At 37.8% G+C, this 1,008,285-nt stretch overlaps 29 protein-coding genes, 7 long non-coding RNA genes and 1 other non-coding gene across 121 annotated transcripts in view; 17 read left to right on the top strand and 20 right to left on the bottom strand.

The window, feature by feature from the left end:
• The window catches only part of Vinc (vinculin), a 9,756-nt gene extending 1,881 nt beyond the window's left edge, over positions 1-7,875 (top strand). Inside the window, exons 3-19 of one of the 7 annotated variants that reach the window (XM_076308148.1) lie at positions 1-124; positions 209-409; positions 474-714; positions 809-1,038; positions 1,317-1,683; positions 1,771-2,199; positions 2,278-2,369; positions 2,455-2,548; positions 2,942-2,986; positions 3,278-3,397; positions 3,562-3,633; positions 4,298-4,327; positions 4,488-4,612; positions 4,686-4,925; positions 5,017-5,107; positions 5,279-5,314; positions 6,358-7,875. The exon at positions 1-124 is cut by the window's left edge and continues 299 nt beyond it. In XM_076308148.1, coding sequence (XP_076164263.1) covers positions 1-124; positions 209-409; positions 474-714; positions 809-1,038; positions 1,317-1,683; positions 1,771-2,199; positions 2,278-2,369; positions 2,455-2,548; positions 2,942-2,986; positions 3,278-3,397; positions 3,562-3,633; positions 4,298-4,327; positions 4,488-4,612; positions 4,686-4,925; positions 5,017-5,107; positions 5,279-5,314; positions 6,358-6,527 — 2,707 coding nt within the window. In that variant the 3' untranslated portion in view covers positions 6,528-7,875. The remainder of the gene's footprint in view (positions 125-208; positions 410-473; positions 715-808; positions 1,039-1,316; positions 1,684-1,770; positions 2,200-2,277; positions 2,370-2,454; positions 2,549-2,941; positions 2,987-3,277; positions 3,398-3,561; positions 3,634-4,297; positions 4,328-4,487; positions 4,613-4,685; positions 4,926-5,016; positions 5,108-5,278; positions 5,315-6,357) is intronic. The other 6 variants (XM_076308150.1, XM_076308149.1, XM_076308151.1 and 3 more) reach the window with 6 other exon arrangements.
• Positions 4,922-9,651, bottom strand: Taf8 (TBP-associated factor 8). Its single transcript, XM_076308159.1, has 5 exons — positions 9,261-9,651; positions 8,752-9,038; positions 8,452-8,602; positions 8,226-8,369; positions 4,922-8,148 (listed from the first exon to the last, which is right to left on the bottom strand). The coding sequence occupies exons 1-5, from the start codon at positions 9,388-9,390 to the stop codon at positions 7,982-7,984; spliced, it is 879 nt and encodes a 292-aa protein (XP_076164274.1). The 5' UTR covers positions 9,391-9,651; the 3' UTR covers positions 4,922-7,981.
• A 158-nt stretch (positions 9,652-9,809) lies between these two features.
• On the top strand, positions 9,810-11,519 carry LOC143145622 (U6 snRNA-associated Sm-like protein LSm8). 2 transcript variants are annotated; one of them, XM_076309169.1, is made up of 4 exons: positions 9,810-10,250; positions 10,344-10,378; positions 10,545-10,672; positions 11,212-11,519. In XM_076309169.1, exons 1-4 carry the CDS (start codon positions 10,220-10,222, stop codon positions 11,300-11,302), a joined length of 285 nt encoding a protein of 94 aa, XP_076165284.1. In that variant the 5' UTR covers positions 9,810-10,219; the 3' UTR covers positions 11,303-11,519. The 2 variants fall into 2 exon arrangements, with proteins under 2 accessions (XP_076165284.1, XP_076165283.1); XM_076309168.1 differs by having other exon boundaries at positions 9,816-10,250; positions 10,338-10,378.
• Positions 11,520-11,704: 185 nt separating this feature from the next.
• Positions 11,705-20,662, bottom strand: Su(sable) (suppressor of sable). 2 transcript variants are annotated; one of them, XM_076310577.1, is made up of 8 exons: positions 19,460-20,662; positions 16,761-17,133; positions 16,429-16,649; positions 15,934-16,288; positions 15,639-15,861; positions 15,189-15,514; positions 14,885-15,116; positions 11,705-14,731 (listed from the first exon to the last, which is right to left on the bottom strand). In XM_076310577.1, the coding sequence occupies exons 1-8, from the start codon at positions 19,501-19,503 to the stop codon at positions 12,813-12,815; spliced, it is 3,693 nt and encodes a 1,230-aa protein (XP_076166692.1). In that variant the 5' UTR covers positions 19,504-20,662; the 3' UTR covers positions 11,705-12,812. The 2 variants fall into 2 exon arrangements, with proteins under 2 accessions (XP_076166692.1, XP_076166691.1); XM_076310576.1 differs by lacking the exons at positions 16,429-16,649; positions 16,761-17,133; positions 19,460-20,662 and having other exon boundaries at positions 15,189-15,517; positions 15,934-16,276.
• A 461-nt stretch (positions 20,663-21,123) lies between these two features.
• On the bottom strand, positions 21,124-26,975 carry Okr (DNA repair and recombination protein RAD54-like okr). 3 transcript variants are annotated; one of them, XM_076310580.1, is made up of 14 exons: positions 26,904-26,975; positions 26,116-26,367; positions 25,830-26,027; positions 25,650-25,764; positions 24,197-24,406; positions 23,934-24,124; positions 23,660-23,862; positions 23,139-23,581; positions 22,804-23,065; positions 22,560-22,725; positions 22,084-22,489; positions 21,848-22,011; positions 21,592-21,775; positions 21,124-21,282 (listed from the first exon to the last, which is right to left on the bottom strand). In XM_076310580.1, the coding sequence occupies exons 2-14, from the start codon at positions 26,190-26,192 to the stop codon at positions 21,175-21,177; spliced, it is 2,727 nt and encodes a 908-aa protein (XP_076166695.1). In that variant the 5' UTR covers positions 26,193-26,367; positions 26,904-26,975; the 3' UTR covers positions 21,124-21,174. The 3 variants fall into 3 exon arrangements, with proteins under 3 accessions (XP_076166695.1, XP_076166693.1, XP_076166694.1); XM_076310578.1 differs by lacking the exons at positions 25,650-25,764; positions 25,830-26,027; positions 26,116-26,367; positions 26,904-26,975 and adding an exon at positions 24,624-24,907 and having other exon boundaries at positions 21,125-21,282; XM_076310579.1 differs by lacking the exons at positions 21,124-21,282; positions 25,650-25,764; positions 25,830-26,027; positions 26,116-26,367; positions 26,904-26,975 and adding an exon at positions 24,624-24,900 and having other exon boundaries at positions 21,301-21,775.
• On the top strand, positions 26,396-29,362 carry LOC143146360 (glutathione hydrolase 7). Its single transcript, XM_076310581.1, has 10 exons — positions 26,396-26,458; positions 26,560-26,744; positions 27,188-27,354; positions 27,423-27,580; positions 27,638-27,717; positions 27,825-28,097; positions 28,194-28,484; positions 28,566-28,632; positions 28,695-28,928; positions 29,015-29,362. The coding sequence occupies exons 2-10, from the start codon at positions 26,723-26,725 to the stop codon at positions 29,223-29,225; spliced, it is 1,503 nt and encodes a 500-aa protein (XP_076166696.1). The 5' UTR covers positions 26,396-26,458; positions 26,560-26,722; the 3' UTR covers positions 29,226-29,362.
• On the bottom strand, positions 29,292-32,002 carry Nac (GDP-fucose transporter nac). 2 transcript variants are annotated; one of them, XM_076310587.1, is made up of 5 exons: positions 31,624-32,002; positions 30,654-30,906; positions 30,342-30,546; positions 30,140-30,278; positions 29,292-30,080 (listed from the first exon to the last, which is right to left on the bottom strand). In XM_076310587.1, the coding sequence occupies exons 2-5, from the start codon at positions 30,719-30,721 to the stop codon at positions 29,521-29,523; spliced, it is 972 nt and encodes a 323-aa protein (XP_076166702.1). In that variant the 5' UTR covers positions 30,722-30,906; positions 31,624-32,002; the 3' UTR covers positions 29,292-29,520. The 2 variants fall into 2 exon arrangements, with proteins under 2 accessions (XP_076166702.1, XP_076166703.1); XM_076310588.1 differs by lacking the exon at positions 31,624-32,002 and adding an exon at positions 30,983-31,192.
• Positions 31,667-35,029, top strand: Adipor (adiponectin receptor). 4 transcript variants are annotated; one of them, XM_076310583.1, is made up of 8 exons: positions 31,667-31,742; positions 31,805-31,836; positions 32,417-32,694; positions 32,819-32,917; positions 33,076-33,247; positions 33,434-33,831; positions 33,928-34,092; positions 34,166-35,019. In XM_076310583.1, the coding sequence occupies exons 3-8, from the start codon at positions 32,449-32,451 to the stop codon at positions 34,298-34,300; spliced, it is 1,215 nt and encodes a 404-aa protein (XP_076166698.1). In that variant the 5' UTR covers positions 31,667-31,742; positions 31,805-31,836; positions 32,417-32,448; the 3' UTR covers positions 34,301-35,019. The 4 variants fall into 4 exon arrangements, with proteins under 4 accessions (XP_076166698.1, XP_076166697.1, XP_076166699.1 ...); XM_076310582.1 differs by having other exon boundaries at positions 31,683-31,836; positions 34,166-35,018; XM_076310584.1 differs by lacking the exons at positions 31,667-31,742; positions 31,805-31,836 and adding an exon at positions 32,127-32,273.
• A 946-nt stretch (positions 35,030-35,975) lies between these two features.
• On the top strand, positions 35,976-38,218 carry LOC143145451 (uncharacterized). 4 transcript variants are annotated; one of them, XM_076308839.1, is made up of 4 exons: positions 35,976-36,422; positions 36,969-37,339; positions 37,648-37,791; positions 37,860-38,218. In XM_076308839.1, the coding sequence occupies exons 2-4, from the start codon at positions 36,986-36,988 to the stop codon at positions 37,914-37,916; spliced, it is 555 nt and encodes a 184-aa protein (XP_076164954.1). In that variant the 5' UTR covers positions 35,976-36,422; positions 36,969-36,985; the 3' UTR covers positions 37,917-38,218. The 4 variants fall into 4 exon arrangements, with proteins under 4 accessions (XP_076164954.1, XP_076164953.1, XP_076164956.1 ...); XM_076308840.1 differs by having other exon boundaries at positions 35,979-36,122; XM_076308838.1 differs by having other exon boundaries at positions 35,976-37,339; positions 37,860-38,217.
• Positions 38,219-38,642: 424 nt separating this feature from the next.
• On the bottom strand, positions 38,643-41,993 carry D1 (D1 chromosomal protein). Of its 4 annotated transcripts, none has more exons than XM_076309167.1 (3): positions 41,718-41,993; positions 39,951-40,185; positions 38,643-39,685 (listed from the first exon to the last, which is right to left on the bottom strand). In XM_076309167.1, the coding sequence occupies exons 2-3, from the start codon at positions 40,173-40,175 to the stop codon at positions 39,557-39,559; spliced, it is 354 nt and encodes a 117-aa protein (XP_076165282.1). In that variant the 5' UTR covers positions 40,176-40,185; positions 41,718-41,993; the 3' UTR covers positions 38,643-39,556. The 4 variants fall into 4 exon arrangements, with proteins under 4 accessions (XP_076165282.1, XP_076165281.1, XP_076165280.1 ...); XM_076309166.1 differs by lacking the exon at positions 41,718-41,993 and adding an exon at positions 40,691-40,805 and having other exon boundaries at positions 38,643-39,688; XM_076309165.1 differs by lacking the exon at positions 41,718-41,993 and adding an exon at positions 40,865-41,105 and having other exon boundaries at positions 38,644-39,688.
• Positions 41,994-43,515: 1,522 nt separating this feature from the next.
• Snf (U1 small nuclear ribonucleoprotein A snf) lies at positions 43,516-44,844 on the bottom strand. Its single transcript, XM_076308443.1, has 3 exons — positions 44,760-44,844; positions 44,366-44,607; positions 43,516-44,263 (listed from the first exon to the last, which is right to left on the bottom strand). The coding sequence occupies exons 2-3, from the start codon at positions 44,600-44,602 to the stop codon at positions 43,805-43,807; spliced, it is 696 nt and encodes a 231-aa protein (XP_076164558.1). The 5' UTR covers positions 44,603-44,607; positions 44,760-44,844; the 3' UTR covers positions 43,516-43,804.
• A 342-nt stretch (positions 44,845-45,186) lies between these two features.
• LOC143145252 (swi5-dependent recombination DNA repair protein 1 homolog) lies at positions 45,187-46,657 on the top strand. 3 transcript variants are annotated; one of them, XM_076308444.1, is made up of 4 exons: positions 45,187-45,451; positions 45,596-45,779; positions 45,876-46,080; positions 46,159-46,657. In XM_076308444.1, the coding sequence occupies exons 1-4, from the start codon at positions 45,409-45,411 to the stop codon at positions 46,345-46,347; spliced, it is 621 nt and encodes a 206-aa protein (XP_076164559.1). In that variant the 5' UTR covers positions 45,187-45,408; the 3' UTR covers positions 46,348-46,657. The 3 variants fall into 3 exon arrangements, with proteins under 3 accessions (XP_076164559.1, XP_076164560.1, XP_076164561.1); XM_076308445.1 differs by having other exon boundaries at positions 45,193-45,337; XM_076308446.1 differs by having other exon boundaries at positions 45,235-45,281.
• On the bottom strand, positions 46,389-47,407 carry Mrps18c (mitochondrial ribosomal protein S18C). The gene is made up of 4 exons (XM_076308447.1): positions 47,316-47,407; positions 47,036-47,242; positions 46,659-46,866; positions 46,389-46,584 (listed from the first exon to the last, which is right to left on the bottom strand). The coding sequence occupies exons 2-4, from the start codon at positions 47,168-47,170 to the stop codon at positions 46,493-46,495; spliced, it is 435 nt and encodes a 144-aa protein (XP_076164562.1). The 5' UTR covers positions 47,171-47,242; positions 47,316-47,407; the 3' UTR covers positions 46,389-46,492.
• A 557-nt stretch (positions 47,408-47,964) lies between these two features.
• Mpcp1 (Mitochondrial phosphate carrier protein 1) lies at positions 47,965-51,257 on the top strand. Its single transcript, XM_076308957.1, has 6 exons — positions 47,965-48,043; positions 48,115-48,275; positions 49,457-49,617; positions 49,695-49,931; positions 50,276-50,572; positions 50,661-51,257. The coding sequence occupies exons 2-6, from the start codon at positions 48,134-48,136 to the stop codon at positions 50,886-50,888; spliced, it is 1,065 nt and encodes a 354-aa protein (XP_076165072.1). The 5' UTR covers positions 47,965-48,043; positions 48,115-48,133; the 3' UTR covers positions 50,889-51,257.
• LOC143145505 (prestin) lies at positions 49,353-55,303 on the bottom strand. Of its 4 annotated transcripts, none has more exons than XM_076308954.1 (11): positions 55,062-55,303; positions 54,500-54,671; positions 54,148-54,420; positions 53,743-53,924; positions 53,512-53,676; positions 53,328-53,432; positions 53,133-53,266; positions 52,891-53,053; positions 52,607-52,807; positions 52,282-52,530; positions 49,353-52,194 (listed from the first exon to the last, which is right to left on the bottom strand). In XM_076308954.1, the coding sequence occupies exons 2-11, from the start codon at positions 54,600-54,602 to the stop codon at positions 51,757-51,759; spliced, it is 2,013 nt and encodes a 670-aa protein (XP_076165069.1). In that variant the 5' UTR covers positions 54,603-54,671; positions 55,062-55,303; the 3' UTR covers positions 49,353-51,756. The 4 variants fall into 4 exon arrangements, with proteins under 4 accessions (XP_076165069.1, XP_076165068.1, XP_076165070.1 ...); XM_076308953.1 differs by having other exon boundaries at positions 54,500-54,675; XM_076308955.1 differs by lacking the exon at positions 55,062-55,303 and having other exon boundaries at positions 54,507-54,636.
• Positions 55,304-55,908: 605 nt separating this feature from the next.
• LOC143145356 (uncharacterized) lies at positions 55,909-60,151 on the bottom strand. Of its 4 annotated transcripts, none has more exons than XM_076308668.1 (7): positions 60,042-60,151; positions 57,987-58,820; positions 57,703-57,906; positions 57,390-57,623; positions 57,069-57,319; positions 56,745-56,991; positions 55,909-56,385 (listed from the first exon to the last, which is right to left on the bottom strand). In XM_076308668.1, the coding sequence occupies exons 2-7, from the start codon at positions 58,782-58,784 to the stop codon at positions 56,113-56,115; spliced, it is 2,007 nt and encodes a 668-aa protein (XP_076164783.1). In that variant the 5' UTR covers positions 58,785-58,820; positions 60,042-60,151; the 3' UTR covers positions 55,909-56,112. The 4 variants fall into 4 exon arrangements, with proteins under 4 accessions (XP_076164783.1, XP_076164782.1, XP_076164780.1 ...); XM_076308667.1 differs by having other exon boundaries at positions 56,661-56,991; XM_076308665.1 differs by having other exon boundaries at positions 56,598-56,991.
• A 409-nt stretch (positions 60,152-60,560) lies between these two features.
• Positions 60,561-62,976, top strand: LOC143145647 (uncharacterized). 2 transcript variants are annotated; one of them, XR_012991746.1, is made up of 4 exons: positions 60,561-60,761; positions 61,245-61,462; positions 61,858-62,017; positions 62,961-62,976. It is a non-coding gene; the product is annotated as an uncharacterized LOC143145647 (long non-coding RNA). The 2 variants fall into 2 exon arrangements; XR_012991745.1 differs by lacking the exon at positions 62,961-62,976 and having other exon boundaries at positions 60,575-60,761; positions 61,858-62,131.
• A 1,869-nt stretch (positions 62,977-64,845) lies between these two features.
• Positions 64,846-81,591, bottom strand: Wnk (Wnk kinase). Of its 10 annotated transcripts, XM_076308522.1 has the most exons (22): positions 80,945-81,581; positions 79,092-79,633; positions 78,815-78,957; positions 76,588-76,849; positions 76,243-76,516; positions 74,984-76,155; positions 74,728-74,900; positions 74,283-74,661; positions 72,305-74,181; positions 72,006-72,231; positions 71,700-71,897; positions 71,226-71,300; positions 70,270-70,534; positions 68,286-70,179; positions 67,779-68,199; positions 67,577-67,705; positions 67,100-67,477; positions 66,875-67,016; positions 66,711-66,796; positions 66,562-66,629; positions 66,317-66,489; positions 64,846-66,210 (listed from the first exon to the last, which is right to left on the bottom strand). In XM_076308522.1, exons 2-22 carry the CDS (start codon positions 79,323-79,325, stop codon positions 65,540-65,542), a joined length of 9,240 nt encoding a protein of 3,079 aa, XP_076164637.1. In that variant the 5' UTR covers positions 79,326-79,633; positions 80,945-81,581; the 3' UTR covers positions 64,846-65,539. The 10 variants fall into 10 exon arrangements, with proteins under 10 accessions (XP_076164637.1, XP_076164632.1, XP_076164631.1 ...); XM_076308517.1 differs by having other exon boundaries at positions 68,286-70,534; positions 81,542-81,591; XM_076308516.1 differs by having other exon boundaries at positions 68,286-70,534; positions 81,461-81,584.
• A 1,013-nt stretch (positions 81,592-82,604) lies between these two features.
• On the top strand, positions 82,605-89,385 carry LOC143145700 (hippocampus abundant transcript 1 protein). Of its 7 annotated transcripts, none has more exons than XM_076309325.1 (8): positions 82,605-82,918; positions 85,949-86,173; positions 86,376-86,777; positions 86,856-87,077; positions 87,288-87,571; positions 87,691-87,988; positions 88,114-88,249; positions 88,575-89,385. In XM_076309325.1, the coding sequence occupies exons 2-8, from the start codon at positions 86,039-86,041 to the stop codon at positions 88,679-88,681; spliced, it is 1,584 nt and encodes a 527-aa protein (XP_076165440.1). In that variant the 5' UTR covers positions 82,605-82,918; positions 85,949-86,038; the 3' UTR covers positions 88,682-89,385. The 7 variants fall into 7 exon arrangements, with proteins under 7 accessions (XP_076165440.1, XP_076165437.1, XP_076165436.1 ...); XM_076309322.1 differs by having other exon boundaries at positions 82,624-83,004; positions 88,114-88,270; XM_076309321.1 differs by having other exon boundaries at positions 82,624-83,004; positions 86,034-86,173; positions 88,114-88,270.
• On the bottom strand, positions 87,503-92,583 carry Tbc1d7 (TBC1 domain family member 7). 3 transcript variants are annotated; one of them, XR_012991754.1, is made up of 7 exons: positions 92,179-92,583; positions 91,728-92,077; positions 91,363-91,647; positions 91,145-91,274; positions 90,872-91,020; positions 88,057-88,336; positions 87,503-87,905 (listed from the first exon to the last, which is right to left on the bottom strand). XR_012991754.1 is itself a non-coding variant. In XM_076309327.1 (5 exons), exons 1-5 carry the CDS (start codon positions 92,218-92,220, stop codon positions 90,925-90,927), a joined length of 903 nt encoding a protein of 300 aa, XP_076165442.1. In that variant the 5' UTR covers positions 92,221-92,582; the 3' UTR covers positions 90,777-90,924. The 3 variants fall into 3 exon arrangements, 1 of the variants encoding a protein (XP_076165442.1); XR_012991753.1 differs by lacking the exons at positions 87,503-87,905; positions 88,057-88,336 and adding an exon at positions 88,370-89,330 and having other exon boundaries at positions 90,847-91,020; positions 92,179-92,582; XM_076309327.1 differs by lacking the exons at positions 87,503-87,905; positions 88,057-88,336 and having other exon boundaries at positions 90,777-91,020; positions 92,179-92,582.
• Positions 92,584-110,106: 17,523 nt separating this feature from the next.
• Positions 110,107-199,279, bottom strand: LOC143145818 (tachykinin-like peptides receptor 99D). 4 transcript variants are annotated; one of them, XR_012991772.1, is made up of 7 exons: positions 199,148-199,279; positions 142,234-145,242; positions 125,808-126,026; positions 123,651-123,801; positions 113,998-114,194; positions 112,606-113,093; positions 110,107-111,178 (listed from the first exon to the last, which is right to left on the bottom strand). XR_012991772.1 is itself a non-coding variant. In XM_076309573.1 (7 exons), exons 2-7 carry the CDS (start codon positions 142,668-142,670, stop codon positions 111,060-111,062), a joined length of 1,269 nt encoding a protein of 422 aa, XP_076165688.1. In that variant the 5' UTR covers positions 142,671-145,242; positions 199,148-199,279; the 3' UTR covers positions 110,116-111,059. The 4 variants fall into 4 exon arrangements, 3 of the variants coding, with proteins under 3 accessions (XP_076165688.1, XP_076165686.1, XP_076165687.1); XM_076309573.1 differs by having other exon boundaries at positions 110,116-111,178; positions 112,948-113,093; XM_076309571.1 differs by lacking the exon at positions 110,107-111,178 and having other exon boundaries at positions 111,720-113,093.
• On the top strand, positions 152,657-160,502 carry LOC143145817 (lysosomal acid glucosylceramidase-like). Of its 2 annotated transcripts, none has more exons than XM_076309569.1 (8): positions 152,657-152,885; positions 153,003-153,333; positions 154,331-154,596; positions 154,787-155,221; positions 155,660-155,739; positions 155,829-156,103; positions 156,230-156,332; positions 159,979-160,502. In XM_076309569.1, exons 1-7 carry the CDS (start codon positions 152,843-152,845, stop codon positions 156,330-156,332), a joined length of 1,533 nt encoding a protein of 510 aa, XP_076165684.1. In that variant the 5' UTR covers positions 152,657-152,842; the 3' UTR covers positions 159,979-160,502. The 2 variants fall into 2 exon arrangements, with proteins under 2 accessions (XP_076165684.1, XP_076165685.1); XM_076309570.1 differs by lacking the exon at positions 159,979-160,502 and adding an exon at positions 156,435-156,568.
• LOC143145819 (uncharacterized) lies at positions 166,510-224,238 on the top strand. Its single transcript, XR_012991773.1, has 9 exons — positions 166,510-167,090; positions 167,607-167,793; positions 203,633-203,836; positions 212,884-213,711; positions 218,660-218,869; positions 218,956-219,347; positions 219,469-219,526; positions 219,648-219,795; positions 219,893-224,238. It is a non-coding gene; the product is annotated as an uncharacterized LOC143145819 (long non-coding RNA).
• On the bottom strand, positions 208,775-211,886 carry Sply (Sphingosine-1-phosphate lyase). Its single transcript, XM_076309568.1, has 9 exons — positions 211,728-211,886; positions 211,208-211,358; positions 210,912-211,127; positions 210,626-210,834; positions 210,320-210,556; positions 209,994-210,203; positions 209,694-209,932; positions 209,353-209,620; positions 208,775-209,290 (listed from the first exon to the last, which is right to left on the bottom strand). The coding sequence occupies exons 2-9, from the start codon at positions 211,350-211,352 to the stop codon at positions 209,165-209,167; spliced, it is 1,650 nt and encodes a 549-aa protein (XP_076165683.1). The 5' UTR covers positions 211,353-211,358; positions 211,728-211,886; the 3' UTR covers positions 208,775-209,164.
• Tusp (WD40 superfamily protein Tusp) lies at positions 212,233-289,577 on the bottom strand. Of its 2 annotated transcripts, none has more exons than XM_076309567.1 (16): positions 288,801-289,577; positions 264,305-264,472; positions 235,399-235,581; positions 234,060-234,167; positions 232,557-232,722; positions 231,136-231,404; positions 230,951-231,039; positions 223,521-223,655; positions 222,175-222,574; positions 221,399-221,576; positions 219,750-221,328; positions 219,207-219,320; positions 218,920-219,142; positions 218,242-218,421; positions 218,018-218,165; positions 212,233-217,220 (listed from the first exon to the last, which is right to left on the bottom strand). In XM_076309567.1, the coding sequence occupies exons 1-15, from the start codon at positions 288,894-288,896 to the stop codon at positions 218,049-218,051; spliced, it is 4,005 nt and encodes a 1,334-aa protein (XP_076165682.1). In that variant the 5' UTR covers positions 288,897-289,577; the 3' UTR covers positions 212,233-217,220; positions 218,018-218,048. The 2 variants fall into 2 exon arrangements, with proteins under 2 accessions (XP_076165682.1, XP_076165680.1); XM_076309565.1 differs by having other exon boundaries at positions 218,920-219,154.
• Positions 289,578-292,686: 3,109 nt separating this feature from the next.
• Positions 292,687-294,945, top strand: LOC143145287 (RWD domain-containing protein 1). Its single transcript, XM_076308514.1, has 4 exons — positions 292,687-292,897; positions 293,063-293,412; positions 293,492-293,678; positions 293,768-294,945. Exons 1-4 carry the CDS (start codon positions 292,828-292,830, stop codon positions 293,872-293,874), a joined length of 714 nt encoding a protein of 237 aa, XP_076164629.1. The 5' UTR covers positions 292,687-292,827; the 3' UTR covers positions 293,875-294,945.
• On the bottom strand, positions 294,533-311,712 carry LOC143145286 (NADP-dependent malic enzyme). Of its 3 annotated transcripts, XR_012991646.1 has the most exons (12): positions 311,397-311,712; positions 302,845-303,013; positions 302,125-302,283; positions 301,829-302,010; positions 300,752-301,061; positions 300,060-300,242; positions 299,737-299,962; positions 299,532-299,674; positions 298,949-299,243; positions 298,640-298,784; positions 297,645-297,822; positions 294,533-295,689 (listed from the first exon to the last, which is right to left on the bottom strand). XR_012991646.1 is itself a non-coding variant. In XM_076308513.1 (11 exons), exons 1-11 carry the CDS (start codon positions 311,420-311,422, stop codon positions 295,683-295,685), a joined length of 1,845 nt encoding a protein of 614 aa, XP_076164628.1. In that variant the 5' UTR covers positions 311,423-311,712; the 3' UTR covers positions 294,533-295,682. The 3 variants fall into 3 exon arrangements, 2 of the variants coding, with proteins under 2 accessions (XP_076164628.1, XP_076164627.1); XM_076308513.1 differs by lacking the exon at positions 297,645-297,822; XM_076308512.1 differs by having other exon boundaries at positions 294,533-297,822.
• Positions 311,713-312,294: 582 nt separating this feature from the next.
• Positions 312,295-424,485, top strand: LOC143145447 (uncharacterized). 10 transcript variants are annotated; one of them, XR_012991687.1, is made up of 7 exons: positions 312,295-312,580; positions 341,516-341,607; positions 341,702-341,873; positions 341,970-342,104; positions 406,172-406,234; positions 407,284-407,421; positions 411,929-412,102. It is a non-coding gene; the product is annotated as an uncharacterized LOC143145447 (long non-coding RNA). The 10 variants fall into 10 exon arrangements; XR_012991680.1 differs by lacking the exon at positions 411,929-412,102 and adding an exon at positions 422,981-424,485 and having other exon boundaries at positions 341,516-341,873; XR_012991679.1 differs by lacking the exon at positions 411,929-412,102 and adding an exon at positions 422,981-424,485 and having other exon boundaries at positions 341,516-341,873; positions 341,970-342,078.
• Sol1 lies at positions 320,947-957,147 on the bottom strand. Of its 3 annotated transcripts, none has more exons than XM_076308829.1 (13): positions 956,996-957,147; positions 848,248-848,314; positions 806,607-806,787; positions 733,499-733,713; positions 678,398-678,554; positions 673,108-673,167; positions 659,107-659,318; positions 657,455-657,532; positions 390,372-390,558; positions 369,940-370,130; positions 338,983-339,190; positions 331,771-332,018; positions 320,947-321,082 (listed from the first exon to the last, which is right to left on the bottom strand). In XM_076308829.1, the coding sequence occupies exons 1-13, from the start codon at positions 956,996-956,998 to the stop codon at positions 321,021-321,023; spliced, it is 1,869 nt and encodes a 622-aa protein (XP_076164944.1). In that variant the 5' UTR covers positions 956,999-957,147; the 3' UTR covers positions 320,947-321,020. The 3 variants fall into 3 exon arrangements, with proteins under 3 accessions (XP_076164944.1, XP_076164946.1, XP_076164945.1); XM_076308831.1 differs by lacking the exon at positions 956,996-957,147 and adding an exon at positions 856,817-856,939; XM_076308830.1 differs by lacking the exon at positions 956,996-957,147 and adding an exon at positions 854,222-854,337.
• LOC143145877 (uncharacterized) lies at positions 458,105-472,420 on the bottom strand. Of its 8 annotated transcripts, XR_012991796.1 has the most exons (5): positions 469,985-470,598; positions 465,861-466,079; positions 462,260-462,346; positions 461,401-461,759; positions 458,105-460,471 (listed from the first exon to the last, which is right to left on the bottom strand). It is a non-coding gene; the product is annotated as an uncharacterized LOC143145877 (long non-coding RNA). The 8 variants fall into 8 exon arrangements; XR_012991793.1 differs by lacking the exons at positions 462,260-462,346; positions 469,985-470,598 and adding an exon at positions 472,314-472,420; XR_012991791.1 differs by lacking the exon at positions 462,260-462,346.
• Positions 486,854-495,164, top strand: LOC143145589 (uncharacterized). 2 transcript variants are annotated; one of them, XR_012991734.1, is made up of 3 exons: positions 486,854-486,942; positions 487,523-488,233; positions 491,872-495,164. It is a non-coding gene; the product is annotated as an uncharacterized LOC143145589 (long non-coding RNA). The 2 variants fall into 2 exon arrangements; XR_012991733.1 differs by lacking the exon at positions 486,854-486,942 and having other exon boundaries at positions 487,293-488,233.
• Positions 662,057-662,174, bottom strand: LOC143146486 (5S ribosomal RNA). The gene has a single exon (XR_012991974.1). It is a non-coding gene; the product is annotated as a 5S ribosomal RNA (ribosomal RNA).
• Positions 862,420-863,288, top strand: LOC143146222 (uncharacterized). Of its 2 annotated transcripts, XR_012991856.1 has the most exons (4): positions 862,420-862,547; positions 862,716-862,932; positions 863,007-863,180; positions 863,235-863,288. It is a non-coding gene; the product is annotated as an uncharacterized LOC143146222 (long non-coding RNA). The 2 variants fall into 2 exon arrangements; XR_012991857.1 differs by lacking the exons at positions 862,420-862,547; positions 863,235-863,288 and having other exon boundaries at positions 862,743-862,936; positions 863,007-863,085.
• Positions 864,963-889,246, top strand: LOC143145348 (uncharacterized). Of its 12 annotated transcripts, none has more exons than XR_012991653.1 (17): positions 864,963-865,190; positions 865,265-865,356; positions 866,147-866,276; positions 866,445-866,583; positions 867,773-867,957; positions 868,984-869,841; positions 869,918-870,150; positions 870,860-871,078; positions 871,252-871,349; positions 881,252-881,812; positions 883,278-883,564; positions 883,660-886,061; positions 886,174-886,323; positions 887,239-887,591; positions 887,676-887,866; positions 888,179-888,450; positions 888,645-889,246. XR_012991653.1 is itself a non-coding variant. In XM_076308652.1 (5 exons), exons 4-5 carry the CDS (start codon positions 866,484-866,486, stop codon positions 867,859-867,861), a joined length of 189 nt encoding a protein of 62 aa, XP_076164767.1. In that variant the 5' UTR covers positions 864,963-865,190; positions 865,265-865,356; positions 866,147-866,276; positions 866,445-866,483; the 3' UTR covers positions 867,862-867,985. The 12 variants fall into 10 exon arrangements, 1 of the variants encoding a protein (XP_076164767.1); XR_012991654.1 differs by lacking the exon at positions 866,445-866,583 and having other exon boundaries at positions 883,660-885,349; positions 885,860-886,061; XR_012991660.1 differs by lacking the exon at positions 866,445-866,583 and having other exon boundaries at positions 868,984-869,173; positions 869,804-869,841.
• LOC143145915 (uncharacterized) lies at positions 889,310-890,784 on the top strand. The gene is made up of 2 exons (XR_012991805.1): positions 889,310-890,378; positions 890,491-890,784. It is a non-coding gene; the product is annotated as an uncharacterized LOC143145915 (long non-coding RNA).
• Positions 957,148-963,364: 6,217 nt separating the features above from the next.
• On the bottom strand, positions 963,365-964,859 carry LOC143146092 (uncharacterized). The gene is made up of 2 exons (XM_076310101.1): positions 963,548-964,859; positions 963,365-963,447 (listed from the first exon to the last, which is right to left on the bottom strand). The coding sequence occupies exons 1-2, from the start codon at positions 964,857-964,859 to the stop codon at positions 963,365-963,367; spliced, it is 1,395 nt and encodes a 464-aa protein (XP_076166216.1).
• Positions 964,860-980,013: 15,154 nt separating this feature from the next.
• On the bottom strand, positions 980,014-981,854 carry LOC143146093 (uncharacterized). The gene is made up of 2 exons (XM_076310102.1): positions 981,768-981,854; positions 980,014-980,358 (listed from the first exon to the last, which is right to left on the bottom strand). The coding sequence occupies exons 1-2, from the start codon at positions 981,852-981,854 to the stop codon at positions 980,014-980,016; spliced, it is 432 nt and encodes a 143-aa protein (XP_076166217.1).
• Positions 981,855-1,008,285: the final 26,431 nt, after the last annotated feature.

Below are 1,008,285 nucleotides of genomic sequence, written 5' to 3' on the forward strand. Positions count from 1 at the left end.
TTTAGTTCACTTTCTTAAGAATTTAAGTCCTTGTCTTAGTAAAGTATCGAAAGAAGTAAGCGCTCGTGAAAAAGAGTTGACTCATCAGGTACATAGAGAAATTCTTGTACGCTGTTTGGAGCAGGTAACAGTAGAATAAAATTATACATATTTAATATTTATTGTTAGTAATGAATACTATATACATTGGAACTTATTTATGTAACAGGTGAAAACACTTGCACCAATTCTTATTTGCTCTATGAAAATTTTTATTCATATTATTTCTCAAGGAGGTAAGGGAGCAGAAGAAGCAGCTGAAAATAGAAACTATTTGTCTGGTAGAATGTCAGATGAATTAAATGAAATTATTAGAGTGTTACAATTGACAACGTATGACGAAGAAGAGTGGGATGCTGACCAGTTAACAGTAAGTATCTTTTTAAAAAACTCCAATAATAGCTAATAAATTTAATTTTTGAATCTCTTTTTAGGTTTTGAAAAAGGCACAGAGTGCTATAGAATCTAGAATACCAGCTGCTTATGATTGGTTAGATGATGGACTTGCTTTGCGTGGTGGAATAGGAGAAAAAAGTCTTCGTCAAATAGTTGAACAAGCAGAACGCTTGGCTGAAAGATATCTTCCTCCCTCGCAAGCAGAGCCATTGAATAAATTAACTTCACAAATTGTTACTATGACCAATGCTCTATGTGAACTGCGACAGAATGAAAGAGGTTTTATTAATTAGAAAACTAATATGTACACAAAATATTTACACACTCTGGGCATATCTTTGTTAATTTCTTTTCAATACCTTTATGTTTAAAGGAAGTACACAAGCAGAATCGTTAGCACGTGGTATTAAAGAGAAAATGAACGAGCTTCGTAGTTCTATTGCTTCTGCTATAGTAGCAGCTGATAAATCAGGAACTACACAAACTGCTCATACAGTTGCAGGCCGTTTAGAACAAGCTAACAAGTGGCTCCTCAATCCTCAACATGATGACAAAGGACTTGGCCAGAGGGCTATAGCTTTAATTATACACGAGGGAAAGAAGGTATGATATTATATGTAATATTTCAAATCCTCTTGTATCAAATATCTAGATACAGTCTAGTTATCAGTACAGAGGTTTATCATTCAATTTTAATAATTTAAATGCCGCAAACGGAAAGAATCAGCAACACGTAGCAAGCGTAAGTTACGTGTAACATATCGAATATTTGTTATAAAATGCATTGCAATCAAGTTACAACAATGATATCATGATTCTTATGTGCAACGCACTTCTAATCTCTCTCATGTTTATTAGTTGGTTTATATTCTAAAAATTAGGTTGCCGAAGGTTTGCCAGGCATACATAAAGCAGAAATCCTACAACTATGCGACGAAGTCGACAATCTTTCTCATCAGCTTGGAGACTTATGTGCCCATGGTCAAGGGAATACACCTCGCGCTCAAGATATTGCTCGTCAATTGTCATACAAACTGTACGAATTGAAGAATAGAATACAACAAGCCGTTGTATCCAGAGTAGTTGAAGATTTTATTGACATAACAACGCCTTTGAAGCAATTTACGGATGCTGTATTAGCTCCAGAAGGAACCCCAGGACGCGATCAAAACTTCAACGATAAAACACATGCCCTTCAAACATTTTCTAATAGAGCAGCAAAAACAGCTAGAATGGTGGCTGCTGGTGGTACATAAAAATATTAATATTGTTTTAATAAATTATATAATTTTAAGTGATTTATATTACATTAATTTTGTTCCAATTAAATTGTAGGAAGCGGAGGAAACAAAAAATTGGCAGAAGCATTAACCGCTAGTGCTTCGCAAGTTGAATCCTTAACGCCGCAATTAATTAATGCTGGACGAATTCGTATGACGTATCCAGATAGTAAAGCAGCGGATGAACATTTCGATAATTTACGACAACAGTATGCAGAAACGATGCAGAGAGCACGAGCATTATGTGATGAAGCAACTGATAGTGGAGATTTTATTAGAACCTCCGAAGAACAAATGCAGAAACATTCGTTCCTCTGTGAAGAGGCTATTGCTAAGAGTCATCCACAAAAAATGGTTGACAATACAGCCGCTATTGCCAGATTGGCTAACCGAGTGATACTTGTAGCGAAACAAGAAAGCGATAACAGTGAAGACCCTGCATTTATTCAAAGGGTAAACCAAGCTACAGATATTCTTCAAAACAGTGAGCAACATGATTATATAATAATATTCATGTGGATCATACATGTACCTAAAATTCATAAGAATTATTTTTGTATAGGTGTTGCTCCAATGGTTCAAGATGCAAAATTGGTTGCAATTAATATCAATGATAGTAATGCAGTTTCTCGATGGAGAGAAAGCAATCGTGCAGTAAGTAGCATAGAATATATAACCCAAGTTTCGGTTATGATAATTGTATTGTTTTATTTAATATACTTATTATTGTATCTTCTAGCTTTTGGCTAATGTTGGACAAGTTCGTAAGGCTATTGTAGTTCAACCTGATGTTATACCGCCGCCAGAAGTATCACAGTTGCATCTCAATGACGGTAAGTGCATAAAATGCGTTTTTACATAACTTAAATTCCTTTTATTATGTACAAAATTACAAACTAAATATAGGTTCTTCTGGAGATAGGTATTTAGTGCTTCAAGTGTAGAAATAGTCAACAAATTTATATTTATATCATTATGGTGCATTCTTTCACACTTCAAAGTACTTAAAAGATAATTTATTTGAAATCATTTACTTACTGGCTTATGTTTCATGAATATAGATAATCATATAATTCTCAATCTCACTCACTACAGCTGTGTTTAATAATTCAAAGAAATAGATAACATCTATCTATTGCAAAATAAATATCACAATACGTTTTTTTATGCAAAAAAAACATTTTACTCCTTTATAAAGTAAAACCCCCTTAACATATTTCTTCCAGACGAACAATTGCCAAGCCGTCAATATAATTACTTCACAGACAAAGGTATAATATATATGCATGAAGATGAACTATGCATGATTAATCATCATATTGTATTATTAAGATACCATTTTTATCAGTCTATTAAATATACGCAAATGAGAAATAATGATAATGTTTTAAGTAAGAAAATATTATATGTAGCAATAAAACACATTTCGAACATAAAAACATGTAATAAAATATGGTATCTACTCTTGATTAAGTAAAAAAGAATATTTTAATATAACGTTATTATATTTTCTAATTTTAACTAAAAATTTGAATATTTGTAACGATTTCTTTAAATACTAGTTGGTGAGCCTTTAAGAAATCAACCATCACCAAGCAATTTATGTGTCATCAGTCCTAGTCTGAACACAAATAAACCTCAACGTCGCTCTATCAGTCCATTACCAAAGTGGGCACGTGAAGGTATTTACTATTCTTCAAAAGAAAATGAGCCAAATTTTATTATATTTTGCTTTTAATGACTTCTGTAACAAATTAAGCCTCAAATTGAAAATGAATATACAATATTCAGAGGCAATTAATTTTTTTATGTCAGGTTACGAAGTTAATTACTTTTTTTTTATCAGGAGATAACCCTGATCTCCTATATCAAGAACTGGCTTCTGACAACGAGTTAGAAAAATCAGTTCACGATGGAGGTAATTTAAAATTAGTACTTTTGGGGTCTGAAAACTGCAAGTTTTCAATGCTTAAAACTCTTTTCATTTGTGGGAAAGAAGCATGTGTTATTTAAAATTAAATGTATATCAGTTCAATTACTACTTTTTCATACTAGGAATCAGAGGACTGAAACATTATATATAATTACATTATATTATATTAAATTAAAAATGTTATGTTACCCAAAGAGATAGTAGTACATTACACTTATTTTTCTTAAATCTCACAAATATACATCGATAATTAAAATTATGTAAATATGTATAAAATAGAAAAACGTATTATTCTGAAAAACTAAACATTAATCTAACAGTAAAAATTCATTACTTTGTGCAATTCATATACAAGTTTTTTATTTAATACAATCTCGAAATAGTCATGTTGCATTTAATTTTATCATTTTATTATATAACAATATACAAATTATAAATCTTTATTTTCCATGCTAACAACATTTTTATTATACATAGTTAACTTTGAATGATTGTATCAAATCGTTTAATTTAATTAATATACTACTCACATATCATGTGTGTCATATTCTGTCACTGCATGTATACTAAGATACTTTTTGTATTGATATGCAATCCAAATCTTCTAATGATGTGTTTGTACTTTTAATTTTGCTGCGTGGAATGATAGACTATTATTACAATTACGATAATAATGATGGTAATTATGATGAAATTTCTGCATTTTTATTCATGTATATGGTGTATTAAATTTTACTATATAAAAGTAATGTCTGTATTAAACAGAGGTCTCTTATTTGGACAACAGATTCATGTTTTATTAAACACTTACTATAAGCAATTTTAATTATTTTATACAGATATCGCACCACCGCGTCCACCGTTACCTGGTGGCGATATTCCACCTCCACGACCTCCGCCCCCAGAAACAGATGATGAAGATGAAATGTTTATGCATGCACCACAACCTAATCAACCCATAATGGTAAATTAAATGTACCTTTTAATTATTTATTTAATAAAATATAATTCTAAAAATTAGTTTGATAAAATTTCAGATGGCCGCCCATGGATTACATCAAGAAGTACGACAATGGTCAAGCAAAGATAATGAGATCATTGCTGCTGCAAAAAAGATGGCTATTTTAATGGGAAGATTGTCAGGCTTAGTTAGAGGAGAAGGCGGTAACAAAAGAGATCTAATTGCTTGCGCCAAAGCCATTGCAGAAGCTTCTCAAGAAGTGACTCGCTTAGCAAAGGAACTTGCTAGGGAATGCACTGACAAACGTATTCGTACAGTATGTACATCGTTTATTTTTATTCCATAATATTCTACGTAATATTTGCTGTATGTGCTTTATATTTATAATTCATGTATTTATTCTCTAGAACCTTCTTCAAGTTTGTGAACGTATACCTACTATAGGCACACAATTAAAGATATTATCAACCGTGAAAGCTACAATGCTGGGTGCACAAGGTATAGTATATGCATACTTTTATAAATTACAATTATTATCTATTTTTCCTTATAATAATCTACTCTTCACACAGTGAAATATAGTAAAAATTAACGAATGTTAGGGAGTATAGTTATATCTTAAAAGAACTGTTCAAGTAAACAATTATTAATAACAATTTTTATACATAGAGACGCTCCCCACCTGGGAAGAGTTGATGCTTTATGGTAAAAAAAAGTTAATAGATTATGCTTGATGTCTTTATCGTTCTCTTTAGCATTTATTTTGTTTAATTTTGGAAATACTTTACAGTTTTGCACTTGCATTACAACGCATGTATATTTTAGTCTTCCCCATAAGGGATAAGAAACAATTGAATAAATAAGATTTGTTTTACTTGAAACTCATCTACATTTGTTTTGATTTAAGAAAAACGGAGTTTAAAAAATAATGTAGAAAGAATTATAGTATTCTGAATAAATTAAACGTTTTCAAACAGTCATTTATAAAAATCATAATCTGGAAATTGTTTTTTAATCTCTTAAATTTCAAACTATTGCTTATTGATATGTTATTTAAACTTTAAATGGTTTGCGGTTGATATGCCTCTGCTCATCACGGTGTAGACGAATTGATCGGGTGCAGTAAGTTTACTATGAAATAAATATAAGTTAGAATAGAAAATATGGTTGACAATATTAGACAATATGTGAAAATTAACGTTGTGTACACTTAAGAATGTTTATCATGAAATTAGTTTATAATGAAACAAACTGAATCATTTTGCCATTATTAAAATTACTTGTATCATTTATCTTATCATTGTTAGTTTACGTATTTTAAGTTTATCCTTTATGCATGAGTTTTTAATTAATACATTTCCATTTCTCTCTTTTGAAATGAACATACAAATTGTGTTTTCAAAATTAGAAGACTATTAGCAGTCATGTATTGCATGCAATACATCACGGTAGTAGTGTTGTTCCCTTTGCAAGTATGTAATAGATTTATTAGATAGTTCATTCTTTAATACACTTGTAAAAAGAATATTCACTTTTACAACACATGTATATATTTAAAAACGTATTGTTTATTACATTGAGATCGTTTGTTTTGATTTAGTTCCTCTTTTATTGTGCTACTATTTGTTATTAATATACTATGAATATTATAAAATTTAATAATAGAAATGAATACTTTCATTTTTAATATTTTTTAAATTTCAAATTTTAAATATACTTAATATTTAATTTGTGTTCTGAACATGTAGGTACAGAAGAAGATCAAGAAGCAACAGATATGCTCGTCGGAAATGCTCAGAATCTCATGCAAAGTGTAAAGGAAACCGTTCGTGCAGCTGAGTGTGCAAGTATAAAAATACGCACTGCCTCTGGTATGAAGTTACGTTGGGTACGACGTCAACCTTGGTACCAATACTGAGTAAAATATTGCAATAATGAAAATAAATTAGAACAGATAGGTAAGATTTTCTAATACCAGAATATAACCGATTCCACATGATATATTTCAAAAAAATGTTTTGTTAAGGAACAACATTCAGGTGTTAGAATTAACTGACTTCATCTTAATCTTTTTACAGATGAATTATAACATTTATATCTACTTTTTTTACTTTCCTTCATAAACATCATATATATGAATCAGATATTTTTGCTCTTCGATTTTTGCATTCCATGTATATCAAGAAAATTAAATTTGTTCTACACACCTGAGTTTTGGTTCTTACGAGTAATAGCCGAAACATAAACATAATCGTACGATAATTTATATTTATACACGTACTGATAAATAATATATTCATTGCATAAAATTTATAATTTATAACTTGAAAAGCTAGTGATTAGTATTAGAAAAATACTTTACATAAATTGAGAAACATATCTCAGTCATTGAAATGTAATCTAAAAGTATTTTCAAACAACGTATTTAAAAGCCTATCTCTCTGTCTCATTGAAAGATAAAAATTAAGTAGAGATGATAGAGTTTATGCCTTATACAAATTACCAATTTGCTATATATTTGTATGTATATTCACAGTAAGTGTACTTCGCATCTCTATCGACCTAAGATTGGCACAATTAATAGAACAAAAAATTTTTATCTATATTTATTAAAAATGCAATTGACCCAGGATAGTATGATGTATTTTTGCAAAGTGAAAATGCGCGAATATAATTTTAATAGGTGCTATTACCGCAATATACACATAGAGAATCTTAATATGCAATACTATGATAAGGAAATCTATTTTTATAAGTTTTATCTAATTGTCCCTTTTAAAAAATTTATATAGCTGTCTTTATAATCTTAATTGTTTTCAAACTGGTGCTATATATGTGCAATAGAAATACGAAATATTGCAAGATAACACAGAGTGAGCAATGATAAACCAAATATGTGGAATCAATATCATAATGTACTGTTACAAATCGTAAATTAGATATTAATATGAACAGTAATCTATAAACACGAAGTTGGAATGTTTATAACATGTAATATTAACTCTTAAATTGCTATTGGCGCTTGTTCGCACTCGACAAAATTGGTCACCGATTAGTGTACTGCGTGCGGTAAACGCCTAAGCGTTCGACGAATGTATATGCTCAACGCGTGAAAGTCTTTCGCACTCAGCGCCAACTACTGCTATAAGTTCGACGTACACTACATATGCTTTGCATCGAAGTCCCCCGTAGTTAAAGGAGTAATTTCGATAATACAACCTACATGTGTAAAACTATTTACAATAAAGATTAATTTTTATATGTTATAGATATAAAAATTTATAAACTATGATTTTGTATTATAATAGTGTTATGTACATGATCTTAGCCTAAGAATTAATAAAATTAAAAACCAATACTGTGTCCATTGAATCAACATTCAAGAGAATCCCGCTTCATTGTATGTAAACCAGGCACTGTTGCTCCTGGCATTTTATTCTTTGGTATTTTTCCAGGCCGTAAGTAGGGATTATCTATAGCATCCTGTTGTGTTGTTGTCTCTCCATTATGTTCAGTATCTTCAGGTTGTCCTTTCATACCTATAATTATGCCAAATTTTACGAACTAACTTTTTTTAAATTTAATTGGTTCAAATTTATTTGTTATAATATCGGACCTTCCTCTTTCTCTTCTTTTTCTTGTTCCTTTTTCTTTTTAACCGGACTTGGTTCAAATTGAAATTCTTGGTCAGTTTCAAACACTTGATCTTGTGGAAGAAGTGCAGAGAGATAGCTGGGAAATTGTGGTTTACATGATATTACTGAAAATACAAAGCATTTAATTCTTGTTATTCACATATAATACATAAATTTACAATAATTACATGTATTCAAATGACTTACATGGAAACATACTATTATCTTCTGTTAAAAACAGACTATGTGTTTCACCCGTTTTTGCAATAAACCTTGTTAAAGCTCTTTCAATATCGCGCTTTTGTGTTGCTGCTTTTTCTCTTATTGCTTCATATTCCGTCACTGGCTGTTTATGTGTCTGTTTGTATGTAAGTTTTTATAAGTAAATAATGTAATTCACAATTCTTTTATATACTCTCAATTTTTAAAAGAAATTAAAAATATTAATAAATATAAATGGTTTCATTTATTGAATTACCTAAATTATTATTAATAATTATTCATTACCGGTGTTCTAATATATGCATGTGGATCAGGAAAAGCTGGTAAGTAACTTGGTATATGAGACGGATGACCTTGTTTCACTCCAGCCTGTAAAATGTTTAATTGCTTTGATTGAGTTTGTTGCTGAAGTGGTGGTAAAATCGTCCTGTTTGATCTCTTTCCATAAGTTTCTATATTATCCAATTTTATGCCCATATTTATCAATGCTACTATAACATCTGCGATGAGTGGTTCTGTTCTACCAGAAAGTTCACAATAATTCCTGGCAGACTCTCCAACCTCTACAATGACTGTAAACAGACATGGTCTAAATATTGAATATTTAAGATTCAAACAATTGAATAACTGCATCATAAACACATCTCGTCTTATAAAAAATGAACAAGTGTAAATGTTTATTTAAACACATGAAGACAAATAAGAAATAACGCATTAAGGAAGGATATAAACCATTAATTTGAACTGTTTAATACAAAGAGGTTAAAGATACGGAATTTGATTTAAATTCTTACAAGACTGTAGCATCTCAGTAAGAGTTTCCAATGCTTGTTTATCACAAGTATCATAACCACATTCTACCAGAATACTACAAATTACATGATTTAATATTTTTCTTCGTGTATTTGTGGTTTGAATATCCATGTCGTATCGTGTGAATGTCAAGTAAAATACATCATGACAGGCAGCACAGAACCGTACTATTTAGCACGTCATCGTGTATTTGTTCTGTCTTGGAAATGGATATAAACAAACTAATATATGCAAGGTCTCATAAGTTAATGCAAAAACTTGCTCAATGTTCAATTCTTCTTAATTTATAAATTCAAACGTGATAGTATAACAGATTCAGATGAACAGAATTACTATAGATTACAAGGACACAAAATTAAAAAAATATGCGTTATCCCCATATAACACCCTATATATGCTATGACATGTAAGTATTCCTAAATCCATTCAAACTTTACTAATAAGTACATTTTTGATGAGTTGTGTATTTCATAAATAAATAATAACTATTGTTGAATTTGTATGTATGTAATATAATAGCTTTTAATTCATTACAATACTTTTCTGAAAATACTTTATACTATTAATTTTTAAATTTTAAAAGATTTTGAAAAATAAACAATAATCATATTTCTATTATACACAACACTACCCCACCAATCATTTTTGTATTGAAAGTCTGATAGTGAATAGCTAACAGTGAATTTGTTGATCCCTGTCTCAATTTACCGATGTGCGGTCAAATAAATATCTAATATCAAATTTAAAACAATTTAAATTTACATTGTTACAATTCGTGTATTCTTGGTATAATTCTTATTTAAAAAGCTGTAATGTATATACGAGTGAAACAATAATTAATTGATATACTTTTATTACAACAAACGTTAAGTGTAGGCAGACAATCGTGTTAATACTTGTATGTAAAAATTATCTTAATGTATAATTAGTAATTAATATTATGGCGTCAGGTTTAGAAAGTTACGTGAATCGTATCCTTTTTTAATTAAATTTTATGGTTATAATAAAATACCATTATAATTTACAATAATAATTTTTGCAACCTTAACAATTCACAGATACAGTTTCAATTATCACTTCTGATGGCAGAAATTTTATTGTAAGTAATATTATTCGTGGTGTGTATGATTTTTCTTTTACTTACATCACATATTAAAGTTTAGGAAATAAATTAATTTTTATTAAATAATATCTTCCAATCTCTCGTAATATTAAATGTAATTTTGTACAGTTAAATTTTCATAGTCGAATGTTTATACTTTTAGGGTACACTGAAAGGTTTTGATCAAACTATTAATATAATATTGGATGAATCACACGAGCGAGTATATAGTACAACACAAGGTGTAGAACAAGTTGTATTAGGTTTACATATCATTAGAGGTGACAATGTGTAAGTAGTTCAATTTAACTTACTGTCCATTGATTGTATACTACAAAATTTTTCCAAGTGCTTTTTTGTTATTACCATTATTATTTTATTTTCTTAAAGAGCTATTATTATTACATTTTACAAAATACTTTCATTTTGTACGTATTTCTTAACTATGTGCATTATAATGTAACACATCACCTTCTTCTCTTTGAATTTGTAGATTAAATGTTTTATATTTAAGTTATATATAATACAATAAGTACAAACACATTGAGATATATAAATAATCAATAATATTAATTTCTCTTATTCTACGTAGAAAAATATGTGACTGTATAATTGTAACATCATCATTAATATACATTTTAAATAACGTAGATATATTTGTTATTATATTAAAAGTATTTCCATCTTTCAAAAAATTTAAGTAAAAGTGTATTATAGAGATTAAATGTCCATGATTAAAATGGTGAAAAATTTATTAATATTATGTAACTAATTGATTATAAAGCAAACATATAAGAAATGCTTTAAGCATTTTCTTTCCTTTCTTATAGGGCAATTGTAGGAGAATTGGATGACGAGATGGATGCACGTTTGGATCTATCAAGTATAAGAGCTGATCCTCTAAGTTCTATTGTACATTGATGGAATATGGTTATAATTATAATTATTATCACAAAAATAATAATGATAATTTAATAAGAATCTGTAACAGTGAAGTATAGTTGAATGAAAGTACATCTTATACAGGTTATATATTGTATAAAACTTGTCGTTTTTTATATCCATAAGTACTTACATTTTAAAAAGTGCATTGACAAAATACAGCATTATTTATCATATGAAAAGAAACAATAAAAAATCGTATTAGAATCAATAATTAAACTATACAAAAAGTTTCACTATATGATAGTAAACTTTATTTTTTTACAAATGTAATTTTACTTTATAGTATAATAATAATAATAATAATAATAATAATAATGATAATAATAATGATAATAATAATAATAATAATAATAATAATAGTAGTAGTAGTAGTGATAATAATAATAAAGAAAAATATTATAATTAGTGGGTTAACACTGGATAATGACTGAACAATTCATTAAATTTAAATATAATCTGTTTCTAATATTATTTCTCAAAGAGGAAGTATTCTTAATCCACATTTTAGCAGATAATTGTGTTTAACATTAATGTGGCATGTACAGTTGTACCACGAAACAGATAAATGTAATTACTGGATATAAGTTTTACTAGCAGTGTAAAACCTAGAATATTACAGAATTCGCATCTATTCAAAAGTTTTTAATTGTAACTTCTACAAAAATTGAAAAGAAAGATTTTATATACCCATTTATATCTCTTGAATACTTATGCAAGTAAAAAAGTATGTCCATGTACAACTGTTTTCAAAATTCTTATAAATACATTAATTTTTACAAAATATTGCAATGTCGTACTAATTGGCGTACTGTCATTTCATTGGTGTTTCAATTTCTGATAATGTGCCTTAGGCCATTTAACGGTTGAATAATTTACATCATACTATTTGAACACAATTTGATAAAATCTATATGCATTCTAGAAGCCAAGACTACAGTGTGCACATGAATCATATATGATGCATTGATGTTATATACTATACATGGAAGACATAAAAAAAAAAATAAATCAAACGATTTTCATTCGTCATACCTTATATATTAAATGTCTTTTTAAATGGATGATGTTATTCAATATATACAGATATGCCTTCTCAATTAAATAATTTCCTTTATCTGCAACCTAATGGATGTATTCTGTATATATTTTCATTGTAGAATATGATTTATATTTTTAAATAAAATATAGAACGTCACGTGATTATGAGCATTGTTCACACCATTTATGGTATGTATAATTTTTAACAAATGCTTGAATGTATGTTCATTTACAATTTTTAATATTTTCGATTCCTTAAATTTCTATTCTGCTATTTAATCACTAGCGAGCATTTGACACCATGTACAATTGACACGATCAAAACAATTAATCTGGACCTCATAAATGAATGCATTATATCAACAATGCATGCTGTACAAATTTAAATTAGAATGAGAATTATCACCAGGTACTTCGCTTATGTACCTACTCAAAATTGCTTATTGCTTTAATTATTAGTCACGATATTGGTCCTGTTTCGATTCCGCCGCCTAATTCGTCCACCGCGTCTATTTTGATTTGTTCCATTCCACTCTGGTCCATCCATTCCAAAATTTGGATTAAACCCCAAATCCGGAGGTACTGGGCCAGGACCAGGGCCGAAGTTACTAAAGTTACCACCAGTATAATTGGGTGCACTATCGTACGAAGAATTAACATCTGGTGGTCCAAAACCTACACCAGGTGCTGCACCTAAAAGTCCGGCTCCATTGTTACGTTGAACATTAAAATGTGGATCAAAGTTTATTTGACTCTGAGGCACAACTGGTGGTCTATTAAGAGGTATACCTGGTGGCATACTAGACATTCCGGTCATTCCCATCGGTGACATATTTTGAGGGCCCATTGGTGCATTTATCATAGGTCCCATTGGACCCATATTTCCAAGCATTGGATTTGGACCCATAGGCATCATACCTTGTGCTCCTTGCATAACTTGTGGTCCGGGAATACCTTGAGGAACGGACATTCCACCAGGGCCCATTCCTATGTTTGATATTTCCATTTGTGACTGCTGTACAGTTTTCATCATGGAAGCATTTACATTTTGAGAAGATAAGTTGGAAGCCTCGAGAGCTTTTCGACGTGGATCAGAACGAACTTGTGGGGGTGATTTTGGAGTATCTGGTTTTACTGGAGGTGGAGACATAGGAGAATCAGCTAGTTCAACTTTACCAATTCTAAATATCTTCCTTAAGCGTGGATCATATTTCACCTGTGCATCATTCTTAGTAAGTTTGAGACCTGTATAATCAGGTCTGGGTATATCAACAACATACACTTTGTACGTCATTGGAGGATGTGAAGAAATACTTGAATCTATTTCCGTGCAAGGTATGTGCGACGGTGCTGGTTTAAATGGTAAACTTAACATTTGTCGTAAATCAACATCGGATTTAGTGGATGCATCTGTAAAGCCTGCACCGACTACTCGAAGATCTGTATCTCCAAAACCAGTTTGAAATCGTTGTCTGAAATCCATATCTTTTCTCCTAAGATCCTGATCTGTTTTAGTACGAAGATCTGTGTCCATATTAGTGTCAACTGCAGTAATACCAGAACTATAGATGCTTGTCTCCAATCTGAGATGCTTAGATTCCTTTTTACATTCTGTTCTATTGGGACTACTTGACTTTTGTTCATCTCTACGTTGCCTTGGATCCCGAGACATGCGAGGATCTCTGGATACAGGCACAGAGCTTGTTCCAGGTGAAGAACGTGGACTTGATGTTTCGTTCTCAATTTTCGTCAACTGATTGGATGTACTGAATGTCGTGACAATGCCCATTTTATTTTGGGTATTGGATTCGTCTGATGATATTCTGTCTGGTGAAGATTTAATTTTTGAAAGATAATCCTGCCCATTAGTAGACTGTTGACCAGATTTACCAGTCGTTGAACTATGGGCTTTAAGTGAAGATAATAATTTCGACACTTCAGCACTGATATCAATTTTACTCAAATCACCAAGTTTATCTACGATAGCTGCGGGTTGTGGTATGGCAGGTGTCGAAGTTTGAGGCTGAAATTCTTCTTTAATGACGATATTCTGAGTCTTTTCCGCAAATTCATTTTCTTCTTTCGAAGTGTCCTTATTAGAAAGTACTATTGTCAGATTGCCGCCTTCGTCATCGTCATCATCATCTTCATCATCTGAGTACCAGTCTTCTAAAATTTGATCTGTATTTCGCGAAGAGCACTCATTTTCCATATTCTTAAAGCTATCTTGGGCTGCTCGTTGTTGTTGTTGAATACGCATAAACAATTCCTGTGCCTTTTTTGGTAAGTGAGTCGGTACTTCTTGCTCTTCCGTATGTGGTGAAGAAACATTAAGATTATTGATTTGTTCATTTGTAGTACATGTTTCTGTAATAAATTAAATAATTCTTAATTACTATATTACTTATTTTATTTGTTACTTTATATATTTTACTTAAACGTTTTACATTTTTTGATTGTTATATAAACATGATGATAAAGTAGTATATAACAATTTGCAATAAATGAAAAATATTCTACCTTCTTGATTGGTACTTTTATCTTTTTGTTTATCATCATCCTCGGTTGGTACTTCTATAACAAGGTCCGTTTCTTCGTCCTGATCACTCTCTTCATCAAACTTAGATTTGGTAAGATTTGCTACTTCATCAGCTATACTAACAACAGGTGGTGATTTTTTCGAGGTTTTTAATAATTGTCTTAAATCTATGTCTTTTGAATTTTCGAGTATAGAAGTATCCTTCTTTTTTGCCTGAAAATAATATTATGAATAATTTTAATTTTAAAAGAAATGTCATGTATAATAGAATTGTAATTAGTATACCTGTTCTAGAATTTCATCCTCCTCTACATCCTTCGTAAAATCTTCTCTGTCTCGTATTTTACTTAAAACAGTTTTGTTCAATTCAGAATTAGCTTCAGTATAAAAATCCATGTTTGGTATAGATTGTGGTATTAATGTTTTTTGATGTAGCTGCTGTTGAGTTGCTAAACCAAGTGCAGCATTTGGAAGTTGTAAACCAAACTCATTGGCTGATTGCAACAGCATAATTTGTTCGTATGGAACTCTATCCTCATCTGAACCCCATCGAGTTTTTTTACCAGATGGTTTTCTTTCCCTCACATTTTTCTGTTGAGGTGTGTGTTCTTCTGCTTTAAAAATTAATATATATTAATAATATTACAATAATATCTTCAACTTTACCTCTATTATAAATATTATAAGTTTAGTTTTATCTCCATTAAAAAAATTAATCAAAATGTTATTAAATACCTTTTTCTTCCTTTTCATTAGTTTTCTCTGTGGCATTAATTGGTGCAGTCACATTTAAATCAAAAAGACTTGGAATTTTTTGATTTGTTGCTTCCTGACCTTGTGCTAGTGTTCTTGCTGTGTTATTGATCATTAACATTGCTCCTTCCCTACTTAGACGTGGAAAATCACCAAGAATTTCCTTTGGTGCTGTTTCTAAATGTTTCAGTAAAATTCCTTTTACCTAAAAAACAGAAATTTTGATTTTTAATATGATTTTTTAAATAAAACATATAAAAATGTTAATAATCAGTACCTGTTCATTCAAAGGCTGATGAGAAAATTTACAATTTTCTCCTTGATTACATTTTAATCCTGTATGGAAAAATTTACATGGAAAATCATGATGCATGTAAAGACATTTATCTCTCTTTGCACAACAGTCCATAAGATAAAATTTACATAGTTCCATTTTTCTAGGTGGCAATGCATTATGTGAAAAAGGGCAATCATCTCCTCTATGACATTTTCCTTGCATATAGTAAACGCATATAGCATCGGGATCTTGATTATGATCATTATTTTGATTTCTCCGCCCATTTCTATCATTTCGCATTTGCCCACGAGTTTTATTTTTACCGCCGCGTTCATTTTTACCACCTCTCCGTCCTATTAAAATACAAATATTTTTATAAAACTTACACAACAAAATTTAAAAAAAATATAGGCATATATTAACTGGTATATCGTTATACCTCCTCCTCCTCCTCCTCCTCCTCCTCCTCCTCCTCCTCCTCCTGCTCCTCCTCCTCCTCCCCCCCTAGTATTGCCACGTTTAGTATCATTATCCCTATGTCGATTTACATTAGGCCTCTCATCATAATCCGAGTTACTATCAAAATTTTCATGCTCATTAGTATGTCTTGGAGAAGTATTTTCCTGTGAATCTTTTCTAATAGGTGAAGCACCTCTCACAAATAACATTTCATCCTCATCTTCATTAACATTTTCATCATCGCTCACCTTCCGTCTCTGTAACCGATTTATATACAGTAAAACTATTTATCATTCTAATATACTACTGTATAATATACTAATCAAAGTTTTTTTTAGAACTACTAGAAATGTTATTTATTTTAAAACCTTCTGATCCTTGCTACGGTCTTCTTCTCTTTCATCACGTAGCCTTTTCCTACTTTTGTTTCTATTATTTTTACTCTTAGATTTAGATTCTTGATTTCTAACACTATCTTCTTCTAAAGCTGCCCTAATAGCTTTCTCAACATCTCCAGCCCAATCTTCTGTTGGACTTTTGTACTTTAAAAATCTGTCATGTTTACTACCTCCTTGAACATTTGGTTTTTTATTTTTACTAAACTTAGAATCAAAGTTTTTATTCTTTGATGTATCTGCCTTCGATGCATTTTTAACAGTATCATCAATTACTGGTGGTGGTACAGGTTCATCGTCTTCATCGGACGGAATTTCTCCATCTTCCAAGTCATTGTCATTATTACTATGCATATATTAAAAATATAACATTAGTTAAAAATGCTTAAAACATTTGAAATGTTTATGTTTTATAAATTACATAACTCTATTAAAATTTTACAAAGTGTGTAGAATATCTTTGTTCATACTGTCATATAATTGTGCTTTGAAATCTGCTAAGATGTAAGATTCAATGCTTATAACAATGACATACATTTATATAAATTTTTCTGTTCTTTTAAACATGTTAAAATGTTTTGGCCAATTTTATTTAATTTTTTAATTCTGTATAATTGTAAACTAATTGTATAATAGTATAACATTAATGTACTATTTTAAAGAAACTTGAATAATTGAGATGTTGTATATGTATCAATGAAATTGCTATAAGTATTACTATTAATTCTTTTCCAATATTTGTAAATAAAAATTGCATATGTAAATAATTTTGTGCAAAAGGACAAGATTGTAAAATTAGTTTCTAAACTTAATTAAAACAGATACTAAACTCTATTGCATAAAAATAATTGTTTTAAATATTTTCCCACATATCTTTAAATATCTAGCATTCTAATATACCTAATAATTCAGCAAATTCTTTGTGGGTAAGGTTTTTCATGAGCAAATTAATTTAATGGGTCATAAAAATTTAAATACGAAATTGAAAATGTTTCTTTTTATCTCTATCACATCATAGCCATCATCATTATTATTATTTATAAATTATCAAAGAAGAAACGCAAAATGCAAATCTACGATTAAGTGAAACAAAAAGTTTTCGTGAAGAAATTGGATCGTACTCATAATAGCTGTCAAGGATATTATCAGCAATGGTCATTAGATACATTATAGGTTTATACGTTGTGGATAAAGGAACATCGAAAACTTTGGTTGAGCGGAGTATACCCGAAAGGAGCTTCTGCTACTAGTTGAGCTGAAAACATTAGCTTGTCTTTGGAGCACGACTAACGGACATGTTGTGTAGCACAGCAGGCACCGATCGATGCAACTCAGAAATATAGTCAACATTACATATGTATATGCTTGAAAAATGATCGTCTCTCAGTGACTAATATAATATCTTTTTCGACTAGTTTAGCTGCAAGACGATGTTTACCGGAAACGTATAACGACGTTTGTATATTGCGTCGCATTATGTGAAAGCAAAAAATTATAATGCAAAGAAGAAACACCCATATAAAATTAAGCATATAACCATTTCCACGTTTAAAACGAATATAAAAGTAATTGGCAAATTACAGGCGCTAGAAGTTGTTAAATACAGCACAATTAAACGCGTCGTCTGCATGTCATGTAGAAAAATAATAGATTGAAGTTACCTTACCCACGAATCACGTTCATCATTAGCATCATTATTATCATACTATCATAATTCATCATCATCGATGCAATAGCATAAACATTGGATCGATATACAACATCACATTATTTGCAGCATATCTCATTGTCATCATTATAGCATTGCCAACAGTGCATGTAACATTTTTTAAAGTTGACGTCGCACCGTCAGAATTTCTTCGCGTGTAGACCCGTTTGTCTCGTTCATCAGCTTGCATATACATACATATGTACGTAAATTGTGTATACATGTATGTATGTACATTACGTACTCGCTACATGTGTGATACGTATAGATAGCTGTGTCTGTGTAAATATGTAATATACGAAGTCCGGAAATGTAATAAGGAATATCTTACTCCCCGAAGATCCCGTGCATATTTTCATTTATAAACAAAATTTTATCGATATGTCGATATGTCGATATGTAAGTTCTTCAATGCTCGTCGAGAAATCATAAAATGAAAGTTTTATGTAAGCATGAAAATGTTACGCGTAGGTATAAACGTTTACATATCTATACGTAACAAAAATTTCTATAATTACTTTGAATTTCATTCGAATAATTTAATAGTATGTTTAAACTCGAATACTTCAGCAAATTTTGAAACAAAGGAGATCTATTTATTTGTATCGCTTACACTCGTAAATGCACAAAAGATTGTCTTCATTACGAAAATGACCTTGACCTTATGAACGATGTCAAGGCATTATTTGTACATATAAAACGAAGTCGTAATTTTAGAACAGTTGGCTAGCTTAATTTCTGAGCAATGAAGAATCGTAAAGTACATAAGAAAAAAAAAATGAGTTACGTGTACCCGAACAGCGTAATGGGTTCGTTTTCCCCGCAGTGCCAATGGTGTATGCCGAACGAAAGCGGGGGACAGCACGGAGCCTCCGGAGAGGGGGTCAACGTGTGACGTGGTGGTAGCAACAGTCATAGAAAATTTCGACTGTTTTGTTGGTGAATAAAAAATGTGGAGGCAAACCTTTGGATTAGAGTCTCAGCCGCGGAAACACTCTCTAATGCCATTGTTTTGTCCCGATCGATCGTGTTTTGTACCGTATGATATAGCACTGTGGCCCGACGATGATCATTCGATCGATTGACGCGACCACACTCGATGGCTCTTTGTTTGAGAGATAATCGCGTGCCTGAATTCTAGCATTTGAAATTTTGAAAATACTTGTTATAGGACACAAATTAGCCTACAGAATATGTTTCGTGTGCTTTCCGTTTCTCTTTCTCTCTTGTTCTTAACGTAAGCGCGCGTGCGCGCACCAACAACCGAATATATCAGTTTTGTTAACGTTTTCTGCCTCTTTTCTCAACTCGGTTACGCCCCTGTTTCTTTTTCTCTCGAATATTCTTCACGCCTGAACACAGGCTATTTCGTACTAAATACTCTCTTTATCCTCCGTTTTATCTGGAATACTTATTATTGCACTTTAGATTCGGTGAAGTATGTATTTCACTGTGTCTCCTTTCTTCGCTATTAAATTTCGTTAAATGGCGCGATCTCGCCACTGCAACGTCATTCTGGCTTGACGTGGCATATGGCGGCTCGACGATAAGTTTGTAGGCGTCTTAGATATTATCTCTTTTCCGTATGGACGTAAATATACTTAGTAAAGCGTGGAAAAAACGGGGCGATGCTCGGAAGGAAATGCGCGTGCGTATTATTTTTTGCAACTTGTATCGAGACAAAAAGGAAAAAATCCAATGTTTCTCCAAAACTACGACTGAAGCCTCGAAGAATATGTGAAGCGTAGCTTCCACTTTGACGATTCCCGTCGTAATTTGATAACGGCGCTCTCTTTTTTTATTTAAAATCTTTGGGAGAGAGAGAGAAAGGGAACGACGAATTGATCTGGCCTTGCCGTAGAAACAACTGCGAATTTAATCAGACGCGCGTCTGTTATTGGCGATAAAATTATCGAAAAGAATATCCACGGACTCGACGCGATTCGTGTCTCGCGATGGATTTACAGCGTTTACGTCTCTCGTGTACTTCCGCGTTAGAGATTTATCTCAGCAAAAGAAGAACATATGTATTATGAACGAGACTAGCCGCAGGCAGGCGAAAAATACGATGGTCGGACAGACCGTATTACTGTGTCAGCAGATAGTATAAAAATGTATCAGTTATGAGACGATGAGCGAAAACTTCAAAGATCAAACTAAACATGGCCACATCTGGAACTATTCTGAGCGGGCAGCTGCACAGAACCTCGGAAGAAGGGCGAGCGAACGGCAACGGGTCAGGAGGGAAAGCAGCGTTCATCACTCTCCGCCAATCAGGGACAGAGTTGACTGGTCACGTGCTGCCGCTTCCATTATTTGCATTCCCCCACTCTAACTTCCTCTCATTTCCCCACTTTTTTCTCTGTTCCGCTGTTTATGTGGAACAAATTCCTGAAGCCTGTGTTGACCCTTGATTTTCTACGCACAACTCATTCGAGAGCGAGCTTATAAATGTATTGCTCATATTAAAAACATTGTTTCAAAATTTACTTTCATGATGGAACTTGCTTTGTTCAAACATTTTCTCGATTTTACATTTCTACACACTATGTGCAAATTTGTTAAAAAGGAAATATAAAAATTTTGTTGAAACATTGTAACTTGACATTTTAATTTATTTAATTATGTATTCATTATAATAAAATAAAATAAGTATCTTTTATATTGTGAAGTTAATAATTAACTATAACAAGGCTTGTTTTTATAGTATTTTTGAAAGTAATAAATTACAAAGCAGTATCTGTCTATATAAAAATTTGTAATGCACATAATATGATCCCAAAATTTCTGTAAATGAGAATTTATTTCATGTATGTATGTATATAATCTTAGATTTGTGCAAATTTTATACTGTTCAACCTTTTTTATAACTACATAATGCTTATAATAACTTATAATTACATATTTTTATAAAATAATATCCATTAAAGCTTTAATATTAACATTGTTTTCATTATTAAAAAATATACTTTTCTTCTATTTCAGACCTGTTCGTAAACAATCCATATTCTAAAGAGACTTTTTTTATTAACTTTTGCGTAGAAATATGTAGCAGTATAAAAAAGGAAAATCACCAGAATTGTAATTTTAATTTACTTGTTCGTGTGAACGATGATGAAAAACAAAAGAAATCCCACTTGACCAGCACTGTCGTAACGATAAATCTGGCAAATTTCGCGGATTATAGGTGTGCCTCCAATCTGACAGATCAGAATTGCAATCCGATTGTTCAGATGGTCCTTTTACTTCTATACCATTAATGCACCTTTTACATTTGAATCTAAAGTATAAAAATGTATTTAAATATGTTATACATGCAGATGTTCATAATTTCATATTATTTCCTACGTACTTTGCATGAGTGTCTGATATCGTATTTTCCTCTAGTTTAAATAAATCTCGGAGATCATTTAATGTAAAATGCCTTGCAACGTCTTCTTCTTGATCAATGACTGTTGAACTTAAAGCCTTTTTATGTGCTTGTCTTTGAAAAATCTTTTCTTCAATAGTACCAGTCTATAAAATATTTAAGTACAAATTTCAATGACGTGAAATTAAAAGAAATTGTTGTAAAATCGTATTACATACGCAAAGGAAACGATATACAAAACATGGTTTCTTCTGACCATCCCTCCAAACTCTAGCCATAGCTTGATCATCATTTGCAGGATTCCAATCAGGATCAAACATGACGAGACGATTTGCACCAATAAGATTTAATCCACAACCACCAGCTTTAGAACTAAGCATGAAAATAAAATCGTCGCTGTCTTGGTTATTGAACTTATCTACTACTTTTGATCTTTTTTTAATAGTCATTGTACCATCAAGTCTAACGTAATTATAACATCGTTTATGACACAGTTTTTCGAACAAGTCCAGAGTTTGTGTATAATTTGATACCAATACGATTTTATCATTTGTTGTAGTTTTAATGGATGCCAAAAGACAATCCAATACCATAAACTTTCCTGATAATTCTGGTAAAATGTCTCTGAAAGCAAAATTGGAAAGATAAAAACAATGGTACTTTCATTGTGTTAATACATATTAGTAATACATACTTAGTATTATAATTTGATGGCATTAACTTTGCAGCATTCTCGAATCCCACAGATTTTTGTAATATTTTATCATAAACTAAATCAGGATGATTGCACAGTTTTTTTAAAAGTGTGATTGCAGAAAGTGCAGAAGGACTTTTTCCTTTCTTAGAACCTTCAGAATTCTCTGTAAATAAAAGACGAAAATACACTAATAAAACTTAAAAATAATTTATAGTAGGATATGTACTCAATAATAACAAACCTTCCATTGATTTTTTTATACTATCACTTTGTACAAAACTTTTATAAAGATCAGTCTGCAATTTCCCCATTTTTATACAAACTACAAGCTCGTATTTTAATGGTAAATATTTAGAAAGTAAAGCGCTAGTACGTCTAATGAGACATTTATTAACGATAGTTATTAATTCTGTTAAACGTTCTTGAGCAAGCTTGCGTTCAGTATCTGTTGCAGCTGCATCTTGTCCTCGTAAAATTGGTATTTCAAATTTTTTTCGAAATTCCTAAAGAATTAAATCATAATATGACTTACTGAACAAAATACTTTAAACTTTCAAAGAACATTAATTAATATACCTGTGCAGTTCCTAACAATCCTTGATTGACAAAATGTACAAGAGAAAAATATTCTAAAAGATCATTTTGAATAGGTGTTCCACTAAGTAATACTCTTCTTTTAGCTTTTAAATTTATAAGTGCTTGATATGTTTGATTTTCAAAATTTTTTAAACGATGACCTTCATCACATAGGACAAGTCCTACTTCATTCTGGTGAAGCACATGGGCATGTAAACGAAAAGTTTCATAACTAATTATTAAAATGGGATTGGCACATCTACGACCATAAGTTTTCATGAAACCTGTAAGTTTTATATCAATATCTGCTTTATTTCCACCATCAATTGCCAATGGTTGTACTCTATTTTTCAACCATTTAAAAATCTCATTATACCAATTTTTAACTAGAGAACTTGGAGCAACAATTATAGCCTTCTCTATAAGTGGTTTAGTTTCAGGTCCTTTAAAATATTGTTATTCATTAATTTAAAATTCGCAGGTTAATATTACAGTTTGTATATAAGGGAATGATAATTTACCTTGTTTTAATAGAGTCCACAAAAGAGTTATGCATTGCAAAGTTTTTCCAAGACCCATTTCATCCGCCATAATGCATCCATAAGCATCTTCTATGCGTTTTCCTGTTACACATTCGTACATAAACTTAACACCTTCTCTTTGATGAGGTCTTAAAATATTACATAACAAAGGATCTACCACAACATGTACAAGCTGTTTAGATCTAAAACATATATATATACATATAATTATAAAAATATCAGAAAAGTTTAAGGTAAGCTATTTCATACTCACTGATCTAATTTTAGTTTATTATGTTCAGATAATTCTGGTGGTGAATAAACGATAAGTGCATTAGCTTCATCAGGATCATGTAATGATGTACGAGGACCAGATAAACGTGTACCCAAAGCACGGCCTGATAGTTGATAACCAGGAATTGGTATTTTGAATGGTTTACTAAGAAGCTTTTTCATCTTTTCTTCCTATTAACTCAATGTTATTTTCTTATAAACAACATATATACAAAGGGTTTTTAAATTGATCAAAATACCTACATGTTCAGAAATTACTTCTTGAGTTGCTTGTATATCATCAGCTGTAAGAGTAATTGCCTTATATTCTGGTATTTGTACATCTCTGATATTATGGCAAATCTTTTTCTTTGCCTGATGTACTTGTGGCACGATTGAAAACAAAGATGCATTATTCGATATATCAGAGAGTAATGGACGCTTTCCTCTTTGACTGGGAGCAAAAGATCGAATCTTACATGTAATAATAAATATGAAATTAAAATTTGTTCACGTAATATAATAATGCTATAATTAATTAGAGATATGTATCAGTTGTTAAAACAAAAATAGTTTGGTCACTTAATACGAATGTTACTGGAATTTTATAATAGTATAGTATTTAATTTTTCAGTAAGGATGTAGATTCGTTAAAGTTATAAAATTTGAAACAAATTATACGAAATATTACCATTTTGTGTTACAATCCAAAAGTCATATGATCTTAATTCAAGATTCTTCATATCGTTACAGCAAAATTACTAGATATTGCTCTTTACATTTCATTTATTAAATACATTTTTTAATTTTCTTCAATTATTATTGAGTAATACAAAATTTCTGAAGTTTCAGAAATTTCGCGGTTATAAAGTGATACATTTTACACATCGTACTTGAATTCCAGCGCCCCTAGCGTTCATAATTAGAAACTATTTAGTACTGCCTCATTTAAATTATTTAGATATGTAGAAGTAATTTAATTTTACTAAACGTCAGTATTTATCTATCACTATTAAGTATTTTATATAAATATATAAATCACAAATAAATAAACTTATAATTCTGCAAATATATTTCCCAAAAAATTGGTACATAAATCATCTTCATCCTTTGCATTATACTTATTACTATACTTTATATTTGGAACATTAAAAGTACATTTAATAGGTTTGGATAATTTATGATTTACATTTGGTTTTATATTGTAATAGTGTTCTAGAAATTCTAATACTGCTGACTTAGTTTGTAAATTATTGAAATACATTCTATTTTTTTTTGGAAGTAATTTTTCTAACATAAACACAAGATGATGATGAAAACATAAAAATTGTGTTGGTGTAGTTGATGTTATATCTAGCCAGTCTTGTACACAACTTAAAGGAGTGACTGAATGTCCAGAAAAGAAGGCTGGATTTGTTAAAATTCCCCGTGCAGACATCACTGCTTCACAATTACTTTCTATGAAAAGTTTTTCTGCACTTTCTAAGTTTTTTACATCTCCATTAGCAATCAGAGGCAACTTCACACTATCCCTTACTAATTTTAAATTATCTATATCAATTGGTTCATTCCTCATTTCTGGAGTTCTAGCATGAATAGTAAGAAAAGAAGCTCCTGCTTTTTCAAGAATTCGACAGAATTCAATAGTTTTATGAATATCTTTTAACAACCGTATTTTTACAGATACAGTGAAGGGATTTGGTATTCGATTTCTAACTTGATATATTAGATCTTTTACAAGATCTGGTTTCTTAAGCATATCAGCTCCATAGCCTTCTTTTATTGCCCAACGTTGAGGACAACCACAGTTTAGATCAACACCATTACAATACCTATTAATATAATTAATCATTAGATATTAATCATATAAAAGTACAATATTTTGATAAGAACTTACGGAGCAACCATTTCTGTTGCATTAACAAAATCATTCACAGATTTTGCAGCAAATTGTACAATTAGTGGTTTATCTTCATTATTAGTTGAAAATTCATTATCCCTGGCTTTATTAGATTGTACAAATGAATCGGCTAAGATCATAGGAGTAAAGCATATGTCACAATCATAGTGTCTTACTAGAGTTCTAAATTGTAATCTGTAAAAAAGTTATATTTCATTAAATCAAATTTATTTTATCAAACATATATAAAAGGAATTTATAAGTAATATTTGCTATTACTCACCTGCTGTATCTAACCATTGGTGCACATACTTTTATCATTCTTGGTTCTTTTAACATTTCTAACATATCAATTGACATTTTAATTTACTTTTATATACTATATCAAGCAAAAGGACAAAAATGTATTTTACTACCAACATGTATCTTTCAAACAATAAATATACTTTCCTTTATATAATACCTTCACCTCTTTTATAGAAACATTTCTGTTTATAAACTTGTATTTATTAAACAAGAAGGTTTATACAATTACCTGTATTTTATAATTTTAGAAATACTATTAAATACTTTGTCTTCATATACAATTCTAACAATTTTGAATTATTAGTTATTAATAATATAAAGTAAATATTATTTATATTACATACTATATAATATTAAATCATGTTCTATAATGTTAAATTGGTATAACATCATAACATTAAATTCGATTGTTTTACTTCAGGTTTTTTAATTTCATAAAATATATTCTATTAATGTTCTGTAAGTATTACAACCCACAAAACAGGTCAAATTTACAGTTAGGTAAATACGATGCATGTTTTGTCAACGCTAAAACGTAACACTATCGACATTTAGTTGTTTCATTCAAATCAATTTATGTACTCATGATGCGTTATAATAACTCTCGTAAGTACTATTTAATTTGACCTTTTTATAAACAATTCAAATTAATTGTTTGAACATAACCTCGTTAATTTTAATATTTACTTACAATTATTTAATACCTATAACTATTGTATAATAATTTTAAAAAATGTATCAAATGCAATAAATACTTATTATTACCGTTGTCACTACTGTTTTATATATGTAAGCTTTAATATAAACAAAAATTAAAACTGTCGATAAATATTTGTCAGTCTTAAGATCATTCATTTTTAACCTAAATCTTTTATCAATAACTTACAAAAATAAAGAAAATTATTATAAATTTTTGTATAAAACATATAACAATAACGGTAGTTTTACATTAAGAAGGAAATTATGATAATTTATTTTTATTGTCACTTTAATCATATGAAATTCATTATAAAATAACATATTGAATTAAACTACTTTACTTTTAAAAGGTCCAACAGAAGAATGTCCTTTGACAAAAAATAGAAGTTATAAACATAAATTAAGTATGTACTGTGGAGATGGTTTAAAATTTATTATAAGTTGTTTTACAATTTTGACCATTTCTATTACAACAACATTAATTTTACAAATATTATATGCAGAAAAAAATCCTCAGGTTTGTAAAATATTATAACATAAATGTAATGAAATTGTAAATGCCATATTTAATATTCCTTTGGCTAGGATAAGGCTGGAATTCATGGTGCAGTTGCAACTGATTATACAAATTGTTCACAAATTGGAACTAAAATATTAAGAAAAGGTGGTAATGCAATAGATGCAGCTATAGCAGCTACTATTTGTATGACAGTGGTAGCACCGCATAAAACTGGTCTTGGTGGGTAAGTAATATACAAAGATTCATTAATATTTGTTATACCTTATAATTATAATTTCAGGGGTGGATATATTATGATATATAATCATAAAGAACAAAAAAATCCAGTTATTATTGATTTTGCCAATAATACAATCGAGGGTACATATATATATGTATATATATATATATTTGAATAACAGTTTTAAAATAAATTATTAAAATCTATTTACAAATGTCTCATAGCATCTGTATAATTTATGTGTCAGGTACCTTTGCACAAAGTAGAATGCGTGTACCATCTGTACTACAAGGATTAGAATATGCACATACCTTAGAAGGTAAATTAGCATGGAGTGAAATTATCAAGCCTTCTGTAACATTAGCTAAAGAAGGATTTGTTGTATCAAAGGAATTAGCAAGTGAAGTATCAAAAAATATTAATTATGAAATTTTATATGGACACCTTAGTGCAGGGGATATATTAAAGTTACATAATCTCAGTGAGATGTTAAATGCTGTAGCTCAACATGGCACTAATGGTAGGTCATATATTTTTACTGTATTAATAGTAATGAAATAGTATTTTTATATTCAATACTTTGTAATTCATAATCGCTTATTTCTTTTTGTTTCAGTATTATACAATGGAACATTCTCACAAAAACTTTTACATGGTAAAGATCAACTTTCAAAATTGTTTATACAATTAGAAAATTATAAACCTCATGTATATTTAGCAAAGAAATCTAGTTTTTATAAGCATGCTGTATATTATCCTCCACATATGTCACTGTTACAATCAATGATTGCATCATTGAAAAATCTTAAAATATCCACTGAAAATGCATCTACAACAGAAACACAAACTCGTGTAGCTGAAGCATTAATACGTTCAATTTCAATTCCATCACAAGTAAAACAAAATGGTTTGTAATGTTTGTCATATCATATTTATTCTACAATATTCATTTTACAGAAGTATAAATTTTATAAAATAATAATTATAGCTGAAGAAGAAAAATATACTGGAGTCATGGCAATGGATTGGGAAGACACTTATGTTTGTATCATAACGTTAGTATTAGAAATTATTTATATACTCCGTAAAACATATTAGTAATTCAAATATATTATAGTGGACTTAGTGCTCCATTTGGTCTTGGATACATGTCAAATGCAGGGTTTCTGATAGATAAGACTGATACCAACAGTAGGTTATCTATGCTTGCTCCAATCATTTTTCATAATGAGAAAGCAGTATGTGGCTTACGAGGAGTATTTGGAACAGATGATACACTAATTATTGGACAATTATTATATAATATTATAATACGCGAATTAAATGTTTCTGAAGCTATTGAATACCCAAGGTACAAAATCTGTTCTACACTTTATATTATGATGCTGATGCTGATGGAAACATTATTTGTTGAAAGGATTTTTTTATTGCCTTTAGATACTATTTCTTATCAGATGGATTTGCTGTAGAAAACGATCAAAAACATTCTGTAAGTATTCTGTTGCGAAATCAATTAAACTCAATGGTACCAGCATTGTACATGGATACTGATCTAGTATTAAAAAGTGTAAATGCAATCATAAAAAGAAAAGATTTAATGTCAAGTCATTCGGATAGCCGAGGAGGTGGTCTTGCATCAAGATTTTAAAAATTTATTTTTTATTTTTTCTACTGAAAATAATATATTCAATTATTTTTATTACTTTATAAAAATAGTTAATTTTTCATTATTTTTATTTACTTACATTTATACAAATATTTTATACAATAAAACTTAAAATCCTATTTATGCTAGTCATATTACTATAGATTTCTATATATTATATGTAAAATATATATTTTTATTTAGGTAAGTATACATTTAGAATAATTAAATTGTACAGTTTAGTTTTACATTATTTCATTCATATTTTGTTTTATTTTCAAATTACTTTTTCCATGCTCTATTTTTTACTTAAACTAAGTTGTCTTAATCTAGCATACATTGCACTAGCACCAAGTACAATTACATTACTTACCCACCACATAAATGATTTTTCTTCATTGAAGAAATAAGTTGCCAGAACTGTTTGTGCACAAGCTTTAGCAGTTCCACTAATGTTATGTGTCAAAGGAGAGGTTACTTTTATTTGAAATGCAGTAACATAACCAATAGCAAACCCACAAACACCACTGATAATTACAGCAGACCAAAAAAATGAAGATCCAATTTTATCATAATTATATACTGTGACATGTTCTCCATTTGCTATCATTAATGGAAGAAATATAATAACACTATATGCATTGTTGTAATATGAAAGTAACCAAATATCTTGGTTTAATTTAGGAAGAATTTGTTTCATATGGATGGAATATAAAGAAAGTGTTAGTGATCCAAGTACACCAAAAATTGTTCCTAGAATAGATAAAGATCCTGCAATTTGTTCTTGATCCACACCAAGCAAAAATCCAATCACAATAAATCCACAACATGCAATACATTTTGCAGAAGTCTTTTGACCTGTGAAATTATAATAATTCACAATATTTATTGATATTTTTACTTTTAATAATTCTTACCAAGTATAAGATATGTGAAAATAACATTAAATACAGTTGTTAATGAACGTCCCACATAATAAAATGTAATGCCAGCGTATTTTAAACATAAATTGTTAGTTGCAATCATCCCAGTAAATAAAAGGGACAATGGTAATACCTATGAATATGACAATAGTAAATATACTCTTCTTATTAATATTTTTTACATTATAATTATTACCTTTCTAACAGTTTCCTTAGTATATGGATTGCCATTGGGAAATTTAATATATGTTGGAAACCATTTTGATAAATTACTAAGAGTTGCATAAATAATTAAACTTATTATACACTGACACCATGTTACAAAAAGAGGTGCATCTAAATTTATAATATTGCTGGATAAAAGAGCTTTGTTTATAAATACTGTTAATATAGAAATTATCCTGCAAAAATATTAAATTAGGTAAATAATATTAGCATCTTAAAATTATAATTTTTCTTACACTAAATAAATAATGTTACAATTAATGTAGTTTGTTTCTCAACTTACCAATATATTGCAACCACAATTGTAATGTATATGAATTTTGAAAACATTCCATTTTCTAATTCTCTCATTATTAATATTTTATTTATTCAGTCATTATTAATTACTTAAATTAATTTGGCAGCGTTCTTCTTTGTTTTAAAAATTAATATACATATGCTGAGTATAAAGTTTTCATTATTTTTATACCATCTTTTTGGAGGTTAGAAAAGCATTTGACAAAGTCTGGCACGATATATAACCCATTATAATTTATCTATAATTTTTAATTGAATGAGTTTCAATTAATAAATAAAACGTTCCATACAATTTTTAAAAGTCAATAATTTTACAATTTCTGTTTAGGTTATGCACGCAAAAATCGTAGTATGTTATGTGGTTATGTTCTAACCATGTTAAATGTAGTCACTGGTGTAAATTTATGATTATATATTTCACGAAATATATAAATTGTTTAATAAACGTTTTAATTTTCATGAGTTACAAATTTCTAATACGTTTCTATTTAACAATAATTATATTTATACATAAGCTTATGCACTTTTTTCACATTGTATATTTTGTTCTGACGAATTCAATTTAATCCCACTTTTAAAACACAATATTATATAATGTATGTAAATATTTACATATACACCTACTTACATTTAACATTTTAGTTATGTTATATTATTATAATTCCATATTTAAGAACCATAATTAGAGATAAAAGTTATCTAAATTTATAAATAATAGTTTCCTTAGCATATTTAAGTGAACTTCTGTGTTTTGCTTTGAATAACATGTAAGTCTTATAAAAATGAAATTATTGTAATAATATTTTCAAACGTCATTATATTAGAAAAATAAAATTTAGTTTAATTACAATACGACGAAATTAAAATTCACATTCTTACATTTTAATAACTTTGTTTATAAATAGTCATATTAATGCAACATGTAATAAATTATTATAGCAAAATAACTACAGTACCTGTAACTGGCATATAAATGTTGACACGTGGTATCTAGTATTCGGCTATTTTCGACTTCTGTCGTAGCGATGAACAACTGAAAATTAGTAGTCACGTAAAATAATTGTACTCACTGAAAGTATGTTTTGAACTATTTATGTTTATTTATTACTATTAAACTTTAAATTTTTTTTAACGTAGATGAAAAATTTTGAAAAATTGTCGAGCGACAGGTACGTATTAAATATACTTGTATTCGATCGGTCAATCGAGCACTGTATTTATTGAACTATTATTCTAATTCTGTTTTTTGTTTACTATAAATTTCATCTTTTGAAAAATCGTATAAATTGTTGATGCAATTTATCATTTCATTGTAAACAATTATCTATAGTCTGCTTATATTAACGTATTACTGTCAATGTTCTCTTTTTCGTAATTGTTGAGATGTCTATGTATATTTATCGCAATTTATTATATAAGAAGTCATGACCTTTTTAAGTTTTTATTATTTCTTAAAACTCATTTAACATCTCGTTAATTAATTGATTTTGATATCATTCTAGCTTTGTAAACCTATCTTTATATGAGTGTATAATTTGATATCCTTTTTATTTTGAATTGATTCTTATCATTGCATTTAGATAAAGACAGAATTAATTGATTTATGGTAAAATGAATAATTGTTGATAATAAAATCTCTATTTACCATTATATTTTAGATGTATCTATATTAATATACAAAATTGATTATCATTTCATATTCATGTAACATTTATGTTAATATTTAAATTGTAAAAATTTATTTTTTAGAAATTTGAAACTGGTTATTACAATCCCAAAACATGTCGCATTATGAGGATGTCATTGTAGAAGACAAAGGAAGTGATGAAAATAATACAACAGAATTAGGAATTCGTCATAGAATTCCGTGGAGTGATCGTGTTTCATTGAATAGTGAAGTACCGGGCTTACATGAAGTTAAAGAACTATTGGATGACGATGATGCAAGTTGTTTAGCAGAAGAAGAAGATGGAGTTGGTTGTCCTTTACCTTCAACTCCAGAAGATGATCATCTTTTGGATTGTGAGGTATGTAATTGTAAGTTTATATTTGTAAATTTGAAATTTAAATATTTCATCAATTGTTAATAGCATTAAATTAAAATTATTTTTGCTATTTTTGGAAGTTTCTTTAAATACTTTTATATTATAGATGACGGAAGTATTAAAAGCTGGTGTATTAAGTGATGAAATTGATCTTGGTGCATTGGCACATAATGCTGCAGAGCAGGCGGAAGAATTTGTTCGTAAGGTAAATATTGTATGTACATGTGTTTATTATATCAACTGTGTTGAAATTTAATCAAACCACAAGTTGAAATTTATACATAATAAAATATTATATAAGTCTTCCATATCTACAGTATTAGATAAATTTTAAAACATAAATTTCATGATCATCTTTTAAAGGTATGGGAAGCATCATGGAAACAATGTCACTTTAGGAATCTCCCCAGATGGTTACAAGATAATGATTTCTTACATGCAGGTCATAGACCACCTTTACCATCATTTTATGCTTGTTTTAAAAGTATATTTCGAGTTCATACAGAAACTGGAAATATTTGGACACATTTACTAGGTAAGATTTATTATGTATCTTTAAAAAGTTTAATAATTATGATTAAATATTTTATGTATCATTCATTAGTTGTCATGTTTATTTGCACATATTGTTCTAATAATCAATCTGATTAACTACATGTGCAAACAAAAGTTTTATTTTACATGTTCACTAATTTCTAACAAATTAATATATATTATTTAGGATGCGTGGCATTTATTGGCATAGCTATATTTTTCATAACACAGCCTCCTATTGAAATACAACTGGAAGAGAAATTAGTATTCGGTACATTCTTTGCCGGTGCTATTATATGTCTAGGAATGTCATTCGCCTTTCATACAGTACACTGCCACAGTGAATGCGTTGGAAAGTTGTTTTCAAAACTAGATTATTGTGGAATAGCTATGCTAATTATGGGCAGTTTTGTACCATGGTTGTATTATGGTTTTTATTGTGATTATCAACCTAAACTTATTTACTTATCTGTGGTCGTAATACTTGGTGTAACAAGTATTGTTGTATCATTATGGGAACGATTTGGTGAACCAAGTTACAGACCATTAAGAGCAGGTGTTTTTATGGGATTTGGCCTTAGTGGGGTAAGGCATATGCATTGTATATGTAATGTTTAACAATAAATTATCAATTGATATTGTGTAGCATACTGTCATATCAAGAAAATATAATTGTTTTAGGTGATACCAGCTGTGCATTATGCCATTGCAGAGGGTTGGTTTAAAGCAATTAGTCAAGCATCCCTTGGATGGTTAATATTAATGGGCTGTTTATATATCTTAGGTGCAATGTTTTATGCACTAAGAGTACCTGAACGATTTTTCCCTGGCAAGTTTGATATTTGGGTAAATATACATATTTTTCTAAAACATTTTGCAATAAACGATTTACTGTATTATTACATATTATACTATTTAGTTTCAGAGCCATCAAATTTTCCATGTGTTAGTAATTGTTGCTGCTTTTGTTCATTATCACGGAATAACTGAGATGGCTATGTATAGAATGACAATAGGAGACTGTACAAATCCATCACAGGTGATAGCTTTTTAACTATGCAATGGGCATATGAATGTGTTGTTGGATTTCATTTTATGTAATTTTATGGAGACTTGAAAGATTCCTAAATCTTTGTATGTCAGTAAATCTGTACTATCAAAGAACTGCTGGAAACAATATTATAAAAAATGAATGATACAAGACTTCTTATACGTTATTACGATTAAAAAATTTAAAGTAAAGTTTACAAAGATTCTATATATGATAATGAAGATTTCCTAGATGAATTTATAAGATTTAATTAGTATGTTTTTACGTCTTTATAAATCTGCATTTATGAAAACAAAGTCAGCTTTGCAATAATGAACAATAATACTTATAACTTCTTTAGTAATTGCAAATATGTTATACAGGAAACAGATATAACATTTAAGAAACTTCATTTTATTAATCAATGATGATTGACTTCTTGTTTCGTGCAGTTCTCTTGTTACAAACAAGTTAACAAAAATTATGAATTATGAAACAAAGTACAGAGATATGTGGCAACGAACAAAATTTAATTATATTAAGATTTAGAAACAAATTGTATCTACAAATGATTTTATAGCGTAAGCACTATAAAAGTTGTAATACATCTTGAACACAAACATTGTTAAGCAATGAAAACTATTTCTTATAATGATTATGGGAACTATAAAAATTTAACTTCTTTTGGATCACATTTGTAAGAAAAAGTAACACTGATTTTTCGAGCATGTATATATTCCAAAATTTATGTATGATAATTTTGCACTCTTGTTACTTCAAATGATGATTTCAGTTTACATTTTTCGGTATTAGTAAAATAATTTCCATTAATAGAGTTGTTAAATATTTTTAATTTTATGTTATTTTATGTAAACCTGTATTTATTATGGAATACAAATTTCATTGCAATTCTGTTGATTTTTAATATAAAAAAATATTTAATATTTCTGTTATTATTGTAGGGTCTAATACTTATAAAGAGATACTGTTGAACTTTTTACATAAATAATTCTGAATACTGGTAAATTAATAAAGAAGGGAATTATGCATTTCACATGTAAAAACACAATTATCCTACTTTATGTAATTTTCCAAATATATTTTTCTAAACAAATATTGTAGTATCATTTCTGGAGTACATAAATGTGGTAGATAGATCTTCATCTAATATAATAAAGGACATTCTAAATATTTAGAAATGAAAATAAGTTTTTAAAGTACTTTCTCATATGGTTTAAAAAAAAAGTTTAATAAATTAAAAGCTATTAATTTTTTTAAAATTGTTTGCTAAGAGTATAAAATATAACAAAGTTTGACTTTGTCGTTAAAAAGGATAAATTATCGTCTATGTTCATGTGTAAGTAATATATCATTTACATTTGTCATCAGATTAAATACTTTTATCGAATGATAAAAATAATAACTTTTTTTTTATTCGTTTTTAATAAGAATCAAATCATTTATAACTTCTATTCGTAAATTAATACTTGGTTTAATTTGAGAAATAATTTTGATGGTTATACATATTTTTTATAAATAAATTTTTATATGAAATATCTAAATATGTAAGTTATTGAAAGCTTTTTTTTAAATATGGTTTAATAAAAGATTTGTGTGTGTGTGCGCGCGCACGCGCACGCGCATGTATGTATAGTACACGTATATTTTACGAATCCAACAATAATGGTAGTAACAGTTTAACCAATAACACGAAAACTATCGTCTATATATAAAATCCTATTTTAATTAAATGTTTTTAATTATTTCATTCCTATATTACAATTGCAATTAAAGATGTTAAAATCGATACAACGGAAAAAATATCTCGATGAAACATCGATAGATAGTATGTTTCGGTTAAGGAACAGTTCGATAGTTTGCTTCATGTATTTCGTGTAAAGTGCATGTGCATCTTGCAAGTGATTGCAAGTAAAACAAAGCCACATTACAATATTTTAGAAATGAAATGTTAAACTGCACAAGAAAATGTTGTCTATATTTTATTTGTGGAAAAAATGAATATCATACTTCAAAAAGAACTACGATCTATTTTCCGCAATGATTAATTAAAGAAGAAATAGTTATTTATTTTAAAAATTTATAAATCAAGAAATGAAAACATGTAATTTCATTTGTCAACTACTTGGTATCCTTGCTATAAGAAACTGATAACTCTCAAGTGGAAAGAGAGTATAATCAAGGTTTTAAAAATAAGCATACAAAAACCAAATTATGATATTTTCAATGATGTAAAATTTTCATCGTATTTTTCTATTGTTAGTGTAGCATGAAAACGTATCAAGATGTATAGTTATTTAATCGTTTATGAATCCAAATCAACAAATGTGATCTCTATTCCATTCGAGTTACATTTTATAACTATAAAAGTGTGATAAAGTAATACATTAACATATTATGTATATCAGAGCGCACAAAAATAACATAGTGTCTGATATAATGTATTAATATTTTAATATTTTAATATTATTAATGCATTGGTAACAAAGTATTTAATGTCATGCTTTTTGCATATTATGTTTACTGTTTTTTTGTAGAACAAGGTAAACAAGTGGCAAAAAAGTTACATTATACAATGTAAAAAGCTTCAATTTCTATAGCATAAATAATGCAATTGTCAAAAGATTTATTTATAACATTTTTAAAATTATGTTTTTCATAAAATCAAATGCAGTTTCCTGATTAATAACAATGAATGAAATGAATATGACAAGCACCATGAATTCTGTAACGTCTGTGATGTTACTTGATAATGTCAAAAATTATACCAACACTGTGGCAAATAATACATCAGACGAACCATCTGAAGCATATGTGTATTCTACAGAAGAAAGTGGAACTAGTCAACAGTTATGGAATATTTCTAAAGCCACAGCATCATTGCCTAATAGCACAGTACTTTCCTTTGATACTTCAAGCACCAGTATATATATGTCTACAACAACAGAAGCTTTCGATGAATTTGGTCCACCAGATGGAATAGAATACATTTTTGTACCACTTGGTGTAGTGGTCTTTGTTATTGTATTATCAGCTGTGGTATGGGTAGCGATATCACTTTTGTATTTAAATCATAATCTTTTTCTGATATTCATTTGCAGAAACAAAAGCATAAAATAAAATTATGATCAAATTATAATGCTTGGATAAATATTTCTACATTAGGTATTATTACCTTTTTGCAATATAGTCTAGGTTCATTTAATCAGTTTGTATTGCAGTATTCTATTTAAAATTTTATTAATCCATAGCATTTGTTTGGAGAAAGCATATTCTTTTTATTAGCAAGTTATAGATGTTTTCATAATGCTTTGCATTATACATTTTATTAATAATATGTCATACTTTTGAAGGTGATTATTATATCGAGAAAAAGAAAATTAGAGCGCTTAAGGCACAGACTTATGCCAATGTATAATTTTGATCCTGGGGAAGAAGAAGAAGATGACTGGGAAACTGAATTATTAGAAGAATGTTACAATAATCATCAAAGACGTGTATGTGTGATAAATGTTTTTCCAATATTAATTAATGTGTTATTAGTATAAAATAATTTGTTTTATAGCAAGGATATCAATCTATGGATACTGAAGAAAATGCTGAACTCTTTGGAAACCATTAATAAAAACGAAAATAGTCGTTTAAAAACATATTGTCTAGAATTTAACATAGATTAAAAATTACAGTATTTATTAGATTTATACATTTACTTAATGCTTGATCAGGTTGTATATATCTCAATTCAAAACAATATCGAACTCCACAAGTTTTGTATAAACTAAGATTTTTTGAAATATTAGAATGATAAGTTTTATTAAACATTCTGTAGTACTACAGTAGAATTTACTTCATTTGTTATGCTGTGACAACTACATAGTGATACAAAATAATTCCATAATAGAAAAATATGAAGAAACAAAAATGACAAACTTTATTTTATCATTCAGTGTTCATTATACACTGTATATAACATTTTTTTTTATAAATGTAAAATTTTTCCTACATGTTTGGAAATTAATTATATATATTTTTATAGTTTTCATACCCTTTCTTTTAAAGACATTAGTGAAACGAAATTTTCAAAAGTTTATATACAGAATATAAAATTTTTGTTTGATTCACACGAAATATTATAGTTCTAAACACAAAAGATAAAAAACAATAGATAATCTACTTACAATAAGGAAGAAATAAGTACTATTTAAAATATTATCAAAAACTTGTCCAACAAAATTATTTCAAATAAATGATTAAAAAATATTTATTGTTGCATTTCATTTGTTAAATGTAATGAATAATAAAAATTCTTTTGTGCTTAAATTAAGGGGTCTCTAATCATAAAGGATTATTTATTATTTACAATGCATTAAAATTGATTATGTAATAAGAATTAAAAATTGATTAAATAATATTACATGTCTAACATATAATTTTTAAGGATCAGATTAAAATACATTAGAGGAGTCTTTCACCGGAAATTAGTTATAAAAATCACAACTAGAATATGATATAAGTAAACAAAATTGTATGTATACAATATAGGAATTAAGAGAGTCACCTTATAAGTTTATTTACTTTAATACAAATTTGACATTCACACATATGCTTGCTTCAAGAACAACGTTAATGTTTACATATTCAAGTCAATTAAAAAAGGATATTCTTTGCACATGGTACATACAAGTATTTTAATTTTTTTCTATTTCTTACAGCATTAGATCTGTAGGAAGTTTTTTGCTTTACGAATTATGATACACGTACAGATGAGCAAAGGAGTTAACAAATATGTGATTTTATCATGGACTATATATATTAAAAAAAAAAAAGTTTGCCTTATTCATTTAGCTAGTATATGAGATCTGAATTTTCAAAGTTTTTTTCACTAAAATATTTATACATTTCCTTTTGACATTTAAAACAACAATAATAAGAATAATAATAATAATAATAATAAAAAATAATAATAAAAATAAAAATAATAATAATAATAATAATAAAAACACGAAGTAAATACTAGAAAGGAGCATATTACAGATTCTTAATGCATTTCATTCATTTTTCACAGATATAGTCATTACTAATTACGCTTTTTTAGCATTTCATTCGAACTTGAGCAGCAGTTTTAAAAATAATATGGTACCGATTTACTATTTCAATCTGCAGATTATGATATAAAAAGCAAACTTAAAAACTTTAAATTTACCAGTTTTTTTAAAAACTTTTAAAGAATCAATGTGATACATTGAAATTATTTGTTTGTATTTAATTCTCTTCTTCCTCCTCTTCCTCCTCCTCTTGCTCTTCCTCTTCTTCGCCAGTACTTTCTGGTTTTTCTTCTTTCTTCTTTGGTCTACCACGACCACGTCCTGAAGAAGTTCCTTTAGATAGTGCCTGCTAAAATTTAATACATATTCTCAATTAATACAATATATTTATTGATATTATTTAAATTCAATAATTCATCAGCAACACACAATAAAAGGTATGTTACTTTTATTATTTATCAGATAATATAAGTTTCAATTAGGTAACAAAATAATAATAACTTCTAAGATGTAACAAGATATACATTTAGTATTTTTATTAAATTTTACCAAAGTTTTTTATGGTTGTTTAGGTAATAATTACGGAAAATAAAAGATTAATTAATGCACACCTTCTTTTTATGAGAACCTTTTGGTCGACCTCTACCCTTTTTGACAGGTATAGGTGAGCCGTCATCTTCATTATCAGATTTTGCAGCACGGAGTGCATTATTTTTCTCTAAACTAGGTCTTCCTCTTTTTTTGGGTTCTTTAACAACATTTTTTTCCACTTTTGATGGTCTCCCTCGTTTTTTCTTTTGTTCATCAACAATAGGTGATGAATTATCGTCTGACATTTTTGATCCTCTGTATGATCACAAATTTTAAAGGCATAATTTTTAAACATTACAAAAGAACTTACAATATCTATAGAGCTATACCTATACCTATACCTAATAAACTATACAATTTGATCAATTATTTCCACTGTTAGTCAGTTAAAATTTGTATGCTTGGATAATTTGGTTAAAACAAATTTGATATATGCAGTTGTCTCAATTTTCAGGGACATCCTTATTTTTTGTATAAAATCTTATAATTTTTTCATTTATCTGTAGTAGATATGGAAACAAATTTGGTAAATACTATAAAATACCTTTTTTATAAAAAAAAAAATGTAGAATACTTTCATTAAGAATAGAAATAATGAAGGTGATTGAGTTATATGGTTTAGATTAAATAATGACTTTGTAATTATTAATTCTTAATGTAAAATGTCAATTTTGTTTCCAAGGAATTGTGTGCAAAAATTATGAAAAATACAAATAAATTCCTTTTCATTATAAAACTAATTGAATTAAAAATATCATACTCGTAAATAATTAAAGATATTTATTCCTTTTGAACAGAAATGTAAAAATCTCATTTACAGAGTAAACAAAAAAAAGATGTGCAATGCTTAGATAGATAAGCATTGTATATCTATAGGTAGGGATAAAGATAACACAATTACAATATTTTGGAGTTACATGGAGAATATGCATACCCGTAAAGAGAATATAGAAAGTATTGTATATTTATCGATCTTCAAACCTCGTCATAAAAACCAATTAATTTCAATTTTCAGTTGTAATTTAATAATAATAAAAAAAAAGAACGCGTATAGTTTGTGATAAACTCGTGGAAAAATAAATTGTAAACTAGTAATTGCTTTCCACAAAGAATGAGTTACGCGCCCAGAGCATGCATTTGTATCGAATATCATTAAACAGTAGTTTCATGACCGGCTATCTTTGTTACAATCCAACCACGATAATCATTCATAATTAATTACAACAAGCGATATAATAGTTTATGTACCAAAAAACAAAATGTCACTATTGTTTGCAAAACAATAAAATTATAGAAAGTATTCTTATTAATTTACTTAGATTGCTTGTAGCAATAAGCGAATGCTTTCTAAAATTTCCGCGCCCGCCATTTTCAAAAATATTCACCACACTACACGGAAGTAGTATTTTTGTACGAATAACCATAAATAAAAATACACAATTGTGTAAAGTGATCAATAGTTTTAACATTCATTTATAACAGAAAAATAATAACATAGAGTAGAATCGCTATTAAAACCAAATGTAAAAGCGATCCTTAACTGAAAGGGACGCCATGATCGACAATCATGGCAACGTCGGAGTCGTGGTAGCGTCCATCAACGATCTCGCGTTGTATAAGTAAATGAATAAGTATGCTGTAAGTAATAATCGGCTTGAATCGAAAAACCCATCAAAAAATTATTGCAAACATCATTTGCAAGTTCTTCAATCTTTTAACCCCATGAATGTGTACATTCGTTGATAGAGTATAATATTTACAGCAGCAAAAGACTGATAGCCACTCACCTCAAATTTCTCGTGTATACGGAGACAAAGCAATCGTTCGTCCGGCGCGCGCGTCGTTCCGCGAGAAAGCCGGGCTATACCTCTACCCTGTATAGTATACTAAAATGCTCCGTATTTCTTTGTGTATTGCTTATACAGAAACGTTCAAGTCTTCCTCTTTTTAGCGTTTCTTTTAATACTATCTTTCGCGTCCACTACACGAAACTATGACACGAACACAATTTACTGCACGGATACCCAGACGCGACTGATCTGCTAGAGACGCACTGTATGCTGTACACCGATCGCTTGCTGCCCTAAGAAGCAGATCCCCACTCCCCATGTAACCCGTCAACTGTTCCCGCCAGAAAGTCATGATATTAATGGAAAGTTGAAATTACCTATAACTTTTTAAAAAATATAAGTAAATATATATAATTGGTCTAATTTGTAATGAAGCAAACTGTTTAAAAACATTGACAATTGGTACAATTTTAGAAAAGATTTCTTAATAATAATTTAATATTCATGTGTATTGAAGCGAGGATAATTTGGCGGGAAAACACTAAACTAGTTAACAATAAGTGGCAGGCAAATGTTATCGAACATTTTAATTTATAGTTCGGTTTTGGAGAAAAAAAATGAAGATGAATTTTTAGGCAAATAGAATTAAAATATGATAAAATGGAAAGTTTATACAGAAACATTTGTTTCATTTATAGATTTTTTTTTTTATTTATAAGATATTTACAAACTTTTATGTATGAAATTTCACAATTATAATCAGAAAACATAGTGAAATGAATTTAATAATTTAGACCATTTTCTCCATAAAGGCGTCGGTAATGTAAATTGATATTATAAATTTAATGACTTGAATATATATGTATTCAAATAAAGTTCAATTATTTCAATGTTTAAAATAAAAATACAGTATTATTTCAAGTAAGTTTATTAATTGATTGATCAAATCAGTAGCTTGATATTATATTGTTATTAATATTGCAAGAAGAATGACAAAATATTAACTTATTAGAATCTTACTTGTTAATTAAATTATATTTGTTGTAATTTATTTGTTTTTTTTTCCCAATTTGATATGTAAATAAAAGACTTTTCTGAAACTAATGCATATAGCAAGTATACATTTGCATTCGTAAATATACTTGCGATTAAAAAAAATATTTCTCGAGCATACTTTTGCCTTCTTTCTCCAACATACTTTGATTATATGTTATTTAAACTCATTTTGGCTTCCTTCCTCCAACACAAAACTTAAGAAAAGCAATCAAATTCTACTAAAACACTCTAACTTTGAACTAATAAATTATCTTTAAATTTTAAATATGTTTTAAAGAAACAATTATTTCAGGATTATTTGTTATGCAAAAATTATAACAATCGCTAAATAAAATATAAGATGATGACCAAGAACGAATCAGAATTGTTTAATTATATAAAATCGTTATAATTAAATCCTTTCTTAATGAAAGCTAGTATAATGAAATTTATGTTTTATGTTTTAGCAATATATCTGCATAATAGCTTATAATTCTGTCAGTTTCTCTTCCTAGATTAAAAAAATTGTTTACAATCCTGCTTGTAATTTAATGTGCAGTTTGCAATATTATTTAATAAACTTATATTAATTTGGAAGAAATACATAAAATTATGATTTTGTAGATATTTAAGAAAAGTTTGAATAGATATAAATTGAATAAATAAATATGTTATATAAGTGTGTTTGTAATTATTATTAGACTTTACTTATTGTTGCACTATTTTAGTCTAACTGTTCTAGAACTAAGTAAAAAATAATTTCATATGATTGATGTATTTTTGAAAAATGTTATATACCTTTTAATTTCTATTTACAATGTGAAATTTTATATATATGTATACATTACATAAAATTTTGTACATGTATTGTTCTTGAATCTTTATAGTATGCTTCAATTTATATTCATAAATCTTCATTCAAGAAGTCTTTTAATACCCTCGACTGTGTCTGTATAAATTTCTAGATAGATCTATTACAACACACACACACACACACATTTGTTTCTTTCTCTGATAATATTTCCATACAAACTATAATATTATATATTTTATTTTTTCGCAAAAGATATTTTCATTGCATGGGAAGGTGTAATTTTAAAACCTTGGAGAGCATCTTTTGCAGCCCCTGATTGCACTTCATTTTCAAACTCAACAAATGCAATATCATGCCTGTTTGGTACCAAACGTACTTCTTTGAAACCAGGAAATTGATTAAAGAGCATTGATAACATCATTTCACTAGTCTCATCTGGTAAGTTTGTAAGGAATAAAATTTGGTTTGGTGGTTGTTCTGGTACAGCAGTATTGACTAAACCTGGATGTTGTGGCACACCAGCATGATAACCAATCTGTTGGGAATGTTTGGCTTGTTCTTTAGCTCGCTTCTTAGCACGTTTGGCTTCTTCATCTGCTGCAGGGACAACTCGTTTTGGTTTCTTGGGTCTTTCTGCATACGTGCCTTTCATTTTTGCAATTATATCACTATCCGTCTTTGCATATTGTATCCTCTAAAATGCAGATAATTACAAAAATGAAACATTTATTTATTTGAGAACTGAAATGATTAATTATATAGTAATTATATCTATTGATAGGTGATTGACAATTACCATTGGTTTATCATAAAAAGGAAAACCTTGCATTGACCTCAAAGCATTTGTGGCACTAGCAATTTCTTTAAAAATAACAAATGCTTGTCCACGCATTTTTAAAATTTTTAATGCTACAATATCTAATATTTGACCAAATTGGGAAAAAATTGCATACAAGGATTTCTTTAATTCATCCTTCTTTATTTTTTCATTCAAATTATTAATATAGATTGTATTATTTGGTCTAATATCCATTGCCCCTAAAAACAAAAAAGTAATTTGTCATAAAAACTATTTTAATAGTTAAAAATAAAAATGTTTGATGTTAATAAATAGTAAAACAATCATAATGATATAAAATTGATAAAACATAGTACAAATAGAATAAAAGAATTAAATGTATAATATTTACACGTTAATTAATGATACTTTTTCTATACTGTAACAATTACGTTCAATCGGCGTCAGTGTCTCATAGAGGTTAAGGCACACTTATGTATAATAACAAACTACATATAAATATAGAGTGGAAACTTCACGTTAAAAACCTTGGCAAATTATCGTTACAATGAATTGCGGCCCTAACTTCAAACTATTTAATGAGAAAAATATCAATACTTTTTAATTATGTATAAATATTACGAAATTATTTTTCTACTGTTACAACTTTATTGCATTTAATTAGAAAATAATAATATATATGTTACAATTAAAGTATGAATTAGAGGTCCGTTTTCATGTGACATATAATCACGATTTGCAACGCGACATAGGCGATCGAAGTTTAGTTGTGTTAAATTAGATTCTGGTTAGTTTTTACTAAAATCCCTAATAAAATATATACCTGCTTGCACAAATTCTTACTCTTCAAGGAAAAAACTATTAACTTCGCACCAACCAAGTATCTATCGAGAAGAAAAACGAATAACAATTGGTACGGAACCGATAATTAACTTGAAGCAGAAATGAATTAATAGTCAAAACAATGAGGTTAGACATAAACAGAGCTTGTTGAACAAAATTTCATTGGTGGTCTTGTCAATACAACGATTTAACCAGGGATGTCCAACATATTGCACTTCTTGTATTCACTTCTTTCACAAAGTATACACAGAATTAAAAATACTATGATTATATAGTATATTATTCTTTAAACACTAAATAATTTTTATTTAATTATAGTATACACTCATCTAGTATTATTTTTAATTATATTTTTCATTTTAAATTTTTTATGTATTTTCATAGACTGTAATATTAAGGAAATATTTGTAATTCCTATATTGTTCCATTTCAAAAATATGAGTGCCAAGCCATTTAGAAATAGTGAAGGTGTAAATAGACCATTTCGTTCTCCATTTAGTAGTTCTCGAAATAACAATACAGAAAATAATGTTAGTACTCCCGAATCAAATATTCACAAATCACTATTGTAAGTATGTACTTATAAAGCAATAATGTGCTTTTAAAATTTCATTCTACAGTATATATGTCCTTTATTAATTTTTGTTATCACATTGTAAAACAGAAGGGTTTCTGTATCACAAAGATTACTTTTTCAAACACCTCCTACTAAAAAATTTCGTTTGACTGAAGGAAATGAAGAAACCAAAATAGATGTTGAAAGAAATATAAAATTATGTCAAGATGACTTGGCATTGTTAAAAAAGCAAATACAGAAGAAACAAGAGTCAATTAATAATTTAAAAACAACATTGCTCTACAAGAAAAAGGTAAAAAAAAGTATTACAAGTTACGTATACAATCCATTACAGTTACTGAATTCTTAAGTGAAATACTTATAATTTTAGAATAAAGCTGAAGATTTAGAAACTGCCATTAAAAAATGGACAGATGCTTGCCAAAATGCCCTTAAAGATTATGAAAATGATTTGCAAAATAGAAATGGCCAGTCCGTAAACATGACCGAAATTTTATCTTCATTTGGTATAAAACCTAATACAGTTCGGTTTTGTACTAACGATGATACATTTTATTAAAAACTATGTTTGAATATGAAAGAGAAACAAACAATTTCAAGTACAAACTATAATATTATATTTATTTATTACATATCTACATATTTTTAATAAAATTTTTATATAAATAATCAAATTTATAATACCTTGATGTCCAGTTTCTTGTTTAATATGGATGTGGTTTAAATGGAAAATTTGGATCAAATAATTGTGGATCATCGACATAATTAGGGTCTTTTGTCATATAGCCCATTAAACCTAAAATATAAACAAATTAATAATAATATAAAGTATACAGAATGTAACTTTTAATAAACTTTATATAAACAAACCAGAATTTTGTGCTTTTATTATTTCTTGTTCCACCTGTGTTTGTTTATAACTGCATAATCCAGTTATGTGTTTTCCATAAACTCTACCTGTGTGACGACTTTGAAATTGTGATAACAATCGTACATTTTTATAATCTGGTTCTATCTTGAATTTACACAAAATACAACATTTTGACACTCTTTTAAATGGATTTTCAGTTATTGTTGGCTGTAAAAGAAATAGGCACTTTCAATTTAGTTGGTTTATAATGACAACTGAATGAAAAAAGAATAGTTTTTAATTTATCAAAGAAAATATTTTTCGTTTAATTTAAATAATTTTAGTATTTCATTCATAAACATTTAATATTACATTAGTATTTATAATGAAATATTACCAAATCTGTATCAGTTTCGTCCGTTGTTTGCTCATTTGAAATAAATGCTGTAGTGCTTTTATTACGATATATAAATGTTAAAGCTCTGTTTGAAATATTTCGTACAGTTTGTGCTGTAATAAACGTAGAAATCATTTTGCACTATTGAAAACGTGCATACAAAAACAGGTATACAACTCACAAACAAAGCATAGAAAATGTATTCGACTAGAAACGACGTTTCAAAAATAGTTTCAAGTAGTAACTTACAAATAAACATATTAGTTCAGAATGTACATACTTCTACCAATTCGTATAGTGTAAGATAAGGAGTTTTATTGAAAGTTCTTATGTAAAAAAAATTTGGCATTTAAAAATGAAAAGATTCTTCCATTTTAAGGAATCTATACTTCGTTCACCAAAAGCGTGGACGATGCAAAATAAAACTATATTATTGCGATCAATTATTCTTGGCCTATTATAATCTAGTCAGTAATATATCTGATGTAGGTTTGATGCATGTGTCGAACATAATTTTAGGGATCTGTATATACTTCTAATGCCTACTTTTCTTATATTAACCCTTACACTTTAAAACAGTATTATAAATTGTAACTTGTATAAATTCTATTGCATTTATACCTATTTAGGGTATAGCCCTTTTTGGTTTCAGTCCTGTCTTAAGTATAGTAACAAATTAAATTTAAAAGAACAAAAGAGGAAAGAAATTGTTATATTCTACAAAAAATTTGCAAGCTAAATTAATCAATAAAGTTTACTAATAGATGTGAGGATGTTTAAACGTAGAATAATCTTGCTGCTTGACGAATTTATTACTATTGAAGAACTTCTGAGATTGGTTGCGATTTGTAGCCCTCTGTTGTTCAATTCTGGAAGTATTGCGAGAGTTGGTTTGATACGTTATCTACAAAATAATAATTAATGGACCATGTCATTAAACGGATTCCGTTATTGAAGTCTCTGCCACTCTTTTTCCATCACGCGGAGGGGAGAGTCGTGCCTTTGAAGGTTTCGTAGCCCATAGTTTAATTTAATATAATTATTAGACAGAAATTGTTATCGATTGGTGGTGTGTACAGGTGAAAGTGATAGAACAAGATGTGGACTTCAATATTGGATGCAGTCAAAATGAATCCGTTTGGAACACCTTTCGTGACAGCTAAATGTCAGGGGCAAAACGAGCTTTCACAGTCACTTATTAAAAACAGTCGTATTGCTGCTGCCTCTACTGCTTCAGGCGGTCAGTAGTTTGCAAATAATTTTTCTAGTAAACGATAGTTTGATTGATATTAAATAAATTTATATAACTTAATGGTTCTATCTTAACTATGTACGTCAAAAGAACAATTCCTCGTTGACATTTGTTACTCAGAAGCAATTTGTGATTATTAGATAAATCGATTTTATTCTCGCAAAGTTTCAGTCACATGAACGTTGTTACATAATCTAAAATATTGATAGATATTTAACACTTCTTATGTTAAGATCAAACCTTAAATTCACTAACAAATCTGAAAACTGTTTATGTTCGCATTATTTAATTGGTTGGTGTTTTATCGTAATTTGTTATAAATTTGTAATTTTAGTTTAATAAAATTATGTAATGAATACAGTTTTCGTCACATGGCTAGTAATATCGTTATAAGTTTTATATTTCAATTTCATTTTTTTTTTCAATATTTTATCACTTTCATAGATACATTGTTTTAAAATCTAACGTATAGTTTGACGAATAGGAAAAAATTAGTCGCGAAAAAGTATTTTTACATAATTTAGCCGAAAATTCTGTTACAGTCGATCGTTCTTAAGTTAAGGGTTGCATAAGGAGCAGCCATTTTGTAGAAAATGCGTGTATGAATACCGTTCCCATAACCTTGGTTGAGATTTGATTAAAAATAATAGCATGTTGGTATAGTGGTCGCGACCGAGAAACTAATTAAAGATATCCTCGTGTTCTTGAAAGATTTATTATTGGATTAGAACAAGGTAGTAAGGTCATTCGTGTCGATTTTGAAATTTTGCCAGATTCGAATTCCGCACGTTGCTTCGAATGAACAGCTGATCAATGGCAGTTTTCTCATGAATTAATTGATTTACAATTAATTTTTTTTTTCTTCTAAATTTATGATTTTAAATACAATTTTCGGATGAAATTTAACTTCATTTTATGATTACATATAGCAGTTTTTTTTCTGTAAATTAAATGCATCATAATAGTTAAAATACTTTTCCAGTAAAAAAATCAGTGCCACATATATTTATAAATTTCATTTTTTTAATAACTTAAAATATATAGTTTGCACTAGTAGGGTTTATTTGTAAATATTAATATATTTAGTAAATTATAATATAAATAATTATATGTTTATATTATAATGTTCTATTAAACAAATGTAAATTATATTTTCTTTTGATATATAGACAGTTGTGAATTTGGATCAAATAAATATTTTATGCTATGTGGTTTGGGAGGTATCTTGTCATGTGGTATTACTCATACGATGATCACACCCTTGGATTTAGTAAAATGTCGAATTCAAGTAGATTCTGCAAAATATAAATCAGTTTTTAATGGATTTCGAGTGAGTAACAAATTATTTTTAGTGATATTTTATTATGGATACAAAATAAGTGTTATAACTATGTGTCTTTTGATTAGGTGACAGTGGCTGAGGATGGAGTACGAGGTTTGGTAAAAGGTTGGGCCCCAACGTTCTATGGTTATTCTATGCAAGGAATGTTTAAATTTGGTCTTTATGAAGTCTTCAAAGTATATTACTCAGCATTTATTGGGGAAGAACTATCATATGAATATAGAACAAGTTTATATCTTGTTTCTTCAGCATCTGCAGAATTCTTTGCTGATATTGGTTTAGCTCCATTTGAAGCTGCTAAAGTAATTATTAATTATTTGTCCACATATGTATGCAAATAACATTTTTAACACTAAAAAAAAAAAACAACGGTTAGATCAATACTGCCCCTGTTATGGTTTTAAAAATTAGATGATACTATTTTTGTATTATCTGTGCATTTTCGTGACAACTCCTATACCCTAGATAAAACAGAATTGTCCTTTTGTTCCTCTGCATTATTCTTGTCAATTCTCATGTTTGCTTCATCATGTCCAATCTTATATATATTGTAAATTTCTTTACATAATTATTAATGTACATACTGTTGAGTATATGATAAACTGTATAAATTAAAATGTATAAAGCATATTCTTTACTTGCACAGGTCAGGATTCAAACCATGCCAGGGTTTGCAAATACATTAAGACAAGCATTGCCCAAGATGTATGCTGATGAGGGCTTTGGTGGCTTTTACAAAGGGCTGGTACCTTTGTGGCTTCGTCAAATTCCATACACAATGATGAAATTTGCTTGTTTCGAGCGAACCCTTGAGCTCTTATACAAGTATGTAGTTCCTAAGCCACGATTAGAGTGTACAAAGGGTGAACAATTGGTTGTCACCTTTGCAGCAGGATATATTGCTGGCGTATTCTGTGCAATTGTATCTCATCCTGCAGATTCTGTAAGTGAATTTTTTATACAATTATATTTATATATTTGTTTTCATTCATTTTCTTAATATAATATTGCTATACATTTTGTTAACACAGGTTGTATCAAAACTGAATCAAGAAAAGGGAGCATCAGCGGGCGATGTTCTCAGAAAACTTGGTTTCAAAGGTGTATGGAAGGGTCTTGGTCCTCGTATTATTATGATTGGTACATTAACAGGAGCACAGTGGTTTATTTATGATGCTGTGAAGGTATGGCTTCGTATGCCCCGCCCACCACCACCAGAAATGCCAGAATCACTTAAAAAGAAGTATGGATTGGCTTAATTATCACACACTAATAATATGTTTAATTGAATTGTGAAGCAATTGCAGTTAGAAAGAAAAGAGCATAGATGAATTACATTACTTCCTCGCAATGCATTGTCGAACAATGTTTTGCCATACATTTTGAATATTTATTCTGTAATACAAACATCAGTGCAGGTGCCACTGCCTTGAAACTAGAAGTATTAATGTGCTGCAGATGCGAATCATTGTATATCGCTAACAGTTCTATAATTGTAAAAGAAGTAGCACATTTATAAACACTTAATAGTGACAGTGAGTTACCTATTGTAACCAGAAACTGTTATTTTGTACATAGAGTGATCACTGTAAATAAATGGTCTGTGATTGCTCGATTAAATCTAAAAATTTGGTTTTTCTTTCTTATACACCTGACCAACAAAATATGTTACATATGTATTGATTTCTATTAAGTTTTTTTATAATATTTTGAATATAATCTATGCATTTAATAATTTCCATATAATCTTTGTATAAGTATGAATACATATATTAAGAAAAATATAGTATACATGTATTTACAGTGTCACAAGTCAATAAGTTCTATTCGCAACTGTACACGTGTTACTTTACATACATGTGTCTAAAAAATTTATTTCAACATATTACAATTTTAAAGTCATGTTCAACTAATCGTCTGTTATGTTACCTCATAACTAGTTGCAAATATCAAGACTTCATTATATTATTCTTTAGTTCATTAGGAGTTTAAATTTGTTTTAATACTATACATTTAAAGATGTCATCAAATAATTCATAGCAATATTACAAATAATAGTATAGAAATAAAAATGTGCTTCTACGCACACTTACATTGTTGTCAATAGACTACAACAATTTTTATATATTATCTAGAATAAAGTTCTTTTTCTAAGTACATCTTAGCATCTTGTATTGTTGCAAACATTTTAAATGTGAATTCTCCATGTAAATATAAGTCACATTTTTGTACCATTTCAAAAACTGGACTTGTACAACGTACAAGATAAAAATGTATATCAATTTGATTAAATTCTGTTATCATTGAATGTAACATGATTACGCCACTAGAGTCAATATAACTTAATGCACTCATATCCATTATGACACACTGTAATTCTTGTTTGTCTTCTGAATCTCCTGTATCCATGTAAATACCTCTTTCTTTCAATTTTATTCTGTGTTCTATAACTTTTTGTGGATTTATTCCTACTAGTTTATACAATTTTGATTTAAAATGATTACAGTTTGCAAAATTTAGAGTTCCACAATAATGGAAAATTTTCAGTCCAGGAATTTCCATTGCCTAAAAATTATGTAGAAGTGCATATTAAGATCGTAAATGTATTGATTTACTAATAAAAAATATAGTTAATTTAAAAAAATGACATACTGCTTTATATCTACTCAGATCTAAGTATAAATCTGTATTTGGTATATGTCCCAATAAACAAGTGTAAGGTCTAATGCTTTGTAATAAAATAATTACTAGTGACATCATTATTCCAAGCAGTAAACCAATATCAATATTTACTATTACAACTATTAAGAATGTTACAATCCAAATTAACGCATCATATTTATTTAACTTCCAAAATTTTATAAGTTGTTTAGCTTGTTGAAACATTCCTTTCAAAGCTACCTAAAAAAAATTAAATCGGTATATAGTTAACGTATATTTCAATAGTTGTTTATATTTTTAAAAAATATGCACTTACAACAATAATTGATGCAAGGACACATCTTGGTAAGGGTTCAAAAAATGGACCAATCCATAAAAGGATAGTAAGTAATATTAAACAAGATACAATACTTGCTATTTGTGTTCGACCACCGACAGTTTGCTGGATTAACGATCTACTTAATGATGCTGACACTGGCATACATGAGAAGAATGATCCAAATATATTACTCATACCCTAAAATCATATTTTTAAAATATACAATGGTTTTGCACATATATGTTTTTGGAATCATAGTATTCCAAAAATTGTTTTCATACCATTGCAAGAAGTTCTTGATTCGAATTAATTTTGTAATTAAGCTTTTGTGAAAATATTAAAGCCATTGATATAGTTATAGTATAAGAAACCATGGTTATAGCAATACTATCTATTGCTACGAGGTGTAATAAATTAAATGTTGGTATCTCTGGTGCTGGAAGTCTATCAGTTTTTTAATTTTACAAAATAAGAATATCAAGTTATATTATTCGTAAAAAACAAACAAGAAATTTTTACATACCCCGTAGGGATATCACCCACATCTTGAATATTATATTTATCGGACAAATGAAAATACTTTGAAATTAAAGTACCACTTACAACTGCGATTAGCTCAATTGGTATTGGGATACTGCATCTTTTGCTTGCCCATGGCTAGTATCAAAACAGAATAATTATTTTTATATTTCTATAATAAAAACATTATAATGTTTACCTTCAAAAGTTCGTTGTTACAAACAAGACTAGTAATTGTTATTGATGACACAACCACAGCAGCTAAATTTGTATTTTGTATTTCCTTAAAAACATCAATCAATGTCTGTAAAAATTTTTTCAATTAGTTTACTACCATTAAAATGGTACATTTAAATAAATTATATTTAATACTGTGAACTTACAAAAATAAGTTTAAAATATCCTTTTTGCTTTGGTAATTTCAGACCTAAGAGATCTTTAATTTGGGATATTAAAACATAAACTGCTGCACCGGTTGTAAAACTATTTACTAAAGGTTCACTAAGTAATGTGCTTATGATACCCAAATGAAATATGTACATTACAATCTAAAAAAAACATAAAATACAATTATTAATTTTATCTAAACATAAAATAAATTGATGAAATATTACCTGATATATTCCAACCATCAATGTGACAGCTGTTGCTACTTCCATGGGTGTATATTTATACAAATGTTCCCTAGTGTAGTTGAACATTACCTCCGAAGTATTTGAACTTGTAAACTCATTGTGCGGTATTGAATAAGTCATCACTGTTTTCCCAGTCATCAAGCAAACCACAGCAAAAGTTCCTGATGGGTGCCAATAATGTTTGATTGTTCTAGCTTGTCTAATAAGTTCTTATTAAAAGGAGCTATGTGTAATTCTTCTGTAATAGAAGTAGCATTTTACTAATTGTACAAACACGAAGTGTGGAACACTAAGTCAATATTGGCAATTGATTTTCGTGGTGTATTGAAAATCTTTCCCATTTTCTGTTTTAGTATCAAATATTTAACATGAATTTTTTCTTACCCATCGACACATGTTTAGATGTGCCGAAAAAAAAATATACTAAAACAGGAAAGAATGCCATGTATATGCCAACTACTGGTGGTACATTTCCTAAAAGTGCATAAGCCATGCCCTGAGGAATATGCATAACTGCTACAGTTAAACCAGAAATTATATCTGACATTATACTTTCTTTCCAATTGTAGTTTCTCAGCCAATTTATTGAAGGAAATATAGATGTCATGCATGATTTCCAATTTTTAGATTTCATGGCATGTAGAGCATTTTTAAAAACTGTAACAAACAATCATTATTAGTTCCAAGTCAATTATTATATAGATGGTACAAAAATACTCTTTTCTTTTTCAAATACCAGATACATTTGGCATTTCATAATGACAATCTTCATTTAACGTTTCTTGTTCATAAATTGGCCTTTCTAAATGTATTTGTAACAATGCATCATGCTTCTCCATGTTGATAATAATTGATAAAATTATGGATTTTGTTCAAATGAAAATATTAAAATTTTATTAATCAGCTACCTATCTGTAATAAATAAGTATTTTGAGGTGTGTGATATTTAATTTTAAACAATACGTATTTAAAATTTTAAGTTAAGAAGCTAAAATATTTGTAAAAGCCATGATACTATTAAATTGTGTTTTAAATTTAGAAAAGTAGATAAAAATTGGTTTCTGTTTCTATTTCTGTTACGTTTAGAAAGAAAAATTGTTATATAATAAATTTGAACGTGTTAGTTTATTCTAACATCTATTATAATAAAATGTATATTTTATGAAATGGAAATAGCGCTTTAAATCATACAGAATTATTAACAATTTTTAACACTTTATTTTGAAAATTTTGCCTTTTAAATTAACAGTATTATTAATGTATATTATTATTCATGCAATTAAATAAAATGAATTAACCTTTAAATATTTTCATAAGTATTTTTTTTTTCAATGATTCTGTTCAGTGTTTAACATATTTATTATCTTATCATTTCACTTAGATGTCTTTTTATTACAATTCTCTTGACCACTAGTTAATTACAAAAAATGTTGTTGAATAAACTTGTGTTTTAGAAAAATTAGTTTTTATCTCATTGTAAAACAGAGGTACTCGACTAATCAGGACTGCCACTCGCTTACACGTTTATAGATTTTATATGTATGTACAGATATATACACGCATTCACAGATCACTACCACATGTATCTTATTTACGTTTGTCATGTGACAAATATATGTGTTAATAATCAAATATATTAGCAACAACTGCTAGATCCATTACAGCTATTTGCCTGGAATCGCACTGTTAAAAAAGGATCATGTTCATTTATTAGTGTTATAATGTTTAATTAAAATTTACACCATATTGTTATGTTTGTATTTACATATTTTTTGTATACTTTTTTTTATATAAGCGGAAAACAATTAAAAACAGTAAAATGTATTATATAAAAAGAAAAATTATATTTTCTTGTTTAAATATTAAAAAGTTCTTATGCAAATATTTGACACATACATTTTGTTTTCTTACTCTTGAACTATTTTGTACTTACCTTTATTATTACATAACTGTAATCATATGATAATTATAATAAAATATGTATATATTAAAACATTAACTATAATAGTTATATCTATTATTCCTAGTACACAATGAAAATAAAGTATATTTATATATACATATCTTATTTGAAATACACATATGTGAATTATCCTTTATGAATTTTTATGAAGATATATAGGTACATGAACATTTAAGATAATACACTGTTTATATATTTATTAAATTAAATGCACATCTATTGTCGCTATAGCAGAAAATGATATACAAATATCACTACATCACGCGCAGACGTATCATACTGTTTCTTTCTTTCTGTTTTCATCGCCCTTTCTTCTTTTTCTTTGAAAATCATGGTTTTATCATGGTACTTTTCTCGATAGTCGAATGACTGTTAGAAAATGCAAATCAGGCCGCTTCTTCATTACTTCCACTGAGTAAACGCGTATGTTGATAATTGCGTTTTGTACTATATCCCCCTGAATGTTGTGTTTCGTACATTTTTCGATTTTCTAGATAACGTCGATAATTATTTTCTCGTTTCCTTCGTTGCTCCGCTGCTTGCTGTCTCAGTTTTTCCGGATTCATGTGCGTCGTCACCATATGCCTCGTCAACGAACTCATGAATTTGTATGTGATGCCACATACGTCGCAAGAAAGTATTTCCTCGTTTGCCCCTTGCTGAAGTTCATAAATTAGAAAAATATATTATAACATTCAAGTATTACATTAAAAAAAATTTTCGAAATGGAAAATCTTTTTCTAGAAATATATTAATTTTACGTGATGCGTACAAATTGCAGAAAATATGAGAAATGTCAAATTATATTGAACCTTCCTCTCGTACGAGACCCGAAAGATTTAAACACTAAGATCGTATTTATCATACGTACTTGTTGATGTACCATCATATGTCTCTGCAAATTGTTCAATCGGTTGAACTCTCGACCACAAACCTCACAGTCAAATTTCTTATCGGGATCATGATACTTTTTATGTAGACTCAGATCAGTTGCATGTAAGAATGACTTATGACATACATCGCATGTGTGGGTCCGCTGATCATCAGCCAAATGTGACTGCTCGTGTTTGACCAGACTAGCTTTCTCTACGAAGCGGCGACCGCAGTAAATGCACGGAAGAGGTCGAGATTGTGAATTATGAAGCGTTAAGTGACGTCGTAGAGCGGTAGATGTTGGAAAGTTTTTATGACACTCGAGGCATTGAAACGGTCGATCACCAGTGTGAGTCTTTCTATGACGAGCTAACGAATTTTGGTCTGGATACCTAAAATATAAGTAAGAGAAATTAATTATTTTCACAACCATGAAATAGTGAAAAATATAGTATTCACAAAAAATCACCTTTTAGGGCATAAATCACATGGAAAATTTCTTGTTGTAATATCTTCTTCACGGGCGTGTTTTAGCCTATTGTGTCGAAGTAATTGAAAAGATGTTTTAAAACTTTTATTACAAATGTCGCATTTTAGATTATCTGTTGTCGGTATAATGACTTGTGTTCTTTTTTGACCATGTTCATCCTCAGATATTATTAAGGATATGGTCACTGTATTATCTTCATTTTCAAGATCAGCAGCAGACACTGCAGAACTCTAAAGAATAATCCAAATGAAAATCAAAATTCGGTCATACAGATTTCTGGAAAGAAATGATTGAAAATACCTGTTTGTTATTATGAGTAGATTTGAGTTCATTATCTGGCAGAGAATAAGATTCCTCTTCAATTTGTCTAACAGTTTGCTGAGATTTAGCTTGCGATTCTTTGCTGTCAGGATGTTCACCGTTTTCTGCAATTGCGTAATGTCCATCTTCAGTTAAATATACTGGCTGTAAGGTTCCAGTATCATCCTTGAAATATAATTGACCCTCTTCATCTTCATGTAAAAATATTTGGTCCTGAAATTAAATTTAGTGAAAGTTTTATATTAGATATTAAGAAAATTAGGATTTGAATATTTCATTTAAAATATAATACCTGAGAATTTTCTTTTTCCTGATTTTGATTGGTATCTGAGTTTGCTGGTTCCCATACTTGTTCTTCTTGTTCCATTGCTACAGCATCATATGGATACTGTTCATTATCATCTACAGATTGTGCAACATATAAAGTTTCTATGTTGTCTCCTTCATAATAAATTGTTCCTTCAACTGGTATAGTATTTTCATCAAGTTGCTCCATCTAAAAATAAGAATTTTATTTTCAGTAGTAATATCAACAATTATAATTTTTACTTTAACTAATATAAAAACTGTACAAACCTTAATATAATGACCGTCTGAAAGTTTGTCCATGTGTAATGTTTTTACAGAATTTTGTTTTTTTGTACCAAGGACAGTATACAACAGATTATTTTCAACATTCTTCACAATTTCGTGACTTATGCTATTATCAACATTTTCTTCATTATTTACATTATTTTTAAAATCTTGACCTAATCTAGACTTCTCTGCTCTCTCTGGCAAATCCACATTATCTCTAGATTCTGATCTATTTGTTTGTAAAGGATAAGTAATCATTTGGTTATTTACAGATTTTCTATCTCCATGGAGTATTCGCTGTTCTTGTAAAGATTCATTCATATCCATTGTGTCTGAGTCCTGTTCAAATTCCTCCTCTTCATCCATATCTTCATCTTGCCAATCTTCATCTACATCGTACGTTATAACATGCTTATTACTGCTTGTATGGGACTGATGTTTTTCTTCATTTTCATTTTTAGAATGTGGTTTTACAACTAAATTATTTTCCTTAAAAGCATAAACTTCCATTTCAGAATTTTTATCAAAATGATCATTTTGTAGCCTTTTTGTACTTCTTTCATCTTCTTTATCTTTAATTTCTTTAAAAGAATCATCAATTTCTGACAATTCTTCACTGTCTTCTTCCACTTCTTCTATTATTTCTATAATTTCTTCTATTTCTGTTTCTACAGAGTCTTCTGTAGCTTCTGACTCAACTATAATGTTTTCTTCTGAAATTGCTTGTTTTAATAATTCCATCATGTTTTTATCATTACTATTGTCTATCGTATCCAATATTTCGTGAGACTGTTCCATGATAGCTTTGAACTAAATATTATTGTCCAAGTGGCGCTTAAAAAAAATTTTACTTTATACATTTATGATACAAATTATTACTTAAAGTAATTTTAAACGATAATGTATAATATTGTGCAATGTTATTTAGTTAGATAAAATAATTGTATTGTTCTTGTAAATTGTAATACACTAATATTTATTATTAGTCTTGCATTAGTTTAACAACACTATTATATTTCCAATAATAATTTTAATTGTTTCTCAATTCTACTGTGAGCACCGACAATCACTCAAGAACTATTAAAATCATAGTATTACAAACAATTTTATAAAAATATGTACATACTTCATTTAAATAAAAATACTATGGAATTTATTACTGAAAACTTTAATCAAAATATGTGTAATATATATCTGTATAATTTACATTGTATAGTTCTGAAATAACATACGTGCATAAAATTGTGTATTATCATAGAAAAACTAATATTATAATTTCATATTCATTAAGATATTATATAAGCAAATGATAATTGTGATTAAGTAATAATAGAATAAGTAGCTTTTTATACAAATTTTGTAGTCTATATTCTGTACATAGGGTATATATATTAAGCGTTTAAAATAATTCTAGTTCAATTCATACTTTTTAAAAAATAGAATATACCTTTATAAAGAGTATAATATATGCAGTTTTGTACAGCATTAAATTTTATATTTGCTACAAAAGTACATATCACTTCGGTTCATAAATTTCTATATAGTAAATGATTGTACATCAATTGAATTTACAGTTAGCAACACAAAAGTTTTTATAAAGTAAATACCTCTTTAATCCTATAATTAAAGAAAACAAAGTGAACGAAATATTAATAAAAGAAAAATATTTTGTAATACGTTCGTCCTTCAGGTTCATCCATACTTCTTTTTAAATTGATTTATACAGGCATTCGACAATTCTGCATTATGCGCGCATTACGCACATATTCTTTATAGATACAAAATCCTTTAGCACGGTATTTCAGCTTCGAAGGAATGATTCCTATATTAAAAACATTGTTTGAAGCATCGGGATAGGCGTTAGGATTTTATATATGACAAGAAGTACGCGGTTCACCTGTCGGTACGAAAATGTCTTGCATTTATCAACGGATAGCAAAATGGCTACAAAACGGCAATGATTATCTCTTTGAAAAGGTACATGCCAATATATTAAGATGGAAAAAACTTCCACCAAGAAACGAACAAATGTATACACAATTCTGTTCACTGTACCTGTCTTAAATAGTTGAAATATGTAAGCAACGATGGAAAAAATTGTTTTTGCTCGGTCGATACGCGCCAGTATATCTCTCTATATACTTCCCCAGTAAGCAAGTGACGCCACCTTAAACATCGCGAAGCTACACCTTGAACGTCACTATATAAATCAGGTTGCGTCGCTGCATTCGTAAATAGTCCATCTAAACTCTACGGTATGCAATCATATATTTGCTTTTTGATTGGCTAACGACTTTTAAAATGCAGCACTGAAGTTGATCAAACATTTGAACTTACCAAATATTTCAAAAGTTTTAAACTTTGTGAAGTTTTAATTCAATTTTTTAAGTATTTATGTTATGAATGTGTAGTATTAAATAATTGTGTTTTATATCAAATATCATATATTTTCGTATTAGTAATATACTCCAGTAATAAAAATTGAAAATTGAAAAACTTAAAAAAATTCTTGGTTTTAAGAAAAATATATATAGCAGCATTTATTTTATATGAAGTAATGAAAAATAAATAAAGAAATAATTATCGATTTATAGATTATTTTACGTAGAAAGTAACCTTGTGTTCCAAAATCAGACACATGTGAATGTTTAGACTGAGATAGTCGTGTTTACAAAAAGGTTATATGTGTCAAAATCTATATTATCGTGATTCTATTAAATTTTACTTCAATCTTCTATTCTATTTTCCAATATATAGAATTGATTTCTATCCATAGTAAGTTTATTAAACTCTATAACAATTTCATATTGATTATATCTTGATAATTTTAAACAGCTTATGGAGACAGAGTTGGGTAAACTATAGTAAAATATATTTTCCAAGTAGTAGGTAACAAATAGGTTATTTTATTTTAATGTTTAATCCATCGCAGTTGAATCGAAATACTCTTTTACTTCGATAAAACTTCCAAAATAGCATTTGAGAAATTTTTAATATAACTAAAAAATAGATATTTAGTATTATCATTTTCGTTTCATTCTAAAATTGAACTATGATTTTGTTATAAATGTTCTGCTAATCATCCTTCGCGTAGTGTATATATGGTATAAAAGCGGAAGAAGTAACAAGAGCATTGTAGTGATCTGCAAAATTAATGAATATATGAAATCTGTAATCATTGTATAAAAATGCCATATTTATTTAAACATGACATTATATAGGTTGTTTACATAGTTTAAGTACACTTATTTTTCATAGTAAAAGATGTGGATTTATTCTATGCTCGCTATTTTTGCGATGTTTGATCTTGTGGTGGCTTCATCCAGCTTTGATTTTGGTGATACATTAGCACTGATTCTCGGATTGATTATTGCTATTCTTGGATTTTTTGCTTGCATGGGTGCATTTGCACGATATCGACATCGACACCGTTTGAAATGATTATGATTGCATACGACTCCAGAATTTGTCACATAGTAAGTATATTTGTGACTTGCTGCTTAATTGTTCTATTTTAAAGTGTGAACAATGATTTGAAAGGTGTCTTAATATATAATTTATCATGTATAACTTCAGAAAAGTCTACAGTAATGATTAGAATGTGTGTAGACCAATAATTTTGTAATTTTTACAATAAAGGAAGAAATAGAGAGTAAAATTTTCTTTTTTGTACTCAATATAATGAAATTGAGTTGTTAGCTATTATAAAACATAATTTATATAATTTTTTAAAATTATAAATAGTTCAATAAAAAGAACTATTTTTACGTCTTGTTTTATCTAAAAAGGTTAACCAATTTATTTGTTTCAACATGTTTTATCTGAAATGTTCTGTTTAATTTTTGAGTAACTTGTTTTATTTGAATTACAGGATATCAGATACATTTAAAATTAAGGAAGAAAATACCTCAAATAACTGGAGCCAAGTAATTTGAATAATCACCTTACAATATTTTTATAAAAATTGCTTTGAAAATAAAAAATATCTGTTCAAAAGAGTGATTTCTATTGCTTTAAATTATATTTGCAAGGTATAATAAACTATTTTTATATACGAATGGTATTATTTAGTTGCATTATTAGTGTAACATAATTGGCAAATAAGGTTGGACAAAGATGGGAATGAAAGATAAATTTTTATGAGTGTATCATATGTGTTAAATTAATTTTCAATATAAATTTTTATATTGTTTAATTTAAATTATAGCAACTTCCAATGTAAGAGTTTGATTTATTTAATTGAACTCACACAGTAGGATTTGGATGTCTATATTTTTGCACATTTAAAAATAACTATGTAACATAAAAACTATTGATTGAAGATATATTACTTACTATACCAATTAAACAGTTGTATATTGTTGTCTACGTAATATATTCATAAATTTTCACAAATATACAATGCATTAATTAACATCATAAGCTACATTTTAATGCAATTATTTTTTCAATAAGGAATGGAAGATAATATTATTCTGAGCACAATCACATAAATCATTCCAAGTTTCTCTGCATTAATTGACTAAAATTACGAGAAAGTTTTGTGTCAATGAAATTCATATATGCCTCTGTTAATTATAATTTCTTTTCACATAAGTAAAGGATTTAAATTAATTTTATGTCAATTTGCAACTTGTTGAATGTTGATGCATTTTTTATCTAATCAGTCTTTATAAAACTTCTCATGGAATTCCACGCAACACAGCTTACACAAATCTTAAAGCATCTATGAACTTATGTACTAGTTAGCACGGGAAAGCTCTTCGATTATTTTTATCTAAACAATTTTCATATTTTTCATTTTTATTATAAGCAAGATAACTAAATACTAATACAAGAAATTTAAGAATTTAAGTCAATATGTTTCATAATAATTAAATACATTTCTTTTTTAATCGCTGAATTTTAATCTTTGTTCAAAGTAATTTTTCAGGAATACAATCTTTAGATAAATTTAATTATTTTGTTTTTTAGAGACAAGATTTTTACATTCGAGTGTGAAAGAGCAAAAAGTTTGGTATGATTTAAAAGAGGTCTTTAGTAATTCATACTCTCATAATGTGAGAAATATCTGTTTTTCACATTGCATTTTTAAAATATGCAACATATTTATAAGCTTAAAATAGTATACTTATACGATACATACAATATATATAAATCAACAAATTGTCTACATTTGATTATATATATATTGCAATTAATTATGTGAATCTGTGAAATAAATAATTTGAATAAATTAGTTCATAAAATTCTGATCCATCAATATGTACTAAGATGTGTATGAATTTTAAAATGTAGCAAAATATGTTTTACTTGTCTTTTTTGTCATATTTTCTGAAAAATATATTGTAATATCTAAGTTTGAATGTACTAAGTTCAATTCCATCAAGTTAGATGCCATATTGGTAGAAAAGAATTATGATGAATTCATATTGAATTGTTCCTTCATATGTAACAGTGCTGTTTGGTATTCTTTGGTAAAACAAAAATGTTTTACAAAAAAAAGTTACTCCAATCATACCATTGTTATAATACTAGATACAGTTAAAATCATATCATACAAAATATATTTAGAAGGAAATAGTTCGTTACAATATTGTTAATGAAATAATTTTCATTCTATTGTCTGTTCATATTTCATCACATTCAATGAATATGCTTGTAAAATTAAAAAAAAAAAAAGTATAATTTTTACCAAACTATATCACTGTAAATTATTACACTAAACACAGTTTATATAAAAAAAAAATTAAATAGCTTTTATTAACGATTGAACATAGAAACTGTATCTTCATTAAAAGCCAATCCACCTAACAGTAAATGAATGTATGTACAAATAAGTATTACAAGTTACACATTCTCTTTGAGTATTATCTAATAAATTTATTTAAAAGTAACTATATAAGAATAATTGCAATGTATTTCCATAAGAAATACATACAATTATCTATTATAGTATTTCGTTCAACAGCCACATGAATTTATTACCAGGTGGATCAACTGGTTATTCGGATTGGTGAATATATTTATTGTTTTTTTTTTTTTTTTGAAAAAAATTTAAAAACGCAATAAAATTATAATATATAAATGTATACAAGTAATATGTGTAAGACAGAACTTCTGGAAATTTATGAACTTGATCTGTACATGATCATGATCTGTATAATAGTTACTGGAGATCGTAAGAAAAAATTCATATTCAGCTTGAAAATAGTCTTCGTAACTGTAATACTGACAATAATAAATTCATGCCAGAAGCAGTAGTAACTCACAACATTAAAAGCGGCGCGGACTGCAATTATTTGAACGAAATAAAGATAACATTATAATCATTAATAAACAGTAGTAATATTTGTAGTAATGCAAACAAGCTATTCTTAACTATATTGCAAAATGCAATATGTGATAGCACAGATGAAACTTCAAAATATATTTCCTAGGATGTAATCCAAACATTAAATTATTTTATGTTTTGATATTATTTAAACTAATACGAATTTGATACCTATGCCATGTTTCCATTGAGTTTTTTTTTCAGTAGACTCTCAATACCTAGGATAATTACCACTAAATTTTCAGATATGATTTAATTATTGGAAATGAGAGTGTTAAATAATAAAATTCCTCTAAGATTCAAAGGAATGGATTATGCAAATATTTTCCAACATATTATAAACAAAATGCCAATTTTTGTGAAATAACTTGAAACTTCGATAAATTAAATATGTGATAATAAAAATATTGATAATTGTGTCTAAAAAAGGTAGTAGTCGATATAATATTAGATAAGATACATGGGACTGCTAACTAGTAACACATGACTTTTTTAATAGAAGTAGGTAAAATCGCTAGAAATACATTAAAGCATAACAGTGACTATATTAATCATATTTTTTCTCCATCTGACTCTTGCAGTCACATACATGCACACATGAACATACATTCTTTCTTCAAAGCATCCAGTATACATTAACAGTTATACATATACATCGAGCAGAATGACTGTACGTCATTTCGATCGTAAGACTAGCTGAGGCCTGTACTAATGTAAACTGTGCTATTAAAGAATTCAGAGCAGAAAAGGTCTTTCAATAAGCATTTTCACTAAACAAGAATATTCACTATATAAGCACAGTACACGTAAAGGCCTCTATTCTCAATTTGAATCTTTCATTCTTTCTTTTCTTTTTTCGTCCAGAAACTTAATTCGTTCGTTCAAAATATTGTCCGCATATGAATCGAGCTCTTGTTGCGAGGCACATATCAAATGTTAATATAATGCTCGCACGTAGACAGCGAAAATATTTTAGCGATTACGCATGGATGTTACAATACCGAATATACATCTTAAATACTTTCATTCGTGCCTCCTCTGCATACACACCCACGAGGACGAGGGTAGCAATACGTATTAGCAAAACTATATTAGAATAACAATCGTAATGATAATGCATGATCTCATACTAATGGATAAGGACAACAAGTTAAATTAAGAATGTATTACGAGAACGAATAAATTGAAAAATGTAGAATATAGCTTGCTGAGAGTTACGTTATTGATCGGTATGGGAAGGAGGAGCAGTTGAATTGTCAGTATTCGCATGTAACGGTTCTGCCGGAGGTGTACCGTCATGAGAATTTCCTATGTGCGGAGTAGCTGGCGTAGCTGGTTGAGACTGAGACGCTCCAGGTGGAGCGTATATTAGTCGATAGCCAGCTGGTAAAAAGAAACCGCCATGTGGTGTACAGCTAAAAGTTTGAAAGTTTGGTAATGTTTGGTTTTCATGATACTGGATGTAACCCCCACTTCCAGTTGAACTCGATATTGGAATAGGCGTGACTAACGATCCAGTGGAGGACACCGCAATATTCGTCCCATCCGGTAATATAGGTGTGAACTGATATTGGGCTGAATTTATAATTGCCGGATTATGCGTCGAATCAAACAATTCTGCTATTTCACTTGTATAACTACTAGATTGTTGTGAGGACATATTTTGCATACTTTCAGAAGGCACTACTGGAATTGGAATAACGTAAGCGTGTGGTATTCCAGCTGTGGCCTGCTGCGGTTGTAGTTGCAAAGGAGTTTGCTTTAATTTTTGCATAGCTAATCGTAATGTTTCATCGGTGTCTGGGTAATTATTTGAAGCTTTTTGCAATGGAGTTTGAGGCGTGGTATTAAACATTAAATAGTCTTCTGTACCTGGAAGTCTAGTTTGTCCTGTATTAAATAAAAAACTATATCATTACAACAGGCGATAGAAATCTAACGAAAACGAAATAATGAAACATTGATTTATGTTCTTAAGTGACAAATAATTACTCACCTGCCAGACTAGTTGCGACCGTGTGATAAAGTACTGGATGATGTTGATGGTGATGCTGATGAAGTGCACTTGCTTGTTGTTGTTGTTGAATCAATAATTGTAATTGATGTTGCTGAAAACGTTCCAATTCTTCCCTGTGTCTTCTCTGCAATGTCTCTAATTCCATAGTTTGCCTATATAAGACCCAAATTAGTTTGTAATTATCATGAGACGTTTTTATTCAATCATTAAAAAAATAAACCTACTTTTTTATAAGCAATTGATATTCTTCACTTGGTGTTAATGTCCAAAATCTTTCATCTTTTTCTGTTTGCTAAAAATAATACATCAATGTTTTAATTAAAATGTTATTAATATGTTTTATAGTAAATACATTTACAATTACGATACATACTTCTAGAGTAGGAGCATTAATAGATTGATTAGGTTGTGTGGGTGGAATAGAACCTTCGCGACTATGAATTACTTGTACTGGTGTACCTATAATTAAAAAATTACTTAAAGTAAATACTGAGAACTCATACATTAGTTCTCTGAAAGTTGATATTGGATGTTTACCTTGTGTGTCTTCCGCATGATAAATCTTTGGATCCTCTGTGTGCTGTTGTTGATTTGGTGTAGCAGCATTACTAGGAGGACCTGCGACCTTGGAAACCATGAATCTTGATATTTTTCTAACAGGTTGAGTTGTACTAACCTTCTATTAAAATCGCACAGTTATTTAATTTTTCGGAAAACTTATATCGTACACATGGAAGTTTAATTATACAAATATATACATACCTCAGAAACATTTTCTTGAGATTCTGTTAGCACTGGAGTGTTTGTGTCAGAACGACATGTAACGACACTGGGAGTAACAGTAGCAACAAGAACAGTCGTCACAGGTGGAACAGTAGTTAATAAATTTTGAGTAGACTGCAACGGTGGCTGCATTTGAATAGAAGTAACAGCAGAAACTGGTGGCGTTAAAGGTTGTGGAGAAGCTGTCGAAAGAATTGAACCTCTGTGATGAATTTTTGCTAATTCTTGTTCCAATTCTTGAAGGCGAGATCCGGGCCTCTGCGTTCGAATTTTTATACTCTCTTTACTAGGACTCATTGTTTCTGATCCTGTAGGACCCCCTCCTGGCGTTGGACTATCAAGGGAGCAATCTACATGCTAAATACATAAAACAATTTCTTGTAATATGATGTCAAGGTACATATTATTATTATTTTTTACTAGACATATTTATAATTTTGTTAATATAAAACTTACGGTTTGCGATAGCGCAAGTTGATGAATGGAGGTTTCTTGAGCTAAAACGGAATTTTCAACGTTTGTTGTAACATTTGAATCAGCCAGGGATGTAGAAGATTGTATTGTTGTCTGGGGTGATAAAGGGCCCTACAATAAATTATTCGTATTAGTAATGTATACTTACCTTGTTATGTATTTTTAAAAAACAATTTATACTTACTATACCATGTGCAGTTGAGATTGGCATACCAATATTAACAAGTTTTTGCTGTAAAGAATGCATATATGCATCATATCCTCCTATTATTTGATGATTATGAGGAGTGGCTGGGTAACTTATAGGTGGTGTGCCTACATTGAGTGCTTCGGATGGCTGACTTGTTAGCTGCACAAGTTTTTGGTGGAGATCTGCTATTGTTTGTGGACCTGTTCCACCCGGACCACTTGTTCCAATGGTTGCATCTGAGACTTTATCTAAAGAATTCTGTTGACTGAGTTTCCGATGTTGTTGTTGCTGTTGTAATATCTGGTTTTGCGTAAACAACGCTGAATCTCCAGATTCAACAATTGTATGTTCAGGAGTTACATCGTGGCTGGAATTCTCGGTCTCCGATAGTAGATGATATTCAGTACTAACACGTCTAATGTTTAAACAAAATAAATATATAAAATATAAGATTGAGTAAAAATATACAATAATCAAATTCTTTAACTACAATGTACGTACCCGGTAAAAGTAGTTGTATCTTGGTTTTCAGTTTCTGATGTTTTTCCTAAGAGTTGTTGATCTGGGAGTTTTAAATGTAATTGAGACTGATCAGGTATAGGAAAGCCTTCTAAATGCTGCATGTCTTGCATAATTTGTTGTTGTGTAGGGATAATTTGTTGTAATTGTGGTAGAGTTTGTTGAGTATGTCTTGGAACAGTCTGCTGTATAATAGTTTGGTTTGTAGCAGTAATCCATTTCCCTTGTGAGGATAGTGTTTGAACTGACATCCCTTGGAAATTTTGTTGTGACATTTGCAATTGAGGATCCATTTGTTGAGCTGTATTTAATTGCATTGCTTGTTGCAAAGGTATTTGAGTTTGATGAGATTGTTGAGTAATTTGAAATGATTGTGAAATTCCTTGCTGTGCTATATTTGCTTGATAATTATGTTGTAACTGTGTTGGCATTTGCATTTGACTTGCTTCAGGTTGAATAGGTTGAAAATACTGTTCAGATTGAAGAGTAGGTTTATATTCAATTATTGTAGCTGCTCCAACGTTTGCAGTTGGATTTGGCTCGTGACTAGTCAAGCAATGAGGTGTTGTAGATTTCGATTTTGGATTTGACAATATATTTGCCAAATTTTGTGCTAAGTCTGGAAGTGTTGACGACACTTCCTTCGTTTTGAGTATAACTTTGGGAGTAATATCTGCAGTAACAACTTGATGAACAGGAACTGAAACAGGAACCGATGTATTTGTTGAAACATTTACGAGATTTTGAGGAGCTGTTTGAAGTTGTTGAACTGGTTCTAAAACAGTCTGTGATAAAGGTGTAATATGTGAACCCTCTTGTTGGGGAATAAGTTGAACATGTTGTACATGATGCATAGATGCACTAGGTACAACTACTGATTGTTTTTTATCATCTATAAGATTAACTATTTCTGACATCTGTGAATCTGTAGACATATTAGATGTTGTAGAAATATTTGAAATTCTACGATTTCTTTCATCTACAATTGCGGTTGGCTGCAATTGTTGTATTGGCCCAGAAAGTATTACATATTGTTGATGCTGTTGCGGTATTTGTTGTGAATGGAATTGCTGTAACGGTCGCTGAGTTTGCATTTGTCCTTGATGCTGATGTTCAGATTGAATATGCATTTGCGCTAAATTGTGTTGCACAGTAATTTGTTGCTGTTGCAGTAAAACATTAGACTGCATAGGTTGATTTTGGTATTGTCCTTGTAAATTAACAGTATTTTGAGTTTGCAGATCTTTTTGCGATGCAACCCCGATATTTTGAGAAGCAGATTGTATTTGTTGAGGTGCTTGATGTGTCATTGCAGATGTTGGTATAATTACATTATGCGGACTAGACTGCATAGCACTGATATTTTGTTGAATTTGTGACATAGATGCCATTGTTTGCCCTTGCACAGTACTTTGAATACCAATTGTTTGCTGTCCCGATTGCAATGGTTGAACATTATCCACTTGTTCCGTAACATATTGAATATTTTGTATAGCCGCTTCAACGTTAGACTTTTCAGAAATGGTTGTCGCTTGAAGTTCTAAAATGTTTACTTCCAAATCATCATGCTTCAGTTGTCCTTCATCAGTTATATTAGGTTGCAATAGTAAACTCGATTGCATTGTCGAAACATTAAATTTATCTGTACTTTCTGCAGCAGTAGTAGGTCCTTCTTCTTCGTTTGCAAGAATCTTCTGTTCGACTACAGGACTAACTAGAAAACGAGAGATTTTTCGAGCTGGAGGTGGTGCAGTTAATGCAGTCACTTCTGTAGCTCCAATATCAGATTGTATTTCTTTATTTATTTCCTTTTCTTGAAGTTCTGTTGCATCTTGAACTATAGGTTCCTTTGATACTTCACTTGCTTGGATTCCAGCTGTGTCATGTATTTGATTTTGAGTATATGATGTTGAGCACTGATAGGACTTAGAAATATCATCTTTAAGCATATGATGTGCTTCCAAACCTGCATCTGCATTTGTTATAGCGACTATGGTTTCTTGAGTGTCCGTTGGATCGCTTGGTAAATTAGTCGGTGTTAATGTGTCTGTATTTTGTGTGGATGTAGATGATCGTCTGGATGCTTCTGCTGATGTATTTTCAGGACCCACTTGGCTGTCAGGTGTTTGCACATTTTGTTGTTTTTCCGTGGAGGCACTCGTAATATGAGAAATAATTTGGTCAATCGGCAATAATTTTGTTGGAGTAGAAGTGTTGGAGGTTTCGTCTCTCTGAAAACATATAATATATAATTGTTCAGATGAAAATATTATGTTTAATCGCAAAATAAATGCAATGCACATGAACAAAACAAGACTATATTATAAATTAAATAATCCATTACAAAGTATACTTAAATAGAATCACAATAAATATCACGTTTAAAAGAAAACACAAGTAAGTGTATCTAATGAACATCTATTTCAAAGTGATATTTCATATAATAAAATCTGTTTAAATAAATGATATTTTTTTTACATTTAAGGAAAATAAAATTGTTCGTCTCTATTAATGTAGTATTTTGCCTTATTTAGGGTTTGTATACACAGAATTCTCTGAAACAGTAGTCCATACAAATTTTATATGAATTAGTACTTCTAATAAGGATTATACTTTCATGAAAGAATAAAATCTTCCTGAAACGCTTTCTGAGTAAAAATTAAACATGAGGATTAACAGCAATAAAAAACAAAAACATGAAACGCCTTATTTAGGTATTCCAAACATTGCATTATGAATTGCCTACATGATGAACTTATAAAACACAGGAAATGTCGTCATATGATATTGCTGTGCCTTAAAAAGATACACAAACGTCCGAACACAATGTATCGTCAATCAAAAGGATGCACAAACGTCCACGACTGTATGACGAAATATAGGAAGAAACAGGAAGGAGTACGGCGGGGACGATGAACTCACCGAACGGTGTCTACGATGGACTTTGTACGACGATCGGTGGCTGCTTTGACGAGTTAGCGAGCCATGTCTCACCTGCTGCGTCCAAAACGATACACACCAATTATATGCACACCCTTGTTTATTTGTGAGGTCATGAAATACACATTTTGAGCACAAAACCACTAAGCTATTCTGACACGAAATTTATAAAATATATAGTTCCATTATGGAAAACAGACTTCAAAAATATGACGACAATTACTTCATTTTAAAATAGTTTTTTCTAGAAATAAAACAGTCCTGGGATACGTATTATGGACTTTTGTGTATCGAATCCTTAAATAGCAATTAATAACACTATTAACAATACTCATTTTTGAAAACATTTCAGAATTTATTTGTTTTTGGTTTTCGATGTAATGATCAGATGATCAATTTCATATGTAGCAATTTATTAATACTCATAAAATGAAATGATGAAAAGAAAACTGTTACCTTAGCTGTATCAAGACTGTGGTCACGATCTCTAGGTCGACGGCTTGTAACTGGACTACCACCGGCTGATTGATCTGGTGGACCATGTGCCACTAAAGGTAAAGCCCGTGTGGGATCCAGACGCAATTGTCTAACGATATCCTCTATTAATTCTATGAATGTTTCACACTGCGATTGAGGCAATAAATTTTCGGCAACCTGGAAAAAAATAAGACAACAGTAACATGAATTTCTGTTGTCATTTGCTGGTTTTAAATAATAATATTTGCTATAATAGTACTGTTTGTAGTTATATCACTTACTTACCAAATTGTTAGCAATATCAGTAGGTACCATATCATCTCTATCAAATTTGAATGTCACAGTTTTTTGTTTGCTTGTATCTAGCTGACATTCAACCGTCACTGATTGTCCTTCACCACTGCTTACAGACAAAACTGTTAACTTAATACCAGGTTTTTTGCGCTTTGTACCAGATCTTTTTACTCTACATCTTTCAGAGGTAACGTTTTCAGAATTTTCTTGAGTTATTCTGTAAAAGCAAACATTCAATTAGATTTTTATACAAGATCCATTTTCATAATAACTAAAATTTCGTAATTTACCCTTCGCTTGGTACTGTAGCTTGAGATGTAACATTTGCATTAGTCAAATTAGAAGCATTTGTTAGATCTTGAATATTAGAAGGTAAATCTGCTGGTAAAGATTGTATGGAATCCATCGTATCCTGCTTAGGCAAAGATGATCTGTCTGTGGTAGAACACTGATCTGTAGTTGAAACAAAATGTTGTTGGTTCTGTGATGTTGTTGACTGCACAGGAACACTCATTCCAGACGACATAGGGACAGAAGTGGGCACATTGGAATTTTGTGGATATTGCATTTGAACTAAGACGTTTTGTTGAGGTTGCGATTGATGACCGCTGCTTGGAAGAATTGTAGATGCATTCTGCATGTTTGAAATAGTGGAAGTTGTTGCACTTTGTATAAGAGCTGCTGCTGATGAACTTTGAATATTTATGCTGGATGGTACGGAAGTTTGAACCTGTCCTGTTTGTTGCTGTATATAAGGTTGTGAAGTTGTAGGTGCTGAACTTCCAGAAATACTTGCATGAGGATAAATTTGAGTTGTAGGTTGACTGGATGATAACATTTCAACGTGTCCAGTAGGATTAGAACTAGTGTATGAATGATATATTTGTTGAGATATATTTTGTTGGTATATAGGTTGTGTATTATACCCTGAAGTTCCTGAGGTATTTTGCTGGTAGAATTGTTGATTTTGAACAGATGGAGAACCAACTGTATGTTGATGTACTTGTTGAACATGCTGTACTTGAGGTTGAGGATATTGCACTTGTTGAGGTTGTTGAATCTGTTGATGCACGTGCTGTTGTTGCGATAAAATTTGTATCTGAGGTTGCATTTGTGATTGTATTTGATGGCTTATCTGTTGTGGTACATTCATCTGATTCAGCTGTATATACTGCTGTTGTTGGTGCATGTGTTGCTGCTGTTGTATTTGTTGAGTTACTTGAGGAAATTGTGGTTGAGTTTGTACAGTCTGAGGAGTAGAACATTGTGAAGAAGTAGCTGTTAAATTTTGCGAAACATGCTGTGGATACTGTTGCTGCTGTTGCTGCTGCTGTTGATACTGCTGCTGTAATTGCTGTTGATATTGCTGTTGTTGATACTGAACTTGCTGTTGCGAAACTTGTGGTACTTGTTGCATTTGCTGTGCTTGCTGGGGTTGAACGACTGATGTTTGTTGCTGTATTAATGGTTGTTGTTGAACTAATTGAACTTGTTGAGGTTGTAGATTATGTTGCTGAGATTGTTGTGCAGAAGGTTGCATTTGTTGTTGTGATTGAAGAGATATTTGATTCTGTTGTAATTGCATTTGTACTTGGCCCTGCATTTGAATGCCCATATTTGATTGCATTTGTTGTTGCTGTTGTTGTAATTGCATTTGTTGGAGTAACAATTGTTGTTGTAATAGATTCTCATTGGCCGTATTAGTGGTGTCTGCTTCTCTATCTAGACGTTCTTTTTCTTCTTTGGCTTTTCGTTCTTCCCTTTCTCGTAACAAAGTAGTAATTTGCGATTTTAACATTTTTGCTACAGCTTTAACATCTTCCTCAAGAATGAGGCTAGATTTAGCCATTTCCGAAGCTACCTCTTCCGCGTTGTCAGCTTGGATGTCAAAATCGAATTGTATTGCTTCGTTTTCTTTGTGCTTGTTAGTACGTTTCTTGGGATCTAATACTCGAAGTCTAAATTCGACACGAGATAGTTCTGCATCCGCTACGGCAGAATCTCGTGAAACCATTTCTAATTTTAATCCAACATCATCCGCAAAAAATTCGTGATTTAAAAGATCTTTGACTAACGGGCGTTCTTCTTTCTTTAATCGAATACACATTTCTATGATTTCACGTACTTCTGGATTTTCCACTTTGTCGTAGCTCTGTGGTTTTACACCCTACATATTGTAAACATTAATTAATAACGTTTAATGTATGAAACTAAATAAAAACTAATATTAAGTATAGATTGATATTAATCAAAACGAATATTATTTACCGATACTACTCGCTTATATATTTGCGCTGGTCCAGTACATTCAGAGTACGGATATTCACTAGTAGCCATTTCAAGCATACACATTCCAAATGCATAAACATCAACAGATTCATCATAATGTTCTTCATACATTTCAGGTGCCATGAATTCGGGTGTACCAATAACGCTTTTTGCAAAACTCCGATTTTTAAGAGTTGCAAGACCTAAATCGCCAATTTTTACACTCCCTGTTGTACCAGTAATAAAAATATTGTCGCACTTCAGATCACGGTGAATAATTGGCGGTGATCTAGAGTGTAAAAAGCTAAGGCCCTTTAAAATTTGTCGGCACCAAGATTTTACTACTTTTGGATTAATTTTTTTAAAACGTCGTAGGTACCTGTATAGAATTGTATAATAAAGTAGGATTGTAATAATGACGATCAAATACCTTAGTGCAACTTACGTTTTTAATGTTCCTGAAGTCATAAGTTCAGTGACTAGTACAATATATTTTCTACGTGTTAGTGTAACTTCCCAATAGTCATAAAACCTAACAATATTTGGATGTTGTAATCCTTTCAACATTTCTGCTTCCTCTCGAAACCTCAGTCTTTCTGTTTTATTTAATTTTTTCTCCTAAAACGAAAAATATGCATTCGAAAACAAGCGACACAACTATATTGATCTTATGTAAAAATACATGATTTTATTTTCCTTGCCTGTAATTCACACCAAGCTACAGCCACACCAGTCTGAGTATCTAAACCTCTGTATACAGTTTTAAAGCTGCCTCTACCGATTTCTTCTTCAAATTTCAAAAATCTGCCATCTGGTGATATACCTATAGCTTTCTCTTCATCATCGTCATCTTCAACATTCTGAATTTTAACTTTCAATAATAGATTTCGAACTTCTTCCATAGCCATTGTTTTCTGTGTTAATTTTTCATCTGCTTTAAAATTTTCATCGAGTAAAGGACCAATAAAGCCCTCTACTGCTTCTTCCTGCGCGACTACTTCTTTTTGAGGATCTTTTACCATTTTTGTTTCATCCTGCGCATTTGTGTCTTTAACATCCTCCATTTCTGTATCTAAAGGTGGTACTTTTCCTAATTTACTCAGAGATTCATGAAGCGCTTGTGCAGCAACAATATCACTGATACTGGTGCCATTGTCATCTTCGTCATATATCGTCACTTCTCCTTCTTCTTCTTCTCTTTGTGCCTCCATATCCTTGCTTTCAGTATCCACTATCTCTTCCGATACTTTCGACGTCACAAACCTTGAACTTTTTACCACTTCTTCATGTTGTTTTGGGTCTTTTTTATCTTCAATCACGTCTTCTTCAGAATCTTTAGTTAAATCTTCCTTTTCCGTGATATTGGTAGTCTTTGAAGAATCGGTAGACACTTTCCGTTTTGTTTTATCACTATTTTTACTATTAGTTGTTGAACTCGTGGACGTTTCTGTGAACGTTGCAGTCGTATCTATATTTTTTTCCATACTTGTCTCTTTCAAATTTTTACTATTTTGCTGCTCAATTATTTTTTCTGTAACATATTTATTTTTAGATCTTGTGTTTTTATTCTCACTGTTGCTACATTTCGTATTTATGGAAGATGTAGAGAATACTTTTTGTTTGTTTTGTGTAGCTGTTTCTTCATCAATATTATTTGCCGATATTTTTCTTGCAATATTTGAAATTTTAGAAGATTCAGAACATTCTGTAGCTTTTTGTTCAGTGGTATCTACAGTTGATCCTTTTTTATCTGATACATTCTGAGACAACTTAGCACCTTCTTCACTGATACTACATTCCATGCTCGTCTCATCTTCATCCGATTTTTTCGACTTCACTCGATTAATTGGTGTCGAAGGTGTAGAACTAGATCCTATAAATGGAAATAAGATTTGTAATATAAATCATGACATTTTCAAATTTATACAAAAACTATAAAATTAATATAAGTATATAGTACCTGGTATATTGAACACATTTTCTGTTGCTGTAATAGCTTCCTCGGCATCACTAAAACTGCGTTCATTTTCATGATCTAAAGATGGTGAATTAAGATTCCGAGAAGACGATTTTTCTGGTATACGCAGTACAGACAAAACTTTTTTTTTAGAAGAAGGTGAGCTACTCGCAACTCCGTTCGTTGTTATAGATAATGAGTCCACGCTATGATCAGTCCTCTGCGTTCGTATTTGTTTTTTGCAGATTGTTGTAGAGGAACGACTTATATTTGATGTCTAAATAAAATATATATAATAATTATTCACTTACAAAGATAATTACTAGTACAATTAATGTAAAAATGTACCTTTCGGTCCCCAGAATTATGAGCACTAGTGCCAGCTTGTGAAACAATAGACAATTTTCTTTGGCGTTTGTGATTATGTGTGTGGTTATGAATTCTCTGAGTGGTAACAACTGAACATGGGCCTCCACTTTCCTGAGAGGCTAAGTGTCCGACTGCCAAACTAATCCCACCCTGACTGCTACCACCTCCACTGGCCACCAGCTTTGGGCATAAACTTGACAGGCCACTCCCACCTGAAGAACGTTGCCTATTTGTCTCATACCTAAAACATCATTGAAGATGCTACATAATTTTTACGTTATATACCCTTGGAAAAACTATACTCTTTATTTCTTAAAATGTAGTAAAATATCTTTTAAATATTATTTTGTTTTATACTGATTGCTGTTAACTTAGGATGGCTAAAACATTTATTTTACTTATTTAACAGTTTAACTAAGTTATGTTACATGATCCTTCTATAATTTTTGGAAGTGCATTAATAAAGTAATCAACCTATATGTTTACAATATAGCTACTATTTTAAAAGAGAGGTAGGTTTACTTTAATATTATAGAATAAAACTATTTTTGATCTTTGCAAAACAATACAGCTATTGAAAAAGCAAATTAAAACTATATTTAATACCTTAAAGCAATATTAATGTTTTATGAGTGTAAAAGGATAACAGGAAAATGTTACACACATACACACATGTGTTTTGCATTCAAACGCATTTTCTTAAATGAGTATGGATAGTGGTAAATATAAATTGAGATGTTAATTAAGTTTTTAGTCTCATCAGTACTAAATGTACATGTGGGGATTGAAATTATGTTATATTACATAATGCCAAAATGTTATGAATGATGTCTTGAATTACTGCTGAATCTCACAAGAAGATAAGACATATAAAACATTTAGATATTATTTATACAAATGAAAAATTAAATTAGGAACATAATGTATAATGTTTATGAAAATAATGCAATTTTTAAAAGTTAAAAGCCAAACGTAATGTAAATGATATAACTCTATTAATGAAGTATTATCTTTTCTTTTGTGTTTCAATGGTGATAAGTGCTAACTGAATAATCTTATACTGCAGCATAACAATAATCTGAATCATATAACCACTAACCTTTGAATATTTACAAAATTTCATACTTCAAGTTGAGGCTCAGTAATTCTGAAAATATATTTGAATTTACATTTTTATTTTTTGAATTAAATTTTTCAACTTTACAAAATGAAAGGTATTTTCATTACTATAATAGTTTTTGGCCTTATGTACAAATTTTCAACATAAATTTCTTTGTAATATACATTGATCTTAATGTGTTAAATGCAGTAATAAAAATCTATAGCTTTGAAAAATATTTTTAATGTTTTAAAAACTACAATACTTTTGATACGTACATCTAGAGTACAGATGAGATGCATAGAAGTTTCTGTGCATGTATAGTTTTATTAATTGAAATATTATTATACTTTATACAGTAATGTGTCAAAATAGTATCCAATAACTTAAAAACCTAAAATTAAGAAAGTTCATGTACTTTTGTCCTTAGTTGTATGTTTCGAAACACAATATTTTAATAAAAGAATTTTTCAGAGAATTAAAATTGTAAAACAATACAATATATCAAGAAATAGCCTTAGCAAAATGCATTTCAAACTAATGAGACAAACAGAGTGTTCTGCAATGAGTGATATAATCGAAAAGCAAGTGGTTTTATGTCCAAAATTAAATCCAAAATATAAAATTAATTTCATCATATGTAGCTTTCTTCTTAAGAAAATTGTCAAAGATATATAAGATATATATATGGTTGACTGAGTTTATACATTGAGTTTATACACAAGGTATACACAATTAGTTATAGGAAAACAGTAATTTTGGTTATAAATAACAATACGTACACATTATCATGTATAAACATAATAGACACCTTGTAGTAAAACCAAATTTCAATTGATATATAAAATAGTGTAAAAATAAATTATTTTGAAAATAAAGCTTTACATAAAAAATTTTATTACACGTTTTCGATTTACTTTTGAAAATAGAATCATCTACTTTTGGGTTGCACCATTCATTGTAGGACATTCTATACATGTATTGATTCTATCAAATGTATCACACTTAAATAAGAAGCAAAAAATGAACCACAGCAAAAAAATTAAATGACAGAAGGTAAAAAATGACAATGTAAGAAGCATGATTTTGATACAGACATCATTATACCTGTCCTGCCTGCTGTGGCCAGATGAGAAAAGTCCACGCACTGTATTGCCTATAGCTGCTCTCTTTTTAGCTTCTTTCTCCCGTTCTCTGTACCCACCAGATCCAGTGTTCACCGGATGATCTTGACGAGTGTTTCTATCTCCCTACAATCAGTACATTAATGTTACAACCACTAATACAGAAATAATTACTATTAAAGATGTTTATTTATACATTAATAAATTTAAAGATTTATTTTAAAAAATAAAAAATTGAAAGTAATTTATTATACATTTACCTTAATGCTTAAAAGTTTTATATTCAAATTAGTATTCGTGTTTGTTGGAACTGGACTTAGATCACACCGCACTCTTCTGTGTGACTTTTCAACAATTGGTGGATCGTCGTCTACCTCTAGTTGATTTCCAATAGAAAAAGCACGAGTTTGTGTTAACAAAATATCCTCTGTACTGTGTTTCTGACTGGTGCTCACCGAACTCACTGTCTTGCTTTCATTGCAGCATCTCGGCATTGCACATAACCAACTTATAAATGAGCTCACTTTATAAAATTTGTTTGTCAACTATATAGATTTCCCCTTAAATTGACTTATGTAGAAATTTAATGCAAACTTTTACAGTCATATTATTTTTTAGGGAAGTAACTCATATTTTTAATTAGGATTGTTCCTCTAACTATAAAATACTGAACGTATTTATATTGTATAGAGTTTATGATTCTTATGTTCATCACAGATTTTTTTCTTCTTTGTTTATTGTATATAAATTGCTATCTCAAATTTTCAATAAATATTTAATACCAAATAAGTTGAATGTGATTCTGAAATCAGAAAAAATGTTCCTATAACAAGTGTAAAAATATTAATAAGAAAATGTTAAATATACTATTAGTGCACAAAATAATGAAGTCGTATAAATAAATATGTTTTAGAAAACTCCAATGTATAGTGTACAAAAAATGAATAAGATAGCTACCTTATACTCTTAACATACTTATAAAGTAATTAATAATATCATGTTTAAGTTTATTATCTTATTTAAATTTTAGAAATTTGTTTATCACATTCTTTATATTCTTATTTGTTTCAAAATTTCAAAGATTTTATGGTTTTATCCTTAAGATTAAAATAAATAATTGTCTTATTTCAAATAACAAAATATTATATTATTATGAAACGGTTTATATTTTACATCAAAGAAACTTTCACTTATTTTACAGAAAATAAAATAAGCATTTACCAATTTTATGTACTATAAATATAATAATTAGTAGTTAAATATTGCATCAAAGGTTTACTGATTTAAGAATTGATTCAAAATTAATTTTATCTCACATATGAAGAACAAGAAGAAATTATTAATTAAATAGAACTAAATATTTCATTTAAATTTTGCACATGAAATACTTTTGACATTTATCAAAATAACATTCCTTTGTTTTATTATACATTTTAAGTCACATACCATCTTAAATAATATTAATAATTTTTATGAAAGTTTGCATTAAATGTGTGCTAATCTTGCGCGCGCGCGTGGTGCGCGCGCGCGCATATGCATGTATGTATGTATAATGGAGGAAGGGGGAGGGAAAGGGAGGTAGGGAGGGAGAGAGAGAGAGAGAGAGAGAGAGAGAGAGAGAGAGAGAGCCTAACATACCATATGGTAAATACATGTATGAATAATTTACAATTTGCATAGTAATTATATTAAAAATCAAACTGAATCACCAACTTATTTTCTACGAATAAAAAATCAAAATCAGAGGCACAAGAACATTGTGATTGAAATAAAATTCTATCAATAAACCTTGAATTAATCTATTTTACACCGAGCAGAATTGTATGTGTATGGTCTTTCTTGTAGCACTATGTAATTCCTGTTTTACAAACGTTTATATGCTGTATGGATTGTATAAATTTAGCAACATCAATAACATAATGTTGATCACGTCGACTGCCAATAAATGTGAGGGCAACTAATCTCAGAATTAGTGCTTTAGATATATATCTAACGTTACATACAAATATTTCGTTATTTGTCAACAAGGTGAAATTTGTATTTTTCTAATTATAATGAAGCGACCGCGGGACTAGATGTCTAAACGAAGAAAATGAACGGGAAAAAAATTTACTTCGTCAATAACGCAGTATGTTGTCAAGCATCATGGAACAGTCACTTGAAAAATGTTGACAGTATATAGCAAGTAGCAGGTCTTACGTATATACTGTGATATACGTATCTCACGGACACACCATTGCACTGCATGCTGTACACAGGAACGACTGCGTATTACGGGGTGAAGAGGAAGTACCACACACATATACCGTAAATCAAATAAATGCACACATTCGTACGCGCGCATATAGTCAGACACTAAGATAATGTGACATCTATCCCAAAAATATCGCGTCAGTGCATATTTTACACATTGTCCCACGGCAAGAGGCTTCCAGGCATATGAATAGATTCAAATCTTTTCATCCTCTAAGAACGTCACGAGCCTATCCCAGATTTTTTACTGATAAAATGCATTGAGAAGACCGCAAGTACTTGTCATGCGGAGATGCGTGAACAACAATACCTACATAGTGTCGCAGTTTCGTGCGTATATACAAAATATTTGTTCGGTTATCAACAGTTTCATTACCTCCGATATAAACACAATCATATTAGCTTCGCGATGCACTGACAAACAGCACTCGTAATTCTTTAGTCAGCCGGTACTCACATTTGTGTTGCAGAAAATCGTCCGACTACACCCAAATAACCACCATTTTTTTCACTGAATAATGCGCACTCTCGCGGTGCTATGCGTTAACAATGATCAAGTTATAAATTCATGCAGCGTACACACGAAACACGATACGTTATCAGACAAAGTTGATCGTAGTTTATTGAAAACCACTACAATGGTTTTATTTTTTGATAATACATATCAATTGATTTTTTTAAATCAAAGTTTAAAACTAAAATTATTTCAATATTAGTTATTTCTTTTATTATAAAATACTGATATTTTTTAATTTAGACAAATATGATAATCAAAAGAAAAGGTATGTATATATGTTATATATATCTATGACTTATTTCAAAATATCCTTACCATTAGAGTCAGAGGAAATATTGACCGGTTAAGGTCACTTTCTTGACTATGAATCATCTCATTGATTCCATGCTTGATCGCTACTTTTACACTATGCTAGTTTGTTTCTCTGTTTGAGACACAGGGATATGAAACGGCTTGGAATAACGGCTTAATTATCTTAACAGCCTAATATTTTTTTCTGGAGAAAACTTTTTTTGACTACTTTCTTAGAAAAATTCTTACCTACATTCAAATGTTTTCGCGTCTAAAGTAGAATTTGTTAAATAGGTATGTTTAGTTTTACTATGAATTCAAGTTGCAGATACCGGATTCTGGTTCAGTATGTGATTTAAATCGCTGCAAAATCTATATGTACTTGTAATATAACTTAAAAGAAAGTAGAAATAATTATTTAAATTCAGAATTTCAAGTTTTAAGATATAAATTTGTATTAGTAGCGATGGAACATTTTATTAGAATCATAAAAATAATTAATTCTCTGTTAATTATTTATAATTTCTATAAATATATTAATATATTTCTAAAAAATTTGGTTTAACTTTATTAGCACATTTTGCTAATTGTTTGACGAAAAAGCATCGCACCTACAGATAAGAAGTGATGAGGTAACAAGTTTCGTCATATTACCGCTTAGTGGCGTTTGCTTCGCATGAGAATTCTATGACCGCTATACTTTCTATTCTATGTTCTCTATAAAATATATTACACTTACTTGGTAGTCTGTAGTAGTCTACGGACATGGTTAAATGTGGATTGTTTCAGTATGTAGATACGAATATAAGAGCGATTTAAAACTGGAATTGCCTTTTGTGTTTGCGTGAGGGGTATCACTGAAAAATGATTCGCACAGTGTCATCAAATTTTTAGGAATTAATGAAACTGAAAAAGCGGAAGAGTCTGTGCGCGCAGTGCGTGAATATGCCCGCCAAGGTCTCAAAGAAGGTCGTGGGCATGATCGTACGAAGCCGAAAATTCATTATTAAGGATGGGGTCATTACGGTACTGAATAATTCAGTTTAATATCTATTAGATTTTTAAGTTACATCTTGATCCTTTTATGTGTTACCTCTGATTTCGCATTGAAAGTAAGTACGATTTTTCGTTCAATGCATGACGTGTATAACGATACATTCTGTGTTTATCTTCTGTCAAGTAGCACATAAAATAGTAAATAACAACGAAAAGTTTTCCGTGTTAAATGCTTTTTCATATATAATTATCAAATTTATGAAACTTTGTGTGAGTTTTAGCGTGATTACATTGTAATTATATAGCATTGACACATGGCTGAATCTTTGTTCATATTCATACATACATATCTATTAGAACAATTCATTTTCATGTAGATGACTGTTGTGAAATGCAATTTGCACATTTCATGTAAAAAGTTCAAAATTTTCAATGATATTTTATTCAACTTGATATACATTTATTTAAAGTTTCTACTTTTTGTTATTGTTTCTAATATAAAATACTAATTATAATATGTGACAATAAAGTAACAATATTATTAACATTGAAATATAATATAAGTTCTTTATAATTAACTTCAACTTTAACATTCCTAATATTTTATAATTGCTGAAGTATGACCTGCAACCAGCTTCTTTGTTTCGCTTTTATCTTTAAAAACAGCTTAAGATTGTTTTGAATCTATACAAAATGATCTTTAGAAAACATTAGGTCTTGTTTAAGATAATATTTGGTAAGATTATCACTAAAAAAACTTAAGAATAGTATAATGTTGCCTTAGACTATATCATTTTCTTCTTTTCAATTCTTTTTGCTTCATGGATTACATTTTTATTATTCAATTACATTTTTACCTTTACTTTTATACTTTTTAAATTATTATTTATCATACAAAAATTATAAATAATTCTTTATAATAATTATGGGAAAGTACATTTATTTGTCTAACTTTTTAACATTATCAACTATGAATTCTGTGAAAAATGTTTTTAATATTAACGAAATTGAAAACAAACAATTAAATATTTAATTTTAATTAAATTAACTAATGCATAAAGAATAAACGTATTTTTGGGAACAATATGGTAACCTTTAAGTTCACCTTGATCAACTTTATTGAAAGTAGAAAATATATACATATATGCATATGTATGTTTCAATTACAAATATGGAAAAATGTTTTTACAATTAACATATTATAACAATGATCATAACTATGAAAAAATTCAAATTCTGAAAACAAGGAACTTAAAATTATTATCATTATGGTTTATCTACGAAACCGTAAATAGAATGTTTATGACTATAAATACATTTACCTTTCCATTAAAATATATATTTAGTTTTTATTAAAATGATATTAAATTATTAATTTCTTTTTAATTAAAGTATTATTATATATGTACAACTCTTTCAAGTAATACCGTTCTTGCGCATATTGATCAGCTGCCAACAATGTGTCGGTTGACAAGTAATCTTCTCGAATACTTAGTAAATGATACAAATGTATTTATTTAAAATTACTAAAGAGGAAACAATTTTTTGTTTGAACATGTTGTTATATATGCATGACCAACAGAATATTATATTCTGTTCATAGATTTTTAGGTTAGATGCAGTGTAAAGGTACGACGAAAGAACTATAGAGTGTATCGCGAAAAGTGGGGGGGCTTTCGGTGTCGTGTTAGAGTTGCAATGCAGTGGTCCAGGGTTTCTATAGTTAAAATTGTTGATAGTTGGACCGAAAGAGGTAAAAGTGTGAACTATAAAAGCTGAAGAACCGTTAATTAAATATGTGATCTTGAAAATCTCGACGACGAAGTGCTGACAATAAGTTATGACATCGAAAGACGTTAAATCCGAAAAGGATTACTCCACCCGATGGATCAGTTGATATCCATTACCGATCATACCATTCTTTTGACATGTTTGTAACGTAATGTTTCACGGTACGATTTTCACAGAAAATTTAAATGTCAAAGACTATTTCACGTGAATATATCTTTCCGGAATAATGAAAAACCGCGTAATGTCGCACCAAACAATATTTAATTATCGAATTATTAACAAACAACGAATGGAATAATGCTTGACAAAAACATGACAATTATTTTTAACAAAGAGAAATGTTTAAGACAGAAATGCTTGAATGGCACTATGTAAAGAAAAAGAATTCCTGAATTTTTCTAAACTGTAACCTGTTAACAATGTAGTGCTTTATAAATAAGCTGCCCTTGAAAGTTGCTAAGACTATAATATGTGATAAGAACTTAAAATTTTTCAATAAGTCTGTATACACAACATAAAAGGTATACTTTTGAGATGGTCATGCCTGGATATTTTATTCAATAATAATGGTTTTGATACAACATTTTGTGTCAGTATAAGACTCTTTGATTTTGTGTTGAGAAATGTAAAAAGAAAACAGAAATGGGCAGTATGCTTTATTTAAATGAAAAGAGAATTTAAAGTGTGACTAAAACATGTCACAATAAAGACAATTCATAGAATTATTTGAACAAAGAAATTCAAGCTGTTACAATAAACAATGATAGCAGACTTTATTTACTTTATCAAATTAATTAGATTGTTTTACAATAATATTGAACATGCACAATATTGTTCATTTAATAAGTGATATTCTATATTTTTAATCTAGTTGTTTAACTTTTGTTAATAACAACTTATGATAATAAGAACTTAGTATCATGGAAACAAGAAAGAAGCTTGTTGCAATTACTAATTCAATTATTTTATACATACATTACTAAATTAATACAATCTATATAAGCCATACAAATAAATAAATAGATTATATTTCATTAGACAAAATGGTATATGTGATACAATAAAAACTTGTATAAAAGCAAATGTAAAGTTTAAATGTACTGCAAGAAATTTAAAAAAAAGAAATACAGACATAAAGCTTTGAATTGGAATTATGCATAAACATAATTAAAAAAGCACAGTGTTAATAAATAATTTTTAACGAAGATTAGGTTGAACATTTGAAAATGCGAAATTGATATGGTGCTAAGACAAGGTTATTCATTACAGTATTATATGGATCTGAACAACTGATAAATGAAAAATTGATAGAATCATAAATATGGAAAGAAATATATATAGTAACACTTCTTAGGGGTCATGCCCCCTGGGGCAAAAGGCGAAGCAGAGGGCTTGGGCCCTTCCTGTTCTGAAATTCACAACAGCCAAGAACATGCTATTGCTAAACTCACACCTCCTCTTACATTTACTCAGCAATGCTACAGGCATCTTAAGGTCAGCTGTCACAATTTGCAAAGTGCTTATAGTTTTGATAAATCCAAAGAAGATTATGATATTATGTTGTATAAAATTATCTTTTTACTGTTCCATATTCACTGGGTACAGCAAATAGATATCATGGCTGCTTATGAATTGTGTATTTATTATCTAATTTAGAGGGGATAAATTTATATGATTTATTGTTTTTGTTTTTCAGAGTTCTGGTATTGGAGAGGCAAGTGTGTACCATGCTCTGGTTGTAATATTTTTGGAATTTTTTGCATGGGGTTTATTAACCATGCCTGTTATCTCTGTATTAAATATCACATTTCCAAATCATACGTTCCTGATGAATGGCTTGATAATGGGCATTAAAGGAATCTTGTCATTTCTTTCTGCACCATTAATCGGTGCTTTGTCTGATGTGTGGGGTCGAAAATTCTTTCTACTCATCACAGTAGCCTTCACATGTGCGCCGATTCCTCTAATGAGCATTAACACATGGTGGTTCTTTGCTATGATCTCCATCAGTGGTGTCTTTGCTTGCACATTTTCAGTGGTATTTGCATATGTTGCTGATGTTACAGAAGAACATCAAAGATCCCCAGCATATGGTATGGTAAGTATTATATTACTAACTTTTTGTTTAAAAAAATGTGAATGAAGAAATATTTGTTTCATCAATATATTTCATTAGGTATCAGCAACTTTTGCTGCAAGTATGGTAATAAGTCCAGCATTAGGAGATTATATTATGAAAGAATATGGAGAAAATCTTGTGGTTGCATTAGCAACTGCTATTGCGGTATTGGATGTGTTTTTTATATTAGTGGCTGTACCTGAAAGTTTGCCTGAAAAAGCTCGTCCACCAGCACCTATATCTTGGGAGCAGGCAGATCCTTTTGCTTACCTTGGAAAGGCAAGTAATTAATTATAACATATATAAAGGAAATGTACTTGAAGTCAATCCAAATTAGCGAGTTTGAGTGTAAAAATAGATGTATTTTTGCAATTGCGAATTCTTGTGTTCTATTTTAAATGAATTATGTAAGTTAAGATTATATAAAAAACACATTTTTGTGTTATATGAGAAATTTTGAGTATAGAAATGTTATTTATAATGTTTTAGGTTGGTAAAGATCACACAATCTTAATGTTGTGTATTACTGTGTTCCTGAGCTATCTTCCTGAAGCGGGACAATATAGTTGTATATTTGTCTATTTGACTAAGGTTATGGGATTTACTGCTTTGATGGTAGCAATTTTTATTGCTGTGGTGGGAGTCTTAAGCGTTGGTGCGCAGATTGTCTTGGGTTCTTTAATAAGGATCCTTGGCAGTAAACATACTATAATGTTAGGCCTTTTATTCGAGATGTTACAACTTATGTGGTTTGGCTTTGGTTCCCAAACATGGTAATGTAATATTTTTTATTTATATTCATAAAACAATTTTTATATAGAATCTAAATAGAATATTACATAACAAAAAACAGAAATACTTGAATTCTATGAAATACTTTTGCAACTTCAAGGATGATGTGGGCTGCTGGAGTGCTTGCCTCTGTGTCAAGTATTACATATCCTGCAATTTCTGCATTCATATCCATGCATTCTGATGCTGATAAGCAGGGTTTGGTACAAGGCATGGTAACTGGAATGCGTGGATTATGCAATGGTCTTGGGCCAGCAATGTTTGGAGTCATCTTTTACTTGTTTCGCGTTGATCTCAACGATAATTCTCCCCTTCCTGCAAAACCATCTCCTTTAGATGAAAATAATAAAACAGGAACTGCCACACATCTTGATATTATGCCACAGCTAGTGACCCAGGTAAGGTTTATTATAAATGAAATATTCTTGATGTAAATTTTGTATAAAAATAATTATTTGGTAATAACTTTGTTCACACGAAACACTTTATGCAAATGTTTTAAACAGAGAAATGACACTTTCAGCTTGTACCAGGACCACCATTTGTGTTTGGTGCATTACTTGTGATATGCGCATTACTGGTAGCTGCATTTATACCCGAATCAAACACAATGCCAACAGGACCGTTGCACCATCCATCCACCTCCCGGAGGCCCTCCGGTAAATACGCATATCAGAAATGTACGTTAAAGGTTGACAGTTATGTTAAAAGTCAGATGTATTGTTGGTGGTGGTTTTTGTTTGAATCTGTTGATTGAGTAAGAAGAGAATTACCATTGAATATTAATGTTGCTATAAAATACAGAGATCATTAACATATAAAATAATATATTTATATATTAATCGTCAAAATAATCAAAATACATCTATATTTTATATAACATATATGTACGTTCTTTTAAAGTTGACATGCACTACGTATAGCTATATTGTATGTATTTGCCAAAACATTTGTACACTATATTACACATTTTTATAATTTAAGGTTTGTCCTTGGACGTACACTATGAGGCAGACAAATTGGGAAGCGGGAAAGGGAAAATAGGACCGTTGTCACCTCTAGTCGACAATTGCAACTCTGCTGCTCTATAGCTATTGTCAAAATTAAGACAAGACACAGTAAAGAAGAGGGATATCTATCCATGCCCAGTGACAAAACTCTGTGTTTAGAGAAGCGGTCGTTACTATCAAGTGCATCTACTTTACGAGGACTTTGAGAGAGCTGTCTATATTGTATTATACTACATCTTTAAGTCAATAACTGAGTTTGATTTTAGGATTATCAATCTTCTTAATGTTTAGGTTATGAAAGATTTTTACGAGCAGTGCTTGTTTTATGAACATGTACGTTGAAATGAAAACAGAATTCAATCTGTTTAGGTGTTTTGTTATATAAAAAATTAAATTTGCTTTTTTAAAAAAGAAAGTGATTGTAATATCAACTTGTATTAAGTCAAGCACTGGATACCTTGATTTGTTTATCAGTGACTCCTAGTTTATGTAGTTTGCCGATAGCATAAAACTGTGACATGAATGAAAGTTGTAATCAGTATTTTTTACTAGACTTATAACACAAATTATAGAACTTTTTATGTAAATTCCTTTTTTTTTTTTAATCATACACGTTACTCATTGCTGACAGTTTTTTTTAAATTTAAGGTAGAAGCACCTGTTAGTTTGATCACACATATCATGCAACTCGAATTTAGGATAGTTTCCATAATATTTTTGTGAATCGTGTCTGAAAAACAAAATTTTATTTATTTGCGAATATATTTTGTTTCATTTTTCATGCATTCCTTTGTTTTAAGCATACCTTTTAAATTTGAAAGTTAAGTGCAATACAAGAAAGAATCAACAGACATTGTAAATGAATTCTATATAGCTAAAATAGAGAATAAGTTTTCAGTTACATATAATACCTAGTTGGAGTTAGCTGATGTTTGTAAAGTACGTTAATTATTTTCTTTGCATAAAATATTTATTTTAATAATTAGACGTCAGCAGAATGAATGCAATGGCCTTAATCAGAAAGAACAACAATTTATATGAAATTATACTTTGCCATTCAAAGGCAGTGGTACATTTTAATTAAGAATGTTGCAAACAATATTCATTAAACGCTTGCAGCGTTTCCCTAATGTTAAAATGTGCATGTTATAAATTGGAGTCATTGATGTTAAGGAAATACAACAATAGTGTAGTGTATTTGTGCATTTCACTTGTATTTTATGAGAGAATTAGTGTCTGCAGAATTATATGTGCATTGCCATAGTATAACTTTTTGAATTAAAAATCTGCCAACATTGTTTAGTATCGATTTATGACGATGAAGTTTAATCATGTATTAAAATCTCTGCACATTGCTAACATGATTTTAAAGCATAAAAATTTCTTCAAAATGCTTGAAGTAAATCTAGCTTCGTTACTATAATTTTTCAACATACACGAAGTTATTACCGCCATTTGTTACAAGGTAATTAAGAAGTAAAAGAGGATACTCAAATTCCTTTAAAAACCAAAGAATGAATAGTAGCAGAAGATTTACTCAAAAGTTGTAATGTTAAGAAGCAATAGGAATCCATGAAATATGGTGCAATGCGTGAGCAAGAAATAAAATTTGGTATGATCTCACTTTTCTCCAAGAATCCTTCTATTTTCTAAATTAGAAAGAATGTATATAAATCACAATATATTATTTCTTTTGTAAAAGTTCAAAAGAAAGTTTAATCGATCTTTGGACGTTTTAATCTATCAGTGCTATTCCATTGCTTGGAATTATTCTGATATTAAAAAGTGCTATGCATATCGAAATTTAATATTGTTTTTATATTATCATTAAGGTAAACTGTGGAATAAAATTCCATTGTAATTGCACAAGTTAAAAACACGCGACAGAATTACTTTAATGATCACGATAAAGAACATTATACAAATTCATGAAAGCGCATAATATATTATGTGATAAATTTCTTGGAGAATACAAGCATAAAATGCAACAATTTTATGTTTTTGCCTGATTTAGAAATTTAATAACTTGCCGTTATACACTGGAATACATTATCACTGTTGTAACATAACATTGCAAAAAAGAAAACGAAGGAATCACGATATTAGTAATAAAATCCAGTTTAAGACTTAACACCTCAATAAATTAAGTAATTGTATATGTAAAATGTATGACGAATGCATTAATAAAAATAATTATTTTTAAGATACAAGGACCCAATATTATACAAACAGAAATTTTCACGTACACTAAAAACCTTTTTACATATTTACATTTTGTATATTTCATTGTTCTTTAAAAGGTGTTTTTACTGTCTGAAATCTTTTTAATTGGTTTGCGAAATAGTTATTACTGTCGAACCACTTTGCTGCCAAGATTCAATTGCTTTATTGACAATTAATTCCGAACTTTCTTCCGTTATCTGAAAAAGAGTATTTTCAGAGAATCAATTGCTTATTCTACTTTATACATTCATACGTATGTACATACGTGCGCGCGCGCATGTGTGTGTAAAAAAATATATATATATATAATAAGCATCATACATTGCTAATAGTATCTAATACATTGTCCATATTTTCACATCTGAGTAAAAGTCGCCTTAAAGTAGTTAGTGTGACAACAGTGACGAAAATTAATATTCTGTATGCACCTACAGCTATTTTATCCCAAATTCTGTAATAATTAGATATAAGTTTCTTATAATTATATTTATTAAATTTTTAAAATTCTTTTTTCAATCGTATTGAAATACAATACATACTTTGCTATAGAACCATCAGATATTGTTCCGGCAAAACATGAACAAAACCAAACATCGTACGGAATACCATGAAGTGCTTCAATTTTAATAAGGTGTTTATACAATTCTGAATCTTCTCTTTCTAATAGAGTACAAGTACATTCTTGTAATCTGCTTACTTCCTTATGAAATTTCTGAACTTGATCTAAGAGGCCACATAATATCCAATATGTGTCTACAAGTTTTTCTTCATGGGTGTCATTATCGACAATATGCCACAATGTTTCAGCCATTCGACTCATAGCTCTATAATGAAAATACATATTGGTAAGTACATTTCAACACATTATAATTACAATGAACATAATTTTAAAATAAAGATAGACCTGTGCAAAGGAATTTCTAATTGGGCATTCATATCAAGTTTTGCTCTTCTTGTACGTAATAACCACATTGTAAGAACGATTAAATGAGGTTTTGTATAATTGTCCAAAATCTTAGTAACTTTTAATGCTTTTTGTAGATCTTGAAATTCTATTCTTCTTTGATTCATTATAAATTTATGACTATCTACATAAACTGGTATAATATCCAATAAAATTTTCCAGAGAAAAGTTCTGTGTATAGTAGGAACTGTAAACCGCAAGCAAAACTGTTTTAGTTTTGCTTTATCAAAAGGTCGTTCTTTAAGTAATATTTCCAAAGATCTTTTTTCTTCAACGCTACGAAATCCCACCTATATTTCAACATACACACGATTAATGAGTTATTTTAATAAATTTTGTATATTGGTTATGTTACATGGATTGAAATAACATCTTGCTCAAAAGTGTTTACCTTCTCGTAATAAGATGAACGAAAATTTCGTTCATCTGTCATTTTTTTATTAACGAGTTTCTGAAAGTTACTTATAATTATTTAATGGTTTCAAAACAATTAACGCATTCAAAATAAGAAACAACAGTCATTGGTCATAACTTCACAATACACTTCTCCTCTTGAATTTTATACAAAAGAGTAGACCGTGATACTGATCGATACCATTTGTCTAGATATTATATTTTGTCTAGTTATCGTCACAGATGAGTTATAAAATAGACATTGCGGGCAATATTTTTTGTGGTTCTCGGACTGAAGGATTGCGGTAAAAACGAGATATAGACCAATATTATACCAATAACAATATTTGAAATATTGGCCTTACAAAAGGTGATCTGATGACCGCGTAAGCATTAATACAATTTAGAACGTTTGACAACAAAGAAATTTCCGATTTCAGCGGCTTTGCACTTTGTTATGGTTGTTTGTGTTGACATGTTTTTTAAGTAAGTAATACACTAATTTAACATTGGTCTAATTCTTATAATTTTTTAAATACGCATATAGATTATATTTTTCATATAAAAAAGCCAATATTTAATTTATAATTTTTTTAGAGAGAAAAATTACTGTCAAAGACAACTCATAGGTATCGACTATGATTCATATTTGTCCGTGTCAATTATTTTTCTCTCGATAAAATTAAACATTTCCTTTGATTACAATTTAGGATCAGGTTAAGGAAATCAAGGAAGATTTGAAAAATAAGACAAACTACTTGTGTTACACCAAATGAATTTATTGAAATATATGATATACATTCATGTTCGTTCGTTTCATGACATACTCAAACTTTCATACGTGTTACAAAAATGTTCTATGTTACAATATTATACTTATTCGTATATCCTATAAAATTAATTTAAATTTACAACCGATTAGCTCGGTGTTAATAAATTATGAACAAAAGAACATACACGTTTATTATACAGCGACGTTTACACATTCAAATAGTATATAGCATAATAATAAACATAAATTCTAAACATATGGTACACATACGTTTTAAATGTTACTCATTGGAAAACTGCAATTACTTTCCTGATAATCTATTATAACTTGCTCAAAAAAGGATTGATATTTTACATGGTCGGTATTTTATTATATCAAAGGCTTTGCTACCTCACCTATCACATTTGATTTCAATTCTTATAACTAGTAGCGCTGGTAGTTCATTCCAGTTGAATAGATAACGTTGCAAGCGACACAGGAATGGTAACGGGGTTCACAAGTCTTTGAATTATGTAACGTAGAAAAGTATTGCTTGCAACATCTATTTGTCTCTGTAAATCATTTGTGCCTATCACCATACAAAATAGACGTCACTAAAAATGTAAATTAGTAATATGTGAATGTAAATTTAAACGTTGCTTGATATTTTTGTGTTTTCATTTGATAACTTTTCAAATTAAGTTACTCTACCCGCCGAAGGTAATATCAATGTGAACTACGTATTTGATTGGGTGGTTGGATCTACCCCACTCACTGCGTAGTCAGAGACTCGACAACTTACTGTGTAAGATCCTCTTTCCTCCCGTGAATGTCGAAGAGGTGACATGTATCGATAAATCTGCGAGTATAGAGGTGTGTATACCTTAGATGATGCTTTCAATCATTATTATTACTCTCGTTTTCTTTCCACCGGTTCCTTATCTAATAGTAATATACTGTTGATTATAAATTCAAACAGCACGATGAAGAAATTTAATTTCTTTTCGCGTTTGTTTCTCATTTTTTACCGTATCAATTGATACGTATATGGTTCATCCCTCTGAATGAAATTACAATTTTAATAAAAATACTTAGACTTAACTTATTGGATAATTCTGATGCGACTATTTATTACGATAAGTATTTTTAAATTTATTAATCTTTCTGTAATAGATCGCCAATTGTAACTGTAGCGCATGAGTCGTAGCCGTGGCGCCATGACATTCCACGATCACATCGAACGATTTTAACGGATAAACGAGGTAGATAACATGAATAAGGATATTCATCTTTTACTGTTTATAATTTGAATGTTGTTACATCTAAACTTGATATAGTAGTCGGTCAGTGCAAAGATTAAATAAGCAATGATTAGTCAAAACTTTGTTTGATAATTACAAATCTAATAATGAAAGACATTAACGTAAAATTTTTAAATTCAACCATTATTTTCTAATAATTACAATTATTCACGTTTCCCGAAAGTATTTCACGAACATGAAATGTAATTGAGAGTGTGCAAATATTAAAGGAAAGCTGTGTTTTTTACGAACACTCGATGAAACAATTTCCCCTTATTCAATTTTCTTTTAATTACATTTTTGTACAATACGGTGTTCCATTTTGAATTTATTTCCACTTTGAATTGAATTTACTTTGAAGTGATTTCATTTTGAACTGGCTTCTTCCGGGCAGATTCTTCTAAAAACCCACACTTTTGTTAATTCATCGAAAAACGATCTAAACACGAGCGTTTTTTCATCGTATGTTAGGAAAATGGTATGGGTTTTTTTTTTAAAGCTGGGAGTTCTACCTAAAGTATCCTTTTGATCGACAATGTCATGATCGAAATACATAGTTCTACGCATCCAACCAGTTCCTCGCATATGTATGGACATATATGTACATTTTGGCGCGAAGGGAACCGTCCGCCATTATCATTCCCATCCCCCACTTCAATGGTTAATTGCGCGGGACAATATGCGCCGGGGTCATCATTCGTTCCGTGGAAGTTGACCTGTCAAGACCTGTATGGACCTGTCTGGATCTCTTTCAATTAGTTTCGACATTAACAAGGTGCGTATTGGAACCTAATTACATCTAATTGCTTCTAATCTGCTCGATTGCCACATTTGTTCAATATTCTTATACTTTTCATTATAAATTTAATCGGTATCGCGGAAAAAGTTGAATCAGATTTTCGCGAACACTTTTTCTTCGATCTCCAACCGACGCCAATCGTGTCAATACCTCTTTTCAATGTATTTCGGCTTTAATTGTTCTCCAATTGCAATAGAAATATATTTCCTGTATACATTTGCTTTAAATATGTCTCTTTTTTCTGCTACAGTTGCTGATTTGAATTTGAAAGGAGAGGACGCGTACCAGCGGCGCGGAATGGACGCTATGACGCATGTCGTTCAATTCAAACGAATATCAGTTGCAGAATCGGTAAAATCCAATTTATTATAACTACATATACACATAGTTACATATTTTTATCGTTTATCGTGTTACCATTTGTCGGGAATATGATACATAGTATAATAATTGTGCGGTGTTAAGATTAAATAAGAATTGATTTCATCGAACTTTCTATCGATTTCGATTCTTAACGGTATTTTAGCGACGAACATTCGAGATGGAAAAAAATAGGATGGCAACAGGCAGGAGGTCACCGCTTACATCGAATATTGTTTATCTGTCTCTTTCCCTTTCCAGAAAATATAAAGACCGAGCGCAATGCGGTCGTCGAGTCAGTGTTTGATGTATCTAGCTTGTTTTTTTAAGGTTTTTCGGTGCTCAGCGGCATCGTGTAGAGTTTCGTTTCCATCTTAGGGACACGCGAAATAGAGTCAGTGTTTTTTTACGTATTATAATTTCTTTCCAGAGCATCGCAGCTCTCTTTGCTTTTTGATTCGCGACAGTAGAGTCACTTGTTCGCCGATTACATTTAATTCGTAACATTTTGGAAAACTTTAATATTCAAAAAAATTTTTCTTAAAAGTGAATAAAAATCACTCGTTATCGGTATTAGAGTCAGTGCATCACTGAAGAGGAGTGTTGGGCGATGATTCGCAAGCGATTAATGTATCTTCCTAGTCTATTCTGTATATGCTCAAACACAAATTTACATTGAAACTAAGATCTCGTGAATTGTAAAAAAAAATTGTAATCTTCTCTGTTTCTTTACAGATTTCTCATAACTGCATATACTGGCCCAGCAGAACTTCTTCCTTGACATCTTCGACGACTTCCTCGATGACTTCGTATGATGACTTCGCTGATGACTTTCGTTGGACAACAGTAACGTCGCAAATTCGTCGCCAAGTAAATACCACTCGATCACAGCTCTATCGTCGGTGAGTCGCATGTTTATTTATTCCTCCCGTCCCCAAGCATGTCGTAGGACGAAAGGTTCGAAACGACACGGGTGACTGATTGTATACTTGGTATTTTTGACGAGTACAGTGACCTTGGGTATACTCACCGTATACTCAAGAACAATAACACTGCTTGTTTTATTTCTTAGTTAGATAATAGGGTCTTCTTGTGCATCGCGTTTTTTAATACAATAAATGATTCTTCATACGAATATTTACCGTTGAGAATATTTATTAAATACTTGCAAAATTAATACGTGTATAGTTATACACATGTAATACAGTAGATGTAAAAATTCGTATGTCAATGTATTTTATTGAATTTTTGGCCATTATATACTATTTCACGGTTAACTACTTTTACGTTGAAAATAATTTGATATTAAAAATATTGTACGTTTTCGGTATTGAATTTTGGCCTAACGCGCTAAGTATGATGCAATATTTTGTGTACAAGAAGACACTTCGCGACGGGCAGATTCCGAAGTCAAAGTGACACGCTTAACGCACTGTTTTCACATAATAATAAATTCACTTTGACGACGGAATCACCCTAGGGTGATTCAATATTTAATTAGTTACATATTTTAATCAATAATTTAATGAATATCAATGAATAATGTATCTTAGAGTATTTTCTTTTGATAAATGTAACTTCTATTAAAGTAATTTCTTTTAATAATACAATTTCTTAATATTGACACGTATATTATATTTTTTCTGATAATTTTTCGAAGAATAAACAGTCGAGTTATTTGAATGGTAATACGAAATGAGAAAGAAAAAAAGAGATAGTAGCTCGTTAAAAAGAATATTTACTAATCACTCTTTCTAGTTCAGGATTTTCAGAATGATTTTCCGTGTTCGTTGCCCGAACTCGTTCAAGTGCCCAGGTGCTACTTGCTCGAGCGAAGGCAATGGGCACGATATCTTCTTAGTCAGTAAGATAAACAATAATATTATATATGAGTGTCTGACAATGCGCTGGGGTATCGTGCACGACGCAATTTCCACATGTGTGTGTGTGGTTAGGCTGTGGAATTGCGTTGGTTTGCAAAAATATATCAAAGAGACTATGAATTAACGAATACTCTTTAACATCGTATTATCAATGATATATTAACTTAACTTGTGCCATTACATTCACGTGACAATTGGTCTCCTTAAAGAGCCACGCAATAAATTTTTATGCTCGTTACAAGTACATGTACGCAATGGTCGCCAGCCATTGTCAGACAATTTCAGGAACTTGGTACGTACCCTTAGAGTGTGCATGTGTTTGATAAGCTCGGGTGTCGGAGGCGTCCCGGGGACGCCTTCCTAGGTTAGGCTCATCGCACCCGGGCGATATGAATGAGAACCGTAGAGTGGTTGTGTTTGAGAGAATGTGTTTTGCCATTTTTTAAATATAGGTTTAGGTAGGTCAGGTAACTTACCTTCTGGTATGTGTGCTAAGAACGGTTAGGTAGGGCCAGGGCAGGTCGTCACATTCTCAATTCGGGTAGGCGCGTTTTCGCGTGACGTACCTGTACCTGTAGAACAATTCGAAGAATGGATGGCGAAGCTAGTGCAAACGAAGATTGTCATTTGCATCTGGCGTTGCTTTCTATTTTTCGGATTTCTCTGCTGTAATTGTTCGCGTACGCGGTCGCGTCGATTAGGGTCTCGAAACGAACGTGCGCTCGAATTCCTTTTCACGCGTGCATTGCACGACCAACGGTTTTCAGAATCGTTCGCACGGTCGCACGCGTGATGTACGTGGATTTCGCGAAACGTAGGGTTTCAGATCGGGCAATGCCGCTCGAAGAAAGAAGAGGCTGGTATGCCGAAGAGGCTATAAGCCGAAGAGGCCTAGACAAACTGTCTCAAGAAAGGGCTGCAACAAATGGCTCTCCATCTTCGGATATATTTATCCGAGAAAGGAAGGTCATTACCATTACTATTTTGTCACTGTACTCGTCAGTAGTTATGTAGTTAGTATGTAGTTAGTATGTAGTTAGAATGTAGTTAGTATCTATGCTGACTGGCACGATACATTGGCATGTACCTGTAGCTACACATGTATCACTCGTGCCCCTCACCCAATAATGCCCTGGTATCACCCAATAATTTACCGTTTGAATTGATGTTGCGAATTGATCGCAATTGAAACTAGTATTGCGGACAATGAAAGCCCATCCGCGATTTTTACTGAGAATATTTTTATTTCATATTTAATAAATTAGTGTTGCGAATAATGAAGCACCATTCGCGATTCATATTTCATATTTAATATTTAAAGTCACGTGGCAAATAAGGGTGTGGGCCCCCCCTCTTTCCCCCGGCCCCGTGGTTGTTCTCAGAAAAATCATTTCTTGATTTTCCACTTGCGGTTTGGTTTTCATTGACTAATTATGGATGCCGATTTTGTTTCAGGTCCACCGGAACTGTCTCGGAACTGCCACAGCACTGACGTTATTGTCAATCGACCAAATTATTTTGTTGCAAATCGAATGTTCGTCACTGGCGATACAGTTACAACGTAGAGTCATATCTGATGAAAGATATGTTACAGTTTTCCAAATATTAATGACACAGAGTGCACTTTTTATAAACCATATATTTTTGCTACACTGTGGACCCATAAATTTAATGAAAGTGTAAAAAATTTGCACCAGAATTACTTCTTTTCTTCTTTTATCTTACACCGCCGCTCAATTTGTTGCTTGTTCAAATCCATTTAAATTGTATATACTAATATGCATGGTTGTAGTACTATATTCAATTTTACAGTATCCATTTTTGCGATAGTCGTTTTTATGGTATTTTTCTTTACTATATTCGTATACTGTAATTTTCATTTTTATATATGGGAGGGGAGGAATATCTGTACTTTTTTTGTATGTCTACTAATGTATTTTCATTACAGCTTTATCAAATAGATGTTTGAACGAGTTTTTGTTGTAGAATCCATCTTCACAATCATATTGAAACTATAGGTTTCCAGGAATGGAAAATAAAAAATCCTATAGAAGAACTAAAGAGTATAAAAAGTATTTGGAAAACTAGCATTTATAAAATGAATTTAATATTTTTGAATTTGTGTTTCAGGAAAAGCATTACGGCATCAACGATCTCAACAAAAAGGAAACACATTTGATATTTCCTTGTATTTTTCTATATACTTCTATAGGCAGAATGCAATTGAATTATGTTTATAGTTAGACTCTTGTACAGGGCCACGTAGGCAGGTAATTTATAAGAGAATAGAACACTGCAGTGTTTAGTTATGTATATTATGTAGGGAGAGTATTATTATTATTCTTAAGTTGCTTTAACGCTCGTTTAGGTAGGAATACTTAATATTTTATAATTACTATTTATGTAAGTAAGTTTCGCATGTCTTTCTGCAATATTTCCATGAAAATTTTGTGTAACATTTCATCTTGAATTGACTTCCATTTTGAATTAAATTCAATTGTAAGTGGCTTCAATTTGAAATGGCTTCTTCGAAGCAGCAGATTCTTCTGAAAGTCCCCTCTTTTGTTAGTCCTTCGAAAAGCGATCCAAACACGAGTGTTTTTCCATAGTATGTTAGGAAAATAGTTTAGGTTTGTTTGTAGTATTTTATTTTTTACAGCCGGAAGTTCTGTACATGTATGGATGGATATGTACATTTTGGCGCGAAGGGAACCGTCCGCCATTATCATTACTTTCCTGCACTTCAATGGCTAATAGCACGGGACAGCATGCGCCGGGATCGTCATTCGTTCCTTGGCAATCGAGCTGTCAAGATCTGTCTGTACCTGTCTGGATCTCTTTGGACTAGTTTCGACATTAATCAGGTGTGTATTGTAACCTAATTAATTCTAGTTGCTTCTAATCTGTTCTATCGGCACCTCGTTCAATGTACGTTCAATATACTTTTGATTATAAATTCTATCGGTATCGCGAGAAAAGTTGAATCAGATTTTATGGTTCATTTTTTTTTTTTATCTTTGACCGGCGCTAATCGTCTCAATTTTTGTTTTTCAATGTATTCCGGCTTTAGTTGTTTCTCGATTGTAATAGAAATATATTTCATTTGTACATTTCCTTTAAATGTGTCTCTTATTTCTGTTACAGTTGCTGATTTCAATTTGAAAGGAGTTCGTAGCAGTTGACAGGATAAGACGTGTCGAGAGACGCGCGAGCGTGGAAGTAGGTGAGTATTAGTTTTCTAATATTTAATCGTGCTAATCATTCTGAATACTCTCGTCACTTCCTATTGGTGTTTCATTTAATATTAATGCACTTTTAATTGTAAATTTAACCAAAAAGAATAAAGCAATTAAATCTTTTTCGTGCATTTTCCCTTGTTCAAAGTTTAAGTGGAATTCAGTTACTTACAGTAGGTCAAGCATTCAGTTTGAAGTAGTAATACATTTAGTTATCTAATAGTAATACACTTTTAATTATAAATTTAATCCATTGGAGAGAAACAATTGATTCGTTTTCGTGTGTTTTCTCTTTCTTATAAAGTGCTTATCTATTATATGTCAATTCGTATCTACCAATTAAATTGTAATGTTGGGCAAGATATTTCTAGTTTATTTATTGCTTAATTATAATACGATAGTGTTTATTTCGATAAATAAACTCTTGGATTTTAAATTTACAAATTTTTCACCTGAGATATTCTCGATCCCTACAACTAAATACCAACAATGTTATTGTGTATAAAGGCTTAACGATACCGCGGATCCCTCGTTCTTCGAAACATTAGTTTCGGTGAAAATTCAAACCGTCCTCACTCGAAGTTCAACAACAATCCAATGACTTACAGAGGTAGGTCGTGATTCAGTCCGTGGTAGTCGACAGCTAAAGACGTATAGAGAGACTTGCGAGTATCGAAGTACGTGAGCACTTCTCTTTAACATTTAATCGTATCTAATCGTTCCTAATGCTTTCGTTACTAACTATCGGTGTTTCGTCTAATATTCATTCACTTTTAAGTATAAATTCAATCAATACGAGTGAAACAATTAACTCGTTTTTGTGCTCCTTCTATTTATCACAAAGTGCGGATCTATACAAATTAAATCGTATCTCGAATTAAATTGTAATTTTCGGTAAAATATTTTACTTATTGCTTAATTACGATACAACAATATTTATTTTGATAAATGTGTTTTACATGTATAGTTTCTTTTGTTGCAGATTACCAATTGTAGCGAAGGCGTCCTACTACCGATGGACGCTGTGATATTTAAGGATCAGCTAGAGTGGAATTCATGGATTATTGGTAAAATTTTCCAAGTAGTAAGAATAACAGATTATATTTCTTTTTATTCATTGCATATTTATAGTATGTATATGTATATTTGATATCAATTGTCTGTCACTTGAGTGTCATTTATCGCGAGCATATGTAATTTGCAAAAATCAAATAAGAATAGATTAATTCGAATCTAATTTCGATAGTTGTATCTATTTGATAATTGGAATAACTCGTATATTATTGGATTTCGGTCGTGGTTTAATATTTTTCTTTTGTACGTAATGTAATCGATGTTCCATAAAATTATCTCTACGGACCCATTGCAATTGCGTTTGCGTACGCGTTACGGATGTGAGTTTTTCCACGCGTGGCCGCGTATCAACGTGTCTTTGGAACACGAGTAGCAACCGATCGACTTTGATCTTTGCAACGAGTTTTTCAATATTTATGAAAATCGCGATATATATTTCTCGACGAGAATGAACATGTTCGCAACTCTAATAACGAAAACCCTCTATTGAATAATTAAAAATTGAACGCGTACATTGTAATAATTACAATTATTAACGTACATATATCATTAAGTACAAGCAGTATTTTCTTTACAAACACTCGATAAACAATCCCTCCCTTCCTCCCGTATTTTCTTTCAGCAATTTTGTCGGTCGCGCGCAATGTGGCCAGTAGAGTCAGTGTTTATTTAAACACGTAGGTTTGTAAAGTTTTTCGGAGCAAAGTGGCTCCGAGTAGAGTCTCGTACAGACTTTAGGTCCACGCGATGTAGACTCAGTGTTTCTCGCGTATTGTAAATTCTCTCGAGAGCACCGTGGCTCTCTTTGCTCTTTCAATCCCGTCAATAGAATCACTTTTGTTCGCCGGCTTTGATACTTGGTCGCGTTGCATATTTAGTTTATTTATTTTTTTTTTTGTAGTATCTAAAATTAATCGTCACCGGTATTAGAGTCAGTGCATCATTGACTCAGGAGGGGTCTCGTGCCGTCCTCCACGAGCAACCAACGTAAGTATCTACCACCACTGTTTTTAAATGCATGCATATCAGTCCTTGTAGTTTATTATATCTGTTTTCTGATTTTTTTAGTTCTAGGGTCCAGAGACTTCTACGACGACATCTGGCTGGGACATCGGGCGGGGCTCCACCAGCGAACAACGTAAGTATTTATCTGTCAGTACTAAAAATGAAACCATTTTGAAACTTTAGAAATAGATCGTCACGTTTTCTGATTTTTTTTGTTACAGCCTCTCCACCTTGGGTCTTCTACGATGACATCCGGTTCTTGCCGAGGTTCTTGTCATCTGTTCGTGTTCTACGATCGGTGAGTCGCATGCAATTTTTTATTCCTCTGGTCCCTGAGCATGTCGTAGGACGAAAGGTCCGAATCGACACGGGTGACCGGTTGTATAATATTTATATTTCTTGATTTTTGCGAGTACAGTGACCGCGAGTATATTAACCATATAATCGCGAGCAATGATATTTTTCGTTTTACTTGTACGTATTTCTTAGTTGAGGTTATAGGGCCTTCTTGTATACCGCGTTTTTTATACTGCGATATAATCATTTAGCGAAGAAATCGGATACCCTCCGACTTCGCAATTCTAACGATTAGTATTACGCAAAAACTATATTATTGAATATTTTATTAGTTTCTATATTGTTCTATATTGTTCGAGTCTCGCGTTAAAATATTATTCAGGTATTAACGTTTACCCGTAGATTTTATGTTACATATCATATACAAGAACGCATATCGCGATTGGTTAGATTTCCGAGTCAAAGTAACAGATTTGTACACAATTTTCCAACTTTTGAAAAATTTACTTTGACGACGAAATCGACCAAGGGTTATCCAAAATTTTCAATAATTAAATAACTTATCTTAGATTTTCTTGATCAATTTTTTCTTACGAATAATTCTCTTACGAGTAACTTCTTTGCATAGTACATTTTTTCAATTTTCTCTTAATTTTTCACAAATAAAAAGTCGAGTTATTTTAACAGAAAGAAAGAATACTATCTCGTTAGATACTACATATATTAACCACACATTTCTAGTTGAGGATTTTCAGCATGATTTTTCCGTGTTCGTTGCCCGAACTCGTTCAAGTGCCCAGGTGCTACTTGCTCGAGCGAGGGCAACGGGCACGATGACCTCTTAGTTCGTAAGATTAAAAATAATAATATATATGTGTGTCTGACAATGCGCTGGCGTATCGTGCACGACGTAATTTCCACATATGTATGTGTGGTTAGGCTGTGGAATTGCGTCGGTTCGCGAAAATATATCAAAGAGACTATGAATTAACGAATACTCTTTAACATCGTATTATCAATGATATATTAACTTAACTTGTGCCATTACATTCACGTGACAATTGGTCTCCTTAAAGAGCCACGCAATAAATTCTTATGCTCGTTACAAGTACATGTACGCAATGGTCGCCAGCCATTGTCAGACAATTTCAGGAACTTGGTACGTACCTTAGAGTGTGCATGTTGCGATAAGCTCGGGTGTCGGAGGCGTCCCGGGGACGCCTCCCTAGGTTAGGCTTATTGCACCCGGACGTTATGCATGAGAACCGTGGAGTGGTTGTGTTTGAGAGAATGTGTTTTGCCATTTTTTAAATATAGGTCTAGGTAGGTTAGGTAACTTTCCTTCTGGTATGTGTGCTAAGAACGGTTAGGTAGGGCCAGGGCAGGTCCGTCACATTCTCAATCCGGGTAGGCGCGTTTTCGCGTGACGTACCTGCATCTGTAGGACAATTCGAAGAATTGATGGCGAAGCCAGTGCAAACGAAGAATGTCGTTTGCATCTGGCATTGCTTTCTATTCTTCGGATTTCTCTGCTTTAATTTTCGCGGACGCGGTCGCGTCGACTAGGGTTTCGAAACGAACGTTACGCTCGAAATTCTTTTTCACGCGTGAATTGCACGACCAACGGTTTTCAGAATCGTTTGCACGGTCGCACGCGTGTTGCACGTGGTTTTCGCGAAACGTAGGGTTTCAGATCGGGCAATGCCGCCCGAAGAACGAAGAGGCTGTGAGCCGAAGAGGCCTAGACAAACTGTCTCAAGAGAGGGCTGCAACAAATGGCTATCCATCTTCGGATATACTTATCCGAGGATGGAAAGTTATTACTATTACTATTTTGTCACTGTACTCGCACGTAGTTTGTGTAGTAGTTAGTTTGTTTGGCACGTGTACACATGCGTGTACCACGCGTGCTGTGGCACGTCATCCCCAATGATATTGGGCAATTCGCGGTTTGAATTAGCGTTGCGAACAAGAAACGATCACGGTTTGAATTAGCGTTGCGAATGGGATAGAATCGCGATTGCAATTAGACATATGGATGAGAAATCGTCACGATTTGAATTAGGGTTGTGAACAAGTAATGATCGCGATTTGAGTTAGTGTTGCGAATGAGAAACGATCGCGTTTGAATTAGTGCTGCGAACAAATACCAATCGCGATTGCAATTAGCTGATCGAACGATAAATCGTCACGATTTGAATTAGTGTTGCGAACAAATACTAATCGCGATTGCGATTAGCTGTACAAGTAGTATCTATAGTTTGAATTAGTGTTGCAAATTGATTTTGCAAGATCTGAATGCAGAATGCATTTATTTTCAGAATAACGTTGTGTTCGATAAGTATTTACCGATCGCGATTGCCTTTAGTGTTGCGAACGATGAATATTGAACGTGGTTGCATTTGTATTTTCAATTAGCGTTGCGATATCGATTAATCGCGTTGCTTTGAATTAACGACGAGACGCGAACGGTTCGCGGCTTTTTTTCAATTAGTGTTGCGACTGGAATCGCTGTTGGAATCATGAAACAACTGAATCAGCTGTCCAACATGTTGGGAATCAGCTGATTCCACGCAGTCTGAAATGACTGCACTCGACTATTAAAGTTAGCGTTGCGTATTATTTAATACACATAGGTGCACGGTATACAATTAGCGTTGCGAGCTATCTATAAAGCGCCCTAACGTGGTTGCTTTCGGGAGTCTTTTCATTTTGCATTTTATTATATATATATTAGTGTTGCGAATAACGAAGCACCTCGCACGATTTTTATTGAGAATTTTGTTCATATTTTGATCTGTTAACTTCACGAATATGAAAGCAACCTGTTTGGCTGCTCGGGAGTATTTTTTTATTATTATTATTATTATTATTATTATTATATATTTAATGAAGTAGCGTTACGAAAAAAGAATAGTCCACTCACGGGTTTGTTTGCATATTTGACAAGTGGGCTATATTGCAAAGGAATTGCAATTGTCGCGTTGCAAGTCGAGCGTTTGTAAATGAAAATACTGCTGAAACGTAGAATCGTATCTGAAATGTAATTTTTACGAATTATACATATTTATTACACATTTGACGTGTTTGTATAATAATTCTGGTACGGTGCCAGTAAAACGATAATGATGATAAATTTAATAAATTATTGTAGCTTCCACAATAGAGGGTATTCGTTATTAGATTTGCTACGGGATATATTATTTTTGCAAGCGCAGTTGATTTACAGAAAAATTGGTATAATATAGTATTGTATTTATTTTATAAATATTCGCAGTTTTTTGCATCGATCAAAGTTGACTCGCGATCGTTGCGTAATTTAATGAAAAATTAAAAGACTCGCATTGAAAAAGTACGCAAGCTGCAATTCGATAGTTTGTATGGATAATAAATTTTCAAGTAGAGTCTATATTATCGCGTCGTTACCGTTTACTTTTGGATGCAAAAATAATTTAGATTAAATCCAGTAAAATATGATTATTCCAATGTCAATGACGTTAAGAATATTTTTAAATTGGTATATTCTCGTTAAATAATAAATAAAATAAAATTGAAGGAATGAAAATAAAATGTACATTGTTCGGTTGTAAATAGTACGCTCAATGAAATTTGTAGTAACTTTCATTTATGTAATATTTATGTTGTGCACCTCGTAAATTCAATTTTTATATAACAAGGAAAAAATTATAATTTTATTTTTCCGGTGTTAGTGTTACCATGATTGATATGAAATACCTATTTTGATTGTGCATAATTTTTGTTGTTGTCTACTAACAAATTTTATTTTAAGCTATTTTATTTTATGTCTATGTCTACTAATCCATGAAATAAGTTTTGTTTTAGAGTAGGTGTGTGCATATTTTGAATTGGAACTATAGATAAGCGCAGAGAAAAATGACAAATCTAAAGGAATCGCAAATGGAATGTAAGAAGTTCAAAATGGAACTTAATATATAGTAGTCAACAGAAATAGTGGCGAAACTTATGACATTGTGATTAATATCTTTCAGTTTTTGTTTCAGGGCAATCTTCACGACACCGGTGATCAAAACAAAAAGGAAATGCAGCTTTTTCATTTTTCGAGATATTTTTATTAGGTAGGATGCCAATAAAATTAGATGTTTAGTTAGGTAGGATGTGAATGAAATTAGATGTTTAGTTAAGTAGGCTCTTGTGGTAATTTACCATTAGCTTTTATGTAGGGAGGATATTACTATTAAGTGCAATCGTACGTTTAGGTAGGAATATTTAGAATTTAAATAGGTAGGTTTCATATGGACAATCGTGCATTTTTATTTCATTCTTGTGCTGTATTTTGCATCGACTTGTACTCCATTTTGCATCGACTTGTACTCCATTTTGCATCGACTTGTATTCCATTTTGCATCGACTTGTATTCCATTTTGCATCGACTTGTACTCCATTTTGCATCGACTTGTGTCATAGTTTGCTTTTTCAAGGCAGATTCTTCTGAAAATTCTAATGTTTGTTGGTTCTTCGAACAACGATCTAAACACGATCGTTGCTGAATCGTATATTAGCAAAGAAGTAAATCAAAATTCTGTGTAAATGGAGGGTGGTTGGGCAGGGTTAGGGCGGGTCTCCAAAAGCAGCAACCTCCACGTGGTGAGACCTGGGCAATCGATATTGTTTTTTATGTAACTAATCATCGCATTATGAGTAACATTGTGATGCAATAATTAATTACATGGCAAATAATATTAGCAAATAGGCTGCTATCGTTTTCTTGTATTGTTTATCGTCTGATGAATCCGTTTGTAGCGTATGTAGTGTAGGCTACGGTTTATTCATTATTTTTTTAGTTTACGAATGTATTTGTATGTGCATAGGTTTCGTTCAATGTCTAATGTGGAATTTTAAAATGCCCGTTGAATCTAAATTGATTTCAAGTTGAATTATTTTCGGATAAGTCATAATTAACGTACATAGTATCAATTCTTATCTCCTGTGCCGCTTAAGTTTCATTCGTTTCTCTATCGATAACGATAGTTTCGATGGTAAGGGAATACCAGAGCTCCGTGGGAAAGCATTGACTGCAGTGTCTAATCTATGTCTTGTGTCTAGAACACATTTCTGAACGCAGAGTGCGCTACAATTCTCTGATACCGTTTGAGGTCGGTATAACAGGCTGGGTAACCTGAATTCCCGTTGGATAAGTCGTGTATTTTCTGTCCGTGTATATTTTGCCTATATACAGGCCATTTCGTTGTAACTTTTAACGTTGGCGATATTGAGTGAAACGTTTTACCATAGACGTATTGGGTGTACGAATTGAAAGAAAATGTCTAAGATAATTAATTGTTTTGCTAGCAATTAGAAATTCAGATAAAATGTAGGGAGGACCGTGAGAAAGAATACTGATCTCGTAAAATTCTAATGATGTGGTATGACCTCTTCGTCTATGAGTGGTGATTCTAGGAACTATATTCGATCGAATGACAAAAGTCGGTAAAGCTCGTTTCTGTATATTATTGTGGTTCTGTTTAGCTAAAGAGTCATTGGTCAGTAGTGGTTACCTAGAGTTCGGTTAGGGATGTCCAAAATAACCAGGTGCCAGATCTGAAGTCGAACGTCCATCCTCTTTGGAGATTTCTCGAAGAAGAAAATTTTTTACTTAGGGGTAGAGCGTCTATTGATACTGTCAAATGAATGTGACGTCACAAAATTTACAATTGTTGGTTTTGCACTTTAATACGACCATTATTCGCTAAAGTTAGTCTTGTTATATTTAAAGACCGAATTCAATTTTTCAATTTGGCTGGTCCAAGTCTATTCACAGGGTGTCTGTTTTCTTCGTTTGAGTCTGTCCAATTGTTTGTCCCAACCTCAAGATATCCAAACATCTGAGACGTTATAGCCTATCGAAAATTGTTAATTGCATTAAAGGATTACTCAAGTTTGGTACGATTGAAAGAAACTACCAACCTTTGAATTCATCCTAACTTCTTTGTGTAGCATACCCATTTCTGTTAAAGCTTTCATGAGCGCCCACATACAACGTGTTTTTCCAGATCCTGTTGGTCCCAGCACCATCAAACCATGTCGAACAAGAGAGGTTTTATGCAACTGAAAACACAAAATATATTATCATTATAATTTTATAAGATGTACGGTGGATATATTAATGATTTGCAATCAAAACATACTTGAACTGTTTTCAAGCTTCATTATAAATGATTCATTATATCAAGGGCAACAGTTGCATTTGCTATTGCCTGTTGCAATCACTTGTACGTTTAAATTTTGAGTTTCAATCCCGGAAATATGTCTTTCTACTAACTTAGATTCATATTTCTTCAAGATTGTAATAAAAAGGGACTCAATATCATTTAAATATCTTTCTTACCTTAAAACTCTCATCAGGGTAGTTTCTTCAGAATCAGTAACATTTGCTCGTTCTTTCACACCAAAAGTTGTTCCTCAAACCAAAATCACAATGTACTTGTTTGTTGTCATTTGTTCTAAATATTTGAGCAACTATGAAATTAGGAGATATTGGGAAAAACGTAAAAAGTTACGTGGAAACCATTTCGATTAAGTATATGAAATTTTTTAAAAGTAACGTGTCTTCGAAATTTCATGAAGAGAATGACGTTGTTGTACTCCAATGTAATTGTTTTTACTTATATCAGAAGCACCATATTGCACCAATTAAACTCTGGATATATTTGTATATAAACAAAAACAGTAGTTTCTTACATTAATGCTAACATACTTTTGTACATATCGAACAACATAATCATTTTTTTATCTTATTAATAATTATCTTCATTACATTCAATAGAGTGATGCCTATATATACACTTAACTAGTATATTAAAAAGCGTTTGTTTTTCCCAGAGTATTTTTGCTCCGTATTATATTATAATTGATGATCTACACAGAAATTGGTACCAAAGATATTACCTTTCTGAATATTGTGAATAAGCATAAATTTCATTTCCATAAACTTAGTCAGTTTCATGATTAAATGTTGATAAAGAAGTCAGTATTTAGTTTTTCACTTTATATACCTTTCTTAAGTGGAAAAAAAAAAAAAAAAAAAAAAATAGATTATAAACTCTTTTTAGATTAATTTCTTCCAAATGCAATGTAGTTGATGCTTTATGATATTAATAAAAACACAATAAAGTACATGATAGGTTATTAAGAAATTGGAAGTATAGTCTAGCAATATATATGTACACATATAAGAATTAACTACAAATTTTCTTGAGGTATTCCACTCTTATTAAATATTGTCACTGATATGCAAATTTATATACTTTCTTATTGAAAAAGTAAAATGTAAGTATAGATATTAATTTTGTCTAGTTCTTGAAGTTATAACAAATCTCACAATCAAATGAAATGATCAGGATGCAATTGCATGAGAGTAACAATGTACTGTTCAGAATATAGCAGTACAGTTTCGTTTTTTAAAAAACGGTAGTTTGAAGTAGGAAATATCTTTGTCCAATGAAAATTAATGTTCTTCGATATATGGATTCTTACGATTATTCATACACATAATAGGAACACGGGTATTAATTAATTAAGCACCTTATGTTCCACAAACAAAATAATAATATTAAATCTCTATATCGTAGTATATAGTACATTCTCAATATCAATTGTTTATGATGTCTCTCAACCCTCGTTCATTAGGGAAGAAACAATGTTTATAAGTAGATTATTGGTCCGTTATTGTTTATGTATAGATTAAACGAATAAGAATTGATGATTTAACGTTAATAATAGCAAAATTACTTTCTAATTCTGTGCATTGTAATAATGTAGAAAATGCAGATTCAAAATTTACGTTTGTATCGCGTGTTTCTACTAAATAAACATTGGAATATTTGCAGCCGTGGAGTAACTTTAGCGCGATTATCCGTCGTCATCACACCGCTTTGAAGCTCGATTCAATGATATTTACATCCGAACAGAAATTCTAATTAGTCTTTAGCCGATAGTTAACGTTCATATCGCGCGAAGTCAACAATATTTGAGCTTTCTTTCTGGTTAATAATGGGTCTCGAGTAGTGAAGGAGAATCAGCGTTTTCTCCTCTGAACCTCTTGCATCAGTTGAGTCTTGAGGCAGGTGGTTGCTTAGGATATGTACTTTTATATCCAGGTATGTACTCGTTGTTGAGGATTTACCTCCTCCTGTCATGATACGTGCCCTCTAGCTTGCGAGGTATCTTTCCATTTTCTTCCTCGATGATGAGCCAGAAAACGATCATTTCCTCCTCTAGATGATTGCAGGTACAAAGGTATTCGTGCTGTGCCTATTGAAATTAGAAATAGCTCTTGTTTGCAACGGTATATCGATTCATGCATATCGATTTTTACTGCACCATACTTTATTTTAACAAGGAACATTTGCGAGGTGTCCGACCCCGATTTTAACGAAAGCTTGCTGCTTTTTAGCGACAACTGAGGTGCAAGGGATGAAGTTACGCTTCAATGTTGCAAGTGTTTGATGTTCAATGGTAAATAATTCGAGATACAAGAAAGTTTAAAGAAAAATTCTTTTTAATAAAAATATACCTTGATGTATTTCATACATATGAATGTATTTGAATATTTTTGAATTGTTAATTTGATTGAAAAATATTTTCTCGTTTAATTATTCCTGCATTATTTAAATCGACGTCAGGTATCGTGTAAAAATCAACGTCAGGTACATTGCGAATGTTCCTTGTAAAATGAAATATTAATGTACAGGAATGTGCGCGAAAGTCGATTCATTAATTGTATACGGGAGATCAGAGTTGGAAGTATAAACAAAAATATATATGTTTACACATACTTTCCATCTACTTTTACTAGTGCGATATTTGAATTTTTTATTAATATTGTAGTTAATATGTTTTACATTTACTTTGTTAAGATGAGGTGGAGTAACAGACTCCAAAGTAGTCGATACGACTTTTAACTAACAAATGGGTTAAAGTTATTGTCGGTTATGACTAGGATATTTGAATGTAAAAAATGATTTTAAGACTCTATTATTAATATTACACCGTTTCCTATTTCACGTGGCTTAGGAAGTTGGGAAGTTTTATCGAAATTTGAATTGATCCGAGACAGGAATATCATATTCTAATGTCTGCGATTTTCATATTGCACTTTGTTGTCTATAACGAAGATTTATTTACACCACCTCTTTTTTGTCAAACACAAAGTAACTTCAAGCTCCCATATGTTATTCGTGGATTTTGAATATTGTTCAATGAAAATAGAACCAGGGCCTAAAATATGTAGAACTCGTGGTAAACAGTTTTATATTTAATTTAAATAATATAGACAATTTATTATCGATTATTATTACATTACTTTTGTCAGTACGAATGTATATTCCGATTAAATGGCATAGGGAAAATACAAGTAGTATCAATGGTATTAAATGTTATCTTTACTTTCCAATATTTTTCACCTAGTAATATTAATAAAAAAATAATTTAAATAATTTATTATTATTGTATCGTTGTTAATTGTATAAGTATAACTTTGGTAGTAACTTTTTTCGACGAAGGCACTTTTTCATCTAAAATATTACTACATTTGTATTTTAGGCCCTGAATAATGGTACTTCTGTATTTAAAGTAAAATGGAATGGTCCTTTATTCTATTCGTTCGAGATAAATTCGATGGTTCTCGTAGTTCAATCTTGAACCGTTTGTGTAATAATATAAATAGAATCAAATCGTACGATCTTTCGTTTTGTTTCCCTTTTCAGGATCGTTGTTCCGGTTCCGTTACTGAAGGTGTTGACTAGCAAATTATATTCAAGATTACTCGTTAATCGATTAATTATTGTCGTAGTCACGATTACTTTTATTAATCGATTATTGCCAAATTCTGCGTTAGTGGGTATCGCGGTTCACGTCGACATTGGTATCACCAATGGCGACGTTGCTCGAGAGGTCGTGCAAATCTATGTAAAAGTTTCGTTTGTCCGTTTGGGCGGCGTCGTGCTCGAAGCGTGATTGGCTCGTGGGTGTCGTGGACGATGTAGTGCAAGGACGTTCCGAGGACGTACAGGAGGACGTACCGTTCCGTGACATCCTGGTGTGCGTTTGCGGACTTCCGGTGCAGCTATACCGAGACGTTACGGCTTCTGATCGCGATAACGCTGGTTCTGCGGGAATGCGTATCCACGGACACCAAGAAAAGAAGTGAGCGAATCCACGCCGAAATCTGAAAGATAAAAGTCCGCTTTCAGTATCGATTAAACCGTTTTGATCGAAAATGAAAGATTAGAGCAGCGAGGTTGTTTGTTTCGAGAAACTTTGTCTTTTCCGAATCTAGACGGAAAATAAAAGGGTACGAGTGTGTAAGGATATTTGAATTGTATTTGAAGTATATTTAATTGTACATTTTTGATAAATTTATAGCGGATTTTCAAGGTGAGAGATAGAACTGTTCAGGTTGATTCGAAGAAAGGGGTTTAAAAGTGTATTTTGTCGTAAATGTTGTTCATAAGTTCACTATACATATTTCAGTTTACTAAATTATTAATATTTTTATATACAAATGTATGTATATAGCTAAGAGTGTTACGGAGCTACCGTGACAAAATTGTTCGTTACTGCTAGTCGTTGTATTCCAGTTATTCGATATGAAACGATGACACCGGTGTATGGTAAATTGCACGGAAACAATTCCTGTGAATGACGTGTAAAGCGGTTCCGGAAAATGGTTATTTTCGAATCAATCTTCTGGCACCCGTTACATTCAGTATGTTGACGAACCAATGTTATACACATTTCTCTTCGACGGTTCATGCGGTTCTTCGAAGTATGTTACGTAACAAATTTTAATCGTATTGTATGTACATATAATAACTATATTTCATTATACGTTATATGTATACAATACAATATAATTGTGCATATATATTTATAAAAGTATATATAACTTACATTATGATATAATTTACAACGTGGAAAGTGGTAAACGAAAATTAGAAGAAAGAAAGTAAATTAAATATACCTATGTCGAGAACCTTTGAGATCTTCGAGGCATTAAATGAACTTACATGGTTTTTGAATCATGAAAAGAATGAAATTCCATGTGGTGCTGTTTCAGAATAATATTTTACCTGGAATTCATCCAGCAGTAGATTATGGGATTGTACATGCTGTTAGACATCGCCAACCAATAGATCCCTAAGAAAACTTCTTGGATGTACGGTTTGTTTGTGATCTCGGGTAGATAGGATGCAATGATGAAATACACGTGAAAAGGTAGCCAGCAAACTGCGAATATTACCACCACAACGATCATCATTTTTACCACCTGAAACAAGTTCACATTTCCAATTAAATGTGCAGATTTCCAATTAGTATTTTTTTCGACACGCTTGCCAAGCTTTGCTTTTCACATTTGTAACGAATACCGTGTAATATTTATAGGATTGCAGATATCATTATTATAATGGAAAAAAAATAGGTAACGTTGAAAATGCTCTATGAGACAGATTATTTTTATTTAAACAATTTATTATTTGTAAGATAATGTAGGGTTTTACGTCGAAACATGGTGAACCTAGGGGAAGTTTGATAAAATAATCGTTGCACAGTTATTTTTATAGCACACTCTTTTAAAATTTATGTATGAAAATTTTCAATATAATTTTTTTGGATTTAGGTTGAAAACTGATTCAAATTTCCACAATCGAGCATTGAAAAAACATTAAATAGGTTCGGTATCAGTTGTGTTTTATTGTATTTCTTGCATTTCACATCTTATCCATTAGTCATTTTGTATTTAAATGTCTAATTATAATATATGCTGTTTGTGATGTACGGCCAGTAAGTGAACATCTCAAGTTCGAAATTCGAATTGAAAATAGATTTTGTATGATTTAAAGTATGAAGTGCACTCATCTTTTGTGCATGTTCAATAGAAGAGACAGAAATAAAAAATTTCAATAGTTAATAAAACTATAGTTCGAGTGGACCGTTTTTGACTAATGTGAAAGTGTTTTAGTCGCATTCAGTTTAACGTTCTTGAAAAATTGCCAATAAAATTTCCGTATCTCAGAGCAGTGATCCTTGCATTTATCCGAACGTAAAATGAATTCAAGCGGTGCTGAATTGAGGACCAATTAAGCGGCGTAACAAGAAGTGAATGTTATTACATCGCATATTCGAGATATTTCCTATTTCTTCTCTGGTTTAGAATTCTCTTATCTTTTACCGATTTTTAAAATTCTCCTTTCTGATGCGGATTCTTCAGTCGATGAAATTCTGTCTGGAGTGGTAATCGAAAATTTTTAAAGATTGTACCGATATATTAAAAACGAATAATAGAGTTCCAAAAATAGTACCTAAAAATGATCAAAGTACACGAAAGAATGAGTAAAAATAAATAATTTGAAAATATAGACACGAGTTGTATCGGTTGAATATTAAAATATTGTTTTATTAAAATTGTATTTGATTTACTGTTTTTATTTGATGGTACTCAAATCTCTTTATGTATATTTTTTATCGTACTAGTTACTACTTTCGAGTACTTTACGTTTCGTTAAACAAGTCTCTACTTGAAGTTCTAGAACAAGTTTTGAATTGGTTGTGAAACATTTCTTCCACTTGTAGGGCGTTACGAATTAAAGGGGAACTACTAACCAACGGACGATTTCGCTCCTAACCGAGTTTATCACTCGAATACGCTTATAAACTTTTTGTTCGCGAGCGATTAGTTTTCTATCTGTAAATTGCATAAATTCAATTAATTATTATTTAAAAAAAGCTTTCTGTCAGATTTGGAAAGTTTGATGGCATAAAAAATGTTGCAGGATAGTACATATCACTTTTTATATATTATATTTGCCAGTATCATTCACGCCATAGACATGAATAACATGGAACGATGTAAAGATTGAAAATCTTCTAAAGATTGAAAAAAGAATAATCTACTGGTTTAAAAAAATTGGTTAAACTTTTAATTTTCGTTAAAAATCTTCAAAAAAGTTTTAATAGTAGTTTTACTGTTTTATTGTTTTATAGAATTGAATGTGAAGGTTTAAAAAGATTGTATTATTGTTTGGCCACCATTTAAGTACGAGAGCTTGTTCAAAGTGTTTGTATTTTTCTGTACGATCAATTATGGAAATAATAATTTCTTCTAATCATATTCCTAACATTCTCGCGTGCCTGACTTTGGTCTATAAATGCCAGTTAATCCAGAAAACTGTGCCATGTTGTTCATTTTAAATCGTTCGAAGTTATTGTACATTTTAGAAAACGGTTTTTCAATTCATCGATGAAAGCATACCGTCTTCATTTCGAATACATTTTTTCGCGACAGTTAAATAATTATCAGTCAAAGGAATTGATTTCCATATTATTCTATTATTATTTTTTTCTTTTTCTTTCTGTGCATAGATTATTACAAATATTTTGCTTTACTCCCAATTATTTCCGATAATCGGTGTTCTACTGTATTATCATTGCCCAATTCGATTTTACGCGCTCGTAAGTGTTCTAAAGCTGTACGCTTTTAAGGCCAGGTACGAATCGGTGTACTATAATGCAACGTGTAAAGATGTACTTACATTCAACAAATGGGTTCGTTCGTTTTCGATAAAGTTGAGTGTTCGTGCTGAGGGTTAACTGCAGTCTTCGTTCATGGTTTAACACTGAATGCGTGCAACGGTGTTTTAATAAAAATTTCAAGAGTAAAGATAAAGCAACAATATCACCACTTTCATTGTATCTGATTGTATAAAAGAAAGACTTTCACCGTGAGGTTAAAATAACAAAAATTATAATCCCAAATCCCCAGAGAACGATGATTTAAATGACGTTCTCAACATTCTCTGTACTTTGACAATTGAGCATTCGTGCAAAAACTTTTATTTGTCTCTGGCGTATTTTCACGTGTGTTCTAACCGAACGATAATTTCGAAACTGTTTTTTTTATTCGAAATTTTTAAATATTGCATTTTACAAGTATTTAAATATTGCCATCACAAACGGTTATCGTTAAACCGCTTTCTCGTTGTCCCTGTAAATTTTTATTAAAAAATATTCCAGAATTATGAATTCATGTGAACTGAAAATTGTGATTAACTTGTGCGAGTTTCCATCAACGAACTAAACATTGTTTCTGAAGTTGTAACACCGAGCAATTTCAAATTAACGACTTTGAGCAGCTTTTTTGGAACGATGTATAAATACCAACGATCTATAAAGACCAAAAGCATACGATGGTTCTAGGTATATTATTAAATGGAACTTAAATAAATTCGACAAGTTAAATGGTTGGCGGCACGGATGTCACGTATATGTGACAATGGCCGACGAAACAAAAATAGATTCTTTGTTAGCACAAACTGAAGATTTATAACAGAGGCTTAGATTGAATTCTTCGAGAAAACTTTTGAGATTAAATCAAGTTATTTGAAAATGATTTTACTCTACATAATTTTGCAATTGAGCCAATGAGTTGTGTATTATTCTGAGAGTATCTCAAAGTTGTCCAAACGACGTCATGTTTGTACAAATTTGTATCGGAAAAATCTCACCTATCCATTGGCAATACTTCCACGCAGATATTACTACATCGATACACATTTCAATGATTCGTAGCATGATACGTGAACGCGTGCAGTTTACGTTGCATTATGCGTTGCATTAGATTTATTTGTACCTGGCCTGGGACTAAACACCCGCCGGAATTACTTGTACGTTCGAGATGTTCGTAGCAACAGACAGCATACCACAGATTCCAATGATTTCCAGTTGAGCTCGTGAAACATTCGTGACATGTCTGTAGAATTCGTGTAGTATTACACATTGCATTTCAACTGTCTGTATCTAAGCCTATGCAGTTGAATGCAGCTTTCAGGATTGAGCGTTCACGTATTTTCGAAATACGAAAATGATTCGTTTTACATATAAAGAAAAAATAATCTGAAATTAGGCCGTGTTTGGACTCATTTTAATCGGGAAAACCTTATCAAATTATTATTAATGCTCTTACGAATGTAACAAATCGTACGAATTTCAATTTTTATTAGTGGATGAAATTCATTTTCCCATTTTCGAAATTCGACTCCTCCACGTTGCATAAATGTAAACGGTGGTAAACGATGATCACCATGTTCGAATTCCGTGATCAATATTGTCACTTGAAAATGGGAATTGATAGATCTTGGTATTGAACCAGCGCTTACTACGTAAGTAGTTTAAACTGTGTCCAATAGTTAATGGGACTCTGAGGCGATCACCTCGAAGTTAGAGTTCCGTGCCTTGAGAAGTTCAGTTTAAACTTCTTCATCGCGAACATCGCTCATCACTGTCTAGCTATAAGAACTACATGATCGTGTTATTACGTACACACAGTGGTTTAAACGTACTGTTTCCCAATAATACCGGGTGAAAATCTCGGCCATCTCCGGTTGTACTTACTCGTGTAACTAGACTTCCGGGGCGCATTCGCGCTCTGCAAGGCCGTCAATACCCTAGGGTCGTTTCCACACTGATGACTTCAGTTTCTTAGTTTTCGCCCATGGGGTTTCTCGTCAGAAATTGCAAAACTATCCGGTAGTTTCGTTGCTCGACCATCATCCCTTACAGTATACTCGCGCGCGACGGGTAATGGTATTTGTTTACCCAATTTACTCCTGGACGTTTTATCCAATTGAGATAAGTCGGTCGCGTTGTGAACAAGATTTGATCGCGACCAAGAAGCAGAGTGCACACTTTTTCTGAACAGTAGTTTCGTGAATTGTGACTTGTAAATTCGACGGCACGTTGTACCGATAAGGAATAAATTTCGTTGCTGCGCGTACAAGTCGGTTCAAACCCAATTGAACCAATTGGTCGTTGAAGGCTACCACGAATCATGACAGATGTGTCTTCTACGTATGCACGCTCATAGATTTGCTCGAAGAAGCGAGACGTGGAATGGTGGGGATTGGCAAACGGTTTCGAGAAATTAGTGGCCTTGAGTGGTCAATTGATTTCGTCGCGAGTCAATTTAGACCCGACACTTTGAAAGAACGGTGTGGGTGGGCTATTTTGATTCCATTCGACCAATTGAGGTTAAAGTTTTACGGCTTCTCGTTTATACAGAGCGAGTCCGAAGAGCGACATACATTGCATTTTAAAATTGAGAACAATTTCTAAGCTGCGAATAAAATTATTGCTCCAAACAAAATTATCGTCGCGATGGAACGGAGACGCGCGTATTGTATTTACATAGAAATTTTTTCTGTCCCCTTTGTTACGGGGTTATAGAGAAATATTTTATTTATGGGGAACTATAAAAAGATTTATCGTGTAAAGGTGACTTTGCACGAAGAACCAGTTCAGTAACCAGTTATCGAGACTTAACAAAATTCTCAGGAGCTCTGTAGTGAAACTTCGTAGTAGACGATAAAAAACATATAACTACGCAGGTTAAATAAAAATATTTCTATCGATACTGTTCAAGTTTAAAATATTCTTAGATACGTTTTTATTACGAGTAAATTATTGAAATCGTTCAAGGGTACGATTATATCGGTAAATAAAACTAAATTTTTGTTGCACCGGATGCACGATCAAATATTTTTTAAAAGTAGTACGGATGTGAAAAGAAATTTATTTACAAAAAGATCGAAGATTGTTGCTCCAATATTATGCTCAGCAGTGTATATCTATGTATGCGATCCTTTAAAAACATTAGAGTCTTTCTACGGATACCTGGAAAAACATTGACCAGAAGAACACGGTATCGAGACTTGCATGCCAAGGTAGACCAACGATCTCATATATAAAGGAAAACACAAGCTCTTTACTGTTTAATCGTAATCCAATAGAACCACTTGGCTACTCGGCGAGAATTGTAAATTTCCTCGTACTCGTGCGCGGAATACTCGCTTAACCTTTTTCCTGCTTTCATCGCATTCATTCAATTACATCCCCGACCAGATCTGGCGTCAATCTCTTCGATTTGTAAAAAAATTAGCTACCACTGGTTCTCGCGTTCCACAAGTACTATTTTTAGCAACGAATATCGCAGTGTACACGATTTCTATCGTTTCTACAATTTTATGAATCTTCTTCTGTGTTCTGATTTCTTTCTTAGCCATTGGGAGGATTCTTTTTGGAATTTTTAGTGTGGAGTAATTTTACAGACCGTAGACAATTAATATTAAATAATTAACCAAAGATACTAATTTTTGTAGTCAAACATTCAAACAAGTAATCTTTTCACAAGTAACATCATTTGTCTACTTAAAGACCGTATAATTTTTTATTTGATATCGGTCACATTTGGCACTGAACATTTTCCGTTTAAATGAACGAGTCTGCTCGGCGCTGTCGCCAGTTAAATGCTAACACAAGTGATTAATGGCTTACTGTAAAATTTCTCAATTCATTGCATGGAAAATAATTCACAATTGGTGGAGTGAACATGGATCGATAGTGACGCGATGAGAGATAAAACAATTGGCTAGCCAAGTATAGTGGTGATAGTAGTTTCGTGACATTGATCAGGCAATACTTTCTGCTCCAAGTAAGTAGTAAACTCAGTAGTTACAGTCTTCAAAGTATAGCAATAACAATTAGAAGAGAAGAACGATCTTCTTATCTATCTTTACATTCATAACAAGTGTCTGTGAAGAAAATACAAAAGGTCTGATTAATAATTAATAATAAATTAGAGAATTTCATAGAATTAGATATAGTTGGTCACATGTAAATTACATATAGTAGATGTATTAGGATGATATTGCACCCTGAGATTGAAATTTCAATTTTTCAACCGTTCAAACCATATGGTACATGGAACTGGAGAATTATAGAATATATATATATATATATATATATATATATATATATATATATATATATATATGTAATCGACTATTAGCAAGAGAATGGCTATAATATCGCGAGGGTATAATACTATTTGGTACCGTACAGTTATCTAAGAGGATGCACTTTATATTGTATACGTTGTGGAATATAATGTAAAAAGAGCTTAAGCTTCTGAAAGAAACTTCCTATTTCGATACTACGTGCTGTCGTATTAAACTAATAGAGCTTTTACTTGAAACGGGCGTGCTTACGGTGGTAGCATTCAATTTCCTACTTAAAGCTTTCTGTTCGAAGCGTTATGATTGAATCGTGCGAGAAAGATTTTGTCCCGTTATTCTCTGAACGAGCGACTGAAAACACCAAAATAAACATAAACATGGCTCTGTAGGATAATTCAGTTGTGGACGCTATGTTGTAAGTTGAAAACGGTGATTAAATTTGATGTTTGATGCCAATATTCAATATTTGGCGAATGATTGATCAAACGTGTATTTTGAAACGAGGAAGATGAGTATTGTGTGTAGCTCGATTGACACAATTATTTACAGAAGACAAGATACGATATACCACGTAATATTCGTTATTATATCTTTAGGTAAATAGTTTTCGTTTTGTTTTAGGTCATTTTACTTCTTCAGAAAATTTTCCCTTCTAATTTATATATTACGTATCCTTATATTGTAGCGTGAAATAATAATAACGAATTCAAATATGCGATATTTACCGTGTGATGTGTAATATTACCGTTTGAATTATTTTCAATTTTTAATCGCATAGAATTGCAATTACATAAACGGGTTAATACTGTTCAAAACAGTGGAAAAAGTTGTTTCAAAATTTAAACTTTGCTTGTTCATGGTTCTTTTTGATCTAAGAATCTTGGTCGAGCCTTGTGGGAAAATTGTACAGACGAGTCAGCAGGCAAGTCTATTCGGAGTGGTATACCATAAGTTAAACCCGAAGTTTGGGAGATGATACCTAATCCCCGTAAAGAAGGGACAACTGGTAGATCTTCTAATTACGACTTATAGCGTGGCTTAACGTTCAAACTGCCAACCGGTGTTCTACTTACGCGTCAGATATACTATAATACCATTTCGCTGGTTTGTGGTTGCGTTTGGACACTAAGCTTAGACATTGTTGCGACTCACGTTTGAAATTAATCATTGATGTGACTTTTTTCCACCACGATGGTATCCTTGCAATCGATATTACTTTATCCGCTCACAAATCGTTTAAAAGCAGATTGGAAAAATCCGCTGGAGAGTACTGGTACATTACAATTGCCACGGTAATAATGGAACTTGATATTACTGTGAGTAAACTATTTAGAAAGAGAGACGTAACTTTATATTTTATTCGATTTATTTATTAAAAGAGCAACGGTGTAATATTGCCCGATGATAAATTATAAATCCAAGGTGAATTAAAGCTCCAGAAAAATTTAGAAACAGAGATATGTGAGGAGAGAATAAATTAAATTATCGAATTATCGTGTATACGATAATTTCTGGCGAATCTATGCTAAGATTGCATTTAAAGGAAGAAATACCTATCTTTTTTTCTTCATTCGTTATTATCCTCCTTTTCGTATATGATAAAATAATATTTTTTCTTATTCACTGTTTGCTTCTCCCACCTCTCTTTGTTTTCCTTTGCAATGTTCCATAAGGCTCTTTGTTCTGTTTATTATTCTCCAAAAACAATAGGTTGTTTGATTATTTATCACTTAACCCACAACTTTAGTATATAAAAAATTGTCCATCTTAATTATACAAATTATTATCGCGATGACAAACGTAAGTAAGAAGTTTTTCAGTGAAATGAGGACTTTAACTAAAAGTTAAACAGGGAACGATTCAATGCCTGGCAATGAGTTAACTTTCTGTTGTTACTCGATACTTATTGCGGTATTTAAAAATCCTTGGAGTTATTAACAAGGAGAGAAAACGGTGAAACCTGGAAATTCTTACCAGATAATGAAACAGTAAAATATTAAACATTAGTTTTAATTACAATTAGATGAGTATACGTGCGATTTAGTGACTCGACTAACATGTCTGACAAATTACTTATTATTTTTACTTGTGTTAGGTTTATGCACATTGACAGTGATTAAGTTTTATCTATTTTAATCTGTATCAGTTAGTTGAACAAAGGAAAAATTATATAATGCCATCCTCTTAATCATCAATGACGATCAGTAACATTAAAACAAGTAGAAATAACGAGTAATGGTCAGACGCGCTAGAAATACACGCTCATAGAATTTTCAAAATCGATTTTCTCAGGAACAAAGCCGCGTATGAAAATATTTTATTCAACATTTTCAATTTATTTTATACTTGAAAAATTACTCTATTATCGACTGTATCACGAATTTTTCCTTATCCTGTATGTATAAGGTATTCAATTTCACAAGGTAAAGATAGACTCTTTAATATTTTTCTTGCATCCGCAGATACAGAAAACGTTCACCAGTTAAATGGTTCCACATGATGAACGGGAACAACATTATTTTTCTTGTTTCAAGTTCTTTCTGATCAGAGTTAACAAATCAGTAATGTTTAGTTTTAATAGAACCACATATTTTCATTCTTTGATAAAAATTAATTCTATTTCTAGTCTGAGGTTCTCTAACATTTTGGAATCTACCTCTATCACAAAGGTATCGCTATTTGTTGGGATATTAGCTTTCATTTATATTTCCTTGTTGACATTGCGTTATTTCTAATTTTAACCCTTTTAAGGCTGCTTCCTTTTCATAGATACTGAACGTACAGCAACAAATACGTTTGCTCTTAAGGGAAATTCATCGTTTATTTCATCTTCATTCTTATCTTCCAGTTGTGTAAATGGCTTAATTAATTTCCCACGACAATTACTGAATCTTTTCATCGAAATCTATGAAATTGTTAATGAAATTGCCACATACCCTCCGTTTGCTTCGTATACTCTCCAATTGGCCTGCTGTGTTCTCACCAATGCTTTGCGAACCCCATAATTCTAAACCAATTCTGGCATATGTGAATGTCATCGATCCAATCGGCAAAAAGTACGTTAGTATCATAAAAATCACATTGTATCTGCGAACAGAGAACATCGAAGTGAATTAACATTACATTATTAATTTTAGTAACAATGTACATCTACAAAAAGAATTCTCGGAGAAATACGGCAATTTCTCGTTAAAAGTCTAGATTTTTATCTTAATAAGTTTTTTATCGCAATATTTTCTCCTCTATACAGATTGGTCTTCCAGAAAAAAATGACTATCTTAAAAATTATGAACAAATATCATAGATATTGAATTATTTTGAATAACAGATATAGTGCATAGGGGAAATTTTTCCCCCAAGTTACAATTTCCAACTGATATAGTACAATTGATAAACAAAGTTGTATTTATTATTATCGATGTTACACAAAGCGTGAATATTGTGTATGTACTGGTTCGTTGCATCAATTATTATTATTACTAGAAAATGACCAATGTTTGTCATTGTTTGCTAGTAAATACATGCAATACGCTTGATTAATTCCAATATAGACTCGGCAGAAAATTTGGAAGCATTTAAGCGAAGAAGCAGCATGATTGCCTTTAAATCGGCTGAATGTCCTGCTAATGAGTGCGGAAAAGATGATCAAAACTATGGCTTGTTAAAACCACAACGTTACGGAGAATGCAATTTGAGATGAGAAATGTCTAGCGGTTTAATCAAAGCAGAGAGGCGAGCAATACCGTAGGTATTACATCCAGTGCGTTGTTAAACGTGATTCATTATTTCGTTCGTTAATCGTAACAACGAAGATACGTGAAACGAGAGGGTGAAATTCCAAAATTAATGGCGATTATAATTTTTGATATATATTTCGATATTCGAATCAATTTTATACGGAACACTCGACGTAAACGAGATACGGATTCTTAATTTGTCGCTTGTTCTTGCAAAATAAATCAATATGACGTGGAACGTATTGTACAGTTTGATTTTTCTATACGTTGAAGTAACAAATTTTGACGAAGCAGGTGGCCTCAGTTTGTGATCGATTCTCATATTATAACCCAAGTAGACAAACGTACGAAGTATACGAGAAGATGGGTTTTAACATGGAACCGTTTTAGAACTGCTTAAACGATTTCGGTTCGAAGGAGTTTTGCGACCGAGTTAAAAGGATGCTTAGAGCTTTGTGCGATAGCACGATGAGACTCCAAAGCACACTTTTATCAGTTCCGCTCTGTAATTAAAGGTAACGGCGCAGAACGCCAATGAGACTTCATGCTGAGTATCCGGTCGGAACCATTAAATCGAGAAATTGTAGATCGTTTCGTTACCTTTGAGGGTTAGTAGCCTCATTAAAAGATAATTTTTGCTCGTTGCAAATCTCGGTTAATATTTTTAGCTTGCCTCGAATATCGACGTAACCATTTCCCGTTCCGGGTCCGTACACGATAATGCTTTAGTATCAAACAGTTACGAGAAGAAAGATTTATCAGTTATGAACATTGATCAAATTATTATTTATTAAGGACACGTGCAATACACATGTTTTTGTTTTTTCTTTCTGTTTGGAGAAATACGAATCATATCCGATCGATGTTTATTTTCATATCAAGTCTACAAATATTTCAAATTTATTCGAAAGGCAAAAATTTTATCGACATCGGTGGTCTTTAAAATAGCAAATGCTTTTATTGGAAATGACAGGACGAAAAGAATAATTTTGTTAAAACTCGATCTGTCACCGACAGTTTGACGCGAAAATTCTGTTATAAAATTCATGTATTATTAATTGTAATATAATTATTTCGGACTATTTTTAATTATACATGATACATTTTACAAGTTTTGTAAAAATTATTCAAGTAATTTAAATTTAAAATTGTCCAAAGGGGATAAGTGTTTAGATTTATTTTCATCTGGAAGACTTCGGCAATTCATCGATAATATCTCGTAAAGATATAATAAAATACACGGTGCAAATAAATGATTAAAAGTGAATGTATTCGATTTTTTCTTCGACATGATTATAGTTAATATGTACAATAGTAAGGATAAAACTTTCTTTACAGTAATTAAGATAAACTCACAGATATTCGTCGTAGCTAAGTCCATTGTCGTCTCTGTTGGGAAAATCGCTGTAGCAGATCACTCGCACTTCGCCATTCGCGAAATTCTGTGTATAGGTCGTGTAGAATAGCAACATCGGTAATGATAGTATAGCCCCTACGAACCAAATGACGACTGCTACACACAGTGTGGTTCTTCTGCCCATACGAGGTCTCAGCGGGTTCACTATGGCCATGTATCTGCATTGAAACACGAGTCAGCAATTAAAACTTGTTTCTGGGTTATAAGAAACTGTTAGGAGCAAATCCATATGTGAAAAATATCAGAATAAAAGAAATTTATAGAATTGACTAAACGTATAATGTCTTTTAGATGTTGTATCACTACCTTGTATTGTTGATATAAAATTATCTATTTATTACCACTGGTGTCAATATCGAGCTGATATTTTAAAGGATTCTTAGTGTTAATATCTAAATATAGTCAAATTTTGATAGTGCAGGGAAGCAAGATTGAAAATTCCTGTAAGGAATTCTATAAAAATTTTCAAAATTGTAATCTTTCATAGATTTATACGATTTAATTAAGTATTGAAGTAAATATATTCTTGATCCAATACATTATTCATTTGTAATTGTAACGCAACGAGGTGTAACGCCCATTTGTGAGTTTATAATATTTTTATAAATATTTTAATCCAGAATACACCTACAGTGTATCTTCGAAGTCCCGTACAAAAGTATGGGTAACACCCTAACAGCAGATTAAATTCAACCCCAGAAAATGGAAAATTAATCTTTAGCAGGTGATTCATAAAAAATAGCTGGCAATAAAATAAAGAAACTTGACTATCCATAGGGAGAAGGTTGGATTCCTTGAAACTTTACGTCTCCGAAAGCCGGTAATACAATTTTCCGAAGTCAACCATTCTCTTTGTCGAAAGATTTACAAGTTTTTTCTTTTTCTGTCATAGAAACTTTTCCCATCAAGTGGGATCCCTCGCGAAGTGTCCTCGTTTCTTTTCTCATGTATAAATACACCTTAAAATCGAAGATCGGTTTAATCTGTGCCTGTAAAATTCGACGAAGTATGCAAAATTATCGGAGACTAGTTTCTTTTTTCTACGCGCTAAGCAGTATCACGGTGTAATTATAATACTACACTCAATTTCATTGAAATTCTTCACACGCCGTGGTTCTAGGTGGGCGTTACCGAGATGAGATTTTGCGCGGGGCAGACTTTGCCGCAAATTTTCCAGGCGATGATCATCTTGCATCGCGGTAATAAATCAGCTTCAAACGTATCAGCTTTTTTCTCTCCAACGATAGCGAAGCAACGGTCTGAGAATTCACCGACTCGTTCGAAAAGTTCTTTTGAGAGATGAAGTTCTGGCAAATTTTTACAAAGGTTAGGTGTACCAGGTTGGAAAATGGTTTGTACCTCGTATTGAGGAAAATCAGTGGAAACTTTTATAGCGTCCGTCCGCCATTCGACAAATAGGGAATTGGCGAGGGTTGGCCCGAAGAAGGATGGTCGAGCAGTAAAGCGGATAAAGTAGTTTGCGAAATTTATTTTCTAATATCCAGGTGACCCCTCCATTTACTTGGTGGCACGAATTTTGGATCTGGCTTCTTTTTTCGATCAGTTTTGTTCACCATTTGGATTTCATTCGACGGCAACTCGATGGTGTCTCGTTCAAAAACATGGTCGACGCTTTTATCGAATATTACCATGATCCTGAGAATTGTATGGAAGAAGGGTTTTGCGCAATCATAGGTAGTTCGCGCGATATCGCGATAGTAGTTGCTCGTGCACTTTTATTCGAATATTGGCGAAATAAGCATAACAGAGAAGCGATCGATCATGCATGACAGAAATTCGATTCTCCTGTAACTAGCGTTACGTATAAGGTGCCACGGTTAGCTATAAAAGTCTACGTACACTCTATAAGTGTTTTGTATTGTAAGAAATATGATTAAAGTCCACGATAATCTTACAGATATTGTATTACTTGATAGTCAAGTTTAAAAATGAATAAGAATTATCGTTGAGCTCGTATTTGAAGAAAATACTAAAAAATATGAAATATTGAATTTATACCATATATTATTTGTCAGATATAATCGCTACTACAAAATTTTGTACAGACGAAATGTCAGTAAAATGATTTTAACCGAACAATTTAAGTTTCGTGTATATATTTATTGTTCCATTTCTTGTAAAATCAAATTTAAAAACAGTAGATATATATATATATATATATATATATATATATATATATATATATCAGACTTCGAAAAGTTGTTACAACAGTTTTCAAATTTCAAAGTTTCTTCTCCTGTCATTTTATGTTTGCTTCCTCGTTGCTTGTTTATCTTTTCCTTTATAGTTTTTCTCTGGTACCCTCTTTCTTCTTTAACGTCTTCTCTTTTTCTGTATCTCTATATACTCCCCCTATTACTCTTTCTATCACTTCTTCTGCCTGGCCTCATCTTTTCAGACTGTTTACTCATCTATTTTCTTGTATTTCTGCATACAACCTTCTTACCGCCCTTTTCTTTAAACTCACTCTTTTATTTTTTGTCCGTCTAAATATTTATATCCTTTCTTCTCGTATTTAATATTTCTCTACCTCCTACATACAAAGGATTCTATTTGTACCTAAGTTACATATAAACAGTTTTTCAGACCAGAGTAGATATTGTAAAATTGATACAGATATTTCGAATAGATATTCACAACAAAATAATTCGTATATGGTTACCGTCGTTACTATTCAACGATTCTTAAGCAGCGTTTAGAATGCAGGTCAAAAAGTTTCACGACAAAAGGTTTATGTCGGTCGAATGTCGGATCTATCGTAAGCAGAATCGTGTTTAGGATGTACACGGGTTGACCATATCCGTGCTTCTGACATGAATGTGAATCTTTGGGGGCCACAAATCGTCCACGTCCCTTCTGTAACGATCTGCGGTAAAATTAGGACAACAATCCTTCGCAAAGAAAATTCGATGTCTCTTTTACAAACCGTTCCTGACAATCCAATACGAATGTGCATTTAAATCGATAGGATTCAATCAGAAGTTACACAGCGTCGAGCATTTGATAAACAATAACGATAGAGTTTCAGTTTGCTATGTGAACACGAGACATACGAGTATCTGTACGACGCGTAATTTATCTTCAGCTAACTATATTGCAATTCCCAGCTGTCGTTTACCGAACGGTATATGGATCTTTAATCTCATTGTAGCATTATGTGCACCGAATCGGCTGTATGTCACATTCGTTGATGTATGTTAACGTTTATCCAATTAATTCGAATACCATGGATAAAAAGACAGCTCGAGCCTTGAAGATAAATCGAATTCCATCTCGAGACACTCTCTTCAAGTGTCGCCAATCTTCTCGGCACTTTACAGTTACGAGTTTGGAATTTAGCGCGCAAGGCGAGAAATAATTTTAGCAATATATTAGATACATCTTCGTGTAAATAATTTGAAAGATGGTAGCGCGATGTTGTTATAATTCTGTCAGGTGCAGAACCGGCTAGTAATACACTCTTTAAGATAAATGATTCTATTCTATTCTCTCTGTCAAGAACACGGCTTCGGCGAGCTCTCGAGCAAGTAAAATTAATTAATCGTCTGCATTAATAACTCCGCGGGACTAATAACTCTCTTCGCGATCGTTGGACGCATATTTTCACGTCGCGTGTAGAGCGAGTTGCCGTAATTGTTCATTCATCGTTTAATATTGCAAGGTGACTCGTGGACGTAAACAGTGGGAATTCGATAGCGCGCGCTACCAATCCGTGAAAGTTTCACGAACGACAGCTTTTCGCAACTCGTTACATCGTGTAGGTGATATCTTGACCTGAAATTTCTGCAAACTTTCTGATGTCTTCTGGACGACAACCCAAGGACGCGCATACACGCTGGTACTTAGTAACTCTGTGCAAGCCATGCCCTAGAAACAAGGTATCCGATCAATTCAGACCAGCTGAATGTTTCTTAAAGAGGCGCCCTTGGTACGCGATGCACTCCGCCTTTTGTTCTATTTTCGTTTTGGTTCCCTCGTTAATTTATCTACGAATATTTTCACGAGGTCTGGTCGTCAAAATTTCGAATTTTACAAATGCGTCGTTCTTGCGCGTAATTTTCTCTCACGTTAAATTTCCTTCTCGATAAAGGATAAAAGTGTTTATACCCTCTGTTCCACGATTACGGTAAAACGTCGATTTTGGATCAAAGGGTTTCTATTCCTGTTAGTAGTATTGTCAACGTTGGCATTGCGATTATAATTTGTGTTTCAATCCGTGCTCAAATTTAGTTGTGGTGCGTTGGTCTGTTGACGGATTCGAATAGCTGCGGTGAAACACTTTGTGCCGCAGAAACAAACTATTCATGGTATTAGGTAAACTACGAATGTCCAACGATTCAATTTATTTTCAAGATTCAGTTGTACGTTACTGAATTTACTAGAATCTTTGTTTTACACATTATATTCAAATTATCTTCTTCTTCTTCTTCTTCTTCTTCTTCTTCTTCTTCTTACTATTATTATTATTATTATATTTTGTGTCTCTTCAGCGCGAGAACTTTGAGCTAAGAGTTACATTTGTCATTGTAGATTTACAAGAATATTACCAATGGATTGACGAGGCTTTTCCGATAAAAATGAGCCCCGAACACGACTCCATTCTAATTTTGTTTAATTATACAATATTATACAATTTTTCAAAAATTATTCGAGTAGTAATTAAAAATAGTTCGAAATAGGTCGTATTTGTATTCATTTTCTTTGAAAAACACTTTACCAAGCCAGTGGTGATATACTCGTGAAGATATATCAGAAAATTGTATCAAGTTTTTAGTTTTCATTAGTCGGTGATGACTTATCACATGTACATGTCTTATCGTTCTCAATTGCGAGCTATCGGATGCTGTCAATTCGATACTCATTCGCTGTTGCTCCATCTTACTCATTTTCGATGAATGAACTATTCACTTTGCTTGTCAGACGACACGAGACTTAACTTCTATTCAAAGTGAAAAAGGGCGATTCGTCCGCAATAATTACGTACTCGTTGTCAACCAAAGTTAAGATTCACGTATTGGTTTCTCTTCGGTATCGGAATATTTTCTCGAATCGAACGGACTGCTGGCACTGACAGTGGCATCGGAATTTTAATCGGTTCTCCAATTGTCGGGAAATAGCGCCATAGGTATTTTGATTAAAATTCGCGTTGTGGTTTATGTTTGCGTTCGAATTTCGATTTCCACAGATCGTCATACTCTGTTTATTTATGTGTTCGGCTTGTACGAGGATAAAAACCATTCAACGACCGAATACCTGGGAAATAAGTTTCCGAATATTTTTAAATTGCTGCACTTTTTAACAGTTGCATCGATGCACTTCTTTTTCAATCTTATATAATATATAACATACTCACACATACACTAGCATAATAAATACGTTAAATAAGATAAATAATTATTTGAATTCTCTACGAGTGACATTACTGAAAATAACATTTACATTGTCACAGTTTACTTAATGCAGGCAATAGATTGATATCAACAGGTTCTTGCTACGATGGCCACGAGCTCCAAGTTAAGTGTTTGTCGTACTGGAACCTGGATCTTTAATTGAATTCTGGGGTTCAAGGAATTAAACCCGATTTAATTTTCATTCCCTAACAGAGAGAGCCATTCGAACGTTACATTTTACTCCTTTTGAGTTTCGTACGATAAATTCGTTCAATATCGTTCTTCGATTACGGGTGTCGCTGCCAAATTCTATTTACGTTCCAAAAACGTTATTCATGGTATCGCGTGCTGTTTAACACATTTTAAGCAACAATGTCAATGTATCGATTTTCGATCGGCATCGACAAGTTCATCGACGGCAAAGATGATTTGATTGACATCGCACTTCGCGCCACGGTTATTCAGGTTACACTTGACACTTTGAATCATATTATGACCGATCTGCCTCGGTGATTTATCTGCTTTAACGGCGAAACCGTCGGATGCGCTACTTTCAGAAGAATGACTGACGTAAAGGATGATTGCGCGTACAATAGATACCACTAATCGATATTTTAGTATTTTGAAGCTAGAGTACAATAATGCATCCATTTCGTCACGTTTTTCGTGGAATTGGTTTTTCATCATTTTTTTACAACCAAAAAGTTACGAAGTCTTCAAACAAGATATGCTTTATTAACGTCATTTTCGAACATCATAGGATCATTTGTTCTTTGATACGTGCATATATCGGAGCTACATGTATTGAGTAATTTTTTATTTCATTTATTTGAATTAATTTCAATGTAATTTTAACGTCTAACTATTTAATCTAAGCATAGACGAGGCTCGGTCGTTCGTGTATTTGATAGAAATTCATTGCGACGAAAAGGAAGGAAAAACTTGTCGACACATAAGTTTATTGTAATGGATAAATACTTCTTAGAAGCGAAATTTGAATTTATGTTATTACCTTGCGGTTTATATCATTGTTCGGTAGTTTCCGTCTCTATCTTATTAAATTAATTACCCTTTCGCTTTAAAGTGTCGAATAAATCAAATAAAACAGAAAACGAATTATTTCGATCGTTAGTAATTTAAAAGTTTTGCAATTCCTTCCGATTCATTTAACAATTGTTAACCATTTGTGTGGAGCAACTGTCAGCGATGATAGTAAAGTTCTCTCGCTACAATTCGGACCATTAAGTATTTTCGTTACACTCAAAAAAGTTGAAAAATCGTTATTTTTTTTTAAATTTTTAAATTTTTGATCTTTAAAATTTTGTTCCCAATATACGTTTCTTTAACTATTTTCTTTTCAGCAGCAATGGGTAATAATTAATTACTTTTTTGTACTACGGTTTATTTTTGACCGAATAACCAAATTCATACAATATTATTCGATATTCAAAATCATCGATTGAATACCTTGAATTTTTTACAGTCGCTGTGTATTCGTAAGTTCCCTCTCTGTTTGAAAAATTGAGATATAAAGGCCATCGTAGCGTCAACTTTTGGACAAGTAAACAACCGGGTTATTAAACTCTGCCTTGTTATTGCTTGTACGGTAACTATATATCGGAGCTCAGGTTTCGTGTCTCTATCGCGTGTACACGTGCAATCTGCAACCTAAACTAGCACCTTCGGGAAAGTTAAACAAATGTTTTTTTTTAGCAACACTTTTCGGACATAGATAAGCTTTAACAGGTAGTTAAGTGACTATGCAAGATCGAATTCCGAAACGTGATTACGAACAGTAATTACCGAGATTAAACAAATGCAGGGTGTGTTGCGTATAAAGAAAACGGATATAGCTGTTTGTGTTCTACAAATTCGAATTTTTCGTTTACAGCTCAGTGTCATAAAGGCTATTAATCAGATAGTAATTTGTGCATTCCGCCCATACGCTTTCCATATATAAACACTTCGTGCATGACCAGTTATTGAAGGATGCGGAATTTACCAACCGGAAACAGTTAAAAATCAATCAATATATAATACGACGATTAAATAATAATATTCAATACGATAGAACACACAATACCCGTTAAAATATGTGGAATAAAATTAGCAGAATAGGAAACAATTAATATTATTGTACACTCTCTGATATACATATAATATGAATCAATCGTTTAAATAAAATGTCCGAAATGACTGAATGTTTCAGTTCCATTCATTCGTACGTGTCACAGATTTGTTGCGTTATAATATTAAATTTAATTTTACATCTTGATTATTCAAAATTCGAAGAACAAACCTTCGTTGCAAGGTAATACCAGGTTTCGCGAAAGTGAGATCGTCGCAAGTGAAAGTTCAAAGGCCGGTAGATAGAATTAACGTTTCATCAATCTTCCTTTAGATACGTACGTACATTACAATTCGGATCGCTCGAGAGAATCGAAGCTCTTTCCATCTTCTTGTTTAGTTCTGCTAAGCATTATCAGAGAAAACGAGACAAAATTGAGAAAGATGCAATGCCGTGGAGTTGACTCTAGAACCAGTTCTGTGTACTTTCGGTGAGCACGACCGAAGAGAGAAAAAGTGATCGACGCCACCGAAACAGGCGCCCCATTTCTCTCTGAATCTCGCCCCGAGCTATTCAAGCGTGAACATGACTTTGGACGTTTGACAATAGAGCAGATTCTGCCGAGTCAGACAGGTGTTCCCACTGTGGCAAAAACATCTTTTCCTAAAAGCGGACATACCAGAGGACAGCGACTAAACGTTCGAATTAGCTGTACGGGTCAGTCAGTTGCTTGTACAGTGATAGTCTTATCGCTGATGAAATCGAGTTAAATTCCAGCAGCAAAAACGATCGAAGAATAAACTTTTTTTTACAATTGCTAGAGATTAGAGTTAAGGTCCTCTGTATCTGTTCTCGATGATTCGACTACAATGAGAGGATTAATTAATCAAACCTAATTGCCAATTATGGTCGAGATGGCTGCTGGGCGGAATGAAAAAATATCTAATTTCCACCGGAATATTCAATTAATTAAGAATTTCATTCCATTTATGATGCGCAGAGTTTTCGGTCAAAAAAAAAAAAACCATTTTTAAAGATAATTATAATCGATTACCGGTTGATCGATTTCTTTTCTTCTAAATCGAATGTTTGATCAATGTAGAATTTACTTATCGTGCGATACGAATTGTATTATTTAATACGAGGCAACTTTTAATTTTCTCGTGGAATATTTAATAATTTTCTAATTAATTTTTTGTAGGATATAAAAAATAAAATATCCCTTGTATAATCCTTCGGCGTGGTACGAATTGCCTTTGAACGATGATTGTTAACTGGGTTTAACATCGAATTGTTAATCTGTGACGCCACTCCACCTTGGAAGTAAGTACATATATCCTATATATAGGCCTCCCATGATTGAAATTGTTCTCTTTGTCTAGAACCTCCGAGGTCGACGGAGGTCTCGACTTTAGGATCTATCTCCCGTCTTCCTTGGATATGTCTTTCCCAGTGGACCACCCTGAGTGCAAACCGATTCCTGGTGACCGGTGCTGACAACTGATAACCGATGGTCAGCATTGGTGGGTACTCTCCAATTTTGAATTGTATCCACTCTCCTCTGTTTACTTCATTTGACTATTTACTCTTACGTAATTGTTGATTTAATCGATAAAGAATTCTATTTTTTCCTCGATATAAATGGTTTTCTTACTCCTCAGTGAGGTATTATGTCGAACAATTCTTCTACTATTCGTAGTCATTATTCTTAAAAACGGAGAGCTTTCGACACTTATCAGTTATCACTTCTAATCGAACGTTATTTCTGACTTCGTTCTTAATTGTTAATTTAGCACCTTAATGATAGCCACGATTAAAACTGAACTTTCTAATCGAGGGAATTTGATCGTCTTCGGTATCTCTGAAGCTTTCATCTCTGTTACCATTTGAACTTCTGTAATTGCCCCTCTACCCGTTCAACGATGCAGGTGGAAAAAGGTTGTCCCGAATGTTCCGGAGAAAATTGAATTCCCGTTGGTGGTTTGTTTTCAGTAAGTGAAACTTATTGATCGACGATACGCACTTCTGTCAGATTGCATTCGTTCGTCAAGGAACTTCCACGCGAACTTTCTCGCCTGTCTTTTCACACTTTTGACGTAAAACCGTCTATTCGTTTTTAAGTTCTTCGCAGGAAAGTATTCCGTTCGAGATTTTACGCTCGGTGTTCCGTGGCGAACTGTATCAATTTTATTGATCGTTGTCAAACTTCAAAATTGCATTCGTGTAGTCTCGAGAACATATCCTGAATATTTTACTCCATTCTGTGATGTACGGGGTGGCTTTTTGGGAATATTTATTTCCTTGTTGCCGGTAATTTGATGTTACCTCTATCTTCTCGTTGATACTTTTGAATTTTTTTTGTTTTGTGTTTAATAAACACTGACGATAAAACTCTGTGTATAAGTGTAAAAGTAGCAATTGCGTTCGAAGCAATTCATAGTCGGTGAAGTGGATCTGAGCGAGTAGTTAGAGATTAATCTTTTTAATTCCAACTGGCTGATCTATCGGTCCACACCCTATGTGTGGAAACTGCCAGGGGTGAATTTATCGGCCGTGTTTTTCTTCTCAGAAATAAATCTATCAGTTATATTATTTTTACTTCGACTCTCGGGAACTGTTGATGCAAAAATATAACGAAATAAAGTCGAGAAACGATTATTCGAAGTCAATAAATCTAATCAAATATTATCTCTATTTTCACTGGAAATTATCAACAATTTTTAATAAACTCTACGCTACATTGGTCGACAGAAATAAAGTCAAATCAACTATAAAAAATACCGCTCCGTTACTTGGGTCGAGGCATCGTTAGCACATCGCGTTTAGACAGTACGATGTAAGGCTATTTGCCAACCGAGGCAAACTCTATTAATACCAGTTGCTTTAATAAGGGATATAACTTGTAAGTAGGCTTGAGATTTTACGACACCCTCAGGATGGATCGACCCCTATGATTACACATGTCGTTCACACTTAAACGAAACTGATAGTACCTTCCAAATACACGAAAGACACCATATATCGTAGCCAAACGAGAATACAACATTTATCTCAAATGGTACTCTTGAAATTCCATAAATCATGAAAATTAATTACTTCTTCCATTATGTTTCGCTTCTTTCCCGCTCGTTATTGATAATTTTAATATTTTATTTCTTTCATTGCGTCGGAAGGTGGACGTACGATGAGTTCGGATCATGATAAGCCACTAGCAATCAATTTTTTTTTTTTTTTTTTTTTTTTTTTTTTTTTTTGTAAAAAGATATTCTTTGGGTACTCGATATGGGAAATTTCCAATGGAGAGTGATATCTCATTCGTGCCAACCGCATACACAGAGGAACTGTTAATTAATCTAAAATGAAATTAATTACCGCGACGTTTGAGGGAAAAAATGTATTTAAAATGCATCGTAAGCTCGTAGCGAAATGCATAGCCCGATGAAGAGTGCACCGAGCGCGACGAGTGATGAACGGGACAAATGACGTGGTCGCTTTTCGCAAAGAGCTCTCAACTTTTGTACAGGGAAAGTTATTTACCGCTATGGCCGATGTCACGATTTCCCAATCACCTTTGCCTCGCTGAAACTCGATTTATCCACGGGACAATTGTACCGGTGGAGTTGCATCTGACCTGTCCGCCTCTCGCGTGTGGAGATGCACCAAACGCTTGGATGCACCATAATGAGCTTCAACGTACTTTACCGAGAGACGAACTTCTTTCTGAATGCAGCAAAAAGGCCAAGCAATTATTCAGTTGATCTCTCGTCCGTTAATGCGACCTGTTAACGGTTACGTTTATCTCGATGGGAATCGTTTTCCATTTTCCATACGGATGTACATTACCGCAGGAACCAATTTTCATTTGTTATACGATCGTTATGCTCAAAGTTAAGGAACTGATTCTCCTTACTTATTCGCTGATTCGTGCTCTCTTCTCCCCTGTATATATCACGTTTAACTGCTGATTCGAAAACTTTGACTTTACCTCTCAGTTCGTGGAAAACATTATTCTTTTATCGATGGCTGCCTCGGCAAGGGCATTGTTCTATTATGAAAAAACGTAGGACGATTTAGTTATGGTTCTTCTGTGGAGTACCTTCCTTGGTCAATGACAGATGACTTCGAAGAGGATAGGAATAGAGAAAAAATATGCTGTTGGAATTGAGTATTATCTTCTGATGAAAAATTTGATCGAAACGTACATAGAGAAAAACATTGATCAGAGTCCTAAGTTTGTGTTATTCTAGAGCTAGTTACGAGCGTTTCATTACAGGACTGAACACCAACAATTTTCATTGCACATTTTCATTTTGTACTAAACGATATAACGTCTAAAATAGTCGAACGTGAAAAATTGAAAAAAGTGTAATTATTATTTTTTCTTTAATTTCATACCTATGGGATTATCGTACAGTTTAGAATATTACGATTTACGCAGAGTTCTGCAATAAAAAACGTTACAAAATACAGTTCTTATTGTTAAAATTACGGTGTCAATTGTTATCGTTCAATATTTAAACCACCATATGGTTACCGCTACATCCATTCGCGGATTGAAATGGGTTTCTTCGATACGTATCCCCGTACAACGAACACACGAGCAAATTCTTTTACGATCGAAACCTAGATCTCCGCAACGGAAATTCTCGGTTCTGAGATTCTGTCGAAGACTCGATAACGCACATTATCATTTATCGGGAGTGTCACAGGCAGCGGGTGCGACGCGCTATTCACGTTCTTCCCATCAAGTCGTTGAAGCATAATTCTTCGATAAATTGTAGTTTCGGTATTATCGGGCTATTCAGAATCATCGGTCGACTTGACGTTACTAGGTAAAACGTGTCTCGTCGCGGTCAGGGTGTGACGCGGCCCGAAAAATAAATTCACGTGATCAACATGCGCGAGCGGCACGCTAAAACGGAAAATCGAAAGTATGGTAGGTAAATGACAAACGAAAAATGAAAAAGGGTCGGTCCTATAGTTTCACTCTACCGTGACAATGGATTCCGAATTTATAACGTAAGTACCTTCCAGTATCCAGCCTGTTGCCGGATGGCGGACGCGTCGCGAGCAGAATTTTGATTACGCGGATGCAACGATTCGAATATACGTTTCTGCAGACGTTTAACTACCAAACGGATCGTGAAACGTTATCTTTTTTTATATAATCGCGTCCGACGATATTTAAAATATTCATATCGCGCGAAAATATACATTTTAAACGGTATTCGTTCGTTTTGCGCAAACTCGTTTCGTGCTTAAAAATGTTTTAAGTAGTATGAATTTCTTCCAGTGCGAGTATCTTGTTGAATGATTTATTTTATAATTATAAATGTACGTATTATGGTAGTCTCGAGTACACGTGAAAAACCAGTAGCGTATATTCGCATATGGTTGAGTTTGGTCTACTAACTCATTCCAGAAATCGACTTTTTTTTTTATCTTGAGTCGAGACCCAACCACGCGAAAATTATTCGACGAGGAATTTCGTATTACAGGCATTTGCCCGTTGAGCTGCAAAGCGATGTTGCATGCATATAGCTATAACTTATATTAAAAGCTTTTGTATCTCCTATTGTATCTTCGCAGGAATATCGTCAATAAATTGGCAAGATCGTCCCGATGAAAATGAAATCAAACACAACCGTATTTGGACTATTTTTTCTTACATGTATATTTATTACATGTATCTAAAAATTTGTATTTCCATTACTATCGAAAGGTCGTTTGAGTTAAAAATCCAACGGAGGGATGATTATTTGGCACACAATCGGAATGCACTACTGTAAAGTTGACTTAAACGATATTTAATGAAAACTGTAGTAGAATTTTGTCCAAATTTGACACAAAAATGTTAAGAACTAATGTTACTTAATTTTTGTTACAATTCGTGGATCAAAATTGAAAGAAATGGTATAAATCGTACCGATAAAATTAATTAAATGTTATTTTTGTTAAATTCCGGATTAAAGATTGTATTCTTTTGTGAGTACGTATTTATGTTCAGACAATATTGAGAAAATAAGTCAGCACGTATCTGATTGTTCGTTTACCAGCTGAACTAAACTTCGTGCTTGAAATCAAGATTTTCATCTCTTGTTTCGTGCTCAGCTTGAGCGTTATTTATTTGTCAGGGGTGAATTGTCAAGGTGGTGTTTCCTTCTGCGCAGTCTGGTAACTGTATATATGTCCGTTAACTATATATTCGTTCAATATAGGGACGTGCAGCCCCACGTATATGACGGTTTCCATTTTGCAGCTTCATCCCCACAATCTTTCATCACGATCCATGAATGTAAGTATTTAGGCGAGTAACCAGGTACTCGGTTGAATTTAATCGGCTTTCGATCGAGTAGCTTTGCACGAAACTTAGTTGAGTGTTGAGCCGTAATCCTTTATAGGTCAAATTTACGGAAACTTACGGGAAGTAATACACGAATACTGGTTGCGTCATACTTGAATTGGTCTGCGAGGAAGCTTCGAGAGGAATGGTCAACAATTTGATAGTATCGTTTATTGTACGAAAGGAAATTAATAATAGAATTTTGCGATAAAAATTATTTATCAAAATGAAGCCGAGTTTGAGTATGCACGAAGGTAAAGAGATTCTTCGTAAATGTTTAAAAATTCAACCTCAGTATCGATGCACTTTGCAGTTTCGGAATAGAGTTGCTTGAGGAACTTCTGCAATGTGTCTCACGTATCCGACTATCCACATGTGTTTTATAAACTTTGCTTTTTATCCATTCCCATAAACATAAATTCAGCTTAGCATAGTGCCTTAAAAGGAAAAAGGACGAACATTTTGTGCTCAGGAAACACGATGTGTTACTACGAGTTTCGAAAATAGATATTAAGTGACTACCACAGAAACTTGAAAATTAGAGGAACGAAACTTAATAATAATAATTGCACAAAACTTAGATAGAATACAATGTCTTCCAATTACAATTAAACATGGTTCGTTAAATTTTCTGTGGCGATAAACACAGCCTATCGAGTCATTCAGTTATGTATTTTCTCGTAAAACAAATTTCCAATGTTACAAACGACACATGTTTATTTCCGAAAAAAATATAATACTTTTCACGTAATTCAAAAAAATAAAAAAGCATGCGTTTTCTGCATTGCGTGTTTTTTAATTACACGTGAAAGTCTTTATGAATTTTTGTTTATCGAGTCGTGAAAATACTGTTGTGTATTTCGCAAAAAAAAAAAAAAGAAAAATGTTTCAGTGTAATGCATTTTTAATTGCACAATTTCTACTTCTCGTATGCAATCTACCGTTTCTCATATCAAAGTAACGATGAAATTTTAATTTTTGACATGATAATTAAAAATTTTACGCGATTCACGGACTGTTATTAAGTAAGTTACAGTTTTGGAATTTTACATCTACAATTTTATGCTCGTTTAAAATTTGCAACTGAAATTATTTCATTAAAAATATATCTTTCTCGTTACATTGGAAATGTATATATATACATATCGTATAAATGAAAAAAATAATCAACAAAGTAATTTTTCATTAATCATTCGAACTACATACGTTTATTATTTTCCATTTCATACGTTTTGATTCGATTGATTTCAATTATCAGACCATAACCCTCGAGCTTTCCTTAAGGAAGCTTCCTGTCTACGTATCTACATACGTGGTAGAAAGAGAAGAAAAAAGAAAAGGCAAGTGGTCGAACGTCCCAAGAATTTCTCTTTCAAGAAACCATTTTCTTCCCGCCACATTATCGCTAGAAGTGTGTCAACTTGAAACACAGAACGCTGGCATCACTATTGTATAATTAGTTCTTTGTAACACGTAAGTAGGACAAGAAACAGTTCTTAAAGCTTCTCGTATGTGAGGATACTCTTTCCAGAAAATCAGAAAACCAGTTATACTCGATATTGATTGTGTGCTGTTTCAGACAAGCTAAATGTGTACCTTTAATAGCCATTATAGCGTACATTTAATAGGTATTACCCGTATGCATTTAATAGCTATTATCCTGTTAATGAAAATACATCTAGAGAGGTGGCTGAAATTATTTTCAACTCTTTGCAAACGTTTTTAAACAACGTTTATTTTCACTCAATTATTTGCGAGAAAAATAAATTTGCATCTATATATATATATATATATATATATATATATATATATATGAACAGACGTATTTTCAAGATCATTTATTGACTATCGAATAAATTTCTTTCGATTTTGGATTTTAAATTTACATTTATACAGCTCTGGCAAGGATAAAGGTATCTCATTAATATTATATAATTCTGATTCGTTCCAATGCATGTTCGTCAATGCGATGTATTACAATTATTACCAATTCCACTTAAAAATACATTTTCTCAGAATGAATGAAACACCTGGCTGTTCCACGCTGATTCTATTCTTAATAATTTTCCAGGTCAGCGAATTACTCAAATGCTTAAATAAATGGTAATCTATGCGCAATAAAGCCAGTGAATGTGTAGAAATAGAGAAATATTAATTGTCCATCGTGTTCAATTTTTGTAAAATCGTTCTTTCAATGGGAAGTTGGGCATTGTTGAACAGAACACTGGCACAATATTGATTAACGCCACTTGTTAAATTCAATAAATTCAATTGTTTACGACTGCAAACGTATACAGCAAGACCTATATAAAAGAGAGATATTTCTCTGCGATGTGAAATTTCATTTGATAAAATTGAAATATACAAACATTCGGTAGGAACCAAATATTATACTTTTTTAATTATGCTTATACAAAATTTAGGTTAAATTCTTACTTGGTATTATAGATTGGATTATTGAATAACCGCATTAGACCGAACTCGATCAGAGCAACACTCATCTGGGGAATTTCGTATTAGGATTTATCGAACGTGAGGCTTACCTGTCGATAGAAATCGCCATTAACGTGAAGACGCTGGCACATATAGTGAGCACCGCGATGAATTGACAGATCTTGCAATAGAGGGTGCCAAAAGGCCAGTGGCTATTCAACATGTAGATGTAATTGAACGTAACGTTTAGAGTGGACACCATCGCGTCCGCGATACTAAGGTTCACCAAGAAGTAATTGGTAACCGTGCGCATTCTCTTGTGTGCCAATACGATCCAAATTACGATGAGATTGCCACCGGTGGCAACGATGATCATACCCGCGAACAATAACGTCCAGATCATTTGTCTCCACCATGGTAGTATGAATTGGTTCCTCGGTTGTAGATCCGTGGTATTCGTGGTATTGTAGTAAGTGTAATTATCCATCCATAATGTGGTGTTCCAAGGATCGGGCGTCGAGTTGACGAATACTTCTAGGGCCTGCATTTTTCCGATCGGGTTTCCAATCAATTGTTATACAGGAACAAATGTATCCTTTTACTTATAACTCGGTATTAAATAGATTTTATATCTATTTACATTTACTTATGTATTTTTTACATTTACTTTATACGTATATATGTATATTGTACACCAAAGACAATGAGGTCTGTATATTTTTCGTAATATATTTCTCTGATCAGGAATGTTGCAATAACTCGAGGAGAATGTTTCTCTTTCAGTCACATTATCGGAGCAATGTAGTTGAAAGTTTAAGGAGATTATCGTCGTATTTAAATATTTTTACGCTTTCCACTGATTTCGAACCATTTGAAAAATTCACCCTAGTACACCGACACTTTAATAAGTTCTGTCACATCACCGTTGCACGCACATGGACAATTTCATCGAACTCCCCTTTAATTTCGTAGTTTATTTCGCGATTGGATAAGGTTAATCCTCGCGTTAAGAATTTCTAACGAGACTCCTTGGCTCTCACTGATAATATCCACTCTGCGATCGCGTAATTGCCAGTTTCGATTCCATTTCCCCTTGTGTTGATCCGACTGTAACAATCGCAGTAGCAAATAGCCTTTGAGAAAACGTTCCATTGAACATAACGAAGCTGGGTGACGTTTGTCGTCACGCTACGCGAAGGAAACGAGAGAAACTAAGCTGACGATGCCCGTTTCCACTTCCGTTTCGTGAACAGACTCCTATAACAGATTACTTCTCGATTATTTAACCGTTGATCAGCTGTATCAATCCTTAATGCTGGTACAGGTTCTCCTCGAAGTCGAATGAAAATTTTTGTTCCCAATACCGAAACTCCCGATACGATGATATCGTTGACGACATCCTGCTCGGGTTGTTATCCTATCGTCACCATTCCAAAGCTACGTTGATCATCGATGAGAACTCTTTACATTTTCACACTCACATTTACACTTACAAATTTATCCTTTACAAATTTATCCTTTACAAATTTATCTTTTACAAATTTATCCTTTACAAATTTATGCTTTACAAATTTATCCTTTACAAGTTATCCTTGCAACGTTTCTCGAGTCTCGAGTATGTATTCCTCAAGCCGTGCACACAGTCATTTCACGATAGTTAACTCTGTTATCCCTAGATTTCGAACCGTCGACATTCCAAATTCTCTTATTTGTCGTTTTAGTTTACCTTTCCCGGTACTTTCCTTCTTTGCCAGATTAGCCGTTCCAAGTTTTCTCCCACGCCACGAAATCCGGCTAACTATCCGTATTTTTCTATCGCGTTTTTCTGCGATGAAAGCCGCATCCTCCCCATTGTGTTCACCCTTTTTAAGTTCTCGGATTCCATGGGTAATTACCTCGGAAAGTTTCACGCGGTATTGTTAAAGAAATCCTCCGTGGAATTCTCGGTAAGTTCCGGCCGACTTGGTTGCGTTTGATCGACAGTGTTAGCGAGAAGTTCAGTATACCTAGGCGGGTTCTTTTGTTCGAGTGCATTTGAATATACTTAGCGGGTGGTGACGAAGACGGAGGCGAGGACTGTTGTCCTGACGAGCTTCTGTTCCTCCTCACCTCTTGTACTTTTTGCCCTCCCCTTTCCTCTTTCACCGTCTTCGCTCGGGGCTAGCACTTCGTGGCGGTTTCCATTTCCTCGAGGCGACCCTATCTATGTAGAATTTTAATGCGCGTTCTTCCGGGCTTGCCTACCTTCCCTTGAGAACGATAATCTCATTTAGGTCTCTTTTATTTTCGGTCGAGGCAAAGGGACCTCGTTACGATAAATCTTCGTAAAGTTGACCGTGTGACCTTGCGTGCCTACCTCGGAAAATCTTCCATCGATTTAGGAACTACTTGGAGGATCTTTCTTTGCGTTGCAAATCAATGAAACTTCTCTGGAATTCGAGGATCACGTAAAATACTCTTCTCGCGTTCGAGTTGCGAACGATACCAAAGTCTGTTTTCAGAACACTAACCTCATTCAGATTTCTTTCCTTTTTGGTCAAAGTGAGACTTGTGAAGTTGACTTTGTACCTTGTGTACCTACTTCGGGAAATTTTACGTCGATTTAGGAACTATCGTGTCTTCTTGGTACGAATCTTCTTCAAGGATTCCATAGTTCTTTTTTCTTTTTAAACACGATCCAGGATCAAGTTGACGAAACTTTCCGCGTTTCTTCTTCCTTTGGAGTTACAAACGATTTCTGAATCTGTTTCGTGACATGCGACCGTAGATTCGGCTCTGTCAACAGAACACGGATGATCCAAGGGACATTTGTATTAATGGTAAACCAGGAATCGCCGGCTCGCAGAAGGTATCACTCGAGTGAGCCACTTCTCTGGATCTTGGCGTTCGGTTGACAAGCAGAAAATTGTTTTCAGATATTCGCCAGTTGGAACGGGGACAAGAATGCTTTTGTTCGCAGTTGCAGCCGTTCCCCCCGACAATCCTCATTGGAATCGGCGTCCCAGAATCGTTGCAGGATACTTTTTCTTTTCTTTCGACTCGAACTACATCCTTCAGAGCGTTTCGTCACGTTCGCGATTCCTTCGAAAACGTACGGCCGTCCACAGAATCGACCAGCCCTGTAACATAAAAAGAAAAAAAGAAAAACGATGGTAGCTTAAATTCGTGTAAATTTTTCGCCTGCCCGAGACTGCTCGATTTATCGTCGTTCGTGTTTTGTGCAACGTGATGTTAAGTCGGGTAATTCGGTAACATTATGCTTTCGTAACATTTCGTGGATACGAAATGACAAAATTATCGACTAGTGTAAAAGTATCTATGCTATTGTAAATTTTATTTCTATATCTGTTTCTCTTTTTCGTAAGTGAAACGGTGCAGCGGTGAAGTGCAATTGCATTTTTATTACAAATAAAGTCACCGGTTGTTTTATGTGTGTGTGTATATATATATACACGATCTTTTTGTTTTTATGATTCTTTACGTAATAGTATTAGGGAAGGTGTTCGAGAAACGAATCTCTGTGTGATACGAGAAATTAAGGCAAAAGTGTAGTATAACGATTCAAATAAGTCTAGTTAAGGAAAGTAGTTAAAGCGAGGTGTGGATAGACGTGACGTTGAGAGTTACAGTGTGATAATTTGAACCTGGAAAAGGATATAAAGATCGTGAAATAAAGATTACGAGTTACTTTAAAAGCAGAGCTTTTATAATGATTTATTCAAGCAAGATTAACAAAGAATAACACAACATAAAGATTGTGGGATAAAACTGTTTCAGGATAAAATAGAATATTTTATAAGAGAGTATAAAGTAACTTCAGAAAATTATTCGAAGGACCTGGTGAACGAATTGCAGGAAACATTTATTCAAAAAAAAAAAAAAAAAAAAAAAAGCTATATACGGTGTTTGTGGAAATTCTAGCCAGCATTTTTCTCGGAAATGGTACGTGTATTGAATAAATAAGGTAAACATGTTAAGAAGAAATGATCTGCACATCGTTTCAAACTGACCAATGTCAGATAAATTATTGGTATACATATAGATAAACGGTATCCATTAATTGTAGACAAATAGATCTTGTGATGTAAATTTCTTGCTGGTGACTCTCGATGACGCGATGTTACCAAACATTGGTGGCGCCAATAAAATAAACATTTAATCGCAATATTTGTCCGTGAAGTGATTACTCCAATGCGACACGTTCGGTCTACAAACTTGGCCTGGTCCTTTACATCACATGCCAATGCGGATAACTCATGTGACGAGATCAATTATTCAGGCACTTAGATACATGGCTCAACTGACAAATATTATCTTCCTAACTACGTACGTATTCCACGGATTAATCACGTAGTGAGGTAAATGCTAATACCTGTTGATATTGCTCTTTGTTATATTTATCATACAGAAATCATACCACGGATTACATTGTGATCGAGTGGACAATTCTCAAATTATTTTAAACAGTACATTGACACGTGAAATACAGTTGTGTCCAAAAATAAATAACTTGAACATTGTTATCAGTTTCAATAAGTCTTATATTATTTTCAATAATCGTTATTATTTTCCGTGTATCGTTGCAATAACAGTGAAGAATAACGAGTTTGCGATCCAAGTCATTTAATTTTCATGCCGTCTATTGTGTGTACACTTTACTAACCTCTTTTATACTTTAAATTGCTAAATTATAAAAGATGCACGGCAAATGTAGCGTTTTACTGCCCTCGAACGAAGTTAATAGCACACAGACGTTATTGTAGCCAAGAATGGTGTCAATTGAATTGTAGAATAATGCAAATGCCTCTAACCACGTTTCCGTCAAGTTCTATGCTGTGATTAATCTACAAGAAGGTTTTTTTATTTCACTTCTTATAGGTTTGAAGTTACTTTCCGAAATACATTTAAAAATTTGTATATCTTCACGCCATAAGTTACACATTATCTATTTCGTGCCTCCTATCTTTATTTTTTTATGTTTCTTTCTTTTTTTTTTATTTTTATCTCCGTGTGTTTCGACTTCGACACGTGTTATTATGTTCTGCATATCTTTCTGTCGCATTCAACGCACATAGCTCGAAACGATTAAAGAATTGCGCCTCTAGGAAATTCTGGGGAATAAACCACATGTTATTTTGTTGATAAACCACATGGGATGAAGAAAATGCTGTGGATCGAATGGGGGCATTTTTGTGTTCCATGCTTCACTTGTTGAACAAGTTTCAGCTTTTAAGGGATTAAGTCTTTGCGGTCCTACAGGATGGACTTGATAATGTACAGAATTTTCTCTTCTATTAATCGAATAGCCAAACCGAAATTGTTTCTACTACTAGTATTGTTTATTCAGCGCGAGAATAGGTGAAATTTTTTTATGAAGTTTTCCCGATAAAAATGAGTCCAAACACAACTTCGTTCAGACCATTTTTATTTCTATACAATTGTAATATTAATAATTTAAATACTAATACATGGTGATATTTATTTGAAAATTGTTTACGTGTAATCCATGTGTCAACAAGACATATTATAAACAGCTAACAATAAAGTTATTGTTTTTACAAAACATAAATTGTACATTCAATCTTAAATTATGCAATCTCGAATCTAAATGGTCCATTTTACATTAGCTGCGTGTTATTGGAAAACGTAAAACTGGAGCAGCTGATTAACTACAATTTATCATTTCACAAAAGGAAGGGGATCTTGTAACATTTATGGACCTCATTTGTGGGTTGATCTCAAATCGATGCAATAATTTTATTGTTCTGGACAGTAATTCATAAGCAAAGTAATCATACGTACATTGTAATTAGTCGAATTAAATTCGTAGTATCGAGTTCTATTTGCTAATATTAAAAGAATATTTTACATAAAATACCTTTCACATCAAATAGTATAGAAACAGATATTGTTTTCCATGTTAAGAAAATTTAATTTCTTTCTACGTAGTGAAGTGCGTTCTCACGTATCTTGATAACAAATAAAGAGTGCTCCGTGTTCGACGCGTTATTCAATTTGCAATGAAAAGGATGAGTATCTTCACAAAGCTTCGGTGATATTTTATACATAGAAAAGGAAGTAAATGTGAAAGATGTAAAATATCGCGTTTGAATACATTACTGCGTAAAAGAAGGTCCTCTTCCTATATTTGAATCATCGACAACGAGTAACATCGATCGATAGAACATTCATATTTATTGTACACCTCAATATCTTCCTACAGAAACCGGTATAATTCTTATCTATTTTTATGCGGTACTTGTTCAATGAAAATCACCAATCTAAATTATACGATCCAATTATACTTCACATTGGACTAGGTTAAAAGCTTATTCGAGTAATTAATATTCGAACAAATCTTTCAAATCCATTCCAATAAAATTGTTCCACTATTGGACAAATTTCTATCATAATTTTGTTAAAAAAATTCTCATTTCCATTGCGCTGTAAGATTAATTCGTAAGCTTGTGGAACTAGAGGGAATGCTTTGGTTCGCATGAAACAATCCCACGAAGAATTGAATCACGGAAACTGATAGGCAGAAAATTGACTGACTGGTGAAACACGATTTAGTATAATCACGGTACGTATTATGGGGATAAGACAGTAATAACGCAAGATTGTGTAATATTGAAATTTGTTGTGTAATCCATCATGCATTAAGGGAAACTGTATTACACTGACTTCTACCGCTCGTAATTACGCGTCTCGTTCGCCAAACATCTTCACCATATTCGCATGCAGAGAAACTTCAGCGGTGCGTCGATTAAAACTTATCTCCCCTTGCTGGAAATTCGCTTTAAAGCGGTTCACTCTTTGATAGAGGACTTTTACTCTTCAGCGAGCAAAAACCTGTCGGTGTAATGGAATCAGGATGAAAAAGGTATGCCATCGGAGATGGTCGACGAAAGGCGACCCGTCGAAGCTGAAAAATGAGAAGTCTCGCGGGATCCAAAATGAAATTGTTGTTAACTAAAACAGGTTAATGGTCGAACCAACTGACTAGGAATCGGACGGGTGCAGCTTTGAATTATTTTTTTTTGGAAATAAAACGATCGAACCGTGGCGAGGTTGGTTAATAGACGCAGCTGGAATTATTTACAATAAATTTTTTTATCGAAGTTCGTATTGTTGGATAAATTATAGGTGTAATATAATTATTTAAAAAATTACGTCAACGTTTATCTTAATTATTGTTGCTCTACCATTGCAAAAGTGTGGTCCGATACAAACATAAGTTTAAATGTATAGATATTTTGTTCTCTTCGGTAACAAGTAATAAAGGAAAAAAGAAAAAGAAAAATAATTTACTCTAAAATAAAAAGAATTTATTTTAATTAATTCAATTTAAAATTGCTGCCAAAAATTGCTTCCATGTAAAAATGATGCAATATTTTTAAAGCAGCAGTATACTTACAATGAAAATATATCAAGTGTTTCACTTAAATTTTTTCTTATCTATGAGGAAATTAAAGGCAGGTTTAATTACTGGTTGAAGGGTACTATGTAGTGTATGTATACCGAGTATGTATACCGGCATTGTTTTTTGTATTTTTTATATTCTCGTTAAATTATGTAATATATTTTACGATGGTAGAGCAATAATAATTAAGATAAATGTCGATGTGATTATTTAAATAATTTTATTACACCTATAATTCATCCAACACTGCTCCAAAAACATGATTAATTACCTAAAATAATTCGTTCGAAAGCGTCATCGGGTCTGAAAGGATTAAAGAAATATTCCATCTGGTGGAATCGAAATGGTTATGTAAACATTTCATGAAATGATGATATTTTATTCTATCAATGAAATGCCAGTAATAGTACCGGACTGGATTAACGATAAGCTCTGCGAGATCGCGTAACGGTTTATATAACTGGAAGGGTGAGAATAGTTGTACTGCTCGCCTGGAAAATTTCACATAGATATCGCGGGGGCAAACATTATATAAACACGTGATTGTTTATCGGCATTGAAAACATATTACAAGCGTTTGGTTTATCTTACTCGTGTCGGGAGTTTCGCGCGGATTAATTTCACAATAGTCTCTATTGTGATATTAATGAACTAAAATTTATGCAAAGACTACGGACTAATGGTGGCTCAGAATCTGGTTAGATTGTACATCCAGGTCATCCTCGCACCATCGCACCTAGAATCTACGGATGCATAAGAAGAAGTATAATTGTGGAATATTTTTCAACAATTCATACCGACGCGTGTACAAAATGTCAAAAGATATTTAAAAGAAAATAGAACAGTGTCTTCTCGATCTTTGACATTACACTCGTTCGAGATAGACGATTCTCGATATCTAATAAAAGGTAAAGTGAAATAATGTTTACAATGATTTTTAGTCAGCCAACCTCTTTAGAAGGAGGATGATCCGTGAAAAATATATAATCCTGGCGCGAACGAACAAGATTGGAAGCGTTTTCCTTACCGCGACGTGAGTCCCTGTTGGCTTTCTTCGTGATTTCTCACTATCTAGCATTTCTTCGGCTTTTCTCACTTCTTCTCAACCGCACCCTCATTGTTTTTCCGTCTAGGACGTCGGTAAAATTTATTCCGAGCATAGGTAGCTCGCGGGAGAGATTCTTCGATTCAACGAAAACGTACTAGTGTGATGATACTACCCCCGTTGTCGAGACTATACCGAACACCTAACACAGAGACCAAATAACCCGCCAGCTGTCTCAACCTTTGCATTCAAACCCAAACACACGCCTCTGCCTTTTATGCTTCTCCTTTCACGGAATTTTATAGCCCCAGCCCTCGGTTATTTCACAAGTTTGATCCAAGGACATTATCCGGAACGCCTCTTGTGAACTACCCTTTATCTTCTTTGCAAGATTTATGTGCACGTTACTTGCTGCTATTGCTTCTACATCGAGTTGGAAATATTTTGCATACCATTATCCTCTTGCCGCTAGGAAATCACTTTTTGACGTGTGACAAGAGATTGTATATCATCAAACGTGACAAATGGTTATTTACAAGTTTTGTCGTAATCTCCTAAAAGTAAACGTACACTTTCTACTTATCGGTACGTAAGTTACTGTTCTTTCTATCATTCGTAACGATACTGGTCGTGAAATTTAAATAATTTCTGTTGAATATTTTCCACGGTAGAACTTTCGAAGAATATATAAATTTTAATCGTTTGAAATTAAATTTAGCGATCGAAGCACGTTGTCGAATTTTCGCAGTTTTTGTGCGGTTCGCTTATTTTAAAAAATTATACTTTTCCTTTTATAATCTCAACAGATCGTCTGCAACTGCAATCTCAATTTATTATTCGAGGTCTTCGGTTACTCTGTCTTACCGTTTATATATTCCTTTTCACTGGTATAAATTTTATTACCAGAACGAACGATCGAAATCGATTTTTTCATTTTTCGTTAGTTTTTATACCCAGAAGGATAGCTAGATGATTCTAGAAAATGAACGAGAGTGTTATCTGGGTGCACGTGTTAGTACAGGAAGGACAGTATTTTGCTGCACTTAACATATTCAGAACTATTTTGTGTCTCTGATATGCTATATTTTCGAAAAATAAATATTTATATTTCGAAAAAATATTGTCTACTTCGTATATTTGTATTCCGAATTATCACGAACCGACAATTTCTAGTGAATATCACAAAACCAAAATAGCGAACACTGTACAAGAATAATACAAAATGTGTCTGCAACGGTACCAGACTTTCGTTTTAAAGAAACTACGAAATTGTTTGTCGAGTCTTTTCCACATTCGATACCACTTGCACTTGTATACCCTTCCGACCTTCCTTACTCTTTCCAATCTCTTTTAGTTGTTCGATATTCGCCGTCTTTATTGCTTCTAGACTAGCTTGTCGCCAGACAGAACGTTATATTTCCCTTCAAATACCCCAACAACACCTCGCTATAATAGGAATTTCTTGTATCTAAAATTTCTATCCCTTGAACAATTTCATATTGTGTTCTGAAATTCTACGTTCCACCGCGGCGTGTATTAAATCATCTTAAAAGTAATATTGTCTTCAATCTTGCGAGTGAAATTCATCGTCACTTACACTGAGTGCAAGCAAACTTTTCCAGAAAATCCCTTGGAATAGTGTAACTTCGTTCTAAGAAATGTTTTTATACAACAATAAGTAAGGCACTTATTTAAATCATCCTCTTTTGATTCAGAGATAACTGTTATTTGTAAAATTTTGTGAAAATGTTTCCAATCGATTCTAAATAGAATGAAATCTTCTATAAAACAATTGAATAAACTTTTCTCTAACTTTTCTAATAAAAAAATAATTAAACGAATTGTCATAATATATGCATAACAAAAGATAACACCAAACATGTACTTTCGTACTGTACACAAGATTATCTTTGTTTATGACGGATTGATTGGCAGCGAGGCATAGTTTGAACCTTGAATATTTGTATATGATTAGCAAATTCCTGAGTTAAAAGTTTCCTATATAGTTATTAACTGTGAAATTTCCATTTTTACAAAATAAACCACAAAATAACATTTGACACGGAGGACATAACGATTGTTATCTTAAACTAAGGCATAGTTTTGCGCGGTAGTACAATAGTATGGGATTCACCGCGAGTAAGCGAGGTAATATAACAATAAGCTGGCCTCATATTGTGCACAGTGGCTGAAATCAGTGAATAAAATTTTTGTACATTATTCATTGTACCTTTATGAGAGCACATCAAATATGTGGATCACTCTTGCAGTCACTATCGTTTTCTCCGTCGAAGGTAAAGTTGTGTAATTTTCTTTTTATTAAAATTATGTCACTCTCAGTGGGATCCAGTGTCGATTTTCAAGGGTTTTCACGCAATCCGCGAGCATTACGAAAATTTTTATAATTACAGTCTACGCTAAGAGCTGTGTGCCCTACACCGTTGGCAATGCTGTGGTCGCGTGTATTTGCAATGCAACGTATTGCGACGATACTACAGATAATGTTCCGAAAATCCCCAAGAAAGGAAGCTGGTATTGGTATGTGACAAACAAGGGAGGTCTTCGGATGGAAATGTCAGAGGAGAAGTTTGGTACCAATCGGGACTGTTCCCCTAATGTCACCCTAATCATAAACACCAAGAAGAGATATCAAACAATGCTCGGGTTTGGTGGTGCGTTCACCGATTCTACTGGTTTGAACATAAAGTCGCTCAGTCCAGCCACGCAAGATCAAATAATGCGGTAAATATTAACATCTGGTCAATTTAGGGGCGAAAGGATTATTACATTGTTGCGTTCAGAACTTAGGGATACTCGAAAACCAAATTTTAAGAGTTACGATTTCAGGTGGTTTGCTGGAGGCGAAGGGGTGTGTTTTGAAAGAATTTTCGAACGAAGAAAAGAGAAAAGTTACATGTACATACAGAACGCGTTCGGTAACTACGAATTTACAGTAGAATAATGATTTTTTTTTAAACAGTCGATAGTGTTTGAGACGGTCGAGTGCAAGCAGTGATCTATTGAAAGTGTGTTTCGACGTTTCGCCAGCGTTGCAAATGGCTTCCTTGGAGTCTGATGACGGGCTGATACGGTATCGTGCTGTAACGCTGGCGAAACGTCGAAAGAGGCTTCTAAAAGAACATGGCTCACGCCCAGAAGCCTCAATCATTGTTAACTCGATAGATCGTGAAACCTTCGAACGTCTTAACGATTTCTTCGTACGCACAGCTACCACCTTAGAAAAGAGGTTCACATTTATTTATTTTCTTTTTTTTTTATACAACTGTATATATTTTATTTCCGATCTGTCTCGAACTTGGCTATGCACAGAATATGTGGGCGTAAAACTTCCGAGACGAGTTAAATGCATACCTGCCATTTCTGAATTTATGTAGTCCGACATAGAAAGTACATAGAACTGTACCGAATTAGGCACTGTTCTTGTCGAAAATATACACCGAAGAGAATGTTACGAAAGTGTCTGTAAACAGTCGGCAAGATCAAATACGAATAATTAAAAGTATGAAGCAACAAATGAGATATAAAGCATTGGTAATAATCAGCTGTCATGACACAAATATTTGTACAAAATTTTTTCGTTGTTACTTTTGTTCGTTGCATTGATTCCTGAATTATTTCGACACGCATTCTACAACACAATTCACAGCTAACCGCGCAAAATTGTTCCAATGCGATTCGAATCTACTGTAAACAATTAAGTGGATTTTGTTATTTGTAGAACATATTACTCTCCGACGTCAGGTAGCGCGTACAACTTAGGTCGCGTACCAATAGCTGGTACCGATTTTTCGACAAGAGTTTACACGTACGATGACGTCAAGGACGACATTACGTTGAAACATTTCGCACTTGCCCAAGAGGATTACGATTATAAAATACCATACTTGAAAAAGGCCCGTGAATTGAATCCTGAAACGAAATTTTTTGCCACTGCGTGGACAGCTCCAGGATGGATGAAAACAAACGGTGTCACAGATGGTTTTGGTAAATATAATACTTAATTTTACCAAAGAGATTGGTTCATTCATCCACTTTCAAGTGAAAAGGTTAATTCGATTTTTTATTGATTATTGATGCACACACTTTCAAATGAATTGATTGATTTTGTCGTTTGAAAGCGGAAACTACTTTACTCGTACAGAGAACAATCATTACATTTTTGATAATTGTTTAGGTTTCTTAAAGAAGGAATACTATCAGCTCTTTGTCGATTACATAATGAAGTTTTTCGACCAATATAAAGAAAATGGCCTCGATATGTGGGCCGTTACGACTGGTAACGAACCATCAATTGGTTTGATAACCAATATTCTAAACTTTCCTTCTATGGGATGGACACCGGAAAGCATGGCTAATTGGGTTGCTAATTTCTTGGCCCCCACTCTGGCATCATCGACGAACAAGGACACGAAGATTATAGCTCTCGATGACGATAAATTTTTATTACCTTGGTTCGTCAAGCCATTGTTTGAGAATGAAATTGCGTCCAATTACACCAGAGGAATAGGTGTGCATTGGTATTTTGAAAACAAAGCATCTATATCCGTATTGAGTGAAACACACAACGAATTTCCAGACAAATTCATACTTGCTACCGAATCATCGATAAGTGAGTGTTTAAAGGTGAAATAATAATATATATATATATATATATATATACAATAACCTTTCGATAGAACACACAATATCGGGTTCGTGTAGATCTTTTTAAGGAGAGATGGTAGCGAATTTGTTTCTGGAGTCGACCTTTCGTATACTTGAAAGCGACCCACTCACGTGCGAACCGTTCAAAGAGGAGAGTGAACGATACGTTTTATGGAGTCAAAGATACAGGTTTTTATCGAGGGGTTACTGTATCGGTACATACATACGTCACGAGTAGACGAAAAATAAATGAAAACTTGGTACGAATAAATATTGTAGCTTTATAAATTTTTGACTGTCGAGTCTTTTTCACGATATATGACACTTGCAATTACAAGTAACATGTTTCAAACGTACCCATTCCTCCAAAAGATTGTACTAATTTTATTCTGTATTTGTATAGGAGAACGCATATGGGGAACTCCAAATGTCGTGACAAAATCGTGGACTCACGCAGAACGGTATATTTTAAGCTTGATAGATGTAAGCAAATGTATCCAAGTTATTACAATTAAAAGTAATTTTTCGTAGTCGCGCAATTTAAGGAACCAATCTTTAACATTTGTTTTCAGTACATAAATCATTGGTCGGTCGGTTGGGTGGACTTTAATTTAGCTGTTGACGAAAAGGGTGGACCAACCTGGCTTAAAAACTACCTCGATGCAACTATTATTGTTAATTCAGAAAAGGATGAATTTTATAAAATGCCCTCGTTTTACGCTATCAAACATTTTAGCAGATTTGTAAAAAGAGGTTCGGTCAGAGTTTCTATCACCGATACTGACACCATCAAATCGGTCGTTTTTGTGACACCCGCGGAAGAAGTTGTTGTTGTACTGTATAACCGGTAATAGAAATTACTTTTATTGTCATCTTTTACAGAAGTTTATTTTTCTGCAAACTAAAAAATTATGTGTCTTCTTGAAATTTCCAAAAATGATGTGTCTTCTTGAAATTTCACTTTGCGTTTCAGTGACTCTTCGTCGAATTTCGTGGCTCTGAAAGATGTGAACAAGGACGAGCTTCAATTGGAATTATCTCCATATTCTATGAACACCATAATCTATAAACAATAGGTACGTTTCATAGTGAAATTAAATTGTAACGTTATCTGAAATAATAAACGATTATTATACACTTTGATGCTAAATTTACAGAAACTTATTTTTCATATCTAGAAAAAACCATTGGTAAAATATAAAAACGTGTTTGCAAAAAGAGTGTCATTAATGTTTATCTACGTAGAGGAATGTAGATCCCCGAAAATTTTTGCAATAAATATTCTTTGTAGCATTTATTCCAGTAACTGGCAAAAAGAAAAACTGAGTTTATGCTTAATTTATTTCATTTTGTTTTATGAAATTGACATTGTAAATATATTTAGCTACATCGATTCACAAGAAGGTGATGTACCCTCCGAAATGGAACTGATAGACCTTAGAAATGATTTTACGTTGAAAGGTACCGTTGCTGGAAGTATACCTTCAGAACGCAACATTTGATCTCTTATCCCTAAAGATACATCTCCGATCTTGCTTCGTGCTGCGCTAGATGTAAATGCATTCTTTTGCTTTACGTACCTGCATGTGTAGTCATTTTGAACTAGGAAAATAGTAACACAGATAGCCATCTCAATAATTCTATCTCAATAATTCTGTTAAATAATGATAGGAGGTATGTAGTAGAAGAAAGAGATTGTTAATTTTCTCATTGAATAAGTTCTTTTCAATACGTACATGTAAAGTGAAATTTTTATATTTAAAAAAACTTCCCTTTTCCTCTATCATTTTGTCATATTTATATTACAGCCCCTACATATTTCAAGATTAATAATCACTGCTTTACACTCCGAAGGAAAAAAACCTTTTTTCTACCTATACTATTTTTCATTTTTTTGAGAAAATAGTCTGCAATATTTCAAAGTTGACCCTCTATATAAAACACCCTGAATTTTTACGACATAGTATAGATTAAGCACAAACTGTTTTAATATATGTTCTTTTGTATAAGTTATTCTTATCATTGTTAATAGAGTAGGAAAAGAGAACAGAAATATGGAAATTCATAAGACTTTACAAAAAAGAAAGAAAGTAAAGCTATAATAAAATGAGGGAAATAGGAGAAATATCTGACAATTGTAATCTTGGGGAATGAGGTGAGTTCTACAGTAAAACCTTTCCTTATGGGAGGGGATGCAATCTAATGCAGTGGTGGTGCATTCTCTCTGTGACAACATAGTTTCGTTGTTTTCCTCTTCGAATATTCGTTGTATAACATATTCGTCCACGATTTTCTCTTTCTGTAATATTAAATCTGGTAGATTTTCAAACTCCATGCATAGTAATAGTATCGTGTTTCTTTAAATATTATACAATTTTCAATCGTAAAATGCAAACTTCCATTTACATTTTATTATTATTACAGTTTAATTAATTTCACCTTTGTTTTGTTGCTGTATCTACAAGATTTAAATTTTGGTAGATTTCTCAATCGAAGCCTACATTTGTCCTATGAATGATCCTGATAATTTTACAAATAGCCCAAAGTAGAAAAAATAAATGATAAGTGATAAATCAATTTTTATTTTTCTGCACACACATCAGCTACAGTATCCCGCTCTTCCACACAAGATATTGGCAACATTTTAATCCTATCTTATAAAAGTCAGGACTCTTCAATGGGAATCACTGTACTTTCACTCTACTCTCTACAGATCCTCTGAGCGAACTCCTTTGAGATCCTTTTTTAAATTTTGTGAAAGGAAGAAGTCAGAAGGGGCTAGACCTGAGCTGTGTACGGCAGATGTAGCAAAAGCTTCCGTCGGAATTCTCGCAAAACATCCTGCACAACTCTTGACAAATGGACAGAAGCATTATCATGATGAAACATGACTCTCTCGTGCTGTTTTACGAGCCGCTTTTTTTAATCAACGCTGCGTGCAATTTTCTCAACATCGATTCGCAATAGACAGCTGTGATTGTTCCTCTACATTCAAGAAATTCTACCACCACCACGTTATCAGCATCCCAGAAAACAGCTGCTGCTACTTTTAAAGCAGACCCTTCAGTTTTGGGTTTGATCAAGCAACTTGGATCAATTAGAAGTCATTGTTTTGAAGCTTATTTCTTTCGGGTCATACACGATCCACGTTACAATTTCATCTCCACTTATAATTCGTCCTAAAAATTAATCGATCCGGCGATAAAACTTGTTTAAAAACTGAATTGCCTGGTCATCTTCTTAACAATCTGCACATTTACAGTGGTTGTTATTGCCTTTCGTACAAGACAGTTCGAATTTTATGGTCTATATTAATAAATATTATAATATTCTATTAATAGTAATAGAAGTGGATTAAAATTTTTTGATTTACCTTAAATACCAGACTTTTAAAAGAATACCAAGTGACCAAAGAGTGACAGTGTTGGTGGCTTTACGCAAAGGAATAATCCACTTCTCTGATGCAAATGGGTTAATTCCTATCCGTCCTTGGAAAAAAGGATTTATTCATTCATAAATGATAGTTTTCTGTGCGGCTCTATCCCCATGAACTTTAGTCACAGCATCACTTATTTCTCTCCGCATCCAACCAGGTTTCATCAGAGACTTTATGTTTGTGCGAATTTCGAGTTTGACAAGATCCGTGTTATCTCCCACATAGTATTATACATTTATACCGTTATAATATTTGTCTTTTATTATAACGAATGGTACAATGTTACAAAAGTGGTGAAATTTTTGTGGTATTAATCGGAATAGCTTCGATTTTATTTTTTGTATTGTAACAATTTATCGACAAATCTCTGTAAAGTTTGCTAAAGAAATTTTAGAGAATTTGCACACGATATTTTCTTTTCACAGATTAATAATTTATAGTTTTCGTAAACTTTCCAGTTCGTACGAGCAAATACTAGGAATTCATAGGAAAGATTTGTATTTTCATAGTAGGATAGTAAATTACTCGAAATTGACTATTTATCTATATTTTAAATTGAATGCTCACTGTCTATGAAATACATAGTTGGAAATATACTGAATGCAATCGTCTGATATGCCATTCAGATTTCAATTTCGATGACATAGGCGACGATAATTTAACTATTTAACATATAAATTGATATTAATCTGTGGAGAATCGGTAGCTATCGCATGTAAAATGCATTCGATTGCCATCCATTATCCCTGTTGATTAGATTACCAGATGTTCAGGTTTCCGGACCAATGATGAACTTCTTTCAAGGTTCATCACCGGACGTGTAAATTTTCAAGATAATAGTTTTTTCATTCTGTAACTTCCTGCATAAATACATCAAACGTTTATTATCTATGATTTGTCGAGTACTTGAAATAAATTTTAATATTAGACTATAATACCATGCATTTAAGAGTCTATAAATTTCAACGTCTTGGTAACAAGTTTACGTAATTCCCTTCAGGAATGGAATATATTTTAAATAATATACATTAAATAGAGAACCATAAAAATATCAAAAAATTATATACATGTATTACAGAAATGAGCTGCTAGCGTTCGAATAACGCGTACTCGACAAGTGAAAAATTTATATTATTTATGAAAAATTCTGATCGTTTCTTGTACAAGTGTAGAGCGCTCTAAAGGTGGCTGGTGTAAGTATTATAGAAGCGAATGGAAAAGGTGAAGGGTTGACACGTGTGTCGAAAACTAAACACTGTTAATGTTAATACGTTTAATGTTTTTAGAGACGGACGCATCGGTTACACCCACGCTTGTGTATCTACACGTACGTTAATTCTAAACGGGATGCGACAAATGCGGCACGCGCTAACATGATTAAGCTCCTAGTAATGGAGCACGCGAAGACCGGTGCCTGTTGATAGTGCAAGGTCTGATTGTGTTATCAAGACATTGCCAATACTTCCAGAAGCGGCTGAAGTACAACACAGGCAATATTTCAAAGAGACGAGACGCCATAGTCCTTCCAAAACCTGGCATATGTATACATGGAACGTTCATGGTATCTACGACAGCAACTTTTGTATAATTTTAATATTCGGAACAAATAGAGGAATCTTGTTTCTTGGTAAACAACAAAGACAAAACAAATGCAGTAATATCTTTACCGTGTGTAATATTATGTTATGTAACATTATGTTCTGCAAAATTATGTAATATGTATATGTAATACATAATATGTAATACATAACATATAATGTTATGTATAATGTAACATTATTTATATACATGTAGGGATTATTCAGCTGTCGTTCATTCGTCTTTCTTACTTCACCTTGTTGTTACGCAAAGGGTATAGATGTCATTTTATATTTGATATTTTCGAACCGTGTTAACTTTACAATGGTTGCTGGCACACTTGTCAAGGAGCGTCGGAAGAAAGGGCGAAATTAGGGCGAGAAGTGCTTAGAAGTGGTGGAAAACTGTAAAAGTAGATATATTACTGTTGAAAACGAGAAATATGCAGGGTTTTCAGCGAATATTCATAACGGCATATTAACCAGTCCCGTGGAAGCTGACGTAACAATGGCATAAATCCCAAGAATGTGCAATTTTTCATGCGGAATGTGCTGTATGTTAGTTGGGGAAAACTAGGGGAAGTAGCTACACACATTAAGAAAATACCAAAGAATCCAGGACAAATGTATATGTATGTTCCTTCTTTTTCTCTTTCTAAACGTGACCAAAATATTACTAACGAGGGGTGTTTAATATACAAAACTGTTGTAACGGATAGAATTATAAAAATTACACTAGGGGAAAATTTTGACAAAAATTACTTTCAATTACTACAATTGATTAAATAAAATCTCAAACCGAAACTGTATCGATAATCTGGTTAACGATAAGTTTAAGAATTTTTGAGGTAGAAATGAAAAGATCATATTTGGTATTGTGTTTGTTATCCTATTTGAGCTGAGAATATGGAGTGAGGTCCAAGGATTTTGGAAATAGAAAAGGAGTTAGGTCGTGATTGCGTTTAGTACACTTTTTGTGCTGAAGGAACGAAGTGGGTTTTAAAGGTTCTATAAATAACAGGAGATGTCAGACCTAAGTTAGCTGTATGTTAGGATTAGTACCCTATTTGAACTGAGAACGTGTAGTGGGTTTTATGGATTTCGAAAGTAGGAGAGTGAATGGCAGGATAGGACAAGATTTAAGACTTTTCGTTAAGGGCTAGGATGATGCAGAGTTTATAGGATAATACGAAGTTTTTAGTCCACGAATGACACAGTTTTTTTTTATAGAAGCGGGTGTGTAAACCCTGATTTAGACATGCATAGATTTTGCAATTGATTCCTGTGCGAACTAACGCAAAATTTCAAATTTATTTGTAAAAAATATCCACAGAGTGGAGACATTAGTCTTCAGGGAACTTTTCTTATCTATATTGTTCTGACGTTGACGACAGATTTTTTCAAACGTGATTACATCGTCGATGGGCTGCCGATACGCAAATCTAACTCTTGAAAGAGTGCCTTTAATGTGTTTTAAAAGCATGGGAAAGCTTGTACTGTCGCCGCGAAACGTAAGATGCAGAAATGATATTACCGCGATCCGTGGGTTGCTGTCGTAAGACGAACAAATTTTGTTACGACTTATTATTTTATAAAAGGTCACGATCGAAAGATTACAGTGCTGGAAATACATTTCCCTTACACTGTAACTTCGATAAAGTCAATCGTATATAATTGAACAAATTCTTGCGGCTTGTCGAAGCACAAGTAAATGTATCTATAAAGTTTGAAATTGATGTACGTAATAATTTTTTCTAAAAAAAATCATTCAATTTTTAAAATTGCGATGCAGACCTCTTAAAATAATATATTTTTCGTATATTAATAAATTATTAAAAAAATGATCACGATCGATAATAAATTGCAAAAATGAGCTCTCAGTTCGTCTCCTAACCATGGTGTATTATCTTTCTTGAAAGGGTAAAGTAGCTTATATAATGTATTTCGGTTCTGGTGACAGAAAGGTTACAAATTACAAAGGAATGAACATTCTTCGTGAGCTTTGTGCTACGGATAACCAGCTTGTTTTAGTAGCTTCTGTTTTCTTTGTTTGAAGTATCTCGAGGTCTATTTAGCGACGAACTTTCGAGCAATGCGATGAAAATGCATGGGTCTGGCTTAAGAACTAGATATTACATGCAACGCTATTGTTCACGGCGCATTGTTCCGGTCAGTGCATTGCGGCTTCTCTGATGAAGCTATTAGGAAATTGCAGCTTAGATAAAAATCTGCCCTCCCAATATTAAACACAACGTTGGCTATTAACACGCTTCAAAGCGGATCTGTACGTAAAGAGGATCAACTCGAATGTACAATAGGATCCGATAAGTAGAAAATTCTTAAATATTAATGGCTACGTCTGTTTAGTTCTCATCTCTGAAAATTGGTTTTGGAAATTTTTTTAAAGAGAAAACTGTTGCACGTATCGTTTAGGACACTTTATGAAAGGGTAAAGGTTAATTTCGGTGGAGGGGAATTTATATTCTCGTAAATAATTTAAATAAGACACGTATCTAATTTGCTCTCGAGACCATCAAGGGGTTGCGTCGTATTTATAATACTGTTGTGTTGTTTAGTAAGTTAAAGTTTGAAAATGACACCAACACAGTATACGTTGTAACAGTGTATACTATTTACGTCCATATTTCGAGACTCTTCACCGTTAGAAACTATAACACAATCGATGTGTAAACTCATTCGGAATTTCGGCATACCTTGCAGATACACTCGCAGCGGAGGGCTAGATATTGCTGGCGCCTGGAGGCCATGCCTAAAGTGCAAAGTGTTAATACTCAATTTGAACGAAATCAGGTTTACTATGCCGTGAAAACATGCATAATGCGCAATAACACTTTTAACCTCGCGAATGAATAATCCTGCAATTAACTTGCTCGTTACTATTTATCGATTGTTGTTCTGTTACAAATATTGGCGCAATAATGTGTTTACAAAGAGATTTATTGCAGCACGGTGCTTACGGAAAATACATCGGTAACGGTTTTCCAACGGTTCTGCCTGTAAACATTGTTAATTAATTATTATGTAAAACATTTTGGTAAATTCCCGAATCTCGTGGTTAAATTGCACAACATACTGTAACGACAGCTTACAATCGCTCGAACAGTCGTGGTTAATGTAGCTCATACTTTTCCAACTCCCTAAATTACAATTCCAACGTCGTTCAACACGTTGCGCTCGCCGTTGTAACTGTTTCCAGTTTTGTGTTTCTTTCCGTTGTAATTTATGTTCTCGTAGTGCTTATACCATGAATCACAGGTGCACGGAATTGCCGGTTGCATACTAGATTAAATGTTGAGATGGTTTACGATCATTAGTTACCGATACTTGGATCCGTCGAGTCATCCTGATCCAAGACAGGTGATTAATTACTGTATCTCTAGTTTGATGCGAATATCTCGTTGAAGATGATCCATGCATGGGTAGTTTGTGTTATGATTTGAATCTAAATAATGGAGTAGAGGGCAACAATCTGTTTTCGATGAACAGGGTATCGGATCAAAGACTTTGAATGTATTTTATTTTATTTTCCAAGTTTTAGAAGTGGATCAAGTGTTTCGAAACAGTTCCAAACCGGAAGAAAAAGTTTTTATGGAATACGGAGTTAAATATTGGATCGTAAACTTCGATACAATTGATCCTCTCTTACTTTAAATTAATAAAGTATCATCTCACATCGTTGTTTCGGAAGCGTGTTCAATTTCCTGTATTTAATTAAAAAAGTTTTTTCTAACACAATGATTTGCGAATAGGTTGGTGCAATTTGTGCTCTGTTTGACCCTGTTTCCAAGTTACAGCGAGTATTACAGTAACTCTTTGGACAATCTAACCTAACATAATCCATGGGAATTTTTACGAAAAATGTTCAAATGGTCAGACAAGTAGTATTACCCCCGTTCATGGTCAGGCAAGTAGCATTACCCATGCCTATGATCAGGCACGTAGTATTACTCCCGTACATGGTCAGACAAGTAGAATTACCCCCATGTATATGATCAGACAAGCAGTATTGCCCCCTTCCATGATCAGACAAGTAGTATTACGCTCGTCCATGGTCAGACAAGTAGAATTACCCCATGCCTATGATTAGGCAAGTAGCATTACCTCCGTCCGTGGACAGACGAGTGGCATTACCCCCGTCCATGACCAGACAAGTAGGATTACCCCCGTCTATGATCAGACAAGTAGTATTGCCCCGTCAATGATCAGACAAGCAGTATTACCCCCTGTATATGACCAGACAAGTAGTATTACTTTACAAACGCAAATCCGTATTATAATATCGTTATTCTCTGTCATTATTTAAACAGTTAGTGCTCGCTCCCATGCGTGACAAATGTTTCTTCTTTTTGGCCCTTAATTCTTCGACCGTTTTTTTTCGAGGGACGAGCTAGTTTTCTGTGCCGGGATTTAGCAAGTTCCAGCAATAAACGAGGGGAACGTAGAGGAGACGAATTTGCCGGGGAAAAATATACGACGATTAGGTGATTAAACGAGCCTTGACCTGGAAATCGAAAGAATATCTAATTCGAAAGGTAGTGCCGTGTTTACAACGGTTAACTGTTTAATTTACATAGAAACAAACAGGTTTATATCTCATGCCCTATTAATGGTATCAACGTGAGTTCTCCAGACCTAGAATATTCCAGTTTATTAAAAACAATGCATCTAAATATGAATAATGTACGTAATAAACGGAAAACTTTAAGTACCGTTCCATGGCCGCATTATGAATTTTATCTTTGTTTCGTAACATCGGGTCTTTACAGTCGATTTAACAATGAAGAGAGAAGTACAGGGTGTCCTACTAAAAGCAGGACACTTAATTATCTCCTTCAGTTGTGACAAAACGAAAAAGATGCTTCGAGCATCGTTTGAATTATTCCAGAAGGCAGGTGTCTCAAGAGAGAAATTTTCTTTTCAAGTTTTTTTTTTTTTTTTCATCAGACTTTTCATGGTTTCCGATTTTCTTTTATCGTAGCTGTCATTAGTATAATTTCCAAACGACCATTAACCGCAAAATGTTAAAATTAAACACGATCCGTATTTCAGTGATTATCGTACCAGATATCACACGCTTCACTCTTCGAATAAAAATTCTCCCTCAAATTATTTAAAAAAAATTTATATTCACAACAAATGCTCCGTCGATGATTTTTCGCGTTCGTTTAAATAATATTTCACTCTCTGTTTCGTACTGTCCCGGTTAATGCAGACAGATGGTATTCTTTTATGTTTTCTTATAGACCGTTTTATAGAACTTTTGGCAGGATTAGATACGTTCTCCTTAACTTGAGAATCATCTTTCCAACTCCCAGCTGTATGCACTTTCAGCACACAGGAGAAAGAAACTGCTTTGTTCTCAAGTATGTGGCTTTGCAGCGCGGTAGCAAGAAGAATCTACAGAATTTGGTCGGACAGTTCGTCTGGTGAGTGCAGCTGACTGTTTGCAACTTCTCTGCTATGATTGGAATTTACTTGATCTATAATGTTGCTGCACAATCGTTCCAGAGAAACGAACAAGCCGTATACTTTCCGTGTAATAAATACGGAACTTCAAAGACCGTGTAACAACGAATACACTTTCTCACGCGACAAAGCAGTCGACTCTGATTACGTGAATAATTTCAACGTTTAACGCCTCTCCGGTAGGAAGGGTTCAGAACGCGCTGCATAATGCATCATTGATGTATCAACGGTCTTTGACGGTCTATTTGGTATATATTTTTAGACCGCCCGGTACTCCAGAACGCACCTTCTGCCGGTATTCGATAACAGAACAAAAGAAGAGGCTTTTTAGCCGGAAATTTGATATCACGCTAGAGGAGGCAGAGCTTTACGTGCCTTTGAACCGAGAAACGGGATATTTTTCGGCTTCTTCGCGATATCTGTGCCAACGAAAATTAACCGTTAATGACGGTGGATTCGAAATGCTAATTTTTCGCCAGATTTCATAATCGAGAATAATTATTCCATAATTTACACTGATCTCGAGTTAAAGGTGAACATATAGTACTCTGCACGAGTATTAATCGTGGCAATCGAGGATTTTTAACATTTTGAATAAACAATTTGAAGTGTTCGTTAGGATTGGATTTCTAATCTTGGAACAAGGAAAGTTAATAAACGTGTGTTTTTTAACATTTTTATTCGATAATTCTCTCAATAATAACAACAGTAAAACCCCTGTGGGTCCGGGGAATAGAATAGGCCCAACGTATTCCCTGCGTGGCGTAAGAGGCCCCTAAAAGGGAACTTTTTTGTTATCGAAAGTTTTTTTGTGGATAACAAACACGACAGCCCAAAACAATTGAAGATATTCGAAACGTGAACATTGAAAAACACGAACCATTAGCAGCGGAAAGAAAAATAAGTACAATGATATTAAATCGATCAAAATACATCCAAACACGTTAAGAAAACACATAAAAGAACTACAGTTACAGGCAAAAAATCATAAACAAAGTGCAACACAACGTTACACTGCAAACATATAGAATCACCCGTGAATTTCTCCAGTACCCATAAATACCTCTGCTGTACAAGCTTGGTGTATACCCGCATGTACAATAAATGGTACTTGTGAACTGGTGTTCAGGGAAAAAACGAATAATAATAATAATTCTAAATAGTTTAAAATTTTAGCGATTCGTATTTTTCGCAACGAAAATGTTTTCTCCTTCCACTTACACTTATCGACAGACGAAGAAAGCGAGGTCTGTGATCGTTAGATTGGAGATGACAGTGTTCGGTAAAGCGAGATAGGACTCTGGAGACACGTAACGTCCAAGAAACAGTAGTTTGTGAGCAGATTATTTTTCACGTTCTTGCTAGTTCAACATAGCCCCCTGGTCCGTGAACGAAAAATATCTTTCCTTCGAAGTAAGAAGTTATTCGAGATATTTTTCATCCGCGCTCATCCATCGTGTTAATATTTTCGGAATTATGTATAGAACACGAGAGAATCAATTTTTCGATTACCGAGAAGAAATTTTTAACTTCACCTGACTTTAATAACACACCAACGCAGCGATAATGAAATCAAAATTATTATTTGTGACGTTGATGCAGTAAATGTAATGAAACCCATAAAATTTTTAAAATCACTTTGCAGTGTAAACTATAGACGAAACAATTATACTATTTTACACTGAATGGTTCATATTTTATGTTATTCTTCGTGCTTCAAAATTTTACTGCACAATTAATTTGCTTTCCCTTAATGTCGTCTTTCTGTCTAAATTTTTTGTAAATTTTCTTACGAAACTGCGCATATCGGTTAACATTCCATTGTCTACTATATGTGTCATAAATCATAGTTACAGTGTTAGATTCGAACAAGAAATCGGACGGGGAGAAATGTCCATCGAAATGAACCAGAAAGATTTCCTTCCCGTACAAAACAGCTCGTCGGACGTAAAAGGGCAAGAAATAAGGAACGGACTGGCCGAAGGAGTTAAGTCGATCGATCTTAAACTTCTATCCACACTGGAGTTCAGGAGAAATGTAAGTTTTTTTTTTTTTTACTTTTCATCAAAGTGCTGCTTCACGATTACTTGGAAATTGCTGTAGTTTACTCTTTTGATACAAGTGTACGGAAACAGACTCAAAAGAAAAAAAAACAAAATTTAAACGCAAGGTAATGTAAATATGTATAGTGTTATCTCGAGACAAGGGGGGAAAGTAGTGGACATCCCTTAGTTTTACGATGAAACTTTTTTTAAATATTGGAGAAGTAATCTATAAAATTACAAAGTAGACTTTTGTTGTTCTTTTGAAGGGTATATTTGATTTCTAAAAATTTCTCTACGATCTACTCTGAGTGTTTATTGTATATTTTAATACGAAAGGTCTCAGAGTGAGTTTATTTTCAGTTTTTTCAACATCAAGAATTTACCCTTTTCAAAGTCACGCTCCGCCAATCGTAAGTTACCCCTGTCTCACCGTGTATCGTAAACACCGTCGAACGATCTACAATGACCGAAATAAGAAAACAATTAAGAGACAGATTAATTTGACAGACGTTAATCATTTCACAAACGATCCGTGAAATAATATTTTCACAGGTTGTTATCGCCAATAATGATTCCAACCGCAGAAAAGTAATTGGACACTATCGACGGATCAAACATGCATTAACGAAATTAACAATCCATTACGCGTACAAAGGCGCTTTATATTGCCGATCGAAAGCTAACGAACCGGCGCGAGCGTGAATATTTGTTTTCAAAACGTATTACATATCATTTGTAGAGTGTTATGACGTAATAACGTATACGTAATTCAGTCACATATCGCGTGTTTAAGAATAAATTAATACTGAGGTCACTGTTCGATCGACTGATGATTTAATACCGTTAAAACCCCCGCGATTAACCCAGCTCCACCCCTGATCAAAGCATCGCGATCTATGTCACTTAGAGGACGGTTTTAATGTCGCAGGATTGTCGTCTGTAGATTAGCATGTTCCTATTACACAATCGTCACATGATGCTGGTGTCCTCGACTACCCTTTCACCCCTATTATTATTACGACCCCCGTACATCCATTGAACAAATATTGAACTATTAAATTTGCGTGCACGCACGAACACAACACTCGCGACACGAGACACGTCCACCTGTAAAATGGTATTATAATAGGTCCTCTCGTCCTTTTCGTTCGGTCTGTTTCGCGCTCATTTGCATTAGAGTGCAATTAAACGACGATTCGATCGACTCCCCTTTTTGTTTATAAAGTTTGCTACAGGCAGAGGGAACGGAATCGTGCACCGGCGTTCAATCTTCCATGGAATACATTTAAAGTTTCGGCGCGTTTCAAGAGGTTTACAATCGTAACTGTCGTCATCGCATCGCTCACGAGTATTGTTAAAACAGTTTGTCATTTTTCTCGAACCGTTTTATCACGGAGAGATACCGGCCCCGATGCAAAGCAGCAATATTTCGCATCTGACGTTTTTTTTTGCGTTGAAATTGAAACACGGTCACCGTAACTAATTTCTCTGGGAAAACAGCAATATCCACGGGAAACGTTAGCTGATCGCCAATAAGAACTGTTGGGCTTGTTCTGGTAAATAATCGAATACTTGTACACTTTATTATATTCTGCTTACTATTATCGAGAGCAAGAGAGTCAGAGCAACAGTAAAATTATAGCGCGCGATAATAATGCATTAATTGTACGGTAAAATAAAAATTTTCCTAACAATATAATTTTCGTTTGGCAAGGTTTTCGAGATTCAAAATAGTCGAAACAGAACTTCGTTCGAACTTGTAGTTACACTAAATTCAATTGCATAGTTTAATCTATTTACATTGATTACGTGAAAGTTTTTTTAGAATTTTCCAAATTTTATAAAACGTAACTCGTGTATGAACTTGCAGATCGATTACGTGTAAATATTGCAATAGCTTCCTGTCATTGACATTCAATTAATTCTAATTTCGTATCAGTTAGTTAATTACTCTTTTGAAATATATTTTTAGCACGTGTATTTTAATATATAAATGATGCGCTTACTTATTATACGTGCATTTCAAAGGTAATATATGAGTTATGCATTTAGATGCATCTTGCGTTTTATTACGAATGAACCGAAGGGGATTGAACTGCACTCATATTTAATTTCTACCCATCAATGATCCTATCGACGAATTTATCGGTTTATATTCTCTTTCTATTCGATGTGGCCCCAGCAACGGGAGTTTTAACGCCCCAACGAGCCCATTGCGAAATACATCTGGTAAATCAAATAAAAAAGGAAAGACGCTAGCATGATTCCTGACCCGATTTGTGAGCGCCCTGATATTTGATTCATAAGTCCTTCTCGATGGGAAATCAATTTCTACTTTGTCATATAAGTCCTTTATTAGGGTCTCGTAAGAAAGTAAAGCTAAGCCCGAATAATACTTGTATAACGTTTTCAATAACCGTAATATTCTGTAGAGATCGCTCAAAACCTTCATTTTAAGTATAATACCAAACTTTTTTCTATCAAAATACCACTCTTCTTTTTTAAATTACACGTGAAAATTGAACTTGGAATTAATAAAATTCCATTCGTCGAATCTGACTGTAATGTCAATTACAATTTGTACAACGGATCTGAAAGTAATATTTTACAAGCAAAAATAATATTTTCCTTCTTTGTTTTTCAGAATACATCGTATATATTTTTCTTTCCCCTCGTCACTTGGTATTTGGCGGTGTCACTATAAATATCGAATGGTTAGAAGTAAATCGATTCTGTCTAAATAAAGTCTCGCTCGATAATAAGTTGAGATTGCATCGAAACGGACTAGTTTAGGTCATCTTGAAATAGGTGGGCCGGTAAAAAGTTTTTAATAAAAATTGAGATATTACTATAATCCGACGAACGGGCCGAGTGTACGATCAGGTTCATTTTTCTGAACGAGAATTCCAGTTATTTGAACGAAAAATAACGAGCAATGGAGATAATCGGTGAACTCGTGTAATATATGAACCCACTCGGTCATATGGGGGAGAAATAACGAGTTATTCCGGTGACCTTTGTTAGACACCCAAACTCGTGTAGACCCCCATTAACGGTTCCAAATCTACCATCGTGTGCGTTTTCGAAATGAGCCGATATCATCCCGCAGGCGTTTGTGCATTCCTTCGAATGCTATCCTATTTGGCAAACGTCTATTAGCAAAACGTTCCGTGTACACGTGTCTCCCAAACGTAGCGTTGCAATCAAGAAGATCCTGCATCGAATGCATGCCAGTCATTTCTGAATTCGTGTAATCTACCGCTATCGCTTCGAACGAGAAACTATCGGACAACTCTGTTGAAAATGTTGATCGTCCAACCAGTTTTATCCAGAAAATAGCTCTCTGTTGATTCACGGAACATTGTAAAAGTATTTGCGAACGCTCTGGAGTGAAATCAGTTACGTATAGTACAGTTAGCACAAAGAATCGTAGTAATATAAAAATTCTTGTAACTTGGAGCCAACGTCAAACGAACTTTACGATACTTGCGCGAACTTTCCTCATTATTTTTGTCGTCGAATTCATTTCTGGAGTTCGATTCACACTGTATTTTTGTCTATCGATTTCATTGTGCTGGTCTTCTTTAATATATAGTGCTCCTCTTTTGAGAGCACTACTCATCGACAGTTCATGACAGGTACACAAAGCGTCGCAAATGATTTTTCCGGAAACTAATATCTGTAGTACTGCACGTGTTCTACGCGGAGGACCCTCTATGCACTCAATTCTCATTTGTCTCGAGCAAATATTGTTATTCCGATAACAGTTTTATTCTTTGACTCCGTTCCTTGTATTTTTTTATATTTTCCTCGCTGTCGTGCTTTTTCCGAATTTCGAAATGTTTTATACATCGGGATCGGTGTCAATGATCTTGTAGTATCCAAAAATAGACAAAATTGTTAATACGATCGAGGATAGATAAATTTGAAAGAAACGTGGAAGTTTGCAGGTAACTGCAACGAAAGAAATCGTCAGAGGGCTATAATTGAGCCTGTTGGTTAAATTTTTGATGGTTTATAACAAAAAACGAGACATATGTACAAAGATACACCGAAATGGAGCGATACACCACATACTTAAATAATATAAATGGTTTATGTTACGCTGGGCACCCTTCTCACCGCCCATGCGTACAATAATATTAATTCTTAATGTTGAAGTTGCACTCAAACCTTTTGTATTATTAGATTGACAGTACACGAACATATTTGAATGATACCATACGGTGGTTGGTGCTGGTCTGTTTGAATAACTTAGAGAATCGTACGCTCGTAATTAAGCAAGGGAAAAGTATTATTCAGTTGATCCAATTTGAATATTCACTGTGTAATCAAACGCTTAATTTAGCCAAATAATGTCCGCTGTTGATTTTCACGTATGAGAAATCTTTTCAGAGTATTATTTCTTCACCATAATTCAATACTCGTACAACAGTCAAATACCCGGGACAAGTTACGAGAGACCCAGCTACGAGTTATCGTAGAATCTACGGGAGAACTGGTAGAACTTTTAACATTGAAAAGTGTATCCTAAAGTCTGGCGCGCGATATGTCCACCTTTCATTGAAATAATAAAACTTTGCCTTGGTGGATGATGAGCGATAGGTTTTACGCAACTTCCACGGATGTTTCTCGACAAGATCAGATCCACGGATTTATTCCCATACTCGATCCAGCCTTTTTATGCCGATTGCTTTTCTATGTATTCTATGTGCACCCTTCACATCCATAAAATCGGACTCTCGGGAAACGCGTAAGAAGAGAGTCGGACATATTTCTCGAAAGGAGCACTTTGCGAGTCCCGGGCATCCCTCTTCTCAATCGATTGATTATAATCCGGATACCGAATGTGTGCTGGAACCGTTCGTATCGGTGCGTGCACGATCGAGGACTCGTGGTTTCGTTGCTTTGAACTCGCTCGCGTGATTAGCGCGCTCTATTAAATGCTTTTGTGCATTTTAAATCGCGCGTTCTGCAGCCCGCACGAACGTGGCAAATCTTGCAGCAAATCTTGGTTAACCCCTCCGTCATTTCGTGATTACGCATGAAATTTTCACCATTCTCCGGTCGAAGGCAATTAAATCGGCAATGGAAATATTTTTGAGAGAGTGAGAACGAAATATCTACGTATTCACAATGTTACAATTTGAGATGAGAATTGGGTAAGAGTGTACAAACTGCGGAGAATATTTAGAGAGAATAAGATCTCAGTTCTGGGAAAATTTGTAAACCGTAAAAGTAAACGATTTCTTTCGTTATTAGATTTCGTTTAATTGTAGTCTTGTTTTTATGCATTTTGAAAGAAATGTTTCAATTTTGTCTTCAGTGTACGTAGTAGCGATACTTTAATATCGAATAATTGAATCTCCGCGGGCAGAAATATTGTAGATATTTGCAAATATGCGCAGAGTTCCAATTCCATAAGCTGAATTCGTTTATAGAGTGGAGTTGAATTTCCGATGAGTTCACATACACGTTTCACGCACACACGCTTGTATATGCGTTTCGATTTTTGTTAGGCACAACACGAAGGATTATGCAGCTGAACTGCAATACACGTATGTATCTTGCATAATGCAGTATAATGCAGCATAAATAAATCAGCTCGATACTGCGATTAATTAATACCTAAATTGAATGAACGTTAAGTCTGCCTAGAGTTTTCGAATATTTTTTATTATTTTCATGGAAGATATCCGCGTTGCTCAAGACACAATTTCTCGTTTTCTCCTGTTTTTCCATTCCATTTTAAATCGTCTTTACGCGAAGCCAAACGCAAATTATGAATTTTTGAAATTTAAATTTGATTTTATCCGTAAGAGCACGATAAGACATAAGTTTATTTAAATAAGCATTCAACTTTTCGACCACGTACATATGGTCCTCTTCGAAAACAGAAGTCATAATATAGAACCTATGGTATAAATACATAACACTTAGGGAGAGCTAGTTGTTTCTTATTGATCGTTCTGAGCAAGAACAAATTCTAGAAACACATGTGAAGTAATTTTATCGAGTAATCTCTGTACGAGTTCTTTTCAAATATATGCACACTACGATATAAACACAATTGTCACAAAATTAACTATAAGACAAAGTATGTAAATATAACGATGTTAGGAGAAAAATCAATACGAAGATAAAACTTGTGTCGAATAAAAAAACATATAAAAGTCAAACAATTAATTCCTTCGATTAGTAATATAAATTTATAACGATGTGCAATGGAAAACTATTCCATTCGGATAGTTATGTACACTGTGTAAGAATAGCTAAAAAGTTATCTATTTAATACGATCTTTTTACCTTTTCTTGCAAAAATGATAATCTAAGACAAAGCTTAAGAAAAGTTAGAGGCATGCTCAGAAGGGATTCTTCTTCTTTATACGGGCAAAAAGGGAAAAGGTAAGATGGATGTTAGATAATATGGGATTAAATCGTGATAAGGAAAGAACAAGCGTCAAGAAGTATTTTTTTTACTTAGAGTCATGTCTGGAAACCTAAATCTCTAATATTGATACGTGTAAAAATTCCTGAGCAGTATTTTATCTGTGTAATAAACTGCAAAATAATAATGACAACACATCTTTATCGCATCATAGTCGTACTGAATAAAAAAATTATATATAAAGGTTAAAGTAAGTATACATTAACAGCTGTATGCTAACCTAATAAAAAAACAACATGACTACACCGTAAAATGGTGATAGCCCCCCCCACCAGTATATTTAAATAATAACGTTAATTAATATACGAACAATGTTGAAATATATCATTATGGGTATATCGTCCATAATATCAATAATTAGGATCAACAGATCGATGCTTTGCGGACTATAATCTTCTTCTCACTGCGTGTAACGTACACACAGTATTGCAAACACAAAAGCTTGTAAATAGCCCTATACGTAGTAAGAATGTCATTCGATCGTATTTTATCTGCTCTTTTTACCGTGTAATTTCGTATTATCCAAAGTTCACCCTCATCTTTCTCCCTCAAAGATATAGCTGATTGAATCTATCACCGAAAAGGTTTGATTGTAACGAAAATATACTTCATTTCTTTTATTGTCATCGTCCAGCTACCATTGAGACAACCGAAATACAATGAAACTGTTATCTGTAAATTTCCTTAACATTCCAGAAGGAACAAGACTACACTATATTTGAATATATACAAAAGATTCAAATAATGATATTCGAATACTTACATATTCAAATTGTGATATTTCAATACTCATCTATTCGAACAATGATATTCGAATACTCATATTCAAATTGTGACATTTCAATACTCATATATTCGAATATTCATATATAGTACTCGAATACTCGTGCATTCAAATCATGATATTTCACTATTCGTGTATTCGAATAATGATATTCTGCTACTTAAACGAATGAAGTTTATACGAATATTAAATTTTTCAAGTAGTTCCAACCCTAATTTCGTCTTGTCAGAAGTTTCGTTCTCCGAAGTCTTCGAACGGCATTCGTACATCCAGAGATTAAAGGAGGGCGATAAAAGCCACGATATAACGGGTCGAGGATCTACGTAAAACTGTCTGGCAGAAAGCAGGATTAGACGGCGAAAGGGATCGCTTCGTGGAAATTAGCGTTAGACCATCGTACGGGCCGAAAAAGGGATCCTCAATTACAACAGATATAATCTTGCGCTTTCTACTCGAATTGTCGGCGCAGCCGCCCAGTCTTTTCTTCATCTTCGAGGGTTATAGCCCCAGAAAGCTCAAGGTCCAATTATATATAAGTACCCATCGACCGTTCGTTGTGCAACTTGCTCATAATCCGTTTCTTCTTTCAACGCTAGCTCTAAATATTTATTCTTGAAAATTGCAAAATATTTTCGGACATAGGACCATCTTCAGGAACGTGTTTCAAATATTTTTTGGTGCTCGTGCTACATAATTATTCTTCCTCCATAGAAACAGTTCTGTTTTCTTCGTGTTGCTGGACCTTTCGTAGATTTTCTATACATCTTTTGGAAACGAACCACCGTATGAAAGAGACGAATACGAAATACCTTAATTAGTTGAGTTGCGCGTACTCGTTACGATACTCTGAAATTTATGTGTGTTTATTACCACTTGAATAAATATTGTTCCCCGGTTCCTTAGAATGCACACCTGCATCTAAAAATATTTCTTTTTCTAACTTTTTTTAAACGCTTCCTAAAATAAATCAGCTTGTTACAATTCTGATAAAAGATCGAAGTTTAATGTTTGAAAACGATCGCATGCCAGATACAATTTTCGAACGTAATTTTCCCGAGCAATCTAGATGGGAATTCGAGAGAACTGGGATCCCAGATGACGTGTAAACACAAGACGTGTCAAGATAAGTGTCGAATGAAATAGTTTCCTAAAGATAAGAGATACAATCCAACGGGGCCTTTTACTGTCGCGTTTTATTTAAAATCCGATATAGGAGAGAACAATTTGTTTTCGAGCTATTTTAAAATCATTCCTCCACGTTTGCTACAATATAATACTATCGGTCGTATTCGTGCGAGAATTTTTATAAACGCACATTTCGATACTTTTATCGATCTATTCGTCCTTTGTATTTTATATACAAGATGAGTTAGTACGAATTGCTATCCGAAGTGTCTCGTTAATTATAAATGACTCGATAAAAAAAATAGTTTCGTACAAAGTCTGTCGAATATATCGTATTAAAAAAGTATACACATTTGTTCAAGATCAAATAAAGGTCATCTTATTATTGCTCAATGGATTCGTCCTTTTCGGTATCGAATTCAATGTCGTTTGAAGTAATCAACTCGAGAGAAAAATCTCTAAGAGCTGACCCTACCAATTCTGTGAAAGGTGTAAATTACCGCGGTATTCTTCCCTATTAACATGTCAACGAACACCCATTGAACGCACGAGTGACGTACGTGTTTTCGCTGTGGTAACAATCCGTGCAAACGCGCCCCGAACATTTCACCGCAAACGTCTGTTTGGTGTCACGACACGTGTGTGTGTCAATATTGTCAACTTTTTACTAGCTCATTTCGAATGCAGTACTCGTTGGTTTGTTTACGCCGCAAATAAAACCGTGCATCGCGCATATATTGTTACTCGCGCAGCGTCTCGTTCGAAATCAGTAGCAGCGATATAAAGCGATCGAAACACCGTGGAATATCTAGCTTTCGTTATTCGAACGCCGGTAGCGCGTGTAAATATCGCGATTCGTTGGCCGAACACGATAAATAAAAGCGAAACACCGGCCATTCGTCTTCTACGGTTTCCTACGCTTTTTACGGACGATTTGAGCAACGTAAATACAGCTTACGATCCTCAGATCACGCCACCAAACGTGTTATCCCTTCGGCTACGTTTCTCGGTGGTCTTTCAATTAGACGTCGATGCTTCTTCATTTGCCGACAAATTAAGATCCACGCGGGCATATTATTCGATTCATCAATTAGGTTGGCCCGACTACCGCTCTCCAGCCATTTTGCGATATCACTTTTGTAAATTTATATTATTTCGCGATGTTTAATAAAATTTCATAAAATATTATACTCGAAATATTTCGATGAAAATGTAATTTCATGTAGTTTAGGAATACTTTGTTCCCGTCATAGATATTGTAGTTTCTATACGGTAGGAATAATATTTGTAGCAGATACAACGTAAATGTACAGTTGAAAATGTGTCTTCTAAATTTTATAGATGAATGCAAAAAAAAGATACCGAAACGATAATACTTTAAAAGAAACGACGTGTTAACGGAACAACTCTTAAAGCTTTAAAGGGGATGACCACCGTGCAGGATTGCAAAAATAAAATAATTTTCCTGGGATTTTATATCGGAATTCGAACAAATAACAAAGTCATACAATATTTTTGGAAACGTGTCGGATTACTCGAATCTATTGCTCGTCAAAGTTTCATAATACCTCGAGGATTACTAATTCGATAAATTTGAAATTTTATCTGCAGGTGAAATATATAGATGTCCGTTTGTATTTCATTCTTTCGATCCTTTCAAACGCAAAAATATTACAGTAACATTAAAATCGTTTTTAAAAAATGTCATCGTTCTCTGAAATCACAATTTCTTGTCTCGTATTTCAGCAAGAGCTACGGCCAATCCTCGTATACCTTAATAATTTATTCGTTTCATCCGTTCTGCATTAGTGGAACGATGCCAATGGTACCTACCAGTAAAGACACCTTTCCTCGACCAGCACATGCATTACAGTTTCTAACGTCTGAAATATTTACTGCAGCGCGTGAACAAAAAATTCAATCTCTACGCTTTTGAAACGTTGCAAAATCTCTCACCCTCTTTCCACGGTTCATAAAAAAAAAAGTCCCGATAATCTTAACGGAAATCCACTCTTTGCTCGAAAGATTCTCAGCTTATCCACAAACCCTTTCGAGAAATTCGTCTCTGGCAAGAGAATTACCATCGACAACGGATCACCGGGTATAGGAACCGTACCCCGATCGTGTCTGACCATTTGCAAATTATTCCCGAATCTGGCGGTGACGTCTTCTCTAATCACGCGTAAATTCTCGTTGCCCGATCCGATCGTTCGATTCTCCCCGATATTTCGAACCGTTTCGGAATTTGTGCGTGACAACTGAGTTATGGCCGTCCCGGGGATCTGCTCGTCGCGGGCCCAATCGTTGAATTGTTACGTAACGTGCGTTGTCCCGCCGCGAATTTCGAGGCTCGTGACATCGAATTTTCTCCTCGCGTGGACACCGTGGGGTGCGCGCGCAACTCCTTTGCCCCCCGCGCCGCTCACCTCCCCTCATCCGCGCCCGAGAAATTATTTATAGCCGCGGAGAACGTACCCGCTGGCCGTTACGGGTTTTTTTCACCGTGTGATATCGCCAAACAAAAGGTACGTAGATTTTATACATATTCCTCTCTCTCTCTCTCTCTCGATCTCGTTGGGTATACGGGAATTCTCGTCGGCCGTTTCGTGTAACCAGAGGGGTCGTAGTATTTGCATGGACGCGTACGGAAGCTCCCAATTTCGGGTGCATTTTTTAAATTGCGCGATGTAACCGGCCGCTAAAAGTCTGACGAGTCGAAGGGTTGGGGAAAAAATGACGATCGGAACGAAATGTAACAATTCGCGTGAAGGGAACGGGGGAAACGGTGAGATCAATAGTTCCGGGGAAAAGGGGGAACTGAAAATTGTATCCGTGGAACGAACGCGTGGTAATGGAAAAGCTACGCGGGTGATTAGGTTACCGGTCGATCTGTTTACAAATCGGTACCTTTCTGATCTTTCGAGATGAAAGATGCTTTTACCCCGGGGCGTGTTTTCCTTGATGATTCCAACATTTGCGATTCCATAGGCTGGTGTTTGTTTGGTTTATTTTACGATCAAAGGCCCAATGGTATATAGTGTATTTTTATATTATGTACACTGAAATCTTTAACGTACCTAATGGATTTTCGTTGTTGTTAAATGTATGGCACGTTTGAATAGTTACTTGGAATACCAGCTGATAACTTTAAAGTGAAATATAAAATTGCGTAATATATTCTTTGCACTTGAGGTGTTTGAGGAATTCTGCCGAATTTATATCGATCTCGATTATGGGATTTTCTAAATGTTGTCTTCCTTCGTTTAGTCGCGATTAAAGCGTCATAACCTCCAAGTATGATGCAAGAACACGCAAGAGCGACCATAAGGGTCCCAACATTAGCACGGTGGTTTCCTTTAATTAGGATCCTTTAAAGCCTTATTCACACGATCGCTCGAGGAAACTGGACCTTAAGGGACACGTTCAATCTGATACGGAGAATTTAATATTCCTTCGTTATTGAAATTTAATAATTTCAAGATAATTTGTTGGGCGAGTCTGAGCTCTCGTTTATTATTGCAACCTCTGCACACTGTCGACGATTTAGGATTAAAGAAGTTTAGGAGCAAAGGTAGAAATTTGGAACGTTACAAATCTTTGTACTATGAGACCAAGCCAGGACAATGTGAAGGTTAAGTAGGCTGTTCAAGAATTGAGCGGAGCGACAGTTCCAAGAGGTGGGGGATAATTACGTGGCAACCTGAAGATAAGAAGTAAATAGTAAGAACGAGCACAGTACCGTAGAGAGAATATTTAAATCTTCTTTTACGTACTGTTTGAGAGATAACGAACGAATGTGTTTATAAATTTCTGGATTTGATTATTTTTTCGGAAAATTTCCTTGAAAATAACGTACAAATATAACTTCAGATTTCTTTTTCATCCATTAAATGTCGAAAAATGCCTAAAAATACGGATTAACGAAATTATATCTGAAAAACTATTGACGGTTAAATTTCGCGCCACTGTTCTCCTTTAGAGCGCACGAGAGATTAAACAAATTATTGTACAACGAATATTGTCGCCGTATAATTTATTAAATGCGGATATGGCTTCCGTTCTAATAATTTCATCGTTTAATGGCGTTCCAATAACCGTAAGAATAATAAATAATTTCAGTTTCGCAAGTGCGTGTCACGTTTCGTAAGTGAATGTGAAATAACACGTTATTTACACGGAGAATAGCAAAATACAAGCGCGTTTACATGTATTGTTTCACGGACGATTGTTCCTCGTAATACAGCGCTCTCCATGGAGATAATAAATCCATTGAAAACTTACCCGGTGCACGATTTAATTTGTGCAAAATCGAAAATAATTCTACGTGAATACGACTTCGACCTTTACGTCGTGAACACTGTCTCCTCTGGGAGATGGAAATCTCTGGGGTGAAAATATCTGTAAATTATTTATAAGTTTTTCTCGCATTGCTGCTCAATTATTCGACGTAACGTGTTACACGAAACCAACCCGATGAGAATATCATATTGTAATTGGCATTCTGTCAATATCAGTCATAGAAATTCTATCTGCACAAAGCTGTCCAGTATTTTGATGTAGATTTCTATTATTAGTGATAATCGACTAACAGATTGTACAAGGAAAATGAAATCCCGGGCCAGTTTGATATAGATAACTTTGTTCGTCGAAGAATCTCGTTTATAGTCGGTTATGCCCTACCAGAGTGAGTCACAAACTTGCTTTACTTTCGAAAATTAAAATTTTTAATTAAGAGAAACAGTTCGATATTTGATTCTCGATTTTCAAGATTTTACACCACGTGTAGTTTTATCCGGAAGGAATGATTAATTTACTAATTGTTGGGAAAATATGGATACCAGAAATCTTTTGTTTTCGTATTTGTAGAATTCGATTGTGTGTCACTTTTAGAGTACACAACCACACGGTATCTTATCGCAATAAAGAAACTTAATCCCCGCTGTGTTTGCTGAAGTTTTTCTTAAAATCTTTTCAGCATTTTCTCACCTCGCTGTCAGTACGGGTTTCCAGTAAATGTTTACTTCAGTAATACGTAATGCATTTCGTTTAATGTTACCCCAACAAACTGTGGGTAAATTCTTCTTGACGTGCAGATTTAAATAGATCGAGGCTAGGTCAGAAATAGTTCACAGTTGTATACATTAATTCTTTTTTCCTCTTTCTTTTTATTTTTCCACTCGACACTTAATTTCCTTTCTTTTGCATACAATCTTGATGCAATAAAAACGTATTATTATTGTTTGGTTTCGGTTTAAAACCTAACCCTTTACTCTTAAAAAAAAAAGAAATTAATGAAAATATGATATATCATACACACTTGTATTTATAATTATATTATTTTCGCGTTCTTTTAATTTTTATTTCCGTGGTACGTGAAAATCTAAAAATATTCCAGAACTCGGTTAGAATAATGCAACACAGTACGCAAGTAAAAATATTGTCCATTTGCAAGTTTATAAAAAATTGCAAGCGTTCGAAACTGTACTGAAATGAGTAAAAAACGTTTCGAGTGCTGCTTAATATAATATTTTCGCATAGAAATAAACGAACTTTAAATCTTTTCTTTTCGCTTCGGTCTATCGCGATGTTTAATCCATTAGATACGAGTCTCCGAAGAATATGTTGAAAACGTGCGAAAGCTTGCATCGTTGAACTTAATTTCTCGATAGAACTTCGCGAAGAACCTGTCGATAAGACTGCCGAAACTTTCAAGCCGTTCTGTGTTCGTTACAGTATTAACGGATAATAATACTTTATTAACAGCCGTTTAATAATAACACCACCCTTGGGCGCAATTTCGTCAGAGTATTTAATATAAAGCTGTAACACCGTTTTCTACTCGAAAATAATTAAAGAAAAAATTAACCAACCCTCGAAATGTTATAATATAATTTTAACAAATGTTCACCGGTTAAAAGATTCCAACAATGCCCGAGAGCATTAAAATATACGAACGTGACAGTTTAAATTAATTGTGCATTATCCTTAAACTTTCGAAAAAATAATGAAATCTACTTATTGCTTTAAACCTCTTAATGGTCTTGAAATAAAGACTAACGCTGGTAAAGTTAGCCTTTGACAATTCGGGATGTTGGAAGATCGCGTTTAGAGTCATAACGACACTCAACCCGGATGAATATTATATGTGCGCATCCTTTTCTCACTCGAGGAGACGATCTCCGAATTTCGTAATTCTATCGATAATTTCATCGTAATTTCACGCGAAATATAGTCGCGCGCGTACCGTACATACGCACTGATTAATTACACGTTCGATATTGCTCTTCGTATCGGTTTCTCCCCGTTATTCCACTGTACGCAGTAGTTCTGGTGACCGAGAAAACGGTCCAGCCGGTTCTACTTGAAATTTCAGAAGAAATTCAATCCTCCAAGAACTGTGCAGGATGCTCGGGAAACGTAAATCGTCGGAAATGCAATAAATCAATGCCTCGTGTCGTGAAGTCGCCGACAAGAGTTTCCGGTATTTCTCTTGGATAATAAGATTTATTATCCGTTCATGGTATTATACCGAACAGAGATGTTTAAGGAAATTCGATCGTCCGACGGCACCGTACTTTAACGCTTATCGAATCATTTGCTCTCGATCCCAATCGAAAAGAAGGAAGGTTTATTATATTGGGTTCTTCGGAAAGTAGATTCGTTTTTTTTTTGGTGAAAATAATACACGATTTTTTTTAGAGTGTATAAACATTTTTCGTTTTCCAAAATGGAGAATATAGAATTTAATGAAATGTTTATACGCTCTAAAAATATCGTGTTTCATTTTCACAGAAAAAAAAAGAAACGAAATGACTTTCCAAACAATCCAATAGAATGTACGAATTGCAACGCGAGTTTTCCCGTTTTCCGGTTTCAGATTCTGTAATTAATCTATCAGAGTGTATTTCATTGTAACGTCTGAACTTTCTTCCAGAGACAGACAAACTGTTTAATTTCCATTCGTTCGCCAGATATTGTAAGCGTACAATAGTCGTTTCATCACTTTTTGCATACGTTTTCGTATTACGTTTATCCTAATTATTATTCAATACGTTTTTGTCTCTTTATGGATACACTAAATGTATCCGTAAGATCGATGCTTGGTGTCTTGAGATGCTTTTACTCGAAGTCTTTGTCTTTTAATCAGAAAAGTAAGCTGGTCTGGTGCAAATATTGCCGTTGTGTTTGATGTGTTCCGTAATAAAAGAAGTGATCGTGAACGACCAATTGAATTTGTTTCAACTGTGTCCCGGTCGGTGGAAGTAAAGAAGAGACAAAATGTGCAGGTTTTGTTTGCAAAGAATACCCTAGGTACGCGGAAGAGAACAATAAAATTTCGAAAGAAATTAAATTAGATTGGAGAGGCAGAGCTCTACTTTTTTTTTTTATCCGATGGGATTCGTTTAATTTTGTTCAAGTTTTAAAGTGCACCAAATGTTTAGATTCTTATTAGATAGGAAGTACCTCTCGTTTGTTCGTAACAATTTATTTTTTCCCGCATAGCTGAACCGACAATGATCTGTCAACACGAGATTTAAACTACGACTTATTAAATATGTATCATTGCACTTTAAGCACGAATTACAATGCGTGTAATCTACACACGAATGTTCATTGCGTAAAATATATATTTTATCAAAATCATTTCTGCCATATTTCAAGTTTGCAAAGTGACAGAGTACTGTTCGTGTATCATACTTTAACAAGTAGTATTTTCCTCCTTGGATTAACAACCTGTAGTAAACTTTCATAGAACGTGAACCTGTTGACCGTGTATTGTTATTACAAAGTGATTCGTGCAATTCATCGTGTATGGATTAGCACGATCGAGGCTAGAACAATTAGATTAGATGCTTTGGAATGTTTCAGTTACCGAGCCATGCAATCGGTGGCATAATGTTCTTCGTGCCTGTGTGTATACATGCAAATTCATTCATTTTCAAACCTCATTCCAACAGGTGGTAATTATGTTTGTGACACGCTTAGAGAGACTAATCGAATTTTCAAGGGACACAGAGGAAGGACTGGAGAACTTTTGCACCTTCGTTTGTCTACTCTTTTGTTATACTTGGCCTCGTAAGTATAGTCACGCCATCTAGTTTCTTAACAACGTGACAATTAGAAGTGTACAGTGTAAGAGAGACAAGCTTCACGTTCCGTAGTTGAAACGCTAGATGGTGTTATTTAAACCTTGTACAGTAATGCCCGGATAATTAAAATAATTTTACCTTGGATGACTGAAACAGAATCATCCTCGACGTTGTACCGTGTTTTTTTTTTTTTCAAACGTTAAGAATCAATACACATTCGCGAACGAGAGCTAACGAGAATTCACCCAAACGAGACTCAAATTTCACGATCAGAAATTTTTGAAAGTTATTTCATCGTTGGTTAAAATTTCATATCGCGTCGACCAGTAATCGGTAGCATTGTTATCGTAAAAATGTAATTTATGGACAAAAAAACATTGCAAAAATCACTGAGCACCAGTGGAGAGAGTCTTTGTAACTCCTTTGCAGTGTATATGAATCTCGGTATCAGCACGTGATAAAAAAGCTCGATACTGGAAAAATATCGCTTTTCCGGTACGCGTGCAATTTAGGATGCAGTTCCTTGCAAACAGGTGTATACTGTGCTGTTGGGTGGAACGGATGGAAGAACTGGCAACTATTGCTTAACATTCGTCTCAACCAAATGCAGATTCAATGCTCGGGAGTCAAATTTATATTCAATTCGGTATGGAACTCGGGGGTAGCCTAGGTACGTGCTCATAAATATGTGCCGATGCAATACACAAGTAGTCGCTGCTGCAACCACGAGCAAAGTTGGCGACACGAACTCCGCGATGTATTAGCCCGTATTCGTTTAGATAGTAAGATTTATTGCCAACGGACACCCAACCATCGTCAAACTTCCTCCACTTGTCCCGACAAGACCCCTTTACCCTTACAAGGCTAGAATACTTATACCGCTTTCTATCCTTTCGACCATTCGTCTCTATCTTAACCTCGCGACTCGATCGCCAATCGTGTAGCACGAAAACTCTCTTGAATGTCGTTTATTTGTTACGAGACGTTCGGATTGCTATTTCTATTTACACGGGCGAGTATTCAATTCGTACGTTTACTCAGTGCACAAAATATTGCAATTATCGATGTCTGTTATGAATAGTTAACTTGTGAGAGTAGAGGGAATATTGTGCTCGTGAGGAGAGCTTTAAAGTTTCTTTGCAGTAAAATTTTTGGTGGGATAAAAAGTATTCCTACGAGTGAAAATTGTTGGTGGGATAACAAAAAAATCGCTACGAGTGAAAAGAATATTTACAACGCGATATAAATATCACCCCAAGAAGAAGAAACATTTTAATTTCACGCGATTTCTCCCTATCTCGATCCCCCGAACGTTTACGAAGTATTAAATCAACGAGATTATATTCATCTCTGGAATACACTACATCACCGTTCATAATTTTCTTTAAAAGTATCTCGTGCACATACTATATATCTCGTGTAATGTGTGTTCTTGGGGTCGTCCTGCATAGCACAACACAATTAAATCGTTTTAATCGCCACCACCGGTATTATAATCTGTGACGAGAAATGTGCAAATTAAGAAAATTAACACCAACGATTAATAATACTCCACGGCTCGGTTGAAATATAGGAAACACGTGTAAACAAAGCATCTCGCTCTGTTACAGGAGCGCGAACTTCATCGATCGGTTCAGTAAGCCACAATAATTGTACAGGAAATTAATAAATAATTGCAAGATGTTGTTTCTCCTATCATCGATCTAGCCGGAGACAATTAGTTCGGTGTTTATTGGTACAATTACAATCAGTTTGTAGTATTGAGTCAAGCGATAATTGTTCGAAGCAAGTTACTAATATTTAGACAAATAAGAAATATTGTTTCAATCGTGTCCTACGAGAGTATCATTTATCAGTAAAATAGAGCTCGACCAAAAATTTAAAATACTATTTCTTATTCATCTTTTAACTTCGATTCACAGTGTTAACAAATATTAACGAACAGGTTAGGTATATCGTACTACTACCAATCATTGCAAGTGGAATTTTTTCTTTCAACTCAATCATCCTTCGTTGTTATCCAAACTTTAGGTTTATCCTAATTTCTACGTCATTGATCATGCTTCTACTTCAGCTCCGAATCACTTTCACTTCCAACACCAGCTTATCGCTCTCGTTTTATCCCAACTTATCACTTTTACTGCTGCTTGAAAATCCTTAAAAACTAATTCTGCAGAAGCGAGGTTCAAGCTCTAAATCAATACCAGTTCTTATCTATATCGATATTCAATCGTGCTCTCGGCGACAGTTCATTTCCAGGTCAACGCTGTACAGTGCGATCGCTGTGTATTTTTCAACCCCCGTATCCTTGTTAATTCCACTTCCGAATTCTTGTCGGTGAAAATGCAACCATTATCTTTGCGCGTACCTTCGTAATTTTCCAGAGTTTACGCTTCCTTAAGAGTCCACTCCGAGCATTTCATTTCGCGACCGTAACAACGGTACAGAGACAATGTAATTCACGATATTCGAAACTATGGAGAACCTCAGAACCGCAAAATCGGTCTGTATTTTGAACCAGGTACTTTCTAGAAATGCAGCAGCAAGTGGATGTACCGATGATGGTGCACCACGACCCTGTTATTAAGTAACCACGTATGTACAGTCATGCATGACCTCTTCACTGCTCAATTAGTAAAACTATTGAACCCCGACCAAGCGAGTGTAGCAAAAGTTCTATTTGCAAACATTTCTGCGAGCACAGAAATGCAGTGGATGAGTGCAGTAAATGCATGTGTGTAGGTTTGGTATTCTTGAAGAGATTAAATGTACCACTCGTTTCATTTAATAATTGTCCATGTTCGTAACTTTTCTTTTCAAACGGTAAGGAATGAAATTAATATAAAAAAAGAGTCCAATTTTAATTAAATAAAATAAACATAGAAAATATTCTTCTTTACAAATCTCAAGCGCGGAATTCCTCTCTTTCAATTGATCTGAAAAGGATAGTTGGAAAATTTGTATTTTCTGATGATCAGTTCCTAATTTGCAATACCAATAGTTTTGCCACAACATATTATTGCGTTCCAAGCCAAATTCGCTACTCAGATTCATCAATAAACCTCATCTACTATGTAGATCTTGCCTTGGGCACGACGCTATTAAACGTTTGAATAATCTGTTCAAACTAATTATGTGCTAATAATTTACCGAGTAATTGGATACTGTTTAAACGATTAATAACGCTACGTCCGAGGTAGCATTTGCTAGATAAGCTTAATTGTTGCCAAATGTGTTACTTATTATGCAAAATGGAATATTTTCTCTAACATGCTGGAAGTCCTGTTGGTTAAAATATCGCGTATATTATTGTGCAATATTTTTAACGAACCACCGAATGTGTAACCATACATAATGAAAAAGATTAAAAAAGCAATGGTGGACGAATTTGAACGCGAACCACTATGTGTGCAAACAGTTGCACCTGCCACTCCGTAGAATAGTCGAAGATCGTTTTTAACGCCAATCGTTAGGTGCAGAACAATGCAATTGCATACAATGGGAATTCTTAGCCCGTGTGCAGTTCACCGTGACAAAAGCATGCTGTAGGCTTCAAAAATTGATCAGTCGTTTGTTTGACAACATAATCCTACCGTGCCAAGAATTCTCGGGATGTTGAGCGTTTACACTGACGACAAAAAACATTCTTTCCCGGTATAGAAGCATCGAGGTCTCTTTGATACTCTAGAGTCTCCCGGGTCAGACCCTGCATTGTTTATTTTTATGATGGATAGCCTACGATCGAATTACCCTTTCTGATACTGTTATTCGCGCTTCCTGCTCATCTACCGATGCATTTACGTTTCATGCAAGTACCTTTCCCTTTTACACTTTATTCCGTTTCTCTGCACCGTGGAATTTATTTCAACTTAACCATAACATTAAATATACACTCGACGATACAAAACGGAAGATTTATTTAATTATTCCAATTTTCTTGATTCGCATCGCTCCACTTTCGAAAGTGTCGAATAAAAAAAAATAAAAAAATGAAAAAGTTTTCTCGCTCGAATACAGTCGCAATGAAAGAAAGAGCGACGGAGCTATATATTCTTTTATAAACTTAATCTCGGTTAAGTACCGACGTAAAAAAAAACATCGAGATCCATCACGCAAAGTTTACCGATGTGAGCATAAAATTTACTATTCTGGTCAGAACGAACACCGAAAACGCTGTATAAAAATTATTTAATTTTACGAGAGAAGACTTCACGTGGCAACAAGAAGAATTATTCGATCGTTGTATGATCAATCCGTCGTTTTATCGTACCTTCTAATAGCGAGCGATTGTCCGTTTTCAGTATTACGTTCGATCGATGGAGGACCGTGGAATGCTCGTTGCAACAGTGCTCCACGGTCGAGAATCGTGGATAATAATCGGTGAACCATTAGATTTGAACTGGTTTTGATTAGAAATGTCGTCGAACGGGCGACCGTGCGTTTCACTGTTATTCGACAATGGCAGTGATCGATGCTCTCGCGAGGACAGCCATCTAAGCACGTAATCTTCTCACTGCAGCTTTGACACGGTCGCTGATATAATTGCGAAGCAATATACCGTGGTGGACATTCGCCTAACACAACGGCCGGCCACAAATGTGGATTACGAGGAATCTAAGGGGCTTGATGAAACTTTGCAAATTTCCAAAGAAATTCATTAACATGGATTCGTTTTCGGCGGTAGAAGTTTAAATTCGAGGGATGAAACTACCAAAGTTTCATCTGATGCTATCTTGAAAGTTGTATGAGATACAGCTACCTTTGTCAACAAATTCTCGGTGGTTTTTGTCGACACATCGGTGAGAAGAAGTTAATTAGGGTGTAAGAAAGTTATTTTCTGACTGACAAGCTCCGATCGATTCGTTAATTACGATTCCATTCACGAAAACGTAAACGATCATTCGAAGGCCATCTGACGAATAATATCCTTGAAATTTCACACGTTCGTTTCGATGGAATGTGATCGTTTTGCAGAGCAGCCAAAAATAAAACGTACATACACACACACACACACACACACACACACACACACAGAGAGACTTGTGTTCTTATAACGCGGTTTAAGTTTAATGAACGCAATTACTCTCGAAAGTTTCGTCTCACCGATGCTACTTTGAAAACTATGGACGATAGAAGGGAAGTTCTTAGATAAATTTACTACGTTCTATTTTGACTGAAAATAGCATGGCCTAGGTAAAGATATTTAGAAAGTAAATAACGGATACTTATAAAAAAAAAGTACTCTAATTATTTACAGTGACGCCAGCTACGACTTGGTGAAATTTGTATTGGCATTTGAAAATTCCTCATCGATGGAAAAACCGAACATTTTCGAATTTAATATATTTTTCTATCTCTATTGGTTTTTCAGATATCTGACCAAATATTTATCTCGCGTGCGCATCATTGAGTGTAGTTTCCACCCTTTGAGCACGAACATCGGCCAAGAAAAATAAAATATCCGATAAATATTTCATCAATGCTCCATCTGCACGACGAAATTTGATCGAAGTCGTGGATTGTCAATTGTAAGATATTACTTATTAATATAATAATATTCAACGTGTCTGTGTCTGATCAAATCCATGATAAATCAGGGTCGAATATGATCGAATAGGATATTTTTCCAAACGAATCCAACGCTCGTATATTCGTCGTTGTGTCGTTCATTATTATTCCACGTTAAACATTTTGTTTGCCTTACCCGCATTACATGAAGCATCTAGTTTATGTCGAGCGCTCCAACCCAGTAACTAAATCCATAATGCTTCCCTATCTGCACGTCGACTCACAATTTTACTTTACAAAGGCTCTTTGGAGTATCCGTATCAAGTTGTTTTAACGTTTCATTTGTGTAATTCGCAAATAAGTTTGCCCTCCCATATATGTCTAGTTATTGTTAAAACACTATGCTTACATATATTCGTATACCTTCCTTTCGTCTGTTTCCACACAGAACGCTGCTATTTAAGTTTACACAGTGTTTGTATGCTGAAAGGGTTGCACTCACGGTAAAGTATTTTCTGTTTCCATTTCTCTTCAATGTCTGAAAATGCTAATACGGATCACATCACGAACGTTGCTCGTTTACATATTCCATTGCTTCCCCCGTAGTACAAATACTTAATCGTACATTTGTATAAACGTATGACCGATGTTTACAAACGCTTAGATAGCATACAAAGCATCGAACACGGTTACTTTTTCGTTGCTCTTAGTATCGTTCGACGTTGTAATTAAATTCCTTTCTTTTTTTTTTTTCTAATTTATCCTCGGAAGTTTTTCGAAACTTCGCGTTAAATATGAATTACTGTTGTTTCACATAACACCACGTGTAACACTTTCACAGTGCACGATATTTGCGAAATAATTTTCCACTCGAACGTTTTCATATCGTGTTCCACATTCCCTGAATTCTAAACATTTGAGCTAATAGCACATATTTTATCTCCACGTAACGACACGAACATCGATTACAACGGTCCGAGTAAGTCTGTATAGTTACCGTTGATATTGTCCATGCCCTGAAACGTTTGAGGTAAACTCTGAAGAAGAATTTATGCACGCAATCATTGTTTACTGAATTACCATGTTCAGAAGACGTATGCTTGCCCAAACAGTGAAACAGTAGCAAGTATTCTTTCTTTGTTATTTTTTCTTTTTCTTTTATATTCATCAAGATTTTGTTTAAATTTGATCGTAATGTTCTCCATTCACGAGTAAAGTCATCTTCAGTAACTTACTTTAGTAGAAGATTGAACAAAAATTTATTTCTTTATTTATAATATATATATATATATATTCTAAATTTCGTTTTACCAAGTACGACTGTTTCCAATAAATTCTACAAAGAATAGTCAAAATAAATTCGATGCAATAACATGGCAAATAGTCTCCACTACATTGACTGTATAGAAAATTCGGAGCATCTATATTAAAACGAATTGGTATGTATAATATAATACGGTGTAGATATTATTACACCAGTGAGAGATTCTAAAGCAGAAGAGCTTACCAAATAATCATGTGCTGGATTGAATGGATTCTCTGCAATTTGTACATTAACGTACTGGTTTAGATCTATCACGAGATTTAATAATCTTATAACGAGAAGATTCTGATTAATCGCTCGAGATGGAGATTGCTAGATCTTACACTGTCATTTGTGATTGAGACCATGATGGATTATTTCGATAGTGATGTACTAAGGCCCATTACGAGTATAAGAGATTTGGATTGATATCATCCTAGAATTTGAATATTTAAATCGTCAGTTGATCCCTATAGCAATACCCCCTGTACCTGTATTAGTTTTAGATCAGATTTATAGAGAAATAGTACCTTTATTTACAAGTTTTTACTTATAGTGTTCTGTACCAGATCAGTGGACACTTAAAATTTTTTATTCGGGTTGACTTTTTATTCTTGGTTTCAAATTTGCGATTTTTGTACATCAGAACTCCTAGTTTGTAACATACGCAAACATTTTGTCGTTTCGTTCCAAGAAATTTCAATATTGCTTTATTTAACGGGAGAACATGTTGCAAACCAAATTTGTGGGTAAACAGGAATTACAAAACAGCGGCAGAGAACGGATAAATAAACCAAATTCAGAATACTAATAATACTCGATGTTTTTTAGACAGGCCTTTGGATAAATATATAACGTATGCAAACAAATGGATGTTGATATTTACTGGGAAAAAAAAAACCGTAACTGTAGAACGCATCCTCGTTTGTATTTAATTAAATATTTTAACGAAAATGTCGAACGAACTTCTGAAGTAACATTATTAGAAATACGAATATTCAAATGTTGTTCGTACGTGAAGATTAAAAAAAAAAAAAAAAGCTTTCGGGGTATTTAAATAACGTATTTCAATTTCTGGAAATACTACGCTTAAAACAATAACAAACGTATAATTTAGATTCCGAAATTGTAGTATAACTCGTCGTAACATATTACAAGCAATAATTTCACATTTACATCATATTTCACTAAAATTAACGGTATTCTCGAGTGGCATGAAACAAATGTGCCCACTAAATCATTTCGAATTACAATGGAAGTAAGAAATATTCTTCGTTTCAATAGAAATTTTCCATAATTTCATTAACGAATAAATTTTCGCCGAACAAACAATTTCCATATATTTTTAAATATTTCTATATTTAATTCCACGAAAAGATATTCATTGTCTTTGCAGCGTGGGTTGGTAAAATTCTATTAATAATATTACAGTGAAATGCAGGTAAATTTCTTGGGGCACAATACACTGTTAAGACATCTCTTTGTCATACGTTGCTTTTGTAAAGCGATTCGTTTCAAGCGCTTACAGATGGAGGAACACAGCCCTAAAAGATAAACGTCGTACACGAGAGTGAAGATAAATGCTTCTCGAATAAAAAGGCTATCTTTATCCGTCGAGTTCACTCCGAATAAATCTAACCCTTGTTCGCTGAATAAAGGTAACCCCACTTGTCTTAAATTTCTGTTTACCATTTTTCCGCTATTCGAACTTTTCATCCAAATAAAGTCTGGCTAATCATTTTTCTCATCTACCGGTCTGCATCACGGACATCGGTTTATTGCCTGCAAAAAACATCGTAAACTGAGATTCTTGGACGTCTGTACGTTTCGTGTCCTGAGGTATGACAGTTTCAATAGTCATTCCGCAGGTTGACTTGTAGTAATCCTAGAACAATATTTGTCAGAAGGGAAAGTTAGACATCTCCACCCTCTTAAGAAATGCACTACGTGGTTTATTGCACTTACGAAACTGCACATCTATCAATGACGTAGAAACGTATCCGTCTCGATTTATAAAACGACCAACAGAAAATAGTTTCGACTTAAATCTTCTCTTACAACTCTAATTTCCTCTCCCAAAGATGAAGTTTTCCCTGTTTCGATCACTGCCACACAACCCTTGGGTCATGATGGAATCACCCTTGTGTTTTATAGCCGGTCGCAAATTTCATTCACTCGTTCTCTTTATCAACTTTCCATTTAGGAAGTTATCCACTGTTATTTTGCTGCTTAAAACTTGGTACACTTTCTTCAAAAAAAAAAATAGAAATTTGTGATTTGAAAACAATCGATTAAAATACTATGCAAACTCTTACAGAAAACTTACAATAATTATTTATTTTCGACCAAAAAAAAGACGAATAGTATATTATTTTTTTTGTAATCAAACCTACTGTAATAGATGCAACTGTACCGTATTTCCATACTCCTTTTATTGCGTTTTAAAGTTAAAAACACGGGTTCATTTTCCAAACCCAAAGACTTCGTTGGTACAATCGAACGTAACAATGTTTTAATGTTGTAACGAAAGACTCGTGAAACGAATCGACACGTCGTCGTAATTGCTCTGACACCGTGACGGTAACAGAAAACGATCGTTAGAAAATCATTCTTAAACGTTAAACCGAGCGCGCGTTAAATAATGAACGTTCTTAAGCGGTAAACCGAGCGCGTGAACCGCGTTAAATAATGAATGTTGTTCTTCGTCGGTACGGTGGTTAATTTCAACGCAAATTCGACACTTGGAGCCAAACCCCCGTCAGAGTGGGAATTTGTGAAATTTAATCGCGATTACGGGGAATTGAATACGTTATTAAATACTTGTAACAGTGGCGCGCTGGGCGCTCGTTCATAAATTTCATAATACGCGAATCGCATCGGTGCGACTGTCAAAATTCACGGTACGTCGCGCGACTGTCAATTTTCATTAACGAATCGAATCGCGTGTACCGGGTTTTCTCGCATGCACCACCACCGAAAATGCTTTTCGTCCAAAAGCGATTCGAGTCGCCGTATTTATTTCCATAGATTATCGGAAGGTCGTGGAACACATCACCGTGGACCTGCCGATAATTCGACGATTAATCGTCCAGCGAAACGACACGGTGAAATTCCAGAAGAAATAACGAAGAAGCTGCGGGTACCACTCGAGAAAGATTTGCAATGGTGCAATCGCGACGAAACACTCACCATGGTCGTATGTTCAAGAGGGAACACCACCTTGGTATTGATTTTTTGCGGATTTTTTCTCCCGTTGTACAAAGAATCTTTGTCACAAATGTTTCTCTCGTACGTTAATGTTCGAATAATATTTCTGGCGAAAATTTTCGTAAGAAAATGTTAACATGTGTATCAAAAATATGTGTCCTTATTCTACACTGCTTTTTTTAATCACTGTGTAAACTAGAAAATATTGATTCTTTGGAGGACAGAAAAGTTTTCAAGAACGGGATGAATCTTTATTAAAATTTTTGTAATTTATCGCGAATGTGCGGTTCAAGTTTCAAATCGGTCGTACGAGTTAGTTTCTGAGAAAAAGTTACTACCCCTCACAGTTTGAAAGAGCTGCGAGAAAAACGCGTTCGAAATTTAAGCTCGAGAACTGAGAAGCGGTCGAAGTTTTTCGAACTCCACTTTGGTGTTTTAGCAAAGTATTCTTAAAACGTTGTACACTAAGAAAATGCGAAACGAAGAAGGTACGGACTTTTTGAAATTGGAAAGGTAACGGCCACTCTTAATAGAACGGTCTGTTCTATCTGCTGGAATCGCGTCACGGAATTTTTATAATCGAGATCGCGTCGACTACGATATTTCGAGCGACAGGCAACGCCAAGTTTAAAACTGACTGGATATTAACGATTGAAAAGAGAACAGGTTGTTGTAGTTTCGACCATTTGTAAAAGGATTGAAATTAAATTACTATTGCGAGGGGAGAAGCTTTCTAATTATCACAAATGTGAATTAATCTTTCAAAAACGACACGTTAAAAGTAGAAAATGTTAGATTAAATTTTCGGAGAAAACAAGCGGTATGAATTACTCTGATGAACACTGTGATAAACGAAAAGGTAGGGTAATTACGAGTAGCTATTATTTTCAACCACCTTACGTATTGTCAGCAACTCACCAATATTAAATTGACAGGAGCAATTTCGAGCAGATATGTATTCTGCTGAAATACTAACAGTAAATTGGATTACACAGAAAGGTAGGGCCATTATATGCGATACCCGATTAGACTTTTTTCAAAAGCAGATACTGTTCCAGAGAATACAGACAAATTGTATAACCACGACAAGTGAGAGCGAGTTTGTTTCGAAATAATTCCAAATATCTACTAAACAAGTTTACGAAAGTTAATATTTTCATGTAGAAAATTAATATAGACTTTATATCGTAGCGGTAATTACCCCTATGAAAAAATAATTCCGACTTAACTGCACTTTATGAAGATTCTTCTCAACGCGACTAAACAGTGTAATTTTCCTACAGAAATTTTCTTTATAACAAACTTTATAAAATTAGAGAGGTAAACTATAAAAAGAGATTCTTAAAGAGAAAAGGTTTTTAATTGCTTTTACCAAACATTTACTATACTCGTTATTAGAGGATAAGAAGAAGTTCTGCCGATATAATTTTAATTGCTCGATTTTTTAACACTCTGTGCTTTCTTGCATAAGTGTTTGTTTATTGTCTACGATCTGAGTAATTGGTTCAGAACGTTTAGGTATATATAGTACGCGTGCGAATAGATTGCATCTGGACTTGTGACTGTTTTTATTTATTTAGGCGTCATTTCCCCCGAACAAATAAGATACGTGAACCGTACGTGCTTTTTAAACAATGTTCGATCAAATAATAAAATTAATCGACAAAAATTTTACAAACTCTAGAATAAAACTTAAACCTCGAGATAACATCACTGGAGTTCTGTTTGGTTAAAATAATCCCATGAATTTTTCAATTACCATTAATATTATTCCATTCTGATTAAATTGAAGAAAAAAAAAAATTACAATCGATCCATAATCATAATTACAAGACGTACCGTGGAAAATCACGATATAATTTTTAATCCACTACTCGTAAAATGAATTAAATTACTAAATCAATCATTCCGAATACGCGTTTATAATTGTATCGGGTAACAGAAGGATTTATCGTCTATACCGGGTAATAGTCTTGTTAGAAACAAGTGTCGCGAAATTTTCGAGCTCCCGTGCACGTATTTGCCCGATAATTGTCGAATATACCATTACTTTTCGTACCATCTCTCCACCACGATCGTCGAAAATGTCTATTCAGTTCGACGACAAAAGCGCACAGCTTTAGCTGACATTCGCGTTTCACAGAACCATTTTACGTCCGCAAGTCACAATCATCGGAAGTACTTGAAGGAGTACTCTCTTTGCAACTTTCTGACGACCGGAATTAAAGCCTCGTAACCCCCTTTGAATCTCGGGGGTACGCGGCGATCTGACAAGAAATTCCAAAAACGTCGATGCAAAGACGTTAATAAATCTCATCGACGGGAAGCTTTATCCAAGCTAATTAAGGGAAAGGAGCGCGGATTTCCTGTCTCGAAGACTCGGTTTAAGCGGGATAATCAATGGCGTGGTATCGAAAAAAATCGAAAGAAACTTTTTTGTTTTACGTTCTTCGAGAAATTCATCCAATTAAAGAGCGTATTCTCGGCGTGTGTACAAGTTCTCGTAGATTTCCGTCGAATTTCCATCGTGACTCTCATTTTTGCATTTACCTTCGTTTTACACCGTGAAAAGAAACTTTGTACGAAAAACGAAATTTTTCATTTTAAACGGTAGAAATTCTGTCACAAATTTCACCCGAGCTAGAACAGAACGATATTAGAAATTAGTAACACCACTTATATTTGTTCTCTCTTTGATACTTTAAGAATGAATTTGGGAATTTAATTCGCTTTGAGCGTGATTAAAAATTTGACCACCGTGGGAATATTTTAAGTATTCGTAATTCCGAGCGAAAGAGATATCATCCAAGTGAAAGATAAATTGTAAAAATGACCCAAGTTTTCAACCTGGTTCGCTGGTTTCCTTGCTTGATAAACGAGACTCTTTCTTAAGATCTTCTCGACAACATTTTTCATTGTTACGAAGCATTTGATTAATACGAAATTAGTAAATACCGAGAGGCATTCGTCGCGTGACTGACAATTCCAAGACAGAAGCAAAGTTTATTATTTATCTTGTTCGTCCTCTGGCTCGGAAAACAGCTTGGCGATTTTTCGTCGTGTTTCAATTTCACGAGCGCTTTGCTTTAAGCGTAATCTAACGCTACCGTTTATCCGACGCCCTATTCGTTACTTCTGAAACACAAAATCTGCGATCTCGTTTCGTGAACACTCGTGCACTGAACATCAAAGAGTGAAGCATCTTTGATTTTTTCAAATTGTAGGGCCAACTCGGTCAATTTTGCGATGTCAATCGCGTGCAATCGAGGCAAGATTTGTTCACTGCACTACTGTTTAGATTTCAAAAAAAAAAAAAAAAGAACACTGTTTCTGTGTACTAGTATAGCGAATGTCGTCCTCTCCGGTAAATCACATTTTACAAATTAATAAATATAATGCGATTGAATAATAAATGAAGCTTACGTAACTTACGACAGAAAATAGCATGTGTTTAATTTGAAAATTGCACCGTGGAATATAATTTCTACTTTTCAAACATGTGGTGAATAGGACGATAAACATTCGTAAGAAAGTGTTTTCTTTGGATGTTATCTCACGTAAAAATAGAACAAGCGTATTGAGCTAATGTCCCGTTTAAATACTTTTCTTGCAATTAAGCGAATGTTCGTTTTAAAGTGGATTAATAGTGCATAAAATTTTGTGAAATCGTGTGACATAGGAAGAACATTAATGAATCTTGAGGTAACTCGGAATGGACCCTTTGGCAAACGAAAGTGGAATAATTGATTTTTTATTCATTCACGGATCATTTAAATAGTGGCATTAATTTCAGTCCAGTCTCGAAATAAAATATTTAAATATCACTTTGCACACTCAGATTCTGCAACCAGAGTATCTATTGTTCACGCCTACCGGAAGTAGATATTTTTTCTAGCTCCCTCACAATACTGTCTACAAATACAGTAAGCAATCTTTAGTAACAGTGTAACATAATCTGTTATTCTTTTAATTAATATCTCTATTATTTCTTTTTATCGTCCATAGAGGACTTTTTTTCAATTTTTAATGTCAATCATAATACGCAAGTAAATAGTTTCGATGTATAATATAGTCTACAGATATTCGTAGGGATTCCAACAATAGTTGAATACTTATCGGAGCAAAGAAAAAGTTTTCAACAAATTTGTCGCAGCAATTACTATCGTTAAAAATCACAAGACGGTATCTAGTTATATAGTTCTTTTTTAAATTCGTACACGTTTCGATCAAGTTTTAATTATTCTCCGATACGAGATTTAATTAATTTTTCTCTCCGTTGAACAAGACTTGAACACGTCGAAACGTTCGTGAATACAAAAAATGAACCACATACTTCGTTGCAAATCTTCTCGCGATTGTACTTCCACACCGAGCGACAATATTAACGATTACTTATTATTGTTCCCACAGAACGCATCCGTGGCACGAAATAATCCATGTTACCATACCGATACAAATGATCCCTCGTGATACCGTACTGCACCCGCGGATCCACTTGGTCGAGAATGATTTTCGATCGCACTTTCTTCGGAATTAACGTCACCACCTCGAGTATCGAGAAAGAAAATCGTCCCGCTAGCCACGAGATAGCGGTGAACGTCCACAGGAATAAATTCATAAATTAGTTCATAAATTGAACGGATACCCCACATGAAACAGCAAAGTGCAACTTGGAAAACTAAGTCTAGCTCGACGTCGACGTTAATGGATGCTAATGTGACTAGTCGTCTCTTCGGAGCTTGTTGCACTGTTTTTCACCGAGGTCTCGTATCTTTTCTTTTCTCGATCAAAGATCCTCTAACCTGACCTTTTCTTTCTTTTTTTTTATTTATTCTTTTTTTTTTTTTTTTTTATTTTCAAAAAGAATTTGTAAAGACTCACCGGGACGTTAGGATCGAAGAGTGCTCGGATCAATCGGATATATTCGCGCTCGTCGAGGCTCGAGCGAGTCGTCACGCGAGTTTCAAGGGTTGCACGATCGGAACGGGACGCGCGCCTCCACGATACTGCCCGCTGTCTCGCGGTACTCGCGTCGCGACGCTTGAACGCAGAGCGCGTACTCGAGACGCCGACCTATCCTAGCCTATCGGGAGCACGGTCCACGGTTTCACCATCGTTGTCCATCAGAAAGCACAGACAGTGTACGCTGGTTAGCCCGAACCACTGTTTCCCTCTGTGCCTTTGGGTTCGTTCGTCTTTTGATTGATTTTGGTAACGCCTTACTCGGGTAACGCGGTATATAGATACACGTGGCAATGGGCCGGGATTTTTTGTTTTATTTTTTTTTATTTTTAGCGTCCTTCGTGCAAAAATTGGGCGCAAATGGCCAGCCACGTAGTTAGCATTAAGGGCCGAGGATCGATGCGATGATGGAAGATAAGTGATTTATCGACACTTGCACACACCCTCTTTGAGAAAATTGACACGTTTTTGCGGTGGAGAGTAACGAAAGTTACGAGGATTCCTCGTAGTTTTCGATAGCTTGATAGTTATTATGACTTTGGTACCTTTTTGGGCGAATTGTACGATAACACGATGGTGCGCAATTGTATCAGGATGTCGCACTATGCTAATGTCGCAATGTGGCGATATCGCAATATCACAAGATGACTGTATAACGTATGACAATAATATAATGACACGATAATACGATAATAAGGTAACGCGATAATACGATAATGTGATAATGTAATGCTATACCGTAATACCACTTTGACACTACGAAACTACAAAATTATGATACTACGATACTACGATACTACGATACTACGATACTACGATACTACGAAACTACGAGACTACGAAACTACGAAACTACGATACTACGATACTACGATACTACGATACTACGATATTACGATATTACGATACTACGATACTACGATACTACGATATTACGATATTACGATACTATGAAACTACAAAACTACGATACTACGACAGATATAATCAAAAATATGCCATTGTTTTCAAGTTATGAAAGTTTTACGTAGTAAACTATCATAACTGATTCACTATCGACGGCTTGTAATTCGTGTGTGTCTATACCCACTATTTACAGACACTTCCATAGTATTCTATGAATCTCTTGCATTTCCTGAACAAGGCTGATACATGTCTAACACTTCTAAACTAAATTCTCTGGTAGTTCCTGTTCGAAGTGGCAAACTATACAAATGCAGAAGTAGCAGATATGCACTTAATGTATGGTCTTGCTGATTGCAACTCTGTTCCGATAAGACATCTGCACGCGGAATGTTTTTCTAATGGAAGTTTGCCAAATATGAAAACATTCGAAATAATAGTACAGAAACATCTATTGGATATTGGCTCATTTCGATAATGGTACCTCTAATAAAGGAACGTCGGTGCTTCGAGAATTCTGATGTTTTTTAAGTATTTATCAGGAATCAATTCGTTTTTACTATTTTTTTTTTTATTTTTAAATTATCAGGAAGAAAATACTCCTTAAATCTTGACACACGTGTCCCTATTCTCTACGTATACATCCCTTGAAAATTGTGATAAATATACAAAAATGTTTACTTTAAAAGCGTCCTGTTCTTTCACGTTTCGTGAAAGTGAAAATTGAAACAAAATGACATTTCGTGCGCATCGACTTGGTACTTTTTTCGTAATGTCGAGCATGTATTGGAACATGTAGGTCGACAATGGAAACAGAGTCGATTATAAAGTCATTTAATCGAGACAGTGTTGTTCAAAAGCTTCCGGTCTCGAACAACTCTTTATGATTTCCCCCGTCGTTTCGTTATTATCAAACAAAAGGATATTTTTAGAGAGAAATGAGGTTTTAGACACGCGAACAATTTTCGATAGACTCTCAGAGAAATTTGCACCAGTCAGAGGGTAAAACGTTGCGTTGTGTTTTTGTAGCCACGGCTTTTTGTTGTTTTTTTTTGTTCCACGGTAACAGGGGAAGATTTTTCCCGCGAAATAATTCCACCCCGACAGCCGTTTCGTACAATTCTTTGATTGCTTACGTCATTTCCATTCACACTCGTCAAGTACTGATTGCACGTTCGATCGACTTTTTTGTCTTCCATTCGCATCTCTTTCACCTGCAATTCCTACAATCTTTTGATACACCTGAACGTTTTTACAACGCTCCGAACGAGTAAAATTTTTTTCTATAAATTTAACGACACTTTTCAGTGGTGTTGAACACACTGGCACAAATTTGTACATTTATTCGAGTCGTTTTTACGTTAGAAAAATTACAATCGAGGAGAAAGATAATACATCGAGGACAATTTCGTTGATTTACTCGCATCGTTAATGTATTGATAAAATTTGATCAAATTTCGTGGAAACGATGTATACAAAGTATGGTCGAACCACTATTACATAGCTGGTGCAACGTTAAACGTCATTTAAACAAAATACAAAATACATGTCTCGTACTATTTTTAGTATTACGAGATAAAAGTTTATAGAAATATTTTCGAAACATGTACATCCGTGTCCAAATACAGTAAAAAATGATTCGATAACGGGAATTAAAAACAACGGGTTTGAATAAATGTCAAGTGCAATTCTTTTGTCAACAATTCCATACGAGAGAAAAATGGAAAATTACATATGAAAGATAAAATCATATTTTTGACTTACAAGTGACTGTTCAAATTTGAGAGATTATTTTTGTAAGGCTTGCTTATCTATATAAAAATTGGAATTACAAATAAAAATGATTTATAACTATTGCTGGTATAATGTAGATCCATAAATGAAAGTAGAATGCCATTCAATGGAACTTTTTCATTATTCTAATATATAAAGTGTATTTTAAAGAAAATTGTTTATATCTAATAACAGCAGTTGCGATAACAACGTTTTCGTTAGCTATTTTTAAGAAGGAATTAAAACTGTTAAAGAATTGCCTTTACGTAAAAGTAACTAAAAATTGTCCAATAATTGTGACAATTGGTAGCATCGCAAATAAAATGATTTTCAAGCACAGTTCTTGGTACAAGGTACGGGCGAACTAGAATGTTTTTATATCGCTTCTTTTCACTGACTGATTTAATTCCGCAATTGCTGTTACCTTTTCCAATCTACTTTCGAGCGTTAGAAAAACATTCGTGGAAATAGAAACTAATTCTACCATTGTCTGGTCAACACTGGTTTTCTCACAGGATGTTTTAATTTTATTTTCACGGAACTAGTTCGTCCATGAATAAATTTTCAAACAGAGCTTTCCTCTTTCAGAAAGTTATTAGTAATGAAACGTAGTTATGCTAAATTTTAACCGTTATTTTAAATCTACATATTTGTCGAAAAATAAAAAGACATGGAACGGTGGACGTTACTGTAATAACTTGTCGAGATCATTTTTACAATCGCATTGTTCGTTTTTGTTATTGGAACGGGTTGTAAAGTTATTCTTGCATGTGTGGTACAGTTTAATGTGTTTCCCTCGTTCGGTGTAATGGATGCAATAGTTTACATCGAGAAAGACCGAGGATGGCAATTAAAAAGTCTCTTTGTAAAGTAAATACCCGTGCAATTACGCGACGGCCATAATGTGTGACATTAAAGAGAGGATTCGAAATGACAACGCAACGTGTCGCGATTTCAGAAACATCAACAAATGGTAGCCACGTAAACGTAACGGGTGTGTCTCAGTTGCTTGGAGACTTCGCGATGTCTGTACCATGGAGTAAAGCGTACGACTGTATGGTATTTATTGATCTATTATCTAATAGAAACAATAGGGAGAACGATATACGTATCACTGTTTCATACAGCTATTTACTCGTGTAATTTCGTTCGACCCTTTAATTTTGCTTCGTGTATCTAAGAGACACCGTATTTACATATAAATTTGCTGCCATAATTTGCTTACGTGAAATTTACTTTCTATCTAAACTTCTTTCGAAACGTGTCTTTGGATCGATACGGAACACGATACTTTTATTAATAGCTTGAAATGTTTTTGTTAAAAGATAGCAAAGAAATAAGATTTATTTTTATGAATTGACAAAAGTATCTTTGTATTTAATATATCTTTAAATATGATTACACATTAAATTCTCGACAGTGCGTGGAGATTTAATAAATTGATAACAAAATTAATTAAACGTACGAAGGTTTTCATTCAAAATTAATCTGAAATAGGTTAGTGCAACGATACGGTAATCGATTGACATGAATTTCGAAATGAAAAGGAACTGGTATCAACGATACAAAAACTGAAAAAGATACACAGTGCAAAATTCGATAAAAAAATTAGTTAATATTACATTTACAGGAAGTATGATACTTATATAAAGTATAATTTCTGTACCTGTTGCTTGTTTCTTTAAATGAAAATTCTCTTATTATGACGTAAATCCAATATGATTTCAGGGTCATTTAAGAAATGAACAGATACTGAAAATGTAAGTTAGAACTTTACAAAGGACGTATGACACGGTGTCTACAGGCAAGAATGATGTAACGTTCGTAGTCGAAGAGTGACCGCCAGACGAGTATATTCCATCTGATAAATAATCTATTTGAGATATCTCGAAATGAAGAAACCTATACCATTTAGTTCCAGCGAACGTACAGGTAATTGAATGTCTTTTACTGATCCAACGACCAAGATAATTTCTATCGAGGTCTCCTATTTGTTTCTATGTACATAGTTACAATTACAGTGTTCATGTTCATCGCACAAGTGGCATGACTTTCATTTGTAACCTCATAATATTCAAATTTCTTCTTATACTTGCAGTTCAGGTTCGTAAAATTAACCACCGAACTTCGATACACTATATTTTACTATCATATACGATTATTATACATATTGCTTCCTTGCACTTCACAATCATTGGAATGCACAAGGTGCACGTGAGATCGACCAGAAAATACAAATCACAGTTTGAAAGTTATATTTCATATCCCGTGTCGCGCATGCGCACACGAGTTCAGTGAACTTCCACGCTCCTGAACACAATCTGCTTTCGTTCTACGTGAGAGCCATACCGTATTCAACGAAACAAAGCCTCTTAAATTAAAAATACCATTTATTCTCTTTACCAAGTGCAACTGAAATGCACAGTACATTATCACCGAACGAAACCGTAAACCTCTGCTTCGCGTTTCAGATTAATTTCACACTCACCGTTTTCTATTTCACATCGATGCACTTCCAAATGTTATTCTCTAAATATTGCCTCTTCGAGCGACTCGTCGACGTCTTTTCTTTCCCCTTGACTTATCGGTACATTATAAATTCTTATTCGTTATTCGCGTCAGCCACACCGTTGACAATTTCTGCCCGCGGCAACGGCCTTCTGTTGCAAAATAATTAACTTAATCGAAAGGTCGTACGTGACAGGAAAACTCGTCGTGAGCTGCTAATGTTGAATCAACAGAGGAATCTCTCGTCTTCGAGCCGGATGGCGCGATTATAACGATAACCGAATTGCCAGGAGGAAGTTCCAATCAGGAATTATCGGGCTTTTGACCGGTCGATACGCTATAATCGGAATATTTTCAATTACTTGTGCACACAGCTGCAAGTCGCGACTGTTGCAATTCGCGTTTCGCTCATCGCGGGCGCGTGCAATCCGTGCAGTTACCGAACTATCGAAGTCGTGCAAAACAATGCACCTTGTTACTCGTGCATAAATTCGAGGACCCCTCGCTGACGGCCCGCGGACGCTCTATGAATATATACTTTACCAAAATTGTGTCAATCGATCAGACTTTAATCGACGACAATATAAAGATTGAGTCTCTTTTTTTTTCTTTTCGCTCTCGCGATGAGGCGAGAAACATTAATCGTAAATAATCGAAGAAAGAATTATAAAAAGTACAACCAAACAGGACCGTGATACATTACGATTAGTGTCTCTTCAGGAACAATAATTTGTTCAAAGTAAATAAAAATTCAACCGAATATCACCTCGTAACATCTTTCGATCTTTCAATTGCTGTATCGTGTTACTGGGAAATTTTATTTGAAACGTTCCCTCGTAATTTGGTAGCATTATCTCTACGGTGCAATATTAAAAAAAAAACAAAAACAAAAAAACTTGGAAACTAAATGCCCACGTATGTGCCAACGTTCTCGAAGAAGTTAATAGCGGGAAATCGCTTTACTGGCATTAGACCAAAACGCGAAGAGTCTCGTTACAGCCGATAAAGGGTGGAAGAAGTGTTTTGTCAGCCATTACTGCCCTACTTTTAATTCCTCGGTTCGATTCGAACGCGTCTCTGGAACTCCCCGGTCTATTTGACTAATTGTAAGCAGTGATAATATTAGGCGTTTGGTTTACAGAGGTATGGAGAATTTCGTTCTCACTCTTGCTTACCGCTGGTATTTTTAAATGGTGTGTTTGTGCGTGTCTGGCGGTAACGTAAGTTTTTGGTTGAAAAGGGAAGTATTCAACAGCTCACGATAATGGAATCTTTGCAAACAATCGTGAGTCTAATCTTACTTTTTCCTTCGGGATTCATTGATCCGAAATGGAGTAATTTCAATTTGTTTATCGATGCAAACGTTTAGAGAAATTTCATCAAGTTTCAACTCCTTAGATTTACGTTAGAAATATTAACGAACTTCGTAGAGATGGTAATTTCTTCGTTTTTATTACGTGAAAAATCATACAAAAATATGTGTGTCTGTACAAATACATTGTTATTGGGTTTTTGAAAATATTTTTTTCGTTGAATGATTCTTCTACGTAGTTTGAAAATTTTCTAAATTCGCTGAACGTATTAATCGGACAAGAAACATCTCGATGGAATTTAATGAAACTTCGTGGGTTTGTAGATCGACTAAAAATAGAAGATCCATATTTTTTTTAGCCGCAGGAACCGAAGGTTAGAGGGAAAAGTTCTCTTTCAAAGTTTCACCTTTTAATTCTACCTTTACCACTGTTTGGAATAAAGGGAATTGTTTTAAACTGGTCATTCACGATTGGTAGCAAGTAATATGGTATATACATCGATAAATTAAAATTATCGATACGAAGACATCTTCAAAGTTACAATTTTCACCAAATTGATATAACGTTTAAAAAAATATTACAACCATGTCGTTGCAAAAATAAACCTACGAAGGTGGTAGATCATTTTCACTACGACTATAATAATACGACATCGTATAATAATACGAATACGTAGACGTTGGTCCGTTATCGTCCGTGTGTTCCACCATTGAATGGATGAAATTCTCAAAGCGGTTGGCCCTCACCGACAATTGCATTCGAGGTGTAAAATAAGGCGACGCGAATTTACGGACTGACCTAATAATTCGAGCCACATTGTGTCCACGTAAACGGGGTCGGTGACACTGGCGAGTGTCGCGATGTTTGAATTTTTGCCCAGTGTTCAAGTAACTGGCGTCGTGCCAGAATGAACATTCGCGATAGAGCGGACCGTGGATTTCACCGTGCTATCACATATCCACGGGATCTTCGGAAACATGCCCGTGCTCGTCGTTTGTAGCAAGCTATACGTAACTGGTTGAACTCCGTTTAGCACTCGTGCCTCCCTAAATTTATGTAGACCGAAACTGCGCGTAAAACTGTGCCAAAGCAGTTCCCAACCTTTCGGGTACACGCGATTACTCGCTCGTCATTAATTCAAGGGCTGTTCAATATTCGAGGAACGTTTCGCAATACTAAACGTTCTTGTGGCAGTCATGTCAACTCCCATGGTGAAGGACGACTCGATATCACTTCGCATGCGACTGTGATAGACCGTGGTTCGGTTTAACGCGGCCGGTGTAACGTATTGTAACACTCTAATTACCTGGGTAAGAAAAATTACATAAATCCGGAAATAGAAATTTTACGGGGTGGGGTGGGGAGGAGAAGAAAATTGTTACCCGAGTGATCGAAATGAGAGATTACTTTGGGGAGTATGAACGTGTTACTAGATACTCGAGGGTTGAAGATTTTAACTTCATTGAATTAAAACTGTCACACATTTTTATTTATTTTTAAAATTATCTGTGTAGATATTTAATGCGTTGAAAGTCTCCTTAGTGTCGTCGAAATTGTCGTTTAATAACGAGGGTTGAAGATTTTAACTTCATTGAATTAAAACTGTCACTTACACTTTTTTATTCATTTTGGAAATTATCTGTATAGATATTTAATGCATTGAAAGTCTTCTCAGTATCATCGAAATGGTCGTTTAATAATGTTGTCGTATGGTGATAACGATGCTTTGTAAGCGTAACTGCTTCTAACGAATCATTGTTATTTTAAATCAAATGCTACTTTTCTGTACTTACCATCTGACAACAGTTGTTAAGACGAATACAAAGATTCATAAATATTAATACGAATGTTTCATCTTAATGTAAGTAGCAAGAAGATGTTACATTATTTATCAAGTATTTCTCTTTTCACATTATCACCGCGCCACTTAAACCTTGTCACTTCTATGAATTTATTATCCTTTAATGATCAAAAGAAAAACCGTATTCTTAACTATTAATATTCATTAGAGTTAGACATGATAGGGATAAATTCGGTGTAAGATCGATATAATGCTGTAGAGAGGCTTTTGAAATAACAAAATCCGGAGTAATTCAATGGTTTGTGCATCATATTTTTATTAGATACGTAAACTACTGAAAATGATACGTTAGTAAAAGGTTAAACTTTCGTCTTTAATTTTAAAAGAGGTTCGAGCAATATATTTGAATACCTTTTCAAATATAACTTTTAATCTTTATCATTCAATTATCTGTACATAGGGCCAGCAAAGAAATAATAAATCTTATTTATAGAATATAAGAGATTTAAAGATACTAGACACGATACCTTATAATTTTGTTTAAAAGAGCCATAGACGAATCGTGAAAAAAAAAACGAGTGAAAATGTCGGTCATATTCACGAGATCGTGTTGGCATTTGCCCTCATAACTAGTTCCCAAGTTCGATAAAATTTTCCTCATGCCATGGCATATATTAATACCCTTCAGCTATGAACGTGATGTGGTAGGTAGACTGTCCATTTTCCCAATTTTCGCTAACCACAAACGTGCGACAAATTTGACTATAAATTGCTCTCCGTTGCAAATATTGTACATACATCGAATGTACGAACTCAATATTTCAAATCGATACATGTGTATACGTAGATTGACGTAGTCAACCTTAATTTCAAGGCTACTTGTTTTCCTCTATATCTACTAAAGGAAATAGGTAAAAAGAAAAAATCAAAACGAACTTTCTAAGATAAAACTAGACCTTGAGAAAATAAAACTAATATTCACATGAGATAAAGTTTATGAATAAATGCACAACAATTATGCTTGTGTTAAATAAATATATTTCAGGCAATTCAAATTCGTGTATTCTTTATAAAAGGGATATAATTATTTTAGTATCATTTTTAAGTACTTTGAATATTCATGCCATTTTGTGTAAAAATGATTAATAATTTCTGAATAAAACATTACGATATTGTTATTTTACAAATATTATTTACATAAATGAAAGTGATAGACAAAATGTATAAAATACATAGTAGATATAAATATATAAATATAAATGTTACTTTATACGATGTATTGGCATAAACCTGTTTTTGTGGATACATTACAAAATTTATTGTTACACGTGATTATGCGTTATCTGTTAGTAGTTTTCGTGAAATTTTATACGAAAGTACCTTCTTGACTAGAACAAGTTTTTGTACCTTCAAACTATTTTCATTAAGAGGTAAAAATTCTATTATATAAAATATATGTTACATGTTTGACTTTGTACATATAATTTGAGCAACTGAGAATTTACTCTCTATTTGACAAACGAAATCGTTATAAAAATTTCAGACTCGTAGTAGGACTTCGTAATTTTTGTGACAATATTGAATATTAAAAGTCATGAAAATAACAATTTTTGTTAAACGTTACAGTTACTTGCATTATTATGGGCCGTTACTGATTATTGTTTCATTTTTGGGCGTATAATACATGGAATCTAAGAAACATTTTGTAAAGTCACCAACAATGCTTCTATCGGGTAGACTTTGACTCATTCCATAAATTGCAAGCTGAAAAAATGTATTATTTTTACATTACATTTTTATCAAATGTACTTATCAATTATATTTACCTTTCCTTCGAGCGTATTTTCGGAATTTTTCAAAATTATGCTCAATTCAGTTTCAACATCTTTCAGAAATTGATCTGCCACACCAGGTTGAGTATGAACATATGTAACACAAAGATGTATACCAGGAGGAAATTGAAGTGTATTCAAATTCCATCCTTTTGTATTTAAATGTTCAGAAAGTTTATAAATATGGAAATCATTTGATCCCAGTGCAATAACTGAAGTAGCTGGAGTACCAAAAATGAAAATTCCTTGTATTTTTCTTAATCTGTTAACAATTGAATTTATATACAGTCATATAAAATAAATAAAAACGACCAGATTTAAATTCAAATGCATACCCTTGTTCAATGTATTTAGCAGTTTCTATAATTTGTTTTGTTGCTTCTAAATATCCATTATGACCAAAATACATAAATGTAGCCCAACATGATGCTATAACTCCACCAGCCCTTGAACCATTTACTGTTGGAGAACCATAAATGCCACCAGGCCAATCAGTTGATATAGTATATTGGTGATGTCTGTATGTTTTATTCCTATAAAGAATAAGGGAGGAACCTTTCGGGGCAAATCCATACTAAAAAAAGAATTCAATTATATATTTCACACCAAAATTAATTATAATATTATTTATTTACCTTGTGAGTATCAGCCGATATACTTGTAACTCCAGGTAGCTTAAAATCAAATAATGGCACAGTAAAACCTGCATCTGGCATGAAACAAAGTAAAAATCCACCAAGACAGGCATCAACATGGACTGGAATGTCATACTTTAACCCTAATTCAGAAATAGCTTGAATATTATCCATTGTTCCATATGGGAAGTTTGGAGTTGATCCTACTAACTATTATAGATTATTAGTATAATGTTTATCGTTATATATATATATATATATATATATATATATATATATATATATATATATATTTTTACAAACATTAAAGAAACATAATTTCGTACCATTATTGTATTTCTTGTTATAGCTCTTTTCATTTGTTTAATAGAAACTGTATAACTGTGTGGATTAACAGGTACCAAACGTACTTTAATTTTCAAGTACTGAGCAGCCTTATCAAAAGCAGAATGTGCTGTTACAGGCATTACCATTTCTGGATTTTTAATACCTTTCATATATCTTGCATAGTCCCTGTATGTTTTGCATGCTAACAGAATTGACTCTGTACCACCAGTAGTCATCTAAGAAAAACCTTGTTATAGCTAAACTGTTTGCTTATTTTGTATTATTCGTAGCTGAAAACAATTTACCGTGCCACAGGTACTTTCGTCACCATGAAACAAATCACAAGCCATTCTAACTACTTCTGCTTCCATTTTGCACACACCAGGAAATACATCAGGATGTAAGGGATTTGTATATGATGCAATTCCATAAATATTTCCCATTAAATGCGACAATTTAGTGTTGATTGTATACACAGCACCGGATACTTTCCCATTCGACCAGTCGTAATCACCTGAACAAAAATACATATAGTACATTTCTCTATCAGTGTCATACTAAGTAACATATTCTTTATTTTAATTTTTCTACCTAACTGAATGCTCTGCTGTACTTGTTTTAATATTTCATCCGGTTCCATGCCATCATCTGGAAGCTTTACAACAAATGGAATATTCTGTAGCCTTTGCAAAGCATCTTTTTCAAACGATGAATTAATATTATTTAATTCTCGATTAATTCTATCTCTAATGGATGGTATGTAATTCCTTAAATTAAAAAATTGTCTTTTTCCTCGTTGTATCAAGCCTATAAAACAAATTACCGTAGATTTCACTTAATCTAACTAAATATTAACCGTGTAAATTTATGTTAAATGAAAATCATACTTTCATCTTGAAAGACAAAGTTCCACAACCAAACTGTGGCAAGAACAGTTGTACTTGTTATAGTTACTATCTGCCATGGTTCTTTGCCTTGGAACCAATTATTTATAAATCCCTGTATAGGAGTTGCAGGACAGGAAATGTACATATTTATCTGAAAAAAATTCTGCCTAGATGATTCATCGTTTCTTTTCCCTCATTATATAAATATAAATCCTATTATTCAAGTGTATTATATAGATTAATACACATTATTGTCAGAAAAACTTTTATCTGTACGAAACAGGTGTCTGCATTCGTTTCTTCTTGCTCCCTCGCTTATTTTTTCGCTTACACGCATACTCTCTCTTTCGATACATTTTACTTTCTCGTACTCGATTTTCTGTACTCTGTACTTTTCTTTGTTCTCCTAAGCTACTCATTCTAATGTAACGTCTAAGTGCTTTAATATTTCACTTACGAAAATTATATATATATTATAATGTATACATTTGAAGGAATATTTTAATTCCTGTGTACGTACCAAACTTCCGAAATGGTGCACTAAAATATAATACCGATGTGAATTTCCAAAGTTTTACACGGGAACGTGGGAAACACTATTAATGTTTCAAAAGAAGAATTACTACTGCGATGGAATGAACCGATGTGCTGCATTCCAAAAGAGACCTTGTGTGTATTGTGTTGCTAACAAAATGATTTCTATGTGAAAGTGTCTACTAACAGATGGCAGCTCACAACCATTCCTTATATAAATACCTTAAACAGTCTCAAGGGCAACGAGCATTTTACCATCACGCATTCTGATAAATATTTCAGCTCGCAGCGTTAAATATAGCGCTATCTGTTGAATTCTGGTTATCTTATCTACCTAATAATTCTGCTTCGTTTGTGTTAATTTCGATGAACCTTACGATGATAAATATATTGTCCTCTGCACAAGTAGGATTGCGATATTCAATGGACACGAGTTACGTGAAAAGATTGCTAATAAACAGGGAAACGGAGGAGTAAAATTACGATTGCCGTGTAGAATTTCTTTCTTTATTTACAAATGTCTGATAATCATCAATGTACTCGGTAACAAAATTTGCATTGCACATGTACAGAATGACTGTTCAGCACTAAGACGACAAATCAACAATCTCCATCGTAAGAGAGAAAACAATACTGATATGATTTGCACACTATGTATAATCGTGTTGTTATCATATAATACTCAGTCGCAAAATTTCACACGTGACATAGCGTTTTTATAGAAGCATAATCTTAATATTACGCCCATAAACGAAAACAATAATATATTAACGAAAAGAGAGACTACCATCTATGGATCAACGTACGTATAGTCTGACTTGAGCTAGGCCGAACATTTTGGAACTCAGTCACGATTGGCTACGAGTGTCTCCCACGATTTAATAATACGTTCAAGTAACAATTGCTGTACAACAATACGATCGAACAACTTTCGACGGCAATGCCTAACAGTTTCCCACGCTATTGTGGATCGTTTCAATTTACACACGTACAGGCACTCTATCATTGAAAAAAGCATTCTGCGATGATTCAGAAAATACAATAGACGAAATAAATTCAAGTGATCGCTCAAGGACACTTCAATTTGCAAATCACATCGGACAGAACAATTTTTACGGTATGCTGGTGTGCCTCTGTTACAGAGAACGTGGTAGCTTGTGCGGAGAGATGAAAATTGAGCAGTGGGGTAACCGAGTACTATGGTGGGGATGCATCGGTGGCCTTGAGCGGCCAATTGACTTTCACCCGAGTGCAACAGTGAATGCACCGGAGTCCCTTGCGCGGACTTCGTTTACGCGATCGTCGATGATTGCAGCCGTCGATCGCTCAACTTTAACAGAGTTCCGGGATAAATAACGTTACGCGAAGAACAATTGCTTGCGATTGACGTAACCGTTAACCTATCGCGTGACTTGAGCCCGTCATGTTCGGCAGATGCAATAAGGACGTATACATATTAAAAATAAGTGGGTCACATTAATGCGGATCTTTTCATATCAAAATTTCGTGCAAGTATGTAAAGTTAACCATCGGTGGAACTTTCATTATAACGTGATTCTTTATTTCTTTTCTTCTTTTTTGTCGCTTTTTAATTATAGTTTTTTTTTTCTTCTTTTTTTTCCTTTTTTTTTCCCTTTTTTTTCTTCTTTTTCTTCCCCTTAAAATGACTCCTCGGACATCGTCTCGTTCTCGTAAAATGAAAGAAACACTGTAATATGGTCGCACACAAAATGTTTTCTCGGTAAACGTACGAACTCACGGCGAACTTCAAACGGACTCTCGAAAGGATGTCGAGTCTGGATCAATCCATGGTGGTACTCTGAAGATGTGCGTCGTTCTCTTTCCAGGTGTTCGTTGATTTTTGAAACTAAGGCTTCCTCGTACCGAGTGCTTCGTAATACGTGGCGCAAACCGTACGAGAAGGATTCTCGTCAAGCAAAGAAATTGGAAGTACGGGATAATATCTCGAGGTAATCGATTTTAGAAACTACGATTGACAATTTTATAAATTTTTAAATCTCGACTTCGCGACGATTCAATCCTGTTTATGTACAAAGTTCGTAAAGTGTAAGATCATCGGTATCGTTTAGTAAAAATGTAAGTTAACGTTCAATTTCTTTCGTTCGGGGTAATTAAGAACACGAAAGCGTTTGTTCGCGTACAGTAGAACCTCGATACACGCAACCTCGATAATTGTACAAGAATTGTTCATCGTTGCACCGTGTTGACGAGTGGAAGGAAAAAACAGGCAGTAGTGAACGTAAACGAAAGAAATGGTACTGCGTAAGTGGGTGATTCCTTTTATTGGATTATTTCTCGATTCGATTCGTCTCCAATTATCGAGGTTTTACTACACTTGGGTTTCGTAAACCTCCGAAACGCTCGAACGTTTCAATCGTTCAATTACGAAACGTTCGAGGTTATTTCTTTACTCAATACTCGTGTTTCGAGTACAAGTTTCGCGTTAGAAATCGCCACTTCCGTATATTTTACAAAAATATAATAGACGATGTTTTCGTGACAAGTATCACGTTAATTACGTACATTCCGTACGCTTTTAATTTATTTTTTAACGATGAACCGTCACTTTGCTCGTACCGCGTATTACGAGGCACTCGATGCAATACTTTTCCCATGAGCTTGCGGTTCGTTTAATTTCGCGTTTGTAAATGCAACAGTGTGCAAACCAAAAATTGATTCGTCATCGATGATACATATGGGTACGTGCTTCCGGCTACTGGTGATAATAGATGATTTAGGATACAACGGTGTCTAGAAACCAAATTCAAACGTACAGTCTAGCGGATTTATATACTGACACGATTACTGTCGATGCGTGGTTATAAATATTTATCGATTATCGCTAACTCGCGAGTATGGGGCAGCCTGAACGTTAACTGTGAACATCGTCGTCGGAAATTGGTTCTAAAACGTCGAGCATCCCGATGTGAACATTGTATTCGGAAAAAAGTACGGTTTCAAGCTCGTATAAAATGATCCGTTGCTTATAATAAAGTAACTTCTATGCAAAGTGACCAGAAAAATATACCGAATTCCGTATACAAGCAATAAGAAAGCATAGTGTACTTGTTGCATCGTACTTGGATGAACTGCTATACTTTATACAATAAGTACACTCATTATTCTTCCATTTTCTCACACGGTGCTCTTCCACGAGTTACACACAGGATTCAGTTTATTTTTCTCGCTACGTTGGTTCTATAGTCTGATCGAGGAAAGAATCGACTTCAAAGATCAATGGTTGGGATCCAGTGTGTTGCGAGTAGTGTCGAAACTTGACCAAACAACATTTATTCCAATGTCGATTCAAGATATAAGACTCTTCGAGAGCAAAGAGGTACTTTTGGATAAGAGTTTTTCAAACACCGGTTGTTTCAAGGAACGAGAGAAACGAAAACAATGTATGATACAACAATTTTCCATTTTTTCGCGTGAAACACTCTCCGCCAAGTAAATCCATTCTTTCTTCGACCGAACTGTACAATAATTTTCTTGGTACGAAGTCCAAGTTTTAACAAACGTCACGACTCGAAGATTGCTGTTGCGTTCAGGAATGCGAGAATGCTATTGGTCTGTGCGTACCTGCACGGCCATGAAACTTGAAATCGCGTTCCTGGCGCAGTCGCGAGATTCAATTGGCCGCTCAAGGTCATCCCCTCTCCTTCGCATAATCGCCACGTGTTCCCGTATAGGAGAGCGGTCACTTTCACCGAATGATATCCTCTCTCGATAAGCGATCGCTCGAATTCGTTTCGATTTCTCCTATTGGAACGTTCCAGGCGCCCCACTCTCGAAATTTTGATTCAACGAAAAAGTATCCCTTTAAGCACTTTCTCGCGTAGGCCTGACGTTGGATCTTCCGCGTTACTTACAATTAGGCGAATGAAGTACAACGATCATGGGTTAAGTACAGACGACAGTTAGTTTGATGCGTGCACACATTGGCGTACAAACGAATACTCTTCTCCACTTCCGCTCCTGCTAATCCCTCTCCCTTAACCCTTTCCACTCGAGAGTCGATCCTCGATTCAATTCGGTGTACCTTCTCCGATTCGGAAAACCATCGTGGTTTGAAATTGAAATTAAAATTGAATTACTCCTTTCTTCAATCTCCTTTCTAAACATTAAAAATTTCTTTTTCTGATATTTCTACTCTAGAATTATCGGTTTTACTTGCTCTGTAAACTCTTACAAAGAAATATCTCGATTTGCGAAGAAAGCAAACGACGATTGGATTATTTTGCGTACTAATTCGGTGTACTTTCTCCAATTCGGAGAACCATCGTGGTTTGGAATTGAAATTAAAATTGAATCACTCCTTTCTTGTAAGACGTAAACATACGTGTACGAAACGTTGAAACGAAAATGCTCCGTTTGAAATTAATTGCACGATTTCGTCGAGGTGGTGGTTTCTGGTAGCAGAAAAGCTTCGAGTGCAAAGGGTTAAAAACCATCCCCCGTTACCCACCCAACCTACTGCTATTTTCACTCCTCCTTCGTCCCATTTGTCTGCCCTGCTTCGACGAGGACGAACACAGGCCGGACGTTAAAAGTTACCATTTAGCGTTATCGTTAATTTTATAGTATGCGTTAAGAAACATTTAAATCGAACAACATGAAACGCTCGCGCGGATATGCGAGTCCGTCAATTATATATATGTATATAAAATTCGAATACATCCCGGCGGACCGCAAAAATGAACGAGGTGAACTTTCAACAGCATTACTAGACTCCAACGTGTCGCATAAACTATACAAAAATGAGCACTCTGAAGAGTTGGGAGAAACGAAATACTTTGGACGGTACGGCGAAGAAGCATTCAACGAAACTCTTATTCACTACACGGTTTCCCATTTGCCACGGAATCCATTTCTGTCCTGCTCCGGATTCAAATCGCTTCGCAAACTGTCCTCGCTAAGATCCGCGAATTTTTTAGTTAGTTGTGTGTCGAGTTTACTTTAGCTTAAAGGCGTTGGTTCGAGAGGCTCGCGTAAGGCCTCAAGAAGGTTTTGTGGTTTGTTTTTTTTTTTTTCCTTTTTTTCTTCTTTTTCTTTTCGTTTACGCGCTACACACAAGGCCATGTGCTTTTCGGCTCGAGATTTCGGTGCAAAAATCCCTCTATCGTGGCGATGGCTGGTTGATGCTCGCTTGTTTACTTAAAGAACTTATTTCTAGCCCGTCACTAGCTTCAATAATCGAAAGACATACGGCTCTATTACACGCTTAAAAGCTGTACTTAAAGATGTCTTTCATTCTTTGTAATTCTAGGCGTAACGTAGTGTTACAGCTTTAACTCCTCTACGACTTGCTAGGTTTTTTTTTCTTTTTCTTCCCCTTCTTGCTCTTCTTCTTCGTTTATCTTCTTCTTTTTTCATTTTTGGACGAATATTTCGATTTAATTACAGCATACGGTCCAGCTAGCGTTTCTGGTACGTGTGTTCCAGATGTCACATGAACCTGGAAATCAAGTTTAGGTAATTTAAAACGAACGAAAATCAATATGGAAGATCTGTGATAATGTGGCAAGATCGTCTATAATAATGTCTACTGTTCAAGATAGAGGATCAGGATTTTAGTCATCGTTGGCGAGGAATGTATTTGCTAGGATCGAAGCTTCCCAGTATTTTTTAAAGATTTAATCGTAATTTTTCACTGTACTGTTATTTGCTTTAATTATACGTATCTTCAACAGTCAAATGTAAAACACAATTTATCGTTTGCACTTTAATCGATCGTACACGTATAAATAAATCGAAATGATAAATCGTATAGCAACGCGCGACTAGAATACAAACTCCAAATGCCTAACGAGATAACGTTTCGTCAATTATATCCATTGTAAATACAAGTATTTTTCCACGTATCGAGAAAGTAAGCTTAACGATATCGTAAACCGAAATGTGTTTAACGATACGGTAAGCTAACAGAGCCTTATTTAGGCTCTCAAGTGTTAAAATAATTTCAAATTTTTCAGCGCGATACATGGATCAATAACTAAGCGATAAATTGTGTGTAGACGCAACATAGAGTCAAGGTACTTTAATTTATGGCTTTGAAAGTAATATTTTGGCTGTTCGTACATATTATTACATTTTTATTTATTCGTTGCAAAATGTCTCATTTTACAATTTAAATACCAATGTTCGTTCAACGAGTAAATACAAATATTGCCCGTCTCTGATATCACATAATTTTTTTTATCATTTTCGAAGACAAAAGAAAGCACCTCGACTCGATCGAAAATCTTCCCGTACTTGTGTCAAACGATGTGCCGCCGACTAACAGTTACTTGAGCCGTTGTGTAACGTTGGCCAAGGCAACGGCAAACGCTTGTAAAGCACTGAAAGGATATTGGAAATCCAACGTGTAGGCGTTCCCATCTATTCTTCCAAATTGCATCACCTAGTGGAAAATAGAGACAGATGCGGTTACCCAATTAGACGGAACATGGTTATAGATTAGACGGTCATTTTTCTACCTGTCGGCCCTTGAATTCTATCTGAAAGTTCTTCGCGCTCTCTTGAGTCACTCTACCGCCGAAATCAAGTTGATACACTTGGCTGGTCTCGTTCCACATAGGCGCCTTATTGTGCATCACAAGTTCCCGCCTTACCGCCTCTGGCTTGTGAGCAGATATCCCTCCTCCTTTTTGCTTCAACTACAGACCATAATTACAAATGTATTATTATTCCACCTTTACCGTGTGAGCGAATTTTTCAACGAATCACTCGAACGATAATCGATCGAGTTTAATATTTCTCGCAATGAAAAAAAAAAAAAAATACGCGGAAGAAACGTACTAGGTTGTTCGATAAGTTTTATCGTTCGATAAAGCATATCGAACAATTTATTATATATGTAAATATGTGCTGATAAAGTTTTCTTTCGTTTTTCAGAATAACCTGTGACACAGCCTAAATCTTGGATTTCTCGACCAGAACGCAAAAGGACTACATAGTATTGAATATTTCGTAAATCCAAAAGGAAAGATCTTTGAATCCAAGTATTTTATTCCTTTCGGCGAATAACAAGTATCTCTGAAGTTTGATCCCCAATTTGTCCAACGTACCGCATATTTTCTCAACGTTTGCGTCATCAACATTGAGGTACGTTTGTCGACACGGTTTGTACATTTATATTTACAACTTTTACCAACCTTTTGGCGCAATTGAGCCTTTTGGAAAGTTTCCAGGTCTCTGTAGCTTCCGGACGAGTCGTCTTGAAGCAGTCCCTCCTCGTCGGAACTCTCGCCTCGACTCTTTCGTGTTTTTCTGCTCAGTAATGGACTGGACAGGAGCCTCCTTCTGATCGGCGAGGCCGATGCCGGTCTTTTACCTTTCTTCGACGGAGCTGGACTACTGGGCGAACTCCTAGGCAATCTGAAAAAAGATCTGCATGAAAAGTGGATTTGTCGAGCAACCTGTACGAATTAATCGATGTTACCTGGACGATGGACGTGGTGACGGCGGTGGCAGAGAATGGCTTTCGTCGAAATCTCGAAGTCGAGCTGCGAGACCGTCCAAGGATGATGCCAATGAACCGCTTGGACTGGATAGTCTACGAAATGCATCGAAAACATTTTAGGTACGTATAAAAATATATAATTTCCATATTACCACCCCTAGCATGCCCGAATACTCGCTTTAGGTAAAGCTTCAATTAAATTCTATACAAAAAGTGTGCTACCAAATGTATTAAATTTTAGGTCAGGGCATTTCAAGAACACTCGTTTCTATTTATGTCACTAGGGGTACGTATTTTAGGTACGTATAAAAATAAATAATTTCCATATTCCTACCCCTAGCATGCCCGAATACTCGCTTTAAGTAAAGCTTCAATTAAATTCTATACAAAAAGAGTGCTATCAAATGTATTAAATTTTAGATCAGGGCATTTCAAGAACACTCGTTTCTGTTTATGTCACTGGGGGTACGTGTACTTCCAGTTAGGTAAACCTATCTGCCTACGACTTCGGTTGCACGTTACCTAGCGGGCGAGTTACAGCTTCCAATCGGACTAGGGTTTGCGACAGGTAAACGACAGGTGTGCTTCGTGTATTGTACAGGCGGCTCGGTCGCTTCTGGCGATTCCTCCAATGATTCGTTACTCTTGTCTTCCGTTACTTCTAGACTGGTAGCACCGGCTGCCTCCTCGACATGTTCCGGCAGCTGGGGTGGCGAAGCGACGTGCTCGTTGGCCGGGAATATGTCGCTGGAGTCCAAGCTCTTGGACTTGCCGCAGTTACGAAGCCTCGGCGACTTGGACGTTTGCTGGCCAATCTCGTGCTGGGCCTTGTTCTTTTTTCTCCTCTTGGTCTTCCTCGACACCAGTACCAGCCTCTTGTTGGGTGCCTCCTTTCTCAGCATGTTCAACGCCACGTCGCACGGTACCAATTGGGCGTCCACCATGTCCAAGTAACCCACGCTGCAACTTCTCGGTATGGAATCGTTCACGCAGAGAGGACCGATACTGACGACCGTCAATGTTCTGTGAACGCCACGGGACTGTTCCAACGATGCAGCCTCTCCGTGTGCCTCGTCGTCGATGAACCTCATCTCGTCCGCTCTGCTGGCCGAACCGCAGGCGCTGAAATAACTGCTGCCCGTTTTCCCGCAGGATTCGTGCGACTTGAGGTCCTTGAACTTCGAGCTGCAATGCGAGCACGATTGTCCCACGCACTGGTCGATGTTCTCCGGGAACTGATACGAACACGCTGGCGAATGGTTACTGGCCAGGTGTATACCGTTCTTGTTATAAAGGCTCTGCCCGTGTTGGGAATACGAGCCTAACGATGAAGCTTGATTCACGCTCGCGGAACTACCGCCACTGTTGTTGTGGTTGTTTTTACCCTGAACTCCGTTAAGGAATATCCCCTGAGTTTGCGAACAACCGTTGTTATCCAAACCGTTGACGATCGAGCCTTGGGAACAACCACGGCTGCTCGATGCTTCTGTGCTGGATGTCTGACCGTTGTGTATGGACATCATGGGTATGATGGTCGTGGGGGGACAGGTTGTGAGCAGAGTTTTGTCTTCCTGAGCGATCTGATTGAACTTGTTGTTCTCCAATTCCTTCTTCGCGACTATGCCGACCTGTTGATCGGCGAGAACAGTTTTCATCCGTTGAATGTTGTTGGAATAATCGGTCCCCGTGTTCGAAGTAGCGATTATGGTCTGGGTAGGGGCGACCGCGTTCTTTGGCGATTGGAGAGCCGGTACGTCGCAACACCTAGGCGGATAGTGTCTCAGTTGTGTTCGATAGGTGGTCGTCGAGGTGGTTCGCAAGTTCTCGTAGAGATTCCCCATTTCCTGTAGGTCCACGTAGGGTAGCTCGTTCTCGTAGTTCTCGACCCTAGAGAGGGCGGTGGGTAAGGCTTCGCTGGTCATGAACTGATTGGATATCTGAGATTTCGGACGATTGGAGTTCAGTCGCGCGTTACGGGGCGTCATCGGTGCGATCGGGGGTGGTTGAGCTTCAGGGGTGCTTCGCGAGGCACTTTGGAGCTCCTGGAACGATTCCTCCTCGTCTTCGGAGAACAGATTCGGATTGAACGTGGGGTCTGGACCTGCCGAGAGACGTATCGCGGTTAACGATCAATCGATTCTCATTCTGACGATTTCGGATGACGCGTATACCTGCCGGCACGTCGTCGCGCAATTCCGTCATCACCAGAGTCATCTGTCGTGGTTGTAAATGCAGCAACGAGGTTCGATAAGTAACCTGGCCCAAGTTGGCGGGCACCGACTCCGCCAAACCGTGAAACTTGAATTTCGTGCCCCAGATATTGGACGTTACTTCGACCAGCCTTGCGTGCTGCAAAGAGATACGTTTTGTGACACCGTCACGTGGTCACGCGAACGGTTATAATATCCCGAGACTCGAGCCGACCGTTAAACCCTTCGAGATTGTTAAATCCCTCGTATCTTGAACTCTTCGAGTAGTCTGACCGCGTAACAATTTCGAACCACGAAGATCGGGCCGTATACGCTAAAAATAGTTGAGTAGGAAACCTAAACGATTGCCGTAGTAGACAAGTTAAAGAAGAACTCGTTGCCAATCACAATTGTAGTTTATGACCTATGGTCATAATTCTTCTGATCTACGTTACAAGGAAAAGGTGCTGTTTTCTATTGAAGTATTGTACGAGATACCTATTACGAAGGATTTATATTCGAATGTATTGATTGTTCATGTGTTCTTTGATCCAGTATTTAATAGAACGCGTAAACAATCAATACTTTGGATATAAAGTATGCGACTCGTGACCTTCTCCCACTCCAATGCGCAAAAGAGAGACGGTTCCAAGCTTATTACCTTCCCCCCAGTTAGTGATTCAGGGAATAAACTTTGACCACGCTACTCTTGAAACCGAGCATACCGATACGAAAGTTTTCAATCGGTGATACATTACCTCGGGTAATGTGTCTACGTATGCGAGGTCGTCACTCTCCTCGTTCAACCTCTCGTCACGTTTCCTTCTATTTTTTCTTTTGTTTCTAGGTGATCCGCACAGGTCAGCCGTGTCCCTCTCCGTGTCCGAGCCATCGCTGAACGACGGACATTGCGACGTGTCTTCGAAAACGTGGAGACTGTCCTGACTCTGTGGATCGAATATCACGAACTCCGGCCTGATCTTGCTCGTCCTCCTGCCCTTCAGGAGAGGCACCAGTCCACCCAGGTACTCTAAATACAACGTGTAACAGGGCACAGGTTCCACGGAGTGCCGAAGCATGGTGCAGTGCAACCTTTCTCCACCCGGAGGCGGACGCGACACGAAACGCCTAAGCTCCCTTGGCTCCGGTACCGAACATCTGGAAACAAAATGCGATTTTATAATACGATAAATATAGCGTGGTATCTGCGACCGAGAATCGTGCCACAAACGATTACTCGTAACCCTAGAATTTACCCAATTATTGTTACTCCCTATACGTCTTGTAAAAAAATTCTTTACCGAAACCTGTAAGAGGATATTAATATCTATTGTAAAAGTATTTAATGGTATTGTAATATTCGTACTAGGTGGTCACTGAAAGGTTGAATTATGTAAAACAAAAATAACTTTTACAAACACATGTGTTTCTTAAATTTTGTATTATTTTATTTGGAAATATAATTAATGGATTTTTTTTTTTTGCTCTTTTTTTATTTTGTTTTGTGAAATAACCACTAAATAAATTGAAAATGAACAGGTTATGACCTTTTCGAATCTTTCAGACTTTCAGTGACCACTCTGTACATCGTACAACGCGAAACAACGAACCACAGCGTCTGTAAGCGATCGATAGATTTTGTTTAGAGATACAGTGGCTCGCGAAGGTATTTGTACGCTATGTTATTAGAAAATTCCCCTAATCTATATGTCTGATTTCAACGAAAGTTTGTGCGCGTGTAAAGCATTCTGGCCTGCATATCGCACAATTTTCTTATCGACGAGAAATGTTCTTTTCCAAGACATTTTTCACAGTAGATCGATAGAGTACTAAAAACTTTAAAAAGAAAACGAAAATTGCAAGCTTTCTAATCGTTCGAAATCGATTGAAGTCAGCCTGTAGAGTAGAATGTGCATAAGTATGTAAGTAATATCGTAAGTAATGTAGATAAGTAGATTGAGGTATATCATATATAAGCTATATATAAGTAAATTTATACGCGTTTGTACAGCACTGAATTGGTATATACAAATTTATGAAACATACGAATTTGTATATACAATATCTACGTTCCTTGTTTACAAAAAGAATTGAGTTGCCTCACCTCATTGTACTGGCAAAGAGTGCAGCGACAGATGCCCTTAATCTTGGTGGCAATGGAAGTTGTTGAACACAGGACTCCTTAGACAGAGATGCTCTCACAGCCAACCGAGATAACAATTGTAGCGAACCTACTCGTCTGTAAAATTAATACATTGTGTCTCAGACTGTTCGGCGATGTAGAGAGGCATACGTATATGTAATTAGTCTAGGCTTAACAAACTTGTAATATAAAATTGTAATATAAAAGTATGGTGTATGTAATTAGTCTAGGTTTAACAAACTTCTAATATAAAATTGTAATATAAAAGTATGGTATATGTGATTAGTCTAGCCTTAACAAACTTGCAATATAAAAGTATGGTATATGTAATTAGTCTAGCCTTAACAAACTTGTAATATAAAATTGTAATATGAAAGTATGGTATATGTAATTAGTCTAGGCTTAACAAACTTGTAATATAAAATTGTAATATGAAAGTATGGTATATGTAATTAGTCTAGGCTTAACAAACTGGTAATATAAAATTGTAATATACAAGTATGGTATAATTTGATGCGTGGCCCACGTTTAAGGGCGTATTCGACCCTTCTCCCAACTGTACATACATAAGAAGTAAAATAGCAACTCCGTATGTGTGTGTGTGTCTGCCTCGAGCTGTGTGCGAACATTTATTGTATATATTTGTATAACGTACATTTATTTAATAAACCTATGTGAATTCAGAATAATTAAGTGTTTTTCAATTAGATTCTGCCCTCCATTTCCTCCCATTACTAGTTAAACATTTGCTACGTATTGTGATTAAAAATTGTCCTCTAATGACGGCGAAGAATCGAAAATATATCGTTTGTATCGAACACTGCTTCCAAACAGCCAGAGAAATTCTAAGAATTGACGTCATTTCCTAGAATTTCTCGAGCTGCTTGGGTCGGTCGTCATTTCTTAGAATTTTCGGGAGTTCTTGGAACTGATGTCATTTCCGAGAATTATCGGGACTTTTCGGGATTTCTTGGAACTGACGCCATTTCCGAGAATTTTCGAAATTTCCTGGAAATGACGTCATTTCTGAGAATTTACGGAAGTTTCGAAATTTCCTAGAAGTGACATGATTTCTCAGAATTTTCGGGAATTCCTGGAAATGACGTCATTTCCCGGAAGTGGCACGAAGGAATACCTCCTCGCACATCATGTTCTCCTGATACCAAAGTCCGAATTTCCGGCAAAAATTTTAGAAAATTTCAGCTTTTTGGGACTTCGGTATCGGGAGAACATGATATGCGAGGAGGTATTCCAATCGTGCCACTTCTTGGAAATGACGTCATTTCCAGGAATTTCCTCGAGGCGCGAATTTTAAACGAATTTCTGCGAACTTTTGCTAAAATTTTTCGCTGATTTTAAGCATTTCGAATAGGAAGCGCATGCTGGCCAAGATGGTGTTCTTTTTACGGGGTATTCTTGGAAATATCACCATTTACAACATATTCCTTCGCTGTTCAGCCTCCGCAAAATGCTGCTAACTAATTTATATTGTTACAATTTATTGTACAAGTCCTTTTGGAATATTGCTACCAAATTTCAACTAGTCTATGAGGGTCCAAATTGTTCAATATTCGTGACGGAAATTTAGAAAAATATTGCTTTTTTCATTCACCACAAGCGTCGGCGATACAACAATTTCCTTGAAGGGTGCGTAACTAATTAATGTTGTCAAAAATCAATACAAAAGTAATATCAGAATTTTGGTACGAATCTCTGTTATACAATGCGTGTGGAAATTGTACAGAAATCGGACCGGATGTCGAGATAAATATTGATTATCTCGATCACCGTAATCGTCGGCAATACAACACTTACCTTGGAATGTGCGTAACTAATTAATGTTGTTAAAAATCGGTACAAAAGTAAAACCAGAATCTTGGTACGAATCTCTGTTACGCAATGCATGTGGAAATTGTACAAAAATTGGGACAGAAGTCGAAATAAATATCGATTCTCCCGATCACCGCAAGCGTCGACGATACAACGATTTTCTTGAAGTATGCGTAACTAATTAATGTTGTTAAAAATCAATGCAAAAACGATACTTGAATCTTGCTACGAATCTCTGTTATGCAATACGTTAGGAAATTGTATAGAAATAGGACCGGAAGACGAGAAAAATATCGATTATCTCGATCACTGCAAGCGTCGGTAATACAAGAGCTGCGGAGAAATGTTTATTACCAATTAATTACGAGGAAAATCTTTGCCAATTCGGTCCTTGAATATATCCACTAGTCCCTGCTGTACAATGCAACTCTAAAAGTTCACATTTTTTATGTGCAAATTAGTTAAATTAACATTGTTTCCTTTCGGCGTGAATTATTCCCTCTCCACGTCGCAAAAGGCTCCCCCCACCCCTTCGCTATTTTCGATAGACGACCTCCATTAACATTCTGTGATCCTGCTACCAAAGCTTGATTTTTGGACTACAGAAATCAAAATTAGCAGTACCGGGAATAGTTTATTTTTTTGTCACCAGAGGGCGACACCTGACGGTGAGAGAATAGGGCTACTAACCCTGTATTATTTGGAAGCACCAGCACGAACACAATTATCACCTCCGGAAATTGTTGATAACTCATTTGTACTGCAAAAATCGTTACAAAAATTGTTCTTAAATGTTGGCAAGAGTTTCTGCTAAACAATGCAAGTCCAAATTATGCGGTTGTTAGTGCAAAGAATCGAAATAAATATCGATTCTCTCGATCACCGCAAGCGTCGGCCATACAACAATTTCCTCGAAATGTGCGTAACTAATTAATGTTGTTAAAAATCAGTACAAAAACGATACTTGAATCTTGGTACGAATCTCTGTTACGCAATGCGTGTGAAAATTGTAGAGAAATCGGGACGGAAGTGGAGATAAATATCGATTATCTCCATCACCGCAAACGTCGGTAATACAACGGCCCCGGAAAAATGTTTATTGCTAATTAGTTTCAATAAAAATCCATGCAAAAGTGGTCCTTCAATTTTGCTACGAACCTCTGTAACCTAGTAGATATTTAAATTGTGCAATAAATAACGCGACGGTCGAGATAAATATTGATTATCTCGATTACTCCAAACGTCGGTTATGCAACAGCTCCGGAAAATTGTTTATAACTAATTAATTTCGATGAAAATCTTTGCCAATTCTATCCTTGAATGTAGCCAGGAGTCTCTGCTGTATTATGCAACTCTAAAAGTTCACATTTTTGCTGTGTAATTTGTTAAATTAACATTTTTTCCTTTTGGCGCGAATTATTCCCCCACCCTCTCACTATTTTTAATAGACGACCTCCGTTAACATTCTGTGATCCTGCTACAAGAGCCTGATTTTTGGACTACGGAAATCAAAATTACCACCTTCACAAGTAGTTCAGTTTTCTGATACCAGAGGGCGACACCTGACGGGGAGAAAATCGGGCTATTAACCCTATATTATTTCGAAACACAAGTACTAAAAAAATTATTTTCTCCGGAAATTGTTGATAACTCATTCATACGGCAAAAGTCATAGTTAAAATTGTTCTTGAATGTTGGGAAGGGTTTCTGCTAAACAATGCAAGTCCAAATTATGCAGATTTTAGTGTGAAAAATCGAGATAAATATCGATTATCTCGATCACCGCAACCGTCAGTAATACCATAGCTCCGGAAAAATGTTTATTACTAATTAGTTTCAATAAAAATCTATGTAAAAATGATCCTTGAATCTTGCTAGAAATCTCATCAACCTAGTAAATATTTAAATTATGCAATAAATAGCGCGACGATCGAGATAAATATCGATTAGCTCGATCACTACAAACGTCGAGAATGCAACAGCTCCGGAGAATTGTTTATAACTAATAAATTTCGATGGAAATCTTTGCCAATTCGATCCTTGAATGTAGCCAGGAGTCCCTGCTGTATTATGCAACTCTAAAAGTTCACATTTTTGCTGTGTAATTTGTTGAATTAAAATTTTTTCCTTTCGGCGCGAATTATTTTCCCTCCACGACGCAAAATGCTTCCCCCACCCTCTCGCTGTTTTCAATAGACGACCTCTGTTAACATTCTGTGATCCTGCTACAAGAGCCTGATATTTGGACTACGGAAATCAAAATTAGCAGTACCGAGAATAGTTTAATTATCTGCCACCAGAGGGCGACACCTGGCGGGGAGCAAATAGGGCTACTAACCCTGTATTATTTCGAAGCACAAGCACGAAAACAGTTATCACCTCCAGGAATTGTTGATAACTTATTCATACTGTATAAGTCATTGTTAAAATTGTTCTTAAATGTTGGGAAGAGTTTTTGACAAACAATACAGGTCCAAATTATGCAGATTTTAATGCAAATAACAGGCAAAAATATCGATTCTCTCGATCACCGTAAGCGTCGGGGATACAACAATTTCCTTGAAATGTGCGTAACTAATTAATGTCTTTAGAAATCAGTGCAAAATTGTTACTTGAATCTTGATACGAGTCTCTGTTACGCAGTGCGTGTGGAAATTGTAGAGAAATCGGGACGAAAGTCGAGATAAATATCGATTATCTCGATCACTGAAAGCGTCGGTATATTAACAGTTGCGGAAAATCGTTTATAACTAATTAATTCCGCCGAAAATCTTTGCCATTTCGATCCTTGAATGTAGCCAGGAGTCTCTGCTATATTATGCAACTTTAAAAGTTCACATTTTTGCTGTGTAATTTGTTAAATTAACATTTTTTCCTTTTGGCGCGAATTATTCCCCCACCCTCTCACTATTTTTAATAGACGACCTCCGTTAACATTCTGTGATCCTGCTACCAAAGCTTGATTTTCGGACTACGGAAATCAAAATTACCACGCTCACAAGTAGTTCAGTTTTCTGATACCAGAGGGCGACACCTGACGGGGAGAAAATCGGGCTATTAACCCTATATTATTTCGAAACACAAGCGCCAAAAGAATTATTACCTCCGGAAATTGTTGATAACTCATTTATACTGCAAAAGTCATTGTTAAAATTGTTCTTGAATGTTGGGAAGGGTTTCTGCTAAACAATGCAAGTCTAAATTATGCAAATTTTAGTGCGAAGAATCGAGTTAAATATCGATTAGCGCGATCACTACAAACGTCGAGAATGCAACAGCTCCGGAGAATTGTTTATAACTAATAAATTTCGATGGAAATCTTTGCCAATTCAGTCCTTGAATGTAGCCAGGAGTCCATGCTATATTATGCAACTCTAAAAGTTCACATTTTTGATGTGTAATTTGTTAAATTAACATTTTTTTCTTTCGGCGCGAGTTATTCCCCCTCCACGTCGCAAAATGTTCCCCCCACTCTCTCACTATTTTCAATAGACGACCTCCGTTAAAATTCTGTGATCCTGCTAACAAATTCTGATATCGGTAATGCTGACATAAGAGTTACCGACCCTAAATTATATCGAAACACAGGTTGTGTAAATACAAAAAAAATCCTTACCACGAAAAATTGATGATAACTAATTGATCACGTAAGAAATCAGTGTTGAAATTGTTTTTGAGTATTACCAGCAATTTCTTCTGATGAATATAAGTACAAATTATTCAATAATAAAGGCGGTAGGTCGATAAAGGGATCGATTATCTCGATCACCACAAGGGTCGGTAATACAAAAGCATCGGAAAAATGTTAATAACTAATTAATCTCGATAAAGATTTATTTAAAAATCGGTCTGAAATCTTGCTACGAATCTCTATTGCACCATGCGTGTCCAAATCATCCAATAATCGATGTGGAAATTCGAAAAAAATATCGATAACCTCGAAGACAACACGCGTCGGCTACTCAACAGATCCTGAAAATTGTTCATAACTATTTAGTCTCAACAAATATGTATACCAAATTGAATCTGGAATGTTGCTATTAACCTTTGTTACTCGGTCCATGTCCAAATTATGCACTTATAACGACGGAAAGACGAGAAAAATATTGATAATCTCCATTACTACAGACGGCGTAATTACGTCGGTTGCAGAAAAATGTTTACAACTAATTAATCTCGATGAAAATCCTTGCCAAAAGTATCCTTTAATGCAGCCACTGTCCTCTGCTACGTAATGCAACTCTAAATGTTCACATTTTTGCTCCGTAAATGTGTTAAATTAACGTTTTTTCCCTTTTGCGGCATTTTGGCGGGAATAAATTACCCCCCACGTGGTTTTTGTCAATAGACGACCTCCTTCAACATTCTGTGATCCTGCTACCAAAATCTAATATTTTCACTACAGCAGAAATTTTAGTTTCACTACAGCAGAAAGCACGACATCGACAACACAAAACCTCCGTCGAATTGCTCGTAGTTAATTAATGCCGTTAAAAATCATTGCAAAAGAAATCTTATCTCCACAGAAAGAGTATGTATTAAATAGAGGTCAATTGAATGTGTATACTATAATACTTAAGCCATACAAATTGAATCTTAAGTATGTTAACATCCCTTAAATTGAAATTTTGCGACCGATTGTTATTCTACAGCTGTTTATGACGATTTTTTTTTGCACTCGAAATGTAATTAGTTGAGTTTCGACTGTTCTATGTAAAAATGCAATTTTTACGGATATCGTGTAAATTGGTAAGGATGAAATAAATATATATAATGAACAATTATTTCTTTCCATGTATGGAAACTTTATGTATATAAGAAACATGTCGAAATTAATTTCTGAAGTTAGTTATTAATTTGTAATGAATAAGTGAGATACATAAAGACACATTAACATTCGAAATACGCTGGAATATTAATAACAGCCCTCACAAATTTCGCAATATCTCAATTTTTATCTATTGCAGCTATCAACACTCGTCATTGGACAATGATTGAAACAATTATTAGTAATGTTTTTGTTTAGAAAATGCCTGAAGATTCCATTTCGTTGAAATATTCAGCTCTATCCAACCTTTCCAAGGCTACACATATCGATTATCAATTCACAAATGTTCATCACGATGGCTTTTCAATCTAGAAAAGCGACAAGAAAAGTAAAAAATACAACTTCTACGCGTATTGCGTACATCATAAAAATTAAACAAACGTTAAATCAACGTACCAAATAGACAATTACTACTTTCCATGCTTTAAAACATTAAGAAACACGTTCGTACCTCGAATCTCGATCAAAATCAATTTCCATAAGTTGCTCAATTCTTTCAAATGCACAAATAAGATGCACTCCGTTCGATCGATATCGAGAACACGCGTAGACGTTAATAAAGATCGCAAAAATTCTGAAAAATCGATTCTTTCGGTTCTTGACACCCCCGGTGGTAGATTTGGTATCGCGCGAATTGTATTACTGTCGCGTAAACGTAATTTCTGACGAAACGATCGTCACGAGATTCGCATCGGAAGCGTTCTTTGTAGTTGATATAAATCACGTTCAATACCTTGATACCCATGCTGCGTGGACACGTGCACCGGTCGCGACGAAGAGTCGTCTGTCGTTGTGGCCCCACGTGAGCGCCGATACAGCACACTGGACATTTCACAATGTGGTGTAAAAGAAGAAGATTGTTTCAATTTTAGAAGAACGTTACTAACGGATAAATCTACGCCCGGAAAGGATACGTACTTGCGTGTATGGTATCGCAGTGGTGTAGACGAGGGCGCCGCTGACCAAATAAAATTTCAAAAGGTTCGTGTACTCGTGGGCGCCGCTCTGCGGGCTATCGAGATCCCTCGTTCCGGCGATCGCTAACAGTTTTCGAGAATTACTCCATTCGGCGTGTAACGGTGCTTTCAGATTCGTACGTATCGTGATGGGCGACACGTCGTCGAACGAACGTAGCATCACGATACTACCGTCGGCTAGACAGACTGCCAGCACGTAATTTCGCTCGTCTGCAAATACGTGTACCCGTAATTGGGTAATTTCGGTTTTAACCACCGCCCAACACCACCACTACCCCCACACCCGCCGATAATAACGAATCGCGTGAGGGACGAACTTCGCGAGAGAGAATTATTGACAAAGTAAACGGACGTAGCGAAGTGGTTGCGTTTGGTAACGTTTTACTGACTTGGCTCTTTGATTGATCGTTGCTGAAATTTAAGGTGTTTGGGCGGTAAAATTGCTTGGAAATAGAGTAATTTTGAAATTAATTCAAAGGAAATGAACGTAGGACTTGTTCCTTTTTTTTTTATTTATTTATATATGTGTGTGTGTGTGTGTGTGATTAAAGGGCCATTTTTTAATTCCGTTGACTTTACAGTAATCTGAGATTTGAAAATAAAGATATCAAAATCTTCTAGCTGTAAAATAGTAAAATGTATCTTTTCTTTGGAGTATGAATTATTTTTATTTGTGTCTTTTTAAATGTATCGAAGCAACGAACGAAGTACATGAAACTATGCTTATGTATTTGAATATTAAAATCGATTTATGGAGATAAAAAAAGCAACTGTAACATCATGCATAAATAACGTATAATAAGCAGACGATCCTGAGTCTGACGAATTAGCTGTAAAATTTTAAAAAGCTTGTTATACACACGACTTTGTACGAGACAAGATAAGGTCAAAGGAACTTAAAAATTCTTCTTCGAGAAAATGTGAAAAGAAAATAAAAAAAATATTCCATCCAAGACTTAGTGGATAGCTCGAAAATATCCATTTAATAATTTTACGTTCCTTTTATTCTCTATCGCTGGCTTCAGGCTTACAAGAAGAGACAACAAGAACAGTCGATCGATATCACGAACATAACAACATTTTAATGGCCTTTACTGACCACTCGATTTTGTTTCAACTATAAAACAAACTATCTCACGTACACCTTTCGGTTTATCGTCAATTGCTTCGAGAACCAGCCGTTAAAATTATTTAACTACCGTTTCAACCAGTAGTATACCGACAGATGCGTTTCCATTTAAATATTTATAAAAGTACGCGTTTCAAGATCGTCGTGCGACTCGAGTGCATCGATTTTCGCGCGTGAAACGCGTGAAACCGTTCAAGCATGCCATTTTACAGGAAATTAGATGAGATCAGTACCTCGATGAGTTCTGTCATTCGATAAATCGTCATCTCCTTCTTCCATCGTAAATTTCTCAGCGCTCCAAGCCATCGAAGTGACACCAGCCGCTAGTTGCACCTCCGACACCATCGCTCCGTGAACATCCATTACGATTAATTGTCCAGCTGTTGTTCCAAAATACACCTGTTGATCGATATCAATATTTCATGGTCAAAAAGTGACGAACACGATCGGTAATTCTATCTGCCAGGACCCAACAAACCCACTAATACACGATAAGTGTATTTGTCTAAGTCTGGTACACTCTTTCCAAGCTTTGTCTATTTTTATACTTTTTTGTGATTCCTTTTAAATTTGTAAAAACGAATTACGACACATAGAAATTTGTTAATCGTTATACATCTCTAATTTGATACAAATGATACGATAGGCTCGTCTATCTGTACCGAGAAAGTTTTCCACGTTGAAACGGGACTCTGACACGTATGATGGAGTGTAATACTACGCTATAATAACGTGGGTGTTTCAAGGTTCGAAGCAGACATCGGTCTATCGTATTTCGATTATGACATACCATTTCGCAGAAGGAATTCGTATAAAAACTTTCGTATCGAGTATCACAAGGTGGAATCTTTTTGTTTCCAGATTGGAAACGCGAAGGACATTTTGAGATCAAGATTTGTTTTTTTTCAAATGGAAGGGTACGAGGTTTATGTGTCTTGCTGTAGAGATTATGATAAGCTGTGAATTACTTTGACAGAACAATTCGAATTAATCGTGGATGAACTTTGTTTTTCACTGAATTGGTAGTAAATACAGTATTGTACGAGTTAATCGTGGATGAACTTTGTTTTTCACTCAATTAGTAGTAAATACAGTATTGTACGAATTAATCGTGGATGAACTTTGTTTTTCATTGAATTGTTAGTAAATACAGTATTGTACGAATTAATCGTGGATGAACTTTCTTTTTGACTCAATTAGTAGTAAATACAGTATTGTACGAATTAATCGTGGATGAACTTTATTTTTGACTCAATTAGTAACAAATACAGTATTGTCGATGTATAACAAATTGAAAGACAGAATTGGTGACAACTGGAGAGTATAGTAGTGTATTAAGATATATTAGAGTTTTACTTTCAGAACGTTTTAAATATTGAAGAGATCTAAAGGTTAATTTTGTGCTTTCAAGTAGTGCATTACAGTATGCACTCTGAAATGATAATTTCCAATTGTGAGATAAACTCGGTTACTGTCCAAGTCACTATAACCCAATGCAATTGAAAGCACATCTTGAAAGTACATTGAACGATATTCAATTTTTGTACCATTGCTTTTCCAAAATGTAGCAAAAAAATGATCCCTTGATACAAACATTTCACTATGAAGTTTCTTTAACCAAAGAAGCTACACGTTCCAATTATTTTTCATTTCTATTGTCGAGAGTGAATAAAAAAAAAATAAGCGACTATTTCTAATTTTATTTCTAATTTTATTGATATAATTTTTTGATTTACCTGCTGATCGTCAGGTGTCCAAATACCACAGGTAATCGTAGCCTTGTCGTTCAACATCGATGACCAGTACCTTTGACCAGCAACGCTGCCAACTAGCACAAAACCGTCCTGCAAGGAAAAACAATTTGTCTATTCCGTTTGTCCTAAACTGGTAGTAAAGTGAAGGAAAACACGAACGTAAATCTGTTCCACTGTCCGAACACAATCAAGTAACCGCTCAAGGCCACCTAAGGGCTATCCCCACCACCATTCTTTGATCATTCCATAGCTCTTTCCGTTTCCGCGCGTTTGCAATCCGCAAACGTGCACCCTTTGTTTCTCCAGTAGAGAAATAAACTGGTATTGCATCAAAATGGTGGACGAGTAAATTTACAAAAAAAAAAGAAAATAACTTTGAGCGGTCAATCGAGTCCGAAATGTAAAAATAATAATAGTAATTCTTTACTGCACGAATACGAAAATGAAATTCAATCTACTAAACGAAGAACGAAAGTAAAAAATAAGAAGAACGTAAAGTAACGTATAAAGGTGAGAATAAGTGTAAAAATTATCTTCTTATCGGTTCAATGAAACTTGGTTACAAATTCCAAGGTTTGTACTTTACGCGACGTTCGGTGCGCGATTTTATATTCCTTTATTTCAATTTACCAATATCGAAACTTATTCAACGAAACAATAGCTCCGATTTTAAATCCCGAGCACACACGTACACAACGGTTTACATTTTATTTGCAATCTAAATTGTATCGCTACGTGTCCACATATTCTCCAAGAATGAATAATCGCTTTGCATACATCCGACACGATGTATTTTCATTCGATCATTCTCGGTTAGAAATCCAATACTTATTTCACGATGCTGTCGCGCGACACTTCCATAAGTACACCATCGAATCAATTTTATGTCCGTTAGCCCTCGATTCCGATCGCCACGTGCATTGTTTTCGCTGAAGTCTTTTCTAATTTTTACACAGACCCAACCCCAACAATTGAAGTCGATCCAGATATCATCGTAAATTGATCGGCTCGATTCGGTGTCGAGAGGGTGTTAGGCACCCTAACGTTCCAGTCGTCGTCTGGAAATGAAACATTCATCCAGAATCTTTCAGAGTGTCCCCCAAGGAACAAAAAGTTTCCTTACCGCTTTCCTGAGAAACCATGGGAAAGTTGTTAAAAACGCGTTCAAAGTACGAGTACGACAACAATCGACTTGCGTGTATTTTACATTTCCAGACGATGTCAAAAATGAAAATTTGTCAACACCATTCGTTCCTTCGATATACGAGCTCACTGATCAAACTTTCCCACTAGAAACAACCAAAGTTCTCCGAGAACTTACCCTGTAGCATATGAGAGCCATCCGACCGTCGTGGGACCAAGAGAAATGCGTGACTGGAGTTTTCCTGTCGTTGATCAATTCTATCGTCCATTTTCCTTCGTACTTGATCCATACAAAGATGATACCTGAGCTGTCGCACGATGCCAGCTTCTGGTAAGGCTCGTTCCACTTCACGAGTATCACCTGCGAACCGAAATACACACTCGTGTACCGATGGGAGACCGTTGAAGCTAGGTACGTGAAAGTTGACGATGACTCGGGGTCAGAATCGTTAGAAGCTTCTGTAGTAAAGCACGGTTTATAACTATGGAGAGTATCTACGAGAAGATACCCCCAGGTACCAGGTACGGTAGCCACGATAGCGAGCAAGTTTCCAGCTGCTCCTTGAGGAACAAATTATTCTATTACGAGGAAAAGATAAGCCACCGATTCGAGGAGTCTCTACATAACCCGGATTATGTTCTCGGCGGAGTGGTGTTAAACTTCAGCAGCAAAAATGACCCAAGAGGAAACATCTTTGTATCTGCTGGAGGCTAGAGTGTAGGGTCTTCCATGCCCTCAACGATTCAATTACTATGAGAGGTCTAGTTATTCTAAGTCACACCCCAGGTGGAGATGGTTACCAGGGGGTAGTTATAACGATGTATTTTCTTCTACCAATGTTCCACTGGGTGTGTCGATAAATGAAGACAGCTGTTAGTTGGGGACAAGACAACTAACGAGCTTGTTGGGAGTTGCTCTTGAGATTTCAACGAGAGACACCGAACAGAGATTTCGTGTTCTATTGGTTTTGACACTGGTTTATATACATGATTAAATACATTCAGTTCGTGATTTTCGATCAATGAAATTAAAGGTTGAGTAAAGACACTTCAAATTCTTCTTTCGTCCCTACGCAAGACATTTCGTTTTCCAAAATCGAGAATATATAATTTAATAAAATGTTAATACACTCTAAAGAATCGTGTTTAATTTTCACCAAAAAAAAGAAAAAAGGAATGACTTTTCGAACAACCCAATATTATATTTAGCCTACTAGTGAAACATTAGGGCAATTGGGCAGTCCTTGGAAAATTTAGAACCGCATAATTCTCTCGTTTTGTTAGGGGATGACGTTAAAGTGAAAGTTTCTCCGCACCAATAAGGTTCACGAAAACTCCCACTTGACGATGCTGGTGACTTTCGTATAAAAGATTGACCGTGTTCTATTATAATTTATATACTATACTTATTTATTTAATTGTATTATATAAATTATTTGTATATTATATATAATATTATATAAATAATTTATATACTATATATTATATAAATAATTTATACAGTATATTTATTTATTTAATAAAAGGAGCAGGAATACGCAAACACTGCCATGACAGGTGTATCATACACGTGTATGTGTATTATTAGCATTGTATGATATAATACACGATACATACGACATACTGAGGTAATGGTTACGTTACACTTGCAAGTGGGAATCATATTTACATTTTGTATCGCAATTAGCTTCGTTAGGGACCTAACGAACGATCTACGCTAAATAATATTAAATATTTCTAATCGATAGACGTTGAAGACGCACTGACACTCTTTCCAATGATACTGGAACCGATACCATAATCGGATCAAAATCAACTGACCGTTTATCCTCGCCTCGCAAAGAGACGAACTGATATAGCGTAAAATCGGAGATTAATACTATTCATGGTAGAATACGTGTTATTTTATCAGTGACTATCTACTTGTGGAATTTTTCTCTATTCGAAATATTCGAACACTAACAAATACCATTCGAGTACTTGCTCAAAATAATCATAATAATATTCGAACAACAATATCACCAATAATATAATAATATTCAAAAGACGATATTGAATACTCGAATATTCAAAGTTCAGCATTCGAGTACCTATACTCGAATATTCAAATATTCTAATAATATTTCGATACTCGAATACTCAAGTATTAGAACAATGATACTTGAATACTCAACGATAACGGTCAACTACTCAAATATTCAAATGGTACGTACTCGTGGCGTGCAGCTACCTATAAAATATTAAATTATTCGAGTAGTTCCCTAATTTGATCCGAGTATAGCCCTTAGACCTTTAGTGCAGCTGCCTGCGATGTTGGCAATTGAGTTTCAGAAGGGCAGGTCTTACACCTGAAAGCCTCTAAATGGTGTTAACTTCAAGGATTCGAGCTGAGACAATCTCAATGATCTTGACAATAGATCGTGTTGTCTTTTGCCCCGTGAGAGACGTTTTGTCCACATCCTTCGCACCGAATTAACAACCTCGTGGGAGTTGTCTTTCCAGTCGGTGTATTCCGAGCCTAAACCCTTAATCCGGATAAAGTTCTGGGTCAGTTCGCTAAACGCAGTCTGAAAGCATCAAGGTCTCGGCCAACACGGTACGTTATTCATAGCACAATTTGCCTTAAGCAACGAGCTTCAGACATCAGGTGCTCTGGTACGATGGGAAACAAATCTACAGAGACTTCTTTCTTCTCTTGTTCGGAGCACATACACAGGGTGTTCCCGAATAACACGTAGAAACGAGCTACAGGCGATTCCTTATAAAAAAAATAAGAAAAATAAACGGAATGAAATTTTGTCGATTTCGACTTCCTTTTCGAGAGAATCGAGTTTGAAAATTCACTTCGTCTTGTTCGCACTCACGACTGAGATACGATTCGATGTGTAGTGTGTATCGTGTTCGTAAACAATGTTTCACGACTGTTGGTGTGCTTATGGAATCGTCAGTGCTTTATTGACACTCAGTTTTCGATAATTTACCACAATGGCTGACACGAAGAACGATGAAAAGAATAGAAAAAATTTTTATGAAAAATGATTCTTTTCAACCGCAGCGACGAGATTGTGGTCCTGTTCGTGAAGTTCGAACACGAGATGAATCTTCGAATTTAATTATCTGGAAAACCAAGTGGAAATCGAGAAAATTTTATTCTTTTTCTTTTTTTCGAGTGGAACACCCTGTATCTCGTGGGAAATGCGTCGAGTGAGTATTCTGGGGGAGAAACTCTTTGGAAGAAACAATATGAAATTTCGAAACATTACAGTATGCTAATTCGTGGTTCCAAGCGAAGCAAATTTTCCCGCGATGACTAAGCGAAAAGAGTGTTGACGATGTTTGAATATTTATCCGTGGAAGACCGAGGAGTAGGGTCCAAGTGTTTGTGTATTCTACAGCACTCGGAGCAAACTTTGTTTTATTGGATTCGTAATATTCTGGAATGTGTCTGCATTTGCATCCAGTAAGCCGATGTACAAAACGATGTGTATAAACATTTTAGTGTCACAGTGGCGCGCGGCGAATGTACAGAGTGAAATAAATAAAAAATGTAAACACAAGACGTGGAGAATAACGGTCTCCGGACTTGTGGAAAATTCAAGAAAAATGCTCGAAGAATATTGTACCTTTGAGTATCTAAACTTTGAGCTTCGTAAGATTCACGTGAACGTATTCGAACCACTAACGACTTCGACTATGTTACAATGTACACCGCAACTTTGTTAATTGTGTCACGCTAAACCTATTAGTTTGTAAATTACTCCTGAAAGGTAGAGATTAATATTGTTTTCGGTAAAATTTGCTTTCCACCGACCGAAAAGTACACATTATTTCGATGTATCGTATATTTGCATTATATTTACCCACTCCGCGATCGCAAAAGCGTAAAATTATATCGAATGTTTATCAGTTTAACGAATTACCGTGAACGCTATTAAATTTTGCAATATCGTCGCGATAAAGTAGGACAGCGTCACGTGTAATTTCACCAGCACGGTATTATCCACTATCGTTACAATAATTATTTAATATTTATCGTCGTTTATCGTAGTAATTCGGTTCGAGGCACGATGATTTTCGCGAGTAGAACGAAATCTATCTTTTGATCTCACCGAGTCCCTTATGAACAGCACCCTTTGTTACCTTTGCACGCTCGTCTGCTCGTCTTATCACCGCAGAAGTATATCACACTCGTAAGATCAAAGACAATTCGAGTCCTTAGCGAACTGGTAAAAGATACGAACTCGAAGACTCGTAAAAAGGATACTTTTTTCCCGAATACTACATTTATACTATCGATACGACTGTGACACACTTTTCTTGTAGAAAATGCGTCTGGGGTAGAAAATTTATTTTTTTCTTTTTAAACAAAGATTTTGGAAAAAAATATTGAGAAAAGTGTGCTCTTGGGTTTTGAGTACACGGTGAAAAAGAGACACGTGAAAAATTTTCTTGTAGAAAATGCGTCTGGGGTAGAACATTTTTTTTTTTTAACAAAGAGTTTGGAAAAAAATATTGAGAAAAGTGTGCTCTTGGGTCTTGAGTACACGGTGAAAAAGAGACGCGTAAAAAAATGTAACGTTACAATTAACTTTTCCATATGCAAACATACCACTAGAAAACGAAGAGCAGATATTTGTCGCGAACAATAAATCCGGGACTATGCTTAGGCTATCTTTAGTAACGTTCATTGCTCTATCATGAAAGCTGTATGGCTGTCCATCGATCGACGAGTGTCGCCCGTGCAGTGGCTGCTCGCATGCTCGCGTACAATTTTGTGTCGTGTGTCTGCCGCGTTTTAACGAACGAACGAACGTTTCCGATACACGTACGTCGAGGCCTATCGTACCAAGGAAGACCGATATCTAAATTCGTGCCTTAGTGCGCATTCTGCCCTTTTAATTTTTATTATTGGGACCGTTAACGTTCGACTACTTAAGTGCCCTCTATCACGCTACGTCAGAAGTCACGTAGCATGAAGTCCGAAAGGGAAACCAGCCGATGTGTACAGCTCTTTCGTGGAAGATAGCGATTACGCACGAGAGTATCTCGTTGCTGTTGAAAAATTGATCGGTCCACGTTACCGGGAGCGAACCTTTGCGTTAAATAGTCTAAGCAAAAATACTTTGTTGGAAATCGAACGGCTTGGATGGATATAAATCCTCAATTACCATTTTAACAACGTTCGGTCACGAAACTGCATTCCTTTCCAGGTCAAGTGTTATGGATCGAGTTTGCGATACGAGTGCAACTTCTTTGATTATTTTCTGACTGATAGTTCGTATGTTTTTTTTTTAATTTCTTGAGAATCTTTTAAAATGATCGAAGAAGGAACAAATTTGGAAGCGAGGATAAAAAAAGGAACGAATCTTCTCAATTTTTGCGTTTAATTCGATTTAGAAGAAAGAAACCAATTCTTTCGAATTCGAAGAAATTCATCGTTCCTTTTTTTTTTTGTACAATGAATCATTTAGCTAAGCGCCACGGGTAAACCAAGATCTCCGCGCAGAAAATGATTAACGTTACGTTGCCGTTTCACGTGAAGACGTTGCTGCAAATAAACGGACACTTCAGATTAATTGCTTTCCACGTGCTTGTCCGATCGATCTTCGGCCATATGCTGCAAAGAATCGACGAAAGCATGGAGAAAGACTCTAGGAGGGTCGCAACACCCGTTGCGAAAAAGTAAGGAAGAGGACCCCGTACGTGATCCGACTAGCAAGAGGATATTTCGATTTACGCAAACCATGGCGAGTTCAACAGTATACAGGGTGGACAAAGAATAATATTATAACCAGAGGAGGGTGATTCTTCGTGGAAAAATAAACCGAAAATATTTTGTAAAATTCTTTTCTATGAAATCCCATCGAGAAAAACGATCTTGGAAATTCTTGGGGCAAGTGGGAGATTGAACAAAATTTTGTCGATTATTACTCGGTACTATTGGTGCATGTAAATATCGATAACGACACAGTTTGGTTCAACTTGTTTCGAATAATTATAAATTGATAAGATCGACTCGAATAATATCGTATCGCGAAGTGTTTGGAACGCGGTGCAAGTAGAAATGGCCAGTAATGGTCAGTCACGACAATAGTCAGACAATTCCAAATCGTACACACGCCTTTGGAATTTTCAAAATGGATTTCCTCGCGTACGAAGCCCCGTTGACATAATTTTACTCCCTACTTATGATTTTTTTTACGCACTGACAATTTTCTTAAAATTAAATTTGTTCGTTTAACGATACTTGGAATCTTTATCTCTTAATTTCTTAATTCATTACTTAAAGTTTACGTATTCTCGAAGGAGCTCTACATTCTGATGGTTGAAACATTGTGTTAATAAATAATTAATTTAAGAATAAGATTGATTTAAGTTTAGTTTTGAAAATTTAAACAGATAGTTTGGATATAAATAATTGGAAAAATTACGAGTTTTTCGGTTGTATCGGTACTTTCGGCCACCCTGTACAGTGCTGTGAGTTTGCGCCTGGTTGTGCAAAGAGCACAAGGAGGGAGTTATTGATGGTTTCGTGGAACGTTTTTCATTGTACGGAAATTTTCCATCCCCGTTGGCTTGATACTTCGTGAACATCACCCCTCTTTTAGGTTTATATCTATGTAGTCGCGATAGTTAACCAAATTATTGTACATTGTGTGTAGTATTACAAGTTAATATTCTTAAAAGTATGAAAGATCTTATTCTTGACTCTCATTTTAATTTAATAATAAGGTAATTTTAATTTCATTGCTCTTATATGTATTGAAGATATACGGGATCAAGAAGTGTATTTTTTTTTTTTTTGTTATATCAAGAAATAATAGAAACATACAGTTAATTATTTATGAAATAATCTTTATCCAAAGATAACCAATAATCACGAAGAGTATGAATATTATTTTCATTTGTTCAAGTTTATCGTAGAAGTTCAATGTGCCTTTTTATTTCATATATATTTTTAAATAATTTAAAACCTTAAAGGAGAAAACGAATAAAGTGAAAATGAGGAAGAACTTTACAAAGCGTTGTAATTTTTTCAAAAAAGAAACTCGAAATCTAAAATTGGATTCAGTGATGGTGTAACTAAACCTGGGAATGATTACTATACGTGTGTGAACTGTCACTATTAAAATCCACTATTCGAATAATCTGCTACTGCCCCCTAAGCGGCTTTATGCATTCGGGATTGCATCGCGTTGCATCGAATTTCCCGATCGGATTTTCTCGCTTTTAGAGTCATTATTCGTCATCGCACGTGTCAGAACCTAAGTCATCGTTAATGGTCGTTCGGGACAGTTTGTAACATTCTTTCCATAGCTTTTGCATAACTATAAAATAACGACAGTACGCAATTTTTGCAAGATAAGAAATTGCAAGAGACGAGTGAACGTAAAACAGAAATACATTGGTAACATACTGGTAATACAATTTGAAATTTCAATCGTTATTTCGAAATTTAATTTAAATAGAAACACTATTCGAACACTATTCCCCGGTAAAAAAAAATATACAATATCGAAATTCCGCGTAACACGAGAATTATTCTGACGTATCGCCAACGAGAATTGGCGATCGAAACAGTGTCTTCTAACTGAGCCGTGAATGTTCGAGGAATGATCGAAGGTGTAACAGCGACGAGCATAATAAAATCTGGTAAATCATGAAAGATGAAAAGTATGATATAAATTATCAGAATACGACTGGCCGAGAAAGTCGTGGAACGGTGGAGATAGAATAAAGGGGCTGATCGATAAGAAGCTATGGTTGCCTGAAATTCTCGCGCGGCAACGAAACTGTGCAGAATGCGAGATTGTGGCAACGTCTGGAGCGACCAATATATTCGAAAGCTTCGCGAATACCTTCTTCGAGGAAATATCGTTCTCCCTACGAATCAGATTTCCACGAATTATTCTTCCCGGGACGCTATCACGTTACACGGAATTCCGTGTAAACACGGAGCAAAAATTAAACGACCGATTTAACGACAAGTAATTTTGTGCTCGTTTAATGGAACATTCATTGCCCAGCGTGCAACAGAAGTTCGAAACGATTTCGATTCACCGATTCTTGCGCTGCTTCGATCATTTGGGCAAAATCAACTGTATTATTTTCATTTTCATTAATAAATAAATGAATAAATTTTTGATTAATTAAATAAATAATTTTGTAGAAGTATGTATATATATATAGTTATAAATAATAGAAGTATTTACAAAGTTAAAGATGTTAAAATATTTCTTTAGGAATAATAGATTAATTTGTATTGATATTATAGTAAAAGAATTTTTTTAAATAAGAAGAATTAAATAGTTGCTTTATCTTTTGTATCAGGGTTTATTTAAATAAATTTACAAAATTGTAATTATCTCGAAAATAAAGTAATATCTCCGTTACCAGAATATTTTTTATCGACAGATTCGTTAAATTTTTGATAAATACAGAGAGAATTAAAAATTTTCATCAAACTTCGGAGTAAGTTGACAGATTTCGAAAACGTTGGGAAGAAGCAAAGACGTTTTAAATCGTACGTCATCGACACAGCGTACTTATTAAGGTTGAGTCATTATTTATAGTATAGTCTCCATCCACCGATAAACCGTTTATATTCTTTATCCGACAAGATCCGGCTCTTTGAAGTGAAGATATCTCGATCCGGCCGATGCTGACGAGGGATAACCTTGATCCGGTACTAATCAATATCTGGTACGCTACCGGTTTGTGGAAATTTCTACGTACAAGTTTCATGTTTTCGGGTACTGATTGTTTCGTGATTGAGTGGTCGGTATGGTGCATTCGAGATTTGAGAAACGACGAGAAAGCCGAGTGTCTCCTCGACATAAGTGTGTCATCGTTAGGTGGTGGTTGTACTCGTGGATTTATACCTCCACCATTGCGCGCATCGACCACCAATCAGGTTCAAGCGGTGGTTTCTACGCGTTACGTCTATCTGGCGTTTCTATTGCCACGATCTGTAGTAATTCCCCGCTTTCGAGTAAAAAATTTTTACACCGGATTCGAGTAACGCAATCGTCTCCATTGTTTCGCGTAGTCTCGGTGAACTATCGGCTTTCGTGATTGGTGTCCGCAGGCGACACGTTTATTGACCCTGACTGGAGATAAGTATCGCTACCTACCCCGATTTCAAGCAAGCGGATGATCCTTTGTCGCGCGAAAAGGGGAATTATCGTAATTATATCGATCCAGTTTGTAACGATACTCGCAGTCGAGTAAAAATCCAAGTGAGTATCTGTCTTTTTGTTCTTGGCGTCTGACACTGTTGACGACACTGGTTGTAACATTGGCCGTGAACGATGCTCGTTTTCGCAAGACTTAGCGGTGCTCATCTTAAGTGAGATTTCACGAACCGTGTTGTTCCTTGGTCTGTGCCAAGTGTGATGCGATGTTCGACAGAATTGTGATACGGTGCGTTTACCATGAACAGTTGGAACAGAACGAAGTTTTCTTTGTGGTCTTCGCTCGATCCGGAGCCTATGGAGACTCTTTGAATTTTTCAACAGGATACGATATTACATTTGCATGTTGAACACCCTGGGGTTCTCGATACGATAGGATTCACATAGTCTGGGTTTCGAGGAACGACCTGCGGACATCTGAACATTTTTAAGATACCTAACTAGCTTTCCAAGTTAGGTCAATCGTCAGATTTCAATGTATCTTCCATTAGTGACCTTGTTCAATCGATGTTGTTACATTTCTACGATCTTAAACACCCTAGGGTTCTCGAGGAACGACTTGCAGACATCTGAAAATTTTTAAGATACTTAACTAGCTTTCCAAGTTAGGTCAATCGTCAGATTTCAATGTATCTTCCATTAGTGTCCTTGTTCAATCGATGTTGTTACATTTCTACGATCTTGAACACCCTAGGGTTCTCGAGGAACGACTTGCAAACATCTGAAAATTTTTAAGATACTTAATGAGCTTTCCAAGTTAGGTTAATCGTCAGATTTCAATGTATCTTCCATTAGTGTCCTTATTCGATCGATGTTCTAAGATTTCTACGATCAGAATGCCCTAAAACAGGTTCTTTCAATAATTTCAGAAACTTCGTTTGTCCACGTGCATATATGATTGCCAAAGTGTCGCAACAATTCGACCGAGATTCTGTTTGCTGTGACGATGACTTCTCGCAGTGACGTCTTATAGTAAAATATTTATTCGTATTGTTGGCATTGCGCAATCCTTCGACCTTGACATCCAATTTCGGTAATTCAAGATTTGGCAGTGCTACCCTACCCACGTTGTCAACCGAAAGCGATGGATGCATCTTGGCATCTTCCGTGCGTTCGTTTCTGTTTATCTTTGGCCAACAGTTTCTCAGCGATTGTTTGTCCGCTTCCACTGCGGACCATTCTTGGATTTGTATTTCTCTCTCTCTCTTTTGCGACACTCCCAGTTTTCTTCGAATATCTTCGAATTCGGCGAGGACGTCACACAAACGCGTTGCAATTTTAGAATTAGCTCGCTTGCAATCAGCAGAGAATCTTTATCGTATCATTGGGTTGTTCGTTTCGTTTTCCAAAACGGAGAATATGTAATTTAATAAAATGTTTGTACGCTCTAAAAAAATCACCGAAAAAAAACGAAATGCAATGACTTTCCGAAACCAATATTTCACTGTCCAGTAATAACTTAGCGGTGTTAATTTCTCTGAAATAATTTCGGGAAATACGATCAAACATTTTTCATCGATTCGCGATTCTTTAAAATCTGAGAAACATTCTATGCTTTCAAACTCTTTCGTTTCTCCTCGAGTGATTAAAGTTTTCCTTTTGAAAAGGAACTCCTCGAATTTCCAGGTGATTATCTTTTACAGCATAACGAGACAATTAACTGTTTCTGAAGAAACGAACCGAAAAGCAGTTAATTAAAAGTTCCCTTCCATCGTAATTGTTCCTTAAATAATCTCACTAAAAATTCAATTTCCGTAGTAATTCCTGCTTTTAGACGACACAAACTGTCGATTCGCTTGAAATCGAGATAGACAGCGATTTTTATCTCAAATTAAAACCCAGTCATAGAGAAAGTGTACAGAATTTGTATACTTGATGTCCAAAGCATAACAGCGACGTATATCGATGCGTCAACTATACAAAGAAACAAATTTTTATATTTTTCATTACATCCCCACGAAAGTATTACCAATAGTGTGACGAGTTCCCCGACGAAAATAAATTCAAACGCGACCTTATTCGGACTATTTTTAATTATACACAATCGAAAGCTTCTGCAAAACTTACAATCACCAGACTTCATTTTCGTCGAGAGAACCAATCCATTAGTAATAACAGTTACGAAGACGTAACGAGAAATATACAAAATTTTAATTTTCATTAATGGATCAAATTCGATCCGAATCGTTCTCTTCCGCTCTACGATTTTCGTTTACAGTATTTTCTTACTCGAACGAGGGATTCTAAAACGAGGTATAGTAAAAATTATTCCAAAATTACCGTACACGATACTGACGGTATCGAATTTTCGTCACTATCGCTGGCTCGTGTCACCTTGCAAAAGTCCTAAACGAAAGTAACGTATCGTTACTCCGATCGAAAAAAAAAGGAAAAAAGAACGCGTTTAAAGTTCGGTTCTTCGAACGGAACTCTGTAAAGTTCCCGTGCGTTAAAAGAGACCGATGCACACCGGGAGTGAAGTATTATTTAGAAGTTCGCAGCGAGCAACAGCGGAAGAACTTAATGGTTCAAAGAAACGGAAACATCGGGCGCTAATTCTCTCGCTGTGAGAACAGGTACGCTCGCGAAACCGTTCAGAGACGTTGAACAATGCCCGGGTTCACGATCATTATTTGCTTTTTATCGGATTCCTCGATCTGGGGCGCAGGTACAATTATCGGCTTTCATTTTCCGGTATTGCGTTTCGTCGTTGCATCCAGCTCGCCCAGCATTGTGTTCGAACATCAGCGGGAGGCCATCTTGTTCAACGGGATATATATTTTCTCATTGAACAGGTGGACGTGAAAAGTACTCCGCGCAGAAAAGTTCTCCGTGTCCTTTGTTCATACGTTTCCACTCGTTCTCTTTTTCCTTTCGTTCGTTCTTCCGTTTCCCCTTTCTTTCGTTCCCCCCTTTCTTTCGTTTTCACGTATTCTCCTTTCTCTCGTTTTCATGTTTTTTTTGTCCCCCGCCCCCACCCCCTCCTTTTCTCTCGTGTCTACCGTTTCGTTACACACGTGACACGTACACGTTCCACGGCGGATTCACAATGGCCCCGGCCGGATTATTCGACGTAAAGTTGTATTTTCGTGTCATGCGCGGACCAAGTGAAATATTTTTAATAAAAGACTACCCTGGGAGGGACGCGGTGTGATCTTCTCGCGACGAGTCGTTGTCTGAACCCGAGAAATGAATTTTCGAAAAACTCGAGTTTGCGAGGAATGTATTTTTGCGCGAAGGCGTTACGCGATGACAAAATTTGCAGGGTTGCGATCGATGGTGCGATTGTGATGAAATTTGAACTATTGTTCTTCTAATGTTTGACCAACTGCACGAAATAAGAGCTAATTGTAAAAAGCGAAGGATACTTGAACAATGGTATTGGTAAAATTGTAAAGTATACGATGATGACGGATTAGTCACGGAATTATTCGGAATTACACGGAAATATTTCAAATAGTGAAAACAATATACATTAGATGTATATGGGAAATTTGGAAAAGTGTGTAAGATTAGACGGAACGGATTAGCTATAAATATTTAGTGAGATTTATGTGCAACGTACTGTCAATTATAAAAAATGGAAGTATCGTATGATAGAGTTGTCTGGAAAGTATTGTGAATAGTTAGAAAATTATTAATGTTTGACTAAATTGTTATATAATAAAATGTCCATTTTTAGATATTATTTATTTTCATCTTTGTTCGAAATCTTTCAGGATTTTGCTACTTTTGTACAAAACTGTAGGTAGATTCAACTGTGGATTACCGATTCACAGCTCATGACAGATCATTATATATGTTTATCGTAAATAATTTTCTAACAGATAAGTAATTATTTCTTTCGATCAATGATAATTTAATTTAACGTAAAATCAACGCAAAGCGTGATACTTTTCCATTAAGAATATACGAAAATAAGTATTACACCTATCGCAGAGATACGAACGAAAAAATTCCAGATCTTCGTAAAATACGAAAACAATACAATGTATGAAAAACTTCGTTACAAAAAAAAAAAAAAAAAAACAAAAAACAAAAAAAAGAGGGAAAATAAATTTCACGTTCACCGAAAAAATATAGGTGGAAACCAGGTCCTTGTGAAGTAGACAAACAACAACGCAAAATATGATACACTCCATCTGTCAAAAACGAAAATAAAAATAGCGATGACGTCTCTTGGAAAAAGAGGTGAAAAATAAAAGCTCTCGTACACCACGTAGATCGTAAAATGATCGAACTTTCGTTCGAGACAAATGTTTATAAATACAAAAGAGAGCTAGCTCTGTTGTTTCGTGGCTTCGTCTTAATATTCTATCGATTCTCTTCTTCATTGTTCTTTTTCTTTTACAGGATCGATAATATTTTTATTTTTCTTCGATGCTTTATATGGATAGCTGATTGTAGCTCAGACCACAATGGATCCTCCTCCTATTTGTCGACGATCAATAATCTGACCGCGAAATTGAGTTTTGCTTTTACGTCCGAAGATACGTTTCCCCATTTCTTTCCTGAGTTTCTAATCCGATCGTTTTCGTCGTAATTGAGTGTAATTCTTTAAAAAATATTCTTCATTTTTCACACAACGAACGGTCCTAGCGACTACATAATTTTGCTTCGCTGTATTAAACGAATTTAATATTTTTTCCAAAGTTTTTACAACCCCTCGACCCTATGACATTGGTCATCTTCCACTGCAATGTGCATTCTTCTATAATTATTGAAAAAAAGATGAGAAAAAATTTTATTTTAAAAATATGTACAATTCGGTCGATATTGTTCGTAACCTCGTATTGTCAAATTAAAACTTCTAACGACCGAAACATAAATAGCCCCGCGTTTCAATTGCCTGAAGCTCTTTTAGTCTGAAATAAAATTCAGACAATATGGATCGGCGAGGTTTTTCGAACTGTTTTTAATTGTACACGATTGGGAGTTTAAAAAAAACAGCTTGAATAATTTCTAATATTCCAACGACTGCCATTTCCGAACAGAAATCAACAGACACGCAACAGTGACAACGAAATTTTTTATCAAGCCTCTGGGCACGCAATCGCGTTTATTATTAATTTACGGAATGCGAGTTCAGATTAGATCGTGATACGCGCGATCACGGTAAATAATTACACGTGTATCCAGAAATTCCATTTCGGAATATTTTTGAATATTTGAAAGTAGAACCAAGAACTTCCTTTCACTTCTCAGTACTCTAAAACAAGTTATAATTTTCTCTGATGAGCACGAGCGTATGTATATTCATTTATTGTAAAACGTTTGCGCGATGCAAATATCCAGCTTTAATTTTTACGTTCGCGTCCCTTGGCGCTTTCGTACGAATGCCGAGGATTTCGCATAATCCTTTGAGCACACTCTGAGGGTGGTTATCTTCATTTCTTCCTCTCCGATGTAGACCCCCCCTCGTCATATCACCCGCCATTCCGAGCGTGTAATTACCGACACTTCTTTACGTTTTTCGTCCGAAATTAGTTAACTAGATGCGCGTCGAATCGTCAATTAACAGTCGAGACGTTTCTTTATGCCGTTGCAAGACGAAAAAGTGCGAGTTCCGTGAATCGTTACGCGTTTCTTTAACCGAGGTACTTCACGCTTTAAGGTTGATTTCCACCGGCACGATTCTCAATGAACGCGATACTCACGTGACCATTACACCACATTGACACTAGTAGGACTTGTATACGGGGGAATGTGTAATGTATTTAAATTCTGATAAAAGTATCGTGATTGGATACCCCATAATAGAGATAAAGTAGCTGTAATTGTAGCGATATTGAATAATTATGAGAATAAGTCACATCGACCCTAGTAGGACTTGTATACGGGGTAATGTGTAATGTATTTAAATTCTATTAAAAGTATCGTGATTGGATACCCCATAATAGAGATAAAGTAGTTGTAATTGTAGCGATATTGAATAATTATGAGAATAAGTCACATCGACCCTAGTAGGACTTGTATACGGGGGAATGTGTAATGTATTTAAATCCTGTTAAAAGTATCGTGATTGGATACCCCATAATAGAGATAAAGTAGCTGTAATTGTAGCGATATTGAATAATTATGAGAAGAAGTCACATCGACCCTAGTAGGACTTGTATACGGGGTAATGTGTAATGTATTTAAATTCTGTTAAAAGTATCGTGATTGGATACTCCATAATAAAGATAAAGTAGCTGCAATTATAACGATATTAAATAATTATGAGAATAGGTGAATTTGTAATTTAAAGAAAGTATTCGAAATATTGGTCGTATTTCAAATAAATTTTTCAATTGGATCGATCGCTTGTTTCAAAGTTAAAATATGTATTCAATGTACTCGTTTAAAAAATAAAATGCATTCTCAAGTTGCAATGGTTATTAAGTAACGGATAATAATTTACTTAAATTGAGACGTTGCGGTAGATTGGTTAGATGTATCGGAATTTATCTTCTCTCTTTAGTTAATAATACTTTAAACCTTGGGTTCATAATATATTGTAAACTTTAAATGTCACGAAACTGTCAATAAAGTACTGGTCTTATTTTATAAATATTCGTGTCAGGTTCTATGCATTTCATTCTCAAAAGACAATAACGTACGCCATCTAGCGTTCAGCCACACGACAGCTAGAAATTTGTCGAGGAGAGGGAAATGTACTATACTCACCCTCAAACGGCAAGAATTAATGGATCCATGTGCACAGTTGTAAATGGAACTACGTATTGGGCGAGAATAATGATTTCCGACAATATAGTATTGGTCTTTACGAACAACATACCGAACGTTGAATTCAGATTCTCTTCTGTGTGTATCCATTTTAAGCTTCGAAATCAATAATCGAATAGTTTATCGCGAGGACAGTTTCAGGATAAGAAATTCCTGAAGTTCCACTCAAGAAATGTATTTCATTCTGTTACAAAAACAAAAATAACATCTCGTTCTCGACGTGCTGTTAATCTTTGCTTTTACGGCGAAATATAAATAGTTCTCTTTAGATAAAATGCATATTACGATAACTCCATTGATTCTGAATCTGATAAAAATATCTATACTTCTTTAAAAGATCATTAATTGATATAATACGAGACTTGAACTATAGGTACGTGCCAGTTCTAGAAAAGACTGGAAAATAGTTTCATTTAACTTAATTTACAGGTATCTATAATCAATATTTAAATAAATTACAAATTTTCTAAACTTACGATACTTCAAAATCTACACGTGCTTAGTGTAATTTTCTCCCGGGCTTCGTAAAATGAAATTCGTTCTTAGATTCGAATCTCCGCGACTCGTAAAAGCGAAACGAATCGAACGTATATTCGATGGACGATATTTCCGAATATTGAAAAATACAAAGAAGCTCCTTTGACGTCTCGGCACTCGTGCCCGAAACAAGGTTATTTTCCCTGATAAGCATGAGCATCTCTCGAGTGTCACGTTTCTTCGGTGCTACCGAGAATCAACCTTTAGCGGCGGAATACTTTTATCCTTTCTTCTTTTTCCTTTTTTATTTTGTTCCCGCTGACAAAAGGTGTCTGTCACGTAACGTGTTTGAACGACTAATGCATTGCAGTGAAAGTTGCGGCAAGTGCTGTAATGTTTCCCACTGAACTTGTTTCGTAAATCAATGACGTTCCTTTCTACACAGCCGGGCTTTTTCAGTGTCAAGGTGAGTCTATGCGCCATGTATTCGCAAGAAGAGATCCGCTTCCCTTCTTGGCTCGATTTGCGCGTTGCGTGATATATCCTGTCCCGGCATTTACGTCTCCATTGGTCCTGGTATAACCTTGCACCGGGTCAAGTTGCATCGTTGCATCGGACGAGATTTACAAGCGATCGACGAACGTTCGCGCTCCGTTATCGAGTCTTCTTTTAAAATAAATCCTCCTCCCCCCTACATCCCTTAAAATATAAGTTTCCTCGCCAAGCTCAGTTTCGAAAAATAAAAATTCCGAACTCTCGGAAGAAACGAGCACCGAAATTGCTTCGTTACCGAAAACAGAAACGATTTTTCATTCGATACCGAAACGTTGGAAAGTTCGCCAAGTAGGACGATAAATTTGGGGATCTTCGGAAATAAATTTGGTACACGATAGTAGCTAGACGAGTTCCTCGAGAAATTGACGTAGCTGTCGTAAATTTACATTTATTTATCGATTTGTAAATTTGAGAAATGGATCGATCCAAAGTAACGTTGAATCTGGGGACCTATTTGGAAGTATTGTTCGCGATCGAGAGTAGAGATTTTTTACAGAAAATTATGTTTCTTTTTTTTCCGTCACGGTGATACCGTAGGGGTGCTTAACCGATAAACACCATCGTTATCGAGGTGCGTACTTTTCAACGCAAATAAATTCATAACCCCTGGGCAATTATTCACCCATGTTTAGGGCAGCCCCTACCCGCAATCAATTACTTAAGAACGATGTATTTCTAATTGAATTCGTCAGTCGATTTATTCGCTTCCGGAGTAATTGCACTGTTCGTTTCATATTCCGCGTAGTTACCATTTTAAATGAATACTTGGGGTTACCGAGTACACGACAGAGACTCGCTTATTTCCATATTTAGTCCCAAAGGATTTGTGCCATTTAACGTTGTCATTTAACGTTTAACGGAGCAACGTTAGTGGAACGTAGCAACGAAAACACGAAATATGTGAACTATGAAATAGGAACCAACATATAGAAAACAAATAATTGGGCGACAATGTGTACCAATGTCCTTTTGTGTACAATGCTGAATTGAAAAGGGTTCGAATTGAAATATACTCGAAGAAAAATTAATTTGTTACAAAACGTAAAAAAATATAGACTCTCTGTGGAAAGTAAACTATCTGATCGTGATCTAGGTAACATTCTTTATTTACAACAATACCGAAAAACATTTCGAATATAATTTGAATACAGTATAGAAAAAGTTCTCTCCAAGGTTACTTTTATTACGAAGTTTACATTTTTCAAATCACTTTTTGCGTAATAAATTTCAAGTTTCGATAAGAGTGATTTATTAATGTTTTTATATTATGAGAAGTAAAATTGAGTGAATTTTCTGTAACCAATGTATTCGAGTTACACTCGGTAAGCTCATACGTGATGTATGTTGGTCATTTCTCACCGAAAGAAACTCACCATTATTGTTTCGAATAAAAAGAACCAGAAAGCCCTGACACATAATGCTCTTATCTTAAGGAACGAATTGAAATGACCCGCAGACTGCTATCGGACATTTAAACGATGAAAAATGAGTATATTTATCGCTCTTGAAAGCAGAGTTACTTATTTCCATATAAAGTTGCTTTTATTATTTACCTCGACTTTTCGACCCTATACGATGGTTTTCTTAAGGAGAAAATATTGTGCAAGTGTCGAAATAAATGTGTATTTTCCAGCTTTCGACTACCAAGATGTAGATATATATTCACTCTAGATCGTTGGCTGAATATCGAGTCTGTACGAAGCAATCGAGATACGTGTGGGACGTAGATGGACCACAAAACGGAACAGAAGTTGTAATTTCAACGTAATTAAGGCACTGGAAGAAAAACACTGATCTCGTTCACACGGTGGAACACGCACTCGTTAATTTCGATTACTTTCTCTATATCGAACGATACGCATCCATACTCGACGCGAGTTTCACATTCACTGCTCTTCTTCGTTTGTATACCATTCCACTGTTACGCATTTCGTCAGGTTCGACAGCCAAGTGGCTGATTCGGGATCACGTGATTCAACCGACTCGTGATTCATTCGCGAAAATACGATTCTAGAATATATTCTCAAAATTCTTCTAAAATAATCAATTCCTAAAATAATAAAGAAATTTTACATTCCTAAAATAATAAAGAAATTTTACATTCCTAAAATAATAAAGAAATTTTACATTCCTAAAATAATAAAGAAATTTTACATTCCTAAAATAATAAATTCCTAAAATAACAAAGAAATTTTACATTCCTAAAATAATAAAAAAAGAAGATAAATAAGAATAAGATAATAGGATAAGAAGATAACCAGGCAAGTTGTAAGAGGAACAATTAACGAATGAAAAGGAAGAATGAAAGTACCAAGTATAGCAATTATAATGTACGGATGTATAATAGATACTAACGAAGATAAATTCGAGAATTTATTATAATACCATATGTTTTAAGAGGAAACAGTGTTCCAAGAGTTATAAATTTCAATAATTAATTCGCAATTATATTATCAACCTAGCATTTTCTTTTGCTATAAAATTTCCACTCCAAGATCGTCAAAACACCTAGATCAATCACCTCGTAATAAATCCTTGCTCTGTTCTACGATTGAGCTCTATACGAGTAGCAGTCTAAATCAATAATCTAAAATTGATTCTCCACTCAACAACACGTTTTCTCCTGATGAAATTCTAAAACAATTAAATTTCGTCGTAATTGAATCATCAACCTAGCATTTTCTTTTACTTGAAAATTTCCACTCCAAAATCGTCAAACACACCTAGATCAATCACCTCGTAATAAATCCTTGCTCTGTTGTACGAATGAGCTCTACACGAGTAACAGTCTAAATCAATAATCTAAAATTGTTTCTCCGCTCAACGACGCGTTTCTTCCCGATGAAATTCCGAAAATTCAACGTCGAAACGATCGAACGAGCGATAAATCGTACATTACGCTTAACCCGGTATCTTTCCTCTTACCAAGAAACACGATGAACGCGGGCGCGTCTTTCCCTCGGTCGAACCGCACGAAAGAGCAAGCAAAAGACTTTTACAAACGCGCCGCGACTCGCTGTTTACAAAACACTCGACAAGGTCGCGCGTAAAAAACCGAGCATTGTTTTGTAAACAGTTGAACGGGATCGGTTGCAGCGTGCACCGCGTATTGTGTCGAGCGAGTTATGGCGGGCTGAGGGGACGCGCGGGAGATCTCTAAAACTCGCGGAAACAAGGTCAAACGGAACGCGCGTTTCTTACGAACTTATTTTCGGTTCGTTTCGTGCCCGCTCGAGTTACGTTTACCGAAACCAGCGCGTATTACGGGACACCCTGTGTACAATCGCGTGTATCGATTCGTAAATGTTCCGAGCGTACGTTCTTGGTACGGCCTAGAACAGAAATAACTGAAAATACGGGGAGAGGTTCCGTCTACGATCGTACGGAACCACGCGGGAGCGATACGATACCACGTTCGGCTTTCTTCGTTCCGGCCGGTGTTAAAATTTGATTTTCCCGCGATCGATCGACCGTTTCGTACGAGCAACGGTGTCGCGGTAACCACGCTGACCCTTATAACGATTACGTGTCCCAGAATTGGCCTTGCGCCTCGCATCGATAGGGCGGTGTTTCCAAACCCGTTGTTACCAGCTAAAACTTCGTTACCTGCCTACGGGACAACGACTGACGACTGCTCGATGTAACACGATGCAGTTTTGAGAAACGTGTCAACATGGTGAACGGGGACACCCGGTTAACTGATTCGGTTGTCTGCGAGATCGTGAACCGAGTTCGAGTTCGAAACGAACGACGAAGGACGGATCCTGCCGGAATTCTACCCGCGAGGAAAGCAAACGGAGAGTTTCGACCCTTAACTCTTGTGTCAACAACCGAAATATTCACGGATGTTCAATAACCAAGGTGCCTTGGGTACCTCGAGCGTACTGTTTGGGTTAATCAGACCGTACGGCTACAATTTCGTTCTTGTGATATGGCTCTGAAATTGTTAAATTATTCGGAAAGTCATTTCCTTTTCCAAAATGGAGAATATATAATTTAATAAAATTTTATAAAATTTTATACACTCTAAAAAAATCGTGATTCATTTTCACCAAAAAAAAAAAGAAAATGAAATGACTTTCCGAACAACCTAATATTTGCAAACCCTTCTGGTGCACGTATGTGTACTTTGGAGATTTTAACGAAAGGAAAATCTGTCAAGGATGAAATAAGGAATTGCGAAAATTATCTTAGAGTTGCATGGTATGTCCACGAACGAAGACATTTGTTGTCGGTATAGGTATAGAATTAATACTGGGCTGTGATAACCTGAGAAGCAGGTAGATAAAATTAGACCGTTTTCTGGATCGCTTGACCTTGCGTACATTGGGGAGGAGAGTGAGATATATTTAATAGCGACGGAGACAGCTCTGTGACAACCTGGGAGACTGCACTTAAAGTCAAGCGTGTTGGAGACAGATAAAATTGCTTCGTTCCTGGAATACTTAACTATTCATTACGTTGCTGCGACAACTTGAATGCTAACACTGTGCACAATCGAATACTATTGGATTCGAATACTTGACTGAACGACTTTAGATTCTAAATACTACGTATTTGAATATTTTGTGCATCAATTGAGTATCTGGATATAAGAATACTGCTTTGTATCAATAATAATATTCGAAGTAGCACTCGAATACCTACAAAATATTAAATTTCATTTGGGTAGTCTCAACCCCAGTTTCTAATACTGTGAAGTTTACATGGAAGAATACTAGTTTGTTTCAATAATAATATTCGAAGTTTATTCGTAGTACTCGAATACCTACAAAATATTAAATTTCACTTGAATAGTCTCAACCCCAGTTTCTAATACTGTGAAATTTACATGGAAGAATACTATTTTTCTTCAATAATAGTATTCGAAGTAGCACTCGAATACCTACAAAATATTAAATTTCATTTGAATAGTCTCAACGCCAGTTTCTAATATTGTGAGATCTACATGGGAACATATTTTTCATTGATCATTTAATCATTATTTATTGCACGATGTGCAACTTCTTCGGCTCTGTCAATCTATTAGGTTTTTGGAGATAGCAAGTGCTTTCGGTTAACGTCAACATTTTCGAAATACCACGGCTCAGTTAACCTACCGAGGTCCGTGCAATTGTATCCTGGGTTGGGCGTTCGTGTCAAAACGAAGATTAAGGCGATTCTCCGCGAATTCCGCTCGCGGGCGATGCAAACGGTAGCCTTTCTGTGCTTAAACACTTCGACAACAAAAATGCGCCACAAATGAAGCTGAAATCCATTGTGCACGGACCAGAATGGATAGCTATCCCACAAAAGTCACCAACGGTGAATAGTCGCACAAAGACGGACTTTTATTTCGTAGACATGAAATGGTGAAATATAGTGCAGCAGTATTCGCGAATTAAGAAGAAAAGTATTATCGAACGCCAACCATTGAGATTTTCTACAAACGTTTACTCGTATTTCAACTAACTCTGAGGAAAATTGCAAATATTTATCTTCGATATCCTACGAGCTAGCGACCGTGATGAAGTTTCTAACCAATCGACATCGATCGAGGCTCCTATCAATTATCCGAATCAACTAATACGAGTTTCGATCGTATAGATCGCGATAAATAATTTAGAGCAATGTTCTTTACAGATGGTTGAGCTTTAAAAGTGTAACATTCGATTTTCAACAGCAATTTTGTAACAAAAAGAACGTTACAACATAATTTGTGCGACAAAAACAAATTTACATTATGTTCGTATCGACGAGTCTACTAGTTTCTGAAATATTGGATATTTATTTTTTTTTTCTTTTTTTTTAGAATTAAATTTTCATCATTTTTAAATGAACGAAGTCTTTATTTAAAAAGTTACTTAAGTGCGCTGTACAATGCAGCGAAGTAACTTGAAACTATAATTGAATGTCGCATAGTGTCTACAATGAAGCCTGCCGTCACATAAATTAATAAATCATTATTGAAAGCATTAAACGTCAACATTGTAACTTAAGTAGCGCTTTATACATTCAATTATACAGTGAACTAAATATAGTTACAACCGCGGCCTATGAACATGAAACTATGACAATTCTACAGAATTATATATAATTTACGAGGTTACCTACTCCATTTGTCTTTATTTACCTAGAAATGGCCATCAAATGATCATAGAATATAGAATAATTTTAAATATTTTTGTACAGCGTACAGTTATCTCCGAATAATTTTAAATATTATTAATTGCACGTGAAAAACAATCTCTATCTTTTTAAAGGAATCCCTATTGAAGTCGAAACATTAATAATAATATAAATAATACTTGATTCGATTCACATATAAGTCAAATATTTTAAATATTTCAAATATTTCAAATATTTCAAATATTCTAAATATTCTAAATATTTCAAATATTCTAAATATTCTAAATATTCTAAATATTCTAAATATTTTAAATATTTTAAATATTTTAGATATTTTAAATATTTAAAAATTCTTCATAATTTAATTTGTACAAGTGAAACAAACCAGTGGAGTTAAATGTGTACGGTAACACGGTCAAATTTACACTGGAGAGACTATTCGTGCGCAACGAAAGAGAAAATCATGCTAAATGATACATGCTGAGTCACCACAGGATGCACGGTGGAAGCTACTTCGATCAAAAGAGCTCGAAATTGGAATACCTCTGAAGATGGAGTTGAGAGTCACTGTCTTAAAACAGCACTGCGTACCAGATCGATACCACGTCGGCTACCCTTAAACTCTGAAATGTGAACCGAAGTGAACGCAAAAGACACGTTTCACTCTTTACCAGTGTTCAGAGAAAAAAAACGCGTGACTGAAATTCGACCAAATAATGGCGGTGTTATTGTACGAAGGTCCTCAAGCTTGTCTGAAAACCGTGCATTGATTCGTATTGCGTTGAAATTCCGTTCGCTCGTCTTCGGAATAATTAAAATCGAGATCAGGTATCGAGGATTATGTCGTCACAGAAACTTCTCTCATTAGACTTTAATGATAATACTCCGGAGAAAATTTAACTACATTCTTGAAGAATTTAGGTACTTATTTACGACAGGGAATAATCCTTATACACAACGGAGCATCGAACGTTGGAATTAAAAGTTTCCTTTGATAACAGTGGCAATTGATATCGTTGCTGCAACTGTCACTGGGGTGAGAAATAAGGGTTAGATATATTGAAATGCATATTACAATAATTCCATTGATTCTAAATCCGATAAAAATGTCTGTACTTCTTTAAAAGGTCATTAATTGATTCTAACACGAAACTTGAATTATAGGTGCGTGCTAGCTCTAGAAAAGACTGGAAAATAGTTTCCTTTAACTTAATTTATAGGTATATATAATCAATTTTGTCATACGAGTTGCAAGCAAATTAGAGGGTGATCTGCGCAGCAGGACTGATCCAGATTATACAGGCAGGAGTATTCAGTACAGCAGTAATTATATATATTGTTGCATTTGGTGACTTTTAAGAATTTATAGGCAACATATAATTAACAACGGTGCAGATAATTCTGTGAGATAGTGCTACACTCAAAGGCGAATACTACTTGAATATTTGAGCGTTCGAATATTAATCGAATAGTATTTGAATACTCGAATGTTCGAATCTTTTATGCAAGACTATTTGTCCCGAATCACACTATTCAAATACTACTTGAATATTTGAACTTTCGAATATTACTCGAATACTATTTGAATACTCGAATGTTCGAATCTTTTATGCAAGACTACTTGTCCCAAATCACACTATTCGAATACTACTTGAATATTTGAACTTTCGAATATTACTCGAATACTATTTGGATAGTCGAATGTTCGAATCTTTTATGCAACGATCGAGTATTTTAATACGAATAGTGTAATTCGGGACAAGTAGTCTTGACACTCGAGAAAAATTAAATTATTCGAATAATCTCAGCCGTACCATTCAATACAGTGAGATATAAATTGAACAACACTCTCACAAACTTCGCGAATTATTTAATCGTCTCTATTTATTGCGTGATGTATTACTTCCTTTGCTCTATCAATCTATCGGGTCTTTGAAGATGGTGAACGATCATGGGTGCAACGAAGTTAACGATTAAACACACTACCGGCACGCAACTCGCGCACGAACACGCATCGCAATACCGTACGTTGGACTGAAGTTTGATGTCGATTTAATTAACAACAGCAAGAGTTCTAAACTCTAATTCGTAACGGCGTCAACTAACTTCCACATACAAACTGTTCCATTCGTGAAAAGCACAAACTGTTGATAAAACAATTTCGGATACATCGGTGCTATCGATTAAATTCGAAAAATTCTATGCCCAATAAATATACTCGTACACCATAATTTAAAAATAATTTTACATTTCGAATAATTTGTTTCAAAAATCGAACGAATCAACAATTCTTACATCGAGGTAAAATAATAGAACATTGCTTGAAAAATTCTTCTTGGTTCTACGATATAAAGAATTCTTTTCGCTGTAATATTTCATCGCTATTTGCATAAATTGGTCTTAAATAGTAATTTTTCATTTAGAAATGATTCTCGTTTGGTCGAAGTTTCACTTCTGTTCTCTGTATATCTTTTAAATAGGATAATAAATTGTTGAAACGTAATTAAACAGTTTCAGTTGATCTCATTATCGCGGAACAAAATTTGAAAGTGCATTGGTCTTAACGATCGAACTGTTGAGTCGCTAGCACCCTGGGGCGAACTTCTGCTATTTATGAAACCTTTCAAGAAACGGAGAACGTTTCCACGATTTATAAAGGAACGTTTCCGAAATTTATAAGTTAATTACACCCGACATTTTTATCGTCAAAGCTTAACGTTCTCTGGAAACTTATCGTACAGATTTTTCCAATACGTTTCCACCAATCTTGATACTCACGGATTACAGTAAGTTTCTTGAATCTAATATCGAAAACTTTGTTAAATAATTATTGCTGATATAGAAAAAAAATTGTAAATATATTTCATCTTCTCGTACGAGAACTTTTTCGTGTCTGTACTATTGAAAAAGCTCGTTCGTTCTTAACGGATAACTTTCAAACAAATGATACAAACCTTGATCTTTGAACAGGGTTTTCTAAAATTCTACACGAAGTTGGCGGAAAATTGTTTAGAACGTACGAATGGAATAGGTTGTGGAGCAACGCTGAAGGTATCCTCGTTTTTTATATACACGTTAATAACTTGATAACCACGGCGAATGCTTTTAAAAATGACGGAATACTTCAGTGCGTTAACAGTGCCGCGTTTAGCCGCCGGAAACTTCACCAGACCAAAGCTCCAATTGTCCACTCCCTCAAAGAGTAAATCTGCGAGACAGTTACGGTCCCTTTTCTCCGAATCTATAGAGCGGAGTGTCGAAGTTTTAAACGAGAAAGGCGTGTCCGTATGAAAGACGACGAGGAAAATGAAAACGGAGTGCGTGCGCGAGCGTGTGCGCGTTAATGCTCGCGTCACGTAAGCTGCTCCGTTTTATTAACGACACAAACCGGAAACAGGTGATTCTTCGCGAATAAATCGAAACTATCGTATAAAACCTTTTTGTAAATTTGCCCTTCGTTTCGAAAAACAAAAAAATATTGAACATCCATCGAATACGTCGTAGTATTGCTATGAAACAGGTGATTCTTCGCGAGTAAATCGAAAGTATCGTACAAAACCTTTTTGTAAATCTGCCTTTCGTTTCGAAAAAAAAAATAATATTGAAAATCCGTCAAATACGTCATAGTATTGAAATTTGAAATAACTTGTTATTTATCTACTACTACTTACTATTGTACTTTATCACCTCTATTAAAAGAAACCCACTAGGTTTCTCCTATTCGTTTATTTGGTCCAACGATTGCAAACAACTATACATAATTGTAAAAACGATCAAACACCTAGAAAAACGATCACGAACCGGTGTATTTCCGTGGAAACATTCTTCTTATTTTTAGGTGATGTTACAAGTTAGCGAAGTTCGTCCGTTAAAACCGGAAACACTCTGTGGATAGAGGATTTTTGCTTGGAAGAAGATGGAAGGAGAGAAGAGGTGAAATATGAAGTAATAATGTGTGAAAGTGGGGATGCACGGAAACCTTCCGATTTCAAGCCCGCGATATTAATATTGGCAATGCGAGCGGGAGCAACATTTGCGTATTTGTTCAGAGTTATGGATCTTGTGAAATATTTTGCAAAGTTGCACGACGCCCAGTCGAAGCAGTCGCGGTTCGTTACAACAGCCCGCGGCTCAATATCGATTGACACCCTCGACAAAGGATCCCGCGCTGTTTGCACCCAGTTTACCCTCAATGAAAACTTACACGAAAGTGTGTGAAATAGACCCCGGGTATACAGACACCTGTCGAATTTTTACTAAAGTCTACGTTGGTACGGTGCACGCGACGTACGGGGTGTGAAAGAAATATTGGCTTGCTCGGAAAGTCATTTCGTTTTCCAAAATCGGGAATATATAATTTAATCAAATGTTTGTACACTCTAAAAAAGAGTGTTTGAACACTCTTAAGAGTGAATAATTTTTTAATATTAAAAAAATCGTGTTTCATTTTCAGAAAAAAAGAAAAGGGAATGACTATTACCTTATACGTAATTGTCACGTTGAACAGTGTTGATTTATTTCTTAAGAATTCATGTATGTATTCGAGTAGAAAAAGAATAATACTCAGATATTTTCTATTATCATTCGAAGTGACGATTACCATATACATTTTTACAGTGTAACGTTTGCATAAAATATATATTATACAAAAATATTATTCAATCTAGCAAATACAGCTTTGCGAATAATACCGGTTATCTTTCTCCAAAAATGAATAGTCTCGCGTTCTCTTAACATTGAATTCAGCCTGGAGAATTAATTTCCCATTGAAAAGACACCCGGGTACGAATTCCAGGGGCCCCAGAATTCCCGTCTACGTCACTGGTGTCTCCGCGTTACGTCGTATGACACAGATTCGACTGGAATATCGCCGGGTAGGTGAAAAAATGTTCCCGAAAGCGACCGGAAATATTATCCGACGAGTTTTATCGGTGATTCGCATCCGTTCAATTTCTTTCTCGATTTAACGCGGCCCGCGTCATGTAATAGGCTGTCATGGACTGGCTTCGGCCAGATAGGGCGTGTATGCCAGGCACAATGTTCTCTGCACGTGTTCGATAACTTCTCGTGGGCTTCGTTCCGCAAAATGGGTCACCGATTGAAAATTTTCAGGGTACCGGTATCAACGGTGCACCTGTCAACAGGCGCCGCACCGATCACTCCGGTATCGAAATCTATCGAGAGTGAGCCGTAAAATTAGGCCCCCGGGGGTGGCTGGGAAACTCCGATACGATGTCCCATCCGTGCACTCCCACCAACGTTACAAATTTATTACCCGAGTTATGATGTATTCCAAGGCCTCGAATTGACCAATTTCGATCGACGGATATCGATAACGATCGCAGCCATTTCGGAGCAGCGATTCTCGAAGCGGGAGAATTCGAATCCTGTAACGTGTTATTGTTACTCGAAACGAACAAATTCTTAAGTCGAATCTGTCGCAGAATGTATTGGAAAGTTCGTAAAGTCACTTAGTTTCCCAAAATGGAGAATATATGTAATTTAATCAAAATTACATTACGTTTGTACACTCTGAAAGAAATCGTGTTTCATTTTTTCCGAACCACCTAATAGATAATCAATGAATCGGATAATCGAAGTGAAAAAGTGTTCCAGTGATACAGAGTAACGCGTGATTTAAGTACAGGATCGTTTATTACCCTCGATTCGAGAATATCGTTTATTTTTTCATTCAGAACCTTACCGCTGAAATCGATCGTGGTTGCGCAGGAGTTTTTCCATGACTTGGAGTGTGTTCTTGTTCGAGGAGATACGATTCACGAGGATGATTCGCGGCTGTATTACTTTTGAATCATTCTAGTCAACATTCACGATGTCGAAGAACGTAGAGGTGTCAGAAATAAAAACGATCGACGCTATTAGCCGTCGTACACTGGTTCGAAAAAGTGGTGAAGGGGGAGGGGGTAGAAAATTAAACGACAGTTTGCCGTGTCTCTCGTTTACCGGGATCGCGCGAAGAAGAAACGTGGCAAAAGTGTACAGGCTAAGAAAAATAGAACTCACCTCGCTGCGATGTCCCCGAAGGTTGTAATTTGCTCTCAGCGGAAGTTCCGTGGTCCTTGTTCGACAGTGGGACGTGGTAAAAGTCACTCCCACGAGGCCACGAGCGTTACCAGTGGCCAGCCATCCCTCCTGATAGTAATTTGTACGGTCTAGTTTCCATCCTTCGTCCTGTTAAATAACAGAGAAACGATCCTCGTGTTTATCGAAGAGCTCGGTGTTGATTATTTACGGTGACTTTCAGCCAGCGACGAATTTAATACAATACACTCATTGGACGATGTATCGAAACGTTACTCGTTACCCTCGAAATAGTACAATTATTAAAACAATATCACTGGTGCGACATACAGAGTATCGATACCATTCAAGCGCGATTAAGCGTTCTCGACAAGCGCCACGTTCCAGTTGGCGATAAATTATCGATAAATATTTCATTATTCGGATCAACGATCGAAATCTGTGTTTAGTTACTCGAAGATGTACAGAGAGAGTAATCGTAGCTTGGGGCTGAATCGAATGTGTGTATTGACTACTTTATTTTTGACATTACGAAAGAATGTGTAAAGAAACAATACGGTGCTTCCACCGTAGCGTGAATAATAATTGTTGTGAACGCGTGAACTTTGAAAGTTGGTCTTTCGTACTTGACGTCGTGTCAATGACTAATGTAATATCATAAATATTAATGAAATTTATACGCGTGTAATTATTAAATATTTAATATTGTGAAACAAGTTTTATTACGTTTGACATTGTAATATCGTCTTGAATTTCTCGAACCGAGTATGTATACTTATGCAATGTAAATAATATTTTTTTTAAATATGGAGTTTAGCGACTTCTCTATCGTAACCTTGAAACGATCTTGTATACGAACATTTGCAACGAATCCTTGATTCTCGTGTAAATGGGTAAATTCTTGATAATATTATCTCTAATATCGAACAGGAATTCCATCCAACGCAAACAAACACAACGTGGGTGTGATATTATCGGTAATATAGTATGTAGACACCTGTCGATCAGTTTATGCCACTTGACGGTCGATTTGTATCAGACACGAAAACGCAGTAAACCGACACGGAAGTGTGCGATACACTATTAGATTATAATGAATAGTTTAGTTTCAGGATCCTGTCAAGGTCATTATATTATAGGTCACATTTAGATCCACATTAGTAACGAGACTGTGCGGTGTAAAATACTATGTTCCATTTCATAAAGTAAAGATGATTTTTCAAACGATGAATAATATCAAAATTTAAAGTAATTATTTACCTAAGACCCTCAGCCATCGTTTTAATTATCCGGAGACTGTTTTACTTCTCTTTGCAATAAAAAATTTTGTATACTGATGGATAACGTGTAAATTTACATCGATTGTAATAATTACTGTACAGAAATTTGCAACGTTAAGATTCGAGTGAAATTTTCCAACTCTCAGTCGTTCGAAATCTCTTTGCAATGAAAAATGTTGTATACTGATGGATAACGTGTAAATTTACATCGATTGTAATAATTACTGTACAGAAATTTGCAACGTTAAGATTCGAGTGAAATTTTCCAACTCTCAGTCGTTCGAAATCTCTTTGCAATGAAAAATGTTGTGTACTGATGGACAACGTGTAAATTTAAATCGATTGTAATAATTACCGTACAGAAATTTGCAACGTTAAGATTCGAGTGAAATTTTCCAACTCTCAGTCGTCCAAAATGATAGATCTATTAAAGAAACGAACTTGTTTCTTTAAAAATTGACTCGTAGCGTACACGATATTTTTCCAAGTAACCATGGAAAACCTGCTGGAAAACATTATCAGTCGTCTCGCGACAGCACCCTGTACTCCAGCACGATAAGTGACGTTCATCGTGTATTATTTCAACATTGAGAATTTAACGAATTTCGTGACATACATTTACTTCGGCTTTGAATGCATAAACCATCCGTTAATAAGAATTTGAAAGTCAAATTGCACCCGTGGAATGCACCGACGAATCTTTTCACGCACCAGAAAGTCGAGTTGCAGTTCATTTAATTAAAGTTTCGTACGTATTTGCGAACAAGGGAGTGAAACAGAACAGAGACTCCCATACGGATTATTATTACGCGACTATACCATTGTGGATGCATAAAGATTCAAAGTTTAATTTGCACGAAGAGAATTTCACGAAGAGTACCCGATGTTGTGCTTCCCACGTTGTTTCGCTCATTCGTGTTTCGAACTTACGAAAGAATATTCTCCATTTTTCCTTCTTCTCAAGCAGTATTGAATTCTTTGTTCATACAAGCTACACGAGTACGTGTGAACTTTAAAAGTAGGTCGTACTTGACGTCGTGTCAATGAAACATCAATGAAATTTATACGCGTGCGATTATTAAATGTTTAATATCACCGAGGTGCAAAATTTTCTGCAACTTTCACACGATGCACGACTACACGCACTTGTACATTTCGTCACGCGTATGGCATCCAAACAAAGAAAACACTTGACTGCGCATTAATTTTCACACCCCTCGTCATCAGAGTTAGGGTTGCGAAGTGCTATGAGTGCTGTGCACCTGCGCTGCGTCCTCCAAGTACAAATACATTACCATTTCTTTTTCTTCGTGTTATTTACAGTACGGTTAAATTTTACATAATATTACATCAAAATTACATCATTATACTGATTTATATTAATATATTCTTCCATTCGAATCTTGTTCAACCTCTGTTGCATTTGTTATTTCGTGCAAGCTACGTTTTCTACATAATCTTCTCACAATTCGTACTTCGCCCAATTTGTTTAACAGTTTTCATCAAATTCTCTATTTACTTCTAAAATTGTCTTAATTTAAAAATTCTTAAGACCTCGAGCTCCTAGTTTTATACAAACAACATTGATTTTATTCTTTTTACCTAACCGTTAATTCTTTCACAAACGAACGATTAAATTTACCATAGATTGAACGACATCGTGTTACGAATTTAATTCATACACTGAGCCGGTGGTACGTGCACGACAAACCTTTAAATTATCCATTCTCTGATACACGCGTCTTTAAATTATCCTCCCTTTAACATACACACATATCTCGTTGTGTCAGCCGAGTAATAAATTACAAATCACTCTCGTTAATTAGAAACCTTGGTATCGTATATCGCGTGGATACAGAATCGAAATAACCATCCGTTAGAAATTGATAGGAAAATAATTTCATTTTGCACGAGGTACGAAATGAAGTACCGTTTACGTGTAACGCATTGGAATCGTTTAGATTTTATGCACAATTTACATTGCACTCCATTCAATATCGAATAATGTCGCGTATCGTTTTCCTTTCGGCGAGCTGGGCCTTCCCCGAATAGAAACGGTGGTAATAATTTTCAACGATCGATCGACCACGTGATACCAGCCGATAACGATTCACCCCAGCCGAATCTTATGTGTATTCGGTCTTTTCCAAAATTAGGCGGAATCCTCTCGTGTGTGTAGACGAGTACTCTTTCTAAAACAGAACGGTTGGTATTACTATTCGTCGGCACGTAACTCTTCCACTTAGGCGCGGAGGCGTCAGGTGGCGGGGGCTTCAATGTTGGAAGGGTTTCACCCTCAGACCTGTCATACATATGTAGGCGTAATTACTCGAGCCGGTACGAACCCTTAGAAAAATAAGCGACAAGGTAGAAGGTGGGAGGAGGCAGATTTTGACTATCCGTTGTAGCCGCGCAACCTTCTTCCTCTACAATGCAAAAGGTCCGGGCAGTTTTTCAAAGAATTTTCACATTTACAGTGTTACGAGGGTAACAGTGACAGAGAATTTTCACATTTACAGTGTTACGAGGGTAACAGTAACAGAGAACTTGTTCTCTGTTTATTGAACACGTTGACGTATCACGAGTTTACACGAAAGTCTATACAAGAACAAATCGTGAAACGGTAGGAATTTTTATGGGTCTTCCTTTTTATTTTATTCGTTCGACGCGATGTTGTTTGTACGTTGGACACCAGAGTGTTGTGCCACGATATCGAGAAACACGGTAATTTTGATGCGACAATTTTCACGTTGAATTCTATTGGCTTGTTCGGAAAGTCGTTTCGTTTTTTTTTTGGTGATTTTTTTTAGAGTGTATGAACATTTTATCAAATTATATATACTCCATTTTGGAAAAGGAAACGTTTTTGGGTTGTTCGGAAAGTGATTTCGTTTTCCAAAATGAGGAATATAGAATTTAATAAAATGTTTATACACTTTAAAAGAATCACCAATAGTAACAGGATCATCCTAGTTACTCCTTTCTCTTTTTTACCACAGTTTATGTTCACAACGAGTCATCGGTTTGAAGACTCGGTTCGAAGACTCGGTTCGAAGACTCGGTTCGAAGACTCGGTTCGAAGATTCGGTTCGAAGACTCGGTTCCAAGTAAAAATCGGTGGCTACCTCGTTTTCAAGCGAGCAGACGCTTACGATCTAGTCACTGGAAAGCGGAAGTTCGTGTAGTGTGCTCGCGAAGAGATGCGGAGCAGCATAGCGTTGCATACTTTGCCTACATCACTGACGAGTATGCCTGATGGAGTGTGCTAAGATAATTAATATTTTCACGGGTCGTTAAACTGAAAAGAGATTCGTGGAAAGTGGATTCACGAATTTCTTACAATCCATACGATATCTGCGATACGTCTGTTTCTATTTAAGTTGTCAAAACACATGGTTAGCGAATAGATATTGTACAGTCTCTGTACGTGTTTCACGCGAAAATAGTATCCTGTTTTAATTACGAAAATAAAAAGAATGCGTCACGAACCGAAAGTGAAGGAACGCAACTATCGACCACCGGGGCAAGGTTACTGGAGATACGATAAAAAACTTAATGTTTGGTATTTCAGTTACGAGTAACTGCTACAAAAACACAGAAACATTCCGTGGAGATTGTTTCGGTGAACTTCGTTTACATTTCTTTTGTTACAACGCGATACACCGACGGTGTGTCTTATTAATTACAACTTGTTTAAACTGTTTAGACTATACGTTTCGTGTGTTACCTTTTGTTCCTGTTAATCACATTTACGAGGGTAACAGTGGCAGAGAATTTTCACATTTACAGTGTTACGAGGGTAACAGTGACAGAGAATGTTCACATTAACAGTGTTACGAGAGTGACAGTGACAGAGAACTTGTTCTCTGTTTATTCAACACGTTGAGTTATCACGAGTTTACACGAAAGTCTATACAAGAACAATAAACAAGGAGGAAGAAAGAAAAGAGCAATTTGATGTTGAAAATTTAACACAGTTTCGGAATAGGAACAATGTACCGATTCTAAGAAAAATTACAAAGTTCGAAAGTACTCGCAATAATCGTGCGAATCACAAATGTGATTACAATGAGCGATAAAATCGAAATGGTAAATTATCGAACCCTCGAAATAGCGATGTAATTAATCACAAAATTCTCGACTACGATAAAGACAACACAGCATCGTCTACGATAAAGATTACTTTTCCCAATGACAGTTTGACTCGTAACTTTTGCTAATTCTGAAACAGAATGTTATTGCCTTTGGTACGCGTCCATGAATGAATCAAAATGTTATAGGCGCGAGACAAGCTACTCGCTGGGCACGTTTACACTGCGGCGACAAGCCGTGCAACGTGCACGGAGGGTTTCAACATTCACTCCGCTTCAACAAGCGGCGCGTAGAAGACACTTGAAGCACTTGAAATGAAAAGGAACCGCATTCGAGGTTGCGCGCGTGATGTTTTTCTACCAGCCGTGAGAAACATCGCCTACATTGCAAACACCGAACTATAGATACACGAGGGTTTCATTATCGGTGAGAATTGCTTTAACAATAGATTCAGGACTCGAAAACAACGAACGAGACCCGTGCAAACACGTGAACGATTTGACCGTGTTTCCGAGTTGGAATTTTTTTCTTTCGCGTTCCAAGAATTATTGCTAGAAACCGAACTTACGAAACTAATCCCCGTGTTGATGAATAAAGCTTCAAATTGGTCTGATTGATTGTAGACTTTGAATTTTTTAGTCCTTCGTAGGTAGGGACACTTAAAAGCGATTATTTACAGTACGATGTTGATAAATAAAGCTTCAAATTGGTCTGATTGATTGTAGACTTTGACATTTTCTAGATCTTTGTACGTAGGGACACTTAAAAGTGATTATTTACAGCACAATGTTGATAAATAAAGCTTCAAATGGTTCTGATAGATTGTAGACTTTGAATTTTCTTGACCTTTGTACGCAGAGACACTTAAAAGCGATTATTTACAGCACGATGTTGATAAATAAAGCTTCAAATTGGTCTGATAGATTGTTGACTTTGAATTTTCTAGATCTTTGTAAGTAGAGACACTTAAAAGCAATTATTTATAGCACGATAACGTTCGAATATTTCGACAACGCACGGATCGTGAAAATATTCTTATTTACATAAACACTGCGAAATAAGTTCGGAGTTTGTTCAGAAACGAATTGTTTCTCATTATTAAATCATTCATTATTCATTATTAAAAATTTTTATCATTTTTATCACTCCAACTCGAAGAGAACGAATCCAACGAATCTAAAAGTACATTTCTTTTTTATTTCGAATTTTATAAATAAGCAATCGACATCATTCTCTTAATTTCACTATTTCTCATTCGTTCGCTTCTTCATGGAAATGTAGTCACCGTACATGTAAATATATTAAAATACAATCGTAGAACGTGCAATTCACTTCTGTAATGTAAATCGCAGATCGAGAATAAATCATAATAGGGACACGAGTCTGTTGTTTCGATTGAAACATCGTGTAATACATTTTAAGGACGTTAAACAGTGCTTCTTTCCGTGCATTGAATTGCAACTATAGTAGTTGGCATCCTTCCCACTGATTGACTGAACGTTTCAACCTCAATGTATTCTGTCTCCTGCACAATATATCTTATTCGAGAGGAATAAGTTGACTCGGCAATTAACTGTGTGCTCTTGACGTGAGGATCGCGTGACACGAACAATGAATTTTTTACCCCCTACAAAGTATCGGGGAGAAAAGCCGCTTTCCTAAGGACTGCAGTAAAATAGTGATGACTTTTGCAAATGTCCAAGGTATAATTCCAAATATTGCCACTTTCCAATATACACGAAGTGTGTTCCAAGTGAAATATTACGAGCTTCGTATCTGGTTTACCGTCAAGGACAATACGTGGAAATTCCATTTTCAAATTTTCAATCTTTGAGCATCTTTTTTTATAAATTGAGTACATTTGTCTCGTTCGAACGACACGTGTCGAATATATTATTTGGTGCACATAAATGACAGTCAAACGAAACATTCTGCTTGGACAACTTACGAAAAACTCGTATTGCTTTGACAAGTACTCCGAATCGTGTCATCTGTGATAAAAAAATTATATTGCACTACTTTATATTGTGCATATCAATGGTTTACTAACAGTAACAATAATACGAGTGAACAAGATATATATGTATATATACAGTTCACTCAGTATAAATATATTATCATAATTTTAATGTAAATATTGTATTGTATTATGCGAAAGTACTTTTTCGTATTCGCTATTACTTGGGAAATACAGCACTGTCTTACACGATGCCGCAGGCACTGGACATTTCGAGAGGGAAAGAGGTGAAATCTGATCTCTGTTATCTCTCCAGTTCGCTCCACTTTGTATACATTTGAGGTAAGAGTGAGAAATAGTGAGAACAGTGAGATAAAGTTTCGAAGATCCAAGAAGGCTAGATATTGATCTCGAAACGTCGATTTTTACCAAACGGTTATTTTATTTCCCTCAAAATGTATATTCAACAATTTAACAACTCGAGAGGAAACGAAACTAGAATTTATCGAATAGATATCACAAGTTTTGATCTCTCTATAAGTTTCAAAGATAAATTATTTTGTGTCGCAAAATGAAATAATAAAATGATTTATTCGTAATATACTTTCTCAATGTGCGTTACGTCACAAAGAAACCAGTATACAAAATCCCGATTAGTATGTAGAAAATATAAAGATTAGATATACAGCACGATGATGCTACATAAAGAAAACAATCGAGCGTGTACTTAAATTTGTATAATTATGTCCTGTAACTCCAATTAGCGAAGCCCTCCACTTAACGCGCGAACCATACGTAGCTCCATTCCGAGATATAATTATTAAACGCCAATAAACATCGCAAATGTTCCACGTTTCCGCGTAGATGGAATTCACACCTTCCATTATTTCCACGTTCTTCTTCCACGCGTGAGTGCCGCTGCAAGCACGAATAAAGCAGCGCTCGCGATATCCTCCTCCATTTCGTGGAAGCACGCTTAAATAAAATTGCACAATTTCCTGAAGGCCCGTTAACACTTTTCTTCCTGCAATCGAGGAATCTCGTTGGTCTCAGGGGGGGGGGGGCGAATTGAGAACCGTACCGGATATTTGATATCCCTTTAATTGCCAGGATGAACTAAAGCCGCGTGAACGGTCGCGATAGTTTCCCGAATGCACGATCTCGTGATAAGTCTCGCGATAAGATTCGCGAGAAGAGAATCGCGCGTTTAAAACACCGCGTATAAAATTCGCTATCTCTGAAACCGCGTTCGAGAAGTATAACCATCTGTTTACGAGTTAAACAACGGCCGATATCGTTTTATTAAAGTTCGATACCGACGACGATGAGATTGGAATCGATCTACGGTGAGTCACACACCAAATCGTCCGCCACCTTTCTATTTTCGTTCGTAAAATGCGGTATGCTCGGTACGATTGCGGATATGTTATAAATACACATTTATATCGGTCAGCTGTAGACGATTTTACATATTTACAAAATGTCTGCAAATTCTGTTGTATCTGTATATTAGATTTCGTGGACGAATATAGAAAGACGAAGGTTGGCGGACGATTTCGTATACGAATCGAGCGCGAGGGTACTGGGCCAGACGATGGTCAGACGTTATGGTCAGACGTTCGCATTCTACTTAAGTGAAGCATCGGGTTGTACGTACGCGTAATACCATATTCCCCTTAATACGAAACTTGGTTTCTTTCTTTCTACCAGGTGTCAATGTAGCGTTTGTAACGTTGCAAATATAATAAAATACTTGCAAAATGCTTAATAATATTTGATATAATATCAAGGATATATCAATGTATGTAACAATGGTAAAAAAAGTATCCGGCACTGAAAGTCTTGTATAATATTAGAAAAGAGTATTTTATTTTTAAGGAAAAGTAGCAAAGAAAATTTCTAAATATCTACGTTACATCGTCGATGTAAAACGCAACTATAACGGTCCATTTTATAATATTTTATATAATATCAAGGATATATCAATGTATGTAACAATGGTAAAAAAAGTATCCGGTACTGAAAGTTTTGTATAATATTAGAAAAGAGTTTTTCATTTTCAAGGAAAAGTAGCAAAGAAAATTTCTAAATTTCTACGTTACATCGTCGATGTAAAACGCAACTATAACGGTCCATTTTATAATATTTGATATAATATCAAGGATATGTCAATGTATGTAACAATGGTAAAAAAAGTATCTGGCACTGAAAGTCTTGTATAATATTAGAAAAGAATTTTTCATTTTTAAGGAAAAGTAGCAAAGAAAATTTCTATGTTACATCGTCGATGTAACTATATATCACGGTTGATACGCATTGAAGTTAATAAAGCAATACGGTCCATTTTATTGCTATCGTAATTCAATTTATCATTTCATTTACGACATGCTCAATAGTTATTAAACGCTTTACAATCTCGACCGCTCGTTCTGCCGAAGCGAATTGAATATTCTAGACTACTGACATTTTCAAGCAACGATTGCGCATAATTGACGAAATACTGTGCGTTATTGAATTTACATAAATCGTTTCTGTTCCTCGATCGAAGTCGGTATCTTCGTCACAATCTACACGTCAAAATTAGTTTATACCGATATCGCGAACAGAACGTTACAATTTGATTCGTTGGAGCTTGAACAGGAGGCTTTAAAAATTATTCATATTTAAACCGCGTAATCTTATAACCGACTCAATGGTTCCTCTGTAAATTTATGCAATCTTCTGGACGATTAATATCGTATAACCGGATCAGTAGCTTAACAAATGTTTCAAATGTTCTACTTGTGAAAAATAATTAGACACAGTTTATCGTACCTTAATTTTCAAACGTTACAAGGTTAATGAGGATTTAAACAACGTCAAAAATAACTGGAAGACAAAATTAATTATATATAGACATTACCTACATGTATACTTGCAAAGTTTCCTGATCCTTTTAATCTCTTGGTTAAAGAACCTAACCTTGCTGATACTGTAAAATTGCTTCACCCTACAGTCAGAATGAGAAGTTCCATTAATCTTGAGGAACAAAGGTATGGAGAACAATGGAGACGTCTTGTCGTGATGGATCCTCGAAACGAATCGAATTGACAAACGTTCGATAGATTTAAGTACGATACATGGTTTTATGTTTGCATTTCGTTGGAAATCAAAACCTGCCCCGAACGAAACATCTTAAAGGAGTTTGATGAAATTGTTTAATTACGGAAGATAGCAACGACGCAGGATCGAAAGGATTGAAAATCTCTTTCTTTTAGATTATTCGAAAGTATGAATATTTATGAATATATTTCTAAAGTTCGATTTAAAAATTAAAAAAAGAAAGGAAGTTATAGAATATTTTCTATAGAACTCGTAAAAAAAAATTTTTTTCTCTGGTGACCAATACTGTCGACAAGTAACTTACAATGGAATTGATATTTTTTAATTTCTCTTTTTCTATTCTACATCTAGAAGAATAATTTTTTACTAGTAAATTAGAATTGTAGAAAACAATGATCGAGGTGAAAGATAAATTACAACGAAAACCCAACTTTCCGATCTTGATTATTCCCATTGAACGGTTTCATAATTTTTTACAAATTCTTTTCGAACGCTAGTTGCATTTTCACTTGGCCCTATTTTCTCGTATTTTACTCGGTGAAAACTCGGCGACATTCGTAAGTTAGGAAGGTGAATTATTCAACGGTTCGGAGTTAGAGATCGATTTAATTTTCTTGGATTTCTTTGCACGTTGTTCGAAAAGTAGAATTTCCTTGGTAAAAGTTTCCAAGAAAAACCATCCGTTTACATAACGTGCTTTATCGTGTATAAAGTCACGAAGTTGGCTCGAGTATCTTCTGCTTGGTTTAAGATAGCAGAAAGCGTTAAAAAGTTGAAGATTAATTAAAAATAGTCCTAATGAGGTCGTGCTCGGACTTATTTTTATCAAGTAAACCTTGTGGTCGAAGGATGGCTCGTGTTGAGTAAACAAAAATGGACAACTGGATAACACCGCATCGTAACGCGTACGTTCAATCAAATATTTTGTAGTGTTTGCACAAATCGTTGAATTCTCTTCTTTTATCAAATTTCTTGTCAGATTCAACTTGTACATCCCATTTTCGAACTGTCATCTATCAACTATATTTTCCAAATAATAAAATTTCAAAATTTCTGATATCGAAAGTTCCATAATTCTCCCCAAATGGAATTCGAAACGAAGCACTTCGATTCAAACGGTATACTGTCTTTGTTTCGAAGAAATTGTTTCGACGAGGAAAATATTTTCATTCGAAGAAAATTCATCGTTCGTTCGACCGTCTTTGATTAGAGTTCAATTGCGTATAAAATTTCTCGAGTCTCGGTAATTTCGATCGCTCGGTATGCGATTAAAAAGAAGTTCCAAGTGTTCGGAACGGATTACGGGAAGCAATTTTGGCGCATCAGTTTCTGCGCGCTTGCGATTTCCTACACGCGGATACTAGTAGAGTCAGCAGCGAAGGACCATGTACTCGCTTATGTATCCAAGCGTCTGAGCATAGTTACATTACGGCTTATAGGGTAGTTTTGCTCAGTAGCGGAACAGAGGAGAAATAGCCGAAACTGCAATCAAAATGCACCAGTGTCTCTGATGGTGCATTATTCAATATTGAACAACGAACCGTCGATGATCGGTACAATTCGATAAATGACTCGTTTGCTTTACACAGTGGAAGGACAATATTAGATCGTAATATAAATAAATAAAATTTGTATTCCGTTGCTCCGATTTGGTACCACATTGTGCTCAGTTGCGTATCAACGGATGCTTCGTGCAGTGTATACTACACTTTACGATATTTTCTTCTAAATCGAGCAAGTAGTTTCTAAAACGTACTTGTTTTTCTGTTATTTCTGCTCACGTGAGATCAAAACATGTCATTGTAACGTAAGAAGATCGATAGGAGTATCAAGGACGTTTAAAGGTCGTTTGCAATCTCTCAAAGGGATCTATATATATTTCTTTTTAATCCTAACTTTGACAACGTTCCTTGGCAAATCTGGAACTAACGCGACGAAGACCATCTAATTTAATGATCGAAGCTCTTCTTCTACGAAGTCCATCTAGAATATCTAGCATATATAGCATATATAGAATAAACAATAATTTGAGAATAATTTAATAATCGAAGCTCTTCTTCTACGAAGACCATCTAGAATATCTAAAATATCTAGAATAACCAATAATTTGAGAATAATTTAATAATCAAAGCTCTTCTTCTACGAAGACCATCTAGAATATCTAGAATATCTAGAATAACAAATTATTTGAGAATAATTTAATAATCAAAGCTCTTCTTCTACGAAGACCATCCAAAATATCTAGAATATCTCGAACAACCAATTTACAAAAGTTCGAAATTGATATTACCTTTCTCTCGCATCTCCGATCGTTATTTCAAACCAGCGCGTATCCTATCGCCCCGATCTCCCCGATAAGTAAGATTTCGGTTTTGTAATAAACTTTATTTCCGTTTTATCGCTTCGTGTCACAATCTCAGGACACCGAGAGTGACGAGCACAAAGCCCGAGCCGCTTGGCCCACACCGCGAGGCAATTCCAGGGCACTTGGTTGTCTATCTTCTATTAATACAAGCTCTCGTCGCTTATCACGGTAGCAGGGCACGTTCCACATTCGAAATCGTTAATGCACTCTCGTATCAACACGTGGGCACATTAACATCGTAGGGGGTTACATTTCCACCGTACACCGGCACTCATTTACAACGAGGGCTCCACTAACGCGCCGAGTATCGCATCGAGTGCTCGGATACGTTTCCCAGGGGTTGTGATTGATGACCCTGCGTGCCTTTCTTCGCGAACCGGGCCAAGAAGACACCGAGAAGTCCAGAGATTCGAACAGGAACAAGGAATCGGTGTAAATTTCTTCCTTGGCAAACACAGAGAAGCCAATGGAACGAAACGAATTTGGAAACGAAGCGTATTTTGTCATGTTTAAAAATTAAGGTAGAATTGCTTCTTCTGTACAAGTTTCTTCCCCAAGGAATTATTCCTAAGAGAATATTCATCGCGTTTTATTATTCCTTAGATATTAAAGCGTCTGCAAAACTATCATAATGGTAATTTTATTTATCTGCGAACAAAATTCTCAGCGAAGCTCGAAACAGATCACCAATAATGACGGTATCGATTCAAGTACGATCCGTGGTATGAGCAGGGTATATCATTTGATCTGGAAAATCGCGTTCGCTCATCCGTGTATCACCTATAGTGCAAACACCAAAGTTACGTGTGTTTTCAGTGTGTATCTATACTGACACGCGGTATTCGACGACAGAAGAAATTCTGGGAAACAAAACCCAATGAATCATACACAACCCCAATGTAGAAAATTCGGTAATAATAAATTGCTCGTGGATCCGATAAAGGGATAGTTTTCGTACGAAATGAGAGAGGTGAATATTCTTTTTTGAATAAAATTTTCTAGAAGTTGTGCATAAATTTGCGAACTCGTTGATAAGTTTTTGTTTTTTTTTCTTGTTCAATTTAGAAGCAGTGTTGACGACGTTGGGACAAGTGCAATCTCTTTCGAATAAATTCCACTTCTTGCGGTGTGCTGTTTCTCAAAAGCCACAAGAAACTTGCTTCTAAAGTTTAACAAAGTTTTTGATTTATTAACAGTGTTACATCTGTCTACGATGCCTGCGAGCAGGATGGAAAAATTAAAGTATGGGCTTAAAAAGAAAGTTTCTTTTATCCGCTTGAGCATTATTGTTCCTTTTCCTTTTTTGTACTACTTTTATACGATTTGACAAAATCGTGGTAAAACCTTGACTGTCTTGGAATCATTAGCCTCGGTCGTTCACGAGTTACCGAGTTAGAATTTCGGATTTTTCTGAGAGAAGCTAACCTCGTTCACGAACTTTTTTTACGATGGAATGAACCGTTTGCGCGTACGCAACAACAAAATTCCTAGCTAACCTTAGCGTAAACTAAAGATGGCTGTTTACTCCCTACTCCCTATAATGGGTCACCATTCATTCTGAAGAGGTCTTTGAAGGGGAGCAGAGGCGTCGTAATTTTCTACTCGTCCTAATGGCATTTAAACATTTCAAGAGAGTGCCTAAGTTACATTGTGCTCACGAAACGTACGTTTAAAGTATGCAAAATAACATCGATTGGTTACAGTAACCTAGATGCGGTTATGATTTAAGGTTAGGTTTGATAACTTGCTTTGAAGTTAGGTTCGTCAACAGCAGCTTAATCTCACCTTGATTTAAATATTCTTCGATGCTATAAATCGCACAAAGTAAACAAGAAAAAAAAAGGACATAAAAATAAAATTGATTTTCATCGGTGTCACGATCTTAAGTAGAGAACGATTGCAAACACTGAAATTCGAGGGGATTCTGTTTTAAAATAAAATTGATTTTCATCGGTGTCACAATCTTAGGTAAAGAATGATTACAAACATTGAAATTCAAGGGAAATCTGCGAATATTCGGATTGATTCGAACGTCCAGCTCTAACTGAATTATTTTTCCAGTAATACAGCCAGCTGGACGCGATGCCTTTTCATCGTCGCTCGAATCGTTAAACGACGATTACTTCCTGAAAGTGAACTAGTCGTCGAACGAGGTGAATTCGTCGATCAAGGAACACAGGAAGCGTAATGAATTCTAATCGATTGCGTTCTGCCGTGCACCGAACTTTGCTGATCGAATTAATCCTACTTAGGCACGAACGCGTGAACTCGAAGCTGGTCTGGTCGGTTATATGTAAAATGATACAACTACACGTGTGTACGTCATTCGCGTAAAAGTACACAGTGTGCTTCGTATGTCTCTTACGTATTGTTCACGTGTCTCTCAGATATTTTTCTAATTATTTTTGTAACGTTTTGCTAATTTTTTTCTTACCGAAAATACACACCAAGTTATTTTACATGAAAGCTGATAAAGAATTCAAAACGAGACAATTTTCTTGGACGACTTTGCTGATCGAATTAATCCTACTTAGACACGAACGCGTGAACTCCAAGCTGGTCTGGTCGGTTATATGTAAAACGATACAACTACACGTGTGTACGTCATTCGCGTAAAAGAAAAGTACACAGTGTGCTTCGTATGTCTCTCACGTATTGTTCACGTGTCTCTCAGATATTTTTCTAATTATTTTTGTAACGTTTTGCTAATTTTTTTCTTACCGAAAATATGCACCAAGTTATTTTACATGAAAACTGATAAAGAATTCAAAACGAGACAATTTCCTAGGACGACCTATTTATTTATTCGGGAGGTTTCGACTTGTCAGTTTGGTCACTGTATATCGAATGCAATCAAATGGTACAAATTAGCAAAAAATCAGAGGAGAAATTAACGCTTTGAGCGCCCCGGGTAAAATTAGGTTAAGTCATCTGTATACTGGTATCTGCCATCGGTGACGCAAGCCGCATTCGATAGGATAAATGTAATATTAAGACAATACTACGATAAATTAATCTGTTTCGTTTCTAAGTACCTAATTATATTAGGATATTGTTTATCCTTATTATAAAAAACAGTTGTCATCGAATCCTACTAGATAATCGCAAAATTATGCTAGCTTATTCGATACAACGGGAAGATAATTACAGAACATAATTATTCTAATACTTGAAAACCAGAAACGATCGGTCGTGAACACGATATCGCGAAAGTATTGGGTTGTTCGGAAAGTCGCTCTAAAAAAATCGTGTTTCATTTTCACCAAAAAAAAAAACGAAACGAAACGACTTTCCGAACAACCCGATAGTTTATTCGTCACGAGTGAAAAACAGATCACTCGCGCTTCGAAAGCCGCTTGGCCTACGAAATTGATACCCAAACGAAATTGATAATCGACGAAATTCGCACGAATGTCCCGAGATGATAATACAACGATCGTGATTCTCCTAGTCGGCCCAAATATCACAATTATCGCGAACCGTGGCCCAAGTATCACAATTATCGCGAACCGTGCCCCAAGTATCACAATTATCGCGAACCGTGCCCCAAGGTCCCGTTTCCCAACCGATCCAAGGTTACCTTTTCGAAACGAAACAACTCGGTCCGGCGTCGAGCGTCATAGCTGACGTCGATGCGAATTCGACGATCCGTGACCCCCGCGACCTTCGATTCACCTTTGACACGGAAATCTCTTTCGAAATTTGGCGCGCTTCCCACAAGCGTGGCACCATCGACGTGGTGCCATTGGGAATCAATAAATGTTGCATTCCCACCACACCGAGCGGAATCCTGCCCCGTTGTCCTCGTGGGTCCAAAACCAAGAGAGGACGGGTAGGTAGGTGGGGTTTGGAGGCTACTCCAACGTCGTTTCGCGCCACTCGTGCGACGCCCTGAGCACCGAGCTCGACAAAGCTCATCCGCTGCTCAGACCGTGAAACGATCTAATCGAGACACCGGGCACGAACTTCATCTTCACCGTCGGCCCTGCCCACGTACACGTACGTAGACGTTCTCCTCTGAGAACCCCCCTCCTCTGCCCCCTCTACTGAATTTCTAGCCGCCCCTCGGCGCGTTGAGCCGCTTCCGCGCGACGTTTCCCGCTTCATCCTGACGGATTCCAATCTCCACCCCGCTTTGATGCGGTCTCGAAACTCTCCGCGGTATTATTAACCGGGTTCGCGAAGCGTCGAAATCACGGGGGAGTCGCGCGAGGAACGTCTCTTTCACGCTCTCGTAAAACCGAGAGAAAGACTCGGTTTCGCCCCGGTGGCGGCGTTACCGCTTTTGTTTAGGAGGCGACGTCTTTCGATCAACGTTTCTCGTTTTCAAATATTCCACGCTCTCTACCGTTCGACGACTGCGTCGAATTAACGATGCAACTTCGATAATTAATCCCCGGGCGGCTACAGAGAGAGAGAGAGAGATATAGATCGCGTCTTCCAGTTTCTCGATACGGAGTCGACGACTCTTCAACTGGGGGACCGCATCGTGTACGATACGGTGGATCCATCCTCTCTTGAAACTCAATTTCTTGAAACGTATCGAGTCGTTTCAGGAGTCTTCTCTACGACCTTCGAATACTTTGGTACACGATTTTTCTTGAAACGCATCCGGTTGTTTCGTGGGTCTGAGTATCTTTGTTTAACGTTCCTCTTGAACTGGTATCGAGACGGTTAATGTTCAAACGAAAACGTATTGGGTTGTTGGGAAAGTGATTTCGTTTTTCAAAGTGGAAAATGTATGAGTTAATAAGATGTTTACGCACTCTGAAAAAATCGTGTTTCATTTTCACCGAAAGAAACGAAACGACTTTTCGAACAACCCAATATTAACCTGGAATTGATCTTTTTCCCTGGAATACACCACGTTTGTACAATTCTTAAATTTATGAAGAAAAGTGTGAAAGTTTTACTTATTGCGACAAATATTATGAAAAGTTTATACGCTTTAAAAAAGTCGTGTTTCATTTTCATGAAAAAATTACTTTCCGAACAACCCAATATATTTTCGTTCAAACGTTAACTGACTTGGAAAATCATTTCGTTTCCCAAAATGGAGAATATATGATTTGATAAAATGTTTATACGCCATAAAAAAAATCGTGTTTCATTTTCACCAACAAAAAAAAAAACGAAACGATTTTCCGAGCAACTCAATATTTTCTTTTCTTTCGTGGTTTTCGATGTTCTGTTTACGTAACTGTGAAATACTTTCTAATGAAAATTTGTAATGTAATGTATGTGTGATGATGTTTTGTAGTAACGACGTAGCGGAGAAAAATTCGTACAAGTGTAAAGGAAATATTGATCATACCACCGTGGTGGCCATCTTGTGCGACTATTTCGTATCAATTTTAACACGACTGCGTCGTGAAGGATTTGAAGAGATGTCCTGCAGCTTCGAGATAAATGTTACTATAAATTTTGTTAATACCCACGGCAGCTCGAGGGTAGCATGTTCTTCTCTATTAAATTTTAAAAATGGAGTATTACACAGTACGAATTTTCCAAACGTTCATTTTCAACGGAAATATGTTAACTATTTTGTTTGATCGTATTTCGACAACTGGTGGAGGACTGAACGTGAAGCAGTGAAGCTTTGTGATTTGGACTGATAGGACACAAACAATTATGATTAGAGGAATTATGAAGGCTACATAAGGATATTTGTGTTGCCTTAACAATAAAAATGATACTATTAATCCACTAATGTAACTTATAGTCTCAATTAACAGATATTAATATCTGTATTAACTTTTTTTTCACCTAGCTTTTACCAAGTCTTAATATCCTAGAGAATCGTTATTCAAGCACCTAAATGGTAGACATACATTTCATAAAGAAGGGAAGGGTATAATAGAGAAGCTCAGCATCTTTATCGACAAACTTTAGCACGGCATTGACCAGCCAAAGCCACATTTGCAGCAATTCATAAGCGTCTTGCGAAGAATGGACCTTTTTCACCTGTTACCAGCAATACAATTCGAGCCAGCTTTGTCCAAACACTTGAAGTAGAAGAATAAAACACAACGGAGCTTATTTCAACCGGATTGTTCGAAACTACCGTAACGAAAATTATTCCGATCTTTGAGGGAACAACAATTACACAGTGAGCACGTAAAATTCTTATTTATTCTACGCAAAACGCGACAATAGACTTTTCTGATTTAACGAATGCATTAAAAACAGCTGAACACGTAAGTAGATAATTAAAGACACGTTTACAGTTATATGGTATTAGTTTAAACGAGGTTAGGTTATATAATAATATTTTAAGCTGCACCTCGCTTCTTGAAAACTTACATATTCCGGTTATATTTTAGTTTTATATACATACACACTTGTGTATGCATAATAAAGGTGTTCGATAATAACGGTAAAGTTTCGGTGTCCAAATGACGTACCTTGCCCGCAACAACAATTTATCATTACGAAACGATTAATTAAACAGTGATTTTCAGAAACTGGTACGATTAATTCACTTATGTGAACCATAAATAGTCACCGTACATTACTCGATGACAGTTCACCGAATAGATAACATTGAATACATTTCTGCTCATGCCAGAGGCATCTAAGAAAATACAGGGTGATTTATATAAAGTGATCGATTGAGTTATTTTAGTAGCTCGAAGACTACAAACAAATATTATTAAGACATGTGTGTTCCGTTCGAAGGAAGTAGCGGTCACGATAAATCTGTGGATGGTGCTGCCAAGGGATCTGCTACACCGGATGTGTTTGTTTCTATTCAAAGGAATGGCATTGACCTTCAAATGTCCTTAGAGCCACCACTCACGAGCCAATTCTCTTTCCTGGATGCCTCTCCCCAAACAGAACACTCTTCGTCTGAATGGTACCTTAGTATCCCCAAATTTCGAAAATAACTTAATTGGTCACTTTACGTGAATCATTCTCAACTAGGGTCAAATTGCAAATCAGAAATTCCCCGATTCACGTGCCAGTATCTTGTTTTCTTCGTTACTGTAGGTAAATTTGAACACATTCTTTCCTCTTTATCACGGCGATTAAAATCGTTAAATAATTACACTTTAATCGATACAACCCCTTGTTTCGTGGTATTCAATTGCGAGTGAAAAGCTGTGTTAAACAAGCTTCTCCATTTAACTTGTGTTCGAGGCATCCATCGGAAAACGTGATATAAAATTATATAACCTGTCGAACAAAACAATAAAAATGATAATCCCTATCGTTTCTCTTTTTCGTATCAGAGTTCAATGGGTTGCAGAGTTACGTTTCATGAAGACGTATACGTTTCAATATTCATTCATAAATCGTTGATACGAATAAAGTTAAATACAGAGTATAAAACACAATAAAAATAATACTGGTCACGAACTCTGTTATTCAATTTCCTTTCACACTTTGTATTTAAATTAGTATTCGTTTATCGTTACTATCCACAAGCATACTTTTTAATTTTCCTTGATCCGAATAAAGTTAAATACAGAGTATAAAACACAATAAAAATAATACTGGTCACGACCTCTATTATTCAATTTCGTTTCACACTTCGTATTTGTATCGATGTTCGCTCATCGTCACTACCCACGAGCACACGTTTTAATCCACTTTGCGTTCGTTTAAATTGTCACAAATTTCCCCGAAAACCCCGACAAACTACCCCATTCTTCTCCAACGAGAGCGGTGATTGTTAAATTGAAAACGAGTGACGATTTTACAAAGAAGCACAATCGTGTTCGCTCAGATGCTTTTTGGAAGACACTTCGTTGAAAAGCATAACGCTCGACTAACAACCGAGTACGTGACAATTTGCACGTGTGTGCCAAACCGTATCGAATGCCGGATGAACGCATCGAAGTGTCGTTAATTTCATACCGTGCATTCGATGCCAGCCGTGGCTCAAAATGACGAGTCGACCTGTTCACACGGAACACGGCTAATTGATTCGACGTTTCCACGGACAGCGCATCTTCTCGGCTGACGCTCGAGCATTATTCTAGCGCGTGTCGCAGAGCGTCATGCGTCATAATTAAGCGGGTAGTCTAGAGAATTTAAGTTGGTTTCGCGTACGATATATACATCCTGTTACACATTTCATCGATTAACAACTGCACACTCTCGAGCTACGATTTATCGTATTCGAGGAAATAAAAAAAAAAACAAAAAAGCTATTCGATAGTGTGCACGATTCGAGCAGATACGGTTTTTTGAAGTAAAGAAATCTTCGAAGGAAAGTGGAAAGCCTTGGAAGCAACACGTTGGACTTCTTTTTACCGATTTTACGCTTTTATTGTGCGATAACTGTATAAGTTTGTAATGTAGAAGAATAATCGTACGATAGGTAGGTATATGCTTCGTGTGTGTGCAAAGTTTGAAGCCAATCGGTTAAGTACATTTCGAGATATCGTGGCCGCCAGTTTGAAAAATGTTACTTCGAAAGAAACGGCTTTAAAGCTTCGACGAACTGCATTAAAGCACAGACATCGGGTCAAAGCTCTGTAACTTTGTTCAGTTTTACGAATTTTCGACAATTTTTCGAACAGCAGTTCTTCGAACATTCCTTGTTCCTGAAACTTTGAGAAGATTGAAAAAAAAGAACTAAAAAAAACTTCAAATTTCTATACTTAGAAAACACTCGTAAAGGAGTATTCTCGTGTTTGACGTCGTTTCACGGACAATTGTTAAGACTCGACACAACTTGAGTCCTGTTCGCACAGGTACAATTACGTTTCAAGAGAACGTACAAAAATTTTTGTTCAATTATCTCGTGATTGGATTTTCAATCGTCCCCAAAAAGACACACCCCAAAATTTGTGCACTGTACGTACAAACGAGACAAGTGCATCGTCCGTACAAACAAGACAATAAACAACATTTGAGAAAACGATGGTCCTCAAATGCAAAACGTTCGATCTCGAACGTAAATTTCCACTAGCCCCCCCGTACGTAGTTTTCAGGTCACTTTTCTCATCAGGTGTAGATAGTGCATAATGCACGGCCGGTATCAACTGCTCCAGTTGCATTCGACGAGCACGTTCGACGCTCCAGGACTGCATTGTCTACGGTTTCTATGACGCGCACCGTGGCGTGGAGCGACACTTTCGATCCTGCTCGCCGTCGGTGTTTCTAAAATAACCGACTCTCGTCTCGACGATCTAAAAATTAACCGAAAAAAGAACCGGGGAAAGAAACGAGCGAGTGGCACCCTCCTGTGTTACACCGTCCCCCCGTGTCTCACCATCCCCCACGTTGGCGATCACGTCAGTCGACGTTTCGTGATTTACCTCTAACGCGACTTTATCGCGTCGCGCAAGTATTATTGGCTCGGTTATGCCATTGTGCATGTGCCCAACGTTTGAGAACGTCGATGAGGTAATGTGCCACAGCCGGTAGGAAAGCTTATCTTTACGATCGATCGAATTTCCAAACAAGGAACCTGAATCGATCGCGATGCATTCTCGCTACTCGGTATACGACTGCAACAGCTACAAGAATGCCCCTAACCTTTCAACGACCGCACTCGTGTAAGTATACACGCGTAACATCTCGATATTGGATCATTCTTTGAATCCAATTCTTACAAATATTATTTTTCAAAAGTTTTTCGAGAAAATTTTCACGTTTTTGCGATACGTTACGAACATGCATCACGCTCGCGAAGGTTGCATATGCACCGAACGATTCCACCGGGGGAGAAATGAGTCGAGCGAGTTAGGTGGATCCGTCTTTTCGTTGATAAAATGCGTTTTCGTTGTAGTAACGCTATTGGTCGCTTTTACGCGATATGAAATCGTGATCAATGGCGACGTAACCTTTGTCGGAAATTCTGATCGTTGAATCTGAATTCTATTCAGAGGCACTCTCCTCGACTCTACGGTTATACTTGGAAAATTACGATGCTACTGCACGGAGCTGTAAAGAATGCCCCTGAGTAATGTTCACGGTACGAGATATTCGTCCCTTTGCTGTATAATGCGTTTCCACGATAGCAATGCCATTAGTCACTTTTACTACGCGATATGAAATCCCGATCAATAGCGAAGTAACCTTCGTCAAAAATTCTGATCGTTGAATTTCAATTCCATTCACAGACATTCTCTCTCTCTCTCTCTCTCTCTCTCTCTCTCTCTCTCTTTCTCTCTTTTTTTTCGATATGATTGAGAAATTACTGTGCTACTGTACGGAGCTTCGAAGAATGTCCCTGTGAACGATCGAGAGGAATTAATCTCTTCGCTTACACGTTGCACTTTCCTGCAAGAGGCGTAGAAATTGTACCCAGTAATAAAACAACTAGAAACTTTTCGAGATCGAGAGGAATCAATCTCTTCGCTTACACGTTGAATTTTTCCTGCAAGAGGCGTAGAAATTGTACCCAATAATAAAACAACTTTAACTAGAAACTTTTCGAGATCGAGAGGAATCAATCTCTTCGCTTACACGTTGAATTTTTCCTGCAAGAGGTATAGAAATTGTACCCAATAAGAAAACAACTTTAACTAAAAACTTTGAGTCCCATTCAAGGGCGTTCCTTGTAGCTCCATGGTGTATTTAAAAAATTGAAGATGCAAAGAATACCCTTGCCTGAGTGTCTTCACAATGAGAGAGAGAGAGAGATCTGTCTACATGCCCATGAACTTGCAAGGATACTAGAAATTGCGAGTAATAGCTACAGTAAACAGTAAATAGTAAACAAATGTAACTAAAAAATCTAAATTACTTTCAAGAGTATTCTTTTCAAGTCTGCGGTGTACATGGAAAATTGCGACTAAATACCTCTGCATTATCACGATAAGAGAATCAATCTCTCCACCCATAAATTGAGTACTCGTGCAAGAACCCTAGGAATTTTAACTAATATCTAAACAATCTTAACCGAAACCTCTGAACCCTATCCAAGAGAAACAAATATAACTGAAAAATCTAAATCCCTTTTAAGAGTTTTTCTTTATTCTTATTTATTCTTATAACATTCTTAATTACTATTTATTCTCTTTAAGTCTATGGTGTACATAGAAGAGTATAGGGAGCTTATAAAGAATACCTCCGAGTTATCACGATAAGAGAATCAATCTCTCCGCCCATAAATTGAGTACTCGTGCAAGAACTCTAGGAATTTTAACTAATATCTAAACAATCTTAACCGAAAACTCTGAACCCTATCCAAGAGAAACAAATATAACTGAAAAATCTAAATCCCTTTCAAGAGTTTCTCTTTATTCTTATTTATTCTTATAATATTCTTAATTACTATTTATTAGTAATTAAGTATACATAGAAGACTATACAGAGCTTATAAAGAATACCTCCGAGTTATCACGATAAGAGAATCAATCTCTCCGCCCACAAATTGAGTTCTCGTGCAAGAACCCTAGGAATTTTAACTAATATCTAAACAATCTTAACCCAAAACTCGGAACCCTGTCCAAGAGCATTACCTCCGGTCCTCCGACATTGAAAATTACACTACAAGTATTTACGAGGAATGTCCCCGAGTGTGTGTCCACATCGATAGAAATCCCTCTCGAAGGATCGTATTTTCGTGTAACGGCGCGAAAAAAGTTCAACCATGATAAAAAAGAACACCTGGACACCATCCAGGGACATTCTCCTCGTCTCTCCAGGTACAAATCTAATAGCATGCTGTTCCGTGAATGACGTGCTCCGTGGCTAACCTCTCGAAAGAGCGTGATCACCTACCTCCGGCGACTCGTCCGGTACCTTGCCCATCCAGCTGAGCGAGAGGATGTTGCAGTCGCACTTGGCATTGTTGTTCTTTTCGAAATGCAAATGCATGGTAACTCGGATCGCGGCAGCCGTTTGGGATGTTCGTCAAGCCATCGAAACCGGAAGGCGACCGATCGCGATCGTCATTCAGCTAAGAAGCGTGTAACCGCACCGTGGCCTCGAGTACCATTAGCCTAGTGGTCGCGGCCAGTCGTGGATCGCCGGTCGACGATCGAACGAAAAATCTTGAAAATCTTCTTCTTCCTCTTCTTCTTCCCCGTAATCCTAGGTCCGCGTTGAGTCACGCGACCATGGTGTTTCGATCGTCGGGACGAGTTATTTCGCGCGACGTTTTACCCGGTCGGTCGCGCGTCACCGCTCCTTGCGTTATCGCGAGATACACCTCTCGCGGTCGCGAATGCGTGACAAGAGCGGCGACCCAGTGTCCTAGATGCGGGCCGCGTACACGCATCCGAGGTATCAACGGTTCCCGTTGAACTGAGACGTTCACGGATAACCGGTCGAGAACACCGCGCCGTGTCCACGTCGGTGCGTTTCGTATCACCGGGGCGAGCTTGCGGCCGAGCTTTTTTTTTTTATCACACGGAGGTCATTTGTTTGGTATCGCGGTCGCCATTTTGTCGCCCAGCTACTACGGTACCTCTTCACCACCCCCGGAGCAGCCTCGCGACGATAACGGTTGCGATGCGGCAGGACGCGCGCGAACGAGTGAGCCTCGGATGAGCTTTCGTCGCGACCGTACGTCCGACTGAAAGCTCGGCCGGAGCTGCCACGCACGAGGCACCGTTCCTCGCGTTCTGCGAGCGATATTGATTGCGTTTCGCGCTTGCTTGCTCTACCGGCCACCTGACGGCCCCGGCTCGTGTTAAATCCCCGAGTTTCACGAGTTCTCGCGCGTTTTCGCTCCTACGTACGAATTACGGACGGGGAACTGTACGCGAAATTTTTTATTTAAATATTTAGCAGCAGCAGCAGCAACGGACCCGTTACGGTCCAGTGTTCGGATATCGTACGAGCGTCACTGCTACGATATTGTCGCGCGAATATCACTGCTCGAATATTATCTACTGTTCGATCGAACGTTAGCAGAGTATTACTATTCTGGTATCGTTCTTGAAACGTTATCTACTGTTCGAGTATCATTCTTTCAATATTACCTACCGAAGATTACTATTCGATTATTAGGTACTTACTACTCGAATATTGTTCTGGGGGTATTACCACTTGAATATTATTCTGAGGGTATTGCTACTCGAATATTATTCTGGGAGTATTGCTACTCCAATATTATTCTGGGGGTATTGCTACTCAAATGTTATTCTGAGGGTATTACTACTCGAATATTATTCTGGGGTATTACTACTCGAATATTATTCTGGGGGTATTACTATTCAAATATTATTCTGGGAGTATTGCCACTCGAATATTATTCTAGGAGTATTGCTACTCGAATGTTATTCTGGGGGTATTGCTACTCGAATATTATTCTGGGGGTATTGCTACTCGAATATTATTCTGGAGTATTACTACTCGAATATTACTCTTCAGATATTACTATTCAAATGTCAAATGTAATACTATTTCTTATTCAAAAAGTATTATTCGAATATAAGCTTTAAAATATTTTTGACTCTACGGTGAAGTACAACTGTGACCTGTGATATGGTAAGAAAGTGAAAATTGATCAAAATTGATTTATCGTGCGTGTGTTAAACACTCGTATTGGTCATCACGTTACCTCTACAAAATGAATATTCAACCCGGAAGTTTCCAGTAACCCAAATCATTGTCACGAAAGGACCAAGTAGACGATCTTGATAAAACATTCGAAAAAGGAATGTATTTCTATAACTACAAATTTTAAATTACATTCTGCGTTTCGATAAGAATAGAATTCAGATTGATGTACACTTTTTTATTATGAGAGTAATTATTAGTAATTATTTTTATTTCAATTTTTCCGCAATTTATTCATACCGTTATATTATTATAAATTCGAACGGGAATGTTCAACGATCGTGTATTCTACATTTTTATTTGCTATTTCAGATAGTAATACATAAAAATGTTTTTCGAATCGCGGAGGAATTACTAAATCGACGGTAGTTTTATACTTTTTTTTTTTGTAGTTTATTTTTAACATGTTCCACGTGAGGCAAATAACGATAGCAAACTAATATTTATTCAGACCAATATTTCGAAAATTTAATTTAAGAATTTAATATTTTCAAAATAAAACATCATTTTTGAATTGAGGAATTGAAGGTGACCTTATAATCTTTAAAAATTGACTTCTTTTTTTTCATGTCGTGTCTCCATAAATATTCCTGTTATCAGATCTAAATTGACAAGTCAATTAAGGTATGTTCTATTTCAGGATTCACTCTCTTCGTGCACAAAGAGAGTAACATGTTCTCATCGTAACAAAATGTCAAAATGCACCGCAATTAATAAATTGCAACCTATAATTTCATGTTCTAACAAACTGCATTTTGATGTTTGCTCATTTTTGATTGTTTAAAATTGCTGCAGCCTCTTCCGTGAACACTTTACAATGCATACATAAATAATGAAAGTCGTACATAAATTTGTAGAATATTAAAATGATACTTTACTGTTTGTAATTCGGATTTTATATTACCGTAAAAAATCTGTCCAATAAGATCTAATTAATGAAACACGAATATAACTGGATAATTAACAATAATGGCTTCTGTTATAACTTCTATATAACTTCGTTACTTATTTCAGGTCATTAACAAAGGTAACGATCATTCGTTCAAAGAAATATAATATGAAAATATTAATACAAAAGAAGTTTTCAAATTTATTTCGCAAATTAGATAATCAGACAATGTTGTCCAATTTTTTAAAAGTAGAACAAGGAACAAGAGCAACCAAAAAGAACCACCTATTTTCTTTGTTTTTGACCCACATATAAATTTCTTCTCGGCGGATTCCGTAACTGCGCGTAGTTTCGTTGTGAAGTCAATGTTTGATAAATAGTAAAAATTTATTGCCACCATTGTGTCCGATTATTGTTCTTTAGCCATACGCAAGAATAGAAGTTCTATATTTTTGAAGAATTCAAGCTGTAGTGCCTTTTAAACAAAAATAGAATTATTTCTGTTTCTACTCGAAATATTTGATCAGTTTTCAATATAATGAAATTTTTCCTAATATAATTTTTAAGATCATTTCTTAATAGAAAAATACAATTATCGGCAATTTCGGTAGACATTCAAATGTTAATTTATATAAAAACTGTACACACTGAAAGGGAGTGGACATACAAAATTGTAATAATGAAATGTAATTTTTAATAAATAAATAATTTACTAAAGAAAGGAAAAAAGAGATCAGTTTTTCTTATATTTAGACTATATTATATTTGGTCAATATAGCATTGACCATACCTGTACATATGGAAATAATAATTATACAGTTTTTATCTTAACATTACGATTGTAAGTTTTAACGTTTCTCTTTAAGATGTAAATACGAGTACGTAATTAATAAATTTATTTTTCCTATTATACAAGTATTTACACTTTATGCGATACAATGTCTTCGTTAATCCATCTCCCTTTTTGTTCGTTCGAAATATTTGATAAACTTTTATCAGCACCGTAATAAATAAAAAGGATATTACATCTGTTCACAAACATACATTTACACAATGATTATTCTTATCGATTGATTGAAAAATCCTAAAAATTTGTTCATTTTGAAATACAAGATGTGATTGGTGATTAAAATACAAAGATTGCAATATCACATGATATTGCTTGCAAGTGACAACGGCTTTAGATCTAAATTTATGAACATTTTATGCGCGTGTGCAATATACCGCATTACTTTCAACACTGGTCGCCGCTGCAGTCAGGGTTATAACATGATTTCCTGTAATTTGTTCAAAGTTATAAATTAGATCTGTAACGTAAGAAACTTTTAACATATTAGTTTTATTCCAAACACAATGGATTATAAAGACGAACAATACATTGAGATCGCGGCTTTGGAATCGATCTACTGTGGAGAATTGGAAAGTATGCATTAGCATCTAACCTATAAATTTGTTTTTTCAATATAAACATATTACTATCTTCTCAATAATCGCGTTCAAATTGTTCGTATAGTAAAGTAACAAATTTGTGTTAATTATCGTTATTAATTTCAATTCTACAAATATTTTAATCAAAAATTTCTTATAGTTTTAGTTACGGAACCATTTTATATATTTGCAATACCTATTAAGACAGAAGAGTACGAGCCAGAAACTGGGAATGGTCTTAGTTGTCGTTTAGAATTTACATACACTGCAAAGTATCCAGATGAGCCACTTCTTATATCGATTGAAGAAGAAGAAAATTTCGAAAATGGAAGTGCCGAAAAGTTAAAGGAACATTTGATATATGAAATGAATAAAAATCTTGGAATGGTTATGGTATTCACATTAGTTAGTGCTGCTCAAGAGTGGCTTAATGTAGAATGGGATGAAATTAAATTAAATAGACAAGAATCAGCAGCAAAGAAACGTGAGGAAGAAGAAGAAGCAGAAAGGGTAAGATGATAAGTTTAACGTACAATTTAACCTTTGAGAGCACATAGAAATAAAATTGACATTGCTTTTGTTACCTTAGAAAAAGTTTGAAGGAACTCGAGTCACGGTAGAAACATTTTTAAGTTGGAAAGAAAAATTTGATGAAGAAATGGGATACACAAAACGAAGAGAAATAGCTGAACGCGAAGGAAAAAAATTAACAGGCAGAGAATTATTTATGACAGATAGAACATTGGATCAGTCTGACCTTAAATTCTTAGATGATGGTATCACTTTGAATATATAATTTATTTACTTTAAGTCAAGGTATTGAAGCTAAGTAAGAAAAATATATTGTGGATTTTTTAATTCTTAGGAGATGCTGTTAAGGTAGATGAGAGTCTATTTCAAAATCTTGATGATTTGGACTTGGAGGATGACGATGATGATGATGATTATGAACCAAACGTTTCTGACAATTAGTGCCTAAAATAAATATAGCATATTTTCAATGGAAGAGATGCAGTGGTCTTCATAAATGTAGCAAGATGTTAAGACAGTAGCACGCTTGAGTGTCAGGTCTTTGGAAGGGTTGAATTTCGTATACTTGTACTTTGGCACATTTAGGTCCTGATTAGGGATCTGGATTAAAAGTAACCAACTAAATTTCACCCTCTAATGAGCAATGAAAAACACATTTGGCAACGTTTATCTACAATGTGTCTCTTTCATGGACAATACATTTCACGCTATTATTCATAAGATGATTCCAACTCGTATAGAAAGAAATAGTACTTGAAAATCTACTTTAAGTACTGCAACTCAGATGGCAGATTGATGTGTTCGGGACAAATTACAGCAGTACAAAATGAATTCATCAAAATTCATTGGTGCTATTTGCATTTTATATCACGGCTGAAACTTGTTGAGATCTGTTAAGCAGATAAATTTTACACGTGTAAATGGGATAAAGGATGAAAACAATAACGAAAATACTTTTTATAAGTATGTATATAGTTGAATCACTTTCATAAAGTTTTGTTAAATAAACCTAATATTATAATTCTTTTCGCGCTTCATTGAAGTCTCTTCGTAAAAATCGTAGTACGAAAGGAGTATAATGAAATAAATGAAGACAGTAACAATCCTGACTTAACATTTATTCATAGCCTTAATGTATAATTTATACGCCCAGTAACAAATTCTAATGAATGAACGCTTATGTTTGAATAACAACCCACGTTCTTTCCTCACTCGTACATCCGTGACACGGTTTGTATGCAAGTAGACATAGATAATGTGAATTCAAACAGTTCATAAAATGGATGTTTTTTTACATCCATGGTGCCGCAATAATTATAATCTAATCGATGTTGTCGATCAAAGTTTCTATTTCACGTAACATATAGGAACCTTCTGACACAATTTTCATTTTGTATATTTACTTAACGTAAGAGTGACAATTACAATATGGTACAAAATATATGGCTTTTACAATGTTGTACTGCTTTTCCTGATCATTATATTTACTGGTACGTTAATAAATTGAACAAATGGTGCGATAACTTGCGTGGCCTTACCTAATACATCTAATGGGATATATTTCTGTGATGAGAACATTTTCAATTTGAATGTTCATCTTCTTTCGACATAATTATTTAATACGTACGTTTAATGACCTGTCATACGTAACTGCGACATGATTATCGAGCTAGTGTTGTTCGCAGGTGGAGATTTTAGACGGTTTTATCTCCTCTATGCGCCATATTGTATTTGTATAGGGTGCACACAACAACGTGACAATAGTTAATATACCCGTAGACAATACTGCTATAAGTAATAAACTATTTGCTAATTTCTCTTTATAGGGGTTCACGAAAACTCCTTGATTTCGTGATATATCTCGTTTCCTGTGCAGCAATAATACTTGTCCAACTTAAAATGGCACGTAAGAGTACAGTTGATAAATAAATAAAATAAATAGTTACCATGGAAACGGATTACGAGCTTTGAATCTCGGAATTAACGAATGGACTACGTACCGAATACGTTGTCACAAAATACAATTACGACATTAAATTATCAATAAATAAGTACCGAATATCAACGAGCAAAGAATTTGAAATTAAAACCGTCAATTCCCTCACACGTTTCACGATAACATTTCTGTTTCCTAAAGTTATGGATGTGACCACGTTACAAGACATTTAGCTTCGCAATTCGATACAATTAACTTAAAACGAGTGTGTATACGTCAGAGTAGTCGTCTTGTATTTAGACTCGCCAACACGTCATAATCTGTTGGGAGAAGAACACGGTTAGTAATAACATAATACTTCACTAGTTTTCTCGTTCAACCAAGCGACTTTCGTGAAGGTATACTGAGGTCTACGTGCACGTACATCCATGAAATAAAATCAGCATGAGAGTACATCAGTTTTCATTACCGCCGAACGTCCATCTATCGGGAACTAATGATACTAATACTCTGATTTGCGTCGCTTGGTTAAACTGGCCATTGTTTTAACGTCTACGTAATCAAAGTAAACAACCAAGTTCGTGGCATCAAACATCCTTATGTATATGTGTATAATCCAGATTCAATAACCGGCATTCTTACTAATTAATGATTAATTACATTGCGACACACAACAAGCACATTGGATACGTGTACCAGTTTTCTAAGGTTTCTCAGAATTAGTTATTAGACAGCATGCGAGACATCAGAGTACATTGTTTATATTAATCTAGATTGAAATATTAACAGCCAAGGAAGGGGAGACGGGGTGTTTTCGACACTCACTCCCGCGAAATATAGACACTTTTCAGGTCGATAAAAATAGTTCGTGTCGTTTTATTTCTATAGAATTGTTCGACAATGTCCTCTAATCGTTCGATGAACACGAAGACAGGGAACATTTTAGGAACAAACACGTAATCGTATTAATATTTATGAAGATAAAATATTTTATGATACATCGGTATCTTTTACGGAATTGAGGTACTTTTCACACATGATTTTACGCATGTTCAGTCGCAAAAGTTTCATAAACAAATTTGAAAACAGTTTTTATGTAACCGATCACTCGATCGATATTCACAGGATATCTCGAAACTCGATACATAATCGAAAGGTGGGTAATTCTTCGTATAAAGGTAAGTCAAAAGCGAAGAACATTTTGTTTTTATACAAGATTTAGTTTTGAAAAAACAATTTAATATAACGTATTTATGAATACTAAAATTTTGATTAATCGTATGAGTTTAAATTTCGTAGTCTTTATATCGATTTCTCAACGAAGATCTTGTATAAAGAAATTTTATTTCGCAACTTATTTCTATACAAGGAACTAATCACCTTTTAATTGCATCAAGAATTACGAGATATTCTGTATACGAAAAAAGGTAAAATAAGTAAGACAGTACTGACTGAAAGTGAATGCCAATTATTAAAATAATAAGATATATTTGTAACAAATTGCAAAAAGACAGTCGTTTCGCGCAACTTCTTTGTTACGAATAGTTTTTAACAATCTTTATTCCAGTTCTTAAAAAAATATGTATTCAGAAATAGTGTATATAGATATAAAACATCGCAAAGTAAAAGCATGATAGAGGTTATGACTGGTAGAATTACACGAAGCGATCTTGGAGGGTAGGATTAGGTGCTTCAGGTTTCAATAGAGGTCATCCAGATAGGGAAATCTTAAACGTACAATGAGGAGTTTATTTTTATATAAGAAGGGCGTTACTTTTGCAAAGCAAAATTTCAAAGAAAAATGTGTTCCAAGAAACAAAATAAATGTAAAAAAGTAAAATGTGCTTTCGTACGTGATATTTCTGATTGTTTAGGAAAATTCTCATTAGAACTTCATTAGAACATTTTCTAGTATTAAATTATTCATACAATGTAAAATTATTAAGTGTTTCAATCCACAAAGGAACGTTACAGTTTCTTCTACCTGTTTGGTAAAACATAATTGTAGAGTGTAAGTGGACAACAATTCTATAAACTTTCTTTAAATACTTTCAATGGTTAATTACCAGTCTGAGCGATAAACTAGCAATCCTAATACTGTATTGCGTATAGGGATGGAAAGGAGGACATTAAAATACTGCAATGTTAGCTTACTGCGACATACGATGCTGTAGTAATAGTACTACTTCATCGTTTTGTTTCGTGCTTTAACACTTCGTGCAAGTTACATCGTAAAAGCACTGGCATTAATCACTGACAGAGTAATAATCCTTACAGCTAAAACTGTGTAAAACAGTACTGTTGTCTGTATTTGCCACGACCTGTCTTAAACTTTCAATTCAGGACACAGCGATATTTTTTATCGATAATGGTAATAATGATAGCCTTTGAATATCCCGCTCGACGAAATCCGCTACAGATGTTTTAAATCGTGGCGGATTTCTACAGTCTCTCTGAAAAAAATTAATTAAAGCTTCAGCTACCTGCACCGAAGTCAATCACCGAAAAGAAACAAACCGATGATAAAACTAGTAAATAATGATGCTGTTACTGGTAAATAATGGTACTACAGTCTTTAAAGCAAACAGTTATTCTATAAGAGTCTCAATCTGCAGAGAAAAAATATTTTATCTTTTTATCGATTCTTGTATTATATTTTTATTGATTAATTTTTTTATCTCAATGAATAATTGAAATTTTGTTCTCTGTAGAGGAAGACAATATCGATATACAAACAATACTAGAGCAGAATATAGCATTCAAGGATAGATGCGTTGCGTTACAGCTGCTGCAGAAATTTACTTTACAAGTGCTATTATTATTTTGTAAGGAATACCAATAGTCTTCCTAAAAAAATTAAGCAATGTAGAACTGCGTGCTTGTGTCACTGCAAAAGAAACGAGAGAGAAAGAAAGAGAGAGAGAGAGAGAGAGAGAGAGAGAGAGAGAGAGAGAGAGAGAGAGAAATAAAAATAAAGAAGCTATGTGCAATGTTAAAATATTCACGGAAGCTATAACTATTGTCGATTGTGGTATCACCGCAATTTGATTTGCCTCTAAACTCACTATTCCATTTATAAATTATTGCTTTTCTAAGTGGATTCTAAAACAGGTTGCTGTTACTCTCTATCTGACTACATGTCACTTGTTCAATTCTGTAAATTGTTGCTAAAACGCTTTCTTCTATTTAGGGATGTTTCTATGGCGAAGTCATAAATGCTATGGGGAACTTTGGTCATTTATTGGTTTGTGGAAATGTTGAAATACTTACTCCGCTGGTAGCACACGAGGTTTAGCATAATCGCCCGGCCAGTCATATATTTTAGGCAGTGGACTGTCATAGTTTGCATCATACATTTTACTCACAATAAATTTCCGTTTGTCTTTCGGCTCCGGATATTCACTTGCCAATCCAGCTGAAAATTAGAACGTTTTAGACACATTTTCCAAGACGAACTGCAATCTTTTCTCCTGCATTGTTAAAGTGCAATTATTTCTTCTGTATCCCACACCGGGATCGTGCAAACGATACAAGGATTATAGTATTTCATTCGTGAAGTAAAATTGTTCAAGAACCTACTTTTCGCGTATGCGTAATCGGCAATTCGGATAGCGATATCTATCGAACATTCACGAATGGTACGCAATGGTGGGTACAGGCTACCCATCTCAAGATGTTCGTCTTTCACGTGATCGGCAACTACTTGGGCAGAAATCAGGAACAAATCTTCGGTGATGTGATGACACCCAGTCGCGATGACCCCCAATGCAATTCCAGGGAATATGTACGCGTTGTTCCCTTGTCCTGGCTTGTAGGTTTTGCCTTTGTATTTCACCTCGCCGAACGGAGATCCCGACGAGAAGATGCATCTTCCCTGAAGAAAATAAATCTTTTTTGTTTTAACGCTGTCAGTAACTCACCAAATTTCGTTTTACTCTAGAATCTAATCCCTGCCACAATTTTCAATCACGCAACTGATAGCTATCGTTCGTTATTTACGAAGAACTAAAATAATATTAGAATACCAAACGAAGCTCGAGAGTTAAATTTATTCGATAAATTTCCTAAATATTAATTACGATCGGAGGTATAACCGGAGTGTAACTAGAGTTTTTCCAAGACCAAAAGAAATCTATAATATGTATATAAATAATTTTTGTACATCCGTGTAGTCGTAAGCCTGCTGAGCCGTACACTCGGCTTTGCTGGTCGGATTGCTTAGCGCAAAGATCAGCGGTCTTTCGTTGTTCTTGGCCATTTCTTTCAAGACTTCAGGAGTAAATGCTCCCGCTGCCGCCGACGCACCTATTTGAACATTTCTACTTTAGACAGAATCGATGGTTGTCAATGAATAAAGGATTACGCACCAATTAAAACAGAGGGTTTCACTTCTTTCACAACATCGATCAACGATTTCATCACCTTGTGGTCCTTCGCGTACCAGATCTTGTGACCGTCCAAGTTACCCTCTGGTCGACTTTTAACCAGCAGCCCGTCAATATCCATCATCCAGATATTGTTACGAGCCTCAGCTTCGGTACAACCGTCAGCCTCTAATGCTTTCACACAGAGATCGGCTATTCCAATAGCCGCCTGTAATCGAATAAAGAAATTTAAAAAGAGATTCGACGATGAACAAGATAGAACACTGCTAGCTTTGTAATTTTCTGTTACGAAAGATGCCACGTACCTCCCCAGCACCTAAGAAGACGAACTTATTATCGGACATCGATTTCTTCGTAATCCTCTTCGAAGCTAATATTCCAGCGACCGCGACCGCAGCGGTGCCTTGTATATCGTCGTTAAATGTACAATACTTGTCACGGTATTTGTCCAAGAATCGGAAAGCATTGTGGTTTCCAAAGTCCTCGAACTGTAATTATTCGCAGACGCAAAGTGTTTATTCGAAAGAATCAAATCTCAGGCAACAAAATTCTCTTAATTAGTTCTCGAGAGCAGTGTCCTGATAGTCTTTGGTAACGAATGAAAATATAATCTAAAATAGTAGTTTACGTCCATGGACAGAAGTATTTTCCACGTTTTTATCGATAGGAATAATAATACAGTGCTTACCAGATGTTGAATGATATTGGGATTCTCGGAGAGTCCCAGATTCTTCCAATATCGTTGAACACCTGATAAGCACCATACTATTATTTTTATTAATGAAAACATGGAAAATACTTTACAGTGAACAAGTACTGTATTATAGTTTTTATCAATAATAGAAAAAAAATAATAATTTTCTTTGCGCGAAGAATAATTAATTTCTATCCCATCTGAAGTTACATTTTCAAGCTTCAATAAAGGCGTGCTCGTTGAAAGTAACCAAGAGTTGAAATTCTAAGGCAAGGAAGAGTCTAGCCTCCTTTACGAACGTACTTGTATAAGAACGTTTTGACCGTATTTCTTCACGCAAGCAGCCATAAACTCATCGATCAATTCATCGTATTCTCCGCCTTGGCTCCTTGGTTTGTTCAAACCGATATAATGCGGATCGTTTCTGAGCTGTTCGTTATTCGTGCCTACGTCAATGGTAATTGGTAGGCATTGGTGCGGCTTAATACCAGCCAGAGCTGTATAAAGAGCCAATTTTCCTACTGGAATTCCCATTCCGCATGCTCCCAGATCGCCGAGACCAAGAATCCTCTCTCCGTCCGTCACGCAGATCGCGCGAACCGCTTGCTCGGGCCTAGAATTGAAAACAAACCTCCACGTTAATCGTGTAAATTGTTTCTTTTTTTTTTCTTTGCATTCTATGCAACTCGTCCGAGAAACCCGAGCTTTTAACGCGTGTTTCTTTTACGATCTCGAGAATGCAACATCGAAGAATTTTATCTTAACATTACACGGCACATTCGCTGCGTTGTAATCTCACGCTACGAGCTCAAACCTAAGAAAAGAACACGTTTATCTGAATTGTTGATCTACAATAAACAGCTGTTGTATTCCTCGTATTTTTCTTCTCGAGGATTATTCGTATCTAGAAGATCGAAGTGTTTCTTTGGTTGTTGTTGGAAAAATTGAACGAGACGTTCTTTTTAATTCGAATAAAATCAGTTTATATTTGTTGAACAGGGTTTAAAACGTTTCAAAGATTTCCCTTCAACACTGATACAGTATATAAAATACAGTTATTCAAAGTTTGTCCGTTGAATTTTTATACGACAGCTGCTTTTTTATCTCGGCTCGTGATACCGGAAATTGTGTTAAGAGTACATGTGTCAGCACATGTGTCCTACTTTTCACAAATATTTAGACTGTGTAGTTACAGTGAGATCTTGCTTGTACAGAGTTAGACGTAATGTTTTACACGTTTTCTAACGATCGTTCGACAACTACATACGACGATTTGACAATGAATATTTCAAAGTCGCTTAACTCTATTGACGAACTTGCCGAATAAATTTCGAGTAAAATCGAGGGGAGAAATTTAATTGGGATTTTTTAAATACGAACCAGTTATTCAGGATCTCGTAAATGTGACCTTTGTCGTATATCGTAATAAATAATCCACGAGGTCTACGATAAATAACGCCGAACTTCTGACAGGCCAATCCAACGGTAGGAGTATAAACAATCGGCATCATTTGCTCGATATTCTCGCTCAGTAGACGAAAAAATAATCTCTCGTTTCTTTCCTGTAATAGACAAGCGGTTTTTTTTTACAATTAACACGATAACGTTTCTCAGCAATATACTTTTGCAATTTTGTATTTTATCACGATCATCTGAACAGGTTTACGCCACTTTACCTGCAATTCCACGAGGTAAAGATACCGATTTAAATCCTCGGTGTATTTCATAACCGAAGCCTTACACAGAGCCAGCTGTTCGTCCTGAGTTTTAAATCTCGGAGGCTGCAGACCGTGTATACCCAAGGATATCCTTTCTTGAAGAGTGAACGCCAAACCCTGTACAAAAGTGTCCAACACTGAATGTTTTTCATACTAAGCGCGTATCAGACTCCAGTACAATGTATCTGAGATTTCTCGTTTGAAAAATTGGTAGGTTTGAAAATCTTGGCAAAACTATGACAGAAATGCACCAAAATGATTTTAATTTGGATGCAAGTGTTCATTTTTTTAACGTCTACCATTTATTTCTTTTGTTCTTTAAATGTATCTTCTGACCAAGTTATTGAGAATTGGAAAAAAAGAATAGTAGAGTCTCTCTATTATTTCTTTTGTTCTTTAAATGTATCTTCTGACCAAGTTATTGAGAATTAAAAAAAGAAAAAATAGTATACTCTTCCTATTATTTCTTTTGTTCTTCGAATGTATCTTTCGACCAAGTTATTGAGTACTAAAAAAAAAAAAAAATAGTATACTTTAACCCATCACTGATACAGTGAGTAATACTTCTAACGAGGACATTTCGTTGGCCCCCTGGTGCTCCTTACAATCAATTTCGGCCATACTTACACCTTGTACAATTTAACGCGTTGCAACAAGGAAGATTTAATTAGTACGTACCTTGTTAAGTCGGGGATCCCTTAAATGACCAATACCTTTCACCATATTGATCGGTATGATGTCCCCGGTCACCTCGTGGATGTCTCTCTGCTGAACATCCTTCACAGCAGGGTGCGAGGCTGGGAGGATCCGCGTCCATGATCCTGCACAATTCCTGCTGCTGGTTGATCTAACGTGCACAGTAAAAAAAATGAATTATTCGTTCAAGTCGTTAATTCATCGTTTTCCATAAATCGAATAATGCTACGAAAATACATTGTTTTGTCGTACACGAATAACGAATAAAAAGAAGTGAATAATTTTTGACGACGTGAATGTTAAATTTATCGGACCATCGAGAACGTATGTATATTTTTATCATCGACGTTTCGACTCTCATGATTCTGGGCCCTTGTTAGGACATTTTATTACTTGCATTTTGAGAAACGTCGAAGATTCAAATATGTATTCTAGGTAGTTGAATAAACGTACAACCAGGTAGTTGAATAAACATACAACTAGGTGGTTTATTGCCTCCCAGATAATATTCGTATTTGTTTCGAATAGGTGAAATTTTTCACTTAGGAAGCATGTATAGCGAATAGAGCAAATATTATGTAACGGTGCACTTGAGACACACCAGAGTAGTTTGTTAAGCGATACTTTTCCTGGGTGCCCGCAAATGTATTTTTTTTTTTCTTCGTACCGAAAAGTTATCTACCGACTAGAGGACAATATCACTCGGATCACCAAAGTATTTTTGCGAAATTAATTTTGCTAACGATACATTTTCTCTAGACGCGTTAAAGTCTTCCGAGACCGGTCGACATTATCTATATTTAGCCACGAGAGGAAACTTTGCACTATTTAAAATATTATACGCTAACGTTAGATACTTCAAGGTCATTGAAATCGACGAAGTCATCGTTACTATAAATAATTACCGATTTCATTGTATAAAATTCTATCTATGGTTGTTTGCATTCTCAACGAAATTATTAACAGCGTACGATAATCCGAGTCTCGATAGAATTTCACGCGACTGAGTATCGGTTGCGAAAGATAAACTGCAACCTCCTCTAGTATTTGCCCTTGTGACGTATTTATAGCGACTCTAAATGCCCCTTTAACGGGAATTGTCTCTCGGTTAGTTCAAAGGAGAATTGGTCTACGGTTAGATCCATATATTTCAATAAAATTCCAGATACGAGCACGTGTTGGTCTTCAAGAAAGCATGTAATGATCTTGACATATGTATATTAAATTCGACAACAAGCTGCTAGATGGCAGATGCGTGTCAGAAGTGAACATTATCTCGTCGCATTTCTTCGTTGCGAGACATTTTTTCAGATTTTTTCGATCTGGACGAAGACGGATGAGAAACTTGCTCTTTGAGACGGAGCAAACTTTGATTGTTAGAATTTGATCGTTTTCTCGAAAAAGGGGAGCATCGTGCGAAAGCTTTTACTGTAATATAAGAACGATTATCGTAGATCTACGAGTACGTGCTCCAGTTTCTAACTAAGTTGCAAAATTGTATTCAACGTCCAAATATTTACCAGTTTACAGACCCTCAACCGAGATACATGCCAATTAGTGCATTCAACCGAGTGAGTCATTTGTGGAAAGTTTAATAAGAGACACTCCGCGTGAGAAACGGTCGAAACTCATTTCAGTGAAATTGCGATTAACGGTATCTACGAAACATGACTCACTCGTCACTGATCTTGACGTATCGTGAACGACAATCTCTTTCGTAGAAACACTTGTTGCAGGTGTATACGTTTCTAGATACGCGGAAATCAATGAAACGTTGACGAACGATGACGTTGAATATTTTACAACAGTGATGTCAAAACTCGTTCAAGGATGCCCACGCTCCAAAAAATTGAAAAGAAAATATACTACGTACATTTGTACATAGACCGGAGCAGATAATTCGTACATGAAAAATCTGCTCATTGTGGCAATGTGTTATTAATTATAATTTTTGTCGTTTTTATCTTTCGTAAAGTAAATTGTTATTTTGGAGAACCTTATTCGTAAGTGAAGAGGTCTTAAACATTAACGGTCTGAAATATCTATTTATTTGTAGCGATATGCGAGTTCTGTGATATAAAAATTAGTAGAAAATCGTTTTCTTATTCAATAGAACCGCGAAGCAACAAATTGCAACGGTGGTAATTTTGTTGGCATGCTATTTCGTGAAAACTCAGAATGTATTATTGAGGAAATGAAATCTTTCCTTGTAAGAAATTTAAATAACACACGAGTAAACACAACGAGGATCGCATTACTATACTCGTGGTAATAGAATATAAAAACAAAGTTTTATCGTTACGACCTTCAATTACAATTCGTATTTTTCCTTGTTCTTTCTCCACCTTCTAATTACTTTGCGATATATATCGTAATCGAAGTTTCTTTTATTTATATTTTTAAATCAAATTTTATAAATTACACGAAATTGTTCAGAGAGTCTTCGTACCAGGCCCGAAACATTGATTTAAATAATACGTTCATTGACGTATTTAAGAAACGAAAGTAAATATTGTGAACAACATGTTTCGACGTACTCTTTACAAGAAATCTGTTCAAATTATCTCATCTCGAAAGTAATAATTACCTGTCGATCTGAAAGTATTTAATTAGTTCCCTTGAAAGATAAAACAATCATTACAATGTTGAGTAATCGGAATATCTCTGAGATAAGATTTATAAATAAAGGAAGGCGTGTTGGTGATCTTGTACGAATAAAAAGTAATACGAGTCATCTATAAGATCGGTAAACAAGGTGCATCGGTATGTTTTCCATGTATCGTTTTGTATGCAAAATTGAATGCAATTACTCGCCCAAGATTAGTATTCAGATTATGATTAATCTTAAGCTGTACTTTCACTTTTATGTTACGTTGGTTTGCTTTCTTCTTTGAAAGGCAGAAAGTGTATTACTGCATATTTGCACGATATAGGTAGCTAAACACTGGTAGGGATAAATAGTCTTACAATAACCTTGAATGCTCAGTTAGTATAATGCTAATAAAGTAATAGAGATAATAAATGAATAGAGTCTCGAAATAAAGAACTACTCTTCTTCTACTGTTATTTTACTAATCACACGAGCAAGTTTCGTTATTTAAATTCTCAGCTGCATAATCATTTTAATTCGTTGTGATATTCATATTTAAAGAAAACTCTAAAAAGTTAATTCATTGCATTATTCTTAGACAATTTATTCGACGTGTTGCCCTACGAGAACAAAAGCGTCGTGGCATTGAGAACTTGAAGAGAGGGTTCGTATCGATTAAAGATATTTCGAAGGTAATGCAACAAGAGAAGTTTAGCACGTCGATAACTCGATACCTGCCACACGATAATTATATATTCGTTGTAAGCGTACGTTGCATCTTGGTGTGCGAAAGTCGTAAAATAAAAGTGAACGAAGAACGTAACGAAATAGATACGATATTTTCGAGTGGACGTGTTTATAAATTACATTTCTCATTATACAGGTATTTAGTAACAGATACAGGTTACGTAAAAGGAATAAAAATGATGCAAGTGCATTTGGCGCTCTAAATATTTTCATTTGGCATACTTCATTCGCGTTTCGGCTTCATTTGAGGTATAGGGAAGGACGTGAATGTTTCAAAAGTTCATCGCTATTATTTACCCCCAACTTGTTCACCTCTGCCAAGAAGATTATACGAAGCGTTATTAACGATCCTCTTTGGACTATTTTTAATTATACTTAATTGAAAGTGCTCAGCAAGCAATTTCAATAATGTATCGTAAAAGATATTTTAAAAGAGAAAAGTTCGTCAATCCATTGACAATGATCTGAAAAATGTATAACGAAATACATGAAAAAAATTTTCTTTGATAAAATTCATGCAATGCAAGACTTGGTCGCTTGGTTGTTCTATCTTTCCATCTTTTTTCGTTGAACCTCAGTTCGAGATAAAAATCGCTACTTACCCCGTTTCGGAGTAAACTGGCCCGATTTTATCCCTCGAAAACCGAGTTTTACTTTACAATGTTAAAGACTTCTGTTTCAAATTGTACAGAATGTGCAAAATGGTCGCTGAATGGCACACATTTGTCGCTCATCGAACCTGTATTAGACTGTATTTTATGACGGCGCTGTATTGTTATCTAACACAATTGTTCCGTGCGACAAGTTGTACAACAACCTCGTGTATTTGACAAATATCATTCAAACACTCGTATTGACCCCAGTTGTATAACTTATCCTACTACAAATTGTTTCGTCTATGGCCTCTATTACGCACCGGGTTTAATGAAACATCGTAGGTAGATAGCAAACCGGACAATATTTGACTCACGTTTGAGCATTTGAATCAACATTAACTAGTTTATGAGGTATTAATCAATGAAGATCGTGTTTGTACTGTTGGTTTCTCAAATACCTGTGATATTAAAATTATTTCAATTGAGATGGTTTAGCGGTTAAACTAGGCTCGGGTTTCGGTTCACCTAATACGTTCAACCTTTAATTGTCGATTGTAAATTAATTTTACACGATTTCCTGATATCCGGAGAACATCGTTCAAAACGTTGCATTGAACGTTATTTTTAGAAAAAAATACTTCTTCTTTATGATCCACGTCTTCGAATGTCTGTTCGAGTACTAGGAAATATTTATACAAACAAAAATGCAATTGCGTCTGTACGGTTGTTATCGCGATGCGTGAAAACGAGTCTTGCGATTGCAATGCAGTGCAATCAAACTGCATTTAAAATGTGACCTACACCACGTTGCAGAATTATTGTCTGGAGGGAGACTATGGGGGACATATAAACCTGTTCACGTCACCTCACTTACACTTGCTTCAATGTATGAAATATTTTTAATAAATAAAAATTAATCTACGCAACGAAGTTACACGAATTAACAATGTGTATATTATAGTACCGCCAATCGTCTTTAAGACCACTGGTGCTTGTTAAGAGCCATTAGTCTTTGTTTATTTATTATTTATTTGGCGGTAGTAAAATATATTACTAAGTAAAAGAATTACTATCAACTGAAACTGTCAACTATCAAACTGAATTATCGTTAAAATGTAACGACGATACTCCAAAAGAGTTGGTACTCTTTTGGAGTATCGTCGTTACATTTTAACGATAATTTTCCATGTTGAATTTGATTTCGGTGACCGATAATCTCGCAAATACCAATAAAGTGCATTACACTTTTATCGAGTGTTTTTTATCAGACCCTCGAATTAAACAGGATTTGTCAATTACTCGTCACGTTGGATAGTATGGTAGCTTGATAACGTCGAACAGATGACTATCGGTTTGATCTGGTTCTAACTAGAGACGAGAAATAAATGCTTGACTGCAATTGATTGTGTTTGATGACGTGTTTCTGTCTGATAATATCAGGGAATCTGTTCGATCCGCTTCCGGTTCATAAATGGCAATTCCATTCAACAATAACAAATTTCACGACACGCGTAACATCTAGAAAACAAAGGTATTTCAAAGACATCTAGATGTGATAACAATATGTACATATGTACTTCATTTCTGAATGAGAACGGGGTAATCTATTATTATTTCGGTGGCATGTGGCCAAATTTAAAGAAATAACTCCGAAAAACATCCTCGTATGAATAATTTTGTTCGAAAAAAAAAATATATATATATATATATATATATTGTCACGTCATTGGTCAATTTTGGTGAATTATTGTTGCATTTAAGTGTGATGCAACTCCGTTGCACCGAAGGAGACCTATATGTATTTTCGTACATTATTTCTAAATAATGTTCCGCAATTTTCTACTTGGAATGGTTATTAAATCTGGTTCGAAGTTGTCGCTTTCGTGGGGATCGAATAGGACGTCCCTTTACGCAACTAATTCGTTCGATTAGGTGTGCCACCTATCATATGGTGGCCTTGATCATTACGGTTTTCTCGTCGAATAGGTAGTGCTACGTGACGACAAATTACGTCACCTTCCCATACGGAAGCACGTATTGTATGAACCAGTTATTGTAGAAACACGAATTCTCGTTATTTAAGAACAATTTTATCCATCATCTGTTTCACAATATATTTATGCAAACGAGATTCGCAAACTGAATAGTAAATGCTACGATACTGTTCTTGTCGTTGTCGATTCACGAATTGTTCACTAGTTGTACTATTTGCGAGGCAAACGTAAAATGTCGACTATATTATCAATATAAATTTTACATTAAAATAACCACTTTCTCTTCGATGTGGTTTAATAACTTTTTCGTTGAAGAAGATCTAAAGACCTATTCTATTTGAACTCGTGTGGTTCGAACGAACTTATTTTTTTGCAAACTCTTTAAGGCAATAAATCATTTGTCCGAAAGACACAAATAAGTAATAACTTTGATCTTTGAATGGGTTCGTGAATATCGTGACTTAATTGAAGCAAAAAGCAGTAGTAAACACCGTTTTCTTGTACCACTTCTTCAACTTGACTTCGTTTCGTGCTAATCGGCGTAACTTACATTGTAACTATTAGAAAATTTCTTTCCTTCGTTCGAACTAACAAATCCATGCTTAGAGTGCATTATGTAAGTTACTCGATTTAACGTGTTACGTAAAGCACCGATAGAACTTTACCGACATGAAATGACAGGAGACGTGACGAATGCTATTAATTTTATAGATTTTTTTTCACGATGGATGAAAAAAGGATTTGGCATGTTACGCGCGCGTTATTGAACAAGCTTCTATTATTAATCACTGACAATGTAAAATTGCATCGAACGGTGCACGTAACAACAAAGAAACCGTGCATTACGATTGAAGATGAATCACGTTACCTACCGCGTATCTGGAAATGAATTTTTCATCCAACAATTGCTAAACGGTAAATAATTTTTCAATTTCAATTTCGAGACGAATGAAACATCGAAATTTAAAGAAGTAAAATTATAATCGCGATGAAATATTTAGTTTCGCTCGATTCGAAGTATTTGAGTAATAAATTTAATTGGAATTGGAGTTGGTTATTTTTAAACATTTAAGTCGAGACCGTAATGTTTGAGTTTTTTCCCTATATTTACGAGACATCTTGCGAACGATCACACTTTTCGTCTTAAATTTGAATACCTTCTATTTTCAAGCAACCTTGCATCGTTTAAAGAACCGTACAAGTTCATCGAACTTATTTCCTCTGTACTTTTCTTCTGGTAAAAAAGAATTTAACATTGACGTAACTTTGACGAAATCGGACGAAAATCTCTAATTTTTTTCTTTCTTTTTTTTTTTTTTTTAACATCGTACTCTAAATGTAAATGACAACGAAAGCTCAAGTACGTCTCCTTCGTTCGGTTAGTGTGTACCAATGATTCATGTCACTTATTTCAAGACAGTGTGTACACGGTAATTTGATCGTGTAATGTACACGCATCATAAAATTAGCGTACTGTATAAAGGTTTGTTTTGCACGGCGTATTTGCCAAACCGGCAATTAGTAAACGTGTATGGTAATGGAGCCGTAATACAATGTAAACAGTGGGCGTTATTAATACGGTAATAAGAGTATTCTGTAAAACGATGTTAAAGGGAAGAGGCAACAATCCAACGTTTCGAATATAGATTGCACAAGTGAATTGGAAAATACAGACTGCGCTTTTTATTTCTTGGAAGATCGCTTCGAGAAATCCTACTTAGTCGATGGAAACGAGTCGAGGGTAAAATTAAACGAATTCTCCGACTTGGTTTGTTGTTACGCGAGGAACGCAACATTGTCAATTTCCAAGAATCTTTTCAAAAACCCTCGACACCGTGTGCTTACAAAAATAGACCCGATGTGTTTCACACATGTGTACGCGTGTTCGTGTAAGAAAATATAACTACACCGGTGGAAACGGTGACTGAAAAACATACTTTGTAACGTGGCTTCGTGCAGCTCCCACGATCAATAAAAAATCTCGTTACGACGATAGGCGCGCCGAATGGGAATCAATAACGTGGTTTCGTATCGTCGTAAACCGCGACAGGAAAGTTCCAACGAAGACCCGATCGTCTTTTTCCTCGAATTTTTTCGACCGTAGAGAATCAATGGGCGCGTTTGTAAAGGTCGACGCCCTGCGAGACAGGACGAAACAGGACGATATCGGGGAGGGGAGGGATGAAACGGAACGGTCACGACACTTTTCTCACGGCGGTGCGGGGATCGGGTGGCCCGTGTACCACGGAGAAGACCGATGGAAAAAGGAACGTACCGGAAGAGGGAAATTTTGCAATGCACCTGAACGTGAGCGCGATACGATCGAGTTTGGCACTGTCCCACTGATGTAGAGTAACGTGGCCTCATATCGATCGGCGGGTTCTCAGCGCGTTCCTATTTTCAGCACTGCATTGCGGCAAAAGCTAGGTTACTACGGCCCTTCTCGTGCGATTCCCACTGGCCTTCTCCGCTTCACCCGTTGATCGTAATCGGCGCGCACGTGCGTGCCCTTATATTGCACCGATGGAACGACGAGTCGCGGTGTCTACCGATCGGGTCCCCCTTTTTACTCGTACCCGGTTTTGCGTAAAAATTTCTGGTACTCACAATATAGACCTCTGCAGGACGAACATTTCGCTCCTCGCGTGCTCACAGCTGATCACCTCCCACCCGACAGGATCGACGCGCGACTGCGCGTTTTCGGCTAATCGTACTTGCCAATGCCGAGCCGCTTGCCCGCGCTCAACGCCGCCGTTCTGTCTACACTCGCGCGCTCTTCTCGCTCTTTCGGCTTTAAGTTCGACTACACACCGCGGCCACGCATACGCACGACTGATCCCCTGCACTGCACTGCACACGCGCGTACAACCACCACACCGTGGTCACCGTCGTACGTGTCGATCGCGCACCTCTCTTCCTTACCAATCTCTCCTCGCGCAAAGATGCTAAACCGAATGAGCGGACCAGTGTGAGTGAATGGGAACCGCGGAGACGTTTGGACCGACGAGCCGACCACGAGGACACCCGAACTCTTCCGACGTGGGAACCGACGTACACTTGCTTCCCTGATAATGCGTTCCGAAGCGGAGCGTCGCGACGCGGGGCGTCCAACGCGTTAACCATTCGCGTATGTCGAATTAATTGGCGATCACGAAGCCTACGGACGTGGGTGATTCGTTCAGTTGGAAAGAACGACCATGGAATCGATACGGTTCTCCATAGGTTAGAACGGTCTTGGCGTTCTCGATGAATTCCCTTCGAGGTATTTTTCGTCAGATTTTTGCCACCAAGTGTCGCACGGAACTCGAACACCACGATAAAACGAAACTGTTATTTGATAGGAACGATTCTTATATTTTATTTTCCCTTGTCCTTCTCTTATTCACGAGATAATATTTCGACAGAGTTTGAAATCCAGGTAACAACTTCCGAGCACGTGGTATGAATATCGAAGTACCAACGCTTACCGTCATGTGCCGCTACGTGTCCGAGGAAGAATCAAACGTCTCTTTTTGCGTTTGTTTCTAACAGTGCTAATTGTCCAATAAAGGAATCTAATGGTTTCACAATTGGTTAAAGTTCGATACATTTTTTCAATAGATTCACTCCGGTTGTGCTGGAAGCTATTAAATATTCTAGAAAATCCGTGATGGAGTATACGTAACGAAAGTGTAACAGGAAGTACGAGGTCTTCGAATGTCATCTATCTATCGCCCTATCTATTGCGCACATCGAGACGTTTGAACATCTTGAACGAACATGCTTATATTAAAGGATTCGAAGCAGCTCCCGTGAGTATTTGTTTCATTTAACACCTACCAATATTTGTACACGCATCGAGTAACGAGAATGATAAATCTAATCGTTTAAAAAACAATATGCAATTCTGGTAACACTTACGAAAAAAAGTGGGGTTAGAAGAGGCGTATTTTTCTCTCGATTCGAGCTATACAATAAACAAACCCGAACAATTTCAAAAATCTTATAAATTTTCATCCAAGCGTTCAATTACTATTTCCCGCCAAATCGATTACTAATACGATCATTCTTTCCTGTTGCACATTGATCCCAAGTTGCTCCATTCGGAGCAATAGTTTCTCCAGTAAATTTTCTCCCATTTGTATCTTCGTGCACCTGGCTACTAACCAAACTTGTTCAGGCAACGAACGCCCTTTATCCTTCCCAGTAGCGAGGTTCTCACGTTTCATTGTTAGAAAAATAATTTGGCTGAAACGGAGTAACGTTTCAACCGTCGTGGGAGCGATTACCGCGCTTCGTTCTGACATTCGTCTTGGTTCTAATTGCCGCGGATAATTATCCCAAACAGTTACAAACCGTTTGTACGATGCGTGGTAGGAGTGTTCTCGTTTGGTAGCTACTCAAGTCGGAGGATCTTTCTTTGCTTAACGATCCAGCGGAGTTATGGTGGAATTTCACCGGTATCGTGGCTTGTTTTCCCGCGAAAAGAACCACGGGAGGGGAGAGAACGTAAGACGCGAAATTGATGAACAGGTTTTCGTGGTAAATCCACAAAGTGGTTCTCGAGCGGTGAACTTCCGCGGAAGTTTCTGCCTATTCGATATTCTGGTCGGTCTGCGTTTTCGAGTTAAACGGCTGACGCGATGGCCGGTTCAAGTAACGCTACGCCACTGCAAAATTGCCCGAATATAATGCTCCAGTGGTTTTCAAACTTTCCGGTCCTTGGAGCCCTTTGCGCTTTTGAAAATTCTAGTCGCGAAAAAAAAAAAGAAACTTTCACGTAGCTTTCATACCCGACGACGTTTACTGAAAAAAAAGTTGAAACTTCGAGGAATTTTGCATCGATACGTTTCGTTTTATTTATCGATAAGATAGCGAATGCTTAATTGCGACGAATTCGTTGAACGTATCGCTTTTCGTTTACCTTTGAAGTTTAGCTATATTTTATTCACGTATTACCTGTTTTATCGCGTATTTTATTACGCATTTTATTACGTATTTTATTACGTATTTTAAATGTACGTAACGTTGTGTCTCGTTTTACTTTATTTATCGATAAGGTGGCGAACGTTTAATTGTAATTTATTATTTGTATTGTTTTTTTTTTTCAATTTTAAACGAGCGGGGCGGGATTTCTGGTAAGAATGATCGAGTGGTTGTATGCTTCTTTCTCATTTGCATTTATTAAATCATTTCTGACTTCTCTTAAATAATGTTCTGATAATTTATTATATTTGTATTGCACGTAATCGAGTACCTCTTATTACTAAACTTAACAAAAACTATTCAGTTCTATTTGGATTAGGATCTAGTGAAATGAAATGTATGAAAAATAGAAGAAATATCTGAGAGTGTCGGTTGATAAAAGTTAGGAGTATTACATGATAATGTTAAATTTAGTTGCGGGGAGATTTCGATGATTCTGGTTACATTTGAAAATTGATAGTACTAAGCTTAGAAATTGTGTCTAGAAATCCTAATAAAAAAATATATCCAGAAACTAATAACTTTAGAAATATTCGGCCGTTTAATTTGTAAGTCAATAGCTGCACGATTGTACATGATACAGATGTTGACGAAATTTTTGTTCAACAAATGCTAATGAAACAAAATAAAGTAATAAAACAGATACACGTATTAAAAAGTCTCTGTTAATTGTCAACACAGTGATATCCCGAGATATTATTCATCCTACACCATTTGTAATCGTACACCGAGCTATTAACTTACAAACGAAAAAGCTGAGTATCTCCGAAACAACTTGTTTTTGAACGAATGTTCGACACGATTTGATTGTTTCTTGCAACGAGGTTTATCAGTTACAAATTATAAATTTATATTACTTCAATGGTTTCCTTCAATTTCCAACTCAGTGTAATTCTATCAAATTAGCCTCTAATCACTGTGGTTAAATACATCTTCTCAATAATAATCTGCAAACTTTGACTAGGTAATTTGCTTTTCAAATAAACTCAGAGTTTAAATACAATAATAAAAACACCAACAAAAAGACCTTTCGATTACAATTAAATAAATTTATATTACTTCAATGGTTTCCTTCAATTTTCAACTCGGTGTAATTCTATTAAATTGGCCTCTAATCACTGTGGTTAGATACATCTTCTCAATTATAATTTGCAAACTTTGACCAGTTGATTTGCTTTTCTTTACGCTCCAAATAAACTCAGAGTTTAAATACAATGATAAAAACACCAACAAAGATACCTTTAGCTTACAATTAACATTTTCTATTAATCAATTATCCTTAATCGATCTTGAATGCTTTCGATCCGAAAGAAAAAGGAACAATTCACTCCGATCTGAAACGATCGAGAATACTTCAGATTCGAAACGATCGAAATCCCCCCGTGGTCGCATTAAGAAAAAGATCATCACGTGTTTCGTATGGATTCGTATGCTAAGATTTATTAGGACAGTAACGATGATTGCATTACAGTTCAGTAACTTATGCGTGAGATGATTTTGGCAAGAGCCTCAAAACAGAATAAGAAAATACATCCGCCACCAGCGGATACCGTAGTCGTTGCTCCGATCAACGTCCGCGCCTTGTTCGGAGCAAGACTACGATGCTTTTGAGTAGTTTGAACCGCGGGACAAAGTGTGTGGAGCGCCCCAGGCGCGACTTCGTGAACTCGCAGATATCTGAGCGACACGCGGCGTGTAAGGATAAAAGTTTCTTCTTCCTCCTCTTCCTCGTCTTCGTTTTCTTTTTTCTCCCACGTTTGAATTTCTTTCGTTCTTTACATCGTTCACCCCCCTCCTCTTTGGTTTGTTTTTTTTCGTTTATGGGCTCAGGAACTTGCTGCTAGGCCGCCCCTGAACGTTCTGCCTAATTACGGAGCGCTCGTTGAGTCGTCGATCGCGAGTGGTTCGAAGTGTTAATTATTTTTTTTTTAATAACTATTCAGCTAGGTTTCGAGTCGTTCTTGTACACATAGATCCTTCATAAACGCATAGATGTCCGCACTAATCGTCGCGAACTCGACGCCGGTTACCTCGTCGTGGCAAATGAATTCCACATAGAACGACAATAAAGTATTCTGCCTATAGTTTCTCTCTCTTTTTTTTTTCTTTTTTTTTCTCATCCCCGAAAGCGGTCGCGTACCACCGAATCTCATCCGTCGTTCATTTTTTCTCTCTTTCCGCTCGACGTTTAAACGAGGGATCGTTAATTACGTTCGATCTTCGATCACGACGCGAAACGAACGAATTTACCGGTGTATCGCCTTAAATAAATACAGATACGAAATAGAGCGTGGAACGAAAGGGTACAATCAGTTGGAGATGGGCAATATTTTCATCTGGATAAAAGTTTCGAGCACGGAATAGAGAGATACAATTCTTTTTTTTTCAAAGTCTTGCTGCGTTGAATGGGGGGAAAAAAAAACAATTGAACATTTAAATCGAAACGAAGCACGTCTCGCGACGAACGAATGAAAATTTTAATCAACCTTGCGTTGGTTCTGAAACTTCATTTTTTATTCGAATAAAATTTTCCCCATCTCTGGACTCGGGGTGGGAACGAGCGAAAAGCTACGACTTACCGTTTCCTTTTCTTTTCTTTTTTTTTTTCTTTCTTTCTCTCAGTTAACTCCGTTACATCTGAGCACCTCGGTACGGAATAAAACGGTACGGCAATGTATTTAGTAGACAGCAGCTCGAACGGATTAAATGTAACAGTATTTACAACGTGGTACTTACATACAAGCATTTCATAGTGCCGATTATGTGTACAACTGTCTAATAGTGTTTCCGCCATCTTCATCTCTTATAGACAACATAGAAATAACAACGAACGGAAGTTTCTTTAACTCGCTCATATACATCGTACGCGTCTTGTATTCTCGTTCTTCTTTCGCTCTGTTTCTCTCTTTCTCGCATACACACACACACACACACACATACACACACGAACACGCGCGCGCTCGGGTGCATTCGAATCTTAATGGCGCAGTCACGCTATTTTTCATATATTTTTTTCTTCACTTTTTTTTTTTATAAATCAATCGGAAACTCGGGAGAAGTAGTCAACGTATTATAAACCTATTAAAAAATATTCACAGTGGTCTAACATACACAATGACAGTATTGCTCTACCTATTTCTTACGTATCACCGGATACGTAAGTTTGATATTGAATTCGTGAGAGTTCAATCTTCGTTAAACGGTGTGTCGCTGGATCGTTTAAATTCTTCGAACGATGACCATCGATGACGGTCGGGTTTTTTTTAATTTTTTTTTTAACCTTTTTCTGTTTTTTTTTTTCTCTCTCTCTCTCTCTCTCTCTCTCTCGGTTCTCCGCTCGCTAGCGGTGACGTTTCACGTTTGTTAACGTGGTTTCGTTTTAACGACGTTACTCCCGACTGACGGCGATCGTAATTGTAAAAATCCACCCGCCTTTTTGTTAGTGTTGTTATACTCGTCGCGATAAGCTCAGGGAAGCGAGCGATGGCTTGTTGTTCGCGAGTTTCCAGTTTGAAATAATTTTCTGGAAAAGTGGCGGATCTCTGCGCGATAAAGTTCTGGGGAACTGTCGTTAACTCTGAAGTTAATGACTTTCTGCCTCGCTGATGCAATGCCGATGCATTTCTCCGCGCGGCTCCACGGTCGCTTACATCGATCGTTAAACATTTATCTTTATTGATTGCTTGTTACGCGGGCGAAGTTTGAACGTTGAAATTTGTGTATCATATTTCATCCGTCAGCCTCTCCTCCACTACAGCTTGTTATTTTTGTTTGGTTTTTTATTAAGCTCTAGCAGCTCGCAGGTTTCGTTAACGGTTCAGTTTTCTTTCGATTGAGAGTTATGTTCGTCGCGGTAATTGTCGCCGATCTGCTCGATGGTACGTTGGATCGTGAAAGCAATTCGTGTACTTTGAATTCTTTTTTTTTTTTAATCTCGAACGATTTATGCGACACAGCGGAAAATTCGAGGAGAAGGTAGTTTGTTATCTGAGCTTTCGATCGGTACCGATTTTATTAAGAAATAAATAGTACAAGGTATCGTAATTGCAACTTTGAGAATAACGAGGGAACAACGATTCTGAACAACGAGAGAGCTTAGTTTTTCGTATTTTCGAAACATTTTTGAACATATTATTTTTTAGGGTTCCGAGTTATTGTAAAATAAAATGGTAGATTAATAAGGAACAGGATTCGTAATTGTAAGAGGTTACATGGATGGTGAACAAGTTGGAAATTTAGTATTCGTCGATTGTATTTTGAACGAAAATAAAAGACTTAAATAATAATTCCAAGTGGTCCGTATTTTAAAATAATTGCTTCCGTACGTACGGGATGACTCTGAATAAATGGGAAATATTTTTCATGTTAATGCTGCGCATAAAGATAAAGAAAAAAGTTTATATAAATATATATGTCCTGTGTTATTTTATTTTGTGACGTACAGCGAGTTTTTTTTCCCCGTAAATAATAATACTCCCAGCAAACAAAGCTGGTACTATTTATTCTGTTCAACTGTTTGCAAACAATGTCTGATTCTTTCACATGATTCATATCCTTTCGTAGTACTCTACGAATTGCATAGTTTAATTTGCCTTTCCGACAAGATCAATACCTGCCAAATTGCTATGTTGTCATTTATTGAAACATTGTGTGCGCAACGTCCATTGAAAGTGTTGACACTTTCCAATACAGTATTGAATAAACTTTTCGATGAATTCGTGAAAAACAAGGAAGAGTAATTACATGGATGACAAGGCATCTTCACGCATGGTAAAATAGAACATATATTTACATAACCTTTTGTCGTTATCCTTAGGCGCCGTATCGGTAAATAAAATACTTCCCATTTTTTCAGAGACACTCTGTACAATATTAAAAAAGAGAAATATAATAAGAATATTGAAGAGGAAACATTAAAGCGACAACTTTGAAAAGTTCGAAGCAATATTTAATGAAAATACCCGTTAAATTTAATTCAAAGATTTTTGAGAATACTCCCTGTAGTTTGTCCATGCACCTGTGCATTAAAAATATGCCCTTAATCGAAACGTTCCACGCATGCGCGTAGAAAGAAAGAAGGAATCCCTGGGTGGTTGGTTGTAGACCCCGATTTTGGGTTGTAGTGTGTTGTATGAACGCACGTGCAACAGAATAAATACCATCATAAAGTGTCGTGTATTGTAAAGTTATTTTACATTATATTTTTGTCACAAAGTGTATCAGATTGTTTTTTACATTGTTATTACAGATAGCCAAGATCCTACGAAATCTTTATTAACACCGATTACATATCAAACGTTACGGATACTTTTGTGACATGTTCTGTGTACCGATTCTATCGTACAATTTTATTGTTTAAAATTTCAATCACGATTATATCGTATTATTTCACATGTTTGAAAAATATGTCACGATTGAAAACTCAGATAACGAAGTATCTCATTCACACTTCCTCTATACTATTCTTTTTTTGCGATATACAAATCGTTTCGAATGAAAAGTTCACGCGACACGAACACCTGTGCGAATCGCTGTGCACGTAAATCGAACTACTGTGCAAAAAATGAGGCGGTTATCGAAGCATAACCGACTTGGACTAATTAAAATAAATAAAGAAAGAAATTCGTCGACGAGACATCGAAGATTTGGTAATTATTTGAAAACGAACACCGCGCAAGATTATACAGAACGTGCGTCCCAATTCTCTGAAGCATTTTTGCGCGATCAGAAAATTATTTCAAACCGTTTTTCAATATCCATTGGAACTGTAATCGTTCCGTTCGATCGTTAACGTTATTGCTTTTTCTTCGAATATTTTAATGTCGAACATCTCCCCGATTCAATGATCACTCTTAATAATATAATAGATACTCGTTCCAATTATCGAACACACACATATTTTATTAAATCCGACTAATTAAGCTTCCAACGTTGGTTTCGGATTGTTACCGTGTTTCTCTGTACCTCTTCGACATTTTAATCGCATCGAAAATCTCGATTGTAAACCGTTAACCGTAAATCCTCTTCTTTCTGGCACGTTTGAACGGCAATTCGTAACCGTTCGGCCAAACTATTCATGGTTCCACGAATAACTATATTTTTCTCGCGTATAATCAGACTTGTATACGTTTCCTAGTTAAACTAAGAAGGAATGGAAACATCACAGTCGTATAGAGGATGTAATAATAAATATGTCCGTAGTGTATCGTGTATTTAGGAAGGCGAATTCTTTTTTTCTTTTTTCTTTCTTTTCGTGTCTCTTTGTTCACTGTACGTATAACTTTCGAGTTATTCGTCGGACAGATAGTTCATAGCGATTTAATAAATTCGTTTACGTACGAGGAGGAAAAACATTAACAATTCAGCACTTCTGAATACGTCGCGCTACAACGAATCATAGACATATCCCATTACTTGTACAACTCCCCTAATATCCTCTCTGCGTACGTGTTCATTAAATTAAGTACACTAACAGGGAACTCCTCGAGCCGAAAATGAAAAGGTTACGAACGTGCACGAGATTGTTTGGTTAGATTGTACTGTGTTTGTTGGTCGTACTGGTCGCTCGAGTGGCGCGAGATTAATTTTAAAAGAAATGGTGAGAATATTTCATTTCTACGTTAAGTGTACCCTCTAATAATACTCGGTACACTCGTGGTACGTTTAAAGTATCGTAACACGGGAGTAACCGTTAAAATGCTGGATAAATATTCACGATACAATTCGTAATAAAAATCGTAAGACTGTTGGTCAACGTTCTTTTCGATTCTAGTTTATCGCGAAGAAAATAAGGATAAATCGTATCGTTAACGAGTCACGAAACAGAATCGATCCGAAAATTTCCAGCACAATTTTCCACTCTTCAAGTCATTTTCCAAGAAATGATCTTTCGTTCGGGTACCTGTGCACAGGTACCGAAATGTTCGTAATCTTTCGAATTTTCTCATCGAGAGTTCCCCCATGGTAAGTTCGAATACTTTATTGCCAGTAGAGTACGTTTCTCCGTGGTGGTCGTCGTAAAATGATGGAGAATGATCGTCATCGGGTTAGCGCGGTGATGAACCTAATAAATGAATTACGATGTCCCCGTGTGTCTTCTCGGGGGATCGGTTTTCCTATCCTTTTGGCAATATCAATGACGCAAACAATGTAGCCACTTTCCTTGGTACGCCGAATATAATGGAGGATTTTCGATGGCTCCTGTCCTCGAAGTTATAGTTCGTTGTAAATTGAGCCAAGACCCGTCCAAGTAGTTACCGATGGTGATTAAAGCGAAACTCGACCAAAGAGAAGGAGGCTCGTGAGCACCAGCGCCAGCAGTGTTGCACCTTTAACAAAAAATAAAGCAGACAGACTCGTGATTACCTTGACGCGATCGAGATAACGACGTTATAAAAATCTTTTTACGCTCTGCACCGGGTTGGCCGACATCGATCGGTGCCTCGACGTAAGGAAGAGCAGATACGCATCCGTGATAACGGTTACTAGCGATAAGAGAAATAATTTCTGATACGCGATATCCGGCTTCCTTACGTCCGAGTGTATGTGGTCGTTTACTGGAACGATTGCAACGGAACAAGGAGAAGCGGTCGAGGGAACAAGCTTAACGTGTATTGTACAATCGTCTGTCAACAAATTGTAAATCGATTCGAGGTTCGTTTCGTTACGATCGTACGAATGGTAACCGCAGGATCGAATATTTCGTTCGATGTATAGTTCGACCCTTTGAAAAAGATCCTCGCGGTGGGGGAACGCTAGCCCCGCCTCCTATCGGGCGATCCTACTCAATGATACTATTTTTTCTTTTAATTTATGATAATTGTTATAGATGTCAACTTTCTAGTTGGAAGAATTTTCAAGATAGTATGTATAGTGAAATTTATTCCCTAATTATATAGTATATGAAAGTATGTAATTGAAAAGGAATATAAAATTGTAGAAGAGAATTTATCATATTGGTTCATCCAGATTTATCCATAGAAATATTTGATATCAATTAACGGAAATTGAATGTTTAACACATTTCAATTCAATACTTATGTATGATTGATTTTTATTTTCTTACTATTGATATACTTACTATTAATTATATTTCATAGTAAGTATCAAAGTGTACGAATACTTGCTATTTATTAGTAATACGACGCTCGGTTCTTGTTATCCTTTAATAATTTCACTGGTTTTAAACAGTATCAGATAACACCCGAGAATGACAACGTTCGTCTCATCGTCCAGTCTCAGCCCTACCACTCAGACAACTCCCTCAGGGATTTTATCTAATACGAAGTAATGTAGTTATATCTACGAAATATAGTATCACACGGATGACTAAACGTGAACTGAATTCTCCCTAGTTTAGTTATCCCGGAAATATAACAATTTTATCAAAAATTCGATCTCTTTTACAACACGACACGTTTGCTTCGATATGCTTTAACTTTATCTTAAAATTTTTCCAACGAAGTATATTCTTTACCATATTTTTTTTTCAAATTTTTCCAACGAAGTACATTCTTCACTATATTTTGTTTAAACTCTCGGTGTGGAATTAAAATTGTGCAAATTGTTTTAAACAACAGACGAGGTAAAGTCAATTTAAATGGCAAAAACTTTACAGGTAATTACGTACCGTTGGCTCGATAAAGTCAATGTTAGCAGGGTTAGGTCATAAATCGAATTTAATCGATTTTTACACAGTATACGTACGTAGTGATCGACGAAACTCGGCTAACGCAACGAGGGAGTTAACTATATAAAATATAAAAATACATGGAATAAATACGAAAAGCGTTCATGCTCGTGTTATTAAAACGTATTGATAAATCATTAGTCGTATCACGCGATTTATTGCAATGCAATTAATACAATATTATTTATTGTCTGAAGTTGCCAATAAATAATATTGCATCGAAAATAACTCAAAAAAGTAATGTCGAAAACTTGTTATTATGATTAATTGATTGCATCGATTAACCATTTATCAATGTCTCGAATAAATGTTGTTTATTTTATAGTTGGAAATATTCACCGAGATTAGAAATCTAATGAACTTAAATAATCGATGGTATTGAACCTTCCAATGAATTGGTTACCAAGTTATCGGTAAACTTAGACCGATTAAAACGATCAGTATTAACACGCGATAAAATTAAAAATTTAAATGCAACGCGATCAAGGCTGAAACACCTCCGAAACATCGTTTTTCGCTTATTTAAATTTCAAATTTTATTGCGCATTAATGTCGATCGTTTTATCAGGCCGAGCAAGTTCACAAACAACTTGCAGTAATTTTAGATAATTAGACGATCCACTACGCCCATATTATCGAAGGCTAGCGATTAGTTAACTCAATACAATCGCACGTAAACGGGACAATTACGTTACAAAATTAATAGAAATGTTCTCTCGGTCACCGACAGTCGCTCCAAAATAAAAAATATTTTTCATCGTGCGTTCGATAATGTTCCATAACGAATTTCTCTTTAAAAATCACACTATCAAGTCGATATAATTAAATGATCATTTCAACGGTATCAAATAATTTTTCAAAAACCGAGTGACTTTTTCTCCGAGCATTTAGTTTCAAACCAGACGTTCGTATGAGTTTACAAGCGCCGAACGAACATTTATATCCTCGTAACAACGTACAGTGTGGTACGCTTTTACGACGAGGGGCCATCGCCGCGTTTCTCGCGTTGATCTGCATCGCAAACGACCTGCAGGGATTTTCGTTTTGTCGTGGCGCAGACCATTGGAAAAATCCAGCAACAAGGCACGACCAAACGTATAGTATACCTTGCAAGTAATTGCATTCGAAAGCACGCAGGGGGGGGGGGGTGAGGCTTGACGCGATGGTTTCTGTTTCATAATGAATCGCTACGTTACGAGATCCAACGCGATCGCGTCGTGGTAAATATTAGACGTTGATGACGTAATCAAAATACTGGATGCACACGAATGCAGTCGCATCGCGAACGAAGCGTCGAAGAGATCGCGATGGTAACCTCGTTTAGAAATACATCGAAATAGTCGCGTGAAAATCAATTGTGTTAGACTTGTGTTAGTTCGGAATGAGAAACAATCGTATTTTCAACCGATAGCGACTATCTGTAGATAGTTTAGAAATGTTTTCGAAATTTGAAAATTCGCAAAGTGGAATCGTTTTGGCAGCGAAACTAGTGGAAAAGAAACTCTCGTTTATTTATTAACAATTGAAAAATAATGCTCAGATATTGTTCAGGGTATCGTTCAATAGTCCTCTTGGTATCCTCGTAACATTGTCAATTTTTCGAATTTTTGTTTCAAATTTTACCGAGGTGTTCTCAAGATTGTACACGGTACGAAAATTAGAACTTACAACTCGCTTAAAAATAAATCGATTTTTTGGTCACGTAAAATACTGGACTGTAAATACGTCACGGCAATGTTCGGTTTGCAGCATGTTCGGAAACAATGTTGTCCAATTCAATTTTGTCAGCTGCATTCGGGACTCGGCGCGACTAATAATTGCCTTTGTTTGGTTTTCCCGAATTTTTTTTTTTGTTTTTTGCAGCAGCGAGGAAGGGGTTCAATTGCCGGCCCGGATTCTGTACAGGAGAATTGAGGCGAACACATTAATTACTTTCATGATCGACTAAATTGCAGGAGTTGATGCCAGAGAATCGTATTGTTTGCTCCGTTGTTTACGCCACTGCGACCGTTACATCCGTGCAATTTTCTTTTTTAATTTAACTTGCAATTTCCTTCGCAATTTTTCCACCGATTCTTCTCGCGTTTGGAAAATTTCGTTTCACTGGGGAGTAATCGCGAAGCGAGAAACGGCACTGATTGCTGCGAATTAGTCTTAATTATTTTTTTCAACGATGTGTACGTCGTGTGTAAATACAATGAATTTCTTTTGTTTAAATCCCTTGTAATTCCCAATACATTTATAAATTATTCTGAACATCGAAAAGATCATAGAAAGGAGGTGGAGGTGGCTACGAATTAGTCTTAATTATTTTTTTTCAACGATGTGTACGTCGTGTGTAAATACAATGAATTTCTTTTGTTTAAATCCCTTGTAATTCCCAATAGATTTCTAAATTATTCCGAACATCGAAAAGATCATAGAAAGGAGGTGGAGGTGGCTACGAATTAGTCTTAATTATTTTTTTCAACGATATGTACGTCGTGTAAGAAACACAATGAATTTTTTTCGTTTAAATCCCTTATATCTCCAATAGATTTTCAAATTATTATGAACATTGAAATGATCACAGAAAGTAGGTGGAGATGGCTACGAATTAGTCTTAATTATTTTTTTTCACCGATGTATACATTGTGTAAGAAACACAATAAATTTCTTTCGTTTAAATACCTTATATATCCAATAGATTTTCAAATTATTCTGAACATCGAAAAGGTCACGGAGAGTAGGTGGAGGTATAAATGTGAAATAAAATGACGCGGGTGATACACGATACGTGGGAAAAATCAAGTGTTATTCTACCCTCGATGGAATATTAAGTTTAGCGAACAAAGCGGAACTGTGTATTCCGTGCCGTGTAAACGGGCTCAATTTAAATTAATGTAAATGTTACCAACACACTATCGACATAATGCCTATCGCTGTTTGTACAGCGGATTGCAACTCGTATTTAATATGTCATTATATAAATTAAATTCATTAAATTAATGTACGGTTACGTTGTATTCACCCTCCACCCCACCATTCTCTGCTCACTTTGAACAACTACACTATTACCGACCACCTATACGTTATTAATTGCTCATATTCTCGCGGTCGATCGAAAAACCATCCACGATCCATTTGTTAGGTTCAACTTGTTGATCGTCCTAATATCTCCCGATTTTTTTCCTATCCCACGTTCCTCTGTTTTCTCGTCTCTTCGCGCCGCATCGTTTTTATATGCAAATGTAATTAGTTTTCACGTACGATCGCCGCGACAATTTCGAATATTATACCGCAATCCTATTACGGTAATTTCGATTCCATTTAACTTTCACGAGATTTAATCGAACAACCTATTTCGATTTCTTCCCTGGATTAATCTCTTCATCAATTTATTCATAAATTATGAAACACGAGCGTTCGACTGCGGATTACCGCGTACAGTAATGAATAGCGTTTATTAATCGTATCGATTACGCGGGTCAATCTAGATCCGAGGGCTGCGTGGCGAATTATTTAGTCGAGGAAATTGTTCAAAGAAGGATTTCACCTCGTGTAACCAACGATTCGGGAGATGTTATTTGGTAAATGATTAAAAGTTTACTACTGGGAGATTAATGTCACTGTTTAACTGTAACGAGAGTTTTAATTAACGAATAAAGACACTATTGTATCGTGATCAACCGTGATCGTATACTCATTTGCTTAGCTGCTCGAGATAAACAGTAGTCAGATCAACAAGGAGGATTGTATCGATTGCAACGACAAGAGGATTAGATTGATTGCAATGACACATGTCCAATTTCAAGATTTCCACGATTGTTCGCGATCTGTACGAAGATTTCTCGATTCGAGGTGCGAACGAAGTTTCGCGAAGTGTTCCCAGTAATGTTTACGCGTCTGTCTGCAAAAAAAAGCTTTCATGAAGAATTTGATTGGGGGACAAAAATGCTTCTATTCACTGAGGATTGTGCTTTCACTGGAAGGTATTTTGTGAGATCGTGTCAAAGAAAGAATCGACTTGGGAGACCTCACACCATTTGCCCTGTTGAGAAGAACTACTTTCACCTTTTAACACCTTGGTGGCTCGAATGCAAGGAGTCCGCTAGTATTCAATGGAAGTAGCGAAGTGTTCGAGCGTATCGCACGAATTTTTGTTCCTGTATCGCAACACTGCTTCAACGAAACGAAATTTTGGCATTCAATTCGTTAATATGATTTAGGACACACTGGACACGAGGTAGATACTAAATGAAAGCTTTACAAATTTTTAAGTTTTCACAAAACTTTACAAATTTTTATAAAATCATCGAAGTACAATATTGTGTATTGTTTGTTATTCTGCACTTGTTAGAAGCAATCAAGAGTGTAAGATTTAGGTCGATTCTTTGGTAATTTGATGCAACGATTATTAATGGTGGAGATAGTGAATTTAACGTGCAGAAAATATTTGCAGCGATGTTTGAATACAGTGTTGTGTATTGTTTGTTATTCTACACTTGTTAGAAGTGATCGAGAGTGTAAGATTTAGGTCGATTCTTTGGTAATTTGATGCAACGGTTACTAGTGGTGGAGATAGTGAAGTTAACGCGCAGAAAATATTTGCAGCGATGTTTGAATCGATAACATCGTTTGTGTTATCGAGCACTGGTTCACTTATCGAGGGAAAATTACGATCATTTAACGAGGGAATCCTGAACGAACATAAAATAATCGCAAGGCTCTAAAGAACGATTTTCAATCGTCACTATTTGCAAATGACACAGAGAGTAAAGTAGATATTCGTTGAGAGGGAAATTTTTTGCAATTCGAAACTAAATTGGGAGTTGGAACAGTCGTAGAACTTTTTTCATACGTTGAAATTAAATCGTCTAAATGGAACTTTTTTTTTCTCTAAAAAGTTCTCACTTTACAAGTTCGAATGGGAGCAGATAAATAAAAGTTCTTGTAAACAAAAGGTTTTCAACGAATAGAATTTATGGAATATAAGAATTGTTTTACAACGTTCGAATATTGTCGAACAAAATTCGTACGTACGGACGGTAAATATTTTATTTCACGAAACTTCTTCTTTATTGAAATTACGGTTTCCAAACTACTTTCATTAACTTTTTCGGCAAATAATCCTTCAAATAAACGTTTCCAAACGAACGAATTCCATTTCTCTCAAAATCGTAAAATCGTAACGAGAATTAACGACGGTAAATATATTACAACCAACAATATCCATTTGTTTTTTGATTCATTTCGTCGAACACAATGCTTCGAGCTGTAAAAAGAACGATTAAAAATTATTCATACATCGATGAAAAACATATCGATTCGATTCTAAGTAACCTTTGGAAACTCGTCCCAAAAAAACTCTAATTATTCCGTTTGCAAATGTTTACGACCGCGAGCAGAACGCAGTCGTGTTCCACGAGTTTCCAAATTCGATTTTTTTCGAAAAAAAAACGAAGCTCTGCGCGGAAAAGAATGTTACACCGGTACCTTCGATGTTATTTCCACGAGGAATTGTCCGCTCTTCGATTGTGCCTCGAATTACAACCCCCCGAACACCCCCGGAACCCGCCTCGCCAACCAGTATAAGAGACAATTCGCATCATTTATGGGATTACCTGATATTAAAGATATTGGATTGCGTTGCCAATTGAAGACGCGAAGGTAGATAACTATTAAGCGTCCAATAATGTCGAAAAAGTAACAAAAGCGGCTTGAATCTCGGGCATTCGGGCACGATCGCCGTTGAAAACGAATAACGGTTTCCTTTCGCGATTTAATTTGACAGGAGGGGGCGTGGATCGGTGGTAGGGGGGGGGGGGGCGATCGATATTAATTGATTTCACTCGACAGAGTGCGCGGGTCAGGTGTATCAATTTATGTTCGTGTACACGCGAAGACTCCATCGTGGGCGTGTCTGAGAGAATCGAAGGGAAAAGAAACAAGGACGACTGGTACAATTTAAAGTATATCGTCCAAAAAGGTTTCTGTAAGTTTGTTCGGCTTCCCTTTATGCCCGGAAAACTTGATTCTTGTCTTTACGATTGGTTTGTATACCGCCGTTTTTACATTGCATCCAAACGGCGTAAAAAGAATTGTCCGATGCGCGAAACGTGCTTTCTTTTTTTTTTATTATTTCTTATCTTCCTTTTTTTTTCTTCTACGTATCGCACACACGTTCACGGTACACGCGTAATATCGCGAAACACGAAAGAGATCGTACGGGATACTTTTAAAATAAAAATCTCACGATGTGCATACGAAGCACGTTCACCGTGTAAGTGCTTTTTTCTCGAAACCATTGTTCCGTTCATACTCCGGATGCAGTCTACGCGAACTGCTAGGGTTGCGATATTGTATCGATAGTAATTATTAAGAAATCGATGCAGCGAACTCTTAAATTCATTTAGAGTTTACTTGATAGAGTTTGTTACTTAATATTATATTTCAAAAAAAAAAAAGGTAAGCGTACTCACGCGGACGTTTATGTTCTCTTTCCTTCGATTTTTCTTCTCAGAGAAATGCACGCGTGGATCTGACTTCAATATTTCCAACGCAGAGTAAATGTAGTATTAAGAAGTCGATACAGTGAACTCTTAAATTTATTTAGAGTTTACTTGATAGAGTTTGTTTCTTAATATTGTATTTGAAAAAAAAGTAAGCGTACTCACGCGGACGTTTATGTTCTCTTTCCTTCGATTTTTCTTAGAGAAATGCACGCGTGGATTTGACTTCAATATTTCCAACGCAGAGTAAATGTAGTGTATGGAGAAAGAAAGATTACTTCTGGCAGGAATTGTTAATCGTATCAGATTAAACGTCTTGGTAAATCTTTGAGAGGGTTGCAATTAAGCGAATATCACTTGTTATTGTCCACAATCCCTTTATCGACGATCTTACGTTATTGTTTATCCGACCTTCGTTTTTTTCCTTTCTCCTACAATACACTATATTTATAAAATTCGACTAGCGTGGTATTCGACCACTATCATTATTTCAACGTAATAACAAAACATTCATCGACACTATTCACAATTTCCTTCCTCGGTACATACTTCTCATCGTAGAAGTGATCTTCCATTCTCCCTACAATACATCGTGTTTATACAATTCGACTCGAGTGAAAATCTTAGGAACGAACGAAAGTACTCGCTGTATTCAACACGAACAATTTTATCCACAGTACAATACGCGAACATTGTCAGTTTGGTATCTGAGAGTCACCTGTTCCACAATTTTACAAACTTACGAGGGTCGTACGCCAAGTAACAAGGGAATTTAAAGAGAAAGAGAGATCAGGGAATAAAGCTTTCGGGGAAACAACTGTTAGATCTAGGTGATCAGCTTAACTGGGTGATTCACGGCGGCTAGAAACTGGCCATTCGATACCCACTTGTCAGGTCTGGGTTAGGTTTGTCTCGTGTACCTACATCGGGGTTACCCACGATCCGGGCAGATGAGATTTCCACGGTGTTTAAATAACTTTTACAACTTCAATTCGCGATTCATTAACTCCGTAAACGCTCTACGCTCCGTTCATATTCGCGTCTGGTTACAATCCGTACCAAGCAGAGCTTAAAATTGCAAAAGTTACCACCGTAGCCGTCACCAGGTGGGCTTCGATGCACATGGATTCGGTATGCGTTTCCTGTACGGTGCAGGGCTCTCGATTCCTACGATTTACGTACGATTAAGCAAACGAATCCGTTTCCCGAGTGATTTAATAATGGAAGAATGTACACAAAAATTCGATTTCCTCTATCAATATCTGCAGGGAGGAGCCCTGCCGGAACCGTCTATTGCAAATCCTATTATAAATCGCGTACAATCTTTTTTACAGCGATGCGAGCTTCCGCTGTTTCGGATGTAAACTGTCTATTATTCATGGGATTTCCAGATAAACCGGTCGAATCCGATGAGGGGGGTACGGGGGTTTGATTTTTTAAAGCTGCGTACGGGGGTTGCGCGGCTCTGTTCGGTAAAAAAAAATAGAAAAAAAGAAAAAAGAAATTGGAGAACTTTTGCGTTCACGGGGTATAAACTTCTTCTTCCCCGGGAATATTATAAATGCATACATCGCGCGTTTCGCAACGCAGAATTGTAACGGTGTTTGCATTGCAAACTATGTCTCGTGAGCCCAGCCAGCTCGGTCTCGCGTTTCTAAGGACTGGCATAAGCTGCACGACATCGATTCGTTCATTAGAATATGCATACCAATAAGTGGTTGCTGTTTAGGAAGTTTGTAAGCAAATCTTCCACCTCGGGTGTCAATTTTATAGTAACGGTTGGGTCAATTGGTTGCATTAGAACGAAACAATGGAAAATCTTCACGATTAATTATCAGTCTACGAGTATCTGTTTTTATTAAGTCATTTGCAGAGTTATCTTTGGAATAAGTATTATTGTGTAATACTATATTTCGTTGCAAAAATGTATCCGTGTATCCACATATTATTGGGTTGTTCAGAAAGTCATTTCGTTTTTTTTTTTTGGTGAAAATGGAACACGATTTTTTTCGACATTTGGAAAACGAAATCACTTTTCGAACAATCCAATATTATTATGTAATACTATGTTTCGTTGCAAACATGTATCCATGTATCCACATATTAGTATTTTTCGTAAATTATTCAAGTTATATAGTGTATTCCATCGATGATTCTAGTAATTGTGTTAGTATCTAAGGGTATGTATTTTCTAAGCTAGTATATATTGTTAGAGACTGTTGAATTTGTCTATTTATTCTCTATAAGGGTAGAGAACAAAATATTGTTCTATTTGAAAAAAGAATATCTACTATATATCGATCAACGAACCTCGTTATAATTTGTTGACGATTCTTCGATAACTTAGTATCGATGGAGCTTGGGTTTGTGATTAGATGGTTGGAGAGGAATTGTCTAAAACCTTGTCTAATAATCGTTGTATAATGTATTTTGTAATATACGATTAACCGATACTAATTCTTCTTATACAATTTAATTCCAAATATATTTCTAGGTGTAAACAATATAGAATTTATTTAAAACAAACTATAAATGCTTCGATATATATTCGTCATAACTAGTATGTTATCATAGTGTATTTTATTAAAAAAAAAAAAAAAAAGAAAATACAAAGGCATGCTCTTATGCTTTGAAGTGGTCACATTTTGCAGAATAAATGCAACGAATTTACACTAGTATTTTAGAAATTCCATTTCAGTTTCTCCGTACACGGAAATTAACCCGAAGGGGATAAAAAAAGGAAAAGAAAAAAAACAACAGGCATTGTGTGTAGGAAATGTAAAAATTCAAGTGTGAAAGGGAACGAAAGTCGGTGGTAAGAGAAGTTTAGTTTTACCTTTTAACGTTGACGCATTACTCGTTGGCGGCTTTGTTGTAAAATTTCCTTCCTCGTCTACAAACACGTAGCTGGCATTAAATCCCGTTCCGTCGTATCTGTCGTTGCTCTTGAAAGTCACGCGAAAGAACTTTCTGTCACTGGCGACATCGAATTCCTTCAGTTGACCACAATGCCTCTGGTACTTCCGGTCCCTGGACATGTAATTCGAGAATTCGACGAAGTCACTGGCGGATACGGAACCGCATCTGTGAAATCAACATTGCGCTCGTATTATAATTCGTAATTGGTTCGTCAAATTCGTTTCATTGGTACAGTAAACTAGGGTTATAAATACACCAGAGTGTCTCACCTAATTATCTTTTCTGCTTGTCCCTTCCAAACCTAATTATCTTTTCTAGTTATCTCTTCCTAATTACCTTCTCGTTTTAAGTGCACGATAAAAAAAGAATATCTTGAAATTATTCAAATAGGAAACATTTTTCGTGTCACAATTAGTGAACGTATTTCATATGCCATAAGGTGGTTTGTTTTAGGTTGAAACGATTCTGTATTTCGAACAATGTTTGCTTTTAGATTAAGCTTCGTTGAATGTCGGGTTAGGGGATACGAAACGGTTTTGCAATCACATTTTCTGTACGTATATAGATACGTGTGTAATTCTCATTTTCATCAACGAGCGAAACTTACGAAGCCTCGAATGTTTTGCTATTCCAACCACTGAACGTCGATTTATACTTAAATTAAAATGTGAATAAAGAAATAGTTAAATTAACGACAAGAACAGGCGGATCATCCGTACGAAACACAAATCGTGTTCTTGATGAATAACTATAAACAAACTGAAGACGAATGAATTAAGAGAACCTTAAAACGAAAACGATAAGAGAACAAAACAATACGAGTCGCTTACATTTTTTACTAATCGTTATTCACCGTAATGTTGACGAAATAATAATTACAGTAGTAACGACCTCGCATTAGGAGCGATTTCAATGACCATAAATTGTACTAAAGTGGAATGGTTTTTGAGTGTTCCGGAGCTAAAAGTAATAGTCCAGGTTAGGTTTCGGTAAGGTCTGTGGCCGGCCCTTAATCGTGGATTGAGGATGCTCGGTACCTTTCCCTTCCAACACGTTTCAAACACATTGAAATCTTTCAGTTGTTACACGTTTGTGTTAATCACTTTTTAATTTCAATTTACAAGATTTGCCCCGTAGATTATTGTCCAAAATGGAAGTGTCACCGAAATATCTGCCACGTAAAATCGGTGAAACTGAAAATTGAAAATGCATCGAAAAGTGAGTGTGTGTGTGTGTGTGTGTGTGTAAACGTTGGTGCATCGATGTTCGTGCACCGCATTTAATTTTGAACAAGTTCATACACTTCGATACGGTTGGCCCGGTCGATTCTTCGACATAATATTGAATGCACTGCTCCACTAGGATTGTATTACTATCCAATGCATAAGATCACGTCGGCCTATGTAGAGTACGTTTCAAGGGGATAAGATGTTTTGCAGGTCAACGGTTTTCAAACAATGGAGGAGCGTAAAGGAATTCCAACGACGGAGTAACGTACCGATATTGTCGTAGCAGAGCAAATCAGTTATTCATTGGGAATATTTATTTGTAAATTCCTTCGTTATTAAACGTCCTGTTCCAGGGGTCGAGAATTTGTTCTCCTCTGTCAGCTTGGAGACGACAGAGGACGTTAAAAAATTTACTGGAATATTTCAGAGGTATCTGAACGCAACAAACTTCAAATATTGTTCGAATATGTATATTTATATCCAAACAACCTTCTACATATTCCGATATTATATTATATAACAATCATAACCGATATTAAACCGAAAAACAACAGTTGCAGAAGCATATTATATATGTATACAATATCGGTTTTGAAGAACCGTAATCGAAGTATCCAGAATCGATATATCCACAACAGTGGATAACATTGTTTCAATTCTCGTAGGAGGTTTCGAGACTCGTGATCGATATTATAAACGTTTCCAACCGCTGCTCGAGACGGTTCGAACGTCCCATCATCGGTGATTATCGTTGCAAGTTATTATATTATATATACCCGTAGTTTTATTTATCCGTTCGTTACCGAAACGTTGATACGAGAACGTTTATCCGTTAACACGCGGCACTCCACCACGAACGAAACTTACCCATATTTCTTCGATACAGCGTTTCCGGGAGGATGGAGCACGCATTTAGAACCCTCTTAAATGTTTATGATACCGCCCGTTTCAGCGCGGAAGACAAGCCTCCGTGCAACACCACCCTATCATCCAACCCTCTCCTTTACCTTCTATCCTTTACCTTCTCTCCGCAACCCCGCCCGTTCCCCGTGTATAAAATACAATCGGTTATGTATTATTCAGTAGCATCTAAGTTCGTCGAGCCGTCCGGTGAATTTATATTTTCGACAAAGTTGTGCATCGCGCAATCTCCGCGTTAAATTGATATACACACGGTGGACGAAGTGTCCGTGAAACGGGACGCTCCTGAAATATTCACCCGTCACGGGGGAATATCGAGAAGGTTTCGAATGCTTTTTCTCGACCGTGTACACACACCTAGGACCCCCGCGCCTGCGCATGCGCCGCCCCCGCGCTTCTCGTAAATTGCTTTCATAGCCGTGGACCGGCAATTCCATAAGTAATTCAATCTTGGCTCTTCCCGCGCATAACTTTAATATACATGTGTAACCAGGCCGCCCACGGCTTTACAATCAGAATCCTTCTGGATGTACCATCCGCGGCGCGGATTTTATTCCCGGTTTCTCGCTCTCCATAAATATTTCCCGACTCGTTTCGCCCAGTTCCATCCCTATTACCACCCTTGAAGTCCCCCATTGGTGCCCCGTGGGAGCGAACGGATCCTCCGATTACGTAATCCGTCGATTAAAGTTTCGAAAAGGGGGAAGGAAAGGAAGGAAGGTGGGTGGGCCCACGGCGTCAGAAATAACGCTTTATTTCCCCGGGAATGTGCCAAGTTCGACTTTTTTCCTCGGTTCGAAGATAACTTTAACCGAGGCGACCGAATCGCTACAGTCACGTACGATTCGGCCGGGCAATCGTCCGCTCGTTGAAATAACAGAAATATTACGAATCCATGGATACGTAGACGGGGGGTGGGGACTGTTACGAGCGGTGTTCTGGTAATTAAAGGCAAAAAGGAAGTGGCGATCCGCCAAATAAATGGAACTGATAACGACGATTTATAACCTCGTTCGCCGACCGTGGAACGCATTCGCCTCGCTGCAAATAACGTACAGCGTACGTAAGAAACAGCGATACCTGAGCGATGGTGCTATTATCGCGAGAGTGAGACAGTGATACGGGGAAAGGGTGCGAGGTTACATATATCCACATCGAGATATTTGCGAAACACGATGACATAAGCGTCTATTCGACTGATAGATCATCGCCGCCTTCGATCCTCTCGTCTACGGTGCATATATTTTACACTGTTTACCCCAAACGAGTAAACGGATTTACGAGTAGGAATACGGATTTTTGAACGAAACGAGACCAACACCGACTACACGGAGAGGTGTACAGATTGCACTTCGTTTAATTGAACTTCTATTCGGATTGTGGTATTTACGGGGCTTACGAAGAGAAATAGGGGGGTGAAGATCTTTGGTAACCCGTAGAGACGGTGGTTTCTACTGGTAAGTGACTATGATGGAGACTATGCACCGTTTATTCTACGCTGATTGCATTCTATTCACGACGAAACATTCTTTCTCGACTCAAGATCTCCATTTCTTTTGAGCTTCTCGAGGTTTGTAGAAATACGGGACGTTTCAGGTTTTTTAAAGCTTTCGAGATTTGTTCAAGGGTTTTGAACCGTTCGAGGCTTTTAAGAGGTTCGAGAAATCGAAATATTCGTGTTCGTAAACTAGGTTTTTCGTAAAGGCGTTTCGTTTACCAAATGAAGAGTATATAATTTAATAAAATGTTTGTTTATACGCTCTAAAAAAATCGTGTTTCATTCTCACCAAAAATAACGAAATTACTTTCCGAACAAACTAATATTAACCCTTTGGACTCGAGAGGAGATCCTCGGTCGTCACCTAATTCAATGTACTTTATTTTCGATCCGGGAAAACTTGGTGGTTTGGAATTTAAATATTACGTTCTTGTGGAGTGTAAACGCATGTATGAGAAAGTATATAAAAATATTCAATTTCAGATTAATTTTACGACTTACAGGATTTTCTCGAGGCGTTGATTTCTGGTATCTTAGAAGTCTCGAGTGCAAAGGGTTAAATAGGAAAACACATCGAGTGCAAAGGGTTGAATAGGAAAACACGGGTTTAAGTACGAATAATCGACGTGTTCGAAAGTTCAGATCGAGTGTACAATAACCGTACCTGAAGAAATTGAAAGTAAGAGTACAGTCGATGTATATGTAAGAAAATGTAGCGTACGATAATTTAGTTTAGATTTTTCATTTTTAATCCAGATTTGAGGGAGGGAGGAGATTGTAACCTCGACGACTACGATGAAAATCCAACGTTTGTAACGGTATAGTGTACAATAATTTATTTAGAGTGCAAAGGGTTAAGTCTTTCGAGTCTTTCCAGCCATTTGAAACTTTCAAAATATTCCAAGCACGGACAAGTCACTCTCGAGGTTTCCAAGTGGTTTAACAGGTTCGAAACGTTCAAGGTTTCCAAGAATTTCAGAGCTTTTCCAAACGCGCGACACTTTCAACTATTTAAATACACGAGACGTTCAAGACTTTCGCGAGCCACTCGAGGCTTTCAAGAATTTCACGAATTTCGAGGCGTTCTTCCGTTTCTTTTGTGTTTTTCAAACCGTTCGAAACGTACGAGGACTTTCGTATACACGTGAGATTCAATACTCACGAAACGATTTAAATGATTTCTCAAATATTCACGACTTTCAGGACGTTTAAGACCTTCGAGAATTTCAAGTCGCTTCAGTCTTTCAAGCCTTTCAAGCCTATTTTACTTTCAAGACGTTCAAGACCGCCAAGACTCTCAAGACGTTTAAGTCTTGAAAGACTTTTAAGCCCATTTTACTTTCAAGACAGTTTCAAAGCGACTCAAACCTTCATACGCTTAGCTCGCTGAGAAATATGCCGGGAAGAGTGTCGAAGACCCACCGCTATCGCACGGCCGACTTCGAAATATTAAATTCAGGCCGTATTTCGGGGCAACTCGAATCGATGAAGTTCCGAGACCTACTTTGCGCTTCCTACTCCGCGCGATTGTTTAAAAGTTTGGCTAGGAATCGACGAAACACGTCTAATTAGCGGCTTCCAGTAATGAACGAAACGCCGCGGAACGACACGGTTATTGATGGCGAATTTAATAAGGCCCAATTAGGTCATTATGTGACCAAGACTGCTTCTTCTTCTTCTTCTTCTTCTTCTCTCTTTTTTTTTTTTCTGTCGCGATAGTAATTTCGATTTCGTTCGTCCTAATATCGTTTCGTGGATTACGTTACGCTTCCGTAACGCTAATTAACGTGCTCGTTAATCAGTTGTGCACGTTAATTAGCCAGACCTGCCGCAAACACTCCATGTTTCGATGGACTTTCGGGCTATCGATTACAAGACACCTTTGGACGTAGCGTCTTCGTCCCCAATAAGCAGCTTGGAACTTTGTTTGACGCAGTTTGATTTAGTAGAACGTCGAGCTATATCAGGATTGGTTAATCGAACTAGTATCGATTCCCTTCTAGTAGACTTCTGGTTGACTAAGGGTGCTCACTCTGTCTCACCTCGTTGAGTTGAGTTTACGAAAAGGTAGTCGAGGTGGATCGATATGTGGAATTCCGGTAACTATGGCTCGGTTCGTCGGTTCATCTTTCGCGTTCGATGGCTCTGTTTCTTTGTACCTGTATCGTTTCGAAGTTCCTTCTATATTTTTTGCATTGCTTCACGGCCGGTTTGCAAAATTATTTGGAATTTTTTTAAAAACGGAACGTCTGACTCTTTGCAACGCAGTTCGAAAATAACGATAAATATTCCACGAAGGGAATATTAAGGTTCATCCGTCCTAAATTTAACAATTATTGGGTTGTTTGGAAAGTTATTTAGTATTTTTTTGGTGAAAATGAAACACGTTTTTTTTTAGAGTGTATGAAGAAACATTTTATTAAATTATATATTCTCCATTTTGGAAAACTTTCGAAATGACTTTACGAATCAATCCAACATTAGGGTTCATCCGTCCTAAATTTAACAATTATTTACCAAGGGGTTGTCGATCTTTGTTAATTACTTTATCGCAATTAAACGTTTCCCTTATATCGTTAAGTGTCCCTTTATATCAGTGCCGCGACACAATCTATTCGTTAACGACGAAACAGCAAATTCAATCACTTTGAATGAAAATGCAAAAGGGTTGCAACGTTTCTTTCTTTCTCGTCGTTCGCTGTTACCGACGGTACGAAGAATTCGAGTTCTTATTGTATCGTCCACGAGAAGAGAGCGTGTTCACCTTTTTACCGTTACTGTATTTCATTTTGATGTTTCTGAATCATGGAAATGAATGAAACGTTAAAGAGTATCGTATACATTCTTCGTGCGACAACTCTACTATCCTAATGTGCCTCAAGAAGAGAAATGTAACAACTCAATTTTATATTGGGTTGTTCGGAAAGTAATTTCGTTTTCCAAAATGGAGAATATATAATTTAATAAAATGTTTATACACTCTGAAAAAAATCGTGTTTCATTTTCACCAAAAAAAAAGAAACGACTTTCCGAACAACCCAATAGATTATAAATCCATTTTACAACCTGGAGAACTTGTTCAAATTTAACTATTTCATCCCTATTTTTTCTAACACTCCAGAAAAGACGATAAAGTTGATATTCAGTACGAAGTTAAACAACCGCCGTTTGTTAAATTTTCTTTTTCTCTTTGGTTCGTGCCATAGCCACATTCGTACCACTCAAGATCCTAGGTATTCACGTTTCGTATAAACACCACTTGAGATGAATTTTTCAAAACACAAGCAGTACACAACTCCTGCAATTACTCTCATTTATAAAAACTCGTGAATCTAACGTAAACTAGACGAGCTAGATGAACTAACTAGATATACTAAACTAGATAAACTAGACAAATAACTAGATAAACTACATAACGTAAACTAATGAATACACTCGAGTGAACTTCCCATAGAAAATAGTTACGGTTCGTCGAACTTACGGTTGCACTCCCTCGATGTCGAAGAAGTGGAAATGAAGATGGACTCTTTCGTTCATCTGACCGTTGAAGAAATAGTGACATTCGGTGTTCCTCGGGTACAAGCCTGGATAGTTTGGGGATGCGAACGTGCCGTTTCGTGTCTCGTTGCTGTTATAAACAAAAGCGCAGGGATATTGCGCCTCTTGTCGACCCGTGGTTATGCCGAAGTCTGAAACAGGGAAACGATACCACGATAATTTCCTTTAAATCTCGACTCTTATAAGCTTCATGGGGATCGTGGTCAACCGTACCGCGTTTCACCGAATAAATATGACGTTTCACGAGCTCGTTAATTAAATCGTGCCTATTCCAAGTATTTAATTGCGGAAAGAAGAAAGTCGCTAACTTCGAATCGACTGTACAGTCACCTTTGCTCGACTTCTCTCTCTCTCTCTTTCTTTCTTTCTTTCTTTCTTTCTCTTTCTGTCTCTCTTCGCTTTTATTCGTGTAATGAAATGTAGCTCAAAGGATTGAGCACCGGATGGGAAACAGTCAGAGCGAAGTAGTTGGAAAGAAGGTGTTTCAAACCTCGAGGAAGCACTCGGAGTTTCGAAGTTTATATTAAATTATTTTTATATTGTTTAACGGGATATTGGAGGACAGAAGACTTTATTTGGACTTTTCGCGCGTACCGTGATCTCCGTTGCTCGAATTTGTACTCTTGTTGCTTCGAATCAATTTTTAGTCACTTTGTCGTGTAATTTTTCGAATAACAATATCCACGTGTGTGATCCAAAAATGGCCGAGAACAGATTTCCAATGTAAGTAATTTTTTGTTCTGGTGATTCACGAGCCTCCGGAAGCAGTAGTTTTGTTTGAAGTATATTTATACAGATACAAATAATACGAGAGATTTTAATACAAGAGGTTGTTTCTTTTTTTTGAAAAGCGAAAGGTAAAGTTTAATTGCAATTGATAGCTGTAGGTTTATGTCGATCAGTTGTAAGAACAAGGAGTGTATTTCTTCGCAACAAATGAGTATTTAAGGAAATTAAGTAACTTCGTGAGACTCTGATTATTCTAATAGGTTCGACCTGCTATTATTGTTCCATTTAGGTTTGTGTTAGGTCTGTAGGTTTATATCGATCAGTTATAAGAATAAGGAATGTATTTTTTCGCAACAAAAACGTATTTAAGGAAATTAAGTAACTTCGTGAGACTCTGATTATTCTAATAGGTTCGATCTGCTATTATTGTTCCGTTTAGGTCTGTATTAGTCGAATTTACACGTTACTCGATTATTTCGAGATGTTTGTGATTGTCCCGCGTGGCATTGCGATCCAGGTTGGGTGTGCTTAATAAATATTGACGTTCGCTAATGAACAGCCACACGTCGAAATATAAAGGATCACCGTGATAATCGCTATATTGTGACACGATGGGCATCAATAAACAACCGGCGCATAATAGCTTACGTATTATTAACTAGATGTTCGAAAACCAAACGGGGGAGCAACTGCCACAATTTGCCAATGAATATACATCCCATTGGTGATCCCGTGTACGTTCGAATGCGATATACGATCAAGTTTCGACCGATATGTTCCTACTTTAACGCATAAATCATACCGGACAATTTAATATTCCGCGGTAAACATTGACGGACGCTTTCATTGTTAACCTATTTAATCAGAATTTTTTAATCGCGAGCATCGTCGAATTTACCCAACGATATTCCCCCGGGAAATTGTGCGTCCGTTGTAGGCGACAGTTTAGCAGCGTGAAGGTGTTCGGTGAATAAAATTTTTTCTTTTTTTTTGGAAAATATTCAATTTGCACACCGTACGTTTGGGAGTTGATAAAATTCCCAATTCGGTACGGTGGAACGTCGAAATAACCGAAGGGTCGGAATTACCCTAACAAATGATCTTATTTGTCATAAATCTGCATTGATCGATCGGAGAGAAAGATAAAATTGTAAATATTATTTGTTATTTGCATCGTTTGCTCTCAATCGTGCTTAATATTCGTGTATTCGAACACTCGCGAGACACCCTCGTGTATCTCTGAAATATTTACTTCTCCTTGTACTGGTTGTTCGATAAATTATTATCGTTATCATCGAAGTTCGCGCTTTCGACGCAATTCGAGATTACTGGAACTTCGTCGTAGTAACTTGCACGTAATTAGGCAAAGTTTACAAATCTCGAACTCGTTTCGAGCACCAAAACAATAAACAGTTCTCGATCGTGGTAACCGACGCGGCGCCAGTGTTGCCTAACACGCAGTCGCCGAATCTCGGGCTCGAAAACTGAATATTAAAGCGTCAAAGCGAAATGGGTTAATTATAAGATCACGGGGGGTCGTCAGCACTCGTTTGAAATTGTTCGGTGTGGTCGTCGTTGGAGTCGCTACGGAACTTCTCTGTCTAGTTTCTAAAGTGTGATTCCCCGTAGCGCGGGACGGCCAAGTTTCTTCGCGGTTGTAAACATCGAGTAATAAGCTTTCACGGACGCCACGCACTTTTGCGCTTAGTTAACCGTATTTGTTACAGGAACGATGCGCAACAAACCACTCGCCTTATTCATTAAGAGGAAGGAGGGAGACGACTGCGTGATAAAGTAGTCGGCGAGTGTTCCGAGCGAGGTAACTTCCCTCGAAATGAACGTGATTCGGTACCTTTGTTCCTCGAGAAATCGCATCTTCTCGGTTATTGAATTAATGTTTACGTAATCGTTAGAGGAATTGGGGATACCAGGTTGCGAAACGAAGGAATAGAATAATCTTCGATTCGATCGTTGATTTATTTCGACGAGAGTTCAAAGAGGAAAATGAGAGCGAGAAAGAGCAAAGAAAAGAAAAATTTCGTATTACGTGCGTTCGATGGTCGAAATTTTTATAAAATATCATAGGTATATGGTTAATTATCGATAAAAATTGAAAATTTGGATATTTCCATTATTAGTTTCTATTTTATTTCGTTTAATGTCGTTATTGCGTGTCTGTAGGTTTGTATTTTCGCGGGCAGACTGCCGAATCGCGGAGTTCCGAACCAGCCAATCAGCGCCCGGCTCGGTGAGTCGTACGTGACGCAGTGCGCAGGACTTCGAGACGAAGGTCAGTGAGATCGAGACCAGTGACAGGTAAAGTGTGCGTTGTTCGTTATCAAGAAAGAAACAAAGAAAGAAAGTTATTGTTTTCCCTCCACTGTCTTTATTATATTAAAATTACAACGTTTGTTTCCTTTTGTGTTCCATCTACGTCGCGTACGTGTCCCGATTTCTTCGTTAAGATGTAGTTTTTAGTCGACGATCGAGAGGGAATTTATATCTACATTTAAGAAGCCGGAAGTAGCAGTATATTCATTTTTGGCATTCCATATTTATTTAGAAGTGTACATATAAGATAAACGAATAACTAATGTCGATAATTGTGCAAGACGTGGTACAAGTTCAAGTACCGTTGCAAACCTAACCTCTAACTAATTATACCATTCTAAAAGTATTACCAATGTATTGGCGTTTCTCCCGAGGAAAGTGAGTCCAAACACGATCCCGTTTCGAGTATTTTTATACGTATGTGTACGCGAACGAAAGTTCTAGAAAAATTTAAACCGTGTACAATTGAAAGCAACTGAAATACGGTCGTCTTTAGACTTACTTTTTCTCAGAAGAGCCTTACTAATTCGTGGACAATATTTCACCGAATGTATCGTGGTGAATATAAAAATTTATTGGGTTTTGGAAAACGAAATAACTTTCCGAACAACCCAATAATTTTCGTTAGAAAATCAAACGCGATTTCGCGTATGCAAAAGAATCGAAATGGTAAGTTTCACGTTAAAGGGAATCCGGGACGACGAATAAGGGAAACGTGGACAGTGTCTAGTTATTTTAACTTAGGCACGAGCTTTGGGAAGGCTTACTAAAATGTCTGACCCAATACGACTCGCAATTCCTTCCGAGCAGATCTTTCGAGCCCCCACCTATATTTTATCGTCCTCGCCTGGGACCGTGGCACTGAATAAATAATAACAATGGCGGATATAACTCCTTACTTTTACGCAGAGTTACGGTACAGGCATCAACGCACAATATAATATACTGTTATACAAATTTGTGTTAATATTTCACGAGGCTTGGTAACATAGGTTATTACCAAAGTAATCGACACAAAATTTACAAACATTATTTCGGTAACAGTTAATGCATTTTTTCAATGTCATTCTACCCAGAATTTATTATTTACTCATTCCATTACAATTATAATTTGTTTTTTGTATATACAACCATTATTTTGGTAACAGTCAATGTATTTTTTCAATGTCATTGTACACAGAATTTATTATTTACTCATTGCATTACGTATAATTTTTTTTTGTATATACAATCATTATTTTGGTAACAGTCAATGTATTTTTTCAATGTCATTGTACACAGAATTTATTATTTGCTCATCGCATTGCATATAATTTTTTTTTTATATACTATAACGAATGTACCGAGTAGGTCCCTAAATATTTTGATTGTTGCAATTGATTATTGCAGACTATTTTAATTCTTGTAACGATCACGAGTCTTGCATTCATCTAGCTTCATTTACGTCTAGGAACAATGTTTGTAGCATTACTACATTTTGTAACTTTCGTAAGTCATTTTAGTTCGTTCTTTGATAGGTGTATAGTGTCAGACTTGTGTAGTACTTTGTGTTTGAAACGAAATTGTCCTAATTTGGATTTTCACCGTTCCTTGTTTACAAAATGTCTACTGACAATATTATATTAAATACTTTGAAAGAGAATTGAATAAGATTTCTAGAAATCTCGAGTAACGTTAGAATACCTTGGAAGGATAAGAAAATCAATGATAAGAAGTTCACAGGCTTGCATTAAGATGCAAGTTAGCTCTCTAGAAGGTAAGCAGATGCATAAGTGATACTAAACAGAATGTAAAACACGTTGTAACTCGAAAACAAAGTCAAACAGGACACGAGCGTATAGACGAGCTCGTATTATTGTTTGTAATCTCTGGATTCGTTCCTGAAGTGGATTTTATACACAACAGGAGTTCGTACGTTTAATAAGTAAATTCGAAATTATGATCAACAGTTTCTTTCTGTTTCAAATCAAATTCATCGACTCGACTCCCAATACATTTCCAAGATGTACATTCAGCTACCCGACACCAAAAATATAGAAAAATTTCCTTAGATAATTTCAAAGGAATAAACCATTCCAAAAGAAAGTTAAATTTATTTTACAAAGGTCCAGAATGAATTCGTACACAATATTTAAGAAAGAACGATATCCCAAACTCGAGTTGCTCGATGAAGTGATAATCCGGTCGGGTTCGTTTCGCGGAGCCACCGTTCGAGGATTCTTTGCAATTAAATGCAAAGAATTGCGCCCCGTATCGCGATTTTCACGACCGTGGGTACTCCTGGTGAGACTTTCAACGTCGAATTGAGCGTCGCGGAGCGCCGGGACCATTGCGAGCATTTAGCATCCGGCGTAATGTCGGTATACGAGTCAAGCCCAGGCCCTGGATACGCGCACGAGTGCTTACTGTTTCTCATACTTCCGTTTCTACCGTTGCGCTTGTGTACTTTCGGAAACAACGAACTTCGCCTCTCGTTGCATTGTGCATTTTCGCCCCTGCGCTCCCCCCACCACCGCCACCGCCACCGCCACCACTACCGTGTACGCGCTACCCCCGTGTCGCGTATCTCTTTCCTGCACGCTGGTAAGTAATACCTTGATTTACCTACGGCGTTGCAATCACGGTGTTTATTTCGCCATCTGATGGGAATTTTAATCCGAGAAACGGAGTCCCAAGACGAAACGGCGCGCAGAAATTGATGCAACGCGTGTGAATCGTACGATGCATTCGTTAACCCTTTCCATTCGAGAGACGATCCTCGATCGCTACTCAATTCGGTGTACCTTGTACGATTTGGAAGACCATTCTGGTGTTTGGAATCGAAATTAAAATTGAATTACTCCTTTCTTGTAAGGTGTGAACGTATGTGTATGAAACGTTGAAATGAAAATGTACCATTTTCAATTAATTATACGATTTGAAGGATTTCATCGAGGTTTGGATTAAGATGCTAGTTTCTCGTAGCAGAAAAGCTTCGATTTAACATAGATTTAACGTAGTTGTTCATCGTCTTATTGGATCAAGGAAAAATCGAGATCCGAATTGTATCTTGTAAAATTTATAGATAAGTGAGATATTGAAATGAAAATATTTTATCGAAAGTTGTATGGTATTTTTATTTCTCCTTTGAGAAATTTTACGAGCTACTTATAACAGTCCTGGTAACTATTGTACATTAGTTAATTATGGTTAGTTGAAGGTAGAAAGATATCTGAATAGTGCAACAAAGTTTTATCTGATTTTTAATAGGAAAACTAGGTATGTAGGATTCTACTAAGTATAAAAGTATCAAAAACTGACAATCGAATGAAAAATACGGTTTGGAAAATAATTGTCCAATGAGAGGATATTTGAAGATTTTGAATAAAGTGTTTCTTATCTCGTGAGTTCAGAGATGGAAAAGATCTGATCCAAAGTAATAGCGACAATTGAAATACTTTCACGATATATTTCCTTTGGTAACTAGTTTCCAGGCACCATAAGTAGATGGCGTGACAGTTCATATATTTCAACGAGATAATACCTATTGTAAAATATTATTTCCATTACTATCTTTCGAGTACGTGCTGTTGTTTACTATCTTCACTTAGATCCGATGCAAATGAAATATCTACTACGTGAAACAACGAATGCATAGCTGTCGTAAAGAAATATTTCTCATTTCTTATTCCCCATTCACTATTTTCTATCCATTATACGTTACGGAAAGACCGTCATCTGTTATTTACAACGTAGATTTATCGACAGTGTATTTCAATTATTTGTTTCATAGATTGTCATCCTGTTCTTCGATCGTTGGGTTCATTTTTTGATAACCCAATCTTATACTCCAGTAGCACCTTTATTTTTTCTTATTGTCTCTTATGCTTCCTAATACTTCTGTCCTTGTTATTTTAAACATTATTTTTTCTTATTGTCTCTTATCGCTTCCTCATACTTCTTTTCTTGAAATTTTGAACATTTTTCAAACAGATTCCTTTCGTACGAAATAATATTTACGTGAATTACAAAGTCAAATAGTAATTATTTGAAGTCAAATATTAATTATTTGAAGTATTATTTATTTCGATAGCAACTACTTCGAAGAAATATTTAATTTACGACATCCTTTGTCGGTTGATGAAATAGAAATATTTACTTACAATTTCTACTGCATGTAACTCTTTCCCCAGTTCTGCGTAAATGCAACGATGCATATGTAGAATGCGATTGCACTTTTTTTTTTAAATGGAACTGTATCAGTTTTTGTTCCATATATCGATTCCAGTCAATCTGCGTACAAAGGTACAGTGATATTCTGAACAAAGCGGAAGAGTTTTGAAAAACATTTTCAAAGACGGTCCTTCAAATAAATTTATACGTAGAACGAAAAAAATAAATTTATCCATCTAAAGAAATGTTATATGTGATTTCATGTGAGAAGCAAGTGTAATTGCACTTTGGGGATGCATTGTGTTGCACTTACAAGAAAAATGAGACTATGGGAAGATAAATCTTGTTACACCATTTAACTTTTTTCCGTTTTTTGTACCTTTAGCGAAATAGGAGGTACGACCTACCCCAATCGCATGTTATAACCTCTAAAGTGACTTCGTCCCATGGGCATCGTTGAAACTAAAGTATGTGTCGCTTGATCTACAAAGGGTTCTTAGACGTAGAATAAAAGTATGTTACTATCACAAAAAATTGCTACAAGTAATGATCTTGAAGATGGGAAAATCAATGACAATTTTTTAAAACTCGCTTTTCGAATACTACTTTTCTTTACGTTACAATAAATATTAACTTTCTTCAATATTTTTACAATTCTAACTTCTTTTTGGCAAGAAATTACAATTCGTAATATGAAGTTCCCAAATGAAATTGTTGAAATTCCAAACAGAACTGAAAAGAAACTTGGAGCTCAACATTTTATATGAAATTCAAAATGAGTACAAATATTGTGCGACAGTTCCACGGCTCGCTGCCTCATTGATTTTCATCATGCCTTTGGTGTAGTATAACATGGCTCTCTACGAAAACCAATTTCTGCATAAATAATAAAAAAGAGACGAGACGATCGATAATTATTTTTCTTTCCAATGTATCGGAATCGTTTCGCTTCCGCTGTTTCGCTCGTAACGAACGTTAATTTCCATTTTGACAAGAACGAAATTTCTGTAGCACGATAAAAATGAAATTTCAGAATTTTTACCTATCTTGCGTATTACACACGAGTTCGAAACGAAAGCTTTAATTAGCAGAGACTATAGTTGAAGGTAAAATGTGTCAAAAAAGGAACCTATAAAATTTCTCGAACCAATTCTTTTAATATTAAATGATAAAACTACGCAGTTTCGTTTTGACATTTAAAAAAAAAAAAAAAAAGAAAATTTGTTTCATTATTTTGTCACAGTGATTCTCATTTCGAGCCTTAACCATCTTTATCTTTTCTTTCTTGTATAAAAATATCTTCTTTTAGTATTTGTTCGTTTACGTGTGAATAATTCAAGCAGCAAACAATATTAATGGTCTGATCGATTATTAACGTTGACGTAGAATCCTTTGCTTAATAATTCAGAATTGGTAAAATGATTTTCACTTCCTCTGTCGAGTTTTAATTTTTTGTTTAATTTGTTTGATTCTGTTTCTCGTTTAATTACTTCCTCTCCTTCGCATTGCAATCAAGTATTATTAAAAATTCCTAATGGAACGATTTTAAAAATATTGCACATAATTTTTCAATATGCACGTACAGTGTATCCGTTGATTAGTGCACCCGTGCGAATTGAATGACCGTGGACACGTTGATAGTTCACACGCAACGGAACAAGGCATGATCATATTTCAGAAATTGAGACAAATTCGTGGAGCCTAGTTTAATTTAAAAATACAGCAGAGAGATTCGTCTCAATTCGGGTAAATAATACGGCAGCGTAGTTTGCAATATTTTTTATTTATTTTGTCGAAAAAAGAAAAAAAAAAGAAAAAAAAAAACAGTCACGTTGTATTAGAACGACGACAAGATGACAAAACACGGAAATTTGTCACGATTTTGTTACTCGTATAGTTTCATTTTCAGTATTTAAATTTAATTTTTCAAATAGAAAATATATTAAATCGTACAGATGATACAGAATCGTTTCGCGACGTTTATAAGTTGGTTGCAATAATATTTGAAATTAATCTTCTGAAATTATGCGGCGCAATTCTTCTGATTTTTAAGCTTTCGCGTATACGTATGTATCACTATGACGAACGCAGGAATATGGCTCATTATAATGACCAACGAAGCAAATCGGCCGCAAAGCACGTGTATCATCGCATCTGCTTTTAGTAAATTCTGTTGTCGCTGATGATTGGGTCGAGCTTAAATATTTGTGTACGATATATACTCCACGTCCTGGTCGTGGAATATAGCGCGGAGTAACTGTGGATACTGTAGAAACAGCTGATTGTTTCTGATCAGAATACTGATAATGTGTAAAGTCATTTCCATTACGGTTTCGTGTTCTACGGTGATACCAAACTCTCGATAATAGCTTGGAAAAATTCTGTTGCGAATCAATTTTAGCCAAAAAATATTCCAACGTTAAATAATCGTTTAAACGTTCCATGCGAAATATTATACAAACAAATCATATATTTAGTCTTTCGGGCTAAAAAATACTCGTATATAAATTGGAACAATAGAAAGAGTGTCGTTATAATATTTGACATTTTAAATCAGTGGAAAAAGCAAAACTTGCAGATGTATGACTTTGAGACAAATTTAGCATGTTGTTAGTGTTTGGTTTCGTGTTTTCGACGATTCGTTTTCCAAAAGACTGATGTAAAATTAAAGATTGCCCTCTTCTAATAAAACAACCGAAAATTTAAAGGTAAAAGTACACAATTTGAAAGCAAATGTACAGTAATTCCCAGTTCCGAGCAAACTAGCCTGATTTTATCACTTGAAAGCAGGAATTACAATGTTGTGCTACGTCTGTCCTAAAATTAATAGTTCCCGAGATACTCAGTACCTGAAGCAACATTCAAACTTCGTACATTATTTACATCCGAGGCAATAATTATACGCGACACAACACTCCCAAGATTAAGATACTTTAACTTCTAAGGATACCGATGCATGTATTTGGTTTTCAAATTTATTTTAAATATCGCATTTCTGCAAGATTCACAAATGTTGTTGCTCTCGTTTAATCATATATAATTGCTCGATACTGGTTGAAATTTTTCTTTTCGTTTCAAACGTAATAATTCGTTCCCGAGGAGTGATCAGTCACCGGACGAATATTTCGAAAATCTATTATTTTTCATCCTTCGTGATTAGAAATTTTAAATCGTTTTCTACGACGCCGACGGAAATAATAGCCGAGATAAAATATCTACGATTTCTTGCGACGGTGCTTTACGAGGACGTCGATAACGACAAATTAATTTTCGCGTAGCCCTGTATAATCACTTTTATAAAGTCCGTTAGTTGCGTGTCATTCGAAAGAAATAAACAGTTCCCTCGACGCAGACATGGTGAACTAGGATCGTTTCGGTTTATATCTTCCGAGGTGTATTATCGTCAATTAAAGGCTTGTTTTCTCACCGTGTTTCCGTTTACCAGAATAGACATCACACGCGATGCTTTACGACTTCCAGACATTTTACGAGCGCGCCACTTTCGCCGGTGAATCGATTTCGTTCGTTTACAAAGGACACGCGAATCTTCGTCGGGTGTCGGTGTGATCGTCGAACCGTCTGCGCGAACGAATTAATTGCCACGTACGTTGACGAATGCGTCGTTTGAACGTTACACTTTTACCGAAAATTGTGCACCATCGGTCTCGATTCGTCGAACGTGGCGAATCGTTGAATTTTGAGATTCCGAATCGAACGTTTGTGACAGAGTCGTGCTCGATTTTATGAGGTTTATCGATTGCTCGTGGAAGATAACGCACGATTGAAGGTATAACGTCGGATAACGGATGTACATATACGCCGGCTCCTATATAGGAGCAATCGGATATTCATTTGCGGCGAACCAAACGCGAGAGCCTCGAATGCACGCGCGTGTGCATGCAGGACCGTGTAATGCATTCTCTCGTTTCGTTTCGCTGTCTCCCTCGCTCCTCGCTATCCACCATCGTTGTTTTTCTCCCTTCCACGCTCCGTCACTTCCGACGATCCGTCCCGCTCCTTTGCACGAGATCCCGCGATCTCTGTTTCCTTTGTGCAACCACCCCCCACCCACGAATTTCTCCATCCACTGCACCGAGTGCATCGTTACACGTTCCAGCGGGTGAGACTCCTACGGATCGCTCGTACGTCGCGCGATGCAATAAAAGGAATTACAGGCATTTTGGAATCGCGAGTTCGGAAGCTCTGAATTATTGCCGCGCGAACGGCGCCGTTGTTAAGATAATTGGGATCGTTATTATTTAACAGACGGGGACCGCCGAGCGTGTCTCGCGCTAGGTGAGCGCGATTCGGTGCGTAAGTGCTTTATTATTCCACGGGGTGGATTATTAGTTTGTTTTCGCGCCCTCGGGGCGCGTAACGACGTGTAAATAAAGCCGACCGGGGGGACCGAATCGCCCTTCAAAGGTCTGAAAACGATCAGGCCGAGGGTACGACGAATAAATATTGATACGCGGACGGATGGACGCAATTTTGCTTTATTTGCGGGGAAAAAAGTGCTTCGGGAGCGGATTCTGACGAACGTTCGCGAGACACGGTTCGAAGGGAAGATAATTTATCGTTTAATACCGATTGCGAACAATCGGTGGTTTTTCGGGGATATTTACGACTCGATGATGATACTGGCCTTGAGCAGGGTGAATTTCTGAACGACTTCGCTACGCTTGTGTACTTTGGGGAGGGAAACGTACTTGGTCGCCGAGACACGTCGCTTTGAAGTTCTCGATTTCTTTAACGCGATACGTAGCACAGACCTTACGCTCGTAACGGTCCTGGGTTGGTTCGGTTTAATGTACAAGGCAGTGATGACGTATAAATAATTCTAAATTGAAATTAAATCAGAATCGTCTACTTGTGCTTATTGTGGAAACTAGAAATCTACGAGAAACTTGGAATAATTGTGTATAAATGATAGCTGTGTCAAGAATCATATTTCTGATTATCCTAATCATACTTCTCATTATCCTAATCATATTTCTCATTATCCTAATCATATTCCTGAAAGATTACTCAGGATTCCACTCCTTATAATATATTCAAATATCGTAATAATCCACGAGGTATGAGTTTTCGTGTAGAATGCTAAAGTTTATATTTTAGAATTATCCAAAAGGGAGATTACACTCTGAAGAGCGCCAAGATCAGAAGTTCGAACCGTATTCGATATTTGCAATCGATTTAGAGGAAAAATTCAGCGCTGATGCGAGTTATTTATTTAATTTTCTCGTTAATTCCTCGTTATCGAAACGTACCCGATACAATCTCCGTTAAAAGGGAATATCGATTTAAATGGTATTCAGATTAAGCGAAACACGGATTATCGGGGCTCAACTGCAAGTGTAATTTTATCTTGGATCTCTCTCTTTTTTATCCGCCTCGAAAACGGAAGGTTTCACGTACATATTGCAACTGCGAAAGGAAACAGTGCTTACGGTCGCGCTGTGTACGAGGGGGTGTTTTCCTTCTGCCTGTTTTCATTTCTATCGATATCACCAGAAAGGCAATGCGGATAGCTGCCGCAGTTTCCTTCTGGTAATGATACGCTTTATATGCACCCCTTTAGCAGCTCGTTCAATTCAAGTGTGTCCATGAAAAAGAAAACGATGCGACTGCTTATCTAAGCGTAGCTCTCTCGTTAGGAGTTAGTTAGCAAGATGCAATATGAAAAATTTAAAATTACTCCGGGTTCGGTACATGAATATATATATATATATATGTATACCATAGTCGGTGAAAGCAACGCTAATAAACAGAGCCAATAGAACTTGAGAGTGACGTGAAAGAAATATGGAGTAGACTGGAAGGGCCAGTATTCACTGGAAGCACAGCAGGCATAATTAATATCGGAACGACCAATTCAAGCAAACAGGATCAACAGTTTTCTATCTTTGCAATGTAAACACAGGGAAAATAGGAGGAGCATGGTGTTTTTATATTTTCCTTCGTGTTTTCCGTATCTTCGTAATTTTAAATAAATGTGAGAGTTACGACTTCGTTTGAAAAAAAAAATGACGATTCCCGGGGTAAAAAGTTTCATCCTTTTTGCATAATTTTTTTTAAGAGAAACGTTCTTCCGTGTAATATTTTTCAGACGTTTTTTCTGCTTTTTTTCCCCACAATATTTCCCCTTAATTAATTAACTGTTCGTACTTTGTTCGATGTGTTTGATAAGTTCGTAGAATTTGTACGACAATAATAACGGAATATTTTCTGAATAACGGCTAATTACGATGGCCGCGCATGTTCATTTCTATGTACATGAATCGAGATTATAATGGAACGAATGGCTTTCAGTTGGTAATGAACGATACGGTACTACTAGTTTATCTGTCGTTTTACGCTAAAGCAAACGTTAAACGAATCGATGAGATTACACATTAATTTAATATTTTTATCCGCTCTTCGTATCTGTGTTATTAGCCCCTTAAATCTGATTCACTGTTTGGAATATCCGCTTCATAGATCCTCTGAATACATTACTATCAGATCTCCATTGTAGCATAAAATGGAATAAACGTAATACACATCTGTGAATCGTGTTTTACAAACGTTTTCCTACTTTGATGCGAACTGCAATCGTATCTTTTCACTTATTCAAATTTCATTTGAAAGTGGATTATACTTAATCACTGGTAGCACGATTTTAATATCATTAAAAATGTTAGATAGAAATGTATCTCGTATACGAAGATTTATTGTAGATCCGCAGACGTTTAAATATTAAAGAAAATAAGGTTAGCGATTCTGTGCTTGGTAACCTTTTACACTCGGTGTTACTAGAAAGGAAAAAGTACAGAAAATTCCTTTAACGTGAAAATATTCTTATTTTCCGTACTGTACGCATTAAGGAAAACTAACAAAGCATTTAATGCCTTAGGGAATAGCTAGCTGAAAACTACAGAAACCTAAAACAAAATATAGAAGTAAGAGAAGCTTTTGTTACCTTTACGGAAAACTCCGAAACTTGGAGAAACCACCTAAAGCAAAATATTAAAGTACGATAAGCTTTTCTTACTTTCTTATAATTGCTTTATTTTGGAAGCACGACAATGGGAATAAGAAATGGAATGATAATGAAGATTTGAATATGCAATGGTAGCTCCATTTTCTGTGTCTCGGTCACACCAATGTTCTACTCCTCAAACCTTTTATTATTCGAGGGGAATATGTCATAAAATATTTTTCCTTTATTAAAACATTTATATATAGAACGGACAGTGTATTTACATACGTATTAAATATTTTCTTTTCTGGCAATTTCCTTTTCATAAAGAAATACTGGTACTACATACGACATTGTTTATTCATCTCAGTGTGCAGATTCATCCTCAGAAATACAAACATGTATTTCTGAATCACTCTGTTAAGTTTCCAGTATGAAAATATCTAATCTCGTACTGTTATTCCATTCAAGCACTTAATGGTACGCTCTTTCGCAACATGCTAGCAAAACAATCTCCCTAAGTCATCTTCCTCGTATACAATATTTTTCTTACAAAATTTTTATTTCTTCCCTACTGTTCTTGACCCCAACGTATAATTCTATAAAATTTTACCCACAATCTCGAGTATTAATAACATTAGTTATTTTTCTCCTCCTAAATAACATTCAAGCATTTTATTCTACCCTCTTTTGCAACATGCTAGCAAAACGATCTTCCTAGTATCAATCCTCCCTAATTCATTTGTATACAATACTTTTTCCACAAAATTTTTACTTCTCTCCCACTGTTCTTGATCCCACCGCACAATTCTACAAAACTGTCCCCACGATCTCGATTAGAAAGCTAACAAATGTTATTTTTCTCCTCATAAATTCATCCTTAACCACCTTCTCCTTGATACCAATCACCCTCCTGACTTACAAAACCGTTTAACCTCCCGTACGTATATCGTACACGGTCGATGCTTTACATCACCGCGTCCCGAACGCGAATTGTCGCAGCAAAACGACCGTGGGATGTATCAATCGTCGAAGAACGACATAGGCTTGCAAATTGCGTCGTCGTTGACTAAGTGCCATTTCGGCCCTGCATTTCTCGCTCGATCTCGCTCGATCTCGTCACAGGTGGGGAGCAGGAGAAGTGCAGCGGTGCACGTCACGCGCGGTGGCTTCTGGCATGCATCGAACACGCTGTGTGCGTTCTAAATTAGAGTCTCATATTGCGGGCTCCGAGGCCAGACGGTTTTGATGTTCCAGCGTTTTTGCCCGGGTTTCCCCTCCGTCCCCCCTCCACCGCTCCATCGGCCGGGATCCCCAGACCGCCGTGGTGGGTTTTCATTTTGAAATGACCCTATTTGCATTGCCACCGCCCGCTGTTTTTTTCGTGGGCCGTGACGGTTGTTTTGCGTGCAAGAAACACAACGTCCTCGATTACGCTGACAGTACGTTGGTTTAAAGTAACGAGATCGCCACGTTTCCCGACGCTTTGTGCATTTTTACGGAAATTACCAGGAGGTTGTTTGCACGCCGCAGCATGGTTTTCCATAGGGCCAACGACCAGCCCCTCCCCCCAACCACCGAGCGTCTCCTGGCCGCGTTAACAAAGTTTCGGGGGCTTTGATGCCGCGTGTGTTCGCACATTTATGGAATCGCGAAAAAAGAAAGGCGAGAGAAAAATGAAAAAAAAAGAAAAGAAAAAAAAGAAACGAACCATCGTTCGCGTTCTTTAACCAGAAAACAACTCGGTTTCGATGCTAGCGGAATAACCGAGGCGCCACAGGATCGCGAACGTACGTTTCGAACGTTTTCCCTTGCGATTTCGAAATTCTTTCGTTTTTCCGTGACACTTGTTTCACGTTTTTCGTGCCACTTGTTCGCCGAGCGAATTGGCAATGGATTATTTTTGACAGGGGACGTTATCCACGAGTGAAATTTTCCGTGGAAGATTTTTATCCGGAATTTTGCCCGTAGAAGAATTTTTATCCGTCAGTTTTCGATCGATCCTGATGCAAGTGTGCATCGATGCATTTTTTGGCAATCTTCGCTTTCTCGTCTGTATCGTAACGCGGGACGCGATTAAACAGGTAACGATTTTTAGTCTATTCGGTGATACAGTCATCGACCATTCGAAGAATAATTTATCTACTTAGGTAACTCGAATGTTTAATATCCAAAGTTGCCCGGAGTTAGTTGCGAAACGTTTAGAATTATTCTTTCCCGTACAGGAAGTTTCGAGGGAGCATTATTTTCGTACTTATTCCAATATATTTAACATTCGCTCTCGAATGAAATCAGAACCATTGAAATTTTCCCCTCTGTGAATAAATAATGATCCCTTACCGCCGTTGATCATGGCCGCGCTCGTTTCTTCGATCGAAATTTCCAATTTCTTGTTCCGTGAATAAATAAAAATAACGGAAACGGGTCCGCTCTCGCGGCAAATAATTTCCTCGAATGTGCCACACGGTGTCTAAAAATCAGAATCGTTGTTCGGACGACGATCACCTCTTTTCCCACACACAATTCACTCCGCGCAATGAGACTCCTGTTTCGCCATGGTTCGGTCTCGCAATCGAGATTTGTAAAACGTGGCCGCGTCTAGTATTTGCAGCGCGGACGATCCAATAAAATGGCACGTTTAATAGCCCGTTACGCCGATAAAACCGAGCCGGGACGAGCGATAGCATCAATTTTTTAAGATCCCCGCGCTGAGAAAATTTCACCCCGCTGCGATACCTGTTTTCCCACGCGGTCACGTAACCGACGCTCGGATGCATACACACACACACGAGGAACGTCAATTTTGCCCTAACACCCGTGCCCCGGTATCGGTATGCCAGACGAACAGTGACATTCCCCCGTGCTTTTAAAATATTTATCGTAACCAGCACGCGAAACGCATCACGTGCCATTTTTACGTTATTGCCCGGCTCGCATCTGTGCACACGTTGTCGTTTCCCTTTGTCTCTACCGTACACTTGCGATACTTTGCCGACTTTTTCGGCGAGAAGTGCCGTACCGAGAGATTTCCACGAGAGAAGATTGTTCCCTTGTTCGTACGATACAGTTGATAAACTTTTCCAGCCATCGAAACTGATTCGTTGCATCGTTAAGGTGCTGCGTACCTTTGTATCGGTGAGGGAAACTTTGAGAAAATATTCGAGAGAAACTGTTCCTGTGAATTGATTTCATTTTTGTTTCGTCGGAAGGGAGATTTATTGTGGATTATTTAAAAAAATTGTTAGCCCGATTTGAGTATTTTCGATGATCCAGTTTGAAAATGGATGGAATTTTAATCAATTCTATTGCGTTGAAGTCGGAGGCCACCTTGAAAATTTAAAAATCCCAAGAAAATTATATTACTTATAATAGACTGATTTTCCATATACTGTGGACAAAATAATCCTGTGAATTAATTTCATTTTTCTTTCGTCGGAAGGGAGATTTATTGTAAATTTTGAATTTTTTCAATGTTCCAGTTTGAAAATGGATGGAATTTTATTAAAGTCTATTCCATTCACTGCGAACCTATAGAAGGCCACTTGAAAAATTGAAAAACCCCAAGAAAATTACGTTACTTGTAATAGACTGATTTTCCATATACTGTGGATGAAATAATCCTATGAATTAATTTCATTTTTGTTTCGTCAGAAGGGAGATTTATTCTAGATTATTTTAAACAATTATGGATACGATTCATTGTCCGCACGATTTGAGTTTTTTCAATAATCTAGTTTGAAAATGGATGGAATTTTACTAAATTTTATTGCGTTGAAGTCGGAGGCCACTTTAAAAATTTAAAAACTCCAAGAAAATTCCGTTACTTACAATAGACCGATTTTCCATACACTGTGGATAAAATAATTCTCCTTTAAAGAAGTAAACCTAATCGTACCGTAACATAAGAGGTAACAAATCTTACATTTACCAATTATTCCACTCCCCGATACCCTAAAGAGACTCCACACGATAACAACGAGTCGAATAAATTCAATTCTTCGTGTTGATACGTAAACGGAAATTTTCGCCCGTGTTTGTCCACTTCGCGTCGATAGGTAACTGAACAACCATAACGTTATTCAACATTCACAGACGTGCCAATCCTGAATATGCTAAACTCGGGGATAACAAATGTATCAAAGACCCGGATTGCTCGATTGTGATTCAACAATCCGACTCACCGTTGCTTTTCCTCCCTCGAGCATCAAGGATTCGTATCGTAGTAACCACCGAGAGGCTTGAACCACTTCCAGTGGTGAATCTCTCTCGAAACATTCAACAAGAACAATAAGCTTTGCGTCACCTAGGTAGTATCTCCTCCCGCGTCAAACGCCCGTGAAAACACTGATTTTCATAATCACTCGAATCACAGACGCCTGTTTTTCTTACTTCCACAATCCCGAAACTCATCCAGCGTGCTTCCAACTTCTCCAGAAACGCTACCAATCGGTTAGTACCGGTGCAGGTTACTGGAAAAGAGTAATTGAAACCGTAGGAAGTCAACGATCCCGAAACTCATCCGGCGTGTTTCCAAGTTCTCCAGAAACGCTACCAATCGGTTAGTACCGGTACAGGTTACTGGAAATGTGTAATCGAAGCCGTAGGAAGTCAACGATCCCCAAATTCATCCAGCGTGCTTCCAAGTTCTCCAGAAACACTACCAATCGGTTAGTACCGGTGCAGGTTACTGGAAAAGAGTAATTGAAACCGTAGAAAGTCAACGATCCCGAAACTCATCCAGCGTGCTTCCAAGTTCTCCAGAAACGCTAGCAATCGGTTAGTACCGGTGCAGGTTACTGGAAAAGAATAATTGAAGCCGTAGGAAGTCAACGGCGAAGCAGGCGCGGTTTCTCTTCCTCCTTTCCTTTTTCTTTCTTTTTTTTTTCTTCTCTTGCGCTCTGATACACGTGGCGAATCCGTTAAATTGATAAAGTTTCACAAGAACTTTCATAATACCCGGGCCGTTGAAGAATGTTCAAGTATATACGAGTTGGCAATTTATGTTCTCCCTGGGCCAGGGCGGCCACCTTCGAATCCCGATTAGGTGGTGCGCTACCCGTAGTTTCGACCATCTCAAGTTCCGCGTCTATGAGGGTCGGTGCGGGCTGTTTATCACACTTTCGAGGAGCATAACTGTCGTAAAATCGCGCTGCGATCTACATTACAAAAGATTCTAAGAGGGGAGGTAGGTGGAGACTCAGCCCCCTCGGTTTGGCAGTGTGTATAACCGAGTAGTCCCTGTCGAGAACCCGCATTCCGTTTCCTTCCTTCCTTCCTTCCTGCTTGGCCTGACTACCTGTCCGCCTGCTTACCAACTTTGCAATTGTAATCAACGATAACGATTCCAGCGCCCCGTTCACGCGATTCGCGCGGAATAATTCGCGAATTGGCCATTCGAACGTTCCTGGGTTTAAATTGACCCTCTCCGAGTCGCTCCGTACCATCATTGGCTCCCTTCCACCTTTGCGGATTTCGAGTATCACATTTTTCAGGACATCGACGCGGGGTGGATGACACGCTCGTTCGTTGCACCAGCACCACCAGCACCAGCAGTAGCAGCGTCACGAATAACCGAAACCACGAATTGATTTCTCTCGTTATCGTCGTTCAACGCGCTCGTCGATACTCATAATTGCGAATTAATTAATTTCCACGGTTCGGAGTCGGTATGATTTTATAAACACCGATTCTCTACACCCATCCCCCCCACCCCCCCACCCGTCCTCGAAATCGTCACGCTACAATTCCGCTCGAAAGCGACGCGCGTTCGGTTGAGCCGATTACGAAATTCTTCAACGGGGATTACATTTATGATGCCGTTGCGTTCGAGAGCGGCTTTTCGGTTGCTCGTCGATGCGTTTGTACCGATTTCCTCGTGTAAATTACAGTAGGAGTTATTTACATTGATCCGAGCGTCGCACCGATACGTGTACTCGCGTTGCTTTAAATTACGTCATTAGTGGATGGTGATATCTTGATTGGAAATCAACATTCTGACTCGCAATGTTACAAGGTTACGTTCAGGATTTAGGAACTAGGATCGATGTCGTCGATACTCGTTACGTTGTGTATTTTTTTACAAAAAATATCTAATCAATTGTTTCTACATTTTCTTAAAAGAATTAAATTAAATATATTAAACAAATTTTTAGATAAGTTTTTATTTATGAATTATGCTTATGTAAAAATTTTGTTTACGTTAAGGATATATTTCTAAAATTAATGTAGTTTTACAGGTGGTCTCAACTAGTATATGGACAATGGTAGCTAACGATTGAAATTATTTAAGTCTCATTGTGATTTGTTAATGTGATCCGTGTCATCGCGCTGCTCTAAATTAGCGGATGGTGATATCTTGATTGGAAATGAACATTCTGACTCGCAAAGTTCTAAAGTTACCTTCAGGATTTTGGAACTAGGATCGATGTCGTTAATACGAGTTATGTTTGCGATTTCTTAGCGACTTGTCGACGTCATCTTGGTACCAGCTATCGGTGTATAGTTAATATCTTCTTCTCGTCTACAAAAGAAGATCGTGATCGGAACTGTTAGAGTTCGATGTTATCGATAACAGTTACAAACTTTAAAAAAATAATTTTCATTGCAGTCGTCCAGGCTACAATTCTTCCTCTCCCTCGAATCTAGATTAAAAATTAAAAGTCTAAATTATTGTAAATTATTGTACACTATATTCTTCTACGTATACATCGACGGTACTCTTACTTTGAATTTCTTCAGGTACGATCACTGTCCACTCAATCTGAACTATCGAGCACGTCGATTATTCGTACTTAAACCCGTGTTTTCCTATTTAACCCTTTGCACTCGAGGCTTTTTTGCTACCAGAAACCAACGCCTCGAGAAAATCCTCCAAATCGTAAAATTCATCTATAATGGAACATTTCCATATATAATACTTTCTCATACATGCGTTTACACTCTACAACAACGTAATATTTAAATTCCAATTTGAATTCCAAATCACGAAGTTTTTAGATCGAAAATAGTACACTGAATCATCCAGCGAGCGAGTATCTCCTCTCGAGTCCAAATGGTTAAGAAATCGTCCTTTTTCCTCGAAACGTCCCACGTTAACCAAAACCTAACCCTACGTTAACCCAGAGCTAACCCAGACCTGCCCCTGGTTTTCGAAATCCGTCCCATTGGGACCGAATGGATTGCGAAATTCCTTAAAATCCCGATTTCCGGTTTCCACGTGAATATTAGAGCCGGCTGGCGAAGATGCACGCGCTCGTACACATAGACGCGTATCGATTCCGTCGAGTACGCCGGAAATATTGCATCTGAACTCCGATCGAACTTCGGAAGCGAAATACGCCAGGTTACATTAAAACGTTACCGCGGATACGGGCGCAAGTTTTCAGCGTTTGACACAGCCCCGCGTTATACATTCAGATACACGCGCGCAGCTACCCCCACCATCTGGCCGTGAAACGTGCACGGGTGGGGGGATCGATAAGCACGCGTGTATCGGGTCCCGCGACGAATGCACGGATCGGGGTAAGCGGGGAGACGTGGTACTCCCGTTGTTTTCGAAACTCTTGGAACGCGTCTCGTTCCTACGGGGGTTCGTAAATCCGTCAGAGTCCTTCCAAGGAGTTTTCGAAAACCGTCAGGAAAAATATGTCGCCGTGTATCCTGCGTCGAGACCACCCTCCCCCTTTCACGCTACTTTTCATCCCCCCGCCACCGTTACCCTTGCCGCTGTTGCTATTGATGGTATCTAACTCGTTCGACCGAATTCGGAAAGTTTCGCATCGATTTCGTCCCGGCGTCCGTCGCCGCCATCGCCGTCATCGTCGTCGTATTCGGTCTCGTCCCTACTCAGGATTCAACGGGTGTGAACCGGCATACCGACGACTTTCACCCCCTTACCCGCCCACACCACCCCTCTTGCCCTGAAAATGAGTCATTCCTGTCTCGACACGGCGACGTCCGCGTCGACAGGAATTCGGAATATATCGTCGATCAGATAGGTGGTAAAATGGAGTTTGGCGTTGACGAGAACACAGGAACACGCCTCGATTTCGACGATTTCAAACCATAGAGTGGGGTGGAGGGTGACCGGGTGGGTGGGTGGGTGGGTTATGCCGTACGATTTGCACGAGAAAACTGTTTTGGGTAAAAACGCTCGTACCATTCCGGGAGACGCGTTCCTTTTCGCGTCTCTGGGTTCTGGGCTTCGAATCGACCGGTAATAAATGTCCTGATAGGTTATGGGGAATGGCTGCGAGGATCACGGGGACAATGGTAACTCGTCGCATCGTCGGTTCGGCGCGTTAAATCGCGCGATGAGAAATCCTGCCGGTTCGAGGCTGAAATTAAACTGTTTTCGCGGAAACGATCCGATTTCCGAATAAATAAGATAATTTACGAAAACTCGGTTGTATCTCGATATGGGTGAACTTTCTTTCGACCGATTCAATATTAATCGTAATCCAACTTCTCTTTCCAAAATAACTTTGGAAGATTGGAAGATTTAATCGATCGAGAATTGGTGGTTGACCTACGAGGCTGAAATATCGCATAGTTTCAATTATAAAAGAAAAAATGTACAAGATTGTAAGATTGTGAGATTTGAACTGGAATAGTGCTAGACTTTCCGGTTTCTACGAGCGGAGAGCAAGTTTCGGGTTTGAACGTTATTAAATACAGTTTGTATGCTAAGTACCGTTACCAGGTATATCCGGAGGATCACAGAATGGTCACAGTCCGTATTGGATCGTGGAAGCGAGCACTTGTACCGTTGTACAGCTGCAGAGGTGAAACGTACCAGAAGTGAGAGAGCTTATTGTTAACAATCGGTGTTTGAGGTCATCGGTAGCACGATTGTGTTTTGTATACGCTTCTTGGGGACTTGGTTAGCGAATGGAAGTTATCGGCCAGCTCTAGGAAAATGCAATTGCTGCATCCAAAGGTTCACGATAAAGAGGACTTTTGGGAAATGCCACAGGGTGGTCTGTAGGTGTTGCACGAATGGAACGTCGCCCGTATATTTTCATCGGTATTTTTCTACCGCCACACCAATCTTCCAAAGTTATTTTGGAAAGAGAAGTTGGATTAGGATTAATATTGAATCAGTCGAAAGAGATAGAATTTTTATTCACCCGATACACATCCACACGGACTCGTATCTTCCGTTAGTTTTTTGGTGACATCTTCCTGGTATTCCAGTTCAAATCTCATAATCTTACAATCTTACAATCTTGTATATTTTTTCTTTTATAATTGGAACTATGCGATATTTCAGCCTCGTAGGTCAACCACCAATTCTCGATCGATTAAATCTTCCAATCTTCCAAAGTTATTTTGAAAAGAGAAGTTAGATCAGGATTAATATTGACTCAGTCGAAAGAGATAGAATTTTTATTCACCCAATGGATTCGTACCTTTCGTTAGTATCCCAGTTCAAATTCCACAATCTTACAACCTTGTATATTTTTTCTTTTATAATTGGAACTATGCGATATTTCAACCTGGTAGGTCATCCACCAATTCTAGATCGATTGAATATTAATCCAATCGTATTTATTTTGGGTTCTCGTTTCATTTGTCTTAATCATCGCAGACCGAGAGTACTCCATTAGGGTTATCGTTTCAGTCGTCGAACTGTACGTCTTCGTTGTTATTCTGTATAGTAATCTTCCACGTGAAGCCAGGTATTTTATTGAACGAATTCAGTATATGTCTTACCCATCACTGGCCAGATTCACTGGAGGAACAGTGGCAGGGACTCTTGGACGGAACTAGACACAAAGAAGCTTCTGTTCTGTTAGAGAAATGGAAGCATTAGCCGGGGCAAACGCAGCAGAGGGGCTTCCAGTGGAAACCCTCCGGACGGTAGAGGTTCCCCAGGAATATGACAACTGTTAGTCATCCTATAAGACACTGGTCTAAACAAGCTAACAAAAGCTGTAGACTGGTGTGGTAATTAACCACGCTCCACGGGGTCGTGGAAGAAAGCCTTGGTTGCCGGTAGACGTAACCTTACAGCGGCTGTCACAACAGATTAGCGAACTAGCTAAGTCCTTCTTCGTTGGATCCCAGAACAAGAAGCTGCTCCACCTATTCTGACCAATTCCCACGTTCTCACAGTGGCAGGTGCAATCAATGCATCGATGTGCGAATGTCCTACGATGAATGTTTCGATCCACAAGCTAGCTCTTGGGTGTACAGGAAGATTCACAGGGATTAGAGAACTGTTACGATCGTTTGCACGTTGGAGATTTCTCCTAGGGACAATCGACCTGCTGGACAATCGATTCCCCTTACGTGTATTGATAATGAACGTGGAATTTCTCGTAGACGTTGGATCGTACGTATCACGGTTTAAAAGAGTCCAGAGTTCAGAGTCTAGTTTTCTTTTGTGCACACGTGACAGGTACCCAATGCGAATCTTTTGTGAATCTAGGTTCCTCGACACGAATCCGGGGTAGAGAAATTACCAAAACGGTACACTTCGCCTCGGTATCTCGGTATTCTAGGTGCTGACCTACAACGCGGTATTATAGAATCCCAGTAGATACTCAGGAATGATCTTTATTAGACCAGCGCATGGGAATTGTAACGGCAGGGATTATGTGGCAAGCAGCTCACATTGCCGTATCGACTATACGTCCAGGTACGATATATCATCGAATATTAACTGAATCTCTCAGTCTCGCATAGCTGATTAGAGACCCGCAATAGGTAGAGGAGATACAGGCGATGAATATCGTCGATAGAAAGTTATAACAATGATTTAACTACGACTTGACATTCGTCGGATCGGTGTTCGTTGGTTAGAATACTTCTCGTCCGTTCTTGCGAATATTTTGACACTTTTTAGATTATTTTTTTGTAACTTTTATTCATCGTTCCTCGTTGATATTCTTTCGTCGCTGGCTGAATACTTCTCTGTTCTTGTGAATACTACTCTGACACTTTTTAGATAATTTTTTTCTAACTTTCATTCATCGTTCCTCGCAGAGATTCCTTCGTCGCTTAGATCATTTCTCGTTTAGATAGTGGAGCGTTCGATTATCTTTCCTTGACGGTTGACTCTTGACAATTTGCGCAATACGCTTGCAAATTTGTACGAGCTTTCCCGAACGACTTGGGACCACTGAACGAGGTAACTTCAGTCACTTGGAGCATCGATGATTAAGTTTCTTGGAGAATTCGTGTTTCGGTGTTTGCATTTGCGTTTCGAGCCCAAGGTACGTTGCAAACAATCGATATACTAAATCGAGTGGTTCACATGTCATCGGAATGATTCCACGTAATTTATAATAATTTTTCCCATTATGTTACGTCACATCATTCCCTTACGTTGTCAAATCGGAACCGGAAGAGTTAAATTTGATTTAAAAAAGAAGCAAAAAACGACACTAGGCTCGTCGATAAACGCGACAAATAAATGAATAAATTCCCGAACGGTTTCAGATTCTATTTGCCCGCGGAACGTTGTTTTTCCCCCCCGTGCGCAAGAAACGCGGGATCAGTTACAACGTATACACATCCGGTGCGTCAGCGAAAAACAGAAAAACGGGGCGAAGTGTGCCTCCACGGTACTTTTTGGAACATTTTCACATTTTGTAAATACCATTCGTGGAAACGGCTCGCTGTATATCTTCCCCGCGGAAAGCTTTATCCGGGCGTTCTTTCACCTCGGATGGAGATAAACATTCCCTTCCGCGCAAATGCATATTTCGGGTAACGTTACGGAATTACAACCGAAGCGATAAACAAGCTTACAATGTTGGGAAGAAAGGTTCCACCGTGTCGCGAGTTTCGATCCGGTTACACGGGGAGAAACGATCGACTAACGAGTTTTCATCTACGGGGAGATCGGTCCGTGACGAGATCGGTGTCGACGAGGAATGCGTGAGTCCGTATGAAAAATTTACCTACCACTCGGATAACCGTGGACCGCTTTGAGGCACGCATCGGGACGCTCGCGCATCCGCACGCCTCGGATATTTTAATGGCTTTTGATTTCAAAGACGCGGTGTCTTGGAAACAACTTCGAAATCCAGTTATGAACGCTTTGAGCCAGCGATGAGAAATCCGGCTTTTTCACGAACGATATCCAGCTTTGAAGTTCCCGCGGCTGGTCGGGGATACCCTCCACCATAGCAATTAAAGCGAAACTTTTTATCGTTAGTCGTGCTTCGTTTCCCTAGCGGCACGGGGCGGTGGATGACGGCGATGGTGAGGGCACGGGGGTTTTACTACGGGTTCAAACGAGGAACTTCGGCGCCGCGGAATCTCTTTTCCGCCGTTGTGAATAGGACCGAATCCGTTTGTTCGCGTTTCAATTACGCGATAATAGGTGCCTCGTTTACTTCGCGGAACTTGGGAGAACAACACTCGCGCCGGGCGAAAGATAGCCGCGTCACAGCCAACATGGCGAACTTCTCTCTTAAAATTAACACGGACTCGATATATATATATGTATGTATGTATGTATGTATGTATGTATGTATGTATGTATGTATGTATGTACGTGGTCCTCTGCTTGGTTTTTGCGCGCTTTTAATCTGCGCGACCTTTCGACGCTCACCAACGACGAACTTCGAACGTGCTGGAAAACTTGTCCAATCAAGCGATGAGCGGATTCGGTAAATAATCGTGCCGCAAAATGGCCAGAACTTTGTAAGATCTTGGGAGGTATTTTCATGGTCTTTAACCGGCCGATTAAATTTAATATTTTTGGGTCTCCGGACTCTTTGGTTTTCTCTCTCTTTTCTCTCTTTTCTCTTTTCTCTCTCTTTAATACTTTACTAATTTCTAATTGGAGGAACAACTTAGGTTAGCTACAACACGTTACAAGTGTTGTACTCGTAGATGCTCTATAAAAAATTCCAAGTCTTTGATTTTCTTTCTTTTCGATATCATAGAAGCGTTTCAAGAAAAAATTCTTTCTTATCTCCAATACTTTACCAATTTCTAATTGGAGGAACAACTTAGGTTCGCTACAACACGTTACAAGTGTTGTACTCGTAGATGCTCTATAAACAATTCCAAGTGTACACAATTGGCCCCTCTCTTCCTCCCTCCCTCTCCATCGCGTTCCATGTTCGCTCTCTCCCCGCTCCAGGGCCCCGGCTCGGTAAATTCAGATATTGTCAGTGCCATAAATCGGTTCGATGTGCTCGACTAAAGATAGACGATACGCATCATTGAGAATAAGTTATTGGTATAGGACGTGTTCGGGACGTAACATCGGAACATGACGTACGGTCTTATATACGCACGGGCGGCGTCTGCCGCAGTCCGGCCCTTTCTCCTGCGTGCCTACGTCCCGTCAAAATTTCAATTTCCGTTGAGCATTCTATCGTGATAGCAATGTGTCTCTCTTCGTACGGCCGTTTATCATCCACAGCCGAGGTTCAGATTGCACCGTACACGCTGGAATGCCCGGGCTGCGGAACAAATGGATCGCGAAGTGTGTTTGTCTTTATACCCCGGGAAGATTCCGTGGCGCGGATCCTGGGGGGCGGGGAACGGGTACGGGGACGGGGGTGGGTTCAACGGGGCGCGACGTACGCTTTCGAAACTCAAAATTCGTTTCTTTCGAACCGAATCACCCCCTGTTCCCTCTCCACTTCACCGGGATACTGGACGTTATACGAAACGCGCATGGATGGCTAGAGGGTGGCCCGGTGGGGGTTGGAAAGCGATAGATAACGCGCCGGGGTCGAATTTAAAAGCACACGGCGAAATCGAACGGGATTAAGCTACGGGTTACAAGTTCCCTCCATTGCGAATATTCCGCCCGACTGCGGAACCGTTTTCATCCCGAAACTTTCTTCCCATTTGGTGAAAAACATTCCAAGATCGCAGTGTTTAGAACTCGAACAGGAAGGGAACCGAACCAACGAGAACGGAGGAGAGACGTTGCGACCTCTGCCCACAGAATTTACCGCCCTGAATTTCTTATTAACCGAACGAAAAGCCAACCGGCGACCATTGTGCGATATTTTTCGCGTACACTGTGCACTCGATGGTTCACGAACCTGGCTTTGGTCGATACTTGGATAAATTTCTACCAAACGGTGGATATTTTAATTAATTTTTACCAGAGGTACGACGTAAGGGACAGATTCCATTCTTCAAGAATTTTCATTTATATATGTAGCGATTCGGGTTGGTATTTAAAGATTTTTTTTGTACGGTGAACGCGAGATTAAATTGAAGAGTTTTTCAAGAGTTTCGACTTGGACCACTTTCGCAATTGTTGTCGATAAATTGATTTTCAAAGTGATCGCGAGGCAGAGCGGAGAGTTAAAGTTTGTATCCGTCGAGGTGAAGTGTAGCGTTTCTTTTTAAGAATGGAATTTAAACGAGGGAGCGTGAGAAAGGGAGAAAGCTTTTATTATTCATAGAAGGGGGAATCCCATGTTAATTCCACTCAAATTTCTGGGTAACAGTGTTACGAAAAAATCCCTCCGCACCAGACCACATTTATTAAGTCCTGTTCTATGGAAACCCTGTTCCAGAAGTACTGTATTATAGAAAGATTTGCAGCAAGGATTTTTCTAAAGTACTGCAAACATAGAAATGTGATTTTCCACGGAGCTGCGAAAAAGTTTACCTATCGTTTTTATCGAGCTTCGTGTTTCGAAGCTCTACATATTTCATGGGGATTTTGTTCTTCGTCACTTGTCCAAACATTAGACACGATACTTCCGGACGTGCATGAATTTCAATGGTGAATTTAAATAAATACTTTGATCGATCGCACTCCCTTATTCGTCGAATTTTATGGCCGATGGGACTCGTATGGGTCTCTGTTAATCTTCTCTGAAAGCTTTACTTACTTCTCTGGCCCTGATTCATTAAAGTGTATTTTTAAATCATTTTTAACGGAAACAAATCCAATGTAAACGTTTCTGATTTTTAGGATAGTAATAGTCTTTCATTTGGTAATTAAAGGCAAACGTTTTACACTCTCGAAGGGGAACAAATATCACGGTTAAAAGATAAATGAATATATCGAAAATCGAAAACTCTGCTCTTAATGAGCAAATATGGGAGTCCCTTTTGTACATTTTTCCACGGAATAAAATTGAAAATTCACACAACAATAAACTTTGTCGTGCAGGAATATTTATTCAACGAAACTTGTTCGTTCGTTAAAGAAGATCGTTCGTAATACTGCTGCTGTGAGGTGCTATTATAAGTTTCACAAGAGGTATTACCCGAGCGTCCGGTATCGATTTAGTTCTCCTTGAAGTGTGTTGCTCGGCACAAAAGTTTCACGAATAAGTACCTTTTGTTTTTTGGTGTTAGCGTGAAATTAAAAGGGTGAAACTGCCTCTTCGAAATTAAAAACTGTAATTTTATAAACGACAAATTTCACATTGGGAGATTCTATGCATCTCGCGTACCGAGTACACTTTAAGGAATAATTCCGATTACAGGATGATCCAATTATTATTAATTTTACGAACGAACGAAGGAAATGAGAACGAGAGAAGCTATTGAAGGGATGGAAGCAGATATTTTGTTATGTCACCGTTTTCATTTCTTCGTTTTACGTGCTCGAGCTTGTTTATTTTTTATAAATGAAAAGGAACAGTCATAGAAATATCTTATTCGTAATATTCGTTGCGAAAAGTTTCCAACCGGAATGTTCTTCAATCAAAGGTACTTTCTGCGCAAATTGTTGCATAAAATCGTTATTTCAACGAATGGAATAAGAAATGGTTAAAATCAATGATATCTGAAAAACGGAACGTAATGGAACATTAGAAAAATTATTTAGAGACGATAACTCGGAACATTTTTCGAAACATTGCGGAAAGTTCTTGCATCGTAAGGAAAAAGATAGAATATTAAAAAATATGATTCTATCTTTACAATCGCTATAATCCCGTACAACTTTTACGGGATAAGATGACGCGGAGGGTCAGATACATTGTCCAACATCTAAAGAACGTCTATGGAAGTTATTAAAAGAAGCCTGGAAGGTCATATTCACGAGATAAAAATTGAAAAAAAATTAATAACCTGTTATACCAAAAATCTGTGAGATAGTCACGAGTCGGAAATCTTGACGAAAAGAATTCAAAGCAGTGTAAAAGTTGTTCTTACGAAATTAACGATACGTGCGAATTTCATCGTTTTTATGCGAGTAAATATTCGAAATGAAAAAAGTTACGCGAGTTCCAAAGGTGTTGTTGCATTCTCTGTAAAGCAAAAATAAATTTTTGCCGCGTACATTCATCGAACCTTAACAAGAGTTCACTGCACCCGCTGCACTAATCGATCGAGCGCCTGTAACCCCCCAATTGCAATTTAAGGATTAATTCGAATGAGTTTCACGTATCGGTTCACAATCGAATTTAGTATTGTTCGTTATTTGTGTAGATAGTTTGATCTAATGAATACGGTGATCATTGTGCTGTAATTATTGACAAGTCTAATTCAATTTGTACGGTGGTTAGGGTTTTCAAGTGGCACGATCGAGATCGTCGCTCGAAAACGAGATCGGTAGCGAATCTCGAACCATAATTGAAAATAGTTCGTACGAGCTCGTGTTTCGATTCATTTTCATCGGGAAGATCTCGTTGGCGATATCGTTACGACGTTGGCGATTAATTTGTTTCGATTTGAAATCGCGAACTCGCTCGATGCACTCTTTATCGTTAATGCGTCGATTAGGTGGCGGTTAGATTCAAATTGATCGAGATTACTCACTTTCTGTGAAGGAATAGACCGCTTTGAAGCCACGCGAGTGACGTGACGACGTGACACCGTGAAATTCCAAGGAAAGTCGTGGCCCGTTGCTCATGATGGGTCGTGACCGCATTTCGCCGCAGAATGAATCAATTTTCTCCTTCTTTCCGTCTATGTGCACGTACGCCACTAACGAGTCCACGTTCTCGCATCTGAAATTGCAAGAAATTCACAATTAATCATTGTACTTGTTGCGTTTCGTTCAGTGTCGCGCAAAGTAACTATACTCGACGTTAGATCGATTTCGATAATTTTGTCACAGATAAATAATACGAAAACTGTACCGAGAAGTAATCGCAACGATTGTAATTGTCTTTCCATTTGAAACGACTGTAGTGAATTAATTATCTATAAACAAAAGTGACGACACACGCGCGAATTTCACTATTTTAAATAATCTACGGTTTCCTGGTACGAAACGGTAACGATACGTGTCCAAATTTACCGTGAAATAATTGTAACAAGTAAACACTGCAAATTGCATTTCCAGATTATATCGACGATACATGCAAGGATTTCGTTTGTGATAATTTGATAGATCTTCCGATTTGATTCCGATCAAATTACTAGTGATAATTGTTTCTATGCATGATAGTATTTGAAAGGGAGGTGGGGTCCGTATCACTTCTATGAACGATTATATATTTTATTTTTTCTATAAATGTAACAACTTGAAGAGTGCATTTGCAATCTCTGTTACGATTTATACACTTTAGGAACTATTTAATTGTTCGACAGAGATTGATTCTTCTCATAATATTGTGAGTAAAAATTTCGTTTCGTAGAAATAAAAATTTTCATTAGATTCATTATTATTGTATGCACATATCATGCAGGACGTTTCGCCCAACTTGAGAATATAGAATGTCATCGTTCCTTTTGATGATACGGATAAAAAAGTTTTATTCGCGGTTAAATTTCATCAAATTTCAAGATCGGACGTATTTTATTTAATACAGTGAAATATACCTCTTAAAAGAAAAAAAGGAAACATAAATCAACTACACGAAGTGTACTGATATTCAAATGACATCGAACAGTAAAAATGCAGTATATATTTTTTCTTCTAAAACGTGTCCTCTAAAAAACACTTTTAAATCGGATATATTGCCAAAGGTATGCTTGAAGATATTCTGTAAATAAATTTCGTTTCTTTCAAGAGCCAATTTTCAACAGTTCCTTTTCTTTGAATACTCAGTGTCGCTTTGTAAAATTTCGTGACGCGTAATCTCCGTTTCTTTTAAGAAAGAAATTTAAGAGATTTTCGAAAGACCTTCTAAATTCTCTTTCCTTGTTTATCTCGCACGATACGTGTACATCTGTATCGCAACGAGGTATTGTCAGCCAGGCACCAGATTCCTCGAGTCGAGGACCTCGTAGTTCTATCGATATTTCATTTCGTCGAGGTGTCGCACAATCGTGGACCATTTTACCATTTTATCCCACAGCCACGGTTCTAATTTATTTATTCACAGACCGGGAGAACTCGAAATTCTAATTAGAATTTGGTGTCTTAGCAGAGTATCGCAAACTCTCGTGTACACCGAATTCGAACACATCCTGATCAGTAATGGGTTTTAGGTCTTGCGGACCGGGTTCCCTGAAATTAGGAACATGTACGAGTATTCCAAATTGCATACTTGCATTTCCCACGTAATAGTGGTCCGATGGAAGCGTAGCACTGTTTGTAATTAGAATTCGGCAAGTTACCGAAAAATTACTCAGTGTCTCTATTCCTTCGTAACTATTGTATCTTCGAGATCTAGGGGGAAGGTAAACTTTGTTCGACTTTGTTAAGCCTTTGGTAGTAAAATCGGAACACGCGCGAACTTCGATAGAACAGATCCGTATACTACTGGAACGTGCCTGGATTTCATTACAACATCGAATCGTGAATATTTCGAGCGTTGAACGCTTCGTGATACTTCGAACAGAACTTATCGGGCTTGTTATGTACTGTTTAAAGTAAACGAACTGTCGCGGTGCGATGATTTTCAAGTTAAGATTTTGTGTATTCTCGCATCTTCGGTCGATGTACAGTTTTTTCACTTGACGCTAACGCGGGACGTGACGTTTAATTTTCCAGAATATTAATATTATTATCGAACGGCTTTATCACGCGTTTGTGTGAGTATATAAATACACGAATACGTATGCGTAACGCGTGAGGTGCAGCTAAATATGCTGTTACAAAAACTAACCTCAATATTCAACCGCAACTGTGCGGAAGTAAAAATTTAATTTCACGAAAATTAAAACGGACAAGCCCGGAGAAACGTAATTTCTAGAACGTATGCGTAGTAACGGTGTATCTATTAAATTTATAAAATTGAAGAGAAATATTTGTCTACTTTCCCTGGGGTAACAAGGAAATTTTTATTTATTCTGGTACATGCGTGCAATAATTTATCTCTTTTGAAACGTTTAAAGAGAATTGGTAACACGTGTTCACCTCCTCCCAAACTGCTCGTCGTCGGTCTCGAATCGAGCATATTTAGAGGCCTCTTGGAATATTAAAATCCCAAAAATATTAATTTAAACATTTATCTTAATTTCCTTCCAGTTCCTTAAATTATCAATTAAACTACACACGAGAATACATATACGAAATTTTTACTGGATCGAAATACAATCTTAGAATATTGTACATTATTTTTATTGAATCGAAATCTGATCTTTGAATATTATACATTATTTTTCAAAACTCGTTCCACATAAATACAGAAAGTACGTGAAGCTACTACTAGAATAAAATTTACTAGAAAGATGTTACCAATGTGTTCAAGTAGCGTTTTATATCACTCATTGTGATCAATCGTTTCTCTTAAGCAAAGAGTAAAATTCGGAGTACAATCGTAATTAAGTTGCTTGCATTTATCCGTAACGCAGAGTTCCGCCTGTATTATTTCCACGTATCCTTCAATTACGAGCGAAGTTAACGATGCCAATTTCCAAACTGTTAAAACTCCGCCAGGAGGGTGAACATACGGAGTTTAATTAATAAACTTCGACGTGTATTTTTTTTTTCTTCTTTTTTTTTCACCGGTACAGGATACGGTTCGTACGTGCCGCGAAACTTTTGATTTTTAGGAGAAATACACCCTCCGCGAGTTGGCGTCAAAGCAAGCGTAAATCGGCGTAATATTCTGAAATACTACGGCAGAGCTCGATATACAAATTACTTTTCGATACGCCGGCGAAACAGGCCACTGGCGTTGTTTGATCGACCTTATTCATATGCATTCGCGATATCGCGTTTCGATGGTAGGTACGTTGGCCCCGTATATTCGCATAAATACAGGATTCGTTGAAAAGTGTTGATACCACTGCGGGGTTGTGTTCGGTGCGCGAGAACAACGAAACAAGTTTCTATAAACGTAGGAAGAATAATGGATACGAAGTCGCGCGCACGATACGGGATGAAGCATATTCATTCATTTATGCGGAAAGTAAACATATTTTCGAAACAATCATTTTTTCCTACATTATGTATGCCACGAACGATTTGTTACGAAAAGAATCGTTGGTTAGATTTTCCAGAGGAAATATTCATTGTTCGAATAGAAACGGTGGGTAATAATTATTCGAATTTAATGCATTCTTTTAACAAAGCACGCGAGTATTATTCTGATCGTCGAAAGTTAGGTTTCTTCGTTTTAGGCGTATGTCGTGGTCAAAGCGTGCACTTAACGAATGCATGCATTCACCGGTAAGTTAGATCTACGTAGATTATGTTACCTTCTGGTTAGTTTTTACTACTTGACAAAATCTCTGGTACGATGCAATCATACTGTGCAATCGCTCGTGAGCGTATAAGTACATTCGCTGTAGTTCACGTCTTAATTGTAACGTACACAACTTTCCACATGTGCATACACGAATTCTATGCACTCATCTATTATGCATTTTCAGTTTCGTACTTAGTAATCCGTTATTGGATACCAATTGTGAATATTATTTTTTAAAGTGAGGCTCCGAAGTACAGGTTCTGAAGTACGGAGGAATTGTCGAATAATAAATAATCATGTCCTATGTATTATTATGTGAAAAAAAAAAAAAACGAAAGAGAAAAATGTAGCGATCGTACATTGAAGTGGCGATTAATACGAGAAACATTAAATTTGACGTATTTCGTTCACGAAATTGCATACATTGAGTGTACTTTTACCGGTGGATGAATGATTGAACAAATTATTCAGAATTCGCCGACAGTGAAAAGGATGCAGCTGAAAAAGCTGCAACCCTCTTAATCCGTACTCCACTTCTTTTTCTACCAAATTACGAGGCCGACTTGTGGCTACCGATAATAAAATACGTGTCCGAAAATAAAAAGATTTTCAATTTGACGATCTACGGCACAGGGGGTGGTAGCCTACTTGAAAAGAAAGAATTTATTCACGGCTCGGATAGCTCAATTGGTAGAAGGGTCGTCTGTAAGGGAAGATTCCGGTCTAAATCCTGATTTAGTCTTACGGAAGTAAAACAGGGTCGTGTGTCTTCGCATTGCATTTTTTTTTGTTTGCGTTGCTGAATTTATTTGCGAAGCTGCTTGTACTGTGGCCAACAGTTTTGAAATATGTAACTTAAAACCGATGAAGAAACAATTTACTACACGAATGGTCCAAGCGATGGAAAACTCCAAGTTTGAACACAGATTCGCGAATGGTAATAAAAACCATCCTTGTTGAAATATAATATAAAAAATTTCCAGCTGGTGAAGAAAACTTTGCGAATTTTTAACAATTTGGTAACTTACGTTCCTTTCTCCCACTTCAAACTATGTATTCTAACTATGTAGTACGAGAATGCATTTTTCATTGATTTTATGGTAGGAATATTTTATTAAATAAAATTAGGAATTTCCAATCGCATTGCGAATAGTCGTTTTCGTGAAGAAATATGAGGGAATGTGTGAAATGATAAAACAGATTAAAAATATTCTTCAATTATATCGTTGGAATGAAAAATACGAATTTGTCAATATTCTAGAACGCATTTGTCAGAATCGATCATACCCAGAGAACGATGCATCAGATTCTTTGGAGGCAGGCGGTTAGTTTAAGGCAGAACTTGCTCTCAGGATTTAAATAACGGAACAGATTCTTAATCAAGCTTCAGATGCTCTGTAAAGAAGGGATCAAGATCAACAAATCTAAAGTAGGAGATCTTGAGAAGCTGTTCCCTTATTTAAAACCTGAGAGGCAGGAGGAGTTTCTGCTCCAAACTGATCGCCACCGAAGAAACTGATGGGTTTTACTTGGACATGATTGACTCTGATAACAATAGATCAGAAATTTTCATACTGGTTTAACTTTCATTACTTTTATTACAATCTTTTAAACTTTATATTTGCATAACTTGACACAGAAATTACAATACATTACATTGCCTAGTTCTCTTATGACTGGTTAAACATTCGTACAACTTGTCAAGTTTTAACACAAAGTAGGAGAAAGGTCGAAACAATTGCACAAATTATGAATACACTGTTGTTTGAATAACGATATTCGAGGACTCGAAGATTCGAATAGTGAAATTTCGGTACTCGAATCTACTTAAATATTCGAATTTTTCTCACCCCATTCGAATACCAAATTATTCAAGTATTCTCAGCTGTATTTTTTAAATAACGATATTCGAGGACTCGAAGATTCGAATAGTGAAATTTCGATATTCAAACATTTGAATAGCGATACTCAAATCTACTTAAATATTAAAATTTTTCTCACCTCCATTCGAATACCAAATTATTCGAATTAATCTACGTCGTAGTTACCGGGAGTGTTTTTAACGTTAACATATGCGTAGCAATCGGCGAGTTCGTTAAGACGAAACGGTTCAGCGCGCAACAACGAAACAGTGAGATCCGCGAACATACCGAGGAGCCATACTAAATTCTCGCGCGCCCCTCGGGACCGCCGAACCGACTATAATAAGTACGAATGTTGCGTAAAGCTGAGCTCGGGCAAAAACGACGATACAAAAGATCTATAACTTCTTTCGTGCCCGGTGGATTTATCATCCCTCTAAAGGAAGTGCGTTCAAAGATATATCGCGGTGCCTTGAATTATTTCAAGTTTTTTTTTTACCCGGTTTAACGACACGATTTGTATGCACGAATCGGACACTAAGGGTGCATTAATGGCTGGGCGTTAAATTAAAGATAACGAATCGAACTAATTCCACGGTCGACCGGTTCACCCGTCCCGGTTCCCCTCCCCAATATTTTTTTTTCCCTCTCACCCCGCGTACATGTCTCTCCGTCGATTTCGCTGAATCCCCTTAATTCGAATCGATTTAATTTCGAAATCTGAATAACGTCGGCGACGATGACACCATCGCGTGCAACCAGAGACTACTGGCAAGTTGAACGAACACTCTTGGTGAAAATTCGCGATAATAACGCGCCGATGAATTCCAGGTTAAAGAGTCACGCGCTCGCGTTCGCACGTCTCTCTCTTGACGAACAACCCTGCTCGCGACGTTCATCGATAATATCTTCCGTAAATTACGGCCAGCCTTCGATCCAATTTATTCGCAGCGCGGCGCAATGTATTAACATATTCGTGGAAGTTTGCGACTTAGGCGGTACGGTGTCGAGTGAAGGCATAGGAGGAAGTTCGCTCCAGTTTGCGCGAGAAGCTTCGATGAAATACCATGTATGCGATGTGGGTCGTTTAAAATCGACAGTGTGAGTAATCTCGAGAATGAAATTTTATTTAAGATCAAGATCAACACTCGTGTTATTATTCTAGAATCATTGTACGTGATTCGGTACACACGAGTGCCTCGCTTATCGATCTAGACTGCGTTAGGGATACTCGATCAGGAATCGTTTTGTTTCTTGTGTTTCTTTACCTCGAATGATAGATAAGTTAACGACATCACTATTAACACGGTTGACCCGAGCGATCTTTAATCGTGAACTCAAAATACGGTTGGAGTAACTTTAAAGCGATGTCACGCGCATGTTCTCTCTCCACGTTTCAATGTCGAGAACAAAGTCATCGAAGAAGTTGCGTTTTTAGATTTCTTTTGCACGTGTCGTTCACGAAACAAAAGATGTACTAGTTTTTCTCGTTCTTTCGAAGACGTACGCATTCAGCACCCATTTTATGGCGCGTCATCAGTCGGCGTTTTGGTACCATGGTAACGAGAGGGAGTGGGGGAAGGTGCCTAAGCCCTGGAGCTTAGTTTGGACATGCCTGCTCTAAAGTGATTCGACGTGGACAATACTGTACATTGTGCGTATCGCCAAATCTGGTACGAACAGGATATCTTTCAACGTACAAACTCACCGCTTAACTTACTGGCCACATTCGCCGGAAATGAAAAGCAAGAAAATTGAAAAACAGCGGAAACTTATTCTCGAAAATTTTGTTCACTCGATGGAAAAGAACTACCGGTCCAGAAAATAGAAAATTGGCAGAAATTTTTGCAATTAGTTCCCAAATACACAGCAGACTTTTCTCTTTCTGTAATTTTGTTACATTTATGAGAAATGTTAAACGAAAGTCAATTAATCTTCATTTTTCTGATATTACTAGCTATTGAATTGTTTCTTGAACATTGAAGCTACAATGTAAATAAACGAAAAGAGTCCAAAGAGTACAGTTCGTTTAATACAGTGACTGGTATGCAAATTACCGAATTGGTGGTAAGTTATTTCGATATCGAGCGTTCGAGTCTTGCCTCGAAGAGGATGTCGCGCCAAAGATACACGTAGTGCAATTAATTATCGACTCGGAGATACTGGAAGATCAATGGAATCAATTGGGGGTGAAATAGACACACCTGCAATTGTGGAGCAAGCGATTAGACAAGTCAAAGAAGATTCCAGACTCAGCACGAGACAGATTGCGGTAAGCATATAAAACGTTTTGTAGACGATTCTACAGAGAGAATCTTTTGTATCCCTACCACGTACGAGGACAGGTCTTCTTGCCAGCGGATTATCCATACTTTTCATAAAAGGAGCAAAATTTACACAGGAATGTTGCGGCACAGTACCGTAATAATCCCTAATACTTCCTCGCTTAATGTGAACAAAAATTGAGACCGTCGGCAAACTTTAACCGAGCGTCGGTCGATAATTTGCTCTTGGAAGTGGTCGAACTGAAATGGATCCCCCGAAGAGGACAGTGAATGGTTTAGAACACCGAGAACAAGCGAGATACTAATACCTAGAAATTCAATCCACCATGGTCGAAACTTCAAAGCGTATCGGTGGAGCCGAGAACACCAAAGTGAATTTACATATTTTACACTTTTCAATACGTCCTTGTAAGAGCAATACTGATCGTTTCGCGAGTTTTCCCCGATGAAAACGAGTCCAAACAAGACAACATTTCAACTATTTTTTATCACACTTTGCTCTAATAATTGCCAAAAAAATTTCAACCACCCCCAATCAAGAATAATTAGAACGAAATTGTATCAGGATTTATTTCCAGCGGGAAAGTCAATTCGTTGATAATATACTCGTGAAGGCAAAACGAGAGATATAAATGTTTAACCTTCGAGACAAAAATGTCTCGAATGTACAAATTTATTGTTTCGATTGTACAACACGAGATGGCTAAAAAAATACCGGAGCATTTGTATCTATCACACTATCTTTAACTCGAGAAAAATGTAAAAAATGCTCCAGAATCGATACCCGTTACACCGATACGCGAGTAACATCGGTTTGAAGTTCAATCAGTTATTTTCTTAAATCCACACCTACCACTCGATCGAAACAGGTCTCTCGAGCCGAAGAAACGCAAACGATAGATAATTCCCGATCGAGTATCCTCAACGCAGATTTTTACAATAACCGAGGCACCCACCGTCTGATCGGAGTTTCTTATTGGTCCAATTATTCGTTAAAAGCAACACGGTCGTTCTCGGTCCGTTTCGTCGAATCGTTCTTCGCGCGTCGAGTACGCGCGTCACCGGCGTAAAACATATTCAATGGGAAAACTTTTCATTTCCCCGACAAAAGATGCTTCACCTGGGGGAGACACTGTCGCGCATTTCCATTCGCTACTGATTTCACGTCCCGTTAGAAACACAGAAATCAAGATGCATTTTTCCCGGTACAACGGCCATGCGCGTTGCCAACAACCGACCCCACCTACGCGTATTGTCCAATTTCATATTCAACACTCGCGACACTGGCACATAACTTTCGAGCAATAACTCGACGCGCCGGCCAGACATTCTTCAATCGTGACCTTCGTTTTTACGTCGGAACTTCTCGCGCTGAAATTCCGCCGCGCGCCTCTCTCCTTCCGCTTCGCGTTACCGCTCCGCTCCTATCCGCGGCCTCGTTACTGACATTTTTCTTCTTTTTTTCTCTCACCCCGTTCGCTTTATTTCCTCTCTCCCCCGTTACTCGTTACTTGGTGCGAGAAATATTGCGCTCCCGATTCCGGAGGCCCGTTCAAAACCAGCAGGAAGAATTAAGTCGCGCGACCGATCGGGAGTTGTCAGTACGTTTTGGAACGATGCCATTGAAGTTGTTAAGGAAACTAATTTTAAACGAAGATATCCCGAACGGCAGTTTTCTTTATCGTCGGGTGCGAGTGGAAAATTTAAATATCCCGTGGCCGTACGAAATCGTATCTTGATGAAAATAACGAACGATTTAATATCGGGCTCGGGACCAGGGATCGCCGATTCGAGCAATTTAACGCCGAGAGGACTCGCGGACTACTTTCTTACTCGGTTTTAACGGAATATTATTTATTGGAGAGCTGAAATACAATGCACGATGATCGAATTATTAATGATAGGGGAAAGTAGCGAATGAAAATGTATCTTTGATTAAATAAGAATTCATTGGGAAGGGAGTGGGTTACAATCCTTTTCTTACGTTTCGTGGATAAAAGAATCGTCGTACTATTTACATTTTGTTGAATTAAAATGAAAAAAATTCGTAACGAATCTTCGCGTATTTCTGGAGCTCTCGTTGAACCTGTGTATCTTCGGGGAACGTAAAGAAATTTGTTTATTTATTCTGTCTTAGAAATGGTAAAAAAGATACGGTTACGTACAGTGCAGATGCACTCGTTCGGTGCATCGCGTCTGACCACAGACTGGCTTCTTTCCCTTGCACTTCTTCGCTCGAACTTGGATAGTACGGGACAGTCGTACGATAGTTTGTTACAACGTTTTGCATCCGTGAAATCGTTTCGAGTCAAATTCGTTGTAATTAACAACAATTTCGAAAATATGTACAAATTTGTCAATATTGTTCGAGACTCGCGAGGTTTTATCCATTGGTTATCCTATCAAAGAGGATTTGAAGTTTCTGTCTGTATCTCGTGTGGATGTCTTGGTACGATAGAGTTCGATAGAAAATAAAATCATTCCAATATCATGAATATATTCATGAAAAGTCCCAGTAACTAGAGCTGGGACTACTTGCCGAAGACCTCTTCGTTCGGTGCAGTTTCAAACAAAACAAAATCATTCCAATATCATGCATTTATTCATGAAAAGTCCCTGTAACTAGAGCTGGGACTACTTTGTACGGTGCAGTTTCGAAGAAAAAAACATTATTTCAATATCATGAATACATTCACGGAAAGTCCCTGTAACTAGGGCATGAACTACTTGTCGAATTTTTCTCTACTCGAATATTCGATCGCTTCGGAGAATCAAACACTCGGTGAATATAATTTAAATACTGGTTTAATACTCGAGTATTCGAATATTTCGTTACCTGGGTTAATCATAGTATTTAATGTAATCATAGTCTGTTCAATGAGTTATTATTCGAATAATGCTATTCGAATACTGGTACTCGAACAGTAAAGTATTGGAAAATTTAAATAACAATATTCTGATACTAAAATATTCAAATAACGATATTCTAATATTCGAATATTCAAGTAACGATATTCTAATATTCGAATATTCAAGTAACGATAATCTAGTATTCGAATATTCAAGTAATATTCTATAAATCTAATATTCGAATATTTAAACGAAGATATTCCAGTACTCGATCACGAATAATCGATACTCGGATACTTAAATATTCAAAGTACATTCCGAGCGTTGAATTAGCTAAAAAATATTCGAGTAGCTCGGATCTTACTTGTAATTCGAAGTGATACACCCTCTGTAATACGTGTAACGCGTGCAACGAATACAATTTCGTTTGAATAACGAACTAGGTAAAACCCTTGCCAACTCTGCAACGAATTGTCCCTTTCCATACTATCCTGACATTTCTACTCTATCGTGTATCTGTTCTTGTCCGATGAGGCGCGCGGTTACAATCTACGTTCCATAAGCATGCGAGGCTACGCGAAAATGTGTGTGTATATTTTCGTTTTAACGTTCGTGTCCGCGTTGCATTGTTCAACCGACAGCTACCCTCGTAACCTAACACTTCGTGGTCTAACTTTAACAAGCGAATGTACAATTTTCGACCCGTGGCGTAGCGTAGTGGTTGAACGAATGGTGCTGCTGTATAAAGAATATTATTGCGTGCGCATTCGTGTAACGTGACGTGCACGAGTGGCTGTGTGCAACGCTGCACACGGAATGAATGCACACCGAGCGTATGAACGTTGGGGCGTGTGTGACGCTCAAGGAAAATTTCGACCAATCCATTCGGATGATTGGAAGGAAACTGGCCAGGAAAATCAGATGTTGGTCGCGACCTCTCTGCGTTCTATTCACTGAAATCCCCTCCTGCATTTGAATGCACCGACGCTACGCGCGCTGTGTGCATACTCGACAGATGTAAACCGAAAGCACTTGAGACACTTTTCTAATGAAAAACTTTTCCTCTTCGAACGAACGATTCGTAATGTGCGTCGTGACACGCGGATACTGGGTCGATCCGAATAACGCACGAGTTCTAATTCTTTTGTTCTCGTTGCGAGGATATCTCCTTTGAAATGGAAACGGAGATACGGGACTTTGAATAATAAACGATGGAAACGTGACGAACGAAAAAGGGGAAATTTATTTTATTTACCGGGAAGCGTTATCGGTTTTAGTATCGATCAACTTTCGCTCGGTCCGGCACCGCATTAAATATTCCCAAGCGCAAAATATTTGATCAACGCTAGAACCGCGCCGGGGAATCGCGTAATTGAAATACTTTGAAAATTATTTCTTCGGTGCATCACCATTGAATCTAGAACAGGTATTAATTGAACGGAAAAAATAGATGGGGAAGGCAACCAGAACGTTTGCGATTGAAAGAAAATATCGTAGGATCGATCGATAAGGAACATGTTCTTTTTCTGATAGTGAATCAAATTTAGGACAATTCAACGATACTAAAAGATACGTGGATATATTACAGATACTTGTTACATTCTCCTCGAGCGAGTCGTTTTTAATTTTCAGAAATAATATCGGTCAATGTAACAGGGTTAAATACGAGTTGAAATTATGCCAGTCGAGACTTACAAAAAATATTAGTTAAATATTAGTTAAATTTTTTTACATTTTTACTTTTTATCTAACTGCAACGGTCAAGGATAAACGTTCGGATAAACTTCAACTATATTTTCAGAGATAGAGCTGCGAAAGGGTTGAAAATAACTATTTTATTTGGGCATTATGGTTTACAAAAAATGGATATAAAAATATTTTACTTTCTTTAAAAATTATTCAGAAGAGAAATATTTAAATTAAATTGATTTCTAGCGTCAAGAGCATCGTCCAGCCGCTATTTCATTATAACTTTCGACAGGCAAATTTCTCTTGAATTCTTTTCAAAACTGAATTCCATTGGATTTTCAAACTCTCCTAATATTTCGTTAACACATTCACTTTTAAACCACGAATATTTAATTCCCTCAAATGATATTCCTTCGTTACTTCAAATCAATACTATCAAATGTCTATAGATTCTTTTTAAACATTTTAGAAAATTATTCTTCCATTCAGTATCCGTTACAATATCTACAAATATTTATCAGCGAATTCTCATCTCTATGATGCTAGTTTTTCACAAAGTAGAACAGGTATGAAGTCAATTTCGTGGGAATTTTTTCATCTCTGCGGGGTGTTAACAAAAATGTTGGGTCATTTTCCAGGATCAAAATTCGCGATAATAAATCAAAAAGTCCTTTACCATTTTGCAATCTGGAGCTTCGTTACCGAGATAAAAGCAGTTAAAATTTATTGATGCGACTCCCGGTGCGCACTATTTATATCCCGGTCAGCTGATCTCGCAGCGGCGCACGCGTGCATTCGTGACTGCTTATGTTTCGATAACGAAGCCTCGGATTTTCAAATAACAAACGACTTTTCGATTCTTTCTCGCACGAGGGATTGACACTGGAAACAAATACAACATTTTCATTAATACGAACAGTTCGAACGAACGACGATCGCTTGGCAACTCGTCCATCGAGGCATCGTTGCATCGTTGCATCGTTGCATCGTTGCATCGTTAACACAGTGGCGTGGAATCGCTGGGAGAACTGCGTTAAAAATCTTTCGATTCGCACCTCGTAGACGATATACGATAAAAAATTTGTTAAAAATCTACTTTACGTTCGAACCAGCCACTTGTTTAACAAATTTCCCGATTCGATTTCCTTTCGAGCCTTCTCGAACAATTTCAATCACGCGTCATCGATTTATTCCCGCGCTCGAGCGGAAGACGAACGAAAATCACCACCTTTACCGTTGTTAATATCGTCAATTATTTCCTAGCCGTGTATAATTCCTCGCGTACAGTTTACGAACTATACCGATCAGAAAATTATAACGTCGTGTTGCAACTTCTCGCGTAACGTCCTTCGATAAATTACGCCACGGTAATAAGAAACATTTCGTCTTAAGTTGTGATATAATTTTCGCGATATTATATTACAGGTAATGGCGTCTACCAACCGGGCTTACGCAAAATTAACGAGTTCGTAACAGCTGCCTCGATTATTAACAGGCCGGTAACTATATAAACGAAGTTGATATTAAAAGGAATTACGGATCGGGAACGGTTAACGACGATGCTTCCCTTATTTTCTTTTTCTTTTTTTTTTCTTCCCCATATTCCACATCCCTGTACTGTCTCGTCGATCGATCCACGTGCTTGGTTAAAGTTCACGTCGTTATTTATCGTTGTCAGTTGCACGGAAACGACGTTGTTACGCGTGATTATTTCGATTTTCCTGAAACGCGGCACGGAACAATTACCCGACCATGGAAACACCACTGGAGTGACCGCACGATGAAACGTACCAGCGGCAATTAAACAGCGTTTAAGGCCAAGCACGTGGAAAATGAACGAGGAGATGACCGATCGCAATTGCTGTTGTCAGGGAAGCGTTGTGTTATAGGCAGATTCCTGGAATACCGTTTAGAAGTTTCCCTTCGATCGACGTCGCTTCCCTTTCTTGTACCTATCGAACCAACGCTTCGTCGATTCTTGACACACAATTCGTGGAAATGTTCGAGAGGTCAAGACGTCCTACTCGACAACCCTTTCGTTAAATTTCAACAGTTCCGCTCACCTTCGTTTTATATCTATTCGAAGTAGCGATCGTGGAACGACCATGTCGAATTTTGATAGAATTTTGAAAATCTATCGGATTGTCCGGAGAGTCGTTTCGTTTTCCAGAATGGAGAATGTATAATTTAATAAAATGTTTATATATTTAAAAAAAATCGTGTTTCATTTTCAGCGAAAAATAACGAAATAACTTTCCGAACAACCCAATAGTATCTAAATTTAGACTGGGGTCGTATATACCAAAATAAGGGTGTACTTATTTTCAATGTACTCCAAAATAAGAGGTACTGTAAAACCTTCGAATCTGTGGATATACAAAACTGTTGGTGATAATTTTATAACTGTATATGCTATACTGTCATAAAATATTATACAAGGAGGTAACTAATGATTTTTAATAATAATACTGATGAAATATATTTAGTAGTAATTATTATTATTATAGAATAATATATTTAATAATAATTATTACTATAGAATAATATACATATAGTATGTAATGTTAATCGAATGTAGGTTCTCTCTTGGAGATATTCGTTGCACTTTAATCGTTAGAAGAGTCGTTTACACCGAGTGATCCCGGCTTATCGAACGACCAGAACGTCGATAGTAGATTATTCTTTCACAGGAATCTCTTGTGCAAACATTGCGATTGAAGGCTGCGTTGTTTCCTCCGTTTAACGGGTTACAATGCCATTGTGAAGATTCTAATCTCTAACTGTCAATATTTAAACGTACCGTCGAGTCTGTCAACGGTCACCTTTGATGTCACTATAATATTACAATCAGCTAGATAGCGGCTAGTGCTTTTGAAGCTTCTAGCGAGAGAATGATATTCGATCGAAATCGTGAATACGCGAAACCGTGGTTACGAAAACGAAGCGCACACTGTGCGGATAAAATTGTAGACAGTCTCGAGCCGAGAATTTTCGTTTAATTTCATCCTCGTTAGAGAATATAGGGAAAAATTTCACGTCGAAGAAAATCAAAAGCTTAGAAGAGGTAACTATTAGCTTGTTCGAAAAGTCATTTCGTTTTTTTTTTTTTTAGTGAAAATGAAACACGATTTTTTTTAGAGTGTATAAACATTTGATTAAATTATATATTCTCCATTTTGGAAATGACTTTCCGAACAACCCGATACAATTATTAATGAATCGTATCTTGAGACGAGGATACGAAACTTGGACATAAAGTTTCATATTTTGAAACCTGTGAGTGTATTTTGACTGTGAGTGTATTAAAACGTGTTTTTAATTAAAAGAAACTTTTTAGAAAATTCGTCACAATTGACAATTCCGAAAGAATGGTAAAGTTGTTGAACACGGTTGCAATTTACGTCAAAAAGAAAGCACAATTTTGCAAGGCGAATTTTCTTCCCGAACCGAGTATAATTTCCCCGATACTGAACAGAAAATGTTTTCAAACCACACGATGCACTTCGAAGCAGGAGTTACCCTCTATCATCGTCGAGAAAACGTGTCGTTCGTAGTCAACGTGACACTCAACACGAGCGAGAAACAAAAGTAATATCTTCTCTGGTAGACTGTGACTCTCCACGTTGAATCTACCATTCTCTATTGCCTCTTTATTTACTTCTCTCTTTCTATCGGTAAAAAACACAAAAAATCTGTAAGTTTTCAAGGTCGGAGCCGGCCACGATCCAAACTATCCCCATCGTTGATTCGACTAAATTGAGTTTCACGCGTTACGATAACGTTGGTAATTGAATCGGTTACCGGTGTTGTTTATATCCGTCAATTACGTTCGGCTGCAATTCCCGTTGCAATTGAAACTCCCATCGATCGATCATAAACGAGCCCCGAAGGTATTCATTTCGCGACAATTTGATACGCAACGATCCCAAAATAAGGGGAAATATCATTTGTGGGGATGCGTGTACGGGCACGCAATTTCGTTATTTTTCCCACATATTCGATTGCTTTCGTTCGAGTTAGTGTCCAGGTGACGAGTACCTACGAGCGGTACGGTGCACGCCATTGTCACGATACGTGGCCAGCCCTTTAGAAACATTACACACGCGTAGGTGAAATCGATCGCAACTGTCCGTTCCCGTGTGCTTTTCACAAGGACAAGCAGAATTCCAGGAACGTCCGATCCTCGTCATCGCACAACGTGAACGAACTCGTCGATCAATCGGCACACTAATGGTGGAATTTGGGCACACCACTCGATGCACTCTGTGCAAATTGTATTTGAAGGTACGTCAAGCAGAACTCAGGATCGCGGTTGCCAAATTCTACATTGCCTTTTGATTGCATGCCGAACGCTTGGAAATGACGCTCGCACGGGCCATCGGGTTCTTTCTGGCATTAACGGTGCAACGTTGTTAAATTAACGTTCAAGGGACGTCGGTGGGGATTGTACACGATTTCGGGCCCTTTTTCCGCCCTATGTGACCAAAAAGGCAGGAGAGAGAGAGGGAGAGCAGGCGGAGAAAGAGATCGGTTCGTTGCAACGGAATCTGGATCGTTTGTTTATTTGTTACGCGACTGGTTCGACGTTCAAGCTACGATTAAATAACGAACTTTGATTTTATGTATAATTCACGACAATGTGGGTGGAATATTCATTTTTTGGGGGAAACGAAGTTAACAGAGTGTTAACGTCACAACTCGTCGAGGCATCGTTGCATCGTTACTACAGAAGTAGATCGCTGGGATAATATACGTAGATAATATACGATTAAAAATTTGTTAAAAATCTACTTTACATTCGAACCATCCACTTGTTTAATAAATTTCCCGATTCGGGAATTTATTACTATAATTTTGTCGTGAACAAAATTTGTCCCTAAAATGATTAATTGTGCACAGATTCTGAGAGACCATATCTCTCCAATATATATGTCTCATTCTATATTTTACAATTAGCAAAAACTTGCTTGTGCGTTTGCGTACTTTAGTTTTTGTGCAAACTTTGTTGAAGTTTTTTTTTCACTCTTCATAGATGCAGTTACACTAAAACATTAAAATCATTTGATACTTTAATCTTTCATTACCTTTATGTACTCACATAAATATACTAGATGTACTTACTTATGTACTTACATAAATATAGTTTAAAAACACGTTATTTATTTATTTAAATTGAGTGCAATAAATTTGAGATACGTGCTTGAAAATCAAAATAATTTTTATAAATGCTTTTAGTGGAACGTTTATAATCGAACTAGTACTAAATTTGTTAAATATTATTCTATTAATTGCAATTAATTCACTAAGTAGTTTGGAAACACTTTCACCTCGTTATTGTTATCCCAACAATTTATATTACGTTTTAAAAGTATGTATATTTGAATTTGGCGGTTTGTATATGAGTCGCCATCTGTAGAACGTCTTGCTTGAACGAAAAAGAAAACAATATGGCGGAAAGTGTGTAGCAGAGTTAATCCATGTGTTTGACATTTAAGGGAATATTTCTTTTAAATTAGATATTAAATATGTAATAATTCCTTTGCGTACTAATAGGACGTTCCTTATTTAATTTTCTACATGGTAACAGAGGTCTGTGGTTTGTGTGTGCAGTAACCTAGAAAATTTAATCTAGAAAATTTAACCTAGAAAATTTAACCTAGAAAAGTTTGAGGGACAGCATTTGAGGATATTCGAAATGAACAAAAGAGGAAAGAGTGTGCAGAATGGCATAGTAATTGAAGGCCCCTATAATTTTTACAGTTGAAGAAATGCAAATGCACAGTTAAAAGAAATACCCTACCAATGGTAAGGTAGTGGAAGAAGATGGACACAATGGCGGTTAAGTATATTTATAGTGCAATAATAAACAGACAATTAGAGTAGATATAGTTTGGAGAATATAAAACTTGAAACTTATATCGAAGTAACAACTTTTTTCAATGTATTTGAAAAAATAATAATGACCTGACGGCAAAGGTCTCGAAATAGGAGAAATTAAATTACACGATCAAAGCCCTACTTTAATCCTATACCTATATATAGGAGCATTTGAAATGCAAAATAAAGTTTAAGGCTTTGGAAGATACGAATGAAGATGAAACAAGTGATGAATTGCCCTCAAGATCAAACGCATTTATTGCTGTAGATTCAATATCTGTGGAAAGAAAACAAAGAAAATGTTACAATTATGGAAAAATTAAACATATAATGAAGATGAGCAGCTACATCATTAAACATAATTGATTATATGCAAATGTAATTAATGACAATGAGGAATGTAAAACTCTATCTAGGATTGAAAAATATTACGTTCAATTATTTGAACACCTTGTGCTAAGAGGAATTATTGGATGGTATACTCGATAGAAACTTTGCTGTATATTAGCTCAGGAACTCGACCAAATTTCTCATTTAACATGAATTATTTTAGTAGATTTTAGAATAGGTAGAATGAAACCTTATAAATACAAATTAGGGATACTAAAATATTTATATCAAAGAGTCTATAGTTTATAACCGGCTGTAACAGAAATTAATAGAATTAGAGAAATATTAAATACTTTTAAATGAAGCACTAAAATCCGATATATGAAGACACTGTAGGTACCTTTAATCATAGCTAAACAGGGAAACTTCATTTACTCGTCAAAACGAGTTATAAATTTACTATTTGACTTATCAATTATATAAAAAGAAGAACCGTAGAGTTATTAAGAAATAAATGTAATTATGTCCATTGCGACAACGGTATCGCAGCAGCGTTGAAAAAGAAAAAAAAAAAACTTTCTGCATTCCGAATCGTGGTATTGCTGTTTAACTTTTTTGCGCTAGGAAGGGATGTTGTTTAAAGAAGTCGCGCGAATGGAAACTGGGACAGAGGGAAGAATTACCGCAATACTGCCGTATTACTCTGCACGATGAGTGCAGTGTATATCATGCCAAGAATTAATTACAAGAAACTAAATACAGGTTGTAGTTTCTTTTATATTGTTTTTCTTAATTTACCTTGTTGCAAAGAGCACGACGTGTGGTTCTGACACGTAGCATGCATACAACTTTTTTTATAGGTATACACACGCGCGAATATATATCTTTCCGTATGGTTTCTGTAATTTAATCGCGAGATATGAGCTTTAATTGAATTTAGGAATGTTGTTAGTCGAATTTTCTTTTTTTTTTCTCGTTAAAACGTAAAAAAGTTCGTTTATATTTGCCAGTTATTATTTTTTATCCAGTTGCATTTAAATTTATTTTCTCTAACAGTGGTAATTATACAAGAATTGGGTGTAGAGCTTTTTAGTCTGTATCAAATTTACACATTAAAAATTTAAGTGTAACGACGACAGATGTTTCTTTCTGTATGATTTAGTATACAAAATATTGTCTCGATTTTATATCAAACATTGCCATTAATGGTACCCTTATATTTTATGAAATATTAATTAAGGATATCTTGATTTTATATAAAATATTAATTATTATATAACGAAAATAGCAAATAATTGCAAAGTCGAGACACGTCGGAAATTTGGAATATTTTATAATCGTGAAGTATTTTAAATTCGAAACATCTCACGCGCATTTTTCGGAATATTTTATGTGTTTTCAAAGTCCATGTAAACTTGATTTCATTCATTTGATATATGATACGCGTTCCCATATTTCATCGCCGCCTTTAATTCTGGCACAAATGTATATCTCTTTTGTTTTTTCCGGTTTATTTTCAGATTTGCGCGTGACGTTCGTTTATTTCGCTTCTACTGTCTCAATCGGAATTTATTCTCTTTTGTTGCCGAATACAATACCGGAAAGCGCATCGAATTATTTTTCCACGTTTCGCGAAAGAACTGATTAATTTTAATTCGATTAATTCTCGTTTTTTTTCCTTCTCCCATCCCCGAGAAAGAAAATTACAGTCGGCGTGAAATGAAAATGGCAAAGCTCAGAAAAATAGAAATAATAATTTATAATCGACTCACTCGTTCACCCCGTTCGACGTATGATACAAATTCAAATCCTGGAATATCACTTGGACCCGTTCCTTGCCTCGTCCCTGGAAGTCGTATGTGCAGTGCGTCCTAGACGGATAAGGATTCGGGTATCCTGGCGACGTGACCACTCCTGTTTTCGTCGAGTCACTATTGAAAACCATGTCGCACAGTGACGCTGCAAGAAAAGGATAATAAAGTAGAACGGGGACAATAAAGAGACGTGTACACACGATAAATAGAAAAAAGGTTTAACAAGGATAATTAATTGACGCTCGAACGTCGAAAAAAGTGTGGCCAATTAAATTGCAGCAGACGACCCCTTCGTTAGCACGTACACTTTTTGGGGCCAGAGACAAATCGTTTCGATTCTTTCGGTTTCTGCACGCGGCTACGCGTTGTTGTATTCGGAACAATTTGGAAACGTTCAAACGAGACTACCCTGTGTTAAAAATCGTAATATTTTTAACTCGATATTAGAGATATCTAGATGAAAAAAAAAAAAAGAAAAATAAAAACAGATCGAGAAGAGGATCTGAGAAGATACTTGCAAGCCTGACAATGTTGTTATCTTTCCTTCTATTTTTTAATTTACACGTTGGATCATTGGATTAGGTGTGCAAAAAGTTGTCAATTTTTGCAGTTCTTGTTCACGTGTATTATTGATATTTGTTTCAAACATGACATATTTATCGATCAACAAGTGTAAAAAAGAAAAAAAAACCATTATTTTTAATCCGAAAATATTTATTTATGGAAGAAACATATTGACCAGAGTGTTTCGTTAAAAACACACATATTTTGATATTTATGAGTCGACGAACATTTTTTATCCGAAATAATAAGCGATATTTCTTTAAATAACATCACTTGAGAGAAAAGTAAAAAATTTACTGGTATTGTTGAAACCTATTCGGACAATTTTTTGTACGAAATAAGAACCGAGTATAATTTTTTCGTCGAATCGTTGCTTTCCAACTTTGTTTGAAACTCGCTCCCGTAAGAAGTTCAAAGAAAATTTGAACGGATGGTAGGTTCGAAACGACACATTTATTATTGTCAAAGCAAAGAGATATTCGCGTTATCCACAATTTTTTACACTAAACATGTCTTTCACTCTTTTTAATTCTAAAAGAATCTCCCTTCTTTCCCTAGGGTTTACTCTCTCCGCTTTGGAAAATACTGTACTGTACAGTCGATCATTGTTAATGTACATAGCAATTACATATCCCACGAGCATTGCTGTAGCATCATCGTCGCTTGAATATACAATCCCTTGAGCCTTAGTGGGAATTGGCCTTAATAGATTGGAGACAGTTTAGCGATATTGAATAACAATTCTAACGAATATCTCGCAGAAAATCTGGATGAAACGTATCCTAGGAAAATATTAATATTTTTTTTAATATTTCGAACGTTCTCTCGTAACAAGTGTGCCAAGAGTATCGTGAAGAATTCACGTACCGGTTCATGGATAGATGATGTTGTGTAATTACTGCTAGACGAATACCGATTGAGGATCAGACTAGGGCCACTAGGGCTAACAAGTTTGGTAATACAACTCGCGAGTATTTTGGGCGTCCAACATCGATATATTCCAGCAAATCCAGTTTCTATCATCGCATTCATAATCCTGACAGAGTCCCTGATTGCGAGTCTAGCACTGATAATTACGGTAACCAGGAGAAGCAGCCACCGACTGTCCATCCACGAATCCTGAGGATAATCCTAATCCAAATAAACCCGTAATTTACATGTTTCTACTGATACCTAAATCCTGTGGATCTTTTGCTCGTGCTTCCACACCCTCCTGGTACGGACTTGAAACTTTTTTTCACGATAGACAGAATATTGAAAATGCCAATGGGTAAATAAAAATATTTATTCACAGTATCGTGTCAATTGTGATTTCTTGAAATACTCGTTCTTACAACTTTTATCCTTAATTTAACCTCTGCAGGTATAGTGTTTATGGAAATTGTGTTCATAGCTTTAGAGAATCTTTTGCAAGGATAGTATCACACGTACGTAATTATTCGTTAGGTCTTGACTTGTTTAAACAACTACAGTAGGCCCTCGATTGTCGGATTTAATAGAGGCAAAAGGTTGGTTGGATAATTGAAGGGATCTGAAAATTGGGAGATCTATTTCCTTAGGACAATCAATAGGTGCATATAATTACACCATTGTAATACACAGCATTTTTATGGTATAATATACGACAGTGACAGTGAATGACAGTTCACTGGATGAATGGCAGTTCGAATTTCTCAATAATTCGGAGAAGTTAATAAGAGGATACCGTCTGTGGAATAATTTCTCGTTCGTGATTAGTCTATGAAATATTTCGTGTATTCGCGACACACCTTATCTAGACACATTGTTCGTTACGTTTGCGCGCACGTAGCGTGGAAAATATACGCATTTTTACCACCAGGGTAAAATATGCCAGGCAGATAAAGAAACGACTATTTGCGGGTTCCAGGAGCTCAACAGCTCGAAATAAATGCTAAATTCAAGGTTATCACCTCGCAGAGGAGATTTCCCAGCCAAAATATCAGCCTTTGACCGATCGTCGGCGAGTAATTGGAGAAAATGGCGCGATTTCGCGTAAGACGAACTCCCGAGGGTTGTTTACACGAGATTGTTGTCGGTGGATTGTCTTGAGTTATCAAGCGTTGTTTTAATTAATCGAGTCACCGTTCATTACCGAACACAAAGAGTATTAATTTACTGTTCGACGGTTCATTGGGTTGTTCGCGTAATTGATTGGCTGTCACGTAACGCGTAAAATATACGCAAACATTCAAAGGCGAGCGCGCAACGCGGGAAGTGTAACATTGAAGAAAAAAAAAAAAGAACTCGGCTGCATTTAATAACGCAAACCGGGAAAAATTGCACGCCGCGTTTCAGGCACCGAAATGGTGTTTTGATAAAGTGGGCGTGTCCTGGGATTGTTCACGGTGGAATTAATAAAAAGAAAATTTTTGGAACAGAATATGCTTGTACGAGGCTTTGTTATCGAGGAAATCAATTTTAAAAATTTCGTCGACCGCGCGTGCGAATTAATTCGATTTTACTCGCGTGTCTGACCAATGCTCGTTATTGCTACTTAAGAATGTTACCACCGATTTAATTGTCTTTCCATCTTTCTCAGTTATTTGCTCCCTCGTTATTTTGCAACGATGTTTCCGTGTAGATTTTCGCGAATTCAAAATGCAAAGATTAATTTTCTTAGCGCACCGTTCGGAATATTTTTTATTCAAATGTTTTCACAGTTGATAATTTTAGTTCATTCGTGCCTATCGCACCAGTTTCTCGTAACGTATCTTCTGTCTGTTTGTTTTGTTTGTTGTATTAATGCACTCCGGTGGAAAAGGAACGTGTTTGCAAATCAGCACGAGAAAAATCGCACTTTTTAAAGAAACCGTCGCGAGGAGGTTCTTTAATGCTTGAAAGCCGAGAGATACGATATGACAAGGATTTACTGCATGGAAACTGAAAAGGTGAAGCGATACGGACGATGGCTCATGAATGTTGCATGAGTGTTTGGATCACAGTACTACGGGCATACATGTATCTTGATATCGTACTCAAGATTATTAGCATATCGAAAATATTGTTTGTACTCGTGTGTCCCTGTTTAAACCGATTCCGCCCGCCTTTTTCTTCTTTCGGGTGACATCACTCGTGACACTTTGAATAATAATGTCATCCGCATACATCGAAGATTCGAATCTCGACAGAGTAGATATTTACAACGAGTGCTCGTCGAAGCAATTCTTTTTATCGAGACAGTCTCAATGATTGTAGCTGGAAATTTAAAATCAACTGTCGTTCTTTTAGCCACACCAACAGCTTTGACATTGAATCAGAGTAACGTGGAAATTGATAAACTTAGGATTTTAAAACGCTAATTTTACGATTGTGAGAGACTTTAATACCAGCCCGAGTTTTTCAGAAACCTTTGCCTTCTATTTTTCTTTTAAGTAAACGTTATTCAAGAAAAAACGTATACAAATGTTATTGCTTGTTAAGCACTCGTAGAACGATCAGCTTCTTGTTCTATTACACGATATTTTCGTAATTCAAATCACTCACCGACCGAGAATTCATTTTTACACCCGATACTTACTATTTAAAATTTATTTGACAAAAAATATTATTTGAAACGCTTCCACGTTTACAAGTTTCCAGTTTTCGGTACGTTCCTTGTACAAGGTTATATCGTACGATCCTTTGGTTCGATTCCGGCGCGAATGGAGGATCGTACGAGTGAAAAAAACATACGATACTCTGGGTGGTAGTCAACAACATAAACGTTCGTGCGTTCAGTCGAATCGTACGATACATCAACGAGCCAGGTACCATTTAGTCGCGGTCCGTGGAAAATGGTCAAGGAAACCCCCAAAGCACGACGAACGCGTCCTAATTAAATAATCGTGGCGACCGCTTTACCTGTCGAAATAATACGATTCGTGGATTTCAGTTTACGTTTCAACGTTTGTGAAATTTCTGTCTGACGATATGAAAAATCGTACCGAAATTAACGCGCACTTCTCTTTCACTTAACGCGAAAGAGCCCCGCGGGTTATAATTCATGGTAATTTGGGTTGACCCATTTCGCAGCCAGTTTCAACGGCCATCTAATACAGGAGTCTCGGGACCAGGGAAAAAAAAGAAAGAAAGAAAAGAAAGAAGAAAAAAAAAAATGTGCGACGCTCGCGGGAAAAAAGAATTCAAACAACGGGACCTGTTTACCGCGCATTCATTATTTCGGTCTTCGGCGAGCGGCGGCTTATCGACGTTTGAATGCCGTTTATACGGTGAAATCAAATAACGGAAACCGTGGAAAGGGGCACCAGAGCGACAGGAGGGGATAAACGTTTTAATTTGCATTCATGAGCCATCCTCTCAAAATTCTTAGAACCACCAAGTATTCCGAGTACGTCTCCGGTTATATCCAAGGGACGAATTCACTTATGACGATCGACGCATCTACCACGGGGTAGTGTATGCTCAGTTGGCCTAATGTATACGCCGAGTAGCCAATCCGGACGGAAATTTCCACGGAATACAAAGGAACGTTATGGTTTTAAAGGGGACTTGGTGAACCTGACTTCCATCATTTTTCAGCTTGAAGAATTTTCATTCGCGAAGCGAACAATTCTCGCGTTCCTTCCTTTGGAAACATTGATACGACGATTCGTTGCCAGGATTTATTAAATGAAAATAAATCATTTTAACGCGTCGTGTGAACTATATTCCACTTTCTGCTCAATTTGTTCTATTTATTTATTTATACGGGAGAATCTTATCGGCTTACGGATTAATTAACATAACGTCTGGTATTCGTGAAAAATTTGGTAATCGAGCTCGAAGTATTTAAAAAATCAGCTGATAAACTATAACGATTTGTCATGGTGGCAATTCGGGAAATTAGAAATTGGTAGAATATCTCAAAAGAAATGTGTGGGCATGCCTAATTGTTCTCGATGAAGTATAGTAATTAATTAAGGAGAGAAACTGCGTTGCATTGAATTTTATCGTTGATAACTTCGAACAGAAAGATTATATATAATAACGTTCTTTTAGTTTTAGTAACGAGATCTTAGGCCAAACAGAAGAACAGTTAATAACGAACAGAGAAATAATGTTACTAGATACAATTTTCAATTGGTAATGTATTTAAAGTAACAGGAAAGAATGTCTTTTGTTCTCGATGAATTTAATACTTTAGGTTTAAAAGCGAATACGTTAACAAAAGATTAGTATACTGGAAAAATGCAGAGAGCCATGTGAAAGATTTCAGTAAAATAACGATTGTGTGCAGATGGTGCAAAAAGTTCGTTTCTTTTTGAAAATTTTCTCCGGGGATATTGTACTGACAGTGAATATAAAATATTTCTACATCTGTTTCAATTCATTTACATATAATAATACTTCACGTGTACTTAAAGAATTTATCTCCTTGTACCATTGCCTCTTCCTTTGGTCATTGGAGATATTATTAGTCATTGATTTTCATAATTTGGGTATATTTTTATTTTTCTTGAAATATCTATCGTTTAAGAAATTAAGAATATTTCTCTCAATACATTTCATCTGTTTGCTGTATCATCGTGGCGTAATTTGGTCATTGGAGACGTTATTAGTCACTGGTTTTCATAATTTGGGTATATTTTTATTTCTCTTGAAATATCTTTCGTTTAAGAAAACTATTTCGCCTCGTAAATTCAAGATCAGACATGAATAATAAACTACGCGTGTCCTAGATTTTAATACTAAGCAGTATATTTCAGGGAGGATAAAATCGATTCCAGATACTCGGCTAATATCCCTTGTAAGCATAATTTTGTCATACTTCCAGCACTGCTATTAGCTTAATTACAAAAAAAAATTCTCGAACGTTGCACGAAATAATTAGAGCATGCCATCAATAAAATTGACTTTTTTCCTTTTTACGGTATTCGATACTTTGAAGTTCCAACAAGCCCACTAAGTTAAATACTCGGTAAAAATATCGCTATATCAACTGTACCATTATTACATGGCTTCTATTTGGTTTTTTGCAAACGATACAAGCTTCAATTTATTTGTAACATTAATCCTCAATTATACAGCGAAGTTGTTTTAATTATTTTAAACCTTCTTGGCATACAGAGAATGTAGCTGTTACGTACAGGTTTCTAATTTTCTAGAAAATGTTAACGATCGATAACTTCCGATTTTAGCCTCGGCGCCTCCATTATAGAACTTTGTTTAATTTAATACAGGTCCGCGTATTTTCACTACTCGGGGAATATCCGAAAATGTTCGACGTGGTAAAATATGGTAAAATGTACGCGTGTTCATTAATTTTCACTCATCACGTGATATTATGAATTAAGAGAAAAGTGTTTGTTTATGAAATTGTTAATGAAATATATTCTACGAATTTAAAGGGAAAAGTATTTAAGCAAATTTCAGTGGAAATTTGAATTAGTAGAATAATCCATTATTTGTTTCCCGCTCTTGCAGACACGGTGAACAAATTTTAGAGCCCTGTACGTAAACAATATCTATTTAATAACTATTTAACAGTCGTTCAACAATTTCTACGTAAAGTGTACACAAAGTAAAACCACGTAAAAAAAAAGTCACAATAGAACAATTCCCAGCTCGTAAATCGCGTTTAGATTTCAAAGTCGTTGAATAAAATAAACGAGGATGTTAAAAAAAAAAAAAAAACGCAAGAATTATCCGCGATTGGCCCCGACCTCGATAATGTTCGAAACACCGCGTAAGCAAACCCGCCGATACGGTTTTGCGAGCAACATAAAAAGATCATCGAAAATTGTACGTTCCAATTTGATCACCGATCGAAATTAATTTCGCGTTCCTCGTAAATTGAATATTTTCCGCAGAATGTAAAACGTAATTAAAACTTCACTCAATGAAATTTTCATACCGGTGCTCGACAACATCTCCCCATCCCCCCAGCCCTCCCCTCCTACCGGGCCCCCAGCGATTTTCGATTCTCTCTTTCGGAAAATTCAATCGCGTTCTCCTACCGTTTTAAATTTAAAGACGCGCGAAAATCAGTTTACTCGTTGACCGGTCTCGCCGCGAAACTCCGACAACTATCGCCGCATCGTTTCCGTGTGACCCCGCCCCCTCCATTGGGCAAGCCCCCGTTTCGTGCCCCCTATTTACTTTCCGCGTTAAAAAGAAACTTTCCACGGCACGTTAATTCCGTTATGTCAAGCGAATTCGAGCGTGTAATTTTGAAAACTCTTGTTCCCCGGCTAATTGCATGTCCGCGTAACGGGACGCGAGTAGGAGGCAGAGGGGCGGAGGGCAGGGAGCAAGAGAAGGGGAAAGGGGGGCGTGGAATAGTTTCGAGCTCGTTTCGCTCGCTACCGCTATTGCTATACAGGCAATCTGTCGTCTGGCTAGCGGTCATCGTGTGAAAATGTTCCGCGAAAGGGGAACGTGGTGCGAGGGGAGGAGGAGGAGTCGGTGGAGGAGGAGGAGAAAGAGAAAGGGTGGTGGTGGGGGGTGGGGCTCGGGAGTAGCGTGGTAGGTGCGACCGTTGACAATGCCCCGCCTTACCACAATTGCGGATTTCCTAATTAAACAGCGCATTTAACTGATGACAACCGAGTCAGCAGGCGCCGCGAGGTCTGGCGGTATTAATAATTTACCGGCGAACTTTGGGCGAAATTATTTCGACCGCCATTTGCCGGTCGCGTCTTGCCCGCGACTCTCGCCGTAACTCCGTGGATTTAAGCGAGCGAACCCCGTTCCTTCGTCGATGTTACCCCACCCCCCCACCTCCGTCTCCCCGCCCCTTCTCGAGCGGTATACTAGCTCGCTCGGGGACGGAATCTGTGCGAAATATCCGCGCAAATATCCTGTTCCGTTTCGGTAATGCGCCTTCATATTTTCTTGCGGATTTCTACATTATTCACGCACGGATATTTCACCCGCGGTCGGCTTGTACCTTCGTCAGCTACGAAATGTCTATAGACACGACCTGAAAATTCACCGACGTATCCTGTTCCGCGCTTCTTTCAGCCGTTTCCGGGACCGCAAGCTTTTTATCGGGATATCGTCGGTCGTTCTGACTGGCTGGCGAATATCTGTCAACGGGGTATTATTAATATTTGGGGACGTAATAGATCGGGGGATGGAATTAACGAAAGTTTTTTCTTTCTACGATTTACCGTGCATCGAGGACAAAATGGGGATAACATTTTGAATGGGAAATAAATTTTCATAGGTATCGAGCATCGATTATCATTTTAAAGTTTGCAAGGAAGATCTGTAAAATTTTTTTTGTATCAAGAATATCGTAATAGGTTATAGATCTATGTGTTGTGTTTTATATAGTTTGTTTACATTGGAGATAAAATTTTGATAGGTTTGGAGCATCGATTATCATTTTAAAGTTTGCAAGGAAGATCTGTAAAGTTTTTTTTGTATTAAGAATATCGTAATAGGTTATAGATCTATGTGTTGTGTTTTATATAGTTTGTTTACATTGAAGATAAAATTTTGATAGGTTTGGAGCATCGATTATCATTTTAAAGTTTGCAAGGAAGATCTGTAAAGTTTTTTTTGTATTAAGAATATCGTAATAGGTTATAGATCTATGTGTTATGTTTCATATAGTTTGTTTACATTGGAGATAAAATTTTGATAGGTTTGGAGCATCGATTATCATTTTAAAGTTTGCAAGGAAGATCTGTAAAGTTTTTCTTGTATTAAGAATATCGTAATAGATTGTAGGTCTATGTGTTATGTTTGGTATAGTTTGTTTACATTGGAGATCAAATTTGGATAGGTTTGGAGCATCGATTATCTTTTTAACGTTTGTAAGGAAGATCTATAAAGTATTTCTTGTATTAAGAATATGGATTGTACATCTATGCGTTGTGTTTCGTATAGTTTGTTGACGTTAGAGATATTTCCAAAAGGAGTAGTAAATTATTTGGAATAATGTCGAGCGAATAACAACATAATATTATCTTACATCCAGGAACAGGTTATCTAAGATTTGTATGTTGGGAAGGAATCGACATCTATTTCCTTCGTTCCATTTTGTTTGGCCTGTGTTTAATCGATCGTGAACTTCCTTTGTGGATAGATTCAAAAGAATGCTGCTCCTCGTCATTACGCAAAATTATTTTAATACATTATACGTGGATTTTACTTATTCGGGCGTTAAAGTTGTTCAATCATGATAATAAGTGTATAAAATTAAGGTAATTATGCACATCACGTTCTCATCAATTTGCCTTAACTCAAAAGATAAAAAGAAAATACTGGGTAATTACAATTTATTTTGAAGTTGGAATTGTTCATTAGTCGTTCTTGTCTTGAATCCAGACCTACATCAGACGATTACTTTAAAGCCATTGAAATCGTCGAGGTCATTAATAAATATTCTTCGCGTACCTCGAGTTATTTGGGGCTTGACAAATACAATTGAATTACAAAATTACAATATTCGTGTGAATTTTAGTAATTACAGCGATGTTTATCGATTTATTTCTAGCGTGACGGTTTATTTAAATTTAAACAAATCTAATTGAAATTACGAATAAAAATTTTGTGTAGATAACGAACACGATTCATTGTATAAAACATATTTCATAATAAGAATGTTATTTTAAAAGCCCTTAGTTGCAACGTTTCTCTCGTGATCCGTTTTATTGCATCGGTGTTGCGATATTTGTAATGTATTTCAACGAATGAGATTAATTGTCACGAAAACGGCGTGAAGAGATATTAATTGTGCGTGTGTAACATTTATTACTTCAGAAAATTAATTACTTTGTACAGCAGCACTGAAAAGTTTTAACTTTCATATTGTTTTCCAACAGATATCACTTTATACCGGAATGGACGTATAATTCTTTGTAAAACATTTAGTAAGTAAATTAATGGTTGTTTTGGTGCAATGAAAAAGATCACTGTTGGGTTGCAACGCGTAAAATAAATTACCGATAAAAGCAGCCGTTACCATACTCTACGATTTTTAATATTTAAAAACATTTACGAATTCAAACTGAAAGGTGAAATTCTGTTCGAAAAACAAGAAATTTTTATATACGCAAAGTGTGTCTTTCGAGTCGTGACTCTTCGTGAGAAAATAAATAGAGAATGTAAACTAATAATATTTTCTGCGCGACATCGATGTCATCGTTGTCAAGAAAATCAATTACTTATGTGTACACTCGACCGAGCCTTGACTTCGTGGATCTCGATATACACTACTCTTTTTGTTTCTATTGTGTTTACAAACAGTAACAAGATCGTTTCTATCTCCTGTCATCAAAGGAGAGTGTATGTACCAATCATGAATACACAGATACGATTCTTTCACATGTGATGGCAACTCTATAACCTTAGGATCGTTTCAGCAGATAACAATTTTCGAATCGTCGTCACTCGCGTAGATGAATTATTCAAAAGTTACAGTGGTGTGTTGCACGTAGTACTTACGAACCAATTATTTTTAAGAAGCAGAATCTCCTTCGTGTCTGATTTCCAAATATGCGATTGGTTCGTGCCTATCGCGAATAATAATGCACTGAATAATAAAATCTGGTAACAATACACTGAATAATAATCCAGGTAAAAAGTTGTTCGAATCGAAGTCAACTTTGACAGAATGATACAAAAATGTCTAATAATCTACACGAAATTATATAAAATTGGTAGTCTTGACAAGGAAATTTCAAGATTACGTTAGTTCCTTGTAAATGTAATCTATAAATTTTTAAAGTTACCACCTGTTTTGTATTTACGATAACCTCCGTGTTCCAATATCTGGAAATTCATTGTTAGCACAATATGATAACACCGGTTACCTAATGATGATCAGGCAAAATCAAGTAAAATAGATTTTGTTTTCCAAGTGTTATTCATGCCTGTCTCGTGCAAAAGAATAAAGGGTGCTCCCATATAGGTGCAAATGTAATTTCTGTGTCCCGAAAAGTGTCAATTGACAGTAACAATGGACAAAGAACTTAATCAAGCTTTCCTATGGTACTTCGTCTATTCTTCTCTACTCCACCTCGTCCCGAATTCCCATACATTTTTTATTCTCGACAATTTCCATGTTTAATTAACTACATCTAATTATTCCCTAATTTATCAAAGAGCCGAGTACCGTTTCGGTGTTTGTCCGGTGAACGTTCAAAGCCTTCTCGTTTAAGCAGATTCTGGTAACACAAAATATGTAAAAAGAATTTACATTTCTCTCGTTCGTAGAAAACGATTAATCGAATCTATCGTTATTAAAATCCATTTGAAAATTAAACAGTTGTACCACGAACATTGGAAACGTTATCCGAAAAGTAAAATTAATATTTCTACGAATCGATGTGTTCCTCAGAACACAATTGCAACGCGTTGAAATTATTATACGTTTTCTCTAAGCCTCTTAGGAACACGGTAGCACCGAGCATATTCGACGAAAATAATCCCGGAAAAATTAAAAAATCCTCGTTCATCCGTCGATGGATTATAAAACCAAAATACAAAGTATTTTAATCGTACGAGAGTGATGTTTATTGCTCCGGGACCGCACGAGCGCACGGTATATCGGTTTACACGTAGCTCCCTGAATTTTGTAACAATTTTATACCGGTCCAATATGTCCGGCGCTTTATCTCGCGGTTTAAGGCACTATATAATTTCCGATATAACACACCATTGAAGTCTCTGTAGGGCTTGTTTCACTGTATCACACGAATCCCCATTTTACGGTCTCTTGACTTAAACCGATTAACCAGTGAACTCTTCGTGTAATAGTATCTCATTTCATAAACGTTGTTAAGCGCGCTTCAAAATGCTTCTCCGTCCTTTTTGCTTGCCCTGACAAACGGGATTATGGTGTGGAGAGGGTCGACGCGTATGCGGGGCAATAAAGGAGAGAAAGAGAGAAAAAAAAAGAAAATAAAGGACCAGCTTGCGGCCGGATGGAAGGATTATCATTTAGCGTTCTAAAACGTCGATGAGCAGTTTGTTCGCTTCTGGTAGCCACGTTAATTGGCCTTCGATGACTGAAATTTAAGCGGCTATTAACCGACCTAACACCTGCTGTTAATATCGTTACTTCTATCCAGTCGTGAAACGGGCTTCTGTGGTTTTCTTTTTTTTCTTCTTTTTACGCGCGTGATAACTTCCAGACTAGTAAACTTTGATGTCGTGTACACCGACTTTGTTAATACTCTAGGTAATTTCTCGGCCCTAAAGGTACGTATACGTGGAATTGAACACACGTAGTCTTGTTCAATGGGATACAGAAATACGATACAATGTGTACAATATAATAATATTAGTAATACAGAAAGTTAACCAACATTGTTTATTTATCGATACGGTGGAATCATTGACAGTGTTAACACTGACTTTCGTTATCGAGTTACAATTTATTGACGTTTGTAGCAAATTGTGCAAATTGTGTTTCACGAGTACCATGTTACCAGTGTACAACTCGAATTCGATAAGAGTTGGTCGTTCAGTTTTCTTTAAGCGTGAAAAGCACAATAACCTTTATCGAATCAGGAGGCTGTGAGACGAGTGACAGAAATACGTTTTATTCGATCGTGGAAAATAAACAATTTGGATGAATGATTTTATACGTGAAAAGTGTAGAACTGGGTGCGTGTACATTGTATTTAAACGATTGATACGTGAAAGAAGTAACTAAACGTAATAATGTATTAATTAAATTAATATATCGTAAAATTACCGATGACAATGACGTATGCATATACGCAACGCTACATACATAGGTAAATATGAAATGAAATCAGCGAAACGAGTGTCGATGTAAACATTGTCGATGATATTATCGTGTCGATAAATAAGCAATTTTGATAAAATTAATGTCGGTTGAACGACGTCGATTAAAAAATATATGTAGATCAATTTCGATGAATTATCTCAAATCGTGATGATTCTCAACCTAGTAAATTAATTTTATTTACACGTATCTACTTTTCTTCTATGTCACGTTTTCTGATTATGTTTCTTCTATTTTTATTTTTCAGAAATTCTTCACTGTTAATAATTTCTGTACAATCTCCATCGTTAGAAATATTTTAACGAAACACTGTGAAATTTAAAAGACAAAAATATATCGAAAAATATAGAGTATGAATTATAAGTTGATTCGTCTTTCTCAATTAATAGGTTAAAATATAAATTCAAATTTTTTCGGACAATTCGTGCAGCCATATTTATGTTCCGTTCGAGTCACGTGGTAGTTCCGTAAATATTCTTTACATATGCTCTGGACGTTTTTCGCAGCCGTGGCTGGCTCTCGTTTATTACGATCTCGAACTATAAATATCTGTGCGCATCCTTTTATAAATACTATGAAATATTAGGCGATAAATGCGCTGCTTCTAATCTAGTGAACAAGCTTTCCCTCCTATTTAGGTCCTAGTAGTTTAACGACCCCTTTAATTTTGATTTAATAGCGAGGAAAGGAGCAACCCTCCAAGCTAGCTTGCAAAATTAATTGCACAATAAAACGATGATGTCCCATCGTAATTAAAAATAATACCACTCGAAGAATGTAATCGATAATTTGAATGTAGCTTGGAATATGGTTAAAAAAAAAAACAAATGTTGTAAAATGTAAATTACGGTTTTACGTGCAATACTTGAAAATTGTGTAAATTCGTAATTTTAAATAAAACTATGATCGTCGATCTCTATCCGCCCGTGTATTTTTAATATATTAAACAACACGAAACGTTGATAATTATCGATGAGAATTATAACAATCGTATTGGCAAACGCAAATAATCGTACGAATAAAACAAACAAGGAACAGGGAAAATAATCCAACGAATGAATAATGTAATAAATTTCAATAACCGGTTATTGCAATAACGTATGTTTGTTGTATTTCGACAGTTAACAATCCTGTACTCTATATTTCGTGAAATTATTCGTATTATTAAGAATATCTTTGCTCGTTTACGTATATTTTTGTGTACAGTTCGCAGTTCGTTTGTATTCAATTAAACAAATCATCGTTATCGATTAGATTCAACGCCGAAGTTTTTTCCGATTAAAACGCAAGAAAATATAACGCCATTTTCTCGAAACGTATTATTAGTAGTTCATTATTTCTACAACATATAGGGAAATAGAATATAAATTTACAGACAATATATTCGAGAGAGTAAATCGATAAAAAAGTTATTTGAAAAGTTCCAATCAGCACCATTTGTTTCGATTGTAATTTATACTTTTTTTTTTTATACCCTGTTTAAATTTGATTTTTCGACAAGTTCTTTTAACGAACCAACCCTTACTATTCTACAATAATAAACAAATACCTACTTGTTCCGTTATTACTCTCGTTCTATTTTCGTAAATGGTATTCGTTGGTATGGGCAAAGTTATAGTTTAAATGGGCAGAGGAACAGTGGCTTCGTTTTATGAACGTTTTAAAACTCAAGTTCGTATCGTCATTTATTTAGCAAAAGGACTCTAGAACGACACCACGGAGAACAGAATGCTCAAACTTGCGGCTCGAGAATATGATATCATTAAAACCTCGAGTTAAAAGAACACTCACGTCCTTAACAACGCGTTCTGAACACAAGCCAATGCGTTCTTATTTTTTTAAATGCAGCTTTAAAAACCGCGCAAGAGGGACTCTCGTTTCGTACAGTATTACGCGCCTCTAAAAGAGTCATGTACAGTTATGTAATCTTTTGAATTCATGAATTTCACATCCAACGACACGATTAAAACTGATACAAATACCGTTAATTACACTCGCGTCAAACCGGTCGTTTTACAAGTAAAAAATTTCATATTTATTCCATTAAGTACACGACATCGTATTATTGGCGCTATTAAATATTTATTTCATTATTCATTTGCTTTATCACGCAAACACGAACGTAATATTTTCTTTTTTCAACGAAGTTGACAATCTCTGTGATAAAATTTCTTTCCGTATAATTAGTGGAGTGTTACAATGAATGTATATTTTTTTTTTATTTTGCCTACAATAATTGGGATCCTCCTGTAATATATTATACTTTGTATCTTCCGAAGAGAGTCTGCGGTTAAGCCCAAAACGTTGGGTTAATAAATTTCACACGTAATGCTCTTAATACCAAAAAATGTATTGTCTCGAGACATTAAATTCAGTGATAAGAAAGAAAAATAACAACAATTTTTCTTTATTTTAATACACCGAGAAAGTTTCTCTTTAAAAATTGCATGGTTGTACGTGGAATACTATAAATATATTTTCATTCTAGGTGGAGGCACCAAGCGGAGATGAAAATCATTAAACTCATGGTTCTTCAAGATAACGGAAAGTCGTAAGTTATAAATATAATTCAATTTTTATTTGTCGTTTAGTTTTTAGCGTTTACAAATTTTACCCAGCTTTTTAAATGTTTTTCATTGAAGATACAATGATGATTCAGATTCAAAAAGATTAAAGGATTGTTATCTTTGAAACGAAAATAAAAAAAAAAGAAATTAGACCACCTTTTCCAATCGTTGCACATTTTTGAATATGAAACGTTCAACGATCGTAAAAGTAAAAACAGCGAAGTTTGAATATTTTAAATACAATTTCATTTTAAAGAATTCAGATTTTTATTCAAATAAAGTAGATTATCCACGAAACAGTAATGGTTAATAAACCTTGCATCCAGGGTGATTTTAGAAACTAGGACAAGCTGTAGCGACTTTTTACACGAAGGTACAAAAAATCAATACAGGGAAAAATTGATTGCCGTAATGAGGACTATCTTTTCATGGCACAATTTTGTTGCGGATTCACCGTTGCAAATGTAGGGTGTAATTACATCTTTTTCCTTAAAGTGGAACTACTGATTTGCGTTATTATACACGAAACGATTCTTCTTATCATTCTGCGTACAATAGTGGTAAGACGTAATAATTGAAAATGGAATATACGAAATATTGCATATTTCATGATGGAGAATTAATTCATTTCGTAACGTGTTCAAACATTTTACCATTACAGTCTTCTTTTTTAATTTTTAAGCCGTGATCGCAGAACGATGAGAATAATCGATTTATATTTAACAAAAAGAAAAAATACATACAATTGCATATCGTACTTGCATCGTAGTGCATACAAAATTTTGCCCTCGAAAGATATTCTTCGTTACTAATCAAAGTTTTCTTGTGGCCAATTGTTTAAATATTTAGAGAAAGAGTGACTGATCTCTAGGAACGTATCCTAGAGTTTAGAATCACCCCGTAGAGCAGAAAATATTTGTCCACTAGATCGATGGCATTCGCAAAGTAAAAAAGACAGAAATATGAGAACATCACACTTTATCTGCAAAGAGCGAAGCGGCTCGTTTATCAATCACTGTTTCTTTGCTCTCAGGTCACAGCAATGAGTCATTTTTACGAAACGTTGTAATGGGGGATGAAAAATGAAGAACATATGAAAATGGTGGAAGAAAAAGGACACCGTGTTGGCAAAAATCAGCAAGAACTCACGATGTCGAGAAGCTGTTATTCCGTACGTATACACATAAAATAATCTTTCAACACGGTTGACGTAATGTCTCGAAAATGATAAAACAAAATTCACTCAATGAAGCTACGAAGAAGCTACAAAATTTGATAAAAAATCAAATCTCTCTTAGATTCTCTCCTTAGATTCCATTTTCAATTTGTAGATCCTTTTATGCATTTTCACTCAGACAATAACGATATTTATTGACAAGTCCCACGACGTAAATTCTTTCGTACACACTGTGTGCTACAGGGTATTATACTCGTTACGGTAAAACGTAACGTTCAAAGTTTGAAGTAAATATATCTCTCAATTTTCTAAACAAAAAAAAATCGCAAATATTTTTCAATTTTTAGGGCTGCAAATTAACCCAGACCTAACCCAGACTTTCTAAATGGTTTTAGTTGGACAGTGATATGTTTAGGCACTCTGCTAATTCCCCAATTGGCTCGCAGATTCAAAACGTCGTGATTAAAGTGAAATGAGCTACCTGCACTTGGTGCATCTTTGTTGATCGTGTGTCCAGAGCGAAACTTTGCAAACCAATTCCGCACTGCTCGATCTGTTATGAGTTCCCCGGCGTATACGCTTGCGTATTTGTTCAGCTGTCACCGTAGCACTATTCCCTTGTTTGAATTCCCGAAGCATCTGACGATGGCTGTGCACTTTTAAGTCCGCAGACGTAACGTTAGGTCTAAGAGACCTGGCTCGATATTTAGATGATATTGACCTCCTTTGAGGGAAGTCGAAATATTCATCAAAATATTCTCGTTCTGTATATAAGTTAATTAAATAAATCCGAATGACAAAATATGTCCGTACTCGTAATAAAAAAGGAAAGATGGTACGATGAAAAAAGTTACCGACAAGTCGTGATAGATTATAGCTATTCGTGGTATTCGAATTTTTTGTAATATTTGTATCGACGGTATTCAGTGGCCAGGACATAATGGGAAATATAGATTTATTATGGGCTTGACGTATAATTCAGACGAATTGTGGAACCCAGTAAAGAGGAAGAAGAAACATTATTATGGAGAGTATGAAAGTTCAATTCCGCGTGGAACGATCCAAGCAGGCGAGGAGAGCGATATTATAACCAGAATTTTCTTACTGTTTCGAGTTATGGGCTCGAAGTATCAAGGCATTTATAGTGATGCAGTGCACAACAGGTATTACCAGGTATTCTTGTCGAAATTATTATTTCGATAGGTGGTAATCAATGATTAAATTAGTCATTGATGTTTTCCAGACGTCGTGTGCTCGTTGTTAGACGAGTTTTAAGAATAGTAACTCGTCCAGTGTAACGAAATAATAATAACTGAATTTCGAAATACCTGTTGTAACGTAATAAAAAAACAGTAACTGTTATGAGAAAACGAAATAATTAGAATAAAATCCTCACACGAAGTAAGGTCAAAATATTATATAACATAAAAGTACATCGAATCATTTTTCGTATTGATATTTGGAATTGTGCGCTGGATGTTGGTTAACCTTTGTATTTAATTATTCTTTCTTACGGTTGTTTCGAAACAAATTTATTGTGTTAAGAGATAATAATCCTTTTCCGTCAAACAATCGGCTCGACGAACTTTTCGAGAGCTAACATCGCCAATACGGAGCATTTAGATAGAAACGAACCGACTGACGATTGAAACTTGGGTACTTTGTCTGCGAGAGTTCTTCAGAGTTTTGAGGGTTTCCACCGCGGGGATGAGAATGGTGGAACAGGTCAAGGTTCGTAGAATTATTTTACGCCGCGTAATTTAAGATAAACGACGATAAAGGGACGATAAGAAGAAATTATCTCTATGAAAAGTATATCGTATTAAACATCAGGGGTGTACATGTAACGTGTACGTTTAGTGTTCGAGTAATATTAAATATATACCAATTATATACCAGGGGAACATTGATAGATGTCACAAATTAATCAACAACAATGGTTTCGACCCTCTGTTCTTCAAGACAGATTGTATTAACAAGTGAAATATGAAAATAATTTCCAAACGGTATTCGAAATAAAAATAAAATTGTTATGCCTCTTAGGTGTCACTGTTCCTTTTGTATTCGTGCCTAGTTAAGTATAGACACAGAATGTTTACGGCTTGAGTGCTTCTCGCACGTGTAGCATTTATAGCGACTGAAATATTCTTCCTGCGAAGGGTGACTTTATTTTTGCATCATATTTTATTAGAAATAAGAACAATCAATGCTAAGGACACGCTATTTATTACAGATTATAAAGAGTCGGGTAGCGAAGCAGCAATTCGCTCTACACCACTTTCGTCTCGTTTCCTCGACACGAAATATTATGTCTCGGGAAACTTGAATAATGGCGTGTAAAGTCGTTGATCGCATTTTACGATACCTAAATCACCCAAAGAATTTTTTATTTTACCATGTTAATAACTTAAACATCAAAAATTCATCGTAAGTACTTCGTCGTCTCTTTCGCTAATAAGAAAATCTTAGTTTTAGATCTTACGGTGAACATTGTCCAAAATTAACGATATTTCGTTTTTTTTTTTTTTTTTTTTTGGTGAAAATGAAACACGATTTTTTTTAGAGTGTACAAACATTTTATTAAATTACATACTCTCCATTTTGGAAAACGAAATGACTTCCCGAACAATCCGATAGATTCGTTCGTGTATAATTTCGTAACGATCGTTCGACATTTCGTGCAAAACAGCCGAGACCGATGGTAATTGGGCAGGTGATAAGAACCGGGTCTTTCGGCATGGAATAATTTCGAATTCCGGACAAACAACGGGCGGAAGAAACGAGGGAGAGTTTACAACCGGAAACTGGACAAAATATTTCTCGAATCGAGTTCGAAAGTATCATCCAGTGGTAAAGTGGGTACCCATTTCGCTTCGAAAGCTTTCCTCTGTCTCCTCTGTATCGCAAAATATCAGATTCTTCGTAAAATCATTCCATTTTTTTTTTTTTTTTTTAATGAAAATAAAACAAAATTTTTTCAGAGTGTACAAACATTTTATTAAATTATACATTCTCCATTTTATAAAACGACTTCCCGAACAGTCAAAGTATCACACTAATCGTGTACCACCAGACCGCGTCAGAGGTTAAAATCTCGTTCAGTCGCGACAATTGGTCAGGTGGTCCTTTATCCAGGCCCGAGACCCGTCCACGTATCTCCAAATCGTGTATTTCCAGTCGTTGGTACCACGATACCCGAGTAGATCGATAGAACAAACCGACGGGAGTGACGCCACGCCGGAAACCGACGCTGGTGTCTGGCGTGGAATTCTGGAAAACTGGCGAACCGTGGGTCGGTTGCAGCGCGGTTTTGTCTCAGTACGGAGCCACGGATCCGGATACCACGAAGAAAAGGGGAGGAAACGAAGTGAGCTCGCAGACGAGCCGAGCGCTCGAGGAGCCAGATAAGGCCGGCAACGGGAATAAGGAAATCGAGAGAGAGGTGGAGGGTAGCCGAGGAGCCGGAGGGGTGGTCGAAGTTACACTGAGCGAGGGGAAGAACGGGGACAGAACCGAGGAAGGAAGGGAACTTACTTAACGTCGCGCGGCAAAATGGAACGGTAACTAATTCTGACTAGACCGGCTGATTTATCGGGTTTTGGTTCTTCATCGTTGCCTTTCATCGTCCCGCCGCCCCTTCGGGTTGCGTATTCGAGTCAGTTCACGAAGTGTTCCGTCCCCGTACCAACCACCTGCCCCTCACGGCGGAGATTTCGTGTCTCCGTGTCTCTCTGGTTCCCGAGACTCTGTAGAACGAAACAAGCCTCGCCAGGGGATGCTTCTTCGCGTCAGGGGATGCTTTCTCCCGCCAGGGGATGCTTCTTCCCGCCTGGGCGTCGTCTTAATATCGCGCGACTGATTAACCACCCCGTACAGGGGGGATGCAGGGTAGTTCGTACGCGAACGTGGCCATTACGAGGTTTAAAAGTCGGAGAGTTCACGGAAATTACCGACGAAGAGACTGTTTATTTTCTTCGACGACGAGGATCGTCTAGCCGCTTCTACTTTTCGTCACGGTTGGGACGGATTCGTAGAGATTGGTTAATTGTGAAACGTTTTCGTTGCGTTTCAACGCTGGGAGTTATTCAGTGGGTTCTATTCACGAACGAGAACTCTTGTGTATTCTATGGAGAACGAAAGTATAATAGTTCGAGTGGGGCGAGACGAGATGAATTGGAAGTGGATTGGTTTAGCGTAGGACGTTTCCGATTTGGTATATCTTTGGAAAATATTTCCGATCGCGATTGTATATTTTTAGTCAAACTTTCCACGACTTTGTACACCTGTGAGTTCATCGAGACTAATAGTGGATTGTTTGGAGAGTAATTTCGTTTGTTCCCAACGAAGGATCTATTTGTATTTCTTCACAGTCAATTTTACACTTAAGTCGTGTAATAATTGTATATTGTACATTGGTGTCGAGAAGATAAAATCAAAGATGTTTAGTTGGAACGAGGTAATGGTTTTTTTTCTAACGAGAACTCGTATGTATTCTTTGTAGAGTGAGTGTCCTTCTTCGAGGGGGGTGAAGAAGAAATGATTGTTCTTCGAACGAGTCAAAGTACAACACGTAGCTCAGATGTGTGAGCTTTGTTGCAGATATAGGCATCAATCTTGAGGTAACACTTCCTCTACATTTAGCTTGAACCATCTGCTAAGAAAAGGTCTCACAAATAGGATCTTCATCCTTTGAGAACTAAATACGAGAACTACCTATCCTATGAATGTCACAGGTATTCGAATCGTAAGTTTCTCAAGTCCCACAAAGGAACTTTTCTCGATATTAAGAACAAGAATTATTACGTTTTATTAAGGAATCTTCTCTTATACCCATCCAACAGTGTTCCATACATGGAGTCTTTGTATCAAACTCGGTAAGATTTAATACGAGGCATCTAGTGGCTAAAGGGAAGGATATTAAGATCTTCCTCGCTGTTGAGTTTGATCCAAAGTGTCTACATATAAAAGACTGTGTTATCAACTACTATCTATCTCCAAGACAGGATCTTTTGGAACACCATCACGAGGACCAGCAGATCCAGGACGAAACACGATCGTTTTCCCAATCAGTCAACGTATTTAACAGATGGTACTATAGTGTTCGCTCAGTTGGAGTCCATTCAACGTGGATCGTTCGTTCTTCGTACAATACACGCGGAAATTCTATACATCCTGTTCTTGCCATTTACAAACTCGTAGAGCACCTGGACCTGGAAAATCGTACAAAGCTGACGCAAACTGCCTAATTAGTAGCCTTCGCGTCGCCATAAACACTCGAATTTCTAAACCATGAAGTGGCGCGGATCCGTCGGTGAACCACGGTCACCATTCATCCCACACTCGAGCCACCCACCAAACCGAGAAGTGTGTTTCCTCCGTAAGAAGACGACGACGAGGACATCGGCTAGAGGTTCGTCGACGTGACTTATTATTTTTCATTATGCAGGTGCCGGACGCCGTGCTAATAACTTTTCCACCGTCCCCTCCTTCCTCACCCCGACTCGTTCGAGTTTCTTTCGCTTCTTTCCTTCTACCCGTGATATTTTTTCCCTCTTTTTTTTCCCATCGTCGAGTTCTGTTCCCTACGCTTCCTACCGAGGACAAATATTTTGATTGATATCGTTTTCATCGCCCGATCGCATTTCCATTAGCTGATGAGCTCGTCGAGTGGACGGGCCGCGAGGACGAGACGGCAGAAACAGTTCGGAAAAAGGAAGAGGAGGGCTGGTTGGTAAAAAAAAGAAAAAAAAAGATTCGGGTGCTTTGTGCCACCGGTGGACAAGTTCGGACGATAATGCGACGCGGCGCGACGCGCTCGACGGAATGAAATATTTAAAGCGGCGCCCCCCTCCGTCCCCGTATCCCATTGTACGTTGCACACGAGGTAGGGGGACAACCTCCTCCTCGCTCTTGTTGCAGCCCACCACGTGTTGGGAAGCTTCGGTTTCGTGCATTTCGCGGCCGGGGAACACCTATGAAACATTCAAGCGACGCGTTCACCTTCTTTTCGTTGCTGCACCGAATCGATATCCCAGTGTTACGCGCTCATCGCTCGTAGCTTCCCTTACGAACGGTGCGCTGACCTCCGGACGAGCTCCCGAAGCTGGAACATCCATCATCTCGCAAGTCCGTCAGGACAGGGGAGAGCTCGTCTATCAAGGGACCGATTAGCGATGATAAAGATCTCGAAATGAATGGACCGTGCCACTCGACCGGCTCATTGTCCTCCGAGCGTGCAACCACCGCGTTCCAGACCAGCAAATAAACCACCCTTACCCCGGTATTGCTAAACACCGATGTTTAAATTTATCAATCGTTGACCCTTTTTTTTTCTCTCTCTCTCTCTCCTTGGATACTCGAGGTGGAGATTCACGGCGAGGTCGATTCGTTACACACGTTTCAAACACGAGATCGTTCGAGAATCGAACATTTCGATCGAGTCGTTGCATTCGCGCCAATTTTGGATCGAGCGAGCCACGGTTTCGAGGCGTAGCGTTTTCCACGGATTCACGGTACGAAGTTATCTTTAGCGTTGTTCGTCCTCTCTTTGAGATTCATCTACTTGTGCGAATTTAATATTTTAACGAAATTTGTATCGTACTTTTCGGCGAGATTGTCCCAATTAGAATTAATTCAAACGTGACTCGAATTATATTAGATTGTTTCGAAAGTCATTTCGTTTTCCTAAATGGAGAGTGTACAATTTAATAAAATGCGGATATATAATTTAATAAAATTGTATTCTCCAAATGGAGAATATATAATCGTAAACCATTTCGCGCTAAACATTCAAGTACGTGAAACGATAATTCAAATTTTAATACCGAAATATAAAATGGAAACTCGAACACCAGGAGTGTTTGTTTATTTCGACGAGACTTGAGATTTTGGTAAAAATTAGATCAGAGCGCCTTATCGATTGATCACGGGTGACTTTGAATATCCGTGTGTACAATTTTTGTCCACTTTCTAATTAAGAATGATCAATTAACGCACGTGTCCTCTTTCATTTTCAAAAATTACCTTTTGTTCGATTAAAAGGAAGGTGACACGCCAAGTATTTACGCATATCGTATAATATAAGTTTTTATATGCAGGGAATCCAACGACGATGAACAATAGAGACACAACGGTTACAAAATTGTTAGTTGGAATCTTAGTTGCCGAAACGACGCCACCATCGATTCTATGGTGCGAAGCTCACCGTAAATACCGTCGTTGTGAATACTCGGCACGGCCGAGAATAGAAATAATATACTGTTGCGCGATTTGCATCGGAATAAATAACTTTTATTTTAATCCGCAGGTGAAACCGTGACGCATTAATTCGATTAAAACTTCTCCGTAAACCGGGTCGCGGAATTAAAGTCATATTTTAAACCGGAATTTATTTCGCAAATTAGTTCAGCGAGCAACTGGATTGTCTCCGACAGTTGCCATTTGTTCCATCGTAGCTGAACTCTCGACCCGCCAACTGGAATGTAAATATTCTTGGCCACGGTTAATCCACCTTTTGTCGTTAACGGTTCCTTTCTCTCGGTCGAAGTGAAACGCGAAATGACAGACGAAAAAAAAGGAAAAGAAAGAAGAAAAAAAAAAAAAAGAAAAAATATATAGCGTCGAGGGTAGATCGCGTCTCTTGGAAAACCTCGAAAACGAAAAAAATTCGGGCACGCTTGTACCACCGGTAGGTGGAACGCGGGGGGACTTCTAGCCCTCAAGGCCCCCTCCTCCTGGGTACGAGGGCAGCAGCTACAACACAACGAGGCTCGAGCTTGCCTCGAAACGACAGATCCATTCCTCACGTCGCGTTTCGTAGCTCCTCTTATTTTTTCTGCCGCTCGTTGAGCTGCAACACGAAACGATCGGTAATCGTGACAGCCGATCCCTCTTCTGGAATTTAACCGGGAAGACGACGTTTTAGACTTTCCTCCCCTTTCTCTGCCGTTTCCTCGTCTACCCAACCACGTTCGTGCCACTTCTTTTCGCCACCTCCACACATCCTCCACCCAGTTTCCACGTGTCTGTTCCCGCACCGCGGTCGCAGAGAAGGATGCCGATGATTAACGCGTTCTCCTTCGCGGTACGATCGAAACGCGAAATTTCGCGGCTGCCCGTAGAACGCCAGGAATTCGAGGAATCCCTGCCCTGACCGGCGATGAACTTGATCGTTTATCATGCGAGCAACCCGTTCAAAGACGTCTTCGCGGAATTCCACGTACCATCGAAGAACACGGCAATTAAGCGTCCGTTGCTGCACGATGCTTGCCCCGTTGCATTCTGGATTGATAAAACGCTGACCGAAGCGTCAGAATTACGCTACGTAACGTTCTTGATGGGTATTTTCCTAGATGGAAAGTTCGAACGCGTTCGAGAAAATTGGACGGCGAATAATCAGTCCTCGGGGAAACTCGATTTTCGTTTTCTCGATGCGTACTGTTTTATTTTTAATAGAAACGACTGGTTAGAAAATTTTTAGTTCAATATAGATGCAAGCTATTGGGTTGTTCGGAAAGTAATTTCGTTTTCCAAAATATGGAGAATGTATCATTTAAGAAAATATTTATATAATTTGAAAAAATCGTGTTTCATTTTCGCCGAAAAAAAATGAAATTACTTTTTCGAACGACCCAATATTTAGCGTAGCTTGGATTTCTCGGTGGATGGAACGAGAGTTTTTTAAGGTACACGATGCACTTTGGTTGCACTTTTGTACGAGTTGTTCGAAGTAACGAGTGAATTCTAGTGATATTTTTTTTTTTAATAAGAGCGATTGGTTAGAAAATTTGTAGTTCAATATCCGTTCAAAGTATTTGGTATAGCTTGAATTTCTCGGTAGATGGAACGAGAGTTTTTTAAGGTACACGATGCACTCTGGTTGCACTTTTGTACGAGTTGTTCGAAGTAACGAGTGAATTCTAATAAATGTGATATTTCGGTGTAAAAGTTTGAATTATCGTTCGACGTATTTGAACGTTTGGCGCGGAATGGTTTACACGTTTGAATTGTTTCTCGTTGGGATAATTTCACCGAAAAGTATCGTACGAATTTCGTGAAAATATTAAATTCGCACGAGTAGAGGAATCTCTCGCGGCGAGCAACGTTGTGGATAACTTCGTACCGCGAATCCGAGGACAATATTACGTCTTGAAACCGAGGATTACTCTACCCAAATTAGTAGTCGCGCGTTAACATCTTACGGACCTGTCTCGCGCAGGATTGGTCCCCATTAATCGACTGCCGGCGAAACTTCTGTAATTTAATCTTTAACACGCTGCCAAGTATGAGTTAACTCGTAGGCCACGACTTGTCACTGGACGCCACCGAGTTACCTCGTAAAGACGAAGTTGTCCTTAACGCGAATGTATCGGTAACAATTAGATGGAAACAACGAACAACGACTGTACGAAAGGTGAATAAAAACCAGCGTGTATTCGAGCAATTTATTCGTAAGAAAAAAAAAAAAAGAACAAAATACAAAGTTCTCTCGTGAGTGTAGCTTGTACCAAAGGGGTCGAGAATTATTTCCTCCAACTTCCTTTGAATATTTTCATTCGAGTAGCGTCATTTTTTATGCAAACGACGAACACTGTCGGATAACAGTTACGACGTTACGTCATAAATTGATCCCATTATTTGTGACGTGAAAAGTGAACGAGAAAAACGAGCGAATCTTTCTCACCGGCGTAATGCAAACTTTACGGGGACGTTAAAATCATACCGGTGCACGCTCTTCGAGTACAGTTTACAATGCAACGTCCGGTGGAAGCGGCGCGCAACCGTGTATCTACATCAGATTGCGAACCTGCATTTATCACCCTCGCTAGTAGTATTGTCCCGGTCCTTACCAAAAGGTCGTGGAAAGCACGTGTGCCCGCGGCAGGGGTTTTCGACGACACGAGGATTCTATCGCGATGTTTTCGAGTACATCTCCCCATCCTGAGCACACCAGACACATAGAAGAACCTTCTTTATACATCCGTTACCCAAATGTTCTACCGTCGAAACACTCTACTATTCAAACACGTCCACGTTGAATATCCCGCCCCTTACCGAAATATTCTTTCTTCTTGTTTTCATTTGTTCAGTCACGACTGTTTGAAAGCCATTAACGATCACTGTGATACTCTTACGACCGAATATTTACCTATCTACATTCTGTGCATAGTAATATTTTAAATTTTGCTTTCACTATGTTACTATTCTTCCTTTTGCATTGGAAATGTTTTATTAGAGTTCGTACAGAACATTGAATATTATCTACCTACGTGGCGTATAGTAATATTTCAAATTTTGCTTATACTATGTTACTATTCTTCCTTTTATAGTAGAAATGTTTTATTAGAGTTCGTACAGAACATTGAATATTATCTACCTACGTGGCGTATAGTAATATTTCAAATTTTGCTTATACTATGTTACTATTCTTCCTTTTATATTAGAAATGTTTTATCAGAGTTCGTACAGAACATTAAATATTTATCTACCTACATACTGCGTTGCGTATAGTAATATTTTAAATTTTGCTTTCACTATTGTATTATTCATCTTTTTGCAAAGTTTGTACAGTAGACATATTTGTCCTTCGAAATATTTCAACTGCTTTCTTCTATAACGAATCGAACTAATTTTGATCTATGCAATTTGATCTATGCAACTGACTACCCATTTACACCTAACGATAGCATCGGAGCCTTGTAAGATTATTCACGGAAGAAGGATACGAAATAGTTCGTAAATTACATAAAGGACGTTCTCGATCGAGAATTTTTCAAGCATTCGTAGCAGTAGAAAAAGTAATTATGTAGAAAAGAATGTTCTGTTCGCGGTAGAGCCTCCATTGCTGCGATAGAGCATGATCGAACATTCCTACAATGATCGAGCTTCGTGCAATAATCGAGGTAACCAATTGAATGAGGAAAAGCACCACTCGCACATTATCCGTGGTCATCAATAGCGGTCACTTCCCCCCTCCAACTGCACTCGTTGCAACTGACCATCCCTTCCACTTGTCAACGTCACATACTGCAATACAACGAACAAGACTCTTGTGCAATAATCGAGGTTCTACTTCTGCGCTGGTTTTGCACAGCGGATCACAAAAACGAAAATAAATAGTAGACCGCGGGTAAATATCGTGCGCTTTAGATTTTTCGGTCGGATATAGAGCGCCGTTTCGGTTTTATTTATTTGATTGCATCGTACTGCGGATCGGATAATGACACGTAGAAAGGAAAACAGAGGTTATCGTTGAAAACAGAATTTTAACTGGTGGTCGAATCTGTGCTGAAATTGTACTTTGTAACGGCGCCAATAAATTTTATATTAATGTTCTCCGTCTCTGTTAACGAACGGTAAAAGAAAAAAAAGATATGAAATTCGACTTTTGACTCCACGTTTCGATTTTCGTTACGTTTGTTCGCAGATAATATTCTTGTAAATGGAACGAAGCGCGAAAAAAAGAGCTCCGAAACCGCGTTCGATGACTACAAAGGTCTCAAATATTAGTTTTTTGTTCCCTGTGTACAAAGTCGCGGGATCGTTCAAAAATATTACGGATTTTTCCACCGAACAGAATTTTCAACCTATACACAAGCTAAACGCTCGTTCTAGGTAAGTCTCCTCTGAAACGTAATCCCCCTGCTGATAACAAGCACTTGTTTCAACGTTGCTGTTATTTTTCGAAAGATCGTTGGAATATTTTTGCGCGAAAGGCTAATCCAGCGCGAGTGCTCCTCCTCCGTCGGGTCTGTTTTTAATTATGTCAACCGTCGTCAAATTTCCTCTCTTTCGGATTCATTTTGATTCCGGTTGAATGGGAAAAAGTCACGAGCAGCCTAGATCTAGGGATCGGGGAGGATAGAGTACCATGGGAATTTTTGTTCCGTGGTAAAAAATTCGTCGAGTGAAAGGGCGTCGTGCCAGGATCTTCAGTTAGACTTGCTTAGCACGAGATGTTTAGGTCGTCAGCGATCTCTCGAATGGTTGAACCGCGATCAGGGAGGGTTTTTTTTATCGCGAACTCGAGCGACTGTTTCTTCGCCACGAGACGATGGAAAACACGGAATATCTTCAAAGAAAACTTTTCACACTTTTCGAATCATTCGAACGCGAATTTACCGGTCGCTGGCGCGTTTCGATAAAACGAAAAATACGTTACCAGTGGTACTTTGGAAAATAAAAATGCGCGCAGAAATGTCGAGTAACTCGTGAACCGACTTCTCTATTGAAATGTCCCGAGCAAAAGTTGCACAATTAAACTTTCTCGCGCGCGTTCGTAATTTTTTAATAAAACATTTACGTATCGCCTGTTTCCTCGTTCTTTTCGGTGAAGGGAATTCGTTCTCTCGTTGAAATGGAATATTTTTTCGCAAAAGAGTTCGGAGTTGGAATTATTAACGTTACCGTGATTGAATAGCAACTGATACAGACAGTCGTACGTTGACTTCACGGATGAATTGGTATCTTGAATACCAATTGGATTTCGCTTTTGTAGTTGTTGAGTTAAGGATTCTGGAGTGGTAGCAGTCGGGGCAGTCGCAGTGTTTCGAATCACGAATCAGAATTGAGTGACGCAGGCTCCGGATGACATAAGGAAAGTTTGACTTGGAAAGAAAATATTTAGTTAGAAGGGTTGATACACCCTTTCAATTACTGTCTGTACTCTCTGTCCACTACCACTTATCTTTGCTAACATTCGTCGAATCTAGCTTCGATACTAAAGTCAAATATTTATAAGAAACGTGACCTAAATGGTAATCTTTTATTTGGATAATATTTACAGACATTGGAAAATATTACGCATGTATTTCTTTTCACCTGACAGATAAAATATCTAATTGGTTGACATTCTTGAAAAAATATTCAACATCGAGAGAGAATTTCTACATGCTGCAACACGGGAAATATTACCAAGAGCAGAACAAATCGGGTCAGATCGGATCTAATTATCTACAGTGACGTCGTACTAGGTGCTCTGTGAAATTTTTATTTCAATCTTTTTTACTAAATAGCGAAAATTTCGAGCACGAATATCGATCGAAAAATCCCTGTGTAATGTTTTTCAATGCTACGTCTACGTGTGAAGATTTATTTTTATTTACGCGTACAGTGTCATCAAGATTGGAGATCGTTGCGTTATTCGTTCTCTTTTTGCTTTTCTATTAAATTATGTATTTACTTCGCGCCACTTTTCATCCGTTTTGATAACCAAAACCGCAGAGAAGCTCCGACATTTTTTCGGTGAAAATCGCAGCGATGGAAGTCTGGCCGACGTGTGTGTCTGAGAAACATTTTTCACACGCGTACCGTAATTACTCTTCCATTATATTAATGCAACTACGGTAAATGCGGTGAATACGAGCGGCGCGGAACTGCTCGCCTTTAAAAAAACCCCGTTCCTCTTTCATTTCATTTCGCACGAGACAAAGAGGTCACTGTACGAAGGATCCTGTCGTGTCCTTCCTAAAACTTTAATTATCCTTACACGGCTACTAACTGGAACAGTGTTTTCTTTCCGACCGAAATGGATTAATGCTTGCTCCGTAGAACGTTTTGTTAACCCTCAAACGGCGTTGTCGCTTCTTACGTATGAAACGTTTTATGCACTCGCGGGCACGGATGCACCGTGAAACTAATGGAGCTGCAGTTTCGGGCATGAACGTGAAAAGATCGCCCAAATGTTCCTTATTCGTCAATTCTTTGATCGCGCTGCTATTTAGAAGTATGGAATATAAATTTCTTTATGAAAACAATTTCAATAGTGGGAGAAATATATTTCTGTGACATTTGTTTTTCGTAAAACATTTCAGAAAAGGTTACAGCTCTTCGATGTAATTATACATCTGTAATTGTACTAGCTTCGGGACCCAATAAGTCTAAATATCTTACAAGTCTAAATATATTATATTAAAATATAATAATTCTAAATATCTTAGTGGGTTCTGATAAGTACCATTTCTATGATAAGTACCATTCGATATGTGACAATTATTAAACGGTGGATGAAAGGAACAAAATGTAAAGAGACATTTATTGTACATAATTTTTTATGTATAATATATAGTTACTGGGAAAAGTCGCCTTACATTTTTATACTATCGCTTACCGTTCGGTAGTTATATCAAACAGCACTTATCGCGAGACACCTTGTACGTAGCGAGGTAATTTAGAGTGACGTATTATGTATAATAGAAACATTTTTCATCGTTTTTCTACCTCCTGCTAAAGTAGATCCCACGTGCCATGAAATACCTTGTATATTGGTATTTGTAAGCATATCAGTTTCCTTAGGTTTCAACCTTCGTATCAATCGATTAAGATCGTCTTCAAGAAAGAATTAATAGTTTGTCCATAACGTTGGACCAGTTTTATCATTTGGATTCGTTTTGCCTTCGGTGCGGACCAGATATCTTCTACCTCCGGTGCATACACCAGATGCATTCTAGATGCAATTTTTACCTCAGTGCATATACTCGACTTATTTCATTCTTCGAGTTACGAACTCGTGTATAAAGATGTACGAATTTTGTAATTTGTCGAATTGTAAAACATTCGATTGTTTAAACCGAGCTTGAAAATTCTCAGGCTCTCGGAATAGAGATTGTTCCCATTCGATTAGAATTCGTATCCTTATGGTTCTCCTCGTATTCCTTATGGTTGAATTAACATAGACGATGTTCCTTCGAGACCATTAAAAAACAGTACGACAGCACTTTAGGTGATCTCATAAATCATCCCTAATAAGCGGATCTATAATGCGTATCGATACACGCAACACCGTGAATACATAAATATTACCAAGGCACTTAATAGGCCGCCTTTATGGTGTACCGTTACAACCATAAGTTTACGTAATGCTGCAGGAAGATCGGTGATAATTTATTGTCACTTTATCGCGCCTAGCAACGCCGGTATGGCGCGTTATCGCAAACACTGTATTACTATATCAAAAGATCGATCCATTGTGCAGTTGTTGCAGCGTTCTGGCAAAGTCGTGCCACCCCACGGAAGTAGCTATTCCCATTTCAGAAATTAGACTCCTTATTTATTGCTGCGTATTGTTAATTTATACCGGTGGCCTTTAAAACCTCTTATAACGGAGAATTATTTACAAGATACTTGCGGAACTTTCCTGGCTACAATTTTTAATACACGAAGTGATTCACCAAATTTCGTAATCGTTGCTCAGAATTGATATTAGATCCCGTTGCATCTTGATTTCCACGTACACTTCCCTATTGCGAGTTTCATTTATCACGATAATTAAATATTCATTTTACACGTACAACGCTACAAAGCACGCTACGGTAAGTGATAGTATAAAAATACTTTTTATACTATCTAAAAAGTACTATATAAAAAGACTTTTCCCAGTAACTATTTATTGTATACAAAAAATTACGTATAATAAATGTCTACTTTGCGCGATTGAGACTTCGAATAAAAAATGAATAAAAATTCCCATTTCATTTCTATACTTTTTGTAGCTTACACCTGTAAGTTTTTACCTGTAAGTGTTCATTCTAAATATCTATTGTAATTATTTTTACAGCACGAGGATTGTTACGTGACATTGGGAAGTAAGCAAACACGGAATACAATTACAGAGGTCGTATTTTCACAAGGCTGAGCTGTGTTCCCAAACGAGCAAGTAAGCGACCGATTTCGAGAATCGTCGACCGTGACGAAACCTGTGACGTCGTAAGGACATGGAAACGGACAATCGAACGTGTGTCGAAGCTGACGAAATGCGTAAAAACGGAAGGATACAGAATTAAAGGACAGTCGTGTATAACTCGCAAATGGTACGAATATGCATCGTTCGGCATTGAGAGAGAAAAAGAGAAAAAAAGAGAGAGAGAGATAAGGATGTTAGGATTATTAAAAGACACGTGAGTGAGTATTTCATGGTGTAAACGAGAGTGTCTAAATTATATTAAAATTTCTCTATCTTAAAATAATCTCTCGTAGTGTCTACATTATATTAAAATTACAACTTTTTCTGTTTCACCGAACTCGCGTACGTGTCTCGATTCCTTCGCGCAGGACCTTTTCAATTTGAAATCTACTCATTTTAAATCTATCGCGATTTATTGGATATATAATTTTTTCTTTTGTACATTTTCGTGTCCGTTATATCGAGGAACCATGTTCTCGTTAATCTGTATTTCCAATAAAATATAAAAAGAGCTTTGACTTAAGTGGATCGCCCAGTGTACGGTAAACATTTCGACACGGAATAATAATAGAAAACCTTTTCCTGACGCGTAACGATTACGAAATAACAGTAACTCGCACGGGAGCGTTAATTTGGTCGAAACAATGTACGAAATGCGATTAATCGGCTGATAGAGTAATCCAGAAAAAATAATGACATTCGACGGCACCGAAAACGAAGTTTTACAGAACGAAAGTGAATTTTATTTCCCGCGTCGGGCTTTATACACGCCGACAAATTATTTTCGATAAAAATTCAAGTAAATTCCCAGCTACATTGTTGCGTTGTTTTCAGCGTGTTGCCGTTTCAGATATTTCCAGGCTCGCAATTTGATTCAGTTTCATGCCACGAATGGTGTTCGGTTTAATTGATACGGCTATACTGTTGTTCAACGATTGATTTTATTAGAAAACAGTTTCCATATAGTGCCGGGGAACAATTGATTTCGAACGAATAACAATTGAAATGGACGGATTGCGCAATTCTGTTCCCTCGGTGGTTCTTTTATTAATCGCATTTCGTGGTAATATATTTTATTGTGTCAGTGGGTTATCGATGTAACGATCGATAATTGCATCGCTACGGGCGAGATTTAACAACGAAACGAAATCGCATTCTACGTGTGTACAAGGTGAGTCTATGAACAAAGTGTAGTTTCTTTGTTAACGAAAACGAAAAAAATTAATGTAAAATATTGTACGGTTTAGTAAGATCGATGTTTCGAATAAAGTCATTCAAGTATATTTCTCGGAAAATTATTAATATTATATTTTCAAAAAATACGTTATTACTGTGCACGTTGAAATGTGTTATATTCAAAGTATTTATTTGTAAATTTTTCTATTGTCTCCGTATGAGAATTTAACTATTATATTTGACAAATGAAAAAGAAAAATTGTAATTGCATGGCAAGTGTGTGTTTATTTAACGGCGAATTAATACTGTAAAATTAATGGAAACATAAATTTATGAACAAAAGCTTTAACGTGTAAAATATTAATTTCCCAACAAACTCCATGCTTCGTTCAAACAAATACGGTTATACGAAAATCGTTTACTCGGAGATATTTGTTTCGCTTGAATTTTGTTCGTTATTAATAAGAAGCGTGCGCTCGTTTAAACGGAAAAGCGAGTATGTACACGAATTATCGATACATTGCGATCGAAGTGGAGTAATTTATGTATCTATCGATATTGGTATTAGGCTTAATCACTTAATCATTGTTAACTCCATCGACGCAGTCGCGAGATAAATAAATGAAATAAACAGTGAACAAAAAGAGGAATACAATAGTTGCGGAAAAAATATTGTTAAACGTATTAAAAATTCTTCGATGTAAAATCTTCGATAAATATAATTCTTAAATATAATTCTTCGAACCGTATTTAATATTGAAAAAAGCTAAATAAAAAAGTATTACGTTCTTTACATCGAAAACCAAAACATTTGACTCGATCGGAAAAGTGGATAAAATTCCATACACGTTTTATTTACTTGCGCGGTGAAAAGTTTAACAATAATAATTTTAGACATTTTTCAACGAATCGGTGCAAAGACAATGATTCTCTCACGTTCATTGTACCCTTTAAAAATTCTGAAAAAGTACTACTCGATTCTCGACCTCCGACCTTTCTTACCGCGAATCTTTTCGATCTTTAAACGCAAACGTTCTGGTGTTTGAATACGTCTTAATGGAACGTGGAGTGCCATGAATACTAAAACGATGCACAATATTGTCATAAAATACATCTTAATAGATCTTCCTTATCTGGAGACACGTCTGTTTGCAAGATTCCGAAAAGTTTCAATATTCCTATCGCAAAGTGGTTGCGGACGATTCTCGATGTATGTGACCTCGACGAGGGGGGATGGAAAAAATTAACAATCTCGTAACACGTTGGTCGGCACGTGCTTCGTTAAAAGCGAAGTAGAGGGAAGTTTCAATTTACAAAGCGGTATCACGGTTTAAAATTGTTCACGAAGGTAAGGAAGAATTTTCGTTAGATTTCCTCGCATAGCGACAACGTAATATGAATATTGTGAGCTCGAGCAACGATCCCACAAAGTTTCAGAAGGTACGCTTTATTGAAAAGGGCCTCGGCAATTTATTCATTCCGCGTGGTCGAGGGCTGAAAGTTTTTCATAAAATCGAATTTCAATTTCCTGTGTCTGGTGTCTTCTCCTTTTTTCAGTAAATACAGTTTTCGCCGATCAGGCTGCGAGCTGTTATCAACTAATGGATCTAAAGCTGTAAAATATATATGCTCGGGTATGGAAAGTTCATTTAAGCCAGAATTTTCATTACGCGATCACTTGTCCGCGTTTACCCTTCGCTAGTTTCAAAATTGTAAAACTAAACGAAGAAACGACGAGCGCGTTTAAAAGCAATAACATTGATTGAATTCGCGTACCGGTGTGATATGTTTGTAATTTTCGGAGCGAACAATTTCCATGAATGTCGCGAAAAAGTAATTAAATCGTTGGTAATGAGAGCAGGGGAACGTGGTTTATTTCACAATTTTCGACATTCTCGACCATATCTACAATAATGGTCCACTACAGAAAATAGAAACGTAAAATACAAAATATAGTGTAAATTTTTACCGGAAGGAATAGAACAGTTATTGCAATACGTGTAAAAAGAAAAGAAAAATTAAATAAAAGAAAAAGAAGACGTAAATTGCTAAAATTGACGTTATATTTCGTATAAAAGAAAATCTAATATATGTATATACAGTAAGTATTCTCAGAGCAGGTATAACTTATGTGTAATTTCTACAATATTAATTTAACACTCGATAATCTGCAAAGTGTAATACCTTAGCTAAACGAGATTATGAGAATAAGAACGAAAAACTAGAAGTTAATTGACTAAAAAAATAAAGTCACGCGTTCTAATAAAATTCAAAATGTTGCCGAAGAACCAGTGAGGTGGTTATAATTGGAATCTTTGAAGCCAAGATTGAATGGTGCGATTAAAGTATCCCAATACGGAGTAAAAGTATTAACGTCTGGTCCTGAATTAATTATGTGCATTGGTTTCGATATACGCCTCTGGCATAACAATTTTTCTCATCGAATGCCATGATTTTTCTCTCAAAGGGTTTATCGAATTTCTTGCATTGTTACACAAGTATCAAGTGTTATGGTATTGAGTTGCATAGCAGAAGATAGAGATTCGAAACATATTGCGAGAATGGGTCGCGAATGGACTTAATATATAACACGTCTCGTGTTTTATTGACATCTCGATCGTGGAATCTCAATCATCTCGAGCGTGTACAGTGGAAAACTTGGAAAACGTGTCCGGAAACAACATATCGCTTTAAACGAACATCTGAAACGGATTTTAAACGAAGAGTGAAACGATACATCGCTCCAACTCGCAACAAATTTAACGCAATCAATGCCACGCAGATTACACAAAATTGTACCGTGAAAAGCTACTAATGATTCATAACCAACATTAACAACGAGTTATTTTTTTTTCACGATGTACGAATTACTTTCGACCGTGATGTACATTATTATAACGTCGACTTTCATTAAAATTAATTATTAAATTGGGAACGTTGAATTTCACATGCAGGCATTTTGTCGAAGTAAAACTACACATTTAGTAATTATAACTTCTTTGATTGTAATTTCCTCGTTGCACGAACACGTTCGCTGTTGTACAACATATTTGGGTTTAAATCGTTGTCGAAACTGTTGTTATTAACAGAATTTTAATTGTGTCGGTAGTACACACTGAAGTATCAAAATTTGTTTTCGTAGTAATTATTCGAGACAGCGACGAAACTCTTATTTGATAAGATTCATTGAAGTTTTCTGTAAAAAAATTCAGTGGTTATTTTTTTCCAGTAGTAAAGAGTATTAATCCCTTACTTCTAATTTTGAATGGAAATAATACTTGTATAAAAAATTGTTTACCCATCTTGTTGATTAGAAGGTTTCGTACAGGATACCGCAATATTTTTATTACCCAACAAAGAAAAACAAAAAAATAGAGAATTATTCATCGTGTAAAACTGAATAAAAAACGTGAAATAAAACTTCTTTTAAACGTTTAGGACACGTTAGTATTTACAAACGTTGACGTACGTACGTACAGCGGTCCGTATTCTCTCGATCTCGTTATTTTCTAACTAATTACAACCAATTAAAATAGACGAGTGTGTTTACAAACGTAAATGAAAATAACGAGTAACGAATCGTCGCGTACTCCACGGTGCCCGCCAGTTTTCGAATTCGGTTTTCTCCCGAACGAAGCCTCGTACGAGAAAATTTTATCGCGCATTATCGATTCGTTTTTTCGAAACGTATCTCTTGCGTCCATGTTCGATTTCATTAAAAATTCTACCGTGTCTTTCGGAACACTGAGAACCGAAAGAAGATAACGCGACGACCGAGTAAAACGTGGACGATAATGAGAAATACGACGATACAAATTACTCGACGGGAACAAGGTATGAAACTAGGAAACCAAATACGTTGGAACGACTTCCTTTCGTTCCAGTTCGCACGAGATTAACTGCAGGTCGTCTCTCTTTGGAAATTTAAGCCAAAAATTCGTCGTTGCAGCACGCCCGTGCGTGTATTATGTCGTACACTTCGGCTCATTATACAATTCCCAAGTGGTCGGTGGGGCTCTGGCTGTGTGTTAAGGAAATAACGACAAAAAGGGTGGTCGAGTGCGGTAGATTCCTCAAAGGAAGGAAAATTGTATATCACAAATAAAAGAAACAAAACCGCGCCGAATGACTCCACTGTGAGGCAATTTGCGAATTTCAAGCAGAAATTTGCCGGGTGTCTGTGCATATACTTGCATCGTGTTCGTTGCATGTACAGCAGTTCATTATACGAGTCCCAGCAGAGAGATCTAGGGAAGAGAAAGCGGATTAAGTGCAGAAATGAGCCTCGGGAAATTATTCACGTATTAAAAGAAAAGGTAAAACAAAAAAAAAAAAAGAAAAAACAACGCGACAGTCTAGCCACAAGGTTAACGCGCTAATTTACAATTTCGAGTCCAAGAATTTGCGTATACGTGCCCACCTGGGCGTTTTTGATTCAACAAAGTTTCAAGTTCGTCCTACGGAAAGGGTTTGACGAGGCCAGGCTCGAATCATCTCGAAATTCTTCGCAATCAGGAACACGAAACGAAGAGGAGGCAATTGTCGAGGAAATTGAATGTAAAGTTCAAGTGTAAGAGTAACTGCGACGGTACTTGTTCGAAGTGTGAAACGATATTTTCTCTCTACACGTCGATACATCACGTGTTTAGTTAAATTTCTTTTTTAACAAGTTACAATCTCGGTAGAAATTTCTTAGTCATTTCTGGAGAGTACGAATCGAGTTTCGAATGATTTCGTTTCGATCGAGGAATGGAGAGCAAGGAAAGTAAAATTCGAACGAACGAATGCTTGGTAGCATTTACTTATTTATAGTGTATTTATAGTTTCATACCTCCTATATTCTGCATTCTATGCAGAATTATTCTCTGCAGAATTATTCTATGCAGAATTATTTTATGCAGTGTATTTATACTTTCATACCTTCTATATTCTGCATTCTATGCAGAATTGTTGTATGCAGTGTATTTATAGTTACATACCTTCTATATTCTACATTCTATATTTGCAACTATTTACTGTGAATTTTATTAAATTCTTACCCTAACGCAGGTCCATTCGTACGCAATAATATTCAGTATTCAATGTTCATTTCCAAAATTCTACAATTCACTATTCATTTCCAATGCACGCAGTATTCTTCTAGGGCTGCACTCGATGCAGGTCCCAAGTAGGAACAGAAAATTCCAATACCACAATACATAATCGATCTATCTTTAGCGAAAAGAGAAACCTATTACAATACCACGTCTTACTATGACCTAGTATAATATATATCCATCATCGTCACCAACATATTTAGAAGAATTAACCGAAAGCGAAGAATAACATCGAACCGAATTTCTAACTCTATTAACCCTTCGAAGATTCTTTTTCGACGAAGTCATCGGGTCTTTCGCGAGCCCAAAAAATGACTTGCCACGGTCTCATCGAAACGAAACAGACACGGTCGAGCAATACCATAACTTCCGCCAATTACCGTCACATAAGGTACCGTCGATTGAACGTTCCGGTTATCAAGAAATGATTTCATCCGCGGAGAACATTCAATACGAGAGGAACCGGTTTTGGCCCGTTCCAGCGGCGTAGGGAAAATCCATTATCCCATACATTGCTTTCAATTTAATCCGCGGTGGTACCGGTTCGAAAATACTGAAACAGCAGATACGATAACCCTCCCCCTAATCCAAGCTACGTCGATAACCGGGAAGAATGGAAACGTCGCGCTCGCAACATTGGACACAATTAACCTCGACGACTCTTCGCGAGCACCTTTGGATACGAGAGGCGTGTTTCTCGCGCGCGATCCAACCTCGGGATAACGTAACCGGCCACTCTTCCCATAGATAAGGTTCTCGTGGCAAACGATTCCTCGAGAAACGTACGTAGCTCGTGGTATCCGCGGGATAGGACCACCACGGTCTGGATAGGACCACGGTCTGGTTAATTTCACGGACCATGTCTCGACCCTGTCTAGAAACGAAAATCTCGTAGGTGTATACACACCTAGGGGATCCTACCTACCTATAGAGGTACACACGGGGACTCTCCGAATCCAGAGAGAGAGAGAGAGGGCCAACAAAACACATTAACGCTAATCTGTCCGTACGTCGGGTGCAGTCAATGGCACGGCACGAATCCCATTTGTCCGGGGCGACGTCTCGCGTCGTGACGTACGGCTATGTGTTCACCCTGGCGCCTCTGTGTACGCGCGCGCCTCCGTCGCAACCACCACACACTCACCGACCACACAGACAGGTACAAACCGGCGATAACGGCACCGTACATACATTCCTACGGGAATGAGCGAGACATTATATAGCCAAGGGTTGAAAGCATCGAAGCAATCAAGTTCTTCGCGCGAGGGGGATACGAGGACTCGTCCAACGGGGGATGATACCTTCTGTATCCATTGACTCTTCAGTTTCGAAAAGTTTCGACCGCAAGGAAGACACGTTTCTCTCTCTCTCTCTCTCTCTCTCTCTCTCTCTCTCTGTCGTAGTTGGCGCGGTATACCGAAAGATAGCGCGGGTTAGGGTAGGGGGCCTGTGGATGGGAATGGGGGTTCTGGATGGGAATCGGGGTTCTGGAAGGGAATCGGGGTACTCGGAGGGGGAGGTAGGAGGTAGGAGGTTTCGTGGGATCTGACCTGACCGCTTATCGAACGTGGTTAGCGGTACCAGCCACTCTCGGCTTATCCCTTAGGACGCCGTCCGTCGCCGAAGACGACCTGACTATCTTGCACAACGTATTGTACCTTTGCGCCCGCTGGAATACCTCGTTCCTTCTTCCATCCTTACGACCGGCCAACCTATCCCACCGTTCTACCCCTTTTTCTTCGTTTCGCGTCCTTCGATTGTCCTCTCATTGTTGATCTCGAACCGGGAGAATATCCCGAGGATTTTCGAGCTGAACAGCGCTGTAAGGTTTTTGTCCGCTCGCAACGGACCACGGTAATGGAGCGGGTGTTGTAGCTACGTTCGGGAGTTTTCGGAACACGGGGCTTCGAATTTCCTCAAGATTCTAACCGATACCGTTCAACGGATGGTTCTTCGTAATTAGAGAAACTCGCGGAGGACAATGGCTCCGAGGAGTGCATCGGTTGTTGCGAACGTACGGGGGAATTAAACATTGGGAACAATTTTAATAGTGGGGTTTCTTTATACGAGATTTCGAGAAAATTTCCTTGCCAAGGATTACAGAGTACGCCTATGGTTCTGCCCGAATACAGTGTCTGACCATTGCTGATTATTTCTACTTGCGTCGGTGTATGTAAACATTTACCGTGGTACGGTGTTGTCTATTTCAACTAGTTCGAAGATAGTAAGATCGATTAGGTTTTTTTTTTATACCGGCTTTCGAGAAAATTTGCTTTCGAAGATTTACAGAAAGAAGAGAAATATTGCTATCTTTGTCGTGTTTCTATGCGTTTCGATTATCTTTAGAAATACACCGATCGATCCGAGAACAAAGTAGAGATATCGTTTTCAATTCTGCTTAAATTGAAACGCGTAACATCTTCGGTATTTTCGTGATTCGATAATTGACTATTTCGGTTGGCGTCGCGAGATAAATTCTAGTCGGAAATTTATAAAAATCCTTTAACGATCCATTGAAATTGTACCGTAAACGTGTAACCGTGTGTACACAGTACATTGTTTCACGTTTCAAGGAAAACATTAAACAATTTTATCCCAGCGCTTTCGCCGATAACCACGGTGCCTCCCGAGGGATGAAATCGCCCACTTTGGGAATCGCTGCTTTAGATTCTATTTGTACAGGATTTTGGTGTCCTAGATTCAGTGAAATTTAAAGAAACATTTTCCGAAGCTCTTTGGCCAGGAAAAGTGTCCTGAAAATATTGTTGCGGTAGTGAAAAAGCTCGACCGGATAGAAATGTCAGAAGTATAGCGAACACGGCAGTCTATATAAATAAAATGCAATTGTGTCTGTGTATGTGTTACTCCACCTCGGGAAAATAGCCGGGGGCATCACGAGGAAACTTTGAACGTATCAATAGGGCGGTACAGCTTAAAATATAAGATATAAGCTACACGATGTAGCGAAATTTACGTTGGAAAAGGGATTCTTCCTGCTTGAGTCGATGTGTCGTCGATACGAAAGTGAATCGCGCGATTCCGTTACACGAATTCGCATCCGATGTACTTAACAGTTCTTGCACAATGTTTGATAACTTCTCGACTTTTTTCACTATTATCCTCTGGAAAACAGTTTAGTTCGTTCCTCAGTCGTAAAATTCGCAAGATTCTTCGACAATCGAGCTCCAATCTTATCGAAAATTATTCGGTTGTTCGGAAATTGAATTCTGTTAATACTTTTGTCTCGTGTTCGGAAATATTTTCGTCGAGTGTCGATAAAATTGACAAAATTGTATCTTTGTAACACTGTATCTATTGGGTTTTTCGAAAAGTCAAGCTCCAATCTTATCGAAAATCATTTACCATATGTACTTAGAACATATGACATTAGAGGGTTTCTATACTCGTAGATAATATTCTTTTAAGCTACATATTGGGTTGTTCGGAAAGTCATGTCGTTTTTTTTTTGGTGAAAATTTCAAACACGATTTTTTAGAGTGCATAAACATTTTATTAAATTATATATTCTCCATTTTGGAAAACGAAACCTAATATTTCACTTGGCTTTCTCGAGGCATGCTGTAAATTGAATTCACGACGATGTAAATCGCTGGGAATTGCGTACAGTCGTACAAACAATTTTACAAGATTGAAAGAGTATTCTAGAATAATTTTCAGATCTATCGTAATAGCGATCGGTTGAGTAACCATTGTCTCGAAGAATAATTCGTACACCGCGTGGTTTGATTATTCGATCAAGTAACGATAATAGGTTAAATTTTATATTGTTCGCGTTGGTTCTATATTTAGTTAGGACTCGGATGGCTTCGAGTTTCCTCCTTGTCAATAGCAAATGACGCATCGTAAACCCACCAGAGAGGCAAAGTTCAGACAGGCACCGTGAGTCTGCGAGCTGTTTTCCTAAATTGAAGACGCGTATAGTGTTCCAACGTTATATATCTGCGTATTTCATGCAGCTGGCTTACGCAGGTTACACGTATTATTCAGGAAACAGTGCACGTTTACCTTCTTACGTTCCTCGTCTCTTTCTGCAAACCTTTACGGGAACATCTCGGGCGCGGACATTAAAACTTAGGAAATGGCGCAACATCAGGTACCCACGTTAGGGTGTGTCGTGAACTCCTATGATGTAAATTGTCCGCTTGAAAATTTATAATTGTAGAAACTGTACCTTCGAACTCTGTAAACTGACTTTCCGAAACGCAATTCATCGAACTACTCGCGAACATTATCGAATGTCCGTGTTTTCGAGCAATCTAACTTTCGAAATTTCAAAATGAACGAATTTATTTTAATTCTCGTCGAAATTTTCAACGTTCCCGAAACTAGCATCAAAATCGAACCAATCCACCAGCAACGATTACACGTCGATATACGTAGAAATTAGTTTAACTTGATGAATACCGTCAAACGATATTAAATTGTCTCGTTTAATGTAGACGAAGGTAAAGAAAGGTCGAGAGGCTTCTTATTCTTCCTCCCTTGGCAAACCTGATAGGGAAAAATTGCGAAACGTGCTTTAAAACACAACATGTACAACCTTACACAGACATTTCCCCTAAAGGTAAATTTATAATGCATAATATTTTAGGCTAATATTATGAAACGTCAGCTATGCTTTATACCTAGATAGATACACATCTGCTGATATTTACAAATTTACAAACACACTGTTTTAAAATAAACAGCCTGCCATTCGTTATCCCGGAATAACGTCACACAAGTGAGTTCCTCCGTTTTCGAAAAACGTCTCGTCTCTACTACACGTATCGTTATAATTTGTTTCAATCTTTAAATGTTCCGCGAAGGATACGAATGGATCTTTGGTAATTCCATAGAAATTGGGGAGGGACCTCGTCAGCCGGAACGTGTCACATCTGTTGAAGATAACGCGATTCGAAAAGAACTATCCACCAGAGTATTCATAGAAGTTTTAGCAATATGGGCAGTAACACCGAGTCGTTGGAACGAAGTAACAGCAGAATCATGTCACGATAAAGGGCCGATGTTAAAGCCGCAGACTCTTGGTTATGACAATTCTAACCGCAGCAATAGTTTCTATCGTACGGGTTCCTCTATCTGTAGGTTGTTTCTTCAGGGAGAAACCTATACGTATATACACTATGAGCAGACAAAACGAGGTCACGGTATTTTAAATTGAATTCTCGCTCAAACGCACACCTGGCGACCCGATGGCTCTCTTTATTTTTGCAAATTGTCTTAATGGTGAAAGCAACGTTGCGTTCCGACGTTCCATGGCCAGAAAATGGTAATCCAACGATAGCAAGTTGCTCCACCGAAAGCATATCTCTATTGTGCCCTACCTGAAAAACAGATTCCGAAAAATCCCCTGTTTCTCCGCACAGCTGAAACGCAGACCACTTTGAGCTCTTCGTGAATACACCGAACGCATTAATTAAAACTTGTAACGCATTTTCAATGAACAACACTTCCAACAATCTCGTACGTGTTTCGTACAACCTGCCAACAATGCTAATTACCGAGATATCCATTCGACTTGCCTCGATGTAACGCTATCGCATCCATAATTTAATCGCACACAATAGAACCTCGATGGAGGGCTGGGCTATTCATGTGCTAATGTAACGAATCGATTGAAAAATTTGTCAGATATCACCAAGACCAATCGCAAAGAATAAACGGAGACACTCGACCCTTTGCACTCGAATACTCAACCACGATGAAACTTTTCAAAACGAAAATTACCCACAATTTCGAATATAACATTCCTGGTTCAAAATTTCCTGTATCTTTACATTCTGATACGAGATTCGAACAAGCCTTGCAATTTCTCACCTCACTTTTCTACTCTCGTTTCGAATACAAAAGTTAGAAGAAAAAATAACCAAATCCGTTCAGAGACGGGACTCGAAATTACACGCGTATCTTCTTCTCCAACGCGACGTGTCTTCCATGGAACATTATCCAACGAAGCTGTCCAAGAGTTATTTTGTCTCACAAAAAAAATAAGAACGTAATGACGGGCACGAAGATTCCGCGAAGAAAATTTAAAAGAGTTATGTCCCGCGAGAAGGTACACCGATACCGTTATCGAACGGTGACTTTAGCTATTATCGCTCGAAATGGATCCGTTCTGGGTAACTCTCGTTCGAAACGAAAGGTATTGCGAAGTTACCACGGTCGTATTAATGGTCGAGTTCCAGCGGTACTCCCAGACATCGAGACAGAAGTTCCATCGGCCGCGATGCGATACCGTGTAACGTAACAATGGTTACACATAGATTGTCACGGCTCGATGTGCCCACGAAACCCGGACGAAGCCGATTCGCGAGACGATGGCGGTTGAAAATTACCCGTAAGCGATGCGGGCACGTCGGTACACGGATTTGTGAAAATTCCCGGCGCTCGCGTGTGCCCCGTTTGCGAAATTTCAAATTAGTTTTGACGTAGCACGGCGAAAGACGAATTATTATACGGCAATTCGGGCGGGCCGGGTTGTTTAGCATGCACATTGCGCGTGCGAGACCTGGCTCTTGAGAATTTGAGAATGTTGAACCGAATCAGCGTTATCGACCTTTCCCGGTGGTGGTAACACGGCTGCGGTGGTGTACGCAAGTAAAACGTCAGGCGCACAGGACCCGTGATGTATCATTGTCTGAAATTTCGGATATTTCCGGCTATCGATGTAATTGCGTTCAATTCGCGGGTAATTATCTATTCGAGCGTAGTACGAAACGGGCGATTGGTAACGGGATCGATACGGTTGGCGATCACGTGTAACGAAAGACGAAATAAAAATTGTAGAATGCTATTTCCGAGGATGGTTTTCTTTCTAGGGAAAGAATAACGATACGTTTTCATCGCATCGAGATGGTAGAATATTTTTTGTAATGTAAAGTGGAAGAAGTAAAATTTAAATATAGAAGTAGAAATGATGGTAGATTTGTGTCGCGTCGTGTTTGTACGCAAGAAATGAAAACGAGAGCAAGGAGTAGAGAAACAAAGAACATTGACGAGTAAGGGTAAATTAATATACGATACGGTTGGTGGTCGTGTGTAACGAAAGACGAAATAAAAATTGTAGAATGCTATTTCCGAGAATGGTTTTCTTTCTAGGGAAAGAATAACGATACGTTTTCATCGCATCGAGATGGTAGAATATTTTTTGTAATATAAAGTGGAAGAAGGAAAATTAAGATGTAGAAGTAGAAATGATGGTAAATTTGTGTCGCGTCGTGTTTGTACGCAAGAAATGAAAACGAGAGCAAAGAGTAGAGAAATAAAGCACATAGACGAGGTAAATTAGTATACGAAATGGCACAAAGGTTATAAAACTATGACGTTACGAATCTAACCCTGAAAATATTTGTCAGGAAGTCGAGTACATCGCTTTGTCTCGAAACGAGAGCGGCCTGGAAACGAGTGGCAACAATTTTCAGAAATGTTTCTTTTCATTTCCTGTAAATGCTCCATTCTTTCTGAACTATTTGGCGCGAAACGCGTCTGAAAATTTCGAAAGTTAAAGGAAATACGAGGAGAAACGCAACGCGCGACCGCTTTGATCGCTTGCTGGCTCGGTGTAGCGTGTTCCCTTCTTTCGACTTCATTTTATTGCGCTACGCTCACGTTTTTTGTTTTCGTATCTCGTTTAATTTAACGGATACGCCAGTCGAAAGAAGAGGAATAAAAAAAGAAATAGTTGAAGAAGTTTTTCAAGAGTTTCGGATCTCCTGGAGCGGAAACCGACTCTTGTACACCAGCGTTTTTTACGAATATTCAAAACCATTTTCCTCGAGAACGAAACTCCGTATGAAAAGGTTTCATTCTACAGCGTCAACTTAATTTCTCACCCAGAATCGCATCTGACAATCGTAACCCACGTTTCTACTCTTCCAAGATTGCTTACTCTGATTACACGTCCTGAGCGTCCCTATTTACCACCGATCCATGATAAATTATTCTACAAATACATTTACTATTCCCTTGAAACTGAATACACAAACTTACGGATTCTTTTGTTTCTATTCGTTAAATTCGAACGATTCTCGACTATTTTCCCCGTTTCAAATTTTTTCAAATCGTCGAACAAAATACGTGACCTAATTCGACAACTCAAAGGACGTTAGAATAGTTCTCGATACCTTCTTAAATTTGATTGCACGCACCATCGAAAATTCAATTCGTTACAACTATCGAAAATTCTAAAAATCTACCATTCACCTTTGACGATGAATTAACTTGAAAAATTGAAACAGACTCGAACGTTAAGAGCCGTACACTGTATTCGTTTCTTTCATATTTCATCAAATATGTACTCGTTCCATGTACTGTTATCAGTACGGTGTATCGTCATCGATAACCGTGTACGGTACCGAAATCGCTGAATGCAGTTTCCGGTACAGTGGCGATTACTCCTCCTGTGCGAAAGTGATTCTTAGTTCGATCTTCGTCGTCGTCCGGTCGAATCGGAGCGAGACGAGCCGAGACGCGTATATCTTACGGTTGGGAAGCAAAATTGAAATCAGCCGTGAGAGCATCGAATTTACGCCGGTGATAAAGACGACGTAGTTCGGTGGCTCGCGCGCGCCACTTACACAACCACCGGTACCAGCCAGTGTTGCACGTAGCACCCACACTCGGTTGTGCACACCCGTGGCACATTCCTTAAGACCGAATTGCGCGATCGTGCGAATCGGAGAACCGTCGAACGGCCGGGATTACGCTCTCCCGGGAAATTGCCACGTACCGATCGCCTACGGTGCACGTGCAAGTGCATGGTCGTCCTCGTTGGTGGTACTGTGTCATGCACCCGGAGACGTTTAAACGTCACCGCTTAATAGACACACGGGCGCCACCGTCGCCGGGATTCATTTTGCGAAACGTTGGTCCACGAGGGACCCGCGAATTTCCTCGCCAGTCCGATCACGACGCGTGCAAACGGCTCGAGCACGCGTCGACCCGCTCCGGTAAACGAGGAAATGTTAATTGGACGGAACCTGTTTCGTTAACTAGGAACTAGCTCGCCGTCTGGATTCGGGGGCTACCGGAACGAGACGAGGATCGTATCGTCGGTGTTTCGGTATAAATAAATTTTGGAGTGTTACGTGATACTTGTTAGTCGCAAATCGGCTCCAACGCTCGAGTCTTTTGTAAGCGTGGTAGGAGGCTACTTACGTTTGACACACTTCTTTCGCCTACCGACAATTCAATTCAAGTTCAGGTCTACAAACTCTACCTACGATATTTAATACAATTCTTTCGTATACTGATGAATTTAATCCAAGTTTAGGATCACAGATTCTATCCATCACATTTAACACACTTCTTTCATCTACCGATAAATTCAATTCAAGTTTAAGTCCACAAATTTTACTCTTGTCATTTAGCACACTTCTTTCACCTACCGACAATTCAATTCAAGTTCAGGTCTAGAAACTCTACCTACGATATTTAACACAATTCTTTCACCTACTGATGAATTTCATTCAAGTCTAGGTCCGCAAACTCTACCTATGAGATTTAACACTTACCTACGACAAATATTTTTCACCTACCGATGAATTCAATTCAAGTCTAGGTTTACAAACTCTACCTATGACATTTAACTCTTACCTGTGTCAAATATTTTCCAGTTATCGATGAATTCAATTCAAATCTAGGTCCACAAACTCTACCTATGAGATTTAACACTTACCTACGACAAATATCTTTCACCTACCGATGAATTCAATTCAAGTGTAGGTTCACAAACTCTACCTATGACATTTAACACACTTCTTTCACACCCTCCGACGAGTTCAATTCAAACACAAAGTACCTCTGAACGGAAACAACGCGAACAATATCCAGGAATTAAAAAATTCTCGATCGTTCTAAAAAAAAAAAGAAAAAGAACTTCAACCACGATACCTCAACAGTTGTCGAAAAGCAGACTCGAATCCGCGTAAAATTCTTGCTAGCCACCGTCCGGTTCCCGACGTGTTCCAAGGATGGTCGACTTGACCATCCGCGCATGCATACCGGATCCAGAACGCTCGGCGGAAACGCGGGCAGAAGTTTATCCAGTACCTCGTGAGACCATCGCGCGCGGTAGGTCGTAGATCGATAATGTAAATGGAAGTGGCCGGCAATATCTCCGCGGCAGGGTTGTTATATTTCGTAATGCATAATATTTAAATGGTCTGGTAGCGAAGCTTTCAATCGACCCGTAACCGCACCCATTTGGAACCATGAATAAAGCTGACTCCGCGAGACCGCGTTGTAGTACCCACCTTCCATGTTCCTCGCCCATCTTCCTCTATTTACACGATTGGCTTCGACTTTTCATCGACAGACGGATTAAGAAATAATACGAAGATAGAAAGTGGACAAAAGACGGTAACGGTGAAGCGGTGGCTAACAGCGATCGAAAATTCGCTACCCTCGACGAGAGGAGGGTAACACGAAGGGCGCACTTCGATGTTAGGTTCTCTCTACGTGGGGGGTACAGTGGCATCGTTTGCTGGATGTCTGAATGGTCCTCTATCTCGCAAGATGGGAGACGTAGGATGGCCAATTGATCCGGGATCCGCACACGCTCCACCGGTTATCTTCTATAGCTCGTAAACGCGTCTTTTAAGACCGGGGTGCTTTGGCACACATGCTCTTTCACGGCATCGGTTATTCACGGCCGCGCATCATCGCCTGTTCTTTCTCTTTTTTTTTTCTTACCTTGGATATCCACCTACCGTCGATGACTTTGATAATATAATTCCAGTTAATCCCCGAACAGTAAATAGTAATATAAAACCAAACGATCGGACAACAGACGAACTTCTGATAAGTTTTCATCCGTTATAAGTAGCCAGTCGTCTAAATACTTGAATCCCTGTCGGAACAGCAATGATTATTGCACCCCTCTCTAACCGTTGTCCGTTCCAGGACCTCTGTTCGCCCTCGTTTCTCGTTTAACGAGTATAGGAGGAACGCTCGTGGATAAGGGCCGAACCGATGCTAGCCGGTAAAAAGTTTGCCCACCCGTTCGAACGACCCGCGCCATTTTTCTGTAACTTTCCTCGCACGATTCTTTCGCGAAGATTCCTTCTTCTATTCCCTCCCCCTCCATACACACACGCGCGCGCTTCTCGCTACGAAACTCGCTCGAGCAAGTCCACCGAGAGATTGACCCGCACCCCGGTTTCGATTCGAGCGAGTAACCTGCACCCCCGAACCATCTTCGACCACCCCAAACTTGTGCAGTTCGCTCTTCTTGGGTGCTTCGGAGCGAGCTCGGTTGTTCGCCTTCGTTTCTTCACCGGCCATCCTACGATTCGGTGGCAATTATCGGTGAATTTTTTTCAAAATTATTTCGCTGGAAAGCGAAATATTATACTCGAGTGTAGATTTTCCCGATTTTCTGATCGCAGATCGGTTCGGCAATTATCGTCCCCGAACGTTGCCTATAGCGCACGTTGCATTATAATAGATACGTTGCACACAAGTGTTCCATTATAATTGTTGGAACGAACGCAACAACGATCTTAAGGGTGCCAGATGTCGCTGTCAACTTTAAGAACTGTCTCCGTATCGGCGCGGAATGGTCGTCGGACCACGCGGTCAACGGTTTCGCCGTTTTCTATTTGGTTTTTCTTTTTCGTCGAGTTCCAAGTCCAGAGTCACGAAGACCACGCGACATTGTCGTCGTTCACATCAAGACGCATCACTGTATACGCATTTCTTCGAACTTTATATTCTTGTATGTACAATAACTATGTTACTAAATACGCGAGATCCCTGCATATCGTAATAAACTAGATATTATAATCTGAATATTACAACAATGATAAAGAACGGTATGAAACTATTCATTTCCACCAGCTTTCGCGATCTACTTATTTTTACTCTAACGGAGGCTACGAACCGTCACGGAGATGGAGAAGAAAAAATTTCTAGTCGTACTCGGAGGGCGACGCAAGCCCACTTGCATCAGACGCGGGTTCTATGGTTCACCCGGTTACGATCGAGAGGTACACGACGTACCGAGACTAGGAGCAAGGTGGAACGTTGATGCTGTTAGGACAGAAGTATTTCGTAGCCGATAGTGGGAACGTGAACGTGAACGAGTCACGGTAGACGTTCAGCGTTACGATACCACGGTTGCGACGATTACTTCTCTTTAGGAAAACTCAAATGGATGCATTTTTCAGGCGAGTTCTAGGAGCCTCGGTGTGCAATGAACGAATGCACCGTCCGGGTCATTGTTTACAGGTTACCTTTGAAAGCTCTTCGAGGAGGATAGAAGCTCTTCACGGTCTGGAGACACGAGATACTGATTTTTTACGGTTTGGGGAAATTTTAGTTAATTGAAGTGTAGTTTTGAAATTTTATTTTTATATTGGGAAGTGCAGCGAGGATTTAAAATGGTTTCGAGAGAGAATGCACTCTCAGGGTCATTGTTTACAGGCTACCTTTGAAAGTTCTTCGAAGAGGATAGAAGCTCTTCATGGTCTAGAGATGGCAATATACCGATTTTTTACGGTTTCGGGAAATTTTAATTAATCGAAGTATATTTTTTAGCGGCGTTTCGAGACGGCGGGACAAACACACTTGCGTAAATTCGTACGAATTTTTTTTATTTACAAGAAAAACGAGGTGAAAAATCGATCGAATATACCTACACTTCGGTATTAGAAATAATTCAATTTAATTCAATAAATAGTTAAACTTCAATCCATCCACGTTCTTCCCATTATGGCCTATTTAATTGTGGTCGATATATAAGTAAGGAAATCGTCACTTGAAGAGAGGGTTGTCAAATTCTAACAGTTGTTTACCTGTTAGAGGTGGTATTTGGCCCATAAAATATTCAATGTATCGAAATTGAGGTACCCCAAATTCGTACATCAAAATTTCGGTGGTATAATCCGACAATTGGACATAAAAGAAAGAGTTACTAAATTATTGCTCAGATTATCGCATAGCGTAGTCATTTGCCTTTTAAACAAGCGCGAAAGCAATAAACTGAGATCATTTTTAACGCAGTTGTAACCATTTAACGAGACACTTGCTGTTTCAATTCTGGTCTTTCCTTCGTTACTCGAACTCAAGTAGAATTGTCCTCGTCTACGGTCAGACAAGTAGAATTACCCCGTACATGGTCAGACAAGTAGAATCACATATTATTTATCTTAAAAGACATGCACTGCAGTTGATAATTGAGATGCATCATGTGCGTGTAAAAAAAGGCGAAATACACGCGTGTAGATTTTCCCGATTTTCCGATCGCGGATCAGTTCGGCAATTATCGTCCCCGAACGTTGCGTATAACGCACGTTGCGTTATAATAAATACATTGCGCACAAATGTTCCATTATAATAAAGAACAGTATGAAATAATTTTCCAGTCAATACGGTTAACGAACAAAATTATTGGATGTCTTTATTCACTCGCAACCCACGAGCTTATAATAAGCTTTTATTCGCGTAGTTTGCCTGGATAGAAGTTAATTCGAATAAAAGTTTACTGGAATAATGTACACGGGCAAATAATGTGCCGTATCATCCACAAAAGACCGGCTGCTCTGGGCGGTTGGTACTAGTAGCATTTCGAAGTCAAGCGGAGACTACTACACAGACTACTCTCGTTCAATAGATACCACACAGAATAAGAAAAGCTGCGAGCACAGCAGCATCTCGTGAACTATAATGGACTATCTCTTTTTTTTCCGTTCTGAAGCCTCCGAGGAGGTTTATTTTCGCTTACACAGGGTCTCTATATACGTACATACAATTGAATTACATTATTTGATTGATATAAAAGTGGAGATTAAAAATTTTCAAGATACACTTATCGAGGGAAGTTTTCACTACGAGCGTCGTCTATAGAACAGCTATCGTAAATTGTCCGTATCTAATTAGCATCGTTAAGAATCGTTGTAAAAGTGCTTCTCGAATCTGCGTACGAATCTCTTCTATGCATTGCCCGTCCAAATTGTGCAACAATTGCAGCAGAAAGCCGGGATATATATCGATTGCATCGATCGGTACAAGCATCGGTAATGAAACAGCTTCTGAAAATTGTTCATAACTAATTAATGGCAGCAATAATCGATGCAAAAGTGATACGAGAATCTTTCTACGAATCTCTTTTACCCGACACGTATCCAAATTATACAACAATTACTGTGGAAAGTGGAAAAAACTATCGATCACTTCGATCCCCACAATCCCAGTCAATGTTTTCTGTTCGGAAAAATGTTTATAACTAATTCACTTCGACCACTATCGTCGTCAAATTTATCCTATAATGCAGCCACCGACCTCAGCTACATAATGCAATTCTAAAAGTGCACAATTTTGCGCTGCAAATGTGATAAATTAACGTTTTTTCCCTATCGCGTCGTTTCGGCGCGAAAATATTCCCCCACTCTGTACCCGTGGTCGATAAACGACCTCCTTTAACATTCTGTGATCCTGCTACCAGCGCCTGATATTTGGACTACAGAAATCAAAATCAGCCGCACCAAGTGTAGTTTATTTTTCTGCTACCAGAGGGCGACACCGGACGGTATCAAAATAGGGCTACTAAATCCGTATTATATCTAAACACAAGCACGAAAACAATTATAACCTCTGGAAATTGTTAATGACTCATTCTTGCCGCAAAACTCGTTGACACTAAACAATGCAAGTCCAAATTATGCAGCTGTCAGTGCAATAAATCGAGAAAAATATCGATTCTCTCGATCCCCGCAAGCTTCGGCGATACAACAATTTACTTTAAGCGTGCGTAATTAATGAATGTTGTTAAAAATCAGTGCAAAATCGGTACTTGAATCTTGGTAGGAATATCTGTTACGCAATGCGTGTGGAAATTGTACAGAAATCTAGAGGGAAGTCGAGATAAATATCGATTATCTAGATCACTGCAAACGTCGGTATATCAACAGCTTCGGAAATTTGTTTATAACTAATTCATTTCGATGAAAATCTTTCCGAATTCAATCCTTGAATGTAGCATTGAGTCCCTGCTATATAATGCAACTCTAAAAGTTCACATTTTTGCTGTGTAAATTTGTTAAATTAACATTTTTTCCTTTCGGCGCGAATTATTCCCCCACCACGACGCAAAATGCTCCCCACCCTCGCTCTCTTTTCGATAGACTACCTCCGTTTACATTCTGTGATCCTGCTACCAAAGCTTGATTTTTAGACTACAGAAATCAAAATTACCACCTTCATAAGTAGTTCAGTTTTTTGCTACCAGAGGGCGACACCGGACGGGAAGAAAATCGGGCTACTAACCTTGTATTATGTCGAAACATAAGCATGAAAACGATTGTTACCTCCGAAAATTATTGATAACTCATTCATACTGCAAAAGTCATTGTTAAAATTGTTTTTGAATGTTGGAAAGGGTTTCTGCTAAACAATGCAAGTCCAAAATATGCAAATTTGAGTGTGAAATACAGGGAACTATATCGATTCTCTCGATCACCGCAAGCGTCGGCGATACAACAATTTCCTTGAAGTATGTGTAACTAATGAATGTTGTTAAAAATCAGTACAAAAATGGTACTTGAATATAGGTATGAATCTCTGTTATACAAAGGGTGTGAAAAATGTACAGAAATCTAGAGAGAAGTCGAGATAAATATCGATTATCTCGATCACCGCGAGCGTCGGTAATTCAGGAGCTTCGGAAAAATGTTTATAACTAATTAATTCCGATGAAAATCTTCTCCAATTCGGTCCTTGAATGTAGCCACGGGTCCCTGCTATATAACGCAACTCTAAAAATTCACATTTTTGCTGTGTAAACTTTTTAAATTAACATTTTTTCCTTTCGGCGCGAATAATTCCCCCACCACGACGCAAAATGCTCCCCACCCTCGCTTTCTTTTCGATAGACGACCTCTGTTAACATTCTGTGATCCTGCTACAAGAACCTGATATTTGGACTATGGAAATCAAAATTAGCAGTACCGAGAATAGTTTAATTATCTGCCACCAGAGAGCGACACCTGGCGGGGAGAAAATAGGGCTACTAACCCTGTATTATTTCGAAGCACAAACACGAAAACAGTTATTACCTCCAGCAATTGTTGATAACTTATTCATACTGCATAAGTCATTGTTAAAATTGTTCTTAAACGTTGGGAAATGTTTTTGCTAAACAATACAGGTCCAAATTATGCAGATTTTAATGCAAATAACAGGGAAAAATATCGATTCTCTCGATCACCACAAGCGTCGACGATACAACAATTTCCTTGAAGTGTGCGTAACTAATTAATGTTTTTAGAAATCAGTGCAAAAGCGATACTTGAATCTTACTACGAATCTCTGTTACGTAATGCGTGTGGAAATTGTACAGAAATGTAAAGGGAAGTCGAGATAAATATCGATTATCTCGATCACTACAAGTGTCGGTAATGCAACAGCTTCGGAAAAATGTTTATAACTAATTAATTCCGCCAAAAACCTTTGCCATTTCGGTCCTTGAATGTAGCCAGGAGTCTCTGCTATATTATGCAACTTTAAAAGTTCACATTTTTGCTGTGTAATTTTTTAAATTAACATTTTTTCCTTTTGGCACGAATTATTCCCCCACCACGACGCAAAATGCTCCCCCCACCCTCTCGCTGTTTTCAATAGACGACCTCTGTTTACATTCTGTGATCCTACTGCCAAAGCTTGATTTTCGGACTACCGAAATGAAAATTACCACCTTCACAAGTAGTTCAGTTTTCTGCTACCAGAGGGCGACATCTGACAGGGAGAAAATCGGGCTATAACTCTATATTATTTCGAAACACAAGCACTATAACAATTATTTCTTCCGGAAATTGTTGATAACTCAGTTATACTGCAAACGTCATAGTTAAAATTGTTCTTGGATGTTGGGAAGGGTTTCTGCTAAACAATGCAAGTCCAAATTATGCAGCTGTTAATGCAAACAATCGAGAAAAATATCGATTCTGTAGATCAGCGCACGCATCGACGCTGGAATAATTTCCTTGAGCTGTGGGTAATTAATGAATGTTGTTAAAAATCAGTGCAAAACCGGTACTTGAATCTTGGTACGAATCTCTGTTACATAATGCGTTTGGAAATTATGCAGAAATGGAACCGGAAATGCAGAAAAGTATCGATTTTCTCGATCACTGCACGCGTCGGCGCTGCATTATTTTCCTTCAGTTGTGCGTAATTAATGAATGTTGTTAAAAACCGATGCGAAACAGGTCCTTGAATCTTGGTACAAATCTCTGTTACGCATTGCGTTTGAAAATTGTGCAGATATTGCACCGGAAATGCAGAAAAATATCGATTCTTTCGATCAGCGCACGCGTCGGCGCTGCTACATTTTTCCTTGAGGTATGCGTAATTAATGAATGTTGTTAAAAATCGATGCAAAACCGGTCCTTGAATCTTGGTACGAATCTTTGTTACGCAATGCGTTTGGAAATTATGCAGAAATCGAGCCGGAAATGCAGGAAAATATCGATTCTCTGGATCAGTGCACGCGTCGGCGCTACAATATTTTCCTTCAGTTGTGCGTAATTAATGAATGTTGTTAAAAATCAGTACAAAATCGGTACTGGAATCTTGGTACGAATCTCTGTTACGCAATGCGTTTGGAAATTATGCAGAAATCGAGCCGGAAGTCGAGATAAATATCGATTTTCTCGATCACTGTAAGGGTTGCCAGTACGATTTCCTCCGAAAAATGTTTATAACTAATTAGATCGGAAGAAAATCTTTGCCGATTCGATCCTTGAATGTAGCCACGAGTCCCTGCTATATAATGCAACTCTAAAAGTTCACATTTGTGCTGTGTAAATTTGTTAAATTAACATTTTTTCCTTTCGGCGCAAATTATTCCCCCTCCACGTCGTAAAAGGCTTCCCCTTCCCTTTGCTGTTTTCGATAGACGACCTCCGTTAACATTCTGTGATCCTGCTACCAAAGCATGATATTTGGACTACAGGAATCAAAATTACCGCAAGTAGTTTATTTTTCTGCTACCAGAGGGCGACACCAGACGCTAAGAAAATAGGGCTACTAACCCTGTATTATTTCGAAACACAAGCACGAAAAGAATTATTACGTCCGAAAATTGTTGATAACTCATTGTTGCAGCAAAAATTGTTGACAAAATTGTTCTTGAATGTTGGGAAGAGCTTTTGCTAAGCATTGCAAGTCCAAATTATGCAGCTGGTAGCGCGAAGAATCGACAAGAATATCGATTCTCTCGATCATCACACGCATCGGCGCTGCAACATTTATCTTGAAGTATGCATAACTAATTAATGTTGATAAAAATCTGTGCAAAAATGATACTTGAATCTTGGTACGAATCTCTGTTACGCATTGCGTGTAGAAGTTATGCGGAAATCGTAACGGAGGTCGAGATAAATATCGATTATCTGGATCACTACAAGCGTCGGTAATACAACACCTCCGGAAGAATGTTTATAATTAATTAATTCCGATGAAAAACTTTACCAATTCGGTCCTTGAATGTAGCCTCGAGTCTCTGCTCTAGAATGCAACTCCAAAAGTTCACATTTGTGCTGTGTAAATTTGTTAAATTAACAATTTTTCCTTTCGGCGCGAATTATTCCCCCACCACGTCGCAAAAGGCTTCCCCTTCTCTTCGCTGTTTTCGATAGACGACCTCCGTTAACATTCTGTGATCCTACTACCAAAGCTTGATTTTCGGACCATAGAAATCAAAATTACCACCTTCATAAGTAGTTCAGTTTTTTGCTACCAGAGGGCGACACCGGGCGGGAAGAAAATCGGGCTACTAACCTTGTATTATGTCGAAACATAAGCATGAAAACGATTGTTACCTCCAAAAACTGTTGATCACTCATTCATACTGCAAAAGTCATTGTTAAAATTGTTCTTGAATGTTGGGAAGGGTTTCTGCTAAGCAATGGAAGTCCAAATTATGCAAATTTGAGTGTGAAATACAGGGAACTATATCGATTCTCTCGATCACCGCAAGCGTTGGCGATACAACAATTTTTTTGAAGTGTACGTAACTAATTAATGTTGTTGAAAATCAATGCAAAAACGATACTTGAATCTTGGTACGATTCTCTATTACGCAATGCGTATGGAAATTGTACAGAAATGTGGAGGGAAGTCGAGATAAATATCGATTATCGCGATCGTCACAAGCGTCGGTAATACGAAAGCATCGGCAAAATGTTAATATCTAATTAGCCTCAATAAAGATTTATTCAAAAATCGGTGTGGAATCTTGCTACGAATCTTTATTACACAATGCGTGTCCAATTTATCCAATAATCGATGGGGAAAGTCGAAAAAAATATCGATAACCTCGAAACGAACACGCGTCGGCGACTCAACAGATTCTGAAAATTGTTCATAACTATTTAGTCTTAACAAATATGTATATCAAATTGAATCTGGAATGTTGCTATTAACCTTTGTTACTAGGTCCATGTCCAAATTATGCACTTATGGCGACGGAAAGACGAGAAAAACATTGATAATTTCCATTAGTACAGACGGCGTAATTACGTCTGTTGCAGAAAAATGTTGATAACTAATTAATCTCGATAAAAATCCTTACCAAAAGTATCCTTTAATGCAGCCACTGTCCTCTGCTACGTAATGCAACTCTAAAAGTTCACATTTGTGCTGTGTAAATTTGTTAAATTAACATTTCTTCCTTTCGGCGCGAATTATTCCCCCACCATGTCGCAAACTGCTCTCCTCCCTTAGCCAATTTTCGAAGGAGAACCTCCTTTAACATTCTATGATCCTGCTACCAAAGTCTAATATTTTCACTAAAGCAAAAATCTCATTAACATGTGGCTTCAGGAAGTGGGCAACACAAAACCTCCTTCGAATTGCTCGTAGTTAATTAATGCCGTTAAAAATCATTGCAAAAGTAATTTTATTTCCATTATATATATTAAGTATATATATTAAGTAGAGGTCAATTAAATGTTTATACTGAACACTTAAAACATATAAATTGAATCTTAAGTATGTTAACATGCCCTACATTGAAATTTTCTGATCGATTATTATTCTGCAACTGTTTATGACGATTTTTTTTAGATTAGAAAAATAATTAGTCAATTTTTGACTATTTTATGTACAAAATGCAATTTTTACGGATATCGTGTAAATTTGTAAGAATGAAATAAATATATATAATAAACAATTATTTCGTTCCATGTATGGAAACTTTAGGTACATAAGAAACATGTCAGTAAGCACCTTTTACATTCTGACTGTACCGAAATTAATTCCTGAAGTGAATTATTACTTTATAATGAATAAATGAGATACGTAAAGATACATTAAGATTCGAAATACGCTGGAACATTAATAACACATTTGCTTTAGAATAAAAATTGATCGAAATCGTCGGTCCTCACAGATTTCGCAATACCTCGATTTTTATTTATTGTAGCTATCAACACTCGTCATTGGACAATGGCTGAAACAATTATTAGTAATGTTTTCGTTTAGAAAATGGCTTAAGATTTCATTTTGGTAAAATATTCTTTGTTCGCGATGGAATTTTTCATTCAGGTTCAACCGACATGTTCAAGTGTTTATCACAAAGATTTTTCTATCTAAAAATGCGATTAATTGAATTTCGGTGCTTTCAAGTAAAAAATGTAACTTTTATACGCATTGTGTAAATTATAAGAATTGAATAAATGTTAAATTAATGTACCAAATAGACAATTATTACTTTCCATGCTTAAAAACTTTACGAAACACGTTTTAACATCGAGTCTCGATCAAAATCAATTTCTATAAGTTTCTTAATTAATTGCAATACATAAATAAGATGCACATTGTTCGATCGATATTGGGAACATGCATAAATGTTAGTAACAATCGCGGAAATGAACAAACATTCACCGAAACCGTTCGCCTTCGCAGATTTCGCAATATCTTGACGTTTATTTATCATAATTATTAATAATCGTCGTAGGACCGTTGATGAAATAATTATTAACAATGTACTAATATAAATAATGGCTTAAAATATCATTTCGTTGAAATATTCTTTGTTCGCGAAGAAATTTTTCGTTGAGATCCAACTGACATTTTCAAGGCTACAGGTATCGATTATCGATTCACAAGTCTTCATCGCGATGATTTTTCTATCTAAAAAAGCGATTAATTGAATTTCGGCATTTTCAAGTAAAAAATGCAACTTTTATACGTATTGTGTAAATTATAAGAATTGAATAAATGTTAAATTAATGTACCAAATAGACAATTATTACTTTCCATGCTTAAAAACTTTACGAAACACGTTTTAACATCGAGTCTCGATCAAAATCAATTTCTATAAGTTTCTTAATTAATTGCAATACATAAATAAGATGCACATTGTTCGATCGATATTGGGAACATGCATAAATGTTAGTAACAATCGCGGAAATGAACAAACATTCACCGAAACCGTTCGCCTTCGAAGATTTCGATTAAATCGAACAAAGACAATGGAAGAAACGGTAAGTCACCTTGGGGAGGGTATATAAGGAGCCCCCGGTTGTTTAAATTTTCATTGTTCCTGGAGCCTCCGAGGTGGACGGATCTCTTCGTTTTAGGTTTATGGAAGGGGGACCCCCCACCTTGGTAACCGGTACTGGCCGCCGGTAGGCGGTGGTCAGTACTGGCGACCACTCTCTCAATCCTTTCGTTTTTTCTTAATTGTTTCGTTGTCTAATTCATTTCATTTGTACTCTGATTTTAATTTCCACTTGTTTCGACATGTTTATTTATTTCCACTAACCAAATTCATTTCTATTTTCTATTATGCCATGACTTTAGGTTTCTCTTAGGTTTCTCTTATTGTTAGATACATTCTCTTAGATGTATCGGAAAACGAAGAACGAAGAACGAAGAGGACTGATGTATTGCATCCTCCGCGGGACTGTTAATTCTAAGTATAGACTAAGTTAGTTTTAAGGTCACCATGTACGAATATCTGTGATCTGCCGAGCAATTATCCAATCTTTAGCTTCTTTTTGCTCGCTTGCTCGTATCTCAGTCCGGCCACCTCTGCTTGTTGCATAAGCAAGTGACCGGCCGTGGAGGTGGACCGAACGCTCGATCGCCGTCTCTTCTGGTGCGTCCGCTTTGAGAGAGAAAATGCTGCGAACACAGGGGCAGGTGTTCGCACCGGTCCCTGCGGAAGCCTTTGTGCCACAAGACCCTCTCTTCGTCATCCTCCGTAAGTCAGGCCCACGCTCTGCGTGGCTCCTGACGCGGAGTTGGGAGAAACGGGGCACTCCACGGAGTGGACGGCGTCGCGCATTTCCTTGAGAATCGGGCCCACTGAGGGGAAACGGGACCGAGCTAGTAGGACCAACTCCACGGTTCGCGTCGCGTATTCCCCAATTTTGCCTCAATTTTCCATAATGTAATTGCTCGGCAGAATTAAACGAGGAGATCGAAGGAACATTGATTCCTTCTATCTCTGCAGTTAGAATAAGTTAGTTTTATGGCTGTGATCTGTCAAGCAATTATCCAATCTTTAGCTTAATTTTGCTCGCTTCGTCGTTCCTCGGTCCGGTCACCACTGCTTCTTGTACAAGCAAGTGGCCGGCCGTGTAAGTAGTCCGAACGGTCTATCGCCGTCTCTTCCGGTGTGTCCGCTTCCAGAGGGGGCATGTTGCGAGCACAGGAGCAGGCATTTTTGCCGGTCCCTGCGAAAGCCTCCAAAGTAAGACCCTCTCGTCGTAAAGATGGAGAAACGGGGCACTCCTCTAGGGGAGTGGTAGGCGTCGTTCGTTTTCTCTGGAATCGGAACCACGGAGGAGAAACGGGATAGACCTAGTAGGACCAACTGCACGGTTCGTGTCGCGTCTTTCCCAATTTTGCCTCATTTTTCCATAATGTAATTGCTCGGCAGAACTAAACGAGGAGATCGAAGGAACATTGTTGCCTTCTATCTCTGGAGTTTAGTAATTTCGTTTGTACCGCGTATCGAGAGAGATCGATGGAACTTTGATTCCATCTATCTCTCTCCGGGTCTCCGCTCGCAGCAACCTCCGCGTGGTGAGACCTGGTAATCGGTATTACTCGCGACGAAGTATCACTTTCCGCGAGTAATGTCGAGCTAATTGGCTGTGAACTTAGAATAGTTATTTAAGACATAAGAACAAGTAGAAAACAACATTTTTGTACTGCGTATGAGAATGTGAATACGTTAATGAGACGAAAGAATGCGATTGCATCTCAAATGTATCTATATACTTGACTAAATTTATTTCGAGCAAGGCAGAAGACTCTGTTTTTCCTCGCCTATCCTATGCTCCTGACACAGAAGTTCCGAAACCAGCGAAAAATTTAGGCAAATAGGTAGAATTTCATTCGAAAATTCTACATAATCTCAATTCGCGGAAATTCATAGACGCTAGAGACGCGTGCCGAAGACAATAAGACGATTAGCTTAGATTTATACATAATCGATCTATATTTAGTGAAAAGGAAAACCTATTACCAATACCACGTATATATGTATACGTACATGTACATGTACGTATAATAACAATACTACAACTACAATAATAACACTGTATGCTAATAAATATAATATATACACCACAATCACTAATCGCACACGCACCGGCAACAATACCACGTTTTACTTTAATTTTCGATCCAATATAATTTTTATAGGCAAATCAATCATTTACAATGCATAAATAACATGCATTCTCTAACATAAATATTCTGAATATGCGTAAATGTTAATAACAATCGCGTGGATGAACAAAAATTCACTGACATCGTTCCCCTTCTCAAATTTCGCAACACCTTAATGTTTATTTATCATAATTATTAACAACCGTCGTAGGACCATAGATTAAACAATTATTAACAATGTCCTAGAATACATAATAGCTTAAAATATCATTTCGTTGAAATATTCTTTGTTCGCAATGGAATTGTTGTCATTGAGGTCCAACCGACATTGTCAAGACTACACGTATCGATTATCGATTCACAAGTGTTTATCACGAAGATTTTTCTGTCTAAAAAAGCGATTAATTGAATTTCGGCGCTTTCAAGTAAAAAATGCAACTTTTATACGTATTGTATAAATTATAAGAATTGAATAAATGTTAAATTAATGTACCAAATAGACAATTATTACTTTCCATGCTTTAAAACTTTACGAAACACTTTTTACTTCGAATCTCGATCAAAATCAATTTCTATAAGTTACTTAATCATTTGCAATACATAAATAAGATGTACATTCTTCGATTGATATTGGGAACATGCATAAATGTTAGTAACATTGAATTACAGTTCGCCTTCGCAGATTTCGCAATATCTTGACGATTATTTATCATAATTATTAACAAGCATCGTAGGACTATAGTTTAAACAATTATTAACAATGTCCGAGTATAAATAATAGCTTAAAAGCCATCAATATCTTAAAATATTCGCTTAAATCGAACAAATAAAATCGAAGTAACGGTAGGTTACCTTCTCGAGGGTATAAATAGAACCGCCGACTGCCGAAAATTTCATTCGCCCGGGAGCATCCGAGGCGGACGGAGCCCCTCCTCTGTGGGGCACCTGGACTCTTCGGGCCAGGGTGGTCCGACGCGGAGAGGCACATGATAGCGCGGACCCGAAGCGGACCCGAAGCGGATGAGCGCCGAACAGCGCAAAGGAAGTGCGTGTGAAGGGAAAACGATGTAACTCCAATACACTTCAATAAATTCATTAAGTGAAATATAATTAGCATTTTTTATTTTCCCACTTTATTTCCACTCCCTCTACTCCCAGAACTAACTTTTGCTAAAATTTTTCCGAAAATTCTCAGAAATGACGTCATTTACAAGAAATTCCGAAAATTCTCAGAAATGACGTCATTTTCAAGAAATTCCGAAAATTCTCAGAAATGACGTCATTTCCAAGAAATTTGGAAAATTCTCAGAAATGACGTCATTTCCAAGAAGTGGCACGATAGGAATACCTCCTCGCATATCATGTTCTCCTGATACCAGGAGTCCAAAAATTTGAAATTTTTTAAAATTTTGCCCGAAATTCAGTCTTCGGTATCCGGAGAACATGATGTGCGAGGAGGTATTCCTTCGTGCCACTTCTTGGAAATGACGTCATTTCTGAGAATTTTTCAAATTTCCTGGAAATGACGTTTTTTCCTGGAAGTGGCACGAAGGAATACCTCCTCGCACATCATGTTCTCCTGATACCGAAGTCTGAATTTCGGGCAAAATTTTAAAACATTTCAAATTTTTGGACTCCTGGTATCAGGAGAACATGATATGCGAGGAGGTATTCCTATCGTGCCACTTCTTGGAAGTGACGTCATTTCCAGGAATTGCCGCTAATTGAAACTTGGTGGGAATTTTAAACGAATTTCTGCATTTTTGCTGGAATGTTTTGCCTCGTTTGGTTTTTGCCTCGCAGAGGAGTTATTCCTTTTTGATTCTTGAATGTAACGTCATTTTGGAGAATCTACGAAGTAGTATTAAGCAACTGGATAGGATCGATTAAGAAAATGGAAGGAAAGAAGAGAAAGAAACTCTGATATTTGTCCGAATGACTTTATTTACGTAAATTAATACATGGAAGGTAGAATCACACTCTTTCGTTTCAGTAATACAATCATACTTTCATACGTCTTACAAAAATAATCTCTGTCACAATATTCTACATAATTCTTTTCTTTGTTTGATACGATCTTCTTTAAAGTCGGTTTTAAGTTGTACCGTTGTCCGAGTGATGAGTATTTGCTGCAGCGGGAAACAGTATGGTCCACATATAGCGTGATTTGGCAGAAGTCGTATATGGAAGCTTCTTCTCTATTAACTAGACGCTGGTGTGTGGGGTTTTCTTGTCCTATCTTGATTCTGGATAATATTCCTGGGTTGTACTTGGTAGGGAAGCTAATGGATTGTCCGTGTAGAAAATGTCTTGACTTGTTAGCAATTGGGGTTTGGTTTGGGCTTTCCATTCATTTTTCCAGGCACCTTTAATTTTTGCCTTGCGTACAATTGTTTCGTCAAGAGATAGGTCAGTACTGTGTCATGGACGTGTCGAATCGTCTATTTCTCTAGCTTTTCTGTCAACCTTCTCGTTTATGTCTATACATACGTAAGAAGGGATCTATATTATCGTGGCTGTATCGTTGATTCGGATCGATTTATCGTAAATTTTTTGGCATTCTTGGATAACTGTATCAGAGGTCTACTGGTACCGTTCGTTGCGTTCGTCAATTGTTCAGTCGATAGATCGTTTCGATTTAATCTACTCTTAAAATACGTAAAACTGGCGCTGCTGACAACGTGTTAAACTTATCTCTTGGTAATGGAAGGGATCGTAAAAGAAAATAGAATTTTTTTATTTGTTTTCGCGCCAAGAATCACCCTCGAACCCCCTGTCAGTTGTAGCACAATTACGGGGACAGCCCGTATAATGTCGCGTTAGTTCGCGTGAATGGGAGGTACAAGGTTGATAAGGTTACGGTAGACGTTGCGGCAATGGGGTCCACCGAACGATAACAGTGACAAAGGCTAAGATGATTTCCTTGCATAAAATGTTACGATCGTTCCAATAAGGCAGCCAGAGGTAGAGAAAGATCCAAAGGGGAGGCCCACGGAGAATGGATAAGGGACGAAGTTAGTGGATACCGAAATTACAATCCTGGAGAGCGACGGCTGCCAAGCGGATGTATAGAAATTCCTGTCGCACTGCTCGGGATTCGCCTCGTTCTGATGTCGTCCCATCTTGAAGTCGATCTATTATATTCGCATCCTCATTGTGGCGAGACAGCTCGCACGCGAAAGCAAGATGGAACGAGAAAACGCGATAAACTTGATCACGAAGCCAGCCTCGACTAACGAAATGGTTTCACTGAAAGATAGCTCCGAATCGGAATCTGGCTGTACTCTACGAATCCTGTTAACAATAACAGCCGACAACGCTAACAATCCCTTTTCCTGGCCAATAGCACGAGAACGCATTACGTACAATGAACGAAACGAGGACAAATTCGACTTCCGGGGGAAGAAAGGATTTAAACTTACGTCGATCGATAGACAATCGAGAAAAGGGTTAAGCTTGGCGATTGAAAAAGAAAAAGGAATTGGTCGAACCCCGTGAAAAAGGTGGAGAACGACAAAGTTTTCGTTTTCAGAATTGAAACGTTTCAGCTGTGGATTTTCGACAGGAATATGGCAAGCATGATTCCCACGTGAATGTTGTACTGAAACTTTACGATCCTCTTCGGTGAAAATATCAACGTGAAATGTACGAGAAAGGAACAGTGCACGAAGAATCAGTTTTTAATTTCTCTGGCAATACATTATTCACTATGTAGACTATTTATACTTTTGAACGACTATTTCCTTCTTGCATTATTCATTTCTTTTCCATTTTATTTTCAGATCAAGATTATATTACCAGACTGAAATTAAGGGGCCAAATGTTTAAATAGAATATTAGTCTGTATTAATGCAACGAGCAAGTTTTAATAAAAATAAATTTTTATTTCCATCTTGATGCAATTTACCTTTACTTTTTCGAACGATTGTTTAATTTTTCGTGGGGATTAACGAGTACCGAAGAGTATTATTATTTTTTCATAATGTCGTTTCGATTCGAGTAATTAAGGACGTCGATTTGTTTTTTGGGGAACTATACGTACTTATTTTCCTTGCACGCGGTAATTGACGTTCAATGTGGAGTACTGACGTCTAGAGTGTGCTATAGTACGACCTTGAAATGATCTTGAACTCGATTCGTTATTCGATTTTAAATTTCTAGAAAGGAAACCTGTCCCAAGAAGTTCGTACAAGTTAGTTCACTGTTTGATTTTAAATTTCTAACTTCCGTAAACTTCTCGGGGTCGGTTTTTCCTTAAAAGCTTTTTATTATCAATGTTGCCAATTTCACGGAACTTTTTAATTAAACAGAAGCACACGGAGAATGGAAAATCGTGGTTAAGAAATTGCTCCCCCTACAACTGGATTGCTTCTCACGAACGTTGCTGACTTCCTCTATAAATGAAAATCATATTGAGCTGATTTTCCTCCGAAGAAAGTGTTCCCTTTGAAACGTTTATGGAAAAATTTGTTCATCGACCCTTTAATTGACAACAGTAGCTTGTCGTTAGTTCTTCGAGTAATGGACTAGCTTGGACAGCCAATGACAAGCAAGTTTTCCAAATAGTGTGCTCATAAATGATATTGTATTCTGATATGCAAAAGCTCACGAAAGTATTTAAACGATCACATGTATCTAATTAAAATTGACGCAAACCGTAGGAGTATAATAAATATTTTAGAATTGTCGTATATATCGTGTATGAAGAATATGTAAGAATAATATGTATAAATGATATTTAAATCAAGTAACACGTCTGAGTTAGAAAGATTTTATTAGATATATCGTAATTTACAAAAGTATTCAAGCTGTACATTTAACATTAATTTATACAAACCAAGAAAAATACTCAATGTATTGGGAAAATGTTGTAAACCGAACGTCGATACGTATTATGTTTCATACGAGGTTTTATTTTATAAGATATTTGTAAATTTGATAGAAACATATTGATTATATAATACGAAGAAATAAATAAAGTATAATCGCTTCCTAGAATTATTTTCAATTAAACGAGTTTTATTAAACCAGAGGTAAACGAAAATAATTTAAAGAAATACAATTTAGTAAATACGATGGATGAATAATCAATATCAGATAAATTAAAATCATTTCTATTTATTTATTTAACGTCCATATCGTGCGAATGTAAGGGTACAGATGTATGCTATCAAAACGAATAAAATAAGAAGTAAATAAATGCGTAAACAGCAAGATGAATCTAAAATGTTGTTAATAAAACATAACCTCAATTTCTCGCGTCGTAAAATAAATATGTGCTTTGACTCTGTGACTGACCCTGTTTCTTTTACTGTTATCATTAACAAATTTAATTTTTAGCAGTGCTTTTCTGTGTTAATTGCACGACACTCGAAGAAAAGTTCATAATACAGTGAAATGTATTTCGGTATGTCTCGTTATTATTGCATTGGACATACTTGGATCGGTCTTCTAGTTTTATTCAATAGATGATATATTATTTGTTAACTTCAGGCTCGTATCTGTGTATACGTACGACCTAATAGTTGATGTTTACCGTATGCAAATTTGACATTTCTTAAACAAACAAAAAGAGAGAAAACACGATATTCAATCCAATAATTGTTCCAAAATAGACTCAACTTTCCAGCAAAATTTAATTTATCAAAGATTTCCCGTATAACCTCCTCGAAATTGAAACGTTACATTTTATTTATCGTATTGAATTTCCATAAATACAAGCAATAGAATTTCTACATATTTTCTCATCTATCGGCTTGTTTTCAACTAACGTAAATATGTTTCAGTTCGATTAAACTTTCGTTTAGCGCTGTACCTTCTAAATTTTCAACCATTTTTGGAACAGTGGGTTTGTTAAACACATTTTCACGTATCACGAATTTGTTTAATTTTAACACGGGCATTTCCCTCTTTGCGAAAATAAAATACCTTCAAGTAATACACGTACAGTAGACTCTCGTGCAACGCGAGTAAAAATTCGCGTTATGGAAATCATACTGTACGGGAATTTTTTTTCCTTAAAAGTAACTTTCTTACAAACTTAATTTACAAAATACTGTTGCGTTATATATACATACGTACTCAACGTGTAAACTTTCTTGGATCGCAAATACAAGATACCGATACGTTGCTGATTTCTTATACGTTTCTTCAATACTGATACTCATACCGAAATGTTAAGAATGACTGCATCGAGAAACAAAACTATGAAACATAAGAAGGCGGTAACGCTGAAGAAAACGATCTAAAATTCAACTAGACTAGATTTCATTCATGAATAGTACAATTTCCGTGTTTTATTATTCAATGTACAGAGAAAATCACGTTACGTGAAAACAATAGTCGCGATACCATCGTCGCGTTGTACGAGAGTCCACAGTACCCGTCCACAGTTTATTTGTCGATCGTTTTACAAATTAACGAATCTTGGTCCCTTCAACGTGCCTTTGAGATCCATCGATGGACATTACCAACCGTTTACCAATGGCGAAAAATGATTAAAAGACGTTCCCCACGTTGAACGAACATTTGGGAAGTGTATGCGCACGTGTCGGTGAATCGACGCCAATTGCACAATTGAAATTTAATTTCAATGGATTCAAAGTGTCCCGGGACGCGAAAGGTTCATTCGATTGATTTCGTGCCGTTCGAATAACACGGAACGAATCGCGAAAAAAAGAAAGAAAGAAAGAAAGAGAAAAAGAAAAAAAGAAAAATCAAGTAACAGCTGATAAAGGACCCGTCGTAACAGCGGTATCAATTCCTCTTAATAACCTGTCCGGTGAATTGCTACCGATGACAATGAGAGAAATCGTTGCGAGTGGTTATTAACGCGTCGATTATTGTAAAATTTTTACGCGCTCGAGACGGTCCTTCCGATCAATACCTTGGAAATTAACCGGTGTACCCGTGTTACCGCGAACGTAACTAGTTTAATTATACTAAACCTGCTAATGAAAAGGACTGCCACCCCGTTTCTCGTTTTTCCATTCGAGCTTAGCTTCCGGATATGGAAGCTCGGGCCGAGGCGGCGAAACGAATAAGAAAAAGAAGGGGATCGGAAGGACGGGCCGAGGAGAAGACAGGATAACCGCATTGCACCACGCCTGCCAACCACATCGATCAACAAATCACCTTCTATAAGCGGAGAGACCTCCGGGGGAGAAGGTCTTTCCCTCGGTGAATCTCGGCTCGTACGTCCCGCGGCCCTGTGTTCCTTACGTTCACGGAGATACCACCTAATTACACTCTGTTACGTCTTTGTTCGCCTCGACGAGTATCTTAGAGTATGGTTTTCTTTGATGCGTGGTTTGCATTCCGATACTTCGATCCCTGTCACCGCATCGAACCATTCGGAGCTGATCTCACGGTACCGGTGCAAACCGTTGAGAATGTTCTCACTGATCGTTCGTTTGTACTCGGGTCTAGTTTACGAGTACTTCGAGTACTGGAACACAGAAACGACCCCAAAAATTTTAAGCGAATATTAGGGAATTTTTAAGCAACGTGGCAATATCGTCGCTTGTTGAAGTTTACTGTGAGTCTTTTTTCATTTTATGCATTTAACGTAAGTTTCTTTTCGATTCGAGAAAGGTACGTAACGGGGAATTTTACTCGAAATATTTACCTAAGATTAAGTTGCGTCTTTTTCGACTTTGTGCATTTAACGTAACTTTCTTTAGGAAGTAAGAAAGTAACGGGAAATTTTATTCGAAATATTTACCTAAGATTAAGTTACACACTGTCTTTTCCGACTTTGTACATTTAACGTAACTTTCTTTAGGACGTAAGAAAGTAACGGGAAATTTTATTCGAAATATTTACCTAAGATTAAGTTACACACTGTCTTTTCCGACTTTGTACATTTAACGTAACTTTCTTTAGGAACTAAGAAAGGTACGGTGAAATAACGGGGAATTTTATACGAAATATTTACCAAAGATTAAGTTATACAATGTCAGGTATTAACACCTAACTCGAACCTGAAGTGGTCCCCAACTAAATTTCTGCTACCCTAAGGTTTCGTCATTTTTCGTTCTTGTTCGTCCCCTGAAGAGATCAAGTCGAACTTGGGAAGATCGAAGAAAGAAAAGCAGAAAACATACTTGAAAATTCGGAGCAACGAATTTTGTAGAATCCGAGACATTTAAATAAAATCGTCGATTGATCTTCGAATCTACTGTTTCTCAATTTTTGCCTTATATCTACAAAAGTAGAGTACAAGGACAGATTTGTATACTTCCTTGACGATCGGGTTTGGTTTGATCGTTGTGATCTGTGTTTTCAATCGTCGCAGGGATCCCATTTGTGAATAAAAATTTTACACGGGAACGGGGGGTAACGAAACCTTGGTAGTTGAATTTTCAATACACTTACGGCAACTGCCAGTCGATTTGCGTGGGATCCATTTGTCGATCTTTTTAACTTCTTCGTGTTCGCTCAAGTGACGGCTAATACTCGGACGATCGATCCAAAGTTTCGCCAGCAATCTCTCCGGTCGATTTCCAGTCAGCTTCTATGACAGTTTTTCGAACTTCATTCTCGAGGCCTCGTAAGCTGATTGTGTCGTAGCTCCCTCGGAAGGTTAGAATCTCTCGATCGGAATCTCACACGTTTCCGGTGAATGGTACATGCAGAAGCGGTAAATTCCTCGAACGCTATATTTATCTTTCCAGCGAGATCGTTTCCAGTAAGTTACCTTTGAGTATCGACTTGTTCCGTTCAAAAAAGTCTCGCTAAAACAGGACGAATTCGTTAGCCGATAATCCAGAAATTACTTTACAATTTCAAAATGAATAAACGTTGGAAGTCAACCGGTATGACCATTCTATGTACGAAATTTCTACGAATACATCGATTGGGTACAAAACACGTAACGATATTTTATTCGAAATTTACCAAAAGGAACCAACATCGAAAAATTTCATCACTGTTTCGAGATATAGTTAAAATAAATTTTCTGTGTATTATCGAACAGATGTGTAGAGTAAATTAAAAAATCTAGGACAAGTGTACAGTCCTTAGCTCGTATATAGTGTAATAAATAGTATTATAGACAATTTTTTAACAAGATCTTAAGAAATTACAACTTCGTTCGGACGGACGCGTCGCTGTGCAAGAATAATCGCAAGTCGGAAAAATAGCACTCGTGTGCTCCGTGCGGTCTAAATTATTAACAACTTTCGTCCCGATGAAACTCGGATTTCCAGTTCATTTTATTCCATTCGATACTAACCAGGTTCTCGTGCCGCCGGTCCCTCTCCCGCCCAGAAAATACAGCTTCCGCGCGCAGCGGGAAATTATTAATCAGCGCATCTTCGTCCTCGCGAAGAAAAAAAAAAAAAAGAAGAAATACACAAACTCGTATCGAAAGGTTGACATCAGGACAGAATACATCATTGAGCTATCGCAGGTTAAATGTACTCCATTTACGTTGTAACAAAGACCTCTTTGTGCGACTGTCAGTCAACATCGTAATTCTCGAGAAGAAAAAAAGAAATACACAAAATTGTATCGAAAGGCTGACATTAGAACGGAATACATCATTGAGCTATCACAGGTTAAATGTATTCAATTTACGTTGTAACAAAGACCTCTTAGCGTGATTGTGAGTCCACATCGTCATCCTGGAGAAGAATCTAAAATTCGTGAAATCACGCGGCGTGAAAGTGGATATTATTTTAACGGGAGAATAATGTCGGTCGGAAATTCATTAAAATCGGGGTTACGGTTCAATTACTGGTAGCGAGAGCGAAAGGGTAAATAAGAGAGAGAAAGAGAGTACAGAAAAAAAAAAAAAAGAAAGAGTAACGGAACATAAAGCGGACCGGGGCAAAAATCGATAGGGCATCCGCCATTGTGTTGTAGGTATAGCTGGAGATTTTTCTTTTTTTTTCCGTTGTCTACTACGAAACGTACAAATCAAGCGGAAGGATGTTATCAAAACTTCCGTCTGTCTGACAAATTGAATTACTACGGAAGCCTGAGCGTACGAAGGCACACGGCTGAAAACAACGACGAGGGGAAAAAATAACCATCAGACGCTGGGACGGTTTCACGTGCGACAGAGTCGTTGTAAATTCGTCCCGGCGATACGAAAATCCGTCATTTCGCGTACTGGGGGGACAGTGGTGGTCGTAGGGGGACATTATACGCAGATTTTCGTCGATCGTCGAGTCCTTGGGTGGAAAACGTTGACTCCTCGAGGGAATATTTATCGGCGGTCGGCGTCTTCCTCCTCGTCGTCGTCGTCGTCTGCGCGGCCGATGACGATGTTCTCCTTGAAATCGATATGAATTTATGATGTTTTTCTATTGCGCAGACTTGGCAGACCTTTCTTAGAACGGCACACCGCGGAAACATTACGCGGTAATTTATCGTGCGTCCTCCTCCACTTCTGCTTTACAACTGTGAAGTGAAACGGTGGCGATGGTGGTGACGGTGATGGTGATGGTGGTGGTGGTGGTGGTGGTCTTGTGCGAGAAATCGCGAACGCCGGTAAATTCGCAACCGTCGAATTTAATAACCCGCGAAGTGGACTATCCCGCGCAATCCCATCGCTAAGAGATTCGAAGAAAATTATGCACCGAACCAGAAGCGGGAAAATGAAAACGTTGGAGGACTTGCCGCGATCGAACACCGGCAGGATCTTGTACGATGAACGAGCGTGTCGCTAGGTTAGGCTACTGTGACGATGTTATCGGGTGAATCGTGAGGGGAGGGTTCGGTGAACGAGGAATATTATTCGAAATCACGAAACGCGGATTATTAATGCGATGTGGAGCCAAAGGAAACTAAATGTGGAGGTTTCAGGGGAGATTCGAGCTCGAGATCGAACCAAAGTCGAAGATCATGGTCTATGTTAGGTTCAAATGGACTTGAGAGTGTAAGGTCGAGATTCGAGTACAATAGTCGATGTTCAAGTTTACGTGCAAGTTCAAGAGCAAGTTCAAATTAAGTCTGTTTCGATTGAAGTTGAAGTATAAATCATAAATCAAATCGATAATCAAGTTTAAGTTGATTCAAAAGTATAAGTTACAAAAAAATATGCAGTACAAGGGATGAGTAGGAATGAAATATTTGACAAGAAAAGTTCGGTATAAAAGATTAAACTGATTTTTACATGAAATTTTGAATAGTTCAACTAGAAAATTTACCACACTATTTTTCCTACATACAATTAATCAAGTATGTGAATCCTACATACAGTATATTAACTATTAATAAAATTTAAATTGGATAAGCGAGGTGACTATCGTGCAACTCCCTTGTCAAATATGACGAAAGGGATATCAATAATCTCTCGATGATATAATTGATGTAACGGATACGTAATAATTTTGAACGAAACGGACAAAAGGTGTGTAAATTTATAAGGAAATTCATGAACGTTAAAACCACTTTAATTCATTCAATTTTAGAATCCAGGGTTTTGATATCTCAGTGTTTAAATCAAGAGCTCTGAAGCCGGAGTTCATGAAGGGTCCCCTTGGGAGCCCGTGACATAATTACCTGCGATATAGGTGTATGTGAAGGTAATCAATTTTCAGTGGAATAAATTGAGTGTAATATTGCCTCTGAAGTTATATACGGCCACTTTTTATTTAAAGAGGTGGTACTATGCAGGCAGTTTGCAACAATTTATGATCTTTACTTCAAGAGATTTTCAAAAGAAACCTGCAAAAATAGTCCGAGTTGAACGACTCCATTTCGAAAACAAGAAGTTACAAACGTCCTTTGCAATGTTATTAAACGATACAAAATTTCATATTTTACTTTATTAATAAGTAAACTTGCGCATACTTTGTAAAATAACTTTAGTTTACATTTTACGAAAAAATAAAAGGTGCGATTGTAATAAGACACTAATTTGTGCCTTTAAAAATACAAAGGTAACATCGAATATTAAGGGAGGAATGATTCAATTAGCGATTAACGCGTCCTCCGATTATAATTTATTACGATGGTATACGATGGACTATAACCGATGAATTGTGCTATCTATAATGTGTATACTGTTGTATTCAGCCGGATGAAATGTAAAACGGAGTATTTACTTGCGTTAACAACAACGTTTACTTCGCTACATACGGAATGGTACGAATTTACTTTCAAGCACCCATGTTTACAAGCATTTATTTGCCTGTAAACACGGTTATACACAGGAATTGGTAGTTTTAGCTCAATGCCTATTAGTTCTCATATTCTAGTTCAAAATTAATTTCCAGTACAAGTTAAACACGTACATTAATGCATAAGTCGTGTAATACCTCCTAAATAGAGAGTTACATTACAGTGATGCAAATCAAGTAAATTTTACCATTGAAACGTAAACCTTGCGAATCACTTGGCAGAATAATATTCTCGACACTGGTTAAGAATATTAACTAGTCCACTGATAGAATCGAGTACGTTCCAAGTAATATCGAAACCTGACACTTTGACTACAACTAAAAATAATCGAACTGTCGTATTAACTATCATACCCTATCTTTGTCACTCGTTACTTACAAGAACGATACAAATTTGTGATCGAAATATTCCTAAGGAAATAAACTATGCTTGTTGAAGCTAGACCTTGCGAATCACTTAATAGAATAGTATTCTCGACATTAGTTAATTAACTACTCCATATAAAATAAAAACTAGTCCATTGATAGAATCGAGTACGTTTTAAGTAACATCGAAACCTGACACTTTAATTGTACCTAAAAATAATCGAACTGTCGTATTAACTATCGTACCTTATCTTTGTCACTCGTTACTTACAAGAACGATACAAATTTGTGATCGAAACACTCCTAAGGAAATAAACAATGCTCGTTGAAGCTACTCACTTGATTAATGTATCCTCGAGTACGACGACTAGACGTTGTTTGCTCAGCAACAAAAACTCGACAGTCCAACGTCGCTCCGTCATCTTCCCAAACTCTTGCATACCCTGTACAATGGTCATCCGACACTGGAGTCTAGCAGCTGCAAATTGTCAGCTAGCACTCGCCTAGGAGAATGCCCGTCAAGAATGTATTCAGGAAGCTCTGTACTCAACCGTATACCTTTACAAAGCGAAACGGAATCCGATTAGGCGACTTCCAAACATCCTTGATACACATTGACCCTAACGAACACGATCCATAGAGGACCAGCCACCAACCGAGACGATTTTCTTTCCATCTAGGCGATGGCTGACAATTTTCACGGTAGACGATCCCGAATCCTGGCGAACGTTTCCACGGTGAAAGCATTTACACCGCGCGATTCAATTAGAAGCGTGTCACCGAACGGCGAGCAGATTTCTCAGAGTGTTAGGTACAGATGAATGACATCGTCGTACGTATGTAGATACGAAGACATCGGGTCTCTACCCCGGCAGCAGTGTCTGGGTCCGTGTTTAAACAGAAGAACGCCATCAAACATTCGACTTGAGATGCACGAGAGCATTTCGCGTAACCAAACATACGTACCCAGACACGTTGAATATATAGAGTAGAAGCTGGAGGGGGGAGGGGGGGTTAGGGGGACGTAGGGAGGGAGGGAGGGAGGGTTCCTATGGAGTTACCGGTGCGGTCAGAACGAGACAGACAGACGAACAAAGGGACGAAGGGAGAAAGAAAGGGAGAGGCCGGAACGACGACAAATTCTGCCAAACACATGAGAGATACTTGAGCTGGCCGCTTGCCAAAGCACCCGGAGCTATTCGTTCGTGCATGTTCGCGCGAACTCGCGAAGACGCAAACTTCTCTTCGTATGCTCTAGCGCCAACGACCCACGGCCAGTTATTCTCCGTTCTCGCGAGGAACTGGCTGGTCTTAGCGACGAGGATCTATCTCAGAGCTGGATGAAACCCTTCCGCTCGAGACACTTTAAACGCCTGGAAGACTCAACCGGCCGATAAGAGATTTCGTTGCCCTTAATTTTTAACACTTGATTGGAATACCATCGATTCCTCGTTGCTAAGTTACCACGGATAAACTTGACGACAGCTGACGTCCGTTTCACTCTTTGCACTACTTTTTGTTTCTTTTTTTTTTTACATGTAAACGACTTTTTGATTAATTTAGCAGAAATTCGTTTAAATCTTTGCACTACTTAATTTTGTTTCTTTTTTTTGTGTAAACAATTCTTTGATTAATTTGGCAAATGTCTGTTTCATTCTTTGCGCTCCTGGTTTTTTTTTTACATGTAAACGACTCTTTGATTAATTTAGCAGACATTCGTTTAACTATTTGCACTCCTTTTTGTATTTTTATTACATGTAAACAGCTCTTTGATTAATTCAGCAGACAACTCTTTGCACTCCTTTTTGTTTTTTATTTTACATGTAAACAACTCTTTGATTAATTTAGCCGACATCCGTTTAAATCTTTGTACTACTTAATTTTGTTTCTCTTTTTTGTGTAAACAATTTGTGGCGGCACTACCCACGCTTGCCACCAGAGGGAAACTCACCACCAACCGTTTCCCGCAAGTTCCCGTACCTGCTCCGATCGGTATATATACGACCTCTTACCGATCTTCCAATGTCCCGGCGTATAAGGCAGGGCCTGCTAGGATGCCTTACTGACGAGTCCACTAGCAGGCCCGGGATGAAACGCTTATCCCCACTCCTTTTCCTATTTCCGTTCTCTCCTACCTTAAACATCTTATTAGCGCCGCCAAAGTGGTGACCCCGTCTAAGAACAACGCAACCTTCTGGACAACAGCACAGCAGCAGTACAGGTGCAGCACAAGACGATGGAAGGAACGCAACGTAAAGGCCGATTTTTCGTAAATCCCCCTCTCCGAGGGTTGACTCCTCGACCTGCCAGCGACGACACGAACGCTATACTCCCGGCTAACCATCAGGATCAACCCCAGGAGGACAGCAGGCAGCTTGTCGACATTATTCACCGACCACACCGATGCGTTTCATAAATACTGGTACGCGCACGCATCAACGTCGGACAACAAGCGAAAACGCGGCTTGAGCAAACGATGCTCGCCACGCGTATTCCGCAATCGACAGCAGCTGGGCCTTACTACGAAAAAGAAGCATTCTTCTCTTCCACCGCTCTGGACAACCTCCTCCTGTGCCTGTTGTGCCACCGACCAACGGAACAAATACCTACGCCACTGGGACATCAGGACGGAACTTCAAAGTATCGTTTACCACTGGCAAGGGGGTTATGTGGCGGCACTACCCACGCTTGCCACCAGAGGGAAACTCACCACCAACCGTTTCCCGCAAGTTCCCGTACCTGCTCCGATCGGTATATATACGACCTCTTACCGATCTTCCAATGTCCCGGCGTATAAGGCAGGGCCTGCTAGGATGCCTTACTGACGAGTCCACTAGCAGGCCCGGGATGAAACGCTTATCCCCACTCCTTTTCCTATTTCCGTTCTCTCCTACCTTAAACATCTTATTAGCGCCGCCAAAAATTCTTTGATTAATTTGGCAAATGTCTGTTTAATTCTTTGCACTCCTTTTTGTATTTTTTTTTGTTTACATGTAAACAACTCTGATTAATTTACAAAATAGATAAAATGTCTCACAATGAAATGTTGTATTGCAGTAATGCAGAGTGTGTAAAAAGCACGTTTGTAGTATCGTAATTTTAGCATATCATAAGTTTAAAAGAACACATCTCATTCGATGGAAAATTTTGAAAAATTTCGAGTCGAAATAACTGGACGAATTCGAAGTATTTCTTAAGAATGTTTCATCTCGTGGAACCTTTGCAATCTCACTTCGGGGAATCTGAGTAATTTTAGTTTCTTAACCTGGTTATTTACGAAATTTAAGATATTCGATAATCAAGAACCAGATTAAAATTAACCGATACAGAAACTTCGATTTATGGACGATTAATATAGATTATGCGGACTAGATATCTATATTTTGAAAATGATGTTCATCTAATAGACTTATACGACAATGATGGTTTACCCACGATGCAACGCAAAATAAATGTTGCACGAATTTCTAAATAAAATCATTACCTAAAAGTTTCGCACTATCGACATTCGATAGAGCAACGAACAATTCCATTAGTTTAAATGCATGTCTGATGAACATACTGACCTCTCACTGCTCAGACGCAACAATGATTAAACATTCGAGAAACCATTGTAGATATATTTATAAGAAGGAAATCTTTGAAAGCTTCTCAGAAAGTAGCGAGTTTCTTTTTTTTCTTCTTTTTAATTCATTTCCTCCAGCTCGTTCATTTTATTCCTCTCGTTTTATTCATCGGCGGCTGATTGCAGAGTTCCCAGCTTACAGAAATCAAGCGAACGTCGACCCCATTATTTCTGCTCGGGACAAACGATTCGAGACCGTGTAAAAAATGATCAGAGATATACCAAACGCTACGTAAATAGAACAAGATAACAAGTAGAGTAAAAGTAATCGTTTGCCCCATCTGCCACGTCAGTACGTTCCGTCATCGTAAAGATGGCCGACCGTAGTCGCGATCTTCACCGCAGTTAGGATTTCGTCCTAAATATACTTGCTGTAACGGAGATATCGCGTTCAGCACCAATAAACGTCTCGGTTTGCGATACCGGAATACCTTCGTCGCTATTTTTAAGATTAACAATTTCGACGACGTCCAACTACCATGACACTACCACTCATGTTTACCCGAAATTCTAATTAGAACTTGGGAAACTTAGAGCTACTCCTTGCCCCTGGACTTGCGTACCATGGATCTTAGTTAGATCGTCCAAGTACCTATTAAACAAGAGGCAACAAACAGCAAAATACATATGAAAAATAATGCAGTAAATCCTGTACTGCAATTATTATTAATTTAAAACCAACCCAGATGCAAAAATTGGACCTTCTTCACGGTTGAAGAATCGATCAGCCCAAGCTTCGGTTCAATATATATTATACATTTCTTTGTCAAAAAATCCCTCACTGATCGTGTTACACAAATCGAGTGTTTTTAATTAAATTGTAAAAAACGATACGAACCACTCGCCGAAAGATCGTACTCCCTGTCGACACTCCTGTCACGTTTAGGTAGACCGTATCACGATGTAAAACCGGTAACTGAGAATAAGTGGTGTGTAAGCAGACGCGACTAGCCAGGCTAGTATGGTTGTTTTTTCCATGTTGCTGTGATGCAACCAACGAGAGCGAGCGTCGCCCGGGGCGTATTCGCGGCGCGCGGTTTGTACTTAAAGCAGGCATGGGCAATAATTTGCTCTATGGAGCAAATTCCAGTCCGCCCGGAGCAGATAGCTTCGTCGAGCTCGATCCCCACCGCTGTGAAGCAACGGTCCCGTGCGATGGGATGCTTTATGAACGCGGTCTGCTTCCCTACCGCCGCAGTCATCCCTACCCGTCATCTCTTTCAGTGACGTCACTTGCTCCGCATGACGCCGCGAGCGCTGCTTCCGAAACACCAAGTGCGCCCATACACGACTTAAGGGAGTACCCTACTGTTCAGAGCTGGAAAGCAAACCGAGTGGGGTGCTACAAGGGCAAAAAGAGTTCCACTCTCGGTCCACAGTCGAAATTACGTGTCGGTGAAACTTCAGGACCCGTATCGGACCCGCATTCCTTACCCTCTTTTCATCTCTCGATCGTACCCACTTCTACCAGTTCAAACAAATCGATTATTTTTCCACTTACTCGTTCAATTTGTAAAGTTTCGCTCGTCTTCGATCTCTGTGACGGAGATCCTCGGGTCAGGAACGACCCGCACGTACGGAACTCGTGATTTTTAACTTTGTACTCGTATGGGAGAGTCAAGGGAACGCGGAAGCGTTCGAACGATTACGATGACGTTAATTGCAGAGGAATGCACCGGAGTTGCATATATGCACCGTACGAAGATTTTGTAGAAATTTACTACTCAAGTTGTAGTACACTCTTTGCTTTGTTTTCTGAGATTCATTGCGGAGTGACGAATGTACATTTTTTTTTATCATATGTAAAACGATAGTTTGAATAGTTAAAAATGATCGAAGAGGGCAACATTGAAAAATTTGTATTAACGACAAGGGTAGTCTGTATGCAACTGTCGGTACATTGGGCTAATTTTTAAACGCGCATTTCTCGAATCCACTTTTTGAAGCTTATTTGCACGTTAATTACGCCAATTTCCAACATTTGTTCACGAAATTTGACGTACATACAGCCAATAAGATTACCTTCGACCTGTCCAGCTACGATTTTCCATTTCTGGTTTTTCACATTTTTATGCTCCAATGAGGGAGAAAATTTTCTGCGAAATGTCACTTTTCCTTTGATATGGCGTAATTTTGTTAATTGTTGAAAATTTAAAAATCATTCTCAACCAATCGAAGCTAATACGATAACGTTTAATAGAATTTTGATTTCTGTTTCGAGTTTTACGAGAACCCGAATCATGCAGCGTGTTCACTCTGTACTTACGAAATTGAACATTAACTGTGTCCGTTTATATGACTTTGACAATTCTTTAAAATTATCTATAATGTATCTCCTTTGTAACACTCGACAAAACACTTTGGCCTATGATTTAAATTTCGATAAATATATATATATATATAAACGATAAATATAGTATATTGGATAAATATATATAAACGTATGAACGTGGTCATGATTTACCCGTGTTTCCTATGATTTGCCCGATTTTTGTACTACGAGTTTGGCACAATATACTGTAATCGAAGGGGTGTAGAAAATATTGTACAATGCACGCATGAGAAAACTACCGGTAAAGAAAATATTGTATTATACAATGCACACCTGAGAAAAAATCCGCTGCAGAAAATATTGTACAATACATTCCTGAGAAGAATACCGCTGAAGAAAATATACAATGCACACGTGAGAAGAAAACATTGTACAATGCACATCTGAGAAAACTACCGCTGAAAAAAACATTGTACAATGCTTTACACCTGAGAAAACTGTCGCTAAAGAAAATATTGTATAATACAAACTTGAGAAAACTACCCCTGAATAAAATATTGTACAATACACACTTGAAAAGAAAACATTGTACAATGCATACCTTAGAAAACTACCGCTGAAGAAAATATTGTACAATGCACACATGAGAAAACTACCACCGAAGAAAACATTGTACAATACACACCTGAGAAAACTACCGGTAAAGAAAACATTGCACAATGCATACTTTAGAAAACTACCGCTGAAGAAAATATTGTACAATGCACACATGAGAAAATTACCACCGAAGAAAACATTGTACAATGCACACCTGAGAAGACTACCGCTGAATAAAATATTGCACAATACACACATGAGAAAACTACCACCGAAGAAAACATTGTACAATACACACCTGAGAAAACTACCGGTAAAGAAAATATTGTACACTGCTCCACACTTGAGAAACCAACCGGTGTTGTTCAACGCTTGTGTCTCAATAACCGGAGAGCGATCGTTGAGATTACTCGCGAAAAAGTAGCGACACCGATCGCGCCGAAAGGATGAATGGACCGCAACGGCGTTCTCCTCAGTCACCAACGGTAGATGTCTTCCAACGGTGACCGGGTAAATCCGTGCGGAAATCCAGGTGACGAGCACCGGCGTCCGTCATGATTACTCGACGCATCAACAAGCACGGGAGAGGTTGCGCAGCCAAATTGGGTAGATTAGGGAGCGAAAAGTAATTCGTTATCCGTGCGGCCCGGTGTTGTTGCGGGTGGAAGCGAGCCGCGGGCAAAGAAAAATGGGAAGGGGCGAAGTGGAGAAAACGAGCGTACGGCCAGGTACGAGGAGAGAGCCACCGGTGGACGGATGCCTTCGCCATTAGCGCTCGGACAATGTTTTTCCCGTTACTGTGACTCGTATAATGCAACTGGATATATCGTGACCGAAGGAGACGAATAGGGGGTGGTATCAGGGATGAGAAGAGATAGAGCAACAACGAGCCCCGCGGGGAGGGTCTCGGCGAAGTAAACGATCGACCAAGGTACCGAGATGGGATGTCTAATTACGCTCGTTTGCTACCCTTCACCCTGGAAACGGCTGCGCGAGGGCATCCTTTCTTGCGTCAGTTCCCCGTGCCGCGCAAAAAAAAGGCTTTATTTAGTTTAACGAGAAGCAAAATACCTCGGCGAGTTCGCGACTTACAGGTTTGCGGTGCATTTGTGCCGCACAAAGGAGAAACGAGCATTCTGCTCTGGATCTCCTTTTTGTCCCGCGTTTCTTCTCTAAGCTCCGTCTTCAATGCTCGTTATCGAATACTTATCATTCACGGTATTGTTCTACGCATCTTGACTCCGATTTTTGCACGACTGCCGTCCCCTTTTGTTAACCGAGGGCTTTCTAATGAGTGAAAGATCATTTTCCAAGATAATGTCACCGAGACTTTCGTTACTGCCGCAGACTACGTAGAGGAAGAGTGGGGATCTCGTTATCGGGGATATTGCACCACATCTCGGTGCAACCGAGCTTGCGTTACCTTGGAACTGAGAATGAACAATCGTACTGTTCGAGGTTTATTTACGAGCGAGATATTTTCAACGAGATTGCACTCTGGACAGGTGAATTAAAAATTTGTATCTTCGATTACGACGCGAATATTGTCTTCCACGAACGACAATTTGTATTTTAAGGCAAAGATCGTTTGTATTTTCTACGAATAATTTATTTTTTAAGAGACATTGTACGAGCAATAGCTTTCAGATATTATTACACGGCGCGATTACAATTTGCAACGAACTGCTGGTAATTATTTTTCGCATTTATTTGTGTTCGTTCGGTTGTTAAATGATAATTACGTAATTGTTTAACAACGACGGGATCCCTATAATTATCAAATAATGGCACCGAAGTAGCGTAACGTCAATAATTATTCGTGGATTTTCATTGCGATAGAAAATTTTCCAAAGTGCAGCGTATGCACGATACGCGGCACGTAGCGTATGATACATCGTTATTGTTATTAAACGTTTTTATTATGCATATTGTGGAAGTAATGCATGAATATATATGAAGACAAAATACAACCATAATATGTGTATGCGTAAGAGGTGAGGCGCAGCTGAAAATGCTGTTATGAAACTTAACCTCCGAAACGTAACCGTATTTTACGGTACTTGATGTGTGGTATTACAATTTGTGGTAGATAATATAACATACACACCTAAATGCGATGGTATTATTTAAATTTCCCTGCTGAAAGTTGAGTTTAAGATAGTAAAACAAATTACCTTCAACATCACTCCTCCATACGAATATTTTAAACCGAGAATAACGAAATGGTGCTTCGTTCGTTTCCGAAAACAAAATATCAGTCGAAACAGAATACAAAAATGTTATTTCAAACGGTTTTTTTCTTATTTTCATTGCGACTAAAATTTATTTACATCAATCGTTTCGAAAGTCCGAAAGTGAGAAGTGTTTATTTGAAGAGAACGTTGTATTTTTATATTTATCTTTCGATATAGCGATTGCTACAACAGATACAACACTGTCGAAGTGTTTCCATGGATTTCCGTACGTTCGTCCAAACATGAAAGAATAAAAAAACTATTCTTCGGATCCCTTCGGAAACTTAATTTAAAATTAAAAATGTAAAATTTAAAATGACGAAAGAACGCGTACTAATACCAATTAAAGAATAATAAAAATATTGCTCGATAAAAAAAGTATTCGTCAATCGCAAATTTTCGACCATTAAATACACACTCCTCTTCCCGAATACGAAAGAAAAATTGTTCACGTCCCGATTCCGTGTACCTCGAGTATTTACAAGAGAGCTACCCTCCGAAATCGAACAGCTCCTTTCAAATTAATGTAAAATATATATACACACACACACACACACGAGCGAGCGCAGAGTCAACGTCAACATCTCCTGCAACACCTACGAATCCCAGTGGTGTTGTTAACCGATTCCGATGCGAGGTGTCGCGTACGACGTTATACGTGTGAAACGCTCGTTTGGACAGCGCTGCGCGAAGTCACGACGAAAAGCCAAAGGCGATTACGCGAGCGGTGTAGAATTGCCAAGAACCAGTGCGCGAATCCACCATTCAAATTTAATCGTGGAACTCGAATCGCGCGGGATATAAATTTCTAATCCGGAGAAAATGATCGTTGATTTGTATTACGCCGACGAAGTTCAAGAGCGAGGAATCCAAAAGCTCGCGTGGAAGCTTTCTCGAGGCCGAAAAGCTTCGAGGTTCCTAAAGTGTTCGAATTGAGAATTAACGGGGGGAATCGGGTTCATTTCGCCGGCGCGTATCCCGAGCGATGAACGACCGATCCGATTCAAATATTTCGCGAGTCACGATTCATCGTGCGACGTTTTAATGACGCGGCTAGCAGCGGAAAATTCATTCGCGACGTTAATGCGTTAATATTACGATGATAATTACGCCGCTTCACGTGCCGCGTTCCAGTATTACAGCTCGCTGGAAAATTAAACAGTTTACACGGGAATGTAATTTGTACGCGAGCCGTTTCAGCGTGTGTGTGTTTTTATTTCTTTTTTCCCCTTATTTACATTCGGCGCGAACACGCTGGTGTCAACGACGTTCGAATCGCGCGGGAAATAAATTTCTAATCTGGAGAATATTAATTTCTAACGATACATAGAATTCTATATAGAGAACATATCATTCTAACGGGTAGTCCGATACCTTCGGTTCTTAATTCGTTCAATACGGAGACCTCGAGTAACTATTAATTCGAGAAATTATTTTTGTTTAAAATTTTTAACGGTGAGAGGAATATCGCGCGAATTAACTATGTGCACGATTGTACTTAATAGTAATAGTTTAATATAACACGTGATAATATATTTGATATAATTCGTTTAATATAATAGATCGAACTGATCTAAAGCACACGTGGCCCAGATTCTGAGCCCAGATTCAGGTTTCCCCTATACAATTCAAAATTCAATTGTGGAACTCGAAAAGAAAGAATGATTTTTTTCTCTGAGAATAAATAGAACACAGATATAAACGATGACGTAACAAGTGTTGAACGAAGGCTGCGTTAACTGTTTATGCAGATATAAATTTCTAAGCTCGCGAATGGTTTCTTTAACCAGCTGCTTTCTTCAGACTTTCGGACTTTTATTTCCGTATCATTGTTGCAAGGTTTTGTGCGCACGTGCACCGTCACTGCCCTTTTTTCCCTGAAAGTAATCGAAGGCTGGGGTATTGAATACCACTCGAATACGCTGTGAATAATGTTCTTGCGAGATAAGAGGGAATAGAGCTGTCCTAGATGACAACGTTGAGCGTCTCACTTTGTATACACGTCGCCAAGCTAAGTGACACATTTCCAATAAAATCCATAACCCGACATCCCTTACAGAAATCAGTTTTTCCTCTTAACTTCTTGACCGAAATCTTATTGATCAAGAATATAACCAGTGACGTTTATTCATGTATGGGTTGGAATTGTGCAAGACGCTGTGTGTAAAATAGCATTAAAATTAAATTTCGTTATCGGTTTGCAAATTGCATATCGTGGACATTTTCTTAAACTTGACCTCGTTTTCTAGGTTCAATAATTCTTACGAATAATGTATCACTTATAAGCAATACAAACATATAATTGATGTAATTGATTGCTCGCTAGTAAGATATTGAAATATTTAGTACACATGGATAAAAAGTGCCCACTTCGAATGATAATATTTGAAAGATACGAGAATGTTTCACGTAGCACGAAAATAGATCAAAATTGCAAAAAGGTTTATAGGAACTAATGTTATTGCGTTCCCGTTTGTCTTGGAAATGTGACAACACACGTCGCATAAAAGTAGAATATTCAGCTTACGTTATGCCCGCTATGAATTTTCTAGCACGTAGAATGCTAGTTACCTTTGATGTTCAAATTTGTATTAAGTTCGTACGTACTTGTACAGGACAGTCACGACTTTAGCCTTTACGAGAGAGAAAAGCTTTAGAAGAAAATCTTATAAAACTTCAAATTATCTTGCTGCTGTAAAACCTTATCGCGGTGGAATCTGAGCGGCAGATTCTAATATCGTGCACTACTCTGGATAAAAATATAGAGAAAATGAAAATCAGCTAATCAAATCACTGAATACATTGTAAATTCAAGCTTATATTTAAGCATTTCTGTCGACTCGACGGTGTTCTATTTTTATCGAGTCACCCAGTAGAATTATTGCACGTCTGTCGAAGGAGATCGAAGCAATGTCGATATAAAATAAAAATAGCAACTACGAATTCGGAATAAGATTGATTTAGTTTTTCACGTTTATAAAAATATCGGTAGCTTTGAAAATGAATAAATCGATGAATGAAATTTTTTATTAGTGCGCATACCACGTTCTCTTCCGAGAAAAGGAATAAAGCATTTGGCTAAACAAACTTCTTTGTATTTCCTGTATTTTTCAAGGTAGTATCAAAGAGATAAAATTTTTTAGGGTAATTTTATCGGTATTTTAATTACCATACCTAAAGAAATACGTTTTCTGTTTTTATTTTTGGCTGCTGTACAAACTTGCAAAGTTTGCTTAAAATTAGCATCGGATACATCGCGAATGTTTTTTGCTACTTCTCTGTCTGATCACTCACGGACTTATACTACTGTGGAAGACGAACCAAGACGATATTCTACTTACAGTGCCCTGTAAACCGAGGTGTATACGGAAGTTTATAAACAAATGCTTCCTGTTCCGATTGTTTCAAAATTTTTCACACACATTCGCCGACCATTGAGGAGTGTCTCATATTTTTTTTTACCGTGACATAACAAATATCTCTTTAGAAAAGAATTACATAATTAAATGTGTTTAAGAAAAGAATCGTTATCAATGTGGAATCCATCAAATGTGGAATGGACCAGAATTGTTGCAACCTGGATGAAAAATATAAATACAATTTCGAGCTAGGGTAAACGATAAAAAATTGAAAATTTTTTAAATGCTAAAAAAAGGAAAACTCGACCGAAACGTTGACGTATGTTACACGTTGGTGTGTTATTTTTTCATAGATTCCACTTATCTGGAAAACAAAAAGTTTCGGTAGATTTTTATATTTTATATGCTGAAACGAATGTATGTGTATCGGTCGAGATAGGGGATTTTAACTATGTAAACCGCGACAGATAACTTTTTTACATCCTGCACCGAGAGACCGTAAGCACAGTTTTTCATTTTCCAGGATTTCACCCTTCGATATTATTGACCGAGTTCGTGCATCCTGCACGCATCGAAGTATTTCACTTTTTCATATTCCACGAAACTTTGGGACCGTTAATTGAAGTGTCTCAGATACGATAACGGTACGCTTCGTCTGTGTCCAAGAGTTTTTAACTTGCAAGAAGGGCTCTCCCCGAACGTGAAACTTTAACAAATTATGAAACTTCGAGGACACATAAAAGATATTACGATAAATAATATCAACGTTTCCTTTGCCATTCGAATTCACTCGTTTCCATTCCATTGTTTGCAAACAATACGAAATATGGATCTATTCACAGAGTTTCGATAATTACAAAATTTAATAAACAGATGAACTTTGATCAATACCTTAAATAATTATTATGTTTATGGATTTCATTAGCATTGTAAACATTTATCTATAGCTTTTCAATCAAAATGCATAACGGACGGTCGATGCATTCGACGTTGATGCATTTTACCGTTTAAATATGATTTCTTTCGTATAGTATTTCCTGCATTCTCGTTGGTTCCATAAACAACCGGCTACGTTATTATACGTTGCTTTTGTTTGAAAAATTTCCAGGAAGAGTTCCATAATTATCGATCGATTTATACGAATACGTTCCTTAATAATATTAACGCTCGATACGGTATCGCGAAACCGAAATAGCCGATAGGTGAGGATAGATATATATATATATATTTTTCATAAAACGATAAGTACAACCGAAGAAGGTAACTTCCTTCTATAAACTGTTTCATATCTCCTTCCGTTCGCAGAGCGCGGAATAAAAACGAAAAACAACACAGTCTTTGAGAGTTGATTTTACTCCTTTAGAGTGAACTCAAGCTGTAAAAACAATAGCGTATTCTTTGCCAAGATACCCTCCATATATTCTCCGAGTTTCGTAATTTTTTTAAAGTTCCCAGTTCGTGGTCTTCCCATGTTAGTTACAACTTCTCGGTACACGGGAAACTATCATCGAAAAGAGTTACAGTCGCTAGGAATGGAATTATTTTTCGTCGAATGACGTAGCAAGAAATGACGAACAATCTTCGGACTCCAAGTAAGCATTAAACGCGGTCTTCTTGTAGAAATGTTCACGAATAAACGAGGGTTTCGTTGACTTTGGAACGACGGCTTCTGTTCGCCGATAACATTTTTGCGTAGGCGAAAAATAACCGGGGCAGTTAAGAGTTTCATTCCTTTACCGGCGAAAGAATGTAACACGCAATTAAAAATACATTAAGCCCTGAATAGATGTATCTCTTTCGTTAATAATAGTTATCTCGGTGAAAAATAACGGCGGGCAGTTAACCGTAAAATTCATCTTACTGGGAGGCAACGTAATATGTAGTTAAGGCATACACAAACGTTTTCTTTGTTTCGCGAGATAGATAAGTGTACAACTTTCTAAACAAAAGACGAGGCATTCTTCTCCCTTATGGCTGTAAACGTGTCTCAGAAATAAAAGCTTCTCGATATTATCGTGAATCGCTTTTAAATTATCTTCGAAGGTTTCAATAACTGATACAAGTTTTAAATGTTTCAACTCTGTCCTGGCAGTAGTGTTATAATATATTAATATATATTAATTTAGAAAATATAATTTGCTTGGAAATGCTTTTCTAAAATGTGTTGCACCAAATTATTTTTTAGCCAGTGTTTTTTCTGTTATAATATATTAATATATATTAATTTAAAAAATATTATTTGCTTGGGAATGCTTTTCTAAAATAGTGTTGTACTAAATTAATTTTTAGTCAGTGGTTTTCCAAACTGTTTACTATGTAAACGTAATTAGAAATGGATTATGAAATAATAACACCAGGAAGGAAATTATGGCAAATTCCAACTGCAGTTATATCAGCTTTCTAATGATTCTTCAATACGAATTAAGCATCTCGCAGTATTTTATTATAATTACGGTTATAGAATATAGCTGCCAGATTAGAATTTATATTTAATAACATTAGAATTAGTAAAACCGCGTAATAAAGTTTTATGTATTTTATAACGGGAAATTTTTTCCTCTCTTGAATATGCATAAAATGCCAGAAGAGGTTGTCATGCATATTAAAGCATGCGAATAAAAAGTGTTCAAATTATTTTCGTATACGTAACTATAATTTATAAACATTCTGGGCTAGAAATGGTTCCGCTGGTCTCGTTGAGTTTTATATTTCTAGACTCGCACGTTTATCCATATGTAGACGTTCGCGCGATAGAATAATATTTTCAAGGAAAATAATAAAAATTCCGAGCTGTCGTATATAAAGAACATCGAACACGATAATTACATCAACCGGTACAATCAACGTTATAATTGTGCGAATAAAACAAGCAATACTATCTTCTCCAATAAGAAGTGCCGGGTTTAAAAACTTTAAGAGAAACTTAAGAACATAAGAACCATTGAATCCCCATGAAACACTTCGTTTCTTTTTCAACGAGGGTTCTTCAACTTGTGATCGGTAATGCATTTCGTGAGCCAATTATAACGGAAGAAACGGTACACGAAATTCAATTTTCTACAATCATCCTACCGCCGTGACGCGCACAATTGTTTCTTTCTTTATTTACCGCTCGTTTGGACAATTTTCATTACGAGGTTACACGTTGCGCGAAATTATTCCTAGGATGTTTACGCACCGGACAACGAGGCAATAAGAATTTAACTACGCTCTTCGTTCGACACGTTACTCGATACGTTCGACGCATCGATTCAACGTCGGTGAGACATTTGTACTCGATACACTTTGTAGTGCTATTGATACCCGAGATACTTGGCTGCCCGTGAGATACACCAGGAGAAACAAAAATCACTGCGGTCCGCTATCTGAGAAACCCGAGTGTACTCGTAAGCCCGGAGTCGTTCGTGATATAGGATACGATTCGAGTAAATCGCGGTAAAGTCGAATAATGTACCGCAACGTCGTGACTTTAAGACGAATCTATCGGGTTGTAAATCCGGACGCAGGATGCAGAAATGCTACGTTATACTGCAAATTAACGAAATACAGGGTAACCTGTATACGTTACACGTCGTACGATCGAAAAGTTGTACCGCATCTTAAAATAAGACGTTCGTGAAATATACTTTAGTGTTTCGAAAGAAACAGTGCAGAGTGCAGATTTGAAATATTTTCCAATTAGGTCCATATTCAACACTAGTTTGATCTTGAAAGACAATTTCTACTGAGAATGTACAAAAGGTAATTATCACTGCCCAAGTGGAGAACACATTACACCGTATCGTTCATTCCTGCCATTTGTTAGTTCACACTCTCTACACATGATTAAATGCACCGTATGTTTAATTTAATACAGTGCATATTCCAATACAGTATCACTAGAACACAGGAGACAATTTCTACCGAGAATATACAAAAGATAATCGTCACTGCCCAAGTGGAGCACACATTACACCGTATCGTTCATTCCTGTCATTTGTTAGTTCGTACTCTCGACACATTCCCTGGACTCGGTGCCACACCATTCTCAACATTAATTCGATCCTTTCATCAGCCAGCCATGCATCGACTAACGCTCCCGAACGAATTAACACCTCGTTAAAGTACTTACCGCACCGTTCTTTGCTACCATTTGCCGAGAGAATAGGGGAAAGCGATCTATCGTGAAAATCGTCGGGAAATGTTAAATATAACGCCAGTTAATGCCCAGACCTCAAAGGAATCGTTCTTGTCGCGGATGGGGATCTTTGCCTTTGCCGCGAAGAGGACGATATTCCGTTTCAACGCCTCTCGCGCGCGTTTTCCTTTTCCTTTATTTTTTATCCTTCTCTCTTTCTTTCTTTCCGTTTTTTTTTTTTTTTTTTTCTTTTATATACTTTTTTTACCTTCTTCCCCTCTCCACGGTCGTACGAAAATTAGGAACATCTGCGACAAAGAAAACGGATATTCGAGGGAATGGAAAGTAGCCAAGTCCGTCGGAACGAGAGCCGGAAGATGCGAGAAATTCGGTGCCAGTCGTGGGAGGCGAGGCACAGAGCGCACTTTTGCTCGTGCATTCATAAAGCTGGGTCATTGCCGAGCTGTCGAGTCGGCCTTTCTTGTTTCTGCAGAGCTGTGTTGAGATAAGTAGCTGCACGGTCTCTGCGCTTTGTTTGTTCAAGCTTCTCCTTTCTTTGCCTTCCCCTCTTTCTTTCTCATCTTTTTTCCACTCTCTCTCTCTCTTTCTCTCTCTTTTTAGCCCTCTCTTTTCTTCGTAGGGCGTTACTTGTCCCTACGAGGGAACGGGCGGTCCGGTGCCTCTCGAGCCGCAAGACACGGTCGTTACCGTGCTTTAATTATTAATAAGAACTTCTGGTATCTAATATCCACTTCGGTTCGCTTTTCTTTTGCACACGCGCTCGCTCGTTCGCGCGCACGTGCTGCTATCGTATTTATCTCGAGTATCTCGCAAACAGCCCGATTCGACCCCGCGTTCGTTCCTTACCGTCTCCATCCCCCAACGATACCGAAAAAATTCAACGGGCGAATAACCGTATACGGTTGTAACGTTATTTCATTTTTTATTTATTCTCCGATTCTCGATTTCACGAGGTAAATAATCGAACGACTATTTCGTACGAAATATAACCGCGATCGATCGTAGGATAAATAATTCCCTGACCTCAATAGTGGGTAACTCTGTTCTTAAATCTTGCGTCAGCTTAGCCCATCGTCACCGTAGATTTTCGAAGTTGAATCATAAATCAAAGTATAATACGCTTGCTTTATCGTGCCACCCTCGGCCCTACTTGGAAAGCTTTTAAAAATCTCAGAAACATTCGCAGATAGAGTATTCGACACGTTACATTATCGATCTTTGGAACTGAGGATTATCGCTCCAGTGGAAGATAATTTAACGTATAATAAAAATGGTAAATTAAAAAACAGCGATGATAATTTTACCGTATCTAACCTTCACTGGATATCTTTAAAGATAACTTAACGTATAATAAAAATGGTAAATTAAAATACGACGATGGTAATTTGAATGTATCTAACTTTCACTGGATATCTTTGAAGATAATATGGTATATAGTAAAAATAATAAATTAAAAGACGACGATGATAATTTGAATGTATCTAACCTTCACTGGTTATCTTTGAAGATAATTTAACCTATAATAAAAATGGTAAATTAAAAGACTACAATGATAATTTGAATGTATCTAACCTTCGCTAAATATCTTTGAAGATAATTTTACGTATATTAAAAATGGTAAATTAAAAAACGACGATGATAATTTTAATGTACCTAACCTTCACTGGATATCTTTGAAGACAATTTAGCATATAGTAAAAATAAATTAAAAGACGACGATGATAATTTTAACGTATCTAACCTTCACTGGATATCTTTGAAGATAATTTAACGTATAATAAAAATGGTAAATTAAAAGACGACGATGATAATTTTAACGTATCTAACCTTCGCTAGATCTTCGAAATCGAGGATTTTACAAAACGTTCTCTGCTCATCCTGCGCCATCTTGGACGTTCGAGCTCGAGTAACAAGCCAAAGGATAATCTCCCAAACCCTATCGCATCATCATTCACCCTATCGTATCATCCTCACCCCTCTGCGAAAGCCTTTAAGAATCCGCAGAACACTCGCTGATAGTACGGTGTTCGAGTTTCAGTTGACAGTATAAGTATTCTTCGTGTTCTTAACTCTGTATCCACGATCTCTGTAAGTCGTAGGTATCCATTTATTCTCTCACAGGTACCCGATGATGCTAAACTTTCGAGACGCTCACTATTACCGACGTAAACGACAATTCCTCGACGAGGGGAACTCGAAGACACGGGTTCAACTTTCGAAAGTGCACGGTCGCTGAAAAAGTTGCGACAAAAAATGACGTTCCATTGAGAAAAAAAAAAAACTTCGAAATCTCGCAAAGGAAACGATTATGGAAAAATTTCTATTTTGTCGTTGCGTACGACCTGACGCAGGTTTGTTTACAGGACCGTGAATAACGAAGATATTCAAAGTGGATAAAATTTTTCCTCCGTGTACACGGAACGTAATAAATTAACACCGATAAATCGACTTTAAGTGTTATTCACGGCTTTCGGAGCACGAAGATCGGGAATAACAATGGTGGCGGCAGCTATTTGGATATTAGGTTAAGGGAGGAGGAATTCCCCGGCAGTCTAGGTAGCAATCAATTCGTTAAAGCAGCGCCCCGGAGAGATAAAAGAATAGTTACATTCCGCTCGAAGCTTTCGTCTACCTAAATAGAAAATGTTTGCTCGGGAGGAATGCACGGAGAAATATTATTTAAGTTTATTACACGTTCGATGGAAACTTATTTCCTTTGCCCTACCACTGTACAGTGAACAATTTCAGATATTTCTCGTGGTCGAAGTTACTGTGTAAAAAGGAATTCGAGGAACGAGTTCAACCATCAAAGAAGCAGAAGTTATTAATACACTTGTAGAAATTTTAATATTAAGCAATAATAAAAATGATTATTATAGAAACGTTTCGTAATAAATGATCAAACATTGCTTCGATCGGTGCGGTACACACTTGTGTACAGATCTTCGAACATTTTTGCTGCTTATTGCGGTTGTTGTATTTATTTATACATTCCCGGTCCCTGTGGGAAATTCACGACCACGCGTCGTGAAATTTCACGCCAGGAGGGTTAGCGAAAATAAACTGGAAAGTGTTACCACATCCCCTATATTCATCCAGATGCTGTTCCATCAAACTACCAGCATGTTTTTAATCACCGCAACAATTTTTTCCTGGCGAAAGTTCACACGCAGGTAACGCGCGATACATTCGCCGCGAAAATGTATCGATTCTCAAAATTGAAGATCGCTGTACTCGTGAAATAATGTGAAACACTGATTGTTAAACGCGAAGAGATCGAGCAAGGGGAAATAATAACGGTAGTAATTATTTAATAGATTAGAAAACGTGTCGTACCGAGTCTTTCATTATTTCGAAGTACATTAAATACAACGCAGACACATAATTAACAACCCGACATTAAACACACTGAAAATAATTAAATCGGTCTCATTGCGAACCGAATGTGTCTGCAATGTTATCAAGATTTTCAGGTATGCGTACACAAACGTGTCTGCAAAATGGACGCGAATGTTCTAATAATAATTTAGGTGCAGCCGCTTCGAGTTTTAATATTAACAATTTAATTTCACGCCAACAATTCATACGTTGTATTATAGAACGTAGTAGAATTACTTTGTACGTAACTTCTGTTGAGAAATATCAATTATTATCTTGAATTATTTTTAAACGTGAAATATGTATACGATTTAATTCTTCAATTCATACGTTGTATTATGGAACGTAGTAGAAGTACTTTGTACGTTGAATAATTTCTGTTGAGAAATATCAATTGTAATCTAGAATTATTGTTAAACGTAAAATATGTACACGATTTAATTCTTTAATTTCCACGTTCGGCTGACGGTAGATAATTTGAAGATAATTCAGATACAATATGACAGTTTAGAGAAATTGGATACTAATTCAAACAAAATATACGCTCGAATCGAAAGCTACGATTGTCCTGCCCAGTAAATAATTAATCCATTAAACGTTGCATTTAACGAGATGCAACGTTGGTGTATACCCGGTTGCGCGAAACGAAGCGTGCCGGAGCCTCGATAAAAGTAGTAAAATTTCCCCGAAGAAAAATCCCAAATAGAGTTACATCGTAACAAGGCAATTTGAACCCTAATTTTCGAAAGTCGAACTACGTTACCACCGAGTTACGATGGTGGATCGCACCGAGTTAACAAGCGTATCGGGACCTCGATAAAAGTGGTAAAATGTTTCCAGAAGAAAAATCGCGAACGAACAAAGCAGAGTTGCGTCAGTCTCGAGGTTAATTTCGACGTTAATTTTCGCAACTCGTCGTATATTATTACCGGGTCTATGGTTGTTAATATTATCGAATACATCGTTCATAGATTTATATCCGACGTGCTCGCAGCGTCGCGTGAAATCGAAGCTGGAAGGAACGCGTGCACAATACTTGCCACGTTGTCGAGCAACGCGTCCTCTCTCTCGTTATCGAGGCAATCGATTTTCAGCGATCGCTCAACCGACCCGGCGTACCGCGGTGCCATTTTTCACATCAACGTGTACGCGCCGATAACGCGCGCGCGGACCTACGAAAACGACCCTCGTTATCGTGATTTTTCGTCCATGTTACCATTATAGAAATACGTCCCTAACTACGTACGACTCCGGCGTTATATTCGGTACGCGGAGCGCCGAAACTTGCATAAACACGTCGGAACCCATCCGCCGGGAGGTAACCCCCCCGTTAATGGTCTCGTCGTTTGTTGAACGATGCGCGAATAAAATAATTTATAAATTGACGAGCGACACGCAACAAGGGGGACGACGCGAGCGATACGGAATGGGGGAATTTCGATAGAATTTGAAAACGAGGGACAAAGAGAGACGAGAGAGAGAAAGAGAGAAAGAGAGAAAGAGAGAAAGAGAGGAAGAGAGGAAGAGAGGAAGAGAGGAAGAGAGAAAGAGAGATAGAGAGAAAGAGAGAAAGAGAGAAAGAGAGAGAGTGTGTGTATGTGTGTGTGAGAGAGAAAGAGAGAGAGAGAGAGAGAGAGAGAGAGAGAGAGTGGTTCTCTTTTTATACGGCCGGTTCCTGTTGCTATCAGCGACGATTGAAGTTCCGAAAGATAATTAATTCAATTAACGTGCACCGGCCACGCATGCATTAAATGCACCCAAAATGATTCTAATTAAAATCGACGAGGAATTACAGCCGCAGGAGTGGCGAGGTCGTAAGTACGTGTCACCGTATTTCTGCCAAAAACCATGGGAAATACGCGCGGGGGCTTGTAATCGAGGATATCCGTATTGGTTGACGTTAAAAAATGCACGTAACTGGGAAATTGCATAGGAACAACAATAGCCGTTGCAGCCGTGCACAAATGGTCCGTGGAGATTGCAATCGGCGTGAGGCAATAATAGGACGTTTTCAAAAGGCAGCACCACCACCACCAACATCGCCACCGTCGCCGTTATGAATATTTATCGCGGGCCGGCGTTTATGCGGTTTGCTAATGCTTCGTCAGAGATTCGTCGATGATCGCGACCTGAACGTTCAAATACTATTCCTGGCCCGTTATTGTTCACGCATGTGCGCCACTGGTTCTTATGACGCGTTCGATCGCGATGCAATCACGGTGCAACACGGGGGGAGTGAACTATGACCGACAATTTTGAAAGAAACTCGGTGTCGCTAACGTTAGAATTATTGAACGTACTATTTTCGAGGTGGTCGAACGAGTGAATGAATAACGGTGGTGTGTTATTCAACGTTCCAATTTAGAGTTTTGAATTTTTTTCTTCTTTTTCTTTAAAGAACGAACAGCGACCTCCTGTACGGAAAATTAGGAAAATTGGTACGTGGCGGGCAAGAAGATTGTAAACACTGGAATTCTACGAAATTGTGGGAATTGCGACATTTCGATAAACATAGTACAGTCTACCTTTTTTCTTTTACTATGTATCTAGTTTGATCTATACTTTTGATTGGAAGATCAAAAATCAAGGATGGAACGTGTAAGTAACGTAAACGAATGCGCTTGTACGATTTATCTTTGTTAATTTCAAGACGAATCTATCGTTTCTGAAATGGAAAACTAAAAATTTCAATTGTCCGAATTACTCGATCGTCTGTTTTCGAACACGTTTCGTCAATTTCCTCTTCAATTTTTAATTCCCTGTACAAATATTTCCCCCCGTAGCGCGATAAATCGTCAAAATCACATTCGTGTACGCCACGTTTATAGCGGCACGACGTAAAACTGTGCGGGAACACCGGTAAAAAAGTTACACTGTCGTGACTTTTAAATTGCACGACTTTAACGCGACGTGAAAACGCGCCTTCAAGTATTCCGCGAATTGAGTCGTGTTGTTTATCTCCGGCTCGCTCGAGAATGTAGTTTCTACACACACGAGGACGATAAAAAACGGCGAGAGTGAGAAACAGGATCCTTGCGAGCAATTCCACGAAATAGGGATAACAACGTGGCAACCTGATGGACAGGAATTCTACCGAACCTAAACGACGGTATTGTACCACAAAATACACTAATTCCAGTTTCCAAGTGAGAGTTTCCTCCTCTAATGAAAACGAAAATTGATATACTGGTTAGTATATCAATTTCGTGGAACTGTCAAAATTAATTGGATCGCACTGGGTTGTTCGTGAAGTCGTATCGTTTTCCCAAACGGAGAATATATAATTTAATAAAATGTTTACACGCTCTAAAAGAAATCTTGTTTCATTTTCACCGAAACTAAAAGAAAACAAAATGACTTTCCGAACGACCTAATAAACAGTCACATATTAAATCGGAGTAAGGAATAAATTGCACAGGGAATTTCGTGTCTCTCGAAAACCTCCAACGAAAAATACACTATTTACAAAACTACCAATCGTATAAATGATAACAAGTATATTTCGTACCGACGTAATTGGCTGTACACTCGAACGGTGTACGAGAAAAATAGCACGTGGAATTTTCCACCTCTCGATCGATATCTTTAACAAAAAAAAGACAGAAAAAAAAAAATGAAAAAAATGCTATAACCGCGTAATTGTAAAAAATTCTCGTTCCGGCGAGGATCGCACGGTCGTTGTGCGTGTAAGCGTTGCAAAAGTCGTGTTGTCGGTTGAATCTGATTTAATAATCGAATTCCAGCAGCGAATGCACGACCGCGATAGTGAAAAACTACAGGCATGAATATCAGCTCTAGTATGAATTTGATTTGAGGGCATTCGGGATAGTTGTCCGCCGGATGCCGGGCATTCCGTGGAATATCTCGCCGGAAATGGTGAAAATTTCAACCGGCAAAAATTCACGGGGCTCGACCCGAGGAGGGTTAATGTTTGCGAAATCTATCCGCCGATCGGATATTGATTTAACAGAGAAAATTTGGGTAGCTAACGAAGAATAACGTTAATCGGGAAGGACGAGCCGGTCGGAGGTTTTCCCGCGAATTTCATTCGACGCTTTTCAGAGCTGCGTTCTACCACGCACAATGCATTTAGTTCGCGGTAACGGGCGCATTTCCATGTATTACAGTTCATTATACCTGTCGTTGAATTTGCCGTGCGTGTAACGACGCTGGATGTTTGATAAAAAAAAGGACCGAGCGCGATGGATTCGATCGGTAATTCTGGCACGTGTACCACACGTGGCGGAGGTAAGTGGGATTCGTTAAACTTTTTTTTTTTAGCGACAAGCTATAAAATTTCACCGACCGCGTAGCATGAATATGCGTTTGAATGCCCGTGCCGTGAAAAACAGAATTGTTTCTTTCCCCGGTGGTTGAACATTTTTCATTCATTTCGATTCGTAAAATATACTTCTCCCTCCCCACCCAGATGAAAGTAATTTCAATCGTGGGTTTAACAATCGAGAGATCTTTATCGCGGCAACGAAATTGTTTAAATTTTACACGGTCATGGACCAAGTGCATAAATTCGACGATGCAACGCGACGTCTCTTTTGATAGATCGAATCACATTTGGCGTAATCAAGCTCGACTCGATTTATCGTATTTTCTCGTATGTAGGTAATTACGTTCGATTAAACGGCAAACAGTTCAGTTTTCTTTCTTTTTCTGTCATCGACCGTGTACCTGATTTCTGCTCTTTGGAAATTTTATTTCATTCGCGGATGTGTAATTTTCGTCGAAATCGAAATTATATTCGTCGAAAAATTGGGTTGTTCGAAAAGTCATTTCGTTTTACAAAATCGAAAATGTATAATTTAATAAAACGTTTATACACTCTAAAAAAATCGTGTTCGAAATTTTCACCAAAAAAAAATGAAATTACTTTCCGAACAAGCCAAAATAAGTTACTGGTTTTTTTTATAGAAGTGACCAAACTTCAATATTCTAAATATTGAACTTGTAAAATTTTAATTTACTCGAACAATAATTTGACTGAATCCATAAAATCACCGATCGATAAATTTTACCAGAGTTATGAAAACATATTGAAACTTCCATTACTATTTTTCTGATAAAATAATATTACTTTTCGCATTTTGGTCCGTATTATATCGATCATCGGTTTGGAACATTCCCAGCCTGAAATACAATTCGAACACTTCCATATATTACGTGAAATACTCTGGCTACTGTAACTGAATCAAAAACTGGCCAAATGCGTTAAAAAGACTTCGACTACTTTTAACTGTAATGCTTTAATTAATTCGTTTCAACTGGTTACTTTCGGTTAGAGTTATCGAACAGGGACTGTATCACGATGATCAAAATTCTACGATGAAAATCCCATCGGTTACAGTCAGTTGTGTAAAATTCCTTCAATTACACAGGTTGAAAAAGTTCTGAATATTCGTTCGTGTTACATTTTTTGAAGTTTCGCTACGTGCACGCGTATTTAATTAAGGCACAAGTTTATACACGTTGGCCGCGCAACTTCGCGTCCGACTGATTTAATAAAACGTAACGAAAATTAAAAATTTGTTTGCACAGTGTTTGGAACAATTAGAGAATGTTGTGTTTAGAGAACAAACGAAACGCAACAACTTCTGGGTACTGAATCGAGCGCCAGAAATTATTTAAATGATGCACGTATCGTTAAATATACGCTGTTAACGCAAATTCCTGTTATTGGATATACATATTTAAAATTGTAGAATTTCCACCGAATGTTTCGCGGGTGCGTATAACGCGGGCAATTTGCGAAATATTGCTTATCGTACTCGAATAGGTGAGCTTTTAATTATTTCGAACACTACATAATTAAGTGAAAAGTTGCTGAAAACGTTGCCCCGTTACTATGTGCGAAGCTACGCTCGTCTAATTACGAATTCATGGACTGTAGTACTAACATCCTCGGAAACACGCGCGTAAAATTACACGTTTACCGAAATTACGAAACAATTTTGCAAGATCGATATCTTCGTGTTTGTTTTTAATACGTGGTAGGTAGTATGCCTGTACACGGTAACAAAATATTAAAAAAATGTTAATTGTTGATTAATAGCCGAGAGATATTCGTTAGATAAAATTCTTAATTAATAGCTGAGAGATATTCGATAGATAAAATTCTTAATTAATAGCTGAGAGATATTCGATGGATAAAATTCTTAATTAATAGCTGAGAGATATTCGATACATAAAATTCTTAATTAATAGCCGAGAGATACTCGATAGATAAAGAGTCGTTTTGAATTATATTCCTTTTCGAAAACGTTCCGAAAAGAATGAAGACGTGTCTCGTAAATAAAACGTACATGCACCCGGGATCGATAATAAATTCAAACTGATGTATCACCGACATAGATCACCAGACCTGGTCCCACTACTATCGAGGACTAGTATATCGATCGAAAGCAAATGCATTTCCTGCCACCACGTGACACTGACCGATTAGAAAATCTAAATGTTCCCGAGAGAAGACACGAAATTCCCTGAGAGTGGCCATCAGTCAGTCAAAAACAGTCAAAAACGGGGTCAAACACGCGAGAATACATTTGTAAGACACAATTGTACAAGCAAACACTCAAGAGTCCAGTATTCTCTGTTCAATTGTTAAATATAGACGGTCTTGTTATAAAATTCAACAACTCCCTTCGGCACGGACTCGTTCATACAAATCACAACCGATCTACTTCGAGCAGCTTTGACACATTCATTTACCAAGACACTTTATAAATGTTAGAGTAGTTTGAAGAACCCCCCGAGGAAAGATAAAACTCATGGCAAGACTGGGGTAACACAAGACTCGATATTTGTTGGGAGTTATAAAAATGCAATCGAAGGAAACGAAGAAGTTACGGATCGAGCGTATCAGGTGCTCAAAATGGAGTTATTTGTTTAATGAAACCTGCGAATGGTCTTGCAGTGATATTTTTACATTTTCTGAATAACCATGCACTTAGATGGAAGACCAATATAAACCGAGAGAAGTCTACATAAAGGAAGTGCTTACCAAGAGAGTAATCCATGGAGTCACTCAATCAAAGTTAATTAAAATCAACAAATATAGACCCCTTCGTACGGAATACGAACGAATTACCCCTTTACGAGATACGGAATAAATAAAAAAAAAGAAAAATCGTTTCTTCGACCATTAGTAGAGTGTACGCATCAAAATTCAAATTAATTGCAACTCTTCGATCCAATTTTATTTCCGTTGCGGTCTTCAAATACTATTACCAATATTAACAATTTACCCTGCTTGTCACATACGGTGAACACACGCGTGTACGTTTGGCTAGAGAATTAATATACGCCGAAATTATTTGTTACACTCGACTGTGGTGGGCGCAGCTGGACCGAAATATAGTTTAGAATTTCTGTACTTCAGCTTTTAATATTTTAAATAAACTTGAGCCAGAGACGGAAATTTTTCTAGGGAAACGCGAAGGGCAAAGAATGGCCTTGCTCTATATTTCCAGAGAGTGGTCTGAAAGCTCAGGTGTAAGCTTTCATGGCTTGTTTCTGCGTAACAAGAAACTATAAATAATTTTTAATACTACCAGATGGCAAAAGAAACACCAGAGCACCCATTCACTTCTATTCTGATAACTTTAATTACAGAAAAGAGATACAAATCCCTAGGTTCAAGTATGGAAACACTTAAAGACGAAATTTTCATTCAAAGTCATACATCTCGAGATTTCGTGCATCCTAATAATTCCCTCGAGAAACAACTAACACTAAATACATACGTAATAACAGAAGTAAATAAAAACGAAGGAAAAATACCATAATTTTGTCAAGTACAGCAGGTGTCCCGAGTCTTTCGTAAATCCCGAAAGCAGAATACTCAATCTCGTGAATATTTACCATAATATCGCATAGAGAGTTTTTGATTATCGTACAGTAAACAGAAGTGATCTGTAATATTGACCTAATCCAAATGCATAATCTGCATCACCCGATTCGAATACCATAAATACCAGCGGGTACTTAACGCGGGAAATATTCCATTTATATTCGCTCCGAGAATAACGTTCCCGAAAGGTCCGGTAAAAAAAAAAAGAAAAAAAAAATCGTATCGATAGCAACAAAAAAAAAAAAATACAACATTCACGGTCCGTGGCAATATTCGACAAGTGGCCCCGAGCCCCACAGCGTCGAATCCCCATTTTCTGACCAACGTGGGTAGTGTAGCAGAGATCGAAACCTAAATCACTGGCATTAAATTCCCTCGCAACGACGATTCCTTTTATACCGCGGCTGGTGGGTTAATCCACTCTCAAACAACTAATTTTTGAGCTCGTTGGGCTCTGCTGCACATCGATTGCCAGCGTCCCGGCCACGGCGTTTTGCACACCGATCGAGTACGGCGTATCGCGATACCGTTGATGGCCGATTATCGCGTCCGCGATGCAGTCGAATGCGTGCACTTTGTCCCGTCGATTATCGAGGAGGGAGTGCGATCTATTGTTCGTCGAGTTCGCTACCTCCCCCCCCTCCCCTCCGAACCCAGCCCCCGTCACCCACCAATCGAATTGGCCTCCACCTCTACTGTTGTTACATGCCCCGGGCAGCAACAAAGTCGTTGGCCTCCACGCATCTGACCAAGGCCTGTCGTAACAAGAGTTCACGCGTTCAGTGATTTTTCTCACCCTCGATTTCCTCTTTCTTTCACCACGTATGAAAATTCTTCGCCCTCACGTGTCCCTAATTTCTCTTTCAAGGTTCGAGTGATGTTTTACACGAATTCTCCGTTGTTGTTTTCGTATAAAGCTTCACTGTAGGGCCTCCGTGGGTTTCCCTTCGTCTCGAATCCAACGATGTTAACTGCACCCAACGGAGAGGTTTGCCCATGGAAAACGCGAGCCTTGATTTTAAACTCGTGGGGTTAACCGTCACGATACCGGACCTAGCTTCTTCGTGCCCTTAACTCACGGAGATTTTCGATTTAAAGTTTAATTGCACATTTTATTTGACGCGAGATCCTGGCGGGGTAAATGTTCCAAGGGGAACATCCAGACAGCCGACCGGACCGGAGATGGAGGACAGGGAGGTGAGGTGGTGTCTCGAATCAACGTAGATTCGTTTCCTTCGCGGGAACAGAGGACACTCCCTCCGTGCCTTCAGCTCTCGGCGAGGGCGTAACTTTCACGGAGACGCAACGTTTAATCGAAGAGCACGGAAAAATATTTGTCAGCCCGTTGGAGGATATTTCTCGCTTAAACGGCACAGGAATGGCCGAGTCGGTGATAAATATCCGGTGGTTGTGGACGGTTATACGCGTACACGTGTACAATTCGTAGGAAAGTGTCGCCGTTTGAAATATTTTACAGCCTACTACGTATTTTCAGAGCCTCTCGAGCCAACCGGATTATTGCTCCACCAATGATTCGAAGGGTGTGATTAATTCGTCTGCAATATCGCGCGAGGAAGTGGGCCAAATACGAGAACCACGGTGGGGTATATTTTCTTGAAAATGTTTCAAAGGAACCTTTGTTTAATGTCCTCGAAAAGGAAAATATTTAGCCGAGGAAATTGTACTGGTGATTATGACACGCGTTATCGAAACTTGAATCGTAGACCAAAGGAGGGACGTTATGTATATACTGGGTGCTGACAGGAAGAATCGAATATCATATTTAAAAATTATTATCGAATATGGTAGTAAAAATTTCTCGTAAGTTGAGAGAGAAGCTGACTGGGAGTTTTACAGAACACCAGCCAAACTAGCAAGATTTTCTTGAAAATATTTGAAAGAAACCTTTGTCTAATGACCTCGAAAGGAAATTATTTATCCGAGGAAATTGTAATGGTGATTATGACACGCGTTATCGAAACTTGAATCGTAAACCAAAGGAGGGGCGTTACGTAAGGGAGGATAAGTAGCTGCTTTGGGATTTGATACATTTTTAGTGGAATATACTGGGTGATAATGAAGGACAGGAAGAATCGAGTATGATATTTAAAAATTATTATCGAATAGTATTTCTCGTAAGTTGAATGAAAAGTTGACTGGGAGTTTGACAGAGCATCAAGCTTACACGACTAGCGAACTGTACATTTTGTTGACTTCTGTACGAATAAATGAAGTTTCATACAAAAGAAATCGTTCAATTATTTAAGCTCTACCTTTGATTCCTAACTCAATCTCTGCCTATTCTAATCTCTGTTATCCTAATCCCTCTACCACCGAATCCTGATTCAATTCCCTGAACACTGTCTTGACCACCGACCTGACTAACTATCGTCAAAAATTTTTCGCTATCCGAACAACCACAGAAGAGACGTTTAACCGCAGTGGAGTTCCATCTTCTCAGAACTATTCACCGTGTACTCACTTTTGTGGTAAACCCTTCTATTCTACCGGCCATTCGAAACACTCGGTGACCTCTATTGTTTCCAGTAAATACAATAGTTGGCAAAATTCTGCTGCAATTCTCTACACTACCCGAACACTTGTTCCACTGAAAAATTGTTACAACAAACACTAGAGCGTGCGCTGTTTTACATCGTTCGATAATTTTGCATCGAAAGTGACGTGTTCTCTTTGTTTCTTTTCTTTCTCGAATATTCACTTTTGTGGTAAACCATTCGAAACACTCGGTGACTTCTATTACTTCCAGTAAATACAATAATTGGGAAAATTCTTCTGCGATATTCTACACTACCCGAACACTTGTTCCACTGAAAAATTGTTACAACAAACACTAGAGCGTGCGCTGTTTTACATCGTTCGATAATTTTGCATCGAAAGTGACGCGTTCTCCTTGTTTCTTTTCTTTCTTGAATATTCACTTTTGTCGTAAACTATTCGAAACACTCGGTGACCTCTATTGTTTCCAGTAAATACAATAATTGGGAAAATTCTTCTGCGATATTCTACACTACCCGAACACTTGTTCCACTGAAAAATTGTTACAACAAACACTAGAGCGTGCGCTGTTTTACATCGTTCGATAATTTTGCATCGAAAGTGACGCGTTCTCCTTGTTTCTTTTCTTTCTCGAATATTCACTTTTGTGGTAAACCATTCGAAACACTCGGTGACTTCTATTACTTCCAGTAAATACAATAATTGGGAAAATTCTTCTGCGATAGTCTACACTATCCGAACGCATGTTCCATTGAAAAATTGTTACAAGGAACACTAGAGCGCACGTTATTTCACATCGTTCGATAATTTTGCATCGAAAGCGACGCGTTGTTTCTCTTCTTTCTCGTATATAGAAAATCCCCGTTTCTTCGATACCGACGTAACCAGTGACACGTGTCAACGAGCACGGGTTCGAGGCTGCTCGGTGAGAAGCTTCGGTAGCAATTATCGTCGCGTGACAAGCAGATAGGAGACGAATCAAATGTTCTTACCTGACACGGGGCCATTCAGGCATGTATGTACATCTGTCGGGGCCGCGTCCGCAAACATCGTTTCGTACAAAAGCGTGTTTAGATGCTTGTCAGAGATTCCGGGAACGCTGGGCAAATTTGTATCTATTCGTGGTGGTGCTTGTCCGACACACTGTGGTGCGAAAGCTACGTTTCCAGAATGTTATCCGATCGTCGGATAAGTTTGAATCGTTACTTTCACGGTGTGCTCCGAATCTTTCGAATACACAAGCACGCACACACGCGTAAACGCTAACACCGTTGACTAATGAGATTATTGGATTAGCTATGCGTAATTAATTTGTGGCGCCCGGTAACGTTTAGTTCGCCGCTCGTGAGATGATTTTCAGTGGGGCACGATTTCTCCACGATGTTTCGAACGAACGCGAAACATTGTACGAAAGTGGAACGTTGTCTTCCGTTATAAACAATTAACCGATTTCTTTTCCAGGGAAGCGGTTCGGGCGTGGCAGACGAATAAAACGGGAAGAAAATATCGAAAGTAGAACCTAATCTCGCTTAATTTCCCTCTCTTAATCCCAGATAAGTCGGTCCCGGAGTTTATCTTGAATCAATGCGAGCACGATTACTTATTTTTCCGATACAACGGATAAAACATTTTTACTTGTTAAGCCAGAAGCATCGCTCCTCGTTCGAGCAAGGAACACGAGGTGGTATACGCGGATACGGATTATTTTTAAAATCAACTATCCAGGATTATATCTCCAATAATTAAAGCAGATATTATCGAGTACACGGATCGGTGGGTAACGTTCGGCCATGATTCATTAAATAATACACAGCATACGTATAAGTAGGGTAACTGCAAATTGCCGTAATAACGCGCAGTGAACAACAGCAATTGGAAAGTAAACTTTCGGGTAATTCTCCGTCAAGTTTAATTAGTTTCAGTCTCGTCGTATCGTTCAAGGCGATACCGTACATAGTTCGAGACTGTATCGTTTAAAGAACACTATGTACCGCGAGAGAAAATATATAAATTATTCGACTTTGGTGTCGATTGCAATTTACATGCAAAGTGTAATTATATATATACATACATACACCTGCATTCACTCGATTTGTATCACGAGCTTCCTTTAAAGTGCAAACGATAAAAAGACACACACAGTGGGTGTAGATATCCATATGTATCGAGTTTCACAAAGGAACGATTAGTTACCCACATCGAGAGGTCGTTACTCTCGACAAAATACGGGGAGTCGTGTGTTCACTCGAGAGCTAAATTATTCAATACGGAACACAATCAAATAAGCCGGTTGCTTTATTTCCCCGGCAGTCCGGTATTAAAAATTTAATAACGTTGCCGCGACTGTTCCTTTCTCCAGGTGTTTCGGCCGCGGTCGAAGAGCTCGTCTCCGTGGAATAATTAAATTCCCTATTATTTACCATTGCATTCAAGCGGCGCCGTTCAACGAAATTCCAGCAATTTCCCATCGCCGCGAAAAGAAGGAGGAAATGAGGGAGGGGGGTGAGGAGAAACCGGAACGAAGCACCCGCTTCCGGGCGCTGCGTTCGAAGCGTACGAGAAAACCTTTTCGATCGCTCGCAACACCTTAAGGTTTTTCTCGCGCTTAAAAAATAAGCGATCGCTCAGCTCTCGCAACGAACACGCTTAATTCGTTCTTTCAACCGAAAAATCCAACTGTGACCTCGTCGAGAAATTTATTATTTGCCGGTGAATTGCCTCTAAGCTCTTCTCGACGAAAACGAACAAGTGATTTGATCTTTAAGCTGTTCTCACACTTAGAAAAAAGAACTAATGCTTTGGAGTATGCAAGAAAACTTTTCAATGGCTAAGAATACCCTGGAGCCAGTTTCCTACTTAGATTATGCGATCGAGAAAATAATCATTCGACAATTTCCTGTACATCGAACCTTTACACCCTTCTCCCACCCAAAGAAGTCAATTGTAACGAAAACGAACAAGTGATTTAATTTTTAAGCTATTTTCTCGCTCGAAAAAAGTACTAACGTACACGAGAAAACTTTTCAATGGCTCAGGATACTCTACAGCCAGTTTCCTACTTAGATTATGCGATCGAGAAAATAATCATTCGACAATTTCCTGTACATAGAACCTTTACACCCTTCTCCCACTCGAAGAAGTCGATCGTAACGAAAACACGAACGCGATTACTTCGTGACAGTTTGCTCGTTTAAAATTCAAACTGTTTTCCCACTCGAAAGAAAAGCACACGAGAAAGCTCTTCGATGCCTAAGAGTACGCTAAACTCCACCTCCCGCTTAAACGACGCGATTGAACGAATCATTGTTCGTCAATCACCCGCGCATCGAACCTTCGTGCAGTCCTCTCACTCGAGCATCGAAGAAACTGTCCCTCACCGGTCGTAAAATACCTGAAAATATACACAATCACTCGAGAAACTTTTCCACGTCATCCCTATCTCTCGTTCTCCATTGATCGATTGATCGTGCCGGTAGTTTCACGCCTAACACGGGATTCCCACTCGCGACTCGATTTCCCGATCGCCCTGCACTCGAGTTGCCCCGGTGCCAGAATCCCTCGCGAGCGAAGATTTCCCTTCGAAATTAACGGGTGTTTAAGTTCACGGTAGCGGTTTCGGCTGTTCTACTCAGCCGTTCGCGGCCATTGGCGTACAGCCAGATGCCCGCTGGATTAACATTTTCGGCCGTGAATGAAAAAATACAATGATCCTCCCCCCGTCCAGGATTTAGTTTCAAATAAGGCATCACCGTCGGTGGCTCTGCTCCTACCACGCTCCGCTCCTCATAATCCTCGACCTGTTTTCGTCTCATTTCTTCACCGGCGCGTATACCCAGCGTTCACTTCACCGATCCTCCTTCTCTTCCTGTTCCCTCCTCCGACAATCCTCTACTTCTTCTTCTTCTGGCTCTCGTTCCGCCCTCTCGTCTCTTCCTCGTTGCAATCGTTCCCTCCCGGGGGCAAACGGAATAATGAATTCGGCCGCGTGCTATTAGGTTACGTTACGGTGACGCTTACAAACGCTACGATGAATATGATATCTAATTTAGGTACGGTGGGTGGCCAGCGCCGAGGAAACTACTCGGTCTACTTTAACCTGGCGTCGAGCCGGAGGTGGCCGAGGCGGTCATTAAATTGAGACGACAGGAGTACTACCGTCGTTTCTGGCTCTCCAGGTATGCTCTAAATAATGCATACGAGCTGGTGCATAATAGACGATCGTAGATGCCCGTTACCGTGTCGCGGTCACAAACGAACCGGGGTCCCCTCCCCCCCAGAGCGAAATTTTTCAACCGTCCTCCCATACTCTGCGTGGAAACATACTGACAAATAGTGCACGCAAATTCTGCATTTGTCATGTTCGAAAAAAAAAAAAAAAAGAAAAAAAACGGATTGAAAAGTTTCGCGTGCGGTGGTCGATGTTTGCGTCAACGGGTCTGATATTTATTCGCTGCTTCTACATCAAACGTCAAATATACTTGACAAAAGTACAAGTTCGGTACCGGAGGGGGGTTTTTTTTTCCTTTTTTTTTTTTTGCCTCCATCGTTTTATGAAAGAGATGAATACAGTAAATCAAAGGAGTCTACGTGCATACGCTCAAATATGAAAGAGGCCAAAGAGTGGATGAATGCACGCTGTTGTACGACCGTTCGTGTTTACAAAAGTGGACCGATAAAATATTTAGTGCCCCCGCTAGAGGTAACGGTACTGCGCTATCATTTTTACACAAATTTTCACGGTAATAAAATAAAGAGCGAACGGTCCCTCGCAGCGTTGATCAGTCTAACCTCTGGACGATACGGATGATCGAACAGTTGACGAAATGTATATTGGTCGTGCAAGTTGAAATTAAGGAGGAAGATCGGAAAAATGATAAATAAAGTATCTGGAAAATATTTTTGATAAAATGGAAAATTATAGATGAAAATTTCTATCGAGTGCATTTTAAGAAGACGCAAATACGAAAATTCTATGTCAAATACGTCTAATGGAAATTATAATAATATGAGAGCGATTACGGTTATAACAAAAGAAGTAAATCATCGTAGGAGAAATTTAATAAAATATGTGAACTAGTTAAATATAGTATGCGAACCATTTCTCTATTACTATTTTCATGTTCACTGTTATTTTCGTGTTCACGTTATAAGATAACGAAAAAAAACTTTGGTTATACCACGGAACAACAATAACTCTACAAATTGAGCCGGGTTACTCCATTTCAGGTGCAAATAGCGACGATTCACAGAAAACACTGTTGTAAAGTTTCAACGAGGTCTATTTTCTTACGACTGCACGCAGGGATGCACCTGCTGGATGCAACTGCAGACATTCTCTAACCGGAGACGTATGCTTTCTTCGCGTAAACCGATTTCCATTCTACCGCGACGATATTAACTAGCAATTTCATCGTTCGGTCGTTGAATTTCCACGCAACCTTTGCTGAATTGTTAAAACAGAACGAATGAAAACTTCGTTATGCGCGACGCTGGAAAATTGTTCCTACTTATCCCGAACAATTTCCGGAAACGACCGCTTGGGAACGAACTCGAAGTTACTCCAGGAAATCGATTCTGTTCACGAATCTTATTATACCTCACTTTTAATTCCACTTCAATGGGAAACTTGTTGAACGCCGGCGTGACAGTGCACACAGCGATTCCAATGAGCGTGATCCGCAAGCCAGCATCTCTGTCTCGCGAGGCAACGAGCTGAATTCGAGGAAGCCAGGGAGAAAGGAATTACCGTTTTATTCTCTCATTTTGTAACGAACAGCAAGCGTCAGTTTGTGTCTGGACCACTCGCGATATTCCACCCGGGTTGTTAAAGCCAAGGAACGGAGACTGGAATTACAATATGGATGTGCTTTTCGATTCTTTTGCAATTACGAGATTCTAATTTTCAGTTTCCCTTCGATTTTTATTAATTATTCAAAAGGTCGGACGGAGTTGCGTTTGCTTTATTCGCGTCACCGAAGAGAAGATAATATGAGATGTTACGTGGCGAGAGAAATAAAATATTAAAGGAATCGACACCGAATGAGCAAAAATTGAACAATAATAGAAAGTTTCGATACTTTCGCGTGTATCCATAACCATTTAAAAACCTTCTTTCGAGCTCTTTAAATTTCCACTCTAAAACTACTCGAACCTTCGAGAGAAATTAAAAAATTTTCGAATAGAGAAATTTGTATAATATTTCGATTCTCGTTTTAATTACTATTATTAAATTCTGTGAACCATTATCGATGCTTCGTAGTAAGAAAAATAAAATATTAAAAGAATCGACACCGAATGAGTAAAAATTGAATAATAATAGAAAGTTTCGATTCTTTCGCGTGCATCCATAACCATTTAGAACCCTTCTTTCGAGCTCTTTAAATTTCCACTCTAAAATTATTCGAACCTTCGAGTGAAATTAAAAAATTTTCGACTAGAGAAATTTATATTTTGATTCTCGTTTTAATTACTATTATTAAATTCCGCGAACCATTACCGTTGTTTATGATTAAATCCCTAAAGCTGACGTTCTAATACGAAAGGTCAGAAACACTCGAAAAGGATGATGAAGCTTCTGTTCGGCTGCAAAGGGTCGTGTAGGCCATTCTTTCCACCTGTCCAGATAATTATGACGAATTGTTGCCCCCACCTACGTCGAATGTTAGTTAACGCGGCGGTGTAGTTCGTAAACTGCCACATTCCCGCCGTGTTCACGGCATCATTGGATTAAAACGCAATAAAACTCAATTACACCTTCATCAGGTGCGAATTATCGGCCGTGCTTTCGGCATGCGGCTCTCATTTCACTGGTGTCCTAATCTACTTACGGTATGTGTCACGCGAACAGAAACGCCCGTGTGATGAATTATCTGTGCGAATACATTTAATGAAACGTACAATAGCTGAACGTTGACGATAATTACCGATCATCGCGGACCGAGCCGACGGAGTTTTGTTGCTAATTCGCTGCTTTGTTTAAGATCAAGTACTCTGTGAAATTACATACTCTGTGCGATGGAATAGAAAAATTGTACACTCTAGTGGTGAAATTATATACTCTGTGCGATAGAATAAGGAAATTATATACTCTAGTAGTGAAATTATATACTCTAGTAGTGAAATTATATACTCTAGTAGTGAAATTATATACTCTGTGCAATAGAATTAAAGCTTCGCTGAAGTTTGATACAATTTTACGAAGATTGTATTTATAATTTTAGAAAATAAGTTATCGTTCAATTTTCAAACGATTCTATACTCTTCAATTCTACGCTCAAAAGGACGTTTATCGTTTATCGGAGTACAGGCGTCTTCGATTAATTGTAGCAGGAGAATGCCCGATTACACTTTGAAACTGACCGTTATAAGCTTAATTGCTTGTAAGACTGAGGAGAGCCTAACCAGCTGATTGCTGATTGCAGTAGTTGAGATTATAGTCTGTCGGTCACTTGAGAACTAACCGCTTGTTGGTACCCCGAGTAGCCCGAACCATTCTTACTGCCAAGTGATTAGTAACTACAAGACTAACTAATCGAATTTGGGACACTTGTTTCTAAAGGAATCGTGATCTCACGTCCACGGCGAAGTCGGTGCACTTCTTTCTGGAAAGAACGTAACGTCACCCATGTTACGAGGGACAAAATTGAAACCATCGAATTACTTAAAAATGAGATCAAAGTGAATGAACAACACCGAGAGTGAACGAAACAGAGCAATAACCAACGAGTCTTGAACTACATATTCTCAGTGATTTTGGAGCGAAATTAACTTTTATGCATTTTTCATTCTACCTTAACGAGAGTGTCACTTATAAATTGTACATTCCTTTTTCATCTAAAATGTGTCTTTATTTCGAATAATAATTCATAAGTAACTCCTTTTATGTATGATTAAAAATACTTTGAATAGAATCGTATCTGGGCTTTATTTTCGTCAGAAAAATGTTATTTTCAAGGAAAGAAAGGACTTGGATCCATTAAACATGCATCAGAAGCCACGCAGGTAGACGTGTGTAGTCCGACAGACCGCTTTAGTCTAACTTGAGGAAATCGCTATACCTGAACTATCAACTATATACTATGCATGTTCCGCGTTCGGTAATGGACGAAACTTGGCCAACGCTACGTAGTTTCCTCTAGGCTTCAAATTTTCCATGCAGGCATATCGGTGTGCAAGAACCGTTGAACTAGTTTCCATCTTATCCCCGGAAACTCTTAGATTTATAACACCGTTGTTTGTTGCGGACGATTGGAAAAGCTGTGAAGTTCTAAAGTTTAAGAACCGGGCGATGATTTCACTCGTTAAACTGTTTCGTAATTCTAGTAGAAGAATGTATATCGATCGTTAAAAATCTTCATTAATCGTTTCAGTCTCAGGAGGTATTGAAAAAAAAACACTGTCGAAGAATCCCGAACAGCTCAACCGCGCTTCTTTTAAACGAGATCGATTTTTAATGATGCTGCAGCCATTATAATAGCACAGAGTACTTGTCTGATCATAGACGAGGGTAATACTCTATGTCTGACCATAGAAGAGGGCAAGACTGCTTGTATGGCCCTAGACGGGGGTTATACTACCTGGCTGATCATTATAGTAGTGCAGACTACTTGTCTGACCATAAACAGAGGCAATACTGCTCGTCTGATCATAGACAAGGGTAACACTACTTGTCTGACCCTACACAGGGGGCTATACTACTTGTCCGACTATTATAGTAGCGCAAACTACTTGTCTGACCATAAACGGAGGCAATACTACTTGCGTGGCCATAAACGGGGGCAATACTCCTTGTCTGGCTATATACGGGGGTCACACTACTTGTCTGACCCTGGGCGGGGGTAATTCTATTTGTCTGACCATAGACGCGGGTAATACTACTGTAATGATCATATATGGGGTAATTTTACTTATATGACCACGGACAGGGGTCATACTACTTGTTTGGCCATAGATATTACAAATTATAAGTGTTACACTCCATTTAAATTCTTCGTTCATAACACAAAAATATTTTTAATTTGTAATTCGTTACTTTTTAGAAACACTGAGATCAAACTCTGAGGCACTTTAAAATGTTAGAAGTGTACAAAACGATTTTACGTGGCAAAATAAGATGAAAATCAAGAACGTTGAAACTGCATTTGATGCTTTTTGGATGAAAGGGGAAAGTTTCTTTGAACGATAAGTTTCCAACTCCTTTGACACGTATCTTCAACAATTAATAACTCAAACGCAAGCTCGAAAGGCAATTTCGTTATTCTTGATTTTTGTCCTATTACAGGCATGTATTTAGAATCACCTCTTAACGTTTCAGACACCTGTTGCCTAACACCCCGAAGACTCGAGTTTTGGTTTGAAATTACCTCAGTGGATGTACGGCCACGTTACAGAACTATCGAGACAAATTTAATCGAATTATAGAACCTACAAAGTGAAATAAAAGACTCTCGACAAAACTTACACACAGAAACTAAAGCTTCGAAAAACCTAGCCAAGTCCTTCATACACCTCCTCGAATTCACTGCGGATAAGAAATTGTTCAAAAAAGAAAAAGAAATTGTTCAAATCAGAGATTTCTAAAGTTTCTACACAGTCAATCTCCACCTACGACTTGCGACACAATTTATATCGCACACACGGTTACCCTTCCGTCCCGAGATGTTAATTACCGTGCACACCGGGAATATTTTCCACATCATTCCGAAAATGTACTTTCGTAGCGTCGAACAGCCACTTCCGATCGATCACTCACCGAATGACAAAACGACAATCGTAAACTCGCGAACGCCGGTGTGCAGGTCGATTAGATAGTATCGGTCGCAGCGCGGAGATTCGTTCGGCAATAGGTTCCACAAATGCAACGTATATATATATACACACACACACACACACACACTCGTTTCACCCGTTTCCCACCACCGAGGAAAAGACGGTCCCCCGGTTTCGCGAACTTACTTTTCCAATTACGCCGAAACGTATTTTCATTTCCAATGTGTCGAAACATTTTCCGCCAGGTTACACGGGCCGAGTTTGTTCCTTGTACTTCGATGCACACAGCTAAGAAAGTTCACGGAACTCCTACAGACCTTTTCCCCTCGGTAAGCTGATGATCTTCTTGGACCGGGGCTTCCCGTCCGGTGGTTTCCGAACGGTGCACTCGAAGACTCTCCAGAAGGGAAATACGATACAGCGATGACCGTAACGAAGTATAATTCTACGGGCCGTAGCCGGTTGCGCATCCTAGTATAGTTCAATGTTCTAAAGACCGGTGAATACAGTTTCAAAGAGTAATATAATTACCCGAGCTGCACTCGAGCAAGTAAATACATCGGCGAGAGGAGTTTCAAGAACGCCCTATCGCTCTCCGCCACTGTGAACGTGACCTTTATGTGTAACCCTACCCCCCACCTCCCACCCCGTACCCTCTCCACTGGTAACGAGGTTATTCAGGTGGAGCTGGAGATTCATTGTTTACGTTCGCGTGGCTCATACAAATTTTCCTCCGGCGTACGAAACAACCGGAGCCTCGCACGAACGGGACAATCGTAGCGGGATAGAGCCGAGTTTCGTTTCTATACGCGTGTCGCTCGAACCGTCATAAAGGAAACAATTCGTCTGGCGTTTATACGCGCGTTCTGGCGCGGGCGGACGACGAAAAGAGGCAAATGGTTGTTTCTACTAATAAACTCGTAGATTCGAGCGTACTTAAATTAGCCTAGCCATTGTAGCCAAGAAATGGTCTATCTCCGGCGCTCCTTTCGGCGCAACTTAATTTGCGAGTTTCGTTCTACCACGTCGAGTAGTTAAGAATGTTGTTACGATGGAATTATTGAGGGGTGGGGGATCGCTCCAATTTGCGAGCGCGCGATAAAGCGTCTAGGCGAGCCGGGACCAGGGCTTTCGCGTTTACAACGCTTGTCCTTACCCGATTGCTGGAAATATTTTGCAAAAGGGAACTTTCAGGGATTTTCAATCGTTCTCCAAGAGGAGGAGTTTCCTTCACGACGAATAGGAATCATCTTTGCGTGAATTATTCACGAATAGTGAACGGAACGTATCGAGTGGGAAAAATGTTTTTTTTTGTCGAAATTGTACACGGTGTGGAGCAATTTTAATACTTCGGGGTTTTTTATACGAGATTTTGAGAAAATTTCCTTTCGAAGATTTTCAGAGCACGCCTATTGTTCTGTCCGAATACAGTGTCTGGCTATTGCTGATTATTTCTACTTGAGTCGGTGTACGTAAATGTTTACTACTTTTCTAAATTTTCGAAATTGATCGCGTCGTAGGACGCTGATAATTGTTTAAACACTGTTCCAAAAGATGTTAATAAATTCTGTAAATATTATTCACAAGGTTAAAGATGTTAAAATATTTTTGAAAAATAATTGATTGGGTTGTTGGGAAAGTAATTTCGTTTTCCAAAATGGAGAATATATAATTTAATAAAATGTTTATACCCTCTAAAAAAAATCGTGTTTCGTTTTCACCAAAAAAAAAAAAAACGAAATTATTTTCCAAGCAACCCAATATTGTAACTAGTTCGAAGACAGTAAGATTGACTGGTTTTTTTAATACGAGATTTCAAGTAGATTTGGTTTCGAATACAGTGTCTGGCTATTGTTAATTATTTCTACTTGCGTCGGTGTATGTAAACATTTACCGTGGCACGATGTTATCTATTTTAACTAGTTGGAACTAGTTGGAAGACAGTGAGATCGACGGAGTGAATCCAATGGGTTTTAGAGCGATAAACATCTTAACGTTCCGTGACCGGCTTTCACGTTTCTATTACGTGTCGCGAACAAGGTATCCTTCGTTTCGTTTGGTTGGAATATTTCGAAATGGCTCGTTCGTGAAATTTCCAATCGTTTTTAACCGCAAAGTTCGTCAATTTGATCTTTACTCGAGAAATTAATAAATCCCAGGCGATGGAATATTTATAGAGATAGATTGATTTTTCTAGCGCGAGCGAGAAAAGGGCAATTAATCGACCGTTCGTGTAAAAATAGATCGAAAAAGTGTAATAGAATGTTTTCATTCGAGACTTCATTCGTTTTCAAGAAAATTGGATTTGAAAATTCATAGGGCATCCCTGATCGGGCACGACTATACTAACAGAAACTGTACCGTGCCACCGTCAATGTTTACAAACCCAAATAGGAATAACAAATAGTAGATAAACATACCGGTCGAGTCACCCTCGGTCATACAAGTGCTTCGAAAAATGTTCCAATCAATTTCCTCGAAAACGAAACCGCGTATGAAAAAATGTCTTCCAGTACTGCGATCCACTTTTTCATAACAAATAAAAAACAACATCACAACCTTCCTATCCTATCATACTCAGCAAATTAATATTTACAATCACTATTTCACATCGCAGATTACACTTTATTCTTCCAACGTGTCCTAACCCTCGTTTCAATAAAAATCGTTCATAACGAATAAAAAATAACAATATCACGACCTTCGTATCCTATCGTACATAGCAAATTAATATTTACAATCATTATTTCACATCGTAGATTACACTTTATTCTTCCAACGTGTCCTAACCCTCGTTTCAATAAAAATCGTTCATAACGAATAAAAAATAACAATATCACGACTTTCGTATCCTATCGTACTTGACAAATTAATATTTACAAATTACTATTTCACATCGTAGATTACACTATAATCTTCCACCGTGTCCTAACACTGGCACGCTTCGATAAAAATCTCTTCGCATAGGTATAAATAAAATCATCGAAAGAAATGAAGAATCATCTAAAAATTCCGGGACCAATCATTACCAAAATTACGGTTTCGAAACTGTGCATGAAAAAATAAGAAGAAACTTGTTCCTACCAAACTTCCCTTCCATAATATTTCGACTCTCGAGTCCACTAGTATTGTTCATTTAGCAACGGATCGCCCCGATTCGTCCATATCGAAATATGAACGTTCCCCGTACACCCGGGACATCTCTCGTTCGCGATACGAGCCACGAAGTCGCGTTGTAAAGCGAGAACGTCCCCGAAATAAAATACTCGGCGAACCGCGAACGCAACGGGGGCGTTTTCGTTGTGCCATCACTGTTAATGGAATATCGGAGAAGGTATTCGATGCAACATCGAGGGGCCTGGTTGTCTCGTAACAAACGACACCGGGTCGCTAAGAAGCAACCGAGCTGTCTCTATAATGCAGTAAACATCCGAGACGAGCCACCTTTACGTATGTATGATTGACCATTCGCTCGGCAAACGTAGCGTCACTGCGGGACCACTTACGGGACCGATCCGCTCAGAGGTAGATTAGAATTGTCCCCAGGTGTCCCAGCTGGCTTGTCGAGGATCGACGTTGATTCGTGAACCATTACCGTGCAACCGGTGCATTCGTGCGTCGCCCCTGATACTCTTATCTCTCTTTCGTGGGCAGCGCCGAGTGATTTATACGTTTACGTGGGATTTATTCCCGTAAGTTGTGACGCGACACGGTACCTGTTGCGGCACCGTGGGCGAATCGCAAAAAGATCGAAAAGCAAGAAACTCCCACGGGTTACGGTAACGTTGCACCAGACGTCCAGATTCACGTTCACCGAAATTGAAACCGCTGGAAACCGTGGACCGTGTTCTCGACCGCGTCTTGTTCTTTTTAAAAACGTACCTGGTCTTTGTATCGTACCCTCTCTCTCTCTCTCTCTTCGGACAGTGGTGTGTATATATCGGTTAAATCTTCGTTTGAATAGTTTTTGCAGCGAGGTTTTCGCACGCTCGAACCGCCACGAGAACGATCTCGTCTCGTTGTGGATGTTTCATATTTCAGAAACTACTTCGCTGTATGCTGATGCCCCCGAGGCTTTCTCGCGAGATGATGAACCCGCGCCACTTGTCACCCTGTTCCGTTGCTCGTCGTATCAATAATAAAATAACCGTCTATGCGGCTAATAATGCACCGAGCAATCACGAAACGTGTATAAAGTTAGATTATCTTCGCGGTGGAGAAGTTTCGCGACCGTGGTGGTTATCGTAAGTCACAGTCGGGTAGATTCATCGGCTTGCGTTAAGGTACGGGAATTACGCTTTGATATTTCATCGACGATGTAATAATCCACGCTCGGAACATTTAATCGGACTAAATTCGCGATACCGCTGCGTTCCACGTTATTATTATTATTATTATTATTATTACTACTATTATACGTTTAAGGTTAGATCAAGTCAAAGGGTTCTCGGGATAAAAGGATTTCTTAACCCTTTGGACTCGAGAGGAGATCTTAGGTCGCCAGATAATTCAGTGTACTATTTTCGATCGGAGAAAACTTCGTGGTTTGGAATTGAAATTGGAATTTACATATTACGTTATTGTAGAGTGTAAACGCGTGTACGAGAAAGTATATAAAAATGTTCCATTTCGGATTAATTTTACGACTTGAAGGATTTTCTCGAGGCGTCGGTTTCTGGTGGCAAAGAAGCCTCGAGTGTAAAAGGGTGAAATTAATTGATATTTTTCTACAAACGGGAGAATTATGCAATAAGAATCTTTTATCGTAGATTTCGTCTCTTGGTCCAGGTATTTACCAAAAGTAATATCCTGCTACCTCTACTAGTTGGCAATATGTTGTAAATAATTTGTTAGATGCGATCGAGTCTAGTCTTTCGATCGTTCTACTTTAGTCGAGCTATAGTTGAATATTAGTGACTACTCGAACCACTTAGGGTTCATGGCTACGCAAGTTGAACACCACCAGGGCCTAAGATCTTTAGATGGACCACTGATCATTGGTCACTAACTGGACTGGAATATCATGGGTCACTAGTGAGCCTAAGATTTCTGATTGGACCGTTAGACATGGTTCTGTAGTTGGTCTATTAGTGCATCTAGGTCCTTAGTTGAGCCATTAATGATTCATAGGTGCCTAGTTAAACCACAGTTGAGTTCAACGTTCCTAGGAATCCTGAATACTTCATAAATACCGAGTCCTCGTGTTTCGACACTTGAGAACATTTTTTAACTGTAAAAGATGGAACGAAAAATCGCTGCAGTTACGATGCAATCGTGAATATTTGAATATTTTAAGCCATTGGCGTATCATTGATACTGATTGAGGTTCGAGTAGTAAATAAATAAAATAAAAGAGACCCGGACTAGTAGAATACATGGAAAATGAAATAATTATACAAAAACAAGATCTATAATATGAAATCATTCCGTTGGGGATCGAATTTAATAACGAATTTTGTTTCTCGAAATTTATTATACGCGTTGCGATAATATACACGACGAATGATAATTCAACTTTAAGAGGTTGTCCAATTTAACGCTTTAAAGGTAGAAAATCAAAGACATTGGTCCCGATAGTTGATTTGTTATCCGTTGAGCCTGTTACAAACGTTTCTGGAGACCGAATTCCTCTGTGAGTTCCCCCTGGAAGAAAGTCACGATTTTCCAGCATGCAGTGCGGAGAATTGTACCTCCGTAGGATAGGAAAATATCAAGTAGAAAATAACAACGTATTTATTCATGGATTCACTTTTAGGTGCTCTTCCAAGTCGAAGCTGGATATAAAATTTTCGTAAAACAGTTTACTATTTGTCATGAACTCGAAAGTTTACCGAACTGAATGCCAACAACGTACTGTACATATAGCAAATAAAACGAGACACTTAAGACAAGTTCCGTAAGAAATTCGTGCGAAGAAAATGTACAAACTCATGGCTACTTCGTTGCACTATCTGACATGCTTCGCCGTAGTCTAGTAACGCAGCCAATTTTACGAGAGAAAACAAACGCTCGAAAAAGGGATATAAACTGTTTTTCTTTTTCTTTTTCACGTTGAAATAAACTTTACATTTTACACAAGGTTCGAAGTATCTGTCGTTATTTCTTCTTAGCAATTGAATCATATCTAACGGAAAATTCAAATAATTCCGTTACGAGAGTGCATACTGCAATTCACGAAGACGAGAGTGCAACCTCGATGAATTTAACTTCGACGATTAGATGAGAACTTTGTTCGTTAGATTTTGTTGTTAAGTGTAAGTGTAAGTAACAATTGCCTCGTTTATTGCACAAAGGCACTGTACAACACGGCGTTACCACGTCGATAGATTTGCAACAAAGTTTTCCAAAGTTAATACTTCCTCCTGACTGCACCAACTGCATTTGGAAAGTACCCAACGTTTTGTTATATTATCCTGCACGATGCGAACGAGTGTTATTACAGAATGTTATACGATTGTTTCGATCACAAAATAAATTACGTAATTCCACGTTTCCAGTTGTTGAAAACGAACGATGCCGAACAACGGAGTAAAATATGTTGTTTCGTATAAAATACGTTTAATATTGCTTTCCTTTTAACGCGTCAATTTCTCCTATATTTCTTCTCGTTTCTATCAAAAGCCACAAACAAAAGGTATGCCAGCCAGTGGCTGTATTTTGTGAAAGTTTAACAGGAGTTTAATAAGCTAAGTGATACTTAAAGTATGCAGATCTTTCGAACCGAGTGGAATCTCTGTAAAATATTACTCGTTGCTGCATTAATTAGACTGATGAACGATGCAAACGTGACGAAACTTTGACCGCAATTTATGAAGTAGGTGCGATGCATTAAAGAGATATTACCATCGTTCATGAAAGGAATAACTATCCAAGATTGCAGAGCTTTCGGTGTCGTAGTGTCCTGAACAATTTGCTCTCGCAAATTATGAAATGAAGTTCCTGCACAGAAACTGAAGAATATCTTACGCGATTATTTTCAACGATCGATATTCCTACTTTCAATACCGAGGCGTAGAAATAATTTTCGGTGAAGCAAATTTCAGATTTCTTTCAATACTTTTTACTGGCGAAAAGATTACTATTCTCTTGTCGTATTGTTTTACGAAGTTTAGAAATGAATTGATAGTTTATTTTCAGATAACCCGGTTCAAAACTTACATATGGTTACTATCATCCACTGTAAATAAAATAAAAATTTCCTTATTCGAGTTCCGATTATGATGTATTTTCATTTAAAAATTTTCTCGTATTATTCTCGTATCGTATTGTTTCACGAAGTATAGAAATAAATTGATAGTTTATTTTCAGAGAACCCAGTTCAAAACTTACATACGGTTACTATTTCCTTCCTTATTCGTCCCTATTTGTGCTCCAATTAAGATGTATTTCCATTTAGAAAAACCTCAACAATCCACAGACGGTATCCTCGTCGAATAAAAAATTTTTAATTTTCATTATACGTTACACGAGTAACTTTTGGAAAATTTTCCGTAGTATATAATAAAAACCAGATCGAACGAGGTCGTGCTTAAATCCCTATTCAACGGAGAAGCAATCTATAATATTCTCGCGAAGCTTCAATGTCCAATGCGATACAAAAATTTCGATTTTCCAGCGATTAAAAATTCGAATTTCGATCGGTGTGTTTCAACGCTTCCAATCGAAGAAAATTTCTCCAAAATGTGGCCAGAACGTTCGCGCGACCATATGAAAAAGAATGTCCACCAAGTAACGTTGTTTCTAAACGTTTTGCGCCTAGAAACCAGTGTCTAGACGGCTGGCATCAGGTAAAAACGTGACTAGCGGAGTATCTTGGAATTGGTTCCGGCGCCGGTAATTGATTTCTCGGACGAAGACGAAGTCGAGGAGAAAAGGCGGTGATTCCATTACACCGGAACGAAGGTTCGTTGTCGCCGTGGTCTTCGACTCGGAATGGAAGGAAATTGAAAGAACGAGAAACCGAGTATAAAGTATGCATTACGTCGGTAGCAATGCAGTAAATCGAATTGCACTTATCGACTTAAACCGAACGATCGAACGTTCAGAGGGGGTGGGGGGAGGGGGTGAGCCGAAGTACGGGGTAACGTTGGAAAACGAGATGGATCGATTACGACGACGCGTCACTTCGGTAGCCGGGCTAGACTCGCCTAAATGTCTACCTGTCTGCGACGCTTCGCGGATTAATGCCGCGCCTGTGACAGCCCCGCGCATGCCAACATGATGAATGTGCAACCGTCGTACAATACCGGGCTAAGTGTTGCACCTTGAACTTCGTCGGTGACGATCCACAGCCACGTTCACGGCTTCTTCGATCTTCGAGCGGAAAGTTTACCGCTCGATGGTACCAGACGATCGTTACCACCCGCATCAGGCATCCATGGTCTATCGGTTCGACGAACTTACGTACGGCGATAACGAGTAACCGAAGTTCTACCACGAGGTACATCGATTTCGAGTCTCGACTCCGTTTGAAAGATTAGAGCGATACGCGTGATCCGTTGTACCGTGAAACGCGAGCGACGGTGTTACTGGGAGAACGAATCGGTCACGGTTCGCTGAAACAAACAAGGAAGGTACGGGACAATTTTTTCAACACCGAATTAAGGTTAAATAGGTCGTCCGTAATTACAGATCTTCGTTTTGAAAGGGTAAAGATTCGTTTTTGTGCGATTGGAATGGCGCGATAGGTCTGAAAAAGTTTCGATTGAATTCAATTATACGCGTGTGTGATCTTTTTTTGTACTCGTGGGGAAAATTTGTGCGTTGGATCGTGTTTTGAAGAGTTGAGTGGTTGGGAAATTTTCGTGGTGATTTGCGTAACAGTGGAAAGGGAGAAATTAGTAATGGCACTTGGTTGTTGTTAATAATTGGAGAAGAATATATGTCGGGTTGTTCGGAAAGTCGTATCGTTTTCCAAAATGGAGAATATGTAATTTAATAAAATGTTTGTACACTCTAAAAAAATCGTGTTTTCTTTTCACCAAGAAAACGAAATAACTTTTCGAACGATTTAATGTATTGAAAATTTATCCTTTGAGGATGAACGAGGACAGTCGAGCAAGTCACTGTTCTCTGTAGTTATATTTTTCATCCTAATTAGTCGAATCCCGAATCCAAACTACAATCTTGACCGAGTGAAACCCAACAACGGTTTGTTACGTTGCGACCGCTAACCAACACCCCCATTATCAAATTAAGGAGAGTCTATCTCATTAAGTTGAGGTGGAGACAGTGTGATTAAATTACGTACAGTTTGCTCGTATCGCACCAAGTTAACTATACGTTTCTCAATGTAGATGCTTGACACGATCGTCCGAGAGGAGTTTAAGTGATTCGGCTGAAATTCTGTTTTAAAATAATAGATAAAAATAACGAGTGCGAGCCACTTCTCGAATTTCGTAAAAACAATGAACGTTGCGATGTTGAAAAAATATTTTTGATTTCCTTCCACGAACGAAGTACTCGTTTTCTTTTTCGTTGGAAATTGTACGTTTCGAACTGAATTACATTTAACAAAAGGATTAAATTTGAAAGCGAACTGGAATTCGATATGCGTAATGGATTTGAACGAATATATTTATTTCATGTAACCGGTAATCGATAACGGGCACAGGATTCTTGCTGAAAATTTAAAAGCAGTAACTCAGGAAGCGAAAAAATTGAAATTCTCCTTGTTCTCTACTATAAATTTGGCAAGAGTCCCATGATCTTACAGATTTAGATACCAGAACATTACGTGACTCTCGAGCGGCTCATAATCCATACATTTTTCCGATAAGAAGCACACATACCACGGACTTAAGGAGACGCTTTCGGTTCTACAACTTGCCTTCAGCATTCATAAAATTGTTTTCCACGACTAACGTATTTTTCCTGGAAAATCGACGACGATGGCTTACTCCGTGTTCCACGTAATACCCTGTTTCTTAACTTTTAAAAAATTACCACCAGGAATATTTCGTCCATCGTGGAATCATTTATTCGTCGATTATCTTTTTCTCAAAATAATCAGTGAGTAAATTAAAAGGTTCAAAATCTTTATTCAATCAAAGGGAATTGTCGATGAAGTTCGATCTCTCGTTTATTTTTTCACCATTCATTCCTAAAGTGTTTATGTAAATCAATAGTAGATTCTCCAAAATTGACAATAGCTTTTTAAATCGATCTTAAAGATCTTGCACAGAATTGAAATTAACAGGTGGTCATTGTAAAAGTTTGAATACTTTTCATAGTTACGCATTATTATTATTATATTGTACACTTAATATTCCTTTTCTTCTCTTTGCAAGAATACAATTTTCTCGTGAACATATAAATGTCGGCCAACTTTTAAAGAATAATACTGCAACGCATCAATTTCAATATTTTTAATTTCGTAGATTTGTCCAGCTAGGATTTCAAGTGGCTTTTATGTCCAACTCTTTTCAACGTCGTTCAATTTTGTACTATGATACTTTCATCTCCGTATATTTCATTATTGGAGCGACATGTCCCTTGTGTAATTTTTCATTCCATCTCCTCCCTTTTGATATCAAACTTTTGCAATTTTTTTTTTTTATATTTGTCAGACCGTACGCATTTTTAGTCCCGTGTAGCAAACTCAACGTATCGTCTCGCGTACCAAAGTGTAAGCACCATGCATCTTCTGCTCGATAGCAATTTTTTGATCCTGACTTCGTTCCTCACACCTGCTCCACATGACACAATTCTTTCAGCAGTCGTATCGATATTATTGAATGCTCACAGTTTCTTTTTGTCCTCAACAGTATTATTCGACCGAAACTTTCCAACGAAGTATTCCACACTTTGAAGTTTCCCAAGATTTTATTCTTCTACTGAATACACTTTTTATGAAATTTTCAGAGGTTTCTATTCGTTATGTCTACTTATTTTTTTCCACAATAATTCTTTTTCAACAGTATTATTCGATTTGACCGAAACTTTCGAATAAAATATTCCACACTTTGAAGCTTCCCAAGATTTTACTCTTCTACTGAATAGACTTTTTATGAAATTTTCAGAGCATTCTATTTATTATGTTTACTTATCTTTTTCCAGAATAATTTTTTTTCAACAGTATTATTCGATTTGACCGAAACTTTCGAATAAAATGTTCCACACTTTGAAGCTTCCCAAGATTTTAGTCTTCTACTGAATAGACTTTTGATGAAATTTTCAGAAGATTCTATTCGTTACATTTACTTATTTTTTCCTCCAATAGCATTATAACAGGTCGCATAAAGTACTATATAATAAAAACTTCTTCTGTACGTTACGATACGTGTTTCAATGTATCCGAAACGAAACAAATGCGATACTTGTCAAGTTGCCATTTCGTTGAAATCGGACATCCAGGCTAGGGGAATTTCTTCACGATACAACGCACGAATACTTTCGTTGTACTCGTTTCTCGATGTGAGCGACGAGGACGTTCAACGGCAATAATAATGATAATAAACGAAAAAATTCTAGATACTTTACGTTCTCTGGGTGCAACTCTATCCGAGACGTCTCCGTTAGTCAGTTTCTCCGCGAATCGAGCAACATTTGGCCAACTTTTATCATTTCGGTAACGCAGTAATCTATACCGACCGACCAAAAAGCCAAGATTTATATTAGATCTGAAATGGGCAAGTCCGAGTGCACGGGACGCCTTCAGCGTTGCGTTCCATCGAATAGATTCTAACCCATCCAGTTTACAGTTCCGTGGTAGGAACGTATTGGTTCTACGTGAACCGGCGAGTTCACGAGTGTTCTGCATTATTTATGTCCCGATGCTACACGGTGCCGTGTGCATCCGCAGCCCGCCTCACGTGGCTTACACAGATCACATTAATGCTTCTCGGGGTATTGTCGTATTTTATGGAGAGCCGGGACCCGACTTTTCTTCATTGAGAAAGCCATGCGGCGTGATGCCCTCGCCTGATAAACGACACTCTCGATATCTACGCGATTTTCTCGTAGACGTATCGCGACTCCATTCACACTGTTCAATGTGAATTCTTACAGAGGTATTTCTTTTCCCTTCGTTTAATTTATCAAATAAACGTTCAGTTCGTTAAAATAAATTATCCTTCAAAATTTAGACACGTGATGTATATAGATATTCAAGAAATTTAGATATAATAATATTTATATACATATCGTTCGTCGAAAATATGTATTTTTGATTTTAAATTAAAGTCTGCTCTATCCTGTGAATATTATTTAAACGGCTGCGGTGTATCGACTGTACAAAGGTAGCATAATTATCGGTATTTCACGGCTCCATTCAAACTGTTCAATGTGAATTCTTACAGAGGTATTTTTTTCCTTCGTTTAATTTATCAAATAAACGTTCAGTTCGTTAAAATAAATTATCCTTCAAAATTTAGACACGTGATGTATATAGATATTTAAGAAATTTAGATATAAAAATATTTATATACATATCGTTCGTCGAAAATATGTATTTTTGATTTTAAATTAAAGTCTGCTCTATCCTGTGAATATTATTTAAAACGCTACGGTGTATTAACACTACAAAGGTAACATAATCATTGATATTTCGCTACTCCGTTCAAACTGTTCAATGTGCATTCTTACAGAGGTATTTTTTTCCTTCGTTTAATTTATCAAATAAACGTTCAGTTTGTTAAAAGAAATTATCCTTCAAAATTTAGACACATGATGTATATAGATATTTAAGAAATTTAAATATTCACCGTTCATCGAAGATATGTCTTTTCGATTTCAAATTGAAGACTGCCCTATCCTGTGAATATTATTTAAACGGCTGCGGTATATCGACTGTACAAAGGTAGCATAATCAATGGTCCTTTAATCGAGGAATTGCACGAAAGTATTAATGAAATATTAACCGCCTCGAGTATCAAAATTTAATTTAAACGTTCGGTATCGATACCGAGCTCGCGAAGCTAATTATTTCGCAAGTAGAATTTCATTCGTAATCAAATATCCCTTGTCATTGTATGATAATTCCTTCACTGTTCGCGGAACCTACGGTCTGTCAGCTGAACTTGCTCCCAAAGAAAGTTAACCGACATTTTTCATCCGTATCTAAATTACAAGGGGACCCGTTACAAAGAGATTTCTGTAAAAAAGATTCCCCTTTAAATACAAAACTGGTTATTTCGAATTGTAAAACGATTATTTCCAATTGTGTCAACAAGCGTAGATGGTTAGTCTTTACCAAAGAAATCACAATATAAATTCAAGACAAGAAATCACAATAAATGGTGCATGGTTAGTGTTTACCAAAGAAATCACAATATAAATTCAAGACAAGAAATCGCAATAAATTCGAGACAAGAAATCACAATAAATTCGAGACAAGAAATCACAATATAAATTCAAGACAATATATTTCCCCTTGTTAAATATTATTAAATCGTCCCCTTGGAACGAATAATTGTCCCACGTAGCACGGTATTATTGTTCACCGAGGACTGAAAATATTTGCGCGAGATACTTCTTCGAATCTCCACAATAGTTTAAAAGATACGGCCGGTCGTAGTGGAAAAACTTTCGAGGTTAATTTCGTCCCTTAAACTTGAGTTACGACGTCTAAAAAGGAATAGGTACGTACAGTCACCCCCTCTCCTATATTTTTCGGCGTTCCGTGAATCAGCAAAGTTTTCGTAACTTCTTTCACAAATAGCGGAGGATTCGCGACCGTGTCATAAACCTTGTCAGCAACAAGGACTGAGAATTGTGCTTGGAATGATCGGAATGGTCGCGAGGGAACCTACGGGCGTATTAGAACGCTCGTTGCTTCGAGTAATGCTTGGAACATTTCGCTGCTCGATTCTTCTCATTAAATCATTAGGTAAACAAATTTTACAATTCGCCAGCCACGCTGCGGGGTAATTGCATTTTCGAATGCACAGTGGTTTAAATTGGCGTGCTCGGGGCCCGGGCCGATATTCCGAACGAAAATCCTTCGAGGTTAACGTTAACTCGTGGACCAGATTAATTGGAAGGATCGACTGTTCAAAGAAGTAACGGGTACCGAGTTTACGGTAGGTAAATACGAGCCGTGAAAACACTTTAAGCGAAATTCTCGTGCATTTCGATTGTCGTAATATTTGATCAACCGTTTCAATCTCTAACTACGAATATAGTATGCGACTTGAACGTGGTCCAATACACTTCAGAAGCGTGGTATGAAAAGCCAATAATGCGTACAATAACCGCGCGACGTGTAACCATCGGGAAACATTAATTTCTGTCGTTTTTCTCGATAAGCTCCTGGCTGTCGCTCGCCCGACACGCTGGACGACGTTATTTAGAATTTATAATAGGTTATCAATCCCACGGGCAGATTATTATTTAGTAAATACGTGTAATTGAATTTTAATGTATCTGGCTTGAATGTGCGGTTTAAATAGAATATGCAACGTATTGGTTACGTGTATCAAAATTCATTGTCAAAATGGAACGGTACATATTTAGTGAACGATAATTTAATCATTTGATTGATAACCTATTACGAAACCTTAAATATTGCGAGACCGTTGGCAGAGTGGTATCATTTCTCATAATCTAATAGGAAGTTTGCTGTTGGAGCATCATTTTCAGCTGTAACTACGCCCAATGAAAAACAAAAGAAATGATAAAACGTTGAAACTTTTTAAATTTTAGTATATCATCATTTTATGTTTCTCTTTGTATATTTAGACGTTTCTCTAAATATCTTCAAAAATAGAAATTTAACGAACAAATATTACAGATAAGATTCTAATCCCCTCTCGAAATTATTACAAACACGGTACCTTTTCTTTTTAACGAGTTACCTACAATTTTTGTCGTGCCAACTTAAAATGAGTACCTTAAAGAAGACCAAAGATCAAGGGTTGAGAATATTCACTCCTTACGAATTAAATTTACGAATCGAAGAATAATACAAATCCAAAAATCACAGTCTGAGATCTTGCAAACGAAAAACAAAATCTGTCTACACTCGACTCCCTCTAAAACTCAGCTACAGAGTACTCCTTTGACACTCTTCTGGATCGTAACGTGTAATTTCGTACACTCTGCGCGTGTATTTTTTCACTTTACATTAGTTCCAAGATTCTTCGAAAATTGCTGATTCTCGACTTGCACCGTTCTTCGATTCGATCACAACCGTACTTTGTGGTCTCGCGAACGATAAATCTATTTCCACAGAGTCAGAGTTTTCGCGATCCAACTGCTTTGCATCAATGACAGTCGAAACGTTTCAGAGACTGCCTCTGCCCCTGATAAACTAAACCCTGAAAGGGTTATCGCTGCCCAGTGGGCTCGTTACACCGGAACGTAATAAGTGCATCGTACGTATATAGACTCTCGATGCTTTCGAACCGCGTTCGTGACCTTCTTTTCCTCAAAGAAGATCGATTACACGGGAAAATACCTACGGTGAAAATAGCTGAATAATTCGTTCGGTACGTGCGTGAGTTACGAATACAACGAGGGAAATTCACCGACTCGAGCCGGAACGGTGTGTTTTCTCCGAGTTTGACGAACCGACGCGGTATACCACAGCTTTTTCACATTGTTACCACGTTGTCATTTGGATTCGCGCCACGGTCCCGGCCGGTTCCATTTTCCCTTGCCATCGGCGTAACCAAAAATTCGCGGTCCGCGTCCAGCATGTCTTGGATACGTCGAATGTCAGTGAATCGAAATACGATTGCCGTGGTCCGTTTTAAACAACGTTTAAATTTCCTCTGACCGACCATGGCCACAGGCGGCCAGTGATGAATAACGATCAGAAAATTCTACGAACGCTTCGCCCGCAGTTTGTAAAATACTGCAACGAATGCACTCGAGCGAGGATTGCAACATTGGGACAATACACGGACCGTGAAACGCTCGATATTTACGTTTTATTTCGAATTTACACCAGAATGTAATAATTGATCAGCGGCGAAAGTAACGGAACGCAAATTTCCAAAGCGCTTTGAAAATTTTGCAGAGCGAATTTTTGATCGTTTTCGGCGGTAAATCGAAGGGTCGTTGCAAATGCATTTTATGCAGGGTAAATCGTGCACGTTGTTTTTGTATCAGGTTGCGTATTTATGATAAATAAAATACTTACTTACGGTTGGTCGAGAGCACGTCGATTGTTAACGGTCTGGAATATTAATCATCGACGATAAACCAGGAATTATTAAGAATTTTAATATCGTCGAAGGGGGGAATTACTGTACGATTTGTGACGGGTGAAAATAATTATTCCACGATTTTGAGTGGAAATTTTGATTTCTCCGCTGGAAGGGGAAGAAATTTATATACAAAAATCAATAAGACAGTGTGCAAAAAGTATTAAAAAATATTGGGAGGGATACGTTTTTATTAGCAGGAAAATAATGGAAAATGTGGAAGGTAACGTTGGCTGGAATACGAAAAGCGAGTTACCGCAATGGAAAAAAGAATCACGTTGTTGTTGAATCTGAATCGTTGAAAAAAATAAAACTGCGATAAAATCGTAGCTAATTCGACATTTTGGAAATAAATTTCTCGAAAGTGGAATAACGTTCTCCTTGAAACGGTATTTCGCCAAACGGAACGATTTTGTACTTTAATACACGCGGGCAAACATTTCGCAAAAATCACGAATACCTTCTAAAGTGTCGCGTAGATGGTCACTAAAAATACTGGACACTGTACACACAATCTACTCGTTTACACAGTTCGCAGCAGCAAAATTCGTGACAGGTTTAAATATTTGTGCAGCTGTATGTCAAACTTTTCGCTTCAAAAACACCTCAAAAGCGGTTTCGCTGTATGGACGTACTGGAATACCAGAGAACTCTATCACACGAAATGAATGTCACCCAGCACCAACTTCGTATCACGTACGCTTTGTATATACACAGTGTAGTCGCAAATAAACTCATAAACGGGGGGAATTAATAAAGTTAACAAAATTATTAATTCTTTCGTATCACGCCGGTGATCTACGAACGCGTGAAAATTAATACAAACACCGTGGAACTTCAAATATTTTAAGTCGTTCGGCCAATATTTTTCCAATTGTTCCACGAATTTAGTTCAATTATCGTGATACGGTAATTTTCGATCTACGACTCACGAACCAAAAGTAGATGACGAAACTAAAAACGATTAAACGTCTAAATTCAATTCGAATCGAATTTGTATTACGAATTTTACCGAATAAAGAATCAATTAATTGATTTTCTTTTTGATATTTGAAAATAGGTTCCAAATTTGAACGAGTTATCTAAGGTATTTATTTCTGAATTAAATGGTAGAGTATTGTCGTAGTAGTATCGTCATAGTATTATAATAGTATGGTATTTATTTCTGAATTAAATAATACAGTATTATCGATCTTTCCTCGGTGATTCGAGGAAATTAAAGATTAAAATTTATCAAACTAGAAACTCGTATATTTGTATTCTCTACAATGTTCAACGTTACTGTGTTCTTATTTGTTGTAGAATTATGTCGAGTGAACAAAGATACGGGGGCTTTAAGAGAATGCAATTACACCCCAGTGCGCGTAATATTTCGCGTGGCTTCACGAGCATCACCTGTGGTTCATAAGTTTATGAGGTATTAAAATACAGCAATTACAAACGAACGTTTTAACGAATATTCTCTCTTTTCCACGAAGAAATGTACTTTGTTCAAAAGACGCGTATAAAAATACCAATCAGAGATCGACATTAACCGCGAACACTTGTTTCGTTTATTATTTTTATAACTCGAGTTCGTTTATGCCTTACACAAGATTTGAAACTTGTTGCCATTGTGACGTAAAAAGAAAATTGTTTCATTTTATATATTTTTAATGTTTAATAATCGATCATTACGATGATTCGAATGGACGATCCTATAAATCCAACGAAAGAACCTTATCTGTAGTTTGAAACTTTAACGAGGGAGGCTCTGAGTGGAAGCGTGACACTTTTATTCCCGCAGAAAGCATTTAAAGTATTAATTAATAATCCGCAAGACATTTAATAATCTAAATCCCGTTCATGGACTCGTATCGATAAAATTGATCTAGTATTTTCAAAAATCTTCAAATTATCTTAAACCACGCTGTTCACTGTGTACTATTATTGTGTGTACAGTGTAATATAGTCGCTATTGGATCGGTTAATAAACTTTAGACCACGTTACTAAAAGATGAACGTCTGTGTTGAATTAAAAGTATATATAAGGAAAAAGAAAAAAAGGAAAAAAAATTAGAAAATCAGTTGTGAGAAATGAGTCACTTGGTTAAAGTTTGTTAGAACAAACACAAGTCTACCACAGTATCGATTAGCATTCGCGTACACAGAATAAAAAATGATAGACAGTCAGTGCAAACGATGAAAAAATTTCTGAAAAGTTTTTCACCCTGGATAATCTATTTTATTCATTTTATTCAAACTCCTTCGACCCACTCTGTTCATCGATCAACGACCCTTGCAATATTATATCGTTTATGTATATTTAACTTGGATAAACTAACCACATACCGTTGCACCATGACGAAGAGGAGACTCCTCGTGATCCGAGGCCCGTAAAACCCACCAAATATCTGCCATTATTTCCGCCCAAAGAATTCTGTCTTGCATTTAAATCCTTCGGGACGCCTGGCTTTGTTTCAGCTAGGGTCGGACGTTGACATTAATGTTGATGCAGAACTTAACTTGCTCGCTGTGCGTTTTCACTCGAAAAGCCCGTTGGAACCATTGTCATTTCGTTACGCAGACCGCTACATTGGAAACAGACTTTGTTAATAACGATCAAGTTCAACTTTCGCTCGACGAATACTCGATAACTCTAATCCGACTATCGAAGCGATTGTAATGGAGATGTGTATTTACCGTAATTGTACACGCGCGGGAAAATTCCACAGCGAATCAACGATGTGCATAATTAACAAGTACGAGCATTGTTTCATCGATAAGCCGATAAGCTACGTTAACGGTACTGGTTTCGTCAAATAGGAACCACGGACTTGTTTCTCTCCGATACGTACGGTACGCTCACTCGTTTGACACTGACGTCTGTCAAGTTCACGATGAATTGCCTCACCATGTTTACGAAAGATTGTTTGCAGGTGGTCGTTTCCTTCTGGAACAAGCGGCCACCTGTGCTTTCGAGAATTCGGGGAACTCGACCGAACCGAAAGTTTTTCCTACGAATTTTCCTTACCAAGAAAACCAATTATAAACGTCGAGTGCGCGTGTGTTTACCTACGTCGCTGTACGTTCAATGTCGCTTTCGACCAAGGCTATGCAACTGACGATCCAAAGCCATGCTTAGCTATTGCATAATATTCCACTTACTCTGTTCTTGATTCGCGGGAAAGCTCGGCGTTAGTGGTGGGGGTGTTACTTCGGCCACTGCAGTCAGATCAACTTACACTATGTTGATACGCATTCGTATGCAATATTTTTCGAAACAGCGAAAAAATTAATAACGCGAAAAATTCCACGTTTACTGGAACAAATATTCTATTCTTTGATCGCACTTTTCTAAAATTTTCTAAATTGATCGCGTTGTACGACGTCGATAATCGTTTGAACACTGTTCCAAAAGATGTTAATAAATTCTGTAAGTATTATTTACAAGGTTATATTTTTGAATATATATTGAATATATTTTGAATATTTTTGAAAAATAATTGGTTGGGTTGTTCGGAAAGTAATATCGTTTTCCAAAATGGAGAATGTATAATTGAATAAAATGTTTATACACTCTAAAAAAAATCGTGTTTCATTTTCACTCAAAAAAAAAAAAAAAAAAACGAAATGACTTTCCTAACAACCCAATATATAGATTTTCTTTCCACTCCTGCTAGTAGATTTATGTTTCAATTCTTTCGTGTTACACATTCTTACCATTCATTTTTCTTTTTCTTCGTATACCAAAGATGTTTATTCCGTAAGTAAATAAAATATACAAGAATCTCTCTAGGTCTAGAAAGACCCAGCCTTGATAGATCAAGGATTAAAGCACCCAATTCGACGAAGTTATCCTTCGTTAATTACCATTGATTATAGAAACGTGTAAAGCGTCACGCGACAGTGAGTTAAAAATATATCCGAGATACTAACTCGACGACCATTTACTTGGTAAGAATCCCGCGTCTTGTCCCGGTAAGATCGCCGTGTACGCCCGTGGCTCTGTTTTTAGCCGCGGGCGACGTTGACGTTAATGTTGATGCACACATAACTAGGAGGTGCACCGTTAGGCACGGTGGAAAGCCCGCGCGTTTATATCCATGGCGTCGTCGTCCTAATCCAACTACTCAGGTTGCCGCACTCTCTCGGGAAATACTGGCCGGCTTTACCTGCGTCCCACCTTTCCCGCTGTTGCAACCTATCGTTGGAGAACATCTACTTTGTCCAGCACCGAAGCCTTTGTCTCGTCCCGGTGGCTTCCCTTGCATCCGTAATCCCTTCTGTCCGTCGCGAGACGAACCGGGTTCTCGTTCTAAGATGACTTTCTTGATCCCGGCTCTCACGATCGATTACCATGGATGGAAGCTCCCCGAAGCTCTGTCCACTGTGAAACAGCCTTCTGCACGTCCGCGCTCGAATTCAAAGAGATCCTCGAATGCACGTGAATGTTTTCAGACTGATCGAATTGACCGGCCAGTCAGTCCACCGGGGACGTGGGTTTTCGAAACGGTGTCGCAATTCCATTCGTGATTAGAGAGAAATGGCCGAGGACTCGTCCAGCTGGCAGTTTTATAACGACGGAAGAAGCGATTGGTCCCGGCGAGAAGCCGACCAACACCTTTCCGGTGTTACCAAGTTTCGAATTAAATGCAATCGTTTCGATGCTGCATCCTGCACGATGCAGGGATGGTAACCCCTGGCTCGTTAATGCGCCATTTTCGCGGTAATTAATAATTGAAATTGTTCGTGGAAATGTTCCCGGTTGCATCGGTGAAGTTTACGCCGGGAAATGCTCGTGGAAATGTTCCCGCCTGCGTTCATAAAATGCAGACGTACTCCTTCCCACACGATTATCGCGCGAAATTATAGACGAACCAAGTGCAACGTTGATTATTTCCTTTTCTTGTATCATTGTATCTTGGAAATTATTATTCGTCAAATATTGGATTTCGCGCGAAATTATAGACGAAAGAAGTGCAACGTTCATAATTTCCTCTTCTTACTTTTTTTGTATCTTAGAAATTATTATTTGTCAAATATTGGTTTTCGCGCGAAATTATAGACGAACGAAGTGCAACGTTCATAATTTCCTTTTCTTACTTTTTTTGTATCTTAGAAATTATTATTTGTCAAATATTGAGTTTCCCACGACATTATAGACGACCAAAGTGCAACGATGATAATTTCCTTTTCTTATTTTTATCGTATCTTAGAAATTATTATTCGTCAAATATTGAGTTTTGCGCAAAATTATAAACGACAGAAGTTCAACGTTGATAACTTTCTTTTCTTATTTTTTTTCGTATCTTAGAAATTATTATTTGTCAAATATTATTTTTTGCGCGAAAAGTATAAGTCCTGTAGCTTATTTTTGCATCGTAATTGCATTCTCGATTCGCTTCTACGTAACGTGCTGTTTGCAAGTTTCGATCGGATTTAATTGCACTTTTTCCAAAAATACACCCTCGCGTATATACTTTTATTATTTTCGGTTTCTACAGATTACATGAAACTTTTAATCGGGACTGTATCGTCGAAAAACGGTAGTGCACACTGAATATTTTCGACGCGATGTTTAAAAAGTAATAAAAATGATCAGAGTATGCAAAACACAAAAGCTTGCGATTCGTAAAAATAAGAAACGGTGTCTGAAAAAAATTCTCCGTTGAGAACGAACCATCCTATCGACGACGCTCGGAAAAAATCCTTGTATCCGAAGAATGGTCAGAGTAAGATAATTAAGATTACAAAGAAACGCGTAAGAAACGCAGAAATTCGCGGATACCCGTGCAAAGTACAAGAAGCAATTAATTATCCGTAAAGTACACCTAAGCGTTAAGTACGTTCCATTAACCGAAATTGATGGCTCCTTTTTGCGCGAGGGAGAAGCACACGTTTAAACAAGTCCCGGGCGGGAAGATTTTTCACAAAGTGAAAAGAAGACGCGGAATATTTTACCGGCCATTACGCGTTCTTCTGTACGGCGGGAAAAATCGGCAAGTTCGCGGCACAAGGAGATCCTCGTTCTTTCCCGTGGTAGCGGGAAGGTATTTCGGGTCAAGGATAGAGCCAAGTCGGAAATTCTTCCGCCGAAAATCGCGCGAGCCGGGGAGCTGAATCCACCGAATGCAAGATGCATTTCTCTGCATAGAGATTGCGGCCTCGCCCGAAGAACGACGTTTCTTGATCTCTTTCGAAAACCTCGAGCGACGCGAATTTCTGGCCGGGGCATTCTGCGAGGACGTTTGAAAACATAAAACGTTCCGGCTGCCGGGACGGCCCCCGGGACAAAATGGACGCGACGAAAACTGGGTTGAGGAATAGCGTCGTTATCGCGACGCATCAACTCGACGGATAGTGAAAGTTTCGTGATTGCACTTGGAGAGAACGGGGTTGGGACGGGTTCGCGTAAGAATCCGTAAAATGCGCTTTGACCTCTTTAAAAATGCAGAATACGCTTCCGCGTCGAGTAATCGTACTTCCGTGTAGTTTTTCCGCTCCTCTCAAAGAGTTCCGGAACGAGAGCACGTTGGAGCGTGTGCAGGTGTGTCGGTGGTCGAGGGTGAGCGTCGTTTTCTAGAGCCGGGCACTTGAAAACGATCCTTTGAAGCGACGTGACGTTGCAGAAAGTGAAAATGAGAGATCCTGTACGCCTTGACGTGAAATTATGTCACGAAGTCCTTTCGACTGGGCTCGAGTATGCGAAACCCGTGTCCCGGGCTAGAAGATGTTTGCGGAACGTTACCAGTCGCTCACGAATTCATTCGACGAAAACTAACGCGATCGATCACACGGTATTGTGTGTTTCGCCTTCGACGACATACGAGGCGATGTTTCCTCGTACATTTTTCAGAAGAAACTTCAACCATCACCGAGCGCAAGTGGAAGTTGGACAAAATTGGAAAAATTTGGAAAATAAAAATTCATCTCGCTTAACATTCCAAAATACTTTTGCGTTACACTTAGGGAACATAAGATAAGAAAAGAAAAGAGAGAGAACAATTTTTTAGTCCATTAGTAGAAATCTGCGTTACTGATGAATTTTTCATTTTGATTTTTAACTCGCGAGGAATGTATCTAATATTCATAGTACCTAAGCGTTTCGCACACTCGATAATACGACTATATAGGTATTCTTAGCTCACAGCAAAATTCCATATTATAATAAAATTCTTTATTTCGAATCGATGCAGTTTTTATTATTCGAAGACATTCCTTTGACCGTAACACCCTTTCCCATTCCTTCTATTCCTATGGAACATTCAAAAAGAAAAAAAGAGAAAGAATAATTTGGTAGTCCCTAGCTAGAAATCTACGTTACTGATGAACTTTTTATTCTTATTTTTAACTCACGAAGAACGTACCTAATATTCGTGCTACTCAAGCATTTCACACACTCAAAAATACGACTATATAAGTATTTTGAGCTCGCAAATAAACTTCCATATTATAATAAAATTCTTTATTTCAAATCGATGTAGTTCTTATTATTCGAGGATATTTCTTTGACCGTAACACTCTTTCTCATTCCTTCTATTCCTATGGAACATTCAAAAAGAAAGAAAGAGAAAGAACTGATTAACTTTTTATTCTTATTTTTAACTCACGAGGAATTTACCTAATATTCGTAGGACTTGAGCGTTACACGTACTCGAGAATGCGACTATACAGGTATTCTCTTCTCGTAAATAAAATTCCATATTATAATAAAATTCTTAATTTCGAATCGATGCAATTCTTATTATTCGAAGACATTCCTTTGACCGTAACACCGATTCCCATTCGTTCGATTCCCATGGAATTCGTCGGTACTCACCATGGAAAATTCCAGGCGTCTTCGACGGGCAGCTAACACGGGGTTATCGTGCCCAGTATCTAATGAAGCAGAAGTAACGATTCCGACGATGGATCGGACTCATTTTGCAATCTTTCAAAACCGAAGCTCCGACGTTGGAGCGAAATCTCTGTTCGCTCGACGTTCTCGCATACCGACCGAAAGAGGAGTTAGGGTAACAGGGACTTTTCGTCGGGATGCATCGTAAACGGTTACGACGTCGACCTGTATTTTCCAGTCGAATTTATCCGACGGTCAGGAAGGAAAATCGTGCCGATTCGAACCATTGATTCGCAGCGTGAGGCGCACCAAGCGGCACCGTAATACGGATTTTCGAATAAAATTTATACCTCCCTGTCACGGATATTACACGTGCACGGCCGCGCGTGATGTTTCGCGGTGAAACATCACCGCGCAAAATAAACCGGCACTTCTCTACCATCGGCTGTTAATTTCAGGTATTAGTCTACTATGGAATTGCCCAAATTGAACCGTTTACAACCTTTCCCAACAAACACCACACATATAACGTTTTTACAGAAAAAGTAAAAAAGAGACATTTTCTTCGAAGAAATTTTGTATCGAATCATCACGTTTTGTATCGTAATTGTTTTTTCATTCGGAAGATGTCTGTGTGCATTTTAGTATTTAGATCAGTTTGAAGGAAGAATTTACATCAATTTCTTGAACGAAATTTGATATGCGTTCAAGAAATTGTTACACAAGTTGGATTCTTGGACAGAAAATTCTCTAGAATTAGATTTTACTAATTAAGAAATGAATCATAGTATCTCTAAACACTAAAATCGATCACGTGCCAAAGTATCGTACTTATTTTACTAATTTTAATTATCAATACAACACGATCGAGGCACTAGTGTCTTAACGGAGATTCTCGAATAAAATTTCTTCACGGTTGTTGGGGATGCATGCGGGAAATTTTACAGTAAAACTGTTGCATTTCTTCTCGATCGACTGCTAATTCCGAGAGGTATTATTTTACGAAAGGAGTGAATTTCACAAGAGGAAGAACGAACAAAGGAAATAATATGACAGCGGCGTTAAATGGCTTGAAATTAATTAATTCTGGGAAAGTGGTTTGCGCGTTTGAATCCACTATCGAGGCAAAATGGGTCTTTCGACACCCCAACCCTTGTGTTCCATCCACAGAACAGAATTCCATTCTTCGGTTCGGTTTCGTGTTAACTTGTATTTCTCTGCGAGGAGTTGAAGCATTCCTTTCGAACCGGAACTCCTTAATTTTCCTTTTTCATTTTCCTTCGAAGCGTAGCAATAATCACTTCCCGAAGCACGAACGGAAAGCATTTATAAATAAACTCCGTGGAACCGATACCGCCCAATTCTCGCCAGTAAACTCATTTGCATGCTGGTGCATCTCCGTTGCACATTACCTGACCACATTCCCCTCACTTCGGTCACAGCTTCTCAAAATTTGTACATCGCGTTCAGAACAGTACAGATCCTTATCGCGATAACCATTCATTCTTCACACTGTTCCTATTGTACATATTTTTATGTGTATTTTGTGTATATATGTATATTATTGTATATTTCATGTACTGTACATAGAGTGTGTAACGATAAAAACGTTTCAACGATAAAACAAGTGTGTTTTATTGATTCGAAGAGTACCTATACTTTCTTGAAGAATTAACGAATTTTGAATTTTGATAAATAATTCAATATTCGAGTATCTTGTTTTCAATCGGATCAATTCGAAAGAAATTCCAGTTTTAGATCCATTTATTACACCGAACTAACAACGAGACCAACAATCGATGCTCGCTGCGAGATCTTCCTGTTCGGAAAATTTCTTTTTTTTTTAAATTCGTTTGTGACCGAAAATTGACCCAAATGCAACAAACCTCCCGTCATTATTCACACTTTATAGGCGAACTCGCATCCCCGGAACCTTTTATGGCCATTTTCGTTTCGCACATCACGCGAGTGCTAATACAACAAAATGTCTGCCGGGAACGTGCAACATTTAGAAACATTGGGATAATTGAAAATTGTCACGGTGGGAATCGTTGAATCTTTTCAAATAACGTTTTACAATTTTTTTCAATTTCGTCGTATTCGCGACTCGGTTGACCCATTGGTATTTCAACGTCGATTCGACGTGAATTTTTAAACGTTCACTCGCGGAGCTTTGGATCTTTGTTTTAAAGATAACAGTGCACCTCAGAACGTGCCAAACGAGCCGATTTCTCTGTTCGATATTCATTTCCTTCCATCTATTTCTCTTCGATGTACTTAAGATTTTTTTCTTTACAAATATCGTCGTTCCGTTCTCTAGTGTTATTAACAGATATTTATGACATCTTCAACGACTCGTTATGCATATCGAGCCAATGGAAAATAACGAAGAAAATTCTCTACGATGTCGCCTGTTTGGAAATATTTCAGACGCGTGTTATCGGCACGAACCACGAGACACCGGATATTATAATTAGTAAAAACGAATATTGTTTCAAGAATGGTTACGTGAACGAAAAAGGTATTCGTTTTAAAGGTATTCTTATCCTGAAACAATGAAACACTTATATCCTAAGCTGCTTTCGCAGCATTATGAGGAACGGAGAGCTCGCTGAATCTTTTAGCTGACTATTTGAAACTTTCAACCAAACTAATTTGAAACTCTTAGAACGCCAACGCAAACAACCTAAGAAATATGAACCGTGCCTGTATGATAAAAATTACTTCCCACTGGATAGAAACTTGCCACGGTAGCAATCGTAAACTACGTGCTAAATAATTACTCAATCGTGCCTGTTTCTTTATAAAGAGAATCACGTCCGATTGTTACTTTCTCAATTGTTACCAATCGTATTTATACGATTCCATTCACGGGAAAAGCGTGAAAAGAAACACTTTTTTGTACAGAATAACAAACACCAAAATTATTCCTCCCATATTCGAACATCCAAAACTACGACTACCTATCTTACACCCATACCTGTTACAAAGCCACAGGACCCCCATACATTTAAACAAACAGTCAATTTCCTACTCGAATAAATAAAGTTATATCGTAAGAGTGACCCCTCCGTTATCCCAATACTTATAGACACGTCTTCCTATCGGTTCGGATATAAGAGACACTTTATTTCTTCTCGGTCGCGAAGGAAAAGGGCATAATAACGTTTCTCACTCGGTAAACGCGTCTTCTCTTATCGATCGATCCAATACACTCCGCTTAGGCCCGTTATGTCGGGTTTTCTAACCCTATTTACCGTCCACGACGAAACAGAATTTCCCCTCGTTGCGGCGGAAATCAGATCTCCACGTATACACCCGTTGGACAGAATTCATCGCAACCATTGGAAGAAACGATCATAATTCCAGCCCGTGGAACCTAACCGCGACTTTGAATCGAATCACGAGACGCTGTCGTCTCGATGGACCACATGGAAAAGGTCTTAGCGCGAAACGAGCTCGTTAATTTCTCGCGAGAGAAATTTATGACCGTTACACCTGATTGTTCTCTCGCGTTATTAACACGAAAATTTATGACATCTTCGATGACTAGTTATGCATATCGAACCAATGGAAAATATTCTAAGATCGATCCGAAGGGTGGGTTTGTTCCAATTTGGAGCAGAGTCCGATCATAGATAAAGCAGGACCGCGATTAAATCAAGAGAGGGCGTTGGCCATTTTTTGATTCGTTCATCGCAATCATCGCAAGAAACGATCATAATTCCAGCCAAATTCCACAGCATAATTCCAGTGGAACCTAACCGCGACTTTGAATCGAATTGTGACACGTTCTCGTCTCGATGGTCCACGTGGAAACGATCTTAGCGCGAATCGAGCGGGTTAATTTCTCGCGAGAGTCTTCATTCGTTACTTAACGCGAAAATTTATGACATCTGCGACGACTGGTTACGCGTATCGAACCGATGGAAAATATACCGATTCCAAGATCGACCCGGAGGGTGGGTTTTGTTCCAATTTGGAGCAGAGTCCGATCATAGATAAAACAGGACCGCGATTAAATCAAGAGAGGGCGTTGGCCAATTTTGATTCGATCGAGCGTAGGAAAGCCGCGGTTTTGCCAGCTTCTCGAGTGCCAACGGGGACCTCGGGGGTAATCCTCATAATATTCGCGCGAGAACCTCACCGTTACAGCCACGGCATTTCAATTTCAGTTCAGGTGCGCCGCTGGCCAGGCATACAGAGTCGCTTGATTAATTTCCTTTTGGAAACCACCGCCGAGAGCGCGGCTTTTGCACGGCACGAGCACATTTCTGACCTTCCTTGACTTGTTTCGCGACGTGCCCGCCAGGATTGAATATCAAACCGTGGTGGTAACAGAGACTGGACGTAACCCTTGTGCCCGCGTTGACCGGACAATCGAATTTTCCTCGAGATGTGCTACGCGCCGGCGATGTAACTCTGGTATTGTCGCCACGTTTCAATCATGTAACCGTGTCTGTTTGGACCGAGGGGAGACGAGACACACGCATACACGTACACACACGTGTTACAATGGAACACGACTCGACGAGTCCAAATGTGGTGAAGAGGAAAAATTGCGAGGTCGTAGACGTCGTTCGAGTACCAGTTTTGACGAATAAGTTCAAACGTGGACGAGAAGAAATATTGCTTTAGTTTGGTTTAGTTTCGACGAATAATCCAACGAGAGAAATTTCGGTACGGATCAACGTAGCCAGAGAAATACATTGAATCTCACCTATATGTACAAAATGGGAGAATTGCAGGTGTACTTATTCTATCAGGTGTAACGGTATGCTCGACTATACTGTGTGGTGTGTACAATAGTACAATGGTGTAGTTAGAATAATTGAATGTCGGTATAGTTCAACGTAACCAGAGAAATAAATTGAATTTCACTTATATGTAGAAAATGGGAGAATTGCAGGTGTACTTATTGTATCAGGTGTAACGGTATGCTCGACTATACTGTGTGGTGCGTACAATAGTACAATGGTGTAGTTAGAATAATTGAATGTCGGTATAGTTCAACGTAGTCAGAGAAATAAATTGAATCTCACCTATACGTATGAAATTGCAGATGTACTTATTGTATCAGGTGTAACGGTATGTTCGACTATGCTTCAATTTGATAAAGAAACCTTCATTCAAATTGCACTTATGCAATGATCCAACGAGAGGAATATCGGTACAGATGAACGTAGCCAGAGAAATAAATCGAATCTCATCCAAATGTACAAAATGGGAGAATTTGTACCACTCGATCCTCGATCCTCGATCGCCACTTAATTCGGTGTACTTTCTCCAATTGGGAAAACTATTTTGCTGTTTGGAATTGAAATTAAAATTGAATTACTCCTTTCTTGTAAGATGTAAACATATGTATATGAAATGTTGAAATAAAAATGTTTCGTTTCGAATGAATTACACGATTCGAAGTATTACATCGAGATGGTAGTTTCTGGTAGCGAAAAAGCTTCGAGTGCAAAGGGTTAATATCGTGTAACTGAAGGACTCGCTGCAATTGTATGGACGTCTTCGCGTGCACGTTCGATCGTCTCTTCGGTATGGACCGGTGAATGTTCTAACAAGTGATGGCTGCTTCGCGAGCTTTTGTACATTCCGCGGCCAAAGACGCGGTCCTGCATTAAAGAGATCGGGTTCGATGGTTGGGTCGGTCGATCCGATTGTTTCATCGATCGTGCGGCCGATCGTAACGCTGCTCGGCTTTCAACGCGGTAACAGGATGCAATTTGCGGTGATGCGCTACTTTAGACGGGAAACGTTTGATCCCACATTGCGGTGGGTTCGAAGTTTCGTTCGTAATTTGATTTTATTAACCGGAAGGTTTGTAGTAAAGTGTCGAAATAATGTAGATTCTTTGGCCGTAAGGGTAACCCCTTTTCCTAGGAGTAACCGTTTTATGTATTTTTACGTTTACGTAACGCGGTACGACATTTTGTTTCGGTCACGTAACAGGTTTGTTTTATGGGCTAGGTGAGCTAACTTACAGCCTTTCTCGTGTTCTAAACTAGTTATTGCCCTTTCACATACAATATCGGAGTGAAATGTAGTTCCAGACCTATAATCTCTCGCCATTAGTTGCACGGATAATGAAAGATAGATACGTTTTGTTGTTTCAGTGGGCAGCCCTTTGTTCTACTTCCATGGTCGTTTGTGCGTTGACTATTGTAGATACTGACCGCGATATATTACGGGATCGTGAAGGTTTTATATTTTCCATTAGATCGGAAATATCACTCTTCTGAAAGTGCAATTTGAATTAAGGTACCGTACGTTATATAATATTTATTTATCAATTATCCTACACTCTATTAAAGAAAAAAATTACCAATGCACTACTTGACATTTTGTACTTTAAATCATCAATGGTACGAAGCATTGAAAAATTTCATTAATGAAATTTTGAGTTAGAAATAAACTACAGCTATAAAGTATTGTAATATTTCCCCCATGTATGTTTCATACAATAATAGAAGTTCTATTATTGTTCTCAAGAAATTAATGATATATAAAATTGTATTATTTGTATAGAGTAAGTATTGTAATATTTCCCCCATGTATGTTTCATACAATAATAGAAGTTTTATTGTTTTCAAGAAATTAATGATATATAAAATTGTATTATTTGAATGGAATAGGTATTGTAATATTTCCCCCATGTATGTTTGATACAATAATAGAAGTTTTATTATTGTTCTCAAGAAATTAATGATATATAAAATTGTATTACTTGGATGGAAAGAGATATTTGTAATGAAAATATTTTGTTACACCAAGCGCATAATCGAATACCTTTAGACGGTATTGTATATTAGAAAAGGAAGTCAAGAAGAAGCATAGAGGAGAAAATGATATTTCAAATGGAGTTTTAGAACTAATATAAACCACACCGTGTGAGAATTGTGTCAATGTCAGTACACAATGGTCATTCAATACTCGTTTCATTCAGAGAATGAACGGAAAGTCAAAGGGTGATAAGTCTAGGGAATATTGCACACGGGGATTGACGTCCTGCCAAATATTGTTGGATGGACAATGTTGTACGCGCACTCTTTGTTCATTTGATGCCGCGAACTTTGATGGAACTTTTGGTGTCTCGGTGTGTGGACAAGAATGTTTCTGTTGTTTACGGCTGAGTTTGAACGCGTCACCAGGTAAAATTAGTCTCGCCTGCAATTGCATCGTAATGCAACGAAAGGATTATACTGGTTGAACCGTTGTCGATCGACACCTTAATTAAGTACCTCATTTATGTATAGGAAAGTATCTGAAAACAATTTATCTACATCAATGAATCGCAAAAAAATTCGAAAATAATTTCTCATATTTTTTAGATAAGATTTTAAGTATCTTAAAAATGAATGGTGCCATAACAGCCTCAGGGTGGTAAGTTTTTGATTGCTGCAAAGGAAAGAGTGACATTGAAAACACTGAATGAAATGGAATAGTTTTAGAATTAAATTTATTGCTGAATATTGTTCTCTTTCTTATGGTGAAACATTTGTCCGCATAATCGAAAATAAGGTAGATAATTAAACGTGTCCACTATTTGAAGCAACTCTCTGTCTAATAAAAGGAGTTAATTTTTCCATCGGCGATGGTGAAATCATTAATTTGCAGTATATAATTAAATGGTCAAGGCAATTTGGTACGAAAGGTAATTTAATGAGAGTTTAACGATATACTGATTCCCGAATTGTGATTCGCAACGAGATTCGAATTACCGAAATTGGCAAATTATACGAGTCTGAATACGAGCGAGTGAAAAATTTGGGGTAAATTAGTAATCGTTTCAATTTAATTATAAATTTAATACCAATACCGGTAAAAAAACACAATTAACGACCGAGGCGAATGATTTTGTATTCTTTCGATATTTTACGGTAATTATCTTTCTCTCAGAATGAACGATGCACCGATACATACACTCTACTTAAAAGTTCGCGCGATTTTACGTTCACGGTTTTATTACCAGTGCACCAAACAGTTGAATTTTTCCAAAGCGAATCCTTTTGCAGCTAAATCGAAGAAGCCAAACTCGCACTTCTATTACACGGTTGGCACCGCGTTCGTTGCCCGGACCATTTTCTCGAAGAACAAAGTTTCCCCTGACAACGATACACCGAGTGAAATGAAAAAAACTTTTTAATTCCAGCAAGAGGTCACCGCACGCCGAGACCTCGACCACGGAGGTAAAAATAATTTTTAACCCGAAAAGGTCCTTTTTATTCGATATACGAATATACACCCCCGTCTGAACAGAATCGAGGGCAGTAATTTAATTTTGAAAAGCAAAAAAGGGCTCGACAGTTCTGGACAGTGGAGAGATTTTTCGATTTAATTGAAAGTCGAAAAGGCACGCACGAACGTCACGGTCCATTTCGGGTTGGTTTCGGAACCGACTGACAATGACTCCACGACTTTTGGAACTTGACGAACCGTATATTAACCCTTTGATTGCGGTGGCGCAATCGAAACTAAAAACGTTCACAGTGTTCAGAACTGCACAGTGACAATACAGTTCCGTGTGACATCGGTACGACGAAGTTTATGGGCAAAAGGTGGAAAAATAAATTTCATAAATCGAACGAAACTTACGGACTGTTTCGGTTTTCATTTGGCACGTAAAACTGGCTTGAAAACGAAGAATATAATTTTTCGGTACGTAGCTTCGTTTATGAGAAAATCGATATTGAATATCTTGGAGCATACGTGAGATCGACTCAAGTGTCTGACCACTGCTCACCATTTCTACTTACGTTTCTGGTTATACTCTTTACGTAAACTTGCAGTATATTTTGTTTTAGATTCGTAAATAGGTATTATTGTATTAAGGTGACTCGAAAACGTTATACAATAAATACTGTACCAATGTTTAGGAACATTATCGAATAAAAACTCAAGTGTCTGACCACTGCTCGCCATTTCTACTTACGTTTCTGGTTATACTCTTTACGTTAACTTGCAGTATATTTTGTTTTAGGTTCGTGAGTAGGCATTATTATATTAAGGTGACTCGAGAACGTTGTAGAATAAATACTATACCAATGTTTAGGAACATTAAGGAGAAACCACGAGTCGTGAGCAGATACGATTTTTCGAGCAGAACCTCGAATGGAAAAAAATTCATTCTACATTTTCCATTTAATTTCACACGTAGAATCAGATATTGTTCAGTTGCACAACTGTCTCCTGAACGCTATGTACGTCTTTCGTACTCGAGAGATTGAATTATTATACCCAAAGCACTTCATCAGTCGGTCCACTTTGACGAACAATATTCGCCGATCGTTCTTTCCGTTTATTGCCGCAGAGAATGACACGATGGCGAAGAGCTGTGAAAACTGTCCCAGAGTGATAGCCGATATGGCAATCGGGGATTCGATGAGGCAATTAATCAGCTAGCTCCCCATCTGAATACAATTTTGATTACACATTCATAGTTCGGACGACCGTGTACCAAATTATGAATTACATCCATCCAGTACCTGACAATGAATATTTCCATTTTTTCATCAAATTCGCGAACTCGGAATTACGGTAATAAGGCGCTTTAACGATCGGAAAATAAATCGATCGTTGAAGGATTACGTACAATAGGAGAGACACGAGGCAAGGTTCGAAAACCTGTGGTTACTGAATATTAAATTTCGTTCGATGGATGTACATCGAACCGCGAAAAATCGAAAGAAATAGGAAAAATTCTTTTATTTTTTTTCTTTGACAAAGTATAAATAAACGCTACTGGTACGGTTCTTGAAACGTACTGATAGTTTGTTACAAAGTGTCGGTCGTATTGCGTCGGTTCTTTTCAGAAAGTAAACACGTGAAAATTGTAACGCAAATTTCTACGTACAGAATAGGAGGTGAAACTGTACTTTTAATGTAGAAACTGAAGACTATGAATACGTACGTTCAGCACCTCCTTCTTTCAAGCTAATTGTAAGACGTACCGCTTGCACAAAACCCGAGGCAACGCAGAATTGAATACGCAACTTCTCTGTGACCCAGGGGCCACGTGACAAAGCTCTCGCTTTGAAAACGCGTATTTTGAAAACACTTAACCCTTTTCCTGTTAGTAAACTGGCCGAGACGTTTTCTAAAACTGCCGGGCCACTCTCAGCGAACACCGAAAGTGTAATTTTCTTAAATTCGCGGAATAAGATTAACTTTACCCCAAGGTTAGTTTTCGTAATTCCATCTTCAATGGTTACCAAGGTTTTAAATAACCGTAACTACGGCAGTGTTCTCGTACAGTTGGCGATAAGACTAAACGGACACGCGATAAATAGAAATAATTATTTCTCCCAACTCATTGGTGTCGAACTTGAATCGAAGTAGCTAGAATATTTAATCGGCGAGTGAGATTAATATTGATGTCACCGTACGAGCGAGTTATATTTTACAAAGAGGGCGATTCGTTTGATTAAATTATCCTGTCGTGGTTCTACTCGGCATGAGAAAGATTGAAAATCGCTCGACTAAACACCGAAAGGTTGTCGAATTCCTATTGTATCAGCTCCAATGTCAGCTACGGTAATCAAGTCGTCTTTGGAGAGTAATGTTATTCGAAGCGTTCAATCGAACGCTCGCGATGCTCATCGCGCTACCAAATCGAATGTTATTTTTACACCGGTACGTACACCGCTCTGTACGTGCATGGAACTACAAAGGCATCCTTAATTTCAGCTTCAAAGACGAAATCAGGATTCTCGTATTTTAACCGTGAAATGAGAGACGAGAGAAGTACGGGCTCCATGGGATTACGCTTCTCTGCGTTATCTCTCCACGATGCTCTCTTACCATCGGGATTCGTTCGTTTCCGGGCAATCGGGGCAAGTGAGACTCTATTACGTCTTTTTCTTTCACGATACCTTCGATTCTTTCTGTGTAGTCGAAACGTTGGGCACGAGAGAAATTGTGAAGAGAAATCGAAGACTTTGATGGCGATGCTTACTCCGCTGCTATTCCAACGGTTTAAGAAAGGCTATTAAATATTCCACCGTGAGATCTGCACTTGAATCTATTGAACGAGAATTAGATTCGTGAAATTAGCACACACAGCGTGAGACACGTGTTCGTCAAAGTAAACGAACAAACGCGAGAAGATGTACGAGCTTGGTACTGATCCAAAAATTGTGAATTTATATAATACAGACACTAGTTATAAGCACTATATACCGCCACTAGTTGTAAGTATTTAATTGTAAGTATTCTGTACAATCACTGGTTATAAGCATCTATTTATGTATCGTTTTAATGAATAGAATCTTTGACTCATGTATACCATTCTTTTTTTGTTCCGTTAGTATGCACACCAATGTGCATGCTGCTAATAACCATGTACTGGGTTCATAGCGTAAATAAAAAAAAAGAGATGTACGAGTTGTAAGTATTCTACATTTTATGTATATTCTTAGGTAAAGAGAAATCTCGCTGGACGAAAGATTCGAGGAATTCGGGTACAACGAAATTGCAGATCGCGCAATTAATTCTGGTGTATTAATTCAACGGGCAGAATAGTTTTTATTGAAGTACCGCGGATAAAACGTATTGAAGCTTCGTCGTGCCAATGCAAATATTCCGGGAAAATTTCCGTTGATGCGAATGAAAAAACACCCGTGGATTTTCATTTTTCCACGCGTATTTACCGTAGAAGTTCGTAATTGCCTCCGCTGAAAATTTTGTTTCGTTTGCAAAAGATCCGTAATACTCGGTATTAAGCGTTTTATAATATTTGATTGTTCTAGAAGTGATTTCGTTTTCCAAAATGTTGAATATATAATTTAATCAAATATTTGTACACTTTAAAAAAAAATCGTGTTTCATTTTCACCAAAAAAAAAGAAATGATTTTCCGAACAACGTAATATTACGAATAGAATTCGCTACGCGCGATTCGTTGGAAATAATTAATTGGAAAGAAGGTAGACATTTAACTATGACTATCGTCTGAAAATATTATTACTTGAGTAGCTAATTTTTTTCTTACCATAAAATTCGTTTTACTCCGATGATCGAATCATAGTTATTAATAAATAATTAAAAGTAGCTGTGCGTTCCTACTTAAGCAATATTTCAAAAATATCACGGCATATTAATTTATTGTTACAGAATACGAATCCACTGTTAGAAATAGTCACTGAAATGCACGATAAGACACAGATCCTTCTCTGAATATATTCTTTATATAGAATTGTATAAATTCTGCATACGTACAATTGCAAAAGTAGTGCATGAATTCATTAGCGAAGTCGAGAATTCAAAAACAGTCTTTAAGAGAGTTTCACTCTCTCTTTTGCTTGTCGTCCACCTTTATCTAATCTCGGCATCTTTCGTTTCATTTTACGTACCTCTGGCACGGAACTCGACTGCAGTTTAATTTCTGTTCTGTGCAGTTTACTTCGTTTTTCGTGGCTTGTTTACTTACGAACGCAAGAACTGTGAAAATACAGAACAGCAAAATACGCTGCTGCTTAAAACTTTGAATTCCCCCACAAGGGAATGGGAATCGGTGAATTTTCCTATCACAAGGCAATACTAACAAGAAGAGAGAACGGAATTGTACGTTATTTTTTATCGAAAGGATTTTTCCATCAACATCCGTCCCTCTGTTTAACCATTGCTTCCCGTAGCTTCAACATTTTCATACATTCTATTCAATCCACGATATCCGTGATACAACGCTTTCAAATACGTTGCTTTAAGTACTTTTGCTTGTAATCCTCTACTCCATACTCGTTTAATAAAACTCATTAAAGTGAAGTCGGTAGGCAATCTGTAAAAATTGTATTATTTTAATTTATTGTATTTGTATAAACTCCCTTGAATAAACAGATATTCCGTCCACAAGTTTAAGGGTGGACTTTAAGGGGTGGACCCCTTGAATATAAATACCCGTAAATAATTTCCGAACATTTCGTCTAACAAACAATTTCAAAGCCCCATCGAAATTCTAACAATGCTAACATGTTTCGCAGACCAAAAACTTCAGGAAATTGCATCAAAGAGGAAACCTATCTACTATATATTTTGGTCTGAAATTAGTAGACTTCTTAAATAGACATTGTAATCCTATACTCGTTTAATAGAACTCATTAAAGTGGAATCAGTAGGCAATCTGTAAAAATTGTTTACTTTCAACGTTCAGTTCAAAGTATTTTGACCTAAAAGTACTAGTCAGCTCTCTTGAATGAACAGATATTTCGTCTACAACTTTAAGAGTGGAATTACCCCTTGGATATAAATATCCATAAATATTTTCCGAAGATTTCAGCAACTATCTCTTTCAGAACTAGCAAACAAGTTCAAATCTCCATCGAGATTCTAACAATGCCAATTTTTCCAGAATAATCTTTCGCAGACGAAAACCTCCAGGAAGCTGCAAGAGGAAATCTACAATATCTACTATAAATTTCGGTTCGAAATTAGTGTACCTCTTAAATAGAAATTACACCCACGATTCTAAAATAGAATTCTCCCTGTAGATCGATACTGCAACAACACCAATCCCTCGAGAAAATAAATACCACCCGTGAAAACAAAAATCCACCGTTACAACAGGAGTGTAAAGTCCGAGGCGTTCGGTTCGCGGTACCGATCGTTCGATTTTCGAACACGTCCGTGGTACACGTGAACCAGTGGGCCAAATCCCCCGATCTCCGCGCGTGAACACAAATTCTTCGCGTGCACGAGCGTGTACACGACCACGCCTGTGCAACAATCTCGCCCCGGTGTTACGAGAGCCCCGCGGCGAATAAATACACTCGTACTTGCGCGTTGCACAAAGTGCAGTAGGTTCGACCGGTGAAATTATTAACGAGGAACCGCGAGGCATCATCTGACGTTAACCTGCGCGATGAATCGTCACCGTTCGAGGCGTACCCGGATCGGGTTTCGTTCGTTCCAGCGTGGTTCTACGCGGACGGTTGGGTTCTCGCGGTGTTGGGAAAAAGTGTGACGCGATAATTCCGCAAATTAGTTCCGCCGGAAAGCGTCGACGTCTAACAGTAGCATTTCCAGGGTATTCGCGTCGGCGGCCCATTGTTGTTCGCCCGTGGAAAGTCTCGCCGGCCGTATCTTCTTATGTTCGTCAAGGAAGAAATCTTCGAGGAGTATTACTCGCCGGGTGTCTGGGCGCGACATTAGCGAATGAGCGCTCTTCTCTACCACCTCTCCCCCCCTCCCCCCACCCCTCCTTCTCCCGCCATTTTCGGATCACGAGAGACCCCGTCTGGCGTTATCCGTCTTTCCGTGTAAACCGTAAGAAACGCTATCTGGAAACGAAACAAGCCCCGAGAGGGGAGGGTAGAGGGATACGACGACGACGAGGACGGTGGATGTTCTGAAATAAAATCGATTCGCGAGTCCAATTTAAATTCCGGAGTACTCGAGCGCAGACAAGGAAGATAGATGGCGCGAAAGCTTTGCCGGGATAGTTAATCGCGAGAGTAATCTCGACACTCGGGGGCTAAAACGGCGTGGGAAATCCCGTCGCGCGGTGAGCTAACAACCACCGCTCGGTTAGGCCTTTCGTCGAATTTTCCGTACGCGAATTTAGAAACGGTCGCTGGTTTCACCTGTCCGACCCGGGATTAATAGTTTGATTGGTGATGCGCGGGTGTGGGAAATGTGCGTGGATAGTACTAATCTACGCGTCACACGCCCAACTGAATCTTCCGCGACCGGTGGATGGATTATTGCTAGGTATTTCGGTACGTGTCTTGCTATTGATGAGACTCGGGGCCGAGATGTTACGGATCGGTGACTCTTAATCCGTTCGAGCACGACACGGGGTGAATTGGTCGGGTTTCTCGATCGGGAATAATTTGAAAAATTATTCGACGAGTGTAAAATTGATCGTTGTATCAACGAGGGATGATTTCTGATCGATCGAGAATAATTTGAAGAAACTTCAACGTTTAAAAGAGTATAAAATTGATTGTTGTACCAATGAGGGATGATTTTTGATCGATCGAGAACAATTTGAAGAATCTTCAACGTTTCAAGGAGTATAAAATTGATTGTACCAATGAGGGATGATTTCTGATCGATCGAGAATAATTTGAAGAAACTTCAACGTTTCGAAGAGTATAAAATTGATTGTTGTACCGACGAGGGATGATTTCTGATCGACCGAGATTAATTTGAAAAATCTTCAACGTTTCGAATAATATAAAATTGATTATTGTACCAACGTGGGCTGATTTTGGATCGATCGAGGTTTCGACTGTATTTACGTGTATCCAAGTAGGCTTCGCGTACATCGGAATAGGAGAAACAGGATCGATGGAAACAGTTAGAGAAAGTGGTGGGGCTAAGGCGATAATTCGAAGAACAGTATCGAACGTAAACATGGCTGATTGATCGTTTGCATAAGCTGAAAATCGAAGTAACATCAGAGAATGAGGTGAACCTTGTTATATTGTATAATCTGGTTACAAACACGCTGTAAATAATCTTGTCGCAAGATCGTTGCGTAAAAGATTGAATCCAGGAGAGATTCAGATGCCGATAATGGAAAAGGACATCGGGTAAACAATGAGCGAGATAATTACTTCTCCTTCCTTGAAAAGTGACAACAAAATGGCCACCATCGCGAACAGACGATTCGGTAGCGTTGCATGGAAGGATTACGGTTAATCCCAACACGCCGAACGATTACAAGTGTACGCGGGCTTATTCGATAAGCCGGATTACGGTCACCATAAGGACCCAGAACCAACTATCCGCTCTGTACACCTACGCGCGATGATAACGGCATAACTGGGTCAGCTTAAACCCACCACCTTGCCACCGCGAAAAACAATTTACCCGTCCATTCATGATTCACGCGGTGCACACACCCACGGTGAGAGACAAAAGACCTGTCACCTAACTGTCCACTCGTGTGGAAATATGTTTTGACGCGAGAAATGTGTTTGGGCATGCGATTTAACCCCTTTAATGCTAGCACCTGTATCTCGTACTAGCATGCTCGGACAACAGATTTGGACACGCCCGTATCTGACCCACTTGTTTCGTCACGTTCCTTCCGAGATTAAACGATTCGTTGACCAAATGCGTTACGTCTTCGAAATTTTACGACTTTTCACTTCTTGACACCCAATTCTGTTACGAGATACTTCTGTTCACGATACGTTTCTTTCGTCAATATTGGGAACAATCGAACGAATTATAATACGATCGTCGAATGAAAATTCGTATCGTCGAAACGAATCTAGGCGACTCGCTTTGTATATTTACATCGATGTGTACTTGGATCTTCTAAAACATTCAACTGGTACGACGAAACTTGCTACGTGTTGAAGAGACGACACATTCTGACCAGCGGAAGCTGAAGCAGTCTGAGAGTAAACTTGCAAATTGAATTGCGTGGACTTGGTTAACAAAGGGTCATTCAGGTATTGAGATTAACTAGATTGTGCCTCGAAATTTAGTCTCCCTCTTTCTATATATATCTTACAATTATAGTTCTGTTTGTAATTGGACCTCTGGTTTTTTTTCTTTCTCTACCTACAATTCGAACTCACGTTTCTGGTAACGTTGATCAGTGTGCGACTAAAATACGAAAACTGAGTTACAAAGTACTTAAATCCCTTCTATGATCACCGAGTCGAAGTGTCTAAGTATTTCGCGATAAGAAACACGGCCTACCAGAAGATAGCCAAAAGATCTATCAAACAGAAGCCTTCACAAGCCAATTGGCAGGTGTTCAAAACATATTCTATCCACGGAATACAGAGGGTGCATCGTAACATACGAGAGCCACTTCAGTGGTCGATCGAGCACTCGAAAACAATGACAAAAAGTTTATATAAAAATATGCCCTATTCGATTTCGTTCCCAAGTTACAGTCATTTTTTGAACTCCAGTAATGCGCAGTCGCTTGGTTTCCCCGGAAGTGTTCAAAATGGCCACTTTAGGTTCGAAAACAAGCCTGCAGATGTTGTATTTTTCAATCTTTCAAGTATTTGTCGAATCGATTGGTAGCAACTCTCTCAATGAGTGTAGAGTAAATAAACGTTTTTAAGTAACTCCATGAATAAAAAATCAGAAAATGAAAATCTGGGGAACGAAACCGGGCAATAGGTGCTATCTGATCTGTATCGATCTGTTAAAAATTCGTTCGTTCGAGAACTAACTGAAATCTGTCAATAGTTCATGCATAAACCATATGCAACGTAGATCCGGTGGTACTTCTTCCAATAATTCGTGCAATTACACAAGAAATTTATATAGAATCGATAAAGAAAAACAAATACATAACGACCAATTATCCCTGTCAAGTTATCAACGATTCGATCGAAGGTGTTTAAGACTCTTTTAGATTTTATATATTTTAAATTGATTTTTCTCCTATAGATTCAAGAGGACACGAAACGTACAAATACACAATTTGTACACACCTGACTAATTCCAGCGCCGTTATTGAATATTTTTCAACAAGTTACACAAACATCAAACGCTCGTTTGAGAAGAACAAACTATAGCACTCACCAAGCAAAGCCTCGTGGACCTTTGGGATCTCACACTCCAGCCTGAACGGACTTTAATGCATAGCAAGCGTCAGTGAGTTTCCTTCGAGCCGAGTCCTACTGTTCTTGGCACGTAGTTTTGGTTTCTTTGGCACGTAGATCAGCACTGTTACGTGTTGGGGCACCTTGCGTGCCCATTTTTTCCCACTCTTTCCAACACACATACCTATCGTGTTAGAGATACCGCGCGACGCTAAGTGGCAGTCGTGACGAGCCGGTGTCTTTGTCGTAAGGAAGTGCATTGCATAAGGAATGTTGCACTCAAGCGAAAGCGTAAGAATCCCAAAGGCCTCACGAGGCCTTCTTGGAGCAACACAGATGCATCGGATTGTCCGGAAGGTAATTTCGTTTTTCAAAATGAAGAATATACAATTTAATAAAATGTTTATTACGTGTTTCATTTTTATCCAAAAGAAAAAATGAAATGACTTTCCGAACGACCTAATATACCGGGCAGAGAAGCACGCGAGTGGCTCCTAAGCTTAACAGCGCTAACCTACACTAATCTATTCGACAGAACAATCAACAAGGTTGAGAGCTATCGAGGACCTATCGAGTATTGTATGCAAACAATTTAACGGGGCCAATTACACCAGTCCATGAATGAGAAGTACCTATTACAGCTGTGGTTGTATTCTGGGAATGTTAAATGGGGCACACGTTCGTATGAACATTCTTTGCTGTCTCTAAACAAATCGAGTAGCTTTTATATGTTATGATACGTTCTGGACAGTTGCTATCCTTTCTGAATCAATTCGATGCCAAACAGGATAACCAGAAGTTCCGGTTAATCGAGCATGTGACGCTCACGATGACTCGATCAATCTCGACGCTAATTAGTCGTTTACTGCAGAGCGTCGCTCTATCAAGCTTGCAACATAGCTCGTGCGAAAGGTAACACGAGCCTCGAAATTTTCTGTTACTTTTAAACCGTATTGTTTAACTGATGGATCGGAAAAGTTGTTGCACCGTAGAGAGATGAACCCTAACGTAATGTATTAGGTTGTTCAGAAAGTCGTTTCGTTTTTCAAAATGGAGAATATATAATTTAATAAAATGTTTATTGTGTGTTTCATTTTTACCAAAAAAAAAAAAAAAAAAACGAAACGATTTTCCGAACAACCCGATAGTACCATACCCTAATTTTATAGTATTTTTAAGTCAGCCGTATTGATAGCTCAGCTAAGTAGCTAGCGTAGAATGTGCACTTTAACATAACGATATAATTCCCTAATTGTATAGTAATCTAAGCTAGCTAAGTTTTCTAGTTGATAGGTCTGGGAAGTTGCAGTAGATGAATCTTATCTGCGGATGGACGTAATATAGTACCATCCCCTAATTTTATAATATTTACAAGTTAGTTGTGTTAGTAGCTCAGCCAAGTATCTAACGTAAAGGTGTACTTTAACATAACGATATAATTCCCTAATTTGATAATACTTTAAGCCAGCTAAGTTTCCCAGTTGATAGGTCCGGCAAGTTGCAGTAACCTAGAGAGATAGATGAATCTTACCTGCGGATGGAAGTACGTGTTTTCTAGGTGGAGATAGCTGGTAGATCGATAATCTCCAATGTGTGGAACGGTACAGTACCTAACGCTTTTGCGGCGCGATAAGAAGATCGCGGCGACACGACCGGCGATACATACGTGCCAGCAGTGGCTGGTCATAATTCATAAATATCGCGGACAACAATGTTCGCCCGAGTTTCGCGCGCTCGTGAGAAACGAGCTCCCTAAACGCTATCCGATGTGTTTCTCCTTCTCCGTGTTCCCCTTTCCACGAGGGTCGTCTCTTCTCGTATCTTTCGCGCGGTATTAGCTTCGCTCGAGGAGGCCTTTCTCCCTCGGCGAGTCGAAAAAATTATGAGCTAGGAGGATCGCGAGTGTCTCCTCGGTTTCCGTGTACTCGGCGCGGCTAAAACGAACAAGCGACGCGACACGGGACGACACGTATAGTCGATACACGGAGAAAATATGGCGATCGACTTGCGTCAGTTTCGAACGGATCACGAACGAAATGATACCAAGCGACGATGTCGAGTAACTTCCATTTCTTGTAAACGAATAATTCAACGTAGGAAGTACTCGAACGGGACACGATTTCCTTCGAATTCGTTAGCTGGTCGAATATTTACGTAAAGTTATTCTAACAGTTCGAAACTGTGATGCCAACTAGTATCTCGGCTTGGAAGTTTCGATGATACTTGACTTTGAACTACATCGATACACCGAGAACTCGAGAACAAGAATAGTTCGTTCTTGTCGTCTCGTGAAAAATGTCGGGAGACCGAAGATGGTAAAAGTGATTTTCTCACTTTCTTATTAACTTTTTACTGCCATGCATAACACGATATTTTCCGTCAGAAGTTATAAAGAATTTGGTTTAAGAAAGTTCCCTGCATCTCCGAAGGTTTCCAAGATAGCATTCGGGGGATGAAACTTTGGAGGGTAGTTTCCTTAAACTTGAGTTACCGCGGCTAAGGAAAAAAAAAGAGAAAAAAAAAAATACCGGTTCCTTATTTTTTGGCCGACAAAGTTTCATCAAAATTTCGAGTCGAGGTAGTGTAGACTTTGCGGACGTTCCTCGCGAGATCTATTGGAAATCCCGCAGCCTCTTTTGACCCTATCGTGTGAGCGTACTTTGGACCAAAACCGCAGCATTGTAAAGGGACGTTCCCGTGACTCTCGGATAGACGTGTAACTTCCAGTCGGCAACGCGGTATTTGATTTCAGCTCGAACATTTATCACGGGAGATTTATGTTCCCGGCAACGTACGCTGATGGTTATAAATTAATTTCGCTAGTTTTACGTCCGAGCTTCTTCGATACGAAACCTCTCTCGAATACAGGCCGCGTCAAAAATGCACGGTCTCCGAACTTCGAGAGACGAATAATGGCCGTGACAGCACGGGAATAAGTTTTCGTTCCATAGTCGTGCGTTGAAGCGGGATTACGAGGACAGGGGATTTTTTGGTTTAAATTAACGTACTACGACAAGCAAGGAAAATTGTTTTCCTTTGTGAGCCCGTTGTACTCCGCTCTCCCGACATCTCCAGAAATTATGCAAGAATTTCCTAAATGCGAGCGTTACTCGAACGTGAAACGATTTCAAAAAGACCGAGTTTCTTTTATCGGGTAATTTTCATTAATAATTCGACAATTCGTTGAAATTCGCTCGAAGAAGATTTTTCAAACGAATATAATTCTTTGGATATATCTAACGATAAATATTCTACTATAATGGAAATCACCGGCTCGTGTATAGCGATAAATATTCCACTATTAACAGCATTGTCAAAGGGTACCTTTGGCAGCTACGATTCGTTTTAAATATCACGTGAATTGGATAAATATCATTTTTCATGCGGAACAATACCGTGTTTTTATCCGGATTATATTTCTGAAAGGAGCAGTCTATGGTTCAACGCATCCTGAAATATTGTTTTTAATTTTATATCTACGATTTTCGCGACTCTGCATACAGGGTGGCAATCGTATCGATCGTCGCGATATTCGAGCAACAATATTTTCAAAAGTTTGGCAAAAAAGAAGGAAAATGTTTCGATGAAACTTGTAAATAATTTTTTCCCCCACAGAAAACTCTACACCCTTTTTGCTTTCTTTCGGTAGATATTTTTAAAACTGAGAAAGTTATTCAGGTATTCCGTTTCACCCTATATATTCGTAAAAACTTCTTCCCTCCCTTTCGCTACGTTTCTAAATATTTATAATATTTCTTTCGTTAGAAATTCCACGCCGAAATTAAATCTTCGCGATATATTATCCAGCAATGAATATTCCGTTTGTCCGTTTCCTTCATTATTTCGATAATCGAATCGAGATCGTCCCTTTTCTTTCGAAAGACGAATAAAAAAACGTTCAACGAATACGAAAGTTACCTCTTTTTCACAAATGTTTCAAATTAATCGAAAGTTAAGTATCTTTCGCAAATCTTTCAAATTGATCGCTGCGCGTCGCTATTTACTCGACTTTCGTCAAAAACGACAAAGGCCCCATTGATAAAATCGTTATTTCGAGGAAGCACTTTATTAAACAGAAACTTATCCGAATAACGCTACTTGGGGCGAGACTCCGTTAACCGTACACGATATCGCTCGAACGAGAACCTATTACACGTTCTTCAGCACGAAAAGGGTTTCGGTGTTAATTCAACATCAAATTGCACGACTTATCGGGCGACGTTAAATGCAAAGTGGAACAGGCAAGTTTTCGAAGCATCGTGAGAAGTCGTTTCGCGAGATATTTCCTAGCATCGCGGCAACACGAAACGAACCTTATCCGACGTGATAATTCAAGCATGGCGGATGATAGCATGTACGCGAAGACGTTACCTTCCTCGCGAGCCGGCTCTTTTTTCCCGATTCCTTATAATTACGTTCCCTCGAGGATCTAGTCACGGTGACAACGAATACTCTCAGCCTCTGGTATCCAGTATTTAACCAAGAGGGACAGAAATTGGCGGGAGGAGTATTCTCGAGCGACTTTTGCGCGAATTTGGTGATTTTCTTCTTGGAGGGAGCCGGTCCTACGCCAATGGTAGCTCGCGTGTCGGCAACCACTATAATTCCAACAGCTCTGTCCGTCGCGAACGCGAGCTGGCGTGAAATTCTTTCGAGGTGCGGGGAATAACACCACCGTGGGACGGATTTCACCCCGATAAATAGAACTTTACTGCGCGATATCGACGCGTCGAAGACGTTTATCCAGTCATTATCGGATCATCGACGGTAATATTCGCAGGCGTGCTTATATTTCTCAACGCTACCCTCTCTTCGAGAACACCACCCCTCCCCCGTTTAAAGGAGAGCTGGTCGGAGAAGCGTGTAATATTCACGGTCCTTTAACAATTCATCGCGACGGAAGTGTACGTTTGAAAAAATTTGTCCTTACGGGACACAGGTATACATTATTTATCGTGTACGAAAATATTTTCATTTTATTCAACGAACGGGATTTTTTATTAAACACGAGAACCTGGCCCCGGAGTTGAGGAAAGACTCGTATTTGGGAACGTATTTTTTATTTTTTTCTGGTAATAGAAATATACCGAAACGACGACAGTTGAAAATTGTTGGCGATGTTACGAAATGAACAGTTCTCGTCGATCAATTTTTTCCTTCTTTCCTGCGTTCATCTCGCTCGTGTACAGCCCCTCGAAAGCAACGGTACTTCTATTTCAAACATTTTTCAACATTCTTGACGAAGTCAAGTGCACATTTAAACGTTTTCGGCCAATTTTGTAGATCCCCTTTGAAAAATTTCAGCTCGACTCCGTCGACGTTTCATCTCAATTATAGAAACACGAATTATCGCAATTTAAACACGACTTGCGCGGTTCTCGAAAAAAAAAGGAAGAAAGAGAGAAAGAAAAGTCGTTGCGTTCCCTTGTGAGTTGCGTTTGGTAGACCCCATTGAAGCAATCTTACAAATTTTCAGCCCGAGTATCGAACGGTTAACGATCCACATCGTTATAACGTCTTGGTAGGCGAGCTTTTCACTCGAATCGTTCATAAGCATTTACGACGGTGCTCGTTCGGCGTACGCGGCTGGAAAAATGTAAATTAAAATCGGTCGAGTCCCGTTTAATCGGTGGCCCGTCGAAGGATTTATGTCGCGTAGCTTTCAGCCAAGATTTTACGAACAGGACCCTCGCCTAACAACACGCGGTGTATTATTTCACCCTGTCAGCTTTCGTTTACATTTGTAAGAATTATGGTGCCGCAAGATTTCCCTCGAGGTTGGTGGAGAGGGCACGGAACCGCCACGAAATGAGTAACGATACTCCCATGGTCTTGCCAAAGTCGGAAATATTTATTCCACGATCTTATCGTCCGAGGAGAGAAATCTTTCGCCGCTCAAATAAACTCGTTCGAACGTATCGATATCAAGAGCGCCGCAACGCTGCCTGGATTCAATCCCGTCAAAGTTCGAAAGCTCGTGAAAAGCTCGGAAAATCTCCGCGAGATTCGGCCAAATATGAATAACGAAAATACGAGAGAAACGTTGAACGCGATTCCTGGGGTTTTGCAACTCGTTTCCTCGTAGTTTTTATCCCGAGTAATCGAAACGAAAAGGGTAGCGAATGTTAACCGTCAATATGGCTCCGTGAAATAAAATGTTTATAAACTCGCTTGGGTAATTTCACGGTACCGTGGACCTTTTTTCTACCCCGTTCTTTTAAACGTTGAAAGAATATTATCGCGTATGTTCCTTTCGGTTGCAAAATGTTTCTTGCGTCGTAGCGATCTTATTGTCTCGATGTCAATTTTTCTGACCTTTCCTTGGACTTTTATATTCTTACCGCGTTGTATGAATTTTAACGATAAATTTCCAGTTTTCGTTCGTAAACGTTGAAATAATCTGAGAACGTATCGAATAAAATTCCAAATTTCGGCTCGCGTCTAAATCAAACGAAATTTGAGAACGGAGCCGTTTCCATTCGAAACGCACGATTATTGTTCGCTACAGTTGCAACAGAATCAACTGACCACTCCAGGCCACGAGGGAATACCTCAGCCATCGTTCTCTTTCAACTCTTCGCGCGAAACTGTGCGCATTTCACAGTTGAGTATTCGGTTCGATTGAATCTGACTATATACCGAAAGCATAACAATTGTTTACCAAAGTGTGCATAGTGAACAATGGTTTCGAGCGAACCGTACACTCGGAGTTTCGAAGGATCCAAATCCAGAATTCAAAATATATGGGAACTTATTCGATAAATGTTCATCCCTTCTTTTTCCTCAATCGATTGTCCATGTACAGTGTACATAGTGAATAGTTTCGAGCGAACCGTACAATATCCAGTCCATCCAAATCCAGAGTTTAAAATACACAGGAACATATTCGATAAATGTTCACCTCTTTTTTTTCCCCAATCGATTGTCCATGTACTTGGTGTTTACCACAGTATACATAGTGAATACTTTCGAGTGAACCGTACAGTATCCAGTCTATCCAAATCCTGAGTTCAAAATACATGAGAACTCATTCGATAAATGTTCACCCTCTTTTTTCCCCAATCGATTGTCCAGTGTACATAGTGAATAGTTTCGAACAAACCGTGCACTATCCAGTCCATCCGAATCCATAATTCAAAATACAAGGGAACTTACTCGATAAATGTTCACTCCTTTTTTTCCCCCGATCGATTGTCCATGTATTTGGTTGTGTCAACTAAAACGTGTCTTCATCGAGGCGTCTGATATAGGCGCATCAGACGCAGCCGTGTAGTACAGCAGATACCCTTAAGTACCGGCTGATATAGGCGCGTCAAACGCAATTTCTTGCTCGCGTTATCCCCGTAGTGTCCCGTATTTGCATAGCGTGACGTAGCGCATTAAGTTCCATCTGGACGTGGAACGAGGTTGCAGTTTGCGAGAAGGACCTTGTCGACCCACGATCCTTCCTCCTCGTCGTCGAATGCGGGACGAATCGAATTACAGGATGACAAACGGTATCGTCTGTTCGTTAAGCACACCGGGGCCACTGTTTCTGTTTTTCCTCGACAACGGCCGATTTTTCGTTACCACCGGATTGCGAGCTGCTCGCGAGTTTTTCGTACCCACGGGACCTAGATGGTTTTTACGAGCCACGGTATAATTAGGCCGCGCAACTTCATCACCATTAATAAGAAGTTAACCAAGTTACTCTCTTGGCCGCAGCGCTACCACCTCTGCTGTGTGTCGTTCGACGTTGCGTTTGCATCGCGACTTCAGCTTGCACTTTTGCATCGCAACTTCCTCGTCCGACTCGAACCGTTACAGACTTTCCGTATCGTGGCTCTCTGCACTTAAACGATTCCCGTGAATCGTCCAATGACGCGCAACGTTGGATTTTCGACAATTGATACTTATTTAAGCGTCACGTGGCCCCTTGCGATTAAACGATTCTCCCGAATCGTCCAATGTCGCGCAAAGTTTGATTTTCGACAATTAATATTGAAAAGTAATTTCGTTTTCCAAAATGGGGAGTATATAATTTAATAAAATGTTTGTACACTCTGAAAAAATCGTGTATCATTTTCACCAAAAAAAAAAACGGAATGACTTTCCGAACAACCCAATAATTGTAAGTTCGTCAACATTGCTACTACTCTCAAAGAGGACCTCCCATGGACGTTGCTCTTATCGAAGATTATCTTTTGTACACTGTCTGGAAAGTCTCGTTCTTGAAATGCTTCTGGACTGACCGATTTTGGTAAAAGACAGTGCAACGAAGTGTTGTTCTCTCGAAAAGGAACGTGCAAGTTACTCTTATCGAATAAGAACACCTTTCGTGCATTGTCTGGAAGGCCATAGATCTCGCTCGTGAAATGTTTTTGGATTGATTTCGGTAGAAGACAATTAATACTTATTTAAGTGTCACGTGGCCGGTGTCTTAAGCCACGAAGGTAAAGAGAGGGGGACACATGGTCGCGACGTCGACCCTACGCCATTTCCGAGGATGAAATATGAATCTCGTTCGAGATAGAATTTAAATAAAATTGCCGCGGTGATCTTCTATTATTATGCGGGCGTCTTCGGGATCGAAACGGGCGTTTGAAATTCACGGCCCATAGCGGCGCGCGTGACATTGTTATCGGCGGGGCTAACACGCGCCGAGCGAGAGTGATATAATTATAAAGTATGGGGGTAGGATACGGTGAATGTGAAGCGATAGATAGATCAAATCGTTCCGAGGATTATTTTTATACCAGGAAAGATTGCCACGGTCTTGTGCCCTTCTTACACGGGGGTGAACGAGGTTACTCGTAGAACAGTTACACGGTTACCAGCCAGGGAAGGTAAGATTCTTAATTACCTTCGTACGTGTGGCTACCAGAGAGGCCGAAAAAATTAATTAACTCCTTTGTGTGGCCGCCGCAAACAATGGTTCCTGGCGAGATCCGTGTAGCAGTTTTTTCTTTTTTAGAGAATTTCGCACGCGTTCGAATTATTGTGGCGGAATTTTACGAAATATTACGTTTACGTAAATTGTAGAGTGATTTTTGTACAAAGTGTGTACGGACACTTGATCAATGATCGAGTGAGAAAATTGTTACGAAACTGGTTGTTTCTTAAGATACTTCTAATTTTGTACCATCGGTTGATATTACTTCTTTTTTATGTACATTTTTACTAAATCTTTAATTATACAAGCGTATAAATGGAATATTTAGTCGATTTAGTTTCGAACAGTATCTTCCTATAGTGATTATCTTGTTCCCCGATAAAAGTCCATAATAATAATGGACGGTGTGTTTCGATCCCACCACACAAATAGCAATCTGCTGGAGTGCAAACCGGAGTTTGTAGTGCTTAATGATCCATGCCCTGATTTTGATCAATGTTCGCATCTGCAAATAATCAATTTCATAATATCAACATCATTAATCTCGACTGATTCCACGGTGCACTCTTTGTCTTCTAAACTGAAATCACCACTTCCAAGCATTTCAAATCATTCGGGGTATTGCGGTCATTACTCACATTTCTTTCGCGCAAGTTACAACAATCTTTCTCCTACCTGTAATATCGATCTTCCGCTTACTAAAGGAAATATTAAACAACGAAAATAAATTCGTACAAAATTTAACTATTTCTTGTCATTATATTCCTACAAAATTTAACTATTTGTTGTCATTATATTCGTACAAAATTTAACTACACAAAGCTGGACGCGACATATAAAAAAACGTGACGCTAATATTTGTGATATTTTTCGTTCTCAGAAACGAATTACATCAACAACGTTTCTACGTGCAAAAGATAAGTAGAAAACACACAATGGAAAACTTTCATACGAAAATACAAGTTACAACAATCTTTCTCCTACCTGTAATATCGATCTTTCTCTTACTAAATGAAATATTGAACAACAAAAATAAATTCACAGAAAATGTAATTATTTCTTCTCGTTACATTCGTACAAAATTTAACTACGCAAAGCTGGACGCGACGTATAAAAAAACCGTCACGTTAATATTTATAATATTTTTCGTTCGCAGAAACGAATCGCATCAACAACGATCCTACGTGCGAAAAGGTAAGTAGAAAACGCACAATAGAAAAACTTTCGTACGAAAAGTACGTTCCCGAGAGAATTATTCCAAACTTGCTCCAACATTTTAAAAGTGTACGTCGCCGGCAATTAAACGATGAAATTTCTCCGGAGCACCGTGGGCTAGCAATCTCGCGGCTAACGGTATCAATAAACATTGTTATAATTAATGAACCGGAACGTATACGGTTAACGAGTATTATGTCCGTAGCGCGCATCTTTTCTGGCCCCGCGGTGGATGCGGCCATCATTAATGGCGGCTACGCGTAATTTGCCTTTTAGAAGCCATTAAAGGTGTACCATTATATCATAGTGGTCGTAATTAGAGTGGTATGTCGCTCGACGGACGCGACACGATAGAAATAGAAAGCGTTGAAAGCGGATCGACGATAACCTTCGTGTACTTCTTTTATCGCGTCCGCCCTCCTTCTAACATTTATTTTCTTCTTTTTTTTTCCATCTCGTAAACGAAGTCGTTCCTTCGATTTACCGCGCGCGCCGTAGCTAATTAAGCAACGGCGCATCGTCCTCGTAATCAGCATCTATTTTGCGCGTGATTAATTGCCCGAAAACATTTGCGACAGCGTTTTTATAGCGACGGGTAAAAAGCCCGGGCAAACGGGCAAGCGATAAAGAGCCCGAGAATAGGTGCGCGCGATCGTTTAAGGTCGTGTAGAAAATCACCCTCGTCCTCGTTCTCGCGTATGTATGTCGCTGGATATATATATATATATATATATATATATATATATATATCTGCATCATTACAAGCTAAAGTAATTTCTGACTGTATATCAGACTACGTGTTTGTTCTCCCGCTTTTCGTCCAGTTCCTTCTCCTCGTTATCGATAGACCTTCGTCTCCCAAGTTTCTCATCGGCGCTTTGACCCTTCACGGTGATCGTTGGCTCACTTGCTTAACTCGCACAGCTGACAGAGACCGGCGACCGTTCCATTTTAGCGCGACGAGATCGCCATTACATTTGGTAATTATCGAAAAAGGAACGAATTTTCCAGTACCGGTTCCAAACAGGTGAAATTAAATTTCCGGGCGAGAGGAGCAATCTCGAAGCCGTGTTACCAACTGTAACGTAGGAGATAATAAACGATTGTTCGCCATCATCTAATTATACAACGGTGTAGCATAAGGCGGAATTCCGAAGTAGCGTCGCGATCGCGTTGAAATTTTCGACACTCACTTAGCATACTTTCCACTCCGCGTTCAACCTGGTTCAGAATTCTATTCTGTCCCCGATAACTTTGCCAAACGGCCAAATTGAACTCTTAGCAGGAAACGCTGTGGTAATTAAAGCCATTAGTGTACGGCGTTACAGTGTTACCGGCGAACGAGATAACGATAACATGGCGAACGAGCATCGAGTTGCACGATTTCTTACAAACACTTACGAATTTCCCGGAGAATTATGCATTACTCTTCTTCGGTTCGGGATTTTTCATTTTACAACCGAAATCGTACCGTGTTGCTCGATACTCTGTAAAATTCAACGGTTCGATAACATATCATCAGAACTGACGTTTTTTGCGAAACGAGGAAAAGCACGGCCCTTGAAGGGTGAAAACTATACTGTATTCGAAATAGAAAATTACGTTTCTCTATCTCTTTGTTGCGCCTTCACAAGTGATTCTATATATAATATAACAGAACCGAAACGAACCTCTTCTGAATAGAAAATAATTCGTTGGACAATCAACTATAACTTCGTTTCACTCGATATATTGAATTCAGGTCGAAAATCGATTTATTGTTTAAATAGGTAATTGTTTCAAATACGTATTATTTTCTCGTTTACTCGATCGACACAATTGATCTGTACGTATTCACAGAAAGGAAAAACAGAAAAGTTCCTTCCCATTTTGATTCTCGTTTTCTTTCACGAATGTATGTATATTGCTCGTATGAAATTCTAATGACCACGATACAAAGGTTGCACTTCGTCAACTTGAAATATAGTTTTATAAGAATATTAAATCAGTCGTCCACCTGCATCGTGCTTCGCTAACCGGCGTACAGACGGAATATGAAAAATTGCTCGCGTTCGAGAATATTTTACCGTTCTGTTAAAAATAAATACTCGTTAGTCGCAAGTAAGGGACAGCGCGTGAAAGGTAATCGTGACGACAATAAAATTTAACACGTTCTCGCCGGCTGTTTCATAAACTTTCATAGAAACGAGGAAACGAGAGATCCCCGAGTTCCGAGTAAAATGATTTCGGAGCCTGATTTTTTTGTTAGACAAGGCCACTGTTCTTTCCTTTTTAATTATTCATGCACGAAGTTGGATGAACGTGCATTACACCGGGAAACTTTCAACGTGCGCGGCACGATGAAGCTTTCCTGCATGCACTTTCTCATAATTTACAGGTGCGAGCATCGGGGTCTCGCATTTTTACATACTGGAATTACGTCAAAAATGTCACTTCCCTGCGTACAGCGGTACAGTGGAACACCAAACCTAAAAATTGCTGATATTCGAACAATTCCAGCGACAGTATTTCAATATTTAACCAATTATAGAATTTTACACGGTAAAGTTTATCAAATTTCAATAGCACGTTACAAATTTTCACAGTACGAGCGAAACGACGAAATTACTAAATTCTGATACTTTTATCCGAACAGTACTTGTTCAAATAATTTAAAACGAAATTGATTCACAAGCATCGAAATATGTCTCGAAGAATTTTAATTGTTCGAATAATTTAAAACGAAATTAATTCACAAGCATCGAAATATGTCTCGAAGAGTTCTATTTGTTCGAATAATTTGAAACGAAATTGATTTACAAGCATCGAAATATGTCTCGAAGAATTTTATTTGTTCGAATAATTTAAAATGAAATTGATTTACAAATATCGATATATATCTCGAAGAGTTCTATTCGCTCTCGAACTTATTCTCGAAGTTAACAATTTCGTAAGTGCTAAAAAGTTAGCACAGTGTTGTACGTATCGTTGGTACACTCGGTGATTCCCACTCATAAATCCTGCGATTTATAGTCATTGTCGATCACGGTTGTATTAGCTTAAATACAGTGATTTGTAGCGGGGAATTGGTACCGTGTAGGTACCTCTTGAAAAGAATTTATTGAATCACCACGAAGGAACGAGGCGTTAATTAAACTACCCGTAGAGCTGATTAAACTATCTCTGAATAGAATAAGGAGTCGATTAAGCCCCCCACCCCGAGCTTAGTTACCCTGCGAAAGGAAACGATTAAGCTATCTTAAGAAACGAATAAAGAGCTTCGACTATACTTTGCGAAACAATGATACCCGTACGCTGCTCTGGAGAATGGATAACCCTTATTACCATGCTCGTATATGTTCCAAGGATTGATGGTACTCGGATAGCAAGCTCGAATTCAAATCGAATTCCTCCGTTTTAATCCACGGACCCTTTGATACAAAAAAAAAAAAATTAATTTTATTTTTAAAAAATGGCTGGTTCTTAAGAAACGACTGGAAAGAGCCAGTGAATAGATCGTTCGAGATCGTGACGAGTCGAAACGAGAAGATCGGTATAGAAACATTGCGAGTGTTGAGAATTGCCATCGAGGATGGTTGTCCAAGTGATTTATCAATGGGTTAAAAGATTTAAAAGGGGTCGAGAATCTTTTAAAGACGATCCACGCCCAGCTCGACCTTCTAAGGCCCATAATGAAGATACAGTTGCTCAAGTTCGCGAGGAAATCCTTGCTGATCGCGGTTTAACTATCTGAGGGATTGGCGATGCGGTAGACACCTCTTTCGTTTCTAACCTAAGATCTTGGCGGGACACCGTTTCAATTCAGGAGTTTCTTACTGAAAAATAAACGTCTACGGTGCCCTGTTCTAATCCACAGATCTTGTTCTCTGCTAATTTGTCCTGTTCCTTGGAATCAAATTAAAGCTAAAAGGGAGAAGGTAGAAAATTAAAGCGAACGTAACAGAGGAGCTCGACAGTCTCTCGCTAAGAAGACTTCCCAGTCGTGTTACGAGAAACGTAAGGAATGTTGGAACACGGTGCAGATTATCGGGAGAATTTTTCCTTTAAAAAAAAAAAACCACCCGTCCGTTTTACGATCTCCATAATTGCGTATCATCGCAAAATCGAGAGTAACACCGTTTGAGAAATGTCTAGAGAAGTAAAAGGATTCATCCGTGGAGGTTACTATCTCCCAGGAACCCGAGACACGTTCCAGGATTTTATTTATGTATCAGGGGCCAACGATTCGAGACAGGCTGCGACTTAAACTGTTCGAATTCCTATCTTTGTTCTCGTTGGTCTGTGTTCCCGTGGAGCTCGAAGGGTTTCATTTGAGGTTGTCAAGAGGATTAGAAGTTTCATCAGTCTCGGGGCGTTAACGGCGAAACAGGAACAAAACTTCGCATGTACAAAGGGAGCGCGCTAAGCGTAACTTCGAATTCGCATTAAAAATCTTCACTTCGGACGACAAGCTTATTCTGCGCGAGTAATTTAGTTATCGTGAAAATCGAAGGTTCGCGCGCGGAAGTCGTGGAATTTCCGACCCTCTTCACTTACCCCTAGCTCGTAGCAACGCCCGTAGAAATAACATCGGAACGAACTACCCTTTCCCGTGACTTCATTCGTTTATAAGTTTCAGTGAACTGTTGTCGCGGGGCGTGTGTAGATTTTCTAGAGACCCCCGGGGGAAAAACAAGGCCGAGAGGGAGAGAGACGCGTTGTCGTTTAAATTCCTTCGATTTCTTCGTACATATAAGGAATAACGATTTGCACGGTGCAGAAGAAAATGTCACGAGGTGTTTCTGAAAAGGGTGGCTGCATCTTTCGATGCACATTCTCTGGTTATCGTAAGGGTCGAGATAAGAACGTTCTGTTAGGAACTATTCGTTGCCGGATTAAAAATGTTTCTCGACGAGAGGTTCGGTTCGAAATATTGGGTTGTTCGAAAAGTGATTTCGTTTTCCAAAATGGAAAATGTATAATTTAATAAAATGTTTGTACACTCTAAAAAAAATCGTGTTTCGTTTTCACAAAAAAAAAAAAACGAAATTACTTTCCGAAAAACTTCATACTTGATAGGATTTAAAGTTATCCTTTTTCTCTATTCTAAGAATCGAGGGAACTTCTCAAGATCACATTGCGATACATCATGGTGTTATTTAAAAGCTTGGAGATTATTCTGAGAATTTCAATTTAAATCAAATTTAGAGGACCCGTTGCTCGAATCGTGTACCATTTTTCAATCGCGATACCTTTTAATATCGCTCAATTTGTAGCGCAGATTCACGAAATTTTCTACTTGTCAATATCTGTTTGAACAGTTAATCTACAAACTTTCTGGTCCGCATTTTTGTACATTTTGAGATTCAATATATCACTCACTTTAAACACGTATCACAGTCAAAGTGTGAATTTAGTAAATGTATACATTTACTAATTGACAACGCTAAAAGCATGCGAACGCTAGATTAATGATACTTCTATTGGTGAATGTATACATTCACCATAATAAACAAAACCATGTAATCACGAGAGAAAATCATAGGTCCAATGTATCTCTACCTAAAAGCGGCAATCACGGAATGACTCGATATACGATTAAACATATCTTTATTCAAAAATTGTTTATAATGTAACCACCCTTATAGTAGTATACTACTGTATATATATATAAATATATATTGTCTCAATATCGTGCAACCAAATACATTACGTAACCCGATTGTTGTTGCTTTCGTATGTTTCTAGTGGAAATCGGTTTATCCGAGCATGACGTTTCATTCATGCGAGTATAGGGATATTGTATCCGTTGTTACCTACACGGAACACGTATTACATCGAACTATTATTATTAGGTTGTTCTGAAAGTAATTTCTATTTCTAAAATGGACAATATATAATTTAATAGAATGTTTGTACACTCTAAAGATAAAAACGTGTTTCATTTTCACGATTTTCAAGTCATTTGACTTTCGTTTTTTTTTTTTTTGGTGAAAATGAAACACGTTTTTTTTTAGAGTGTACAAACATTTCATTAAATTGTATATTCTCCATTTTGGAAAACGAAATAACTTTCCGAACGACCGAATATTAAGTAAAATAGCCCGTAAGTAATCACGAACGATATTCCTATCGGCTACAATTACATTAAAACGTAAATTTTTCAATGAAAATCGGGCGATAAAATTTCTGTGCAATTTATCAATTTGAACGAAGTTCGATACCTATCGGTGTACTTTCGTTAAAATGGCCTCGGTCGATTATACATTCCCTACCGTCTCTATACAACTGCCACTAGTCGATATTGTGTTTGAGTGCACGCTTTCACTAAAATGACCAGCAAATGTGTACACTCGCTGGGTAAACCGTAACGTATGCGCATTGACGATGATAATAATCTCCATTCTAACGATGGCAGACCGAGGCTTTCGAAGAAATGTTCGGTTTCCTTTGATCCATCGCCAGGTGAAAAAATCTTATCGAAGCTACAACGTATCGATATTTTAATCGTCCCGTGGGACAATTTCTATCCTATCCTTTTCAATTCCAATTCTTTTATTAATTAATTAGACACGTTCAGCTCGGGTGTATCGATTTCTGAGAGTTCACTTGAACCACGGTTCTCTGAAGTTTCGCGCGAAATAGCCCGGTGAATTGTAGACGGTCGATGCGACGATCGATCCGATACAATCGCGGTGTCAAAAACTCCTTCGGTTGACCAAGATGGAACGATAGCCGTAAATCCTTCTTATTTTACGAGTCCTGATATTTTTCGGTGTCACGTCCTTTCTAACATCCGGGTAGCCGCAGGCCGCCGTTTCTCTCCGCGGCTGGTAGAAAATTTCGAGGCTCAAAGTTCCTTTTATACCGATGAAAAAAATTTTATTTGCGTTAAAAATTTCACAATCCAATTTCGCGGATTTCTCTGGGAAAAAGTTCTCTCGAATTTCATGACGTCGTATTTACGAGAGCGTAAAAACGCTGACACTATACCGTTTCTAATAAAACTTGAGCGATAAATTCGAAAGTGTCGCCGACTGGGACTGATTCTAATTCCGAATATTTGAATTTCGAAACATCTTGCTCATTTTCAGCGATCTCGCGCTCACGTTGGCGCCACGTACGGAGATACGACGAAATAATAGAACGGAAATGTATTATTCGACGTCACAGGAAGTCCTCGAATCAAGCCGTGGAAAATTTGTGCTCCATTCGAGTCCTTATTGGTACTTTCGACGTGTGTATATATTCATTTGACTCTATTTTTCACGAACGAGTATAAACGGATCTGTTCAACATTCGTTCATTATTTCAAACGATGAAAAATTGTGTACACCATTCATTGTGTACCAAATGTATTACAGGGAAAGAGAAAAATTAATTTTGGAAGAATTTCCTATTGGAAAGCAAACATATTGCAGTTAAGTTCTAAATATTACTGTTTTCCATCTAAACGAGTCTAATTTCAGAGAAACTATATCTATCCTGATGTAACTTTTTCTAATATTTACTGGAAAACATATATATTTATAAATTACCTACTTTTTAATAAATAGTAATGTAACTGTTTTTCTAACATTTACTGGAGAACATATATATTTATAAATTACCTACTTTTTGATAAATAATTAAGATATACACACACATAACACGTAATCGACGAAAACCTCACCAAGAAAGGATCTATTTCCGAATAGAGTCGTCCAAAATCGGTGCGAGTCGCGTTACTTCTGGAAATACTAGAACCCCCGAAGGGTTGTTCCATCGTTTCGTCACGGTGGTGTATGATAAATAGAGAAAAGGTTACGGATAACGAGAGGTCGAGAATTGCAAGCGGAAAATGGCCCACCACCGTACCGTCTGATCGTCCGCTCCGAAAATGCTGATCGACGTAGCCGGCGGTGCAAACACTCGTCATCCCGAACGACGATAACGGCAACGAGGGACGTTTCTTTGACAACGTCATTCGTCATAAAACAATCTCACGTCGGATGGACGAAAATACCTTATCGTCGGGGTCCTTCGAATAACGTCTTCCCCGCCGGAAGCGTTTGTTCTTTCCACCCATTCTGTTCGTCCGTCTCCACCCTGGCTCACCACCCCTTCTCTATCCTCGATTCTCCACCTTTTCGCTCTCCCTCTCTCTTTCTCTCTCTCTGTTTCTCTCTCGCGCGCGAGTCACGAGCTCTTTCGACCATAACGAACAACCCTTTTACTTTCGAGTATCCGCCGGTACGTTTCCAGTGTCTTCAGAAATAGAATTTATTTTACCCTCTCGACGTTACGAGCGACGCCCGATTTATGGATATGATTTCGGCCAGGACAGAGCACAAGGGGGGAGAGGGTTCTGTAACAAAGAGGCCTCGTCACGCGGCCACCACCGTGAAAAGAATCGCCCCGATATTCTCGCTTCCGACACGGGATGCCTTTTACTCGGCCGCGACTTCGACGTTGCGGCCACGGCGTCGATATCTCTCGCGTAAAATGCACCGCAGCTTGCACTTAATTGCGATATAAATTCAAGCCCCGATAAATCAGCGGCCACCACGGGGGTTAGCCGGCGAAGGAACACCGTGAGCCGTGCACCAAGCCGCATCTTCGATCGTCATTTAATCCCTAGCGCCATTTCCTGCTCGCGTACCCCCTTCGGACACGCGATCCCACCAACGACTTCCAAACCACACTTTTCGACCGTTAAATGGAAAATCGTGTTGTTACGTGCGGTGCGTTGGTGATCGGTGGTGTGTATGTATATACAGGGGAATATATTATACATTTGGGTAAAGACACGCATTAATTGGTTAAAGATTAATTTTTCTCCCAATACGTCCCAGTGTTTCTCTTTTCTCCTTTTTATGCGTGTCGTGACCTTCTCGCGAAGATATTCCATCCCTTCGCTAAACGAAGGGGAATATACATTCGGGTGAAAACACACATTAAACAATATTTCTCCTCCCGATACATCCTAATGTTTCTCTTTTTTCCTTTTCGTATACGTCGTGACTTTCTCGCGCAGACATTCCATTGCTAAACGAATGGAAATATACATTCGAGTAGAAACACACATTAAACGATACTTTCCCTCCCAATACGTACCACGGTATCACCTCTGAAGAAATGTCTGTATAGGAACAGACACTCGTCAACGTGTAATTTTCAATTGAAGTTTCCCAATCTCGACCGAAGACCCGAATAAATGTTCAACCCGAGACTGAACGATGATTTTAGAGTCTCGTCGCGAACCAGTGAGTACTCCTATCGTAACGTTCCGCTCGCGAAATTACCGGCACCTGTTACCGTTCAATTTTTCGTTAACCGGAAAAATAGAGCGAATCGAGCCGTAGAAAATTCTTTTCCACTCGAGGGATCGTTCCCGTTGATTGTACCGATACTGTCGCAAATACGTTTGAAATCCATCGCTACGTTCGTCTCGGTTAATTTCTATTTCGCAGCGACTGGAAACTCAGCCACGTAGAGGTGTGCCACGCACGAGGGCGCGCACATACTCGACAGGGTTAGGGGAACGTAACGGTAACGGCCCTCCTGGCGTACGGACTTCGAAATTACTCGCACGGAACGAAACTGGCTCCGAAATGGACCGACTCGACGAGTGCACGCGGATTGCATCGTCCATGCACTCCGGGGCCCGCGTGTTGCACACTTACTTCGATTTCGAGATGTTACGGGTCCGCGGCGCGAGAACCGGGTCCCTGACCCCCCCTCTCGCACGATCGTCCGTTTCCACGAAATCGCGTCAACGTTACGAAAGTGGAGCCACACGGTCCGGGAAGGAAACGGAAAATGGACGAGGGGAAATTCGTTCGTCGCCTTTGCCCCGTTGCTTGAAAGGGGCGCGCGCGGTTCGAACGAAATCGTATTTTCGGTCGGTCATTCGTACCACCTATTGCGCAACGAAATACCGACAGCTTGGTACGTCTTCTAAGAGCGTAGATCGGTTCGGGGTTTCTCTATTCCATTCATCCGCTTTTCGCTTTGTTCTATGCACTCCGGCGCAAATTACAAGCCCCCGGGGCTGTCCTTCGTTTACGAAGCGCACTTGCACTTCAATAGAAACAGCAATGGGTAACGCTACGGTGCTCCTCCTGATCCGTTCATCAGCGTTCTAATAGCTCTTAATGGTTGTAAGGACGTTCACGCTTTAATTACTGAGTTCCGAACGGGAACAATTTCGTCGGGGTGTAAATGTAAATTGGTTTCTCTACGGGGGGAATTTTTTTTCTTGCCTTTTTTCAGACGGTATCCACCGAGGGAACGGATCGTTGGTTTTTTGCGGGCTTCGTGGATCTGGTCGGGTTCGAGCCGGTGCCAAACTGCGTTGAGTAATTTCGAAACGGAGAACGCGGATACGCGGAATCCGTGGTCTTAATTGTTTGATTCCGGAGTTTTGTGTTGTTTCGAGATTGCGAGCGAACGGATCATTGGCTGCTGGGGTTCGACTCGATGGTTACTTTGAAATTCGCCAAGTTGTAAAGGATAATAATATCGGGTTGTGCGGAGAGTCGTTTCGTTTTCCAAAATGGAGAATATACGTAATTTAATGAAATGTTTGCACGCTCTGAAAGAATCGTGTTTCATTTTCACCAAAAGAAACGAAATGACTTTCCGAACAACCCAATGGTAAATATAATATTTGGAGAACCGAGATTCGAAACATCGAGAAAAGAAATAAAGAAAAGGGAGAAAATAAAAGTTAACGTGCACGAGTAAAAATACTTGAATAAGACAACCGAATCTGTGTTGTTTTATAAATATCGCGAGTGTTCTTCAGTTTTCGATCTTCATCGGGAAACTATGGTAAATAATAACAACGAGAGCATCGACAACAGTACGCTGTTATCTGAGCTAAATGAAATTTGAAATGTATCGAGACGAAAGTCACTATTTTTTGAGATGTCGATATTCGAAGGGACTATTCGTCCTTGAGTTTTGAGATTGAGTACGAAATAAAAATGATCGGGGTCATTAATAATATATTTCAAAGGGTACGGTATCGATTCTGGAGGCTTGGTTAATGCCCCTTGTAATCCATCGAGCGGCATCCAGAACCGCCGAGGCACTGGGACGTTCGATGGATATTACAACCCCTGCCTAAGCACTTCCAGGTTCACGTGGTACCGGGACACTTACAACAAACCAGCTTCCCGGACGCTACAAGATTGATTGCTGTTGCCTACCATCGAATCTGCTTCCCAATCCCTGAGCAAGGGAGTCATAATTCTCTTTTTACGAAGGTCAATTGTGAAATACGCTCGGTCGACTAAGTTGATTTTGCCATCTCCAGAAACTCCTCGTTAAAAGCCTCGATTTTTATCCCGGTAAAAGTTTCGATTCGAGTAGTAGACGGTTCGTGTACAATTTTTTTTATTTCTCATTGGATCTTTGTATATATATATATATATATATATATATATTAGCATTGAATTGACGAGGATTTACCAATGAAAATAGTTCCAAACACGACCTTATTCGGACTAGTTTCGACTATATATTGTGTAAAATAACGATATATATCATTGAGAAATTAACAGCCCTAATTTATATATATTTTATTTGTATATATATATATTATCATTGAATCGATGAGGATTTACCAATGAAAATAGTTCAAAATACCACCTTATTCGGACTAGTTTCGACTATATATTGTGTAATTAAAATAACGATATATAAAATTGAGAAACCAATAGCCCTGATAGTAAAGTTCTCGTGGCATCGTATTGTTTTAATAAGTTTTACCTGGCAAAAAAAGTATAAATAGACGAATTAATGTAACATTCTCGTCGCTTTGAAAGTGACCTAAAAATCGAAAGGTTAAAGCTGCAAATAGAGCATAAATAAGTTTATCGTGGTTTCTTAATGTACTTGTTTGCAGACATGTGTATACGTTCTTTCAATTATGAGCCTGCTACTGCAAAGGAGAGTTGTCTTTCTCGCAAAAAGAAATTCTGATGTCACGATAAATATGTACAGCACAAAGTTTTGCTCCGATAAAGCCCAGAAAGGCATCGTAACAACAATATACATATGTATGAACTTTATACAGACAAATGTAATTTTCTCGGCGAATAACCAGGAATTATGCAAATCGTTAAACCATTAAAGTAATACAATGTAACGACCTTAGAAGGGTACAAGGATAGATAGTAATAATGATTCACAATTGATCAAATATACATACAACCTATTTGTAAACCTTCTTCCAGAGACTCGAAACTCAATATGAAAAGCTCAACGAAATGAACAAACACGAACGCGAATCTAATCTTCTCCAAAGAATACAAATATCTCGACATCGACGTAAAAATGAAATTTCGTGGATAAAATGTTTGCTGGAAAGTCGTTCGTTGTCAAACTGCACCAACTTTTTCTTACTTTCGTCTATAAATTGAATCGTCGCAGTTCGTCGGTGAAATCACGGAATACCTAGCACATCGCTCGGTTTGCGCAAAAATGTGAAAAATTCGCGGAAAAAGAATCCTCCCGTACGTTCGAGCCCCGAATAGCGCAATTCCAGACCGGAACGTATCCCGAACATCGAAATTACAACGAACAACCACCGGTTTGCCTCAGAAAATTAAAACCCCCGAATATATCAGTCTGGTTTCCATCCAGTCCCATAAATCGAACGCGTAACAGAACCGTTAATAATCCCGGCAAAGAAAACCGAAACCTTTGTAACTTTCGAGAATATTTATAACCATCGATTATTCTCGTAAAATGAACTCTCTCGCTCGGACCGATCGCTCGAGTTCGCCACCGATATCAGATAATATTTGTCCGTTCGATCGTCGGGGCGAACAGCAAGCAAAGAGGGAAAGGGGGACGATCGAGCTCGTACATTTTCTTTGACGCCACGGAATTAGACTTAATTGGAGTTCGGGGTCGGGGATGCGAAAGTTTATCGAATCCATTTGGCGTAAAGTTCCCATAGATTCGGTGAAAGTAAATTAAGTCGAATCGTAGAGACGTACACGTGCGTTATTGCGGTCTGGTACCCGGCTAGGCGTCTATCCATCCACAGCTTCCCTCAAGGTTCCGTGCATTTCTATGATATATTCAGGCTACGGGGGCTCGGTGGTATGCAAAGCCGCGCGACCGAAATACAGACAACATGAAGAGCCTGATAGTCCATGGCAATGCGCTATTCATCAAATATCCTAATGGGTCGTAACGGGTGGGAGTGCAACTGCGGATCCCACATTACGGTAGAATTCTCGGTTCCCTTGTGTTTGCGACGAAATATAATTAGAGCCGGCGCGGTGCCGCTCGCTTCCGATTAACACGCGTTCCCATAAATATTTCGCGGTTCCCAAGAATCAAATTCACGCTCTGCCGCTTTACACCTAGAACACGCTCCTTCGGGGAGCACACGGTGAAATAGCCATTCGGTCCTGCGCCAACTAGGACGGGGTTGGCGAACCTTCTCGCGACCGCGTGCCAACAATTAATCAAATTAACGGAGACGAATACCCTGGGATACTTTCCCGTGGAAAGAATATGCTGTAACGAATAAGGTTTCTTCTTTAATTGAGGCGACCGGGGGAAATGTTCGATCGAATCTTTTCGGTGGAATCTTTTCTCTGCAAATTTTTGCAAATAACGCACGAAGGAATATCGAAGAAGGTACCACGAGATAATTAATGTTGTACATGGACTTTCCTGTGGAAATCTAACCGGATCTTGAGGTGAAAAAATTCGACTTAAACGTGTCGATTTTAAATAAAATAAGAATAGAACCATCTTGGTAATTATGCTATAAAATACCACAAAGAGCTCGATGGTCCCAAACCCAATGTGACTTCAAATGCAATCCTCTCGAGTGCATACTGTACGTATCCAATTTAATCCAAAAATATTAGTTCCTCGATCAAAATGTGATCAAGAGCCCTTAAACGTTATTTCCCATAACGTAGTATTTATTTTCAAAAATCACCTCTCGAAACATTCGACACAAAACGAACATTAACGTACACACACTATTCAATCTTTCTATCGTAAGATTCCAAGGAATTATATATATTCCCCATTCTACCAAACCATAATCGTGTCTCAAGCTCGAAAGATAATTCGATGGAAACGCGAAAAAAAAAGAAAATGGCGCAACACGACGCGATTTTTCACGCGCATTGCCGCGTCGATTAATCTCTCCGAAGTTCTCGTAATTTCGACGTTAACCTTCGCGGTTTAACGAGCACAAGGAAGGATAGGAAAGGGGGAGGGGGGAAGGGCGTTAATACGACGAGCGGTAGTTGCCTCTATAACTCGGTATTACGGAAACGACCCCGATAGACAAGCAGACTCTAATAACCACGTCTCCAGCCGCTCAGCCGCTTCTCCGCTCCAGCTAAGTTTACCATTACGCGTGCAAAGGTGAGCAAACATTGTCTTCAAATAATTGTTTCGGGTGTTATTGCGCGCGGAACGGATGACGGTCTTCCTATCTCTCTCTCTCTCTCTCTCAATCTCTATCTGTCCCTCTCGGTCTCTCTTTGTCCGCGCGAACCGATTGCGTTCCGAATAAACGAGCCACTTCCAGCCGTGTCAGAATTAATTCGGAGCCTACGGTTTATCGCGCGCAAAGCTTTGCCCGTCGAATCGAGGATGCCACGGACCGGGGATCTGACAACACAGCTCGCCGCGCGTCTCAATGGCAACCCACCGCCTGTGCGGTTGCTGCTGGATCATACACGCCAGAGGACCGAGGTCGAGTAATTACTGTCGTAACACGCGTCCTTCAAAATTCTCATTAGTCACAGTTGAGAAAACATTCCCGCCCGATCCCGTGCCGCTTCGCTTCGCGAACGGGGAAATTACGAAAATTGCTGCCCGCCTACCCCGCGAATTACTCCAGTTCGAGGAATCTGGGTACCGTAGAGAGGGAGGACGCGGAGGATGGAAAGTAACAGCCGGGGTAGGTTACTGTTTAACGTTTCGATGGATTCACGAGCGTAAAATACCGGAGAAGTGTCTCGAAACCGTTCGTGAATTTCGAAAAGAATCGAGCCGGAACGACGAATCGCGATTCACCGTGGATTATTATTTAGGAACGAATCGATGACAAATTTTGAATTTCTTTTGGGTTCTCTTGGGTAGGATCGTGTACAGAAAGGTTATTTTAATATAAAATGCAATACGATAAGTATGGATAAGAATTATTCGAGATTTCATTATGTAAAGTATGATAAGTTACGCGAGACGAAAGGTCGTCGTTTGATAAAGTTTCATCGTGGAATTTAATTCGATTAATCGAGGTTTGATTCTTTGTTAGGCTTCTTTGTTAGGCAAGCGGATTTATTTTCGATTGAGTATGATTTCACTGTTGGTACAACTTATATGGAATGTACGCAAAAATTGAGAAAAATAGGCAACCCGGAGAGCCATTTATTTCTGAGCTATTTAATAATACTTGACAATCGGAATGAAAATCAAATATTTCAAATTCAGGGGGGAAGGAACTAATGCAACGATGATGATAATAAATCTGTGTTTTTATGGCGATAACAACTTGTGTCGTTAGGCAGCCGATATTTCACCGCGAAAATTACGGAGCTTGGTTTTCGCGAAGAAAAGTAATTTGCCAATGTGCATTTGCGACTACGATAAAATCAGAATTTCGTGTAGCTCGTGAGAGGTAATTACTTACCGTGGTAGTCAATTTTATTGGCGTTCGTATCATTTGAGCGATTCGAACTCAACTTCCACACCGAGTTTCAAATTTCATATAGTTTATATTCATAAGTCCGAAGTTTCGTAAGATCGCAAAATTAGCGCGCGCATGCGATATAGGCATTAATTTCATCTTACAACCTGACCCATTTAATGTTACAATTACCCCGAGAGGGGGATCAAACGTAACGTAGTTTCTTGACCATAAATTTGATCGTAAAGTATTGCTGCTTCGCTATAACGACAATGACAGAATTGATATAGTTGCGCAGAAGTTTACAACTTCGTTTGGTGTATCGAGTTACCCGTAATAAGAAAAAAAGAAGATTAAGTCGAAGACAAGAAACAACGGTAAACTTTGTCATTTTCATCCCCAATCTCATCTAAAACGCATTAACGAGGAAGTCGCACAAAATGCTACGTACAGATTTTAACGAAACTTCGTAGATAGCTAGAGAACTGAAAAATATTTCCGTTCAATTTTTTGCATCAGTATTCAATATTTTAAGAGATATTAAATCATAGAGATTGTAATCTTCCGCTGGTGGTTAAAATAGATTCGACTCGACTGTACTTTTAAATTAGTTAGTAATAACTACAACTTCGGTTATAATACTTCCTTTTAATATTAAGAACTAGTTTACAGCCCTCTTGCACAAAATTTCTGTCAAATTTATGGAGTTTCCATTTACTCTTAACCTTTCCAGCGACGTTTTGGACTACTTCAGAGTTAGTTTTGAACCATTGAATCGTGAGATGTGTAAGTCCTTCGATATATAGACAATATATCGACAATAAAGAATCTTACAGAAAAATCTTTAAATACTCTTCTCTTTAAAAATTACTCTCTATAGAATACGCCCTAAATCTTATTTTCTTTGTAAGTTCGAACACAGTGAACGAAAAGAGAATCTACCTAAAGATTCGATTCGACTCCAAAGAGTCCCATATTTATAAATCTGCAACAGTAGCCATCAGGCTACCGCCTAACTCGTAGAATATTCGTGCCCTGTCGTCCACTTGCCGAAAGAATCTTACAGAAAAATGTTTAAATACTCTCTGTAAAATTCGTCCTAAACCTTACTTTCTCTGTAAGTTCGAACACAGTGAACGAAAAGAGAATCTACCTAAAGGTTAAATACGACTCCAAAGAGTTCCACATTTGTAAATCTGCAACAGTAGCCTAATGACCTAATGGCTACCACCTAACTCGAAGAATATTCACCCCCTGTCGTCCACCTGTCGCCTCTATTCTCAAATACCTCACGAATCGCTGAACGTCGACGTAAACGACCGCGGATTTATATTTTTCCACTTTGTGTACACCCACGAAATTACGTTGAAAAGCGAAAAAAAAAAGAAGAAAAAAAGAAGAGAAAAGAAAGAAAAAAAGGTATACGACACACTGCAGTGGTTCTCGAGCGAGTGGATACAAGAATACGGGGAATCCAGCTACGTAGATCCAAAACAGACGAAGAAACACGCTCGAACGGAAAAATGGAAACGTGATAAAAGCGAATAAATTACCATAAATCTCGCGGCGCCGACAGCCGAGGCCGACCGAACACGACGCCCGCAACCCCTTGACACATGTATTCCGCGGAAACGCCACATCCGAAACGCGGGCTGATGTAGCAAACGGCTTGACGGATCTTTCCGGCGGCGTTGATCAAATATCGTAATAGGTCCCTAATAGTAACGGCATCTGTACCTATGACGTTGCCACGAGATTGCTATTCGGGCACATACGTCGACCCGCGCCGCCTGTAATTCGTGCAAACTACGACGTTACAACCAAGTCAAATGATGAGTGGTTCTAATTAACGTTGCTGCTCAATACGTCCCCCCTTTCCCCCTTCCCCCACCGTATAGCAGCCGCGAATCGCGGTTTGTAAGCGTCCGTTTACCGGATTGGTCGGTTTACTGGATTATAGTCACGACAGAGACCAACCGTACCGTCGGCCGTTTCTGTGGTAACGGATAGTTTAATTACGTTGTTAACGATCAATCTGAAACATCCGTACGCCCCGCTGCAATTACTTCACCTTCCTCGATACTAATGAGTGACGAACGTGTCCGCCTGACCACCTCCCCAGAGGGACAAACGTGGATAGTGCAAACGGACAGTGGTGGCTACGCGGGCAAATCTTGCGGCTCGTGCAATTAGGATCGGGTGTATTGTAGGCGTGGGAGAAGAATCGGTTAAGGGATAACGGGAATATGGTAACTATGGAGTAGGGTGGTTAATTTTGGGTTTATGTTTCGATTAACGCTAGAACTGTCGACAGATTTCGTGATAGTGAGGGTCTAACAGAAAATCGTTATCGATGAGGGCAGAAAAGAATTTATAAAATTGATCACATGCGTCTTCCAGGGCAGAAAAGAATTTATAAAATTGATCATAGGTGTAGAATAGAAAAATCATGACGTCTTTAGAGAACATGACATGGAATTTAAAGTAATGTTTATTGCGAGAGCAGTTGGAATCAGTCATATTGACTGATTGGTAACATTTTGAAATATCTCAATCTGTAGGATTTGTAATTTTCTTTTTTTCTTCGTAGTGTATTGTTGTTTTCGTTCAAAAATTGTTAATTAACAATCCATACCCTTTCTGGAGATTTGTAGGTGTTCGTAGGAAAAAATTCGTGGATGGTTCACTCGAAATTTATACGACGAAGGAACACTTGCGATCGTTTCAAGAGAAGATGTCATCATTGGAGAACAGAAACTAAAATTTTCTGGATTATCCTCTTAAACGTAAATAATTGTCTGAAGAGTTCAATTGCATTTTAATAATGCAACGACTGATGAGTACGCTGTAAATAATTATTCAAATGTTACGAACTACTTCGTCGGGATGTTAATTTTATGATTCATTTTCTCCCAATTTAGTTTTACATTTTGTTGGGTACAATGAGATAAATTAAAAAGGATTTTATCCATGGTATGCTTTTCAGACAACGAATGCTGTGTTTACTAATATCTCTGTCTTGATAAAAAATATATAAATGTAAATGAAATTAAATGTAATTTATAAAAGAAATACTACTATTTTTACATACCGACGATGTGATCGAGATCAATCGATTGTGTTGAAATTGTTACACAAAAGGCTAAATAGATTCTTTTTTAAATAATTGTATCGATACGTGTGGAAGAGAAATGCACAAATGAAACTTCTTCGCAGCAAAAAATTGCCACGGTAAAGGTTTCTCAGCGTAGATGTAAATGAAAAGGCGAAATAAATGCCTTCATTTTAATTGGAGCCACAAATAACCTGTCCAGCGTTCATTACTAACGCTCTATTTACGTAATCATTTTTCATTGTAACTTTTTTAATGGATTGAAATAGAAGAAAAGCCAAAGTAAACCACGAATGAAAGGATATCTTTCATATTTTCGTTAAAGAAATATTAATAAATTGAAAAATCAAGTAACACGGGAAGAGAAAAGGAAACGTGCTACTTTCTAACTGTTCGTGACCCAATTAAGGTAGAATCATCTGAAATATATTAATCAAAGGCTTAGAAATTCTACCTTGGATTCCAAGGCATCCAATGGTCTGAACCACAGACCCATTTTATCACATTTCGAAACGATAGGTCCCACGAGAGGGCAACAAAGTGTAGAACTGTTTCCAGGTTACGTATTCCCGAGGACCATATAGACATAAGGAGTAGTTTGTGAGGTTCTAGGATAATACGTTTTTAGCCATCGGAATGTATTATCGACGGAAGAGATATAGTGAACTCGTGAGACCACCGAGACGTGAAGATGGTAACGTACTCGAGTATTGGGAATTCGAATCCAGAAACGAATTCCGTGTACATTCCGAACAGTACAACTGGATCGTAATTATCTGGCCATTTAGGGCCAGCCCTAATATTTCATTTAGTTAAGCACGATTAATTCTTTCTCGTAAATCTACAAATACTGTGTGAAATTTAGAAGTTGATCTCTCGAAGAATCAAAGTATTGGGTCAGATTTAATCGGTCTTAGAAGATTCTAAATTGTCTACAGCTTAGACGATCGTTTACGAACTGATTTATTGGAATTAAAAAAAAAAAAATTATTGAGCACAAACCATCGAGGTTTTGTACAGAATCCGACGAAAAATTTGAAGAAAATATTCTCGAAACCATCGTAAACATCGTGTCCCAAGAATCATTTTTCGAGATCTTAACTTGTATCAGAGAAGTGAGGCGAGAGGGTATAAAAATAGAGATCGTAAAGTGTTTGGGAAACCTCGTGGGGGAATGTTGCTATCGATAAATGAAAGTTCAACGCTGTTCGTAATTCTTGTTGCTCGAAAATACCGGCAAGGAGCAGAGTTATCTTCCACGTAATAAAAAAATTGATCAAGGTCGAGATTTACGCAAACTACACGGCCATAATTATACGAGGAATGCAATATTATACGGCTCATGAAACAGGAATGTACCCTGACCTTCCGAATTCGAGGTTCTTACAACCCACAAGTATCCTATTCCTCAAAGACTATTGCGCCAACTATTGCGGTTGGCTCAGCTTCGTGAACACGGTTCTGAGAAACTTAAAATGATTAGTACCTTATCCAAGTGGTCCCGTTATAGCCCAACTTCAACAATGGGTCATCCACGTTCAACGTTAGTAGTTCAGAAGATTCAATTACACAATTGTGATTCGATAAGCGTGGCCAAGAAAATAAGTTAAATCCCAAGCGCGAGGGACGGGGGAAGACAACACGAGTACACAGTGGAAGAAGTAATGGGTGTACCTATCGCATTATAATTAAGTGCATCTCACACCTGGTGCACCGATAATCTAATGCCTGGTATACCAAGATTTAGATGTACCATTGCACCTTCTACTTGGCATACCGATATAACAATAAAAATACACCCCTTACAATTTGTAAACTCCATATACACGAGATTCGGATTATTTTTCCCTTCAATTAACATTGTTAAGCCTTCCTTTCGCGGGAGTCACTGGTCGAAATTTATTTCCCGCGTGCGACGAAGGATTATTTTAATTATTTCTCCAGCAACGTTGGCGACAACTTACCCTAATCTTTCGTAATCTCCACTTACGTTCGATTCGCGATACTTCGATACCGAGACGAAAAAAAAAAGCGCATTACGTCCCGCACGAAATCTAAAAGCAGTAAACCAAGCTTTTGATCGGTGCCCGCACAAGGCGTGTTCTCGAGTTACTTTTTAATCAACCACTTGCGGCATCAATATCTCCTCACAGAGGCGTGTTTCATCTTGTAAAATCAATATCGCATAAACTTGCTAAATATTCACGCGCCCGTGTATGTTACGACGGAAAGCTCTGGAGCGGGGTGTGGCGCGGGAGCCGCAACAAAAGGAGCAAAATTTACACACACGTTCCTTTGTGTGTCTACCATGAACAGATCTCACAGGTGAATGCAACAACGGAACGAGAAAATTTACACTGTCGGCGAAACGTCGCTCGAGGGGGGAATCGATAAATCGACGAAGGTCTGCAGAAGTGACGATGACGAGGCTTTGAAAAAAAAAAAAAAAATTAAAAGAAGAGAGGGAATCACCGCGGTACGATTAGGTCGATTGACCACCGACATCCCGGTCATTAACGATAACCGAGCTCGTTACCGGTTCGATTCACCGGGTATCCAGCCGAATTAAAAGCCGTACGTGATTCCTCGCCCGCTTCTGGCAACGTTCTGACCCGATCTGGCTGTAATTTATACCAATTCGATCACCGTTCCGCTAAATACGTGTTTTGTTCGCGTTAACGAGATGCGAGTGTTGCGTTCAGGGCCCTTATCGTTCACCATACTACCCGAGAATATACTCCCATCCGTCTTCCACGGGTCTGCGGAGGATCCCCCATTTCATAGGATTTATGCGACCGTCTTATATCTCGGGGCGGTTCCAGCTACCCTCTCGTACGTCCTTATACCCCGTACGAGGAAATACTGACCGACTTCGCGTAAGAAAGAAGAACACGCGTTAGCTGAGAGCCGGCGAAAAAAGTCTGGACCCACGGTCCGTGGAAAGCTGACTCGATGAGGTGAGCGGGGGGGAATTGAAAAGGACCGGAACCACTTGGTCAAAGGCAAAGTGTAGTTTAACGCCGTCAGCAGAAATTCAACGTAGCCGCGATGCAAAATCCCGACAACGAAATTTCTATCCAATTGGGGGAATCGTGCCTCTACTAGGGATTACTGGTCGTTGGATACGGCGGTGTTCTTGGTACACAAGGATCCAAGGGACGTGGGTGCGTCGCGATTTGCGCCTAAAGGGAAACGGTTGTTTGTTACGTGGGAGAAAATTTATTTCCCGCGTGCGAAATGGTTCTTCCACCGGCGTGATATCAATTTCCAAGTTACAGTGGGCGCGAACTTTTCGAGAGTTTCGTCTCCACGGCGTGGTAACTTCCCGACCTACATCTAGGCGCCGTTGCTACTGACGAAAGTTGAACGTGTCGCGCGTGTTCACGCGCAGTAGCACCTTCGTGACCGCGAACGATTAGAACGACCATATCCAGCCGGTGGTTACAGTATTGCATTGCTAATACGCGACGATAACGGCAACCGATACTCCGGAGCCGATTAACGCGACACTCTGCGTGTATCGTGCTCTTTTTTTTTTTTTTATTTATTTAAACAGAGAAACTCGCCCGGAGCTACTTCCCTGGTACGCAAGTAGTGGGACACACGTTGTAGTGTTCTTTGTGAAAAAGAGACGAACATACTTTGTAACCGATATTAATTTCAAGAGGTGTAAATGTATTTTCGAGAATTTTTTGTAACTGTATATAATTGTCTGAATAAAGAAAAGTTTTATGTAAAGATATGTCATTTATTTCTTTCCTTTCCTCTTCAATTCCAAGTAATTTATCTATGTATTAAGAATTCGACCTTACAAACACACAAGAAGTGAATACGTAAATTTTGAGTTGTACGTGTTGCTCTCCGATTACATTCTTGTATCCTGTACGAAAATAAACGTATAAGCATGTGTTAAGAAAGTTGTCCGAAATTTACCCTACTTTATCAACAACTGTATAATGTATCTTAACGACTGAAGTTCTTGTGTTACGAAACCAGGTGTACGGAAACTTAGTTTAGAATATGTTAGAACATCGATATCGTCCAACTGAAATAAGATCGTCTTTCGATTATCGAAATGCATGTACTACTAGATTAAAAACCCTTGTTCACCCATTTCTTATAAAATAAATGTATAATTCCCTTCCGATTCAATTATTCTACACTTTCTTCTATTTATTTCCCTCCTTATTACTTTTTCCTTTGAGTACTCCTTTGAGTACTTGAGTACTACTTGCTTTAGAGCTATTCTAGAGACTGTTATTTTTTGTATACATCCAAACCTTGCACACACAATTTATCTAATAATCGGACACTACCATTAATCGAGCATAGTATTTATATGTATTTATTAGAGTCTTTATATGTATTTATTAGAGACTTTATATGTATTTATTAGAAACTTTATATGTATTTATTAGAGACTTTATATATTCTTTTTGCAAGCTAGCATCATACGAGATGATAAGTGGACATTGAAAAATTAAGCAATTATCTGAATCACGAAGGCCACTCCTACTATACTTCCAACATTCTTCCGGTACTCCTTTTTTCTTCCAAGAATTTCTCCTGCCTTTCCTCTTTAACCCCTAGTAATTTATCTATCTCACCCTCCCATCTTTCCATACCTGAACATTGCCACGCCAAATGTTCCAATGTCTTTCTCTATCTTCTTACTAGTAGAAAAGATTCTTAAATCTAGACTTTATTCTTCTAACAATAGTATTATTCTCCTTGATTTTCCTATTCGAATACCAGCATTATATTTTTCTTTAGATTTGATTCATCAAACATGGATCAATTATTGAGTAACTTACTTTTAGAATCTGGTGCTGCAAAAATGATATCGTTACTTTCTCTAAAGATGATTTAAAAGACCACTCGATTGGTATTTGTTGCATTATTACCGCGTGTTTTCTAAAAGTAGAAAATTCCATTTAAAACGATTAAGTTCGCCTTGAATTAAACTTTAAAAAGCAAAAGAATTTTTCATCTCGTTAGATTCGATGTGAAAGGTAGGAATAATTTCACAGAATCATTTTGGCATAATTTCAAACGGCCCTTGTTATATCTTGCGACACTCTGTACTTTAAAAACCTTTTAGAATTAATTAAAACTGGCTTGCAATTACCACAGAAGGTCGTCAAAAAACAATAAGAGTCGGTGTAAAAAACATTGAGAGTCTGCAATATCAGAGCAGAGCAAAATCCCGTAATAATACGTGACGAAACCTTAAATGGGATTAATGTGCACAGCTTTCGATCAAAATTATTAATACGTAACACAGGAATTAATAGTTCTTTTTAATACTTCCAATTTGCACGAAAACACGTTTATTACGAGAAATGGATGGAATGCAAATTTGAATAAGACATTTCTGTTCCACGTTGGGAATGAAAAACAACAACCCAGAGGAAAACGAGTTTCCCTCCTCCTTAACAAAATGTAAGATTCTCCTGCGCGCCTTTCGCGACGATACACACACACACCTGTTTATGTAACTGATGAAGCAAAAGATTTTGATGATTTCTTTTCTACCCGTAAATATAATGAACGCGGGTACCTTCGTGTTCTCCTTGTGTTCGTTATTCGACGTGACATCATTTTCTGTTTTGTTTCAAAAGAAATGTACATTTTCTCCAATCAGTACAATAACACATACTCATTCAAATATTTCCATGGTTTCATAATACAGTCATTACGATTGTATATCTTTAAAACGAACATTGATAATTAACGGAGTTTAAGATGAAAAAAGTATCAAGAATCTAAAATACAAATTTAACGCAAATTCGAATTTTTAAAATGACCTACATCGATATTAAAAAGAAGCCATTAATAGCTGAAACCAGACATATAGCAAACGAGTGTTTCTAAAGGAACACAAAACCATAAAACCTTGTTATTCGACGATGTCTAACGAAATATACCGATCGACTCGTTTTATTAATAATTTTCATCTATTCCATCAATCGTACTTGAACTTTTTTTCATGATTCATTTTGTGACAAAAGCAATTTGAAATTTCTGTCTAATAGAAAATATCATCCTATACCTGGATAAAGTACAGCTTCGTGACAAAAGCAATTTGAAATTTCTGTCTAATAGAAAATATACCTGGATGAAGTACATTTTCGTCTTCTCCAAAGCGTTCGTAACATTTCGAATTAAAAGGAATCCGTGCCATCAAAATTCAGCTGTAACGTTACTTCATTTACATTAACACGGGAGCTTACGAGTGCGCAACGACCAAGCTGTATCGTCAGAGCGGAAGACAACTCGCGTAAGCCGACACGAAATCCGCATATTTTGCTCGCGAAAATAAAACTGATATCAACACAAACAGTACTCTCGCGTTTAATGCAGCTTTACTAAAAACAAAAATTGTCTGACAATAAATGCAAACCCCGTTTCACAAATAATAATACGGAGGTTATACGTTTTTGCTGTTAGAAAATGTCCACGCGGGAAAATTAAATTATTATACGTAACTGAAAATTATTTCAGTTACATCGAGTAACGACGAAACTGTGAATTACTTATCAACTGCAACGCTTCGCCAATTAAGATGCACAATCCTCTTTAGGTAACAACGGAAGAAATTCAGGCAGACGATCTTCTTTAAAGTAACACAAACGTAACCTAATTTCAACTTTATAATATTGCCATTTTTATACAGTTTTACTATGTCTAATTGTACTAAAACTGTACCATGTCTAAACGTACATCCTCTACTGTTACTTCCATCTACACTAATGAGAAATTATGTAACAATATGGACCGAGATATGTGAGATTACGATTACTACGAGTACCTTGGCAAGTACTCGCGTTCGAGATATTAATTACGAGTATCGAGTGCTCGGTTGGATTGGAATGAACACGCGTTCAAGCTTCTAAACAAGGATGCACCGTCGAAACGATTGCAAACGCAATGTCTCGATAAGAAAATACTAGCGAGCAGTCGAAATTGCGCGAACGAAACAAAATTCCTACTCTCCATGAATATTTGATGCGTTCGGATAAGGACAACCGATAACGCTTTATAAATATGTTCTCTCCTTTCCCGTCGCAGTGATAGCGCAACAACAAAAAAAAAAAAAAAAAAAAAAAAAAAAACCCGATATCGCGATGTGAAAAATGCGCTGATGTAAAATTTCAATCTGCGATTCGAAATTCTTCGATAAACACGCCTCGGCTCGCTAAAAATACGTGTTTCCAATATGTGCGTCGGTAAATTTATCTCCGATCTAACAGAAAAACGAGTTCACAGCGTATGAATCGTTCGAGGGAGGGAGGGGAAAAAAAAACAAACAACGAAAAACGAGAGAATATTACTTTGAGTTAGGAATATTTGTTATATCGAGCGATTCCATGGAACGCCACGTAACCGATGACGGTATTAAATTGGTATTACTGTCGAACTTTTCCCGGTAATCTAATCCTGACGTCACTTTTGCACTGTCCTGAAATTAAATCTCAATTATTGCCGGGTCGTGTAAAGACAGAAAGGGAAAGAGAGAGAGAGAGTGGGAAGGCAAACGTCTCGAACTCTGCCAATTGCTCGTTGCTAAATCGGCTCTTAATTGACAGATGAAACGACCCTCTCCTCCCCCCAAATCGAGCCACCCATTGGCTTCGAAGACGCGGCAATAAGACGCGAAACACTCTCCTCGTCGTTTCCAGTCCCCGTAGTACCAATGTCGTTGCGTTTTTAACAAGCCAACGGTATAGACGGTACACGAAAAACAAGTTCTCTTTCATCGTATAAATGCCCCTTAATGAACACCGTCCTCCAGGGGGAGAAGGGAATCGTTTCACGATGTCTTTCGAAGAAACTCGCGAAAGTCTTCCGGTCTTTTTCGTAAACAAATTTAACTCACGGTGGTACGGGGTTGTCCACGCTCCGATTCTTGGAAATGAATTTTTCTCCGGGAGTCACGTTAATCCGGTTTCGCGTTAACCGCAACGATTGTTTCTCCGGTGGTTAAAGTTTCACGAATTCCCCTGTCGCACCATCCGTCGTTTATCAATACGAGTAAAGGGGAAATGTACGTTCGTAGAAGTGCCCTCGAGTGTGAATTGAAACAACGATGAAGAAAAATTGGAGGGAAATTCTACAACTGAATTATGTAAATGAACAAAAGTGTGAAATATAAATCGTCGAATCGAATCACGTGAATCGTGTGAACTGAATTCGAACAAAAGGGAATAATAATGTCGAAAAGGATATGAATTTGAAGTTTGAGACAGAGTGTAAAGCAAACACGAAGATTGAAAATTGATCAACACCCTATAATGCCGAATATTATATTAATCGAAAGATACTAATGATTAAGTTATTCGTTGTAGAAAAAATAAATATCGTAACAAGACTTCCCACATGACGAATTTGAACAAAAGAGAATAATAATATCGAAAAGAATATAAATTTGAAGTTTGAGACAGAGTGTAAAGCAAACATGAAGATTGAAAATTGACTTATAATGTCAAATATAATATTAATCGAAAGATACTAATGATTAAGTTCCTCGTTGTAAAAATATATATATATATATCATAACAAGACTTCCCACTACCACGATGATGGTGGTCTTAGTATCCAGATAAGAATTTAATCCCCTTCCGAAAGATCTGAACGTTGTATTTCATTAGCAACAAACACTCGACACCGCAGATGACTCAAAACACAAACTCGAGAGCGTTGTGCGCGATAAAATACTCGAACCGGGTAATTTCTCGTGGAATTAATTTTTGTCTCCCCTCTGGCGACGCTTTCAGCTATCTCTGCTCGCGAGTACCAAAGTGGTAGACCGAGTTACACCTGGAAAGGTGTCGCCACGGCGCGCGGGTTACCAAAGAAGCGGGGAGAGACGAGAAGAGTGAGAGAGAACGAGTGAGAAAGACTCTAGGCGAAGATAAAAGAGACGAGAGAGAGAGAGAGAGAGAGAGAGAGAGAGAGAGAGAGACTCTCGTGGACCGGATGCTTATCAACGTTATTCACGCGTAGCGGTTGTATCGCCCCCGGAGCTTCCACATTCGTGCTTTCGAGTTCAGTGCGCGCACACGGGCCCGAGCGTATGTACGAATATAATGAGAGCGTGTACAGGTGAACGCTCAGGACGAGGTAGTCAAAATGGGCTTGGAACGTACAAGGACTCGCAGAAGCACGTAACGTTACCGAGCGTTTGCCTCGGCTCCGTTTCACCCTGAACAACCAACGTTTCCAACATCCCCGCGGCGCGCGAGCTCTACTCTCTGCTAACTGCCGCGCTATCGTCACATTCCATTCTGTTTGCGGAAATCTCGCGCGGCTACGATTGTATCCGCGCGCGCGTAAGTGCATTTCTGAAATCTAGAGGTGCAAGGGCTTACCCAACGCGCGTAAATGCGATTCGAACGCCCGTGCCGAGTGTCGCGCGTTTTTACAGACTATTCGAACGAAAGAGCTCGAGGCGGCACTATTTCGACGGCGAAGGAAAAGAAAAAAGAACGAACCGTCCCGTGGAATACTCGCGATTTGTCATCGTAAGCGCGGAGATTTCAACTCGAATCTCTCAACGACGGACAATTTTATTTCGTCGATGTTTTTTCCTTTTCTCTTTTTTTTTCGAGAAAGAGGAACGAAAGTACACCAGGGTGAGAGAACTCGTCAAATTTGTCCGTGCTCGAACGGCTCGAGTCATCGCGAGTGTGTTTAAATTTTCAAATTACCGAAGTCTCGGAATATTAAACACACCAGTGTACTCGAAACATTGAAAATATATTCGTGTACCTCTTCCCTCGAACAGTCCCTGTAACGACGAACGCCGATAGCGTGTCATCGGTATTGTCTCGACTAACGTAAAAATAAACGATGATTACCCGTTTCTCTCTCAATTTCCAATAGCTAGCCTCCCAACCGGCAAGTTCACTGAAACCGTCGGTGTCGTTGACACGGTGGATAATTACCGAAACGAATCGATCAAAACGCGAGAATCCGGGACGCGGGAGAAATTTGGAATAAATTCTTTTTAATATCCATGTATCGTAATTCGGTTACTCGTGTTCCCATGGACGAAAGAGTTGGGTTTCATCACACGTTCGTTCATCGCGAACAGGTTAACGGGGACCATCAGCGAGCGAGCGAGATTCGCGCGCGATGCTGCCGGCCGTCAGTCAAACGAACGTTAATTCGATACGAGTAAGCAAATAACGGTTGAAATTTATCAAATGGATTTTACACGCGCCCCTCTCCGCCCGTACTCGATTTGATTGATTGAAATTTTTCGTTACGGGAACGATCCGCGGTACTCTTTTTCCCGCGAGTGTATCGTGACGATTGCCGCCGCGTCGCGGTGACCGTTGCGAGAACGAAAAACGGGGAACGAGAATCGATGGGAGAAAACCACGGAGAAGGTAAGAAATGTCTCGATCGGGACATGCACGAGAACCTGTTACACGTGGCGGAGTTTATCGAAGAAACGAGGAAATAATTTCATCCCGAGTATCGAAGATGCGCGCCCCGTTTGGTCGTCCTTCTCGCGCATGAACGAGTTTATTGTACCGGTGGCACGATACGATCCACGGCGACGTACCACCGCCAGGACGAAGTCACGGATTCGTGTATCGCAAAATCGAGGCCACCAGGACTTCTCATTCTCGAATCGTATCCATCGTGATGTGAAAACGGACGACGATCCATGCTCGCGGGACAAGCCTCGTGGTAGACAGGAACCGGTGAAACGATACCGTGTTCTCGTCCTCTGCTTCTTCTCGTAGTATTCACGAGAATACTGGTTCACGAGGCGAACAGAGGTCCCGTGCACGTCGATAAAAAGTGTCGTGTCAAAGCCACGGCTGACGTGCAAAACACCGGGAACGTGCGATCCTGTTCTCTCCTTTGTGAGTAAATTAAAGACGCGGAGCAATTTTCTTTTATTGCGTCACATACTCTCTTCCTCTCATTGCGTCGCAATTTCCCTCTTTCACCGTGCGACAATTCCTTACTTTCATTGTGTGAAAACTTCTTCTCTTCTTTCGCATTGTGTCGCAAGACCTCTCCCTATAATTGTGACGCAATTTCTTTCTCCCATTAGGCCACGTTTCCTTTCCATTATCGTGTCACAATTCTTGCTGTCTCGTTCTCATTGCGTTACAGACGAGGTGGATAAAATTTTCGTCGAATAGAAAACGAAGAATCGAATCAACCCGTATAGCGAGTCGTTCGCAAATCCGATGGAAATTAAACCTTTCGAATAATAAAATAAAAGTTTGTACGTTATCATTGTTCTTTTATACGAACGGAGTGTGTTTCCAATAGTGTATCGATTATTGTTTCATTTGCTTTTCTTTCGTCGTGAAGATAACGGTGTTCGAAAATGGTAATTTTTTTCTACCGTTTGGAAACGGGAAATTGTTATTATTAAACATCCGTATTACGCGTACGAGCACGTACGAGATACGATCGGAATACACGTATGCTTAAGAGGTGGGACAGAAATAACGAATGTTCTTCGATTCTGTAGAACATCGAGGTGGATGTTACATAAAAACTTTTCTTTTCCGGACAAGTATTAAATATGGCCCTTATCGAATATCGACCTTTCCACGAAGAAAAAGGTTCGTGCCAGCATCGAACAAAAAAGTTCGCCCCTAAACACCGTTTGGCTGAGTCGGTAACCGAGGGCGCGGAATTAACTTTGCAATCATGCGTCAGTTCTGGAGACACCGCGTGTTCGGCCTCTTCGCCGAACAAATTAAATTTAGCCGCGACGCAGCAGATGGAGAAAGTTTGATCTTTCAAAGTTTTGTTGATATTGTTTGAAAATTAGTTGGAATTTTTCGTCGATCTTACCGGTAAGTAATTGCTACTGACAGCGGGTGGACCTCCCCACCGGGAGAACTTCACGTTTGAAATCGATAATTAATGTTAATTCATATCTCGTTACGCGAAACCTTATTTATACATTAATGTCGTTAGTAATAAGTCTAATTTAACCTTCAGCAATAGACGAATCTCGCGAAAACATTAAAATACTATGATTTTCAACGATGTTACAGCTATTATAGTAATGTAGACTACTTGTCTGACCATGGACGGGAGTAATACTACTTGTCTGATCATATACAGGAGTAATACTACTTGTCTGGCCATATACCGGGGATCATTCTACTTGTCCGATCATATACAGGAGTAATACTACTTGTCTTACCATATACGGAGGACACACTACTTGTCTGATCATGGACGGGGGCATTCTACTTGTCAGATTATAGAATTGCCCCCGTATATGGCCAGGCAAGTAGTATGATCTCCGTCTGTGATCAGACAAGCAGTATGGCCTCCGTCCACGGTCAGACAAATAGCATAACCTCCGTCTGTAATCAGACAAGTAGTATTACCCCCGTCTATGATCAAACAAGTAGTATCGCCTCCATTTATGGCCAGACAAGTAGTTTGCGCTACTATAATGATCAGATAAGTAGTGTAGCCCCTGTATATGATCAGACGAGTAGTATGACCCCCGTTCATGGTCAGACAAGGAGTATTATCCCCTTCTGTGCTCGGACAAGTAGTATTACCCTTTGTATATGATCAGACAAATAGTATTACCCCTACCCCTGGTCAGATAAGTAGTATAACCTCCATATATAATCAGACAGGTATGTATGGTCAGAAATTTGATCTTAAGTAAGAAAAAAAATGAAAAAGATGCTTCGTCCGGTGGGAGGAGCTTGGCGTCGGTAGCACATACGTCAGACGAAGGAAAAATTTTATCCTGAATCTTGATCCCTTCCCAGAAAATAACTTACCATACTTTTTGTGGCCCATGCATATACGCCCAAATAAAATAGTATTCAATTATTCTTTCTACTTCTTTTTTCCTCAGTATGGTATTTAATAAAGTAATCGTAAAACTTGTAGCGGTTGTTGCAACGATGAAAGAATTCATTAACGTTTTAACGGCGATTTGAAACTATTTTGGGGATAACGAAACATATAGAAGTGATATTTATTCGTGTTTCGATAACCGCATCGGTTCGTATGATTCCCAATTTAAAATATCGATTAACCTGAGACCCTGACCTCCAATTTGGTACACATGATATTGACACTAATTATTTACTATCGAGTTTCGCTAATGTGTGACACAGATGATATTGACCTTCATTACTCGTCCAATAGTATGTATGTATCCGAAATAACATTTCGGTTTGGGCGAATTTTAGCTGAAAGTTAGACTCTTTAGCACCTTTTCATACTGATTTTGTTCTCGTATGAAACTTTCGTCCATTTTTTAACGAAAAAATCCACGTGCAAAACAATCGTAGAAATTATGAAAAAAAATTGATGGCCGAAGAATTCAGAAAAAGTAAGACAACAAGTAAGAGATTCTTTTCGTAAAATAAATTACTCTATATCATTTAGACACGGGTATTTGAAGTTAATTGGAGAATTCAATGTTATAAATGCTATTAGAATAAAAACCCATTTAGATGCAAAATCGAGAATAACATTCCTCTTCTACCATCCCAATTTATTTCTAATCTCCTAATCCTCGTAATCGAAGTATTTAACTTAGCGTTTACCACACTATTACGCTATAAAGTATTCTATTCCCGACTACCTGCAACTGAGCCTTTTAAATTGTTAAAAATGAACGATTAGAAATTCGAAGTGGAAAATGTCAAGAATTTAAATAGTCACGTTATATTTTCACTCGTGACCTTTAAACTTTGCGAACCTTGAATTTAAATTGTTGAAGCGTTACATGAGGGCAAGCCTACGGCTTTCAAAGACAGTTTCCAGACATTGCATCTACCAGACGGCTGACTCTTGAAACGACCACTTACAATTAGTAGAAATCAGAGCAAGAGGTCCTCTTCAAACTCATTCCGACGCATCCCTGCAGGCACTTTCTCCATATAAATTTTTCATCGTTCCTTATTGCCACAGTCATTTCGCCATCTACATACGACCACCATCCAATAAAATCATAGTTCTGGGTCACGAGCGGTAAACGGAGACAACAATTTCGTACAAGAGTAAAAATTAGTCGACGTTCGTCCAGAGAGCTCGTATAGCTAACGTTTAAAGTTTTAAGAAACGCTCGTAAAAAACTCCAACAAGAGAATAATTGTCAGAAACGGATCACCCTCGCAACCGCTCAACGATTCTTGTAATAGCAATTAACGTAGTATAGTTTTAATTACTTTACATTCTTGGAAATCACAACCCAGACAAGGTGTCCTTTCATTAAGACGAAGCAGCGATTGCGTGAAAGCGATTTCATCAATGAAACCCTCGCTGTCTCCGGCACGAATCACAAGGGATTCAGCTCCGTTAAGTAATGAAACTTTTAAATTAAATATTATTTCAATTGCTATTTTTTTATTACCGTGGTAATCATTTTCCCAGCATCTTACACTTTTTGGGTAAGTAAATCCGTAAAAGGAGTCCGTAAGATTGAAAACAGCTAATTTGAAATGCGTCGACTTAAAAAGTTGCCCACTGCTTTGGAAACATGCTACGTCGACAATCTTTTGTTTTTTTCTTTTCCTGGATTTCCCAATTCCACTGACCAAAGATCTTTAACAACCCTACGTAATACAGGGTGTTTACAACTGTAGATCTTCGAAAGTTGTCACCTAAAATACGAGATATGTATCTCGTTGTTAACCCTCGCTGTACCAAGTCTGGGTTTCTCCGCACCCAAGAAGAGACTCTCGACTTTTTGTCCATCAATTTTTTTTATAATTTCTACGATTGTTTTGCACGTGGATTTTTTCCTTAAAAAACGGACAAGAGAATCTTCGAATGCAAGCTCAACGCGTGAAATTCTTCGCGAATAAATTTCTCTGTACAATAACACTTTGGAAAGATTCTCAAGTGATGTCTCCCTGTTAGTTCGGATACAGAAAGCTCTACTGTATCTGGTTGTTAATCCTCGCTGTACCAAGTCTGGGTTTCTCCGCACCCAGGAAGAGACTCTCGACTTTTAGTCAATCGTCGTCAATTTTTTTCTACGATTGTTTTGCACGTGGATTTTTTCCTTAAAAAACAGACAAGAGAATCTTCGATTGCACAGTCAATGGAAGTTTAACGCGTAAAATTCTTCACGAATAAATTTCTCTGTACAACAACACCTTGGAAAGATTCTCACGTGATGTCTCCCGGTTAGTTCGGGGAGTATCTCCGGATCGTAATCCCCCGTTGAAACGGACCCAAATGGCGACAAGGCATCGTGCGTACCCGCGGAGAGACTCCCGTATACGTAAGAAAGCTCGGTAGCGAGTTAATCATCCGGAACCGTAGGCCGCGAGAAATGCATTCGGTGGAGAGTACAGAAGGGGTCGCGGTACGTGCGCGTAGCTGGCAGCTACGTAAACGTCATTCACGGTGTATTTAATTTGGACGGGTGAGCACGCGTTCCAATTTCATCTCGCGAAGAAACGACGCGACCTTAAGTGAGCTTAAGTCAGCTTAGAGCGGCTTAAGGACCATGGACGTCGGTACACGCCGCCGGCTACGCTGCTTTTCTCCGTCGCCCCGCTATACTGGCCCCCCGACGCCCCCTGTTCTCTCCGGCTCGCCAGCCGCCCACCCGGTATCGATCTGTCGTCGAATGTCCTCGTTGCCAGCCTTAATTTAAATGGCAATTATCTAAGTCGTTAAGTTGCGGGGAAAGTCGTTAAATTAAAAGTTACAGCCGCGTCGTCCGGCGCAGTTATACCCTGCCGATTAGAGCGCGATCCGCAGGCTAGCACGGCCACCGGGATAAATCACCGGAAACCGTGTACGGTGAGCGTCTTCCATGTGGCTCGTGTGTGAGCTCGCGGGCAAGTAAAGCTGACCGTGATTGTATCGCGTGTACGGGTTCCGTGTCCACGGTTACGCTCCGGAGGTCTTCGCGGCCATTTTTGCCCGTCCGGAGATTTCCGTGCGTGAGGGGACGTTTTCCACGGGACGTGACTCACCGGGAGCCATTAGCCCCCAGCCGAAACTGAGATACAGAGAACAAGTTTCCGCGGCCGGGGGCAAGAAACTTTGGATTATCTTTCGGCGGAACATTTAGGGGACGATTTCGTCCCGGGCTAGAATACCAACGGAACCGGTGTTCCGTTGTCAAGAAACCGTAAAATCCCCGACAAATAACCGGTAAACACTATCTACCCTTGGACCGGTTCCGGTGGCATTCTTGTTGGACCGATTCCCAGCTCAAATGACCAGAAAACGTCGATGCTTCCGCGCTGTAATGCGCGACCGAATTAAATGGGGGCCTAGCTTGGAAAAATTCGACTTTACTTCGTACATGTTTCACCGATAAACATCTATCTACTGGTTTTGGGGAATAGGGGGAGGTTTCGTTCGGAAAAATACAAGTTTTCTTTTGTGGGAAGTGATTAACCTATTCCGCTTTCGGTTTGAGTATTCTTCGATGCGAGTTGTACGTTTAAAAATGGAACAGAAATGAAATATAGAGAATTTAGGGAAACAGTCGTTATTGATTGTAATGATAAACTTCATTATGAACCTATCCCACGAAACATTGTTGATTTCGCGGTGAGAGGTTCGACTCGATCGTTAGTTCTTCGTTTCCCGACGAGTGTCGTTATTTATGAAACGATTTAAATTTTATTTTTCACCAAATTCTACATCCATCATTTTGTCTTCTCTGTATGTACCGAAATAACGATTTATTTGCGATCGCGCACACCCGTTCGTTTCGTCGTTTCTCGTGTATTAAATTTGGTAGAAGAATTGTTCAAAACAACAATATTTATCGCGATTATATTACGTTACGCGGAGCGCGCGTCCCTCATTTTTAATTCCGTTTCACTTATTCCGTTATCGACAACAAACACCGTTAAGAGGCGTTCGATTTTTCACCGTAAATATCAGATTGCCCCCTTAATTCCCCCCACCGTTCCCTTTACCCACTCACGATACTTTTTACGAGAATAATTATTTATGATCCGCACACGTAGGTAGCTAGTCGCAGCTGTTGCGACGTTAAGCCGAAGCAAGTATGCGGTACGAACTATGTACCTAATGGAGGGCAATTTACTGGTAGCTCCTGTGCCCGTAATTAGTAATGGTGTTTGGTCACACGCGTTTCCAACTGCAGAGGCCCGCGCCCAAAGAACATTTAACCGATCTGTTCGCGTTATTTTATAACGACCGACACGCGTCCCAATTAAGTGCGATCGTATTTCCATAATCGCTAATTAACACAAAATCGTGGTTGTTTAACGAACCGTTTCAGTCCGAGCGTGATCATTTTTACACGATCATTTTACGTGTCGTCTGGAACCGGCGTAACGTATTATTAATTAAACGATTACGGCCGTAATAACGTAACGTGTACGCACGAAAGAAATCTAGCTGGAGGCTTAACGCCCTCCAGCGATCGATACCGGTTCTCCCGCGTTTGAATTAATTGCGCTAATTACGCGAAAAAAACATCGAACACTGTATCGTCCACGTGATCATATTCCGTGTAGTCGAGTCACGTGATCCAGTTACGTTCACTGGTCGATAAAACTAGTTTATTTATAACTTTTACACGCGTATCTATTGCCCTCTGACATTTTTATTTGTGTCTCAAAAGTGGAGAAGTATTCTTTTGTTCGAAAAGATGCACAAACGTGTTCGAAATTAAGTTAGGAAGAGCATTGTAGCTGTACCTAATGGATAATTGGTAAAGTTTAAAAATTAGTATCGGTGAAATAACGAAAACCTAACGTAACGATTGAGAAAAAAAGGACATTTTAAATTGAACAAATTTAGAACGAAGAAATTGTCATTTCTTTTCATTTTATAAAATTCAATTTTAAGGTGATGAAATTTCAGTTTCAAGCGAGTTTCGAATGATTTCTGGCCAGATAAATCATTCAATCGTGAACGATAGCTACTGTAATTATTTGAAAGTGTCTATAAATTTCCCTTTTAACTGGAGAAAATTCAGACTGTTACTTCAAGATGCCCTCGCAAACAAAGATCAAAGGTACTAAAAAGCTGGTGACTTCACGAGCAGAAGTAATCTTGTCTATAAAGTCGAAAGTCAAGTGCACGCGTGCTTGGCAAATCTTTATAATCCATATCTTCTCTAAAATTAACCTCCCCGGCTCTCGAGGTATTTTTTAGGTCGCAAACTATCGCGAGAGCCTCCTTGTGCCACCCTTCAAAAAAATTACTGTATTCAAACGTTTAAGCTTTTCCATTTCGTAAATACCGAGTGTGTATCCTCTCGCTGCGATAATGCAACGCTTGAATTCCGTCTGAAAAAAAATTCTGATCCACATTTTCATTTTCACCGTCCACACTTGTACGTTTTTCTTCGTCGAAATACAACTGCCCTATGTTTGTACGAACACAATAGAAGGATTTTAAAAAATGATTGGCACCCGGTGCTGCACCGGTCGTATCGATTCCCGAGCTTCGCCCGTTGGTATCGAATTAATCGGTAAAAAGCGCGACGTAGTTTCGAAAATCCACTCAAAAACGAGCCCGACCTCCACGAGGTCGTTATACAGGTAGTTAAATTAATTAAAAAGGGGGTCTTTGAGTGGCGGACAAATAAAGTCGACGCGAGCGCTGTTATTACCGAGGTAACTCAGACGTTATCGTGATAAATCAAAAGGTGACAGCAATCGCAAAAAAGTGCAGGGAGGAAGAGAAGGAGTGTCCACGACGGAGGGCGTTGTTTCTTCGTTTTTCTTTTTTTTTTTTGTGGCCACGGATGCACTTTAACATCGGTTTTCAAAATGACCATAGCGCTATCCGGTTTCCTGAAATTTATGTTTAATTAAGCCGGGAAGGCCGAGCGAACCGTAACGCCGCGTGACATTTCGTTGGATTACGCGTTGATGAAGCCGCGTTGAGAGAAAAACCGCAACACTGTACACGCGGTCGAGCCAACAAGAACAACCGTGTCTACTGCATCGGCGTGCACCGCTCAAGCGTTTCTTTATAAAACTCTTGCAAAATAAAGCAGTATTCCGTCGCGAGACAATGGAATACGCGGCGTCGGGCAAAACTATTCGTACACTGCTCTCCCCTGGTTCAACGAATGAACACACCCGGAAAATTGTCTCGTTTTTATCCGTAACAGAAACAGGACAAAAGAAAACGAGGGAAGTATTAGCGCGACCGTGTTCCTTGACTCCGTTCTTGAACTTTGGCAATTCCTTCTTGACATTAACCGTTAAGAGTAGTTCCAAGGTTTTTCGAAGGCACCGACCTTCGTGAAAAAGAAAATTTCTGTCCCCGAGACGAGTGCTACAGTTGATAAACTCTAGAAGTTAATATATACAGATAAATGTTTCAATTAATCATTGCTTTCTGTATTAAAAATTAATGTGAAAGAAAAAATTATACGATATTATAACGTAACGAGAAATGTAGAGGAAAGTAAATATGTTTATGCAAATTTAATTGTATTTAAAAACTGGTGTAACATTCGGTTTCATTTCCTCATCCTATCCTGATGAACCAATAAATAATCTTAAAGAAAATTTTATACCACCGAAAAAGAATAGTTAATTAAGATTATTGTAAGTAATATTTTTCGTTACAAGAAACAATATTTTTTATCCCACCTTCAGTAGTCAAACCTGATTTAACAGTATGGCTAGTAGATTCAGTATTGAACTGAACAGACCAGACAGAGAGTCTACGAGTAGATTCAGTACTGAAGTAGTCAGACACTGCGAAAGTCTGCCTAGTAGATTCAGTATTGAACTAGTCAGACTCCACCGTATGCTGACTAGTAGATTCATTACTGAACTGGCCAGACCGCACGGAAAGTCGATAAGTAGATTCAGTACTGAACTAGTCAGACTCCATCGAAGGCTGGCTAGTAGATTCATTACTGAACTGACCAGACCGCACAGAGAGTCGATAAGTAGATTTAGTACTAAAGTAGTCAGACACTACGAAAGTCTGCCTAGTAGATGCATTACTGAACTAACCAGACTATACGGAGGAGTTTGATCAGTGAATCAATTACTCAATTGATCAGGCAATGGGGAAGAGTCTAACTAGTAGATTAATTGTGTAATGAAGCAGACCATATTGAAGAGCCGATCATGTAGATACACAAAAGAACTAAATACTATTGCTTTTGGTAATCAAAATGAGAAATTTATATTATTGTTTCTTACGTCTACTATGTTAGTAATGGTTATGCTACTGTTAGGGAAAATGCAGTTTCGTTAATGATAAAGTTCATTGGTTAAACGTATTCACTAAAATAATTAGTGGCCTTTATGGCACGACGCTCTAAACGAAAAATTCGAATTTCTGAAGAATGAACAACTACGTCAACTGATTTTATATATATATACTACCACGACGCGATACTTTCGTTGTAATAATTATACAGCACACTCCTATTGTTCCCAACGCATGATTCATACTCCGTACACAAGGTTCTTCAATTATTTTCAGCCTCCTTCAACTGGTTTTTTATATGCACCGTAGACTATTCTCTTAGGTAGTTTTTCCCGTGAGGAATACTCAGCTTCTCTGCTACTTTCTTAATTTTCTGACCGTTGAGCAGGTTGTTTTGTCCATGACGTTGTACACTGGAAAATGGAGTTTCACTTTTTTCGTGAAGTTTTACGCATTAGCATAACGTTAGAAAGTTTAAAGTTGTATAAACTGTCCACGGTGAAACAAAGAACCCGGGTTAAACTTTTTTAATGCTCTTATACCAAAATGCCTGTGGAACGTCGACAACTCATATAAACATAATGAATGAATATTCTGCATTAAACTTTTAACTGTTTCACCGGACTGTGAAACAAATCAATAATTGCTTTTGCAAGGAAGAAAGTAATACGTTGCTTTTACATCATATCCGATTGAATCGATTTATTCTTTAAATTGAACAAAAAATGTTTCATATAGTCTTTTAATAAGTTTGTAAACACGTTCAATTTATTGTGATCTGTAATCGATTATTGATTTATATGATATTTTCGTATTAATTTTTTTTGCACATGTATTGTACATTATTGTTAATCATTTTACTTTATTGTTCAAAATATAATAAGACAAAGGTTCAAATGGTTAAATAATAAAATAACTCGTTCTGGCTACGCATCTTCATTATAATTTCGATATAATTTACTCGATTGTGATATAAAATAACGGTGCATCTCTATACAAATTATTCAAATTATTCGTGCACTAAAAGTAACGATGCAATCCAAATGATTCATTATTTCAAATATTAATTTCTTGTTCCGTATTTCAAATAATTTCTGTTTGCAGTTGATATAGTGGTATGCATACAAGTGAATGCAAAATAATTCCAAACTCGTTCTCACCTAGTTTAAAGTATTCATATTTCTCGATTGAAATATCCTCTATTTAATTTGGAAAATCCATATGTGTAAATAAACAATAACGATCTCTATTCGATAAAAAAAGAAGCCCGTATACACCTTATAAAAGAGAAAACAAAAAACAATGCATTATAGCGTGCATATGCATTTATACAATGAGTTTATTACTCTCTCGTAAATATTGGCGTATGCAAATATTTGTGAATAATTTTATTCCTAAATTTCCTACATCTCACTTTGCTTTTGTTTATTCGCAACTAGAATTCCCTCGAGGTATCTCTGACTATTCACGAATGAAAATGCATCTTACGCGAGTATACTTTCTAGAGAAACAACAGTATCATAATCAATAAAATACTAATACCTCTTACGATTGACCGATCGAAACTTTTTTCAAATATTATTTAGCAAAGAATCAAGTAATATGGATAGTAATCGTAAATATTAATTTACCACACGAACTTTGTAATTTTCACTCTCTATTAAGACATTTCTGTTTCCTTGTATGCATCCTACAGATTATCAAAATTTCTATAATTTATTTACACCCTGTAAAGGCTTCAAATACTCGTCGCTGAAACGTAACTCGACGAATTATCGACAAGGTAAATCCGTACCTCCATCTCGACAAAATGATCCCGCGAATATCATCTCGTCTTTCGCTTATATCACAATTCACGTGTCTAGAATACATCATTCGCAGAACACTAAACGATTCAACGATTCAAGAATCCCATTCGTTGAATGGTGGCCATTCGAGAGGCTCTAGAAAATGTCAAATGACTTGCCACGCGCGGAATCCCGATATTCGATCACGTGTTTCTTACAAAATTTCTCAATTCGAATTTCTTCAGATCGGAGAAGCAAAGGAAAAGATCTCGTTATCGATTAATCCAGCGAAAGAAAGATATTTTGCACCGAGAACTACGAGATACCGTCCCTCAGGTTGCCACTGAGATATCCCCACCACTGTTAACTGTATCTCGTTTTCGTCCCAAAGGTGTGCAAACGTCCCTATCAAACTGTCACTACTCTCCTTGTCAAATTGTCCCAGAGTTATCCTCGCTAGCTTTGTCTATAGCTCGATCTCACTTGTTCCGTCTATATCTCAATCTCGTCCCAAATGTATACAGTTCTCTGTCAGGCTGTCATGATATCCGCCCGACAGGTTGTTACAGAGTTATCCCCATTCGCTCTCATTGTTCCTCACTCTTGTCCCCGATGTATACACGGTCTAGCGATTTGGATAAATAACGGCGATCAAATTTCACCCACATATGTCTCTCAAGTTGTCTCGAACTCGTCGCAATCCGCAAAGACGTACCGTAAAATGTCCGACACTTTGAAAGACGGACGAAAAGACGAACAATTAAAACTGAACAATTCACGACTATCGACGTACAGTAAAAATTTATTTAAATCTACCAATATGTTCGTAAGACATACCGTAAAATAATACTTTGAAAAACGGACGAAAATACGAATAATTAAAACTGAACAATTCACGACTATCGACGCACAGTAAGGATTTATTTAAATCTACCAATATGTTCGTAAGACATACCGTAAAACGACACTTTGAAAGACGGACGAAAAGACGAATAATTTACGCCTATCGACGTATAGTAAGGATTTGTTTAAATCTACCAGGGTCACACTACAAACACCACACCCAAATGCTTATTTTACAACCGACACATTTTCTCAACCGACCACGCGTTTCACTCCTCGAGGTGCTACGAACTTCGCTCGATTTTATTCACCCACAAGATCTTCGGTTCGAAGATTTTTCAGGTTCGAGTGTCCACGAGATTCCCCTCTGTTTGATCAAATTCGATAAAAATGGAAAATGTATCTTCCACGGGTTACAGTGTCCAAATGGAAAATCAAAGGGTCGGGTCATACGTGTCTTTCGAGTTGCATCGGCTCGGACCCCGAATCGGTGACAACCCGGAGAACAATACCGTGCATTGACGCTCGCGAACAAAGCGCGGGGATTCGCGGACCTGGATTCGAGCTGTTCGTCGGGCAATTAAATTCCAACGGCAACGAAACAGGCAGCGAAAGTCTCGGCACGCGATGGCCCGGGTTACACCAAGTGCGACGATTGTGTACGAGAAATTTCCGGGCGTGCTTCGCAAACCTCGTAAACTCGAGCAACCGTTACAGCTCCGTAGCAAATCCAAATTTTACGCTCGATAAACGCTGATCGTCATTCACGTGCATCCGCCGATACCTGTGCGATGCTACGAGCCGGAGAGGGGGCCGATGAGGAGATGGGTAGATGCAGCAAGGGACAGCCGAAGAGTTCAAAGGAGCAACGGGCACAAAAGGATCGAGTAGGAAACGGAACGGTCCGGTCGTATCCAGCGATGTTCGAGGCTGGTCGTTGATGTTGCAATTGGGACGCATCGATCGGACAATTTTAATTGGTAGCTCGTTTAAAATCACCGAGGGGAGAGTACACAATGGAGATTAATTCCTTTCCGCGAGAAGGTAAACGAATAGCCATTTACCTGGGAGTGGGGAGGGGTGTTGCCCACGATCGGCGTCGAACCGTTGGTTATTTTTGTTTTCATTGATTTAAGGAGATTTCAATCGATTTCTTTTTCTTTTTCTACTTTTTCTTTTCGTTTCTTACGCGAACTAAAAGAATCAAGAAGTGCCTATTCAGAGTGGAGGGACGAAATTCGAGTAATTGACGAAAATACGAGGCTCTCGACGGAACCGGATGCGGGAATACGGTCACGAGCTCGGTGTTACCCTTACACATCGATCCCTCGTTTTATCCTTCTCTCGGAAATGAACTTTTCTTTGCTCTGTTTTACGATTTTCTATCGATTCGAGTGTTCGTCGCGATGTATGCAGAGTATCCCGGCGATCGAAGTACAATCGAGAAAGGGACGACGATTCTTTGCGAGGAGAGTAATCGAAAATGTCGAGTTTAAATTTATTCGAATCACGGTAAATTAAAAAAGAAAAAAAAAAGAAGAAACATTTCAAGAGCGAGAATAAGAGCAACGTATAAAGGTTATTATAAGAGATAACCTCGATTAATAAAGTATATGAATACCCGATACATGTACCGAAGTTGTTCTCGATAATACAAGGTCGTACAAGAATATTTTATTCCGCTTGTTAGCTTTTACGCGAAGGATCTTTTTGTGCTGCACTGTGTTACGATTAATGGGACACCGTATGTAGGCGCATTAGTTCGTTAAACGCTCGAACAAGGCTGAAAATGTAGAAGCTTGAAAGAAAGAGGAACGGAGAAATTGACGGTCGTGGTTATTATAGACCTCGCAAGGTATTATGGAGTATACGTTCGAAGAACGCTTCGTTTGATCGTAGACACGAAAAAGAAAATACGAGCTGCTTACTGTAAAAAGAAAAAAAATTCAAATAGCTGCAAACGGCGCGACAAGTCGAAGAGAAAAGCACCTTTGATAATTTCGTGTGCGATCTACCTCTTTGAGAGTTAATATTACAATAAATCAAGTCTATTTATAACGATTCGACGTTCGACGATTTATTGCAACGATGTTTGGTCAGCAATATACGAAACAATAACCAATATTTAAATAATCTGTTTTAGACATTTCCATAACACATTCACAGCGTTTCGGATGTTATTGAAATTTCAACGTTTATTTAGTTAGCGAAAATTTCAACAAAAGGTTTCGCTCAGTTTTAAAAACGATGACTTCCATGTACAAAATTTGTCCACGGACCGGGTTTGCCTACAGTAATGCAAACACAAACTCGAAAATTGTCACAAAACTCGTTTTACCTTTTCAAATTGTCATTTTCCCAATTTATTCAATTTCTCGTTTCTTTCTTCCTTTTTTTTTCTAAACCGTACCAATCTGGCTACTTTCAATTCGAACATGTTCGACGTTCCGTTTCAGGCGTTCGTCAAAATAAATCGACGACGACCCGAAGCGCAACATTGCAAACATATCAATTAAAAACAACGCGTTCTTCTCCCTTTTATTCCTACGTAAATTACACTCGCACCGAGTAAGAATCTATCGGGTTGTTCGGAAAGTAGTCTCGTTTTCTTTCGGTAAAAATGAAACACAATTCTTTAATCGTGTAGAAACATATCATTAAATTACGTATCCTCCATTTTGGAAAACGAAACAACCTTCCGAACAATCCAATACATATTCCATACCGTTTCCCAAAAATTACCAAACAAAAATTCCACGAATACTCGGACGGATGCAAAAAATCGAGCGCATCGCGTGCATTTCGCGAGTGAAAGAAACGAAAGTAAAATTCAACGAATCGTTCACATTTCGAGCCGAGACACGCGGGTGGCCCCCCGTTAAAGCGAGAAACAGCGGAACGTGGAATACGGGGTAGAGAATAACGCGGCCCAACGGTCGTGGGAAATAACACGGAGGGGTGAGGGAACGAGGACTTTAATTCGACTCTTTAATGCCCCCTATTCGCGGCCGGAGTCTTTTAATAAAGTGCAAATCTTGCGTCATTGAGCCCCGTAACGTTCTCCTTTACGGTTTACAGGGATATCTCGAAAGACCGGGTCTCTATTATACCCGACCGAAGAGTATCCTTACCGCGGGGCTGCAATTGTCTCTCGTCGGGTTATCGTCTACTGCTTCTCGTTCCGTAATCGTCTCGATCCGGAGCTTTGTTTAAGTAAACACCGTATATCCGCGTTTCTTTCCACCGGGACAAAAGGGGGGGACGCTACGGTTTGGTTGTTGGGCACGTACAGCGGGTAAAAAGGATTTTTTTTTTTTTTAAAGTCGATGCCTCCTACCTTTACCATCGCTGAGCTCCTTGGCCCGTTGCGCGGCGAAAATCACGGGTGATGCGTAGACGAGCCACCAAACCGCTAACAGCAGCATCGTCATCGCGCTCGTTCGTTCACTGTACTTTCCAATCTTCCCTCCCAGCGCGAAGACTCCGTTTCCTCCTTCGTCGATTACGTTTATCTCTGACCGATTCTCGTTACACGCCGGGAAACAAACAGTCCCGCACAAACGTTACGAAGCGCGCGCGCGAGCGCGCGTCCCTTTAAACGGCGCGGTCTCGTTACGATACGAAGTCCCGGCCAGTAACCACGAGCCGTTTAATCGCCGATCGCCCCGTGTACGGACACAGACGAAGAAACGATAGACGCGGGGGACATTAAACGAAAATATTTTTCCACGGAGGCGGGAGGGGGACGCGGTCAAACGACGAAATAAAAGGCAACGAAAACAGACCGATTGGACACGTTTACCTAGTGAATGTCCGTCGAATTGAATTTTTCAACTTTCCGGTCAGCGAAGTCGGTGATTGCTACAGCGGTGGTTGGGTCCTCGCAGCCACCGGGGGGGAGTAAAACCGAACCGCGAGTCGAGTATTTTTTTATATATTTTTTTTTTTTCTCTTTTTCTTTCACCCGTCGATCGGGAACCACCCTCTTCCGTTACGTTTACGAGACACTCGCCCGTTTTTTTGAACGATCGCGATCAATTACCTTCGGTGTCCTTCGTTCGCGATTCTTTAACCCTCAAGACTCTCTTTAACCCTCGAGAGTATTCTCTCGCGCGCGGTGAAAGAGTTCACGAGCGAATCTGAAACGCAACGGGGCGAGCGCGGTTTTCGAGAGCGCGGGATCGACGAAACGCCTCGCTATCGATCCGGGACGATAATTGTTACTCGCGCTAAATCCGAACCGATACCGAAGGAATCGCGCGAATCGCGTCTTCGACGGTCACGAGGGTCGGAGAGTGATCACTGAACCGCCACACAGTCCGCTAGGAGATATCGCGCGATAGAAGCAATTCCGTTGGTGGCACGAGGAAGCTTCCAGGTGGTCGCCACTCTCGCGTCAATCGAGCTCCGTCGATTTCATAACGAGATTTCGCGACCGAGAACCTCCGGCTTCGGACGACGCACTCTCGGTGGCGATTTTATCGATGTTTCTCTTTTCTTTTTTTTTTTTCTTACGATGAGAAAAATCAAGCGATCCCCTCGTCGAACAGTTCCGGGAACGATCCACCGGTTAAGATCGAGGATCACGGTGAACGTTCACGTGCGTTTTCACGTATCCAACACCGTTACTCGTAGGGGGGCACGAGGCGAACGTGCTAGGGTAGCGCGTGCAGTTGTGCCTGGACCGAAACTGAGCAACGAACACGCGGCCCGCGAACGCGAATGCCCGGCGCGCGAGCCGAGACTGCGCCCTCCAACGTTTCCCCATAATACACGCACGCCCCTGTTCCCCTTCAACACCACCGAACCGTCCCCCCCACTCCCCTTTCCATCCTTTGTCCCCCTCCCGACGGTACCGACCTCACCTCGGTGCCGGAGTCTCGGCCTCACCCTCGTACTCGCTTCTCTTTTTCTCACCATCGCTCACCTCCGCGATCGAGACCGCCGCCCCGTCTTACCTACGCCGCAACACCCCACGTAGACGAACGTTACTCGTTACCCTCCTGCCCTCGACAATTTCACATTTATACGGCTTGACCGAAATACAAGCCTACCAACGTTCAACGTTTGTCGTTCAACGAACGATACCGGGAGTGGAGCATCGCCGATCGGAACGTTTGTCCTCTCGAGGTAGGGAACAGTCCTCGACGAGGCCTTCACCTTTCCGGATTACCTACCATTGTAAGGATTATTTCGCGGGGAGGATTCTTGCACTTTGGTAGTGACGATGAGATTTAACTTCGACAGGGAATTGCTGGATTAAAGGAAAACGGAATTTGTCTTTGAGACGTGGAGACGTTCCAGGGGGAACGGGGACTGAGGAGTTTAACGGAAGGAAGACGAAATAGAATGCAACGGGGAGAGATCGCGGATATAGGTAGAGAAGAGATATATCGGTTCGTTTTCCAAAATTGAGAATATGTGATTTAATTAAATGTTTGTACTCTTTTGAAAAATCGTATTTCATTTTCAGCAGAAAAAAACAAGATGACTTTCCGAACAACCCAATAATTAGCGAAGAGAAATATAATAAATGTGAGAAAAATGTTTCAAGGGATCGTATTTTTCGATCTAGTAACTTTGTTGTCTCTCTTAGGGGGGTTGCCCGATACAGAGAGTGGAAATTTTAATTGAAATTTGACGATTAAAATTGAAAAATGGGTTACAAGTAGTAATGATTGTTCGTTCTCGATTTCTACGGTGTCGAAGGGGATAAAAAGGAAATTGTTCCTTTTCTCCATGATATGAATAAGTTTTTTCTCCACCATAGACGCGAGGAATCCAACTTATGGACTATCGCAACCCTTCGCCTCGAATGCATCGAATTGCTCGGAAAGTGATTTTGTTTTCCAAAATGGAGAATACATGATTTAATAAAATGTTTGTACACTCTAAAAAAATCGTGTTTCATTTTCACCAAAAAAAAAAAAAAAAAAACGAAACGACTTTCCGAACAACCCGATAGAATCTACGGGAAAAATTTGCGATTTCATAATCGGAGTAGTGGATTTCGAAAGATCGAAGTGTTTAAAAGAAATAATCATGAGCATCGAGCGGTCACGGGAACACGGTGAGGTGAAATTCTTCGCTGATTATTCTCCGGCAAAGAATCCGAATAAGTCCATTTCGGGGCTCTTTTCTTCATCGTCCCCCGCGCGTTGCTGATATTGGATTCCGAGTTACTGAAATGTCCGAGAAAATTAGTCTTGTTGGCAGGCCCCGTGACCCCATAATTTCGTTCGTTGATGTTCCCCTCGGTATACATCGATTTTTGACAAATTTCCCCCGTTAATCCTCTGCTTAAATCATGCTCGATTTCGTTCCACCCTTTCCCCTCAGCTTCGCCAACGGACGAAGTTTCTTGGAAGTGACCGAGGTATAACTTAGCCGGTACAGGATTTATATCGTTCGGCAGTGAACGTAGATCAGAGAACACAGAGTCGCGAAATCGCTCGTCACGCGATCTCTGAAAATACGCAGACTCCTCGATTTAAAAAACAAAACTGCGTTTTCTCTACTTTTCTATTTTCTCTTACCAAAATCCAAGGAATATTTTTAAAAAACTAACCCCATTTTCTTTACTCTTGTTTCCTCCTATTAAAATCAAAAAATATCTAAAAGAAACTCTCACTATTTTCCAAACTTTTATTTCTTTTCTTTTAAAATTAGACAATATCTAAAAGAAACTTTCACCGTTTTTCAACTTTTATTTCTTTTCTATTAAAATTAGAAAATATCTAAAAGAAACTCTCACCTTTTACCAACTTTTATTTCTTTTCTATTAAAATTAGAAAATATCTAAAAGAAACTCTCACCTTTTTCCAACTTTTATTTTCTTCCTATTAAAATTAGAGAATACTATATCTAAAAGAAACTCTCACCTTTCTCCCAACTTTTATTTTCTTCCTATTAAAATTAGAAAATATCTAAAAGAAATTCTCACCTTTTTCCAAACTTTTATTTTCTTCCTATTAAAATTAGAAAATATCTAAAAGAAACTCTCACCGTTTTTCAAACTTTCATTCCTTCCTATTAAAATTAGAGAATATCTAAAAGAAACTCTCACCGTTTTCCCAACTTTTATTTCATTCCTATTAAAATTAGAGAATCTCTGAAAGAAACTCTCGCAGTTCTGTTGCGTAATCTGAGTCGGTCGCGGATGTTTAGTTAGACAGTGAAACAGGAAGTTCGCGTTACGATCCATGGTCACGTCCGACTCTAAATGTACTTTACGTTCGGCGGGTCAGCATCCTCCTCGCGATCGACGAGATTCATCGTTCGCGCAATTTCCTCGCGAGCCAAGGTCGTTGTCCTTTCGTTGGCCTCCTCCCCCGCCACGTGCGCGCGATCATCCCTTTCTTTGATGAAAGGCATCGAATTTCTCTGAATTTCGAGCGGAGCTACTTCGAGCGAGATACGACCCTGCGAAACCATCCAGTCAGATGGGGCGATTCGCGTACTCGGTCGTTTCAAACTTTTGCCGTGCGTCGCGCGAATGCTCCGGACCTCCGACGGAGTCTAATACGGTACGTTACGAGACCGAATATACCACTGCTCGGCTATATGCAACAACTTCCACTCTGAGTGTATGAAACAAGTTGCTCCCGGATGCGTGAAATAACTTCTAACCGGATATATGAAAAAACTTGTATTCCAGATCCACGAAATAATGTGTATCCGAATGCATGGAAAAAAACTTTTACCCGAATTTGTACGATGCAAGTGCTGCCCGGATACGTGAAAACAATTTTTAACCTGGATGCGTGGAACAACTACTATCTTGGTACACAGAACGAATCCTATCTGGTAGCGTGAAATACTTCCGCTCGGATATATGAAACCACTTCTGCTCGGATACGTGTAACATCTTCCACCCGAATCGATAAAAACACTTTCCACTTCTATATATGAAAATATTCTCAACTGAACGAACGAAACTTGTACCTGGACACTGGAAACGACAACGATACAATTAAATAAATTTTTTTCGTAGATTTAATCAATTTTAACCGAAAGATAGATCTTTTAATAACGCGCGAAAGTGTGTCGTGCTTGTAAGGACAATTTATAAAGTTAAACGACTCGCGTCGAGATTGAACGTTTCGAATCATTGTGCAACGTATAATGATTCCGCGTGGTACGTTATATCGTTATAGTAACGCCATCTAGCGTTTCAATGGGGCGACAACTAGACTCTAGCGTGACAATTCCTGGAACAAAAAGCTTACACTGTCCGGATACGTGATAACTAGCACGAGTTCCTTTCGTGCAACTTGTGCGAATCTTCGCGACATCCTTTCGTGAAATCCCCCGGATCAAAGCATCGACGAAGCATTTTCGAGAGCCAGAAGTGCGCTGGAACAGAGCGTATAATTAAATCTTGGCGTGTTCACCGAATAATTAATCGAACAGTCCAGCCAGCCTCGTATATCAAGCAACGTTTTCATAAATATTCCGCGAACAGATCAAAGACGTATTGGCTGGGTCTGAGTAAGGTCCGAGTGTAACCCCCGATAAATCCGACGTTCCACGAATGCTCGCATCGGCCATAAATCGAAATCGACCATCTATGCGGCTGGCTTTCTGAATATGGAATGTTAAACGTATATCCGAACGTGTTCGCCTATAATGCGTGGCCCAATGCGGTCGTACATGTTTACGACACCACTTGGCTATAACTAATCGCTGGATCTCAAAATATAAACTATCCGTGCTACTGAATTATCAGGGAACTGTGAGCTCGAAGACGAACGGTGAAGTTTAGAATGATCAACCGAGCGAGTTACCGGAACGCTTTAAACTTACATAAAACGGATAATTTTATTTCGATGATACAAGGAAAGAGGATTTATAGACCACTTTCACCGTGTCTAAGAAAACTTCATTTGCCCCAGTGTAGCCACCAAGCCTGAAGCATTACGAAGCACTCACTCTCTTTCGTTTTTAATTTCCGACTTTAAGATTAAAAATGTTCCTATTTGCTTTTCTCTGTTTTCTTTTCTTGCATTTCTTTTAATGTTCTTCATATTAGATTTTTACGTACCTAATTATTTTCAACCAGTTATTGAAAAGTTTCACGAAGCTCCAAAACATTTCTCTTGTAAAACATGTAAAACATTCCGTTCTGTTGTTACGTTTCGTTACGCGGAAGTTTGTTAACGAATATAGATTCGCAATTTTAACGATCACTTTTAAGGTACGATATTTAAACTACGTTAAAATTTAAACACATATGTACTTATCGATACCCTGGAAGATTCCACTGGTCTAATCACTAGCACACGTTGCATTATTCTTTACAGATCCACGAACTGGAAATATATTATTAAATATCGATAAAGCGTAACATAACTAATTTTTTTGAACTTCGATAAATATACCTACAATATTAATAAAATTTTATTAAAGAAAAGAATTCGCAAAAACGACTCGAACGAAACTCCAACACCAAAGTGTATTCGCCGTGATACTTTTGCGCATCCTTGGCACGCAAAAGTACCCAGCAACAAGTGTTGTAAATAAACTGTTATCCGCGCGCGCGCGCGCGCAAAAAGAAAAAAAAAAACACCATTTTCCTAGTTTCTCGTTCCACAAAATGCTATTATACCTCGTCGAAGCGATTTGTTCGAAAAGAACGAGTTCTCGATTCGCGTGAATTTTTTATCCGCGATCGTGACGTACCTCCCATGTACCTCCCATATACCTCCCGTGTATTTCAACGCTTGACCGTATAATTGTAAGAAACCGGGACGAAAGTCTGCCCTCAAAGGGGGCAAAAGCTTCTTGGTTCCGGTGCTTGTGATACCGCGAGCCTCTGAAAACACCGGATATATCACCGAACGAAATTGAAAACTTGCAACGCCCCAACCCCCGGGCAACCTGCTCGGAAAGTTCTGCAAATTTCAGCGTTTATTCTCCGGAGAAATTGATGGGCCGCGAGGCCGGGATAAATTGCACGCGGTAAGTTGAAAACGTAAACCGGGCGACGTGGATTAACGAAAGGATACCCGTTTTGCCCGGCTGTTAAGAGAACGAGGCTGGTACCAGCTGGCCCGTAGGACCTGCTGTTGGAAAGGACGAAGGATCTCGCCGCGACCGGCACGCGGGGATCGAACTTTTCGACAGAGACCGCTTCTAGAAAATGCAACGCCATTAGCCGCGCTGAAATTCACTTTGCGTTTTGCGTTTGAGACGCGAAAGGTGAACCCGAGTTCTTCGGTGCGAGGCTGAATACCTACGCCTGGTAAGCGTAAGAAAGTGTGCACTAAATATTTCAGTCTCTCAAGGTCATTATTCCGTTGCCAAATTATCCTACTGCTTATTTCTTCGCTGTCTGTTGCAATTCAAGACCGTAAAAGAGACGAGAACTCCTTTATTATCTACACGAGCGAATATATTGGGTTGTTTGGAAAGTCCTTTCGTTTTCCAAAATGGAGAATGTATAATTTAATCGAATGTTTATACACCCTTAAAAAATCGTGTTCCAGTTTCACAAAAAAAAGAAAAAAACAAAATGACTTTCCGAACAATCTAATAAGTTACGAAAGATACAAACGCTGGACACAACTTCGTTAAATGTGAACTTTTGCTTCGTGTGCACCAAATATATTTGTATTGCAACAGTCTGTTACAATACAAGACTATAAAGGAGACGAGAACTCCTTTATTATCTACTCCAGGTAGAAGGAGCTAAGATATAAACGCTAGGCACAACTTTTGCTTCGCGTGCACCGAATATTTCAGCCTCTCAAGGTCATAATTCCGTCGCCAAATTATCCTACTACTTATTTCTTCGCTATCTGTTGCAATACAAGACTATAAAAGACACGAGAACTTCTTTATTATCTATTCGAGCGAATATAAGCTACGAAAGGTACAAACATCCAGACACAACCGCGATAAGTGTAAACTCTTGCTCCATCGAAAAAGTAAACGCGAAATGAAAGCCGTTTGACGCGAAAACGAACTCCCCCGGAACCGTTTATCGTCCGAGAGCGACGATTTTTTGGAAGATGGTCCTTGGTAACAACCTGAGGGACATTACCGGTAACCTGTTCCTAGATTGACTCAACGCAGCGGCGATCCGCGGCCTATTTACCCGTGTGGTCACAGCCGAGAAAGCACGCTGGTCGAGTGTAGCGGAATGCCAATAATCCGGCTCGAAACGGAAGAACAAATGCAAAAGAGAGGGCCGCGGAGCCGTAGGGAGGGGGAGGTTCACGGTACGCCAAGCGTCGTTAAGCTCGTTTGCGTGTCCGCGGGAGTTGCCCGCGAGGCATAATGCAATTGGCCGATCGCAATCGACCCGCATTAATCGTGAACCTTAAACCGGGAACCTTTGACGTGGAAGCCGCTCGTGGCCGTTCGCTCGTTATAATTTGCTCCTGATGCGGCAAACGGACCGTGTCACCGGCCTACGCTTTCGCGATTACTTGACCCCCAAACCACCCCCTCCTCGTCGAACGGTCGATATTCGCGATCCGCAACTCGATACACGGAGCAATCGGGACTGGCACGTCTGCCGCGCCCCGTGAACCACCGATTGGACCCCCCACGAACCCCCTCCCTCCCCCCGCCGCCGTTTCAGTGCCCGTACGTCGTTCCGGCGTTTTCAAACACAGTGTAAAATAAATTCGATTAGCTCTGCGAATCGGTCGGTCACGTACACGCCGCGTCGAATCTGTCACGATTGATAGCGGCCCGGGGAAAATGGCCGTGTCACGAGCCGAAAAATGATTGATCACGCCCGGCCGTACATTATTGTTGCGCGGCGGCAATGGCAGAAAACGTTCCATTAAACCCCTCGCGAAAGAATTAACGTCCCGGCTGCCGCGCCCGGTTCGGACAACCGTTTCCGTTTAAGTTCACGGCCTTTATACGGCTAAACGGGGGGTTGGTAGCGGGAACGATAGCGGGGGTGGTATGAACGAGGTGGTAGGGAAAGGGATCGTTTCGCCGAGTTGCACGGACCGGTCTCTCGCTAAACTTGGAATTCCAGCGGGTTCGAAGAAACGGCAGAGGAGGTGCTCCACGGAAAGTTGTGTATCGCGATTGAGGTGGTACAAGCGCACCCCTCCCCTACCCCCCGAGATGGAAAACGAGCGGAGTTAGTTTAAATATTTTTTGGTCCCGGCTCTTTATTTGAGGAGAGCTCTTAATTAAACTTTGAATTTAATTCCTGTCGCAGCCGGAGACCCCGTGCCCGTTTGAGCTTAGCTCCCCCTCCCTCTCTCCACCTTCGCCCCGCGTAAATCCACCGAGTTGTAATAAGTGAGATTTACAGGGTGTATTATTTGCATTGTATTCGCGGATACTGCGACGGAATTTTGCTTACCCCGCGTTGTCAATGTTGCTCCCCATGCGTTCGCCTTGAGCGTATACACTCCGTTATTAGTTGGAGGGAGGTGCCTATTTACGTTATCGGACTCACATTTTGCGGGTTCGCAGGTAGACGACGGTGTTCGAACACGGATCGCGAAATTGAGCTTCTAAACCCACGGTGCAGCGCTGTTCTCACGGTGGATTAACCGCCGCGGGTGATGGTTCGAGGAGTTGTTATTTACGTTGTAAATGTAATGTAAAATATGCCGCGACGTATTAGATACGTTCACTGGAAACGTAAGTAGTTCACGGGTGGGCATAACCGAACTATTTTAGGCCAGATGATAAAAAAGACGGTTAACGATAATTGTATACTATATATCGATGTATCGCTGTCGGTTAGCTTCCTGTCACGTTACCATCCTTGGTAGTCTACGAGAAAACAGAGCGTTCCATAAAACGAATTACAAGCTGTTTTCTCGGACACTACCAAGGATGGTAATGTGACAAGGTCATCGACAATTGTGTATATCTTGTTATTTACGTTGTAAACGGAATGTAAAACATTCCACGATGTATTAGATACGTTCACTGGAAACGTACGTAGTTCACGAGTGGGGATAACCGGACTATTTTAGGCCAGATGATAAAAAAGGCGTTTAACGATGACAATATATACACAATTGTCGATGACCATCCTTGGTAGTCTGCGAGAAAACAGCTTGTAATTCGTTTTATGGAACGCTCTGTGTACCCTAGATCAACCATTTACGACATATTGTCAAGAACACCGAGGATAAATTCCCAGGTTTAGGACGCCTTAACGCTCCAGTTATACTACTAGCCAGTTATGATGGTCTTAACTTGGGAACGTATTCACCGTATTTATCGCGAGTAACGCTTACGCGGGAAGCAACAAATTTCCAACCGTGGAAATCTCGAAACGAGAAACAAATATTTCGAAAGTCGTTTCGCTCGATGAGTCATCGGGAAATTTAATTGCGAATATTTATTGGTAATTTTAACGATTCAATCCGTGTTACGATATTCGATATAAATGAACAATTGGAGGAACCAACGCGCGTCAGCGTCCTCGATTAATGAAAGGTTAACACAGCGAACGAGTCGAATCTTGACGTGTATCGGTATCGATGTACAGAGCGCCTAAGTAACGTTAAATGTTATCCACTTTTAATAATCTCCCGTGTACGCCGCGAGTACTCCGGTTTAACCTCACTTGCGGGTAGCATAATGCGCTCCATTGAATTTACGTGGATTTTTTAAACGGACCGTAGGTAGCTCTCCAAGCGGCCCGGATACGATGTTCGATACGGGAAGACATTATCGATGCCGAGTTACGTTAACCAAGCCATGCGGTAAAATAGGTCAGGGATAAATAAGTATTAAGAACGAAGAATAAGGTCTAGCCTCGTGTACTCAGGTGTAAAGCGAGCCGGTAAGTCGGTACAAGGTGTGCGGGCTGGTTATATTCGGTGGACAGGATGATTGAAGGCAACCAAGGAAACGGTGAAATAATTAATAAGCAGCCCAAGGGCACTAGAGTTCGCGCATACCGCCTGCAGCCCCCCCAAATTACATCGGGGAGAGATGTTGTCGCTAGGAGAAATTGAAAGAAATCATCTCAGCTCGCAAGAAAGCTCGGCAACGAATTAAAGTATAATACTGTTTCGAAAAGTTGCGATTCAATCTCGTGGCCCGGTTGTCCCTACGAACATCGATAAACGCGACAACCCCGATAACCACGTTCGACGAAGAAATCGTGAAATCCGTTTCGCAACAGTCGTTACTGCTTAATTGTCGACCGAACGAAACAGTTGGTCGTCTTTGTTCAAGCTGGGAACGAGAAAAGTTAGAGGACGTTCTTTCGCCGGAGAAATTTTATCTCGCTGTTTGACAATGGTAATCTGCCGGGCATTGTTGGGGAGTCGTATCGCCGTGAAATGTACATTCGCGGATGTTCTTTCAACGTTTACATATACCGGCCGGCGAAAGTTCGGATACAGAGGGATGAATTCCAAGTTTTTTTATCCGAGAGTAACTTTATTTCGTTGACCGAATCGCCGGACTCTCCACTGAAATGTTAAGTTTGTAACGTTTCGCTGTTCAACGTGATACAATAATTCGTTAGTTGGAAACCACAGAAATATTAAGAAAATAATTAGTCCCTTTTCCGAGGGGTTGAAAATAGATTATTTTACGTTTCTTTGGACGTTCGCGTTCCGTTCGTTTATATTCGGTTGTTCGGAAAGTCATTTCGTTTTCCAAAGTAAAATGTTTATACATTCTAAAAAAATCGTGTTTCATTTTCACCGAAAAAAACGAAATGACTTTCCGAACAACCTAATATAATAATTCGTCAGTTGGAAACTACGAAAATATTAAGAAAATACTTAGTCCCTTTTCCGAGGGGTTGGAAATAGATTATTTTACGTTTCTTTGGACGTTCGTGTTGCATTCGTTTATATAATAGTTGGAGGGACTCAAAATTTTAACGACGATTTTCAGGATTTTGAAATTTCTTTTTAACTCTACGTAACAATTTAACGAATCGCAATCCTACGTTAGAACGTAGACTCGTGTTTTCTAACTTACGATAACGTTTGTTTTCAAACGAGACCACGGATAGACTTGAAAGCGGGGTAAGCAAGCTAGCTGTTATACGGTCCAACGAGGAAAATGAACAAGATATATCGAGAATAACCGAGCTAAAGTGGTGAGCCGAGTCTCGCATTGTATGCACTTGGTGGTCGAAACTTTCACGCGAGGCTACTCGTGTGTTTATCAACGTACCAACCATTAATACGGAATAATCATTCGGATGTTTTACGATTATTTCTATACGAATTAATCTATACGAAATATTCATCAAGTATCATCGTTAATACGAAATATTCTATACGAATATTTCAACGTTTTATTTACGTGGAAGGATTCCCTTACTTGAATCCGATGTAAAAATTGTTGTTTCAGAATGAACAGAAGGACGTAACGTCATATTTGGATGACAAACTATTTGGATGATCAAAGCCACGAGTTCGATCTCTCACCCATCGATACGGCCACAATAGCTCTTTAGTCTACGATCCTTCGCCACGACCATAAATTTCAACTCCATCATTCGTATTTGCATATCACCCACCGGCTGTGCAACGATCTTATAATTGGTGCAGTTCATACACACGATACATACTTAACGTTCGAAGTGATAATGATAAGTTATACCGATTGAGAAATTAGCCGGGATGCAACTGATGCATTGCCGAATATAACGCAGCTGTAGCAAGATGTCTGTATGCGGAACGTATCCCCGGATGGTCGTGTCCTGAATGCATAACGGAGCAACTTGCCATTGTCACTTTCTATTAGCGCAAAATACTACAAATCTCCGACACGCGTTTCTCTTATCGAACGAGCCAACCGAACCGATCGATCGAACGTTACGAAGTACTGTTCACGGACACTCGTCAGCTGTTCGCAATCAGTCGAACGGAGTCAGTTGCACCAAGTTCGCTAATTTCTCCGAGTTAATAACGCGACACAAAGTTCGCTGCAACTCGAGAACAAGGACAAATAGAAAATACATTTACACGAATTTATAGTTTCTCGTTTCAGCTCGCTGGAATCGTTCCCGAAACGAGCACCCGCGTAAGTCGCGGTGAGTTTGACAAAAATTTCATCTTAAATATCTCCCAACTATTTTTACCGGGCAAGTGACCGCGATAAATAAAGCATACGAACGCGGTAGTTGTTCGTAGTCGACCAACGACTCCTTTCCGATAATAAGCTCTCCCCGTTACACGCTCGTCGAACTCGCGCACGTTCGAAGCCGACGGGCAATTTTTACGAAAGATCCGAGACGATTCCCCTCGAACGTTCTTTCGTTAGACGATATCGCGAAGAGGAGGTTCGTTCTCGGTGTGTTCATTCACAAAGGAATTAAACGACGCCGCGTGGACGCGGGCTGTGTTCAGCTCATTAAATAAAGATCGGTACAACTCGTCAGTTTCAATTCCTTCAAACTCCCGGGGAGAGGCGGACATTCCGAGTTCCATTAAAGACGTCATCGTTAATATTCCAAGTCCGCGCGAAAAGATTAATGCGCCGTCTCTGCATTTTCCCTTGGAAACTTTCCGTCGACTTTGCCACAAGGTGGGCGCGGGAGGGAACGTTTTTGCACTATCCGACGAAGGTCAACTTCGCGAACCACCGTGCCACGAAGTTAATAATCTTCTTAGGTTCGGGCCACGTGAGCTCCTCCACGCTTTTCATACAAACGGATAAAACCCTCCGGTTGGTAAATCAAGACCTCGTTATAGCCAATAATTAGTCTCGTTACACGGTATAGGTGATTCGGAAACCAGGCTCGTCGATCTCTCGGCGAAGAATCCGGGCGAGGAGAGAACGAGGGGTTAGAATGGCAACCGCAGCAACCACCGGCTGAAACTTTTTCTACGCCGGGCGGGAATAATTTGAATAGTCGGTCCAATGACGAGAAACTTTTTCCAGGGCATAGCTGGGCCTCTGAATCGACCGCATATCATTATCAGTTCGTTCCACGATCCTTGCTACTCTTTCCGGTGATCTTTTTGTCGGACGAGCTGTATGACAAAGCTGGCGAGCCGGTCGTTCGACTGGTTGATTCGCTCTGCGATTCCTCGGACGCTTCCAATTGGAAGGGAAACCTGATTCGATTCACCCCGTAATTTAAGACTTTGTATGGTGAATACATATCGCGGAGGTCGCGAGATCACATTTGGAATTTTCAACGCTCACCGCGGCCGAGACCGGGAGTTTCGGTTACGGAAAAAGGAGATACTTGTCGTTTTTCTTTTCTCTTCTTTCTTTTTTTTTTTTGCGCTGATTAACCGACGAGGGAAGTGTCGAACGTTTATCAATAATAATAAAAAGAAAAAGCTTCTCTATTCTTCTCACCGAGTACCGTAAGAATCACGAATGAAGTCAAAGTTATGCCCAAAAACAATGAATGCCCTAAGAATCACGACTAAAGTCAAAGTTATGCCCAAAAACAATGAATGCCCTAATAAGAATCATAATTAAAGTCAAAGTTATGCCCAAAAACAACGAATGCCCAAAAACGTAATAAAAGTAGAAACGTTAAAGGAAAGCGATGCGTCTGAGAAACGACTAGCTGATATAATTCGAGACTTCGGTGTTAATTTCCCCGTGACGGTGAATAAGATTCTCCATGGGGTAACGCAGCTGGCCCGGTTATCGATTACCCCTGCAATTAGGAATTTCAATTTTAACTTCTAATTACGAAAGACGAGGCAAACACTCGAACCGGTCTAAAAAGGAATAAAATAGAAGAAGAGGAAAAAAAAAAGAAAAGAAAAGGAAGCACGAATATATCCACTCTTTTTTCCATCGTGATTCGTATAATCCGCAACGAAGTAACTCGACTCGAGTCCTCTAATTAATACAGGAAAACTATCTGTCCGACTCCCGCCGAAAGCTTTCATTAAACGTCGAGGAACCCGCAGTTCGCACGGCCGAAGAAACGTAGACCGAGGGGGAGGGAAGCGGGAACGGAAGAAAGGGGCGGGAAGCAGGGGGATGAAATGAAGAAACTGTGGAGAGAAGGGAAGTAGAAAACGAGACAGACGCGGGGCGAGCTTTCGCGGTAAGAAGCAGGGCAAGGAGTAAAGTGCCGGGGGAAAAAAGAAGGGGATACATATACAGCTCACGTTGCGGTCTCTTCCGGCGCCCCCGGAACAAACAGAATGAAAGCTCCAGCCTTTGTGCGCCATAACCCGATCTCTTTATCGCGGAAAATATTCTTTAAGCGTAGAAAATAAAACGGAAGTAAAAGTTCGGTGTAGTGAATGGCGCTTGTTGGGGGTCTCGCGGTGGAGAGAACGAGCGCGAAGAAACGGGGGAGTGACAGGGATGTGGAGGGCAGGAACAAGTCCAACGTCGAAGAACGAAAGAGAAAAAGAGAGAGAGAGAGAGAGAGAGAGAGAGAGACGAAGGGTGAACCGGAGCGAGGAGAAGGGAAACAGAGTAGAGGATAAGGACGAGAAAGTACTAGCTGCGAGGGCTGGGGGCTAAGGAAAAGTGGAAGAAAGAGGAAAGGAGGATTGAAATGGTGATGCGGGCGTCGTCGAGTAACGATTCCGGCAAAGGGAAAGAAGGCACCCCGCTTGTCGCTGTAGGTAACAAGGAATGCAGGTAGTTAGGTAGGACGAGTCGCGAGCACGGTGGTGAGTAGGCAGATGAGTATACAGGGTGTACCATAACACCGGGGAGCCATTTCGGAGGTCGATCCGGGACACCGAGACAATGAACAAACATTCGTAATAAGCGGGTGCCCTGCGTGACCTTGTTCCTGTGCTGGAGCCAATCTTGCGCATCGATAACGTGCCAGCTGCACGTGGAAAATATTCGAAATGGCCTACACTTGTACCGAATATCTACCGATGTACACCGTACACGGATGAAACTTTCAAAGGATCTTTTAAACAATTTCACATCAAGAGGATTTGCTTCGAGTCTACCAGACAGTCTCTCAAACTATCGTTACTCTCACCCAACTCCCAACTAGTTAGGTCTGGGTTAAAACTAACTAATTTTGAATATAATCTGGAACAGAGAGTTTTCGAAGACTGAGTTTAGACAGCAGCCGTAACTAGCATTATCAACTCTGACACGATTCTTCTTTCACTTGGTCAACTTTGAGTTCGCCCCATAGTTAATATAGTTCTAGTCTTGGTAATAGCTCTAGAATCATCCTCTTCGTTGAACTCGACGATCTCAATAATTTTGCGATACAGATCTGTTTCTCAGTTTCTCCTAGTGATCCTTGCGCGAGGTATTAATCGATACACCTAGCATCATCGACTCTAACACGATTCCTAACAGTTCAATTCTTCTTTCAGTTGATCAACTTTGAGTTCGCCCCATAGTTAATATAGTTCTAGTCTTGGTAATAGCTCTAGAATCATCCTCTTCGATCAACTCGACAATCTCAATAATTTTGCGATATAGATCTGTTTCTCAGTTTGTCCGAGTGATCCTTGTGCAAGGTGTTAATCGATACACAGGGTGCGAGTATCCTACTATACCCAAAAGAAAGAGTTCAACCACGGTTAATTAACATTCGTCTACACCATACGTATGCGCAATCGTTAGGAACGAATCGTGATCAAACTGGAACACGCGAGCAGGCGAGGCGCGCGTACAGTAACGAGGCCGCTGTTGTCAGAAAAAGAAAATACGGGATGCAATTACCCGAGAGCTTTTCCACTTAACAGAGACGCGGAGTGCCTCGATTTTTTTTACACGGCTCCAATCTCATTCGAGGCAGTAAGACTGGCAGTTATCTTTAATTCCGGCACCGGTTTTAAGGATATTACAAAATTGGTCTGTAACGCGTACACGAGGCGGTATTAACCCTGTGAGAAAGTTCTGTCGTCTTTTCAGTGTTTCATTCGCTCGTCGCGAACCCGAGTAAACTTTAATCGATTCGAGATTTTCTTCGGTTCAACGCGCGTAGCTTCAACTATAAAATACTACAGTTCTCGATAGAAAAAACCACCTACGACGTGAATTATACGATACCATTGCATTGCTGTACCTCACGACTACGAAATATGGGAATAAGTTTGAGAAGATGTGAAAAATTTGTGCAAAGTATTCCAACCTTTGATCTTTCATCGAGATGTAGTAAGAAATACTACAAATACTATTGGATTGTTCGAAAAGTCATTTCGTTTTCTTTTGGTGAAAATGGAACACGATTTTTGTAGAGCGTATAAACATTTTATTAGATTATACGTACTCCATTTTGGAAAACGAAATGACTTTACGAACAGCCCAGTATAATGTGTCGAATGTAAGTTGCAAAATTTCGATTTTCGCAAACCAGGGAAGACGCAAAATTTAGATTCGAATTTAGATTCGAGACTCGAAGACGGTAACTCGACTGTCAAGTCGGTTTAACGGTTTGCGTAAAGAGAAAGAAACTTCCGTTAGAAAGTGATTTAGCCGTAGTCGAATACGATCTATCCTATCGTGGGTTACGTTGTTAATCGGAAAGAAGCGGTTCAGAGGTGGCTGGTAAAGGTGGAGCCTTTAAAGAACTGGCGTAGAGAATTTACGGTGAAATTGACGATCCATACCAAGGAGCTGGACCTAATCCAGAAGTAGTTCGTAATCCCAGAAACGTTGGAGGCAAGTGGCAAGGAAAAGGAGTATCGGAGACAAGAAGGAAAGATTAAGCAGTGGCGTGTCGTCTCCGAATGCGGTTATCCGATGTGCCGGTGGGCATACACGTCCACGGCACACACTTCGCTGCGTAACACTGGCTTTGACCATCTCGAAGTAAGGGAACACGGTTGCACAGAAGGGATTCTAATTACGTTGCAAAATTAACTTCGTAAAATGGCGGAAACGGCTCGTATCGTGTCCCGGCGTCCAGGGATACGATTTAAAGAGACGACTGCTGCATCGCGGAACGATGTTCCGTTTCCGTTGCCCTTTGAGAAGCAAATTGAATGCGAACCGTAAACACGATTATCCTTCCGTGTCCACGCGGACACTTCTTGTCCACGTGGCGGACAATTCCTATTGAACTGAACAGCATTCGGGAGAACCAGTCGACCGAGCATTTGATATTCCAAGGATTAAACCGAAGAGAGAACGAAGCCTTGGGCACCAGGGAAGACGATTTTATTCGTCGATCGGGCTCTCAAAGTAAATTAAGCGCCCGTGAAATTTGCTTAACGTAAATTGTTTCATACGTTATGAGAATATATCGGTTTGTTCGGGAAGTAATTTCGTTTTCCAAAATGGAGAATGTATGATTTAATAAAATGTTTATACGCTCTGGAAAAAATTGTGTTTCATTATCACTAAAAAAAAATTAAACGACTTTCCGAACGACCCAATATATATCTTAAGAGAATTATCTACGAGTACAGAAAGTCTCTAGTGTTATATGTTCTGAGTACATATGGTGAAAGAGTTGTGTTTCGTAAATAGCATTGATAAAATTTTCGAAAAATTTTTTAAAAGTATCTGTACTCGTTACGGGCATCGTTGTGCACTGATATTACCTGTAACAAGTAACTATGGCAGTCGAGCAAAACGCGCGATAACTTTGAATTTTCTACTACTTTAACCGACCTTATCTTTTCTACATCCTTTACCAAAGTAACGAAAGAAGAAACAAAGTTTTTAAATAAATAACTGGCTCGGATGCATGTAAATGGACAAGTTTCGTACGCGTTGTCGCAACTAGAATTGTGTTCTACATACAAGACGTTGCACGATGAAGTAACTTACAAAACTGAATACACAGAGTAACTGAAGGTAAAAAAGAAGATACGAGTAACTCTCTTAGCTTTGCAAATATGACAAGTTCCTTCTTTAATTCGTACTTCTCGCGCGACAGCAAAGCTTCGATTAATAGAATTTTACGGGCCGAGGCAATTTAACAACGAAACAAAGTTTCCAAGATATTCGTTCAATATCTTTGAACTACTGTAAAATAATTGGATTTAAGATAGGTGTACCTGATACCTTGATAGAAAACCCGAACTTGGAATATAATTTACTCAGCCCGTTGGATGAACACGACGGAACAATATCGACGTGGAGTTCGCTGATTTCGAAGAAAATAATATAATACTTCCCCCGAAGAAGTTAAATGAATTCTGGCCGTTCCGATGTAAAAAAGTTCACCGTGCCTGTCCCGGGAAACGTAGGAAATAACCGTGAAATAATGGAGTTGTAATAGCCGCGCAAAAGACAGCTTCTCGATATTCGAAGTCAAGCCACCTCCCGGAACCGTCCGGCATAATCCTGAAAACGGGGCGACTCGTCTCGCACACTGACTCGGGCTACCTGCTACGATATCGCTCACTTATCTAGACGCGATATCAGATTAGGTTTTATTCAATTCCGTGGATAACGGCCGGGCCCGTACCCGCACGTTGGAACGCGTACCCGCGAGAGCTCCCTTCCGTTCACGGGGCGGAGGAGCCACGTATCGAGTTGGTAAACTCCGGTGCCGCGTTACCGGGACTCGGATAGTAATTTCCAGCGGAGGCATTTACGTTTTAAGCCGCTTAATGCGTAAGAAGAGAATTTGCACGGAATTTAATCAAGCCGGCCGAAAAGGGAACGTTGGTTCACGGATAGAGGGGAGAACGGCAGATCGCGAATGGCAACTATCGTACCCGTGACGTTCGAGTACCCGGGTCGCGAAACATCGCCCTTGTTGGACAAATAATCGCGATACGAACCATATTACACGTCCACCGACAAAAATACTTGTGTACACTGACGAACCATTCTGGAAAAAAAAATTATAGCTCGCACCAAGAGTTCGATAAAATAACTGGTGCAATGCCTCGAGTGCGAAGAAATCTGTATCAAATATCGTACACATGGTGGCCGAGTACCTGGGTAGCGAAACGTCGTCCTTGTTGGATAAATAATCGCGATAGGAATCAAATTACACCTTCACCGACAAAAATACTTGTGTACACTGACGAACCATTCTGAAAAAAAAAAATTATAGCTCGCACCAAGAGTTCGATAAAATAACCGATTCAATGCCTCGAGTGCGAAGAAATCTGTATTAACCCTTTCCACTCGATCCTCGATCCTCGATCCTCGATCGCTATTTAATTCGGTGTACTTTCTCCAATTCGGAAAACCATCGTGGTTTTTGAATTGTAAGTCAAAAGGATACTCAGTAATTGAAATTAAAATTGAATTACTCCTTTCTTCTAAGATGTGAACATATGTATACGAAATGTTGAAATGAAAATGCTCCATTTTAAATTAATTACACGATTCGAAGGATTTTATTGAGGTGCTGGTTTCTAGTAGCAGGAAAGCTTCGAGTGCAAAGTGTTAAACGTCCTTAGATAAAGTGACGAAGTAACGTTTTACCACACCCGTTCATCTATGTAAGGTCTAGCGACGCGAGGCGTCGCTAGGCCACGGACTCTAAACGGCTGTCGACAAAGAGGAAACGACGCGGCGTCGTTGCACCGAAGGTCCTTTCTGTGCATCCAGCGGAACGCAACGATCCCCGATAGCTCGGCGGAAAAGATTGCCTGTCGATCTTTGCCGGGAAGAATAGTCGAGAAACAAATTTCCGGTTCGTTTGAACGGCATTAGCAAACCATGCCAGTCGAGCTAGCCATATTAGGCCGCGATTCCTTTTTCCTTACTTTCTCCTCCGTCGCCTACCCTCTCGACCCTTCGTTTCTCCGCGCTTCAGTCTTTTGAGAGTATCGAGGTGATCGGAACGTGCAAAGTAGCAGGGAAAGATAGAACTCGAGAGATGGGACAGTGGGGGGGGGGGGGGGGGGAAGAGGGAAAGTAAGACGAGAAAAATGATGAATGGTCGGGTGAAGAGAAGGAAAGAGCACTTTACTCCACTGTCGTACGGTATACAAAGGGACGAACTTTGCCTCGCGGATCTGGGACACCGATTGTATTTTCTGGAAGCACGAACTCCGCTCAAACGAGCAAAAGAGCCTGTCTGAGAAAATTGTCGCTCGATGGCGCAACAATGTTTGCGTGCTCGCGTTAGGTTACGTACCCTCTTCTATCCTTATGTTTTACCAATAGGGAACGACATGCGTATCAATTAACAGGTGGACCAGTGGAACCTTTTATTTGTACCGACGTGGCCATCGTAACGCCTGAATATAATAATTAAACTCGACACAGTAAGAATAGAATGAATCGAGGTAAACAAAACCGAGAATATTTTTAAAAATAATTTCTAACATTAGAGTACGCGTGTCTTGCTCTTTTCCGGTTAGATGTTGCTCCGTAAACGCCCGAGCAACAATCTTCTCGCTCTGTTCGCGTTCAAACGATTGGTAACGAACCGTTTATCGATTAATGCGCGAAACGGAGGATCCTTTTATTTAACACGACGTTCGACAGAGTCATAGTCAATTAAGGCGTTATTAACCGACCGGTAACACCTGCGTACATTCCCGTTTTTCTCGTTTGGATTGGAAATTATGAACACTCTCGCTGAAACATTATCCGTCGTGATCAGGTGCGGTGAATTGCAAGGATATCGGCCGAAGTTTCCACGCGGTAGCACATCGAAGGGTTTCGCCATTATTAGAATTAAAAATTCGATTTTGTTGATACACACTCGTATAACTTGCTTCCGGTAACAGAGAATCAATCGCGTAGATAAGCTTTATCCTTTATTCTTTTTTGCACGAATTTCCAAAAGAATGCTCCGTATTTGCGCCCGTGCGAATTTAATAAACATTCTCGGAACTTTAACGATGGAATTCGGTTAAATTAGCTGATTAATTTATGAATTAATTTCTCGGCATTAATTTATCGATACGCATCGGTAAGCAGCACGATACGTATTAATTACTCCGTAGTAATTTATACATTCGACAGAAATTTGTAACGAGATATGCTAAATTGATTCAAATATGTCAAGTGCACACCTTTATTGTTTTTCAATATCAACTTCGTCGAACTAGAATCGAAACGATTTATAATTTAAGCTAATTTTTCCAATTTTTAACCGTGCTTTCGTATTCTAAATCCTACGGACGAATAATTATTTTACAAATAAATTATACTTGTAACGAAAGAAATACGTAAGGAAGAAAGAATTGATTTAATTTAAAAAATGAAACGAGCTACGTACCGCACGTTAAATAAAAATCAATCGACTCGGAGTGTTACTTGGGCGTTTGCGCAGTTCTTGTCGCTAAATTCATGCAAATACTCGAAATTCTCGCAAACTTTGAAATAAGTTCTTGAAGTCAGAAAGTGCACTTCCAAAGTCGAAAATATGTAATTTCAATGGGTACAGTTTGAAAGTTCAATTAGTTCCGGTTACCAAATAATGTTACACCAAAGATTCTAATTTTCTTTTCCCAAGAATTCCTACGAGAGTTGCAGACAGACGTAGCGTAAGAGCAACATTAATGAAATTATAGGTTTCGCCGAGTTCTGCATACGTTCCGTCTAAACCTGGTGCATAGAATATACACGCGCCCTTAAGTTGGAAAATCAGTCCACAATTCACAATCGTGTCACGTTTGTATTAAAGATCGTGCATTCTCGTAAGTTTACAATGCATCGATCAGTAACGTGGAACAAGAAGCTCGAAGTTTTTCAAGTTTCAATTAGAATTTAGAATATTGGCCAAGACCGAATAAATTGAAAATACCAAGTTATAATATACCAATACTTATTGCCGATATAAAAAATAGCGAAAAAGTTATACAGAAACGATAATTAAACGTCATTTGAAGCAAAGAAAATATAATACACGAGCAGTTTCCAGCAGTCTCTGTGATAAAATAGCATAAGTTATTAATATTTAGCAGAGACCTTCACTTATCGTATTCGTACTCCTATCACCTCATTCAGTTACATCTTTATTCATCACGTTTAATGCAATTCAGTTAATAGAAACTCATTTCAGAATATAGACAGGAAAAATAATGGACACGAGCTTTTCAGAAGCAAAAACAAAAGCTTCGTTACTAAAGGAAGAAATGATCCGGAAGGTGGCGTAAAATTATGCAAGACTATTTTGCATTTCCCGATGATAAGATATTATTTCGTGAAATTACTGTGTCTCGCCACATAAATCAAAAATTGCATAAAAGTTTAATATTCCTCTTTGTCCTTTATTTTTCAGCCTGACGAATAATATATTTATTTTGAAGCAAGCTGTGCTGCTTAGCACCACCTTCGAGCAGTTCTGAAGCTCTGAATGCTTTTGACGTTAGTTATACGTATATTTCGGTCAAGAGGGAAGAATTAATTCGCGTGATATTGACATTCTAAATATATGTACAGTCTACGCGGAGGATGTACTTGACAGAATATGTTACACTTTGTGACACGATAACCTTTGGGGAAGCCTATTACCGCGCGAGAACACTGAATAATGCAAAGCTCGCAAAGATTGCTAAATATCATTTACTTAATACATGGATAATAACAATTGAAATGAATACGTTCAAAGAGAATTCTTATTTTACTTTGCAGCTACGAGGTAAGTTATAAAATAAACGTCCTAAAATTGAGAATCTCTGACCCATGTTTCGAAACAAATTTAAAAACACGTACCGGCTAGTGGGTTGCAGATAAATACATTCGATTGAAAACAAGTTGCTCCTGGAGTTAAATCATTCGAAAAAACCATTTTCACCTATGAAAGCCAACTCTGGTGATCCGGTGCGTCCATCAACGCAACCCTAACCCAAATTCCATTCAATTCGAAAAACTCCAAGCAGATACTTTTAAAACAAATTCAAAAGTTTCGAAATTTCCCCCGCATAAGAACGGAGCAGAGCCGTTTACTTTATTTCAAAACTTTATCGTCATCTTCGTACGACGATGTGAACACGCGAAGACACATCAAGCCGTTTTACCGTTCCCGCGACTTTAATAAAACATACAATTTCGTCCTGACATCGGAACGAAAAAGAAAGAAAAAAAAGACGTTTCGGTATAACACGATGTTATAATGCATTACAATCGTACCTTGTTACTCTCCCGGTGTGTCTTTTATCGCTGGCGAACAGGGCCGCGCGTAGACATCGGAGAAAATCACGTCGATAAAAGCGCGGTGAGGATCGTAAACCGGTAAAAGTCGCGAGGAACATTTCGTCTACGAAACGAGGAATCATAATTTTTGAGGAACAGGTCACGTGTCGTCCCTCGCAATTTTTCCGATCCCGTCCACCTGTTCCTCCCGCGTCTGTATTTCGCTTGTTCGCGGAAACTTTCCGGAAAATTTGCAACCGCGCGACGTTCACTGTCATTTGCCTTCAAAACTTATCTCTCCGAGGGGAGAATTAATGGAGATACGAAGGGGGGTTGTTTTCTGGCGTCTTACCATCGTCCTACCGCAACCACTTTATCCGGTTGCCCTCGAAACTTAATCTGTATCGCGTGCTCGTCTGTGATTCGCCTCCTCGCCCTCCTCCGTCCCCTCTTCTTCTCTTCGCGTGGCACGGGCGTAACCCCGGTTCATATTTTATTTCACCGCCGCAGCGCGAGTACTTTCCGCCGGTGCCGCTTCTATAGATCATTTCATAGATCATTTTAAACATTCATTTGCTCATCTGGTCTCTCTCTCTCTCTCTCTCTCTCTCTCTCTCTCTCTCTCTGTCTCTCTATCCCTCTTTCTCTCCGCGCCCGACCTCGTCCTCAAAATATTTGCCTTCTGGGTGCGCGTTCGCGCTCCATCCCGCGACTGTATCGCGCAACTCTGCACCGGAAACGTGCCGTTTGTAAGCCCGACCGGATTACCGCCTAACTCTCCGCGACGCGGCCGACGAAATTATGTCCGGATTTTTACACGGATACACGGAGAATGCGCGCTGCATACAAATTAACCGAATCATTGGGCCCGGGAAAAATTGAATACTTAAACGTACACCGGGTGTATGTGTACATCGCGTAAGGGGCGAGCGAACGCGCGAAACGGAGCACACCGGCCCGCTCTCTCGCGAACATCAAAGCTCGCTTTCGAAAGCGTACCGAAGCGAATTTTTATTTCGCGCGCGGGGAAACGAAGCACTGAAATTATTCGTTTCGTGGATTTTTAAATATCCCGAGGCTCGGTGTTCGAATTGTGCACTGCTATGTAAGTAAGTAGGAAGCGAATAGTGTTAAGTCGTTCGTCCAATATCGTTTGGTAACACCGGGCAATATTCCTGGCGGTGACTGATCGACTTTTCGTTCCAGACTTTTTAATTAAGTTACAAAGAAATATAGAATTCGATCTACACGATAAGAGCTCGGTGTTCTCTGCATCATTTTTAATTCACTTTTGCTTTGTCTTGTACGAGATACTAATGTATAAACACTGTGTATGCAAATAAACTTCTGTATTTTACGTCTATTTGAATTTGGTAAATTAACGGCTTACATTCGAAAAAAAAGAAAGAAAGAAAGTGCTAAAGAACTTTACAGTTACGATATCACGAATCATCGTGCTCGATAAATAAAAGTAAATTGGACAAAGATGGAAATGTGGATGTAAATGCCGAAAATTAGTCTGCGTCTACGTCGATAGGCAATTGATATATACTGTCAACACGTGTAATGACAACGAAACCCATAGGATGTACTAATTTTATTTCGAATGACTTGTCAACACGATAGAAATAATAGTCATTTACCTTGAGGAATACTCTGTATATCACATAATTGTTTGATAATTGACCGACGAAAATGAGGAGAGCTAAGTCTCCGAAGAAGAAAAGAAAAATTTACATAGAAAATTGTTTCGCGGTTCAATGACCCGAATATCTCCTTGTAATTATATTTTTTCGTAGACGCGGCAATATACTTGCAAATTACAATTTGATAAATTGATAAATTTAACCAAGGGGTGGAAATATACATGAGATTAACTCAGATGCGAAATATACTCGAGAATGATTAATTGAAGATCTAAGTTAGGCAAGGGGGATGTAGATAAGCGTAAAACGCAGGCTGTTCTTGTAAATATTGATAAATTACCATATCTGGAAAACTACAACCAAAACCGTATGCAATGGTCAAGATTGTGTTATTCGGAGTACAAGTAGTGACCGATACGTTTGATTTATGAGAGACGCACTGCGACCATTGCTCTTAATCGCTCCTTGAAAGCTACTTTGGACTTGATAAATTACAATGCTTACATGAGAATAATAATTCTAGATGAGACGATTGTGGAAATTCATAATTCTTTGGAAGGAGGAAGAGAAGACTGGTAAGGTTAGAAGAGAGATGAGGAAAGGAAAAGGAAGAAGGTAAGCAGTGGCGTTTCTTCCTGAATCCGCTCGAGGACTTATCGGTAAGGTTACCTAGCAGACTCTGTTTTAAACGTTAGGTCAGTCCGATGGTTGATCGAAAAAAGTACACATTCAAATGGCCAGAGGATAGAGAACTGGTGGAAAAAGGACGGGACGAACGATTCTTTGATGTCACTTGCAGAAGGAACCGCTAGAATTCATTACCTTGATTTAATCGATCTATTAATAATATTAAAGTTTTTAGAAAATATATTCAGCAATGTTCCAAGATCTTTCCTTCGATCTTTTGTAACTTCTTGTCTTTAGTCTTGCAGTCGTAATGATCTGCACTTTGTAAGAATTAAAGTACAATTAAAGCGTTGAACGAGAGAGATTTGCGAGTAATTTAATGTTTCCTTTAGCAATGAGTCTATTGTACGAACAAAATTGCTAGCTCAAGAATATTAATTCATCCCCCATCGGTCTGTGTTTGTCACACTGGCCCTTTTGTCATCTCTTCTTGCATACCTCGAAGCGTACAGTCTCTGACCTCCAAAGGGAAACGTGATTCACAGAGCAGTGGCCCTGGACAATCATTTCGAACAATTTTGTTCCAATAACAGCCTGATCTTTTATACGTTCTGGTAACTTCGATCAACGAAGTAACTGCCAGAATAAACTTAACGACCACTACCAACCTAGCCAAACGTTGAACTTTCTTACAGTCATTAAAGCAGTACCAGATACACATCGACGCTTAAACAAGCCAAAGTTTTTCATCGCCCTTACGATACTCTGAAATTCACGATCATCTCGGCACTATCCACACGAGATCTTGCTCCCAACGTGTCCCTGTATCTTTTACGAGATAAACGATTCCTCGTCGGAAAAAGTTGGACCGAATTTTCAAGCATTGATACGTGCCGGAACGTCCTCGGCGATAAAACGACTGGTGACGACGAGTCGAAAAATTGATATTAATTTCAAAGCGCGAAGAAAAGCTACGGGTCGGAGGAGGTGCGCGAAGATGGCACACCGACACCGACGCAGGGAGTAACTCGTGCTTTAAAAAGGGGGCAAGAGCGAAGGAACAGAGAGAAAGAGAGAGAGAGAGAGAGAGAGAGAGAGAGAGAGAGAGAGAGAGAGAGAGAGAGAGAGAGCTTTGGCAGACTAAATGAGGAGTCATAATTCTCAGTCAAGCGACGCGTCGCGCCGCTGTGACCCATAATCCCTCCACCCTGTTTCACGCCCTCCCTTACCTAGCTCTCCACTCTGGCTCGCACCACTTCACGTATCCGAAAACTTTTCTTCCTCGTACACGCGCGATACTTCCTTCGTTTCCCTCATCCTCGCCCAGCCACGGTACATTTGCAGCCGCCAAGCGAATACATACATCACCGCCGCATTCCCGATGTACTCATCGTAGCTGTGGGTCCGTCCACGAGCCCTCCCAACATCCACGACCTTCCCCTCGTTTCCCTCGCCACGGGCAGGTCTATGCAGAGACCGTGAACGAATCAGGCCACAGCCGGCCGAGATGCCGCGGTCGTCCGAGCCGTGAGGGAAATTTATAAGTCTAACTCGAAGCTCGACTTTTCGGGCCTTTTCACGCCCGGGAAACTTTTCCTCTTATCCGACGCGGCCAACCGATCCCCGCTCCGGGGGAAAACTTTATAATTTTATCGGCGGCGAGTTTCATCGCGCGATACCCATTACCGTTAATTTAGCCCTGCTTAATCGCCGGGTTGGCTGGTCGACTAAGTGCATATCGCGGGTAAACATTTAACCGTTGATATCCCCTGGTCAAGAAGCTACGGTCAAGAGTTTTCTGAAGGGTATGGGAGCGGTGCATATGCCACCGGCAGTTTCGGAGACTGGGCTTTAAGTGGGGCCACTCGCTGCTCGGATGATGGTTTCTTGGTGAAATTGCGCCGGGATTATAACGCCGTTGCGGAATCGTTTCTAGTTCTCGGCTTTGTGGTGGATACTCGAAGCTAATTTAAGAGAAGCGGTAAAAGTTGAACGGGGGAACGTTTGACCCAGAAAACTGCGGCGACTGCCGAAGATTAGAGAGCGCGTGCCACTGGTAAGTAGCGTAAAAGTATGCGCGTTACAAAATGAAATTCTCGGTCAGAAAGGGGAAACGTCGCTATATGCAGCCGTATATTCCGGCTTCTGTTAAAGTTTCCCGCATCCTTGCTACGCCTAAGAAGCCAGCGCAACGCCAAACTTCCGCCAACGGTCTCAGAAGATGAAGTTCAATGGAATATACCATCCGATGAGTCGACTTGTATCATCGCTTTAGAACTATGTATCTCGCTATTCGTTTACAAGTTAACGGACAATGGTTCCTAACCTAGACCTAACCTACGTCACCTAAATCGCGGTAGACTATCCTTCAAAGAACCATACAATTAAGAATTAATAATTCTAACTTTTACGAAACCTGGCATAGGGATAGAGCAACGAAGAACGGTAGATGAAGGGATGAAAATTAACCTTAATGTTGGGAATGAAATTATCCATTTGAAATTAACCTAGACCTTACCTGCCTCACCTAGATTGCGGTAGACTACTCGTAAAGAACGTCACACAATTAAGAATTAATAATTCTAGCTTCTACGAAACCTGACATACGGATAGAGCAACGAAGAACGGTGGATAAAGGGATGAAAATTTACCTCAATGTTGCGGATGAAATTATCTATTTAGTTAAACGTCTCAAAAAGTAACGGGAGATGAATGTGGTTTCATTCTTAACGAGTAATTGCCAGTATAATAGTATAATAAAAGTATAATAAAATACTGAATCGAGTAATGAAATTACGAACAGTTAATTGTTACTTTCTCGCCCGTACTGTAACAATTTTCAAAGTTGTAAATACAGATTCTATTCCCAGCCTATAACTTTAGACGCACAATACCTTCAAAATCCGTTCCCTTTGTTCTTAATTTTTATACAGGATCTGATTTATTTGTTCCGACGTGTACACCGCAATTCAAAAAGTTTGTACGAGGTTGTAAATCACCCATACGCTCAAACACGATGATATACGACCAGATACAGGGCAGTAAATTAATGTCGTATGACTGTTTCAATTGTGGCGATCGAATGACGACATGTTGTGTATGACAGGACGATATAAATATATGACAAAAACCATTGAACTTCAACAGAATGGAATTTACAAAACTTTGAATGCAACGCATACCGTTTTGGGTTCGATTATTGGTGTGTTCTTAGAACTGAAGCAACGAAACATTCTGAGAAGCTAAGAGATCAGCTCGAAGCAACTATTAAAATGATTTATCGTCCGAATTCTCATCTGCTTATCGATTCCTTGAAATAATTTTTACTTTCACTTTAACAACCAATACCTCGAAGGTATGGATTTGCCGTGTAACTTTACTAACGAATCTTTCTATAAAAAAGTACCGTATTCTACATAAATGCTCTGCATTAGCTGTACAAATAAGCTAACTTATGTTAGCTCATAAGTTTAAGGAATCATTGAATATATCACAAGTTTATACAAATGCAGTCGACTTGAACATATAATAAGAAATTTACACCGAAATCCAACGATATCGTAATCATACTTCTACGGACATGTTGCAAAATCAAACACTCTTCAAACTTTAATACTCGACCCTTCTCAGTTGAACAGTTTCCCTCCTTTGGGTCACGATTATACGCTCCAACGTTTAACCAACACCCCTGTGTCTCGCGCATACAATACCTGACTAACAAATCGATTCAATTTTCTCGACATTTAATTGTCATACCCGCCAGAGATCCTCCGAATGTTATAATTTCATCCTGTCTTCCAGTTCCTCCACACTAACGACCCCACCCTGCAAACATTATTCCACTCGACACCAATCGCGGACAAACGCAAACTTTCAAAAAGAAATTAAACGGTCTCTCTCGCCGTTTAAAAGCACCGAAAACGTTTCGCAGACAATTAGAAAATAAGCTGTACACCTAGTGCAAAAAGTCGCTCTTCGCTCGAATCCCTGCCGTTACCATTGGCGCGGGGGACTTTAAGGTAAATCTCATTTCGTTCTCATCACGGGACAAAGCGAGCACTTGGACGTCAAAGTGAACATAACTCCGCGAAGAGTACCCCGTGACTTCTCTCACCTAGAATTTAACTCCCCTCCCACGTTTCTCATCGTCCAAGATTCACCGTCCAGGGTGTTAAAATTTTTTTCAACCGACTTCCTTCCGATCCTCTCGTCCCTCAATGGAGGTCAAAAGGTGAACGCGTTCCCTGATACGCGTTATGCATGCCGGTAAGCACGCGCGCCTGGATTTCGCAATCCGTCGTAGGTTATGGAGGTAACGCGTCGCCCCAAGCTATGAAAGTCTTATAACGCTAGGGAGGTCCGGTCCTCGCAATTCCTCGCGTAAACTTCAATGAAAATGTGATCGCGGGCGGGCGAGGTCGACGCGGCTCCCGTGCACACGACAAATTACCTCGACGCGAGAAATTAGTAAACGGAACCGTAGAAATTAGTTATGCGCTCGAGGGCTGGCCCGCGGGCTGCTTGGACCTTCCTTTCGGTGTACGGTGAAACAAGGGACCTGAGGCGATCCCTATCGATCGTATTCGCTGCTCTCGGACTCCGCTGGATTTGAATTATTTCGGCAAGGTGGCGCACGGAATAATAATAAACTCTGACGCGGGCTGCGGTCCACGCGCCAATCGATTCTCCAAACGATCTATTATGCGCGCGATTTATCGATCGATCGTACACGATTTTAAACAGATTCGATTACGTACCGCACAATAAATCAGCCCGTGGAAGCGCAACGAGTTCCAACGATGCAACCAAGGATACGATTCGCGCTTACAGAGGGTAGGCCGTGTACGAGTCCCGGTGAATATTTAAGTACCCCTCTCGGTGGCGAATACGATATTTTTACCGTGCTCGCGAGAGGAAAGAAACGATGCGTAAAGAATTAATCAAGAATCGTTGAACGTTTCGAGGGAAAGAGTTTGCTGAATTTTTTGCCGATAGCGTTGAAAATGTAATCGGAAGGGATGCGTTACATTCTAAATGCCCCGAGGAAGCGAGTTCGCTCGTGTACCTTGAAACGCGGTTCGAGGAAATGTTACTTACTCGCTTTCGTTTCTCTTTTGTTTCTAACGAGAAACGTTCCAATATTTCCAATTCGCGAGGAGAAATATTCATTTGTCGTAATTAGCTTTCAACGGTGTTCAAGAGACGATTTTTACGCTAAATATGAAATATGTACTGGTTTTGTTGAACAAGTTACTATTCGAGATACGGCCCGAAGGAAATTCGTTTACATAAATCTCATTATGGGTAGACTGCAGGAGTCTACTTCGTGACCTAGTGATACGCGATACTGTTTCTTTACGTGGAAGATTTTAACGTTGAGTATCGTTGTAAATATTCGCTGAGTAAATATTTGTCGAAGCTTGCAAAGTTGTTGTTTTTTTCTTTTTGGATTATATTGTGCTGTACATGTTAAACGAATGGCTTAATATTATTAGTTATTTCTAGATGCCAATGTTCTATTTATAGGACACGTGGTAACTTTGGAACGGAATAATTACTCTTTCTATTCAACAAATATTTTTGCGTACAGTGTGTAGGAAATAAAGATACGTAACAAAAAAGACGAATAAAAAATTCTAACATAAAAATAAACCACACTTTCTCGTTATTTTCCCCTCGTCCTTTAAAACTCGTAACTTCAAAACTAGAAGTGACCAGCCCTTAATCGTGAATTATGTCTATCGTGAGTTATGTACTCAGTGACTTCCCTCCTCCGACAAACTTCAACGTCGTTACAATTGGCGAGGTCGTTACTCGTATGAATAATTACCAAATGCTAGAACATATAAAGGGGTTTCACTCGACAATGAAGTAATGTCAGATAGACGATTACACAGTAGTTCCTGTTTTCCAGTCACACAATCGAGACTATTTACATCCAACGATTTTTATTCAGTCGCGATTAAACCGTAAATATTTCAATTTTCGTTTCTTCTCGCTTGTGAAAAATAAATATAGTCCAACAATAAGAACATGGTTCTTCGACAGTATTCAGCGATATTATTTTACTTTTCGTTAGCGGATAAAAATTCAATCACAAGCACGAAATGTCTCGCCAAAGAAACATAAACGGGGAACGATTTCGTTTCTCGAATTCGAGGGAGAAATTGTTACATAATTTAATTCGTGATTTTTTTATCTCGAACCATCGCAACACCTCCAACAGATCATAAAACCTCCTGTGCATTGTTTTGAGATACACTCCATTATGTCTCGAATAAAATTTAATGAAATTATCTGCGCTAAGAACCGCTTCCCAGAACCGAGACGCTTATTCTCGCCCGACTCAGCAGGCTGCTTATATTCATCTTCATTTTAACCGAGGTGCTCTAATAATAGTTTTCAACGGTGGGAAATTACTCGAGCTCCTCATTACACGGTTACTTATCTAACAAGAATGAAGAGAAGTGAGCAAGTCTAACGAAGTTGAATCGATTCGCGACATCGATGTTCCTGTAAACACCGAACCGGCGCTGAAGGCTCGTGAGGGATGCATCACGCGTGAAAAGGGGGTTGACTTCATCGACGGACTTACTCCGTTAAATCAGTCATAAAATATGATAGGAGATTTTCAGAGGGCCGACACGACGTGACCGTATAAATTAACTTTGGCGGAAGCCGCGATCGATACGCCCGGGCGTCCAACTTCGCCGAGTATGGATATATATATATATATATATTTCCCTTTTCGCGAATACAAAATCGAATTAACAGCAGAAGAAAGTTTTTACCCTACGACATCCGGTATTGTATTAACGAACCGGTCGCGACACGCGAAAAGTTCTAGCTTTCTAATTAACCGCGCCGGAAATACGCTTCGAAGCGTCTTAACACGATCGATCGTTCGTTGCGATAATAATTAGTTTCGTGGACAAACACGTGGACGTCTTTTGTCTCGATCGGTGTACGTGGAAATATTTTTCACGGAGGAACAAAAGAGTTACGAAAGCTACTTACAACGTCGATCTTCATTTTTTTAAACGGACAATGCTTCGAAAGAGGCTCAATCCTCTTAAGTGTATATTTTTTTACAACGGACGAGGGAGAAATTTTTTCGAAGATCGATAAAGCAAATAGAACAAAGTATCGATTACATACATTGTTCTTATTTATCGCTCTATTCGGTGGGTAACACGCTAGAATAGAATTAACATTATTATGCTCAACTTTGTGTTAACGTCTCATTATTATTCGATGATGTCCGTCGACGACGTTATTCCGCACTATACTCGCACAATCAACAAATCATACGGAAATGGTTCGATATTAATATTTAACCAATCGGAATAATTTAAGTTTGAATATACAGTGTCCAGGACTGAGATAATAAAAGTTAATATTCAATTCGATGGATGTTTAAATGTATTTCATACTCAAATTGGCTAACAAATAATTGAAATAAATTTGAAACAACTCTGATCGAGTTAATAATTGATAAAAATGGAGACAAATTTTATTACAAGTATACGAATAATGTATATCCACTATGAATACAGAAAAAAAAAGAACTGCCATAATTTATGAATAACACAGCGAAATACAAAAAGTTCGTCATTTTGTAAAAGAGAATTGTGTATACGTTAAATCAATTTTTTTTTTCATTCCTACATCGAACATTTTACTTAACCACTTTCCTATCAATCTAACAAAGAAAAATAATCTATACATTTACGATTGTTAAACTTTGTATTACCGTTACGGAAAATTTGAAACGAGAGACTGAAAAATTTACGTCGATAACAAAAATTAAACTCCCAGACGCACAATTTTTTCAAGCTTAATTTCCATTACGTTTTCAACCTCGTATTTCAGGCCCTCTTTGTCGATATTAACTCTTGTTAACAACAAAATCGAGAGAAAGAAAAGAAATATAAATGATTAATAAGACTGTTCCATTTGATTAAATCCTCTATCGTCGAGACCACTCTCGAATCGACCCTAACTCATAATCCGAACCAAATCGACAATCTCGGACGAATGGTCCAGCAACGAACGTCCCCCTAAACCGAACAACTGAATTTACCGTGAATGTGAGTTCACGAGCGATGAAACGACCCTGGGCTATAAAATGGTAAACATATTTGCGGATTTGGGCAAGAAACGTCGTTAAACCGATTGCCAGAAGTTCGGCGTGCGCGGAAAGGACGTAGACGAACGGAAATAGAAATTAATGAAAGCCGGATCGAGAAACGGATAGGAAGGATATTACGTGTTGAGGATATGGACTTGCCAATTACAATCGTATCCAAGCAGCTATCACCCTTTTGGGGTGTGCAATCGCTGTCCGTTTCTAGCCAAACGTTGTATGTAGAAACTGTACCTGCGCGCACCTACAGTAACGATCATTCGCGGGAATATATACGTCCACGTGTACACGATCCACCGACACTGAAACAACCGGACAAAAGTACAGTATATTTGTATATAGAGCGACCAACCCTATCGCTGCACCTATTTTCCGTCTGCTACACCGCAACTTCGAGTCAGTCGACCACAAAATGTATCATCTCCTAGTTTGTACTCCCAGGTTAAATTAGATTTTATTGGGACTGTTATCCATTCTACGTTACCCCGGAAAGTACTTCCGGCCGAAGCAATCACGACCCCCTTCCCCTAGACCGCCGTTGCCCAGACAAAATTCGAATCCATTCCGACGATGCACCCGGAATGGGGTGGATCGGTACGGAGCACGTATCCGAGCAGCTAATCATTCCTTTTTCCTGCCGAATAAAAAAGTCTACGCCACGTCTACCCCGTTCCATGTTTCACCATGGATCGCTTCTACCTCGAAGCAACGAGAAATGATTACTAACGGCCGAGTTTCACTTTTCGAAGAAATTTTTCGAGTTTAATCGTCGACCGATCGGCGCACGGTGTTGCGAGAAATGAATAACTTTGGTGAAGTATTCAAGTTCTGTTGGTTATTACGATTGTTTTGCAACGGTTACGGGGAACATTAAGAGTCACGAAAATACTCGAGAGGAAAGAATTTGAATTTCGTTGAATCTAGTATGGAGAATCGAGTAAACTGTTAACCTGGTGATAGGGATCAAGCTTTTACTGGTATCGTAAGGGACAATAAAGCATTTTGAATATATGAATAAAATGACTCTTATCTTGAAATATTCTTACTACTCTTTGTCATGTTTCGTCGTAATATGAAAGAATTATGAAATGTACACGATACTTTAAAGAACAAAATGAAGAACGATGTAAAATTGTAGAAGAAAAGTATTCATTTACTTTAATTAGACCACAATACTATCCAAAAGAAAAACTACAACGTAACTCGATTTGTTTCTATTTTTTTAAATTACGAACATCGCGTTCCAGGGTACGCGTACCAGTGGCTAGTTATTCCTTCTCCTCAATAAATAAAAAAAAAGTCTACGCCCGTACCGCGAATCGCTACGCTGAGGAAACGACGAGAAATAGTGAGCGGAGAGCCGAGTTCGCGTCCCGGAAGAAATATTTAAATTTTAATGGGTGACCATCGGTCGCGTAACGTGGCGAAAAATAATAAATATCGGATGTAAAAAAAAAAAAAGAAAAAGTTACGATAACATAAACAAGGGGGGTGGTTTGCGCGAGGCAGCTTCGAGATCTTAAACTTCTTGAAATAACTGCACGGGGCCCGGTTAATGCGCCACCATGTTTTTCCGAGCTGGTAAGAAAATAAAGTGGGGGGGAGATTGTGACAACCGGCGCGGAACAGCTTATTCGCGCCGTTAACTTTCCCCGATATTACACAGCGCAGCATAGACAAAACTGTCGCAACTTCCGCAAAATTGTCGAGTTCGAACCTGTCCTATCATCCTGGCGAACTTCGTCGCGGAAAATCGCCATTACGCGGCGTACTCGCGCACGTGTGCACGCCGCGGGTTTCTTTCCACGTTTTTTACCGTACGTTGTTACATCATCGAAACAGGTTCGATGACATCATTGGCCGTCGCTTGGCAATCTCTCAAAACCATCGCGGAAAAGTCCAACGACATTTCTATCAACGGTGACAAACGTGCCACGACACGGTGAAACAAAAATTCAAAATTCCAGAATAATAACGATCATTTTTTTGTCGCGGGACAGCACCGAGCTAACTGCCAATTTAGAATATTGCGTCACGATATTGAACAATTTTTCGAGGTGTAAGAATGTTCGAAACCCGTACGAAATAAATTCACTGCGAGCAATTCGAGTGTCTTTCTTTATCTGCTTTGCTCCGATTCCCTTTGTGTGGTCCTAAATCGTACTGTTCGACAAATTGAAACTCTCTTTCTGCCTTCCAATAACAGTAAAGCTACACTCCCCGAAACTGTTCTCGAAAAACGAGTTTTTTTCTTCAAAAACCCAGGATTTTCGACAAATGTCAGGTATTACGTGAAAAGTAAAAACGTTGAAAAGTTCCGATCGTTCCGAAAGTTCCTTTAGAAATTGTGGTAGATAATTTATTAATTTCTCTTGGTCCTAAATAGTTGTAAAGTAATTTCAAAGTTTAAAAAATTGTCGATGTACGTAGTCTTTTTTGCATTACTTTTACATTTTTACAGTGCAATGGACAGTGTAATAAATGAAGTGGAAATACAAGGGGTGAATTAAGTTTTGCGATAAAAATAAGAAACCCCAGTGCAGAAACTTTGCAGATGCTGAGAGATGCTTTCGGTCACGATTGCCTGAGTCAGACAGTGGTTTACCGATGGATTAAAAGATTTAAGGAGGTTTAAGAGTCCTTCAAAGTCGATCCACGCCTAGGTCGACCTTCAACAGCCCATAATGAAGAAGACTTGGTTACCCAAGTTGTTGAAAAAATCCTTCCCGATCGCCGTTTGATCGTTCGAGAGATTGCTGCTGGGGTAAACATCTCCTTCAGTTTGTGCTAAACAATTCTAATTGAAGAACTTGGCACGAAGCCCTTCGCATTCAGAAATTTCTTATTGAGAAATAAATTCTAGCAGCAGCCCTGTCCTCTCTACTTCCCATATTTTCACATCGACGACAAAGAAACTAAACAATCTTTCGTTGAACCACTTCCAGGAATATTTTCAAAAGTGACAGGAGCGTTAAAGGAAGCGCAAATTATCAGCTGGGAACTTCAAAAACCTTGCTGGTGAGCCTAATTATAGCCAAATTTAATAAATGGGGTTAACAGATTTAAAAAGAGGCAAGAATCCTCTAAATATGATACGTACGCTCGCTACAAGACAATAGATGTCCAACAAGCATTTTTCTCCCTGTATCGTACACTAACGTTCCAACAATTGACAAAAACAACCGTGAGAATATGTATAGTGCGATTCGACAAGCATCATCGCGCCATAGACTATTTCCTGGATCATTAATTTTTCTTGAAACTAAGAATAAACTCACACTATCGGACAAAATTTATTTTCCAAACCAGGAACAATATCACGCGAATACTCCAGAGTATATTTCTGTTTCATTTCTTCGAAGCTTTACCTGTTGTTTATTCGGCACGAACGATTAACGTTCAGAGCAAAATAACAATCCATCGGAAACCTACGTCTATGATGTAACAATAAAAATGAAAAGTTTCATCCTAAACGAAAGTTCTCGCTACTTTCACCGAGCCTTGACAATCTATCCAAGACTCGTATAATTCGTTCCAAGCGTAACCGGTCGTACGTATGTTCTTACCCGGTAGTATATAAAATTTCCTAACCGCATGGAGTTAAAGTAGCGTCACCATAAATCATCGAACCATAGAGTCGACCGCGTTCATAGGTGCTCGTTATTAATCCCGTCGCGAGCAAGTCGCGGCCAACTTCCGTCTCCTTAATTGAGACGCAAGCGCGGACATAATTCCGCGAACGCGATCAACTTTCCCGCCGACGGAGTTTCTTATCGGTGGTCATCGGATTCGTGACTACGTCCAACCATCCCCGTTCCCTCAAAGTGCTGAAAAGAAACCATCGAAGACGTACACCGTACCGAATTCGCTCCGTTCCGGCGGAAACGGCGCGCCGGGTGCTCGCGCTAGTGCTACTAATGATAATTGCTCGGTTCGCGTGGGGCGGTGGCTTTTATTTCGGTCAGCTCGCAAAAAGCGAAGAACGTTGGCCCGAGCGTTGGCACAACTTTCGCCGGACGAATATTACGTGGCGATAATTCCCGGATACAAATGTCCGTAACAAATGCACCGTTACGCGGTGCAGTTAGCTACGAATTCAATCCCCGAAGACCTCGTGTTTACGGTACCGCAACCTTCGTACGAAGCTGGATCGATACCGCTTCGCGCGCGGTGTCGAAGAATGGATCTTGACCCCATGGCATTGGCACCCCTTGTTATTTCAAATCGATAAAATAACACCCGCGTACGGTACAACGTTTGTTACCGGTTCACCGTGTACGGTGGTGTCTTCGTTTTTGGTATTCGGTCTGTGTCGGTAGCACTGAATCAGGAATTAGGAAACACGCCAAACAGTGTTTACGTTTATTCGACTTCGAACCACCGAAGCAAAGTAGCAGACACAGGTTCAAAGGAGAACTTCTGAGAAAAAGACAATATTTGGCAATTTTTAACACGAATCTTTTATACGCGTATTGGAAGTGTTTACCTTGAACGATATTTCTGTCAAATTTCGTAGAAAGATATCAATACGCAAGAAGTTACCAAGGATCGTTAACACGAGGTGAAACAGACCTAAGTGGTACCTGGACTATGTCTATGGTCTCACGTTTTCTCCAATGGGACCAATAGTCGCTTTCAAGTACCTGGCGTTTGGCCATCAAACGTTGGAAGACATTTACCGGAATGATTTCCCATAAACCCTGTATCGAATCACGATACAATGTCCATTTTGACAGAGACACGGGAGTCCAGGTCGCGTCTCGTAAGATGCGTGCTTCTCGCGAAGAACGAAACGTCATTGCCAAAATTCGGAGGATTCGCGTCCAAACTTCTCGACACGGCCGTTTTCGCACGGTATTACGGGCTGCGTAAAATAGGAGAAACTTCGTGTCACGTCCTGACGCTAAGTCTAATGCCTAGATTAAGTACCTACGAAGTTGGCGTAAACTAATGGCTACAACGAGGTGGACGGTTCTGTGCTTTATCAGCACTGCGAGAGACGTTCTGATGCTCGTTCACGGTTTCCCTGCCCCGAGATTTCTAAATAAGGATTAATATTTCCGCGTACGATGGTGTTCGTTACCCCATTGATTAAACTCCCCCGGGGTGATTGAATAATTTATTCACAGAGAGAAATCGAGAGATTGTACGCGTTCACCTCCTTATTTGTCAGATCATTGCTATACGAGACATTTTGAGTGACTTTCTTGAAACCGAGATGAACTTGAAAATTTCGAACGTGTCGTAAATTTTTTTTAACAAATGCACTGTCCCTTGACTCGCATGCAGAATACAGGAAAAATGTATTTGTACAAACACTGCTCGGGTAGGTTAATTAGATTTGAACGAAAAGAATACGTGTGTATTGTAAGAATGAACGAAAATGTGTGTAATTGTACATAGAGCGCAAAAACTATCCGCTCGAATATATTTGTTCGTCAGTGTGCGAGTCAAGACAGATTTGATTGAAGAGCCTTATCGGTTCTCGGGGCGTGTGAGTCACGCCCATTTCTACTTTATAAGGGCACCGAGCGTCTTAAAAGTCTTGGAAGTCTCGAATATTTGAGAGTCTTAAGGGCTTCGAAATTCTTGACTATCTTGGAAACAATTAAACTTTTTCCAATATTGACACTGCTCGTTATTGTTACGATATTCAAAATTGGGCTTCTGTTTGTCTTAGTGCAAGACTACAATCCATGTTGATAATTTCGAGTGATTGTGCACGCGAATAACGCAAAACGTAATATCCTCTTTCGAGCGACAATTCAATCAAAATCGGAGCAACGGTTTTTAAAGCGATCAAAATTAATTACTGAAGCAATTTAATACTAATAATGTCATCGAAACGACGTAACGATTCGCACATCGAAGAATAAAAATTGCACGATACCAAGTATGTTACCATTATCAATTACTTTTATTAATTACCTTCCAAGCATTCCTGTTAGTGAAAGAAGATTTTCTTCGCGACACGAAACGAATTCGCTCCTATTATTATTTTTCTACAATTGTCGAAAGCAAGTGTTCCGTTCAAAAATTTCTCTAACGCGTCTCCCTATAGTCACAGACAAGAATAGCTGCGACTACACACCCCCGACAATTTTAATTTCAACTCGTTCCTGTAATCCGTATACGTCCGTTATTCACTCGCTACATCGACGAAAACTATTTCCTATACATCCTTTACACGCTTCTGCCCGGCACGGAATCGTGTATTTCAACAGAAACTTCGTATCTTAAAGTAGAAACGGAAAGGAATCTCCTTAAAGGACCGGAGCTCGCCTGAAAGATTAATAGAACCCTCCTTTGATTGTCCACGTCGTCTTCGACCGTAATACTCGCTGCATAGGGGCACGTCGCGTGCACGTGGACCAGCCTCCCCCCGGACATCAAATAGTCACGGGCGGCAGCAATATTTAAAAGGGCGACGTCTCGGGTGTAACGTCAGTCAGAATAATCCAGGTGCAAGAGGATGAAAGGCAGATATAGCGTTGAAATTTATCAGACGAACGTTCTTTCTAAGAATCTTTTCCCCACACCCCTCCCCGTGAAGCTAAAACGTTCGTTTTCTCGCAATTCGGTTTGGAGGGGGGGGGGGGGTGGTGGTTTTGGGAAGAGGAGCACGGGCACGGTTCGCATCCGCGGCAGGCGTTAACCGGTACGCGCGTTTCGATCGTTTTTCGTGTAACGTTTCAATCGCGAAGCGTCAATGGCACAATGGGGCTTCCTGTTGGCCCCGCGTGGTGAAATGGGGGGAAAAAAAAAAGAAAAAAAAAACAGAAAAAGGAAAACAAACAAAAACGAACAGAGAAAAACATGAAAATGGAAAAACACCGGCGAGACGACGGCCATAAGTTGCCGCGTTCCGGTGAATTGAAAGGCTCGTTTGTCTTCGTTATTCCCAAACGAGTCGCTTGGTTTATTAGGATCTCGCTCGTACAGTAAATTCCACGAAACGCGTAGTCGGTACGCATGACTTCGCGGGAAATTCGACGATCCAGCGACTACTAGGCGTGCCCGTGACAGGGGAAGAGGGTTTTATGCATGAAACGAGCGGTTCATATAAATAATTGATGCGGCAGCGTCATCCAATTAATCGAGGTGTACATTTGTTGTGTAACGCGTCGCTAAACCGAAACGACTGATTTATTCGCCGAAGTGTTATTTTGATTGCGACTGCGACGCGGGAGTTAATGGGCAGGTGACGATCGTACAGCCCCTTGCAAAAGTCGGTCGACGATACCGCCGGAAATCCTTTTGCGGACACATGACTGCGAATAAAAGCCTTTTTACCGTACTGGACGACGCGGTGATGTGTAGTTCGAAGCTTTGCGAAAAAATTTCTCTCAACACCTAGCGGCTGTTCCACATAGACTCTGTGGACAAAATCTATGAACAAAGGAACGGTGATCCATATCTGTCGCAATATCGAACCGAATTGTAATTATAAATTACAACAAACGTAGCTCCGTGTACAGTTTGACCAAACGAGTGACGATAATATCCAAATAAAGAGAAATTACAGGTGGAAGGAAACAAATCCGACATTATCGTGACATTATTGACATTTTACTTGTGTAAATGAAACAGCAGGTTTGCATATAGTCGGTTGTTCCGTAGCATTTTAAATTAGAAGATTAACGGTATTGATGATAAATACTTACGTCGAAAGACTTATTAATGCACACTTTTGTGAAATTTTTATTGCGCAAATTTATCTTTGTTGCGACAGAATTTTCAAACATACATCGTTTCGAAACGATGAATTAAGAATTAATTTGCAATCTCTCTTGAACACGGAAACGTCGATATCGGTCGGAGGAAAAAATTCGATTCGTTTTCTGCATACACGAAAATGCGTTCAAGAACTCATCCTCTTATTAGATGGAACTTTCCCCCAGAGCATACTATAATTCTTTCTCCAGGCAGGACTGGAGCTCTGATACAAGAGCAACGTTCTCGTAGCCATACATCTATACCAATTACATCACGAGCTAATCTGTCAAACTTCCTTACACAACGGAAGATAGATCCCTTTTAAACTTTAATGATAAACTATTAACCGTCTACTCTGATTTTGAAACCATATATCATAAGTTTCGATATCTCAAGCCGGTTAGAAAGTGCAGCATTAACGAGATATGTAGGTCATCCGTATTTCCTAAATTTCATTATCCACTTTCTCCTTAACAATCTTCGATGACAACTCTCGTAACAGTTCCAACGATGTTAGACGATAAGTGGTTCGAGTCGATAAGTCATTTCGTTTGTTAAAAGAATAAAAAGAAAACTACACTTTTTCTGCTACAGATTTCCAACCGTGCGAACGTCCCTAATTACTTCGTTACTGTGAGTTCTTATTTCGACGATGAAAAAAAATAAATAAATAAAAAAGAAGGAAAAAGTCCAATATATTTAAACACGATTTAACCGCGCGCGCGCGACTTAATGAAGATTCCTAATAAATTCGCGCGGCAGAGTGTTAATCGATCGACCAAGAAAAACTCGAAAACGGTGGCTGCTAATTTAATCGTGGTGACGGATACAAGGCTAGGAGTGGAACAGCGGTGATCGCGGATTCCCCATCTAGAATCTCTGATACGAACTCGACGATGTAAGTACAGTTACGGAGCATCGATCGAGGCCAATCATGAAGCCAATATCTCATCCTCGCTTGCGGTCTATTAGATTTCCACGGCTTCCAAGGGGTCACCGGCTTCCTATCCTTTCACCCCCTTCGCCCGCGAAGAAAAAGGCTCGGGCGTAAAGCGCGACTCTTTCAACGTCAATCCCTGAAAAGCACGCGAAATGGATCTTATACGTTTCCGACCGTTCCGTAGTTCCACCCCCGTGATCTCAGGTTTGTCGACCGGTATCAAGGAAATCGATAACCGCTCTCGAAATCTGCCCGTTATATACCGCGATCTCTAGCCCGCGTCGATTCGTCGGTGTTACGGATGATTTCTGCATCGGTGCGCAACAACGAGGGTGCCGGACAGGGTATACGCTCGCCTAACTTGGACCTCGTTTCGAATTTTATTTTTCAATCAAATAGGAAAAAAAAAAGAAAAAAATACGGTACGATACTGCGGAACAACTACGAGTTACGAATCTTATTATTTCCGGAGAGAAAATATAGACTCGAGAGGAAAAAATTGTCACGCAATTTTACCGAAAATAAATTTGTTGTTTGTGTAATATAATTTTTTTTTTTTTTATTTGGTTGCTGTTTTGGATCTTTCGATGGAAGATAGGATCAATGGACTTCGTTATTTGGTTGTACCGAGAAGAAAAATAGCTAACAATAGTTTAATTTTAAAATTCATTGGTAATGCTGACTCTCTTTCGATTGTGGGAAGAATCTATGATAAATGGAACAACATTGAAGTATACCTGTTCGAGAATTATGCAAGGGAATGTAATTTCGATTAAGCCATCGAAACAGCTAAAATAAGTAGACTATAGAATCCTATCCCTAATTACTGTGATTTAGAAACTCATACAAAAGTAACTCGTGAACAACAAGTCACAAAGATATCGATAAACTACGTAATTAATGTCCGAAATAACCTCCGGAAAGAAAAAAATATCACATTGGGGATAACCTTATTGATTTACTAACATATCAGGAAAATATGATTTATTTTTACGGAAATGTAAAAATCCCTAACGGTGTATAAAATGTACGTCGAACCACTCGTGTAACCGCTAATGAGCTCGTTAACTGATATAACTTTAAGCGTCATTAAAACCCCCCTCCCGTAAAAAAATGGTCTGCATTAGATCAAAGTTCTATTTCCCTGTACAGAGTTCTATCGTGCGGTCATCGTTTTAAGCTGTGTCGTAATAACTAAATTATGATCGAAGATTCGTGGTAATTTTTTTTTTAAATTGTTCAGAAGCTTTTATAATTTTTTCCCATGTTTTTTGACTCGGTAAATCCAAAGATCTGTGGTGATATATTCGTGACAGGGGTCAGTGCCGCATGATGTGATGTTGATAACACTTTGCATCGGTAATGTTAATTTTTGAATACATTTCCATTCATTGAAACCCATTCGCACTATGGCAGTGTTTATGATGTCTGCATAGTATATTTACACGAAGCTTTGATATACACGTCAGCTTGTTGCTTCGTTACGATAACGAGACTTAATCATTTCAAACAATTACTGGAGAACGGTTTGGTGCTTATACGTTGTAAATTTTGTTCGAATTATATTCGGTAGAATTATGAAATTTCTTATATATGGAAACTGAATACACGTATGTTGACAGGACACTCGAATAAATAATAAATTCTGCTTGCCTGACAAATTTAACAGCTAAATAATAAAAGTTTCGAATATCGTCGATATAAAAGTCAAAAGCAGAAATTTTCGATCGATTGATGTTTCGTGCTCCCTCGTTTAAATTCGAAAAACTGGTACCTGGTTTTAAACTTTTAATCCATTTTACGTAATCACGCTTGTTTGAAAACCGAAAATGTTTACGAATGAACGTAAACATTCGATAAAATGGAAGTTTATCATGGCAAATGGTACAGGCATATTTGTCAAATGTCAACCGTGTCAACTCGAAACAATATTTCTACAACTCTTGAATTCCCTGCACGACTTGTGAAACCATATTTTCAATTTCAGACCAGGTTGCAAAACAATTTCTATTTATACTTTCGACACTCACAACGTCTACAAAAAATTTTCTAAAAACTGGTTCAATTATTGAAAATATTTAATTTACATATATTCTAATACACGAGTATTTTAATTTCCTTGTGAAGTTTTTAATTTCTATTAGACAATCTTCTTATATTTAATACAAAGCAAATATAATACATAGGATACGATATCGTGAGCGAAAGCTAAATAATTGTTTCAGATCGGTAATTAAAAATTACCTAAATATCAGAAACATTTACGCAATATTATATTCTTTTGCAAGTCCCAATTACTTGTATGACCATGACTATTCCTATCTCAAGCAGAGAATATAAAATGAATTTGAAAAATAAAAAATTAGTCTTAGCTGCTCACATTTTAAAAACATCGATATCACATGAAGCGATGTTCGGTTTTTTTTCGACATTTTCGTGGAAACGTTCCAACTTGAAAAATCGTTATCGAAAAGTGGTCCAATTGTAAAAAAAAAAACTTTTTGCATATGTACGGTCATAAGATACATACGAAATACTAGGAGTTCCGGGTACGTAAAGAAAAATTAATGATCCAATATGAACGACAAAGGAAATGATTCCTGTTTCTAAAAGGACCTACCTCGCGAGTGTTAATCGAGTATTTACTTCCCGTCGCGCGTGAAAGTTCGAACAAAAAAGCAATTACCGCGTGAATTACTTCGCCCGGGACGGTTTTTTCTGTAACACTGTACGTTCTCGTCAACGTCAATTTTGTTCCATTTTCACCCGACACTGCTCTACGATTCGAGCGCTGCAAGGAAACAAGTTATTTCAGGTAACAGTAGCCGCGCGCGTCCTATCCGACAGAAAAATACCAAGCGTTCCCGGTCCGGCTGATCGGATAAATAAATCCCGTCGTCAAACTCTTTAAAAGCTTGTTTTAAGAGAAAAAAGGGGGGGGGGGCGAAAAGTTTCACGGTGAATTTTAACCCGGAAGCGTTCGCCGAACAAGTGTCTGTAATAGGCTCCTTGTACCGTTTTTTTTTTTTTTTTTTTTTTTACTTGCCTGCCGTTGCTTTAGTACCCACTTTATCACGGTGTGGTCGTTTCGTTTTCAAGTGGATTATTCTGCACCCGACGCATTGCTGTAGGTGGGCACGGTTTATAGTCGGGATTATTACGATCAAACCTGATTGTGAAGGATGTTGACGGTACTAGAACTGGCCGGTGCGAAGCATTACAATGTTATATTTGTCTCTCTGCGAACGAAATTAAAAACCCAACAACGACAACTTCGCCTCTCACTGGAACGCAACAACGATCGTTGATCGATCCGCGAACCGACGAAGCAGATCGCGATACGTTCGGTTCGTACGCGCGAAAACTAGCCGCGACTTTGATCTTGCGATGATTGTTAAATAAATATTCAAAACCTAAAGGCAGCGTGTAACTTTGAGAAAAGACGACGATTATTCTATGGTCTGTGAAGGGGGTATTTATTTACTCGGTGCTTTGGTAAGATATTAATAAAATTAACCATAAAATTAACGATAAAACCTTGCCTTGGTAAGATATTAATAAAACCGGTTTCTAAATCAATTCAACCAAATATAATAATTACGCTTATCAAGTTGAACGGTATCGATCGAATCACAAATTTACATCGCCATGATTATACATCGGATCGATATCAATTCCATTGGGGCAGTAGAAAATACTCGATACATCGATTTCGAAGTTACGTTGGTAACAGCAGTTTAGCTGTAAATATGGTTACGTAATTTTAAAAAGTGATTATTCGAACGATAAACGCGAATGAATTTCCAAAGCTTTTTATCCTTTCATCCCGAATTTACTATTTGAATTCATCGGTGAAAACATTTGTACCTATAAAATTTTATCCGATCGTTTTCATTTACACTTATTCTAACAATTTGTATTCACTATTCGTTGCTACTAATAAATTACAGTTTCACCGGAATTATGAGGATGTGCCCCTACAAAAATTGATCAACATTCCATATATCGACGTTTTCAAAATGCTAACGTTATCGGTGGCGCGTACTTTACGGAAAGCAAAAGCTCTTTTTCATTGGCGGAAACGGACAGCACGCTCGGCAAAAGTCATAGAAGTCGTGACAATTCGTTGAAAATTTTTAATGACAGAATCTGCGCGGACTGCCATACTTTTTGATTGCATCCGTGGTCGAATAGCGCGTGAAATATGGCGGGTGCGAAAATCGTCCGTGTTTACGTTCTGGAAATATCACGAGATCGGAAGCTACCGTTATAAAATAACGAAAGTATTTATTAGCGTTAAACGTTTATTTAAATGTATCAGCGCGTTGCGTAACGTGACCATCGTAATCGTTTTGTTGCGATAATAAATTCTTTGGATATATTTTTACCGAAAAATCGTTGATCGAATCGAAACGGCTACATCGTGCTTAGACGACGCGAGAATAATAAATGTTACGAGTTATAATCGAGGGAAAAGAAGTGTTACAACAGTAAAGTTGTAAAATAAACACATGTACCGGCAAGTTCGAAAATTAAAGTTTTTTTAGTATCGTAAGTAATGTACCAATATTTATCCGATTTGAAAATTAAAAAGTTGAGATAGAAAATATGAACACACGGCATAATAGAGCGCAAAAGCTGACGAATCAGGCAAAGATAACGCAAACAATGAACGCAGATGTAATTTCCGTCCCGAGGCATATATATAAGTGAATCAACGAATCACTGTATACCTATTTTTCAATGCTTCTGCCACCTTCTATTACGCAATGTTTACTTGCTCTGTTTGGCGAACACTGAACGGTATTACCAGCGCAGAAGAAATAGAATGGTAGACAATTGTTTTCTACCGGTTAAGAACAGAACCAATTTCGCTTTTTACGAAAGAAACAACAGACAATCCGTTCGCGTAAACTTGACAGCAAGATTGCGAGTCGTACCGACCAATTAGCAAGTAGTGTGTTCACTGGACGCCAGTACTTTGTTTCCGTAAGGTTACTAAGAAATCCGTAATTTTGCAAGAAAATACGAAGAATGCTTCGACGGTAACGATATTATTAAACACTACGTTGCACGAAATCCGGACCAATTATAAAATAAATAATCATCTGGAAGAATTCCAATCGTCGAGTCTGCGTTGCATCCAGATGCATCCCCTCCAAATTTTTACTTTGCGAATTGTGTCGTAAAAGAAACTTTAGCACATCTGACTCTTCGATCGTTTCCGTTAGTTCACGTACGAAAATGAGTTATTTAAGTAATTACTTACGCGATTAAATATTACATAAAACTCAAAGACTACCCGTTGTTGTCGCAAGACAATTTTCGAAAGATCGAGACACGGTGGAAGATGAACCTAAGCCTGGATCTCCACAAGATCGTAAATTAACGTTTCAAGTACGAAGACTTGGGCATCCAGGGATGTTAACGTTCGATCGGATGATCGATGGTCGAAGAACTCGATCCAAATCGTGACCCGGTGCACAAAATTATGAGGTGAGTAAGATAATTGTCGAAAAAGATTCGACTAGCGGAAAGTACACCGAGAGGTGTACGCGTCCGCTCTTATTCCACTCATTTGTCACTCTGTAACATCTCCTTGCTCTTCAAGTTGAAATTGAGGAGCAAAAGCAATCATCCTGAAACTGCTGACAACGTCTTCCAAGAGACCGAGAAGAGCGACGTTACGGTGAGCCTTACACAAGGTGACTGCCTACCACCAAGGATAGAATACCGGCACAAGTGCTTTGTGTACGAAAAGTGTCGCTACGAAGATGACTGGCTGACATTTGGATCGGAATATACGCGCAAACGCCTTGTAACCAAAACACGTTCGACTTCGTAGCGCGCGACAATTAACATATTCACCGAATCGTCCAATTGTCCGATTTATTGCCGACAATTATTTATCTGACACGCTCCACGGTGGATTCAACTGCATATGACATTAAACCGCGAGTGCAATCGCGTTCAAAGGTATACACGTACATTGAATATTTTCATTCTAAGGCAAATATCGATATTGCATCCGTGATGCAATGCAGACTTGACGATTGGAATTCTCCCAAAAGATTATTTATTTCATAATTGGTCCGGATTTCGTGTATACGCGGTGTTTAACGATACCGTCGGAGCATTCTTCTTCGTACTTTCTTGAAAAATGACGGATTTCCGAGTAAGGCGAAACGATTCGTTCGAAAAAATTTCCGATCGTTGTCTCGAACGACAGCGGACTTTCAACCGTTGAAAAACCTCGAGAAGGAAATAATATCTCTGAAAGAGTCACCGTTCAACGAAGACAGCGTATGCAGTACTTTCGGACGGCGAGGAAGAAAATTGCAGAATTTCGATTCATCACTCGCCAGGTGTTATTTCGTTTTCTCGACCGGCTCATTTTTCCTTCCTCGGGTCTGAGGTGCACGTCATCGGAATTTACCATCTCCTGTACCGCATTATCACTGAGACACGTTATTTCACCGGTGACCGTAATGCGTATATACGTTTAGCAGAGCATTACCGGTGTCCGCGCGGGCCGCCGCGCCCCGTTATTTATTGCTTATTCGTTTCAGTCCGCGCTAGGGCAAAACAGTTGTATACGAGGAACCGTAAACTGATCCTAGATGTACACGATATTGCGCCACGTTCCCCACCACACACCCCTCTGCCTGTTTCCAACCCGCTTTCCGTTCGCGATTCCCCGCTCGTTTTACAACGGGTCGTGGGAAAATTGGAAAACTTGTCCATTCTGACCCGATAGAGCAAGTTTTCTCATCTATTTATCGGTGCAATTAATTCCCGGGGGAATTACTTTATCGACGCGCAACGCGGAAACGTGAAAGAACGCGAGCAAGTCAAATCTGGTGGCTGACGGGAAACGTACGTTTCTTTATGGGATGCCGGGCGATAGGGAAAAATGTACGGAGCAAGGGTTTGTGGACGCGATTGTACCGGCGCAGTGAATGCAAATTAAATATATTCGTGGTTAATTGTGAATTTAGTCGTTTGAGAAATTATGAGAATAAAGATAGCGAGAATGACTTTTGGACTTTCTTAGTAATAAGTCTTGGTAATAAGTCTTAGTAATAAGACTTTCTTGGTAATAAGTCTTAGTAATAAGACTTTCTTGGTAATAAGTTTTAGTAATAAGACTTTCTTGGTAATAAGTCTTAGTAATAAGACTTTCTTGGTAATAAGTCTTAGTAATAAGTATTAGTAATAAGACTTTCTTAGTAATGAGTCTTATTAATAAGACTTTCTTGGTAATATTTCCACCAGTATGTGTAAGGTATTATTTTCCGTTTAAATTTACGAATAATGTCTTAAAAACTTCCTCGACTATCCAACGACAATGTCCAGTGTCGATCCTTGTATTTGAATATTTCTCATTTTCTTCTGTTCCACGAATACGCATATTTTCGTAAAAATCTAACGACACTTATTGAATGTTCCTTATGATGTCAATTTGCGTTTTCAAGAGATAAAATCAGAACTGTCACTCGAAAATGGAATAGATGGTGATTTTTATCTAAATTTAAAGCCAATTAAAGCTCTCTCTGGATGATTGCCGATACGTAAACGTACACGATCGAGAGGATGGTTACTTGAATCCGGGGTAAAAACTGTCGCTTGAAAGCGGGAAATACTGTATATGGAATGACTCTGGAATACAATGAGTGCCTTAGTTATGAAGTATAATTAGAGAGGGTGGTAGCTGTTCCAGAAATTCAACGCTGTTATCTATCTCCAGCGCCCTTGTCTCTGAGCACATCTAGAACGAAAGACAGAAACAGTAAGAGGGAGCGAGGTACGGTTAATGTAGTGGAGGATAAAAGGATGACGCGTCAGTTAGAGAACCAGATACCATGACTGTTAGAGACACACCATTATAATTTAGTAAACTTTAACGACGTGTTGGATTTATCTGAAGGACAACGTTATATACATTGCAATAATCTACCAAATTCCATGTTAATCTTCCGTGACTGTTAAGCCAAGATACTGTAGGGCATGTCGTTTGTACAATGAAGATAGAACGTTAAACAGCGTTATTGTTTAGCATTTAACAATCTTATATCGCGCAAAAAGGAGCACCCGAATTGTTCTAGAAAAACAAATTTAATTTACACGCTAATAAATATAATTCTTATCCAGATTTAAACGACATTTATTTCTCTAACTCTTGCGCTTGAAATTCCAACCCTGAAACTAAATTATGCGACCGTTTTACCTACGTCTTCCTCTTAAATACGATTTTGACGTGGCAAAGTCCGATGTTCTGCAAAACCAAGAGAACGTCCAATGGACGAATGGCGAGCACCGCGATAAGAAACTAAAAAGTTCCGTGGAAAGTTCAAGAGAAGTGTCCGTGGAACTGTCAACAGGCGTACCAGATCCCCGCAACCTACTGTCATCTCGAAGAACAGGAGTACGGAGACAATTCAATCTTCCAAGTTTCTTGGCTCCCGCTCTCGTAACCGAAGGGTTCGAATACTTGAAAATATCGCCGATCATTGACCAAAGCTAGACACCCTCGAACTGATCTCGTTTAATCCGCAATGAAAATAATTCCCGGTATTCGTGTCGGTTGAACTCCAATCTGATTTCGTACCCGATCCCTGGGCGGTACTGTTTACCCGTGTAAATCTATCCCCTAATACAGGGGAAGTGCAACACCAACGTCAACGAAGCCTCGCGAACGTGCAATTGTAACCTCTATCAACGCAACGGAATCCTGAGTGTGCTTGGGACTCGGCTGGGAGAACTTACTGCGTTGGAAAGCGCAACCCTCGTCCTTACCCCCTTGTAACCCTCTTCACGATACTTAGGTTTAACCGTAAAACAAGGTACGCGATGTATCTGCATGCTCTTATACACCAAACCTACTTTCGTATGCTCTACACTCCTGGGTAAGTGCTCTAAATTATCCGAGCACCTGCACAAGGGCGGATATACATATAAAGTGTGCGGCGGCCGATGAATTTTCTTGATGTTTCTCAGAAAAATTCCCCGCACAAAGGCCGACCTAAAAACAGAGAATATTAATCGCGCGATGGCGTATGCCATTTTGACGTAGGACGAAATTTTCCCTTCGTCAATGGTTCACGTCCACTGGTAATTGATTTTTCACATTTACCAATTTTTCAATTTTCAAAATCAAATTGGATCGAACATTGAAGAACGATGGTTCAATTACACGAATCACAATTTACAGTCTGAGAAAATTCTGTCGTAAAAGTAATACAATATTATAATACGACACTAGTTTTTGTAATTGGTATTCAAGATGTGAAAATACTGAAAGACATTTGTTTAAATTTTATTAGGTGCACCAGAGAATTTATAAAAATAATTTACGTTAACTGTTGGCAATACTAATAGCCAGGTTTAACGATTATTATTATTATTATTATTACGGATGATAAATTAATGACGACAGAAAATAAGAAGAAAAATCGACTGATTTTTATTATTTCATCCTCGTGGACTGTTTTAATATATATTAAATGTTATTCACTTACGAGCGGGGCTAGTAAATAAGTAAATGTCAGCGTGAAATGTTAACAGGAGGTTGTAACTTATGCAGAGTTTCTTGTTGTGAAACTGCGTGAATTTGGGAGGAAATTCCGAAAAACTTGCACGTGGAACGCAGTCGAGCGAAAAAGAGTGACGACATACTACTGAAACTGAGACTTTCTTCTGAATTTTCACATTTCCACAAATTCCAGAATCACTGCCGTAAAACTTGCTGGAGAGACGCGAATAAACTTTACCGTGTAACGTACAAAATATTTGAAAAAAATGATTATGAATTTCAGATGCATGGAACATTAATCAAAATAAACCGAAGAGTTTTACTTTGGACAGATTGAAAAATCAACAACGTGTGAGTAATATAGAACTATTTATTCACCAAATGATGATTAGGTTAGATTATCTCTAAACTCGTTTATACAAAAATCATCTTCAAGAAGCATTAATTCGGTATTTTTCACAGAAAAATGCTACTTTTGAAGATGCTCTACATTTAAACTACTTCTCCCTAAGTACTTGCATACTAGAATGCATTTTCATTTTCTATCAAATACCACCAGTGAAGAGTTAACTGTTCATTGTCGCAATAACCACTTCCCAAAGATTTATTTGTACAAGACAATCAGCATCAAGGAACGTAAGTTTCACAAAACTATTAAAAGACACGAACACGTTGTTTCGAGAGTCTGACATCTCCGTCAATTGTTAGGAATGCAAAGAGCAGCAGCCATTTGGCGCATGACGAAGCGAAGCATGATGCATTACGTGTAAATATCGATACGAACCCACGGACGTTGAAGTTCGAGACTGACTTTGGGAACTCGTATACAAAGGCCGGTTCACCTTCTACTTATCAACCGAATAATTTAGTTTAGTGCCTCTGCTCATAACCCGGGGAACTTATTTTCATGAAAAAGATATAAAGTTCGTTCTCCTTCGAGCTTTCAAGGCGCGCGTTACACGGAGCTGATGACTCTGACAGTACACACCACTCGCAAAGTTTATGCGAGTTGGCGGTGAAGTTATATTCGAAGAACTCTGAAGGAAATCATATCGCTGCCGAGTATCTGCAGCTCATGTTTGAGACATCCGAATAATCTGTTTGAATAGCAACAGAGAACAGTGGCCCGGCTGTTATTACGTTTATTTCGTACCTGGTCTATAAAACTTTTGCGCCAAGTAAAATATTACGCCGGTTACTGTACCTCGTTCGTCGATATTTTTTACGCATAATTCAATACATGTTGTATTACGCGACGATATACAGAGCGAGTCGAATGTTCTGTCACAAAATTTACAGGGCCATTCCACGGGAATAATAAAAAGGGTTTACATTTTATCGAAGAAGAACTCGTAATAGAATCGTGTAATTTAAAAGAATACAAAGAATGTTAAAGAAAGAACAAACGAATTCTCGTTAACAAAAATATTTGTTAACTTGTATTTTCCGAGTTCATTTTTTTCGTTTTCCCTTATTTCCGCAAAATCTATGTTTTACATTAACGTCTACCGTTTATAATCTCTACGCTGCAATTTAATATAAATTTTAACGTTTAATCTTAAGGGAATAGAATTGTGTTATTTAAACGAGTAAACGCATTTAAGATAATGTATAATTATATATGATGTAAATATAATTATTTTATCCGAACAACTAGTTTTATTTTATTTCATTAATAACTTACTTGGAATTTTATTTTTTTTTTTATGAAAAGAACTTAATATCTATAACATGTTAACTTTTTAGTAAATTTACGGAACCTTTTATACAGATAAGTAATGAGAATTAATTCGTTCTTAATGCTTTAAATACTCTTCTATTCTACAAATTACAAATTCATTAATTATATTTGAGTAAATTTCTTCCATCAAATCGATAATGTTTGTTTGTGACATTTACATTCATTATAGTGAAAATAATCATAAAACACGGTACGGATGAATGAGTTAACATATTCCCGATAATATAGTCAGTTATACGGTGAAATTTAGCAATTAAAAGCGAACGTAGCGAAAATTTTTTAATCTTTCGTGACTGTGCACAATTTGAAAAGCGTTCGTTTAATTGTACATCTATACGTTCGTTACTTTATTTTTTACTCGCTTCGCATCAAATTCTGGGCAATAATTGTTTAAAATAAATCAAAATGACCGATGAAGGTAATGTTATTATAAAACATTCCCCATTTTATAATTTAAATATCATTTCAAAACAGTCACTGAAAACTAAATGGCTGGAAGTGGACGCATTGTATTAAATAAATATCGTGTTGCATATTAAAATCGGAGACCTGAAAATTCAATACAGTTGGAAGAGATATTTTCCATCGGTAGAATATCATTTTACTTTTTGTATATGTTTCTCATGGTTAATTTGATACTGAAATACTTTCTGTAATAATACAGTAACTTTTCATGTGAACTGGAGTTTTTAATTTCGAGACATTGAGAAGTATTAACATTCCGAGGAATTAAATAATGAAACACTATTCGTTTACAAATCAATAATTAAATAGAATCTTTATCTCACTTTAACTTACTTGGCAAAATCCTGACTCTCGAACGTAAAATTCAACAAATCGGAAAAATTTAAATATCTCACCTGGAGAAAAAATAAAAAATGCTTTGAAAATAATTCGTAAAATAGTCGTATCATTCGAATAAAATTAAATAATGAAATACCATTCGTTTACAAATCAATAATTAAGTAGAATCTTTATATTACTTTAACTTACTTGCAAAATCCTGACTCTCGAACGTAAAATTCAACAAATCGGAAAAATTTAAATATCTCACCTGGAGAAAAAATAAAAAATGCTTTGAAAATAATTCGTAAAATAGTCGTATCATTCGAATAAAATTAAATAATGAAATACCATTCGTTTACAAATCAATAATTAAGTAGAATCTTTATATTACTTTAACTTACTTGCAAAATCCTGACTCTCGAACGTAAAATTCAACAAATCGGAAAAATTTAAATATCTCACCTAGAGAAAAAATAAAAAGTGCTTTGAAAATAATTCGTAAAATAGTCGTACCATTCGAATAAAATGAAATAATGAAATATCATTCGTTTACAAATCAATAATTAAGTAGAATCTTTATATTACTTTAACTTACTTGGCAAAATCCTGACTCTCGAACGTAAAATTCAACAAACCGGGAAAATTTAAATATCTTACCCCGCGAAAATAAAAGATGCTTTCAAGATAATTCGTAAAATAGTCGTACCGTTCGAATACATCGTTTAGCGTGTAATTCCGGTGAATAAATTCCGAATAGCTTTGCTCGGGGAAGTTTCTAAACTGTCCGTGTCCGCTTTAAGAGCGTCATTACAGACATCGTTTCAACGGAATCGAAAACATTTCATCCCGCCCTCGGGCACTGAAACAACGACTAATAAATTGCTACCATTCACTTTTTCTTACTTAAACGTTTGTCTTGTCTCCTTCTAGGAGTCAATCCGTTGGATTATCTGCAAAGTGGAGTCACTTACGAAGTGAATACCTCCGCCCAAGGACGATAATCGCTGGGGGGAATTATTGATTGAGGGGAAACAATAAATCGACGGCATAAAGTGATAAACTTACTCGTAGCGCTGACAGCTGGCCCGATGACGGAGTACTTGGGGTTACCGGTAACGGCCCCTGGGATGACCTTGTCCAGCTCTGAAATACATTATTGTAATTATCCTCGGAATATACAGTGCCGTTAATTACAATTGGGAGTCGCGTGTGCGAATGGAACATGGCCAATTTACCGTAGCAAAGGATCCCTATCCATGATATATCGTCCCATAAATACCCGGGAACGCTTGAACGTCACTTATCTTTTTCCACGTCTCGTTCACGACACGCGAGGAACACCGATCGTTCGGAATAAATTATCGATAAAAATCCTCGACGATTTTTCATCGAACGCGACCGATACTTCACCTTCGTTGGACCCGTGAGAGTACCTCTGTAATTTCGAGAGATTCTTAATTACATCGGTATGCGATCAGCATATCATTAACGCAGAGAGAGATCGAACCGACGAAAGGTAGCAATGTTATCGTTCGCGCGTTAAAGAACTTATGCAAATCGCCGACGATTCACCCGGTAACGTGTTCCGTGGAGCCTAGCAGCTTCGTTGGTACAACACGATTCGCTTGAAATTTCAAGGAATTACCCGTGAAGATAACTGGCGGATGGATAAACAGAAAAATGGACGGCACGTCGGGTAAAATCGGGCTCTGTTTTGCCGACCGAGTCTACCGTGACAGAAGAAAGCTTCCCGCAAGCTCTGTCTCGTTAGAGAGCTTTCTCGTTGATTCTAAGCGACCCTCGACGTTCAGCGGGCGAAACGCTTTCAGTGATAACCTACTATACCGACGGAAGAAATTTATATATTTAAAAAAAAAAAGAAAAAAAAAGAGAAAATAGGGAAGGAAGAAATGTACAGTGTGCGCTACTTTTTTCCAACTGCTTTGAAAACAAACTGCTTCGAAATTGTACGTGACCATCTATCCGCAAACTTCCCATAACGATCTATTGTTAAAATAATCAAGACACTCCTGTAAAACACGATCGATCAATTAATAAATAACAATGCATTCTGCAAGGCACTCGACGTCACACCCGAATCGTGAGTTCAGAACTTTATTGATCTGTTAAAAATTTTCCAATTGTTCACAGAAAAGATTAGAAGATAAAGTATCTAAAATCGAAAGAATTTTTTACTTTCGTTATTTGTTAGCTCAGCCCTATTAAAGTGACTGCTAATCAATCGGTTCTAATTGGCAACTGGTAAACATAATACAAACCTCGACGTCAAACGATGACTATTTTTCCAGCATATACACACATACACAGAGTCTATATTGCAAATTCAATTAATCGAAAAAAGCTAACAAAATTGCCGTTCATAGGATACAAGGAACACCGATGGTCAAACTGAACAGAAGCTCTCCTAGGATTAAAGGAGATGGACGTTGCACCGATTGAACAGCTAAAATTGAAACATGAAAAATAGATGACATCTAGAAACGGTTAGATGGTTCATCGGAGAGGATGCATCCTATAATAGCAATGCAGAGTACAATTGCTACTGTTTTCAACATTGGTTGCCTTACCTCCCTACTCAACAGTGACCGTTGCTACTTCTTCGAGTTTGCAACAATTGAGACTGAATCGGTGAAAATGAAGGATCGGACGTCGATGGATTTTCATAATGTCAGCGGATAATATCGTTCGCTATTTACCAGTATGCGGTGCATCGTCCAATGGCTGGAATTGGAATATCGCCTTGAATCCCTGGCCCGGCCACTCGGAATTAGCGATGAACTCGACGTAGAGGTCTGGCCCTGTACTGAGTACTTCCACTTCCGCTCCTTGGTTGCAGAGTACAGCTATTGTGGGCGCCCCCGAATCCGTTCCATCGTGCACTCTGATTAAATCCGCTCTATTCAGGCAACTGTAACAGGATACCTTTCGTTAACGACAACTTATCGGTATGTTACCCCACGACGAAAATAAGTCGAGCGAAAGCTGAAAGATCCGGCCGATCGCTGTACGAAATGCTTCGAGGTAAAGTTTAAGGAATGTTTTTTAAGGGTCGTTATTTTTTATTCCGTTTCACCTTTCGCCGATTCGGAGCATCGTTTCGTGTTTGTGCTGCCGATTGGCGGATCTACCGCGAATTAGAATCGCAATCTGTTGAGGTGTGACGTTGTTTGGGAATGCATTCGGTTCGAAACAATTCTAGAACTAACGATCGTTGAAAAATTCCTCTTCTCGCAACTGCTATCGTTGAAATTATTAAAGAAAATACGTCTCGATTTGTCACAGAGCGAAGTGCAATCGTATTTGATCCTTGTTTCTTGAACAGTTTGGCACCGTTGTTATTCACGACTTGTGGTCGAAAGAATGACAAATTACTGTTAATCGTGAACCCCTCGGTAAACAATTACGAAAATGAGAATCACCGTAGAGTTAAATACCTTTGTAATCTTTGAGGAAGAAACGATTCACGCATGCCTAAGCTGCGTTGGAAGCAAGAAGCCGGAATTACCTCTATAATAAAATTAAAATCCCTATATTCACCGGAGCGTCGTTAATCCTTTCTGCATTCACGACTAAACGCGAGTTACGTGTTAAAAAGGACGGAAATTGAAACGCGGTTAAAAACCCGAAACGATTTTCCACCTCTCTCACGGCGCTCGTTCATTTATCGACGTGTTCACGCAGCTTCGTAAGAAACTCCTGTGTCGATTCTTGGCTCGTTCTCCTCTACGTTCCTCAAGGTCTGCCGCTCGGCGAAGTTAAGATAAGTTTCTTACGAGTGACTCGTCTCGTTGCAAGATCTCGTGCAAAAAAGTGCACAAGGGGATGCGAGCGTGCGAGAGGGGCATGAGAGATACTCGGTGAAAGAAATGGGAACCGAGGTCGACGTTACGAGTGGCAATGGAGCAGGGTTAAAGATGAAACTGCGAAGACCGTACAGTGACAAAGCGTACATCGGTGGAAACGAGGAACGGAGCGGGACACCCGAAGGACAAATCGAAGAGGCGAAAAGAAGACGAAGGAAAAACACGGCGATACGAGGGAGGAGGCTGTTCCATCGATAGTCGGAGATTCACGTGATAAATATACGCGAACTACTTTGGTCAATTGAACGGAAGAGAATTACAACTCGCCGCAACAGCGTCGGCTACACAAACCGCGAAATGCCAACGAGGGATTGGTGATTCGATCGATTTAAGGACTTGATCGATAACGGCCACTAGATAACCGTATTAGCTACACGAGTTGAGCAATTACCGTGCCGGAGAAAGTCTATTCCTCTATCCGTTTTCGCTTCGAAGTACTCCTACTCTCGTGCATATGAAACCACGCGTTCGAGTCTCAAACGGAAATGAACTCGTGCACAACGTTCATCGAAGAGTGATCGAACAAGTATACTCCTACCTCGAGAATCGTGATACGGTAACCCTTCGATGGATAGGTGTAGTTTACTTCTGTAAAATATATCGAAACGTTCCCACCATTCTTCACGTTCTTTGATTCAAGCAGTAGGCAACTGTAGGTTTGAAAATGAATGAAAGTTGTATGAATATCGATAGGACAGTTACTAAGACAACCTAAGAATGCACACTACTGCAAACAGCAGTAGACAACTGTAGGTTTGAAAATGAATGAAAGTTATGTGAATATCGATAGGACAGTTACTAAGACAACCTAAGAATGCACACTACTGCAAACAGCAGTAAACAACTGTAGGTTTGAAAATGAATGAAAGTTATGTGAATATCGGTAGGACAGTTACCAAGGCAACCTAAGAATGCACACTACTGCAAACATACAGTAGGCAAGTGTATGTTTGAAAATGAATGAAAGTTATACGAATATCGATAGGACAGTTACTAAGGGACACTAAGAATGCACACTACTGCAAACAGCAGTAGGCAAGTGTATGTTTGAAAATGAATGAAAGTTATATGAATATCGATAGGACAGTCACTAAGGGACACTAAGAATGCACATTACTGCAAACAGCAGTAGACAACTGTAGGTTTGAAGATGAATGAAAATTATATGAGTATCGATAAGACAGTTACTAAGGGACACTAAGAATGCACATTACTGCAAACAGCAGTAGACAACTGTAGGTTTGAAAATGAATGAAAGTTATGTGAATATCGATAAGACAGTTACTAAGGGACACTAAAAATTCACACTACTGCAAACAGCGGTAGGCAAGTGTATGTTTGGAAATAAATGAAAGTTATATGAATATCGATAGGGCAGTTACTAAGGCACACTAAGAATGCACACTACTGCAAACAGCAGTAGGCAAGTGTATGTTTGAAAATGAATGAAAGTTATATGAATATCGATAGGACAGTCACTAAGGGACACTAAGAATGCACATTACTGCAAACAGCAGTAGACAACTGTAGGTTTGAAGATGAATGAAAATTATATGAATATCGATAGAACAGTTACTAAGGAACACTAAGAATTTTTTATAATGTTAAATATCTCAAATTGAATTTAAATAAGATATATTTGAATCATTTCGATAAATTGTGGTGACGGTAGCGATAGTATGTAACTGAGGAAAAAGTAACATGAAAGTTACTGTTCCTGAAAATAGATTGCGACTATGGCGCATATAATAGAGTTTAAAGAATTAAAACTAGAAAAAAATTGTGCCAACAACACGCGGTGTTCCCAAGCGGTCACCCATCCAAGTACTACCCGCGCCCAACGCAGCTTAACTTCAGTGATCAGACGAGAACTGGTGTACTTGCGTGGTATGGTCGTTGACATTATCGTTCTGTTTTCTACTTGCAGTCGATCGAACACACGTGGACAAAATTTTATTTAAACGGTAAATAAAGAATGAAAACACTGTCTATTTATTTCAAAAAATTATTCGATTCAATACTTGTTGAAATAAACTTTGTGAAATATATTTTCATTTGATAATTCAGGCTATAATTTCCATTGAACAAGTAAATCAAATATTAGCTATGAAAGAAATGTATTTCTTGCTACTTATTGCTGTAAGCTATTCTAATAAAAAATCAAGCTCGAATTTCTGTTTAACTAAATGATTTACACTGATTACGGTTATTAACTAACGTTAAAGAAATTTTGAAAAATACTCTATCTATATTACATAACATCGAAGATCCAGACAATGCTTACAAGATTTCAGTCTCTATACAGGGAATTATGAATATTCCAATGACTGGATAATGCTAGAATCCGAGATCGCGTTGTAACCACATAGATGTCGATTCCCTAGAACGATCATCGAAATGAGGTTCGCATAGAAAACCGCAGAAATTTGTGTAAAATAAAAGGTGCGTTCCTTTCGTAGAGAAAGCGGTACTTTCGTGGCTGGAGAAGGGACCAGGTGAAAGAACGAAGAAAAGAAAACACTGAACGGGTGTATTAACACCGAACGTGAAGAATTTGGTAGCTCTATTCCATTAAGTAAGATTTATGGTCGTACAGTTTCATCGTACAAACCTGATGATAATCGCAGAAAGTATAAGGTTCCTTAATGGATGTACAAAGCTATCTCGTGGAAGCAATAAAGCATAGAGGTGAAGCTGTAAAATGATCGTACGACGAGTTGCCTTCGTCGCGATAGACCAGGACTAGATAACGAAAATTCCAATTTCGCGAGTAGGTACATCCGTTTGCTTTATGGCTCTATTGTTGCATCACACCGTTATCGACAATCGTTGTTTAAGAGCGTCTATTTCACAAAGTTTCAAAAGTGGAACGAGCGACGATATACAGGTTCGTGCATAGATTCTCAGGAGGGCTTAGGAATGGGTGTATCGAGTGGCTGACAGAGAGGAGTCTCTTGGTATCCATCAGCTCCATTCAGAATAATATCCGAGTGCGTCTGACAGTGCGGCTTAACACTGATATATATCGAGGCATTTCTCAACGGTCGTTTCACTCTTACCAAGTTTTACCACGATCTTCGCGGTAAACGTTACCAAGCGCGAGATTAATTAATAGAACCGGTTGACTTCGGTTCAATTTTGTGTTTTTTAACCAGCAACCGTCGAACGATTGGTCTCGGTCCGATTTAGAAAAAATTCGACTGAACTTGAATCATTTGGAACAAGACGATTCAGTTTAAAATAAAAAGTAGCGGCTGATAAAAGGGTTCCTAATGAAAACATTAAGTATCTACGTAAGTATCTGAATTTCTTTCGTTTCCTTCGTCCGTAAATTATCAAACGTCCCTCGTTATTAGACATTCGATCGGAATTTCCAATCGATATCGATTCTACTTTGTCGAGGAATATTTAGACCGAATCCGGGGTAACGAAAACTCGTAACGATACCGTGGTATGCGTACAACACGGAAAAAGTATGCTCCGCGCTATGAACTAATATTTGAGAGTCACAAATTCCCACGTTGCCGTAATTGCACGCTTTTGTAGCTGGAAGCTTGAATCGGCCATGAATCAGCGTAATCGCCGATATAAGCAAAACGAAAGCACAGAACCGATCGTAAAACACTGGCACTTTAACTGGGTCAGCAACTAGAGAGGATTTGAAAAACAGTGAATTTTTTCAATGAACTTTCCAGCAAGTCTGTAGAAATAAAGTAATAACGGGATCTAAACGTTGACTAGGAAATTGGAGCTCACTTTTCGAGCAAATTGGAATACATTTAATGCTAATTTAAGAGAAGTGCTCTGTTTATTGTACAATTGCGTTTTCGTCACCAACATCGTACACATTACTGAAAAATGAGTATATATATTCATCAGACGCGAAACCTTCGAAATTGTTTCGTCTGTACCGCGAAGCTGGATCATCTCGACTCACGACCCCATCAATTCGAATTGAAGGTAACGAAAACTCAAAGGTCAACAACGGAATGAAATTAAGCAAGCTCAATACTGAATTAGGACAGAGTTTGAGGATTTATCAAGGATTAACTCCTGCAATGGAAGTCTCCGGGTACCTCTTGTTTCCCAAGTCGACCTCCCCATCACCATTCTCAGCTCTAAGTCTTCGCACAGAGAAGAACTTTAGGTGGGTTAAGTAGAATCATGGTCCGTACCACGCTCAAAGGATTTAGGGGCCAGGTAGAACCGACACTAGAGGATTTGAAAAAAAAAAGAAGAAGAATTTTCACGAAAATACGTTTTCCGACACTTTAACCACCTATTGCGGTAAGGTTAATAACGACTGATGGTCACGTTAAATTCGTACGTTTTTACTATCAATTCTCTAAAAAAACCAGCTCACATGCGACGATTACTCAACGAGGACTAGAATGAGAACTAGAACGAAGAGGATAATTTCAGACCTGAATGTAAGTTTAAATTGAAATAACACACGAATCTTCTTCGAAGAGTTTTTAAACGAATGTAACAGATCAATGTTTAGAATATTTCAAGCGGACGTTACAAATTTTGGGAGGTTAAATTACATATTACGATTGTGTTATTCTAAATAATTGCAGAGTTGACGCTATGTATTTTCCAATTACAAAGTTACTATCGAAAATGAAATGTAATTCTATACAGTGGCGGTAAAACATTTTGAAATGCTCAACTTGAATATTAATGACAACCATATACGATAAAATAGTTTCTATAATTGATAAACAGGCAAGAATTATTTTATACGTGACATTTTGGGCCTTTTCTACTCGTCAGTAGAATAATAAACGGAGAGTAAGTTATAAAACCGTAATGGAAAAATTCAATACAATTGTAATACGGCGTATTTCATTTATTTCCTAATGATTTAAGATTCTTAAGCCAGCGATATGCAAGCGACTTCGAAAGACGAGAGAATTCATGATAAACCTGCTTAAAGAAACTACAAGAGAGCCCTCACTATTACAAGTGACAGATTTATGTTTGTAATATCGAAAGCATTAGACGTTTGACATATTGGGGATCGTAAAGTTTGAAGAGGCATTAGATTTACCTTTGATACATGGCTCGATAATATTATTACGTACCGCACTCTTTTCGAGAATGCAAAAATTCTATGATGTAACGACCAAACGAATAGGACAAGTAATATAATCACGTCAAGAGAGAGTATAGAGCAAATAGATTAAATACAATAAAAACCATCACAGATCCTATTATTTCAGGTAAAAATAAATAAAGCAATGCGTATTTTTCACAGTAATAGAAGTACTAACCCTGTATTATTTCGAAACAGAAGCACGAAAATAATTATTACATCCGGAAATTGTTGATAACTCATTCATACTGCAAAAGTAATTGTTAAAATTGTTCTTAAATGTTGGAACAAGTTTCTGCTAAGCAATGCAAGTCCAAATTATGCAGTTGTTAGTGCAAAGAATCGAGTAGAATATCGATTTTCCCGATCACCGCAAGCGTCGGCGAAACAACTCGGAGAAAAAATGTTTATTACTCATTAGTTTCAATACAAATTTATGCAAAAAGGATCCTTGGATCTTCCTAAGAACCTCTGCAACCTAGTACGTATCTAAATTATACAATAAGTAGCACGAGAATCGAGGACAGTATCGATTATCTCCATCGCAACAAACGTCGCCACTTCAACAGCTCCGGGAAAATGTTTATAACTAATTAATTCTGATGAAAATCTTTGCCAATTCGGTCCTTGAATGTAGCCACGAGTCCCTGCTATATAATGCAATTCTTAAAGTTCACAATTTTACACTGCAAATGTGATAAATTAACGTTTTTTCCCTATCGCGTCGTTTCGGCGCGAAAATATTCCCCCTCTCTAGCCCTGTGCTCGATAGACGACCTCCTTTAATATTCTGTGATCCTGCTACCAGCGCCTGATATTTGGACTACAGAAATCAAAATCAGCCGCACCAAGAGTAGTTTATTTTTCTGCCACTAGAGGGCGACACCTGACGGTAAGAGAATAGGGGTACTAACCCTGCATTATTTCGAAACACAAGCACGAAAACAATTATTACCTTCAGAAATGGTTGATAACTCATTTTTGCTGCTAAAATCATTGACAAAATTGTTCTTAAATGTTGAAAAGAGATTCTGCTAAGCAATGCAAGTCCAAATTATGCAACTGTTAGTGCAAACAATCGAGAAGAGTATCGATTCTCTCGATCAGTGCAAGCGTCAGCGCTACAACATTTTTCCTAGACTTGTGCATAATTAATGAATGTTGTTAAAAATCAATGCAAAACCGGTCCTTGAATCTTGGTACGAATCTCTGCTACGCAATTCATTCGAAAATTATTCAGAAATTGCACCGGAAATGCAGAAAAATCACGATTTTCTCGATCAGCATATGCATCGGCAGTACAACATTTTTCCTTTTGGTGTGCGTAATTAATGAATTTATTAAAAATGAATGCAAAACCGATCCTTGAATCTTGGTACGAATCACTGTTACGCAATGCGTTTGGAAATTGTGCAGAAATTGCACCGGAAATGCAGAAAAATATCGATTCTCTCGATCACCGCAAGGGTTGTCACTACGATTTCCTCCGAAAAATGTTTATAACTAATTAATTCCGAAGAAAACCTTTGCCAATTCGGTCCTTGAATGTAGCCACGAGTCCCTGCTATATAATGCAACTCTAAAAGTTCACATTTGTGCTGTGTGAATTTGTTAATTAACATTTTTTCCTTTTCACGCGAAATATTTCATCTACACGTCACAAAATTCTCCCCTCCCTTTCTCTGTTTTCGATAGACGACCTCCATTAACATTCTGTGATCCTGCTACTAAAGCCTGATATTTGGACTACAGAAATCAAAATCTGCCCCACCAAGAATAGTTTCTTTTTTTGCCACCAGAGAGCGACAGCTGACGGCAACAAAATAGGGCTACTAACCCTGTATTATTTCGAAACAATTGTTGCCTCCGGAAATTGTTGATAACTCATTTTCGGCGCAAAAATCGTTGACAAAATTGTTCTTCAATGTTGCGACAAGTTTCTACTAAACAATGCAAGTCCAAATTATGCAGCTGTTAGTGCAAACAATCAAGAAAAATACGATTCTCTCGATCAGCGCAAGCGTCGACGCTGCAACATTTTTCCTTGAGATGTACGTAATTAATGAATGTCGTTAAAAATCAATGCAAAAATGGTACTTGAATCTTGGTAGGAATCTCTGTTACATAATGCGTTTCGAAATTATGCAGAAATCGAACCGGAAATGCAGAAAAATATCGATTTTCTCGATCACCGCACGCGTCGGCGATGCACTATTTTCCTTCAGTTGTGCGTAATTAATGAATCTTGTTAAAAACCGATGCAATACCGATCCTTGAATCTTGGTACAAAACTCTGTTACGCATTTCGTTTGAAAATTGTGCAGATATTGCACCGGAAGTCGAGATAAATATCGATTTTCTCGATCACCGCAAGGGTTGCCAGTACGATTTCCTCCGAAAAATGTTTATAACTAATTAATTCCGAAGAAAATCTTTGCCAACTCGGTCCTTGAATGTAGCCACGTGTCCCTGCTATATAATACAACTCTAAAAGTTCAAATTTGTGATGTGTAAACTTGTTAATTAACATTTTTTCCTTTTGTCGCGAGATATTCCCTCGACACGTCGCAAAAGGCTTCCCCCACTCCTTCGCTGTTTTCGATAGACAACCTCCGTTTACATTCTGTGATCCTGCTACCAAAGCTTGATTTTTGGACTACAGAAATGAAAATCAGCCCCACCAAGAGTAGTTTATATTTCTGCCACCAGAGGGCGACACCGGACAGCAAGCAAATACAAACCCAGTATTAATTCGAAACACAAGCGCGAAAAGAATCATTACCTCTGGAAATTGTGGATAACTCATTCATACTGCAAAAGTAATTGTTAAAATTGTTCTTAAACGATCGGACGAGTCTCTGCTAAGCAATGCAAGTCCAAAATATGCAGATTTTAGTGCAAACAATCGAGAAGAATATCGATTCTCTCCATCAGCCCAAGTGTCGACGATGCAATATTTTCCTTGAGCTGTTCGTAATTAATGAATGTTGTTAAAAATCAGTGTAAAAACGATACTTGAATCTCGGTTCGAGTCTCTACTATGCAATGCATGTGGAAATTGTGCAGAAATTGCTCCGGTAATGCAGAAAAATATCGATTCTCTCGATCACCGCAAGTGTTGTCACTACGATTTCCTCCGAAAAATGTTTATAACTAATTGATTACGACGAAAATCTTTGCCAATTCGGTCCTTGAATGTAGCCACAGGTCTCTGTTATATAATGCAACTCAAAAACTTCACATTTGTGCTGTGCGTATTTGTTAATTAACAATTCTTTCCACTTGGCGTGAAATATTCCCCCACCACGTCGCAATATAAAGTAGTTCGTGTTTCTGCCACCAGAGGGGGACACCTGACGGGTCGAAAATAGAGCACGACTAACCAAGCGTCCGTGTTACAACAGCTCCGGAAAAATGTTTACTACTAATTACTTTCAATAAAAATCTATACAGAAGTGGTCCTAGAATCTTCCTAAGAACTTCTGTCACCTACTACGTGTCCAAAATATGCAATAAGTAGCGCGATAGTCCAGAATAGTATCGATTATCTCGATGACTACACGCGTCGGTATTTCAACAGATTCAGAAAAATGTTTATAACTAATGCATCTCGACTATTATCGTCGCCAAATTTATCCTTTAATGAAGCCACAGACCTCTGCTAGATAATGCAATTCTAAAAGTGAATAATTTTGCGCTGCAAATGTGATAAATTAGCGTTTTTTCCCTATCGCGACGTTTTGGCGCGAAAATATTCCCCCTCTCTAACTCCGTGGTCGATAGACGACTTCCTTTAACATTCTGTGATCCTGCTACCAACACCTGATATTTGGACTACAGAAACCAAATGTTGTCGCCGCCGTGCGTCGTTCGGAAACACAGGGGCGCCGTTTAATAGCTCGTAGCTAAACAGTATTTTGAAAATTGGTTGCAAAAGTGGTTCCTGCATCATGCAAACAATCTCTGCTACGCTCTGCATTAATTGCTCGATACTAATTACTATAATTAAAAATCGTTGCAGAAGTGGACCTTGAATCTTCGTACGAATCTCTGCTACGTATTGCATATCCAAAATGTGCAACAATTGCAACAGATAGCCGGGAAACATATCGATTGCATAGATCAGTACAAGCATCGGTAAGGAAACAGCCTCTGAAAATGGTTCATAACTAATTAATGGCAATAATAATCAATGCAAAAGTGATACGTGAATCTTCCTACGGATCTCTTTTACGCGACGCATATTCAAATTATACAACAATTACTGCGGAAAGTCCAAAAAACTATCGATAACTGGTGGTTAGTACAAGCGTCGACTTGAGTTGCTCCGTAGAAGATTGTCATTAATTGCACGAAACTAATTACTATAATTAAAAATCGTTGCCAAAGTGGACCTTGAATCTTCAGACGAATCTCTGCTACGTATTGCATGTCCAAAATGTGCAACAATTGCAACAGGCAGCCGGGAAACATATCGACTATATCGATCACTAGAAGCATCGGTAAGGAAACAGCCTCTGAAAATTGTTCACAACTAATTAATGTCAGTAATAATCGATGCAAAAGTGATACGTGAATCTTCCTACGAATCTCTTGTACGCGACGCATATCGAAATTATATAACAATTACTGTGGAAAGTGGAAAAAACTATCGATCACTTGGATTCACACAATTGCAGTCAATGCAACTGTTTGGAAAAATGTTTATAACTATATGACCTCGACGACTAACGTCGCCAAATCTATCCTTTAATGCAGCCACAGGTCTCTGCTAGATAATGCAATTCTAAAAGTGCACAATTTTGCGCTGCAAATGTGATAAATTAGCGTTTTTTCCATATCGCGACGTTTTGGCGCGAAAATATTCCCCCTCTCTAACTCCGTGGTCGATAAACGACCTTCTTTAACAATCTGTGATCCTGCTACCAGTGCCTGATATTTGGACTACAGAATTCGAATTTTGTCGTCACCGCACGATGTTCAGCAACACACAGGCTCCGTTTAATTATTCGTAGCTAATTAGTGTTTTCAAAATTGGTTGTAATAGTGGTTCCTGCATTATGCAAACAATCTCTGCTTCGCTCTGCATATACAAGTTGCCCAACAGTAACGTAAGAAGTCGAGGAAAAATTCGATTATATCGATCACTACCAGCGTCAGTAACGGAACTGCTTCTGTAAATTCAATATAATTAATTAATTTCAATAAAAGTAGGAACAAATTTGGTACCAACATTTCGATCCGAACCTCTGCTATGTAACGCATCTCCAAATTAAAAAATAATTACCCCGGAAAATCCAAAAAACCATGGATAACACGGGGTCAGTATAAGCGTCGACTTAAGTTGCTCCTTAGAAGATCGTCCTTAATTGCTCGAAACTAATTACTATAATTAAGAATCGTTGCAGAAATGGTCCTTAAATCTTCCTATGAATCTCTGCTACGTATTGCATGTCCAAAATGTGCAACAATTGCAGCAGGCAGCCGGGAAACATATCGACTATATCGATCACTAGAAGCATCGGTTAGGAAACAGCCTCTGAAAATTGTTCATAACTAATTAATGTCAGTAACAGTCAATGCAAAAGTGATACCTATATCTTCCTACGAATCTCGTTTACCCGATGCATATTCAAATTATACAACAATTACTGCGGAAAGTCCAAAAAACTATCAATAACGGGTGGTTAGTACAAGCGTCGACTTGAGTTGCTCCTTAGAAGATTGTCATTAATTGCACGAAACTAATTACTATAATTAAAAATCGTTGCCAAAGTGGACCTTGAATCTTCGGACGAATCTCTGCTACGTATTGCATGTCCAAAATGTGCAACAATTGGAGCAGGCAGCCGGGAAACATATCGATTGCATAGATCAGTATAAGCATCAGTAAGTATACAGCCTCTGAAAATTGTTCATAACTAATTAATGGCAATAATAATCGATGCGAAAGTGATACGTGAATCTTCCTACGGATCTCTTTTACGCGACGCATATCGAAATTATACAACAATTACTGTGGAAAGTCCAAAAAACTATCGATAACGGGTGGTTAGTACAAGCGTCGACTTGAGTTGCTCCTTAGAAGATTGTCATTAATTGCACGAAACTAATTACTATAATTAAAAATCGTTGCCAAAGTGGATCTTGAATCTTCGGATGAATCTCTGCTACGTATTGCATGTCCAAAATGTGCAACAATTGCAGCAGGCAGCCGGGAAACATATCGACTATATCGATCACTAGAAGCATCGGTAAGGAAACAGCCTCTGAAAATTGTTCACAACTAATTAATGGCAATAATTATCGATGCAAAAGTGATACGTGAATCTTCCTACGAATCTCTTTTACCCGACGCAATATCCAAATTATACAACCATTACTGTGGAAAGTGGAAAAACTATGGATCACTTCGATCCATACAATCGTAGTCAATGCAACTGTTTGAAAAAATGTTTATAACTAATACTCCTGGACTATTATCGTCACCAAATTTATCCTTTAATGCAGCCACAGGCCTCTGCTAGATAATGCAATTCTAAAAGTGCATAATTTTACGCTGCAAATGTGATAAATTAGCGTTTTTTTTCCTATCGTGACGTTTTGGCGCGAAAATATTCCCCCTCTCTAACTCCGTGGTCGATAGACGACCTCCTTTAACATTCTGTGATCCTGCTACCAGCGCCTGATATTTGGACTACAGATTTCGAAACTTGTCGTCGCTGTGCAACATTTGAAAAGACAGAGGCTCCGTTTAATAGCTCGTAGCTATTTAGTGTTTTGAAAATTGGTTGCAAAAGTGGTTCCTGCATCATGCAAACGATCTCTGCTACTCTTTGCATATACAAATTGCTCAACAGTTATGTAAGAAGTCGAGAAAAAAAACGATTACCTCGATGGCTACGAACGTTGTTAATAAAACAGATTCTGATATTTCATTCAATTCTTTATAATTTATTAATCTCAAGAAAAAATCGACCAAAGACGACACCAGAACATGTGGAGGCGGATGTTTATTTTAGCTTACATGAAATATCTTTGCCATACTGCAATTGTATTGCATAGAGATATATCTTGATTCTCGGTTGTGCAACTATTGTTTCTATGTTAAAAGCCAGTAATAATTCTATTTTATGCCATTTTTAAATCAATTTGAGTCCCATAGTAACTTCAGTTATTGGTGAAGTCAAGTAAAGTTTAAACATTATATAATTATATTGTCCTAAAACGTTCATTGAAAGTAACAAAATGTAATGAATTACTTTCTTCAATATTTATGTTTATAATTCATTCATGATTGTCTTAGAGAATGAAGATGCTCCATCAAGCAGTTATTAAAACATATTTTTATTGCGAACATACTCCTAGATTAAAGAACCAAATGCATTCCCCATTTCGCATATTATTGTATATGAATCAAAGTGAAATAGTTTGTTAAAAATCGAAACTTATCATTTTTTGAACAACGAATTTCATTTGGATAAATTTCAAATATCTTAAGAATGCAATTTAGTTTGTGATAAATATTGATTAGAAAAAGAATCGATACCTATCAATTTTATAAGTGCTGGAAAGATTAGCTATTTTGCGTCATTCTTTTGTGTGGACGTATAATATTATCTAAACATAAAACATAGTTTATTTATGATACGATTTATTAAGTTTTCAAACTACCCAGAGATATGTACTATACATGAGACGTGTTAACAAATTAGGACGTTTGATAAAATACTCACCTCAAGTCTCCTTTTTGTAGAGAAATCTCCTCGAAGACTAATCGGATCCTTTCCTTTAATCTGGAATAAAAGAAGTATTTTTTTATTTATTTGAAATCAAATATAGTTAGAAAATTCGCGAGTAAAGAAGTATCGAACTGTGTAAATATAATATCAAAGTTATTCTACACCAAAAGTAACAAAATTAAATGGTAGGATTTATGACGTCGTATCGACAATATTCAGATTTATTTATTTTTTACGAAGAAGAATCGAATGACGCAAGAAAAATATTTCTTACATCAAAAGATTCGTAATGTACTGTATTTCTTCCAACACTGACAAAAAAAAAAATGCACCACTGTTTATTATGTATTTTATTAAGGAAATCAATATTTAACTGCTACTGTTAAACACAATTTTAAATGAATTGTAACATTATAACAAAATTTAGTCAATTGATAACTTTGATTTATCATAGACAGTTAACGTGTGAGAAAATGTATCGAAGACAGCCTTTTAGTATGTCTGTACGTACTATACAGACGAATGTTGCATCCAATGTTAGTCACGTGAAGTTAAGCGATACATCATTCTCTAATGAAAAAGTACTTTCCTCTCCCTTGAAGCATCCTCTACCAAACGTATATTTCAGAAAGATGAAGCGACTTCAGAAACATCCGGAAAAAATAAAACTTACAAGCTCCGCATTACACAAAACTTTGCTGTTAAAACATGACTTTTTTCAAACTTTCTTTTCGACATTGTATCACTTAGAGAATTACACATTTTAGAGGGGAAACTTCACCAAACACTGCTTTGTTCCTACGTTGTCTGCGTGTTAACATTAAGATGTCACAAACTACGACTATACCATTATATATTGTTTCCAGTATACAGACGAAGTAATAATATATATTATTCGAAAAAAAATTAATCAAGTATAAAGATTCGACGAAATACAATAGCGTTTCGCTAAATGTCCCGGTTCTTGCCTCGTTATTTGTCGCATAATTAACTTCACCGCTTAACTTTTACATTTGCATCATTTTGAATATAATTTACACTAAGTACACCATTAAATCCTCGTATACCAATTTCGTACAATTTACATTTCCTACAATATCAACCGTATATTTTATAACAGGTATCGAATAAATACCGATTGACCTACGAATATTTAATATAAACACATACTTATTTTTATTCACCTACATTGTGTACACTCCATATTATCGTGCATAATTTGCATGTTTCGTCTGGCTCAAAAATTTTGTATACCTAACACAGACTTACTGGTGTCTCACAAAGTATCGAACAATGTCGTGTCGAACAAACCAAATTTGTTCTTATAGTACACTTATTTTAAGGGGCGCGTTCTCAGTGGACTCGTTAGTCTCGGTGGACTGTTGTTCATTTGTGTATTTATGTAAAAATCGAATCTTCTAGAGCGCGGCGACAGTCTCCTCGTCGATCGACGACGTAACAAGTATCCGAGTGCAATTTGTGGCTGTAATGTAGTGACAATCATGAATACAAACCGAACGGATTGTGCACGCGTATACGAGGGCATCCGTCAGGTTTATAGGTACGGGTGGAGGGTTGTACCCCCTTGATGTAACTGTTAGGCATACCGAACTGCAAACGCTACTTTGATACAATTACTGCAATTAAGCGGAAGCCACAATACTACGGAAATCATATCTGCATACTGGCTCGGAGCCACGATTAAATTCACTGGGTTCGAACGACATTCTGAAATTACGGAATCGACCATCGTTTCGGATGATTACTGACCAGCCCCTGAGCATGACGCGCGCGTGATCTCGTAATAGCAAAAGTAAAAGTTTGCCGAGTTACGGGAGGCTGGAGACGAACCGTACCGTGAGAAATTCGCATAATGCAACAATGTTACGGATCGGTACAGTTGTGTGCTCGAAGACAGAAACTTGACACGATAGTGTGCAAAGGTATGTATAGTCTAAACAGATCTAACCAGAAAGTATAATTGAAAATAGTATTCTGAAAGAATGACTATGGAAAAGTATGTATATTCTACTGTATTTTCAAACTGTTACAGATGTGATTATCTTTTCAGTTTTCTTTCGATAAATTACGAAGAATATCTTCCCTTTGTCTCTTATCGTCTAAGATGCCTTGGGAATCTATAATTAGAATATCCAGCCAGAAACTATAATTAAAAATAGTATTCTAAAAAAATGACTACAAAAGTATGTATACTCTATTTTCAAACTGTTACTAATGTGATTATTTTTTCAGTTTTCTTTCGATAAATTACGAAGAATATCTTCCCTTTGTCTCTTATCGTCTAAGATGCCTTGGGCATCTATAATTAGAATACCCAGACAGAAACTATAATTAAAAATAGTATTCTAAAAAAATGACTACAAAAGTATGTATACTCTATTTTCAAACTGTTACTAATGTGATTATTTTTTCAGTTTTCTTTCGATAAATTACGAAGAATATCTTCCTTTTGTCTCTTATCGTCTAAGAGACCTTGGGAATCTATAATTAGAGTACCTAACCAGAAACTACAATTAAAAATACTATTCTGGAAAACTGTCATTTTTATTACCAGTAGAAGTTACACGTGTTTTGGTGTATTATTCATTACGAGCAACAGAAGTAGTTTGATCCTCTCCTGGTATCGAGAAATTAAAAACATAAGTTTCATACATTCGGGATATTTTTTATCTAAATACCTTGAGGGTATAATCAAATGGAAGAGCGCAATGAAACCTTGTTGAGTTAAAATGGTACGTTTAATGCACATTTAAATTATACTTCTGTATAATACGTACACTCTAGGCTTCGAAGACAGCAAACTACGCAGGTATACTTTGTTAACTATAGGTAGATTGATCCGTGGATCTATTGTTCTACTCGTCGATACCAAAAGCAAGTTCTTGATTCGAGAAACCCACACCGAGCAGAAATTTAAAACAATTCCAAGTTCTTCGGTCTTTTGTCGGCCACATGGCCCGCAAACGTCGTCTATCAACGTCTCTGTCTCTTCCCAAGTAGTCGCACAGTTATTTCGGAGATCCGGCCTCAAGAATACCGCCACTTCCTGCGTCTCCGTGCAAACAACCCGCCTCTTTTTCACCCTGTCCGGCCTTTTATGCGGTTATACCGAAAACGCTCCACGCAGCCGGCATAAAGTTTCGACAGTCGGTGTAACAAGGAACGGAGATGAGAAGCAAAGAAAGTTACGACGATCAGGAAACTGGAAAACTTCTGGCGACGAGAGAGAACTGTCGCTGGTTGTAACAAAATTACATCGACCGGGATGGTCTCCATTCAGAAGGGATTCGGTATCGAGCGGAGTTCAGACCGGATCAGAGATCTTGCTCGATGGTGAATCAGTGAACCATGAACGACTGAAAGGTCGCGAAATTATACAAAATAATTCCCAACTTCCCGAGATATCGATTTATACCGGCTAACTTTTTCTAACGGTTTGCTGGAAGTAAAGGGCAACGCGTAGGGATCTTATTCGATGGTGAGCCATGAACGATTGAAAGGTCGCGGAATTATAGAAAATAATTTCCAAGTTCTCGAGATATCGATTTATACCGGCAAATTTTTTTTTAACGATTTGGGGGAAATAAAGGGCAATGTGTAGGGCAACGTGTAGGGATCTTGTTCGATGTTGAGCCATGAACGATTGAAAGGTCGCGGAATTATACAAAATAATTTCCAAGTTCTCGAGATATCGATTTATACCGGAAAATTTTTTTTAACGATTTGCTGTAAGTAAAGGGCAATGTGTAGGGATCTTATTCAATGGTGAATCGATGACCCACGAAGGACTGAAACGTTCGCGAAATTATACAAAATAATTTCCAAATTCTCGAGATATCGATTTATACCAACTATCTTTTTCTAACGATTTGCTGGAAGTAAAGGGCAACGTGTAGGACAATGTGTAGGGATCTTATTCGATGATGAGCCATGAACGATTGAAAGGTCGCGGAATTATACAAAATAATTTCCAAGTTCCCGAGATATCGATTTATACCAACAAATTTTTTTTAACGATTTGCTGGAAGTAGCAATCTATTGGGATCATTAGAACGAACATTCTTTGATCACTTGAAGAATTGTATTGTACTACTTTTGATGATACAAAACAGAGGGTTAGCGATGGGAGCGGCAATATAACGATATAATCATTAATATCGCTACGTATCAATCCTAGAGCAATATGTTGCGGTCACAAGCGGGTATTCAATTACGCGATCATTGATATTAGGAATGTGTATCTGTACAATTCGAGCATCGAGTACGGCTCCGATCTAATCGAAATTTATTATTCGAATAATTTCGAACAAATCATTCTCTACGCTGTGGTTCGAATATTGCCGGTAGTATGATTTTCGATGAAAAACGAAATCGATTTTAATACTTACTGTAAGATCATACGCGATACGAAGTACGATACAAATAAAAGCGTAGCAAAGTATACTTTTCAAAATTTCAAATAAATTTCGTTTACGGGTCATTATTTCGTTGCAATTATTACTATAAAATATTCGAGGAAAGTGTCGGTGAAGTGCTCCTTCAAAATGAATATCGTTTCAAATTCCCAGAGGAGTACAATTGATCGAGAAAAGTTAAAAATTGCGTCAAAGTTACACTTTTCGGGGTCAATGGTTTTCAAATAGTTCAAAAGGCTTCCCTTAAAAGAAAAAGAAAATATCTGCTCCCAAAATTGGTAAATTCAGAACAATACAAACTTGCCATTAAATATTCAAGATCGATGTTGCGATTTACACTATTGAATCTCTTTAATATCAGCACTTTGAAAAATCTCGTTTCGAATTGTACATACACAACGATCTCTGTTAACTCTGCTTACAAAAGTTCTAACATTGTACACGTTCTGACCAACAGTTAAATATCCATGATCGATGTGACAACGACAAGAGATGTCTACACTTTTCCAATCTAGAAATTTTCTTTCGTGTCTCCTTGATGTCGCCACTTTGAAAAATCTCGTTTCGAATTGTACATACACAACGATCTCTGTTAACTCTGCTTACAAAAGTTCTTCAATCGTGCACGTTCCGAACAATACTTCCAGACGGTGCAACGATTGGGATCTTTATCGGAGACACGTCGCGGCTCAGGTGTTGATTAACTGGCAACCGGATTACGGATTGGAACCATTAAATGCGCGGGAACGTTAGATATACGGGGCGACTCGAGATTGGCCTCGGGATGCATTATATATGGATTATGTTGAGATCAGTTTGCCAGCTTGATAGTAGGTCAGCCTAGTTACCTTGCCCGGAAGAGGTACGAGCACCGGATGTTCTTTGGGTAAGAGGACGGATACCGTGGCGAGTAGAATCGTCCGTATTGCGGTGTTGACTGTGAACTGACAAACTCGAGGTCGCACATCGTGCCAGGAATCAGCACACCGTCCGTCTCGAACATCCCTGAAACAGAAACGGTTGATAAATGGTTGGATGGGAACACATTTCTCACGCTCGATCTCCCCCACATCGGTGTTTCGTTACTTTCTGCGAGTTTTCGCTCAACTTTTCGTACTTCGCGGGGAGATTAAGCGGAGAGTCACCGGGATATCGCGCGTCTTCGAGTTAGATATAAATTTATGCGGAAGGGAGAATACGTAAGTAAATATATACTCGGTGATACATTATCTCGAGAAACGTACACAGCCGTGTACAAGGCGACACCGGGTACAAGCTACCGTTTTCAACGAGGGACATTTTTCATCGGATGTTTCGCGCGAACGGTCACGAAGAATTATTTTCTTCGCTGCGGTATTTCTCCGGCAGCTCGAATTTTATTCGAAAACATTCAATCGGGATGGATTTCCAAAAAAAACTCCGAGCACTTCTCGTATTCCCGGTTATTCTTTATTTCGACGACAACGCGAAAATGACTGGAAAGTTTCGCTGGTTCGCTCCGCGCACTCGTGCTCAACAGTTGAAACTCATCTCGATCGTAACATCGAACCCCGAGTCTTTCCAATTCCCACACAGCCCCCATTACGGATATCCGAAACGTTCTGACGTACAAGTCCCTGATATTCACCGCTTCCGGAATCAATATCTGGAAGCTCGATTTCACGAAAAAGTGGAAAACGAGGTCATTTACGATCCGTTCTAATTCAATTAACAGAAAATATTGAACTCGTATTACAGTAGGGTATCTGGGTTGTAGAACAGCCATATTTCTCGAACCGTTTTCGTACCTACATTCTCACATTTATTTATTCACGAGTCGAACCCTTTCGGTGAACAAGAATACAGGAGAACGATCTATTAACGTTAATAAATATTCTATTGATTCTTCGCGCCTCGTATTTAACGCTATCCGGAAACGATTAATCTTTCGCTATTCTGTCAGCCTTTGTTCGGAATATGTACATATTGTAGATATTTTGACACAACGAAGAAGCATCGTTCGATGAAATCAACCGCCGTAGTGTTCCACTGGAAATTGACCAGTTTTCTTTCTGTGGATCGATTATCGGAAATGTCCCCAGTATTATTTCCGATAATCGACGTTTGACGAGCCGTCACCCAAACCGGTTCAACTACTCTTCTGTCATTCGTCGCGGTAAATTAAAACGAAGCGAAACTAATGATCCAGAAAGTTTGGAAGAAACGAGGCCACGTGCCGGTGGCTTACTTATTGATTAACTCGCACATCTCGGTTTCTTTTTAAAGCTGACGTTGCAACGAAACCATTCCAAGTGACCGCGCGTACTCCCACGAAATTTTATCCCATTTATTTCGTTCATAAAGTATGCACGCGCTAAAAGCAATACATTTCACGGCGGCATCGGGAATATTTTTCAACAGTTTTTTTTTTTCCGAAACGCGTCCCGTGTAATTTAGAATTATAACCGAACAGTGGAAAGCTGGAAAAAAAAAAAAGAAAATACAAACCTACGGTAGAAACACACTCGATATTACCGGCATTCCAATTTCGTTGCAAATTGACCCGGAAATATATGTAGAAAGTTTCGATCATTTCGCGGAATTATTTGCAGCCTTTGTAATTTCGTGAACGTTCGAGTTACGCTTGAAAATACAGGACACGGAACCGAGTCGATTTAATTGGACCAGCGGTGTAATTTGAGATTTAGGGATGATTTGTTTCGTTCTAACGACAACGCGGCCAGTCGTTATTCGTAGTTGGTTAGCGGTAACGTTGTGTCAATCGAGGGACAAATATTTAAACAACAGATTGAATTTCACCAACGTGCTGTAATTTTTCACAATTCCGGTCGAGAATTATGGTTGGGCCACGTGTTACCAGTTGATCGGAGAAGTTACCCAGTTCGGAGCGTGATCTGTTACACGAACTGGTTCCTTTTGGACAATGGTGATGGGAATAAAAATCAAATGAAATTCCTTGCGAGAGTTTCGTTCGAAATACCAAATAATCAAAATATTGTACTTTTAGTCGGTTATTTCGAATAAATTCCAGAAAAATTGAAATCGAAGGAAACGTGTACAACGTTCTTCGATTTCTTTTCACATTTGCATTTTTTCGATATTTCTCTTAAAAATATTATACAAAAATATTGTTTCAACCATTTACCAAATGGTCCAAACTAGCAGACTGCTTGCCCAATGTAAGAAATCTTCGTTGTACCGATTACACGTCGACTGATAATGTTCCTTAAAAATATTGAATTCTTCGCGTACAACGAAACATCAATTGTCCATACCTTTTTTCTTATGCTAAGGAAAACGATGAAACAAGCAAACTGCGCCGATTAGTGAACCGAACGGTCAATGGATAAATTATTGCGACAGATTTCGCGGTGTTATGGCTCCCCATGATATAGTGGCAATATCCTCGATAATTACGTAATCGCGAGGCAATAAGGAAAGGGGTGCAAGGTGCTTGGGGCTGTGTTTGGTGCTGTATGACAAACCGCAGCTACTTATCTTGACAAATGGCGATTATCTGCTTTGCGGACGCCTGACTGACGTAATCAGGTTGTAACATAATGACGCGTCAACACCTAAACGTACAACGAGATCTAATTGCCGGGTCTGGGCTCGCGTGTACGCGAATCCGTTATAATTACCCGTCAGTGGATGACTTTTTGAATGTGAACGGATGTTCGTACCCGTAAACCCGCGATTCCAGGAATTTCATAAATCTGAGAGTCTCTGTTGTACGCAGGCGCGATGATAGACGATCAAACGTCTTATGGAAAATTAATGACACGTGACTGGTTCAATCGAGGAGATAGATTGGTGGAACTTTAACAGCGTGGAATTTACAAGCGTCAGAAGCGGACCGTAGTCGCAGTTTGACTATGTTTGTATTTGATTGATCGAGTGCTCTACGTGCTCTCGATGAAAGTTTGATTGTTGGAGTGTTGAAACGTTGAAACGTTCAAAGTCTCTAGTTGAAAGTTTGATGGTGGTTCTATCTGCGAGGTCTCCATTCGCTCTTTACACCAGTACGAATTTCCTTGTCACTCTTTTCTCTATATGGTTTGGTTTTACGACGCGACAGCGAATTTTTTTTACGCGTAACTCGTACATAACGAAGTCAGAAATATTTTGCACAGATTGGCAGAATTTGTATCATCGCGAGAGTTACGTAGATAACATTTCCCTTTCGGTGATGGATGACTGATGACTCGTTACGTTTAAATATGTCTATTGATGTGCTTCAAACCAGAAAAGTTTTCCTGTCGTGTGTCGTTAACTACTCTTGAAAGAATGTACAGCAGAACGTAGGGAATATCTCTACACGAAACGGGGGCATTTAATGGAGAACATCCGGCGTTGTATACACCGCTGTAAAACTACCCCTGTTCAACGGAAGCCGGAAGTCAAGGTCGGAAAAACAGCGGGAAGGGATTCCACTTGGTGTGGTAGGTACTGTGACGAGAGTATGGATCGTAAGTGTAACAAAAAAGAAAAAAATGTAAAGTGACACGATGGTGGTAATAAAGATTGAACAATGGTTTAAAATTTTCTCCCTTTTGGTAGGGGTGCAGTTGAAAGAGTAATGAAGCGAAAGAAGAGTATAAAAAGCGCTTTAAGTCCTGTTCGGACCTACTCCACGTAGAATTCACGATCCTTTGTCAACACAAGATGATTAATTAATCGAAACAATAAGTGACTCTACTTATCGATCTCTGTTTAAGTAGTTTTATAACGATTGTCGATAAAATTTTACCAATAATTTGTTTCTGATGCAACATAGCAGATCGTAAGAGAGATGTTGCTATTAAAAATATTTCAAATGGTATATTTATTGCGAAGCATGTCACGTGGACATGTATTAATAAAACAAATATAAGGTACAATATATTCAAACATTTCAGAATGAATTTAACACGCCTGACCATATTCATGTTATATCATCGCTGTTGAAAGGAGATAAATTCGTCGTCAAGTGAATATTGCCCAACAATTAAACGCTTCACCCCTCAGTTGCATTTCCACTTCTTTGCTCTGCTTTTAACCACTTAAATGTATGTACGACATGATATATGTCATGTACTCCATCTGAAGGTCGTACGTGTGTAGGACGCTTGATGTGGTCGAGCACCCGGTGGTACGTTGCAGATTGCAAGAAAAGTGTGCTCCGCACACCTAAACGCCAAGTCAACTTTGGAATGTGTATAAATTCAGCTGCGGTGAGGAAATAACCACACACGTGCACACAGATGCGTTTCAACGTTAATTGCAGGTTATAAGTCGAAAGCAACAAAAAAAAAAATCGGAGGTTCAACTAATGGGAAGCTGATTTATTCTCGTTAGATTCTAATTAGTATATACGAATTATTCCGAGTTTAGAATGTCCTATTTTTTTTCTTTAAAAAGAAAAGAATAATTCTTTGCTTTTAGAAACGTCGTACACAGTAATATCCAAAAGTTTGGTAACTCTTTTTAAAATTTAGTTTCAAAACTGTTAATATTCAATGAACAGTTACGCTATTAGTTTTCAAGTTCGGTAACAAAATTTCGAAAAAATTAATTATCTTCGAAACTTTCGAAGTACAGGTACTTTTCTTGTAAACCTACATAATTTCATCGTTTCCCTGGGATGTTGTTACACCACCAGAATCATTTTTATACATTACCATCGTTTGAATTTTATTCCTGCAAATCGGCAAATTTTTCAGAATTCTCAAGTTGTCGAGCTTAGCTTGCCGGTTAGGTCGTCATAGAAGCGCATATTATAAGCAGAGCCGAGAAACATTCCTTTTATCTCTCGGTATCTCTTATTATCATACCACTCTTGGTAGTTTCACACAATGAATAGTATTAAGCTAATTCTCAAAAGCAAAGTAAGTAATTTTAATACTCTGCGTACAAAGGGACTCTCTGAACTTTAAACTTTGTACTTTGGATTCCACAGTACTTTGTTCTTCCGTTAATACGTATGTAGAATTCTTGAAACATTTTATACTTTACCCAGTATTAAGACTTTCTGCGAGCATTACTATTATTGCTTCTATTAATCAACGTTACATTTGCAAATAAGACATTTTCGCCACTTTTACGTTCGTAGTACTCCTCAAGTGTACAACAGTACGCTGCATAAAAATTCTGATTCAAAATTTTCATAGAAGAAACTAAAGTGGTTAAAAATTATTTCCACGGTTTCACGCCTACTGTTGTATTCGAACAACAGATATATTTTCACGATCGTATATTTTCATCGTATCCTCGCAAAGTTTTCATCACTTTTAATTTATTTCTCAGCACGCGACGATCCAAAATAGCGGTTAACATTTAACTATAGTCGTTCATCGGTTAACGCAGAAATTCATTCGTTCCTCTCGTCGGCACGTATCTTCACTCGTGACATTCTATTCTCTTTGGTGGAGATACCTCTGTGAAAAGGAATCGAATATCTTCGAATTCTTGGTAATTTTATTGTAGAGTTTCTCACGGAGCCAGGGAACGTTGAATATACCTTGCAGCCGTCGTTGGACGGCATCGAAACGTTATATGTATCCGGGGAAAGATTTCCAGTCCGAGGAGCAACGGAGTAAATTTAATTTTCAGATCTTCGCGGGGCCAGTTCGGTTTCAGCAAAAGTGATTTCTTCCTGCACCCTGCGCGGTTATGAAGCAGTTTCGTACCGCTTCCGGCGACGCAATTTCCGCCGGCACACCGTGGATTCTTTTCTGAGAAACTTTCCAAATAAATGCAGAATCGTTTCTTCTCGGTTAAATTATTTCTCGTATTCGTTACGTTTGAAATGTTCGCGAGCCGTGAGCATAATTAAAATTCCACCAAGCCGCTTCGAATATATGGCGAACGGTCCTCGAACTTCGCGATAATTAAAAATATCAATATCGTTACGAACGTTGTCAGAGCCTGGAGTGGTCTTTCGAGTAAATTCCTTTTTTTAGATCACTGGAGCGAGAAGTGAGTTTACGTTATCGTTTCTGGAAATTGTGCTTCGTTCGGGATATTTACCAACAGCGTTCGAGCACCTGGCAATTTAAAGTACTCGATTATTTAGAAAATAATTGCAGGAAAATTAGACGCAAGAAATTCACAGAAACATTTAGGGTTTAGGTTATCATTTATCGTTGAATGATACCAAAAACTGGAATTCTTTAAGAATTCTTTAACGGCCACAAAACCGATGATTACGAAGATATAACTTTTAACGTTACAAATGATTGGTTACGGCAGATGCACGTATTGGTAACTTAGTTGTTAATCAAATAAAATATCTTCAATGACGCCAATGACTGTGTTATTTTCGAAGAGTAACTATTTTTCAAATGATCGCAATTGCAGGTTATTATCGGTTGAACACCGATTAATTTCATTTATAACTATTCGTCGTGAAATTATTCGAAATTGTTCAGAAATCGTGAATACCGTAACGATATGCAGTTAGACCTCCATTAATATAACGAGGCTAATGCAATAATCAGGGTAACCAATTTAATGAGAAAGAAACCCCATAGCTATGCGGTCACTGCTACCAGTTACTCACCCCTTAACTTCGCTCGTTGCTATGTGACCATCCCCTTTATTGGCCAACCCCGTGCAACGAACGAGACTCTCGTAAAATGATCGAGGTTCTATTGTACACTTCGTACACTTCTAATGCATTATCGATTAAAGATCGATAAACAGTGAAACAAAGAATCTTTTGAAACGTACTTATCCCTTAAGGGCTGTTGGCAACCATTGAACCGCGATGGTGCATAATCGTCGTACAAAGAAGACTATAGTCGTAACCGCATCGAGAATGGAAGCGAATGCATTGTTATGCACCTAACAGCTAATGCAACGCGTTTGTACCTTCTAAAACCGTCATTTTCTCGTTTAGGAGAGGTAAGACTAAGGTTCTTTAGTAGGAATCTGTTAGCCTAATAGAATAAGAATCCATAATCTAGATTTGTAAAAATTATCGACTTTGCAACGCGAAGGAGGAAAATAAGTCGTCTAATTGCTGAAAATATCTTTGGCACGGTATTAGAAGCAAGAATGTTTCGATTGCTCCCTTATTTTTCCATAACTTGTCACTTTGAGCCCCCTTCTCAGGCTGAAAAAAATTCAACGGTCGAAAAACATGTGAAGATTAAATAAAAGAAAAAAGAAAGTAAGCAAACCCGTTCTGAAAGTGATTTGAACCTTGGAATACAATTCTGGAGACGTGTTGAGTCGACTGACATCATAAACTCGATACAAAAGAATCTAATAAAACACATTACGTTCAATTATTCTCATATTGGATTAGAAATGCAACTTGCAAAGATTTTCACAGACGTTGTATCACCGAAGAAACGTATAATTTTGTCAAAATGGCTTACACGTCCACACAACTGCACTTGCAAAAGTGAGTCACTTTCAACGTGGAAAACCGAGCTCGACTCCGTATTCGGTTCACAATGGTTAAAATTCTAAGACCACTCGAACGATATTCCTCATCAGCGGAACACCCGATGCACCGGCATAAGAAAAAGGAGATCATCCCTGATTTCGACGACCATGGAAGCACGATTCCGTGGCAGTTACGCGGAGACGTAGAACGTGCTAAGCTTGGCGCGCTGGAACTTTCGAAAGAGCCAGGAACATTGTTTGGGCTGGTCGAACGAGAGGAGGATCGGAACGACGAGTTTCGCGGAAGTTGAATCGTTCGTTCGCGGTGGTGCTACTCATGGGAAACATTTAAATGTTCCTTTTCTCGTTCTCGTTAACACGGACAAAGCGTTTAAGACGGTGAAAAAAAGGCTACTTCTCTTTCGCGAACGAGATGATATCGCATTGTGCAACCTGTCCGGAAAAGACCAACCGTGAATTGTTTTTTTTTTTTTTTTTACAATTTCGCGGTACAACGACTGCAACAATGGAAATACGTCTCTTCGCGTATCTCTCCGATTGTTCAAACGCGTGCGATAGATTGCGCGTAAATAATACAGCGAGTGAAGTAGCATGTTTGCTATCGAAAAATAGCTTGGAAATATTTTCTTTCGCGAGAACTGAAAATTCATATATCAACACTTTGAATGTCATTGTTCTTTTACATACGCATAGAATGTGTCGAGAAGTTTCAAGCAATTGTGTAAATCTATGATTCGATTGTTGTAAAGCTTAGAGGCCCTTTTGTTCAGTGTGTAACAGACTACTTCTATATATGTAGATATGTATGTACGTGTTGCGATCGTAAATTTCAACATCGTAAAATGATCGGTTCAAGAAAACGACCGTGTCTTCGAGGTTGTCGATCCAAGGGAGTGGATTTACGACCGTAGCGTTCCCATAAGTCACCAGGTAGATATCACTGGCTCGAAATTGCTGCGCGAACCTGTATTCTATCTAACGTACTTATCTCCATCCCCAACATGCACGTTACTCCTAATCTTTGAAAGAACTGCTTTACGGTCGTCGAGATTCGGACGAGATACTAATCGAATAAGTCATTGAAGTTCGCTCGAGAACTGTTGAACCCTCAAAGACGGTAGATTGTTTCACAACATCCGAGATAGCATTGTTTTCGAATGAAAAATGTGACCTCTTCGCAAGTTTTACTTAAGTTTCCATTAATTGTCGATAAATTCTTGTTACTACACATTCCGTGTAATTTCCTTATTCATGGATTTCACGAAATTAATTTAACAAAATCGACTAAGAAACGCCAACAATTGTAACAGTCAACGATAAGATCGTTAAATAATGCCTACCTACGTCTTCACCAATTCTTACAATTAAAGTGCATCCTGGTCATAAGAAACACAAATATAAAAGAAGCACGAAACCTCGGAAAACATCCAGAGAACCTACGCAAAGTTTACAAACTTAAATAACACGTACTCGTAACTTGGGTCCTCTCGCACCAGGAAATACTCGAAAATGAAAAAGTCGATTCATTGAAATACTCCCCCGTTTAATGAATTGAATAACTCAATTCCCTACCAAGATTTTTCTCAATACGGGAAAAGAAGAACGAAGAGGATACGAAATGCGACGCACGTATCCGAGATACAAATTACTGTGTAAATCTGACCAAGAAACATTTGATCGATCGAGGTAAATTCGACGTGTAACGGGGTACGTTGAGAATTCATCCGTGGCACTTGTAAACGATTGCAAACCATCGTCGACGATTTCAAACCACCGTCGCGACGAGCATCTCAGGAATGGCTCGAGTTCAGCAAGAAAACGAGGAGAGATCCGCGAGACCGCGAAGCGTGCGTGTTTTTCGCTCGGTAAAGGATCCGTCTAGCGCGTCGCCGCGACTGCATCGTTAGAACAAATACGAAGATTATGCAAAAATGTCGTCGAGGAGTCGTAGTTGAAACAACCGCGAGAACGGAGCGCGTTTTAAACTCAATTCCACCGGCGAACTCTTTCAACTTTCGAACCCGTGCACGACAACTCTTATGCGCCGCTTCGTTCTCCACCCGCTCGTTGTCCCCTCTTTTAACCCTATTTTTTCCTCGCTTCGTTTGTTTCGCGATCCCCACCCACTTCGTTCCTTGTTCGCTCTATCTTTCCGTTTCGCCTTTACCCGTCTCTACCACCTACACGCCCTCTCACTTTTTCACTTTCTACCCCCCCCCCCCCCCACAAGCCCCCACTTCCCTCGCTTTCACCTTCGACGTTTTTCTTTTCTACACCATGTGCCTCCCTTGCTCTCATTTTCTTCGAGAACGTCCCAGGATGTGATGTGAAATTTTATGCATCGACACTCCGGCATGCGCGACACCTCCGGCATTGCAGCGACCTGTAAAATATTCAGATGAGATCTGTCGGTACCCCCGAAACGTTGCCTCCTGAATTTCATGTACCCTATAATATCCGCGTATCGTGAAACGTATTACGGGCCGTACGATTTCGCGACAACGAGATTTCATCCCCGTTTACGTATAATCGTTTCCAGGGCACGACTCTTTCACGGGATTGCGAGCGTTGCTAACCGTTTACATCGAACAGAGACAGAATAAATGCTGCACGCACGGTACCGGGTTCGCTTTGCAACGGAATTGTTCGTATGAAACAATCGTATGAAACGCGGAACAAGAATGGATCATAATTTAACGAAATCGTTTAACCGTTCGAGTACCAGCCGGTATTGAAAGAAAAAAACACTGTCGAAGAATCCCGAACAGCGCGAACACGCTTGCTATAAACGACATCGATTTTTAACGATGTCACAGTCATTATAGTAGCGCAGACTACTTGTCTGATCATATACAGGAGTCATACTACGTGTCTGACTACAGACGAGAGGCCATTCTACTTGTCTGACCATGGACTTGGATTATACTACTTGTCTGGCCACGAACGGGTCTCATACTACGTGTCTGGTCATATACGGGGGCCATTCTACTTGTCTGATCATGTACGGGCGTCATACTACTTGTCTGGCCACGAATGGGAGTAATTCTACTTGTCTGACCATAGATGCGAGACATACTACTTATCTGGCCATGGACGGGGATCGTACTACTTGTCTGGCCATGGACAGGGATCATACTACTTGTCTGATTACGAACAGGGTCAATACTACTTGTCTGGCCATTGATGGGGGGCAATACTACTTGTCTGGTCATGGACGGGAGTAATACTGCTTGTCTGATCATAGACAGGGTTAACTCTACTTATCTGACTACGGACAGGGGCTGTACTACTTGTCTGCCCATAAACAAGGGTAATAGTACATATGCGACCATAGACGGGGTAAGTGGAAATGCGAGTATATAATCAGACAATTATGGATGTATGGTCAGACAAGTAGGCATGCGTATCTATGGTCAGAATTTTGAATTTGGACAATGCCTTTTCTTGCCACGTCGAGTATCATTTGATAATTGTATTACGTTACGATTATTTTATTTTGTCGTTTCAGAGCAATGTCAGTGGAATATTATTTCGACGTTTACGTATCGGCAAAGGTGCGATTGATATACTTGTTTTATCGACGAAATTGATACGTGCACATTTACTGTACTGTACGTATTACGGTAGAGGAAATTTATTAGATAATTTATACGAAGGAAAGAATTGATTTTATTTAGTTTCTTCTTGCTATCTTCAGAAGAAGAAAGAATTATCGTGCTCCAAAAGACGTTAAAATACTGAATTTCAAGTGATGGAATTAGATACTCGAAAAACAGAGCTTAAAGTCTCGTTTCATTGTGATATTCTGGTACGCGAAAGAAAATACTTTTCGAACTTTTTTCAGAAATGGAAACATGCAAGCTCGGAGAAAAATTCCTGTCGATTTTCAGTGTTCGACATCACGTTTCGTGTTCACTTCGTCGTTGCAGTTTTCGATAGTCTTCTCCGAGCAGAGAATGGAAAAGTTGAAAATGTAGATGGGAGAGAAATTTTTATCGAGCTGAATTTTCACGACGCCCTGCACGAGCTGGTCAACGGTTATGATTTCGAAGTATCTTTCATTTTTCGATATTATACCGAATTCTATGTTCTCAAGAAATGGGACGTATCATTAAACAAAAAAAGAGGATAAATATTCGAACAAGTATTCTTAATATTTAAATCTGATCGATCGCAAACTTAACTTCAAGTTCATGAATAATTTAAGACAAATACTCCCACAGAGATAGTATTTCAGAATGTAGAATTTTCAGTGTTTCACTGTACGTTCGACGAATATTTTAAACGATTTAAAAATATTAATGTAAAAGTAGCTTACGTACACCGAATTTTATATCCGCCGGACATTTTCTGCTGAATCACAGAACAGAAATAAACGATATCCATAATCTTTTCTAACATTACACTTCGTCTCTTCTGCTTCTCCAATAATCACCACGTATGCAACGTGACCTGAGTTTCAAAGTGTACTTTCCGATCCCTCTCGCTTCCCATTAAAACGAATATCCATCCGATGTTACATTTTAATGCAGAATTGCACGCACAGCGTAATGATATTTATCATTTTCCCTGGTCGTTCGGTTTATTATTAAACTCGAGTAAGTTCGTCTCGTTCGTACAATCGTTGATCAATACCACCGTAAAAACAAAATTCATTAATAAATTGAAGTAGATAACCGTGTACATTACAAAGTACTTCAACAAGAAACATAAATGAAAGAGATTAATGAGTAGATCTTTAAAAAGACATGTAACATAAATATAATCGTAACGAATATTTTGCCTTGCCTTGAAAGATAAGTTTTAGATTAGATAAGTTTGGATCTACCAGGATGGGTCGCTCTAGACCCGGCCATCGTACTCCGAAGATCAAACGACACATTAATTTTAATAATTTGGTGGCTCTTACTCGCCGTGAATAGCGTCAACGAGCGTGTGTTGGTACACCACGTTGCTTACGACGCAACCGGTGAAAGTGCTCTCCCAGGTACCTATATCCTGGCTTACGACCACAAAAGGTTAAAAAGCAGTTGGTCACGAGAAATTCTCATCGATCCCCAGCGACTAACCGCACGAACAGTGAGCACTTCGCCCGTGCAGTTTCCCAAGCGGCAGCTCGCAGTTGCTGTCACAATGAGTTAAACAGAATTTCGAGCGTAGGGCGAGGGAACAGAGTGAGAGAGAGAGAGAGAGAGAGGGGAGGATCGAAACGCGGGGACCGAGCGTGATAACTGAAATTTTCATCGGTTGGAAATTTCACGGTTGTCGGAGCCCGTGCAGTTGTCGGAAAAAGCATCTGTGCGTGGGTGGAACACTTGAAACGGAGAATGTTATCGCGCGTGTAAAACGATAGGAGATAACCGTGTCTGGCTCACTGTGCTCGACGATACTACGCGAGCAACTCGACGCATGCGAGTTGAGCGCAGATTGTTTGCACGGAAAGTGCAAACTTAACGCGGACCGAATGCTTTCTTTTAACCCTCGGGGATGCACCGTGCAACAATGCACGTGCACGACATTTCGAAGTCAACGATTCTGCGATGTGGAATATTATTACTCGCGGGCGTACGCGCTATTATACGTGTATCGTGCATTTACGAAGCGGTACAATCATATTTTTTAATAACCTCGTTCGCGTACAATGTACCCGAAACTACTGTGAAACAAATGCCGTGAAACACGACAGTTTTACAGCAGTCAGAACACGTATGATTCTGGATTTATACTCCTGAAATTCTTTCTTCCTATCTGTGATACTTTGTTTCGTGTAGAGTTTAAATTTCATACAGAATTTCGCAAAGCTGGTGATCCAGCGAATTGAAACCGAAAAATTTCTGTTACAGGCAGTCTCCAGGAACTGCAACTTTGGATACCTTGTCATTGATTCAATGTTTCGCCTCGTGAGATTCTGATACGTTAATAGGTATCGAGGAAAGGACGGTGAGGTGATAGAATATCACGTGTTCAGCAAAGATGCCAAAGTTTCGTGACAATAAAGCAACCTAGGCGCATCCCTTATTCAACTAGTTGGCTGATGCACGAGTGGTAGATATATCTAAAAAATAACACGTTCCAAGAGTCTATATTTCACATCCAGACGTTGCACCGTCCTAACAAATCGAGTTCAGAAGGATACACTGCGGAATAAAACACACAGCTTCGAGCCTTCTTGATATTTCTTTCTTCAGCTCACTGCATCGGTGAGTTTTCACTTTCTTGGATGAACGAGTTTCGTGAATTCTTTTCTGCGGCCTTGGAACACCGTATGCTAATTCCCGGGTACATGAATATGCATGCGAGTCACTTAATCGTGTCGTGTCATTTAATCGCGAAGTTGGGGATCGCCGAGTCCTTTCCTGGAATTTTTAACAGCTGGCACTTTTAAATTAAGTAATAAAAATTCAAAGGAGAACGCGATCTTTTTCACTTGTGTTTGTTTTAGTGAGACGTCCATCTCTATGCAAAACTTTTCGTTATGAATTGGAGAGATTTTAATGGTCTTTACGATAGAGCACATAATACTGTAATTATTCATTTTCGTTCGCTCACTGGAATTTTGAATAATGTATTTATCGTTCCTGAATTTCTTATAGGATGTTAACGTAAATGTATCATCTTCTATGCAATAATTTGTGTATTTCTTCAACGATGTCTGACTAAGGCACTTGATAGATAAGAATACATTGAAAAATACTATACGTAGATCGATAATAATTCTGTTTGTTTATTGACAAGCCGACATATTTTTAAAGGTGTTTTCGGAGGCAAATAACTCGACGCTTCTTGATGTGACTTTGCTTTCGGAAGATTTATGGCTGGATCAAGGACTGAATGGAACCTTGGCATAGACCATACACCCTCAATGGATGAGCGCCAAGTGACGGCTAGCGACTTGGTGTCGAATAGATCGGGTCTTAGATGACGCTATTTAAAAAAAAATGGGAGTATGAACTGCAAGCCACCTGGCAATGTATAATTAAATGATTCGAAGAAAAGTCTCTAATTTCCTCCCGAAAACGTACAAATGTATTAAATTCATCCTACAAGAAATACTTCTCTCTGTAACTAAACACTATCATTCTTGATTATTACTTAAATAAAGAAATAATTTTTCCCTCCTCTATTAGACTACGTTTGTGTAAAAGACTTTCGTAATCCTTTGGAAAAGCTTCCCACGTCAGTAGACTCGGCGTAGTTCATCCAAGCAGACGTTTAAAACGATAATACCAAAAATAACACAAAAGGTACGATGCACAATGGAAAGGTAAAATGGTGCAGTTATGCAAAACTGGCATTAACGTAGATTTAATAGACGCTATTCAAGTGCATAAAGATTCGACCATTTTTATTTTATGCTTAGCAGTGATCGGTGCAAACGATGTGAAAAAATCTTTGATTTCGGGAGATGTTGCGTTAACACAAATGGCTTCTGTCTTGTAAGTTATGGGACTCCATTCAAAGGTTCGAAATTACTTTGAAAGATAAATAGCTGCTCCCACTTTACGAGGAATACGTACTTAAGGCGAAAGGGAATTTGACTCGACAGCAGTTGTACAGTGACCGAGAATCCGATAACAAAACGAAGAAGCGAACGGTTCTTCAATCTCCCGTTGATAAGGATGAACACCTTAGAGTCTTGCAGTTCCGTTACAATTTCACGGTGGTAAGGATAGCTCGTTTGGAGACTGATTTAAATTTGTTTCAAGCTTTTCTACGTCATTTTCTAGTTGAAATTCGTACATTTCCAAAACATGCTTGTCAATCTTGAACAAATTCTTCTAATCCTGAAATGTCGTTGTGGGGTTTTTTTTTCTACTAAAATAAATAGCTATTTGTGCGTTTTTTGCAGCAAAAATAATAGTCAGGTTTCACTTTTCTAAATTAAATTGAATAAATGTTTTTAGAACATTTATCTTCGTACGAATTATTTCCAAAACATGCTTGTCAATCTTGAACAAGTTCTTCTAATTCTGAAATGTCGTTGTGGGTTTTTTTTTTCTACTAAAATGAGTAGGTATTTGTGCGTTCTTTGCAGCAAAAATAATAGTCAGGTTTCACTTTTCGAAATTAAATTGAATAAATGTTTTTAGAACATTTCGTACTTCGTACGAATTATTTATGTGAAAATAAATATATTTGCTAAAGTGTGTGACTTGTTAGTATTTATTTTTAGTAGGTGTGATCCGAAAACATCCCATTTAGACGTTCTGAATAGGAATCATTTTATAATCTCGATTATGGCATAGCTGGAACTGTTCGCTGGACAGCTCATTAGTTGTATACCAAAATCGCCACTGTCATATATAATTATATTTACTTGCGTAAAATTTGGGTCATACAGGTTAACCAACTCACAGTTAACCAGAATTTGCTGGAATGAAATTGAATGTGTGGCCCTCTGGCGGAGGTAGCATGAAACTATCACTGTACATCCTACATCGATAAAAAAGTATTATATCGACTGGGAAATTAATATCGCTGAAATATCTTTTTCGATTATTCATTATGTTGGATAATAATGATGTCACCGTGACGACTTTAAAAATGACAAAAAGTGTGCTAATATTTTGTAATCGTTAATATTTTTATTTAACATTATTGGCACCTAAAACACCTTACTGGTAATTAAATGCTTCGTACTGACAAAAAAAAGTTATTTTGCATTTCCTACGAATAGCCAACATTTCTAAGAATCGAAAAGTGCACTTATTCGTGACAGCATACATAATAAACGTAAACAATTGACAAATAATAAACGACGAGGGAATTATTTACTAACTTATTTAAATGCGACCTAAACAAAAGCTCGAAATTTTGTTTTTAATCGCACGTCAACGAGCACGCTCTCGTGTTTCGTTCACTCGAACGATTACGACGACAATCGAAAAAATAATATTCCCATCTTAGTGCTTTATGAATGGCTATAACGACAAAGGGTTTAGCTCCTTTATGTTCTTCTGTTATCGAGAATAAAAGCAAATGCTTTCACTTGACCCAGATTCTAGACAAACGTACTGCGAGAATTTTTTTTTTCCCCTCATACCGAGCGAAGAAAAAGGGTTGCAATTTTTTATTTCTACCGGCTCAAAGAAAACGAGTTATACGCCATTGGAACGTTCTAAATACTCTACGAGAGAGATAACAAAACACTCGCAAGCTTTCCTATTTCGGTGACGATAACAAAATACATTTTTGTATAATATGCGCGGGCAACAAATAGGGAAGAGTTAGCCGGTAACTAGGGTCGTTGGGTTGTTCAGTCTGGGACGACATAATTGATTCAAAAGTGGTGTCAGACGGTGTTCGAAGTGGCCTCCAATAGTAGCTGCGCACGCATCAATGTGCCGTATCATTGACTATTGCACGAACACTCCCGGTAGACTTCTAATTGTATTGCATGCATTGTCTACACGTTCCTGCAATTCCTGATGAGTTTCCAGCAAAGCATACCTGTTTACGTTACGTGAGAAGACAGATAAGCTTGCCGATGATACGAGAGGACATATAAGCTTGCTGATAACCTTGCTGGTTTCTTGGAATTCATAGGTCCTACATTTATTTAACGTAATTCGTACACTAATTCATAGTAGCTGTGTCTCAGACATCGAAACTCCGTGGCTCGGTGTCTTTCAAAATTTATTTGTCCTTAGTGAGAAATTGCACAATCCACTTGTAATTTTTTCAAGTGATTTTTAAGCAGCAGTTCTTATAAATAGTTCCGATTTTGACCTTAATTAATTTATTGACATAAACACGTTAATATTGACTCGATGAACATAAACTTCGTCAGGTGAATCGAGATGCAATTTTTAGAGTGTTCATTTTCCAAATCATACGGTGCATTATACATTTCCCCTGGATCCATCCGCAGAATATTTTTGCACGTAGGTAATATTTTCTCTACGTGTTATCTAATTTCATGTTCATATCCCTCTACCACTCGTTCCCGGAATTTTCAAATGTAATCGAAAAAGTGGCCTCGAAGCAGAAGAAATTGTAGCTTACGCGAATCTTCTCGTATACCGTGCTTCTAGCAGCGCTGTACCCATCGTCATAGAGATACAGCGTTCAGGACGATTGTTATAAGTTGCAGACAATTTTCCTCCTGCCATTTTCTCTTCTGCTTCCACTTTCGCTCTCTACTTTCTGCTCCTGTTATCACAGCGGCTATTTCTGTCGCTCTGTCCGCGTTTCTCTCATTTCTTACCTGCTCTCTCCTTTCGTTCCGGGGCGCAGTCAAGAAACGTGATCACAAAGTAGGAGAAAAGTGTCTGCAACTTATGATAACCCTCCGAGACTACTGTGTTACCCGGGCGCCATTGTACGCCATGAATTGTAATGACATTCCATGACTTCTTAGCGCGCAACTTTATCGTAGCAGTCCGTCCTCTTTCGGACGCATTCTGTAATTAACGAAAATTTTCCCTTATCGTGGCAAAATTTATGTTTCACCGCCGCGGCACTTGAAATTTATTTACATTTTCAATGTACGAATCGCCATTCGTAAGATTGGAATCACCGTAACGCTTCTTGGCGTAACAATTGAAATTTGTATGTAATAATTTTTTCATTGGATTAGTCCGACGAAAAGATTTTAAATATCACATTTAAATCGATATAAAAGTTATGAAAATACTTTTCCATTTCCTGACGAAGCTTTGTTTAATATAAAAATGGTCTGCTGTTTTGTAATAAAAATCTCTTTTGTTGGACCGACAAGATTTACGTAGAACAGTGTTTCGAGTGTCTGTTGAATTGTATAGTCGGATTAAATTCAACTGACCGCTCAAGGTCACCGATTACACTCTTTCTTTGCAAGTTTTACTTCACCTCTTGTATTTTTATCTCTCGAACAGAAAAGAAAGAAATAAGTGGCGTGGAAGTAAGTCTTGCCTGACGTGATTCTCAGTCAAAAGCCTCGAGATCTGCCAATTGAGTTCGATTCAACTAGAATTCCATACTTTTAGCAGACAATGTACGTTCTTGAAATAGAAGCAGTTAAACTTTTAATATAAAATCTTTATTTTAATGTGTGTTCACATTTACAAAATTTAACGTTTATACTATAGGGATCTTATTTCAGATTGATTCAGATTATGCATCGTGTATGTTTACGTATGTGCATATCTCGAGTTAAACAAAATTCATTTAATGCAGGGAATATAAATCGTTTGGTCCGCGGGTCCTTTTGTTTCATGAATAGCAAATTTTAAAAGAGGAAAAGTTGGACGAGTCGGCTTTACGGATGGACGAAACTTTAACCTTTCGTAACCTAATTAAAAATTTTTTAAATTAATTGTAAGACGTCACGTCAACTGTCTGCGTACGACATTAACTTTGTCTCATTAATTCCATTTTTCTAAGAGAGCTACTAGGTTTCATAATTTTTAGTGTGTAGCGATGAAATTACCCAGGCTGGTTTAATAAATGTTGAACGTGTTATATCAACTTTAATCAAATTTAAAGCACCACCTTAATGCCATATCTTCGGTTTAACGTGGATTAAAACTGTTATTTCAATTGCGACTCCTTTTGTAACTATTTGTGTCACGGTCTATAGTACGAAATACGTTAAATGTATAATGGATTATTTTATTATAAGCCATGGAAAATCGATTAATTATTCTTTGTTTTGATTTTCAAAGTGACTAAGCTATTATTTAATTACGTCTTTAAAAATTTACGTAACTATATTAAAACAACAGTCGAATGTTCTTTTTTGCTTATTGAATGATACTTGTATAGTTGCAACAGAATTTTGAATACATTCAGATAATAAAACAAGCACCACTGCTAAGAGGGATTAAAAAGGAAATCACGATTATAGTGTCTAGTTGCTTTTTTAACTTACAACTACCGACACGACCGCAGATTTTAATTAACAACATGGAAGAGAATATCAGTGTATCTGTTGTCGAGCAACGTTCTGATGAGGTGAACCACAATGGACATGTCGCGATAAAAATCCATTACTGTCTCTGTGACGCAAACAAAAAAGACCAAACCGAGCTAAAATAGATCAACCCCGGACAATTGAGGATTGGAAATGAGTGCTGCGGCCTGATGAATTTAAATTCAAGTTGCTGCATTGTTCGTCGTTGTCCAGTAGATCGACTGATAAAACAGTATACGAATAGCACGTACAAGCATAACAGCGGCCGTATAATGATACGAGGGAGCTTCGGAGACGAGTAAGTTGGAATATTGGCAAAAATGAAAGAAACATAAATTAATAAAAGGTGCTGATGTTTATTAATAGATTTGAAAAACTATATCAAATATAGTTACGTATTTGGGCAAACATCTACGTTAACGAAATTGTAAAAAAGGATAACTTCTGAACCGAAATCGAGGAGCTCAAACCCTAAAAGGGCATAATTTCTAACTCTAACTTTCTTAAAAAATCTAACTAGGCAATAACTAAGAAACTATAATTACTGGGTTGTTGAGAAAGTAATTTCGTTTTCCAAGATGGAGAGTATACAATTTAATAAAATGTTTATGCACTCTAAAAAAACATCGTGTTTCATTTTCACCAAAAACAAAATAACTTTCTTAAAAAGTCCAACATAAAAATCTGACTACCCAATAACTAAGAAACTACAATCGCTACAATTACTAGATTGTTGGGAAAGTAATTTCGTTTTCCAGGATGGAGAGTATACAATTTAATAAAATGTTTATACACGCTAAAAAAAATCGTGTTTCGTTTCCACAAAAAAAAAAAAACAAAATAACTTTCCGAACAACCCAATATTATACGTTTTCGTTCGTGCCACGTACGAATTTCGAATAAAAAAATTCTTGAAAAAAAAAAAGAAAAAACACAAGGTGTTCCCAACGAATGACGTTACTTCGCTCTCTTCTCGATGCGATGAAACTTACGGACGTCGGTGTGTCTCTGAAAATTGAAGACGTTTGCGGTGCAACACAGGAGACAAAAAAAAAAAGAAAAAAGGGCGAACGAAGGTGGCGAAGAAAGGGATGAACGGCCTTACTTTGTTAGGTGGCCGGGCTCCGAAGGTAGGAGAAGGTTGGAGGAACGTTGGCTGTGTGTACGTCCGGCGTTGCTTACGCTTAGCCCATTTAAGCTCGAGATCCCCCGCTTTCGTATAAAAGTCGTGCGTTAAGCGGAGAAATTAATTTCGTGGTCGGCGAGTGTGTTTTGTCGGGGCGACGGTGCCACCTTTGTCTCGGAAACTTTTAACTTCCATTTTATAATTGTGGCACGCTTCCAAAGTTAGGCGGGTGCCACTGCGGCTACACACCCCACTCGGTTTCGGCCGACCAAGTTCAGCGCCGGGTTCAAGCGAAAACCGCGCACTTTTAAGCGATTCCAGCGACACATAAAGCGCTTCGTAATTATCTGGAATTTATGTTGACCGTCTCGAGAGCCCGGCCGGCTAAATAAATTTCAGACGTTTCGTTTAAAACTCCACCGGTCGCGATACGACCCCCGCCGGCACGCGAGAGGGGCGAGGGGACTTGGTGGGCCAATTAATGGCACCGCTCGACACCATTGAGCAAAAAGTATTTTAATGAGCTGAATTTTTTTGGCCCTCTCGGTGGAAAAACGATCGCGTCTCGCTTAATCGCGGTGGTTTTCGAAGATTTCTTCCCGGGTCTCGCGACACTGAGGACACGAAAAACAGCTTTCAGGGAGATTTATTAATCGGGCGTCGAAGCGAGCTCGCGACTCCCTTCCAGAAGTGGAGATTTTTATACAGATCGCGTGAAATCCGCTAAGGACGATCCGTGTCGCGAAATATATTTGGATCGGCGGGATTAAAATATTTAGGAGTCACGAGAAACGGTGACCCCGATTCACGCGCTTGGTCCGGTTCGGATACAACGAAAACGAATTATCGAGCGAAGCGGGATAAGGAACCGAAGAAACGTTGATTTCACGGACGCGACGATCAAAGTGCACGGTGTTATCGAGCAAACCTCGAAAGTAGTACGCTACGAATTCCAATAACGTAGGATAAAAGAAAAGAAAGAAAATGTAGAAAGAAGAGCAGAAAATAAGAACACACGTATATAAAAACGTTAACAAGTCGTCGTGACCGTTTCAATTAATCGTATATTTGTAAAACAGCTAATTGGTCAATGTGGCGGCATCTGGCGTTTGCTGGTCGAAGCCCGAACCTTCTTGTACGTATCGACAATCTCGAGATCAGTTTTCGTCTCGGATAGATTTTAATTCACAAGTAACATTACAAAAAATTCACATATTTCGTAAAACGTTTCACACATTTCGTTAGTTTTCACTCGTTGTGAAAGTGTCTGATATCCCTCGATGCTCGGTGCGTCGAGAATCGAAGGAGTTTCGAAACACGAAAGTACTTAGTTCCGAGGAAGCCTTGACTTTTCTCGAAAGGAAGTCCGGCGTAGCATTCGACTTAGCGAGAGAGCTTTAAAATCGTATACCGCGTGCAGCGAGCCACGGTACAATTCGAGCTACCGTTTCGACAACCGAGGCGAACATTCTTCCACGGGCATGGCCGATCGCTCAGAGAAAAATGTTAGGCGCGTTCGGCAGCCGTGAAACACGCAAAAGTTTCCCCCTCCCCCGCGATACGATGAGAAACGAGTGAAACGAAGGTAGCGGGGACACGGTGGAAAGTCAAAGGCACGAGGTTCGTTGTCCACGTGACTGGAATGAAGAGCGGAGGGGACGACCTCGCTCGGCCAACAAAGAGCCGAGAACCATCGATTTCGAAGTCGTTTACGAATTGGCGAACGTAAGAGAGCGGAATTCTCAAAGGAGTCCGGCCACCCTGTATACGAGAACGGGTCCACGTGTTTGTCGACGTTCAGCCACGGAGACTGACGAGCGAGAAGATTTTTCTCACTTACGTAGTCAGCTCGACTTAACCGTTTCAGGAAACGGGGCTACACCTTAAGTCCCACCGTGTTTCCCTAGAGCGATAAATTGCTTACGGTGCACGTCGCGGTAAATACAGATTTACAAAGAATCTCCGTCCGTTTCCTTCAAACGCGCCCGGATACGGTTAATTGACGCAGTACGTTCAGATACCGTGCAGAATTCGATTTACCTTGCCGGTAACCACCCGAATCGAGAGATTTAAGAGCTTCGACTAATTCGAAGCCCTAAAGTTACCCGAGTTTCGAATTTTTTTATTCGAAGCACACCAGCGGTATTTTCGGCGAATTTGACAACTTCTGCAACAGGCTGGAGAAACTTTTTGCGAATACATTGTATCGATTAAAAGAATAGCGTTTAATCGAGGTGGAAATCGTGCGTTTAATCGAGGTGGAAACTAGAAACGTAGCATCTCTGTGCAATCGTGTTTCAAACAGCAATACCATAATTAACGAGAGATTCGACTAATTCGGAGCCCTAAAATTCCCCGAGTTTCGGATTTTTTTATTCGAAGTACACCAGTAATATTTTCGCCAAATTTGAAAGCATTTGCAACTTTTTACGAATTCGAGAAAATACTATATCGATCGAAAGAGTAATTGTCCGTTTCTTTGATGGTGTTTCTGAATTGGTGCTAGTCTTTAAGCAGCGACTTGAAGTCGCGCGTTTAATCGAAGTGGAAACTGGAAACGTAGCACCTCTGTGCAATCGTGTTTCAAACAGCAATACCATAATTAACAAGAGAAGGAGGAGCAGTGCATCGCGTATCGTTCGTAAAGCACGAATGTTGCGATAATGCGTCAAAAGGATCGTCTGGTAATCTCCCTGATCACATGACTCGTTTCAGCAACTTCGAACGGATCATTACCGTACTGTTGCTTTAGTAATATCCGTATCGGTTTACACTTTTAGTTCCTGTTTCAAGTTTACAAGGTTATCCGTTGTTCGGAAATTTGATCCTGAACGACCGCGATTCGTCGAGAATTATATTTATAAAAAGCAGCAATAGTTGATCACGATGTACGACAGAATAACAAATTACAAGTGCTTCGAAACATATTACGGGGAATATGTTTAGATAAGTAACAAGAAACCTATGAATGGATAAGTGATAAGAAACTTCTTGGAGTTGTGGGTGATCTAAATAGAAAATAAATAAATAAGAATGAAAAAAGAAAACCACAAGACTAGTAAAAAGGAAATAGACGAAAGGACGATGCAATATTCGAAAATGAAAAGCTTCTATGAAAAAAGAATATAGAAATATAAATTTCCTTACTCTCGATGAATATGAACTGAAGAAAGATAATTAATCGTATCAATGAACCGAAAAAAAATGATAAAAGATAAAAGTAGAGTAAACCGATAACGTAAAGATTCGTGAAGACAGTAATGCTTGCGAAAGAAAAATAATTCTCTATCCAGTGTCCAATAACTTTTACCGATAATGTATCGCAATGGTAAAGTATTAGGGATTTGTCGTCGTACGAATTGTAGTACGATTCCGTTGCTGTCGTGTTTCGAGGAATCTGTAATGGTCAAAGCCAACTCGGCCTTCTTTCAGATTATGCGAAATCTTCGTCGAGACTATTGCGGGAATAAAAATGTCCCTCTAAACGTTCGAGCACAGCATGAATGGGCGGAGAAAGGCAGAAGGAATTGGTAAAGAACGAGAATCGGAGAGGAGGAATGGTAAATGAGCGCATTGATGGTGACTACGATAAGAAAGAGGAAAAAGCGTCGTTTAATGGCCGGCTTTATTTGGACTTTATGGTCCTAGTCGGGCATGAGACGCGAAAATAAGCATCTCGGTCTCTTGACTTCGTACCTACTTATTCGTGGCTGGTTATAATTCACGGTGTACGTAAAACGTGGATCGGTTGACCTTCTTATGGAAAATAAGGTTATATCGCACGATAAGGCTAATCCATAACATTGTTCTACTTTGATAATAATATTATCGTTCAGGTTCTCAGGACGTCTGTTCTTCAGGTGGTTGCATTAATTCTGGAGAATTGAAAGATTCAGAATTCAAAGATCCACCGTATTACCAAATATAATTCGAACGAAGAAGATATGCATTAAACATTCGAAATTGATACTCTTGCGTCGAACCGTTCAACAGTAACGATATACACTGACAATAAGACGGTGTTTGTGGTTAAGCGTGGATTGGATGAATGTGACAATCTAAAGAACTGTATTGCAATGGGGTAACATTTCAGATTGGAACTGTGCAGTCAGAAACTGTATTACAATATTGTAATTGGCATTTGAAATTAGATCTAGGTTAAATAAATAAAGAATAATATTACTACAAGATAGAATTTAAATCCAAGTTCCAACTTGAGAAGTTACTTGAAAAGTAACGTTAAGATGGGCATCTGAAGTAAGATCTACTGATTGGGTGACAACCTGAGAAACAACACTATCACAAGGTAATGTTTGAAGTCTTCGTAGGTGACTTGACTAGATTAAATGAATAAAGAATAATATTAAAACAAGATAGCATTTGAATCCTCAAGTTCCAGCTTGAGAAGTAACGTTAGAATAAGGTGGCATTTGGGGTTAGAAACAACACTATCACAAGGTAGTGTTTGAAGTCGAGTCTTCGTAGGTGTCTGTAACTACCTGAGAAGTCACGCTTTAATCAGTTGCTGCTCGAGACCCGGGGAACTTTATGGATCTCGCAAGCTTAATTTGCACAGCAACTGCAGTACCAAGAATCTAATTTATATCATCGATGACACTTGTTAAATTCAACTTGAAAGGAAAAAATATCGAACAAGATAATAATTCACGATACACGACGAAAGTTGCAACGATCAAGGCTCAAGAATCAATTAATTCGATAGTATCGAACGTTGTTATTGCTCATTGACAATATTATTTGGCATTTGGAAGGCATACGCTATTATAAACGGAGAAATTACACGCACGGTTGATAATGGAATAACGGTGCTTTTATTGTAAATAATGGGAATGGATCCATTGGGTGATGGCAGCAGCGTATTGTCGCACGGAGTCACTGTAATTTGCATTGTTTAAAATCAGATAAATAGCAAATTCTGCCCGTTGATCGGCATTATTCAACGCGTCGAAAGTATTCCGGCGAATTTATGCCCTTCTCCATACGTTGATCGGCGCAACCGTGAATGGAATTAATTTTCGTTCAAACTGTTGGATGCCGAATACCGACGAAAGTTTATGGCATTCAGGACTAGATAACGTATTCGTACTTTGCGTAGAAATATGCGGTGATACGCGACAAACATGGAAATGAGAGGAGGTTCCGCGATATGGAAAACTTTGTCGAATGGAATGGAACATTTTTTTTTTTTTTTTTTTTTTTTTTTTTGAACTCTTTTTTTTCCAAATGGTTCGAAAAATGCTAAACGGGTACCTAGGACATTTGAATAACAACAAAACCACCTGGATCGAAAGCAGGAAAATCAAAATGCGCAGCAGTTTCTGTTTCGTTATCACAAGGATCGGGCTAATGAGAAAATAACATGGAACATACACAGGGTGGTTTGTATAAAACAACTGTAATTCTACTTGAAGCGCGAGACACTGTTCGTACGATAAACGTTTGCTTTAGATCAGGTAAACGGGTAAAATGTGATGAAATTAATGATTAATAATTATGGTAGTCGAGTAATTGACAAAATAATTATGATGGTAATTAATCGTGACTACTGGATAATACAACTAATTAAAACGAATAATTTAGTCGTTGAAATAAGAATGGATGGTAATTAGAAACATTTGAGATTGGACTTGTATTTTACTAACCAAATTACGATGAGTTTTGGCTTGGATTTATTTTTATTGGAAAACATCTACTAAAAGATTTCTTTCGTTGTTACTGAACCAGAATCAAATATTTTTACGATGTCTTCATTGGTCCCTGAGGTATTAACTTGTAACAGGTTACGTGACTCAGCCTGTGTAGAATACTGTAATAGTAGGGGTCGTGTCTGACGTGATTCGTAGTCAGGCAAGTGGTCGTGAACATCCAATTGAATTTGAATCCACTGTAATTACATAGTAATCTGTCGTTGTGTACAATTTTGTTCCGATAAACATCTGGTCGATTCTGTACGTAATCGTGAATTGTCTCTAGTGTTTCGTCTAATGAATCGATCCCTCTCGTAACTAACTACTTTCCACTCAGTTTCAAAACATCGTCAATTCATACGTTGCTTCAAATCGTACATTTAACAAACTTCCAATTACCTAAACAGTTATTTTTTTAAATTTCAGACACATTACGAAAAATTCCAGGTCTATTTATGACCAAAAATAAATACCACTTCCTCGAGCACGTGTTTAAATGAAGAATCAAGAATTTAAAAGCCCATCGCGAGTGAAATTTATCCCCAGAAGGTACCCTTTTATTTCCAAGAAGAATCTACGATACCTGATAGTTTATTTCTCGATAAATGTTTATCAAGCTTACATCGGAACGTCGTGAAAGAAAAACACGTTCGAAATACTTCCGAGAAGCTCCGGAACGACGAAAGGAATACCAAGTGTCGTTCGTAAGAATTCTATAAAAAATATTAACATCGTTTCAACCCTGACCGCGGACCTGTTCCAGTTAATTAAATCCGTGGTTGTAACTACGAAACACCCTTGTACGTTTACTATTCGTCCCGGCTCTTTAATGCAAATTAATCTCATTAGTTCACGGTGTTCTCGGTCGGTTGCGAATCAAGGACTAATCTGGGACTCTCTTTCGGCGAAAGTAAACAAAACGATTTCACACATGGCGACCCGCCCGTTTCGAACTTGGTCGACCATTTCGGAAGTGGAACGGTAACGGATAACGATCGCGCTTCCGATATTTTTATCGTGGCCCGAACACGTACGACCGAATCGACGGCACACTTTGTTGACGGTAAACGTTGTTTCAGAAACATGTCGACAGGGCCGTATACACGCCCGTGCACCCGAACGACTGTCGTTTCACACGCTACCGACCAGGGAGTAAATACTGAATCGATACCACCGTTGTATTACTGGCGTATGGCCGGTTGTAGATATCATTCGGTGGACGCAAACACCGGCAATGACGCCGTTCCCGTATAATTGTTAATTAATACAGTGCATCCGGTGGTGCTTGGTACGATAATGTTTTGCAAAATATCTTAAATGAGCGGTGAGTCGGGGACCGGCTGCTAACCAGCTGCGCCCGACAATGGGAAGCGGTATTAGCGATTCTGTGTACGATCTGAGGGGAATTATGTTTGTTGGTGCGGAGAAACGATAGAAAAACGTACCCGCGTACTGGCGACGTTCGTAAATTGCACTCGAGATATCGATAAGCGATGGTACTCTCTCGCGTGAATTATTTTCTAACGCAACGTAACGCTTTCGCTCGTAATAGTTTTATTGTATTGAGAAAAGGAGTCTAGGGAAACGATAGTCGTTGATACGAATTTTTAGCGAAGCTCTCTAATCTGTAATATATTTCTCTTGGAACGGGTGACTCGGTGTTTGAATATTTTTCAGAACTAAGACGCTTCACTTTTCAATGTTTCCTCGGTATCGTTAACTGCTTTTGTCCATCTGTGGTATTAAAATTTCCTCCGGGACCATTCTCCCGTTAACAAGCGTGGAATACGGGGAAAAAGTGGAAAAACCCGTAGAAATAATACTATTTAATTTAATTACGATGCACAGTAGCTGTATCGGAATCTTTTGTATGAGGCAAGCTCATTATGAGAAGTAGCAAGTGTAAAACAGTTACGGTCTCCACGCAAAGGAATCCAATTACCTCCTCTAAAATTAAAACTTGTTTCTGAAACTTTGTGATTTACATAATACGCGGTGAAAATTATATCACAATCTGTATGCAGGTTTAAAAGAAAATAATAATAGAGTGGGAGGTGGTATTTCATTTTACGTGACACCGCGTTACAGTTACCGATTCTTTCCTTCGTGCGGAAAATTTTAAATATCCGGAATGAAAAATTATCACTCGAAACGACTGAAAGTAACGCGAAACGATTTCGAACAATTTTGGTATTTTTATTTAACGTTTCTCGATTATTGAAAATTCAGTTGCCTCGAGGTGTGGAACGAATTTCTCAAAGTCGAGCTTTCGGAAATTCGATAGAATTCGATTGAAAAGTTGGAACGAAAAATGTATAGTAGAAGACAAAAGACTCGGTACCAGGATCTAGAAGATCTTTGATTTTCCTGATCCACGCGAAAGAAATATTTGATTCGGAGTACAAAGTAATAAAATAAAAGATTACTTTTTTTCTCTCGGCGTTCGAGTTTTCTGGGTTAAAAGGTTTCTTTTCTTTCTCACATTTGATAAACTTTTTATCGCAGGTAGAAAGAACATAGAAATAAAAGTCCTGCAATATCAAACGTTGCACGAATTTATCAGAAAACCAGGAAATAAAACACATTTGAAGTCACGTTTGAGAGACAGATGGAACAAATCTAAGGATCGCGGGCTTTTCGTCACGTAGAAAAAGATACGGGGTGTGTAGATGTCGCCACATGGCAAATATATCGACGTTTAAACGTATTTCATTTCCAAACATTGTTTTATAAATATTGTGCTTTACTTTTCCAAAATGGAACACACAATTTCCAAATAAAAACTTCTAGATGTCTCTGAAATTTCAGATTTCAATTCAACCTCAATTATGATCCTTCTCAAAACTACAATTGTTTTATTATTACTACCTACAGATGAAAAACAGTTGAATTTTGAATCTACCATGTATACACAAAATACATGAATTAACCTTATACGTAAACCTCTATTTATTCATTAAAAAGCATAGCTTTAAATAAAATTTGAAAGGAAAAAGTGTGATCTATATCTTATTGTTCGTCACCGTTAAATTGAATAATATCCCGGAAAATTCTCTCGCAGAATCGAGTACAATGCAAATATTTTAAATGATGGTATTAAACGACTCACCCCGTATATCGAAAACAATGTTGACAGGAAAATCAATTTCATCACGCTGCATCGACGAAAATGAAGCTCCGAGTGGATATCAAGGATCAATGCAGTGACACAAACAGTTGATAAAATGCGGTGAGCATTTTAACTTCGTGCTACAATCCTTCATTGCTAACATCGAGTAGTATTGACTATGCCAGATAGGTACTCGCGCTATACTACTTCCACGTTATCTATTGTCCTCGCTGGAAACGTTTCGCAGACTTTTCAAGTCCCCCTTGAAAATTTATACTTGTTGTGTACATCGATGGGACCTTTGAAATATACGAGGTCATCCAGGAAATGCGTTTCATTTCGTCAGATTTCTAAACAAAATTTAAGAACTCGTTTACGTAGTTAAATTCCTATGTTTGATATATACACTTTTCGTCGAGACTTAATAGTTTTCAATGTATAGGACCGAATACGTTTTTCACCATCAACTTCGAGAGCTGTTTTCATCCTTCTAACGTGCACTTTGGCCGATAAAAAAAAATAGACATCGACTACTGTTGGCTGTTCTACAAATCTGTTAAATTCCATTACAATCGATGTTTAACACTTCGAAGTGGTCCCTTGTTAGTCGATTGTACTCGTACTTGGCGAATTTCCAAAATCTACTTTCCCAACCACGAACCCTAGAACGAATAAATTTTATTCTAATTTTTTTATCTCAATTTACACGAAGCATCCCCACCCTTTCGATTACAATACGAACCTCCATCTCATTTTGTACACTTAACAACGAGCATATTCGCGTTTGAATATCGAACGGCTACTCTACGAATCCCTTTTTCCCTCTTCGTAAATTTTCAATCGGAACTAACATTGAACACCTACTGTTTCTATATTCTTTCGTGTTACACTATCTCAAAAAGTTTCATTTAACGCAGCCATGGTCCCTAATTCGTACACCATCGTCCCTCGTTATAAACTTTGCTCGTCGTAAATCTCCGATATCTAATCATAGCAAGTTCAGATGTCACTCTCATTAATCTGTACGTGTCGTGTAATGAATATCTATCGGACGACCTATCAAACTTCACGCATCGATAACGTATCGCAGCCGCCACACGTTGTGGAATTTTCAACGTTCCATCGCTAAACTTCGTATTCGAAAACTGGGAATAGAAACGTAAAAGGGTCCCCTTCGCACGGTACGTATCAATCTTAAATGAGTTTCGTTGACAAATGTCCCTTATCAGGGATAATAGATAATAGGTACGGTCTCCCCGGTGTAGTCCAAGATTCTAAAACGTCTTCAAGTGCTGGTCCAACGAAATCCCCCAAAATTTATCGTCCGATCACCCTTGGGACCCGGTATACTTCTATGCGACTAGGGTCGAGATCGTTTCTGTGTTCGAATCTTCGAACACTCCACTGATTTGAATATTCGAATACCGTGGTGATTCAAATATTCGAAGAATGTGATTCGAGTAGTTTGTGAATTAATTCGTGGAATATAAATCCAAGTTTATCGTTATTCGTGATACAATATCGTTCGTTTAACTACTACTTCAGATATAATGCAAAGTTCTAGTTGTACACGCGATCTTGAGCTCTACCGTATAACACGTTGCTCGATAAGTTTTGTCGTTTGATAAGAAACGGAGCTATTAGGTTCGTCGTTTTATTTTTCTAAAAGTGATACTACTGTTTTATGAACATGTGTGAACTTTTGTTTAGATCTGTCCACTCGTTCTTCTATTTACAGTTGTTCAAAGTTGAAGTGTCAACAATAGTAACGATAGTAATTTATAATGGTCATAACGAGTAACTTATTTAGAATGCTTTCACCCTTGACTTAGACCATATACTTTCATTTTTATCCAATCCTGTACACGAACGAACCTTCGTTCAATTTTCTCCTCAAATCTTTATTCAAGACTATAAAATACGCGTAGAAAAATCATTTTCGAAAAGTCGTATTTGAATAGTGGCATTCGAAGAATGATATTCGAATAGTCGTATTTAAATAATGATATTTGAATAATGATATTCGAAGAATGATATTCGAAGAATGATATTCGAAGAATGATATTCGAAGAATGATATTCGAAGAATGATATTCGAAGAATGATATTCGAAGAATGATATTCGAAGAATGATATTCGAAGAATGATATTCGAAGAATGATATTCGAAGAATGATATTCGAAGAATGATATTCGAGTAATAGTAATAGTATTTGAGTAATATTCGAACATTCGAAGACTCAATCGTTCCAAGTTTATTCGTAGCATCCGTGCACCCGAAAAAAGATATTCGAACGCTAAATTATCTGGATAATCCCAACTCTAACCAGGACAGATCGACGAAGCATACCAGGATGTCCTCGAACGTAACGAACTTTCGTAATTTTCCATCGAAGGGCTGTTTTACTCGTATTATCCGGTTCCCCTCTCCATCTTTATCGCTTCATCCGATCCGGTTTCCCCGACGCTTGAATCGGTAGCTTCCAAGCTTTTACCTAACCGATCACCGAATCCAAAACTTCGTAACGATATACCCGCATAGAGCACGAGGCGTAAGGAAATGCGCGGTAGGGCCCCCTTGTTTATTTCTTACGACTCTCGAAACAAAGTAGAGCAGCGAATTGAAATAGAATCCATCTTGTTATCGGCGCGCGGGCGATCGATCGCAAGGACCCGTCTTTTATTGGCGAACGCTCCCGCGACCGTCTCTATTTCCGTAGGTGATCTGATTCCGTGGAATTCGATTATTACCCCACCCGTCCGCACACTTTGAACGGAAGGCTCCTTTGATTTTCTGCATCGATAAAGAGGAAGGTGGGTCTCCTCGTCGGCGCGGCACGAGACGATCGGGGTGTGTCTGTGCACGCCGCGCGAATCGAATCGAACGCCGGAAAATCTCGATAAGAAAATGAGGGGGCTACAGGGCCCGGGATCGTCGCGTTTCGCGGATAACTTTCAAGGGAAATGCCTCTGGTACGCGATTCCCCGCAGAGTCGTCGAATTATCCGTCTACGGACGAGCGTAATCTACGCCGATGGACTTTTCCATCGGCGCCGTTTTACATTCGCGCTTGCACTTTATCAGTTTAACTTTGACGTCGCGCCGCGGCCGCGTCGTTTGTAGCACTTTTTCAACAAATTCTTTTATATCTCCCCTCGACTTACCGTACCGCGTGAAACTCTTTACGACTGCGCCGTTCGTAATATCTTTTCATTTTTCCGACCCACCGTCTCGGCCGTACTCTCGCGCTTCACCTAAGCGGACACCGCCACACGGTTACCTTTTTTTTTTTTCATCCCTCTTTCGACGCGGAGGCGCGAAAAAATTCCAAAGTGACGTTTCTCGAGCTACGAGGAATATTGTACGGGTCCTTGATGGAACTCTTGGGCTATTCGGAGAGTCATTTCGTTAATTTAATAAAATGTTTGTACACTCTAAGAAAATCGTGTTTCGTTTTCACCAAAAAAAAAAAAAAAACAAAATGACTCTCCGAACAACCTAATAGATATTATTCCGTATTGCTCGTGTGACTGGACAAACTTCAAACTGTCACTTATCGGTGAAGTTACACCAATGATGTCGAAGTTAAATATAGCGAGAATTGGTGAGAGTCGCGACGATCACCTAATCCAAACTAAGAACTTTTACTTGAAATTATTCGGAATCGAGAAGCAGTGGATTAAAACGGACAGACTTCAAAATGCCTAAATGTCAAGAGACTTCGAACAGGTAGACTTCAAAATGCAGACTGCCCTATTCGAGAGCTTGGTGGGTTTGTATACATATTGTTGTATTAAGGAATGTTCTATGGCGTTGTATGAAATACAGGCTGAAAAGTTTCACACGACTAGTTTTCGGAGCAAATTTTATCGAGAAGGTGTTCGTCGAATTCGAGCTTGGGAATTGGAATGATCGAGCCATTCGTAGAAATGAAATATCGAGAGTCGTGTCACTCGCGATGAGGATGAAATTAGCATGAAAATATCGCCGCTGTTCACGTCTCGAGACACTGTTATTTCCAGCGACGTCATTTTCGTCTTCCAAAAATGACGAATTAACATTGGAGAGGAATTATTTCGTTCGAAGTGCGCAGACACTGATACCCATGGAGTTTATTAATTGCAATGTCATTGGGAAATTTAGTTCTGAATATTTATTTTCAATCTCCTAATCAGTGGTCGCTACTCGAGATTAGTTTCGGACAGATGCTATCGAACGAACCTCATCAGGAAATCGAAAAGTCAAATTGATATTACACCCAGGGAATTGATCAATCTTTGATGATACAGCATTGGAAAATTCTATCTTCATAGAAATGAAGATTTTTTATAAACACTCGTGTATAAAATGAACGTTTCGTTGACAATTTCCCGAACATTCGAAATCCTAATAGATTATTACACATACGTTATTATTCGACCTGACTTTGAATCTCGCGTCTGCAGCAGGGAATTGTCGGACAAATTAACGAATACCCCGAGCAAAAAGTAAAAAACAAACATAAATATTTTCCTTTTATTCAAACTGTATTCATCCTTAACGGTGACATCGAATAATGTCACGACTCTGTTCCCGATAAATAATCTCGCGCCTTTGTTTCATGCACGTTCGATTCTATTCCGATACGTAGTCAATCCCCTCTATTTTCGTTGTTTATCAACAACCACGAGCCGATTAGCACGGTTATACAATTCTTTTCTTCGCGATCGATGGTAAAATTGAAATCTCTTCGGACGCGTGAATCCTAATTAACGATAGAGCGATACCTGTACGATTCGTCAGGGTGGGTGGGGGGTAAAATAATCACTTTTTAAATGCTTACCGACGGGGCCCGATCCGACGTCGGTTTTGTTTGTCGTGTGACCGCAAATGTTGGACAAATTAACGCGTTGTCACGCAGCCCCTGAGAGCGCTTTGTTGTCTTAAGGACTCGTAGAACCGCCGAGTTCGTTAGGGACCGGTATGTGTTAGCAATTCAACTTGCACGCCGCCACGGTAACGCGGTATTTGCGCACATATAATTATTCAAATTCGCGGCGATGGAATTTGGAACTGGAACGTTACCACGTTGAATGTAAAAGCGCGGCTTCCCGCTCACTTCCGCGATATTTGTCTGTAAAATACAGGAAGCCGTCGTGGATTTCCTACGTAGGAAAAAATAACTTCAAACGGAGGCTGGCTGTCACCGGCGTTTCGGAGTTTAAATTACAGGAGGTGGTTGGCCGCGACTGGATACCATCGCGGGATCGTATTTCGCATTACGGTTGAATTAATATTTGTTTACCGGCGTAAATTTTCCACGGTGTGGAAAGTTTGTCCGCTGGATGGTCTTGGGTAAATTGGACGCTCTTAAGAAGAAGCTTTCGTTTCGTTAACAACGATCGCGAAATATTGTTTTGTCGGACTAGCGAGTGTTTGTGAAAAATATTTGATTCCGAACAGGGTCGAGCGTCGTTTAAATTTATTTTATTTAGACGTCTCGACCGACTTGGTTTTCTCGACTTCGAATTAAACGGTATGTTTTCGAGGTTTCCTTGTTAATTTTAAAAAAGACTTTTACTTTTCTCAGTCTTTGATTAAAAATTGTTATATGATACTTGGTTCGTACTTTGAAATTGCTCGGGGACATAATTTCTCGATCGTTTCGATTATTTAAATGTAAAAATTTACAGTATCCCGCGATTCCTGATCTATAAACAGCGTAACCGAGAGAAGCGACACGAAATACACTTTTTCATACCGATACGCTTAAAAAATGACGATACAAATCTTGCGCAGTTCCTTTTGATAGTGTGAAATACTATTAAAAGAAAGAGGAAGCTCAAGAGCAAAATAAATTCTCTCCAGAGTTATTTAGAACGATCGATGTGGAAGGTTCATGGCGCACTTGAACTCGCGGCTATGCGAAGTACATTTTCTTTCTCCATTTGTGCACTCCGAAATGGAAGATTTTTGAACCGTTCCCATGGTAATTCCTTACATTTTGTTGTTACTTCGTATAATTACGTAATTCGTATGCTACCCAACATCTCAACACTTACGGTATTTACGAAAATTTCCACGGAAGAAACGGTTGTTATTTCAACGCTAAATTTCACACGTTCTTATTTCCGTACGTCATTATTTTGCGTTACACGCTGCATAAACTCAATTTTTCTGTTTCCACGCGACACAATTTTACACGAAACTGCGCTCTTTTTCGCACAATTACTGTCTCAGTTGCAACCTCCCCTTAAGAACAATTCGTTTACTTTGAATCTACTTTAATGTTCAGTTGCGCCGTGTGTACGCCAATTTAAAATTTTTTTTAAATTTCTAGCTTCGTCAAAAATTCATTCCAACTATTTGATATATTTCACAATCTTCCCCACAGCGTGGAGATCTAATTTAATAAGATTCCGTGGACCGAGCTCCTGCCTAGACAATTTTCTTTTTCTTTCTACTAATATATAACGACATATATTTCTCGGGTATGAAATATTTACATACATATTAGCTGGCTGGCTTTTGTGGTACCAGTTTAGGGGCAGGTATTTCTTGTGCACATGCACGTGGAACCGCAATCTGCGCAGGATTTTTAACATCGTCGCGCAACAGCGACGGTTCGTTCTTTGTTAGCAAAATGAAATTAAATAACCTGCATCTCGTCGTTTTTACAAACGATGCGTGCACTCGAGTCCCTTGTTTCCAGTAAATTGTACACCTGATTCCGTTATGCATTGTCCAGCCGTAACGAAATTACAAACACTTTTCACCTTTATTCAGTTGAAGTCGTAAACAGCAAGAACACGTAACACGGTGTCGTGTGTTTATTTGAACGATAATTTGGATTTTTATCCAACTATTACGCGAACGGGACGGTTGAAAGAATTTATATGTAAATTTGGTACGATAAAAATGACGGTAAATTTAATCTTTAATTGAAACAAAAATAAAAAAAAAAGAAGAAAATTTCATTCCTGGTTTTCGATTTATTTTTGCATATGAAATCCACCCTAACTCGACCCTGTCCCCCGTTACGGAGTATCCTGTGTTTCGTTTAAAGGCGAAACAATTCTTAAATTAGTTCCATTTCGAAATTAGACAGGGAAATATATTTCGGGGGCGTGCAAATTGGGTCCAAAACCCATGGGTGCTCGTGTGGGTCAATACTCCGCGTGAACGTACAAACTGCGGATTAACATGTGTGCATCGCGTAGGAAGAACAGATTGTCGGGATTGAAAAATAATAATTGAGTTTTCGGTCGACTGACGTGAAAACCGTTTTAAATCCTTCCCGCACGAAGCAAATTGGTGATCTACATATTGCCTGTACTGTTGCCAACAAAAACGAAACACCGCTGCCCGGAAACAAAATATGCGCCTGGTTTGTTTTCTATTGAAGATAAACACGCGAATTGTCCGTTTTTTCGGTCTTCTTTCTTCTCGATACGCGTAACCGAACCGCTCGTTCTCGACAAAAACCAAAAAAAAAAAAAAAAAACGAACGATAACTCGACATACTTTTTCTTCGTCATTGCATTTGTAATAATGACGTCGAAACGGTTAATTAAACGATGAAAATAAAGAATTATCATCGGGAAGAAAATCGAGAGAATTGTAATATGTCGTAAATTGCTTACAAGCTAATATCAATCAACGAATGCCTGTACGAGAAACAATATTTTTTAATTATTTTCTCAACGAACATTTAGTGCACGGAATCCATTTACCAGGACTTTCTATAAAAATGTGCCTTGTTTGTTCCCTCGATCTTCAATTTAAATTAAATGAATAAAACCGTGGAAGTATTTAAAAATGATAAAAAGTGCGAATGAATTAGTCCCTCGTGAAAATCGCTTTTTACATAGCAAACTATCCCGGTGGATTAAGTGTAAAAATGGAGAAGGTAAGTACCATAATCTTCAAAATGCGCTGTTCGGAATGTAAGCGCTCTTCCAGCCCGAAATTTAGTGCTGATTATATTCGAGTTTAAATTTTGGTCCCTCTTTAAACACCCTAAATCCCGTACTTTGGTTCAATGGTTTTCAAATTTTAAGCTAAGGGGGATTGGATTGTTTGTGCCGATAAACGAAATTTATGACCGAATGTGCGATTTTAAATTGAACTAGAATATTTTTAAAAAATTGGTGAAAGAAAAATATATAATAATATACATAAATAGATTTGTAATATAAATATAACGATAGTCGTACACTGGTATTCCTTCTGTCAGGAAATCAAAGGAATAATAATCACGTAATTACCCACTAAATCAGAAATTCTCAGTACATTCCCTCCTTTCGGATTTAATACACTAAACTCAGGTAAGAATAATTGCGAAGTTATGTAAAACGATAAAAATCCTTTCGTATTGCACTAACTAGCATTCTTTCCATACAGAATTCGTTTACGGAAAGAATGCCAGTGCACAGCTAGCTAATCTTATCGATTGTTGCAAGCTTTGAAAACAACGGTCTTTTAAAGCATTACGTAGAAATTGCCGGTACACTCTAACAGGCCATAACCACAGATTCAATTATACTACGCATGCACCCATTGCGCGCGTTCTCGGTTGGCTCAAAGTTCATGTTACTGACTTTGTAAATTAACCCTTTGAGAGGCAAAGTCATACATTATGGTGAATAAACGAAGAGAATTAAATCGCCATTAAATATAAACAGATCCGAACTGTGACCCATTTTCGTCCAAAAATATACTCACACTGTCGAATGATCGATACTATTATTATTATTAATATTACACGTCTACGTTGTGCATACGTGGAAGTAAATAGCGTACACGAACGCGCAAGATATAATTGGCAAATGATGCGTGAGAAAGTTACGTTAACAATTTGAACAATTGAAATTTAATACGACTCGCTCTGTGCAATGAATGTAATATTTACAGTTCAAGAGATTCGTCGAGCTCGAATTTTTCAATTACGCGATAAATGAAACGTAAATCGTTTCGATTAACCGTTCCAGTGTTGTTCTTCCTCATCGATTCTCGAGGAATTAATCGGTATCGCGAAACAACAGGATAATGGCTCGGAGTATCATCAGCAAGAACAAGAGGCATCCCGAAATTCCATTCGCTCGTTTATAACGGCGCTTCGCTTACTAACGGTACGTGTACTCGAATCTCCGTCAGTTTATCATTATTCCTAAGCCTGCAAGTAATTACACAAGACTAGGTGTGTATGTTCAAATTCTAGTACTGCTTTCCTTCATTCAGCCCAGGGATAATTAAGTGGCTCGCGCTTTCAGCGTCGTACGTTTGATAGGGTTCGCAACAATGGTGTCGTAAGGTGAGAAGGAACATTAATTCCGTTATATAAGAGCGGTCGCATCTGCACGTAGACTATCTACCTAACCAGTTGCGGATCTCCCAGATCACGGGCTCGTTATGTAAGAGATCGGATGGGTGGCGTTATCGTGTAAAATAAAAGACCCCGGTGCAGCCAAATTACGTATAGCTAACCCCTGGGAAAAACTAGGACGTACTCTCTAGTGTTTCATTATTTGTGAAAGCAAATATTATCAACGGCCAGTATTTTCTCGAAGGAAAATTCACTGATGCTGTTAAGGTACCGACAGGAATCAGATGGATATTAAATTGACATAAATAATAATGTTGGGTAACTCGCAGAAAGGTTTTTCAACGTGTGATTGTTTCGTAAGCAATCTTAACATTTTTTTTATTTTTGGTGAATATGAGACACGATTTTTTAAGAGTGTGTAAACATTTTATTAAATTATATATTCTCCATTTTGGAAAACGAAATTACTTTCCGAACGAGCCAATGTTCGCGGCTTAATAACACTTTTATATTCGTGTAAATGTATGTTTACCTTCGTGGGGAATAAAATGCGGACTGTTCTGTGATAGAGATATCTATTAACATAGATAATATAGAACGAATAGATTGAAATTAAAAACAAGCAGAGTACAAAGTACAGTATGAGATTATAATTGAAAATAAACACAAGGTCTAATGCAAATTTGATAGTTAGAAGGGTGGACTTGATTAAAAGTGACGTTACATTTGATTAAAAGTTAAATTTGAAATATAATATTCTTCGAAGGAACTCACTAAGAAGCTTTCGTAATAAAAATATCTAAAATTGAACCGCGTGACTGCAAAAGTTTTCCCAACAGAAATGCGTTCCATGCCATCTTAATTTTATCCGACATCTCTTTCACAAACGACATCGTTGATTCAACGTTAATGATTACTTCAGCACCTAGACTTTACATTAACTTACAAAGAATCTAAACTCGAGTACTTTCCAAGTACAAGCAAAAAGCACCATTCCTGAACGCGCGAACATCTCCGATCACCAGGAGTCACGATTGACCCCGAAACTCGTATCAAAAAACACCTTCCACGAGTTACCAGCTACCGAATGATCAATTTTCAGGAAAACATCCTTCTCGTACGGTTTGTCCCCGATAGCCGCGATTAATCACCTCGGCGAGCGTCAGCTGCACGCGTTTAAGATTAACGCAGCGGCCAATGCAACGACGTAGATCCGCGACCAGAGCTCTCTGTTAACGATCCCGGTGCACCGGTTTTCATCGGACTTCCTGCGAGCCACGGAAGTTACCCTTTCCATCGCTCCACCTTCAACCCCTGTCACGGCATTTCTCGACCGTAGTCTCTGTCTACGAGTGCCCGGAGAAAGGCCAAGGTTTCCATCGTGGTGTGTATGTATGTGTGTGTGCGCGCACGAGAGTAAGGAAGACGAGCTCCCTGGACCAATCGAGGGCCGCCCGTTCGTCACGGTGGCTTCTGTCGTAAAGAAGACAGAAAACGATGAAAAAAAAAGAAAAAAAGAAAAAAAGAAAAAGCACGTAAACGAACCATGGCTGCGGTTCTCCTCGGCTCTTCCAACCCCCACTCCCGTACCCTGGAGGCCGGGTGGGTCGGATGGAATTCCCCGGGCAGAAGTTTCGGGCCGATCGACAACCGGGGGCAGACGCGTATATCGCTTCGCGCGCGATAAGAAAAGTCTCTCACTCTCTCACTCTCTCTCTTTCTCTCTTTCTCTCTCTCGACGATACTTGCCCCGACCCGCAAGAACGGCTACGCCAGAGATTCTTTTTAAATTTCGTGCTTCGCCCGGGCAGATAGATTTTAATGGACTTTGCACGCGGGACACGTAGTCACTTTGCGCCGGCATGGCCCGCTCGGCTCCGGCGCAACGTCTCGCGGCGTTTGTGAGCGCGTGTGCGGTGACAACCGTGTGGTGGGTACACACACAGAGTGGCCACGTGCCGGTGGATTAATTCTATTTAACGGGACGACCGATAGCGATTAGAAATTGGACGAGCCCCGAGATTTCGGTCGATGATAAAAGGAACAAGATGGTACCCCTCTGTGTCTCGGGGCAAGCACAATTGGGTGGGTTGGGGGTGGGGGGTAGCGTAGTAGTAAAAGGTTTTATTATTTAAGTCGATGTACCAGCTTGGCCGAGGGAACAAGTGCGCGCCAAGGCGAATTCCTTTCTTCTTGGGATATTGAAATTCTTGATGGACGAAGGAATGGATACTTCGAGAGGGAAACTTGAATACATAATTAGTACCACTTGCGCTCGCGGGGAATATGGATATCGAATAAAAGCGAACTGTGGAGAACCTTCTCGTTGGCATTAATGTTTGTTATCTGATTAAGAACAGACCTCGGGGATGGTTTGTTTCCAGCGAGGAATTAATATTCGAAATAATATTTCGCTCGTTCGTTTCCCGCTGCGTTTCGTAGCGAGATAAGGGAAACCGGCGATTTGTTTCAAGCGACAAGTGTTTCGAACGCGTTTACTTTGAAACAATAATCGTCCGTGGTACGAATAAACGTTTATTGGAATTGTACGAAAATTTTTCATTCGCAGAGTTAGTACCTGTCTTCTTTGAGCGACAGAAACCACACGTGTGTTGCCAGAATGTGGGCAGAAGACAGGAATGGTAAGAATTTTAAGAGATAATACTGTAATTATTTATCCGAACGAAAGAATTGGCTTGCTCGTTAATTTTCTTCGAGATATTACCATAGAAATAATTCAATTTTCGATCCGTTGTGCAGAATTCTTCCATTCCCCCGCGTGATAAGAATTCCCTCGTAAATCTCTAAATTCCATAAACAGATATAGGAGTTCAAATGCTAGAAGGATGATTTATATCAGCCCTGTCCAAGGATCGAGCCGCTCCCTGCGCGGTTTTATCCCCTTCTGTGCATTGTATTGGGTTTGTATTGAGACCGCATCTATAACGTAACATCAACTAGCGTCCGTGGACTATGGCAACGGAAACAGAGTGGAGGAAGCTGCTTTGCTACCACGAGCACCTTTGGACAGGGCTGATTTATATTGTCTGGTCTTCTTCCTTCGAAAAGCCGCAGAAAATCTTTTTACGTTACGTATTTTCTTATGGACTAATCTCGCAGCTTAATCTTCCTCTCTTCGTTCCTCTTCTTTTCGCAGGTTAATCCCATTACGAAAGCCATTTCCCACAAAAACAACGTACGGTCGGCTGTTCCAGATATGTTCTACTTGGCACGCTATATCGTTACGAGACTTTTTCATTCGCTGTTAAAATTTCAGTAGAAAACTCGATATGGCCTCCGTGCTTGTTTTCGTTTCTACTTCGTACTCAGTTTTATTGTGCATTATTTACCGCGAGTAGTCGCGAACGGAAACTAGGTAGCTTGATACGATATAAAATAAGTACGAGTTATGTATTTAATTATTCTCGGGGAGTGTCTCGTGTAGGTCGAAAAGTTGAAGGAATAAAAATTATACGAAGGGTAGAAAACTTTGCACGTTGAATCGAATTGCTCCTAGTGTGCAAAATGAAAAATCATGCACCAAACTAGCCAATGTTATCGACGAGTGAAAGAAACATTTTGTATTTAATTTAATTCCATGTAATCGTTATATTTGAAAACGAACTAAGAATTTTTACAGAATGGAGAAACCTTTTTACGAAATGGAGAAATAATAATCGTCGGGAAAGAATTGCAGAGCAACATGTATCTCGTATACTTTTCAACGATGCAATTATCTTTCCGTGTTCGTTACGTACATAAAACACAATTCACTGACCGTGATTGTATTAATTCGTTCGGGCTTAAGTATATTTGTACGTGGCGTGTCGACTAAACAATCGGTGTACCACCTCTTTGCATAAACACACGGAGAAACGCTTAGCTTGCAATACTACGAAAAGATGGAATAATGTTGCAATTAAAATTAACGATAAAATTAACGAACAAATCTACTCAGATGTCCGGTACAAGTAATACATAATAAACGAAAATCGAACAATGATGTGATCGAATGATTGAAATTTCGTTGTAAAATGTTGCCTCGTTGATTAATAATACTTCAGGTGGAGAGGTAATAATTGTTACAGATTTCGTTCGAGTATAAAATTTCAATTTCTTCTTTCCTCCTTCCTCTTTCTTTCGATCATTTACGAATACATAGTATTACGATAAGTACGTGCTGTAAAAAAAAAAAAAGATAATTCTCTACGGAAATCTTATTCCCAGATTATTCGATTTCGAAACGTTTTTAAAAGCTTGGTCCATCCTATCTGGAATTACCCTAATTCCGTTCCACATTGTATGCTCGATTAGGCTTCGCAAACACTTGACATTCTCGGTCAGCGCGATTGAATTTCCTAAATCAATTGCGAAACGATGTTTCTGATTAACTATCAATTTGCCCGCGTCCGCACAAATTAAGGCAATTGGTCATGATATACTCCGTGTGTCGCGCACGCGTCCCGAAATAGCCGCGGTACGTCCAGTTTCAGCGATGAATCCGAGCCGCAAATTAGAGTGTTTTAATTAAGGGGTATCCCGAACACACCGACACCGCGAGAATGACCGTTCGGATCTGATTTAAAAATTACGCCGAATAACAGGGGCCAACGGAAAACATCGCCAAACGTTGTAAACTGGAAACTGTTTATGCACTTGATTGCGATAATCGTTGACTAACGAGACCCCTCTCTCATTGTTTGAGCCTGTAACGTTTCAGACAGACCGTTCGAAGCACAATTAAAGGCCGGATACGTTTTCCATCCGAAAACGAAATTATATTCGAAGCAACGACCAATTACTCGTGTGTCTACTTGCGAACAATCAATGTATTTCTCTCTGTTTGCCAGATTATTATTTCTTTGGCTAAAAACACGAACGAATTACAATTCGTTCCCTCGTGAAAGACCTCTTGGAAAACACTGTCTCTGTGCGCAACGCGTGCAAAAGAAATTTGAATTCCAGTGAGACGAACCAATACGAAAAAGAATGGGTAAAAATAAAAAAAAATGTTTTCGAATTAAAAAAATGCAGGTGCACGTAGCGAGGTTGGAATTTTTCACTTGGATGTTTGTTACCTGCACCGAAATCACGAAATACCGGACCGGTGACACGCAATTCGGTTCGAATGATACAGCCGCGATACGCGAATGGAACGAGGAGTGAGACACGCGTCACGTGGAACGACGATTAAAAATTGCAACGGAGGACGTGTGAAAAACGAATTTAATGATTTAATCGGGCGATGGCACGGTTTTACGAACGTTCGCGTAGAGATACGGCGATGGTCTACGGATCCGTGGAAATGGAATTATACCCCGGTTACTTCGCAACGCGGAGAACTTTCGTGTTTTCCAACCATCGGACGTATCCAGCTGGACGATATAACTAGTTGGGAAAAGGTTGTACATGTTTACCGGTGAAACCGTGGTCGTCGAACTAGGCAGCAACGGAGCAAAGTCAGTCACGTTCCTTTCGGTTTAATACTTTCAGAAACAAGCCGTGTTTTCCCGCTGACTCGAACCGTGAGCCCTCGGCTACCTTCCCAGCGACTTCTTCATTTTACGCAACTACAATTTCGTAACAACACTGTCACGAGCAATACGCCGGATTCGAGGCGAAGCTTTCACGGAGAATTACACCCTACCTGCAGATAGAAGCTCGAAGAGGGAGCGTTAAAAGTACCGCGTAATATTGTTCGAGAGATTTGTCGAAGTTCCCGTCTCGATCGATGCCTCCGAGAACTCCTTTTAACTCGAGCAACTCGAACTTAACCGAATTAATCCTTCATCTCGCGTGATTCGATTACATGGTTACAGCGGTCTCGAAAATTTACCCTGGCTTTTTGTCCTAACCTTGTAGTCTCATTAGGATCGACAGCTTCCGAAAGTAGATCGTTCGCTAGAGATTCTTTGGAGTCTGTACGTTCCACGGTAAATTGAAAAGGTGTCGTTTGGATTGAGAGAAATTTAGTGCAACGCGTAACGAGAACGTGGGAAGTAATTTTTGCACAGAATTAGTTCCAGGATCGTCGAAGACCGAGTGAAACGTCTAACTTGTTACTTGTGTATTAGGAGCGAGCAAGAGTGTACCTAAGGGTATGTTAACTTTGGACAATATGTTCTGCTTTGGCTTCCAAACTCGAGACTCCGAGAAACATCGCTAGATGGTTATTTGCTTCTTCGAGAATATTGGTGTGCACTATTGTTCGTGCATTCGGTGCGACAAAAGTGGATTTTTATTTATTAGAAGAATGTAGTCTCGTCTTTGAACTTTATTTCTGTAGAAATAATCACAGAGAGAAACATGTTTTCAATCGATAATATGTTTCTTTAAATTGTATTTGAAAGAGAGATATTAAAAATAGGACCGAAAGTGGAATCTAACTCCCACTGGGGAGTACTTTTGACATATATCTGATTGTAGATATATATCATAACATTTCTGAAAGAAAGACATCGTGTTTTGAAAATAATTAAAACCACGTTTAAAGGCGAAAAGTAATAGTCTGGACTCGCTGTTCTTCAGTTTTAGTGAAACAGATCCAAACGTTTACGAGTGAATTCGACAAACGTCAGTTGCAATCGTTGCGATTCGTTTTGTGTACGTTGAAGAAATTAACTCCTGAACGAATGATATTAGACGCATTCCGCACAGTTATGGGCGGAAGAAATTTTCTTAAGTTTCATTAAGTTTATATGCCGTTGGAGATATTCGCTACTGAAACTCGTAATGACGTACCAAGTTGTTTACGAGGCTGTGAAAGAGACGGAAGTGTCGAGACAAAGTTTCGTTCAGTCACTCGGCTTCCCGTAAGAGGAGATTTACGTTAACTCGTGAAAAAGTTTACGAGCTTTAAGTACTTTCTGTATCAGATGTCTCCGAGGTACCATAGAATACGTAACAAACGGAAAAGGTTGCATAAAACGGTTCCGAGTAGTTTTCACTCCGATGGGATTATGAAAGAAATGATCACCCCTGTCTAGTATGCGAAACAACTTTCCACGGGCATTCTTGTTTGCTTGGATTCGTTTTGGGAAGATATCGGAATAGAAACGTAATCGTTTCAACGATAACTAAGATTGTAGCAACCAAGTCTTGCACAGGCAATATTTGTTTTACATCTATCGAGGTATCTAACAATTATAAAGTCCTGACAATAAAATTACGCTACGAAAGGATGCCAATCCATCGATTTCGGAACAATTTTAACTGTTTATAATTCAAGGAATAGGCAACTAACACAATTTTCTAATACAAAAATGAAAAGGAAGACTCACGACTTGAACGAAAAATGATATAAAATGAAACGTTACATTCGTTAGGAGAAAGATTCTTTAAACAATTCGTAGAAATATTATTCCAATACGCGGTGAGCGAACAAGAATATTCAAACGTTCGAATAGTCCACCGTGTCCTAAATTCAACGTGGCATGTCTATGTGATTACGAGGTGGTCAGAAAATGTTCCCCTCTGGACCTTCCTTTGAAAATTATACTATTCATATTTTATTACGCGAAAGAAAATCTTGCTGCGCCACATTTCTCGTTGCAATAATAGAACTGTCACAGTGATAAAATCCGAAACGTATGCCTGGGCGACGAAACTAGCATTGCCCCTTGGCAAGACAGTGCTCGCTAACCTAGACCAAGACCCTGTAAAGTCTATTATAAATATGGCATCGGATCAGAATCTTTCGACATCGTGACAATAATTAATAATAACGATTTAGTATAAATCTCGCTTCCAAGTGTTGAAAGTTTATAATAAATATTTTGGAATTTTATCGCAGACGTTTCCACGATTATCAGTTCGCAGTGTTGCAATTCGGAGAATTGCTGTTACCTGCACTATACCTGCAAGATGCATCAGAATTCTGTTTCTATCTTCGGAATGCATCTTGGGAATGATATCGCAGACCATAACGTCATAAAATATATATATACCAACGGTCATATATTTGAGACTCAAGACACTATGGTATCATATATTTTCGGTCACGGTAAACGACTATAATTGCAAATATATAATTTCCATTCATCTCCATATGGAATGCTTTAATAATCGTTCGTTACAACGGTACCATTAAATTATTCCAAGCAATAAGTTCTAGGTACAAGAATAATCTCTTCTATAATATAATTTCTTATATTTCTTATATTAGGTTCAGGAATATGTTTTTCAAAATTGTTTACTGTAGAAGAATCAACATTCGATATTACTTGTTCTCTTTGCTCTTTTTTGAAAATTAACTTAATATCACTGTCATCGACAACAACAACGAAACATTGTAGATATTTCGGTCATGATTCAAATTTTTCAAACGAACACCTAATTTTGTACAAAAATTCTTTACTGTAGAAGAATCTGCATTCAATGTTACTTATTCTCTTTGCTCATTTTTGAAGATTAACTTAATATCACTGTCATCGACAATAACAGCGAAACATTGTAGGTTACGATTAAAATTTTTGAAACGAACGCCTAATTTTCACAAAAATTCTCCGTAATTCTTATTGGATGATCGCTCGAGCTGTTTCGCTTCACCGTTTAATTTTCTCATAATTTTCTTCGCGAGAGTGAATCGCAAATGCAGGTAATTGACGAAGGGAAGCTTTTGTGCCGCGATAAGGTCGTTCGGGACAAACTCTTTCCATAGTAACCGTTCTGTTTCATCTTCCACGGTGCGTTCTATCGATTCCCAACGTTGGCGTGGATATTTTCGAACAATGGTGTTCCGTTAACGTCAAAGATACCGTGTCACCTTGATTAAGATCAAGACGGAAGACTTCAAATGGGTTCTGATAACGGAGAAATCGAATCTCCAGTCGATTTCTCGAGGCCGGTGTTCTCCGAGTAATTAGCACGATGCCGCCGGTAGGGAAAAGTTGAAAATAGTCCAGGAGACTGAATTACCCGCTTTAATCAATACCGGTGCAAATAGCCCCGGGACTTTCCGTACTTGTACCATATTTCCTCTTTATCCTGAACATCGTAACGCCGTCCGCTTTATCAGAAGTGATAAGCATGGCCGAACTCGTTAGAGTTTTAATCGTAATTCGCCGTGTTTCGGAGGATCCTCGCGCGAACCTGGTTACTCTGCCACCTGAGTATTCGCAAGGACTGTGTCTCGTGATGCATCACGATGTAATTATTAAGGTTACGATTCTATTTAAACGCGGAATGCACAGGACGGACTCGAACGAATCGAATCGACGTCAAGGTGTTTACTTCGACGATGGTAATCAATATGCGAATAACGAGACGAGTGAATGAATACAAGCCCTAGTTAATGGATCGATCAATTATACGTGAACTATGTTGCATGTGGAAACAACGATCATTCGTAGAACAAACATACCCGCACATGCCCACTTTGTAACTGATATGACTGCCGAGGCAATCGGGCATCGTGTTTCGTGTTATAATTGAGGATACCGCGAAACCGTTCACCCATCGTACGTTTCACTTATTGTTAGTTACGATTATTCGAAACTATCCTTCGTCGAGTAAATAGTCCAAAGACGTAAGCCAAACTTGCAAGAAAGTTATTATGCAAAAGTTGTCGGCGAAATCAACATAGAGCTTCCTTACTGCTCGAGTACTAAACGAAAATTGCGCTGTTTGATAATTTCATGAATATTGACTCGACGTGACTATTTATGCCATTATGAAGAACTTTGGGCTTCTTCCGAGAAATTTACTCTTACAGGAGTGGGATGCAATTATTAAATTAAAACCGTCGTATTACTGGTAGGAATATTATAGGTGGTGCAAGATTTGTATGCAGTGTCTGTAGAATATTTAGGTGTTTATCTACCCTGAAAGGTCACAAGTATGATTGCTTGGTTCTAAAACTGATTAAAGTGACCGATTTCGGAGTGCAGGCCTAGCTCTGCACTTAAGTGTCCTAATGGGCACTTAAACTCTGATTTGAACGTACTTTTTGATTATAATTCAACTCTGTTTTCAACTAAACGATCAGATAACAGGAGAACATTTTTTAAACTAACACTGCAGAGAATTCCTTCGTTCCACTTAACGTTTTGAATCCACTCTCTGCTAACGAGGCAGAAACTGCGTCATTTATCGAGGCTGTATTCCAAAATTGCTCGAGGACCATTTTACGAGAGATCTCCGGCAATGTTCGATTGTTTTATAACTTTTTAGCATATAATGAAACGAAGTTTCGAGTGAAATTATTAGATTCTCTGTAATTATCGAAGACGATGGAAATCTCATTAACGAAAATGCTGTAAGCGATATTTATAGCGGGAAAACCGCCAAAGAACCGCTTTCGCAATTTTCCCGTTAATTGCCGAATTTCAAGGAGATTGGAGTTACGAGCCTGCGAGCGTGGTAAATCAATTAGCTCTCACTGATGTAGCTTCCATTTCATCTATTTTCCCGAGCTGCCAAGCGTTATTACAACGACAGTTATTACCAAACACGCCGAGACAAACGACAATCGAAAAATTAAGTACTCGAGATCGATATTAAATATTACGCACGAACCGTTAACAACTCGAAACGAGGGAAAATTAATTTTTAACGATCCGAGTTCGTAGAAATTCAATTACCCGGAATCGCACACGAAAACGTCTTGATAATTTCGTTCGAAAGTTTCCCTTGCAGTTTTATACGTGTACCAATGCTGAAAACTTTCGATGCTCATATTATGCGATAAGGGTGGTTACGTTTTACAAATAGGTGAACAATTTAATTATACAAAACGGAGTAAATTTAATATTTATTTCCCTATTGGAATAACTTAACGATTAAACTGGCGAACGTATGTAACTCTACCCCTGAAAATGCTAACTTTAGATTTATAAAAAGGTATACTATACGTATACAACTGCTGAAAATTAAATCGCACATCGGTAACCATGATAGAAACACAACCATCATTAACGACAAAGAGAGTAATGGTCTTTTGTTGCAACAATGCGATAGAATTATTGTCGTTTAGCCGGTGTATGTTAACCATTTCGTTATAATCAGTACGGAACACTAGGTGCGCGTAGCGGTGCAAATAAAGCTGCAATTTATGAATACCCATAGGATTATCGAAACTCTCGTATTGTTCATAATATTGCATAATATCGCAATTTATGACCTTCAAATTTTACTCCTCGCGCGTACAATTCAGGTTGTGCATCATCCAACGCTGTTTAATATTAATTCCAACACCATTAACCTAACGAAATTTATCCCCAATATTTACCCTTTAAGAATGATATAGTTATAACTCTTTTTTCGCAACCAGAAGCAATGGTAACGAAGCTCCTGTATCGTATTTCGTCGATCCCCCAATTTAATTACAAAGTTAAAAGCGTTCCATAGGTTCGGGACATTCCGAATCCGATCCAAAGACTTCAAGGGCATAATCGAAGGACTCTTCGCTGTTAATCGTTAAATTCCAATACTTCGTTTCGCGCAACCCCGTTACAGACGCTCCGCTACGTTCCTAATTGGTACCGGGAACGTAGCCACGAAAACGGGAAGGAAATACGCGCGTTCCCCTCTCAACATTCGTTAAACGTATAATTCGAAATAAAGGAAAGTGACCGAAGAGCCCGCGTTCTATGGTCGCCGTGATAATCACGTCCCCTCTAGTATCGTACCGCAACCATCCCTCTTCCATACCTTCCACCACCACTTCGGTTCAAACCCCTGTTTGATTAAAACTCCCTGGTTACGTAGGAGAAATTACATTTTAATTATACATGGTTAATCAGCGTGTGCTTTGTCCCGGTATACGGTCAGGCAGGCTATTTCCCGTTTAATGGACGTACATAATCCACGGGAGCACGCCGAATTTTCTAGCGCATTACCAGACACCTGCAAGTCGTTATTGGGGAGAGAAGGAGATGAGAAGAACGAGAGAGGAAATCCACGAATCCATCGATGGACACGTTGAAAGAGCCGCGCATATTTCACCGATACCGGTGCACCCGGGAGTCTCGATATCCTCTTTTCCTTTTTCTCGCGGCAGCGCTCATTCGTCAGTGACGGCTTCCGCCGAATGATGGATCGAACGAAATGGGTTCGTGACGTTTTTCACGCATTAGGACAGTTCCGGCCCGTTTCTCTTAGCGTTTTGTCAAGATCTTTGTTCGTTGCCCGATCCCGCAAATCACGCACCGATGAAATATCGTTGGCTCGGGGATCTAATCGTGATATCGCGGTAGATAAAGTCCCGTTCGCGAAGCGGGGGTAGAGAAGGATCCAGAGGAAATTGAATATCGATCGGGTTAGGTCTGGGGATCAACGGGATCCTTCGTACGAAACATTATATGTTAGGCCGCTTTGATAACACGGTTTACGGTAAGCCAGTTGCCGAACACCGATTTTGCTATCTGTCGTCTAATCTCTGTCTAACTAATCTCTTCGGTTATCAGGCCCCATTATGGTCGGTTGAGTTCTAGACGGATTTTCGCCACCTCGGATTAACCTCGCGCCGAAATCTGTTTCAAATGAACGCTCCAACGAGGGATGAAAGAGGCTCGGCCGGTTTAGACCGTACGAAAACGTACAGGGTGTGTTTGGAAAGAAGCGTGTAATTTGAGAAGGACGATTCGTAACTGAAATTACAAGGGATGCTCGCTCTAGGAGCGATCTTCGAATCTTGCGAGCGTTGAGAAATATTGGACCGGGTGTTTTTCTTTCGGTATCCAAACGATGAGAGTTATACTTAGAAATAGGGGATAAAATAACTTCTGTTCGACTAAGAAAAAGTCTAGGTGGCTACCTTTGTTGATGACTCTCTGCTTAAGGACCATTTTCTCGATTTAAGTCGTGCTCTTGACCACCTAAAAATTACTGGCGTCGAGGATGGAACTTGATTGATTTAAAGAATAGACGAAGCGAATGTTGTCCTTGAGTTTTCAAAAATATAAATGATACTTATTACCTCGAAGGAACGTGGTACAACTATAATACCTATTGAAACCTAACTATAGAACTCGATAATACAGCGTAGGAGAACTTGTCTAATATCGAAAGAGAATTAAATGAAAGTAGACGAACGAATGTTGTCGTTGAGTATTCAAAAACATAAATAGTACTTATTGCCTCGAACGAACGAGGTACAACCATAATATCTACTCAAACCTAACCGTAGATCTCGATAATATAGAGTAGAAGAACTTAGCTAATATCGAAAGAGAATTAAATGAAAGTCGACGAACGAATGTTGTCGTTGAGTATTCAAAAATATAAATGATACTTATTACCTCGAAGGAACGAGGTACAACCATAATACTTACTCAAACCTAACCGTAGGTTTCGATAATACAGAGTAGGAAAGCTTGCCTAATATCGAAAGAGAATTAAATGAAAGTAGAGATGCGGAAGGTTGCCTATCGAGAAATATTTAAATTCTCTCCATCGAAAAAAAATTGTCCGCATCGGAGAAGAATAAAATTCAACGTCGACAGAGAAATTTACGCTCACGATGAATCGAGAAGCACCAGGATTAGTCAACTCACTGCGGATGTGTCTCCTTATGTAAATTGTACGGGCTCGCGAAGAGCGAGCAGGTACGGGTTCTTTTTTCTCCCGCCCATGGTAAAAAGGGACAGCAGCGCGGCAAGCGTACGAGAAAATTGTACATTTTGAAATTGCTGGGAAAAGTTTCCTCCCGGCCCCGGGAAGAATTATGTCATCGTTATATGTGGCACACGTAAGCCTGACGCATACACGTGAGCGAAATAAAAAATTCGTCGTCCCAACATGTTTAAAGCACGCGTTGGCTGGTCACATTCGTGAAACGTTTACTAACGAACCACAATTTCCCCGAAACCAGCACAATATTTGCCGTTTAGCCCTGTTGTGTCACTTGCAAATCTACGACGGAAATACACGAAAACTTGTGGCATCCAAACCGCTGTAAATAAGGGGCGCGTTTGATATGTTTTGCTCGACGAGAAAATAGAAGTCACCGTTCACGAAAATAAGTATCAGGTTGAGGACAGGAGATACTTGAAACCGACGTGGAGTTTTTCCAAGTATTTTGATTTCTGTATCGAGCAAATCTTCGAATGTACCTGGATCGTTAAAATTTTGCGAGCGTTCCACGTAACGAGTAAATTATTCATCGTGCACGTTTGCTTTTATTAATTAAGAGATACTCTCGGGATACATTGTGGAGACTCTTCGAAAAATTTCTCCGCGACACAATTATTCCTCAATGAGATGCAGATGATAACTATAATACATAACTTACAATTAAGTACCATAGATGCAATACTTAACCCAAAGTGTTCCTCTTAGGAACACTGTGGCACCAATGCATTTAACAAAGAAATGATCCCTAAAAAATGTTTAAATTCTCGGCATTCGCTATGCGTTTATGGACGAAACGTTTACACATTTTCCAAATGCCATAACTCTTCGAATTTCTAGATCAGAGACCCTCTCTTGTTCGGAGCACAGGACCGTTTGTTGTAACGAGTGTAGACACTACGTCGCCGGAGGATTTTCAACGAGGGAACTAATACACCTTAAAGAGAACAGCGATACGGTTGAACGCTTCCATTCACACGTTTTCAAGCAAATGGCAACAACGGGACAACTTTAGCGGATAATTTGCCGCAGTTTTGCGACGTGAGATTCAATGGATTGCACTCTTACCTCGTGAATTTAGCTACTTCGCTAAAGGTGATTAAAACTAAATTCAAAAGATGCACGAAAAATGCTTTGAACGCGACGAATGACATCGCACAATGCCAGGTCATTGTTGCATTGTATTCGAGGATTGTTCGTTTTTATACAACAGGGAAATCCAGTAGAATACTCAGTATTTTTCAAATTACGAACAGGAAGAGGAAGAGTAAGATTGTTTGTTGATATTGCATAAATCGGTATTTTGACCACTTATGTAAGTTTTCGTCCTCTCCTAATTTTATTTATATTTTCCCCTCTGTGGAACGAATAATATTCCTCATATTTCTCCTGCCTTACAAAACGAAGAATTTGAACATTTTCTTTCTACTGCACAATTTGAATAATTTCTACGATATCGTGTTCCCTTGGAAATAAATTAAGATTTTACCTCGCTCGTGTAACCAATAATTCCCATTATTAACTTCATTTTACAAGGAACAAAATAAAATGAGTACCTGATACTTGTATCGATATTAAATGTACACGCGAACATGTTCCTTGGTGAACAGTGTCCATGTCGGTACAAATTCCATGGAAACGGTACTCTTGAATATTTCATAAATATTTTATCTGTACAAAATGACGGTTTTTCTCCCGTAGGAAAAATAAAGGCTATCGATCTTGATTAAACGTAAAAAAATAATAACGAGTGATAATGTCGTCAACGGTCTGATTAATATATATATAAATCCGAAATTTGAAAAATTTCATTTTTAAGAGAAACGTCCTTGCGCGCTTTTATTACATTTAATTCATTTTGCGGATAATTTCATATTACGAGAGTACATCCGCTGTGTTGTTAATTTATCGTCCTTTCACGTATCGTTAGCAGCGTGCCGTGTTTGATTAAATACAATTTTCACGTTCAAGTCGGAACGGTTTGCTAGGAGTTGCGAAATCCATTTGGGATTTATCTTCCTTGCGAAATCATCCAGTGCGTGCGCGCAGTCACGCTTTAATTAGCGTTATTTCCAAAGGAACACGTTCCCCGCGAGCTCTTTCAATGATATCCGGGTAGTAACTTTAAAAATATTTTCCAATTGAGCTGTACGCGGCAAAGAGGAGTAAGTCTCCACTCGAAAGAGTTTCATAAAACGAAACCCGCAGTTTTCTCGATAAGTATGCCAGTCGAGTAGAGCCTCCCGAGCTAGAAGAGCTTTCCAACCGCGATGAAGCTATGAAGTGGCCTTTGTTAACAAACCGTCAGTCTTAATCCAGTTCAGTCCTTGTCTCGAGACTACGGAGTTGTCAGATGTTTCCGATTCGATGAAGTCGTCCCATCTGTGGGGACCTTTGCTTCATTTTCAAAACTCGCCGAGCGAAAGTACGATTACACTTCGAGTCGCTGATTGCCATAATCGATAGAATTATTCCAAACTTTTGTTTTCCCGTTATCGCAATTCTGTTTTCCTCTATTACTTGGCACAACGTACTCTCTACTAGGCAAACAGGAGACCGTGCTCGTTTATTTATCCGATTAATCGTAATTTTCGAAGAGCAGTACCTATTTTTCAAACAAAAAACCCAAACACAGAAGAAGAATGGATGCAAGTGGCATTGATTTATACATGAATGAATTTTTCTTAAAAAATGACAAAATTCGAAGAATTTTTATAATTAACACCACAGGCGACGAATATTTTACGGATGGAAGTTGCGAAGTATTGTAAGTTCGTTTCTGGTAACTATTTCGACTATAGTTTTCATATACAGCTAAAAGAATGATATATTTTGATGAACAACTTACGTCTGTCGATGAAACGAAAATTTCCAGAAAAGCCGGTCGCGTTCGAGGGTGGGCTTTGGCTGTGAAGCTCCAAAATAAGCGTCGATCTTGAACTGTACAGAATTTGTGGGATGTCACGCAGTTCTCCGCAAAGCACACCAGACCAGGGAGTGTACTCGGAAACACCAGTTGTCTCCAAATGTAAAAACACTTTTAGAAAATCACCGCCCACGCAACTGAAACATAAATCAAGTAAAAACTTTCGGTAATTCTTTTGTATCGATTACGGATGATTCGTCCTCGTGGAGCTGTTATAAAAATAACAACGAAAGAGACCATCTCGTTCTCTACTCGTATTAACAACGTACTGTGTACACACAGTTCTTCGTTATAGGAATACGTGATTAATTCGTTTAACAAGCGGTACGAATTATTCCAGCTGAACCAGGTATTTTCCAATAAACGCAAGTAAAGCGTTCATTTCGTTTATCTCTCTAATGTCGGTAAAAAAAAAATTAAACCTGTTGAATACTGCCGGAAAAGGACCTCGATATTGCCGTTTAAACTAAACTTCGTTAAATATAGTCAGAATTTCTGTCAATCGTTAAAGTGATTCTATTTTGATAATAGTAAATTTATTAAAACCATTTGTATGTGTTATTTGGTAGCCTTTCACACGTGTTACGCCAAATACGTAGAGAAAGAAAGATCAGTTCTGGAATATCGATTCTTATTAGGTCAGATATTTCAATTAGCTTCTGTAAGACCTGAAACTATTGTAAAACATCGACACATTTCTTTTATCCATGGTGCATGGTTTTTCTCAACACGAGACTGTTCTCGTCTTCTTATTGCAATACGTAGTATTTATGCAATTCGACTTGAGCGGAAATCTATAAAACGAATCAACCGCGCGTGTCTCCGTATCGCAAGCGAGGACTTTAATTAACATAATGTATTCTCTGACAAAAGGATAAACGTTACGATATATTGGCCTTCCGATACAGCTAACCGTTAAACAAAAAACAAAAAAGACGTGCTCACGGAAAGATACAAAGGTTTAAAATGTATGCACATCGATGCAAAACGTTTATTCCGCTTTAAATGGCGCACGGAACAATTCTCGCGAATTTCAACGTATTCTCGAACACGATAAAGGAACGTAAACGGGGAATGTAAATATGTAGATTCCGGATGAATGTAAAATTTATCGTGAAATACCGTCTACTGGTAAAGTCCCCTTTGTACAAACGGGGAATCGTACTTATGCATCGCGAGTAGAAAATAGCAGAGAAGAGTGCTCGGATAAAGATCAAAGCCGAGATGATACCTCGTTTCGCGGAAGCGGGAAATCTTGGAATGCCTAAAGAGTGTGATTTATTCGCGCGAAAACGCGTACCGTGAATGAACCGCGGAATCGTTTTCAGAATAAAAATGAAGAAACCGATCCTTACGGTTCTCCAGATTTGTTTCGTTAATCTCCGAGTGACAAAACAGAAGGGGCGACCAATAATCGAATTATCCTTTATTAAGGTAAACGCACGGTTAAATACTTTTCGATTTTATCGACCATCGAATAGAATTGAAACTCCGTGATAAACAACCAAATTTTTTCAACGAGAAGTTCGACCAAATCTTGACAAGAGTATATCACTAATCGTACCGATGTAAAACGCCATAGAAACTTCACGATCGAGTTATAGTCTCTCAAAGTTATACGTCGAAGGAAGTTTCCAAAGTGACCCGCTTAAACGAGATGACCACCGCATTTATAGCGTCGCAAATATTTAATTAATCTTCCTTCCAAATCGGATTAATCTCGTATACCGAAGTTCCGCTATTCAAAATTCCGAAACAAAGTTCCCGATAAAAGTACAACGATCTAACCGTTCGCTCCGGAACGTAAAAATAAAGTCTGATCAAATATCCCGGGAACCTGACGTCCCTGTCGCGAATAAAATCACGTTCACGAAGATCAGAGAACACTGTACTTCCAAGAGTCGATGTTTGAAGGTTCCCGCGAGAAGACGACCTCTCCGCGAGATCGATTCGAACTCGAACTGAAATCTCGAAGCTGAAAATGAAATTTTTGTTGGAATTTCACCGCGCTTGGCTCGATGACGACGATATACGCGAGATCGGGGTACGCGTATCAGAGTTCGGGTTCACGATACTCGTAGAATGGCTAATCGACTAATTAGTCCCGGCAGCGAAACGGAACAGGTGTTCGTAAGTCCAACTGTACACAGATTAACGGAGTTCACGTGCTTAGGGAGAATTTCCGATCCCGCGTTAAAGCGAATACAATGTCGAAATTAGCACGGATTATAATAGAGCCCGGAAGCTTACGTAGGCGTGTGATATTCGCAAAAACAATTTGCCGGCTCGTTAACGGAACACACGGAACCCTTACGACGTATAACCGCGGCCGTTACACGCGTGTACCTTACGATGCATTCATTAGGAACGGGCCTATCCCCGGTCGAGCGAACTTAAATCCTTAAACTCCGGTGGGCCGACGGTATCAAATTATAATCCGAAATCGTCGCCGGGAAATTATTTGGCCCCGCGAACGCGCTAATTACACACCAGTGCAGCTTCGGTCGGAATTTACTGAGGCTTTAATGATCCCGTTACGCAACCTATTCATCACGACCTGTTCGGACGGTTTCTAATTAATTAGCGGTAGACCTCTCGCCATATTCCATTTGTCGCGACCATTTACCGAGATTCACCCGCAATACTTGACATTTCGACCGAAGAAAAGCAATTCATTTAGCTCCTCGGGGGTAAAAGACGCTGGCCACCATGTCGTACGCGATCCGTGGATTTTTCATTAACGAGTTGTTTCCAGGGACACGTATCGGTGAATGTTTATTTCGATGGAGGAGAAACGAATCCGTCGATTGGTCAATTGTTACGCACTCGTATACTTGTGTACGAGTGGTGTCAGGATAGAACAGGTCGAAGAGCAGTACCTGTTTTCGTAACAGGTGCTTCTTTAGGGGGTAGTCTCATCGTTGTTCCCGATGCGTTCTTTATTTTTTTGGCTTTTTTACATCTATACGTGTCGAACACGTAGTTTGCGTTGGGATACTTCCTCGAAAGTTACAGATAGACGGATTATAGCTGAACATTTTCACTCGTACTGGACCTCTCGACTTTGGATTTGGCATCCTCGAATATCCTCTGACCCTACCTCTCCGAGATAGATCGCTGACCCCTCCGGACAACTGTCGAATCCTGCTGGCCACTACTGACCACCGGTCAACATAACTGACCGCTGATGAGCAATGGTAAGCCCTGTTGACCTTCTTGTCCCTTCAGTTTTAATTTTCTGGTGTACCTGTTCTTGCATACTTATTTGCTTTCATTGCTTAACCCTGGAAGGATTAAATGGGTAAGAGTTCATTGTCCGACTCTATGTTTGACTCCAATTAGGCACACATCGGGTAAAAAAGATTTTACTCAATCGTTTATTACTTTCATTTCTTCGTTATTTCTTCAATTCCGATGATTCGTTAGCTAGGTATTAGATACAACGATTCTTCTAATCAATAATGCTGCTTTGTAATAGAATTTTTTCATCACGTACGAGTATTAACGCGTGCGTTGAAATGCATTTTTTAATTCCGTTTTAAATGTAGAACAGAGAAGCGCAGTTACACGTAATTCGTATCGCGTGAGAAAAAACACGTGCATTTCATAGAAAAATGTATTCTGTTTCGCAAAATATTTTTCTACATTAATACATAATACATATTAATGGCTCGTTAACGTTCAAAAAAATGGTTAATTTGCGAAGAGAAAAATCGAGCAACCGATACCTTAAATATTTATTCGGTCATAGCAACCGTAAGATTATGTAAAATTAACAGCATTCTCTCAATACAAAAACCTTAATTACTTTTACCGTAATACCTCTTTCATAATCTTGTTCTCTTCGCACACGAGCACTCTATTCAACAAGCACGTAGTAACATTAACGTACCGTATTTTCGTAAACGTGCAAGTTAAAAGATCCAAACGATTGTTCTTCGTAATATTCACACGCATAGAAATAAAAAAATTTTCAGAACTGTCGCAGGTAGTACCTGTAACAACGAACAAAATGATCTATTTCGAACCGTTCTATCCGAACAAAAATTCTTCGTTTCGCTGCTCGTAAAGTATCTTCAACATGGAAAATTTCGTCGCGGGAATGAAATAATTCATTCGTTCGTTTCGGAACAAAGTAATTAATTACGTTCGTTTCGGAACAAAATGATCAATTTCGTTCGTTCTACCGATACAATGGTAGCTCTGTTTAGGTATAGCTCTATTTTCAACGTCTCTATCCGAACAAAAATTCCTCGTTTCGCTGCTCGTAAAGTATCTTCAACATGGAAAATTTCGGCGCGGGAATGAAATAATTCATTTCGTTCGTTTCGGAACAAAATGATTCGTGTCGTTCGTTCTACCGACACAATGGTAGCTCTGTTTGGGTATAGCTCTATTTTCAACGTCTCGGCCTATTCACGGCGTTAGAATAATTTATTTCGACGAATTTCATCACACGTGGTAATATTTCATAAACCGAACGTCGCCGGGGAAAATGAAATAGATAGAGAGAGCGAAGGGCACAAAAGCCTATGTCGCGTATCGAGCGAGTGTCGGGACACCGTATTGACCTGGTCCCTTAATTTCCCAAATGTATTCCGAGGGAAACGTGCAACGTTCACGGTTTCCATGGCCCTCGAAAGTATATTGTTTCGTGGCAGTTAACATCCGACGTTCGACCATGAGAAGTGCCCACACCATAGTTTCTTAACGTTCTTAGCCAAGTGCTAAGGTCGAGATGGACAGGTCTCGCCCCCCCCCCCCCCCCCCCCACTGTGACAGTATCCAGTTGCCGTAGGGTATTCGTGGTTACCCTTGCGGGCCCGGATTTAGCGGCGATATTGACGTTGGGAAGATACAGGGTATTGGACGCGTGAAATTACATGTCCCTTGAGACGACAACGTTCCCGTACACAGAACGGGGAGATACCTGTTACGACGACGTACAACGAAATTTCACGCGTAACGTAATTTGCCATGGATTCGGTGCTATTTAACCCTCGATGAACCAACTTACGTGGTACGTGACACGTCTGATCGATAATATCGTCGAGTTCGTTAACGTGGATCAACGGAACCGAGTGCTGAATAATTGTTTCGCTTTTTCGTTCAGCTACGACATGAAAATCTCGAAATTACTATTTCCAGAAACAAAAATATACAAAAATGTCTTCGACCCGGAGAAAGGTTATCCGACAAACAGGGTCTCGACTTTGTCGACTTTTATTCGAATAACGATTTATTTGTCGAATAACGTGCACTATGTCAGAGGCTTTTGATAATGTTGTGGTCTCCTTTTCTAGTTTCCCAGAGGAGCACTGTTTAAACATTGTTTATTCAACTGCTCAGACACTGCCCTTTTCCTAGAATTATTGACACGTAGCACTCACCGCTGCAGAGTAATTTGTCCAACGTACACTCCAAGGATAATTTCCTGTTAATTTTCGTCCGTAGGTGTTCAACGTCGTTCAATTCCTACTGCTCGAAATAAATAAACCGAACTTCGTCCCGTTTGCCTCCCTGGAGTGTTCAACGCTTAATTCATGGGATAATCCCAACGTTGCGTGCCCTCTTCGGGGCTCGTGGCGACGCGTGACGTCGACGAATCGAAATTTGGCAATGTGTTCTTTTGAATTTGCAAGATGAATCGTGGTTGCGCGACGGAGCGGGGAACAGCGAAAAGAGACGTAAATAAATGCCGATGGGACAACGAGGAGTCTCTCGAGCAAGGGCCGAGTGTTTGTGAATTAAACTCTTGGGCAAACATCTAGCTGCGGTGACACGACAATGTCGTCAAAGAACGTGTCGTTCCGCGAACACCCACAGAGGCGCCGATCGTTGAGCATCAGAGCCTGAATATACCGGGCAAAGGGAGCCGGAGTCAAAGATGAAAACAGCCCTTTCAACGGCTACACTCAAACTTGCACGTATCGCTTTGTTCCGTACCGTGAACGGGTGGCCAACCGTCTCTGTCGCTCGCGCTCGAGGAAAAATTCTCTGTCACAATTTATTACACCGACAGAAAACGCTTTTGCCACGTTTGGTATCCGTGTACCCGAGCGTTTCGCCAAGTTTTCAATGAACGATCAAGCACCGAACCGACTTCAGGCGCAAACGTGTCACCCGATACCATCGCTCTCCTTATTGCTGGACGATTTTCATATTCACGAAACGAGCTTCTTCCTTTGTACGGGGGAAATTTGTTTCTGTTACGTTACACGCTGTGAGAATGTTTGAACGAGGAGGGATTACGTTTGCCGGCCCGTTTGAAATTGTTACAGCGTTGGAGGAGAATTTTTTTGCGATCAAGAACGCTTTGTGCGTACGATGGGGACCGAACAAGTTTCAACGGGGAATTTAATGAAGAAAATTCCGTCCGTGGATCGAGACTGTGGGTGACCATTGAGAACTGAATTAAACCTTGACGATTAATTACACCCAGTGGAAACTAATAGTGTAGGTTAAATAGAATTTCGAACTAATTTACTTCTGGTAAGAAGGTAGAAATTTGACGTCTATAATATTCATAAATGTCTATAATGTTCTTTGAGTAATTATCAGGATCTATAATATCATACATTTAGAGATGTATTGTTAAGGGATTGAAGGTAAGTAGTTTTTTAAAATACACAACTATGGGTTAATAAATTGAATTTCTTGTATGCAAAGAATACGATCTCTACAGCTTAGAATTTGCAATAAGACGACTGCGATTGAAAATACGCTGCACGAACGCAAATAGTACAAACGGAAATGCAATTTATTCTGTCTCTATAATAATTGACAAGAAATGAAAATCCTTCCAATAAGATTGCCTTACAACTCCAATCGGATTTCATTGATGAATGCGATACGAGATGTACGTTGGTACGAGACAAGGATATCAGACTAAACGCAATAACAATTTCAATATTTAATTCATTTCTCCGTTTATTGAAGATTGTTGAGAAATCGTAGATGCATTTTATTTTCTGCAAACATTACTCGAAACGATTAATCAGACAGTCGATTGTTTAATTGGTTGTATTGGAAAACGATCGTTACTTATTTTAAATATTATTCAAGCATCAAAAATATGTTGGCTTATAAAAGCATTCTTATATCGAACAGTTTTATTATTAATTAATTGCCACATTCAAAAATCAATTTAAAGTGCATCGAAGATTTATATCTGGTAATTTTCACCTTCTCTGTAAGGAACATTATTTATGGATGAAAAATTACTGTGTGTTACAAAAAGTATTGAATGTATCATTGGGCAATATATTAATTTCTTATATAATAAACTTATATAGAATCGTGCATTAGAAACATATCTTAGTATTTTTTTTTAATCCTCCAAGCATGGATATATGAAGATAGTGGAATCCTTGAATGTAAACCCCGATTTCGAGTTAGTGCTACACCATTAATAACACTACGAGTCTAAACAATGTTACAAAGTAATGAGATCTTAACATGGAAAATACTCTCTTCGATTTCGTTTTGGTTTCGCCTCCACGAGACAGGAGTGAATCATAAATAGCGAAGAAATCGTCGAGCTCTTAACGAATAAATACTGTACTTCTCCATACTAGTTCCATAAAGTATAAATCTATGTTGCAGAAACTTTGTTACGAGCGAAAAGTCTCTCAAAATATAACTTTCGTTCCCCATGAGGAATTAAAAGCAGTTTTCAGTGCCCGATGTGTACATTCCGGTCAGCTTTAAATCCACATTTCCGCGAGTTTCCTAATTCGTCGTGCCGCGTTAAATGTTTCTGCGTGAACGTTACGCATTAACGTTGAATCGGACATCCAGGATATCTGGTGGAACGGTGGAATAACGTTAATAACATCCGATAACTTTCCCTGTCGAATACAGATTTGTTCTCGGCGAGTTGTCGACGCATCCTTTGTTAATACTTCCGATGAGTGCTTTGTACCCGTTCAAAAGAGTAGCAAACAAGATTCGTTTCGCCGTAATTGGGTATGAAAATCGATAGAAAATTCCGCGCAGCATTCGCACGTCCATGGACCAGCGATAATCCGTACACCACATACAAACCGTGTATCCGCAAAACGGCGAAAAATACGCGAACAGAGGTGGTAAAATAACGACGGGAACTTTTTCCGCCCAGATGATGAACGAAGCAATTTTTGAAGTGCGATTCGATAAAAATCACCATCCTGCGAGCATTTCGTGTGATGTATAGCCACCGATAAGAAGAAAAATTCGCGTTTGATCTCGCGGTGTGTACCGCAATTATTTTTGTTTACTTTCATAGTGGAGGTCGTTTCGGCGTTGAAAATTATACATTTGCAGTATTTGGTAAATGTTTACAAAATTATAGTGGACATCCTGAGAGCGATTGTACATATTTTACCGATCAACGAGAGCAACGTTTACTTTTAAATTTTTTATATTTACACCTGTATTTTTTATTTCCACTTTCGTTTCATCTCGGAATTTTCCAATCGGATTATTTACCGTGGAGAGTAAATAAGTAATTTTCTATGAACCGACCACCTGCATCGTTCTTTTTAAAAATTACAAGCTTTCATATATATATATATATATATATATATATATATATATATATATATATATTATCCGTAGAAAATCATAAAAGATAACGAGAAAAAGAGAAATTCAACATTTCCTCGTTTTTAGTCGTGATAAAAATAAGTTATTCAAGACTAGTTACAGGCAATAATGTTACCGTACACCAAACGAGAGCTGCTCGAATTAACAAGAGGAATGTTATTCGTGAAGAAAATAAAGCAATTCTTGCGCGTCGCAGTGCGCAAAAAACGGGAACTGATTAGCGTGCCACAATTCAAAAAGTTCTTCCTAAGAGCTCACCGGGATCGTTGGCACGAAATCACGGCGTAGCGTGCAAAACTTCATGAGGAGTCCTACTCTGATTGGCCTTACGCCAGACGTATACCCTCGAGGACCTTCCAAGTGTGAAGAATGTTTTTGGAATATTACGTTAGAAATTTATACAGCACGCCGAGACCTAGCAGCGGCTGCTTGTCCAGGACTTACGAATCGAAAATCGTTTAACGTCGTGGCGCCAGTCGAATCTTCTTCCGGTAGTGGGGACAACGTTCCCAGAACCCGTTGAAAATACTATGAAAATGATACAGATAGTGTATGACTGGTGTACCATTAAATTAATAGAACAATTAGCGGATTGAAGTTGGGAGAGGATAAATATTTACCAAGTTATATTAATGGTTAGGTAATTGCGGAAAGTAATGTTAAACATGTGCGAATGAATATTAGGTTGGCGGACAGGATTGTTAAGAAGTACTTTCTATGTAACAATGTGTACATTCGTGTTAAACTGAATCAAGATGCACAGGCTCGAGACTCTAACTGTACCACTCTAATTAATTACGTGTATACTCACTTCTCTGACTTCAAAGTGACCTAACCATTCTTTTTGCTCCACTGTTCGATCACAACTTGTGTCACGTATCTTTCGACGTCAAGAAATGTTTGTGCTTTCTATGCATTTTACTCGTAACTGATTTTTCGGATCAGTGTTTTACAAAGTGGGGGCCAGACTAATTGCCATTCATACTTTGAGAATTAGGATTTTTTAATAGGAGCATACATGGGAGCACCTAATTAAACAACAATATCTAATCGACATTTGTATTTCTTCAGATGCACTTTGTAAGCTTGCGCTTAGAACCTGCACCTGGGGGTATCCATTATGTAAGAATTGGCATCCTGCTCCAATACTTCTATTTAAACAATGATCACCGACTTGAAACTGGAAACACACCTAATGTTTTAGTTACACTTTAGAAACCGATGGAACTGTTACACTTGAATCGCCAAACAGATTGCAATTTGCACTTTAGAGATTAAATCGATCAATAGTTGCAACTTGGTCACTGAAGCAGTTTGTTACATTATCACACTGAATCCGAGTAGCCGACTGCATTTTAATCAATTTGTTTATACAATAAATACCAATTAACCTGTCTTAAAGCGAGGCATCTTGTGAGTAACGTATCAATATCAATGAAGTACCAAGTAGTAAATAATGAATACAATTTCTGTATTTTGTAAACGATATTGAAACTCAATACGTTCTCATTCTCTTGCTAGTACACACCTGTCCTTGAAGTTATCACTTAGAGCAGACAGAACTGTTCTAATCGACTCTCGCAGTTTCTTACTACCCTCTCGAACGTGTACCAACACGACTTAGTTGAAGATAAACAACAGTGTTCAATTCCTACAACACCGATATGTCTTTCAAGTTGTCCCAGAGGGGCCGTGCTTCCCTGTTTCTCTCTGTTCTATGAATACATTTAAAGTTCTGAGAAACGATTGGCATCGATACACCTTGGAAGTTCGAAATATATTGTTTTGTTAACATTTTATTTGTCACAGAGTTTCCGACGAGTAGTAAAACCGGTCGCCCGACATCCATATTTTTAATAAACCATTAGTGTCTCGCGTCTCTCCAATTTTCTGGGTTGTGCAACCGACGTCTCAGGTATTTCCAGCGTGCGAGATATCATGCAAACGACATTTCAATTCTCCCGTGCACCTTCCAATCAGGTAGTGTGATTTTATTTCGGATAAATACATTGTCGCTACACGAGGACATTTACATACGGATAACGCGAAATTTCTCGCTTGTTTCTTGCTCGTGACGTTCGCTTATTCTTTTCTGTCAACGATAAACTGTCTGGCGATGCATACGCGTCTACGTGGTGCAACTTATCGTTTAACGAAAGATTCGACGTGTCGATATGTTACAAATATCAGTGCCAAGATTAATAATAGATTGTATACAAGAGAAGATGAAACGATAGAAGGAAAAGATAGTAGGAAAATATAGAAGAATAGAATATATATTATATAAGTGAAAACAAATGTACGTTTACTTTTATACTCGATATTCGTGTAGGTTAATTTATAATTTCTTTCTAAAAGTAGTTTAAGTGACGAAATGAAGAATCGAGTAGGAAAAGATAGAAGAATAGAATATATAATAGAAGTGAAAACAAACGTACGTTTACTTTTGTACTTGATATTTGTGTAGGCTGATTTATAATTTCCTTTCAAAAGTAGTTTAAATCATGCTTTGTACATAAACTATGCTTGCCATCGTAGTTCTGGAATAATTCCCGGAAGACCGTTGAATGTTGAAGGTTTAGATCAATGGTAGTAGCCAATAGTGCATGTAAATGAGAATCCGTGGTGGACGTTGACTCTAAAGGCAGTTATTAACTGTAGACGGGAACAGGTCAGCGCCACAATTATAATTTCAAAGTTTGATAGGGGTAAGATTAGGTGCAAGGTTTAGGAAAACCGGTCTTAAGTGATGAATATTACAACCCTATATTAAAGTGTGTTCATTTCTAAGCAAATCGAACGTATCCGAAACTATATTTACATAACTATTTTCATTTTCGGTAAAGAAAACAATATTCGTTAAAAAAAAGTCAAAGTAATTCTAACATCACTATCTACAAAAACTCATTTGAAAAAAAAGAAACAATATATAAATTTGAATTTCATAAAAAATATGTTCTTTGATCTAGTTTATACTCTTGTCACTACTTTATAAGTATACTTAGCACTACTTCTTGAATTTGTATATATAAAATACACTTCCGACGAATCCTCGACCAAGACGTATACTAACATTAACATCATCATTTCCAACTGTAAAAATATTTGCTCACTAGTTCGCGAGATTGGAAGCAAAATTTCAAAAAATTGTATTTTTTCAACGTCCAAAATTCCCTCGTAAGCAATCCCTCGCCACAAAGTGTGTGGAACATAATTCCTATACCGTGTTAAATTTCACTTTACGCAGCGGATCACTTTTTAAAGACCGCCTCTTAAATCTCGTAGACGTCGCGGCGCACAGACTGACACTGGGGTGAATAGGGTGGGTGGGTGTGGGGGTGTGGGTGGTTACTACGAGGAAGTTGCCGGTCTCGCACGCTTGTGCACACATACTCGTAGCCTTTTAATGGAAAACACGTATTACGGTGCTAAAGTAGCACTGCCAGACGTCTTTTACGAGCTCGTCCTCGCTACGAGCCATTCGGTCTATACTTGTTTTGAGTGCACTGCCATTTTCTGATTTGAGTCTGAACGTACATGGGCGGGGGGATGCAAAGAGCATCGTAACGCGGCACTGGCAATTCTGCGCTTCTGCCTCCCTTTTCATTTGCTTCTGTCGAACCGTGTACTTTTAACATGGCGCTGGACACCGGGACTCCTTCAATATTGGACGACAAAGTAAGAAAAATAGCTTCCGGGAAGTATCGGTGGGGATAAACACTATCATTTTTATAGTAACGTCGCTGCAGTGCTGAACGTTGAAGTTCAACGTTCGTGTGCAAGGTTGAAGTGTGCACTGTCTCGTGTGCAACGATCAAAACATATCTGGATGGATTATTTGGATCTCATTGTTGGATGATTATTTTAAATAATTTGCATTGATATTGCATATACATTCATTTCGTAATTATAGGGGTCACGAATAACGATTCAACTTAAAATATTAATACCTGCTGTTACGATAGACTCTTTTTGATAAAAACGAAATAATCGCTTGTAGTTTTCAACAATCCTTATCTTCCGATGTAGGGGATCGCGCTATCGAAATTTCTTGTTACAATAGTTTGCAACATTTTTTGGTGGATATCTTTGATAATTTCGTGAAAAGTGTCTTGTTACGTAGTGAAACACTCCATATAAAAGATTTAAAGATTACGTAGTTACGAAACGATCCCCGGTAGATGGAAGCACTGACCGAACTACGAGTTACTTTCCCTTGAAATCGTATTAGTTTCGGTAAAAGTAATACTCTTGGTGCAACGGAGGAATAGGATGTTTTACAGTTTGTGAAAAAGTGAATGACTACGGGGAAAGCTGTTATAAAAGGGATATTGAAAGCACCTTCATTTAAAATATTAATTTCTGCAATTGAAATGTTACTTGATGATTTCGTTTTAAAAAGAATTTGTACGCTGCCGAGAGAGGAATAACGTATTATAAACGTAAAAGAATTTTTTGAATCTTTCTCATAATGCATCAGTTTTTATTAACATGCTTCCTTTCTCTGGATGTTAATAACTCCATTTCGTAGTTACTCCCGCTCTTCAACAATTTTCTACATTTTTCCTTATATTTACCAACAGAAGTTTCATTTCTGTTTGGCTCAAAATTAATTATATCACTTTGTACGTCTACGGGTTGTGTTTCAATTTGCATACTACTTGTACAAGGCTAAAACTATACGTTTAACACGAAATTATTATATATATGAGAGATTCTATGCATTTAATTTATTTAGAATTACCAAGTAACAATTACCCTAACTTGGATTTATGTAATTTAAATTTGAGTTTAGATTCTTAGCTAGGAAAACCCTATAGTGTTTATCGTATTGTACGTGCTTGTATTTTGCAATTGTATAAAACATTAAATCTTCGTACAGCGAGATATAATACAGCTAGTGTGATAGATTTCACAATTAATGCCATAAATGAGTAAAAATAAATTACCTTCCTGAATTGAGATCAACACAAACAGTATAATTACATAATCTCTTGTATATTCGAAGCAAATATGTAAATTAAACTATTAGTCCATTTAATTCATTGATTCCATTATGTTGTTGTATTAATATAATTCGTGTCTGCGGTATCGGAGTCAGATTGTGCTTGTCAAATGCAATTGATAAACATTACACATCGAATCGTGCCAGCTTGTTAACCTACTTTACATCTTGCGTGTCGGAATTTATTCGTTGTCACGAAATATTCTGGAAAATCGTTGAACTAAATCGCAAATATTTAAATTTCTAAAAATACATTTTAAGAAACCTTAAAACCGATGCGAACCGTCGGCAATAATTCCTATTGGCTGTACTACATTTATATGTTCTGAGAATAATATAAATGAACTTTGAATATCGGAGTATCGTTATTTGATTATTACTCTTTCAATTGTTACTATTCGGTACCCTTTTTCGGACTAATCTAATCCTTACTAGTTAATTATCAACACGATACCAATAAAATACACCCAGCCTTGGTGAATAACAACTTGAAATGTTAAAACTGGACACACTGTTCGATTTCTTTCCAAGATAATTTTACAAGAATAGAGGTCATATTTATCGATCAGCCCTCGTATTCAACTCTAAAATATTGTACAAAAATTGCAGACTTTTACAATAGAATAGGGGTGATCGTGAAGTCAAAAAAAGTAGCTCTGATCAACGATTATTATATCCCTTGACTAAAATTCGTCCTCTTTCCTGAAGCGTTGATTACGAATGGCCACTTTCTTTCCAGGCCTGGAACCATTGGCATTTCTCCTTTCATCGTCACGCATCCTTTCCTCGCCGACTACTCTCGGATCGCTTTCTATCGAACTCATAAAAGTGCAACGTAACCGCTTCAAAAGAATCTCGATATTGAGCACGATCGATGGGCCTGGCAAATTTGTAAAGAGCACCTACGTCGTCGAACGTAATTATTTCGTTAACTTGACGGATTAATTTTAATATCCGGGAGCATTAAACTCTAATGTACGGGGAGAAGTTTCAATTGCATTTTAGGAACGACAAAGAACGTCCGTAGGATTTTGATATTGGCTCGAGGCTTGTATATTTAAGGATACTCCCCATGAAAAATCTATAACTCCTGTAAGTGACGTTCGACTCGAGTTTTAATTTTATGGAAAATTTAATTACATCGTAGAAATCCTTCAGAGACCGAAGAGAGGGAAAAATATGGATAAATTGACGACTACGGAGTGTAATAAATTATACAGACCGATTGAACGCGAACGCTAATGAAATTCCTCTCGGAGGAGGTCTTCGAAAAATATGGAGAATCGGATAATCGGAGATAACGCTAGCACAATTTATTCGTAAAAATCTGAGACACCTTGTGCAATGAACTGCACTAGAAAACCAACAAAAGCTCGTTAAGATCTGAAGTTTCGAGTTAACGGTGTACCCTCGGAATATTTTCTGTACCCTCACCTGTTACGTGCAACGAAACCACGGCTGTTATAATCATAACCTAATTCTTACAAATTTGGGTACGACCTGTACGTTGGTTTGCAATTAGGACGGTACGTGAGTAAAATTCGGGTTTCTACAGTAATCTCGATGTACCGTTATCCGCCACCCGACTCTCGAAACAACATGGTCGTAAACTGCCACCCTGGAGAGAAACTGTGGTCAACCGGTGTGGTCAACTTCTAAAATTGGCCACCTTTTAGCAGAGAATTTTCCACGTTCGCCTCGTCTTAAATGAGACATTATCTGTCTAATAAATTACCCTTCTGATAAATTATCAATCGCATTTTGTCGAAACTCCCGAGAAATACTTTACCAGTTTCTCTACTGTATCGAACTTCACTGTCTCTGAAATTTCCAAAGTGAGTCTTTACGCTATCGAAACAAACTTTTATGCTATCAAAATTTATCTACCAGACCGAATCCTCACACTACCGATACTTCATCACCGAGGAGAACATTTATTCCACTTGAATTTCGCAACGAATACTTACGTCATCGAAACGTACATTTGTTACACCGAATCGAAACTTTACGCTATCAAAATTTCACTACCGTGCTTGAATTATTTACTACGATTATTTACAGTACTACGAGCCGCTGAACCCCTTCTCTACGATACTAAAGTGAACTTTTACTGTCGAAATTTTTGCGCTGCGCTAAATCCTTGGAGTACTGTGATTTTACTACCGAAAAGAAACTTTACGTTTCTCGGAGATAGTTCATTGTCTTCCAGTTGGAGAAAAGTGTATCGTTCGAGTCAATCGACAATGAATCGTAATGCAATTCCATTCAACGCACAATTACACCGAGATAAGTGTGAGGTATCGGGAATGGAATTTTCTTTCTGCTCGTTACAGAAAATTGAATGCATTTTAATGACAGAAAGGCGATGCACAATCGGTTCAATCAACCCGATTGTCAGACTACAAACTACGACCATTGCGTAAGTATCCTTCGGTCGGGCGACAGGAAATTGTAATTACTTGTTCAGTTTCGCAATACACCCGGAACGTTGGCTCGTAAAATTCGCTAAATCCTAAAACTCGTTAAATTCAGGAAGAGTATCGTTTGTGACGAATGGGGTAAAACCATCGCTTTCGGGGGCGATCTTGGGAGAGTTGCTCCGTTCGAAGAGCGTTTTACGAGCTCGTAAAACCAAAAAAAAAAAAAAAGAACTCAAAATCATAGATCGTCTAGTGGAAGTAACGACGAATCTGTAGGGAACCGAGTTCAAGTACAGGGTAAATGAATTTATAGTTTCCAGACTGGTAGCTGACCGATGTGAAGCTTACAGCTGATATCGGAAAAACTTGACTGGCTCCGGGGCAGAAGGTTTGGAATCTCCAGGCTTTTTGCATATTTTGACGTCAAGATTATATTGGCGACGACATCGTTCTTTTTCAAAAAGGTTGAACAATTTAATGAACATTTTAAAAACAATCGAAAGGTTGAACAGTTCACTTTCGCATCGTTGAATTGAGAAAATTGGAAGAAATGATAATTTTTCGAAATTTTATCGCAGAGACTACTCGTGATCGATTTTTCGCGGGAATGCTCTTTTTTCGAGTCGGAAATCACAGAGTTGTGAAAACGTTCAAATCGAATCGCACGAGAACTGAACGCCATATTTGCCAGTGGCGACAGACGTCGCAACTCTCGGACTTGTTTGTATATCGGAGAGCGTGAATCTGGCATTGTTTCGTCGGGTCCATGGTGTCCATCGGCCAATCCGCGATGGCTTAACCGAGACGAGGCCTACCCGTTTTCAGCGCGTCGCAATTGTACTCACTGCGATGCGACAATAGAGATTTAGGAATGCGAGCTCAGCTAAACAATGGAGCTTTATGAGAACCTAAAACCTCGACAATGGACGCCGATTCGCGGCGTGCGTGCAAAGATCGATACATTAAGGGGCCGCGGTCGACTTTGCACCGTAAAATTGTCTTTTGTTTTTTGCGATGTTCCGTAAACGCCGAAACAATGAATTCGCGATCCCGTGACAGTGCATACGATACCGGTCCTTCGGGTTGTCAGCTATCGAACCGATGACGAAACAGATCTACGGTTTGATCAGATCTACTACACAATTGGAAAGTTACTTTGAAATAATTTACGTAAAAATAAGAATTAGAAAATCATTCACATTGGTGTCTCTTTTTACTTTACTGTACTTCAATTATTTTCGAAGGTTTTGCGAACAGCTCTGTCAAATAAAGATTTATCGAATTCTCGCAAAGAATAAATCGAAGCACTTTTTCGCGAGATGTATATGCATTGTTTAGCAACTGAATTTGCTTGGACATTATTTTCCACGGCGAGAAATAATGCAAATATATTTTTCATAGAATTTAAAATCAGTTCGACGCGAACTTCGAATGGAATTTAAATCTACACGATGCATAGACGGCAGAACGGTTTATAGCTGTAATTCTGGAGACCGCTGGAATAAGCGGTCACGTCATGTGTTTTCCAATTTCTGAATTTTCATGAAAATGTGAAGTGTTCGCTCGCGTTCATTTGCAGCAAAAAAATCGAACAAGACCACTCTAAATAACGTGCGAAACTTCATACCAAGTTGTCAGGTCGATGTTATTCCGCAAATACGTAAACGAGAAACCAGAAATGAAAATTCATAACGAATTTCGCGGTAAATGTATTAACGTGGAATATTTTCTGCAATTATCGCTTCGAATAAATTAATTATTTACTTTGTAATGTTTTCTAATTTTACCTTTACAAATATCAAGAGTAAATCTTGGTATTTAAATCAACTTTTAATGCGAAAATTATTTGCCCGGGCAAACACTCTTTACAGTGGCAACAAATGTTACTTTTTTTTATTTTATTAATCTAATAAAATCTGTTGGTCATTGGAAACACATTGAAAGGTTTACGGTCGATGGATCATCTAATGAACACATTTGCTATATTAAAGTGTACTTGTTTTACGATACTGGAGTTTAATAAGAGTATGCTTCGGTAACTCTTCATATTGTCAAGACCACTCAACGGAAGCGAGTCAAAGAGAAGCCTAATATTCGATAACACACCGTGTGATATGAGTTGCACCAGAACATGATACCACAAATGATCTGTACCGAAACTGTACACTGAAATAACCTTTAGTTGCTAAGGTATATACATTGAGCGTATATTTTTCTACAAATGGTATGTGTTCGAAATCGAGATGATTGTTATTAGCGGTTACACGAAAACTGGAATTTCATCGATGCACACGAATGCATACTTCTCCAATTTGAACAAGCGTGTTAATGAAAAAGTAATTGGTAACATTCGTCATCGTACCAAATGGTGTGTGCCCAATTCGAACGATTTTATCATTGAAATATATGCAAAATATTAAATGCAGTAGTGCCTCTATTATTGCAATCTCAATTATTGAGATATCGAATTAATGGGAGTCTCGTTCGTTAAATTTCACCGATAAATCTAAGGGATGTTCACTTATAAAGGAACACCGTGAAAATAAATCTTCATTGGTTCAATCTACAACCATCAACGGAATAAATAATCAAAATAACACACGAGGGGCACAAAGTACCCCCTCCTCCTTGATAATACAAATTAAAATTAAAGCAGTAACAAAATACGAACCTTCCAAGAACCATTTCCGTCGAAACTCTTAACAAAATAAATAGAAAAAATAAAACACAAGGGTACAAACGATGAAAATAAATCTTCATTGGTTCAATCCACAACCATCGACAGAATAAATAATCAAAATAAAGTACCAAGACACAAAGTACGCCCTCCCCCTTGATAGTGCCAGATAAAGTTAAATACTAGCAGTAACAAAATACGACACAGCTTTTCGAACCTTCCAGGAACCATTTCCATCGAAACTCTTAACCGAATAAATAGAAAAACTAAAAGACAAGGGCACAGGGTATCCCTCCTTTGCCAGTAGAGAGGATTAAAACTCCAAGCAACGAAACACGACACTCTTTAGACAGTTCCAACGAGTGTCCCCATCGAAATGAAAGTTTCTTCAAAATCGGACGGTTGTAAAAATTCCGCGTATCGCGTCTCAACCGTCGCGAACGATGCCCCCCTCGTGTTTGTAATCCACTTTACGTCCGGCCGGAAGTCCCTGGCCAACACGTCTGCGTTTCATGTCGTATCAAATGGTCGGTCGAAACACGGTCAGGCACGAACTAGCGTTCGAAGGCGGTCTCCCCGGTCTCCGGTGTCAAAGAAATTGTACCCAGCCGTGGTACGTGGTTCTAAAAGGCTGAGATTTCCACGAGTGGGGGGGGCAGAGGGCTCGAAACGAACTTCGTCGAGGAAATCTTCCGACATGCACGAACGCTGTTTGCTTTAATAGGGATGGATGGGCCAAGATTCGGCGATAATATCCGTGTACTACTCGAGAAGCGGAGAATTTCACCGGTCGAAGTTACGGGCTCGAGTCACGACATTTTCGTGCCCGAAGGGGGGTGTGCCCCATAACGCAACACCAACGACGCGAAGGGAGAATGTACGCAACTTCGGAACACGTACAACGCGCAACGTAGCCGCGATTACGCGCACGCCAAGTTCGTTATCAGTATTCGCTTGTATGCGTCTGGTCTGGGTGATTAGCGATGAAAGTTACCTGGATGATCAGCGAATATTCCCTGGTCGAGATCTCGCGGTCGTTCGGCCGAAAGTTACTCGGCCGATTGCATATCGATTTAACCGGTTGCAGAGTCTCTGGAAAATTTTCCAGCTTCCTGGAACGGGCTTACCGACTTCCTGTGCCGACGATGAGAGAACTTGCTGTTTCGCGTGACCGGATCCGACGCCCCGCACTGAGAAATCGCGTGTTGGAAATCATTTTCCCGATCCAGTTTATTACAATATCGCAATTGAGTTACTTAGCGGATTACGCTAAGCATGCGTGTACCGTGTCGCGTTTAATATACAACGAGTGTGCTCTGGACAATGTTTCTTGAGAATCTGTCAAATTTTTTTCCAGCGATGGCGGAAGTATCGAAAAAGAAATTTGTCGAAGAGAAAAGTTATCTCGCACGGGTCGAACGATTTTCTTTTTTTTTTTTTTTTCTGCGAGAAAGAAAGCGTTAAGAAGAACGAAATTACTACTACGGCTAGGAATAATGGAGATAATTTTAGTGGCGTCGAATTTGCTGGCGAGGAGTAAAAATAAAACTATGTACCGGAGAATTTTCCTCGTAAAGACTTCCGTGGCGCGGAGTATTAAACAGATTATTTCTTCGCGTCGGCACTGTTTAACCCTGCTTGCTGCAGTATCCATTATGATGGAAGTTTTAATAAACGTTAATGCGGGTAATTCGGAACGAGAAAGTTGGGTATTTCATTATAAGAAATGATGAATCTTTCTTTCAGATTTTTCAGTATTTGTACAGAAAATTAAGCGAGATATATTACCCTTAACGAACAAATATATCACTTTCAAACGAATCGTTTAATATACAATCTCCGTGTATAAAAATTGAGCAATATATACGAACGTTTAATGTAAAATACTTTTAATTTATCGTTGCTGGTTACGAATTAAGTAAAATACAAAATAAACCGTGTTATTCGTACCAGAACACGTGCGTACCTTCGAAATGAAAAGTGACAAATTAATTTACCGATACGTGGTAATGCGTGAGAATTAATGGGATTGCGAGTGGTCCAGAGAGAATCTGAAGTGCTTGGAATAGACGAGCGAGTGAAGTAACGCCATACTGGCAAATTTTGGGCGTACGTGACGCATGGAATGAGAGAGATTAAAAATTAAAACGAAAGGAAATGAACGCGTGTGAGGATACAAGGTGAGAAGAGTGTTTAGGGCAGCAGTCTTTGTTGGAAAATTGTCAAAGCGTCTCGCGTGAAATAAGAATAGTGTAGTCAGCGTAGTTATTAATTGTGCGTCAATATTTTCTTCCTACTACTACCTCCTTCAATACACGTATATCCTCGAATTTTATTCACCCTTGTTTCACAACCACCAGTATCAGATAATTCCTACAGATATAATTACTTCTTATTCCACAAATTGTCACCGAAATTCGAAACGTGTAAACTCTCAGAAACGGAAAACCAAAATACTTTTCTTACTTTCTAATTCGTTGGTTAAAATTCTCTCGTGACTTACCTATAATCGTCGCTAATATTCGAGTCATTTAATCGCAGGTTACAACCGTTTCTGAAACTTTTAGTATCGATAGTCTCGGAATCGGATCTGTCGAAATAACGAGCGAAGTAAAAAGTTTTGAGCGTTTTTCGTTAGCAAGCCATATCCCACGATGCATACATTGCATCTTATCATTCTGTACCACGATTCAAAGGCGACACAACGCTTCGAAAAAAGTTCTCCGACAGTTTTGCGTTCACTGGATCCAATTGTGCGTCAGAGCATTCCAAAACATAGGTAAAAAAAAAAATAGCGAAAATTCACTACATTGTTCGGTACCGCTACGCAAAACGGAGCAGGTGGCGAAAAAAAATTTGTGCTGTTTATGGAGCCAATACTGTACCGAATGCAACAGCAAAGCGGTGGTTCCAACGCTTCCGGTAATATGGACGTCGAAGATGCGAGAACGCTCCCCGTACTCGGAGTGATACTTTCGAGGTCCCTCGCGCCATGTCGCAGGAACCAATCGTCGAAAATATTCAGGTAATTTCGTCCCCGGTCTCGTTACGTCCGCGGAGAACGGTGGCGACTCGTTGTCCCGGTCTTTCTCTCTCTCTCTCTCTCTCGTTCACTCTCTCACGTTCGTGGAGGTCTGGCCGCCTGCTGGGAATATGATCCGACAATGGAGAGTGGCCATCTCGGCCAATAATTTAGGAAACGTCGTAGACAGGATACGAGGAGTTTCTACTCTTCTCCGAGGGCCTCCGGGTCCACTGCCGCCAGAGAGAATTTCCTCCGCGAAATTTTACCGTCCGGTCGCAAAAACGGGGGACACAATGGGCCGAGCGATCCGCATCCATGTAAAGGACCCCCCATTACACCGACGCCGGATAATGAGTAACCGAGAACACGCCAGGAAGCGTCGCTTTGACTTTTCCAAGGGTGCTGGGGTGGGGGAAACCCGACGAATAAAAGATAAAAAGACTGCGGAGGATTGGCCCCGTAAGGTCATGCATGTATGTATGGACGTTTCCGTTGTCTTCTTCGATGGGGGGGAAGAGTTTACCCACGGTGTGCGCAGTCGCAGCCGCGCAGATCGGAGCGTCCGACTTAATACTATCGGCGCTTTTTCCTTCCTTAAATCCTAAGCCAGCTTGGATAACGAATTTCAGAGGTAACTTTCGAGCCCCTCCTACCCGTGGGAGAGGGAACGGAATCCGGATTATCCGTGATGAAGTGCTTCGCTGGATGGCAAGTATATCGGGTGGCGATTAGAATTTTGTTGCAGGCCCGTTTCCATCCTACGAAGATCGCTCCGCATACTCTTCAACGGGGTAGGTTAGACACGTAGGCGACCGGTTGGATGACGACGTCGTGTAAAGGGTTCCTCGGGATATTTTAGGTTCGTTGGTCGAAATACTTTTTCGGAACAAAAAGTTTCGATCGTGAACGATTTATTTGGAAAAAGTTTCACCTTGCGGTCGACTACGGGATGCATTTTCCAAGGTGGAGTAGCGACCCACCGTTGGAACTGGTTTAAAGTTTTCGTGTTTTTGAAACTAATACCGAGGGAGCTGGCGGATTGTAAACCAGAGTGGGGATTTATTTACATACTCATCGGTATTCTTGCTGACGGACAGTGGAGATTGAGAACTCGATGTACCGTACATACAGAAATGACCTCCAATTGTAGATATTTCGAAGAAATATTTCCTACGCGGCGCACCTTGTGAATTTTCAAACAGAAAAGTCATTTTTATTTTTTACATTTTAGAACACCGTTAGCTAACCAACGGGCAATATTAATCGATACGGGGTGTACCGGTCTTTATCGTTACGTATTGGGTAATCGTTAAATCAAACAGTTGTCTACTCTTCCGATTAGTAAACAACGGTCGGGGGAGCAAGTGTTTTTCCGGCTCGAGACTCTACGGTATCGGTTGTCTCTGTTGTGACTTCCACATAGGAGGCAATAAATTTAGCGTATAATCTCGGTTCGTCGTTAAGTGGACGGGAACCAGGCGAAGTGAGTTCAGCGTAACAATTTGTTGAAATCCCCCGAAATCCCGATTCGTACAGTCGACCGGCCAAGTCCTCGGCAAACACCACTAAGGGACTATCTCGGTGACAGGAGATTTGTACCTTGGCACTGTGATGTTGGAATCGTACGTATTTATTGGGCAAATACGGCCCTCGAGCAACCATGCCGTTAATTCACCTTTTCACCGATAATCCGGCCCACCTGTCTGGTAAAAACCTTAATACCGTTCCGTAATCTGTTAACGGTTAATAAACATTCGATTAGTCTCTTTTTTCCACGTGTTACCGTGAACACTGAATTCAATTTCTCGCGGTAAAAATATCCAATTTTCGTTCGAGACGCGACACGTCACGGTTAACAGCGTTTTAATTTTCATTCGTTATTAAACATTTTACGCCGATCACGGGACATTCCCGTCGAAGCGTACAAAATTCTCGGGAAATTTACGCGCAATCTTCTCGATAACTGCGCGGTAAAGGACGACGACGTCATCATACTTTATTTCGAAAGCTCGGTGGTCTTTATCGTTTCTAGACAAAATGTCCGATCGTAAAAAAGGGGACGACATTCGCGTCGATCGCACAGTTTTATCACTCGTTACCACTAATATTTAGATTGTTAATAATAGTCTGATTTACTGCCCACTTAGAAACTTAATTACTGGTGAAACTTTTACCGTCGACACGTACTATACGATGTTCAAACTCCGCGCGACAGTTTCTCGATAGTTCTTTCGATTAAAAATCAACGTCTCGATAATTTATTTTCAAAATACGCGGTCTCGGTACTCGATCCACGAGAACACGGGAAGATTGCAATCTTTAACGTAACGTGTAACTGTATCTTGGAAAAGTTACACAATTATTATTCACGATTTCGATCGGGAGATTCGTCCTTTTAATTATTCCAGGACCATGGGAAATAAATATAAATTTTCAGACGAATAAATAATTTTTGTATCGTTCCTTCGAAGTATGATTTTTCCCAGAGAAAAATTCGTACCTTAAAGAAATAGAAACGTGTACTTCAGGTTTCGTTTTGGTGCCTCGATTATATTTACATAAAATATACAGAAGTAGAATAACGACAATATTATTAGGTGAAACGACTGCCAGTTACATACATCAATGAAAAACCTGTTTTACGTTCAATGAATTTTTTGCTCCGACATAAAATAATAGTACACGGAAAATTAGAACGCCCAGATTCGTAACGAACGACTCGTCGTGTATTTGACAGAATACTTGCGTTTAATGGGGGATTAAAATGCATTATTTTCTGGGGAACAAATTAAAGCAATAAAGCATTCTGTACCCCGTGCACTTGTTAACAAATTAATGTGCTATATCGAGGCGATTTATTGGCGGTAGATGATGCAGTATTTTTAGCATCGTAAGATACGGTGCATACAATTTTCATTGCACACGATGAGATTCATTTTATCGGGTATATTTTCCAGCGTTAGAGATTTAGAATTTAGAATTCAGATTTCGACCGATGGATCACGATGTAATCGCGTGAAAAGATTACCCTTATCGTGTCCAAAATGGCAATATAATCGTGAATGTCGTTAAAATCAAATCACGAAACTTTTAACGGTAAGACTGAAACACGCTTATTCGTACCCGACGAGAAGTTTTCTCGACGATCGCGTGATTAAAGATCGACTTCGTCGTATCGAAAAATGAATAGTTCTTTCATACGAACGCGTAATCATTTGGGTCAGTCTCGTGGAAGATATTCTTTAATACCATCCCCGCGCTTTTCATTCGTACCATATGGTGTCAGAGCTACGAAATCGTGATCTCTTTCAATATCCTCGAAAACCAGCGCGAGAATATAACATCTTAAGTGATCTTTCCAATAAAGAATACCTTAGAATGCACGATTAAGGTACTCCGAAGGGCCCATCAATTTCTCGGCTGGATCGTTACACAAATGAATGGGTGCTCCCTTGCGAATCCCTGAGAAAATTATGCGAATCCTGGACCCTGACCGCTCCCGATAAACTCGAGCGTATACGTATGTATTGGAACTCGATGCAACGAGAGATGTTTTAAAAAACGATAAAAATGGACACCCGGCTACGTAAATTTCTAAATACGTAGATTGGACTTTGAATATTCCTATCTAAATCAAGTATTTTAGTTTCAATGCGCGGACGAATTTAATGGATTCTGGAACAGCTAACAATGAGAATAGGCAGCTAACTTTAGCGATAATTCCTTCGAAGAACTTGATTATTTCTTGGCAATTCGATTACTTCGCCGACTTAGAGCTTGAAACTTGGAAGATAAATTGCATTCGTGGCTTGAGACAGTTGCCACTGGAATAAGATTTCTCGCGATACAATGTGTCCATTTATATTCGAAATCGATCATTGAATCAAAATTAATCGCGATGTGATCCGTTTACATTTTCAATCGAGTAATGATTTATTAAAATAACGATGTTATTCGTACGGAGAACGGAAGGTAATCACCGTAGTGTGTAATACACAAGTCGGAAACAAGCTGTTCGATTTTTACAGGGCGCCCTTTGAAGCATAACAAGTACCTTTTCGACATTATTTTGATTACAGAGCTCCAATGATATTAAGTTCTGATGGATAGAGTAGAACGTCCATTACACGAACGACGTTTAATCTGATTTCTATTATCGGAATATCGATTGAACGAATATTTCACTCGAGACTGAACGAAATAATAATATACAACGGAAATAACAACAAAGTGACGAGAATTCTTAATTTCTTTAATGCCACAGGATGTCCATTTATTAAATTCAACTATCTGTACTGCGTATGCCATTTCGTGGAAAGCTAAACTGACGTCACGGTAAAGCGTAAAATAATTATTTGCAAATATATAGGTTACGTTTGAATAATTAAAGTAATATTATCTTAGTATCTACACCTTGTCCGAAAATTAAATAACTTTCGCTACGTCTGGGTGGAGACACGAAAGGTTTGAAATAAATAGTGTCCAGTATCTGTACATTCAATCAATTTTAACCTCTTCGTGCTTGTATCCAGACCCAAAGAACGTTATTTCATTTTTTAAACGCACATCGATCTGTTCTGTCGTAAATAAAACGAGAAAGTAAGGAAAAAGTGACGAAAATATAACGAAATTTGATTTCTATCATTGTACGATTGACTTTTTATCGTTGCACCGAAAAACCTTAAACTGTAATCTACGAAACAAAACTCACCGTTTGTATCGTAATAATAATATAAATTGTTCGAAACTGATATGCATCGAATGCTAAATCGCTAAATCTGGCCGGTGATTTTTCCCCCATAAATCAGTCAATTGTGTCTCATTTTCGACAGAAAATACGACAGTTTATGTATCACTGGCAACCGACGATTCAAATTAACAGTTTCCCGCCGTCTCCCTTTTCGGCCACCCCGCATTCTGTCACGCGCGCCTGTTATTCGTTTAAGCTCAGCCACTCGTCCCGTTGCCAATTCCAAAATCTGTCAATAATTATCGACGAATTTGCTCCTGACCCGTGTTTCTAACGAGTCGGTTCGATATCTGTTGCCGGTTTCACATTAATCGTTATCCCTTGGCCGCGATAAAGGAGGCGGACAGGGTATACACACGATGTACAGGGTAGCACAATTTGAACCGCTAACGAGATGTATCGCCATTCGATGGCAGGGACACACTCGTATTCGACAAGCAAGATCACTCATTGTCCTCGTTACATCCATTCACACAGGTAAATTCCACAATGGAGTGCTTTGTAGAATCAATATAGGCACGTCGTGCAGAGGAACAACCGCTGTAATTCCTGTATGGACGGAAGCTTTTACACTATGATTTCACCCTCGACCATAGGGGGCACATTAAACGCATCGTTCGACTGTAATACACCTACCCTTCAGAAGTAATTGAACGGTAATTAATCCAGTAATTAAGCTTCTTACGATAGAAATATTTTCTGATAAAAAATATTACCAATGGCGATAAAAAAAAAAGAAATTGTAGATTTATTTACACGATGGAATCCATGGACGAGAGTCGAGAGGAATATTCTTCCTTCAAAGTATTATCAATGACGATAAAAAAAAAAGGAATTGTAGATTTATTTACGATGGAATACACCTACCTTTCAGAAGTAATTGAACAGTAATTAATCCAGTAATTAAGCTTCTTACGATGGAAATATTTTCTGATGAAAAATATTACCAATGATGATAAAAAGAAAAAGAAATTGTAGATTTATTTACACGATGGAATCCATGGACGAGAGTCGAGGGGAATATTCTTCCTTCAAAGTATTATCAATGACGATAAAAAAAAAAGGAATTGTAGATTTATTTACGATGAAATCAATGGACAAGAGTCCAGGGGGAATATTCTTCCTTTTATCGACGTGATCAATAAGTTTATTAGTTGGACGGCAGTTGAGAAATAGAGGTACAAAAGAGATGTAATAACGAAATGGAAACGAAGAATAAACGACATATATTGACTCAAAGGATGTCTTTAAACAGATGGAAAGAAGAAAATTAATACGAGAAAGTATGTTTACAACGGTGGATCGATAAAATATGATTACGTAGAGTGATTTTAATGTACACTTTTGTGACATTGTATTCTTGTATACGAGTCTAGTATTCATTTGTCAAAATATTTCTCACTTTAACTGGCAAAAATTTAATACTTATCATTGAGAATATAAAAAACGTAAAATCTAAATAATGGAAATATGTATGCACAATTACCAGCAGAAAATGTCTTTTGCAAATTATATCGCGTACAGAATATCCGTAATTTCTACATCGGTGTAGTTTGTATAAACAACTTCGCAATGTACCAGAAATATCGGAACATATTGAGAAAAAAATATCGGTAACTGATATAAAATTCGTATAACTTTTCTTCCATATTTCAGCAAGCACCGCAATATATTTAACCGGGGCATTTCAGTTGTCTCGAAATCTGCTGGGTCTAATTAAATTTGAAACCGACGATTGCTTCAATGTGAAAATTTCATCGACAGCTCTGACACAAGACCAAACATTCCACTCATCGCCGATCTGCGATCTATAAATGTGACAAAATCGGTTCGACGACCGAGAGAGATTTCTATTCGGTGACAGTGAGATAGTTATTTTCAGCTGACAGTTTGGGGAATAAATTTAAGTTACGTGTCAATTTGAGAGCAATACTCTTGCCACCGAGAGTATTTCTCGCAAATGGACACTACACGTTTCGGAGCGATAACGAAGAATGAGACCTTCAAATTAATAACATTAAACGAAATCAGTTTCCTCGTTGTGGAATACGAATGATGATGATTGAAATAGAGATAAAAGAAATAAAATGTTCCAAAAGAATTGCGACACCTGTCCTCTAAAAGAAATGAAAAAAAAAAAAAGCAAAAATACGTAGCTTTTGATACAATCGCGTCACTGAATTTTGTAATTTCGATATTTTCGAAAGGCACGATACAGGCTACACGGACGCAGCCATGTATGTAAAAACAATATACATAATACTATTTCATCCATTTATTTACTACATCATTAAAAAGTATCAATTATACGTGTTTATACTACCATGAAACTGCACCAGATAGTGTCATAAAGAACTCTTTCAATTCGTCTCTTACTTCTTTCTGAGAAGTTTTTATAATTATATCGTTTCCCGTGATTCAATAGAAAGGAAACATTTTCAGAAACGTTCTCGTTTCGCCAACTACCTGCTATCACTTCGCGAAAGCATTCATCTTTGACGTCAACCTACCCGGTCATTACCAAAGACAGTACCCACGATAGAAATACACGATGTTTTTTCCATTACAAAACGATTCTCGATTATGATTCCCTCGAAAAATACAATACGGTCGAATACGATATTTCCGTAAGTAAATGCGTGTTTTGTCTCGCTCTCGCAATATCTATTTCCATTATACTAATTAAATACACACTCCAGCCTTACACGATACGCAAGATGTCACCGTACCGTCGAAAGAAACACTTCGTCTTGCCAAGAAAACAAGAAAACGTCGTTCTAGAAACAGGACAGTGAACTCCAAAGGTGCATTCTTTATCGAACGTATTTAAGAAAGTGTTTCGCGGCTAAGCACACCTGACCGTGTGCAAGGCTATATAAAAGAATGATCGATCGCGTTTCGGACCCACTCGCACCGATCCATATGACACGGAACAGAGATAACGGAACAAAGTCGAATTGTTCCTACACGCGCCGTATGATCGAGTACAGATCGATGAGTACAACGAGACGTCTTTGAAGGACACGAGGTATTCCGAGCAACGCGTTCTCCACGGCTGCAAAGAGATGGCTGGAGGAAGCAAAAGAGGAAGAGGGATTCCGGCGTTGTCTCTTGAGCGATTACTGGGGCGCGTGCCATTCTATTCCTTGTTCCTCCTAAGTTCTACTGCTGTTATTACAGCTGTCACTTCCCATTCTGCGGTTTTGTGACGCCCCATGACAATTTCTCTCGGCTGCCATGCGATGCGAACGTTCGCGCCACGACTTCCGACTGCATTGGTATTCAGAGACGCGTCCAATTCTGAACTCTAATGACACGTGTTGCAAAAAACGATATGAAAAAATACGAGGGGAAACTACCATAATATTCGTCGACATTGAACGATGAAACGCACGTACGTATGCCCGATGTGACAACCGCTGCATATTCGTCCACGTACCGTGCCATTGATAAAACAAAATGTGCATTGCCCTTCTATCTATGTTTTTATGTTTTAACAACATGCTTTTTTGACCGATGTATAGATTTTTCTGACGGGCGAAAGAATTTTTTCGAGAGATCTCATCTCGTGTCACGATTTTCGTATATTCGACGAAATGTAGCACGTTACGGGAAAGGTTTTACGTACAGATATTTCTAAGTTGAATACACGATGTAACGAAAGAAGATGTTACAAGATTTGATGTTGTTCGATTAATAAGCTAACGAATAAATCGATGTGTAAACAAAATTGTTATTCCGATTGGTCTTAAACTGATATTAAATATCGAAATAAATATTTTCGTGAAACTTGATCATATTCTGATCCTAAAGCTAGAGGAGAGAAATTATATAATGTGAAAAGAGTTTCGGATATAAATAAAAATATAAAACGATGAAGGAAGGAATGCATACTTTGGAGGAACAGCTACTGGGTGTGTTGTATAAGATGTGATTAAAACCACGAGATGTAATATCACGTACAAAATGGTCGCGTGGGTAAACCATAAAATTTCATGAATTCTGTTATTCTTAGCCAGGAAGTCTAACGAAATGAAAAAAGTATAAATTAGAGTTATATAAGAAGTACGAAAGGGAAGGGAGAATGAAAAGCAAAATTACAGTGCAAATTAGTATTTGCCTAGTAAGACGTAATACTTACGAAATATTAGAAGAATCGAAACGATTATTTAAAATAATCTACGGTAGTTTGGATTATATCTGTTGCGACACATATTCTGAAGGTAACTTCGATAATTGGCCGAGGAAAATGTCCAAAGTCGAGGTAAAATTACTTGGATCTTCGTAACTAAAAATTCGTATTACCATAAAAATTACGAAACAAATTCAGCAGATGCTAAAAAGTTTGTGTAACCTTCCTAAAAATCCACAAATGACTTTTTAAAAATCCACGAGATTCAAGGGAACGCGTTTACTTTGTAGGCTACTTCTACTCCATCGTCAAAGGAGCAGCTGGACAAATTACAGAAGTGGCCCCCATAAAGGTCTAATTACTATTTACATTTCGTTCGGTGTCATTTTTATTCCTCCAGTGCTATACATTTCTATATTTCAATTCCGAAAATATTATCCACCTGTATTGGCTCGAAAGCAGAGTAGGTAGCGCTAATGAATTCTACAAAAAATAAAGCTAGATAGTTGAACAAAAAACCCTTTGGACATCCCCAATGCTTCCTACGACCCTAATAACAAATATATCCATCGTAAGGTGAACGCAGAACATTTAACTCTGATTTTCCATTTTTCTCTATACTTGTTAAAAAAAAGAAAGAAAGAAAGAGAAGTAAAAGTAAGTTGAAATCCATTCGTCGAACTGTAATACACGCGATTGCGTACTTGTATCGTTACGCTCAATTGTTCGGGGCCGTTATGGTTAATGATCCAATGAACATTAATACCACCCTTAATGAGTTACGGATATCTAGAAGAGAATTTACAGGCGATATTTCACCGCGTTTCGGCAACCAGGCCGGTTTAAAGGTAACATAAGGTTACGGTCGACTTACCGTTTGGAAGCAGCTTTACGATCCGGCTGGAGTTTCCAGAAAGAGTGGTGTACGAGCTTCCGGCAACGCGGGCCGCATTATTTACGCGCGCGAAACAAGTCCAATAAACGGTAGGACGTTGGCGAAAAAAATTCCCCGTCCGTCCGTCCCGCGCATAGCAAAGCAACGATACTTTTTATTTATCGTCGCAGTTTTCGTCGACGACGCTATAACTTCTTTTTACTCGCGTCTCGTTCCCAGCGCGGGCGAACGCTCGCGTCGAATTCGCCGCGCGCTCTCTATACGCGACCGAGGATAGAACAGACGAACGTCCGGATATCAATGATGGCTTTCGAAATTTATATCCGTCGAAATGGTTCGATTTCACGAACGGTACCGAACGAGGGAGAACGCACACGGTGGCGCAAAAATTTCTACTCACCTGTATCGTATGTACAATAACGCGAGTACGTTCCAGTCTTCCCAACAGTGACGCGCAACCTTCGCCGCTGGACCGGATAAAATAAAATAATTAATTAATATCGATAGCTGCTCGTGGGGTATCGAAACCCCGGCTTTCGAAACTCAAAAGTTTCCTCCATCGAGAGCACTGATGTAAAAATAATACTCGAGCCAATCCTCGTCAAACCGATCAAATTGCTTTCAACGATATAAACGAGCAAAATTTTACGGTTAACGTGAAACGATCCTTAAACTTCAATGGACAAATTTTATTACCCGGATATTCCCAAAGTTAGTTTCATTACCGTAGTTTGTGTAGAGGTAATCATTTTTCTTGGAAGAACGCTATTTCTAAAAACTGACGGACATTGAACGATGGAACAGAGTAGAAACGGAATGAACAATTAACGAGATTAAAGGATCGAGAATAGAGAACTTCTATCACATTGTGTTAGTTTAATTCCAAATATATCACGGTGTTTGCGTTTGAAGTACAATTGTTCTTTTACGACAGACCTCCTGCTCTTTTTCCAACGAGAAATGATCCGAGGGAGAAACTTTTAAACCGCCCTGTATTTTTCGCTGAAAATTTTACCGTTTGTATAGAAAGCGGATTAATATTGGTGGATCGAATTAATTTGAAACGAAATCGGGAATTTTATAACGTGAACCAATAAAATGTTTATAACACTCGAAAAAATGCGGAGAAAATACGAGACCGTGAAAAACTATCACCCGGAAAATATTGGAGCGCATGAATTTGTCTGACAATGAGCATGGTCCAGGGAATCTATTTTCACCAGCTGTCCACTGCCGATATTTCGAACCGCGCATAAGTTTATTATTCGAACGAGAACAATAACGATAACGCGTACTTTTTGCGTTAATTCGTCATTGCAAGTGGACGAGTTCAATGTTTCGATTATTGATCGTAGAACCACAGATTCCAATTCGATGCCAAATCTGATCTTACAGATATAGAAATGTCACTAAAAAGTAATCAATTGTTCGGGTTTGTAAAAATTCATTTTCCTTCCGATGAAATATTATCTCTGCAAATTTACGTTTCTGAGAGAACAAGTTCCTCACAATTGTACAGAAAGCAAATTTCCAATAGTCCTGGGTTACAATATCGTAATTGAAAACATCCATTGTAATATGATTGAACAGACCGCCTGTACACCGATATTAGTTTTCATTCCGTGCACCGAATTGATCGATAATTTTCGTTAAAATACATATAATACACGGAATCCATTCGTCTCGTAAAAATCGTCGAACGAACAGCGATCGTGGAAAAATGGAAAAATATCGAAAACTGATTTCGCGTAGGGTGGCGCGAAGCAATTAACTGGTTCGCATAATTGATCGGGGCCCGGTCAAACAACTATGCGCGGCCTTCTGAGGGTGCCCGGTTCAAAGGAAATTCCATAACTCTATCGCGATCGTAATTAGCGAAAAATATTAATGTAAATTGGTACGCGCAGATTGCGTTATTAGTTGCAAAGATCAAACAGCGAGTCGCTGCATCGATTATGAAATTCCAGGCGTCTACAATGTTTCCCCGGTTTGTTAACGTTGCCGTGAACGCGTGTAGCGGGTACGTTACCGGTACAAACCTTCCGAATAAATTTACATTCGACGCGAAACGTTAACAGCGTTAAGAAACGTTGAAGAAAAGCGAATGTTAAGAACAATCGTTCCAAATGGAAAACCTTTGTTCGATGAAACGCTCCCGGGTAAAACGCCAGCGGATTGATCTAGCCGACAATTTATTTCGGTCGCGCTACGAAACTTTATTCCCGGTTTTATTAACTCTCGCGAACAGAACGTTCCGTTAAATTAATTTATACCAACGTTGGGACACCCGTTTTGCAAACCAATCGCGCCGTGCGATAAATAAATAACGCACGCGGCGTTCGTTCGCACGTCAGATTACCCGACTTTATTTACAACGCTTTTTTCCAGCTTCGACTTCAGCTCGCGCTCCCTGCTATTTGTCTTATTTCCAATATGTACACTTCGTAGACGACGATGTAACCGGTGCACGGTTTATTCGCAAACGAGTATTTTTTCGATCGTACTAGCTACATTTATTCGTCAAGACTTGGTGATAATTGTCGTTCGAAAACGTTTTAAAAAGTAACTGCCTTGAGATTCTTCTTAACGTGGTTTTATTAATGCGTAGACCATCTTCAATTACGTGAAAAATCATACTAAATTCGTTTGAAAAACTTTGCTCAATCTGCAATAACTTTCAAGATGACATATGGCTGAAACTTTCGAGGGTAGTTTCACCCTTTAAACTTGAGCTATCGCAGTTAAGAAAAAATAACTCTTCCTTATTTTGAATTGCTCCGCGAACTGCGAGATTTTTCACGGAGATGTATCTCTTCGCGAATGGACCTCGCGAAGTTAACCCCGAACTACAAGTGTCGATATACTGTTCAAGAAATAGCAATCTTTTGGCCATAACTGGTCACTCGTTTGCGAAACTCTCATTTTTTCACTTTCTCTATCGTTATCGTAGAAGACAGATTCCAAGTACGCATCGGTGATGTTTATCAATCGAAAGATATTTTTTGATGTCAATAAGAGCCACTGACCGAACCGTGGACAAAAAAAAGAAAAATCGAAGCAATGATCTAACCAGCGAGGCAGGAGACGTTTCCGCTTAAGATCGGAATTACGTGTATCAATTTTGCGTAAAAGCGTTATTATCGTTACGTTGCGCGACGATTGCATTAAACTACTTCTGGAAAGCGGAGATTGAAAAGCACTTCGCAACGAAAGTAGCGAGCGTCTGCATCGGAGACGATGGAAATCTGGAGCGTCTCGTACAGCTTTATTAAACGTCGATATTCGAGCACCATTTTGATTCGGTGTATCGCTGCATTATCATTCCGTTGGGCTCGTGACCCGCTTCTCCTACATTGTATCGACTCGTTCGGACCGTCTTCCGAATTGTCTTCGAGTGTAACCAACATGGCCGCCACGGTAGCGTACCCATCTGACACGAGGCCAAGTATCTTCGCTGTCATCGAAAAGTGGTCGCTGGCGCGTGCCAATTGCGGAATCTTGATCCAAAACTGTGTTGCAATACTCGAAAGTGTACAACAAGAACTATCAGTGCTGCCAAACAGATTTCTCCGATCGGTGTATGCAAATAGGCAAGACTATTAACATTATCGTTGCACGTCGACACGCAGACACGAAGAAAATAAATGTACCGAGAGTTCGATGACGAAGTTTATTAAAAATAGGTGAGATCTACTGTTCAATTGGTCCCAAAACCATTTTTTATTTACGTGCACAGTTCTCATAGATGTATCGCTAGATACACTTCTAGATTGAGGTCTTCTCGACTGTCCGATCTTATCTACGCTAGACTTAAATTGAAAAATTGAGAGGTTACTCTCGGCTGATACAATATTTACTGCAGGGAAACCCCAATTCACTTGTACAGATGTTAGACCGACTAAATAATAAACGATACAATGATTAGAAGAGATCCAGCGATAGAGGGATACAGCAATGACCTGGTACTCTACCGAGGTTAGAGGAAGTACAGTGGCTCTTTGAAGTGGAAGATGGGGTATTAGGGCAAGCCAAGGTTCAGGAAGTTCCGTAGTGGACACGGAAGTTAGGACGACGAAGTGTTTACAGGAGTGACAGTGTTCTCAGATGAGAAATCACGCGGAAGATTAAAGCAGTCGAAAGATGTCGTATTGTTATAATTTTCCGTGCTCGAACTAGCCAAAAATTTGGCCATTTTCTACCACTCTAAAGACACTGATCGTGATAAACGTATAGATGAAAAACGTATCCAAGTGTCCGATGTAACGCGTTTCGTATATAAATAACATTCAGCATTGTTTCGAAAAGCCTTTAATTTCACTCAGCGAGCCGGATATAGAATAAAGCGAATATACAGCAGTTCTTGAAAGTAAAGTTTTCGTTGGTTGGTCTCCTTCGTGCGGAAAGCCCGCAACATAGGGAGATACTCACCCCCTCGGTTTCGTCGTGAGTAAAAGGAACGCAATATCGTTCCTCGCGGTAATCCAACAGCGGGCAACCGCCCCCCGCGGTAAGAATGGCGGGGGGGGGGGGCAAAACGAGTTCAAAAGACGAAAGAAAATATTCCCGGAGTTATCGTTCACGTAATACGTGCCGTGATATCGAGACCGGCAGTTAACCGAAATTAAGAGAAAACGAGAGGAGGATTCCTTTAGCTATTATTCCATTTACCGGACTGGCCACATTCCGTACGAATCCACGCTCAGGATATCACGAGGAAGGGACGTTTCCACACCGAGGATGAGAATCGCTGCAATAATTACGGGATAATTATTCCTTTCTCCAGAGTAAGAATTTCCATAGCTTCAACCGGCTGGTACCTTGGACTCAATCCCTTCGGCGCTCTCTCCCGTTCTTCTATCCTCCTTTTCACTCTCTCTCTCTTTCTCTCTATCTCTCTCTTTCTTTCTTTATACACTCTGATTCGAATCCACACCCACGCCGGCCGATTTTCCCCTTATCCAACGGACAGAATGTTTCTATGACGGGGGCCTAATGGTACCTCTACCGTTCGTAATACCGGTGCACAATCCAACGCACTCGTTGCTACTTGCTCCTCGCCCATTGTACTCGGAACATTTTATCGATCCCTCGCTAGCCTTCGTTCTTCCGACCTGCCACCGCCTTTTCGTTTTATCCGCGCGCGAAAAACTGCCGCGAGAGACGCAAGACTTTGACTTCTTACGGGCGATTACTTACGCGCGGAATGGGAAGTGGCCCCCCTGGGATAAAAACGGATACCGATTCCTGGCCTCTTTGTCTCGACCTACGGTAAATAAGAACGATCGAGTATATCTTCTCGGCCACACGGTTTTTGTTCACCGCCTTGGATTACAGCTAGGAACGCGGTGATTCATTTTGATAGAGAGCGCCCCGATACGAAAGTTGTTGAGGAAGCTGCTGAGAGGGGGGATTGTCGGGAATTAATTAACCACGGGGGAGGACGAGAACGACTAAGAAACCGACTCAACGTCGGACCTGGACGATTTATTTATCGCTTCGAGTCGTCTTCAATTTAAACGGGAAGATACCTAGGTCTAGAAATAAATAATTCAAGATCGAGACTGGCAATATTTTATTTATCGCTTCTGTTCATTTCTATCCGTTTCCCGTCTATTTTATTTCATCGTTTTCGGGAACATCGTGAACTCGCTTTCTCAAACTGTACACCTAATACATCGGGACAGCGTTAACGGGGGGTTTAAATAATTACTTCGTAAGTCGATTACCAAGAATCTCACGTGAGAGGTTGCTAGTTAACGCTAATCTTAAGTAATCGTCACTGTGTATCTATAGTGTGGAGCTCGGATGTTTAGTTCCGGAAGGAATGCGGGTCTTATTTGTCAGAACTTTCAACGACGCTTTAACAGTGTCCATAGTTAAGGAAACTAGGTAATCAATTTACTCCAAAATAATATATTGCGTTAAAAGTAACATCGAGAAGTATCGTTTTTCATTGAAATATAGAAACTGCTTTTTCTCAGGAAGTTAAGTTTCGAACACTTTTTATTCAAGTGGAAGAATTTCACGATGAAAAAAATAATATTATATTTACAAAGACACTTTCTCAGAAAGTAAAGTTTCGAAAACTTTTTATTCAAATTGAAGAATTTTACGATGAAAAAAATAATATTCTATTTAGAAAGACACTTTCTCAGAAAGTAAAGTTTCGAAAACTTTTTATTCGAATCGAACAATTTCACGATGAAAAAAATAATATTCTACTTAGTAAGACACTTTCGAGAAGGACAATTTAAAAAAAAAAACGATTTTTTGACTGTCCAGATCTCTTAAGCGAGATCTACAGAAAAAGTCATCTATGGTTAATGCATTCTCTTGTCTAATTCGCTAATAAGCGAAGTACGGTGCATTTGAATGCAATGAATTCTTACTTGAAACAAAGTTTACAAGTTGAAGTATGATTTAGTCAACGAGATTCTCGACCGACATTCTTACTGATTGGAAGTCGTGTTTCTTTGGAAGGGCAAATAGTCATGAATTCCTGGAATTGTAGGTGGTAAATTCCAGGAATCGGGCGTCACTATTGCCTGCATACCGTTCTAGACTAATGGTTTATGGCGATATCTGCTGGAGTCCAGAACAATGTGCTTCGACACGAATACAGTAAATTTTTCGAAAATTTCACGAAAGAATCTTCGAGACAATCTTCGTTGAACTTTCTATTAACAAATAACGAAATGTGACAATTTGACGATGCTAAATACGATGCGAATCTTTGATTATAAGAACAGAATCGAACTAATTTTCATCGGTTGATATTTAACTAAAACAATATTTGTATCTGCTGTTAGAGTGAACCTATATTTGCATTACCTGTCTGCATGTCTTTAAATCGTTGTCCTTAAAGTCAAATACATTCTAACAGAGCTGACAACTGAAATTTCAATACAAAATCTCGCAAAATTACCTCACTCGAACGACGAATATACATTTTCAGATTATTTAAAACAAACCCAACATATTTATTGCCGCGATCGTTCGATCATTAGTCGTCGGATTATTAAAAATGAAAAAATTGTATAAAAGTATTAAAAACAAATGATGACACAAAAGTAAAATTTGTATGTTAAAATAAATTAAATATAATATTTGTTCCTATATCGCAATTGGATTGATTGAAAGCAAATACGACGTCATAAACTCACAGTCGGTCGTTTTGTACTTTTTCATTGAAAATACAAATAATAACTGGAACAATGTACGTAAAAACGTGTACACCACGGTAAAATAACAATAACGCAAATATTGAAATATCAGAGATAGATAATAATTTATATGAATTGAAATTGCACGCGCGTAATCAAATTAAATTAAAAGTCTCGTTATCTAGGAAACGGCGGTGCTACGTTTTCGTCTCGTTGTTTCATCGCTGTACATCGCGCAATAAAGACGCGGTTAATACGAATATGTAGATACGAGTATCAATTTGTTTCAGATATTTCATTTTATCAAAATGGTTCCCGTAAAAGTACTCGGCATCGTTCAGCTGTGGTTCGAGATAAACGAGTTCGAACAAGATCCTAAAATGTCTGAAATTATAAATTAGGCTTAATAACACAGCGCAACGAAGCTTCGTTTTTTACACCACTCCGGTACACTTTTTACAGGGTAATAAAGACGTTATTGTTATTATTATCCCTGCGCAGATTTTACCGCTTAAAAAGGAAAGCATTTCGCAGTCACGAAATCAATCCACTAAAATTCACTGAAAAATCTTAGACTGCGTTGCGCCCTCAACCTACTTTCGCTCGCTCGTCATACATTTTTAATCGACAAGAAGAGGAAAAAGAAAAGAAAAAAAAAGAAGCACGCCTCTGACGCGTCTCGATTTTCCACGAAAGTTCTGCCTTCCGATCTCGAATCTTTTCTTTCCCCGTAATCGTCCACGGTACCCTTTAATCTCTGTCCTTTCTGCATTTATCCGTCTTCAAGTTGAAAGGAAGAAATAGACGAAAGGAGAGAGCGGGGAGCGCGGGTGTAAATTGATCGATCAGAAAAAAGTTCGTAGAAAAATACCTTCTGTCGCCGGGACGAGATGGTCGTCGTTTTGCCGCAGGATTAATTGAATAGTTTAATCTACACGAAATTTGTTTCAGAACTAATTAGCTACGAGAGTGCAAAGTTTTATCTCTGTCCGCATATTTTTTTCCCCTCGACTGTATGCCTATCGTGGCTCTCATTCGCCTTTGTTTCCGTGGCTCGTTGATAAAAGAAGAAAGGAATCGATTGTCAATTCAACGACGACATTATTTTAAGCCCCTACTTTGGGTGAATGCTCGTAACTGACCGGACAGGCATACGAATAGGAGGAAAATTCATTAGCGACTCTTTGATGGTAATTTCACCCATTCTTTCATTCCGTTCTCTTCTTCGTTTCTTCGCAGGAGTAAATGAAGTATTCGACTAAGAAATCTTCTCGTACGATCTATCACCGTTCGGTAGTATGTGAATTTCAGAAACAATAGGATCAGTCGAGAGAAACTATAATGAATTTCGTTGTTTCTTCAACAACCTAACTTACGACTCTATTCGATCGTTTAGAAATGTGATGCTTTGTATTTAAGGTGAGAATGGTATTCCGATGAAAAAATGATCGACGTGTATCTAACGTTTGGTGCCGTGAATTGTGACTTAAATACGTTCGATCTTTACTCGACTCTATCCTCGAAACGAATAAACCACGTTAACGTTTGACCACTAATTTCAGAGTCATCTTGTACGCTAGAACCGGTCTCGCAGAGAGGACGAGTTACAAACAGACTTGGTCCAGTAACAAAATGGAGCGAATTAAAAAATTTAACGGGAGAAAATGAACGAACGCTGCGCGAAGGATCTCATTTCCGCCGCTTCGAGGGATAAGTTGAACAATTTCGACTTTGATGTCCCCTTTGGTCAAACACGAAAAGGTTTCCGTTCTCTTTAATTTAGCGTCAGAGCGTTAGGATTTTGTCCGGAACAGTGCTCCGTTACTTTTTTTTTTTCTCCTCCGTTCGCCTGTCCACCATTGCCCACCCATGTAGTTTCTTCTTCTTTTTTGGGTCGAAGTTCCCTCATGGGAAAGGAACAAGTGACCAATTCTTTACTCGAGTAACAAGTCTGGTCACCGAAAGCGGTAACGGACGAAAACTCAATCGAGACGTTCGACAAAAAGTAATATCAATTTCGTCGCTACACCTGTACAAGAGTAACACACACTTATCGATGATTGGTGATATTAAAAAGAGAATCGAATAAATACTAAGTAAAAGGCAAACGAAACAGGACAATATTTACGGATACATAAGTACGATGACAAATGTATGGTTACGAAACGAAGTGGAAGTGAAATTACAAAGGAAATTTAAATTTCAAACATTACACGGAGACCTCGAAAAGTCTTTTTACCAAGAGAAGAAGCGAACGAGGGAAGGTAAACATCAGTGTCCACAGTGTCGACCGATAGACGTCAATTTTCGATTGTTTACCGTAGTGGACATTTAGAGAGAATGCACCCGCATGGAATTCAAATTTAGTAATGAAAATTGTTTGGCTTCCCCACTATTGGTCAGGATTATCGCATAAACTAATGACCAGCAGCATCACGATCGTGGAAATATAAATTACGAACGAATTTTTCTCGTATCGTAAACATTACTCGCGAAAAAATTATTCACAGTTCCTTCCAATAAACGACAATTTCTCGAAATTACATTTCAAGTAATTTGACGTTCGGAACGTTCGATGCAAAAAAAAAAAAAATTTCATTTCAAGGACAGTCTTTGAAAACTTCTCACAATACGTTGCAGTTTTTTGAAATCAGTTTTCATCCCATCAAAGCGTCCGATGAAAAGATTTTCATTTCAGCGGCATTCTTTACAATTTCTCGCAATACACGGTAGTTCTTTGCAACCGATTTTTACGATATCGAAGCGTCCGATAAAGAAAATTTCACTTGACTGATATTCTTTACAATTTCTCGCAGTACGCGGTGGTAGTTCTTTAACATCGATGATCGCGGTATAGAAGCGCGAAATACAGACTCCTTGCAATACAGAACAGTATTTAAATAATATTTTTTCGATATTAAAACGCGCGATAGGAAATAAAACGTATTCGTCGCTCTCGATTTATTTCGGCGCAAAGTTTCCAAATTGTTCCGCGAATTTATCCGCGTCCGGCGCGATCATGAAACAAACGGCGAGTATATAACACAGGTGACAATAAAATTCGCCCACGAGCGAATCAATAGGCTGAACAACGCCATACCGTTAAGTGAATCCCAGAAACGGAAGCGATGTGGCGAGACTGGCAGAACTTTGGATTACCGTGGAACCGTGCGTTTCTCATAAGAACCAAGACGAGTTGCGAAACTCGAGCCCCGCCGTGATAATTAGAGACTTCTGTTTCGCGGAACGACGGGAAGTTTAAGTTTCGAGCAAATCGTTCCATTTATTCTCTTCCAGCAGACCTTTCGTCCCTGTTGTGCATACCTTTGGTAATTCTCGTGACGCGTATCCGTGTAATTGCATCTGTCCCCGCGTTTCTTTTTGTAGAACCGATCCGGTGGGAAATTCTTTATCCCGTAAGAATTAATACGATCGAATGAAAATCATAGGAGATATCGCGCGAAAGAGAGTTCAACCACGAGCTCCGCAACGAGTATGATTTTTCTCGACTACAACGGGAGAGCTATTTCACCCAATACGTTTCATTTTGTATAATTTATCATCGAATTGGTATCACCTCGAAACACAAAAAGCAAATTTACATATTCAATTGAATTGACACCCCTACGGATTTAACTGGGGAATTTGAACTTTACGAATGTGAGTTTCCGCATTTCTTGAATGAACTTTTCGAGAATGGTGTCGTGCAATTTTGAAACTGCGGGTAGGTGTGTACTTTCCTGGGTGTATCATCCCTTTGGAAATTGTTGGGGAGATTTTCAAGTCTGATGGACAAATAGATTCGAGTGACATTGATCAATACTTGGATTGAATAACGCAAATTTAGCAAATTCAGTGAACACGCTAAATATCATAGAATTGAAATTTATTTTGCAGTATATTGTCGAATATTTTGAAAGGCTCGAAGTCTAATTAAAATCGAACCGTCGGGTATATTTTTTACCAAATTGTAAATTCTAAATCTGTTTACTTTCGATACTGGGAAAAATATTGATCGTATATTTCCATGCAATTCACAGATTCGTCTAATACGTCCCTACGGACAGCTCCGCCATTATCTTCCGAGAATAATTTTCGATACAAGGGTTAATTTGGAAGTTAATAAAGGTCTCTACCGGTTGAATAATATCTTGGCACTCGCAGCTGCAGTAAGTTTCCAGGAAGGAAGGATCCCTCCCCACCTATCCCCTTATTCGTCGCTTGATTCAGCTGCTCCGTCCCTCACCTTCATCATCCTCACTTACTTCCGAATCACTTTCATTTAAAAATTAATTAGAAAGAAACTTCCGTGGATGGCCTGTTATCAAGCGATTGGCGGGCTACTTCCTCGTTTCATATCCGTTCGAGAAGCGCTTCCGCCGAGATGACTGCTAGAATATAATTTAGAAGAACTTTTCCGTTGACAATGACACACTAAAAGCGTGTCTATTTCGTAAATATTTCGTCGGAAGCCAAACTTCGCTTTTAGAAGATCTTCTAATTTTGCATTCGCACGATGAAAGTATAAAATAATAAATTAAAGAAGAAAATTAAGAATCTAACACCTCTCTCGTGCAAACACTGAATTATCGAATTATATACTTATAAGAATGAAATAAATCAAGAATATCGTACAATCGTCTTAGCATCGTAACATCGTTACAGACAATATTTATCACGATTGGTGAAAGTAGAGTATGATGATAGAACGAATATAAACTTCTCTATGTTGTTTTAAGGTTAATCATGTCCCGGTGATGCGATGGTTGCATTTTAGTAGCTGAATTTTTTAAACATTCGGTGTCACTTTCAACGAAGATCGACCCGCGCGAGCCAGTTAGGTGTTCAGATGTTTCTCAAATATCGCGGAATGTTGAAACTTTTACGCGGAGTACTCCAACCTAATATTACCATCCTGATGTCTTCTACTTTACTTAGGATGAAATTTTTCATTTTCAGCTTTCAACGTGTCACGGATCAGTGTGGAATTTTTCACCGCGTTAAGGGTTGAAGTATTCGGCCAGATTTATTGCGCGGAGCGTCACAGGAAACATAACAAGACTTTCCAGCGCGTGCTAGGCGTTTTATAACCTGTCGCGAGAAGAACAACAGAATTCAAAGAAGTTTGACTATTAGAAACCGTCGGATTAGGTACTGCGCGTACGCGATTCTGGAACGTGTCGACTTTCGCATTTCTTCGTCTCCAAAGTCAAACGAATTGAAAAACCTACCACGAATAATATTCCGTTCGTCTTTTCGGTGAACACGCAAAGTGGTGGAATTTCTTATAAACGAAGTTCCGTCTGTCTCCAAATTGTAAAGCTCGAACCGAATTAATTTCAACTACGTGTACTCGATGCAAAGGAAATAATTATTATCTAGCCGTAGAATGATCGTAGAATAATAATCAAGAGCGTAGAGTATTTTGCATTCAGGTACCTTATTTGAAATTTCTGTATTGTACGTTCTTCGTTGGATAAAATTTCTTTCCGTATTTTAATTTCAAAATATACTCAAACCGAATTAATTCGAACTACGTGTACTCGATGCAAGGAAATAATTATTATCTAGCCATAGAATGAAATTTGAAATTTCTGTATTATACGTTCCTCGCTTGATGAGATTTCTTTTCGTATTTTAATTTAAAAAAAATACAATTCGTTCGTGTTTACCGTCGAGGTACGTAAAAATGATTCAACAGTCGATTAAAAGAGGACTAAAACTTGGAAGGAAATTCTTTAGGTACCACGAAGAAGAAATTCCAGCTACGTTTTGTGAGAATCTCCATACCTTGCGGAGGTATAAAATTTCAACGAAATTGGTTAAATTGTCAGCGGCTAAGACGGACATTAAAAAACACAATCACTGATTCGGAATGAAGTTTTGGTATACAAGGCCGATACTTGGCGAGCAATGACGGTACCGCTACGGAACGAAAGTTATTGTATCGCAGACACTTGCTTTTAGTGCTCGTAAAAGCTCGAGTACGAGTAAGGTTGTTTTAGAGTCACGAGCCGAGACTGCTCGCCTCTTTCGTTACAGTCGAAAAATACCGTAGCTCGCGAGATCGTTAAAAACGAGTCACGCGATTCGGCTATTTATTCTCCAGGTAACCACGACAGAATGCGTTTAATTTGAACATAGACGGGCGCTCGTGTACGACGATCGAGCGTAACGCTCGACGATGGAAAAACGTTCATAAGCGAGTAAATATCGAACAAATAATTCCAGGCGTGCGAACAATAAACACGACGAAAAACGAAAATAACGATATAATTGATACGTTCTGCTCGGTGTTGCGACAGCTGACGATGTAATGGCTCAGTGCAAACGGTTAACGTGTACAACATAAATCTAACGAAGACAAATTATCGTAGAAGGGTGGAAGAAAACACAACAACGTAGAACTGTATTCGCGTATTATTCAAATACACGACTATTTGTACAGTATTCGAGTAGTATTTGAACATTTCGTGTAGTAATTATTTAAATTTCATTTTCCTTTAGTATTCGTGTACTGATATTCGAATACTCGTCTACTCGTCTACTCGAAGTTTATTCACAGTACCCGTGTAACAGTCGGTCAAAATTTCTACATCGACTTTGATATTCTCTTCGAGGTGAATAATTCGGTGAGCTAAAAACCCAAGAACACCTGGATGTTTTCTACATTGAGCTGAAAACGACGTCGAGACACACCTGAGGTGTTACGTGTTTCTCCGTAGTTACCCACTGCGATCGAACAATACAAACTACACGGATTATATTATTCCTTTACCGGAAAACTTCCGTTCGCCGTATAAACACCGATAACTAACTCGTAGACAGAAAATTAAAAAATCGAGCGGTTATGATCGATGCACGCTCGAAAATGCTCGCTGTTGTCGCGCGAGTATAAGAGGTTTAAATGCGTTTCGCGCGTCGAACAAAACGTAGTTTAAACCTAAGGGAAGCGTGTCGACGGACCGAAAATACGAAAACAGGTGTGCGGAGGAATGGTTGGAACGCGGAACGCGGAACGCGGGAGGCACGCGCGATGAGGCGAGGGAAAACACGTCGACGGGGACGAAATCTTTTGAATTATTCATTCTGGTGGGGGGTTGGGGGTTAGAAAAAAGGATCGACAAAGAACTCGCACAATCAGAGAACCGACGCTCGGTTAATTCGTGTTTCGTGACCCTTTTTCCACGGGACACTGACGGAAGACCCGGACGGTTAATCATCGCGTGTACCGAGCATCGTTCCCGCAGCGTGGAACGTCGACATTCGCGACGAACACCACGATGGAATCAAAGGGAACGAGCAGATATGACTTCGCCCTCGGAAATTAGAAGCGCCGCGTGATCGGAATAACGAAAACGTACCTTTGTCCCCCGTGGCTGGTAAACAACGTGACGTGACGGGGGACTCGAATCCTCCTCCGCGATTGGAAGGAGACCGCCTGCTAAAATGAAATTTTATCGGAAGAGTCGGAACACCTGGGAAAATTAATGTGTAACGGCCCGTGGTGTAAATAATTGAAGCGATTTACGAACGAGGGAATACTCTTAACGCGAACTGAACATTCAACGGTAAGGGGAGAGGGGTGGGGATGTTTCCGATGGAATTTCGAACATGAGAAAACTGTACCACAATCGCGACCTCTCGCAAATATTTTACGCTACAATCCAGCTCGTGGAAATTATTGTTAAGTCTGATTTCCGGTGATTCCAATTTCAAACCGATCGAAATTCAATCGTGGACACTTCTCGGGTACGCTTATTGCAATCTTCGAATCTGTTTCATCGTTTCGCGGTTATTTTTTGGTAAATAAATTCATCGCTTTTTTCTTCTCCGATGTGTGAGAAAAACATCGCGAACGAAATTCGTACGAAGAAATAATAGTGGAAACGACTCACGGTTCAATTACTGAGGGAAGGTTGTAATTGCCAAGAAAGTAACGACAATCGCGCAGTGACGGAATAACTTTCAACAAAAATATTGTACAGATATTTTCATCTCTGATATGTAATAAAAACATCACGAAATGAGTACAAACCAAAAAATAGTAGAAATTACTCATAGTTCAATTACCGAGGGAAACGTTCGATCGTTTAGCGAGGTACGAATACTTTCACCTCTGATATGTAATAAGAACATCACGAACGAAATGAATACAAACCAAAAAATAGTACAAATTACTCACGATTCAGTTACTGAGGGAAACGTTCGATCGTTTAGCGAGGTACGAATACTTTCACCTCCGATGTATAATAAGAACATCACGAACGAAATGAGTACAAACCAAAAAATAGTAGAAATTACTCACGATTCAATTACCGAGGGAAAGGTTCGATTGTTTAGCAAAGTAAGGTTACAATCGCCACCAAAGTAATAACAAAAGTATTGTATGGATACTTTCACCTTTAATGTCCGATAAAAACATCACAAACGAAGTGCATACAAATAAAAAAATAGTAGAAATTACTCACGGTTCAATTACCGAGGGAAAGGTTCGATCGTTTAACGAGGGAAGCTCGAAATCGCCACGAAAGTAAGGACAGTGTTGGTAAAGTGACGATCGTCGAAAGACGAGGACGGGGATCGCGCGATTTATATTCGTCGTTTCATTTCTCCCGGCTTCCGTCCCGGCATCCGTGTCGAGGTTCGCGAGCAGTTTGCAGGGCACCGGGCCGCTTCCGGCGACTGTCATGTACCCGTTACGCCGCGCGTTCCATTTCTCTCGAACGAGAAACGAAAGGGAAGCTGTTTCTCTCGCGGAAATTTCCCCCTTAGGTGTAAACGATGCGTCTCTCGATGCCGGAACATCCATTATCGAGCACGGGGGAGACTTTTCCCGCTTCTGTAACGGGGCCGGCCGCGCACCGATCTTCGAATCATCGAATATTCACGTTTCTTGCGGCCGTTTCTTCCACCTACCGCCACCGGTCGAGATCTCGTGTCCGTTTCGATGCTCCCATTACCATTAACGGCGTGCACCCGCCGTTGCAAAATCAATGAAAGAGAGCCAACGCTGCCTCTTTTTCCGACATTACCGGCGCCATTTATTCCACGAGCCAAAAATCTTCTCGGAGAAGGAGGAGGAATTACACTCGCGATTTTCTTAACAAAGAGCGAAACCGCGAACACAGCTCGCCGATCGAAATTTCGGGTTATTTATCGAAGAGTGTCAACCGATGTCGTATCTCGAAAGCTCTGGTGAGATAACTTTTGGCCCGAGTAGAAATTTCGACTTACGGGAGTGGCTTGAAAAAATAGATGTAAGAATCCGTTAAAGAAATCGGAGAAGTTAATAAAAAATCTTTCTTTTCACAGGACGTGCGAAGTTGCAGTCGCTGGTACCTACAGGATTGCTATTTCTCGAAAACACGACGCCTAAGGGTCCAACGGTGCAGCGATTCAACGGATCCATTAAGTAGATTGTTATTAATTAATGTTGTGAAAAATTATTGCAAAAATGGTCCCTGTAGCTTGCTACGAATCTCTACGACGCAATGTATCCATAGAAGAGTAGGTAATGCAACAGATTCGGGAAAATGTTTATAACTAATTACTCTGGATAAGAATCTGCCCCAATATGGTCCTTGAATACAGCCACGAGCCTCTGCTATTTAATGCAACTCTAAAAGTTCACGTTTTAGCCCTGTAAATAAGCGAAATTAACATTCATTCCCTTTCGCACAATTTTGGCGCGAATTATTCCCCCTCCTTGTCGCAATAATACTCCCCTCCCTTTCGCTGTCTTCGCTAGACGACCTCCGTTAACATTCTGTGATCCTGCTACCAACGCTTGATTTTTGGACTACAGAAATCAAAATCAGCTCCACCAAGAGTAGTTTATTTTTTTGCCACCATAGGGCGACACCGAACGGCAAGAAAAAAGGGCTACTAACCCTGTATTACTTATGTCCAAATACAAGCACGAAAACAATTAATACCTACGGAAATTATTGATAACTCATTCATACTGCAAAAGTAATTGTGAACATTGATATTAAATGTTGGGACGAGTTTCTGCTATGCAATGCAAATCCAAATTATGCAAATTTTAGTGTAAACAATCGAGATGAATGTCGATTCTCTCGATCAGCGCACGCGTCGGCGCTGCAACATTTTTCCTTGAAGTGTGCGTAATTAATGAATGTTGTTAAAAATCAATGCAAAATTAGTCCTTGAATCTTGGTACGAATCACTGTTACGCAATGCGTTTGGAAATTATGGAGAAATTGCATCGGAAATGCAGAAAAATATCGATTCTCTCGATCACCGCAAGAGTTGTCGGTACGATTTCCTCCGAAAAATGTTTATAACTAATTAATTCCGAAGAAAATCTTTGCCAATTCGGTCCTTGAATGTAGCCACGAGTCCCTTCTATATAATGCAACTCTAAAAGTTTACATTTGTGCTGTGTAAATTTGTTAATTAACATTTTTTCCTTTTGACGCGAAATATTTCACCTACACGTCACAAAATTCTCCCCTCCCTTTCTCTGTTTTCGATAGTCGACCTCCATTAACATTCTGTGATCCTGCTACTAAAGCCTGATATTTGGACTATAGAAATCAAAATCTGCCCCACCAAGAATAGTTTATTTTTCTGCCACCAGAGAGCGACAGCTGACGGCAACAAAATAGGGCTACTAACCCTGTACTATTTCGAAAGACAAGCTCGAAAACAATTATTAGCTCCGGAAATTGTTGATAAGTCATTCATGCCGCAAAAATTGTTGACAAAATTGTTCTTGAATGTTGGGAAGAGTTTCTGCTAAACAATGCAAGTCCAAATTATGCAGCTGTTAATTCAAACAATCCAGAAGAATATCGATTCTCTCGAACAGCGCAAGCGTCGGCGCTACAACATTTTACTTGAGGTGTGCGTAATTAATCATTGTTGTTAAAAATCAGTGCAAAAACGATACTCGAATCTTGATACGCATCTCTGTTACGTAAAGCGTGTGGAAATTGTACAGAAATCTAGAGAGAAGTCGAGATAAATATCGATTGTCTGGATCAGATAACTGGATCAGACAATCGTCGGTAATACAAGACCTCTGGAAATATGTTTATAATTAATTAATTCCGACAAAAATCTTTACCAATTCAGTCCTTGAATGTAGCCACGAGTCCGTGCTATACAATGCAACTCTAAAAGTTCACATTTTTGCTGTGTATATTTGTTAATTAACATTTTTTCCTTTCGGCGTGAATTATTCCCCTTCCACGTCGCAAAATCCTCCCCACTCTCGCTCTCTTTTCGATAGACGACCTCTGTTGATATTCTGTGATCCTGCTACCAACGCGTAATATTTGGACTACAGAAATCAAAATCAGCCCTACCAAGAATAGTTTATTTCTCTGCTACCAGAGGGCGACACCAGACGGCAAGTAAACAGGCCTACTAACCCTGTACTATTTCGAAAGACAAGCTCGAAAACAATTATTAGCTCCGGAAATTGTTGATAAGTCATTCATGCCGCAAAAATTGTTGACAAAATTGTTCTTGAATGTTGGGAAGAGTTTCTGCTAAACAATGCAAGTCCAAATTATGCAGCTGTTAATTCAAACAATCCAGAAGAATATCGATTCTCTCGAACAGCGCAAGCGTCGGCGCTACAACATTTTACTTGAGGTGTGCGTAATTAATCATTGTTGTTAAAAATCAGTGCAAAAACGATACTCGAATCTTGATACGCATCTCTGTTACGTAAAGCGTGTGGATATTGTACAGAAATCTAGAGAGAAGTCGAGATAAATATCGATTATCTGGATCAGATAACTGGATCAGACAATCGTCGGTAATACAAGACCTCTGGAAATATGTTTATAATTAATTAATTCCGACAAAAATCTTTACCAATTCATTCCTCGAATGTAGCCACTAGTCCGTGCTATACAATGCAACTCTAAATGTTCACATTTTTGCTGTGTATATTTGTTAATTAACATTTTTTCCTTTCGGCGTGAATTATTCCCCTTCCACGTCGCAAAATCCTCCCCACTCTCGCTCTCTTTTCGATAGACGACCTCTGTTGATATTCTGTGATCCTGCTACCAACGCGTAATATTTGGACTATAGAAATCAAAATTACCACCTACACAAGTAGTTTATTTTTCTGCTATCAGGGGGCGACACCAGACGGCAAGAAAATAGGGCTACTAACCCTGTATTATTTCGAAACACAAGCTCGAAAACATTTATTTCCTCCGCAAATTGTTGATAAGTCATTCATGCCGCAAAAATTGTTGACAAAATTGTTCTTGAATGTTGGAACGAGTTTCTGCTAAACAATGCAAGTCCAAATTATGCAGCTGTTACTGCAAACAATCGAGAAAAATATCGATTTTCTCGATCAGCGCAAGCGTCGGCGCTACAATATTTTGCTTGAGGTGTGCGTAATCAATGAATGTTGTTCAAAATCAGTGCAAAACTGGTCCTTGAATCTTGGTACGAATCTCTGTTACATAATGCGTTTGGAAATTATGCAGAAATCGCACCGGAAATGCAGAAAAATATCGATTTTCTCGATCACCGTACGCGTTGGCGCTGTACTATTTTCCTTCAGTTGTGCGTAATTAATGAATCTTGTTAAAAACCGATGCAAAACCGCTCCTTGAATCTTGGTACAAATCTCTGTTACGCATTGCGTTTGAAAATTGTGCAGATATTGCACCGGAAGTCGAGATAAATATCGATTTTCTCAATCACCGCAAGGGTTGCCAGTACGATTTCCTTCGAAAAATGATTATAACTAATTAATTACGACGAAAATCTTTGCCAATTCGGTCCTTGAATGTAGCCACGAGTCCCTGCTATACAATACAACTCTAAAAGTTCACATTTGTGATGTGTAAATTTGTTAATTAACACATTTTTTCCATTTGGCGCGAAATATTCCCCCTCCACGTCGCAAAATTCTCCCCACCCACGCTCTCTTTTCGATAGACGACCTCCGTTTACATTCTGTGATCCTGCTACTAACGCGTAATATTTGGACTACAGAAATCAAAATTAGCCCCACCAAGAATAGTTTATTTTTCTGCCACCAGAGAGGCGACACCTGACGGCAACAAAATAGGACTACTAACCCTGTACTATTTCGAAATAATTATTGCCTCCGGAAATTGTTGATAACTCATTTTGGCGCAAAAATCGTTGACAAAATTCTTCTTTAATATTGCGACAAGTTTCTGCTAAACAATGCAAGTCCAAATTATGCAGCTGTTAGTGCAAACAATCGAGAAAAATATCGATTCTCTCGATCAACGCAAGCGTCGACGCTGCAACATTTTTCCTTGAGATGTACGTAATTAATGAATGTCGTTAAAAATCAATGCAAAAATGGTACTTGAATCTTGGTAGGATTCTCTGTTACATAATGCGTTTCGAAATTATGCAGAAATCGAACCGGAAATGCAGAAAAATATCGATTTTCTCGATCACCGCACGCGTCGGCGTTGCACTATTTTCCTTCAGTTGTGCGTAATTAATGAATCTTGTTAAAAACCGATGCAAAACCGGTCCTTGAATCTTGGTATAAATCTCTGTTACGCGTTTCGTTTGAAAATTGTACAGATATTGCACCGGAAATGCAGAAAAATATCGATTCTTTTGATCAGCGCATGCGTCGGCGCTGCAACATTTTTCCTTGAGGTATGCGTAATTAATGAATGTTGTTAAAAATCGATACAAAACCGGTCCTTGAATCTTGGTACAAATCTCTGTTGCGCATTCCGTTTGAAAATTGTGCAGATATTGCACCGGAAGTCAAGATAAATATCGATTTTCTCGATCACCGCAAGGGTTGCCAGTACGATTTCCTCCGAAAAATGTTTATAACTAATTAATTACGACGAAAATCTTTGCCAATTCGGTCCTTGAATGTAGCCACGAATCCCTGCTATATAATGCAACTCTAAAAGTTCACATTTGTGCTGTGCGAATTTGTTAATTAACATTTTCTCCTTTTGGCGCGAAATATTTCACCTACACGTCACAAAATTCTCCCCTCCCTTTCTCTGTTTTCGATAGACGACCTCTGTTAACATTCTGTGATCCTGCTACCAACGCCTGATATTTGGACTACAGAAATCAAAATCAGCCCCACCAAGAATAGTTTATTTTTCTGCCACCAGAGAGGCGACACCTGACGGCAACAAAATAGGCCTACTAACCCTGTATTATTTCGAAACACAAGCGCGAAAACAATTATTACCTCTGGATATTGTTGATAACTCATTCTTGTAGCAAAAATCGTTGACGAAATTGTTCTTGAATGTTGGGACGACCTTCTGCTTACCAATGCATGTCCAAATTATGCAGCTGTTAGTGTTTAGTATCGAGAAGAATATTGATTCTCTCGATCACCGCATGCGTCGTCAGTACGATGGCTCCGAGAAATGTTTATAATTAATGAATTTCAAGCAAAATCTTTTTCAATACAGCCCTTGAATCTAGCCACGGGCCTCTGCTGCCTAATGCAATTCTAAAAGTTCACATTTCTGCCCCGAGAATGTGTTAAATTAACGTTGTTTCCCTATCGCGTTGTTTTGGCGTGAAAATATTCCCCCTCCCTTTTTCTGCTTTTGACAGACGACCTCCTTCAACATTCTGTGATCCTGCTACCAAAGCGTAATATCGGTACTGTAGAAACCTAGTTTATACGTGGCTATGCGCCACCAGCAATACCAGACCTCCTTTCAAATGCTCATAATTAATTAACGGAGTAAACAATCATTGCAAAACCAGTAGCAGAACCTTCCTACGAATCTCAACTACCCACTGCGTGTCCAAATTATACAACAATTAGGGCGTAAAGTCGAGAAAACTATCGATTACCCCTGACGCCGCAAACATCGGCAATGCAACGGCTTCCGTACATTGCTCGTAATTAATTGATGGAGTAAACAATCATTGTAAAAACAGTCACAGAAGCTTCCTACGAATCGCAGTTACGTAATGGCTGTCGAGGTTGTGCAACAATTGATGCGGAAATTCGAGAAAACTATCGATTACCTCTGACACCGCAAACATCGGCAATGCAACGGTTTCCGTAAATTGCTCGTGATTAATTAATGGAGCAAACAATCATTTTAAAAACAGTCACAGAAGCTTTCTACGAATCTAAGCTACTCAATCCGTGTCCAAATTATGCAATACTTGGGGCGGAAAGTCGAGAAAACTATCGATTATCCCTAGCATTACGAGCGTCGCAATCGAAATGCTTCGGAAAAATATTTACAACTAATTAACCATCATAAATAATAAAATCCTGGCTGCAGTGCCGCGATTCGTTCGACGGTTTCCGGTACGTTGAATATTTCATACAGTTAACGTTGTTTTATTTATGATAATTGAGGACACGATCGACTGGCTACTTCGAATTACAGTTCTCTTTCTGGCGAGACAGCGTGTCCCCGAGTTAAACGATCCGTGACAGTGTGTTCTTTGAATATTGAATCACGAATGTTGCAACGGATAGTTTCGGAAGTAGATAAAGAACCTTAACGCGTAACTTGAACTCGTAAACATTTCGATTTAAATTTTCAATCATTCCGAGGGTAATTTAAAGAAAAGTTATTTATCGCGTCCAAACTTGAGAAATATTGTAGAAATATACGGGTAAATATTGGTATAAAACAAATTCTAAACGAAGGACACGAATATTTATTAGATCCTGAGATTGAGTTCAAATTGAAAGAATAAAAATACAAAAAATTTTGCAGAAATCAACCAGTAGTCGGAGGATTTTTGAAGTACGATAGATTTTTGAAAAGTCTCGTATACATTAGACAAGTATCTGAATTTTCAATACTTTTGAGGGTAATTTAAACAAAAGTAATTTCTCGCACGTAAACTTGAAAAATATTCTACAAATATACGAGAAAATATTAATCTAAAGCAAACTCCAAACGAAGGACACGAATGTTCATCGTATCCTGAGATTAAGTTAACATTGAAAAAAATAAAAATACTAAAAATATTGCAGAAACCAGTAGTCGTTTGGAGAATTTTGCAAATACAATGTCTGTTTAAAAATTCTCCTACACATTAAACGACAAATATAACTACAAGACACGTTACATTAAACGTATAATCTACATCGAGCATCGCAGTTGCTTTAAAAAAACCAAGTGTCCTTATACTTCGTCAACAGAAACATCATTTATCGCAACCCTTTCAACTTATTTTTATTCACAGAACACACCATCGTACAGTTCGATCGTTCAACCTACGGACACTCTGCAAACACCATGGCGCGTTTCCCGTCATTTTTCGCGCGAAAAATTATTACATTCCCTCCAACAATTTACGCGAACGGTTCACGTTGAATTTGCAACGCGGTAAGAGAACCATCTCAGTGAATATCTCGCGAGGTAGAGTCGAAGTAAACGACAGAGCGCGTTACCCGAAACGGATGGAATCCTCGCGATGAGGGATGACGAGCTGGAAACGATAACAGTGTTTTCGTTCGGTTTCCGTAACACCATCGAATCGTTCGTCCGTGAACATCAAGCGCGAACAATTGCCAAGACAATCCCGATGAATTACGAGCTTCCTTGGGCAATAAGGGACTCTCTCTAGCGTCCGAAAAGTCTAGGTAGACAGGGCAAACTTTCCACTCGGAAAATCCTTCTTGCCAGCGTGGACGGTGTACTCAAATATTCATGACAATTAAGGAGTAGTTTCGTGGCGTCTGCTCGTGATGTCCTTTATGCAAACGGTACGTCAGACTTTTTTCTTTTCTCTTTTTTCTCCACCCTTTCGACTAATTTAATATCACCGAGGCTATCGAGAAAAACTACCGGAACAACTGACAGATCTTTTCCACTTGGTTTCAGTTTCTTTCCCCGTAAGGTTCGATAAATTATTTTTCTTTAAATTACCCTTGGAACGATTGAAAATTGAAATCGAAATAGTTACGAGTTGAAGTTCCCGCGCGCGAACCTCGACTCGCGAGCTCGACGACGGATCGTCGTCGATTGTCACGGTCTGTCGCCCGAGGAATTTCATCTTGCGCGTAATTAATCTCGGCAATTACGCACCAGACGAGTACAATTCCGTGACGGCGTCGGCATCCGGCGTGCAAACGTTGAAACACGACGTTACAACGTTCCGCGTTGGTGTCCCCGGCGCAGACCTCGGGGTTTCCTGTCCCTCCGCAACAAGGTAAGGGCAAAAATAAAAACAGAAGCAAGAAAAACACAACAAAAGGTACGAACAAGTAGTAAACATAAGACTGAATAATTTACACTCCGTATTCCAGCACAGCAACGCTCGTCATTGGGCATTGCTTTCCTCGGAAAGGAATGTTGCAGGATGAGAGGCGTCAGATCTGCGTCATCTGACGCGAAACACTTGGAAAGAGTTTTGCGAGCCCGTAAGAGACTGAGCTTCGAGCTAGTGATCTAGCCACTGATTGCTATGCTCGTGTGACCATACCAAAAACCGATAACATTCCTTTTCGCACACGTTCCCATAACAACGCACGAGACTCTTTCCGCTCCCATAACAACGCATGACACTCCATACGACTGACCGCTGATAACCGAAATTCCTTTTGCATACGTTCCCATAACAACTCATGAGACTCTTTCCGTTCCCATAATGACGCACTCCTTACGTAACGCAGGACACTCGGGACAAGAAGAGATATAAAAACCCGACACATAGGAGACAGATCAGTCTTGACCCGTGATTAGATCCGCACGAATCTGTGACCAAAGGTACCGCAATTAAAGTGTAATACAGAAAGAAATAATAAAGAGTTCGATCTCCCGTTGGAGATCAGCATTTTTTGTATCAAATCCGTAATTATTACGCGACACTCGCGTAGAATCACTGGCGAAATGGCGAAGTAGATCACTTCCCTAGCGGGACAGTCTACTCTCCTTATGATCCTTGAGCTGTGAAGGAGGGGTTTTTCCATGCACAAAACACCTACGTGCGTGACCGTTGGCAGCGGTTGCAAGCTACCTGTAACACCGTTCGGTTTAGGCGAAAGCCTTGGTACGACACAGTTTGCGCACTCGGTGCCAGGGAAGCTGGTGGACAATCAATGTCCCTCCCTTGCAACGGGTGCAACGTTTTCCGTACGAGAACGCGACGCACGGTTCCGTCGAGACGCGATGCGTTCGAATTACCGCATACCAAACCGAAACGAAACGACACTGACCGCGTTGCGTCCGCGAGCTGTTGTCACGCTATCACGAAACACGTTCGTTGCGCGCCCGGAGCGGAATTAAGGTTACGCGATCCATTAGGTCCGCGACACATTGTGACGTTCGAGTTCCGTGGGCTGCTGTGCTCCGGGACGTGTTGCAACCTGAACCTCGTTAAAACGTCGCGTTCGTGCCTCGATAAAGCGCACCGGGGCGTTCGTCAGCACTGTTTACGTTCAACTTGAACGATCGTCGACTCTGACCACCGAGAACTGAACACGTTTAAGAATAGTATTCGCTGAAAATGAAATTTGTAGGTTTCTCACTAGGTCTTTGTAAAAATATTCAACCAATGAGATCGCGTTTGTAAAATATAAATCCAAACACGACGTTATTTTCTGACGTCGGATTATTTTCTGTCGTAAAATTCAGATTATAATATGTAGTTTATTATAATACATAATTTATTATAATATGTAGGGATCTCGCGTATAGAGTAGTATAGTTTTTGTATAATACATATGAGAATACAAAGTCCGAAGAAACAAGTATACGGTAATATGCTTTGACGTGAACGACGACAGTGTTGTGTCGTCTTCGTGACTCTCGACTTGGAACCGAGTAGAAAAAAGTCAAAAGAAAAATAGCCAAACCGTTGACCGCCAATATGGAGACAGTCCTTAAAACTGACATCGACATCTGGCACTCTTAGGATTATTGTTGCATACGTTCCAACATTTTCAAATTCGGACCAATGAGAATGCACCCTGTGCGAAATAAATCCAAACACGACGTTGTGGAGAATGATATTTAATTATATAGAACGATGAAATTTTCAGAAGTGATTTCTGTATTGTACGGTGTTGTTTTTGTCAAGAGATTTTCAACAGTCACTCGTAGTACACTCTTGTCGAGATATGACAAATGTGAAAGTTTTTCGGTAGCATTAGCCTTCGTTGCACCGATGCATGTGCAAGGTTGCTTTTAAGCTCTCGTTGCTTAAGCGATCGAGCGCCTGTAACACGAGATGCACTCGCTGTTCTACTCCCTCTTGGTACATTTCGTTCGCTCTTCTTGTCGGAGGTTCGTACGTGGCTCGGTTTCAGCCCGAGATATGGAAGGTCGATTCCAGGAACAAATTCGTCCCTAAAATGTTTTGGGTGGACCTAACACAGTGTATGTATACGATGTATAGTATATATAATGTTTCGATAAATTGTTACAGTTCATAAAATTTCTAATTCAGGAACAAATTCGCTACTATCCGTCCCTAAAATGTTTTGGGTGGACCTAACACAGTGTATGTGTACGATGTATAGTGTATATAGTAAACCTCAAGAAATTGTTACGGTTTACAAAATTTCTGAACCAGGTACAAATTCGGTGTATATAGTGGTTTCAACAAATTACTACAGTTTAGAGAATTTCTGATCTCAAATGATCTGACCTAACCCAGACTATTTGAAGTTCGTTGGATTGTTACAGACAATAGTAGTAACAACGCGATGAAGACTTCGTAGAAGAGCAACGATGATACAAAAAATTTCCCTCGTGAGAACCGTCACATCGAGTTGACGGAGTTCGATTGTGAGGTATCGATCTTCCCGCGAAAGGGCAAGGGACATTCTGAGAATTCAAGAACGATAAGTTCTCGGGTAAAATAACGGTTCCAATTGGACATTCGATGCTAATTACTGGTGCTTGTGCAGCAGTATCGAGTGCTTGGAAAAAGTAGTAAATACTCAAAAAAAAAAAAAGGGAAACTTAAATAACGTAAATCAAGAGCACACTTTTTCCCACTCAAAATTTCAATATCGTTGTTGCTTTTACAGGCCAGTTGACCTGTTTACTTTTTCACGAGACCAGGAATCCTTTCAACGCAACTGGGTTTTTTCATTTAAACGCGAAGCATCGATCCTCACATGATCGCTGGCTCGAGAACTCGCGACGTCGACGATGATAAACTTCACAAGCGAGAATGTATTTTAATAACCTTAACTTTTATACTTCCGCTTTATACTTCAACGAATCGTTGCATTACCCGACCCAAGCCACGACTGGTCAATAAAATATGCCAGGCTTGTTAACAGATACCACCTCTTGGTGGTTGGTTCTTTTACGATGCGTTATAAAAGAAAGTTAAACTTTTGGAACCATCCGCGACGTGGTGTGTCCATTCGTTAAAAAAGAAATCACCTCTTCGGTTGCATACCCTGTATCCCGATTAAATTGAATTCCCCCGGGTTCTAACCGCCGTTTAAATCGAATCAGAACGAACGATCGATTAAAACTCCGTGCAAGATAACGTTGAATAAGTTCGCCTGGTGGACAACGCGGCAGTATTTGCCGAATAAAGGCAAAACCAATACGTATCGATACACGTCCGTGGTATCGTGTGTCATTTGATGGCGAACCATCGTGCGTGACAAGCGTATACGCAGTTGATTCAGTTATCAGAACGGATGGCTCCATTAGAGGCCATTATTCGGTAGCCTCGATTCATCACGCAATGATACTGTTGTATTTTAAGGATGATCTTGATTAAGAACCGGCGTGGTATAATGTTTGCCTACGCTCGGTACAGTGTCTAATCGATTACTTTACCGACGACAGCGTGTCGAGCGGTGTTTTTCGAGTAAGCAGAAAACACATCTCGCTGAAATACATTGCCCATACACCCATCGAAATTCCGCTGCACCGTATCGTAGTAAACCATCGACGATTCGTCTTAGTCACCGGGAATCGAAAAACATCGACAACGAATGTTCCATTTCCTCGATTCGTTATACGGGAGTGTTTTCGAAGTAGCTGCTCGAATAGTTGAGAGCTTAAATGCCTTTAGTTCGCTACTTGTAAGTAACAAGCTTCCGTTTTTCTAGCGTCACGCGATAGATTTTGGATCTTTGAATCGCTCGGGTGTGAATAACGTTTCTCGCTGATGAATTACGTGGAACGTATAATAATAATAGAAATTTTTGTTAAACAGTAGGAAGTGAATGAAAGTTAGAATACGCTTCGTGATTTCGAAAAATGGTCAACGTTTTAGGTTTTGGATCTTTGAATCGCTCGGGTGTGAATAACGTTTCTCGCTGATGAATTACGTGGAAATTATAATAATAAGAATAATAGAAATTTCTGTTAAACAGTAGGAAGTGAATTAAAGTTAGAATACCCTTCGTGATTTTGAAAAATGATCGACGTTAAGCGTACAAACTATTAACTGCACAATCTTTCGACAGAATCGAGGTTTGAGTAATTGGTTCCAAAGTGACGAATTCTAAACGGAAGCGTACTGCATAATCATCTGCAGCAGACATCGAAATTAATCAGTAGTAGGATAGAAGGGACCCTAAATTGACCATTAATAATTCCGGAAAGATAAATGACGTCAGTGGTCAATTTGCATACCCTAAAGTATGTAAATTAAAATGATTCACTGTGAGTCATAATTGTGAATTCTTCTGTTCATTGGGCAATTAAATTCAAAGGCAGTAAAACGTTACAATTAATTATGCTGGTAGATCGATTAAACTACACTGTACCCCGTCGTTTAAATATTTCGTTTTCAAGTTAATTGTACTCATCTATTTCACGAAAATGAATTCAATTACGATTACTGACGAAACGTTGAAGATGAAAAGTATAATTGTTTCGTTTGACAACATTCTTCGCTATGTTAAAATAAAACAAAGTTCGCGAAGACGTGGAATATTGTACAGAAAGCAAGACAAAAGGACCAGATTTAACGAATTTCTATTTCACAGTGTGTTATGTTGTTCACGCCCTTATGTTGTTTTCATTTGTACAAACTTTTAAGGTTCGGTAAAAATAGATTTTCCTAATATCGATGGTGTACAATGAGTAAAAATAACCATAGATCATCAGTCAACGTTTATACGATATCTTCGCAGAACATAAACTGGGTTCAGCGTAGATTTTGATGGTTTATGAACGTTCAGCCATTGAGCAGATCAACGACGATTATCATACATTATCCATTTCTCGCCGCCAGTCACTATCCGATCCCATAGCTCGACAGAATGACGTTGAAGCAGTGAACCGCACGCTTCATATCGCCGATTCTTCGGATTTCCGTTAAGCTCACGAGGAACCCACTTTTCCAGCTTTTTGGCTTTAGCAATTCCCCTTGAGTGTCTGGAAACTGTCACAGCACTTACTCTGAGTTATTCCTGAAAGGCCTCTAACAATTTCACGCGTGTCTGCCTCTACGAAACCTTTTATAAACAATTAAAAGAACCGTCTACGAAAAAAAAGAGACACACGTTGGAATCCGATCAACGACTTTCGAATCGATTCCTGCAAAAATCTACACGTCTGTAGGTTTCCACGGTGCACGTTGTTAAAATAAACAATTCCTTCACGCGTACCTATAATACGCACGCGAGAAGATTACATTTGAATTTACGGTGGATTTAATTCGTTCAGAGGACACTCGATACGCGACTATAAATATACAATTATCCCACGTGCGTCTATGGGGTATCCCTTGAACGAGTATGACTCACCGTGAACTCAGATGCAATCTTCTCGCGCGCGTACTGTACATATACGTTCGAAAAATACGATCGATATCGATCATACTTCGCTAAGAATACTAATCCGTAACCATTGCGTATCAATTGCAATGAGAATACGTTCAATGTGTCCGATCTTCGCGATCTGTATAGTAAGAGCCGGGATTAAAACTCGCATTAGTATGAAAATCCTCCGAATGTAAAATCGAGTTAGCGCAAGTGGATTCACGGGCGATCGTTTAACGATACCGTGGCTGGAAAGCCTTGCCGATAATTAGAATCAAAGACACACCGAGAGGGACTTTAGCCTCCTACGGAAACTTGGAACAGTACATCTTCCATGCACGTAACTCGCACTAGCTCCCGGCTTAATATTGACGCCACCGGATCCGTAGGCGAAGTTTCCTCTCTTCTCCGAGGGATTTTCTCAGCTTTAGAATATACTATAGTGCGCAGCGCTGTGTAAACGATCGCCGTGCCTCTGCACACCATATTAATAGGGCCATCTTCATGGGCAGTTTAATATTGGATACGAGGCGTCTGGACGGTCCTTAGAAGCAGATACGATTTATGGGCTCCGGTGGTGGAGGATTTGTAAATAGAATCCATCTAGGAAGAGCACCCGGAGGACAGGCACGTGCTCGGCATAAGTCCACCGTCCGAAGAATCTGAGAAGGATTCGACCGACCATACCACTCGTGAGAATGTTATTAGAAATAATAAGGATAGGCCATGATTTTATTGGCCGCCACCTACGTGAGTGCATGACCGAGGTTCGCTATCTGAGGAATATTTGGCGATGCATTACGATTTCCGTATAATAATACGGTTATCGTCCATTTTTCGCGCGAATATAAATTTTATCATGGAATCACGTTAAGGTGAACTTCTTTTAAAAAAGAAAAGAAATTTCGTACTCGCGGATATATTCACGTTTACAAGGCCTTGCCGTAGAACGATCGCAATTCACGTAGAGATCTTCAATAATCCATTTTTAATGCGTCTGGTCTCGTCTTAATTCGCTGATGTTCATCTCACATTTTCTTCCTCAGAGATACAAGTATATCCTGGTTAGTAAAGTATTGGTCAGATTGTCGGATAGCGCAGTCATTTGCCTTTCAAACGAGCGCGAGAGCATTAAAATGCGATGGTTTTCAACGATGTTATAGCCGTTATAGTAGCGCAGACTACTCGACTGACCATAGACGAGGGTAATACTACTTGTCTAACCACAGGCGGGATTACACCACTTGTCTGATCATAGACGGGGAAATACTACTTATCTGGCCACAGGCGGGGTAACACTACTTGTCTGACCACAGGCGGGAGCAATACTACTTGTCTGGCCATGTTTGGGGGTCAATACCACTTTGTCTGATCATAGACAGGGATGATACTACTTGTCTAGCCATGTTTGGGGGGAGGTCAATACTACTCGTCTGATCATAGACCAGGGTAATACTACTGGTCTGGCCATGTTTGGGGGTCAATACCACTTGTCTGACCATAGACGGCGGTGATACTACTTGTCTGATCACAGATGGTGGTAATAGTACTTGTACTATACTGGTTGTCTGATCACGGACAGGGTTAATACTACTTGTTTGACCATATACAGAGTTATACTGGTTGTCTGATCAGAGACAGGGACAATAGTACTTGTCTGACCATAGGCTGGGGCAATTCTACTTGACCTCGTGCAACGAAGAAAAGGCGAGGACTGAAAAAGCAAGGGCCTCGTTAATAGTTATACCAACTTCGATATATCGAATTTGGGGTACCTTAATTTAGATATATTAAATTTTTTATGAGCCAAACGTCACCTCAAAGGCAAACAACTGTTAGAATTTGACAAGCCCCTTTTCAAGTGACGATTTCCTTACTTATGTATCAACCACAATCAAATAGGCCATAATGGGAAGAAAGTGAAAGGATTGAACTTTAATTTGATTATAGTGGCAATAGTCTGGGTTCAATATTGACAAAGTGGTTGCTGTTTGAACTCTACGTTGCTACAGTGCTCGAGTAGCATAACCCGTATATGGTCACACACGTAGTATGATCACCGTATATGATCGGACAAGTGGTATTACGTCCGTCTATGGTCAGACAAGTATAAATGCGAGTGTATAGTCGGACAATTATGGATGTATGATCAGACAAATAGTCATGCGTGTGCATGGACAGACAAGTAGACAAACGTGTATACGTTCAGACAAGTTGAAATGCGTTTGTATGGTCAGAAATTTGACCTTGATAATAATACACTCGGTTCCGGAACCATATATTCCGAGCAATTATCGTAGAATCGTAATCCCCTCGTTCTGGTACTCGTCGGACCAAAGGCATTCCGGAACCGAGTTCTTGAAACGGTAATGGAATTCCAAACACGAATATGAAACTCGAGGGTGTTCCACTCCCAACATTTATCGATGCCAATAGAACTCTCACCCCAGCCCTTCTTAGCCCGGTTTCAAGCCCCTATTGTCAAGCGTTACGGAACTACTTACATCCGCGCATCCGCGAGCGTAAAGCGGGGGCTCCGATCGGCTGATCCCTTGAAGCAACCCAAACACCGAGGCGTGGGGTCGGTCTATGCTCGAGCGCGCAAAGAAGTCCCCATACCCCCCTCCGAAAACCTCCTTTATCCTCACTCCGTCAGAAATTTGCGAACGACCGTTTCACAGAGGGTGACGTTCATCCCCCCCTATGAACGTTTTCGCATTGTCAGTGGCACGAACTTGCCGAGACCGCAGAAATTCCCGAGAGCAAGCGATCATCTCCCCTGTCCCTAGCGCTAGCATGAGTGCGTGCGCTCGCTCGCGCTCGCTCGCGCTCGCTCGCGCTCAGGATCACGCGCACGGAAGCGACGCGCATTACCCAATTGTTTGCCCATGTTTCCGACAGTCTGTCCCGCCGTGTCGGAAGTTCTCCCGCGGCAGACACGGGGCCCACGTCGTACTTCGACGCATAATGCATGTCGGCAGAAATTCTGGGCGCATATTTGCATACACGTGATCGCCGAGCCAGCATCGCGCGCGGTCATCCCAAAGGTTGAACCCTTTACGATCGATCGATCGACGTTACTGGTAATTAAAACGCGCCTCATTTGGAACACGCATCGCGCGAAACCGTTTATTTTGTTAATTCGACGCGTACGGTGTCCGTATCCCTCTTTCCAAGCCCTTCTCGTCTCGCTGGGCCTTGTTAATTAACCAACGGGCCTCCATTGTGCTCGCAGCGAACAATCGACGCGGCGATATTACATTTTCAGGCTCGAGATGGGGCGGAGAAGAAAATAGAAGGGTATGGGGTGGACGATGGCGTGGCTGGGGGGAATAGAAGGAGAGGCGAAAAAAGTGCCGGACCGCAACTTCACAAAAGGGAGATTCATATTCCGCTCGGAGAGACAGCGGCATTCGGGGCAGAAAATAAAATCCGAGCCGAGCTGACCCGTCCACGGAAACCCTCGCGCTATATTCAAGAGAACCGTTCCTCGTTCTCGTAAGTTCCTCCTTTCTGAACGCTTAAGGGGGCAGTCTGGTAATTTCGGAATCGATTTTGTTTCCTTTTGGCCTTTGGAGCAAGCGAGAGACATTTATCTTCGGGGGATAGTTTGGTATTTTGGGACGAATATCGAAGGTTCCTTTAGCATTTCTCCCCCTTTTCCCGCGAAGGAATAATTGGACGACAATGGGAAGTGGCTTGTACCGTAGCGATAGAAACTTTTCTCGTGACGAGAGAACAGAATGCGAAAATTGGTTGGAAAAATCCCTGCATTTCTTCAAAGAGCCATTCTCTAGATGTTCCACTTTTACATATTGGTTCTATCGAAAGTTATGCTCGTATAAATTAATAAGTACATCGATAAAAAAATAAAAGTTACAGTACGATAAATCTTTCCTTTAAAGAGAAACCTTGTAATTTGTGTAATTTGTAATTGTTCCCAAATTTTATTCGAGTCAAACGATCTCGTAACAAGGAACATCGAGCTCGCGAGAGTATTCAATTTTATACGCATTGAATCTTCCAAGATTCCATTGATTTTTGAATTTTCCAAGCCAGTCGTTATCATGCGTTAAGAAGTAATCTCGAATCTCACGAACGTTACAGTGTACAACAAACCCGAAGAGGTTAAACCTCTCCTTTACTCGGTAGCTCTTAACACGAAATGCATTCGAAATGCATTCGAAATGTGCAGCGGGTAGCCCGGAAGTTTCCCGAACCCACGCGCGAGCAGATTTTCTTATCGAAATAATATCTCTCGTAAATTCTCCGCGTTGCTCATGAACGCTTTCGTAACGGTGAGCACGAATTCTCTTCGGTAGGTGAAACCGGCTTGGTATTTCGAGACGCGCGTCGCGATACTCCTCGGCGTCGCGGTCGCAGTATGGGACTGCTGCTGTCTCGTTGCATCCGGAATACGCACGCAATCCAGCTGGCAGCGACTGCGAGCAACTATCAAGGGAACACGCTGCGCAACTATCGGGTAATCAGCCGCTGTGTTGGCTCGCCCCCACGTAAGCCGGAACGCCCCTTATCCGTTGATCCGTTTTCTCGCGAGACGTAACAGAGGTCCAGACATGCCCGATCGAGTTTTGGCCCCGAACGTTACCTGCACCGCGGACGTGGTTAATTCTCTAACGTGACGCAGGTTCTTCCGCTCGTGACCTGCACGTAATAGAATCGAAAATGCCCGGAGAGTAACGTCTTGCACGTTTTTACGGAGATACGTATAAAAAGGTAAGAAATACGAACACGTTGCACGTAACTTTACGACGCGTCGGGCGGAATAAATCGAAATTGGTTAATTTCGAAAAAAATATGCGGTTCGTTCGATGAAAATATTCGTTTGTGGTTAATTTTGTTTTTACTAAAGACGACGGAGGGAATATGTTCACTCGACTTTTTTTACGTTGGATTACGTAAATCTCTTTACGAACTTACCGTACTGTTGGATGATTAATGTTTAACGTGTACGTACACATTTGCCCGGGATGATGTCTGCGTAAATAAAAACAAACAAACTTATGAAATAACCCGATATTTGAACGATGCGATACGTTTCGATTCGTCGTTTTATAATTTATTCGTTAATGCGTGAAATTCATCGTTCCCCGATTCCTGTGACGAAATATCGAAAGAACAATGATTTATACATTACGTACCGAGTACGCCTGCAATTTTTAATATTTGACGACGTAATATATTTTATTTTAAAACGTGAATAAGCTTGGACGATAAATCGTCCGTTGCAAATCGTAACTTTTCCGGCGCTGTACGTTCAATTACATCGCCGTGCTTTGTTTTTTTATTCTTAAATAATTCCCGTTCAAAGTTGAATGCGTTTGCGCGTTATCTCTGCATTTGATAAATTATCGAACCGCCGGCAATTTTAATCCGAATTTTTAAATCGCGAATGAACAGCAACGACTGGATACGTTTATTCTTCTCACTCGTGAAGTTAAGAATAGCGACGTAAATTGGGTTTATGATGACGTCAATCGCTATACCGAAACAAAAGGAACTTTCGAGCCTCCCACGTGCTAATTAGAGGTTGAAGTTCTTCAGGAGCTAAAGGAACAAACTTAAAGTGTTAAAGCAGACCCACGTAGAAGTTAACACCAAAAATAACGAAGAAATCGTTTTCGTATCCTGTGCTCGATTTAAGTAATTCTTCTGTCAAGAAGTTTCACCGTTAATAATTTATATCATTCGACACGTTTCTAGGAGTGAAGAGTTTATAAATATATCATTGAAGAAACAAATATGAAAATTCGAACTTCGGTAGAGTTAATTCTTTTCGTTTTCGAGATATCTGACTGAACTGGTATTTAATCCACAACTTTAAGGGTAGTTTTCATCTTTTTAACGTGAATATCTGCCCATGAAAAAGATACGAGTCCAATATTATTCAACGCCCTATCTGTGTGCCAAGTTTCATCGAAATCGGAGATTGTCAATTGGGTGATGTTACTCGATAGTAACGTTTCCGGAAAACGCTTCTAAAACTGCATCGTGAAAATGCTCACTGTTCCAGTGCATATCTGTCGTCAGAATGATAGTGAATGTATATGAATATCAATGTAGTAAATCGTACCACCGCGATGTAAGAAACTGAGTTTTGAGCATAGAATTCAAATGAGACGACTCCTTTTCGAACACGAGGGCAATGTACTTCGACGATCAGCATTGCTATGAATGCGAATACATATTTATAGACCACCGTGGTACGCTTTTACGAAGGACTGAATGTAATATAGTACTCTATATTTTCTGCAAATATCCGCACGATTACAGATAGATTAATCTTCACACGGTACGTGCACACGCATTTCAGAACCGATCATTATATATAACCTGTCAGGAAATATTTCTACACAAAATATACTTACGTAAATTCTTAACCAGTTGAAGAACTGTTTAATAGACTACCAGCTCTGTGTCGTCGATCAAATTCTATTGTAATAACAATCAAATGTTGCTACTGTTTTAAAAATTGATATAAAGGAAAAATACGTTCGTATCGCTTTAATTGAATTTAGCATTCATATAGAGATATTTTCTATCCAAATAATTAAATTAGATGCACGTCGTTGATCAAATTCTATTGTAATAACAATCAAATGTTCCTACCGTTTTAAAAATTGATATAAAGGAAAAATACGTTCGTATCGCTTTAATTAAATTTAGCACTCATATAGAGATATTTTCTATCCAAATAATTAAATTAGATGCACGTCGTTGATCAAATTCTATTGTAATAACAATCAAATGTTCCTACCGTTTTAAAAATTGATATAAAGGAAAAATACGTTCGTATCGCTTTAATTAAATTTAGCACTCATATAGAGATATTTTCTATCCAAATAATTAAATTAGATGCACGTCGTTGATCATATTCTATTGTAATAACAATCAAATGTTCCTACCGTTTTAAAAATTGATATAAAGGAAAAATACGTTCGTATCGCTTTAATTAAATTTAGCACTCATATAGAGATATTTTCTATCCAAATAATTCAATTAGATACACGTAACGAAAATGTAATATTAAGTACAGTGGTATTCTTAATTTTTGAGTATAATTTCCAATGTCTAAATTCAGTAGAAATTTTACAAATATTCTTTAGTTACGATTGATGTTGAATTCGATCATTCACACCGGGCCAACAATTGTTACACCTATCTAAATATTATTACTTATTTTACACGTTCCTTTCAATTGGATTCGAAGTTTCAACAAGATTGTTATGAATTGTGCGACGTAGTTCGCAAACTACTTGTTTCGTCGAGTATGGTCGGGCTAATCGCTGAACCAATATCATCGTTCTATGGATATACACAACAGTCTGAAGCAAACTTTCGAGAACTAAGTTCCGAATCTATACAAATTCGGCGAAATTGGTCATATCTTAGATACATGCACCGCCAAGGCTAGAAATTGACTGGATTTACGTATGTACTAGAACCTGAGCACGGTTTGAATTCGACTGTTCGATTTTAATGACCTGGTTAGAATGTAATTTTTATTCAAGAATTTAAACCTGGAGAATTTTTATTGTCATCGAATCAGAAAACGGGAAAACTGAAACATTCGTGATAGGTTGCTGGATAAGTTTTGTCGTTCGATAAGAAATGGAGCTATTAGGTTTATCGTTTTATTTTTCTAAAAATGTTTCATGAACACGTGTAAAATTTCACGTAGATCTCTCGACTCGTTCGTATACTCACAGTTGTTCAAAGTTCAAGTGTCATAATATTTTTCTACAATGAAAAAAACCGACAAAACTTATCGAACAATCTAGTAGATTTTGGTTAACGAACCAAACTTAACATCGCGTTATTACGATTTCTCATCAATAAAAAAAGTGCATACAGAAACTAAGCCTCACTTTCAAAAGAACCCAATAGGTTGAGCAAAACATATAAATTCAGACAGGATAGTAATACTTCGTATTCGTCGTTAATTTACAATGCTCTCCGTTCTCGACGTTACCGTACCCTACTTCCGCAAGAAATACTACAAAGCAACTACAGAAAACTGCATTTCTTCCCGTGCAATCGTGCATCCGTTAAATCGGGGTGTCCCTTATCCTCGAAGACTGCACGAGAATAATGTAAAAGTGAAACCAGCATGTTCCAAGTAACGTGAAGTGAAGTTCATACCGAGACGGAGATCGTCTTTGAATCTTGTCAACGGTGAATCCTTATTACTAACTAAAAGAGCGTTTTGTTACGTTAGATTTGCATGCGCGAGCGTGAAGGTAACGTCGCTACAAATTGGCTACCAGATTCCCCTCTGTTTCTCGAGATGCATTTTCGTGCATTCGTGCAGGGAAAACCTGGCCGAAGTCACAGCGCTCTTTCCGTGAGGCTTCTCTCTGTCTAGGGACGAATCGCATTTGGAATTCAATTCCGAGAAATGGTCGTTAATGGTGAAATTTCCAAACGCTGGCTAGAAAAATACGAACGGTCGAGGCGTTCGTGGACCGTGACGACTCCAAAGACGAAACACGCGGCAAACGTTTCATATACAACGACCGGTTTACTTTGGATCCGGGTAACGGAATCGTTCACGGTACGTCGACGTGTTCAAATTCTAAGAACGGCACGGTCGCTTTGTTTCCCCGGAATTACGTTTGTACTCGAGTTACCCGACCGCCTGCCACTGTTTACATTAAGTACGGATAGCAGTTGACGACAAAGTGTAGAAAGCAAAGCACTGCGGAAAGTGTAGCGATTACGAACGTTTCAAATTCACGTCGCGTTCGAACTGGTCGAAATGTAAGTCGATGCGTAGGAAGAATTTTTATTCGCGAAACGAACAGCAAGACCCATCGTGCGCCGAATCAAATTTCATCCATTAATGAAAATTTATACTGTACGTATAAAACGTGGTATATGAAATTATAAAAACTTTACGACGGTATTGCCGATGTATTGTTGAAGTTTTCTCAATGAAAATGAATTCAAAAGCGAACTTCTTCCGACTCTTTGTGTCTTTCATCGTGTTTGAAAAATTTACAATTACGTATCGTTAAAAATCCCAAAGGAGGGGAAAGTTTAGTAAATATATAATAGAAAATACAAAGTTTGATTTATTGTATTCTGACTGGCAAAACTGGATAAATTTCTTTCTAATTACCTACGTATGTGCTCGGTTTGAGCAGTGCGTTCAATGCAGTAGAGAATAGAAATTCTATTGCGCTGTAAATATAAACATTATCGAAGGTTGGATAAGTTGAAGAGGGTACAAAAAACACGCAAGTTTCAATTTATGGGAATAAAGCGTGCAAGGAGAAATTGTGCTACGAAGAAGTCAAAACGAATCGAGAAAATGTCGAATGTGACGCCTACGACGTGCAACACGTTCAGGATCGTGATCTTTTTTTTTTCATTCTGTACTTTCCAACGAACTTGGCCGTTAGCGCAGCATTTGCAGCGTGGAAAAATTAGAATTTACACTTTAGCCCGTCGAAGTTTTCCTTTCAGTTGCCGAGTAAATAAAAGCAAGATCACAAACGGATCGATGCAGAAACTTCTTACGCGAGATCCGAACGAAGACCGTCCGATGTTGGAACGAGTCGCGTCTTACATTTTCTATTTCTCGTGCACGATGTACAATTCCAACGAATAACAGTTCTCTCTAATGTTGAAGATAAAAATGTTGAATATTCGAAATCGATACATCGGACCGCGTGTATTTTAGATTCGCTATTCGAAGCGGAGCTCTCTTCACCGGCTCGCTCGACTGAAATGACGCGAAAGAAGGAATTACAACGTTCTCGTTTTAAGCTCCTCCCGGCCATGATAATCGATAAACTGCGAAACGTCCACTTCGAGCACTGTATTAGATTCCAAAGCGGATTCAGTGCGCTTGGAACGAAATCTTGCATCTGTTTTAATAAGTGAAACCTTTCCGATAAAATAACACGGAAGTCGACGTCGCGAAGTTAATACCTTTTAATAGGGAATCAGCCTGGTAGCCTGTTCTAGACTATTAACCTAAACGTCGAGAATAATAGAATTTATTTGGTTTATGCTAATTCTTTCCAAGGAGAATTATTTTACTCTATTAACGATTGACGTGTAAAATGAGAAGTACAATTACTCGAATATCTGTTCAAAGTTATTGCATTGCATTAAAGTGCACGTCTCTTCAAAATCGATGCACCAGACACACGAATTCGAGATATATCGATCTCTTTGGGATTTGACCTGAGCAGAAGACGATACGAGGTCCTTATATTTCGAAAATTAGTTCATCGACATCATAAATTGGAACTCTTAGACATCCTTACAGATGACAATTCTGGAAAAGGGAAACAGAACTATTCCTTCCATGCAAATGAGACTCTAGCAATCAGTCACACCTACCACATGGCTCCTAATCACCAGCGACACATTCATCTTCTCCAAGGAAAATTACTAACAGGAAGACATTCAACGCATTCATCTTCTCTTGAAGGAAAATTACTAATAGGAAGACATCCAACTCGTTTATCAGCTCAGAGAAATATTATCAACAGGAAGACGTTAAATGAAATTATTCGGTCAAGTCGTACGCAACCACACGTGCACCAAGGAAGTTTCAACATCGATTCTCTCGAAACCTACGTCTCGCAAAAAAAAAAAGATTTCATTACTAATTTTTTATTTATTTTTCTACGAAGACTCCTCTCTTACGAAATTGTGGTTATATTGGAAATTTTATCACATATCGTACATCTTGTGTAACCAGCTTATTCAATTACCATAAGAGAGACGGTACTCTAATAGTTTGACCTATAAGAAGCCGGTCCGCGAAAGTTTCAAGCTTCCAGTGTGATACGACGTTTTGAATTTGAAAACTGTTCGTGGCAAATTCGATACCCGCTCGGATATGTATATACCGCTGCCAAAAGCACGTGTATAATTTAACATACGAAACGCTGTTACATTTGGATCACTCCTGAATCGCATTTTTTTTTTTTTGCCTTATGATTTATTCAAAATTCCTGTCCAACTTTCACCCACACGAATTTATGTATAATGCAAGTTCCAATCCCGACTACCTTTGCAACGTTTTCTTTGTTGCGAGAGAGCTACAAGTTGAATTCTACCCTGGACGCAAATACAAGGTAATTTGTACGCCGGTTGGCATGTTCGTTAGGGAAATGTTTTGAGCGTAGTAACGAGTTTTTCACGTGAATTAATTTATTCACAATAGATATTAATTTTAATTAATTACGAAAACTCTTAGCAGAGAAATTTTACTTGTACTTACCCCGCCTTAAAATTTAACACGAAATATCATCATTTTCTGAAACGCACGTTAACTTTGCGTTTTGGAGAAACAAATTTTACCAACATTGATGAGCGACAGAGGCTGATCGATTATAAAAGAATAGATCGTTCGTCGCATCCTATCGAACTTTTCATAAAATTATCAGCAAAATTTGCTTTTGTTCCGGATCACACTTCTTTCGAATCGATAACGTTAAGGAAAATTATTCATTTTAACGAATGTTCGACCGTTCGATCGCGAGAGAAAAGTAACAATAATTTGACTTTAATCAATTCGTGTTGTGAAAGCACGTTTTCCTTAGGATATAAAAAATTTCCAGTATACCGCGGTGTGAAGAATTTTAAGAAATCGAGGTTCATAAATTTTAAGATACATTTCTGAAAGGGGTACTCACTCTGGCCGGGCACGACGGATATTGAAGTGATGAAACGATAGCTCGACAATTTCGTCAGATTGTCCGATGAACGTGTAAAGCAGACAATCGATATTCGATGGATAACGCTTGGGATAATAAGGGGATGTAAATGTGCCACCTTGAGGTTTGTCCGAGCTGCTGTAGACAACGCAAGAGCAACCTGAAACAGACACAGAATTATATTAGCATGACGTCAAAGTCTCGTGCAAAATCACGTTAACACGTACACTCGCGAATCATGGCTGAATATCATCCATCAATGTGTATTTGAATATTAAATTTCAAAAGAACATTCTTGTACGACACTGTCCGTAAATCAGTTAGAAATTTCGTAACTTTGTAATTATGAGATTGGATCATTCCATGACGGTGATAACACCATCAGGGACTTTATCGATCACGTGCGACACTAATTGTATATTATTAAGAAAGTGTTGTGCTTAAATTATAAATAAAAGTGTCGTTTCCAGAAAGTGATCTTTCCAGTTCTCTACGCTTCTTAAGAAATTGTCGATTGCAAACAAAGAAGATCAGTTATCAAAATCCGATAAAAATAAAAAACAAGAAACGAATATTTTACCGCAGCAGGTTCGAAATAAAATGGAAATCGCACGAACCTTCAATATCGCGAGCCACGGGACACCAACCACGGATATAGTAATTTTAATGCGAGGACATGAAAATTTCATGGTAATGAAATCCACCATCGAACAGTGTCCCGAAGTAATGTCGCAGCCCAGGTCCAAGGGAACTTTTCTTATTTCCAAAATGAACTCGTCACTTTTCGCATCGATCTCGCCCCCGCCTGGCCACGGGGCTATTCTTTCTATAATATCGACCCTACGTCAATCTCGAAGAATCAAATTAAAGTTCGGCGTTGCCGTGAAGGAAAGGCGCCACAGGGGACTGGTAACTTTCCTGGAAAACTTTCGGCGGCGAGCAACAAAATCATCGATTACTTGGACAGACGGTCCGCCGAGTTAATGATCGATTGCGAACAATCGATAGAACCCTCGTTCTCGGGAGCGTTTCCTCCTACTTTGTTACTTCCCCGTCCTTAGTCACACTTCCGTTTAAGCCTGAAATTACTTGTCGAATTTTTCTATACACTCGTATTCGAACATTTCGGTGATTCAAATACTTGGTGAACAAATCTCGGATTGAATATTTCAATAATAATTCAAATATTTGGTGAACAAAACACAAATTGAATATTGGAATAATAATTGAAATATTTGGTGAACAAAACACGGATTGAATATTTGAATTATTATTCAAATATTTGGTGCACAAAACACGGATTAAATCTTTGAATAATAATTCAAATATTTGGTGAATAAAACACGGTGAATTATTATTCAAATATTCGGTGAACAAAACACGGATTGAATATTTGAATTATTATTCAAATATTTGGTGCACAAAACACGAATTGAATATTTAAATAATAATTCAAATATTTGGTGAACAAAACACGGATTGAATCTTTGAATAATAATTCAAATATTCGGATACCAATGTCAACCAGATATTCAATATTTTATTCAGATACCATTTGAACATTCGACTGTTCAGATAGCATTCGAATATTTCACTGTTTTAAATATTTAATTATTCGGATACCATTTGAATATGTACAATGTTTCGGTACTTAACTATTCAACTATTCGAATCGTTGGGTATTGAAATTCAAGTATTTGACTGTTTTAAATATTTGATTGTTCGAATACCATTTGAATATATAATGTTTCAATACTTGACTATTTAACTATAATACTATTCGAATCGTTGGGTATTGAAATATTTTATGTACCGATAAATTATCCGGATGTTCGTAATGTCTAAATTTTCCTCTAATTTCTCTTCTACAATTAAATTGAATTTCTTGTTTTTCAAGTTACTCTCCAGTCGAGCAGCCAGACTCAAACTTCAGTGTTCCCGCAACAGCTCGCCAGAGAATACACGGACCCGATGTACCTATGGTTAAATAACGGGAGTGACACTTGAGTTATACCGCCAGCACAAAAGGTCGAACGGTTCCTCGCAGTTTTATGCATCGGGGACTCCATTGTAGCTGGCGATACGAGATAACGTGGAACGAAAGTCACGCGTCCTTTCGTTTTTTTAACGACGGAACACACGGAGCATTAAAGGGAATAAAACGCAGTGTGGGGCAACAGTTCTGTCCACGTGGAACATCGCAATAGCTACAATCGAACGTAACAATGAAGATTGCGTTGACAAAATTTGAGGAGAATCTGTCAACGTATACCGTAGTTAAGAAATATTTTTTACAAACACGAATTATCTAGTCTTGAAGAGATACACAGTAGTGCACCATACAGGCTGGTGGAACTAGAATTGAAATAATTTTAAATACCAAGGAAATAAATTTAATTTCCCGTAATTCTTGGTACAAACTTACAAATACTTGGATGAAATTGGTAATTAACATTTTTATCTAGTGTATGGATAAATATTTAAATAATAACACGCTACTAGATTCTGGAGTTTCTCGCGATAAAAAGTAATACGAAAGAATACTCATTAACCAGTATGAGAAAATATGATGCATTCACGAAGAAAGTTCAGTAGTTGGCTAGAAAATTCCTTTTATGAAGGTTGAAAGTGTTATAGTTCAGCCATCAAACCTTAGCGGACAATTTGCGAACTCCATTTTCTCCAGTGACATGGGACAAAAGGTACATACTAAGGCGTGTGAAATATAACATGAATCTCTTGTCGGGTGAAATATCGCTTTACTTAAAAAATAGAACAGCGGTATTATGAAACTCGGAATGGAAGATGGCTCGTGTTCTGATCCCTGGAAAATCATCAGGGTCGTACACACGTAGCAATATATTGAAAACTTTTGCCTCTCAACGATACAACAGGTGGAAACATCGTTGTTTCTATTTTCGTTAAAAGGATCGATAAAGCGGCGAATTTTCCGTCTTGGAAAAAAATATTTAAAATGCAAATATTACCCGCAAGGGGTGGATAGAAAATACAACTAGTTCTATCTCGGAAAATATATTAAAGATTTTAGAATATTTTTAAAACATTTTAAGAATTTTACGATAAAATTTTATCTTAATACCGAGTTAACATACCGTATGTTTTTCTCGGTAAGAGAAAATATAAAAATTCAAATTAATTTGAAACTTGTTTAACTGATAGTAAAGTCTACAACAAATACCAAAATATTGAAATCGTAAAATTGATCATCGACTACAGAAGCACCGATAAAATTCACATCAAGTCGTTCAGCTTCGATTCAAGAACGGAAAGAGGTTGCAAGAAACTCACGATTTGCTTTAAAAGTAGAATTTTTTCAAATAACGATACAAGATGCTCGACATTATATCAGTTGAATGTAACATCTCCTGACTCTCTTCACTTTCAAAAGAGCGGAAGTTCCCGGTATTTGTCTCAGTGCCTCTCGCGACATTACCGGGGAGACCAGCAATATTTCGTTCCCAACTTATCGACTTTTATAACAGTCCATATCAGATCGTTATCGGATAAAGCAGAAAAATTCTATCAAAGTTCATGGCCCACTGTTATCGACGGCACTCTAGGTGGCCTAGATGGAAGGTCGCCTGAACGATCCACGAAATGTGGGTCATTACGAGACCTCGTCGATACGAATGCAATAATTTAGCCGAAACAATATCACCGACCCGCCATCGAGTTGGTCTAGTGTCGGTGATTGAGCTCGTAGTTCAGTTTATTATTCGTGTAAGTGTGATCCGTTAGGATTCGTACAAAGTGACAGGATCGATCCAATTAAGTAGAATTTAGAACAATGTTAACGCAATTGACCCTCCGTCGACGAACCCCGGTATCATTCATGACCCATTCCTTAGGATTGTGTTGCCTTTTGACACTTCTGTTTACATCGTAGTTCGGACCATGGCGCTCCTTCTGCTTCCACAATATTCACTTTGCTGTAGTGTTTTGCAACAGAGCACCGAGTGCAACCCTCTTGAAGGGTCTGCTTTCGATCCAATGGGATCTCCTCGTGCTACTGGTGATCATCGAAGTTTAACTGTTGGAGTATATTCCTCTTCCTTCATTTTAAATGCACCATTCATAAATAAATGCCTTCGTTTCGAAATTTTAGTTGAAGAAAATTATACAAGTATCTGTATCTAGTCGACCAAAATTGGTAAAAAAAATTTGATGTTTAATTTATAAAAAAAAATCTCGCAAAAAAAAAATATATATATATACATATTCACAATATCAAGCTCTTTTCTTAAATGTAACCGACATTAAATAATATTTTGGAAATATTTTACACGGGAAGAAATACTTTGGAAATATTTTGGAAATATTTTACATAGAAAGAAATATTTTGGAAATATTTTACATGGAAAGAAATATTTTACACAGAAACAAATATTTTGAAAATGTTCTCACCCTTCCCCCCACTTCTTTCGTCCTTTCTAGGGTTAATCAACCGTTCAAGAAACCAACCCGCGAGTTTGCAGAATGGTCGCAACCCGGGACGGTGCACCAGGTTTTACGTGACGCGCATTAATCGCTTCGTGGCTCCACGGCTTCAGAGGATCCTTAGTAAATTAGCAAAAACGGCGTCCCTAATTTCACCCATCCACCCTGTTCTTCGGTTAATGGCAAACGAACGCACACGTGCGCTGCTCTTTCTCTTCCTTGCCCTTTTAACCCTTCTCCCCCACACCCTTTACCGGTCACAGTGTTCGCGACTCTTTGCCGGTGTTTCGCGAGCCCTCTTTATTTTCTCATTTCCCTCGTATCCTGTTTCTTCGCTTTCGTACTAGTTCCGCCGTGTAAAATCCCTACCCTTACCGAAACGATATCCGCGTGGTCTGTACCACGAGGAAGTGACAGGGACGTTCGCCGCGATCGTGTTTGTCCCGACTCGTGAGCCATTCAGTGACATCCGCGTGCGTGCACTTTGATGCATCAAATATGATGCGCTGCAAACGCCGCGACATCTACTGATACAAAATACACGCCATTTGAAATTTATTAACATCGTACGCTGTTCTTTTCAGCTACCAGGGGTTGTCCCAAGCCCAGGGAAGACTCATCTCTTCGCAATCGAAAAGTATTAATTTAGTTTTTATTATTTCTTCTTCCAATGAACGTAATTATCGTTTCAAACCGATAATTTCCATTACTATTCAGATTTTGGTTCTCTTCCTTTTCCTTATTTTAGACTATCTTAATGCATTCTTAATGTTTTCGAGATTATATTGTTGCATGTCATTATTATATCGTCTTCAAGATTAGGCGTCAACCACCGGTGGATAGTCGTTACTATTAGGTTGTTGTGACACTTTAAAAATAATCGTGTCTCATTTTCACCAAAAAAACGAAACAACTTTCCGAATAACCCAATAAATTAGTTTCGATTAACTATCTATATAACTATAGTTATGATTAACCCTAGAAAGGACGAAAGAAGTGAGGAAAAAGAGCGAGTAAATTTTCAAAATATTTCTTCCCGTGTAAAATATTCCCAACGTATTATTTAATGTCGGTTACATTCAAGAAAATTCCATAATGCGAACGTTCGTAGCTTCGACTATCCGAGAGAATTCTCAGTTCTTTAAAAATTCCTTTCTATCTGAAAATTGAAAGTAACAGCGCTATTCAATCGCAACGAAGTTGCACAGAATGCTCGCCGTTTGTGTCCCAGCAGTCCACTCGACGGATTCTATGACGAATGAAACCATCCGCGAAACGTTGAGAATATTTTAAGTAGCACTAGAATTAATTATCCCTCTTTGTAGCATATAGGTGACGGGTATGTGTACGGTACATGCTGCGCCTCGTATGTAACAGCGGTTCGATAAAGCAGGAAAGGATGGAGACTCTTGGTTGCTTAATTTCCATGGCAAGCTGCTCCGAAACCCCTGCGAAAGATCATTGTTCAGTCACGCGCGATCGAGCTGACACCAGCATCTTCTGACGTTGCCTGTTTAGGGTCACTGATATCGAGGGCTAATGAATAAAAAAGTGATGCAACCTTCTTTCGGTTGGAGGTGAAACGCGGAAGCGAGAACACAATAGTTGTTCGCTACTCTTTATGAAGTGCACGGTTTTACGCGGCATAATTATGTTAGTCTCAAACGGGGGATACGATACTTTAACACTTGCATGGTTGAAAATAAATCACTCTTATCGAAATGGTGACTTATTTTCCGTTTGCAAGGACACCCATTTGGCACCTTGAGCTTAGGAAGAAACCAGATGTATCGTTACTTGTAGCAGTTGGTTACGAATACGTTGCAAGTATGTACGAATTTATGTGGGGAATACAAGAGTGAACAAATATTGCTAAATTGCAACGGCGTACGATACTTATTAATGCAAAGTCTTGACAGCTTTACCATCTATTCTTCAGTTGGCATATCGTTAGCTAGATTTCCAGTAGTTTTATTTAATGTAGTGGATGCTTTTAATTTTGTAGAAATAATATGTATCGAGTAGCCTAACTGAATATTCTAAATAGTTAACATTCTGGTCTAGATATCGAGAAATCAAATTTTATTTGGTTGCAAATTAAATTATATTTTTTAAATAATCGACTGTACAAACTCTGTGGAAATCAATAACTGTACAGCTAAGTGTGAGAATATTTAAAATTATGACTTTTAGAATTATTAGGCAGCTTTATTATTACGTACAATCCTCGTGTCAAAGTTGTTTTACGATCCATGTATTCTAACATTCAATCTAACGGTAACAATTTCAAACGAAACAAGCACACATGCCATAAATGGTTTTTCGATAAATGATTGCAGAACCATTCTCGGTCCTGGCAATCAATTGGCCAATTATTCTTCGAAAGTTAAACGTAACAATGAAACTCTACATTTGGAGATTTCGGCGAAAAACTTAATCGACGATATTGTGCTAACGATAAACGAAAGACGCAAGCTCAGAGTACGATCTAGGAGAAAAGTTCCGGTTAAAAGTAACCTTGTTTTTCATCTCGTTGAATAAACTATTTCCATGCACGAGTTCATTAAATTTGTTATTTCATCCTGTCAAAACATAGCATGCAGCTTACAAAGTACAAAATAAGCTTAAAATAACCTTGCAAGACGGAGAAAACTTTCCTTTAGTAACAACGTATTATGATTGTAAATAAAAGATGTCGAAGGAAAGTTCTCGTATGTTTTCTCGTGACTCGACAATTTCGTGCGACATTTATCCTATGCATACAGAAGATTGTTAATTTTAAACGTGACAGATGATTTTACGACTGAAAAATAATTTATGTAATGGAAACTAAATACGTCTCACTACGTACACACCATTCGAGATTAGCTCAACAATGCATACTTATTTTCAATTCTGTACAATAATCTTCCCTTTTCCTTTACCCAATACTCCGTTTATAATTCTATGCAATATTGCTAGAACGTAGACGTAAATTTGTTATTATTACGGTAACCAAAAGATTACCAGCGTTTTAATTGATCCATAGCTCTGCTCACTGTTGAGCAATGTTCATCGAGACGACATATATAAACGTGAAGCGTAAAATATTATCAAGAAAAAAATACACCTGAAATTCACTGTCCTGAAAGTGCAGTTGTTGGCGCCCATTTGGTTCGTTTTGTCAAGTCATCGGTTATTAATATAAATTATACGCGCGAGGGAAACGAACGCACCGTTCGTTCGAAATTAATGACTTTATAATGTCTCCGGTTTGCCGTGAATAATTTGCTACGAAAGGAACAGGTAAAGCGCGTCTTAAGACCCGAGATATTAATCTCTCGCTCTGTTTAGAATACTAATATCGGCGTCGTGGTACTTCGTGATTAGGAGCGTTCGCCAATTTGTCTTTTAAATCATTCTTTCGCCCGAGCGGCAAATTAGCGGACAGCTGTACGTTAACTTGGTCTCATTTCCGCGGCTCTTCGCTAACCAACCGTGTCCGAAGAAGTTTAAAAAGTTTTTCTTCGCACGAACGATAATTTTAAAGTCACCGCACGTTCGCTTAATCTTTCCTTCGGAAACTGTTTTACATGTTCAATTTTTCATGTTCTACATGTCGGAACTTAATGCTTCGGATACGATCGGAACTCCGCTTCTATGAAAATTTATGATAATGATCGACGTTTGATCATAATAATGATTACGGTGTAGACTTCGCGCTAATGTTACAGGGACGGGGATATTAAACACTTCATCATTATAAATAAAGGGCGTTCTACCGCGACGAGAGGGAGAGACGATCTTTTTTGAAGTGACGAAGCTTAGGGGAACTGCTTTCTCGGTAAAAGATCCACGGGTGACGCTTAAATATTACCGAGTGGTTACGTTAACCTTAGGGTTGTTGGAAAGTACCACGATAAAAAGTTACATTTCACGCATAGTTGATAATTTTTGCTTTTCCGTTTGAGATACTTTTATTATTATTATTATTATTATCAGGAATTTTCTTCGAATAAAATCCACGTTTCTAAATGTTGTACGTATCTGAATGCATAGAAAGCGAGGTGCAATAGTGTCAAAGTGAAATTGTTTCATTCTTTCGATCGTATTTTCAATTTATTCCATCGTAATTGGATTTGCATAATTTTTTTTCTCTTTCTATGTATTTTCCAATTGGATGTTCACTACCTAAACAAATCTAAACGGAATACGAATTTCAATCATCGGGTAAAACTTCCGCAGCTCCGTGAAAAAAGTTCCATCGTTAAACTCGTGTAAAACGCGCTCTCGATAAAAGTATTGGAACTAGAAATAAGTTTCCCAAGATGTTTTTCCTCTAAAGAAATTAATGTTTAATATTATTTTTCCTCTCCGTCTTTTTACGATTCTTGTAGAGATACGCAAAAATACTGGAATTGGTATTGGACGAGGCGAGAAGATTAACAAAATCCACGAAACAGTCGCGTGCAACACGACAATGTATGAAACTTCGATATTCCGTAGGAACATAAATATGAAAAAATGTTTATCGAGGTCACGTCGTATTTTACGATAAATGTAATTGGTTGAAACGTAACGAGAATAGAAACTTCAACTTTAGTGATTCTTCAGTATAGATTAGGGTCATCGATAGTAACAGAAGAATATTTAACGATCGATGTATAGTTTCTAAACTATACGGTAACCATTTACAAAAGTTTAGCGAAATATAAATTTTTGAAAATAATTACCAGATGAACGTCGAAATTTTTGAACACAATCTTGGAAAATTGATATTTAACGATCGATGTATAGTTTCTAAACTATACCATTTACAAAAATTTAGCGAAACATAAATTTTTGAAAATAATTACCAGATGAACGTCGAAATTTTTGAACACAATCTTGGAAAATTGATATTTAACGATCGATGTATAGTTTCTAAACTACACGGTAACCATTTACAAAAATTTAGCGAAACATAAATTTTTGAAAATAATTACCAGATGAACGTCGACATTTTCGAACACAATCTTCTAAAATTAATACCAAGATCAGTCACATGTTTCGTGTTTTCTTAATTGCCAGAAGAAGTCATCCATTCTGCGAATTATCATCGTCGCATGGTTAGGCGTCGTTTCGACATTTCCATTTCTATCCCCGTCGAGTAAATGTTATTTAAAGACCGAAGTCGTCGCGCATTAAGACGAGAGCAGCTGCCGCGCGCGGTTTATATCTCCGCAACGCGATCGCGATCCCTTTTCGTCTAGCAGCCGGCACAGAAAAGCCAGCTCGTTCCCCGAAGCATTATATTGTAGTTGGAGAACCCTCGTAGGTGATTCACGGACCGCTGACACGGTGCCGATCCACGCCACCGGGTCCTGGCCGCTGATAGTTTACCGATACACCTATGTACCCGCCGATACATAAGACTCGGAGAAGAACGGAACGGGGCGTCGAAAGGAAGCCGTGGAGATATTATTGCCGCGACTCCGAAACACTAGAAATCACTTAGCAGCCGATTGCAGCGGCGAGTTGACTTTTCAGGATCGTCGTCTGACACCGCAAGCTGCCACCCAACCCACCCAATCTCACGACTTGCGAGTTTTCTCGCGAAATCAGGGAAAACTCCGATCCGCCTTGCACACTTCCCGTACTCTTCGAGACTCGTACGTGTCGACGTACACACTCCTCGAGTACGCGTACACGTCGCCACGGGGTAGCATCGTTAAAACTTTAAGAGCCACGAAAAGCTACCTTCCCGCTTATTTGTATTATTGTGGTAACTCCGTTGGTGATAAATACACTTGTATTTATACGGTAACAGTAATAGAATACAGCAAGAGAATAAAGTATTTAGAAATGTTAATCGACGTTTCGTTCAGATTTTTAGGGATTGTCTCATCGATGAGGCTGACCATCGGCTAACCTCGCTCTAAGAAATTGAATTGAAACTATGACTCGATAAACTTTGATTTGACAGAGTCTAAGTTTAAAGTAATAATTTTCAAACAAAGACGTTCTACTTTGGAAAGCATTGCTTTATGGTGTTTCAAGCACATCTCTAGCAGTGATCTAACGATTTTTACAGATCGAAATAATCATAAAAAGAAAACCGGTTTCTCAATTACAAACTTGAAAAGACTTTAGACAATTTCGGGTAAAGATTGTTTAAATTACTTGTCGACCATCTTTCCAATTATAGTTCTCACCAAGGTCAATCCATTTCAGCCCTTCCGAAAAAATTCCGTACCCTAAATATACAACAGTGAAAGATAATTCCTACTACTCGAATCCGGGGTGAGAGCAGTCACTCGAAAGCGGGTATTGTTACAGTACCCCGAGATACAGTCCCTCGATCGATTTTCATTCCTCGATCTTTTAAAACAACGCTAGTTCAGGTTCGAGAAGCCATCATTTTCGCGGCAGAAGCGTGGAAGCTGCGGTTCTGCTCGAGCGTAGACGCATCTCACGTTGGTTCACGGAATCTTCGCGACGCAGGGAAGAAGCCCAGATACCTCGCTGAAAGCTCCGCCGCTCTTAGATCACGCGATTACCCCGTGGACATAGAAAGGCTTCTGCTAAAAGCTGTTGGATAGACAAAAAGAAGGGGAGAGAAAAAAAAAAGAGAGAGGCCCGTCTAGGTGCGGGAGACAGTGCCGTGGAACGGAGGAAACGGTTCCGCCGCGAGGGAACTGAGGTCCTTGCGATCTTCCGGGCCAATGAGTCGACCGGTTGCAAACACAATGCGACTGCTCTCGTATTATTCCGGAGATATGGGCACAACGGATAAAATCGAGCCCCGAAATCCGTCGGAGCACGACGCGCGTTTCGAATGCATGCAACTCGGACGACCCGATTCGTATCGTACAATTACGGCGAATGCAGTTTCACCGATGACTCGCGCGATCACCCCCCCCCCCCCCCTCCCGCCTGTTATTTGTCCAGCGAACACCGAGAAATTAATTCCTTGTTAAATACTGCTTACATTGTTATCGACTTGGTAATTGATCGATTGCGACGGGATCGTACGCTTGTTGTTGCCAAACGAAGATACAGATGTATGGATATATAGTAATTACTGCAGTTCATTGGGCGTTATTTGCAGGGCGTATTTTTGTTAACGAATAGCTTCGTCGACGCGCAGGAAAATGTCAATTGCGTTTACTTTACGGTTCTCTACGGAGGTAATTGCGACCCTGGGTGTAAGAAAAGATCGTTTAAGTAATTTGGTACTCTCCATGAAAGTATCGAAACTAGAAATAGGTTTCTCGAGATGATTTTCCTCTGAAGAAATTAATATTTTAAATTATTTTTCCTCCCCGCCTTTTACAATACAAGATTGTTCTTCCAGGTGGTATTTATTCATTTTCTTGTTTCTTAGCAATAAACGAAACACGTGTCTTAAAATGAGATACAATAAAGTTAACAACGAATGAGATGCGATAAAGTAACGTGGGGATGATTTCTGGTCACGAATACCAGCAATAAGTTTTAGTATCCGAGACAATACTTGATTTTAAATTATCAAAAAATTTAACTCTGTCGAATAAAGGATTCGAAGTATTTTAGATGTTTTTCATCGAAGTGTATTTATTTTTTTAGAGTCCAATGACTCTTTATTTTCAATCCGAGGGATCTTAGCTTCGTCTTGTACAATTGCTCGGAGGAGGTAGAATCTTTACAGGAGAAATTAGGGTTTATTGCTCGGTGTATAGAAGTTCGAGTTGTATGGTCCTTGACAAGAAACAGACGTGTCATAAACCTGGAAGCTTTCGAAGGGCAAGATGGAAATTAGTTTAACGGTTCTTGGAGACCGACAAAGGATTCGTTGCTAAAGTTTCGACCACCACTGAACATGGGACAGGTATCGCTGCACTCCAACTGTATAGATGGTACGCGAAGGACGCAATGGAAGGGTGGTTAGGATGTCTTCGAACAATCTGAGAAGTTAGTCGAAAACTAATTAGTAGACAGTTACCACTGACAGAACAGGGAAGATTTTCGGTAGTTAGCAATCAGTCGGTCAGAATCATTGCGCTCGTATACACGACGGAGCAATTCTCGCTTTCGAGTGACAATTTTCATACTGGATTTTAACAACAGAATCATACTCCCTTGGATTCGACATTTATAAATTACCAATGACAGAACAGGGAAGATTTTCGGTAGTTAGATTCATTGCGTTCGCGTACACGATAGAGCAATTCTCGCTTTCGAGTGACAATTTTCATACTGGATTTTAACGACAGAATCACACTCCCTTGGATTCGATATTTATAAATTACCACTGACAGAACAGGGAAGATTTTCGGTAGTTAGAGTCATTGCGCTCGTGTACACGACAGAGCAATTCTCGCTTTCGAGTGACAATTTTCATACTGGATTTTAATACCAGAATTAAATTCGATATTTATAAATTACCAGTGATTACGTCTCCGAGTAAGTGTGTTAAATTCACCTATAGATGAGTCACTGTGCCTTTCTTAAACTGTTCAGAAATTCCTGTACTTGCATAAATTCGTTATCAAACAAAGAATCTGTTATCTCTGTCTTCATCGTCCAATCGACACGACCGTAAAAAATCTTTCCGCTCTTGATTGCTCCCAGCAATAACTGCCCCGTCGAATTAAATCAGAAGAATTAGAATTTGACTATCTGAAACGCGCGACTTTGCAAATTAAGGAAAAACGATCTGAACCAACCATGGGGCACAGTCGATTAAAACAAGCAGTCGCAACGGTAATCCGCGGTCGGGGTGGAGGTAAAGTTAATTAAAAGCAAACGTTCCGGGGTGTCGGCAAACTTCCAGCCCCGAGGATCTAAGGGCAGAGTGCATTAGTATGCGAGAAGGTCGCGATCAAAAATTGTCGCATGAATTTTTCCGCTACTTTCGGGCCCGTGCCGGTTTGAAAAATGTCGGAGAATAATCGGCACCGGCAGATGTTACAGGAACGGCAGTGTCGAAGGGTCGAGGAGGCTGATCCCGTAAAAACGGCACGTGGCAAGAAGGCGCCCGGAATAAGGGAGCTAGGTATTATTCTCGATTTATCTCGCGCCCACTTAGCTTCGTCTACTTCGTGGCATTGATTCTCAAAGGAATAGTTGCGCCAGCTGGTCACGAATCGATACTCTCAACGGCGTGTTTCACTTTTCTTTCTCGTCCACGCGATATTTTGCAGCATCGTTGATGCATTTTCACGAATAATTCAACCGACGGCCGATCGACGAGCCACAGCTGAGGGCTCATTGACGTGGGTGACAAGTGAGAAGCGACCACAGAAGTGGTACACTCAAAAATCTGTAACACGAATCGCGAGCTGGGGAGAGGTATCACTCGTGTGCATTGTTTCACGATAGTTGGAATCAATATTTTACTCGAAAAAAAAAAAAGAATGATTACCGATGGATCGAGTTACCGAGGGACAAGTCGAGAAATAGAAGTTTGATACTAGAGTACGTTAAAGTGAGAAAGTACAATGTTAAGTATTGGGTTGTTCGAAAAGTCATTTCGTTTTTTTTTGGGTGAAAAGGAAACACGATTTTTTTAGAGTGCATAAATATTTTATTAAATTATATATTCTCCATTTTGGAAAACGAAATGATTTTCCGAACAACCCAATGGAAAGTCTCGACTTTATCGAGAAGCAGATCGAGAACGTTTAAACGTACAATTATTCGAACCATGCTCGAGTCTAAGTCTTCTATTCAAGTTCAAAAATCATATAAAATAAAATTCTAGTAACGAATGGTATGGACGCGCGAAATGGAGAGAGATACGACTCTGATTCGTGTGCATTGTTTCACGGTAGTTGGAATAAATATTTTACTCGGAAAAAAGAACGATTATCGATAGATCGAGTTACTGTGAGACAAGTTGAAAAATAGAAGTTTAACCCGTTGCACTCGAGGCTTCTTTGCTACCGGAAACCGACGTCTCGAGAAAATCCTTGAAGTCGTAAAATTAATCTGGAACGGAACATTTTTATATACTTCGCGTACATGCGTTTACACTCTACAAGAACGTAATATTTAAATTCCAATTTGAATTTCAAACCACCAAGTTTTCCCGGATCGAAAATAGTACACAGAATTAGGTGGCGACCGAGGATCTCCTCTCGAGTCCAAAGGGTTAACACTAAAGTTACAAAGTTAAGTAAAAAGTCTCGATTTAATGGAGAAGCGGATCGAGAACGTTTAACCGTACAATTATTCGAACCATGGCCGAATCTAAGTCTTCCATTACGTTCGAAAATTACCTAGTAACGAATAGTATTGAAACGTAAATAGTATATATCACGGGAAGATCTATCCCTTTTTCTCGCTCAAGGGGTTAATCCTCTTGCAAATACCCATTCTAAGTACCTCTTTCAGCTATTCACTGGGGTATTTCAACTGTTCAAAGTCACCTGCGTCGCAATAACGAGTCCATAAATCCGCCCCCCACACTCGGTAGGAGGGAGGTTGAAAAAGGGCGGAGAAAACGGACAATAGCACCGTGAGAAGATCTGGCAGTTAAACGCGCGGTAAAGAGGCCAAAAACTGCGTATAAAAATCTCCCGTGGAAATTTATGATATCGCTACCCCCGATCCATTGAATTGTTTTTCACGATGTGTACAACCGCGGCAAGATACTTCCGCCACGGTGTTCGCATCTATTTCGACGATCGCGGAGCGGAATGGGGTCTGTTGGAAAAAAAAAGCAAATACACGCACGCTCGCAACACCACGCGGAGGAAAAAAAACACACACGCGAAAAAAAAAAAAGTACAAGGGCGGTTATTTGTTCCGTAAACAATGGCGTACCGCTCTTAATCTCGATCGCGACGCACCGTTATTCACGATCGTTGTACCTGGGAAGTCACCCCGTACAAAGGAGGGTGCACCGGGGCCCGAATTCAGAAGCGTCGTCGCTTCTTCGCAAATCGATATCGCGTCGCAAAGGGGGCGTTCGATTTTGATAGATCTCGCGAGCGCGCAGAGAGCATCAATCGTCAGGAGCAGGTGGTCCAACTATCCGCAAACAGACCACCAAGAATTTATACATCCGACGGTATTGTTTTATCTTCCATTGGTTGGGATTTGCGCGCGACGTTCAACAACCAGGAGAATCTCTCTCCGGCCCCCGAGGCCCTCTTCTACCTCTCTCTCGGTCGGTCTCTCCATTTTGGTTCCTTTTTTTATTTTTTATTTTTTTTTTTCGTTCATACCCGGCGGTAGGTATTTATTCATGAGTCCGAAATGACACTGTAGCCGCGACGTTTCCGTTTCACACGATCGGTCACTACGTTCAGCGAAAGTTACACAGACGCGCGCGCTCGTGTTTTACACTTTCCTGGACGCGCGCGAGTGTTTTTTTTTTCTTTCTTTTTTTTTCGGCGGTTGTTGTTGTTTCTGCTCTTTGCGTTTGTTTATTTTTATTCCCCGTTAGCCCGATGCGAATTTTGAAGCGCGCGTTTGAATTGCAAAGCGCGAAAAGTAAATTTAAAAGACCGAAATTGTGTGTTCCGTAATTTTTAACGCGGTCAATCGTACGCCGGCGATGCGTGGGCGTTTATCATTCTGGTATTTATTTTCGAGCGGACCCTTTCCGAGTATGTAAAACGGAGATCAAAGCTGGCTGTGCGTTGTTTCCGACGAAATGATGTATGGAAATTCATGAATTTATTTACAAATAAATGTCGCGGAATACGTAAGTAAAATATGCAGTGTTAAGTGTCAGAGGAGAAAAAGACAGTGCCGGTAGGACAGAGGTTACCAAATTATTTGATATTCAACAAACGCGATTGAATTACGGTATTGCGATTTCCACGAATTTAAATAAATTTATTGCTATTTCTAGCATCAATTGATAGCGATGGACAGATAGTATCAAGTTTTTAGTAATCATACTATATAGTAGTATAGACTTTTAGCAATCGTACAATACAGTAATGTAGATTTTTAGTAATCATACAATATAACAATGTAGATTTTTACTAATCATACTATATAGTAATGTAGACTTTTAGTAATCATACAATATAGTAATGTAGATTTTTAGTAATCATACAATATAGTAATGTAGATTTTTAGTAATCATACAATATAGTAATATAGACTTTTAGTAATTATACTATATAGAAATATAGACTTTTAGTAATCATACAATATAGTAATATAGACTTCTAGTAATCATACAATATAGTAATATAGACTTTTAGTAATCAATGTGTACACTAATATAGTGAGCTCAGTAATAACATTAATTAAGAAATTATTGAAACCAAAGCACAGTGCTTACGTTTATAAACTAGTGAATCGAAACTAGTTTCCTATTAACAATCCTCAGTAGCGAACGAATAATATATCGTATCACAGTACACGAGACCTTTGGTTAGTTAATCTTCAATTCTTCATAAAGTCATCAAATTCCTACTTGGCTGAGGAACCGGGAAAGATTTAAATTACCTCTGAATACGAAAGGAGTAACACGTGCTGGAGTATTCCAGGAATTAAATCCAGTTCATTCTTGCACCTGTCTGGAAGAATTAAGCGTCATGCAAGACACCTCCACGATGGTGCTCGTAACTCTAATTCAGGGTTGCACAACTGATGGCTCAGTAGCTACGCTTGGTTATTACGTTTATTTCGCTTCCTTCGTTCGTAGCTCATAGTAGGCGCAGCATCAGCAGTGGGAATGTTACTTTAACCGGTGTGACCGGCACGAATTATACAGCTCTGCTTTAATTTTGAAACTTCAAACGCGTCATTTTGATCATCGACCATTTTTTTTTTTAATTTTCCTTCATAAAATTCCACCAGCGAATCGTACTGTTAACGTATTTTAACGTAATTTTAACTTAATGTGTTAAATTTTAACTTAACGTAATTTTAACTTAATACGTTAAATTTTAACTTAACGTAATTTTAACTTAATACGCTAAAATTATATATATATATATATATATATATATATATATATATATATATATAGAGAGAGAGAGAGAGAGAGAGAGAAAAATATACATAAGAAAAAATAATCAATAAATAGCATATGAAAAGGAAAAATGGTCACCATGTGAGTAAAGAGAAAGAATATAATATTTGAACGAATATTTGGAATAAAATCTTTTATATAAGGATAAAATTTGTGACATCGAGTCTACTATATCCATAATATGGTTCTCTGTGCCCATGCGACTCACCTGACCGTTCTAGAGTTAAAGGCAGATATTGACTGCACGGATGGACAGCGTTCTCAATGGACCATTCAGATATTTCCTGCATTTTGTACAGCAGCACGTTCGAATAGAAAACTTTTCACGTAATATTGGAGAAAATACTATGCGCCAACGTCAGGTTGATGACAATAGACGGTCTGAAGAACTTACGATTGCTCACTGGAAAGTATTCACGACTTTGAAGAAATATTCGACTATAGAGTACCATAGAGACATATTCACTTGATTGATGTTTTGTCGAATCTAGGATGAATTACATAGCTCGATTTCCTGCCCTTTGAACTCGAATATCCTTCTTTCGACGCGTTTCTGATCATTTACTTTCGATTCTTAACGACGCGAAAAGAAAAAGATCTCAACTTTTCAATTTCGTAACGGTGCAACAGTTCCAAATTCTATGCAGACAATTTGTATAGCACGAGTCGTGTGTGTGACTCGTATCCTTGAATGAACAGATTACACCTTCATCGACGAATTAATGGCAGATGAGTAGGATCGAGGATGAAGAGGACTCAGAATGAATAGGAACTGGAATTATTAGATTTCCGATCATTTCTTATCGCTCCATTCCAAGTATATACGTATCCGTGAATACAATCGTACAAAATGTTGATAACTTGTACATGTGATTTACTGTAGTAATGTACGAAAGTAGATTGATAAAGATTGATCGACTTTTTGATACTGCAGTTCGTATATATGTAAATCTTGCGCGAATAGAGCAATTTCACCAGATTTATTTAAATTTTTCCAGATCATGTGACCTTTTGGTACGTCTATTTTGAAGCTACCACCGGAATAGCGCATCGAAAGAGCGAGAGAAAGAGAAAGGATAGCAAAACTGATAAAACCTGTAACTTTATAGGTCGCTAGGCTCCCGAAACCTAAGAGGTCAAGTATATTTACACGTACGATACTGTTCGATAGATCGAGATCCTCGCTGCTATTTATAACATTTATGTACCGCGAGTGATTCATACTAGAACGAAGTTCGTGGATCGATAAAAATTCAAATTGTCGTACTTGTCATCGTATCCGCACGAGAGCGTTGTCAACGAGGCTTTTCCCGATGAGAATCGGTCGAAACGTAACCTTCTTCTAATCAGTTTTAATTACGCAAAAATACGAATCGCGTAACGAGAGACGTTGTTGGGTGTCTCACTCGGTTGCTCAGTGACTGTTCCAATTTTGTCACCTCGGTCGTCAAGCGGAAATTACTATCTTCCTTCTGGAAACTGAACATCCTCGACACACATTCCGAGTATTCGTACAACTCGTCGTTATTCAAATACCAATTAACAGGCAATAACTTATCCCGCGTATAAATCACACTCGTGCCCAAGGAGTGATTATTAATAACTGTAAAAGAATTTCGCGTTACGCGGGCCACGTTCCGGGAGTAATTTATTTTCTAGCTACTTTCCACGTTCGCTCGTATACGTAATTTAATCAATAAGCTCCGCAGCATCGCGCGGTTGTTTATTTCGCTGGTATCGCGAGCGAGTACCGCTGGCGTTGCAAATAGCTGCACGCAATCCCTCCGAGTGCCGTTAAATGTAAGGTCAGTCGATATCTCGAATATCCAGCGTTGCAAAAACAACATTCGACGAACAAAGGGGGACAAAAACGAGGCCCGATGTTCCCGCGTACATGTTACACGACGATAATGGAGCGCGTCGATTGGAATAATATACCGTTGAACAAATTGTTTAGTCGCGGGGAACACCGCTCACCGAATAGTTGCGTCCAATAAGAATTAGTGAGGTGTCGATAGTAGCCTCTCGTTTGTTACAAAGAAAAAACGAATAGAACTTTACCTTTTACTCTATATACAGTGGAAGATGATCGAAAGTTTCATTTGTCATTACGAACGTAGGGATTTTTTTCTTTCGCGTACAATAAAAGAAATTTGTTAAAAAAAAAAGGAATAGATTTTAAACTTTACTTGAAAAATACACAGTGGAAGATGATCGAAAGGAAAGTTTCATTTGTCGTTACGAACGTAGGGATTTTTTTCTTTCACGTACAATAAAAAAAGTAGTTGCAAAAAGAAAGGAAAAGATTTTAAATTTTGCTCCATATACAGTGGAAGATGATCGAAAGGTAAGTTTCATTCGTCACTACGAACACAGAGATTTCTTTTCTTCGTTTCGATGTTCAATATACATAAAGAAGTCAATTGACCAAATTTCTACTTTTCAAAAGCAACCATCTCCAATCGATATCGATATCGAACGTGTTGCAAGCGACGTTGTGCGAGTTTTTTTTTTTTTATCGAGGAATGGTCGAGTACCGTTTTGACCGTTTTATCGACCCAAGGAGAAGTCGTACAGGTGTGCACCTGCACGTGTAGGTATCTACGTGCTCGCATCGACGAAACAGTCGCTCGACAGAAATTCGATAGCACGCGGCCGAAACCTAGCCGAAGCTTCTGTTCAAGTCTGAACGCACGCGTACCGAAATATGCGGCCAACGGTACACGGCATTAGCGAAATCGTAATTGAAATATTAATTTATGACGCGTAACGACCACGCAGTAATTAACACGCTCTGTAACCCCGTGTCGACGGACGTGCAATGCATGCATTACTGCGACACCGCCGCATTACATAAATACTCGGCTTTAGTCTGCTCATAATGCCAGATCATAATGGGCAAAGTGTACAATTCGACTATTATCCCGGGGATACTGGCGTTTACACGGAAAATCCGCGAATGTATGCGTGCGGGCCGCACGCCGGCGACGTTGAAATTGTTCGCGCACACGTGAAACGTATCGTCGCGTCGCGACGACCATTATTGCGACCCTTCTTCCAACCCCTGCGAACCACCTCCAACCCCCGTAAAAATGCGTTTCGTTCGACGTTGTAGCGATCGAGCGCGAGAATCGGAGGAATTCAGCGTTAAGAATTGAGGCCAACGTCGACGGATTGAGTCTGCCCGTCACGACGCGATTTCTCTACTGTTTTTCTTCTTTTTTTTTTCAGTTCGAAACTTGCACGTTTATTTATAACAGAGCTTCGTATTTATTCGTTTATTAACGGAGAAACTCCGAATCGATTACATTTGCCCGAATCTTCGGCTCGAGATTGTATTTTTTACCTTTATCGAACTTATTTTCTACGAATGCTTTGTATTTTTTCTTTTTTTTTTTTTCAATATTCGCGAAATTATGTATATTTTATTTAAAAGTCATATTTTACCTGTATTACGGTTTACATTGTTCTTTCCAGCAATTGTTTGTTTTCAATCAATTTCAATTTACAATTAAACCTGAACTGTTTGTACAGCGAAAAGCGTTCCGGACAAAAGTTACTCGATTTTATATACCGAGTCATATGGGAATCTAGATATTGAATTTCCAACAATTTTCCAGAAAATATCAGGTTCGAATAAAAATTCACATTGCGATGTGCGTAACGAAACAAATGTTTGAAATATCTTTCGTTCGTACACCTGTGTATTAAATATCATTCCTCCTAACTATTGTCATTGATAATAATTTCGTTCCCCGTATACTGAAGAATTGAAACATTTTTCTGTGGTATAAAGTATCTCTCGTTCGGTCTTGGTAAATGTAGAAAATAATTAATAAAACGTAATAAAAAAAAAAAACGTAGTTCGACTATAAAGGATTTCAATTTTCTCTCGGAGAAGTTCCTTCGCATCTGTTAAGTAAAATGATACGTGTACTCTACGGAGAAAAAAGAATTTCTTTTTTTGGTCTCGGTGAATGTAGAAAATAATTATGTGTAATAAAGAAAACGTAGTTCGACGATAAAGGGTTTCAATTTTCTCTCGGAGAAGTTCGTTCGAATCTGTTAAGTAAAATGATACGTGTACTCTACGGAGAAAAAAAGAAATTCTTTTTTCTCCATAGCATACGTCATGTCAGTCTCTACAGAGTAAAATGTCTGTCTACGTTCTACTTACGCACAGTACCACAATTTCCCTTAATCCAACACAGACGTTACTTTCTCCCTGCAACGCATTTTAATAAAACATATATCAATCCGAAAGCAATATCTAGTAATGGAAAAGTCGTACGTATCGACGTAACATTGCACAAATCTCCCACGAAACTAGTCGATGTAAAAACAAACGTAAATCACGCTCGTGAGAGTACCTTCTCGTACTCGGTTCGACGTTGCTCTCGCTAAATACGATTAGAAGCTGATCTAAAAAATAGCGACGGATGCACCCTTGTATCGTAAGCCCGTCTCGTTGCGGCTAACTTTGTTCCGCGTTCAACGAATCTATTCGACTGTGACGCAACAGAAAGAAGGTAAACGAAATTGCGAAATACATGTTCGAAATACGAATACACGCGCTTTGAAAGGACGTTTCCTCTCGTCGACGGTTGAACGTTGGTTTGATTGCAATTCCCGGCCAGACATTGTTCGCCGACCGGTGAAAATGATTTTCCGGCAATATTTTCATTCCGATTTAAATGCAAACGAAATGGAACGCGTTGCGGACATTCATGGATATTACAAAGACGTTTTCGCAGGTGGTTCGACTTCTTAAAATTCAGGAATTAAAGTGAAAAACGGTTGAGAGATTCCTGGCGCAACTTCGCCGGCTTAATGTAGTCGAAGATATCGGAACGGGTAGGGGGAACGTGGTGATAGATTCGGGCATTATTCTTCATCCATTACTCGACGTGGCGTCGTCACTGACTTTCTTCGGAAAATCGGAATAATTTCGCGAGACAAAAGAAACTTTCCTACTTGAAAAATTAATTCTGGTATTCTAGCTTTCGGTACCGATGGGCTTCGATACCTCTCGAACATTTTCACGCGATAGAATTTCTCACAATTGGAAATCTCACAGTTACGTAAACAGAGTACGAAAAAACTGGAAAGAAAACCTATTCAAGTTCAAATATTAACGAATATATCCCATGGAGTCTGTCAGTCGGCAGAATACAAAAAAGTTGTAAAGAAAACCTATTTAAGTTTAAATATTAACGAATATATTCCATAGAGTCTGTCAGTCAATCGTAGTTACGGATCGAATAATTTCTTTCAAAACCGTTTAAAGTAAACATTTGAAATACTTCTCTAGATCTGTTTTAGGTCTCCATATATTTATCGGGTAGTTCGGAAAGTGATATCGTTTTCCAAATTGGAGAATATATAATTCAATAAAACGTTTGTACATTCTAAAAAAATTGTGTTTCATTTTGACCAAAAAACCGAAATGACTTTCCAAGCGACCCAATAGAATCTGTACCCTCGTCGTTCGTGCCACGATACGCTGGTGAGTGCATTGAATAAAATGTTTGTCAGCAAAGGAGTAACAGTAACTGGTTGCTCGCAGCACCGAACTCCTTTAACCGGGTGGATTGTGTAATAAACCATTTCCGAACTTTCAAAGGTGAGCGACGCCCGCTCGGCCAGATACTATAATACGAATCCCGTTGCTAGATGCTCAGGAAGGCAGCTCTGTCCGCGTCGTTGGTTACCACGCAATATAACCGGAGAGCCGATCCATCATATTGGTCAATTTATCGCGGAATGGTCCCGGTGAGCTCGTTTTATCACGCGACCTATCCAATCCATCGAATCTCTCCGTGAAAGGGGGCCACAATTCGCAGACGACCACCCGAGAGGAAGCAAAGTCGCATTTGCTCGCGGTGCAGTCACCGCGTTGCGCTTCTACATATTCCTACGATGCAGTTTCGTATAATTGATATATAGCCGGCCGGCAGCTGACCAAGCGGCCGCTTTCCGAACACGAGTTAAAGGAACGCGGTACGGGGTGGAAAAATGTTGTTAAAGAAACGACAACACGGCTGTGCATCACGGCCAGTGACACTGGAAACGATTTCATCTTTTAACACCTCTCTCGGCGTTACAGCGCCTCGATTCTCCGGACTAATCGAAGGATACGAAACTTGGTAAAGTGTCTCTCGTATCTGTTATTTTCGGGTTTTGAAACGAGAATGCAAGGCGTTCCAGCGCCTCGATTATACGGACCAATCGAAGAACACGAATCTTTGGTAAAGTGTTTCACGTATCTGTTATTTTTGGGTTTTGAAATGAGAATGCAAATATTGCACAGCGAGATTAAATCATTGATCATTTACAAGTACTTTTTAGCGGTTGAATTACATACTTTGGAAAATATGAAATATAAATTTCCTTGGAAGAAGAAACATTGCAGGTAACCGTACAACTGTTTCGTAATTTTGTAATGTAACTGGCATGCATTCATTGAGCATAACGTGTACGTGGCAATTAATTACGAACATATTCGATGCAGAAATATTCCATTGTGTATTAAATAATGGAATAATGAAAACTTTAATTATAATATTTAACACAATTATACCATGTGATATCGTACAGTTATTAGTAATTAACGTTTCCTGTAACTACTTTATAATTCTTCTGAATGCAAATGAAAGAGAAATCAATCTTTCAAAGGTGCTGGAATACCTTTATAAATATCACGGTGCCTGGGCTGATAAAAATTGTATGGTTTCATGAAATTACAAATTAGAGTTTACAAATCGAACATTGGTCGATATTCGTGTATCGGCGAACAACAATGCCATTGTTCCTCGTTAAATTATTTTGCCCTCCTGCTGATTCATTCTCCAACTTATACTGCCTCAAGGAATTCGACCATATTGCATATATTAATAACCGATATCTACTCCCCGGTAATTGTCTCTGTATGATCATTACAAGTAATCGACAATTTTCGGTTAATTCTTAGTAACAGTTCGATAAAAACGTTACAACTCTTATTTCTCTTCTATTTTAAATCGATTAATTTCGGCGCGATCTTTGTTACTTCGGTCTCCCTTCGGTCACTTCAGTCATTGGTAGCGACAAGATTGACACTTTTAAAATTTCCTTCGACGCGCATTCGTGTCGTGCGCAACATGCATATTTATTCATGGAAATACGATCGTGTAACACACGATGTCATTGCGTGGCTCGTAGCACGCGTAAGAACCGTGTTTAAGTCGGTTACGTGTATACTTGGGTCGTTGAACGAACTCGAATAACCGTCGTATGATTTATTTGGCAACATCGTGTACCGCTCACGGTCGTTGAAGGTGACACCAGTAGTCGACGATCATTTTAGTCTCAAGAGCGTTTGATCAATCGTGATCGCGGATCTGTAAAGCGATGGGCACATATCGTAGGAAACGGCGACGATGCATACCGACAGTTGCTCGAAGCGATGACGATCCGGTTGACTGACGCACCCGCGTCAAATCCCTGATAGCTTCGCAAAGGACGGTGTATTGACCGACTTCGTGCATACGATAGAAACAGTTGATCCTGTCGATCGCACAGCGTCGACAATTCCAGATAGATCGAAGGTCCTGTCGGTGGTGAGGGCACGATTGCTCCTAGCTCGACCGACCTCTTCCGTTAATGACGAACCGTTGTGTCAAATCTCGCATCGAATGTTACGACTACGATCCTCGAAACCCAAGCAAATTGACTCGCTTTGATAAACTCCGCTCGGTGAAATCTCGCGCGTACACATTTTCAGCGTCGTCGATCTATCGTTCTCTAACGAAAGAGTTGTAGAGAAGACTTGTTCTCTACTCTTTCGTGAGTTACACAAGAATCACGTGATTTACGAAGAAGATGTAGAAACAGTTGGACAATTATGGACAACTATGGACAAAAGTTCGAGGACGATCCTAGCTTCGAATTGGAGAGCTGAGATCGATTTTTGGATTCAGAGATACGTCGAGGAGCCTATAGCGTCGAATGAAGCAGGTAAGTGGATTTCTTTGGTGACAAGATTTCGTTCTTGTTAAAGGGAAAAATTCCAGGAGTGTGAATCTTGAATTTTGTACCATCAATATAATTCCTTGAAAATAAAAACTACTTTTACAAAACTATTAATGATTGTACCGAAAAAATTAATTGAAAGTGTTGAAATTTTATCGACGTATCTTAAGTTCGTTCAAATTTTCAGGGCACAGAGAACGTGTAGGAAATATAGTAGATATATCTTGAGAATATTCATTCCGGTGAATTATTCTTAAAAACACTAATAATGAAACGGTGTGATAATGTGAAAGCAGAGTAACTGACGGTACGGTTATAATTCCTTGAAAATAAAAACTACTTTTACGAAACTATTAATGGTTGTATTGAAAAAATAAATTGAAAGTGTTGAAATTTTATCGACGTATCTTAAGTTCGTTCAAATTTTTAGGACACAGAGAACGTGTAGGAAATGTAGTAGACATATCTTGAGAATATTCATTCCGGTGAATTATTCTTAAAAATACTAACAATGAAACGGTGTGATAATGTGAAAGCAGAGTAACTGACGGTACGGTTATAATTCCTTGAAAATAAAAACTACTTTTACGAAACTATTAATGGTTGTATTGAAAAAATAAATTGAAAGTGTTGAAATTTTATCGACGTATCTTAAGTTCGTTCAAATTTTTAGGACACAGGGAACGTGTAGGAAATGTAGTAGACATATCTTGAGAATATTCATTCCGGTGAATTATTCTTAAAAATACTAATAATGAAACGGTGTGATAATGTGAAAGTAGAGTAACTGACGGTACGGTTATCTTTGAGAGAATCACGAATCAAAAAAGGAAGACGGTAATATAGACAAGTTTCTTTTATTATCACTTCCGTATTTATAAAATCTCATGTTTCGTGCTCGAAACCAATGTACATCGGCTTAAAAGCCGTGAAAACATATTATATTTCTTTTCCCTCTCAATTGTGCAGAATATAACGATACTGCTCGCTACTTCCATCCTATACTCTCTGTACCTTCAACCTTTTGACGTGGTTACAAATGTGTTATTTATGAAACTGCAGCTACCTGAAAGAGCCTGGGGAAAACGTACACGTATGTTCTCGTATTTGATACAAGTTCGTGCGCAAAATACCCCTTGCGTTTTTTAGTTTACTTTTCCACCTGCGTACCGTGTTTTTCCTACGATCGCCATTACAAGTATTCGTATTAAATTCATTTGCCAGTCACAAAGGCCAAAAGGAATCTCTTTGAAGCACTCCATCACTTATTTTTGCCTGTTGCTTCGATCGTTAATGAAAATGAAATTAACCGAGAAGTACACGCTAAAAGAAAATGCATTTCAAATGTTTAACGTCTCTTTGTTTTTTACTTAACTTCGTTTCTATCGATGTATAGAAATAAGAGACCATAAGAAATAGAAAAGTCTTCTCTGTTAGAAAAGACAAAGAAACTTCCAAACCCCAAATATGTCTTTATAAAAAATATAATTGTTTTTCTCCGATTCGGAAGTTGAACAGCTTTTTAATTTGTAACTTAATATATTCTGTAATATATACAGAATACGGTAAGCAGTGAAACTTTTAATATTATATACAGGTAATTTGAAAATTTGCTTTTAAGAGGTCAACGTATCAGCAAAACGTTGCAACAATATTGCAGATGCAAGCAGGCAGTCAGTCAGCAAGACAAACAGCGCTTCGGTCACTCGGCAAAATTAAACACAGTCAGACAGAAATTAAACGCGTAGCTAGAACGTTTGAAACACAGCTATAACATGTTCGTACAGCTACAGTTATATACACTGTTGTCTGTACGAGCATCAGCAGCTTGTTAGGACTCTCGTATTACAACACATCATATCCTTCTCATCGTTACAGTCCGTGCACTAGTAACTACCAGAGCTAATAGAGAAATCTTGTAACATTGATCTTTTTGGGTTAGCCATTCGGCTAGATCGATCGACCCCATAAACGGCAATTGCCACGTTTGGTATTGTTTCAAATTTTAGGAACCATCGATGCAAAGAATAGATAATAATATATTCGAGAAAAGTTCGTTTCGAATCGATGAATTTAATAAAATTGCAGCTGGAGCTTTCACTGAAATTGACTTGGAAGTTCCGAAAAATTCCATACCGACTTGCCTTGCAAAGGAAAAGTTCTTGTTGCAAAATTACCCATAAAAAGCAAACTTCTTCTAGAAGTAAATTTTTTCTTATTCACTCACACGTAAATACTCTCTAGTTTTATTTCTCCCGAAGAGAGTTACGGTACGGGACAGTATCTTACTCGAAACATTGAGAAAATTGTTATTATTCATCGGTGAGTCTGTAAAAAAAAAAATTGATCGTCCATTCCACCACACTTTACGAAAAAGAAAGCGAGCGTCTCATTATTTAAAATTCTCCAGTGTTCCCCACTCTCGACTCCCACGATTTGTATTACATTTAATATTAAGTTTGGTAAAATTGTCGATATCATCGATATTTCACCGTTTCGTCGCATGTCGAGCTATCTGGGCTGCACGGAACCCGGGACGGACACCGAAATTAAAAATTTCACGAACGAATATCATCAGGGAAATTAACTCGACGACTCGACAGCTCAACGCGGCCATCGATCGCAGTCGTTCGCGTTATTAATTATTTTCTGGACTTGTTTGTAACGGGAGACGGTCAATCCTGAGCGTGGCGGTGATCCCTGAAATTGAATTCCCACGATGGCAGATATTCGTTGCGAAGTGGCGGTCGGCGAACGGACGCGTATCGGTCGAGAGAGAGGCGAGTAACGCGCGTGCGGAATTTGCCTTTTTTTTTCTTTTTCCTTTTTTTTTTTTCAGTCCACGGATTTTTATGGCGACCACTCGATTTGTCGCACGCCCGACTATATCGCTGCGTCGTGAACACCTTCATTGGGATAGACGTTACTCGACCGCGGTGTGAACGTATCGATTTTATCTTCACCGCTGTCCAACGCGCCCGGAAAACATTTTCGGCGTGAAATTGTCTCACGACCTAGTTGTATGCGTAACCGCCTCCGATTCGTCAGTCGGCGTGGAAGACAGCACTTTCTTAAAACGACGTCGTGAAACGGAGGACGCGATGAAAGCGGGATATTGTGCTCCATCGTGGAAAAGAGTAGGGGAGAGTCGCCGAAATACCTCGAGATATTTTCTATTATATCTCTTACACTCGTTTCCACGAAAATTAATATCTGCGATCGCGGCTTGATTATTTCACGCTAGGTACAGTACGCGTGTGCGGAGATTGCGTCTGAAGTTACGGGGAGTAATATTCGTTCACGGATCGTAATAAGTGTGATATTCGTTTGTTCCTATTTTCATAAGAAGACAGACGTTCATATTCGGTGTAACGAAGAAATCAATGAGTACTATTTATGTTATGGATAGGTACAAACTACACAAGTTTCCTCTACTGCTTCTCATCGGCATACAGTAGTACGAGTCAATATCTGAACCGACATGTCGGTAAGTTCAGATTGCGACGATATCCATAGCACTTTAGCAATGTTTGAATAATGATTTTTCTTCACTAACCGACGAATGTCGATTAATTTAAAAGATTAGCATTTCGTGAACATCTTGCACCGTCAAAGCTGTATATTCAAGAACAATGGAAGCAAAATCTCTAACCTTGAGTGAATCTTCTTCGAGGAAGAATTTGCATATTGTTCAAGTAACGAAGAAAAAGAAACTACACCGTAAACCAGCGAATAATATTAACCCTTTGCGGTCGTATTAAATTTGGATAAGAGTGTCGTACTGGTCGGAATTAATTTCCCTTGAAAAAGCAGCGATACATAACATTTAAGATTACGAAGGATGAACAAGATTTATTAATTCTTTTGTGAACTTTAGATACACGTTCGTACAACAATGTGTTTTAATGTAACGTTTTTATGTAAAAATTATATTTTATAGTTCTCCATCGTACAATATGGTTCCTTGCTGTGGTGGCTGAGAGCAGACATACGACCGTGAAGGGTTAATAAGCGAAAGAAAGCCTCTATATTTTATTTCCCTGAATTGGGCCTCACATACGACCCCCTTTACATTTTCAATCCACTTAGAATTCCCGTCTCTACCATCTTAATAAACGAAAGAAAGCCTCTATATTTTATTTCCCTGAATTGGGCCTCACATACGACCCCTTCTACATTTCGAATCCACTTTGGATTTCCGTCTCTGTCAGTCTTAATAAACAAAAAAAACCTCTATATTTTATTTCCCCGAATTGGGCCTCACATACGACCCCCTTTACATTTTCAATCCACTTTGGATTTCCGTCTCTGCCAGTCTTAATAAACGAAAAAAAACCTCTATATTTTATTTCCCCGAATTGGGCCTCACATACGACCCCCTTTACATTTTCAATCCACTTTGGATTCCCGTCTCTGCCAGTCTTAATAAGCGAAAAAAAACCTCTATATTTTATTTCCCCGAATTGGGCCTCACATACGACCCCCTTTACATTTTCAATCCACTTTGGATTCCCGTCTCTGCCAGTCTTAATAAGCGAAAGAAAGACTCTATATTTTATTTTCCCGAATTGGGCCTCACATACGACTCTCTCTACATTTTCAATCCACTTTGGATCCCCGTCTCTGGCCGTCCAATTCCAGCTAAGAACTCCACGAATACACCGGGTGAAGTTCCACGGGCTCGTGCCCAGAAGACAGCCAAGTTCATGCTGTTTCATCTCTCGGAGGAGGATATTCCCGGGCTTTCCTCGCCTGTAAACACGCATCCGTAAAACAGGAGACGTCAAGCGGGTAGGGGAAGGCGTGTAGATGGGGCCACGCGCACCAGCTGTCGTTGGGGCCTCGTTGCCGTTCCTGTCACGTCACTGCTATGTGTTGCCACGATAAATCTGGCATGCCCGAATCTCTCGCGTTATTACTTCGCGCTGTACGCTCCGACGGGAACCAGTCGCTGGTATATTTCGTCTTTTGGATCTCCCCCCACCCCTACCCCCTTTTTTCCGTCAAAACGTATTCCTTATTGCTATCGTTCTCATTGCACGTGCCTCAGACCGCGCGGTTGAAACCGGGCTCGGTAGCGAAAACCAGAGAATAAATTACGAAACGATGTTCCTTCGAAACCCAGGAACGTGATTGATCACACGATGAGCATTTCGTGTAATGATGCATCGATCCGAAAGGAGTACGCGACCAAACGAGACTTCTTGCGCAACTGTGTAGTTTGCAACTGCGTGTGTCTCCGCGACACGTGTCAAGTGTCACGTGTCCATCACTCGGCGTGATAATTCCCGCTTTCAAGTGACAGTTTTCCTTCCTCGAATTCCTGCGACGAAATTGTCCTCACTATTTATGTTTACGTAGTGCTCGTGTAAGAAAGTAGACATTAACAATGAAGCATTACCATTGAATGTGTCACGAGGAAGGAAGGTCACCTCTATACTTACTAACCCTTTGCACTCGAGGCTTCTTTGCTACCGGAAACCGACGACTCGAGAAAATCCTTCGAGTCGTAAAATTAATCCGGAATGGAACATTTTTACATACTTCGCGTAGATGCGTTTACACTCTGCAAGAACGTGATATTTAAATTCAATTTTGAATTCCAAACCAGGAAGTTTTTAGATCGAAAATAGTACACTGAATTAGGTGGCAACCGAGGATCTCCTCTCGAGTCCAAAGGTTTAAAATAATTCAAATTCGTACGTTATCCTTCCAGGATTAATATATAAAACTATTGGATTGTTCGGAAAGTCATTTCGTTTTCCAAAATGGAGAATATGTAATATTAATAAAATGTTTACACACTCTAAAAAAATCGTGTTTCATTTTTACCAAAGAAAAAATGAAATGACTTTCCTAACAATCTAATAAAATTCAGGTTCCCTCATCATCGAGAAGACCGATAAGATAAATTTAACGTAACAAATTATAGAGTCGTGTAAAATATATCACTGCATCAGTTTCTACAGTGTAGCAAAGTTTCCAAGGATGTTCGAAATTTGTTTAGCAAGTAGCCTTCCTCCTCCTTAAGTCCAGCGGAATAACCTAACCAAACGCAACTCAACTTTGCTGTTTGGGATATTCGCACGACAGCCAAGTTCCGCGAGAAAATCCTTGCTATACTATCGAGAGGATTCCAGAGATAAAGGAGAAATCGCTGTTGATCCTTTTCTTTATTTAAAGGTGCTTACAGAGTTCGGGACACTAAGCCGACGGCGGTTAGGTTAGATTCGCTCCTGGATGATACAAAAGTCCCCTCTCGGTTTCAATCGAGCCAATGAAATCTCTCTTACAATACTCGAGATGAATAAACGAAGTAAGAAGTGAACAAAGACACCTACTGTTCGCATTCATTTTCGTACAAATAAGTCGCGCGCCTTACTTTCCACGAATCGTCGGGATCTCCAGTTATTGAAATCTTCGAGGATGTATTCTTATCTCAACGGGTGATAACGAACAACAAAACGCGAGGAATCCCCGCGACCGATAACTAGTTATCGTTTCTTCCACGAAATGAATAATACACGTGGAAAGTTAGTCACGCGTTTCTCTTTTCTCATTGGAAATTCAGCCTTTCACGAAATCGGGGCCGTTCGTGTATTCATCCCACGGGTAATCAGCAGAAATAAATTTAACACCGCTGTTAAATTGGCAGGGAGGGGACGGTAAAATCCTGACGAACTTTTACGCAACTCGAGTAACAAGATGAGCTCGTCAAACAATCACGGCGCGAGGCCTTGGTGAGACCACGGTATTACGAATCGGTTGAATTGGGTTCCTGGACTGGTTTTCGAGTTTCCACCTGATTGGATCGATAAAGGTCAGGCCAGTCGGCTAAGTATAGTTGGGACACGGTTTAGATCGATTAGAGAACGGCAAAAATTATCCAACTTTCGAACTACAGCTGGATCTTGTGGATTCGAATATCAGTGAACATTAATCGAATACCATTCAAGTGGTCTACTGTTCGAATATTAGTAAAAAACGGATTGGTCGTTAAGTGTATGGCAAAATTGTCCAATTTTCGAACAACAGTTGGAACTTGTGGATTCGAATATCAGTGAACATTAATCGAATATTATTCGAGTAGTATACTGTTCGAATATTAGTAGAAAATAGAATGGTCGTTAATTGTATGGCAAAATTGTCCAATTTTCGAACTACAGTTGGAACTTGTGGATTCGAGTATCAATGAACATTAATCGAATACCATTCGAGTAGTCTATTCGAGTATTAGTAGAAAACAGATTGGTCGTTAAGTGTGTGGCAAAATTGTCCAATTTTCGAACAACAGCTGGAACTTGTGGATTCAAATATCAGTGAACATTAATCGAATACTATTCGAGTAGTCTGCTGTACGAATATTAGTCAACTTAAAACAGATTGGTCGTTAAGTGTGTGGAAATTTGATTTATGTAGAAATTTCTCGACGTTTATTCGTTTGCAAAAAGAGCAACCAGCAACTAATCTCCAGGTGAAATAGATCACACGATGAGCATTTCGTGTAATAAACATTCCAAGTTCAACTTAAGTTCGAGCAATTAAGTCAACTCGCCTGAATTACAGAGACGATGATACGCACTTGGCTGCACGAAATAAATAGTTCTCTTAATAGATGTTGCTCTCCCATCGACGTGCTTCCGACTTTAATGGAAGCGCGCGAGTAAATTTGCATGTACACCAATCTCCGCAGAGAGTGTAGGTGGAGTCAAACTTTCACCACCTCCTGTAACCGGTATTATTAAACTCTGTGGCCAGTCCAAACGGATAAGCGCATTTCATCCGAAGACTGAACATTTGATATCATGAGGTCACCAAACTGCTGGTAGATCTAGAGCACGAAAAAGGTACTACATCTCACTTGGAACTTAAATTGAAATCATTTCTCGTAATTCGAAATTTAGATTCAATTGTTATTTCGCTACCATTGTCAATATTAAATATTAGTTTTCTACACGCTATTATATAATATAAAATTGGTAGATGTCAAAATGTTACAGGACAAATGAAGTGTTCGCCGTATAATCACTTCATTACAGGTATAAATACATACAGTACTCTCTGCCAAGTTGTCAGAAAGTTATCCCTATCTACAATATCTAGCCGTATCTTGTTAAATCTATCTCACTTGCTCTAATTGGTTCTCACTCCCCTTGGTTACGTATAGAAGTACACATATACATCTGATGGCAGCGACCAAATTTTACCTACCTCTCTATCGAGCAATTAAAGTTTAGTCTCGAACCTGTGACAATTTCTTGAGCAGCGTTAATTTGTAATTTTTTAAAGAGAACATATCGAGTTAGGTTTACACGATGGTTACTCCCAATGAATAATTAGGAAAAGTGTAAAATTAAATAAAATAAAAATGAAACTAAACTTTCTCATTTCTACACAAAAAGTGAACCTATTATTCCCATCACTTCCAACGACACATTGGTTCCATTTTCTCTAAAACGATCAATAAAAAGATACTTGTGCTAAAAAATTTATGGATACCTTGCCATTAACACTCGCGTTAAAAACGTTGAAACATTCCTGAAGAGCGAACGAAGCAATAAAACGCTCAACAAGGCGAAATCTTTCGAAATCAACGTACATTATTTTCTAAAAAAAAAAAAAAAAACAAAGAAATGTAACATTCGACTCTGTGACAGCTTTGTATACACGCGAAGCAAGTATATTCTCTTGACAATCTAAATTGTAGTGGCGAACTTTTGTCCCGCAGCTATGTCACGGTTTGCTATGTATTTTCATGGAAACTCGTTCAATGCGAAATTATTCATGACGCCGTGACAGCTGAATTGATTATATCTAAACTTCTTCCTCGGCTACTGGGTCATAGCGCGGCCAACTAATTATCGCGACAATTGCGTCGGAAGGCATTATATTTACAGAGTTTGCGTGATGAGCTTTCGGTCGATTCACTTGGGAAAAATGAGACCGAAAAGAACAACCGTCGAAGAACCGACTCGCAATAGCAACACTGGCCAACAAATCTTCTCAACGATCAATTACGGGAACGAACCGTTTACACGACCTCAAAATGCATTACTCTATTCTGCACTGGGTTCAAGTTAGAGCCATTGCTAATAGCGTGGACAAGTTTTCTGAGACCAGTGTGCGGTATCTGGAAAGTTTATTTCGCAACATAGGAATAATAACCACGAGGCCAATAATTTGCTTTGCCGAAATTACATGTTTGCTCGTAACTTTGTGAAGTTCCCGAACTAGGTTCGGAAACTTCGAATTTTACTCGTGTGTCGATGGCTTGCGTGAAAGTGCTTTATGAGTACACGACTTGCGCGTGACATAATTAAACTGGCATATGTGTACACGGTTGCACACGTGTATGTGTGTGTGTGTGTGTATTTAAACCAATATTAAAGCAAAGTTACAGACAAATCGATCACTAGTCGCATCGAGAAGCCAAAGCTGAGAGTATTGGAAATCTTGATCGTCTCGTGCGTTTAAAATACTATTAATAAAATAAATTTACTGTACTTTCTGATATTCGACGCACGTGGAAGAGTATTTTTTTTTTAAACGATCGTCCAAGAATTTCAAATAATTCGAACGCATGGAAAATACTACTGGAAGTATAACGAACATAAACAATAGAACACAACTAACAATAATGAGATACATTGCTCCGGGTATTCGTCTGTGTCCCTGTCACGGCTTGATTAACGCCCGATGCTTTATGTAAATTGAACCTGATTGCTTACTGATTAAGTGTTACAGCTCGAAATCTCACTACCGTGTTGTAACGCGCTATATATTCGACTTTCGCGCGATAAAAGGAACTTTTAGCGAAGAATTTACCACATGAATCGCGTCGTTTGTAATTACAGCCTTTGAATTCCACCGCTATAGAAGTTCGCGGTCGTGAACCTCGTAAACTCTAAAAAGTGTCCTCTACAGCTCCTTCGTAAGAATTACATAGTATGGTAATAGCTTCTTCTGGGAAAACTATTTAAATGGTAGAAAAATTGCAAACGTAAGAAAAATTTATTGTTGTTCTATAATATCGAACGCGAGATGCATAAATTCCCGTTACGTACGAATGAGAATGTCTATCTTTCACTTTCGATTCATCTTCACTCTCTCCTTTTAAAGAAGCACGCTGCAAGATTGTTAATAATAAAAGAAAAGTATTTAGTCGAGTGATTCTTCGCGATGAAATACAGTCGGTCATAAAACTCAACATAGTCAGTCGTAAAAGTTTACATTGTCAGTCATAAAAGTCCTACATAGAAAATACGAGTTTCGATCATCCTAAGAGTATTCGATTGTTTTTTGATTAAACAAGATACTATGTACCACTACTACAAATATCTCTTTTTCACGATAGAAAATACATAGAAAATACGAGGGTTTTAATCATCCTAAAAGTATTCGATTGTTTTCTTATTAAAATTCATGTACAACATACTATATACCACTACCACAAATATCTCTTTTCCACGATAAACGATCGTCTTCGAATTTTAAATCTTACCGCCAGACAGACCTAACGAGACTAGAAATTAACATCAACAAGTACGCGCGTACTGATTTTTCTTATTTGTCTGGCGTGTAACACGAAACGACCGAAAAATGCAAGCGAAGTGGTCAACACGGGGCGACAAAGAGGGAGAAAAACGGACGCATGGAATACCATTTGTTCCGTGCTGTTAACCACATATGCGACACGAACGGAGCAACGTAACACGTTCAATGATGCCAGCCGAAGCAATGAATACCGTTTGCCCTGCACGGTTCACCAAATTAAATGCGATCCACTTTTTACATAACGCCAGCGAGCTGTGTGAGTGTCGTATGTAATGAAACCTGGCATTCCCTTCCCGGGTGTAGATACATTTCCACCTTCCCCGAATATTTCTGCTAAATATACCTAATCCTACCACGAGTCCCGCTACAAGTACCTGGCTAACGTTGCGTTGCAAATATTGAACCATTATGACGAATAGAATCGCAAAACTGATCAGAATTTACTCACGTGGTTAATAATAAAGGAAAAGTAATGGAATTATTCAAACTCGGCGAATTCTCGAAGAGTTCTTCAAATTATTAAAAATTTCTACGAGAAATTGTGTAAGCTGTGCTGAAAGAAATGAAATATTTGAATATAATTTCTTCTGAACGCAAAGGTGTGATTTGTGACAAGATTCTGATTTTTAGCTGTTTTGAAACAAAAGTGCGCGCGGAACAATGCTCTGGAGTTTATTTTAACGGAAGACCAGCCTAGATTCTGTACCCGCTTGATTATAAACAGTGGTCGGAGCTAGAGAACATGGTTTGCAAAACTCATAAAATTTTAGGTAGCCTGAAGAACGTCCTGACAGAAATAGCTTTCGACCTAACCCTGGAGGCCGTGCGCGCCAGCCTAGCAAACTGGCTGCGTCGTTCGCAAGCCTGCATCATTGCCAAAGGTGACCAATTTTGAATAATACAATTCCTTTTCTCTTGTCATTAATTACACACGTAAATACGGATTACGATTAGACGCATTGTATCGATCAATACTAAAATATCTATCTCGTAGCTTTCGACTATTTTGGTCCTTATCGGTCTAAATCGGTGAAATACTTGTGAATTTTTTAACGAGAACGAAGTAAACGCAATTATAATAAAAATAATTTTTATAAATGCTTCAATGGTACGAGCGAACGCTTACACGAATCGTTTTAAATTCAGATTAGTTGAAAACGATGACGCATTTTATTTCTTTGTAACATCCAACCAGAATTTATAACAAGACTAATAATAAATGCAATAGGGGCCACGGGTGCACAATTATCATAATGTACGTCTCCAGAATTTCAAGGACTGTCCAGCCTCCGTTTCAAATTAAGATTTAACGATAATCTTCGAATCCTCGTGGACCTTTACCATTTAATTACATCACGCGGCGTGCTAAATAAACCCTCGGTTCGTTATCTCCCGCGCGAGGCTCTTTCGGCGTGGACGGACTTTAATTAAAATCGTAATTTTTGTTCAGCGTAATCGTTATTACAACTGCGTCTCGCCACCAGTTTAACGAATCGTTAACATCCAAGTAAATTCTCCTGTCGCTATCCGTCGGATGAATGCGTGTTTGTGAAAAAGAAAACGTTTTCGGTGCGATTCTCTACTCTCTCTCTCTCTCTCTTCAATGTTATGGTTTAAAATTTACAGGGTTTTCAACGCACAAAACGTGCTCGAAACACGAGAAGAATTATCCAGTTCTTCCCTAGGGAGGGAACTATTTACTAGAGTACGTTGAACCCCCAGATCTCAAATTTTGCAACAGGAATAGTCTAAATATTCGAAGACTTACATTTAGGGTTGTAAATATTCATGCAAAAAAATATTCTTAAATTGTACTTTTATCTTATTCTTTGCATCGTTTTTTTTTTCTTTTTTTTTTTAATACAATGCTACTTAAAATTCATTCGAGCTTTCCACCTTCGAAGTAGAGCTCAGAGGTTAACTGTCCGGAAATATTTGCTCGCCACTGTACGTGACTCTCTACGTTTACGGATCTGGTAGTCCTCGAAAACCACGGGTTTCAGCGATTTTACTACTCTGTTACCCACTTTCAATGGTTGCGTTGTCCCCCAAACAAGAAGATCTAAAGAGTCACCCGATCAACGTAACCAAAACTTAATGTAGGCAAATTACGAACTTGGCTCTGTCTACACGGAACGCAAACAGAAATGAAATCTGTGGGAAGATGGCTTCCAACATCGGTCAAAGTGTGAGTCAACTATAGTCTGTTGGAGAAACAAAAATTAGGCATCGTGGAGTTCGAATTATTCTATATCCAGCGGTGTGTAACTAAAACTTGGATAGTAACTATCCGAAATAAAATGCAGAGTATAAAACAGAAAATACAGACTTTCAATTTGGTAGACTGCGAAAATTGCATCGTTTTTGTTGTTGCCTCGAAAAACTGCATAAAACAAACAGCGCGGGTGCAAAGCATAGCTAAACGGAACTCTTGTTTCTTCTGTAGCATTATTTAAAAATTCTTTACGAGATTTTTACCCGCGCGTTAAATTTTAACCGCGCACGGAAAAGTGAGATAAATCGTCAACAAATCTGTAAAAATAGTCGTGGCTGGACACACTCGGTTGAGGCGAGGCAGTGTTTAGCATAACATTAATTTAGATGAAGTTCACAGCACCACTGCGTAAAGCAATTATACCGGGGCTAATTAAGGTACGCAGATAGTCAAGTTATTTACAAATAATCTCGCGAATATCATTAGCAGCCAAGCGGCATGAATGAAACGCGTATCTTGTTGTTTAGAATTTCACGTTGCTTCTAGTATCGAGATTAGGTTTTGTACCAATATTTTTAACTACACGACTACATAAAGAAACTTTTAATTGAACAATGTATCAGGTTTTGTGTCGATCTCGATAAGTAAATAAATGTAAGAATATCAAAAATTGCGATCATACTTTTAATGGATAATATACCATTTCTTGGTTATCGTTCTATATTCGTCATCGGTTCAAGTATGATAATTAGAGATACGTTTTCAGATAATCACGTCGGTTTTCGAGGTACACCGTATACACCGTTTAACGTAATTTACAATGGGCAAGCATATCTTAGATGCGTTGCACAGTGTAATTAAGCAGCACGATATAGACTACATAAATTACTCCCTTTAGCACTTTAAATTGCCGCCCAGGCACGGAAATTTTATACCGGCCGTGCCACGATTCTTAATTAATTGTTATTAGCTGTAAACTTTATCTTAAATCTCGAATTTCGTTTGTTCGTCTAATACTTCGCGATTCCAAGAACGTTTATAGTCACCGTTACATTTTATAGGCTGCAATTCATATCCGAATGTGCGCATTCTACGAAACGTCGTAATAATTCCATTCCCTATAAGCTTGACATAACTAACCAGCCATAAAACTGAAATTATGATTTTTTATTTGCAAACGTGTACTTAGAGTTGGAGAAAATTCTTTCAGAATTCAAAGAAAACTTCTACAATCTGTATGCCTAATTTAGATCAGATGCATCACTACTTCTACCAACAAATTTTCATTAATCTCGTTTTCCAAACAACTATCTTTTCGATCTGTCGTCAAACAACGAATGAAATATACTCTTTAATAACAATTTCCATACCTCGATCCGACTTTTTACTATTTTCCAACTTGATATATCGTTCGTGTATATACAGACACATGCTCGCTCAAATAAAGTGTACTCTACCTATGTGCAATTTTAATATGATTTTTTATTTGCAGACATGTAATTAGAGTTCGAGAAAATTCTTTCAGAATTCGAAGAAAATTCTACAATCTATATGCCTAATTTAGATCAGGTGCATCACTACCTCTACCAATAAATTTTCATTAATCTCACCCTTTTCCAAACAACTATCTTTCCGATCTGTCGTCAAACAACGAATGAAATTTACTTTTTAATAACAATTTCCATACCTCGATTCGTCTTTTTACTATTTTCCAACTTGATATATCGTTCGTGTGTACGCAGACACATGTACTTCGCTCAAATAAAGTGTACTCTACCTATGTACAATTTTAATCGAAGTGAAACAATTCCTACCCTATCATTTGCTTAACAAGTGTTTCAACCCTTCGCAACGAGGCTTGGATATCTCGGCGATACACAATGACAGATAACTAGCAACCGTGGTCATTTGTCTCTCTCGCGTACGATCGGTAAAGCGTTAACGATCGCGCATAAAATTAGAGAAAGGCGCGTACGCACGCGCGCGATGCGTTCGTTCGTTCGTTCGTTCGTTCGTTCGATCATTTTTCAACGCGTATCTGCGCGGTGTGTTACAAGTGTACACCGTTGTCGTGTACCGTGCACCACGCTGGCCAAAGCACGTTACACACGCTTCCGATATGACATAAATAAGTGACGGGACACACACGAGTGTCCCCGCAATTCGCGACACCGAATAAAACCGGCCGCCACCGTTTACAGTGACGGGACGACCACTGTTTTTGTCCTGTGTGTTGCTTGGATACTGGCGCATTCAAATACACGACGTCCGGCTATAAGTTAAGTCCAGCGCGCCGCGTAAATGCAACTTACGTTTGCATGATAACCGGAAGTGGGCCATTAATCTCATCGGCTCGCAGGTACCGGTGCACGCAACTGATCCTGCTACACTTATATAACACGTGTACCGAAAGATTCGAAAAAACGTGTACGAATGAAATTCGATTCTTGATTAATGTTACGTCATTATTTACAGGATTCTCAATTGTACAGAATTCAAAGTGTAATGGTTACAGTGTAGATAATTTGAAAGATCACTACACTTGTACATCGATTTACGAGACTTTATAGATGATAATTTCTTTACGAATAAGTATACCGAAAGATTGGAAAAAACGTCTATGAATGTAACAATATAGATATAGCTACAGTATAAATAATTTGAAAGATTACTACACTTGTACATCGATTTACGAGACTTTATGGGTGCCAATTTCTTTACGAATACGTATACCGGAAGATTAGAAAAAAATGTCTATGAATGGGATTCGATTCTTGATAAATGTTACGTCACTATTCGCAGGATTCTCAATTATACGAACTTATGGCTACAGTATAGATAATTTGAAAGATTACCCACCTTTTTCGTAAGTTCTCAATCCGCAATCGATCTGTACATAAGGTACACGCGTCACTTTATGAAGCAATCTTTCATGAAACAATTCTAGGGTCTAAAATAGGTCAAAAATCGAAAGCGATGAGATTGCGGCGGAGGTCTCGTTTGAAAGTTATAAACGATTAAATATTCCCATTGGATATGCAACTAAGTTGCATCGCGCGCGCCGATGGTTCGCGGGTTACCAGACGCAAGGAGTATTTGACCTGAATTTTTAATTGCTCATATTTTCAAAACGGAGCCTCTATCCCGATCCTGTCACTCTTGATTTCCGCTTTACTTTATCCCGTAGAATCGCTCACCGAAAGAAGGTCCACCTGTACAATTAAATACACATTTTTCAATCGTTCCATCGCATAAAGCAATTGGCTAGGTAATACTTAGAATAATACTTGGAAAACGTCCCACCTTTTCAAAGAATGTCTTATCTCCGGATAAAACGTCCCACCGGCCGATTAAGAAAATAATAGCAATATTTGCACGGTTACTTATGTCGTTTCCTCGCCGACGAAACAATTTATTCGAGCAAAAGTTTCTGTTTCTGTTACCTGGATGCACGGCGTGGCAATGGTTGAGGAGCGGCAGCCAACAGAGCAGTAGCACCGCTCTCTGCATCTGAAACAAAAACCACCAACATTTTTCACAAACGTACCGTCTAATTATTATTCTGTAACACCGACCGCCCTCTAATATAATTATACGCTGATTAAAATCCAGAATGAAGACCGAAATCGGGGCGAGCGGGTGGGTGGGATGGTGGCTCCCACGAAACGAAACGAAATCGTGGGTGCACTAATTACAGAGAGGAGCCGAGTCGGCCAAAGAACGCGCCGCGGATATTCCGAACGAGGAACGAGTGATTGCGCGCGTGCATAAATATCCGCGCGGATACGTTATGAACGTGTGCGCCCACCGGAGCGATCTCCTCTCCTATCCGTTTCAACGGAAGCAAACGTACTCTCTCAGGTACGGATACGCTCGCTCGCTCGCGTGTGCACGCACGAACGATTTGCATACAGAGCCAGCCGTGCGAGCGTCGTTGTACCGAATTTTCAACCGGAGCTAGACTTTTCGTTTGCGAAACACGCGGAAAAGAGCCACGCCCAGGATCCTTTACGGAACGGTGAACGAGCGGGACGGGCGATTTGTCAAATTGATTCTTCCGGTGAACGCGTGGAATTTTAAATTCAACGGGACAGAACGCGACCGGGACTCCAACGGAGGAGCTACGGAGCCATTAGAAATTTACCTAGGTTCTCCTACGATTGAGAATTCACGCGTGCGATGCGCACTCGAGGAACGGTGAATTTTGAAAACGATTACCGAACGTTGCACCACCGTGCACGCGGTGCAAGGTGCAGCGACGCGTGTGCGTGATTTGTACCCTCGCGTGACTCGACTTCTTTGTGCGGATTAAAGGGAGACGGTTCTAAGAGTCTGACGGAGGTACGAGTTTCGAATCATCTTCGGGAAGAAAGTTAACCAGACGAGAACAAACATTGCTACGAAGTAAACCGTTTGAGAATAAGTACTACCGAGCTACGAAAGCTCGATTAAGACTGGCCGAAATTGCTCTTTAGTTTATTTGCAAACATCGATTATGTCGCAAAATTAAAATCGTTGGAGAAGAATGGAGTGTCGGTGTTATTGAAATTCTATGTTCTAGCTTTGATTCGTTGCGATTGGCGGACGCGAATAATAACGTTATTGTGATTCAATCTCTGATTTTTCTGAAGCTCGGATAGAGCAATGGAAAATGTTTCGAATGTATTTTCTTCTTTATTAACTGACACTCGTGTTCGAAATTTGGAAACTGTTCTCAGAATTGCAAGTAGAAAAGATTTTTGAAAATGAACAAATGATTTTTGACGAACAATCGCAACGCCTGAATCATAATTTCATCGACTCTATAGTAGCCACTGTTGCCAATCAAATCGCTTTTACAAATATCTGTATTTGGAGTACGATATTTAATGGATATTCAATTCACAAATATATAAATATTGTATTGAGCTAAAGGCGGACTATAAATTATTATTACACACGGTTAAACTAAATACAGCTTCTGGTACGAAATTTCATGGAACAAAAGTTTAAAATTGCTTCAAAAATAATCGAAGAAAAATAATTCCCTTTTGCGGAATTTCTAAACACTTTTCCTTCGAACTTGGTAATATCGAAATGCAGAAAATATAATAAAACCGAAAGGAAAGGTTTAATGAATTTTCACACTAAATTCGCGGTACTATTCAATATCAGCGTATTACCGTTTCCCCTCAATTTTTACAAAGTTATCGCCCGATTGTAAATAACGTCGATATCCATTTAAACTTTGTGATTGCGTTTTAATCACATCGTTTACGCGTGACGTTAAATTGCACATTACTCACGATTTTCCGATAATGAACGTGCCGCGATATACCTTAAAAGTGTATTTTAAACGCACGAAATAAAACTTTAATCCGAGCAAATAGCTGGTCGTAAATATGAATTAAGCAGATGACGGAGCTTCATTAAAATTGCATCATCGATTGGTTTCGAATGTCGAGCGGCCTCGTGCGGTTAAATCCACTTAAAGCTATCGAGAGAGGAAAAGCATGAATCCATCCTACGGATATACCAAAGAAGATTGTAGCAGAAGGATCCGCTTCCACTGTCGTTATGCAAGTACCGTAATCCAAAATTGCTATACCCAATGTACACGATTGAATGTGCTCCTTTATGCGAACACGTACCAAGAAAATATATCTATGCTGTGAGGGCACGGTATTATATCACTGAGGACAGAATACGAGAGAAAGAGAAAAAGAGAGAGAGGAGACAGAAAAAGAAATCAGATATATTTAAGTTCGATCAATGTCGCGTGAAGCAATAAAAGGGCGAATCTGCAACGAGACACCAAAGAGTTGTGAAATACAGCCTCCAGCCGTAGCTTCCCTTCAGGAAGGGAACTGTTGACACTCTCGAACAGTAGATTTCCCCTTTGAAAATATTTCACCTCTGTTGAATTCAATTTTTCATACGTTGTTTGTCGAAGATACATAAAACAGCCTTTGGATAATGTCAGGAAAGAGGTTCTCACCCATGATTATCGATATACGAAACACGAGAAACGATTTCGTTGAAAATACACAGCAATGAACAAGGAGGATGAATTTCTTTTTCGTAGACGTATTCTTGGAAGTGACAATCGCTCGAAACGTAAACAGAGATGGGGGTAATTCCTGGTCGCGAATCCGAGACATTATTATAGATCAACGCTGTCCGAGCTAAGTCCCGTAAGTCCTCTAAAGTTTTCCCACCCTCGTGTCTCAACGCAACGCGTACACCGTGCGCTGTGACATTTCTTGCGACTGTCTAGCTGCCTATCAAACTTGATTCTCTGGAACAATTTCTTCAACAACGTTAAAAAGAGAGGTAGCTAATACGTGAGAGGTTCCTGCGTCAGACTGCATTGTGATACATATCGCAGAATGAAAATAAAAACGAAACAAACAATTTCGATAAAAGTCACCTCGTGTCTCAACGCAACACGTACATCGTGCACTGTGACCTTTCTCGCGACTATATCGCTGCCTACCAAACTTGATCTTCTAACAACATTAAAACGAGAGGTAAGTAATACGCGAGACATTTCTTTAACAACGTTAAAAAGAGAGATAGGTAATACGTGAGAGATTCCTGTATCAAACTGCATTGTGATACATATCGCAGAATGAAAATAAAAACGAAACAAACGATTTCGATAAAAGTCACTCGATGCGACCTACATTCCATCGAAACCGCGAAAAATATAATCAGGATCGGCCGGTGTAAAGTTGTCAAGGTTTCTACGGTAATTGTCTCGTACAGGAAGAACACTGTTTTGACAAAACACGAAGGCAGGTTTTCCTCGAGGCAACAAAATAATCCTCGTGGAACGAGACACTTGTTAAACACATTTGCACCTGCGTCGAAAAGAACGAACAGAATTACCGGGGATATTACCAGGCACGCGCGCGCGCGGAGAACTATTTTATTCGACAACCACTCGAACAATAATAAACTTTTTCTTTTTTTTTTCTTCTTCTTCTTCCATCGAGTTCCCCCGCCCGTTTAAAATTGTATTACCGGCTCCCGCGCGTTGTCCCTGAGTCCGTTCATTAAGGGCATAATGCGCTCGTTAATTTCGTTCGTAATGGTGCTTCAACGGGCGGGTAACGGCGAAACTCGTATTTTTCCCGGCGGTACAAACGACGTAGATCGCGACGGTAATATCCGGGAACGACTATTCAGAGTCGAAGTGTGTCGGTAGCTGTAAATAAATTTCTCCCGACAAAGCTTCGATCCTGAAGTGGACAGTTACACGGGGTCCGCTCGAATGTGTATTAGTCTCGTTTTCCCAAGCGACGCGGAAACATGCCGGGTACACGTTTCGCGGGACACAAAGGTCGCGTGGGTACTCGGATCTGCGTCACCGATTGCACCACTCGCCTAACCATCGTCCCCTCGAACGAACACCATTCTATTTTCGTGCGTAACTACGCCGTGACTTCCTCCAGCTCGATTCTGACCTCTTGTAATTAACCGTGGAAGAACGGCCCCGAGTTGGCGCGCGCGGTTCCGAAATACGTCTAGTACACGTGGGCGGGAATCCGCTCCAGATTTTTCATGAAACCTTTTCATCGACGAAATGGAATAAATTAACATCCGAAATCTGGCCCCTTTGAGACGGGCCACGAGGAAGTCCAATAAACTGGGCGTAGTACGATAAATAGAATGGCGGAGAGAGTTCGCAGTTTCGCTGTTTGCCTCGATAAACGTGTATATACAGGATAATACGGAGTTTCAATTAAACGGGTATTCTCATTCGGTACGTCATTCTTTGGGCGATAGTTGGAATTTCACCGAACGAATGCTACGAGACTGTTGGATTTTAGCACGCGTGCGTTTTGAGAATGCGTAGATAAGTTTTTGTGAAAATACCATTGGCGTTTGTTAAGTTATTGAATGTAACTTATCGCACAAGTGTGACTGTGTGGGTAATATTGATGCACCATTGTCGGTGGTAGAGTGATGCATAAAAATCGTAGAAAGTCAGGAACGAAAGAAATATTTTGAACATTTCGTAACGTTGTGAAGACTACAAACTTTGCCCTTTCTTTTTTTTAACGTATTTGGAAGAAATACTCTGGCTAGTAACAACGCAGACACCTTGTATATCGACTCTACATAGTCCCTTTACAAACCTGGTCAATTTATATAAATATAAAAATCTTCCAATTAAGAAAATACACGACAACGTGAAATTATACAACAATAAAGCATTTCTCTTTTACCACGGATTTAAGACAACCTGGAAATACACCTCCCGAATTAACATTTAACCAGCAACTATACACATGTTCGGTAGAAATCAGCCGCGCGTATCGACTAATAAACATTATCTGAAATGTATCTGAAATGACCACTTTGGAAGCTACACCAACAAACGCGAGTCACCCTACGGCGGCGACTATGTGTTTCTGCACGCGCGAGCGAACGAGCGAGCGAGCGTGGGAATGCACATTTTATGGTCGCGGTGATACTTGTCCTCGACGTTGTCCCGAAATTGTATTAGCGTCGACTCGGGTCCATGGAAGAAGTAGGCCGTTCCAGTTGCACTCTCTCGGCAGAGAACACGGCAAAGGTCAAAAGTGCATGAATTGTTGCGAAGTGCCTCAGTCCTCCACTCGCTAAAGTAGTACAATGCGATCGGTGACCCCGTTTCACACCGGCGGCCTGAAAACCACCGGCAACTGCTGACGTCGCTGAAAAGCCCCGCGATCAACTATATTTCTTCACGTTTATTTTTTTTCTCCTTGGGAACCCGATGAAGAGTCGAGCTGTCGAGTGCGAGCAGATAAGGCGCCGCTCTTCCGTTCTTCGGGGCTTATTTCCAAGCGTGTTTATGTTTCGCGTTCGTTAGCTGCACCGGGCAAACACTGCAACCGGCTTCCATGGCTTTTTCCTGACGCCGGGACACCCACCCACGGTATTCTTTGTTTTTACTATTTAGAGAGTAACAATATTTGCGAGTAAGAACGCACGATCATTTATTAGGCGGAATGTACATAACTTTCGAAAGTGGTCGTTTCTCGAATTCTTTTCGTAGCATCGAAGACGATAATGTGAATGACAAAGTTCGTGGTAAAATGTACAATATTGATTTATTTTCCACGATTGTTCGCATGTATCTATCAGCTCCTGTTGTTTCACGCAATAGTATAATCGAGAAGGTAGAGAATAATAATTTTCTAAGTTGATGTGATGCAACGTGATCGAGAACAAATGTGTCTTAACCTCAGGTTCGATAAGGTTACAACGCTGCGTGTGATGTGATATGGTATGTGTGTGTGTGCGTGTGTGTGAACAGGAAAGTAAAAATTGAAGATCGCAAGAGACGAGCGATGGAACGGACAACGCAGTTTATAGCGAGACGTCGATCAACGTGTTTCTATAATCTAGTTTTATATGAATATTTGTTATTATTTCTTAATAAACCTTATTTTAAACGGGCGCGCATCGTTCTTTTCCCGAGATTTACTGGTGACTCTTCTTTTTCCGAGACTTCCTGATGACTCGTCCATCATGTGTTTTATGTGAAAAATTCGTCCGAGGCAAATCAAATGAAATCCACGAAAATACTGTAAACAATGGAATTAGTTAAAACGTGGTTCGAATATAATACTAGTTAGATTGTGAAGTGTGTAACGTAAGAGTAAATATTGAAAAATATTACACATAAAAGACTGCGAAGAAATGTTTCGTGTAACAAAGGTAAGATAACTTTGAAAATCATAAGACTTAAAATATATATACATCTTTGTATTTCTTGAGATATTCTTTGTAACACTCAAATTGAAATAAGAGTTTATTAAAAAAAAAAACAAACATGTATTTCATTTATATTTTCTATAATATAGTAGAAAATTTAGGTAATATATTTTTTTATCAGCACTACAGTTGAGAAATCGTTATAAATCCGTTGCTATAAAGTGTTTAAATAACAATAATTTCAACAAATAGTAGTAGTAACAATCTGTAAAGTTCAGAAACCCTACTGGAATGCCTATGAAGTTCTACACATACCCACATACGTATGTATCTGCAATAGTTAGAAATTTCAAACCCCAGGAAGTTCGAGTAACTATAAAGTTCAATTGCATCTGTCCGACTGTTCGATTAGTTTAGCGTTTGAATACTCGGTATCAATTGTTCAATTAATTCTGATCTTGAAACTAATGTTAAGTAAATACCTACGTAGATTTTAATTGGTTTTTGTATCATTTCTGAATGCCTTGAAATATAACTAAAGATAAATTATGGATTTTTACGAATTTTACAGCCTCGAGTTCTCAAAATTGACAATATATGAATGTATTAATATATATACACATAACATATATATGCTGAAAGATAAAAAAAAAATACAAGATAATAAAATTCTAAGTAAAACTTAAAATATATCTGGAAAATATCAAAGTACAAATTTCTGGTGATTCAAATTTACTAAATTAATTTTAATATCAATTTTTCGTTCATTTTAATATTACTCTTAATTCCTGTTTAATGAAACCTTTATAAAGCGTGATTGTAACTCGAAATATTTAAAATATTTTATTTTATTTTTAAGTGCTTGAAAAATCAATAATCAGAATGAGAAATGTTAAAATCATTGCAAATAGCAAACGTATAACAACGCTCTGTACTTTTGTTGATTATTTTACTCCGTGCATTACTGACAAACATGAACGTCGAGTACTGTTTACGAGCACTCCTTGTTTGCTCGAGTGAGATAGATTTGTATAAACGCTTTTAGTTTTCGTGTTTTTAAATTTTACAACGCGCTGCTGGCGTCACGTATTCTATTGCGAACAAAAGGCAGTTGATGCTGAGCAAAGCTCTTTCGTAAACTGTAATCAACAATGGCCTGTAGTTTTAAAAGGAGACCATCAAAATGACACGAGAATGCGACACGCTCAGTGTCACATAAATTTCCAGCTATGTTTGTATTTGCACAGATATAATACAGATACGCTGCATTTAAATACAGCTTTACATCGATACGGATTTATGAAATATCCCGTTCTTTAGTTTTGCGTCACGCGCCAGATAAAAATAGAGTTTCAATGAATCGATCAAATATTGATTACACCGGTTTATAATATAAATCATCGACGATAAAAATTTATATACTTGAAGTGATGTATTTGATAAAATATCAAAAATGATCGTAAGTGATTAAAGATCGTATATTGTACATTTATCAAAGTAACGTTCAGTTTGAAAACTTTTAATTTATGTCGCTTTTATTGCAAAACGACAATATAATTCGGTATCATAAATTTTACTGATAAATACATATGCTTAAATATTTGTTAAAGAAATTTTTGAAAATAATATAGTACTGCACAAATTACTAATATTTTGTGAGAAATATGTAATACCTAGCAAATATTATTGCATTATGTTTTTTCATAATTTACAAAGTATACACAGAAAACACTGTAATACTGCTACGATGTTTGTATACTTAATTTCGGTTTACTTCTTGACATATAATTGACTATGTAAATTACAAATTAAAATTAAATATTAAAAATCGAGGTATCGAATTGTCACTAAATATTTCATACTGCGTATCGTGTGTGAGTTATAACGTCTATAAATATTGAACGTAAATTCATTTTCACATTGCATATAACATAAAAGGCGATGTTTAATTATAAATGTAATAACATTTCAAAATGCTACAAGGCTTGTTGCAAACCGAAAAAGTAAAGCCATTTGTTAATGTGTCAAATTTATTACAATATTATGGTAATACTAAAGGCTTCATAATGCAGACGTGTATATACAACCTATAGAATGCAATTAATACAAAGCATTTTGGACATTAATAATATTCAATTGGTCATAATTATGCGAATCAGGAGCTTTATTATTTTATTCGCGACTTCAAGAGAACCTCGCACAAAGAACAAAAAACAGAAAACCATATTTTAACCGTAACAAACGCCATAACGTTAACTGTAATTTCAAAGCTACGTTTTCGCCTGACAACCACTGTCGTATATAATAATGCATTCTACACACCTATTTCTGCATAATACGTCGTGCCACTACTGTCGAAGTTGTTCGCGTACAAGACTTGCAGAAACGCATAATGACATTACACAAGATCTCAAAGATATTAATAGATTTAAAACGTGCTTGTACTTCTTTGTGCCATGAAACGTCATGGTTCGATGTAAAAAGAACTAATCACGTGACTGCAATTTCATTGGTCGACTACGTCACACCACCCCCAACCCAGGAATGTATCATGTGTTCGATAAAGGATTATTGATTGAAATCATATATGAAAGAACCAATAATTACACTACTCCCACTATGAATTAAATTCAATTTAAATTACACAATATGATTTTGAAATTTGGCAATATAAAAAATTTATTCTTAAATGTACAGAATAATAATTGTAAAAAAAATGGAATAATTGTATCCGATATGTGTGTAAAAAAAAATTGATCTTAAAATTTGGAAACTGTACAATATTAGTAAGAAGAATTTTGGACCTGATACAAACGAAGGCAGCTCATGTGATCAACTATTAATGACTTGTTTGAATTTTATAGAATTTACATATATGTAGTTATGTATTCAGGTAATAGACTCTTGCCAATACGGCACTGATCCAATCACATAGTTTTGTTTAGATCTATTTCATCGATTTACGGAACGCATATACCTATGAAGTTAAACCAATACGCAAGAAAACAGGATAATAATCACTAGATTCGAACTCGGACGTAAGCAAAGTTATTAACCACTGGATTCGTCGTCTGTATTGAATTTTATTGTAGGAGGTGGTGAGAATCTAGAAAGATCGAAGAAACATGTGCAGATACTGGCCTTTCTTATTTCGGCATCTGTGTGACATAGATGTTATAAAAACAAATTTGTGTATAATAATCATTGTTTTCAAACCCGAACGTGACCACGATTATTAACAGCAGTATTCAATGTCTGTATTTGTTTTGACGAAGGAGGTAGTGGGGATCGACGAGGATCATCAAACACGTGCAGACGTGCTTCGTACGGCAGCGATATGCAATAATCCTTAAGAAAACAAACTCATATATTCTCTTACGATATCACATTCACCGTCATTTTTACATTATTTTTCTTCGATTTAGTTTACAAATAAGAATTTGATTCTATTGTGCTGGTGAAAATGGAAAATCGGTGAATAATTATCATTAATGATATCGAGTCAATCGGCTATTACATGTGTATTATGTAAGAATTTTGATGTCCGTGGGAAGGGAAAGGATACAAGATGATTTTATCAGCTTGATATCTTAAAGGTTTGTTAAAATTATTAAATTAATATTCACAGCAGTTATTTATGATTACTGATTAGTCTCGGGGATGATTATTTAATTAATGATTATTATTTTTATCATTGTTCTGAACATTGTAATAATCAATGGTCGGATCACTGACTATAGCTATTAATATAAAACAAATATGGTGCACATATTAACATTTTTTAAATTCAAAAATGAAAAATTGTTACCAATAATCATACTGCCGATTCCAATATTAACTGCACTGAACACAGCTTTTATTTCAATGCTTGGATGAGAACTTTTTACAATATATTTACAGTATATATGCATGAACTTAAACTACATTAACCTTATATAATTTTATCCTATATTTGTTTATTAAAAGTTTTTTTTATGCTTCTAGGTTCTGTGTTGATTTAACATAAATAGCAATATCTGTTTTCCATTTTTAAAATTGTTATAAAATGAAGTGCAAAATATGTACATCTTAAAGAATATAATTATTTTTACAGGTAAGTATAATAGCAATCAATTTTTGAATGTTACACCAATTCAAAGTATTCATTATACTCTTAATTTTTTTTGTATGCTATGCTATCTTTTTTTTTATTACCTTGTACTAACATTTTCCTCACAACTGTTTATGACTATACTGTGTGTATTTATATGTACTTACAATAATACCATCTATACTAAAATGTAAGCTTATGTTAATAATTGCATTTAATAAGAACTCATTACTCAAATTACACAGATAACATTTTGATATTTGTGTGATCTCTGAGTGTTCAAGTTATATTTCTACTTTTTCATGTTCATCTCTGTTGAATATTAGTTTAAGATATTTACTTTGAAGCACTGTAATGATTTTATATCATATTAATTGGTGCTGTTGAACACCAGATAGTATGTACCATTATAGGTCTCAGTATGTTGTTAAATCTTTTATTTTTAATATGGTAGTATTGATTTTTTGTTCATGAGTAAACTTTTTAAAGACTTCCTATGCTCTCTTGAATACTTGCATAATGTGTTTATACTACATTATTTTAGAGTCTAAGCAGAGCCCAGTATATTTCACATTCTTATATATTGTTATGGGTGGAAATATATTTAATTTCACGCTGGAATAACGCCTCTAATGCAACGCGGTCTTCGACCAGATATTTGCGGTCGATTTCCGCGTCTCATGCATTTATGGTATTCGTATATCCCGTGGTTCGCTTCGCCTCGACCTGTCGTGTATCGCGCACTTTACTGGTGCATAAAGGTCCTCTTTATGTTTTTAACCGCACTGTGATTATCATCAGAGATCTTAGTCTTTTCAATATTTCGATTATTTTTAATAATGATACCCTCCATGGTGGAAAGATGTTCGTCAGAAATTCAGATAAAATCGTTATTCGCATAAATATTTTATTGTCATTTTTTGTACAACATGCTATTATTTCTATTCTATTTAAATTTGTGTTTATTATCCATTTGTCCAAGTTTTATTTTCGAAAATTCTTTTGTATCATTAAAATATATCTGAACAATAAATTAAAATTAAAATTAAATTAAACTCGAGATACAATCAGTTGTTTTAAGGGACATTTAGCTAAGTGACCGAATGTTAGGGAAGGATACAAATAGTGTTTCCTAGAATTGATTGTTAGGATTTCCGGAAGAGTACGGTAGTCAAAGGCTGTTCGGTAGCCATGGTCATAAAGTTTAGTGTTCTAGCATATGGTGACTGGTACTGGACTAGGTTTATGAGGGGTACATATCCATTTCCCTTAATGCCTCCTTTGGTACTGCTTTAGCTGTTGAGTATTGCAATGGTTACTTGAGAATAATAGTTCTTGGTGAAACAATAGTTTCTGATAGTTATAATATAAAATCTATAAAATAATGTTCAAATCACGATACTACTACATAAACTCATAACAAAAATATTTATGTTACAACATATAAATATCAGTTTTGTCATGTAAATATAGTACAAATATTTACAATTAGTGTCAACATCTGGGTCATTTCCCAATTTTACCTAGTTTTTCAGAGAATAAGTAGTACTTACAAAGTAAAATATTTTTTCCTACCAATTTATAGGCGTTCACAAACATAACATTTATTCGAAACTTTTGCAGTTTTCCTTTGTTAGATGTATTTGTTTGCCAATGGAAAACTGTTCGTTTCCAAACAACAGATTTCATAGCTGCTCGACTACGGTAGCAAACGATAACATTCGCATAAAAAAAAGGTGTGAAGATATTTTGGATATTTGAAATTCCGGGGTATTTTATACATGAACAATATATTTAATTTTGTCATGTTTCAGATACAAGTTACCTATAACTTAAAATGCTGTTAATAGAATCTAAAAATGTGAAAACGTAGTAAAACGTAGACTCTTGAGCTCAACTGCAGAGGAATGCGAGAAATGAATTACGAATTTCGAAAGAAAATAATATTTTTCGGGTGTTGAGAGCATCGTGAACCAAATGTTCGAGTTTCCCTATAACTGCTAGATGACTCGCTGTAGCGCACGAACAAGAAGAAATATTTTCGGTGGTAGATTCTTTGTGCGTCAGGTCACGGATAGTACTTTCGCGAGTAACATCCTGGTGTGTACATAAGCGTCAGATAGGCTCAGCGACCCTTTTTGTTCGCTCTTCTGGTCCTTTGTACGAAGATAGAATGGTGGAATGACGGGCTGTGTCAGCCCGTAGGAAATATATCGCGTTTCTTTCGTGAGCCAAAGTGTCCACAAGCCCTAGTAACCGAACCGCTTCAGTCCACCTTCCGAAGAAAACAAGCTGGCCCATATTAATCCTCGTACAATGCGATGTCCCATCGGTTGGCGAATCCCATGACCATTTGGATTTGGAAATGAACATACTCAATAACTTTTGAATTTGAAAAATGACTTCGATTCTCTCGATAAAAAATTACAGTTCATCCAAACCATTTCGTAGTTGGCGATTCACTGAATTGTTCATTGAATTCGTACAATTTCTGTGTCATCCACTTCCTTCAGAACTTTAAACCTGTTGGACATTTTGGTTTGGACAACTAACTACTTTGCATATTGCTGAGATGAACTTTTCTTCTTTTCTTTGTGGAATTTACTTCAATGGTTGCGATTTTGATCCTTTTAAATTTTGAATTTCTTTTATAATTAATGTTTTTTTTTTTATTTATTTATTTAATGTTTTCATTGCTCAAAATGTGAAACTGCATGTACATAATTCACAGACAACAAATACAGGAGATGTATAACTGCTAGGAGGAGAGATGCAGCTAAAGTGCTGTTATTACACCTATATTTAACTCAATTAACCAGATATCACTTACGCGTGTTCCAAGTAACTCACTATATTCGTTGTATGAAGTATATGTGCTTTCTACATTTCGAGCAACAAGATAAACTGGTATAACGAAGTAAAAGTCGTCTCCGATACGAGTTATCTCTGAAGAAATTGCCTTGAGCGTCCAATTGAATTTAATCCGATTATAATGGGAAAGAGTCGTTTATAATGTGAATATTAGCTCGCAATACACCTCTATTATATTAAAAAATACCGTTTATAGAACAAACCGCTTTTCCACTCTTGATGTTCCTGTAATTCTAATAAACGGTGTAATTTCATAAATGTGGTCGCCCGCGGGAGCAAGATTATAACCTTCGTGATGAATAGCCGAAGAGAATGTAATCTGTGTCCTGGCTGACTGGTGTTTTTAATTAATAAAGCGTGCCACGAATACCGGAGTTAGTTTTTCGCTTTCATACCAAGACTTATGTCGCAGTTCATCAGATAATGTAATTTTCCGCATCATCCTCCATACAGTTACTGTCATTTCTGAGCCAACTGTTCTCCACGAATACTTTGTATAGGTCGTCATGTAGTAATGTGCACTCGAGTTTTCATTATTCAATATTTTTCAACACGGATATTTCAGAATTAGAATTTTCATACACTTTTTTCACTGCTTTCCTCCATGTTAAAGTAAACTGATAAATCCTCTGCGCCGAAACAGACAGAAAATTATTGTTATCTTTCAATCGTGTAAAGTCTGAAGGGACAAATTGCATCGCAAATTTTCGCTCTTTGAATGTGTCCTCTGAGGAACAACGCAAAATGTGTTCCACGAGCAAACTTTATCAGGCCGTAAGTCAAGTAGCATCGCAATTGAGGATAGATCGAAGCGGTGTTCGAGCTTTATGATGTGTTTTCTTGCAGAAAAATGAACGACGGCGTTATTGTTGCAATAACAAGCCGATGCGTCGAGTATGTTCTACATAGCAGGTGTGGATCAATCGCGAAAGAGCTTTCAGCGAGACGCTTCCTGTTTTTCACTGCGTTCTTGGTACAACGTGCTGGCCAACCCTTTCCACCTGCGTTACAACCCTGTCTGAACAAGGAGCACCACCTCGTCCTCCCTGGAATGTCGTAAACGCGTGTACGCATGCACGGTCCATCAGCCTCGTAAGTTCCATAGAGGCTTTGAACTCGTTTCTTCTATGGTACACCGTAGTTAAACATAAATGCAGCCTCAAAGAATAACACGCGCTGATTAAATGCGTCCGTGACTTGCAGCGATGCGCGACCTGTCTTGTTTTCTCTGGGATCTTGTGTAATTTTAATTTTGAATAGATCCGGGTGATACGAGAAATGTAGAATCTAGAATTCTATCCGAGGATAGAATCAATACAGAGAATGTTCAAACCTCGTGTATCGGAATCGAGAATGTACTTGGCAAAGGATGAGTTAACAAGCATGTAACAGTGAGAGGAGAAGTGATTTTTGAGTTTGCGCTTGTAGCACGCCAATACAAAATGGAAAATGGGCGAGCAATTTTCCAAAGATGTAGGTAGGTACGTATATATGTAATAGACATGTATTTCAATTGTAGCAACTTAGTAATAATATATTATCATTTAATAGGTGCGAAGGAATGGGGTGGTGAACAATTGATTCTTTTTTATAAGAATAACAACCACGAGGACAGGAATGAATTTAGTTTAAGACGTCATGGTGTCGTTTTGTCTGCTCATGCAACTCCAATATGGATAAAGAACTTTGAAAGAACTGGTTCGACATTGAAAGAAAAGCCTCCAGGTAGAAGTAAAGTCAGAAGTTTGAGGTGCAGACATAAACTTGTTATGTTGACAGGATTCAGACGTTTCCAAGCGATGTAATGGCACGTTATTTGATTTCAATAAAATGAGGCTACTGTTTATACCGCTAAAGCTTCCTTCATGGAAGCTTTTAAGCTCCCACAGACAGCTTTTCTCGAATCACATCATCTCCATCAGAGGTGGCAGTCAGGAGGTCAATAGGTCTTCAAGCTTAGAAACTTCAACTGTGAAGACATACCATCAGACTTTGTTATGACAACAAGTCTAATCCATCCAACAAGGTCAATCATTAGAAACTCAATATAACGAAAAACACAGCTTACTAAAAGGGGATTAAATGCAATTACTAAGGAAGCATAGCAACTAATGCAAAACTACTGTAATAAAGAATTTCACACTTATATCTCTAACCTTTCACTTAACGAAGACACGAATTATTCATTTTGGAAAGCTACTAAAAGATTGAAAAGGCTAGCCATCTCTCTACCAGAAATAAAGAAGACTGACTCTACTTGGGCAAAGAGTACTCTTAAAAAAGCCGTTCTTTTTACTGAACATCTACAAAATACATTTAAATTCAATAGCACGAACACCTCTACAACTATTTCAAGTGAAATTCTGCTCACCATGACCGAAACTGACCACACCGAGCACATCACAGGAACCGCGGGGAAAAAAGTCAAAAAAACTTATCGCAGACATCCGAAACAAAGACTTCTGATGTTGAGCTAATCGACAAAAAAATCTTTAAAGAACTCCCGCTTAAAATGGTAAGAATGTTTACTATAATATTCAATGTTATATCAAGGATTAAGTATTTCTTATTACTTCCCATAATGTCGAAACTATTAGAGAAAGTAATCCTAGCCAAAATGAAAAAAATAATCGGGGAGAACATCTAATCTTACCGCACCAATTTGATTTCAGGACACGTACGTATAATATTTACCAGCAACTGCTCAGAATTAAGTATAAACAACGAGTGTTCAATATATCAAATAATCGTTAAATTGGCACAATTTGAGCACAATTAAAATTATTACAATTCATCGTACCCGCCATTGTAGTCAATGCGCTATGTGCTCAATTATGAAACACATAAAGGATTGAATTCCGTAACGTAAGAAACTGAAAGTTTACGATCAATATTCGAAGAACGGATAGAGAATTTTTTCTGAATTGCTCGAACTCGTGGTTTCAAAGTGGACCAACCAACGAATGGAATACAATGGGTTTTGTTTTCGTCGATGTGTATTTTTATATATTGGCAAACAATGGCGGGAACGGATTCCGATCGCGAACCGGAGCAACGAATTTGATCAATAATCGTGACGTTACTGTATTTGCGCGAAGAACGATGAGCCACCGGGGAAAGCCGCTACCGCGCGAAATTTACCTCTCCGTGAGCACCGGTGATTTCGGACTCAAGTAAATCACTCTGCAAATAATCTACACGCGGCATCGTGCTGCGCGAGAAGCATTAAACTTCGTCCTTTCCGCGTGAACGGTCCGCAGCTATCAACGGGAACGTCTGGCAGTTTTCGTGGAATGAGCACGTTCAAACGGGCGGGCGGGATTACAGCAGTATCCGAACAAGAAATTCAGAAGGTGAAGCGTCACGGAACAGCAGTCACAGCTACGTGCACGGGAGTACCAGCCTCGCAACACTGGACACACAAACGGGAAATAGTCTGAAGGGGTTGCCAGTCAGGAGGGTTGGGGAAGGAGGGTAAAAGGACGGAACTAACGAGTACTCTTTTTACTTCGCGCCGCGGGACTTTCTGTGCCACAGGATACAATCGGTAACGTATCGCCACCTGACTGAAAGCGCTCGTTCTCAAACGGAAAAAACACCGGAAGAACAATCTGTCTTGTTTTTTTTCTTTCTATACTTTCCCTTTGAATCTCGAGACACCGTCCGACGTTACGATGTTACCAGTTATCAGTGTGTTCCGACGTATCAGCGGTTATTGAAATTTCACTTCCAACGGTGAGTGTGTTTTTCTTTCCTCTGCGGCAATGTTCTTCTTTCAATTGGTAATGTTTGTCATTTTTTTCTTCCAGCCTAAACTTTGTCCGGCGATAGAGGACGTTTTTTTTCCCGAGGCGATACGTGCAGTTATTCTCTCGGTTCTTCGTATGCGAGTAACTCTTTGGTAAACTAAAAGTTATATCAATTTTGTAATATAATGTACAGCTACTGTATAGCTAATATACCGTATAGCCGATAGTTTTTAAGTTTAGTACGAAATTATTTCAAGAAAGTACACTATTTGGATTTTTTAACGCGTATTTTGTAGTCCCGTGTACATCTGAATTTTCTTCTTCTTTATTCAATCCTTGTTTCACTTCAACTCTTGCATTTAGGGGGTAAACAATTAGAATTTTAAGTAACCGTGAAACTTTCTGGAGGAGGAAACTTTGTACAGCATTAACTTTGCAATTCCGTGCACATCATTTTAATATTTATGGATTCTTCGTACCGTGAATTTTCTCTTAGTACATGGAACACATGTTGTAACAGTGTGTAACTCGTTCGCTCACGTCTCGTGAAATTTCGTTTCTTTAAAAACAAATGTTTTTGAAAAGAACGAAATTTTGTTTATTATACCGTGTTCAGAAGCGCAGGAAGTCTTACATTTCATTAACTTTCAAATCCAATTTCTCTGACAGTGATTTCAAACCATTGATTTTTCCGAAATCCTCTGGATTTAAAACTTTACCAGTGCCACCCATACAACGTAACGTCACCTACACGTACCACAACCAAATGAAATTCCGATATTTTGTCAACGTATCGTCTCTAATCAAACTTATCCTTTCCGACAAGTCGGTTTTCTAGCGAAATTCAATTTCAGTTAGAAACTCGTCGTACCCAAAAGCTCGAACATTTCACGTCGTGTACTTGAAATAATCTATGGTTATCCGGTCACAAATTTCTTTCAGTTTGTCAAATTCGTTTCCTGTTTCTCGTGCGATGCAGATGGATACAAGTCCGCAGCTATAAATTCATACTTCACTGCAGCGTGTATTATTTCTTCCTTGAAAGAGAAAGTTACGGATATCTTCATTCGCCGTAAGTATGCACGTTAAATTTGATAAGAATGCGTGGCACGATTCTCTAAGAAAAGTTTTCGAAGAACATACCGTATTGATGCTTCAGTCCAATACAATTTTGTCGGCTACCGGTACGAGTCGAGCAACGGTGGCGTCGGCCAGTAATGCGTTAACATAAAAGTTTCAGAAGTCAACGTGATCGTCGTTGAAGCTCATATTGTCTCCCATGTTCACCGCCTCAAATTCTCTTCAATACGAAAACACGGTGTCTAGAAAATTTAACGAAAGAATAACCCACGTCACAAAAGCACCAATGAATGCACCCGGTAATACTGTATATTTGTCAAAGTCGACCGACGTAACGGTGTGAACCGTGCGCAAAAAGCTTGATAGATCGCAAAATTTACAAAGCACGGCGATATGTCATAGGAGTAAAAACAGAAAATTATGTCCGTGGAAAACGTATTCCGTTTTCCAGCGGCTCGGCCGTACTCTGGGACACTGAAGTAATCGTAAACTCTGGTGCGACACTAAATCATAAGGTAAAGTAAGAACGATGATAACCATTGTGGTAGTCGAAGACGCATACACGCGTGAATCGTACGGAGAACTTTCAGTCCACGGTGGATCTACGCGGGGAAGAACGATCGTGCGAGATTGCTTTCTCATACAGTCGTGGAATAAATGTACATGCATCGGTAAAATGCATGACAACTGATAGGTGCACGTTTGCGGAAGGTCAACGCTTCAACGTGGTTTTATAGTATGTCGCACGAGACAGAGGAATTACTTTTCAGACTTCAGTAAGAGGAAATGGTGCCACGGAATGTATTATTATTATTATTTTTTAAAGTGGGGCACAAGTTATTGTCAAATGCGGTTTCTTAATAGCAGAACAGTAGGTGTACAGTAGGTATGTATTCGTTAAGAGCAAGGTTTGGACTACACGTTAAGAGTTCAGTGCTGCTGTGGCTATTTCTGATACTCTGCATTTCTCGTGCAATAATCATTCAGTCCCTCCAGCGTTATGATCACTTGGTAATCGTATCTTGTTACCAAAAATTATGGGCAAACAAAGTAACATTGTTAGTAAGAGAGTAATTCTAACAAGTCCTAACATTGTTAGTAATAGAGTAATTCCACCACTTTGGTGGTTTCTGTGTTTAGGCACATATGCACTATCAATAGTATTGAGGCAATAATATTGTCAAATGGTTGCTCAGACGGTTCAATATTAATAGTATTTTGTATTCTTTTTTCTTATACGGTATACATATATAGACAATACTGACTACATATATTGGCAGAGCTTCAGTGGTATTAAACACGTTTGAATTTTTTCAATATATTGAATCAGACCTCAATATTATTTCTAAGTTGTCAATATTGTTGCCAATATTCGATACTGCACAATAATATTGATCGTGTAGGGGTACTTTTAAATGTCATTAATATTGTCTTGTAAACATAATTTTTTTTATTCACATTCAACATTATTTTTTTTTTAATTTCCAGAAGATTTAAAGATTGTTTCTACGACGTTTCGACCTTTGTCAATGTGGGTCCACATCGGATACATAAAAAAGAACAATCGAGTTACATAGATTATGCAGTCAGCAATGAAGAAAACGCATTATGCAGTTACCAATGCAAGCATTGCTGTTATTCGCACTCAATTGAACGATTGCTCCTAAGTGATGGTAATAATAATTAATTAATAATAATTGAATGGAAAGATCATTTCTACTTGTGGAAGCAAAGTGTTTGAAACGCAATTATTTTATAAGCTATTATGCGTCTCGTGCTGACTTTAAACAAGTCGACGGTTTTCACACAAAATGTGACATTCATCGAGAGCAATCCTTTCAGCGCTAACATTGCGTTACACGACTCGAAACTTATCGACGAAAATCATTCATTGTTTCACAAACACGTCGCGTTCATTCGCTGATTTGTTTGCGCAATTTCACCGAGCCCTGAGTGAAACATAACAAAGCGCAAATATTTAACGACCTACGCCAATACTTGTCCGGCGTTTTCCGTGTAATCGATTCGTACTTCATGGAGGCACTCGATATTCGACGATAATGCAAATTGTGCGTGCAGATGTGAATACACACACGATGACATATCCAAGCTGCGCAGAACTCATATACTATTATTTTTACTATTAATCTGTACTGAAAGCCTGCATTGTTCAACGAATAATCGTTTTCGACAAAAATGTGAACCAAAGGTATACAAATTTATTACAAAAATTGTCGATGAAAGAATATTTTTCTGGACAAACATTTAGTTATCCTTAAACACTTTAATCTTACTTAATTTGTCCCCCAATTTAAATTAGATGAATCTATAACACCAAAATTGTAGTATTTATGTAACTATTTTAATCTGTCTGTTTTTAAATGTTACGTATTAAAAACGATCGTAACTTCTCTTGATATTATGAACATTTGATTTTATTTAATCGAATCTAAAAATTATATTGTTCCTTGTACATCTTTTAACCTCTTTCTTTCGTCGCAATTAATATTCCCTTGTTACTTGGAATGATTTGTTTATTCGTTTCATTCTTCTCTGTTAAAATATCGTACAAATATTTTGCGAATTCCGTGAAATACACCCAGCAGATTTAAAAAAAGGTACACAAAAGTGTTAGCTTTCAGCATCGATGAAAAATTAATACGATACACACTAAAAAAAAAATGTTTTATTTTTGACAGAGTGTAAAAAAATATTCGGCTGCTGTTTTATTCGAGAAAACCGTTCGTTTCGTGAAATGTGACCAGTCAGAATTGAACGAAACCGAATAAAAAAGAAGATGAAAAATTGTGTAGACATTTCGCCGTGTCGTCGAGTTGATGAAAGAAGAATACGTCAATACGAGAAGATCTGCAAAACTCGCCCACGGAAGTAATATTATACATCTCCTACCAAAAGTTCGAAAGTATCGGTCTGAAAGGAACCCGAAGAAAGACACGGGAAACGGTCGGATGTGGGGTGTTCCTCAAGTCGTACGGATTGATCCTGAAAACATTCGGGGCGAGTTCCCGTGCTTTCTCAGTTACCATGAGAGATACAGTTGGGATAAAATCAGCCGGTCGCTCAAGGCCATTTCCTCGACTCCTATACTAGGGCTAAGAACTGCTTGTCAAATTTTTCAATTCTCAAAACCTAAATCATTTGTTTCATCTATTCACAAGCAATATGTAAAACCTCGTCAGGCTACAGTATCTTGAATTTGTACCTAAAAGTTTGCATTATTCCAATAGTGCGATGTGGACTATGAAAGTTACTTTTTAAACTTTAGTTTCATTTGAGGTATTATAGAATATTTTGGCAAAGAAAAAGTAATGTGTTTACTAAGAATATTGCATCTCCATTTCAAAATTAGAGTTTATTCTCAGAATTCGAAAATTTGTAAGATATTCAAATATTGAGTTATTTGAATGAATGTAGACCTACATTAAATCACGGCTAACGAATCCTTTTACGTCGTGCTAGGTTGCTACTCCCTTTGAACAATAAAGCACGTGCTTGCAGGTTTGAGCGAAGACGAGAGAGAGAGAGAGAGAAAGCGGGTATGTAGTCAAAGTGTAGAATGGGGATAATTTCTCAGTGGCCTTGAGCGACCAATTGATTTTGTTGCGACTGTAGTAGGTCAGACGTCGTGCATCTGCGGCGTTCTTCCTTCAAGAAACAGTCGGGACAGCTTGAAAAACTCTGTGACAGGGTAGATGATGAAAAGAGGAATACAGGAGGAAAGTATTCAGAATATTTCCAGCAAAGGGATGCAAACCCTTCGAGCACAAATGTGTAATAAGTATCTAATACAGATAAGCGATTCAGTACATTGAGATTGTTGATGGTTTTTCGTCGAGCCAACCGAGGTAATTAACTCGATATGTCGACTTGAATAATTGACGGGAAATTGTTTAAACACGATGTTCGTAATGAATAATCCATAAATTCAAATTACCAAGTAACATTGAAGAAAATAAATTCTAAAGAATAAAAAAAATTGAATTACGTGAACAATGAAGTTGATTAAGATTTAAATATTCTAGAATTCGATTAACAATATCCTCAGCTTTTCGCGAAAACTTTTGCTTTAGCGTTAACTGTATAATACGAAGAGAATATGGCTAAGCATAACTCACAAGCATTGTTGTGACGTGTAAATATTGTATAGTCGATGCTGTAAATCTTATAGATTGTCTATTCACTTTAATGCTGGTTTCATTTTTATGCACATACATTGACAGTATGTATATATAAGATTTAAAATAACGATTATCCAATATTTATTCTAATATACGGATGAAAAGAAGAATTTTCAGATTTTCATATATATTTTTAAAACCTTCATTGAAGTATCACTTGCTTTGAGAGTTTAATTTTTGCAATAAATTGGTCTTGCATATGTATATGTAGAGGCTTTCTGATTGCCAATAATATACTTAATTTTCTATTGTTTCTTTTCTTTTCTTTTTGAAAATATTACAAAATCATTTATAACGAGATTTAACTATTGCATCAAAGGTGTATTGTAGTATAGTACTTTTAAAAACTGATTTTCCTTTTGTTTTCTTTTTACAGGGTATATGTCTTCGATTTTCTGCCAAAGGATATTACTGGATTCGCAAAATTGACAAAGTTATGAACATTTAAAGTGAATGTTGTCCGCAACGTGCGACGTAACCTTTCTTGAAACCGCAACAGCAGGTATATGTTTTTCCCAAGTTTCCCTCGGCTTTCATTATCAGTGGCTTTCGACTTCGAAAAGGGACACCTTTCAGGCCTATTAGCTCACCTCAGGTATGTATCGGAACATTTATCGTGTTTAGCTTAGCTTCAACCGTTGAGCTGAGCAGAGTTCCGATTGGAAGTATTTGTTGTGTGAAATTGATCTATTAGTGTTATAAATTAATATTATATCGGTGTTCCATACTACCAGTGTTATAAATTAATATTGCATCGGTGTTCCGTAGGAAAGGAAGCAGAGGAAGAAGTGTTCGTGCATCTGGTACTAGAAAAAGGATTATTGCACTACTGCATTGATGTATGGCCCTAGCCTGGCAGATTAATCGTAAGTTTATGTGTATATACATACATATGTATATATATATATAAATACTTGGTATGAAAAACTTTAAACATATGAAAAAAATTTGCAAGACATATTAGTTTTACTATGTAGTACTGTTTTTTAATTTTTAATTTGCAATATTTGTTAATACTAAACAGTATCTTTATATACAGTATGTCTTGAACAAACTTTCTTCACTTGTGGTTTCTATTGAACGATACAGAAGGGAGTATAACCCCTATAAGATAAAGTGGAGGGTATGAGCAATGTATATATTAACTTCAAAAATTTACGAGTCCAAGGGTTAAATAAAAAAACTCGTTTCATGCTGTACCACCAGCCTCTACCGATGGCATAATGTCCTCTTATTATTTCTCACTTAATCCCAAATGGTGATTACTGATGACATGGTTCGTGAGCGAATCACACTTCAACACGTTCTTTGTGACCTCTTGCCGGGCCTGCGTTGATTATTTCTGCTTTAATTTAGCCTCGTTACTTTCTTACCGCGTTTTATGCATCCAAAAAGTTTGTAACCCATTTTTCATCACATCCTGTATATATATATATATATATATACATACGATGGAAGTGAGAACACTGGGAGAATTGAGAAAAAGCAAAGAACTCGGGAGTAAAGTGACTGGAGGACAGTCTGGAACTCGTTAATATTGACTTAATTAATGGAAAAATGTGTCTGGTGCAGTAGTAACAGCAAGTGGAAATTCTCTCGCGTTCAATGGTGAAAAGTGACGGGAGAAGGAAATAATTTCATGAAGTGTAATTATTAAGGAAACACTGGAAGATATGGCTTTGAATCGGGAAAGACGTTAAATGATTACGTTTGTTTCGAAATACCGTGACACCGACGCACACTGTAAATACAATTGCTATTACCGTCTCATTGAGCAAAAGTTTGAAAACTATTTTAGTAAAATGTATTCGTTACCCTCCGACTCGCATCTAATCTTTCAACTTCCGTTAATGTCACCGAAGATAACGATATTGTACAAAAAACAGTAACTATTCAAATTCGGAAAGAATCTCATTCCACTAACTGCAACTTCTTAAAATTTTTTTAATTACAAAACTATAGTACATTAAACGATATTCAGTAAAAAAAAAATGAATATTTCATTTTTGCAGTTGAAAAGGAAATCTATCAGTACATTGACGATATTTGGTAAAAAAATAAATATCTCATCTTTGCAGTTGAAAAGAAAATCTATAAGTACATTGACGATATTCGGTAAAAAAATAAATATCTCATCTTTGCAGTTGAAAAGGAAATCTATAAAAATTACCACTGTCGTATCGATACGGTGGTTCAGAGAATCGAAATTAAATAAACACGCGCGAATCTGCGATGCGTTTAACCGTCCACGATTTATCGATGGTTCCGGAACTTCTGTCCTTGGTGAATGATGAATGGGCGCGGGCGTAATTGTCCGAAATAGCGGTACTATGCAGCCCTATGTCTGCCTTTTTTTTTCCCCCCTTTCGATTGGTAGCTCTGTCGTCGAGGACATTTTAGGACCTATGTTCCGCGATTCGTCGTCGAGTCGGATGAGAGGGCAGAAATCCGTACCGTGGAATGGCCTCTTCTTCTCATCCCGGCAAATTGTAACGTTATACTTCCGCTATCCGAGCCGATTCGCTCGGTGCACGTGTATGTACAAATGCATGAAATCCACGTAAAAGGCCACGACTATCCTCGTTCTCATTATCTCTAGCGGGGCCACCGATCGCATGAACTCTAATTGAATCGTAGAGGTTGTTTGTACGTCGATCCCATTCAATAGAGTGCGCGTGGCGTAGAAACACTTCCATGGGAACACGTAAAAGTGAACTGAACGGGGTTCCGTGCGGTGATCAACCAGATCGAACCGTAACTGTTCTTTGCGTATAATTTTCATCGTAATTAAACATCTTTATTATGCGTGGGTAAAAGTATCAGGAAAGTTGTGTTTGCTTTATTTACGGTTCTAGGTAGAAGATATTAGGTTGTTCGGAAAGTCATTTAGTTTTTTTTTTTTTTTTTTTTTTGGTGATAATGAAACACGATTTTTTTAGAGTGTATAAACATTTCATTCAATTATATATTCTCCATTTTGGTAAACGAAATGACTTTACGAACGACCCAATATTATTACCATCCATCGCAGAAAATAAATTGACATTGTTAACGGTGAACATGGAAGAAACTGACGTATACCAAAATTCATAATGTTTTCAGGCTAATCCTCAATGAGGATTAACGAGTAACTGTTAGTGTAATGCATACACGTACACGTTTGTGCGTACGGGTATAGCGAAATTAAACCAAAGGGATTTAAACGGATTCAATCGATCGCGAATATGGCGTGTTAGTCTAAATCGTGTGGATTGGTATAACGTGGCGTTAAAATTTGTATCTACAAGCATGGACGAGTGCGCGCAAGTACCATAAGTAGCTTAGAATGTAATTTAAATCAACGATTAATATTTAAAAAAAAAAAAATAGTAATAGCCACTAATAGTAACTGGTGTTAAAAACTTTGAATCTCCTCTAAACTATTAGGTTGTTCGGAAAGTAATTTCGTTTCTTTTGGTGAAAACAAAACACGATTTTCTTAGAGTGTACAAACGTTTTACTAAATTACATATTCTCCATTTTGGAAAACGGAACGACTTTCCGAACAACCCAATACATTCGAGGCGAAGGGTTGCGATAGTCCATAAGTTGGATTCCTCGCATCGATGGTGGAGAAAAAAAGAAGTAAATATCTTCCTCTAATGAACGAGACGATCGAGAGTCATATTAACGAACAATTTCCTTTTTATCCCCTTCGACACTATAGAAATCGAGAACGAACAATTATTACTGCTTGGAACACATTTTTCAATTTTAATCGGCAAATTTCAATTGAAATTTCCACTCTCTGGATCGGGCAAGCCCCCTAAGAAAGACAACAAAGTTACTGGATAAAAAAATACGATCCCTTTAAACATTTTCTCACATTTATTCTATTGGGTTGTTCGGAAAATCGTTTCGCTTTTTTCTTTTTTTGTGAAAACACGATTTTCTTAGAGTGTACAAAGATTTTACTAAATTACATATTCTCCATTTTGGAAAACAAAACGACTTTCCGAACAGCCGAATAAAATTTCTCAATACGCGTACTCTCTAGCTTTCGAGAGTTCCACGAACCAGACGAGTTTCACCTCAACCTTTCCAAATCTACCTTCTCGCAAATCTTCGAGCCGCTCTCGATACCAAAATTTCGAAAACAACGAACCGGTCAATTTATCCCGCGTGTACCGACCAGGTTGCAAACTTTAAACAGCAATCGCCGCCAACTAATTACCATTTCATTGTTCGAAGTTCGAACCGAGTTCCATTAAACCCCGATAAAGGGAGGTAGCCGACAAACGGTAAGAAATTAGCGGGATTACAAACGACTCGTTATCACCTTTGTGCGGACCTCGTTCGCCAACGTAACGGACAAATGTGATGAAATTATCCCCGTTTCGGGGCACAATGCCACAATGTCGCATCGAATATGGCCAACAGTGCGGGACCACGATATTATCAGCGTAGCTTCTATTCGCGGGAATCACTGCCATTTTCATATGGACAGCTCCCCCCATTAATTCTGGTTAGCCCCACGGAATTATTTCACATTAATCGCGTAACGGGCTTAGCTGTGATCAATCATGCGTCAAGATCGCGCCGCGCGTTGCTCGTTGCCACGGCCACATCGTCATCGACGTCGTCGTTTCCGGTAATTCGTAAACCTGGTTGTTCGTACGATGCACGTGACCAACCATCTCCATGACTCTGCGCGAACGTGCTTTCCCGCACGCCAAGTAGTTCCAATGATCATGGCCCTTGTTTCTCCGATAATTAAACCGCGTTCGCCTACGGTGTTCGGTTCTCGTCCCCGTGTACCACTGGACGAGTTATCAATCTCGTTCAGTTTCGTCCATATCCATGTGAAAGATTTTTTATGGAAAGATTCTCCATGGAAAGATTCCCCATGGAAAGATTCATTCGCGTGTTTCGTTTCGTACCCGGTGGACATTCAAATTTCCCGATCGATCCTCACGCCCCGTGACGTACGTTCGCGCGCACGGTTCGGTGTTGAAAAAGTGCCACGCGAAATGTCAATTTACACACGAGCTACTTGCGCAAAAGTCGTTAGTGGACGACCGCGAAACGCTGTACATTAATGCTACTTCTTTTATCCGGTTCAGATCTGAGAAGTCTAACAGCTGTTCGATAAAAATGTAGCGAGAGTAAAACGAGTTCTTTTGAAGGAAATGTTAGGTAATTACTTCTCAAATAAATTCGTTCGGCAGAGAACGGCTACATTTGTTTGAAAACATTGTTCTCGAGTTGGTAAGCTTCTTGATGGGAATATCGTGTAAAGTATTGGATCGTTCGGAAAGACATTTCGTTTTCCAAAGTGGAGAATGTATAATTTAGTAAAATGTTTATACGCTTTAAAAAAATCGTGTTTTGTTTTCACCAAAAAAAAAAAAACAAAATATCTTTCCGAACAACCCAATAGTTTATTCCACGATCTATGTATCAAATTTACGTATACGATGCGTGTAATTACTTATTGAAATTTATGTAAATATTGAAATGGTCGGATTTAAAAATACTAGTTATCTTTCTAATTAAATTCAGTTTGATTTACTCCAGTTTGTAAAGTTTTTATCATTTTAAAAATCGGAGTAGGTAAACTAATACAAAGAACGATAAAATTATATATGTAAATGTCTAGGATCCGATTCACCAACCGTTAATAATGCAGACTTTTCGATATGTTGCAGAATGAATGAATTGTTTCCGGCAAGCACGTACTACCAACTTCAAGACGATAGAACGTTCGAACCGATCCAGTGGTGATGAGTAACAGCGAAATAATTTGCAATTAGTCGGAGGTTTGCGACCTGACTGAAATTGTAGAGTAAATTCTACACTAGACGTGATCATCGTAACCCAGAACAATAATACTGCTCAGGCATGTCGTAACAAGATTCGAAATAGTCCGATGGCACTCGGGACAACTTCATCCGAGGCTAATGAAATTATGCGAGTGTTATCTCTATAGCTTTATTCGTCATCGTTTTCTTCCACGGTTCCTTTTCGCTTCTAACGAAACTTGACAGATTTAAATAATCGATTATTTAGGTAGCCACGATAAGGAGAAAAGTCTCTACTAGAATTCATTTTGTTACGTTTCATTTACTCGCGGATGAAAAATGTTCAGTATACGATACAAGAATGCAACAAATGTAACGAACACCAACGAACCGAACGATTCTCCGTAAAGATGTACTTTCATTTACATTTAAATACGCAGTGAATAGAATAGGCTTCTAAAGTTTGACCCCTTGTTGTAGAAACGCTCTGCGTTTCCTTAATTTTCTCTCTTCGTTGCAAAGTTTCTTTCTATGTGCAAACACACCGTTAGGCCCGAGGCGCGAAACGAATTACGCTCTCTTCGATGTAATCTTACCCTGCAACGAGTAATGATTACTTAAAACGTCTCTCGACCGAACGTTAAAGTTCGAATGCTTCGTTGATCCTCTGTGAATATCGATCTCACGATTTCAAAAAAGAATTCAACACCGGAGACGAGACGGCTCGCAGAATAGCGTTACGTGATAGGGTTTAAAATATCGACGAGGAGATATTCCAACCAGCATGGTAGACTCATGCATTGCTTAGAAGGGTAGACGGTTGGGAGATAGAATCCAATGAGCCGGGCAATTCGCGCTATTCTCAAGAGTATGTAAACCCAACGACGTACACAAAATTGGTTTCGAACCATTCGCCCCTTTACGCGCGGTAATAATTATTAATTTACAAGAGTTACGGAATAAGCTGTATTCGTATACAATGGCTGGCAAAGTACGGTTCCGAGTCAGTTTCCCCGTAATGCAATATCCACCAACGAATGCAATATGTATGACTACCTCGGTTCGAGTGTGACTCAATTTCGCTGTCATTTTACACGGGACGTTGCAATTCACATTTCAATTTTTATTCCCTCGTAGCATTGTGGATCCGGCTTTTTAAACGGTATTTCGTTCGTGGAACGAATTTCAGGTACATTTATTCCAGAGGTTGGCAAACAAAGAGGACAAATATTTTCAATATTCCAACGCAGGAAACACTAAAGAGGTGTACATTTTAAAACGGAGAGAACGAAAGACTCAGGACCGAACGAAAATTACTCGGCATTTTCACCGTTCTTCTTAAAGCGAAATAGCACCTTTTTGATTTCAAAAAATTCAAATTTTGTTCCACATTTTTGTAAAATTACTCTCTCGAGGCAAAGAGGCTAGGATTTCTTTCTTTCTTCTTTTTTCGTAGAATTTTTATCTCAATATTCGGATTCATAAAATTCGTGTAAATTTTACATCCCTCTCTGCAGAACCACACTGCACGTGTTTCATCAATAACAAATAATAAAATTCGTTCTTGGGTGAAAATCGTCGAACGCACAAAGGTATAACGTATAACAATAAGCAAACAGAATGCTTGTGTTCCTATTGTTTCATATGGAACAGGAACACCAGCGCGAGGTCGGTCTGTTTTTAAACGATTGTTTCTGTGACAAGAAAATAATTCTTCTGCGCTGGTAAGCGCACACACCGTACAACGAATACCTAAAGTAAAAAGAAGTTAAGTAGAATTCCAATTAAACGTATTATTTCGCTTCGACCCGGCTGCCCACTGAACAGTTCTTCCAGTAGCGCTGGGAAGCAGATTCTTTTTTACGGCTCAGCAGATTTTGAATTAAATCTGCTCGATAAATTAAGCGAACCGAAAAATACTTCCTGTGCGATTCTATCGGCCGGCGTGTTCCATCGGTTCGCCAACAAACTCTCCGGTGATTACAAATATGCGAATTTTCAAAATATTTCACCTCAAACGTTACCATGGTACATTTAATACCAGTCGAATGGGGCTTGTAGCGTTACCAAATTCTCACGTAGCTGTATATACACATTTAACAGAACGCGTACGAAGTATCGTCTATTGTAACTAGGCAAAGTAGTTAGTTTTTAAGTACTCATCTCGAGAGGATGAGCAGATACGGGTCACTAGGGCACAAATTTCATCGAAACTGAAAAACAAGGTCAAACAGGACATACGTTTGTAGAAATTTATTTTACCGTGTTTCGGTGCTAAAATTCCTGAATGTGGGTCTCGCATATTGCAGGACACTGGTACAATAATAGAACAGTAAGGATCAAAATCATTTACTATTCACATTAACAGCGGATCGTTTCCGCCAGGACGGTAAACTTTCTGCGAGTTCAGCCGGAGGATAAACTCGGAAGGTCGGGCGGGATTATTCCGGACACCGGAATGTAATGCAACTTAAATACCACGTTTAATCCATTAGCGGAATAAGTCTAACGTTAAGCTGATAAAAGCGAGGACAAAGCGGTGGCTGCGTTGACGTTTCGTTGGAAATTGGTGCGCCGCGAAAGCCACCTGTCGAAATTGCCTCTAATTGGTGGGGAGCATTGATGATTTTAAAAAAATTTAATTTGTTTTTGTACTTTCTGGAAATTGTCTAAGAAAACCTACCCAAAGAATTGAAGCGAAATTCGAAATAACAGCGGAGGTACAAATATAAAAGTGAAATCGTTCTTATCCTTGGTCAATTTAATTTTAATCAATTATTTGTACAAGAATGTTACTAAGAATATTAGCGTCAAATTTTATAAAAATCAGTTTAACGTTATTCGACTTATTACTGTATACACTTTGTCTTTTAGCAATTTTGTTCTCTTTTTTAGACTAGGATTCTTATCGTCTGTCACAGTTGTGATTCAAGTGCTGTCTAATTCCTTTTAGGATTAATAGTAAGGTCTAGAACATTTATTATTATACATATCACCGATTCTTTTATTTATTTCAAGCTTATCCTTATTTATTAATAGTTAAACATTTATGAGTTTGTATATGTTACTACAAAGTTAGTAAGCCTAAGCCACAAACTTTGCTTTCAAGGAATTCAGCGTTTCCGTCACACGCTTTACATTTTACATGGTATCTAAGAGCACTGAAAACTGATAAAAATTCAATATTCTATAACCTGGCGCAGGATCGATGATTATATCGAGAGAGTGTTCCATAGTTTCCTTGCTGATGCGCTTGTACTTGGAGAAACTTTTTTTTTTTACTTCAGTCATTTTCGCTTTTTATCACGGTCCGTTCATCCTGTAATACATTCTGTCCCTTTTCGATCCACATTGAATTATTTTATATCGAAATATCCACTTCAACGAAAATTGTATTGCAACTCCGCGACTTACACAAATTCTTTAATTATACTCATTTTTAATATATTTATATTACCTTCACGCACCTTTGTAAATATAATATAAATCGCTTCGAGTATTTTGTCCGATGAAAATAAGTCTAAAATTGTTAAAAACTCCGTTAATAATTCTCACAAAAATACAACGAAGAACCAAGATTCGAAACCTCTCCAGTCAAAAAATGTAAACAAATTTCATTGCACGAATCATTCGTAGGATCAAAAATATGTAGAAAAAACTTTTGGTTCGTATCGGTGGCTTAGTACATGTTTTATGGAGGTAGAACGCGGTGCATTCGACACGTTTTATCGAAGTTATCGTGCATAAGCTTGCGTACGATGATTTCCACAAAATATACGCATCTCTGACGCAAATTTTTGCAATAACCGAGGCACTATTGTACCACGTTTCTTCCCACCAGGACTCTGGACGTTATTAATCTCACGGATTCGAGCGATAATTTTGCAAGGAACAATTTTCTTCAATTTATTTCTGCCACAAAGGTGACGCGAGCCTTTAAAGGACCTATTTCGGTGGGTACGGCGGCTGTTTTATTTTATTGCGTCTACGTCGATGGTTAGGCGGGATATCACGGTCAGGGCGAACAGTGGAGAAGGGTGGAGGGTTCCTTCTGTCCGCTGGTTGAAAACTACAAAAGCGGGTGGTAGAAACTTTAATGAAGGGCTCAGCTACTACGTGGCGATGGTGGGGCCGGGAAGAAGGAAGCAGGAAACCGCGAAATCGTGACTGCAGGTGAAACTTCCGCTCCTTTTCGTCCAGAAACGAGGACTTTGCAAAGTTTCGTTCGCGGGTATCGTCGCGGCGGGAAGACCGTATAAAAGAATGCGCGAATTCATCGCGAAACGCGTAATGAATGCGCTCTCACGTACCAGTTAACATTCATAATGAAGATCTGTGCGCTCAGTGTTACCCGTAACTCGCGTTACGCGATAAAACTGACACAATAATTCCTGATTTCGTACAAATTACGGTAACGAGAGTAGGGAAAAGAATGTAAGGTTTCGTGTAGAGAGAGAGAGAGGGAAAAAGAAGAAAAAAAAAAAGAAAACTTTTCTGTGTGACTGGCATGCCTTTATTTCTTCTTTTCAAAGGAGTTACCGTTTACTTTTCTGACGAGGTACAATACCCGCGGAATGAATTTTACATGAATTGCGCACTTTGACAGCTTCCTCGATGAAAGACGTGATTTTTAATTTAAACAAATTATTAATTCATACGACCTAATTGGAAAAGCGTACCGACAATTTCTGGCAAGTCACATTATTATACAGAAGAATTGATTTTAATACCGGCCGGTGGAATCCCTCCCATAAGTAATGCCTCGGTTATTGATAAAGTTCTCCACTCGTGCTTCGTATATTAATAATTGACCGTCCCGATTCTCGAACATTATGCAAGACATTACTGTATTAGATATTAATGTACCGTAATACCGTAGGAGGATACGATGTATTTTATTCAAGACTTTTTGCCTTTGAAACGTAAATTTAAAAAAGAAATTAACAAGTTTCATTCGATTTAAGTAACACGATTCTTTTACGTTGCAGGAAATTTCAAATAGAACGCACCGGTGAGGAATGAAATACCTATGAACGAAACCTAACAGAGACCAGTCGGGAATCGAATACGAAGAAAGTACAATGAAAAGGGAAGATAATATCTTTAAAAAAAAATTAAAATCGGTCGTAATAGTGCAAAAGCACGCAAAGCAGTAGTAAAAGGAAAGAACGAAACGTAAGGCACTTCCGTAACAATGCTGATCTCTTCTACAAAATAAAACATACTCGACACCGATGCAGCAGAGGTTAAAGAAGAAAGCAACAGAGAAGTAAAAAGAGAGACGGAAAAGCGGAAGCCAACGCGTTGTTTGGTAGATGGCTAATGAGCCTCCGTTGGACAGAAAGCAAATGCGCCATGGAAAATGGAGATCGATTTTTTCTTTACTTCCGTACCACTGTTCGTCTTCACGATTATGCGATACCATCGGATCACCTCGTATCTATGATCTGCAAGATCTATTGAGAAGCAAAAATCTGTGAAAGCATAGTTTCTGGGGGAAGAAATGAACACGTGATTAAACATTGAGATTAAATGCAAACACCGAAAGGGTTAGACAAACGATTAGAGTATCAACGCTAGTAACACTAAATGTTAATCTGTACCTTCAGACGTTTCTTAATTGTACCTTTCCAAGAACTTTGATAGGAAAGTATTTGAGCAATATAGAATTAAGGATAGGACTATCAAGTATAGTGAAACAAGTTAGAGAAAATCCCTGAAAGAACATTGGTTCAGCCTCTTCTATCAAATGTCTTTGTTAACAATTTTCTTTTCAATTTCTCGACCATGATATTTTCGTGTTATTAACAACGAGGCCAAACTAGTCAGTATTCGGGCTATTTCCACTTACACGTTGCAGCGAATTGTTTATAAAATGAAAAAAATGTAGAAAAAAACTTTTGGTTCGTATCGGCGGCGATCTATCGGTTAATCGGCGGTTATCGGTACGATAACCTTTTATCGAGGTTATCGTACATCGGCTCGCGTAAGAACTTTTTTTTTAGAATTCGTCGAGTCTCCGCGATTCAAAGTTTGTAGCGATGCATCCCCTTAGGTCCCTAACTGAAGTTATCGAGTGTCATTGGATCAAAGCGACGGGGCTTCGTGTAGGAGAACGTAGTCCCTGCTGAATTATCCACCGTTTCAGGGGTATAAATTTTTATTCGCTCTCGTGCGCTGAACTGCAAATTACTCTCGAGACTTTCCAACATGTGTACGGACAGGGTTGCCGAATCCAAAGTTTCAACCGATCGTACACAAGTTGACGGTCCGGCGCGACGTTACTCCCGTTACATCAGTTCCGAAGTAATTCCCAAGTGCTTCCAGCCAATACACCTCTCAATCCCTCTACCAACTCTATCGATGTGCCTGCACGATGCACCGTCGAAATCAGTCGATTAGCGGAACTGACATTCGTCTTCCCTTTCCTGTCAAAGGACCGAACGTTGCCAACTAGTTGCTTCGTTCAGTCGTTGGAACCAAAGCCTCGATACTTAGCCATCTAACGGCAGTGTACACCAAAGAACGAACAGACACTCGTTAATTTGCGAAGAAATAAGTGCTAGCGTTTGTTCAAAGTGCAACGAACCTCGAGTCCTCGACTTCTGCAGTGGTGGACCTGTACTGAGAGACACGAGGCATAAAGCTTACCCTGCATTCTTTGATCTTGTCACAAGCTCCTTATTAGCTCACAATATACGACGACTAAGTCGATGTTCCGCAGACCCAGCGATTTCTGATACTACACACAAGTTAGAACGAAGATTCTATCATTCACTCGTGTGTGTACACTGGGAGGATAAAAATTCTAAACTCGTAATATACCTTCCTCGACATCCTAAGCAAATACTGTTTAAAGTTTTGGCATGGAAGCTGTGTTCTTTCAGGGATAGTGTTTACAATTGTGCAATTCCTTGCACCCAGAAGCTTCACGCATTATTAAGATAATGCACCTATTATCGACAGTACCCACTAATGAAAACTAATACTCCCTTCTGTTTCTTATTTTCTCAGAGAAGCGGTACTCGTGTTAGAACGAAGAGGATAGTCTGCGTGATTTCCAATTGATTCGAATTAAAGTCGTTCGTCTTTTTCTTCGCAAAATTCTCTATTTAGTTTACAACTCTGAAGACGCTGGAGAGGGAGTAGAACAATCCGCGCGTTGCCCGGAAGAACAAGAGATTTCGAACGCATTCGTAAGATCCGCGTTGACCCGGTCCGGAACCAGGGTGAGGATCGCAGTGGGCGAGGTTAAGTCACCTCATTATCGAGCTCTTAAAATTTTCAAGATGAAAGAAGAGGTAAAAAGAGAGAGAGAGAGAGAGAGAGAGAGAGAGAGAGAAATATCGTGGCCAAGGAGTATCGGCAGTCGTTAACGCTGTCCTGAAATTTTCAGACTTATCATCGGTCAACGTCGGATTGCTTGCTCAGCGCCCGCAATACGCCAATGCGAATCTAGGCCAACATTTTTTCTCTCTCTTTTTTTTTTCTTTTCCTTCTGCCGAGGTCGGATGAAAACAACAACACCAAATCGAAGCAGGAAACGCGTCCCACAACGAAACGATGATGACATTTGAAATTTTTCCCGCGGTTGGAGCAGTTCACTGTGAAACGTTACGCAAACTCTGTCCAATTCGCCTAGTTGAAAATTAGCAAGAGAACCATCTCGGGTTAATTAGCAATGCAACCATCGAAGGTTTCATTGATAAGAAGCCACGTGTAACATTTTAACGTATCCCGTGGTACTGGTCGAGTTATAAAAACGCGTACAAATTTTTTTTATTAATAACACAAATTACTCTGCTGCAGCACCGCAAGTGATCGATCTCAGTCGAACTTGAATTGCGTACTCTTTGTAGATAACTTTATTGTTAATTGTTAGTTTAAAAAATTCACAGTTACACGTCAGCTTTCTTGCGCCCGTGATAAACTAATTTCGAGATGTTATTTGATATTAGAATCGATTAGTCGTCGATTAGTCCTCGTTCCTTAACCCTTTGCACTCGAAGCTTCTTCGCTACCAGAAACCGAGAAAATCCTCTAAGTCGTAAAATTCATCTGTAACGGAACATTTTTATATACTTCGCGTACACGCGTTTACACTCTAGGAGAACGTGATATTTAAATTCCAATTTGAATTCGAAACCGCGAAGTTTTCACGGATCGAAAATAGTACAGTGAATTAGGTGACGAGCGAGGATCTCCTCTCGAGTCCAAAGGGTTAAGTATCGCGCGAACGAGTATCAGCCTATCTCCCGTCAGGCCTAAATAAATGGGGTGAGAGTTTTAACGCGTAACTTGTAGCGATGGAATTATCTCCAGCGTCGAGTAACTTAGAAACGTCCACCGACTAATTCGCCAGATAATTACGTTAAATTAACGATACCCATTCGTTATGATTAAAAACACTCACCGACACTGTGCTCCGCGCGCGAGTCGAAAGCTGGTAAGATAACGTCCCAGGACGCGGCGTCCTCGCGATCGTAATTTAAAAAGCATCGATTCTATCTTGACAACCAAATTCATTAATTAGAACTAACGAGGCTACGGTGAAGAAAGTTGTTGGACCTCTTGTTGAGGGAGCACACGGTTGTTATCCGATGGATATACTTAACAGTCAACGAGGTACCCGATGACTGTAAAGTTTTTCCGGCTGCTCTCTCGGAAATTAGAAAGGTAACGTAAATCGTCAGTGGGTAAGCATGCGAAAGCTCTCGGGGACAGTCGATGCAATTAATGCAATCTGCGGAGGTAAATATGGCAGGATTTTGGGTAGATCCGAGTGCACTGTGAGTAAAAATAATCAAGAGTACAATCGTCTTGATTAAATTTGTTGAAGAAATTTGGATGATAGCTGTAGGACGAAGCGAGTCGATTGGATAATTGAAATCCTGTATTTGTATTAATGAACTTGTCTCTATCGACGCGTTTCTTAATTTATATCGGCCTTGTCGCATGTTTGCTCATCTTCGTCGCGAGTCGGTTGCAAGTTCGAACCCACAGACCTAATGATTTATCGAGTGATGCAACAACGATGGAAGCGATCGTCTTGATTAACGATCGTGCGTTTGGAGTTATAAAAACGCGTACGAATTTTTTTATTAATAACACAAATTACTTCGCTGCAGCACCGCAAGTGATCGATCTCAGTCGAACTTGAATTACGTACACTTTGTAGATAACTTTATTGTTAATTGTTAGTTTAAAAAATTCACAGTTACACGTCAGCTTTCTTGCGCCCGTGATGAACTAATTTCGAGATATCATTTGATATTAGAATCGATTAGAAACAAATACAATTGATTCCTCGATAAAACGTCGTGATCGTCCCTCCTTAAAACATTCCGCGCAGATCTGGAAATGTACGTTTTATCGAGGGGCTACTGTAGATGGAAAATCTCGAAAAAGGCGGTCATTAATATTTATAGACAGTTTTGTACTGCTTATGGTGAGACGGGCTCACTGCATACATGAATAAATTCAGAGTATTTTGTATCCGTAAATGCTTTTCTCTTGCAACGCAAGTGGTATTTGTTATACAAGACATACGCAGTAGCGGCAAGTGCCTCGGTTCATAATACTCTTTTTCCTTTTAGGTAAATTTCATAGTCTTCGGTGCCAAGGTGTTTGACAGCTCTGCGACGTAGGTGCGTGCTACATATTTTTAAACAACAAAGGATGGACATGTGTACAGAGCTTGATTTTGGAACGATATAAAATGGATTGTCCAACGATTGTATATTTAGGATGACTAGGAAAACTCCTGGAACCTTTTGTTAACAAGAAAAGAGAAGACAAGTAAGGAAGAAAACGTGAGACATAAATAAGTAGTAGTCTTTAATCCTACTGATGGTGATGATAAAAACTTTACTATTTTCAAATTGTTAATAATCTTAAAACTTGCTTTCAGTATAATGAACGTGAAGAAGAGTTACTTGCATCTTTGAAGCTGCACAGATCCTCATCACTGGACTTAACATTATTGAATTATTGATAATATGTGGCTCAATATTATATAATCCATGATGTATCATGGTTCAATATTTACGAATGCCAAATGGTGAGCATCTGAATTATAATGATTTTACAATTGACAATTTTTTTTTAATTAATCTTTGAAATGCTGCTTTCAAGTATACGTAGCAATATTAACCTTTTGCCTTCAATGGGAAATTCTATAAGATTTTTCACTTCTTTATTAAATTTTCACGCATATTTGCTAGAATAATTCGTAGGAAATACATTGCAAAATTAATTTTGAAAGAAACACGGGAGCTTCCTCTACCGTTAATTAATTCAGCAATGAAAATGTTAAACCGAAACGCATCAAATATTTTTGAAACTAAACATTAATTTGCGAATTAAATCGTCATAATTTAAAAAAATGTTCACGTCACGCTTAAAACGATGATCAAAATGAATTTAGTATGTTGAACATTTTTATATTTAATTTCCCACCGAGAGTAAACCGACCTCGCGATTGTTAACAACACCCGTCATCAAAATACGATAATATTCCGTAAACAATCACAGTTCCCTGCTCGACCATACAGCCCGATTTTCCAAGTTGAATTTCTCGTTGATTGTAATGTGTATTTATTCGAAAGCGAGCAGAGCCACGCGCATTTTGCAGCATTAACAAAACTAGGGCATTTTTTATCAGCGCTGTGATAATGATTCATAGACATTCCCCGCCATTAATTGCCGAACTACCCAGCACACGATCATATGTGCTTTAATATTCATACACTCGGTTATTCATGTCGTTCGCTAACAATTTAAATTACGGTGCCAAATGTAGCTTCGCCGCGATAAATGCGACGCCCCGATAGCGCGTGATTTACATCGTTGCGAACAAAAATTCGAAAAAAATTTCCCGCCCACGAAGTAAACTGATTCCAAACGAAAACCAGTTGTTTCGAAATCGCTTTGATCGAAAGACCGAGCCACTAAAAAGTCTTTCCTTTTTTTTCAGGCGAAACGCGAATATACGATAAAACCGCAGCGTAACACGGAAAGGAAACAGCAAATAAGCCACAAGTCGATTTTCTGCGACGAAAGAGAGAGAAATACATTATGGACGAACGATCGAACCGAAAAGCCAGCCAACGGCGATTCGCTGAGAAATTCAGATTTCCTCGAACCGAAGGAGACCGTCCTGCCGATCCTCGCGAGAATCCTTGATTCGGTAATCACAGACGGAATAAGGAATCTGACAATCTTCCTTACAATTACGCTGGAGTGGCGTGACACGATGGATAAAAGGGCAGCAACTCTGGAACGTTTCTTAAACATTTTTCTGTCTCTTTACTCCGCGTAGGCTTTCAGGTTAGAATGAATAATCATGCGATAGTAAGTACAAACCACTCTCGAGCTTTTACAACGACCCAGTAAATATTATTATGTCTGCAGACATCAAAGGGAAACCAGTTGTTTTGTTTCTCGTCGAGACTTTGTTAGCACTCTTTGAAGTCTAAATATTGTACGCGTGGAATGTTGATTCGTGTGCCCGATATAAATAAACAAAGAGATACGAGTATCCGTTATTTTAAACAAGGATCGTATTTATACGGAAGGATCTCAAACTGATACTCACCGGCGTGGTATGTAATTGAAAATAGAATTCTAAGTATAATCGACCCCGCTTTCAAGTAACAAAAAATCAGGAACCCCGATTCCTTTGTAACCGGGGTGAGCTAAGTAGCGATTTTTGTCTCAAAAATCGACTTCTGTCACATAATTGTAAACAGCGGAGTAATTATATTACTTGCATCCGGGATAATAATTGTTGTTTGAAAGCGAGGATTACTGTAAAATATTTTCACTAAACGCACGTTCTTATCATTTTTTTTTTTTTTTTTATATTTAAATAAAAATATAAGAAGAAGAAATATATTTGGAACTTTGTGTTTAAGTGTTTTACAGAAAGGATTGGATTGAATTTGTTAAGGGATTTAGCTAATTAACGGAATGACTCGAATGGTATCAAGAACTAATAAACTCTGGAACAGCATCTGGTGCTCGAGTAATCGATATATGACCACTACAGAACGGAGACGTATTTGTCTTATTGTATTCCCCTCTTCCAGTTACCTTCAGACTCTGCTGCTGGTCATACAAGTGAAACGCAATATAACAATTCCAAGCGAAGCACAGCCTGACGTCCATTATCCGAATGACGTAAAAGGTAATTAATTTAATGATAACAAGTCGTTACGCCATTTGTATCTTTTTCTCTAGATAGTGTCGCTGCTTTGAGCATTACCTAGAGACGAGGATTTACTGAAACAGCGATAGACCGATTCTTTGCAAACAATTTCTGTCATGTATTGTACTTAATCATTACCAAATAGAAATAAGTAAATATTTTAACTGTTTCAGGACTGGAAAATTGAAACAAATACGGATGATTCTTGCGCACCAAATCTTGCGATAATAAACTATTATCGTAGAATATATTTTGATTCACTGTTCAACTTACTACGGCCAAACAAAAGGAACAATAATCGAATCGTTAACTGAATAAATTGATGAAAACTGGAACTTGGATGTAGGCTGATTGCCTAACAATGGCTTTAGCAGTATCCTTGAGCTTCGACGAACCCATTTGCCCCTTCGATTCACTTGGTACCTGTTAAATATAGTCGAGTTCGTTATAGAGTTGCGCTAAGCTGTCTTAAGCTAGACGAATCTACATACTTATAGATATGACCCTCGAGTTAATACAATGAATCTTTGCTTACGGAACTGGGGCTTTTGTTTCCGCTTGCCTGATAAGCCCCAGTATACACGAAATACCAATAATCGCATCTTTAAGAAAAACCATTGGATAAAATTTGTATTTAAATTTGTACTTATTTACAATTATATTTAAAAAAATTATATATTATTAAAAGCTATCCAGTTGCTTTGTACGTTGAAAGAATTCTCGGGCAGACTTGTATTTGCAAGTCAAAAATAATTATTAAATAAATCATGGGACATTAAAGGGTAGGGTATTGCAAATAATATACATTGACTAATTTTATATTTATGTATCTACAGATTGTTATCCAGCATCATTCTACTTTGAGCATTAATGTATTAACAATCTGTTAGTTTTCATAAAAGAAATATGATGTTAGTACCTAATATTCTCGTTAAACTATCTCCATTAAACTGTCTTAATGCGAAAATTTGTAAATTGAATTAAATATAAATAGTAAAAATAGTTAGAATATGAGAAAAAAAGAGAGTCAAGAAAGTGATACGATAATATCAATGCACGATAAAGTTGCAAAAAATGTAAAAATGATCTTACTTCCTCAACTTGCATCGAGACAGTAAATGTAGATACAATGTACAGTATTTTCAACAAAACACATATTATATCGATTGTGAACTCAATATAAAGTTGAAAATATATTTAACATAAGATGTTGAACATATGTACCCGATTTTTGTAAACTATAAGTAAAAGTGCATTGACAAGCTGCATCTAACAATATTATTGTTTCCAAAGGAATAAGTGAACATCGAGTTCCATTGCTTTATTGCACGATCTTTAGAAAATGTCTTGCAGAATGATCTAACAGTTTGCTTGGAAGTAAACTTCTTTTAGAACTTTCTGCTAGAATCTGTGTCATCTTAACCTTTCGAGACTGAATCAAGGCTTGAAGTACAATCGTACGAACCCTGCCCTGTCTTATCATCCTCATCCCTGCTTCGGGAGCCCTTATAAACCTAAAGTATACTCGCAAATAAAGTACTAAAGCTTCAGCTTGCAGTCAGTGCACTTTTATTTGAAAACACTGTGTTCGTGATTTTCGTAAATCATAAATAAAATCCTGCTCTCTTGTAACTAACTGTTTATCTTAATCTATTGTCTAATGTAGCGAATGTCTTGAAATTATCATACGTAACCGAATTTCTTGAATTTTTTTCGATGTAATCTCGATAGCTGTGTTTTTATTACAGCTTTCAACACGATTTCGAATCTTCCAAAAATTGAGTATGTAGCGGCGCCATGGGCTATAAATAACTTATTGTATATCAAAGTCTCAAGAATGCAATCTATTACATTTTTTATTTATTCAACGTCTGTAGTGCATAAAGTTTGTTGCGCCGTACATAAAGGTAAATATTCGTTTACCACGAGAAATGAAATACACGAAGATAAAGTCTGGAAAGCAGGCGAGGTGAAGCTGAAACACTGTTTCTAAAATTTAACTGAATTTTATACTTGCAGGAAAGTGGTTGAAGGAATACTGTTTGAAAATAGTAACAAAATATGATCAATTAATGGTGAAACGTACGTGGTCGTCAAGATCACTTATTTCGCGTTACACTAAAAAAAATGTAATACAATATGTTAAAACAGTACTCGTTAAATCACAAAATAATATATGAAATTTTTGTAACATTCCTTTATTAAATGTACTATTCATACGTGTATCGTATTAAATAATAATTTACACGTTAAAATAATCAATTTGCTAATTATTCCAATAACATCAATCATTTATTTTTCTACACGCGAGTAATCGACCGTTACGTGTAACAATTATAATTATATTCTTAAACTTGTGTATCGTTTCAATAAATTTAAATATAAATACAAAAAACTCGCTTTTAATTTCAAATCAAAGTTCGAATCCTTTTCCATAAATTTGTTCATACTTTCGATCCGTTATGTTCTCCAATCAACATCGAGATAATTTCGTCGATAATTACAATTACGTTTAGAGTCGCGTGCATTTACTCCTCGGTTTACAGCTCCGATTTACAAATTACGAATCGTGATTACAAATTACAAATCACAAATAATGATTACAACTTAGAAATCACGAATCGCGACTACAAATTACAAATCAGGAATCGTGATTACAAATTGCAAGTCACGAATCACGACTACAAATTACAAATCAGGAATCGTGATTACAAATCACAAATCATGATTACAAATTACAAATCAGAAATCGTAATTAGAAATCACGAATCATGATTACAAATTACAAATCACTAATCGTGATTACAAATTACAAATCACGAGTCGTGATTACAAATTACAAATCACAAATCATGATTACAAATCATAATTACAAATTACAAATCACAAATCATGATTATAAATCACAAATCACGATTACAAATTACAAATCGCGAAACCGTGTACGTGAGATTCGTTTCGTGAATTTTCCTCTCATTGATTTTTACCCGAGAGGTAATTTTCAACCGTAAGATTTCGTTTCAATTTCGCTATAGGAGTCGATCCGCGTTAAACGGGTGCCGATAAATCGACGAAATCGTCGAATTGTCGAGATTCGGCCGGCATTGTATGCTAATTCGAGGCGAGTGTTACAAGAAGCTGGCAGGCGGGCTTCGAAACGGAAGCTCGCGTCGGTTTGACGCCGGGGCATAAATCGGGCATGAAAAGATCTGCTGCCGTGGCTGAAAATAATATCCCACGTGTCACATCTTTATCGAGAGAAACGAAGGAAGTCGTCCAGGATTCCCTCCCCCTTCTATTTGTCCGCGAATCGATCCGTCGTATTTCTTTCATGCCGGTGCAAGACCGTCGCGTACACTTTATTACACCATTGAGCATAGACATACCTTGCGAATAAACAGTGGTGTAGATCGCCACGGGCGTGTCTCGTCTCGACGTTTTCACTCGTATTTTCGTTCCACGTCCTTTGATATTTATACGTCGATAAAGAAATCTTTTCAATTGCAAAATTAACATGGAATGGAATATTTTTATTTCGATACTCGACATACATATGTTTACACGTTACAAAAGTGTAATACCTGTGGGATTATGGAATTGTTTAGCATAAGAGAAAAATGTAAATAGGACGTTTATTTTTAGATAAATATATTACAGTCGTGTAGCGAAGTATGGTTACGAACAACTGAACAGATTGTATCGATCACGTCGTCAGATCAACGGAAAAATAGGAAAGCCGGTATCGAGCTCATCCACCATTCCTTGACTTCTCAAGTACTGCATGGTTTAATGTCGTTGTATTCCAACAATACCTAATTGCCAATTTCAATTTAAAGTCACAAAATTTTCCCCAATTGGAAGAAGTACACTGAATTAGTGCGGTGACCGAAAGTCTCCTCTCGAGTTCAAAGGGTTAAATATTTCGTGCTCGTGTTCAATGCACGTAGTGTTATTTGTTTTGTGAAAAATGTTTCGAGACGATGAGGGTGCTCGTTTATCGAGGTACAGGGCAAATAATAAAAGTATACGTAATGAAACGAATAATAAGAACAGATCGTAATAATGTTAACGATAGAACCACTGGATAGATTCCAGTGTGTCAAGGTGTTTTTCATAAGTGTCTTATAAAAGTGGACGATCGAAGAAAAAGAGGAACTTGTGAAATTTATTAGGTATATGGATTGAAGAAGTTGCAACGTCTTTTGAAAATGTACCAGGGAACGTTAAGGTAAGTTTCTTTTTAAAAACAGTTTAAAGTGGATATTTTAACTGGTTGGTAAGTCTAGTGTTAAGGAACGGAAGCTGGATCGAGGAAATTTTATCGTGCATCCTACCGATATATAAAGAAGAAATAACACTACGTGCGTAAAAAATAAATAACACTACGTGCATTGAACACGAGCACGAAAGATTTAAAGGAACACTACGTCGGTGTGTATATTAGGTTGTTCGGAAAGTCATTTGGTTTTTCTTTTGGTGAAAACGAAACAAGATTTTTTCAGAGTGTATAAATATTTTATTAAATTATATATTCTTCGTTTTGGAAAACGAAATTACTTTCCGAGCAACTCAATGGAATAGAAAAAGTTATAATGTCTTTTGAAAATGTACCAGAGAACGTAAGGTAAGTTTCTTTTTAAGAACAGTTGAAAGTGGATGTTTTAACTAGTTGGTAAGTCCAGTGTTAAGGAACAGGATATATATTAAGGATACATAAAGAAGAAAACTATGCAGGGTAAAAAATAAATAACCCTACGTGCATTGAACACGAGCACGAAAGATTTAACCCTTTGAACTCGAGAGATTTTCGGTCACTACACAATTTAGTGTACTTCTTTCAATTGGGGAAAATTTTGTGATTTGAAATTGAAATTGGAAATTAGGTATTACACCTTTTAAAGGTGTAAACATATGTATGTCGAGTATCGAAATAAAAATATTCCATTCCATATTAATTTTGCAATTTAAAAGATTTCATCGAGGCGCCAGTTTCAGGTAGCAAAAACGCTTCGAGTGCAAAGGGTTAAAGGAAACACTACACTAGTGTGTATATCAGATTGTTCGGAAAGTCATTTCCTTTTCCAAAATGGAGAATATGTAATTTAGTAAAATGTTTACACACTTTAAAAAAATCGTGTCTCATTTTCACCAAAAAAAAAACGAAACAACTTTCCGAACAACCCAACAAAAGTGTAACAAAAGTAATATTTTTAGGAGGCGGAATATTTTTGGAGGCATCGTTTTACACAAAAGTATTTTTTATTAAATTATGTACAACAACGACGATTACGAATACTTTCGAAACTGTAAGACGTTCTTTTAAAAATATTCCACGCGTATTTTTTCAATCGTGAAACATTCACAAGGATCACAAATTTATTCAGTCGATGGGTCGTTCGCATTCGTTTCTTTATATATTATTTTTCGATTCAAACTTGGACAACTGTTCTCATTCGTTCGATAGAAACATTAGCTCGTTCGGAAAGTAATTTCGTTTTCCAAAACGGAGAATATACAATTTAGTACATATTTATACTCTAAAAAAGAATCGTGTTTCATTTTCACCAAAAAAGAAAAACGAAACGACTCTCCGGAACAACCTAACAGTTGTAGTCCCTTTTGGGATAAGAATGTTCGATTATACTATTGAGCTGTGTGGAAAATTATTTCGTTTTCCAAAACGGAGAATATACAATTTAGTAAAATATTTATGCACTCTAAAAAAAAAGTCACGTTTCATTTTCACCGAAAAAAAACGAAACGACACTCCGAGGGACCCAATATTTTCCAATTCTTAACGTTTCGCCCTTCCAGTTCTCTATTTCGTTATAATACATAAACAAACGTGTTCGTACAACGATAACGAACACCCCATTGGCGATCGCGAAGCGCATTGTGTTCCCCCATTATTCACCGGGTCCGATACGTTCGCAAATACACCGTGACGGTATCGCGGAGCCATCCTGTTTATCAACGGACAGGACGCGATAATTCGATTATTATTATACAAGGATAAAAGAAAAAAAATACACCGATGGTATCGGTCTCATTAACGAGTGCGCCAATGCTCGGTGGCCCCCTCCTCGATAATTGATGGCACGGATTCGACCGCGCTCGAAAGATTAATTATACGCGGGTGTCGTTCCCGCGTCGATAAGTCATCCGTGGCGTGGTTATTCGCGGTGGTGTTTTTCCCCAAATGGAATTAGTCATGGTCGAAAATCGTCTCTTTTCTTGCCCGATCGGCCGAGAATCCCTCGAGATCGGAGATCGCCGGAAGTCACAGTCTACGTCGCGCGCGATGTGTCTTCCCCGTGTTCGGTGGTTGCGATCCATTGCAGTCGAACAAAGGTGAAACGGTTCAAAAGGAACCGTTTTGTCGGGCGATCGTCCAACATTCTGACCAACAGGATGGAAGAGGATGCCGAAGGAATAGCTTTCGCGTTAGAATTCGAAAGCTACCCTCAAAGGGACCGCCCACAACCACCGAATTTTCCGCGAAATTTCTCGGTCCGTAGCAATTACCTCGATCGCCACGACCAGGGAGTATAAACGCGGGACGAATTCCATTATGTGTGTATACTTTAACCCCGATCGGAGAAAAATATATCCGTACGCGGGATGGTTCTGGATAGGTTTGAGGTAACGGAACCACCTGTATTACGGAACACGGTCGCTGGAACGAACACTGAAGAATTCTTCTTGAACGTAAACGAGCTGTCGAGGAAATTGTAATCGTACGGAGAACGATGTGCTTTTGTTTAGCGATCGGAGAAAAATATATACGTTCTTGGTACGAATCTCTGTTACGCAATGCGTCTGGAGATAAATATCCATTCCATCGATCACCGCAAGGATCGACAGTAGGATTGCCTCCGAAAAATATTTATAACTAATTAATTACGAGGACAATCTTTGTCAATTCCGTCCTTGAATCTAGCCACGAGTCCCTGCTATACAATGCAACTCTAAAAGTTCACATTTTTGCTGTGTATATTTGTTAATTAACATTTTTTCCTTTCGGCGTGAATTATTCTCCCTCCACGTCGTAAAATTCTCCCCATCCGCGCTCGCTTTTCGATAGACGACCTCTGTTGATATTCTGTGATCCTGCTACCAACGCGTAATTTTTGGACTACAGAAATCAAAATCAGCTCCACCAAGAATAGTTTATTTTTCTGACACCAGAGAGGCGACACTTGACGGCAAGAAAATAGGGCTACTAACCCTGTATTATTTCGAAACACAAGCGCGAAAACAATTAGTACCTTTGGATATTGTTCATAATTTATTCTTGTTGCAAAAATTGTTGACAAAATTGTTCTTAAATGTTGGCAAGAGCTTTTGCTAAACAATGCAAGTCCAAACTATGCAGCTATTAGTGCAAGAAGTCAAAAAAAATATCGATCCTCCAGATCGCTACAGGCGTCGACGATACAACAATCTCCTTCAAGTGTGCGTAAACAATGAATGTTGTTAAAAATCAAAGCAAAAACCATAGTTGAATCTTGACACGAATCTCTGATACGCAATGCGTGTGGAAAGTGTGCAGAAATGTGGAGGGAAGTTGATATAAATATCGATTCCCTCGATCACCGTAAGGGTTGTCACTACGATTGTCTCCGAAAAATGTTTATCACTAATTAATTCCAACGAAAATCTTTGCCAATTCGATCCTTGAATGTAGCCACGGGTCTCTGCTATATAACGCAACTCTAAAAGTTGACATTTGTGCTGTGGAAATTTGTTAATTAACATTTTTTCCTTTTGCCGCGAAATAAACCCCCTCCACGTCTCAAAATTCTCCCCACCCTCGCTCTCTTTTTGATAGACGACCTCCGTTTATATTCTGTGATCCTGCTACCAACGCGTAATATTTGGACTACAGAAATCAAAATCAGCCCTACCAAGAATAGTTTATTTCTCTGCTACCAGAGGGCGACACCAGACGGCAAGTAAACAGGCCTACTAACCCTGTACTATTTCGAAAGACAAGCTCGAAAACAATTATTACCTCCGGAAATTGTTGATAACTACTTCATGCCGCAAAAATTGTTGACAAAATTGTTCTTGATTGTTGGGAAGAGTTTCTGCTAAACAATGCAAGTCCAAATTATGCAGATTTGAGTATGAAGAATAGGGAAAAATATCGATTCTCTCGATCACCGCAAGCGACGGCGATACAACAATTTCCTTGAAGTAGGCGTAACTAATTAATGTTGTTAAAAATCAGTGCAAAAACGATACTTGAAACTTGGTAAGAATCTCTGTTACGCAAAGCGTGTGGAAATTGTACAGAAATCTAGAGGGAACTCGGGATAAATATCGATTATCTGGATCAGATAACTGGATCAGACAAGCGTCGGTAATACAACAGCTCTGGAAATATGTTTATAATTAATTAATTCCGACAAAAATCTTTACCAATTCAGTTCTTGAATGTAGGCACGAGTTCGTGCTATACAATGCAACTCTAAAAGTTCACATTTTTGCTGTGTATATTTGTTAATTAACATTTTTTCCTTTCGGCGTGAATTATTCCCCTTCTACGTCGCAAAATCCTCCCCACTCTCGCTCTCTTTTCGATAGACGACCTCTGTTGATATTCTGTGATCCTGCTACCAACGCGTAATATTTGAACTATAGAAATCAAAATTACCACCTACACAAGTAGTTTATTTTTCTGCTATCAGGGGGCGACACCAGACAGCAAGAAAATAGGGCTACTAACCCCGTATTATTTCGAAACACAAGCTCGAAAACATTTTTTTCCTCCGGAAATTGTTGATAAGTAATTCATGCCGCAAGAATTGTTGACAAAATTGTTCTTGAATGTTGGAACGAGCTTCTGCTAAACAATGCAAGTCCAAATTATGCAGCTGTCAATGCAAACAATCAAGAGGAATATCGATTCTCTCGATCAGCGCAAGCGTCGGCGCTACAACATTTTACTTGAGGTGTGCGTAATTAATGAATGTCGTTAAAAATCAGTGCAAAATCGGTACTTGAATCTTGGTACGAATCTCTGTTACGCATTGCGTTTGAAAATTGTACAGAAATGTAGAGGGAAGTCGAGATAAATATCGATTATCTGAATCAGATAACTGGATCAGACAAGCGTTCGTAACACAACACCTCTGAAAATATGTTTATAATTAATTAATTCCGACGAAAATGTTTGCCAATTCAGTCCCTGAATATAGCCACAAGTCCTTGCTATTAAACGCAACTCTAAAAGTTCACATTTTTTATGTGTATATTTGTTAATTAACATATTTTCCTTTCGGCGCGAATTATTCCCCTTCCACGTCGCAAAATTCTCCCCACCCTCGCTCTCTGTTCCATAGACGACCTCTGTTAACATTCTGTGATCCTGCTACCAACGTGTAATATTTGGACTACAGAAATCAAAATTACCACCTTCACAAATAGTTTATTTTTCTGCTACCAGAGGGGGACACCAGGCAGCAAGAAAATACGGCTACTAACCTTGTATTATTCCGAAACACAAGCACGAAAAGAATTATTACGTCTGAAATTGTTGATAACTCATTCTTGCCACAAAAATCGTTGACAAAATTGTTCTTGAATGTTGGGAAGAGTTTCTGCTAAACAATGCAAGTCCAAATTATACAAGTGTTAGTGCAAACAATCGAGAAAAATATCGATTCTGTAGATCAGCGCACGCATCGACGCTGGAATAATTTCCTTGAGCTGTGGGTAATTAATGAATGTTGTTAAAAATCAGTGTAAAACCGGTACTTGAATCTTGGTACGAATCTCTGTTACATAATGCGTTTGGAAATTATGCAGAAATCGAATCGGAAATGCAGAAAATTATCGATTTTCTCGATCACTGCACGCGTCGGCGCTGCACTATTTTCCTTCAGTTGTGCGTAATTAATGAATGTTGTTAAAAACCGATGCAAAACTGGTCCTTGAATCTTGGTACAAATCTCTGTTACGCATTGCGTTTGAAAATTGTGCAGATATTGCACCGGAAATGCAGAAAAATATCGATTCTTTCGATCAGCGCACGCGTCGGCGCTGCTACATTTTTCCTTGAGGTATGCGTAATTAATGAATGTTGTTAAAAATCGATGCCAAACCGGTCCTTGAATCTTGGTACGAATCTTTGTTACGCAATACGTTTGGAAATTATGCAGAAATCGAGCCGGAAATGCAGGAAAATATCGATTCTCTGGATCAGTGCACGCGTCGGCGCTGCAATATTTTCCTTCAGTTGTGCGTAATTAATGAATGTTGTTAAAAATCAGTACAAAATCGGTACTGGAATCTTGGTACGAATCTCTGTTACGCAATGCGTTTGGAAATTATGCAGTAATCGAGCCGGAAGTCGAGATAAATATCGATTTTCTCGATCACTGCAAGGGTTGCCAGTACGATTTCCTCCGAAAAATGTTTATAACTAATTAGATCGGAAGAAAATCTTTGCCAAATCGATCCTTGAAGGTAGCCACGAGTCCCTGCTATATAATGCAACTCTAAAAGTTCACATTTGTGCTGCGTAAATTTGTTAAATTAACAATTTTTCCTATCGGCGCGAATTATTCCCCCTCCACGTCGCAAAAGGCTTCCCCTTCCCTTTCCCGTTTTCGATAGACGACCTCCGTTAACATTCTGTGATCCTGCTACCAAAGCATGATATTTGGACTACAGGAATCAAAATTACCGCAAGTAGTTTATTTTTCTGCTACCAGAGGGCGACACCAGACGCTAAGAAAATAGGGCTACTAACCCTGTATTATTTCGAAACACAAGCACGAAAAGAATTATTACGTCCGAAAATTGTTGATAACTCATTGTTGCAGCAAAAATTGTTGACAAAATTGTTCTTGAATGTTGGGAAGAGCTTTTGCTAAGCATTGCAAGTCCAAATTATGCAGCTGGTAGCGCGAAGAATCGACAAGAATATCGATTCTCTCGATCATCGCTTGCATCGGCGCTGCAACATTTATCTTGAAGTATGCATAACTAATTAATGTTGATAAAAATCTGTGCAAAAATGATACTTGAATCTTGGTACGAATCTCTGTTACGCATTGCGTGTAGAAATTATGCGGAAATCGTAACGGAGGTCGAGATAAATATCGATTATCTGGATCACTACAAGCGTCGGTAATACAACACCTCCGGAAGAATGTTTATAATTAATTAATTCCGATGAAAAACTTTACCAATTCGGTCCTTGAATGTAGCCTCGAGTCTCTGCTCTAGAATGCAACTCCAAAAGTTCACATTTGTGCTGTGTAAATTTGTTAAATTAACAATTTTTCCTATCGGCGCGAATTATTCCCCCACCACGTCGCAAAAGGCTTCCCCTTCTCTTTGCTGTTTTCGATAGTCGACCTCCGTTAACATTCTGTGATCCTACTACCAAAGCTTGATTTTCGGACTATAGAAATCAAAATTACCACCTTCATAAGTAGTTCAGTTTTTTGCTACCAGAGGGCGACACTTGACCGGGAGATAATAGGGCCACTAACCCTGTATTATATCGCAACAGAAGCACTAAAAGAATTATTACCTCCGGAAATTGTTGATAACTCATTTATACTGCAAAAGTCATTGTTAAAATTGTTCTTGAATGTTGGGAAGGGTTTCTGCTAATCAATGCAAGTCCAAATTATGCAAATTTCAGTGCGAAGAATCGAGATAAATATCGATTATCTCGATCACTGCAGGCGTCAATAATGCAACAGCTCCGGAGAATTGTTTATAACTAATAAATTTCGATGGAAATCTTTGCCAATTCAGTCCTTGAATGTAGCCAGGAGTCCATGCTATATTATGCAACTCTAAAAGTTCACATTTTTGATGTGTAATTTGTTAAATTAACATTTTTTTCTTTCGGCGCGAGTTATTCCCCCTCCACGTCGCAAAATGTTCCCCCCACTCTCTCACTATTTTCAATAGACGACCTCCGTTAAAATTCTGTGATCCTGCTAACAAATTCTGATATCGGTAATGCTGACATAAGAGTTACCGACCCTAAATTATATCGAAACACAGGTTGTGTAAATACAAAAAGAATCCTTACCACGAAAAATTGATGATAACTAATTGATCACGTAAGAAATCAGTGTTAAAATTGTTTTTGAGTATTACCAGCAATTTCTTCTGATGAATATAAGTACAAATTATTCAATAATAAAGGCGGTAGGTCGATAAAGGGATCGATTATCTCGATCACCACAAGGGTCGGTAATACAAAAGCATCGGAAAAATGTTAATAACTAATTAATCTGGATAAAGATTTATTTAAAAATCGGTCTGAAATCTTGCTACGAATCTCTATTGCACAATGCGTGTCCAAATCATCCAATAATCGATGTGGAAATTCGAAAAAAATATCGATCACCTCGAAGACAACACGCGTCGGCTACTCAACAGATCCCGAAAATTGTTCATAACTATTTAGTCTCAACAAATATGTATACCAAATTGAATCTGGAATGTTGCTATTAACCTTTGTTACTCGGTCCATGTCCAAATTATGCACTTATGACGACGGAAAGACGAGAAAAATATTGATAATCTCCATTACTACAGACGGCGTAATTACGTCGGTTGCAGAAAAATGTTTATAACTAATTAATCTCGATGAAAATCCTTGCCAAAAGTATCCTTTAATGGAGCCACTGTCCTCTGCTACGTAATGCAACTCTAAATGTTCACATTTTTGCTCCGTAAATATGTTAAATTAATGTTTTCCCCCTTTTGCGGCATTTTGGCGGGAATAAATTACCCTCCACGTGGTTTTTGTCAATAGACGACCTCCTTCAACATTCTGTGATCCTGCTACCAAAGTCTAATATTTTCACTACAGCAGAAATTTCATTAACACGTGGCTTCACGACATCGACAACACAAAACCTCCGTTGAATTCCTCGTAGTTAATTAATGCAGTTAAAAATCATTGCAAAAGTAATTTTATTTCCATAGAAAGGGTATGTATTAAGTAGAGGTCAATTGAATGTTTATACTAAACACTTAAGACATACAAATTGAATCTTAAGTACGTTAACATCCCCTACATTGAAATTTTCTGACCGATTATTATTCTGCAACTGTTTATGACGATTTTTTTTAGATTAGAAAAGTAATTAGTCAATTTTTGACTATTTCATGTACAAAATGCAATTTTTACGGATATCGTGTAAATTTGTAAGAATGAAATAAATATATATAATAAACAATTATTTCGTTCCATGTATGGAAACTTTAGATACATAAGAAACATGTCAGTAAGCACCTTTTACATTCTGACTGTACCGAAATTAATTCCTGAAGTGAATGATTACTTTATAATGAATAAATGAGATACGTAAAGATACATTAAGATTCGAAATACGCTGGAATATTAATAACACATTTGCTTTAGAATAAAAATTGATCGAAATCGTCGGTCCTCACAGATTTCGCAATATCTCGATTTTTATTTATTGTAGCTATCAACACTCGTCATTGGACAATGGTTGAAACAATTGTTAGTAATGTTTTCGTTTAGAAAATGGTTTAAGATTTCATTTTGGTAAAATATTCTTTGTTCGCGATGGAATTTTTCATTGAGGTCCAACTGACATACTCAAGGCTATGATTTTTCTATCTAGAAAAGCGATGGATTGAATTTCGTCGCTTTTAAGTAAAGCCGGCGGTTCTATTTATACCCTCGAGAAGGTGACTTACCGTTACTTCGATTTTATTTGTTCGATTTAAGCGAATATTTCAAGATATTGATGGCTTTTAAGCTATTATTTATACTAGGACATTGTCAATAATTGTTTAAACTATGGTCCTACGATGGTTGTTAATAATTATGATAAATAAACATCAAGATATTGCGAAATATGTGAAGGCGACCGATTTCGGTGAATGTTTGTTCATTTCCGCGATTGTTACTAACATTTACGCATGTTCCCAATATCGATCGAACAATGTGCATCTTATTTATGCGTTAAAAATGATTAAGTACCTTATAGAAATTGATTTCGATCGAGACGGGGGAAACAGGGTGGTACAGGAACAGGGGATCGAGAAAACCGAAATAACGATTTGACCCGATTCTCCGAGCGAGTCGACGGTGCGTCATTAAAACGAAAGATGCTACAACGTCGTTTTATTTCGCGTCTGTTACAAAAAAGACGAAATTTCGAGCGAGGACATGATATGCGAGGAGATATTCCTATCGTGCCACTTCTTGGAAATGACGTCATTTCCAGGAATTGTGGCTAATTGAAACTTGGCGGGAATTTTAAACGAATTTCTGCATTTTTGCTGGAATGTTTCGCCTCGTTCGGTTTTCGTCTCGCAGAGGAGTTATTCCTTTTTGATTCTTGAATGTGACGTCATTTTGGAGAATCTACGAAGTAGTATTAAGCAACTGGATAGGATCGATTAAGAAAATGGAAGGAAAGAAGAGAAAGAAACTCTGATATTTGTCCGAATGACTTTATTTACGTAAATTAATACACGGAAGGTAGAATCGCACTCTTTCGTTTCAGTAATACAATCATACTTTCATACGTGTTACAGAAATAGTCTCTGACACAATATTCTACATAATTCTTTTCTTTGTTTGATACGATCTTGTTTAAAGTCGGTTTTAAGTTGTACCGTTGTCCGAGTGATGAGTATTTACTGCAGCGGGAAACAGTATGGTCCACTATAGTGTGATTTGGCAGAAGTCGCATATGGCAGCTTCTTCTCTATTAACTAGACGCTGGTGTGTGGGGTTTTCTTGCCCTATCTTGATTCTGGATAATATTCCTGGGTTGTACTTGGTAGGGAAGCTAATGGATTGTTCGTGTAGAAATTGTCTTGAGTTGTTAGCAATTGGGGTTTGGTTTGGGCTTTCCATTCATTTTTCCAGGCACCTTTAATTTTTGCCTTGCGTACAATTGTTTCGTCAAGAGATAGGTCGGTACTGTGTCATGGATGTGTCGAATCGTCTATTTCTCTAGCTTTTCTGTCAGCCTCCTCGTTTATGTCTATACCTACGTAAGAAGGGATCCATATTATTGTGACTGTATCGTTCATTCGGGTCGATTTATCGTAAGTTTTTTAGAATTCTTGGATAACGGTATCAAAAGTCTACTGGTTTCGTTCGTTGCGTTCGTCAATTGTTCAGTCGATAGATCGTTTCTACTCTTAAATACGTAAAACTGGCGCTGCTGACATTTTTTCGGAATTTCCTGGACCTGACGTCAGTTCTGAGAATTTTCGTGAACTAAGAATTTGTAATTTTTGCGAGGTGAATTCAGTAAATGTTTCCCGAATACAATGTTTCAAGATCGGCCAAAATGTCTTTCCCAGGTCCAAAAATGTCTATTTTCGCTCAAATTTTTCGGACACGATGTGCATCATTATTTTGGAAAATCGCAACATTTTGTGAGGTTTAAAGGAAAGTGGAAGGGGAAGTGGAAACGAGTGGAAAATAAATGAATACCGTTTCAAGTTATAAATAGTCTCTTTTTTATTAAATCTGTCATCTTGTACATTACTAATAGATATTGCGTTTCTTAATTTATGTTGCGTTCGAATTGCGCAGCGACTGCAAACTTCTACTTATTATTATATAACTTATTATTATTCTACTTATTACTATTATTATTTTATTATTATATTCTATTTAAAAATATACCTAGTATCTTTTAGGGAGTAATTCCATTACATAAATCTGAATAAATAATAAAAATCGTACAAATTGGGCAATTCTGATTACATTTGATACCTAACAATTAAATTATTATCAATTGGCTGTAACTTTCTGATAATCAAATCGGCTTTGATTTTACGATACTTACGCACGTAGCGTTTCCACGATATCGACGATAAAGTTGAGAAAAGTGTTAAGCAACTTTTAAAAGTAGGCCAACCCGGAACAGAAGACCGGAAACTTTAATTGTTGCTCGCGAGGGAAGAAACAACGCACGACTGTTACACAAGCTCCGCACCAAATTGCTTTAGTTCGCTTTCGAGCAATGCATCGATTGATTAGGAAGCCGACCCTTTGTAGCTTTTCACGAAAATACAACGGCGAGTGTGCCTGAAGGCACGAATACATTTGTTGCGCGCGTGCGCGTACCAGCAACGGTACGATCCATCCTCTTCGTCTGTATTGAAATCACGTTTGACTGGACAATCGAGTCAAGCAACAAAAGGAAAACGCAAAACGAAACGCAAATGTCCAAGTGAATGCAGTTGAGTTCGATAGAAAAAAAAAAAAAAAGAAGAAAATCCAAAAGCTCCATTCTCTTATCCAATTTACCAATTTAACCCTTTCGAGAACGCCGCTTATGGGACAGGCACTGGACACCGGAGAAACAATTCGGAATTTATTGTTTTTCCATTTCAAATGCCACCGATTTTACGATTTTTTCCGTTTCGATAGACGAAGACAAAATTAATGAACCCGTTCTTCCTTTTCTATTGGAGAATATTTCCGGTAGATGGGTTTCTCGAAATTTTGAAACGGTATTTGGTAATAATTCGGGAACGGAGAAATGATAAATAATTGGCTCAGAAGGAAATGCAAGAATGTAATATAAAAAATTGCCCTGGAAACTATTTGCGGAATTTTAAATCGCAATCGAATCACTTTCGTTTCAGTTAACCTTTTTGTTAATTTATAGCGCTTAGTCGCACGAGTCAATAATTAAATTCAACGTTTAAACGAATTTAGTTTTCAAACGTTAATCACTTCGCTGTTTAATTATGTAGCGCTCCAATCGAACCCGCGGTAAGTGCTTTTAAAAGAAGTACCGAACAAATACGAAGTCAACAGTGAGCTTGCTAACAATGACGCAATTGTAGCGTCACGAGATATTTAATCGTTTATCCGTTCGTTCAAAGTTACGTGGATATTCCGTGTAGTAAATTATATTTCGTATGTAGTGAATTGTAAAATAATTTGTTTACAGCCAATTCGTTCCCTTGCGTTTCGATCCTACGAATTTTCATTTCGTGCGTTTGGCGTTTTAAAATTGTCGAAAACCCGGATCGTTAATACGAGCTCACTGCGTTTATTATAATCATTCGTTTGTAAAAATAACGTTCAAACTGGCGATCGTGGTTGTCGGAATGTTACTTTTCACGCCAAATGAACAAAATGTAAATCGATAATCGTTATCGTTCTAAATATTCAGGATACTTCGCGCTGCTCCAATTCCTTGTATTGTCAAAATAAAAATTACACCTAATACGATATAATTTTCTATGTTACCGTCGTACGTTTCTGCCATAAGTCGCGTATTATTTATCAGATGCAGAAATCCAAAGTGAAAAAATACATTCCTTGCAGAAAAATGATTCGATCGAAAGATACCTTCACTTATCTTTTCAAATTTCATTTCATAAAATTGTTACTGTCTCGAAGAACGAAGAGTTGCGTCAAGTTCACCGGATACAGAGTTGTATTTAATAAATTGGATACGATCGTGGTTTGCAACAGCAGAATAGTAACGTAGAGAATCGAAGCACAAAAGCATATACTTTCGTCGTACAAAGGAACTGTTCGATACAAATCTAACGATTAAAAAAACGAAAAATCAGTAACAAGGTTTCTTATTGTTAGATACGACAATAGCGATTTCGAGCGGACAATGAAAAGCAATCGTTTCGTCGTTTCGAAACCTATAGAAATTTAATTCGAATCGCGATAAACCGATGTACCGTTGTAAATAATTTCAATTATTCTTCATGCGTTCCAATAAAGTGTATTACAAAAAGAAACTATTCGCTCCGCGTAAATCATTGCCCGATGCTCCAAATAATTAGCGAAATGACGATAAAATCGAGCGAAACGAAACACCGTGTATCCTTCGTTCGCCCTCCTGTTGATTGTCGTTTACCTTGCCCACAATTGTTCCAATATTTCCATTCGCTATTGACGACTTGTAATTAGAGAAATCAACGTTTATATAAGCGCGACGATGCACTCGGCACAAGATGCTATAAATCCTCTCGGTTCGAAGTCGTTTTAATAGGCCTTGGTACGAGATGGAACAAAGGAAGAGAGAATCGTTACCGGAGACGATTCCAATGTCCTGGAAAGGATTTTTCTCCCCTGTAATCTATAATGAGCTTTCTCACGGTCCACGCTGCTCCCAATTTACACGAGACGAATAATAATATTCACCGGGTTTAATCTTTCGTTGGTGTAATTTAGTAGATAGAGGAAGCGGCGTCACGTCGAGCGTGTTCGTAATATATAAAATCGTAATGTTCCGTTCTCGATCGATCCACCGGACCGAGCTCGCTTCCTTTACCGGTTTATTTACACGGATACACCTTATTTCGCGACGAGATAACAAAGCGAAATACCAGGAGAACGTACACACCGCCGGGACGTGTAACGTGGATCGAATTACCGACCGACATCGTCAACAAATGTTTATTCAACGACCAACGAGAGGATTGTTCGGTAAGTAATGACGCAAACGTGGAGAAAAGCTACGTCGATTCAGCGAAATCGCGTTCACGGGTACCTTTCCACGTTAAGAGATACGTAGAAGAGTCGCGGTGACTCGGAAGAATTGCACGCGCGAGCGCACCGGACCGATGCGACTGCCCGGTTTCGCTTCATTTCGTCGAATATCTCAACTATAACCAACAGCGTTGTGTACTCGTGCTTCCAAAGGGCGACAGATGGACGAATAGAACGTTGAATTCGTGATCGAAGCGAATTTTATCTAGGAACTGACACGATTGGAAAACGATAGGCTAGGATTCCGAACAAATTTGAGAGAAAATTAACACGACGATATATGGATTTCTCGAGGTGTCAGTAGGGAATTGTATTCGTTATTTTCGTCGAAACTTCTTAACGAAATTCTTCCCCCTGGGAATCGTTCGAATTGTAGAGAACAAAAAGAGAACGTTATGAAAATTACATCAAAGTACAATTTTATCGAGTTACGAATTTCTTTTAGAATCTTTCTTGCGAATCGTTGAATATTTATCGCGAGAGGAGCTGAATTAAGTATACGTTAAAATATTGCGCTCGTTTCGTGGCAGTAATAGGAAAATTGGACCTCGAGCCAAAAAGTGTTGGATGGTCCCTCTCGGAACAGATCTTCGAGAGAAGCTACTTGCGTGACTGCCTACATACACAGACTACATTTTTAATCGCCTGAATTATTTATCATCCTCTTTCGCGGACCGCTATCGATACTCCTCTGTCTTTTTACCTAAAAATGGTTCCTCGTCGATCTTCCGAATTGCTAACACTAAACTTACACGACTGATTGCATATATAGACAGTACATTCTCCAATTGTGTGTACAATTTACTACCTAGATGGTTCCTCGTGGACCTTTCGAGTTGCCAACACTAGACTTACATGACTGATTACATATATAGACAGTACATTCTCCAATTGTGTGAACAATTTACTACCTAGCCTGGTTCAACATAGACAGTACATTCTCCAATTGTGTGTACAATTTACTACTTAGCCTGGTTCAACATAGACAGTACACTCTCCAAATGTGTGTACAATTTACTACCTAGCCTGGTTTAACAAATTGTCCGTACCCCTAAAAATGGTTCCTCGTGGACCTTCCGAGTTGCTAACACTAATCTTACGTGACTGATTACATATATAGACAGCACATTCTCCAATTGTGTGTACAATTTAGTATCTAACCTGGTTCAACAAATTGTCCGTTTCCCTAAAAATGGTCCCTGGCGGGACCATTGTATGTTTGTATCACCTTTCCATACGATTCCCCGCACAGATATTCGGAACACGCGTTACAATTACGGGGATTTACACATAAACAGTGGCAGCCGGATATCACGCGACATTGTTATTTGAAAATTCATACGGTCACGAGTCGGGTACCGATTAACAATTTCGCTGGGTTGCGCCGTTCTGTGAACTACGCGAATGTTTACGACCGGATCCACTTATAACAGTAATTCTGTTTGTGCGTTCGACCATGATCTATCGTTTCCGCATACCATTCGACGTTCGTGTACACCCACTAGCGATCATTCTTCGCAGTGTTTCCTTCTTCTCGAAGACGAAGAATCGTGTCGAAGTTCAGACTCCTTTGGTTAACACTCTTCTAGCAACACCTCGTCTCTTGTCTTCTCGAGCGACAACGGTAATCGTACCTGCACATTTACGTAATAAAACAATTAAAGAAAAAAATAAAAACAGAGGAAACAATCGAATGAGAAATTAAATCGTGTTAAGACATTGAATAGGAATTTTCACTTGGATCGGCCTCAAGAATTTGTGGCGGCAAAGAATTTAAAAAAGAACTTCTTTTTCTTTTTTAAATATCGGCAAAGAATTTTAATTTTTCAAAAAAGCAGCAACAGATACTTTTAACTAAGAAAACCGGTTAAACATCGCTACCGGTTAGACATCGATTCTGCAATTATATTCATCGACTCAACCATACGAAGTATAATATTATATATATAACGTTGCTGCTTTTGAGATAAAACACATCTCTGGTGCCACGACCGTTTTATTAAATTGCAAAAGATTTTGAAGAACGTCTCGAACAAAAGTCCTTCCATTCTTAAAGACTCGTGAATTATCCCCAAGGAATTTCATATATATTTTTTTCCACCGATATTGCAACCCGTTAAAAACGGTACTATTATTTAAAACACTTTCCAATGTCTCCTTCGATCTACGAGTTATACGCACGTAAGTAGAATGGGCGGTTCCGGTGCATCCGGTGCATACGGTGCATACAGGTGCATATAGGTGCACTGTGGGCGGTTCCTAAGGCGGTGCTGAAGGCTCCAATAGGACCCGCATTCCTCGCAGCGCGAAACTTCGGAACACTCGGTAATAGAGTCGCGCGGTATCGTTCGTTCGTGAATCCGACGACACGGGTGCTCCGTATCCTCGGAGATTCGAGAGCTTCCAGGAGAAAACGTTTCTCTGTCGTCGATACGTTGCGTGTCGTTCGTGTTCTCGTCTGGCCCGCTCGTGCGAGCCGTTCCTGGAAAACTCACTTCAACGCGAGGCGTATTTGCACACGCAAACGCGGCTCGAGGACGACCTACATACGTGACGCGCCCGATGTCCGAGTAGTCGGGTCACAGTTGCACCCGAGGCGACGCGTCACGACCAGGGAAACGGTTCGAGGAGTCTCGATTGTTGCGAGACTCTCCGTTACTCTTTGTCAACGGGCTCACGGCCGAAAGAAAACGTTCCCGACCGGACGTAATCGGAACACCTCGAAAATTGAGAACGTCCCGCGGGACGTCCGACGATTAAACACGTGCGAGCCACTGGACTTCAACAGACTTCTTCGAATATCTCGAGAGTTCTCTCCTTATCAACTTTGGAGAAGCAATGTAAATTTCGTGAACATTTTTTTTTCGTATTTTCGTTTTTTTTTATTATTATTATTATTTGCTATTAGAGCTACGCGAGACTCCTAGATCAGTAGGTAGGTGTCCACGAGCTTCCCGTCTACTGCAATGTAGACTGGAACTACCTTTTTTCAGTAGTCATGAAGATGCAATGATGCAAAATTTATGAAAATTTTTAGGAACAAAGCTTCCATCGAAATCAATCGTTGCAGATGTAACGAGTCGTTTAGTATTTTATTTTTATTATTACTTACTACTGGAGCTACGTCAAACTCCCTGGGTAGGTAGATAGGTGTCTATAAGCATCCTGTCTACTTTGATGCAATAATGCAAATTTTATAAAAATTTTTGGAAATAAAGCTTCCATCGAAATCAATCGTTGCAGATGTAACGAGTCGTTTAGTATTTTTTTTTATTATTATTTACTATTAGAGCTACGTCAGACTTACAGTTCAGTAGGTAGATATCCATAAGCTTCCTGTCTACTGCAATGTAGACTGCAACTATCTTTTTTCGGTAGTCTTGAAGATGCAATGATGCAAAGTGTATGAAAATTTTTGGGAATAAACCTCTCGCACTGAAATCAATCGTTGTCGAATTAAAATAACAGAGTGTACAATATTATGTACAATTTGCTTTATCGTTGTAGATAATTTCTATGCAATCGATGCCTTTTTCTCATTCGTAATTTAGAATAACCTTTTTTCGGTAGTTTCGAAGGTGGCTGTGAGCTATCGATCATAGACGTTGAACAGAAATGATAAAAGACTTGTTACGAGTACCATCGATATTATTAGAGTTTTATTAATTTTGTTCGAGAACGAGTATCGAGAAACGTGCGATAGCGGCAATTTTACGAATCCAAGGGAAGGAACGCAATGAAATCGAAGAGAAGTTTAAAAAGAGATTTCATAAGGCGGAGTCAACGGACAAGACAATAATAATACGTGGAAAGTTTAATATTTTCGTTAAACGTTTCGATTTGGTTTCTTGGACCCTCTTCAGTATATACATGTATATTCAGGAATTCGAGTAACCTACGCAATGAAACAAATAACAGAAATAATAATCTTGAAGATGGAAACTAACAATCTTCTATTTACTTTTTGTAAAATTGTCACAGAAAGTACCTAATACCATCTATATAAACGAAAGTTAATTATATCGCAGTTCTGTATTCGTTCAAACGTAAATTACTCGATAATTATTGCCACTGGTCGTCCTCCGAGTAAATTACGATACAATGTACTTATCAGTGACCAAAATAGTAATTTTATCGACATTCTTCACTTTCGAGGAATTTATTTTTTTCCAGAGAGCAAACACGAATTCAGACATTAATTTCGAGCACGTATTCTCTTCCAAGGGTTCGGGGAGGAATTTATGCCACGGCTTCTCATTATTTTTTTGTTAACGTTCCATGTGGCCTGTAACTTTCCCCGGTAACAGTCTCGCGGCACAATGGATTCGAGCTGGAATAGGTAGACACGGCGTAACGTCGTGGAGACAGTTCCATAGGAGATAGTTTTTCACGCCACGATATATCAGTACTAAGTGGAGACGAACGTGCACGGAATCCGCGGGAACGAAAATGTAAACCATCTATGTGAAATATAAGGGATATTTGTAAAATGGCGATGCGGTTTTGTTGCGTTCGAAGATGGAAGGCGATGAAAATTCTGAAGCACGGAGGTCACAATGTTTTATCACGCGATGGCTCGACGATATGGAAGAGAAAAATATTCTCGAGTTAGATTTTCTTCAAAAATTATCGCACGCAAATCGACAAATTTCGAAACGAGCTTTTGGAATTATTTCCATGCATTTTGTAACTTGCGTTTCGTTTCAAATCGAACAACGTGAACCATTCGAAGGTCTGTTATTGTTTAGGTATTCTATAAAATGGTTTACTGCTTCAAGTTTCTTTTTTCATAAAGGAATACTGCTCTAGAGAATACATAGAGAATCTTGCAACACAATTGCATTCAGATCAAGCATTGCTTTTAAATGATCCCTGATCTCTGTTTAACAGATTTATCAAAGTTAAATCTTCTTGTGAGTCAATTGATGCAGTTTTTGTATCATAATCGTAGCTGCTTCGGAATTATTTTGCGTTAAGGGTAATTACCATCTCGTTGCCAAGTGGAGGGGATGAACACTTAACAACGAATGCAGTTGGAGGGGGAAATAAGTGGTACTAATGGCCATAGGTAGTGAAGATACACGGTCCAAGTGGGGCACCGTCCCGTTGCATTGGTTAACTCGATAATTGCACGAACCTCGATCGTTGCAGAAATTTTCAGGTCCGTTTTCGTGCAATAATCGGGGTTCGTTTATTGCAACGAAATGATGCAATTAAAATTATAAAATTGAATAACAAATAATGAATTGAAACCATTGAAAATGGTTGGAGGAGCAGTTGGCAAGAAGGTGAAAACGAATTGTAAAATTGAATTAAAATTAACCGAGTATAATGGTAGAACAAAAGGATACTTTGTGTGTTTAACGAAGGAAGTTATAAATGGCTTGGTAAATGTGATTCTGTACGCTCTATTTCCCTTTCTGATTTCTTCCACGTACTCGTCCATTATAACCGAACAGTTGCTCCATTAGAAATGTACTCGATTTAGTATATTAACGATTCATAATTCATTGTTTCATTTCATAATTTCGGTTTATTTTTATGCGTTACATTATGAATCAACGCACGGTAGAAACAGGACGGAATAACTTCCTTGAGCTCGAGATATTTTGTAACAATGTTGCGGAGTTACACAATAATCGATTTAATTACAGGTATTCGTAACGCTGTCACATCTGTATTGAATACGTGTCAGCATTAATGATTTCGCGTTTATGAATACACGACACGTGTATATTAATTACGGTTACTTTGATTCATTGTGCAAGAAACTGGCGCTAAAACGGTGCACTTGATTATGATAGACATCGCTTGTTAATTATGCGCAAAGTACTCGAAGTAATGAAATCAAGGCAATTTGAATTATAATTAGCGAAAATACGTACAATTAGATCCTCGTTGTATTTACTCTTTCGTTTACCCTTTAAGACTATTTTCTGTAGTTACCATTGCCATTATTACTATTATTTTTACACAATTGTCAAGATATTCTCTCTTATCGCAACTTCAAATGAAGATTACCTTAGAATTTTCATTGCAGAAAAGTGCATATTCGATGCACTGGAAATCAGAATGTAACGATCGTAGTATATTTTCTTGTATCGTTTTAAACCTACCATTTATCTCGGTCTGAGAAATTTTGCTTTTTTTTTTAATTTCAAGGAGCATTTCGGAACTAGTTTCGGACATCACTGGTTTAAACGAAGGTTTACGTCGCAATTTCGGTACACCGAGATAATATATTTATTTATTGTAGGAGGGAAGACCTCGAATTAAAAGTAATTCCTTCTGGTACGTGATCAGGGCGGGGAAACTGTGCCGTGGAAAATACGTTGGAACGTGTTCGAACATCCTGGAACCTGGAGTACAAGTTATTACGTATTCCTATCTTCTAATTCGGATTTAAACGGGACAATATACGTCCACCGAAAGACATTAAGCTGGAACGCGACTCGTTTTATTCGAAAATGCCCGTGCATTGACATCGCCGTATACATTTTATGTTAATATTTCATAGTAACGGTCAACTAAACGCGAAACTCGGCCGAATAATGTCGCAATGTTATCGATTTATTCGTTAACAATATTCGATACGCTCGACACGATAAATGAATGCTGAAAAACTTTACACGAAGATTCAAGTGGAAACAGATATCCAACGAGTCCACCCCAGGAACGCGATATTCTATTTTATAAATTAATATTTCCTCTAAACGCTGAAAACTATCGAAACTATTGTAAATTGGAAACTAATTAAAACGCTCGATCATTTTGACATTCTTAATTAATATACTTAGAGGTAAACATCCCTTCACAAGGGAACTTTGGCAACCCGAAAATTTCAATCTTTTGTAATTTACATCTTCGCATGTATAGCAGATGTATTGGGTTGTTCGGGGAAAGTAATTTCGTTTTCCAAAATGGAGAGTATATAATTTAGTAAAATGTTTGTACCCTCTGAAAAAATCGTGTTTCATTTTCACCAAAAAAAAAAAAAACGAAGAAAAATTATTACGATACAAATTTAATACCTTTTTCTTCCAAGCCCTACAAAACCATGCAATTCTTCGCAATGCGTTATTACTCGAACAAGAAACTTTAAACAATGCAATTCTAAATACAAAAACCCATCGAACATTCGTTCTAACAATTACCTTGACACGTATTACAACGATTTCTCCCTTCAAAATGAAAAACCTACAAAGTAAAAAATGACAAAAAAAAAAATGATCGATCTTCGTAATTCGATGAAAATTTCTTACAGACGATGCAAACGGTGAAAAAATTAAACTTAACGAACGACTTTCAAAGCGTCCAGGTGTACGCGGAGTATTCCACCGGAAGCGTGCCCGGGTAAATGCATTTCCCGCGTTAGTAAATGTGCACGTAATGCGGTGCAAGTTGCATCGGGTTGTAGCGGCGTTATCAAAGCGTACCGAACAATACGCGCATCGATAGAAGTGCATCTGTGGAGCAACGCGAGAAGAAGAGCTCTTTCGAGAACCGTGGAAGGATTTCCACTCGGGCATTCGGCCGATTCTTGAATCACTTGTTCCAAAAGCGGACCGGGTGGTCGGAGATGGCTGAAATACGTCTAATTTAACCCCAGGAATACGTAAGCACACTCGAGGTCGGAAGACGTGGGTTGGAGGAGCGTTCGGTCCGTGAAACGAACGGACAATTATACCGCACGTAAGTCCGAGGTAAACCGAAATCTGTCGGGACCACGATCCGTGGAGAAGTTGGGTGACAACTCTTCGATCGAGGCGCGCCACATTCCGTGATTTCAAACTACCCGTTAACAATCGTTTACGCGGCCGCAACATCAGTCTTTCTAAACAGAGGGTATAGCCCCCACGAGTGCGAACGTTCTACGAGCGTTGATACACAGGGTTGGACGAGAACGATTCTAGAATCGAGGAGTGTAGAATAATTTGGGATGGAACCATTCAGATTGTCGCGTGATCATTTTTACGTACAACGATTGGAAAATAATCGTCAAGAAGGGTAGAAAAGGGCGCAGACATTACGAATGGGAGTAATTTGTTTGAAAGTTACAATGTAATCTTCAGTGGTGTTTGAATGTATCGAGAAATGTTTGTCACGTGATCATTGTAACGACCGATTGAAAAGTAATCGTCAAGAGTAGAAGAGGGTGCATGGAATGGAAGTAATTTATTTGGAAGTTACAATGTAATCTTCAGCAGTGTTTAAATGTACCAAAGAATGTTTGTCACGTGATTATTTTTACGTTGAACGATAGGAAAGTAATCGTCAAGTGTAGAAAAAGATGTAGACATTACAAATGGGAGTAATTTGTTTGGATGTTACAATGTAATCCTCGGTAGTGTTTAAATGTTCCAAGAAATGTTTGAATGTTGAAAATTGTCGATTTCACGGTAAGTGTGTAAAATTAAAGTTTCTCTTTCCCTCTGGAGTACATTTGCTGTGCAATCTCGGTTTTAGAAACGAATCCACAAAGTTTCACCATCCGTGTGCACTCTTTTGAGAAGAAAATTGTATTTAATATCCAGGTACAGCCACGGTGATACGAAACAGGTACGAAGGTACAAGAGAGCACCGTCTGCATTTCCAACTGTCTGTTTAACAAGTTTGCAAATAACGCGAGTCGCTCCAACGAAATACATAAGACCCTCGTCGCACGGTTCGATTTCGCATGGTGCACGAACTATTTCGTTCTCGATTGTACGCGTCGTAAACACGACGTGGAATTGATTAACACGGATCGACTTGTTCAAACGGCACTTTTACAACGGAAAACGGGGGCCCAGCTCGTCGCAAAATTCGTAAGCGTAGAACGCCGTAACGTGTCTCGTTATATTGTAAATTTCATCTCATTAGGACGGACATTAACCACAGGAACGAGCCGATGTTAATTATACGACTCGTGAGTTAATTTTATACCATAAATTGTATATTATAACTTCGTTACTGGCGGCGGCGGCGGCGGCGGCGGCGGCGGCGGCACGTGCGCGACCATACGGTGTGCCGCTAACTTACAATTTGCAAAATAATTAGAATTTTGCGTTTGCTGAACGGATAATAATTGGTGCGGCGCGCGCGTATCCATTATCGATGATAGGAACGAACGAGTGAGTAAATACACGCGGAACGGAAAACAATCCAAATAAATTGGCAACGCTGACTATTATGCGGACGTTAATTAAACGAATTCTCTGATTCGAAGAATCGCCGAATAATAACGACGATCGTTAACTTTATCTTGTTGGCGTAGCTCGCGATAGCAGGAGTAACAAACACATCGGTTCGGCTCGATTGATATTAATGTGACTTCTTTCTCGTTGTATTTCGCAGACGGTGGTTAATAAACAATAGATTTTTAATTAGACATTCCTCGTTTCACCATACGTGTTTTAACGAATGAGTTTACGGAACGAGTGCGAATATTTTGTACAAATATTACGAAACGTATGTACGGTCATTACGAAAATATGTAATTGGCCGAACGCGAATAAATTTCTCGTTATTTATGACTTGTTAGTTACACTTGTGCGCGTTTGATGTACTGTTGCGCGCAGATTATTTTGTAAGAATTGTAACATGTAATATATAAGAATGCTTCGTGCGAATTATTCAATTGTAGAATAAATGTTCCGTAATTTTCTTTTGTACTATTTGGAAATTACCAAATAAATGTTTGGTAATTTCCTTTGGTACTATTTGGAATCTTTCGGAATTGTTTCGATGATTTGTCATTTTATAGATATAATTTATCGAAACTATTTTTATCGGCTGTCTGAGATTAATAATGCTTACTTTGTAAATTTTACACCAAATAGTTATTTAAAGTTACGTTACGCTCTATAATAAAATAGTTTTATTTCACAGAAGTACAGTGTTGATGTTTTCATACTCGGAAATAAAATTTCCTAAACTATGTTAGAATTTCTGTAATTACCACTGGTAAATTTGTTTTGCGAGTTAACTACAAAGTGAAACAATATTTGTGTTACTAACTTCGATAGAAATTGTGCAAAAAATATGAGTAACAAATCAATGGCCTTCTTTTCCTCAAAATTTCTTAATGCGTTGTTAAATGACACTGTGACAACAATTTAAGTATTTCGGTCAGGGATTTCTGGTTAAGATTAACTACGCGTTAGGGTGACAGTTTAAATTACCAATAAATGTATTAATAATTTCCATTACACTTCCCACCGAATTTGATCCGATGGAATTGCCACTGAAAATATTAATTAATCGTGGTTTCCTATGTATAGTAATTACTTTACAGTAACACACAGTAATTAGTGAAGGGACTAATACCTTATCGATAATATCGATCCCAAATGATAAAGAATCATTTTGTATCACGCTGCTTTGATGCTTAGACGAAATTCGATACCAAATCATACAAACCGAGTATGCACATAAATATGTAATAGTATCGTATTTATTCTTTATCTTTTTCGTTTTAATTTTGATTACCAAATTATATGATAATCAAAATTAATAATTTAAATAATTTAATATAAACAGTAACTGAATCAAAATGATATCGCGATAATCGCGATATTCTTCGATTCCTACATCGAAGAATAAATATTTCACGATTTGAAAAATACTACGATAACTGTAACTCGAAATATCTGTACCAGGAATTTTTCATTATGATAAAAAAACCAATGATCAAGTGTGTTAAAGAAAAAAAGGCGTGTAGAATCTAATGAACGAGAATTTCTTTTCAATGAACCTCGATTAAAGTATACTCAGAGTACTCGGTAAAAAAAATGTGAGGCCACCTTCAACGATCCAACCAACACACGTGTCTCTGTACGTCACATCCATTAAGGATCATCATCGCACAGTATTCGAATCCCACTTGAAATAACTGGAAATAATAACGATCGAATTTCTTCTCAATGAACCTCGATTAAAGTATACTCAGAGTACTCGTTAAAAAAACGTGTAACCACCTTGATCCTACACTCGTATCTCCCTACGGTTACATCCATCAAGGACCATCGTCGCACAGTATTCGAATCTCAATTGAAATGGCTCGATATAATAATAATCGAATTACTCGATAAACCTCGATTAAAGTATACTCAGAGTACTCGCTGTAAAAAATGTGAGGCTACCTTCAACGATCCAACCAATACACGTGTCTCTGTACGTTACATCCACCAAGAACCATCGTCGCATAATATTCGAATCCCGATCGAAATTTCTCGACATTCCACGCTCGAAAATCGCGAAAAATTGTAAAATCGTTCGTCCCCAATCGCGAGGCAACGGTCCCGCCAGTGGGCCGCTACCATTATGTTACGAATTACTATAAAAGGGCTTTATGTAACCGTGGCTGGATACCGGAGGCGTCCGTGTGTCGTAAATGAAATCCAGGGTCAATTAAGTCGAGGGATCGTCGCATCTCGTAACCCAGTCAAACCGGTACCGAGTGGAACGAAAGAAACGGACACCTATCCCGCGGCTCTTGAACGTAGATTGCGCTCGCCGTGTATACGGTGCGCGCGCTTCTAAAAGGGAAACCCTGCGTGTTTCGCTGAATTTCTCTTCGGCAAGTTTTTAGACGGTAGACCAGAGAGTCCGCTACAGCCACACAGACCAAAAGGGAACGCGAGGCTTCGAGTTCGCGAGAGGAAACGCCTTGGCCTTCTCGTTCCGAGTATTCTGTGGGAAACATTGTACGCCTCTGTGAGCGGGTAACCTGGACGAGTGGCCGCGAACCGTGCAAAGTCCCCGAGAACCCGCATCGAAATCGAACTCGCTCCAACTCGGCTCCAACCGGCTCTCCTCGCGAATTTTCACCCGCCAAGCTCGACGAAAACGATTTTATTCCGATCGGTATCAAACATACGCAACGTTCGCTTCCTTAACGACCGTGTACACGTACCACGGGCGAGGCTTATCGTCGCCCAGCCGTAGATTTCGAACGGGGTTAATCGTCCCGTACGAATCACAAAGGCCCGCGTTATTACCGGGTTGTAATTTAGAAAACGCTCGTCGTTTCTCATCAGAGGGAATTGCCCGTTTCTTGTCCCTTTTCTTTCGAACGAAGAAACTCCATCGATTTAAGTATGCCTCCGTTGCCCGAGCTCGTTGCTTGACCTCTGCGAAGGAAACGAACCGGGATAGAGAAAAAAAGATACGTCTTTTTCGCGCTTTTTCTTCGCCTGTATGACGTCGAGAGTGTACCTGGAACGAGCTACGATTGCGTGGAATATTCCAGCGAATCGAACCTGGTTGTTTAATACGAGTAGAGATTATAGTCTCGAAGAGGAAAAATTCGTCGACGACGTGGATAGATGAGATTGATCGGAGATCGCGTCTGGAACGGAGAACGATTTCATTTCGAGACTTTGTTATTGTGTAAAAATTCATTGTATATACGCACGACCAAATAAAAGAATCAATATTTATCCGTTGTCAAATTTATTATTAATTCAAACGTTGTCGAATTCCTATTTTGACACCTCCTTGGGAATAATTTGATTCAAAATTGATTCTGAACTTGTACGATTCAAAGGTAGAAACTTTAGATATTTTCTACCGGTAAACAATTCGCGGTCTTTGTATATAAATTAAGAGAAAAGACACGGATGCTTTATTAGCCGTTTTACAAGCAATATTAAACGTTTAACGTCTTCGACCCTCCAGTTCGAGCACTCTTGAGAATAATTTCATTCGAGACCGGTATCTGAAAATACGAGTGCAATTTAGCTAACGACTTGGCTAACGTGTCCGTTCATTATTCATTATTTCTGCTTGTGTCTGTAAACATTAACGATGGCAAGGTATTATATGTTTTAACTGATTCCAACTACTCAGGAGATGGTAAGATCGACGGAAAACGGATAGTAAATACCATGGCCATGGTGTGTACAACACACAAACACAAGTGGAAATAATGAGTAATGGACAGACGTGTTAACCAAGTCGTACTCAATTATACCTCGGACCAGTTTCGAAATCGATTTTCTCGAAAACGAAAACTCTTAGACGAACAAGTATATTCCACACTTTCGACTTATTTTAAAATGGAATCTTAAATTGAATTCAAAGTTAAACGTAACTACTATCAATATTGAAAATAAACGAATACCGCTTAAACGCGTAAAAATTTTTTATCGTATTTCATACGGTAGCAATAAATATTCTATCCCCTTTTATAAAACACACACATACCTGTATATCGAAGTATAAAAAACTTACATTTTATTCCTTATAAAAAACTTAAATTTTATTCCTTCGACTCGAAACCGATCCGATCTGGGTCAGTGGAATATGAACGTGTCACGATATAGAAAAAATGTTTAAGTTATTCACATATTTCTCTATTAAAATTATTCTTCCCCTCACCCGAACGTAACGTCTACCAATATGAGAAACACTTGTATGTTGAGTCACTCGACACAACGAGTCCTGTTGCAACGCAAATTTCAAGTTCAGATCTCCTCGTATTTTTATTCGCTGGTCCGCGTTAGCTAAATTCGCGTAATTGAACCTGTGCGTAAACAAATAAATAAGTCAGCCGCAAATCGAGCGCTGTGGGAACGCGAACCGTAACCAAGCATTGGCAACGATCTACCAACGATCAGCGATCAATTGTCCCTAGGTTGGACGGTGCGATTTTAAAGAATTTACCCGAACGATTTTCACCAGCCACGAAAGAAGAGAACGGAATGAAGTCGGCTGAGCGATGGCGCCAATAAAAATCGGTCGAAATTTTTCGTCGAGGGATATCGGAGTCGACGACGTTGGCCGACCGGTTCTTTCTTCGTGGTCGGATGATAACGTTATATCGAGCTTCGTGGTCTAACAGAACGATCGGATCGACTCGAAAGAGGCGGAATCGTTCCAAGTTTTCGGTTCGATTACATTTTTTTTCCAACGGCTTCCCTCGATTTGCGCGAACGAGATTCTCCGGTGTCGGTCAGCTGGATTCGAGCAAAAAGATTTCTGTAATGTCTGACAGCGAAATGGAAAGCTGCTCGAGCATAGCGAAAGGTAGGTGGTAGTCTCCGACTTACGTGGTTCATTGTTTCTGTGGTTTGCACAAACAGTGTATATTGTCAATGAAAAGAAATATCTGTCTCGAGTTGCGAAGAGTTTTGTTAATGTTTATAGCTCACAATTAGTTGTCAGAGAAGGCTGACTAAAACGTTCGATTCAAACGACTAAAAATTCCTGCCAGGAATTATTTTTCTCACTCCTTAGAAATAATTGAGTATTCATTTATTGCAAAAGTCAATTAGAGTTGAACAGATCCACGTTTGTTTTTTTATGCGAAGAACTTTATTCGATGTGCGAATAACAATTAGAGACACCTGCCAAGAGTGATCCTTCTCTCTGGAGTACCTTTGGTACAGAATCTGAGTAGCAGAAGTTAATCAGAAGCGAACAGAGATTTACGAGTATTGCTTTACGAAAAGAATTATACTCAATATGTGTGCAAAGGTTGTTTCGTCCGAACATTGTACATACATTGTACATACAACACCTTGTACATACTTTTGAGCAGATGTACACAGCGTATCGATAATATCGTTGACTTTTAACATTTGCCACATCTCGTACGAGCGATGCAAGATTAAGTTGACAAGTGACATGTAGGTTACTGGAACTTACGCAACGATCTGCATATTTATCGAGTTGTCGACTATACTTCGCAAATGAATGATTACGATTTGATCGACGTTATTCGGCCGAGGTAGCTGGTCCACCGATCGTATCGGGCTACTATCAATCAAACGAATGTTATTTATGATTTCGTATATTTTCCCGGCCCTTTTCCTCCGAATATTCGTGCATTATTTATGAACCCGTGCCGCTTCCATTATTCATTTAAAACGATGAATCCTCCGGCCACATTGTAATAATTTATTTCCTCATTAGCCGTGTTTGATTTTTACGAAAGCCTAGGGCCCGGGGACTAGAACAAACGGTTTGGAAGGAGCACGTCCATTGATTCGCCAAAAATAAACCGGCTACCCGTATCGATGGCGCACAATAAAATATGATATACAAAAGGGAGGATGGCCAGTCTTGCCCCTGAATCGTGGTCGAATCGATCGCGTTATACAGATCGACCGCCTCGCGTGTACGAGATATGTATCGAGCAGTAAATACTTCATATCGTGAGTTCAGCTCCTGGAATATTGAAAGCTGTATTCTGTGCTTTCGCGGCACACCGAATTTTATAGTTTTCTCTCTCTCTCTCTATTTTTTTTTTTTTGTTTTTTTGCACGCGGCGTACGTGCTGGAAATATACTAGAACGGAATTCGAAAGGAACGCAGAAGTGACGGTTACAATATTTTTAAACGGAATTTTTCAATACGTGGGGACGTTTCGTAGCGGTATTTTTTAGTAACCAGAGTGATACGGAAACTGGACGTTTGTCAAAATCGTTTTGCGAAGATATGTAATATTTTTGACTGACAACGGTGAAAGTGTTGTTTCTGGAGTGTATTCGATACATTGAGGTGGTAAAAGAATGTCATATAAACGCTTTTGGAGCAAGGAGGCTATCTTGATCCATTGTGCAACAGTGTCCTATTTATTAGAAAGAAGTTTTCTATCGACACTCAAATTTATGAATATCACGTTTGTATATCAGAAACTCTATCTACAAAAGTAAATAATTTTATACTTAACTATAAAAGTGTTCAACTATCATTTTTTTCAATTCCTATCCGAAAATTTTCTATCATCGTGTAAATGCTTGATCGTTTGTCTACAATCTTTTAGAGAGGAAATTTTTACGGATCAGTGTATACAATATTTTTTCGTCGTTATAATAAACAGAAAATATTTCTCAAATTTGATCACTTATTTTAGAAACTCCCTATATTATTTGTAATATTCAATTAGACGTTAATACTGCCGTAAAAGGACCTTAATAGACTCTGTAATTGAATTCATTCAATCTTGTCAATAGCTTTTGCATACCTTTGAAGCTTTGTAACCTTTTGCAACTAATAACTCCGAATACTGATTGGATTGTAGAACCGTTATTTGATAACATTGTGCGCCTGGTTAAATTACACGTGCGTTAATGAAAAATAGCTTCCACGCAGGAATTGTCATCTCCGGTAACGAACCAGCGCATTGTGTTTCGAGTTTCGAAAATTGAAATAAAAAAAACAATTCGTACGAAAATATTGTCGCGCAATTTTCAAATATTGATGGAAACTCCGCGCAGCGTTATCCTTGTTTCGATCTTTCTTAAATAAATGTAAGAATCCCACCGAAAGAGATTCCCTCGAAATTGTTCGCGCTATTTAATTTAAAAAATAATTTTCAGGTTAATTTTTAATTAATTCCGAGATTATTTTAAGCGCCACTTTTCCACCCGGCGTTCCAACTGCATTTGACTTTCAGATTATGAGACAGAGGAGTATATTCTCAAGAACTGGCACCAGTTAGCAGTTCAGAGTGTGTCCACTTCTTTTCTGAATCTTTTTATATCCCAAGAGTATCCCCCTTTTCCACTGGCCTGTTTAGAATTAACATTCGCGAGTGCGACATATGCATTTAAGTAGAGTTTCAGTTCACGGGATTCTACGCGACACTGTCTCCATTAAACTGTGCAACGTTTAATATTTAATATTCGATTCTCTTACGAGATTTCTGTTCCCTTCGACTCTGTCCAACACGCAAATATCTTTCTTTACAATCGTACAGATACGTTCGATACAGACCGGGCCGAATACAAGGATATCGTCAAAATTGATTTCTGATAAAACGATAAAGTGATAAATCACAGTAGGACAAGGAATATTGCTCGATCCCAACCGTACAAAATGTATTTCGATAAGGTGAAGTGAACACCGCAAGCTTTCGATGTTGAAACTTTACTTTTTTCACGTATTGTGCTTCAATATCGTACCACTTGAAAAAATACACGTTTTGCAGCGGAAGGCTCGGAGAATGGAGTGATATTTTCGTTTGCCTAGTGTTGTATCGGTAGTAACGTTACACGTTTACATAATATTCAATTTCGTCCACTAATAAAAATTAAGAGTATCGTACGTATGGCTCTTACTTATCGTGTAATATTCTCGTAAAGATATTCATTCTTGGTAAATTTCATTCATACTCGTTACGATAAAAAAAAAGTTGTTTATAACATATAAAAACAATTATACTATACAATTATACATCAGAGAATTAAATCAATTGATATATTTTCATTAATATGCAAATTCCTTTTTTTAAATAATTTTTTCGTCACATAAGATATGTTAATATTACAAGATACTATTATAAGACACACTAGACACTAAACCCAAGATAACATTACACAGACACACAGACAATATTATAAGACACAAAGATAATATTATAAGACACACTAGACACAAGATGATATTATAAGACACACTAGACCCAAGATAACACTACACAGATACACAGAAAATATTATAAGACACAAAGATAATATTATAAGACCCACCGACTTACCGTACAGTATTTTGTACGCCTTCGTATCGTACAACAATACGAACGATAACTTCTCTACAAAGCTTGTACAACCTGTCGCACCACACGGCCACATTGAATGACAATAAGTCACTGCCACGTGACTACTAGTCGTAACCCGGCTTAAGACTCCCTCCTACGATAGATCGTTATCTCTATAGCTGTCATTAGATCACCGAAGATCCGCGAGAGCAGTGAAGACGTATTAACGGCGGAGATTGACCGAGCTATTAAATTTCTACCGCTTCTTGCCCTAACACATGACTCGGGGTAACTGCCCGGTGCAGGTAAAATGATGAACGATAAAGCTTTTGACGTCGGCGTGGTCCCTGGTCTCCACGCTCGAAAATAAGAAATAGATTGACTTCTTGCTCGCCGCACCCCTGCGGATTACTCGGTACTCGTATTCGCTGAAAGCAATTCGATGTTAATAAACGTTGTCGCCGGTCGGAACTGGAAACTCGATACCTGGGGCTACGTACCAGGCACACGTGGGAAAACTTATTTACTCGCGTCGATCGTACCACAGTTTTCCATTGAGCTATTACGAGACCTTTGAATCAATTTGCGATCGTCCCCACGATTAACAACGATTCTTCACCTAATGACGATACATCGATTTTAAAACCGTTTCCAGATGCGTGTGGAAACTTACGACCAAGGTGTCTTTAAGTATCGGAGAGTTATCTCGTTTTCCAAAATGGAGAATATATAATCTAGTCGAATGTTTATACACTCTGAAAGAATCGTGTTTCATTTTCACGAAAAAAATTGATAATCGTAAGGGTACAATTGTTCTCGCTTCAAACTCGCCACTTGTCGCGCATGCATCATTTTTCGCGTTTAGAGAGGAACCTTTGAAAATATTCGGATACGAGAAACCACTGTTTTAAAGCTTCGAACGTGCATACTTTATACGAATATATTTTTATACACGGTGTTATCCCGCGATCTGTGAAGATTGCTGGAAAGCGTTCAAAGTATGGACTCGCATCTACCCTCGTTTAAAGTTTCCCCTCTTAATCGAGATCCTCTTTACCAGATCGTCTCTCTCTCTCTCTCTGTATTGCAAATAAATTTTCTCGTAAACAGGCGTCGAGGTCAGGAGCTGTCGGCGAAGTAAGGGAACAAAACGCATCGTGTAAACGTAGGCACGAAGCAGGCGAGTGCACGCGTAATGAAAGCTAACGTCACGATGCGCTTTGTCAGTGCGCGGCCTACCACGGTGTTCCATTATGTTTATTGGAAGCGCGCGACACGAAAGTAAAATACGTCTGACAAACGACGAGCCTGCTTTATTATAATACGCTGAACCAAGCCACCCGCTGAATGATAATGCGAGTGGCGTTGCTGACGATACCGCGAGAAAGAAAGAAAAAAAAAAAAAAAAAAAAAAGAAAAGAAAAACCGAATAAAGCCAAGGATGTACACATGCTGTCATAAACAAGCATACTACCAGCGTTGTACGACCCGTTCCCCATTGTCGTCGCTTTTTCTCTCGTGTTCGTTCGCTTCTGTTACTCGAGGACTTTGCTTCGAATCTAGGGCTCTGGAACTACTCGAACAGTTTGATATCCGAGTACCATGGAAGCATTTGTACGATACGAACGAACCTCGTATACTTGTGCATTCGAATATCATTATTCGAGTATTTGTATATTTGGATCAAGTATCGTTATTCAAATGATATTTGAATAGAGTATCGTTACTCAAATGGTATTTGAATTGAATGTCATTATTCAAATGATATTTGAATCGAGTATCATTATTCAAATGGTATTTGAGTAGAGTATCATTACTCAAATGGAATTTTAGTCGAGTATCATTATTTAAATCATATTTGAATCGAGTATCATTATTCAAATGGCATTTGAGTCGAGTATCATTATTCAAATGGTATTTAAGTAGAGTATCTACTGTTAGTAGAGATTACTCAAATGGAATTTCAGTCGAATCTCATTATTCAAATGGTATTTCAGTCGAGTATCATTACTCGAATGGAATTTTAATCGAGTCCCATTATTCAAATGGTATTTGAGTAGAGTATCATTACTCAAATGATATTTGAGTGGAGTATCGTCACTCAAATGGTATTTGGGATGAGTTTATTAGAATGAATATCATTATTTGAATATGAAACTCTTAAATGGAAACAAATTTTCAGAAAACAATTACAAGTAATTGGTAGACAGATTGATGGTTGACGCGTAGAAATCGACTGCATATCGATTCTTCTTCGCGAGATACCGGCTTTTCGTACACTCTGCGTGGAGCAAAGTTTGAAAGTTTCTGTGTTACCTTTGTCGGAGATGTTGACCGAAAGAGAGGATAACCGGGGTGTGGAACTGTTCACCCTCTGCGGTTTACGGAAACCACCGGTGTCATAAGCTCGAGGACCAATGTTTTAAGGCACGTGATATTGTCCACCGTTGAGAACCGAAACGATCAAATTCCATTCGTCTAACTTTTACGCCCTTATTCCTTTATAACGTACACGACCAATCGAGACTTACAAAGAGTATACCTATCGATCGGGTCAAACATACACTCCTCGGTAACACACAACCACTAATACTGGTATAATACGAATATACATAAATAGGTCGAATATTTTAACTATTGTGTTCACGTATATTGATGTTGTAGTATTACCAAAGATTATAAAAGTACCGACACCAATTTCTCCCTCCTATTCTAATCGTTCTCTCTTTCCTGAATACCGATTGGTGAAACATACTCTATTCCTTTATTGGTTAAATATATTCTATTCTATCATTTTACTGAAACAAACGAGTTTCTGTTGAGCACATTTTTAAGAAACAAAAGGTACAACTGCTCTCTAGACGATATTTAAACGTATTTACACGAGTCGTGATATTGGGTTGTTCGAAAAGTTATTTCGTTTTTTTTTTGGTGAAAACGAAACACAATTTTTTCATAGTGTACAAACATTTGATTAAGTTACACACTCTCCATTTTGGAAAACGAAATTACTTTCCGAACAAGCCAATATTATTACGAATACGTAGACATCGGAAAATAATTTCTTCCAAGGTTGATTATTTCTGTCCATGTGCTTTTTTTCTTTCCAAGTTGACTTCAATTGATCGATAACAGCGTTTCTAGTCCGGCATCGCTTCTGACGATCGCAATTACTATAACGACTAACGAATATGGGAAGCGTAAACGTCGATCGTTACATCGAACCTTTTCCGCCCTTTCGTCGTAACAAAATAAATGTCACTTTAACCGACGCAATTAAAATAATTTCGCTCGAGAAAATTCCAACGTCGTTCGCCGATCCACGGTGAAAATATTGTCTGTTCGACACACTCACGGTTTATTTCTTGCGAATAATGAAGGACGAGGGGGTGGTGCGGTGATAATTTAATTTGAAGGGAGTCTCCGAGGCGTGGTTTCGGAACCGACTGAGCCACACTGAACTTTTTGACTTTCACCGCGTGGGATTTCCAGGAGTTACTGAACGACGTCGAAATCCTCGAAGCTCAGACGAAGCTCGTTCAGAAGCGAATCGAGATCCAAAGGGAACTACGATTATTCGAATCGTGGTGAAAATGTGCTTTCGCTCGCCGCGTTTCCTATGCGTATTTATGGCCGAGTGAATACCAACCTGAGTAAATAATCGTTATCGGGATTAACAAACGGGGAACACGTTAAAACGGTGCAGCGTAGGGAAACATTTCGCAGAGAATTGAACGATAAAATGCTTCGTTATCAGTGTCAATAATCGTCGCGAAGCAATTATTGAAAGAATTAAATCAGGTGTACTCTCGAGGAAGATAACTCTCGAATTCAATCGTAAAGAAAAGTTTCATTGAAAATCGTGACACGCGTCGGAATATTTTATATTTTACTCTATCCGATCTGTCCGAATCTACTTTGAATAAAAAAAAACTGAAAATATCGATCGAAGAAAATTGTAAAGAGAAACGATCGGTTGGCTCGGTCGAAAGAATCGAGTGTTTCAAATCTAGATTTCCCCGAAAAGGTTAATTGGATTTTTTGTCGAGTGGTGTTCGCAAAACTAGCAATTTTCACGATTAGTGAAAATGGGACTCGACGAAAATTCCATATGAGTAATGATACTCGATTCAAATACCATTTGAATAATGATACTCGACTCAAATAACATTTGAATAATGATACTCGATTCAAATATCATTTGAACAATGATACTCGATTCAAATATGATTTGAATAATGATACTCGATTCAAATATGATTTGAATAATGATACTCGATTCAAATACCATTTGGGTAACGATACTCGATTCAAATACCATTTGAGTAATGATACTCTACTCAAATAGCATTTGAGTAACGCTCGGTTCGAGAGAGCGAAGAGTCGATCTACGATGCAAAAAGCAATTATCAGAGCAGTTAGTCGCAGGTAACATTGTAACTCGGGCAAGAGCAACGCGTTCCAATCACGGCTAACACGCCAGGAATAGGTTAGCGATGTCAGTTGCTTGTAAACACGTTGTTTAGCTGGCCACATACTCGCGTACCGGGCGAATCCTCCATCTGGCCACGAGCGGGTTACCCATGGAAAACGAACGACGTTGAAATTCACGCAACGATGGCAAAAATGGTCACCTACATGGGAAACATTTAACGCACCGACCCGATTGTTGTTTCTGTCTTTACGAGCGCAGTCGTTGAAATCTGTCGGCAGCTGTTCGGTTGTAACGTATGAAATATCCACACCCTGTCCCCTAACATTTGTATCAATACAAAGAGCGATGGAAAAATGCTGTCGCGAAATTTAACGGCGCATTTCGTGCTTCAGAGACACGGAAAACGTTCCCGAATAAATAAAATTTCGTACGCGATTCGCGAACATAAAAAAAAATTAACATAGACAGTGTAGCATTTCTCGATGAAAAAGGTATGATACGAGTATGCAATCAACAAAGTATATTAAATAGGACAGAGGTAGAGTTTATTTGAACTTTTTATGCAAAATTTAGTCCTCTTTAAGATTTGTTCAAAATACTTTTCAATCTGAGAATAAGAAACAGAATAGTAGAAGGTGCAACTGTTATTATTCATGGACTGATTTTAATAAAAATTGAGTCAGAATGAATTTTCAATATTTTTCTCCATTGGAATAGTTTGATAAGTAAATACTATTTTCTGAAAAACCTGAGAATTACTCACTGTAGGAAGAACTGCATCGAATGCAACTTATGCAACGAAACGCGAGAGAACGTGTACACACTCCATTGTTGTTTAGAAGCTATCGATACAGCTTTGAAAGGTACTCATGGAAAGTGACTTATTTCTATCCTGAAAAACTCGTACCAATAACATCACATACATATTTTGTCATTAATGAAATACTCAGTCCGGCCAAAATGGCAGAATGCCAGCCAAGTGGGTGGTGTTAGTGGGATTCGTGGCTCGAGCCCCGACGCCAAATACATTGTCCTGCAAAAACGGTTGATTTATTATGACCGGTGGTCCAGGATGCACGATTTTCCCGGGCCTTGTACAATCGCTCGCCTCGATAATTTGCCCGCTCCTTGCAGCGGTAATATCCTTCTATTGCGTGAAGCTGACTGTTAACATCGACGAACAATTTTCAAAATTTTCGGTCCACCCCGATACAGATACGTAAAACCAGGAAAAAGAAGAAACAATTTCAGGTATTCTAGGATTTTCGAAATTGTTTCGGAAACACTTCGCGCGTCTCAACGTTATCGCGAATTGTTCGAGAATTATTCTCAACAATTCTTTATTCGTTGGTAGCGATTCGATGATACGCGATAAATGTTACACGTTTTCCACGATGCACTGTATTAAATACTTGCGACGCGATCGCTACGAAGTTTCCACCTAGACTGAGGTGAATACTCGTATCGAGAAACATACGAAATGGTCTCGGGTATAAAGACGAAAGGAGGGGAGGCTTTTAAATGGGCCTACCGGAAAGTTTTCGAAGGACACTTGAACGAGCAAAAGGTTCTCAGGTAGTTGCGGTGAGCAAAACACCATGCCAACAGTCACTTCCGTTTCGTATTGTAATATACTTGTACCCTTGTGCGCCCTCGGGCTGAAACTTTCGAACGAATGATCGAAACTTACAAGTGAACACTGTTATCGAATAAAAAGAAATGATACTTTTATGAAAAAAAGAAAAGAAAATAATAACTTTCAAAATATCGAAACGGAGTGAAAGTAATAAAATTCTAAGATTCAAGTCCGTGTAATCGACCTTTCCACTTTTTTCACAATTATTCTTCTATCAGAGGAAACGAATCTAGTGTATAAAAGTTTCGATAGTTCTAAAACGAAGTTGATCTTAATATCAACCTCTTGCTTTTATTTTCATACAAGAACACATCGCTCGTTTGATTCCTCGACGATTAATTTTGTTCCACGAACAAACGTTTCGAGGAGGAGAATGATTTTCGCGAGCACGAATGTGAAAGAATTCAAACGGTAAAAATGTTCCACGATTTTGCAAAATATCGTAATCCTGCAAACTCCTATTACATTCTACATTCGAGGTTCGAGGCCCCACGAACGCGGACCGATTAGTTAAATATTACAGGCTGACCCGATCAAAGAGGAGCCCCGTTAAAGTAATCCCCAGAATTTCGAATCAAAGAACGATCATTTTGGAAGATAACCGGAACATCTAACTTTTCGTTAGATCCTCCACGTCATTTGCATAATGGATCCAACCGAGCTGATCCATTAAGGACAAACTTCGCGTATAAACGATCGGTCGTCCGATCGAGTTCGGGATAACTGGGTCTACTTGCCAGGATTCGCGAGCATCGTCTTTGTTGCTGCTCGCAAACCTTCGGTCTCGTTACTCACGATATTACAGTCAAACGGTTTGTAAGTATTCAAGGCCAATCTCCATCGATACTGGCATATTGTGCCATGATTTATGATCGTGACAGTCGATGCTGAAGTGGCTGCCACAATTTATCATCAGTCCGAACGACGATAGCCCGTCTATACACTTGAGAATCTGGCATCCTCTGTGCCATTCAATGCGATCCTCTATCTCTCTTTTCCTCCAAGATCCCTGCACTCGATATTCCATAACCTAAGACATCAATTCACCCGGCCACATCTCCTCTTTTTTTATTTATTGCCAACCGCTTATCGAATACCCCATTGATTGATATTAAATTACAACCGATCGTGAATTACGCGATAATACTGAATGGAAAGTCCGGATATGAAATAGTACGAGTATACTTTGATACATCGAGGGGATAAATTTTGTATTTTCGAACGGGAGAATTGTTTCCGAATCGTACTAAAAATTTGCGAAAAGGAGAAAAAATATTTGGAACAGAAATATGATTAATCCATGGAAGAATGCATCATCTGCATGTGTGCAGGAGTAACTGGAATATTTCAGATGCGAAGTTATTGATTTCGGAAACTTTACTTTCAGACAACCAGCTCGGTGAATAAGTTTCTCCTAAGAGTGAAAAATGAAGTTCGAATTCCCCCTCCATAGGGAAATGTTTCTTTTGTTAACGCGTGATATTCCACATTGAAAGGTCATACCTTGCTTTACCGACCACTCTCTATTACATTCGGAGGAAATTCGAGTCACTAAATTTAACAAATGGCGTTGGTCAATGATACGGTAAATATTAAACACATTACTCGAAAAACTTAGTACACGGTAAATGTTATAGAATGACTCTTATTTTATAACTCGAAGGATATCACGAAATAGGTTTCGATCGATGTTGACTAAGCATTATTTGTTCGGTTAAGAAACTGCCCCAACATGCTTTTGGGCCCAAGAAAAAATTTTGAAGGCTCAATTACTCCTCTGGGAGATTTAGAGTAGAGACAAAGATTAGAAATTGAACATAAAAAGATCGATTAACTATTACCAAGTTATTTCGAATGACAATGTACAGTAGATGGTACAAAGAGTACTAACAGAGTTACATCTTTCACTGCAGAGTATTGAGAATTTAGGATGAATGCAGAGGAACACTTTTGGGTCCAAGAAAAAATGTTGAAGGCTCAACTACTACCCTGGAAGACTTGCAAAGATTTGTAACGGTTACCCGTTACACGTCCCCGGATATCGTTTATAAAACACTGCGCGCGAGAATAATAAATAAAACGTAGGAAAAGGGATCTCGTACGGACAACTACGTACGTTTCGGGGAAGTATAGAGTGCTCGAGCAAATGGCCAGGTGGTATCACTGCATGTTCGTCGCAACGGGATATTAATTACCACGATTGGTGCTTCTGTCCCGATAAATTAGAGCGACATTACCCTGTATCAATGGTTTCCGAACGAGCGAACGTCTCCCTCGAGGAGCAACGGATTATTCTGCAAGGATCGCGAGACATAAATCATACCGTCGTATCCATGAATTTTCTATCAACATGGAGATTATTCCGCTATTAGGTATTTTATTAGAGTCCAAGGGGAGCAAAGGGGGAGGGTAGGGGGGCGGCAATAAAGAAAAAAGTTGGATGTGTCGCGACAGTTTTTCGCGAGTCGAAAATAATACACGGTGTCACGAACTTACGGGAAGTTCGCGTCAAGTGGAACGAATTTAATCGCGACGCGACGAACTTGGACCGAGTTTCACTCGCACTCATCGCGATCAATAAGTTCTCGCGCGCCGCCCGCTCCTCGATCGTGCACGATCGTTTAACGCGTGGACATTAAGGCAACGAGTCGCGTTACTCGAAGATCGTTTATCTTCTCATTTTATTCGTAGAATGAAAACAACAACACGAGATCGTCAGAAAGCTCTGTGAATATCATCGATCAACTGTTACCAAGTTATGACGATGTACCGTCGATGGTACAAAGAGTGCCAACAGAGTAACACCTTCCACTAGAGTATTGGGAATTTAGGATGAATGTGGAGGAATGCTTTTTGGGCCCAAGAAAACATTTTGAAAGCTCAACTACTACCCTGGGAGACTTACGATGATTTGTTTTGCATAAGAAAGATTACAAGTTGAACATAAAAAATTGATCAACTATTATCAAATTATGTCGAATGACAATGTACTGTCGATGGTACAAAGAGTGCCAACAGAGTAACACCTTCTACTAGAGTATTGGGAATTTAGGACGAATCTCGAGGAATACTTTTGGGCCCAAGAAAACATTTTGAAGGCTCAACTACTATCCTGGGAGACTTACGATGATTTGTTTTGCATAAGAAAAATTATAAGTTGAACATAAAAATCGATCAACTATTACCAAGTTATTTCATATGATACGATCTATCGTTTGATCCCATCCGACAGAAAGAATGATATAAAAACATCGTTTCGATAAAATATGCAAGATGAATCTCGAATAAATTGATATTAACTTTCAACGCACCATGATACATATTTGAACAAGAATAGTTCAATCCTTGGTTCGATAATCTCTTCAAACTCTACTTAGAAGTAGTAAATCGATATCGATCGAGCATTTTTCATAGTTAATAACAATTATAGACTATATTCATTAGAATTCGTTCTCAGAACACAATTGCAACATAATGAGTAAAACAGATCGGTTTATAAACATAATAAGTAAAACAATCGACTATAAATTTGAAATACTTCAGTGCCATCGACAGACGTTGTTCTTCGTTCACTGGCACTTGTACCTCAAACCGCAACGTAACGTATACGATAAATAATCATTGGATCGTTACGCTTGTAAATCATCTTAAAGTTGAAAAATTGCGAGTCTATCGACGTAACATCGTTATTTCATAGCGATTTGCGCAACTCGATCCACGCAATTGGTTGAAACCCGTCCACGTTTAACCTTACGGAGCGTGAGAACCGCTCGGTCGTGCGGTCAGCGACGTAATGACACTGCGCAGCCGTTACGCGCAGCAGTCGAGCGTCTTAGCCGTAGAACCGAGATGCAGGGCAAGATGGAGTGGGAGTAGCGTCTGGCAGACCATATTCCCCTAAATTGCCATGAATTTCTGCGAGCGTGTGTACGTTCGAGCGAATGTATCCCAACCGGAGCTTTCGAGCCTCAGCTGTAACGAAGTACTTACATCCGCGATAAATATCCACCGTTCGTTATGCGAGGGCGAGGACCACGAATGCATCAGGGTCTGAAACTTCCCGGCATCCCTCACGCCGGTAAAATTTCATTTCCATCGCGTGCGGCCAAGTGTCGAGCGGTTTTACCGCATACGTTATCGAGGGCGCGGATCGTGTTCCGGTATCGCGGTATCATTCCATTTTCCTAGCACGGGACAGTTTCCCGATTTCTTTCGGGTAACGATGTCATGTCACGGATTAAACCGCTTTGCGATTCCATCCACTGTTAATTCCGATTCCATTTCCTCGAATAATATACCTGTCGATACACTAAGTTTTGGAACTGGGACAACCGAGCATTCCTGACTACCTTTACCTTTGGAACGCGGAGCCCGGTAAAGCTCTACGACGCGATAACGTTACAATAAACCGAGTAAAAAATCTTTCAAAGAGAATAATCACTGAAATGTAGTGTACAGACGAGCCTATATACTGTCCTACTTCAGAGACTGCTGGACAGAGCAAAAGTGAAGAAACTTTACCAACTGGGAACAATCTCTAGGAATCAAGTGTTCACTCTCTTAAGTGTTCTAGATTAAGTCCTCGTAGAAATGATCTGGAAACAACTGAAGCTTAACGTTTGTATAAATGACAGTTTCTTGGAAAAGAACAATTTCACGATTGGGTTTCTACGGTGATGATACAGTATATGGAAACTTTCGAGTGTAAACGCACTTCTTTATCCGGAGTTTACAAACACAGAGTGTAAAGGAAAGTATTTGTCACATCTACCAGTGGAAATCTTTTTGGAGAACCTTTTGCAAAATTTTGACCAGAAAATTTTCACACACGCCGCCTAACAAGATGATTACAAGCTCGAAAGGAATCGTATGTTGCAAACAAATGGTTCTCTGACAAAAGACAAAGCGTAACAAGCCACGTGGAAAATCCCATTCATGGCTGCGCACTAACGACATATAATAATGGAGCAAAAACGGGAAAAATAACGCCACGTTTACACGCTCTGCGCGCTCTGATTGGCTAAAACTTCAACAACCGTTTGCGAAAAAACCGATCGTCCACGACACGTGGTCCTTTCGAAACGTTTCATACTTTCTAAAATACAATTCAAAAAATATTTCTCTCCGATTTTTTCACATCGATGGATCATCTAAGAGCGAACAACTCTTTGAATACATGTATCATGTACACTGTATCGAATACAATATTCAATACAGAACAAGTATGAGTATTGTATATAATACAAGTACTCATAATATTGAATACTTGTTTTAATAAATTTTGTAGCCTTCTTCGAGTTATGCAAATTTATTTCTCCGTAATTAGAAAACCATGCTCGAGGAACGATAAGAAAAAGATAATTTCTAAAGGGACGATAATAAAATTTGATCTTGAATTTCGAAGTTGTAACGAATTTCGTCTGCATCGATATCGAAAGTCATGGTGAATATTCTTTTGCGTTCTCTGGACGCACGAACAACTGACATGCAATCTTAGCTGTTGATTTCACGGTGGCAAAGATTCGCAAGGATTTATGAACAGTGTTCACGTTAGACTCAGCGAGAACATAATTAGTTTTGGTTCAGTATAAGGTAGGAAAATCCCCAAAATATTTGATTGCATTCTGTAGATACACGAACGACTGACGTGCATGCATCTTAACTGCAACGTTGATTTCACGGTGGCAAAAATTCCCAAGAATTTATGGATGGTGTTTCGAGCATTACTCGTGTTAGATTCAGCGAGAACATAATTAGTTTTGGTTCAGCACAAGGTAGCAAAATCCCCAAAATACTCTTTTGCATTCTGTGAACACACGAACAACTGACATGCAATCTTAGCTGTTGATTTCACGGTGGCAAAGATTCGCAAGAATTTATGAACAGTGTTCACGTTAGATTCAGCGAGGACATAATGGGTTTCGGTTCAGCGCAAGGTAGCAAAACCCTCTCTCGCTTTCTCTCTGTCTGTGTGCTCGTCTATCGTCTCGTTGTACACAGAAAATTGTGTACCGTGTCCTCAACTTGAGAGGTTACCATTACTCCGCGTTGGTTTCATAGGCATGCTTCATACGTGTTTGGTCTTGACATCGGTGACATACTGCAAGGAAATTTCACACCTTCGTAACGTGACCGGGCAAATCTTGTTCTGTCTCTGCGTACACACCGTGTCCCGGGCAATACTCATGTATTATAGGTGGCCAGCGTGGTATTCGTATCTCCTTTCGAGCAGAGGTTCGTCCCATGACAAAGGAAAGTATCGAAACGTCTCGAGTGTATTGGATCCGCGTGGAAGTTACGTTCGAATTGTTCCGCTTGAAAAGTTTCACGGATACCTTTGTGCAATCAAAACGCTAGCTGGTAACGTACTTAGAGACATTTGCACGATAAATGCACAATATCCTTCCAGTTGTTCCAACGAGCCCACGCGTTCGAAAAAGCGAGGACTACGCAACACGAGGCAGCCAACCATTGTGGAGAAACTTCCAAACTGTGCTTTGTGTACAAAAAAAAATATACTTTGAACGCAAGTTGGCGATGGTCTTTTTTCATAGTCTGCTTCGTTAGCGAATTTTCAAGGTTGCTCGCGAGTTTCTCTTTTTAATACAAGAACAGTAGTTTTCTTAGGGAAATTCGAGAGATCAATTGTATTAATCGTTTTCTTCTAACCCATTTATCAACGAATAGTCAAGGTGTCACGTTGAATTGTTTTTTTCTATGTAATAGATAAATTTTTTTATAAACGGTAACTTGAGAATTATTTCTCTTACCAAAATCTAGGTAACGAACTTTGTATATTTTATCGATCCGAATAGAATCGATAACTCGTTGTAATGTTCCTTAAGGGGTAAAAGAAACCGGTCCCTTCGTTTTTGCATTTTACGGAATCGTATTGAAATTTTCCACGCTTTCGGAGAGTTTCTCCGAAAATAAGAAACATTTATTTGAAACGTTTTTTTTCGTATTTTTCACGCTCGAAGAAATATGATGGAATATATCCCTCACCGGGGGAACTCCGGGGTGGGACGAAGCGCATCAAGATCAACGTGCCGAGACTTAGAAACTATTTTATTACATGTTCAGAATTATGTCCACGTACTTGTAAACATATTTCAATTCTTTTTTTCCAAAAACGCTTTGAACGTCGGACATGATCGTTCGCACGAGTGGAAGATAAACGAAACGAATTCTTGTTACGAACAAAGCGTTTAGAAAGACTCTAAAACATTAAACGGACATTTTATTGCCGACTCTTCTAAATCCAAAGGGAAAAAGGTCGGTAACACTTTAAACGGCCGTGCTGTAGTTCAAACTGGATACAAACGAACGTACACGAATTGCTTGTAATTAAAGAACGCGTAAACTTTTTAATTGCATCGAAACATATAACACAAAGTTCGCGCGGTTAAGAATAACGAACCTTAACGAGCGATTATAATTACGCTTTTAAAAATCTAGAATCCAAGATCCGTGAAAAAAGTGTTACTTTTCATCGCAATTTGAAAGTTTCGCGACAAGGGAAGGGGGGGGGGGGGGGGTCAAAAATTTTGTTAAATCCGTACGTAGAAATAAAAGTAGCAACCTTCCCACGGTACCTTGGATATCAATTGTCGCGTTTTCATGCAAGTATAAACGAGCAAGAAAGTTTTGTTAATTCTTTCGTACGAAGAGGGGGCACCTGCTACCTTGGTCACCTCTGGTTACGCCACAGACTCGGGCATCCGCGTAAATTAATTCCAAACGAAGGGAATTATTTTCTTTTTTTTTTCCCCTTTCCTCGAGCACGTGCGACCATTTGCAAACACGGAAGTCAGAAATAACTCAGAAAATGGAGTTCACGCCATTCTGTCCACATTATTTCATCTCCCCGCTTCTCATAATATTTATCCTTCCGTGAATTCTTCAAAAGCTCTATTATCGCGCTTCCCACAATTACGCTTACCTTTGTCCCCGGCCCTCGGTTACGTAAACGCGATCGTTTTGGAGCAGCTACGGCCGAAATTCGATAAAACGATGGAATTGAATTCGTCGCGCTGAGAAACATGTAGATCTTGTCGCGTCTACGTACCGCTGCACTTTATGCAACGCGCGCGTGCGAGTGAGTGCAATCGTGGCTTCTCTTGCGTAATACATTCAACCCTCGGTAGTTATCGAGCAGGACACTCGTATCCGTGATTCGAGCGGAATAATCGCAAACACTGAAACTAAGAACAGAAAATCGTTAAGTAGGATTAGGCGGAGAATTAAGGAGGGTTTTTCGTCGCCTGCGACATCGGGGAATTATTCTTTTCCGGTGAGAAACAAAATGCTTGGTAATTTGCGTAAGTTACAATGGTAAAAATTGATTTTCGCGAAATTATAACTACGAATATTATTATTCTATTATATCTAACCGATAGAGTAACGATTGTTACGAACTATTGTATCGATCGTCTGTACAATTTAGAAATTTGGCGATATTTGAAATTTTTCACGGAGAAGAAAGTAAGATTACGAATGAAAAATTGAAATGAAATTACAACATGGAAGAGGGAGGAATCGATGTTTTTCGTTGAATTTTCAAGTTCCCGAGAACGGTGAGAAAAATCTTGGAGGATATCCGGTCGATTTCGGTTACGAAGACGAAGGAACATTTACTCGACACGTCACGTTTCGAGTCGATCCATCTATCGGCTTGCGAGATATTACGTCAACCAGCTTGAAAACTGTCGTTTCGAAGAAAACTGCTTGAAAGTTCCGAGAACGATGCCCAAACTATACGCAGAGTTCCAAGTGCTGTGAAAAAAGGTAATTTTTTCGAATTTCACGATTTTTTCAGGTAAATTATCGTTCCAAGACGATCATTTTAAGACTGGATTCTTCGTGGAAGCGCGAGAGAAATCGATATTTCGTTTCACGATTAAAAACGTTCGATCGTCCCTGTAATGTTTTATTAAAAAGTAACTGGGTGCTCCAGAGCGCATTTACCGACAGATAACATTAAATCGGGACGCATTTGGCACGAAGAATTATTTATAGGATAGCCACGCACGCGTGCGGTATTTGAATTATATTCACGGGCCGGAACAGCATAAGTGTAGCGTATGCAGTCATTCGATATTAACCGTGTAGTTATGGTCGCTGTTCGCTTCTCAATTACGATACCGGCCGCGGTTTTTGTTCTCGCTTTCCAATTTAAACCGTCGACTGTTACCACGAAACAAATGGCGTGTAATAATTGGTAATTTATTTAGTCTGGACAATTTTCGAGTTTGAAACACACGGAGGAATGCAGAGCGCAGTGCATGCACCGTTGCATTTTTTCCCTTTTTTGTTTTTTTCCCCCCGTCAGATTGAAGTTCGTTGCTGTTCTCTGTTCTAGTTTGTATTTATGACAATAGTACCCCCCCCCCCCCCCCCCCGGAAACTAAATATAATACGTAGGCAATTAAAAATGTCTATTGGAGTTTTTGGGAAACTAAAAGTCAGGGAAAAACTACTCCTGCACAAAAAAGATTGAAGTTCGTTACTATTTTCTGTTCTAGTTTGTATTTATGACTTGAAACTAAATGTATATACATTACGTAGGCAATTAAAAATGTGTATTGGATTTTTGGGAAACTAAAAGTCAGGGAAAAACTACTCCTGCACAAAAAATATTGAAGTTCGTTACTATTTCGTTGCTATTTTCTTTTCTAATTTGTATTTATGGCAATAGTAAACCCTCCTTGAAACTAAATATAACACGTGGACAATTAAGAATGTCTATTGGAGTTTTTGGTAAACCAAAAGTTAGAGAAAAACTACTCTTGCATTAAAAAAATTGAAGTTCGTTACTATTTTCTGTTCTAGTTTATATTTATGACTTGAAACTAAATAAATACTTTACGTAGATAATTAAAAATGTCTATTGGATGTTTGGTAAACTAAAAATTAGGGAAAAACTACTCCCGCGCAAAAGTATTCTAAAAGTATGGTAATTCTCGCTTTCGAGTAACAAATCCATCTTTAGTTCGTGTTTAATTTGTTGCATTTTCCACTGTGAAAAACAGTGGAACGTAGAGCTTAAATTCGAGTTCGGTGTAACTAGTTTGTAGCTTTATCGAAGTATATAAAATCCTTGCAGTACGTATAAAGGGGAACCCAACTCTGAGTAGAGTTAATAATCTAGAAACAGAATTTCACTACCGTGAGACTCGTTCGTCTCCTAAATTACGAACATCGTTCGTCATCGTCTGACAATAGCCACTAATTAAAAATGAAACCATCGTATCCAAAAATGACTACTATATGCGTCCGTCGAGTCTTGGGAATCTTCTCGTTTCGAGTTCATTATGTCCCATAGAGTATATTCAGAGACCGAAACCACGCAACTCGTTAAATCTACGAGATGAATATTTTACGAGTTACATACTTACGCGCCGAGACACGAATGTCGCGGTTAGATACTTCGCTGATCCTAGACGCTCGGTGCCTCGTCTCTCCGAGTAACTTAATGTCGCGAAAGCTATTTGACTGTTTAATGATGCGGAGATGAAAGTTAGCGAAGGATGGTACACTCGACTCGCAACAGCTGTACACAGGGCATAACCGAAATGACCAAACCGTGGCGGAGCATTCTCCTCGAGTTAAAAATGAAATATCTTCGTACGAAAGTGGACCTCGGAATTCAACCTCACCGAGAGCTACTAAACTTCTCCTAAATTGAAAAATAATTTTACATTCCACGTGTATACATGTTCTCGAAATCGTAACACAGAGTAATGCTTCAGCTTGGCGCGTAGACGATGATGTACAGGGTGTTCCCTCTACCTCTGAAACACCTCTACTCTTCGCGAAGTACGAAAAATGATCAAAGGAGAAGATCGTTTGTTTCGAGGGGATAAATATTCTAACATCGTTAATATAACGCACACGTATCCCTGGAACTCTAGAATCGACCGAAGCACACAAAGAGGAACTACTGGATAAGAGTCCATTGCAAACGATTCTAGCTTTCTCGACGAAAGGAATTCACTAACGCAAGGAATCTAACACACACGTATCCCTGGAATCAAACACACACAAGGAATATAACACATACATGTCTCTGGAACTCTAAAATCGACCGAAGCACACAAAGAGGAACTACTGGATAAGAGTCCATTGCAAACGATTGTAGCTTTCTCAGCGAATGGAATTCACTAACGCAAAGAATCTGACGCACACATATTCCCTGGAACTCTAGAATCGACCGAAGCACACACAGAGAAACTACTCGATAAGAGCTCGTCCATTGCAAACGATCGTAGCTTTCTCAACGAAAGGAATTCACTAAGACAAGGAATCTAACACACACGTATCCCTGGAACTCTAGAATCGACCGAAGCACACAAAGAGGAACTACTCGATAAGAGTCCATTGCAAACGATCGTAACTTTCTCAATGAAAAGAAAATTCGCTAACGCAAGGAATCTAACTATACAAGGAATACAGACGTATCCCTGGAACTCTAGAATCGACCGAAACACACACAGAGGAACAACTCGATAAGAGCTCGTCCATCGCAAACGATCGTAGCTTTCTCAACGAGAGGGATTCACCGACATAATGGACGAAAAATTTGACGTTAGAGTTCGCCCTGGTATCATTAGTATGGATCGTACCGCCCGTCCTATCTCGTGCAGGTTCGTTGTTCGAGGTTTTAACGAATTTTTCGCGCACGTACTGGGAGCAAGTTGGCTGTTTACGCTGTAAACTCGCCGGGTAACAGGAGAAATAACTATCGGATACACGGAAGCGATAGGGGCCGAGTGGTCGAGTTCGCGAGAAGAATCATTTATTAAGTTTATCGCTGGGAGACCGGTAAAACGCGAAATCGAAACGACGTACATGTCTTTATCGCATTGTTCGTTGAACGATAAGGGCAGCCATGCGCCCTGGGAGCGGTACGTGCGTGTCTATGGGTAATTTCGCTGTTATCCCGTGACTGTGTGCTCGTTCGTGTACACACGTAATTGTATATTCCGTTCAATAGTCGGTTTCCCTTTAAGACCGTCTTAAATACGATTCTCGAGGCCACTGTTCTTTCCGTGACTGGCCGAAACGCGATCCGCGTTGAAGAGAGATCGATTCGAGAAATCGTACCTTCACCATTTTATCGTCGAGAGGTAACCTCACGGTAATCGTGGCACCAAAAATACTTCTCATCGGAACGAACGACGAATCAAACTCGTAGCTACCACCCCGGGCCGGATTTTTTTGGCAGATTGTCAACTAGCACCAACTCGACTAATGTTCGATGAACGTTGCACCCGGAATCTGGTCTTCCAATCTCTTAACGTGTTTCTAAACGGTTTTTTTGTTTTTTATTCTTTGGACTACAACGGCGATGAACCGAAACAAACGAGTCTCCGTTGAGCGAATTTTTAAGAAACAGATGGTTTCCAAGAGATATTTAAACGTGTTTGCACGAGTCGAAGTATCAGATTGTTCGGACAGTGATTTCGTTTTCCAAAATGGAAAGTGTGTAATTTAATAAAATGTTTGTACACCCTGGAGAAATCGTGTTTGAAATTTTCACCAAAAAAAGAAATCACTTTCCGAACAATTTAACAGTTGTAGTCTCTTTTGGGATAAGAATGTTCGATTGTACTATTGAATTGCGTAGAAAGTTATTTAGAATGTATAATTTAATAAAATGTTTACACACTCTGAAAAGTGTTTGTACATTCTGAAATAAAGTTTCATTTTCACCAACAAAAAAACGAAATTACTTTCCGAACAGTAGAAGATTTATTACACTTCCAATAGAAGAATATTTTTTCGAGGCATCGCTTTGCGCAAAAGTGTTTTTCGTAAATTATACACAATTTATAAAATTATACACAATTATTCGAATATTTTCGAAACTTTGAGAGGTTCCTTTAAAAATATTCCACGCGTATTTTTTCAATCGTGAAACATTCACAAGGACGACAAATTTATTCAGTCGATGGGTCATTTGCATTCGTTTCTTTATATATTATTTTTCAATTCAAACTTGGAGAACTGTCGTCATGTCCATTAGATAGAAACATTAGGTTGTTCGGAAAGTAATTTCGTTTTCCAAAACGGAGAATATATAATTCAATAAAATATTTACACGCTCTAAAAAAATCGTGTTTCATTTTCACAAAAAAAAAAAGAAATAAAAAACGAAATGACTTTCCGAGCGATCCGATAGATTTTGAAAAGGAACGAAACAGATATCTTCGTTCGATAGCAAACATTTCAAATGGTTCGAAGGGAGAGTTTTAGAGCGGAATGTGTGCAACCCGTGAGTACACGAGGCATGGAATGTGTTAAGAGGACTTGAATCTAGCATAGGGATCAAGTATGTTACAAGTAGGTTTGAACATGACCGGATTGTTTCGAACATTGTACGAAGGAAATAGTTGCAAGTAATCTCGAATTCGGACGAGATAGTTCCGAACTCTCTGGAAGTATAGGACAGTCGGAGCCTCGAGACTTGTGTGGTTAATTTGTTCTTCAACTTTTTCCGCAAATGGAATCGTACGAACAAAATTTATCGTTCGAAGAAGGAAAAATCACTCCTGGGTTAACCCTTTGCACTCGAGGCTTCTTTGCTACCAGTCTCGAGGAAATTCTCTGAGTCGTTAAATTCATCTATAATGGAACATTTTTATATACTTCTGCATACGTTTACACTCTACAAGAACGTAATATTTAAATTCAAATTTGAATTCAAAACCACCAATTAAATGGTGACCGAAGATCTCCTCTCGAGTCCAAAGGGTTAAGAACAATAGACAATTTGTTTGGAAGAGTTGAAACTTTGGTTATTAAAGTTAGTCGAATGCGTTCGCAAATATAAAGATTGTCAATTTCAATTTTCCTTGCCACAAGAATACGTGTTCTATTGTATACGCCCTCAAGATCCGTACCGACTCATTAAATAATGTAATACTTTCTGCCTCGCGAGTGGACGAACGCTCACGCCATCTTCGCGTATTTTTTCCTCCTCGCGGCGTTCACTTATGTCGGTTAGCCATTTGCAAATAACCGTTTCCATAATAACACGTTCCACGGCCAACTATTACCGAGTTATAATGTCTAACCGCCGGAAATCACGGAAGCTTTATTGAACCTGCTGAAACAGCGCCGCCATAGATCAGAACGGGTCAAAGAAGAGCTTTTAATTTCCTTCTCGCCGTCATTTTTCATTACAATTTGGTTAAATCTCCCTTAGTTCACTCGGAGGTATTTATTCCTTATTTTTTCATTCGATACGTTTCCCTTTGTCAATTTAAAAGGACAGTTTTAAGGGTACGCGAAAAAGTGCATTGTGTTGCAACGACTTGCAGGACGGGTCAAAGAAGAGCTTTTAATTTCCTTCTCGCCGTCATTTTTCATTACGATTTCGTTAAATCTCCCTTAGTTCACTCGGAGGTATTTATTCCTTATTTTTTCATTCGATACGTTTCCCTTTGTCAATTTAAAAGGACAGTTTTAAGGGTACGCGAAAAAGTGCATTGAGTTGCAACGACTTGCAGTTTCGGGTTGCAATTTTTGACAGGAAAAACTAGGCGATTGGAACGCTCGGTGTTTGATAGATTGTAAAGATTGTTTATTTAGTTTCTTGCACGGTAGTTCTTTTCCCACTCGTTATTAATAATTCTAATATATTATCTTTTTCTGCCTCGAGGGAGAAGGGTCTAATAATACTTTCAGCCTGGGGACGTAAATGAAGCAAATGCAAGGGCTCTGCTCCCACTCTTTATATTTATTCAGCACGCGCGACCTTTCGACTCGAGAGGCTTGAAGGTCAAAAACGAGAACGATGACATACAGAGGCGGGGCGAGTTTCATCCTATTTCATCTCGTAAGAATAATTTACGAGATACGTCACGTTCGTATTTTATTTCACACGTCTTACACGTTTCCCTTAAAAGGGTAACACCGTATTTTTATTCTTCACGCAATCCCTAATCTAGATTAGATTACACCGATCCGAATACCATAAAAATGTTCCTTTAAAAACGACACGTATCGCTCGTTGCATATTTTTACGATTTGAGAAAAATATTTACCAAAAGATTCTGCTCCAAAGCTTGGATTTATTTTCTCTCTTGATAATCACTTTCTCTCCAGTTGTGTTCCATTATGGAACATGTGCAAAAATATTGGGTCATTCGTAAAGTGATTTCGTTTTCCAAAATGGAGAATGTATAATTTAATAAAATGTTTATACACTTTGAAAAAATCGTGTTTCATTTTCACCGAAAAAAAAAAAAACGAAACAATTTTCCGAACAACCCAATATACACAGTGTTACGAAAACAGAATTTTGTCAATTTTATCGACACTCGACGAAAATATTTCCGAACACGAGATAAAAGTATTAACAGAATTCAAGTTAGAGAGTTCCAAGGTTAATTTACGGCTGGAACGGAAGGATCGATATATGAAGCATGACGAGGGTGGTTTTCGGAGTTTCCCCGATACTCTCACATGCAGCTTTATGAACCTAATTGCGCGACCCATCCCAGCCAACATGCAGGATAGCTCGAGTACACTCTCAAAGATTGAAATCCCCAAGGCGATAGTGTAAAACAACGTAACTTTCAACACTTGTCCCGTTCCTTCGTGCGTTAAGAAAAATCACAGTTAACGCGCAATAATTTGCGTCTTCGATGATACCGTGGCTACGAGATTTTCGTGGTTCCTGAGTCTTATATACACGCCCTCGAAGAATGACCATTCATATACGGGAGAGCGTATATACACGCTCTGGAAAAGTGGTCATTGAGGTACAAAGGGTGTATATATACGCTCTGGAAAAGTGGTCACTGAGGTATGGAGGGCGTATATATACGCTCCTGAAAAGTGGTCACTGAGGTACGAAGGGTGTATATATACGCTCTGGAAAAGTGGTCGTTGAGATACGAAGAACGCATATATACGCTCTGGAAAAGTGATCACTGAGGTACGAAGAGTGTAATATATACGCTCTGGAAAAGTGGTCACTGAGATACGAAGGGCGTATATATACACTCTGGAAAAGTGGTCGTTTAGATACGAAGAACGCATATATACGCTTTGGAAAAGTGGTCGATGAGGTACGAAGGGTATATATACACGCTCTAGAAAAGTGGTCACCGAGGTACGAAGAGCGTACATATACGTGCATACAATATATACATTTATTTCATACTTTACACGAGATACTTTTGTTGATCGAGTATCTGGCATGAAAAATGCATCGAAAAGGCATAAAAAAAAATCAAGTTCGAAAATGTGTCGTCTATAGTAAACGCGAAAAAAGACGCGAGTCAAGGTACCATTGTTCACAATATAATGTTGACTTATGCTTGGTTCCATGCTTTGAACTTTATCATATCAAACTTGATGATTATTAATACAACACAATATTAATATTATTATTAATATTAATACAATACAATATTAATATTAATATTATTAATATTGTGTTTGGCTTTAAATACTTCAGTAATTTCGTTATATCGTATTAAGAACTATTATACGAGCATTGTGATATAATATATGAGAAAAAAGTAAATTACAATTACAAAGTTTTATATTTTGTAAAGTAAAACGCTATTACCAAATATAAGAAATATTATTGCAAAATTTCGAGAACAAGAAACGACTTCTACTTATTTCGTAGCATTTCGTACCTTACTGTCGACTACTGTGAATGCACTTTGAATGCACTGTGAATGCGCTCCGTGCACAGTTATGACAATTTACACAAGCGCTCCGTAGCGAAAGGGTTAATTGAACGAACAAAGCGATACCAACGGGTGCTCGAAGATCGACGTGCATCCAATTTGGGCCGAATCTTCGACGTTTAAGCGTTTCGCGATGATACACCGCACGTCGTGTACTACCCGACTGACATTTAACTTCGAACGATGCACTCGTTGCACTCGTATAACTTGGCGCGAGCCGAAATTTACGCGACTGTGGCAGCTGTATTTATCGAGTGTACGGGGCCAAGCACGGTACACAGACCGGGGTTTATGACTTCTTCTACACCGTAGGAAGCATTCCGATTGCCAAGAAAACCTACACCACCGGTGTACCCCACTACCGTGTTGCAACACGTGCAATGATCGTAAATGCACGCGCTTACAAGCGTTCGAGGCGTGCACACCGCCCCCTAGAATCGATCCATGGGATACATTGACACGTGTTTGATCTACGTTGCTCCCCGTTGACGATCTACGCGCGAATTTCCGCGCGAGGAATACGCTCCGAACGATCATCTTCGAATCCTCGAGGATAATACTCGATGCGCGCATACACGATCGTGTTATGCATTTTTTTTCTCGTAAAAATGGATACCAGGTTACGCGCCTACGTGGAAAAAGAGAGAGGGTGATCGTTATCGGGGCACACTTCGGAAGTTTAATCGAGGTAAATGTTGTACTTAATAGGTGCGTTGCTGGACGGAAATATTAGTGCACTTTATTTGTGCGTTGAAAATATTGGGTTGTTTGGAAAGTCGTTTCGTTATTTTTGGTGGAAATAAAACAAGATTTTTTTTAGAGCGTGTAAACATTTTATTAAATTAGATATTCTCCGTTTTGGAAAACGAAATGACTTTCCGAACAACTTGATAAAATGAGACTCGAGGTTATGCAATTCGTGTCACCAGGTCATCGAATTTGAGGATTTCAACCTTGTTCGTGGTGAGATTTGACAATGTTTTAAGACACTGATTATTTATATTTTACCAACGATGACACGAACTGAAAGGTCTGAAACGGAATATCCGAAAATTTGAATGGATTTCTTAAATTTGCAGCAGCGTTTCAGTTGAATAATAATATTTATCTCTAATTTATCTCTCTGCGCAACGATCTTGCACAGATGAAGAATGCAGTTCAGTGTAAAGTATGATTAACTCTTCTGGTGGTACGAGCCAGCCCTTACGTGAAAATTATTAACCTTAAGGTATAAAAAGAAACGTAACAAGAGTTTTTGCGGAAAATAGCTCTAGATTCAAACTTTCCTCGACAAACTTGCTCTTTAAGAAGACTGAAGCTTATTAAAGCTATCTTTTTAAGTAATAAACCCTATGCATTCGCCATAACATCACTTTTACACAGCAAAACTGAATAGATAATGAAAAGACTTCTCCGACACGGTAAATATACGTATCGTATACGTTTCTTGTATATTTTTCATGCATACGTGCATATTTTAATATCGTACATTTTTTGCATATTTTATCCTCATTAACATTTTACATTGACCGGATGTAGTAGCAACCGATTACTGAACCGTTAGCTTCTATTACAACGTGTAAATTTTAAATATCACCAAAATGCATATTTTAGTCAGAATCTGATTATTCGTTGTCTGACCTTTACTATTTACATTATTTGTACATAAATAATGTTAACTCTGTCCACGATTGTGTATATTGATTCCCGGGTATCTGTTAGTAAAAAATATTTTATACTTGGTTCGTTAAGTTTATTCGTATGTAATGAATTCGGCAATAAATAATAAACAAATAAGTAAAATAAATTAACGAAGATGCGAAGGATAGAAGAATTTATGTCTGCACGATACCTTCCATAACTATATGCATAATTATTTGCTATCGAGTTTGCAGGTTCGTTCAATCGCATCGGTCATACAAACACGGCCATTTAATTTATTCTTTCTCTGAATTCCGTTTCATCATTAATTTAACAATTCACTGCGTAAACTTGCACGAGTGAACACTGCAAGCACATACACTGTGTTCATAAATTATAACTAGTACACAATCTTGTCCTTGCATTACACAGTATGTAGATATTATATAAAGTTCCTTTCCTCCAATTTTATCTTTTAAGTAAAAAATTTACTTTATACTTATTTTACTTTGGAACTTTAATATACTTTTGGAAACTTAAATTATATACGAAACGCACTGTAAGGGCAGAGAAATATAAATTCTATTATAGAATTGGATCTGTTCAATTCTGATTCTAATAGCTTTCGTACCAAGGATTGTACAAAAGTGCATTCTAGAGAGAAAGAAAGATCACTTCTGACAGAAATCCCTAGATGTATTACTTTAAACATTATTCATACATTAAATAAAGATTTTCCGATAATGGAGTAGACGTGGATTCGTTCAATTCTAATTCTAATAGCTTTCGTACCAAAGATTGTATACCAAATGTATTCCAGGAATAAAGAAAGATCACTCATGGCAGTAGTTTCTGGTCGTATCAGGTCAGACGTTTTAGCGAGCCTTTGTAAGTGACTAAGCAAACATTAATCGTCACAGTTCGCATTTACTCTCGATACCACATTCTTTTTAACCATTCCCTCTAGAATACATTGTATTTGTTCGATTCGATCCACGCCAAAAGCATTAGGTCGACACTGAAGGTCGTGTAAACGATAAAGTACGTTCATTGAATAGATAAATAAATAAATACGCATGAAATGGGGATACAAATGCTCTGGAATCTTTTTTATATATAATAAAATAAGAATCTGTAGATAAATTGAAGAGAAGGAAATCCAATCGACACTAAAGGTCGTATAAACGATAAAGTAGGTTCGTTGAATAGATAAATAAATAAATACGTGCGAAACGGTGATACAAATCTTCTGGAATCTTTTTTGTACATATAATAAAACAAGAATCCGAGATGAGTAGATAAATTGAAGAGAAGAATAAATCCAATCGACACTAAAGGTCGTATAAACGATAAAGTAGTTTCTTTGAATGGATAAATAAATAAATACCCACGAAACGGCGATACAAATCTTCTGGAATCTTTTTTATACATATAATAAAACAAGAATCCGAGATGAGTAGATAAATTGAAGGGAAGAATGAATCGAAGAGTCTGATCGAAGAAAATCCACTGAAATGCTCGTAAAGTTCTCGCGAGAGGTATGAAAAAATACGCGCTTCTAATTCCGTCGTTCCGTAATCGTAAAACACGAGATAAGATTGTAGAAAAAAAAGGAAGAAAAAAAAAAAAGAAGAGAACTGTCGTTGGAGCGGTCTCGTTTAAAGAAAATTTCACCACTCTTCGCTTACGCGAATTACTTTTCGTCTTGGACCGGGTAAACAGCGAAGGAGGATTCAAACAGCGAAGGAACACGGTTAAAGATGTACAAATTTGTTAAAAAAAAGATAAAAAATAAAAAATAAAGAAAGAAAAGAGACGAGAGCGGTAATTAAGCTACGTCGAGAACGGAACACCCCCTCTCGCCTCGGTTTAACATTAAATCGCCGTTACGCGAGCGTTGTAATTAAAATATTTGAAACGCGCGAAAAAATGATTAACCGAATGACGATTAAACGGCAAAAACGCTCTCCGGCGCTATTAGTTTACAAACACCATTTATCTTCATTCCGGCGTACACGAGCAGTTCCATGTGTATCAAGTACATCACGCGCGTACCAAATATCAAAGTAAATTGACACAGCTTTGTTTGACAACCGGCTAAAATTTGTTAAGCACTTTCCGCGCGTTAAACCATGCGAGTATATAAATATCGCGATGTATTTAAATCGCGGAATAAGTTCCGCTACGGATCCCTCCCTCTCCCTTGATTCACGAAATAGGAAATTCTGTACGGATTATAATATGTCGTGTGTACGACATTGTTCGCTTATTTCCTCCAAATAAGTCTCCAAGGACACTGTCGCGTAGCATCCATCGTTATTAAACAACGAGTTACCCGAAACGTGGACGATAAGTACAACGTGATGCAGATTCTTCTCTCTGGGAACGAATTCCAGGTGACAGCCAGGGGGATTTTGATGAAATTTATAAATTAACGCGGTCTTTATCGCAGCCGAGATTGTAAAAAGGAAATAATTCCTTCGTCGAGGACGAAAGTGAATCGAGTACAAAAGTCGAGATTGTGAAGCTATCGATTGAATTTTTTCGGTGAAAATATTCGAAATGTAGTTTTAAAACTATATTCTATAATCTCACTTGCGCGCATCCATATTGTTTACACGTACACGGGAATATACACAGAGGTTTATCGTTTGATAAATATTCATCCCTCTACGTAGTATTCGAATAAATTACTATCCGACGAAACTTTCCCGCGGAGAAGAAACTCGCTCGTGACCCACGAATAGAATATTATTCATTATTCTTATTCGTTGTTCGGTTGAGAATTGGCTCGACACCGTTCCCAACGATACAACGATGACCTACTGAAAAACTCGTGCCGATTTTGCACCATGAAACTGGAGCGATAAGCTCACGGTCAGCGAGCATTTCCCGGAGAATGTCTTCGTACGGTAACGAATATGGGAAACGCATCGGCGTAAACGGAGTGCATATGGTCGTCGATACGTCGAATATCAAGTTTTTTTGTTTCCCTCGGTCGCCGTGTGTTTGCATTTAATAAAGTGCACACGGCTACGAGGAGATAATTAAACGCGCGCGAAAACAGCCGGGAACTCGCGCCGTGACACGGGAAATCAATTTCCAAGGCGCGCGCCCCGACGATTCAAGAACTTCCTGAAACGAGTGCAATGCCTGTAAATGCACTCCGCACACCAGTGATGCCGCCGCGGTGAATGGCAACTCGCGTCACGTGCACCGCACGCGCACGCATCGGCCGATGGATCCTCGCCGATTTCTCGATGCACCCGATGAAATATTCAAAAAAATCGTTTACTTTTCATTACACTTTGTACTTTTCTTTCTTTTCTTTGTTTTTTTTAGGTATGCATTTACGCGAGGGATGTACGAAACATTGGATGAGATATTAGTAAACATTTACTTTGCGTGAAATATTAGTAAATATTTACTTTGTGTGAAATGTTAGTAAATGTTTACTTTGCGTGAAATGTTAGTAAACACTTACTTTTTCAGATATTCATTGCCACGAGAAAAACCGGAAATTCTATTATAATCAATCATACTGCCTAATAAAATATTATAGAAAATATTTACTTTACATTATGGTTTACATTTCTTACTCACAATCAGATATGTATTAACCTGAAAGATACCCAAAACTAGGATCAGAATGTTATATTATATATTTTTGAAAAAAGGTCTTGAGTAGATCACCTTGATCAACGAGAAATACAATCTCTACACCTCTACGCAATCAAGTGTTAGGGCTACCTTCCTCGAGGGGAACTTATTTAAAAAAAAATGAAATAAACTAGGCACATCATCAACCGCGATTGTCGAAGGTCGCGTGCCGGTGGCCTATCGACGGTGGATAAATCATTGCGCGTGAAAAATGTCCCCGAGTCGCGTGACGACGGGACGACCTCTTGCCATGGAGGGTCGAAACTTCTGAATCGAAAGCCGAACCGAATGCAACTGTTGCCACGGTGTGTTATTGGAAAATTTCGAAATCATTTTTCACGTGTACAGAGCAAACGAAGACCGAGACGATGATAAATCTTCGACCGCCAGAGATGGTGAATTGGCCGAACGGATGAAAAATCGATGAACTTTCTAATTAGTTTTCCACTGGGTCGCAGTTAATCATCGATCTGATCGCCTTTAATTGCGGATGCCTGTTTGCCGCGACGAACTTTATTATGGACGTGTGAGCACCGCCAAAAGCCTGGGAGGAAATTGCATCTTGTTCGTGAGAACATTCGCCGGTCGTCGTTATCGCCCGTGTTGGAGAAATTGAAGTTTGTGATTTTTAAAAATTGCTTCCGGCCGATTTAATCCTCGCCGAACGGTGCCTGGCTCGATTCGAATGTTTTGCAATTTTTCGAACGATACGAATAAACTTCGCGTATTCAAGTATTCGAGTAGAATTAAGGGAATACTATTATTCCAATATTCGTACAGGAATTCAAATATTACTTTTCGTATATTTGAGTAGAAAATCGAATATTTCCGTAGGTATCCCGAAACTATTATTCCAATACTTGAGTATATTGCCTGAATCTATTCAAATGATTCTATTCGAATGATTCGATTCGAATATTTTGGAATTGTTCGAACGATACGAATAAGCTTCACGTATTCAAGTATTCGAGTACAATTGAGGGAATATCATTATTCAAATATTCCAACAAGAATTCAAATATTACTTTTCGTACATTTGAATAGAGAATCGAATATTTCAGTACGTATCCCGAAACTATTATTCCAATACTTGAGTAGATTGCCTGGATCTATTCGTATGATACCATTTGAATATTTTGGAATTTTTCGAACACTACGAATAAGCTTCACGTATTCAAGTATTCGAGTACAATTAAGGGAATACTATTATTCAAATATTCGTACAGGAATTCAAATATTATTTTTCGTATATTTGAGTAGACAATCGAATATTATAGTAGGTATTCCTTTGAATACTATTATTCAAATATTCGAACAGGAATTCAAATATTACTTTTCGTATATTTGAGTAGAGAATCGAATATTTCAATACGTATCCCGAAACTATTATTGTAATACCTGAGTAGATTGTATAATTAAACATTACTCCAATATTGTTATTCGAAATGAAGAATATTCACCGAAAGTTCACCCGTAGAACGCAACTTCATAATTTCGACCACGACAATTAAACAGATTACCTTTATTTCATCAATTTTAACTAAAAGGGAATTAGCGACAGAGGATTAACTGTAACTCAATATCCTTGACATCATACACGACATACACGAAACACGTATCATTTATCAATGCATCCACCGAAGCAATGCATCTCCCCAAGTGATATTCTTTACTCAACGTTGTCACTTAAAAGCCTACTTAAAATATTCCGACATCGATTCCTAAAGTGACTCAACAGTCACAGAAGCTGCTAATACGCAATTGCTATCGATTGATCGGTACACGAACCCCTGTCAATGTAAGCGATACCCAAGCTAATTGTTAGATCACCAAGTTCGGAGTATCATTCTTCGATCGTATGGTTGGAATAAAGCGATTAAGCCGTTGTTAGCGTATTCAATTCAGATTACTCAGCTCCGAGGCATCGATGTGTATGACGTAAAGTGGAATAATGTAGAGTCTAAAATCGCGAACGCCATTGTGTCTGACCTAGAGCAGACACATACTCAGGTATGTAAATTGCGCGCCTCGACACGTGCCATTAATGGTTGATTGCCTCCCTCTCTCGTCTACTCTTTCGTGCAAATAGCAAGCCAAAGCTTTCGACGAAAAAATCGACGCATCCGCAAAAGCTTTAAAGCGTGCACGGACCGTGATAGTGTAAATAAGAACAAAAAGTTTTCGTATCGTATTTTCACCGTACTCGAGATATTCGGGTATTTTACAATCGCATTAATCGTTAAGCTTTACGCGGAAAATATCAACACTTTCAATAATAATTCTACGATGTTCTTTTTTTTTATATTTTACTTATACTTTTTACTACCCTTTGTCAGCGTGCTCCTATGTATTGTTTCAATACTTGTATAAGATTCGAACAGTTGTATTAATTATAATAATACAAATTTCTTCTGAATAGTTTCATAAACTGGACAGTACACAAACGATAATTCTTTGTAATAGAAATATTATACGATGTCTTGCAAAAGGGTATAATTCTTCGATTCATAGTTCTCGAAAAATAATTGTAATTAATTATTAATTCTTCGTATATTTATCACGTTAGAGGTATGTATGGTTGATATAGCTGCATTATTCTCTCAGATATATTCGTACAGCATAATATTTTTTCCACACATCGCCTCGAAATTAATTTATCGCCAGAGGTTGGAACTTAATATATTAATGGAGACAAATTACGATCCCGGCTAATATTTATCACGGGAGATAATTTGCATTATCACCAACGTTGTTTTATAACCCAAAGCTCCCTCGCTAAAATTCTCTCGCTTATTGTTAAAACTCTATCAACGAACGAACGTGGATATAACGTTCACCCATAAAATTACTCTATTATATTTCTCCGTTCATCGAACACTCTATTATCATCTATACAGTTAATTCATTCAATGAGATAAAGGTTGTTCGAGAATTTGAGAAAGAAACACACGAGAAAAAAATGCTCCCAGCCAGAGAATAGTAACTCGAATTAACCTTAATTCGGTTGAAAAACGAGGTGCAACATTTGGAAAAACAAAGAATCCGTATCATCTATATAATTAATTCAATGAGATAAAAGTTCTTCGAGAATTTGAGAAAGAAACACACGAGGAAAAAATGCTCCCAGCCAGAGAATAGTAACTCGAATTAACCTTAATTCGGTTGAAAAACGGGGTGCAACATTTGGAAAAACAAAGAATCCGTATCATCTATATAATTAATTAATTCAACGAGATAAAGGTTCTTCGAGAATTTGAGAAAGAAACACACGAGGAAAAAATGCTCCAGGCCAGAGAATAGTAACTCGAATTAACCTTAATTCGGTTGAAAAACGAGGTGCAACATTTGGAAAAACAAAGAATCCGTATCATCTATATAATTAATTCAATGAGATAAAAGTTCTTCGAGAATTTGAGAAAGAAATACACGAGGAAAAAATGCTCCCAGCCAGAGAATAGTAACTCGAATTAACCTTAATTCGGTTGAAAAACGGGGTGCAACATTTGGAAAAGCAAAAAATCCGTATCATCTATATAATTAATTAATTCAACCAGATAAAGATGCAGAGAGATAAAGGTTCTTCGAGAATTTGAGAAAGAAATACACGAGGAAAAACTGCTCCCAGCAAGAGAATTGACTTTAATTCGGTTGAAAAACGGCGTGCAACATTTGGAAAAACAAAGAATCCGTATTATCTATATAATTAATTGATTCAATAAGATAAAGGTTCTTCGAGAATTTGAGAATGAAACACACGAGGAAAAAATGCTCCCAGCCAGAGAATAGTAACTCGAATTAACCTTAATTCGGTTAAAAAGCGGTGTGCAACATTCGTAAAAACAAAGAATCCGTGACAGAGGTGCAATCAGTCTCGGATCTTTCACTGGTGTGGTAAACAAAAATAAAACATCGATCAGGGAAAAACAGTTACTCCGAGAGCCCCGGGGCATCACGTGCCAAGTGCTCGCCGTGAAACGGCGCAAACAACGCCGGAAACGCGACAACAGAAACGTCCGAAAAGAAGGTTACGACCAAAGACCAAAGCCCGGCACCAAAGCCCTCGGTAACGTTCCCTAAATTCCCTCAATTTCACCCGAACGATGCTCCGAAACGCGCTAACGTGGATAAAAAAAAAGATTCTTCGTTTCTTTTCTTCTCCCTCCCCGAAATAGCAACCAGTCGCGTGCAATTCGTCGTGGCGTTCTCCCGCGCGCTGGAATCCAACGTGCAATAATTTTTATCCACGTGTGGCATCTCACGGTACAATAACCATAACGCACAAGGCGTTTCTGGAAGGGGACCGACGCGAGCACATACACGTAACACAGCCGAGCACTCCACCTGAAAGATTTATACGCGCCCCGAGTGCGATACGCTTTCTACGCTTCCAACGGGAAGAAACGCGTTCAACAATGCTACATCGAACGAACGAACGAACGAATCGCTGAAAACGCTACACACTCACCATTACGTCGGGGATGCAACCTCCCTCATGCTTCAACGCCCCACAAAAGCACTAGTTCACAGCCGGACGAGATCTTCGTTAAATTCGTCGCAACCTGCACTTTGCACCGATTCATACTCGACGCACCTTCGCGTGCCCTTTCGAACCTCGCGACCCTATCGAGATCACCACGAACCTAACGGAGAGATAAACGTACGAAAAAAAGAACCAAGTATAATTCCACACTCGAGTAAGCACACTTGGAAGACCGCGCACCAACGGGCAGAACGACGCACTCACTACGGTGCAACTGATCGACGTGTTCTGGTCGCGCGTGGAGTCAGCTGCAACGCGTACTCGGCGGTGTCGTCGTTTCTCGCGACGTACTCCCCTGTTGCGTTTTTCTCAACATGATTCGCGAACGACGAGACACCGAACGACACGTAACGTTCCCCGATCGTCGACCAGCATCCGCACAGGCGTTCACGGGACACGAATCCGTAGCGTTTGTCGCGTGGAACGCAACTCGCTCGCGAGTCACGGGAACGAACGTGACCGAGTCACGCGAACAAGGGTTGCTCGAGCGTACGGGACACGATGTACACAACTCTCCCAGCGGCAGTTGACGCGGCACTAGAGAAAATCGGAGCCCGCTTGCCGCCACCGGACGCCGGATGCCAGACGCCTGCGCCCTTCGTCCTCGGACCGACACGAGCCACGAGATTTCCGTGCGATCGCGTCAGTCTAGCCCGCGACGATTTCACAAGCGGATGTGCCACGACTCTCTACACACCGAACACTCTCGAACATCCAAGCGGTGGTTTTACCGAGTGCTGATCGACTAGGGGGTTTTTTTTTTCTTTTTTTAATAGAGACCGAGGGAGGTGGGTTATTACGAAAGAATGTTGTACAAGACGGTTGGGTTACGATGTAGAGAAACGATTCCGTGGGTTACAATGTAAGGCTGGACGACGTGGGGAATCGGAGAAATGAAATTTTTAGGTAGCGAATTGAGAAACGCGTGGATAATTGATGCTGTGGGGAACGTTAAAAGCAAAAAAGTTCTATCGACGATTGGTCGTTGGTGTACGACTTCTGAGAATGTAGACAAGTTCTACTTATCCTGTAGAACTTGAAACGTAGCTGAAAAAAGAAAAAAAGTATGAACATTGGGTGGAGGAAAGGAAGAAAACCCTAAGTGAATAAGTAAAGCGTTCCTGAGTGGTTAATTAAATTGCATACTAGACAAATCCAGAATCTTTGATGTTTTGACGTTGTCCTACCTCAAACCCTTATTATCATCGAAACATATGTTTGAGAAGCAAAAAAAAAACTATAATTTTTAAGTACACTTCTTACACTTGCTTCCATCGAAACCTTTTAAGTGAACATTGTATTTAGCACGGACACTTCGGAATTGTATTTTTAAAAATTACGAATAAAAACCTTTTTCAGTAAGAAACAATAATTCCCTTATTTTTTCCACTTTGAGTAGTCCATTCAATATCTGTCCCACCCGATTGATTATAATTTACTAAATAACATACTCAGTAAATGGTAAAAGGATTCTGCAAAAATACTATCCTTTTTCTCACCAAAATTATCTTTATAATTTATTTCGTGCAATTCAGTCGTCTTTTTCAGTAAGAAACAACAATTCCTTTATTTTTTCCACTTTGAGTAGTCCATTCAATATCTGTCTCACCCGATTGATTATAATTTACTAAATAATATACTTAGTAAATAGTAAAATAATTATGCAAAAATACTATCCTTTTCTCAACAAAATTATCTTTATAATTTATTTCGTGCAATTCAGTCGAACGTCGTAACTTGCAATTCGAGAGACACGGAATGAAATGTTTCGCCAAGTTCGAAGTCGTGTCTTAGGATGGGCCTTCCGTCGATAGGTTCGGATGAATTTTTAAACAGTTTCGATGGTTAACAGACGCGCACCGCAAATACCGATGGGATCCCCAAAGTTAGAGGAAGGGTTCCGTTAACGAACGAAGTCTGGTCGAATCGAGATCAACGCGAATACGGATAATGGAATCGCGATGCTATTGGCTGATCGATGATAATTCTACGTCGTTTGAAAGCTCGTGGCCTGTGAAGTATAATGAGCATACGAGAAACAGTAAGCTTCTGTGATTAACAGGCTCGCCGCTATGCAACTGTTCTCGATGGGATGGTAATTTTGCACTGATCGCTCCGAATCGTCCGCAGAATAATCCCTCTTTACGGTGATAACTATTTTCGCTTTGCGCGCGGATTGGTGGGATGCAATTGCAATCATTTCTATACAATAACTTCGTCTTTGATGGTACCACCGGTTCCCAAGAATTTACATCAAAGTGCGATCGAACTTGACTGTTTCGAATTCACGCTCGCAAGGGTACGCAATGTATGGAATATGAGCAATTTAATGAAGTTGTTAGATTAATTTTTCGATTGAGTAAAAAATGAACTAATCTATTCCCATTTTCGAAAATTTGAAAGGAAGTATACCATAGGTGATCTCTTTCTAGCAGAAAATGATTAAATACCAAATTTTAGCGAATGCAACAATGATCCACAGAGATATTTAAACGTTTGGTATAATGTTACATGTCATTCCTTTACACCTTTGTATAATTTGTGTTCCCCGAATAAAATAGCAGAAGTTCGTGTATTTTCCATTCGAGTTCCCGTGTAGAAAGAAACAATTGGTAATTGCACGGAATAAAACAAACATTAAAAGCTGACTGGTACAATGCGCTCGAACGTCGCGTGGAATTGTATTTACAGTAAAATACGTATCAACTATGTTATCGATGGGCAACCCAATTTACGTTCCACGCTTATGTTATTAGCTCGGTATAGGGACGATTACGGTCGCTTCGAATTGCCGGCCATAAAACGAACTTCTGCTTTAATATGACATAACGTCACAAGCCGTTAAACAGAACTGACCTGTCGTTGCAACGAGAAATGCAACGAGAAATGCAACTCGTTTGATTATCGCTCGAACAGGACAATTAGACACGTTGCTTTCCTCCAGATCGGAAGATTTTTCATCGAATCGAGGGAATTTGTTTCGAATCGAATCTACGCTGAAGTAGTAAATTTTGTTTAAACCCCGAAAAGTGGAAAGAACTAAAAAAAAAAGTATCTTTTAATAAAGGATAATAAAAATAAAAAGTTTCCAAGTAATAACTCTTTCCTTTAACAGGAATCTCGTACCAAGATATAAACGTGTCGACCATTAATCTAAATTTGCTTTCTTCGCAATTGTTTCTTCGTTTTTTTTTACCGTTTTCGTAGTTTTTCGATTGTTTAAAAAGACCACTATCTGACGAGAACTTAAATCAACTTTAAATTAAAAGTCGAAACGTTACCACATTTATATCTACGCGGTACTTTGTCGATAAAGGGAAAAGCCATTACCGGGAACTTGGTTCTTATTATTTTTATTATTAACGGCGAACCTTGCCAACGTTCTTCGAATACTTTTTAATCTTCGAAAATCGTTTCCATTCGAACCATTAATCTTTAGTCACTCGCGCGACTTTGAGGTATAAAATTACTTGCGCAATACAATCCATACAATCCTACCGAACGTATAACTATTTGTATTGGCATAAAATATGTTCGTTATTATTTTATATCGATAGTGTACGTATTTTTTTGAAAGTGCATTTTTCTTTCTCGTGTGTCATAATTAAATTTTACACACCGATGCACAAAATATATCATCACAATTAAACGAGTTCTCTCGACGGGAATTCAGTGAATCAGAATAAAAGGTAATTATAACGGTAAATTAAATCGTGTAAAAATATTTAATATGCGAGAAGAAAAATAACGTGGAATAAATATAGAAACCTCTATTCTACCACTGACTAGAAGAACCAAGAATATATCTTTCATCGACCTTTTTTATTTAAATTCTCACACATGTTCATCTGTCAATGTAATTACTAATAACGAGTAAAATAATTTTATTACTAGAAAACAATGTAAAAAATTATGACTTTTGACGAATAAAATAAAATATTTAAAGAAAGACTAACAGTTTAGATCGTATTTTTTTCTCAATTGTTTTCCATCGTGTGTTTTACAGAAACAGCTATACCCAACAGAGATAACTATATTCTATAGCTTCCACAACTCTCATTCCTTTTTTACGGAGCTTTTATTACCGAACAATTTTCTCTGATTCATTCTGCTGTGAAAATAAATAGCTGGAAATTGAGGATGCAAATTTTAAACTTTTCATAAAGCATTCCTTTCCTGGACACAACCGTAGGAGAAGAAAATTAAAATATTAGGAATGAGATTTCATTTAAAAGGAACAATAAAGGTACACAAATCTCTTATAATTATTAAGCAGACAATTACATCACCGAACAAAAGAATCATCTAATATTACTTTAAATTGTACAAATAAATATCTTTACTAAAATGAATCCAAATGAAATTATCAAAGTGTATCACAATAATGTAAAATGTATCGAATAAAAGTTAGTCAGTATTCAATCAGCTACACTCTTGAATATTAAAAATTTCCAAAATATGTTTTTATTTTTCACTAAAGAATCAAGAATCACCTAACGTTAATAAAACGTCCGAAAATAACGTCGATAAAAAAATGTCTGAAAATCGACGGTCGATCTTAAAGAATGCACTTTGTGCATAAAAATGCATATTCACGTACATACTTCCACGTACAAATACATAATAAACTACTAATCATTTTTCAACGAGTAAGAATTTTTCATTCCACGTTCCAACCACGTTTCATTTTATCAAAATAATCGATCTTGCAATCGTATGCCAGCCCTGGTTAATAAATTTTCCCTCCATTCCGACCCTTCCTAGTTTCTTTAAAAAAGAAGAGACACAGTCTGTAATAGACATCAAACGCTTCGACTCCACATACAGTGAAGGGTCCCGGTGGAAATTTACTTTAAATATTAGACGTCCCTATCCTTCCGCCTTTTGCAGGGTTTCCACGAAGTTTATTACCAACCGTAATCCCTTTTCTCTTTTACGACGGAGTTCGTCTAACGGAGAACGATGACGCGGTTTAAGCCGGCAAAGCTCCATATCGCACAATGGTTTTAAGCGGAAAATTAGCTTTCTTAACGATTCCCCATTTAACAAAGCCGCGAGCATATGCACGCGGCCGTATAAAGTCCCCCCGAATGAAATAATTACGCTGAAACATTACGCAGGGTTCGCCAACGGGGCGCGGAGGACCGTGGAATGGCGAGCAATTCGTTGAAACGAAAAAAGAAGAAAAATCGAAAGAAAAAAAAAAGAAAGATCAAAAGAGAAAAAGAAAAAGAAAGAAAAGGAAAGGGAAACAAGAAACAGAAACGGAGGGGAAAAAAATAATAACAAACGGGCTTGGAAAATAATGCACAGCGGTGCGGGGACCGCGGTGGTCGACGTATTTGCTTTATTCGTACGCATTACTGCCAGTGAAATCTGAAGTGGTGAATAAAGAGAAACGACGAAACGACGAGTGAAACGAACGAAACAAAATTCTCGGCCCTCTTGTGTTGTTTGTTTCCATTTAAAGTGCCACCCCTCGTCATCAATTATAGCCAACGAGCACTAGGTGTACTTTGTACCGACGTGGCCCCGCTCCTGTGCACCTGTTAATAGAAAAATACAACCACTTCGCGTTTTGCGACTTTCGTCGCGGAATACGCGCGCGATCCAATCGCGCGGCGTACGTTAAAGTGCACTATGGTACGCCCTGTTCGTTTGCAATCGAATTATTTCCAATGGGGTTAGTTTTCTTCCGTAAACGACCATCGAATTTTAACCCTTTCGACTCGAGAGGTGACTCTTGATTGGCAACTGATTCAATGCACCTTTTGCGATCGTAATCTTCGTGGTTTGAAATTTAAATTGGAGTAAGTATTGCGACCTTGTAAGACGTGGAACACGTTTGTGCGAAGGATTGAAATAAAAATGTTCCAGTCTAGGTGAACTTTACTATTTAAAGTATAGAGCTAGTTTCCGAGTGAAATTCCTGGTACTGATAACAAGGTGTTTAAAAAATAGGACATTTTTCAAACAACTGTACCCCAAAGAGTGAAATGCTCGGTATTAATAAGAAGGTATTTAAAAAATGGGACATTTTTCAAACAACTGTACCCCAAAGAGTGAAATGCTCGGTATCGATAAGAAGGTATTAAAAAAGTGGGACGTTGTTCAAGCAACTGTACCCCAAAGAGTGAAACTTCCCGTAAAGTACATTCACAACTAAAATGCCACCACATTGAAAAGGTTTAAACCCCTGTCCAAAAGCTCTCACCGATCATTTCCACTAAAAAAGTTCCCATCATCGATTGATCTTGGTCTCTTTCCTGTTACGCGAATATTTCGCGAACTCTGTCACGTTCCAGGAGTCTTCAGGACCCATTCGCGACTCGTGACCAAGTACGATCTCACTGGCAGTCTGCCCACAGCCCTTTTGCCTCGTATCGTGATACAAGTACAAACGAGACTCGTAACAGAGGTACTCGCGGGCCAATTCTGTGCCCTTTGGTCCCGTACTTTCGTACCCGGAGACCTAACAATTCGGTGGTTCGTCGGGCAAGTGGTCTTTGATTTCCTCAATGATCTCGCCGATACGTGTCTGATAAGCCTTCATGCTTCGACACTGTTCCAGAACAAGATCAATTCGTTTGTCATTGAATAAAACCTGCTCCATCTCTTCATTATATCCCACAAAGTACTCGTCCACCGCCTGTTTCGTCAGAAGCATGAGCTGCATGTTTATCACGGAAAAGATCAAACCTATCGAGCGCATCTCCGTGCAAGACTCGAGAAACTCCGAGAGCGGTAGACACTGGTCAACGTCCATACCCTCGGAGGCCAGCTCGCGTCTCATGGTGTGATGGTAAACCTGGACCAGAGAATCGTAACAACGTCTCCTGGTGGCTCGATCGGTGGTCAGTAGAAGACAAAGGACAAAATCGATCGCTGGTGGGCTGTATCTCATGAACTGATAATCGACCAGGTAACAACCGATCGGCTTACCGTTAGGGTCCCTCTTGAACATGATATTGTTCGCCCATGTGTCCCTGTGGCACACTACGTTCCTGTATTTACTCGAGGACTCCATCAGCTTCGGCAGCCTTAACGTCCACTTGGCGATCCGTGTCTTCACCGTGGTCTTCTCCTCCCGTGACACACTATCCGTGAGATCCACCAGAACGTGAGCACCTTTGATGCCAGCGTTAAGATAGTTCCGGGTTCCCTGGTCGCGTTCGGTGATTGCCATCTCCTCGAGCATGTGACCGTAAAGATCGTGGATGGTACGCCCGCTGGATCTACGTAGCTTCTCGTCCAGTATCAGTGACCTCGAGTGGAGGGTCGAGAGTGTCCTTATCACCCATACGCAGTGTTCCTCGTCGAACGGGACGTATTTGTCCGGTGTAACGTAACCCTCGTGATTCGCGTGTTCCAACACCATTATTGTGTTGTTCTTGCCGTGATAGTAATCCGGTATCCATTTCGGGCCGTTACCAAGTCCCATTCGGGGCACGATCTCGTTGTAGACGATTATCTCTTTGTTGAAAGTGTCGTGACGGATCATAAAGTCGTACTGAGGACTGTAAGTCGGTGGCGGTGTTTTAGCGAAGAATTTGAGATCTCTCGATCCGTCGGGGCATTTCACGGTCACCGTGAGGGTGTAATACGCCCCCATGAAACCGTTCGTCTCGCCCAAGCTGTCCAAACTCCATTGTAAAACGCGAAACTTCGTAGTGGCTAGTTTACGTTCGACGATTTTGTTCACTTCGGGATCGGACAGTGGCAAGGCAGGTCTGCTGTCGATTATCGAGCGCGGTTCTTTCAAAGGGGGTGTACGATCGACGGTCGCCATATTTAGAGATCCGAGCGCGCGCACGTACGCGGCAAACTATCAAATTTATATACACATCGTCCCCGTAACGTTACCTGGCCAATCGCTCCCTCGTAAATAAGAATTTCGACGTGTTTGAGGTAGCGCTCGGCGAACGATTCTTCGACAAACACTGCTTCCGCTATCTGGGACGGAAGACAGACGTGCAACGGTGGGCAAGGGGGGTGAGGAGAGGTTACGCGCGAGTAAACGATTCAATAGAGCACCGCTTCATCGACAAACATCCCGGTTCTATGGTAATTTATACGTCCAGTAAATCTGTCGGATGTACTCTTTAGATGTGACGAGAAAAGCGAAGCGCGTGATTTAGCGCGAGTTTCGGAACGAGTGTTGGGAATAAAAACGAGGGGACATTGGTACGCGATAGGGGCGCATGCGTGCGAGGTAAATTTACCGACAACGAGCGATATCGACTTACAGAAAAAACGCAACGACCAACGTCGTCCAACAAACGACGAGAAATTTCGATCGAGCCGAACACCGACCGTGCCAGATACTCGCTAGACGTATCCCGATATCGATTGTTTGATTTAGAGCTGCTGGCGAGTTTCTACGGGGAGACCGTTTCGCGGTTTCGTGGAGATAAAGCGACGTTTCGTTGCAATTGCAGCGTTACGTAACGCAATGAAGCTTCGACGTTCGTGGCGGCAACGACGAGTGCCTTTTTAAAGTAATTAAGACCTGATGAAATGTTTGCGAAGGAGAGACAGAGAGAGAGAGAGAGTAAAGTCTAGGATTCTATCGTCAGGACACCTCCAAACGGGATTCTGGATCTCCCTGCTGGGTGTTTCGAATATCTTCGGGGACGAATCGTTCCCTTCGATACGTTTCGAATGAATATTTCTAGAATTATTTGCACGGTGTTGCACGTGCGGAGATAAAGGAATAATATGTACCGAGAATTATGCAAGAGTGAGCTATAGTTACGGTGCTGTTTTCGAATTAATTTTGAGTGTTTGAGAACGTAACGGTAGTGATAGGCCCTGAGAAATTTAAATGGGAATATTCTAGGAAAATTTTAACGATTGATTTCGTGTTGGAATATTGAAAAGTAATCGCAAATATTGGTTCACGATGTTTACAAGTGTCGTAACGATGATGTTACGTGATAACGTATTTAGTGGATGTATATTCAATTTATTAGAAAATTTAATTGCAAACAGTTGATCATAATTTTGAAAGGTACTTTCATGTGAGAATATTGAAAAGTATTGTATTGTATAGTGTTGTAACAATGGTGCTTGTATTATTGGAAAATTTAATTGCAAACAGATCATAATTTTAAAAAGTACTTTCATATTGCAATACTTGAAACGAGTCAATAATTAAACGTATACGTATTCCCAAGTGAAACAGAACAAACACCTGAAAATAAAAGTACTATTCGTGTAAAAGTTGCTTATCGTGTCGAATATCAATAAGTATTATATCCATTGTAATTCATGACGTGTATATACACAACACGTATATGTATACGCATACATATTGTGTACATATACAAAAAGGAAACGAAAAACGAAATTCCCGCAAGATCGATCAGCTTCCTAACGATATCGTGTTACGTAAGACGAACTTGAAAATTTGAAAATACGAATCGCGATTAATTCGCGATTGTAGCGATCGTTTCCATTACATTGCTTAAAATAACTCGGGCGTTGAACGTACACACATAAATTCCAGTAGTCACGAAGGGATTAAACCGTTGAACGATTTATAATGTTCAACGTCTCCATAAGCTGAAACATGTGTCACTCACGTGTATCTGGATTTGACAGAAACCCTGAGTGAAAACTATTCCAGCTCGTGTACGAGTCGAGATACTCTTGAATGAGAAACTTGCCACACTCACGTGCGAGTCTTCGCGACGACAAAGTCGATCTTTACAATCGGCAATATATAATCGTAATAAGTCAATTGGACGATAGACTAGAGCTCGGTGGGAGAAGTCATTCGTCAGTGTCACTCCCTACCACCGGTGCAAGTTTTTCAGATGTTGCTGGCAAATCTATACGCCATTTTCTCGCAATTCTTCTTACTGGCTCGGTGCTGTTCGTAAGTTTCTTGATCAAAGTGTTGCAACGTTGTATCGAAATCAATTTTAGCAAATCTCTCGTGCTGTTTCGTTCACGTAACGTCCAACGTCGAAACGACTGTGATTGTGTATTCGTTGGACGATCGAGCTGTTAAAAATACATAACGCAATAAATAAATAAAAATAAAAAAAAATTAATAAAGATAATATACTATAGATGTAGTAAAAGTATCTGTAGTAGGTAATTCCCACTCGAAAATATAAATATAAATTATACCTCTCGTGCAAGTAAAACTAATAAATAAAAATAATATACTATAGATGTATTAAATGTATCTATAGTAGGTAGTTCCCACTCCAAAATATAAATATAAATTATACCCCTCGTGCAAGTGAAACTAATAAATAAAAATAAATAAAAATAATATACCATAGATGTAGTAAAAGTATCTATAGTAGGTAATTCCCACTCCAAAATATAAATATAAATTATACTCCTCGTGCAAGTAAAACTAATACATGGATCAGTTCGTAAAGTATCTTTGAAAGCGCAATTTCGATCGAAACGAAAGCTTCGAAACACGAATAAAAAAAAGAATAAAAACACGAATAAAAAAGAGAATTTTCCATCCCTGGCTAAGAAACTAAGAATTCGAATTGAATATTCGTAACGAACGAGTGAAAATTTCACTCCCCGATCGGAAAAAAAAACAAAACCTCCGTTTCGTTATCTTTTCCCCGAAGAAAGCTTTCCACGTCCGTAGTCGTCTCGTAAATAAACCGAGCGTCTCGCGTCTTGCTTGAAAATAAACACAGATATCTCGTTTATACCGTGTGTGTACATATACGTATACACATATACATATATATATACACACAACCTAAACGACTCGTTTGCGAAAGAGTGTTCTTTCTTCAGTCTAAATCGAGCGTTTGGGTAATTCGCGCCCGGTGCTTCACCTTCGACGAAAAGAATGCGAGAAAATGAACGCGAGCCAAGTTCATTTGAGGCATTGCGCGCTGTACGAGTACAGAAAGGGCAATACAGCTGCGAGCGCGGCTCGAAATATCTGCGAGGTGTACGGTGAGCATATTTTGGACACGGGGGAGTGCGAAAGATGGTACGAGAGATTCCGAGAGGATGTATCGGAGCTCCCCGATCAGCCACGTTCGAATCGATCGTTGAAATTCGACGAGGAAACGTCACGAGCACCGGTCGATCTCGAACCGCGTTTAACCACAGAGGAGATCACGGGAAGACCGTGTTCCAGCAACGAAAATGGGCATCAACGCTTAGCAAAGATAGGAAAAGTAACGAGAATCGGGAAATGGGCGCCGGGTGAGCTCTCGGTGGCGAAATGCATCCAACGAGTGAACGTTCGCGCTACGTTGCGTGACCAGAAATGCACAAATTTCTTCGCCAAATTATTCCCAACGATGAAAAACGGATTCTACACGAGAATCTCGAACGGGAAGGACAGTGGTTAACACTTTCGACTCGAGAGGAGATCGTCACTGTTTTCGATTTGGGAATACTTCGTCGTTTGGAATTGAAATTGGTATTCAACCCTTTGCACTCGAAAAGCAACCGTGACTCGATGCACCGGGGATTTTCTCTAATTTTTTTAAGTTTTAAGAACTACTGAACTAGTACGTGAACAATGGCAGTTAACGATTGAGGTTCTATGATTTTAAGTCGAAATCTCAATCTTGTGCCACTATTTATTCAATAAAATTCATTTTAATAAATTTACGTATCAGATTAAGGATTTTCTATGTATTAGAAAATAATGCTCGATTCGACTGTCATTGGAGTTCAATAAATATAAAATTTATATAATTGTATATATATTTAAATATATACTTATGTGGAATAATTGCGTGCAAGTCTTCAAGGGTCAGAGAAGAAGATTCAAGCATGGCGAGGGTTAACCCTTTGGACTCGAGAGGAGATCGTTGGTCGTCACTATTTTCGATTTGGGAAAACTTCGTGGTTTGGAATTCAAATTGGTATTCAACCCTTTGCACTCAAAATGCGACCGTGACTCGCCGACCGATGTACCGAGATTTTGTTTAATCCTTCTAAGTTTTAATTCTTCAAGAGGAAAACTTCCTTCGTGACTCGAGATAAAGAAAGTATCTTGTATACGAAATATCTCGACGAGATAACCATCCAAGTTTGTTTTACCATTTATTTTCACATCCGATGTGAAAGATTTCTTTGAGGTCTCTTGCGTAGAAAAATGCTTCGAGCTCGAAGAATTGAATGTTACGTTTTTCTAGAGTGTAAATACGCATGTGTGCGAAGGGAGGAAAACTTATTTCGTGACTAGAGATAAATAAAATATCAGCTAATTCGGTGTACTATTTCCGATCCGAGAAAATTTCACGATTTGGGATTCAAATTTTAAATATTAGTAATTTAAATTTTAAATATCAAATATTAATAGTTTAAATATTACGTTCTCGTGGAGCGTAAACGTATGCAGAAGTGTATAAAAATGTGCAATCACGGATGAATTTTACGACTTGAAGGATTTTCTCGTGGCGTTGGTTTCTGGTAGCGAAGAAACATCGAGTGTAAAGAGTTAGTAGAAGTGTGAACGATCTACATTGTTAACGAAAACATTGTTCAACGAAAATGATGTTACTGTACCGTGAAATGGATCGCGATGGATTTGTGATTCGTTTCGAATTTTTAAATCAGAATTGGACTGTAATAGCAGAAATTAATAGCTAGTTAACTTTAATGGAATGACCATTTTTAATCAATTACGATAAAGAAACTCTTCATTGTGGTTCAACCTTCCATTAAATACAACTGAACAATACTGGGAAGAAAAAGAAATGTACTCTCATTTTTTGCAATCGGTTTTACTTGGAAAAACGTTCAATGATATTTGTCGTTCAAGATCGAAATTGGATGTGAGATTTATGAAAGAAAGACGATTTCTTAGGAGCTATCCAAACATTATTTAGGAGCGTAAGATTGTAATGTAATATTGTGTAATGTAATAATCTTTCTTCCTCCAACTGTAACATTCGTATCAAATTTACATATCGAGCTACATTCGAACGATATATTCGCGTTAATCTATTGGCTTGTTCGGAAAGTAATTTCGTATTTTTTCGTGAGAATGAGGCACGATTTTTTTTTAAAGTGTACAAACATTTTATTAAATTGTATATTCTCCATTTTGGAAAACGAAATCATTTTCCGAGCAACCCAATAATAATTACAAGTGATCACTGATCGCGATGTATCTTGAAATTTTCTAGACCTACATCGAAGTCGATTCAGGAACTTGTATATAGTTAATAATAATGAATTGTTCATTTTTACGAGTACTGCTCGATTTCGATACATTACGAAAGCCCAGTAATTTGGAACGATGACGAAACGTATTGCAATCCATTGCGATAAGTACGATAGCTACAGATTAATCTAAATTCACAATTTCACTTGAAAATTTCAAACAAATAGAAAGTTATAACGAGAGATTTCTTTTGGGAACGCTGTGTGCCTTAAGGGATTAATATTGGATGCGCCACGGCCGTATGTGCGAATGTGAGTCGCTAAAAAACGTGACACCGAACTTTGCAATGCAATAAACCCGCTAGCGTGTTTGCACGATACGTACGTTCAACTTTGACAATAAATAACTCGAAAATATCGTATTATCTACCCGGTTCTCAGCGTAGGGAGAGTATTGTTAAATTATTCGTCGATCGAACGCGTAAAAGTAATTCCGAGATAAGACAAATATCAGACTTCGATCAACAAAATAAATACCAGGAATGAAAAAATACTGTACGTTCGATAACACGAGACTTCCATTGATTGTTTCATTTGCTCGACAGCTCGTCGAATAAGTGATCGTTCACTTTATATATCTCGTCAGAAAAAAAAATACTAATTCAACGAGTTATTAATTTCATCACACGATACACATACATAAACAGACGATTATCTGTGCAAATACGTTTATTAAATATTAAGCAAGAGAAAACCTTCAGAATCGATATTCAAGGAATTTAATTTCTTCGTTCATAATATTCGTTTGTCACACTTTTACATTGATATTTATCGCAATAAATTGTCATAATTTCCTACTATCGATTTCTTACGAATCCCCAGATATCCTTCGTGCACCTGTCTGTCAGGTTGTCGCAGTTTCGTTCGACCCGAATGCAAACAGATGTTCACCGTTCCCTATTCAAATTCCAATGATTAAAATTCTATGCAAACAAGACTCTAAATCGGTAAAATAGCATCAACAGTACCTTTAGAAAACAATTGATTCCCAGGCCCCGGGGAAACGAACAAACCGAGAGAGCGGAACGAGTATCGCTACATTATGGGGTCGATAACGAGTCGAATTATAAATTTTCACGAAACTATTAATTAAGTGGTAAACCGCGTCTGCCGTGAAATATCAGCGATCAAAAACACGGAACTTTTTCTCTAATAAAATCCAATTCAGCGTTGATCGATCGCTCGAATTTTCCACGGGAGTGGAACGTGGCCGCGTATAACTGTAAGTCAAGAAACGAGGAAGCGTGAAGCAAGGGGGGAGCAGAGGGGGCCAAAGAGGGGGGACAACGAGCGCGTAATCCTGAGGAGAGAGAAAGCGTCAAAGTCCACGGGGTGCTGTAAAACAATTCCAAAGAAACTTCGAGGCCCCCTCGTAGCCGGTAAAATTTATTTGCGCTCTCTGAGAACGCATCCAACTTCTTCGGGAGGAACAGCGTATTAATCAGGTCACACTATACGCCTCTAACAACCCTCCGACCACCGAACAGTTCGGTTTCGTTGCTTTGAAAACATTGAAGAATAATTAACAGCGTATCGCGAGGGAATCGACCACGGGAGAGATCAGCGCGGGTCCGAAAGGACCCGTGATATAATGGACAGAGTCTCGCGAATCACTGACTTGTAATTTATAATAATTATGGGACCCCTGATCGGGTCCAAACTGACCAGTAACTTATAATAATTACACTCGTGTGTACGGAACACACAAAAATGTGTAGAAAATGTCCTAGGTAGATTTGGACGTGTATTTATAAATATTTTTGTACATTTCGAACGGAAATTCTATTATTATTTTTTCTTTCAATTTCTAAGGAAAGTTGTTTCTTATATTAGAAATAAATTTCTGAAATTGATGTATTTTAACAGGCGGTCTGAACTAATATATGGACAATATTAATGATTGCAGTTAATGATTTGGGAAAACTTCGTGGTTTGAAATTCAAATTGAAATTGAACCCTTTGCATTTGAAAAGTGACTGAGACTGGTCGACCGATGCACTGGGATTTTGTTTAATTTTTCTGAGTTTTAATTTTTCAAAAGGAAAACTTCCTTCGTGGCTCGAAGATAAGTAAAGTATCTTGTATACGAAATATCTCGACGAGATAACCATCCAAGTTCGTTTTACCATTTATTTTCACATCTGATCTGAAAGATTTCTTTGAGGTCTCTTGCGTAAACAAATGCTTCGAGCTCAAAGAATTAAATATTACGTTTTTCTAGAGTGTAAATACGTATGTGTGCGAAGTGTATATAAAAATGTTCCATTCTAGATTAATTTTCCATTCTTTTCCAAGTATATGTAAAAATGTTCCATTCTAGATGAATTTTACGACTCAAAGAATTTTCCATATTACGACCAAAATGTTCCAGCATTGTTCCAGATTGCAAATGTTCTAGATTCATTTTACGACTTAAAGAATTTTCCATATTACGACTAATATGTTCCATTCTACATTAATTTGACGACTTAAAGAATTTTCCATATCACGACCAAAATGTTCCATTCTACATTAATTTTACGACTCAAAGAATTTTCCATATTACGATCAAAATGTTCCACCATTGTTCTAGATTACAAATGTTCTAGATTCATTTTACGACTTAAAGAATTTTCCATATTACGACCAAAATGTTGCATTCTAGATTCATTTTACGACTCGAAGAATTTTCTGGAGGCATCGGTGGTTTGGTAGGAAAGAAGCCTCGAGTGCGAAGGGTTAATAACGCTCGATGTAAACAGCTAGCGTAATTATCGCCGATAGGTAGCATCGTTTCAAGCGGAACGATTTTAATCGTTTCTGGTTGCTCGTAAAAAGACTGGCGCCCCTCGAATTAAACGGGCGATTAAATTGTAATCAGTTCGCGCGGTCGAGTGTATTTTACTTAGAGAATTAAAAATTAACGCGGTGATTAAGAATTATCGCTCCGGCGATGGCCAACGAATTTAATTGGCCCCCTTCTTCTTCTTCTTCCTCTTTTGCTTCTGTTTGACGGCCCACGGTTCGCGGATCTGTTCCGTTGCGCAAACACGTTTATCGAGGCGAAGATTTCGCTCGTGCGATACAAGAATTTGAAATTTTCGAACACCGCGTACACTCGAGCGGAAAGTATGTTGGCGTGCTTGAAAAAAATGTATTATTTCGTTATTAAGTATCGTAGCAAAAAAAAAAGAAAGGATGAACGACTGGTGTATATGCTCGGCAGCACGTAATGTTGAACGTAGAATGATTTACGGATTGTAGAATAATGAATAATTATTACCAACCGTGTGTGGAAAGTAAGTCGACAAACTGTAAACTGACCGAGTGATAAAATTTCGGATTAGTGGACATAAATATGTAAACGTGTCTAGTTCGATGTCTTCGTGTGCTTGTGTTTCCTCGAGGAACTTTTATCGAGGTGTTTCACAGGGTACTCCTTTCAGCTGAGTTTATTTCTTCGTAGAGGAAGGTATCGAGGAGATTTCGAAACTACCAATTGTTATCGAAAATATAATTCTCATTTTCTAAGAAAATATATTGTAAATTATAAATTAAAGTAATAATCTATTGTTAGATGTACACTAAGCTTCAAAACTGACACAGAGAAGGATCGTTAAAATGTCACGATTTAAAAGAAAGGTGTGATTGTTTTCTCACGAAAAAAATTCTAAACGAACAGGAGAGACACTTTAACGAAACAATGTCAAATTCCACGTCCCTGTAGAATAATTCTGCTAAGTGTGAAAATCGTCGTTGGGGTAATTCTAACATCTTCGAGCAACAAACTCGACCCCTAATTGGAACACCATCTCTATGGTTGTGAAACAAAATTTTCCAGCCAAGATTGCTGGCTTCGATTGCTCGTTTTGTCGCGCAGCAGCAACAGGCCACCACGACTGACAGTTACTCAGTCAGAACAATGTTTTTTTTTTTACCACAGGGGCGGAGGAACCGGCCGAAACAGAATTCTGATTAATTGGTGCGGTTTTAATTAAACTTTTAATTAACGAGTCCGAAAAGAAACAACGATTTCGAGACTAGATGTTGCCGACCGTGATCACAGACGATTAATTATCAACAATAGAGAACTCTTGGAGCAATAACACGAACATTGACGGGACAGGCGAATTTATGATGATAAATTTGCACAAAATTGTCCAGCGATTATCAGCTAGCTCTCGATTTGTTCGTCACTGTCCATTCTCTGAAAGAAAAAAAGAAAAGAAAAAAAAAATGAAAAAATAATACCAGATTGCACGTAAAGGGTGCGTTGAATTTTCGCGGTCCATTATAAACAACGAGCAAATGTCTCGCAATATTTTATCTGAGGTGAATTTTTGGGTCGATTGTTCGAGATTGTTGACAGATTTGACCGAGAGAATTATTCTCAAATGAAATCACAGAATGACGAAACGAACGTTGAAATTCATGAATAACGAATGAAAACGCCGTTTGAACGACAATCGGATCATTTGCGCGAGTATAATCCCTCTTGTTCGATTGTTTCGATTTTCGAATTATCACCGAGGTAATTTTTTTCCCAACGAACGATTTTTATACTCGTCGACAAATATTTGGAACATTCGCTGAAAATCTATACACCTGCACCGTATATTTCACGGGGTGAAAAATAACGGTAAATTCCACTTGTTATAGTCGAAAATATACTATTGTTAACGAACCACGCTCGAATGTTGACGATAGAATACTATTCGTACGAGAAGTTAATTGTAAGAAAAATAATCGAACATCGAACGAAGTTGTACACAAATTCAAGCATTAACGTACACGTTCGATGGTTACCAGCGAAATGCGCGTATCTATTATTTATTTACCAAAGTGAGCTTCACTTATAGCAACCTCGATTGCGTCCACATAACCGACGATCAGAATCCTAGAAGGATTCCCCTTTAAAATATTCATAATACGTTAAAATATTCATCATACATTATGCACATAGCGAGGGATCCCTCTGATACAGCATCGTGCCTGCCATACACTCCGCGTACGCTTTGTTTAAATATGAATGTCACAACGAAAAATGTCTACACGTGTGTAACATGGCAACGAACTAAAAGTGAACGATGATAGACATTCACTTGTAACGTTTAAATAGCTCCAATCGTCGGTACTCGAACGATACTCGTTTCAACTTTTAAATACAATGCAAATTTGTTATGTGGGTAAGAAATTATTTTCTTTAGAAAAAAAAAAAGTTCTTGCTCTCCTTCCTATTCGCAGCATATAAACATCTCTTGATAATTTATTAATCTTCACCGACCAGCTACAGAAGAAATATTTTATTACCTGTTTTTACAGGAAAGTCGTGCATAATTCCTAGACTCTTTATCCGGTCGAATATAACTAATTTTGTAGAAGTTAGTGTCATTATAAATCTGTTCTATGAATTATATTTTTCTACTTTTCAGAAATCCATCTAAATTGTGACTTGAATCTGGTGTTAAAATCTATTCTAAGAATTATATTTTTCTACTTTTCAAAAATCCATCTGAATGGATGGTTTTGTGTCTTGAATTTAGTGTTAAAATCTATTCTAAGAATTCTATTTTTCTACTTTTCAGAAATTCATCTAAATGTAAAATGTGTGACTGGAATCTGGTGTTAAAATCTGTTCTAAGGATTATATTTTTCTACTATTCAAAAATCCATCTAAATTGATGGTTTTGTGACTCGAATCTGGTGTTAATAATCGTCACTCGAGAGAGAATAACCATATTCGAAGCGATCGATTACAGAATCGGCGATCGTCGATCAATATCACCGAAATAAGTGTGACACATTCAGGTACAGGTACTCTAAATTATATAAAATCCCCACGATTCGTATCGATACTTTCCGCGAGACCTTTGAGTTTCAGCGATCTCTCGATATATATACAGCACGAAACTTGAAGCCAACTTACTGCAACGAGACGCGGAACTATATAACGTGTATGCATCCGTGTATATATAGACGCACGTGCCTCTTTTCGTGGTGTTTCCACCCTCGTATTCGGAAGTAGCAATCCCAGTATCAACCGACCTTCCGTGTCTGGATATGGCAGCGTGGAACAGAAATACCCTGGAATACGCTCGACACCGGCGTATATCTTCCCAGATACCGCGATGAAATTGTTTGCAACGTTCGCGAGCAATATTCGAGGTAAGTTTGAAAAATATCCCTGAAACGGACAGGTTAAAAATTCTCGCACCGTTTCAGCAAAATCTGACTTCGAAAATCATTTCTGCACATTCTTGCCTCTCTGTATATTAAAAATGTCTATTTTACACATTTCACAAATACAATACACCAGGAAATATTCTACGCGTCTCGTTTCACATCTAGTATCTGTCTATTGACATTGCACCCGTGCATGTTTGACTTACCATTACGTTTGACGCGAAATCATGGTCACGTGACGATGTGGACGAAACTAGTTGACCGATTTTCCGAATTATAAACGAAAACACTTCCGATACGATCCAGTTCGGTTTTATTTCGAATTTCTCTACTTTTCACGCCAAACTTTCAACAAACAGCCAATGCTCGATATTTAAATTGAACGTCACGGTGGTGACGCTCTAAATTTACAAAGTTTCTCTAAAGAGCTCACAAAGAACGAACCCTGTTACTCATATACTTCAAAGTAACGTTCTCGTCGTTGGTAATATTATATAATAACAAATACAAGGATAGATCATCGAATGTTTCTACTTTTCACAGCAAAGTTTGTACAAATATCAAGAACGTTTTTCAATATGGAAAATTATCGCGTTAATGTAATAAATTTGATTTAGAATTATTCAGAATTGAAATGTCACGTTTTGAATACTCGCGACGAAGAAAACGTTGATGTTGAATATTTTTTAAATGTTTCACGGGGCTGTGTTAGTGTAACTCTCGGGAAAAGTTTGAAAATGTTCAAATTTTAATGATAATGGCGCAGCAAGGGATTGCGGGTGCGCTTGGCGAAACTTCCCTAGGCATCAAGTTGCAGCCAGTTTTAGTTGGGTATGTCGAAACGTGTATGCACACCATTTCCATGAACACAATCTTGTTCGGTGTTCTGTATAACGAGGCGCGTCTCGATATCTAAATCTGAACTCGAGTCAGACGTATCGCGACAGTGAAAGAAACGTCAAAGGGTTATGGTGAACATCGGTGAACTAGGTTAAAAAAAATTCAAGACAAATACGAACGAATTTTTTTATATATTTAAAATCTGACTCAGTCTCGTCCTCGTTGGTTTTTATGGGAGAAAATCTAGATAGTAACAGGGAAAAATTGTTTGTGTACCCAATGAACAATATCGGGAAAAATACTGATAAATGTTTGCAAACATACCTTTCCAACACAATTTCTAACTCGGAGAATTATTCGACTAGATGTATTTTGTTATGGTTAAAAATTCCCTGACACGTTTCGGAACTTGAGAAAAGTGTATTGAAATCAGGTTTCTCTTTCGGAAGAATTTACGAATATCTGTTCCGCGGCAGCCACATTATTAATAGTTTCCCTATTGTGAAACTTTCGACAAGTTTTGTGACGTTGTTACGAAGGAGAATAACACCACGTCCATTGTGCAACTTCGTTTTTGAATGCACATGCACCAACTTCAATTTCTTGGGAATGCAAGTATCTGTGAATAGCGATTTACAGTTCAAGACGTAACTTACAAATTCATCGTTTTCGTCAGGGTGGTATTAGTGGAAATTTTCTTCCTCTCTTCTCTTTTCAACCTCCAGGCCTTGAAAAAAAAAATTGCAAAGCACCATGGCGAAGTTACAAATATTGGCAAAGTTACAGAACTTCGAATCGAACTCCCTACAATGCACCAACATTGTGCACCGAACTTTAAATCCGCTTTCGATCGAACTACTATTTTTTATGTTTACGGAAGTGATGATCTGGAAATTAACAAAGCTTTCAACGTTAAATTCCAATGAATCGATTACTCGTGGAATTGAAATAATAATTCTTTTCTTGTCACTTTAAAGAGAAAATTTCTTTTCTTTCTTCTCGTTAAAATGACGCCTTTCCTTCGACGCTCTTGTTTAACGATCGTTGCTTAAAAACAGATTGTACCGGTACATGAAAATTTCTAAATACCGGTCGATGGTCGTTTAACGCGCACGATTAATTCAAGAACGATCGACCGTACGGTTTCGTTTGAATAAAATCTCGAAAATATCTCTTGTTTCGTTCGAATTGAAAACTCTCTCGAAAAGGCTCCTATTTTCGGACGAATTCGAGTAAACGCGGAATGTTGAAATTCCATGCGTTGAACAGCGCGTGAAGCGCGAATACCTATGGTCCTTTATGAATCGCTATGCAATACTCGAAGAGGATCGCCAGGCATGGAAAGTTTATTCTCCAGAATTGATATTTATTCGATCTGTCTCCGATCGTTGGTGAAAACGATCGAGAAACGATGTTTACCCGAACACTGTGCGAATCGTAAGTAGTTTTTCGCGTGAAAAAGAAAAAGAAAAAACAACGGAGCTGTCGGCGGTTCCGTGTCCCAAATGAATTAATTTCTTTATGCAAACTGGACTCCGCCAAGCGAGTAATTTTTTAGTCGTACCAACGTATGGCACGGATTAAATGCAAACAGGCATCGCGCGACTCGTGAAATTCTATCTCTCGATTACTTTTATCCATCGCGCGACACGCACGAAATACGTGTTAAAATATAGTAATTAATTGTCACGGGAGAAATATTAATGAACGGGAATTGTCGAAATTGGGCGCGGCGGTAACGTATCAATTATGTAATTATTGTAAAATTCGTAAAGTAAAATGGTATCCGGATACGTGACGTGGTAAAATATTTTCGTTTCTTTATCGTACGAGACACGTTTCGCGTAAATATTTTTATCGGAGATGCAAGCATCGTGTTCACAGGGTCGTTAATGTTTCGACAATTGTGTAAAAATTGCTTTATGAAAGTAACACGAGTGTAGAAATAAAATTACGTGCGAAATTTTACAATATTTGTATCGGAGATACAAGCATCGTGTTTACAGGGTCGTTAACGTTTCGACAATTGTATAAAAATTGAATGTAACGTAAAAATTGCTTTTTGAAAGTAACACGAGCGTAGAAATAAAATTACGTGCAAAATTGTACAATACGTTGCGTTACATATAGAGTGTAACGAAATAATTGATTATCGAAAATAAATGAAGAATATAATTATATTTTGAAAACACTTTTGGAACATAGTCTGAGAAAATAGTGGAAAAGAATACTAAAAATTTCTTTTATTTTAACGAAATGTATAATTCTACTCGAGAAGACCATTGATAAGATTCGTTTACATTTTCAACCGAGCAGCGATCAATTTAAACGTCACTTGTGTTATTCAATGGCCATGATAATTTCTTGCTGAAATAATTGATTATCAAAAATAAATCAAGAATATAATTATATTTTGAAAACACTTTTGGAACATAGTCAGAGAAAATAGTGGAAAAGAATACTAAAAATTTCTTTTATTTTAACGAAATGTATAATTCTACTCGAGAAGACCATTGATAAGATTCGTTTACATTTTCAACCGAGCATCGATCAATTTAAACGTCACTTGTGTTATTCAATGGCCATGATAATTGCTTGCTGAAGTATTGTAATCTACCTCATTAAATTGTCCTCGATTCTCGACGAACCAAACGACATAGTTTCTCAATCGAGTCTTAAGGCGCAATTTTTTCTCTTTCATCCCGTGATTCGATTCGAGAATCGTTTGATCGACTGTCACGGGTAAAACGATGGAAAAAGTTCGCCTAACAGACCTCTGCCTCGAGTTCGTGGTCGTTGATGATTAGATCGAGACCGAACCGTCTGTAGAACTCCAGGATTCTGTTCGACCGATTGAATTTCTTCTCGAAGGTGTCGAGTTGGACTCTGTTCGGTCGACCGTACCAGTGATTAGAAGTCATCGGGACCTTGAGACCGTTGTTCTCCTTCGAGATCTCGAGCCAAAAAAGATTAGGTTTCGTGCGATCGCATCTACGTGCGCCAGGATCGTAATCCAACGTGCCACGAAGACGCTCGTACGACAATTTCGTGCTCTCCTCTTTGTTATTGTTGAAGTACGAGTACGAGTGTCGCGGTGCAAACGGTTCCAACTGAAATCAATTTCGTCTTCTGCATGTGCATGCGCATGCAAAAGGACAGACTTCTGCGAATGCAGTTTCTTAATATTGGAATTTAATACTCTTCGACTGGACATTTTTTTTGTAATTAATGTGTGGAGCTCGTGTTTTAAATTTTGTAATGCAATGGATCAAAGACTGAAGAAATGTAGGATTTTTTATAAATATTATGAAAGTTAAGTTCTGCAAAAGGAGAGAATATACTATGCTTCACTTGTATAGTTCGAACAAGGGAGATTCTTTTGATAAAGTATGCGTGGAGCTCGTGTTTTAGATTTTGTAATGTAATGGGCCAAAGACTAAAAAAATACAGGATTTTTTATAAATATTGCGACAGTTAAGTTCTGGAAAAGGAGCGAATATAACTGAAACCACGATATACCCATTCGTTGCAAAATCAACATGTTCATTCTCCCCTGTGTCACACGTGGATCAGGACAGTTCTCACTCAGGAGTCTCTGTCCCATATATGGGTCAAGACAGCTTTGACTCTGGACCTTACCGCTTCTCAGGACGTGTGACACCCGTTTCTGCTTATGGAGACAGTAAACGTGTTAGACAGACTACCATTCGTTCCGTCTAGCACCCAAAGAGACTTTACAAACACTTTGTCGCTCCGATCAAGTAGACAGGTAGAAGATCAAATTGTGCAGAGATAAGCAAAATTGTACTCGAACGAAACCAACGTGCACAGACTTATCAGAGATGCTTCTTCGATCGAAAAATTATAATTTCCATTTGTTTCTTGTGAAATATTTTATTCTACGAAAGAATATTTCTTCTATTTTATTCTACGAAAAAATAATTCTTCTACTTTATTCTACGAAAGAATATTTCTTCTATTTTATTCTACGAAAGAATATTTCTTCTATTTTACTTTACGAAAAAATAATTCTTCTACTTTATTCTACGAAAGAATATTTCCTCTATTTTATTCTACGAAAGAATATTTCTTCTATTTTACTCTACGAAAAAATAATTCTTTTACTTTATTCTACGAAAGAATATTTCTTCTATTTTATTCTACGAGAAAATATCTCTTCTTCGAATACCAATTTTTATTCGACGAATTATTTATTCGTTACTCGAAATTTCTACTCGAATGGAAATTTTGCCTGTCTCTGAAGTTCGTTGAACGCGCACCACTCGCAGAACTACATCCAACAATTCCAAACTTAGCTCGCGTATCATCGTGGACGGATATCGATTGGCCAGGAAGAAAATAACGTCCCGTATGATACATACGTAAGAACGAAAAATCATTTTCCCGTCCCCCAGGTTTCGATCTCGATTTTCTCGCGAACCAACCATCTCCGGAACGTTCAACGAGCTTACTCGTTAATTATTCAGGCCTAGCCATTTCGTTCGAAAATTTCTCTTACCACGGGACAGAACTTGGCAGCTTTTACAACGTGTTCCTCGTTCGCTCGCATACGAACCCAAGGAATGATATACTCCGTTCGGTACATTTTCGTATCTCTCTTATCATGACACACGACTTACGATCGAATTAACTAGAAATTTATAGCTGTCTAGCGACGTGGAAGGTCTCTTCCGCGAAACGTCACCCATGGAAATGAACGTTGCACATGGTTGCGAAACAGAGAAGAGTGCAAATCGTGCGCGAAAGATTTGCATCTGGTTTCAGATAACTCCGAAACGAAACAAAGTTTCGTACATCACGTCTCGAATTAGAAAAGAAAATGCTGAAACTGAATTAAAATTACACCTACTGTTCGATTATTCTTGAACGGATGTAACTTTAATATTCCGAGACTGTTGGTAACTGGTAACTAATTATTAAATTGTAAATTTCAAAGAACAGGTACAATCGTTTTATAGTTGAGTGACACATACAATTAATTAGAAACTTGGAGGTGTTTGGCAGGCTTTGAAAAATTTACTACAGTTGTAACTTTATTATTCTGGGACTATTGGTAAATGATAACTAATATACATTAAATTGTAAATTTAAAAGAACAAGTATAATCGTTTTACAGGCAGGCTTTGAAAAATTTACTACAGTTGTAACTTTACTATTCTGAGACTATTGATAAGTGACAACCGATATATATTAAATTGTAAATTTAAAAGAACAGGTACAATCACCTTCAAGTGTGAGTTACACACATAATTCATTAGAAACTTGGAGGTGCTTGGCAGACTGAAAAATTTACTACAGTTGTAACTTTACTATTTTGAGACTATTGGTAACTGACAACCAATATATATTAAATTGTAAATTTAAAAGAACAGGTACAATCTTTCTACAGTTGAGAATCATCTGCAATTAATTAGAAACTTGGAGGTGCTTGACAGGCCTTGAAAAATTTACTACAGTTGTAACTTTTCTATTCTGAGACTATCGGTAACTAATAACCACTATACATGAAATTAAAAATTTAAAAGAACCAATATGCAATAAATCGTAAATTTAAAAGAACCAATGCACATTAAATCGTAAATTTAAAAGAACCGATACAAATTAAATTACAAATCTAAAAGAAACAATACAAATTAAATTACAAATCTAAAAGGACCGATATAAATTAAATGATGAATTTAAAAGTACAATCCTAAATTTAAAAGAACCAATACACACTAAATCCTAAATTTAAAAGAACCAATGCACACTAAATCCTAAATTTAAAAGAAGCAATACAAATTAAATTACAAATCTAAAAGGACCGATATAAATTAAATGATGAATTTAAAAGTACAATCGTCGTGCAGTTGAGTCACGCGCACAATTAACAAGAAACTCGTAGGTATTTGGCCAAGCTTTGAAAAATGTTCCGATTAATCTCGAAGATTTTGTTTCGCGAGGGTCGAGTCTATCGTCGTTGGCACAGTTCGCGAGATAAATAAATGTCCGTACGTTTCTGTCGTGAAACGCTACTACGAAGTGGTAATTAAGGCTATGAAGTTCTACACCGCGGTAACAAAAGGTGGGGATCTTAAGTCGGTGTTTAACAAGAGCCAGGACGCGCCATCTCACGAAACGCGCAACAAGTACACCTGGGTAAATCATTAGTTCGACGATTTTATGCCGTGGGGCGCTGCTTGTATAATTCCCTCTAATTTCCACGGCGGAGAGCGTAATTGGAATTAAATTAATTAAGAGCAACGATTAATTAATTGCATTCGAGACCGGCCGATAAGTTGCGGCACTTTTCTCCGACAATTTCAGCCACCAGCTCCTCCTCCCTCACCTCCCACCTGTGCCACCAGTGGCTTTACCAGTTCGATCTTTATTGAATTAATCTTTATTAAATTATTAGATTGTTTGTTTATATTTTTTTCCTCGGTGTGCTTACGACGTTTCGTTCTAGAGTATATTCCGAAGCGACTGCGAGAAAGTTTCCCTCGATGAGACGTTAATTTTTTTATTCTGCTCTATTTGTTCACGTGGCAATAATTCACCGATTACGAAATACTAGAGCACTCGTTGCTTGTTAAATTTACAGACCTTATGGTTTCGATTACGAAACACTCGAGTACTTATCGCTTCTTCGATTTACAGACCATGTGGTTTCGAAGGAGCTAATCGAAGATCGTTCTGGATCTAGTGTTCTGGGCAGTGTTGATATTAACTATAGCTCTGATGTTTAATTTAAGGACAAGTTTGTAAAGTGTCAAAGTTGATTTTACGAGATAGGAGTAGTACCAAAGTAGTCAATGCATTAGAATTCCTGCATCAACCGGTCACATTATGTTATTTAATAAATTTCCAATACATCGTATCAAATAAATTCCCAATACATCGTATCAAATAAATTCGCAATACATCGTATCAAATAAATTCCCAATATATTATTTCTAGAGAGTTCTGGAAAGTGTTGATACAAACTATGGTCCTGATATTTAATTTAAGGACAAGTTTGTAAACTGTCAAAGTTTATTTCACAAAATAGGAGACCAAAGTATCCAATGCACTACAATTCCTGCATCAACCGACCACATTATGTTATTTAATAAATTCCCAATACATGATATCGTCGAATAAATTCCCAATATATTATTTCTAGAGAGTTCTGGAGAGTGTTGGTACAAACTATCGTCCTGATATTTAATTTAAGGACAAGTTTGTAAATTGTCAAAGTTTATTTCACAAAATAGGAGACCAAAGTATTCAATACACTAGAATTCCTGCATCAACCGACCACATTATGTTATTTAATAAATTCCCAATACATCGTATCGAATAAATTCCCGCTATATTATGTCATCGAAGGAATGAAATACAACTGCATTAAGGTCGCGTTAAAAAAGAAAATTTTCCTTCCTATCGGCTCTATTGTTGCTGGTTTCCCTATTGTTAAACCGTTACTGAGTTTTCTTCGGAGTATCGAATCTAACGTTATCGCACAGACGAATAACACACTGTATCTATTGTTCAATTTATTAAATTCGTTCGATCGTTTATTAAATTTTCTAGCTTGAATTTCATCCGTACACGACTACAACTAATATAAATTACCCGTATCTAGACGGAACTATATTTGTTAAATAAATACACGACGTATCAACGAAAGGAACTCGTTATCCCGCTTAATATTAATTTAAGAACTTAATATCAATTTCGATGAAATTTTGAGACAATGTTCGATGAAATTTCAAACGAAAACCTAACGTGTTCCAAACGTGTCCCTTCGCGATATAAAATCGAGTACATAAGGGATGTGTAACCTTTCCTTTCGACCGAATCATTTTTTCTGCGCATACATAATATTTAACAATGCTATCTAGGTCTCACGATTCATCGAGGGTCATGTCTTGAACGTTCAACACTGTTGCAGCAAAAGGGCAGAAGCACTCCCGAGAGGGAACTTGCCTTTTTCACTCGCTCTCATTTCCGAGTAAAATGTTGGTTGCAGTAGCATTGGCGGACGACAGTATACGGGGTGTTGGAGAAATCTAAACTCGAGAGCACACTGAACGTATTAATTCTGTAATTTATCTTAGTATCAAACAGTAATTACATCACACGTAACGTTAGATATAAATCATTTCCAAAACGAGAGTTCGTCGATGTTGAATTTATTTGTCGGATATCCCATTAACGAGAAACTTTAACGCTATAGTCGCGTAAAAATGAATCGACCACTCCAGGACACTTTTCTACCATCGTCGAAGTAGACAAGATACTTTGTTGCTCACGTGTATGTAAAATTGCCCCTAGACTCGAAACAAGAAAATAAAATACCTTGAGAACTACGCGAAAGGGACACGATTGGAGTATCGTTGCTGGTCCGATTTCAATCTACTCGAGAATATTGAAACACACTGTACTTTATTTACGCGATACAGATCGTTCGTGGCACTGACGTAAATAATTGCAACGATTCGCGAGACTTTGTTACGTTTATTTAGAACACCCTGTACATTCGCTCGCGTTGCCATCAGCGGAGTACGTCCGAGGAAGTTAACGACACTCGCGATGTACAGATGTCCGTTCTACGATATAAAACTGTAAATTGTTGCTCCGCTTGTAGAAAAACTAATTTGATCACTTAAATTAGCCCGGTGTACGGAATCGTTTTATATTTGAGGAAGATTAAGATCCCATTAGCCTTCGTTAACTTGGACACCTGGCACAAATTAAATTCAAATTAAGGTTTTAGTTCCTACGGACGTCGCTCCGCGTCCGTTTGCTTTTATTTTACATTCGTACGCGCGATAAAGATCCGTGCGAATTAGTTGCAATCGAGTTCAATCACCCGACGATACCGTAAGCGAGGTTCAAATTCACTCGCACTCCGCTTCTTTCGAGGGTAAGTGCTTTTTAAAGAACGAAAATGAAAATCGAGGATCGTGAATCTCTCTAAAATGAAGTTCGAGAATCTCTGATACGAAACGTTCGATGTGTGAACGTTTGGGAAATTAATTTAACACTCTGGATCAGAGGCGTTGATTTAACCAGAGAATTGGACGCAGCGACGTTGAGAATTATTTAAAAAAAAAAAAAAAAAAAAACAAGTGGATTCAACTTGTCGATCGACGTTCGAGCAACGAAAGTTTCGCAAAGTGCAAGACTTCGATTAACCGTACCGTGATTTGCGTAATTTTCATTTACATCGGACGCCGCCTCGTCGAGTTCGTTACGACATGCATCGCGCCGAGACGAGTGCAATCAAACTCAACCGAACACCGCACGCGGTTAATCGTCTAATCAAATTAGTGGAAACGGACGTCGGGGATCGACGGAATCTCTGACCTATCCACCATTCGCGTTTCACGTTCCACCGTGGTGAACTCGCTCGCCGATTTCTACCACAGTTTGCGTTTCGTTCGATAAAATTGTTCAACTCTTGGAAACATAATTTTTTTACTTCTTTTCTTTCTTTACTTATCATTGTTTTACTCTTGGAAACGTTCTTTCGTTCGTTTGTTGTAAATTTTTAGAAGAACTATACTGTATTTACCACGACATTTTCTCACGATTCTTAAGAAGTATTTTATCATCGTGATCTTAGAACACGAATGTACACGATGGTGCGTAAACTGTGTTAATCGTCCACCTTTCCCGGTGAGAACAACAATTTCATTTTTGCATAGTAAACACGCGGAATACCAATATTGAAGTTACCGAGAACCTGAATCCAAATCGAATCTATATTTTTCATTTATATTTTTATTCGACAACTGTATCCGCTGGAACGAGGACAAATATAATATAAATTGATTGAAAATACATCTCGTACGGAAGGCACAGCGAAAGGGTAGATATCGATTCCATTTTCATTTTCATTTTCATTCGACGAGTTTATTTTCCACAACGAGGGCAAGACAAAAATTCAAATTCAAAGAAAACGTATCGTTCGAAAGTAGAGAGAAAGAGAGAGAACAGTGAAAGGAGCACGATTCAGCGAATTGCAGTTCGAGACTCGATCTCGACTCGAAAACGCATCGCGACGCTTAAAGTGGAGTTTTCGTGCAACTTTTGCCCCGGAAAATTGTATGAAAGTCGATGCAAACGAGTCTCGAATAATCCTGACCGATCTACGCGTACCAAAGACCGGAAAAGGGATCGTAGACCGAATGAAACAGTGACTGGAGTTCCAGTTCGTTCGAAAAGGGTAGCGCTCCTAATCTCGAATCTTCGCCATCGTGGTGAAGCATTTGGCCAACTGGAACGTATTTCTACGTCGGCGAAGAAATCGCGAGCAGGTCGGATATGGTATCGGTGATCCTGTAACTCTTCTGCTGCCTTACTGAACGGTCGAGGCGGTCCAACTGGCGAGAAAAAGGGAGATCGTGACGGAAAGACGGAGAGGAAAATCACGGTGAAGAAGGAAAACGAGCGAAGAAAAGATAAAGGGAGGTGGATCGTAGAACGGATGCAGAGAAGCAGAAGTGGAGAGGGGGGGTGGAGGGGAAGGGGCACGGCCGTGGTTAGAAGGTAGGGGGTAACGGGAAGTGGAAGGTGGAGGTGGTGAACGTTAAGGCATCGGGAGCACCGCGGAGGGCATGTCACGCGACACACAGGGCAGAGTTTAATCAGGTTCGAGACGGGTGCGCGCCGATTGTTTTGGCCGCTCAAGGTCATCTTCCACCGCTCCCTTAACGAGCTACACCAAGAGTTATCGTTTCTCTCGCACTCTCCAATGGATTTCTTAATTTGAATATCAAGAATAATATTTCCACTTGCAATAGCAATGCTTACTCTTTGTCCATGTTTCGCTCTTACATTTATATTTACTTTATTATTGTTACATGTGTGCTAGTAATTAAAGTTTTTTCTTATTCCATTTTTATGAGTTTTCTAATACACTCGTGTTTGGACTCGTTTTCTCCGGGAGAACCTCGCCAATCCATTGACAACATTCTCGTAACGACGTGAGAGATTTTTTATTTTAACCACATTCATTAACGATAGATAGAATTTGATTCTACGCGCGTGTCGTATCGCTCAACTCGCTTTTTATCGATCCTTCTCTGTACGTACACGATCCTTTTCTGTACTTATCGCCTAACTTCTGGAGACTTCTTTTCTCGTGAACAGAGACAACACTCTCTGTTCGTAGAGAGTTCTGTTCCTCTATTCGTAGAAAATTCGGTTCCTCTGTTCGTAGAAAATTCTGTTTCTCTATTCGGAGAAAATTCTGTTTCTCTGTTCGGAGAAAATTCTGTTTCTCTATTCGTAGAGAGTTCTGTTCCTCTGTTTGTAGAAAATTCTGTTGCTCTGTTCGGAAAAAATTCTGTTCCTCTGTTCGTTTGCTTTTATATAGAGACGAAGATGCAACCACAAGTTCGAATTTTCCATCTTCGCGGAAAATAATCCCAGTAAAGAGATATAAAAGGCACTGTTGAAGTGTCCGAGCATAAAACGAGTGTTCCGTTCTCGAGCGGCCGAAACATTTGGCGCGTACTTTAGTCAGCCGGGAGACGCGAGCGCGGAAAGGAGAACCGAGCGGCCTCCAAGAAGCAGCGTGACTCCTGCGCTCTAAGCAAGAAACAGAGCTCCGTAGCCACCAGACGCACAATGCCACGTACAAGAGGTCACCTTCGTCCCTTGCTCCCTTCTCCTTTCCTTTCTATCCGACTCTTTATCTCCCGATTCAGAGTTCTCGTACACATCAACATTCTGCGCCGTGTTCTCACAATCGTTAAATGGTTATAATTTTAACCGCTGTCTTTACGGGGAATTTCTTTTCCACCTTTACCACAACACTCTCGAAACAACACAACGAGCCACGTTGACGATATTTGAACGAGATACGCCCAACTATTCGCGATCGTACAAAAAGAGCAGCTCGTCCAAGTGTGTGTGTGTGTGTGTGTGTCGTCCTATCGCTCATAATAATCGAAAGATCGTGTGTTTCTGGACGAATGAACGAATCGAAGTTTAATTTTTATTAAACACCAAACACGTGTTTAATCAAAGTTGAACGACTTTTATTTATTCTTAAACTAAGAAATTTAACGAAATGTTGAAGGAATAGACGATTTACGTAGAGATTTTCATCAATTGCATATACTTTATCGTACGATCGAGTCGTTCGAATAGATTGTAAGGTAATCGAGTACGAGAATTGTATAATTTTTCATTGCATTTTCCATCAAGTTTTATGTTCTGCGTCGTAGGTTGGAATCCAGTCGGTGAATAATTTTATTCACTTTCCTCGGGCACTATGCGCGTACATCCCACGCGGCGATCGCCTAGTCCACGTCTGCGAAGCGTCGTTCTTTTAATTGACTTTTGATATATGGTAATAATTTATAGTTACCACAGGGAAGGTACAGCAGATGCTCGAGTAATTGCCGGCCAGGATTTTTAAGGAATGCTTGCACAATGTATGATCGATGCTCATGGGACGTTATCGGGAGAGAAGGAACAGGAATTCTGATCTTCCGGTTTTTTTTTTTTAAACACCGAGTAACTCGTAACTTGTAGCTTTCGATTCATTGATTACACCATTACATTATTCGTTCGACTGTGCTTCGCCATTCGTGGGAGGTCCTCATCTTCCAACACCGACAGCTTGCTTCGTGACTAGTTACGTATCGTTGTAATACAGTTACATATCGTCATCGATGTATCGACAATAAATGGCAGCTACCGGTTTTAAAATTGGCAAAATTGTCACTATTCGATCGCCTCGAACCTTCAATTTACGATCCGGTGTAATTTTAATACCGTTTAAAATTCGTTCGAGCATTGCTTTCGATCAACTGTAATTCAGAAAGTACGGTTACCAAAGCAACCGATGTTTACCAAAACGACTTTGGAAACGAGAAATGAAATGTTCCTTTACACTCGTCAAACGTGTCCATTTCACTAACAACATCGTCCAAAGCAAACGTTGATTCACTGTCCGAGATAGTGACCCAAGATAGCTAAAGTACGCGTAGAGATCTAATTGTGCACACTTATGAACATTCGTAACGCGTACAAAGTGCAAACGATCAACGAATGCAAACAGTAACCGAAAGACGATACACGGGTGTGCAAATCTTAGGGACTACTTCGAAACTCGGGGTAGAGAAACAACCGTGACGTCAACGCTTTGCTCTGAACGGAAGTCAAGTGGACCCCGTTGTCCCTGTCCGTGGAATAACGCTTTCGCGCAGAACCCAGATCGTTCCACGGGTCCTGCGTTATAGATAATATAGGGAAATTGTAGGTAGGAAAACTGACCATTGAGACATCGTTGCAGTTGCAGGTTAGTCCGAGACTTATAATGGTGTACTAGGGAGGTTATATAAAAGAGATAATAGAAGCTTTGGTACTCTTGAGGGATATAGTTCAGAAATGTCGTGCCGACGACCCTTAGATACTTTCTTTTTTGTTCAGAGCATCGTGAAGAATCTTTGCAATTTGTCCGATAAATTGTAATAACAAGTATGTTTCGTATAAGTTGACACGTGCACAAAGAACGTGACACACTCTCATCGACAATGAGACAACGTTCGCAAACGGGCCACCCCGATTGGTGATTCCGGCGTTAATTGAATCCAGGTACAACGAAAAGGAATCATTGCCAAGAATGCATATCCGGGCCAGTGTCGAAGCGACGAGTAGTCACGGGGTCCACGCACCGAGTCGCAGGGACCGGCCCGTTGAACCGTACGACGAGCCGAAAGTGTCAAAATGAAGCGCGGAATGGGCAATTGGCCGGTCTCGAGGAATATGCCCGTTCCGCGGCGACTGTACACACGAAATGCAAATAAACCGCTCTTTTACTGTTATTCGGGAACATGGCCCGCGCAAGCGCGTCAATTTTTGCCGCGTCTACGCTCGCCGAGGCTGCGCCTATATTTACCGAGACGACGACGCGTCCCCGTCCGTTCTTTTTTTTCTTCTTTCTTCTTTTTTCTCTCTTCTTCTTTCTTACGTTTTTTATTTCACACGCGTCGAGGCGTGACCGGTCGCGATCGTGGACGTCGGTTCAGCTAGGCAATCCTCCACGGGTAACGAGCGATCGGGCGTCGAATCGTCGGGGCGTTCGTGTTAATGGGCGACGTGTCTCTTCTATACCGTTAAAGGCCTCCCCGGTGCCCGGCGTACCTAATTAATGGCACGTCCACCGCCGCGGATACACCGGTGCCCGTACACCTACACGTGGTATCCAACGGATAGGACGACGGGATAATACGACGGGATAGGAGCCGAGAGGCGCACGTGCGCCGGCGTCATGCCTAACATCCGTCTTGCTCGCTGTCACGCTATTACCATCGCGTTTCCAACCGCACGGTAAGTAAGCGTACTCCGCGGGTCGCGCGAACGATCGCGGGACCGAGACAGCCGGCACGTGCTCCCTTAGCGCGCGTACGCGTATCAGCGTATAATTAGCTCCGGACGCCGCTATCGTCCGTGATCTAAACTTGTTCCCGTAATCCAGACATCACCGGTGGCCACCTCCTCGCGCGAGAGAACCAGCGAACGAACGAGAGAACGAGCGAGTTACGGCGATCGATAAATCCACCGCGGCGATGCAGAAGATCTTGGAAATCCGCGCGCGGTGTGCCCGGTTCGCGTCAGGGGCACTTTCGAGAACCGGTGGGGTCGTAGGGGATCATTGGTAGGGGATCTTACGGGTCGAAACATTCGAGTGGATGTTGGTTAGGAGTTGGAGTCTTCCGGTAAGGGCGAGGGAGGTTTCGTTTGTAACGAAAGAGTCATGGGTGCGAGTCTTGGAACATCATGGGTGGAGAGACTTCGTAATTGTAGATTGGTAGGGAAAGTGACCATTGAGACATTCTTGGAGTTGCTGGTATGTCCGAGACTTGTAATGGTACAATAGGGAGGTGTCATTTATATATGGAGATATCATTTGTAATGGTGAGCCAGGGAGGTTTCATTTGTAACGAAAGAGTTATAATTAGAGACTCAACTCTAACATAGTTACAGTCATAACTTGTGGTTAGAGACTCGGTGCAGTTATAGATAATATAGGGAAATTGTAGGTAGGGAAACTGACCATTGAGACATCCTTGCAGTTGCAGGTTAGTCCGAGACTTATAATGGTGTACTAGGGAGGTTATATAAAAGAGATAGTAGGAGCTTTGGTACTCTTAAGGGATATAGTTCAGAAATGTCGTGCCGACGATCCTTGGATACTTTCTTTTTTATTTAGAGCATCGTGAAGAATCTTTGCAATTTGTCCGATAAATTGTAATAACAAGTACGTATCTACGAGGCAAATATGTTTCATATAGGTTTACAGGTAAGTCATTGTACGTCACTCGAATGGAAGTTACAATTTCCTCGATAAATTGACGTGTATTATTTTATTATATCAGTTTTCAAAATTAAAAAGTCAATTTATTTCCTTGTAATCCGCGACACGTGTGTAATAAAATGTAATAATCGGTACGATAAAGTTGTAAACTTTCGTCTCTTTGGTCTGTATTCGACCGTGTATTTATATTCGTAAAATATAAAAAAAAAGTAGCTCTACACGCGTGACGAATATGTAACATATATTTATTTTAAATGTCCCTTTCTTATCGATGCAACTTTAGATTCGAATGGCTTAAAAAGTAAAATGGAACGGAAGAAAAATAGAAACGAGGCAATTCATTAAACGACCTCGTCCCACCGGTATAAGATATGCATTTTCATACCTCCATTAACACTTGATAAGATTTCAACAGTATTTATCAGTTGATAGCACCGGTTTTCAGTTCTCAATTGATCAGGAATTATGAGGTCTAACCCAGTTCAGCGTTCTATATTCGTATAATGCAGATAGTAATTGTGCTTTCATTACGATACACGAACAAGATGCATTACAATATTACCATACTAATATTCTTTCTTGGCATTAATTAAAATTTGTAGCTACTTCGAGAACTGTAACTCGACGATTACACGGTGAAAGTTTCTAGATGTCAGTCTTCGTCTTTCAAATTACTGACCATTTTTTAATTATCTATTTTCTTTACGCCTTTTCCTAGTTCAACACACGCACACACACACATACTTCGAAATTCCTGAACGTCTTGGGATTACCCAGTTCTACGACATTATAAAATGCAAAGCCGAGATCGTTACCCTTATTCCAATTTCGTTACCATACTCTTATTTTTGCGTATATCCAATGCTTCGTCTTTCAAGTACACTACTACGCTTTTTAATTGTACAATACAATTTTTCCTTCAAATTGAGTTACCTTTCAAACTATCATCTATAGTATAATATTTTCCAAAATGAAAGGAAAAGCTGCAATTTCTAAATACCAATCTTTTCAACTCCGTGACAATATTTTTCCAAATTGAATTATTTTTCAAATGATCATCCGAACTCTAATTAACATATAAAACGTTCGAATTCAACAGTCTCTCTAATCCCTCGTAACGATAGTGCTTGTTTTACCATTATCGTCTGTTCGCAATTTTACATTGCTCGGATTTTCCGTAGCTGCGATTATACTTACGGACAGCAGTATAGGTATGTAAAGGATTCCACGTGATCGTGGAACCGGCGTTTGAATATATGAGCATCGCTCGCGCGATGCACTTTATTTGCTCGTGCATTGAATGCCTTTTCGCGTATTAGCGCTTTATATTATCGTATATTACATCGCGCATTGTGAATCACTGTCGTAATTCAACATTGGTGCTAATAAACGATTACTGATCAGGTTGTTTCGTTTACCAGTTAAGAACCATCCGTCGAGCAACGTTGACGGCATTATAATTAACAATTATTCGAGGGAAATTAAATTAGAAAACCACGCGAAAGAAGAACCTTTTCCTTTCGACGAGTTACAAGGACTTCCTGTGGATCTAAAATTCGTTTCGATTGAGCAATTTTGTACGCGATTTATGCACGTCGTTCAGAAATGTATATTAACACTTACGTGATCGCGAAGTAATTTTCAATAAATATCAACACCTGTCGCTCGTTTTTTATAAACGAATCTATCGAGCGAATGCACGATAATAAACTAGTACCTCGATGGAATGAATATTCAAGATAAGAATTGTTTAAAATTGTCACAAAACAAGTTCTGTACTGACTTTTAGAGTTACGAACGAATTCAATCTTATTCATGGTAAAGTTTAAACGAAATTAAAATAGCAAGACATTTTTATACACAGAATCTTCTGGTAATTTATCGTGGTTACTTATCAACTTTTCAATAAAATAAAGATTGATCGTTAGTCAAATCGAATTAGAGGATAATTAATGTAAAAAAAAGATATACACTTTGAACGCAAGTGTATATCTATTTGTTTCTATATTTATTTGTTCCTTTTAGAATTTAGTTTTTCGAAGTTCTTAAATTTTTCCTACGATACTACATCAGAATAATCGTCTTGTAAATTAAGTACAAAAAAATACTCTTGTTAGTCAAATTCGTTACATTGTTTCCTGTATAATTAATGTAACATACAAACTTTCCTTTTTCGAATATAATTTCTACTCATTAAATGTTCCACAAGATACCCCAGGGACGATGAATCCTCAATTTACAATTTGAAATACATTGCGTTTTCTAATTGTACAATACAGTTTTTTCTTCAAATTGAGAAAACTATTCTTTTAAAGTATCAAACCATCATCTATATGATATTTTCCAAAATGGAGGGATAACCTCTATATAAAGAAGAAGCTTCACTTTTTAAATACCAATCTTTTCAACTCTGTAACAATATTTTTCCAAGATTCACCAAGAAAGCTTTACTATCGATCCAAAACTTCAAATCTCACCCATAAATCAATTAGATTGTTTGTAAAGTTATTTCGTTTTTTTTTATGAAAATTTCAAACACGATTCTTTCAGAATGTGTAAATATTTTCTTAAATTATACATTCTCCATTTTGGAGAACGAAACGACTTTCCAAAGAACCCGATATTTTCGCCCAACATGTTCCACAACAGATACTGCACAACTGAAGAGAAAATGATTATCCAGAGCGAAAATAAATCTCAGCTTTCGAGCAGAATTCTTTTGGTAAATATTTCACTTAAATCATAAAAATATTTTCGAACAACCCAATACATTAAGAGCATCGCACTTGCATCCAATAAGGAGTCTTCGCTCTCCCAAGTTCATCGAATCGAAATTCAAAAACTAAACAAGGCTCAGTAATCCACAAAACAATTTCATCACGTTCGAAAGTATATTTTTACACACTAAGAGTATACAATTTTACATACAAAAGTATATCAATATATCCGTGTTAGGTCTATAATTCAATAAAATGTTTATACACTCTAAAGAAATCGTGTTTGAAATATTCACCAAAAAGAAACAAGACCCCCTTGTGTTCAATCATTCGCAAACCAAGAGAAACACACTCGAGCTTGAATCCTTGTACACCATTTACAGTAACCGTAACCTCTCTAATAACTCAAAACCCATGTGCCTAATCGTCTACCTAACTCCTCGTTCTCGCTCTCAGAACGCGTATACTTTCCAGAAGAAACGCAGACCGACTTCGCAGACGTTCAACCAGCACATTAGGTATCGTAATGGTAAAGAGATGGATCCAGTGAGGCGAATTAGGCGAGAAAGTATTCTCTCCATTGGTGGACAGATCCGTCAGCGATGAAGAAACGACGTAAACGAGGAACGAGGAGTATTAACCATAGATTCATAAACTACATTTACGGTTACATTGTTCATAAACATATAAAGATAAGTCTCTGATACACCTTACTTTTAAGGTCACCTAATTCAAGTATTACGGGAGATATTAATAAAAATCCACAAATATTAGTCAGAAACAACTTTTATTGACAATTTAAACATAAAGAAAAAAAGAAAATTGTAAAAATCAATCTGAGCATTCCAAGCACAAACTACGCGTGTATTTGTGTCTCTTTCGCGCCAATGCGCTGTAAGAGTTCTTTTAGTCGAGGGTGTACGGGAGACGTGTGTTTATGAATCTAGGGTTAAAGAGAAAACGAAGAAGAAACGGGCCACTCTGTTAATGCGAAGTAATGGACGAAGCTGACTCGCGAGCTACACAAATAATAGGCTACCACTCAGACAACGACGTGTTTGCGAGCGCCAATTCAACCCTTTTCTCCCCGGTCTCGTGTACAACGTTCCCGCGTACTTCAATAACAGACCGCCGCGTTTCGAAATGGTTAATTCTGCTTTACGAGCGGAGAACGGTTACGCGCGCTGCCCTGTCACTGTGCAGAAACCCTCGATTCGAAATACCGATCTCGTTTACTAGAGAGAGAAAGAGAGAAAGAGAGAAAGAGAGAAAGAGAGAAATAGAGAAAGAGAGAAAGAGAGAAAGAGAGAAAGAGAGAAAGAGAGAAGGAGAGAAAGAGAGAAAGAGAGAAAGAGATTCTTAATCTGAGACATGATCGTGGCACGCGCTCGCGTTCAACGCCCAGCCACACGGCCGAACGATTCCTTCCAGGTAGTGGCTGCTTAGCGGCGAACGGGAGATAAATGGTAATACGTGGAAACCCGATCGAGTAAACGCAAGGGAGAGCAATTAAAATTTTTCTTCTACCGTGCACGTGAACCGTGCCGAGAGACGTGGATCACTCTTGCCTGGAATCGATGTCAAGTGGTTCCAGGCCTGCGCTTGGTAACAATACGAAGACAACGTAAAGAGGACACGCGTTACGCGGATGGTATGGAACCTTGACGTGGTTGCTGGTAACGATGAAACCTGGCCAGGGAATTCGAGCGTGGAAACGATCGAGGTGAATCTCGAGAGTCAAGGGTATTCGCTATCGAAACATTTTTTAACTTGTGATTGGTTCTTTTCTTTTTTGGAAAGTAGCGTATCGATTTTAAACTTTGAATAGGTGTGTGTGGGTGTTTGGGTTTTTCACTGGTTGGTGATTTTTTTGGAGAATTTATTCAGTAATTGTCTTTGATATTTTTTTGAGGGGAGTTTTTGTTATAATTTTGTGTATTTTCTAGAGCGTTGTAAGAGAAATCGTAATCGTATTTTCACCTTCGCTCGGTGTTCCATTTTCTACTTCCTTTCTAGTTCAATTGTCCAAATCGAAGAAATCCACGCTCGTTTAATTTATAGCGGGCCGACGTCTAACCACCTGTTAAATCACCGTGGTATTTATACGGAATGATTTCATGAAAATACGTCGTTTCTCGAAAGTGTGACGTTGCAAAAGTGTAGATCGATGGTCACGTGGGATAAAAATTAGAAGCTACCGAAAGAACTCTCCTTAACGGAGGCATAATTTATTGGGTCGTTCGGAAAGTCGTTTTCCAAAATGGAGAATATACGATTTAATCAAATGTTTACATACTCTGAAAAAATTGTGTTTGAAATTTTCATAAAAAAAAAAAACGAAATTACTTTCCGAACAACCTAATAGTTGTAGTCTCTTTTGGGATAAGAATATTCGATTATACTGTTGGGTTGTATGGAAAATTATTTCGTTTTCCAAAATGGAGAATGTATAGTTTAATCAAATGTTTACACACTCTGTAAAAATCGTGTTTGAAATTTTCACAAAAAAAAAACGAAATAACTTTTCAAACAACCCACAACTCCCTTTATCGAAGGAAGAATAGAACTATCGAGTTTCGCGTTTGGGTAATGGAGAATATATAATTTAATAAAATGTTTACACATTCTTAAAAAGTGGTGTTTGAAATTTTCACCAAAAGAAAAAACGAAATGACTTTCCGAACAAGCCAATAATTACACTACGATAATTGGTTTCGTTTAGCGTGTAAGTAAACAGAGGTGTAATTGGGCATAAATATATAGTCGTCAGGTCCGCGCGTCGTTGTATTTCACAGTCCCTGGTCGCGAAGGAAGACGAAAAGTCGAGTATCCGGCTTCACGCTATAATCGTAAATTCACTAGCCATTACTATGTACCGAAGAGAGTGGGTCAAGAGCGATTCCGCGAATGTAAAAGAACGTTTTCAAAGAGCGATTCGCGTTAATACGGGCCACGGTGTAGACACGCGGCGCTCACAATTTACTTTTTCGTAGAGTCTCGAGGCACGATCGATGCACAAGATAACGTGCGCCGTGTCGCGATAAATTAAACGCAATCGCCATTAGAAATGTTAACAGCGAACAAGAAAATCACTCGGTGGTCCGTGCACTAAGCGAACACCTATTCTCGAGATTCGAGTTCCCATCAATTCCTCGTAATCTCTCTATTAACCCCAGTGTAGCCTGGTGAGGTCCGACAGTCGACGTATGGTCTGTAATTAATCAAGGGAATTGAACAAAAAAGAAAAGTTATAAACGTGGCTCTAGGAGACCAGTCGGTTTCGAGATACTCGCTTCTTGATTTTCTTAAGTTTAACTCTTTTTGCGCGTTACAATAACCATCGAGAGTTCACAGGTGAGACCAAGATATATTGCCAGAGCACGTGGGAAGTTAGAAAGAATTTAATTTAGAAGCTATGTTTTTCCAATAAAGATATTTGTCTACCTTTGGATTTATTATGCAAGTGTCAATCGAAGAGAGCACTTGTAACTTTTTCTGGTCGAGAGGAAAGGTAGAAAGAATTTAATTTAGAGTCTACGTTTACTTTTCCCGTTTTTCTAATAAAGATATTTGTCTACCTTTTTATTATGCAGATGTCAGCCGAAAAGAGCACTTGTAAATTTTTCTGGTCGAGAGGAAAGGTAGAAAGAATTTAATTTAGAGTCTACGTTTACTTTTCCTGTTTTTCTAATAAAGATATTTGTCTACCTTTGAACTTATTATGCAGGTGTCAATTGAAGAGCACTTGTAAATTTTTCTGGTCGAAAAGTAGATACAGTTATCGAAATTTATCCAAGTGTATATGTACATATATGTACACTCAATTTTCTATCCATTATGAAATATTTTTACATGTTTGCAGTAAATAGTATGTATATTATTGTCATGATATTTGTAAATATTCAATGGACGAATATATTGTACGAGGAACCAACCGTGTAATAGAAACATATAAAAAGAAAATAATACTTAATAATATAAAAGAGAGAAAAACCTTGAAATATAGTATTGATATACTTTCTTATACAAAATTATATTATATTACACATTATACACTCTTATTGTATAAAACTATATTTTCGAGCGTGTTAAAATTGTTCTCTAGATCACTGGATCGTGTAATAGAAAAATGTACACAGAAAATAATACTTAATAATATAAAAGAGAGAAAAACCTTGAAATATTGATATACTTTCTTATACAAAATTATATTACACAATTCACACTTTTATTGTATAAAACTATACTTTCGACCGTGTTAAAATTGTTCTCTAGATCACTGGATCGTGTAATAGAAAAATGTACACAGAAAATAATACTTAATAATATAAAAGAGAGAAAAACCTCGAAATATTGATATACTTTCTTATACAAAATTATATTACACATTACACACTTTTATTATATAAAACTATACTTTCGACCGTGTTAAAATTGTTCCCTGGATCGTTGTCCGGGGTTACCGACGAAATGCAACAGAATGCACGCGCACACGGAAGCCCGAACGCGAATATTGTGACGCAGAGTTAGGGTCAGGTTGTTCGTGGCAATGCGCCCGGTTTACTGCACTTCGTTCTACATACATGGCTGCCAAGTGCACGACACGTATAAAATTCTTCTACGTCCGGTTGTTCCTGATGCCTGATTTCGGTCGCGCTGCCACGATCACCGGTGCGTAGAGATCGTAAAATTCTAGATGCGCGCGTTCGGTAAGATTATACCCGCTAACTAATGGCAAGTGCTAAGTAAAATCGTCCACTCGAAACGAGGATCGAGTAGTAAAATCGACCGAGTAAAAATCGTCTGCCCGTAGACGTAAATCGTGCACGTCTCGCCCTGGAATTTATTTCCTCGCGAAACTTAACGGTGCGTACACTTCCATTAAGTAGATTTTTTAACAATTTTGTCCAATTCGGATATTACCCACCAATACTTCCCGCCGCGTAAAACCGACGAAACTGAAAATAAATTCTTTAAAGTGAACATGCTCCTCAAGCATATAAGTACGTAAATTATAATTTACTTCTTTCGGAGTGGACAACCTTCTTTATATGTTAGTTTACGATGTGATAAAGTACATTACTGTTAAACGTCGCGATCGGTGAGGCAAGTGTAATAATATCCATAGAGTAACGTATGTATGTGAATACGTTAGGAAATCTGTTACAAAACTTGTAACATTTGTAACTTTGGTGCGGAATTTTAATACGAGTTTTTTAAAAAAAAAGAAACAAATTACAAATGGATGTTCCAAGAATGGTATCGGGTGGTTCGAAAAATGATATCATTTTTTACAAAATTCTTTAATCTGTAAAATTAATCTAGAATGAAACATTTTTATATACTTAGCGTACACGCGTTTACACTCAAGAAGAACGTAACATTTAACCCTTTGAGCTCGAAGTATTTGTCTACGCGAGAAACCTCGAAGAAATCTTCTACATCGGATGTAAAAATAAATGGTAAAACAAACTTGGATGGTTATCTCGTCGAGATATTTCGTATACAAGTTACTTTATATATCCTTCGAGCCACGAAGGAAGTTTTCCTCTTGAAAAATTAAAACTTCAACAAATTAGAAAAATCCCAATGCATCGATTGAGGAGTCCCGTACAATTTCAATTTGAATTCGAAACCACGAAGTTTTCCCGGATCGAAAATACTACACTGAATAACGTAGCGATCGAGAATCACCTCTCGAGTCTAAAATACTGAAATTCAAAAATGACTCCCGGATCGATGGTACACGTACGAGACGTTTAAAAAGCAAGAGTGTGCCGAAGAGTGTTTCTCGGTGAATAATCGTAAAAGCTCAAAGAGTTGAATTCCAATTTGAATTCGAAACCACGAAATTTTCCCGGATCGAAAACACTACACTGAATTACTTAGCGATCGAGGATCACCTCTCGAGTCTAAAATACTGAAATCCAAAAATGACTCCCGGATCGATGGTACACGTACGAGACGTTTAAAAAGGAAGAGTGTGCCGAAGAGTGTTTCTCGTTGAATAATCGTAAAAGCGCTTCGGCGTGCCCCCATCGCTCCATGTACGAGCAGAGTTGAAGTGAGTTTATTCCGGTGAGCATCCCGCGATTGCCTTATTCGTTGCGCCGATGGGTGTCTTCTTCCACTTGGCTCAAGATTCGCGAGTGTACGACCTTGACATCGATCGTCCATGGTTCCCCCGAGATCGAGAGAGAGGAAATCGTGCGAAAGTAATTTTCAACCTTTGCTCTTCCCCGACCTCTGTTCGCGATATCGTCCAGAAAACAGTACGATCCGCGTCGCTAAACACCGAAGTCGATTCCCGTGTTAAAATCGTCGAGGAGACGCTCGATCCCGGGATGTTTCACCGAGACGATCTAGAAAACGAGTCTCGAAGCGTGACTATCTTGAAAATATCGGCTCCGGTACACCTCGAATGGTACCAGACCCCCGTTCATCGATCCTCGTTGAACTCGGTTCTGTCCAAACGGTGCTGGGCCCCGACGAATCCGCGAACGTGTGCACCACTTTCGAACTTTTGACCTAAAACCGACGGCCCGATGCCACCATGGCCGAGAAGCACGTAGTCGTAACTCACCGGCGAGGTCTGGGCCAAAAACCTTCTTGAATAGCCGAACAAGTTTAGCGGTAGATACGTGTCCAAGGCGCGAAGGATGCCTAGACGAATCCAGGGAACGCGATACCGTATCCAAGACACTCGAGTGCATCTCAAGGTGTCTCGACAGGTTCGAAGGAATCAACTTCTACCGAATGTAATTGAAAACTCGCGAACTTTTCGAGGTCTCGATGGAAGATACGTGACCATTAATACCAACGATACTGAGAGATCGATCGTAGAGGGATTCGAAAACGAATTATTCGCTCGAGGAACGCTTTGGGTTTTTACGAGATGGAAAGTGTTGGGTGTTGGTCCATTGTTAGAAGAGGAGATGAAAATTTGTATTTACAGATACTGAGTGATCGATCGTAGAGGGATTCGGAATCGAATTATTCGCTGGAGGAACGTTTTACGAGATGGAAAGTGTTGGATGTTGGTCCATTGATTATAAAGAGGAGATGAAAATTTGTATAGATTGTATATAGAGTATTACTGAGAGAATATATACAGATACTGAGAGATCGATCGTAGAGAGATTCGGAAACGAATTATTCGCTGGAGGAACGTTCCAGGTTTTTACGAGATGGAAAGTGTTGGGTGTTGGTCCATTGATTATGAACAGCAGATAAAAATTTGTATAGATTGTATATACAATATTACGGTTAGATCGTGGAAGCTTCGAGGAATGATGAAGACTTGGATCTAACGATTTAACGTCGGATTGTAGGAATATACCGTAGTGTTCGAGTATAAATTTACACTAATTCTAGATCAAAATCGAACACTCTGTATATGCAGATCTCTGGTATTATGACAATATTGTAAATTAACTCTGTGAGTTTCTTAATAGCCTGACTGTAGTGATCTGATAACTAGTGAAGTGACTGTAGTGGATGGCACGAAAGAACGGATTGTTGGAATATTGCATTGATAAATGGAGGCAATTTTAAGTAAATTTAGACAAATTCTAGATTAAAATTAAACACTTTGTATATTCAGATAGTCAGTATTTTTTGGAGTATCTTGCACACGACTTCTAGTCCTCTGTAATGACAATTTTGTAAATTTATTCTGTGTATTTCTTAGTAGCCTCTACCAGTTCGATGATCGTTTAAACAGAGGATTAATTAATTCTCTAAAAATGAAACAGGATCGAAGAGATTTCCCGCGCGTACTGTATCCTGTTAATTCTAAGAGATAATAGGGGTATCTTGCAAACATAGGTCTGCACTTTCTTGGCATATTCCAGAGTCGTGTAACAAGCTCCTTTTGTATAGGTATTAGCAGCTGGTTTCCGATGAACAGTCCCTCTCTTTGAGATATCCTCGAGTGAAGAAATCCGAACGATCGAGTTCCGTGAAAAGCGCCGGTCGTGCAATTAATTCTCCACCGATGCAGTTGCCTTCTAATGCAGCGCGCTGCAACTTTATCCCTGACCGAGTGAAATTTTCACCATTCAGCGAGAGAACGGATCCGTTTAAATGACATCCGATTACTTCCGATCGGATCGTATCAGAAAAATTGCCACCGACGCGAATCGAAGACGGCGCGCGAATTCTCGTCGATTATTATTACTCTAGAAGAAGCTCGTGCCTCGTTCCCTTGAGAATGCGGCTTATCCTTAAAAAGTATGTTATTACATACCGATAAAACACGTTAGGTTGGAGATAACCAAGTGAAGAGCTTAAACTGGTAACACGAATGGAAGAGAACGTGTAAATTCTTGGCTACTCGTCGATTATTATTGCAGAAACTCGTGTCCTGTTCTCTTCAAGAACAAGGTCGTAGAAAATAATATTGAGTCGTTCGGAAAGTCATTTCATTTTTTTTTTTTTTTTAGTGAAAATGAAACACGAGTTTTTTAGAATGTATAAACATTTTATTAAATTGTATATTCTCCATTTTGCAGAACGAAATGACTTTCCGAACAACCTAATATATACAGTTAAAATACTATCCAGTTACTGTTGAAACACGTTGGATTGAAGATAACTAGACGAAGAAAGAAGTGAAACTCGTTGCAGTCACTTGGCTTCGAAGTTGTCCTCGTGATAGTATCTAATTTGTATTGCAGATCTCTCAATGTTGTATAAAGCATTTACCCTCGTAGCCAGGAACAAACCTGGGCTTTTATCTGCTGTAACAGGTGGTCTCTACAAAGCTCTATAAGTCTATAAATTTACTCCAAATGTTCCTCGAACTGGTAAATGTTGATACGGCAAGTTTTGTTCCTAAAGCCTCTCTTTACTGCCCATTCTCTCTCTCTCTCTCTCTCTCTCTCTCTTGCAAAGTATCTGTCGCCATTTCTACCGTGACTTAACTAGCTAACTAAAATGCTATCGGTATACTTACTGCATTCTACTTCGTCCGATTTGGATTTACCACGATTTGTATTAAATTCATTTAGTACGTGGACGATCACGTTGTGCATACATATGTACGACACCGATGTTTCGATTACTGTGATGTCATTTTTCCGGATACGAGGTTCGAATACGAATAACTATGTCTAGAAACCTAATAGGTGTTTAAAAATAACTGTAACAGGAATATTCGATCTCGAAACCAGCTGAAGGACGAGTGGAAGAATATAAATCGTAAAAAAATTGAAGAAATTTTACACGAAACTTTAATGTTAGGACATAAAATGTTCAAAAATTCGAGAATGTGAACATATCAATCGTCGTGTGTCTCTCCAATAATCGAACTAAATAAAAGCTTTTACGTTAACAAAGTACACACTTTGATACGTATCCAGACCATCGAGAACCAAAATTTTCAATAACGACTATTAGAGAAAAAGTTGCTCCAATGAAAAAAAAAGTAACCTATGTAAAAGATTGGCACGTGGTAAGCTTCGATGGGAAATTCCTCTTCCTATCGTGCATTTCCTCTTGCTCTGATAGATCAACGGAGTTACTCGCGAAATGATTTCGAGCGATCAATTCGATCGACTGTACATCGACGAAATATGGAATGCAATTTTTTGTGCAATATTGAACGGGTTTTTTCTTTTTTTTTTCCTAGAACTGCCCGAAGCTTCAATTTCGACAGTTCTATATGCACACACGACTACCAGGACAGAGATGAAAGAGTCATGGTTGACATTCGCCCCACGTGGAATTCGTATCTGCTGAATACTCTAACTTGGGATCCTGTACAAGGTCTATCGGATCTATAGACAAAAGCATGGCTGGCTGATCGTGCACACAAAATCGAGTAAAGGGTCCAAGTAAACGTAGCTCTGCGAACCGTTCGATTTCAAGACAGCCAGCTAGCCATTTTACAAATTAAATTCTTTTTACACGGTGCAACGATACTCTCACCGATGCGTGTATCGTGATGCACGATTTTCAATGTTTTATTCGTAAATCACAATTTAATTCGTGAATCACGTTCACTTCATAAATCAAATTTACTTGAAAAAATCTACCAAGTACAAAATTGCCCTTCGATTCAAAACAAACCTCATATAACTTTACTTCGTAAATTAAATTTACTTAAAAAAATCTATCAAGTACAAAATTGCCCTTCGATTCAAAACAAACAAACCTGATATAACTTTACTTCGTAAATGAAATTTACTTAAAAAAATCTACCACGTCCCAAATTGCCCCCTGATTAAAAACAAACAAACCTGATATAACTTTACTTCGTAAATCACGTTTACTTCGAAAATTAAATTTACTTTGAAAATCAAATTTACTTAAAAAAACCTACCAATTCCCAAACAACCCCCGATTCAAAAATAAACAAGCTCAAAATCGTGAAACTCGCGCGTCCAATTCCCCGGTTGTTCGGATAATCCTCGAACAAGGAAATTCTGAGTGAGTTCAGCCCGCAAGAAACGTGAGTGACTTCCTGCAGCGTGTCTTGCGCGAGGCGTAGCTCGAACAATAGCTTACTGTACGTTTCTTGCACTTGATAAAAAAGACGAAAGAAAATTCCGCTCGCTAGTAGACCACGCAAGTTCGATTCGAATACGTTACCACCGATGGTCCTCGTCCATCCATTGACACGAATCCAACGAGTTCAATGTATCTCCGTCGAATCGTTCGGTAAAGCGATCGCGACAAATTACAGAGAAATCATTAGCGTGCGCTACGTGACACCGTTTAAACGAGGATCGTGGCGCGACTGAGTTCGCGCGGGTATTTTTCTTTTCTTTCTTTTTCTTTTTTTCTTCTTTTCGCCAATTCATTGATATGCGGCTTGCGGCTTAAGAGGATTCGTCGGTACAAGGGAACAAGACAATGGCCAGCGGCGTCTGTGGCCCTGTTCGACGACGCTCGAACGAAAATGCGACTCACGTGCGACCAAACGTGCTTCCCGGGTACCGACACGTTCGAGGGATCAACGAGCAGGATCGATCGCGGCTTGTCGCCAGAGGAGTACTCGTCCGTGAGAACTTTTCCGAAAAGTCGTCCAACGATCGGACAAACCGAGTCCTCGTTTCATCCGTTCGGTGAAAACCCACGGACGAAGAATCGACAGTGTCGAATCCATTCGTTATTCGATTTCCGGCTGACCGTCGTCCGTGACAGCTACATCCGGAATGAAAAATCGAGTACGCGGGCAACTTGTCCAATGGGAAGAAAATTCTGTACATGTACGGTTTTAGCGAAGGTTCTCTTCGCTTTTTCGCGATCTCCAAGGGATATTGATTATCTTGAACCGTAGACGGGAGGATTGCTTACTGGCTGAAGGGAATTATTGCGAAATGGAAAGAATATAGCTGGTTGTGTTCTCAGAGATGTCTATGGATCAAATCACATCTGAAGATTCTGGATTAACGAGAATAAATCGTTTGAATGTAGCTTGGTGTGTATTCGGTTGCACGGAAAGTGATTTCGTTTTTTAAAATGGAGAATGTATAATTTGATAAAATTATAATTTAATTGATGTATAATTTATTTAATAAATGTATAATTTAGTAATTTAATGAAATGTTTATACACTCTAGAAAATATTGTGTTTCATTTTCACCAAAAATAAAACGAAATTACTTTCCGAACAATTTATTGAATTTGATACGAACGCTATGGTTGTAACATGGGGAAGAAAGAGTAGTGTTTCGAGTTTGTGAACTCTTACCGACTGAAGAGAATTATTGCAAAATTGAAAGAATATAACTAGTCACGTTCTTAGAGATGTCTATGGATGAAATCACATCTGAAGATTTTAAATTAATACGAATAAATCGTTCGAATGTAACTTGATATATAAATTTGACAATACGAATGTTATAGCTGAACCATATAGTTCAACTGTAACAAAGAGGGAGAAAGAGTATTGTTTCGAGTTTACGAAGTACACAAAATTATGTAAGAAGTAGGCTCGGTTTGCCAAAAAACTAATAAGTTAAACATCCTCTACCGTAAGATGTATTTATAAAAGCACTATTTCTTACTGACTGAAGAGAATTATTGCAAAATGGAAAGAATATAACTAGTCACATTCTTAGAGATGTCTGTAGATGAAATCACATCTGAAGATTGTAAATTAATACGTATAAATCGTTCGAATGTAACTTGATATATAAATTTGACAATACGAATGTTAAAGCTGAACCATATAGTTCAACTGTAACAAAGAGGGAGAAAGAGTATTGTTTCGAGTTTACGAAGTACACAAAATTATGTAAGAAGTAGGCTCGGTTTGCCAGAAAACTAATAAGTTAAACATCCTCTACCGAAAGATGTGTTTGTAAAAGCACCGCTCCGTGTCGAACGCTATCGAAGTAAGTTAGGAAACATTGCGTTACCAGCTGAGCCAATCTTAACGAGATGGGGAACATGGCTCGAGGCAGCAGCATTTTATGTCATACATTTGGAAGATATTAAACAGGTTGTTGAATCGTTCGATGCTAATGATGCATGCGAGTGGCAATTAAATCAGCACAGGATGTACACCAACAGTGAACCGCTTATTCAAAATTTGGTGCTTATCATTTCGAAACGCTCTTCGTGTATTTAAAAAAAGGAAAAAAAAAAAGAAAGAAAAAATAAAAAGGAGAACTAGAGACGATCGGAATACCGCTAACCGAGTCTACACAATTAGCGAACTGGTATCGAAAAAGAGCACACTCGGATAAAGGAATTGTGTCGAAACGGAGTGCAGTTATAAAACCAAAATCATTCGGTTTCGAGACGAAACGAGTCGATGAAATTGTCGTAAGAGACCACGGTTTGCCGTCGAGACGAATTTAAATACGTCCCGTACGCGTCTGGCGACGATCAACGTTCGTTCCTTGCTTACAAATTGATCTTTAGCGATAAACACCGGCAATTAGTAAATTCCGGTTAATAAGGAGAAAATAGTCGTAGCTCAACGTAATTTGCATTACAGTCGTTGACGATAACGTTTAAATCGTAACGTAATTAAAGCATATTTC

This window comes from Ptiloglossa arizonensis, chromosome 4 (genome assembly GCF_051014685.1).
Source record: "Ptiloglossa arizonensis isolate GNS036 chromosome 4, iyPtiAriz1_principal, whole genome shotgun sequence".
Classification (NCBI taxonomy): Eukaryota; Metazoa; Arthropoda; class Insecta; order Hymenoptera; family Colletidae; genus Ptiloglossa; species Ptiloglossa arizonensis.

Excerpts from the sequence above, each read along its gene's own strand:
- Taf8 (XM_076308159.1), bottom strand. The coding sequence starts at position 9,390 with ATGGATATTCAAACCACAAATACACGAAGAAAAATATTAAATCATGTA. Across the intron at positions 8,603-8,751 it reads ATGCATATATTAGAACACCG|ACACATAAACAGCCAGTGAC; the intron begins GTAATGAATAAT and ends ACATACAAACAG. Across the intron at positions 8,149-8,225 it reads AAAAGAAGAGAAAGAGGAAG|GTATGAAAGGACAACCTGAA; the intron begins GTCCGATATTAT and ends GCATAATTATAG.
- LOC143145622 (XM_076309168.1), top strand. The coding sequence starts at position 10,220 with ATGGCGTCAGGTTTAGAAAGTTACGTGAATC. Across the intron at positions 10,379-10,544 it reads CTGATGGCAGAAATTTTATT|GGTACACTGAAAGGTTTTGA; the intron begins GTAAGTAATATT and ends TTATACTTTTAG. Across the intron at positions 10,673-11,211 it reads ATCATTAGAGGTGACAATGT|GGCAATTGTAGGAGAATTGG; the intron begins GTAAGTAGTTCA and ends CCTTTCTTATAG.
- Okr (XM_076310580.1), bottom strand. The coding sequence starts at position 26,192 with ATGTCAATTGATATGTTAGAAATGTTAAAAGAACCAAGAATGATAAAA. Across the intron at positions 22,012-22,083 it reads TTGTATATCGTTTCCTTTGC|ACTGGTACTATTGAAGAAAA; the intron begins GTATGTAATACG and ends AATATTTTATAG. Across the intron at positions 21,283-21,591 it reads ATCATCGTTCACACGAACAA|AAATTTTGGGATCATATTAT; the intron begins GTAAATTAAAAT and ends TCTCATTTACAG.
- LOC143146360 (XM_076310581.1), top strand. The coding sequence starts at position 26,723 with ATGATGCGTTATAATAACTCTC. Across the intron at positions 26,745-27,187 it reads GATGCGTTATAATAACTCTC|GTCCAACAGAAGAATGTCCT; the intron begins GTAAGTACTATT and ends TACTTTTAAAAG. Across the intron at positions 28,929-29,014 it reads GAAGCTATTGAATACCCAAG|ATACTATTTCTTATCAGATG; the intron begins GTACAAAATCTG and ends TATTGCCTTTAG.
- Nac (XM_076310587.1), bottom strand. The coding sequence starts at position 30,721 with ATGAGAGAATTAGAAAATGGAATGTTTTCAAAATTCATATACATTACA. Across the intron at positions 30,279-30,341 it reads CTAAGGAAACTGTTAGAAAG|GTATTACCATTGTCCCTTTT; the intron begins GTAATAATTATA and ends TCATATTCATAG. Across the intron at positions 30,081-30,139 it reads TTTCACATATCTTATACTTG|GTCAAAAGACTTCTGCAAAA; the intron begins GTAAGAATTATT and ends ATAATTTCACAG.
- Adipor (XM_076310583.1), top strand. The coding sequence starts at position 32,449 with ATGTCGCATTATGAGGATGTCATTGTAGAAGACAAAGGAAGTGATGAA. Across the intron at positions 32,695-32,818 it reads ATCATCTTTTGGATTGTGAG|ATGACGGAAGTATTAAAAGC; the intron begins GTATGTAATTGT and ends TTTATATTATAG. Across the intron at positions 33,832-33,927 it reads TGGGATTTGGCCTTAGTGGG|GTGATACCAGCTGTGCATTA; the intron begins GTAAGGCATATG and ends TAATTGTTTTAG.
- LOC143145451 (XM_076308839.1), top strand. The coding sequence starts at position 36,986 with ATGAATGAAATGAATATGACAAGCACCATGAATTCTGTAACGTCTGTG. Across the intron at positions 37,340-37,647 it reads TATTATCAGCTGTGGTATGG|GTGATTATTATATCGAGAAA; the intron begins GTAGCGATATCA and ends ATACTTTTGAAG. Across the intron at positions 37,792-37,859 it reads ACAATAATCATCAAAGACGT|CAAGGATATCAATCTATGGA; the intron begins GTATGTGTGATA and ends TTTGTTTTATAG.
- D1 (XM_076309166.1), bottom strand. The coding sequence starts at position 40,175 with ATGTCAGACGATAATTCATCACCTATTGTTGATGAACAAAAGAAAAAA. Across the intron at positions 39,689-39,950 it reads AAGGTTCTCATAAAAAGAAG|CAGGCACTATCTAAAGGAAC; the intron begins GTGTGCATTAAT and ends ATTAAATTTTAG.
- Snf (XM_076308443.1), bottom strand. The coding sequence starts at position 44,602 with ATGGATATTAGACCAAATAATACAATCTATATTAATAATTTGAATGAA. Across the intron at positions 44,264-44,365 it reads CTTTTTATGATAAACCAATG|AGGATACAATATGCAAAGAC; the intron begins GTAATTGTCAAT and ends TCTGCATTTTAG.
- LOC143145252 (XM_076308444.1), top strand. The coding sequence starts at position 45,409 with ATGTCCAACATATTGCACTTCTTGTATTCACTTCTTTCACAAA. Across the intron at positions 45,452-45,595 it reads GTATTCACTTCTTTCACAAA|ACTGTAATATTAAGGAAATA; the intron begins GTATACACAGAA and ends GTATTTTCATAG. Across the intron at positions 46,081-46,158 it reads CATTGCTCTACAAGAAAAAG|AATAAAGCTGAAGATTTAGA; the intron begins GTAAAAAAAAGT and ends TTATAATTTTAG.
- Mrps18c (XM_076308447.1), bottom strand. The coding sequence starts at position 47,170 with ATGATTTCTACGTTTATTACAGCACAAACTGTACGAAATATTTCAAAC. Across the intron at positions 46,867-47,035 it reads ACGAAACTGATACAGATTTG|CCAACAATAACTGAAAATCC; the intron begins GTAATATTTCAT and ends TTTCTTTTACAG. Across the intron at positions 46,585-46,658 it reads AATAAAAGCACAAAATTCTG|GTTTAATGGGCTATATGACA; the intron begins GTTTGTTTATAT and ends TTTATATTTTAG.
- Mpcp1 (XM_076308957.1), top strand. The coding sequence starts at position 48,134 with ATGTGGACTTCAATATTGGATGCAGTCAAAATGAATCCGTTTGGAACA. Across the intron at positions 48,276-49,456 it reads TGCCTCTACTGCTTCAGGCG|ACAGTTGTGAATTTGGATCA; the intron begins GTCAGTAGTTTG and ends TTTGATATATAG. Across the intron at positions 50,573-50,660 it reads TATCTCATCCTGCAGATTCT|GTTGTATCAAAACTGAATCA; the intron begins GTAAGTGAATTT and ends TTGTTAACACAG.
- LOC143145505 (XM_076308954.1), bottom strand. The coding sequence starts at position 54,602 with ATGGAGAAGCATGATGCATTGTTACAAATACATTTAGAAAGGCCAATT. Across the intron at positions 53,267-53,327 it reads GTAACAACGAACTTTTGAAG|CCATGGGCAAGCAAAAGATG; the intron begins GTAAACATTATA and ends TTTTGATACTAG. Across the intron at positions 52,195-52,281 it reads ATCTGAGTAGATATAAAGCA|GCAATGGAAATTCCTGGACT; the intron begins GTATGTCATTTT and ends CATAATTTTTAG.
- LOC143145356 (XM_076308665.1), bottom strand. The coding sequence starts at position 58,784 with ATGGAACAGTCTCACGAAATATTGGATACGATAGACAATAGTAATGAT. Across the intron at positions 57,907-57,986 it reads CAGACGGTCATTATATTAAG|ATGGAGCAACTTGATGAAAA; the intron begins GTTTGTACAGTT and ends TCTTATTTTTAG. Across the intron at positions 56,386-56,597 it reads ATATGATGGTACATCAACAA|CAAGGGGCAAACGAGGAAAT; the intron begins GTACGTATGATA and ends TATGAACTTCAG.
- Wnk (XM_076308517.1), bottom strand. The coding sequence starts at position 79,325 with ATGCCGAGATGCTGCAATGAAAGCAAGACAGTGAGTTCGGTGAGCACC. Across the intron at positions 70,535-71,225 it reads TCCATCGTAGACACCGTTCG|AGAGACGAAACCTCCAACAC; the intron begins GTGAGTTCATCG and ends ATATGTTTTCAG. Across the intron at positions 66,490-66,561 it reads TATCAATTGCTTATAAAAAA|GCAAACTATGGAATTAGAGA; the intron begins GTAGGTTTATTT and ends GGTCTTATATAG.
- LOC143145700 (XM_076309322.1), top strand. The coding sequence starts at position 86,039 with ATGCCCCCTGGGGCAAAAGGCGAAGCAGAGGGCTTGGGCCCTTCCTGT. Across the intron at positions 87,078-87,287 it reads CTTTTGCTTACCTTGGAAAG|GTTGGTAAAGATCACACAAT; the intron begins GCAAGTAATTAA and ends ATAATGTTTTAG. Across the intron at positions 87,572-87,690 it reads GGCTTTGGTTCCCAAACATG|GATGATGTGGGCTGCTGGAG; the intron begins GTAATGTAATAT and ends TGCAACTTCAAG.
- Tbc1d7 (XM_076309327.1), bottom strand. The coding sequence starts at position 92,220 with ATGACAGATGAACGAAATTTTCGTTCATCTTATTACGAGAAG. Across the intron at positions 92,078-92,178 it reads GTTCATCTTATTACGAGAAG|GTGGGATTTCGTAGCGTTGA; the intron begins GTAAACACTTTT and ends GTTGAAATATAG. Across the intron at positions 91,275-91,362 it reads TCTGATGGTTCTATAGCAAA|AATTTGGGATAAAATAGCTG; the intron begins GTATGTATTGTA and ends TAATTATTACAG.
- LOC143145818 (XM_076309571.1), bottom strand. The coding sequence starts at position 142,670 with ATGCAGGCCCTAGAAGTATTCGTCAACTCGACGCCCGATCCTTGGAAC. Across the intron at positions 126,027-142,233 it reads ATGGCGATTTCTATCGACAG|ATACATGGCCATAGTGAACC; the intron begins GTAAGCCTCACG and ends GTTTCAATGCAG. Across the intron at positions 114,195-123,650 it reads GTATACGAAGCAAACGGAGG|GTGGTAAAAATGATGATCGT; the intron begins GTATGTGGCAAT and ends AACTTGTTTCAG.
- LOC143145817 (XM_076309569.1), top strand. The coding sequence starts at position 152,843 with ATGTGGATCACTCTTGCAGTCACTATCGTTTTCTCCGTCGAAG. Across the intron at positions 154,597-154,786 it reads CGGTGTCACAGATGGTTTTG|GTTTCTTAAAGAAGGAATAC; the intron begins GTAAATATAATA and ends ATAATTGTTTAG. Across the intron at positions 155,740-155,828 it reads ATATTTTAAGCTTGATAGAT|TACATAAATCATTGGTCGGT; the intron begins GTAAGCAAATGT and ends ATTTGTTTTCAG.
- Sply (XM_076309568.1), bottom strand. The coding sequence starts at position 211,352 with ATGTACATTTCCTGTCCTGCAACTCCTATACAGGGATTTATAAATAAT. Across the intron at positions 210,204-210,319 it reads TAACAAGAAATACAATAATG|TTAGTAGGATCAACTCCAAA; the intron begins GTACGAAATTAT and ends AATCTATAATAG. Across the intron at positions 209,291-209,352 it reads AAAATACGCTCGAAGGAAAG|CTTGCAATTTATGGAATGAG; the intron begins GTAAATATAATT and ends ACATTTTTTCAG.
- Tusp (XM_076309565.1), bottom strand. The coding sequence starts at position 288,896 with ATGCATTTGCATTTCGAAAAGAACAACAATGCCAAGTGCGACTGCAAC. Across the intron at positions 235,582-264,304 it reads TTCGGGGACATCGCAGCGAG|GTGATACTCGTGAAGTGGAA; the intron begins GTGAGTTCTATT and ends TTCGGTTCGCAG. Across the intron at positions 234,168-235,398 it reads TGGCTCTCATATGCTACAGG|GACGGTTTTGTGCTAGTTGG; the intron begins GTAAGTTCTCGG and ends TTTTCCTTGCAG.
- LOC143145287 (XM_076308514.1), top strand. The coding sequence starts at position 292,828 with ATGGATTATAAAGACGAACAATACATTGAGATCGCGGCTTTGGAATCG. Across the intron at positions 292,898-293,062 it reads CTACTGTGGAGAATTGGAAA|TTTTAGTTACGGAACCATTT; the intron begins GTATGCATTAGC and ends AATTTCTTATAG. Across the intron at positions 293,413-293,491 it reads AAGAAGAAGAAGCAGAAAGG|AAAAAGTTTGAAGGAACTCG; the intron begins GTAAGATGATAA and ends TTGTTACCTTAG.
- LOC143145286 (XM_076308512.1), bottom strand. The coding sequence starts at position 311,422 with ATGTTCGTCCTGCAGAGGTCTATATT. Across the intron at positions 302,011-302,124 it reads TTTACCTCGTGGAATTGCAG|GAAAGAAACGAGAGATTATT; the intron begins GTAAAGTGGCGT and ends TGTCTATTACAG. Across the intron at positions 300,243-300,751 it reads GTCAAAACGTTCTTATACAA|TTCGAGGACTTTGGAAACCA; the intron begins GTACGTTCGTAA and ends GAATAATTACAG.
- LOC143145348 (XM_076308652.1), top strand. The coding sequence starts at position 866,484 with ATGTTCACCGCCTCAAATTCTCTTCAATACGAAAACACGGTGTCTAGA. Across the intron at positions 866,584-867,772 it reads AGCACCAATGAATGCACCCG|AAGATTTAAAGATTGTTTCT; the intron begins GTAATACTGTAT and ends TTTAATTTCCAG.
- Sol1 (XM_076308829.1), bottom strand. Across the intron at positions 673,168-678,397 it reads TCGTACCTCTTCCGGGCAAG|ATTAAAGGAAAGGATCCGAT; the intron begins GTAACTAGGCTG and ends CTTTTATTCCAG. Across the intron at positions 659,319-673,107 it reads CTACAAAAAGGAGACTTGAG|TTGCCTGAATAGAGCGGATT; the intron begins GTGAGTATTTTA and ends ATCCTGTTACAG.
- LOC143146092 (XM_076310101.1), bottom strand. The coding sequence starts at position 964,859 with ATGGCGACCGTCGATCGTACACCCCCTTTGAAAGAACCGCGCTCGATA. Across the intron at positions 963,448-963,547 it reads GCCCGACGAACCACCGAATT|GCAAAAGGGCTGTGGGCAGA; the intron begins GTTAGGTCTCCG and ends TCACGATACGAG.
- LOC143146093 (XM_076310102.1), bottom strand. The coding sequence starts at position 981,854 with ATGTACCGAACGGAGTATATCATTCCTTGGGTTCGTATGCGAGCGAAC. Across the intron at positions 980,359-981,767 it reads CTGCCAAGTTCTGTCCCGTG|TTGGAACCGTTTGCACCGCG; the intron begins GTAAGAGAAATT and ends AATTGATTTCAG.